The sequence below is a fragment of the Thermobia domestica genome, chromosome 17 (genome assembly GCF_964235325.1).
Source record: "Thermobia domestica chromosome 17, izTheDome1.hap1.1, whole genome shotgun sequence".
NCBI lineage: Eukaryota > Metazoa > Arthropoda > Insecta > Zygentoma > Lepismatidae > Thermobia > Thermobia domestica.
The window spans coordinates 36698323-37851755 of NC_137470.1; the positions used below are offsets into that span (position 1 = coordinate 36698323).

The following is a 1153433-nucleotide window of genomic DNA, read 5'->3' on the forward strand; positions in this document are numbered from 1 at the left end:
TAAAAATTATTTCTACGTAACAAATAAAATCTTGTTACGTCCAAAGCTGTTCATCAATTACTGTGTATAAAAATGGATTTACTCGTATTAAAGATATTTAGCAGCTACTCTTCAATGACGGCATGTTTTGATCACTGAAAAATCAGAGACGGTATGGCGTACCACCGCATACCGTTTCACTTCAATCACTGCATTTGTGTTACATGGATACTGGTAGTTTTATAAACATAATTCAAGCAGATGATTTTTATAAGGACATGAAAGGAATGATTCATCATTTTGGTACAAGTGAATATGAAGAAAATAATAATTATGAAACACCACTAATACACAAAGAAAATATTAGGAAAGATGAAAGATGAAAACAAGTGAAGTCATATAATTTTTATAATAATTAAATTGGATTAAAATAAAAACGTATATCTTTAAAATGGGTGATAAAGAAAAGAAAAGGGTGATAACCAAATCAGTAATAGCAAAATAAATTTTATTTGATAATTACAAGAAATGTTTATTTGAGGATATTAAAACATATAAAGACATAAACCTAATTAGAAGACATGGAATTGATAATATAAGCATGGAATTTAAGCCATAAATGTCAATAAGGTAGCATTAGATTTTTTAGGTGGTAAAATATATATATTACGAAATTGTGTAAACACTGTAGGTCATTATGGGATAGAGTAGGAATGTAATTATGTGTAGTTTTAGTTGCGCATATAATTTTAGATATAAGTTATTTATAGTTAAACGCATTAAAGTTCTGATTAATTATATTTCTTCTTTACATGCTTTTGTGCTAGAATAATTTGAGGAAATGGTCTTAAATAGTAAGATTTAAATATATAAATGTGGTAAAAGCGAGTCCCAATAGCTAGGATCCCCATATATGCCATACTTATCCCCAAAAATGATTCCATTAACGAATTCATCCGAGATACTTGGTCTAGCTATCTACTGTGGAAAATATAGTTAAAATTCACTTACATGTATAAGATATGTGCTAGAAATACGAACGCAGTGCGTCTGTAATCTTTTAACACACTGACTCCATTAATGAACTCGGCCGACATCATCGCTAGCTATATTGTAACCGCTTTCCAGATCTGCTTCTGTCGTCCAACCATTGGCTACTCTTGAAACATCTTACCTTACGTGATTAAAACATCAAAGAACATCTCTAAAAATGAATTACAGATCTCTTCTTTGGCCGTTCTCAGGTCTCAACGATAAAACGGACATGAAGCACAGAGAGATTCGTATGTCTCGTTCCAAAATCCTCCGGACGTCCAGAGGATTGCTCAAACCGTAACAAGCAAGTATACTATTAACACATGAAACGAAAATACACTAAATAAAATGGGAATATACTCATTCATTAAAGCATTATTAAAAATAATTATGCTGAAGAAAATGATAACAACAAAAATCACGTATATTAGTATGGATGATTCATTACTTAGGTAAACACTGAACATGCACAAAGACACACTTCACGTTTTGTTAAAATCAAATAGTCCTTTTTAAACACACTACATTTTCAATATTACTATATGAGCTTCTTTCACACCACTAAGTAATGCACACTGGGGTCAACACTGTGGGAGTAGTACTGGGTGTAGTCCCACGGAGTAGATTCCAGGGTGCTGCTAGGCTAATCTAACGAAAAATTTTCACAATAGCATTTCTCTAGAATATATACTTGGTGTCACAATGTAGAAATCCAAACTGTTTATAGGAACCGATTACTACAGATGCGAACTCGGTCAGAGGACCGGGGAATTAGGTGAGTGGGGCGAGACTCTAATAGAGTCCTTGGGTGACTATATTATAACGTATGCCCCTTCATGTAAATGTGTAAGGAATCAAACGAGTGTAATGGCCCTATGGAGTAGAACTTCTAAACTTATGGAGTAGAACTTCTACACTGGATGTACTCGAGCAGAAATTTGACAAATCAACTGTTTAAGGTTGGTAGTGCATTTTAAAATATAATCTGGTTTAAACAACATGTATGATATGCAAATAAAATGCTACAAGAATCTGCGTTAACTCACAGTTCACTGGACACAATATAGATTAAAAGGAAATTCTTCAAGCCTGAGCACTCTGAGATAAGAAGTTGCTTTCTTATATTCGTTGGCTCCTGACAGACGTTCTGTGCACCTGTGCAGTAAGTATTTCCATAAGAAATCGAAGAAAGCACTAAGTTCCAAATAATTATATAACACGGTTTATGCATATTAATGAGTAAGGAAGCAAGTCTGAATTGTTCAAACAGTTGGAGTACTATTTTAACACATGTAGTTCAGAAAATGAATATCGCCTTTGTTACCCACTAAAATCTTTTCACTGGGAAACAACGTTTTTCACATGTGTGTTGATGAACAATGAAAGGTTCTTTTGTTCTTGCTTGTGCGAAAAAGTCAAGTTGTTCGTTATTCCCAACGAAGAAAGGGATGCATTTTCTTGCAAGAATGAAATATAAATTGAAGAATGGTTTCTGTCCTTCCCCCAATAGTAATGCGGAGCAATGACGAAATGTGTGGTACATGATTAACATACGGTCGTTTGAGCATAATTACACATATTCTAAACGTAGATAAAGATATAACATGGTTGATTGCAGTTTAATGTATGTTACTAACAGATGACGTACGTTCTTTTTAAGACTATTCGTACGTACATACGTATAATCTTTAAAGAAAGTACGAAAACTAGTGATAAATTACAGGGTAATGCAGAATCAAATAGCATATATACCATCCTGCAAAGATCCAACAATTGCCACGAAAGTTATCACTGCGCATTAATATATAAAACATATTGAAGAAAGCTAAATTCTACCACCAAATCTTGATTGATTTTAACGCCATGCAGAATGGACTAATAAAGAATCTTAAAGAAAATATACGTCGTATAAACTTAGAAACGATTCAGTATGGTAAAAACCATAAGGAAACATCAAAAGAGCTTAACGTAATGCCACTTTTCTTAACTTTATACCATGAAAAATGTGCTTACAAATAGTCCTTTTTAATTTAATGTCATGCAATTAGTTTACAAACTCAATGAGAGATTTATTAGCATACGCAGTACATAAAAAATCTAATTTGAGGTCATTTTTTCTTGACCCCATGGATGGATATGTCAGGAATGGTTCCATTAGATTCCGAATCATCAAATTAGTATATAAAGAGCAATTAGAAAGGGGTTTATTCACAGTTCCACAGCTTGCACAAATAGAAAGCAACTTGTTTACATCCACTAACCAAGTCTTCATTTGATAGTTTTCTAATTGGCCAAGCCCAATAAGCAAATGAAATCACAAGTGAAGAATGATCTCTCACTAGTTTCACTCTGTTCCTGAAGTTTCCTTAAAACCAATTGCATGTAATATGCAAGCTCTTGAAGGGCTCTGTGCTATACACACTTTTCTTTCGTCTATCTTTCTTTTCTTTCGAGATATCTAGTTTTGTTATAAAAATTAGACCCATCATCTATGCCGATATCTCAGCTTAGCGCTAACTTCTATGGATGCTTCTCACATATGCTGAATGCCGTTCCATACTGATCTTATTCTTATATTGATTTCATTTCTAAAACCTCTCAGTTTCTCTAAATCAATAATAACCTTTGCTGTCATTTTTGATCTACTTCCTGAGACCAGGGCCAACATAACTGTACGCCTAGAGTGGGCTTGACAAGTACTTCCTATTAAATGTGTTGGTCGGCGTCTACCTTCTGGGACACTTGTTAATGGAACTGTGAATAAACACTTTTATTGTGGCCGCGGTGGCTTGGTAACAGAACATTCACGTTTGGTGGAAGGGGTCCCTGGTTCGATCCTGGCTCAAGCCAAGTGAACCTTGTGGTGGACAAACACGTTGTGCGTGGGTTTTCACTCGGTTCTCCCGTTTCCTCACACTTTCTTCATTCCACTATTTCATTCACTTCTTATCATCACCGTCTCCTTTAGCCCTGCCGGCATAAGACGTTGGACGTAAAACTTAAAGATTTCATTTTCAAACCCCTTTATTCAAACGTGAGCAATTTTTAGCAGTGACATGAGCGTTAGAACTTTGGGATGATTACTCCTACTCCTTTATTCGCTTATCCTTAATCGATTTCAACCGAGCCTAATGTAGATGTCCTGAAGAATTGCTCTATTTGATTTAAATCTAACGAGTTTTATACAGTATATATGGGAACATTTTTCGTATTATAATGGGTAAACTTTTATCATAGGGGTGATATTCCTTCCTTATTCTTGATGAATTGCAACCCCAGGCAAGATATTTTGGAAGGTAGGAGAGAGGCATAAACAAATGTAGGTACGGTTTTGAGAGTTGTCGTTGAACAGACACACAAAAAGACAGGAACGACGGTTGTGTCGAATAGTAAAACTACGCGAACATGCATGTATCAAGTTTGTTCCTTTATACATCACTTTCAAAATATCATACAAATGCCCATTTAATTACAGAGTCTATGTTATTTTAAGTTTTGTATTTACCAGACAGAGAGATCAGTAAGGAAGTACAAATAGAAATGTATATTCGGAAATTTAATACAAAGTGCTTTCATACATGACTTCATATTCTTATATAAATAAAGACGTGAACTCGGCCGTGGTCTTTTGGACTGCTTATAACAGAAAGCACTATAAAACGTAGATACTACATACTATTCCTTAAACGGGTACTTATGAAATAGTTTCTGATTCAAGGTATTCATGTGAAGGTATTTAATACATTTAAAGAAATGCTAACATCTTAAAATACTGAATACTCTTATAGGTTGCTTAAAATATTCAAATATAAATTTATAAACGTACGTTTATAATTGTTTGAATCTTTCTACTATCGTTCTATTGTTGGCCTACAGGTTTCTTAGGTTCGTGTGGTTACATTTGAATGCTCCAGATAAATTAAGAAGATCAATGTAAGCTTTCAGTTCGTGAAAATCTAAATCTTAAATATCACTCTGCTTGGATTTTTTTTCTATGCTCACCAATCCAAATATTAGTATACTTCATGATATTTACAACACCATCTAAAAAAAGAACAATTCCAGGATGTCAGTGGAGCTTCAATAATTCGATCCCTGTGTATATTTAGGTCCCTGTAACTGTATTACTGTTCCTTGTACACCTGCTTCTTCTACGTGCATTCTTTTAGGGAAAGTAGTAAAATGTACCTTTGGGCTTATATATTCTCATCGCCTTATATACCATGAATCCCATTTTATTTACACTATGGTAAAAACGTATTTTCTTCGTACTGATAATGTATACAAAATCTTGAGAAGAGTACCTTAGAATGCCCCTCCAAGAATCAAGTGCCAAGACGATTTCTAAATTATATTCACCAAATTCAGTTTCCAAACTCTATGACGGACACGCCAGATCAGTTGACACTTTCAAACACATCTAGAAACATATAAATTCATAATATTCAATGCAGGATAAGCTATGATACAGTTCCAAATTGTGGATAAATCATAAGGTCCTCTTGTAAAGTACTATTTTTGGCAATGCCGTACCCACTCACAAGTACAAAATAGTAGCATGAACCTGAAATGAACATTCATCTTTCAAATACTTCGAAGAAACCTACCATTCAATTTACCGCATCATATAATACAGTTCAGTTATTAATGAATATCATGATGTCTTCATTGCAAACATAATTATTTACAAAATTACGGAATTAATAAACATCCCAAATTGCCAGAATGATGTACTTCTAGTCCTATTTTTAAGGGACCTAACATTCAGTGTACTATATGTTATAGTACAGTTGCAAATTAATGGGTGAACCATAACGTACCCATTGCAAAGTACTGTGGGCAAAGGGTACAAAATAGACATCCTAAATTTACTAAATTTTATTTTTTAATAATTCTTAAATATGGAATGTGCCCAAACATACGTAAAAGAACTGCACTATGTACCTATGTCTGCGAAAGAAACTTGATAGTCTGGATTGAGTTTATGAAAACGTCCAGGGAAGACTCATCTCAAGAATAAACTATGCTTTGTATTTTTTAAAAAACAGAAAGTCGTTTATACTACAGTATGGATTTTGTGCTGGATTATGAAATACGAACAAAACTACTTCAGCCACTTTTGAAGCAAGCGTTTTCTAGAATTGACTGTTCAATTTTTACCGTTGGAATAACTACCCTTAATTTTGGGGGTCTGAAAAAGGACCGTACAGAATCGTATAGAAACTTTATGTTTAAGATTTGGAAGGGTTATGTTATAAGGCACGGCTTCTAGACAAAAGAACAAGTTTATATTGGAACGAACGGACATCGTAAATCAATTTGTCAGCTTGTAGAGGCGATGAAACGTGTAAATCCATCGAAATCTTTAGTCTATATTTCTTCATGATTATTGTATTTTTCTTCTTTTCTATTCTCGCTGGGAACTGGTTGTTTTTTTAATTTGTAATTGGCCATTTCATATAATATTTCATTGTTTGTGATTCTTGCAGTACTTTTATGAAAGACTGACATTATGAAGCTACCGAGATTAAATGAAGCTTACAGGAACCTTGGATTCATAATTCGAATTTGTAATGAGCGTAAATTGATATGACACTAAAGACTCTTTAGTTTTCGCATGTTAGGGCTAAATTAGAATATGCGTCAGTGATCTGGAATCCATACGTACAAATTGAATCTCAGAAAGTTGAGCAATTACAAAACAAATTCTTAAGATATTTTACGTACAAAAAGATCGGTCTCTATTCAAAATTCGAATACAGACACCATTATTATTGAAAATTTTAAATTCATGACCTTGCAACAAAGAAGAACAGAAACTGACTTAATTTTTTCTGTTTAGACTTCTGCATAATAAAATTGACTGGCCAGTGCTGTTACAGAATCTATTTATTCAAGCCTCGTTCCTCAAAACGTAAGCAAAAAACAATAACATATTATTTTGCCGAAGCGCAAGGACAAATACATTGTATATGTCACATGATTGGAGAATTAGTGCTGCTTGCAACGCAATGAGTAAAGAGAATGTTGGTTTTGACATATTTATTAACAGAGAATGTCACTTTAGAAATCAAGTTTTAGAAGTACTATGATTTATGATTTGTTTGCACACTCCGCATAATAAAAATGCGACAGCTAACGACGTGCAGTTAGGCCACCCAATATACACCTTCTTATCCCATAATCGTGTCAGGTAAAGAGACCCCCTCTCTCCCCCTTTCTTCTCTCCCATACTAAAATCAGCTAACAACATGAGCGCAATTCTAATTTCAAACTACACATGTATTAGCTTCGAAAAAATGAAATAACAAAACCTAGACGAAACAAGATTCATAAGTTGATGTAGGGAGAAACTGAAACACACACAATGAAAAGTTGAAACAAACGGATGTCTATTACACAGAGATTCAAAATGAAGCAGAGAGAGAGATAAAAAAGAAGAAGAAGAAAAAGGGAATGAAGAACAGATAAAAATGTGGAATTCAGACGTAGTAACAACAGAACCTAACATTATAAAGTTCCGTTTCCAGAAATCCAACAGTAATATAGAAGTAACGTTTGTTTTCAAATATTTTTCAATAATGTGTAGAGTATGCTTTAAACATTCATTATGTCATTTTCATAATGGATAGCATACTCAATTTCCAGTAGAACTGTATATCTCCGAGACATATTTAGGATAATGTCAAAAGTTTAACACACATGCTTTGTTTCCGCGTGCTTCGATTGCAAATTCGGTAGTGTTCATCGGACGTACTGATACAAAACACATTCTAATATACCCAGTAGATAGCGCTGGTCATATCCTCCATTTCAAACCACTATTGCAAAAATAACAAAAAATACCGAAAAGAAAATAAAGAAAAAGAAAGAAAGAGAAAATTGAATAGTGCTATTTCACTGCTAAATTTCTATCAGAAATACCCTATATTAAAAGTCCAAACTGTATCGGAATGAAAATTTACAAATGTTCGAAGGCAAAAGTTTATGTTCCTCTTAGATGTATCAAGTTTCAAATTTCAACGTGAATATAACACATTTAATTATAGGATGAAAAGAAATTTTGTGTCGAACTAGCATAAAAAAAAATCTGTTTTCAATTAACTAAAAAGGTTACCATTTTCTAGTCTTTTCCGAAGATTTATCTGTTACGAACATCCATCATTGATTTCATCTCTTCCAGATATATGGTAATTTTCACAGATAGGATGAACACGCTAAGAGCTCAAACGGATCATATTGTCAGACGGATGATGTAAACCATCACTGGGTTGAAGATTCAAATCCGCAGTGACCTGGTAATTCGACTGAGACTCGGTTACCCAGAGGACAAAAAAGAGATTTTACTTATTTCCGGGCGTTTAAACAGTATTTCTATCAGAGGTGACCGGGACTGGAGATGTTATCCCCAGAGCACGAAAAACATGACCCCGAAATTCCCAGTTAATTACTGTAGATTCTCCAGACCAGGTATATCGATCCTTGCCCGGTTTTAACTTTGGAACAAGAACTGTGTGTGTGTGTGTGTGAAAGAAAGAAAGGGGGGAAATGTGAAAGATGCAAATACAGGGTAGTGAAAAGTAAAGAGAGAGAGGGGGGACAAAAATAAATACGAAACATACTTATCATTACAGTGTATGATTGCAGTTTACTCAAATTATCGACAGTGATGCTTTGTAAGTTCTCCATCAGAAGATAAATCTCTGTTTGCAGGCATTATGTTATGCGAAAAAATCATACTACCAAATGGGGAATCGAACCAAGATTTCACAGGTGGAAGTCTAGCACGCTACCACTACACCACCGATTGCTTTAGCCAAACTTTGTTTAACAAATTGTGTAGTGTTTCTTTCGGAGAACGATAACACGAAAAGTGTATACTGCAGATCAATTATGTCTTTGGGACGTCCTGATAATTCCTTTGTTGTTTCCCAAAACACATTCGTAATTCGTCTCTATCATGATATAGGTGTTTTATCCACATTCTCACGTATTGCTTGTCCAGTATGATAAGTCGATTCTTCACAATCACTTTGTAAAAAGTTACCCTGGTCTTTGGAAAGATCTCCTTCCTGTAACGTTATTTGCACCAAAGTGCACAACGAAATTAATTTATTCGTCGGCCTAGAGAGAAATTAATGCCCACCAAAAAAGGAAAACATACAATCCAGGAAAAATAGAGAAATAAAACATATTTTGCAGTAATTTTGCCGAAAAATAATAACAATAATAACGTATATTATAAAATTGAAAGTAACTATGTTTCTGGCTCGTAATCTCTATCAAATTTTCAACATTGATAAGTTTCGGGTCTGGGAAGCTTTTTTACCATTTCATTTTAACGGTAGAAGTTAGGGGTTGGAGGAGGGTTGATATACAAAAATGGATAAAAGGTAATAACTCTTGAACCACCAGACCGATCTCTATCAAAATTTCAACATAGATAAGATTTGGATCTGGGACGACTTTTATCATTTCAGTTTGACGGTGCTTAGAGAGGGAGATATATGTAAAAAAATGAAAATGAAAATGACTGTCTTTTTGACTTCATCACTCTTGAACCACTCGACGGATTTCGATTAAATTTTCAACATAGATGAAGTTCGGGCCTAAGATTGTATTTGTCTATTTACTTTGACGATATAGCTTAGGGTGGAGCAGAGGGAGGAGTTAAAAAGAATAATTAAAACTTGATAACTTATGAAACAAAGGATCAATATAGATCAAATTTTAAAACTAGATGCAGTTCGAACCTGAGAGGTTTTTTTGTCATATCACTTTGACGGTGTAACTTAAGAGATGGGAGGAGCAACGACATTTAAAACAAAACGAAAAATGACCAGTATTAGTGACGAAACTATATTTTTGGAGTCGCTGAGATTAACAGTGAATCACCTGATGCTGTTTAAATCCAAATTCAGCTTCGGAACCTGGAGGAGGGGAGACATAAAAATGATCAAAATAACCAATATTAATGTCGAATTCATAGTTTTCCGGCTCTCTGAGATGAAAAATGACACTGCATGTGCCGTGTCCAACAACATGGGGTGGAAAGGGGATATATAAAACTCATCGAAAATGACCGATATCAAAGAGCGCTTTAGTAATCCTAAACAGTGACTGAGTAATGGAACATATTACTATTTTTGTATTTTACCAAACGAAGCGGGTAATAGATAATAATAATAATGATAATAATAATAGTACTAATAATAATAAACAACTACTGTGAATGTGAACATTTATTATTATTATTTTTATTTCATTCTTCTTCTTCTTATTATTATTATTATTCACATATTTTTGAACATGTACGGCGAAATTACTGCAAAATATGTTTTATTTCTCTATTTTTTCCTGGATTGTATGTTTGACCTTTATTCGTGGGCATTAATTTCTCTCTAGGTCGTCGAATAAATAAATTGCGTTGTGCACTTCGGTTCGTTCCAAAGACCTGGGCTAAAGTAAGTAATATTTGGCTCGTAATTTCAGGTGGCCCGATAGTGTACGGGAAACATAACGGCCTTATGAAAAATACACCTACCTAACATAGATTCAAATCCTGTTCACCTCAAATTTATTTTTTTACAAAGTGATTGTGGAGAATCGACTTATCATGCTGGACAAACAATACACAAGAATGTGGATGCAAACACCTGTATCATGATAGAAACGATTTAAGAATTTTGCTTGGGAAAGGGCAAGGGAATTATGAGGACATTCCAAAGACATAATTGATCTGCAGTATACACTTTTCGTGTTATCGTTCTCAGAAAGAAACACTACACAATTTGTAAAAAAAAGTCTGGCTAAAGCAATCGGTGGTGTAGTGGTAGCGTGCTAGACTTCCAATTGGAAAACATTGGTTCGATTCCCATCAGGTAGTACTATTTTTCGCATAAAACAATGGATGCAAAACTGATTTATCTTCTGAGGCAGAACTCACAAAGCATCACTGTCGATAAGTTGAGTAAACAGTGTGTGATTTCTGCATCTTACACTGCAATGATAAGTGTATTTCATATTTGTGTTCGTCCTTTCTCCCTCTCTCTCTTTCTTGATGTTTTCCTATTCTGTCTTTGCATCTTTCGTTCTTTCTCTCCCTCTCTCTCTCACGCACACACACACACTTCATTTTCCAAAATTAAAACGGAACAAGAGCGCAATATATCTAGTCTGGAGAATCTACAGTAATTAACTGGGGATTTTTGCGTCGTGTTTTTCGTGTTCTGGGGATAACATCCGCAGTCCTGGTCACCTCTGACAGAAATACTGTTTAGACGTAAGGGAATCAGAAATATACCTTTGTATCGTCTAAGTTACCGAGTCTTAGTCGAATTACCGGGTCACTACGGATTGGAATCCTCGACCCAGTGGTGGTCTACATCATCCGTCTGAAACGATAACTCGTTTGAGCTCTTAGCGTATTCATTCTATCTGTGCAAATTACGTTATATCTGGAAGAGATGGAATCAATGCTGGATCTTTGGAGCAGGTAAATCTTCGGAAAAGACTAGAAAATGATAACCACTTTGGTTATTTGAAAACAGATTTTTATTTATACTAGTTCGACATAAAATTTGTTTCCATCCTATAATTCAATGTGTTATATTTACGTTGAAATTTGAAAGTTGCTACATCTAAGAGGAACATAAACTTTTGCTTTCGACCATTTGTAACGTTTCATTACGATACAGTTTGGACTTTTAATATAGAATATTTCTGATCGAAATTTAGGAGTGAAATAGCACTCTTCAATTTTCTCTTTCTTTATTTTCTTTTCGGTATTTTTTGTTCTTTTTGCAATTGTGGTTTGAAATGGAGGACATGACCAGCGATATCTACTATATATATTAGAATGTGTTTTGTATTAGTCCGTCCGATGAACACTACCGAATTTGCAATCGAAGCACGCGGAAACAAAGCATGTGTGTTAAACTTTTGACATTATCCTAAATGTGTCTCGGAGATATACAGTTCTACTGGAAATTGAGTATGCTATCCATTATGAAAGTGACACAATGAATGTTTCAAACATCCTCTACCCATTATTGAAAAATATGTGAAAACAAACGTTACTTCTATATTACTGTTGAATTTCTGAAAAACGGAACTTTATAATGTTAGGTTCTGTTGTTACTACGTCTGAATTCCACATTTTTATCTGTTCTCCGTTTTCTTTTTCTTCTTTTTTCTCTCTCTCTCTGCTTCAATTTTGAATCTCTGTGTAAAAGACATCAATTGGTTTCAAGTTTTCATTGTGTGTGTTTCAATTTCTCCCTACATCAACTTATGAATCTTGTTTCTTCTAGGTTTTGTTATTTCATTTTATCGAAGCTAATACATGTGTAGTTTGAAATTAGAATTGCGCTTATGTTGTTAGCTGATTTTAGTATGGGAGAGAAGAAAGGTGGAGAGAAAGGGGGTCTCTTTACCTGACACGATTATGGGACAAGAAGGTGTATATTGGGTGGCCTAAGTGCACAGCGGTAGTTGTCGCAATTTTTGTGATGCGGAGTTTACACTTATTGTGTTTTAATTGCCTTGTCCTGCTATTATGTATTTACACTCTTTTATAGTTTTTATTCTTAGTGCTTAACTGAACGTAAAGAAACGTTACTTATTAACCTTCTCTAACTGGAGTTTTATACTCTGTTGAGGGTACAAATAAATAAATAATCTCGACTGGTTAGTTAAAACTATTTCAATTTCAATTTGTATGATATTTCGTAGATTTTCTTTTACCAACCATTTCTTTAATGTGCTCAAACTCTATTTCGACCTTAGTTCAAACTCCATTAAGAAACAGCATGGTCAATATTGACATGTTTACTAAAGAATAAATAATCTTTTAGAGTAATGCTTAGCAAATATGTTTGCGAATTTACAATGTATATACGTAAGTTTGTTCATTTTTCGTGGTTAAGTTGGCGTTGCTGTTTATTAGATATGTTGTTAAGTGTTCAAGTGTGAAATATCAGTAAAATGGTGTATCTGAAACCTTTGATAAATATTGAATAACTTATTGTTTTAAATACTTACATTTCAGCGCTACCAATACAACACTCCGTTTGATAACGAACGCATAAAGGTGCAAAAGTTCATGCCTCAGCTAGTCAGGAAGATGACGACCAAAGTAAAGCCACGAACATATGCTAAAATCAGCACGAAAGAGCACAATAATTTTCTGAAAGCTTCTACGATCCAAACAGATGAATCAGCAAACCAAATAGAGGCCTATACGAGTCATGAAGGGGCGCCTGCGCGCCAAGAAAGAAAATATATGTCCAAACCAAGGACCGTATGTGACCAGAAGAGCCCTCAACGAGTCCAACAATGTCATCTTTTTGTTTTGGAGTAAATTGCAAAAACAACACTTCTAGATTTGAGACCACATTGGAAAATATGTAACATATCTTAAATTGTGTAATGTGTCTACACCAATGTAGACCCTAATGTATCAACACAATAAATCATTCAAGTAAAGTTAAATGTTTCATAAATATTAAATGTACGTAATTTTCTTTAAGGCATTACACATACAAGTATAGTAGAGACAATTCATCTCAGATACGTCAAATCAGATGAGGATTCACGTTGTGCTTATTTTTGTAGAAATATTCCGAATTTCCCTTTCATTTTGCCTTCCTCACAAGTATTATATCTTAAGTCTCTCCCATTATTACTCCGAATAAATTACCAGCTATATTGGATTTATATGCATCACTGTTAAAACAATGTATGCCACCGTTAGAAAAAAAATCAAACTACAATAAATATTATGTGCTACTTAACTGTCTACTTCTTACAAAGACAAATATTTTATTTCTCCAGAATAAAAGCTATCAATTATTGAAAACGAACAACATGCTTTTGCCGTCATAAAATTTGTTTCTCTCGACTTGATAATAATGTATCCCCAAACATTATTACACTCAATACGATCTCTCAAGTGATATATCTTATCTTCCGGAGAAGTTGTATCTAAACTAAAATTAAAGTTGAAAAATCAATGATAATTCTGGGTGACATCTCCCTAGCCATACTGAGTACTATTGTTACGATTCTTTATTGAAATATTAAAAAACATTTTTATATGAATGTACGAACACGAACTTTTCAATAGTGTAGTAGTAGAGAAAATAACAAAATACATCATGAGACAAACAACAAAATACGTCATGAGACAAATAAGTTACAAGGACTAGTTGTTTGTCACGTAGTTCACTCTCTCCAACCAGTATATAAGCTTCGGAAAATTAGAACTTTTAATCAGACATCTATCTCTTACATCATACATCTTTCTTCGCTACTTGCGTCTGTAACCTGCGTCTGGCATTTGGACTAGAAGTCACGACGAAGATGGTGAACATTGAGTTGAGAGAGAGACCTCCGAACTACACATGTAAGTTTTATCCTTTGTATAATTTCAGTCTCTAAGAAGAAGTAATTTTTTCTATGGCAGTCTCCTGCTAAAGGCCTCATAGATAACAGATTATTAAATCTTGCTTTATTTGTTAATATCATTATTGTAAATCACTGCAGACAAACTTGAGCTCAATTAAATATTAACATTTGATTTATTATGTCTGCATATTGTAAAATGACATTTTATTCTTTGTAATAAGTTCATATTTTGAAAATTCTGTCCTTTCAAACATACTACTGAATTTAGTAATTTTTCTGTTATCATGAGAAAAGATACTAACCACTATACTAAAAGTAAACAAACACATTAAATTAAACATTATCATCTTGCTAGTGGTGTAAACAAAAGCTTATTGAGGGCATACCTATTAGTCCTAGGGCTAGTTCTTTCGTCTCAGAAGATGATGTCATTATCATATATCAATTTCTAGCTATACACAGATATTGTTTATCGCGATCATCTCAAAAACTACATATGGAGACTTAATATATAGGCCAACGCATTTTCATCCGAACAAATTGAAATTTTACTTTAATAAGATACTCCATCTCGACCCGATTATATTGTTTGATGTGGTAAACACTGATGAGCCATTTGCACGGCGTCACACTGCTACCGCAGCAGACACATTTGCCCCTGTACTAGAGGTTTATTGTCATACTTCTGTTTGTAGGTTTTGCAGAGAACATCTTACGTGCGAAACCAACGTAGTAAAAGATGCCGTTTGTCAATTCGAAAAGCACAGTAATCACTGGGACTATTACCTGAACTCTTAATGGACATGCTATTAGTACCAGCAAAAGCTACCATAAGTCGGTAGAATTTCAATGATATTTTGGCCGTGTAAATTGAAATGTTGTTCTGGTTCAGCTCTACACGATGTCACAATACAAGGATGGCATTTTGTCTGTATATACTGGGAATAGGACAGAGTTGTAACGTATAAATATTCACCGCAAACTCACAGTCGTACCGAAATAAACAAAAGTGAGTGGGGAGCCCAAAACTACTTTACATAAATGTCAAAAGAGGCTCTGAGAAGTCATTCAAAATGATCGAGTGGTTTGGGTCAATAGTCTATCAATATATATATATATATATATATATATATATATATATATATATATAGAGGGTGGGCCATTTTAATTAATCCACGGAAATATCTGAAAAATGATAAAACATAGAAGAAATGTTTCAAGTACACGTTATATATTGCTAAGGGGGAAACCCAATTCCGCCAAATGTACCCCTCCCCGCCCCCCCTAAATGGGGTAACGGGAGGTAACTTTGAAATGTCAAATGGGAACATGGGTCGAGTAATACCTCGTTCGAAAGGTCTTGGAAAACTAAGTAACGCTGTACCAAAAGATGTTTCATATTGTGCACCAGTTTCAAAATGGCCGCCATGACATGGTTCCGAAACTCCAGTACCCGTAGTATGAAAACCATGGAAGGTAAATGAATGGAACAAAATTGAAATACGTAAATATCATAGTGCATATCGAATGATGTAATCCCTGTTACCCCAGTGGCCTCCCTAAAGGAGTCTTGTGGGCTAACTTCAAAATTTCGATGTCTGACCGGACAACGGTTCGGGCGTACGCTTGACCTACCCAATGCTGTTTGGAAGGCAGACTTCATGGATAGAGAATTGGTGCACTAAGTTAACGCGGATGGCCACAGTTACATTTTGATTAAATATTAGTATTCATGTCATATTGTGAGCTTGAGGGACGAAACGGTGTGTACGTATATCCCCGAAATCCTTCCTGAATAACCAGCACGCATTACATAAAAGTTTCTCTTTTTTTAGTCACTACAGTGTCATCCTTACAAACAAATGTTTCAACAACACCATACCTATTTGTAAGGTTAGGCTTCATTTACGAATTAAAGTAGAGTTCTCGTTTGAACTTTCACTTTACTTTCCACCCCACTCACATACAGAGCGCAGGGAGAGATTATTTTGCAGGACTTGGATTTCTCTCTATACATTATGGCAATTTTACTCTAATATTTTTATCTCTGTTGTGTTATTCTCGAGCCTTGGAACGCCTCCGTGGTTTTCCTATTTAATTTTCGTTATTTTCATTTATGTCTAACCGTATTCATACTATGGGCACTAGACGTTTTCTTAGACACAGTCACCATGTCTTTGCGATCATTTTGAAAACGGTGTCTCATGTCGAAAATTTTCTTACAGAAGCTGTTTGATATTAATTTGTCTATGTAACGAGATGTTACTCGCTTCAAGCTGCTATTTGAAATTTTCAAGTGGGCCCGGATACCTTTCAGTTGTCCCTTGGAGTCACCCCGACAACACCTCTCGATGTGCCTTACGTCAGTTAGCTACTCCAGTGTTTCTTTTGTTGATTTATCTCCAATCGCTTTCATACTACGGGTACTAAACCTTTTCTCTGACACGGATACTATGTTTCGGCGGCCTTTTGAGAACACTGCCATTTCACATCAATCGTTTTCTCCTGCAATAGATTTTGCAAGATTTATCGAACGAGGTACCACTCGACTCATGTTACTATTTGAAATTTTGAAGTTAGTCCCCAAGACCCCTTTAGGTAGGCCACTGGGAGCACAGGGAGCACACCGTTCGGTATGCCCTATGATATTTACGTATTTCAGTTTTGTTCCATTCATTTACCTTCCATGGTTTTCACACTACGGGTACTGGAGTTTCCGAACCATATTATGGCGGCCATTTTGAAACCGGTGCACAATATGAAACATCTTTTGATACAGCGTTACTTAGTTTTCCAAGTCCTTTCGAACGAGGTATTACTCGACCCATGTTCCCATTTGACATTTCAAAGTTACCCCCCGTTACCCCCATTTAGGGGGGGCGGAGAGGGGTACTTTTGGCGGAATTGGGTTTCCCCCTTAGCAATATATAACGTGTACTTGAAACATTTCTTCTATGTTTTATCATTTTTCAGATATTTCCGTGGATTAATTAAAATGGCCCACCCTGTATATATAAACAGGGTGCGGCAGCGAGTCTTTTCAATTGTCTTTTGTGTTACCAATATTTTTCCTTGTGCATGAATTGCTATACTGTGCTATATCTTCCATATCAATGTTATGCAGTGCTGGCAACACTGCGGTCCGGATGGCAACCCTGATTATGATCTTTATTCGTCCTTGATGCCCTTGTTATGTTTAGTTTCTTTCTTTTGGTTGACTTTCTTTCCCTGCTTGCAAGAAATTAACTTTTCCCGTCATTCCTGACTTTTTTTTAATTTTGCCGACATTCAATGTTTCCTCTTTCCTCGCTCCGCTCCCTATAGCCCTTAGCACCTTAAATTTCTGTGTTCTCCATATCTTTTCATTCTCAATCAGATGGCTTATGCCTGCATCTGATTTGCGCGACAACCATATGGTCCTTACTTGTAAGATGAATGTTTTAACCTTAAAATACTTAACGGGCCAGTACTAAGACTAAATGTATTTAACAGTAGTTTTATAGTGTGAAAGCTCTACATTTATAAATTCTTCTGACGTGGTTATGTAAATAATCATGTTGTTACAAGTATATGGTTTAAGAATCACTTATTTATTTACGGAAGTGTATAATACATTTCATTAAATTGGTATACATTTAAGCGAGAAAAACAAACTACGAGGCATTTCTTAAAACTATTTCTACGTATTTTTACTTATATGTGGGTAAAAGTCACAGTATTTGTTAAAAGATAAATTACGTGTAACACGACTAATGAAAAGTTTTCTATAAAACGAAATGATGTTATTAGTCTATTACACTCTATTACATATTACTTTTTTTCTAAACATCAGTGGACTAGAATGTTACACGTTCTAATTGAACAAACACCTTTATTATTACATTGATCGAATTAAGAAGATTACAAGGATAGCCTTTAAACATAAATTGAGTTAAACGTTATAATTTACTGGAAACATAGGGATAATTTTAATATTTATAACTGCAATTAAACAAAAATGCATTTTGATACAAATTTCAAACACTGAAAATTGTAAATCCATCTATGATCAAGGAAATGTTTAAAAGATGCGCCACTTCATTCTCTACCAAAGGTTTATCTTCGATCCAAATAAATAAAATTCTACATTACCACTGGCTTAACTAAAGTATTAAGAAGGTTTAAACACTGTAATCGACATTAAACGGTCATGAAAGTACGTAACTGAAACTTGACACATTTCTTTATAAAAGCTACACACTGGCAACATTCTTCGATATATTGAATTGTCAAACAACATAATGTATGGGAATTACATACGGCTATCTACTCAGATAAATTTGAGCAAATTCCCACAGACAAACATATATATACACATACAGCGAGATGAATTTTGGTGCGTTAAAACAACTACTATAATGATAGTTTCACTACAGCAATAAAGCATTTGAGTTTCTGCCAGCATGAGAATTCTCCCGTAATTACTTATCCTTAAAGTTTATTCCTGTATGCTGTTATGTATATAATTCTGATTAAACAAATCATAACTTCAAAAGATGGTCTATTGGCTTTGAAACAGGTGTGAATTCTTAACTCTTTTTTTCTGAGAATAAATATTTCATCCGTTACTCTCTTTGAATTTTACTAAAATAAATGAGTAATCATCATTCATTTCCTTATGAAGTGTAAGCACACACGAATAACCAAATAGTAAATTATTTCTATTATTGTCATCATTGTGAATCCAATGAAGAGAGACAAAATGCCACCAAGATCAACTGAAACGAATCAGAAATTATTGTAAAGTATTAGTTGTTTAATATCTCATCATACTCTAAATATATTTAGCACTACAATTATAAAGCATTTGTATTGAACCTATTTATGAACAAATATCATGATGGCATTTACTTTGTAGCTGACTGTGCTTTTGAACAAGCATGAAGTCTTTGATTATAATTGAACATTAGCACTGGTGTTGGGGCAACTCAGCACACACAGTACAATTTCGACTTAATTTGAATTTTCAGTTATCGGAACAAAACGTTCCATGAGCTTGGGTTAGAATACTAAAGAATAAGCAATATAATTCAAACCTAGCATATACTAGATATTTTAATAACCAAAATTAACGAAATGATATTTTGGTGAATAGCTACTTCGCCTAGCATCCTGTTAGAGGATTACGCCCTGTCTTATGTAAGTACAGTGTTGGATTACTAAATATGGGTGATATTGTGAGGGTCTCGGACAAGTCCTTTACTGAAACTTTATTAGATATATTACCAAATTCTTAAGGACTTTTACAAGCCTTTTTATTAGACAGGGAATGTGATAAAACACTTTTATGTTCTGTATTAACGATAAATCGGAACAATGTACTGCCCAACGGAATATGTAAAGCTATATACACGTTTCACATATTAGTCATTATACATCATTGTATAAATGCTATATGCTTTGAAAATGATGATTACCAATAAGACGAGGTGTGAGATTACATCACAACATGAGAAAAAAGCTAAAGCTATAGTCTATCCTAGGGATTGGTTAAGGTAATGACTCAGACGAAAGATTATGTTCTTGTGCATGTATTCATTGTGCAACAAATGGTGAAAATGTAAGTTTAAGATTGGCATGAGTTTGGTAGCCTGAAGATACTCCTCACCTAGGGCGTCAGTGAGGTAGGATGTAACAGTACAGAGAGGAGAGTCATTATAGTGATTGATATGAGCGTCAAAATGGATAAATGGAGTAGTGCGTTATGAATACTATTCAGAAATAGACGATGTTAGGATTTATAATGAGTGCTTATGTAGGTGAGACGTACATTTTCAAGCTGAAACTGTAGCGAAGAAAACTGAATACAGTTGTACAACTCTGCTGTTGGGCTAAGTAGCCTGATTCGAAATACCTATCGAACAATAACTTTTTCGTCGTAGAATGAGCGTGCTTCCTCAATACAAGCAGCGTGTGTGTCAGTTATGGTGGATAGTGGAAAAGCTTTGTGGGTATTAACACTGATTTTTTTTGTTGTTAAAATTCATATTATGTTGAGGTTAATCTCTTTAAAGAAGTTTAGTCTAGTCTAGTTTTGGTTGTGACTGAATAAAATACTTCCGAATGCAATGTTCAGGAAAGGTATTGCTGAGTGTACCTGTATAGGAGTACGAGGCAGTTAGCTTTAGAGGTTTTGTTTAGGATAATGAATTTTATGGTCTGAGATTTTGTGGCATTTATCGTTATTTTTAATTGAATCAGTGAGTAGAAAAGTGAGAACATTCCCGAACACGTTATTTTTGAAAAACGGAAAATAAAACTGCTTATCGGAAATATCATTGCTTACGTAAAAATATCTGTATGGGAGATTTGTAGCGTATGTTAAGACCTTTCATTTCCCAAAATTCCAGAAACGTAATGGGATTGGATATTTAGTTATGGAGAAATTGTTATCGTGGAATTTTATTCTTTATTCTTGGAATGCTCTTCTCTTTCTACTCACCGATTCAATTCTTTACACCAGAGAAGGAAATTGGTAGTTGTTGTCTGAAAAGATGTACCGGTCGATTAAATACTGGATCCGAAGCAGGGGCGGATCCACGGGCACAATAGCTGCCATGCCCCCTTGAAGAGGAAACTTTCTTATTTTATATATAAATGAAACCCATCCCAGAGTTTGGAGCTCTTTACAAACATCCCAGAGTTTGAATGCACAATGAATACATGCACAAGAACATAATCTTTCGTCTGAGTCATTACCTTAACCAATCCCTAGGATAGACTATAGCTTTAGCTTTTTTCTCATGTTGTGATGTAATCTCACACCTCGTCTTATTGGTAATCATCATTTTCAAAGCATATAGCATTTATACAATGATGTATAATGACTAATATGTGAAACGTGTATATAGCTTTACATATTCCGTTGGGCAGTACATTGTTCCGATCTAAGTAGCAGTATTACAACCCACCTCCCTCCCAGAATTCCGTCCTGGATCCGCCCCTGAGCGATGAAGATAGTGACATCTACATATTGGAAAAGACATACTTTATCAGGAAGTGTAAGTAAGTACCCCAGGCTTCATTATGTTCTTATATATTCTCTGTTTTTTTGATATTCTTGTCCTCGACTCACAACATCTCTTTTTAAGAGGTTTCCAATTTGCTCATAGCAATTTACTTGTTCCAAGTTTTTCTATTTAGAAATTATAACAACTATTAAGAAAAAAACAACATATTTAGCATGGCTCGGGGCCGTGCGGACCTATCGGTTTTCCAGCTCCCATATGGTAGAGGCAGATAAATGAAGTTTGCTTATTGGTATTTCGTAACTATGATAATCTAAACAAACGGTAGTAACAACAGAAATAAACGTAAATATTTAAGCACTGATTTGTGTTATTTTAAAATTGGCAGAGGATGGCAACAATGTGTTTATTTTATTGTTTTATTACAATTTGATTGTCTTGTTTGTTGAATGCTAATATACACATATTTTTGAAATAAATACATCGTCGTTAAGAAAATGTCCACTCTTTGCATGATATATGTGAGAAAAATACTAAACTGTATTTGTATCTCAAAGTTGCTGGTGTATATTACACTTCAACTATGTAGAAAACAATGTGTTTGAGGTTACAATTACATCAAAAAGTAATGTTATTTTGTTGCAAAATCTCGTCGAGGACTGTCTGAGAAAGCGACCTGCGGATGTTAGAAGAAACTAATTGCAAGGCAACTGGGGTTGAAACGGATGATGGTCATTACCAGTATGAAGGCGAATTGTCTTGGGAAGGTAAAAGAGGCAATAATACCGGTAGCTCTAGCGAACAAAACGTGGACTTGTCTTCTGGTGATGAACCTCCACAGCGAGGTAGACTCTTTTAGACGTGTCAAATCTACATAGAATACAGGTTACAGAATTTTCAACTCGAAATGGAAGAAACTGCAGCACAGAAGTGCTCCCATAACAACAGATGTTGCCAGCAAATATCAAGGAACCGAGTGGCTTGAAATCAGCAACATCGATTAATCAAATTGAATCAAGTGCCTTCAAAGATGTTCTAACTCCAGAAATAACAAACATGAGTGGGAAACAAACTAAAAAAGTCAAAATATACGTTCAGAAGGTAAGGGAGCAGAATTCGGGAAGTGATCAACTGGAGGGACAGTGGCAAAGCTGGAATATATGCATTCATTTGACATCATTCTTTTGGCCGGATAGCAAAAGTAGACAGGAGAAACGAAAACATGAAAGAATTATGAAGTGAAAATGAAAGTCCTATATTCTGGGCATGGACGTCGCTAAATCGTTCGAAGTTTCTCCTCAGCTTGTCGAATTCACAACATTCAACCTCGCCAAGGTAAATACCATTCTGAATTTGCAGGGAATGTATAATTTTAGAATGTTCTTGTCAGCGGACAAGCAGCTGGCGCAGGATCCTATTTTCGTTTTTAAATTCCAAATAATCTCGGAACATAGAGTTTAACATTTTACAGAGTGTGCAATGCTGAAACATCATATCCATTCAAAGCAGAACTATATGTTGGTCAGCAATTACAACACGAACCAGCAAGATAAATACCTCTTGAAATCACTTCTAGACCCATGGTTCAATAATCAATATAACTATGCATTTTTTATTTCATAAGCACCGAGCTAGCCGAGGAGTTTCTTCTTGAGAAAACAAAAGTTGTTGGTACAATGAGAAAGTGCAAACGGAACATTCCCAGCAAAATCATTGAAATCCACGATCGATCAGGACATAAATATGAAGAAGACTGAAAGTATAGTACGTAGAAGATTTCAGAAGAAAGTGTCGTATTACAAACCTATATATAGGGCTAATCCATATGAAGTGGTCCAAAAATGGTGAAAGTGGTTGCTCGACCATCTCCGAAAATTATAAAAAAAGTGGAGTGTGATGAACCTTGTGTATGAGAAGGCCAATAACACGAGTCACGTTTTCGAAGGTACAATTGTTTCTGAATGGCGGCCATCTTTGTTGTCGGCGGAGTGCTATTTTCTGAACTTGCAAGCGTTTACGAAAACCAAATTTGCTCAGGACTTACTAATCAGAGGAAAATGAAACAAAAACGCATGTGTACAGGAGAGACCAAGGTACGCGAAGAATATATAATCGTGCGCCCAAATGAAGATTCAGGGTTGCAAGCTAATACATGAATTCACCAGAAAAAGTAAAGAAAAGTGCACGTTTCAATGGGCTGTATATTGGAATGGCATAAAGATAGTGATTCAGAACTTTTGGTGTGAATACTAGGGCGTGCACAGATTCTTCAGAAACATTCACAGCTATGATACGACTGTTGCCACAGATTTATGTGGGTTGGAAAGTTGGAGTTTGTCATTTTCATGGCATTTTTGAGGCTTAATATCTCAGGATGACAAACTGCTAAAAAATGCTGCTGCAGCCACAAAGCAGTTCTGTATGTTAATAAGCTATTACAGAAAAATCATGACAGATATTACATGGAGAACAATGTTATGACAATGTTAAAAAAGCACGTGCGTGACGATGGCAAGTCGGTGCATGAATCACCTTTTACGTTATGATCGGATGGATATTCATTCTACTTTATCAGTTTGAGGAAACAGACAGCAGGTGGCAGTGTAATTGCGGCCTAAATCGTTCATGTTGGAGTTACCCATCTGTATTATTTTTTGTTATCTATGCATTTACCCTCCAAATGTCAGTCAGCCGCTTGGAGTATCCTTCAGTCGTGTTGCTACAGCCACAGTGGAAGGTTGCTCGGTTGTGCGCTGAAAATGACCTCTCTGTGTTCTGTGGGAAATGCAACTAATGAGGAATGCCATAAGTCTGCGTATGGTGTTTGTGTAAAGGAACTAAAGTATATTTCGGACTTGCAAAACAGAAAGTCAGGAGCTGGTTCGTCTGCGAATTGGCTGTGAACTTGTGACAGTGTGCAAGTACCATGATATAAGATATTTAGAGTAATATAACCATCTGTTCGGTCGTGTGTGTTTCGACCTAATGAACATTCATAAGAAATCTATTAAAAAGGACTTCGAAAAATTGTCGTTGAACACATGCTACAAGGAAAGAAGACTAGTGTTCAGTTAATAAAAGGAAAAGCACTTTGACCCAATTGTTACTCCGCAGTGTTTGCATCCAGTACAAGTAACCTGGAAGATCAAAACATAAACAGCGATGTTGAATTTGTTCCGTCAACATCCGTCTTAGAAACTTTAGATTCAGCATTTTGTACGTTAGGATTATCGCCACCGTCAAAAATACGAAAAGGCAGTGCCGAGAAAAGGAAACGTTAGCTTCAACGCCAAATGGATCAAGTGTCACAAGCGCTAAGAAGACAATTAGAACTTCCCTTTGAGGAAAATATTGAAGATGAAGACGACAGCATGCAAGTGTTCTCGGATTATGAAATCCTGATACTACAACGAGATACTTTGTATTGGTTGATAATTACCTGTATTTTGGGCAGAAAGTGCTTTCACACAAGCACTATACCTGATTTAATGTTAATTAAAAATAACAAAAGAAGAATGTTTTTAATATATGTAAGAAATATACATTATTGTATAGTTGGTTGCTATGTAGTTTGTTTATGGATACCTAACTAACATGTATGCTTGCAAGACAGTTTGTGTGAATATACGTTAAAAGAGAATCAACGAATAAATTATTTAATACTCATCATATGCGTTGTAATTTCGGTAGAAAAGGTGAGAGTATTAGTGGATATAATTACTGAAGATATTTTAAGGTGTAAACAATTACTGCCACTAAAGATTTACTTATATTATTAGCCGAACCAGGGTTGACGACTACCTTTGGTGAGTCGTTGTAAAATTTTTGGTTTACCTCACCCGGGATTCTTGTAAATTCATATCCCGAAGTCTAAAGTAAGGGTGAATTTACCTCAGTAAAGAAAGTTTATGAATACGAACACAACTATACTTAGAAGTGGCAGAGTAATCACAAGAACAAGCATGATTGGTGAGGCAATGGAGAAAGAAACTGTTGACAGTGTTAACAACGAACAAAATACAGCTCCTATTGCACCTGAAATGTTGACATTAGAAGACAGAATTATACTAGCATTACAGTGACAAGAACAGCGACAGGAACAAAGCCGAAAAGACGATTTAGAATTCATGAAACAAAATTTAGCAAAAATTTAGCCCAGATGTCGGAAGAACTAAAGCAAACGGTCCAGCAGAAATCCGAGGAATCCAGTAAACAGTATGAGGAATTAAGTAGACGATTGGAGCAGAAATCCGAGGAATCCATTAGACAGTATGAGGAATTAAGTAGACGATTGGAGCAGAAATCAGAAGAGACGAAACAATCTGTTATCCAGGCGGTGAGAGACATCACATTACAGTTTGATGAAAAGCTAAAAAGATTATCGGAAGATTGCCAGGATAATTACAACCATGTAATCCAAGAAGTCAATTGTGTAAAAAAGGATTTGGAAGTAATAGAATCTTCTGTTCGTCAGCAAAAGATTCAGGTCACAGATAATTCTAACCAAATACGTGCAAATACTCAATTGATATCTACCTTACAAGAGGAAATTAAGACATTACAGATTAAGGACAACCCATATCACAACAACATGGTTAATGATCGTTTGGAGTTCCCTTGTTCACAAGAGATGACCTCGCATTCACCCGCAGCAGATCAACGTGAACCTTACGTTATTTCTTCTTCAAGTAATCCATCCGATGAGGACATTATTTTGGACAGAATTCATCCAAGGAATACAGATGGGCGGAAAAGAGATGGTGGAATCACACATCACGCAGTAGGTAGGAATTGTCACTCAACACGAACACGAAATGGTGAAAGGAAGGTAAAGTTAAGTGTAAAGATGAGCGAAATACGTGCTATGAGTAAGTTTAGTGGTAAATGTAATGAAAATGCTACTTCTTTCCTAGGAAAATTTCAGGATGAGTGCAATATAATGTGTATAGATAAATCGCAATATATGAAACTAATCCCTCATTTGTTACTCCCACCATGTTCTTTATGGTTTAAAGCAGTACGAGATCACGTCAATACATATGAGGAATTCAAAGCAGCGCTGATTGCGAATTACGAAAACGACTTTTTACTTGCAAACAGAGATGCCACGATTAGAAACCAACCTTTTAATCCTCGTTTGCACAAATCTGTTGTTGATTTTGTTGTAAATACGTATAACGAATTAAAAGTCGTAAATCCACTGCAATCGGAATCTAGGGTGATTGCATCAATTCGAAATTTACTACCGTTTAAGCTACAACAGATCCTGTTTTCTACACAGTGCATGAGTTTTAACCACCTATTAATGCTTGTCCAATGTTATGAAACTCAATACCATGCTCAGAATCATCAAGCGGGATTAGGCAAAATTAAAAACAATTCAGATCACCTTGTACCTGTTCGGAATCTAGATATCCGTGATGCAGACAATACAGAACACAACCTAAATCGAGTGAATTTAAGCAATCAGAACGAGCAAAATAGGCAAAGATATGTTGGGAATCAACCTAACCTAATCAACCGTGACAATCCTTATGTCAGATCACTTAATCGAAGTAGACTCAAAAACAGTCAAAATACATGGCGAAATTCTAGAAATGCTATAAATCCTATGGATAGACATAACCGTAGTGCAAGAGATGGCACTTCATATCAAAATCAAAGTCATGACGCAATTCATGTACAAAATAATGTGGAACATAATCACGATTGTGCAGTACAATGTACTTTATTAGAATCATATGCAAGTATGAATTTAAACTGACTGCAGTTGATGAAGTAAGGGTTAAACCCATATCAGCTATAGATTCTTATGAACATTTATCTTCAAATTTATGTGTTAATGTCAATCAGGGATATAATAACAAACTACTTCGTTGGTCGTTAGAGCTTCAACCCTTATGACTTTTAGATACTTTATCATGTTAGTTTCAACAAATGATAATTTTCAAATGATTTTAATTCTTTCTTGTTAATGTGAAGAATTATAATTCGATTCATAATTGATTAAAAGCAAAGGTTATTTATATTATATTGATTTGTGTTGAAACTTTGTTGTCAAAGATTATGTTAAATATAAGGTTCATTCTCTTAAGCTAATTATCCGACGACTGTCTTCATGCGCTTCCTTATATGTTACTCGAATAAGATTCTTCTTTATTCTGACGCCTTATTGATACGATGTATACATTAAAAATATCATCTAACGTAGTTATTATATAATGCGCCCTGGAAAGATCAAATTTTTTTTTTTTAACATCACCGTTTTTAATGATGATTGAAACTGTTGATCATTGTGATTTATGTTTTATAATGTAATTGCCTCTTACGTTTTTGACTTCGCACCCTTCGTTGATTATATTATTAAGCGACGACGTTTTTATAATAAAAGTTAAATATTAATGGAACAAAAGACTTATTATAAATGTATCTATATGTATGAAACTTAATGAAGTTATATACGAGGGGCGATCAAAATGTAAAAGACATAATTAATGTAATATCATTATTATAAACAGACCAGTGGTTCTTAAATATAAAAGTCAATCCCTTGTAACTTTTATATCTAGTCCCGTCATCGGGAGACATTTTATACAACGAGATACTTTGTATTGGTTGATAATTACCTGTATTTTGGGCAGAAAGTGCTTTCACACAAGCACTATACCTTATTTAATGTTAATTAAAAATAACAAAAGAAGAATGTTTTTAATATATGTAAGAAATATACATTATTGTATAGTTGGTTGCTATGTAGTTTGTTTATGGATACCTAACTAACATGTATGCTTGCAAGACAGTTTGTGTGAATATACGTTAAAAGAGAATCAACGAATAAATTATTTAATACTCATCATATGCGTTGTAATTTCGGTAGAAAAGGTGAGAATATTAGTGGATATAATTACTGAAGATATTTTAAGGTGTAAACAATTACTGCCACTAAAGATTTACTTATATTATTAGCCGAACCAGGGTTGACGACTACCTTTTGGTGAGTCGTTGTAATACGTCAATTAAAAGAGAAATGAGCCATTGCTACCAAGAAAGGAAAAGTGAAAATCTTAAGTTTACTCCCAACAATATGGCCTCGTAAGAAGATTGCAACTGAATTTAATGTGTCAGAAGGTCTTGTCAAGATTACTAGGAAACTGGTGAGTGAGCAGGGAATTTTACCAGATCTGGGGCACAAGCAGGGAGTATGAGTGTCACTAGAGGCAACATAAAAGATTCTTCATTTTTATGAAGACGATGAATACAGCCAGTTTGTGTCCAGACAAGAACGATTGTAGACCAGTACGTGCATGAATTGCGAGGGTTCAGAAACAGAACAGTACTGTAGCCTGAACGAGCTTTACCTGGCATTTAAACAGAACCATCCAGAATGCACAGATATTCACAGGACTAAGCTTTGTGCCATGAGATCTAAATGGTGCATTCTTGCCGGTGCTGCAGGTATTGATAGTGTCTGTGTATATATGTACCAACAAAATTTAAAGTTAATGATTGATGGGGCAAAACTACACGTTGAATACAAGGATCTCCTTGAATTACTCGTATGTGATATTAACAGCAATGCCTGCATGATGCAAACATGCGAACACTATCCAGGAAAAGCTGCCTTTCTGTCGATGCTTGATGAATCCACGGAAAGTGAAGTTTTTCCTGACATTATTCAATACAAGCAATGGGTTGCAGTTGATAGGACTAAACTGATTACGGTGGTCACACATGCTGACGAAATTTTTGAAACATTATGTGAGAAACTCGAGGATCTCAAATAGCATCATTATATTTCCAAGGTTCAAGCACAATACCTAAAATACAAGAAAGACAATCTCAGTGATACTGAGTGTATAGTTTTGGCTGATTTTGCTGAAAACTATACATTCATCATCCAAGATGCCATACAATCCTATCATTGGGTAAATCAGCAAGCCACTCTGCATCCTTTTGTCTACTACTACCAACAAGGTGGAGAACAGAAGCACTCTTGTTTCTGGTAATAAGTGATCATTTAGCGCATAATACTGTGGCAGTTCACGTGTTTCAACAACATCTTATCAGTCACATTCGAGAACATTTACCACACGTAGCAAAGATTACACACTTTTCTGATTTGGCGTCCAGCCAGTACAAGAACAAGAAGAACTTTATTAATCTATGTCACCATCAAGCAGACTTTGGGCTCGAAGCCGAATGGCATTTCTTTGCTACGCCATACGGCAAAACTGCATGTGAGGGTGTTGGTGGTGCGAAGTAGCAAGGGCTAGTTTGCAGAGTCCAGTTACTGATCAGATCCTTACACCTTACGATATGTTTCAGTTTTGTTCAGAACACATCAAGGGGATCACGTATGTCCTTGTTTCCACTGAAGTCGTGTCTCAACATGAAGATGAACTGAAAGAGCGATTTGCTAGCTGTCTGTCCATTCCAGGCACAAGAAGCTTCCATCGTTTTACCCCAATTTCTGCACATACCTTACAATGTTATGTTACATAAACAAGTGACGAATTTCAGGATTTTTTCTGTTGCAAATGTGTGTCCGTAGCACACTGAGAACTAATTATGTTTTTGTACTGCTTTGTTGCTCGGTCAGTACTAATACACTGAATACCATCGTCACACACGTGCTTTCTTAATATGTCCTAACTTTGTTCTCCATGTAATATCAGTCATGATTTTTTTTGTAGTAGTATATTGACATACAGAACTGCTTTATGGCTGCAGCAGCAACTTTTAGCAGTTTGCCATCCTGAGATATTAAGCCTCAAAAATGCCATAAAAATGACAAAATCCAACTTTCCAACCCACATAACTCTGTGGCAACAGTCGTATCATAGCTGTGAATGTTTCCGAAAAATCCGTACATATCCTAGTATTCACACCAAAAATTCTGAATCACTATCTTTATGCCATTCCAAAATACAGCCCATTGAAACGTGCACTTTTCTTTACTTTTTCTGGTGATTTCATGTATTAGTTTGCAACCCTGAATCTCCATTTGGGCGCACGATTATATATCCTTCGTGTATTTTGGTCTCTCCTGTACACATGCGTTTTTGTTTCATGTTCCTCTGATTAGTAAGTCCTGAGCAAATGTGGTTTTCTTAAACGCTTGCAAGTGCAGAAAATGGCACTCCGCCGACAACAAAGATGGCCGCCATTCAGGAACAATTGTACCTCCAAAAACGTCACTCTGTTATTGACCTTCTCATAAACAAGGTTCATCACACTCCACTTTTTATAATTTTCGGAAATGGTCGAGCAACCTGCTCTGGACCACTTCATATGGATTAGCCCTATATTAATTATATATTATAGCCCATTTTAATTTTTTCACGGACATATCTCGAAAACGATTGAACATAAACGAACCGAACAAAAACTCAAATAGGAAATGCCCCAGGACACATCAAATGGTGTTATCGCGGTACCACTCTTTGCCGCCATTCATGGGGGCCCCAGGGTCCGACTTCAAAATTTTACATGGAAATATGGGTCGAGTGATACCTCGTTCGATAGATCTTCAAACACTAAACAGAGTTGTGGCAAAATAGTTTTCATATTGGTCACCATATTAAAAATAGCCGCCACGATATGGTGCCACTAGTCCAGTACCACTAATACGAAAACGGTTGAAATGAATAACCAAATCAAATCTCAAATAGGAAATATCATGGGACGCACCGATTGGTATTGTCGAAGTGCCCCCAGGGTCGCCCTTCATGGGCGCCCAGGACCTAACTTCAAAATTTTAAATGGAAACATGGGGCGAGTCATACCTCGCTCGATAGATCTTCAAACACCGTTTTCATTTTATGGGCACTGGTCGTTTTATCTGATACAAGTACCATGTCTTTTTGGTCATTTTGAAAACAGTGACCCATATGAACAATCTCTTGCAACAGCGATCTTTAGTTTTTAAAAATCTATATAACGAGGTGTCACTCACCCCATGTTTCCATTTAAAATTTTAAAGTTGGACCCTGGGCACCCATGAAGTGCGGCCCTGGAGACACCACGACAATGCCACTCGACGTGTCCCATGGCACTTCGGATTTGAGTTTTTATTCGGTTATTTATTTCAACCGTTAGTACTGGACGTTTTATCTGATACTGGCACCTGTCTTGGTGGCCATTTTGAAAACGATGATCCACATGAAAAATATTTTGCCATAATGTTGTTTAGTGTTTAAAGATCTATCGAACGAGATAACACTCGACCCATCCCCATCAGGAAGCCGCGGCCTCTTTTCGACGGCGGCACCGGTGCATTTACTACGCTTTTACTGCTGTTTGCCGACTGCTCGGTAAGGCAACTTTCCACCGACGGCCTCGGCGCATTTAATGCTCATTTCTGGCTGTTTACCGACTGTTCGGGAAGGCAACTATTCAAAGGCAAAAAAGAAGAAAATGAATGGGAATGCAACTATTATATACTTACAGAACTAGCAATTGTGCCCTTGCCGAAAAATCATAGCACGGGGGCAGACAGGCAAAGCTTCTGTAAAAGGTGCTGAAAATATTGCCTTCCTGAAGGGTTGATTTGCAGTCGGCAAAGGGCCACTTTTCTACGGCGGCAAGAGGTCGGATACCGTCTATGGGAGAATCTGGAAGCCGATATCGAAAAGAGGTCCTTTCGAGCAGTCGGCAAGCAGCCGGAAAGGCGCGTACCAATGCAATGAAAATCCTGGCGAATTTCCACCAGTAGTGTTGCACTCGGTACATATGCAGTACATTTCTACAATTTTCACTACGATTTAAGTGCCATATAGAGCGAAAGTATCTAGGAATGACTTACAAATGCTTGAAAGCGACCTAAAAATAGCAAGTAAGGAGCTAATAATGCCCGTTAAAAATAATTCAATTAACACGCCTGTGGGCCTAATGTGAAAAACACAACAGTCAGTATATTTTCCCCTTGAAACATATTTTTCACTATCAGGACCACTAGGAACAACACTGTTCTATGCATTCAAAATTTGCTCGTTGCAAATGCTTTCTTCGGAGAAAGGAAAAAAAAGCCTCAGGAATCCGTCGGAATACGGACATTTTACGCTATTTGAAAAGAAAGACTTTAAACGTCAATTTCAGTTTTTATTGGCGAGCATGCCAAAAATCGGCGACTATAAACAAAAGAATAGTCATGGTCTAATTTATCAGATTTACTGTTCCACTAATTGCATGTCAAAATAAAATCTTTGTAGTCGGCACGTCACCAGCGTTCCCTATTGACAATCCGTTGGCGGGCCGAGAGTCCAATAAGAAAATATAGAACTGCTTGATTCTTTACATAACCAAACTTGTGCATTTATTGTTATTTGATGCAAAGAGTTTCTGCAAAATTGTACTAAAAAGTTGGGAAAAGTATTATTTTTTTAAAAATATATTTTCGTAATTGTTAATTTATAATATCGCCAGACAACACGCAACACTGTTCGCGCGCTCTAGCGTGTAAACTGAAGGAAGGAGAGATGTGGCGAAAAGTGATTTTCTAAATTTTTTAAAGTACACGGGCCCAACTCCCACTGGAAGATAAGATTTAAATAAAAGTAATGAAGTAAAAATTATAAATAAAAATATTGTAATAAAAGGTATGTGTTGGCGGAGGGACTCAAACCGGGCCTACTACTCACCGAGCTGACCTTTTCCTCCTGGAGTACGGACTTCTGCTTGGAAATAGTTTTCTTTTGATTATATTATAGGGGTGCAGGTTGTACACTGCCTCGCTTTATTAAGTATTTTTGCCGTAATAAACCGTTGCGGGCCACTTTTTACTGTATTATGCAACAACTATTTACAAAAAGACAAAATCAAGTTATCACCTCTAGCAGTAAGCCAGAGCTCTTAATCTAAAAATTATCCAAAAAAACTAACCTAAATTTAGGGAATCACTCCTGTATCGCAGGACCAACTTAAAAAAAAATACCAAAACGTACTCCAATCAGTTATATTTGGTTGGATTAGATTATGTTACCTTCGATTACGTTACATTAGGTTAAGGGCATAAAAACTACAGTGCAAAAACACAAACCAACGTGTGCTAGTTGGCCACTAAAAAGCACGAGTGCTAGAAAACTGAGTCAGAGCAGGGCGACGGACGTGGGTGAGCCCCAGAAGTAGCGCGGGAAGCAGGTGCGTCAGCGATGGTGGGTATACGCGTATGCGAGGGTAGTGAATACATGTGGGGTTTGGTAATCATACATATTTCAATATCTCTTGTAATGGTTTCATATTAGTAACATTTCAGTTGTAAACATAAAAAAACAGCTTTCTTATACTGTGCAGAAATACATTGCCGTTGAATTAGAAACACTTACCTTCAAAACTAAGGCTTGAAAACTGTTGCAGCTTCAAGAAGAAAATCGTGTACTACAGTTTCTTAACTGTCGCTCGTTATTTTTAATAAAAAAATGAAATGAAACCTTTAAGGTTTACGTCCCACGCTTATGCCGGTTAGGCTAAAGGAGACAGTGATGATGAGAAATGAATGTAATGATGGAATAAAGAAAGTGGGAGGAAACGTGAGAACCCCGAGAAAACCCACGAGCAGGCATTTGTGCCGTATCGCCGGACCACTTTGAAAACTGAAAAAACGCACCAAAATGTATTGCATTCGGTTATATTTTGTTGGATTATATTAAGTTACGTTAGATTACGTTACATTAGGCATGCAGTATTACTTTAATACGGATAAATATTATAAGTATTATTAGTAGTAGGAGCAGGAGTAAGAGTAGTAAAAGTAGTAGTAGGAACGAGTTAGAAGCCCGGCAGGGGTGGTTGGGTTCTGTTCTCGACATGAAATGGGCAAATTAAAAACTTGCCATTTTTTCTGTACATTTTACAATTTATGGATCCGTATAGTAAAACAAGAGTACCTTTCCGCGAAATAGTCCATCCGCCTCCACATACAGTGCCGCTAAACACATCAAAAAGACTCTACAAATACAACCAGTTTCTTAACTTTTACTATTCCCCTTACCTGCCTTGTAATCATTCTTCCTCACAAACTTAAATAAATTATCCAATTGATCCGGTAAATTTCCTAAAATTGGTGTGGCGATACGGCACTTAACCCCACGAGCACGGTGTTTGTCCACCACAAGGTCCACACGGCGCGAGGTGGTATCGAACCACGGACCCCAAGCACCGGAGGAAACTCTCTACCACTGAGCCACCGCGCCCTCTATTTTTTAATAGTTCTATATAACTCACACATGATATGTCATTCCCTTGACATACACGCACCATTTCTACACTGCCTTTCGCGCCACTACATCGTAACAAGTGTACCTCTCCGCGAAATAGTCTATCCGCCTACACATACAGTGAAGATTACATATAAAACAACTACTTTCTTAACTTTTGTTATTCCTATTACCTGACATTCACTCATTCTTCCTCACAAACTTAAACAAATTCTCCGATGGATCCGGTGAACTCAATAAAATTGGTCCGGCGATACAGCAATTCACCCAAATTTAGTACCTTGAGTCGTAGTCTTACCCACTTGATCTTATTGCTTGTCTTTTTTGGGCGTAGAATCAACAACACTCTTTGTTTGAAGTAGTCCACCCACAATGCATCACCATATGTCAAATGATGAACGCGAACCAAACATACAACGCCAGCGTTTCGGTGTCTTTCCGAAAACATTTGACGCGTTAGGCCCGTCCGCAGTTTACCGTCTTTTTCCAAAATGTTTGTCAATGATCCTCTCGTGCCTGTAATTTAATTTTAATAATTTACTTCTCATATACCCTTACGTGCAGTCCCTTTACTACATTTCTTTCCATACATGTACCTTTTTATGGTCGGCACACGCTCAGCATTTCGACGTCTTTACAGCTATCATTTGCCGTTTTCGTACCGTCCGCTGTATGCAGACATTCTGCCGACTCCGTTTTCACAAGACATGTTTAATGAAATTAGTGTTCACCCACAAGAAAAACCTTCGGACAGATTCAATTTTTACTTCAACATTAAAGAAGATAAGGCTCTATTCGTTTTCCAAAATTCGACTCGTTGCCGCTGGTATGCAACAAATTACCTTCTAGATCTCTTTGTTATCTTTTGGTGAATGACTCTGTTTTTGCTCGTCGCGGTCGAAAATCGCGCGTCAAGACGCCGGTGTCCGGCGACCGCAATCCGACCGCGGCATCTGGTCGGCATGGACAAATTGCCCGACTGTAGGCGGCAGGATCCTCATGTTTCCATTTAAAATTTCGAAGTTTGGCACTGTCCCTCATATAAGGCGGTTCTGAGGGTCTCCGCAACAACATCATTCGACGTGTCCTATGGCACTTTCCTGTTTTACTTTTTGTTCTGTTCATTTCTTTCAAACCGTTTTGATATTAGGGTACTGAATGATTTATCTCATACAGGGACCTTGTCTTGGCGGCCATTTTGAAAACGGTGACCCATATGAAAATACTTTTTTCCACAACACTTTTTAGTACTTAAACGAGGTATCGAACGAGGTATCACAGAATCATATTTCTATTTAAAATGTTAAAGTTGGGCCCTTGTTCCCCAAAAATGGGGGCATCGTGACAACACCATTCGATTTGCCCCATGGCATTTCCTATTAGAGTTTTTATTTGGTTCATTATGTTTAACCGCTTTAAATATATTTACGTGGAAAGATTAAAATGGACCACCCAAAGAGAAAAGTAACAATGTTTTTTAGCTTGTACATTTTTTCTAAGCATTGAAGACGACGTCACATTGCAGTCAGAGTTTGGTGATATGTAACCCAAAGATTTTAGCATTGAACCCAATTATAATACTGATACCGAGGATGATTTTAGCGATCCTATTTTGTCAACATCCGGAATAAAAACAATAGATTTGTATTACTTACTGTGGAGTAGGCCTACTGCGGTTAACATAAGAAAAAGAAGAAGAAACAAACGCGCAGCAACCTTTACCTCAAAGGGTGGTGTGAAAATGATATTATTGCAACAACCTATTGACGAAATATTGCAATGTGTGGCAAATATAAAAGTGAAGTGGTATGCCGAAAGGAAAACAATACAATCCGGAAGATACAGAAAATAAATGACATAAACACTTTCTGTAGGAATGAAAGAAGAAATATCAATTTCCTAAGACTGTTTCATCTAAACTATTGATTCTTCGAAAAAAATATATGCAACCTTAATTTTAGCAAATTTTATGCTCTTTATTTTTGATAATAACTTATTTTGTGCTAGAATGTCAGGGAACCGAATTATTTGTAAAGAAACATCTTATTACGCTATTTAAAGAAGATTCTGTTTCAGGCACCATTTTACCAAGATGGCGGCGCCAGCGGAAATCTTACGAGGTTGCAAATTTAGCATGTTGTTTAGATCATTCTAATACACACTTCTATCAAAGTTTTTAAAACTACCTCACTTAATGCAATCAGCACCCAAATTTTGGTATACACGACTTCAAAAATGCATTACCACCTGCAATTCTACCAGGTAATCCAAAAAAGCTCGGTGGCTGGGTTGGTTGCGAATTCGAAAGGCGTTGGACCAAACCTCAATTTTGTTAAAAATATATCAGTGTGGCAAACTGCAAATAAGAGAATAAAATAAATTTTTAAGTCTTACCATTTTATTATCGTGAGGGCAATGGATGACACAAAAGTTACAAAATAACCTTACTTAACCAGTACAAACAAGCTGAATGGTAACAAACAGACATAAGAGGAAAGCAGTTTCTTTCCTTTTTACAAAAGAAAATCTCGTAAAAGAAGAAAAAAATTACATAATGTAAAGGTTTAATATAAAAGCCTAACAGCCCGAAAACAAACATCCACACGACACAGAAAGAGAGACAAGCACAGAATAAGAAACACCAGTGGCTTAGCTTACTAGCGGGGCTCAAATGCAAGGTAAAGAGATGGGACACTAGTTGTAAACCTAATTGTTATAATAATAATAATAATAATAATAACAATAATAATAATAATAATAATAATAATAATAATAATAATAATAATAATAATAATAATAATAATAATAATAATTATTATTATTATTATTATTATTATTATTATTATTATAACATCGTTTAATTTCCAAATCTCTAACCCTACGTAAGAGCATGTTTGCATATAGCAGTCATGTGTGCACTTTTTGTTAATGAGTGGCCGTAAAGGCCAAAAGGGATGCAAATGTCTGAGAGAGGAACAAAAAACTTTCTTATAATAAATTCTAGGAGAGAGTTCGAAGAATTGCTTTTGACCAGGGCCGGATCCAGAAGAGGGTCGATAGGGGCAATCGCCCCACCCAGAAGAAGAAGCTTTCTTATTTTATATATAAAAATAAAATCCATCTCAAAGTTTGGAGCCCTTAAAAGTAGCAGTATGACAACCCACCGCCCCTCCCCACAACTCGGTTCTGGATGCGCCCTGCCTTTGATAGGGGCTTTCTTGTTTTTCAGGGACAGAAAATTTTATCGGCTAAGAAATTACAGTATATATTATTACAAATTTGCAAGTGCATTTATTTACAATGCAATTTGAGGTCATAAAGAAATTGAAGACTTTGGGGCAAACAACCTGTCAAGTTCAAAAAGTGAAAGTATAAAAGAGATAGCTTCACAAGGGTTTCTCTTCAAACTTGGCACACATATGCTAGACCGAAAATAAATGTACACATGTTTGTTTTTTGTTTCTTTCAGAGAACAGGTAGAGGGGGCAAAGGGTCCCTTTTTAAAAAAAGGTCCCCTTGATTTAAAAGGACGACACTAAAGAAACGAAACTCTGCCGATGTAAAGATGACTTCAAAGTACAAAATACGGGTTTTGTCGTTTTTGAGAGAAAAGTTTTGCTGAGGCAAGGCTCCTTCGAAATGACAAAGGACACCACACAATCTTTACGGAAATTGGATTTCGGTGGAATTGCTTGAAACCGTGTTATGTTGTAGATATCATGTTCCTGAGGAAAAGTCTCAATGGGCACAATCACAAATCATTGGCCGTTTGGACACCACAAGGCCACTTTTTCAAAAATAAAAGCCGAAGAAAACTACATTCGAGATTTCAGACAAAATGACAAAAACCGTGATGTTGTAGACATTGTGATTCCGAGAAAAAGTCTTAATGGGCATAACCACCAATGACTGATTTTTTTGGCCACTACAGGGCCACTTTTTTGAAAACAGCCAAATATAGTGATATCCTGAATTCCAATGAAAATGACTGAAACTGTGATACACTGTAACCAATAACCGTGAAAATAAGTGCCTCCTACCATAAAAAATATACGGTTTACCGTTTTTCTAAAATAATGGTAGGAGACCGTTTTCCTGTCAGATGCTTGTGTCGGGCATGCGCATTGGAGAGAAAAAGCACATGTCCGAAGCGAGGATTCATGGCGCGTAGGTTCGGATGTGTTGTGCTTTGTTTTGTTTTCTTTCTTTCTTTTGTTTGTTTGTTTGTTTGTTTAGTGTGTGGTTTTCTGGTGTGATATATACAATAGGCCTACCACAGTTGAAGATATTCTGGAAATTCAACATTAAGCAAGGTAATGTATGGGAAAGCACCATGTTAATATTTGAACTTTGTTCGGTGACAAACAAAACTTTAGTTGGCTATCGTGGCAAGCAGATCGCTCCAAAGTGCAACGATTCGAAACCAAGAAGCTGCTGGATGTATAAAGTCTTATGATAATGTAGCCAACTACGAGTGGTTTGTGAAGCTAGAATTAGAATCACAATGTTGAAATACTTAAAAAAAAAAACTTTTAGGAAAAGTGCTTTGTAGTTTACCGTAACAGCATTACATAAATTGTGTTGCATCAACTGGAATTTTTCATGTTAGAGAAACAAAAGTATACTTTCACTCATGTGTGCCCGAAGGAGGGGCAGGGAGTCGCTCCCCTAGCTAGTGAAAACGTATTAAATTTCTTAATACAAATAAAAAATATCAGGGTATATAGTAACCAGGGAGTTGAGTCCCCTAGAAAATTTTCATCGGGCGCCCATGCTGTCATTATTTTTTCTGGATAAATAAATTGTTAGATTTGAAAAATATTTCTGTAAATGTTTTTATCTTTAATTTTGTTCTGAGTACCTATAATCTGTTCTGGTGTTAATACATTTGAGCGTTTACTAGTCTAAATATGCAAAAATTCGATACTCTGGAAGTTTGACTTTTTTTTTTTTTTTTTTAAGCATTGATGCCACTGTTACATAATTATGCAAACACGTATTTATTAATTTGAGATAGCGGATACTGGATACTGTAGGCAGTGTTGTGAGAAGTCATATGATGGTTTTACACTTGTTTAGTCGTACTTCTGGTCATTCTAAGCTATGTTGTCGAGTGCCTGCTTGGTTATCTGAAACCGTAATAATGCGACTAATCGAATGAATCGCTCATTAGAATATTTGACATCTATTAGTCTACTGGTACTCATAGCGAAAATACATGCAATAAAGCTAGTCTTAACACTGTAACATAATATCGATTTATGAATATCTTAAAAAGGCATGGATGTTTGTTCCAACTACATCTTCAAAGCGTGCAAAAACTCAGCTATAAAATTCTTTTTTTTTTTTTTTGCATGTAATATCGAATCTTCTTCTGGTGTTTTGTTCAATACATGACAAAATTAGTAATTTTGAAAAGAATAAGCAATGTATATTCAAGATGATATCAGAACAAGGGTTCGATATTACAAACTAAGAATTAATTTCAACTTTTATTCTTATGGATATTATGCACGTCGTAGGTGCAACGCTTCTTTCGTTCACTTTTGTTTTCTTTAGTTAAGTAGTCTTTAACAGCAGTGGACCAGTGTGCACTCTAGTTGCATCCATCCAGCAAAAATTATTGCTAGCCAGTGTGTGTACTGATACAGTTTCCAGCAATTCGATGAAAATTGAGTCAATATATATTGACCAGCAAGAATTCTTACTGGATCTAGCAAGAGGGCACAGGTGTGTTATTACCGTAAATCTTGTACGGTAATAACACACCTGTGCTTTTTTTTTAAAAAAAACGACCTCTAAATATTACGGTAAATTACCGTAAAATATACGGTACCAAATTTGTTTCTAAATACGGTGAATATTATTTTGCTTCTAAATATACGGTCTGCCGTTTTTATGAAAAAACGGTGGTCCGTAAAATTTAGGGTAATCGGATGGCAGCGAGAGTTGACGGTAATCGGTCAGTAAATTTAAGGCGAAATTTTTTACAGTGTATGTTGTAGGTGTACTGATCCTGAGAAAGTCTCAATAAGCACAACCACCAACCACTGACTGTTTGGTAACTACAGAGCCACATTTTTGCAAACAGCAGAACTTAAGGATATTTTGGATTTCATTGGAATTGCTTGAACCCGTGATATGTTGTAGATATAGTGATTCTAAGAAAAGGTCTCAATCGGCACAACCACTAATCACTGACCACTTGGCCACTACGAGGCCACTGTTTTGAAAGTAACCGAAAATGTTGATCGCCTGGATTTCGATAAAAATGACTGAAACTGTGATGTGTTGTAGATTTTGTGATTCTGAGAAAACATCTTAATGGGCACAACCAATAATCACTGACCGTTTGGCCACTACGAGACCACTTTTGAAAGTAACCGCAAATGTTGATGGCCTGGATGTCGGTAAAAATGTCTGAAACTGTGATATGCTGTAGATATTGTGATTCCGAGAAAATGTCTTAATAGGCCCAACTACTAATCACTGACCGTTTGGCCACTACCTGGCCACTTGCTTGAAAGTAACCGAAAATGTTGATGGCTTGGATTTCGGTGAAAATGACTGAAAATGTGTGTTGAAGACATTGTCATTCTGAGAAAATGTCTTAATGGGCACAGTCAATAATCACTGGACGTTTGGACACTATGAGGCCACTTTTTTGAAACTAAGCGAAAATGATGGTGTTCTGGATTTCGGTACAAATAACAAACTGTGATATGTTGTAGATATTGTGATTCTGAGAAAAGTTCTTAATGGGCACAACCACTAATCACTGACCGTTTTTCCAAAACGAGGCCATTTTCTTGAAAGTAACCGAAGATGGTGATGTTCTGGATTTCGGTAAAAATGACTGAAACTGTGATGTGTTGTAGAAATTCTGATTTTGAGAAAAAGTCTTTATGGGCATATAGTACGTTTTCTTATGTTCTGCGTACGTGTTATTGTTCTCAATGCATGCTTCATTATAATTGAAAATAAGCTTTGAATAGGCTCGAGAAAAGAAGGTTAAGATTATGATACACTACAAGCTATTGTAAACTTAAAACAGTAAACATGGAATTAAATCCGATTCGATAAATAAATTAAACCCTATTGAAAATAAATGTAAATTTCGAATGTAATTTTAACTGTAGATCATTTGATGCAACGGAGGCACTAGTATTTAATCAATTTCTACTTGTCTTGGTGATTAAAAAAGAAGATTTTTTCAAGAATGAAGGAAAACAATCTACGTTACCAATTTTATTATATTATTCATCTGTTTATAATGAAATGTCTGAATATAATCATTAAATACCTTATACAAATATTCTTCTATAAGCAACAATATTTCAGATAATAAGGTTTACGTTTCGTTTGTCAAAAGTAAAATGTAGTGCACTGATCTCTTTTTTCACTCATTTTATTTGGTTTGAATGTGTGCGTAAATGGTCTACACGGTAAATGACACGAAAATGATTAAGTAACATGAGTCTTTACGATATAAAGAACTACAGCATTTCAAAAACTAGCCAGGAAAAATATTTCATTGCTCGGTGTTTCGCAAATAATTATATTACTAACGTTGTTTCCCTTTGTCTAACTAACTATATTTCCTGATATAAGAATAATATATTTCAAAACTCCGTACACTTTAAATTCTTTATTATTATTATGATTATTGTTCCTCAATTACGAGGGTTTTTTTTTAAAAAGGAAAGACTAGAGATTTGTATTTTATCATTTATTTTTTGATAACAAACGTGAAATTATACTCTAATCGTATCTTGTGGTAGAGCGTTCACCTCTGGTGCATGGGGCCCCGGGTTCAAACCCTGCTCACGCCAAGTGAACTTTCTGGTGGACAAACACCGTGTGCATGGGTTTCCTCGGGGTTTTCCCGTTTCTTCCTACTTTCATCATTCCACCATTTCATTCATTTCTCATAATCACCGTCCCCTTTAGCCTAGACGGCATAAGCGTGGGACGTAAAAGTCAAAAATTTCATTTCGTTTCATTTCTAATCGTATCTTCATTCTCTCATAGATAACTTTGCTGACAAACATTGTCCTATATAAAAAAAGGCCTCCTTAATAATATTTCAACAAAACGTTATTAAGTAAAGTATTTAAACGTTTATACTAAACATAATAGTTGTCACTTATTGCTCAATTTGAACTATATAAACTGCTGTACCTATCTTATTATGTTATGATAAGCGAAATCGTTTAAGCAAATATTCAAAATTTTACAATTAATAATCATAGAAAAACATTTCTAAAATATCTTTATTTTATGGTGGTTATATCACTCTATCTTCTAATTTTTAAAACAGTAATAAGTGATATATGTATGTATGAATTTACATTAGAGCCTGTGACATTTAATTTCATTAGATACGATACCTTTATTGATAAACTGTCAGCAGTGGCTTTCATGTAAGCTTTACGTATACTATGAAGTGCTTCATCTTCTTACACACAAACAAGACACTCCCTCTTTCCACAGTACATTGCAGAATTTACTATGAAAAGGGTCAGTGAATAGCTAATCTTTACAATGTGTGTGAGCAATTAATTTTAATAAAAAGGAATAATACGACTCACCAATCATATCCAACTTTGAAGCTATTAGCATTTTCTGATATTTCTCTGAAACTGCATTAAACTTGAAGATGCATTTGTTTTCTCCTAGTGAATAGGCGCCGGAATTTCTGCAATATTATAATGTAATAATTAAGTAACAATAAACTGGTAGCTAGTCTCACTTGTAGTAAGTTTTAGGAATATAGTAATAATAATAGTAATAATAATAATAATAATAATAATAATAATAATAATAATAATAATAATAACAGAAAACGAAAGGAATATGTATCTGGACTTGCTAATCGTTTACACTAGAAAGTTTTTAATCCCTAAACGTCTTAACCCTTAACAGAAATACTTACAACATGCTTTGTTATGTCGGTTTTAAATGAGCAGATAACATCATCATTTTAAAAGGCATATCTGGTAAAGAGACAGAACACTCGCTTTCAAAAATTATAACTATAATTATTTAAATATTGGTGTTGAAAATAAATGTTGGATAAATTGTTTCCTCTTCAATTAAATGAAAGAACATCAGCATACATAATGCGTTTTATAGAGTTACTTTTAACTAGTGTTGTAAAAAAACGTCTTTTTTTTGTGAAGTTCTTTTTCAATAAAAAACATCGTTCTTTTTCATGTTTTTTTTTCAAATGTCTGTTTTTTTTTCTGGCAACTATTATTTATTGATTTATGTTGCAGATTATTGAAATAATCAACAGAACTTGATTTGAAGCCCTCGTAACTTACAAATCGTTTGTTTTTTTTTTTTTGTACCTATACGAGCAAAATTGTGTGATTATTCCTTTCGGCCCCAGGTCATTTTTGGCGTTTTCCTACATTTCCAGTCAGTGACTTGTTGCTCAAAAACTATTCATTCGATTGATATGGCTAAGGCTCTGTTTTTTAGAAAATGAATGTGGCTATTTTTTGGTGTAAGTTGCATGCAGTCTTGCCAACGGGTGGGAAATTATTGAGGGAAATGTAGGGGTGAAAATTTACCAAAAAATCCCTAACTGAATTTCAAAATTTTTTGTATCTAGCACCACTGCTGCTATATGGGTTCAATTCACCTAAATAAATCTTCGGTGTGTTGACAAGGTACAGTGAAATCCTGAAGTCGCTGGCTTCCATTCAAAGAGGGAAAGGAAAAATTCTGTCACACACATGAAATTTTGATACTTTCTACTCCTCAGAAGTAAAAATCAAATATGCCGGGGCTACAGCTTCTCTAATTATCCTATTGAAACTTTTTATGGTGCATTCTGTAGGGCAAAGAGAAGGCTTTCAGGTAGTGGTACGTTTGTTTCAATGTAGGCAGTAAGAGGGTAATAATAGAAGGAAAAAGGGAAATTTTCCGAATTTTTCACCTAATAGTGGGAATTAATTGTTTTGGTTGGAAACGCTGCAACCAGACAGACAAAAACTATCTGAAAATAAACCGTAGTATTCCAAAAATATATCCTACAAGTATCATGGCGATATATAACAAAGTAAGCATGAAATTAAAAAAAAAACAATCTCATTCTGCCTGAGAAATTCACCATTTTCTTACCATTTCCAGAACATGGTTTATTATAAATTTCAACTGTACTTCCCCTAATTATTCTAGTGAAACTTTTTATGGTGCGCTGTGTAGGCTAAGGATGAGGCTGTTAGACACTGGTACGTTTGTTCGAATGTAGCCAAGAAGGAAATAATAGAAATAAAAAAGGGGATTTTTTTCCAAAATTTGCCCTTAAAATCTGGAATTAAAATTTTCTGCAGCTGGCAACACTACTATCAGACACACACAAACTATCTTCGAATAAGCTTTGGTGTCCCTCTAATATATCCTACAAGTATTGTGACGATATCTAATAAAGTAAGCATGTCAATAAAAAACATCTCATTCTACCTTTAAAAAAATCACAGCTATCTTTCCAATTAGAGAACAAGGTCCACTGTAAACCTCAACTGTACTTCCCCTAATTATCCTATTGAAACTTTCTATAGTGCGTTGTGTAGGGCAAAAACGAGACTTCCAGATACTGGTACGTTTGTTCCGATATAACCAACAAGGGGGAAATAATAGAGACAAAACATAATTTTTCCAAAATTTCCCCCTAAAATCTGGAATTAACATTTTCTGTAGCTGGCAACACTGCTATCAGACAGACGCAAACTATCTTAAATTAAACACTGGTACACCACTAACATATCCTACAAGTATTATGGCGATATTTAGGGAACAAAGCTTCTAATTGCCAAAAATATATTACGGTAAACAGAAAAGTAAGGAAAAACTAGAAAAATCAAGAGTTAAAACCTAAATACGAATTCTACGTGCGCCTCCTAATTACCCCATTGTAACGATCTGTACTTGCGTTCGTTAAGTAAGGACAAATGTTCGATTGGCGTTAAGTTGACTTGCACTCGGACGTATAGGTACGGATTTATAAACAAAAATTTCTAATTTTTTGCCCATATATAGGAGAATTTTAATTTCCTTAATTGGCAACACTGCGCGCAGGCCCGTCCAATTGATGTCAACAGTTAGGTATCCATCCGAGGTATTTACCTGGCAAGTCTCAAGGATGTCTTTCTACAACGAAGGAAGCTACAGGGAAAAAAGAAGTAAAGGAAATTCAAAATTCGAAAATCCTCGAATTTTTGACTGGGATGAAATTTGAGAAGGAAATTCGACACCAGAAGAAAAATAAATTAATATGATAATGTATAGTCCAACCATATTTTGCAAGAATAATATCCCGATATCTTAATTAATGTCCACACAGGAGCGGATTAAACAAGTGACACACCCGTGTGTGCCACTTTGACCATCTGGGCCACCGAGTATACATTTGATTACATTTTTTTGACTACTAACTCGTGTTGTTGTTGTAGTTATAGTCTCGACTAATAATAATATCGTTGGAAACAATAACTTTATAAGGAAAATTTTCTCTCCTTTTTACATCTTAGTTCCAACACTGTTAGTGAGAAATGCAGGGTGTTTCAAAATAAATTTTGGGGTTTTAAGTCTTCGTAGTACCTATTACATTTTACGTACAATTATAAGCAATGCATCAAGTAAAAGAGCATCTTAAACAGTCTTTGCTAGAAGTGTTCAATGTGAGATTCATTCGTCACACGGCACACATCTAGTCGATAGGCGAGAAAGGCCCATAGACTTTCCGCCATATGGCACAAAAAACATTCAATTTAGGGGAGTCTCGTTTCAACTGTACCGTCTCCTGAGGATTTGCTGACGGCCAGATGCAAACATTATGAGTGTCCATATTAACTCTTAGGTGAAAGGGCGATTTATCACTGAAGACGACACGATCCAGAAAATCTTCATTGTTATGCAGGAATTTTTCACTTGCGAAATCGGCACGTAAACCGTAGTCTGTAGGTTTTAGACCTGTAGCAACTGCAAACGATAAAGACGTAATTGCAAGTCTCCTTAACATTCTTCACACAGACGGCTGCACTGTACAGATTCAATCTTTATTAAAACACAAAAAGCTTTCTGCTCTCTAGTCTCCATCTTTGCTACTTGCTCTTTGTAACAGCAGACAGAAGAAAGAATGCATGTACATGCGTGCGTACAAAACTGAGTTGCTCTTTCATTTGATATAATATTTATAATTGTAAGTTAATTGTAATAGATACTACAAAGTTTCAAAACCCTAACATTCATTTTGAAACACCCTGCATTACTTCAAATTGAGTCATCCTATATTAATGTCTTTTATATACATATCATCAGGGCCGGTCCTAGTCAATTTGTCGCCTCGTGCAATGGCATAATTTGCCGCCTTCCCCTTTCTCCAGAAAGAACAAATCTTAAAAGTCATGATTTTACGTATGCTACTCAAGCATGAACAACAAAGGTGAGGGTAAGTGCAGTCGCACTCAGAAAGGCTTAAATACTTACTAAAAATGCAATCCTGTGGTGTCTGTTTTTTTTTTCTTTAAATATTAATCTATTAGTGAAAGATAAAGCAAGCACACCTGCAGAGGAAAGATGGTAATCCTTTTTATAGAATTCACTATCGAGCTTCAATCTCAATGTATCAGTTTGCAATTCCAGTGCAACTAGGTCTTTTATCTTTATTTCTTGATTTTTCTTCTACATCTAACATTTAAAAAAAACTTGTTTCTATCTTCAATGATAAGGAACTTGTTTCTGACAAAAACAAGACTAGTTTCATATCAAAACTGTGATAACTTACTAAATGGAAGAGATATTCACTACTATTCGAGAATTGAATTCTTGCATTTGACAACAATCAAGCAATTTGTGCTCGGATTTATTCGACCATTTGCTTTAGCATTGTCCATGTGAACTTAAACTAATGCAACCTAAACATAATTTATGAATGTAGTATTCAAATAGAAGGTCAGTTTAGTAAATGTAACTACCATCATCATGAAGTCTGTTTCCAACAAGAAATATTTAATTTAAATAATATACTTATGACAGATTTTGCCGGACCATCCAAGCTTGCCGCTCCACGCAAATGCACGTGTTGCATATGCATGTATGGTAGAGCCGGCTCTGCATATCATATATATCTAGTCGACAAATTATTTATATATGGAATTTAGAAAAATACTAGTAGGCAAATTAGTATTAGTTTTTATCTTTAGACAAGTTATTGGAATTTTATACTGTTCGTGACATTATTTTCGTACTTATTAAAGGCCTGCTTTCATGAAAAAATAAAATTTCATTTCTACTTTTATTTCTTAGTTGATATTGATGAAAACTGCTGAAACCCGAATTGTTAATAGATATGGTATTCATGTAAATTGTAAAATATTTGTAGCGTATCAGTACCTAGCGTTTAATTTATGTTGCATTTTACGGTGATTAAACCTACATAAAAATATTTCATACTTAAATAGACGTAAGATGCATTACAAATGACTATTTGAAAAAAAAAACGAAATTTAGAAAAAAAATGAGAGGCAATGTTTTTTTTTAAAAAACGTACATTTCTGAAAAAATACGAACCGTTTTTTTTCTATTTACAACACTACTTTTAACATTGATCGCATGCTTTAAAATAAATTGCATTACCTTTTATTATATAGACTAGTACAATATGTTATCGAGCTAATGAATAATATTACAGTTAACCTTTAAATTGCTTTACATGTTAGCGATTTCCACAATCAATAGTGTTAAGGCTAATGTCAGAAAGAAAATACACAACAAGCATCATATAAATGTGTTTTGGAATATATTTAGGTTTTAATTTATTACCGCACAATGCCTAAGTCCTTATATATGTGTGTGTCACTCATATGTAAGGTAATTTAAAGTAAGATACACCAGTCTATGATTCACACAACTCTATATTTTACGATAATAGCTTGCTTTAATCGCCCTCCATGGCGATAGGGTTTGAATCGATTGAGTTGATTTTCAGTTTAAGGTCCCTTCAGCAGCGAAGCTATATGAGACGTGGATCAACTAATTAAAGTAGAATTCTAAAAACATGAGCTCCCGCTGGGGGTCGAACCTTGGTTTCCCAAGCCGAAAGCGTGTACACTAAATGTTTAGCCACAAAAGAGCTTTACGATGGGAGTATATTTTGGACTTTAACGCTATCGGGGTTGTCAATATTAATATATGTGACAACGATAACTATGGATTCGACACTAATTTTGATCGATTTTAATTTCTTTCACATGTCAACTCCTAACCACCAAAACAGGATATGAATTGGAGTAGAACGTACGGACATAAATGGTATAGGGACAATCAGCGTATGGGTCCAAAAACTAAGGATTCGTTAATAATGTTTTTGACTACTTTCTCATCTCACCATTCTCCCAACGCAGGGATACTAATGGGTTGAACTTGGACTTCACTGGATCACAAGTGTTGCTATTTATCTCGATTATCCCGAAACTGTGGACTCTACACTGAAATCAGTCATTTTAAATCATTTAATATGTTATTCTCCTCCAATCTCGCTATATCTGCCAGTGGGTCTATCTCCCCTCGAAAGATCATCTTAAATGCTACCTATGAACTTGGGGACCTTAAAAACTATGAATTTAACATTAATATTAGTAATTTTCAATAACTTTACATGACATAATTTCACACACCCTTTCAGAGTGCTAATAAGGGTTGAACTTAAAGGGTATATGGATTGTCACTCTTTATCTAAGCTATCCCCAAAATTATGGATACGGCACTAATATCGAACTTTTAAATCATTTTTATGTCTGCCACTACCATCCCATCAGGATGACTAAGGGAGTATTGCCACCACTGTGGTTGAATCTGGACTTAAACGACTTTGGAACTCATACCAATTAGTTTACCTTAGCAACGCTAATATTGGTCGATTTCGATATTTTTACGTAACTACGTCACCCCTTCCCGGGTGCCACTGGGAGTTTCAATTGTAGTTAAAAGGAACCGGAATTCACAATATTTATCAAAGCGACTCCGAAGATTGTGGATTCGACATTAATATCGATAGCTTTTACTGTATATATACCCCCTCCAAATCCCAATAGCTTACCTCGACAGTACTGTTTTTCAGTCTGTAAGTACTATACGCAGGACGTTTGATTAAAATTACTCAAGGCATGCTAGAATTATGATGGAAGACCCCCACCCCGCATATATATATATATATATATATATATATATATATATATATATATATATATATATATATATATACAGATGGTGATCAGAAAAATAGAAACACCTGAACGAAATTGCAACTTACCAGATTAATATGGTGTCGGGCCACCTTTCGCCTTCAGAACAGCCTTGATGCGACGTGGGATGGAGGCATAGAGGTCGTGAACGGTAGCAAGTGGAATTTTACACCATTCCTCGTGCAGGGCATCGGTCAGTTCTGTGAGAGAGGATGGAGGTGGAAATCGTCGCCGGAGTCGTGTTTCCAAGACGGACCTCAGATGTTCAATTATGTTGAGATCTGGGGATTGTGCGGGCCAGGGGAGGTGTTGAACTTCATCCCGACGTTCCTCAAACCACGCTGCAACAACGCCAGCTGTGTGAATGGGTGCATTATCATCCTGGAATATGGCGTCATTGACCGGGAACAACATCCGGACCATAGGATGCAAGAGGTATCCTAAAATTGCGACATAATCGTTGGCAGTGATTCGTCCGCTAAGTGCGACGACAGGACCCAATGAAAACCAGGATATTGCGGAACACAGCATCACCGAGCCGCCGCCATGTTTCACAGTTGGGCGGAGACACTGCAGATCATAAGCTTCTTTGGGCGTTCTCCACACATAAACACGGCCCGTGGTTGGGAATAGGGTGAAGGATGACTCATCCGACCATATCACACGTTTCCAGTCCTCATCGGTCCTAGTTGCATGGTTGCGGCACCATTTACGGCGTGCGAAAGCGTTATGGTCCCTGATGAGTGGTTTGGCCCGTGCAACACGACCCCGTAAGTTCATGACATGTAATTCGCGGCGGACTGTGATTGTCGAAACAGGGTGAGGGAGGTGCTGATTGAGTTCGTCCGTCACTTGCTCCGCAGTGGCACGACGGTTCTGTGTGACAATGCGCTTTAATACCCGGCGTGACCTGTGACTCATGATTTTCTTCCGCCCACTGTTCCGCTTCCCCGATGTGGTTTGCCCGTGTGTTGTGTAGGCCGTCATCACCTTCGACACTGTCCCACGCGACAGACCTAACACAGTAGCCACTGCCGTCACACTCACTCCACATAACCGCGCACCAACAATTTGCCCTCTTTGAAAATCTGAGAGGTCTCCCATTTTACACTGCCTCCGTCTGCTGCAGCCACTGGACACTGCTGTTCCACTGCGCCTGACGTAGCATGGAGACCTAATACACCACCACCAGCGGTCCGCGCTGCGGGCGCCACGACACCACTGCCAACCCATATATCTGACGTGTTGCCAACTACAAGTGTTTCCATTTTTCTGATCACCATCTACACACACACATATATATATATATATATATATATATATATATATATATATATATATATATATATAGGGTGTAACATAAATGCATAACCAAAAGCGACGAGGAGATTGCGGACATGCAAATAAGTAAAAAAAATCCTGTAAACTGTAAACATAGGTCTGATGTTGCGTGGTTTCCGAGATACAGGGTGTTCAAATGTCGAGTCCCTCCAATGCTCCTGTTGGAAAGCAAATGGAAATGTTTAATTATACAGAAATGATATAAGCAAGTGGAATTATGCCTGTGCAAATACATTTATGCTAAAACATAGAATGAAACTAATCAATATTTGAGGTTATTGGGTGGTTAGTGTTGTCCACCTGGTACAGAGTATTATGTTTCCAAAATGTGTTAGACCTCCATACGTTAGCATACGATTGCTGACATCAAAACATTCCTAAACGTGGGGCAGATTCCGCTTCGCTAACGTGTTGATATCTAGTGAGTTTTGTGTCGGGAACCAAGATTCGACTTTGGATAAATTCTTTTTATATCCACACATTCTCCTTACCTTTCAAGAACTTAAACCACTTGTAACAAGAATATTGAGAAGTAATCTCTATATGACAAACAGGTGCAGATAAATACTCTACACAACTTATTTATTGCTATTAGACAATGTTCTTAATTTGCATTTAATATCCACATATAATATATGCACATTGTGTCAACATCTTCCGTATCTTACATGGTACATTTTAAACATAATAATTATGTCCTGAAATGATTACACACACACACACACACACACACACATATATATATATATATATATATATATATATATATATATATATATATATAGATAGATAGATAGATAGATAGATAGATAGATATATAATTGGTATATTTTATTGTAATTATTTTATATAATTTTCATATATTGAAGAAAATAGAATTTCATAAAAAAATACTTTTGACCCAAACGCGAATCCAACTCACATCCGTACGATTTGAAGTCTCGATTTCTACCACTGACTTAACATTACGACTCTAGCCATGTTCCTTCTAACGATATATAGCCAAACTGAAGTTGCAAACAATGTCATTTTTATCCATTGTAAATTCTATGGCTTTTTTTCTCCTTTCTATTTTTAACTTTACTATCGATGCGAGAACAATGTTCTGTGAGTTTCATTTGATTGGAAAGGTTTCCTTATATGTCCAAATGTTCTTTTACGTATGAAAAGCTAAATGACAAACAAGTATATGCTGACACTAATATGTGGTTTCGAAAAATTATATCATTAAGTATTTGCTATCGACGGCGGGACGCACATCGAAGCCAGAAAATTAAAACGTTTATTTTATTAAGTTTTCCCAATTAATTTTAGTGAAAACGACGCTAGTTGGAAACAGTGAACTCAATCTTATCTTCAACCCCGACTTGGAGACGACAAAATTATTTTTATATATGTGTGTGCGTAGAACAATAACTCTTTGTTCGAAACGTTGCTGAGATACTTTTCTACTTCAGTTCCCATGAGAACGAAAATTAGCAAGTCACCGCAGTTACCTAAGTGACATCTAAACTAATTTTTGATTGGACAATTTTTGGTCATCAACCAATAGTGGACGATGTTATATTCAGTGAGTGGTTGGTAGTCACGTGACCCACGGTGACCAGAAGAAGCACAAATCAGTCGGACGAAAAACATCGAAACTCGCGTCACGGAAGAAACTCGGGCGAAGCGATTGGGGCGGCCAACATTGAAACCTCCACAACGGAGAGGATGCGTAGAGCCCGACAAACGAATAGTGGACGAGTAAGTTAAGTGGTTTAGTAGAACGACAGGTTAAGACGGACATTATTTTAGTGGTTTCGAATATAAGTCATTCGTGTTTGCACAAAGAGGAAAGTATCTCTCTTGGTCATCAGGCAGAACACACTTGTTAGTGGTCTTAAAGTGCAGAGAACCTTTTATACGGAAGACACCAAAAACCGATTGGAGGACTATTCGAACACACACCTTCACGGAGCACGTTGTATCATGGGAGCCTATTTGGTTTGAATTGTAAGTAAAGTGCCAATTTTGTTTTGGAACAGCGACAGAAACATTCAGTGAATTCTCTCTCGCGGGAGCTATGTTTCTTCAATTGTATTAAAATCTAAAATCATTTAAATAGCCAGCACGCCCACTACAAAGTATTTAAAAAAGTAAAAAGTAAGCCTCATTACACATATTATTTTGTAAATAAGCGACTTGCGCCGAAAGTTAAATTTACGTATTTTGGTTTAATCAATCTTTAAGTAAAGGAAAAACAAAAGACTTGAGTTAGGAGAACAGAGTTTATTTAATATCGTCACGGCCGTATAAGTAGTTCCTCTTGTAAAACGTCAATGTATTGTGTTTATTTTGATATTCTGTGTTATTCTGTGATTGATATTCTGATTGAATTTCTTATTGTGTTTTGATATGCATGTGAGGTTACTTAACTAAAGCAGTTATAGAAATATGTAATTTAGATAATTTTGAGATTGAAATATGATCATTTAAATATATACGTTACTGGCGTAATCATTTAACATTGAATCTGACAATCCTTCATAATGCGAAGACGTAGGTTGCGATACGTGTTTTCTGATAATTTACAGGAGCAGTGAGCTATCCCTCGCACCGAGTCCAAAAGGTAAAAAGAGGATTTAGAATGTTAATCATTACACACAGATAGCTCGAACACGACCGACCACGTTGCGTACCAACTCTCACTCAAATTCTCCCAAGTTTGAGTGACAGTTGGCAAAGCATGTTACGTATCTTGGTGGAGGAAGATGATTGGGAGATTTACACGTTAATGTATATTGGTTATTGAATGCAAGGATAAATAAAAGCAACCTTCCAAACCAGCGATAACATATTTAAATCAATGTTTTGTTTGTCTACACTTGTGCAACAATGATCAATAAGCTAAAACAAAAACAAAATCTTGGGTTGTCTAAACGGTAGCCCCCACCACTTTGTCAAAATTGATCGAAAATGGTGTAAGTCGTTTGTGCATCACACACTTTTTGTATGTGGAACAATGAACAACTAAATAAAATATAACCAATGTGGGAGGGGCTGTCTAAGCGGTAGCCCCCACCTTGCCCAAATTGGTCGAAATTGGTGTCAATCATTTATGAATCGTTTGTGCAGAAATGTGCAACACAAATTTTCGTTATGCAACAAGAAACAATGAGCTAGATCGAAAGGTGGAGGCTGTGTAAACGGTAGCTCCCCATCTTGTAAAAATCTGTCGAAATTGGTTTCAATCATTTATACTTCATTAGTGCTGATATGTTCTTTCTTTTTCATATTCAATATCGTTATTCACATTTCAAACTTTGCGGACAATTTGACATTAAGTTTGCCGGGACATTTTTCTAATAAGTAAATTTTAATTGTGATTATTTATGTTCCATTTATGCAGGAAAATGCTAGAGCTTCATTGTTATCGGAGTGAATTAAATGACGTTTGAAATAACTCGGTCAACTTGGCGTCAGGTTGGCCGGAACGCTTTCCGGAAACAGTTTTCAATGTCAGTCTATTCTTCAACTTTTGTGTATGAAACTATTTGAATTTTGTCGTTTATGCAGGGACACTAACGGCTTTATTAGATACATAACGTGAAGAACAATGGTAACATTTATAATTTCAGATGCATCAACTTCACCCACACCCCCGCGACTTAGAGCACAAAGGATAAGGTTAGTGCCATTGGTTAGTGCTTCGTTTGCGCACGAAACCCAATCGTTTGTGTTTTATTAGTTCCGGAGATATAAGCGAAAAACTTGTAGGGGATAATTCACGCTGGTCCTCGACTTCAAGCACAAACGATGTAAATACTGTAATTCATTAGTGGATCATTTGTGTTCGTTTCTGCATGAAAACCTGTAGCTTGAGGTTTATCAGTTCCGAGAAACTGGTAGCGGTGAATTTCACACGTTTCCATTGACTTCAAGCACAAACAATGAAAGTATTGCAATTCGGTATTGCATTGATTGTGCTCGTTAGTGCACAGAACCCTATTGTTTGTGCTTCAATAATTTCTGGTGAGTTTTAAGAAAATAACTGAAAAGAGTTGGAAACTGGATACATTTTTGTATTTTTTTTAATAAAATGCTTGCAACCCCCCAACATGTAATGCAATAGCGATGATATTAGTGTCAATGGTTACTGCTTCGGTTGTGCTTCTGAGTTGATGAGCGAAAAAACGTAGGAGTCTGCGTAAACTTGGACCATCTATTTCAAGTTTAAACGATGAAAATGGTGACATTCGTTCGTGCATCGTTTCTGCTCGTTTGTGCAGGAAAATACTTTATTAGTTTCTTAGACATAAGCAAAAAAGTAGTAGGAGCCAAGTTCAAGCTAGCTCCCCCGACTTCAAGCACAAACGATGGAAATAGTGTCATTGGTTTACACACAGAACCCTCTTGTTTGTGCTTTATTAATTCCGAAGATATAAGCGAAACATTGGTAGGAGCCAAGTTTACGCTGGCCCTCCGATTTTAAGCACAAACGATGAAAGTAGTACCGTTTGTTAGAGCAGCGTTTGTGCACTAAACGCCATCGTTTGAGCTTCAATACTTCCTGAGTTATAAACCAAAAATTGAAACAGACTAAGAAACAAGATACAAATTTTTGCTACTTGTTTTGAAATAAAATGTTTGCATTTCTTCCGCATGTGAAGCAAAAACGATGGGATCAGTGTCGTTGCTTAGTGCATTACTTAATCTCCTTTGTGCAAAAAACTCTATCGTTTGTGCCCTATTGGTTTCGAGATATAGAAATATTAGTTTTCAACTCTTTTCGGTTTTTGGCTTATTACTCACCATGAACTACTGAAGCAGAAACGATGTGGTTTCGCGCACAAACGAGCACAATCGGTGCGCACTAACTAACGGTAATATTTTTATCTTTTATGCTTGAAGTCGGTCAAAAAGCGTAAACCTCATACCAGTTTTTAGCTTATATCTCCAGAACTAATAAAGCAGAAACGATGGGGTATCGTGCACAAACGAAACACTAACCAATGACACAAATCTCAATCGTTTGCGCTCCAGATCGGGGAGCCAATTTCAGTCACATGAGATTATGAATGTTACCACTTTGCTTCTCGTTATTTATCTAATCATGCCGGTATTTTCCCTGCATAAACGACATTATTGAAGCACTTTCGAGCACAAACGTTGAAGAATAAAGTGACATTGAAAACTGTTTTTAGAAAGTGCCCTGGCCAACCTGACGTCAAGTTGACAGGGACATTTCAAACGTCACTTAATTCACTCCGATAGAAATGAAACTCTAGCACTTTCCTGCACAAACGTCGAACATATACTCAGAGGATTACAATTTACATATTAGAAAAATATCCCGGCCAACTTGACGTCAACATGGTACGGATTTTTTAAATGTAAATAACGTCAGGAGTGTTATTGTACAAACATAAAAACTAGAGCACAATTCAGTAATAAGGAACCACAAATGATTAATGCGTATAAATATGTGTTATCCTTAAAGGTCACGGCAAATTTGACGGACATTATAGTCGATCAATTTTGAAAATTTGGGGGCTATCATTTAGGCAGCCCAACATTTTGTTTTTATTCTAGTTCATTGTACATTGTTTCACAAACAAAAATTTGTGTTGAACTTTTCTGCACAAACGATGCATAATTGATTCACACAATTTTCGACCAATTTGGACAAGGTGGAGGCTACCGTTTAGAGAGCAACCACTTTGTTTTATGTATAGCTCATTTTTCATTGTTACACAAACGAATATTTGTGTGGCACATTTCCGCACAAACGATGCACAAGCCATTGACACCATTTTCGACCAGTTTGGACAAGGTGGGAGGGCTACTATTTAGACAGCCCCTACTTTGTTTTTGTTATAGCTCATTGTTCTTTGTTGCACAAACGGAAATTTGTGTTGCACATTTCTGCACAAACGATGCGCAAACGATTGACAACATTTTCGTTCAATTTTGACAAGGTGGGAGAGCTACGGTTTAGGCAGCCCAAGATCTTTTTTTGTTCTAGCTCATTGTTCATTGTTGTAAAAACGAAAACTTCTGTTGCATATTTCTGCACAAACGATGCACAAGCGATTGAAACTATGATAGACCAATTTGGACAAAGTGGGGGCAACGGCTTAGACAGCCCTCACTTTGTTTTTGTTCTAGCTCATTATTCATTGTTGCACAAACGAAAACTTCTGTTGCATATTTCTGCACAAACGATGCACAAACGTTTGACACCATTTTCGTTCAATTTTGAGGGATTGAGGGTCTGTCTATATAAATGACAACTGCGGTATTACTCCAAATTACTCTGAATTTGTGAAATAAGATACATTAATATACTGTGGTTTATTTACCAAATGAGCAATTTCCTTAGCATATAGCTGCATTGCAGAAGCAATTGACGGGGTGAGCGCAACAGTGGTCTAACCCACAATTTTAAAAATGAAGAAAAATCAAGTTAAAATTAAACACACGTCTTTTTTGTACAATATATGTATGTGCAATTTATGGCACATTCAACCACTTTTGGTTGCTTTTAGTATATTGTACAAAAGGCACATGTGTTTAACTTTGATTTGTCTTTTCTCCATTTTTTAAATGTGGGTTAGACCACTGTTGCGCTCACCTTCTCAATTATTAAACACAATAGAGTGGAAGATTTTCTTTTCAACGATCCTTAATTGACCTCTCGTAAAAATCGGATGAATTGCTGTTCGCTAAGATGGAATATTATTCAATACCCATAGCACTTTTTCATAGATATACTGCTACTTCGAATTTCATCCAAATTATGACAAATTGTATAAGTAATTCATGTATTAGCATTAAAATTAAAAAGTAGGTAGTAATTATCACAAAATAAAACCATGGATAACGAAAGGATTAGTCAACTCTATAAGATAAAGAGATGCATTAAGTCGTTTAGTAATAAAAGAACAAAACGATTTAAAATTTAAGGAATATTACATGAGGTATAAAAATAAACTTACACAATTAGTAAAAGAAGTTAAAAAAGACAACTATAGGAAACAAATAACATTATGTAATAACAATATTAGTAAATTAGGGAAGGTAATAATATATATTATAAACAAAAATGACAAAAACATGTAGACATAAATGAACGAAATACTAAGAATGGTCCAGTAACGTTTGAACGTGATCCATTGTTAATTGTCGAAAGTTTCAATGAGGATTTTTCCAGAGTTGCCAAAAAAAAAATTAACAAAGAGATTGATGATAAAATAAATATTAATTTGAATTCTCAAACTTAAGTAGTAAACTCTATATTTTTTACTTCAATCACTGAACAAGAAATCGAACGCTTCGTAAATGAATTATCACCAAGAATAATATCTGGTATAGATGGATTATCAGCAAGTGTATGAAACAGGCGAAGAAAACCTTTGCAGTCTATATTTAACCTGAGCTTAGAAACAGGTGTATTTCCTGATGATTTCAAGGCTGCTGTAATAAAACCTATATATAAAAAAGGCTCAAAGGCTGATCCTAATAATTATAGATCTATATCAATCCTCAGTACCTGTGCTAAACTGTTAGAAAAATGTATAAAGAGAAGATTGATTAATTTTCTTGAATAAAATAAATTCTTTTCTTCAAATCAATATGAATTTCAAAAAGGTAAAAGTACAGTAGTAGTGGTCCGCGTTGGCCCGAATGACTCATCCTCACTCTCTTTTATGACCAGGATATTTGAACTCCGTTCCCTTTTACGGCTAAGATGAGTGCTTTGGTACCTCGATTCTGATTGGCTGAGAGAGGTCACGTGACGTTAGGCCCCGCCCGTACATAGGACCACCCCCCAGGACCCATGGTCCCTGGCCTGTGTCAATGACCTAGGGGTACTTAGGACCACCCCTCTAGATTTTGGCAAGGGTACATAGGACCACCCTTAAATTTTGGAAATTGCCAAATCTAAAAATTTGGTGTGGTAGCCTAGGACCACAGTATGTACCTCTATCAGTATTGGGTGTCTATGTCGTTCCCTTTCATGGGTAAAAAATTGCCAAAAATTCAAATTTCGGGGGTTTTTGACCTAATTTATCTCCTTTGATGAGGTATTATTACCCTATATAGTTATATGGGCGTATACAGGGGTCCATTCCCTTTCATAACATATGGGTATATTAATGCACCCCTTGAAAAATTTGGGAGGGGTATCATGGCCCACCCCTTAAATTTTGAAAATTGCCAAATCTAAAAATTGTGTGTGGTAGCCTAGGACCATAGTATGTACCTCTATCAGTATTGGGTGTCTATGTCGTTCCCTTTTATGGGTAAAAAATTGCCAAAAAGTCAAATTTCGGGGGTTTTTGACCTAATTTATCCCCTTGGATGAGGTGTTATTACCTTATATAGTTATATGGTCGTATACAGGGGTCCATTACCTTTCATAAGACATGGGTATATTAATACACCCATTGAAAAAATTTGGGAGGGTTACCTTGGCCCACCCCTTAAATTTTGGAAATTGCCCAATTTAAACATTTGGTATAATAGTATAGGAACCTAATACATATTACTGTTACTTCGTTCCCTTTCAACGTGGGAGACCAGGGTTCGATTCCCGGAAGGCGCTCATGCGGTTCGGATTGTTATTCCTTTGATGAGATGTTAAATAACATTTTTTGGTATCATGATATTGTACTGAAGTTTACATTAAATATTATCGTTCTCTTTGACAGATAAGATGATTACAAGCTTTCTTACCTTGATGGAGAGACCTTATATGTTTACGTATGGAGATCCTGTTCTTGAATTAGTAGCCTATGTCTCTCAAGTGAACAATGGTGAAAAAGGGGACCATTCTTGTCTCTTGTAGATTTCTTATAACACATTGTTGTGAGTTTAAGCGATTTATTGCTCAGTAAGCGATTCATTAATGGAAACAGTGTTGCCAGATTTTTTCTTACCTAAACTGCTCCGATTCTTTTCGAAACGGTTCCGCAGAGTGCAAGAAATTTTAAACTAAAAATTTTTTCGAACTAAAAAAATTTCAAAACTAAAAAATTTTAAACAAAAATTTTCAAACAAAAAATTTTCGAACTGAAAATTTTGAAACAAAAAAGTTTCAAACAAAAAATTTTCGAACCCAAAAAAAATTTCGAACTAAAATAATTGAAACAAAATTTTGTCGAACTAAAACATTTTTTAAAAACAAAAGTTTCGAACTAAAGATGTAAATCACATCTAAAAATTTTCAAATCAAACTTTTTATCGAACTAAACTTTTAAAATTTTCGAACTAGAAATTTAAACCGTTTAAGAAAAATCCTAAGAAATGTTTCTCCAGGAATCGAACTCAGGTCTTTCAAACCAAAGATGTGTATGCTAACCGCTTAGCTATGAATGAATTCGGTTTTAATCGTGCTTGGTGGGTTTCGAACCATGGTTCTTGAAAATGTTAAATTTAACGTCCCCAGCGAAAAACGATGGTGATGAGAAATGATAGGACGAAACAGGAGAAAACATGTTCCCTTTTAGAGGTACAAAATTGTCAAATTATAAACGTAAGCAATACGTTGTACCACGTGTTTGGTCTTTTGGCCCAATTTATCCTCTTGGATGAGGCCCTATTACCTTATATAGTTATATGGACGTATACAGTTGTTCATTACCTTTCATAAGATATGGGTATATTTGTGCACCCCTTTAAATTTGGGTGGAGTACTTTGGCCCACTCCCTTCAAGTTTGGAAATTGCCCAATTTAAACATTTGGTATAATAGTATAGGACCCTAATATATATTATGATATCCCTTTTAGGGGCACAAAATTACCAAATTTTACTACAACCACGTATTTGGTATTTTGGCTCATTTTATCACCTTGGATGAGGACCTATTACCTTATATGGTTATATGGTCATGTATAGGGGTCTATTCCCTATCATAAGACATAGGTACATTTGTGCACCCCTTTAAATTTTTGGGAATGGTACCTTGGCCCACCCCCTTAAGTTTTAGAAATTGCCCACTTTAAACATTTGGTATAATAGTACTGGACCCTAATATATATTACTATAAATTTGGGTGGTCCACCTCGTTCCCTTTTAGGGGTCATTTTGTTCCACTTTAGGGGTGAACATGGATACCGTACATGTGTTGCAATCGTCCCGAGTTCGATTCTTGGTGCTAGTTTCAGGAAAATGTTGAATTTAACGTCTCCGCAAAACGATGATGATGAGAAGTGATAGGACGAAACATGAACTTACTTGATTGAGGATTGAAGCAGGGACCTCACACATTAGTGACAAACGCGGATGGGATGATGTGATTTTGGACCTAATTAGTAACTCTCGTTTCCGTTCATGGATTAAATAAAAAGATGACTCTTTGCTTAAATCTGATTAGTTCATTGTTCGAGCGATTTTTAAACGCTCTGCGTTTGTTGATCAGTAAGCGCTTCATTGATGGAAACAATGTTGCCAGATTTTGAAAATCTAAACTGCTCCGATTCTTTTTCGAAACGGTTCCGCTGAGTGCAACAATTTTCAAAACTAAAAATTTTGAAAACTAAAAATTTTCAAACTTAAAAAATTAAACTTTTCAAAAAAAAATTTCGAACTAAAAAATTTCAAATAAAAAATTTAAACAAAAATTTTCAAACTAAAAGATTTCAAATAAAATTTTGAAACAAATTTTGAAAAATCTAAAATTTTTAAAACTAAAAAATAAAATCAAACTTTCTGGAACGAAATTTTTTAAACTTAAAATTTTCGAACTCGAACCGAATTTGAAAACTAAAAAACTTTTCGAACCAAGTTTTCAAACAATTTTTTTTTTCGAACTCAGAAAGTTTCAAACAAAACTTGCAAATCAAAATTTCAAACTAAAAAGTTTTCGATCTAAAATTTTGAACTAAAAAAATTCGAACTCAAAGTTCTCACTAAAAATTTTCGAACTCAGAAAGTTTTAAAATCAAAATTTGAAACTCAAGTTTCGAATTAAAAATATTTTCGAAACACAATTATCAAACTCAAACTTTTCGAAAATCTTAACAGAGATTGAAAGTGATCACTCGTTTCGCGAGCCGTAACTTTTAGTAATGTAACATAGTTTACGGTTTAAGATTTATATTGTCTTGAGAACGATTGAGTTCGTTTATGTAATGAACCCGTTGGCCAGCCATAGCCTGATTTCACATCGTAGCTCATGAAAGCAATCTTGTTGTAGTTGTGTAACCGTGACCATTTTTTTTTCTGGACATAGCCTGTACGATCACCAGGAATGAAATACTACTTAGTTTAGCGATCATTAAGACGTGATTTAATAAATATTAGCTACATTAACACTTGAACTTGTATGAAACGGATAACAGCTTGCTGATCAAAGCACAAAACGAAAAATGCTAAGATGGACAGAATTTCATTCATGTGACGTCAAGCACGGAAGTATTTCCTTACCTCTCACTCCTCTCACTTGAAGGTCAAGGTGCTAATCAGCATTTTCTAGGTTGAATGCATTACAATAAAAAAAAAATCTTTCCTTAAGCCCATTTGAGATTTCAGTGGCTAAGTCCAGGTTCGATTTTTGGCGTTATTATTACGGGTTTAAGTACACAACCCACAGAAGTACGTTCAAGTCTTATACAGCCTAAGGTCATAAACGCTTTCCATCTTATACGTAAAATAGAAACAAATATTTGGTGTTTATAGCTACATTTATGATGATTCGAATTTCACTTTGAACTGTAGGTCCACGTCCTATACAGCCTCGATATTGTTAAGTCAACATAAAACATTTATGGTGGTTCAGATTTTATCGTTCACGTCTTATGCAGTCTAGGAACACAAGATTTACGTCCTCGGTACTGTCAAGAGAACAAAAAAACACTCGTGGTGGTTCAGAGAAATGAATTTAAATCTTTGAGTTTTACGTCTTACGGTTATGTTAACTAGGCTAAAGAAGACGATGATGATGAGAAATAAATGTAATGATGGATTAAATATAGTGGGGAGAACCCTGAGAAAACTCACGCACACGGCTTTTTGTTCACTACAAAGCAACTTGACGTTAGCTAAGATCGAACCAGCGACCTTACACACCTCTGTCATTGAGTCATCACGACGTAAAACAGATAATGATACACTTAACATGAAACAAGCAAGGTCACTGAGTTGAGGAAGATCATTTTGCAGGCCTCAGCTTTTTCTCGAAGAGCAAATACCACAACAATAATTTAAAAACCATTCATGAAAAAGACTGTTGTTTAGACTAACATCACGCACACACACGACACACACACAAACACACAATGTTGTTTATTACAGTACATACTGATTACATTTTTAAATACAAATATATTACTTATGTTGATTTCAATGAAAATGTAATTCAGTTTTAGCAGTAGGCACAGACTGTTCGTGCAGTACTTTTATCGTATAAAAACTCCACTTAAAATAGTGAACGTCAGCAGGATCAAACTAGAATCCTTTTCGCATTAGATGCACTTGTTCACTTTTATGAAAATGTTTTCCAGCCGGAATCGATCTTCTTGTGAATGTTATTTAATACAAATCACTCGAATTACAGCACCACGGTACAAAAAAATATGAGATCAAAACGATAAATCGTTCATTTCTTTTACACAAGGAAAGCCGAACCATGGTGTCGTAACAGTTTTTTTTCTTTCTTCATTTACAATCTTATGAGGGAAGCTCTTCCACCATAGTAAATTGAATTCAATGTAGCATCATTCACTACTAGCACGATCTTTCATGAAATAAGTAACATGATAATCCTATAAGAACGACGGGAAGCACTCTAAAGGAATCGAACTGAAAACCTCTTGCACCAGAAAAATTGGATTCAATGCAACATTATAGCATCACTAGGTAACACGGTAATCACTATTGCAGTAATGTAAGTTCAATGTTACAAGCACGGGACCGATATCTTAGTAACTACGCAACAGTAACACAATTTAAAGAGAGAGAATGCAATATGACAGAGCTGAATGATGTTATAAAGAAAAACTGCAAATTCTGCATTCTTCATCTATGACAAAGAAACTATGATACTGAAGTAATGAAATTCATTTCGTTACGAAACTTGTGCAAGAAGTCGCTCCTCTCTTTCGCCATCTTCGCCTTCGCATATGATTTTTTTTAATGCAATTTCAATATGACAGAAGCTGACTTAATATTTTAAAGTGTTTGGCAATGTAAATGGAAAATTGGTTCATTGCTTTTAACAACTAAGCAGACGTCGATTTTGAGGTCCGAGTTCCCAGCTCATAAGATATGAATCGCTGTGCTAAACGAAATATGTCCCTTTCTTAAAGTTCTAATCGATCCGGGGTTCGACTCCAGGTAAGGAAACATACATTTTTGTTTGTTCTATCGCAGGATGTCTTAACATTTGATGGTTCAGATTTCATCTTATTTCACGTCTTAATGGTCGCTAAACTAAGTAGTATTTCATTCCTGGTGATCGTACAGGCTATGTCCAGAAAAAAAAAATGGTCACGGTTACACAACTACAACAAGATTGCTTTCATGAGCTACGATGTGAAATCAGGCTATGGCTGGCCAACGGGTTCATTACATAAACGAACTCAATCGTTCTCAAGACAATATAAATCTTAAACCGTAAACTATGTTACATTACTAAAAGTTACGGCTCGCGAAACGAGTGATCACTTTCAATCTCTGTTAAGATTTTCGAAAAGTTTGAGTTTGATAATTGTGTTTCGAAAATATTTTTAATTCGAAACTTGAGTTTCAAATTTTGATTTTAAAACTTTCTGAGTTCGAAAATTTTTAGTGAGAACTTTGAGTTCGAATTTTTTTAGTTCAAAATTTTAGATCGAAAACTTTTTAGTTTGAAATTTTGATTTGCAAGTTTTGTTTGAAACTTTCTGAGTTCGAAAAAAAAATTGTTTGAAAACTTGGTTCGAAAAGTTTTTTAGTTTTCAAATTCGGTTCGAGTTCGAAAATTTTAAGTTTAAAAAATTTCGTTCCAGAAAGTTTGATTTTATTTTTTAGTTTTAAAAATTTTAGATTTTTCAAAATTTGTTTCAAAATTTTATTTGAAATCTTTTAGTTTGAAAATTTTTGTTTAAATTTTTTATTTGAAATTTTTTAGTTCGAAATTTTTTTTTGAAAAGTTTAATTTTTTAAGTTTGAAAATTTTTAGTTTTCAAAATTTTTAGTTTTGAAAATTGTTGCACTCAGCGGAACCGTTTCGAAAAAGAATCGGAGCAGTTTAGATTTTCAAAATCTGGCAACATTGTTTCCATCAATGAAGCGCTTACTGATCAACAAACGCAGAGCGTTTAAAAATCGCTCGAACAATGAACTAATCAGATTTAAGCAAAGAGTCATCTTTTTATTTAATCCATGAACGGAAACGAGAGTTACTAATTAGGTCCAAAATCACATCATCCCATCCGCGTTTGTCACTAATGTGTGAGGTCCCTGCTTCAATCCTCAATCAAGTAAGTTCATGTTTCGTCCTATCACTTCTCATCATCATCGTTTTGCGGAGACGTTAAATTCAACATTTTCCTGAAACTAGCACCAAGAATCGAACTCGGGACGATTGCAACACATGTACGGTATCCATGTTCACCCCTAAAGTGGAACAAAATGACCCCTAAAAGGGAACGAGGTGGACCACCCAAATTTATAGTAATATATATTAGGGTCCAGTACTATTATACCAAATGTTTAAAGTGGGCAATTTCTAAAACTTAAGGGGGTGGGCCAAGGTACCATTCCCAAAAATTTAAAGGGGTGCACAAATGTACCTATGTCTTATGATAGGGAATAGACCCCTATACATGACCATATAACCATATAAGGTAATAGGTCCTCATCCAAGGTGATAAAATGAGCCAAAATACCAAATACGTGGTTGTAGTAAAATTTGGTAATTTTGTGCCCCTAAAAGGGATATCATAATATATATTAGGGTCCTATACTATTATACCAAATGTTTAAATTGGGCAATTTCCAAACTTGAAGGGAGTGGGCCAAAGTACTCCACCCAAATTTAAAGGGGTGCACAAATATACCCATATCTTATGAAAGGTAATGAACAACTGTATACGTCCATATAACTATATAAGGTAATAGGGCCTCATCCAAGAGGATAAATTGGGCCAAAAGACCAAACACGTGGTACAACGTATTGCTTACGTTTATAATTTGACAATTTTGTACCTCTAAAAGGGAACATGTTTTCTCCTGTTTCGTCCTATCATTTCTCATCACCATCGTTTTTCGCTGGGGACGTTAAATTTAACATTTTCAAGAACCATGGTTCGAAACCCACCAAGCACGATTAAAACCGAATTCATTCATAGCTAAGCGGTTAGCATACACATCTTTGGTTTGAAAGACCTGAGTTCGATTCCTGGAGAAACATTTCTTAGGATTTTTCTTAAACGGTTTAAATTTCTAGTTCGAAAATTTTAAAAGTTTAGTTCGATAAAAAGTTTGATTTGAAAATTTTTAGATGTGATTTACATCTTTAGTTCGAAACTTTTGTTTTTAAAAAATGTTTTAGTTCGACAAAATTTTGTTTCAATTATTTTAGTTCGAAATTTTTTTTGGGTTCGAAAATTTTTTGTTTGAAACTTTTTTGTTTCAAAATTTTCAGTTCGAAAATTTTTTGTTTGAAAATTTTTGTTTAAAATTTTTTAGTTTTGAAATTTTTTTAGTTCGAAAAAATTTTTAGTTTAAAATTTCTTGCACTCTGCGGAACCGTTTCGAAAAGAATCGGAGCAGTTTAGGTAAGAAAAAATCTGGCAACACTGTTTCCATTAATGAATCGCTTACTGAGCAATAAATCGCTTAAACTCACAACAATGTGTTATAAGAAATCTACAAGAGACAAGAATGGTCCCCTTTTTCACCATTGTTCACTTGAGAGACATAGGCTACTAATTCAAGAACAGGATCTCCATACGTAAACATATAAGGTCTCTCCATCAAGGTAAGAAAGCTTGTAATCATCTTATCTGTCAAAGAGAACGATAATATTTAATGTAAACTTCAGTACAATATCATGATACCAAAAAATGTTATTTAACATCTCATCAAAGGAATAACAATCCGAACCGCATGAGCGCCTTCCGGGAATCGAACCCTGGTCTCCCACGTTGAAAGGGAACGAAGTAACAGTAATATGTATTAGGTTCCTATACTATTATACCAAATGTTTAAATTGGGCAATTTCCAAAATTTAAGGGGTGGGCCAAGGTAACCCTCCCAAATTTTTTCAATGGGTGTATTAATATACCCATGTCTTATGAAAGGTAATGGACCCCTGTATACGACCATATAACTATATAAGGTAATAACACCTCATCCAAGGGGATAAATTAGGTCAAAAACCCCCGAAATTTGACTTTTTGGCAATTTTTTACCCATAAAAGGGAACGACATAGACACCCAATACTGATAGAGGTACATACTATGGTCCTAGGCTACCACACACAATTTTTAGATTTGGCAATTTTCAAAATTTAAGGGGTGGGCCATGATACCCCTCCCAAATTTTTCAAGGGGTGCATTAATATACCCATATGTTATGAAAGGGAATGGACCCCTGTATACGCCCATATAACTATATAGGGTAATAATACCTCATCAAAGGAGATAAATTAGGTCAAAAACCCCCGAAATTTGAATTTTTGGCAATTTTTTACCCATGAAAGGGAACGACATAGACACCCAATACTGATAGAGGTACATACTGTGGTCCTAGGCTACCACACCAAATTTTTAGATTTGGCAATTTCCAAAATTTAAGGGTGGTCCTATGTACCCCTGCCAAAATCTAGAGGGGTGGTCCTAAGTACCCCTAGGTCATTGACACAGGCCAGGGACCATGGGTCCTGGGGGGTGGTCCTATGTACGGGCGGGGCCTAACGTCACGTGACCTCTCTCAGCCAATCAGAATCGAGGTACCAAAGCACTCATCTTAGCCGTAAAAGGGAACGGAGTTCAAATATCCTGGTCATAAAAGAGAGTGAGGATGAGTCATTCGGGCCAACGCGGACCACTACTACTAGTACATCATATGCGGTATACAATTTAACAGAGATTATTTGCAAAAATGTTGATAAAATTGAAAAAAGTAATTGCAGTTTTCTTTGACTTAGCTAAAAGCATTCGTCACAATATAACATAAAGTTATCTTAAATAAACTAGAAAGATGTGGAATAAGGGGTATGTTACTATTTTGGTTTAGCGGTTATCTGAAAGACAGAAAACTGACCGTCCAAATAGGTAGTTTTCAAAGCAATTATTCATGTTTAAAACAAGTAGTCCCACTAGGAACTGTAATAGGTCCAATATTATTTTTAATTTATATAAATGACTTGTGAAATTTAAAAATGGGCAAGCATAGACAATCATTTACTGATGACATCTCACTTACATTTATTGGTAAAATATGGACAGAGGTATTCAAGTAAACTGAAGCAGAAATGAAGAAAGTAAAACAGTGGCTTCATAATCATTATTTAGTATCGAATACTGAAAAAAAAACAGGTATACAACGTTTTCGCCAACTTTAGCAGCACAACCGGAAGACGTGTCACTAAAATTGCATTATTGTCAAAATACTGAAAAGTGTAATTGTAGTCCTCTTATTAGTGAAAATAAAGTACAATACTTAGGTATATTTATTGATAAGCATCTAGAATGGTCTTCTTACATTACACATATCGCCACAATACTAAGAAAATTATTATATAAATGTATTCAATTACGATGCATTGTAGGCATAAAAATATTTCGTACTGTATATTATGCTCTTGTAAATAGTATACTCATATACGGTATATTAATTCGGGGTGCTGTTTACCCTACTCATTTAAAACCTTTGATGGTTCAACAAAATGATATTGTGAGAATATATTTAATAAAAAGACTTGACAGTAGACTATTTAAACTCTATGACCAATTTTCGGTGTTACCACTTTCAAAATTATACTTGCAGAAGGTATTAATATATGTTAAAAATAGAAACAAACGGGGCGAAATGAAACATATGTGCACTTGTGTCCAAAATTGTTGTCGCATGTCTTTAGAAATTACATAAATAGAAGTAACTCTCTTTCTTGTGATAGAAAATGTCACATTTCTTCTTTGAAATAAGCAGAAAAACAAAACACATATTTCCAAAAAAATATTTCAATAAAAAATTAAGAAATAAGCAAGTTATAATTAAAAAAGAAATCTCCGAAACTTTCATCGAAAAAATTCTAAGTTCCATTTTCGTAAACGTGGCAAACGCGCAGCGAAATTTACAAAGAGGGAGGGAATTTTATGCTTGGTTAGAAATACAACGTAAATCTGTCTTAAGGTTAGCTATTATACATGTGGCACAGCTCTAACAATCATTGCTATTAAGGATTTTACATTTAAACAAACGACTAAATAGAAATAAGCTACAAAATGTGCGAAGCGATCAGGCATTTTGTGTTAGTGGTTTCGGTACATACGTCTATCAAGGTGCCATCCGTACCGTGCCTTTGTAGAGTAGTCGGTTAAAGCTTCTTCTTTACATACTTTATTTTTCCACGATCATCACTTCGAATCCCATACCCTATAGTAACTTTTTTTTTAAGAAAAGCTTGATTCTGTGAATTCCTTAAGGAACAATGTTTTGTTTTAATGCTCCTTAGTATTATTCTCTTCATTCCAGTTTATTTGAATATTTCCAAATAATTTAGAATTATGTCTTTAAAACATTAAAACTGTCAAGAATTTTATAAAAAGCGGAAGCTTCATTTATAATCATTTTCATAACCGAAATGAGAAACTTACAAATAGTGGAATTTTAATTAACATATGACTAAACTTTCATAAAACAGTAATTAAATAAAACATAGTTTCTGCAAGTAATATTCAGGTAATAGACAGAAATAATGAACGTAAAATATTAGATGTCGATTAAAAATTAGTAGGGATAGTTCTAAAGCCAAGTAGAAAATTCTCTCTGCTTCATGAAAATAATAAACATTTTATAAAAATAATGGTATTTTTGCTATATCGGAAATGTGTTTAGTAAATTAATAAATAAAATACAATTATATAATTCAATCACTCTTACTCGATAGCTTGAAGAGAAACTGTCGGCCGCGACCCTTCGGTTTTCTTCGTAGCATACGAAGGGACACGAAGTTGATCCGAACCAAGGGAAAGGGTGGAGAAAGAAGTAATGGCACTCAGGGCGGGATAGGTATTGCCTGTCACATAAGAAAATGCATGTTCTCCGCAGGATATTATCTGTTGCTTCTTGACGCGATGGAAAATACGGGAAAATCGGTTCAATTAATGTAATTGACCATTAAAACTTTTAAAAGCTGTGGATGCTGGTAAATTAACAAAATATATTACGTTTGCAGATGCAATTTACACAACAAATAACACGAATAGAAGGAGAAGCAGGGAAAGCAGAGAAACTGTTATATGGTAAGACAAACGAAACAAAAATCACAAACTGGATATTTAAAGTGTATAGCAAAAAAAAAGCACCTGAGTATGTGGCGTAGTAGATAACGTTCTAATCTACCAATCAGTTGATCCATGTTCGAGTCTTCGTCACTTGCATGGGCGTCTTTGGCGGGGGGTTGAGGGGGACGCGTCCACCTCAATATTTTGAAGTACAAAATATTCAATATTTTATTCTAATTTATTTACTAACGACAGAATAACATATAAATAATGATTACACTATTTGGAATATAATATTCTGGCTATGAAAGGATTATAACAGACTTGATATACCTCAGGGGTCTGTGAAGGTAATCAGAAAGCTAACAAATGGAATCGAAGATAAAAAAACAGGTTGGGCTTGGCAGTACCATTTAAATCACTTTCCTTGATGCCCCCCCCCTCCAAAAAAAATTTACATGCCAGAGACGCCAGTGGTCAAATGTGTTTTGTTTTTTCTCGCCGAAGGAACAGCCATTACTTGTAATATTTACTTTTTTTCTTTTCGTCAAAGGAACAGCCATTACTTGTAGTATTAGAGTTTTGTACAGGGCGTTAATGAACTATACCGACAAACTCTAAGAGGTGATTCCTTACATCAAAATAAGAGAAAAAGTTCATATGGACCTGGGGGGAAAAGTGCATAGTTTCAGAGCTAGGGCTGTGCAAAATCGCGAAAAAGCAAAACTTCAATATGTCCTATTTCGAATTCCAGAAATTGTGGATGGTGGTCCTTATCAGGTAAAAGAAGTCACACATACGCAATCCAGAAATGCATATTTCATTAATTTTCAGTGGGTGTACAAAGTATTCCATACAGGGCAAAATTCCCAGACATACAATCAACCGAATTTTGAGATTTGACTGACTTTATGATTGGTCCAACGTAGGCAAAGATAAGCCCTGATAGTAGTAAACACAGAAACCTTTAGCGCGATGTCGAAAGTGTTAAGGATCGTCAGCAACACGGTTTCTCGTATCGGGAAAACGCATGTTGTAATGTTTTCTTTCACGCTTATAAGTGAAGAGAACGTGAAATATACAGTGAGGAAATCCATCGAATCACACATTATTGCGAACACAAAAAACATGGAGCTGCCGGTTCTTAACACTTCCGACTTTTCTCCAAAGCAGTGGATGTCCATTATTGTTAAGGCTTATATTCTGCCTACTTTCGACCCTCCTTGAAATCAGCGTATATCTGAAAACTCTATTGAGAGCATATCTGAGAATTGCACCCTGTAGTTTTTTTTTTTTATCATTTTGCTTTGACGGTAGATTTTATGGAAGGGAGAGAGCAGGAGGGGAAATATATGGAAATGAATAAAACTTAGTAACTCTTGAACTACCCGAGAGATCTCGATCAAACTTTCAACATAGATTAGGTTCGGGCCTGGGATGTTATTGCCATTTCACGTTTAGGATGCAACGTAAGGGATGGGCAGGGGTAGATATATGTTATAAAATAAAAATAAAAGTGACTGTCTTTGTGACTTCTTCACACCCTACCGATTTTAATCAAATTTTCAACATAGATGAAGTTCAGACCTGGAGTAGTTTTCTCATATCAATTTGACGGTAGAACGAAGAGTTAGGGGGAGGGGAGGGGAGAGATGTATGAAAATGAATAAAACAACTCTTGAACCACCCAACTGATCTCTATCAAATTTTCAAGATAGATGACGTTCGGTCCTTCGATAATTTTTATAATCAAATTTTGACGGTGCAAGGTGGAGAGGGGGATATATGTAAAAAAATAAAAATAAAACTGGCTGTCTTTGTGACTTTATTACTCTTGAACCACCCAACCAATATCGATCAAATTTTCAACATAGATGCGATTTGCGCCTGGGATGGTATTTACCGGTATCTATTTACTTTGACGATAAAAATTAGGGGAGAGGAAAGAAGGAGTTAAAAAGTAAGTGAAACTTAACTCTTGAATTCACACAATGTTCACAAATATAGACACGAAGCGACAAGAACATTTTTTGCACAACGATTGTGCTAACCATAATATAATGCGTGATATCAATATACAACGCGGAATAGAGTAAAATTAATTGCTAGTTAACACAGAACATTGAAAGATTTTACAACTGATTTGAATATTTCTATTGTTTTATGTATTGTAAGCATATGGTGAATTAATATTTTATGGCTACTTTATTGGTTAATTCGGGTTCAGAAGAGGTAAGGGCACAAGAGATGCTATTGGACTATTAAGGGCGATCGGTGAGAGATTTATAGAAAAAGGGAAAGAGGTGTATGTTGTATTATTGATCTAGAAAAGGCTTTTGACCGCGTGAATTGGGAATTGTTGTTGGGAGTTCTAACAAAGATAGGGTTGGAATGGAAAGATAGAAGACTCATAAGAAACTTATACATGAACCAACAAGTAAGTGTTAGGATAGGGGAAGAACTGACGGAAGAGAGTGCAATTGGAAGGGGAGTTCGACAAGGATGCTGCCTCTCGCCAACACTATTTAATGTCTATCTAGAAGAGATAGTGAAAGAGAGCCTAAATGATGATGATGCCATTTCGGTAGGAGGTAGAATGATTAGATGCATAAGATTTGCAGACGATATGGCGCTTCTTGCAGAATCTGAAAAGAAAATCAATAAAATGTTAGAAAAAATGAGAAAGGGTTTTGAGAAATATGGGATGAAAATAAATATTAGAAAGACAAAAGCCATGGTGATTGGAACGAAGGGGTCTGTGTCAAATATAAAAGTAGGAGGGGAGAAAATAGAAAAACTGAATAGTTTTCGATACCTGGGTAGTATTCTTAGTAATGACATGAAGTGCGAACGTGAAATAAAAGCAAGGATAGGAATGGCGAAAGAAGCCTTTAGGAGGAAGAAAAGTCTGTTTTGTGGGACCTTGAATAAAGAGTTGAGAAAAAGACTCATAAAATGCTTCGTGTGGAGTGTTGTACTGTATGGGCCGGAAACGTGGACATTACGTAAAGGTGACGAAAATCGACTGGAAGCGTTCGAAATGTGGGTGTGGAGAAGAATGGAAAGAATTAGTTGGGTCGAGCGGAAAACGAATGAGAGAGTGTTAGAAATGGTGGGTGAGAAAAGAACACTTTTAGATATTATTAGGAAGAGGAAGAGAAACTGGTTGGGACATTGCCTAAGAAGAGATTGTATCATGAGGGACGTCCTAGAGGGTATGGTGGCGGGAAAGAGAGGGAGGGGGCGAAGGAGACTACAATTAATGGATGATATTAAAACAGAAAGATCATACGCGAAGACGAAAAGGTTAGCGGAGGTCCGTGGAGCATGGAAGCTTCTCAGCTGCGGCAAGTGACCTGCCAATAAAGGCAGAATACCTATGATGATGATGATGATTATTATTATTGGTTAAAGCAGCGTTTCCCAACCTTTTTCAACTTGCGGCACACTACAGGTGTAACTTGAATTCTCGCGGCACACCCATATTATATATATATATATATATATATATATATATATATATATATATATATATATTATACAATACTACTATTACTATTATTATTTATAAATATAAAATACTGTGGTATTTTTATATGATTACTTATCTCCTTCTTACAGAGAAGAAAGCTCGATCACTAATTTTCCCCCGTGGTAAATCATTATGCATATTTTTTATTCTAATTTTAAAATAGAAAACAATTGGAATGAAATATAGGACTCGGGTTTTAAAACTCCACTTTCTCTTTCGAAAACTGTATCTAACCTTTAACTAAAAGGGAAGATCACTAAATAACGAATAAATAAGCAAATCTCCTATACTTTTAAAACACAAATGTAGGTAATTTGTATGCATGTTTGCTTTGTTGAATTTATTGAATGATATGTTAAAATTTCAAGTTATGAAATAGTCTGCAACAATAAAGGAGCAATAATGATCATGACAATGATAAATACGTTTTTCAACATTAAAAATGTACAGAAAAGTAACACAGTATAAAACTTAAAATTGTAGATTTATAGTAGAGGTTCATAGTAATGTGAAATACAAATATACATTTTCCCCTATGTCTTGTAATTTGGTTCCTATAGAATTGATAATTTGTTTCGATTTTATCGCGGCACACCGGCGGCCCATTCGCGGCACACCAGTGTGCCGCGGCACACCGGTTGGGAAACGCTGGGTTAAAGCAAAAAACAAAAAAGTTGAATCGAGCGAGGATGCAACCCGGAACCATTTGCACGGGGTCGTAAATGCTCCTAACTCTGCCACGTCGTCACTTGATAACTTTACGCGTGGTATCATATGCGAGAGTCGGAATCTTTAAGACGCGTTTTCTCCACTATTTCTGGCTATTGTGCTCTCCCAGTTTGTAATATATACACTTAAATATGCACTACTACCTCGCGAAGGATGAACCCGAAGTTCATTTACCAAAGTCTGCTTTCCCCTTATTATTCTTGTGAGATACTGTTTTTTTAAGCATAAATTTTTCCACCCTCTTTCTCTATGGATTTAGACGAAAGTAACATAATAAAGCCTTCGTTCGTAAAGGTTGATAATTATGTTTAAAAACTAATTTGAAACGGTTGGAGTGTTTTTTGTGATGATGCAATAGATAAAAAAAATAATATGAATAAAACAATTTAAGATATCCCCTCTACTACTTCTTAAAGTTGGAATTTTTGAAAATGTTAGGATATATGTCTATTTATTTATAATAAGACATTTGTATCGAGTTTCACAGCCGTAACTTGAGAGGCTCTGAGGTATTTTATTATTGGCATAATTTTTTAATCCTTTATTACCTTTAATATACGTGCGTTAATTAAAGTAAAAAAATACAGAACATTGTTAAAAATTACCTATCATTTGCTTATTTCGCAAAAAAAAAAAGAAAACTCGATTTAGGGGCCGCTCATAAATGTTGTGACCCCTGAATAAAAAAATTAATATATTTCATTCAATCAAAATTTTTCTTCTACACCTTTATCTGGAGTTCTACATATAGTGTAGCCAAACCCAAACTATCACATAACTCAGTGTAATGTGCTTATTCCGTCGAAAATACGAACACATGATTTAGGGACCATTCAAAAATTTTGTGCCCTTGATTAAGAAACTAATTATTGGCCAAGATCGCAATCTTTTGATTCATTTTTTGGATCATTCCTAAAATTCTTCTTTTATTTTTTCGTTTCGACGATATAGTCAAGGTTGATTTCATTTACGCAATATACTAGTTGAAATGCCGGTTCTTGTCACGGGAAGATTACATGTACGGAACATATTTGAAAGGTATATTTGGGGACTCCTCCCCTTTTAGGATGCCCCTATGAATTAAAGTGAGATGATAAAAACTCAGGTAGACGCAAGTCACAAATTCATTTTAAACGATGTAACCTTTTTAAAATTTGGTTATTTTATGAACAGACTATGGGAAACTAGAATAATATGGAAATTGATATCCTCATACTCATAAATCGAAATGTTCAAAAGCGCTGGGACTCATACCAGCTTAGATTTAATAAGGAACTTATATACTGAGTTTCATCTGTTAAACTTGAGTGATTTCCAAGATATATTTTTGGCATACATTTTGAATATCTCTAATCTTTTAGCAAACATATTTTAATGAAAGTAACATGATAATAGCTAGACATAGTTAGCACTGTCTTCCATTTATTTATTTTACTTTAATAAGGACGGACACATATACTAAGGAGGGAAACATGATCCAAAGTATACATAAAAATAGAGTATCTTACGAGATCTTTAAGTTAAGAATATGAAAGTGACCGTATATATTCCTAATTTAAAATATATAGGCACTCGTTCTAGTATTTTGAACAATTCCGTTTTCACGTAAGGAAGGAGCAATTTCTACCATGACTTTTTTCGCATTCGAATACAATACAGTCTCATCATGATATGAAAATTTCTTAAGTGTTTAAATTGAAGTTATAAACAGTTAACTCGACATTGCTTTTGTCATGTCAATTTCATTAAAATGCTCTGGGGGGATAGTCGGTTTAAAAAATATGCAATATATATATATATATATATATATATATATATATATATATATATATATATATATATATATATATATATATATATATATATATATATATAGTATATCACGAATATGGACTGATTTGGAATATGGAATCTGGTAAATAAACTCCTTATTAAAACTCGATGGACACAAGATCCAAAGTTTCCGAAAATTTCGCTTTTAGGATGAAGCGCAACTATTCCTCTATGTTTTCTCAATAAACAGTATAAAATTGCATCGATATTTTCTGTTTCACCACGAAAAACGACTCAGCCATTTGAAATGAATTTGTGCACATAGTAAGCACTTGAGTCGAGCATAGTTTTCATCAGTTCACTTCAATTCAAATACGCATTCTGAGAGGAGAAAGAAGGCCCAAACAACCTTCAAAATATTTTTCAAATAATACTACTCTTCCCGTACAATGAACGGACATCTTTGCTATTAAAGAAATAAATGTGAAAATTTTACGTTTTTCTCTGAAGCAATCAGATGCAGGTTAAAACACAAGCACGAAATGCACCCCTGATATATAGATTACGGCCTACTATTTCCCAGCGATGGCCAAAATTTTTCGCGATCCGGAATCCAGAAAATTTATTTTCCGAAATCGGTAAGTTTACTTTCCGGATTTCGGAAAAATTTCGATGTCGGAACAATTCCAGAATTTAGAAATATTCCGGACTCGGAAAAAATACGAAATTTTTCCGACATCGGAATTTTACTGAAATCCGGATTTTTTCCGAATTCCGATTTTTTCCAAAATCGGAATTTTCCGAAATCTAGAATGTTTTCGATTTTACTTTTCGGATTCCGGGAAGTAAAAATTCTGGAATTGGCCATCGCTATTTCCTATTTCAGTTGTACTTATTTTACCGGTAAATTGTATACATACATTAAATAGGATTTATTGTTACGAAGAAAATTAAAAATGAATGAAATCGGGTCTATATGTGATTTAAAGTGGTTCAGGTATATATAATTTAAAGGAATGTTGCATTCACTTGCGGCCGATAGCCAGCCCAAAAATGTAAAGGGGGTCCGGCTGAAGTTAGGAGAGGCCCGATCCAACCATATTATAGTTCATCACCATATTATAGTTCATTTGCAAGCCTACCGTGAAACTTTTAGGGGACAGCTAAAATTAAGGGGTGCCGGCCCACCTAGACCCCCTGGATTCGGGCCTGATTCGATTATCGGTGATTGTGCATTTGTTCAAATTAAACGCTAGTCTGGAAGTCTACGTCTTATATAACCTCGGCGCTGGAAGAAGTATTCTAGATGTCATTGAATGAAACTGAGGTATATACATATATACTGTTACTAGTTCTGAAGCTAAGTGTGTTGGGTTATTGAAACGCCTATAGAATAGAAGTTACATTATGCACATTCAAAGGTAAACCTGAAAGAAAACGCCTCTGGCTGTGTTTCGTGTGATACTGTAGGGCTATTAAGTAAGGACTCAATTCACACTACCAAATATCTGATATGACAACCAATCAAAATTCGACTAAAGGGAGTTCGTGTCTAGTAAATGCCACGTAATACATGGGATTTCTTGTAGATATACATTTACTTACATTTGAGTGGTAGACGTCATGGAGGAAGCAAGAATTCGTTTCATAACGCTTCTTGACGAAAGTTACAGCGCTATGCAAGCCGCGGAGCATGTAGGCATTCACCCTAGAACTGGTCAGCGGTGAGCACATAGATATCGTGTTACCGGGGAAACAATTCGTCGTCGTGGTAATGGGAGACGCCGAGTTACCACAAACGAGCAAGACCGACGTCTGGTTGAACAAGCCAAGGAAACTCCCCATTCAAATTCGCATCAACTGCGACAAGCCGCTGACTTTCCTGGATCACGTCAAACAGCTATTAGGCGACTCAGGGAGGCTAATCTATTCGCTCGGCGTGCAGCCATTAAGGAATTTCTTTCTGCGGAACACATCAGACGACGACGTCAATTTGCAGAGGAAAATATGCATCGGAACTGGACAAATGTCATTTTCAGCGATGAATGTATATTTTCTTCTGCAAATGATGGACCAGTCTGTGTCTTTCGTGAGAGAGGTTCCAGGTTTGATCCTTGATACATATGACACAAGCGTTCCAGCGGACGCATATCATTGGCTGTCAGGGGCTGGATCTCTGCAGATGGATTTGGGTATCTTCACAGGATTGATGGGCGTCTTATAGGTGCGCAGTATAAGTTCATCTTGGAGAATATTATGCTGCCATCTGTTCGCAAACGTTATCCTGAGGGAGCAATCCACTTTCAACACGACCGGTCACTTGTCCATATGTCACGAGTTGTCCAAGAGTGGCTGGCAGAGCAAAATGATGTAGAGGTAATCAATTGGCCTTCACGCGGAGCAGATCTTAACCCAATAGAAAATGTCTGGGCAGAGGTAAAGAGATGTTTGTGGGAGAAATGGGCTAATGAAGTTCCTAGAACTTCCAATGAGCTCTGGGATTCGATCGTTAATGTTTGGGAAGATCTTGCTACGAATGGCACGGGCTATGTCCGTCGAATGATAGAAAGAATGCCTCGTCGAATGTTAGCGGTTGTTGAAGCAGGTGGTCACTGGACATCATATTAAGAACGTGTTTAGTTTCAAACAGCCCTTTTAAGGGCTACATTTCATCCATAAAATGTTATGTGAATATGTGATTAAGCATGCAGAAAAAAATTGTGATGCAATCATCGAAATATATTTTTAAAAAATAAAATGTGCTTTGAGTGGGATTCGATCTCGCAACTCTCATTACCTAAAGCCGAAACGCTACCTCTACTCTAGCCTCTCACTAGCTCTTACGCCTACCAATTCCTTGCACAATTGCTGCCAAGCCGCCAAAATTACATACATAACATTCCTTCGTAATTAAAAAACATATGCAAGAGAGATACCTAGTTACTACCATTGTTTGGCATTATTAAGAAGACGTCTCTTGCATTGAAAACGTAGGGCTTCATTATTGACTGATGAAAAGGAACATGCAATAGTCGAAAATTGTATTTTCTTTGCAAGTAATTTAAACAAATTCGTATTCATAACCAAACTTGAAATGAAGTTGGGTTGAGTTGACTTTGAGTTTAACGTCCCGTTCAGCAGCGAGGCTATATTGGACGTGGACCTACTAACTCACGTGGATTCCGAACCACATGAGCTCCCACCGGGAATCGAATCCGAGTCTCTACGCCATTAAAATAAAGTGGATTCATATCTCTAAATTAAATTAAGGATAAATTTCTTAAAGTACTTTTGAAATTCTTAACTAGATTTTCACGTGTTTCCAAAGCAAATTTGATAAACCTTACTGAATTTTGATTATTATCTTTTTTATACTTCTGAACCATACCTATTATTTGGTATCAAATATACAGAATGTTTCAAAACAACACCGATAACGTTTGGGAGGTGATCCCTGAACCAAAACAAGACAAAAAATATGGACCAACCTGGATTTGCAAATGTTTCCTTTCGGAGTTATAGGCTGCCTTAAACATGAAAAAAAAAATGAATTTTAAAGGTCCATAGGTCCAAAACTATGGGACCTACCGTAGTCGGGTCAAGAGTTCACTTAGAAACTAATACGTGAGTTATCCAAAAATGCATGTTTCAGAATCTTAAGGAACTCACGCAACAATTTCTATAGAGGGAGTTTGGCTAAAGGCATATGATTTTAAGTACTCACCAACTACCTCTCTAAAAATTGTTGCGGAAGTACCGCAGAATTGTGAAAGTTGGATATTTGGAGAGAGCACATATAGTTCCTAAGTGAAGTCTTGACCCGACCACGGTGAGTGCCATAGGTTTGGACCTATGGACCTTTGAAGTTCATTTTTCATATTTTTGGCATACTATAACTCCGAAAGGAAGCATTTGTGCCCCCAGACTGGTCTATACTTTTTGTCCTATCTTGGTGTCATTAATCACATTTCAAATATTTTGTCGGTGTTGCTTTGAAACACCCTGTATAAAACCACTAACTAGAAGGATTGCACATGCTAATATTCAATCTTACCTGAATAACTGAATCTCTGAAATTAGCGAAATTATTTGATTATCAGTATACATACAATATGGTATTCACGTTTATTTTAAACGTTCATTTAGAATAAATAATTTATATTTACTGTCTTCTTTGAGCTGTATAATGTTTTGTAAGAGTATGTTTTGACTTCACTCTTGTATTCAATGTGGGATCAAATTATGGTGATTGCGTTATGTGTTTTATTTATTTAAAAGATTTTAGATAAAGTTGATAACCCAAAAGATCCAGGTGCGCTGAAACATTAACAAAAAATGAACAGAATATTTATCAATTCAGCCATGGCTATATATGAAAAATATGTATCTCTGCCTCCGCGTAATGGGATGGAGAATCTCTAGCCAAGAAGGCATATATGTAATTGAAACACGGAGACTCCTGATTTTTAAGCGCCAGTGCTAACTGCACACCTACATTCATTAGTTACCATTCATGTGATAAAGTTTTTGAAACAATTGTTTTTGTAAAATATTTATTATTTTCTGCGTGAGTTAATTTAATTTTGTTCCCTCTTCAAAATAGGGTTAAATAATAAATAATAATTTAACAATAGAACAATGCTTAATCCCACACCCCTTAGCAGTTAATACACTCTAGAGCAGCCTAATCATTAGATAGCTAAGGACTCTCTTCCTATAACTTTTACAGTATAAACTCTCAAGCTGATATAACATCTATAACAAGAGTTATACATCATATTAAATTAGAAATAAGTGTGGTTATAATAATTGCTTGTTACGTCAGAAAAAGTTTCTTTGATTAATATCATAGGTATTGATCTATGTATTTTCGTGTACAGAAAAGAAATAAAGAATTACGGTAGGAAGCCAATTAACTCGTTAGACAAGAAACTTTGGTATTTTCGTCACTTAGAATATAAACGTCCTCAGATTTCTGAATTAAGAATTGCAATTAGGAATCCATCAAAGTATTTTGAATTTGTTTAAAATTGTCTCAATGCTCAACGAATTATTTTTCAATTGAAAGTTTGGAATAAAAATCTAAAGATGACACTGCTTTTTTTACTTTCTTGTGCACTCTCCTTACGAACAATTTGTTCGGGATACCTTACATAGTATGGCAAAGTACTAGGTATCCCCTGTAATCCATAATGTGTACGAAGTATAGATTTGAAGTCATCCTTTGTCTGAACGAAATTCTATTCAGAAATATTTCGCTAAAACGTAAATTATGACTACCACCTCAGCAGATATGTCTACAAGATTAGAAACAAAAATCAGTATTCAGTGAAAGCACTGTTTCTTTCAGAATTAATGTTCCGGGGGGGGGGGCACACTCACAAGGAGAAGGCAGACTTTGGTAAGTAAACTTCGGGGCTACTTTTTGCGAGTTGTTAGTGCACATTTAAAGAATTAATATTGCAAACTGGGAGAGGAAAATGGCCAAAAATAACGGAGAAAAACCGTCTTCAAATTTTTTACTCGCTGCATGAATTGTACGACACACACATTTACCAAGTGTCGGCGTGGCAAAGTGAAAAAAAAAATCTTTGACTCATGCGTAAAGGGTTCCGGATTCAATTCCTGTTCGAGTCATACACTTTTTTGTTTTTTGCTTCAACCAATAAAGTAGACATTTGTAACTATATGTAAAATATTAATTCATTATATGTTTATAATGAATAAAACAATAGAAATTTTCAAATCACTTGTAAAATTTTTCAATGTACTATTTTAACTACGGTAGAAACAAAATTGAATCTATTCCGTAAATATTATTGTTACCGCAGTCGTTGTGTAAAAAATGTTCTTGACGCTTCGTGTTTACATCTGTAGACAGTGTGCAAATTACAAGGGGAATGAGGAGGAAATCTCCTTTGGTTATAGCAACATCCAGTATTAGCAAAGGGGATTTCCCTCTCAACTCCTTTGTAATTCGTACATTGTCAACAGATGTAGACACGAAGCGTCAACAACATTTAATACACAACAACTGTCGTAACCAGTGGCGTATTTACTGGGGGCGCTTCCGGGCTTAAGCCCCCCCCCGAAATATTATTTACTATATTAAAGTAAATGAAATATCTTCGAGAATTTTCACATTTCCAGGACTAAAGTTGGCAAAGCCCCCCCCCCCTGAAATAAAATCGCAAATACATCACTGGTCGTAACCATAATATAACTCATGATATCAGCATGTTTACGGAATAGATTAATTTTTTTTGCTAGTTAACATGGAACATTGAAAGATTTTACAAGTGATTTGAAAATTTCTATTGTTTTATTCATTATAAACATACGATGAATTAATATTTTACTTATAGTTGCAAATGCCTACTTTATTGGTTGAAAAAAAGAGATGTGTGACTCGAACAGGAATCGAACCCGGGACACTTTATACAAGAGTTACAGATTTTACTCACTCTGCCACACCGTCAATTAACGAGTAAAACACTTTAAGACGGTTTTTCTTCGTTATTTTTGGCCATGGCGCTCTTCAGTTTGTAATATTAACTCTTTAAATGTGCACTACAACCCCCCACCCCCAAAATGGCTCCGAAGTTCACTTACCAAACTCTGCCTTCTCCTTGTCAGTATTACGAGGGCACTGCCAGAGCTTGTCCGGAAGAAGCACTGGGTGAAAGATAACGTGTTAAGTATGAAGCGTTTAAGATCAATCCTTCAAACACTACTTGAAGGGGGATTTCTAACTTAATTTCATACATATACCTTAAAATAAAAGATTTCGACTAAAATTGCCACTTTAAAAACTTCATTTCAGAGAATGACTATGAGAAACAATAAGGTCACTGTAAAATACATTATAAAACACACACACTCAAGACTCTATCTACCTTCAAAATAACATTTCCAAAAGTTCAGACGCAACTAAATAGGTTTTTCAGACCTGAAAAAGTTAACCATTCTGAAGTTCATGCAAATATTTAATCTTTCTTCCGAAATAAACTCTTTCAAGTCACTTCCGACTGGGATTTCTCCTTGAAGTGAAAACTGTTCCTTCGTGATCATAAGGTTCACGTACGCCTTTTTGACGCAAAAGATCCAGTTCGGATTCCCGGTGAGAGCGCATGTGTATCGGAACCCACATTAAGCTGTAGATCTACGTCTCATATAGTCTCAGTGCTCAAAGAGACGACAAACTCAAGATCAGCCATCAAACCGAAAACTTATTTACGTCGCCTTTTCACCCTCATCAAGGAGTATTAAGCACTTTTTTTTTAAATATTACATTTTCAATCAAACAAATTAACTTGGAGTGCTGTCTTTAAAAATATTTAATTTTAATTTCACATATATATTAGACAACTTCGCATAAAATCATACTTGTAGATCTTCATATTGACCAACACTTTTTTAATCGCGAATTGATATAATTTTTTTATATTATATTACTTATTTTAACTACTTTTACGTATAACTTGCAGTGCATATGTAGAGTAAACAAAAAAGCAATCCTATTATGGTCATTTTTATGCAACAAAACATTGAATGATGATTTTAAAATATTCTGCATTCAATTAGAAGAAATTTTCGATAAAATAATTTTGATACTTTCATACTTGTTTATGTAGTAATGTAACGATTTATCACAGCATTGTGTACAAAAGGAATTAACAAATGTAGTTACTTTTTCTAGAATATTTAAATTAATTTGTTTTGCGAAATTATACAACAAATATAGTTAGCACTAAATGATGCATAATAAATAGGAAAGTAATGTTTTATTAAAGTTGCGGGCATGTCGACTAAACTTTTATTAAAGTTTCATTTTCAGGTTGTGACAATTAAGTTCCTTCTTTTTATTGAAATCTTGCTAATTGTAATATTTGATAAATATAAAAGTTTGAATTATACTTTATGCACATATTCAAATTGAATAGCATTAAATTAGTAGTATTGAGAAATATTTTTTAGATTAAAAGAGATTGTTGAGTTGTGTTTAACGTCCCGTTCAGCAGCCAGACTATATAAGACGTGGACCTACTGTTTAACGTGAAATCCGAACCACATGAGCTCCCAAAGGGAATCGAACCCGGGCCTCCCACGCTGGATTAAAAGAGAGTTGTTTAAAAAATATTACTAACAAAATGTGAACATAATAATAAATAAAAAAACTAGTATGCAGGATTTGAACTGCTGATCATCACCAAACGTGAACATTTAGTAAGTGCACACTAATTGATTGCTCCACGATTGCTAGTTTATTAAATACATCTCGATAACACATATAAACAAATTATACGAAAAGGGGTGGTTGCTTCATTTTTTAGTTTAGTTAAATGGTTTTCTGAACATAATTAGCACTATCGTCTTGTCAATGTTTTGTTAAAATTTGCATCCTAAGGGGGAAATGGAGTTTTAAAATTTAACCTATGAATAAAGGATCTCAAAAGTCCCTCATGTTATATAGATGAAGTTTGATATATAAACTCCTCACTAAAATAAATGGTTCGGTGTAATCGAGTTTTCGAATATTCAGCATCTACAGGAAAATGTATAAAGGTAATTTATATAATACTTTCTCAACATATGAATCGAAGTTTTCTGCCTCCTCATCACAGGTAAACGCTGAACTATGTAAAACGAATTTTTGAAAATCAGAATCACTTGGCTAGAGTTGAGTTGATTTTGAGTTTAAAGTCCCTTTCAACAGCGAGGCTATGTGAGACGCGACCTACTGCTTAATGTGGAAGCCGAACCACATGAGCTCCCTCCGGGAATCGAACCCAGCTCTACCACGACAAATCATTTGGCTAGAGTCGTGATTTCACCACCTCACTGTCGCCAAAATATATATCCTAAAGCAGAAGGAGATTCAAAATACATAATAAAATAGTGTATCCTGCAAGTCCGTCATTAGGGACTTGAATCTTCTTATATAAATTCGTCAATGAAGTAAGTGAAGACTTATTCCAGCGTTTAGGATAGCTTGGCTTCTAAAAAGAGAAAGGGCAATTTGTAAAAATTAAGTTGATGTTGATTGCCTCATCACCACGTACTGATGATTTCAGGGGGTAGCAGAGGGGCACCACTCCCTAATGAAATTCTTACCACTCCCGTCCAAACTTCCGAAGAAACCAGTACTTTTGCAGTGCTACTTTAACCCTGTATATTGAAATTCTCCCTCGGGGGAAATAGTTTGTACTCATCACTTTCATCACGGATAATGACTGAATCGTTTGGAATTAAACTTCGAAGATAGTCGAATCAGTTTTCTTTTTTATCATATTGCTTTCATTAGAATCGCTATCCTAAGGAAGAAATCGGCTCCAAATTTGTGATAAAAATATAGTATCTTCCGAAAGTCTTAAAATAGGCAGATTAAATTTTGTTTATAAACTCCTTTTGAAAAGTAAGATGACACTTGTCCCAATAAAGGGTATGACCCACATGCGAAATTCTTGGCGATCCTTTGTATAGCCATGGTTTAGCCCCTTCGTGATAAAAACGGAAGTATTGTTTTATTAAAATTAATGATATGTTAATTAAGTTTTATTAAAGTTTCATTTTCGCAATGAAACTTTATGACAATGAAGCTGCTACTTTTGATAAAACTCTTGATAATTTTAACACGTCTAAAGGCAAAAATTTGAATTGTTTGCCCATATTTAAATTACTAACATAAAAAGAATAATATCAAATACCTTTTATTAATAGAAGAGAGATGTATAACAAAATCTCGCGAACAAACTTTTAAAAATACTGTTGGCACGGAGCTGGAACTAATGATCATCGAAAAAAAAGGGCATTAAATCATGCTTTAACAAATCACCCTACTACTTGTTGGAGAACACTATAACGAAGAGAGAGAACAAGCGTTTCTTTAAAAAAAAGAAAAAAAGACTATCGGGTATGTGATTTGTACTGATGGTTCTGGAAAAATAAAGTATGAAGAGCAAGTGCTAAGTAACTACTCTACAAAGGTAAGTTAAGAGCGAACTATTTGCAGACGCATATAAGGAAACCACTAACACAAAATGCATGATCGTTTAACATATTTTCTAGCTTATTTCTATTTATTCCTTTGTTTACGTGTAAAATGCTTAATATCATTATTAGAGCTATTCCATATGTATAGTAACTAACATTATGACAGATATACTTTGCATTTTTAACAATTTCTGAACATGAATCTTTGAACCTTATGCGCTCTGAAAGGAGATTCAAGTAGAGATCTTAAACATAAAACATGTCTAAAATTTCAAAAGTGAACTTGACTCCCTCGTGCACTGAATGTGCCAGTTTTCAGTCAAATATCAATTCACACATAGTATATCATGCCCATGTCATTCCCCCGCCATGATCCGTCCGTGTCACTGCCGTGGCCATTGTCACACATCACGCCGTTCTGTGGCGTGACACTATTTCTTTCTACACCCTTTCCCTTGGTTCGGATCAACTTCGTGTCCCTTCGTGTGCTACGAAGAAAACCGAAGGATTCCGGCCGAACAGTTTCTCTTCAAGCTATCGAGAAAGAGTGATTGAATTATGTAATTGTATTTTATTTATTTATTTACTAAACAAATTTCCGATATAGCAAAAATACCATTATTTTTGTAAAATGTTCATTATTTTCATGAAGCAGAGATAATTTTCTACTTGGCCTTAGAACTATCCCTACTAATTTTTAATCGACATCTAATAGTTTAGGTTCATTTTCCTGCCTATTACCTGCATATTACTTGCAGAAACTATGCGGAGTAAATGTTTTTTTTTATTAGTTACTGTTTTTGAAAGTTTAGCCATATGTTAATTAAAATTCCACTATTTGTAAGTTTCTCATTTCGGTTATGAAAATGATTATAAATGAAGCTTACGCTTTTTATAAAATTCTTGAAATGAAATGAAATGAAATGAAATCTTTGAGTTTTACGTCCCACGGTTATGCCGGTTAGGCTAAAGGAGACGGTGATTATGAGAGATGAGTGAAATGGTGGAATGAAGAAAGTGGGAGGAAACGGGAGAACCCCGAGAAAACCCACGAGCTATAAAATTCTTGAGTTTTAATGCTTTTAAAGACATAATTCTAAATTATTTGGAAATATTCAAATAAACTAGAATGAAGAGGATAATAGTAAGGAGCATTATTAGAACAAAACATTGTTCCTTAAGGAATTCACAGAATCAAGCTTTTCTTTAAAAAAAAAACTTACTATAGGGTATGGGATTCAAAGTGATGATCGTGGAAAAATAAAGTATGTTAAGAAGAAGTTTTAACCGACTACTCTACAAAGGCACGGTACGGATGGCACCTTGGTAGACGTATGTACCGAAACCACTAACACAAAATGCCTGATCGCTTCGCACATTTTGTAGCTTATTTCTATTTAGTCGTTTGTTTAAATGTAAAATGCTTAATAGCAATGATTGTTAGAGCTGTGCCACATGTATAGTAACTAACCTTATGACAGGTTTACGTTGTATTTCTAACAAAGCATAAAATTCCCTCCCTGTTTGTAAATTTCGCTGCGAGTTTGCCACGTTTACGAAAATGGAACTTAGAATTTTTTCGATGAAAGTTTCGGAGATTTCTTTTTTTAATTATAACTTGCTTATTTCTTATTTTTTTATTGAAATATCTTTTGGGAATATGTGTTTTGTTTTTCTGCTTATATTCAGGAAGAAATGTGACATTCTCTATCACAAGAAAGAGAGTTATTTCTATTTATGCAATTTCTAAAGACATGCGACAACAATTTTGGACATAAGTGTACATAACCAGAAATGTGACAAACAAAAATTTAGAAATTAAAGCAACGAGTAAATCTATAACTCAATATCAAACATATTACAGAACTGCGAAGATCTATAATGAACTCCCACTCCGAATCAAAGAGAAAAGTAATTTTAAAGTATTTAAAATGTTAATTTTACAGCAGTTAAAACAATCCAAAAGTATTTTATAAAATATTGTTAACTAAAGGTAAGAATTTTATACATTATATGTTGCGGTAAGAAAATAAATAAGTAAATAAAATACAAGAATCACCCTCACACACAAGCTTTAGCTTATGTGAGCCATTTTCTACCTTTTTATTTATTCTTTACATAAGAAATTCAAAACTTTTTTCAAAATAGAAACAAGTACACTGAATTAATCTTCCGAACACCGGAAGATAGACATTAATTCTGCATGTCCGATGTCCTGTTATCTCTTAATGCCGGGTATGTTAAACTCTATTAATGAAAGGAATCTAGGAAGTCCGATTTCCCTTGAAGAAGTAATAGCACTTACTAGTAGGAAATTTAACTCGTTAATTTCTGTAGCAGTTAACTTTCTTCTTAAGTTTTTTTTTTACTTTATTCCATTAATATTTTGTATACTATTATTTTGTAATTTAATACGTTTATGTATTCTTATGTATATACTTTAATATATTGGATGCACCCAATACATTAAATTTTCTTCCTTCTTTAAATAAATTTATAAAATCTGCTCATTTTTAGTTACGAACTACACAGACAAAAATATTTTAACGATGGCCTGAAAATATTTTCAAGAATCTCTCATTTGTTTTTACTTATGAATCAATAATCATCTATTAACATATTAATTGTAACTAGTACACATTAAAAGGCACATTCAAAAAGTCATTTAAGAAAACAAGTTTGTGTAAAACTAGCTGCAACTCTTAGTTTTAACTTGAACTTGTTTAACGCTCAAGTTGAGTGTTGCTGAAGAAATGAAATGAAATGAAATCTTTGAGTTTTACGTCCCACGGTTATGCCGGTTAGGCTAAAGGAGACCGTGATGATGAGTAATGAACGAAATGGTGGAATGAAGAAAGTGGGAGGAAACGGGAGCACCCCGAGAAAACCCACGCACACGGTGATTGACCACCACAAAGTTCACTTGGCGGGGGCTGGGATCGAACCCGGGACCCCAAGCACCAGAGGTGAACGCTCTACCACTGAACCACCGCGGCCCCTGCTGAAGAAATAGAAGCACTTAAGTAGTAGAAAATGGATCGATCTGGAACATACTAGAACATACGAGACCATACTGGAACAACTCAGGAGCCCCTGGAAATCGAGCACCTTGAACCATTGACCCACGGTCTTTTACGACCTCCATTTTAGGGATGTATTTGTTCCCTTTTATGAGCACTTTTTAGGGGGTGTACTCGTTCTCTTTTATGAGCACTTTTTAAGGGTGAACTCGTTTCCTTTTATGAGCATATTTTCCAACCCCTATTTTAAGATAGCAGAAATTACGAACACATAGCAGAGTAGATAATACATAAGATTCGTTCTCTTTTATGAACGAACATACAGCAGAGCGGATAATACATAAGATTCGTTCCACCCCTATTTGAACATAGCACAGCTAATAAAAGAGTATGGCTCTTTAATCACACAGAGACTACGAAACATAGCGAAGATTAAACATAGTCCATTTTAGGGGTGTATTCGTTCTCTTTTATGAGCATCGTTTCCAACCCCTATTTGAACATAGCAGAAATTACATAAGACTATGTAATATAGCAAAGGGAGGGTGTATTCGTTCCACTAGTAAAAGACTCATTCTCTTCAACCCCAAAGCAGAGCAGAATTAGTAAAAGAGTATGGCTTAGTTTGCAACCCCTATTTTAACATAGCAGAGACTACGACCACACACAACTATTTAACATAGTAGAGCTGTACTCGTTTTTTCAACCCCTATTTGAACATAGCATAAGACTACGTTTCCACCCCTATTTGAACATAGTTGGCCTATGTTTCCACCCTATTTGAACATAGTCTATTTTAAGGGTGGACTCGTTCTCTTTTATGAGCATATTTTAACATAACGAACATAGCACATAACACATAGCAGATATAAGACTGCGGGGGTGTACTCGTTCTCTTTTATGAGCATATTTTCCAACCCTTATTTGAACTTAGCAGAAAATATATAAAACTACTCCACCCTCTATTTTAACATAGCACATATTACATATTACTACGAAACATAACAAGGGTGTATTCGTTCAACTCTTATTTAAACATAGTAAAAATTACAAAGAGACTACGAACACACAACTATTTAACATAGTAGAGCTGTATTCTTTCTCTATTTTAACATAACAGAATAGCAAAAACTACCAACATAGCAGGGGCGTACTCGTTCCAACCCCTATAGTAAAGATTCTTTTAAGTGGTGAACTTGTTCTAACCCCTATTTGAACATAGCAGAGATTATTTTCTTTTACAAGGAGACAATATTTAAAGATTGCAAAGGAATGCAAACTTCCGTGTTTTGTTATCAGTTACATAATAACTTCCGCCATATGTGGATAATTCTCATTACGTCATTCATCCGGATTTTAAAAATATTGTGCTAGTTTTTCCTCAACAGACAATACTGATTTAATAGTATGTGTTAATCGCTCGCGGTAGACGCATGGCTGCTAGTTGTTTTACATAATTTACGTGACTCGATGATATCATCTCTATTGCGCAATATTACGCAATGCAATCACAAAGGTTTGTGTTGATCGCTCGCGATCTGTCTTGTCATTCAAACCCTGACCGTGACTCGATGGTATCATCTCTATTGCGCAATATTATTCAATGCAATCACAAAGATTTTTGTTGATCGCTCGCGATCTGTCTTGTCATTCAAACCCTGACCGTGACTCGATGACATCATCCCTATTGCGCAATATTGCGCAATGCAATTACAAAGGTGTAAAAGACTGACCGAGAAGTTCTTTTTTAATCAGTTCCTTTTTGGTGTTTAAAGTGTAAACTTCTTATTGGTGAGGCTCTGATTTTTTGTGTGTGCATATCAGTGTGTTTTTTTAGTTGTCTATAGGTAAGACATCTTATAACGATAATATCATATTATAAAAACTCACTTCTGAGCTATTATAATAACGTTGTATTATTAAAAAACACTTCTGAACGTATTATAGTCAAGGCAATGGAAAAGGTTAAACCGAATACTATCAATTTACAAACTGATATTCTATTTAATAATAATTAAAAAAAAACATTTTAAAATGTGATAATGTTTTAAATGAGGATAGTGGATGCTTTTAAAATAATAAAAGAAAGGACTGTTTAGATATATTAAAACAGGAACAAGGTAATACATCTTTTAAAGTAAATTTTTCTTTGGCTACAACTTTTGTAAAACCAGTAGATTTAGAAACATGTAGATTCTTTGTAAATAGTGGTAACGCAATTATTTTACCGAGTACAGATGTGAATGCTATAATTGAAAAAGTATTTAATAAAATTTTAGTTGAACAAGAAAACAGAGCAATTAAGAAATCAGGGTGGTCTTTATGTTCTCAACCAAGCCATCTCTTAGAAATTAACATTAGTAAATATGATCCATTGGCGGCATCATCTTATATAAAATTGCCTCAATGGATTTCATCTAAAAAATGTGTTATAAATATTCAAAATAACGATAATAGATGTTTTATGTATTGCATTCTAGTGGCATTACATCCTGTAAAAGATAATCCACATTGTGTAAATAATTACATACAATATATTAATATTTTATTACCGTTATTTGAAAAAAACGAATATAAAATTCCCTGTTCAAGTAGCACACATAAGCAAATTTGAAAATATGTATAATTCGGTATTTACTAAGGAACAAATTTCTATTAAACATTTTTCCATTACGTATAAGCGAAAACACATCTGTAGTTAAACATAATGGTTTATTATATTTAAAATCTCATTATTGTTTAATTACAAATTTAAATGGTTTAGTTAAACATCAATTAGGTACTCATCAAGCATTTATTTGTAGACGATGTTTAGTATCTTTTTACAATAAATCAAAATTAGATGAACATGAGAAATTATGTAAAGAACACACTCCAACCGAAATTAACATGCCGAAACAAGGAGATGTTTTAAAATTTCGTAAACTAAAATTGTTATTACAGAATGATGACATAATAGTTGCAGATTTCGAAAGTTCATTAAAACCTATAAATAAACAAATTGGATCCAATACAAAACAAATTCAGGAACATATACCATGCAGTTTTAGTTATATTGTGTGTTGGAGTAACAAATATATAAATATCAGATCTAATTATGTATCGTGGTGAAATTGTATAAATTAATTTTATGTCTGCTATGGAGAAGGAATGAAAAAAAATATATATTAGATCAACAAAAACCAATAATACCATTAAATAGTTCCCAGTTACAGGAGTATAATCTATCCACTGAATGCTCTGTTCGCGATAGTAAATATATGAGTAACAATAGAAAAGTTAAACATCATAACCATTTAACTGGGAAATATATTGCCACGGTGTGCAATAATTGTAATTTGCAAATTAAACGTCAGAGTAATTTTATCCATGTATTCTTCCATAACTTATCTGCCTATGATGTACATTTATTCGTGAAAGAACTAGGTTGCACACCTGGCAATATATCTGTAATTGCTAAAAGCACTGAGAAAGACATCACATTCTCCAAACATTTTAATTTTAATGGTAGACTTATTGAGTTACGTTTTGTAGACTTATATAAATTTCTTCCGTACAGTCTCGAAAATTTGGTCTCAAAATTAAAACCTTAGCAATTCGTATATACAAAGCAATATTTTTCCGACGATAAGTTTCCTTTAATTCTCCGTAAGGGAATTTATTTATATGAATACATAACAAATTTAGATACATTTAAAAAAACTGAATTACCTGGAAAAGAGGCGTTTAATAGCAAATTGAACGGTACACAAATTTCCGACACCAACTATCAATAGGCAAAACTGATTTGGCATGTGTTTAATTGTCAAAATTTAGGGGACTACCATGATCTATATTTAAAATGTGATGTACTTTTCACAGCAGATGTATTGGAAAACTTTCGAAAGACGTGTTTAAATGCTTTTAGTATTGACCCAATTAATAGTTTTACTGCACCTGGTTTGGCATGGCAAGCCATGTTATATAAAACAAAAGTTGAACTTGAACTTTTGTCAGATATTAATATGTATATGTTTGTAGAAAAGTCGATTCGTGGAGGCATCACACAAGGTTTATTAAGACATGCCGAAGCTAATAATCCCTACGTACATGATTTTGATGCGGAAAAGGAAAAATCTTATTTACTGTATATTGACATGAACAATCTATACGGACTATCAATGATTGATTATTTACCATATGGTGGTTTTCGGTGGGAGGACAAAATTGACGATTGGCAAGACAAGAATAAAATTATCAATTGGCCCAATGATAGTGAATGTTTTTTTTTTCTAAAAGTGGACTTAGAGTATCCAAATTATTTACACGAATACCATTCTGATTTTCCGTGTGCTCCCACTAACGAAATTTCACCGAATGGTAAATACTCAAAATTACTATTAACACTTAAATCGAAATCGAATTATATCTTGCATTAGAGAGTATTACAATTTTATCTAAAACAAGATTTAATATTGGTAAAAGTACAAAAAATATTATGGTTTCGTCAATCTAAATGGCTTGCATCTTATATAGATGAAAATACTCAGCGTCCTACAAATGCTACAATTGAGTTTGAAAAAGATTTCTATAAGTTATTAAATAATTCTGTATACGGAAAGACCATGGAGAATGCACGAAAACGCATTGATATAAAATTAATTAATAATGAAAAATGCGTAAAAAATTAGTAGCGCAAGAACAGTTTCAAAATTGGGGAAAATTAGGAAACAATCTTGCATTATTCCATATGTTAAAAAAATCTGTAACTCTAAATAAACCGATCTATGTAGGAGCTACAGTTTTAGAATTATCAAAATTAGCAATGTATGAATTCCATTATAATGTAATGAAACCTCGATATGTAGATAAGATTAGTATTACTTACATGGATACTGACTCTTTCATTTACTAAATTAAAACCGACGATATTTATAAAGATATAAAAGACGTGAATGAGTATTTTGATACCTCAAATTATCCTGAAAATCATGCTTTATATAACACAAAAAATAAACACGTTTTGGGTAAAGTGAAAGATGAATTAAGTGGAGTTCCCATCTTTGAATATGTTGGTTTACGAGCAAAAAATTATTCAATAAAAACTGACGAAAATAAAGAATTGAAAAAATGTAAAGGGATCAAGAAATATGTAGTTAAAGAACCAATTACATTTGACGATTATAAATCATGTCTATTTCAAAACGAAACGATTCATAAAACACAATTTGAATTTAAAAGTAAATATCTCAATTTAACAAGAAATCAGGTAACAAAATTAGCGTTAGATCCGTATGACGACAAAAGAAAAATTTTAAATTGTAATATACACACTGTTCCTTGGGGCATCATAATAAAGATTTAACACGTGAGATTTGTATATTGTAAATATGATATTTTAGTTTTTGTATATATATTAGTGTAATAGTATTGATAAACAAAAATATGTCACAATCAGTTCAAGAACAAATAGCTGCAGAATTACATACAGGTGCAAGACGAAACTGTCCTCGAATACCCGTTATAACGAAAGGAATTCATGATTTATGACAAGCTGATTTAGTTCATATGAATAGTGGAAAGTTGACAGGTCTAGCAAACATTAATCGAAATTTCAAATATTTATTACTTGTGATACATACATTCTCTAAATATGCTTGGGCTATTCCTGTGAAAAATAAAACTGGGAAAGAAATTGCACAAGCATTTATAACAGTACTGAGAAAAACTAACAAAAGATCAAAATTTTTACAAACTGACAGGGTTCGAGAATTTTATAATTCAGAGTTTCAGAAGGCGATGAACCAAAATAACATTTAACATTATTCCACGTACAGTGATGTGAAAGCAAGTATTATTGAAAGATTTAATAGAACATTACGTAATTTAATGTGGAGACAATTTACACTGCAGGGAAATTATAAATGGATTGATATTCTGCCGGAATTGCTACATAAATATAATAATACTATTCATTCCACTATTAAAATGAAACCTATCGACGCTATTAAAAAAGAAAATTAAAAACATCTATTGACGAACATCTATTGCAAAAAGTTTTCTGTGATAAAAAGAAAAAGTAAATTTAAGGTAGGTGAATATGTAAGAATTAGTAAACTTAAGCGTCCTGGTTTTGATAGAGGTTTTACACGCAATTGGAGTACAGAAATGTTTCGAATTGCTAAAGTTTTATTCACTAATCCTCCAACATATCACTTAGTAGACTCAAATAATAAACCTATTGAAGGAAGATTTTATGGACACGAATTACAATTAACGAAATTTCCAAATACATATTTAATTGAAAAAGTTTTGCGAAAGAAAAATAATAAGGCCTATGTGAAATGGTTAGGTCTGCCAAAAAGTGAATATTCTTGGATTGATTTAAAGCATACTCTATTGTAAAAAAAAGAAAAGTTAAGAATTTATAGGTGTAGTATGTCATCACAAGTATTTCTTGTAGATTTTATAATTTCAAAAGGTGAATTTTATATTTTAAATTCTAGCAACACTGTAAATTTTCGTTGCTGAGTTAAATTGTCATCATCATCATCACGAGGTCTATCAGTATCACAAGTAAAGGGTATATTAAATCAAATTTGTTCTTCAACAAACGCTGTGTTTTTATGTAAAGGAGAAAATAAAGCAAAATATTTAAAAAACGTTATTTAATATAAATATAATATATCTGTAATAGAGAGAGAGAGAAAAATATGGAGTGGAACAGTCCTTTTACATGTATGGTAGCAGGTCCTACAGGTTGTGGAAAATCATATTTTGTTAAAAACATTTCTTGACCATTATAGTAGGTTATTTAAAAATATTGTATGGTGTTATGGTGAATGGCAGCCGTTGTATGATACTCTTTCAGACTGCACGTTTAAAGAAGGTTTACCTCAAAATAAGGAATTTCGAGCACACGAAGGTCCACATCTTGTAATTATTGATGATTTAATGCGTGAATGTGACCATCGGACAGTAGATATTTTTACTAAGGGTAGCCATCATAGAAATATAAGTGTAATATTTATAACACAGAATATTTTTCATCAACAAAAAGGAATGCGGGATATTTCGTTAAATTATCTGTATATTATTTGTTTTAAAAATCCTAGAGACCAAGCTCACATTGATTATCTGGCACGACAATTGTATCCAGGTAATACAAAATTTATTCAAGAAGCATATCAAGATGCAACTCGAATTGCACATGCTTATTTACTTTTTGATTTAAAACAAAATACTCCTAATGAGCAGCGAGTTCGAACACATATCTTTCCAACAGATTCTTTTAATTATGTTTATGTGCCTGTAAAAAAATAATTGCAGTATGGTTTATATTCTAACAACTATTTGTGCTTTAATAGCCGTAAAAAATGATTAGTAAGGAAAATGCACATTTGTTAAAACTTTTAGCAAAGTCAAAACGGAAAGCACGTAAGGCAATTTTACAAAATGCAGATCCTGATTTAATTCGCTCTATTTGTGAATGTTCCTATAAAGTATTACAGGGAATGTTCCATTAAATAAAACAGAGATAAATAAGCTAAAAAATATAAAAACGGAACAGAGATATTTGGTGAAAAAAGGTCCGTCATTAAAACTGAAGAAAAAACGAATAATTATGCAAAAAGTTGGTTTCCTTACTGCATTGCTTGCACCTATTTTAGAAGGTATATTATCAAGTTTAATTAAGTAATTATGCAAAACGCACAAAAACTTATTTTAATCTCACCAGAAAAATTACATTATTATCAAACGATATCTAATCTTGATGATGAAATAAAATAAATTCTAAATAATAAAAGTTTAAATGCAGAAGAAAAATGGGTACGATATAGAGAAATCTTACAAAAATATTTAAATATAATTCAAAAACCGACAGCAGTTACAACAGCAACTACTACTACTACTATTGATAAAAAGGAGGAGGAAGAAGAATAGGAGGAGGAGGAGGATGAAATAATATCTACTCTCACTGAAATTTGTAAACGTAAAGCAAGATCTTTATTACGTAAATTGAAACAAAATGCTAATATTCAATGGGACGATAATGGAAATGTGAATATAAATAATAAATTAATTCCAGGTGCAAATATAGTGGATTTGATATCCAATTTTTTTAGATGTCGTAAGAAAAATATTTCAGTTGCCGGTAGGAAACCTTTTGCTACATTATTAGCAAAAGCCAATATACCCTTAGAGTACATTGGTAATCCTCAAGGAATAGAATATATTAGAAAACTAACAGAGGACGAAGATGATGATGAGAATGAAGAGGATGGTCCTCCACCCCGTAAACGCAAATGGCGTACTTATAAGCAATAATACTAATATAATATTATAATATATTGATATTTTTGAGTATATAGAAAGAAAGATGAATAGCCCGTACTTTCATTATTACACTAATCAAGCAGGAGGTGGTTATAATGTATATAAAGGTACAGCATATCACGAAGCTTATGGCATTGGTAGTTTTCTAGGAGGTTTATTCCGCACTGTATTTCCTTTATTAAAACCAGGTGCAAAAACTGTTGGTAAAGAGTTGATACGTACATGAATTAATGTAGCAGGAGATGTACTAGATAATAATAGACCTATTGAAGAGTCTTTACAAGATCGGTGGCAAGAAGCTAAAACAAATTTAAAAAACAAAGCTCAAAATAAATGAAATCAGGTGTTGGAAGGATCTGGAAGAAAAAGAAAGAAAGTTCATTTTACATCAACTGGTTGTGGTGTGAAGCGGATAATAAGATCCAAAGATATTTTTGATTGATTGATTGATTATGGAGCAAAGTGATAGTTTTTATCTCACATTTCCTAGCAATAGTTCTATGGAATATTTTTTCTCAAAATACTCTTGCTTGTTATACTACTAAATTATATCATCCTATTGTACTGGAGAAGAAGAGTGTGGGAAACAGCTGTTGTTGAAGTGCATTATACAAGTTCATTTCAGAATGTTTCCAAATATACAAATAATATTTATTATCGTATCATGAATACAAAAACTGGAACATAACTCAAATCTAACCAGGCCACTATTATCATGTTGATGATATTCTATCTCAAATTAATTCTAAAAGTGATATATTAAATTTAGAATTAATAGTTAAAGCATCAGTAAAACGAATTGAGGTTAATAGAGTAATAAAAGATCAAGAGAAGCATATAGAAGTACGCCTATCTCCTGAACTAGCCAGAATACTAGGGTTTGGTCATATATAACAGGAAGATATTGCAGTTGTTCATCATGCTTGTTATCCACCTGATTTACAAAAATCGCTACCTACACTTATGTATATTTACAGTGATATTGTAGAACCACAAATGGTAGGTGACACCATAGCTCCATTGTTACGTATTATAAATACAGATATTACAGAGCATGGTATTAATAATGTACATATTTTTGACAATCCTCATTATGTCTCCGTGCAACGTAAGTAATTTGATCAAATTATTATTGATTTAAGAGATAGTACAGGTAATCCACTTCCTTTCCAATATGGCAGTATATGTGTAATATTACATTTTCGTAGACGTAATACGGTATTGTAAATTTTACCATGTGTAAATATTAATAGTAAGAAAAATGCAGTGTGAGTGTATGAAATCAGAATTAGATTTATTTGATGGTTTACCCACTCAAACCAGTATTATAGGTAATAAAATAGTTCCATATAAGCCTGTAGCTTCAATATCTGATAATGCACCAATAAAATTTGTTGTCCCCGGTCATGGGGATGATTGTATGGACTTACCGCACACAATGTTATATATTAAAGGTAAAATTACTAAATCAGATGGTTCTAATATAACTTCTGCCGATAATAAACTTGGTCCTGTAAATGATTTTCTCAATGCAATGTTCAGTGAAGTGTTATTATATTTGAATAATCAACTTATTTCCTACTCTTCACATACATATCTATATCGATCGTATATTGAAAAACTACTAAATTATAATGCTAATGCTAAATCAACGCATCTTCAAACATCAATGTGGTTTAAAGATACTGCAGGTCATATAAACAGAGTGGCCTATGTTAATTTAGGATTTAAACAACGTTTTCTTCTCACTACTTTAAGTCAGTCATTTGAATTATTGGGTATATTCATGCTGATATTTTCAATCAGGATAATTTTTTTACTGAATGGTCTACAACTGCGTATTAAACTAATTCCAGCTAAACCTACATTTTCTCTAATGGGTGACGCAGATGCTGATGGAAAAGTTGTAATTACAGATGCAACATTGCTTGTGAAAAAGGTTGATGTATCACCAGCAGTTAAAAAAGCACAAAATAAAGTATTACAAAATCCTAAATTTAGAATAAAATATCCTCTAACAAAAGTGCAGGTGAAGACAGAAACTCTGCCACAAGGAATTATGGATAGTACACTTCCAGATCTGTTTTCAGGTATAGTGCCTAAACGTATTATTATTAGCTTTGTTACTAATGCTGCTTTCAATGGTACTTATCAAACAAATCCGTTCAATTTTCAACATTTTAGTATGACGTTTTTACACTGTATGTTGATGAAATGCCTGTTCCATCAAAACTAATACAACCTGATTTTGATAATGAACTATATATACAAGTAATTATACATTATTTACAGGTTCAGGTATTTATTATTCTAATCAAGGTAATGATATTTCACTTGCCGAATATCCTAATGGTTATACTCTACTGGTGTTTGATTTAACTCCCGATTCTGGCGCAAATGCTGCATTTCATACTAGTCCACAATGGCAAGGAAGTGTACGTTTAGAGGTTCATTTTAAAGAAGCACTGCCATCTCCTGTAACAGCAATTATTTATGGTGAATTGATCTTCAGAATTAGAAATTGATTTCCAGAGAAAAATATATATATTAATTATAAAATGTTAAATACAATTGAACTTTATGAAGCATTACAACAAAATTTACCTAAAGATAATTTTATTGGTGTATATGCTGCAGATGAGTTACCTTTGTTTATTCATACATTTCCAGCCGTCATAATTATAAACACTGATTCTAGTGATAAGCCTGGTGAACATTGGGTTGCTGTTTATATATCTAATATGTGTGTGGGAGAGTATTTCGATAGCTATGGGATACCTCCCTGTATACAACATCATGTAAGGTTTTTAAAACGAAACTTTCTGTATTATACATGGAATAATAGACGTATTCAAGGTGATTTATCTCAATTTTGTGGAAATTACTGTTTTTTATACCTAGCATGTCGTGCATCTGGTTATTCACTGCACGATTCCTTAAACAAATTCTCACTCACCACTATTGATGCTTATGATATTATGATTTATTCATTTATGAGAGTATGATAATGATGGTGTTCTTATTATTTTTATAAACTCCTCCATTGCCGGTCCCAAGCCCTGGATGAGAAAGGAGGAGGGTTGGGGGTTGCTACCCCCGTAAAAGAAAATAATCTCTTCTATGTTGACATAAGTAAGTCATATTCTTTTATTAGTTCTGCTATGCTTAAATAGGAGTGGAACGAATTTGCTATGTGCTGCCATGTTCAAATAGGGGTTCGAAATATGCTCATAAAAGAGAACGAATACACCCCTAAAATGGACTATGTTTAATCCTCGCTATGTTTCGTAGTCTCTGTGTGATTAAAGAGACATACTCTTTTATTAGCTGTGCTATGTTCAAATAGGGGTGGAGCGAATCTTATGTATTATCCGCTCTGCTGTATGTTCGTAATATGCTCATAAAAGAGAACGAGTCTTATGTATTATCTGCTCTGCCATGTGTTCGTAATTTCTGCTATGTTAAAATAGGGGTTGGAAAATATGCTCATAAAAGGAAACGAGTTCACCCTTAAAAAGTGATCATAAAAGAGAACGAGTACGCCCCCTAAAAAGTGCACATAAAAGGGAACAAATACATCCCTAAAATGGAGGTCGTAAGAGACCGTGTGTCAATGGTTCAAGGTGCTCGATTTCCAGGGGCTCCTGAGTTGTTCTAGTATGGTCTCGTATGTTCTAGTATGTTCCAGATCGATCCAGTTTCTACTACTCACTTAGATATAATATCCGGGAATCGAAGCTATGATCATCAGTGTAATAATCTTCTATGTTAACCGATCATTCTTCAATTTCATGGGCAGCCAAGTTTTCTCCCATCATTTCAACCCTTACCAAAGTGTACAGTGATTCAAACACAGACTCTCATTAGCCTAGCCAGAAAAAAACTCAACACAGACGTATACAGAACAGTTAAATTTCGACTTGCTCTTCAGGACTCGAACCCCCGATGTATTGCGTCTAATACTCGAAAGCCGAACACTTAAGACCACTCTGCTGTTGCCAGCAACTGCCATTAGTCTAACAGATCATGACAAAAGTACTCCCTCTTTAATAAAAATGAAAGAGCAATTGCCGTATACAAGTAACACTATATACATATTTAATGGTTTTGATCTTTTGTGTCCGAAATATAACATTTTACGATAATTTTGTTTTCATTCTCCATTAGATTCCAATATTAAGTTATCAGAACACGCTTTGTATCTGCAGTAAAGCTAACAGAAAGAACAGTAAACTTTCTTTGATTTTGTTGATAGGTCAAATTAAACTTTTCTAAATCGACGATTCAAAACAACTGACTAAAATTCCAAATCGTAAATGTTTTCTTCATAAGGCATACATTTTGTTTGTGCTTCAGCTAATGTAAGTCAAAAAATATTTTTCTTCTAAGGGTTAGAAAGTTCAATTCAAGATTAAGAAAATCGGACAAACAAGCGGTTAGAAATTTCATGTATTATATTATAAGATAGTGACCTCCAATAATGTTCCAGATATTTCAAAATGTGCTTCGAAACAATATAACGTTTCTTTTAGTATTCATAATAAATTAAGAGAAGTGCCAGGCTTTGCCCGGAAAGTATAATGCTTTAGCACAATCTTTAAAACTAAAGAGTAGAATAAATAATGAGTAGCAAACCGTCTGGCGTTGCCCCTCTTACAAGTAAAACATTAAGAAAACTAATAAACCGTGACCAACGGCTCCGGTCATACCCTAACAACTCTTGGGTAAGATGACGTGTACATTTTTCTTTAATTTCCATTGTGACTATCGAAAGTAGTTTATTAATCCCAAGAAAACTATAGATTCAATGATAATCTTGATCATATCCGATATTTTATTTCTCACTCCTTCTCAGACCTACTTTAAACGGACGAGGTTTGTTTAACTTGGATATTGCGTTCATGTGAGCTACCCCAAGAACTATGGATACACTTCTAGGTCATTTTCCATTAGTTTCATATGTCAGCGCTTCCTTCCTAGGCGTATCTTACCCCCAGTATTTTCCTTTCAGTTTATAGGTCATACGTATAGGTCTACTTGTTTCCAAAAACAAGGTTACGTACCAAGTTTCAACTTCCTAATACCGAAACTTGCTCACATGTTCTTTATTTTAATCATAAATTTTAAACCATCTCTCTCCATTCGGTATCCACTCCAAACTTAAGATGCGAACAAAGATTTCTGTATATTCTACGGTGTTTTCCAAACTATGGTCGTTTTCATAAAATAACTTTCAAGTATTTCAATTCGACTTGTTGGCCTTGTATACCGACAAAAACATATAAAGACGTTCATATTTCCATAAACTATTTCTAATAGGAATATAAGTTTATATACAATTTTCATGCCACAAAATGTAGCTTCTTTAACTATGCAAAAAGAACATGCACGATGTGTCAAGTAGGAGTCTTCACGGGTGAGTGGTTAGTGTTGTGGCTTCATAACGAAGATGTTCTGAGTTGAAAACCTGTGTACAAAAACTGCTTTTTAATCTTTATTCTTAAATTTCAAAGAAATTTCCATTTATGAGCAATCATATCATTCCCCAAACCGAATTCTCCACTCTCATTTGGCAACATGAGTGTGACACTCGCAGGATAGACTGAGAAACTTTGATTCTTCTGCTTCACCAAATCACAATTTTCGCTAGAATATGAATACTCTCCGACCATTTTTCTTCCAATTCTAACTTTGTGTATGTGCATGTTTGTTTGGAACTTGGTTTGTTTGGAAACACCTTCTCAAACGGGACCAAATCACTTTCCATTTAGTTAATGTTTACGTTAGTTAAGGACCGATTCAAAAATCTATACAGTACTGGAACGAAAGGAGTATATTAGTTCATAGCAACAATGGTTTAAAGAAAACTGCTTTAGATGAGATAAAGGGAGAGGGAGGAATTGAATACCAGACATAATTAATCACTCGAGGGCAAAAGTTGGGCTACCTGCAAATCTGCAAAGCAATGTGTTATAGCAATTAGATATGCTACGTCTAATATAATTACTGCGGAGCGATTCGAGGAACTTCTCTCAAAAATATTTACGAGCCTGATTTTTTCTAAGCTTCTTAAAGATGAGGAACTTTTGCAACAATGCATTCCAAGGAGGTACAGTCGGAGTAGTGAAACATTTTCTACACGTCTGTTTGCTGTTTCACGTATTCACCACCTATTCATTTATGTAATGCAATGTTCCAATTTAAGCTTGTTCACATGTCGGACGCGATGAACTCAGTGTCGTATTTCGTGTATATTGGCAAGTGATAAATATCACGGCAGAAATTTGGTCAAGTTTACGCAGTTTGATTTTCTATATACAATGACAATAGATTTGTGCAATTATATCTGGAATACGTATTCACTCCAAGGTTAGGGTTCGTGGATATTTCGCTAGTGCCGTGTATGAATTTAAACAATTTACATATTTTATTTACTTGGCGTTCAGCTATGATGCAAACACTTGTTCAATGAAAGTTAAATCCGAGGGGAACTTTACTTCTGTCAACACTGGAATTACGATGACTGATCTTTCAAGTGGTAACTGACAACTACCATCAGTTATAACATTCTTCACACGATTTAAAAACACCGACGATTTTTAGTTTGCAAGGAATGGTATTATTTTAGAGATTAATGCAGCTCTTAGTGTAGAGAATGATAGCTTTCCCCAGCTGCCTATACCATAAAAATGGTTTATCTTCAGTTAGCTGTGTCCGGGAAGACGGAATGTGAAAGTAGCGCAGGCAATGACTATAATCCATCAAGCTTTTAGGTATTGCGACGACCCTAAAACCTGAACTTTCGTCCGACCTCGTGAAGCGTTAGGTCTCTGCTTGCTCAAAAGAAAATTCGAAATCAGCTGTTGTGCTCGACTCTCAGTTACAACCAGTGTAAAGTCAAAATATGTCGAAAACATGAAATCAGAAATGTCTAAATAACAGAATGACATAACAAGTGCTCCATCTATGTTGTCTTCTAGTATAGTGTTTCTGCCTACTCCAGTAAATGTGGATAAATACGTAAGACAGATGGATTCCTATAAATAATACGTGTATCGCACAGGATACCACTATATTATGTAAACGAGTAACCGAGTTATCGGAATGTTTAGCTACCGTCTAGCAGGGATATTAGCACCACTTCCAACAATATTACTCTCACCAATATTAATTCATATTGTTGTACAAAGTACAAAATTTCCACATCGCGACGTTTATAAATACACTTGGACCTCACCTGACTGAAAAACACCTAATCAAATCGAACAAGTTTTAGTAGATACGAGAAGACAATCTAGTATAATTGATGCTTAGTCGTTTAGAGGAGCTAATTGTGACACTGATCACTACCTAATGGCAGCTCCAATAAGAGAGAGAATATCGTTGAACAAAGGAAAGATTTAATGTCTGAAACCCGAGAACTTTAATTTAAAGAAATTAGAAGAGAACCAGGTAAGAGCAAAATACCAAATTGAAGTTTCGAATAGATTATCGGTTATAAAAGTTTCGGAGTGCAATACTGTTGAGATTGCTTGGATTAAAATTAGAGATAGCATTAAAATTTCAGCAATAGAAAAATTAGTACACGCGGATATACGTAGGAACAAACCATGATTCGACCAGGAATGCATTAAACTAACAGAGAAGAGAAAACAGGCAAAATAACGTTGGCTACAAAATCCGAATGAAATAACTACATGGAATTTCGTAGACGTGAGGTGGGAAACTTTCAGAACAAAGAGACGCGATTGTTTGAAAGCTAAAGTTAAGGAAATTGAAGATAATAATAAAATAAAAAAAATCGGGACATGTAAAAGGGGGTTCAACGAATTTAAGAAATTCTATCTACCTCGTGCCTATATATTAAATAAGGCTGACGGAACAGTTCTCAAGGACACAGATAGCACCTTAAAAGGATGGAAAGATTTTTTTGGTCGAATTGATAACACACAGCCAAAAACTAATGTGCATGGAGAAAGGGAATTATACCCGCAGAACAATATATTACAGAAACTAGCCGAATAGAAGTAGAAATCGCTATAAAGAAATTAAAGAAACATGAATCTCCGGGTGTAGATGAAATTCCTGCTGAATTAATTTTAGCTGGAAATTGTGGCGAAAATGGCGAAAAATTGTGGAACAAGATACACAAACTCATTCTCCTTATCTGGAACAAGGAAGAATTGCCACGAGAATGGGAAGAATCAATCATTGTTCCAATTCACAAGAAAAGCGACAGAAAAGACTGTAATAACTATCGAGGCATTTGTCTTCTGTCAACATCCTATAAAATCCTCTTAAACATTCCATTAGCTAGATTGGCCCCATACGAAGATGAAACTATTGGAGATTATCAGTGGGGATTTAGACGAAATCGATCAATTATCGATTAAATATTTACCATTCGCCAAATTTTGGAAAAGAAGTGGGAATACAATACCCCGGTACATAAACCTTTTATTGATTTTAGAAAGGCTTACGACTCGGTTTGAAGAGAAGCATTGTACAACATTCTTACATAATTTGGAATACCAAAGAAGCTAACTAGATTAATTAAGATATATTTAAATGAATCCCAAAGTAAAGTCCAGGTAGGAACATTTTTGTTTACGAGCATTCACGTCGAAAATGTCCTGAAACAAGGAGATGCGCTGACGCCATTATTATTCAACTTTGTTCTGGAATACGCTATAAGGGAAATCAAAGATAGCAACGAGGGCCTAGAATTGAATGGGATTCACCAGGTTATGATGTATACTAATGATGTAAATTTAATAGGTCATAAATTGAGAACAATTGAAACAAATGCAGAGGTGTTATTAAACTCTTGTAAGTACATGAGTTTAGAAGTAAATGCTATATTAGGAATTTGAAGCTTAAAATGTATAAAACGATAATCATGGCTGTTGTTGTGTATTGTTGTGAAACATGGTCGCTTACTCGGGAGGAAGAACATGGATTGAATGTATTTGAGAACAAGATCCTGAGACGAATATTCGGACCAAAGAGAAACGGGAATGGGGGATGGCGGAAATTTCATAACGAGGAACTACATAATTTATACGGTTTGCCCAGCATTGCTAGGGTCATCAAGTCTAGGACTCTCAGGTGGGCAGGTCATGTAGCTAGAATAGAAGAAAGTAGAAACTTTTTCACAATCTTAACTGGAACACTACCAGGAAAACTACCATTAGGAAGACCTAAGCGCAGATGGGAGTACAACATTAAGATGGATCTCGCAGAAATAAGAATACAAAGTAGAGACTTGATCCAGTTGGATAAGGATAGAATACAGTAGAGAGCTTTTGTGAAGGCGGCATTGTACCTCCGGTTTCATAGGCCATAGAGTTAGTTAGTTAGTTATATTAAAATTCGAAGAGCATGGAAACAATATTACACTACTGAAATCCTGTCATTGTTCCGACTAGCATAGTACTTGCAATGATTTTAGTGTTGTCTCTAGAGCAATAGGTAGCACAGGAAACTTTATTCCTTCCCCTGCTCTCCAGCAGTTGCTTTCGTTCGTACCCCTCAAGGAACTCTGAGTGCACAAGGGTCGGTATTTTCCATCTATTTTAAAACTGCACGTATAAGTAGTAGGTTGGATATCGTTTGTGTGTTCTCCAACTTAGTATCCTCTATCGCTGATATTAATTTCAGATTAGTAGGCTTAGTTACCATTCTGAGATTACTTATCAAGATTACTTAAATATATTGTTCTCGAAACTATCGGAGGTGGATAATAATTAGCTAGCAATTATATCATTAATGGTAGCTGACTTTTCATACTCTTAACGAGTGTAACAATGTCTGTAGCCCAAGAAGTGAATGTTGGACTTATTGATTCTTTTAATATATCGGAATATCATCGGAGTTGACTTGATATCATTATACAATAAACCATATGCCACATCGCACTCCCTAAAGGAAATGATGGTCATGCTACTTGATTGCCAAGTCTTCGTATGTCAAAACATGTCTGCTATGTCAACAATATCAAGAAACCAACTTGTTAAACACTGATCCGGATTTGTTTCATAAAGTTCTACTTCGATCTCTCTAATCAATATTTAAAAATAAAATTAGTTAATTTTAGTCTGCTGTCAGTCAATGCTAAGAATGGTCATTAACCACTGAAGAAGATTCGGTAGGATTTAGGTTATGTTACTCTTGCTAGAAAACAGTCTTACCTTATACCACTTAATTTTCAAAATGCATTTGATCGCTTGTTCCATGCCTTTCTTTTTTCTGTACTTCACGTTTATAATTTTCCGGAGGTCTTTATTAATTTTTTCACCCATATTTGTATATAGTCAGGGCTATATTTCAGATAAATAGTACCATTACTGCTACCATTTCGATACAGAAATGGACCATTTGAGAAAGTTGTCCACTCTCCATGTTATTTTGTGGCATTACTCTAGAAGCTTGCTTCTCATTTAAATTAACTTCTCATTTACGATATCTAAATGACCTGCAAAATATTTCAGTTACTGCTTTTAGATACGATGTTACACTTTGTTGCACCACTCTACACAAATTTACTATTTTATTGACTGATTATAACAATTTAATGCCCATAGCGGTGGCCCTAATTTCCGGAAAAGAAAATGTTTATATTTCATGCTTGGACTTTGGATGGCATACACTGTTATTTGCAAACATTGAACTGGTTACTAAAGTGAAAATACTAGACATCACATGTTCTTAATCGATTAGTATCCACTATGAACAAATACGGAATCATTTCGTTCAAATCTTACCCCTTTTCAGTATGAATGACAAATTGCACCAATTAACCCTAGAAAGGTAGCGTTCTCAATATGAACGTTAAAAGTAGCGACACGTCAAATTGACGTGTAGGTTATAACGCTGGACAAAAGAGTGATGATTAATGTATACATTTATTTTATTTATCATTTTGTTTTTATTAAAATATTTTATTTTTTATTTATCTTAAACAAGAGACTTTCTGCTATTACAAGAATAGTTTTGTTTCCACAAATGACTATCTAAGAAGTAGGCCTATATATTTTACCGTATATAAAAGAAATTAAAAATGTGATTTTTTTACAAAAAGACCTTACCGTACTATGTATATATTTTTACAATTATAAAAAGTTACTCTTGGATACAATGTTGAATAAGTATAAAAAATCAAGAACAGCAATGTAACACATTGGCATTTAGGTGCAGTCAGGGCAAACTTTTTTTTGGCGCTCCCCACATATCGCTTTTCCACATTCGCTGTAAGAATTCGTCATTCTTCTTTTCCTTACATCACAAAAAGTACAGTACTTTCTTGCTGCTCTTTGGTCAGTTGTTGGTTGCGATTTCTGTAATTTCCTATAGTCCCCAACAACCTTCTCAATTGTCATCCTTAAGTCTCGACTCAACGTCTTTTCCCTCAGTCGTTGCTCTTGCCATGGTCTTGTTAACTGTTTGTGCAGGTCTATACAGAAGTCCTGCCTTGACATTGGTTTGGAATTCGCACCACTCCAACTAAAATTGTTGTGAAGATAAATTACATATCCATTTCCCAGAGAGATGTTTATCATATTATAGAAGAAACAGAGAGGCCAACTTTGTGTCTTACGACCACAGTTTACGTTTTGACACATTTGGTCCATGTTGTCATCCGCACCTTTTGTTGCATTATATGTCATTACGATCTCTCGCTTTCCTGTGCGATCGTTCAGAGTGGCGTCATCATGCATTGGACTCAATAAGCACACCATCTTCTTCGAGTTTGGTTTATAGGAGACTGCTGTTACATCTTCATCAAATAGAAACATTCAAGATCTTTCTTGCCTATTCTGAAATTTCTTGTCTGTGAATTCTTCTGGTAATTCTGGTTTGTTTCTCTTCACAGTTGCAACTGCAGTCAATTTCTTTTGGAGAAGTTCTTTTAGCAGTAGGATGCTAGAGAACCAGTTGTCCATGATGATGTTTCGGTTTGAATTTTGAATGGTTTTCACCAAGTCATTCACAAAATAGTTTGCAGCAGGAGCTTTTGGCGGCACTGTCCCTTTCCCCAAATAAACCTTTGCATCAACCATTAATTTGGTTGGATTGTCACACATAACAACGATTTTAATAACATACTTGTTGGGCTTTGAAGGAATGTAAAATCGAAAAGGGCATTTACCCCGAAATCCAACAAGTTGGTCATCAATGACCAAGTATGATCCAGCCTTGTAATTATCTCGACATCTTTGCAAAAACATGTTCCAAATATCAGATATGGCGGCCAGTCTATCTTCTTTTTTCTTACTTTATCTCGTTTTTTTATTATCAAATCTGAGACAGTTTATCAAGAACTTAAATTTCCTTTCCGACATGGTTGCCTTGTAGCGATCTCCACATAGGGTCGTATCAAACATCTTTTCAGTGGGCAGATGATTGTCTTTCAGGGCAGCAGATAAAATTAATATCCCCAACAGTGATCGAAGCTCTTCCATACAAACATGCCTCCCGCTTCCTTCAGGTCTTTTGTACTTCTTCCGTTGTTGTTCAATTTCTTCATTGGTGTATTGGAGAATAGTCGCAAGAATTTCGTCACAAAAAAAGAGTTCAAAACATTCAAGAGGAGATGTAGCTTGACCGGAATTGTTTGATATTGAAGGTCCTGGCCGTACGTGAGAAACATTCTTGGACGGTGTCTTCCCCTTGTTCCTTTGGCATGACGTGTTCCAAACAAACCCATTTTTGCTTTTCAATGTTTCTTCTTGTACTTTGATAACACTTCCAGCAGATCTTCCCTCAACATTGTTGGAACATTCGTCTTTGTGTCTTTCACTTTCGTTCAGCACATTCCCCATCAGGATCCTGCCGCCTATAGTCGGACAATTTGTCCATGCCGACCAGATGCCGCGGTCGGATTGCCGGCGCCGGACACCGGCGTCATTCCGCTCGATTTTCGACCGCGAGGAGCAAAAAGATATTCGTTCACCAAAAGAAAACGAAGATAATTAGAAGGTAATTTGTTGCTTTAAAATACGAATTAGGGCTTATATTTTCCTCGTATAAAGCTTTCTCGAAACAGTCGGCAGACAGTCGGACGACGACCGCAAAAAGAGACTGCCGGCAATTTCTTGAAAAACGACGTCGGCGAAAGTTGCAATAACGCGTACCAGCGGCAAAGAGTCGAATTTTGGAAAATGAATAAAGCCTGTATCTTCTTTAATGATGAAGTAAAAATTGAAACTGTCCGAAGGTGTTTCTTGTGGGTGGGCACTAATTCCATAAAATATGTCTTTTGAAAACGGAGTCGGCAGAAAGTCGGCAGAAAGAGGACGGAACGACACGGCATGTGATGGTTGTAAAGACGTCGAAACGTTGACGGCGTGCCGACCATGAAAAGGGTAAATGAATGAAAAGAAATGTAGTGAAGGGACTGCACGTAAAGTATATATGAGAAGTAAATATTTAAAATTAAATTACAAGTACGAGAGGATCCTTAACAAGCATTTTGGAAGAAGACGGCAAACAGCTGACGGGTCGATCTCGGCAAAGATGCTCGGACAGGCGCCTAGCCGCCTTTGCCGCCAAAGAGCCTGATTGGAGCTGGTCACGCTGTCTGTATGTTCGGTTCCCGTCCTTCATTTGTCACATGGTGATGCAGTGTGGGTGAAGTATTTCAAAACAAAGTTCGTTGATTATTATAGTCAAGTGAAGATAAGTTTGCAAGTGGAAAAAATGTTTCGTATAAAAAATATTCATTCATTGGCACTTCAAGTTATGTATAAGTGTACCTGGTGGGGAAGACGACGAATAAACTAAATATTAACCTGCACATAAGTATTCCATGTGCAAAGATCTACAGTATATGCATGTGGTGAGTTCATGAAATATTATGCATATACATTTCAAACTGTCATAAATTTTTGTATGTTGTGTTCCATATGCTAATTGTTGCTGCGCATGAAAAAGATTCGGTTATAGTATGTTCCCGCGCACTGGCGTCTCTGCATAAAAAATTGTGGGGGTACATCGAATAAAGTGATTTAAATGGTACTACCTAGCCCAATCTGTTTATTAACTTCGATTCTATTTGTTATATTTCTGCTTACCTTCACGGACCCCCTAAGGTATATCAAGAACTCGATTACAATCGTAGGGGCCGCAGGTGGCTCAGTGGTAGAGCTTTCACCTCTGGTGCTTGGGGCCGTGGCTTTGATCCCAGGCATCGCCAAGTGAACTTTGTGGTGGACAAACACCATGTGCTTGGGTTTCCTCGGGGTTCTCCCGTTTCTTTCCACTTTCTTCATTCCATCATTTCATTCATTACTTATCACCGTAGCATGTGCGTCAGCGACGGTGGGTATACGCGTAAGCGCGGGTAGTGAAAACATGTGGGCTTTAGTAATAATATATATTTCACTTTAACTTGTTATGGTTTCATACTAAGTTAGTACTGCTTCAGTTGTAAACAAAAAATACAGCTTTCGCACACTGTGCAGAAATACATTGCCGTACTCTTCGGTTGAGTTAGAAGCCACTTACATTAAAAACTAAGGTTTGTAAACTTTTGCAATTTCAAGAAGAAAATCGTGTACTACAGTTTCTTAAGTGTCGCTCGTGTTTTTAAATAAAAAATTAAATGAACTCTAAGAAACTGTAGTACACGATTTTCTTCTTGAAACTGCAAAAGTATACATGCCTTAGTTTTTAATGTAAGTGGCTTCTAACTCAACCGAAGAGTACGGCAATGTATTTCTGCGCAGTGTGCGAAAGCTGCATTTTATGTTTACAACGGAAGCAGTACTAGTATGAAACCATAACAAGTTATATTGAAATATATATTATTACCAAAGCCCACATGTTTTCACTACCCTCGCTTACGCGTATACCCACCGTCGCTGACGCACATGCTCCCTTCGGACACCCCCGCGCTGCCGCGTGGACCCATCAGCTTTGCCCTGCCGTGACTCAGTTTTATAGAATTTTTGCTTTTTAGTAGCCAACTAACGCCAGGGGCGGATCCAGGGGGCGATCGGGGCAATCGCATTTCCTCCCAAAAGAGGTAACTTTCTTATTTTACATATAAATAAGACCCATTCCAGAGTTTGGAGTTCTTAAAAAGTACCTCTAAGTAGCATTACAACCTACCGCCCCCAGAAGTCCGTCTTGGATCCGCCCCTGACTAGCACAGGTTTGTTTGTGTTTTTTTGCACTGTAGTTTTTATGCCCCTAACCTAATGTAAAGTAATCGAACGTAACTTAAGCTAATCCAACCAAATAGAACCAGTTGGAGTACGTTTTAGTACATTTTTTTTTCGATTTTCAAATTGGTCCTGTGATACAACAGTATTTCCCTAAATTTATTTTAGGTTAGTTTGGATAATTTTTAGATTAAGAGCTCCGGCTTACTGCTAGAGGTGATAACTTGATTTTGTCTTTTTGTGAATAGTTGTTGCATAATAGAGTGCAAAAGTGACCCGAAACGTTTTCTTATGGCAAAGGTACTTAATAAAGCGAGGTGGTATACAGGCAGCACCCCTATAATACCATAAAAAGTACGCTATTTCCAAGCAGAAATCCGTACTTGAGGGGAAAAACATTAGCGCGGTGAGTAGTACACTGATAAATATAATCAGTAAACAACTGGAGGTTAAAGGACAATTTGGCTGTAAGAACCAGTTAATAATTTTATGTATGCCAGGTGTGATATTTTCATGTCGCCATGTGGAGATATTTTAGAAGCAATAAGAAGAAAATTGGTGACATAATTATAATTTTTCATCAATTATTCCGGGTGGTGCGGCAAAAGTAAACCTGCACGAACGCAAGTTCGGATTTGTACATGTTTTAAGCCTAAATAACAAGAAGCAAAGATAATTATCTTAGAGAAACGAGGACAATTTCTCATAATGCTTAGTGCCACGACAATGTTTATGTTTTTTACTATTCTCTAGTATTTAGTGTCTTTTTAGTAACTTACTAAGATCTACTAGGTTATATACTGCAGGACTTGTTTCATATGTGAGCGAAAATTTCCAATTGAAAAAAAATACAGGAGAAATCAAGTAGTGAATAAACGCTCTTGTGTACAAATTTACTTGTGGCGCAATACTAGACAAAACTGTTGAAAAATTATAATTGTTTCAACATTTTCCTTTTTATTGTCCCCTAGACGGTTTCCACTGGGCGGAATATAATTTACTTGGCATAAATAATATTCAAGGGGACCTCTAGACATAATTGTTGAAAAATTACAATTGTTTTACGATTTGCGTATAAATACGGTTTCCAGATACGTAGCAAAAAAAAAAGCGCAAGAAATCAATCTGTGCTGGATAGCCACTAAATAGCATGAATGTTATCTAACCGAGTCTAATAGGGCGAAGCTGGTGGGCCCGCGCGGGGATACGTCCGAAGGGAGCAGGGGCGTCAGCGATAGTGAGTACATGCAGAGGTGAGGGTAGTGGAAGTATGTGCGTTTTGAAAATGATCGAGTTTCAATAGCACGTGTTTTGGTTTCATATTAGTAACTCTCCACTTGTAAACAAAATACTGCGCAGAAATATGATGCCGGTGTACACGGTGCAGAAATAAGCCGCCCGTGGAGAATAGCATCTAATAGAGCCATTTTTCATATGCACTCATTTCTTTTATTCGTCGTAAAGCACTTGTAATGATTTAACATTAGTAAACCTAAGATACAGTTGTAATACATTGTATGTAATTAAGTTACCTGTAGAAATTCGTTCCTTATAAACATGTCTTTTCATGGAAAGTATTGAATTTTACCTGTAAATCTTTCAAAATGTAGTGCACCAGACTGTCTTATTTTACTTTTTGCGGGCCGCGGTGGCTCAGTGGTAAAGCGTTAATCTCTGGTGCATGGGATTCCTGGTTCAAACCCTGCTCCTGCCAAGTGAAATTTGTGTTGGGAAAACAACATGTGCGTGGGTTTCCTCGGGTTCTTCCTTTTCCTCCCACTTTCTTCTATCTACCATTTTATTCATCTCCTTTAGCCTAGTCAGCATATACGTGGGAGGTAAAAGTAATTTTTTTTTTTTAATTTTGATTTCATTGAGCTGAGCGAGCGAAGCTCTTATACTCGGGTTAGCCGTTTGGTTGTCCGCGAACTCCTCCTAGACCGTTTGGGCGATCTCAACCAAACTTAGCACGCTGATAGAGTATGTCGTGCTGAGTGACAACATTGGTCGAAATCAAAAATCCGATGTACCATCGAGGAATAATCACCGAAAAACGCTTACTCCTAGACCGTTTGGCCGATCTCAACCAAACTTAGCACGCTGATAGAGTATGTTGTGCTGAGTGACAACATAGGTCGAAATCAAAAATCCGATGTACCATCGAGGAATAATCACCGAAAAACTCTTACTTTCGCTTACTTCTTTCTTAATACACAAAGGCGCCAAAAAAAGATTTCTTGAACAATCATAACAAAATAAGAAAATTTGTAGACATGTCTCAAATAGTGAAATACATTTCTATTTTACCAATAAAACCATATACTATACCATCTAAAAGTAAATTAAAGTCTACGGATGTCAAGAAGGTCGCTCAAGAATTTGCGAACAATTAACCAAAATTAGCCAACAATTTCTTTGGTGAAAAATTATTGACTATATCATCACATGGACGCACCGACATTCCAAAGATTTAACAAAAAAAGAAACTAATAAAACAAAGAGTTCTCGAGACTAAAACTATTCCTGAAACGCCAGTGACTGAATTCGCACCATTTAAATTGCCGCAAACGATCAAAGACAAATGTTTTAAAAAGTCACAATAAACTGATTACGTAGCTTAAGCTCACTCAGCTCATTTCATTGCAATCGAGTATATCCATTGCATTCCTAGTATAATTTGTAAGAAAAAAGTCACAGCTAAATACTTTTCAAACAGAATACAGCAAATGTCTCAAACAGAATGACGCGAATACCTAATTCTTCTGCCACTTCCTCATTAAAACGTAGTGATGTTCTGGCCGTATAAGTCAAATCCTTGTCCATATGGGTCATCACCTGTTTCGCGTCTGTTAGATACAATTGTGGGATATCTCTCCAGTAGGTAAATATCAGAATGGATTCTTGGAAGTATTTGGCATCCACCTTCAGGTTATCTTCGACCTTGCGTATCATCAACGTACCCTCATATCCGAATCCCGTAACAACCATAAATCCACGAGGGAAACTCCCTGCACAGGTTTTTTCAATAAAACCAACTGGTTTAAACCAAAAAACGAAAAATGTTCGTAAAAGTGTGTGTTCGGAAAATCTTGATGAACACACATTTCTGGGTTATCACATTTCACTCCCGTATATTATTCGTATTATACTCAGACCTTAATTCTTTATTCATTACTCAAAGAGATTATACTACAAAAGCAACTTTTTTTTTAAATATATAAGCTTATGAATGTTTCTTTTGTGATTTTTTAATAGTTTGTTATTGTTATGCAATTGCAATCAAAGAAATTCTAAATATTGTTTCGTTTTAATAATGTTTACTATTGATAAAATACATTGAAATGCCATACTTTGGGGGGGGGTTACAAACCCCTCGAGAGGCATTTATTGAAATCAGAAATATCTTTTGTAACTATTTATGTATAAATGGGTCAGAGCCAAAGTGGACTCAAATAATTCGTATCTTTATTCATTTTTCTTACTGATATGCAAATTAAGTCGTTGTATTTCTTTAACTTGGACTAATAAAAGTCGTAGTGAACTAACTTGGACTAAATTAGTTCTTCGGTACTCTGCAGTACTTTGTAATTGTTCATATGTAATTCTGTATAATGGTTTCACTGGTGTAACTGATTATCTTTTCTCCTTCGGAAATGACTCTTGACAATTATATTAACAAGTATGTAAAGATTAGTACAACTTTTTTTTATCAGGAGTCCTTCGTGAGTGAGTCGGCAGACGTATCGCATTTGTGGTCAATTAGTCCTGGTTCCAAGTTCAAACGGAGGACAATTTCTCTCAGATGTAAGCAGAGAAGCGGCTTGGATTCCACTTTGGGCTTATGTGACCCCTTCTAGCATAACCCGGTTGTTGCATAATAACACCAAGGCGAAAAAAAAACTTGTTTCTGTCCATATGAGGTGTAAGTACATAGAGCAAATTATTTAAACCAAAAAGACCTGGTTTAAACCAAAAAAATAAACGATTTTTTTTCAATAAAAAAACATGGTTTTTGCCAACCGTGGTTGAGAGTACGAAGTGAAATCTGTGGACCATATCACATTGAGTTGGGAGATTTTCTTAGCTCTCGATGGATTCCCCTTAGCACTACGGGTGTCACTTTGCTTGCAGGTCTTCTTCTAGTAGTTGTCGTGGGTGAATGTTTCGCAACGGTATCCTGTTGTGTGTAACGGGCCACAATAGCTTTTGCAGTAGTCACCCCGAGTGTTAACCCTGTGGGCCGCGGTGGCTCAGTCATAGAGCGTTCACCTCTGGTGCTTGGGGTCCCGGGTTCGATCCCTGCCCCCGCCAAGTGAACTTTGTGGTGGACAAACACCGTGTGCGTGGGTTTTCTCGGGGTTCTCCCGTTGCTATATATTAAATATATTCTTTTAATAACGTAATACGGTTTATGTGTTATGTCTTATTCTTTAAATGTTGGAGTCTCTGCTGTCGAGTTATAGTTTTGATTTTTTTTTTTTAGCGTTTATCAAAGTTATGTTTATTCGATTGAATTCTTTCGATATGTGTTTAAGCAGAACATAAAATGTATTTGTTTTGAAACTTTTATCATTTTTGCCCACCTGATCGATTTTACCTCTAGTTTATTTAAGTATATGTGCATTTTATTTGTTCCACTAACAAGGTTTTATTTTAAGATGTAATATTTTGTATTCAGCCGAATACAAAATTCTCAATTGCCAATACAATAGTGTCGCAAAACCCTGGCGCGTATCGAAGTTCTATTTCAAAGTAATATAATGCTATCTTCACTAAATATAATATTCTATTTTAATACATCTTTTTGTCTGGTGAGGGACTTAGGGATTTATTGTTAAACTTGCAGCTTCAAGGTAATATTTCAAAGATTTCTCAAGAAACTCCAATTCCTACCATTGGATATACGGCAGGATTTCTTTTCTTTTCTGATTCTCGTTTGGTGTGGCGACCGTACTGTTGTAATAAAGATTAACCTTTTGTCACTCGCGCCAAATTTAGTAACATAACTACTCGCGCGTTTGCTTTTTTCCAACATTGACATTTTGAGATACAAACAATATATTTAGTAAACTTATTTGAAGTAATGCATGCAATTGTTGAGTAAATACTTAGGATATTTGGAATTGTTGCTATAGTGCTGTCAAAATGTCTTGATCCGTGGCAAAAATGCGAACTAAAGTTCAAACCATCGACACATCCACGCGTTGAGCCACTAAGGGTTCAGCTATTGCTAAACGAGAGAGCCTTGGCGAAAGGGAGTGGATTCCTTCAGCCGATAGCAACGCTTGGAACAGAAAACTAGGTGTCAAGTCAATGTGGTATATCTATAGCTTGTCAATATCTCTTCTCTGAGATCGGCTTTCGAAATCATCGAATCTAATGCCCTGAGTAGCAGTAAAAAGCTCGTGTAACTCATTGCTGCTGTTACGATTGGAATTCCTGTTCCGTCACATGTCCACAGTGATCGTACATCATCACGTGCTCCTTTCTTTTGGCAATCAAATAAAGACGTCGAAATAAAGTCATTAATTTTGCTCTTGAAGTTGCTGTACAGTTGCAGTGCGTTCTTCGCCGAAACTTGTTCGTAATTTATCCAAATAATTGTTAGTACATTTTACAATTTCATCAATCACGGCTATATCGATAAATTTCGGAAAAAAAACTGTTTACTCAGTGATACCCTTAGCAGTAAACTTCGGTTCTAGCATCTTTTTCACAATGTTTTTACACTTTGTCTTTGCTGATGCTGCCAGTTACTATTTACATTTTGTTTTCCTGTCTTTCCCAATGAAACAATATTTTCACTGTAACTGTAATTCATATCCATATCATTTGTATCTGAATCTGCATCTACACTGTTCTTATCTGCTTCACTATCATGATCAATATCATCTTCATTCACTTTTTCATTACTTCAATCCGCATCACTTTCAGCAGCTACTAATTTTCGATAGTTAACATCAGACTCATCATTAATATTGTCAAGCCACTTCTCTATCTCACTTCTATTCAAGAAGCGAGACGTTGCTTAGAAAAACAAAACTTCACTCATAAACAATAATTATCACATTAACGATCGCGCGTTGGAAAATTTCAAACTCCATAAAAATATATGGTTGCTAGTGTTATCACGGAACTACTCGCGCGTTTTAAAAAAGTAAACGCAGACGAAACTATTTCCTCAACCTGTACTGGAAGCTACTACAATTGCAGCACGTCAGCGAGCTTTAGGGTGAAAGAGGGGAAGGAGCCACTTGAGGAATAGCAGTGAGGGTGACTCCGCTAATGCGTCCCCATTCGTAAAAATCATTAGTTTTTACTCACCTGTTTGCTTTTTTCTAACAGCGCGAGTGACAAAAGGTTAAGTAAAAGTTAACTGTTTCGACGTAATTGAATTCTTCATCAGTGACTATAGTTTTCATTACTCTTACAGGTTTTCTTGTAACATATAGCGTTGAAGCCGGTTCATTGCAACAAGGTCTATTATACTGTGTAGTTTGGTTTGGTTTTGGTGTGATGAAGTATATATTCGATACGTGATGTGCCAATGCCGTACACATTGAAGAGTATATTTTACAAAGCATTATATTTGTTCTATTTTAGATACTTCATTTATTTCTGGAAGCAAGGGGAAATGTTGCTCAAGAAATACAGAAGTGTTGCAATGGAAGAAGACCCACAGAGAGCAGTAGCGTAGCCAGGATGTGTGTTTGGGGGGGCAAGTGCTGTTATAGGTACATATGGAAAAATTCCAAAAAAAATATATATAAACATAAAAATATATAAAAAATTACAAACATCAAACTACATTGTCGGACCTCTTTGGGGGCCCGGCCTCTCTGGGCCCCCCTTCCCTACGCCACTGACGGAGAGTATTGACAAAAATCATATGTACTAACATCCTTAAAGATATTTGTGAAGAGTGGTAGGATATATGTGGGACTACAGTTTTTTTTTTTTTTTTCCTTTTAGAACGGGTGAATTTTATTCAATCATAACATTTGTAAAAAAATTCCCATTTTAATGCGGTTTATTTCAAATCACACGGGAATTATGGTCATCACTTACCTTTCAAGCGAATATTGAGAATTACGGCTTTGAAATTGATTTTTGTTTTGCCAATATTACCTTAGTCTCCCTATCCCAGTTTTTGTCGTTAAATTCTTTTTTTATTATTACTTCATCTTTTCTATGCAGTGTTGTAAAATTTTCTGTATCTCTCTGTATTCTCACAATCCTGATTCTGAGCTATTTAAATTCTACATTACTATTTCATAGGTTTGAAGTTTTCTTCAATTATAAAGACAACTGTTGTTTGATATTGTTCTTAACTTTTTTTTTTTTGTGTGGAATCAGTTAAGAGAGAAAGTGTAATTATATTTCTCAGAGTACAAGCTCCTTAACGGTGAGGTTCAGTACCATCGCCTCCTTTCTTTTCTATCCCATTGATTTGTAGGGGAAGTATTCTTCCTTTTCTTTGAAATGAATAAAATTTTTGATGTTCTGATTTTACTGATTTCTTCTAAATATCCATTTAAATGTCCCTTGCTTTGTCAAAATGATCTTTTAGTATATATAAGTATATTATTATTTAAATTAGATGTCATTTATGAATATTAAAAACATACAACAGAGAATTTTATTTCCACAAAGTAAGAGACATTTAAATAGACCTGAAGAAAAATAATAAAAAGTAAAACCCTTAAAATCTCAAAGAAACAGAGGAAGATTTCCTCGTATATATCAATGGGCTGAAAAAGAAAAATGGCGGAGTTATTCAAGACAAAATATGGATAGCAGGAATTCTTTAGAATAATATAGTGCTTTTTTGAACATTGTAATCACTTCATATATATTTGCTTTTCTGATTTTACATACTGTATGAAGGCTATCTGTGTTAAAACTCAATGTTATGAAATGTTACAAATTTCTGTTTAAAAAAAAATTAGTAGTACATCCGAAGGTATATTACATATAACTTCTAAATGATGATAAGGTTCATTACATAGGCTAATGTATATAAGTTAATACGATGTGCATTTTATTTTGTTAATACAATTTTTTTGTGTTTTAGTGCTAATATACCGGAAATGAGCATTAAATGACGAAAAGAGGCCGGCATAAGGAGTCGGCAGAGGGTCGGAAAGAGGTCTTTCCGACTGTTTTGCCGACTCTGGCGGTCGGCAAAGAGTCGGCAAAGGGCATTTTTTTTTACGATTTTCGACCGCTTGCCGCCTCGGCAAAAGGTCGGCAATTTTGAACAAGTAGATATTCGTGCCGCCGCGGACGACTACCGGATGCCTGCCACCGTCGACGGCGGCAATCCCTCTTGCCGACCGCGGCATCCTGATGGGGTTGTCTTTTCTCTTTTTCCGAGGCTGAGTTCGAGCAGTAGAAATTGCAATGTTCTTCACTGTCTCTACACAATCTAAGTCGTCTTCTTCCAGTGTGTACTCGGGGTCAGCATCACTATCGTAACAGCTTTCATCAGAATCCGAATTGACTTCAACTTCTAAATTATCTTCTTCCAAATCTTCGGAAATTTCTTCTTCCTCTTCGAGAGCAGCCAATATTGCATCTTCATTGTTCAAAACGTTTGTCATTATTCTCGCCCTTGAAGTGTCTGTCATCACCCAGAAAACGATCGAAAGTGAACCAAAGCATTCAACAAAACACCCGTGTACGAAACACCGTCAGATCTACGTGTACGAAAAAGGCGGTTAAAGGTAGCGACACGTCAAACTGACGTGTAGGTTTTAGAAAAAGAAAGTCGCCCAGAACAAAGAACGCGGAGACCACTTACACCCGACGCCAACTAGTCGGCAACTAACACAAGTAAGCACTGCTGGCGTGCGGAGGTCTGGAAGCGAGGGGATGGGAATGGAGAGGCTATTATTCTATATCTACACGTAAATTTTACGTACGCTACCTTTCCCGGGTTTAACATAATACAATGTATTTGCTATTGCAATAGTTATCTATGTGCTAAATTATACTACTACGCCCATATACGTCCAATCACTGATTTGTATATTCGTAATATAAATTGCATTATTGGCTACTTTCTGTATACAGGACTTTATTTTCAGGCCAAGAGTCACAGTGTTACCTTATCATCTAATCGTGGGTGTCTGAACCTAATACAAGATAGGGATTCTCTCTACTTATTAATTATAATCAATTTCATATAATTGACCAAATCCACCATCAATAGCTTTCCAGCTACCGGTAGTCAACACCATTGTGATGGGTATTCTGCACTTACTGACAGTCACTTGCCTCAGCTGAGAAGCTTCCATCCTCCACGTGCCTCTGTTTAATATTTCAATCTTCACGTATGATCTTTCATCTTTTATATCGTCCATTAATTGTAGCCTCCTTTCCCCCTTACCTCTCTTTTCTGCAACCATATCCTCTAGCACATTCCTCATCATAAATTTCCTTTTAGGTAATGTATCAACAAGTTTCTCTTCCTCTCCTCAATAATATCTGTACATGTTATTTTCTCCCCGCCATTTCCAACACTCTCTTATTCGTGTTCCGCTCAACTAAATAGATTATTTCCATCCCTCTCCACCCCAATATCTCGAAAGATTGTAGTCGTTTTTCATATTTTTTTCGTAAATCAGATGTTTCGTCCCATTCAGTACAACACTACAAACGTAAAATTTTGTGAGTCCTTTTCTCAACTCTTTATTCAATGTGCCACTCATTTCTTCTTTAGTCATTATTATCCATGCTTTCGTTTCATGTTCGCACTTCATGTCATCGCTAGAAATACCACCCAGGTATAGAACACTATTAGCTTGTTCTGTTTTCTCCCCTCTATCTTCTATATTTGACTCAGACCTCTTCATTCGCATCATCAAGTCTTTTTTCTTCTAACATTTATTTTTATCACATATTCTTCAAAACCCTTCCTCAAGTTTTCCGACATCATATTGATTTTATTTGCAGATTCTGCATATCATCTACAAATCTTATACATCAAATCATTCTACCTCTTACCAAAATGTCAAAATCGTCATGTAGGCTCTTTTCCACGTCACTTCTAGATATATATTAAGTATTGTTGGCGGAAAACAGCATTATTGATGAATTCCCCTTCCAACTGTATTCCCCTCTGACAGTTCCTCCCTATCCTAAGAGTTACGGTTGATTCATATGTAAGTTTCTCATGAGTTTCTGATCTTTTCATTCCAACCCAATCTTCTTGAGAACTTTCAACAATAGCATTTTCTAGGTCAGTAAAATAACATATACCTCTTTCCCTTTCTATAAACGTTTCAGCGATTGACTTTAACAATACAATTACATATCTTATGCCCTTACCTCTCCTGAACCAGAACTGTCCTCCCTCAACTTTTTCTTTTCTTCTTCCATAGAACCTTCTGTTCAAAATTCGAGGCATAATTTTAGCAGCATGAAATAGAAGATACTCATATCAATCTGGGTTCAATTTTTTAGCCATCGGTATCATGATCGTGTTCAGGAAGTCTTTCGGAAACTCTTCTGTTTCATATATTTCACTGCAAAGTCGGAAAAATATCTTATCGCCTTTTTCTCCCATATTTTAAATGAAATCGATTTTTGTATTATGTATCCCGGTCGGCTTCAAAATCCTAATTGCGGATAAAGCTTTTTTCAATCTCATCCTCAAGAATGCTAAGCTCTTTAATATTCTCGCGTACTTCATTTTCTGCTTCGACATTTAGGGCACACGGTAGATCCCTACTGTCATATAAGTCTCGAAAATATTATTTCTACTTTCCTGTGACTTCATTTCTCTCATTGACTATTTTCCCATACATTGATTGTGACTTCCTGTGACTTTTCTACTGTCACCAAAAATAAAGCCTTGTTTTCTCCAAAATTCCATAGGTTTCACCTCCTAGCATATAGAATGTTTCTCATTTTCTTATAGTTCATATCTCTTTCTAATTCTTCCATGTCCTCGCATTCTAGCTCATCGCTTGATCTGTCTGTTTTCCTTGGTAACTTGCTCTTTAATTTTATGTATATATTTCAGCCCACTTTTGTGTCAGTCCATCTTCATGTCTTCCTTTCTCTATTTTCCGCATTATCTGTTCTGCAACCCATGATTTGTTAGTCGTTTTGTGTTTGCAGTACAATCTACTACTTTTTCTGCGGCCTGTACCACCATTACATTATTCTTTCCTCTTTTAAGTCTTAACGTCATCTATAAATTCTAGTTTCATACCCTCTCCTTTAAAAGCTTTGCAAAAAACTATTCCTATGCCAACATGACCACCTGCTTCATTTCCTGATTAGAACATTCTATATTTTTCGCTGTTCAATGCCCCACTACCTTCATATCTTACTTTACAAACTCCCACCTAATCTAGATCATTCATGTTCCTTAATTTTAGCTTTCACAAAATCGCGTTTGTTAGTTTTAAAAGTTTACCAAATTTTGCCTGTTTTGTCTTTTCTGCTAGTTTAAAGCATTCCTGCTCGAACCATGGTTTGTTCCTAAGTATTTCCGCGTGCCTCAATCATTCTTTAATGGAATTTTATTGCTATATCTCCAAGTATCGTCAAGTGTTCCGACGTGGCTAAGCGTTTAGAGTACGCGCGTTCGGCGTGTGTGACCCGGGTTCGATTCCTGGTCGGTGCTCATGTGGTTTGGATTCGACATTAGGCGCTATGTCCCGTCTCATATACCCATAATGCTGAAAGGGACGTTAAACACAAAATCAACCAAGTATCCTCAAGACTAGCGTACTCTGAAGCTTCTAAATCCGAGAATCTATTTGAAACTTTAATCTGGTATTCCTCCCTTGCTGGCTCTCTTCTCCGTTTCCAGACATTGGGTATTTAACACTTTAACCACTGTTGTATTCACTGTCCATTACTGACGGATCGGGTCCATTGGACCCGTCTTGGCTTGGGGCGTTTTTTGCAAAGTCAAATTTAAGTAAAATGGCATTAATTGTTTTTAACAATTTTAATATTTTTATTGATGACTTCTAACTACATTTTCTTGGTTATAACTAGTATTAACAAACATTCAACAAGCTTCTAAGACTTGGTTACAACTAAGCATCCACTAACATTTCTAATACAGAACCTTTGAATGTTTGTTACACATTTTTTTCTTAAATTTGGAGCACATTGTTTTGCTTTCCCTATCGCGTTTCGATGGACAAATGTGACATCTCTTCTTACAATTCTTCTTGGGGATATGCATGTCCTTCTCTTCACTTGAACATCCAGCAGCTCCCTCCTCACCTATCGGCTGATTACTCAGTTCTCTTCACAAGTACTGCTAGAATCTTCTTATATTCCCAGATCTTGCGCCTAATTCATCGGGATGTACTGTTTGGTATAAATTAAAAGCATTCAGTGCACTGATGTCGATCATGTTATGAAATATGATCATTGGTCATCGCTGAGTTTTTTTTTCAATGAATAATGCCGCAAAATGTCATCCAGTTTTTCGACCCCAAACTTTGCCTCGTTGTATGTAGTTATAACTTCTGGTTTCTTTTTTTGCAGTGTAACTGTCTACATTAGGCTGTCCATGAAGTGAACTTAGCATAATTACTACTTTATCTTCTTTCTGGCAGTAGGAAGGTAGCACAAGTTCATCTTGAAAACCGAATAATATAAAATTGTAATCTCTTTGTTTCGAGGACAAACTTCAGAGGCATTTCTGGCTTGTTTTTTTAGTATCGTTCCGACAAGTGTAATATCTTTTCACATATAGATATATGGCAAGATGTACACTAGTGAAGAAATTGTCTCATGTAATATTTCTTCCACTTCCTTCTATTTCGGTTATCAAGTCTTTAACAACTCTATTGCCTTGATTTATCCATATATTCTCTCCAATTTCTTTTCCTTTGTATATTTGAGCCTTCCAAACATACGCTGTTTCAGAATCGCAATTCAACCACAACTTAATTCCATATTTTCCGGGTTTTGATGACATGTACTGTCTAAAAGGGCAACGTCCTTTAAAAGTAACGAGCTGTTCATCCGCAGTCATATTCTAACCGGAAACATATGCCTCCCTGAGATACACTGTCTAAATCTTAAATACGTCCCTGATAGGGTCCAGCTTATCTGGTGATCTATGTTTTCTCTTTTCTCTGTATCGTCAAAGCGTGACTCTTGTTATTTCCTTGAATCTGTCACGACTCATTATTTGAGAAAAAATGTAGGCCCGTTACTTTTACTGTACATTTCATTCACATCTTCGTTCTTTGACTTGAATACACCCATAAGAATCACGTCTCAAATATATTTCTACAACTCTTCCATCGTCAGCTCTTTCCATTGCTTCCCATGAACAATATGACCTTCCTTATTTGTCAAAGAGCAAGTTTTGTTCAAAAGTGGGTCTCGAAAAATGAGAAGTTTATGAAGGAGTTTCACATTTTTGTTCTGCCCATTTTGTTGGTCCTTGGATCTCTTTGATAATATTGCATGCTTTCAGTCTTCCCCATCGGCTAGTTACCGGTTCTGATCACCAAATTTCTTCATTATTCCTCGAGATATACCATTTGCTTTCTAAGGTACTTGTGGCTTCCACCAGTAACACTTCTTTTTCATACGATTCGGTTTCTCTATTGTCCAAGGCATCTGTTTCTTCTTATATTTGCAGATCTTCTAGGTTGCAGGTAAATTCCTCTACTGCGTCTTGTTCACCATCATCACTTGACAGAAAAGAGTCAGAATCTTCTGAGTTTTCAAATTATTGTAAAAGTATACCTCGCAATTATTTTACACTAAGTCCCCTAGTACGACGAACGAGTTATATTATTATATAGTCATCTTTTCCAGCTACTCGTAACGCACCCTCCACAAATGGGTCGCACATGGAAACCTTGGATCTACTAAAAATATTGTCGGCTTCTAATACATTACTCTATATTCCTCAATATAACCCTCAGGCCGTCAAAATCATTCTACTAAGAACTCAAACATTTCTAATGGTGCTAAGTACTAAATACGAAGTAAATCATCTGCAGGAGTACAGTCTTTCGAATTGCAAAAACAGAATACTACCTAATTATTACACGTGATATTTTAGAATTCAACCTGGAATAATAGTAAAAAAAAGTTTTCAATATTTAATGCGTAAATAACACGTGCCTTCGAAATGAATTGCCATGTGCCCTGTATTTACAAGACGCCATCCATTATCTACTTTTGTAATTCTACAGATAAGTAATAAACAAAAAGGAACTCTTTATTTGAAGTAAAATAAATATGTTGCAATAGAACAACACATAATCGAATATTACATTCTTAGTGTTGACTCGTTTCATCTTTCCGTCCATATGCTATTTACGCAACAAATAGAAAAAAAATATACCCTACACCTTATATTCGTAAAATATGGAGACAATTAAGCGAAGGAAGGCATTCAGATATGTATTTTCCGCAGAAGAAACACAAACTACATATAAATAATATGACCGGGTCCAATAGGTCCGTGCGTCCGTAAATATAGCCATTCATATTGTGATTAAACTAAATTAAATTAAAAACAAGCAAAACAGAATCTTTATTGTCTTTAAAAATAATTAAAAGTCGCGGGAGCTGTGGTCCCTAGGTTGTGGTGTTAAAATATAAAATAATAAAAAAAATAAATAAATTCGGGTCACAGCGGACACGTCCGCATTTATTCAACGACAATATCTACGTTTGTATCGTTGCTAACAGGTAGTGATCAGTGTCACAATCAGTTCATCTAAACAACCGAGCATCAGTTCCGCTAGATTATCTTTTTCTATCTACTAATGCATGATCAATTTGATTATGTGTTTTTCAAGCCTGTGAAATAATTACAAACGTCGCGGTGTGGGAATTTTGTACTCTTCACCAAAAGTATTAGGATGTTGCAAAGTTCACACGTCTAACACCTCTACCATTACTTTTCTGATCTAGACCTTCGTTTCCTATAATCGGTTTGAAAGTATACTGTTTCTCACCTTGGCATTGAAATCAACTAATAGAATTTTCATATGGTATTGTGGGAGTTTGTCAAATATCCGCTCCACTTCTTCTCAAAAACTATTGTCACCTTTATCTTCTGTCGGAAAATGTAAATTTAGAACAATAATATCACAGCATCGACCCTTAAGAGTAATAATGGAAAGTCTAACATTAACAACTTCAATCCACTTATTTGTTGATATTATTCGTATCTGAACGAAAAACCCTGTTCCTAGTTAATTATTATTTCCTTTCCCGCAAAAGAATGTAAATTTTGAGAACGTAACAGTTCCATTTCCTTCCAACCTATCTTTCTGTACTCCTGTTAGGTCTATCCCGTATTTTTGTAACTCGTTACAGATATTAACACTCCAGTGCTACAAAGACTTCTAATATTTCATCTTCCATATCACATGTCCATTTTCTTTTCCTGGGGTGGTACCATGTTATCAGTCCTGGTCCGAGGCTTCTGTGAATGTTTGAGAATTACTGCCTTTTCACAGTATGACGTTGCAGTCATCAGTCCAAACTCTACAGTCTTTATACTAATTGTTCTCTGTGCATTGTTATTATAGTCAATAAGCAATTCTTGTGATATATCTGTCCATTTATAATTTCATTGAGTACTATTTTCTTCATATGTTTTGTTCAAGGATTCTGTTAAACTGTTTTAAATATGTTGTTTTAAGAAGAACCAGGCTCAAAATGGAGGGTTAGAATGGAAAGAATAGCAAAATATCATATCTCTATGACTTACGGTTTCCGAGATATGGCTCTTTAAATCTACTAAAATCAGAACTATTTTGGCCAATATCTGGTAACAGTAGCCAGTTGGCCAGTGGCCACCGGTTACTATTTGATACTAAAATGTTCACCATGCTCATCGGTATTGATCAACGCCAATATGACATCTCTATAGCTTACAGTTACCGAGGAATGGCTCCGTAAATCTCACAAACTCGGAACATTTTTTTGGCATTATATCGGGAACGTTATGAGATACTACCTCAGCATCACAACGAGCAAGTTTTAGAAGCCAAGGTAATACCATTCCTCGACTTAACATCAACAGCAGTTACAGAATGACAAAACCTTACACACGTATCTCGGAATACGCAAGCCTTCTTCGGTCGACGACGGTATGATCAACATGAGAACTTGCAATGTTCTCCACTAAACGCAGTGGCATAGGACTTATCAGTCCTCCAGTCATTACTTATCAAATTTCTAACTAGTCAATATTTTTTACGTCTACTCGCGTGTGAAAAAAATGGCGGACCATTTGTGTCTAAACAATAGTGTATATTTTACTTGTTGGAACGATGTTCAGAAGATGTTGTTAGTACACTTGATGGTTTTAACCAGTAATAGTTTACCAAAGTTAGATATGCTGTGGAGGAATTCTAGTGACTTCCATGTAGTCATTAAATGTACATATTATATAGATTTTTTATATACAATTTCTCAAACAGAAGTAAATTGTAGTACCAATCGCAGTTCAATCCTTCATAAGGCTAAAGAAGTAATGAATGATTATATACCTGTTAGTATGAACTCTTACAGGTGAAATAATTGACTCCCTGCAGGATAATGCACAGTTGCATTTGGTATTGTGCAACAAAGCAGCATAATCTGAAAAAAAAGGAAATTCATTGTAGATTGAAGAGTCACTTACATTGAAGTGGCATCACTTATTCGATTTAGTTGTCTTTGATACACGAAAAAAAAATACGAATATGTTACGTTCCTGGCAGTGAAAGAATCGTGCTGATTTCTTCATGTTCCTTGGGTTACGATGCATGTGGTCAGTGAACAGTTTTAAAGTGAGGTGGGTGTGACATACTGCCCAAATGAATGTTCACACTTACATAACAGAGCATTTTCATGCGGTTTCAGTTGGAACAATATCAAAATGCACGTCATATTCACAAGATATTACGTGATATGGGTGGTGGTAATACCGTGCTTTACAGGATGGTCTGCAGCCTTCTAGACGGGACACCAGTCATGAAGTAAATTGACCATAGCTGAAAAACTGTTCGGAGATGAACATGTTGTGAACTAGCTTATGACTACTGCTTTAGTTGTCAATAGGAATTCTGCTTCACGACAAGACCATATACTATACTATCTATGCGGTACAGACTCCTACGCCGATGATAGGATGTACTGCAGCATCCACCATTTTTCACGGATTTATGCTCCTTCAAGTTTGGTTGGTTTTAAAAAATGAAGGAACCACTTCAGGGGCAATGTTTCTACGTTATTCAATGGATTGTTGTTGCCTAAGAACGTTCTATAGTAACCCTCACACAAACGAAGGCTTTTAATGGTATTTATTGTCCGCCAGAGATCCGGAGTAGGTCGGTGTAACATTTATCGATTAGGTCGGCACAATATTTTGGGAATGTAACCACGCTTCATTTCCTAGATATGTTCCAACTTCAATCGGAAAGATCCTCGTGTATGCTAGCGGTAATTGCAAACTACATGTGTTAACTTCGAAAAACATTGTTGTGTATGCATATCATACAGAATTACAAATATATACTATACAATGTAAAACTTGACTTATTCAATATCAAATATCAGATCTAAGTAAGTAGAGATACTCAACTTATATTAATGGATATGATTTGATTGAATAAAATGATTTCTTAAAAAAAACATTCATTTAAGTAGCAATTTCCTTCAGTCTAAAAGCTTCCGAAAAAAAAATTAATACTTGGTATCAATACAATGTATAAAATATGTAGCACATGTACTAGTAAAATATGTACTAGTTACTAACTTGGAATAGTATTTACTTAATTATGCTGATATGATAAGAAATAAAACTAAGTTAGCATAATATATATATATATATATATATATATATATATATATATATATATATATATATATATATATATATATATATATATATATATATATCCAGCATATCAGAATATCACTTCCATTACAATTGTTAATTGCAATATTGAATTAAGGGAAGTATAGCTAATTTATGAGAATTAATGGTTGAATTGGATATTACTTATATACTACAAATATCCACTTCACTAGCTACAAAGTTTATTATTTCTTTATCATTCACAAGTAGAAGATTATAATATATGAAATACCATTTCTAATAGATTTCCAAGGTTATAAGCATTATTTTATTTAAAATAATAAATGTTCAATCATATTTGTAATAATTATAACCCAATTAGCAAACAGGTTTATGTGTGTTAACAAAATATTTGTTCTCTAACTAAACTTCATAAGGTATTATTCAATTGAAACTAATTTTCGATTGTATCAGTAATGTTTGTACGATGCCACCTTATCAAGGGAGCTTTTAGACGTATTAGTAATTAAGAGATCCTTATATGCTAAAACAGAATATTTTCAGATAAGTGTCAATTTATAATTCGACCAAGACCTTTGGAAATTCGTTAGAAACACAACACAAATTCAATAATAGCCTTTAAAATTCCTGATTTGTACACTGTTTTATGTAATATTGACGATCACTATCGTATATTCTTAATATTCTTAACATAAATGTTAACGAATTTGAGCTGTCGACCCCAATAATAGTATCGAATAAGTTCAATTGCAAAAAGTATTGTTGCGTCCTTCTATAACATTTTACTTACTAAAACAATTATAGACCCTACTTCCTTCATACGAAATTTATAATGAGTTAAGAGTGATTATTATACACTGATTCATTTTCTCACATGCATATGAATATTTCTTAACTAACAATAATAATGTTGTTAATACCTATTTTTGTTAACACATCAGAAATATTTCTAAGTGAAGTATTTGTTATTAACGATGCATTTCCCGTTTTCAATCAATTATCTTTAAATTACGAGATATCACACTGCTTTTACACGGGACCATTAAACAAACGAAATACTTGCGAGGTAGTTAAGTTACTAACTGGAACTGTGTGCTTTGTAAAATAACTATTGTACACATAAACATATTGTGTTTGATTGTTGTAATATGTTGAAAATAAAAAAAGGAAAGCATGGTGATATGCAAAGCATTAAACATAGTGATTGCTAACGGAGTGTAATCATATATGTACTAACACTAATTTATTAAAAACATTTCAATATAATATTCTAAATAGCATTTGATTTAGTCCGATAATATTTTTGTGGTCTTCTCCGAAAATTGGCAAGATCTGTAGTAGATTATTCTTTGTAATAAGCAATTTCAACGAGTAGAGGGTTTTAAAACACAAGTGCAAATGAGCTTCAGGACTACTATAGTGAATATAACACCCCTTAATTATGGGTCGCGATGGCTCAGTGGTAGTGCGTTCACCTCTGGTGCATTCAGTCCTTGGTTATATCCCAGCTCCCGCCAAGTGAAATTTGTGGTAGACAAACATCGTGCGCGCGTGGGTTTTCTCGGGCTTCTCCCGTTTCCTCCCACTTTCCTCATCCACCATTTTATTCATTTCTGACCATTACCGTCTCCTTTAAATAAAGCAGCATAATCGTGGGACGTACAACTTAATGATTTCGATTCATTTTCATTTCTTACTCTTTAAATAAAGTACCATAGAGCATGATTTAATACATGGAGTATTTTAATAGGATATGTCCAGTATAGTAGTAGCGTTCCCTTGAGCCTAGCTGTAATATTTGTTAAGTACACTGTAGTTTAGTTTACTTAATGGGTTGTTTTTGAAATCTTTGATTAAATCGTTCAGATATTTAATAAAAAGTGTCTATAGGGTGTTCAGTTAGTTACATTGAGATAGCTTTCTTATTCTTCGATAAGTCTATTAGTAAAGTAATTTATAACAAACTTAGTTTTGTCATTATGTTAGCTTAAGTTGATCATTTGTTTACTAAATTTGCAATAGGATGTTTAGAGTCCATTCGATTTCATGGCTTGTCGTTAAAAAATCCTTGAGTTACACTTCTAGATAATAGCCGGAAAATGCTTGACAATTTTATCCGGCTAAAGTAGTATTCAACGGGTTGAATTTTTAGCGTCATTGCTATTTTAAACAGCCATTTTATTATTTCAATTAAAATAATTTTTTGAATTGTTTAAAATCAATTCAATCTATTATTACGCGTTGTGTACAGAAATTCAATTGTGTATTTAATTAAAGGAAAATTCATTTTGTTTGATATATTGTTTGTTACGAATGGTTTAAACTAGTTTTACTGTTATCTTTTAATTCTTATTATTATCAGAGTTATATTGAAATTGCTAATTAGATTTGTTAAATCTTGAGATATTAAATATATAATAAATTAAATGCTCTTTGGAAGTATGGAGTACTTCTTTGTAACAATACGTTAATCAATCATTTATTTGATTCAAGAATAAATTTGCGTCAATTTTTGTTTGTTAGGAAATTGGTATATGAAATATCCTTTCACGCATCTTTCCAACAAGCGCTGTGTAATACCATATTTTCATCTACGGCTTATTTATCATTATTTTAGTTACTGTTAATAGTAACCGTCAGTTTAGAGTAACGGCTGCAAGGTGTGCTATAAGATCCTCGATGTCAACTCCTCTGATTTTTTTTAATTATATTCAAGTACTTGAAAGAAATAGTAGGTTTGTATTAACATTTGGATGCTAGAGAAAGTTAGTGATTGTTTTCTTGTTTTTTGTAATTAAAATCCTAATTATTACGATAATCAGGGTGTTTCAGAACAACACCTACCACGTTTGGAAGGTCATTAAAGACAGTAAGACAAAAACCAGAGAACAACATTGTTGCAAAAATGCTTCCTTCCGGAGTTATAGGCTCCCAAATACATGCAAAAATGAACCTTCAAGGTTCACAGCTCCAAAACTATGGCACCTACCGTAGTCGGGCCAAGACTTCACTTAACAAGTAGAATGTGCCCTATATAAATAACCAAGTTTCAGAATCCTGCGGATCTCTCGCAACAATTTTTATAATGGTAGTAGGTGAATACTTCAAATTATATTCCCGTAGAAAAAAAACTCTCTATAAAAATTTTTACGTGAGTAACTTAACATCCTGAAACATGTATTATTTGATAGAGCACATATTAGTTTCTAAGTGAAGTCTAGATAAGACTATGGTAGAACCTATGCTATGCACCTTTAAAATTATTTTTTCATGTTTTAGGCACCCCATAACTTCCATGTAGTTGGAATTATTTATTTATTTATATTTTATGTATTTTTTGAATATTTGCAATTATTTGAAAGTATGCTGATGGTGTAAATTTTAAAGCGGATGATAGGAGAACAATAGAAAGAAATGTCGAGGTCTTATTAAACGCTTGTAGAGACATGGGTTTAGAAGTAAATGCAGAGAAAACGAAATACATGGGGATCGTAATATGGCAAATTATGGATGCGTTAAAATATCAAATAATACTTTTGATAAAGTGGATACCTTCAAAAAATCTGGGATCAATATTAACATACGAAAACTATATTCACGAAGAAATTAAATGTCGAATAAAAGTAGGGAATTCATGTTATCATTCCGTACAAAATATCCTGTCGTCGCGAATTCTGTCGAGGAGTTTGAAGCTGAAAATATATAAAAAGATAATCATCATGAAGGAAGAACATCGATTGAATGTATTTGAGAACAAGATTCTGAGACGAATATTCAGACCCAAGAGAACCGCGAATGGGGAATGGCGGATACTTCATAACGAGGAACTACATAAAGTATACGGTTTACCCAACATTGTTAGCGTCATCAAGTCTAGGAGGCACAAGTGGGCAGGTCATGCAACCAGCATAGAAGAAAGTAGGATCGTTTTCAAAATCTTAACTGGAGCACCAACCGAAAAAATATCTTTAGGAAGACCTAGGTGCAGATGTGAGGATAATAGTAAGACGGATCTCGCAGAAATAGGAATACAATAGTAGAAACTGGATCCAATTCGCTAAGGGTAGAAATCAGTGGAAAGCTTTTGTGATCCAGGTTCCATAAGGCCATAGAGTTAGTTAATTTTTGTTTGAAAAGTGTAAAAAAAAAGTTTGTTAATAATGACGTATACATTAATATACTAGAAGAAAAATTGGGTGAAAATTTAATAATTTTAGATCAAACTGGATTTGTTGATAGAAATTGCAGTGTAATTAATATAACACGTCCAAATCGAGACTCTTTGCTTTTTGTAAACAAGTTTCTTATCTCAGGAATTAATATGAGAATAGAAATATGTTTAAATTAGGAAATAATTTGTTTTTCAAACAATAACGGTACATGTTTAGAGGAACGTCATGTAAGTGATTTTATTAGTTGGTTCAACCTCCTATTGCGACCAATAACACTAGTCGACAAAAAACTTTTTCTCTGGCACAATGAAGAAAATACTTGATTCTAATAGATCTTTTCACGTAGAATTCGAATCCGCAATCAGTTTTTCTCCATCACCCTCAGGTTCCCCGTGACAGTGGGATTTTTGGTAAATTCCCAATCAAATTTCCATTTTTTTTTACCATTTTCATACCTGTAGCTCGGGTACCCTTAGGTATATAAACACACAAATTGTATTTGTGTTAGCTTGATTTATACTTAGTAAGCTCTCTAAGTTTCATAAGAATCGCATTATTCTGTCTAGAGAAATAAACATATTTATTTAAAAATAAGCTATCTGTACTGTTCATTTTACCATATTCATTAGTGAAGATAAAATCACATATAACATCCTCGAAAATTACAATATAAGCACGGTTCATACCTCATTGGATTTGAAATAAAACATATTTTCAATGATGTATACACCGTGTCACCATTTTCTGTATGAGGGAATTTCTAGAGAGACTGTGTGGAAAATTCCCTCCAAAAGTAGTTTATAAGTCTTTTGTTTTTAACTTGCTATTTACATATAGTGATACAGAAACAGGAACTGCATTAAACATAATATTATGTCTACTTAATAAATAATACAAAAGAACTTAGTGGTATCTTCTTAATAAATGAACACTTACTGACCTTAACTAAAATGTTTTAGTTGTCGACTTTCTTCTGTGTTTGTCTTCTGGAACATCTTTCTTGAGTGTCCAACCGTAATCAGTTAGCACTTGTGAACTCCACTGTCCCTGGTATCTCTTCTCCATGGAGAAAATGTCCTGATGAAAACGTTCCCCATGCTCATCACTAACAACACAAAGGTTTTCAGGAAACAAATCCTTGGTGGGAATCTAGAAAGTGAACTTTAAGTGACATCTTGCAACCCATTTCTTTGAATGATTGCAGGAAATCACTAACTATGTCATAGTAATTTGGGTTTATCTGGTTTCCTAAAAAAAATCTCTCTTACACATTTAAATGAACACCAAGCTACTTTCTCAAACTGAGTTAAGAGATCCTCAAATTTTTGGTCACGAATAAAACATGTTATTTGGGGAGCTACAAAAATCCCTTCTTTGATTTTATCGTCACTAACCCGACTAAATTTTTTCCTTAAAGTAACAAAATCCTTTTACTTTTGTTCATTGCCTTAACAAAGTTTTTGAAGAGCCCCAACTTTATGTGAAGACGAGGTAGAATTATCTAATCAGGGCTCACCATGAGGAATAAAGAACATTCGTCTGTCCAGGAGTTAATGCACGTTTTGGCCATTCCTTCTTGATGTAATGTTCCGCTTTGTTCCTGCTTTCCTATTCGCAGAGGACACTACAATATTTCACATAACCAAGCTGCAAACCCATTAACAAAGAAATAACTTTTAAGCCACAGCAAACGGTCCAGTTGTATTTCTCATACTGAATTCTTTCTAACACTATTTTGATGTTTTCATAGGTTTCCTTCATATTAGTTGCATAAGCCAAATGCACTGAAGGAAATTAGTTGCCATTCTGTAAGAGGACAGCCTTCAAACTAGTTTTGGAAGAGTCAATAAACAACCTTCACTCTGTACTTATATGTGCATGTCCGAGTGTATCCATCACAGCACATACATTATTATAATACACTAAATCATTTTCTTGTGAATAGTAGTTTTGAAACTCTGTATGACGGTTTCGAAAAGTATACACTTTAGTGTCACGATGGAGCAGATTCCAGCCTTTAGGTCTATAAGCAAGATGTTCTGCCTGTATCTTGGAAAGTTTAAATCCCGTACGAGGTAATTTTGTTCACCCTGAAGTATCAGATGGGGATCCAATGTAAATGTGCTTCCTACATAAGTAGGATCATCTTCTTCATTTGGAACTTCAGTAGTTGCCTCAAGTACGTAATCCTCATTTACCGTAAGATGAGCAGGAGGTACTGCTACAGGTTATTCTGAACTGTGAGGAACTGGCCTAATTGCTGATGGCAAATTAGGTTACTGTACTGGGTGCTTAGATTTACTGGTTATCCCTCTTATCTGTATCATACAAAAGTAGCAGTCTGAAGAATGATTTTTTTTGGTTCCCTCCAGATCATCGGTACTGCGAAGTTCATTCGTTCACCATTTGCTCACCTAGTCAGACGTTTCACGCAAATACAACAAATGTAGTGAGGAGCCCAATTCACTTCTTGGTCTCCTACACAGCAACCAAAATATAATTGATAACACTTCCTCACAAGTGGGGTAAAACATCGACGTTGCGATTTAAATGTCAGCTCCCCACATACATAACAGAAATTGTCCGATTGATTTACACACTTCTTCGGCATCTTGTATCCTGTAAGGTATCACAAACACAAACACACATACACTCCATCGATCATGGAGCAGCACAAACGTAATCTAACTCATTGCATCACCACACAACACAATCTACTCGAACTCCACAATGCACAAAACACTTCAACTTACATGCGGACACATCTAAAACACGTCCACCTTAGACCGTCACTCAACGCTACTAACAGTCGTCAGGCTACGTGAGTCATCATTTTTTATGCATTGTTGCCAGATCAAAATATTAAAAAGTGACATATTTTCCACAGAAAGCATGCGTGTATTTATGCTTGTATTTGAGTATACATCTATGTGCCGACAATAATACGTCAACGTTAGTTTTTTATGTTTGGTGAAAGTCTTGCGTAGTATATACTTTATTACCTATAAATAGACACAATAGTTTATATCTCTAGACAGAATAATGCGATTCGCATGACATTAACATTATTTATTAAGTAGACATAAGGTTATGTTTAGTGCAGTTCCTGTTTCTGTATCGCTGTATGCAAATAGCAAGTTGAGACAGTAAATCTTATAAACTACTTTTTGGAGGGAATTTCCAACATAATCCCTCTAGAAACTCCCTCTAGAAATGGCAACATGGTGTACACACTATGTAAAATATGTCTCATTGGAAGTCCAATGAGGTATAAACCGTGCTTATATTGTAATTTTCGAGGATGTTATATGTGATTTTATCTGCACTAATGAATATGGTAAAATGAACAGTACACATAGCATATTTTTATATAAATATGTTTATTTATCTAGAAAGAATAATGCGATTCTTATGAAACTTAGAGGGCTTACTAAGTATACATCAAGCTAACACACAATACAATTTGTGTGTTTACATACCTAAGGATACCCGAGCTACAGGTACAAAAATTGTAAAAAAAAGGATATTTGAGGAGAAATTACCCGAAAATCTCTCTGTGACGGGAACACTGAGGGTGATGGAGAGAAACGGATTGCAGATTCGAATTCTACGTAAAAATTTCTACTAGAATCAGGTATTTTCATTTCTGTACCAAAATCTTGTTGACCTCCCAAAGTTCCCATTCTACTATGATCCTATTTAAACGATAGATTGTTTTTTGTGTATTAACACATTATGCGTGGATACTATCCATCATTGCAACCTTTTTGGTTATTCCATCATTGCAGATTAGCATCTCCCACAGCCTCGGTGCATAATACTGGAGCATTAAACTAGAAATTTAATTTGAATTTTCAACCCAACTTTAAAGGGTTTTGTTGCTAAATTTATGGTGAATAATTGTGTTAGGAAAATGAGGCAATATCCAATATGCTAGTGAATAAGATGATACATATAGACTTTGTGTATAACACGTATCCTAAGAATTGTGTTATATTAACTGGAGATAGAGTAACTTATATATTCGAAAATTACATACATCCTAAAAGGCTTTCGTCTCACCCTGTTAATTAGGAAATGAATACACAGTAACGTTCGAGTACTTACATAGATAATGAAATATGTTGTAGAGGTCCATTTTGTAAGATTTCATAGCTGAAAGTGAGAAATTTGTGTTAAAATTTTATATTAAGAACAATACCTATAAAATTTACATATATTTATTTTTTAAGTAGTTGTTATATATATATATATATATATATATATATATATATATATATATATATCAAATGATTTTTTTGAATTGTTTTGGAAAATGTAAAATATTTATTATTTAATTTCGAAACAAATTAAATAATTATGTTCAATAATTATGACATACTATTATATCATTTATTCTTGATGGGTTACAGCAAATGACATATCTTTCAAAAGTGCATTGTCCCTAATGTCAGGAATAAGATGGCTGGTTAATCAATATAGTCCTCGTTTCTAACCAGATTTATTTTCATCGCTTAGCCAATGATTGAATTCCTTTTTTAAAGGAGTTTATGTACTGTTATGCTAAGAAGGAATAAAAAGCACCTTTATTTTCCTGATAATTAGATATTACTTGACAAGAAAGATATAATTCGGAGATAGGTAAAAGATATAAGATTTCATACTAACACCTTCAAAGTTTCCATTACAGTATATTTATTGTCATGTGGATGAGCATTGCCGTCCAACTTTCAGGATGCCATGAATGTTTGTCATTGCCTTTCCTACTAAGAACGAACGGACATGAACGTGCCATCCGGACATCCGAATCAAACCTAGTCTGTTTGATAGACATTACAAAGGTATGTTCATGCACAGAAACATTAGGTCCTATGGACAACTGAGTAAGTGCTTGGGGCCCATCAACTGTGTTAGATATAAGGAAAATCGTACACTCGCAGTAAAATAACTATTGCACCAACACTATTCATTAGAAAATCATGGTTTGTAGTTCACTCTCTTCAACGTGAAAGGGCTTTCAAGAAAAGCTACATATTGGAGCCCATAACATACTTGAATTGGGAAAATTGGGATAATGTCGAAAAATACTTCAAAAATCCATTCCATCAAATTTAGACCCCTCTGGAGAGGCCCCAGGTAGAAACACACAATCCAAATGTATTTTGAAAGATACTACAGGGGATAAGAAACGACTGTCCCAAATTTTGTATTGAAAGCAAGAATAAGTGTGAGGGGAAAGTGTGCATTGATATACAAGCTTTTCCGTCATATTTCCCTGATAAAAGCTTTTCCATCAATTAACAGTGTTTATAAAATATTTATTTCACTGCGAGTATACGATTTTCTTTATACTAACAGAGTTAGTGGGACACAGGGTCTTACTCCGTTGTCCATGGCACCTATTTTTTGTGCATGAACATATCTATGTTATGTTTATCAAACGGAGTAGGTTTGATTCGAATGTCCAGATAACACGTTAATGTCCGTTGCTTGTAAGATGGCGAATTCGGTCCTTGATTCAAATTAGTTTCTTATTTACTTAAAATGTTACTTTAAATCTAAAACTACCTCAACAAATTTTCGACACCTGCTCCTACCAATTTCCGATGCTCAAAGTTGATTAGTAATCTTAAAGATTCACAGATTAAATATACTATGTAAGCGTAAATGTGAACATTTTATCAAAACCATCGATGTGTATTTTTTTTGTCTTTTTGCGTACTGAAAATTGAAGCCCTCGAGGTCGTTCCAATTGCAGATTAGATTCACAACTAAAAAATAAAACAATTAAAAGAAAATTTATTTTCGTTTAGCCACCAAACATTTTGTAACGAAATATTAAATTATAGGGGTAAACTTTTCTTTGTAAAAGTTTGGAGGTTAAATTAGAGTAAATATATTTATAACAATATTTTCTTTCAATTTTGAACCGAATGTAAATCTGGAGCTGTCACCTTCTTGCACCGATGTCTTCAATTGCAAAAGTCGTAAAAAATAAATAGAGGACATTGCTAACTTTTTCTTTAAACCTATGTAATACCCATACGTACAACGTTTACTTTTTGGCGCCTGAAAGTAATGACAATTTTGTCAGAAACAACTGGAAACAAACGTCCTTTAGCACAGTTTTTCAACAATGTTAGGGCAATCAAGTCAAACCGAACATTTCTCTGCCAGGGTTCAGAATATTCCTTTCTCTATTGTCCGTTCCCTTTCTGTCGTTCTTTGGCACCTTTGGTTCTTTCAGTTTAGGTACAAAAGCAGCAATATTTTTCGGTACCACTGCTTCCATTTCAACCGACACTTCCACAACAAGGTTACACACACCTTCTTTCGCTTCCTCTCTTCTAACGGTGCTTCGTTCATTGACCGCATACAGTGGCATCCTCGGTTAGCAGCATCGGGAAACTTCGACTCGCTACATATTAATACTGTTTTCCACAACTTAGATTCGAATATGCACTTGAGGCAGCAGAAAAGAGACTTCAAATCTCCTATTTCTATGCTATCAGGAATCGAAGTAACTCCATGTACCTTCTTACTGCAGCGGGACTTTCAATTATTTGGATAACTATCGGATAGCAAATCATTTATTTTGTTTTAGATATTATGTGTTCCATATTTACCAATTTGCTGTCATTATTTTGTATTTTCTTAGGCGATATAAATTGTACTTCGTTGCTGTTTCGCTTCTTCATTGACAAGTATGCTTACCTTATTCCAGAAGGGTTGAGCACATTGCCAACTTCGGGAATTTATGGAAAGTGCAAACCGGTAAATACCAGGCTCGAGCCCCTAAAACCAACTTTTGCAACTGGGTAGTACTAGCATAGATGTATTTTTCTTATATTAAATGTAGTAATACTTGTTGAAAATGTATGAAGCGGAGAAAAAAGTAACACTAATTGAAGTACTTAACGACACAATGTTTCGAAATTATATACTCGTACATGTTAGTATGTGCTAACTTTACCATTTATATTTCAATAGGTAAAACATATCCAATGAAATAAAAGGGAGCAAAATATTTCAAGTAAAAATATATCTAACATTAGGTGTCATTCAACTGCTCGTAAGAAACGATTATTAATGCTTATCACATAGTGATAAAAGTTGACTTGATTCTGAATTTAAGGTCCGATTTAGAAGCGAGGCTACATGAGACCTGAACCAACTGTGAGTACGTGAGACTCCAAACCACATGAGCTCTCGCCGGGAATCGAATAAAAAGTGGGTACACTTATCCTACCCCATCCATCCCATACTGATATGACAGATTTGAGGAATGATGAAACGTAAATCTACAAGTTCAATTTCCTTCGTTACTCCGAAGTAGGGGCCAACTGAAAAATAAAAGTCAAACGGAAAGGTATGTCAAAATAGACGGCATTCGAAAGTTCGTAAAAAAACATAAATGACAAAGCCAGCATGTGCTCACATGTACATATAGTTCCGAAATATTGTATCAATAAATACATTTAATATCAATATCTACATTTAACAACATTTCAAGATGTCTTGCTATATTTAAATAAAGACAATAACATCTGCACATTTTTCTTCCAACCTCAAAAGTCGGTTTGGGGGCTTCAACTTGGCATCTTTGGTCCACTGTTTCCCAAGGTGCCGGAAGTTGAAGTTATAGTATAATTGAATCAAAAGTAGAGATGCAAGGGCTAAAAAAAACGTTTTTTTGGTAAAAAGTTCGTTTTTTTCTGCTTCGCTTTTTTTCTTGGAAAATATTGGCCTTTTTAAAAAAAAAATTCTGCTTTAAATTGATAAAGCAGATTTTGTTTCGCTTCTCTATAAGACAAAAAGTCATTTAATTAGTGGTTGATGCCTATAATAATATAAAACCTCGAAAATAAACCATGAATTTCGAAAAGATATTTCAAACAATTTTACTTCTCAACGTATTTACATGATGAATTCCAAAGGATTAACCAATGTATATAATAAGATTTTTTTAATCCTCCTATATGCAAAAGTAAGCAAGGTTGGCAAGAACCATGGTTGTTTTTGTAAATGCCAAAAACCCTTTTTTGGGGGGAGTTTAAACTATTGACAACCTAGCCACTCAGTGCCTAATTGGGGATGCAAATTGAGTGCTACTAGGCGCCTACCACTCACCATCTAGAATGAGTGGGACAAACTATAAAATTAACTTGCGAGAGGTTTCTCATTTGGGGATTAGACAAATAAAGATACGTCCACTTCATTTAAAATAAAACACTGTATTTCGGTAATCTTATGAATGAACTGTAAGATCTATGAATGTTAGCTGTAACGGATATTCGGATTCATTTGCCAGACAGGTACAGAACGATCAAGGATTGAGCCTTGAATTCTGACTCGGTGCCACACATACCTGGATTAAACTGGTGTATTCCCTCGTCGTTCTGGTGTTGAACTCTGCTCCTCAAGTTGAAATTCCTTGTTGGTGGACGACGAAAATGGGCATTGAGGAATGGCTCCTCTCAATGCAAATCTCTGCCTAAGTTCTGCGTCGTTAGAATATGTTGGAGTACAACGTACTGTCTTCTCTTATCATCTGGCTGATATTCAAATGAAACTCGATTCTCCAAAATCGAACCCAAGAATGATCACGGTGAATTGATCATGGACTTCTAAGAATTATTCGCTGTCGTAACTCGGCGAACTCTCCAAGAACTCATCCAAGAACTGTCCGTGAACTCTCTAGAACTGATCCAGAACTAATCCCCAAAACCTTCTCGTCCTCCGGTTTTGTTTGGCGGGGTCCAACTACCATCGTCTGCTTTTTCGTCTGCTGCGGCACGTATAACACCGTTTTCACATGGAGAGACAAATTCCTTCCATGTGTCAAAACCCAAAATTGCAATCCTCGACACGCTCTGATTTCCCGGTTCTAAGCAATCCTCCGTACATCCGTAATCTCATGAAATTCATAAAATCCTACAGATTCAGTTTATACAATTTCTAGAATCTGGCTAATGTGAGGAAAGACACATTGTCAACATTTCCTTCCTACATTGCCAGACTCTTAACGATGACATTCTTATACACAAGTGTTTACAATAAATTGCTGACACAAACGTTAACCAGACTGTGCAGCTTGCATTTACTTCACATTTACAACATTAAATTCCCATAACCTTATTAACAATTCCGCAACATAAACATAAAAATAAAATCAAAATATACAACTTATTATCCTCGAAAATCGAGTACTTCCACATGTCCCCCCTTAAAAAATTGGTTGCTCCGCAAACCAAATTCGACATCGTAAGAGGGCGATTTTCTATAAACACCCTGTACATAATATATACTAACACCATATTAAAGATAAATATAAACTTGAAATGGAATAAAATATGTATTATTATGCAAAATCAATTATATAAATAGTAATCGATATACCTTCACCTAACATGTATTCATAATATATATATCTTTGAATTTTTAATTTAATTTTTCTCTTACTTCCTAAAATTATAAAATACAATATTTGAAATGTAATGTAGCAAAGTATATCCTCGCGACATCTAGCGAGTTTTTGCTGAAATACTTGCACATCACGTTTTGTCAAGAGTGATTGTGCATGAATACATATATATTAGTTTGCAAGTACTCTTGAGTTATCTCCTCTTAGCGACAACGCTTTTACAGTGTCGTATTACCAAAACTTCCATTACTCTGACTGTCCATACGTGCCAACCAATAAATTTATTGGCCGTATCAGTAATGTTTTAACTTCATTTATTTCCACCTCTCTGTGAATGGAAATCTAAAACAAAAACTTGTAACATAGTTTTTAGAACATAGTTAATTAACATATTCACAACCGCACTGTAAAACTTGAACATATTAATGTTTTATTTTCATGAAAATTTTATTCACTGAGATTTTAATCTGAACAGAAAGAAAATCCTAACGCAGGGCATTGGAAATCCTGAATGTACCTCCAGCATAGTTACTGCAAGCTCATCAGTTTTTCAATCAAGCTTTGTCAAGGTTAATTCAACTTCCTGCCTTCTATTCACGCGTCACCGTTGACTGGATAACATCGAGTGCTAATATTTCGTCGCACTTATTACATTATTAGTTTTAAAACACTTTATTTTACAAAACCACTATGTCACATGATGTACGTGAATGTTTTTATCTACGTCGAATGTTTATTGGAATTCACTAAAATGTTCCAATTCGTGACCTCTATTCGTGGGATTGCGTGCGGGATCTCTTGCACTGTAGTAGTGTTACCGATATTCAAAATTCATACTAGTACTCAATCATTACTCCACCAATCTGGCATATCCGTTCGTGATTAAAATATTCAAAATGTGATATATTAAAAATTAAAATATTATAAAGTGATAAAATGTTTAAAAGTGAAAATGTTATTGATTAATATGTGATATATACTTCAATGGATATAATTACTTTATGGACATTACACAGGATTACACAATGGACTATTTACTGGATTATCTATATGGGTAAGTACCAAAAAAAATTTTACACGCGAATATATTTAAATACTATAAATATTTATTTATTCTTAACCTATAATTATTATTATCCCTAATGCTTGTTAACTGCATACAAAAATTGATTGCGATTAAGAAAAATGATGGATTTTCCATTTCCTAAAAATCCTGAAGGCTTTGGTTGTTAAATACGGCAGCCTGACTTGCCGTATCATCTCAATCAACGATTGGCTACAGTTAGCATATTTATAACTATCTATATACATGGTTTTACAAAATCTGACCGGTTTTCAAAAATTTAAAACTTAATTCTTCTTCATACCTAAATTTTGATCAACTTTCGTGACGTGAATCTCTTTTTTTTTTTTCATCAATATCGAAGACGTGACTATTTATACTCTTAGGTCATAACCATAGACTATTATATTTATTTATTATTATTTACTTATTTGCCTAGTTACGTTGTCTAGGATGGCCTTTCCATAACAATTACACTAGGTTAACACTTCATCTTATTATTATTACTATTAAACTTCTTATCATATTTATTAAGTTATTACACTATACTTATCTCTACATTAAATTATTAAATTATTACATTATTTTAACAATTGCCGACAGGGCCTATAGCGTGTGAGAAGGACTACTATCGAAGAAAGTCTAAAACTACTTCATATTTCCAACTCGAATAAGTTCTATATCTGTTCAGGGCTTCTCTTCTGCAGGAAAAATCCTCTGCATGTCCCCGATAACATTTCTCCATTTTCTTCTTTTCTTTCGCTTAATTCATATATATATCTATATCTTATAACTACTTCTTATATTCTCATGGAGTACTCCTAGCGCTAATATACGCATACATATTTATCTATAAATCTATTCGTCGATGCATGCTTAAATCTATAAACTCATTATTTACTTCTATCTTATTACTCTTATTTCCTTATTAACCATTATTCATTATTTATTATTTCCCTCTTCTTCTCTCTATCCACATTTTATTATTAATTATAGTCTATGTTATAGATCTATTGGTGGTTATTTCTTTACGTCTTACGTCTTTAATTATTTACTTTCTAACTCTATCTTCACTAAAATTTCCTTCTTCTCAATAATCACATTCCTAAAATCCAACTCTTTTCCTCTTTCTTCCTAACTAATACAACTGAATCGATTAATCTAGACTATTTTTCATTATAACAAGAAGAATATAACTATCTTCTATTTCTACTACATTTAGATGTACTACTAACATCTCTCTCTCTTCTGACTATCCTAGTATTCCCTAGAATGTCACATAATTTACTACTAATTATTGCTATCTTACTTTTAATCTTACGCTAAGGGATTAGCTAAAAATGAAGGATATCTCCACCAAAAAAAATTTGCACGGCTTTCACGTGATGTACGAGTCAACTCCTGTGTCTCTTTTCAACAATCACGGAAGACTTATGTTGCATAATAAATAAAATATTCTCATCGAAGTGTGGTAATCGCCCACTTCAACTCGAAGAGAATGGGATTTCCTTCCTGATTAGAGTTTCCCCTAATGAAAGGTTTGGCCTAATTATCAGGGTTTCTTAATTTTAACTTATGTCTAGACTAAATCTACTTCAATTGCATCATTCATTTTTGTTTTTTTTTTCTTTCTTGCCTTCTCTTACATCTAAAATCCTAATGCAAAAACTAATCACAAAATCATTCATGTTTCATTTTCTTTGTTTTGCTTTTCTTTCTCCATAGTCTTTTCCTACTTTTATTCTTTTTATTACGTCACTATTAAAATTACATTAAAATTATATGCCATAAAGACATACTGCAATAAAACCAATTGATAGTCAGATTTTCCTCTTCCAATATTAATAATACTACTATAACTACACATATACTTATGTCCTCTATTACTAAACAAAATATCTTATAACCAAATTATTATCTTAACTAAATACTTAAAACATTAATAATTACTAATAATATATCCTTATCCTATACATATATCTAACTAATAATAATAATACTAATATCTATACACAAAACTCTTCTACTTTCTTGGTCATCTCTAGGCTGATAACCAAGGTGTCCGTTGTTTAAAGAACAACGCAAAAGCTACTAAATCTAGCAACGATTTATCGCTCGCCACTACTATTTTTGCTTGTTTCTCATATAACGCTACTGTACTAATAAACTCTGAAATTTTTACTGCCTGAGTGCAGACAAATCTATTCCTAAAACGATCAAGCCATTGGTTCACTAGTTCTTGACTAGCACCACTAGTGAATAACGCACATACTTTGTATTTAAGTTGATCTTCTTTGATTGCGAAAAATATAGCGTTGCGTATTAACGTATTTGTCTCTGAAATACCAGTAATTATAGACAAGAAATGTCTCCTGAATCCTAATTCTACCAAATCATCAACGCTGAAATTCTTCTCTGAGAATTCAATCATGTAATAGTTTTTGTATCTGCGACCCAGAACGTTATCTCTAAACGTCTGTTCCTTTGTTTCATCATATGTCGGATAATATTCCGCAAAATATTTTAAAACTCCTAAATCTAATGAATAGTACCTAGATTTACTGAACATCGTCGCAGGTTTTCCATTGTCTTTAAGAACAGGATAATGCACCCTGTGATTGTTCTTTAGAGACAACATTGTGACGCTTATTACTATTTACTCCAAAATAAATACTAAATAGTTCACTTCTAGGATTACTGTAGGTTATATTTAATGTATTATACAACAACTGATTTGTCTTTGTTATTCCGCCTACTCTACTCGTAACTACGATACGGAGCAAATTTTTCGTGCGGCTCTCAACGTAATCGTGTGCCTTCGTGTCTACTCGGCTCCACTCGTGCTTAAACGCTTGAGCGACAATCGTCTTCCGCTCAGCATAACCTGCCTAATTCATGCATCCGTTCTGTGTATCCAGAACAACAACAAAATTATTTCACTTTCTTTTCTCTTATTATTTAAACTTGTAATATTATCACTTTATGTGTTATTGTTATTAACCTTAATATTCTAACATAAACTACCATATAATTACTAGGTTTGATGAACGTAATCCGTTATTTACTTTAAAAATATCACTAATGCACATTTCTGTTATTCAATCGAGAATCGAACTCAGTCGTCGCACTTATTTTACTGTCATGCTGAATCGAAGCGAGGGTGGGATGGGTGGGTTTAATTCACAAATATATAAGTTACTAATTTAATTTACCATGAATGGGTGGGTAGGGAGGGTTTTTAAATTTACTATTGTTTTAAATTTACGAATGCTTAAACTTATTTTCTGAGAAAGACCCAGATCATCTCCACCATGACAACCTAGCCACTCAGTGCCTAATTGGGGATGCAAATTGAGTGCTACTAGGCGCCTACCACTCACCATCTAGAATGAGCGGGACAAACTATAAAATTAACTTGCGAGAGGTTTCTCATTTGGGGATTAGACAAATAAAGATACGTCCACTTCATTTAAAATAAAACACTGTATTTCGGTAATCTTATGAATGAACTGTAAGATCTATGAATGTTAGCTGTAACGGATATTCGGATTCATTTGCCAGACAGGTACAGAACGATCAAGGATTGAGCCTTGAATTCTGACTCGGTGCCACACATACCTGGATTAAACTGGTGTATTCCCTCGTCGTTCTGGTGTTGAACTCTGCTCCTCAAGTTGAAATTCCTTGTTGGTGGACGACGAAAATGGGCATTGAGGAATGGCTCCTCTCAATGCAAATCTCTGCCTAAGTTCTGCGTCGTTAGAATATGTTGGAGTACAACGTACTGTCTTCTCTTATCATCTGGCTGATATTCAAATGAAACTCGATTCTCCAAAATCGAATCCAAGAATGATCACGGTGAATTGATCATGGACTTCTAAGAATTATTCGCTGTCGTAACTCGGCGAACTCTCCAAGAACTCATCCAAGAACTGTCCGTGAACTCTCTAGAACTGATCCAGAACTAATCCCCAAAACCTTCTCGTCCTCCGGTTTTGTTTGGCGGGGTCCAACTACCATCGTCTGCTTTTTCGTCTGCTGCGGCACGTGTAACACCGTTTTCACATGGAGAGACAAATTCCTTCCATGTGTCAAAACCCAAAATTGCAATCCTCGACACGCTCTGATTTCCCGGTTCTAAGCAATCCTCCGTACATCCGTAATCTCATGAAATTCATAAAATCCTACAGATTCAGTTTATACAATTTCTAGAATCTGGCTAATGTGAGGAAAGACACATTGTCAACATTTCCTTCCTACATTGCCAGACTCTTAACGATGACATTCTTATACACAAGTGTTTACAATAAATTGCTGACACAAACGTTAACCAGACTGTGCAGCTTGCATTTACTTCACATTTACAACATTAAATTCCCATAACCTTATTAACAATTCCGCAACATAAACATAAAAATAAAATCAAAATATACAACTTATTATCCTCGAAAATCGAGTACTTCCACACTATTTATAGTTTTTTTTGGGTTTAGATATTTTGCTTCTTGTATTTATATTACATATTGACAAATAGGTTTGTTTCGCCTTGGTGTTATTATGCAACAACGGGGTTATGCTGGAAGAGGTCAAACAAGCTTAAAGAAGTCCAGTCAGTATTTCTTAAATTGAGAAACTCCCGCCGCAGCCATCGGTAAAATCCCGTCATTACGCTAAATGTAAAACAATAACGGAAAAATCCTGTTATTGCTTTGCATGTAAAATTTAAGGGTCAACGTATGAGTGCGCTAAAACTGAGGTATTAAATTCGAAATTTAGTACGTACATATCATCGAAAGTCCAATCCAAGCTAATGTGGGAAGCTACGTAGGCAATCTGTAAATTTTGTCAATTTCTACCAATATATCTTGGCTTTTTTATAAAACAACATGCATTGTGGCATACAGAAATAAACAATTTGGTTTCGTTTCGTATGTTCAGGCTTAACATCGCTTAAAGTGACTTCCGAACCGCTACTTTGTTTACGCATGAAAGAAGGGTTGTGATTCGACCGAGAATTGAACATGGGACACTTTGATTAAAAGGTGAAAAGGAGATAAAACTAATGCAGATGGTTTGATGTGTGGAAATGTCACCATGAAGTTCACATGATTCGCATTTTTCGTTCTTTTTATTTTTTTGGTTTAAACCAGTTGTTTATTAAAAAAGAAAAAAAAACAGCTGGTGTAAACCAGCCAACCCTAAAAGTAAATCCATTTTTTAAAAAAAATACACAAATAACTATCAGCATTCTATGTAGTATTTTTACTTCAAAATATTCCATACCCTCTTTTTGGAACAAAATAAAATTAAAATAAAACATAAAAGAAATACTTAGATTTATATGATACACTTAAAGGCTGCGCATCTAGAGCTTTTGGTTCTGCATATTTTTGAAATTCTACAGTTTTATACAACACCATCACGGTTTACTCATTCCTCAAGTTTGCTGAATTTTTAACAAGAGGGATTCAATATACCAAGGTTGTGAGGCAAGAACATGGCAACCCACGATTTTACTATTTTAATAAATTAGATATTTTCTGCTGCACAATTCTTTTTGAAAGTTGGAAAGCTGATTTTTCACATAAGGCTATACATGAAGAATTAAACGAAGCGGTATGCGTTGCTGTCTATCTGGTGCTGCATAACTCAGCTATTGAAATATGTTGGTTACCATGTTCTTGGCAACACCCTTCATATCATTACGGAACTCTCCCTCCCCCTCTACCACCAACACCACCCCAAAAAAGGAAAGAAAAGAAAAAAAGGACTACGGAATATATTTGAGTTAAGACAAATACAACTGTACAACAAACATGACTGTGTGGAGCTCTTGCGCTTCTATCGGGAGATCCGGGATTCAACCTAGCATTCGAACATTTTGACAAAGATTTTCTTCATTCCATCTGTGAAGTAGAAATAGGGCGTGTACTGAGAGTTGGCCGACTTCCTTTCTTATTGTTTTTAAATCGTTATTATTACTAATTACCAGCAGTGACAGTTTTGCGAAGGTTAAGGGGGCGGTCTTTCTGAGTGAAACATGTTCCCCCAAATTACAGAATGTCTAAAACAAACCAAATATTTATTAGTTATGCCCTTACTCATAAACTTTAATCTCCCTTCAAATAAAAATTATGAATGTTTAGAAAAACTAAACATTAGAAAGAAAAACCCCTCCCAAAATACTTTTCTAAATCCGCCACTGATTCTCACTATAAAATGATCTTCAAGGCTTTATCCGGAAGATTATCGGTAAATATATCAGTTATGCCTGTACTCATAAACTTCAAGCTCCTCCCAAATAAAATTAGGACATTTTAGAAAACGAAACAATCAGAGAAACCACTCCCAAAGTACTTTACTAAATTCACTACTGATTATTTGTATAAATTAATATCTAAAGTTGTATCCGGAAAATTATTGCTAAATCGTTGCAAAGCTACAGTATAACAAAATGTGGAAGTACGGTTTGATGGATATATTGAAAAACATACGCTTTGCCGGATATATAGAGAAACATAAGTTTAACTTTTGTGCTAGAAGCTAGAGTACTAAGCTCTTAGAAATGAAACACGAATGACAAACTAAAATGATATAGAGAAGAAAAAATGTTAATAATTCAAAAGTTAAAATAAAGTAAATAGCCTCTAAAATTGCCCTCAAATACTACACTCTTCATGTTAGCTTTAATTCTTAAAACATGTGTTCCATCCATCTTCATGGTGACTTTCAGAGCGAAATATGGCATTTAGGTCATGTAATTCGTATCTGACTGTAGAATATACTATAAGAAAGCTAAAGCTATTTAGATAGAAAAATCATGAAAATGAAAAAAAGCCAAAATTTTCAAAATTCTCGTTTTTTCCCAAACAAGCCGGCTTTTTATGTAAAAAAAAACAACGATTCAAAAAAGCCGGCTTTTTTGCATATCTATTCAAAAGAATTAAATTTATACACTCAACCTTTATGGAACAAGGTGTACATACTTATAAATGAAGAAACGAAACAGCAAGATAATACACTTACATCGTCAATGAAAAAGCAAAAACGAAAAAGAAAATAAATTGGCAAATATGGCACACACAGGTTATATGAAACAAAGCGAACATTTTTGTTGTCTGATAGTTATCCAAATCATGAAAGGTCACTATTCAATAACAAAATACGTGGCGTTACCTCGATTGCTGGTAAAACAGAATAGTAGTCATACATTGCATTTCCGCTGCCTTTGGTGCGTACTCGAAGTGTCAGTTTTGAAAACTGAAAACCAGTATTCATCGGTAGCTAGTCGCCGTTTCTGGATGTAAATAAAACAGGAATAATCTGCAGTGTCTGCAGCCAGTGAATCAAGCATTGGTAGATGCGAGGAACGGACAGAAGATGTACGAAATTTTGTTGTGCAAGAGTGGGTTGAAATGGAGGCACAGGTACGCTGATATATTTGACGCTTTTTTCTTCAAATGGACAGAATCGAAGCAGCCGAAGAACAACACAAGCAGAAGGAATAACGAAAATGGACAATCATAAACTCTCGCACAGAAAGTTCCATATACTTTACCAAGAAGCCTAGCCTCTCGTGTATTAGTTACTGTGCCAGCGAGGACCAAGTATTGCAAAACGTATGTGTGAGCATAGCACACTTACGCACTTAGAGGATCTCACTTTCTGAGAGCAAGCTTGCTTTTTGAACATCATTTAATCATCTTTCATTTCGCTTCTATCTACGTTTGGGCTTCGGCCCCCGGAAACATTCTCATCATGACGGACATTGGCAACGGTTCCGGGCAATTACATCTGGTGCAACAAATTCCTATTAATATCAGACCAAACGGACGTCAGAAAACTCATCCCCGTATTGCTGCGGGCACCACGGAAAGCAGTAATGCACAAGCAGGTGACAAGACTGATAGTGAGGAAAGCTCATTTCGAGATCAACGAAATCGCTCTAGATCACCAACGGGCGCGACTCTATCTCTGATCTACCGAAATGACCACGCACTAGTAATAACGACAACCAGCAAACATATAACATGGATTGGGCTTCATAACCTCTACCCAAGACATCACCTATAACTTCTTACTAACCAATTTTGAAACCAAATGCGATTCGGTACTTGCCGTCTTAAAGCAATTAGTTAAATTTGGACCAAGAGAGGAGATCCGTGAAATAATCAAGATACGTAAAGACACTATCATAAAATCAACCAGGTCTAATTTTGCGACGCATGTACGAAATAAGGTCACTTTCGAAATCTTTGGGCCAAAAGCAAAACTCCCCGCCTTACATCTACTACACGTAAGACACCTCCGCCTCCTAAACGCCCACCAATGTTATCGGCGGTAACACGCTGAGTAGATACAGACCTCACTGACGAAGAAATCTACGAAGAACTGCATCAAGAAAGGTTTCCTGTCAAACGTTGCATCCGAATAAAGAATAACTTACGAGCTACCTATCTTGTACGAGTGCTTACAGACTAACCACAATTGATAGATCAACTCCTGTCTAAAGCAGCGTATATCTATCGCAGACGCCATAAAGTCGAGCCATCCCGCACACCGGCACCTCTTTCATTGCGCTGTGAGCGATGTGAGCAGCATAACTCACATCCCACGTCGTAATGAACTAGTACCAGTAAATGTGGTTATATTTCCAAATATGTTGAGACACCCTCAAGGCGAAAAGGGGTACGCATTGATTGAAGTGAATCAATCTAATGTTCGTTATAAATACTGATTTGGTCCAATTATACAAGTTTATGAATTTCATCAAAATGTTTGATACATAAGTATTGTTTGTAAGAGCACATAGAGGCTGTTTAAATTTTATAAATCATTATTTGTATCTTTATTACTACGTTTATAAACTGATTAGAATGAAATGAGTTTTCTAAGTCAAGTGACATTTTCTTCTAGTACTGTTCACTGATTAAACATTTACGAATAAATATATATAGCGTGTCAACGAAAAGTTGAAACGGTTTTCATGTAACCCTAGTATAAGGTAGAGGAAAAAATGTCGTAATACCTGGTACACAATATATATTTTTATTAATTGCAGTAGAATGAAAGAATGGGTTAACGTGGGTTCCTGTCAGAACGACATGGTGCGTCCTCAGGTGTCTGATCGAGGAGAAGGCCTCTAGATAAAGAGGTTAGCTGCTAATATTCTGAATAAGCAGTCGCAGACAGACGGCAAGGAGTGGTCCTCCGTCTTGGGGGTTTGAGTAAGGCTAATAACCTCATCCTGTAAAAAAGGCACTTGTTCAGAAACATTCACAAATGCCTCGCGCAAAGTCTCATAACTTGGCACGACCTCAGCAAAAGAAAATATATATGAAATTTCGTACATGGAATATTAGAAGTCTTTATAGAGCAGTCACGTTAAAATCCGTAACGCGTGAGTTAGAGAAATACAGAATGGACCTAGTAGGAGTTCAGGAAATTAGGTAGGAAGAAAAAGGAACTGTGTATTCCGGAAATTTTAAGATCTTTTAGGGGGAAGGAAATAGAAATCACCAAATTAGGAACACGGTCTTTCGTTCATAACGAATATTGTCAGCAATTAAGCCGGTTGAATTTGATACTGACAGACTTTCTTTTATTAATCTTAAAGGTCGGTGGTGTAATATTATAGTTTTAAATGTACATGCAACAGTAGAAGATAAGGATGACGATATAAAAAACAATTCTTTACGAAGAAGTGGAATGGATATTTCACCAACTCCCGCGATACCATATGTCAATTCTATTAAAGGTTTTCAATGTGAAGGTAGGACGAGAGGATATTTTCAAACCGATTATAGGGAACGAAAGTCTGCACAAGGAAAGTAATAACAACGCTGCTAGACTTGTGAGCTTTAAAACATCCAAAAAATGATCGTGAACAGTACAACATTCCCGCATCGCGACGTTCATAAATACACTTGGACCTCATCAAACGAAAAAAAAAAACACATAACCAAATTAATCAAGTTTTAGCAGATAGAAGAACACGATCTAGCATTATTGATGTCCGGTTGTTTCGAGGGGCTGATTGTGATACTGATCACTACCTCATAGAATCGATAATAAGGGAGAGATTATTGTTAAATAAAGGAAATGTTCAATGTAATAAACGGAGAGATTTAATTTAAAGAAATTAGAAGAGTGCCAGGAAATAGAGGAATACCAGATTGAACTTTTGAATAGATTCTCGGCTTTAGAAGACTCGAAGTGCACTAGTACTGAGGATACTTGGATTGAATTTAGAGATACACTAGCATTAAAATTCCAGCAAAATAAACTTGGGGGTTTGGGTACAAAACCTCGCGGCCAGAACCTCGCGGACCAAAACCTCGCCTGGCCAAAACCTCGCCTTGCCAAAACCTCGCCTTGCCAAAACCTCGCGCAACAAAATATCGCCGTACCCAAAATCTCGCCTGACCAAAATGTAAATGTTCCAACAGATGATAACGATGACGGTATAAAAGACGCTGTTTCAGAAGAAGTATCACGGGTATTTGACCAAGTCCCGCGATACCATATGAAAATTCTATTTCTGTATTAGAGGATTTCAATGTGAAAGTAGGGCGACAGGATGTTTTTAAACTGGTTATAGGGAAAGAAATTCGCCATAAGGAAAGTAATGACAACTTACGGGGTTAGCTTCGTGAACTTTGGAACATCCAGAAACTTAAAATTTTAACAAAAATCTAATAATATTTATGAAAGTATGAAATAATATATGAGTTTTTACGACGTCCCTTGATTATCTCCTGCAGGTTAAAGGAGACATAGATGACCAGGATGAAGGAAATGATCGAATAAGAAAGTGGGAGGAAGCGGGAATAACCCGAGAAAGCCCACGCACACGATGTTTTGTATCTTTTTCTTCTTCTTCTTCTTCTTCTTATTATTATTATTATTATTATTATTATTATTATTATTATTATTATTATTATTATTATTATTTGTAATGTGGAATTGCATATTAAGAAACTCATTGGGTAAATTTTAAAGAAAAGTTTCATTCGTGGCGAGGTTTTGGCCACGCGATGTTTTGGGTGGCGAGGTTTTGGGTGGCGAGGTTTTCGCCACGCAAGGTTTTGTCCCAGCGAGATTTTGTCCCACGGGGTTTTGGGCGGCGAGGTTTTTGCCACGCGAGGTTTTGGGCGGCGAGGTTTTGGCCACGCGATGATTTGTCTGTATCCCAAAATAGGGACATGCGGAAATACATAGAAAAAAACATGGTTCAACCAGGAATGCATTCAGCAAGCAGAGAAGAGCAAACAGGCAAAATTACGTTGGCTACAAACTCCGAAAAATGAACAACACCTAATTTCGTAGACATTAGGCAGGAAACTTCCAGAACTTTTAGAACAAAGAAACACGATTTTTTGAAAGCTAAAATTAAGTAACTTGAAGATAACAGTAAATATAAAAAACATTCGAGACGTGTATAAGGGGATCAACGAATTTAAGAAATGCTATCAACCTCGTGCTTATATATTAAAGAAAACTGATGGAAAAGTTCTCACTGACACGGATAGCATCTTAAATAGATGGCAATATTTCTTGACGATATGTTTAACACGCAGCCGAAAAATAATTTGCGTGGAGAGAAGGATATACTCACCGTAGAACCGTATATTCCAGAACCCAACCGAATAGAGGTAGAAACAGCTATAAAGAAACTAAAGAAACACAAATCTTCGTCTGTAGAAAAAATTTTGGGTGAGTTAGTTTTAGCTGGAGGCGAAAAATTGTGGAACAAGATACACAAACTCATTCTTCTTATCTGGAACAAGGGAGAATTGCCACAAGAATGGAAATATTCAATGACTGTTCCAATTCACAAGAAAGGCAACAAAACTGACTCTAATAATTATCGAGGCATTTCTCTTCTGTCCTATAAAGTCCTTTCAAACATTGTATTAGCAAGATTGACCCCATACACAGATGAAATTATCGGAGAATATCAGTGGGACTTTAGCCAAAATCGATCAACAGTAGAAGCCCCGTTGGATAGACGGCTGAGTCAGCAAAAAAGCTTGTTTTCCTAGAATTCGAAGGCAAGTTTCAACAGGCCTTTAATTGTTATGCTCATAGCCTTTTATGACTAACACCAGGAGCCCCGTGGGAAAATTTTGGTTGTGGGAACCCGTTGTGGCTATGCTCATAGTCTTGGACGCCTACCAGATGTAGAAACAAGATGAAACATAAGTGCTCTCGTCTTATATTGTCTAGTTATTTGAACCCCCGTCACCCCCTGCTCCTCCTGGAAAGCCGAAGAACATAAGCGATTTAGCCCCTTGGCCCTACTCCCACGAAGTGCCTGTAGGTTATGAACTGAAGACGTGATATTCAAATGATCGAAGCTTCTCAGCGGATTGTACGAAATTGGTCTTAGTTGCTAAGGTAAATATTGTATTTCATGATTTTTTAAAACGTAGGATGAGAAACAATATGTGAGTCTCATAACGAAACACATACCTATACAAAATCGTGCTGTTAAGTGTTAGAGTCCCATGGTTGAAAATTTTAGTCCTGGGAACGTTCCCTGGGTTCGATAAGATGGATATGATTGTTTTAAAACCTATTGGATTCCATTGATTGAACATAATCTAATAACAGAACCTCGCCATATCATTTGATAATGTTTTCACAACGTAGGATGAAAATCTGTCATATTCTCATAGAGATGCCTGTATAAACAAAATGAAACATGGCTTTCCCAAGTATTGATGTGAAAGATATTATCATATGTATTTAAACCGTGACGAGATATGTTTTCGATGACTAGTATGCGACCTCGATTATGGTAGGCATGATCGAACTTGTTCTGACATGATTCTCTAAGGAAAACACGTGTGTGTGTGTGTGTGTGTGTGTGTGTGTGTGTGTGTGTGTGTGTGTGTGTGTGTGTGTGTGTGTGTGTGTGTGTGTGTGTGTGTAGACCTGAAAACAGAATAGTTTTAAGTTAGAGTTAGCAGAGAGAAGCTGTGATTAGTCTTCGTTGTTTTTCACTTCATATTTGTAATAGTGTGTGTGACTTTGTGTGTGCTTGATACGTTGGATGACTATAGCTGTGAATAAGTCTTATTAGCAGACGTTTTTTTATTAAAATAGGTAAGTAAAAAATATATTATTAAAAATATTACGGTCTATGATTATCCCTGAAAGAATAAAACAATATGTTATGTCTTCATTTAACTATAAATGCACTCCAGACACTGTATTTACTTTGCGTTTCCGTATTTGATAATGAGATGAAATTCTAACGTTAAAAAAACATACATATAAGCGAACCTGTATGATGTATGATGCTTTTGCTCGTTATACGTTAAATTCTGAGAAAATGATAAGATGAAATTCTTGAATGTTTTCTGACTTGCATTACAAGTAGATTACAGCTGTCGTAAGAAATGTCTGGAGTCTTGTATAAAGCAGATAGTGAACGTAAATTCGCATCACTTACAATTTAACTTTAAAATAATATTATAAAAAGAGGTATATTATGTGTTTTAATTTTGATAATATCATGTCTTCCTGTCTGTCTGTCTATCTGTCTGTAGTATGTGCTCGGTTCCAGCAAACATTAAAGGTGCAAACAGTGAAATGAAATCTTTGAGTTTTATGTCCCACGTTTATGCCAGATAGGCTCATGGGAAATCTTTGAGTTTTACGTCAAGTGGTTGGAAATCTTTGAGTTTTACGTCCCACATCTATGCCTGCTAGGTTAATGAAACGGAGATGATGAGAAATGGATGAAATGTTGGAATGAAGAAAGTGGAAGGAAACGGGTGAACTCCGAGGAAATCCACGTACAAAACGTTTGCCCTCAACAAAGTTCACTTGGCGGAAACAGGATTTTGAACCTGGAACCCCATGCACCATAAGTGAACGCTTTACCACTGAGCCAGCGAGGCCCCCTGCCGATAAGGTATCAAAATCTGGCCATGGTCTCAGAACAAGACGAAGGGAAGATATGTGTGTATTAGCCATTGATAATATCATAAATAAAAATTGTATATAAAATAAATTGTATATCTGTCTGTCTGTCTGTGATCTGGGGGTCAAACAAGGAATCAATAAGTTATCAAAATTTGGTCATGGTATTAGACAAAGACGTGGCGTTTTGGTGAGTTCTACCCGAGACCCATGCATTTATAGGTGAACGCTCTACCACTGAGCCACCGACACCTCTGATGAAAATGTATCAAAATGTGATCAGAAACGCCCCAACCCCCAAGATAAGATCGAATGAGAGAAACAATGAAATGAAATCTTTGAGTTTTACATCCCACGCTTATGACGATTAGGCTAGTGGGAAATCTAAGTTTTACTTCCCACAGATATGTCGGCTAGGCTAGTGGAGACTGTGATGATGGGAAATGAATGAAATGTTGGAATGAAGAAAGTGGGAGGAAACGGGAGAACCGAGAGGAAATCCACGTACACGGCGTCTGTTCACAACAAAGTTCACTTGGTGGGAACAGGATTTTGAACCTGGGACCTTTCATGTACACGGTGTTTGTCCACCACAAAGTTCACTTGGTAAGAACACGATTTTGAACCTGTGACCCCTATAAACGAGAGGTGAACGTTCTATCACTGAGCCAGAGAGAACCCTGTTGAAAAGGTATCGAAATATGTTCAGAAACGATGCACTCGAGCTAAGATCGAATCAAGGACCACCAAGTACTAAACCATCGTGTCCCTCTAAGTGATTTATGATAGAATAAAAAGAATATGGAACGAGAGAAACAATGAAATGAAATCTTGTTAGTTTTACGTCCAACGCTTATGACGATTATGTTAGTGGGAAATATTTAGTTTTTACGTCCCACAGTTATGTCGGCTATGCTAATGGAGACGGTGATGATGAGAAATGAATGAAATGTTGGAATGAAGAAGGTGGAGGAAACTAAAAAACCCAGAGGAAATCCACGTACACGGAGTTTGTCCATCACAAATTTCACTTGGTGGGAACAGAAGTTTGAACATGGGACTCTCCACGTACACGGTGTTTGTCCACCACAAAGTTCCCTTGGTGGGAACAGGATTTTGAACCTGTGACCCATAACTGACGATATCAGTGTCAAATACATATATTTCGTGGTCGTTGAAGCTCTAAAAGAATAAGTATAAAATTTACGTACAGAACGTTTATACATTAGACAACACAAATGAAACAAACTGTGAACATACATTTGTTTCACTCCCATGGAATAAGAAAAAAAAGTTAGAAATCATTTTAACTATTAAAAGGTATGCTATTTTTTTCCTTAATTTTTTTGCTTTTTCCGTATAACGAATTGAAATCTATGTTAATATATATACTGTTTATATTTATAAGTAACAAGATGGATTTCTTTTTTATTTTAGGTTGAAATACAAATAAAGATACGTGTAATAATTTCCTTATTATTACTGTTATTATTATTCCTTTGTCAATTACTTATATATAACCGTTTTTTATTTATTTGTATATTCTTTTAAAGCACTTTTGTTTATATTCTATTTAAAATAATACTTATATATCGACTATTTACATATACATATTGGAATATATATATATATATTGCATTACGTATATACATCTGGGGGGTAAAATGGAAAACATGCGTACACAAGATTTATTAAAAGAGATTACCACATTTATTAGGGTGTGTGAAGTTGGCACACCATCTCTCAATAAAAATTTGGAATACTATCAAAAATTAGTGCTTAATTTGTGCTAATTTGTGCCGTAAAATTTAGAATTTGTGCTCCATTACCAACAAAGGAACTTGGCGACAGTGGTGGGGGGCTAACTTCACACTAGCCCTCCACTAACTCAAACTGGATTCAAACCAATACCAATATTTAGTGCTTCATTTGTGCTGATTTATGCCGCAAGTTCTAGAATTTGTCTTATACCAAGAAAGGGGAAAATGGGAAACGATGATTTGGGTTAAGTGTGAAATTGGCCCCCCACCACGGCAGATTCGATTCAATCCTATGCCAATATTTAGTGCTCAATTTGTGTTGATTTGTGCAGCAAGGTTAAGAATTTGTGCTATACCCAGAACGAGGAAATCATAAACGATGATTTGCGGGAAGTGTGAAGTTGCCCCCCCCCCATTTGGATTCGATTGAAACCTATGCCAATATTTAGTGCCCAATTTGTGCCGCAAGTTTTAGAATTTGTGCTATATCCAGAACGGGTGAAATGAGAAACGATGATTTGGGGGAAGTGTGAAGTTGCTCCCACCAAGTTGGATTCGACTCAAACAAATACAAATATTTAGTGCTCAATTTGTGCTGATTTGTGCGGCAAGTTTTAAAATTTGTGCTATACCCAGAACGAGGGAAATGAGAAACGATGATTTGGGAGAAGTGTGAAGTTGCCCCCCCCCCACCAAGTTGTATTCGATTGAATCCTATGTCAATATTTACTGCTCTATTTTAGCTGATTTATGCCGCAAGTTTTAGAATTTGTGCTATACCCAGAACGAGGAAAATGATAAACGATGATTTGGGGGAAGTGTGAAGTTTGCCCCCCCACCAAGTTGGAATCGATTGAAACCTATGCCAATATTTAGTGCTCAATTTGTGCTTATTTATGGCGCAAGGTTTAGAATTTGTGTTATACGCAGAACGGGTGAAATGAGAAACGATGATAGGGGGGAAGGTGAAGTTGCCCCCCCCACCAAGTCGGATTCGATTCAACCCAATACAAATATTTGGTGCTCAATTTGTGCTGATTTGTGCCGCATGTTTTATAATTTGTGCCATACCCAGAACGAGGGAAATGAGAAACGATGATTTCGGGGAAGTGTGAAGTTGCCCCCCCCGACCTAGTTGGATTCGATTAAAACCTATGCCAATTCTTAGCGCTCAATTTGTGCTGATTTATGCCGCAAGTTTTAGAATTTGTGCTCTACCCAGAACGAGGGAAATGAGAAACGATGATTTGGTGGAAGTGTGAAGTTGGCCCCCCACCAAGTTGGATTCGATTGAAACCTATGCCAATATTTAGTGCTCCATTTGTGCTGATTTGTGCCGCAAGTTTTAGAATTTGTGCTATACCCAGAACGAGTGAAATGAGAAACGATGATTTGGTGGAAGTGTGACGTTGCCCCCCCACCACCACCAAGTTGGATTCGATTGAAACCTATGTCAATATTTAGTGCTCCATTTGTGCTGAATTGTGCCGCAAGTTTTAGAATTTGTGCTATACCCAGAACGAGGGAAATGAGAAACGATGATTTCGGGGAAGTGTGAAATTCGCCCCCACACCAAGTCGTATTCGATTTAAACCTATGCCAATATTTAGTGCTTCATGTGTGCTGACTTATTCCGCAAGATTTATAATTTGTGCTATACCCGGAATGGAGGTAACCAGTATAGACAATTTTGGGGGCGAGTGAATTAGCCCTCCCACCTTGTCGGAATCAATTAAAATCTTTTCGAATATATAATGCTCAATTTATCTTGATTTGTGCCGTATATCTTTGCAATTTGTGGTGAACCAAGAAATGGGCAAAATCAGGAATTTCGAATTTTTGGGTGATAAATTTTACCCTCTACTCAGATTCGATTCAAACATATTCCTTATTTAGCTCTCAGTATGTGCTAAATTGTGACGTATATTTTATAATGTTTGCTGTAACAAGAAGAGGGAAAATGAATGACATTTGTTTGCAGTGGGTGTGAAGTTTCCCTCTCTAACTCTGTTTCGATTCAGACGTATGCTAATTATTATTGCTCAACTTATGGAAATTTGTGTCGTAAAAATTAAAATTTGTGATCGTATCGTTAATTATTTATGAGGTATTGATTGCAGTAGGAACTTGAAAATGAGATTTTAGTTCTAGTTCAATTGTGGAGAGAAAGTTAGTAAAACCAACCTTGGTGTGGATTTGGCTTGTGTCAATATAACAAAATTTTATGATCTTAACATTAGTAAGTAAACTTGAAAATGTTTAGTGTTATTACTTAAGTTATTAAGAGTATTAAATTTAGCATTTAATAATATATACTTAGGTATGTTTTATACTCAGTGTTTCTATTTCGGAAACTTGTAAATTCTTATGTATTAATTTCTGGATCTCATGGTTAATCAATTTTCAACCCAGATAATTTTGTAGGGAATCATAATGTGTAACACTATGTTAATAAAAAAAAATAGAATATCATTGACTCACTGAAGCTCATGATTCCGAGGAACACCTTGAGAGAAACTCTGCTATATGCTATGCTGTCTAATACAAGTTTAGTAGCCAGTGAACGTTTAGTGCTCAAAATGTACATCTGTTCTTGATTTACGACATTAGTTTTCTTTCAATTTTAATTTCTTCTTCCTCCTCTTCTTCTTCTTCTTCTTCTTCTTATTATTATTATTATTATTATTATTATTATTATTATTATTATTATTATTATTATTAAATTCATTCCCTGGGCGATTTCATTGCACAACGTTCTCTAACTCTCTTAAACACGAATCTAGAATTTTTCACTATCAGGCTTCGTAATGTCAACAATAGCGCACTTCGTTTGTTTCAACAATCTGTAAACAAACCAGCAGCATAAGGGTGTCGGATATCCACATTTCATAGTTCTCACTTCTTGGTATTCTGTTGTATAAGCTATGACTTTATTTTGTTCTTATCGGCTGCGTGTACAAAAAAGCAGGAAGTGTTTGTTTGGATCAAATAGAGGCGAAAAATATTTGTTAATATTTTCACTGAATTAAAATTTGAAGATGTGGGGGCTGTGAGAACCGTCGCCGCCCCGAACAAAGGAAGGAGGAACTTCTGAAGCTTATGTGAGTATACACAGATTTATTATTATATTATTTTAAACAAATCTGATACAGGGACGTCATTTAGGTTGCAGGAATGTCAATTCCCCAAGAATTTGAGGAATGCATATATTTTAATCGATTGTCTACTAATATACTAATACAAAATGTGAAAGTTGTATGTCGGTGGTACTCTTGCTCCCCTCAAGCAAAGTCAAAAATGATGCTCCTAATCTGATATTTCGGGCATAGTCATATAATTGATATAACCGCCACCAGGTTATAGAAGTATTTTTTGTGGACGCCCTTTATATTTCGTGAAGACAGTGATTATTATTTTCGATTTATACTTTACTCTGCAACGCACATAAGTTCTTTCTTCGGTGGGAATTGCTTCTTTCCCACACAATTGGACAAAGAAGTCTTTCATCGCTTTTTCATATATATATTTAAAACATTGCTTTTGCTAAGAACATTTCAGTTAGTGACTAACCACTTCAGTGTTTCTCCCTGACGTATTATATGCACAGTATATATTCTGCAGTTATTTGGAACTGAATTAAGTGCTTTCTTTAATCGCTTATGGAAACATTATAATAGATTAGAGAAATACGGGCTGACCAGATGTTCAGCTACCAAAGTGGCGCCAACTGCGTTGTTTCGTAGTTTGTTATCTGTACTTTCTCACGCTAAAGTTATCGCCGTGTCTAGTGCATTATAGGCAGTTGACTAAAAATGAACATAAATTATTTTCCGTATTCTGTTTGTATGTGCGTACAGGTGAGTTAACTGAGTGATTTTTGAAATAAACTGCCAACCTTTTTTTAGTTGATCATCGCAACCCGTACCTTGAGCTTGGGTGCTCGAGGAGTTCGACTCCGGTGTTGTACGCAGCCACCACGCACGTTGCGTTGGGAATCAATCATTAAGTTGTGTTAAGGGGCACATGTTATTAGCCGGTGAAGGACGTTTTCTTACGGCTAGCCCCAACTAGTGAAGTCCCAGGTTCACAAACCTAGTGCGCTAAAAAGTTATACACGCGCCCTCCAATATCAGTATTCCACTGTGGAGACCTTCTTTTTGTTTATTTGCTGAAGATTCACCTTTACGCTGCAGGACTGTTCAGCGTAACAACTGGATTCATCGTGGGACGATCCAGACAACTTTTCCCCAGTGCTAATCCCCCAAGTGTGTCAATGGTGTGAGAGAAGCATTTGTAGTAATATCTGAATTATAATCATATATATATATATATATATATATATATATATATATATATATATATATATATATATATATATATATATATAAAGGGTTATATTGTCCGTAAAAGGCAAAGCATAATTTCAGCGGCAAAATGTATTAGTGTTCAGTGTTGTGTTCATTTCTTTTCGTTATTTTTTATATAATAGTGCTCTAATAAATAAGTATAGTGTCATTTAATCCAGTGTGTTTTCGTTGTTTGTATGAGTGATGTTTGTGTGTGTTATGGTCTGGATGACCGTCTGATCGTCCGTGAGGTTTTCGAGACGAGACGCCCGAACCTCTCGGCGCCTAATGCTCATCTCATTATTGAGACCTTTTCTTGGAGAGGTCCTTCATCGTCCTGTCCAGGTAAGCTAAAGTATCAGGAAGATACTTATTGGTAGGACCACGAGCCACGGACAGCGACAAAACCTAGATAGATTAGGAAAAGGGCTAAAGAGTGATTTAGGTAAGAAGATAGACGGTTTACGGGATGTGTTTCCTGAAAACAGCCAAGAAACAGAGAGCGCTGAAAGTAAAACACGGGAATGTGAACCCCAGTTACAGTCAGATGTTCCTACTGGATACAAAACACCGGGATTTGAGCCTCAGTTAGTGACTGATATTCCTAGTGTAAACATAACAAAGGAAACGCAGAAATCTGAATTCCAACCAGAGACAGGTATTCTAAACCAATCTCATAACAAATCTGGCAACGATTTTACCTATTCAGAATCTAATAACATCCCTAATAGTAGTGCTAGCGACGCCGCTTGTAGTACAAGTAGTGAAATCTACGAACATATGATTGTAGACGACAGAGGTCGTAAGCGCACAAAAACAACTACCATAAACTACAGAAAGAAAAGGCGCAAACGAGTTTACAATTATTGCAATAAGCAAAGATACCAAGACCGGAACGTAAACAATACAAAATTTAAAGGGAATCAGAACCAAGATCGCACACGAAAGAACAACAGATACAAAAGGAGTCGTAAACCACGGCCACGTAACCTGAGTTCTCACAAACGAGACAGGAACCGCAATTTGTGTGACATTAACCCTGGGAGTCCCAAACGGGTCCATTGGACCCATACGACTTTTCGTTTATTAATTACAGAGAAAATTTTCGTGAGTGGTCGCTAATATTCCGTGACTTTTTCTTTATGATCCTCCTCTCCCATGTTATGTGAGAAATACTTTGTTCCTTTAAGTCAGGTGGTACATATAAAAATTATAGCATTGTGTACCAGGTGGGTCCAGTGGACCCATTGTATATTTTAAATAGGAATCCTGGTTCAACTTTGGTTTTGATTTACATTGTGCATCACAGATGGCAGAATTAACGTCAGCGTGTTCTTTATTCCTTGTTATCAGTATTACGTTTTAAAATGTTTTACTTATAAAGGGAGTTTAATGCAGTTTTAGTAAGTTTTCCTAACTAATTATTCCTTTTTTACGTAATGTCTACTGGTTTATGGTGTTCTCCCTGAAACCTCTTCTCAGGGGCATATTATAAATTTCTACCTATAATATATTCTAAACTAGCCAGGGAATATTTCGAACTGGCCACCTGGAATCTCTAACCAGGTAAAAAAATAGGGTATCCGTAGCTGGCGGAGAAAAATAACCAAGTCACTTAGGTATTTATCCCCATTGGTTTATTTTAGTCGCGATCTTCGTATATACGGTTGGATTACTTGCCTCTTTGAGGCTGAGGAAACAACCGTCGAATTATATTTAATACCTCCACGGAGGTTAACACATCAAATTGATTATTTCTGTTGACGACCTAGCTATTCCTCTTGGCTAAACGATTAATTAAGTTACTCTCCTCTTCGGAGGGTAGCTTATACTTTTGACATCAGTTTCATTCATCATCCGAGCTCCTATGATGGCTACGTCCAAGCCAGTCATCTCGAAAAAGAAGACCAAAATCCCAACGAAGATAGTCAGCCGATCTCAATACCGGCCTGAGGACTTCCTTATCCCGCTGGGGCGGCCCACCACCTCCGGCGCTACTGCCAAGTCACGATCATCCTCGACTAACCGGTCAACGACTGACGTTCCATCCCTTGCTCCACCGCAGGACGACAATGCCATGGACTTTACCCTAGTTACTACACCCAAGCGACGTCGCTCGTCCTTGGAGTCCACATTGAGCCAACAATATTCATCAGACTTCCCTGTTTTACCGATGAGCAACCGATTTGAGCCTCTCTCTACTCTCACAGCTGACGAGTCTCCTGTGATAGAGCCACGGCCCAAAACCACCAAAGAGATTAAACCACCACCTATTTACATTTACGGCATCAAAAACACATACAACTTCACCAAAAGCCTTTCCAAGACCCTCAGAGAATCGCCTCAGGTTCGGCATAACAAAGAACGCATCGTGATTCAGGTATCTTCTAGGGACGACTTCACAACTATAAAAAACTACTGCGAACAGACGAAAACTGAATACGCTACTGGCATCGCCAAAAGTGACCGACCCCTAAAGGTTGTCGTTCGCAAATTGCCCATTGATACAGACGTCGCCGACCTTCAGTCTGAACTATTCACCTTAGGCTTTAAGCCACTCACGATTCATCAAATGTCTCGTCGGGGCCCCACTGGTGGAGATAGGGTTCTCATGCCCCTTTTTCTCATCTCCCTCGAGAAAACTCCAAATATACAAGAGATCTATAACGTATCAGCTTTGCTTCATTATAAAGTTACATTTGAGCCGTATCGACCGCCGAGTGTTCTGCAGTGTTACCGGTGCCAACGCCTTGGTCATTCACAGGACACTTGCAAAGCTCAACCTAAATGTGTCAAGTGTGGGCAAAGTCATTTTACAAAAGCCTGTGCCAAACCAGATGCATCCACGCCAGCAACCTGTGCAAACTGCGGAGGGGACCATCCAGCCAATTATCGCGGTTGTCCCGTCTTTCGCTCCTACTCAGATGCTCTCAAGAAATCAACTCCTTCTAGCCGCAGCTCCGGTCCTACTGCATCAACTTCACTGGATGATAAGGCACCTCGCAGCGACCGTCCTCCACCACCAAATCAGGATGCTCCCTCTACGTCCAGCACACCAGATAGTGCGTCTACACCATCCGTTAATGACTTTAATCTCCACTCACTCCTCACTTACATCAAAACCTTCAACTTTGGCCGCATTATTTCTCATCTCAAGAAGGGATTTACTAGACTTCGGGAAGCCACGGATCCTGCGTCTAAGGCTGCTGTCGTCATAGAGACATTCGCTGACATGATTGCTGATGGCTGCTTCTAACCAACCACTCATTCATCACACCATAACTGTTGTCACCTGGAATGCAGATGGTCTTACCGACCAGAAGCGTCTCCTAATTCGTTTTCTAGCAGAACATCAGGTCGATATCATACTCATACAGGAAACTCACTTCACTGCCCAGGTTACACACTGGAGACTGCCCAACTACCAATTATTTCGTCTCGATCGAGTTCAAGGACGGAAAGGAGGATTACTGATTGCCCTGAAACGAAGTTTCAAGGCTAGACAACTCTTTTTACCCCAGTTACACACACTAGAAGCTCTTGGTATAGAAGTCTTCCTCCCCGGGATTCCTCTCATCTTGGTCACGGGCTACCGTTCTCCAGCACATGACTTAGATCCCAATGATTTCGACGCCATCTCGACTTTGGGCCCCAAAATCATATTGGCAGGGGACTTCAATGCAAAACATGGGGAATGGCACTCCAGACGTTCCAACGAAAACGGACGAATATTACACCGGTATCTGCACACATCTCCATTCATTGCCTATGGGCCACCTGATCCAACTCACCATCCTAAAGCAGGCGGAGAACCGGATGTGTTGGACATAGTTCTAAGCAAAGATACCATCTTAGCTACACGTCCTTACGTGATCTCAGCACTGGACTCAGATCATGATCCGGTCCTTTTCAAAATTTCGCATCGTCATATCTCCCGTCCTGCACCCGCTCATATCTCCCGAACTACGAACTGGGATGTCTATAAGCAGGAATTAAACTCTTTGCTCGTCATAGCCGCTCGTCCAAATTCTCCTGCGGAAATTGATCAGGCGGTCGCCCATCTCACACTGGCTCTACGTACGGCTGACTCCCTCAGCACATCAATAATTCCTGACTTGCAGTCCGATCCACAATGTGACTCTCCATTACTTCGTCTTTATATTCATCTCAAACGCTGGGCTCGAAGTACTTGGCAGCGCACCAGACATCCACTCTACAAAACACTTTGGAACACCTTAAGCCGCAAAATCAAGACCATCACTAGACGACAAATCGAGCAGTACTGGGAGACACTTTTTCGTGGGGTCACACTTAATGACACTAAAATCTGGCAGTATTCCCGCCTTTTCCAGCGCCGAGAGACTTCTCGTCAAACTCAAATACTGCAAGGTCCGCATGGGGTCATACATGACGACCAAGGGCAAGCAGACCTATTTGCTGCATCTCTAGAGCGCCAGTTTACACCTAATGCGACTCCTGTCGTTCCCCACATTCAGCAGGACGTTCGGGCCACTATGCGCATGCTCCATTTTCAACCAATACTTCCCCTGCCTGAGGTCGTAACACCAAGGGAAGTTGAGCGTCAAATTTGTCACTTGCCCAACAAAAAAGCGCCTGGAGTTGATCAGATCCGCCCAGAACTACTGAAACATGGGACACGGAAGCTACTCCTCTATCTTGCTGCTTTATTTACAGGCATCCTTCAGGTTTGCTATTTTCCCCGTGCTTGGAAAGAAGCGAAAGTCATTCTTCTCCCTAAACCAGGTAAAAATCCGAGTCTCCCAGAAAACTATAGACCAATTAGCCTATTATCTCATGTGAGCAAACTCTTCGAACGAGTGCTTCTCGCCCGACTTCACGAGCACGTCACCGCTCTAGATATACTCCCCCACCATCAATTTGGTTTTCGTGCTAACCACAGCACAACAAGCCAATTAGTGAGGGTAGTCGACCACCTGACTACCTCTTTTAATCGACGACAATATGTTGTGGGTGTATACCTTGATATCTCGAAGGCGTTTGATAAAGTGTGGTTACCAGGCCTCATTTATAAACTTCGCTTACAAGGTTTCTCTTTACCTTATCTCAAACTCCTCACTTCATATCTCTTTCATCGCTTTTTCCATGTCTCTGTGGGACAGACCAAGTCTGCTCCCAAACCAATTCAAGCTGGTGTGCCTCAAGGCGCGGTTCTTTCGCCTCTGCTTTACACCTTATACACCGCAGACTTACCCATTGTGCCACACTGTTTTCCTGCAACATACGCCGATGACACTGCTTTCTTTACGAACAGCAGCAATCTTCGTCTTTCCTACCACTACATGCAGCGCCAACTCAATGTCTTTCAACGTTGGGCTACCATCTGGCGCCTAAAAATCAACGCGGAAAAGAGTGTTGCAGTCTGCTATAGCAAAAGACGCAGCAGAGCCATCCATCGTTTATACTATGACAACATTGAAGTTCCGCACCGTCTGCATGCTAAATACTTGGGAGTTATATTAGATCGAGGCCTTACTTTTGGTCTTCATATCAGGGACATTAAACACCGAGCCCTTCGAAAATTGTCTGCCCTCTATACTATTCTGCGTTGCAGTGCCTTAAGTCATGAAACAAGACTCCACGTCTTTAAAATGGTAATTTTGTCCACAATCACCTACGCATGTCCAGCATGGCAACATGCGGCACTCAGTCATTTGCGCACGGTCGAGAGTGTGCAAACCAGGGCAGCTCGTATCATAACAGGCCATGACCGATATACGCGCAATCGTCAACTTTTAGAGGACTTAAACATATATCCTATTCGGGACGTGTTACATCAACACCATACTCGTTTTTGGGCCAACCTCCCCCGCCACGTCAACCCCGCTATAGCAGCCATTGGCACAGCGCATACACACCGACGAACTTACAGGACGCCACGGTTGTAGCATAACTATTTACCCACAGTTCCCCCTCACTGCGACAGTTGCAGCTGAAGGTCACATGACGTCGTCGTATCTCATATTCTAACTCACCCCCACAGGTCTAATCATTTTCTTTTCTATAGCTGTCATCGAGTCAGGGACTTTTGTCCGATACTCGACACAAAACCACACTTTCAAGCTAAGCTAAGCTAAGCTAAGAATATTTCACTTTCTTTAGTCATTGGATTTAGTGTGTGAGGATAATGGCAAGTGGTGGACTTTCCGAAAACGACATATGCCAATGTCTGTTGGCAGAAGAGGAGGATTTTTTTGGTGATTCGACAGATGATGGAGAAGTGGAATGTGAATTATTAGAGTTATCTGCAAGTGAGAGTGATTTTTCTGATGTTAGTGACAGCGACGTGCAAGATGAAGCAAACATTGGAATTTAGTACCATTCACTACCAGTCGCGGGTGTGCTGGTGCTACCAATGTAACTAGAAAGGACCGTGGTCTTACACAGTATGCTAAAAGGGAAGTTGATGATGAGAAATCTGCTTTTTGTCCATTTTTTCGTAGGAACATTCTGGAAACAATTTGCAAGTGGACTAACAACAAAGGTAGGATAAAATTTCCAAAGGGATCATAATTTTCAGTTTTCTGGAAGCAAATATTTGCTACTTGTAATCTAATGTTGTTATTACGTGCATTTAAAAGGTCGACAATTTCATTATGCCTAAAAATTAGAACTTCTGTTTGAACTCATATAAAGAAATAGTAATACTGCTAAGTTACCATATTTCTAGTATACGGTACAACTACGATAACTACGAAGTGTATTTTATTATTTCTTCATAAATACAGTGCAAAAATGACATTGTTTAGTATTTCGTTGTTCATTTTCTCCCAAAAATTTAATTATATGGCTAGAATGTCTCAATATATTACTGTGGGTCCATTGGACCCGACTGGTACACAAAGGTATAAAAATATGTCTGGAGTTCCAGGGTTAAACATAGATTTGTACATAGAGGTAACCGTTGTAGGAATAGACGAACAAACCGTAATTATCAAAGTAGAAATAGTAATCATAGGAAAAGAAAAAAAAAGGTAACCAAGACTGTATGTTGATACAAATTTTTCTTACAGTGATACAATGCATTTCTTTTAATCTTTCTTTCAACTGTTGAGTGACAAATATGTATTCATTTTTTTTCCTTTTTGCTTTTAGTTTTGGTGATGCATGGAAAAAATGGAAAGAGAACTACGCATTGTTTTTAAACTTCTTTTGCTTCTAGCTTGTAACTGTTCGGCAAAGAGCAGATAACACGTTTTTCTTTCTTTATTTTGATAAGATAGTAGCTGCATTTTCGACCACCTGTGTTTATGGTTACGAATGACGAACGACATATAGCTGATTGATTCTTTTCCTCTTTTGGTCTTTACTCCGTGTCGCACCTCAAAATTGAATACTAATGTTGCAAACCTTGTTAATGACTTACTATTAGTTTAATGTTAATTAATTTTTTCTTGTTTTCATTTTAGATGTTTGATTTTAAGATTTTAGTAAATAATTACGTTACATAAGTAGAAGGACCGTACTCATCCAAAAACGGTTTGAACTAGTAGCGCAGTTCCGTATCTCAGCCAGTGGGAAGATGTTTTGGCCTTATAATATATTTCTATTGTTTTTTTAAGATTAAAGAAAATCTTTTTAGAATCCCTTCCCACTTTCCAAATTCTTAAACATGTTATCATACGCATGACTCTCAATTAATGTTTGATTTTCTTTTAGAAAGAAAAAGGAAGCAGAATGTGTCCAGGTGCGCAGGATCAGAAAACTTTAGTTGTTACTTATATATATAGTTGTATGTTTATAATTAAAATTTACTATGTATTCACATACGTAGGTGAACCGTACTTATCTAAAACGGTTTGAAATCTTGGCGAGATTTCCGTACCCCCAGCTAGTGGGAAGATATTTTGGCGTTATAATATATATTGTGTTATAATATATATATATATATATATATTGTGTTTTAAAATTTAAAAAAAAATCCTTTAGGATCCCTTCCCACTTTCGAAATTCTTAAATATGTTATTACATGTTATTTAGAATTAATGCTTGATTTTCTTTTTAGAATTTTTTTATTAAAAAAAGTATCGAGATGACCAGGATAAGAAAAATTTTAGTTAATTATATGTACATTTGCATATTTGTAACTGAAATTTAGTATGTAATCTCATACGTAGAATATGAAACTTTACACTTATAATCAATGTTAAATTTATTTTTCAGTGCAAATCTTAGATTTTTGTTTTTATTTTGAAGTGTTTACTGTAATTTTGTTGAACCTCATTTACGTCATTCACCCGATTTTGACTTATTTGAATTTCCAGGATGTGACATGATATATTTTGTTCGAAGAGGAAAATTTAGAACGGAAAGTAGGCTAAGCCTTAAACAAGTGATAACAGGCATTTTCTTGTTGGTCAATAGTATGTGCAGGAATGTCGTGTGAATAGTATATTCTCCGAACGAAAGCAGTAATCTTTTTATTTTATAAAGAACTATATGAACAGATATTCTGATGGTAACGGTCGTTTTTCTCACATATTGATATGTATGCGGAAATATGTTTAACTTCTATATTTTCTTGTAATTTCTAATTAACATTTTTTTGTCTTCTCTAGACCACTGAACGACCGTAGGGAAATTTCTTCGGGTAGGATATTTTATGGGGGTATTTTTTTAGAGAGGCAATATTTCCTGGAATTGCAGATATCTCGCGAAAATGGATGTGGCTAATCCATTGGATATTCTATAGCTAACTGTATTTTCGCCATCAATCGCAAAATATAGTTTTTCATTTCTCTTCTTCCTTTATGGTACCAGTAACTAAGCATGCGTATTCTTACGTTAAATATTTTGAGTATATTTTATTGTCTAGTAACATTTCGGTGAATATTTTAATGTTTATGCACCGTAATTCTATTATGTGGATTTGTATGCTAATGTGTTGTAATGTTTTTTTATTAATTTTGAGAAAAGTATATTTTAGTTCTAGTATGTCCTAGAAACTATTCCAATTCGATATAGATCCCGAAAAATAAACTTATTTTATTTCTTTCCAACAGCATGAAGCCATAATGTTTTATGAAAATATTTTTGTCAATTATTTCGTATGCTCGATGACTGAATTTTAATGCGTTAATAATACCAGTTTGAATATTTTGTAGCGAAGATGCCTAAGAAAGTTTAATTGTCATGGAGCGACATAACTGTTCTGTAGAGAATTTAATTGGATCTTTCAGACCGACCAGAAAGTTGTAATGTCGTTGACTATATTTTTGTTTGTATCCCATGTTTTTCTTTTCACAGGTCTCATGTATTTTGTCTTGCAGAGACATATTTTATGATGCTACGAGAGCATTAGTATTTTGTGTGTTTACACATCTTTTTCCAGGTGCATGATGTACGTTATGTTCCAGGGAACATACGCGTAGTTTACTGAATATTAATGTTTATATTTCAGTTCTGTGCAGAAACATTTTGTAAGTGCCTATGGTTGCAGGCCTACGCACGTTTCTAGTTTTGCCTCGCAGGTGTCGATGGCATATTTTGTGTGTAAGTACGTGTAGTATTACACATTTTCCCACCAATAGTTCGGTCAATTCATGGCATAATGACCATTTATTTTCAGGAATGTTTGGACTAGTGAGTCAACTTCCTTGATTCAGATCTTTGAAAAACTTGGATCAATATAGTTTTCAACGCTTTATTAATAATTTTTTTGCAGATAATACCCAAATATTCTGGTAACCCTACAATGTTTACGTTTATGGAAGTGAACAACGACCATTATTCTAGGCCTACGCTAATAATAACTTTGTTTCAGAATAAAATCATTTCTTGTATTGAGCATTATCGAACTAAAGTCTCGACGAGCAGATGGCATTTGATCTTATGGCGTGCCGAATTTTCTTCATACATGTCAACGAAGTCACAATCTTTTCTTTGATATGCAGAATCATGCTTATTTCTTGGAATCACTATGAACGTCATTTTTGACACTTAAGTTTATTTTTTTTAATTTTTTGAAACGATTTTTCGTTCTTTTCTTCCAAACAACACGAGGCACAGTTACAGAAAAAGAATAGGAGATACAGGTGAAAATCTTATTTTGTTTGTGTATTATTAGTTTATCATGTGTTCACATTGAGTTGAATTGAGTTGAATTTCAGTTAAGCGTCCCTTTCAGCAGCGAGGCTATGTGAGACGTGGACCTACTGATTAACGTGGAATCCGAACCACATGAGCTCCCGCCGGGAATCAAACCTGGGTCTCCCGCGCCAAAGGCGCGTACGCTAACCGCTTAGCCACGGAGGAGCTCATGTGTTTACATTTTCATTCACTTTACTTTTTCAATGATTTTCATATTTTTTCGAATATACTACAGTAATATTGAAACTTTCACAATAATTTTAATATTTTAGTACGTTTAATATGTTTGCTATTTACATATTTATTTATATTATTATATTTTAAATACCGATATCAGTATATTTTAAAAAGAAGATATTTAATAATTTTTATGGCAATGTTTGATAATTTTTAAGCCGATATTTTCATGAATAGTTATTGAGTGTGTATATTTACTTTATATTATATCAAATATAGTGATCGAAACGGAACACTTAAACATTTTACGAAAAGTATTTATGTGTTAAAAAAATATTATTGTTTTTTAAATAAGAATTTTAATAGCCCTACAAACGCTTTTTGCGCATTTTTAGTGAAGTTATCATACAGGTGTTATAACCATACCTTGTTTCTCACACCAGTGTTTAAAAAAGAAAAAAAACTCCCCTTCTCCCCTCATCAACTCATCGTTGGAGAACCATGGAGGATATTCAACACATGGTTTCAATATGTGAAGAAACGGAAGATAAGGAAACCCAATTGCACCAATTGTTCAAAAGGATCTTATTACTTCATGGAACACTTGGATTGGACATTGCTCATGCAGGAACCTCATCATGTTGTAGTGAGTGAACAAGTTCTTTAACTACAGTACTCGCATGAAATTGTTGAAACATGAGTGCTCGCGCGGATTACGATTGTAGTCCATTTGATAAATATATATATCTTAGTGGTTATTCAATTGGTATTTTCTACATTATTTTTGTGGGTTTTCACAAGCAATAAAGGACACATTTCAGTGCAAACATTATGTTTTTTAATGTACAAAAAGGATTAGAAGCCAAAACTTTAGAATGCGTATGCAATTTACTATATTTTTGTAAATGTTCATTTATTTTCTTGCTATTCGATTAAAAATTGAAATAAAAAAGGAAATTTGCATTTAAAGTGTTAAAAACTGTATAAACATAAAAAGGAAGTTTTTTAATTGTTTGCAAGTTTAACTTTTACATTTGAAAACAAGGTGCAAAGTAGGCAAAATTTGGGTGTTTCAGTAATAAGAGTCAGTGAAAAGAGTGTGCTTGTGGTCAGAGCAGATCCACTTACTGCACTTGAAACATCTTTTTCGGGTACTCTTGTTTCTTCATCTTCCACAAAAAGGTTCGATATCACACTGGCGACACAATTTGTTCAATATGTCAACTCCAAATTTAGTGTTGTTCTATGGAGTAATAACTATGCAGTGTAGGTATGATGTTATGACTGTGTTCGCGTATTTCTTGGACCATCTGGTAATTCTGCCCTTTCCAATGTAAAATTCTCCGTGAAACCTGTCTTCCTGAATAACACCGTTCCTTTCTTCATCTTCTATTTCTTCCTAATCGTCACTAACACTTTCTTCAGAGTCACTACTCGACAACATCGTCCTCTATTTCATCTTAGAGTTCTATACTCAAAACACTTTCGTCGTCACTTTCAGTTTCCGTTAGCCACGGTCGTATCTGTTATTGCTCTGACATTTTAAACTAACATATATATCACGTATATTTGAGCGAATAATGTGAAATAATACATTCAAAACGAGAACAGGTAAAACGTTAGCCAGAAAACAAACTATCACGTCAGTACTCGCACAGATTACAATAGTAGTCCATGTGAAAATAACAATCCGTATAACATCAGTGCGTTGACTTTGGGTGCTATCACTCGACTAATGGTGTTCTAGAAATGGGGGAGGAAGGTAGACGACTGCTCAAGGTCACAAGTGTTGCCAACCCTCAGATACCAGAAAACTGAAACCCACTGGACTACAACAGTAATCCGCGTGAGCAGTGTAGTGTTAACTATTTTAAATAACCCTTTTTCAGGTGAAAACCATTCAACGTCTATGCACGTAAGTCTCACACCATATGACAGTGTTGCCAACTAACTAATTTTAAATCTCAGGTGAAAAACCTAATTTTATTCATATTTCGTTATACGGCCAAGGGTTCTCAACCTGTTTACGTGTGCACTTAACAGGTCGTTCCCTTTCGGACCCCAAATCTATAACCGCCACCAGGTTATAGAAGTAAGTTTTGTGGGCGCCCTGTATATTTCGTGAAGACAGTGATTATTATTTTATTCTGCAACGCACATAAGTTCTTTCTTCGGTGGGAATTGCTTCTTTCCCACACAATTGGACAAAGAAGTCTTTCATCGCTTTTTTCATATATATATTTAAAACATTGCTTTCGCTGAGAACATTTCAGTTAGTGACTAACCATTTCAGTGTTTCTCCCTGACTTATTATATGCACAGTATATATTCTGCAGTTATTTGGAACTGAATTAAGTGCTTTCTTTAATCGCTTATGGAAACATTATACTAGATTAGATAAATACGGGTTGACCAGATGTTCAGCAACCAAAGTGGCGCCAACTGCGTTGTTTCGTAGTTCGTTATCTGTACTTTCTCACGCCAAAGTTATCGCCGTGTCTAGTGCATTATAGGCAGTTGACTAAAAATTAACATGAATTATTTTCCGTATTCTGTTTGTATGTGCGTACAGATGAGTTAACTGAGTGATTTTTGAAATGAACTGCCAACCTTTTTTAGTTGATCATCGAAACCCGTACCTTGAGCTTGGGTGCTCGAGGAGTTCGACTCCAGTGTTGTACGCAGCCACCACGCACGTTGCGTTGGGAATCAATCATTAAGTTGTGTTAAGGGGCACATGTTATTAGCCGGTGAAGGACGTTTTCTTACGGCTAGCCCCAACTAGTAAAGTCCCAGGTTCACAAACCTAGTGCTCTTAAAAGTTATACACGCGTCCTCCAATATCAGTATTCCACTGTGGAGACCTTCTTTTTGTTTATTTGCTGAAGATTCACCTTTACGCTGCAGGACTGTTCAGCGTAACAACTGGATTCATCGTGGGACGATCCAGACAACTTTTCCACAGTGCTAATCCCCCAAGTGTGTCAATGTTGTGAGAGAAGCATTCCTAGTAATATCTTAATTATAATCATATATATATAAAGGGTTACATTGTCCGAAAAGGGCAAAGCGTAATTTCAGCGGCAAAATTTATTAGTGTTCAGTGTTGTGTTCATTTCTTTTCGTTATTTTTTTTATATAACAGTGCTCTAATAAATAAGTATAGTGTCATTTAATCCAGTGTGTTTTCGTTGTTTGTATGAGTGATGTTTGTGTGCGTTATGGTCTGGATGACCGTCTGATCGTCCGTGAGGTTTTCGAGACGAGACGCCCAAACCTCTCGGCGCCTAGTGCTCATCTCATTATTGAGACCGACGAGCGATTTGGAAACAGTTTGTAATCTCTTCTTGGAGAAGTCCTTCATCGTCCTGTCCTGGTAAGTTCAAGTATCAGGAATATACTTATTGGTAGGACCACGAGCCACGGACAGCGACCCGAACAAGGCGATTACAATGATAGTCGGGTGATATTATAACACAAAATTAACTGATTCGTGAAACATATCTTTAATAATTTTAGTTTGTAAAGTTAACAACAAATAGCTTGTAGTTTGAAGTTTCATTTTCGTGTGATTTCTAATCAAATGTAGACTCTCATGTGCATATAAACACAGCTGTATAGTAATTAGTCAAGTTTGAACCAGGGTGATTTAGCAAACATTTGACATTTCAATACTATAAAAATGCAGGGTTGCAAATATACATTATTTTCTTTATACTATCTAAATTAGTGCAGGTCTCTGGTGCCAAGTCGAAACTTAATTCTTTCGAGGTAAGGTTTCCAAAGTGTCACTAACGGTAGTGACATTTACTTAATTCTCTCCTGTGTGAACAATAATTAAGATAGCGGGATGGTTTTTTAAATAATAAATATGGTTAGACCATAGTTTATGCTGATGGTAATTTGTTCCTGAGTGTCGAATTTCCCTCTCAAATTTGAGCCCAAACTAAAAGATTCCACAATTTTCTAATTTCGAATTTTCTTTTCTATTTTTTCAGTATAACTTCCTTAGTTTTAAAGAAATCTACTTAAGACTTGTCAGGCATATACCTAATTTTTAGACCAATTTGAACTCACAGTCAGTGTTGATAACTAGGGAAATTAAAATGTTCCTATTTTAAGGTAAAAAATTCGAAATTTCCGAAATTTATGTTTATAAATTTGTACCTATAGATACTTACGCAAGTCAACTCACGCCAGTCGAACGTGTCCTTGCTGAACAGAAACAAGTACAGATCGTTACAATTGTCTAATTCTGCGGTGCACGAAAAATTCAAATTTAGGTTCTAAACCTTGATTTTCTTTTATTTACATTTCTGTTTACCATACTCTAAATTTTCAAATTACAAGGTTCGTTTCTTAGATATAATCATGATACTTCTAGGGTATATAAGCAGTGTACCAAAGTTTATTATGAGATAGTTTGTGTCTGTCTGGTACCAGTATTTCTAGCCACAGAAAATTTTAATTCCTTATTTTAGGAGAAAATACGGAAAATATCCCATTTTCGCTCCATAATTTCCCTCTTATTGACTACATTCAATAATTTGGAGAAGTACTGTTGACGTTTACAGTAGACCTTGATCTCTAAGTGGAAAGATATTTGTGATTTTGCTTTAGGCAGAATGAGATTTTTTAAAATGACATGCTTAGTTTATTAGATATTGTCATGATTAGTGCTCTCAACGGGTGGGGTCGGGTCGGGTTGAAGACCGACCCGACCCGACCCGTGACCCGAATCGACTCATCCGACCAGATGACCCTACCCGACCCGACTGACCCGAACCGTGATCCGATCTGATTGACCTGACCCGATAACCCGACCCGACAACCCGACCCGACAACCCGACCCGAGCTGACCCGATTGACCCGACACGACAACCCGACCCGAATAACTCGACCCGACAACCAAACCCGGGCTGACCCGACTGACCCGACCCGAGTTGATCTGACCCGACCCGACCCGAGGAGCTGCTGAAAATGTCCTAGTCCAATCCAGAAGGAGTGTAGGTACTAGGTAGAAAAATGAAACCGTAGTTTAGAAAAACATATCTCTGTATGTACAAATATAAATTTTCATATTAATAATGAAATTCTTATTGTTTCTCAGGCCTCTGAAGTGATTATGTGTGCCCAAACAGATAATTTCACAAACATCCAGATCCTTACTGTTATAACATTTTTGTTCCACTAAGGAAAGTCACCGAAGTAAATTAATTAGGAAATCAGTGAAAGACCACGGGACTCTCCTCCGTTATATATAGTGGTGAAGATGTAAGTGGCTTAGTATAAACGTAGCAATTTCTCAACAAATTATGCTTTACATCCAGAACGATTAAAAGCAATGACTCTTCCTGGAATCATGGATGCAATTTGTGACATTATTCTAGAAAATTGCAGCATTTCAGCCAGTGGTTGATATAGCCCGGGGCCGGACGGCCTAGGCCACCCCAGTTTTTGTGTGACAAAAATAATTTAAGCTATTTATATTTATTATAGTCTGAGGTCTGCACCCCGCTTTCTCAGTTTTTACCTTCTCAGCAAAACTTGTGTCAGAGATTCTGGTCATTTCTTTGGAACTCGTCGGTAGCATAATTCAGAATGGCTTGGGTATGCGCAAGTTCTCGGCATAATGGGTTCCCAAAACATATGTCAGGAGAATAAAAGGGTAACGGCATTAAGATAAATCTTCTTCCAATTTGACCGTAATGCTGATCAATTTCGCTGACGAATAGTAACATAGATGAAATATGGTTGTACCACTATGATCCTGAATCGGAACAACAGTCAATGGAGTAGTAGCACTCATTTCTCCATCGCCCCAAGAAGTTCAAGACACAGAAGTAGGTTGAGAAACTGTTTGGAACATTCTTCTGGTATAAGTATGGAGTGGTAGACTACCTCCTAAATGGTCAGATATTTAATCCAGAATCTCTACATTACTTACAAAACTGAAAGAAAAATTCAAAGTTCAACGCTGCGGAAAATGAAAAAAAAAAGAATTCTGTTCCTTCGGGAGAATACACCTGTCCATCAAGCCCCTGCAAACATAACTGACATTGCATAATCTAGGAGTTCAATGTCTAGATCATCATTCTTATTCCGCAGATTTAGCTCCGTCTAAGTATTACGTGTACTTATTTCCAAAACTTAAATAACACTTGAAGGACGCCACTTTAGATCTGATAGGGGTAGTGCTACGAACAGTGGTGCGAGGAAATCTAGATTTTTTTAAACTTTTCTGCAAAAGCTGAGCACTGTACAAGGTAGTATATTGACTCTCGGGAGAATAGAAGAAGAAGTAAAACTTCACTTCACCTTCTGGGTTGGGCTACGAATTTTTCAGCAGTTCCTAGTCAATATGGTAGACTTCACGTCAGTACTTCGAAACAGAATAAGTAAAGGAGCACTAGTATAAACCAATTACTAACTAAAGATCAGCACTCTGACAATACATTTTATTGGGAATCAATTTCATTCCATAATTTTATTATTATCATTTACAGGAGGGGAAAACACAACTCTTTTTATCTCCTTCAAAAAATTAAGCCCTGGTAGTTGCAAACTAAGCTGTTATAAGCACATCCTCTGAATATTGGAAGCCGAGAATAATGTTTCAGAAAAAAAGAAGTTTTAAATAAAACAAAATATGAAACTGAAAACTTCAAACGTGGATAAATACAAACAAGTTACGTAACTGGTTTTACCTTTCTTTTGTTTCCAATCGAAGTTGATCCAATGAGAAGAAAACAAGTCGACAAAATCTACTATTGTTCGCTAGGCACAATTATTAAAAATCATAAGAAAGACGTATAACTAAAATTTACCTCAAAATGGGCTAAATTAGAAAACAGAAATATGCGTGCATACCCAGACGCTCAAAGAAGAAAGCTGGAGGATTAATCTGCCACATAGTAAATTCATGGAAAGTAGACTACAATTTGTCAATGAAATTGGTTATGATACTGATATAAAATACTACATGAAGAATGTTTAAAGATTGTACGAGTCTGGGGGAGCAGTCAGGGGGGCAGAAGTAGCTACTAGGGGGGCGCTCGCCCCCTTGCCCCCCTCTGGCGTCATCACTGTATTGTTATGTTTACTTTCTGAACTTAAGCACTTTCTGTACTTGTTGGTGGCATCTTTTACTTTCCCTTACTGTATATATGTACCTGTAAGGCGCACACAAATGATAGAAAAAATTTATTCGAGCAAAGCACATCTCTTTACGATGAATTAAGTAGAAAGTTCATTAAATATGAGAGAAACTAGTTGCAAAAATATCAATAAATAGATCAAGATATTTAGAATATTTAATGTATTTAAATATACATTATATACGATTAATGTAAAATAATCATTGAAATTAACAATAAAGCATAACTTAAAAAAAGCATAATTAAACAAGAAATAAAGCATAATGTGGGTTGCTCTAACAATTAAGTTGTATGAAGACGAGAAGAAAACGAAAGCTGATTCCTTAATGAATTTCGTTTATCTTCTTTGTGTCTACAAAAACGCATTCCTAGAAACCTACAAGCTAGGATCATCTCTGTGATTATATCAGTTCCTAGTGCTACATGTGAAAGGTCATTCTCTTCTTTGAAACGATTAAAGACTTGTATACGCAATTCAATGACTCATGATAGGTTGAAAAACTTAGTGTTATTTTATATTGAGAAAAAAATTGCTAAATCGTTACATCTTTAACAAGTTGTGGATATGTTTGCTGCTGCCAACACGAATAGAAAGATCCTCTTCAAGTAGAGGCATGAACCTATAAGTTATTTTCTTTACCTGTAAAAGTGTATTTGCTTCCACTTAAGTCAACCAGCTACACATATTTTAAACGTCATGATTAAATAACTATTTACTTATATTAGAAATCAATTGCATTAATGAATCCTAGTTGTTTGAGGTACTAAATTCTTATATTTTCACTGTTTTCCAAAGAGTAAAGTCATGAACAGACACACACACACACACACACACATATATATATATATATATATATATATATATATATATATATATATATATATATATATATATATATTGGAGATGTCCCCCTCAAAATACTCTTGGGCCCTTCATTGGCCCCCCTGAAAAAAACTCTAGCTACACTACTGGAAACCACGCACCAGAGATGAATTCTCTACCACTGAGCCACCGCGGCCCTGCTTGGGCTTGGTCGTCCATATCCAATATCTCTTTTGGCGTTGCTTAAACAACTTCTAGTTTTGTTCTAAATCCAGACTCCATATTGGCGTAAATATTAATATTACAGTCTATTGGTAAAATCAATCTTCCACATTAAAAAATTAAAGTACACACAAGTAGAAAAATAAGCATTTGTCATAAAAACAGTAGCTGCAAGTGTTCAAAATAGATTTATGGTTTCTATAAAATCAATTGAAAATTGCTATTTTTAATTAGGCAGCTAGTGAAAAACAAAAGCTTTCGACTCCAGCCGAGTTTAAACTCAACCTAAACTCAGTTGACCAAAGTGAACTGACCCGACTGACCCGACCCGACAACCCGACCCGACAACCCGACCCGAATAACCCGACCCGTCAACCCGACCCGAGCTGACCCGACTGACCCGATCCGACAACCCGACCCGAGTAGCCTGACCCGACAACCCGACCCGAGCTGACCCGACTGACCCGACCCGATAACGCGACCCGAGTTGATCTGACCCGACCCGACCCGTAACCCGACCCGTTTGAAAGCACTAGTCATGATACTTCTAGGATATATTAGTGGGGTACCAAAGTTTATTTTAAGATAGTTTACGTATGTCTGGTAGCAGTGTTTCTAGCCACATAAAATTTTAATTCCCGACTTTAGGTGAAAAATTGGGAAAATATCCTACTTTTCCCTCTTATTGGCTACATTGGAACAAACTTACCAGTGCCTGAAAGCCTCATATTTGGCTAAAGCAACGCATCATACAAAGTTCCAATATTATAATTAGAGACGCTGCAACACCTGCTGCATAACTTGATGTTTGGTTTTGAGGCGGAAATGTGTCAAAATTTTGTGTGTACGATTAGAGATTTTTTTTGTGTCTTCGTATGGCAGCCAACGACTTCACGTTTTCATTGTGTGTTGTAGACACAGGAAAAAAATTCCTGAGATGACTTGAACCCATGTGGGAAAAGTGGTTCCAGCTCCAATAAATCTGAAATTTCGGTTAGGGATTTTTTTGTGAATTTTCACCCTTACATTTCCTTCCGTTGTCAACACTGCAATAAAATTTACACCATAAAATGGTTACATTCTTCATCTAATAAACAAGGTCTTAACCATATAAATCTAGTAAATAGTCTTTGAGTTATAATTCATTAATTACGGAAACGCCAAAAATGACCCTGTCTCGAAAGGCTTAAGAAAACTATTTTTTTATATTATCTTACGAGGTCAAATATTTCGTCTAAAATGCATATAAAGGTGGCTTGTGTACTATCTAAGTATGGTATTACGAGGAAAGGACAGTAATTTTTCTAAACATATATCAACAATTTTCCTTTAATAAAGCTAAATGTCTCTGGTGCCAAGTTAGAACCTAACTAAATTACTGTATCATTTTATAATCTTGTACCATTTCCCCTGTTTCATTTAATACGCATATAAAATTGGCCTGTGTATTATCTAAGTATAATATGTACGAGCAAAGGACAGTAATGTTTCGAAAATGTATCGTCAATTATCTATTATATAAAGCTCTGGGTTCAAGATACATCTCTGGTGTCAAGACAAAACCTAAGAAAGTTATCCTGCGAAATTCAGAAATTCCTTCGAGTTTTTGCGAGGATAAATCATTAACCACTTGCCTTACATATTTTAGTCACAAAGATTTTACCTATTTTACACATTTTTTATTTGCTTTTTGGAATGTACACTTGATGTCACTAACAACAGTTGAAACAAAATATATAATTGACGGTGCCATGACGACATAAATCCTTTAACAAAAACCTTAACATTATTATCCCGAGTTAACTGTGCAGCAAGTATACTCGGGTTCTCAGAAAAATGCAAAATTTTGTTACAGATCCTACGAGTAAACTCGGGTTAATAATATATTATACATAACAGGATTCCGAGAATGCTCGGGTTCATAAGGCAAGTGGTTAAGGGATATTAACATGAAATGCAAGACTTGCTACTTTCTTATGTTATCCCTCTTTCGTCGTGCACATCATACATAGATAATTTAGTTTTATATGCATCTTAAATGAAAGAGTAGACACCATGCAAGACGCAAAGTGACAATTTTCTTAAGTTAAGACTTGGTAACAGAAATATATGCCTCTATGCTTTTGAAAATGCAGTGATAATACTTCAAGACTTTACTGTTTTGGTGTTGCACATATCACACTTAGGGAATAAATGGATACATTTATAGACATCATAAATGAAAGAATGTACCACCTGGAAGAATATAAAACAATAATTTATTTACGTTTTGAGTTTGAACCAGATATATATTAGGGATGGCCAATTAAGGAACTTTTACTTTCCGGAGTCCGGAAAACAAAATAAAAAAATTCCGGAATTCGGAAAAATCTGGAATTTAGAAAATTCCGATTTCGAAAAAAAATCCGTAATTTTCCAAATTCCAGTTTTTATTCGAATTCCCACATTTTCTAAATTCCGGAATTTTTCTGAATTTCTCAAATTTTCCGAAATCCAAAAGTAAAATTTACGATTCCGGAAATTTTTTCTATCTCTAATATATATATATATATATGCTTGTGTGTGTGTGTGTGTGTGTGTGTGAGTGAGAGAGAGAGAGAAAATATGGTAATAAAATTACTGTTTCAGCCTTGGAGATATAATTAAAAATTATATGACCCATTATGTAAGCTTATAAGTCCTAAATAGAAGAGTGAACCTCACAAAAGAATAGAAAATAATAATTTTCTTAAGTTTAGGGTTAGTAGCATAGATACACTATTTGTTCAAATGTATCCGGCTGAAAATGACTTACAAGTTCGTGGCGTCCTCCATCGGTACTGCTGGATTTCAATATGGTGTTAGCCCACCCTTAGCATTGATGACACCTTCCACTCTCCCAGGCTTACTTTCAATCAGGTGCTGAAAGGTTTCTTGGGGAATGGCAGCCCATTCTTCACGGAGTTCCGAACTGAGGAAAGGTATCGACGTAGGTCGGTAAGGACTGGCACGAAGTCGGCGTTCCAAAACACTCCAAATGTGTTCTGTAGGATTCAAGTCAGGACCTTGTGTAGGACAGTCCATTACAGGGATGTTATGATCGTGTAACCACTTCTTCAGTATAACGAGCCCTTTTGAACAATAATACTCACATGTCCGCATCATACATCTGAAGCGGAAAATTAGGGAAAACCCCGGAATTTATTTTTCAAATCCCACCAAAACACTTTGCCCCTCTGGCCCGGGCCTGACTTGACGTAGGGATCTGAATTGTTTAAAAAATATACGTTGTTATATACATAATACGTGTGCAAAGTATCTTGAGAACAAAGAGCGGAAGAAATTGTTGAAAATCTGAATTTAGGCTCTCTCTATATGTACGTTCGTATATATACATATTAGGAAAAAATACTGCACCATTACAATTTAACCTAGTTATGCTTCAAATATCATTTTCTTCAGTATAAGGAGTCCTTCCCAACAGTACCACTCATTTGTCTGTATCGTATACCTGAACCAGAAAAGTCGGGAAAAAACAGATTTTTTTTCTGGAAAATCGCCCCCTCGGAACACTTGCACCCCTCGGGTCTGGCCACGGTTTCACGTAGGGATCTCAGAAAATTTTAGAAATACCCAAAGGTACAGAAAATCCATACAAAGCTGGAATCTGATTTCGAGAAACATAAAGACGTGATTTTAAAAAAAAATGCCCTAAAAATTTTTTAAAAAAAGTCACGTTCCTTCGCCCCCACTTGGAGTCGCCAAGTTGACCATCCGGTTCCAAAACGCATCTGGAGTTTTTGTTGGTCCATTTTTGACTTTACCAAAAAATCCGGTTTAAATACTTGATACAGAACCTAAATAAGCCGTCAAAGGAGATACTACGCCATGGTAACAAAAGGTACAGTTCGAAGTATAGAAAATATTAGAAAAAGTTTTCTCCAACTTAGGAACAAAATATTGCGAAGTGTGCTTATGCATTCCAAAATAAACTCCTCATCGACTTGTTACTTCCGGTATTCAACCTAATTCATCCCCCTCCTCCACCTCTCCTTGTCTAAAGCGGTGTGTGACGTAATGTACTCTTTCCATTCAGACGAAAAAAAAACAATAACCAGTTTATAAAGTTTATCGCTCTAAAACCGTATCTTTCATTCGTTTGTACTGAAATGCCTTTGTAGATCCTGAATAAAACATAACGTCACAAAATGTTACCCATAGCTTCTAAACACCCTCATTTGTGTTCTTTACATTCTTCAAAGACTGCATATCACATCAACCTAGGGAGATGCTCCTTGTGAATTCTATGGAAATTGTTAATAATGGCAGTAGGTTTTGTGCTTCCCAAAGTCTGTAATGCGGGCGGAGACCTCTCAAAACTACTGACAGAAATGAGTGTTATTTATTTCTTGTCAGTAATTGCAAGCAAATATTCCAGTTGGCTTCATTTGGGCAGGACAGAAGGGTGTAATTGCCCCCTCCCTTGACGTTGAGAAATACATACTCTTTGATCAAATGTGTAGTAGTAGAAAATGTTCGATCCCAGCTCACGCCAAGGTAACTTTGTGGTGACAAATACCGTGAGCATGGGTTCTCCCATTTCCTCCCACTTTTCCTTCCACCATTTCCTTCATTGATTATCGTCACCGTCTCCCCGCATAATCGTGGGACGGAAAACTTAAAGATTTCATTTAATTTTTTACTAATAAAAAATGAAACTATTATGTCTGCGGAGAATCTCTGTCTCCCCCGCACCCGGGCAAAATCTAAAGTGACGCTGTTTTTAATAACAAACCTATATAGTTACGATAGCACATTTCTAGAGCGCTTACATTTGGTTTCAAGAGTCGGAGGTTTGATACCAAGCCATAACAGTTCATGGGCGACATTAAGAGAGAGAGAGAGAGAGAGAGATTCAAATATGGATACATAAAGGAATGATCTACATATATAAGTTCAGAACTCGAGTGAAAATCATCGGACAACATCCGTATTATGATGAGAATTGTGATGAGAGGATCACATTAGGCAGTTGTTGAATTAAGATGGAGAATTCTTTTTAGAGCATCAGATCATTACGAAGGGATAACGAGATCTTAAGATCTGGAGAATCAAGAATTTAAAAAAAAAACAAAATAGTTTTCGAGCCGGGTTTGAAGCAATGAACCTTTCAGTTATCGATTCCTGGCTTTATCCACTCAGCCACGGAGAACTCTACGTAGCTTGTCACATACTTTTCCTTTACCTACTGTAATGGGATATTCCAAAAGTTGACTCGGTGGATGCGCCGTTCAGAGGGGACATAGACCTCTTGTAGCTTAGTTATGGGGTGTATAATGAACTTCCCCTTGTGTAGGAACTCTTTTAAAGTCAGCAAAATTTATTCTTATTGTGTTCATTAAGTTATATTTGATAGAACTATATTATAAAATAGTGCCAAATACTTTGTGTCGTTGACTGTTATATGAATGTTTAATGTAAAGTATTCCTACTTGGATGGTCTTAGGTTCGAATCCCGACCATTCTTATTGTTTTTTTCTTCTGTACAATATGTATTTCTTCTTCTGTATTTCTTCATACTGTACAATCAAGAAACCAAAGTTTGAAGTAACTGTAATCACAGGTAGTTTAAGACGAAATTATATTAAAATATTATATTTGTTATTACATGCTTTTCTTTAACTTACGATATTTCAATGTTAATATTAAATCCTACTACGTTTATGTAATTTATTTCCGTATGTCATATCATGCTGAATGTTTGTACAACTATGACAGTCGGACGGTAAGAAACAAAATCCCATTTTTACTGTATCATATGTAACTTACAAATTTATGCAAAATTATAACTTACAAATGGCTATGTTCACTTCGTGTCTGGTCAGATGAGGGTTTAGTGAACGGAATTCCTTCCGTTGTGGTCCTAGGTTCGACTTTCGTCAATTCTTGTTACTTTTTTTCTTTTAGTTACTCTTATCTTATGCACTGAGATCTTCAAGCTTGTATCAAATATAGTATAAGCCAGTGAATTAATTGTAGCTGTCATTATTTTCAAATATGACACCTTAATACATGCTTTTCATTAGCTTACAATATACAACTTTTGAAAATAATACTACATTCAACTTTGTAGAAACATTTAATTCACTAGCGGTTATTGAATTTGCTTTAAGCCTGAAGATCTGGAATGCATAAACTAAGTGTAGCTAAAAGAAAATAGTAACAAAAATGGACGAGATTTGAACTTAGGAACACCAGCGTAGAAACGCCGTCCACTAACCCTTCATCTAATAAGCCATGACGTAAACATGACTATTTGTAAGTTATAAATAATCATGCAAATGACACCGTTATGAAAATGTGTAATAACATTTTTGCTCTTTTTCTCTTTAAAAACGTAATATATTTAAGGCAATATGTTTCATTTTCCATTATAACTTCGAAAAAAAAAATATTCGTGAGTATATTTTCTTGTTTACCACACCAAAAGTGTTACTGCCGTAGAAAATGTTCCTAAAAAGGAAAACTGCATCATGCACCCTTAACGGTGGCGTAACTAACTGGAGCGCGGAGCGGGAGGCTCACGGCTTATTGGGGCCCATTTAAGTTTCGTAATTCCTTCTTGTAGGGTTTTATCTAATTTAACACTTTTTCCTCAATGTCTAAAATTGACACTACTTCATTCTTATAAGAGAAGTAAGTTGTAAAGGAACTGTAGACTGTAAAATCTACTCAAAACATTTATCACCTCTTTGCTGCAACAACTTTAGCAGACAGTAATAAAAACGGATTGCGTGAAATTTCAACTTGGAATGAATTAACTAAAGTTTTATTCTTAGATAACTCTCGCTGCTAGTAGTGTTTCGCATTTGTTTAGACCCCTACTCATTTATAACAGTATCTCACTTTTTCTGTGACGAGAACAGCACCTAAGCGAGCATCAGTGAACTAAACGGCATAAAAACCTATATTCAAAGCACAATGATGCAGATCATGTTGAGCTCTTTGGCAATCTTCAGCATGGAAAACGAAAAAAAACCACCACTTTGGTATTGAAAGATTAGTCAACAAATTCATTTCTAAAAAGATAACATGCACAGTTGTTTTTCAGTTGGTAATTTATAGGTATACTTAAGTTTGTTGGAATTTCTGCATAGTTAGGGACTAGATACTGAAACCATCCCCAATAAGGGAGGAAGGTGACATGTAAAAGTAGTCAAATACGAACAATATTAGTGTCAAATTCATAGTTTTCAGGGTCACAAAGATGAATAATGACACTATTAATTATGCTTAAGTACGAGTTAAGTCTTGGTTGGCATGGAGATCAGAATGGAGGGTGACAGGTAAAAAGAATCGAGAACGTTCTATACTTGTGTCGAAATCATAGTTTCCGGGATCACTGACACAAATAGTGCAATTCCAGATGTAGTATATGCCCAAGGCCGGTCCCATTGGCATGAGGATCAGAGGGGTGAACCAATTAATATTTCCGAATAATTCCTTTCGCATGAGTTTCAATACACTGGGATTTAAAAGTGGTAATGCACAGATACTGGTGTCACATCCGGACCTATCAGGGATATGATTTTTGGAGTATTGTCGTTGCATTATCCCTTGATCTAGCTAAAAATCGTCACGGCTTTGCAGGGGCAGAGGCAGAAATTTATTTCAGGAATAGAAAGCTTTTTGAAGGGTCCAAATTCAATTTGAGGACACTGTACTAAAATGTATAACATCATCTCTAAAAAAAGGTAAAATTTATAGATAAGTAGTGATATCGGAGGCAGGGAGTTCTGGACAGCCAGGGCCTACATTATGTGTATGCCCCTGCTGCTCTGAGTCGTCATAAGCTTCTATTCAAACGTATAAGACATACCATGAATATATGAAATATAGAAGAGAAAAGAATATAAATAGAAAATATATGCAATTATAACTAAGAGCTAGAAAATAAATAAAAAGTAAAGTTAAACGACAATTGTTCTAAACAATCACGCTTGAAAAATATATTTATAAAGCCATTTTCCACATATGAGGGGCTAAAAGCAAGTGAGAAGGGCTCACCTAAAGTGCAACTATTCATCTCTTCGAGCAAGACAATTATGAATTCGACACCAATATCTATAGTGTTCTATTACTTATTTACATGTCATCTCTTGCCCTCCTAGGGATTGTTTCAGTGTCTTACACCCCACAATAAATTGTTCAGATGTAATTTACCGCCGACTGTCGTCTTTGTGCAAACATTCAGCATTATATGACGTAGGGAAATGAATTGCACAAAGGTAGTAGGATTTACTATCAACATTGAAATATCGTGAGTTAAAGAAAAGCATGTAGTAACAAATATAATATTTTAATATAATTTCGTCTTAAACTACCTGTGATTACAGTTACTTCAAAATTTGGTTTCTTGATTGTACAGTATGAAGAAATACAGAAGAAGAAATACATATTGTACAGAAGAAAAAAACAATAAGAATGGTCGGGATTCGAACCTAAGACCATCCAAGTAGGAATACTTTACATTAAACATTCATATAACAGTCAACGACGCAAAGTATTTGGCACTATTTTATAATATAGTTCTTTCAAATATAACTTAATGAACACAATAAGAATAAATTTTGCTGACTTTAAAAGAGTTCCTACACAAGGGGAAGTTCATTATACACCCCATAACTAAGCTACAAGAGGTCTATGTCCCCTCTGAACGGCGCATCCACCGAGTCAACTTTTGGAATATCCCATTACAGTAGGTAAAGGAAAAGTATGTGACAAGCTACGTAGAGTTCTCCGTGGCTGAGTGGATAAAGCTAGGAATCGATAACTGAAAGGTTCATTGTTCGAAACTCGGCTCGAAAACTATTTTGTTTTTTTTTAAATTCTTGATTCTCCAGATCTTAAGATCTCGTTATCCCTTCGTAATGATCTGATGCTCTAAAAAGAATTCTCCATCTTAATTCAACAACTGCCTAATGTGATGTTCTCAGTTCGGGTTCTTTCCGTCTTCTGTTTCCCAAAGTCACAATTTTCATCATAATACGGATGTTGTTCGATGATTTTCTCTCGAGTTCTGAAGTTGAATATGTAGATCATTGCTTTGTGTCTCCATATTTGAATCTCTCTCTCTCTCTCTCTCTCTCTTAATGTCGCCCATGAACTGTTATGGCTTGGTATCAAACCTCCGACTCTTGAAACCAAATGTAAGCGCTCTAGAAATGTGCTATCGTAACTATATAGGTTTGTTATTAAAAACAGCGTCACTTTAGATTTTGCCCGGGTGCGGGGGAGACAGAGATTCTCCGCAGACATAATAGTTTCATTTTTTATTAGTAAAAAAATTAAATGAAATCTTTAAGTTTTCCGTCCCACGATTATGCGGGGAGACGGTGACGATAATCAATGAAGGAAATGGTGGAAGGAAAAGTGGGAGGAAATGGGAGAACCCATGCTCACGGTATTTGTCACCACAAAGTTACCTTGGCGTGAGCTGGGATCGAACATTTTCTACTACTACACATTTGATCAAAGAGTATGTATTTCTCAACGTCAAGGGAGGGGGCAATTACACCCTTCTGTCCTGCCCAAATGAAGCCAACTGGAATATTTGCTTGCAATTACTGAAAGAAAATGAAAAACACTCATTTCTGTCAGTAGTTTTTAGATGTCTCCGCCCGCATTACAGACTTTGGGAAGCACAAAACCTACTGCCATTATTAACAATTTCCATAGAATTAACAAGGAGCATCTTCCTAGGTTGATGTAACATGCAGCCTTTGAAGAAGGGAAAGGATAGAAATAAGGGTCTTTATGAAGCTATGGGAACATTTTGTGACTTTTTGTTTTATCCAGGCTCTAGAAAGGCATTTCAGAACGAATGAAGGAGACGGTTTTAGAGCGATAAACTTTATAAAGTGGTTCTTGTGTTTTTTTTTTCGTCTGAATGAAAAGAGTACGTTACGTCTCACATCGCTTTAAATAAGGAGAGGTGTTTGAGGGGGTGAGTTTGGTTGAATACCGGAAGTAACAAGTCGATGAGAAGTGTATTTCGGAATGCATAAGCACACGGCTGAAGAGTTGGTTCCTAAGTTGGACTTAATGTTTTGTAACATTTTCTATGCTTCGACCTGTACCAAAATTCCTAAAAGGGTTAATTGATCACCATACATACCAGATTTACAATGAAGTAGGATTTTTAGAATCAAGGGAATATTCTTATATGTCCAAAGTTGTAAGTCGACTGGATATGTGAATGGAACATATTGGTCTAGTTGCAATAGTATACTTGAATTATTATTAAATTATTTCCTAAATTAAATTAATATTTAAATTATTTCCTAAATTAAATATAAAACATTTAATTTAGGAAACTGGAATTGCGTTGCTTTAGTATAGAATAGAATCATTTAACAATAAGCGGAACCTTTTTCTACGATTTTAGTCGTGACCTCTAATTTTTTTTCTTTAATTCTATGAAGAAATTAATGAAATGGAATATTTTCCTTTGAAAATTGAGGATATACATTTTTGGTGATTTACATTTTTAAAATATCCTCGAAATATCCGTATTTACCAGTAGTATAAGCAACAAGACGAAAAGTAAGGCTTTCTCGTCTTGCTCTCTTAAATTTATGTAGAATCATCTCGATTCTCAAAGAGTTATTTTTTGTCTCAATACTATTCTTGGAAAACTTTTCTTGTCCCATTTAATTTTGTATATATATACATGGTATCCATATAGTCCCTTTCCACCCAGTGTATCTTCGAAACGACTGCGAATATGAGAAAACGCAACAACACGTTCAAAGGTCCAACCCAGACACCCAGATACAGGAGTCTGTGGGGTTAACTTGAAAATTTTAAATGGCAAAGAAGTCGAGTATTATACAGTTGAAAAGGCTTCGACAAGGAAAATATTTGCTGAAAGTTTCAAGTAACTGTGTTGAAGTCATCCAAAATGGCATTGTTTCACATTTCATGTCCATAAAGTCCGATGCCATCCCATATACCTTCAATACGATTGCGAATATGAGAAAAGGAAAATACACGTCTATCTTTGTTTTAAGGAGCTTGAATTTTGAGCTATAAAAGTTCTATCCCAGATTCCCCAAATAGGAATACTGGGTAAATTTGAACATTTCAAATGGCAAAGGGGTGGAGGAGTTTGAACGGGCTCGATAAAAGATCTTTTGCTGTAAGTTCTGAATTTGCTAGTTTGCCGAAATCTAAGATGGCGATGAAATCACATTTCGGATTGAAGACCTTTGATGACTTTTAGATATCTATGGCTTGTGAATGTGGTCCTTCTACGTTTCTTTAAAAATTATTTTAGGCAGGGTGTTTGTATCGTAAATACGTTTGTAAAATGAAAAAAAATGAGTTATTAGGTTGAGACTTTGTTTCTGTGCATTTTGTCCCCAGTTTTGTAAACGGAGGCTCATTTTGCTGTTATACTGTATTGCCATGAGACTAAAGTTTTAAGAAATGTTTATTTCAAAAGTAGGAGTAAACATTTGCGAAAATATGGACATCAGAAAGAGGGACTACCAGAGTGTAGAGAAGTGGTAATCACCACAGGTTTTAAACACGTAGGACTACGTAGTTTCATTGATTGAAAATTAAACAACCCGTATACAGAGTCCCAAATTACCTTAAAATTAGTTGCATTGGCGTGAATCAACCTTTGCTTAAACATCTTAATGGGTCGTTTCTTCGTTCTGAGATTCCCTTCTAGGCACACCATTCGAAGCAGAGTTGACTACAACCTACTAATTTTCTTCATCCGGTTGAGTGATCGGTCAGGCAAGTTACCCCTTTGACAGAGACTGGCTTAAGCCCGAGATAAATTAGGCTAACGCAAGCAATTAAAAGTACAATTGCCTGTCCTATTTGGACATTTGCAAGTTATTTTGCTTAGCAACTTCTACACTTCTCACACACAATGGTGAGTCATGCGTTGTAATGCTCATAAATTTTAATATTGTTGTAGTTCTGCGTGTCTTCGCGTCGAACCCAATCTTCATACAAAGGAATGTAATTGGGTGCAGTCTTCCAATGAATGCTGAAATGAAGTAGCGAACGAACGCTGTGTTGTTCTAAGACATTTTATCGAGAATAGTTTGATTGAACTTGTGTGTGAGTTTTCGATTTTTGCTGGATATTTTCTTACGATTCTGCTGAAGATAAAATGAAACTTATTTTTCTTTTCGAAGAATGTGGTCGAAACTATCGTTCGACTGCTAGAAGATTTAATAATTTTATCCCGAACATACTAGTGTAAATCATCAGTATGTGCCTCAACTTGTGAATAAGTTTCATGAAACACAAAGCGCTAAGGACCGACCTCGTGAGAAAAGCCTTCAATCCAAAATTTGAATTCTCCGCCATTTTAGGCATCGGCAACCTAACAAATTCAGAACTTACAGCAAAAGTTGTTTTGTCGATTCCGTTCAAACTACTCGACCCTTTGCATTTGAAATATTAAAGTTTACCCCTGTAGCTCTATTTGGCATGGACCTTTTATAACTCAAAATTCAAACCCCTTAAAATAATGATGGACGTATTTTGCGTTTTCTCATATTCACAGTCGTTTCGAAGATACACTGGGTGGCAACGGACTTTTTGACACCCTGTATATATATATATATATATATATATATATATATATATAGATATAGATATAGATATAGATAGATAGATAGATAGATAGATATATATAAGCCCTGATTTTCTGTTAATTTCATTTGAAAATTGTTAGAGTTTTCTGATAATAAAGCTATCTGACAATTTCTATTTTATGTGACAATAAAGCTATTGTTATTGATAACATTATTGATCAGTCTCTCTTTCTAGTTTTAAAGATTATAATTCGATTTCGTATGCAATCTGAGTTTGCGACGGACAAGATCCTATCTATGTGTTCTCGTGTTTTTGTCCGACATTCTCATCTTACCAATTCCTTCATAATCATTCAAATCCATTAACTATTCTTTTTTTTAATAGTGGAGCATAACATGAACTGTAAAACTGAAGACTTTCATATGTCACGTTTTTTTTATCTTAATTAAAAGTTTTAGTCGAATGACTAGCTTTTAAGAAAAAATAATATTAAAGAATTTTACAACCTATGTAAATGTATAATATTAATAAAATGTAAGATCAATTAAAATATGTTGTTTCAACCTTCAAATAGAGCAAATTATATATATAAGCCCTGATTTTCTCTTAATTTGTTTGGAAATTATTAGAGTTTTCCCCGTAACGAGACTTTGATGAACGATGTAGTATATCAACAATAACAATATTCAAACCATATTTATTATTACATTATATTATGTAATGACGCGTATCTCCAAACGTTAATTAACACATGCTCTTCATTATGTTCGTAAAAACACTTTGTCAATTTACAAGTGTTGTACCATGAATCATATAACAAGAAAAGAAGAAGTGTTTGAGATCTAACTTGTAAGACTTGTGTGAACTAGTGTTGTCCAAGACACTCGAGAAATTTCTGGTCCCGTCTTGAAAATATTCTTCTTCCCTCTATTCTCGTCTCGGAAACAAGAGAATTGTGGCAAATGGGAAATTTTTCATCTTGTGGGCAACACTATCCGTATTCAAGCTACGAAATCATTCAAATTGATATAACTCCGGCATTAGTTTTTGTACAAATCCAAACTAGGACTCCTTTTAGAGTAAATTTAATTTCTTTTTCTGGGCATACATGTTCGTAAAAATAAAATAAAATTTTCTAAATGATTTCAGCAAAATTTTAATATTATTATAGCATCAAAGTATTATAGAAGCCGTATTTTTTTGACAATATGTTTGGAATTGACTAACAATGGACTATACAAAAAAATATTATTCATAAATGACTTATGGACAATGTATTTCTTTTTATACACGATATAATACTGCATCTTGTAAAAGTTTCTTTAAAAATATTTAATATAGTCCATTTACATATTCCATTATTTATCCATCACTATCATAAATCTAATATTTTGTCACAATAATAGATTCTTAGATGGAATGTTCATGTACCTTGAAAACAAAATAATCTTGTTGCAATAATTTCGACAATTTAACAATTATTTTTTTAAACTACGTAATATGAACATTTAAAAAAAAAGTCTGTCAGGTCAGGACAGAAAGGTTTTATATATGTATAATTTGATTTTCTATCCCAAATAGTTCCCAGTTATACCAATTTAAATCATCTCGTGCGCGTGAATATTGATATTTTTTAGTGAAGGTTTGAAGATTCATTTCAGCGTAAATATGTAATCGATTATAATATAAAATATTTAATCTTTATTATAAAATTCAAGTAAATTTTCCTTTCTCTATTTTTGAAAATTTCAGAGGCCTGGCAGGAAAGGAACTTACCCAAAAGAAATGTTGTTAGAAGCACTTTTGAAATTCAAGAATCAGGTTGTAATCAGTAACAGAATTTGTAAGCCAAGTGAACATACATGTATTGTACTTCAAGATGAATTCCCAAATATGACAACGAAAGGACTTTATAGAGCTGCTCTACGATTTCAGAATTATTTATTGAGCAATTCAGGATCAGAAGCGGAATCTGTAATATCAAACTTTGATTTCGATTATTCTAGTAACACTGAAACCGAGGATCATGTAGAACATACTGAAATTAGTACACACAATTTGAGCTATGTCTTACTCCTGCAGAGTGGAAGAAGATAAAACCTGTGGAGAAGGTGTACAGAAGATCAGAAAGAGATAGAGCTTATATTACTAAACGAAAGTATCTTGTGCTTCCGAAAGGAGTATGGATTCATTTTATTAATGAGAAATTGTGGTTTCAGACAAAACTTCCATGCGTGTGGAGATTTTTAAGAGGAAAAGTATTTGTAGAAGGTAGACATTTTATAGAGATTGTTGGACAATGCGAAGAATGTTCAGCAAAACTCTCAATTAAACTTCACAGCGAACCAAGAATTGCAGAAGATGTAAAACTTAAATGTGAAGTTTCTAGTTTCATTAGATATGAACACACAATGCATAAAAAACGGCATTTGAGTGGGAAGCAAAGACAAATAATTGCCCATAATTTACTGACAACAAACACGGCTTCAAGTGTATGGAGAAGACAACAAGCTGATATCCTAATGGATAGTAGAGACCCTGAAGCAGCCCACTTACATACATCACAACAACTTAGGAAAGCTAAGTCAGAGCTGCGTACTTCAAAGCGGTATCACGCAGACCGTCTCCATTCTGTTGCTGCCATTAAATATGATGCGTCTCTACGAAATGTGATACATCAAATTATCTTGGCAGATCCATTTGTTCATTACTGGAGTGAACAACAAGTGCACATTTTGAACAATTATGTTAAACAATCTGAAGGCATTTTACAAATTGATGCAACTGGCTCTCTTTGTCGGAGACTAGATCTTCCAAATGGACCAAAATCATCCCACATATTCCTCTACCAAGGTGTACTGAATGATTGTGGAACACAACATTCAGTATTACAAATGATTTCCTTTCGTCAGGACACAAATTGTATTTAATTTTGGCTTTCAGAGTGGGTTCGGACTGGAGCTACATTACCAAAGGTGGTAGTAGTAGATTTTTCACTTGCAATTCTTGGAGGATGTGCAAGAACATTTGCTTTATGTAGTAGTCTGTAGGATTATGTGCGCATTTGTGTTGATATATTGTTTGAAACTAACTGCGTGAAAGAGAAGCCCTCGTGTTATATTCGAGTGGATACTGCTCACATTATGAAATTGTTTTCTCGTCTCGAGTGCTTAAGAAAAAAAGGTGGTCGTACAAAAAGCTTTTATCTTATGTGCATCGGATTGATTATGCAATGTGAAACAATTTCTGAATTGAAAGAACTCTTACTTGCAGTGGTAATAGTTTCAGTAAGTGAGTCATATGGTCATAATATTGGTAAGACTAGTGAAACTGCCTGTCTTAGACGGAAAAAAATGGCTAAAAATGAAAATGTCAAGGAAAGGAAGTTTGTTTGACATGGAAAACATAAATACTGAAGATCAAGAAGAAATGAGAAATTTAGTCGAAACAAAAGATGCAAACTTATTTGATGAATGGTTTTCCGATATTATTGATAGAGCTAACCAGGAGATAGAAAATGATAATGGCGCAGAATATAATGCACAATTTTTACCAGATTTTATAGAGAGCCTAAGAAGATTTGTGTCATATCTGCCTCTTTGGACAGCAATAATGTTACCGAAGTTCGATAGTGGTCGAAAACTTATGTCAGCTAGTTATGTTGAGGGAAGCTTTAATGATCTTAAGCATCGAATTTTGCCTAATTTTCAATTGCCTCTCAGCATAGATGAATTTTTCTCAGTCCATATTGATTCCTTATCAGGAACTTTAAAATTAGCAGCTGCCAAACAGCAAACGTTGCAGCAGAAGGCAAAAGATAAAAGACCAAATAAGGAAAGAAACTGTGAAACGGGAAAAGAGAAGATGGAGAAAGCTAATGATTTCACACAGAAGAATTACCATGCAGTACATAATAAGTCAACAAGTACATTTAATGCTGACACAGATGAAGTAACAAATACGTGCCCTGTGTGTGAAGATGGAAGTTATCCGGAAGGTGCACATCAATGTAAATTCTGTGATAGAGCCGTGCCTGCACTGGAGCCTTGTTCGTTTGCATTAAGTAACGACGAAAACAGCGAGGGCTACGGAAGTAGGAGGATCTGCAACTACTGCTACCATAAGCAACAAAAATCTCAGCAGAAGGAAAAAGGTGAAGGCCAAAACAAGAAAAGAATACGCGAAACGTGAAATCAGAATATAGATAAAGCTAATGATTCAACGCAGAATAATTACCGCAAAGTACATAATAATAAAATAAATGCCTTTAATACTGACACAGAAAAAGAAAAAAATGCGTGTCCCGTGTGTAAAGATGGGAATTGCCCGGAAGGCGTACATCGATGCAAATTCTGTGACAGAGCTGTGCATGCACTTGAGCCTTTTTCGTTTGCATTAAATAATGAAGAAAATAGCGAGGGCTACGGAAGTAGGAGGATCTGCAACTACTCCTACCACAATGCTAGACGTGAAAATTATACAGCTGAATTCTCAATTAAATATGCATTTCCGGAGAATGAATGTAGAACGAATTCTCAGCATGCTACTTCATTACCTGAAGCTTACCTTTGTCAATCGAAAAAGAGAAAAATGGAAGTTGTAACAAATGAAAACAAATAATTTGAGAATTGGAGAGGAAGAGGAAATTCAGTACCAAAAACCAAAAACAATCATTATACGTATTTAGCCAAGCGACCAGAGTTTGAGACGTTGGACCTAGTAGAATCAAGCAAATCCATAGCCATAATATTATTGAAAAACGGATCAGGCTCTGGATTCAAACCAATAAATATAAATAATGAGAAGTTAATGCTGGCAAACACCTGTGCTTTTGATTCGTTTTTTCAAGGTATCGCAGTTGCCTATGTTGACTCTGAAATCTACCGTAATTTTATTGACGTACATGTAAATAAGTCGCAGTTTTTTTCTCTGGTAAGGCAGATATGTTCCAAGTATTTGAATCCTTCAGTGTACAGACAAAGTGCGCTTTGTTTGAGACAGTTTTGTAAAACTCAAACTATGCCGAATAATTTAAAATGAATGATGTGTGAAACAACAGTGTCACATTTAGCATGATTATGCATGATTTTCCAAGTCTTGTTGAAACTACAATTTGTGACTCAGAATTTTGTTAACAAAGTCCCACACATTCACAAAGTGTACTTTTATCTACGATCTTAATGAACTTAGAAATGGTATTGTTAACCTAGACAAATCCATCCTTAATTGTATTGATAGAACACAAGACGTATTTAAATGTCCATATCCTATTATCAGGACGGAAACAATTCCAAGATCTGCTTGGATTTATGATGCTTCACTTTCCAAGAATAACGTCCTCTGTAGCGGATGGGGAAAAGTTTCTTCTTGTACAACAAATAAAATTTTATTAATTCCATTTGGTGTCACCAATGATCTAACTCCCGATTCTCAAAGAGCGACACAAGGGCAAGATTTTGAACCGTTATATTCAATACCACTAAATGAGGTTCCTATTCAAGTTGAAGTTTGTAACAAGACTTATGTGCTGCGGTGTGTGGTTGCTTTTATTCCTCCTAAGACTCACTTAGAATCTCCAGGACATTATGTTTCGTACTGCAGAAGAAGAAATGGTGTTTCGGAATTATATAACGACTTGGCAAGAAACTAATCTGTAGCAGAAGATATTTCTAGCTCAACAAATATTTGTCCACATCTCCTTTATTACACTGTGTAAAGAACATTTCATGCATTACGTGTTTGCGTTGTTCATTGTTCTTTAAAGATACACAAATTGAGTGTTTTACGATATTAATATTATTTTGGGAATTATAAATATCTTTCAAGATATTACTGTTCTTTGAGGTCATGTGTGTCAAGGCTATAGTAATATAGTGAGTTGTAGCCTATTATTATTCAACGTAACTAAATTTTATAAAATTAAAGAGGTATGTGTTTAAGAGGATCGATATTTTTAAACATGTTCATAATTTGTATTTATGTGTGCCTGTATTTACACTATGACGTAGTTATGTATCTAACGAAGCAGAAAGTCTCAATGTATAAAATTATTGATATCCGTACACTTATCTATCATAAACAAATATTTGCTCGAATTCTGCCGTCCCATTTTTTCTTGAAATTGCTGGATTTTGAAATAGCCTGCTGGAACGATTATCATATGTTTATCGATGACAAAGTAAGAATAAAATTAGATTTTACCACTTCGTAGTTGTTAGCAAACAATTTTTTAAATAGTTTGGTAGTACTTAATTTGTAAAAGCAATATTTAATTATTCGAATTGTAAAGGAAATTAAGATATTGATATCAATAAATATAAATTAGGAATCGAAATATTTGACGAGAGTTTGAAGATAAATCTATTTCTGAGGAAAGAATAATGTATTTGGTAAAACTAACAAACTAATTTTAAGAAATTTCTTTCAGAAGCAACCGAGCTCGACACTAAACGTGACTAGAATTTAATGGTTTGCATTTAATAGGCCAACATCAAACTTCTCCCAAATCATCGCTTCTCACTTCCCCAGTTCTCGGTATAGCACAGATTCTAAAACTTGCGGCACAAATCAGCAAAAATTAAGCACTAAATATTGGCGTAGGTTTGAATCGAATCCGACTTGGTGGGGGCAACTTCACACTTCCCTCAAATCATCGTTTCTCATTTCCCCCGTTCTGGGTATAGCACAAATTCTAAAACTTGAATTGTGGTATTGGCATAGGTTTCAATCGAATCCGACTTGATGGGGTGGGGGACTTCACACTTCTCCCAAATCATCGTTTCTCATTTCACCCGTTTTGGGTATTGCAAAAAATTCTATAACCTGCGGCACAAATCAGCACAAATTAAGCACTAAATATTGACGTAGGTTTGAATCGAATCCGACTTGGTGGGGGCAACCTCACACTTCTCTCAAATCATCGTTTCTCATTTCCCCCGTTCTGGGTATTGCACAAATTCTAAAACTTGAGAATTGTGGTATTTAGTGAGTCCAGTTTGAATTAGTGGGAGGCTAGTGTGAAGTTAACCCCCCACCATTGTCGTCAAATTCCTTTGTTGGTAATGGAGCACAAATTATAAATTTTACGGCACAAATTAAGCACTAATTTTTGATAGTATTTGCAATCTTTTAATGAGAGGTGGGGGGAACCAACTTCACGCACCACATTTATTAATGACATAGAAGAAGAAGAAGAAGAAGAAGAAGAAGTGGAGATCGTAGTAAATAAAGAGACGCAAGTTCTTCTAAGAGAAGTAGATGCCGTAATCGGAATAGAGGAAGAACAAGATCACCATGAAAGGAAGGAAGAACAAGATGAAAGGAAAAAAGGAGCACAAAAGGAAGAAGAACACATAGAAGAAGAAGAAAAATAAGAAGAGATGATCATAAATACCGAAAAAGAAGAAAGAGATGCAGCTAATGAAATTCAAATTGCAGAAGTAAAAGAAGAATATGAGGGGGAACTATTAGAAATATTGGAAACTGCAGATAATAGAATGATAACAGAATAAGAAGAAGAGGAAACGTCCGACCGTATTGACTAAATTAAAAATGGTTACAAGAAAGAGCAAAAGAAGAATAAGACGTCGAAGAAAGAACAAATGAAGAAGAAGAAGACGAAGAATTGCTAAATCTAACGTTCTCCCAAATAAAAGGAGAAACTTACAATGAGGAAGAGAAGAAGACAGAAGAAGATGAGTTATATGAAACTGAACTAGAAAAATGGATTAACAATTTATTTCCTAATCCTGAAAAAGAAGAACAACAAGAAATGAAAATGAAATCTTTAAGTTTTACGTCCCACGGTTATGCCGGTTAGGCTAAATGAGACGGTGATGATGAGTAATGAATGAAATGGTGGAACGAAGAAAGTGGGAGGAAACGGGAGAACCCCGAGAAAACCCAAGCACACGGTGTTTGTCCACCACAATGTTCACTTGGCGGGGCTGGGATCGAACCCGGGACCCCAAGCACCAGAGGTGAACGCTCTACCACTGAGCCACAGCGGCCCCAAGAACAACAAGAAGTAATATATCCATCAATTAAGGAAATATTAGCAGAGGCTAATACAGAACATACAGAAATAGAAATCGATTTAGAGGAAATAGAAAAAAAAGAATGGACGAGTTGCTCTTCGTATTTGAAGCAGAACGAAACTCAAATGTACAAGTAGGATTTGGAAACAATAGATTTCATTTAATAAAAGGACGTAGAAGACAATACAGAAGATACAATATGGCTGGTACAGTGCTAAGATTTCTTATATTCTCCGTACGTGCAGGTGAAAATCCTTTTACTGCAATTGAAACAAGTGTATGGGTTTTAATAGATTACTTGCTACGTGATGTAAACCAGCATGATTACGTAGGAATAACAATCACAAATGAAAGAGAAGGACATCGCTCTTTTTGGTTATCATTCAGAGAAGCAAGAAATCTCTCAGCAGAAGTTCTATGGACAAGTTAGGAAAAAGTACTGCAAAGTAATGCGGCTTTTCTTATAAATGAAGACTGCATCATGAATTCTCATCATGTACGTATCCCAAGAGGACAAGAGGGTTAAAACAACATGTTATGAATACTGAGGAATATATAAAGGCAAAACGTGGTATTACCACAATTAAGAATAGAGGCACAAGATGTTTAGCACATGCAATCGTAGTTGCTATAGGACTGAAAAAAATACAACGGAAGAAATCAAACTGAAAACAATAGATATGTAAAACATCAAAGTAAATATATCATAGAAAAAGAAGCAGAAGATCTGTGTGAAGCTGTCGGTGTAGATCTTAGTCATGGTGGTGGAATTCCTGAAATTCGTAAATTTCAGGAATATTTAAAGGATTATAAAATTACAATGTATAGGGGATTTTCAGGAAGTGATGTCATGTCTGAAGCACCACCAAGTGATAATGAAAGAACTCCTTTACACTTACTCTTCGTAGATAACCATTACAACGTCATTGAAAGCTTCACAGCATGTTTTAGCTGTAATTTTTATTGCGAAAGTTGTCATAAGGAATATAAAAAAAGCATGAACATTTGAAACATTGTACAGCTGTGTGTTATCGTTGTCATCAGAAGCCACCATGTGACTTTAAAAAAAAAAACATATTACCTGCAATGATTGTAATCGAGAATTTTATGGCCAATCATGCTATGACTATCACAAGTCAAGGCCGTATCGAAATGGAAAGCCTTTATGTTCCATTGTGAAATGTGCCCAGTGTTTGAAAATTTATTTAGTAAAGGAAAAAGGGTCTCACGTATATGGAGAAACTTATTGTAACATTTGCTATGTTATAGTACCGCCCAATCATGAATGTTACATGAAAGTGAATGAAAGAAGGAAATCAAAAAAAGCCAATGATAAAATTCTCATGGAGAAGGAATTTATGATTGTATTTTATCATATTGAATGTACACAAGATACGAAAACAGAAGATGAGGGCACAAACATATATGAACATATATCTAATGTCTTGGTTAGTCAACATGCTTGTTACCATTGTTATGAAGATAACAACATCAAAAATAATTGTATCGTTTGTGGGAAACGAGAAAATATATTTGGTGGAGAAAATGTAATAGAAGACTTTCTAAAACATCTTCAACAACATCGTCCAAACATTAAATCAGTAACATATGTGTCCCATAATTCTACGGGCTATGATGCACATTTCATCATTAAGACAATGGTTGAGAAGATGAATTGCACTCCAGAAGTAATCATGAATGGGGCGAAAATTCAATCTCTTAAAATAGGGAACGTAACCTTCATTGATTCACTAAGATTTCTTCCTATTCCCTTAAGTAAATTAGGTGGTGCATTTCGTCTTCAATCGTGCAAAGGATATTTCCCACACTTTTTCAATCGACGTGAGAACCAAACATATGAAGGTACACTTCCAGACATTAGATATTATGGAGCAGATACCATGAAAGTAAACGAAAGACGCAAGTTTCTCCAATGGTATACTGAACATCAAAACGATACCTTTAAAATGAAAGAAGAACTAATGAAGTATTGTGTACAGGATTTTGAAGTCTTTCCTTTATGAATACATTTGAATCTGAAACAAATGTAAATCCCTTACTTGAATGCATTACAATCCCCAATACATGTAATTTGGTGTATCGAAGAAATTTCCTAAAGGAAAATACGATTGGTATCATACCAAAGAACGGCTATCGATGGAGAGATGTCCAATCAGTTGAAGCAGTACAATGGATAGCTTGGGAAGAAATAAACAAGAAAAATACAAATTACCAATGCTGCACGTAGTAAGGAGAAACGAATTGCATCAATGAAAGTAGATGGTGTATGGACAGATTCCAACACAAGAAAAATACACGTGTGGAAATATGAGGGCGATACACATGGATGTATTTTCTGTTACTCTAACGACAGAGATAAACCCATCTATAGCAATGCTACAGATACCATGGAATTTCGATATGAAGCAACAAAGAAGAAAATTCAAAAAATAAAAGATTTTGGCTGTAAAGTGAATGAAATATGGGGGTGTGTATTTAAAAAAAAACAATTGGCAGGAAATGAAAAGATGAAGAAGTATGTTAGTAATCATCCGTATACAAAGAAAACACCATTAAATCCTCGTGACGCTTTTTATGGAGGACGTGTGAATGCCATACATTTGTATCATAAAGCACAAGAATCCGAAGGAGAAACAATCGATTACAAGGATGTTATATCGTTGTATCCATATATTTATAAGTCAAAGAAATTTCCAATTTGTCATCCTACTATCTATCTGCCTGGAGATTCAAATATTCCCAGCATTGAAGAAGTAGAGGGGTTAGTTAAACTAAGTATTTTACCTCCAAAAATCTCTTAAACGCAGTTCTCCCTCACAAATCAGATGATAGATTGATGTTTCCACTTTGACGTACATGTTGTGTTGAATAAAACCAGCCATCTTGGAGTTTCAAGTATGGAAGATACGGGGCTTTTCATTAAACTATGAATCTTCAAAATACCTACATTTTGATGTAATGAAGAAAATGATAGTAGATAATGAAGAGGAGGCGGAATAAGAAAAAGAATCTCGACCAACTGAAGTCAAAATTACCAATGAAAAAAAATTGACGCAGGAAAGACCATATTATCGTCAGCATACCCGAAACAAAAAAAAATATAATATAAATTATATAAAACGACGTAGAATACCAAATTCATATGATACTCTTCCATATAGCTACACTACTTCCAACAAAAGAAGAAGAGAAGTGTAATAAGGCCCTTTATAAATATACGTATAAAGAAAGAATGATCATACTTTTTAACATGGATACGACGTGGAACATCCCTTTTCATGTATTGTTGCCGGACGAAGTGGATGTGGAAAACTTCTTTTGTAATACGATTCCTGCCCAATTTATCACATATGGTTAATACATCGTTTCGTCATATTTATTGGTACTATGCAGAATGGCAAAATGCATATAGAGAAATTTCGACAAAAGTACAATTTATTGAAGGATTACCTCGAACAAAAGACTTTTTACATGAAACTGGACCACATCTTATTTGTATTGATGATCAAATGTGTGAAGTGAACAGCAATATAGTTGATTTCTTTACAAAGGGTTCTCATCACAGAAATCTTAGTGTTTTATTTATTACACAAAACATATTTCATCAGGGAGAAGGAAGTAGAGATATGAGTTTGAATTGTTCTTATCTCGTATTATTTAAAAATCCAAGAGATAAATCACAAATTAAACATTTGAGTTATCAACTAACTCCTGAAAATCCAAAATTTCTTAAAGAAAGTTTGAACGACGCAACAAAGTTACCATGTGGATATTTGTTTATTGATTTAAAACAGGATACGTCAGATGAACTTCGTTTTCAAACAAATATCTTTCCTGATGATATTTATCATTACGTTTATGTTCCAACGAAATAGAAGATGTGTTTATAATGTTTGTTTTAAACTGTGTTTCTTCATTCTGACAATATGTCTTCAAGAGTAAAACATGGAGATCTTCTTCGTACGCTGAGCAAAGCAAATCCTAAATTACGTAAAGCTATACTGGCCAATGCAGACTCTTCAGTGATTTGAAGTATTTGCGAATGTTGTTATAATGTATTAAAAGGGAATGTACCTCTTACAAAGACACAGAAAGCAAGATTAAAGCGATACAAGAGGACGCTTCGATATCTTGTGAAGAAAGGAAATTCCATCCAAAAGAAGAAGAAGCATTATTAGTGCAGCAGCAGGGTGGATTCCTACCGGCATTATTAGCTCCTATTTTAACTGGTGCTTTATCAAGTTTACTATTCCGTTAGTGCAATGGAACACGCAAAGAAGGTGATTTTAGTTCCACCTGAAGTTCTTAATCGTATACAAACACCATCATCATCATCATCATCATCAGCCCTGGAGAAACGTGAATCTAATTTGGATCAAGAAATGTAAGAAATTTTACAGTTATCATCACTTAGTGATGTAGAAAAGTGCAATCAATATAATAATATTCTTCAAAAATATTGACATTTAATACGAAAAAAAGAACCTGTGTTACTTTCGATTATGTCAACTAAATCAGAGAAGTCTGAAGTAGAAGAAGAAAGATTGTTATCTATACCCAACCTTTTTCTAAAAGAGCTGAATTACTACTACTTAGAATGAAACATGATGATAATATCACGTGGGATAATAAAGGAACTGTTTACATCAAAAGTCATAAACTAGAAGAATCCCACATTGTAGATTTAATTTCTGATGTATCGCGACCCCGGAAACACATAAATCCAACGGTATGGGAGACATTTTGTAATTATTTATGTTCTAATAACATACCTCAAGAACATATTGGAAATCCAAAACGTTTGTCATATATTTTACGACGAACTAAAGCATCACCGGCAGCATCATCGTCAAGAGAAAAAATACCTCTGAAATCATTTCCAGAAGACGACGAGGAAGAAGAAGAAAAGGAAAAAGTAGTATCTCCTATAAGGAAAAGGAAACGTGCCTGTAAACGTCCAGTATGGTCAAGGTGGAAACCGTAAACAAACAGTTAAGCAAGATTTACTACAGCCCTACACATCCTGCATCGTTTTCAACTGTTAAAGAATTGTTAATAGCTACAAAGAAGAAAATTCCTATACATTGTATAAGAAAATGGTTACTACAACAAACAACATATACGTTACACGAACCTGTACGTCGTCGTTTTAAAATAGATTTCAATGTAGTGGATAACATTGATGATGAATGGGAAAGTGATATTAATGATCTTCAATCTCTTCATAAATTTAATGATGGATATCGTAATATTCTTACAGTGATAGATGTGTTCAGTCGATATGCCTGGGCTGTGCCATTAAAATCTAAAAGTACAAATGATGTCTTAAAAGCAGTGAAAATTGTGTTCAAAGGCAGAAAATCAATTACAATCCGAACAGATAAAGGAAGTGAGTTTAGTAATAAAACAATACAGTAGTACTTAGAGGACAACAAAATAAAACATATTACAACTAGCAATCCTGGTATAAAAGCTCGTATTGTAGAACGTTTTAACAGAACTCTAAAAGAAAAAATGTGGAAGTATTTTACAAAGTATCAAACGTATAATTATTTAAATGTATTACCTCTTCTTGTGAAATCATACAATGAAGGTTGTCATTCAAGCGTAAAGATGTCACCTGCAAATGTTTCTCAAAATAACCTATTACAAGTATAGCATAATCAGTATGATAATAAAATAAAGAAGAAGAATCCAAATTTCTAAAAATATCTTAAGATTGATGATACAGTACGAATTAGTAAAAATAAACGTACTTTTGATAAAGGATATATGCAAAACTGGACTTCGCAAATATTTAAAGTGAAGAAGATAATACCAAGAGATCAACCTGTTTATGAAATTGAAGATTTAAACAAGGAACCACTGGATGGGTTATTTTATAGAAAGGAATTACAACATATGACGTTATCAAAGACGTTTTTCATAGATAAGATCATACGTACAAGAAGAATAGGCAGCAGAAAAGAATATCTTGTTCATTGGAAAATATATCCTTCTTCTTTCGATTTCTGGATACCTGCATCAGCCGTAAAGAAGATCGAGAAGTATAATGGGACCTGATGGAGATTTTTACGTTACACTTCCCAGTAATAGTTCTGTGGAATATTTTCCTGACAACACCTTAACATCATACACTACGAAAGTTCATCAAAGAATGGGATTCCGTGAAAAGTGGGAAGTGGCTATTATTGAAATTCATTATCCTCATTCAATATTAAATAATAATGAAGAAAATAATATTTTTTTTACAAACCTGCAAACAGTGTTGAATGGAAATTTATAACTATTCCTGTACGTTATTACACTGACATATCAAAAATGATAAAGATAATTAATACGTACAAGAGATTCACAAATTTGCATATTTCCTATACTCGTGAGAGTAATACCTGTTTTATACGACGTCTTCATAAAGACATAGATGGAGACGTTGTATTATCACCAAGTGTTAGTGCGATGTTGGGATTTGATCCAAACGTTGATTTAAAGGATATGCAACAAGGTCAAAACATTCCAAATTTACGTTTAGGACTTCCATCTACAATGTAAGTGTATTGTGATATAATTCAATCTGTGTTTGTTGGGGATACAGTAGCACCATTATTACGTATCATAAATATGAATCCTGTGAATCATACATTTTGAAGTAGTGTTATAGAAATGTTTAATCCTCCACATTATGTGCCTATAGAGAAGATGCATTTTGAACACATCAAAATAGATATAAGAGATAGTACATGCTCTCCACTGGCATTCACTTTCGGAACTGTATACGTTAAACTACATTTTCGACCAGTGCGTCAACATCAACAAATATGAATAATCCATATTTACAATATTATAAAAAAAACAAGCTTTTTCTGGAACTGAAAACGTTTATGTTGGATCCCCTTATCAAGTTGGACATGGTATTGGAAGTTTCCTTGTAGGATTATTTCGTTCTGTCATGCCATTAGTAAAACAAGGAGCTTAAACATTAGGAAAGAAATTATTAAAATCTGGAGCAAACGCTATTACTGATGTCGTCGTCGATAAACAACTTATTAACGAATCCTTTCATCAACGAATGAGTGAAGCGAGATCCGTCTTGCAAGACAAAGCAAAAAATAAACTGAAATATATGCTAGGATCTGGATATCAACGAAGGAAAAGAAGAATTACACATCATTCCATCTTTAACCCTTCATTGTTACACATCATCAAACGCAAGAAGAAGGGAAAGAGGAAACGTACACAGAAAACAAAGAAAAATCAGTCGTATAAGAAGAGGAGAAAAGTATCACACGATATCTTTGATTAAATCATCACCATCATGGCTTTCTTACATCATCAACCCTGCGAGTGTGTAAAAAGTGAACTAGATATTTTTTTCTACAAATCCAAAGCAAACCAGTATATTGGATAATCATGTTGTTACATACAAATCAATCAGTTCACTAGCTGATAATGCTCCTATAGAATTTGTCATCCCAGAAACAAGTGATGGACACATAGATCTACCACATACTCTTCTTTACATCGAAGCTCAAATCGTTAAGCCTGATGGATCAGCATTTGTTGAAAGGGATAAAGCTGTGGTTTTCCTATTAATGACTTTTTAAATTATATGTTCAGTGTAGTGGAAGTGTATTTAGATAACGAACTGATTACATTTCCATCTCATTATCATCCATATCGATTATATATTGAAAACTGTTAAATTATGATGATTCTGTTAAAAATACTCATCTTCAATGTGCATTCTGGTTTCAGGATACTGCTGGACACATGGATGCAACATCTAGTGGTAATAGAGGATTTCAACAATGTTATGAATTAACAAAAAAAGTGCAAAATTCAACATGCTAGGACATCTTCATTGTGACATTTTTAATCATGATAAATTTTTAATCCATGGAGTAGAATTACGTCTCAAGTTAATTCCTGCAAAGCCAAACTTTTGTCTCATCGCTAGTGATTCGTCTGTTGAGGCTAAATTGAATATTTTTGAAGCTGCTTTACATATTAAAATGATTAATGTTAGTCCTACAATAAAACTAGCACATGGCAAGCTTCTACAATCAACAACAGCCAAATATCCTCTCACAAGAGTGCAAATGAAGTCCTTCCTCATTCCAAAGGATCTTCAATCAAAAACAATTGATAATTTATTTATGGGAGTATTACCAACTCGAGTGATTGTGGCGTTTACACAAAATGATGCCTTTACAGGAACAATAACTTCAAATCCATTTCATTTCATACATTTTGCCATTAATTTCTTCTCTCTATACATTGATGGAAAACCTGTACCTTTAAAACGTTTACAACCGAATTTCGAAAACAACCTCTATGTTTCCTCATATTGTGCAGTCGCCCCTTGTCGGTCGGAGAGCTCAGATAGTGCGTTTATAAATAACGTAATTGGGGATGTCAGAACCGACAAGTTGCGCCCAGGATTTTGTATACATTGAGTTTGATAGCACATAAGGTACGGGATCCGACCTGGGTTGCATTTAAATAAAATCAAACATATGCAAAAGAAACAGACTGTGATGTAAAAGGGGGTGAAAGGGATGTGAAGGGAGCAACTTTTAGGACAGGTTAACCTACTTGCAGTTACTTGTAGATTTGGATGTTGCCTTCTTGACGATTCTTCCAGTGGGCTGACGTCCGTTCATCTCTCTATCTAGCTGGCTGGTCATCCAAGTAATCGAAGGTTAAGAGTTAGCGAAACCCGGACAGGAAAACCAATTTTACGTGGACCGCAACTTCAGTCAGACTCGAAACTTCTTTTCATAAAACAATTCATCGTCGTTAACAGCTATATATCGTTAGCTGAAACAAAGGTGCTCTTTAGGACAGAGCAAGGCTAAATTAGTCATAAGTTTCAAAATGAAGTTCGCAGTCTACATCTTAACTCGTTTCTTATTCCATGTCAACTGTCCCTTCCAAAAGTCTCTCAATCGTTTTTGTTTAGCGTCCGTTCCGGGTTCATATCCTCGGTCATTAACTATGTTTTCCGTCTTGATGAACAAGTGCGTGCTCGTAGATTAACCAAGGTAAAGTGATGGTAGGTATGCGGACGGGGAAGCAATCTGTTGTTTTTATTAATTAAGAATTTACAAATGTAAGAATTAACAGACAGCAATAAGACTTCCTAGAAGAAAAGGCAAATGAACTTTAAAAAAAAGTCGAAAGGTGATTTAACATTAAATGAATGATTATCTTTTTCAGTGTAATGATTTATAATAAAATGTCCCATAGTTCAAAATAAAATATTTTGTCACGTGTCTAAATACACACATCTTCACAATATCATACCTTATTCTGTGGATCAGGTATTCACTTTTCCAATCATGACAACAATATTCCTCGCCTTGCCTTTCCTCAAGGATACACTATCTTTGTTTCCGACATTACTCAAGATGGAGAAGCCAGCGCTGTGCAGTATTGGAATCTCATCAAACATGGATGTGTTCGTCTGGAAGTTTATTTTAAGAATCCTCTACCAGCACTTGTCTCATGTATCACATATAGCGAGTACCAATCTCTCTAAGACGTGGATCATCAGAAGAACTTCATCATGGATTTTTAAAGGTACGTTATTTAAATACCTTACCATATATGTACATGTCTGCATTTTTATACATGATGTTTTCTATACTCCCGCCAAGTGCACTTTGTGGCGGACAAAGACTATGTACGTGGTGGACAAACACCGTGTATGTGGATTTCCCTGGGTTCTCTCGTTTTCTCCCACTTTCATCATTCCAACATTTCATTTATTTCTCATCATCGTCGTACAAACTCAAAGATTTCCAACTGTGGAACGTAAAATTCAGATTTTCCATTAGCACAGCTGGCTAGTCCGTAGTTTCATTACCCAAAACGCTTTGTCTTTGTCTAATACCATGACCAAATTTTGATAACTTTTTGGCTCCCTTGTCTGACCCCCTAGATCAGACAGACAAACAGATATACAATTTATTTAAAACTATCATATGATATTATCAATGGCTAATATACACATATCTTCGCTTCATATTGTTCTGAGACCATGTCCAAATTTTGATACCTTTTCGGCAGGGGGCTCGGTGGCTCAGTGATAGAGCGTTTACCTATGGTGCATGGGGTCCCATGTTCAAAATCATGTTTCCACTAAGTGAAATTTGTTGTGGACAAACACCATATGCGTGGATTTCCTCGGAGTTCTCCCGTTTTCTCCCACTTTCTTCATTCGAACATTTCATTTATTTCTCATCATCACCGTCTTCATTAACCTAGCAGACATAGGTGTGGGACGTAAAACTCAGATTTCCAAACGTGGGACGTAAAACTGAAAGATTTCCCATTAGCTTAGCTGGCATAATCGTGGGACGGAAAACTCAAAGATTTCATTGTTCGCGCCTTTAATGTTTGCTGCCCCGAGCACATACTACAGACAGATAGACAGACATGTAGGCATGATATCAAAATTATAACACATAATATACCTCTTCTTTTTATAATATTATTTTAACGTTAAATTATAAGTGATACGACTTTTCGTTAACTATCTGCTTTATACAAGTCTCCAGACATTTCTTACGTCAGCTGTAATCTACTTGCAGTGCGAGTCAGAATACATTCAAGAATTGCATCTTATCATTTTCTCAGAATTCAACGTGTAACGAGCAAAAGCATCATACATCATACAGGTTCGCTTATATGTATGTGCTTTTTAACGTTAGAATTTCATCTCATTATCAAATACGGAAACGCAAAGTAAATACACTGTCTGGAGTGCATTTATAGTTAAATGAAGACATAACATATTGTTTTACTCTTTCAGGGATAATCATAGACCGTAATATTTTTAATAATATATTTTTACTTACTTATTTTAATAAAAACGTCTGATGATAACAATTATTCACAGCTCTAGAGATCCAACGGCTCAAGCACACAGAAAGACATACACACTATTACAAATATGAAGTGAAAAACAACGAAGACTAATTACAGCTTCTCTCTGCTAACTCTAACTTACAACTATTCTGTTTTCAGGTCTATACACACACACACACACACACACACACACAAAGACATACCTGATTACCTTTGACAAACATGTCATAACACGTTCACACACGTCTTCAATAATCGGGGTCGCATACTAGTAATCGAAAACATATCACGTCACGGTTTCAGTGCAGACATAAGATAATACGTCAAGAGTTGCGGATGTCATGTTTCATTTGGTTTATACAGGTATCTCTATGAGAATGTGTTTCAAAGGAATATCGCGTCACGGGTTCAACATAAGCAGCAAATTCGTTGAGATAAGTGATTTTAATTATTAGTCATTTCGTTCATGTGATTCTTCGTATTTTTACTTCAATACAAGTATCCCCTATCGAGTATAAGTATACAGATTTCATCCCACGTTGTGAAAACATTATCAAATGATATGGGAAGCTTCCGTTATTAGATTATGTTCAATCAATGGAATCCAATACGTTTTAAAACATTCATATTCATCTTAGCAACCAAGGGAACGCTCCCAGGGCTATCTTTTTCACATGGCCCTATCACTTAGCAACAGGATTTTGTATGGGTATGTGTTTCGTTATAAGACTCATATATTGTTTTTCATCCCACGTTTTAAAAAAAATCATGAAATACAGTATTTACATTAGCAACTAAGACCAATTTCATACAATCTGCTGAGAAGCTTCGATCATTTGAATATCACGTCTTCAGTTCATAACCTACAGGCATTTCGTGGGAATAGGACCAAGGGGCTAAATCGCTTATGCTTTTCGGCTTTCCAGAAGGAGCAGGGGTGGCGGGGGTTCAAATGACAAGACAATACACGACAACAACACGAAAATGGCTTGTTTCAACTTGTTTTTACATCTGGTAGGCGTCCAAGAGTATACTTCCTTATTCTAGCATAACAACATACTGATTTAGACCGGCTTAGGGCCCCCTGATAACGGTTTTAGGGTCAAAATTTTCTCACGCTTCCCAAGTAAATTATTAACTACTTCAACTATCGACCAAACTTTAACCATTTGACAAATACTTGAAAAGAAGTGGGAATACAATATCCCGGTACATCAACTATTTATTGATTTTCCAAAGGCTTACGACTCGGTTAGGAGATAAACATTGGACATCGTTCTTCCAGAACTTGGAATACCGGAAAAACTCATTAGATTAATTAAAGTATGTTTAAATGAATCTGAAAGTAAAGTTTGGGTAGGATGTTTTTGGGCCACGAGCTTTCGCGTCGAAAATGGCCTGAAACAATGAGATGCCGTGTCGCCATTATTATTCAACCTTGCCCTGGAATACGCTATAAGGAAAATGAAAGATAGCCATCAGGGCCTAAAGTTTATCAGTGATCACCAGGCAATTAAGTATGATGATGATGTAAATTTAATAGGGGATGACAGGAGAACAACAAAGCGAAATGCACAAGCGTTATTAAACGCTTACAGGGAGATGAGTTTAGAAGTAAATGCAGAGAAAACAAAGTAAATGGAAGTGCGTCGGGACCGTAATACGACAAATTATGGATGCGTTAAAATATTCAATTATGCTTTTGATAATGTGGATATTTTCAAATATCTAGGATCAATATTAACAGACGAAAACCATATGTACGAAGAAATAAAATGTCAACTGAAAGCAGGGAATTCGTGTTATTATTCAGTTCAAAATCCCTTGTCGTCGCGAATTCTGTCGAGGAATTTGAAGCTTAAAATATACAAAACGACAATCATGCCTGTTGTTCTGTATAGTTGCGAAAGATGGTCGCTTACTCTGAGGGAAGAACGTAGACTTAAAGTATTTGAAACGAAAATCCGGAGACGCGTATTCGGAACCAAGATGAACGGGGATTTTTAATGGCGGAAACTTCATAACGAGGAACTACATAATTTATATGGTTTCCAAAACACTGTTAGCGTCATCAAGTCTAGGAGGCTTAGGTGGGCAGGTCATGTAGTTAGGATGGAAGGAAGTAGAAACGCTTTCAAGGTCTTGACTGGAAGACCAATCGGAAAACGACCATTAGGAAGACCTGGGGCAGATGGAAGGATAATATTAAGATGGATCTCGCAGCGATAGGAATACAAAGAAGAAACTGGATCCAGTTGACTAAGTATAAAAGTCAATGGAGAGCTTTTTTTAAAGGATGAAAGCAGGTTAACATTCAAGTTATAGTCCACAACCATTTTCGTGTCAGTTCCTCGATTTCACTTGTTACCTTGTCTTGCTCTTAGATACAAAGAAATCAGCTACTGCTGTTTAACCTGCCATTATTAATGATTCATAGTGCTTTCAGGAAATGCAACACATGTGGTAATACTTGGAGGCACTTGGCAACTTGTGTCAGTAACGTTCATCTTCGGGATGTTGTAGTGGTTGCCTCATTACAACCATTATTATTTTCGCCTGAACTCGTGTCGACTCATGTTGGACAATGCGGAACTCCTGATAACTTTCCAGAGCTCCTGAAGTTGACACACTATCATCATCATAGGTATTCTGGTATTCTTGAAGGCAACATCCCAAAGTTGATAACCTTCCATGGTGCATGGTCATCCGTTATCTTCTAAGTCTTCATGTGCTACTTTTATGTTTCCACAGTGACAATTAATTGTAGTAACTTTCGTCCAGTCTTTATTTTTGCTGTCACCATACTCTCTGGCGCGACTCTCATGATACAGTTCCTTCTTAGTTAATGTCCTAACATCTTTGTCTTCATCTTCTTAATAATATATAAAATTGATTTTCTCTCCAACTATTTCCGACACCATATCATTCGTTTTCCGCTTGGCTCAGCCAATTTTCTCCATTCTTCAGCACAGCCACATTTCAAAACTTTCAGTCGTTTCTTTTATACTTTTTTTTGCGTAATGCATATTTTTCCGTCCTATATACTAAAATACTTCACACGAAGCACTTAAAAAAAAGATTTATTCAATATTCCACAAAATAATATTTTATTGTGAAATGTCAATGAGGTTTAACAATCTTCATGTTCTGCTGAATTGATAATCGGCGTGTAGTATTACATCACTTCATCTAACTTCCGGGGACCTTACCTTTGTCTATCTTGGACAACTTTGTCACCTGCTTGAAATTACTGGATAAAGTGAGTTGCTGTTTTGTAGTTCACTTTGTCTTTCGCTTTCGCCTGAAAAATACTGTAGGTTAATGCCTCAGCGCTGTGTCCGAGTTCGAACGTATACAGTGATATTTCACGTATGAGACATTGCTATTTACTCATTGTAGCTGACAGTAAAAATGACTGAAGTATTGATAAAGTGGTGGTCTCCTTGTTAGAAGCACATCCTTACTACTGACTGAAAATTGTACATGTGGTTCACTTTCACTTTTTACTTACAGTCAATCACGGCGTATACACCCATCTGATTTTTATTGTGTTAATAATGCAATTCTTATTATTTTTGAGAAATAAAGTAATTGCCACAGAATGTGGACTACAATGAATATCTTGTACGGACTGCTAGGATAGGCATCTAGTTCAAAGGCACAGCTCATACTGCTCATATAACTTTTTGTGATGCGAAGAAAGTTGCAGAAATTTCAGTGATGGAACGTACATGGACTACATAATTTTCGAAGCTTCTCTACAAACGATGAGCTAGCGATACTTCGTATGATTCCAGAAAATTCTAGCATCATTTCAAGAGTGAAAATGACTATATATATGCTATGTTTATGCTATTATAACAATTATATGAAGAGAAAACGTTAAAACTAAACTTAGCCTAACATAAATAGTGCTATAGATGAACCTAGGAACTAACTTGAAATGAAATGAAATCTTTGAGTTTTACGTCCCACGATTATGCCGGTTAGGCTAAAGGAGACGGTAGGAACTAACTTGAGACTTTCAGAAAAAAATGTTTTTAATGTAACATTTGAAAGCTGCATTTAGTTCTCCCTTTGTTTTGACTTAAAAACGTAAAAGTTGAGTTGACTGTAAGTTTTACGTCCCGTTCAGCAGCGAGGCTATATGAGACGTGGACCTACTGATTAACGTGGAATCCAAACCACATGAGCTCCCGCCGGGAATCGAACCCGGGTCTCCCACGCCTTAGGCGCGTACGCTAACCGCTTAGCCACGGAGGAGCTCGATTAAAAACGTAAGAAAACAATGGATTTGTATATAACAAGATTGGAAAGTTTGACGTAATTCTTTAAATGGATGTCTACCAAATATTCACTTTTGAAAAACTATAAACTATTCTTGAATCCAACTCCGGTACTTGCAAAAGAAAAGCGAAAAAGAAAGCGTGTAGATTGATTAGGGATTAATTGAAGGAAGTTAAGCCTATACCTCTTCCGACAAAAAAGAAAAAAAGAAAAAAGTAACGAAAACGTATTACAGTGTGCTCTTAAAATTTGTGAGAAATTAGAAGATTAGATATTAGAAGCTTGAAGTTAGTTCCGTCCAGCCAACGGAGGGCCACCCAACTGCTGCCAAAGAATACTGCTAAGAATGTACTCAGTGAGAAGCTTCAGATCAAAATATGTGCTCATTTATCTTAGAAATAGGGTTGTCAATTTGGGAGCCAATCATGAGGATAGCACAACCAACCAAACCGGAGTCCACCAAACTAATGACAAATAATGGAGCAAAAAATATGCTCGCAGAAAAGCATGGAAACAAAACAAAATGCTCTATTATTTACTGCAGAAACAGGGATGTCAAGTTGGGAGCCAGCGTGAAGCTAGCCCAGTCCAACCAACGGTAGCTACCAAACTAGTGCGAAGAAATAGTGCTAAAAATGTGAACCTACAAAAACATCATAACAAAATATGAGCTCAATTATGTACCGAAGGAAATGCGTTGATATATTGGACGCCAGCGTGAAGCCTGTACTGCCCACAGGACGGAGGGGAACGAAACTAGTTCCCAATAATAGTGCTAAAATGTGCTCCCAGAAAAGCATCGAAAGAAAAATGCGCTCAATTATTTTCCGCAGAAAAAAGGGTTGGCAATTTAGGGACAGCGTAAAGCTAGCCCCGGCCATCCAACTATGGCCACAAAACTAGTGCCAAGTAATAATGTTAAAATGAGCTTACAGGAAGGTATCAAAACAAAAAAAAAAACAAAAAAAACAATCTGCTCAATTATTTAATGCGGAAATAAGTTTGCCATGTTTGGGGCCAGTGTGAACCCTGCTCGGTGCACCCAATCGGGAACTACGAAACCCGTGGCAAATATTAGTGATATAAATGTGTTCCCTAAACAACATCAAAACAAAAAAATGTACTCAATTATTTACCGTATTGACAGGGTTTCCAAGGATGGGCCAGCGTGAATCTAGCCCGGTCACGCAATGGTGAAGCCATTAAACTAGTGGTAAATAATAGTGCTAAAAATGTGATGTAAGGAGAGCATGAGAACAAAAAATGTGCTCATTACCGTAGAAATAGTATTGGCAATTTTGGGCCAGCGTAAAGCTAGTCCCGCACTAGTTTATCTGTCCTCTGTTGGCTGGGCAGAGATGTCTTCATGCTGTACAAAATATGGCAACGCTGTTTCTGCGGTAAATATTTGAGCACACTCTTTTTCAATGTCTCTCTGGGAGCACATTTCTTGCACTATTATTTGGCACTACCTTGGTCAACCTCCGTTGGGTAGACGGGGCTAGCTTTAGTGTGGCGAAAAAATATGTAACCCTGTTTCTACTGTAAATAATTGAGCACATTTCTTTTCAATGCCTTTGGGGGAGCACATTTTAAGCACTATTATTTGGCACTAGTTTGGTCACTCCCCGTTGCATAGGGTTGGCTGCCTTCATACTGGGCCCAAATTGGCAACCCTCTTTCTACGGTGAATAACTAAGCACAGTTTTTGATTCGATGCTTTGCTGGGAACACATTTCTAGCACTAGTTTGTTCGACAGCTGTTGAGTGCGCTGTCCTGTCTTCACGCTGTCGCCATATTGGAAAACCTTGTATATGTGGTAAATAATGTAGAATTTTCTTTTGTTCCTTTGCTTTTCTGGAAGCACATTACTCGAAATATTATTTGGCAACAGTTAGGTGGTCCCTTGCTAGCAGGTGAAGGATAAGCTTCACGCTGGTCCCTAATTTGGTAACCCAGTTTCTACGTAAATAATTGAACATATTTTTTTTTCTTTCGATGCTTTCTGAGAGTACATTTTTAGCTCTGTTATTTAGCACTATTTTGTTTTCCTACCGTTGTGTGGGAAAGGTTAACTTCACATGCCCCCAACTTGGCAGCCATGTTTATACGGTAAATAATACAGCACATTTTTCTCTTTGGGTGCTTTTCTGGGAGCACATTTTTAGCACTATTATTTGACATTAGTTTAGTCATCCAAGGTTGTGTGAGCGTAGCTAGCTTCACCCTGGCTCCATGTTGGCAATCCTGTTTCTACTGTATGAATTTGAGCACATTTTTTTTTGTTCCGAAACTTTTTGAGAGCACATTTCTGGCTTTATCATTTATTAATAGTTTGGTGGCCCCTTTTAGTGGGCGATACCAGCTTCACGCTGGTTATCAAATTGGCAACTGTGTTTCTATTTAAATTTTTGAGGACATTTATTATCTCACTGCTTTTCTGGGAGACAATAAATGTCCTGCGGCTTTTCAGCACATTTTTAGAATTATTATTTTGCAGTAGTTTGTTCGCCTCCCGTTCGGAAGCTAGGGCCGCCCGAATCAATCTTCTAATTTCTCGCTAATTTGAAGAGCACATTTGTTAAAATTTTGTATTCAGTGAATCACACTTTAAGTACATCTTTGGGGTAAAGTTTTTAAAAAAATGTGCTCAATTAGGATAGGCAGTTTCAGGCTAGTGAAAAAGAGACATGAATAGAAGGATAAGGTGAACGCGTATAAATTATATTAAAACTATCGAAATCCAAATGATATTAAGGAGACTAGAAGAATCAATACTAATAAGAACGTCTTTCAATCTTGTCTTGTTTAGTTTTGTACCGTGAACGTAGTCTTCCTACAATTGGAAATCGAAAGATTTATTTGAAACCAAAGGAATCCTCTCACTTTGACAAATTATTACTGCACTCAAATATGGTCTAAAAATAAAGACGAAATCAAGTGAAATACATTGATTGAGTTATCTGAGTAAGAAAGTATCCATTTTGTCTAAGTAATTAAAAGTAGAGTAAATTGCTGCGTATTAACTATGTGTATTATTTTCATTTAAATATTTTTTGGTTATATTTACATGACTATGGAGATACGTAAGTAGAGAATTCTAAAAATTCATAATGAATACATCAGTCATATTCAAATATAATTATTTTTAATATATTTTAATTTTAGAGAAAAGTAACAGAAGCGACTACAGTATATTCGTTATCATTTATCGTGCAAATATTGAAATCATTAGATTATGAACTAATATATTCCATATATCTATAAATAACCATTCTCTTACCACTTATATAAAATGCTCTTTTTTCTCTCTGTGCCCTTCGGACAGCAAAGGCGTGACCTTGGTAGAAATCAGATTTAGTTCAGGTCACAGTTTTAGACAATAATGTTCGAGATATCACCAATGATTTATTTTCTCTTTCGTTCGAAATACTTTTAGTTTAGTAAGGTAAAATTTGAATGTTCTTTTCGCAAAATGGTTTGTTTTGAATACCATGATTGCTATATGTCCAACTATGTGAATGATTTAGTGCCCGTGATTTTACTTCTGGGGTCAAATACGTATATGAATCGGCTTCCCTAGAATCGCATACCCCTTTCCACTTTGGCCCCGAGAGGCACCTGTTTTATTGGGGAATTTAAAGCACAGTCAATCACGTTTACTAGAAAAAAACTTTAGAAAAGAAAACATACAATTTTTATGATACGTTAAGAACAAGAAAAAGCTAGCAGCTATTTCTACATTGTTTAAAGAGATTTCAGTGTCTGAAAATGACACTTAGATACTCAGAGACGAATATTCAGAAAGAGATTCCAAGATTGAAAAATCTCCAAACTGACCAAACATGTGTTGATGTTCTTGAGCACATAACATGCGAATTGCGAATTACTGTCAATGTTCCAGGGTGAAATTGTCTGTTTCTGCATGTACACTTACATCAAATTGTAATCTACTCCAAAGTTATACCTTCACCGTCTTATGATTTCTACTTGAAAAAATCAAATAAGTAACTGAATATTAATTGCACATGTAAATATTCACTACTTTTCGTTAGTGTTTTGTCATATTATGTTCTAGTAGTTTCAAAACATGTATAGCAATTGACTACGCAAATGTGAAACAATGTGAATATTTTTGTGTATCTCACTGAGTGGCCTCTTGGAGAGATTTCACCAGGGTGACCTTAAGGTCCAGAAAAAAATAGATGAAGTAGGTTGTTACAAATGTGGGATACTCACACATTAGAGAGAAAAGTTTGAAATTATTCATTTAACTGTAAATTTGATTAATACATTGTTAATTTTGTTATTAAGCATATTATTTTTTATTCGTCCGTGCGAAGTTTAAACTTATTTAGTAGTATTAACGTATTAGTATTGAACAGTAGCAGGCTGATGAAAATGCTGTTTTTTTAATAGAAATTAATACAAAAATATGCAAAATCGACTCTTTTAATATAACTCTAACGAAAGACAAGTACACAAAATCGCAAATGAGAGAAAGATGAAATCAAATTATTTACTTTTAAACTTTAAATATCTTTTCGTCAATGCTTTAGGAGTTGCAAGTAATTTATAATGTGTCCAGAAAAGAAAACTTTAAAGTTCTGGATTATTTTACCTTCTTTTCTGCACTTTGTGATGCAAGCCCCATAACTGTAATATCTATAATCATACAGGTCTTTGTTTTCTTCAGGTAGATGACAATTTCTCTTCTCTTGTGGTAATACTGACACATCTTCGCTGTAACTGTAAGTTATGACGTTGAATTCGAAGGTAGATTGTTCGGCGCAAGTAGAGTCGTCAAAGTCACCAAATCCTGGTAAGTCCTCATTTGATTTCACATAAATTTTGTTCTGGAAAATTTAGGAAAAAATGAGTGTATATTTTCTATACAGTTAACAACAAAATCATTATGACCACCTACCAAATATATATTATATTTTTGAGTCACAGCACAGAAGCAATTTGGTTGTAATGGAAGCAAGGAGTACTTGGCAAGCGCCAGGATGCATGACTCATTACGTCCGCACACGAAATTCACTTCAACGTAATTTCAGAAATTCCTCTAAGGGGATCGGTGAATTCAAATCTCACATTTAATGACATCCCAAAGTTGGTCATTCGTTCAAGTTTGCTCAGTTTTGAAGAGATTGCTCAAATTCTGCTATAATTCACCACTGTGATTCTCGAACCACTCCAGCGTAATATTGGCATTGCTACTAGAAGTGTTCTCTCGAAATATGAAATTCTCAGCCGGAAATACTGACGACATGAATGGCCATACTTGATCAGTAACGACTACCAGTAGCTTCAAGGCATCAATGAGCCCCATGACAATCTACCCAGCAAATGTATATACATGCAAAGGTTACACAAATCATAATGGATTCACTAACGACTTTTTGTGATCCCACTGATCACGTCCTAACAAGGAACATCACCCAAGTGTCCCGCTCCGATTTCAATGATTTTTTGTCTTATAGAGGGCATGCATCATTAGCTGTCATTTGTGATGACAGATATTTTTGCCATGGTGCATGTTTAATATTTTTTATATAATTTTTAACAGTTGTGATGTGGTTATTAGAGATTACTGCATAACTCCCCTACTACCCTTTGTAAACGAAGTGTTAATGAAAGAACAACGATATAGTTGCATATAAAGTCTAGGGGAAGTCGTATGGCAGATATGACCTTGAAGGAGGCCATCTTGAAATCCGCCATTTCGAATTAAGATCAAGTTTCTAAAATGGGAATAGGGTAATATGATACTTAATTTCAGGCTAGAATTTCATCAGGAAGACATTGGTGAAGTTAGTTTTTAGATACGCACATTTCGGAAAGAAAGTTAAAGATGTATTAATTCTTTATACCTGCTATGTTGCGTAACTCGATTTCATCACGTTATAACCCAAGTATTGATGATAATAAGTGGATAAAAGCTTCGGTATACTTAATTTGCTTAGAGGGAAGTGGTACGTTAAGGGTAACCTTGACGGCAGTCATCTTGCCATCCGCGATTTTGAATTAAAGTGAAGTTTTGAAAAATGAAAACCATAGCATGTGACACCTCATTTTAATAGCAACTCTTCGCAACAAGCGAATGGTATGATTATTTTTGTTCTATAGTTAACCAGTATGAATTTAGGACTGCTGTTAATGTGAACCAAACGGTCATTTTGACCGCATGTTTTATGATTCCAACTGGCACTTTAAATTGTTGCCATGGCTCATGTTTTCTAAATGTATTACATTTTTTAAGAGTTGACATTTGTCAGTTTTGAATAGTGTTGACATAAGCAACGTGTACGTGGTACCTTAACACGTTAAAGAGATGTAGTCACGTATTGCTTAGACGATCCTACCGGGAGGGGAATGTCGGATTTCTGCCTGCAAGGGATACTAAACGGAAGTGGGGGAGGGCCCAATCCCAGACACCTGGATAACAGCTCTGATCCCGCGGAAGGGAGGAAGCTCTGCAGGATATGAGCCGGCACCAAACTCAAATGCTGACTAAACACGTACCATTGAATCCGGGATGAGATGCAAGCGTCTTGACGGATGTATGGTACCTCTACACACGGAGGTTGCCAGTTGAACGATAGAGGTAGACAGGGCCGGAACTCGAGCCCCCTCGGGCATCGCCTGAGGTTCCCGGATTAGGTTGGACTGCCGGGCTGTGGTCATACCGTGGGATTTCGTAGCATATGGGAGCTAGTTACAGGAACCTGGGTAACGGTGAACATGTGCGGGAGGTGAGCTTGCCTTATAACGCTCGGACACGATGCCTGCAGAGTATGGTAGGGCCTGACTCACTAGCAGGACCAGCTCAACAGAACTGCATGGGTTTTCTGTTTACTCCCACTTTTTCATTCCACCGTTTCATTCACTACTCATCATCACCGTCTCCTTTAGCCTAACCGGCATAAGCGTGGGACGTAAAACTCAAAATTTCATTTCATTTTATTTTCATTTTCAGGACCACCTCAACCAGTAGGTTAACTGGTAGGCACTCAGGACTTCGGTCTAGCCGCGCAGTGGGAGTTTCCCACTCCCTCAGTGACTGGTGTTACATGCTAAGACGTCAAGATTAGGGTACAAATCTTGACGGTGCACATCAAGATTCATGTCCAAGCACGAGCAACTACGGGCTGGATGGTTCATCGGAGCCAGTCCATTAAAGAGACCGAACGGTCGCGGTGATACTCTCCGTGCATGCAATTAAGCGTAGATTAGTAGAGCACTAGCAAACAATGTATATAGAAAGAAATCGAGTACAGATAAATAAAGCAATGTGTTGCACAAAAATCAATAACATTTACATTACTTTTGAACACAGAGCTCCCGTAATTTTTCAGGCATTTTTCATACCGTGGTATTCCTGCTTCATAAAATGTTGCTACCTGTGCTGTCAACCATATTCTTTTAACTCTTCTTAGTTGTTGAAGCGCTTACCTCCAAGGACAGACTTCAAATGCAGAAACAGACGGTAGTCACTAGGAGCAAGGTCAAGGCTCAACCGAGGATAGCCAAAATCTTCCCAGCCAAAGCTTTCAAGAAGTATTTTGGTCACATTCGCAGTATGTGGTCGGCTGTGAATGAAAACCACAGCTTTTGAGAACATTCTTTTGTGCTTGTTCTGTATTGCACGGCTCAGTTTCTTAAGCGTCTCGCAATAAACATCTTTATTGATTGATGCACCTCGTCTTAATAAATCAATCAGTAAACTGCCTTGTTTGTCCCAACACTGTACACATGATTTTACGGGGTGTCAAGAATTGGCTTAGTTTAACCTTTGTTGGTGACGAAGGGTTTGCCGTTTGATTGGTGGATTTGGTGGATTGCCGTTTCGTTTCAGAGCTGTCATAAGTAACCCAAGTTTTATCCACAGTGACTATCTGCAATAAACGTTCTCGCCATTATTATGATAGCGTGTCAGAAAATAAAGTGCGCTGCCCATTCATTGTATTTTTTGTACTTCAGTAAGAAGTTTAGGCACCCAACATGCGCAAAGTTTACGAAAACCCTGTTTTTCAGTTACAATCTCGTAAAGTACTGTTCGTGAAATTTGTGGAAATTCAAGACTAACATGGTATGAGCACTAATCGTAAACCTAAGGTTGTTATTAATCCTTTTTTCAACTGCACTCACCTGTTAATGAAAAAAAAAATAAACAGATGGACGTCAACATCATTCTTCGTCATGCACTTGATCACGCCCTTCCGTAACTTGTCGGACCCATCTTCTCACCTGATCACTCATTGCATTTTCTCCGTAAACGTCACAGATTTGTCGATGCATGTAACTTGTTTTTACGTTCTTCGTATTCAGCAAGCAAATGACAAATCTAATTTCACAAGCGGACGGATTTTTGACCAACGCTGCTACTATAAACAATCACTACACACGGCACGAAGCGATCTAAGCATGACGTCATTTTGTTCTGCTTCGATCATATTTACCAGAGCTAAGCATGAGTGGAACGCGAAATGTCCCTTCTGGATTCCTGTAAAATTGATTCAAAGGCTAATATCTCCACGGCCAATGTGCATTGTACTAGTTTTAACGGCATATGCCGGTAATTTGCATGCGAGTATTTATTTGCCTTCATATCCGTTATTCAATCATGCACTACTATAACGATAAACGCCAAATTGTTTTTAGTTTCTTTACATGTAACTGGACATGAATGTGGCCATATGCAAAATAAATTGAATGAAATACTGCTTCTCGAACGCATGTTATCAAACCGGCCGCCATATTGGATTCAACGTTCGGTTTTTCGAATGCAACAGGTGCACGCGGTACATCTAATTCATGTACTATTTTCTAGGAAATTCCTTGGTGTAGTGTTTTGTGCGTAGCTGGTACCGTTTGCAAAGTACTGCATGTTAAATGTCAGGCATTTCCCAAATATTGAATCAAAAATAAAGCTGTGCATGGCCCTTGTGCATATGTAGCATTTTACGTGATATATCGTGGACGATTTATTCTCTGAGCATACTGACATACAGCCGTCAATACAGAATTTTTAGGTATTCTCCCAAATCTGGTCGTATCTGGGTTTGCATTAGGCATTTTGACCGTAATACATTACTTCCTTGTTATAGTGTAACATGAAAGTAATAACAATCACCCACAGAAATGTATAACACTATGACACCAATGTTGAAAAGCGTTTGTTTATACCTACAGCATTTTTCCAGCTACAAATTGTTTCGATTTGTCAAAACCATAAACGTCAGCTTAACTGATATTATTCTACAATATCTACTCCCGCACCGCCTGGAGAGATTAAACATGCGATAACTTCCAAACGGTAGAAGCTGGGATGAAAGTTCACTACAACATTATATTTCTGAGAAAATTATGCATGAAATCGATGTATCACTTGCAGCTATTCACATTTGAAATAACGAAAGTAAAATGGAGTATGCCGAATCCAAGATGGAGGTCGGGGTGGGTAACATGCGTCACAGAGGCAGTACTCTATCCAATTTCTCTCTCATATGCTCACATCATGTCCAGTTCATGTTTAAAGAAACTAAAAGCATTTTTATGTCTGAGCATTATAATACCGTATGATTAAATTCCGGATTTGTGAAGGCCCACAAATATGCACATTACTGGTATGGAGTGCTAATATTAGCAAAATGCACATTGGACCGAAAACTTTGCTTTTGAATCATTTTTACACGAATTCCAAGGGACACTTCGCAAATGCACTTTGTAAGCAAAGTGTATTTGCATTTTCTCGATTGTAAATAAATATAAGTCATGCTCTTTAAAGGTAATATTTGAATTCCTAACTTTTAACTTCAGCATATTATCTACACTATCTCTTTTGCAATTTCCATGACTGCAGTCGCCTTTACACTGCCTATTCAGACATTGTGTTAAACTGCAAATCAATAGAAGTATATCAAAAACAGGACCAAGACTATATGTCACTTTTTAAATTCCCTGTTCAGGTTGATACTAACTTTATCTAATAACGTACAACACTATGGAAACAACTGTCCATTTCTTTAGGTGAAAACAACTATCCACCAAATAGATTACCGCTAAATAATAAGTTAGTAATAGTCTGCTAAAGATTTACTTGTGATGAATTCTAATATTTATACAACAATGTTCCTAAAATGCATATACTCAATTTAATAACTATTAGATATAAGGTCCGTTCCAGGCACGGGGAGATTAAGTATATGGGAGACATTTGAACTACCTCTCCCCTTATGATATGCACTTCAGTGAAAGTGAAATTATAAAGCCCGTACTCTACTACGACTCAGGAAACTCGTCTTAACCAAAGTAACGTAATGACAACGTGGAGGCAGGGACTATCCATGTTGCACGAGACATTTTCTTAGGGATTTTACCCCAACTGGGACCTGACCTGACAAGGGAAGAGAGGGAGATTATATTTCGAAGTGGGAGATGGTTTAAACACCAATCGAAAGCACTTCTAACACCTATTACGAAACTGTAATAAAAATTGTCCGAATGCATATATTGTCCAAGTTATATGAATATACAGGGTGTCCAGAAAATCCGTTGCCACTCCTAGAAATCGCAAACAGAGAGACAGATGAAAAAACAGGAAAACACGTTTTTTAACATTTTAAAAGTACAACGTATCGAAGCAAAAAGTATTACCCCAGGGCCACCCGCAGTTTTCCAGGCGGGGTCCAACTCAAACATTACAAATTGTAAGGGGATCAAGTAACATACCGGACATAACAGGGAATTGAAAAGCTGTTAGGAAATGAAAGAAGACGAAACAAGTCTCGACTCTCTAAAATTACCCTCTGCAAAAAGGTGGCCGGTCAAAATTTCTGCAATAACCTCATTGGAAAGTCTATGACCATCCCAAAAAACCTGAAACGGTGAGACAAATATCAAAACAGGAAAACACTTGTGTCATCATTTCAACAGTGCAATGTTTGAAAGTAAAAATATTTGTCCTAGGATCCTGTGAAGGGTTCTAGACGGGGTCCTCAAAATGTTAAAATGGCACGGGGGATCAAGTAGCATATCGTGTGAAAGCTGTTATTACATAAAAGCAGATTGGGCAAGTCTCGACACTCTACGATAACCCTGTGCAAACATCTTGCTTTTTTAGTTCTTCTGTCTGTAGTCAGGTTTTAGTTTGTTTTCACTTTAATTGTTGTATTCAAATGAAAGAAACGAAACGCCACTACTGTGAGATTCTGGTCTCTGGCCCCAGTAATGTCTACATAATTAAAAAAATAATAAAATAAAATAAATTAAGAAATAAAGAAAAGAAAATAAATAACTTTGACATCTTTAAGTATGCAACTGACTAGTTAAAATATAATTTACTATTGTGGTACTTATGCACGTTGTCTGGATTTTCAAGTATAAAATGATTCAAATAAAAATTTTCTTGCACCAGGAACAACGAATACGTGGAAGTGGTCTCACAGTGTCAAGTACCGAAATTGAAAGCGAATGCGCTTAGAGAACCGAAATGATGATAACCATTTTGACCGGCCGCCATTTTGCACAGGTTAATTTTAGAGAGTTGATACTTGTTCTGCTTCTTTCATTTCCCAACAGATTTCCAACGATATGCTACTTGACTTCCCTTTGCTATTTGAAAATTTTTGTGTTGCACTCCGCCTGGGACCCAGTGGAATATCCTGGGACAACACTTTTTACCAGTGGACCCAGTGGAGAGCCTTGGGAAGGACCTCGGGACAAATAATATTACTTTAAATCATTGTACTTTTGAAATGATGTCAAACGTGATTTGCTGTTTTGACACGTGTCACACCGTTTCGTGTTTTTTTCGGGTGACCACGGAATTTACAATGACTTGTTTGCTGACATTTTGACTGGCCGCCATTTTACAAAGCGTAATTTGAGAGATTCGAGACTACTTCCGTCTTCTTTCATTCCCCAATAGCTTTCCGACGATATGCTACTTGATCCCCTTACTATTTATAATTTTTGTGTTGCACTCCGCCTGGGACCCAGTGGAAGATCCTGGGACAACGCTTTTTACTTTGATACGTTGTAGTTTTGAAATGACGACAAAGGTGATTTCTTGTTTTGGTATCTGTCTCACCGTTTGCGAATTCTAGTGTGGCAACAGACTTTCTGGACACCCTGTATATTCACATAACTCGCACAGCATATGCATTCGGAAAATTTTTATTACAGTTTCGTAATGGGTGTTGTTAGTGCTTTCGATTAGTGTATAAACTATCTTACCTTCGATATATAATCTCCCTTTCTTCCCTTGTGAGACGAAAGGGCCACAAAACTGTCACCAATCAACGTAGGGACCACGAGAACTATCGATTCGACACTAACATTTTCATGTTCAGTTAATTTTAGAAGACAACATTCTACCCAGAAGGAGAATTAATTGAAGCTAGAATTGTATTTAAATGACATCGTAAATAGCGGTGTTCATCTTTGAGACCCACAGTATGGTCAAAGAAGGCAATTCTTGGAAAATAACCGAATAATGAAGTAAAAAACGTGAAATAACTTATGATAAAACGTTAATAGTGTACACATAAGATAGTGTCCAGAAAAGGAAGTGATACCAGCTCACAATAACCGTGTGGCACGCGTAGACTTGGTTAAACGCCGACAACAGAGAGGCGCTCCTTAGTGAGATAAGATACAAGTTGAATTTGAATGTGACTATCCCTACAGTGATCATAGATATTCAGCGGCTTGTAAGGATGGTGACAGGACTTACCGGTATGTATTGTTCTTTATATTTGAAATTTTGATGTGATGTGTAGTAGTACTACTTAGTATCATATTTCGAAAATGCTGTAGTACTAAAAACATATTTACTATGGTCAAACGCTAGAATTGTTTTAGTAGAAAACATTGCATATCATGTCTATCATTTTTAATATATATCGTGGGGGTAACGTGGGTTCCTGTCACCACGGCATGGCGCGTCCTCAGGTTGCGGATCGAGGGGAAGGCCTCTAGATATAGAGGTTAGCTGCGAATATACTGAATAAGCAGTCGCGGACAGACGACTAGGAGTGGTCCTCCAGCTTGGGGGTTTGGGTAAGGCTAACACCCTCATCCTGTAAAAAAAAGGTACTTGTTCAGAAACATTCACAAAAGCCTCGGACAAGGACTGATAACTTGGCACGACATCAGCAAAAGAAAATGGACATGAGATTTGGAACATGGAATATTTGAAGTCTTTATAGGGCAGGCGCGTTAAAATCTGTAACGAGTGAGTTAGAGAAATACAGGATGGACTTAGTAGGAGTTCAGGAAGTTAGGTGGGAAGGAAATGGATCTGAGAATTCGGGAAATTTTACGTTCTTTTACGGGGAAGGAAATAAAAATCACCAGTTAGGAACAGGGTTTTTCGTTCATAAACGTATATTACCAGCAATTAAACGGGTTGAATTTGTTACTGACAGACTTTCTTTTATTACTCTTAAGGGATGGTGGTGTGATATTATTGTTTTAAATGTACATGCCCCAACTGAAGATAAGGATGACGATATAAAAGACAGTTTTTACGAAGAAGTGGAACGGATATTTGACCAACTCCCGCGATACCATATGAAGATTCTATTAGGGGATTTCAATGCGAAGGTAGGACGAGAGGATATTTTCAAACCGATTATAGGGAACGAAAGTTTGCATAAGGAAAGTAATGACAACGGTGTTAGACTCGTGAACTTTGCAATATCCAAAAACCTAATCGTGAAGAGTACAAAATTCCCACATCGCGACGTTCATAAATACACTTGGACATCACCAGACGGAAAAACACATAATCAAATTGATCACGTTTTAGTAGATAGAAGAAGACAATCTAGCATAATTGACGTCCGGTCGTTTAGAGGGGCTGATTGTGACACTGATCACTACCTGGTAGCAGCGATAATACGGGAGAGATTATCGTTGAATAAAGGTAATACTCAATGTCCGAAAACGGAGAGATTTAATTTAAAGAAATTAGAAGAGAGCCAGGTAAGAGAGGAATACCAGATTGAAGTTTCGAATAGATTCTCGGTTTTAGAAGACTCGGAGTGCACTAGTGTTGAGGACACTTGGATTGCAATTAGAGATAGCATTAAAAGTTCAGCAATAGAAAAATTGGGACACGCGGAAATACGTAGGAACAAACCATGGTTCGACCAAGAATGCATTAAACTAGCAGAGAAGAGAAAACAGGCAAAATTACGGTGGCTACAAAATCCGAATGAAATAACTACACAAAATTTCGCAGATATCATGCGGGAAACTTCCAAAACTTTTAGAACAAAGAAATGGGATTTTTTGAAAGCTAAAATTAAGGAACTTGAAGATAATAATAAAAATAAAAATATTCGGGACATGTATAAAGGGACCAGCGAATTTAAGAAAGGCTATCAACCTCGTGCTTATATTTTAAAGAAATCTGACGGAACAGTTCTCACTGATACGGATAGCCTCTTAAATAGATGGAAAGATTTCTTTGAAGATTTGCTGAACACGCAGCCAAAAACTAATGTGCGTGGAGAAAAGGAGATACACACCGCAGAACCTTATATTCTAGAACCCAATCGAATAGAAGTGGAAGTGGCTATAAAGAAATTAAAGAAACACAAATCTCCGGGTGTAGATGAAATTCCGGCTGAGTTAATTTTAGCTGGAGGCGAAAAATTGTGGAACAAGATACACAAACTCATTCTCCTTATCTGGAACAAGGAAGAATTGCCACAAGAGTGGAAAGAGTCAATCATTGTTCCAATTCACAAGAAAGGCGACAAAACTGACTGTAATAATTATCGAGGCATTTCTCTTCTGTCAACATCCTATAAAATCCTTTCAAATATTCTGTTAGCAAGATTGACCCCATACGCAGATGAAATTATTGGAGATTATCAGTGCGGATTTAGACGAAATCGATCAACTATCGACCAAATATTTATTATTCGCCAAATACTCGAAAAGAAGTGGGAATACAATACCCCGGTACATCAACTATTTATTGATTTTAGAAAGGCTTACGACTCAGTTAGGAGAGAAACATTATAAAACGTTCTTACAGAACTTGGAATACCGAGAAAGCTAATTAGATTAATTAAGATATGTTTAAGTGAATCCCAAAGTAAAGTCCGGGTAGGAAATTTTTTGTCCACGAGCTTCCACGTCGTAAATGGCCTCAAACAAGGAGATGCGTTGTCGCCATTTTTATTTAACTTTGTGCTGGAATACGCCATAAGGAAAATCAAAGATAGCAACCAGGGCCTAGAGTTGAACGGTATTCACCAGGTTATGGCATATGCTGATGATGTAAATTTAATAGGGGATGATAGGAGAACAGTAGAAATAAATGCAGAGATCTTATTAAACGTTTGCAGGGACATGGGTTTAGAAGTAAATGCAGAGAAAACTAAATACATGGAAGTGCGTCGGGACCGTAATACTGCAAATTGTGGAGGCGTTAAAATATTAAATAATACTTTTGATAAAGTGGATACTTTCAAATATTTAGGATCAATATTAACAGACGAAAATCATATTCACGAAGAAATTAAATGTCGACTAAAAGCAGGGAATTCGTGTTACTATTCGGTTCAAAATCTCTTGTCGTCGCGAATTCTGTCGAAGAATTTGAAGCTTAAAATATATAAAACGATAATCATGCCTGTTGTTCTGTATGGTTGCGAAACATGGTCGCTTACTCTGAGGGAAGAACATAGACTGAAAGTATTTGAGAAAAGGATCCTGAGAAGAATATTCGGACCCAAGAGGAACGAGAATGGGGAATGGCGGAAGCTTCATAACGAGGAACTACATAGTTTATACGTTTTACCCAACATTGTTAGGGTCGTCAAATCTAGGAGGCTTAGGTGGGCAGGTCATGTAGCTAGAATGGAAGAAAGTAGAAACGCTTTCAAAGTCTTGATTGGTAGACCCATAGGAAAACGACCATTAGGAAGACCTAGGTGCAGATGGGAGGATAATATTAAGATGGATCTCGCAGAGATAGGAATACAAAGTAGAAACTGGATGCAATTAGCTAAGGATAGAAGTCAGTGGAGAGCTTTTGTGAACGCGGCACTGAATCTCCGGGTTCCATAGGCCATAGAGTTAGTTATCGTGGGGGAAACATTGTTCTTACTGTATTCAAAGAAAAACTTTGGACATATTTGCACGTTCGGGAAATAAAGCGCATTAAAATGTTTCAGGAAAACGAATTTTCAATGTACTGCTGCCTTTAAATTGAGCTAGGGAGAATGTGAGAGCAAGTTTTAGGTTATTAGACATGTTGCCCTATGCATGCACTGACAAAGTTGAATGAAAGTCATTTCTGGGAATTTTGCCCCTAGACCCCGCTGGGGGTTTAGCTCCTAGGCCCCATCTTGTTGCCAACATCTAATTATATTAGGGTATTCAAACACAGAAATGAACTCTAGACATCCATATTTGATTAATGGGACAAACGTTTTGAAACACCAAAGTTTGCTTAACAATCTACGGAACATAAGGTAGCACCATATTGAAAATGGTGTTGATCAATTCAGTGTTTTGTTTTTTAGTGATGCGTGCAAAGAAGTAAGATTGCAATCAACTGTAATGAGATTTTGCTCTCTCCAGTTCAGAGTGTTCCAACCAAAGTTCTGAATTGAGGTAACGTACTGCACGATTCGAAGTATGAAACAACCTAAAGAGGTTAGAAATGCGTGTAGATCAAATGTTTAATATATTTGATATTGTATTCATATCGAGAACTTGTGATGACCTAGCTGTTATGTATTGAAGAATCCTTGCATAATCATTGTCATAACCAGAGAACGAATGCTATTCATAATGCCTATTCTTTAATATTAAAGATATGATCAAACATAACGTTTCAAAGTTTAGAGGGGGTTATAGTTTCGATTTATGCAAATTTTATTTTCCCTATTTTGCCTATTTCAGCCTGCCTATTTATTACTGCCTAAATAATTGCTTTAATGCCTAAGGTTGATTATTATATGCATTTTCTTCAAAATAAGCCCTCATTGGGAAAATACATAATTTATATAACATATATAATACACACATATACGTATTTTAGGTGTTTATAAACACAAGTACTTAGTGCGTTAAATATATATAGGTTGAAGTTCAAAGATGTGCTCATACTTCGGGGGTTATTAGTGATATCAAAAGAAGACAAAAAGTACTGTTGCATGTTCTCGAGTTCCACGTCGTGTAGGACTGATAAGAGTGCGAACTTGGAATCGAAAATCAAATTCTGACAATTGGAAAGGAACGAAAGGATGCGCACATACTTCGAGAGATTATTCGTGGCATGAAAAGAAGAAAAAAAAAAGTTCTCTTGAATGCCACGAAGTATGTGCACACTTTTATGTCTCTCTCTAATTGTCAGGATTCGATTTTCTTTTCCAAATTCCCTCCCCTGTGACTTGTACACGACGCGGAACTTGACAACAAGTAACATTATTTTTTGTCTTCTTTTGATATCACGAATCACCTTCCGAAGTATGTGCACATCCTTCAGTTTCACCCAGTATATATGGAATGCATAACAAGTTTCATTTTTATATATAATATAAAAGAAAATATTAACAAACAAGTAAGCCTAGTGTTTCTACTTTTTTAAACACTATCTATGAACTGATTCTATTTTTAACGGTATTGAGTATGTATCTTCATTATTTCGAGTTACATTTTACTGCCTGTCTTTTTTCTTAAAAGTGCCTTTTTGCCTGCCTACTTTCTAGGTTTTTAGTGCCTAAACATTCGGCCTCTAGTCATAACTAATCATCCACTTTTTTGGTAATAGTTTTGAGAAGCAAGAAGTTTCCTTTAATTTTATTATTCTTCAGTTTTGAACTGTCCTAATTACATGATTTCGTTTTAAACAAAAGGATGTAAGCCAATTGAAAATTGCCAAATAAAAACATATTGCCCACGCGTGTTTTATGTCGATCATATAATGTGTTATACAATTTAGGCTCAAATATAAGGAATACCCTTTTTTATGATGCAATTTTGTCGGAATAACATAAACATCATGATGCGTACCACCTAAAAACTATTATGTTTTCATTGGTTGTAAATTTATTTAATATTCAAATCCTTCTCCTACACACTGAGTACATTATTGTAGCCACCGCGCACACGGAACTAATTGGTTTTCTTACAAATTTCTGCTCCATATTACTCGTTCCTGCTTTTTTCCAATAGTTCACTGCTTTGTCCCCACTGTTCGACCCCAAAAACAACGGATTTGGCACTAATATTAGCCATTTGCTTAATTGGTTTGAAGCGTATCCTCTTCCATTCTCTCCTGTGTTTGGTAGGAAGAATTTTCTTAAAGAGTGATGAAAGTACCATGTGTACTAAGCTTCGTTTACATTTCCCCCGGTCTTCCAGATTTATGCTTACACACACAATAATTCGCACCTTACAGAAGACACACATACTCATTTACATCCATGCCGATGTATATATATATATATATATATATATATATATATATATATATATATATATATATATATATATATATATACATCATATAAAAAGATACCTTGACAGTTACATCATATATAAAGATACATCGACACATTGCTACTAATTAAAACGCAATATTTGTCTTTTGAATCCGGAGTGTGAAGTGGAAGAAATTCAAAAAAAAAAATTGTTTTCAACTGTTATTATGGAATAATACTCTTAATCAGGATCCTTGAGCAATAGCCCTTATATGCAACTATCATAGAATAAATGTTGGTAATATTTATATACTTACGTATACAGGGGGAAGAGATATTTCCAGTGTTCCTGATGAAATAAAAGGAATTGTCATTACTGCTGCACTGTTGAAAATAATTAATAAATGATGTTAAGTATTTTTTTTTTCAGAAAATAGCACCATTCATATACAGATGGTGATCAGAAAAAATGGAAACACCTGTAATTGGCAACACGCCAGATGTATAGGTTGGCAGTGGTGTCGTGGCGCCCGCAGCGCTGGACCGCTGGTGGTGGTGTGTTAGGTTGGTCTCCATACTACGTCAGGTTTAGTGGAACAGCAGTGTCCAGTGGCTGAAGCAGACGGAGGTAGTGTAAAATGGGAGACCTCTCAGATTTTCAAAGAGGGCAAATTGTTGGTGCGAGGATATGTGGAGTGAATGTGACGGCAGTGGCTACTGTGTTAGGCGTGTCGCGTGGGACAATGTCGAAGGTGATGACGGCCTACACAACAAACGGCAAAACCACATCGGGGAAGCGGAATAGTGGGCGTGAAAAAAATCATGAGTGACAGGTCACGCCGGGTATTAAAGCGCATAGTCACGCAGAACCGTCGTGCCACTGCGGAGCAAGTGACGGAGGAACTCAATTAGTACCTCCCCCACCCTGTTTCGACAATCACAGTCCGCCGCGAATTACATGATATGAACTTACGGGGTCGTGTTGCACTGGCCAAACCCCTCATCAGAGACCATAACGCTTTCGCACGCCGTAAATGGTGCCGCGACCATGCAACTTGGACCGTTGAGGACTGGAAACGTGTGATATGGTCGGATGGGTCATCCTTAACCCTATTCCCAACCACGGGCCATGTTGATGGGTGGAGAACGCCCAAAGAAGCTTATGATCTGCAGTGTCTCCGCCAAACTGTGAAACATGGCGGCGGCTCAGTGATGCTGTGAGCCGCCATATCATGGTTTTCATTGAGTCCTGTGGTCAAACTTAGCGGATGAATCACTGCCAACGATTATGTCGCAATTTTAAGAGACCATTTGCATCCTATGGTCCGGATGTTGTTCCCGGACAATGACGCCATCTTCCAGGATAATAATGCACCCATTCACACAGCTGGCGTTGTTGCAGCGTGGTTTGAGGAACATCGGGATGAAGTTCAACACCTTCCCTGGCCCGCCCAATCCCCAGATCTCAACATAATTGAACATCTGTGGTCAATCTTGGAAACACGACTCCGGCTACGATTTCCACCTCCATCCCCTCTCAGAGAAGTGGCGGATGCCCTGCACGAGGAATGGTGTAAAATTCCACTTGCTACCATTCACGACCTCTATGCCTCCATCCCACGTGGCATCAAGGCTGCTCTGAAGGCGAAAGGTGGCCCGACACCATATTAATCTGGTAAGTTGCAATTTCGTTCAGGTGTTTCCATTTTTCTGATCACCATCTGTATATCTATATACCTTACCTATATATAAAACTGCATGAGCTGAATATATTAAAGGGGTACTTCCATTTGACGTGGAAAGCTTAAATTTGGCATGATTGTAGCTTTCCGAGACTAACCGACAGAAAAATTCCCAAAAGTGAATATTTTTAATTTTTAGGGGGTCTAAAGGGGGGTAAAGAATTTAACCATGTTACTTAAATGGAAGTTTTTTTTTTTTTTGCACCTTTACTCTAATGTTTTAGGTACTTGGAATTGGAATAAAAACATGAAATTCGGTACCTTGTACGCTTTTGTTAGAGTTAACTAAGCAAATGGAAAAATAAAAATTTCCAACTGTACAGTGGTTTTATGGGGGACTGAAAAATATTTCCCATGTTATTTATGTGGGACACCTTTTACACCCCCAAGTTGTTGGGCACTTCCTTTAGGGCTACAATGATTAAATTTGACATGATTGTAGCTTTTTGAGAGTAAACGACAGCAAAAATGCCAAAAGTGAATATTTTTAATTTTTGGTGGGTTTACAGGGGAGATGAAGAAATTCCTTATGTTATTTAAATGGGCCTTTTTTGGACATATAACCTTATATTTTATGTGCCTGGAATTCGAATAAAAACTTGAAATTCTCTACGCTATACGTTTCCGTTAGCGCTAACTAAGTAAATCGCTAAAGTTAAAAATTTCCAAATGCAGAGTGGATTTATGGGGAACTGAAAAATATTTCCTAAGTTATTTATACGGGAAAATTTTCTACATCCCAAAATGTATAGGCTGAGTTAGGAATTCACTTCCGGCTGGATTAGAATAAATAAATTTGGCATGATTGTGGAATTCCGGGACTAACCTACAGGAAAATTGAAAAAAGTGTATATTTTCAGTTTTTAAGGGGTCTAAAGGGGGATGAAGAAAGTTCCATATTATTTAAATGGGCGTTATCTTGGGATACAAAATCTTATCTTTGAGATAGTTGAAATGGAAAGAAAAAAGTTGAAATTTGGTAGAATTGTGGATTTGAGAGGTGCGAGACCGTAGGCTGAGTAAACGCAAGGGTCAGGGGGGGCGAAGCCCCCAGCTGTTCCCAATTCAGGAAATGGAATTAAAGTGCAAGTGCACAAAATTCCCTATTGATACAATGCCTGATACCTAAGAGATACGAGGCCATGGCCGATCAAACGTGGGGGACTGGGGGCGGAGCGCCCAACTAGCCAAAGGCTCTCTCTCTCTCTCTCTCTCTCTCTCTCTCTCTCTCTCTCTCTCTCTCTATATATATATATATATATATATATATATATATATATATATAGTGCGTTCCACGAATAACACTAAGCTCCACCTCCTGAAGAAACCAAGGCAGATAGAAACACAAAACCTTTTGGAACCTTCAAGGGACATAAAAGGCAACATTATGCTGAGAAGGAGAATCCCCCATAAGGGGGGCTAAAGGGGCTTACTGGGGGTAACTCAACAATTTTGAATAGCAACCCCCATCGTGTGGTACCTCGCTGGAAATGTAATCGCGTATAGAGACCAGACCGTGTCCACAACAAACTCTAAAGTCTAACGTAGGTCTAGTTCGGAACGAATGCACAATACACATACCACACAACTAACACTATAACAGTATTGCAAATACAAAACATGCAAATTGAACTGAAACCGATAGAAAACAGAGTACCATAATATTATTGAAAAATCTGAACCCTCCGAGGCTCGAACCCCGGACCGCACGTGTACTGAACCAACACTTTACCATTGCGCTACTGTCGAACCAATTGCCCGTGGTGGCGCTTTGGTGTTGGACACACGTACTTTAGCAAAGCTACTCTGTTTACTCGTGCACCACTATGAGATGTGCTTTTCCGACCAACAGTGCGCTAGATTACAACCCGGAACAGTAGGTCTGAAGGACGTAGATGTGTGTTTGTGCTGGCGCGTTTGACCATCCTACATTGCATACATAATGTGGTCACTTGAACAGAGAATTGAAATTGTGTTACTCTTTGGTGCTACGAATCGTTCGTACAGTGCAACAGCACGGTTGTTCAATGAACAAAATGTGCGCAACTCAATTAGTGTTTTTTTTTTCTGTACGCCATTTATTAATCAAATTCTTTACGACAGGCAGTGTGACCAATGCCCCAAAGCCTCGAAACCCTAGTGTTGCTACGGAAGAAACACCGATACAAGTGTTGGCGGAGCTGAATGTGCATCCTCAACAGTCCATAACAACTGTGGCTCAAACGTGTGGTGTGTCAGGCACAACGACATACAGAATCTTAAAAAAAAACATACCTTCCATCCATACAAACTACATGTGGTCCAGGATTTAAGTGAACATGATCCCGATATGCGTATCTAGTTTTGTGAGTACATGTGTGAGGGATTGGCACGTGGAACCATTGTGCTGACAAACGTGTGTTTCAGCGATGAGAGTACGTTCTACTTGAATGGCAAGGTCAACAGGCATAACTGCCGATATTGGTGTGACACAAACCCTCATGTATTACGTGAAGGCAACATTCAACACCCAGAGTCGCTGAATGTCTGGGCGGGTATCTTAGCTAATCACATAATCGGCCCCCTCTTCATCGATGGAAAATTAACGGGTGAGAAGTACTTGGCGCTGCTGCAAGACTTCATTCCACCGTTAATTGTCGAGGCAATGGAAGAGAATGAGCAAGAATTTGGAGAGATTCCGCCCGTTTTTCAGCATGACGGCTGTCCTGCCCATTTTCACCGCCTTGTACGTGACTATTTAGATAGTGAGTTTCCGCGACGATGGATTGGTCGTCGCGGCACCACTGAATGGCCAGCCCGTTCGCCAGACCTTGCTCCACCCGACTTTTTTCTCTGGGGTTATTTGAAGACTATAGTGTTCCGCACGCAGCCGAACAGCATTGCGGAGTTGCGCCAACGCATAGTTGATGCCTGTCATTATATACCGGTAATGACTTTTACCCGTGTTCGAGAGGAGTTCGTCCAACGTTTACATTACTGCCAAGAAGTGGGCGGTGCACACTTCGAGCATCTCCTGCATTAATGAGGTATGTTCCAAATCATACTATGTTACTCTCTGCTTACAGGTTTGCAATGTTTCTTCGACCGTCCTTTACGGATGGCCGCCATGTTGGCTACGGACATGCTAGCGACTTACAATTTTCACAAGTGGTCTTTACTCGTGATTACCTTTCAAACGAGGTACCACACGATGGGGGTTGCTATTTAAAATTTTTGAGTTACCCCCAGTAACCCTCTTTAGTCCCCCTTGTGGGGGATTCTCCTTCTCAGCATAATGTTGCCTTTTAAGTTCCTTGAAGGTTCCAAAAGGTTCCATGTTTCTATCTGCCTTGGTTTCTTCAGGAGGTGGACCTTAGTGTTATTCGTGGAACGCACTGTATATATATATATATATATATATATATATATATATATATATATATATATATATATATATATATATATATGTGTGTGTGTGTGTGTGTGTGTGTAAAAAAGTGTTTCAAATTCTTCTATCATTGTTAGAGTTACAACGAAATGTAAGAGGGAAAACCGTCTGCAAATATAATGTTTTCAATCTAAAGTGAAAAAAAAAAAAATCAAATCGGACGAGTCATTCGGACTGTACACTCTTATGCGCTCAATGTTAATTAAAAATTCAACTTGTCATTTACCTAGCCCACAACATGGTGAATTCACTTACTGTCTTTTATGGTAATGTGTCGATGGCCAGCCCGCATTTCAAATACTAATTTAATTCACTTATGCTGTCGGTCCAGGTAAATGGCCACGTTGGCGTTTCATTTAACATTGGTTGCATAAAGAGTGTAAAGCCCATACGGGTGACCCGATTTAAAATATTCCTTCACTTTAAATTGAAAACGTCATATTTTGAGACTTTTTACCCTCTTATATTTTGTTGTAACTCTGATAATAACAGAGGTACCCTATATCAGGTGACTTTCGACACGTCCTGTATATATATGCTTGCATAATATGCTTGTGTGTGAATATATTTAACTTCACAAACAACTAAATTATCAGCTTATCGCTTACTTCTGCACAACAGGAGCTGATTCTGGAGCAGATTTATTTTCCTAACCCTGAAATTGTTATTTTAGTCTCTCCTTAAATAATGTGAAATTTATGTCATATGTTAAATATTATATAAGAAGACACAAACTACAGTCTTTTCTTCGACAATATTTTGGGAACCATTTTTTAAGTAACATTACTATTATATATGGTTCACCGTTACTGCTCATAAATTATATGTAAAAAAAGTTTGAACATTTCTAAGTATTCTTCTCCTGATAGAACTCATCGATTTTTTCCTTTTCCTACAATAAATATAAGGAAATTGCTTATTTTGTGGTTTCGAAACACGGCCAGTTAATTGAGGTATTATCGCATTTTAAAACCCAATAGAAAACGTATTGCAATAAGGCCTTTTAATTTACTCCTGCTTTTGAAGACAAATACTTAGTATAGTAAAGAATCGAAATAAAAATAATATGAGAATAATTTATGTTCTCTTCATTGGCATGCATGGCTAAAAAGAAATATGATTTAATTAATCAGAGTAACTTTGATTGTACTTTTTGGGAATTTTATTTCTATAAAATATATGCAAAACATACGAGGAGTGCTTAATATAAGAGCTTGATTATTCTTTGGCGATAGTCATAACAAATATCACGTCTGAGTTCGAAATTATAAAATAAATTAACAATACAAGACAATCCTTAATCGAAAATACTGAATGCAATAAATTATTTGTGTATTTACTCAAATAGGTTTCTGTGGTTCTCTTCAAAGACTAATAGGAGAAATTATCTACAGTGCTTTCCACTGGTTCCAGCGATACATACATATATATATATATATATATATATATATATATATATATATATATATATATCGCTGGAAACCAGTGGAAAGCACTGTAGATAATTTCTGATTTTTGTAAGGCTTAATATGGTGAATTTACATTTTTTTCATAATAAATTGTTGCAGGAGTATTTGCGTACTGCAATCACTACAAAACGTATATAATCCAATGTATAATTCAAGTAGAAATTTTAATCACTCACCTTTTAAAGGTGATTGTGAACTAGAAGCCTGACGTAATTGGACTCAGTTCATAAGGGATACTCCAATAACACCCCAATCTGACCTTCAATTTCTGTCTTTTTTTTACCCAGGCGGGTGTACTCTATTCACGACTTGTCTTCTGGTAACACCACTCACTGCTGTCGTTAAGAGTCATCACATCAATAAAGAGAATAAGCTGAACAATTGCGATCTGATAGAAATACTTCATGACGCAGGATTTAGTGAAATAATGGGATAATTTACAATGTAAGTGACACGCAACCAGGGAGGAGACAGAGCAGACAGTGTCCACAGTAAATTACTTTTGACACCTATGAAACCAGCATATTGCAGAGCACTTCAAAATGATAACTGTGTGACAGTTTCGCCAACTAACTGAATATATTAGCCTCACAAGACACTCTTTAGTTTAGTTAGTTGGCAAAACTGTCATACATATATAATTTTAATATACACTTGGCTTTTATTCAGTGACTTGTTTATCTCGTTCAAATTATTAAAGTGAGCAAAGCTTATATGAACCACTTCGTAATTGAATTGACAAGGAGAATTCGCAAGTGGAAAGACAGGAGTAGTGTTGAAACATCTAACAGAAAATAAATGTGTTTCCTGAGTAGAAAAGTGTACAGATAAGCGTTTCAGAATTTAAAAAAAGAAAGATATAAAGTGTGATATTAAGAAGTTCAAAGACTTAGAAAGATAGAGAAGAAAATTATATGGAATGAGATTCTTGTCAGGGAAAATTTTCTTAAGAAGAATGAGAAACTGACGGCTGTGTAAGAGGAGAGAATATAAGACGACATGTTTATATTTTTCAGGGACATTGTCATGGAGAGACTATATAGATGGGACTATTTAGGTGGGAGATATGTTTTCAGTTAAAGATACGGAATAGACTGGAAGGAAAAGGGAAGTCCATATAGTGGAGCAATGATATTCAACTGGAACTGCACAAAAAAGTGGTATTAATTTGTGATGTACCATTGTTAGAATAAGAAAATAATTTATCAAGCTTAGGACATAAATTCAAAATCAAAGACGACGACTTGGGCAGGTAGTCTATGAGTATGACCCAGAAGAAAGTTGCGAACATTTTCCCAACAGACTTCTGTCTCTTTAGAACTTCTTGAGGCGAAGAGAAAAAGAGTGCTTCCACTTCATTGACTGTTGCTTAGTTTCTGGGTAGCAGTAGTGGAACCGTGTTTCGTCCGTGGTTATTATTCGTGACAGAAATTCATCAGGATGGTTGTAAAAATGCAGACTCCCTTGATGCCGACATTCCTTCACTCTTTTGATCTCGTGACAGATTTTTGTGAACCGATTGTGCCGAGTGCTTGTGCATGACCAAGTCATTATGAATTATGTTACCGATGTGTTTCAGAGAAATACCCACAGCGTCTGCCACACGTTTTGCTGAAATTTTGCAAATTTCAAAATAATGTCATGAATTTCATCCACGATTTCAGAGACAGTCCTTGCTTTTGGTCATCCTGGACTTAAAGCTTCATCTGTTAAGAAATCACCACATTTAAACTGTGTCACTCACGTCCTCACTACTGCATATGAAGGAGGAGAGTCCCATAGTGCTTCACAAATTTCCTCATGAATTTACTTCTGTGACTTTTCTTGGTGGAAGAAACATATGAAAACAGCTCTAATCTCAACGTTCGTGAAATTCGCTGGTCGAGCACACATGATGTTCATGAGTTCCATAATTTTCATGACTTAAAATTAGTTAAATAAATGTCGAGTTCTATCCACCCGTCAAATTAAATTATTGTATACAAAAAGGGCAAAAGTAAATATTTTCCCTTTAAATAACAATAAGAGATGAGTAATGTTTTAGCTCCAGTTATGCAGCTTAAAATCCATAATAATTATTATATAGAATCAGGGGATCTTTCGTAAAGATTTGGATGTTAGAACAATTGGACTGGTGTTAAAAAGAGAACGCTTTTAACCATTTTGGGAATATTCTCGTAAGGCAATGGAGCATAACAAGAGAAAATATTTTCATGAGTAAACATGTTAAAACATACAGGTATTTATGATGACGTTATATTCACCTTTTGATTATAAAGATGTTATTACTGTAATAAATATTCTGCGTTGCTTAATTTAGCTGAGCTAATAAAAGTGCATGTATGTTTAGTTTGCGCTTTGCTCTGCGTATATATATCTTAAAACCAAACAGTTGACGAAATTCCAATTTTTGTGTGATAGATAAAGGTTATTACACGGTATAGAAAAATGAAATTAAATGAAATGAAATCTTTTGTTTTATGCCCAACGTCAATGCCGGTGTACCGGCAAAACGTACCTCCGCAAATAAGTGCCCCTGGTATAATATGCCTAGGCAAAAGGTACCTCCCCATAAAACACGGCTTCTTTACTAAGGAAATTATACTCATCTAAGCAATTCATAACTCATATCGATGTCAAAACAAATACACATTGTCGGTACATAAAAGATGGCATAATGTTAACACAATACATAACACCTTACAGGGGGGTAATCATTGCTTGGGCAATTTATACCTCCCACCCATATTACAATATATACAAGTTGTCGATACATCAAAGATGGATTAATGTTAACATAATACATAACATTCTACAGGGGGTAATCATTGCCTTGGCAATTTGTATCCCCCTCCGATATTTCAATAAATACAAGTTGTCAGTACATCGAAGCCGGCTTAATATTAACACAATAGATAGCACTCTAGAGGGGGTTAATTATTGCCTAGGCAATTTTACCCCCTCCCGTATTTCAATAAATAGAGGTTGTCGGTACATTAAAGGAGAGTTAATGTTAACACAATACGTAATACTCTATGGGGCAAAACCCCGCCAAGTGAACTTTGTGATCGACAAAACACCGTGTGCGTGGGTTTTCTCGAGGTTCTCCCGTTTCCACCCACTTTCTTCATTCCACCATTTCATTCATTTCTCTTAATCACCATCTCCTTTCGCCTATCCGGCATAATCGTGGGACGTAAAACTCTAAGATTTCATTTTCTATGGGGGTAACTATTGCCTAGGCGATTTAATCCTCCATCCATATTTCAATAAATACAAGTTGTAGGTACATGAAAAATGGTTTAATGTTAACACAATACATAACACTCTAGACAGGGGTAAATATTGCCTAGGCAATTTATACCCCGGCCCATATTAAAAAAAACTGTCGGTACATCAAAGGTGGCTTAATGTTAACAGAATACATAAATCTCCACAAGGGAATATTTAGTGTGTAATCAATTCATACACCGATATTTCAATAAATGCAAGTTTTCGGAACATCAATGGTGGCTTAATGTTCACACAACACACAAAAATTTAAAGCGGGGTAATTACTGGCTTGGCAATTTAAAAGCCCCAAACATATTTCATTAAATACAAGTTGTCGATACATCAAAGGTGGCTTAATGTTAACACAATGTATAACACTCTACAGGGGGTTGCTATTGCCTAGGCAATTTCTAACCAAACCCACATTTCAATAAATACAAATTGCGAGTACATAAAATGGCCTAATGTTAACGCAATACATAACACTCTACAGAGGATAATTATTGGCTAGGCAATTTATACTCCCACCCATATTTCAATAAATACAAGTTTTCGGTACATAAAACGTGGCTTAATCTTAACATAATACAAAAATACTCTACCGTTGGGGAATTATGGCATAGTCAATATATGCCCCCTCCCATATTTCAAGAAGTTCTCTTGTCGATACATCAAATGTTTCTTGATGTTAACCTAACAATAAGCAGATCTATACGGGAATACTTTATACCTAGGCATTTTATACCCCTTCTATATTTCAGCAAATACATAAGGTCGGTACATGAAAGGTGGCTAAATGTCAACTTATGAAATGAAAATGAAATCTTTGAGTTTTACGTCCCATGGTTATGCCATATGGGATAAAGGAGATGGTAAGTATGACAAATGAATGAAATGGTGGAATGAAGAAAGTGGGAGGAAACGGGAGAACCCCGAGAAAATACACGAGCACTGCGTAAAATGTCAACTTAATGCACAATAGAGCTCCTCCGTGGCTAAGCAGTTAGCGTACGCGCATTTGGCGTGGGAGACCCGGGTTCGGTTCCCGGCGGGAGCTCATGTGGTTCGGATTCCACGTTAATCAGTAGGTCCACGTCTCATATAGCCTCGCTGCTGAAAGGGACGCTAAACTAAAATCAACTCAATTAATACACAATAGTATTCAGGGTAGTAATTCTTGGCTAGGCAATTTGTAGTCCCTCCAATTTTTCAAGAAAATGCAACTGGTCGGTGCATCAACTGTGAATTGATGTTAACCTATAAAAATGCACTTTATATCGGGTACTTATTGCCTAGGAGCTTTATACCCGTTCTTATATTTCTACAAATACAAATTGTCGGTATGTCAAAGTTGCTTAACGTTCACATAATACAAAAATACTTTATAGGGAGTACTTATTACCTAGGCAATTTACACTCTCTCTCATGTTTCAATACATGTTGTCTGCACATTAAAAGTGTTTTATGATTAAGATAATTATAAAAAAAACACTCTATAGGGAGGTACTTATTTCCTAGCCAATTTCTATGCCCCACACTTATTTCACCAAATACGAATCGGCGGTACACCAAGGATTGCTTAATACTAATAAAAAAAACTCTCTATAGAGGTCTACTTATTGGCTGGAAAATTTATACCAACCCCAGTATTTTAACAAAACCAAGTTTTTGGTAGATAACAGGTGGTTTAATTTTAATGTAAGACTCTATACGAGAGTTTTGTTCTCTAAGCAGTATGATTTTTGAATAATCATGTCTCGGGAAAGGATTTGTTTGGTAAATATTTTTTCTGCATTGAGATACTGGACCTTTCTCTTGCAAAAATGTTGCTTCACGTTTGAGAGAGAGACAGGTATTTATCGGTCAACCAATTGAGTCTTGTTATGGTTAACTTTCAATATTTTCCACTCTTTCAAAGGACTTGTGCAGACTTTTGTATCCGTCGATATTCCACTGTTTAAATTAAAGAACACTGAATTACTAAAGTTTTTTCTTTAAATATACGAACTTTGCAATGCCTCATGAATCAGCATTACCAAAGCTTACTCGCACAGGTGATGGGAGCAAACTTCATAACATATTCGCTCGGAATGTGCGAATCAAAATATTTGGTTATGTATGGATGAAACTACAGACCCCCTTAGGTAGAATGTAGAAAACGTGGTTGTAGGAGTGCTAAGTATGATGGCGAAACTGTGTTGATAGTAAGTACCTTGGTAGAGTGCAAGGAGCTTTCTGCTGCTACACGTATAAAGACAGGAAAGCTTTATAAGAAAGCACTGCAGCTATTGTGGCAACAAGGCATAAAATTTGACAATTTTCTTCTTCTTGTTGCAGATGCTGCTGTTTACATGAAAAAAGCTGGAGTAGGTCTTGCCGTTAGCTAGCCGAAAATGGTGCATGTTACCTATGTAGCTCATGCGTTGCATAGAAATGTGAGAAGATAGAAGTCCTTTAAAGCAAGGTTGATAAACTCGTATCAAATGGAAAGAACATTTTTATGAAGTCACATAAAAGAACAAAGATATGCCCTGGGATTCTTCGTCAACCCGCTCTTGTAGCTATGCAATGAGACAGTTGGTTGGATGCCGTTGGGTATTATGCCCTGAACTTTGAACAATTAGTATGTGTCGTAAATGATCTCGAGAAAGACAAAGCATAGTCTTTAGAAATTCTGCAAACAACTGTTAAAAGATCCTTCCATAAAACTCGAGATTACATTCATTTCAACAAACCTAACCTTTCTTCCTCATTGTATAGAAAAGCTTGAAACATTATCGAACACTATGTCAGCTTCAGTGTGTGTAATCCGCATAGTAGAAACAAAATTGAAAAAACTTACTGGAAGTAATGGACAAGTGCTAATGTCTAAATATACAGATATTAAAAAAAATAAAAACAAGGCTTTCACATATCGTGTAAAATAGTTTTGGAAGGAAAAGTAGAGAAAGTTGTGGTCAATTTCAGTGTTAGAGAAATTTCATGTTTCAATAGCGAGAATTTTTTCTTGTGAAGTGGAGTGATCTTTATCGTAATATAAGATGCATTTTTGAGAAAATCATCACAAATTTACAGTGAAGAACTTGAAGAAAAAACTATGGTGGTCCATGGTAACGCTTCCAAAGAATAGCTTGATAGGAAGTAGTCATTTTAAAACTGACTTTTCAGATATTTACAATACACATAACATTTAAGTTTCTGTTTCGAAATATATTTATTTATTTGTGTAACTTATTTCCCTGTTTTTTCACTTATTTTCAAAATGTATTGCATATAAGTAAATAAAATTCTGATTTTTTTTTTAACACAGGAAATTCCGTTCTTTAACAATGTCATACCAACCTTTAGTTATTTGATTTTAAGGTCACTTTTGTCATAGGTGTTTACAAGAATTGATGGGCATAACCTAATTGGTAAGTGGGGGTCGCGATGGCTCAATGATAGGGCGTTCAACCCCGGTGCTTGGGGCCCTGGTTCGATCCCAGCCCGCGCCATGTGGACTTTGTGGTGTACAAACACCGTGTTCGTGGGTTTCCTTGGTGTTCTTTCGTATCCTCCCACTTTCTTAATTCCACTATTTCACTCATCTCTCATCATCACCGTCTCCTTTAGCCTAACCGGCATAAGCGTGAGACGTAAAGCTAAAGATTTCATTTCATTTCCAATTAGCAAGTAATCAGGTGTTCTATGCCGCCAGATATTTCTCTTATAAAGATGAAAAGTTGATTAATGTACTTAGTGATGTAATCTGTTTAGCAAAACTTAACATATAAGAATTAACTCTACGAATACCAAGTTATTTTAAATACTAATTCATACCAAGTTTGGAGGTCCTCGAAGTCACTGGCTAATATTTTTGGATATTAAAATAAAGGAATTATTTTTTTTTTTAAAAAAGATCATACTCTTACATGTTCTCCTTACATAAAACACAGGATTTCTTTCGTTTGTTTGAGAGGAAGTCTTTGTAACTCCCATTCTACCGAAGTGATGAAAACAAACACAGAAACTTATGATCTTCAAATGAAATTGTCCCTGATAAACAGAAGGCCGGTTTTCTAAGTTACATATTAAGTAATTTTTTACATCACTCTGGTAAATTTCTCAGTAAAGATAGATAACAAACAACTCGAAAAGTTATAACTGACTGGTAATATTTTGTCAGGATCATTAAAAGAAAACCACTTTATGAGTTGGAGGAGCCTGCTGGTCCTATTGTTGATTGTGAATAAATATGTTTCTGAATCAATAGTTTGGTTATTTCTGGTTGTCGTAACTCTGGAAAAAGTAGAGAGGTAGGCTAAGTGTAAGATACAATAGAAAAAATATTTGTGTTTTTCTTTCTTAATTTAACAAAAGTGGGGTAAGAACCCTTGCTTGTTATAATGGCTAGCACGCTTACTTTCAGCACTCGGTACAGAGCTCGATTCTCCATCGAGTACACTTAAACAAAAAGTGGTTCGGATTCCACTATAAGCAGTATATTATTGTCTTATGAAACCGCTGTGTCCAAAGCATGGGATATTTAACTATACAAACCAAACCAAACAGTGGACCGAACTAAAAGTTAAGGCAATATTTGTAATAAATTGTTATACGTTTTCCTTAGCAATTCTCTAAGAATACTACCATGCAATCTAAGAGAACTTTATATTAGAAAGAGAAAAAAATGCTTTATATGAAAATTATTATTTTAGTTTGCTTTACTCCTGACTTAATTCGTTCCTGAATAAAATACAGGATCAAAATTTTAACAGCGTTATATTACTCTTTGCTGTACTAAGCCACATGACAAGTGAGAACCTTAGAATTTTATAAACAAACTCTGATTTACCTAGTTTTGTTTTCGGTTGCAACACGAAAACAGGTTAAAGAGCAACCTGAAACTACAGTAGAAAGTGTAACGAAAGTGCATAATCTCATAAACCGGACATATAAAAATAATTGCGTTATATTTACGCTCGAATAGATTCATGTCTTTCTTCTTCAAAATGCCACACATGCGTCTACAGCAACAATATTGACGACAGTTAAGCTTTATTTGAGAACAAAGTAAAGCGATATTCATATCAATTAACTTTAACCCTTTCCGGATCCTGGCTTTGTGGGCTATTTTTTAGACTTTCAGTCAAGCAGCTACTGTATCGTCACTATTTATCCTAGGATCATGGTTTATACCTCATTCTCTTCAGAATAGAGCTGGCTTTCGACTGGCACCACTTGCATGCTCATACCATATACCAGAAGCGGAAAAAATGTCAAAGTGAAAATTTTGGAGGGACATTTTTTTCTCGAAATTTGGCCCCCCTGGACCCCCCTGTGTGATCGTAGCCATCAAAAAAAATCTGATAAATAGTACTTGGTATACTGAATGTGTGCGCCAAATTTCAAGTTTCTATCTTGAATAGTAAGGGCGGGAGAGTTTTTATCAAAAAATCCCACAATGCCCCAAAGTACCATAAAACACTATGATTTCAGGGAAAAAAATCCTGAGACATCCCTAATTACCCTAGGACTATAATCCGCCAATCATTCTCTTCAGAATAGAACTGTCTTTCAGGCGGTACCATTCACATGTCTCCATCATGTATATAAGGCGAGAAATTCCTGAAAAAAGGAATTTTTTGGGGCAAATTTTCCCTTTTTTCAACTTTTGCTCCTCTGGACCCCCCTGTTTTTACGCAGAAATCGAAAAAAAATTTCTGGTAAATACTACTCGGTGGACTGAATGTTTGTGCAACATTTCAATCCTCTACGTGAAACAATAGGCCCGCCAGAAAAAAATTCCCTACCATGCCCCACTTTTACCCTATACAGAAGTATATTTGGATAAAAATTCACTGAGACGGCCCTAATTACCCTAGAATAATAATTTGACCGTCGTTCTCTTCAGAATGGAACTGCCTTTCAGACGGTATGACTCACGTGGTCCTATCATGTATGTAAGGCGGGAAAATGACGAAAAACGGGATTTTTGGGGTAAAAATCCCTATTTTTACCCCTTTGCTCCTCTGGTTGCCCCTGTTTTAGCACTGACATCGGAACAAAAACATATGGTAAATACTACTCAGTGGACTGAATGTTTGTGCAAAATTCCAATCTTCTACGTAAAAAAATAGGCCCGCCAGAAAAAAAATCACTACCATGCCCCACTTTTACCCTATACAGAAGTATAGTTTGATAAAAATTCCCTGAGACATCCCTAATTACCCTAGGATAATAATTCGACCGTCGTTCTCTTCAGAATGGAACTGTCTTTCAGACGGTATGACTCACGTGGTCCTATCGTGTATGTAAGGCGGGAAAGTGACGAAAAACGGGATTTTGGGGGTAAAAATCCCTATTTTTACCCCTTTGCCCCTCTGTTTTAGCACTGATATCGGAACAAAAAATCTGGTACATACTACTCTGTGGACTGAATGTTTGTGCAAAATTTCAATCTTCTACGTAGAAAAATAAGCCCGCCAAAAAATATTGAACATACGCTTAGAAAATGAGAAAAAAAAATTTGACTTATGACGTCATTACCCCCTATGTCTGGACGCAGAACGGTCTGAAACAATACGTAATGTCTTCTGCAAGGCCTCTGGACTTGGAAAAAAAACGGACGAAAAAGCTCAAATAGAAGAGAAATAACGCAATGTACCATGAAAAGTGCATATGGTACAAATTGTACCATAGGATCCCGAAGGGGATAAAGGTTCTGAAAGTGATCTACCTGACACTACACATTCATTTTGACTTCACAGAATCGTACAAAATTCCGCCTATTCGTTGAAAAATTTAAGATGTTTTGACATTCTTTATGACAGAAAGATTGAGATGTTCCATAGAGAATAAAGGGTACGTTCATATTTCTAAATTGAAAGAGCAACAAACTCCTCTACACTTGAAAAAAATAAATAATATATATTGTCATTGATTAATATCGTACACAAATATATCACTGCATGCTCTATAAGGCAGTATCAGCTATCAGTTGTATTCTGGTCCAAAATTTTGGAATATATCTCTTATAGCATATATATATATATATATATATATATATATATATATATATATATATATATATAACATTACTAGTACATAGGCGATTATAACAATATATATTTCTCCCATATAGGGTATTTTGACTATGTTAACACTAAACCAATTTTGAGGTACCACCGAATTGAATTTTTTGAAATACGGGACGGGGTATAAAAAGGGATGAATTCAGGGGGTAGCCCGGGGGAATCTCCCCCCGAAGAAAATTCATTCCCCCCCGGAGAAACTCCCAAAATTTCAGTCACAAAATGTAGAAATTATTTCACCCAATTATTTGCTCTTCTTTAATATAAATATTAAACATGTAACATCTAAGATAGAATACCAAATAGTCAATAAAACCTGTATTTCTTAACGCTATGACCGAGTTTGGCAGAGCATGAAATTGTCAACTGTTGAAGAAAGGTTTGTATTTTAGTAGGTACTATACTCTCGCCCTATATTGTATATTAGTACTGTAGGTAGCACTGGCACAGATTGAGATAGGAAAGGAAAGATAGGGAAGATCTTTCGATCATTCCATATGATATCTGATGTCAGCAGACTTCAGTTCTTGAAAATGTAGGTCTTGCATTATTTGAAATAGAGCGCCTAAATCCCATTTCTCGCATCGGAAATAACAGACGCAAATGTGTTTTACGATTGTGAAAGTAAACACACCTTTCTTTAACTAAAAATAAATCAGTTAAAGGATGAGATTCAGAGGGCGTCATTTAGAGGGATCAGGGAGGAACAGTTATCCCTCCTGGGTTAGAGATTTATATAGAATTTATCAATATAATAGTAGTATATAAATGAAAGATTGCTATTGAAGGTTACAAATATCCTGCTCAGTGCCGTGCCATAGGGGAGGGACAAGCGGGCCGACGGCCCCGGGCGCCGAAGTAAGGAGCGTAAAATTCGGGAGGGGAAAAATAAAGAAGGAAAGAAAAAAGAGAGGAATGAAACACATGTGCACATGTGGGCATGTGCACATATCTAAAATTAAAGGAAAAAAAGTAATAAAAAGTGCTCAAAATCAAGGAAAAGCAGGGTTTACTTTTTAAAATTTTCTCACCTTTCGCGGCTGGTCTGTTTACCTCACTCATATGTACGGGAGTGCCGTCGTATACTCTCGCCCCAAGCGCTGATTTTCCACGACACGGGCACTAATCCTACTGAAGATTTCGTAAACTAAACTATTGATCTGTATGCAGTGGAGAAACCAAGGCTAATATGCTTGATTTAGAATCAGAAGTGTGAGAAAGAATGATACATTTTTGTTAATATATTCCTATGTATGTTTGTTTTAGGACAAAAAATAGAGTTAGTTTTAGGACAGAGTTAATTTATTTTTTTTTTTTTAAACTACATTAGTAACAAACAGTAACTACTGAATATAGGAAATAATAACAAAAGTAGGCACTGTAAATAGCAGCTAAAGTTTAGTCTAAAAAATTTTTGCCAGTCTTTATTTAATATCTTAGATAAAATTAAACGATTGTTTTTTGTTTTTAAATTATAATCTCACATTGAATATTTATCAGTAATTAATCTCAATTAGGTAAGATGTGCATGTGAATGGAATTGTTAAATATGCTGTTTTCTTGCAAAAATACAGAAAAGCAACCCTCCCCCCCGAGGAGTTCGCATTTCCCCCCGGGAGAAAATGTCTGAACTCAACACTGGGTATAAACTGCCTACGGAATAATTAACCATTGTAGGGTGTTCCGTGTTGTTAACATTAAGAACCCTTTGATGTACCAACAACGTGTGTTTATTTAAATATAGGAGGAGGTATAAATAGTCTAGGAAGTATTTACCTCTCTCTCTAGAGAGTTATGTATTGTGTTAACATAACCATTGAAGTATTTATTGAAAAACGAGTGGGTGTATAAACTGGCTAGATAATAATTACCCCCTGTACAGTGGTATGTATTGTGTGAACATTAAGCCACCTTTGATGTACCGAAAACTTGTAATTATTGAAATATAGGAGGGGGTATAAATTGCCCAGGCAATAATTACCCCTGTAGAGTGTTATGAATTGTGTTAACATTAAACCACCCTTGATATACTGACAACTTGTATTTAATGAAATATGGGAGGGATATAAATTGCCTAGGCAATAATCACCACCTGTGGAGTGTTATATATTGTGTTAATATTAAGCCACCTTCGATGTACCGAAAACTTTTTTTTATTATAATATAGTTGAGGTATAAATTGCCTAGGTAATATTTACCCCTGTAAAGTGTTATCTATTGTGTTAACAATAAGCCACCTTCGATGTACCGACAACTTGCATTTATTAAGATATGGTGGGGGTATTAATTGCCTAGGCGACAATTACCCCCTGTAGTGTGTCATGTATTGTGTTAACACTAAGCCATCTTTGATGTAACGACAACTTGTATTTATTGTAATATAGGAGGGGTATAAATTGCCTAGGCAATAATTACCCCCCAGTAAAGTGTTATACATTGTGTTAACATTAAGATGTCTTTGATGTACCGACAGTATGTATTTGTTTTGATTGGGTGATATAAATTGCTTAGATGAGTATTATCTTCTTTATCAAAGAAGCCTTGTTTTATCGGGAGGTACCTTTTTGCCTAGGCACATTATACCGTGGGCACTGCGGAGGTACGTTTTGTAGGTAAGGTGAAAGAGACGCTGATCGTGAGAAATGAATCGAATGGTGAAATCAATAAAATGGGACGAAACTGGAGAATCCCGAGAAAACCCATGCACACAGTGTTTGTCCGCCATGAGGTTTACAAGTAAATTATCTCGTATTGATGGAATCACAATGAATATTTACCTAAATCTGCATGAAGTTAATTTAGTTTATTATTGCGTGATACTTACGCAATAATAAACTAAATTAACTTCATAAAGTGAAAGAAATCAAAAAAATAATAATTTGGTCTCAAATGGGTTAATGGAATCACAATGAATATTTACCTAAATTTGCATTTGTTTAAATTTAAATTTACAGTGCATGCATGCATAAAAAAATACATGAATGTAAGGTTTGTTCCACCATGGTTTAGGATTCTAGATGCAATGTCAAATAACAATTCCATGTAATTTTTAATTTGACGAGTAGGCAGGAAATGAGGGGTTGATCTGCTGTCAAGTCTACCAGTCCAGCGGTAATTTTATTTTATGTTTCACTAACACTTCACAATTTCAAAGAATATGAAATTAATAATTGTGATTGTATAGTACATATTCATTCTTTGATTTTACGGACGTCGGTTTGACGAATTTCAGAACCTATGCAGACAATCTAGAGGAGCCGATTCAATCTGAAACTTCTCATTTTAAACCAAATATGTTGAAATTATTGTTATAAGTTGAATTTAGAGTGTATCCAGTATTTTACACGGCCATGTTGGACTGTGTGCTCTATTAAAATATATAGTGCTGTATTATTCAAATTTCTTTGTAGATATCAACCACTCCAAACATGTGCAGTGGATATTACACTGCAGGAACTTACATACAATCGGTAACGTTTAACCATACCCTTTTTAAACGATTTAGAAAATGGAGGTCTACAAAATTAGGGATCAGAAGGTATAGAGAGGGTGAATTTTGTTAGTTCATACTGCAAAATGTCTACAGAAAGAAGAATCGAACGAATAAATGTACGAAGTAAAAAGTTAATATTTTGCAGGGTGAAATTTAGTTATGTTAAAATTAGCCTCACGCTTCCCCACTTGGGTATGAACGGCAGAACTGAAAATGTATATAGAAACCCCGTCATTTTAATTGCAGATTCAAGTTCTAAGGGAAAAATACGTACATTTTTCTAACCCTGACAGGGATGGTGTAATCAGTTAAATCCAGGTTAATTAAAGTATATTCAATTATGTTGATTAGATAGGAGTTTAGTGTGTTTGTCAGTACCGAGGATATATAAAATGCAGACAGACCATTTAACGTGGAATTCCAACCATTATAATGGGTTTAAATGTCAATACCTCCCACGGGAATCGAATATTTCATATGCATACATTACCTTATTTCTTATTTTGACTTTTGTCGATTACAGATCTATCATACACCGAACAAAATACTCAAAACAAAAGTTACGCATTTCTTTCCGGAGAATCCGAATATGTAATAAAAATGAGGATTCCTATTCAAAATTTAAAATTTGACAACCTCGTCCATCCCCGGAAGTTGAGGCAGGGGGTAGAGTGAGGAATCATTGGATGTCTCTCTTCGAGACAAACAACTTTTGTTACATTTTTTTTTTGTAATACGATTTGTAGTTTTCCAGACATTTCCAAAAATAGTTTTAATTGCCTTATTTTTGAATTGTTAGTAACCTATTTTGATTTTTGTCGATTACAGGGTTATCACGAAACGAAAAAGTGATCAATACAAAAGTTACGTACAGTTATCCCGTAGAATCCGAATCTGTAATAAAAAAATGAGGTTCATATTTATGATTTCAAAGTTGAACCTCTCGCGCCCCCCGGGTTTGGGGCATGAGGTCGGGTATTGTTTCATTCTATGTCCCGCTTCGAGATGAACCACTTTTGTTATAACTTTTATTGAAATCCGGTTTGTAGTTTACAGATATTTTCAAAAAAAAACTGTTTAACCCTTAAGGGATCCTGGGTTTTTGCGGTATTTTTAGACTTTCAGTCAAGCAGCTACTGCATCGTTACTATTTATCCTAGGATCATGGTTCATACCTCATTTTCTTCAGAATGACGCTGGCTTTCCAATGGTTTGCATGTCCATATAATATACCAGAAGAGGGAAAATTGATGTAAAAAGAAAATTGATGTCAAAGGGAAAATTTCGGAGGGACATTTTTTCACACTTTGGGCCCCTCTGGAGCGGCCCTGTGTGAACGTAGAGATCTCAGAAAAATCTGATAAATAGTACTGGGTAGACTAAATGTGTGCGCCAAATTTCAACCTTCTATCTTGAAGAGTAAGGGCGGTAGAATGTTTTATCAAGAATCTTCACAATGCCCCAAATTACCGCAACACACCATGATCTCAGGTAAAAAAAAAAATTCCTGAGACATCCCTAATTACCCTAGGATCATGGTTTGCACATCATTTTCTTCAGAATAGAACTGCCTCTCAGACGGTATGACTCACGTGTCTTCATCATGTATCTGAGGCGGGAAAATGACGAAAAACTGGAGTTTTGGGGTTAAAATATCCCTTTCTTCAACCCTTTGCCCCTCTGGATCCCCCTGTTTTAACGCAGACATCTGAAAAAATCTGGTAAATACTACTCGGTAGACTGAATGTTTGTGCACAATTTCAGTCTTCTACGTGCAAAAATAAGCCCGCCAAAAACAAAATTCAGAAAATGCCCCATATTTTCCTATACAGAAGTATATTTTGATAAAAATTCCCTGACACATCCCTAATTACCCTAGGGTCATGGTTTGCACATCATTCTCTTCAGAATAGAACTGCCTTTCAGACGGTATGACTCACGTGTCTCCGTCATGTATCTAATGCGGGAAAATGACGAAAAATGGGATTTTTGGGTAAAAATATCCCTTTTTCAACTATTAGCCCCTCTGGACCCCCTTGTTTTAACGCAGAGATATGAAAAAAATCTGATAAATACTACCAAGTAGGCTGAATGTTTGTGCACAATTTCAATCTTCTACGTGCAAAAATAAGCCTGCCAAAAATATGTATACCGACCATGTACCATATTCCCATATACATAGGGGTATTTTGTAAAAATTCCCTGAGACATCCCTAATTACCCAAGGATCATAGTTTGCATTTCATTTTCTTCAGAATAGAACTGCCTTTCAGACGGTATCACTCACGTGTCTCCATCATGTATCTAAGGCGGGAAAATGTCGAAAAAATAGAATGTATCATTTTCAACTGTTAAAACCCGTTTTGACTTTTGTCGATTTCAGTGCCATTGTGAAGGAATGAAACAAAATGTTCAACACGAAAGTTGGGTATTTTTCCCAGTGTATTCTAATCTGCGATAAAAAATGGGGTTACTATTTAAGATTTCAAAGTTGACCCCATTGTTCCCCCGGGATGGGGGAGGGGTAGAGTGTGGTATCGTTGGACGTCCTGCTTCGAGATGAACCTTGTTTGTTACAGCTTTTATTAAAATCAGATTTACAGATTTCCAGATATTTCCGAAAACACTTTTAAATGTCTCACCCGGATATACAGGTTGTTTCAAAACAACACGGACAACGTTTGGCAGGTGATTCCTGACAGCAAGATAAGAGATAAACTATAGACCAACATGGGTGCACAAATGCTTCTTTTCCGAGTTATAGGCTAACGAAAACATGAAAAAATGAAATTTAAAAGTACATAGGTCCAAAACTATGAGACTTAACGTAGTCCTGTCAAGACTTCACATAGGAACTACTATGTGCCCTATCCAAACATCCAAGTTTTAGAATGCTGCGGTACTTCCGCAATAAATTTATATAGGTAGTTTGAGAGTAATTCAAACTCTCTCTGTAGCCAAACTCCATCTATAAATGTTATTGCGTGAGTACGTTAGGATTCTAAAATATGTATTTTCGGATAGCACTTTAGTTCATAAGTGAAGTGTGACCCTACTATATATATTCACAAAAGGAAACAAAATTTGACTGTTGCGATATATAATATTATTTTACCTAACTTACTTTGACTGAGTTGAAGTTGAAAGCTGGTCAATGTTTTTTGTAAGTTATTTGCAGAAGTCATGTTATACAATTCATTCAGAATTTGTAGGTTATTTACAGAATTAAAGCACACACAAAAAATTAAACCTAATAATTAAAAACCAAAACAGGTGGTACAAAAGAGGTTCTGGTATATGAACTCCGAATGTCACATATCCATACATCAACACACATACATGTGCGTAAAAGAAAAAAAATCTACATTCCAAATCATCCGCCTTGGTTGTTACGCAATGCACGATTAATACAATATACTTCCACATGAGGCGAAACAATGCTTACCGATGTGATATGTTCTGGAAAGGAAACCTCGAAACCCGCCAGATGAAGGATCAACATGTAAAAGAAGCCGAAAATCAAAGAACATCAAAACAAACAACACTGCCAGTTCTACACTCAGAAATGTTAACTGGCAGGGGTTCAAAGTATTTAAGGGAGGTCCAATACGTCTACATAATATGGAACTTGTCTTATACTGCACCCCTAAAGACGATAAGTAATTCTTACTTACTGTCATCTATATTTTTAGAAAAAATGATAGAACGATTACTTTTATAAGAAAAGAAGTACATGATGAGGCGTAAAATAAAATATTTAGCCTACATCAATAGTTTCTCTGTTAAACAAGTATAGATCGTTATGAAAGTCTACAAATGTTAGTCAAGTTTCAAAATTTTTGGGAGGTCCGGACCCGGTGGACCCCCCTCGAGGCTAGAGCTCCTCCGTGGCTAAGCGGTTAGCGTACGCGCCTTTGGCGCGGGAAACCCCGGTTCGATTCCCGGCGGGAGCTCATGTGGTTCAGATTTCACGTTAATCAGTAGGTCCACGTCTCATATAGCCTCGCTGCTGAAAGGGACGCTAAACTGAAATTCAACTCAACTTAACCCCCTCGTGGCTACGCCCCTGAGCATTGCTAACTAGTCCCAAATTCAATGTGACGTTCCCCATCATACAGTTTTATGTAGAAATTATCAAGAGTATAAAGTATACTTATTTTATAAAAGAAATATGTTTATACTAAAATACTATCCACAGAGGGCGGGAGGGGAGCGATTCTACATACTGAGTTTCTAATATTTGGTTCAGAAATTACTGTAGAAGAAGCCTTCATTATCAATATAAGCTAAGAATTAACTTGTAAATGAAGGTCTACTTTCATTTGTTTTCTCCTCTATTAGATATTTTCTTTCTTATTTTGTAATTCTGCAATCATTTTTTTAATTGTCATTATATTGATTTGCTTCAGTATGGTCCAGTAATTTAAAAATATGAATGCATACAAACAAATTCGATTTGTTAATTGCTACTGAAAGAAAATTCAGAAATCTTATTTAGCGTGAGAAACCTTCTCGTTCACTGGAAACCGTGCTTTGTTGCAGAAGCACTGCAACGACCAGTCCCTTTAACTTCTGAGATAGGGGAAAGGAGACTTAACATTTGCTCTAATTGCCGCACTGAAGGAATCTGGTCGTTGTATGCTCGCTTCAACACTAACATTAGCCGCCACTGTCCAAGGATAACCTAATGTGAAGACTGACGATCTGCTGGAACGCGTTAAAGGAAAAACTGGTATCCAATTACCGGTTCAGATTAACTGAACTTACCAACGGGCTCCCAGAAGTGTTTGCGAAAAGAGTGCATCGAAAGATCACTGACCAGCTTTGTTATAGCATTCTTTGTGCGAAGAGCGTGCCAAAAGTACTACTAGACGCGCACATAGATAAAATAATGACAACTGCAGTGAGTTTTTTGGTTGTTCATAGAAAGATTTGGAATTATCTATTTTCTCATATAGTGTCGAGGATAAAACACGAATATCGTACACAATGAGAGGTCGAAGCAATAGTCAATGAAATTGCTGGACTTCTGGTCTTCTAAAGCAAAAAAAAAAAAAAAAAAAAATGATAGAGAAAGTTATCAGTTCGAAAAAGCATTGTCACCTTCTTTCGTGGAATTCTTAGAATCTCAACGAATAATCATAACAGCTGTGTATTACCGAATACTGAATAATATGCAACGTATCATCCGTCACTTCATATATCCGTGATGAACAAATTGATATGCTTGGTAAATTATCAGGCATAGTAATTGAGAAAATCGAAAACGAAAGTAATTTTCATGGCTCTAAAATATCTATCATTCGTTACCAATTATAGATGAAAGTTGTCATTCTGGTTGGATACATTATATTTAAGTATTGTTACATGGATGTTACTATGCACATATTTTTGAAACAAATAAATTATCTTTAACCAAAAGTGTACTTCCTGTATAATATTTATGAGAAAATTGTTCAATTTTATTTGTATTTCAAAGTTTCCGGAGTATATTACTACTCAAATATACTGAAAATGATGCACCTCAGGTCAAAATTACGATGAGAAAGTTATGTTATTTAGTTGCATTGTCTAGTCTAGGACTGCCTGAAGAAAGCGTTCTGCGGATGTTGGAAGTAAAAGTAACTAATTGCGAAACAACTGTGGTTGAGCCGGGCTACAGCCATTACGAAAATGAACGTGGAATTGTCTGGAAAGGGAAAGGAGACTAAACTACCGGTAGCTCCAATGAACGTGACGTGGACCTGTTTTCTTATTATGACCCTCCGCAGCATTCTAGCCGAATTTTAGACATGTCAACAGAGCACGGAGCAAAGATTACAGAATTTCCATCTCCACGTGGAAGAAAATCAAGTGCACAGGACACCAGACCACCAGAAGTTGGCTGAAAATGTCGTCAAGGAATTCAAACCAGTGGAATTAAGTATTCAGAATGAAATACGTGCCTTTCAAGTTTTCAAACTCAACAATCAGCCAATCTAATTGTGCAGGAAACAGAAGCTCAAATCTATGTTGAGAAAGTAAAGGAGTAAAACTCAGAAAACGACAAAACTTAAATATATGCGTTCATAGACTTCATTATTTTGGTCCCATTTCCAAACTCGGCAGGAGAAGGGTTGAATGAATTGTGGCCAAGTGAAAATGGACGTCCAATATTTCAAGATACGACGTCGCGGAATCGTTTCTACTGTCTCCTTAGCTTTTGTTGGTTTCAGAATATTCAAACTAGTCAAGAGAAACTAGAAACTGACAAGATATCAGCATTCCGTGAACTCTGGGAAATATTCGTTCTGAATTTCCATGACTTGTACCGATCTGGAAATTCGTAAGCTATTGATCAATAACTGGTACCTACATGTCAAAGATTTTTTTTTTTGCATGTTTACATTCTAAGTATGACCGCAAAATACGGTTTAAAAATTTACTGAGTATGCAATACTGAAACATCATAATCATTCAAAGACAAATATATATGTTTGTCAGCACGTAGAGCATGAACGAGGCAATGTAAAAGACATGGTGAAAAATAATGGTTGGATAAGTGAGGAAATATAACCATGGAGATTTATTTCAGAAGCACCCGGCTTGCCGAGAGTTGTGTCTTCAGATAACAACAGTTGTTGGTACAATGAGAAGGTGCGAAAGGGATGTCCATACGGAAATGGTTGAAACACGTAGAAATAAAGAAAATGCAGTATGTAGAAAACTTCAGTAGAATGTGTCGTAGTACACAAATGTTGCACAATACACACACACACACACACACACACACACACACATATATATATATATATATATATATATATATATATATATATGGGATGGTTGTAAAGATCGCTATGCAAGAGCATAAAAATGGTTTGTGTTTAGTATATTATTCTAGTATATATATATATATATATATATATATATATATATATATATATATATATATATATATATACAGGGTGGGCCATTTTAATTAATCCACGGAAATATCTGAAAAATGATAAAACATAGAAGAAATGTTTGAAGTACACGTTATATATTGCTAAGGGGGAAAACCAATTCCGCCAAAAGTACCCATCCTTGCCCCCAGTAAATGGGGGTAATGGGGGTAACTTTGAAATGTCAAATGGGAACATGGGTCGAGTAATACCTCGTTCGAAAGGTCTTGGAAAACTAAGTAACGCTGTACCAAAAGATGTTTCATATTGTGCACCAGTTTCAAAATGGCCGCCTTGATATGGTTCGGAAACTCCAGTACCCGTAGTATGAAAACCATGGAAGGTAAATGAATGGAACAAAATTGAAATACGTAAATATCATAGGATGATCCCTGTGATCCCAGTGGCCTCCCTGAAGGGGTCTTGGGGGCTAACTTCCAAATTTCAATGTCCGACCGGACAACGGTTCGGGCGTACGTTTGACCTACCCAATGTTGTTTGCAAGGCAGACTTCATGGATAGAGAATTGGTGCACTGAGTTAATGCGGATAGCCACAGTTACATTTTGAGTAACTATTAGCGGCCTTTTGAGAACACTGCTATTTCACCTCAATCGTTTTCTCCTGCAAGATGTTTGATTTTGCAAGATTTATCGAACGAGGTACCACTCGACTCATGTTACTATTTGAAATTTTGAAGTTAGCTCCCAAGACCCCTTCAGGGAGGCCACTGGGATCACAGGGATCATCCTATGATATTTACGTATTTCAATTTTGTTCCATTCATTTACCTTCCATGGTTTTCATACTACGGGTACTGGAGTTTCCGAACCATATCATGGCGGCCATTTTGAAACTGGTGCACAATATGAAACATCTTTTGGTACAGCGTTACTTAGTTTTCCAAGGCCTTTCGAACTAGGTATTACTCGACCCATGTTCCCATTTGACATTTCAAAGTTACCCCCCGTTACCCCCATTTACGGGGGGCGAGGATGGGTACTTTTGGCGGAATTGGCTTTCCCCCTTAGCAATATATAACGTGTACTTCAAACATTTCGTCTATGTTTTATCATTTTTCAGATATTTCCGTGAATTAATTAAAATGGCCCACCCTGTATATATATATATATATATATATATATATATATATATATATATATATATATATATATATATATATATTGTGTTTATTTTACTATATTATAGTAAATAAAACTAAGGCTATGTATTTAACAATATAATAAAAATAAAAGCTAATAAAAGTGCCAAATAACAACGTTATTGGTTGGGGTCCGCACAGACCCCAAATTGGCACTAACGTAATATTTGCAAGGTTGGCGTCATAAGGTTAAAAAATCTGGACGTGCAGTGGCCAAACGTTCATAATTCGATAATCCGATGGTTGTGTCCATTAAGTCTTTTTCTCATGATGAGAAGATCTTCAACAAATCTTAGTTTTAATCAATCTTACAGAAATCAAGAACCTCATTGTACTGGAAGAAATTAGCCTTGTAGTGACAAAACGATTAGTGATTTGTGATTGTGTCCATTGAGACTTTTTTTCTCAGGATAACAATGTCTACAACACGTCACGATTTCTGTCATTTTGACTGAAAACCAGAATATCAGTATCTTAGGCTCGGTTGCATTCAAAAATGTGGCCTCGTCGTGACAAAATGGTCAGTAATTAGTGGTTGTGTTCATAAAGACCTTTTCTCAGTATCACAACATCTGCAACATACCAAAGTTTCAGTCATTTTGAACGAAATCCAGAACATCAGCATGTTCGTTTACTTTCAAAAGCGTGGCCTCGTAGTAGCCAAACGGTGAGTGTGTGGTAGTTGTGCTCATTATGACTTTTCCTCAGAAACACAATTTTTACAACATATCACAGTTCAAGCAATTCCACCGAAATTCAGAATACCATACCTCATTTTTTTTTTAAGTTTCCTTATAGTGGTTTAATGGTTATTGATTGGTGTTTGCGCCTGTTGAGACTTTTTTTCAGGATTACAATATCTACAATATATCACGGTTTCAACAATTACACCGAAATCCAGAATACTTTTACCTTCAGCTCTTTTTATAATATCGTCATGTAGTGGCAAAACGCTTAGTGATAATTGGTTGTGGAAATTAAGACTTTTTTCTTAGGATCAATATCTATAACATATTACGGTTTCAAGGAATTCCACCGAAATCCAGAATGATATTACCTACTGCTGTTTCAAAATGTGGCGCTGTAGTGGCCAAATGGTCAGTTATTGGTGGTTGTGCTTATTGAGGCTTTTCTCGCAATATCGCAAGATCTACAACATATAAGATTTTCAGTCCTTTTCTTCGAAGTTTAGAACACATCTTTCTTCGGTTGCTTTCAAAATAGTGGCCCCGTAGTGGCCAACGGTCAGTGATTTGTGGTTATTCCCGTTGAGACTTTTTCTCAGGAGCACGATATCTACAACGTATCACCGTTTCAAGTAAATGCACATAAATCTAATTTTTCGTAAGGATTGTACAGGGTCCTTTCTCATTTCGAAGTGGACATTACCTCTGCAAGCCTTTTCTCGCAAAACGATAAAACCCGTATTACCTTTCCATCGGCAGAGTTTTGTTTCTTTAAAGTGGCCGTTTTAATCAAGCTGACCTTTTTTTTTTTGAAATGGGATTCTTTGCCCCTTAACCTATTTTTCGAATAAAACGAAAAATATGTCTCTATTTATTTTCGTTCTAGTATATAGGTGCCAAGTTTGTAGAAAATCGGATGACGAGAAAACCATGTGAAGCTAGCTCCTTTTCACTTTCACTTTTTGGATTTGACGGTTTTTTTTCCTAAAGTCTTCAATTGTTGCAGCAACTGACACAATCTCAGATAAAAGAGCTTGTTTGCATTTAAAATATCCTACCTCTCCTTGTAGTTGCTGTCCGTGGTTTGTATTGCTTGAAAAAGTTGTACTGGTTCCCTCTGAAGAATGTTTTGAGGTGTTACAAATTTTGATCACGTGACAAATTATTGTTGTTGTGTACTGAGGCCACACATATATCGTCAAATAATAACAACTCATGCTGAAATCCCGAGAACATAGCCAACTGCAGCTGAGCTAGGCTTACATCAATAGAAAATTGCTCCTCAGACGCGGAGGTGGATGAGCTCCTTTGTTTCGCTCCAAATGAAGGCCTTCAGTTGTAAACACACCTGAATTATTATTTTATCCATTTTCTACTAGCTCTATTTCTTCTCTTTCAAGCACCTTATGTGGCGTCACCGCCGAAATATCATCCTGCAGGTTTGAATGCTCCTACTGGATTTCACTGACTTTAACTTGATGCGCTATGATGGCTGCCGCTGTAGGATCCAAGTCTCTAATGGCTTTTACTTTACGCGTGATTTTTGAATTTAACGTTCACTTTTTTTAATTTTTAATATATATTCATATTTATAATACGGCAATATACAAGTGAAGAAACAATCATTCGCTGTTCTATTATTGTTCGCAGCAAGAATTCACTTAGGCTACTAATAATGCGGCTCGGATGGACTAGAGATGTGGGTCGGGTAAATACCCAGTGGGTAGGTAAATAAAAAATGGGTATTTACCCGGGTATTTACCCTTTTTGTATTTACCTACCCAAAAAGTGGGTATTTTACGAAAACTCAATTATTATGAAATTTTAAGAATAATTAACCATACGGTGACTTTTTTCTGTATTTTATGAATTACCGAAATTGTTACAAGTATTGCACTACGGATATTTTACACCAAAATGCATAACATCCCTTAGTTCTATAGAGATTTTTTCAGTACTTTGTACTGTTGCAGAAATACAAGACCTGGCAACACCACAGCACTGGTTTGAATATCAAAAAGGAAAGATAACACTGGTATACAAAATTTTGCTTATTATTATTTCTTGATGAATTTTTATGTATTTTGACCCCCTGAACACGAATCTGGCACTTATTTTTATGTAGTGTCAATATTTTCAATGATATAAGCATGTTTTATTTTTCTCCTATACTGATTTATGCAGAGTAATTTGCGTCCTTTTACTTCGATACTCGCTAGGTGGTATCGCATTTGTTATTAAAGATAATTGTTTGGAGTACGAAACAGAGAATATATATTCTAAAGATACATAGCAAAATTGTAAATTGATTAAATAGAGTTATTCAAGTGTGAAGCTGATTTTGGAGAAAACAAAATATAAGGAACATCAATGGGACGTGTGTGGGGATTTCAAAACTATTGGTTTTCTTCTTGGGTTGCAAAGTGGTTATACTAAATATTCCTGCTTTCTATGTCTGTGGGACAGTCGGACAACTAACCAGCATTATGATCAAACCACGTGGCCTGAAAGAACGGAGCTTATTCCAGGAACACATAATGTGATAAATGAAGCATTAGTGCCCAGGGAGAAGATTCTCATGCCAACATTACATATTAACCTGGGATTGGCAAAACAATTTGTGAAAGCTCTGGGTCGCAATTCATCTGCCCTACAATGTATCAAACAAATGTTTCCAACTTTATCACAGGCAAAATTTCTGGCTGGCATTTTCACAGGGCCTCAGATTCATGTCATGCTTAATAGTGCTCCACTTAAACAAAAAATGACGGAGTTGGAAAGAAACGCTTGGGGGGGCCTTTCATAAATTGGTGACGGGATTTCTTGTGCATAACCGAAGTGAAGCGTTTGAACACCAAGTTAAGACACTCATTGATCAATATCGAGCATTGGGATGTAGAATGTCTTTAAAATTACATATGCTATTATACATTCGTACTTGGATTTCTTTAGGGAGAATTAAGGAGATGTTAGCGAAGAGCAGGGGAACGTTTCCATAAGGGCATTGAGGTAATGGAAAGCAGATACCAAGAAAGGTGGGACTGTGGAATGATGGGTGATTATATTTGGGGGTTAGTCCATGACGAAGTAAACGTTTCCCACAAAAGAAAAAGAACCACTAACTTTCACTTTTGACTACGGAATTCCAGTACTTGATGAACACTTTCCTCCAATCTCAGTACTTTTGTATATAATTTTTATAAGAAATGTAATATTCATATATTTTACTATTTATGTATTGTTATGTAGATTTTTGTTACCCAGAAAGTTGATGTCCAAAATGTGTTATGTTTGTAATTCCATGTTCCTATAAGACACAATTGTATAATATATTACTGTTTGAGTAAAATCTAATATGCTTATAGCACTACAAATTTTGACATTACGGGAAAGTAACTGTCATACTCGTGTTCAGCGGGTGCAAATCATTAAGAAACCAATGAAAAATCAACAGAAGCACGACTACAATGTTTGTGTTATGCTTGTAATTCAATGTTCCTATAAGACACAATTGTATAATATATTACTGTTTGAGTAAAATCTAATATGCTTATAGCATTACAAATTTTGACATTACGAGAAAGTAACTGTCATACTCGTGTTCAGCGGGTTCAAATCATTAAGAAACCAATGAAAAATCAACAGAAGCACTACTACAATGTTTGTGTTATGCTTGTAGTTCAATGTTCTCGTAATATACAATTGTATAATATGTTACTGTTTTAATAAAATCTGATATGCTTATATTATCACAAATTTTGACATTACGGGAAAATAACTGCCATACTCGTGTTCAGCGGGTGCAAATCATTAAGAAACCGACGAAAGACCAACATAAGCACAACCTTGATCAAAATTTGTATACCAGTGTAATCGTTGCAGTTGGTCTCCGCCTTCAATACTAGTCTTGTACTGTGCTCTGACTGTTCTGCAAGATGGGATTGCATCAGTTTCTGTCTAAACTATATTCTTTCACTGTTATTTCAACAGGGAGCGGAGTGGCTCAGTGGTAGAGCATTCACCTCCGGTGCTTGAGTCCCTGGTTCGATCCCAGCTCGCGCCGTGTGGACTTTGTGGTGGACAAACATCGTATTCGTGGGTTTTATCGGGGTTCTCCCGTTTCCTCTCACTATCTTCATTTCACTCATCTCTCATTATCACCGTCTCCTTTAGCCTAACCGGCATAACCGTGGGACGTAAAACTTAAAGATTTCATTTCATTTTTGTTATTTCAACAGTGTTTTGAAAGACTAGAAATGTAACATGGGGAAGAAGGGTCATGCATGACATTCTTTAAAGCCAAAAACAAAGGTGGTGTTTGCAAGTTCTGTAATAAAGAATATAAACATGCGAATGTCAATAAAATGGCAAATTATTTGAAAAAAGTATTTTAAGTGCCCAGCTCATGTGAAACGGCTTGAAGTGCTTTTTCGAATACCGTTGCAAGTACATTATCTGCGAAAGAGATAGCTGATTTATTAGAAATAGACATTCCTGATGCTTCAATGTCAAAAGAAATCCCTGCACCTCTATCGCTGGGTTCATGTGCAATGCAACTACTAGTTCTCATTCAGGTAAATATATATATATATATATATATATATATATATATATATATATATATATATATATTTACCATTTGTGAACCGCATAGATGCAATCACAAACGTAAGCCGCAAACAGTTTAGTATAGCTTAATTTAGTAAGGTGGATATTAACCCTTATGGTGCTAAGGGGGTGTTCGTGGAGCCCACAACCAATTGCTTTTCGGCCCGAACAAAAAATTCATCATTGTCAGAAGGAATGTTAAGAACAGAATTCAATTGCATTTCTTTCTCAGTGACTATTGATTTACCTTTCAAAACCCTACAAATAGGAATGGGTTCACGAACCTCGCTCCCCGTTGGCAAGGCATGCATTTGAGAGTGCCTGAAGCTTCAATGTGAGCTGTTATATATATATATATATATAATGTTACATATACCTACAGGACAGTGTCCAATCGATGTGATAACACCTGGGAAAAGAACAACCATCAACAAGAATATAATTTAATAAAGCCTTTGAATGAAATTGAGACTTGAATGAAATAAATATTTCACCCAAGAAATATAAGAAAATGTAATGCAAACGGTTCTATACCGCCACGGACACCACCACAAAGATTACATTACATTACACTGAGTATTGTTGTTGTTGGTTATTCTCTTCCCAGGTGAGGTGCTTTTACCTCGATTGGGCACTATAAGTATACCTGGTAGATAACATTTATTTTATTATATGACAGCTCACAGTGAATCTTCAGGTACCATCAAATGGGGTACTTACGGGGAACTAATGGCAACTTGAACCTTATATTCATGCGCAGGATGTTAGATTCGTATGAAATAGACACCGATATCAAATTTCACTTTGACCCAAAATGGGTATGGGAGTGTCACAGGCCACCAAATGGAGTCTTAGCGATTTTGGTGTCTTTGGAGTGTAATTTTTTATTCATTCATGAGTAAAACTACAAAATAATAACAAATTAACCCCGTTCAGATGCAGTGCAGGTTTGCAGACAGTTTTGACCATGGCGCACCCGCGGTACAATTGTGGATATAATATGTTATTCTAGGGTTAAAGTGGCATTTAAAACCTATTTTTTCATATTTTTTCTCGGAGAACTTCATAGGTAAAGAGATCAAAATATTGATTCGAATTTTTTGAAAGAGGGAAATTGTGGGGGTAAGCTGTTACATTTTTCAGACGAAGCCCTCGTGTACACCTATACATACATCTAAGTTTTAACAACATCGATCAAGCCTGAGAAATAATTCACATCACTTTTCCGATTTTACGTCATTGCTCACGAAAAAATCAGAGTTGAAGCATAAGGGATTAATGTCTCCTGGGGGTACCTACAAGGGGACCCACTTGTCATCTAAAGATTGATTTGGGGCCATTTTACTATCTTACCTACCTATGCCCTTTCTTTACCAAGGTGTGAACGGATTTTAAACTTAGATTCGTTTCACCAAGACCTAAAAAATGAAGAAATCATAGTATGACTTCAAGCCTTAGCTTAGGTTGTATACATAGAAATCGTTCATAAACCTTATTTGTTTAACCCTAGGGTGACTTTAAATGTAAAGTCTACGATGATTCCGAATTGTGTGACGATTCCGACTCTGATCTTAGGGTTGATTCTGAGTAGGACGGTAAAATTTGTTGTCGTTTTATAGTGCTCCAAATATGATAGAGGTTAATTGCTGCTCTATACTGAATAAGTTAAAGTATAAATATTCCCTTCACTGAGTTACTATACAGCTTAACGTTGTTCATCACATTAATATTTTAAATATGCTATTCCAATAAAATATTTTCACAAAGTATTAGTGTTAAACCTCATTTAGTAAGCACTCGAAAAATCAGGAATTTGTCATTTAAATGTTTTACGAACTGTTATTCCTCATTTTATGGATAATTTTCTCTCAACGGCATATATAGTAAATAATTTGATCGACCAATTCATTTTTAGTTACTTTGATTATTCTGCAACTTTCGTAATCATACAATTACGTCTACAGAATAGCAAATTGGGTAAATGTGTAATTTGTTTAGTTTCTAAGTATTTTCTAGGTTATTACTTACTAAAGCCGAGTTTCTTTACTTTGATATAACTATATCAAAAATGTAGTTATTACAATGTAATTTCTTAAACAGATTAAATTTATTAGTTCAGTAAACCAGGAGTAAAAGATAAGCAACTTATTGGTATAATTCTTTGCATAATTGACAATTCAATACATCTCATTATCTATAGATAAAATACCAAAAACAACATTATTTTGCGTGAAGAAAGTAACCAGCTGTATCCGGAATATCAGTTCAGTTTTCTTAATTATCAAAAAAGTTGTTTTTCATCTGTACTATTCAATTTTTTAAGGTAATGTTAAAAATATATATGTATAATAAAATTGTTGCAAACTTTAGATCCTCAAAATAGGAAAGTAATTATTAATAATTAATTTTCCGCCATTAATATATTTGGCAAACCAAAAGAAAACGTGTTGGTTTATTTTAGTAATAGAGATCCTACTGTTATTTAAATAGTTTAGTTAGTGTCTTCATCGATTATTTGAAAAACTGAAGGTATTGGAAGATAAAAAAGATGCACCAGACTGAGAAAAATGGAGAAGCAGTTTTATTAGACGCGAACCTAAGGAAGAACCTAAATTACCTGTCATTAATACAGGAGCTGCTGGTAGGCAGAATAGGATACTTAATAATAGTCATTGGTTTGGTGACAACTGACTTCACTTTTGTTAGTCATCGTTATGTTCTATCATAAATTTTATATTTTCGTGTTGGTTTGGTCCACTATCGAATTCTACCGCCTAGCTGATTGGACGTCTCAGGGCACACTAGGGTAAAAGTTCATGGGGTAGAATGGACAATTATTTTCCGCGAAGGGTAATAGAAGGAAATCTAGTATAAGTAGAAAGAAAAATGATGGTGAGTAGATAGGAAATCCGTATTCTGTTACTTAATAAATATCAAATTCATCCTTTAATTACTAGAAAAAATGGTTAGTTAAGTGGCTATTTAATATTCCTGTTGCAGGTGATACAAATCACCATTATATTTTTCATTGACAACGATAAAATCCATTTATGGTTAATTAAAACATAAAATACCCACTAAAATACCCATTTTGGGTAAATACCCGGGTATTTACCCAGGGTATTTACCCGCTGAAATAAATACCCAGGTATTTTACATCCCTAGGATGGACCAAACCTATGTGCGCAAAATATTGTTTCGCACATTCAACTAAACATGAAATTTGTGAGTTTATTAAAAATCATTATTTTTAATTTCTACTTCAATGGTAGTAATGGACTGTATAGATGCAATATGTGACTACTCCCTTCGTAAATTACTTCTACTTCATTGTCATCATAGTCGGTTGTTGACGTGTACACTTGTATTATCAAAATATCCACTGGTTTTGAACTTAGTTTCACAAACATGAAGCAGTCACTACAGAATTTCACTTTGGTTAGAATTCTTGCTACTTCGTTCCACATCGCTATCGCGACACCATTCTTGGCCGTAACGCTACCGAAAGAGAGGACGGTGTAATTTCCAGACACTATCTTAGCTTTCTCTGCCCATCTCACTTTATTCAAGCCCACTACGGTAATTTGGTTTATCTATTTCCAGTTTTAAATTTCCTAGTTTTCCCTCATATTATAAATTTCCAGGTTATTGTGATAAAATAAAAGTCATTATTATTAGTTGTATTTTCTCCCTTGACGAAACTTCCAGTAGTAGTCCCAATCGGAGATCCGAATGGGGGGTTATTTTTCGTCCGGAACGTTTTACCTCAGAAGAAAGCATCATTATATTTATTCTCTTCCCTCGCCCTTGCTTTAAAAAATAAAGTTGATAGTATTCCCATTTCCTATCCACATCTCCAAGCCGTTGACCCTTCCCCCCTTATGGGTCATCCGTCTTGTTGCTTTTTTATTACTGCCAGAACTAACGCTCACGTCACAGTCTAAATATTATCCACAATTGGTCCTAATGTTATCATGATTAATGCGAGTAAGTTGCAACAAAGAATGTGAAGAAACCACAGTTCTGTCAGGAGTGGATAAAAAGATCGATTAATTATTGACATAAATTAAAATTCCAAGTGAGTGTCGATCATTACATAAGCCAAATATTCTGATTTTTTACTAGTGTTATAAAACTAAAAAAAGTTGATAAATCGTACATAGCTACAGAATGAAATTAAATAAATTATTAACACCGTGAATTTCATTTACAATTAAGCAAATTAAAATTCAAAATTAATATTTATAAACTGCTTAAAGTAACACAATGCTTATGAGTAAAATACATTTAGATCATTTTTATTAATCATCATCAAATATTCACTCCTTCTACCTTCTCTCTTAACCAGTGTTTGGGTTTACGTTATGGTCTAGACAGTATCGTGAGTGTCAATTTTTTTTTCAGTTTTCAATGAATTTTAACTTAAATATTTAGCGAAGTCTTGAAGTAATGATTGTTCGAAAAACTATATTCTGGGTAAATTTGGGTGTTTGAAAAAGAGACTGATACTTCGTTTTCTGATAAAGGTTAGTTTTGAAAAATATGTCTTCCGTTTTTCAAATTAATTGAACGAATATGCTGCATATTATTATTTTTATTAGTATTATTGTTATGGTTTATGTATAATTTTCAAAGTTTATTTGCCGCATTTTAATGATTTCTTCAAAGTATTCGTAGTTCACGACTCTAAGTTTATGTAAATAATTGCTCAAGTTATTGTCATATTAGAGTGATTATGAATAGTGTTCTTTACTAACTCCGTAAATATTTGTTTAGTGAAAACTTATATATTATTTTGCATTCTGTAGTTTCAATTTCTTGTTTTATATTTTAATTTGACTTTCTTTCAATGTTAAACGAGAAAAGCTATGGATAAATTTGAATTTTGTCAATTATTAAATGCTGCGCTCTTGACACAAACGATTTTTTTAAAAAACTTCAGCTGTTGTAATTCTTTCCAAAAAGTGTGGAAAATCATTGTTGTTATTATAGATTTGTTCAGATGATTCTCGGTTTGCATTTCTGCATAAAGTCTTAGGTCAATTTTATGTTTAGGTACCTATATAATCCTGCTTGAAGATTATAATTGATTACAATTATCGTTCGCTTGATAAATTTTGTAACTTGTTCCGTGTAAAATTAAAGAAAAAAAGATAAGATGTTTTGCTTCAATTTTAGGTCTCCTTTCTTTTCTTCTATATATTTCAGGACCGTTTTTTCATAACTCGATAGAGCAAATTTTGAGAGAGGTACGCTTTTTTTCTGGTACCAATGCAGCTGTGAAACCATAATTGATAAATATCTAAATGTGCCATGTGTATACTAAATCATAAACGTTTTGTCAGAACTTGATAGAGGTTATGTACAATAAGAACAAAAGTGCAATTTTTGTAAAAAAAAAACGATGTTTTGTGCTCTATCGAGTTTTGAAAAACGCTCCTAACACACACACACACACACATATATATATATATATATATATATATATATATATAGAGAGAGAGAGAGAGAGAGAGAGAGAGAGAGAGAGAGACAGAGAGAGAGATAAATCTTTTTGTATAACTGCCTTTTTGTATATATAGCATTTGTGCAAAACCCAATATAAATGCCTAGTTAAATAATGCAATTTGATTTGTTAATATAAATTCTGTGATTTAATTTTATTAAAGTATAACAGTTTCTTTTTTATTATTGCATATTTACTAATATTTCGTCTATGTATTTATCTTGTGATGGATATTTCTATCTTCTAACATACTCCATAGCAATATCTTTAAATATAAGTATTGTGCATAAAGATTAATTAGGGTATCTGCTTCCCTATCGTGTTTCCCAAAATACTGTGATTTGCAAAGTTAAGCTTGAATCATTATTGAAATTCGGTTTTGATTTCTTTCCGTTTACATATTTTTTTTGCATCTAAAATACCTACAAATACAAGGGGCCGTTGATTTTAAATTGATAAATTTTCAGATATGTTAAGTTGTAAATTTAAAAATAAAACAATAACAACCTGGAGTTTTAGTATACGTTATTTTTAACCCATACATATTTTGTTTTTACTTTTAAACTCAATGCACTTTTTTCTTACTTTGCACTAACACACTACATAGTGATTGTTTTTTTTAATAATTTGGTCGTTAACATTATTTATTGATTGAATCATTTATTAGTATCCATATGTTTATAATTTCATCATGCATTTATAATAACAGAGTATTTCGTAGTGTTAACAATATTCGATATAAGATATGCTATTTAATACAAATTTACTCAGAAATTTCAATTTGCTCATGCAATGTTAATGTCGAATTTAAGTTTTAAATAGATCAGAGAAAAGCATTAATATTTCTGTTTACGACAGAATTAACATTTAATTAATCGTAGACTATATCGTGTGAAATAATTTTACACTAGTTAAGTTCAAGGATTGGCATATAAAAATTATTTTCAAATAACTTTGTATCTTTGTATAAAGTTATACAACCTAAGGAAATTAGATTTATTTACGTAACTCAAAGATGCAAAAATATAGCTGAAGTATTTGACGATAACAGCTTTAAAAACTGTTTGATAAAGAAGCTAAAGATAGTCGCAGACAAAAATATTTGCAGACAATAATTGATGCTTATAGATAAGATGTTATTTTCACTATGATAAAAATGTGTTCTATTTAGCACTTTTCTTCTTACACTTGATAATATATACTTTATCATATTATTATTTTTGACAATAACACACTTAATTGAGAATTTGACATCATTGTATATGCCTTTCTAAATGTTACCATCTAGTAAGTAAGTGTAAATTATACCATATAATTAAGACTAACACACATACTTACTTTGTTTGAAAAGAGTTGAGAACAAAACACTTTAACTTATTAGGTTTGTGTAGGTCTATATATAGAAAATGGTCACAGCAATTAAACGGGTATCCGTTCCATTTGCAAGAAAAAAGCACGTATTCACATCTGCAGAGTTAAATATAGAAAGAACATTGTATAATAATATTATATATTGCAATTAATACAATCATTTATTTATATAACAGTAGCTTTGTTGATTCATAATCCACTTTGCACATAGAATAAGTGGGAATTGGGGAAAGTACTTAAGATGGTTACAATTATAGAAGATTTTAATTGAAGTAAATTGTTTATGGTTACTACCGGATTAGCCAACCTAAAGGTTCCTTTATTTTACGGCATCAAATTAGGCACTAGCAATAATTCACTTTCGTAGATTTAAATATTCTTACTCAAGGACCTCATACTGTTTCGGAGCACATTTTCTGAAACTCAATTATAATTTTTATGTTTACAAAATTATTATTGTGCCTATTACCCATTTTTTTGTCTTTTATATACGCATAATCACGAACATAATTATGAGAAGATTAGTGTTAAAAGAAGTGACAATTCTTTAATTAAGGAGATTTCAGGGGGAGAAATCAAGAATATCCTATTCCTGTATTTGGAGGAAGGATGAATTACTGGTTCAGCATCAATTGGAGAAAGAACAATGAAATAATAATTGAGTGTGTGCGCATTTGTTGTCTGAGGGAAATATTGAATCAGTACTTTGTATAACGGATTTTGTGTAACATTATTTCTTTTCTCTAGTATAAATATTACGTAAAACTACTATGTTAGAATATGCGCAAACGACTACGAACGAAACATAAACAAACGTTTATTACATAAATTAATATCTTAACGATCTGTGCATGAGTATATATATAACTACTCACTTAAAAATTTGTACCTGAAAGCAAATCTATCCATGTAATTTAATTTAGAAATTATGCTTATCTAGTATCACAGTCTCCGGTAGGCTGTGCTACAAGTAGGTCTTAAATCAAATTATGTCCTTTTTTCTGGAGGAACTTCTAAAAATTAAGGTCGCACTATTATTGCGGGTAAGTAAATTTAAAAGTTATAATCAATTAATATTCAGTCATAACATATTCAATTAATAACACATTTAAAGTTTATTTACTGCTTATAACTAAAGATTAAGAACTGTATTTATAGAAGAAGCAATGTTTTAATTCGTGCTTCTCTAGATGTAATTCACTTATCAAATTAACCACCATTAGAGTTTTTCGTGGAAACAAAAACTTAAAGAGAGGAACTCAAGGTTTTCTAATTAACTTTAGGAGATGTATCGGTGGTTTATGGTTTAACAACAATTTAACCCTAGACACTGCTATGCCCAGACATTCCCTGGGTTATTAAGGTATCTAGCAATTTTATATAATAACTTTAACTATATACGTTATTTTAATATACAACAAGCAGTACTGTTTTCTGTAAGATCTAAAATACCTCGCTTACACATTAGATTTGAAGATTTTGGAAGGTTGTATGTAATGAGGTTTGCCTATCCTAAATACTTTGTTTCCTCAGAAGTGTACTGCCACGTCGGTTTACAGGAATGTTAAGGGATTATTAGCTTCCCAGCGAGAGGAGAAAAGCAGATTAAATATATATTTGACCTACATATACGCTTAGGGGCAAGAGTTGTAATTGATAATTCTAATGGATAAAACCAATCCTACCAACCTCGAACCTTGTTAAAAGGATGTAATCATAATTATAGTAAAAACATGTGTGAAAGCATAGTATTGTGAGTATGGGTGTCAAGCTCTATATTATAAAACTGATTGGAAGACTACAAGGATGTTATTGTAGTCATATTTTCCAGAGTTGGCAGTTATTAAAAAAAAAGTTGGGTAGCGAATCTTGGCACTTGGTGCAAGGTTTGTGTCCAGATTTAGTTATTTTTTTGTTTTCTGCGCATTTTTTAATGCTGATAAAACAGTGCGTTTGGCTGCCCGACGCTTATTGAATACAGCAGAGATTATGTGTTTTCGCCACCTTTTTACAAAACTGTAAGTAATTTAGTAGAGCTTACACAGAAAAGAAACTGACATCTTTTCAACCCCTATTTTAACATTACAGAAATTACACTGGAACAAATAAAAGACTACGGTCACCTCTCAACAACTTACACACAGACTTTCGGTATCAAAACACTATATAGTATGCTAATTATTTTGTAAAAAGAATAAGGAAATTTTCAACATCGTATTTAGCATAGCACTAGACATTATGAAGTGGTACAAGTACATTTTCAGCACCCTTCCACAAAAAGAGTACAAGCATATTTAGAATTCCCTATTTACCAGCAGGGATCCAGACTAGAATACGAACACGTTTTCATCCTTCTTTAACACAGCAAAGGATAGGTTATCAGAAGGGAATATGCAAGAGTATGAAGTTATCTTATGAAAAGCTAAGAGCACTATTTTTAATCCCTATGTATCATAGCAAAAAGTCTACGAATTCCTTTCCAACCCCTATTTAAATCCACATAGCAGACTAGTACACGATAACAGAAATATTAAAAAAGTCTATGAACACTGTGTGTAATTCGAAAAATTGAGATTTCGTTTTGATATTTTGAATAAGGACATTGAATAGCACGAGCTTAATGGTGTAATATTTAAAAGTGTATATTTCGTAAATAGTGATACTCACTGATATTCCGTTTTTACATTGAGGGCCGCGTTGGTTCAGTGGTAAAGCCTTCCCCTCTGATATATGGGGTCTCGGTTCGATTCCGCCTCTAGCGAAGTGAACTTTGTGGTGGACAAACACCGCCTGCGTGGGTTTTCTCGGGGTTCTCGCATTTCCTCCCACATTCTTCCTTCCACTATTTTCATTTATTTCCCACCATCATCGTCTCCTTTAGCCTAGCCGGCATAATCTTGGGACGTAAAAGTCAAATATTTCATTTCATTTGTTTTCACATTTAGTACTAGTGCATTAAATTGTATCTCGAGGTCAATTATCAAATATTTAACCATGTATAACCCTTCTACTGTAAAACATTGAAATTACGTTTTCACATTTAGCAAATGGAACACCGACTAGTATATACCACAAACAGTCTGATCTCGTTGCTAAAGTTCAAATATTTAATTATCTGTAACTCGTAAACAGTGCAACGTATAACATTCTGTTTTTATTTTCGGTAGAGACAGAAATTGTATATGTGAAAAATGCGGTGACCTTGGGGTCACAGGTGAAATATTTAAGAGATACCATATATCACTTTTTCAGCTTCCGCATAAAGCATCAAATAGCTTATATGAAAAAAAAACATTGACATCGATGTCAAAGATCAAGTATTTAACCGTATGTAACTAGTAAACGGTATTAACATTCCATTTCCAGGTTCATTATAAGGGCAGTAAACAGTTTATGTAAAACAAGCCGTTACCTCAATGTGAAATTTCAAATATTTACCTATGTGGCTTGTAAACTGTATAATATACAAAATTCGGTTTTCGGTTTAGCAATGGAACATCGACTAATATAAATCATAAAAGTTATAACTAAGACCCGGATTTATATGTAAAAAAAAAAAAAAAAAAAAAAAAAACATTTTTTTTTCAAACACGTACTAGCCCGAAACAAAGTTTTTTATTCCAATTAAGATTTTGCAAGTGTAAATTACAAATTTTGTTTCACATAAAAATACATAGTTTTTTTGAAAAAAAAAATATGTAAATAAATATTTTGAACATTAAGATAATGAATACATATTTTTAACAATTTTCCATTATTTTATCCTAAATTTCACGATTTGTTAAAACTTTCACTGGAAAGAAATCAACACCGGAAAAAGACTATGCTACAAAAATCTATCAATCGTATTTATAAGCGATTTCCCACCTGTAGAAACAGCGTAGTCATAAATTCGGCTGATCAACGCTGGGGTAACTTGTGCCAAACAAAGAGCTTCTGAAGGAGCGCTTTGTACTAAAGTGAACAAGTTACTGTCAAATGGGAGAAACGTTTTCGTAAAATTGCCAAATAGAATTGAACTTCTCAGAGAAACAAATCCCGATTTTCCGCTTTCTCCGACACCTGCAATCATGCGGTGGGGTACATGGCATAATGCAATAATGTATTATATAGACAATTTTGAAGCATTTGCATCTGTAGTAACTAAACTAAACTCAGACGATACTTCGCCCACTGAAATTGTTCAAAGTTTAGTAAATGACAGTTACTTGGCTTTTATATTTGCCTATTTCGGTTTCTTGATTCACTCTATAAAGAAACTAGAAACTAGAAAATAAACTAGGGATATTTATTGAGTACTTTGGTTAAAGAAGTACAGGAAATACTGTGCATTGAAAAAAAAGCTGAAGGTTTATTCAGCTTCGAAAGCGTAAAACTCTATGTAAAATATCTCAAGTATTGCAAAACCAAAGCACAAGTGACTTTGATGGTGTGAATATTCGTGATATGGTCATTTTCAAATATGCGAGGTTAATATCGTGTGATTTAGAACGTTCCTTTTCTCAGTATAAGGCATTTCTCTGCGACAATTGACATAGCTTTACGATGTTTTTTTTAAAGAAATGTTAGTTATTCACTTTAATGCCCATGGAATTTCGACATCTGATGAATATGAGTTATTGGTGAGCATCAACATTTAATTTTCTTACGTTGCGTGTTTTGTCATACTTTTTCTTGTTATTTTTTCTTAAATACTTTTTAATTTTTAGCAAATATTTTTTTTTTCATTTTAGCACATACAAATAAATATTTTACAGTTTTTAGCACATACAAATCCGGGCCCTAGTTATAACCTTGAGGTCAAAGGTCAAATATTCAACCGTGTATTACTCGTAAACGACAAAACATATTGCGATTCTTTTTGTAGTGTCAGTAAAGGGGATTGAGTTGTTTATGCGCAAAAAATGACGTACTGTGACCAACGTATCCTTCATAAAGTTCCATTTTATAAATAGAACGTTAACCATTTTTCTTTGCACAAATTTTCAATTAGAAGCCATTTCCTATTCAAATTTGTATCCGCACAACTTTCAAAATTCTTATTTATAAATGCTATATAAGGTAATTCATAAGTATGTAAATAGAGAAAAAATACATAAACTAAACGAAATCTAGTTTATAATTAGTAGCTATACGTATGCATTATATACACTTAACATGAAGCTTTATTATCCTTACATGTTTAGATGTAGAAAAGAAATTTGCCTGAATCAACAACAAGGAAATATACGTGCTGCAACCTTTTGATGGTTATTTTAGGTCAACAACACACGTAAGGAGAGCAGAAAAATATTTCTTGCTCTTAAATTGGCCAACTGGCGAAAAATTAACAGAATTAATTGAATTTGTCGACTGACACAAAAGATGAAAATTGTTATGTTAATTGCCTATGCTTGCTTTCCTTGAAAGTTTATTAGTCAATATCGAATTTCCATCTCACGAGTTCTGTAGTTTAAAAATACGAATAGGAAATATAGTCATTGCTGCAATTTTCCGATTGTTGAAAACAATTTATCTAACTAACACCACAAGAGAATTAGACCTATTTCTCAAGTAGAATTTCAAAGAACCTACTCTGTAAAACTACATTTATTTAAAGTAGTAAACTTTTCAGAAAAGGCATCATGCATGCGAAGTAATAGTTTAACCTTGAGTTACAAATTTTATTTTGAGTCTACGTGGTTACAAACCATTCGTAAATTTTACGCCTTGATTTTTTATTATTTTTTGTATATTATTATTTCTTAAATCTGGAAATAGGCTTGTTTATAGAATTATATCGGCAATAATAGTGTATGCCTTTGGAATACTTTATTGAACAGGTCCATATAAAAGTTATGTAAATAGCTTGCTAGCTTTATATGGGTAAATTGATTTATAGATATTACAATAATAAATAACTAAACTAAAAGTACCAAGATAACTAAAAAAATCGTAGCATTTTGGATATAATCTTCGAAATAGGTAATTACGTGCAAACATGAAAGTTGTCTTTCGAAGCCTTTTTATTTTTTTTTCACGTCATACACGACGCAACATACAGCTCTATTTTCATCACAAATCGCCTTTCTGATGCAGTGCTATCAAAAGTTTATCATTCTCCTTTTCACTGACGGACACTAAAAGTAAGTTTTTCTTGTTCCCTGTGGTGGGTTTGCCATAGGGTTAGTGATAGGGATGCGCTTCATTAGCAGTGTCACTAGAGTCTTCATCAAAAGATATCTCATCCAACAACCTTCTTATTTGATTATTTTAACGTTCTTCATCACTGTCACTCATAGTTTCTCCAGCAACGAAGGCAAGAAAAAGTTACAGCACTATGACCCAACTCTTTGCATTGTTTATAGTTTAAATAAAACACTCATTTAATGTGAAAAACAAGAAAGCAGAATTGTCAAAACATGTAAAAGAAAAACTAACGTAGTTACAAACTTTTCGTAAAAAATACTACTAGACCTTCAAAATGCACATGATACAACCGACTAATATTGCTCTCAAATAAAAACTGGCTTTTGCTGTACGAGTTAGAAAGGTATTGGGGAGAAGAGCGGCTGCACATTTGCGGTTCAGAGAATTCAAAAATTTTGGACATGCTTTATCGTAAAATTTACGAATGGTTTCTAATCCATTGTTAAATATCAGCACTCAGATGAGATGAATTTAACTATAATGTTACGTCATTACCCGCATATGAAGCACACTCTCTATTTGATACACTGTTTGGTACTCTCTTGGATACCGGTAATGTTTTTGCACTTCAAGTGCTTTTGAGTAATTTTATAGAATGATATTGTAAATGACTTTTACATATCATGCATAGAATATCTCATGGAATGATAATTGGATTGTATGTAGGAAGTACGCACAGTTCAGTTTCTGATCTTCACCATTCACAGAAATCTGACTAGGGCATCGTACATCCGAAACGTCTCACATCTTGATCTTTATCCTTTCTAAATAGTTAGAGTAACACCTTTCATGAATTATAACTGGTTTATCTGTGGCAAGAATGAACACATGGAGCTTGTTTCTGGTCTTCATCATTCAGAAAAATGTGACTAAGTCATTATACATCCGAAACGTCCAAATTATTTTCAATTAATCGGACACAAATAATGTTCTCGAGTTTTAAAGTTCGATCATTTTGTGTTATATGTATGTTTTCCTCCCTTATGTTTTACTAGCTGTCATAGACAAGCACATCTTAAACACTACATCTTTAAACTATGTGTTCCGGGTTTTGAGATTAATTTTTACTTTAGTTGTTTTTTTTCTAAATTGAGATTTGTTGTCAGAAATGCTGGCCTTCTCATCCTTGCCTTCAGTTTTCCACCATCGTGAATATTATCCTCCTTTAGTAGTTTATGGTATAATGTCAAATGTTATGGGGAAATAACTGATGGTCAGTTGATAACTCATGGAAGAACACAAAATTAAAAAAAAGGAAGTTGAAGACTAATGGTGATTGTGTCAGGTGGTGAAATGCCGATTAGTGGTTGATGAGGAAAAAAACAGGAAAGACTCGATTTGGTAGTTCACAATGACATAGGAAAGCCTAAGATAGCTCATCATGTGTTTAAAAATGTTTAGTCTTCACTTCGTGGACTTTTCAGTACCTGGAGGATTGTAAGAGCTTACTTCCCGGAGCTACATGTTATGCGGTGTTTAGCTACAAGAGATTCTAATTGCCAAAGTTTTGTCGAAACACTAGCAAAATTTGGATTTAGGTAGATTATGATGAGGAGACACTGAGCTTATAAGGTAACATATTTCGATTCACTTTGCGATATTTTGAAACGTTTCCAAGATATAGCAACCTAATGGGTGCTAATTGTAAAAATAATGCCGTAACATTACCACATTTTGATTTATGTAGATAAGGAAGAGGAAAGGCAAGGGGTCTATAAGGGGAGAGTTTTTATTTACTTTATGCAATATTTTGAGTCGTTTCCCAGATATCAGTACCACATTGTTCCTAATTGCCAAAATTGGTTCAAAGAATTTTTTTTCGTAGAATTTTATAAGATGCACAACTATGTTATATACGTCAAATACAAGAGATCACCACTTCTTTTTAATGAATTATTGGGTGCTCTTAAACTGAAACTGCAAGGACAATTTAAATTTCCTTCGTCGTTTACGACTTAAACATTGTTAAATATTTGAAGGTTATAGCTTTTTCCACATAAAAAAATACATTGCCCTTACACCGAAAACGCAAACTAAGTTTAATAAGTTGTACCGTTTACAAGCTATACAGGGTTAAATATTTTACCTTTGACATCGAGGTCATATCCTTCGTGGTATATTCAAGTCGATGTTGCATTGCAAATGTGAAAACATGATTTAAATATACTGTACCGTTTACTTGTTATATTTATTTGACCTCAAGGGCATCACTTCCTTCTCATAAGCCATTAGCAGTCCTTATACCGTAAGTGTGAACAGAATTTTAATATGTTCTATCCTTTACGAATCATAGATTTTTAAATATTTATCCTTTGACCTCGAGGTCAGCGCTTTTTTAGCACAAGCTATTTGTTACCTTACACTGAAACTACAAATATATTTGTTGTATGTTGTACCGTTCACTAGTTTTACAAGGTTAGATATTTGAGCTCTGACGTAGAGGTTACAACTTTTGAGTTGCATAGTAGTCGATGTTCAATTGCTATATATGGTGACACAATTTTAACATGTTGTACCGTTTACTAGCTATGTACGGTTAAACATTTAATTTTTGACCTCGCGTCACCGATTTGTTCCACATAAAATACTTGTTGTTCTTATACCAAGACTGCAAATATAATGGTAATATATTGTACCATTTACGAGTTATACAAGATGAATCATTTGACATTTTATCAACAAATCACAATTTTGTGGTATATAGTAGTCGAGTTTACAGTCTTCACCCTGCCTTTAAACAAGTTGCTTGAAAACGGGATTCGCTGGCTCGAGTATCCTAGAAACGAAAAGAAGAATTTTGTTGTTCCGTTGGTTAATACATTAGTCATCCGAGACAAGTAAGATTTCGATCCTTGAAGGTTGATTACTAGAATGGATTAATAATATATATATACGCACCCCACTCCATTTTCTTGCGTTCTTCAACTTCCTCTATGTGTCTTAAAGAGAGAGTGAGTTCATGTTACAATCTCATCGTAAAAGACATGGAACTAATTTCTCTGCGAGCCATTCTTTAAGAAAACACAGCATCTGATAATTAATGACTGAATGTCCGATGATCATTTTATATTCTTAACGTTTGTTTCACACTTTTCGTTCAAATGTTACGTCATCTATTCCTTCCGACTTGTGGAAATTTCGTATCCCTTTTCATTATCAATTAGCTTTTTTTTTTTTTTTTTTTTTGGAAATTAGTATCGGACGATTATTTGCTAAAAGGCGAAAAGGAAATGGAAAGTCTTTATAAAGCTGGAAGCACAACTCTTTGTTTTACAGTAAGTGTTAGATATTTATATTCGTGATAGTAAAAAATAAATTAGTGTTTATTTCAGTGAGTGTACTTCCTCTATAATTTATCAGTATTGTGTGATTAATTTTTATTAAGTATGTTTGCAGTAGAAATGATTTTATCTAATGTAAATTAATTTCTGGAATAAATTTCTAATAATATGCCTATTTGCATTTATTTCAGTCTAATTTAGGTATGTACACTGTATTATACCTATCATAGTGTCACCTATTATTCTATATCTTTGAACAGGGAGGTCATTAGTATTTCTTATGGAACTAAAAGTAAAAAGAAATACAATCAATTTAACACATGTGAACTTGACATGTGAAACAAAAATTAAACTTAACAATTCCATCACATGTTGATGGTTCAAAAATTAAATCAAAGGAAAACTAGATTGAGTTTACAATTATCGATCTTAAATGTCATAAGTTCTTTACGAAGACAAAGGACCTCACTGCGATTTTTCAAACGATTTGAAGAACCTTGGTCCTTAACCAGTTAACTTAAAACCACAAATTATTATGTTTTTTCCCTAAAATTGTGGTCACGAATATATTCGTACAAAGAAAAAAGATGTGAATGTAAATTTAAACGGTGATTCCTTACGTTCCCCATACGCAGCTGAGCTTATGGGTGTCCGCTACATGTGGGTAAGATCAAGGACGCCGATTTCTCTGTAAATTTGGGGGGGGGGGCACTCAGACGCAGAAGGTGTATATGTGAGGATGTTAAGACAAATTGGATTCAAATTATGCCAAACACTGTATATTCATAAATACACTAGGGGAGCCCACATGATCTTTGAGGGGCCAGCTTTCCGGCCCCGGAATCGGCGGCCTTGGGTAATTTTCATTTAACTATTTTCGGTTAATATTTTGCATTGGAGGCCAATGCTTATTGACGAAATGACGGAACTGAAAAACCATATCTGCATTGTGCCGAGAAATCATTTGTCTGTTATTTCTCTTTGAAATAATTTTATTTTATTTTTTTATTTTTTTTTTTTTTTTGCAAAAAGAGTATAAAAATTTGTAGTAGATTGAAAGGAATATCTATTTACACTGTACTCGTTTTCCCCACTGTTTCGTTTTCTCAAGATGCTAGTGTAATTTGGTAATGTTTACTGTGGAACGCACATATTCGGGATTTTAATATTTCTTGCGGCAAAATTTAAATCTCAAGTTTGATCAGTTTGTAGTTCAAATAATTGAACGAACTAAATAAAACATTTTAAAAGATTCGTTGTCGCTTCGTGTACACAAAAAGTGTTCAAAAAAGTAAGACTAACAATAAGATGCATCTGCTTTTATTACGAACGAATATACTTGTGGTTTTAAAATCGGTGATTTTCAAGTGCCTAATTCGGGCGTAAATTTTAAACAGTTTTAATAATGTTTGCTTCCACGTACCTCTACCTCCAACGTACAAAGAAAAATAACAAATAAAAAAATATAAAATTTGGAACTACCTTTGCGAAGAAAATTATAAGTTAAGCGGTTAACTTCCTCTTACTTAATTAGTTCTACGTTTACTACATTACTTTTTTGTCGTCTTTCCAGGGACCAAATGCGACTGGGATACGAACACACGAACATCGAGGACTTTTAAATTTTCAAATTATCTTGTATTGTAAATCAAACCCGGGACCCCGTAAACGAAAAATCATCAGACTAGGGAGGAGGGAAACTGGGGTACCATCGGCGCATTACATCTTGCAAGTAGCATCTGTGTAAAGAACGAAGGCAAAATGCAATTCCTCTTGAGCAGACCTGTAGGAATTTTGATGGATCTGGGCTCACCTTTTTGGAATTAGTATCTGAAAGGGATTCTAGGGTCTTTCTTTTGTGAAAACAAATGTACATTTAAATTAAGATTTTGTATCTTGTATTTCGCAGATATATATATATATATATATATATATATATATATATATATATATATATATATATATATATATATATATATATATATATATTGTTAATGCAAAGCATAATGAAGAAACAAGAAACAAATATTACCAGATTTTTGTACACTCATGTCCAAAATGATAGTCGCATATCTGTCACTGTCTTCTTGTATGAACATAATTTGATAATGATTTTGCAGGGTACTTTTAATACTGATACTATATGTAAAATCAGGAAATGTATATTTGTGGTAAAGTTCATAGGAAAATAATTATAAGTATGAACATTAGAATGAGGAAATTAAAATGTTCCTAAATGGACAAGAAAGTTTTATTTCCGTTTTATTGTTCTTACTCACTGAACTTTTGACATGAAATTTGCCTAATACATGTCATTGCCGAAAATACACATACTAACATTATAAAAAATACCGAGCGAATTCGTTATCATATTATGTTCCAACAACAACATATTTATAGACATACGACAATAATTTTGGACATTAGCGTACACTACATTGTAGAAAACTTTTGAGATTATATGTGTGATACGTCATAATGATTATCGTACAGAAACTGGAACTCTGATCAAAATTTATAACGGACATTTCTAATTTTATAGACCATAATATTACAAAATAACATGAGGCTTTTACAGAGTTCTGCAGGGAATTAGAGGTATGTTTCCGAGTCTAACATGCTATCAGCCACAACAATATTTAACTTCCAACAAAACAAAAAATGCCTTTGAACAAAGGATTCAGAATTGTTAAGTTGACTTTCAGTTGAACGTACCTTTCAGCAGCGGGGCTTTACTGATTAACGTGAACATCTTTGTTATAGTGTATAGATGCATCTGTGTTATAATTTCGTGAATTATTTTCTTAATAGTTACATTGTATAATACGAAGTGAATGAAATTTCAATTGTATTGCTCCAATATATATATATATATATATATATATATATATATATATATATATATATATATATCAGGTGAAGAAAATATTAACACCTAGAGAGTTTTAGTCTTTCAATAGTAAGATAGTGTATAGACGCACTAACAGGCATTTCCCCTAGTCTTTCCAGTCTTATTATTTACATTTCATAACATAAATGCTTTGGTTTTACCACTGCGAACTGCCAGAAAATTTCTATGTTTCCTGTTACTGTTTGTCATATAAGGAAATAAATAATATGGAAACCGGGAGCAACTGCAGATTTCTATCCCATCCTGGCTCCTGAAGGAGAGTAAATTTTGATTTATAAATTATCATTGTGACGATGATCCACATCGATAACGTAATTTCCCTTTCTCTCTCTCTCTCTCTCTCTTTGTGATTTTGACCGTTGTGGTAGCATTGAAAACGGGATTGATGTATAATTTCCACACTTTTCATTTTAAGATTAGCGGAAAGAAAGAAAATGAAACGTTTTTTTCCGACCCTGAAAGCGCAATAAAAATTTACTACGAACTATATTTTCTCGTCTCCATTCATTCCTGACTAATATCGAAACCAGAATTACTGATATATTTGAATTTCTTCAGTTACTGTAGTTGAAAAAAGCCATAGGTATATCCATATCTTGAGGTATTGACACCATATTAGAGATTCTAATCCATTTTTCTCTTACCCTCTAACACTATTCTGCTCGTGGATGGTATTAGCTGAAACACCTTAGTTACTTAAATATGCGTTACTCATAAATTACTACAGAATTACTTAAAATTTAGGGTGCAAGTGGGATGAAAGATGATAGTTGTTCATAGAATTTAATTAAGTGGGCACTGCGGCACTTTTGTTATCCTTCTCCCGCCTAATGTTCGAATATGGGGATTTTCATCTGCTGTCATCGCTATCAGCAGGTTTTCATGATGAGCGTAGTATCCGTTTGTTTGTAGAACAAAATGAACTCTGTCTCGTAGATTTTCTGGCAGAAAACGTGATAGCTTAACTATGCTAAACAGACGCATGGCGCCCATTTTGCACGAAGGATTTTGCCCTATTGAAAACCAGACGGGAACCTATACTTTAACAATGTACTGGCAAAGTAAACACAAACTTGAACTAGGTTTATCAGTACTGATGTAGTGGCGAAGCATCCTACAGGTCAATGTAAGCCATCGTTAATGTGATAACGGTACTGGTTTTCTGTTTGCTAGGTTGGCAGTATACATTCCTGTAGCAACAGCCTTACACATTTCAAAGAGATAATTCTGGTCGTTGCTTAAACCATCTGTTTTTTTCCATTTCAGACAACCATTCACGGGAATGGCTGTAACGGAGACGATCGGTGATCGTTCACAATCCTTTAATGTATTTCCGTTGGTGCCGGAAAAAGCGTTTGGTCCGGTTATCCCACCATCCAATACGGTAACCAGATGTCGAAATGGCAACTCGTTGGTATGAAGAAGACAAATGAGATGCTGCAATTCCTTTTCTTGGGGTCTTTGTATCTGAATTATCACGCATTATCCCATACTGTGTTGGTGTCTTCACCATGGCTGCTGACTGCCTCAAGACATAACACGTCGTACTGGTTCTTCTGTAAAAGCTCAAATATAGAGTCGACAATATCCTTGCCAGTGCCTGAATTAGGTGTGGCATGACCCAAGTATTCTAAACCGGGCTCCGACATAACTGTGATATGCTTTTCTGTAATCTCTCGTCTTTGTACTTTGCCGTTATTTTTTTCTTCCGGATAAGTTGCATCATTTATCCGTCGAAGTAAATACTTGTAATTGCCTGGCCTAGGTGAGCCTTTTCTTTCTGTGTCTTCTCACCGAGTTTATTTTTTCCTCTTTGTACCTTAGATCTGTCAACAACAAGATTTTTGTCCTCCGGCGTTATGAGTCTCACATCCTGAAGTACGGCAGAAACGATCAAGACAACCTGTCTGTTTGAAGCTCCAGTTTCAAACGCTGCCTCCGCTGTATTTTGAAGACCGATGTGCTTTAGGCAATGTTTCCTTCTTGGTTGCGCCTCGAAGTCAGATTCCGACGTGCTTCCCGATTCAACAGCTTCACTGGATTCCCCTAACGACGCCATGTCTTTGACCTGTGCCTATGGCTAATTCTACTATTTGATGGTCTTGCTTAAACACTTCCAGCGTCTTTCTTGGTTGTCTGACCCTTAAATCTGCTCACTTTAAGGGACAACATCTTTTACACAGATTTGCTTGTTCAGACGTCAATATCACCAATGCTCATTTTCCGTGATGATCTCTGGTCCAAGAGAAACTTGGGTTTTCGTTTTGGAATCTTGCCTGTCCTCTCACAGTCGTAATCTTCGGCGGTTTTGCATTTGCAAGAAGCAATATCAAAAAGAGACTTCTACGCGTGTGCAACAAAACGTGCACGAATTGTTGTTTCTTGTCCTTGTGGACTGAAATGGTTTTCCTTGGTGTGACACTTATTATCAAATGTTCTCAGCATGTCAAAAACTCTCTTTTCTGAAGCCACAGGAATGCTTGCTTTACGCCAAATATGTACAACTCTTTGTCCAAATAGTTTGCAAATGTCAGTCACTGTTAATTTAGTTACGCTTTCATCACCACTTGAACAACTTCGAAACCAATTATAATGTCGCATGACGTCAGCGTTCGTGAGTAACTGCACTTCACTCATTTAACTTGGAGTGCCAAATAAACCTCGTTTCACATTTTCCCGCATGGTCTGCTATGAGGGTGTTTCTTCATCTTGCTTTCCATTGCTTCCGAACTTGGAAACCAAAGTATACAAAACGTCTCTGAATCGTATCGCACTAAGACGACTATAACTTTACATACAATGCACAAACTCTCTGCCTTAACAGAAACAGTAGCGAACTAAAACCGTTAAAGCTTAAGCTGCAATAAACTGGCCTGTTGGATTTTTTGGCCAGAGTACGCAATATTTATACCACCGCCGAATTTTTAGCGGAAATATTCTAGAAATGTTGGCGTAGGTTCTGGAGCCAACGAGACGAGCGGGAGGTGCGCGAATATTCTGGACGGAGCCGGACGTTGCGGCGACGCTCGAAGAGCGTGGAGAAAGTAAGCAACCGCTTAGTTGTGTAGCCTGGCGGTAGATGGCATTTGCTGTCGGTGTACATAACAAGCGAAGAGTTGCCGAATCCAAATTGTGTGATATCAAGAGCTATGCCTATAGTCATCGTTAACGTGGCATTGCAAACAAAATCTGGACATTGTTTCCAACAACTGAACTAATATGGCTGTGTTTTGACTCATAAACATTTTAAAATTATTTACTGGCATTGCTACAAGTTTCTTTTAATATAATAATTGTATTATAGCCAACAGGTAACTCTAAAAACGACCACAAGTAGCTTTTCTGTCATTGGTGTTGTGCGTGTTGCCTAACCAAACACTTAAAAATTTTAAGTCCGTTGGGAGAGGGTAAATTGTTGTCCAAATTAAAAAAAAATCAGTAAGGTCGGTGCCACTAATGACAACTTTTCCGCACTAACCGTCATCGAATTTCCAGCAAAAGTGCAAAACGCCCCACCCCAATATATATCCCTTAGTTCGTGTTATCCGTCCCCCACGCGGATATACGATGTTTTTTCTTCAGAGTTGACACGCATATTTGCGCTATGAACTGATATTTCGCCTATGCTTCAGTTGTTGGTTTACTGTGCTGTTTTGTGCAGGTAGTCGCGTGTCTAGCTCTTTGTTTATAACTTCGAAGTGTATAAAGTTATTCCACGCCGTCTCGCAAGTGGATATTACTATAAGGAAACATATTTTGTCCCTCTAAGGGACGGATATTACCTTACACTGACAAATATTAATATTTGGGTATTACATTCGTTTTGGAAAAAGTATACCAAAGTAGCAAAGGTATACCACAAAGGGGTAGGGCTATACTACAAATAGCTATAGAAGAGGTAGAGATGGCTATAGAACAGTTAGAGAAAACTGATTATGGTTACGAATCCGATGGTTCCTCCTTGCCAAGTTATAAGAATACTGATAAGACTGAAATTTTAGCGCTTATTGGTTTGATGACTTTGTGCTCCATTTTCAAGTCAGAACGTGAGAAATTGGTGTCTGTTTTATTAACTGACTGCACTGGATTTCATGCTTTTCGTGCAACCATGTCTCCCATAAAGTGAGAAGTTTTGATGAGGCTCTTGGGTTTGATGATTCATCTAGTCGTAAACGAACAAAAAGAAAGAATCCTCCACCAGCATTGTCTAATGTTTTTTTATATTTTTATTTCTATTTGTCAGAATGCATCTTCTATTGGGATACATAAGTGCTGATAAATCTTTAAAAGGTATGTGTATACGAATGGATTCTCAGCGGAGAAGCACGTTGCATTGAGCTCATGGATACATCCACAAGTGAATTACGACGTGCTTCACTATTCAGTTTATGAATGTTGTTACGTTGAATGCATACACCACTTGCAAACACCACTTTGGCTTCAAGTTTCTTAATTATGCGCGTCCATCTCTCAGGCGGATGTTACTGTTACAGTTTATTTTTTATATTACCAACTAAGGGATATATATATATATATATATATATATATATATATATATATATATAGAGGTTGGACAAAAATTCTAAAACGTTTGCAAAAGTGTGAAAATCATACCTAGTATCGTGAGGGCCTCCTTTTGCGTCCAAAACATTCTGGATCCGACGTGGAATGGACGTATACAGCTACAGAATCGTGGTGTGCAATCTTGTACCATTGTTCCTCCAAAACATGCTCCAGTTCCTTAAAGGTTGCTGGTGGAGGGTAATGAGACCGAACACGCCTTTCTAACTCAGACCACAATGGCTCAATGATGTTCAGATCTGGTTATTGCGGAACCCAGGGGAGGTGTGATAGATCCTGGTCATGCTTTTCAAACCATGATTTTACAGTTTTTGCAGCGTGACAGGGTGCAAATCATCTTGGCAGATTCCATCACCATCAGGAAACATTATTTGGGTCATGGGTAGAACCTGGTCTCCCACAAGGGCCTCATACGCCTTAGCATTCATCATTCCACGCAGGGCTATAATGGGACCTGCAGAAAACCACGATATCACTGCCCATACTGTAGCAGAACCACCCCCATACTTTACAGTTGGAAGCATACAGTGTGTATCATAGGCCTGCGACGGTGTTCTCCATACGTAAACACGACCGGTTGTTGAAAACAAGGTGAAGGTCAATTCATCGGACCACATTACGTGTTTCCACTTCTCATGAGTCCACGCCTTGTGGCCCTTGCACAACTGGATACGCCTGTTCGCATTTACTGATGTGAACAGGGCTTTGGCGATAGCGGTCCTGCCATGAATTTTCATTTTATGAAGTTCCCGTCGCACTGTTTTCCATAAAACTGGGTTATGTAGGGCGGAATTAAGTTCAGACGTAATTTCCATTGCAGTGGTCTTATTTTTAGTGTTACTATCCGTTTTAATGCCCTCAAATCCCTATCTGACATGATTGTTTCTGACCACTGTTGTGATTTGCAGACGTCGTTTGCCCATGAATTGTTTATGCCCTCGTGACATTGGACACAGTGCCTTTTGATACCCCCACAATGTTTGTCACTGTTACCAGTGAAGCTCCAACCAGACGGGCACTAACGATCATGCCTCTTTGGAAGTCTGTCAGGTCGCCTATTTTACCGCACCACTTTTACACCACGACACTCACAGGTGAACTGGTTACTGCTGACAGAAGAGGAAGGTCCACATAAACGTCCAGTACCACTAATATGAAAACAGTTCAACATAAATGATCCAAAGAAAACTTCAAGTAGGAAAGACATGAGGCAAATCGTATGATATTGTCGCGGTGTTCTCAGGGAGTCTTTCATGGGAGCAAAGACCAAACTTAGAATTTTTAAACGAAATTATGGTTCAAGTGATACGTCGTTCGTTAGATCTTCATACACTAAACAGCGTCGTGGCAAAAGATTGTTCATATGGGTCACCGTTTTCAAAATGGCCGCCAATACATGGTGCAAGTACCACTAATATCAAAACGTGAAGATAATAAAGGATGAACAGAACAAAACTGCTATAGGAAATCACAGAGAGTATTTATCATTTCACAGCTCGAAAATATTGAACAGAGAAGTAGATGATACGAGTAAAAGTGCCATAATGCAAAGGACGAAACCTAATTCCTAGAAAATCATAGTTCTATCGTCTTCCGCAAGTGAGTGAAGCGGGACGGGAAGAAACGGTGAAATTGTAGGAGAACCTTAGCTTTTAAAATTGTATCTACACAACAAAATTATCTGGAATATGTTTTTATAAGAGATAGATGTCTGTAATGGGAAACGTAGGTAAAATTCTTGTTAAATGATACCTTCTATTTTGATTGCAGGCAATGGTTTGTGCAAAAATGAGTCAACTGCAATGCAAAACCAATTTGTCGAACAATGCAATTTTAGAACAATGTGTACAAACATTGGTTTTGCTTAAAGTCGTCTGCATAATATTAGTTCATTGCAGTATCAATCACTTACACACCCAAGTGTTGCAGACAAACCATACCTATTGAAATTAAAAGTGGGGTCCTCATTTGAGATTTTACCATTCATTCCTGCTTCACGCACTTATGGAGGGAGATCAGAAAGATAATTTTCTAAGAATTAGATTTCCTCTTTAGCATTACTCACTTATACTTTAATAATATTTTCTCCGTTGGATTATTCCCGAGACTTGGAATGATAGATATTCTCTGTGATTTCCTATACGAGTTATATCCTGTTCATTTATCTCCAACTGTTTTCATATCAGTGGTACTGGACGTTTTACCTGATACCAGCACCATTCTTGGCTTCCATTTTGAAAACGGTGATCCATATGAACAACCTTTTGCCACTATGTTGTATAGTGTATGAAGATCTATCGAACGAGGTGTCACTTTAACCATATTTTCGTTTAAAATTACTAAATTGGGTCAGTGCCCCATGAAAGACGGATTTGGGGGGCACCGGGAAAACATCATTCGATTTGCCCCATGACTTTCCTATTTAAGTTTTTCTTTGTTCATTTATATTCAACCGTTTTCTTATTAGTGGTACTGGATGTTTATGTGCTACAGGTAACTTATCTTGGCGGTCATGTTGAATACGGTGACCAATATGAACAATCTTTCGTCGCATCGTTTTTAATTTTTAACCCTTTAATTGGCAAGCATTGATAGCATTAGTATTAAAATATTTAGATTGCTTTTATGGTTGAACCATGTCTTCCTGATCATAATCTCGTAATTTTTAAAGCATTTTTGTACTTTGGTTACAAAATACAGAGTGTTTATTTCAAAGCAATATAACCATAAAATAGGTCTTATGTGTAGCTACTAAGCAGCATTGCTCTATTACGGTCAAATATCATAAGAATACTCTCAGTAATTAGCAACAGTTTCGTTGAAATATTTTCCTACAGAGCAAGAAACCACAAATAAAAAAATAATTAAATAAATAAATAAATAAATAAATAAATAACTTTCGCGGAACGTAGGAGATAAAGCTTCTGCAATAATAAATTTGGTTGTCCCCTTTGACGAAGATTAGAAGTGTCTAAAGAAGCGACCCGCAAATCATGTATATGAATATTGTATGAAAGCAATAATGCCAATTAAATGATCACTTATGTTATAATTCGTGTAGATAATGCAATAGAATGCGATGTTGCTTGAGAGCAACACTGCCAAATAACGGGTTAAAGATCTATCGAACGAAATGTCACTCGCCCCATATTTCTATTTAAAATTTTAAAGTTGGGCCCAGGCCTACTTGATGAACGGCCCTGGGGACCACCGCGACATCACTATTCGATTTGCCCCATGGCATTTCCAATTTGAGTTCTTGTTCAGTTAATTTATGTTCAACTGGTTTCGAAATATTTCCGTGGAAAGATTAAAATGGGCCACCCAGTGTATATATGAAAATTCTGTTTGACGTCAAATTCTTTTTGGTGTTTTTTTCTTTTTGCTTAATCCCAGGCCAATCTCGCGTTAACATCCAATAGTAGTCGGCGAGAATGTTCTTGTTTTATCTTCCTTGGTGTTTGCACTTCATATCTTTGATATCCTGGTGGAAATTTTCAGCTTGTTCCTCACTGTCTAATCCTAAATTTTCGAGAAAGAAGTCCATATCTGAGTAATGGAAATGTTGATGGACACTCATGGAGCCAACCAATGCTTGAACTTGGTCAAACACAATCATACCAATTGCTCTATAGTCAGGATCCTTGTTATTAACTAGAAATTTACTAGCGACAAATTAGACAGCAACCCATGTTTATTTTGCATTTGTTGACATGCTAGTTTCAAAGTCTTTATGCTTCATAACATTGAGAATATCTGGACAAATAAAGATTCCCTTCTTTGATCATGGCTTTGCATAAACCTGGAGATGTTTTGCACAGCTGTTTGAAACAATCGGCATCTTCTAGAATAGATATCACAAATTGTTTCATTACACCTAAGTTTCAGTGGAGAGGGAAAACAAGATTTTCTTTTGTTCAACTATGCTGTTCCAATTTCATTGTCTTTTCGACCAGTCTTTCTTCACCCAATTTTCAGTCTTTTCTATGCTGTCTCACTCACATATGAAACATCCTAATTTTATATATTCACCTTATTGACCAAGAAACATGGAGATCAGTTTAAAATTATGTTTAATGGTCCAACTGTTTTGAGCATGGTTTATTTTGTTGATCACAAGGGTCAGATTTGGATAGCTTTATGTTAAATACACAAAGTGGCCAACTAGTACAGATGCATATCTGCTTCCATGATGAAGAAAGAGAGCTTTAAGGCTTTTTAAGGTATCTATTAACAGCCTAAATTCATCTTTACCGTTGCTTAGGTGATATTTCATTTGCTTATTAATCCAGAAACATCAGAAGAATAGACAAACTTATTTTCTTCCTCAAAGTACTTCACAAATTCGTTTTCTCGATGCCTGTACTAAGAAAACGAGGTCCCTCTGGTCAGTATTTTTTTTATATTTTCTTTCAACCTGGAGCCCATTAGCCTCTTTTGAAATTCCCGGGTATCTAATCAGATCATTAAATTCAATCTCCGAGATGGACTGAGGTGAATCGCCTCAAGAAGGCTTATATTCGGTATCTGAACTTTGAGTTTCAGGATGTTTGGAGTCTGAAGACTCTGAATAGATGACTGCCAATCCAGTCGGAGGCAAAGGCACTGGCACATCAAGAGCGGGATACACGGCTGATAAAATGTTCTCAGGACAAGCAACTAGTTCTTAACTTTACGGTAATACCCCTAAACATGAGAGGAACAAACGTAACGATTGCGGGAATGGTTTGCCGTTCCGTCATCATCATTGGAGCGTCAAATTGTAAAGCAGTGTTATTTTCTTTGAGTCATAAGCGTAGATCATTGAAACGTTCTACACAAACTTTATGTGCAGCTCACGATTTGTCATTGTCTCCGAGTTGCATGACAAATTACACTAGATACAGTTGTCTTACTAAGGCTGCAATATTTTAAATTCAATTTTTTAGTAACGCTAGTTTCTTCACATTTGTAACACAAGTCATCTGGCAAATGTTCACAGCGTCTCGAACTCGAAGCAATGTTTAACGCAATGCACATGGAAGAGCAACCGTTACAATTGTTTCTGTAATGAAGTTCTGTGAATTTTTCTGTGAATGTCACTACACATGAATTAAACATTGATACAAACTTTCCAATGTCTTTTATATTACTACCTACCATATGTAAACGGTATGTACTCCATCATCTGGGCTAAAGAGAGATAAACTGAGTATCTCATTAGGACAGCTGTGTTGTATATTTTCTGATGACTACAGAACAGTCGGGAAAATTCTGTTTTCCGAAAGACCGCACGTTCAGGATGAATCCAGATAAATCTAGAATAAATACAAGGTGAATGCTGCTCGCTTCGCAAGAGTTCCTGGGAGGTTAGTGAACCAAGGTCAGTATCTGAGATCAGGCATTGTGCAACGCTATTGGTTTCGAGAAATTGAGAAGGTGAGGGAGATAGGCGAAAGTGAAGTGCCAGAAAGATGTGCATCTTTGTAGGCTTAAGAACGGTGGAATGATGATCAGGCAGCGAAAGAAAATATTCAACGCCGAAAAACCGGTTTCAACCGTTAAAGTTCGTACAAATCCTTGTAAAGTTAGATTTTTCAAGATAACATGACTTGATAAACATGTATTTAAAAAAAACAAACAGCACACGTCTATCTCTCGAATTGCCTTAACACTAGATTGTATCATGTACAAAACGAAAATTTTACACCTGTCCATCATGAGCGTTACCAACAAAATTTGCAGAAGTCACTACCCGCAACCTTGTATATTTATAGCGATATAGTAGACCCACAACTAGGAGGCGATAGTATTGCTCCACTCTTACGTATTTATCTACAAATATTAGAGTACGTTGCTAGTAATGTGCATATCATTGAAAATTCTTATTATGTCACTGTGCAGCGTAAACAGTATGATCAAATTGTTAATGATTTAGGAGACAGTTAAGGTAATGCACCTCTTTTCCAATATGGTGGTGTATGTGTAAAATTAATTTTGTGACGTTGTAATTAATAACAATAATAAGGTATTTAAAAATAACCTAATAAAAATATTAATAGTAAGAAAAATGCAGTGTATGTGTACACGAAATAAGAATAGGATTTATTTGCTGGGCTGCCCTCTTAAACAAATATTATAGCCAATAAAATAGTTCCAGATAAACAGTTGCCTTCATTATCTGATAATGCGCCAATAGGGTTTGTAGTTCCCAGTCACGGTGATGATTATATTAATTTACAACACAGTATGTTACATATTAAACATAACATTAGTAAGTCTGATAATTTTAATTTAACTTCTACCGATAAGACAATTGGACCTTTAAATGATTTTCTCAGTGCAATGTTCAGTGAGGTAGTGTTATAGTTGAATAATCAACTCATACCCTACTCACCGCATATATATCCATATCAATCGTATGCAGACAAATATTATGTTAGAATGCAAATGCAAATGCAACACATATTCAAAATGCAATGTGGTTTAAAGATATTCCATGTTATATGAACATTGTTGCCGATAGTATTTGAGGGTTTAAACAACGTCAACTTCGCAAAGGTTAAGTCAACCACTCTAATTACTAAGTTATATTCATGGTGATAATTTCAATGAAGAAATATTACTATTGAATTGTGAAAATTAAGCTAATTCCAACCAATGCGGCTTTCTGTCTAATGGTCGAAACTGGTGCTGAGTGAAGAGTAAAAATTACAGATGCGACACTACTGGCCTGCGTCGCCTGCTGTAAAAGTAACACAAAATAAACTACTGCATAATACTAAGTTTAGAGTGACATATGACATAACAAAGGTGCAAGTAAACGCCGAAACTTTACCACAAGGTATTATGGATACAATACTTCCATATATGTTTTCTCGAATAGCGCCTAAACATATTATTCTTTGTTTTCTTATTATGCAGATTTTAACAGTGTTTATACAACGACTCCTTTTAATTCTAATAATTTCAATATGAGCTTCTTGACATTGTATGTTGACGGAACGCCTATTCCGTCCAAACCATGACAAACAGATTTTGATATAACCTATATCAGCAAGCATATTTTATAGGGTCTGGTATGTATTATTCTAATCGAGGTAATGATATTACGCTTGCCGAATATCCTAATGGTTATACTTTATTGAAATTTGATATAACTCTTGATTCCAGTTCTAGTGCAGCATTTCATACTATGTCACGTCAAGAAAGTGTACGTTTAGAGGTTCATTTTTACCAAGCAGTGACATATACTGTAAAAGCAGTTATTTATGGTGAGTTCTCTTCAGAACTAGAAACTGATTTTCAAAGTAATATATATATTAATTAACATGTTAAATTAACTTCAGCTTTATGAGTAATTGCAACTAAATCTTTGTAACGATCAATTTATTGGTGTATACGCTGCAGGTCAATTACCACGTTTTATTCATGCATTTCCTGTAACGATAAGAATAAACATTGATTCTTGTGATAAAGCTGGTGAACACTGGGTTGCCATTTATATTTCAAAATTGTGGGTTGGTGAATATTTCGATAGTTTTGGCCTTCCACCGTTTATATCATAGCATACAAGATTTCTAAAACGTAACTGTTTATTTTATTTATGGAATAATAAACGCATTTAAAGTTATTTATCTCAATTTTGTTGGCATTACAGTTTTCTGTATTTAGCATGTCGCGCGTCTTTTTTATACATTCCAGCATTTCTTAAATAAATTCTTAACTTCCACTGTAGATGCTAATGATATTACGCTTTATTCGTTTATGCAAATATAATGGTAGCTGGAGCGAGATTAAGTTCTCCGTAACTATGAGTGTGTTTTTGCGTAGTGATGGTCACCGAAGCTGGTTAAGTTCTCCGTGAACCATTTGTGTGTGTGTTTTGTTAATGCAGCGTTACTAAGTTCTCCGTAAATCATATATGTATAAATGTGAGTTTGTGAGTGTGTGTTTGTGAATAAACAAAATTATACTACGTTGTTAAATGATGTTATATTTATCTCTGCTGTACTATGTTGCCATAGTTTTTTTCACACCCAAAAGTATTCGCAAAAGGGGACTACTGGTAATCATCGTATATTACTTTGGGACTAAAAAATAGGTCATAGTTTTGAAACAGTGGCCGTGAAAGGCTGTAAAAATGTCGTCGCTTCTAAATTGGTTGTAATTTCTGCATTTCTGCATGTGGTTTTAGCCTTTCTAGACATGATGTAATTTATTAGTCCAATAGGGGTTCATACCCTCTCTAGGCGTTGCTGCTGTTACGTAGTCTTTCTTGCATAATCTCTACAATAGGGGATAGTCTTGAAAAAAGTGGTCGTTAAAGTCTACGGCCTTTCTGCTACATTGATAGGTGTTGCGAATTTCCTGCTCCTTTGCTGTGTAATCGGAACCGGAACCGGAAGTGGAACAGAAACAGGAATTTTAACAGGGGTCGCAGAAGGAATCGGAACAGTTTGCGCATGTACAGTAGTTCAAAAACACCACCATGTGTCACCACTCTAGTAAAATAATGAAGCCGGTGGTACACACTGACCCCAGGTGGGCATCATAAGGTTCAGTTCTTGTTTACAGAACATTCGTTTGAATAGCAATTTTCGTTATTGTGTTGTTGTGGAAAAAAGTATAGAATATTATATTAATATGGATACTATGCATAATAACACTGTTTTTGTTGAGAAAACTAGTTGTAGCGGTTGATAATCAGGATCGTTGTCAATAGATAATGTTTCAGTAGAATGTTTTAGTTGCGAAGTGCAGTGTGGGCTATATTGTTCGAGTGACAACAAGCGGCAGGCCCTCAGATTTCAAGTGGGGTGAAGATGTGAATTTCAAAGAGGTATTTACTCTTAAACATGCAAAGTTCTTGCCAACAGAAACAGCATATATGGGAGGTGTTGATTCATTAGTGTATTTTGAAGAAAAGTGCTCCTGATAGGTATCGTATACTCCGCGATGGATATAGTGAACATGCTTCACCTCAATATATGTATGAAGAATGTGTTAAATTCTATACAAGTATCGATGTTGATGTGAACGACAAGGAATGACCAGTACAACTGATAAGTTTTAAGACGAATAACTGCAAGCATTATTTTCTCAAGACGTGTTTCAAACTCAAAGACAAGTTTGTTGCAAGGTTAAACGTTCCTCAGAGAACAATTTCTGAACGTTTGAAAGCAATGAGGAATATTTTAAAGGAAATGGAATTTGTGCAATATCAGTTCTCGGAAAGACAAATCGAAACTCGAAAATGAACCATTGATATTTTGCTTTAACGGCACGAACGAAAGTACTTTATATATCGAATAGTGAGTGGCAATGACCAGTGGGTTTATTTTGAACATCCTCATTGTACCAATCGTGGGTTAATCTAGGTTTAATATCGACATCGACTGGACGCAAAAATTGGTTCTGAAAGAACAGACAGCACAGTGTGTGGTGGGCAGGAGCGTGCCGTTTATTATGAGCTGATAAAACCCAGTGAAACCGTTAATAACGATCGCTACCGACGACAAATAGTCGATTTGGACTATATCTTAATAGTCTAAGGATTATATTGGCAACAAGACAGGGGAAGTTAATTTTGCTTGATGATAATCTAGCATTCCAAAATTCAATATTTATTAACGACACGTTAAAGGACCTTGTTTGGAAATTATTTGCTCACCTGGTATATTCACAACACTTTTCCTTTTCAGAGTACTAATTGCTTCGCTTGATTTCACACACACACTTTCTAAGCAGCACGTAACCAATTGCCCTCCTGGATACCACCCTTGGTGTTATGACTAATGTAGCAGAAGAGTTAAGGAAGTCAATAGCGCTAGTACACTGAATAATAATGTGTCCACCACTCATCACAGGTGAAGCGCGATTTTGCATGCTATATAGCAGTCTCTCACATGTGCCTGGTTTGTTACGAATACAATCGCATGTTCCTCTCACATGTGTTATCAATGATTCATTTTCCCTCTAACCGTCAATCCCATTGGCTTCAAATGATGTTCCAAAGATATGTATTAGGTTTAAGTCTATTAGGGGCGCGGTAGCTCAGTGGTAGAGCGTTCACCTCTGGTGCTTGGGGTCCCGGGTTCGATCCCACCTCCCGCCAAGTGAACTTTGTAGTGGACAAACACCGTGCTCGTGGGTTTTCTCGGGGTTCTCCCGTTTCCTCCCACTTTCTTCATTCCACCATTTTACTTATCTCTCATAATCACCGCCTCCTTTAGCCTAGCCGGCATAACCGTGGGACGTAAAACTCAAAGATTTCATTTCATTTCATTTTTAGGTTTAATTCTGGAGATTCGCAGACCAGTCTAAACCGAAATTTCAGGATTTACTTAACCACACCGTAACAACTCTTGGCTTTCGAAAGCTGCTATTACCATGCATAAAATTTATTCGTACCATTTCTTCAGTAGTATAGAACAAGCGCACTGACGAAAACATGCAATCCTCTAGAATCTGAACACTCGTCAGCGTCTATTCTAGTGCATACACCAACCAGTTCTCCAATCTCATCCGCACTCATCCATGCCCAAACACTTAAAGATGCATGGTTTTGATTTTATGGCTGAAAGTTATGTGGAAGAGATCTCCTTTATCCTACGGCAACAAATAAAGTTTTTCTCCGTGGTCTGAACTGAATTTTTCATCACTACTGATTATACGAGTGCAAATCTTGTGTTCTTTCATGTGCATCCTTGCTCACACTAAGTGAGCATGTATATTTGCATTAGCTCATTTAACCTGGGAGGCAGAACAACTATAAGTACAATTACATGTATCTTCACTGCATTCCAGAGCTAAAGCTTTCTTCAGGTTTGTTGCGGCAGTGAACAGATTTTCTGCCCTTGTTTAAATGCTCCTCACATTTTCGTCTTCCGTTGTCACGTGAAGTCTATCCAATTTCTGTTTAGTGTGTATTTCGTTTTCCTCTTCTGCTTTAAATCGTTTGATGCAATGTGTTACTGTTTTAAAACCCAGACCATTGCTCGTTCAATGTGCGCTTTAGGTACGCTGACTACCAATATGACAATTAATCTTCCTTCATTTATAAGGAACGAATAGTCTCCCATCTTGTATTTTTATCAAATCAATTTGCTGTAGAGATCAAACTTTCATTTCTACAGTTAATGTCTGTTAAGAGTTGCAAAAAGTGAAGTGTTTCGTAGTTCAAAAAGAGTCAAACTAGTAAAAAAAATTGTTATGTGCGAGTATAATTGGTAACAACTCTTTTTTAAACTTATTCACTGCCACTGAGTTCAATACTATGGATAACGTTACATAATATAGGTCCATTTTACAAACTAATCTCAACGGAGATGTGACTTCGTATATTCGTCAGTATTTGTTAATTGCAAAAGAATTTTCACACCTTGTAGTAACATTTTTTTTTACAAATTTCTTCAAAGTCATATATTAGAATAGACTTACAAATACAATGTCCGTGTCTTCTAATAAATAATTGCTTATGTGATAAAGTATTATTAAAAAGGTCAGATAATTTGGTTTCCATTAAACGGTTCTCGGGGTCAAATCCAAGTGGAGGTACTGTTTTTTGTCATAAAAATGTTCTATCTCTTTAAAAAAATATGTACTGCTGATAATAAATAAATGAAAAGTCACCCTTTCAGACACGGACATGATAAACTCATTATGGGTTTTACTATCCTACACTGCAAAGATGTCAAGTTTCTGCCAAGTTTTTCTCGAAAGACGTTACCGAAGATACCTTTTCTGGAAGGAATTTGCCATATTTTTGAACTCCCATTGCTTCTACTCCAGTTTTACTATAAGATAAGGTGACCAGACTTAGAGAATATGGTTTGTTTTACACTTATAGTCCCGTTACATTACATTTGATTAATACGCAAAATTGATTGATTTGATCAGTTACTCACTCATGATAGGGTCAACAAAAATGAAATGAAAATTGCTGAAAAAAATATCTTTTATTATTTTTTTACCTAAGTTTGTACCACATTTATTGAATTGAAAACTGATATGCGTTTTTTTAGATGCGTCTCAGCGCATTTTGAACTTTTTAGTGGATTTCGTTAAACGCTGTAACTTGTTATCTTTTAAAGATAATGAGCTCAAACCACAACCATATGAAATATAATGGAATGGACAATATTATATGTTCTGTGCACATTGAGACGTGCTTCAGAACGTTGAAAAAAGAAGCCTTGAATATTGAGGTTGGAAACCTAGAATTTGCAATTTTCGAATGTACATTTTGAAACGGAATATATGGGACCCACCTTCAATTCTTTGTCTACATAGAGAGTAGATAATAGACACTGTCCTAAACATGTTTCAGATCTGTGAACTATATACTTATTTTTTTGGAAATGTTTAAACATTGGGAATTTTCGAAAATCGTTTATTTTTATCATCAAATATCTCAGGGAGGACAGAAGAAAAATCCCAAATTTGCACAAGATAAACGACAGTTGAGCAGTAACAAGTGGGTAAAACTGCATCACAGAGATGGAAGTAGTTTCTCAGTTATAAGGGTTCTCTTCACCGGGACTTAATATCATGAGGTGCCACTGGAGTGGATATAAACTTTGTAGCAAAAGTCAAAATAACAAGACAGTAATGTTAAATGGGTAAAGTATGCATAATTTATGAATTATATCTTATACAAAAACGAAAGTTGTTTGTTATTTCTTTTCTGCCTACAACGCTGCTCTTAAAACATGAGTGAGATAAATAGTAGTTAACTAAATTGTGTACAGAGTTTGGCATTCATAATTGAAAGTACGACCTGTAGCAGTTGTGAACTCTACATGAAGACTAGATAGTAAAGAAGCTCCCAAAAAGTTTCAAATTTGAGACGAATATACTTGATTCTTTTTGGACATTTTAAAACATTGCGAATTTTCGAAAATCGTGTATTTTCTTCATCAAATATCTCAGGTAGGACAGAAGAAAAAACTCCCAAATTTGTACATAATAGACGATATTTATACCGTAACAAGTGAGTAAAATTACATCGCTGAGAGTTGAGTAGTTTCTAAGTTATAATTTGTTGCAGTGTTGTGAAGTTCACGATTTTAAAAATGGAACAGATGTGCAGGCTTTGTGTTGATATAGAATCTCAGGCATAGAATTTATCTATGTTTCACCAGAAGAAGTGCATACAAACAGCAAGAAATTGGAGATTTGCTAAATGCAAAATAATTATTAATACCAGATTATATCATAGGTTTGTACCTCTATGCTCATGACACAGATTATTGTCCATTTAATTATATTTCATATGGTTTTAGTTTGAACTCATTATCTTTAAAACCTAAGAAGTCACAGCGCTTAACCCCCTCAGTGCGTAATTTTCAGATGCGAACCGCTGTAAAAAAGTGTAGGTTTTTTAGAACTTTGGAATAAGTTACCTTTTAATAACTTTTGAACCTCTCAAACAATCAAAATGACATTTTCGGCTTTATGATCTTTGTTTCTTCTAATTAGCTACTATAACTTGTCATTGTCGTATTTATGGTTATCATCATTATCATCATCATCATCATCATCATCATATTGTTAGGTTACACCAAATTTGGGAATGTCTCAACAGATCAAGCCCAATTTTTCTGTGTGGTCTCTTGAGATTCCTAGGTGAGCGCAAACTCGCTAAATATTGTCGGGAATAACATTACTTATACTATGGGCAAGTATATTCGCCATACGCAATACAAAATAGCCAAAGCAAAATCAAAGCGTATATATACGCCATCCGCACAGCAGGTGCGTTTTGATGACACGAGTTAACTCGCCACCCACACTGAAGGGGTTAAAGGAATCCTCAGAAAAGGGCAAAATACACTCAGGCGCCTATTCAAAATGGCCGCCAAAAACAAACCTGCGCGGGTAAAAGATAAATGAATACCTGTTGGGAACTCCCTCGTTGTAGTACAATCTGAGGTAAAAATATTTTTTTTTAAATAAATTTTTCAGCAACATTTGTCCTGGAAATTGGTCGATTTCATTTGGACGCCACCGATATACAAACCTCCTAGGACTCTTCCAGAAGCTGAAATTTCCTTTTGACAGGATTGGTTTAGCGTGTAAATAACATAGAATTATTCAAAGAAGAACTATATATTAATTCCACAATACCTTACAGTGGGGTGTGCTGGTTCCACTGAAATAAACATAAAACTAAGAACGAAAGAGAAACTCCATTAAACATTTCATGGAAAAGGTGTAGCCACTTCTCGACATATCTTCATACTTAGAAAGTTATGATATTTAATACAAAGCAAATTCTATTCCTTTTGAACTCTAAGACTTTCATTCTTGGAACACTACAGGCTTCTACATTTTAGATTCATGAGTTGGTCAATTCTAAGGCATGACGCTGCAGCGCGCTGTTGTTTATATTTCAATGTTCGTATTTTTTATATTTAAGTGTCAATTACATACACATGTGCCAATCATATACAGATAGTAAAGGAACATTTTGTATGTCTGCAACAAGTGGATATGAATGCGAGTGTAGTATCTAGCCTATTCATATAGTGGGCATAAATTCATATACGAACAAAGACATTATAATTTATTAACTTCAGTTTCCAGTCATAGCCAAGGCACGAAAGTTCATTACACTGAGACATAAAGACTATAGATGTTCTTTAAATGAAAGTGTTACAGCTTGTAAAGAAATAGATTTGGCTTTGAATGAGACGTCGTGAATTATATAGAGTGAGAAAGGCGAGTGATTTGGCCACATTTCCTTTCACGTGGGATTTCGACGCCATGGTTTAGTTTGGAATAGATCAATATAAATTACCATTAGTAATAATAATAATAATAATAATAATAATAATAATAATAATAATAATAATAATAATAATAATAATAATAAAGTGATATTAGAATCACAATACATATTACTTACACAATAAAATCAAATTAAGGAAAATAATTTCCTTTTTGGGCTTCGAACCTATTCTTCTGTGATAGATGCCTAATGCGGTACCAACACTCCACAAATTACTAATGTAAAACTTACAAACTAAACTAGTAGTTAACGAAGACAATCACAGGATTTGTTTGAACTTAATGAAAATACCAAGACTAGAACAATTGAAAGAATTAGGTTTAGTGGATGAATGTCCCCAAAATGCATATTCTTATAACTGTTACCTTTCACTTTCATCACTTTAACACATATTCTTCCTTCTCGACAGCAGAACTTGCTTGTCACACTGAGTAGGCATTGGAATTGAAGCAAGTGAAAGAAAAGAGGACGTTGCTGGAATCAAACGCATGTCTCACAAATGACAGTTCATTACGCTAACCACTAGTCACTTAATTTACACAGAGACTCTTAGCTAGTTAAATTGTTTCATGTAAGATAATACACAAGATACTAATGCACGTATGAGCAGACGTTCTTTCGGTGCTTAACGCAAAGAAGTACTCAAATTTTACTTACATTCAAAAACAAGTTATAAAGATTTTCATAGAAACATGAAGCCCTATGCTTATCCTTTATACTGTTTGTTTATGTATAAGCTTTGAAAAAGTGATTTGTGGCGTAATGTTAACAAACGAACCTATCAATAAAATCACACAGGTTCGATTCCAGTTGTAGTAGTTTCCTTTTTCTTCGCTTTATTTTAAGGTAATTTACTACTACTACTACTACTACTACTACTACTACTACTACTAATAATAATAATAATAATAATAATAATAATAATAATAATAATAATAATAATAATAATAGTAACAATTGAATTACAAATGCAAGATGTGGCAGCATATTTTGCACGAAGTTTTCGATGAGATTTATTTATTTATTTATTTATTTTTTTAAGAATCAACACACTCCACCGTAAGGAGTTAGGGGTGGGAAATATAACGTTCTTTTTTTTAATTTGTTTGTTTCTTGCACGCTAAGCGAAGCCTGGATACATCATTTCATGTACTGGAAGTACCTTATTTTTTTTTTATTATCATGAAAGTGTAACTGAATAAGTGACAAGATCAATGAACTTGGCGTATTAACAGTATATATAGAGTTATTAGTAAAGCGCGCAGGTTTCGTTATATTAAATTATGGACTTTGTTTTTTTCAAATCCCACTAACAATATTCATAAAGATGTTCATCATACATTCCGATTTCAGGTATGGTGAATGACTGGAGAATTCTCTACACTGAAAACTTGCTATGTCAAATTCTTGGGAACGGCGAAAAGCCGATTTCTTTGGATCAACAGCCACACTGTCAGGAACCACCGCAATGTTTGGCTCAGAACGAACACTACGACCACGCCCAGAATTTTTAATGTTCACTGTTCAACCCGTTTTAATGAACATTTTCATAAGCATGCTAACTGTTGAGTCATTCAATGTCTCATTTCGCCCAAGAATCGCACAAATTCGCCTCCAATACACACTGAAATATGCGAGAAATTCAGACTAACGCGACAATCAGAATGATTGCTGGTAGAGCAACAGTATAAAACAATGTCTGCAACCGAGAAACAAAAAAGTGGCAGAAGATAAGAAACCGGTGCGATTTTTAATAACCTTTTAAAGTAGCACAACTATCAGAATATAATTTATTACTTTTTATAATCATGGCGACTGTCACATTTTCAAAACGGAAACAATCCAGAAAGAAAAGCTCAAAGGCAAACCGAATTACTTCGAGAAAATATATAAATGGTAGTTTCTTTCGAGCTCACCTGGGGAAGGCGCGATGATGCTACCCCGGATATTGTGATGTATTTTGATGATCCAGTGCAATATATTGCAATATATGATAAATATCTAAAATTATTCATTATTAACTATGTATATAATAATCGAAAAAGAATGCAGGTATAGAAATATGTCCATTGATATAAAATGAGCTGAAATTCGCATACGATAGTAAAATTAATTAACTTCAGTGTTTCCTATAAATCAAGTCGCGAAATTATGTTACTTTAAGATGCAGTGATTCGTATTGTTCTTAGAATGACATCATTATAATTCTTATAGGAGGAAATAACTTTTAGCAGTGAAAGAGGCGCGGGACTCTGCATGTTTTTTACATAAAGATTTTTTAATTGCTAGCCCGCAGAGAGGTACCTTGTAGAGGGCTACAACTCCTCAAAGAGAAGTATTGAAAAGGAATTATAGGGATGTGGAAATGCAAGGTGTAAGATTTCGCTCCAGAGCTAAGTTCTGGGTAATTATTTGAAACATTTGTTTCTCGTCTACCCGTTTAAAGTGTCACCCTCTTTCTCCGGGGTGAGATAATTTGGATAAGATGATTGCTTTTTTTAAGTATTTTTTTCGCTGCCTTGTGTATCACCGGTGATACTCATTTCGGAACGGCAAATATGCCGTGATTATCACGGATTATACTCAAAATCAACGTTAACGTATAAACCGTTTTCTTGTTTGGAATTCAATCACAGGTATAATATTATCAAGATAGGCAACTGAACAATCTATACTACGTACAACTAGCATGAGATGTATCGTCAATTGTTTAGAAATTGCATAATTTGCATACATATGCCGTAATTGCGGGCTACTTGGACCCTTAAAGGGCTACTTAGACCCATACCAAAAACTCCTTTAAAATCCCATATGCAATGCAATAATGAGTGATTTCAGAGTTAGATCCGTTAGATGGGATCATAATGCAGGCATACACACATTGAAACTAGTTCTGTGTTAGGTTGCGATTGAGCAGCATTGGTGAGAAAGGTCGTTGACGAAAAGAGTGTATTTATTGACCGCCAAACTTTTATGTGTAGACACTATTTGCAAGGAAGTGGAACCAATGCTAAGTAAACACATAAGTAGTTACATATAGGTTAATGAAACTGACATGGTAAGCTTTCTCATATACAATAAGATGTATGCGTAATTGCATTGTTTATGAAGTGTGTACATATGACCTGGAAAATATGGATATTTTGTCCCACCACATCTTTTGTTATCTTTATCGCATCCCATCCTTTGTTATCTTTATCAATGAAAAATACATGTCTGTTATCACGTGCCACACAAGCAAGGACTTTCCATTCTTTCCTTAAGGATACCGGTACAAAATGGTACATCAATATAAAAGATTGCCTGCAGGCCGAAAATATGCTGATTTTTCATAACAGCTTGAAGAAAGTTTACCAGCAATTCAGTCGGGGAAAATGTCGCAAAAAGAAACAGAAGCTCACTTCAAGATAAGTCATTTCACCATAGAAAGAAGATTAAAGAACAGGTCAAGGCAGAATCCGGTCCATCTGGAAGTGTTCATTGAAGAAGAAGAATTCGCCTTCGCTAGTCATCTTGATAAAGTTTGTGATTTCGGATTCTTCGTTAATTAACTTGATTTCAGATTTATTGTGAAGTCCTATTTAGCCGTGCATGGGAGAACTGTCATTGCTTTCTAAGACAATCTTCCCAGTCGAGATTGGGTGAAGTTATTTTAGAAACTGCACCTCCAGTCAACGACTAGATTCGCTGGTAATATAGATAGGGCTCGTGCAGCTGTAGAAGAAAACGTAATCAGTTATTACACCCATTATATTTGATAGTACCTCTTAACATGTTCTCTTTTTGGTTTGCAGTAAATAAAAAGTGTTGTTCTTGGAACACCTACGTCCTACTTAGTCTCAGAGCAGATTTCAATGGTTTTCTGTAGGAACATATGGGGGTGGGTTCAAGTAGCCCGAACGCGAGTCTTACTTGCACCCATTATTTACAATAATCGCCTGTACTTTGTTTTTAATATATGTAACTAAAACTGTCCTCGATATGTACAATAAGGAATGTAATTCCACTTAATATGGGTTATGACAATAACTTTCGAGTTTTTGTGGATGAAAACAGGCCGAAAGAACGAATTTATAGCAAAATTGGGTCCAAGTAGCCCGATCTACGGTATATATATATATATATATATATATATATATATATATATATATATATATTGTTCTTATAATTGTTTGCTTCTGGACAAATTTTACTATTTTAGCGTCTAGAGATGAAGGGAACAAGTGGTGTAAGCAGCTTTTCTCTGTCTCAAGAGGCGCGTGGCTGTAGGAGAAAGATTTAATTATGCATCTAAAAATACTATATCAAAAGTACTAAGCAATATTGATCGTGTAAATAGTGACAAAAACTACACTGTGATTCAAGTTCAGAGTTTCCCGTACGTTATGAGTATCACTTCAAAGACAGTTCAGAGGCCGACACTACAGATTGTCCACATGAAATAAATCTTTGTTTTAAGTAAATTATTTCCAAATCTTTTGGAACATTGTTGTTTTTTTATTTCATCAATAAATATTAATGTATTAATGCTGCTACCTTTAAGAAAACCTAATCAAAAGACAAGCATTGCACACAGGAAAGTTACGTTCGGATAAATATTTTTTAATACATATGAGGAGCGTTTTCGTCAAAACTCGATAGAGCACAAAACATATATTTTTTTTACAACAATTGCATTTTTGTTCTTATTGTACATAACCTTTATCGAGCTCTGACAAAACTTTTATGATTTAGTATTCTATACAAATGGCACATTCGTATATTTCTCAATTCCAGATTTCACAGCTGGAACGTTAGCATAAAAAATATATAAGAAAAAACACACCTCCGTTTTTCATAATTTGCTCTGAGTTTTGAAAACACGGTCCTAATATTTTATAACTCCTTAAGTTTCATAGTTATTAATCTGGTTCTAATAGTGTTCCAAAAAATATCCACCTCTTTATGTCCATAACATAAGTAAAAAGCAAATTACTAAATATATTTTAATTTGTAACAAAATCTACCGTGTAGCATAAGTTCAAAGTTTCGTTGTAATAGCTGCAAAATATGAGTTTAAAGCAATTGGAGAAATTGAGTAGCAGGAAGTATAGCGGCTCATACTTGTTTTCTTTGTTGTAAGCATGAATACATAATAAATTATTCTATTTCGAATTTAAGTCATTAACTCTTCTCAACAAATCTCTTTCCCATTTCATTAAAAATCAACATTCAGCTAAGCGTTCACGAGCATCAAAACTAAATATTTAATATCGAAATACAGCTATCCGTTTCTCATACCTACCTCCTCTAAGCTAATCTTAATATCAATTAAACGTGGAGCAGAGGTCTTAACTTTGTTATTTATTTTCTGAATTTCTCTCTACTAAGGTTGTTTGTTCACAAACTAATATACTTTATTTATTTCGTTTCAATGGAGGAAAGAGAAGTTGGGTTAATTAGTTCATTTTTCATTTTATGCACTTTATTACATAGTAAGTGCACATTCATCCTATTGATTAATATACATTTATAAACAACAAACCTGTACTTTAGGCATACAAATACAGCTGGAGCAGATATGTTCCTCTCAATATCATCCGTAATTATTACAGAAGCAATGGCATTATTGTTATACCATGCTAGAGATTCTTCCAGAGTCTTACCAATCATGATAGTAATTGACAAAACAAGCATTATCCATAAGAACCTTTAGAAAAAAGAATAAAATATATAACATTAGCAAATGTATTTTTAGTATTATATGGTTGTACAACAACTACAGATGGCTCATTCATGTGTATGGTAAAAAAAACAGTTATGTGCTGTGTCTTGACATTTTGGAAAAGTGGCTGTCGTGTGTTTGAATTGTCATTAAGGCATTTCGGTGTAACAACATGTAGAACATTTCTAGCATCATATACAATAACTATGCTAATAAGTAAAAAGTGTATTACCAAAGATTTTCGTAAATTGAAGGAAGGAAGAACTCTCTGGTTGGAAGTAACAAAATGGATTATCTACTGCCTGTGGACACTCTAATACTATTTCTCCGTTGTGGTAAACTTAGTGCATTCATTGCTACAAGGTGAAAGCACACCATCTAAATGTAAACGAAAAAACAACGCCAGTAGAATGTTCCACAGTGAAGATAAATTCATAATGACACCATATCACGTAGTGTAGTGACAAAGAAAAGGCTCTAATCAATATTATGTCTACCCTTAATGTTTTCTGATATACGAATAGTATGAACCAAGGGTATACTAATGTCATTTCTTTCCTTAAATAGCAGCTACCGTTCTTTTTTTCAAATTCACCAGAGCATGATGTGCAGTCACACAAAAAAATAACGTTGACGTACATGAATCTGATACCACATGAAATCCATCCGTTTAACAGACATTCCTGCGAAATTACCGGATTTACTTCTATATCTTTTCTTATTGTATCTTTGTGCCAACATTGACAGCTGTTCTCGTAAAATTACATTTGCAAAGTTTTGCAAGATAAATTCGACACACTTAACTAAACAGTAGCTCAATCTAGTTTTTATCAGCATGAATTTATATTCAGGACCAGAGCTAGCTAGCAGTCACATCTTGAATGCAGAGCTTTGGTGTTGATGTCCGCATCTTATATCTGAAGGTGTCAAATTCTTAATACAAACCTGAAATTAGATGTTTCTCTGATACACAATATATTAAAGGTACGCCAAAACAGCATGTCTGTACTTTTCGTCATTATTTCCTTATAATTAGCTTTTCCTAATCAGTTTTGCGGCAAAGAAAATATAAATATGTGTTTGTCTTTTCGTTACTGTTCTTTTCAACGTATAAGCGTCAGCGGAACAAATTATCCATTTCTAACTTTTCAACAAACGAAAAATCAAGGTCAAACTTCAATGTAATTTAATGCAATTTTGCATTAAATTACAAACTTTATGCAAAATTAAATTAAAACAAACTTCCCTGTCATCTACGCGCATCTTTCCAAAGTTAAACTACCTACGTACTCCTCTGATTGATTTTTTAAGTTTAACATCCCTTGCAGGAGCGGGGCTATATAAGGCGGAACGTACTGATTAACGTGGAATCCGAAGCACATAAACGCCACCCTAGAATCGAACCCAGCTATAATCTAATGTTCAAAACCACTTATTCCACCTAAGCGCTCAAGTCCATCCAAGGTTGCTCTTAGCATTAGGTTAGAAGAGACACTCATAGCTACGAAACTTTAAAACGAACGTTCAAACATTAGCAAAAAAAAAATTGTTTCCTGCAAATATTCCTCAACGTTTACAGTAAATATCTATATAAACGAATAAGTACCGTTACTACTACCACTACTCTGTTCTTCCTCCTCCTCTTCTTACTACTACTGCTACTACTATTGCCACCAGTAATAATAATAATAAGAAGAAGAAAGTTAAAGCTCTGGTCTTTAGCTAAATTAACGGAGACTAAATAAATGAAATTCAAAGTCAAATTCCTTGGAAATCGGTAGCAGTACGAGCTACTGCTTTATACACACCCACAGAAATAAATGCGTCCTTTTTTTGTAGCTGAGTAGGTCGGTTTTGATAATTTTGTAGATGCCTCTTTTTACAAACCTACCCAATAATTATAAGGATACACCCATTTACAGCAATATTCTCCTAATGCAAAGTTAAACAACTTATTCTATGTAACAAGGACATTGTCGCCAGTACAAATACATTAGTCTAGATACTCCTCACCTCAAAACTTGCACCCCTGTACAAACTGAGGGTAATTTACCGAAACGTTTTAGTAACTATAGAATGATACTGCTCGTAAATTTAACGATCAACTTACAAATTGTCTTCCTCCTTCCCTTTGTTCACGTTGAAGAGCCCTTTTACTGCTTTATTTACTTCATGCTAGCACAGATCTAAGAACGCATTGTCGCATCTAGTGAGAATGCCACTGTGCGGTTGATTTAATATAATTATTTGTGTCAATCTGGTGTTCAATATTCTTCAAGACAATGATTTGGTATTTAATTTAATGGCTAAGTAATATTGTTACAAGTTTGCTTCATCTTGTTTTAAAGAATATGTATCGTTTCTGGCACATTTGAAAGTATTGTCTTTAATTTGTTCTGTGTATCCCTGGTTTTCCTCATAGCGATACTTATATTTTAGTAGTTGGTTTGAGTAAAAAAAGTAACAAATTTTACGTCGAGTAGATGTGCAGAAACAAGAAATATGATATGTGCAGCAACAATAAACCATATTAGTTAGCATCCCGTACCGAAACAACCATTTTCCAAACGCAATTGCCTCGCTAGAATATCAAATGATATTTACAACTTACCGAAAAGTTAATTTTCTAGTTCTGTTATTTAACACAAAACCACACAAGGCAATTAACATTTCGAGTTTATACGGTTATTTACTAGAATGATTTAACTATATACATGTCTCACTTAATTTTCTTAAGTTTTTCAGTTTTCTCTACCCGTCATCAAGAGAGAGTGAACAAAATGCTAGAATCTCAGATTTTAAAATCTGGGTCTCTATTTGCCATACGTTCTTTTGGAAGAGGTAGCAGCTGATGATTACTGAGTGAATTTCGGATGAACAGTTCATGTTCTTAATGGTTATCTCAAATTTTTCGTTTATGCGTTGCACCACAGCAGAGATCTATGGTTTCTTACGGAAATAGTAGTACTAAGGTGACCTGATCTAACTTTGGACTTTGACCCCGACTTTGTGACGTCATAGGTCAAAGGTCAATGACCTTGGCCCGGGATCGATGTCCTAGGGGTACTCAGGACAACCCGCTCTAGATTTTGGCAGGGGTACCTTGGTCACCTCTAAATTATGGCAGGGGTACATAGGACCACCCTCTTAAGTTTTGGAAACTGCCAAATCTAAAAATTCGGTACGGTAGCCTAGGACCAGGGTATGTACTTGTATCGGTATTGGGGGTCCATCTCGTTCCTTTTTATGGGTTAAAAATTGCCAAAAATTAAATTTCGGGGGGTTTGGACATAAATAATCCCTTTGATGAGGTGTTATTATCCTATATGGTTATATTGATGTATATAGGGGTCCATTCCCTGTCATAAGATGTTGGTATATTGATGCACCCCTTTAAATTTTTGAGAAAGATACCTTGGCCCACCCCTTCAATTTTTGAAATTGCCCAATTTAAACATTTGGTACAATAGTTAAGGACAATAATATGTATAACTATAAATTAGGGTAGTCCACCTCGTTCCCTTTCATGGGTACAAATTTGCCAAAACATAAACGTAAACAATACGTTGTATCACGTGTTTGGTTCTTGGCCCATTTTATCCCCTTTGATGAGGTCATATTACCTTATATGGTTATACGGGTGTATACACGGGTCCATTTCCTATAATGAAACATGGGTATTTTGATGCACGCCATTAAATTTTTGGGAGGGGTACCTTGGCACACCATGGCCCACCTATTAAATTTTGGAAATTGCCCAACTTAAACATTTGGTATTATAGTATAGAACCCTAATATATATTATTATAATTTTGGGTGGACCACCTCGTTCCCTTTTAGGGGCACAAAATTGCTAAATTTTAGTACAACCACGTGTTTGGTTTCAGGGCCATTTTATCCCCTTCGATGAGGTTCTACCACCTTATATGGTTATATGTACGTATACGCGGGTTCATTTCATATTGTAAGACATTGGTATATTGATGCACCTTTTAAAATTTTTGGGATAGGTACCTTGACCCACCCCTTAAATTCTGGAAATTCTCCAATTTAAGCATTTTGTATTATAGTACGAAGAAATTAAATGTCGACTAAAAGCAGGAAATTCGTGTTACTATTCGGTTCAAAATCTCTTGTTGTCGCGAATTCTGTCGAGGAATTTGAAGCTTAAAATATACAAAACGATAGTTATGCCTGTTGTTCTGTATGGCTGCGAAGCATGGTCACTTACTCTGAGGGAAGAACATAGACTGAAACTATTTGAGAACAAGATCCTGAGACGAATATTCGTACCTAAGCGGAACGGGAATGGGGAATGGCGGAAACTTCATAACGAGGAACTACATAATTTATTTGGTTTACACAACATTGTTAGGTTCGTCAAGTCTAGGAGACTTAGGTGGCGGGTCATGTAGCTAGAATGGAAGAAAGTAGAAACGCCTTCAAAGTCTTGACTGGAAGACCAATCGGAAAACGACCTTTAGGAAGACCTATGCGCAGATGGGAGGACAATATTAAGATGGGTCTCGCAGAGATTGGAATACAAAGTAGAAACTGGATGCAGTTAGCTAAGGATAGAAGTCAGTGGAGAGCTTTTGCGAACGCGGCATTGAACCTCCGGGTTCCATAGGCCATAGAGTTAGTTAGTTAGTTAGTTCCGGTTCTTTATTAATGAATGCAGAAACTTAAAAGAAATTGAAACCAAAATTTTTCAAAAAAATCAAACAAAAATTTCAAAAAAATACAAACAAAAATTTGAAACAAAAAAATGAGACAAAATTTATAAAACAAATTCTTTAACAAAAAAATTTGAAACAAATAAAAATTGAACAAAAATGTTCAAACTAAAAATTTTGAAACGAAAAAATTTCAAACAAAAATTTTTCAAACTAAATTTTGAGAAGAAAAAGTTTGAAACAAAAAAAATCCAAACAAAATTTTCAAACAAAATTTGGAACAAAAGAATATTGTAGCATGTATTGCCTTTAGACTATGAGTCATAAGATTCAATACGGTTAACTATCAGATTTCTAAACTCAAAGGCAAATCAACCACCACCAATGATCTTAGACTATGAGCTGAGACTAAAGTTCAAAGTATTGTTTCAAATTTTGCGCCCTATGTTAAAATTCTGTTTATCACCATTTTCTAATTTAAAGAATGGTCCTACGTACCTCTCTCCATATACCTGTCTTAAAATTAACCACATCATTATATGTTCAATAAGGTCAATAATGTCCGTCAATTGTTTACCTTAGCAGAACCAACTGTTTTCTAGAAGAGTGTACTCAAATTTAAGAAGTACCACAACAAAGGAAATGAATCCCTGTACACTACCCCATCAAGATCAATCACGTGGTACATCGTATTACTTACGTTTATATTTGGTCCGTAGGCGGGAATAATCAAAACTAATGACGTAATTTCATTCTGATAATTCTCCAATTATCTTACAAATTTTTAATGTACCATGATTTGACAATAAGAATTGTACCGCTCCTAAAATTTAAGATTGGCACACAAATACACCTGTGTCTTATGAAAAAGTAATAAATCCTGTACTCACACAATGATAAAGCCGTGTGAAAGAAGGTAAAATATATCAATTACCTTCGAAATTTGAATATTTGGCCATAAGAGGGACACCAACATTTTTCAAATGATCCTAGAAAACGTTTACCGAATTTTCTTATTTTATTAATATAATTCCCAAATTTAAGGAATAGTTCTATGTACCCCAACAAAACTCAAAAGGGATCATAAAAAAATATAAAGTTAATAAACCTCTGTACATTCCCATATAGCGTGCTAAATCCTTATCAAAGGGAATAAATTAAGTCAATAATCGAACACGTGGTCATACTAATTTCTGGCAATATTTACCCATGAAAGGGAACGAGACTTATAATGGTATATATTAAGAACCTATATTATTATGCCAAATTGGGCAATATCCTAACTATAAGGGTGAGCCAATGTACTCCCATGAGCAAAAAAAAATTGTGCGTATACTGTAACTCAAGATTTATCGCATTTATTCCATTTTCCTTACGTTTATGGGTAAAATTCAGTTATTAGTATGTGGAGATAATAAAAAGTAATCCATCTAAGGATATATTTCCCAAAAATATAATAAAATAATAAAAATATAAGCAAAAAACAAAATTATGCTCGGTTTTGTGTATACTGGCAACGATGATTTCTAGGGATTTTTTTCAGTAGCAGATCACAATTGCGGAGGGAATTCAGTAGGGGAATCGAGGAGTTGGATCAAGGAACTGGATAGTGGACTAAAATGTTGCATTTATTGGTTAAAACCTAGTGTGTAGATTACCTGCCAAATATAAATTAGCTTCTGTAACTAAGATGTCGTACGAAAATATAGAATTAAACAGAAAAAACTCTTATCTTAAGATTCGAAGCGATACGAACCATGGCTATGAATATTATTTCTTTAAAAAAAGGAGCTAACACCATGTAGCCTCCGTGGTTCGGTGGGTAGAGTGGCGGACTCGTAGTTATTTTATTATTTTGACACCACATCGAATCCCATCCCATCCCATTTCTTTTTATTTTTTATTTTTTTACAAAACATTATAATTTTCATGTTAATAAGAACCGAAGCAATATAATAAGGACAACTTACTGATATTTTGCTGTAATGACGTATTTATCCAAGGATTAGAGAACTATTGTTAATAGCTATTGTTTTCTGTTCATGCTGTTGTATAGTTTCTCTCATTTTGTTTTCTTGGGGAAAAAACAATTTTGTCTCCAACGAAGTGTGAAGGATATATACGGACAGAAAAAGACATCTGAGTACCAAACGTGATTTATCGTGATGAAGTGGACTAGTTTGCCATTATTAAAAAAAAATTGAAGTTGGCTTTTCTTTAGGTTTTAGCTAAAAAAATTTTCTTTATAAGACTATACTTTATGAGGCAAGGTGTGTGATCATACCCACAAGTTTAGCTAGGGAGTGAAAGATATTGTTTATACAAACATTTTACAGGTTTAGGTGCGTGAAACACCAATACACCATGGTCTTGCTTATCCGACCATCCTTTGTTCCACATACCATATGATCCGATATATCATTGCAAATAGCACCAATCGGCAAGAAGATCTGAAAGTTGTGGTCTTAATCTATTTTTCATGCTGTGGAGTCTATCGCCTAGCGCGCCCGTCTACCCCTTTACTCATACGTCTATCATTCAGTGCAGACACGTATCCAGGTTTTCTATTCGGAGGGGGCCCAACACGAATCCAACACGAATCCTCGTTGGCTCTTTTTTTTTAAAAAAAAAGAAATAATCTTCATAACCATGGTGCGTATCGCTTCGAACCTTAAGATAAGAGTTTTTCTGTTTAATTCTATATTTTCGTACGACATCTTAGTTACAGAAGCTAATTTATATTTTGCAGGTAATCTACACACTAGGTTTTAACCAATAAATGCAACATTTTAGTCCACTATCCAGTTCCTTGATCCAACTCCTCGATTCCCCTACTGAATTCCCTCCGCAATTGTGATCTGCTACTGAAAAAATCCCTAGAAATCATCGTTGCCAGTATACACAAAACCGAGCATAATTTTGTTTTTTGCTTATATTTTTATTATTTTATTATATTTTTGGGAAATATCTCCTTAGATGAATTGCTTTCCATTATCTCCACATACTAATAACTGAATTTTACCCATAAACGTAAGGAAAATGGAATAAATGCGAAAAATCTTGAGTCACAGTATACGCGCATTTTTTTGTGCATGGGAGTACCTGTACCAAATTTTAAGATGAAAGCATCGATGTGCTCATGCCCTATAAAAGAAGATAGACACCTGAACACATTCATATGTTCATATAAGGTAATAAAACCGCATCAAAGGGGGTCAATAACCTCCGAAATTTAAATTTTTAACATTTTTTATCTCTAAAAGGGAACAAAAATGGACCACCCAAATTTATACTAACACATATTAGAGTCCTACAGTACAATATTAAATGTTCGCGTTTGACAATTTCCAAAGTTTAAGGTGGGGCTAATGTACTCCTTCAAATTTTTCAACGGATGCACCAATGTATCTATATCTTAAAAAAGAGAATAGACCCCTATATATGCCCATATAATCATGTAAGGTAATAAGACATCATAAAATGAAATAAAATGGGTCAATAACCTCCGAAATTTGATTTTTGTTAGCTCTTTACCCATAAAAGGGAACGTGATGGATCATCCAAATTTATAGTGATACACATTCATGTCCTATACTATAATACCAAATACTTATATTAAATAATTTCCAAAATTTAAGTGGTTAGCCAAGGTACCCCTCCCAACTTTTAAAAAAGATGCACTAATATACTTACGTCTTATGTAAGATAATTGACCCCTATACAGACACATATAATCATATAAGATAATAGGATCTCATCAATGGGAATAACTTAGGTCAAAACCAAATATGTGGTCGTACTAATTTTCCACAATATTTTGCCATGAAAGGGAACGAGGTGGACCATCCAAATTTATCATGATGCATATTGAGGTCCTGTACTATAATACCAAATGCCTAAATTAGAGAATTTCCAAAATTTAAGGGTTGGGCGAAGATACTCATCCCAAAAATTTAAAAAGGTGCATCAATATACCAATGTCTTACAATAGGAAATGAACCCTTGTATACGCACGTATAACCTTACATGGTAGTAGAACCTCATCGAAGGGGATACAATGGCCCTGAAACCAAACACGTGGTTGTACTAAAATTTAGCAATTTTGTACCCCTAAAAGGGAACGAGGTGGACCACCAAAATTTATAATAATATATATTAGGGTCCTATACTATAATACCAAATGTTTAAGTTGGGCAATTTCCAAAATTTAATTGGTGGGCCAAGGTACCCCTCCCAAAAATTTAAAGATGTGCATCAATATACCCATGTTTTATGATAGGAAATGGACCCGTGTATACACCCATATAACCATATAAGGTAATAGGACCTCATCAAAGAGGATAAAATGGGCCAAGAACCAAACACGTGATACAACGTATTGTTTACGTTTATTTTTTGACAATTTTGTACCCATGAAAGGGAACGAGGTTCACTACCCAAATTTATAGTGATCTATATTAGGGTTCTACACTATTATACCAAATGTTTAATTCCCAAAATTGAAGGGGTGGGCCAAGGTACCTCTCCCAAAAATTTAAAGGGGTGCATCAATATACCCATATCTTATGAAAGGGAATGGACCCCTGTGTACACCCATATTACCATATAGGGTAATAACACCTATCAAAGCGGATAATTTTTGTAAAACCCCCCGAAATTTAATTTTTGGCATATTTTAACCCATAAAAGAGAACGAGATGGACCCCCAATACTGGTACAAGTACATTCCCTGGTCCAAAGCTACCATACCGAATTTTTAGATTTGGCAATTTCCAGAACTTAAGGGGTGGTCCTTTGTACCCCTGCTAACATTTAGGAGTGGACCAAGGTACCCCTGCCTGAATCTAGAGGGGGTTGTCCTAAGTACCCCTAGGACATTGATCCCGGGTCAAGTTTATTGACCTTTGACCTATGACGTCACAAAGTCGGGGTCAAAATGCAAAGTTAGATCAGGTCACCTCAGTAATACTGAAATTCAATAGCTTTTTACATTAGCAAATTACCAAATATATAAATATTGCATGATTATTTTCCATGAAAGGACGGAAAGGATATAGAAATTATTCACAAAACTATAAGCATAACTCTGTTTTTATATATTAGTTGTAGTAAAGAAAATATGGTTTCATATATATATATATATATATATATATATATATATATATATATATATATATATATATAGTGGGTGTTTCAAGAAGGGGAAAACTAAGTGTTTTGATGCCAAGACGTCTCTACAATGGACCGATAGCAATCAGCAATGTAAAGAAGAAGGATATTTTGGACCAGCTTTCGTTTGTATCCCCTGTATTTCATGAGTTTTACTGGAAATTAAAAACTGCATCCTCTGTTCGAAATGTATTTCCTGATGAAACAGAAAGCAGTCCAAATGAAGTCGATTAGTAAACTGACATTAACCATATTGTAGAAATAATCTGAGCAAAACACACAGAAATAAATTTTAGTAAAAATATACTACATTTCTGTTACAGTTTCGACAGATTAGCTCTGTTTTCTACAGTCAAACATTACATGCTCACTTGAGTGTGTAAAGTGTGTCTATAGAAGACAGAGCTACTCTGTTGAAACTGTAACAGAATTGTAGTATGTTTTTACCAAATTAATATCTGTGTATTTTGCTAAGATTAAACGTTACATTAACCATAACCGCCAACATATCTTATATTATTTCTTTTTATTTACTTCCTTTAATTATTAATTACAATTTAGTAATATTTTTCCATTAAAAAAATGTTATAGCATTATGCACTGTATAACATAAGTATATACATTCAGTACAAATACAGATAAGTCCACAAGTGCTGTAAGCTGTATTAAGTGCAAAGTCAGATAAGTCAACAAGTTCTGAAACATAGTCCTAAAAAGAAATCTAGAACTTATTATTATAAGATGCTAAGCACTAAAAACTCTGTATAATGTGCATGAAGGAATATTAATTGAAATAAAATATACAAAAATCATATATTGTAGTTTCTGATTTCTGTCGAATTTTAAAAATTTCAAATTGAGTTTTCTCAAAAGTAACATTTTGTGACCTAACATCCTTTGCACACCCACCTGATATATATATATATATATATATATATATATATATATATATATATATATATATATATATATATATATATATATATATTAATTTGACACTATTGTATGATAATTTGGTGATTATCAATATATTTGCAGAAGAAATGAATTTTATCACATGCAAAATTAGTTTGGCGTATAAATTTCTAATTAAATGCTTATATGCAATTACTTTTCTGTCTAGTTCCATACTGTTCCAAGTGTAACTACTTGTTCTAGAGATTTTTAACTGAGAGGTCTTTTAACAAAATTGTGGCGGTTCCTGTATTGTAAATAAAAGTATAAAAATGCAATATAGGCAATAAACACTAATTTTAACGCCAAAATATTAAATTTGAAATTTACATGTGTAACAGATATTACACTTTTATTTATTTCATCATATCTTCACATTTAAAAAAATAAATAAAAAGCATCTCAGAGCTACTTTCGAGCCCAAGACCTTCAAGTTTCACAAATTCTTTACAAATACTTATCAGGTTTGGCTACCATTAGCACAAATACTTCTTGCAGCTAGCGTCTATATAAAGAACGATAGGAAAATTAATTCCCTCAGTACAGATCGTCGGCAATTTTCATGGATATAGTTTCACTTTTTCGACTTAGCATCTGAAAGTGATTTTAGATTCTTTTGTGAATAGACATGTACACTCATGTCTAAAATGATTGTCGCATATCTATAACTGTTTTCTTCTAAGAATATAATTTGATAATGATGTTACAGGTCACTTTTAATACTGATACTATGTGTATAATCGGGAAATGTATATTTGTGGTAAATTTCATATTAAAAGAATTATAAATACGAAAATTTGAATGAGTAAAACAAAATGTTGCTGAATGGAGAATAAAGTTTTATTTTCGTTTTATTGTTCTTATTCACTGCTCTATTGACATGAAATTTGCCACATACATATATTTGCCAGTTATACACATACTAACATTGTATGAAATACCGGGTGAATTCGTTATCAAATTATATTCCTAGAACAACATATTTATAGACATGCGACAATAATTTTGGACATGAGTGTACATAACAGTTTAAACGTCATGGTTTGTACACACGACTTTGACATCCAATCCAATTTTGTGTTTATTGTCTCTCGTCACAGTTTCGTTTAATACCAAGTACGTTTCTGTTTGAATTTGCATTTAAAATATCTATTTCTAACATTTTATTTCATTTTAAATCATGAAGTTTGTGTGCATGTGTAGTCAGTACAACATTGAAAATTAACCGTAACGAAGTTTTTGCTGTGCAACATGTATTTCTCCAACATAGTACAGTACTTTTTGTATCTATCCTCATCTTTATCTATCTAAAATATAGATTCATTTATTTTCATAGTAATATGTAAGTGGTAAATGTTAACAATTACTACACGTTTACTAAATTTTCAAAATGTGTCTGTCATACCGGATCAGTATGCTGTTCATATATTTACAGGTGTCAATATTATAGTAAATTCTGTGCTCATGAATGCATTGACCGGGATAACACATTGAAATCTGCTTAGCTCAGGACTAATGATCCGTTTTATATTCGAAGCAGTACAAAATGCCAATAGCTTACTAAAATGTACAGATAAGTATTCGAGAAACACCCTTCCTGGAAACCTTTAACTAATGCGATTGGTTTATTAGTGCCCGCAATAAGGCTCAAATCAGATATAATGCGTATAACACATAAGTACATAGAACATTTGGTACGCTAAAATACAATTACTGCTAAAAAGTACGTAAAACTCATTATTTCATTATTACAAATTACACTATTGCTCATTATTACAAATAAACACCATATGATGAATATTGATACTTTTAACAACTCAAAAATAGTTTAGGGAACTGAACAATATTCACAGTTCACTAAGTATATAATTACTTACTGTCAGTTTAAAAGTATCCTACTTGCCTTGTTTTCTTGTTAAAACTTGGATGAACAATATATTTCAATCCATCCACTTTGGAGTTCCACAAGAAATCGTGAATTGCATTCTTAAATACGAAAGTCAAACGAGTCGAAAATGAGTGAGTATGCCTGAACGGAAACAGTGCTTTTCTTGTTCTGAAAACAAACATTAGAGTTGATTACTGAAATAAAGCTATCAATAAACAAACATGCATATTCAGTAATATTTTGTTATGAAACAGAGACGAATAGCAAAACATATTACTTTTATATTGGTTGTATGTATACATTCTGCATACAAACTTCTTTAAAAATAGTTAATCCAGAGAATAATTTACGCATTAATTCCAAATATTTCTTTGCGTTTCTTTATTTAAATAACTCAAAATATTTCCATTATAATTTAATATACGTAGTGCAAAAATGTATGGTGATCAAGAACTTCCTTAACAATGTCTTATTGCTGAGAGAAAAAATGTATTAAAATTAAATACTAACAATTTAAAGTTTTGAATTTAAACTTTATTAAAATTATATAAAATCTGAATCCCCGGAACATGCTAAAGACAGGTTGCTTAAACATATCTCCAATAGATAGTTTTCCCTTAAGTCCAAAGTACATGCAATTCATATGAAATGTATCTTATGTATCAACTTTTATTAGAATTATTGCATATTTAACCACGGAATGTTTATGCAATAATAGTTTACACAAAATACGTTCGTGAATCGTTAAATTATACTAATGAAATGTTCACTATACATATTCATGTTAATGAACATATTTTCTTTCTACAAGTAAAATAGGTGGGAAATAAAGGTACATTTAAAGTCAAAATTCAATTAGTAGCTAAAATATATTCTAAATAATCATTGCGGAAAGAGTAATATCACAACGAGGATTTCTAATTATTAAATGTAATTAATTTATTAAACTTTAGTATTGAAACTAAATTAGGAGATACAAATGCATATTATGAATGTGGTGCTTCACTATTATTACTATTAAGTTAAAATAATATTATAACAATAAACTTTTCTAACTTGCAGAGAAGATAATAATTACGTATTTTTTTCTCGCAGTGTAAAAAGGACTTTGCACTCATCTATTGAATAGCAGAGAGGGGAACTTGTTTTCGTTGTTAGCTGTGACTTCTTTTATTAAAATAATGCTATGACGTTAACCTAATACGATTATCTCTCTCTCTCTGGTTTTATATCCCTCTTTATCCCAGCTAGTCACAACAACCCATCCACAACACGCTCAGCCTAGCCTCTACCGCAGCCGAGAAGCGACAGATTTTAGACACTTGCTAGGTAAGCTAAAACAAGTGAATGTATAAGACAAAAAATTCATTACTTATGCATTTTTGATTCTAATTAAAAGTAACCGAGAAAAGAAAATAGCACATGCAAATACAAATATTATATCTATATGAAAGTGTAACTATTAAGATTTACGTGCATGCACGGATTAACATTACTATTCAAAGCATGTTATATAAATTAAGAAAAAAAAATCTACCAATAAAGGTGGCAGTATTGACAATCACTACGTGGCATTCTTTTATAGTTACCACAAATTCATTCACAGAGTCGACGATTGTCCTTGGCAATATATTCGGAGGCAACATCACAGTCCATAGGTTTGTTCATTCGGCGAAGGCCTTGAAAGAGGCTAGATCTTCCCACGATCTCCAAACCAAGTATCAATGCATTGTCCGCTTAGAAAATTGGCTGTTATCAAAATGTTTTATGTAAACTGAAACAATTATTCCATCACACTGTTCTGCCCACGCAGTATCATAATGGAAAATAAATTTCAGTACGTAGATTCGCTTAAATACAAACTTTGGAAAAAATCTCCCAAATTGCACTTCTGGGTGTCGCGCTGCCAAGGACGCGCGAGTCCGTCAAACTTGGATTCGAATATTCGAAGTGTGAACCTTCACTGACTAAAAAGATACTGATAAGCGAGGAAACTCATTTAAATATTCGAATATGCACATCTAATTCTCAAGTTGATATCTCGTCTTTAAAATGGTCAACCCAAGCAATGGGGAGTTTACTTCACAAAATTATAAAATAAAAATTGGAAAAGCACGGACACCACAGGTCCGGCTCCCACTCACACAAGCGCGCGGATAAGTTCGTTCGTCCAACGAGCTTCCACCTACAGTAAAGCGTGGGCGCAAGGTAAGAGTCAGGAAAGTCTAAAATCAAAGGGCAGTCATAAGAATGTAGGCATCATGCTCATGTGAAACACCCTGTATATGAATTCGAGTTGCTGGAAGTTCATTGTGGACATCGATATATGGAGATGTCACTGTATAGAATAGAAGACATCTCACTTGTTTAGTGTAAAGTTATTCAGCCTGTATGAGAATAAGCCACCAGTTTTTTATGTTTATAATGGTACCATTAAGCCATCATTAGTAAAATGTTCATTATTATTTTATTTATTTATATTTGTAATTTATAATTCTTTTCTTCCTGATATTTATTTATTTATTGTTCCTTTTTTCAATTATTGCTTTCTCACCAGAGATGCACGGTTTAGTCGGTTTTTCAACCCTTTTACATTGAATATGCTGCACAATTTCTTCAAATTACAATGAACATTTTAAACCATTGGAATATACGAATAAACATTAACAAATAAAATACTTAATCACTAAATAATAATAGAAAATATGTGTATTAATTTTGGAAGTGTCGCCTAATAATGTCGGTTATGTAAATGTTGCCTGATAATCGTTTAAATAATAAGATCAAAATACCTAATACGTGTATAAGATAGTGTAATGTATGTATGCACTTTTTACAACAGTACTTAAACAATAGGCAGACCTTCGTATTCAAACGACAATTATTTTATAATATTCAATTACGAAACGTAAACATCTGATATGACGTCAAAAATTATTATGACGTCAAAATAACACACACAAACACACACACACACACACACACACACACACATATATATATATATATATATATATATATATATATATATATATATATATATATATATATATTCATACATTTGAAGATATTAATAAACCAAAATAATTTTCAACACAAACATTTCGTAAAATAATTATAATGTTAATCATATATTAATTATTTAAAATACTAAGTATCACTACTAAGTATCAAAGAAAATACTAAAAATATCAATAATTATATTGCTCAATCGACAAGCTGAAAGATACAAGAAAACATTTAAAATAAGTTTCGAATTACATGTCAACTCACGAAATAATTTATTACAACTTCCTGTTATCTAAAACTAATATATCAAAACACTTCTTTTTCTTTTTCTGTCCTTCTAAATTATTAGTTCTAACAATAAACATGAATTTACATTCTTACGAAATCATCAATATCGATTGAAACATAGACATCGGCGTCAGCAATAGTGCATGGATCTTTACAATATTACCGAACACACGATCGCTAATTGAAACAAGCACTCACAATACTATTTTCAACAAAATGTCTCACTGGCAGTGGTAAAGTAAACTCTACTAACACGTTCATGGCCATTAATCGCAAACCAACATTACAAGATGATTATACTATGCAGATCTAAAAATTATAAAATACTTATAATAAATCTTTTCTACTCATCTAGTTTCCCGGCTACGCATACGAAAATAACGAGGAGTCGCTGCCTCCGACGTGAGTTGTCCTTTCATGACCTTTTGTATCACGTTAACATACGCATACATCATAGCAATACATTTACCTAAAGATGCCGCTCTACAATAGCATTTGGCATCCAACATTGTCCTAAACCATTTATTTTATTCAATTGCCAATATTCCCAAACATGATCATTTGTTCACCCAATGAGCATTATCAATATCTACGTGCCTAACTGGTTTATGCCTGATTTGATAACATGTCTTTAATGGATGAAATAATCGTTAATCCATTAGTTAATCATACATTGTTATTGCGATTAAACAACAAATCAACAGATTCTTTGTGTCTTAAATTCAATTTAAATTTCGTTATTTCATATTATTATTATGTCACTTTATCGTTGTGTGCATATGCTCCTGAGTCTTACCTGGTCTCAGGGCACAGCGCACATTAAACGTTCTTGTCTAGATGAGTTTTCCGTACCTGCAACCTAGAACGTATCTTCGTTTTTATATTATTAGGGAGAGCATTTTGGGTGAATGAAAGGTACACAGTTTTCGAGGAGGAAATGTGCGAGTATAAAGGAGACATTCATTCACAGCAAAGGCAATGTTTGAGACTTTAATGCAAGTGCCTTTGTTTCCTAAAACGAGTCTAATTTGAAATTTAATTCCCGATAAAATTTTGGGTTGCTGTTGGATTGGAAACAACACAGCCTAAAAGGAAACATTCAGATATGCGAGCAGAACGGAGAGTATATGTAATAGAAACTGCAACTGACTCGAATTTGCCAATAAATGAGTACTACTTACGGATTTAGTTCCATTCATTCTAGTTTGTTGTAGTCTGTATTAACACTCACACTAGCACTTCACTAATACACAGTTCCTGAAGGTTGTTAAGTGGCACTTGTATTAGTCCGAAAAATGAGGTGGGACGGTCTTTAGTCCATTAAGCATCTAAATTGCTTGGAGATCAACTCTGGGCGACGACCAATTACGAATCTGGATTCCATCATCGTTGACTGCAAGACAACCATCTCTTCCTTCTTTTCTGTATGGGCGAAGTATTCGGTGACTTTCCCTCTTTTGGGAGGACCACGAGGGTGTCTCCTAAGGTTCTGAAATACCCTAAAAGTATATGACAGTCCTTTTCTCATTTTAGGTATTTTCTTCTTCAGATTCGTATATGCTTTAATAACAAACTAAGACACATCGGAGTATCTCGCACACAGAGATGTTGCGCGGTTCAAATATCGAGGTAAAAAGCTTAGTGTTACAAGTTGTTGCTTCTATTTGTAACTTCGCTTGGCGTTGTTCGAAGGATCTGGCGTCCCTATCTCAGCAAATCAATTGCTTGTGATGAGAACGTTCTCTTCAGTGTATTTCCATCTTATGTCTGCAGTTTCATTGTATGTTTTTTTCTATTTTCTGCTCTATCTGCATGTTTGCTTCCGGCTAATGTTGAACGATTGAAAGCTAATTGCATGAGACACGAAAAGTAAACGTTTCTATGAAATGGAAAATTAAATTTAGAATAATCGCGTTTCTTGATTATTTCCTTTTTACTCTTTTCTGATTTATTTTGTTTTCCTTTAAGAAATTACAAATTAGATCTTTTTACGCTCCCTCCGCGAAGTTACAACTTTCTCAAAGACAAATTGAAAACTTGAAAATATGCAATAGTGACTCAAACTAAAAAAAATGTGTATCTTAAACATACGAAAAGTGAACGAAACTTGAATTTGAAACAAAATTGAAACATATACATATGAGAAATTAAACTCAAAATAAGGGCGAATTGAAATTGAAAGCCGCGTATATCATTCAGGTCGTAAACACGTAAAGTGAGTGGAAGACTAACTAAGACATAAACATAAAATAAGCAAAATCAAAACATAAATGCAAATATTGAATATAAAATCAAAGCTCAAAGCGATGAAAATTATTAAAATTGCATAAAATTAGAAGGCATGAATCTGGAAATGATTTCTTAAAATTGCATAATGTGTGTATCATTCAATAAGCAAAAGTAAATTGAAAATTAAACATTAAATGAATATCAAATATATGCGAAAGGTACGACAAAAAGTAAATCAATGTACCTGAAATGAAAAGTATATAAGTACATACTTAAATTTCAGCAAGCACTACGTAATTATGGTGAATGAATATTACCAAATAAAGGAAAAGGCAAAATGAGTTGAAAAGCAGTCAAGCTAAAAGAAACATGTAAATAAATTGAAATCATATTCGCTTCTATAGTCCTGTGTTTCATGAACACACTCAAAACACGAATCCTACACAAATGGAGTAAAATTAAGACATTGCTAATTGCAAAATGTCAATGTCATTTTGTATATTACTGTAGCACTGAAATGAACGTCTCTATTAAGTAGATTCAATGTCTGTTTGTGGAATGAAGATCTATCATAATAGTAATCATTTAAAGACAAGAATCCTCAAAATCATATTACAGTTTCTTATAAGGAGAGGAGGGATTTAAAAACTACTATGTTTCCACTCCGTCACTATGTCAAGGGCAACATATGACAAGATAAACAAATGCGCATGCCCCGCATACAACAGAGGAGGAGCACGGCAGTGCTGCAAGGAATGACAATTATGTGATACATGTGTGTGTGTAAACAGCAAGCAGATCATCACACGTGGGTTCTAGTCAACTTCCTGTGATAAGGCATGCGCTGCTACAAGTACACAAACCAAAAGGCATTGAGGGGAGATATTACTAAACCAAAATGAAAGGAATGTGTAGCTACAAATTGAGCATATATATAGCGTAAATAAATGTTTCCGTAAAGCCCCATTATAAGGATAAGGGTAAGAGAAGGATTCGAGGTAAATCTAAAACAAATAAAACGTATAAAGCAACAAAGGGTTTAGTCTCCCGTATACGAAGTGTATTAAAACGTATATGTAAATAAACAACGCGTAAACTTGGAATCGATTTTCCTATCATAACCTAATCTACAAGTAAAATTAATACACTAAATAGTTTCGAACAAACGCGAAACATTAAAAGGGGTATAGAAAATCCAAGGAGGGTTCGTAGAAAACGGCAGATTACCTATTTGAGTCGGCACCTTGTGAGACTTAAATATTTATCTAAAAGCCGGCTAGAATATATATAATGGGAGTTTCTGGTGAATATGCTTACAAAAGAACCAAAAATTCTAAGACTAGCAAATTGGACATCGAGTCTGAATGGAAACGACCACAGACGAGTAAACTTATTCACAAGGAACGGAAACAAAAGATAAGGATACAAACGAAAATCCTTCAGGAAAGAGTATCCGTATCCAACAGAAACAGACTCAAATGTATCCGCGGAATTCCAGAACGGGAATAACGTAAACACAACAGAACGAGGATCTACGAAGTTCACCGCGTATGTCCGAGTATCTACATGTGGTAAGCAGAGCAGAATGACATGAGCAAATGACTGGCGGGAAGGTGCGATCCCTGTAAACTATCCTAACTTAAACTAAGGCCACTGGCAACGAAAACTAGAAGACTGCGTAGGCATGTTCAAAATACCAGTAGTAAATATTCCAGTTAAGGTGTCGTGAAGCTACTGCGTTCGCAACATACTTGTTTGACTTGTCAAAAATCGGTGACGTCGATTGGGATTGGGAAGTGTACTGTATGGCGTGCATTGACAACTGAGTGTGTCTAACACCCTGTTTACGTTATGCATATGCTTTTTTTTTTTTTTTTTTTTTTTTTTTTTTTTTTTTTGCAAATCTGGCTTATATGTAGGGTTGCGTATTCCGGTCTCTCAAAGTGGAAGAAAGAAAAGTCTGACTACAGGACCAGCCCGATAGGCAAACGGGGATGTGCACAAAAGGAGAGGAAACGGGAAATACACAAACAAACATTCGCACAGTTGAGTTTCCGGTTAGCGTGATACAGTCTAGAGGTGTGTTCGGTAATGCCATAGTAGGACTCACATACGTACTAACAAAAGGATGCGCGCATTTGAGTAAGACTGATAACCATGTCATTCCTATTTAAAAGTGCTCACGAGGATGCCATGTAAGATTCATCTGGATGTTGAAAGGTACGGAAAAGAACCTGACAACATATATATTTACGAAGTAAACTGAAGTAGGAGAATGGAACCTCTATACATGATCAGTTTGCTCCTACCACAGAATACAATGCAAGTGCCTATATCATTCCCACATGGGATAAGTACAAAAAAAGTCGGGAAAGGAAGACAACGGAGAACAAAGACAAATTGTATAAGGGTATACAAACCGGACAAAGGGCACGCGTGGTATACATCAAAAAGGGGCAATAAATCGTACACGATACCATCAAGGCAACCAAAGTGCACTCTGAAATTTATATCACAAATGCAAATTTTGAATAGTCCAAAGTCTTCCAAACACGAAGTATAAAAGCAGGTGACTGAACAAAATAACGAGAAAATTGATTCGCAATGATAACATAAACGACCTAGGAGGGAGGAATCGCATAAAGAAAGGGGAGCACATAACCGACCAAAAAAATGAGGGGAAAAATTTGGATCACAGATTACGGCGTATGATGTGATTCAAAGTAAACAAAGCGATAAAACGCAAAGAAAAGAACAAATTCGAAACAGTGGCAAAAGTACGGTGTACTGAAGCAACTAGTAAATTTCGAGACGTTCAAAAAGAACGTCAGTCTGAACAATCAAAAAATCGGAAGAATTGAAGATGAACGCGAAAAAAATTAATCGAAATGAGTTTCGAAATAGGCGTATGATCTGAAGAGTTTCGTAACTTCCACAAAGTATTTGAAAAGAGGAACAACCGAGAGTAAGCCTGAATACCCTCACTACGAAATGTGAACGATGTACCTCCATACTAACGTGAAATGATATGAAATGAAATCTTTTAGTTGTACGTCCCACGGTTATGCCAGTTAGGCTAAAGGAGACGGTGTTGATGAGTTATGAATGAAATGGTGGAATTAAGAATGTGGGAGGAAACGGGAGAACCCCGAGAAAACCCACGCACACGGTGTTTGTCCACCACAAAGTTCACTTGGCGGGGGCTGGGATCGAACCCGGTACCCCAAGCACCAGAGGTGAACGCTCTACCACTGAGCCACCGCGGCCCTCCATACTAACGTGGCTGAAGGTGTTATAATCGAATGGTAAATTCCCTACGGTCATTTTGTATATCCTACGAGTAGGAAAACCTCCGAAAAATCCATGAGCTGAACTTGGTATAAGAATTGTCTAAATAAAATCACCCTACACGAGAATGACCAAGCATTCGAAAGTGTACAACTAGAGACGATCTAAAGACGAAAGTAACCGGCCATGTCGTTAAACAAAGTAAGTTAACCTCTCATGGAAATGTTTTCAGCTGAACCTGTAGATAACGGAATTAAGAATTCATTCGAAAAACCGCCATGTCGTTGCGAAGAAAACCAGACCAAACCTAAGAAAGACTACGAATGTGGGTAAGAGAGAACACTCGAAATGGGACCTTGCTTGGCAAGCGGGAACGGTTTTGGAACGCCACAATGGGTGGGGAAACCTAGGTTCACCTTCAAAACTGAAGGAACAGTTTGGGCTAGCATTGTGGTACCAAAGAAGGGTTATCTATTCACCACATAATCAAGTCTTTCGAAGCCAATAAGGATAAGAGGGAATTGAGGAGGAACGGTTATGAACAGACCAAAAGATATAATTGTGCTCCCACATCGCGCGATTCCGCCATAAGATGGGATTCATTATAAGTCTTCATAACTTGAAGAAGGTCAACAGTGATGGAACGAATGCGAATAAATGCATAGACCAACAAACCTGCTAAAATGGCTAGGAAAATGAATGCCAATGATAAAGCGGGATAAGTAACGATCGTAGAGTTGGACCAAGTTGGTAATTGGCCAGTAACTGAGAAGTTACTAAGTTCGTCACTTAAAAGATCCAATTTCACTGTAAACTCGTCAAAATTACTGGAAAAGGTGAAATTCGGCATTACAATAGGAATGACGGTATGATTAACGTCCAAGGGGGTTCTCGATTCTAAAAGAAAGGAACCAGCCATAAGGGTAGTAAAATGGTCATAAGGGAGAAATCGGATCAAACCGTGTATGCCTGACATGTTCGTATAAAACGGTCTATTGCGAGAGCGTTTAATAATGTGTACATCCAACAGAGACGTAAATAACAAACCAGCCATGGTATAGCGATACACAAATTTCTCGGACGGAACGAAATTCACAATGGAACGAAATTCACAATTGGATGTACAGTTGGACAACAATAAACCAGTAATACAAAGCAAAGGATGCTCTTGAGAGACGACATCAATCTGACAAAGGAAGATATGACTATGCCATTGACAATGGGCCATATTTACAGTATAAAAATGGGTGTTATGCAGGTAAACAAATGGTGGTAAAACTAGAGATTTTAACGTGTTTCTAGATAAAACTGCGGTATTAAGAATGGAATAGAGGTGAGCTATATCCGTGTGGAAAACGAGAGGGATCTCCAATAGAATGGTAATCACATCATGGTCAAGGGAATATTGTAATAAGGAGACCTTCGTAACGAAGTAAAACAAACCTATGTCCGAAAGGTATACTGTATCACGTAACTGTTTGTTTTCCTGTATGTATTGGCGAGCAACATGTGATGGCAATAAACGCATAGTTAAACGATTGGCATATATATCTTCAAACAAACGAATTATGTCTTCTCTAGTTAAAATATGAGTCAAATTAGCAATAAGGAAGCCTTCTGTATTTGCAAGATGACAATACAAGGTTCCTAAGGAAGACTGAATTCCGGCCAAAGTCCGTCTAATAGTAAGGACAACATCATGCATGATAGAAATTTCCCTATGAAGCGTACGTTTAAGAGAGTCTATTTCCGACACGAAAATGTGATCATGTTTTTTCTGAGGAGTTTACCATTCATTTATCTTGTGTATTTGGTAAGTATTGTACGAAGATAGTCCCAAGGTGGTAATACCAAGTAAAAAAGGGAATAACAGCCCTTTTCGTACGACGAATGGAACAAGTTAAGTCGTCTTGATTCGCCGAGTTGAAAATGACAAGGGATTTGAGAAATAATCTTGTCACGAAAATCCCGATCCATTTCTCTATGAGACGACAAATGTTTATTCCAAGTACGGCAACCAGACAAGCGATAAGTTTGGAAGCCAAAATCCAAATGTATACGAACAGGTACAAAATAGGTGTTCGAATAAAGAAGGGCCAAGCCTTGGGATTGAAACACTGTTCCAAGAGATGGGAATGAATATGCGCGGACAGCGGGACTGAGAAGGAATTGCCACCACTAACTATGAAGACAAGTACACAAACAAGCAAGATGACATGCTTCATGATGATAAGGAGGTTATTCACCTAAAGCAAGTAAAAGTCTATGCGTCTGCACGTAACTCAGCTGAAGCTGAGACAACAAAACGAGAGAATTGCAGGATATGGGGTAGTCGGTACAAATATGGCATAGTAAACAACTGCGATAAAACTTACGCTAACTATAATGGTCTGTCTATGGATAATGTATTAAATATGGTCCTTAGTTCAGTGAATATCTGGAAAAGTACAGACACCACAAAAGGCGTACGTATGCGAACGTCGAACTCGAGACGAGTTATCCATAGAAAAGTTAGTGCGGCCAACAAAAGGGGATCCAGAGGGGGCATGAGGCCGAAGTATCAGAACCTCGCACAAAACCACGCTTAGGGCGAAAGGGCGAAAACGGCCAAAAAGTTGAGCGGGTCCGGACTCGTGCCCTGGCGGGGAATGAACGGGGAACCCCCGCCACAAAATCCAAGAGCATTGGGAGTGCGTCGTTCTAGTAAAAGAAACCCACTGATGTTCTGCCATAAACAAAGCGAAAAACCTTAAAGGTGAAGAGCCAGAAAAGAATACTGTAGGCTATAGGTACGAATCCAAGTGATGGGATTACAAAAACAAGGTGCATACAAAGCACGGGCGCCACCTTGTGGATAAATCGGGTATCTGCATCACGTTTTTGTCCATAGGGCTACTACGGGAAAAGCGGGTTCCGGGCAATACGTTGTAAGCCTGTGGCCACCAGGGTACGAGCGGGGTACTGCACCACGTTGTGTGGGAAGGACCACTGGTTCAAATCCTAGCGTTAGAAGAGAGGGTGTCGGCACCACGTTGTGAGCCAGTGGCCTCAGGGTTGCGAAAGTGTTTAGCACCACATTGTGTGCATATGCTCCTGAGTCTTACCTAGTCTCAGGGCACAGCGCACATTGAACGTTCTTGTCTAGATGAGTTTTCCGTACCTGCAACCTAGAACATATCTTCGTTTTTATATTATTAGGGAGAGCATTTTGGGTGAATGAAAGGTACACAGTTTTCGAGGAGGAAATGTGCGAGTATAAAGGAGACATTCATTCACAGCAAAGGCAATGTGTGAGGCTTTAATGCGAGTGCCTTTGTTTCCTAAAACGAGTCTAATTTGAAATTTAATTCCCGATAAAATTTTGGGTTGGTGTTGGATTGGAAACAACACAGCCTAAAAGGAAACATGTAGATATGAGAGCAGAACGGAGAGTATATGTAATAGAAACTGCAACTGACTCGGATTTGCCAATAAATGAGTACTACTTACGGATTTAGTTCCATTCATTCCAGTTTGTTGTAGTCTGTATTAACACTCACACTAGCACTTCACTAATACACAGTTCCTGAAGGTTGTTAAGTGGCATTTGTATTAGTCCGAAAAATGAGGTGGGACGGTCTTTAGTCCATTAAGCATCTAAATTGCTTGGAGATCAACTCTGGGCGACGACCAATTAGAAATCTGGATTCCATCATCGTTGACTGCAAGACAACCATCTCTTCCTTCTTTTCTGTATGGGCGAAGTTTTCGGTGACTTTCCTTCTTTTGGGAGGACCACGAGGGTGTCTCCTAAGGATCTGAAATACCCTAAAAGTCTATGACAGTCCTTTTCTCATTTTGGGTATTTTCTTCTTCAGATTCATATATGCTTCAATAACAAACTAAGACAAATCGGAGTATCTCGCACACAGAGATGTTGCGCGGTTCAAATATCGAGGTAAAAAGCTTAGTGTTACAAGTTGTTGCTTCTATTTGTAACTTCGCTTGGCGTTGTTCGAAGGATCTGGCGTCCCTATCTCAGCAAATCAATTGCTTGTGATGAGAACGTTCTCTTCAGTGTATTTCCATCTTATGTCTGCAGTTTCATTCTATGATTTTTTTTCTATTTTCTGCTCTATCTGCATGTTCGCTTCCGGCTAATGTTGAACGATTGAAAGCTAATTGCATGAGACACGAAAAGTAAACGTTTCTATGCAATGGAAAATTAAATTTAGAATTATCGCGTTCCTTGATTATTTCCTTTTTACTCTTTTCTGATTTATTTTGTTTTTCTTTAAGAAATTACAAATTAGATCTGTTTTACGTTATTAACAACTGCTAGTTTAGAATAATGCTTTCTCTTCTTTCAGACTAATAAACCTAAAAGCTATTGGGTAAGCAACTAAATAATTCGTTATTTACGAATATTCTATTCATGGGCATCATGTAGCGAAAGTTTCAATTATTACATCTTTTCTATTTAAGTAAATAAAAACGTCTGTAGAATTTATCATTCAAATGTTTCACCTGCATAAACATTCAAATTACAGCAAAGCAAAAATTAGGTTTTGTCTCCATTGTGTGAGTCGTTGAGCAATAGAGAAACTAATGAAAAGTCATGAAAACGAAACTTTTTAAAATATGTTTTATACACTAAAATAACTATCTTCATTTTAGGTATAAACTATTCAAAAAATAATTAAAATGTACTAACACAATATGTTGATATACATATTAGCATATACTGATGAAGCTTAGATACTAATTATCTTTTCATTACTAAATGCACAAAAATTTATTATGAGGCTCTTAAAATTCAATGACCAAAGAAAATCTATATATATGAACAACAATACTATCTTACATTTCATACATATCATATTATTACACGTCAAATGATCAAGATACTGATATATATATATATATATATATATATATATATATATATATATATATATATATATATATATATATATGCATACTTCTATCATATAGTATAACTAATAGCCCTTTAAACGTTTTACTGTATATAAGTAATGTAACGGCGATTAAGCCTTGCGAGGCGCCATCCTGTGGGTCACTACTTAACTACACAGGTTGTAAGTCATTCATAACAAAATTTAGTTTAATGAATTGGCTCCGAAAACCAAAAGCGCTAACATACAATCCTTCCGCTGAAGTGTTTAAGATGCTAAATTCCTTGAAGATTCAAATGAAGACCTTTACATAGCACCCGAGCTGAATGCTTTACGCATTCCAGCTATGACACGTCCGAGCAAATTTCCCAATTTCATTTGGGCTGTCGACATTAAGGCTTTTAGGAGGCATTAAAATAAATATACTGAAGAGGACAATAAGAGTTATACCCTGGGAGGAGATTTAACGTTACACCCCCGTATTTCAACTTATCAATCATTTAATCATTAACGTTACTCAATGCCTGCTCACACCTACAAAATTAGTAGGTTTACAATTAAAGTCTTATAAAGAACACTGGCTTTATAAGAAGAACTTATAAAGAATACTTATAGGCAGCTTAGCTAGCAGACGCACTTATCTTTATCGATAATAAGGTCACATTTAGGGATATCAGTCGTAATGAGATTGTAATGAAATTGTTGATTAATCAAGTTCACTTTTGACGAATCTAGTTCACCATTACTTGTATAACAAGAGGAGAGTTGTCATAAAAAACAACAAGTAGCGTTTATCTATTTTCATTCAAAACCAAACCAATATAATATGGATCTAATTCAAAAGCAATGGCTAATATACAATCACCAATACCGGATACGTTTCCCGCTACTGTAGGAAGGTTATAGTTAAACACGCTGTGAGAATGGAGCAGGTGATGGATAGGTTAGAGTATATAGAAACAGCTAGAATATATATAAAACATAGTCCGATTTATTTAAATGTAGATGCTGTTTAGAAGCAATCCCGAATCGCCATTTTGTCAAAATTATTATGATATTTTTTTATATTTTTTAAACCATAAATCATATTACATTAATATCAAGATCCAAACATCAATTTTGCTTACATACATGGTTATTTACTGGCTGAAACAGAATTTAGAAATACAATACACAAGCCAAAAATATTGCATAGCTGGGGACTTATTAGGCGCTACCCAACATTAATTATCAATTACTTCAAATATGGCTTCAAATTATGCTTAATTTACAATATCTCAAGGATAAATTAATTTTGCATTACAAAGGCAACACATCCTTGCCATTATTTTATAAAACACTAGGCAAAAATTAATTAACCAAGGAACACATATGTTTTAATTACCCAAAATTTAAGTTTAGTAGCCAATTGCAATATTTACTAGTGTTTCTCTAACTAGGTTGGTAAATGTTTCTAATCGCCTAGTATTTCTCTAAACTTATAATTGCGTGCGGACAGCTAAACATTCAAATAACTATAAAGAACAATGAATAAAACTCGAAACAAAATTAAATAATAAAACTTCATTTTGAAGTCTGGCATCCAAGCTGGAAACATCTGAAAATAAACACATCATAGAAAACACAAACATCCAGACAAGGATTCGATCCTGAAAATGGTGGAGCACTAATAAAAATTCAGTCCGAATTAGCGTTCTAAGTCAATTACCTGTTGAAAATTTCCAATGCTGTTCTTCCTCTACTTTTGAAGTCATATCAAATATATCTATAACGCTGTAAAATAAATCATAAAACATGACATTTTAAATAAACGTACCTGTTTGTAGATTAATATCGAGAGTTCCTTGGGCTGGCGCGTAGACGACGGAAGGTACCTGGTTCACAGCTGAAAAACAAATTCCTAACTTTCGCAATTCGAAGGGAATAAGTGAATAGTTGAATAATAATCCTTTTTTCATTTTCAATAAAAGCCTAAAACTGTCAAATTTGTTACTTTTGATTTCTCGTCTCTTGCTTGATTTTGAAAAATGAAATGAAATCTTTGAGTTTTACGTCCCACGATTATGCCGGTTAGGCTAAAGGAGACGGTGATGATGAGTAATGAATTAAATGGTGGAATGAAGAAAGTGGGAGGAAACGGGAGAACCCCGAGAAAACCCACGCACACGGTGTTTGTCCACCACAAAGTTCACTTGACGGGGGCTGTTGCTTGATTTTGTCTAAGTTCGGGCAAAATTCAAAATATTGTTGCCCTAAACGTTTCAACTTTCCGCCTATGGCGGTTACATTCGTACACCTTCAGTCCAACGTGTTTACGAATACATTTAGATATATTTTATCTGATTCACGAGACTTTTCTTCTTTGTCCAGAGCATTTACTCAATTTCCACGCAATCACACGTCTTCGTTTGCGACGGTTAGACTTACGGTGCATCACGGTACCTTGCACAAGTTTTTATCGCGTTTGTCTTGATTACCACTATATTTACCGTGCAATTTACTGCAAGCTATTTGCACGCGTTTTCGGTTACACTTCTTAGTACTCTTCGGAGTCGACTTACACTTCTTTTGACTATAAGGCTTTCATAAATTTGACGATGGTTTAATTTTAGTCTAAGTCGCTTTGCATTATAATTAATTCGTATAACATTACATTTTCGGGAGCGCTTTTCTTTTACTCTTGCCCTACTATGTAATACACGCTTGATGCATAGTTGTGCGCGCTCTAAATTTACTTTGGATTGAAATCGGCAGACACTCTTATTATTACCATGATCGATGAGATGTTTTACAATCCGGGTAGTTATGCACTTGGATTTTCGCTTATTACAATTTCGCACTTGTGGAGGACTATCCTCAAAATTCACCCGTTTCGACAACTCAGACGACTAAATGTTGGACCTGATATACTGATATTATGCTCAAGGCTGCTCATTTTAATTTTGAAAATTATGCGCCTAGAAACCGATTTCACGCAAGCTGCTGTGTCACCAAAGCTCAGCTGATTATTCTGAACCATCTCGTTTTCCTTCTTGACCTTGATACTACATTTCAACTGGTTCATTAGTGGCTGGTTACTTTCGGCTACATGCACCATATAGGAAGTGTTATTCTTTGGCTCGGCTAAGATAAATATTTTTGACCATTTAGTTACGTACGAGATGTTTACTACATTGAACACAATGCGCATCCTGGGTCTACACTCTAGGCTATCGACTTGAAGTTTTCTCTTTTCACCATACTCAAAGTTGATAAATTCGGAATGGATTTGCAGCAGAAAAATACAGTTTAGTTTGGGCGTATACGGTACCAAAAACGCATGCGAATTCGTTAAGTCTCGTAAAACCATTTGCCTGCGACACAAAAAACACAATACTGAAACTTCATTACCACACAAAACATCAATTCAACTCTCAAGCCTTTTCTGGCTTCTTCGAGAGCATGTGCAGGCGTAATTTTAACGCTACCATTCATTACGTGTGAAACATCTGCATCCTTCACCAGCATAACTACACAAGAGACATGATTGTCTATAAGTACACGTAACGATACTTCGTTTTTCGCTATTTCTGCACGGCATATTTCCTTTTCTTGCCTACAATTGACTTTCTGATTTATTTTACACGGACCTTTCGCAACGTGGGCCAGCGCTAATTCAAGAGTGTTTACGATATGTCTTATGACTTGCACTTCCTCACGCTGTTGTATTTCGTCGGCTTGCCTACACTCAACCTGTGCCGTTCGCATGCACCCACGAAACTCAATGATAGTTTTCTTACATTTGGCTAAACTATCTCTAAACTCGGTAGTTCCTAAATTGACATGGTTGGCCACATTGACTAATTCGAAACGCACTTCGGTCAAGGTTCTATTAGCTGCTTTGATATCATTCCATAAACTGTCTACTTTAGCATTCAATTCAATTCGAGCTTTCCTACACTCCATAATCAGTTCCGCTATAGCCTGCTGACATGCGTTTGGGAGCTCAACTAATTTGTTTCCTAAACATTCGATGTTAAGTTCTAATTTAGTGAACTGTTGGTCCAATTGTTCTCTCAACACAGTTTGAAATTGTCCTAAAATACCCGGCTCCATATTGATATAAATTATGAACAATTAGTTCAAAGCACACATTGTGAGTATTCAAATTCTGTACACAAGTGATAAATAAATATTCCAAACATGAAACACTAAGAGCATTATTATTTCGGTTGTTCACGGCCACTCGTTTCTATCCATTTTTCCAAATTGCCAAATTACTGTCAAACATTTTAATGTAACCAAAATAACTGAAGTTGCTCATAACATTAAAACTACACATTAAATAGTTAAATATTCTGTAACGCACTTATGGCTTTATTTTCTTAAATAAAGGTGCATATTATTTGTGTTGAAGTGTGTGTGTGCGTATGTATGTATGTATAAGCTGGATCAGCTGATGCTAAAATTTAACGTGAAAAATTTTCCCGAACTACTCTTTGCTGATATACCTTGACTCACCTGAAATACGCAGACGAATAGACTTTACTATTTTTATTTACTTTTAACCAAATGTGTTCTCACATCAGCTGGCGGAAATTGACTGTCAACACTACACTAGTCAAACTCAAGTCTAAACGCGTTGTATATATGGCTACTTCAAAAGCAATTAAGAGCTGTTATTCGAAGATTGCTATAATTTTATCCGCAAAATGGTCCCCATCGGTTGTATCTGTGGTTGATTGTGACTCCTTTTACTAACATAATGCAGTGACTTTAACCTAATATAATTTTTTTGATTGCCTCTCCGCTTTCGACACCTGAAGATTTGAACCGAAACGGGCTATCACCATTGCAATCTTTTCTTCCTTCTTTATTTCATCATTCGCTTTATTTGAGCGGGGAGAAGGACCAGGACGAGGGATGGGTTACGAAACCACAGAACAAAAGGAAATAAAATTTGAAGAAAAAACTGCAAATCCTAACTACTAACTGTTATTCTATAATGATGATTTAAGTATTTTTATCTAAGCAAACTAATCTACTCTAGTTTCTGACTCAAGTCGAGTTTAACATTGATTCTACCATAAATAGCATCATTCATTGCATTTAGTCTATAATTAGTTCATCCATGTAGTATTTCCTATTCTTCTTTGTTTCATTTCATTCAGGTTTTTCTTGTATGATTTGGTTTTTCACCTTTGTATACAATTTCATTGTCTCCTGTATGTTTCTAATTTACCACCTTCTCTTACAAAATCACTAAACACACACTTCGCTTATCACTATTAAGCACTGTCCATACTGATATTTATAATATTACACTAATGCACTATCACACTCCTGTGTGTGAAACACAGTTTAACGACTAATTCCACTTCCCACACTACACTTGTTGCGATTCCTTTCGTGCATTTTTCATTAAATCTTATCTATCTCATGTGAAATGATTTTGTTTTTGGTTCCCCGGTTCTTAACACGTATGTCCACGGCTACAAATACAACGGATGGGGTCCAGGACCCACTCGGAAAACTTAGTGCGGACCCTGGTCAGTTGTAACTGTTTTATTTTACCCGAGATCATTTGTCTCATTATTTAGTTCTATGAATATTAAGGTGCTGTATGTTAGAATTCACGATGGCCCACCACCGAAACACGAAATTCACTCCGGCCCGACGCATTCTGAGATCCGATCCGCTCTGTCCGGGGATGTGACGCGCCCACTTTCACTCCCGCGCTTCTTTCCGGGGCATGCGGATACCAGCTGTCCTGGAGGAGACCTCCGGTCCGAAAGGAATGCCGCATACACACTTTCACACATTCAGTCTAATTCATTCATATATCTGTTAATTTATTATTGGTTTCTATTTGCTAGATTTCTTTCTGCATATTGTTTTTGTTCTCTTAGGAAAATTCAAATCTAATTCTATTCAGTACTTTAAAGCCTTTCTCTTCTTTAATAATATCCTCTAATATTCCTGTTCTTATATTGTTCCTCTCGTTCATTCGGTCTTCTAGTAGGGTGCAGCACATTATATAGTCTTCCAGAATTCAAAACTCAGAACGACCATAGTTTCTTTGTTCTTTTAAGCCAAACCTTTGAAAAATATTGGTCATAGGGCCCATGTCCCGTAAGGAAGTGGACAAGGCCTGCAGATGGTTCAAAATGGTCCCATTTTAGTTTTTCACTTATGTTTGGGATTAATTTATGTGTTTTTTTTGCCTTGTCTGAGTTATTCCAGTCTTTTTGCCACTTTTCTAATATAGCTTGCTCTGTATTGTATGTTATGTGCTTCTTTGCCTATTAGGTCCTCTACCCTACTTTCGTTTCCTTTTTAAAACAATACATTGCCGCCCGTTGGATTATTAATAAACGTATTGGTTTTAACCACAACAATACAGCTAGTGCATTGTGGCGAGTAGTACGAAATGCCCCACTTAGTCTGATCATTATATTTCTTTGGGGTCTTTCTGTTTTCAGTTTTAGTACACTGTTTTCTAACAAACTCTGAGCTTAAACACTGGCAGCATAGTTCATAGTTGCCCCTCAAATTGAGTCGACGTATATTTTTATTTTTCATAGAAGCTTATATTTATTACTTGCTATATTTATTAGTTTATTGGTGACTTTCTGTCCTTTATCACTAATGTAATTTATGTGATGTCCAGAATTTAGTTTATCATCCACCTGAATGCCAAGATATTTGAATTCGCTTACTCTCTCTAGTTTTTCTTCTCCAATTTTGATGATTGGGTGCCTTGCCAGTTTTGTTTCGAAAATCATATATTTGGTTTTGTTCTTGGATAATTTTAGCTTACCTTCTCAACTCCAATCTTGCAATATTCTTATTATTTCTTTTGAATTTTCTTATATTTCTGTTCTTGTGTTTGCTGATGTTATTACTGCTAGGTCATCTGCGAAGGCTATTACTCTATTTACGCAATTATTTTTTTTATTTAATGCTTCCAAACATGGCCGGAATTCATTGCCCCGCATTAATGGGCATAAAATATATCTCTGTGGACATTCTTTTTGTGTATTCATCCTTATATTTTCATTCTCTTCTTTTCTTGTCATTTTCTTTCTTTAACATAATCGTTTGTTGTGTTGACTAGGTATTCCGGTATTTTTAGCTCTTTTGTTTTCGTAATAACAAGGGGATCCACAAATTGTTGAAAGCCCCTTCTATATCTACAAACAAGGTTAATACGTACTTTTTAGCGCACCTGCGATCCAAAATTTCTTCCACAAAAGCATTTAGAGCGTCCTCGGTTGATGTGCTCCTTCTGAAGCCGTATTGCAAGTTATCTCCTTCAATATTCCTATATTTGTGTAATCTGGGAGCTATTGTTTTTTCATAAAGTTAGGAAATATTCCGGAGGAGCCATATTGGTCAGTAGTAGCTTACATCTGTTGGGTCCCTATCTTCACCTTTCATTAATCTTATTAATTTTGATTCCTTCCAAGGGAGCGGAAATTTCCTCTTACTTGGTAGAGTATTACATAATTTTGTTGGATAGGGTATACGTGTTTCTTTTTTCTTTCTATAAATTTCATATTTTTGTTCCGTCACGTCCAGGAACTTTTCCTGATTTCAATTTCTTTATTATTTCTTCGATTTCCTCATTTGTTACTAGGTCTATTTGTCTTCATGTTCTTTTTCGATAATTTTGTTATGGTCTTATCTTAATTTTGTTTATCTGTTGCTTTATTTACGTCATCTCTTGGAAAGAACTTATTTGACAGTTTAAACATAGTTTGTTCGCTTGTTTTCCTTTATGAATTAGTATTATTCTATAGTATGTTGTTAATTTTCTGCATGATTAGTTTCTAGGGAAGCCCCCACTGATCCAGTTCTGTATTTTAAAATAATGTTTCTAACTCTTGCTTTTAGCAGCTAATAATTTCTCCGTATATTTATGTTTCGCTAGCCTATAATTTTCTAGTCTTCTTTCTTTAAGTATAGGAATTATTGTAGATTGGTAGCTTTTTCCTTTTGGTTTTGCTGTCTTCTCTAGTCTTTCTAGTTTTGGGACAAAAGTCATTATATTGTTTCTTTGTCTTGATTTTAGAATTGATTCCTCTATAGATTTCTTTGTTTTATTTTCTGTCTCTGTACCCAATTTATCTAGGCCGTCGTAGTCATCAATTTGTGGTAAGCACAGGTTTTTCTCGTAAAATTCCGAATTTACATTTCGTATGTTATAATTCCCACCTTTTGTTCCAAGTGTAGTACCTTCTATGTTAAATGTTAATACTTCATGAACGCTTGTATTTACATTGTCTTGAACTGTCCAGTTCGCTATTTGTTCCTCTAATTGAATGGTACTTATAGTAACATCAATGAAGGACTTTCCTCTCGGGCCTGCAAATGTTTGTCTTTTACCTTTATTTGTAACCCTTAAACCATTTTGTAGAATAAAATCTTACAGGATTTCGCCTTTGTCATCCTTTATCGGTGAACCCCACATACTTGATTTTGCGTTTCCATCTATTGTAATAATAAAATTAGTCCTTTGATTTTGCCAGATTGTTTTTTGTATTTTTTGTATGAAATCCTGTATATTTGAATTGTATTGAAACTAAGAATTTATCAGCCAAAACGATTGGCTACAGAAGGTTACCTCCGTGCATACTGTCCATTCGTCACAATACTGCACAATGTTTAGTACTTCAATACTTTTATTCATGATTTCCGTTATTGCTTTCGGATCGTTTCCTTCCTTTATTATTATTGCTGTTGGCGGTAATGCTGTTAACTTGCTGTTGATAATGTATGGTTCCTGTATGTTTACTATGTCTATTTCATTGATTTCAACAACTCTTCTTAATTCCATCGTTGCAATTTTTGATCTTTGGGCTTTATTTTGCACTATTTTTAAATTTGTAAATTTATTACGCATATTTAGTATGGACCAATGCCTCCTTGCCGGACTTGCTGAAGTCGAAATATATTCACCTATGAGCATTAACGAGTTGTTTGTACACCTTTTCCAAATTCCAATAAATTCTCCGTCGTTCAAATGCTTCGTAGATTAAATCTACTAATTCTCATGCATTTTCCGGTAAGTCTTTGGTTCGTAATTAAATCCTGTCTACTTCTTCCAGAATAGGATACGTTATAGATCTACCCTTCTAATGAAGATCCCTTGTTATTTGCCTAAACGCCACTGTTAGTATTTGCTTATCCTCCAACTTTGCAGGCTTATATTGTCTTTCCATTTTTCCATAAAGTGGCCTTGGTTCTATGAATATTGGAGAAATTTCTGAAATATATGTGGATGTTGTTGTAATTGTTGAGTCTTGGATTTTCTCTTCTTTGGGTGGAAATAAGTACTTCTCTTCGCCATGTATGAACGAATTTTCCAATTTGGATATTTCCAATTTTTCTTCCGATGTGTGCTTCTTCTTTTGGTTTTTCTTCCGATTATCTAATAATATTGTAAATTCGCTCTGTATTTGTTTCACTGTATCTGGATCTTCTGTTTGTAAATATTTGTTCATTGTTATTTTATTCTCTTTTCTCTTCCTTTCTAAGAATGCTTCCAGTTTTATTCTCTCACTTTTAACTTTGCTCGGGGGTTTGTTTTTCTTATTTTTACCTTTTTGTTGGATATATTTATCCATAGTTTGTTTTACTAATTATATTTTCTCGGGCTAATCTATAGGACACACTCCTAAGTATTTGGGGTTTTACATGTTTTGTGTCTAAGTTTGGAAGGGACGCAAATGTTTTTATGTTTTTCATCACACTCTTCACTTTTGTGTCTCACTATACCGCAGTATTTGCATCTTGTTTTATCTTTGTTATCACAATATTTTGTGATGTGGCCGAAAACCTTGACAGATGTAACACTTCGGCACCACTAGGAAGTCTTTAACCTTGTGTGATTCGTAATCGTTATAAAAATTGTCCTTATTTATTAGGTAATTTCTAATATTAGGTGTAACTTAATACACCAACGGGCACTTCTTTTGATTCTTATTCCCCGCAGGAAACCTGGTCTTAATTTGCTCTTTTACTTCCGGTGGGTTGTCTTCGAATTGTGTTTGATCATTGTTTCTTGAATTTCTTCATATTGCAGATCGTATGGAACACCATATATGATCATTAGTGTATTCCTTTGTCTGTTTTCCTCAAAATTGAATTTACTTTTAATTTCTTCTTTCGATTTTATTCTATTTCCGTGGTCGTTCCCACTACGACAATGTCCTTCGTGGTTCTCATTCCGGTTATTTTAATTTTTTTCTTTCCTTGGGTCAATGACTTTGTGCTGTTTGTTTGGTGGTTTCTCCCTTTTTGGCCTAAAGATTAGTGGCGGTTTTTTCTTAGACGATACCTTCATATTTTTTCCTCCTTTTCTGTGATCTTCCTTCCCTGTCACATTACTTCTGACCATGATATAGGCGCTTCATCTGTTTCCATTTAGTCTGTTTTAGGTTGTCGATTTTTTTGCTATTTCTCTTAGTTCCTCGTTTAGATTTTAATTTCCGATTTTTTCTTCCAAGATGGAAAGTTTTCGGAATGAGTTCATTTCCGTGTTCTTCACTATGAGATCTAGTTCTTTTACCTCTTCTTTCAGTTTCTTATTTTCTTTTCCAGTTGGTTTCCTTTGTCTTCTGACTTCCTCAACTGTAACGCTTTTTCTTTAAGCTCGCTCTCCATTTTTTGTATTTGCTTGTCTCTTTCCTGTGTTATTTTTTGCTTATCTTCCCTCAGTTCTTCTATTTCCTTTTGCTGGTCTTTTATGATCTCCTAAAGGTTCTCGATTGTGTGTTTATCCTCCAGTCTTTAACCCTTGTGTTAGCTCATAATTTCCATTTCAATTATTAATTTTTCTTTCTGGAGATTCTCGTATCTACTCTGGAGTTCATAATTTATTTTCTCAATTTCTTGGAGTTTCTCTTCTAAAAGTGTTCTATGTTAACCCCATAAGACAATTATTTTCCTTAGTTCGTCAAGATGACCCTTCCCTACCTTTTTCCAATCTACAAATCTATCGAAGAGGCTGAGTTCGCTTTCATATTGATCAATTGTGTCAAAGCTGTAAGATGTCAAAGTTGTGTGTTTTTTGTAGGTTATGCCTGCGGTGATACTTCCTCCCTTGTTCTTTTACGACCCTCCTGTTCTTCCATTCTTGAAGATGTCGCTTGAGCGTTAAAATGACTAACTGGTAAGTCTTCTCTTGTTTATTTATGTTTTCTCACCTATGATGGTGTCTTTGGCGCACTAGCGTATGGTGAAAAAACATAAACAAACAAGGGAAGACTCGCCAGTTAGTCATTCTAACGCTCAAGCGACATCTACAAGAATGGAAGGAGAGGTGGTCTAGGTCAAAGCCCCCACAGCCAAAACCCTACACTCAATAAATGTCAAAACGCCCACACGATCGGTCATAACTCCCACACAAATGGACACATCTCCCAAACGCACGAACGTTCAAATCCCCCACAGCCAAAACTCCCACACTCAAGAAATGTCAAAACGCCCACACGATCGGCCATAACTCCCAAACAAATGGACGCATCTCCCAAAAGCACTAACGGTCAAAACCCCCACAGCCAAAACTCCCACACTCAAGAAATGTCAAAACGCCCACACAATCGGTCATAACTCCCACAAAAATGAACAAAACAGCCACACATAGCATAGGACATAATCCCCACATAAATGAACAAAACTCCCACATGCAGAAATTGTCACAACTGCCACACAAATGGACAAAACCCCCACATAATCGGACAAATCCCCCACACTCTGAAATGAACGTGATTGCACGTCTTTGTTGCGGCTCTTTATGACGCCAACTTTAGTGTTTCTGTCATTGGAAAACAGTGCAACAACAACAGTGGCAACATCAGTTTAAGTGGAATAAAAAATGTTAATTAAAGTACAAGGGCATGATATGCACCAGGATCATTTCAGAGTGTGGGAGATTTGTCCGATTGTGTGGATGTTTTGTCCATTTGTGTATCAGTTGTGACAATTTCTGCATGCGAGAGTTTTGTCCATTTGTGTGGGGGTTTTGTCCATTTATGTGGGGATTGTAACTGGTGCTATGTGTGGGAGTTTTGTCCATTTGTGTGGGAGTTGTGACCGTTGGAGGTTATGACTGATTACCAGTGTGAGAGATTTGGCTGTGGGAGTTATGACCGTTCATGCATTTGGGAAATTTGTCCGTTTGTGTGGGAGTTTTGACATTTCTTGAGTGTGGTAGTTTTGGCTGTGGACGTTATAACTGTTCGTGTATTTGGGAGATTTGTCCATTTGTGTGGGGGTTAGGACGGTTTGTGTGGGCGTTTTGACGTTTCTTGAGTAAGGGGGTTTTGTCTGTGGGAGTTTTGACCTGTTCCCTACTCGACATGATGCTTCTGCAACTACAGATGAGTATATATTGAGAATGTTAGGCCCGTTACACAGTCACGCAGTGCTCCGCGCGCGAAGTCCCGCGTGGCAAGATTTTTCTATTGGATCTTATGGGTGCATACATAGTTACGCAGAGTCCTCTGCGCACGGAGCAGCCTCCGCGTGGCCCTATCCGCGCTCCGCGAGGCGGATAGGACCATTGTGGAAATGGATGCTTACATAGTCAAGCGGAGCAGCCACTTCTCTTTAAAATCTAAAAAGAAACGTGCATGGTAGCAAAAGCAAAATGAAAATTGATCTAGGTTTCTTTTCTTATTTTTGATAGTGAGTTGCTAAATAATATTTTATACTGTTCTATAATGCTATTTTCGTATTTTTAGTGCTATTTTTAATTTAGCGATAATGTTTTCGATTAATTGGAACTTCCAATTAATGTGTTTGCTTAATTGCAACTGTACATGTGGTGCCTCGAATGTACCATTGTTAACAGTACGTGGTTATTGCAATTTTTCGTCTTTCTTTCAACAAATTTCAAATTTCAGTATCAGTTTCAATTATCACGGAGGTTAAATTAACACCATGTTAATGAGATCCCTCTTGTAAGGAAAACAAAAACGTGACATTCGTGAACAGGCATGAAACGAGATATGTATTTTCTTTTGTACAAATGAAGGTATGGGCAATGAAAAAAAAGATAAATGGATGAAAAGTGATTGCATGTGAAGTTCTAACCAAATGTACACACATTCGTTATTTTCATTAGTTTAAAAAGAGTATCATGACATTTTTTTAAAAGGAAAGTGCGGTATTTTACACGCGTGCATATGGGTCTTATTTAAACTATATTTTTATAATTTAGTGTTTATAAAAGCAGCTTGAGCGTCTTCTGTACAGAGTGAAAGAAAAATAAGCATGACAAGAAGGATAACTTTTTTTAAGGATCTAGTTGTGTAAAATTATTTGTGCTTGTCATTTCCGTGTAGGAGGGATGAGGTAAGAAGGGTTTCCAGTATGGCACTGGAAATTTAAAATAGAAAGGTTTCGAACATTTGCACGAGAAGTTACCAATAGAAAACTGAGATAATATGCAGTAGTAGTGGTCCGCGTATATTGAGCCGAGTCAGCAAAAATTTTTGTGACGTCATAGGTCAAAGGTCAATGACCTTGGCCCGGGGTCAATGACCTAGGGGTACCTAGGACCACCCCCTCTAAATTTTGGCAGGGGTACCTTGGCCCACCCCCTAAATTTTGGCAGGGGTACATAGGACCACCCCGCTTAAATTTTGGAAATTGCCAAATCTAAAAATTTGGTATGGTAGCCTAGGACCATAGTATGTACCTCTATCAGTATTGGGTGTCTATGTCGTTCCCTTTCATGGGTAAAAAATTGCCAAAAATTCAAATTTCGGGGGTTTTTGACCTAATTTATCCCCTTTGATGAGGTATTATTACCCTATATAGTTATATGGGCGTATACAGGGGTCCATTACCTTTCATAACATATGTGAATATTAATGCACCCCTTGAAAAATTTGGGAGGGCTACCTTGGCCCACCCCTTCATGTTTAGAAATTGCCCAATTTAAACATTTGGTATTATAGTATAGGACGCTAATATGGATCACTATAAATTTGGGTGGTCCACCTCGTTCCCTTTTAGGGGTACAAAATTGCCAAAATATAAACGTAAGCAATACGTTGTACCACGTGTTTGGTTTTCGACCTAATTTATCTCCTTGGATGAGGTCCTATTACCTTATATGATTATATGGTCATGTATAGGGGTCCATTCCTTTCATAAGACATAGGTACATTAATGCACCCCTTGAAAATTTTGGCAGGGGTACATAGGACCCCCCACCCCCCTTAAATTTTGGAAATTGCCAAATCTAAAAATTTGGTATGGTAGCCTAGGACCTTAGTATGTACCTCTATCAGTATTGGGTGTCTATGTCGTTCCCTTTCATGGGTAAAAAATTGCCAAAAATTCAAATTTCGGGGTTTTTTGACCTAATTTATCCCCTTGGATGAGGTGTTATTACCTTATATAAATATGGGCGTATACAGGGGTCCATTACCTTTCATAAGATATGGGTATATTTGTGCACTCCTTTAAAAATTTGGGAGGGGTACCTTGGACCACCCCTTAAATTTTGGAAATTGACCAACTTAAACATTGGGTATTATAGCACAGGACCCTAATATGTATCGTGATAAATTTGGGCGGTCCACCTCATTCCCTTCTAGGGGTACAAAATTGCAAAAGTATAAACGTAAGCAATACGTTATACCACGTGTTTGGTTTTTGGTCGATTTTATCCCCTTTGATGAGGTGTTATTATCCTATATAGTTATATGGTCATGTATAGGGGTCCATTCTCTATCATAAGATATGGGTATGTTTGTGCACTCCTTTAAAAATTTGGGAGGGGGTACCTTGGCCCACCCCTTAAATTTTGGAAATTGCCCAATTTAAACAGTTGGTATTATAGTATCGGATCCTAACATGTATTATGATAAATTTGGATGGTCCACCTCGTTTCCTTCTAGGGGTACAAAATTGTCAAAATATAAACGTAAGCAATACGTTGTACCACGTGTTTGGTCTTTTGGCCCAATTTATCCTCTTGGATGAGGTTCTATTACCTTATATGGTTATATGGTCATGTATATGGGTTCATTTCCTATCATAAGACATGGGTACATTGACGCACCCCTTGAAAAATTTGGGAGGGGTATCTTGGCTCATCCACTCGGTTTTAGAAATTGTTTTAATATAAGCATTTGGTATCATAGTACAGGACTTCAATATGTACCACTATAAATTTGGATGGTCCACATCGTTCCCTTTCATGGGTAAAGAACTACCAAAAATCGAATTTCGGAGGTTATTGACACCTATTTAGCACGTTATATGGTTTATTACCTTTATATGTTTATGTTCCCTTTTAAATTTGGGAATTATCAAATAACAAAATTCGGTAAACGTTTTCTAGGACCCATTGGTGTTCCTCTTATGGCCAAATATTCAAAATTTAAATGTTATTGACCGGCTTTATTATTGAATAAGTACAGGATTTATTACTTTTTCATAAGACACAGGTGTATTTGTGTACCAATCTTTAATTTTGGGAGGGGTACATTTCTTATTGACATATCAATAATTGGTAATTGTTCTTTGGGTAAATCATTATGATCACGTGATCAGTTATTGACCTATGATGGGATTAGGAGTCCAGGACATTGGTACATTGAAACTTTGTAGGATAATTTGAGAATGCGTCATTGGTATTGATTATTACAGCCAAATATAAACGTAAGCAATACGATGTACCACGTGATTGACCTTGATGAGGTAGTGTACAGGGATACATAGCTAACCTTATTGAATCTTATGACTCATAGTCTTAAGGGAATACATGCTACAACACTGGCAAAGTTATTGTTGATGCAATTTGTTTGGTTGATCACTATCTTTCGTGCAATCTGATTGGCTGATCACTATCTTTCGTGCAATCTGATTGGTTGCTGATTTTCAAATCTTTGCTGCATTCAGTTTTTAAGTTTGTTTAACATTTAAAAATCTTGGTTTCGTTCAACATTTTGGACTCACTGATAAATATGATCAAAACCGTTTATTTGTTAATCGAATAGTTAAAAACCGGATAAAGTTTGACGGTTAACCGTGAAACGTAAATTTTTTTTAGTTTGAAATTTTTTGTTTTAATTTTTTTGTTTCAGAATTTTGTTTGAAATTTGTTTCAAAATTTTTTGTTTGAAAATTTTTTTTTGAAATTTTTTGTTGCAAAATTTTGTTTGAATTTTTTTTAGTTTAAAAATTTTTGTTTCGAAATTTGTTTCAAAATTTTTTGTTTGACATTTTTTTGTTTGAAAATTTTTGTTGCAAAATTTTGTTTGAAAATTTTTTGTTTAAAATTTTTTGTTCGAAATTTTTGTTTTGAAATTTTTCGTTACCAGTTTTTTTGTTTAAAATTTTTCGTTTGAATATTTTTTCGTTTGAAAATTTTGTTTCCAAATTTTTTCGTTTCAAAAATTTTGTTTGAAAGTTTGGTTTGACATTTTTTTTAAAGATTGTGCACTCATTAGTAAAGAACCGGAACTGTTTAGAACAAAAACCTTTGACAACATGTGGTGCAATAGTACACGTCAGAATATGGGGTTGTACTTGAAATGAAAAAACACAATTCATTGAAATGGATCATTTTATTACACTCCACATACATCCATACCAGCGTTAGTATTCATGATAACATCATCATGGCTACTTGTCTGCAGTTTCTAAACACACGTGATGTGATGAAATCATTTACCAAGATTACTGATTTACAACAGAATGTACCTCATAGAATCTTAGCTAGCGAAAAAATCCATACAAAGTTTGGATTAAGAATCGTAGTGAAGCTTGAAAATGATAAGAATATAATTTTACCAGCAAGATATTTACCCATGGAAGCATCAAAACAAGAAGAACTGCTGCGTTTCTTAAATACTGGATCTGTATCTTTATGCTATAAAAGACTCTTGGGTCGAAGTCATCAGTTTGAATTTAGTACACAGCCAGATTCGTCAGCAAAATCATGAATTCAAACGTCAGCACATCAGACATAGTTGTATGAATGTGGTTGGTCGGCAACTGTGATGAAACCATGAATTCAAACGTCAGCACATGACGTCAGCCGTAGTTCTATAAATCAACCAATACCGTGAAATCATTTGAGCAAGTGCTTTTCAGGAGGAAAGATGTGTACTTCTAACGATAAAGAGTTCATCTTCGCAAGCTATTATCCAATAAACAAAACATGTGATGATTGGTATCAGTGCTAGAACATTTGAACCTGTGATTCGATTGGGCAAAGCAGAACAATTTGGTGTACAACTGACCTGTGAAGAATGGCACGAATCGACCAAATGAATGATGAGCTAAATGTGACCATAGTCAAATCATTAGGCTCAAATCATGAAGTGGTGCTGCGTACAGTCCTCGAAGAGAAGATGGTGCTGTTACGTAAAAAGAGTACATTCCATGTCCCTCGCAACATGGTGTATCTAACACAAACAGAATGGAACAAATTCATCAGCGTATTTCAGTGTGCGAAACATGCAGTGGAAGTGTGCAACAAAACTAGTATATTCCTGAAAAAGTACTATTTTGAAAAATGTGTCATGCATATTGTACAACATGTATCTAGATATTGTGATGGTTGTCAACATCGTTCGTGGGTGCATACCTGTATTGATAAACAGTTTATTTGTGATCAATGAACATTGAGTTTCCACCAATTGATATCGCAATAGACCTTAAAAGACTTCAATTGGAATTAAAATTATACGCTAAAGACAAACTAGTGCAAGAAGTTCAAAATACATTGTATCGACAATATCCAGAACCACTATCTGGTATGGATGTATGTGGAGTGTAATAAAATGATCCATTTCAATGAATTGTGTTTTTTCATTTCAAGTACAACCCCATATTCTGACGTGTACTATTGCACCACATGTTGTCAAAGGTTTTTGTTCTAAACAGTTCCGGTTCTTTACTAATGAGTGCACAATCTTTAAAAAAAATGTCAAACCAAACTTTCAAACAAAATTTTTGAAACGAAAAAATTTGGAAACAAAATTTTCAAACGAAAAAAATTTCAAACGAAAAATTTTAAACAAAAAAAACTGGTAACGAAAAATTTCAAAACAAAAATTTCGAACAAAAAATTTTAAACAAAAAATTTTCAAACAAAATTTTGCAACAAAAATTTTCAAACAAAAAAATTTCAAACAAAAAATTTTGAAACAAATTTCGAAACAAAAATTTTTAAACTAAAAAAAATTCAAACAAAATTTTGCAACAAAAAATTTCAAAAAAAAATTTCAAACAAAAAATTTTGAAACAAATTTCAAACAAAATTCTGAAACAAAAAAATTAAAACAAAAAATTTCAAACTAAAAAAAAATTTACGTTTCACGGTTAACCGTCAAACTTTATCCGGTTTTTAACTATTCGATTAACAAATAAACGGTTTTGATCATATTTATCAGTGAGTCCAAAATGTTGAACGAAACCAAGATTTTTAAATGTTAAACAAACTTAAAAACTGAATGCAGCAAAGATTTGAAAATCAGCAACCAATCAGATTGCACGAAAGATAGTGATCAGCCAATCAGATTGCACGAAAGATAGTGATCAACCAATCAAATTGCATCAACAATAACTTTGCCAGTGTTGTAGCATGTATTCCCTTAAGACTATGAGTCATAAGATTCAATAAGGTTAGCTATGTATCCCTGTACACTACCTCATCAAGGTCAATCACGTGGTACATCGTATTGCTTACGTTTATATTTGGCTGTAATAATCAATACCAATGACGCATTCTCAAATTATCCTACAAAGTTTCAATGTACCAATGTCCTGGACTCCTAATCCCATCATAGGTCAATAACTGATCACGTGATCATAATGATTTACCCAAAGAACAATTACCAATTATTGATATGTCAATAAGAAATGTACCCCTCCCAAAATTAAAGATTGGTACACAAATACACCTGTGTCTTATGAAAAAGTAATAAATCCTGTACTTATTCAATAATAAAGCCGGTCAATAACATTTAAATTTTGAATATTTGGCCATAAGAGGAACACCAATGGGTCCTAGAAAACGTTTACCGAATTTTGTTATTTGATAATTCCCAAATTTAAAAGGGAACATAAACATATAAAGGTAATAAACCATATAACGTGCTAAATAGGTGTCAATAACCTCCGAAATTCGATTTTTGGTAGTTCTTTACCCATGAAAGGGAACGATGTGGACCATCCAAATTTATAGTGGTACATATTGAAGTCCTGTACTATGATACCAAATGCTTATATTAAAACAATTTCTAAAACCGAGTGGATGAGCCAAGATACCCCTCCCAAATTTTTCAAGGGGTGCGTCAATGTACCCATGTCTTATGATAGGAAATGAACCCATATACATGACCATATAACCATATAAGGTAATAGAACCCCATCAAAGGGAAGAAATTGGGCCAAAAACCAAACGCATGGTACAACATATTGCTTATGTTTATATTTTAGTAATTTTTACCCATGAAAGGGAACAAGATGGACCACCCAAATTTATCATGATACATGTTGAGGTCATGTACTATAATACCGAATGCTTAAATTGGAAAATTTCCAAAATTTAAGGGGATATGGAATGGACCCCTATACATGATCATATAACCATATAAGGTAATAGGACCTCATCCAAGGGGATAAATTGAGCCAAAACCAAACACGTGGTTGTACTAAAATTTGGCAATTTCGTACCCATCAAAGGAAACGTGGTAAACCACCCAAATTTATAGTAATATATATTAGGGTTCTATACTATAATACCAAACATGTAAAAAGGGTCAATTTCCAAAATTAAAGGGGTGGGCCAAAGTACCCCTCCCAAATTTTTAAAGGAGTGCACAAATGTACCTATGTCTTATGATAGGGAATAGACCCCTATACATAACCATATAACCATATAAGGTAATAGAACCTCATCCAAGGGGATAACTTAGGTAAAACCAAACACGTGGTACAACGTATTGCTTACGTTTATATTTTGGCAATTTGTACCCTAAAAGGGAACGAGGTGGACCACCCAAATTTATCATAATACATGTTAGGGTCCAGTACTATAATACCAAATATATAAAATGAGTAATTTCTAAAATTTAAGGGGTGGGCCAAAGTACCCCTCCCCGGGTGCACAAATGTACCTATGTCTTATGATAGGGAATAGACCCCTATACATAACCATATAACCATATAAGGTAATAGAACCTCATCCAAGAGGATAAATTGGGCCAAAAGACCAAACACGTGGTACAACGTATTGCTTACGTTTATATTTTGACAATTTTGTACCCCTAGAAGGAAACGAGGTGGACCATCCAAATTTATCATAATACATGTTAGGATCCGGTACTATAATACCAACTGTTTAAATTGGGCAATTTCCAAAATTTAAGGGGTGGGCCAAGGTACCCCCTCCCAAATTTTTAAAGGAGTGCACAAACATACCCATATCTTATGATAGAGAATGGACCCCTATACATGACCATATAACTATATAGGATAATAACACCTCATCAAAGGGGATAAAATCGACCAAACACCAAACACGTGGTATAACGTATTGCTTACGTTTATATTTTTGGCAATTTTGTACCCCTAGAAGGAAATGAGGTGGACCACCCAAATTTATCATAATACATATTAGGGTCCTGTGCTATAATACCCAATGTTTAAATTGGTCAATTTCCAAAATTTAAGGGGTGGGCCAAAGTACCCCTCCCAAATTTTTAAAGGAGTGCACAAATATACCCATATCTTATGAAAGGTAATGGACCCCAATACATGACCATATAACTATATAAGGTAATAACACCTCATCCAAGGGGATAAATTAGGTCAAAAAACCCCGAAATTTGAATTTTTGGCAATTTTTTACCCATGAAAGGGAACGACATAGACACCCAATACTGATAGAGGTACATACTAAGATCCTAGGCTACCACACTAAATTTTTAGATTTGGCAATTTCCAAAATTTAAGGGGGGTGGGGGGGTCCTATGTACCCCTGCCAAAATTTTCAAGGGGTGCATTAATGTACCTATGTCTTATGAAAGGAATGGACCCCTATACATGACCATATAATCATATAAGGTAATAGGACCTCATCCAAGGAGATAAATTAGGTCGAAAACCAAACACGTGGTACAACGTATTGCTTACGTTTATATTTTGGCAATTTTGTACCCCTAAAAGGGAACGAGGTGGACCACCCAAATTTATAGTGATCCATATTAGCGTCCTATACTATAATACCAAATGTTTAAATTGGGCAATTTCTAAAAATGAAGGGGTGGGCCAAGGTACCCCTCCCAAATTTTTCAAGGGGTGCATTAATATTCACATATGTTATGAAAGGTAATGGACCCCTGTATACGCCCATATAACTATATAGGGTAATAATACCTCATCAAAGGGGATAAATTAGGTCAAAAACCCCCGAAATTTGAATTTTTGGCAATTTTTTACCCATGAAAGGGAACGATATAGACACCCAATACTGATAGAGGTACATACTATGGTCCTAGGCTACCATACCAAATTTTTAGATTTGGCAATTTCCAAAATTTAAGCGGGGTGGTCCTATGTACCCCTGCCAAAATTTAGGGGGTGAGCCAAGGTACCCCTGCCAAAATTTAGAGGGGGTGGTCCTAGGTACCCCTAGGTCATTGACCCCGGGCCAAGGTCATTGACCTTTGACCTATGACGTCACAAAAATTTTTGCTGACTCGGCTCAATATACGCGGACCACTACTACTTATGCTCAAATAATGAGCTATTTTGAGTGGTGTTCTTTGTTTGTGTAATTTAGAATATGCAAATAGCTGAGGTAAGTAAACGCACTGGTAAAAAGGAAATATTGAAAAATGAATAAGGCGGTACACTAAATCTCGTGCAGCTGAATTCCAACGAAGTGAAACTTGAAGAGAATGATCAAACTGCAACAAAAAGTAACTCTAGAGACAAAGGGACTTATTTAATTTTTCTTCAACTTTTTCAGGAGATAAACTTAAAGATTTTATCATAATTTAATGTATCGTGTTCTGTTAAAATTTAATTTCACCTCGTAAGTTCTCTACCTGAAACGAAGGAAATGAAACTATATTTTAAAAGAAGATGATAGAATAAATAATAGCAAAAGGTCTAAACTTGTCTTCTGAAAAAGCCAACAAACTGATATATGCCCTTTTCTCTCTAGAGAGAAGACATGTTTAGATAGAACATACGGTTACTTTTTTACTATTGTAGTAAGTTGTCATTCCAACATTTTAGTTTGCATCGTGACGGTTTCGGAGCTGTTATTCTAATTTGTGTTCTTTTGATCGTGTTTTTTATTGCTGAAGTTTATGTTACTTTCTTCTTATTGTTGGTCTTATTACTTTTGTCGTCTTGATTTTGTTGAACAATTTACATGTGTAACGAGTCATTGCAATGACATAGGGAAAAGTGCAAAACATTACAGTGCGAAAGGAAGGAAATCATTAGTAGGGTTATCGTAAGCAACTGATGGTTCCGTTTGCTTGTGCCAAGTGCACAGCAATTATGACAAGTGCTTCTGTGTCTAACTAACAAATTCCGTAAAGAATCTGATGATGTAAATTTGAGATAAGAAATTACCATCTCCTAGGAAACGTAGGAAAGTACTCTTGACATAAATATAAATGTTGATGTCTTTGATCGATGCGTTATTAGAAGAACTATTAACTATTTGTTCCTAATGTAAGATGTAATATTATGATTTAACACTGTGTTGAATTGTTTTGATAAATAATCATGTATTTCCGTTGAAAGCCATATCGTTAATAAATGTAATTAAATAAAAAGTATGTAGATGGAAAACATGCGCTTAAAAACGATTTCCATTTGTTTAAAGCACCTGATATTGCGGCTTGGAGATGAAAGTATTTACGGTATACAAGGTAGGCTTATGAGAAAAAGAAATGAATGATAATGAATATAGATTTCCTGGTGTAGATAATACTGATATAGATTCGCGATGTTAGTAAAATATTAACAAGAAGGTGTTTACTCTTATAATTGTAATGGAATCAGACCTATTGTAGTACGTGCTGAAAGTACGGATATATTTGTGCCTAATACGTAGTTAATTTATGAATCAATCAGTTCCAGTGGTAGCTATTACAGGAAGACGACTATCACACTTTCGATAAATATGTATGAAAAAATATTTCCAAACATTCGTGGTAATCCTGTTGCAAAACTTTACAATGTCCCATACAACAGCGTGCAATCTCTGGGAACCACAAGACCTATCAGTTTAAAGTCAACTATGGTTCAGTGGATACAAGCACATATTTTTTTTTCCTTTAAAATGAAGGATTACAAGAGTCTGAATTATTCCAGCTTGACAGGTGTTTAAACAAATGAAGAAAGTATATCGTTTCCGCAAACTTCTTGGAGAGCTCTGTCAGTGTGTGCTACGGCTTCCACCTTATATGTGTGATCTGAATGCCACTGAACTTGCTTTAACAAGAGTAAAGCGTTGCAGTAGGGACAATAAAGCAAAATGAGTTCCTCGCAATTTGTACATTGCATGAATAGACACCATGCAGACTAATGTCTTGTACGTAAGAGAACTGAAGATACTTTCGTAATCATGAAAAAAAAAGTCAGAAGGAATATAGGGAAAATGATGGAAATATCGAACAGCAGACAGAAATAATGACCATTTAGTGCACAGATAACACACACAGTGAAACCTCTGCGAGTTCTTTAGACTCAGATGAAAATGGTGATGACTCAAAACCAACATTATTTGTTTCATTAACATAACACGGAATGAGTACAATGTAATCGATATTCGCCGAATTCCATTTAAGTCGTTCTAGAGTAGACGAGTTGATAACATTGTTTTAGGGAGATGTTAAAGCAAAGTTATTAGATAGTTAATCGCAACATCTGGATTTCAATTACAATCATAAACGCCAAAAGCTGACTGATAGGTAATGACCCTCTATGGGCTGGTATTTTATATATCATCATTATAATTTTAACGTGGTTGAGAAACGAACAAACTAGGAAGGATAGCACGATCAAATTTATTTTACGTGATTGCGTACCTGATATGAACATGACATTGGTAATAAAAAGTAGTGTTTCTTTTACAGGATGTGTTCGGAGATACTACACAATGGTGATATTATTTCTCCAGAATTTTGCAAAGGAAACAAAATAGCATGTAATACATTTATCAGTATTTCCTCGAATACAAAAATACCCCCAGACGCTATTTCTAGGAAGAAAGTAAAAAAGGCGTCATTTTTTTAAAGTTAGCTTCAAGCTGTGAGTCAGTAAAACCTTTGCAAAGATGTACTAAATTGATATAGGTTAATATACTACTGGTATGCTTTATTTTGTGTCAAATCTTAAAATTGCTCATAACATGACTTATTAGAATCTACTTGTGGGTATGATATATTCATTACACAATGCATTGTGTCTAAATGAGATTACCTCCTGCATGGCAGTGAAATGGACAACGTTGACACATATACAACTGAATCACGGTAATCTGGTGAGTTTGGGTAATAATTGACTTTATCTACATGTGACATGTGAACTGATTGATATACATTTGATTGGTATATATATATATATATATATATATATATATATATATATATATATATATATATATATATTCTCTTTTACAACAATTAAAGAAAAAATAAGAAATTCCGACACGTGCTTCATATATCAAAATTTAGTTTTGTGCTTCGGAGTTCAATTCCTTGGATAATAGAATTCAAACCTAAACCTTTTAATGTACCAAAGAGATACCGGTACATAGTTTGATTGTACAACAAGACTTACTTCCTCCTTCAAAACAATATCTTGCTCGACCAGTTTTTTTCTAAACTGTACGTATGATCTTTCTTATACAAAATATGGAATATGAAAAAAAATAAACCAAAAAATATTATATGTAAATTATTATTGTTAGTAACTTTAAAAGGAAATGCTTGCAAATGAAGTCAATGAATTCATAAAGTCCGAAAGTGATAATTTTCCTAAACGAAAGTGTAACGGTTTCAGTAGGTTCCTTGATAGTACGAATATATGTCTCTACTCGAAAATCGTACAGGTCTTTGTCGTTGTATGCATACACCTATACTTTGTGCTAACGAAGTATTTATAAATAACAAATAAACTTTAGTACATTACGACAGAAATTTGTATTAATAAAAGTTGGAAATAAAATAGCATTATTTACTGCAATTTAAGCCTGCTCAATTTGAAAACAGTGTGTTTCATGTTTAGGGCACAACAGAATCATGTTATATTTTGCTTACTTGCAATATGTTGCTCATGTGTAATACTCATGGGTAAATAAGATATTATGACTTAAGAAGCAAGTAAGTAATACAATTATTTTTAGTAACTCACAATATCGAGAAACTATCAATTTTATTCTTAATTTATAAAGAGATACTGGAACAAGTGCTTGCAGTAATAGTAACTTAGGTAGTAAACAAAATACTAAACACAAGATATACAACTCCAAATATTCACTTAGTAACTGCCTTCTTATCTGAATAACATTATCAGAATGTCTGAATTACTTATATGATAACTAACCTCATATTTCAATGTAATTCTTTATAAAAAAAATATCTTACACTTTTCGAAGCAGCTCCATTTTGCGAGATGAATGTTTAGATATTGAAATGCTAAGATGTTTTCTGCATTTAATCCTCCGTTTACATTTACAATTGAAACTTCTAACTTTTTTAGCTTTCTTCAAGTTTCTAACGATATTTAATGCATGGGAATATTTGCCAAACAATTCATCCAATAGTTTACATAAACTTAGCAAAGCAAAAACTGCAATTTCCAATATGCTGAATAAACTTCCACCAATAAATACTGTAAGAATTCCTCCCATTGAAGCTAGAAAAATAAGAATAAAATAATCTTCATGCGTGATACTAGTTAAATATATGACCTTATTTCTGTAAAATATAACAAGTGCCAACATAAGTTAAAACATCATATTCAGTCTAATATTATTGGTAACGATATTACTGAATGATTGCTGAATTATAAACACACAGTTAGATGCACACACACGCACACAAACACACACACCAACATAAACGCTAAATGAATTTTCGTGAAATTCATATAAATTTTATTTTAGTTTTGGGTAGAAATCATACCCCTAGGAAGTTCAAACAATGCGGCATTATATATAGATCACCGAAATTGTGAAACTGAATGTTGTTGACTTTACAGTCAGTCGCTAAAATACTGGAGGCCTGGTTTCTATATTTTCGTTAGATTAGGTCCAGCACTATTCCTGGTATCACAAACGCCTGGACAGCTGGATTCCAATCTACATGTAACTTCTAAATTAATTGGTAACCTGTAACCACTTTTTGCTTTGCAATTGATGTACAAAAACGTCAATTTAAGATGCCATTTTCTTTGTTTGGCGTGTGATCTTTAGTGAATGCCATATATCAAAGACATTACAAATGATTGCGTGAATACTACATTATTTCACTACAAACTATAAGATAAGAGAGAAAAGACGCTGATCATATATAAGTTAGAAGATTGCTGGAAAATGTGAATTCTGGAACAATTGAGGACCGTTATTATCAAAATATGATAGAGTAAATTTTGACAAAATGGAGGTATGATTTTTTTAAGGTATGGTTTTCATTATACCACTTGAGCTGTGAAATCAGAATTTAGAAATCTCGAAATGTGCCATGTGTATAGAATACTAAATCATGAATGGTATGTCAGAACTCGATAGAGGTTATGTACAATAACAACAAAAATGCAATTGTCGAAAAAAAAATGTTTTGTGCTTTATCCATTTTTGAAAAAATAAACGCTCCTCAGTTGAAGCAAGTAAGTTCTTAAATATCGGTGTCCACCAATGGTCCTACTCCAATTATCCGCCATTCTTGTTATTCTAGAATATCTTTCCTTCTCCACTGGAGGTTAATTTGCTATGAAATTGAGTGTAGACGAAAGTTGAAATTGAAGTACTGTATAAATTTTACCCTATGGAATTCAATTTAAGGTCATATATTTGCAAATTTAAATAATTTACCACTCACCTAACTTAGTCAGTTAATTCAGTTTGTAAAAACCATTAGCAAATTTAAACAAATTCATGAAAATTTAGATAAGTCACTTAAGCCCTATGAAGAAATTATCATTAGTTCAGCATATTAATTTTTACAGTCAATTTTATTACGATTTGCATGGAAAACAACACCCCATTTCCTTTCTAGATACGATTTGCTTGGAAAGCAATACCCATAGATATTGTTTTAAGCTTTCCAAAGTAGACTTTGGTGTCACATTATTTAAATATAATGAGATATGAGTACCTTAATGAACTTCTCTTAAACATTTGATAAGAGTGCACCACCGAAGCTATATAATTTATTATAGTAAATGTTTACCTTCTTGTGCCTGGTGTTAGCTCGTGTGATTTAAACTTTAGATTTATTTCTTAAATAACCTTGATGGTTTGGTTTAAACCATCATCTCAAAATATTTTAGTACGTGCCAAAATTTTTCAGTGAGTGTAAAGATGGAATTGTTTCACGATTAACAATCAAACGTTATCCAGTTTTAACTATGCAATTACCAAATAAACGGTTTTTAACAATAAGATTAAATTTAGGGTATTTCCAGTTATTACAAAAGTTCAAGTGAAAATTTGAAAGTAAATTTTTTCGAACTGAGAAATTCGAAATAAAAAATCAAACTGAAAATTTTGGAATTAAATACTTGAATTATTTTCGTAGAAAATAAAACATTTAAATCAAACTTTTCGAATTCAGATATTCAAACCGAAAGCATTCCAACTGGAATTTCTTGAATTAAAATTTTCGAAACAAATTTCGGAAATAAAAATTTTTATACCATAATTTTCGAGCAAACAAAGTGAGATAAAAAAATCGAATTCTAATTTTTGAAACCAAAAGAAACTCACTTAAATTCTGAATTAAAAGTTTTAAACTAAAATTTTCGGGAAAAAGGAGAATCAAAACTTTCAAAAAAAAAAAAAAAAAAACGTTCACACCAACAAATCTCATACCAAATTTTTAAGACTAAGAAGTTGAAACAAAAATTTTGGAACAAAGGAAAAATTAAAATAAAAATTATTCAAACAAAAAAAAATCAAACAGAAATATGCGAATTGAAAACTTCAGTCTGGTTTCGAACTTAAAATTATATAGCTTGAAATTGTCCAATGAAATTTTTTGAACCTTAATATTTCATACCAAAATATCCAAACTGAAAGTTCAAACAAAGTTTCGAAGGAAAAATAACCCTCGTGGTCAGCAGATCCCCCTCGACGGCTCATGCCAGCTGAACTTCTCTTCAGAATTGCATTTGTACCACGTAAGCCAACTTCATGGCCTTATTGAAAATCTAGCGATATCGGACCCTGTGCATTCGACATTCCTTTTTGTGGGACCTAACAACAAACACAAGTCTCATACTTTTGGATATATTATAACATATTGCAACCAAAGCCAACATTCTGTACCAGTAACGTCATTCGCTTCCTAGTTATGGCATGTAGGGCCACTTTGCGAAACCGTATTTCGGAAATTTCTGCGTATGGGCCCAAACGCCAAATTACGTGTCTCCTACCTTGGTCTCCAGTAACACACATCCGGACCCTAGAAAAACCGGTTGTGTACAAGTAACGTAATTCGCTTCCTAGTTATAGCATGTAGGGCCACTTTGGGGACCCGTATTTCGGAAATTTCTGCGTATGGGCCCAAGCACCAAAATACGTATCTCCAACTTTGGTCTTGCGTAACACACATCCGGACCCCAGGCAAATCGGTTGTGTAGAAGTAACGTCATTCGCTTCCTAGTTATAGCATGTAGGGCAACTTTGGGGCCACGCATTTCGGAAATTTCTGCGTATGGGCCCAAACGCCAAAATACGCCTATATCCTACTTTGGTCTTCCGTAACACACATTCCGACCCCAGCCAATTCGGTTGTGTACAAGTAACGTCATTCGCTTCCAAGATATAGCATGTAGGGCCACTTTGGGGCCCCGTATTTCGGAAATTTCTGCGTATGGGCCCAAACGGCAAAATAAGTGTCTCCTACTTTGGTCTTACGTAACACATATCCGGACCCCAGCCAAATCCTTTGTGTACAAGTAACGTCATTCTCTTTCTAGTTATAGCATGTAGTGCCACTTTGGGGCCCCGTATTTCGGAAATTTCTTCGTATGGGCCCAAACGCCAAAATACGTGTCTCCTATTTTGGTCTCCCGTAACACGTATCCGGACCCCAGCCAAATCGGTTGTACAAGTAATGTCATTCGCTTGCTAGTTATAGCAAATAGTCCCACTTTGGGGTCCCGCATTTCGGAAATTTCTGCGTATGGGCCGAAACCCCAAAATACGTGTCTCCTACTATGGTCTCCTGTAACATACATCAGGACCTTAGCCAAATCGGTTGTGTACAAGTAACCTCATTCGCTTCCTAGTTATGGCATGTAGGGCCACTTTGGGGTCCCGTATTTCGGAAATTTCTGCGTATGGGCCCAAACGCCAAAATAGTGTCTCCTACTTTGGTCTTCCGTAAGACATACCCCTACCCCAGCCAAATCGGTTGTTTACACTTGAGACCGTTTCCTCGTCAGTTAAAGCACCTGTATGCACGTGCAAACAGAATACGGAAAATAAATTATTTTAATTTTAGTACACTGGCCACGATGCACGAGACATTGCGATAACTCGGGCATGAGAAAGTATAGATAAGGTACTGCAGAAGCGATATGATGGGCGTCAGTCTGGTCACTCGAGCATCTGGTCAGCTAGTATTTCCATAAATGATTAAATAAAGCAGTTCATTCAGTTCCAAATAACGATAGAATATATGTATACTGTGCATATTAATAAGTCAGGGGGAGACTCTGAGTAGGTTTGTCGCTCACTGAAATGTTTTAAATAAATATATTAAAAAACAATTACATACTTCTTTGTGCAGTTTGTGGGAAAGAAGCAATTCCCACCGAAAAAAGAACTTATCTGCGTCGAAGAATAAAGTATAAATCGGAAATAATAATCACTGTCTTTACGAAATATACAGAGCGTCCACAATAATACTTCAATAACCTGGTGGCGGTTATAGACTGGCACTCGAAAGCGGAACGACCTGTCAAATGCACACGTAGACAGATTCAGAACTCCTGGCCGTTTAACAAGATTTGAATAAAATTAGGTTTTTCACCAAAAATCAGTTAGTTGGCAACAGTGTGATATGGTGTGAGAGTTAATTGTATACACGTTGAATGGTTTTTCACCAGTAAAAGGGCTATTTGAAATAGTTTAATAACTTGTTCACTCACTACAACACGATGAGTTTCCTGCATGAGCAGTATCCAATCCAAGTGCCCCATGAAGTAATAAGATCCTTTAAAATGTCTGCTGCAGTTGAGTTTCCTTATCTTCCGTTTCTTCACATGTTAAAACCATGCTACCTTCCTTTTTTCAGTATCCTCTATGGTTCTCCAACGATGAGTTTATGAGGAGAGAAAAGAAGATTATTTTTAACACTGGTGTGAGAAACGAGGTATGGTCAAACACCGGTATGATAACTTATTTCGCAGAAAGGCTATTTAAATTCTTACTTTTTTAAATACTTTTCGTAAAATGTTTTAAGTGTTCCGTTTCGATCACTTTACTTGATATTATATGAAGTAAATATACACAATCAATAACTATTCATGGAAATATTAACTTCAATAATTATCAAATGCCTCAATAAAAATTAGTAAATGTATTATTTTAAAATATACTGATATATGTATTTAAAACATTAAAATATGAATGAATATGCAAATAGCAAACATGTTAAATGTATTATAATATTAAAATTATCGTGAAAGTTTCAATATTACAATAATATGCTTAAAAATATGAAAATCATTGAAAAAGTAAAATATATGAAAGAGTAAACACATGATAAACTGACAATATACAAACAAAATAAGGTTTTCACCTGTATGTCCTCCTTTTTTAATAGTGCCTTGTGTTGTTTGCCGAAAAAGAACGAAAAATCGTTTTTTCAATGAAACAAATAAACTTAAGTGTCAGAAGTGACGTTGATAGTAATTCTAAGAAACAAGGATGATTCTGTATATCAAGAAAAGAAGATTGTGATTTCCTAGACATGTGTAAAGAAAATTCGGTACGTTACAAGATCAAAATAACATCTCTTCGCCATGTGAAAATCGAGACTTTAATTTAATAATGCTCAATATTACAAATGATTTCAGTCTGAAAGAAAGTTATTATTAGCTTTGGCCTAGATAAATGGTTGTTATTCACTTCAAAAACGTAAATGTTTTAGGGTTATCAGAATAGGTGGCTACTATCTGCAAAAGACTTTATTGAAAAAGCGTTGATAACTATACAATGTTGATCCAAGTTTTTCGAAGGTCTGAATCAAGCAAGTTCACTCACTAGTCCAAAAATTCCTGAAAATAAACGGTCATTACGCCATGAATTGACCAAAACCATAGGTGGGAAAAATGTGTAATACTAAACGTATTTACACGAAAAATGCAATCGTTTTCTAGGATGCAAAACTAGAAACGTAAAACGGCCTGCAACCATAGGCACTTAAAAATGTTTCTATACATAACTGAAATATAAACACTAATATTGAGTAAAATACGCGTATGTTCCCTGGAACATAACGTACGTCTTCCTTATAGAAAAACATGTGTAAACACACAAAATACAAATACTCTCGTAGCATCGTAAAAATATGTCTCTATAAGACAAAATACATGAGACCTATTTAAAAAATATGAGATACAAAAACGAAAATGTAGTCAAAGACATTACAACTCCCTGGTCGGAATGAAACATCAAAATTAAATTCCCTACAAGAAAGTTATGTCATTTAAATATAAATTTTCTTAGGAACCTTCGCTACAAAATTTTAAAAATAGGCCTATTAACACACTGAAATTCAAAGTTACCGATCATAGGAAATAATTAAATTAATTTTTATAAAACATTATGGCTTCATGCTCTTGGAAAGAAAGAAATTACTTTATTTTTTTCGGAATCCATGTTAATATTGAAATAGATCTGGGACATACTGTAATTAAAATACAATTTTCTCAAAATTAATATGAAAAATAAACATTACAACACATTAACATACAAATGTACGTAAAAGAATTACGGTTCATAATTACTAAAATATTTACTGGGATATTACTGGAAGATAAAATATACTGAAAAAATCTAACCTAAGAATACACATGCTTAGTTATGGTTTACTGAGAAATGGAAAATCTATATTAAGTTTCTTTATTGTACGCATAAGATTACAAACTATGTTTCAATTGCAAATATACAAATGTATATATAATTAACAACTAAAGGTTTTCTCATCCTGGGCATCTCGATACATTCTTTTTTTAATTCTAAAAAGAAAACCAAACATTAATTGTGGGTCATACGTATGATAGTATGTTTAAGAATTTGGAAAGTGGGAAGGGATAAAAAGAATTTAAAAAATTAAAACACAATAAAAATATATCATAACGCTAAAATCTCCTCCCACTGGCTAAGATACGGAACTGCACTACTAGCTAAAAATTGCTTTTCGATAAATGCAATTTAACTACGTATGTAACTTAATTAAGAATTTGGAAAGTGGGAAGGGATTCTAAAAATAATTTAGAAAATTTAAAACACTTAATAAAATATATTATAAGGCCAAAACACCTTCCCACTAGCTAGTGATACGGAACTGCGCTACTAGTTCAAATTGCTTTTGGACAATGCAATTCTCTACCTATGTAGACAACGTTAACCCTTTCCACTCGAAAGGGTCTGGAAAAATTCCCTCCAGCAGCTCGTGAAGGTTTTGACCGATAACCTGGAAATGAACCATGTCAGAAAATATAGCACATTATACATCAAAAATAACAATTTATTGAACTTACCTATTTACATTATATATAATTGTTCTCTATTTACTTTATCTTATAATTTTCCTGTGTATGGTACAATTTGAAGCACCCTACAGGATGTAATGCAGGTTCATTTGTACAAGTTTCTCAGTGAAAATGTGTCTCTTATCTACCTTCTTTCACACTTCTGTTGCAACACACTGCACAATCTCTTTTTTGTTACCTTCCCATTTTCCAACAAAGTGAGGTTGTTTATTCAATCTCTCAACAGTGTCCATTGTTCTTCCAATATCAGCAGAATGAGTCCGTTTTCTAGGCCTGCGGTAGTCACCAACAAGTTCCTCTATGATTTGTCTTCGAACCTTGAGGTGAGATATTTCAAGCAGCCCATTATTCACCATATTGCACTTATGCAATACGTAGGCATTTACCAATGACATCTCCAAAACCCAGAAAAACATCTTTTTTCACCACTTCAAGCTCTTTCTACAAAAACAGTAAGTTTCGCAGTAATGATCACCTCTGTCAACACCTCCCATATATTTTGTGTAGTCCAAAACCGCACATGGCTTCTCAGTGATTACCTTTCACCGACCCTTCACTACATATTCCACAGCTTGTTTATCTGTTGAATGTAATGTTGACAACATCAAAACAATTCTTTTATCTTTCCATCCCAACAGCAAAACGTCTCATCCTTCCAAGTAGCCCAAATTGATCACTTGCCATTATTCTGTTTCATTTTTTTCTAGACGCCCTGCAACTTATTTGTTGGTTTCTTTCACAATGCCCTGGAAAACGACAATTGTAAAAAAAACAAACGAAAATATTCCAGGGGAGTAGCAGAACATTGTAAGTTGCAGTTTCTCATTCCCTCAGTTATTGTAAAATTATATTTACGTAACTCATCATCATCATCATCCTATACATTCACCCAACTTTCAGGCTCACCTGGGACGCCACTTCCACTACATTCACTATCCGAAAGATAACTTTCGTCACACGACACACTTTAATCCGAAAAATCACTTTCATCATCATTGGGAACTTCAAAATTACTGTCACAATCCGATATATTAGGCAAGTCACTTTCAGAATCATCTTCATTCAGAATTGTTTCAATTTCTCCCTGTAGAACAGACTTCCGCTTCTTCTGTGAAGATGCACCACTTCCCGAAGCTACCATTGTGGTACACAAAAATACACAAATCATTATATTCTTTCAAATGTAGAGCGTCTATCGAAACAGCACCATGGCCACTGAAATCCCAACAGATGGCAGGAGGATTACCTTTTAGAAGTAGGCGCCTTGGCAGCGACATTCGATTGGAAAAAGCATCGAAATTCTAGTGTCGCCGTACCGGCGCCTTTCGATATTTTGAGGAAAACCAGCATGTCGCCAGAGTGGCGCCCTTCGAGTGGAAAGGGTTAATTTTTATTAAAATTCCTGAATTCAAACATCAGAAATGAAAACAAAAAAATATTGACATTAAACTAACAGTAAGTATATAATAAGGTTTGCAACACTAATACACAGCTGATTGAGGTATGAAATACGACACTGAGCAAAGAGAAAAAGAGGAAATAATTAATCAGCTATGTATCGCCCGTTCTTTATAACCATAAACAGGTCGTCGAGAATCAAGCGGCTGTCTTATCAAAAAAAGAAAGAAAATATTGTATCAACATACGAATCCTTGGATCCTTTTTTTAATGAAGTGGACCTCAAGTAACATTTGTTTTAATTTCTTCTCTCTGCATAACTTCTTCGCAATTGTAGCCCACCGGTAAGGTTGGGTGCGATCAATGGAATACACGTAGTCTCCCAATAAAAGAGATAACCAACGGATGGTTAAAAAGTTATTAACCTCTTAGAGATTTGAATTATAATCTATTTTTGTTCTAATCTAGAAAAATGTTCTTTAAACACAGCTCTGTTCTCTTAATTTTCTTTCCTAATCTGCCTAGGTTTTCTTTATTCTCATTCCTTAGTTCGAGAAAATTATCTCGAAGGCGAGCGAAATTGTCTTGATTCTTTTTTCTCCAACCTCTAATTTTTGAAAAAATGAATCTAATCTAGTAGTCAGATCTATTTCCTGATAAGCCATCTTGGACAAAAATAAACTTAAAACGTACGGTTAGAATAAAATAAAGTACCACAAAAACATATGATTAAAATCACCTGAGAGAGATTTTCTTTTTTTCAAATTACTGGTTCTAAGCTGAAAAAGAAATGATATTAAAATATTGATCTTATACGTATATTCGAGCACCAACAGTATCGATTTGGGCGTCATTTATTTGTAACCTACCGGGGATCGGGTCCCTGTTCGGGCGCCATATATTTATAACCACCCGGGTGTTGGGTCGATGTTCGGGCTGCCATTTATTTGAAATCAATTCGTGGTCTCTGTTCGTGGTTCTGTCCTCCGTGTTCCTGCTAATAAGTATTCTTCTGAGACCTGAACTTACCTGGATAGGACGATGAAGGACCTCTCCAAGAAAGAATTTCAAATTGTTTCCAAATCGCTCGTCGGTCTCAATGATGACATGAGCATTAGGTGTCGAGGGGTGCGGATGTCTCGGGAAAAGTTGCCGGGATAATCTCACGTAGCAATCTAGCTGCTGCTTCAAACAATCCTGAAGAATTGAGATGAGTCTTCAGCAAAATAAGTCTCCAAAGGGAAATGTTATTGTTGGAGGGCACGTTTATAAGTTTTTAGCGCACAAGGTATGTATACCTGGGACTTCACCGTATACCTTGTGCTTCACCTGTATTAGCCGTAAGAAAGCGTCCTCCGCCGGCTAATAGCTTGTGCCCCTTAACACAAAGTGATACTTGAGTCCCGACGGAACGTGCATGGTGGCTGCACACAATTCCGGACTTAAACTCCTCGACCGCAAAAGTTCTAGATACGAGCTGCAATGGTTGACTGAAGAGTGTTGGCAGTTCATTCTTAAAACCACTCAGATAAAGCAGCGGTATGCAAATGTAAACAAAATACGGATAATAAATGAATTTAATTTTAGTCTACTGGCCACGATGCACGAGACATTGCGATAACTCGGGCATGAGAAAGTATAGATAAGGTACTGCAGAAGCGATATGATGGGCGTCAGTCTGGTCACTCGAACATCTGGTCAGCTAGTATTTCCATAAATGATTAAAGAAAGCAGTTAATTCAGTTCCAAATAACTATAGAATATGTACTGTGCTTATTGATAAGTCAGGGAGAAACTTGGAGAAAGTTCGTCGCTCACTGAAATGTTCTCACCAAAAACCAATGTTTTAAATATATATATATATATGAAAAAAGAATGGGAGACTTCTTTGTCTAGTTGTGTGGGAAAGAAGCAATTCCCACCGAAGAAAGAACTTATCTGCGTCGCAGAATGAATTATAAATCGGAAATAATAATCACTGTCTTATCGAAATATACAGAGCGTCCACAAAAATACTTCTATAACCTGGTGGCGGTTATATCTATTATGTTTTCAAATATTATAGTTATAAAGATAAAAAACACTTGAGGAGAAAACCTTCATGAAATAAAAAAAAAATTGGCAATGATCTGTTTGGTCATAACTCTGTTCATAAGACATAACCAGAGGCGTTTACTGACATTAAACTTTAAATTGACTTGGAGAAACATTTGGGGCTTAGTTTTTGAGACGATCAACGTTTGGCAAGTAATAGCCGGATCGGGAAATTGATATTGCCAGAACTAAAATTTAATCAAGTCTTGTTTTATCAGAAAGCCCTAACTTACGAAATGTTTTAGTAAACTGTAACTTGTTATTTGTTTAAGATCAATGTATACGTGATGAGCTTGTTGTCCAGCAGTAACCGTACTTTTTGATCTTGTACTATTGTGAAAGCAAGGGCAAAGCTACTGAAAACAACCTGAATGACTCGCCTAACCTCTACGCTACTTCAACAAGACGTGAAATCCTAACTTTACGACCAAACGCAAAATCGAACCCTGGACCATTTTAAGGGAAGAGTACTTACAACTACGATTTATATCTGATGAGTTCACGAAACCTTAAAATATGCTCAGGCAAGCTCTTGAAAGCACATTTTTCTGTATACTGATCTATTTTCAATTCAAAGGAACCTTGATTCTTCATTTGAAATCACATGAATGGGGAAGCAATTTTTCTTGAGACTTCATTCAAAGCCCACTATTCTTGTAAGTGAGATTCGTGATAAGCATCGTTCTTATCATTCACTGCAATAGTAACTCCCCGGAATCGTGGTTTCAATAACGAGTGATGAGTCAATAAGCTTAATTTGGAGGTTCTCAGTTTTTTTTGTTTGTTTTCATACACGATATCAAGGTAATACAGTTCAATTACGGTGCGCGATAATTACGTGCTACTAAAGATTGACTAAAGTTCAATCTGTTCTGAAGATTATCTCTCATTTTGTTATAACTATTTCACTAACGCTCACAACTGTTTCAGTAAAGTTATTTCGTAAAACGCCATGCGTCAGTTTTTCCATGACATCATCTTCAGGTCGATATTTTATTGACCTCACCAGCTGTGACGTACCAAACGTCAAAACGGCTGTTTTTGGTTATCCTACCCCGATCCTGAGAGTTGCTCAAAGCAAATATCAAGCAACAGTTGTAAGATTAATCTAGTGAAGTGCAACTGCTGCTGTAGATTTTACACTGGGGCTTCTCTCCACCTGGCCACTATCCGAATGGGTGGTCTTTACCTACACACCTACCTTTTCTAAGCACTTTGTGTTGTATCTGTTGGTTTGTATCATCATGGCCTCAGCTTCTTCTGGCCAACCACCTATTTCTGCGGACACTTCCATTTCGGCTGCTTCGTCAGCTATGCGGAAGGACCGCTCAAAACGCTCCAATGATACTGGGCCACCCATTCACGACGATCAACATGCTCGTCTATCTCATGCACCAAAGGCCAAACGTCATCATACCCTCAGCGAATCTTCACATTCATCCTCAGGATCTCGTATGGACGATGACTCTCTGGAAAGGACCACGAAGCCTCAACTTCACTCTTTCCTTCTGACTAACTATGACTCCAAGTATCAAGATCTGAACATTCTGTATCTTCGTTTCGTCAAGTATGTACCACGCACTAAAATCACAACATTCATAAACACTCACAAAGACATCATCATCAAAACAACAGATCCAGATTTCGCCAAACACCTCCTTAATACATATTCATTTGAAATCTTCGGCAAACAAGCTAAGATCATCAATCAGGAACCTCGTCTATCCAAACAACCGCCTCCACCACGCCGTCAGCCTGCACTTTCTGTCGTCATACGAGGTGTCGATCCGTCTTACTCAGATGACGAAATCACCGAAGAACTTCGCCTTGACGGCCCTTCCATCCTAAAATGTATCCGCATTAAGAATGCTTCCGGAAACACCTATATGGTTCGGGTCTTAACCCAATCCAAGGAAACCATTGACTCCTTGCTTTCGAATGGAGCATTCATCTACCGCAAGAAACACCGCGTTGAACCTTCTAAGTCGCCTTCGCCGCTACCCATGCGCTGTGAAAAATGCCAAGCCTACAACACGCATGCGACTAGTTCTTGACCAAATCAGTGAAAATGCGGATTCTGTTCAGGGCCTCATAACACCCGTCAATGCACTAACCTTCAAAAACCTCCTCATTCTTCTACTTGTAATGCGACAGATCATCCTACTTATAGTTATAAATGCAAGGCACGACGAACCGCCGATCCGTTCAAACCTGAATTAAATGTTCCATTACGACCACACGCTACCCAAACTCTCCCACCACCTACAGATGCTTGTCAGCCTATCACTATTACGCAGTTCTTGTCATTTATCACTGTTACCTTGCAGAACATCCATCCACTTTTCCGCCTTCATATATTGCACCAAGTTCAACAGGCTGCTAAGGATATTGTTCACATTTATTTTACCGCCACATGCTCAGGACAAACTGTTTACTTTCACTCGGACACACTCCAGACGGAAGTGTAACTTTCTATGTCTTCCTTTCTTCTTCCCACGTCATGGCACTTCATTTCCTGTTTCTCAACATTCGATCATTCTTGCAACATAATATCTTATTCCAACAGCTTCTGATGGAGGAAAATATTCATTGTTTTTTGCTAAATGAAACCCATCTTACGCCTCGCTTAAACCCTCACATCTCACGTTATACTCTCCTTCGCCATGATAATACTGCACCCGCTCGTCGAGAATGCGGAGGTGTTGCCATCGGCTTTTCACCATCAATTCCATATCGACAGCATTCTACTCATCTGGCTCCTCTTCCCGAACATCTCATCACTACGTTGTATTTCAAAACCCTTAACATCACCGTTGCTACAATTTATATTCGATCTGGTCACCCCATACCATATTCTTTATTTCAATATATCTCTGATAATTTCCTTACTTATGTCATTTTAGCTGATATTAATTTTCACAGTCGTACTGCCCGTCAACAGGAACATTTTCGAACTTACCTCACTACCCATACTACAGGTTTCTTTCACGATCTACCACAACCCACGCGCCCTGAAAGTGGCACAACACCGGATATCGTCATAACGTCCTCCAATCTACTAACCCGGCATACTCTTACAGTGTTAGATTCCCTAGGCAGTGACCACGTCCCTATTCTTCTCACTCTGACACCTACTCCGCAACGTACTCCTACTCCAGCACCATTAGTTCGCACTCTACCTCGCTTTGACAAAGCTAACTGGTCTGCCTATCGCACTTCTCTACAAACACAGTTAGATTGTATCGCCCCTCCTACAACAGAAGACGAAATGTATCACTCACTTGATTCTATAACTGGCGCCATTCGAACTGCTTCTGCACAGTATATTCCTCAGAGCACTCTTCATTTCTTTCGTCCACCTCTTCCCCCACAGTAGCTTCATCTCATTCATCGTTCTCGCCAACATTTTCGAGATTTCACTCGTAATGGCAACCTCGAAGCACTCCGCCTCCATCGCCAATATCAACGGATAGTGCATAACTACCTTGTAGCCTATAAACGCCGTCAGTAGATTAAATCCTGTAACCAACTTAGTACCACATCTCATCCTTCCAAATTCTGGAGCGATTTCACCGACTAACAGGCAAAAGCTCTTGTACTTCCTATCCACTTCTTGATCACGATCAGCCACTCCCAGATGATTTTAGCAAAGCTAAATCTTTCGCCTCCTATCTCCAAGACATCTTTTCTCCTCTCCCTCCTGATCCTACCTTGCGTCGTCACCCTACAGACATGTTACAGCTTTCTTCTCCTGCACTCCAACCCCATTCCACTCACACTCTCCCTCCAGATTCTGCCCTTACATCACCTATTACTGTTGAAGATATTCACCATAGTCTCCTTGGCAAACGAAACTCTGCACCTGGTTCCGACCGCATATCCTATGGCAATATTAAGGAAGCTCCTTATGTCCTCTTTTACCTTCTGGCTAGTATCTACACGTTTATACTGCGTACTGGATTCCTACCGATCCCTTGGAAAACCTCTACCACGTTAATGTTCTTGAAACCTAACAAACCAACCCATGCAGTCTCTTCCTATCGCCCAATCCAGCTTACACTCCTTTTCAGTAAACTACTTGAACGTATCCTCGTCTCCCGTCTTCACCTCCATCTTTCCGTACGAAATCTCATCCCACTTCACCAAACAGGCTTCCGTCCCCAATTCAGTATTAATGACCTATTCCTTCGCCTAACCACTCACATTACAAATCAGTTTGACACCAATCAACCGTCCTGTTTAGTTCTATTTGATTTAGAAAAAGCCTTTGACAAATTTTTGCATCATGGTCTTCTCTATAAACTGTTTTCCTTTGATCTTCCTCTCTGCTATATCCGTTTTATTTTTCATTTTCTCACTGGTCGCCTTAGCTCTGTTTCCATCAACAACCACTTTTAGCATCCCATTTTACTTCACTCCGACGTTCCTCAAGGTTCATCACTCTCTCCACTCCTATATCTGCTCTATGTGGCTGATTTTCCAAATCTTCCTCCCAACATCAATCTCTATCAATATGCTGACGATACGGCGTTTCTTGCTGTTGCCCCAACCATTCATCAGATTAACCGTACATTACAAGCAGCTATCGATACTTTTCTTTCTTGGTGCAGATACTGGCGCCTCAAACTCAATGACGATAAAACACATACCATCATTTTCTTTCCGCCTGGCAAACGAACTAAAGTGTACCGCAATCCAGCTAGTTTTCACGTTCGTATCGATCATGTCCCCTTGCAACCACAGAATACAGTGACCTATCTTGGCATCACCTTCGACCGGCATCTCAAATTGTCACTTCATCTAAAGACCATCTGTAAGAAAGCCTAAAATCGAATTAACCTCCTGCGCCGCCTAACCGGTACCACCTGGGGACTCACTGCCCACACACTCCTTACAACATATAAAATGTTCTTACGCCCCGTCCTCACAAATTTCTTTCTTGCCTGGATATCGGCCGCCCCATCATTCTATGCTAGATTGCAAATCTTGGAAAGACATGCTCTTCGACTTGCTTTTCGCATTCGCCTTCCCATTCCCACCAGAGATCTTTACAATCAAACACCTTTTCCGCACATCTTTTACCACCTAGAAACATTACGTCTACGCTATATCTCACAACGATATCACTCTCACCACCCTTTGCTTTTCGATACAATGCATCAGTGCGCTCTCATCAGACCCCAAACTCCACTCCGTCACTCTCCCCTCTCACTACTGTTTACACTCTACCGCTACTCTCCCCCCCCGATAGCCCTGATCTTATCCTCGTCAATGATTTCATCACCGATACAGCCCCACCATGCATCATTCCATCATCTGCACAGTAGTCCTACTGTTCTACCAGGGCTTCCAACTGTCTTCATCAGACTCGGAGCTGCCCCCGAATCAGAAGATAAACTGCATCTGTTTTACTAACACAACCCGATGTTGTGATGTCTAGTGCATCTCACCATCATCCCTACCATCCCACCGTAATAATGATTATGTGTAATGGCCATAGTGTCCACAACTCTCCACAATGTAATTATTTCCCCATTCCTATGATGAATGAATAAATAACTGCTACCAAGTTATATTTGCTATGTAAAATATAAGGTTTAATAAAGTTGATTAAAACTCTAGGAACCCACCCATCGTTCTCCACTCCTAGCTATTCCATGTAACCCACTTCCCGATATAAAGGGCGGTACCCTTTGGACGGGTGCTAGTCGTAGTCGGCTAGCAAAAAAAAATCCATGAATGGTCTTGCTAATGAAATGGGCGGCATGCAGCAATTGCTTTCATTAAATACTATGGAAATCACAGTATCGTGACGTGGACTTGTACATTATGTTTCATAAAGCATGGACAGGAGAGGAGCTCAAGTTTAAGATGATGTAGTATACATTAATAACGCCGGAACTTAGTCAGTGGAATATGTCAACAGGTTAAGGAAAGCGTTTTTTCCTATCGTAATGCATTCAATCTATACCTATGATCTTGAGTAGTACTTTGTACTTATGAGAGGAGAGAGAGAGAGAGAGAGAGAGAGAGAGAGAGAGATACGTTAGGCTTTACCTGAATGAATTTGTACATATTAGCATTTTATTTTGTAATCAGTAATCTGTTATAGTGGATAACAATCTATGATTAAAAAGTTCGTTTATATCAAGAGGGATTGATTTTAAGATTCCTTGAACTCATCAAATAAGAATTGCTGATGTAAGTACCTTTTTCCTCCAAATGGCCCATGGTTCGATTCAAGGTCTTGAAAACATATGCTTACGTTTATTCTATTGTAGGGGTGGGGTCTCGGGTTCAAACCCTGTTCCCGCCAAGTGAACTTTGTGGTGGACAAACACCGTGTGCGTGGGTTTTCTCGGGGTTCTCCCGTTTCCTCCCACTTTCTTCATTCCACCATTTAATTCATTTCTCATAATCACCGTCTCCTTTAGCCTATACGGGATAAGCGTGGGACGTAAAACTCAAAGATTTCTATTGTAGGGGTTCCGGTTTCACGTCTTGATCAAGCAGTGTAGAGGTTATGTGAAGCCAGGGGGTTCTTCAAAGTTTTTCTAAGTAGCTTTGCGTGATTTGACGAAGGTACAAAATCAAAAAGTCCGGTTATGACAGGACAACTAGCTCATCGCGTATACGTTGATCTTAAACAAGTAAAATATTAGAGTTCACTAAATCGGTTCGTAAATTAGGGTTTTCCGTTAATATAAGGCTTGATTGAACTTTATTTTAAACAATATCAATATTTCGATTCGTCTATGGCTTGCCAAACGGTTCATAGTCTCAAAAACGTAGTCCCGATTTTTCTCAAAATAATTTAAATTTTAAAATCAGTAAACGGCTATGGTTATGCTTTATGAAATGAGTTATGGCCAAACTATCATTGCCATTTTTTAAAATTTTATGAGAGTTCTTTCCTCATATGGTGAACTTTATGACTATAATAATTAAATATTGGATAGTTGTTGATGTAAAGTTGCCTTTGCCAAACCTTGGTTAATCCATATCTATAATTTCCAGATCGAGCTTGAAACCTATTAATGTTGCACTTTGAATTTTAAGATTAAAAATGTAGTCGAAAACACTCATTTGCTGCAAATCGTTTCTTTCTAAGATGTAATTGATTATGTGATATTTTTTAAATCTCTGTTCACAATTTTTCAAAAAGCTTGTTTGGAAGTTGAGAATTGATTTTTTTGTTCAAAACTTGGTTTAAATTTTCAGTTCCAATATATTGGTTTGAACTTTTGAGGTTCAAAATAATTTGATTTGAAAATTTCAATTTATAAAATTTTAGTTCGAAATCAGAATGAAATTTTCAATTCCAAAATTTTAGTTTGAAATTTGATTGGTTTGAAAAATTTTGATTTGAATGTTTTGTTAGAAAAGTTTAGTTTAAAATTTGTAGTTCTAAAACTTCGTTTGAAATCCATTAATGTCAAAGTTTTAATCTAAATTTCAGTTTATTTTTTAATTCAAAAATTTAAGTGTAAAATTGTTTGGTTGAGAAGTTTCAATTCTGAAATTCTTATTGCAAGTATTAATTCGAAATATTCAGTTTGAATTTTTTTGTTTGAAATTTCTCAGTTCGAAAAAAAGTTTCAAATTCTCACTTGAACTTTTGTAATATCTGAAAAGTAGTCAAGACTCAAAATCTAATCATATACTTAGATACCGTTTATTTGGTTATCGAATAATTAAAACCGGATAAGGTTTGATTGCTAATCTTGAAACTATTCCATCTTTGGACTAATTGAAAAAATTTGGCACGTACTATAATATTTTGAGATATCCCTCCGTGGTCACACTTATTTTTTTGTGACACGGAGGTCACATTAGGTCCACAGGACACCACCAACTTTTTTATCTTATTTAATTTTTGAAATATATTTTCTTTGTTTGTTCTGTGATACGTTCTATTTACCACGAGCAATAAATTTCACTTAGAAGCGATTTGGTTCCTTTTATTACAGTTTTCATTAACAGTCAGAAGGAAACATACGTTTTTTCACTTTATCAAACTAAACTAAAAATCTGAACACTTTACGGATCATTTGTAATAAAATGTATGCATGTTATATACCAACATAACAAACACGTGTTATACAAATATGAAAGAAAAAAACTCCCATACACTATCTTGCGAAGAACGGTGAAATTAACATTTCCAGGACCGACAGGGATTTCAAAAAGAAAAAAATCATAGACCTTTACGTTGGCGACCCTAGTCCCCCTTCTAATTGTCAGAGTGATATCAACTATACCTCGTTGTAAGGCTTATGTAACACATACTTGAATCAGCTAACATTTGTTCCACCCGTGCCAAACCCTTAGAAGAAGAAGAATATTTTTAAAAACGAGAATTTATTTGTTTTTGGAAATTTGTGATAGGCTGACAATACTGTTACTTGTCGTACGGACGGAAAAAAATCCCATGTACGCCAGACATTGGATACAATCACGTATAAAAATGAACGACGACAATTCAATACCAAGTGAGAAAAAATTCCGAACGTGTTTCCTAAGAGAATCATCCTGTATATATTTTATGCAATATTTTGGTCTACCCTGGCGTTGGCTTATCTAGGTACGCCTCTAATTTTCACAGAGATATAAACCATACCTGATTGGAAAGCTCATGGAACACAGATTTTAACGATATAACTCTTGTGCCCCCGTGCGTGCGACAAACAACAGTGTTTTCAGAGCCCCACTAACTTTGAAAAGTGTATTTTTCATAACATTTTACTTCTTTTCCGGATTGGGCACTGGAAGTACAAAAGTTACCTCGTTATATATGCTGGATGATTGTCATGTTTACGTTGTTCCGAACTTTTTTCTCCCTTCCTATTGTATCTTCGTCTTTCATTTTTATATGATTGTTCCGAATGTCTGACGTGCATGTAATATTATTTTTCTGGCGTACGGGAAATAAATGTGTTGACAGCGTCCCACAATTTTCAGGTGTGATAAAATAAACACTGGAAAGTGGTAAATTCAATATACCTCCGATTCATCCCTCTCAAGCCCAATGGCCATACACCGGGTACTACTTGTTAGTATGTTTATTTATCTTTGTTGATGCCACTTTTTTATGCTTATAGCTCTTTTGGGAGAGAGTTTCTCCCCTAAATGCTGCGGGAGAGGGCAACTAAAATATCCAATTTTCTCGGCAACCTTTCCGTTGCGAGACCCTTGATGTGGATGAAATGTATATCATTGGAACTTTTTATCCCCCGTAAACAGATAGACACCTAAACCATCTCTCTACGTTAATTAGGAGCCAAACTATTGAGGTTTAAACTACTGGCTCAGCACTTGAGCCGTTGGTTCTGAAAAGATTAACGCTTTGGTAATTGTACTTTAAGAAAATACTAAAATCTTCTATACCACTGTCATTACTGTCAAGCAAAAGTTCAAGTATTTAATCTTCATAGAACTTACTCTGAGCTATATTTCATGAATAGAAATGTCAGAAATAAAGGAAAATATGTGGAATTAGAAAGCGAACAAAATAAACACACGCTTACGTGCCGGTCACACTGGGGTCTGTTGGGCACCAAACACACTTCACAAACATCTTGTATAGCACACAGCTCGCAATTGACGCAGTTTAACAGCCATAACAACAGCCAGTGTTACCAATTGAATTTACATGGATGAAAAAGTTTTCGAAAGAAAAAAACAACAAAAAAAAAACATCAGAACAAAATTTATCTGGGGGCCATCAGACCCCAGAGTGACCACGGAGGGATATGATTTAAACTAAACCGTGAAGGTTATTTAAGAAATAAATTTAAAACTTTAATCACATGAACTAACATCAGGGCCAAGAAGATGAACATTTAGTATAATAAATTATATAGCTTCGGTTGTGCACCCTTATCAAATATTTAAGAGAAGTTCGTTAAGGTACCCATATCTCATTATATTTAAATAATGTGACAGCAAAGCCTACTTTGAAAATCTCAAAACAATATCTATGTAGAGCATAAATCCCAAATACCACACGAATTTAAATTAATATCAAAGTCTTATAAGCTCTCATCTAGAGTCAAACTAGAATCTAGAACTCATGACCATCGGACATTAAATTTAGACAGTGCATGCCTATAACGAAATAAAGAGAATAAATAAGGTTAGAAACCTTGTCAAATTATATCTTCAGTAATTTTAGGCGATCAAATACTTAAATTAGCTCTGCAGACCATGACTTTGGTTCTCTGAAAATACCCCACAAGAGGTTGGTACCAATCATGAATATTTAAATTGCTTGTTCATGTTCCCTTGCCCTATAAAAGCCTATACTCATCCATATAATGTAATAAATTAACAAATCAATCTTACGAATATTACTCTGTATTGAGAGCATTATTATTCGTGAATCTAGACGATATATAAGAAGCATATAACAAGTGCTGACGGAAAGGCTAAAATTGAAAACTGGCAAGTTTTCCATCAGCTAAGCTCTCACTAATTGATCTAAACACTGGAATGCTGAACGTTTAAGTCACTCAAACCAATAACAATGTATTTTATATTATAGGCTCTAATGTATATCGCATTAATCTATGTATTTAAAGATAGGAATTGAAGACATCTACTGAAAGGTGCTAAAAATAGTTAAAAACCTTTTGGTAATGTAATAAAAGTCAGGAAATTGAAAGTGCTGTTTCTTGGGGTGAAAGGTGTATTCGCATATACCCTTTTTCTTCCGTTTGACGTGATGCAACTGTTGTATTCAGCATAAGTTCAACCTATAATGCACTAGATTGGCGGTAATGAAGTGCCCCCTTTAACGCCTGGTGGAGAACTCATCTCAGCAACACGACACAAGTATTTCCTTCCGACTTGTAACGTTGCAAACTTAGCTCTTGGCCAGAAACAGACCGAGGAACCCAAATATACAATATATAGAGCGTTGTCGAACAGTCTTTAATTAAAATACAGTGCGGAGAACATCAATTGTGATCATTTTGAATGTTTACGAATTCATAAATGCGGGACTTTCTAAGGTAAACGGCTATAGAATTAAATTAGATGTAAGATACGAATGGTGAATGAACGTATCATATGCAGTTACTATACAAACTTGGTTCCAGTAACACGCAATTGCAAACTAAGGTACGTGGGTAACAGCCTACATCATCTTCAGAGTACCTTCTTAGGAGTACCGCGAAAGAAAATCTTTGAATGTATATTCATGACAAAGAAACAATTTGTGCATTGAGTATCCTACTGCGTCTTTCGGAGGTATGTGGAATCCATAAGGAGAAAATGTACTCCTACTTGCCGAATACGTGTTGTATTGACTAATAATAATTGTCGAGATTTGTCTTCTGAATGTGTGGAGTTATATGATTGCACTGAGTAGCCAGGTATGTTTCTTTCATCATATGTTTACTTCCGATACTAAATGAATCTGTTAAAATAACATTAATCTGTTAAGCAAGTATATGGATGGTTTCAAAACGCAAAATAAAATGTTCACTTGATTCTACTGTATATTCTGATGGGAGTGATCCATTATGTTAGTCTTAGTGGCGGTAAAATTATACCTATGGATACATATAATAAAGAAGGAAATCGGTACTTAACATTTGTTTCGTATTCGACTGTATGCTTCACTGTTCATACTTCTTCTACAGGTACATAATGGATATATTCTGTTCCAAATACCGAATAAGAAATTGTGAAATTCGCTACAGTGTGATGTATTCTATTTCGAGCGATGCGTTATTTTGTAAATTTCTGTTGAAATTTGGACTTCGTTTTGCGGTCTTAGTTAGTTTCTGTGTAAACGTTATTTCTATCACTTATTATTACCTAAGAAAGAGGTATTTTCTATGCATATGTTGAAAAATGTCAAAAAAGCAACCTTCTGAAGTATTCGTTTAACCTATTCCGACAAAGATTGTTTTTGGCGTTTTTCTACTTTTTCAGTTAGTGACTTATTGCTCAAAAACTCTTTGCCCGATTGATATGCATAAGGCCTTGTTTTCTAGAAGGGGGATTTGGCTATTTTAATATGTAAGTTAAATTGCAGTGTTGTCAACAGTAGAGAAATTATCGAGGGTAATATAGGGTTGAACATGTACAAAATAAAACAAAACGAATTTCAAAATTCTGTAGATGGCACCACTGCTTTCACGTAAGTGCAAGTCACCTAAAAATTATTTTGTGTGTTGACAAAATGCAGTGAAAACCTCAGGTCGTTAGCTGCCATACACAGAAAGGAAAAATTCTTTGTGATCGTACACATTAAATGCTGACACTTTTTACGACACAGAAGCGAAACTCAACAAATATGCTGGGGCTACAGCTTCCCTAGTTATCATATTTTAACTTTTTGTGGTGCGTCATGTAGTCAAAGAGGACGCCATCATATAGTGGTATGTTTGTTCCAATGTAGCCAGAAAGAGAGAAATGATAAAAAGGAAAAGGGGCAATTTCCGAATTTTCACCTAAAATCGGTTTTTGGGCTGGAAACACTGCCACCAGACAGATGCAAACTATCTGAAAATAAACCTTCGCACCTCATACGTGTCATGGCGGTATCTAACAAAGTAAGGATGAAATTTAAAAAAAATCTCATTCTACCTCAGAAATTCACAATTTTCTTACCATTTACGGAACATAGTTTATTATAAACCTCAACTGTACTTCCCCGAATTACCCTACTGAAACATTTTATGGTGCGTAGTTTAGGCTAAACGCAAGGCCTTAAGATACTTGTATATTTTTAGTATAATTAACAAGATATAAATGTCGTTAGCAAGGGAGAATATGAATATTTTCCGAATTTTCCCCTTAATAGCATTTAAACTTTTTTTCGTAGCTAAAAACACTGGTACTAGACAGACCCAGACTATCTTCAAATAAACTTCCATATACCACCAATATGTCCTACTAGTATCATGTCGATATCTAGGAATCAAAGTTTGTAGTTAAAAAATAAATTATGGTAAACAGAGAAGTAAAAAAAATCAAAGTCTAGAGCCTAATCTCGAATTTTTGGTGGAAATATATCATTTCTACTACAACAGGTTTGGATGAGATAGAACATATTATTGGGACAATAAATCGATTCTAAAGAAGCCTCTTGTCATAATATCTTGCGTTTCTTTTTCCCTGATACCTGATAGAAGGCAGATAGAAAAAGGTACATAGCAGTTCTATAAAACATATAATAATATTCCAAGTCTTCAACGTTTTAATTCTAAAAGGTTAGAAAATGTAGTTTCTAACAGAGTGAAACGTCTCCGTTATCATCAGAAATTACACTCACAAGAAAACTTGATTCCAGTTTGTTGTCACGCAACGAAATCAAATGCCATGATTGTTAGTATAACAAACTCTTTGTTGAGGAGGAGAGAAGTCGTGAGTGGTTCTATGTCCGTTACTTTATATTTATTTACTCATTTATTTGTTTACGCATACACATACACACACTCACACACATACATACATAAGTATTTGCTATTGGCGTGCTGAAACAGACAACTATTACAAACGAGGTAATTTGAAACTTAACTTTTATGGTCTATAAGTAAACATTGTTACATGAACCATCAGGGACATGAGCTTGTTAAAGCAGTAAAAGAATATTCCTACCTATGATTTTAATAAATCCAAAAATTACATCACGTAGCCATTTGAACCTTGGGATACCATCTAAGAAAATTACCTTCCTATAAGGATCGTTTATACTTGTCCTGAAAAGTAATACAATTTATTAGACCATGTACAAATTAAGATTGTGTGTGAGCATTAAATACTATTGGACTACAGGAAACGACACAACTAATTTACTCATTTATTTCATTGTTCGCTCAAAGCAAGGACGAAACTAAAAATAGAGATGACTACATTGGCATGAGTGTGCGTAATTAATTACTACACATGTTATTAAATACTGGTTTCTGTTTTATTTTAGGATGAAAAAATCCAATACATTTCAGCCCAAAAATGTCCTAGGCCTTATATATCGGGAACTACATATAGTGTAGCCAAATCCAAACTATCACTGAACTCAGAATGATGTGCTTAGTTCGTAAAAATATACACAAACTCGATTTAGGCGCCATTCAAAAATGTTTTAGTAAATGAGAAAAAAATCATATATTTCCTTCAATGAAACATTTTATTGTACGCCCCATATTTTAAGAACTACGTATACTGTAGCCAAACCAAAACTAACAATTTATTCGGCATGATGTGCTTAATCCGTAAAAAATATGAGAACTCAATTTTGGGGTTCTTCAAAAATTTTGTGGCCAACGATTTAAAAATCCAATATATTTAATTCAATCAAACACTTTCTTGTATGCCCCTTATTTCGAGAAGTACGTATACTGCAGCCAAACGAAAACTAAAAATTACTTAGTATGATGTGCTTATTTCGTAAGAGATATGAAACCTCGATGTAGTTGGCGTTTAAAATTTGTGCGGACCCTGACAAAAAATCAATATTTTTCATTCAATCAAACATTTTCTTGTACGCCCTATATTTTGAGAACTACGTACGCTGTAGCTAAACCAAAACTAAAAATTTACTTAGTATGATGTGCTTATTTCGTAAAAGATACGAAATCTCGATGTAGTTGCCGTTCCAAACATTTGTGGCTCCTGATTCAAAAACTAATTATTTGCGCAGATCGCAATCTTTTGATGCATTTTTGGATCATTCTTAAAATTCTTGTTTATTCTTGTTAAGAAACAAACTACAAGAGGATAAGATTTCAACTTTGCGATGCTTGCCGTACAGAAATACTATTTCTATTAGAAGAAGAACAGAGAAACCAGTTTGAGCACTTTTTGAACCAGGTAGAGAAATGTTTTAATAGGTATTGATAATGTATGATTAGTCAATAATCCTCATTAGTGTGTCTGTCAACCATCGTATACTATTCTTTCCATGTTACTGTAACAGTTTCCTCTAGCACAATATTTATTTAACTTCTACCTGAACGATTGGAGATTTCCCATCAGTAACCCATTTCCAAACGCAATTCCCAACAAATAACAAATATTTAGGCTTCTATTTTTCTCTTCTACGAGGGCAATCCCAAAAAAAGTCTCATATTTTTTGGGGACGTACAAGAATTTTAATACGGTTGTTGGCAACACTGTTGTGGGTGGTGCCTTCTCCGGTACCACATAAGCACGCAGGCGCTTCGCTCGGATGCTCAGTCTTGGCTTGGCAGCCATTCGAAATGGAGCTCCCGATGAACGTTACCGCCAAGTGCGAAAATCGCGCAGTTATTCGATTTTTGGACGCAAAAGGTGTTAAACCGGTTGACATTCATCGCCAATTGACGGAAGTGTATGGACAGTCGTGCATGGATGTCAGAAACGATCGCAAGTGGTGTAGAGAGTTTACAGCCGGTCGTACTGAAATTCATGACGAGGAAAGGAGCGGGAGGCCATCAATTGCCGACGAGACAATCGCGAAAGTGAGAAACTCATGCGTAAAGATCGGAGGATTACTCTGGACGCTCTCTGCATTTTGGTTCCAGATGTTTCCAGAAGCACCATCCACAGGATTTGGATGGTGAAAGATGAGGGCATGGCGGCAAACTGGTACGACATGGGCATTGTAAAACTGCCACAGCGTGTACAAAAATGCATCGACGAAATGGCGATTATGTAGAAAAATAAAGCTTTGTTACCATACTTAGAACATCAGGCGATTATAAATGGACCTTGTTTTCATATTTCCAACGAAGAACGTTTAATAACCCTTCACGACATCAGAGAGAAAGCACAGGATAAATTATTCGACAGGTTTCGGACATCAGAGAAGTCATATGAGAAACATCATACAACAGTGACGTATAATGAGGGTCAACGTGTGTGGATTTATGATCCAACTAGACGTCGTGGCCACGCCAGAGCATTTTCAGGAGTTTTCTTTGGTCCAGCAATTGTTGTTCGAAAGGACAACGCTAATTCTTATTTTGTTAAATATAAAACTTCGAAAGGCAGGGAAAAGATCGAATCGATAGCCATTACACGATTGAAGCCCTGTTACCCAGATGTCACACCGAACGAAGAAGATGAAGAAGTGTTTCGTGCAAGTAATTGTGTTCCTGACTCGGAAGATCAACGACCCAATGAATCTAATCATGCTGCATTAACAATAGAATATGAACCATTCACTGAAAGTTTTGCTGTGGTCGACGTGCTAAAGTTACCAACTATTACTCAAATGAAATATAAATTTCCGGTTAAAAAACCGTTGTATAATTATAATGAGGAAATTAATGACAAAAATAGTATTTATCATGGAAATATTGCCACACTGAAGTGTGATGCAGTCGTTAATGCTGCAAATGAAACTTTAACACCTCTTTCAGGAGTGGACGGTGCTTTGCATTTTGCAGCCGGGCCACAATTACGAGAAGTTTGTGTAAAACCAGGTTCTTTGAAACCTGGTGAGGTCAAAATTTCTCCTGGTTTCAATTTGCCAGCGGATATTGTTTTATTTACATGTGCGCCAAGGGACAACAATAAGCGTATTTTACGTCAATGCTATGCTAACTGTTGTCAGCGAGCTATCGAAAACAATTATAGAACTTTGAGTATCCCATGTTTAGGAACAGGTGCATTTCATTTTGATAAAACGGAAGCTATGAAGATTGCTTTGTCAACAGTACGTAATGTTTTGGAGAAACATTTAGCTGATTTTGACCGAATTGTTTTCTGCGTTTTTGACAAAGGCAACAAAGATCTCTATTATGACAATATTTCTATCTATTTTCCTATGACTGAATATAAGTCTGCTTAGTTTATTCTAGATAAGACATATAACGGGAATATCTCCGTTAAAAAAAAGCCTTGATTAGACTATGTGTTTACTTTTCTCTCGCTGAGATAATTTACATCTAATCTCTGTTAGACGTTTTCCCTTCAATTATGGAATGGCCATCCATAATTGATTATTTGGGATTTTTTTCTTTCCATATGCGCATATGAACTAATATTTGACATATTGATAGTATTACATTGGATACTATTTATTCCCTAATTTGACATATTTTGACTTAACGCCTAATTTGTGAATTGCCAACACCATCTGCAATTAAATGGATTTTGTATCTTTGATACTTTATTTACCTGAACTACTGTTACTTATTCAGAATACATTATTTACATAGTTATGAGCTCAAAAATCCCTATTGTGATTTCTTTTTACTAATTTTGATTTTTTATGGACATGGCTAATCCTAGGATTCATAATATATTTATTTGACCCGAATTATGACATGATTTTATATTATATTTTACATGCGTATTGTTAGATACTGTTTAGTGTGACTTCGATACTTAATAATTACGTATTTACTTTAAAGAGAGGGAATAATAATAATAATAATAATAATAATAAAGAATTGAGACATATATATGTTAGTTTATTGGAAAAAAAACTTATTTTTTCCTAGTTTTTTTTTCAAACAGGTGTATTTTATTTCACTAACGAACTTGGATTTAGCTTATTTAAGAGAAAACATTGTAGATTTTTTTAACAATTATGCATTTATACTGTATTATTATTGTAATTTTGAGGTAATAGTTTTCTTTTGTTTTTTATATTTTGTATGTTTCTTTGTATTATACTTTCATCAAACTTAGAGGTATCCATATCGAGTGGATTCTATTTTAATGAACTGCATGGGCAAGTTCTTTATCAACACTCAACCCCACTTTTTTTTAATGTAAGTTTTGAATTTCCGCAGTCTATTCCTGCTTCATCGATGTTTAAAGATTTACATTGTGCCGATAATTCCTCTTACCCGATACAGACATGTAGTCTAGCCTCATCTTTGGATGCCCTACATTCTCACCTAGAAAATAACTTGTTGACTATCAACGAACCGTATAGGCATAAGGAAGGTTCTCGTTCTAAACGTGCTTTATTAGGATTTGTAGGAAATCTTTTTTCCTATTGTTGTGGTGTAGCTACGCAAGGTCAACTATCATCCTATCAGAAAAAACAGGATAAATGGGAAGAAACTGTTTTACAGCTTCGTCAGCAATTATTACATAATTCTATTTATATTCATAATGCTTCTACGGAACTCTTAAAATTTCAATCAAAATTAGGCCAGAATTTTCAAAAGATGGAAGTATTTTCGAAAACGCTACTTGACCAATCCAAAATTTTAGCTAAATCATTGCAAAGCCTTTCTGATAGAAGTCAACTTCAACTTTTTTCACTTTTGGGCGAGATATATCAATTAGCTATGCATATTTTAAAGATGGTAGAATTACAAAAATATGAAACAGCTGTTCAAAGTTGCCGCTTGGGAAAGTTAGACCCAACTGTAGTTCCCTACGATGTGTTGGAAGCCCAGTTACGTTTATTAGAAGAATCTTTGTTTACCCATCGAATGGTACTTGCGATACCGTCCTCTGATATTGATGTGTATTACTCTGTGAAATTATTATCCTGCACAATCACTGATACTTACATTTATGCTCAACTTAAAGTACCTCTTAGAGAACGTGACATTTTGTTTAAGTTGTATTCTGTTAAAGCGATACCTTTCGGCAACCACAATCAGACTTGCTCTATTAACTTGGAACCAAGTTATGTTGTGTTTCAATCACAAGTTTTGGAACTACCTTTAGTTGGTTCGGACTTGCTATATTGTAATCTCCAAGTTTCTAACTTGTGCAAAATTCCTTCTCATATAGCTGTATCCTCACAGTTAGCACGTTGCATATTTAATGGGTTTTTCGGAACTACAGTTCATGACATTATTTCTGCGTGTTCATATGTATGCCGAGATAATACGCAGTCTCAACTTTTGGAATTGAAACCACACACGTATGTTCTTACTCACCCACCTTCTACTGTACAATTGATTACTGGTGCTAATACAACTTTAATGGACATTTCAGAAAAAGCAAGATTTGGTTCTCTTTTGATTTCGCTACCTTGCAATATGCTTTTAAAAGTAAACGCCCACCTGTTTGCTAAAGCTGTATTCCCATGTTTTCAACCTAATGCTGTTTCCCCAACAGTTCTTCATTTGTTCCCTGCATTTCTCGCTTCTAATAATTTTATTCATTTAAACCAACGATTTAAGTCTCATGAAGTTTTTAACTCCTCAAATTTATTAAACCTTAATTGGAGATTTTCTGTGCCCCATTTAAACATTTCAAGTTATTCTGTGGCTCCTATTGTACCTTATAAGCCTACATATTATAGAGAAAATTTTATTCCAATTTTCCTTATGATATGGAATGTTATTTTGTCTATCGCGGTAGCTTATCTATTAAATCGTCAATGATTTTTCTTATGTGCATTGTGCTTTCGTAGTGCAAGAGCTGAAAAGATTTCATTGGATCAAGACGTTTTATGGATTCTAGTCCACATTATTGAGATTACTTTACTTTTATTGGCCCTTTTCTTACTGTTTAAGCTGTATAAACGACGTGTTGTTGTTCGAAGAAACCCTCACCTTGTTCGTGCTTCAAACTTGCCACCCCCTCCTCCCCCTGCTACTTCTAACACCGAAAATGCACGATCATCTTCCAATATTCCTATGTCTGTGTCATATTTGAATGATTATACTACGTATTATTAACCTGTTTTAACATTTTGCTCTTATTTATTATAGTTGCATCTATTTTATTGTTTTCGTTGATTATTTAATTCATTCTTATGCACATTGGATTTTACTATCTATATTTTATATTTTGTGGTGGATTTTAAGGAATAATATATATAAATGTACATATATGCATATATTTTATTTTATTTGCACTATATTTTGTGTTTAAAAAGCAAAAGGAGGAAAGAATAACAAAAGTTAGTGAAAATTATTATGAAGTATTGAATTTAGTTATTTTTATGACCTATGACGACATTGTATTGTTTCGTTGACGGACAATTTTGGATTTTGTTCCACGTATACTAGTTCGCTACCAGAAAAGTGAAGAAATACCTTAAGAATAATTCTACGGAACTAATACTTTATTATAGTTAATGTAAAACTTAGTATGGTGAATATATTATTTTGCGACGAACAAGTTAGTTAGTTGTGTTATTTACATGGACAATATTTACAACTGTGTTAAGACTATGATATTTGCTACAGACAGCAAGTGAACGATTAATGATTCTACAGGACGATTACAAATTGAGTGAATCTACGGAAATATATAAATATTTATGATTTTGGTGGTTTTGGTGTATATTTTTTGGGGAACAAAATAACTAATTTATTTACGCACTGTTTATATGTGAATATAAAATTTGTGTTTTACAACATCACCTTTCTATTTGGATTTCGCCATCCTCCAAATTCTACTACTTGGATAATGATATACTGGACATTGTGTTTGGACTACTACCATATGTCTTCTTCGATTTTGTGGAATTTGATGAACATTACGCTACCCTCTGTTAACAGTGATATTATGGATGCAGAATTTGAATTTGTTGCCAGCATATTGTAGAAAAATGGATGTTTTTTTTATTTTACGGACAGTTTGCTGATTATTTTACGCTGGTATTTCCTGGACTACAAGCTTATAAACTACAGTTATTATCTCATATTGCTACAGTTCTTCGAATTAGTCCGTGTTTAGTTAGATATAGCAGTGGTGATAGTCTTTCGCTCTACTCTCTCCACCCTCACAAGCGAGCCCAGGTCGCTATAAACCTGTATTCTTCGGTCACTTGAGACTTAAAACACCTCAAGTTTTTCTTTTTCGAGGATTGAGAGTTGAAACCCTTTCCCCTCCCCCATCTTCTATCTTCTTTGGTTAGCTAGTTAGCCCGTACACCAAATTAGAGTGATTTTCTTCAATTAGAGTTTTTTTTTAAATATGCTTAATATATTTTACATTCTCTTTGCACTATTTACTTCCTTGCATAATATAACATCCCTCCCTCCCTACTGTTTAGTGCTAGGACCATTTGCACTTTAAGATTTACCTTTTCCCTGTTGTTTTCAGTTTTACTTTGCTGATTGTTACTTTATTTCCCTTTATTCCTTTGTCAATGCATTTAAATATAAATATATTTTAAATTACAACCTATATTATAAAGTGTTTACTTTTTATCGAAGTGTGCTTTCTCATCTCCTTGCACTTAAACTATTTTTTTATATGTACTAGGTTTCATTTAAAATTTATGTTTTTGATATCATTTCTATAAAAATTAATATCTATATCTATCTATCTATCTATCTATCTATCTATCTATATATATATATATATATATATATATATATATATATATATATATATATATATATATATATACTACTGTTTTTTTTACTTACCATATCATTTATAATAAATTTGTAACAAAATATTTCTACTCATTATATTTTTTCTTTATTTTCTTCCGCCATGCTGATGCCAAGTGTACTCCCAGGGAGTTGTGAATCATCTTGCTTGACTCTGCGAGTCTTCGATTCGTTACTGATTCATACTAACCAGTTCCTTTGGAGTCGGAAGACAACATTATCGAACGACCGATTCCTTCTACAAGATACCAGCGCCATTCTTTCTGGGTTTGTACACTTATCGTGATTACCTGTATTTAGATGCCATCTACAGGTTATTTTGGTATTACGATCTCATCTTGTGTTTATTTTGGATATCAGTTATTTAAAAATTCGTTTAGTTTTTTTCAGATTCCATGTTTTTCGTCCAGACTCTGCGATTTTCTCGATTCATGGACTAAAAACATTATTTTGGGGGCGGCCATATTACATAATGAGAGATATGGTCCCGGAAGGCCGTCGTTCGATTCTGGTGGATGTAACTTACATTTATTTTTTTTCTTCAAGAATATTTGAAATGTAGCCTCAAGCTTCTTTGAAGCAATTTGTAATACGTTTCAGGTTTATTAAACTAGATGCAATGGCAGAAGTCCTTTACCCTGCACATGTCTACACCGTATTCCTTGTCCTGCCTTTTTTCCCCTTACTTGCTACTTTTCTCATTTCACATCGTCATATGTCAGCTATATTTTGTTTTGTCACTTTGTTGAGTCAATATTCTGATATTGACTAACATGGCAGATTATGCTCCTTTTACTGAGTGAAGTGATTTATATCCGCAAACATAAACATTATTTTATTGTGGAAATACTTGTTTTCTACGTTATCAGCTATATTGGTGAGTTCACGTTGGACGATGTCACCTTTTGTGAGGTTGATTGAGGGTGATGTTTGTTGTACTGAACTTTGGAGGTTTTTGTCCTAAGCCTTCTAGAACTTTCTATTTTACGTCAAGACAACGTGATTGTGGGTGTTCCCGAACATTTAAGTTTTGTTGCCTTTTATGGAAAGAAGAAGAAAAAGGGGTTGGGTTTTGTAAAACCAGCCTTTGAATAAAACCACGAACACCGAGTTTATCGAGGAAGTGGGAGGAACATTTTGACGGAGAAAACATCGTTAAACGACACGTCAAGGAGCTACTTCGATACTTGAAGGTATTGTAATCAGCTGACATATTGAAGGAACTTTGCATTTAAAACCACTGCAATTCTTCAAGACCTAACATTCTAGTCTACCTACCCAAATTCTGCTGCATCTTTTGAAATATATATTTTGTGTATTTCATTTATTATTACAACAGTAACCCTGTTAAAGCTACATCCAAAATTTAGTATCTTTTGCATTACATGAAAGAATTATACAATTTAATTATTCATGTTTCCAGCTTTTCATAAAAGCTGGTGGTGGAGACAACATCCCCAATCTGTTGGGCAACGATTTTTTTTTCTGTATAGGGTTGCCTTCACTTCATACCGACTCTATGTACGGTGATGCAACACAACCTTTAAACTGATGTAGCAATTATAGAAAATAAACGGTTCTTTGTATATCTAAAACTGTAGGAGACCTTTTTTTTTATGAAGGCCTGTGCAAAGAATTATAAACATTTATGCCCTCAACATCATCCTCCCCTTCAGCCATTGATCATATACCATCTATCAGGTGCCCTACGAAGTCTTCACGATGTTCTTCTGTATTCTGAGCTACTAGCCCCTGTTTCGCTTTCTTCATTGCACCTACTAAATAACTATTTTCCAATGGACGGCCAACTCCTGTCTGACCCGTAACTTTATCCTCGGAACATCCTAGTCTCAACTCCCTCCTGTTTCAGAGTTCACTATGTCCCTATTCCTCCTACTGTTGTTCAAATCCGTAATTCTTACCTGGTGTCTATGACACTTACGGATGGTACAGTTCGAAGCATAGAGAATGTTACAAAAAGTTTAAGTCCAACTAAGAAACAAAATCTTGCAGCATGTGCTTATGGATTCCGAAATACACTTCTCATCTATTACTTATTCCAGTATTCAAACCAAATCAAGCATCCTCCACCTCTCATTGTCTACAACGGTATGTGACACAATATACTCTTTCCATTTAGACGGTAAAAACATAAACCAGTTTAAAAGGTTTGTACCTCTAAAACCGTTTCTTTCATTCGTTTGTTCTAAAATGCCTTTCTAGAGCCTGAGTAAAACAAAACGTCACAAAATGTTCCCATAGCTTCATAAGCATCCTTATTTGCATTATTGCCCTTCTTCAAAGGCTGGATATCACATCAACCTAGGAAGATGCTTCTTGTGAATTCTATGGAAATTGTTAATCATGGCAGTAGGTTTCCTGCTTCCCAAAGTCTGTTAATGCGGGCGCAGAGCTATAGAAACTACTGAGGAAAATGGGTGTTATTCACTTATTGTCAATAATTGCAAGCAAATGTTCCCGTTGGCGTCTTTTGGGCAGAACAGAAATGTGTAAGTACCCACTCCCTTGAGCTTCAGAAATACAAATTGTTTGTTCAAATGTGCAATAATATAATAAAAATAGCTCGGTCCCAAGTAAACTTTGTGGAGGACACACACCATGAGCAGGGGTTCTCCAGTTTCCTCCCACTTTTTTCGTTCCACCATTTCCTTCATTGTTTATCGTCACCATCTCCTTTATCCTCCGCTCATTATCGTGGGACGGAAAACTTGAAGATTTCATTTCATTTTTTTTACTAATAAAAATGAGACTATTATGTCGGCGGACACTCTCCGCCTCCCCACGGCCCTAGGCAAATTCTAGAATAACGCTGCTTTTAACAACAAAACCTATATAGTTAAGATAGCACATTGCTCTTGCGCTTACATTTGATTTCAAGAGCTGAAGTTTTGATTCCACGGCATACCAGTTCGTGAAAGACATTGGGAGAGAGAATTTCAAATATGGAGGCAGAATGATTTGCATATAGAAGTCTAGAATTGGAGGCGAAAATGATAGGACAGCATTCATGTAATGATGAAATTTGTGACTTTGCGAAACAGAAGAAGGAAAGGTTCCTAACTGCGACGATCACATTAGGCAGTTGTTGGCAGATGGAGAATTCTTTTTAGAGCATCAGATGATTATGAAGGGACAGAAAGATGTTAAGATCTGGTGAATTAAGAATTAAAAAAATCTTTAGCTTATGATCCGGGTTCCGAACCACGAACGTTTTACCTATCGATTCATGAACTCAGCAATGGAGAACTCTACGTAGCCTGCACATACTTTTCCTTTATCAACTATAATGAGATATTCCAAACGTTGACTCGGTTGATGTGCCATTCAGATGGGACGGAGACCTTCCGTACCTTAGTTATAGGGTGTTTAATGAAATTCCCCTTGTTCAGGAACACATTTTATGTCAGTAAAATTTATTCTTATTTTGTTAATTAAGTTATATTTGATAGAACTATCTTATGAAATAGTACCAAATACTTTGCGTCGTTGTCTGTTACATGAATGTTTAACATAAGGGACTCCTTCTTGGATGGTTTTAGGTTCGAATACCGAAAATTCTTATTGACTTTTTCTTTTAGCCATGCTCGTACTGTGGAATCGAGAAACTCAATTTTGAAGTAAATGTAGTCACAGCTAGTTTAAGACGAAATTATATTTCAATACGATATTTGTTATTACATGTTTTTCTTTAACTCACGATGTTTCAAAGTTGATATTAAAACCCACTACCTATATGAAATTCATTTCCCTACGTCATATCATGCTGAATGTTTGCACAACGACGACAGTAGAGCGGGAATAAAAAAATCTATTGTTACTGTTATATATATTAGCTTTTGGCTAACTGGAGCTCTGTCCCCAGAAGCCTGCGTCAGGTCGGCCTACGGCCTCGTAATCTCTTAGGTATCAGCCTTTGTATCAGAAGTGAATTTTGCTCATTTGCTTTTTAATTACATTTCCTGAATTGGGCACAACCGGGGGCTTGGCCCCCAGACCACCGAGGTTTACTCGGCCTACGACCTCGTACCTTTAAAATTCATAATTCTACCAAATTTCAAGTTTGCTTTTTCCTATTTCAACTTACTAAAGATAAGATTTTGTATCCCAAGGAAACGCCTATTTAAATAACTTGGGATTTTTTTCATCCCCACTTTAGACACCTTAAAAACTAAAAATATTAACTTTTGGCAATTTTCGTATAGATTAGTTCCAGAAGGCTACAATCGTGTGAAATTTCGTCATTCTAAACTTGCAAGAAGTGCCTAAACATGTTGGGGGTAAAAGATATTCCATATAAATAACAAGGGAATGATTTTTCAGTTCCAATGAAACCACTCTACAGTTGTATTTCTTTTATTTTCAGCGATTTATTTAGTTAACGCTAACGAAAACGTATAATCATACAGAATTTCAAGATTTTATTCCAAGTACCTAAAATGTAAGATTATAAGTCGAAAAAAGGCCGATTTAAATAACACGGGCAATATCTTCATCTCCCCTTTAAACCACCTATAAATTAAAAATACTTACTTTTGGAAATTTTTCTGTCTGTTAGTCCCAAAAAGCTACAATCGTTTTAAATTTAGTCATTGTAGCCTTACAGGAAGAGCCCAATAATTTGGGGATGTAAAAGCTGTCCCGTATAAATAACATGGGAAAGATTTTTAAGTTCTACATAAAACCACTCTACACTTAGAAATTTTTACTTTTACTTATTTATTTAGTTACCACTAGTAAAAACGTAAGAACATACAGAATTGCAAGCTTTTATTCCAATTACAAGTACCTAAATCATGGGATTATATGTCCAAAAAACATCCATTTAAAAAACACAGGAAATTTCTTCATCCCTCCTTTAGAGCCTTAAAATTAAAAATATTCAGTTTTGGCAATTTTCGTGTTGGTTAGTCTTGCAAAGCTACAATCATGTCAAAGTTAACTCTCCACATCAACCGGAAGTACCCCATTAATTTATGTCAGCTCATGTAGTTTTATATATAGTTACAATTTAGGAAGTTTGACTCAGAAGAAAAAGTACGGTAAACTGCACGATGCAATATGAACTCCTGGAGGAAATTCAAACGAATTTAGTATATATGTAAATTACCGTCTGCACAATTTATTTTGGGGTTAAGACACTGACCCCATCCCTAGGAGGGGAAGAGATGACATGTAAAAAAGTAATAGAATACGAAGCATATTAGTGTCGAATTCGTAGTTTTCTTGTTCGAATTAATTAATAGTGGCACTTCAGATGAGAGCTCCTCACTTGTTTTTAGCCTTGCATAAGTGGAATATAGCTTTATAAATATATATTTTTCTTTCAACTGTGATTGTTTAAAAACTTGTCCTTCAACTTTAGTTCGTAATTGTTTTCTACCTGTTAGTTGTAATTACATATATTTTCTATTAATATTAATTATGTTCTATATTTCTTATATACATGGTATAAGTTTCAAGAGAAGCATATGACGACTCAGAGCAGCAGGGACACACACATAATGTAGACCCTGGCCGTCCAGAATCCCTCTGCCCCCCTGTATCACTAGTTTGAAAGTTTGCACCGCTTTCTAAGCACCACGATTAATTTCTGGAGAATACGATGGTGTAGATACTAAATTTATGCCTCTCTTCTTGCAAAATATTTCAAAGTCATGACTTAAAAGACGTTCCATTGTCAATAAATATAATTCCTGCAGATCCTACTAAATCAAATAACTCTTCATACAATTTAATATTGTGGCAGCGTTCGTGGTATCCACTTTCCAAATTTTAACCTAGAGCGAATAAGTGTCCACCATGAGTAGGAAAAAAGATAATCAAACAACCTGCAATGATCTACAGGTTTTCTGTCAAAAGGTTTTCCGAATTTCGGAAAGAACTATAATTGCTTTACGTGAACTATTAGCTGTAGTTGAACAAACCTGATAAGTTTGAAATAACAGCAATTCATGATTCATATCAGGCCACCATACTTCATTATTCGCCAGATTCACTGTGGCATACTCCCCCAGATGATTTCTATATAATCTTTCCATATAGATTACTCTCAAATTTCTAGGAAGTACTATTTTTTTTTCTTTTCTGAAGTAAACAGTCTCTATGTAGTCCCAATTAACATATTTTTCTATACATCTCCTGATGTTCTTTATAATCGAAGCAAGGTGGTAATATATTGGACTATCCATGTAACATCCACTTCTTAATCATTATTATCTTATTATCTCTTCTAGAGTCTTCTTTAATCTCTGTTTTATCCAAAATAGCTGATGAAATTTCACTAATGTAATCAGGAGTTACTTGATCTTCCTCTGTAGGAACGTCCAAGGGAAATCTTGATAAAAAATAAGCTACTTTTACTGCCTTACTATATACAATAACATAATCGTAATTTGCTAAGATTAGAAACCATCTTTGCATTCTTGGATAAGTTCCAACAGGACAAGATTACCACCCAAAAATCCATTTTGCAAGTTGATATTCCGTGATAATTCTGAAAATTCTGCAAATAAAAATGTATGGAATTTGCGTACAGCAAATACCACTGCTAAAGCCTCTCTTTCGAACTGTGAATAATTCATCTCCACTTCCGATAGAGTAGCTAAAGAGTAGTAATCGCATGACTTGAGGCAATTTTTCCGCCCCCTGGAGGGTGGCGCCCGCCGCCAAAATTTTGCGCCCCGGGCGCCGGCCCCCATTTTGGGGTTACGCGGCCCGGGGTCAATGACCTAGCGCCCGCCGCCGCCGACAAAATTTTGCGCCCCGGGCGCCGGCGCCCTATTTTGGGGTTACGTGGCCCGGGGTCAATGACCTAGGGGCGCCCGCCGCCGCCAAAATTTTGCGCCCCGGGCGACCGGCGCCCATTTTTTGGGTTACGTGGCTCGGGGTCAATGACCTAGGGGTACATAGGACCACTCCTTTTAGATTTTGGTAGGAGTACCATGGCCCACCCCCTAAATTTTGGCAGGGGTACCTAGGACCATCCCCCTTAAATTTTGGAAATTGCCAAATCTAAAAATTTGGTGTGGTAGCCTAGGACCATAGTATGTACCTCTATCAGTATTGGGTGTCTATGTCGTTCCCTTTCATGGGTAAAAAATTGCCAAAAATTCAAATTTCGGGGGTTTTTGACCTAATTTATCCCTTTGATGAGGTATTATTACCCTATATAGTTATATGGGCGTATACAGGGGTCTATTACCTTTCATAACATATGGGTATATTAATGCACCCCTTGGAAAATTTGGGAGTGGTACCTTGGCCCACCCCTTAAATTTTGGAAATTGACCAATTTAAACATTGGGTATTATAGTACAGGACCCTAATATGTATCATGATAAATTTGGGCGGTCCACCTCGTTTCATTCTAGGGGTACAAAATTGCCAAAATATAAACGTAAGCAATACGTTATACCACGTGTTTGGTTTTTGGTCGATTTTATCCCCTTTGATGAGGTGTTATTATCCTATACAGTTATATGGTCATGTATAGGAGTCCATTACCTTTCATAAGATATGGGTATATTTGTGCACTCCTTTAAAAATTTGGGAGTGGTACCTTGGCCCACCCCTTAAATTTTGGAAATTGCCCAATTTAAACATTTGGTATTATATTACCGGACCCTAACATGTATTATGATAAATTTGGGTGGTCCACCTCGTTCCCTTTTAGGGGTACAAAATTGTCAAAAATATAAACGTAAGCAATACGTTGTACCACGTGTTTGGTCTTTTGGCCCAATTTATCCTCTTGGATGAGGCCCTATTACCTTATATAGTTATATGGACGTATACAGGGGTTCATTACCTTTCATAAGATATGGGTATATTTGTGCACTCCTTTAAAAATTTGGGAGGGGTATTTTGGCCCACCCCTTAAATTTTGGAAATTGCCCAATTTAAACATTTGGTATAATAGTATAGGACCCTAATATATATTATGATATCCCTTTTAGGGGCACAAAATTACCAAATTTTACTACAACCACGTATTTTGTATTTTGGCCCAATTTATCCTCTTGGATGAGGTTCTATTACCTTATATAGTTATATGGACGTATACAGATGTCCATTTCCTATTATAAGACATAGGTACATTTGTGCATCCCTTTAAAAATTTGGGAGGAGTACCATGGCCAATCTTTTAAATTTTGGAAATTTTCCAGTTTAAGCATATACTACTGGACTCTAATATGTATCATGATAAATTTGGGTGGTTCACATCGTTCCCTTTTAGGGTACAAAATTGCCAAAATATAAACATAAGCAATATGTTGTACCACGTGTTTGGTTTTTTGATCCAATTTATCCTCTTGGATGAGGTCCTATTACCTTATATGGTTATATGGTCATGTATAGGGGTTTATTCCCTATCATAAGACATAGGTACATTTGTGCACCCCGGGAGGGGTACCTTGGCCCACCCCTTAAGTTTTAGAAATTGCCCAATTTAAACATTTGGTATAATAGTACTGGACCCTAATATATATTACTATAAATTTGGGTGGTCCACCTCGTTCCCTTTTAGGGGTCATTTTGTTCCGCTTTAGGGGTGAACATGGATATCGTACATGTGGTGCAATCGTCCCGAGTTCGATTCTTGGTGCTAGTTTCAGGAAATGTTGAATTTAACGTCTCCGCAAAACGATGTTGATAGGACGAAACATGAGAAAAACATGAACTTACTTGATTGAGGATTGAAGCAGGGACCTCGCACATTAGTGACAAACGCGGCTGGGATGATGTGATTTTGGACCTAATTAGTAACTCTCGTTTCCGTTCATGGATTAAATAAAAAGATGACTCTTTGCTTAAATCTGATTAGTTCATTGTTCGAGCGATTTTTAAACGCCCAGCATTTATTGATCAGTAAGCGCTTCATTGATGGAAACAATGTTGCCAGATTTTGAAAATCTAAACTGCTCCGATTCTTTTTCGAAACGGTTCCGCTGAGTGAAAGAATTTTCAAAACTAAAAACTTTTCAAAAAAAATTTCGAACTAAAAATTTTCAAATAAAAAAATTTAAACAAAAATTGTCAAACAAAAATTTTCAAACAAAATTTCAAATAAAATTTTGAAACAAATTTTGAAAATCTAAAATTTTTTAAACTAAAAATAAAATCAAAGTTTCTGGAACGAAAATTTTTTAAACTTAAAATTTTCAAACTTGAACCGAATTTGAAAACTAAAAAACTTTTCGAACCAAATTTTCAAACAATTTTTTTCCAACTCAGAAAGTTTCAAACTTAAAACTTGCAAATCAAAATTTCAAACTAAAAAGTTTTCGATCTAAAATTTTGAACTAAAAAATTCGAACTCAAAGTTCTCACTAAAAATTTTCGAACTCAGAAAGTTTTAAAATCAAAATTTGAAACTCAAGTTTCGAATTAAAAATATTTTTGAACTACAATTATCAAACTCAAACTTTTCGAAAATCTTAACAGAGATTGAAAGTGATCACTCGTTTTGCGAGCAGTAAGCCGTAACTTTTAGTAATGTAACATAGTTTACGGTTTAAGATTTATATTGTCTTGAGAACGATTGAGTTCGTTTATGTAATGAACCCGTTGGCCAGCCATAGCCTGATTTCACATCGTAGCTCATGAAAGCAATCTTGTTGTAGTTGTGTAGCCGTGACCATTTTTTCTGGACATATAGCCTGTACGATCACCAGGAATGAAATACTACTTAGTTTAGCGACCATTAAGATGTGATTTAATAAATATTAGCCACATTAACACTTGAACTTGTATGAAACGAATATCAGCTTACTGATCAAAGCACAGAACGAAAAAATGCTAAGATGGACAGAATTTCATTCATGTGACGTCAAGCACGGAAGTATTTCCTTACCTCTCACTCTTCTCACTTGAAGGTCAAGGTGCTAATCAGCATTTTCCAGGTTGAATGCATTACAATAAAAAAAATCTTTCCTTAAGCCCATTTGAGATTTCAGTGGCTAAGTCCAGGTTCGATTTTTGGCGTTATTATTACGGGTTTAAGTACACAACCCACAGAAGTACGTTCAAGTCTTATACAGCCTAAGGACATAAACGCTTTTCATCTTATACGTAAAATAGAAACAAATATTTGGTGTTTATAGCTACATTTATGATGATTCGAATTTCACTTTGAACTGTAGGTCCACGTCCTATACAGCCTCGATATTGTTAAGTCAACATAAAACATTTATGGTTGTTCAGATTTTATCGTTCACGTCTTATGCAGTCTAGGAACACAAGATTTACGTCCTCGGTACTGTCAAGAGAACAAAAAAACACTCGTGGTAATTCAGAGAAATGAAATTAAATCTTTGAGTTTTACGTCTTACAGTTATGTTAACTAGGCTAAAGAAGACGATGATGATGAGAAATAAATGTAATGATGGATTAAATATAGTGGGGAGAACCCTGAGAAAACTCACGCACACGGCTTTTTGTTCACTACAAAGCAACTTGGCGTTAGCTAAGATCGAACCAGCGACCTTACACACCTCTGTCATTGAGTTATCACGACGTAAAACAGATAATGATACACTTAACATGAAACAAGCAAGGTCACTGAGTTGAGGAAGATCATTTTGCAGGCCTCAGCTTTTTCTCGAGGAGCAAATACCACAACAATAATTTAAAAACCATTCATGAAAAAGACTGTTGTTTAGACTAACATCACGCACACACACACACACATGACACACACACAAACAGACAATGTTGTTTATTACAGTACATACTGATTACATTTTTAAATACAAATATATTGCTTATGTTGATTTCAATGAAAATGTAATTAAGTTTTAGCAGTAGGCACAGACTGTTCGTGCAATACTTTTATCGTATAAAAACTTCACTTAAAATAGTGAACGTCAGCAGAATCAAACTAGAATCCTTTTCACATTAGATGCACTTGTTCACTTTTATGAAATTGTTTTCCAGCCGGAATCGATCTTCTTGTGAATGTTATTTAATACAAATCACTCGTATTACAGCACCATGGTACAAAACAATATGAGATCAAAATGATAAATCGTTCATTTCTTTTACACAAGGAAAGCCGTAACAGGTTTTTTTTCTTTCTTCATTTACAATCTTATGAGGGAAGCTCTTCCACCATAGTAAATTGAATTCAATGTAGCATCATTCACTACTGGCACGATCTTTCATAAAATAAGTAACTGATAATCCTATAACAACGACGGGAAGCACTCTAAAGGAATCGAACTGAAAACCTCTTGCACCAGAAAAATTGGATTCAATGCAACATTATAGCATCACTAGGTAACACGGTAATCACTATTGCAGTAAATGACAAGTTCAATGTTACAAACACAGGACTGATATCTTAGTAACTAAGCAACAGTAACACAATTTAAAGAGAGAGAATGCAATATGACAGAGCTGAATGATGTTATAAAGAAAAACTGCAAATTCTGCATTCTTCATCTATGACAAAGAAACTATGATACTGAAGTAATGAAATTCATTTCGTTACGAAACTTGTGCAAGAAGCCGCTCCTCTCTTTCGTCATCTTCGCCTTCGCATGTGATTTTTTTTAATGCAATTTCAATATGACAGAAGCTGACTTAATATTTTAAAGTGTTTGGCAATGTAAATGGAAAATTGATTCATTGCTTTTAACAACTAAGCAGACGTTGATTTTGAGGTCCGAGTTCCCAGCTCATAAGATATGAATCGCTGTGCTAAACGAAATATGTCCTTTTCTTAAAGTTCTAATCGATCCGGGGTTCGACTCCAGGTAAGGAAACACACATTTTCGTTTGTTTTATCGCAGGATGTCTTAACATTTGATGGTTCACATTTCATCTTATTTCACGTCTTAATGGTCGCTAAACTAAGTAGTATTTCATTCCTGGTGATCGTACAGGCTATATGTCCAGAAAAAATGGTCACGGGTACACAACTACAACAAGATTGCTTTCATGAGCTACGATGTGAAATCAGGCTATGGCTGGCCAACGGGTTCATTACATAAACGAACTCAATCGTTCTCAAGACAATATAAATCTTAAACCGTAAACTATGTTACATTACTAAAAGTTACGGCTTACGGCTCGCGAAACGAGTGATCACTTTCAATCTCTGTTAAGATTTTCGAAAAGTTTGAGTTTGATAATTGTAGTTCAAAAATATTTTTAATTCGAAACTTGAGTTTCAAATTTTGATTTTAAAACTTTCTGAGTTCGAAAATTTTTAGTGAGAACTTTGAGTTCGAATTTTTTAGTTCAAAATTTTAGATCGAAAACTTTTTAGTTTGAAATTTTGATTTGCAAGTTTTAAGTTTGAAACTTTCTGAGTTCGAAAAAAAAATGTTTGAAAATTTGCTTCGAAAAGTTTTTTAGTTTTCAAATTCGGTTCAAGTTTGAAAATTTTAAGTTTAAAAAATTTTCGTTCCAGAAACTTTGATTTTATTTTTTAGTTTAAAAAATTTTAGATTTTCAAAATTTGTTTCAAAATTTTATTTGAAATTTTGTCTGAAAATTTTTGTTTGACAATTTTTGTTTAAATTTTTTTATTTGAAAATTTTTAGTTCGAAATTTTTTTTGAAAAGTTTTTAGTTTTGAAAATTCTTTCACTCAGCGGAACCGTTTCGAAAAAGAATCGGAGCAGTTTAGATTTTCAAAATCTGGCAACATTGTTTCCATCAATGAAGCGCTTACTGATCAATAAATGCTGGGCGTTTAAAAATCGCTCGAACAATGAACTAATCAGATTTAAGCAAAGAGTCATCTTTTATTTAATCCATGAACGGAAACGAGAGTTACTAATTAGGTCCAAAATCACATCATCCCAGCCGCGTTTGTCACTAATGTGCGAGGTCCCTGCTTCAATCCTCAATCAAGTAAGTTCATGTTTTTCTCATGTTTCGTCCTATCATCATCGTTTTGCGGAGACGTTAAATTCAACATTTCCTGAAACTAGCACCAAGAATCGAACTCGGGACGATTGCACCACATGTACGATATTCATGTTCACCCCTAAAGCGGAACAAAATGACCCCTAAAAGGGAACGAGGTGGACCACCCAAATTTATAGTAATATATATTAGGGTCCAGTACTATTATACCAAATGTTTAAATTGGGCAATTTCTAAAACTTAAGGGGTGGGCCAAGGTACCCCTCCCGGGGTGCACAAATGTACCTATGTCTTATGATAGGGAATAAACCCCTATACATGACCATATAACCATATAAGGTAATAGGACCTCATCCAAGAGGATAAATTGGATCAAAAAACCAAACACGTGGTACAACATATTGCTTATGTTTATATTTTGGCAATTTTGTACCCTAAAAGGGAACGATGTGAACCACCCAAATTTATCATGATACATATTAGAGTCCAGTAGTATATGCTTAAACTGGAAAATTTCCAAAATTTAAAAGATTGGCCATGGTACTCCTCCCAAATTTTTAAAGGGGTGCACAAATGTACCTATGTCTTATAATAGGAAATGGACATCTGTATACGTCCATATAACTATATAAGGTAATAGAACCTCATCCAAGAGGATAAATTGGGCCAAAATACAAAATACGTGGTTGTAGTAAAATTTGGTAATTTTGTGCCCCTAAAAGGGATATCATAATATATATTAGGGTCCTATACTATTATACCAAATGTTTAAATTGGGCAATTTCCAAAATTTAACGGGTGGGCCAAAGTACCCCTCCCAAATTTTTAAAGGAGTGCACAAATATACCCATATCTTATGAAAGGTAATGAACCCCTATATACGTCCATATAACTATATAAGGTAATAGGGCATCATCCAAGAGGATAAATTGGGTCAAAAGACCAAACACGTGGTACAACGTATTGCTTACGTTTATATTTTGACAATTTTGTACCCCTAAAAGGGAACGAGGTGGAACACCCAAATTTATCATAATACATATTAGGGTCCGGTAATATAATACCAAATGTTTAAATTGGGCAATTTCCAAAATTTAAGGGGTGGGCCAAGGTACTCCTCCCAAATTTTTAAAGGGGTGCACAAATGTACCTATGTCTTATAATAGGAAATGGGCATCTGTATACGTCCATTTAACTATATTAGGTAATAAGACCTCATCCAAGTGAATAAATTAGGTCAAAAACGAAACACGTGGTTGTACTAAAATTTGGCAATTTCGTGCCCATGAAAGGGAACGAGATGGACCACCCAAATTTATAGTAATATATATATATATTAGGGTCTTATACTATTATACCAAATGTTTAAATTGGACAATTTCCAAAATTTAAGGGGTGGGCCAAAGTACCCCTCCCAAATTTTTAAAGGAGTGCACAAATATACCCATATCTTATGAAAGGTAATGGACCCCTATATACGTCCATATAACTATATAAGGTAATAGGGCCTCATCCAAGAGGATAAATTGGGCCAAAAGACCAAACACGTGGTACAACGTATTGCTTACGTTTATATTTTTGACAATTTTGTACCCCTAAAAGGGAACGAGGTGGACCACCCAAATTTATCATAATACATGTTAGGGTCCGGTAATATAATACCAAATGTTTAAATTGGGCAATTTCCAAAATTTAAGGGGTGGGCCAAGGTACCACTCCCAAATTTTTAAAGGAGTGCACAAATATACCCATATCTTATGAAAGGTAATGGACTCCTATACATGACCATATAACTGTATAGGATAATAACACCTCATCAAAGGGGATAAAATCGACCAAAAACCAAACACGTGGTATAACGTATTGCTTACGTTTATATTTTGGCAATTTTGTACCCCTAGAATGAAACGAGGTGGACCGCCCAAATTTATCATGATACATATTAGGGTCCTGTACTATAATACCCAATGTTTAAATTGGTCAATTTCCAAAATTTAAGGGGTGGGCCAAGGTACCACTCCCAAATTTTTCAAGGGGTGCATTAATATACCCATATGTTATGAAAGGTAATGGACCCCTTTATACGCCCATATAACTATATAGGGTAATAATACCTCATCAAAGGGGATAAATTAGGTCAAAAACCCCCGAAATTTGAATTTTTGGCAATTTTTTACCCATGAAAGGGAACGACATAGACACCCAATACTGATAGAGGTACATACTATGGTCCTAGGCTACCACACCAAATTTTTAGATTTGGCAATTTCCAAAATTTAAGGGGGATGGTCCTAGGTACCCCTGCCAAAATTTAGGGGGTGGGCCATGGTAATCCTACCAAAATCTAAAAGGAGTGGTCCTATGTACCCCTAGGTCATTGACCCCGAGCCACGTAACCCAAAAAATGGGCGCCGGTCGCCCGGGGCGCAAAATTTTGGCGGCGGCGGGCGCCCCTAGGTCATTGACCCCGGGCCACGTAACCCCAAAATAGGGCGCCGGCGCCCGGGGCGCAAAATTTTGGCGGCGGCGGCGGGCGCCACGCTCCATGGGGCGGAAAAATTTGCCTCAAGTCATGCGATTACTACTTAAAGCAAGTTTGAGGTTCATTCACCGAATAAATACGGAGAATATACAGTTGATTAAAACTGGAAAGTTGCTTAGGCCCAATTTCCGAGGCTCGAAAGTAGAGCTACCTTTGGAATCCTTTGGCCAAAAGCTATATAAGAGAGCAATATAGGTCTATAGCGCATTACGGACAATGAAAATGGAATAAAACTGATCAAAATCCGTATATGTTCGGAGTATGTACTTCAATTTTTTTTATGTTGGACTTTGCTCAGCAAAAAGTTTCTAATTCTGCATTACTGCCTCCAAAATCTGAAATTCAGGGTAAGGGGCGGACGACGATCTCTAAACGGTCGCCCCTCTCTAGCGGCAGTTGTACAAAATTATAGATTGCATCTTGTCATGTAGTTTTTACTTTCTTTTATCTCGGATCCATGGTTGTGGAAATATGACGTTTTCCGTGGGTGTTTTCTTTTGGACATGCCCTGCATTTATTAAATATAATTATGAATCATTGTCTAGTCCGGAGCTTGACTTGCTAATCATTCCCATGCTTAGCATATACATTATAATAATAATATCGTAAATTCATGTGCATAATATCGTAAATTAACCATTGCTGTTTAAATGGAAAGCTTGGACAATACGTATCCCATCATTTTCAAGGGCACACTTTTCCGGATAAAAAAAAGTTAGCCCCAGGATCCTCGCAGGGTCCCAGACGGGGTCCAACTCAAAATTTCGAAATGAAAAGGGAGGTTATGTAACACATCGTTTGAAAGTTGTACAATGAACAAAAATGCAGCAAGTCTCGACTCTCTAGGACAATCCTCTGCAAAATGGCGGAGGGTCAAAATGTAAACAAAAACTTGATTGAAAAGTCCATGGTCACCCTATATATCAGAAACGGTGAGACAAATGTAAAAATAGATAAGGAAGTATGGGATTATTATCAAAATACAACGATTTAAGTGAAAACGTCTTGTCCCAGGGTCCCCACACGGTTCCAGGTGGGGTCCACTAAAAAGTTTCAAATGACAAGAGCTAACCGTTTGCAAGATCTTGTTAAATGAAAGTAGATCGAGCAAGTCTCGACTTTGTACGGAAATCCTGTCCAAAATTGCGGCGGGTCAGAATGTAAACAAAAATTTAACTGAAAATCTATGACCGTTTAAAACCTTTGTCATTCGTAACAGTACAAATCTAAGTCTCTATTTTTCTCTATTTTGTATTTAGAAACAATGGCAAAAGTAAAACAGCAATTGAATTTCGAATCATTTCAACTATTATTTCATTCGGTAACAATTCATATATGTTTTGTTCTTAATGCACGTTCGTCGTGGTTCTATCGACATCATTTACTTGAATATAAGGAATATGCGATGAACACACAACTCTGACTTCCTGTTCATAAGGCTAAACAAAAGTTGAATATCTATTTTTTCTAATTTTCTATTTTTCTAATTTTTTCATACGTAGTTCATGGATAAAGAACTTGCTGCACCAGTAGGTTGGGGACTCTATTGTGACGTATTCGTGATGGTTACATTTGTATGTCATTCGTTGGTATGATCGTAATACTTCAAGCGTTACCAAATATACAAAATAATAATAATTTGCAAGATTAGCGAGTAGTAGCAAGCCATGAGTAAGTCATTTCAGTACATGGAGCTGCATCAAACGTTGTTGGTGTGGGCACAGTATTCCAAGAAATAACATATTTATATACAGACTCATTTTTCACACTGGCAGCCATATTCGATTACAGATTATACTGAGACATTTTGAACTCACATACGTTGGAAACATAGCGCGGCATTTTGAACTCAAGATGTGTTTTTGAACATTTCGGATATTTTCGTCACCTACTAATCAACATTAATGCTAAATTTGTTTTTTCTTGCTTCAGCAATATGGTATGCTTATCCTTTCCATATAGGTTTAAACCCGCCATCTTGCATTCAAGGTGGCCATAAATTTTCAATTGAGCCTTTGTTTACATTTTGGACACAGTTGTCGTAGGAAGTCGAGACGTGCTCGATCTTTTTTCACTTAACAAGAGTTTTCAAACGATATGCTACCTCTCTTGCTATTTAAAACTTTTTAGTTGGACCCCACCTGGGACCTTGTGGGCACCCTGGGACAAGGCGTTTTAATTAAATCGTTGTACTTTGAAAATAATGCCACACTTCCTTTCCTGCTTTCACATTTGCCTCTCAGTTTCCGATTTATGGGGGTGATCCTGGTCTTTTCAATTAAGTTTTGTTTACACTTTGACCCATCGCCATTTTGCACAGTGTTGTTGTAGAGAGTCGAGACTTGTTGCAATTTCCTACATTTTACAACACGTTTCGAATGATGCGCTACTTGTCATTTGAAACTTTTGAGTTGGACCTCGTCTGGGACCCTGCGGGGGACCCTGGGACAAAGTTTTTTACCCCAAAAAGTTTGCCGTTGAAAACGATGGGATATGTGTTGGCCGAGTTTTCAATTTGCCTAACCGTTTCCGAACAAATGACTCCGTTCAAACTATTCTGCCAGGTAATTTTTTTGTAGTTCTTATATTACAAAATATGTTGTAACTCACGATATTCCGCCCGGTGGCACGTATAACTTTGGGATTCATCTAGTTATAACATATCAAATTCAAACACAATTGTTTACTTCGGATCTCAGCGAAGCTACTGCGCGACCCTTCCTTGTGAGAAGCATTTAAACAATAAAATAAGTTAAGAATAAGAGGAAAAATAAAAAAAAAATAAATTGTAGGTCAACACATTGACGTGCAGCAGCCACGAGAAATAAAAACTTTGACTTGGGAAGAAAATAGCCTTCTGAATTGGGACCACTTTTGAAAATTTTCTTTCTCTGGAATATTTGTTTTACAAAAATAAAATAGAATAAAAGTAAGCATATGTTTAAAACAAGTCTTAAAAATACACATGTTTAAAATGTACCATGTCCAAACAAAACCAATTGTTTGAAGCAAGTTCTATGGTGAAGCAAGTAATATGAAGTATGGTGAAGCTTCTTGGAACGTGAATTGAGGACAGGTCGCTCCTAAAGTTTTTCAGCGCTCCTTCCCATTATCTTGAGTACTTTTATGTAATATTATGTAAATAAAACTATTATGTAATTTAATGTACTATACCTACTTGTGTTATTTACAACGGATATGTTACGTGTGCAGTTGCTATTAAGTGCAACGAACGCTAATTCAATACGGAAGATCAGTATATGCAAACAGCATACGACAAAGAATAGTCAAGAGGTTGTGCAGACATACTCAATTTTGTATGGACTGTTGGTGATCTTACGATGTTATCTTGCTTCCACTTCCACTCGTGAGTGGCACCTGATGTGATAAGGAACATGATAACTACACAAAGGGACATTTACTCGCTCAATAGTACAAACATGTACGGGAAAAGGGTCATTATGCATACTGATTGCATAGAACCCATAATCGACGTCTGATGATATATATGGTACGGAGACCACACACACACACACGCATACAGAGAGAGAGAGAGAGGAAGGAGCCTACCAAGACGACAGTATGGTTGCAGTAAATGCTGCAAATATTATAGCGTTGTTGCATCTTGCTTTCGATGTAATACATCTACCGGAGACACCAATAACAGCGGAGGAAAGGCATGTAGCAAATGTACTACAGAATTTGTTGGAAGACTAGATGAAGCGGGAACTACGTTGCAGATGAAAATAGTTACGACATTAGGTCTTGCAAATGACGATAAAAGAAAGAAACAGAACGACGTAGATTATGCACCGGAGGATGACGCGGAAGAATGTGCTGTACCCGACACAGCATCTGTTGGTGATGTCACCCTTGAGTATAAACGGAATGCCGTCACGTACTGGAAAAGTGGTAAGAAGAGGCCTCTTTCCGTGGGATCTGTCCGATCGAAATACAGAAAGGTTACCTCTAGGGAACAGCTCGTGCAATGGGAAAAACAAGTTGCTGCTGGAGGGACATGGAAGGAAAAACTAGCTGAAGTGTCACAGTTCTTTCTACGTACGTTTAAAGATGCTCTAAACGCTCACTTTCCAATACACGATGTGGACCTCCGGAGGTGGGCGTTGCAGGCTAGTAACCGATTAGGTCTACCTTCATTTTCAGCATCGCATACCTGGCTGTGGCACTTTGAAATAAGACACAGCAGTAGGATTGGGATCCGATAGAAGACTGACTAAGCAAAAAAATATTAAAAAATAGATTATTGGGAGGCATGACTTGACACGCATCCCTTCATAAAAGGCGATGAACCTTCTATTAGATATGTAGTTTAGAGTCCCCGCCCCCGCTCCTGTGATGACTTCATAAGCGTGGGAAAATTTTGGCCTTAAAACCAAGTGTTTGGTGTCCGAAACCGGTCTAAACTAGTTTAGTTACTAAGCCCGTAGCCTTTCACGAGTATAGAGTGTAGAGTCAAGATAAAACGTATGTTTGTTTCGTCGTCTTCTTCGTTTTTCATCTTTTTGACTTGTATTGGGTAGCTATTTGGCCCCCCACTACCCCCTTCTCGCACAGCATTAGATTAGGTTCTCATGGAGACGTCAAGTGTGTGTGTTTAGTGTGATTACTGAATCTTTCGCGTAAAATTAAGAATACAGTGATTCGTCTGTGAAGATACTGTAAGACGTTTTTATTAAATAGGTAAGAAAAATAATATATTTGTCTTTATTTTTTAGTCTTTGTCTTTAAAAAAAGAATAAAGTTATAAATTGTATTTATTCATAGTTGTTTCGTGTGTGATAAAGAAACCAGATTCTACAAATAGACACAGACAGTCATACATATATACAGCGTCAAAGAAATGTGTTTTCCCAGTATATTTTTTCTTTGTCTGTTGCTTCGTATTCAAGAGAAGAGAATATTAGCTTATCGAAAAGCAAAACACTGACCTACCTACCGCTTTATCAGCCAAGCGATGATAAGAAAACGTTGCATTGAAGTGACAAAATGTCAGGGAACACCGGCTGACGTTTGTCTGTCTGTCTGTAGCATATGCTAGGAAGATGAATAGACCAATGAGTCATTGTGTCCCCCTAAATTTAGGAAAGGGAGCCGACATAAGACTGGTAATTAGGATATATGTATATCACTAGTAACGGAACTTCTTGGTTTATTTTTAATAATAATAATAATAATAATAATAATAATAATAATAATAATAATAATAATAATAATAATAATAATAATAATAATAACTTCCAATTTTAAGTTTCATGGATATATTGACTAGACTGAAGAAGACGGTGATGATGAGAAATGAATGAAATGATAGAATGAAGAAAGTGGGAGGAAATGAAAGTACACCGAAAAAAAACCCACGCACGTGTTGTTTGTCCAACACAGAAAGTTCACTTGACGGAGGGAGCAGGGGTTTGAAACCAGGGCCCCCCTCAAACACCGGAGGTAAACGCTGTACCATTCAAACAATGTACACTCAAAAAGTGGGAGGAAACGGAAGAACTCCGAAGGAAATCCACGCATACGGTGTTTGTCTACCATAAAATTCATTTGTTGAAAGCAAAAGTTGAACACGGGGAAGGAGGGCTTCATGCTCAACTCGGGACCTATGCACAAAAGATGAACGCTCTTGTTCACCAGAAATTTCACTTGTTGTTAGCTAGGATCGAATTAGGGATCCCAATGCACCAGAAATATTCGTTCGAGTCAAATCATAGTTTTACGTCCAATTTTTATGTCTGTTAAACTAGTAATTTTGTCTACCAGAAAGTTCACTTGTCTGAGCTGGATTACAACCTGGATACACCATACATCAAAGATGAGCGCTGTACCATTGATCCACTAGGTTCCCCCACCTGTGATGAGAGAGAGAGAGGTCAAATCATAGTTTGACAAGAGAGCCAAAGAGAAAACTCTTAGATACAATGTTGTCTAACACACAAAGTGAGTTTTACGTTCCACGATTATGACTGGTAAACTAACGATTTTGAAAGACGGAACTTTATGATGTGAATGATGTAATAATAATCATAGCTTGTGTGTCTTAAATTTTTGATAATATGTCTACTTGTTTCTCCGTTTGTCTATGTATCTGTAGTACGTAGAGTCCATACGAAGCGAAGATATGTGCGTTTTAGCAAATGAAAATAGGATAATCTGTGTGGGTGGGACAAATGAAAAGTGAGTTTTACGTCCTACGGTTACGTCTACTAGGCTAATGAAGGAGAGGTGATAATGAAAAAATGAATGAAATGATGTAATGAAGAAAGTGGAAGGAAACTGGTGAACTCCGAAGGGAAATCCACGCATACGATGTTTGTCCACCACAAAGTTCATAGGGTACGAACTGGGATCGAACGAGGGACCCCAAGCACTTAAGGTGAACGCTCTATCATTGCGCCACCGTTCCCCATGGAACGAAAAAAATGAAATGAAATCTTTGAGTTTAACGTCCCGCGATTATGCCGGTTAGGCTAAGTGTACTATGCTAATGGAAGACGAACGAGGGACCCCCAAGCACTTAAGGTGAACGCTCTACCACTGAGCCACCCTGCCCTCTGGAACGAAAAAAAATGAAATGAAATCTTTGAGTTTAACGTCCCACGATTATGCCGGTTAGGCTGAGTGTACTATACTAATGGACGGCGATGGGACAAGTGAAAAGTGAGTATTACGTCCTACGGTTACGTCTACTAGGCTAATGAAGGAGAGGTGATAATGAAAAAATGAATGAAATGATGTAATGAAGAAAGTGGAAGGAAACTGGTGAACTCCGAAGGGAAATCCACGCATACGATGTTTGTCCACCACAAAGTTCATAGGGCACGAACTGGGATCAAATCAGGGACCCAAGCACTTGAGGTGAACGCTCTACCACTGAGCCACCGTGCCCTCTGGAACGTAAAAATAAAATGATAAGGACGGTTTTCCGGGGACAGTCAATAGCATCATTTCGTTAAGTTGTAAAGGAAGCAGGGAATTTGTGGTCGCTAAAATTAATGACAAGTATATAGAAAAAAGACATGTGATTTGAACACGGGACCTCATGCACCAGAGGTGAACACTCTACCACTGAGGCACTGAAGTTAATTTCATAATTTTCTAATGTTAATAAGAGTGAAATCGAACGTTAAAAACACATACATAAGTCAACGAACTGAGAGAGTTTCTGTATCTGCACTGTCTACTTGGAAAGAGCAGAAAAATAAGATAACAGAACATGTTTTGTATTTCAATGTTGTTCTCCAGCTGTCGCGTCAAAATTATCTTAGGTCATGGTTTCAGACAACAAGAAGCGAAGATATGCATGTGTGTGTGTTTTAGGTAACATTAAAACAGTGTTTGAGATCTAAAACTTGACAAAACTAGTGTTGCCAAGTCTCGGATGTCGTTACCCATGTACACATGATGTTGATTGATTTTTGAGTTTAACGTTCCGTTCAGTAGCGAGGCTATATGCACCACAAAGTCCACACGGCGAGAGTTAGGATCGAACCAGGGACCCCAAGCACCGGAGGTGAACGCTTTACCACTGATCCACAGCACCCCACGATTTCAACATGGGCACAAATCTTCAAGTTAAAACAAGTGTCTATTCTCCAATAAGAGAACATTTCTCCATTTCTTTAAGTTGATCTAGGAAGTTGAACTTTGTACAGTTTTCTCTATATTATAGTCTAAGCTGTATGTGATATTACTTTAAAAGGACGAAAGTAGTTAAAATATTCCCTATTATTATCATCAATTTCTTTTAAAATGCTCAGAATCCCGTCATAGAATTCGTATACTAGCTATGTACACAGGCGTGCATCAAGAATTTTTTTTTTTTGGGAGAGGTCCAAGCTTTGGGCGACGGGGCTCAAACACTAGAAGCCTCTGTGTAGTATTGAACGCGTATTATTTTGCACTCGAAAAGACAATAAGTACTTGTAAAATACTTTCATCTATATTGTCATAAAAAATGATAGTATCAGATTGTTTTTATAAGAAAGAGTACACATGAAGTGTTATATGTTTTGAGGATACAGATGACGTGAAAAACGTCTCGACTGGACATAATGAACAGAATGTATTTCTAATCTATTACGAAGAGGTATTTTATGTATTACGTCCAACGGTTGAGAAAACGGGAGAACTCCGAAAAACTCACGCACGTGGTGTTTGTCCAACACAAAAAGTTCACTTGACGGGGGAGCAGGGTGTTTGAATCCAGGGCCCCCAAGCACCGGAGGTGAACGCTCTACAACTGAACCACCGTACACTCGAAAAGTGGAAGGAAACGGAAGAACTCCCAAGGAAATCCACGCATACGGTGTTTGTCTACCACAAAATTCATTTGTTGGAAGCAAATGTTGAACACGAGGAAGAGGACTTCATGCTACACTCGGAACCCATGCACAAAAGATGAACGCTATACCACTAAATCACCAAGGTCCCCTATCGCATCACAAGTGAACGCTTTACCATTGATTCACCGAGTCCCCTTAGATCAAAGTACAGTACTCATGTAATAATATTATCTAACATAAAGTTCACTTGTCGAGGGGCTCCCGGGGGGTAATATTCATACACGTAAGATATTTTAAAATAAACAATATTAGTATCGAATCCATAGTTTCTCAGAACGTTGTATTCAATAATGGCACTTTAAAAACAGTAACATGACATCTAAGGGGTAAAAAGTGGTGGGCTCCCGGGGGTAATATTCATACACGTAAAATAATTTATTATAAACAATATTAGTATCGATTCCATAGTTTCTCAGAACGTTGTATTCAATAATGACACTTTGAAAACAGTAACATGACATCCAAGGGGTAAAAAGCGGTGAGCTCCCGGGGGGTAATATTCATACACGTACAATATTTTAAAATAAACAATATTAGTATCGATTCCATAGTTTTCGAAGGTGTTGTATTCAATAAAGACACTTTGAAATCAGTAACATGACATCTAAGGGATAAAAAGTGGTGGGCTCCCTGGGTGATATTCATACACGTAAAATAATTTAAAATAAACAATATTAGTATCAATTCCATAGTTTTCGAAGGTGTTGTATTCAATAAAGACACTTTAAAAACAGTAACATGACATATAAGGGGTAAAAAGTGGTGGGCTCCCGGGGGTAATATTCCTATACGTAAAAAATTAAAATAAACAATATTAGTATCGATTCCATAGTTTTCGAAGGTGTTGTATTCAATAAAGACACTTTGAAATCAGTAACATGACATCTAAGGGGTAAAAAGTGGTGGGCTCCCGGGGGTAATATTGATATACGTAAAAAAAAAATAAAATAAACAATATTAGTATCGATTCCATAGTTTTCGAAGATGTTGTATTCAATAAAGACACTTTGAAATCAGTAACATGACATGTAAGGGGTAAAAAGTGGTGGGCTCCCGGGCTGTGAAGTGCATGAAATATGGGGTTGTGAATTTAAAAAACAATTGGCAAGAAATGAAGAGATGAAGAAGTATGCTAGTAATCATCCGTATACAAAGAAATCACCATTAAATCCTCGTGACGCTTTTTATGGAGGACGTGTGAATGCCATACGTTTGTATCATAAAGCACAAGAATCTGAAGGAGAAACCATACAATACAAAGATGTTATTTCGATTTATCCATTTATCTCTAAGACTAAGAAGTTTCCAATTCGTCATCCTACTATCTATCTGCCTGGAGATTCAAATATTCCCACCATTGAAGAAGTTGAAGGATTAGTTAAACTAAGTATTCTACCTCCAAAAAATCTCGTACACCCAGTTCTTCCTTACAAGTCAAATGATAGATTAATGTTTCCACTTTGTCGTACATGTTGTGATGAATTAAACAAGTCATCTTGTATTCACAACGATGAAGACCGTGTTCTACATGGTACATGGGTAGCAGATGAAATAAGAAAAGCATTAGAAAAAGGATACAAAATAATATATATTCATGAAATTTGGGCATATGATGTTGTTCAATATGATGAAGAAACAAAAAGTGACGGCTTATTTGCAGAGTACATAAACACCTTCCTGAAAGCAAAAACGGAAGCTAGTGGATGGCCATCATGGTGTGAAACAGATGAGCTAAAGCAGAAGTACATTCAGCGATTTTATGAAAAGGAAGGAATACGTCTCGATGAAAATAAAATTCAACATAATCCAGCACTTAGAAGTTTAACTAAATTAATGTTAAATTCATTTTGGGGAAAATTTGGACAAGGTGAGAACATGGGTCATGTAAGCATTATTAATGATCCAAAGGAATTATATGAGAAATTAACATCTCAGTATATAGACGTTCATCAAATATTTCCATTAAATGATGATATGATATATGTATATTGGCAATACACAGATGAAGTTCCTGTTTCACTACCAACAGTAAAAGTCGTCATAGCCGCGTACACAACAGCACAAGCAAGATTAGAATTGTACAAGTATTTAGATCAGCTGCAAGAAAGAGTATTGTATTTTGATACATATTCAGTCATTTATACGCAAAAACCTGGTGAAACTACAATTCCAACTGGTGACTTTTTAGGCGATTTAAGAAATGAAGTACTCGAGTATGGTAAAGAGGCCTATATTTCAGAATACGTCTCGGCTGGACCCAAGAACTATGGATTACGTATTTTTGATCCCAGTACGAAGAAGGAGTTTCAAGTATGCAAGATACGGGGCTTTTCATTAAACTATGAATCTTCAAAACACCTAAATTTTGATGTAATGAAGAAAATGATAGTAGATGGTGAAGAGGATGCGGAAGAAGAAGAAGAATCTCGTCCCACGGAAGTCAAAATTACCAATGAGAAAACAAATTGCTGCAGGAAAGACCATACTATCGTCAGCATGCCCGAAACAAAAATTTATAAGATAAATTATATTAAACGACATAAAATACCAAATTCATATGATACTCTTCCATATGGCTACACTACTTCCAACAAAAGAAGAAGAGAAATGTAATAAGGCCCTTTATAAATATACGTATAAGGAAAGAATGATCATACTCTTTAACATGGACACGACGTGGAAACATCCCTTTTCATGTATTGTTGCCGGACCAAGTGGATGTGGAAAAACTTAGTTTGTAATACGATTTCTGTCCAATTTATCACGTATGGTTAATACACCGTTTCGTCATATTTATTGGTACTATGCAGAATGGCAAAATGCATACAGAGAAATTTCGACAAAAGTACAATTTATTGAAGGAGTACCTCGAACAAAAGACTTTTTACCTGAAACTGGACCACATCTTATTATTATTGATGATCAAATGTGTGAAGTGAACCGCAATATAGTTGATTTCTTTACAAAGGGTTCTCATCCTAGAAATCTTAGTGTACTATTTATTACACAAAACATATTTCATCAGGGAAAATGAAGCAGAGATATGAGCTTGAATTGTTCTTATCTCGTATTATTTAAAAATCCAAGAGATAAATCACAAATTAAACATTTGAGTTATCAACTTACTCCTGAGAATCCAAAATTTCTTCAAGAAAGTTTCAACGACGCAACAAAGTTACCATATGGATTATTCTTTATTGATTTAAAACAGGATACGCCAGATGAACTTCGTTTTCAAACAAATATCCTAATGATATTTATCATTACGTTTATGTTCCATCGAAATAGAAGAAGAAGATGTGTTTATAATGTTTGTTTTAAACTGTGTTTCTTCATTCTGACAATATGTCTCCAAGAGTAAAACATGGAGATCTTCTTCGTACGCTGAGCAAAGCAAATCCTAAATTACGTAAAGCTATACTGGCCAATGCAGACTCTTCAGTGATTCGAAGTATTTGCGAATGTTGTTATAATGTATTAAAAGGGAATGTACCTCTTACAAAGACACAGAAAGCAAGATTAAAGCGATACAAGAGGACGCTTCGATATCTTGTGAAGAAAGGAAATTCCATCCAAAAGAAGAAGAAGCATTATTAGTGCAGCAGCAGGGTGGATTCCTACCGGCATTATTAGCTCCTATTTTAACTGGTGCATTATCAAGTTTACTATTCCGTTAGTGCAATGGAACACGCAAAGAAGGTGATTTTAGTTCCACCTGAAGTTCTGAATCGTATACAAACACCATCATCATCATCATCATCAGCTCTGAAGAAACGTGAATCTAATTTGGATCAAGAAATGCAAGAGATTTTACAGTTATCATCGCTTAGTGATGAAGAAAAGTGGAATCAGTATAATAATATTCTTCAAAAATATTTACATTTAATACGAAAACAAGAACCTGTGACACTTTCAATTACGTCAACTAAATCAGAGAAGCCTGAAGTAGAAGAAGAGATATTATTATCTATACCCAAAATGTTTCGTAAAAGAGCTGAATTACTACTACATAGAATGAAACATGATGATAATATCACGTGGGATAATAAAGAAACTGTTTACATAAGAGGTGATAAACTAGAAGTATCTCACATTGTAGATTTAATTTCTGATGTGTCGCGACCCCGGAAACACACAAATCCACCGGGATGGGAGAAATTTTGTAATTATTTATCTTCTAATAACACACCTCAAGAACTTATTGGAAATCCAAAACGTTTGTCATATATTTTACGACGAACTAAAGCATCACCAACAGCATCATCGTCAAGGGAAAAAATACATCTGAAATCGTTTCCAGAAGACGACGAAGAAGCAGAAGAAGAAGAATAAGAAAAGGAAAAAGTAATATCTCCTATAAGGAAAAGGAAACGTGCCTGTAAACGTCCAGTATGGTCAAGGTGGAAACCGTAAACAAACAGTTAAGCAAGATTTACTACAACCCTTCACATCCTGCCTCGTTTTCAACTGTTAAAAAATTGTGGATAGCTACAAAGAAGAAAATTCCTATACATTGTATAAGAAGATGGTTACTGCAACAAACAACATATACGTTACACAAACCTGTACATCGTCGTTTTAAAAGAGATTTCTATGTAGTGAATAACATTGATGATGAGTGGGAAAGTGATATTAATGATCTTCAATCTCTTCATAAATTTAATGATGGATATCGTTATATTCTTACAGTGATAGATGTGTTCAGTCGATATGGATGGTCTGTGCCATTAAAATCTAAAAGTACAAATGATGTCTTAAAAGCATTGCAAATTGTGTTCAAAGACAGAAAACCAATTGCATTCCGAACAGATAAAGGAAGTGAGTTTACTAATAAAACAATACAGAAGTACTTAGAGGACAACAAAATAAAACATATTACAACTAAGAATCCTGATATAAAAGCTAGTATTGTAGAACGTTTTAACAGAACTCTAAAAGAAAAAAATGTGGAAGTATTTTACAAAGTATCAAACGTATAACTATTTAAATGTATTACCTCTCCTTGCGAAATCATACAATGAAGGTTATCATTCAAGCATAAAGATGTCACCTGCAAATGTTTCACAAAATAACCTATTACAAGTATGGCATAATCAATATGATAATAAAATAAAGAAGAAGAAGAAGAAGAATCCAAATTTCTCAAAACATCTTAAGATTGGTGATACAGTACGAATTAGTAAAACTAAACGTACATTTGATAAAGGATATATGCAAAATTGGACTTGGGAAATATTTAAAGTGAACAATGAAGATTTAAACAAGGAACGACTGGATTGATTGTTTTACAAAGAGGAATTACAACTTGTGACGTTATCAAAGACATTTTACACAGATAAAATCATACGTACAAGAAGAAAAGGCAGCAGAAAAGAATATCTTGTTCATTGGAAAGGATATCCTTCTTCTTTCGATTCCTGGATACCTGCATCATCCGTAAAGAAGATCGAGAAGTACAATGGAACCTGATGGAGATTTTTACGTTACGATTCCCAGTAATAGTTCTATGGAATATTTTCCTGACAACACCTTAACATCATACACTACGAAACTTCATCAAATAATTGAATTCCATGAAAAGTGGGAAGTGGCTATTGTTGAAATTCATTATCCTCATTCAATATTAAATATTAATGACGAAAATAATAAAATTTTTTACAAACCTGCAAAAAGTGATGAATGGAAATTTATAACTATTCCTGTACGTTATTACACTGACATATCAGAATTGATAAAGATAATAAATACGTACAACAGGTTCACAAATTTACATATTTCTTATACTCGTGAGAGTAATACCTGTTTTATACGACGTCTTCATAAAGACATAGATGTAGACGTTGCATTATCACCAAGTGTTAGTGCGATGTTGGGATTTGATCCAAGCGTTGATTTAATGGATATGCAACAAGGCCAAAGCATTCCAAATTTAAGTTTATGACTTCCATCTACAATGTATGTGTATTGTGATATAATTCAATCCGTATTTGTTGGAGATAAAGTAGCACCATTATTACGTATCATAAATATGAATCCTGTGAATCATACAATTGGAAGTAGTGTTATAGAAATTTTTAATCCTCCACATGATGTGCCTATAGAGAAGATGCATTTTGAACACATCAAAATAGATATAAGAGATAGTACAGGCTCTCCACTAGCATTCACTTTCGGAACTGTATGCGTTAAACTACATTTTCGACCAGTGCGTCAACATCGACAAATATGAATAATCCATATTTACAATATTATCAAAAACAAGCTATTTCTGGAACTGGAAACGTTTATGTTGGTTCCCCTTATCAAGTTGGACATGGTATTGGAAGTTTCCTTGGAGGATTATTTCGTTCTGTCATGCCACTAGTAAAACAAGGAGCTAAAACAGTAGGAAAGGAATTATTAAAATCTGGAGCAAACGTTATTACTGATGTCATCATCGATAATCAACCTATTAACGAATCCTTTCATCAACGAATGGGTGAAGCGAGTTCCGTCTTGCAAGACAAAGCAAAAAATAAACTGAAATCTATGCTAGGATCTGGATATCAACGAAGGAAAAGAAGAATTACACATCATTCCATCTTTAACCCTTCATCATTACACATCATCAAGCGCAAGAACAAGAAGAAGGGCAAGAGGAAACGTACACAGAAAACAAAGAAAAATCAGTCTTATAAGAAGAGGAAGTTATCACACGATATCTTTGATTAAATTATCACCATTATGGCTTTCTTACATCATCAATCCTGCGAGTGTGTAAAAAGTGAACTAGATATTTTTTTTCTACAAAACCACCGCAAACCAGTATATTGGATAATCATGTTGTTACATACAAACCAATCAGTTCACTAGCTGATAATGCTCCTATAGAGTTTGTCATCCCAGGAACAAGTGATGAATACATAGATCTACCACATACTCTTCTTTACATCGAAGCTTAAATCGTTAAGCCTGATGGATCAGCATTTGGTGAAAGTGATAAAGCTGTGGCTCCTATTAATGACTTTTTAAATTATATGTTCAGTGAAGTGGAAGTGTATTTAAATAACAAACTGATTTCGTTTCCATCTCATAATCATCCATATCGATCATACATTGAAAAACTGTTAAATTATGATGATTCTGCTAAAAATACTCATCTTCAATGTGCATTCTGGTTTCAAGATACTGCTGGACATATGGATGCAACATCTAGTGGTAATAGAGGATTTCAACAACGTTATGAATTAACAAAAAAAGTGCAAAATTCGACATGCTTCGACATCTTCATTGTGATATTTTTAATCAAGATAAATTTTTAATCCAAGGAGTAGAATTACGTCTCAAGTTAATTCCTGCAAAGCCAAACTTTTGTCTCATCGCTAGTGATGCGTCTGTTGAGGCTAAAGTAAATATTTTAGAGGCTGCTTTACATATTAAACAGATTAATGATAGTCCTGCAATAAAACTAGCACATAACAAGCTTCTTCAATCAACAACAGCCAAATATCCTCTCACAAGAGTGCAAATGAAGTCATTCGTCATTCCAAAGGATCTTCAATCAAAAACAATTGATAATTTATTTATGGGAGTATTACAACTCGAGTGATTGTGGCGTTTGCACAAAATGATGCCTATACAGGAACAATAACTTCAAATCCATTTCATTTAAAGTATTTTGACATCAATTTCTTCTCTCTATACATTGATGGAAAACCTGTAACTTCAAAACCATTACAACCAATTTTCGAAAACAACCTCTATGTTTCCTCATATCATACCTTATTATGTGGATCAGGTATTCACTTTTCTAATCATGGCAACAATATTCCTCGCCTTGACTTTCCTCAAGGATACACTATCTTTGTTTTCGACATTACTCAAGATGGAGAAGCCAGCGCTGTGCAGCATTGGAACCTTATACGTCACGGCTGTGTTCGTCTGGAAGTTCATTTTACGAAGCCTCTACCAGCACCTATCTCCTGCATTGTGTATGGAGAATTCCAATCTCTCTTAGAAGTGGATCATCAGAGGAACATCATCATGTATTTTTAAAGGTACGTTATTTAAATATCATATCATATATGTACATGTCTGCATTTTTATACATGATGTCCTCTACACTAGATTTATTGAATGCTTTGCAAACAAATTCTTTATTTCACAATCATTTCGTTGGCGTATATGCAGCCAATGAATTACCAGCACATGTTCCACTACCTGCAGCTATCATCATAAATACAGATCCCTCGAACAAACTTGGCACACACTGGATTTCCGTATATATTCATACTGACGGACGTGCCAACTACTTCGATACATTTGGGTTTCCTCCATACGTAATGCAACATATTCAATTTCTACGTAGAAATTCCACTTCTTATACATTTAATAATAAACAAATTCAAAGTGTGAAATCGTCCCTATGTGGACATTATTCATATCTTTTCCTATGCTTCAAAGCTAAAGGAAAGTCCTTAAATGAATTTCATTACACTTTCTCATCAACTCCAGAAAAAAATGATCGTCGCTTGCTGTATTTACTTTTACAGGTAATCATGTCTTCATTCTTCTTCTTCGTTTGTTTTGATTACTTTCTTTTCATATTATTGCAGGTAGTTATTTCTTCTTCTTCTTCTTTATTATAATGTGTTTGTATGTATTATTATTTGTTGTTGTTTTATTTGTTCATGATTATAGATAAAATAAATTTTAAGTTTGTTTTTCATTTTTTTCATTTCAGAGAGTAAAAGATCGTCATCGTGTGTATGGACAACATCAGCATTATACAGATTGACTTCTATCTACGTTTCATCACCATCATCAACAGCAGTAGTATCATTAATTGAACTGTTTATAGTCATCATCAGTGAACAATATATAACAGTTCTGAAGTTATCATCACATGAACAATGAAAACAAAATCTAACGTTCTTTTTAAAATGTACTATACTTACCGTCGTTTTAATTGTGTAAATAGTTTCATCAGCAATAAACACTTTGTATTATTTTTTCTCTTTGAAAACAAATGTTTTATTTCTTATTTTCGTTTTGTTTCCGTTTCCTAATAAATAAATATGTTTTATGATCAGTTATGTAATTAAATACACATATCATAAAACATATTTTTAAATCATTGAATTAAAGAATTTCATAGTGATTTAAAAAAAAAAGATTCTAAAACTGATTTTTAATTCAATGATGTAATCACATAACTACATAATAATAATGAGTTCAAATACTTAATGTTATTCTTTCGTAAATTAAATCAAGTATGTGAATTCAATATTATTATTATTGTGATAGGACTTTTGTTTTTAAAATTTTAATATTTATTATTTTAGTTCCTTTTTTAAAAATTAAAAAAAGTCCTATCATACTTAAGACAAAGTTGTATAATAATAATAATAATAATAATTTCAAATACTAATTTTTATTTTAACATTCATTTCAAGAATTTGAATTCATTATGATTATTATTATTATTATACGTATCACTTATAATATACGAGGAAAAAATATGTTAGGATTTTTTTCTTATAAAAACTTAAAAATCCTATCATATTGAGGTGTATGAAACGAACACAAAACACACACACAAATAAAACATTTCACTTTTCACTATATATATTTTTATTACATTTGGTATTACGTTGTTTAGCATACATGAAAAAAAAACAAATCAATTTTCTTCTTCTTTATGAAGAGTCGTTCACTTCATTGATACCCTCCGAATGTTGAGTATCGGTTTCCCCCCACCATGGCTGTGTCGATACACTATCAAATAAATCAGTCATAATTGAATCTATGAGTTTTTGTTTGCAAAATACTTTTATTTCCAATTTTAATCGTTCACCATCAATGTTCACATCACTGTTCTTATCAAGAGAGACACTTGGAAAACTGATGTTCATACCATTAATAATACTCTGTTCATCTACACAGGTATGGATTCCGGCAAGTCCTCTGCATGTAAGACACAGCGATTGTACATGATTACGAATAGTATCTGTACACAAGTAAAAATATTCACGTAGCACAACACTACAGACTTTACTGTTTCTCACAGCATGTTCAATACACGGTAATATTTCCAAGAAATAAAGCCAATCACTTGAAGTTAAGTACACAGTGTTTCGCGGAGCGTGAAGTGCTTCTTTCTTCTCTAATATCACTAATTTTTCAACCATTAGTTTTCGCACCACCAGTTCGTTTTTTCGACCAAGAGATTTTATAAATGTAATTTCCACTTGAGAATTTAAATAGTCCGTAACAAATGGGGTCAAATGTACAAGTTTCTCCCACTCTGCCAAATTTAACTCCACTCCAAACACAAGTCCTTCGCCAACACGAATCACTGGTTCAAATGTATCAATATCCAGTCCAATACAAATTAATTTGGTTTTCATATTAATTAAATTAATTTGGTTTTCAAATTAATTTGGTCCATATTCAACATTTAAAAAGTACTCTTTCTTGGTATCCATAGTTGACGCACAAGCACTCAAAGACATGTTACTCCAGTCGCTGGTCAGCACAGAATAACGACACTATGCATACAGATGACTGCGCATGCATGAAGGGGAAGGGGGCGAAGAGGAAAATTCATGTTTCATCTTGTTTGTACATGCCACCATACACTTACAATGAGTAAACCAGTTCAGTAAATTCAAGATCATGCATATTACGTCCACATACATTAATCTTCATTCCCTTATATAATAAACAGACATTCCCACTTTGTAGATACGTTAATAATGCACCATTATCTGCTTCCAATTTTTCAGTACAACGTCCAGGTAAAATCACTTTTTCACCTCCTTCAAATGTCACACATGCCTTCCTACCATATACCGTTGTAATTATCTCACAGTTTACAATACGAAATGGTACTCCAATCTCCAAATCTCGCATTTTTGTAAAGGTTACCATTGATGGCTTATTAAGCTTATCTAATAAACTCATTGACATCTTTAAAATTTTTGACGTTTCTTCCTTTGCAACAGCTGCTAACAGAATGATCTACACAAGCACATACGTTCCGCTTACGCTCTTCGCAGGAGGGGGGGGGGTTGGGGATTCAAATTATTAGCCAATAAACGACAAGAACACGAAAAAGGCATGTTTTATCTTGTTTTTTACATCTGGTAGGCGTCCAAGTGTATACTTCCTAATACTAGCATAGCAACATACTGGTTTACACCGGTTTAAGCCCCGTGGGAACGTTCCCACGGCCAAAATTTTCCCACGCGTATGAACCCCCTCTATTCTACTACAGCATTGTGTCGCGTAAAGTGACAAAATTTATATCTACTGCACATGCAGTAGACGACGAGGATTCCGCGAATATTTTAAGTGACTTTGTGAACAATGTGAAACAACTAACTATTGAATACAGCCCAAATAACGTTTATAATTCGGACCAAAGTGGATTCCAACTAGAAATGCATGCCGGTCGTACCTTGGCACGGCAAAGCATGAAAAAAGTCGAAACACTTGTTCAAGCTGTGAGTACGACAACACATAGATATACAATCCAGCCAATAATATCTGCGGATGGGATCTTGCTATCACCATTATTTGTTGTGTTGAAGGAGCCAAAAGGTGAGTTCGGTCCAAGTGTGGAGGACAACATGTTTCGCCCACGTAACATTTACCTAGCTGCCTCGAAGTCCGGTAAACTTACAAAAGAGCACGTTCGAACATGGTTCACTGAAGTGTATTTTCCAATAACGCAACAAAATACTGTTCTCCTATTAGATGCATGGCGTGGCCAATGTGAAAACACATTACGCGAAATAGAACCGAGTGAAAAGCATACACCGTTGCGCACAATACCACAGGGCCTAACCTGGAAACTACAACCACTGAATATATATTTTTTTTCGGCTATGGAAGACCTTTGTGCGAAACTTTTCTGACGCAGTGATCTTGCAACGGTCCGACATAAACTTGCATATAAGGGACAATATATTAAAATTGCAATCATTGACACATAATCAATTCTCCTCGCCACGATATCGAGACGTGCTTAAATACTCTTGGCATGTGATCGGTTACACAACAGAACGACCAGCAAAGTTTCAGACACCTGCAGATTACTCTTTCGACATGAATAGCGTACCCACGTGTGATATTTGTGGACAAGTTGGTGTGATTCGTTGTGGATGGTGTAACCGATCACTGTGTTTGCAATATTTTTTTTTTTTTTGTGGAATATCATTACTGTGAAACCTTTATTCAGTGAACACAGTCCTGTCAGTACTACTAAACGTACACTTCTATGTATGGACAACATGGAAGGTGTTTGCAACACGCGTTACTATACATACCAAATGTACAGACTGTGGGGAAAGATTGTTTCGTCCACACAGAAATAAATTATGATCTACACTTCAAGCTTCATAATTTGTTTACCTTTAACATATCCACCTTCTCTCAACGTCAAAGCCCACCTCATGGCAACTACTCCTGACTAGTAGATTACATGCCAGAATCCACACTTCACGTGTAACAGAGAATATCTGCCTTGAAAGAGTATGGTATCTGGTAGATATGTTCACAAAACATACATATTATATGTATGGATATAGGAAAATTGGGGAAACATGTCGTCTTACTAATCGCTGGAAGTTGAAATCGACTGTCATTGTGGGCCATACAACAGCTGCAGTTAGCGTAGGTTCACGAATGCCAAAATCTTATGGCCAGTACATTTCGCATAGAGTTCAATACTTACAACATGCTGGACATACGTGTGTATCCTGCATTCTTGGTCCTTTTGCAGCTCAAATGTCTATATGCACTTCATTCGCTTACTTTCTTCAATCATCTCGTTTCTGATGCTGACTGCCAAATTATTTCGCGGCCCGTTTCGGCTACCAAACAGTTTTTCTCTACAAAATAACCACTCGTATTCGCTTATATTTTTGTGTTATGTGTGCATTGGCCCTAACCAGAGTTTGGTTGCAATTCTGCATGTACTTGAGGTACTTTTGCATTACACTTACTATCCCTTTTTATATTTCGTGTCTATACGTTTGGAGGGGTCTGTGCCCCACCCGACTTTTTTTTCCCGGACAACACGAAACACGTATTCCCTTATCTTATGTCTAGTGTATGTGTATACAATTTCATTTGCTTCGGTCCGCTTGTTCTTGCCCTTCGGGGGCCCACTTTCACAATTTTGGGTGGGGGTTTTTGTCCCCTCAAGCCGTTTTTCCGCAGCAAATAAAAAACACGTATTCGATTATTTTTTGTGTATTGTTCCTACACGGAGTTTGGTTACAATTCTGCATGTGCTTGAGGTACTTTTGCATTACACTTACTATCCCATTTTAGATTTCGTGTTTATACGTTTGGAGGGGTCTGTGCCCCACCCGACTGATTCTTACCGGAAAACACGAAACACGTATTCCATTATTTTATGTCTAATGTATGTGTGTACAATTTCATATGCTTCGGTCCACTTGTTCTTGCCTTCCGGGGGCCCACTATCACAATTTTAGGTGGGGGCTTTTGCCCCCTCAAACCGCTTTTCCGCAGCAAATAAAAAACACGTATTCGCTTTTTTGTGTTTATTGTTCCTACACGAAGTTTGGTTACAATTATGTATGTGCTTGAGATACTTTTGCATTACACTTACTATCCCTTTTTAGATTTCGTGTTTATACTTTTGGAGGGGTCTGTGCCCCACCCGACTGATTTTTTCCCGGAAAACAAGAAACACGTATTCCCTTCTTTTATGTCTAGTGTATGTGTGTACAATTTCATTTGCTTCGGTCCACTTGTTCTTGCCCTTCGGGGGCCCACTTTCAAAATTTTGGGTGGGGGCTTTTGCCCCCTCAAACTGTTTTTCCGCAGAAAATAAAAAAACGTATTCGTTTATTTCCTGTGTAGTATCTCCCTGCCAAATTTTATCAAAATCGTCTTGGATCACTAAGATGATGTTTCTTGTATCTTAAAACAGATATAAAATACAAGAAGTGAGTTCTTCAAATGAAACGGGAGAAAGCATTTGCTTTTTTATGGTTTGTGCAAGTAATTAAGGGCTTGGTAAAACACTTTAAATTAGTTTGTATTAAATTTCGTGGGATGTAATTAATTCTCTATAGGTGGAAAATTAAAATGAGTTCTTTAACCCTAATAGATTAAAATGAGTGACGTAAATTGATATTTTGAAGTATTTTATTAATGGATATATATAAACTTGTGATTTATTATATGAGCTTAAACAATTGTGTGAGTTTTAATTTGGCTCTAGATGAAGTTGCCAAACTTTTTCTCCTATACCACGAAAGTAAATAAATGCTGAATTTTTGTAAGTATTGTATTTGATTTTTTGTAGATGTTAGATTTGTATGTACATTGCACTGAAAATTGAGTGATCGAAACAGTAAAATTAATTAACATTTTCATTTAATTAAAAAAATAGGGTGAATGAGTTCTGAATTAAATGGTAATAAATCTGCTATTTTTGGAATTTTGAACGACAGCAATGGAAACTTACCATCTTGCAATTTGATATATTTACTGCCTGTAATATTTTTTTTAGAAATACCTAAATTTACCGGAAGTCTTATCCCCTTCTGCAGAAATAATAATTCTGAAAATTATTTTTTTAAAATTATTTGTGCAGTGCATGTAAGTGAGTGTCATGTGTGGAAGTAATTGGATCATTTCTTGTTTTTTTTTTTTGTTTTTTTTTTGTTTGTTTTTCAATATAAATTGCCTTTTCAGCGCTTAGGTCTTGATGCAAGCCTTGCATGTAAGACAGCTGGCAAACTAACCTTTCTTTTCTTCCCATTAGTTGCGAGGAAATATAAGTTCAGTTAATTTTCGAACGCATTTTGAGTCTTAGGCCCAGTGAATTCCTCACGTATGCGGCAATTGCTACATTAATAGTTCAATTAAAGAATCAGTATAATATTGTATAATCTGATTGTGTAGAACATTTACAGATTGACGTTCAATAACTTTAACCTGTTTCAGTTCTGCAGTACAATATAACTTTCATGCCAACTAACTTCCCAACTACGGAATCTAAGCATCCAACCAGCTTCTACCCAATATAAGATTTAACGTCTCTTGCTTAGCTACTATTAAGGATAAATATTCATTGTGACTCAGGTGTTATACTTTGATAGCAGACTTATCTAATGTATTAATGGGCGAGCCAGTCACGTTATTCACTCGTCCTTGTAGCGGTTGTCTCAGCATTCGTTTCAATATCGCTGGTGTACAACCGACGGCAGAAATTGCTGCCCCTCGGTTATACATCAACCAGAAATGTCATCATTTGATCAGTCCATTTTAAGTTAACATACATTGGCTCCCTGAGCATTGCCATTACTATTACTTACTTAAAAAATACTACACGTAGTCTTATCCTTCCGACTGCTTCATTTGTTATTCTATACTTTCCTTTTCAGTGCATTGTTCTTTGTGTTAATTATAAAAATTCGTCTCAGCAGTTTCCTCTAGTATATTGTTTATTTAATAGTGGTGGGTACAAAAGCCGTTTTTTTTTCTTTTTTGGTTTTTGCAAAAACCGGTTCGGTTTCCTCTGAAACAGGTTATTGGTTTTCTTCAAAACCGGTTCGGTTTTTCACCTGATCCGGTTTTGGTTTTCTTCAAAACCGATTCCGTTTTTATTTCCAAAATTTGTTCTATTTCTCACCAGAATGGTGTTTCGTTATTCTTCGGAAACCGAATCCATTTCCACAGAAAGAGTTTTATGTTTTCGAAAAGTTTTCACCGAAACCAGTTTCGGTGAAAAACGGAATCGGTTTTCCAGAAAATCGAAATGTCGGTTTTTCGGGTTTCGGTTTTTTATAGAAACCGTTTTTCGGTTTTTATGAAAACCGGTTTTGCCCATCCCTAATATTTAACTTCTACCTGAGTAATTGAAGATTTCCAAACGAAAAAAAATGTAAACATAATCCCCTAACAAGAAACAAACATCTAGGAATCTACCTTTTTCTGATATTATGAAGGGATGTGCAATAATCTATAACCATTTCTGCCCTCAACAGTTACCACTCTCTCTTGTATTCTGGACATGTTCTTACTCTCTCTGATTGTTTACTGACAAGGGAGGACCACGAAGTGGCTCTGCTGAGATCCGAACGAGACAATTATGTTTGCATTTAATATATTAAAACTAGATGAATCCCAAAGTTATACGTGTCACCTTGCGGAATATCATGAGCTACAACATATTTTGTAATGTTAAAGCTACAATGCTGGCAGAATAGTTTGAACCGGGTAAACTGTTCGGAAACGATTGGGGAAATGAAAAGATCGGTGAACACATATCCCATCAAAATGGGACGATGTTGTGCAAACTGGCGGCGGGTCAAAATGTAAATAAAAGATTAATTGAAAAATCCATCGCCACCCCTATAAATTGGAAACGGTGAGAAAAATGTGAAAACAGCAAAGTATGTGTGGCATGATTTTCAAAGTACAACGATTTACGTTGAGACATCTTGTCCCAAGGACCCCACAGGGTCCCAACTGGTGTCCAACTAAAAAATTTCAAATCGCAAGAGAGATTAAGTAGCGCATCGTTTGAAAGTTGTTGTTAAAAGAAAGATGATGGAGCAAGTCTCGTCTTTGTATGACAATCATGTGCAAAATGGCGGCTGGTCAAAATGTAAACTAAAGCTTAATTGAAAATCTATGGTCACCTAGAATCCAAGATGGCCGCTTGAAACATTTGTCATTCATACCATTACATATGTAAATCTCTATTTTACTCTATTGTGTATTTATAAACAATATGATGTAGGAAGACTAAAGAACAATTGAATTTCAATTCAGTTCAACTATTATTTCATTTCATTCCGTAACAACGCATACATGTTTGTTCCTATTGCACGTTCGTCATCGTTCTCTTGAAATCATTTACGTGAATATAACGAATATAAGATCAACACACAACTCTGACTTCCTATTCATACTGCTAAATAAAAGATGAATACCGTCGGGTATTTTTTCTAATTTTGTCGTATGTAGTTCATACATAAAAGATTTTCTCCGGCAGTCAGGTTCAGCGGACTATTATAACGTATTCGTGATCAGGGTTGGATCCAGGAGTTTCTAAGGGGGTGCACCAATAGCTACCAGTACGTCTAAATTGAATTGTTTTCTTTAAAAAAATGCTTTAGGCATGTGTGGTATGAATGAGAAGATGCCCTTGAAATGCTAAGTGTCTGTTCTCGGTGAATCCTTCTATTTCAACCTTTAGAAAATTGATTTAAACTATTGATTTTGCAAAACATTCCTTTGTTTGAATCCCAAACGGAAGCATGAAGCAGAAATTTTCGGAAAGTGCTGCTATTTTCACTGCAGGCTTCTAACTTTAGGTAGTGTGTATTTACAACAAAGTGGGGGTGCACGTGCACCTTTACATCCCCTAAATCCGGCCCTGTTCCTGATGGTTACATTTATAAGACATTCGTTGGTTTATTTGCAACGATATTTCAAGCAATACCAAACATATATAAAAAGAATCATTTACAAGATTGGCGAGCAATACCAAACCACGTGTAAATCATTTCAGTACATCAAGCTGTGCAAACTTTGTTGGTTTCTCACAATATTAAAAGAAATAGCATGTTTATATAGAAATTAGTTTTTCACGCAGGCAGCCATATTAGATTACTTACGATATTCTTTGATTTTTGTGGATATATGTTATTAAACATAAGCGTTAGTACCGCATTTCGCTTCTCCAACACCAGTGGTTTGAGATGGACATGCGTTCGATACATAGTGCGTCATTTTGAACTCAATATGTCGCGGTTTTGAACGTTTCGCATCTTTGTGTCCCCTACAGATCAACATTTTGGTTCTCTTGCCTTCAGCAGTTTGATATGCCCATCCTTTCGATACAGGTTCTAAGGGTCATCTCGGATTCAAGGTGGCCATAGATTTTCAATTAAGCTTTTGTTTACATTTTCACACTCCTCTATTTCGCACAAGAGTGTCGTAGAAAGTCGAGACTTGCTCTATCTTATTTCATTTAAGAGCAGTTTTCAAACGATGTGCTACATATCCCCTTTTTGCCATTTGATACGTTTTAAATGGACCCCACCTGGGACTCTGCGGGGGCCATGGGACAAGATGTTTTTGCTTAAGTCATTGTACTTTGAAACTAATACCACATTTCCTTTCCCGTTTTCACATTTGTCTCATCGTTTCCGATTTATAGGAGTGGCCATGCACTTTTCAATTATGTTTTGTTTACAGTTTGTCCAGCCGCCGTTTTACACAGGGTTGTACTAGAGGGTCAAGACTTGCTCCATTTTATTTAATTTTACACCAGCTTTTAAACGATGTGCTACATAACCCACTTTTAAATTTTGAGTTGAACCAAATCTGTGTCAGTGCGGGGGACCCTTTAGCAAATGTTTTTTTTTACCCCCAAAAGTGTTTCCTAGAAAATGATCTGATACCTGTTCGCGGGGTTTTCAATTTACTCAACCGTGGGGTTTTCCACTCAAGAAATGACTGTCTTCAAACTATTTTCCCAGTTATTTTTTTGTCGCTTTTACATTACAAAATATGTCGTAACTCACAATATTTCGCCCGGTGGCACGTATAACTTTAGGATTCTACTTGTTATAGCATATCAAATGCAAACACGACTGTCTCGTTTGGATCTCAGCAGAGCAACTTCGTGACCCACCCTTGTGAGAATATGAGCAACAAATTTTGACATCACGGAATACGATGTTTTAAATGACTGAACTGCAGTCCTTAACTTGCAAGCATACAGAGAGGTCTTTACAGTTTACCTTAGCGAACATATTCTCCTTGATATATACCTTAAACGAAATTGACAATAAATGATATATCACTCTATTCACTTTCCCATCGTCTAAAATCTGCATTTAGACGTACGTATAAAGCAACATCTACTAACAAATCGATGAATCATACAGGCTAAAACTATGTCTGGTATATATTTAGAACTACTTGACAGCGGGAAATACTACAATGTAAACATTTTGCTAATATTTTCAGTATCGTTAACTGAAACCAAGTATGAACAAAATATTACATACAATCACTGAAATCACATTACCAAAGCTGAGATAAAAGGAAGCATGAAGTTTTGCCGAGAACTTGAGTATATAGAACATTGAACAGAATTACTTCACATTGTGGAAGTTACTATCAGCATCAAGTAAGCAACAGTTTCATGTTTGGGAAGGGCTATTATATATATATATATATATATATATATATATATATATATATATATATATATATATATATATATATATACAGGGTGCAGCAGAATCCATAGCAGGATATTAAAAACACACCATCAGGCAGTAACTGTAATTTATTTATTACCTCTTATGTCAATTATTAGTTAAAGGTATGGCATTTACTAATGTGTAAGTCATTGTCCATTGCGTGGATTACCTTTTAAATATGACTCCATTCAAATGATGCCTCCTCTGCACAACACATTCATCTATGCGGAGTTGGAATCTTTCTATAAGTCGGAGTAACATATTGCCTGGGACATTGCCGACGGCAGTTCTGATGGGATCTTTCAACTCAGGATTGGTGGCAAAAAGTGTTTGCAACACCTCTTGCTTCAGGTAGCCCCAAAGGAAAAAGGTCTGCATATGAAAGATCAGGAGAGCGAGGCGGCCAGGAAATGTCACCAAAACGGAAAATTACTCTACCTGGAAATGTCTGTCGCAAGAAATACATTCAAATTCTGGCTGTATGCGAGGTCGCTCCTTCTTGTTGAAACCATAATTGTTCCACACCAACATCTACCATACCTAATTGAGGAAGAACGAAGTCTTGCAGCATCTTTAGGTAGCTTTCACTGGTGACAGTTACAGCCACACCGCTGTCATCCTCAAAGAAGTAAGGGCCAATAATCCCAAAGGAAGCAACCCCACACCACACTGACACGAGAACTGTGCAAGGGCTTGATGTGCAGTTCATGCGGGTTTACATTACTCAAATAACGCATATTCTTTTTATTCACTGAACCACATAACTCAAAATGAGCTTCACCTGACATCAGTATGGTGTGCAACATTTGTAGATTTTGGCGAAGGAGATCACGCATGGTTAAGCAGAATGTTTCTCGTGGAACCCAATCGCGAAGCCTAATTTCTGAACAATCTGCAGCTTATATGGGTGAAAATGGAGATTTTCGTTGAATATTATCCTGAATGAGCGACCAGACATATGCAGAGTTTGCGAATGACGACAAGCAGATTTTGTTTGTGCTACTCAATATTGCAGCACGAACACTTTCCACGGCTCCTCGTGTCCGCACAGTTCTTTCACTTCTTCCCGGTTTACCATTGCAAACAGAACCTGTTGTTCGAAATGCACGTACCCACCTCACAATGGTTCGTCCATCTGGAACTTTCCCATGACGTCCCAAGTTGAAATGTTTCCGAAATAGACGCTGGGTAGCTATAACAGAGTCGTTGTTCTTGAAATAACTTTCAACAGCAAAAGCACGATGCTGTGCACACCACCGCTCCATATCACTGTCATAGTCAAAATGGCAGCTCATTAGTACACGAATGCTCCACGAGCTGGCGCGCATTCATGTAGTACGTCATTCTACTACGCAAGTCAAATTACGCTATGAACGCTGCCACACCCTGGATATATATATAGCAGCAAGCCTTGTGGGATACTAATTTTATCGTCTACTTTTGTAAACCTGTGTCCTTGACTCCAGAGAATTAACTTAATCTTTAAACGAAATAAATTTTGTTGGCTGTTAATTCAAGTTATATTAGACTATGACTTCGCCCTAAACATTAGCTCACAACTCTTGTGTTCCCACTTGATCTTACATGACGAAGGCTGTATGGTAACCATATGTCCAAGAGAAGGCATTACCGACTACAGTTGTTTCTGAATGGATCAACGTTACAGATCCATTCATTATAATAACAATTTACTTCTCATTGTGCTACACAAAGAGAATGAGTTTTGCCAACCTAGTATTTATGGTATACCTTGTACAATTTTCCCTGCTAACTGCTAATCTCATTTAAAATAATTTCTAGCTTCAAGTTCAATTATATCAATACATCTCTACCCCTAATTAAACCACGTAAATGTTACTGGTGGCAATAGTCCATGTATAATAATACGTGTAAGAACATTTTTCAATATAAAATATAAATTTTCCTTTAATACTTTTATTTTCAAACATTTGAAAATGATTTCTTTCACAGTAATAGATGGTAGTAATTCTTAAGCATTTCTTAAATATATGTATTTTTTTAGTATCATTCATACAGTATTTACATTTCACGTTAATGCATATTCTGAGGCTAATTCTTTTATTATTCCATGCTAAAAACGCCAGTGATGAATCATATGCATATTGAAATAAAGCATAATAACGCAAGACAAAGAAAATGACTAGAATTTCATGTGGAATTAATGCTTCACTTAAAACTAATAATTGGTTACGTTGTTACCTTTAGAATACTTGACAATTAATATGTTGTATCACACTGTTTAGTGGAGAAGTATATAATATCATTACTAAATATATGTGATACGATAGACCCTCTTCTTATTAGTCGTGGTGGAAGTTTAAGGAAATAACTTACAATTATCAAAAAATGTTTCATGTTTAAATTTTATGTTGACTATCCACTTCTTCATTAACCCCATACAAATAGATAGATAGATAGATAGATAGATAGATAGATAGATAGGCAGAGAGAGAGAGAGGGAGAGAGAGAGAGAGAGACGGAAAAACGTCCATGATTTTTGTAATCAGGTACGTGGTCATATTCTTAATATGTATGCTTATATCACATACAACGCAAATGGTGATTCAAATCATTATTTATGGAACATGATTTTTTTAATAATATTACTTCTTTGATGACTACACAAATGAAAAGGTAATAAAGTACAACAGTTAGTAAAGCATTTGAAACAAACTACATAAGGAATTGCTTTCAATGCATCAACTTTATGTACATAATATGCATTTAATATGCTGTGAAATTATTTTTTAAAACAACTAAAACAAAGTCGAGTGAGAATCACTGCTTCTACTGAAATACTGCTTATTATGAAGAATTTTACTAGTAAATACCATACATTACCAAGCATGTTTAACATAGTAGGAAACAGTATCACATGTTTCTTCACACTTGCAATTCATTGCTGAAAGACTTTTCTTAACTGCAAGTAAAGTAAACACAAATTTTTATAATTTTACCAGAACTTAAATATAGTGTCCATAAAAAGTACAATATTACATTAAGTTAATTATAAACACAAGTATAAGGCAGGAGCATTAAGGTTGTATGTAAGTAGGTTGTTAATGTTCTAATATAGTTTTACAAAAAAAAAACATATAAAATATATATTATTATATATAAAACCACAACGAAGGTACGAATTTTACTCGCCCTTGATTGCTGAATTTACAATCACGCTATGAATGAGTGCATGGAAGTTCAGGAGTTACGAACCACAATAAGATCGAAAGTGATCCAGATAAAGATCGGTGCTAAACGCGAAGTGAATCGAAGTAGACAGGGACTAGCTGGAAAAAGATCGGAAGTGTGAAAGATATTAAAAATAAAAACTTTAAGAAGCTAATTTATCGCGATTGACTGTACTGCTTCAATACAAAAAGAGTTCATAGGCAGATAGGCAACTTCTTTGCTTCTATTTAGAATACCACTCCCGATTCGACAATCAGTAACTGTCTGAACCGGTTGTCCGTGCTTCAGCATCCGTGTTCTCTCTGCCGAGGTCGAATTCAAATCACTCTGCACGCTACATTGATTGCATCACACTTGTTTCAATCCTTCCAAATCCGATCAAGTGGTATGTTAGTTGAAATTGTTATTTTGTATTTTTTTGGTATTTCATATATAACTTATAGCAACAACAGGAACAAGGATGGAAATATGTAATTCAACTGCTTCGTGAAAGTCAGGTCTGACAATTATATTATTTTGTTCGTTAATACCCACTTGCTTTCGTTTAATTGTATATAAAGCTTGGAAATAAATTTCTATAGAATGTGGAGGATATTTGTAGTTCCTTGAGTCACAGTAGAACGACACGTACAGACCATATACTTAAATATAACTATGGTAATTTAAATTTAAATTGATAACTTATTTAGAAGACATTTTGTTCTGCATGTTATGAGGTAATATTAATAGTATGCAATGTATAAGTTTACTGGAATCTCTTAATTGGTCGAAGTTTTTCTGTTCAGTTTGAAAATCAAGATCAACAAAATCCAACACTTAAATTTTAAAGTGTTCATCTGCGCAGTAATAATTAATACGAATTGACTACCACTTGTATGTTGTACACATAGGTACGCAATAAACAGATGAGTAGTATTGAGGTTTGTTGTAGAAAACTTTTTAGAGAATCAGATAAGCGAAGCGGTTAAATTTTAGTGGGCAAAGTGTAGATTTTTTTTCAGAACGTTTACTCAACGCCTTCATGTGCCGCATCGAGGATTTATGTAAAACGTATGCACCACATACTACACGGTACCATATTTAACGCTCTTGGTTGTGTAAAATGCATACATTCTTCCTTAGTTTTAGACTCAATCCTAGGGAAAGCTTGAACTACACGTAATTCAGTCTGCCAAAGCCGACTTATGTGCAGTTCTTTGCTCAAATTGGCCAAATTTCCTTCTAATTTTTCAACGTCTTCCATTACTTTGACACATTTTTGAAAAGGAATAGCTCGAGGATTCTTAACTGTCTTCTCCTAACTTTAAAACTTCAGGTAATGCAACAGTTTCACAGTTCATATCCAAATTGTCACTGCTTTGCTCTGAGTCATTCTGTCTGGGTATTATCCTAACAAAATTCCTGCAACTTATGAAATGTTACTTAGCTTCACTTGACACTAAGACTTAGGAGGAATGACAAATATTTTCATAGCTAATTTTGCTTGATCAGTCTTTAACCTCAGATGTTCATTTGCTGCGGAGTGAACTGTAACATCTGCTTTGCTCACAACTGTCAAAGAGTAGTTACGTATTTTGCACCTTTAATATCTTTTGTTCCCTCACAGAAGGCACATATTTTTGGCAGAATATTTCATGATACGCTTTTCCTACTTGTCTTGCGACGTGGTACCATATATTGTGATTGAATATTTTATTCTTGTATTTTCTGAAGCATTTGTTTATGTGTAAAGTCTAGGTAACATTTCCGGTGATATCTAATGTCTATAACAGTATTACATCCATCACTGATCTCATTTATATGATGGTTCCTTCGGGTTTTTACAGTATATTTCAGTCCCCTCCAGGCAGCCTTCACATCATTTGGTTCAGTGAGATCAACAGTAGATGCTGAACAGATAATACTCCTACCTACTGCTTCCATCTTGAATCTAGGGAGAAAAAATGTTAATATCATACAGTTTAATTCACAGGATCAATTAGTATAATGCCAATTTTTATTTTCCACTTTAAAATTGTTATGTAATGATCATAAAACATATTTTAACCATGTTTTACAATGGAGTAATAGATTCATATATCCAGAAATCCATGAAATAGATAGAAATGTGAATGAAATTGGTGTTATTTGGGAGACTTATGACCGTTTTAAGAATGAACGCTACCATTTTGTTTTGGCCGCCATTTTAAGGAAGCTTCTATCCCAGAGTGCGCAACACGTTTTTTTTTTCACTGTTGGCACTATACGGAACATTCTAATGTAGATTGCAGCTACTCCCTTTTCGTGGTGTTAAATTTTGCTGAATCTGACTAGTGGAGTAGAATTCAGTCCTTCTTTATGATGTGTCTTTATCTTGTAGGCAGTGTAGTATCTGTGTACGTAGTAAATTTATCGCGTCCTGAAAAGTATGCTTAGCAGACCTCAAACTTATAAATGCCAGCCATAAGTGTCCTAAAATAATATCATAGTTTATATTATTTTTGACGGTAGACAATTAACATTTTAAATACTTAATAAACCGAAAGTTTGGTACAGCGCTATACGAATCGACAATATAGTTACGATATGCCTATTATTCTTCGAAGCATTTTTCGCACTTAGCTGGGGTGTACTTTTCAGAACTCGGTCTTCCACCTGCTTCCATCTTGTGTTGTATCCGCTATCACGCCATACTGATCCATATGGTTTTTAACAGAACCTCACTTCTTTCTTGGCCTGCCACCTCCACCTTTTCCACTCACTTTTATAGCATCTACTCTGTAAGTTACGTATTTCAAAAGTCATCTTGTTACATGCTCAAACAATCTCAGTCTACATTTTTGCGGTTTCTATGCTACTGCTCTCATCTATACTATTCTCCCGATCACTTCATTTTAAATTTCGTCCCCTTGCATCACTCCACACATTCACCGCAAAATCTCCGACAACAGGGAATTTCTGCTCCTCTTTCTTCTTCATCGTTCGATATTCCGTTCCGTACTCTAACGAAGGTCTGACTACTGTTTTGTAATTTTTTTCTTTAAGGCTTATTTATACCCTACGGTCACACAACACTCATGCGGCTTCTCTTCGTTTCGTCCAACTGCTGCTAATTCTCCTGTTTAAATGTTCTTCTGTTTCTGCATTTTCCTACAGAATTTTTTCCAAGTAGGTGAATTTCTTCCTCATTAGCTCTTAATTTTCGTCCAGTTGTATTCTTGTATTCTCGATTACATCTTTACCTGCAAGAACAATATAAATATTCGGTATTAGGTCTACTAATTCTAAGACATTTGTTCTCCAATGCTCCTCCCCAGGTGTACAGTATAATTTATCCGATTTAATCCGGAAATAGCATATTCAAAGGTGCCAACTTTTGGATATCCTTTGAGAGTTCGTCCATAAAAATTGCAAAATGTACGGCTTAAACTAGATCTCTGATGGTGTCCCAATTTAACGGAGAACTCTTCTGATATTTCGCACACGCTTTTCACTCCTGTCCTACATCTATTATGGATATATTGAATCACAGAGTTGTATGTATTCAGAAGACACTTCTTCTTTCGTTCTCGCGAAACAAGATCCTGTGGTGTTCTATCATACGCTTTCTCTAGATGGAAATAAACATGATGGAAAAAAACACGAAGATTTTTGTGGTATTTTCTGTACTTTTGTATTAACATCCTAACTGGAATTATTGGATCCGTTGTCGATCGTTTTGACATGAAGCCAAATTGGTTCTCTATACTGGAAATTTCCTCTCTCAATATTTCGCTCTCTCCCAGCTTCATTGCGTGGCTCGTAAGTTTTACTCCTCTGTAATTGCCACGTTTTTACACATCTCGTTTATTTTTAACAAGCGGTAATACGCAGCTATTTCTCCATTCGTTTGGAATATTTTCAATTTCGAACATAATATTAAAGAATCTAATTAACCACTGCACTACTTCCTTAAGTGAAGTTTTCCGTGCTTCCTTAGGGAGATTTTCTTGTCCTCCAGCTTTAGCACTTTTAATCTATTTTCATGCCATTTTCTATCTCTACCGTGGTCACAAGCCGAACAAGTTCTAGGTTCGTGAATAGATTACCCCACGTTTATTTCTAGTTTTCTTCATTCAGAAGTTGCTGGAAATACTTTTCCCAACTCTACTTTATCTTCTCCTCTTGTCACAACCTCGTAATTTTCGATTTTGATGCAGCGTACATGCAGTCTTTCTTTTACCTCCCTTTTCGTTTTGAAATCTCGTATATCATTTTCTCCCCCTTTTGCCTCCAGGTGCTTGCACAAGTAATAATCCTTGATTTTTGCTACACTAACTGCCTTCTTGGTATTCTTCTTAGCTTTTTTGTAATCCATTAGATTTAGATGGTTGCGAGAGTTCTGCGATTTTTCCGTCGTTCCTTTTTCTTCTTCACAGCTGTCTGAACTTTTTATTTACTACACCACAATGTTTCATTGTCAATCAAGCCCCTTCCTTTTGTTTATCCCACAAATTTTCTTGTTACTTTCCTCAGTCCTAGTGCTATTTGGCATATTCATCTTCCACATGCAACTCTGCTTCTTTATTTGCAAAACTTGGGATGTAGTGATCATCTTTAGAATTTTTTGAGTAATTGTAGTATCTAGCTTTCACAACTTCGTTCAAACAGGTTCATTTTGTCGCCATCTTCTCACTTTCCTTTGATGAAGGTATCTGCTATTATACGGACGTGTCCTTCCTTTAGACACTAACTTCGTATTATTTTGCAATCCTCTGTACCTTGTCGGTTTTCTGTCTTGCATAAAATGATGTTCATCTCAGACTTTGCGGTGCCACTTTTATATGTAAGAAAGTGTTTATATTTCTTCTTGTAGAAGGTATTCAAGATAGCCAGATCGTATGCTTCTGCCACCTGTAGTGTGTTCCCGTCTTCCTTATTTATGTTGTCCAATCCATATCCTCCATGTATTCTTTTACATCCTGATCCTGATCGCCCTACATGACCATTTAGTTCCCCTGCTAGAACAATAAAAATTATATTTATTTCCAACCAAAATTCTTGCTTTGTCCCTTCATCACAACCAACTTGCGGGGTGTAGACGCTGATTATATCCAGGATTCCTCTTTCTACTAGAACTAATTTCACTCAAGACGTTTACTCTCTTCACGTCTACCATTTTTTCATTTATACTCTTCTCCAAGACAATCCCTGCACCATTATTTCTGTTGGTGTTTCCCGTATATATAAGCTTATATACATTTCGCTTTACCTTTGATTTTCAACATATCTATTAAGTCTTTTGGAATAATGCTATGATTATTCTTGCTAACGTCTCCGGTAACTCATATGTCCTACCTTCAATTTTTCAACGTTTCACTTTCCTATTCTGATATTCAGTTGTTTTTTGTGGAAATTACTAATATTGATTGGCAAATTTAAGTATGCTATAGCGCACTCTTTATTTGTGGCGGTATAGAGAGGAATTAAGCTGTCATAAAACTCAATTCAATTTCTTTATTACCAATTCATATGCTAGACGTTTAGTCGTGAGCGCGTTTTCTTTGCTTTCGAAGCACCAAATCTGATCGAGCTGCATTTTCCGAGAGCAGTGCGGATTCAACAACTATATTATGATGTTCTTGCTGAGATAATTCAGTTCTATGTTTTTTTAGCATCTATTATTGTTTTGCCAATAACCGCAAATTTACCTACCATACTAACGCAATAAAAAGGAGATACTAAATTGGAATAGTAAAATTAAATGCTAAAACTTTTTGCTCCCTAAGTTTCTTTGGCTAAGGTAGACACAGTGAAATTTTGATTCAATGATAAGGTATCTTAAATTCCGTACACACTATGAGAGTTGTTGTTCTGTAAGGATTTTTTTAATCAACTTAATTTGTTAGGTTCTAATTCAATATTAATTTATTTGGCCTGCATTTCAGCAGCATATCTGTACTGCTCTTTATACATCGGATGCTAGTTTGGTGTATACAATTGTTATTCACGTTTCGTAGTAGTCTTTAATGATGAATCAAATGGTACATTCTATCTACATTAAGTTTCTTGCATTTATTTAAGGATGATCAAAAGGTACTGGTTTTCCATATGACATTTTGTACTTGCTTGTCCTATTTATTTTCAAAAGAATATGTAGCACACTGTGGCTTTTGATGTACACATGACGCTTCCAAAGAAATTGAAAGATCGTTACATAATTTTGTATCCCTGTGTGTGTTTGTGAGTGTGTGTGTTTGTGAGTGTGTATGTCTGTTATTTGAGATTTTTTTTTCAATTTTGAGCCCCTCATTCGAAATACTATCCAAAAACTATGTGAAATAGAAATGCGGAACTCTCCGCGTCACTCTTACCGTTCCCGGAACATTGGCCAGAATGTTTCGATTTTAGGGGATTTAGGGAGCCATTTCTGGGGAACCGTAAGTCATAGAAAGATTATATATGCTTTGATCAATTCCTAAGAAGATCTTGAACAGTTTGGTACATAGTAGTAAACAGCGGTCAATGTCCAACTGCTAAGATTGTTTCACCATTACTATTTGCTGTCCAACTGCTACTGTTTGATACCAACATATTTTCCATTTTCTTAGGTATTGGTCATCATGAATATAATCTTTCAATTACTTAGCGTTTTCGAGATATTTGCGAAAAACGATCCTATTTTGGTAAATTTAAAGAGTCATATCTTGGTAACCGTAAGCAATAGATAGATTATATTTTGCGAATTTTTCAATTTTGAGCTCTCCGTCTTCAGCGTGTATCCTCGTAAACAATACATTGTAGAACGTTGTAATAGGACTCAACCCACTGGAAAGCGCACCTTTCCGTATAACACGAGGACGTGCGCTCTGTACTTTGTACAACATATGCCTTTTCCACGTTCTATTGGTTGATACAAATAATGCTGCAATAGATTTAGTTTAGTTTCTAATATATGAGCAACTTTAAGTACCTAATCGTAATTTTGAAGGTGTTTACATTAAAAAGTAACAAATATTAGCAACAATAATAGTAGAATAATTAAAGAATAATACTAGAAAATGAGTAGTTTACAAAATCAAATCATACTTTAACAAAGATTTTCTGTTATTACATTATTTACATAAGCAATTAACTAACTTTTGAGTCCCATTACTCATCGCTATCTTCGTTGTGAAAACCTTGCTTGCAGTCGAAACAAATTATTTGTTTCTCAGCGTGTCCTTTGCAAACAAATCGTGAAGACGTGTTGCACTTCATTGTCATAGAAGAGTTTTTTTTTCTTCCACACAACCAGGATGTTCCCCTTTTCTTAGCAGGCTGCTCGACCTCTTCTTCTTCCACGTCGGTGGTTCTGTATCTTGCTAAAAAGGTGCTTACGTGCAAAAAAAGTGGAAGTGACCTAATATTAGCTTTCATTTCTAAGTGTTCCTTCATCCAATTCATGTCTAGATTTTTTAAATACCTTTCTTATACATGGTGGTTGGTCATTTTTATTAAAATTTAAAATGACCATTGAATTAATGCTAGCTTTGTTCATAAACTCCACCGTTGGTCTTGTTTAAATCTATGATTATTTCCGGTTTACCAGTGTCTTCATTGGTTAGTTTTCTGTCATGCATTGTCAACAAAAGTGTATACGCTTGTTTTTTTTTCGGTCACATATGAAACTAAAGTTTTATCGTCCTGGAATTCACACATAGAGCTGCCAACGTCTTTAGTTTTATTCGGTAGAAACGAGGGTGGTATACATGGCTTGCTTTTGTTTAAGTTCGAATCAAAATAAGTCCACTATTCACCAAGTAATCATCAAGTGGAATACTAGTATACCAATTGCCGGTCGTTACGTTTTTATTAGATTTTTCAATTGGTTTTACCAGCCGTTTTACTATGTCAAGGGCGCTATTTGCTGTTTCATACGGACCATGTGATTTTCTTCCACAGTAAACTTCGAATTTCTTACAGCAAAATATTTTTGCATCACATAGTGCTGAACATTTTCAAACCATACTTGTCCGGTTTGTTTGACATGTCCTGCACAAAAGAACACCGACCTCGAAAGCGATGCAGCATGTCATTAGTTGTCACAAATTCAGATGTATTGTAATTCTGAATGCAATTCTTTCCAAATGAATCAACAATATAGCTTATAGCAGCAACTTTGTCAAACTTCTTGCGATCATCTCGAGTGGCTTTGTCATCGAATCTCATAAAATTTAGTAAGAATAAAAAACGTTTGTAGGCCATAGCTCCATTAATATCTGTTATTTCTTTGCCATCACGAGTCCATAGTTCTCTGACATTTGCATGACCACTCTTTCTTGTACCAATCAAATATAGAACTCCAAATAATGCCATGACCTCAGTTCTGTTTGATTGTAAGCAGTCTCGTTCTCTAATAAATTAGTGTGAAATAGAAATAATATATTTATGAGATTTCATCAATCATTTCAAGACTTATAATTGATAAGAATTCTTCAATTTCATTACTTACGTTCCTGACACGTTGTGTTGGTCCAGGATTTTTTTTTTCACGAAGTTTTGTTTTCTGGTCTTGCTGACGTGTGCTATTCCGGATGTACACCAAATTCTCTCTCCATCCTTACCAAGAACAAATTCAGCGTCATCAACTAGTTCGACATAAGTTTTTCCCACGCCTTCGATTTCATTTTCATCCGATGAATAGTTATTTTCAACCAGTGTTTTCAAAAATAAAACTATCAATGTCATTGTCACATTCAGAACTTTCACCAAGTATGCGGTCAATTTCACTCGTATTAACCACTTCATACATAGTGTACACAATCTTGAAAGAATAGAACACAAGGTATGTTTTATAAAAGACACTACGCGAGGACGACGAGAAGCGAATTGTTTCTACTCTAAATGACAAACAACTTGCTTTGAAGAGAGCGACGTCCGGCAAGAGAGTGGTAAAGGGAGAAATGGCTGAAGAATACATTGTGGTTGTCAACAGCTCAATCAAAATTACATCTGTTAACCAAAAAAAAAACCTGTCTGTTGTACTTCATACAACAGCACGCGTCCCGGAGGGTTAAACGAAACATGGAAAAATTTTGTGCTCAACTAAGTTACAAATGAATAGATATATTACACGAATTGTTTAAAGAATTTAATAGTAAAGCATACATTGTGGCTTTCGAGGCATTGGCAACTGATTCTTAAATGTGTTTTCCTAATGTATCTTGTAAAGAGAAGGTTATGTTTCATTATAAAACAAAAACAAAAAGCACTTCTTTCTATATGGATGTATCACTCAAAAGACATTTTGTGTCTCATGACTTCAATGAATAGTATAGTACGTTCACTATCATCACTGGTATACAGTTGCCATCCGATGGCGACACACCACGGGTGGTGGAGGATGTCACCAAATTCAGTACGAGGGCTTATTTATGGTTAGTTGAAGAAAAGTCGGTGACGGATCTGTTGTTGCCACATTCGATAGAGTGTTGCAGGTTGTGATAATATATATACATACACTTGAGACCAAGAATCGATTGCAGAAAAAAATGTTTTTCGCTATGTATTACTATTTTTGTTCTATGGTGATAAAAGTTCTTCTTCAGTTTCTTTAGTAAATCGCATTAATTTATGTCTTGCTCTTTCAGGAGGGCATACCGAATAAAAGTAAGTTGATTTTATGGGTTTTACACTTAGGTTAATGATCTTTTTAAACAATTAGTGATAGTAGAGCCAAAAAGAGTTGTTTTCAACAAAGAATAATTTCCAGCAACTGATTCTTATTCCTCGGGAAACATTTGTTTCTATTACAACCGTGTGTCCGTGTGTATTACGTCTGCAGTACATACGAGTAAGTTGTTATATGGAAAGTTGGATAATACGGTTACTGTGTAAGAAGTAATGAAAATATATGCTTTTTCTTTTTACGAATAACTCAAACAATATTGAAACTTAAAGCTCACTTTTAATTTTTAAGATCTTACTTTTCATTAAGATTTTTTTTTTTTTTTTGGTTCCTGCTACGCTTTTCGTAGTCATTTTGTGTTCTATTTCGAGATGGTTCTCCTTAAGTGTGTAGAAAATATGTAGGTGATTTGTGTGTGAGATTTTCTGCTATAAAAAGAGCCCTAATTGATTTTTAAAAATATAAAATTCTTTGATTTTATTCCAGTGAAACCATAACAACAAAGCTATATGCATAATCAGTTACACTGACAGGAGTTATTCATTTACAGTAATGTCCAGGTTTATTGTATATTTTGTTTTGTTTTGCAATAATGACAACTTACATATTAATTATGACATATTCATTGTGAATTTTTGTGATTTTTGGAAGGGGGCTGTAGCCCATATAAGTCATTGGGACATGCAAAGAGCATCAGAATATTAATTATGTGACATTTGTGACTAATCTCACGCTCATTAACATTTTCAAAATAAAATTTGGAATTTTCATAAAGATCCGCAATCTTATGCTTCGCCCCCTTTGCCGCTAAAGGTGGTGCGTTATCAAAATTATACCGAATTAAAAAAAAAACGCCAGCGCCAAATTTCACATTACTTGATTTAAAAAATAGCTTCTTCCGGTGTGTCCCTGTTAAGGATATTTATCGTGATTTGCGGAAGGGGGCTGTAGCCCCACATCCATCACTGGCACATGCAAGGAGCATCGGAATCTTAATTCTGTGTCATTTGTGATTAATCTGATACTTATTCACACTTCCAGAATAAAATTTGGATTTTTTTTAATATAAAGATTCAAATGCTAATGCTGCGCGCCCTGTGCCCTCCTAATCCGGTGACACCAAAATAACATTCTATATTTCAAAAACGCGTACCTTTTTTCCTAAGATAAAAAATATTTTACATTAATTTGACAAGAAATAATGGTTACTCGGATGTCCCTGCTAAAATATTTATGGCTAATTTATGTGATTTTTTGGAAGGGGGCTGTAGTCCCATATAAATCACTGGCACATGCAAAAAACATCGGAATATTAATTCTGCGAAATTTATGATTAATGTGATGCTCACTGGCATTTCCAGTATAAAATTTGGAATTTTTATAAACATCCATCATTTTATGTTTTGTCCCCTGTGATCCCTAAGAAGGTGCGGTACCAAAGTAACATCCCATATTAAGAGACACATACCTTTTTAGCACAACAACACCAAATTTAACTTAATTGATTTTAAAAAAATAGTTTCTTCCGTTATGTTCCTGCTAAGGATATTTATGGTGAATTTTTAATATGATTTTTGAAAGGGAGGCTGTAGCCCCATATCAGTCACTGACACATGCAAGGAGCATCGGAATACTAATTCTGTGATATTTGTGATTAATCTGACCCTTACTGGCATTTCCGGATCACAATTTTGAATTTTTATAAAGGTCTATCATCTGATGCTTCGCCCCCTGTGCCCCAATAAGGCAGTGGTTAGTAAAATAACATTTCAGATGTGAAAAACTCATACCTTTGTGCTACAACGACGCCAAATTTCACATTAATTAACAAAAATACCTTCTTTTCGTATGCCCCTACTAAGGATATTTATGGTGTTTTTTTATTTTAGAAAGGGGGCTATAGCCCCATATAAATCACTGGCACATGCAAGAAGCATTAGAATATTAATTCTGTGACAGTGGTGAAAAATATGACGCTCACTGGCATTTCCGGAACAAAATTTTGAATTTTTATAAAGATCCATCATCGAGTACTTCGCCCCTTGTGCTCCCCTAAAGGCGGTGCGTTATCACAATAACATTCCAGATTTGAAAACCACATATTCATGTGATACAATGACGCCAAATTTCACATTAATTGACAAATATACCTTCTTCTCGTATGTCCCTACTAAGGATATTTATGGTGATTTTTTTTATTTTTGAAAGGGGGCTGTAGCCCCATTATCAGTCACTCTTACATGTAAGGACATTGGAGCATTTATTCTGTGACATTTGTGATTAATCTCACGCTTACTGGCATTCCGAAAATAAATTTTGGGATTTTGGTAACACATCACCCACCACCTTTTTACGGCCCTCGCCCCCCAAAAGAGGGACCTTCGCAAAATAATATTTGAGACGGCTTTACTAGCTTTGTGAATGAGTGTTTTTGCATTTTGTAACAAATACAACTCATTTGCTCCAAAATCTTCACGAATAATTATTGGAGAAAACTGCTTATAAAATTTAACATTGAATCTCCCATAAGGAAAATGAACTTTCGTGTTTACACCCCTAAAAGGGTGACTAAACAGCAATTTTCTCATATTTTCTTTATAAATTCGAAAAATTCAGATATTTCTCAATAAGAGTGCCAAATTTTACATTAATAGTGTATAAACTTCACCTTCTCCCAGCGCTGTAGAAAATAACACGAATTATGGAACAGTCTGTATATTTCTGAAACAACCAAATTCTAGTACATACTCTATTGCTTCGAAATAATGCAGGAAGCAAGTGAAAGTTTTGCTATTTCTGTAAAACTTAGCAACTACAGAACTAGTATACTTCAAACAGACTACCTATTTCATTTTCTTTTTCTGTTTCTCAGTATTCCAAATTAATTATTGATACTGAAAGATAGCGCCGTCCGTAAACAATCGAAGTGATTACTGAATAAAATTATCTTGGTCACTTTGATGATCTTGGTCCATTAACAGAGTACACGGCATTTTTTTATTTCATTTATCACGGTATCATTTTATCTTACTGATGTGAATATATTAGAGCTGGTCAAAACACGGCTGGTAGAACAATTAACTAATTTGGTTCCGAAGTTTCAGGAGTCAAGATAGGATCCGCGACATGTGTAGAGATACGATGACGAAAGTGGAAGACGGCATTAGCAGCTGTAATTAATAGTCATAGCATTTGCAAATTTCGTAACCTTATATTGCATTTAATATCTGAGGATCTTTTTAGCACCATGCCACATGCATTATTGTATGTGTAATTTGAAGAGCCAGGGCATGTATAAATGGATGTATCGAAAAAATATCGAAATCCGGTTACGGCTAGTGTTTTTTTTTTTTTTTTTTTTTTTTGGCCAAATGGAGTCAATTAAACGTATAAAATGTCCGAGCTCGATCAGACAAGTTCCAAGTAGGGCCACAATATTAGACAAATCACCCACAAAGTTACTCTTTAACATATTTTCTAAATAAATAAAAAATAAATATTTCTTGCTTTTTTCGGTGGTTTAAATCTTTGGAATAGCATTAGAAAAGACAAATAAATGCATAAAACATATTTATTACAGCTATTTCTGTACCCACAAGCATAAAAACCTATTAAATGTTTCGTGAAAATGTACTTGGCTTAGTCATGTACGACGACTTTTCAAATTCAGGCATTTACTTCAATGAATTTAGATTAGCTAAGACAAATTTATTCGGTTCTTCAGGTTCGCAAACAGCCAATGCAGCCTCAGCAATGAGTTTGGCCATTCGCTCAATACGTTTTGTGTGACACTGAAAGTCATTTATGTCCTCATTTGCAAAGGCACAATTTTTAGTATACATACGCAAAAAAATAATACTTATATTTTTTGTCATTGGAGCCTCTATTAATTTAAAGTTTAACGAATTAATGACTTCTACATAGGATGGTGAGTAAAGTCTAAGTTCCACAGGAACAGAAAATTCTGGAACAGTATTGGTTCGACACAAAATTGTTCTAGTTTTGAGTATTCTTCTCCAATTTAATTTCCTCTTGAGAGCATCAGGATCCGAAATCAACGACAAGAGCAGTTCTCTGGGTGGTTAAACTAGGCATTTCACTTGATGATTGGCTCAGTAATTCTTCTTGCAACTACTTCCAATCAGTGGGGAGACGTCATCAACTCTCATAGATGACGTGATCATCTCTACGATACATTGTTCGATCTTACTTGAAAACCAAATTAATGCGTAGGCTCTCATGATAGACAACTAGGAACATAAGACTGTCGGATGCCTTTCAGAGGAATATCCACAAGATATCGCCTTGCAAATGTCTAGAATATACTTTTAATCTCTGCTTAAACTGCTGCTTTCCTCCAGCTTCAAATCAAAGATCCAAGGTACTGGAATTTGGTGAAAATGTGAGATGGATTTTGTTTCATGATTTCGTAGCACTGTTCCATTGGAACCCGCATAGGTATTTGATCCTGTAATCTTTTCGCCGATGGGCTGGAATAAGTTTCAGAATGTAAGGTCCTTGGTGTGGAACATGAAAATAACTTTTTGGAGAGGTCTTTTCAAATACTTTTCACAAAGGGATATAGCGCCATTCTTGAGACCATAGTTTATTGGGGGTACCATCCTAGCCAATGTTGAGATTTGTGAGATTAATATTCTTTTCCGCTGCAATGATTGAGCATTGCTTTCTGAATGCAGTCTCCTGATCCTGACTCTATACTAACCTGCTCCATATACTCTGGTCCGGGATCTTCAACTAACACAACATGCTCATCTGTTTTCACAAAACGTTTAACACTTTTTTCATCTATTCCAAAGTTAAGGTGCGATCCTGTGTATCGACAAAATACTGAACTCTTATTATTTTAATTTGAGACCTGTATCAGTGTCGCCTAAAATAGCTCTTGACAAACCCTTTTTGTTTTTGAATAATGCTGGCATCAAGTACTTTTTTTTGTTATTTTCTGTGGTGACCACCCCGACGTCTTCTAGGAGGAAAGAGGCTAAAAACACAACGTGTCTACTTGATATCTTATGGCTTAATGTCGTATACCGTAGCACAAAGGGCTGGTAGTTGCAATCTCTTCTACTAAACAAGATTCCAGCGATGTTTTACAATATATTAGTGGCTGGTACTCCTCATCTGAATTGGAGTCCTTTTCTTTACATTCCACTTTTTCTGGATCAACACTATGAGATGATTGTTCTGGATCCATCCTCTTAGGTATTGACCTTTGCCGTTAAAGGTATTATAATAATCTCCTGACACGTTGTTTGACTTCCTGATGATCCATGTTTCCTACATGCATAAGAATTTTTCATCTAGTTCTTTGATCTAGAAGAAAAGGCACACCTAGCACTGATACTTTCCTTGGCAATTACAGGCAAAAAATAAACTAAAAACTTACAATAGGGTATATCAAATAAAGTATTTTTGGCAAACTCTTGAAAATCAGCAATTCGTTGTGAACAAATTAGGAAAGCAGCAAATTTGGATTTTGCAAGTCACGGAAAATGCATTGTTACTTCAATACCATTGCAACAATCCGGCTGACATTGAGAATTGCTTCGCAACTGAGTTAGGTGTAACCTCAAATTTCTTCAATCTTATTGGTGACGATATAAAATCTATCTTTTGTTTGAGGCTCCTTCCAGATTCCAAATTTCTCAATTTTTTCTTCTCGTTCCCGTAGGTATTTTCTAAACACATCTTCAAACGTAGGTAGCAGTGATCGGCCGAATTCCTTGGTGTGCCAATAATGTTATTCCTAACGTCAGACAGTTACAAATTTGTCGATGATATAATTACAGCGTAACTGTCAACCTGTTAGGAATGAATGACACTAAACCCTACTAAAAAAAACTATTCTAACTTCTACACACAGCACTTGAAACGAAAACATAATTATTTGCAATTGAAATCGTTTGCAGCACTAATAAATAACTAGAGCTGCACGAATAACGTTCGACGGAGTTGGTAACTGAAAGACTGATCTTTTTCGCTGTGCGAGTCGAAGATAAGCTGCGATCAGAGAGGATTGGGCGGTAGACCACCTAGTGCAATAAGCATAAGCATAAGACATTGCGAGTAAATTATTTATACTATTGTGCAGTCGCCCCTTGTCGGTCTTAAAGCTCAGATAATGTACTCATAAACAACGTAATTGGGGATGCCAGAACCGACAAGTTGCGCCCAGGATTTTGTGTTCATGGAACTTGACAAAATGCAAGGTACGGGACCTGACCTGGGTTGCATTTAAATAAAATCTGACAAGTATAAAAGAAACAGACTGTGATGTAAAAAGGGGGTGAAAAAGGGGTAAGAAGGGAGTAACTTTCAGGAGAGGTTAATCTACTCGCACTTACTTGTTGATCTGATCGTTGTCCTATAGACAATTCCTCCAACGGGCCGACGTCCGTCCATCCCTCTGTTTGGCTGGCCGTTCATCCAAGTAACCAAGGTTAAGGGTCGGCAAAACCCGGACTGAGAAGCCAACTTTACGAGGACCGCGATTTTAGTTAAACTTAAAACTTCTTTTCAAAAGCAATACATCGTCGTAGATGGCTATCTGGCGCTAGCCGAAACGAAGGTGCTCTATAAGACAGAGTAAGGCTATCAATCGTAAAGTTCAAAATTAAGCTCGCGGTCTACATTCTAACTCGTCTCTCGCTCCATGTCGACCGTCCCTTCCAATAGTCTCTCAATCCATTTTGTCTGGCGTTCCTTCCGGGTTCATATCCTCGGTTATTCACTCTGATTTTTGTCTCGATGAAAAAAGTGCATGCTCGTAGATTAACCAAGGTAAGGTGATGATAGGAATGCGGACGAGGAAGCAATCTGTTATTTTATTAATTGAAAAATTACAACGTAAGAAATGAATGACAGACAGGAAAGGGAAATGAACTTAGGAAAAAAAGTCGATAGGTAATTTAACTTGAAACGAATGATGATTCTTTTGACTGAAATGTTCTTTTAAAATAAAATGTCCCATTGTTCAAAATAAGATACTTTTTCATATGGTCCAAATACACATATCTTCACACTATTACTGCTCTCAAATTTTAGCACCGAAGTGCTTTCTTCCTTATTCAAGAAGCTTCACCACCCTTATATTAAAATTTAATTGCATGCCACGTTGGAAAATCAGTACCTTATTTACGAATTATTAGCTATTTTTATATGCTTTCATGCATAGAAATAGCCAAACTATATTAGTTTTATGTATTTATTTGTGTTTCCAAACGCTATTTCAATGTTTTGAACTACAGGAAAAATATATGAAATATATATTGAAAAAAAATCAGGAGAAATGGCTTTTTGTTGTTTTTTCCAATATTTGGACTCTACTCCGCAACAGAAGGAGTTGTTTGATCCAGCTGAAATTTCTGTGTGTTTTGTTGATGTAATGTTGCCAACAATCCTCACTAGCCGTAGCCGAATTTGAAAAAGAAAAGATTTTCTTCGTTACATCCTAATTTATATATATATATATATATATATATATATATATATATATATATATATATACCACGATCTTCTTCCATATTGACTTGGGCACTTGGAAATGCACACTACGTCAGATATAATTGTTTTCTTCTGCAACTCAACACGCAACACTTTGGAAACAACAACTACTTGATGTTAATACGCTGGTTCTCGCATACTTTACCTAACGCCACTAATGAGTATCTTGCAATTCCGGTTGCTATTCACGCAGCATTTGTCTTCGCATTTCTCTGTTTGTACTACCTCATAAATGACAGAGTTCTCAGATAGAAAAAGCATAATCTTTGAAAATGAATCCCTTAATTGCAACATTCACTACGGTATCTCTGGAACACGTTTCGTACATAATGCAATTATCACTGAAAATTCTTTCTCTAGACACCACTAATCATACTACAGAGTTTTATCTTTCATGTCAAATCAGATTGACGCAAATGTATCAAATATAATAGTGACATAATTATAAATATAACTTATTTCCTAGGTCGTGTTGTCTAATTCGACTTCGAGCAAAAATATAGCTATTTAATATATCTGAGAGATGATACGTTCCAGGTTTTGTAACCAATTCAGTTCGAGGTCTCTATTTGGGTGAACATTTATTTGTAACCATTTCGGTTCGTGCCGCTGTGCGTGGCTCGTGGTGTTACCAATAAGTATCTTTTTGATACTTTAACTTACCTGGACAGGACGATGAAGGACTTCTCCAAAAAAAGGTTATAAACTGTTTCCAAATCGCTCGTCGGTCTCAATAATGAGATGAGCATTAGGAGCCGAGAGGTTCGGGCGTCTCGTCTCGAAAACCTCACGGACGATCAGACGGTCATCCAGACCATAACGCACACAAACATCACTCATACAAACAACGAAAACACACTGGATTAAATGACACTATACTTATTTATTAGAACACTATTATATTAAAAAAATAAAGAAGAGGAATGAACACAACACTAAACACTGAATATGTATAATAATTTTAGTCGCTGAAATCACGCTTTGCCCTTTTCGGGCAATATAGCGGCAGATATTTTTTTTTCGGGCAATATATGATTATGATTCAGATATCACTACAAATGCTTCCCTCACACCACTGACACACTTGGGGGATTAGCACTGGGGAAAAGTTGTCTGGATCGTCCCACGATGAATCCAATTGCTGTGCCGACAATCCTGCGGCATAAAGATGAATCTTCAGCAAATAAACCAAAAGAAGGTCTCCACAGTGGAATGCTGATGTTGGAGGGTGCGTGTATAACATACATGTACGCACAAGGTCTGCGGGCCTGGGACTTCACTAGTTGGGGCTAGCCGTAAGAAAACGTCCTTCACCGGCTAAATAGCTTGTGCCCCTTAACAAAAAGTCAGACTTGAAGCTCGACGCGAGATGCGTGGTTACGGCTTCCAGACCTGGAGTCAAACTCCCTGAGCATCAAAACTCAAGGTACGGGTTGCAATGATCAACTGAAAAGTGTTTGCAGTTCATTCCAAAAATCACTCAGTTAACTCACCTGTAGGCACATACAAACAGAATACGGAAAACAATTTATGTTAATTTTAGTCAACTGCCTATAATGCACTAGACACGGCGATAACTTTGGCGTGAGAAAGTACAGATAACGGGCTACGAAACAACGCAGTTGGCGCCAATTTGGTTGCTGAACATCTGGTCAGCCCGTATTTCTCTAATCTATTATAATGTTTCCATAAGCGATTAAAGAAAACACTTAATTCAGTTCCCAATAACTATAGAATATATACTGTGTATATAATGAGTCAGGGAGAAACACTGAAATGGTTCGTCACTAGCTGATATGTTCTCAGCAAAAGCAATGTTTAAATATATATATGAGAAAACGATGAAATACTTCTTTGTCCAATTGTGTGGGAAAGAAGCAATTCACACCGAAGAAAGAACTTATATGCGTTGCAGAATAAAGTATAAATCGAAAATAATAATCACTGTATTTACGAAATATACAGAGCGTCCACACAAATAATCCTTCTATAACCTGGTAGCGGTTATAGTTTTATTTATTACAAAAGATAAATCGCTACTATTTCTACATCTGTACTAAAAGTTATGATTCTCTTCCATGTCTAAGTACTTAATTTTCTGAAAATACTTCTCTTTAAAATCTGTTAATTCCTTACACAATCTTTCAAATCATATTATAGTTATCGACTCAAATTCGTTTCACTACTAAACAGGATTTTCATTTTGTACTAATGTTTCTACTTCCGAAATCTTACTACTAAGTCTTCCATTTGTTTCAAATATAATAAATAGTTTGCACGTAGACATATCATCCTTTAGAAATAGAAAATGTCAACAATTTCTAACTTCGCCCATAAGCTTGCGTTCGCACTAGGACACATCTCTTAAATTCTTATAATGGACCTTTCGTACTCTTGCAACCCCAAAACGTAGATTCAAGATGCAAAGCTTAAGCATATCTGAGGAATCCAGATCTGCACAATAACATTAACACTGAAATAACTTAAATCTCAATATTGAATATTATTTCTCGTATTGAATTATTGACGCACTATAATACACTTTAACTTAAAAAATGAAGTGAAATATTTCAGTCTTACGTCCCGCACTTATACCGTTTATGCTAAAGGAGACGGTATGATGAGAAATGAATGAAATGATGTCATGAAGGAAGTGGGAGGGAACGGGAGAACTCAAAGCAAACCCAAGCACACGATGTTTGCCCACCGCACAATTCATATGGAGCGAGCTGGGATCGAATCAGAGTCCCCATTCAAAATGGGTGAACGCTGTGCCACTGAGCCACCTCGGCACCGCCCGTTATCTTAAATGTGTAGTCCCGTAACACATTACCGCTTACACATAAGATAATATGCACGTAGTTGTTTTCGTGTACATATTACAAATAATATCATTTCAGCATATGAATTGCAGCACGAAATATCTTGTATTTTCTCAATAAATTAAACTTTGTTTTTCTAAGCATATATTTCTGCCTTGGCAACAGCCGCTGGCACGTACTATACTTTCTAACGAACAAAATGTGGGTAATTAAACTGCAATGGTCAAAAAAGATTCGCCAAGCTCCCGCTCCTTACATTTATTTATATAGTATAGAATAAATGTAAAGTCAACACCACTCATATCCTAAATTTCGTACATTAATTGAGGGTTTCCACTATGTAATTATCGGTTTAACCAACTCCAACTTGTCAGGATGTACTTTAATATTAGTGTTTTCGCCTTCATTTATCCTATACACTTCCACTTATAATTTTTCTATAACCCACCTTATTTTGGTTTTATTATTCGTTGAGTAACTCCTGATGATGATATTCTTTCACGACATCTTGTGATAAAAATGCGACCACATTTCTGTCTTCATATTCCTTGTATCCCCTTAGTCAATTTTCTACAGCCTTACATAATTAAATGCAATATAATGTTCTCTACAAGAGTGTTCAGGCCTTTGAATTCCTCTATCACCTTTGCTGAATTTTTCCTTGAGAAAATTGCGTGGACAACAAAATTGGAAACCCGGAATAGCAACTTCGAAAGGACGCTTATTTATAATTTCATTGAATAGACGATTATATTTGTATATATTGCAAAACCTCGGTGACTGTAAGTGAACAATTTTCATTAGATATTCAATACTCTTTGGACAACACACAATAAACTTAGACAATTGAGAGGCAATCGTATGCATAATGATTAACTTCTAGGTAAAAACATTTCGATTCTCAGACATTTTTCTCCAGCGTTTACAAGAAGTTGATCTACAAGTGTCTTAAAATCATGTATCCTGAAAAAATGCTGGTCGTGTATACTTCCTACTTCTTGCAGTAATACGCCTTACACTTGTTTTCATGTGTGTAATTCTTACTTCATGCATAACAGGTTTGATTATTTGAATATGTTAGTCATTTATTGATGATTTGATTTGTTTCGTCTTAGATAATTATTCTGATTATGTTATGCACGTTTTGTAATACTCACCGGTGTAACCATGTAACCGTTTCTGTGCTAGAAACTCTCACAAACACGCACTACTTATAAACTGTTTAAAGGGTGATTTTCCGCAGTGCGCAACACCCTTTGCTTTATATTTTGCCACGTTCAAAATTTACATTCAAGCTTTCAATCATTCAAAAGGTAATATAATATTTGGTTATGGAGTATGGTTCAAACATTTAATTTTGTCAGCTTTATTGTTACTTAAATAAATGGTTAATGGTTCGAGTGTGCAAGCTGTTATCCTATCAAAATTAGCTGCATTAGCATATTTTGATTATATCGTTCAGTAATGGAAGGACGTGTATCTCGAAGATGGCTTTGTGATTGCATAATTTATTTTTCGAGTTAGGTTTTAGATAAAATTGGTAGATAACAAGGACATATTTTGAGTGGCAATGTGTATGAGTTAAGTAATAAGTTATTTTCTTTGTTTGTTAAGGTTTTACTATTTTTTAACGGAAACTACTATTTACAGGAATAATTTGAAATTCCACTTTTGCGTTTCATAGTAAATTCGACGTCGTTTTTTCATCCATTAAATCTCTTTGCTAGGTAGTTCATTAGGTTAATCTTTATTAATTTGAGGCTCTAAGTTTGCATTTAGTTACTGTCATTGTTAACGTTCATTTCTTTTACAGATTTTGTATTACGTATGCTTATTTGTTTAGTCGTTACTTACTTAAGTAAGTAGATTAACTTGATTAAAACACTTTCATTTCTCGATATACGTCTATTTTTAAGAATCCATACTGCTAATTCTAACATTTTAAGCGTGACGTTTTAAATCTCTGGAGTAACATGTCAGAAACACTATTTTCGTCAAATATGTGTTTGAAGTTAGTGCCGTCTTTCATAAATATATACAGAAGTTATTATTTTCTAAATTATGTTGGTTGGGTACTGTACTAAATGTTTTTGCAACGTGAAATATATATTGCAACAATTTGTTAAATACCTTCGTACACCTTTTGAGTCTGAGTGAACTTTGCGATGGACAAACACAGTGTGCGTGGGTTTCCTCGGGGTTCTCCCGTTTCCTCCAACTTTCTTCGTTCCACCATTTCATTCATTACTCATCATCACCGTCTCCTTTAGCCTAACCGGCATAACCGTCGGACATAAAACTCAAAGATTTCATTTTTTTTCTTTTTTTTCCTTTTGACTCTCGAGAATGTAGTCTTCGAAAACAAATAACCGAGTTTAGTTGCCAATCTTCTAGTGCATACCCAATAGACTAAACGTTGCTAAGTGTAAACCATGTGCTTTATACTATAACACAAATGCATTATAGTTGAATATGTGTTATCTGTTCTACACTCTTGGAACTACACTCCTTGGTTCTACACTCCTTTCCCACTTAAGCCATCTAAATGCCAACATAAAGTTATCGACAACCAATGTAGTCTTTACATAGCCTGACCTACCAAGGTAACGAATGTTTGCAAGGAGCACTTTGAATATAGATTGTGTCTGTATTTTAACCCTTTAATCGGCAAGCATTGATAGCATACCATTAAAATATTTATTTTGCTTTTATAGTTGAACCATGCTTCCTGATCATAGTTTCGTAATTTTATAAGCATTTTTTGTATTGTGGTTACAAAATACAGAGTGTTTATTTCAGAGCAACACTGCCATAAAATAGGTTTTATGTGTAGCTACTGAGCAGCATTGACCTGTTATGGGAAAATATCATAAGAATACTCTCTGTAATTAGCAGCAGTTTCGTTGAATTATGTCCCTACAGAGCAAGAAACCACAAGTAAAAAAAATAATAATAATAAACGATCTTTCGTGGAACGTAGGAGATAAAGCTGATATACTACTAAATTTGACTGTACCCTGCTGATGAAGATAGAAGTATCTAAAGAAGCGACACGCAAATCATGTATATGGATGTTGTATGAAAGCAATAATGCCAATTAAATAATCCCTGAAATTATAATTCGTGCGAATAACGTAATACAATACCTTGTTGCTTGAGAGCAACAATGCCAAATAAAGTGTTAACTTCTCGTACTGTCAAACATTCCCTTAGTGTACACAAATTAAACAATAATCTTTATATCAATCCATGAATTTTCTTGCAGGGTATATCTAACCACTCAATAAATTATTAATCTTTGTTTGTGAATTGTACTTTCACAAGAATACAGGAATTTCATTATGGGGATCACTTAAATTATATGTTGGAGAATTAGTGGAGACAACCTTAAGAATCTGAAAGCCTCTCTAATATTTTTTCCTTGAATTTACTGAATCTAACGAAGTTTCCAACATTGGGATTTGATTTTGACTCTTTGGCTTTCTTGGGGAAATACAAACTTATTATTTGCTGAGGAAAATAATATATTTACTTCTAAATACTAAATACTTTTCGCAGTTTTCCCAACTAACCTTTGGCTTCATCAGACGCTATGATACACATGAATAATGTGCAATATTATATAATATTTTGCTCAGCAAACAAAAGTTTTTATTTAGCATGTTGACTGACAAAGGAAGATCGGATAAGATGCTTCGCGGGATCATTTAATTAGAGGAAAATGTATAACAAAATGATCAAATAATTTTCAAAAAAAAAAAAAAAAACGAGCAGAAAAGGAAAACCAAGGATGCCGAACGTCTTTCTGTGGCCGAAGAATTTATCTCGGCATTTGAATCTTATGTGCTTTATCATCACCGGTGATTCAGCCGGCTTCGAAAACAGGGATGCAAAGCCTGTGAATGCATAATTAATGCACATGAGTATAGTGGTGGCACTTGACGCACATTTTTGACCAACTCCGCATGCGCAAACTGTTCCAATTCAGATTCGTGTTCCGATTCGTGTTCTAGTACCACTTCCGGTTCCCCCGGAGCAGACTACGCGCAAAGAGAAGCGTTTTAGGGCTATGACCTATTGGATAGATTACACAAGCATGAACACCACACAGGACCACGCATGCGCCGAAACATTACAGTTCCAGTTACACACAACAGCAAGACTATAAACATAGTGGAACTACCATGACACTGCCGGTAGTGTTTTTTTCAACCATTATAAAATATTATTTATTTATTTATTTATTGACATATTACACAACAGGCACAGACCTAATTACAGTGTTACATAGTATATCGTTATACAGATTATACAGGGTGGTCGTGCGTGAATGTCGGAAAATTCGTGAGATGAATCTACAGGTAAAACAAGCCAAAAATGTCATATGAACATTGGGTGAATGCAGCTTCGTTTGGACGCTAGAGGCGTCCGAAATGTCACCTTCCGAGGCGGCAATTTGCAATATCTCAAGAACAGAGAGAAATACGAATGTCGGGTCAAAACATACCAAAGGAAACCCCATCCGAGGAATCCAATTATGCATAAGTGGTGGCGAAACAGTAGCGGCGCTAGAGGGGGGCACAAAGAAAGTGAATGAAACATGGAGAAAAGTGAACAATTTACACTGAAAAATTGTAGGAGGGGATGTTACTTGGAATATGCAACAACAAATGTTAATGAACAAAGGCAACAACGGCTAGTCTGTAGGGACTTTATGAGAGGCGGATTGTAGGAATACAGTATCTTTGTAATGGTGAGAAATAGGAATGTCGGGTCAAAAGATATCAAAGGAAATGCCATCCGAAGAATCCAATTATGTATAAGTGATGGCGAAACAGTGGCGGCGCCAGGGGAAGCACAAAGAAAGTGAATGAAACATGGAGAAAAAAGTTGAAATTGGTGAAAACACAACTATTTGAAAGCAATCAGGAAACAAGGAATGCAACTCTAGGTGTACTGTATGATACATGTCCGATGACAGAGGGCGCATAGCTACAGTAGGTGGAACAAGGGGGCGTGCAGAGCGTCGCGTAGTAGTGTTCGTTATAGGAGTAGTGAAAGCGTGGGTAACGAGAGCGTTCGCATCGAAGGTGCAGAGGAAAGCACACAGTTCATTCGTACTGAATGGGGCAATGACAGTAACAGCACAAGTGTTTTAGTGCTACAGTCTACAGGCAGGGCAGTAATCCATGAGTATGTGAATGTGGTTTACTTTGTGTCGTGTGAAACAGTGCTGATGTTGACAAGCGCTATGTGTAATGCACCACAATGAATAGGTTAGTATACACTAACGCCGAAATGGCAGATATGCATTTGATGTACGGCTTAGTAGAAGGTAATGCAGAAGAAGCACGTAGGTTATATGCGGAACGCTACCCAGATCGACAAATTCCAGCACCGGGGATGTTTATTCGTATCCATCAGCGATTGCGGGACACTGGGTCATTCCTTCCCAACACAGACATTCCGAGACGACGACGCGTTCGAACACCCCCCCTGGAAGAGAGGGTACTCCGACATGTGACCCGGAACCCGAGTAGTAGTACCCGACGCAAGGCAGGAACACGTTTCGCATCAAGTCGTGCTAAGCATCTTGCATAGTAATAATCTCAGACCGTACCACGTACAACGAACGCATGCGTTATACGATGGTGACTATGAAACCCGACGACGTTTCTGTCGTTGGTTATACCGCCGCTGCCGTGTATCACCAGCCTTTCTAACACAGGTATTGTTTTCGGATGAGGCATTATTCACACGGGATGGCATCACAAATTTCCACAATGAAAATCGATGGGCACTCAACAACCCGCATGCAATTGTAGAGACGAAGCATCAACAGCGTTTCCAATTGCATGTGTGGGCTGGTATTATTGACGACAACGTTGTGGGACCACATTTCTTACCACAGCGATTGAACGCGATATCGTATCTCCAGTTTCTGACTCAGAACCTACCTATTCTGCTTGAAGATGTGCCACTGAGGACACGACAGTGTATGTGGTTTATGCATGATGGAGCCCCTGCCCACTCATGTCACACCATTCGTGTATATCTGAACAAAACATTTCCATTCAGGTGGATAGGTCGTGGTGGAAGACAAGCATGGCCACCACGTTCACCTGACCTGAATCCCCTAGATTTTTTCCTGTGGGGTTACGTGAAGAGTCTCGTGTATACACGGCCCCGGCATGATGTTGAAGATCTTCGCCAGCGTGTATGTGCTGCATTTGCCACATTACGGCAAACGCCAGCGATATTGGCACCAGTCAGACAATCCTTACGCCATCGTGTAACTGTCTGTCTCGAAGAACAAGGAGGACATATTGAACAGCTGCAATAGAATAGCATTATGTTGACCATGGTAAGTACAATACCTCTTGTTTTTACAGTACACTGGATCTCATCTTCCATACGTGTTTTTTACGATCTGCACGTTTCATCACTAAGAGTGTTTAACAGTTTCTTTGGAGCTCCCAAGCGCCGCCACTGTTCCGCAGTATGTGTGCATAATTGGATTCTTCGGATGGGATTTCCTTTGATATCTTTTCACCCGACATTTCTATTTCTCTCCGTTAAAATGATACTGTATTTCAACATTCCACCTCTCATAGTATCCCTACAGCGTAGCCATTGTTGCCTTTGTTCATTAACATTTGTTGCTGCATATTCCATATAACATCCGCTCCTACAGTTTGTCAGTGTAAATTGTTCACCTTTCTCCGCATTTCATTCACTTTCTTTATGCTTCCCCTGACGCCGCCACTGTTTCGCCATCACTTATACATAATTGGATTCTTCGGATGGCATTTCCTTTGATATCTTTTGACCCGACATTCCTATTTCTCACCATTACAAAGATACTGTATTCCTACAATCCGCCTCTCATAAAGTCCCTACAGACTAGCCGTTGTTGCCTTTGTTCATTAACATTTGTTGTTGCATATTCCAAGTAACATCCCCTCCTACAATTTTTCAGTGTAAATTGTTCACTTTTCTCCATGTTTCAATCACTTTCTTTGTGCCCCCCTCTAGCGCCGCCACTGTTTCGCCACCACTTATGCATAATTGGATTCCTCGGATGGGGTTTCCTTTGATATGTTTTGACCCGACATTCGTATTTCTCTCCGTTCTTGAGATATTGCAAATCGCCGCCTCGGAAGGTGACATTTCAGACGCCTCTTGCGTCTAAACGAAGCCGCATTCACCCAATGTTCATATGACATTTTTTGCTTGTTTTTACCTGTAGATTCATCTCACGAATTTTCCGACATTCATGCCCGATCACCCTGTATAGGTTAATAAAGATATTGGTAATCATTACATTTGTCTTACAAAATTAATAGACTTCTTAAAACTACTTACATCCATTGCCAGTACATCTAGGTTGAAATTTTCTCTGACTAACCTGTTGTAGGTTGCACTTACTCTCCATATAGGAGATCTGCTTAAAACGTTTGTTTTGGCTGTCATGCAAAAAAAAAAAATGTATTTTTCGAAGAAGTGCGCAATTTAATGGATGGTACTTGGATACATATTTTTTCGTTAAGATCTGGACAGTCTATTTTGCCATGAAAGAGTTTGCATAAAAACAATAAATCAATATTTCTTCTCCTGAGTTCTAATGTTTCAAAATTAAAATTTTCAACAAGGTTAATGTAGCTTTCAAACTTTGGATAGAATTTTGTTTTTTTAAGTGTAAGAAGCCTTAAAAACTTATTTTGAGTACGCTCAGTCAAGAATGAGTATTTCTGTATATTAAGGTTCCATATATTACTACAATATTCTAATTTCGACCTGACGTATGCATAATACAGCACAATTAAAGTTTGGTCATTTTGGAAATCTTTACTGACTCGATAAATATATCCAAGATTTTTGTAGGCTTCTTTGCAAATAGTTTAAATATGTTGAATAAAGGTTAATTTTGAATCAAAAATAACTCCCAAATCCCTTATAAAATCAAGCTTTTTTCAGTTTTTCCCCTAATATTTAATAATTATATTGAATATATTTTTATTTTCTAGTGAACGTTAAATAACTGCATTTACGAACGTTTAACTTAAATTTATTGTTTTTACACCAAATTTCAAGATTTTGTAAGTCACTCTGAAGTTCTAAACAGTCCTGAATTGTTTCAATTCTATTGAATATTTTAAGGTCATCAGCAAACAGTAGATTTTTAGAAAATTGAAAGCACTCAGGAAGATCATTTACCGCCAAAATGAAAAGTAGAGGTCCCAGATTCGAGCCTTGAGGAACTCCAGATGTTGCATGAAAGATTTGAGATTTATGATTAGGATACAGTACAGTTTGATTACGATTTTGAAGATAGGAAGCAAAATATTGCAGAGTTGATTTCGAGAAGTTAAAGGATGCTAGTTTGTTTAAGAGAATGTCATGGTCAATGACGTCAAATGCTTTGGAAAAAATCAGTATATATGACATCTACTTGTCCTTGCTTGTGAGGTTCCTTCGAAATGTAGTCTGCTATTAGTGCTAGATTTGATACAGTAGATCTGCCCTTCAGAAATCTATGTTGACTGACAGATAATGCAGGTTTAACATGATCCATTATTTGCTTATGCAGTATATATTCATACACCTTGGCAAACGCTGATAAGATAGAAATTGGGCGGAACTGTTCAATGTTACTAGCTGAGTTTGTTTTGGGTATTGGACACACAACTGACTCCTTCCATTTTTCAGGAAAGGTACATGTTTTTATAGATAAATTAAATATAACATTCAGAGGTTGTAAGTATATATCTGAACAGCCTTTCACAATGTATGTTGGGATCATATCTGGGCCACTTGCTGTTTTCGATTTCAACTTCCTTACTGCTTGTTTTATTTCTTTTTCGGATATGAGAGGTAATGAAAATATATCAAGAAGAGCACTGGAAAGATCATTTAGAGACATGCTCGATACGTCATAGTCCGCTTTTAAGGAGCCATAGACTGAACTAAAAGGTTGTCCGAATGCTTTAGCTATGTCCCTATCATCAGTAAGGTCGTGACCATTGTACTGTATGCGATCAGAAGACAAGTGACGCGATTTATTTTTAATGAAGGACCATAATAATTTCGGATCATTCTTTAATTTATCTTCTGTGCTGCTTAAGAACTCTTTATAAGCAGCAGTTATTTCTGCTTTAATTTCCCTACACAGTTGACGGAATTGCTCTTCATGGTACCTAGTGTTGCCTACACTGAGACGACTTTTTTTTACGATGATACGTTTTACGTTTAAATTTATTAATAATATTCGGGGTAAACCATGTAGGGTAGATTTTATTAGTTACTCTTTTACGAGGAATGCAATCATCAAATATTTGATAGAGTACTTCATAAAATAAATCCACAGCTTGATTGACATAGTTAATATTCTGCAGCATCCCCCAATCCACAGCTAATAGGTTTCGGTAAAGTTTTTCAAAATCTGCTTTCCTAAAATTATAACCTACTGTGTTAGGCACTGTTTTAAGTTTGGTTGAATACAATGCTGTAAACTGAATAAGAAGGGGAGGATGATTTTTATCTTCTATTACCAGTGGATCGCATTCTCTTTGAACTGTTACTTTTGAGAGATTTGTAAGAACAAGATCTAAGGTTCGGCCATTGCTATTAGGAATATTATTAATTGAAATCAAATTAAAGAGGGACATAAAATTGTCAAGACTTTTACATTTAGCTGATTACGTCATTAAATCAAAATTTGAACTAGTTATTTGTCGTAGATTCAGATCCCCCATACAAAGAATTGTGCAACCCACAGGACAATTTGATTCTACAAATTCAAAGAACTGTTCATATATATGAAGTGGTGAATCAGGCTCTATGTAAACAGCACAAATATACACGGTAATTGAGTTCAAAACCAGTTTGACAATTACACTTTCAAAGTTAGTTTCCCAGCTATTTACTTTTTTGAATATTATACTTTTTAAGCGCAGCAAACAATACTCCCCCACCCTTAGCCTTTTTTTGTAGTTCAATATTTCTGTCTTGCCTCCAGACCACATACCTGTCATCAAAGAATTCTGAGTCAGAATAATTTGTCGTTTAAGAAGGTTCTACCAAGCTAATAAAGTCATAAGAGTTAGATAAAAGAGCATTATGAAAACAACTGGCTTTAGTACGCAGGCCATTGACATTTTGATAGCACAAAAAAAATGTTTGGTTTTGATGTTTTGATTTTGATGGTTCACTGATTCTACCAAAAGAATAGTTACTTACTGGAAATGTTGGCTTCTGTTGTCTCTGATGGCAGTTTTCCCGGCCATTTATTTTGGCGCTTGAGCTGCGCCCCTAGTGCGAGGGTCCTGTTGTTTCCCTGCCCCGCCTAACACTGCCTTCCTTTTGTACCCAAGCGGTCATCCACCTTCCGTGTTTTCCGCCTTTGGATTTCTCTTGAAAACTGTTTTCAGTGTTGCTAACCACACGCACTTTTTCTCTGTCCACACTCTCGCCTTTATCTTCGTTACTGGTACACACCACAGAATTATTAGAAACACTAGCACTAGCACTAAATTCACTTCTCTTGTTATTTTCATCACTGCTACGACTTTCGCGGAAAATTTTAAACACTGTATTACTTGTTGTGTCAGCACGATATATATCCCCTTCAATCTTCAGTTTATTAAACACTAACACTGCGTACCTTCCTTCCTTCCTTGCCTCTTGTAGTTTTTCAGACAATAATCGTCTTTCAGCAAGCACTTTTTCTGAAAACTGCTCATGAATATACACATGGGATCCCTGCAACTTGGATTTCTCCTCCAAAATTTCTGCTTTCTTTCTGTACCGCAGAAATTTCACAACTATTTGGTCTAGGAATTAATTCGTGCGGGTGGACAAGAGATGGCGCAACGAACGGAGCGTCCCACAGTTCCGTGTATCCACACATGTGTTGCAAACCCCTGTCATCGCGTATCGTTCGTAGTATAGGGCAGTGGATTAAAGCGTCAACAACACCAGTTTGTAGTTAAGTGAACATGGCGCAATTTGTGCCTGATAAAGTGTTTTTGCGGGGTGTCCTGCTGCATTACTTTAACATGCAGAAAAGTGCGACTGAAAGTCATCGTATTTTGGTGGAAGTGTATGGTGACCATGCTCTAGCTGAGCGAACGTGTCAGAAGTGGTTTGCACGGTTTAGAAGTGGTGATTTCGGCTTGGCAGACCAAGAGCGAGCTGGACAGCCAAAAAAAATTTCAAGACGAAGAATTGACAGCATTGCTCGAGCAGAATTCGTGTCAAACGCAGGAACAACTTGCAGCAGCATTAGGCGTTGATCAAACAACAGTCTCCAAACGCTTGAAAGCCATGGGAATGATTCAAAAGATGTCACATTGGGTTCCACATGAATTGAAAGACAGAGACGTTGAAAGACGAAAAACCATTTGCGAATTGCTGCTTCAACGACAGAGCAGAAAGGGGTTTCTGCATCGAGTTATTACGGGTGATGAGAAGTGGATCCATTACGAGAACCCTAAACGAAAAAAGGCCTGGGTGAAACCAGGTGAACCAGGTCCATCACAACCAAAACGAGATATTCACTGTGCAAAGGTTATGCTGTGCATATGGTGGGATATGAAAGGTGTGGTGTACTATGAGCTGCTGCAACCGGGTGAAACTATGAATGGAGAACGTTATCGACGACAATTAATGCGTTTGAAGCAAGCTCTGGCCAGAACACGACCAGAATGGAAGAACAGACATGATAAACTTATTGTTCAACATGATAACGCTCGCCCACATGTCGCAAAACCGGTCAAAACCTATTTAGAAAATGTCGGATGGGAAGTTTTACCCCACCCGCCGTATTCAATAGACGTTGCTCCTTCGGACTACTACTTGTTCGATTGCATGAACAACGATTTGATTGGACAGCGGTTTACTTCTTCAGAAGATATCGAAACATGGGTCTCTGACTGGATCGCTTCCAAGGATGAGGACTTATTTCGCCACGGAATCCGTACATTGCCTGACAGATGGGCGAAAGTGGTGGCTAGCGATGGACAATATTTTTCTTAAGGTATTTATGTATTTTGTGTTTGTACTACAGCTTCAATGTGTGCGTACCAACCGCACGAATTAATTCCTAGACCAAATATATCCGACTGGTTACGCCCCCTACCTAAGAGATGTGCACGTTCTATGTCATCATGTTCTATGTTAATCCCCAACTTTTTTTCTATAATATCTTTCACAGCCGCCTCACAGTCTTTCCATGATGGTCGTAAGCCCTCACTTTTGACCTGCACATTTTGAAAGATAAGATTGTTTCTCTTGCTCTTATTTTCGTTATAATCACACTTAATTTCAAGTTCATCAATTTTCTGTCGCAAATCATTGTTCTCGGCCTGTAAGTGAGCCACTTTTGCTTCTAGATCTTTCACTTCCTTTGAAAGGTCATCTAATTTCGACTGTAATTTGTCTATTTTTGCATCAATTAATCCAATCTTGTTCACGTTCGGTTCCATGCTGTTTAACTTTTGAAGGATGTCTTCTATTTTTTGTTCAAGAGCTTTGCTCACTGGCCCTGGATTTGTTTCAATGTTACCTATCAACAGCGCTATCAGCACAATTGCTAGGCAGATCGCCTTCCCACTTCTATATTTCTCCGTTGTTACAAGTTCTTCCTTCGAAACTTTCATTGCGAATGCTGCACTGAACCTGCCTATAGCAGCGCGCCACTGCTGAATTGTAATGCCCATTGTGATGGAAACACTGATCACTCAGAGCTAATCCAAGACACATCTGTTCTCTTCGACGCTTTAGTGTCACTGTATCGTTCTCGTTTCCGAGCACATTGTTGACGTAAAAAAGATAATGTCAACATAGTAGAGCAGAGAGTAAATGTAACAACAGTACTTAACAATTTAGCATAATTCTGGTTATTCACACACACACGTTTGGTGCAGCATGCGCAGTTCCAATTTAGTAGGAATTGCACTAATGCGCAGAAAAATTGTAGTTTCAACTCATGTTTCAGTACCACTTCCAGTTCTAATTGAACATAGCAGCAGCAGCAGATTACGCAGCCCTATTTAATAGCGCAGTTTGAACATAGCACACATTCTGACCCTAAGTAACACAGCAGGGTTGTATTTTTTTCTTTGACGACAGTCAAACTTTAAGGGCCAAAGTCCTGTTTTTCAGCGAGTGACAGATATGTGCCCATCAAATTCGTGATCAGCGTATATGACATCGGTACTAATTTGGTGGTGTCGAATTCGAAATCTCAAAAATCGTTACCGCAAGTGCGGTTTTATGGGTCAAGATGACCTAGCGACTCGCCGGTTTCAGATTCGTGATCGATATTATCCCTGGAAAGCTAACATGTTCGAAAAGTTACGTTAAAGCTAACGTATCTTAAAATTTACGACTGGTTACAAAAACTTAACAGCATACATATCTTGTTACAAACTGGCACTTTAATGATTACAGTTGATAAGAATACATATGAGTGAACATTTTTGCAGCCAGTTTGATTGTTCAAACTTTTTCCGCACAGTACATACAGCATTTCGTACGATGTTCTCCGCAGATCGGCCTGTTTTAGCGGCAGCAATACATTGACGTCATTCTTCTCTTGGCTGAAGAACAAATCTGACAAATTGTGCGAGTCTGGTTTTTGAACTGGACAACATTCTTCTCTGGCACCGGTATTATCAGTCTATCATCAATGGATTGCTGGAGGTTCCGGGGCAATTTGAGTACTGAATCCGTTCTTGGAGCCATGGCTTAATAAGACTGCCGTGAATTTTTATGGCGAATTTTCTTCTAGAAAGAGGCTTTTGATCCATTTTCACAACTTTGTGAACATAAATGAAGTAGGCATTAACCGCGGTTATGTTTATCATCACAAAGAAGACAGAAAAGGCCCATCGTTTGGTGATACGGCTGCACGTCACATTTGGTCCAGTGCATCAACGCCTCCTTTCGTTACATTATAAGTATCGATAAGGTCTTCGTCACCAATACCCGTTCGATTCATTTTTTCTTAAACTTTCCTTGAATGAATACTATAAAATAAAACTAGCACTTCCACTAAAATGTATATGTAAGTTCACTCTAGAAGTAGAAAATAATAGTATGCAACATTTAAAAAAACCAGCGTTATTCCTAATGTAACGTAAATCTTACGACCGACTAACGAGTTCATATTAAAATACAGCCGAAAACTAAGGAAAGTAAATACTATCCAACAATGCAGGCTTAGTGGAAAACGGAACTCAGCGGACTAGTCCGTTTTCGCCGGGCGAGGGGAAGGAACATCAAAGTAATACAATTTGCTCGTAACATTTACGACACGTTATCTTTCTTGGGTTAATCTGGTGGTGTCGAATTCGAAATCTCTAAAATCGTGTCCGAAAGTGTGGTTTCATGCGTCAAGATTACATCGTATCGACTCTGCGGTTTCATATACGTGATCAGCAGTGACATCGATATTAAGCTTGTGTAGTAGAATTCGAAATCTCAGAAAATCGTGACCGGAAGTACGGCTTATGACTCAAGGTGACTCCCAGCGACTCAGTGGTTCCAAATTCGTAATCAGCGCATATGACGTCGATATTAATTTGTGGTGTGGAATTCGAAATCAGCAAAAATCGTGCGGGATGTGCGTTTTTAAGGTCAAGATGAGCTCGTAGAAACTCGGCGGTTTCAAGTTCGTGTCAGAACATCAAGTTACATAAGAAACGATTTATTGAAATTTTCAAAATTTAGGGGCCAAAGTCGCATTTAGCAACGAGTGGCGCATTTGGGGCCCTCAAATTCCTGCATGGCGTATATGACATCAATATTCATTTTTCGGTGTCGAATTTGAAATTTCAAAAATAATGATCGAAAGTGTGGTTTTATGGGTCAAGATAACCTCGTAGCGTCTCGACGGTTTCTAAAATTTTGCAAAAAATTCCCACCCGTTGGTCACATGATAACGAATAATATGCGAATTGTCACGACAGTTTCAAATTTGAAAACTACGTGCTTCTAGCCCTAAACGTTCTCGAGGCATTTACATTTTTTGAAATGTTGGCAAAAAGAATGGCCCACCCCTTGGTGATAGGACAACGAGACTCTCTTAGAGTATATGCTGCTTTTCGCTGTAATGTAAACTTTTGCAGTGTCGAAATATTCACGATTATTCCTGTGGTCCTAAGCAAATGAAACACTCTCAGAGTATGTGTATGTATTTTCAACAAAATTGACAATACGTTTTATAATGTGCAAAAGGTTGTTATTATTTTTAAAATATCTTTTGAGGTACTGCGCATCTGCCGCACTATATGAGGTCATCGGGAGAGTATAAAAGGGAGGCCACAACAGCCAAATCTTCACTTAGAGACGGGCCGAGAATCCGGCCAGTGACCTGCCTCCGCGGTACAGCTTCACGGGGAAGGCCTCCAGTGTGTGCTGGGGATAAAGACCTATTGATTCGCGTAATCCAAGGATGATTTCCTTTCAAAAAGGATGAAAGGAAATTGTCTTATGTTGGGACCATGGGTAACCCCTTTATTTAGGCATAAACTGTATAGTGATGGGTAAATTCCCGGGAAGATTCCCAAAATGGGAATTTATCGGGGAATTTATGTACAATCAGAAAGAAAATTGCATTCTATTACTATATTATGATTTCAAAGTTGAATTATGTTTTATATCACAGCATATTATTACTGTTGTCCCCAAGATGAGTCTTTAAAATGTATATTTTGAACGATGTTACGTTATTTTATTAATATTCTATTATATTTAGACTGTATGCATAAATGGATATTTATTTACAATAGGGTCATATGAAAGTAAATATATTTCAAAAATGGTATAGTAAATCCACATACTTTGAAACCGCTAAACAGTTTAAATTTACATGTAAGTGGCTTTTCTGAACTTGACTCTACTAATGATATTATAAACACATTAAATTTTTAAATGTTATAAACAATTTTGTCAACATTTGCGTATAAATATGTATGTTCACAATATTTGCAAGGTACTTTCCTATCTTTATAATTTTGCATGTTACATTGCCACACACGACCTTTCATCCTGCCCATTTTTCGAAATTTCGTGCGTTAATTCACATGAAAGAGAAGTCCGAGTACCTCTTCAGAAATTCGAGTCAGAGAGAGGAGACACACCGACGTCTATTACTAACGATGGTTCAGGGTTTTTAATAGTACTTCATCTCTATTTGTACATAAGTTTACTTAATTCTAAATTACTTTATAAAATGGTTCCTTTTCATCAATTGTAAATTAGTATTTTGCTCGTTTTGGCTATTGTTTAGCATTGGGGGCCAGCTTTTGCACCTACTTTTCTGCGATATTCTATTCCGATGCGGTTGTTTTATGGTTTCATACGTTAAATTACGTTACCAACATTAAATTCAGACAGCATTGCAGAGCGAGTGTTAGCAAATGAAGGCGGGTTAGAGCCCCGCATAGCACGTTGTTTTATATCTTCGTTACCAACAATTCACTTTATTTTCTCAGATAAATCACTTCTACTTATCTTTACGGTTTGTACAAATCCCCTACTGCCCTAAAAAAAATGTGTTCGATACTTTCATGACTACTTGAACATCACTATCAACTCATTTCTTCAGTAAATCATCCTACTTTTTGCTAGTTTTGCCCCCCCCCCCAATGTAAACAATTAGCTTACTTTTTAGTGCAAATTCAAATGGAACTTAAAAATGATATTATTAGTTATATAAAGTACAGCCAAAGAATTTTAAATTTTTAACCTCCAAATTCTTTAAAACCTAGAAGTAAATAATAATATACTAAAATAAAGCAATTAGCCATATGGTTCTTATAATTTGGAAGATAAAGCTAACAGTTGTAAATAAATTCCTTCCCGGGAATTTATAGGTCAGGGAATAAATCCGGGAATATTCCCATTTTTAAATTCCTTCCCACCGGGAATATTCCCACTGCCTATCACTAAAACTATAGAGTCGTTTCACGACCGCACAAAAGTTCTGGTTCATGTTCCAGTGCCAGCACAAGTTCCAATTCCTGCTCCGCTTCAATTCCGATTCCTGCTTCTGTTTCGATTCAGTAGTAATGCTATAAGCGTTGTTTTCACTGTTGGGACTCAGGATAACTTCTTTATTAGGCATAAACTGTATTGTGCTGACTCGCCCGGACAAGAGTTCCGGTTCATGTTCCAGTGCTAGCACCAGTTTCGATTCCCGTTTCGTTTCAATTCCGATTCCGGCTTCTGTTTCGATTCAGTAGTAATGCTATAAGCGTTGTTTTCACTGTTGGGACACAGGATAACTTCTTTATTAGGCATAAACTGTATTGTGCTGACTCGCCCGGACAAGAGTTCCGGTTCATGTTCCAGTGCTAGCACCAGTTTCGATTCCCGTTTCGTTTCAATTCCGATTCCGGCTTCTGTTTCGATTCAGTTGAAATGCAACAAGCATTGTTTTCAATATTGCGTCAAAACAGTGAGCGTTAAGAATAATACGTTGTTACAGAGAACATTATTGTGTGTTCTATAGTGGAAAGAGACGCATTTATAGTAAAGCAACAAATATTAGCGATAATACACTATTACAAAGAAGACTTCTTTGTGTTCTACAGTGAATGATTGTTGATCGTTGTAAAACAGTGAGCGTTAGAAATAATACGTTACTAGAAAAAAAAAACAATGGCTAGAGTTCTAGAGTGGAAAGAGACCCCATTATAATAAAACTACAAACATTAGCAATAATATATTAATACAGAAGACACTTATTTGTTTTCTATAGTGGGAAGAGAGCCAATTATTTTAAAACCAGAAACATTAATGGCAATACGTTTTTACAAAACGGAGATATTTAATGTAGTATCTGAATCACGTCAATATTATATGCAGTTTATTTATAATGGTAATTTAATAACGGTTGAATTAACTCCTCTTCCAGATGGTTGAAAGCCCTCTTGCCTGGTTAGAAAAAGGGATACGTGATTTGTAGTGTATGTAATGAAATGTGTGCTCCCTCATCATCGTGTAGGGCTTACGTTTATTAACCAAAGCCACCCAGATATACCAGCTTATTTGTCTTTTAGAGCTGGTAGTAATATGAATGCTGATAATGTATGGATCCCTTTAGAAAATCAAACACGTCTTTCCTATATCAGGACCGATTCGTTGTCAATTTTCACCACGTTGAACTGCCTATTGGTATGGGATGGGTGAAACAGAATTTCACTAGAATAAATAAGTATATAAGACACAACACAGGTATTGTTATTAAAAATTCCGATTATTATTGTTTGCGCCAGGCCCTTGTAGTGGCTATAGGCTTTCTTGAAAACAAACATAACAAAAAAGAGATAGATAGATATTTGCATCAAAGCTCAACAAATATTTATAATATGTTTTCTGAATTGTGTGAAAAGGCTGGTGCTAGTTTAGAAAACGGTGGTGGAATACCGTAATTAAAAAAAAAGTCAGGCTTATTTAACTATAAAATTACTGTGTATGACGGGTTTTCTGGTGAAAAAATATTTTGTGACGTTGCGGTCAGGGTAAGCATATTAATTTACTGTGTATTAACAAACACTACAACGTAATCACTAATCTAACTCCGGAATTTCCATGCTCTTATTATTGCGAGAAATGTAGAAAAAAATCGCATTAATGACAGACATATGGGGAAATGTAAAGCCTTCTGTAATTAATGCCGGAATAATCCACCATGTAACGTTGCAGAATGTGTAATATATTGCAAAGAATATAATATATTATTTTACGGAGCTCAACGCTATAATAATCGTAAGTCTTCATTATGCGATATTTTGAAAGTGTTGCGCTGAATGTCTTAAAGCATACGTCGTGAAATAAGGGTGGAATCTGCATGTTTGTGAGGAAGTTTTCTGCACGAGATGTAATAATATGATGCCATCAGAACATTTATGTTATATTCCACACGTGTTCCAATACATACTCCACAAAAATGGTTATTAGTGTTTTATGACATTGAGTGCCCACAAGATAGGGAAATAAACGGTGGTATTTTAGAGCATGCGCCCAATCAGTTAGTAAGCCAACAGATTTGCTACAACTGTAAAAATAATACTTGTGAACAGTGTGGTGTATGCGGTATCAGAGAACATGTGTTTTATGGAGACAAATGTATTGTACAGTTTCAAGATTATTTGACGCAATAGCGTTCTGTTATTAACAAAATAGTAACCATAGCTGATATCGCAAAGGCATATGACGCCCATTTTGTTTTACGCACAATCATGCTTAAGAAAGAGTGACTCCTTGAATAATTATGCGTGGGTGTAAAATTTTAAGCATGGAATAGTTATACTTAAAATTTATTGATAGTATAAATTATCTACCGATACATTTGGCAAAATTAAGCTATATGTTTGATTTGCAAGTTTCGAACGGTCATTTCCCTCATTTATTTAACACGAATGCCGATCAAAAGTATCGTGGTGCTTTACCCGACGTTGAGTATTATGATCTATGCAACTTAAAAAAGAAACAGAAAGGGAGGTTTGTCAAGTGGTATATTGTAGAAAAGAAAAGACTTGGGGATACGGGTTTTATTTTAAAAGAACAATTAATTAAATGCTGTGTAGATGACGTGAACGTGCTCCGCAACGCGCGCAAAATATTATGAATGAATTTCAGTTTATATAGAGCTTCAACCCGTTTCTAGCAACCAATAGCATTGCCAGTGTCTGGAATTCAATGTATAGGAAAACTTCTTGCAAGCAGACGTAATTGGTACTTTCCCACATAGCGGGTAAAGGTGGCGAGATAACCAAACTTTAGGCGATGTGCAGTTGCTTGTGTTCGAGGCGGACGGTTTATAAACGAAAATACAGCATTCTGGTAAGAGGTTGTGGTGCGTGGTGGCTATAAAGTGGATGGTTATGCGACCTATAACAGCTCAGAACCTGTTTGGGGTTCCAAGAGTGGCTATTTTACGGTCGCCAGCTGTGCTAACCCACAGGCCGTGATAACACCATATATAACGACTCATGCACTACTTTTAATATGCGCTATAAGAATACTATAAACAAAATCAATGGATTAAAAAACTGGTGTATTAAAACATGAAATATGGGAGTGCAAGATGCGAGAGTTTCTCAAAGAACATCAGGTGGTAAATAAATTAATATAAAAAACAACATGAGTAAGAAGTATGCAATTCATCCGAGGAATACCCTCTATGTTGCAAAGGTCGACGCAATGAAACTCTTCAAAAAGGTGAAGGAAGGAGAGCGTATCATCTATACCGACATAATCTCCTTCTATCTTTATTGTTGTAAGGTGAAAAATATCATGTTTGTCATTCGAAAATTTATATCGGAGACAGCGAGTGTCTCGATATTTCTGAATTCGTGGGGATAATAAAATTTACAGTATTGGCGCCAGATAATCTCTACCACCTTATCGGAGTGGTGGAAAGTTATTATTCCCCCTATGCCGAACATGTGCGGGATTACTCTGAAAGAAGAAGACTGCACACATTCGGATGAGGACAGAGCTTTGACCGGTGTACGGGTTGTAGATGAGGTGTGGGTGGCTGTTGAGAAAGGATAAGGATTGATCGAAAAACACGAGATATGGAGCTATGAGGTCGTAATGTTTGACGCTGAAAAGAAAGAGGGCGGTAATTTCACGGAGCACATTAACCTGTTTATGATGATCGAGACTGAATGTAACGGCTGGGCCGCAGGACGCGCCACCGAACATCAAAAGACCAGTTCATCACGATATTATAAAAAAAGAGGTTATCTACTTAGTGCGAAAAAAGTTTTGCGGAACCAGCCTAAGAAACGTATATCAAAGCTGGTTGTAAACTGCCTGTGGAGTAAATTCGCACAGCGGGAAACATGGAGCAAATCACTGTCATTAAAAATCCCGAGGTGTATTTCGATAAATTAACAAATCCGAATATTGAAATTAAATCTGTATTCCGATTTTGCAATAAAATCTGTGTGCTCCACTGGAGGGTTAATGATAGCGTTGTTGCTCCAGCAAAGAATATCAATGTAGTAATTGCCGCATACACCACTACACATGCTCGCCTGGAGTTATTCCGTTAGATGGATTTACTCGGTGAGCATGCGTTATATTACGATACCGACAGTATTATTTACAGGCAATCTCCGGGTGAACCTCAGTTAAAAATACTTTTGTATTTAGGAGATTGGAAAAATAGTGTAGCAGAATATAGACCGGATGCATATGTCGAATAATTTTGTGCTGGTATGACCAAATGTTGCAGCTACACAGTTGTTAACACTTACTGGTGAAACAACGACTGTACGTAAAATCAAGGGAATCACACAAGGGGATCAATAATAAAACATTAAAATATGTTAATTTTGAACAAATGAAATATATTATTTTAATTCATTCATTATTTAGTAGTGTTAATCTTGGCCGATAAATTCTACGTATTAAAGATAATAAATTACTTACTAAGCCGAAGGAGCATAAAATCTATTATGTTACTGCCAGTAAAAGAAAACGAGTATATAATTTTGACACAATTCGATACATGTATAAAAGAAAACGTATAGGGTAAGTACAGTATTAGCAGAAACCATAATCTTTAATTAAGTAGAGAGAGAAATAATGGACAATCAAATTTTAAATATTCTTTATTATTTAATGACATCGAAATATGTGATGGTCTAGCATACGATGGTGATTGTAGAGAATTTTCTGTTATTATCACTTTGCATAATTACAATGGCCGTATTCGCCTTTCACCTGATGAGTGGCATGTTTTTCTGTCACATTATATATATATTGAAAACTAGTTTAATGGTGTTAAAGATTGTTCATTGCCTACACAATTTTCAATTGGTGATGATTATGAAGTATTACGGTCAGATACGCTTAAAGGTATTCGTCAATGCTTTATTCTCTCGTCAGATTATGATAGTAATGGTCAGGTACATTTTTCGTTTGTACATGGAGAATCCTCCATCTTTATTTGCCATGCATTCAACAGGAGATATTTACTGTTCTGCATAGTGTAAAGATGTAAGAAAGTGTGATCAAACATGTCCGAAACGGACTACTACTACCTTTCCAAAATTTACTACTACTATTACTACTATTACTAATCTATAATCTGAACGAATTGCACTGCAAGTATCCACATTATTGAATCGTAATAATAATAATATTTTATTATATTCTTAATTATTTTGTGATGTATTAGAATATTGAGTTTCATCATCCATTTTCTTGTATTATAGCCGGACCCACCGGGCTAGGTTAAATCATATTTTGTAAAACAGTTTTTTTTAATAATATGCTGAAAAATGAAAAAAAATATAGTATAGTGTTAAGGTGAGTGAGAACTTCTGTATGAAACTCTCCTTAGGATGTACATCTAAAGATGGGCTGCCGAAAGTAGATGAGTTTCCAGCGGGAGAAGGTCCGCGTCATATTATAATTGACGATTTAATGCGTGTGTTTAATCAGGTTCTAGACTTTATTTCTAAAGATAGGCTCCACCGAAAATTAAGTGTCAGTTATATAACGCAAAATATTTTTATCAGGACAGAGGTATACGTGATATATCGTTAAATAATCATTATTTTTTATGCTTTAAAATCCATGTGATCAGGCTCAAGTTATTTACCCAGCACGTCAATTGTATCAGGGTAACACAAAATTTGTGCAGGAAGCCTACGAAGACAATTAGAGATCCTCATGGTTACTTACTTTTTGACTTAAAACAGAAAAAATCGTGTTCGAACAAATATTTTCCCCACAGATTCTTACAATTATGTGTATGTACCAGCAAAACAATATTTTTAATATTGTATATATTTTCATAACCAATTTTACTATAACAGGTCCTAAAATGATTAGTAAAGAAAATACACATATACTGAAGCTTTTAGGTAGGGCAAAACCTAAAGTACTTAAACCAATATTACAGAATGCAGAGCACAATTTTAAATCGCTCCATTTTCGAATCTTCATATCATGTATTGCAAGGAAACGTTCCGTTAAATAAAAAGAGAAAACATTAAGAAGGTATAAAATATTCTTAGGTATTTAGTGAAAGAGGTCCATCATTGAGACAAAATAAACAACGAATTAATATACAAAAAGGTGGTTTTCTCACTACATTGCGTGCAGCTATTGTAGGAAGTTTACTGTCTGCTTTAATTAAATAAATGTGCAGCATGCAAAAAAAAAACTTGTTTTAATTGCACCAGAAAAAATGCAATACTATCGGACAATATTTAATCTAGATGACGAAATGAAAAATATTTTAAGTAATGTGAGTATGAGTACAGAAGAGAAATGAGTACGTTATAAAGAAGTGTTTTACAAATATTTACACATCGCACAGAAACCATCAACAACATCAGCTAATGTTGAAACGGTTAAAAAAGAGGAGGATTAGGGAGATGTTGAGGAAATACTAGGTACCCTCTCCGAATTTTGTTTGCGTAAAGCAAGACCTTTGTTACATAAGTTAGAACAGAATCCCGACATTCAAATGATGATAATGATAATGTTAATGTTTATAACAAGTTAATACCAGGTGCTAATATAGGAGACTTAATATCGGATTTTTTTAGATGTAAGAAAAATATTCCAACAGTCGGCTGGGAACCTTTTGCAACAGTGTTAGGAAAATCTAATATCCATTTAGAGTATATAGCTAACCATCATCGTATAGCGTATATTCGTAAGCTAACAACTGGGGAAAATACGTAGAAAAGGAAAAAGGTGTAGAGGAGGAGGAGGAGCCCCATGTAAACGTAAATAGCATGGGTATAGATTGTGACGAAGCTAGCTGCCGTTTATTATAACCTCTCCAATCCTGATTCATTTTCAACTGTATTTTCACTATCGAAAGTCGTAAAGAAATCAGTACCGTTACACCGTGTGGAACAAAGTTTAAAAGAACAACAGACATATGCACTGCACAAGAATGCACGAAAACAATTTCCACGTAATTCCTATCTAGTGTTTAATATTGATGATCAGTGGCAAGCTGATTTAAACGACACGCAAAGTCAACAAAAATATAATGATTAGCACAGGTATATTTTAACAGTAGTAGATATATTTAGCCGGTATACATGGGTAGTTCCAGTGCGTACTTTGCTAGTATCGATGCTATAAATGCATTTGGGAAAATATTTATCTACCCGGCGTAAAGCGCTACGTGTACAGACAGATAAAGGAACGTAGTTTGTTAAAAAAAAAACAAAACATTCCAGATGTATTTGAAAAAGCAAAATATTCAGCTTTTTGCAACAAAAGCCCCGATATTAAGGCAAGCATAATTGAATGCTTTAACTGCTCTCTTACACAGCAATTGTGGAAATATTTTACTGCAAGGAAGACGTACCGTTACATAGACACGTTGCCCATGTTGGTTCAGGCATATAATTCTCATCCGCATAAAGTGCACCAATTACTACCAGCCAGTCTAAACCAAGATACGTTACAACAAGTGTGTAGTAAATTAATATCGGCGCATACTAAAGGGTTGTTAAATCGGCAAAATATGAAGAAGATAAAACTGCGTGTTTTACTAAAGCAAAGTGTCATTTTGAAAAAGGTTACAAAGAAAATTGGACCCTGGAGACATTTAAAATAAAACACATCTAATATAAGGAGAAAAGAATTGGTTTATGTGATTAAGGATTTAAATGGTGAAGTGATTGACGGTAGACTTTACGCAGATAAATTGCAACAGGTAACATTACCTATTGTTTATGAAATATATGAGGTTTTAGAGGTGAAAGGTTAACGTGCGCTTATTCGTTGACACGGGCACCCTGTATCTTTAATTCATGGATTCATGTGTGTTATTTAAAGGGTGTTTAGCAGCAACAATAATAATACAATTTTATAAAATGGTAATATATTTGAGCATACAGCGAAATGAACGACCCTTATTTTAAATATTATTCTCACCAAGCTGGTAGAGGTTATACTGTATATCGTGATGCACCCTTGCAAGAAGGGTATTGTATTGGTAGTGTTCTAGGTGGTTTAAATAAATAAGAGACTGAAGGAAAGAGAAAATAGTGAAAGTCTTGATAGTAATATGGGACAATAGTTTTTCTTTAGAATAGCGAACAAACTAGTCAAAATTAAATAAACTGAGTATAGATTCAAGATCAAGTCCAGTGTTGTCAGAACTGGTGACGAACAGATGGGAGCAGATTGTGATAGAATAAGGTAGAAACAGCCAAATATTGCTTTGTAGATACGTGGATGACTGTTTAGAGGTATGGAGAGGAACAAAGAGACAAATGGAAAAATTCCTAAAGAAAATTGAAGCTGAAGAGAAAGAAATAAGACTGGAAAATGAATTGGAGAAGAACAACATTACAAACTTCCTGGACATGACTATAGACAGAAAAGATGGACGATTTAGAACAAGACGGTAAAGGAAAGAGTGTTAGGTAGGAGTTTACTAACACGAAATGAGTCATGTGGATTGCAGCACCAAAAGAAACTTTATAAGGAATAATGAGAGGAGAATGGAATATATAGATGCTGAAAAAGAAACAAAAAAGGAGGACATAGAGAAGTCCCACAACCTACCAGAGCAGAACGGGCACAATAAAGAGAAATTAAGAAAGAGCAGAATTGGAGTATTGGGGAGAAGACAGAAGTACTAAAGAACTGACTTAGAATAGGTGGTATAAAGACTTACAGAAAGGGAGGAAGAAGAATTTTGAAGTGATTAAGAAAGTGAAAAATATAACGAAGCAAATATGTGAGAAAGATAGTGTAGTGTATAAAGTGAAGTGTAAGGAATGTGATATGGCATACATAAAGGAAACAGGGAAAAAACTTAAGGTGAGAATTAAACAACAAAGGAATGATCTAAGACTTACAACAGAAAATAATGACACATATAAACATGTAAAAGAAACAGGGCATAATATAGATCACGAAGGTGTACAGGGGTTGGAAAAGGAGAATAGATCAATGATGTTTATATGGGATAAAGAAAGAAAAAAAGTGACAAATTAATGAACTGGACAAGTGGACTGTTAACACATGAGCTATGGGATAAATTACTGGGATAAATTGAAGAAAAAGAAAAAGATTAAATGATTTATAATTAATTTACATTCATATATTTAATATTCCAGTGAAAGATATTGCTAATTGAAAGAGTTGCAACAGAGATGAGCATTCCCAAAAAAAAAAAAAAAATAGCTGCCCATAGCAATAGGTTCAAGAAATATAAGGGGTGGAAGTTCGGGAAACAGCAAGGTTGGAGAAGGGGGGAAGTGCAAATTCCGCAAAAAGGGGGCACGGCAAAATACAATGCTGACAAGTGATGCATAGAAACAGACTTGCCACAATTAGTGATGGGCAGTGGGAATATTCCCAGCGGGAAGGAATTTAAAAATGGGAATATTCCCGGGTTTTTTCCCTGGCCTATAAATTCCCGGGAAGGAATTTATTTCCAACTTTTTACTTTATCTTCCAAATTATAAGAACCATATGACTAATTATTTTATTTAAATGTATTATTATTTACGTCTAAGTTTTAAAGAATGTGTAGGTTAAAAATTTAAAATTGTATGATTGTACATTATAAAACTAATAATATGATTTTTTTAAGTTCCATTTGAATTTGCACTAAAAAGTAAGCTAATTGTTTATATTGAGGGCCAAAACTAGCAAATAGTAGGATGATTTACGGAAGAAATGAGTTGATAGTGATGTTCAAGTAGTCATGAAAGTATCGAACACATTTTTTTAGGGCAGTAAGGGATTTGTACAAACCGTGAAGATAAGTGGAAGTGATTTATGTGAGAAAAGAAAATGAATTGTTGATAGCGAAGATATAAAACAACGTGCCATGCGGGGCTCTAACCCACCTTCACTCGGTAACGCTCGCTCTGCAATGCTGTCTGAATTTAATGTTGGTAACGTAATTTAACGTATGAAACCATAAAACAACCGCATCGGAATAGAATGTCGCAAAAAAGTAGGTGCAAAAGCTGGCCCCCAATGTTAAACAACAGCCAAAATTAGCAAAGTACTCATTTACAAATGATGAAAAGGAACCATTTTGTAAAGTAATTTAGAATTAAGTAAACTTATGTACAAATAGAGATGAAGTACTGTTAATAAACCCTGAACCACCGTTAGTAATAGCCATCGGTCTGTCTCCTCTCTCTGACTCGAATTTCTGAAGAGGTACTCGAACTTCTCTTACATGTGAATTAACGCACGAACTTTCGAGAAATAAGCAGGAGGAAAGATCGTATGTGGCAATGTAACATGCGAAATTATAAAGATAAGAATATATCTTGCAAATATTGTGAACATACATATTTATGCGCAAATGTTGACAAAATTGTTTATAACATTTAAAATTTTAATATGTTTATAATATTAGTAGTAGAGTCAAGTTTAGAAAAGCCACTTACATGTAAATTTAAACTGTTTAGCGGTTTAAAAGTATGTGGACTTACTAGACCTTGAAATAAATTTACTTTCATATGACCCTATTGTAAATAAATATCCATTTATGTGTACTCTCTAAATATAATAGAATATTAATAAAATAACATAACATCGTTCAGAATATACATTTTAAAGACTCCTCTGGGGACAAAAGTAATAACATACTGTGATATAAAAACTAATTTATCTTTGAAATCATAATATAATAACAGAATGCAATTTTCTTTGAGATTGTACATAAATTCCCGGAAAATTTCCATTTTTGGGAATTTCCCGGGAATATTCCCGAAAAATATCTTCCCGGGAATTTACCAATCACTATCTCTGACTAATTTCTGAAGAGGTACTCGGACTTCTCTTACACGTAAATTAACGTATTACATGTGAATTTCGAGAAGTAGGTAGAATGAAAGGTTTTGTATGGCAGTGTTAAAATATAAAGATAAGTAAGTAACTTGCAAATTTTGTGAACATAAATTAATATGTATGCGCAAATGTTGATAAATTGGTGAGCCATGTATCTTCTGGCATTTACCCAATCTAATTGGTTTATAAAATATATAAATTTAATGTGTTTATAATATCAGTAGTAGAGTCAAGTTTATCAAATCCACTTATATATAAATTTAAACTGTTTAGCGGTTTAAAGGTATTAGGACTTACTATATAATTTTTCACACATATTTAATTGATAGAACATATTGTAAATAAATATATATTTATGCGTACTTCCTAAATATAATAGAATATTAATAAAAGAACGTAACATCGTTCAGAATATACATTTTAAAGACTGCTCTGGGGCAACAGTGATAACATACTGTGATATAAAAACTAATTTATCTTTGAAATGATAATATAGTAATAGAATGCAATTTTCTTTGTAATTGTACATAAATCTCACAGAAGTTTGTCGCCCACTGAAATGTGTACATTCCCGCACAACTGGATATGACACATTTTTTCGCTTTGAAACTATTTCAGTCGCAGAGTTAGGTGGGATACTCTGGATATATCATATAGGCGGTTATAGTACTGCAGACAGCAGCACAAGATGTTTCCTACGTCACTCCACTTATGTTGAAGGGAGGATGATGAACAAGTAAGAACGATAAGATCAGTGGGAGGAGAAGGTGTAGAAAAAAACAGAGAAATGCTACAACAGGAAAGGAAAAGCGTACGCTGCAAACACTCGTAAGTCACTTGCTTTCCTGCAATTGACTATTCAAGATAGCTCATAACCTGCTGCTAAAGATAAGCATTAACCTCTGTACGAATGATCATGCTATTTTAGTAGTAAAGGGTAGTACAACAAAAACATTTGTGGCGAAGAAATACGAGAAAACTGAACTTTGTGTAACATATGCACATAATCAATACAATGAGTTCAGTAATTTCAATGTCAGCGTTTGGGGTTGAAACGAGGAAAGAAAAAAAAACAAAAATAGGTGAATGCATATTATGTAAAGCGGACTACTATCCAAGTTATGGGTGAGGAAAAGTGCAGAAAACTCAACTTTGAAGGATAAAAGCGCATAGATTATGCGTGTTTGTAAATTCCACATATCGCACACGGTTGCACAGATTTTGAACAAACCTGACATAAATATACCAGGTAACAAACACTGTAGGGTTTAACCCCTATAACTCACCCGTTTTCCAGAGGGTTGAAGTACACAATGCTTTTTAAATGGGGTTTTCACGCCAGGAATGGTTTTAATGGAGTAACTTTAGAACGCCTAAAGTAATTTCAGCCGAACTTTGTACACATATAGTTTACAGTATAGCACGAAATATGTTAAAGTAGACACCCCTACCACCCAGATGGGCAGCGCTAGGGCAGGGGGCGTGTAAAAAGTTCCCAAAATGACCGATATTAGATTGAAATCCACTGTTTTTTGTATCGCCAAATGCATTAATGACATTACCAAAGTCGTTGTCGTCGTAGTAGTAGTAGTAGTAGTAGGCCTAGTGGGTAGTACTAGTACTAATACTACTAATACTAGAAGTAATTAGTAGTGTGGTAGTAATAGTAGAAAATAGCAGTAGTTCAGAAAATTCAACAAATCTCCCCGTACAAATCGGCGCATTTCAGCTGGTAGTGTTACAAAAATTGTGTGAAGTGAAACCAAGTCATACTTGTAGTTACGTTTGCATGTACTTAAAAAGCGAAATTCAGGAGTTTGGGGAATTTACTCAAGAGTGTATTAATTCTTTGACCATTAAACCCACAAATGATCCAAGAGTTCCTCACTTCCTTTACGGACTTCTTTGCCTTCGTTCGCCATAATCTGGAATTTGGTATTTTCTGATAATAAAGATCACACCTTTTACGTGCCGCACTTGGGAAAGGGTTCGGAAACACTGGGTTAAATGTTCAACGGCGCGATAAAGAACTTTCAAGGCCATGTTTAACAAACAAATGGGCAAAACTAGACCGGGAGTTCTATCAATTTGATTTTATCGGTTGATCCATATTGTGTGTATAACAGCCCGATAGTCCTGTAAAAATAGCAATGACTCCAGAATTAAATTGCAAAAGAATTATTTACAGCGGTTTTTGTGTGTGCTGCCAACGATGGAGCAAAATATACTATTGTAACTCTTTCCATAATTTCAACATAGCAGAAACGATCAAGTTGGATTCGTCTTGATCCATGTTGTGTCCTCTGTTATATAAATTTCTGAAAAAATAAACATGGCGCATTATACTTTCATAAAAGGTTATGTTGGTGTGAGGTAACAACACGTGTTGGAAGCAATGGAACACGTTCTACAACTGTAAATCTTTTTGCAATATCCCAAAATTACAGGTTTGGAAGAAAGTTGATTTCTGCCATGTTGGATTTATTTTTCATACTTTCATATAACCCAGGACACAGTATGCATCACGACAAATCCAAAATACCACTTGTTAAAATCGCTCAAGTAGTTTAGGTCACAAGTGACAGAGATCTTCTATCAAAATGCAACAGTGTGTTACTTTCCGCCACGTTTTGTTATAGAGTTCAGTGGTCGTCTTTGTTCCACTGTTTTCAACACCAATCTGTCATCTAAAAACGGCTGTCCGAAATTATGTTCCAGTTTGTCCTAGCTTCACTTAAATATTCAGCTTACGTGACTAGAACACAATATTAAATGATACGCACGAGACAAGCTTTGTGCCTGTCTCATGAAAACGTTTTACATTTCGTTTTGTAGGTAGTATTACTACAAGAACTGTAGTTGTTGTGTTGTAAAAATACTACAACAATATTGTATCGTCTCGTCTTGCAGCCATTACCTGTATTTGCACATGTTTATCTGCCCTTCAGTGATACCCCCCTTGTTTGTGACTCTTTCAGGGATAAATCCGCAAATTGTCGTCACTCTCTTGGTTAAGGAGTTTGGTACCAGTAGCGATCCACCGAATGCAGAGGACCTGGAGGTGTTTCACAGAATCAAGGAGGAACTACGTAATGATGCTATTGTTCTTGATCACTATCAGACACTTGTATGTCTCGGTACTGATATATTTGATGCATCTAATGAAGGCATTGAAGATGCGAGTGATGACTTTGTGCGTGTTGAATCGCAGACGAGCACATCCACCCATGTAGCTCCACGTGTCAGGTCTCCCTCACAGTTGTCGGGATGTAGCGGCAGCAGTTCTTCCTATGTTCCGTCTCCACGAACTCTTACAGTAGATTCTGATGCACCCAAGAAGAAAAAGGCTTATTTGTACTACTGTTACGACAATCAGGACAGTTCGCGACGAAGATCATTGAAAGCCGTCATGCACAGGCATCGCTGCATCAGGTCATATATGGATCACGCACGGATCAAGAAGAAGTACTTGTCTTCCCCGACGAAAACTATGGAGGATATAAACCGCGAAGTTTACCGTTGCTTCAAGGAACACGAAGAATTTGGCGCCAGTATACATGACAAGACATTACGAATATGGGCTCTCCGCATCAAACACGCCATGGATGCACATAATAGACTTAAGTGTAAGGCCTCGGATTCATGGGTCTATAAATTTAAGAAGCGCTACAATATTGGTGTACGAGTGATCACCCACAAGATTAACAGACAGTTCTCTACGAAAGAGCATGAACTGGCTACTTTGGCAGACTCTTTCCGAACCAAGATCAGGACAATGCTTGATGGTCACGCCATCACGCCCTTTCAATCGTTCAATACCGATCAGAGTAGATTTGACAAGGAAATGCATACTCATCGCGTGTTGCGATCAAAAGGTGCAAAACATGTTTACGGTGTTGTTGGATCGATCTGTGCAACATCACATTCGTATAAGATAATGCCTGTCATCTCTGCTTAAGGAACTCGCTTGTCATTAATGTATGTTGAAATGGCAGAAGGCAAAGGAACATTTCCCCAGAAGACCAAGAACATTTTGTCAACTCTTCCGGATGTTAAGGCCTTCCCAAATACAACCGCAAACATGCGGAAAGTGATTTAAGCGTGTTTTATGCCAACGTGTTTTGGCCAAGCTTGGCAGAAAGAAACCTAACCGATGTTGTGCTACTTGTTGATTCTTGGACAGCGAACAAAGACACCAACTTGCTCTACGAGCATGTACCATTCGGAGTGAATTTCAAAGTTGAGCGCTGATCCCTCTTGGTTGTGCGGGTCTGATACAACAACTTGATGTTTATTTTTTTAGACCATACAAGAACTTTGTGCGCTACGTTACAGTGCTTGTGTTATCAGATACTCACTTTAACATTTGGTCCCGCGAGAATTTTCTGCAACTTCAAGCCTTAACCATTACCAGTTTACGGTATGTTTATTCAAGTCTTTGATTATGTTTGCTTTCTACAGGTATGGACATGTGATAGAAAGACCACCAAAGTTTCCGACACCTCTAGAGTACTGTTTCGAGACATTCACATGCGATCATTGTACCATGTGTGACGGATTGGCAGTATTCCGCTGGGCTCACTGCAAACGTATCTTCTGTTTGGACCATTGTCTCATCGAAAAATTGCACGTACAATGTTGTCGAGCATGCACAAATTATGGGAAGGCTAATGCCTGTTGCCAGAATGTTCTTTTTGTAAAGCGAGTGGCCTAACTATATTAGAATTGTCTGGATTTTCATAGCCAGTGTGGGCAACTTTGGAACTCGTTTTTCTTTTCGACTCTAAGTACATCGGTTTCTTGCATAGTTTGTGCTTTCTTGTTTGTTCATTCTAATATGTACAGCTCGTGATCGAATGTGGCGCATTATGGCCAACTCCGTCTTTCACGTATTTTTCATACTTCTGTTTATTCTATTTTCTTTTGTGAGATTGTACCATTGATTATACACGTCATATCTTATGATCTACATGACAGGTTGACACTGAATATTGCACTCACTTCATATAGTGCTCTTTGCAAAACATGCAAAACATGCATATGTACTTTTCATTGCAGTTGGCAACACTGTTAACCCCACTGGTGGCCTTCATTAGTTCCCTATTGTGGCAAGTCTCTTTCAATACATCATTTGTCAGCATTGTATTTTGCCGTGCCCCCTTTTTGCACTTTCCCCCCCTTCTCCAACCTTGCTGTTTTCCGAAATTCCACCCCTTATATTTCTTGAACCTATTGCTATGGGCAGCTATTTTTTTGGGAATGCTCATCTCTGTTACAGCTCTTTCAATCGACATAGGTCGCATCTTTCACTGCAACTATCATTTTCGAAAGGTTCCCTTGTCAGGTCTCTGCGTCTATCCGGCTCCGTCCACGAAAGTCACGTGATCAAATTACATTAATACTAAATTTTACAAACACGAGTGAATTTCTGTGCTTATTTCTTATGTCACGGATTGACAGAATCTAATCGGCCGATTCTATTTTTTCAACAGTAAGAAGACTATTTAATATATGATACGAAATATTATAGTTAACACCAAAAATGGACACTTGGGCGCACCGCTACCAGGTTGAGGGTATAACCGCTACCAGCTTATAGAAGGATTGTTTGTGGACACTGTATATTTCGTGAAGACAGTGATTATTATTTTCGATTTATACTTTATTCTGCAACGCACATAAGTTCTTTCTTCGGTGGGAATTGCTTCTTTCCCACACAATTGGACAAAGAAGTCTTTCATCGCTTTTTCATATATATATTTAAAACATTGCTTTTGCTGAGAACATTTCAGTTAGTGACTAACCATTTCAGTGTTTCTCCCTGACTTATTTTATGCACAGTATTTATTCTGCAGTTATTTGGAACTGAATTAAGTGTTTTCTTTAATCGCTTGTGTTAACATTATAATAGATTAGAGAAATACGGGCTGACCAGATGTCCCAGTGGCCAAAGTGGCACCAGCCTCACAACTTTTGCAGTTCGTTATCTGTACTTTCTCACGCCAGTGTTATCGAGGTGTCTAGGGCATTATAGGCAGTTGGCTAAAATTAACATAAATTCTTTTCCGTATTCTGTTTGTATGTGCGTACAGGTGAGTTAACTGAGTGATTTTTGAAATGAACTGCCAACCTTTTTTAGTTGATCATCGCAACCCGTACCTTGAGCTTGGGTGCTCGAGGAGTTCGACTCCGGTGTTGTACGCAGCCACCACGCACGTTGCGTTGGGAATCAATCATTAAGTTGTGTTAAGGGGCACAAGTTATTAGCCGGTGAAGGACGTTTACTTACGGCTAGCCCCGTCTAGTGACTTGAACTCAGGGTGGTTACAAATAAATGACGCCCGAACTACCGACCCGAATCGAGACCGTTGGTGCTCGAATACTTATAAGATCAATATTTTGATATACGATTTCTCTTTCAGCTTAGTACCAGGAATTTGAAAAAATATTCTTTTTCAGGTGATTTTAATAATATGTTTTAGTGATATTTTATTCTATCCTACCTGTACGTTTTAAGTTTTATTCTTGTTGAAGATGGCATACAACGAAGCAGATTTGTTTACTAAGATAAGTTTACTTTTTAAAGATAATATTGACAGATTAAAAAAGGAAAATAGAGAGAACCTAGCTAAATTAGAACAGGGAAACAAAGAAAATTTTGATTGGTTAGGAAAAGAGCTAAAGAGTGATTTAGGTCTGAAGATAGACGGTTTACGGAATGTGTTTCGTGAAAATGACCAAGAAACAGAGAGCGCTGAAAGCAAAACACCGGAATGTGAACCCCAGTTACAGTCAGATGTTCTTACTGGATATGAAACACCGGAATTTGAACCTCAGTTAGTGATTGATATTCCTAGTGTAAACAAAACATTGGAATTGGAACCTGAGCTAGAAACTAACACTCCTAAAGAAAAAGAAACGCAGAAATCAGAATTCCAACCAGATACAGGTATTCTAAACCAACCTTGTAACAAATCTGGCAACGATTTTATCTATTTAGAATCTAATAACATCCCTAATAGTAGTAGCAGTGACAATCACGAACATATGATTGCAGACGACAGAGGTCGTAAGCGCAAAACAACAGCTGTCACAAACCACAGAGTAAAAAATCACAAACGAGGTCACAGTTATAGCAATAGGCAAATATACGCAAACCACAGCGTAAACAATACGAAATTTAAAGGGAATCAGAACCAAGACCGCACACGAAAAGCAATAACAGAAAAAAAGGAGTCGTAAATCACGGCCACGTAACCTGAGTTATCACATACTAGACAGGAACCGCAATTGGTTTGACATTAAGCATAGATTTGTACATAGAGGTAACCATCGTAGAAATAAACGAACAGACTGCAGTTACCAAGGCAGAAATAGTAATCATAGGGAAAAAAAGTAACCAAGACTTTGTGTGTTGATACAATTTTTTCTTTCAGGGAAACAACGTATTTCTTTTAATCTTTGCTTTAACTGTTCGGTGATGAACCCGTATTCATTTTTCTTACTTTTTGCCTTCAGTTTCGATGACTCACGGAAAAAAATGGAAATAGAACTACGCATTGTTTTTAAACTCATTTTGCTTCTAGCTTTTAACTGTTCGGCAAAGAGCAGATAACACGTCTTTCTTTCTTTATTTTGATAAGATATTCGCTGCATTTTCGACTACCTGTGTTTATGGTTACGAATGACGAACGATATACAGCTTATTGGTTTTTTTCCTATTTTTGTCTTTACTCCGTGTCGGACCTCAAAATTGAATACCAATGTTGAAAACCTTATTAATGACTTACTATTAGTTTAATGTTATTAATTTTCCTTGTTTTCATTTCAGATGTTTGAATTTAGATCTTTTAGTAATTAATTAACGTATCATCATACGTAGGGGAACCGTACTTAACTAAAACGGTTTGAAATCTTGGCGAGATTTCCGTACCCCCAGCTAGTGGGAAGATATTTTGGCGTTATAATATATATATTTTTATTGTGTTTTAAAATTTTAAAAAATTCTTTTAGGATCCCTTCCCACTTTCGAAATTCTGAAATATGTTATTACATGTTATTTAGAATTAATGTTTGATTTTCTTTTAGAATTAAAAAAAGGAATGTATCGAGATGCCCAGGATAAGAAAACTTTTGGTTGTTAAATATATATACATTTTTACATTTGTGATTGAAACTTAGTATGTAATCTCATGCATAGGATATGAAACTTTACATTTATAATCAATGTTAAATTTCTTTTTCAGTGTTAATCTTAGATTTTCGTTTTCATTTTGAAGTGTTTACTGTAATTTTGTTGAACCTCATTTACGTCATTTAACCGATTTTGACTTTATTTGAATTTCCAGAATGTGACATGATATATTTTGTTCGAAGAGAAAAGTTTAGAACGGAAAGTAGGCTAAGCCTTAAGCAAGTGATAACAGGCATTTCCTTGTTGGTCAATAGTATGTGCAGGAAAGTCGTGTGAATAGTATATTCTCCGAACGAAAGCAGTAAACTTTTTATTTTAGAAAGAATTATATGAACAGATAATGTGATGGTAAACGGTCGTTTCTCTCCCATATTGATATGTATGCGGAAATATGTTTAACTTCTATATTTTCTTGTAATTTCTAATTAACATTTTTTGTCTTCTCTAGACCACTGAACGACCGTAGGGAAACTTCTTCGGGTAGGATATTTTATGGGGATAAATATTTTTTTTCAGGGAGGCAATTTTTCCTGGAATTGCAGATCTCTTGCGAAAATGGATGTGGCTAATCCATTGGATATTCCATAGCTAACTGTATTTTCGCCATCAATCGCAAAATATAGTTTTTCATTTCTCTTCTTCTTTTATGGTACCCGTAATTAAGTATGTGTATTCTTAGATTAGAATTTTTCAGTACATTTATCGTCTAGTGATATATCAGTAAATATTTTTGTGTTTATGAACCGTAATTCTATTATGTGGATTTGTATGCTAATGTGTTGTAATGTTTATTTTTCATATTAATTTTGAGAAATAATGTATTTTAGTTCCAGTATGTCCTAGAAACTTTTCGAATTCGATATAGATTCCGAAAATAAACTTATTTTCTTTCCAACAGCATGAAGCCATAATGATTTATGAAAATTATTTTCTGTCAATTATTTCGTATGCTCGATGACTGAATTTTAATGTGTCAATAAAACCATTTTAAATATTTTGTAGCGAAAATGCCTAAGAAAGTTTTAACTGTCATGGTATGACAAAACTGTCTTTTAGGGAATTTAATCTTGATGTTTCAGACTGACCAGCCATTTGTAATGTCGTTGACTTTACTCTTGTTTGTATCTCATGCTTTTCTCTTAATAGGTCTCACGTGTTTTGTCTTATAGAGACATATATTTACGATGCTACAAAAGCATTTGTATTTTGTGTATTTACAAATCTTTTTCCAGGTGGATGGTGTACGTTATGTTCCAGGGAACATACGTGTATTTTACTGAATATTAGTGTTGATATTTCAGTTATGTATAGAAACATTTTGTAAGTGCCTATGGTTGCAGGCCTTTTCTCGTTTCTAGTTTTGCCTCGCGGGTGTCGATGGCATATTTTGCGTGTAAGTACGTGTAGTATTACACATTTTCCCCACCTATGGTTTTGGTCAATTCATGGCATAATGACCATTTATTTTCAGGAATGTTTGGACTAGTGAGTCAACTTCCTTGATTCAGACCTTTGAAAAACTATGATCAACACTGAATAGTTTTCAACCTTTATTAATATTTTTTTTTGCAGATAATACCCACCCATTCTGGTAAACCTACAATGTTTACGTTTTGGAAGTGAACAACAACCATTATTCTGGGCCTACGCTAATAATAAATTTGTTTCAGAATGAAACCATTAGTTGTATTGAGCATTACTGAATTAAAGTCTCGACGAGCAGATGGCATTTGATCTTATGTCGTGCCAAATTTTCTTCATACAAGTCAACGAAATATCGATCTTTTCCTTTGATGTGCAGAATCATGCTTATTTCTTGGAATTACTATGAACGTCAATTTTGACACTTAAGTTTATCTTTTTTATTTTTGAAAAACGATTTTTCGCTCTTTTCTGCCAAACAACACGAATCGCAGTTAAACAAAAGGGGCATAGAGGTGAAAACCTTATTTTGTTTACATATTGTCAGTTTATCATGTTTTTACATTTCCATTCATTTTACTTTTTTTATGATTTTCATATTTTTCAAATATATTGTAGTAACATTGAAACTTTGATAATAATTTTATTTTTGTCAATACGTTTAACATGTTTGCTATTTTCATAGTCATTCATATTTTAATATTTTAAATACAGATACCAGTATATTTACTGATTTTTATTGAGATATTTGATAATTCTTTAAGTCGATGAGTAGGGTACATATGTAGGTTCTAGGACACTTTTCCTCCTCCACCCCCTGACTACCAAAAATTATGAAGCCGCCACTGACTTTAACACAGAGGGATAACCCAAAGCGAGATTGAATATGCTTTTATGACATTTAAAATCATAAAAACTTACATCTAAAACTATAACTAACTTACATCTAAATTACACTACACTATATATAATTACACTTTTACTCTATCCCATAATGACCCCAAGCTAATGTATTTACTCCATCCCGTAATATGTATCTTTTATCATCTGAAGAATCTAATGCTAGCTTATGAACGGTTATGCTATATATATATCGTGCTTATAACCTCTAATGAGGTTTATGTCTTTATACGTTTTAACATTTTTAAATAAGCTTTCTTTATAATCATCAAACTGCAACTCCTTTGATATTACAGCTTTAGTTACTCCTTTAGCCTCTTTCTGTTCTTTATTTTCTACTCTATAAGCATACATCTTTGGTCTCAATCCAATAAACTCTGTCATTATCTTACCTTTATTCTCATCTTTCATCTTACCTATTACTTTTTTGTTTATTAGTGGTAGTCCATATATGTTATTTTCCTTGTATTCACTCGTGTCAAACTGGTCAACTATTTCTGCTATGTCTTTGTAAAAGTCTTCAGTCTCAATCTCATATATAAAGCTATCGGTATCAATATAACATAAATTTATATTGTTTCCATATTTCGGCTTCATCGTGTTATAATGAAAATCATACATTAACAGTTTTGATAGTTCTAATACACTCATACCAACATATATTGGCTTACTAAATGTTAATAGCTCTTTTTTCATATATATGGCACACAAATTCTCTGTAAATATTGTTCTGTAATCAAAATTAGGTTTTGCAATTAATTTTTCTACTCTTTCAGGATCACATTCTAATTGTATGCGCTGCCTCTTTCTAATATTTTCCATAGTCTTTCCAAATACTGAGTTATTCATGAGCTTATAAAAATCTTCTTCAAACTTGTTTTTAGCTCGCGTTCTCATATTTGTATTTAAATCAATGTATTTCTTTAACCAGTCTGATTGTTTAAATTCTAATATTCTATGCTCTTTCTTTGATTTCATTCCAAGCGACATATGTAGTTTTAAGTTCTTATAGTGAATTACATATCTTTGCTTATTATAAAGTGTTGTTAGTAGTTTTGATTTTTTAGATTCTGGCGGACACATGTTTTCTGGAGCTAATGGTAAATCAGAATGTTTGTTGTGCAAATACTTCGGATACTCTAAATCTACTTCTAATATGTAGCCAGTTTCTGAGTCATCCGGGATGTTCATTATATCTATGTATGGTTTAATCCACTTAAAGTCCTTATATGGCATGCATTGACTCATAGCCCATCCATATAAGTTGTTTGCGTCTAGATATGCTGGGTATGTTGAACACTCATCTTTATTATAATCTTGAATATATTTGTTGTTAGCTTTTACATATCTTTTACTACATTGTGAGATTCCTCCTCGTATACCCTTTTCTAGCATTAGTATTTTATCATAATCAGTCAACATTTCTAAGTTAATTATAGTCATCTTTAACATTGCATCCCACGATAGGCCTGGTGCTGTATAATACCAAGCAGGATCTAATCCATATGCCTTTAAACACACATCTCTAAAGTTTTCAAATATATCTGTTAATTGAAGGACATCTGTTTTGTTATAATGTTCAGTTAAGTCCTCCCCTGACTTTAGACCGAATTCTTTACAAACTCGTACATGAAGCGTATGGCGTTCAGGACTCATTTTTTCTCCTGTTAATCTGTTTGTAAATTTGTCTGGAGATAATGGAACAGGTTCTTTCAATTTTTCAAATGAATCAAAAAAGTCATATGGATCAAGCTTTTCAATCGGGAAAAACTTTAATGTTTCTCGAAATTGTTCTGGCTTTAAATTATTTGTTAGCTCTGCTAAACTCTTTGGCATAAATCTAAATGAATCAACAAATCTTAAATTTATTCCATCTTTTTCTGATCCTGCTTTTTTTTTACATATTTTTCATATGTTATGTACCTTTCCTCATTATTAGCGATCAGTTTAATTTTCTGTTTATCATAAGCTAACTCCTTAATAAACGCATGCGTATCATAGCCAGTTAAGTTGTGAAGAAATACAGGAACAAAGTTAGGATTTTTATAGTTTAAATTGCAATAACTGTGAGCTGCACCTCTAAACTTTCTAGTTAAATGATCATGATCTCTTACTTTTGCTTTATTTTTATTTATCTTATACAAACATTTTTTCAAGTCTTGCTTCCATTCTTCTATTTTTTCACTCATATCATCTTTATCCTTGTAGAACTGTATTTTCTTCTTCAGTATATTTATTTTTTTCTCAACAGCTGGTGGTAAGTCATTCAAGTTTTTCTCACATATATGACAAGTATCCGAACTGTTATAAGCTTCTATTTCCTTCTCACTAAGCGGGATCATATCAACTACCCTGTTATATATTTCCATAATTTCTATTGCTTCTTTTTGTAACATTTCAATAAATACTTTCGCAGCATCTGGACCTATATAACTAGCAGGGGCTTTATAGTCTCCATTTGAATACTTGACATAGTAACAAAAACTCATTGGTTCGTGCTTTTGGTATTTTACTGTTTTACTACAATTATGCTCTATTTTTAACTTACATAAGATACATTCAAAGTCAGCTATTATCGTAAATGGAACTCTTAATGATCGATTATAGTTTTGAAACTTTATTTGATTGTCGTATGGTTTTGGAAGTTCTATTCTAACAGCCTCATGCTCTTTACAATATAGCTCATGGTTTTGCAACTGCTTCTCATTTCGAAAGTGCCTCGTTAAACATCTGTCGCAGAAGTATAGTTTTTCCTCATGTTTTGTCACTTGACTTCTTATTAATCGTGATAGGTTTTTTATCCAACAAAAATGTTTGTTTTTTTATCTTATACATATAATAAATTGATATGAGTTTCCTGCTCATTTTTTGCGATTTGAAGTGGATATGCATTATAATTCTTGTCATAGCTGTAAACATTGATGGAGATATTACTTCTTCTTTCAAATTTTGGAATATCTTTTAATTGTACAGGAAATTCAATGTTATCACAATACTTCTTTTGCAACTCATTAACAAGGTGTTTATAATGTGAAGGTCTTTCAGGATGTATTTCAACAGGTTTTAAATGGCTTGCAATAGAATACAAGAAACATTTATTGTCTTTATTTTTAACATTAATCACTGCTTTCTTATCTTTAATAGGTTTAGGAAGTTCAATATATGAAGAAGCTCTTAATGGTACATACTTGTTTAATCTGATTTGTAAGTATTTAATTTGGTGTAATGCCCATCCTGATCCTCTACCTTCAAACTCTTCCATTTCTCTACGAAGTTTTTGTTTGGCATAAGATATATATTCACTTAAGTCAGTTGATTCTAATATTCTCTCGTTTGGTGTTTTGAAATTGCGCTCTTGTATTTCTTTATCTTTAATACAGTCACAAATGAAAACAAGGTTAACTTTAACAGGGTGAAATTTTAATTCTTCTTTGATTTTGTTAATAGCAACTCTTCCACTTGTATCTAAAAATTTTATTGGGTCTTTATATCCTCCTGTGTTTTCAACTTTAATGGTTTGTAAACGCTTCTTTAATGCTGTTTCTTCTAATTCTACTTTTATAGGTATACGTGTTGGTTTCGGTTCTTCAAATACTTCTTGTTTAAATGGGAAAATATTTCTAATCTGTATTCTGCTTTGTTCATTGTCATATTGTTTAAGAAGGTCTATCAGTTCTGCTTTTCTTAATCGGGAATATCTTCTGATCCCCCTCTCTTTACATTTGCGCCTTAACTCTACTACAGTAAATCTATTATAATTACTCATCTTATTTATTATATAGAAAATCTTGCTATAACTCAATTTTTATCTTCACTGGATTATTTCAGTTCATTTTCGTGCTATTTTTATTTTCATTTGTCCCAATACAACGCTTAACATTGTACACTCCTGCCATTGTCTACATATTACGCGTTGTATTAGAACACGACTTTGATGAGAATAACCCATCAAAGTCACATATATACATATTAAAATTAAATCATTTTTGTAAACTTACTCATCATCATCATAATCATCACTACCATATAGAAAACCAACAAAATGAGATAAATTTAAAAAATCTAAGAATAAAAACGAACATGTCTAGTGCTAAAGAAATTTTATCTTACAAACCTATATTTGATTGCGTATGTAAATATTTAGATATTGGTGGTTATAATGATGAAGACAAAATAAATTTTAGCGTGTCCGTAGGTATGTTAGATTATTTGTTCAAGAAAGCCACTAAAGAAAACAACTCATTTCTTATACAAAACATTCTCTATGCGAACGTTATGAATTTGTCAGATGAGATATTAGATTCACTGACTGATGAACAATGGTTATCTATAGGTTTTGATGATTATGAGGAGGAATATAACTATGATCACATTACAGAAGACTTCATACACAAATATCAGGAGAAAGTTAATTTGAGTGAAATATGTTTATGGAAAAAGTTATGAGAAGAGTTTATAAGAGAATTAGATGATAAAGTTGATTGGGAGATTATTTCAGGAAGCCAAGACTTATCAGAAGACTTTATAAGAGAATTTGCAGATAGAGTTGATTGGAAAGAAGTATCATATAATCAAAACCTATCTGAAGAATTTATTAATGAGTTTATAGATAAAGTTGATTTTGATGCTATATCTTATAAAATCAAACTCTCTGAAGCCTTTATACGAGAACATGCAGAAAAAGTTTCTTGGTGGTGCTTATCTGCAACTCATCAATTATCAGAAAACCTTATAAGAGATTACGCTGACAAAGTAGATTGGGAAATGATTTCAATGTCTCAAAATTTAACAGAAGAATTTATTGCAGAGTTCAAAGACAGAGTTCATTGGGATAACATTTCAATTTATCAAGACCTCTCTGTAGATTTTATATATTTATTTAGACATTATGTAGATTGGAGAGCTATAATAAGAAAATATCATAATAATTCTGATTTAGGTAGTATATTGAATTTAGCATTCGATGTTACAGCAGATGGTTTGTTTAATGCTTAACTAATTATCTTTTATGGCTATTATACCATAAATGTCGTAATAAGAATGAGTAGAGACCGGACTCGTTGATGAAAATTTTATGAGGTTGTATGTTTGAAAGGGGGCCAGTGCTGGTGGCCCCCAGTTGTAACTTTAATTATCTAAAATATTAACCTATCATACAAGCAATCAATTTCTTTAACCAAATCTTCTTCTTATAAGGACGTCCAAAACTCATTATCCTTAACTTTACGAATCTCTTATACTTAGAAACAAATCAATAACAAACTCATCATCTTCTCCATCCGCATTCCGTAGGTCTACATGACAACCATGCGAAATAACACAATCATACTTTTCTTTTACTTTGTTTAGGAGGTTAATCGAGTTTGGGTCTTTGGTTTTAGACAATATAGTCATGCCTGGATATTTTTCTTGTAAGCATTATAATCTTGTCTTTATATTGCACTCTTGAATTCTTCCAACCCAATAGTTGTAGCTCTCATAGCTCTTTACTTGTTCTCTTTTGTCTGTTTCGTACTTGTCTAATATATTTTGTAGTTGAATAGGAGATAGATTCTTTCTAATAATAATTAGTTTGTGTACTTTTCCCGGATCTTCTGTATGTTCTGCAGCTATTGACTTGAGTTTTGATATTTCTTGTGCTTGTTCTTCGTTTTCTGTTTTTAATCTTTGCATTACTTGCTTTATCTCTTCTACTCTTGATTGCAATTCTTCTTGGTTTTCTCTATATTGTCTAAAGTCTCTAGTGAAATAGTCTTCTATGATTACAGAACATTCTTCATAAAAGCCGTGTGATAAGCAAAAAGCAGTAGATAGAAAAATTCTTTTGTATACATACGTGCCAGAAATTAAATTTGTCATATCCGATCTTCCACATGGTTCTACATAGTAAAATGGGTTTTGCAGCTTCCCGGAAAACTGGGAAGCTAGGTTTCTCTTATAACAATCCAATAAATCTTTTGAGTGTTTGTTTTCTAACCAACGATCAAATCTTTTTCCGCATTCTTTACACAACTTAGTAGCGTTGAAATATCCTGTACTCTTATCTATAATCAACTTGAAATCACCAAAAATACGATACTAATAATTGTCTTTAATCTGTTCATAGCAAATATCGTTTAAACTAAGAGAACTATCCATATTACTCATATTTATTATATAGAAAATCTTTATTTTTACCGGAGCATATCTGCTCCACTTAATTTTTATGTAGAGCAACAGAGCAAAAGTGTTCCATTGCTTCTTCCATTATGTTGTTAATTTCTAATAATTTCTAGCTGGAATACCAGCGCTGGAAATATATGTTCCTGAGATTACTTTGTTTACTTCTTTACCAGCTAGTTTTACTGTGTAAGAGGAGTTTCTGAAGTTCCTAGAATCCGAGGAACTTCGAAGTTTGTTGTAGTAATCTAATAACTCTTTAGACTGCTTATTTTCTAACCATTTATAAAATTTCTTCCCTCGCTGTTTCTTCATCTCATCCTTTAATTAGATATGTAGAGCAATTCCTCGTATATGAGGAGTTGCTTATTTTTTGATCGTAGTATCTTATCAATTCCTTTGATTCTTTATTTCTCAACCAGTAATCACACCTTTCCCCACATTTGATTGTGTACATAGAGCGGTTGGTAGAATCGTCCCCATAAACGTTCTGTAAGGGGGAGTAAAACTCCCCCTTGTCCATAAACGTAAACAGGCTCGTTAAAATTGCTAGCTTGATCAGGTTTTTGGGAAGTCTTGTGATACCCATAAATCAATAGCAAGAAATATTTTCCTGTAAACGTATGTGTCTGATATGGTGTTATTGATCTTGTTACCTGCTAATTTGACTTCATATGATGCTTGTTTGAAACCCTCGGAATTCCGATGATTAATTTTCTGCTCATAGTACCTCATTCGTCTTTTGGAACGTATATTTTCAAGCCAATGTTCGAGTTATTTGCCTCCAGTCCTCGAACACCCAATCTTGAAACGGTTCTGCTTTAAGCTTTTTTGATCTTAGTAAGAATGAGTAGAGACCGGGTTCGTTAATGAAAACAGTTTGAGGATGAACCGTAAGGTGAGCGTTTTGCTCACCTTTAAAATCTCTATACGCCCGTTGATATTTTGTTCTTACATGATCTCTGATTGCTTCTTGTGGGTTTTGATAACCAAGAATGTTTCCAACGTCCTTACTCTTAAACCATATTTATTATATAGCAAACGTCTTTGGGAAAGCTCTCTTTCTATGTACATTACAACAAACAATAATTGACCTTCTTCCATAGAGGAATTTTTAGTTGGTTTAATCGTGATTATATCGTTCTTGTTAAAGGTAAAAGGTAAATTTTCAATCAAAGTATCACCTAAATATACCCCTAGAAAGTATTTATTCAAACTTAATTCCATGTGCATTATTTTCCCATTATAGAGAAATTTGTAACCGTTAGAGAGATTAAATATTCTAAAGATTGGCTCCTTAACGTTTTTAGCTCTTAATCTATATAGTAGAGGTACAGTTTCTTTTTGCATAATCAATTTAGTAGTATCCATCCTAACCTTTTCAAAATCTTCTTTCTTGATGTATGTGTCTTGTAACGTTTCTAATGCATCTCCAAATCGTTTTCTATCGTTCTCTAATTGGGCTTCTATTGACTTAAGTTGACTTACGCTAATAACATCATTTAAATTCTCCAACAATTTTAATTTTTCTTCACTAATATTAACATTATCTTTTCTATCTTTAACATTACCAAATATATCCATACTCATTTATTATACAGAAAATGCCCATCCTAATTTTTCAAAACATTTCTAAACATCTCTATTTGTTTAGATGAGTGTTTAAAATCAATATCAACATGAACATTCTGCTTTTTCAACAGATAGTACAATACACATTTTAAGTTAATAAACAATGCTCTTTCCGGGTACAGCTCCCTAAAGACCTCATGTAAGTTTTCAAACTCATTTATAAGTGTTTCCTCCATATGTTGTAATTTTAATGGTTTTTGATCGGTAAGGTGATAGTGTATTAAATAGACATCATCATAATTTTTTGTGTATTTCTTTTTCTTTAGTACTTCTAGAACATCTTTTGTTGATATTAAATCTTTTGGTATATCTCTAAATTCATAATTTAGCACTTTGAACACATCTTTGGGAATAATTCTATCCTGTAAAGCTTGCAAAGGAGATAGCTGTAACTTAAATCTTTTTATAGTATCATACCATGTTTTTCTTACGCAAGCAGCTTTCATTTCTTCACAAGTACTGTAAACCCAACCACTCTCTACAGAACAATCATCACAAATGTATCTACTCATACCTTTTGTTAATGACTTACTACCACAATTACTGCACTCTAATGGTCTAGAGCTATAATTTGACAACAACTCCTTTAACGTAATTATTGGACGTAACTTTTCCAACTCTTCTTCCGTGTACAAAAATTTTGGCATTAACATTTTCCATAAATCAATAACATTATATACGTTGTTTTTATCTTTTAAGTCTATCTCGCCAACATCCTGAAAATACTGATAAAAATTATATCTATCTAGTGCATCTAGTTCATCTTCATGCTTCTCAAAATAATCTAAAAATCTATTGTGTATAGCTTCCATATTTATCTTAAACAAAACTTTTATGGATACAAACCATAAAAGCACTTAAACCTACCGGGGGCTACGCTGTAGCCTCCTAATCATTTTTAATCATATACATAACATCACTAAAAGAATACCCTTGATTTAAAAGATTTAAAACCTTAACACAAAGATGACCAGATATAACTGAATTAAAGTCTTGTATTCGTTCGTCATTGTAAAATAAGTTTTCGGTACCAAGATATTGTACTAGTTGTTTAGGAGGAACACCACCATAAGAATCAAACACGTACTTTATGTTGTTATCTTTCCAATAGCATATCCAATGAGTACCAATGTTTTCTGATTTATCAAGGTTAACTATACCACACTCATGTACATATGGTTTTTGTGGAAGTTCATCACTCATAAATACACCTCTAAATCGTTTTATCTTTAATTCTTTAACCAACCTCTCTATATCGAAGTTGGTCGATGGTTTTAGTTTTTTGACTTCTTTGGTTTACCTGCTCCCTGCTTTTCTTCCATTGCCATATTGTGTCTTTTTTGTTCTTCAAGTTCTTGTTTATTCTTCTTAGCATCCAGTACAGTTTTAGTAATCGCTGCTGCACCACCTGCTAAAGAGCCAACTGCTCCTAAAGCTGCTAGAATGGCTGGAATTGTAAAGATAAAACCACCCATATGCTCCTTCTTAATCTTTTTCATTTGTGTAGTAGTTAGAGTTAAATCAATTCCTTTACCTTCTTTAATTTTCTTAGATTTATCATTAAGTTGTTTCTTTGTTAATACATGATCAATATTTAAATCCTTTAGTTCGTTATAAGGAACGCTAAACATACAACCTTTAATAGAACACATCTTCTTATTTATTTAAGAGAAAATCTTAGTTTGAAAAGTACAGTTGTTGTTGCTCCACCAAAATCAATTAAGGAATCATTCTCATCTGTTATCCTTATCTCAAAATTGTCAACCTTGTATTTAGATATAGGAAAAAGTAATGGATAACTAGGCTCATAAATAATACTATGTTTAAGCTCGACATCTGTTTTAAAGGATGCTATAATTCCTGTTTCTCTATGTGTGTATTCTGTATCTTTAACAAACATACCATCTGCTATATTACAGTGAACATTTATAGTATCAAACGGATGAAACTTTGGTAACTTACTTCCAATATGTGTTTTGTTCTTTCTTAAAAATTCAAGAGCATTAAACCCGAGGACAGTACCTATACCCCCAATTGTAACATTATTACTATCAGTTTCTATTTTTACTCTATTTGTTATATGATCCTCTTTTAACGTTATGTTTATGGAGCGAGATTTTAAATAATCATTAAGACTGTTTAAGCTGTATTGACCATTTGGTATAAGAACAGATTCATCTCCATAGTTAAACCACGTATTATGTGTAACGTTTGGTGTTAGATATGTACTGTAAAACCCAACTAGTCCTATACTTAAATTGCTGTTACTGTTGTCTAATTCATAATGGAGTTTCTTCTTTAAAACAGAAGTTTCACTCGTTAACTTAAATACCTTACAATTTATTATATAATAAATGAACGAGTTTGATTTACCTAGAGATATTCCAAGAGAGAAAGTAATCAAGCTAATAGAAGACATCATTCAAAAGTTAGAATACAGTTTAAAGAAGAAAAAGAGAAAACTACGAATTGTTAAATATGCATACTACACTTTGATCACGTTGTCAGTTATACTTTCTGCAACAACTGGGTTTATTAATATTTTTATACCTGTAACAATTTACTCAATATTAACAACATCTCTTGCAACTGGAAGTGCTATAATAACAGGTTTGTCTTCTAAGTTAAACATAAGCAAAAGAAAAGACGAATATAAAACCATTGTCACTTGTATTAACTCATTTAAAGAACAGTTAGAGATGATAATAACATTAAATGGTGAAATGGATAACGAATATATAAAAGATACGTTGCTTAAGATCAGAGAACAACTTAAAGATATAAGATCATAAAAGAGACGATTTTCTCTATATTAAATAAGTAAGAAAACTATTAATTGGGATGTAAAAGAGATGATAAAAGAAAGAACAGTTAAGAAAAGAAATGGAAAACTTATACCTGATGATATTCGATGTCTTATCGTGGGTCCATCTGGCTGTGGTAAGACGTTTTTGCTATTTAACTTCTTATTACAGCCAGGTTGGTTAAACAATAATTACTTCTATATATATATTCTAAAAGCATGAATCAGCCAAAGTATGAGCAGTTAAAAGATCGATTTGAAAAAGCAGAACTAAAGTTTAAGAAGCAAATAGCATCGTTCTTAAGCGGTAATGATTCTATTGTACCTATTGATGAATGTGAAAAATACTCTGTAGTAGTGTTTGACGATTACATTTTGGAAAATCAAGATACTGTTAGAAATTACTTTACAAGAGGTAGGCATAGACATTTAGACTGTTTCTATCTTGCACAAACATATTCAAAAGTACCTAAACAGCTTATAAGAGATAACGTTAACTTCCTATGCATATTCAGGCAAGATGATACTAATCTTAAACATGTGTATAATGAGTTTGTTGGAGGAGATATGTCTTATGATAAATTTAAAGAGATATGTTCAAAATGTTTGCAAGACGATTATGGTTTTATAGTAATTGATATGACAAGGAAGGTAAACAATGGTAAGTATAGGAACAAGATAAAACACTTTATAAAGGTTTAATGTTTTTTGATGTTTGACGTTTTAACGTTTGACGATTTTCACGTTTATTGACGCTTTTCACGTTTTTTGACGTTTTTCACGTTTATTGACGTTTGTTCGTTTTCTATATAATAAATGGATGAGAAAGAAATTAATAAGAATATCAAGTTAAAGGAGTTCTTGATAAAGGGCTTCAAATCTTGAAAGAAAGAAAGAGCATGTATATACGATAAATTTAAGACACAAGAGCAACCTGTATTTGATGCTATTCAAAACTTGGGAAGTGAGATCAAAGAAGTAGCAGAACAAAATAAAAATCTAATAACTGAACTTGTTCCAGTTGTACATAAAACCGCTTCAATAGATCCTAGTCTACCAGAAACACCTAAAAAGATAACTTATGATAGTTCCCCAAGTAGTAGTGATACGCCTATAACGGGAGATATAAAACAAATGAGAAAAAAAATAAAGATAAAGTTGAAGGAGTAGAGCTTTTAACAACAGCGCAATCATTTGGTAAGATTGCAACGAAATATTATAGTAAAGGAAATGATAGTGTATTTGGAATAAGAACTGTAGAAGAAGATGGAAAAATAATAAATAAAATAGGAAATTCTGAAGTTAAAGTGAATGGTGATGATTTGATAATTAATGGTAAAACTTATAAAGGAACAGAAGGTCTATGGGAATTGTTAACGATGAATACTAATAAAACCATTGAAGATTATGATGATGATGATTTTGAACAGTACAAGGACATAATAATAGAATCAGATGCTGCCTTCCAAAAATATAATCGATATAAAAAAGTAGCATCTAGTAGAGGTCCTAAGTACATTAATATTACCAAGCCTATTTGGGATAATTATATTAAACCAACTTTACCTCCAACTCCTAAAAAGAACACGACACCTAAAAGGACTGGTGAAAAAATAAACAACATACAGAGATACCTAAAGAATATATATGGATGGATGATGTGAGAAAGTTAATTGATCGGTTAATAGTTATAGATGGAGAAGAAAAGGCTGGTAATAATAACTTTTATAATGAGAAGGTAGGCATAGTGAGTATGATTAATAATAAGCTTTCACAATTTATTCCTAGTGATCCAAAAGGTATAGGGTATTTGATTAAGATCTTAAATACGTTACCACCACGATTCTGGAATGATGAGAAGCTTGGGAAAGGACTAATGAATAAGATTTTAAACATGAAGGGAATACCGGAGTTACATATACCAGGCTTCAGATTTTGCGGGTCTTTTACGAAGCTTCAAGAAAGGTTGGAGAGAGGTGATGAAGGTATTAACCCATTAGATGAGGCTTGTAAAGAACACGATATATACTACAGAGACAATAAAGGTACAGAGTCAAGACATATTGCAGATAAGGAACTAGAAACTAAAGCATGGAAAAGAGCATTTAGTAGTGATGCGTCAATTGGTGAACGATTAGCTGCTTTTGGAGTTGATACTGTTATGAATGCTAAGGTTAAGTTAGGATGGGGACTATAATTTGAATGAAGCTAATAAAGATATTGAGTTTGATTTCGATGTGGGCGATGGGTTCATACATCCACACGAAGCAGATTGTCATATGACTTTTGAAGCTGTCGGTGCATCAGTTGGAGGAACATTTGGCGCAAATGATACTATAAAACTTGTAGATAACTTCTTACCATTCTTCTTTTCTCAAATTGAGGTTAGAAAGCATGGAGTTGTTATAGATAAGATTGAACTACCAGGAACAACATCTACAGCTATCGGAACATTAAAGATTTCCAAACCAGAAGTTCAATATCTAAAACAAGCAGGATTTGAAACAGATGATAAACTTGGTCTAAGAAAGGACTTTAGTGTTTTGTATCCATTAAGGTTAATTCCAGGCTTTTTAAGTGATTATAAGGAGGTTATGTGGAAAGGTGGATTGAGAACAGCATTTACAAAAGCTAACAACAATAACGATGTCTTGTACAAATGGGCTGGATCAGGAACAGCTCCTCATGATGGAAAAATAACAATAAAAAGTATGGAGATAAGAATGCCTATTGTTGAATACGAATCTAATTATGAAAACAAGTTAAAGTTGAATATTCTTAAAGAACCTAAAATCATGTTTTCATTCCATACTTATCAATGCGTTCAAAAAACTGTTGCAGGTTCTTTCTTGGAGTTTGATGTTACTACATAATTTAATTCTAAACAATTTGATATGCCTGATTTCGTAGTTGTAATGTTCCAAACTGATAGAAGTGGCAAACAAACAACAGATACAAGTAAGTTCGGTCATTGTAAGGTAAATAATATCTATCTTAAGAATGGGAGGAATGAGGTATTTCCAAAAGAATCAAGAAACTTAGATATTGCTAACAGGGATTATTTTAAGATGTATGAAGATTATACTGCATTTAAGAGAATAACATGTGGCAATACCGAAATGTACTATGACCCTAAAGAGTTTATAGATAACATACCAATGTATGTGATTAATTGTAGTAAGAGGAAGAATGTATCGGTAAATGAGAGAACAAAAATAAAGATCGTAGTAGACATTGCAGAAGCTGTGGCTGCTGATACTATATGCTATGCGATTTTAATTGGACAAAAGAACTTTACATATGACCCTAAGAATGAGAAAGTAGTAGAAGAGTTTTAGATAAATGTATGTTTGTATTATTTTATGGTAGTTTTTCCATAAAACGAAATCGACAAAAATGATTAAATATTTTTGGTGAAGATAAAAATTGAAGAGTGTTCATTGATTTTCTATATATAATAAATACGATGGCGAGCCATATTGAGCTTTTAAATAAACTTGGAAGTCTTGAATAAAAACAGGTTATTGGATTAAGAGAATTAGAATTAAATACAGAATATAAGATTGTGAAAATGGAAAAGATTAAAACTAAGTATGGAAAGAGCATTTTAGTTGAGTGTGAAGAATTCAAGGTCTTTCTTCCACCAAGATTTACAAAACACTTAACAGATAAAATGATTGATGAGATCGTTAAAGATGGAATAAAAATCAAATACACTGGTTTAAAAGATAATTATCCAACTGTTGAGTTCTGTATGTAAAATTTGTGTTTTAAGTGTATAAGTGTTTTTATAGTATCAAAACTACAAAAACTAAGATCTTTGGGTATACAGAAAGCAATGTCATTTAAATTTTAAAGATACATGTATAAATAAGAGATTTATTTGAGTTTTTATAATTATATCCTTAGAGTTATGCAATATATAAAACATTCAATAGATAGGAAATTTATTTGTCTATTGATTGCCGTTTGAAGTTTGAAAATCGGTTAATATTTGATGAAGCTATAGCCAATTCGAAATTTCGGGAATTTTTTACGGGTTTATTCTTGAGTTTTCGGGAAAATGTTATTGTTTAAAAAAGTCTTAGAATTGTATTGTGATTATGGTGGTATTTTTATTTTTCCATTTGTTGAAATTTTGTAGACATTTTGAAAAAAAGGAAACATACCTTTGGGTTATGCAGCAATTTATGCATTTTAAAAAATTAGCTATGTCATTAGTATTCATTTGCCGTTTGAATTTTCGAAATCGGTTAATTAGAGACCGAGCTATTGAATTCTAACTTTATTTGGGGGTAAGGCTATCAGTGTTGCCAACTCACTTTTAACAATTATCATATTTATTAGTAATGGGGTGAATTCATCCCCATATGTTTTAAAGCGATATCTTGAAAAATTAAAATCCTGGAACGTTCCGAAAAAAATATTGAGTTGGATACACTGACTTTTTTCTTTTTTGTCTTGCAACTTAGGATTTAGTTCTGATATTCTGGTATCGCTGAGTGTTGATGGGAAGGAGAGAGAGATATTTCGCCACGGATTCAATGACGTCATGTATGAGGTATTCTCCCCGAAGGAGACTATGTCAAGGATTCAATGACGTCATGTATGATGTATTCTCCCCGAAGGAAACTACGTCATTGTACAGCGCCCTCTGTCCACTGCTAGCTAGAAGTTCTGTTGAAGGAAGAGGCTAATGAATATATGTATGTTGGTGTGAGGAGAAGGAAAGAGAATCGGATTGGACGGTCCTGTGCTGGTACTGAAATCGTTCAAATGAATCAGTGACAGATCACCTATTCTAGTAAATGCTATATTATTATACATTCCTTCTCATCGAATTTTCAAAGCTAATTATTAACGGATTTTCACGATTCAAGTGTCAGATGAAAGCTTAGAAACTGGAGATTACGATGCAGTAAATATATTTAGTGTAGGATTCCATTGTAATATTTTAGATGTAAGTTTTTATGATTTTAAATGTCATAAAAGCATATTCAATCTAACTTTGAGGTATCCTTCTGTGTTAAAGTGTAATGGTCAGTGGCGGATTCATATTTTTTGACAGTTAGGGGTAGAGGGGAAAAGTGTCCTAGAACCTACATTCATACTCTACTTCGATGTTTTCTTGAATAGTTATTGAGTGTGCATATTTACTTCATATTATACAAAATGTAGTGATCGAAGCGGAACACTTAAAATATTTTACGAAAAGTATTTATGTGTTAAAAAAAGGAAGAATTAAATAGGCCTATAATATATTTACTCCATATTACACAAAGTATAGTGATCCAAACGGAACACTTAAAACATTTTACGAAAAGTATTTACAAGTGTTTAAAAAAATATTACTGTTTTAGAAAAAATAAGAATTTTAATAGCCCTACAAAAGCTTTTTTGCGCATTTTTAGTGAAGTTATCATACAGGTGTTATAACCATACTTCGTTTCTCACACCAGTGTTTAAAAAAACTCCCCTTCTCCCCTCATCAACTCATCGTTGGAGAATCATGGAGGATATTCAACACATGGTTTCTATATGTGAAGAAACGAAAGACAAGGAAACCCAATTGCACCAATTGTTCAAGAGGATCTTATTACTTCATGGAACACTTGGATTGGACATTGCTCATGCAGGAATCTCATCATGTTGTAGCGAGTGAACAAGTTCTTTAACTATTTTAAATAGCCCTTTTTCAGGTGAAAAACCATTCAACGTCTATGCACGTAAGTCTCACACCATATGACAGTGTTGCTAACTAACTAATTTTAAATTTTTGGTGAAAACCTAATTTTATTCATATTTCGTCATACGGCCAAGGGTTCTCAAACTGTCTACGTGTGCACTTGACGGGTCGTTCCACGTTTCAGACGTCATATATAACCGCTACCAGGTTATAGAAGGATTTTTTGTGGACACTCTGTATATTTCGTGAAGACATTGATTATTATTTTCGATTTATACTTTATTCTGCTAAGCACATAAGTTCTTTCTTCGGTGGGAATTGCTTCTTTCCCACACAATTGGACAAAGAAGTCTTTCATCGCTTTTTCATATATATATTTAAAACATTGCTTTTGCTGAGAATATTTCAGTAAGTGACTAATCATTTCAGTGTTTCTCCCTGACTTATTATATGCACAGTATTTATTCTGCAGTTATTTGGAACTGAATTAAGTGTTTTCTTTAATAGCTTATGGAAACATTATAATAGATTAGAGAAATACGGGCTGACCAGATGTCCCAGTGGCCAAAGTGGCACCAGCCTCACAACTTTGCAGTTCGTTATCTGTACTTTCTCACGCCAGTGTTATCGCCGTGTCTAGTGCATTATAGGCAGTTGGCTAAAATTAAAATAAATTCTTTTCCGTATTCTGTTTGTAGGTGCGTACAGGTGAGTTAACTGAGTGATTTTTGAAATGAACTGCCAACCTTTTTTAGTTGATCATCGCAACCCGTACCTTGAGCTTGGGTGCTCGAGGAGTTCGACTCCGGTGTTGTACGCAGCCACCACGCACGTTGCGTTGGGAATCAATCATTAAGTTGTGTTAAGGGGCACAAGTTATTAGCCGGTGAAGGACGTTTACTTACGGCTAGCCCCAACTAGTGAAGTCCCAGGTTCACAAACCTAGTGCGCTAAAAAGTTATACACGCGCCCTCCAATATCAGTATTCCACTGTGGAGACCTTCTTTTTGTTTATTTGCTGAAGATTCACCTTTACGCTGCAGGACTGTTCAGCGTAACAACTGGATTCATCGTGGGACGATCCAGACAACTTTTCCCCAGTGCTAATCTTCCAAGTGTGTCAATGGTGTGAGAGAAGCATTTGTAGTGATATCTGAATCATAATCATATATATATATATATATATATATATATATATATATATATATATATATATATATATATATATATATATAAGGGCTATATTGCCCGAAAAGGGCAAAGCGTGATTTCAGCGACTAAAATTGTTATACATCCTCAGCGTTCAGTGTTGTGTTCATTTCTTTTCGTTATTTTTTATATAATAGTGCTCTAATAAATAAGTATAGTGTCATTTAATCCAGTGTGTTTTCGTTGTTTGTATGAGTGATGTTTGTGTGCGTTATGGTCTGGATGACCATCTGATCGTCCGTGAGGTTTTCGAGACGAGACGCCCGAACCTCTCGGCGCCTAATGCTCATCTCATTATTGAGACCGACGAGCGATTTGGAAACAGTTTGTAACCTTTTCTTGGAGAGGTCCTTCATCGTCCTGTCCAGGTAAGTTCAAGTATCAGGAATACTTATTTTTAGGAGCACGAGCCACGGACTGCGGTACGAACTCTAGGCGATTACAAATAAATGTCCGCCCGAACAGCGACTTGAACTCAGGGTGGTTACAACTGCTTCATAATTCTATTGATTATTTATGAGAAATTTTTAGAAATTACTGAACCGATTACGAAAATTATTTCGATAATGGAAAAGTTATTTGATACCAATTAAGATACACTATATTTTACCCAGAAAGAGGCCCTTGCGCGCTGGACTCTTCATTTTTGATTCCTTATATATTAAAATATAAAGAAGCTACTGAACAGACTTCAAGAATTCATTCCCTGTTGGAAAGCTTGTCTAATGCCAGTGATGATACGCTATGTTTTATCCCTGAAAATGTGGCCTCGGGCTCTGGATCCGTCATTTCTTCCTTCATTATATATATTCAGAATCTACTTAAGCGATTTTAAAATTTCTTAAACTGTCGGAAGCTTCACAACTGATGTCAGTGAAGATATGCTACATTATGTTTCGGGAAACGGGCCTTGGTAACTGCACGTCTTGTTGATTCTTTATATATAAGAATGCATAAAATACTGATCCAATTTCAAAAATTCTTTCTCTCTTGGAAGATGTGTCTAATGCCAGTGATGATACTCTATATTATAGTCAATAAAGTTGACCAAGGGCGCTGGCGGAGTTATTTTTAAATGTATTTAATACAAATTTTCAGAAAGTGCTTAACCAGTTTCATTTTTTTCATTGTTGGAGAGCATATTTAATATCAGTGATGATACACTGTATTGTATCTACGAAAATGGGCCCTCGGGTGCTGGGTCATCATTTTTGCTTCGTTATACGAAAATTTTCAGAAAATAATCGATTTCAAAAATTATTACGTTTTTGGATAGTTTGTCTAATGCCAGTGGTGATACGCTATATTTTATTTCAGAAATTTGTGCCCTCGGGCTCTGAGGTGTCATTTATTGCTTCATTATAGACATAACAAAATTTCAGAATCTACGGAACCCGTTTCAGTTTTTTCGTTGTTGAAAAGTTTATCGAATGATGGTGATGCTACGATTTCTTTAAAATTAGTTTATGGTAATAAAATGAAACCAAATTACTTGCTGTAACGTCATGAATATGCAATTATGTATGTAGTACAACTGTCTACTACAACCACTAGATACTTGTAATTATTATTTAATTCGGAGAATAATTTCCACCTGCATCTATGCGTAAGCGGTAAAAGGGCGGAACTGAGGGATAAGTAAACAATGTACCATACGGAGAACCAATTGTCGATTTTGAATTCTAAAAAGTTGTGCACTCGCGACATTTCTGATATATATATATATATATATATATATATATATATATATATATATATATATATATATATATACAGATGGTGATCAGAAAAATGAAAACACCTGTAGTTGGCAACACGTCAGATGTATGGGTTGGCAGTGGAGTCGTGGCGCAAGCAGCGCCGGACCGCTGGTGGTGGTGTCTTAGGTCGGTCTCCATACTACGTCAGGTGCAGTGGAACAGCAGTGTCCAGTGGCTGCAGCAGACGGAGGTAGTGTAAAATGGGAGACCTCTCAGATTTTCAAAGAGGATAAATTGTTGGTGCGCGGTTATGTGGAGTGAGTGTGACGGCTGTGGCTACTGTGTTAGGTGTGTAGCGTGGGACAGTGTCAAAGGTGATGACGGCCTACACAACACACGGCAAAACCACATCGGGGAAGCGGAACAGTGGGCGGAAGAAAATCATGAGTGACAGGTCACTCCGGGTATTAAAGCGCATTGTTACGCAAAACCGTCGTGCCACTGCGGAGCAGAACTCAATCAGCACCTGTCCCACCCTGTTTCGACAATCACAGTCCGCCGTGAATTACATGACATGAACTTTCGGGGTCGTGTTGCACGGGCCAAACCGCTCATCAGGGACCATAACGCTTTCGCACGCCGCAAATAGTGCCGCGACCAGGCAACTTGGACCGTTGAGGACTGGAAACGTGTGATATGGTCGGATCAGTCATCCTTCACCCTATTCCCAACTACTGGCCGTGTTTATGTGTGGAGAACGCCCAAAGAAGCTTATGATCTACAGTGTCTCCGCCCAACTGTGAAACATGGCGGTGGCTCGGTGATGCTGTGGGCCGCCATATCATGGTTTTCATTGGGTCCTGTGGTCACACGTAGCGGACGAATCACTGCCAACAATTATGTCGCAACGTTAGGAGACCACTTGCAACCTATGGTGCGGATATTGTTCCCGGACAATGACGACATCTTCCAGGATGATAATGCACTCATTCACACAGCTGGCGTTGTTGCAGCGTGGTTTGAGGAACATCGGGATGAAGTTCAACACCTCCCCTGGCCCGCCCAATCCCGAGACCTCAACATAATTGAACATCTGTGGTCCTTCTTGGAAACACGACTCCGGCGACGATTTCCACCTCCATCCTCTCTCACAGAACTGGCCGATGCCCTGCACGAGGATGGTGTAAAATTCCACTTGCTCCCATTCACGACTTCGATGCCTCCTTCCCACGTCGCATCAAGGCTGTTCTGAAGGCGAAAGGTGGAACGACACCATATTAATCTGTTAAGTTGCATTTCGTTCAGGTGTTTCCATTTTCCTGATCATCATCTCTACATCAGTTAATGATTATGACATCAAACACAATTCGAAGCTCTGTTGCACCCACTGGAAAACGTGAAGTTTATTAATATATGTTTACATATATTGTTATTGTAGACGGTTCCCATAATGCCCACCGACTTCCATTTTACAAAATTTAAAAAATAAATTTCACTTTTTATGTTGTGGTCAATTTGAAGGCATTTTGTTATACTGTACAGTCGCCCCTTGTCGGTCTGAGAGCTCAGATAATGTACTTATAAATAACATGATTGGGGATGGCAGAACCGACAAGTTGCGCCCAGGATTTCGCATACGTTGAATTTAACAAAATATGAGGTACGGGATCTGACCTGGGTTGCATTTAAATAAAATCCAACACGTACAAAAAAACAAACTGTGATGTAACAGGGGATGAAAAAAGGGTAAGAAGGGAGTTACTTTCGGGATAGCTTAACCTACTTGCACTTACTTGCGGGTGTGATGGTTGCCTTTTCGACGATTTCTCCAGCGGGCTGATGTCCACCCATCTCTCTGCTTGGCTGGCCGTTCATCCAAGTAACCGAGGTTAAGGGTCGGCGAAACCCGGACTGAAAAACCAACTTTACGAAGACCGCGATTTTAGAAAATTTAAAACTTCTTTTCAAAAAGCTATACATTGTCGTAGACGACTATCTGGCATTAGCCGAAACAAAGGTGCTCTATGAGACAGAGCAAGGCTATCAATTGTAAATTTCAATATGAAGCTCGCGGTCTACATTCTAACTCGTCTCTCGCTCCATGTCGGCTGTCCCCTCCAAAAGTATTTCAATCGATTTTGTATGGAGTTCCTTCCGGGTTCATGTCCTAGGTTATTCACTCTGATTGCGTCTCGATGAAAAACGTGCGTGCTTGTAGATTAACCAAGGTAAGGTGATGATAGGAAAGCGGACGGGGAAGCAATCTGTTATTTTATTAATTGAGAAATTACAAACGTAAGAAGTAAATGACAGACAGCAAAGGCAAACGAATTTAGAAAGAAAAGAGTCGAAAGGTGATTTAACTTAAAAGGAATGGTTATTCTTTCACTGTAATGTTCTTTTAAAATAAAATGTCCCATTGTTCAAAATAAGACACTTTGCCATGTGTTCAAATACACATATCTTTACACCCCCCCCCCCGAGAAATCAAAGTCCCGAATGAAAACATTTCGGAGACAAACAGAAAAATCACTTTTTAGTTTTTCTAATAAAAAACAGCATCTTTGTAGTTACATTCAGCCTTCATGATAAAAACACAGCAGCAAATATAGTCTGGAAAGAATCATATGTTAAGAAATGATAAGTACAGCAGAAATTTTACACTCTAACACAGTTGACAGCAGAACAGTCAATGCCAAATGACGTAAGCACAGCAACGTCGATGTTGTAAACACAGCATCACTAAGCATAAAATGTAGGTCTGGAAATCACAGGTACAATGTCCTTACACATCACATAACTGGAAAGTTCATTCAGTACAAGTAAATTATAGGAGTAGGGTAGACAGGTATATAATAGTAACATCACAAACTTTAGAGGATACAGTCAATGACTACCCAAAACACGTAATATATGAGAGTAGGGACAATAATTGGATAAAATGATGGAATGAATAAAATCGACGAAAAATCAGGGGAAAAGAAGCAAAAGTAATAACTAAACCATAATTCATACGTATATATCTATATATAGTAAATAAAAACTCCAATTCCAATAAAATTGTAACTCTATAATCAAAATAATTATTACGCGGTAGAAGAAAAATTAATCTAGCTACCCATAGAGAAAACAGATAAAACAACACAAAAGAATGTTGATTCCAGGTTTTAGAAAAACGAATTGTAGAGAATTTAGTTCTACAATGACCGACGTATTGGCAGAGTTATAGCCCTCTGCACCGGCTATTAAAACCTCAAAAGAAATAAACATGACAGAATATCACCAAACATATTCTTAAATCCCTAACTAAATATGCGCGAAAAGAAAAAAAAAACTTATTTATTCTCATATGAAAGTAAAAGTACGTATACCCACAGGAAAATGTGGAATCAAGTCAAATCTTCAAATATACAAAAGTATATATCAAATAAGCACAAATCTTCGTCATACATAAATCCCAAGTCATCTTCATGATGAAATACGCAAGTATACTATATACACTGCAGACGATGAAAAATTGATCATTCCATAAGTTCACTAAGAACACACAAGAGATTATAACAGTGTATATTCCTTTGAAAAGAGTACATTGTTTGAGTATATTCATAATAACTAATAACAAATCGTAGGATCAAATCAAAAATCCAGGGAAAGAAAAACTTCATTCTTCTTTACATCCACATTTGAGTTATAAAATGCATCTTGAAAAATGCAAAAAAAAAAACGTAAGAATTCCTTTTTCATTACTATCATAACATGGATAGCATACACATATCAATTCACAGTTGCGTCTATCTCCCTAGTTTTCTTCTGCAAAACATAATGTATCAATAAGATGTTGATTTGGCGCCTAGATATTAATTTATACAGTTCATAAGCTGTTGATAAGATGACCAGGAAAAAGAACGTGTTCTACAAAGTTAACCAACATTTCTAAGTGACTGAAGAAACAATGATGTCTATATGTGTACTCCTTTATCTCCTCTTCGTTGTAATTGTTATTGCCGGCAAGACTTAGAAATACAAACAAACCAAAACAAATTCTATAATGACATGGCCAGTGTCAAAAGAAAATTCGTTACCAACTTCACAGATGTTCCTAATCCATGAAGTCTTCCTTTGAGAACCAACTTCTTTTTTCTTCTTTTTTTTAAAAAAAAACTTCATTGCAGAGAAACAGCTTCCGCTCCTTTTCCTTCTTCCAAGGGAAAATACACAGGTAAAAGACGCTGATAGATATCCCAATTCTCCTTGTCGAAAATACACAATACAATACGGTCTACGTTGTCCACATGATCCGCTAAAAATTTTCGTGTACTGAACAATGCAATTCTCGTAGCAGGTTCCTTAGGGAAATGAAATGCACCAGTAGCGATGCAAGGAAAAGCCACAGTTGAAAGCTGATTTTTCAATACAAAAACAAAACAATTGTTATAACAATTTTCCAAAGTCTTCTTGTTCGCATCTCTGGGACCACACGTCAATAATACATAATCAGCGGGGAGATTATAGCCTGGATCAATCTTCGCTTGTCCTGGTTTCAAAGAACATATTTTCTCCCAATCTTTACGAAATTCTTCTCCTGCAGCTTCTTGGATACTTCTATCTGCTCCTCCTTATGCAACGAGTAATTCATTCGTGGGGTTGACAACAGCGTCAGCTTTAATCATAGCGATATCTCCTCGAAAAACACTGATTTTCTTGTTGATTGCAGAATTGGCACCAAACTTCCGTTTCAAACCGGAACAATTCTTCCCTGCTTCAGCCCAAGTGGGTAATTGGTTGGCAATCACAACTTCACGAAGATTAACAGATGGAATATTTTCTTCTTTTTCTATCATGTTCACCGCAGGGTTAAAAATAATCTCATAGTGTTCTTCTTTTTCTTTCCCTCTCTCATCTTTTCCTTCCTGTTGTTCGGCACAGCAGGCATTCGCAGTAGCATCCTCAACAACGTCTTTTATATCCAAGTCAACGTCATCTTCTTCTCCCTCTTCCTCGTTTTCTTTCTCCTGTTTTTCGTAGTACTTCTTCAATCTCTGTACTGGAATCGAGTCAACCTTGAATCTTCCTCGCGCAGTCGTGAACTTAACAAAACAGGAATTTGGTTGGTCAATATCTTGGATGATTCCTGAACCAACATAACGTCCACTGAAAGGTCTGGTGGATCCTTTCTTCATGGTACTGTCCAAAATCCATACCTTGTCTCCGACTTTGAAATTGGGTTTTGAATGACGTTTGTCATAAAATTTCGTTGCCGTCTTATGTCTCTGGAACCATTTATCATGGGCTTTCTCTCTTATATCTCCAAGTTCCTGTATGCGTTCAGCATTGTCCTGAAATTGACAAGGGGTGTCCAAAATTGCTTCGTGTATCATTCTACATCTGAATCCATGCAAACGTTCAAAGGGGCTGTATCCAGAGGATAAAATGAGAGTTAAATTGTGGGCTAACACAACAGATGGCAGCAGTTCGACACATTTTCCTTGATCTTTATTACACAACGCAGATTTTAGTCTCTGTTCAACGTTTCAGATAGTTATCTCAGCAGTCCCGTTAACGTAATGATCTTGAACATTTACAAATAGAATCTTAGCTCCAATCATCGCTCACAACTCCTTGAATAGATTACTTGTAAAACATGGACCTTTAACTGTGACTAATTCTTTGAAAATACCGTATTTCAAAATTACATTTTCATAAAGAAAACTCCTTACAGAAGACGCTGTTATATCTGCTAATGAACCACAAATAGTGTACCGAGTAGCAGCATCGACAACGACAATCAAATACTTGTGTCTCAAAATATTACTCAAGGAGTACACCCCTCCAATGTCTACGAAAATGCGATAGAAGGGCGGCCCTTGAGGATACGTTTGCAATATACCATAAGCAGAACCAGGTTTATTTTTGCTGGATTGGCAAATTAAACATTCTTTGCATTTCTGATAAATATACTGTTTCATATTAGGGAAATACACAGATTTCACTAAAAGATCATATGTCTTAGAAAAGCCACCGTGACTTGAACCAATGGCAGAAGTATGAGCCGCATCAAAAACTTTATAGCGTAATGAAACAGGTACACAAACTAAAAAATTCATACCACTAGATGTTTTTTTTTTGATTTCTATACAAAATTCCTTCTTTAACCGTGAAATATAATGCCTCTTTCATTTTTTATTTTTCTTTTCCTTGTTTTCTAACCAATCAAATTATCCTTATAAAATGGGTCCTTCATTTGTTCATCTCTGAGAGAAGGCTCGTCAATTAGCATATTGTTACACTCAGTAACAGTGGAAGAAAATACTCGAGGGTCTTCCTCATTTTGTTGCTCGTCAGAAATGTCCCTGGGGACACGAGAAAAACGTGAAAGTGCATCAGCTTCTATGTTAGACACCCCAGATATGTGTGTCACAGTAAGGTTATACTGTTCAATAAAACTAAGCCACCTAACAAATTTACCTACATTTTTTGTCTGCTTTAAAAACAAAAGACTCTTACAATCGGTTTTCAAAAAAGTGACGTCCTAGCAAAAAGTAACGAAATGATCTAAAGGCATATATAATACTCAAAAGTTCAAGTTCATAAGGGTGTCTAGACTTCTCGCTTTTACTTAAACTACGGCTACAATAAGCAATGGGTGCTAACTCTGGGTTATCGGGAGAGCATATGGGTTGTTTGAGCACGGCAGCCAGACCGCGAGTTGATGCATCACAGAACAAGTATACAGGGTGTTTCGGATTATAATGCATTAAATATGGCGATTTTATGATAAGGTCTTTATTTTTCTCAAAAGCATCTTGTTGTGTATGTGTCCACTTAAATGGTACATTCTTTCTGAGAAGCGAGTTCAAAGGTTCCGCAATTTCAGAAAGAAATAGGTAAGAATCGTCTTACAAAGCTAGCTAGTCCTAGAAAACTTTTCACATGTTTTTTCGTCTTCGGACGTTCATAATTACTAATGGTGTCAGTTATTTTGTTGGAAATGTGTAAGCCATCGTACGAAATATCGTGTCCCAAAACTGTTAATGAAAAATAAGCCAATTTCTTTTTTTGTGCAAGTTTAAGACCACGTTCTCTAATTCGTTGAAATGTTGAAATAACTTTTTGGTGAGATTGATAACATCCTCAAAAGTGTTTCCACCCCAAAAAAATCATCAAGGTACTCGAAAACTTGTTCAGATTCTAACCCTTCCAATGTCATTTTCACTAATCTGTTTAAACCAGCGGAACTCCTGGGATTGAAAAGGCAGTGACATGTTGGTATTCCTCCGCGATTTTCACTTGAAAAAAATACACTGAGCAAGTCAGAGCAGCACAGGTAGCGACACTTACTAAGACGGGAAAGTATGTCTTCTATCGACGGTACAGGAAAACTGTCTGGTGCAATGTGTAGGTTGATCTTTCCACAGTCCAAACAAAATCTGTAGGATCCAGACTTCTTTTTCACGAGAAGAATAGGTGAGTTATAACTCGAGATGCAACTCCTAATAACCTTTTGTTTGAGCAAAGTATCAATCTGTTTTTTAACTTCTTCTCTTAAATAGAAGTGTATTGCATACTGATTGGTGTGAACTGGGTCGTTATCTTGCATTTTAATTTCATGTACGTAGCCCTTGGCCACTCCAAAATCATCCTCTGACCAAGAATAACAATCCTTATACTCCTCTATAACATGATAAAACATTTGCTTCTGATCGTCCGAAAGCTGATGGTTAATGTCGACATGCTTGAGGTCAAAACCAACAGGAAAGTTATTGTTGTCTTGATTACTGGCTAAACCACGATTTTGAACACTATCTGTATCATTACTATAATGTGCACCCGGCCTAATGTCAATAGCTTCACCTAAATGAAGATTTTTCTCTAAACACAACTTTTTGTTGGTTGGGTTGTCTTATCTAATGACAGGATTAACAGGATCCACTCTAGACTCATTGACAAAGATTTCGGCTTTAGAACAGATTTTCTCATTGGCTTGCAAAACATTTTTAACTCCCACTAAATCATTGATTCTTCGAACAGGTACTGAATCACTGGAATTTGGTGGCAAAGTAACTGATTTCGCCGTTATGAAATACGCTTGCATAAGGTTCGCTGTTTGTTCGGAAACTGTGCCTATAGCATGACTTTCAGGTAGCGCGTGATCAGTGGGCTTCCCAAACCTAACTATAAGAACTACGTGAATATCCTGGCTAATAGTAACATGTTGAGGGAGTAACCAATCGTTCCCCAACAAAACAGAAGATGCAAATTTGTCTAGAACTCTAAAAGTATGCGTAAATGAATAGCCGTCAATTTTGAACTTCAGTACAGCTAACGTGTTAGTTTCTAGTCCTTTACCCGACATGCCACGGATAATAATACGTCTTTTAACAAGTCTAGTTCGGAGGAAGGAGTTCCCTAGTGCAAATTGAAATTTGACTACCAGAGTCCAACAACGCTTTATACTCTTTATTTCCAATAGTAATTTTGATACAAGGCAGAATCCTATCTCTAACAATGGGCGTAGTTATCGTGTGGGTCTTAAAAAAAGGTCTCTCGCCATTCCCTGAACTATTTCCGCTATGTAAAGCATTACAATTATTACTTCCATTGAATTGTGCCATGTTGCACCCTAATGCTTTAGGCGGACATAGTATTATTTTATTATTCACGTGAGACGTACTATGATTCTGTTTTCGCTTGTTCGGTTCGTTCTTAGCAATAACAGAAGTATTTGTCGCAGAGTCCATTCTATCATGCATATTATTATTATTTTTGGCACTCTTACATTCAGAGGAACGAAAAGAAGAAAAAGAGTTACATTTCTGTTGATGAGGCGGAATAGAATTTCCTGACTGTTTATCACCGCATTCTTTCCCAGCGGATGAGATATGATAATGCAAACATGCAAGCATTTCTTTTTTTTCCCAGTTGTTCTTCGAGAGGAAATGAAACATGAGAATTATAGCGCAATGAAGCATCAGCTATCTTGGCGATAAATTCCGGTGTACTATACTACAAGACTTGTTCTTTCGAATTAGCTTTAATGAGCGGTTTATAATTCACAATAAGCTAAGCTGACTGTTCCAGTAATAAAAACTCACATAACGCATCAACAGATGGAAACGATTTGTTGCATGTAAGCTTAAAATACTATGGCAATAACCCTTCAATAAGAAAATTAATTTGCTGTTGTAAAGGCATGGCTTTATCGAAACTAAGTATGAGATCTAGCTTCTCATAAATGTATGTCATAATAGGTTCCCTCTCTTTTTGATCTCTGGAATGAATAGTGTGTTCCGTCACCTTCTTAACAACAAAACCAACAAATAATGTAATCATACGTCTTTTTTTATATCTACATACGACAGATTCACAAATTCGTCTGTCCTAGTAAAGCAAAAAACCACGCTAAGGCCCCGTCTCGTAATAGATATGGAAGCAAATGACGCTTCTTCACTGCATTGAACTCATAAATGACGCAGTAAGATTCAAAAAACTCAAAAAAAACGAATAACGTCTTCCCCATACTTGCCGTGAAAAAATGTGGGGCGCACAATTGAATCTAGAGACGTAAGACGAGCTTGTGCCATAATGCTAGTATTCACCATTTTCTCTCAATATCTCTAAATAATGTAACTAAAAAGCACATAAAACCAAGTAACACAACAAATTGAGAGGGTGGAGGGAGGGTGGTAAAACAAATAGAATTTCATCAAATTCTAACGGTGGGTGGCAAACAAACTAATGCAAAATGAATCTACGGTCGCAGATATTTGTGCATTCACACAAGTTAAAACCACATCTCCGCCAGGTGCAGTCGTCCCTTGTCGGTCTGAGAGCTCAGATAATGTACTTATAAATGACGTGATTGGGGATGACAGAACCGACAAGTTGCGCCCAGGATTTCGCACACGTTGAGTTTAACAAAATATGAGGTACGGGATCTGACCTGGGTTGCTCTTAAATAAAATCCAACACGTACAAATGAAACAGACTGTGATGTAAAAGGGGATGAAAAAAGGGTAAGAAGGGAGTTACTTTCGGGATAGGTTAACCTACTTGCACTTACTTGCGGGTTTGATGGTTGCCTTTTTGACGATTCCTCAAGCGAGCTGATGTCCATCCATCTCTCTCCTTGGCTGGCCGTTCATCCAAGTAACCACGGTTAAGGGTCGGCGAAACCCGGACTGAAAAACCAACTTTACGAAGACCGCGATTTTAGAAAATTTAAAACTTCTTTTCAAAAAGCTATACATTGTCGTAGACGGCTATCTGGCATTAGCCGAAACAAAGGTGCTCTATGAGACAGAGCAAGGCTATCAATCGTAAATTTCAATATGAAGCTCGCGGTCTACATTCTAACTCGTCTCTCGCTCCATGTCGACTGTCCCTTCCAAAAGTCTTTCAATCGATTTTGTATGGCGTTCCTTCCGGGTTCACATCCTGGGTTACTCACTCTGATTGCGTCCAGATGAAAAAAGTGCGTGCTTGTAGATTAACCAAGGTAAGGTGATGACAGGAATGCGGACGAGGAAGCAATCTGTTATTTTATTAATTGAGAAATTACAAACATAAGAAGTAAATGACAGACAGCAAAGGCAAACGAATTTAGAAAGAAAAGAGTCGAAAGGTAATTTAATTTAAAACGAATGGTAATTCTTTGCACTGTAATGTTCTTTTAAAATAAAATGTCCCATTGTTCAAAATAAGATACTTTGCCATGTGTCCAAATGCACATATCTTCAGAATACTACCGTTAGGAAACCCATATACATCATATTTCGAATCAATCATTATGGAACAATTTCATGTGTTACACGCAGCAGTGGTACCAATCTTTGAAATTTCATTTACAACTTTTTTTTCTTTTTTAATTTATTTTGTGAGATATGGTGCATTCAGTATAAAGATACAACAAGATTCTCTCTCTGTCTGTTTGTGTGTGTGTGTTTCTAGTTTCCGGCATATGTGTGTGGATACTATCATGTATACTCCCGTGATGTACATATGTTAGTGTGTGTGTGTGTGGCGGAAGTATATGAAGTATTAATTGGGATCGCGTAGTGGAACTTATCGAAATTAGTACGTACATACGTGCGGCCGTTACTTCACACGATAACTTTGGACGAATGCGATTTTTTTAAATTCTGCTATTTTCGATAAATATGTATAGTGATTCCTCTCGAGGGAGTTCCTTAATGGAGGTGATTCGCACACTAGAAGTGGTAGGAATGGGTCATTTCCGATTTTAACGTTGATCAGTATAGAGCGGAAATGGTAATAAATAGTAAGAAGCAGTTTTCGGCAATCGATAAAGGGTATCAAGGATAACTTTCGGCTTCATCCTTAACATCCTGGTAAAACCGAAAGAGATAGAAATTAACCTAACTATGGCTTCTGGCTTCAAATTAACCTACCTAGTGGGATAGGAAGAATCTGTTTTAGGAATTAATATAGCGTTGTAGGAATAAATACCGTCTTCTCTCTTAAACTTCTAATCTAGTAGGGAGTAGCAAAACTCAACTAGTTTCCATTTTAGTGTTGATTAGAACAGATTAAAACGATACTAAATAGGGAGAAGAGGTTTTCCGAAATCAATTAAGTGTCCCAAGAATATGTTCTATCTCGACTCTAATCTTTCTACTAAAACTTGAAGTGATAGAAATCAATCGCTTCCGGTTATAACATTGAGCGTTATGGAATGGATACCGAGAAGGCTTTTTTAGGTAATGCATTAAGTGCTCCAAGAGTATATTCCATCTCGGCAGTAATGCCTCTACTCAAATCGGAAGTTAAATAAATATACTAGAGCTTCTGGTTCCCAAACCACTACAGAAAATATAACATGATCCTCTTTAAGATTTTATTATTATTAAGATCACGTAGAGGAACTTGTAATATTGTAATGTTAGTACGTATGTCCGTTACTTCGAACGATAACATTTGAAAGGATGCGAATCTTCTAATTTTTTTTCAATAAGCAGATAGTGTGATTTTCTCGAGAGAGTTCGTTAATAGAGGTGATTCGACAAACAAAATAGTAGAAATGAGTTATTTCAGGTTTTAACGTTGATCAATATAAAACAAAAACTTTAATTGATAGCGAAAAGCGGTTCTCGGCAATCGATTATACGTTTCAAGGGAATCTCTCATCTTATTCTTAACATTCTAGTAGAACTGGGCATGGGCGGCGATTAGGGGGGCAAAGGGAGTCAGTTGCCCCCCCATTGACGTAACCCATTAATGTATATGGTTTCATTTGGAAATGTAATGTTTTTGTTTGTATTAGTGGTTCATAGAAAAAAATGGTGCCATATAATATTCGGCGTTGCGTGAGTACGTAATGGTTGTCCTCCCGTGGAGTTAAGAAAGCTGCAGAAATTGCGCTTTAATTGCCACGGAAAATAACCCAAAAATTAACCTATTGGAACACAACAGATCATCATACTTTCACTTCTTATAAAGGTTCAATATATTAATCAGCCGCTCTGAATTTTAAGATTTTCATAAGCAAGGAATCAAATCTCCACTTACGGGTACAAAGCGCTAGTACCTACTTGCGTTGGTCTTGTCAATTTACTTAATAAAATATGAAATACGATATACAGTATTTTAACCAAAAAAAGATAGTATTCTATTAGTTATACAACCATCCGTCAAGTCTTGCCCGCCCACTTTTAACGTCCAAACGCCGCCACTGGAACTGGAAACGGTAGAAATGAGCCATTCCCGGTTTTAGCATTCATTACTATAGAGCAAAAACGATAATAGATAATGAGAAAATGTTGCCGGCAATCAATTAAACTTTTCAAGGATAGCTTTCTTCACATTTAACAAGCTAGTAAATTCTGAAAATAACAGAAGTGAGCCATTCCCGGTTTCAACGTTGCTCACTATACAGCGAAAACGATAGTAGATAGTAAGATGCAGTTTTCGGCAATCGATAAAGCGTTCCAGGAGTAACTTTCATCTTAACACCCTAGTAAAAAGAAAGTGTAGAAATCACCTATAACTTGCGGTTTCAATTTAATATACATAGAACATAAACTATAATATATAGGGAGAAACAGTTTTATAGAATCAATTTAACGTTGTGGGAACAGGAAAGTTATTATCTCTTTCAAACTCCAAACCGGAAGTAGTAAAACCCAACTACTTCCGGTTTTAGTTTTGATCGCAATAGATTAGAAAAGATAACAGATAAGTAGAAGCGGTTTTCTATAATCATTTAGTGTCCCAAGAATATGTTCTATCTCGACTCTAACCTTTATACTAAAAGCAGAAGTGGCAGATATCAATCACTTCCGGTTATAAATTGAGTGTTATAGATTGAAGAGCTAGAAGGGATTTTATGTAATTTATTAAGTACCCCAAGAGTGTATTCCATCCCGACAGTAATCTCTCTATTAATACCAGAAGAGAAAGAAATATGATACAAATTCCGGTATCCGCGTTAATTGAGAACATATTACGTCATCCTCTTTACGGTTTTTACTAGAATTAATTTTTAAATTAAATACTAGTCGGATGTTTACTAAATTTTGTGAGCTACTAGCCCATTCTCTAAGGAATAAGTACTGATATATTCTGTCGTCAAACTTGGCCAAGAACAGGGTGGACACGGGTTGTAAGTTCATACCCTATTTCTCGATAACTACATAATTAGCCAGCAGCATTTTCTTTATAGCTATTGGCCGAATCGGAACAAAATTCGGTGGTGGACAGCCCTCAACCTAATTAAGATCTCTACATTTGCTGGTCGAGCTTGGCCAAGTTTTGGGCTTGATTTGCGTGGGGTAATTTATTTCTCGGTAATCTCTTGCCAGATCCAATCTATAGGATTTGCCATTGCAGAAAGCCGCTCGTCCCTATTTATCGCTTTAGCTTTATAGTGTTCAACGTAAAACCGGAAATGCTTTATTTCTACCAGTTTCGGTTAGTAACGAAAGGAGATGAAAGGTATCCTTGGAATGCTTAATCGATTGCCGAAAACCGATTTTGTTTTATACTGGTCAACGTTAAAACTTGGAAATGGTTGATTTCTACCACTTTCCGTTTATGGATCACTTCAATTAACTATCTCCTCCGAAATAATTACTCTACCCATAGTTTGCAAATAATAATAATAATAATAATAAATCAAAATTTTCTTTCTTTCAAGAGCTATCGTGCGCAGTAAGTTCGTCGCAGCAGCTATCGTGGTCTATCATTATTATTATTATTATTATTATTATTATTATTATTATTATTATTATTATTATTATTATTATTATTATTACTAAGTATTCTACCTGTTGGCAGGTACTGGGACTAATGGGAGATGTGAGTGTGACTGTGTTTTTTCTTAGGTTCTGGTCTGGAAATTCTTCTTTCACCTTTCTCGATCTTCAGCTTCCTCTTTTAATTCCGAATATTTGATTCCATTTTTCAAATCATCGACCAACTGCATTCTTCTTCTTACTATTCCTTTCTTATCTTTTATCTCTTACTTTCAACTTTTCTCTTCCTCAGTGGGTTGAGAAGTAGCTAATAGGTTTTAATCTGGTTCCTTATAATTCTTACCAGACTGCAGTTTCCTCTATCTCTTTTTGAATACTATTATTTAAGAAATTGAATTATTATTATTATTATTATTATTATTATTATTATTATTATTATTATTATTATTATTATTATTATTATTATTATTATTGCGTTCATGTTCTGTTATTCTTTTAACTGTTAGAGGAAAGGTTATTTTTTTCTACAGTCTCACTTTGTCCATAATGGTACTTCGGTATTATACTTAATGTTTAGTTTACTAAAGAAGAAGTGGATCTAGTTGTGTGGAGCCTCCATTTCATGTTAGCCTTCGGTGATAATTTAGTACTGTTCAGCGAGGTAATTTAACAAAAGTACAATGTTCTTATAGATTATTCGATGCAGTGTTATAAAGTAGGAAATTATACAAGACGCTATGTTTTCTAAATTAAAGTTTTGGGATCCTCTAGGGCAATTGTTCCAACATTTTTAACAAGCGCCCACATTCTTAGACCCTACATACTTCACGCCCACATCATTTGCCCATGTCTTTGACCGTTTCTGCAATTTTAGTTGCAGTATTGTATTCTCAAATCATCAGTAATAGCGACAAAAATAATAACAATAATATTAATGATCTATACTGTATATAAGACAATATAAGTGAGTTTCTCATTATCGACCAAGCCATAATACAATAATTAGCAAGAATACTCTTTTTGGCGAAAGCAAGGGATAAAGAAGGACTTTTGGAAATATGTATCCTTAGGGGCGTAAATAGGATAGTGTATCTTGCTAATCCCTCCGGTAAGGAAGATGAAACTATGCATATAAACTAACCATTAAAAAAACTGAACATGTTTCTCACAGTTTCTGAAAATTCCGCACCTAAAAATAAAAGAAGTAATTCGTTTAACGTTAATTTTTCAACTGTATTTTATTTCATTTATTTTTAGAAAAGGATAAATGTAAGAATTCTTTATGTTCGAGACTTGAATTTTCAAAATTAAACTCAATTAAAAACAAACCAATACATGTTTAGCTTTTCCGAAAATTCTGTCCTAAGAGGAGGATGGAGGATTACGTCTATCTATTAACATTTCTGCATTTGCTCACGTTTGAGGTGTGAAATTTGGCTTTGATTTCTTAACTAAAACGATTTCTATAATATTAAAATTTGCCACTGTTTATTCATAAAATGTCATGAAATGTGAAATTCGCTTAAATTCGAAATGTGAAATTTGGTATACCAACTCTGAACTAAAAGGAATGGAATTCAGAGTTTTGAGTTTTCAGAGTTTTCGAAATTCTCCTTTTAAGCAGAAGGAGGGAGGAAATAATTTACTATACTGGGACAAGAATGCGTCCCCAGTATATTTTCTATAGTAACGAATGATGTTTATGCCACGTTCCGTAAATGTACATCCAGTGGTAAAGAAACCATCTGCCACATTATATTTACAATTCGTTTGCAACACTGACCAAATGGGTACGTTTAGGTGCAAAGTGATATTATCAAACCCTTGCCCGAGTCTAGTTCAAGCAATTAGCCCAAAAGGAGTAATATATGGCCAGGCGCTTACGCGTGGCGCATCGTAACATTCGTTTTTAGTTCTGTTTAATATGCCATCTATAGGGTCAAAAACACCAACAAAGTGGCCCATTATAGGGTCAAGTTGCGGTTCTGCCCTTGATTTTAAAACGGTTTCGAACTTCTCATGACAAGAGCTTTCACACGATATATAGTTTTTCCGCAGGTACTTGGTCCCAGAATGGAATCATCCCTAGTTATTAATAAAGGTGAAGGAAAAGGCGAGATTAGGAATTATTACTCAGATAATAGCATAACGGCATTTCAGAATCTCTGAAAGTTAGAAATGAAATTTGGCTTTAGGACTTCTCATTTTAAAAAAGTCTCTTAAAGACAGTAAACAGGACTACCCAATATTTTTCAATTAAAATTGAAACCAGAAGTTGTAGTAGATATCTACCACTTAGTGTTATAGACTAGTGATTAGAGTGGAGATGGACTTTATTCTAGGGACGCTTAATCGAATACAAACACCGTGCCTATCTATTGCCGTTTGTCATATACAGTCTTGCTCAAGAAAACTTTGCCACTCACCTCTCTTTGAAAAGGCCTTTAGTCTTACCTACAGTTAGAATTAAATCAAATAAATGTGAATTTTGTTTGGTCGATTAAGAAGTTTATTTAGAGACACAGCATTATAATTCCATTTTGCAGTTGCAAGAATATCATCTTTCATAGCAGGGTGAGTGGTCAAGATTTCTTGAACAAGACTGTACAGCGATGAACCGGAAGTGGTTGACTTCTAATAATTACATTTGATTACAGAGTAAAAGAAGAGATGGTACATATTTAAAGAACGCTAACCCCCTTTTTTTATAAACAAAACTCTTCTCGATGTCTCTTATAGGTCATGTTCTATGTATATTACACTGAACCTGGAAGTCATACTGGATTGCCAGGGTGTCTATCGATCACGAAAGGGATTTTAAAAAAGTCACGAAATCAGAAAACGGTCATGAAAGTCAAGAAAAAGTCACGAAATTTTGCTTTTGGGTCACGATTCATTTTATGTGTACAAATATAAATTCATACTGGAAAATGTTGCTCTATAAAATGTCAAAATTCACCACCAAAAACGTCTATTGTTTTAGACGCTACCAAATCACAAGTAAAGCACGCTTCTATCACGTGCATGAAAATTGGCCCACGTCGCACTCAAATTCGCTTTTGAGAATGTTACTAAATTTAATATTTTGTTAAAGAAAAGGTCATAATATTTCATTTTTTTCATTTTAGTAGACATCCGGTCATTTCTGATTTTATTAGAGTGTTATGGATAGACAAAATGTATTCTTGAGATGCCCAGTCGATTGTCGAGCACAGCTTCTCGCTCTCTATTACAGCTTTTGCTCCACAGTAATGAAAAGTAAACCGAAAATTATTGATTTCTACCGCTTATAGTTTTACCAAAGTGTTAAGGATAGAAATAAAAAGTGTTCTTGGAATATTTTAGTCGATTTCCCAAAACTGTCTCTCGCTATATATTACCGTTTTTTCCCGTTCAATGTTAAAAAAAAAAAAAAAAAAACAGAAGTCAAATTAACTTTCGTTCAAGAGTTTCGTACGGAGTAACGGACGGGATGGACCAATGTACTTACTGTACAATATTATTATAAATCTTACTCTGTAATCCCAATAATTAGATACATATTTCAGCGTTTTTGATTGCGATCTAGAAAGGAAGAAAAGAGGTTTGGAAGAGAATAAAGGTGTATACTACAATTAGTATTATACGAAGATGTTTATATCTCGGGATCCTGTAAAGTTGAAGACATGAAACGTGTTATTTGAACTGAAATTGGTATGCTTCCAGATATATAAAGTGCAAGGCCATAGTCCGAACAAACACGGTGGGCTGGGAGCAAAGTCCTCTGGTATTTCAACTGAAATTCAGTACACTTGCAGATATGTGAGGTGCGAGGCTGTAAAACGAGCAAACACTGAGGATTGCAGGTTTGAGAAGCAAAGCGTTATACCGAACAAATTTGCGGGTCTGGGGGCAAAGCCTTCAGCGAGACGAAGGCTTGTATTGAATAAACTCTGATGAAGACACTAAGGAGGCTCACACAATATTTTCTTTATTAATAATGAAATAGGAAGTGATAGTAGATTTATGCCACTTCCGGTGTTAGTAGAGGGATTGGATTGGTGACACAATTATATTCTTGGGATGCTTAATTGATTGCAGAAAACTGCGTCTTTCTATCTACTTCCGTATAGAGGTTGATATCTACCAGTTCCAGTTTTAGTAGAGGGTAAAGGATGAAGATGAAGTGTATTCTTAGTCGATTGTAGAAAACCGGGTTACGGTTTCTGCTCTGCAGTGATCAACGTTAAAACCGAAAAGGGCTGATGTCTACCACTTCCAGTTTTAGTATAGGGTTAAGGATGGAGATGAGAACGGACGGTTAATCGATTGTGGAAGACAGCGTTTTGTTATCTAATACAGTTTTTCTTCCATAGCAATCAACGTTAAAAACAGGAAATAGTTAATCGCTACCACTTATTGTTGTAGGTTAAGAACAGAGATAATATGCATGCTTAGGACGCTTAACCGATTTTCAAAACCAGCTTCTAGCTTTCTGCTAACGTCTTTAACTCTACAGTGATCAATCTTAAACCGGAAGTCGTTGATTTCTGCCACTTTCAGTTCAAGAGTCACTTCCATTAACACTAGGAGCATCACAATCTTACTTATACTAGAAGCATCAAAGGGGTCATTTTGACCCCTACTTAAAAATACAGTCATTAAACTGTACTACTCTGTACTTTTTGTATACTTTAGTTTTATTGTTGGGCTTTATTATTTATAAATGCAAATTTCACTATTTTCTTTCTTTATTTTACATTTTTTATTATTCTTAGTGAAGAATTTTAATATTATTAGTTTCGTAATTTATAAAGTTACTTCAAATAAAGTTACATAATAGACAAATATAATGTATACTACTTATTGTTGCAGTAAAATTTCTTAGTTTCCTTTTAAACATCATAAACAATAGGAATTAAAATAAAATTTAATAAAAATGAATTAGAACATGAACGTCTTTACAAGAAGATGTGTTTTATAATGTTCACATCTGCATACCTACCCATCACATTTTGAACAAACAAAGTACTTTTTGGTGATCTTTGTACAGGATCCACAGACGTGCCTCTTACAGTGGAAATATTGATATTGTGTCTTGTTTCCATTGCACTCAGCCACTTGACATTTTTTCCGCTTGGTTGCTTGAAGCAATCCAGGTACACACTGTTTGGTACGATTACTGTCCTCCTTTAGTGACTTCACTTCTGAACACAGTTCCTCTTATAATGCCAAAAGAAATTGATGGCGAGTTATCTTTCTCCTCGTTACCAGCTTGTAGAGGACGAAAGCATTTATAGCTGCCAAACCAAGGATGGTATAGAAAATCTGTACTGCCATCTTCTACTCGCTGCTTTCACGGAGTATTTTCGTGCCATCTGATCGCTTACATCAACTCCAACCTTTTGCTTATTGTAAAATAAAATTGTTTCAGGCTTTTTCTTCTTATGGCTGATATCGATATCAACATAAGAGTGAAGGCTACTCAAAAGAAGGACATTTTTTGTTCTTCTTACAATGATATGCCGTGAGCGTGATATCATCTTCAATCTTCAGTACAGTTGTACTGTATAGGTCCTTTCCATCTACTTTTTTTACTGAACCTGGAACTTATCTTCTGTTGTTACGGATAGTTCCTACCAAACCGATATTATTCTTTTTTGAGATCACGAGCAAGGCGTAGGGATGTGAAAAAGTTGTGACATGTGACATTCAATCCGGACTCTGAGAAAGGTCTCACAAGCTTCTGCACAACAAATTCACCAAGCTGTGTGTTTGCTGGTCGGTCATCACACTTCCCTAAATATGGGAAGCCATTTACTATGTATTTGTGTTCCACTTTCACTAGCATCCAGAATTTTACGCCATATTTGTCTGGTTTGTTGCCCATGATCTGTATGAATTTGCACCTCGTCTTCATTGGAAACAGTTGTTCATGAACCGTACAATAAGGTTCTGGATTGTAGCATTTTTGAGAGTTTTCAATAAATGCTTTCCAAACCGTGGAAATCATACAGAACTTGTCAGATTGATACTTTTCCATTACTGCACTTTTTATATCGAATCTTAGAAACCGCATAATTTCTCTAAATCTTGTTACTGACATTGTATCACTGAAAGAAAACTCGCGGTCCCCATTTCCTTGACCAAAGGCTCTTTATGCTAATCCCCTTCATTCCTAAAGCACCGCGAAGATATAACAACCTTATGCAGGCGTCCAACTCTTGAAGTGAAACTGACCAAGCTGGGTCGTTCAAAACTCTTTGAGCTTCGACTTCCGTACACTTGTTTATATGTCGCATAACAGGTTCATCTATTATAAGTCTGAAAGAACAAGAAACTGTGTCTTCTACATGCCGAATAGCATATGTGGCTGGACCTGGAGTTTTACGTAACACGTTATGATGTTTAGCCCTTCCGCGAACACTTGCACAGGTTTGTTCGACCCAAATTGTCTGATCTCTGGATAATTCAAAATTTTCAGCATCAGTCTCATCTCCCATGCTCCATTGTCACTAAATTCTTCATAACTTGCAGAAACACTTTCACCATCTGACAGTTCATCAATGCTGATACCACCAATGTATTCATCGTCACTTCTATCACTATAGTCATCACCAGAGTCGATTCCATCAATAGCCTGTAGTTCTTGTAGTATTTCTTCCGACGAAATTTTTTTTCTCAGCACTCATCATGCATCACACTAATAGCAACCACTTAGAACACATATATACATCGGGACAGCTTTAAAGGGCTCTTTCCCCAACCACTGCTTCTTTTCACCCCCACAACCCTCGGTTAGTCCTCGCGAGCGTGTAAGCTGTCACTGTTCTCAGTGTTGTCCTACCTCCGATCCACTTGTGTAGTTAAAAGTCCGGCAAAATAGGAGAAAGCTTTCCTTCCTATTTTCAATTAACAACAAAAATTTAATATATATCAACTAGGAAAAAGGAATCGAGGCAACATTGGTTTTTAGCCAGAAGGGATCATAAATCTCTACCACGTATCGCGAAGACTAGTTAGCGGAAGGTTTAGAGGAGTGGACAGGGTTTTCAGAATTCTTGGAAAAAGTGCCCTCTCTTTCTGTCCCAATGTATATAGTGATTTTCTTTTGTTCGACGTCCCGTTTAAAGGGTTGTGCCCTTTCTTCGGGTAGTGGATCACGGTCACGGTAATTTTGTGGTTATGTATAGAGTATCGGGCCGGAGCCTCTGACTCCATGAGTAATATATGATAAAGAATATATCAAGATGTGCTGGTGGTTTGTTGGATGTTACTAATGTTTTGTTATGTATGGGAGACTACATCTGCAACTGTCGCAGAATAGCTGATTATGACTTAGTTACCAGTTCTGGAGAGATTTTAAATGCGTGGTGTTCGATGGACGTTCCGCAGTGCGCATTCGGTGCCGATATTAGCTATAGCTGGATTTATATGTCTGGGTAAAGTACGCCAGAACTTATTGTGGAGATGCCGTAGTACGTCTCTGACACTGGGTAGCTCTAAGTCTTCCAGGATCTTGCTGTTTCGTGTATATCTGTCGTGATCAGTGATTATACGACCAGCTCGAGTTTGCACCTTTTCGAGAGTTTGTACGTGACTATGTGAAGCATGTTGCCAGGCAGGGTATGCAAAAGAGATGGTAGACAGGATTATCATTTTGAAGACGTGAACTCGGACCTCATGAGAAAGGGAACTACAGCGTAAGATGGGGTACAACGCTGAGATTTTTCGTAATGCTCTCTGTCTTATGTCTCTGATGTGTGCGGCGAACGTTAGACCACGATCTAAAGTTACACCCAAATATTAGGCGTGTGTAGCATGAGGAATGCGTGTGTTCTCATAGTTTAGATTTCGATGGACGCGGATGCGTCTCCGACTCTGGATGACAGCACAGCTTTTGTCTGCACTTATTTTGATTCTCCAACGTCTTGTCCATTCTTGAAAAGCTATGAGTTGGCGTTGCATGTATATGTAACACTGTGCAAGTGAGCTCCTGGTCGTGAAAAAGGCAGTATCGTCGGCGTATGTTGCAAAAAAGCAATGGAGTAAGGTCGGGATATCTGCTGTGTACAGATTATATAAAAGCGGGGAAAGTACAGCGCCTTGTGGAACACCTGCTTTAATAGGTCTAGAAGTGGATTTAACACCGTCAACAGACACATGGAATTTTCTGCCAATGAGGTAGAAACGCAGTAAATGCAGAAGACGATCTGAAAAACCTTGCGTATATAGTTTATATAAAAGTCCAGCTAACCATACTTCATCAAAGGCTTTTGAGACATCCAGGTAGACTCCAAGTGTGAATTGTTTTCTGTTGAAAGTCACTGTTGAATGTTCCACTACTCGCACGAGTTGTGTATTAGTGTTATGTTGTGCACGAAACCCGAACTGATGAAATGCTAGAAGGTCTCTAGTGGCTACATGCTGTTTCAGCCTTCAGAGAAACACACGTTCAAAGAGTTTACTTAGGTGTGAAAGAAGACTTATTGGCCTATAGTTTTCCGGGAGAAGTGGATTCTTCCCGGGCTTGGAGATGGTGATAATACGAGCTTCCTTCCAGGTCTTCGGGAAATAGCATAAGTGAAAGATGGCATTAAATAAATAGGTTAGGAAGACCAGTAGTTTTCTGGTTGGATGTTTTAGGAGATCAGACGGAATTCTGTCGGGCCCGGATGCTGTCTTCGCCGGCAGACATTTGATATATCTTTCTATTTCTCGAGGTGTAACTAAGATGATGTCATGTATAGGGTTTTGTGTAGTTAGGCTATATAGTGTGGTTCGGATGTGCTGTTTGAGATAGGGATCAAGACGTGATCTGTTAGGCTGGAACTGTTCTTCCAGGGAGTCAGCGAAAATATCCGCTTGCGACTGTGGGTCTTGAGTCAGTCCTTGTGGGCCTTGAAGGACTCTAGCTCTGGAAGCATTTGTAGCACGCTGAAAGGATTTAGAGAATGTCCAAATTTTTCGATCATTTGCTGTGATATTTCGAAAAGTATCTTCCCAGTACTGTTGATTTTGTCGCTGTGTGAGCATCTTGAGCCTTGCACGCAGTTTATTCCATAATTTTTTGTATGCTGAATGTAGTGTGTGCTGCCATCGGCGTCTAGCCCAACGTTTTAAATGGGGATAGATCTGCAGATGTAGAGTGTCACATTGTCCTGTGTGCGTTGGAGAGATTTTGGTAGTATAACTCGCTGCCTCTGATGTTCGAAGTGCTAATGCGACGTGAGAAACCGCTTGGTCGATGTCCTGAATGGTAGCTGGAAGATCTCGGAGATCTATCATAGTGTTTAGTTTTTGTTTAAAAATATCCCAATCCGTTTATATTTGCTTAAAAATGGGGGCAGAATGGGCAATGCTGTGGTGTGATACGTGAAAAATGACTGGATCATGGTCAGAGTCTAAATCTGAGATGACATAAGGATGGACAGTAAAGGATACGTCTTTACAAAGAGCGACGTCAAGCACATCGGGTTGTCCGCCGAACTTTGGATGATGAGTTGGGTCTGGCGGAGCACTGATGTTGAAGTTGGACGTGAGGAGGTATTGGTGTAAATCGTCTCCAGCACTGTGGATAAGTTCATCCTTCAGATCGTCTAAGTCAGTGTCAATAGGCAGTTTTCGGACAACAACCTTAATAGGCCTTTCATTTTTTCTACCCCTGTGGCATACTCAGTTTTCGTTTGATCGCAGTAAGCCTTGATAGAATTGTAGTCATCTTTGTTTGCCGCTTGAATCCGAATGCGCTTCTTAGTTGGCTGAGCTAGAGGGGGCTCCTTCAATGCTCGTGACAAGGTCTTAATAAATGTATAGGTGTTGGTAATTCCGTAATTGAAAATCGGAGGAGGCTTGAAACTAGGTGGCTGATTTGTCGTTGCAGTTTTAGTGCTAGTAGTAGCATTATCTAATTTTGCTGGGGACAAAACCTCGAACTTATTACTGAGTGGAAGAGGTGAATATTCGGAGACACTAGTAGTGAGGTGTTCTTTCTTAATGTTTGCTAAAGAAGACCTACGTCGCTTCAGCGTTCCTACTACCGTGAAGTCCATGTCTTCAGGCTTACTCGAAGTGGATGGTTGTGAAGCACTGGACTGCTTAAGTTCAGTGGATTTCAATTTTGCTGGGGCGGCTGCTTGCTTCTTTTTGCCTAAAGGCACTAGAAAATCTGGTTCGTACTTTGGTTTTGCTATTTTGTCCCTGAGACCTGGAATCCGGGGTGATTGTATTTTTTTTTATCTGATTTTGCTGCTGGCTTCTGAGAAGCAATCTTAATAACTAAACTGGGAGATGGCGCCAGCCTACCACAAAAGAGGGTACTGATCGCCCCTGTATACTGTGGTGTCTTAGAGCATTGCTCTAAGGGTGGATTTAATTAAGGTGCCTACTCCTCCGAAGAGGAAGCACTAATATAAATCGTTATCCGGTAGATATGCCAAAGTCGTCAACTAGTTTTGGTGATATCAGTCTCCGAAGAGGAGAATATCGAAAACAAATAGTTAACCAAGAGAATAGCAAGTTCGTCAACAGTAAAAATCCATTAGGTGTATTAGCCTCCGTGATGGCTTAAAACCAACTCGACGGTTGTTTCCTTAATCCTCAGAGAGGTAAGTAATCCAACCGTATTAATGAAGTTCGCGATTCAATCAATGGGGATGGACATACTAAGTGACTCGCTTGTTTTTCTCCGCCAGCTACGGATAACCTATTTTTAAACCTGGTTAGAGCTCCAGGTGGCCAGTTCAGTGGATTGTTTTTTTGCTAGCCGAGGCTAGCGCCCGCCCAAATGGTTACGCCCTTTATTCGGGATGAGGGAGTGAAGAAAGTCGGGGATGTTACAGTATATGTAATTGGTTAATAGAGAGATGTATTTATTTATTTATTCCAGTAAATCCAAAACAATAATCAATATTGGTCATTATGGTCTTTTGGCCATAATCACTAGGAGCGGAAAGTGAGTCAGGATTTGAGGACAACTATTACAAAACAAATTAATATACACAATACAAATTGATATGTACAAAACAAATTAATATATACAATACAAATCAATATATATAATACAAATTAATATATGTATGAGCGATATTATAGAAAATTATGATCATGTGATGAAATGAGAGTGAGGTGCGATTCACGATACAACACGAGGGAACTGTTAGTCGGACGAATACTGGTTATCTTCTTATCCAGGGGCTGCTCTGGATATAATTAAAACATGGGGAGCCCTGTTAGTACGGAAGGATTACTGTGCGACATATGATAGAAGTATGTAAGGTGAGTTCAAGTCTGTGATGTAATCTTCGATGATTGTTAGGAAGGGACTGTTGGGCGGGAGAGTATAATGATAGATTGTGAATAATTTAGAAAATGGTGTATGGCGTAAGGGTGCAGAGACTTGCGAAATGTAACATCATGATGCATGGTGTCGAAGAGCATAGGATTGTGATTCTGGAATCGCTTCATAATATAGCGGAGTCGCAAATCTTCGAGGTAGTACAGAAGGTTTGCAAAGGGGTTGCGAGCGTACAGATCTCTGGTAGGACTAGGAAGCCTTATACTGTAAGCAAGACGTAGGGCATGGCGTTCTAAAACGAGCAAGGGTTTGTAAAAGGAAAACGGGACTTCGATCCAAGCTGTATACCCATACGTCAGGACAGGCCGCATGAATACTTTATAGGTGTTTAGGACGGTATTTGATTGGAGACCCCAAATGGTACCTATAAGGCGCCGGAGGAGGTTGAGGCGGTTTGTGGCTTTGGCTCTAATGCGTTTAAGATGAGAATTCCATTTCAGCTGAGAATCGAAGGTTATGCCGAGATAGGTGACTGTTTTGCTTGCGGAGATAGGTGAATTATAGACCTGGAGACGGATTCTTGTGGGATTACGATGGATGCGGCTGCGTGAACCAGGAGGAAGAAACACAATTGCCTGAGTCTTATCCGCATTGATTTTAAGACGCCAATGTTGACACCAGGTGAAGAAAGAATTTATGGCTTCTTGGAGAATATGATTAATCTGATGAATGGTGTTTCCAGTGGCTAGGAAGGCCGTGTCATCAGCGTATTGGAATAGACTGACATTGAGAGGAAGGCGAGGGAAGTCAGCCACGTACAGTAAATACAGTAAAGGGGAAAGGGCGGAACCTTGTGGAACGCCTGAACAGATGAAGACAGGATGTGAGAGAGTGTTGTTAATGGAGATATATGTCAGGCGGCAGGAAAGGAAGTGAAAGATGAAGCGAATATAACAACATGGCAGGTGGAATGAGTATAGTTTATACAAGAGTCCGCTGTGCCAAACTTTGTCGAATGCTTTTTCTAAATCAAAGTGCACAAGACAAGAAGGTTTCAGAAGGTTGTATTGATTGGTGATATGTGTTGTAAGGCGAAGAAGTTGATCATTAATTCTGAAAGATGGTCTAAATCCTGCTTGATGAATAGGGATGGAGTCGTGAGTATTGAGATGGATATGAAGACGGGAGACTAAGATGCGTTTAAGGATTTTACTGAAGACTAAAGTGAGTTGTATAGGGCGGTATGATGAGACAGAGGTTGCTGGCTTGCCAGGTTTCAGAAACATTAAGGTTTTTGATGTTTTTCAGTCAGCAGGAATAATCCTGTACGGAGAACAAAAGTGAAAATCAAGGAGAGTAAGTAAAGCAGAACATAAGGACCCTGTTTGATATGGCGATAGGTGATAGCGTGAAGACCAGGAGCGGTATTGCGTTTACGAGCAATGGCAGTATGAATTTCAGCGACTGTGATGGGTACCGTGAGCGGTGAATTTGGTGGAAGAGTGTGATCGGGATTTGGTTGTAAGGCAGGTGTATGGAGATTAAGATGGTCGGCAGGATGGAGACGATTCGGGATGGTGGGTGAGAGTGGAGTGAAGATATCCTGAAGGTTATGAGCAAAAGCATTTGCTTTCTCAGTATCTGTATGGAGAGGAGTGTCATTCACAATTAACGGATATGTAGTGCTAGAAGATTTGCCAGTGAGTTGATTAAATCGCTTCCAGAATATTGTAGGATGCGTGTTTTCGGATAGGTTATTACATGTTTTGATCCAGGTTTGTTTCTTGTATGCTACAATGTAATTATGCACAGATCGTTGGTATTGACGAGATAAGCGAAGCGATTCCAGATTGCCGGTACGTTTGTAGTCCCGATACAATTGTCGCGAGCGACGAATCAAAGGCAAGTATTGAGGCGGTAAAATAGGTTTGTACGGATGAAGAGGGGTGTGTGGTATATATTTAGAGGATGCTTGTTGGATGCTGCGAGTGATAGTATGGAGAGTGTTGTATAAATCTTGTTCGGTGGTGGGTGCGGTGAGGTTTTCTAAGTGGGTGGTGAGATAATTACGGTAGTTCGGCCAATCTGCCCGATCGTAACGAGGAATGAGCCTGGGTGGTATGACAGGATGAACTGGATGGTGCTGACCGGGGGGAGTGATGATAAGTTTTGTAGGCACGTGGTCGCTGCCCATGGGATCAAGCACATCCACTTGTATCTGAGAAAGTAAGTTGGATGATGTAATAACGACATCAGGTGTAGTGTTACTGCTGGGTCTGGTAGGTTTTGGGAGGTTATGGATAAAGCCAGTGGTGTGAGTTTGGATGTATGTGCGAAAGGCCGATTTTTGTCTATCAGAGCGACTGTGGAAGTTAATGTCTGCCATGATAATATAACTGCGAAATAAGTCTGAAATAAATTGGAAGAACTGGAAAGGAATGGGATGTCCAGGTCGGATGTAGATGGTGGCTACTGTTACATAACATTGTTGAAAATATAAGGTACTGATTAGGCGTTCGGGCAAATATTGTATCCCAGAGTTATGGAGTATATGGGGAATTGTAGGAGGGAATCCGATAGCTACGTCACCGTTGGCACGGCGTGAGGGCGTAAGGCAGTCGTGACGGAGTAGATGGTATGATGGTATTTTGCAAAGCGAGGCAGAAGTAAGATAGGTTTCATTCAGTAAGAAGCAATTTATATATTCTTCCAGAAGTAGTTGTTCAAACAAAGGTTTATGTTTAGCTAAAGAGCGAATATTTAAAAACAAAAACTTAATGTCCATAATTAGCGTGATGAACAGTAGATGGAGCAAGGTGTTAAACGGCAGTTTCATAAGGAATTGAGTGAAAATGAACATAGTTGCCAGAGTACGTACCAGTGAAATTAATGTGGAAGATGCTTTTGGCAGCGATATGAATTTGCTGAAGAATATGTTGTCTGAGGGACGGATGAATGTTTTGTAGAGAGACTGTAAGAAATGTGAGAAATTGATTGATCGTGATAGGTTCAGAAGCTGAAGCTGTAGCAGGGGTAATAGCTGGTGATTCATGTGCACGAATAGGTACAGTGAGTTCAGGTTTGAGAGGTTCTGCTCCCGGTTTCGCCTTACATTTACAGCTGTAGGTGGGATGCTGAGCGTTACAAGTCGAGCATTTAGGAGGATTGTGGAGATTTTTGCAGGCTTTCGTTGCATGAGGTCCTGTACAAAAGCCGCACTTGGGTTGATTTTTACACTCAGATGTAGAATGGGAATTATACGACTGACAGCACTCGCATCGAACAGGCAGAGGTGGCGAGGAGCGAGAGGGTTCAACTCTGTGACGTTTTAAATAAATATAAGCACCGTCGCTAAGAAGCTTGTCTATGGTGTCTTGGGAATTCGTAAGAACCCGCACCATATAAGTAGAACCATTAGCGTTCTTAATACGGATGCACTTTAGTACGGAATGTCGCTCCAGCTGGAGTTCTTTGTTGATTTCCTCATCGTTGAATTGAGGGTCCACACCGCGTATGACTACAGAAAGTGCCGGTGGTTTACGAGAAGGGGGAGGTTGCTTGACTTGTTTGGAAGTTAGCTTCTTAAGATGTGCTGAAGGTCCGAAAATTTCATAAGAATAAGTGTTACGTATTGTAGAGGCTAGATTTGGATATGGCGAGCGTATAATGATACCATTCTTGGTATGGATGAGTTGTTTGATGTTAGTTCGAGGACCGTATTTCAAAATTCGTAAATATAGCTGACGAAGATCCTGATATGTAGCAGCATAGTTCGTGAGAAGAATTTCATAAATTGGTGGTTTAGTAGATGTCTTGAGCGGCGGGAAGTCTTCGTCCATGAGTTCATTAGAAGAAGAGGAGGATTCACTCAATGTGTGAGTACGTTTTGAAGCTTGCTTAATTTGGTCAGTATTTATAGGAGCGGATGCATTGGATGGCAAATTTGAAGTTCCTGTAGTATTTGAATTGACTTCATGCCGATCCTTCCGCTTATCCCCTTTCGCTGATGGGATAGAGGAGCCTTGAACAACTTGGTGTGGTAGTCCGGGATGCCCTGGACCTGGTCCAGGATCCATTACGCAAGCTTAAAAAGCCGCCAGATGTAGTAGGTAAGGTAAAGTTATATGAAGACCACCCGTTCGGATAGTGGTCTAGGTGGGCCTGAAGACGCTTGGCAACTACGTAGGTATCAGCTGAGGTGGGCTTGATGAGTCTCTCAGCGGTTACACACTGTATGAAGCTTCTTCGACCAGGAAGTTGGAAAGGATTCTCAAAAGACAACTGTTCTGACATTTGGTACGTCACAATTCATACGGTGGATTACTATTGACCCAGATGATGCCTCAGTGGATTATTATTATTTTTTTTTGTTCGTCGTCCCGTTTAAAGGGTTGTGCCCTTTCTTCGGGTAAGTGCTGTAATGTAGATCAATTGTCTCTATGGAAATGTAGGTGGTCTAAGGGTTGCCAGGTTTATTATTTCTTTATTCATCACATTAATATTAAACATACATGGATTGAAATGATTCCAGGAGAGAATTAACATATATATAACACAAACGTTAATAGGTTGATGGCAAGAAGACAATATTGGCATTTATTACATAAACACTAATTAAGAGGAAAAGAAAGTTGAGGGCTGCAGTAATATAATGAACAACTGTAATGAATGGATGAAATGCAGTGCTTTGGACGTCACATCACAAGGTTATGTTAGTTCAGAGGAATGAGGTTATCTTCTGTTCCTGGGGCGATTCAGGAACTGATGAAGACGAAGGAGGCCCTTGTTAATAGGTATTACTGTGCATATGATGGATAGATGTGAGATGAAAGTTCGTGCGGTCGGTAGATTGTATAGATTTCGGGGTCCAATATGTCATCATCTAACTGTAAATGATATAATGTCATGAAGTGTTGTAGAGGGGTGTCAATGAAAGTTGGTGGTGCATCGTTGTCACGGTCGTAGCGGAGTATATCAAGTATCATAGGATGGGGCTGTGCCATACGTTTGCTGATGTAACGTATACGAAGTTGTTCAAGATGCGTTAATAATGGCGGAAAATCGATCATCTCATAAAGTAAACGTGTTGGATGCGGTAGGCTTATGCGGTATGCTAGGCGTATAGCATGGCGTTCTAGTATAGCAAGTTTTTAATGGCGCAGATGCCCAGGCTGTATGTCCGTAGGTTAATGTACTCCGCATGAAGGTTTTATAGGTATTGAGAACGGTACGTGCCCTTAATCCCCAGGTTGTGCCCACTAAACTTTTGAGAAGATTAAGTCGATTTTGCGCTTGGCATATGAGTTTGGTGAGGTGTGGAGTCCAGGTAAGATGAGTGTCAAAAATGACACCGAGATACGTAATAGTACTTGAAACTGGAATAGGCGTAATATCAACCTGAGTGGATTATATCAGTCACGAAAGTAATACTAATTAGTATCTTTAAAATATGTGAATTTCAAAATGTTTGCAATTGTCAAAAATCCGCGTTTTAGGCATGAGGGTCAAAATGACCCCTGTGAGACTTCTAGGTAAAATATAAACAATGTGGTATATATAAATATTCTTAAGTGTTAAAATGTGATTAAGTTAGAGTATTGGTAGAGTGATAAAAAGTCGTGACATCTATTGACCACATTTTTATTACTTTAGAAATTATAACAAATTAATTATCGAGACGTGTCAAAATGACCCCTCTGATGCTTCTAGTGTTAATTTTAAAACAATTTTCCTACATAATTATGTAACACTTGGTTTAATTCCAACTAAACTTGATAAGTATATGTCTTACAATCTGGAAAGAAACACTCGGAAGGGTAAGGAGCAACTAGTATCCCAAGGAGTGGGGATGGAAGAGCTGACATTTTAAAAATAATTGTAATGATCGATATTCGTGTTGAATCCATAGTTTTTGGGGTCAGTCGCTGATATGGATAATGACTATTTCCATGCCGTTCAAGTTCATCTCTGAACAATCGGGAAAAGTGACATTTTAAAAGTAATCGAAAATGACGGATATTAAAGGCGAATCCATAGTTTTCATTAGTGCTAAGACGAGTAGTGGTACTTTTGATACAATTTAAAAAGGAGTTCGAATGCAACTTTTGAATTTAATTAATGCAAGCTTATGCATTAAGAAAAATTAGACTATTTGCCATCCAAAGTTGTAGGTGCGACTGTAAAGTTTTTTAAAATTATTTTTAAAGTATACTTTTAAATAGCATCACGGCATGGGAGGGAGAGAGAGTGAGATATTTCTGGCCTTTTCAACATATTCTTAAACGTTTATAAAGATTTTGTTAAGATTTTCTTATAATTTTAATTTATCTTTGTTTCTTATTTTGCAAGTACAAGCAACTTGTAAGATGTAAATACAACTTAATTTTGAAGAGAGTCGAAAATGGTGACGCCATTTCCGTTGTTCTAGTAGCTAGCACGCGCGCCTTTCGTGCACGTAGTCACACGCTCGATTCCCAGAGGGAGTGTCTTAAAAAATTTGGACGATTACTGTGTTTGAATTTCATTCTAATCTTTGAGTCTACGTCTCATATAACCTCGATGCAGAAAGGGAATCCTAAATTTAAATAATTAATTAACTCGAAACCGATGAGAGTACAAAACTCAAGGTTTCGGCAGAAAACTAGCAATAAATTTGGAATAGGAAAATTATCAAGTATACAGTTGGAGGGGAAGGGGAAGGATGGCAACACGGACATAAGACCATAAAACACATTATTGAAATGTCAGTCAGTGATGATTATAGAGGTGGTTCTTGGGCCTAGAGCTTCGAAATTCCCTCTAGGGCATTTCCCGAGCGTGCCCAATCTGAGTTACCAGTTATTTTCACAGTACTATATTCACCCATCGTTTATTCATCCCCCCGCACAGGAAAATCTGAAATGAACATTGTCTCCTATAGTGTTCAATATGAATTACATGTATTTTGGCAGTACTGCCTTTCACCTCTAGTGTAATGAAATTCTTCCACGAGAAAATTCTGTAATCAACACTCAGACAGGTAGCCAAGGGGGTTCCGGACCCCCCTCCCCCTTCGAGACCAGAAATGAAAAAATTAAGAAAGGATAAAACAAAATGAAATAACAAAAAAGGATCAGCGTTAAAAATTAAACTACAGGAAGCTTTAGCTTAGTCTTTCTTATGAGGAGATTTGTATTACTTGCAATATGGTGGCGAGGTAAGCGAGGTATTCTGGAAGAGTCAGGAAATTTGAAATTTCAAAAAAAGGAATAGAATTCTCAGAATTCCCGCTACTAGTCAGGGAGATTTCGAGCTTTCGAAAGCATAAGTGCCGTTTTGTAACAGCGTGGACATTTTTAATCATAACTTTTCGTCATCGCATCCTTGCAGTATCAAATATGTTATTTCAAGGACAATTCTCTGTTGCTCCTTTAACTTGTTATTTGGAACCAAGAGTAGTTGACGGAATAATAAAAACAGAAATCATGTTGAAAGAAAGTTCTGTTAGCATTTGATTCAACAAAGAAAGGAACGCATATATTGTAAAACTAGTTGAATATACACATGCTTCGCACAGGGGCTGTATTTGGAAGTCAACGCCTGTGGGAGTATCACCATTGATCTCAGCAATCGCGAAAACTTTGAATTTGACACTAATATCGGTCATTTTGGTATACTTTTATATTTCTTGGTATCTCACCCCCTCCGGTGACCCCCGGCTTGGAGCCGAATAGCGTGAATTTGGAAGTTAATTCCAATGGAGTTTCACCATTGATTTCAGCTACCGCGAAAATATGAATTCTACACTAATAGCTCAAGTTTTAGAGCTTTGGCTCCGCATTCGGGAGGTCGTGGCTTCGAATCCCGCTGCCTACCATCTTGACTGAGATTTTCCAGGGTTTCCCTCAGTCCTGCCAGGCAAATGCCGGGATAGCACCTACTAAATAGGCCCTGGTCGATACCTTCCCAAATCCTTTCCATTGTTAATGTTGTTGGATATTCAATGTAAAATGGCCTTTGAGCTGTATCTGGTGATTGTTTAATAAATAAATAAATAAATATCGGTCATTTTCTCCAATTTTACATGTCCTGGTAAACGCATCCTGAGACCCCCCTGTTTCGAATTTCGACAAAAACGTTTAAGTCTGGTCTCAAGCCTGGATCAAGGTATTCGTGACTAAAATTTGGTAACTCTCGGTCAATTTGTCTGGTTCCCAAACCGGTTCCGGTAAACGCCCCCCTGAGACCCCACTGTTTCGAAATTTGAAAAAAGTCATTTTCTGTTTCTTTATCTGGGGCCTGTGCCAAGGTACCCCTGAAAAAATTTGGTAACTCTCGGTCCACCCGTCTGGTCCCCAGGCCGCACACAGACAGACATACAGACAAACACACAAACAAACAAACTCTTTTTTTATAATAATTGAGGTCATAACGAAAGGAAAAGTGTTATATTTGAATGAACAGGAGAAGGACGTAAATACTTCAAAAAGTTTTTCAATATTTTTTTTTTATTTTGCTCGAAATATCTTCATAGTTTGTTATTAAAATACTTGCCAATATATCCTCATTTTATTGTCCTAACAAACCAATATCTGTTGATAGTAAAGTAGTTTAGATTGATCGAGCTCCTGGGCCTTCAGAATTTCATGTCATCCTCCCCCAGTTACGAAATCCTGGCTAAACGAACCAATATATGTTCCAGAAAAACAGTTTAGAGTGATCGAGCCCCTTTTGTGATGACCACAGTATTTCATGTCACGGACCGTCCCCCCTTCACGAAATCCTGGCTACGTGCCTGCAACACTGTGAGTAGCTACTTCCTCGACTAATATACATTTACAAATACAGCTTCATTTTGTTTTTTGTTTCAATAGTTAACCAATTTAAAACCATATTAAAATTCAGAGTACTTATCATATTTTTATCGTAAACAAGAATATGTAGTTAACTTCTTAAATACTTCGCTCCGCAGGAAACCGTTCAGCGCGTGCAACAAGCGAAAACAACATTTTTGGCGCCTCACAAATGACAAAGGAGAATAAAGAAAAGTAAAAGCAGCACAGCAGTGCCTTATCGTTGTCAGAGCTGACAACATAGTTTCGGTCGTCACATACGCCAATAGACTAACAAGCGGTGTACAAGAGTTATACAGTTACAATATACGTTGTGCCGCAGTAGCGCTACAGGCGCAATGTGCACGAACTACAAATGAATATGTTTCTTACAAGTATCAGTCACTGTTGCACCCTCTTCACATTCTACACGTGCTTTTTTCTCCCACTTTTTGACCTTGACAAGCAGAAGTGCCAGACTTTCCGAGTTCACAACTATAAACTGTTTGTGTACAGAGTACGAAGAACAAGGGTGATGATCGGACTACGTATACGGCAGTCAGAAACACCCGGTTGCAATTTTAAATGTAAAATACAAATATAGAGCCTTGACAATGCCGTGAAGATATATATATATATATATATATATATATATATATATATATATATATATATATATATATATTTCTTCACGTTGGGAAAATACACTGTTTTTACTAACATATAGGTTTTAGAATAACCAGAATGAGCTGATCATAATGCAGTCGTATGACAGGCATTAAAAACTTTATAACGTAAAAAAGTTGAAAGAGCAAATAATTAGATTATACATTAAGAAATTTTCTGTTTTCTATACACAACACCATCCTTAATAGTAAAATATAACGATTGCCGTTCTATTTCTGGATTTATATCTTCGTTCTCTTTCAACCAAGAAAAAAATGATCTATAACAAACGGACTCTTACGCTGCTCTGTTGCCAAATTGGGTTAATCTAAAATTGAAAATGAGTTTGTTATGCCCCGAGGAAACAAAATTTTCGATTTTCTTAATTATTTTCCTCATCATCTCTGGGGAGGTTAGAAAATCGTGAAATAGCATCTGCTTCTATATTGCTGGAGTCTCTAATATGTGAAATAGTAAAATTATACGATTCGATTTCATTCGACCATTTGGAAATTTTATTTACATTATTTGTTTGTTTCAAATACAACAAACTGTGACAATCCGTCTTCAAGTAAAAATAAGGTCCCAAAAGAAAATATCTAAATGAACGTAAAGAAATGAAATGAAATCTGTGAGTTTCACGCCAGACGGTAATGCCGATTAGGCTAAAGGAGACGGTGATAATGAGAAATGAATGAAATGGTGGAATGAAGAAAGTGGGAGGAAACGAGATAAATCCGAGAAAACCCACGCACACGCTGTTTGTCCACCACAAAGTTCACTTGGCGGGGGCTGGGATCGAACCCGGGACCCCAAGCACCAGAGGTGAACGCTCTACCACTGAGCCACCGCGGCCCCAAATGAACGTAAAGAATACATCAACGCTAGTAAATCAAGCTGGAATGGGTGTATTTTTTCTCGCTAGGATACGTCGCACAACTACAATAACTATTAAGTACTAGATTTGTGTCGTCAGGTCAATTTTGATGTTGCGTAATTAGTTTAGCAAGGGCAATTTTGCTGGCATGAATATAGAGATAAAGAGGATAATCAGGCTTATATCACATTATACAAGGATCGGAAATAATGGCTTGCTAAATATTATTGAATGCTGTCTCTTGTGGTTCTTTCAGCGAAAAGGAGCATCTTTCTCAACAATGAAATTAAGGCTTCTTCCATTTCATTGAAATTATGTAAATGTGAGCGAAGAAAAGAAGTCAATCCTAAAAAAAAAAAACTTTTGGCTTGTTTCTTTGTTGTGGGACGTTGATATTTTGAGATTGAATTAAATATTCGTCTTGAAATAGACAAACCATCTTTACTAACAGTGTGACGAAGAACATCTAATGAAAATGTCTCATTTTTTCTCGGGAAAGCTTTAAACAAGTTTCCTTTATTCTTTAAGCAGCATACGAGTTAACTGCACAATTTCATCAAAATTATCACTAGACCAAAATAATAATCAACATAGACAAATATTTTATCTTGTGGAAGACTTTGTAAAGCCAGTTTCACTTATCTATTCATACCACTAGTAGATGCATTTAAATTCTAGTGCAAAAAGTTAAAACGGTATGATCCTACGCCAGTAATCCAGAAAGCTGTAATAGGTCTTGTGTCTTCAGTGAGAGGAATATTAAAAATGCTCCGAAAACATCACTAGAACATAAATATTTGCGTCCTGCCAAATTAGTCAAAATTTCCTGGAAAGTAGTAACCGGGAAAGAATCAGGAACCATTTTTTTATTGAAGTATCTCGCATCCTCAATATATCTATATTGTCCATTCTTCTTTTTAACAAGCATTACCGGAGAATTATATGGACTAATACTAGGCTCAATGATCTTACTTTTCAATAAAATATATATGTGTTTTTTTAATCCCATCCCGTAAATGATATGGGATGGCAAATTGCGAGCTACTGATTAGAATATTGTCCACTAATTCAATTTTATGCTGATATCCTTTAGCACTACCATAATCAAATTCATTCCAAGGAAAAATAGGTTGAAATTTATCTGCTAAATCATATAATTGCTGTTGTTGATGTGTCAACAATTCAGGGTTAACATTTGCACGGCATTTATTATAACCTTTAGGAAATGATTTTGTATCTACTGCATTCAATTGATGGACCTTATTGTTAGCGTAATTTTTGATTGAGTTGGTACTACTGATGACTTTTTCGGCAGAGCCCAAAACAACATTTCTTTTTCAAATAGAGTTTACTTTTCCTGGATTAACTACAGAAATTACTGGGTGAATTTCATATACAACTGATTTTCGCACAAACGTTTCTGCCTGCGTATCTATTAATTCATTGGGAACAAGTAACATGAGAGTACTTGCAAGATCATGTATTTTCTTTAATGAACACTTGAATTCGTAGGTAAAACAACAGAACGAGCCATTAAGGATTGAGGTTTATTTAATTTTGCTATATGATTAGGAATTTCATCAAAAAATACGTATGGCGGCAATTCAACCTTGGGAGGAATACCAAATTTAACAAAAGTAAAATAATTATTATTGTGATCAACCACTCCAAGATGATTTAAAAAAAAGACTTGGTCAAGTATACTGTTATACGGAAAATATTTATACACTCGAAAAGGATGCGTAAAATACTGTCCTAATAATTTAAATTTCACTAAAGCGATTTGATCACTTTCTTGAAAATTTCCACTGACGCCACGAACAAAAGTCGTTCCTTTTCGTATTTTATGCTTATTACTTAAAATTTTGCCAGAAAGAATGCTAATAGTTCTGCCTGAATCCAATAGAAATAAATGCAACTTACTATCAATATATTCTTTAACATGAGGCAAATTAACTTTGTATTGAATACGGTTGTAATATCGCTTACTATTTCTAATATTATTATACGCCTTACTGTCTGCTTCATTCCTATTATTCGACCTAATATTTTGATCTACATGTACTGTGTTAACAGAAGCAACAGGCTGTGAATGAGAGGAGGATGCAAAGAAAGGATTTCTACCCTTCAAATGCGAACGCTCATAAGATTATATACACACAGATTTTCGTTTGTTGGGCGTGAGAAACTTTTGCTAGCGCCGTTCGCTGCACGAGATTTTGAAGTTGAACTTTGATCTCCTCCAACTGAGCAATCAAGCCTCATTTCTGCAGGCTGGCTTACAGTTTGATTTACGTTCTGTTCATTAGTTTATAACATATATTCTTTTTGCTGTGTAGCATTATTACCAACATGATATGTATTATGTTCTTCTGTCGACTTCGATCGCTGATTACGCATGCAGACAAAAAATAAATTTTCTTCTAAACTTAAGGACTTTGCTAACTCAGTAACAGTTTTAAATTATTTTCTTACCAATACAAAATAAAATGAAGGCAATAGCCCATCAATTATCAAGTTTATTTGTTCGCTCAACGGCATCTTCGGATCGTACTCTAGTATTAATATCCACTTATCACGAATGTGATCTAAAACAGGTTCAGAATCTAACTATTTCCTATTTCCCATTTCTTGCTCTAAAAGTTGCGAAACTATGTTATCCTGATAGGCATCTATTAATTTCTTCTTAATCTGAACATACATAACATTAACATAATCCCAAGTCGATTGTAAAGCTAACAAAAAGCACGAGCCCCATTTCCTAAACAATATGACAACAAATGACATTTCTGTACATCACGAAGGTTATGAAGGACAGAAAAGTCCTCAAAATGATTAAAAATGACTGAACTGATTCGTTCAATTTACCAGAAAATCTGGGAGTTCTACTAAACGATCTAACGCAGATGAAATAAATCTAGTATTCTCTTTTATAGGTATTATTCTGAACCAAAATTCCTAATCAAACTAATAAGTAAATATCATACACTACAACAAAATATTAATAAATCATCTTATATACTACTAGAAAGAAAATCGAAATATTAGAACTTGACAAAATTTTCTCTTCTCAACTACTTAATCATTCAACTAAGAAACAATGAAACAAAAATTACTCTAACTTAGCAAAAGCACAAACGTAGCGAGGGTAAGGGGGTGGGCTGAAAGTAACTCTACTCAATTTCTCCCAGAAGAAAACTATAAATTACACTTTACTCGTTACTCGAAATGCATCGTCATTATATTAAACTCAGTAGGATTTATCTTTTAAAAATCTCTAATATGCCTGGCTTATCTATCGAAACTATGAGCTGTACTTTTCTTTAAAGAAAAAGGGATATTTAGGGATCTTACTGCATCTATCACCATGTGCCGGTGGACACATGTAAAATATTTGGAAATTGGGGATCGTACAGCATCTACCACTATGCGCCGGTGTTGTGCCATCAGTTGTACCTGAGAATAATCTCTAAAATATTCATAAAATAAACGCAACACTTGGGGATGAAACTGATGCACAGCACCGTGTTTAACTGTGAAATTATGGCTGAATTTAAATGAAAATCAAATGATTTTATTTTGAAAATGCCTAGTAGGGGAAATAGGTGAGAGACAGAGATAGTTTGAGATTAAAAGGTAAAATATGAGCACTAGTCTGATATTCCAACTGGCGTCGTCCTGGTCATCTGGAGCGAATAATGTCTTTCTCTGGATGAATTCTGTAAATGCTGGTATCAATAAACATCTGTATCTCTATCCTGTTGATCTGCTAGGGGCTTCGAGTTCTCTCTTAACGATGTGCCTTCTACGATGTACTTCTTCACCTTCATGCCACTACTCAGATGTCAAACTCAAATGCGTCAATAAACCGACAGAATGTTATTATTTGGACATGGAGTCGGTCGTCCTCCAATGGTGCGGTGTGCGTGCCTCCAACGATCCTGCACCTTCCTAAAGTTCATGGCGAATACCCCTTGTCGATCTGTCCTCCGTGGTTTAATTTAGCTGTAAAGGCCTGAATCTGGCATTCAGGAAACGGTGAAATATCAATCTATGCGGAAGTGAATGCGGAAAATCAACAAGGAAACTAATCGTGCTTATTAACAATTTCAAAACGAGAATTAACAAATACATGATTTCACAAGCTGTCTGGAAATGTACAACATTAATAAAAGTTCTTTTATTTCGCTTGATTTTAAAGAGTTCAAAATAATCGTAAAAATAATGAAATAGAAATTAACAAATTCAATCAATAGTTCGCAGTCATCTCACAGTCACTTCACTGTTAATACATAGATACTTCACAGTATTCCATTAAACTGAACCGATGTTGACGAAAATTGACATTGGGGCAGACCTATTGCTGAGTTGTGTGTAAAATATTATGATGTGTAGGCTTTTAGTCTCCAGAGTAATTTGCCATCCAAGTTTCGTTTTGACTAAAATGTGATTGAGGTAACTCATCAAATCTTTACTAAACTTTTACTAAACCTGGTATAATTGGTAGACTGTTAAGAATGTAGTGTATTTGATGTCTTAGTATAAAATATTATAGTGTAAGTTCTTTGGTTCCCAAGCCTTTTGCTATCAAAATTAGTTTCAGATTCAGTGAAATCAAGAAATGACATTAAAACATGAAAGATGAAATTCATCCAATTTTAGCTTGATATGCAGATGGGATGTTACGGTGTGTTTTGGTTTCTGAATTATTGGCCATCAAAATTGGAGTTTTGACTTTAGCTTAAAATTACGAAATATCATCAAAACGCATTCGAAGATTCCAATCTTGAGTAAACTGAACATAGTAGAAGATCTTGAACTGCTTAGTACACAGTGTAATCTTTATTCTTGAGAGTCATTCAATGAATCAGTTGGGCTACATAAAGTACGTAATGTAAAAAAAAAAATGATTCAAATGATTTGAAAGCACATTGTACTGAATTCAACTTCAATGTCATTCCGAAGATGGTCTATCCAAATGTATCTCAAAGTAAACAAAAAAAAGTGGAATTTCATATTCGCACTATAAATACCAGATACTGGTTATTAACAGGAAATTCCTAAATAAACATATATCAGTTTAAGTGTCACATTATGCTTCGAGGTTAATGGGCACGGTTATTATATTAATAAAAAAAATCGTTGAAGAAGAAAGCGGCAGGTCTACTTGGCGCAAGTTATGATCGAATCAAAGAGATTGTAGTAAATAATTATCACTTCCAGTTGCAATCAAATTCGAGATGGAAACAACATTGTAGCATAAAATCCATATTAGAAACTGCTTCCAGCCATCGTTTTTTTTACTATTAAACTGGAAACGGTGGTGTCCCAACATTTCTGGTTTACATAGAGGTTAGATCGAGATGACAATCTTAGAATCCAAGATTCATATAAAATTATCTTCTCATCTCTTATCATATTTGCTGTATGGCGATCACCGTTGAAATTAGAAGTGGTAGTAAATTTCTACCAGAAGGTAAAACTTGGAGATAGTGTATTCCCAAGGTACTGAAGTCATGCTTCCCGCTAACGATTGCCATCCTTTCTTCTATAGTGATCAACACTTAAACCAGGGGTTGTAATATAGTTCAGCCACTTACTGTTAATAGAGAGACGAGTGAGTTTCATTTCATAGTGTAAAACTACGGTACACTTCCAATCTATACGTATTCAATACTCAAACTTCCAGTACAACAAGTAGCAAAACTATAACTCCTGGTTCCAATAGATTAATAAGGTCGAAGATAGAACCTGCTCACCGGATGCTGACTCAGGATCAAAAAGCGATTATTTGATATCTTTTATCGTTTTTGTTCTTTGGCGATAAGGATTGAAACCAGCAATGATTATTTAGAACCACTTTCGGGTTGAATAGATTGTTAAAGTAAGAGATGGAATATATTCTTAGGACGCTAAATCGATTGCGCTTTATAAACGTAAGTATTGTACATTTTAAGCATGTTTGGTTTCAGAAGACTGTTTATACGACATGTTCGTCTAAAGCCCTGAATAGATTGCAGAAAATTTATTGTCACTACCTATTACATTTTTTTATAGCGATAAGTGTTACAACCAGATATGGTTAATTTGAGCACTTTCAGTTCCAACAGAGGGTTAACGGATAAGATGGAATCTATCGTTGGGACGCTGGATTGATTGTAAAGATCTTCATGTCGATACCTATCACCGTTTCTGCTCTACGGAAATGAGTATTACTTATAAAATGAAAAAAAAAATAGTAACTTCAACTACCTCCGCCTTTGTGGAGTATTAAGGATCGTAATATTTATTCTTGAAACCTTGAATCAATTGTAAGAGAATCATTTGTCACTATTACAAATTTTGTACTGTGATGTTAAATGTTAAAACTTGTAATCGTTAATTTGAACCACTTCTGGCGTGAAAAAATATAACAGGAGAAGATAGAGTAAATTCTTATAATACTTAGTCGATCGTGAAAAACCGCATCACGATAGCTCTTAGTTTTTAGTTTATAAAAATCAGTACTGAAATCAAATTACTAGTAAATTCAACCACTTTCAATTTTGATAGAGTGATGTGGATTGTGATTATATATGACATTGAGACACTGCATCGATGGAAGAAAAAAACACTTATGGTTATCTATTGCTATTTTTGTTCTATCGATTAATGTTGAAACCAAAAATAGTTACTTAGAACAGCTTTCGACTTGAATAGAGGATTAATGGAAAAGATGGACGTATTGTTCGGAAGCTGATTCGATTTCAAAAATCTATATTCCAATACCTCTTACTGTGTGTGCTTTATGTAATTCACTATCGAAACCGGAAATAATAGTAAATATAAACAATTTCTAGTTTTGATTGAATGTTGCTGATAGTTATGATATGCTGACTTAAGACGCTAAATTGCCTGCAATAAATCGGTTCTCGCTATCTATTACCGTTTTCGTTATATAGCAATAAAAGTTAAAACAAGAAAAGTGTATTTGAACCAATAACGGGTTGACAGTGGATATGGAACCTACTCTTGGGGTTCTGAATTGACTACAAGAAACCTATTCTCGATATGTTACTGCTTTTGCTATGATACCTGTTGACAGACGGATGGATGGATGGACAGACAGACGAATATGGTCGTTCTGTTACAACTCCAACACTTCTGTAAAGCATAAGCTTGAAGTGTAATAAGGGTGCAAATTAAATATATTGTTAGGACACTGCATTTGTCCTGGAAAACCACGTCTTGATTTACCTTGTATATTAGCATTTCTTTTGTGTGGTGATCAACAGTGTAACAAAGAGATGAATCTCTACCACTTGAGGATTAAATAAAAGTCAAATGGATAGGTTGAATATACTCGTGTTGCAAAACAACGCTTGTCTTTGTTTCTTACGACCCTTGTTCTGACGCCGCACAGTGGAGTATTTGGCATTGAAACACGGTAGAAAATATTTACCATTCAGTATCATAAAATAATCGATTAAATTTTGTTTACCTATAGTTTTAAAGATACATTATAGCTAAAATCTAGTTCTGCAGTTTTGAACAGTAGTACCCGTCAGTGAAATCATATTATATTGTGAATTAATTATTGTTATTGCTTTAAAGTGCTTATGGTAAACGTTTTGAACCATTTTAAGAGAATATTCTTAGTTTTGCTATTAATTAACATTTAGTACATCAAATAATGGATAAAAGAGTAACATATACAAAAAACAGAAACAACAATACCTATTTTTAGATATACTGTACAGGGTGTTGCCAAAAGTCTAGATCGGACTAAATATTTGAGAAACTATAAATGCAGTCGATCGTAAGCCAATTGTAGGGCTGGAGTCACCAGGTACTAAATATATAGTTTCACATAAAGTTCTGCAGTGGCAGTAGCAAAGCACTGGAAGTGTTCCACGTCTGTTTCATGGCCACTGTAAATTACCTCTAGATTAATCTTGAAATGAGTCTATCAAGTTCAAATCTATACCAGTTATTTCGTTTTCAGCAGATTTTTTTTTTTTTTTGGAGAGTTCCCACCGTCCGTATTGCTATGGCCTTTCTTAGGGATATCCACTAACAAACCCATCTCTTTTCTGACATTGGTTTGAGTTTCATTTCTTCGTCTCTTTAACTATGGGTTTTCTTTTTTCTGATTTATCTCGCCATTTTTAATAGGGATTTTGTAGTCTAAGTGTAATAATCATTCGAAAGCCTGATCCTTGTATGAACGACAGACAATCCAATCAAGAACAGACAACAAATTTTATGTCATAATTCATGGTGTAGTTTATGAACTTTAACGATTCAGTACATCTCATTTATTAAAGAATTAATTGCATGAAATCTACTTGAATAAATTAATTCTACTTTTCTGTATAAATTCAATCAACTAAAGACTAAACTCACAGGTTTATGTAAGGGAACTGCTGTAAGGCCTTCTGAACTCAAGTAAAAACAAAATTAGACATAATTTATAAATATTTTTTAGAAATTTTAATTGGTCAATTTCGGGCAACATTTTATTCTTAAATTAAATTAACAGAAGATTGAACTTTTAAAATCCAAAATCAATAATTGATCACCTAGTCAAAGAACATAAATGAAAACAACTCCTAACTTATAAACTTTATATTTTTTCTCTCAAAAAGGTTTGATATTTCGTAACACATTTAACCACCAAAACTTAAAGCTAAAATGTTCACATATCATAAAATTATAACCTTTCTCAATGCCATTTTAAAGAATAGAACGTTTGTTGATAATGGCTTTCATACAATTACTAAAATGAATACCTCAAAAACTGTACAAGCAGATACAATAATTTAAAGTCGCTTCACCAGAAAAATTCAGTACTTTCGCAATTATTATTTACGTTCATTTTATATTTTGATAATGGAAATTATGTTTTCAAGATCCGTCAGTTATCTAAGAACGAGAAATAAACTTTATTTCATGCATTTTTCAAACTTTACTCTTTCTACTTTTGGCCGGATTTCATGGTCAGGTACTCCACTGTGCACCTGTCGACAAAGGAACGGACGGATAGAGACAGACGAACATAGCCGTTCTATAAAACTTCCTATATTTGTGCATAATATACTGTAGTTTGGAAGTCCTAACAAATGAAAATAATTCACTTTGTTTTGTTTGACGCAAATTATCCGTTTTCCGCATTTTCGAAAGATCTTTTAGTTTTCAGATTCTTGGATTTGTTTTAGTTTTCTACTTTTCGATTACCATTTTTTGAAACATTTTTCGAAAAGGCATTTTTGAAAAAAAAAATGTGGCCATCCGTTAGTTAATGTCAGTCGTGATATTATAAAAAGGTTATCAAGAAAGTTCTGTCGCTTTTTGTGGAGGTCTGTGTTCAATTAGCACTTAGACCGTAAGTTTAATGCGAATGGAGATAAGGCGAAGGTCAGTTGTTCGTAAAGGTGTATCCAACATACTACTTAGTTGTGGCAGTTCAGTTACACAGTGCTGTACGAGTTCAAACTAGGGTCAAGCGACGCAGCAGCGGGGCCGAAGAAAATCGATGCCTTTGTTGAGGGTGTTGTTACTACGCGGCCAGTGCAGCGGTATTTTAACAAGTTTGAGGTCTGAGACGAAAGACTCAAAGACAACACATGTACAAATGAAGATCTTCAGGCACATTGGCCACGCTTGAGTCCCACAACGGACCATGTGGGAATCGTGGGATTGAACTCTGCGTGTTTGAACCCATATTGGCAAGTTATGGGCCCCAGATAGAATTCCGACAACTCAACAAAAATATAGTACACGTTTTTTTATAAAGCAAATGTAGCGATCGATGTAGAAACAAATTTTCATGTCGATTTTATGGTTTGTAAGTTGAAAAATTGGTGAAAAGAAAATAGGCATCCCATGTGGGCCCCACATGAATCTATATTGTATCTCAATGTCCTACCTAGTGTAGATAGATCTATGTTGGATCTAGATGGATCTATATGCTATCTCTATATCATGTCTAGTCTAGATAGATCTATGAATATCCCTTGCAGAATTCCCATTTTAAGACTTGCCATTATGAATTAAAAGAGTTTAAAATAAGTCGTATTGTGATATTTTTCTATTATGTTTTTCTAAACCCAAGTGGTTAGAATAATGTAGTAATTTAATCTGCATTTCTTTACTTGAAAATTAAAGTTTTAAACGTGCCCAGCAATAACTTTATTTTCAATTTATATATTTGTCGTTAACCCCACTTGAGAAACATGGGAGACAATACTAACTAATTATAACGAAAGTTAGTAGAGGATGTGCTTGCTTCGGAGCGACTGTAGCAGAGAAGAAGTACTGGGAGGAACCGTACAGTTTCATTGAAGATCTTCATATGCTTTAGGTACTTTTGAATTACACTTATGAGAAATTTTGATATTTTGTGATAAAATATTTGGAAGGGTCTGTGTTCCACTCAACTGTTTTGCCAGAAAATGGGAAACCCGTATTCCCTGGGTTTACATCTATAATATCTGTACACAATTTCCCTTGCTTCAGTCCACTTCTTACTGCCATTCTGGCGGCAAATTTCAAAATTTTGGGTGGAAGGTTCAGCCCCCGAAACCGTTTTGCCGTATAAAAATAAACAAAATGTATTCGCTTATTTTTTATCGTATAGTCTCTCAATGGAGTTTCGCTGAAATTTTGCATGTGCCTTTAGGTGCTTCTGAAACACTTCTTAGATATTTTGATATTAACTGATAAAATGTATGGAAGAGTATGTGCCCCACCCTCACGCTTTTACAGGAAAATAATAAACACCTATTTTCTGATTTTACGTGTACAATATCTCTACATAATTTTGAGGCAGTGTTGCCAGATCAAGGAATTAAAGCTTTCTTTTGGATTCTGTGTTTTACCATGGATACATTGTTTGAAAAGTTTTGGGTCTCCAAGTGCTCTAAAGGTATGCTTTATCTTATTCATCACTGCAGCTGGTAGGAAGTGCCTTTTACTATACATTTCTAGAATTTATTGCCCTCTGTTGTGTCCACACCATGAGTCTCTGCCTTTTGGATAGTACATAAGCATTGGATTTTTGTCAGTTGAAGACTTATGAAAAATGTAGGCTGCCTTTTCATACTGTCTAGGTAATTTGCATTCTCTCTTATTGCCTTGCCACAGTACATTTGTAAAAAATCAATTTCCTTATTTGTTAGTGGACTTACATTTGAACTCTTTGTACGACTTTATGTAGTACGTAATATTAATTACTCCTAACGGCAGAAAAATATACTATTAAAACAACATTTCACAGGCAAACCATAGCTAAAGTGAAGAATGAAAAGTTAAGCACACAGTTGGGAAATAAAGCTACAAGTATTGAAGGTCCAAGTAAATTGCATTGAAATATTACGTATATCAAAGAAAAAAAAGAAAAAAACACATCTGCATATTAATAAAGTTTTGAGAAGGTTTCCGGAGACATACATACTTCAAACTTACAGGAAATATTCTAAAGGTGTCGTGTATAAAGAAACCGAATTAATCAAAAAATCAAAATTTTTGACCTAAAAGAAGTACATCCAAACTTAATTCCTGATAGCGTTTTGGGTGGGAGTAGAATGCTTATCCTAAGAGTCATATGTGGATAAAAGAAATAAGATTGTCACTATTTATTACATTTTGTATATATTAAAATTTGTATTTATTACAATTTATATTACATTTTGTGATCGAAGTTAAAACAGTTGAATTTTATCACTTCCAGTTAAATAGAGTAATAACAGAAGATACGATTAATTTATTGAAAATAACGTTGTGCCAATTTTCTACTTTTTGCAAAAAAGAGCGACGTTGTTGAATCAAGTTCTCATGAACCGCCGATTTCTTGCTTATAATATCTTGAAACATGTTTTGATTTCAGTGATTTTATGTATTAAAAATATATAAAGACCATTGATCGGACCGTCTTTGGCATACATGCTTGTGAAAGCATCTCCAGACACAAAATTGTTATTAACTTGTTCGTAAATATCATAAAAATACACATGTATACTGATGTATCACTAATACTTTTTAAAATTTTAATTAAGGTCACTTCCTCTCACATCACGCGATTACTTTTAACGTAAAAATAAACGTTCTAAAGGTAAGTTTTCAAAGTGCTTTTTTAACAATAATTAAAAATGAGACTAGTGTGTTTTTCGCATTGTTATTAACTGATTATTTTTCATTTCAAACTCTGTTTTACGAGAAATGTCGTTGCAGTTACGTGTAACAATTTCTAACACATATTGCACTCAATCAAATTACACTCTTTTCCTTTATAAGAACATTCGCTAGACTCAATACAGTGCTAGAAAGTGTTCACACTTTATTCCATTCTGACTACAAGAGCTGCCCATCTGATCCTCCTAAACTTGATGACCGAACAAAATTAAGTAAACGAGAGAAATTATGTAGTTCATCGCTATAAAGTTTCTGTTATTTCTGAATCCTGTTCTTCTTGGGTCCGAATATTGACATCAATATTTTATTCTGAATTAATTTCAGTCTGCGTTCGTACCTTAGAGTAACCGATCATGTTTTGCAACCATATAACGGAATAATCATTTTGGTCGTTTGATGTACTAAAGCTTCAATTTCATCGACATAATTCGCGACAATAAATATATTTTGAAATTAGTAACAACACTAATTATCTGCTTTCAGTCAATATTTAATTTATTTGTGGATATGGTTTTCGTCATTTAATAAGGATCTTTGAAAGTATCTACTTTGTCTAAAGTATTATTTTATGTTTTGATTCATTTATAATTTTATTATTCACAACCCTGCGAATTTCCATGACTTTACTTTGCTCTGCATTTTCTTCTAAACGCAATTAAACAAGACCCCTACAATTATTTCTATTGTTATCTTATCATCTTCTATGAGACTTACATCATAAGTATACGTCATAAATCTGCTGAATTCCATTCCATTCTAAGTTCTGTTTCTATCTTCTTATATCTTATAGGTTTCACGAGAACAAAGATAAACAAGAACGGCTACAATGCATTTATTTCTTCATTCTCGACGTAAGAGTTTGTGTGGCATAACCGTGTTACTGTGGCTTTGTTTCTGTCCTTACGCACATCATTGTTAACTTACTACAACTACCTATTACGGTAATATTACATTCGCTTTTGTCTTCTTGGTCAATATTAATTATAGTTCATTTAATCACCTATTGTGTTTACGATAGTTGATATCTCCTGTGATACTGATTCGAAGTTTCTTTTAATAGGGGGCTTGGTGGCTCAGTGGTAGAGCGTTCACCCCCGGTGCTTCGGGTCCCTGGTTCGATCCCAGCTCGTGCCATGTGGACCTTGTGGTGGACAAACACCGTACTCATGGGATTTCTCGGGGTCCTCCCGTTTCCTTCCACTTTCTTCATTCCACCATTTCATTCATTTCTCATCATCTCCGTCTCCTTTAGCCTAACCGGCATAATCGTGGGACGTGAAACTTAAAGATTTCATTTCGAGGTTTCTTTTATGGAGCAAGCAGTGTCATCATCTTTACCGGATACAAAACTTGAGTGAAGAGTGGAACTAAATGGTGTAGATGGCTGATAGTATTCCTCTAAGTTTTGCGGACTTCCACTAAACTTTTTCGCAACTGAAGTTTGATTATGAACTTGGAAGTAAGCTATTGTCTGTCTGATAAATTCAAGGATAAAGTGATGTTATAGTTAGAAAATGCAGATGCATGGTCTGGAATTATATTGTTGCCAAAGCATAAATTACTAGGGCTCGAAATTTGCATTTGATACGGAAGCGCCTTTTCCAATGCTGTGCTAAAACCGTCTTATGGTTTGCCGTATATTCGTCATAAAAGAAGTAATTACATCCTCTGTTCCAGTAGTCGCGCAATGTTTCCAAAAAGATTCTGCCGAGTGATTTGAAATATCCAGTTGAATGAGGAGACAAGCACAGGAATAGAAAATTAGTTCCACTTGACATACCGATCTTATCAACATCATGAGCATGTGAAATGTGTCCATCTAACGTTCGAAGAATTTTGACTGAAATAAAATACTCTCTTAAATAGAAATCTGAGTTCATATTTGTAAGTTTAGAGTTCATGGAAACTAATTCCTTGTTCATTACAACCTTACCAATGCTGGTGAACAATCCTGATATTTGTCTACTTAATTCACGTATTTAAAGATGCATATCGCTTTAAGAAAATCATTTCTTTTTTTATAACGATCAACTACTTTACAGTTTATTCTTTCTACTCGTTGGTAAGTCGAGGGAATTTTGCTTGCTTTGCTACAACCATTTTATTTCTAACGTTTATAGCATGTAGACTGATTAGTACGTATAATTATGGACTGATTTATTGGAGAGGTATCGATGGAACATAATTAAGAAATAATCCACATCATCTTTGTTTAATGCTGCTGTATGATTCAGCTTCTTACCCTGTATATTTGCTCGAGAATGTGTATCATTTTAATCGGGAAGGTGCACCCTGCAGGTTTAGAAGGAAAATTAACAGATGATAACAAGCATGCACTTGTAACCCTGAATTTATTAGAAATATCCTCTTCTGGATATCACTTCAAGTTTTAGCACTACGAAATTCAATATTGAAAACAAATGTAGGCTATTAATTAATGATAACTTCATTCGTTTTCAGTAGGGTGCTACGTATTGTGATGATATACGCTCTTAAGATGCTGAATCGATTGTGAAAAGTGCTGTCGCTATATATTAGCGTTTTCTTTCTATGTTGATAATGTTTGAAGCAGGAAATTATTAGCTGGAATAAATGGTGAAAAGAAACGATGGTATACGTTATTGAGACAATGAATCAATTGTAACTAACGTTGCATGGTAACTTTTATCGTTTTAGCTTTCGTATCCATCAACAGACATACGGGTATAGCCGAAGTTATTTTGCTTTTTCACCAGATGTAATTCAAGGATCAAAAATAGTCGACTACCGTTTGGCAACGTTCTGGAAGGCCATTAATTCAATCGTGTTATAAATTGGTAGGCCGGGAAGCGAAGAAAATGCCAAGTGTATTTGCACCTCTACTAAGGATATTAACTAGCGTTCCTTAACACTAGAACGGCGGTGTTTTTGATACTCTCTAGAACGGCGGGAGTGGGTCAAAAATGACCCATTCCATTTTCATTAAATATTTGTATTCTAAACCACTAATATTTATTGCATAATAAAACGTGAGTTTCATTCAATAAAACAAAAAACTTCTTTTAACTCTAGCTTAATATTTATTGATAAATGTTTTTTTTGCCAAAAATACAATTTTAAGAAACATGCTGTTTTTATGAATATAATATTATTAGAATGATATTATTGAATGTATTATATACAATGTCAGTTTATTATATAGTAATGTTATATATCATTCTAATTCCGAGATAGTTATTATTCTTAGATAGTTTGTTCAAGCGCATAACCTAACTGAACTAAACTAACCTAATCTACACACATCTAAACATGCAGTCTTACACGGAATAAAGTTCAGTCACTCCTCTACAAGGAGAAGGGTTATACAAAAGCATTGTTCACAAATAGAAACGTGACGTATTACACAAAAAATATTTTACTAATATGGTTGTAATATTTTTAGAATTTATCCCTATTTAGAATTTATTCAAGTGTTATAGTTCGCCGGGTACTTGAGTTTGTTAATGCTTCAGGGATTGCTCACGTTCTCTGAGCTGTTCTAGTGTGTTTCCACTGTTTTATTGCTGCTGCATTTTTAATTTCTGTTAGCTTTTATTGTTTTCTATATATTGTTATTGTTATCTGTTTTAGCTTATTTATTCTTTTATTTTCTCTTTTTCGTTTTCTCTTATTATTTAGCAGCACTTGTTTATTGTGCTCTAGTATTTTAACCTTTTTCTGTTTACGTTTTTAGTCCAGAGCAACCGTGTTAGTCGTGACGGGGACATATAGCCTGACGTCCCCATTAATCCCCCCAATCATTCATTCATTCCTATTTAGAATTTGTGGAAACACATAACCTGAAATAACCTAAAATAGCATACACAGTCGTAAACTTGCAGTAGTTCAAACCAGAAAAAGTCAGCATAAAGTGATTGTTTTATAAATAAGATTTGCTAGGTTCTAATCATGAAAGCTCTGACATGAAAAGAATGGTAAACTACCTGTTCTTTCGAACAACTCCTCTAGAGACTCTACTACTTTGGTTGAAATATAACTTATCCAAACATAAGAGAAAGTAAGTTGTCTCCCATTTAGACCTCTAAACTTTTTGGTTTCGGTAGTTTTAAAATTTCTGGTTACATCACAGGCTAGTAGTCTAATAACTCTTGGCAGCGCCGGAAATTGAACTCGGGATCCCTCAATCTGTACTCAGCCACATTCACCACTAGACCAGCGGGGCGGTCATATAGTGGCGATCGCAGTGAGAACTTCGGCTTTCTTCTTCCAACCCGTCTCGTATATAGGAACCTTGTCCCAACACGTCTTGTCAGCATTGGAGCAGTAGACAAAGTCTTCGCTCCGGGGAGAGGCCTCATCAAATAGTGGATTGAATATGGCTGTGGTTTATTTATTATTATTTATTTGTGCTATAAACGTCTTCTCATGAAACATTTCAACATAGTGATACCAACAAAAAAGAACACACTAGCTATGTATTTTCACAATAGCATGCAAAATATTTGCAAATGTTTTGTTAAAATGATTGAAATAATTATGAATATTTTGTTACGATGTAAGACATATAATTTGTGTTTAATAATAATAATAATAATAATAATAATAATAATAATAATAATAATAATAATCTTACCTATTTCACGACGCTTATTTGCAGAAGTATGGTTTTCTGTGCTTATCTCTTCCTCTTTCAATATTTCATCCGAATCATCATATTTGTTGTTATTCGGCAGATACTCTTCATCTGAAGAAATATCAAGGCATTCAGCGTCACTCACTTATGTCTCAAGCGTCAGACTCACTTATGTAATTGAAATTTGCAAGTATTTCATCCAGTGTCATCAGTTTCTTGCTCATAATGAGTGTTTGAAATAGCACATCAGTAAGAAAGTAATGAGATTCTCCTAATCAACAGACTTTCTAAAGTATTACTAATTTTCAACTAAACTGACAAAATTGCTGAGAAGCTGGTCTTGAACACGAGATGGAATGGAAGAGTATTATGAGAAAGAACAGTCGCAAGATAAAGACGCTAGCAAGCAGTGTTGCTACAATGCAACAAAATATCACTAACAAAAGAGATGGGTCAAAATTGACCCACGTCGTCGTTCTAGTATAATTGTTTGTTATTTCAAAAGGCAAAGTGTGGATAAGAGTGATACTTAGTACAAATATTTCTTGAAGAAAGCGAGTAAAAGTCACAAAAATTCGATCCGATTCGTAAGAAAATAGAAAAGTTGTTAAAACGTGAAGTTCGAAATGGGTCAAAAATGACCCAGCCGCCGTTCTAGTGTTAAGGCGATTGTCCTAGGATTAGAACAGGTGATGATATTAGGTCGCAATGTCAGGGAACTATTTTGCATGCTATAATGTTTCCCATGCAAGACGTAGAATTGTGTCCCGGGCTAGCCAGGTTTGGCTTAACGTTGTCCTATAACAGGAAGATCCCTTTGCGATTCAGGAGTGCTGGCACCAGAGTTTTGGTAATTTCTTGAACACAGCAAAGCTACTGACAGTACACAGCGGCATTGATGACCTGACTAGCTGGTAGCAGTTCCTGATTTACAATGCCGCTAGCAGGCCATGAAAAACAAAAGAGGACATTCTTCTTTTCCAGTCCTGCTTTCAGCTGTTTTGGAACTGGTTCATGTGATGATAAAGAATGTTTACCGAGCCGTGGGGCTTCGAACAGGACCAACTTTTCGTATCATTTCAAAACCCTGTCCGGAAGTAGCTCTTTCCTCAGGCGGACAAGCAGAAAAATACAGGTATCTGCTCACGTTATCTTCTACACCGGAGTCAAATCATGTGGTACTCATTGACTCAACTTGTAGAGTTTCCTAAGTTATGAAGGTGCTGCCGAATGGTTTATCCCATCACACGGAATTCCAGTCGCATTTCCTCACGTGTCTGGCCACTGTTCGTCTCAATTACGATCTGAAGATCTTCAATACGTACATTTATTCGTCCTCCGGCACGTGTTACGTCTTCGAGTGTTTCGTACCTATCCCTAAACTTGTTAAAGCAACGATGCACTGTTCGCGTTATCACGAAACCCTCAGCAAAAATGTAGTATAACTTCAGCCCAGCTGCAGTGGCGTTGGCCTCAGTTTCAACTCGTACAACATACACGCTCTTATGACGCTCCGCAGAGGACCCATGGTCACTCTAACCTTACGCAAGCTTACGGTGTTTCTGAGTTGCCACAACCAGGTAGTATGTTCGATATACCCTTACATACAACTGGCTTTCGGATTAAGTTCATTCGGATTCAACTCATGGTGTAAGGGCCAATGGAGCACAGGCGTCCTGAAAAGCGACAGAGCTTTCTTTGTTACCTTTATGCATAGATTAGTTTCAAGTAGGTCACCGTGTTCCTGCAAGAACAATGATCGCCAAATATTGAGCCACGAATCTTGCATGTGAGAAAGGTATAGTGGGTTAAGTTTGATGTATCTACTTAGGAAAAGACCATGCCGGTAATGGCCTGCATTCATCTCAGTGATAAAATAATTTCAATAATCTGGATAAGGTGTTTCAATACATTATTATATTTAGACACTAGCACTACTACTACTACTAATACGAGTATTAATAATAATAATAATAATAAGAAGAAGAAGAAGAAGAAAGAGGAGGAGGAGGAGGATGAATAAATAAGAAAAAAGACGTACTTGTTTCCATGAAATAGCGTAGCTCATTTCGATTATTTTTTTTTTTCTGATGAGAGATAAGAATATTAATTAGGTTACCGTACAAAACGATGTTTATTGTGTGATTGCTCATGGTGATCAAACATTAATTGTTGGTGACTAAAAATCTTGCTAAACTCCGATCAACTTTTCTTCCATGGGAGGCTAAAATATAAAGTTACTGTACTCCCTACAAAGTCGTGCGTAGTATGTCATTACGTGTAGCGAACAAACACATACGTAATGAAATAACGACTAAAAATCTTGACCGATTGTAACCAATTTCTCTTCAAAGGTGGCAAACTGATCACCAATAATATAAATAGCATTCAAAATTGTGAGCAGCATCTTGTGAAGCTGATTTCCACGCGAACCTGTGCTCCGACCTGAATGTCAAGTATTTTGACATGAAAGACACGAATTCTGTTCCCAGCGGAAACGCATGTGTTTCTTAACATGCTATTAGCTGCAAGTTCATGTCCCATTTGGCGTCGCTGATGAAAGGCATGCTAAACCAAAACCAAACCAAAACCAAATGAATTCAACTTAATTTCGGATCGAAATTATGTTGTTGTTCTCGTTGTTATTCGCTTTATAGTTTGAGATTACTGAACAATGTGTGTCTCGCGAGAGCGAATTTTACACAGTTAGGGCAAATGGAGAATACATTGCAGCTACCTCGTATCTTAAAAAAAACACAATTTTACAGAAGAAAAAGTTTGGAAAAAGTTGGAAATTAGTAGAAAGTCAGCGACGTTTCTGACGGAGAAGTCAATTGCGTTAACAAATTGACTTCTCCGTCAAAAAAGTCACTCACTTTTAACTAATCTCTAAGTTTTTCAAAAGCTTTTTTTCTTTTCCTGTAAAATTGTGTTTTTTTAAACGTAAAAGTTAGCTGCAACGTAGCGTCGAAATATGTATTATCTAAAGTAGATACTGAGTATTGGCAGGTGCCGATACTCTTGAATTCCTTCTTGTGTGGTGCTTTTGGACAAATAATAGGATATATCACTAAAATAAATGGCAGTAAGTAGTGAAGAATGGACGTCATAAAATGGAATATATCAACGAAAATAAATCTAGAGAAGAACATAAACATTGATTATAATAATTTATACGTACTAAGAAACAAGCGTTCTAATTAGAGAAAGGAAACAAAACGAAAAGAAACAACAAAATTTTAAGAAATAATTTCCGTCATTACTGGCTGTTTTTTTACTTTACATGTTTCAATACGCTTTCTTCATTAAATAGCTACCAAAGTTTCCGTTTTTGGTACGCAGGATAGAATGGGAATAAGAAAACAGCTACTGAAATTGAATCGATAAGTTCGGAAACCGGTCATCTCCATCGAAGCAAATTTGAAAGGAGAGACAAACCAAACTAAACTAAATTAGTAAAACAACGTGAGCCAAAGAGGCATGACTTAACACCACGTGACCCTATGATGTCATACCACGTGACCCGAGGTGCGCGTCCGGGCAGTGTTCGGGGGATTGCAATGTATATAACATAGTAACCCTGAGGTAATTACGACATGTAAGGTATCCATGTTCATAACGTAATTATCACTGCCATCTTAAGGAACGAAATGGATCAGGAAGTACATATACAACCATATCAAATTTAAGGGAATGAACTTAAGTACCATAGAATGGACCTCCAGGTATAGCACACGCGCTTAACCACTTGGTTCGGTCTCTTCTTTGGTCAGGGGTACGGGTGTAAAATTGAACACATATACGCGGATCGACCTTCTGTAATCAATTAAACTCATCAAAAAGAACGACATAAAAAATAAGCTGGACTATACATACACCTGTACTCCAACAAAAAGGTTAAAAAAAGGGATAACAAGCTTCAAATTTTAAGCCGTAAAAGGGCAATAACCTCTAAACTTAATCATTAATATTCATCAAAGGAAACAACAAGAAATTAAGGTGGACTATACATACATCCTGTACTCAAACAAAGTAAAAAATGGGATATCCATCGTCCAATTTATTCCGTAAAATGGAACAAAATCGACCCCTTCGGTGGGACTACCCCACAAAGTCGGAGTATTAAACCATGTGAGACAAAGGAGACGGGCGCAAAATTTCAGAGGGCGTCACACTCCAGGGGGCGCAAAAAAATAAAATCAGGTAACACGAAATGGGCTATACATATACCTGTACTCCATAGGTAACAATGTCAAATTTTATGCCATAAAAGAGTAGAAATCGTACCCTTCCTGGGCCAACTTCATAAAGGCACAGCATAAAACCACGTTACCCAAACAGGCGTGGCCTAACACCACGTAACCTATGACGTCATACCACGTGGCCCCTAGGTGGGCACCCGGACGCAGGGGGCGAAAACTTTGATGGGCGCCGGGCGCCACACTCCATGGGTGCAAAAATTGAGATCAACTGGGGCCCTTACTACTATATGCATCTGATGTATGGCATAATGATGAAGAAACACGCATATTATACACCGAATTTTACAGTAGTCATATAACCGCTACCAGGTTATAGAAGGATTTTTTCTGGACAAAAGACAGTGACTATTATTTTCGATTTGTACTTTATTTGTACTACGCATATAAAGTTCTTTCTTCGGTGGGAATTGCTTCTTTCCCACACAATTGGAAAAGGAAATATGTTTGAGTTTTACGTCCTACGGTTATGCCGGTTAGGCTAAAGGTGACGGTGATGATAAGAAAGGAATGAAATGTTGGAATGAAGAAATTGGAGGGAAACGGGAGAACCCCGAGAAAACCCATGCACACGGTGTTTGTCCAACACAAAGTTCACTTGGCAGGAGCACAGTTTGAACCCGAGACCCCTAAGACCAGAAATTGGAAAAAGAAGTCTTTCATTGCTTTTTCATATATATATATATATATATATATATATATATATATATATATATATATATATATATAAAACGTTGCTTTTGGTGAGAACATTTCAGTTAGTGACAAACCATTTCAGTGTTTCTTTCTGACTTATTATATGCACAGTATATATTCTATAGTTATTGGGAACTGAATTAAGTGTTTTCTTTAATCGCTTATGAAACATTGCAATAGAATAGAGCAGACTAGACCAGAAAAGGTATTCAAGTGACCATAGTGGCACCAATTGCGTTGCTTTGCAGTTCCTTATCTGTACTTTCTCACGCCAGAGTTATCGCCGTGTCTCGTGCATTGTAGGAAGTTGACTAAAATTAACATAATCATTTTCCGTATTCTGTTTGTATGTGCCTACAGGTGAGTTAACTGAGTGATTTTTGGAATGAACTGCCAACACTTTCAGTCGACCATTGCAGCCCGTACCTTGAGCTTTGGTGCTCAGGGAGTTTGACTCCGGTATTGTACGCAGCCACCACGCACGTTGCGTCGGGAATCAAGTACGATTTTGTGTTACGGGGCATAAGCTATTAGCCGGTGAAGGACGTTTTCTTACGGCTAGCCCCCAACTAGTGAAGTAACAGGTTCTCAAACCTTGTGCGTTTAAAAAGTTATATACGCGTTCTCCAACATCAGCATTCTACTTTTTTTTTAATTTCCTGAAAACTCATCTTTACGCTTCAGGATTATTTGGCGCAGCAACTGGATTCCTCGTGGGATTATCCAGGCAACTTTGCCCCCAGTACTAATCCCCCAAGTGCTTCAATGGTGTGAGAGAAGCATTTACAGTGAAATCCGAATTATAATCCGAGAAGCATTTACAGTGAAATTATAATCTTATATATATGTGATTTTAGTGATGCAAATTATTATACATATCCTGTGTTCAGTGTTGTGTTCCTTCCTCTTCGTTATTTTTTTTTCATATAATAATATTTTAATAAATAAGTATAGTGTTATTTAATCCAGTATGTTTTCGTTGTTTGTATGAGTGATGTTTGTGTGCGTTATGGTATGGATGACCGTCTGATCGCCCGTGAGGTTTTCGAGACGGAACACCCGAACCTCTCGGCGCCTAATGCTCGACTTATCATTGAGCCCGACGAGCGATTTGGAAACAATTTGTAACCCTTCTTGGAGAGGTCCTTCATCGTCCTATCCAGGTTAGTTCAAGTATCAGGAAAATACTTATTGGTAGGACTACGAACCACGAACAGCGACCAGATTACACGGAGTGGTTACAGTCGGAACATTTAAGAAAATGGTATGTTTGTTCGTGTTCGTATAAGCGATTGTGTGACACTGGGTTATTCAGGTCCAACAGAGACACTCCGAGACTGTGGGGCAATTGAACACGCGCACTGGAAGAGATACTTCTCCGTCATGTTACCCAGAATCCTATTATTAGAACCCGAAGAATAACAACTCAGGAAAACGTGTCGAAGTCTGTACTGTTAAACATTTTGCATTAATCGTGATCTACGAGCGTATCACGTACAAGGCACGCATGCGTTGTACTATGTTGACTATCAAGCTTGGCAAAGGTTATGTCGGTCGTTAGACCGCCGATGCAGCGCATCTCCATTTCAATCAAAGGTGTTGTTCTTGGATGAGATATTATTCACCAGAGGTGTCATAACAAATGTCCACAACGACCAGCGATAGGCAGCCAACAACCTGCATCCAATTGTAGAGAGAAAACTTCAACAGCGTTTCCAATTGAATGTGTGCACAAGTATCACTGGCGACAATGTTGTAAGGTCACATTTCTTACCACTTCAATCAAACGCATGATCTTATTTCCATCTCCAAATGTACGGTCTACCTATTCTTGAATGCGTGCAACACGGAAGATGTCATTTCATGTGATTTATACGTGATGGTGTCCTTGCGCACTGAAGTCACGCCGTTCGTGAATATCTAACGAACATTTCCAAATAGGTGGATAGGTCGAGATGGTAGACAATCATGGCTGACCAGATCTCAATCCCTTGGATTTTTTAAACTGTGATTATGTGAAGTATCTCACCTAGGAACCCCTGTCGACACTGTGTGTGTGCTGCATTAGACACATTACGTGCAACTCGAGGTGCCTTACCAGCTGTCAGAGAATTTTTACGCCATCGTGTCTATATCTGTATCGAACAACAAGGGGGCCATATTGAACAGTTGCTATGGGACGGCATTCTGGCTACTACAGTAATTACACTACAAATTATTTTCATATTGGGTTAATATAAATGTACAATGTCTTCTGCTATGTATTTTGCGCTGCTTTGTTGGATCCAATGGCCTAATTTGTACTCCCAAGCAGATCTCTCTCTGTCTTCTCACTCAACATTGTTCGGCAATTACTTCTTTTGTGTGTTATCATATCAAAAACAAGTTGTTTCACATGTCCAGACTTGCGTCGCCCCTCAATTCATGTCGTTCTCTGTCTCATTTATATGGTTTGTGTCTCAACTTTCATAATTCACTTTCCCTTATAAATGGTGGTCCAATGTTCTTTGTAGCTCAACCGTTCTGCCACTGGTGTGCGATCACTAGTGCCTAAATGTATTCTCGGTAAGGGGTTTCCTTTGATATATCTTGAATTGGCATTGCTATTTTTTGCGTTACCAAGATATTACAACATGCCGCTTGCCATCGGACCTCTAGGGTTTCAACGCCGCTATTTTGACTTCGTTTATTCAACTTTGTTGCAATATGTTACATGCAGCATGACTCCCTACAGCTTCACAACGTAACATGTTTACATTTCTCCGGAGTTCATTCACTTCCTTTGTGGCACACCCCTGCGCCGCCACCATTCCCTGATCACTTTTACATAGTTTAATCCATCGGATGGGGTTTCCTTTGATATCTTTTGACCCGGAATTCCTCCTTCTCTCCCTTCTCACGATATCGAAAAAAGATTGCCTCGGAAGGTGACATTTCAGATGTATTCAGCGTCCATACGAAGCCGCATTCACGTTATGTTCATATGACATTTTCTTCTAGTTTTTACCTGTTGATTCACCTCCCAAAGGTTCCGTCAACAACGCATAACCACCATGTATAATCCCTCTTTGTGCCAGTTAATAATGTACTGTATCTGTAAAACAGAATCATTAACTCAGCCCAATTCTCTCCGAAAGAGATGTTAAAAGCCTAGTTAAATTAGCTGTGTTTTGTTCTCGAGCGGAATTACCAATCGCGATTCATGAAATAATTGTTATATGATTTATCTTCTAACATATTGAATGGGAGAATTAACCAGTTCACGGAGATTTTAAGAAATACTATATGTTTGTGGCACCATTAATATCTTCAAATTAAATCCTATCATTTTTTTAAAAAAAGATAAAAACTCCTTTTTGCCAAGGTCACAACGATAAAGTCTCCAAAAGACTGTGTAAGTAAAAGTTGCAAGGTTGCAACAAAACATCTTGCTTAAATAGTAATATTTCTTTACTTTATTAGGATATATAGTTCTTTGGGAATAATAAGAAGAGAGTTTTAAACATGAGGGATGGAAATGCTATTAAATGTGTTATTTTAAACATGTTTACGCTTGAATGTCGATAATATTGTAATATACAAGAGAAATCCTGATTTTGTAATGTTTCAAAAACTAATTATTAAATCCTTCTAAAGTATTTTGAATATTTATCAAACCTGAACTGTAGCTCAAGTTTAACCATACATCTGATTATATCAATATTATTAAGAGAACATTTGAATCTGCAAAAGTACGAGTTGTCAAAAATTACCTGACATAGCCTATATATTTGCTTTAGTCAAACCATATATCTCAACAGGAAGATGAAATGATTAAGCTTGTATAATCTCTTCTATGTTCATACTTACATTCTTATATTACAATTCACAATTTAGTACAAAAATGACAAACCTTTTGAGAAACGGAACAAATCTTATGTTCCGAATCAATGTATCCTAAGCCGAATATGAAAAATGTACATCACTTGCTCTAGAAAAAATATTCAACAAAATTGTATCAGACCCGTAGTTCAACATGCAAGGCAGTGCATGGCAGCCAAGTTCCGCAAAGGAAATTCGTCGCCAATGAGAAAATGAAATGAACTACCGGAAGCAGGTTATACAGGAAGAAGAGTTTTGGGAATAATCGAAGAATCAGAGGCTCTATAAAGAAAATATTATTAAAGGTGGATATATATGTGGTTAAAATTTCCATATATATTCACGAGATGTGCATTACATAAAAGTTCTCATACATCTAGCTTTAACCATATTTGAGTTCTGAACCCCTAAAATATGCAGTTTTCAGGCTCAATGATTCACTTACTCATCAAATTGATTGGGTGCTTCCAAATCAGATAGACACTTGTAACTCTACAACAAATTGCATTATATTGATTTGAGTATGGAAAATGTCTGACATTTAAATAATATCCTATGAATATCTTTATGGGCGAAAAGCTGTCCTTAGCAACTCAGGAATCTTTCCATTAAATCACTCATTTAATTCACTAGGTACTCCCCAATGGGATAGAGACGTGAAACTCTGTATAATGGTACCTCATAATGACTTGAGTAAGAAAAAGTCAGAAATTTCTGAAATATGGTATGGATTTATTTTATGGCCAAAAAACCTTCCTTGGCCAATAAGAAATCGGTTCATACACTCCCTCATACTTTTTTAGGTACTTTCCAATAAAATAGAGACGTGAAACTCTCTATAAACGCACCTTATAAAGACTTGAGTGTGGAAAATATTTGAAAGCTAAGGAATGTGGTACAGACATTTCTAATATGAGAAAAACGTCTTTAGCCAAACATAAATCGGTACATTCACCCAATTCTCAAATTCATTAGGTACGTTGCAACGAGATAGACACGTGGAACTCTGCATCGAGGTACCTTATAATAACTAGAGTGAGGAAAAGTTACGAAATTTAAGGAATATGCTATAGAATTTTTACGGATGCAAAAGTTGTCTTAAGTCACTCAGAAATCGGTACGTTCACTCACTCATCAAACTGATTAATAGCCCAGTAAATAAAGGACCAAAAAGGGTGTCGAGCTGAAATAATTTAGAAAAAGCTGAAAATTTCAGGATTTGTTTTTCATGTGATCTTAAATGAAATCTCAAAAGTCCCCTAAAATCCCGTGTGCGCTTCATCCTCAAAATGGCGGCCAAAGATGGCGGCCGTCCGGAATGCGCATGTCTCCCGATTTTAGCTTTAACTCTGAGACTATTTAAGATATTCCAATTCTGTAAATGCACTTTTGTTCTAGAAGCTCTAATCTATAACTTTTCTTAATACTTCTTTCTCGTAAAGTTTGACACAAAGCCACCATTTTCCATTAAAGTATAAAGTGATACATTTTTAAAGTCTTGTTCTTGGATTGGTTGTAGAAAATCTCCAAAACCGTTAGGAATTCGCAAACAATGCTCGGAATAGTTTAGATTGAACATTTAATTAGCTTTGTTTTAAAAAAAGAACCATCTAAATCGGAATACAATTAGTCGAGAAATTCGATGTTTTTAATTAAAAGTAGTTGGATAAAAATTAATCGATATTATTCCAGCACCTAAAGTTTCGAAATTCATAGTTGTGCTGTATTTATGGCATTCATGCCTTGGATTCCAAACTGAAATTTCAAAACTGTCATAAAACCTATGTGAATTTCTTACCAAATTGGCGACCAAAGAGGACACTTGTCCGACATCCCCCCCACAAAAAAGAACTAACAGCTAGAAAAGGGATTATTATATTTTAATTCTGTAAAAAGCACTTTTATTATGAAAAATAAAAGCCCTATTCTGTATATTTTGTTAAGAGTAATATAATTTTAAGTACATTGAAAACAGTGGCGGCTCGTTGTTATGCAACCGGTGGTGCACACGGAATAACTAAGTTTTGTTGTATATTCATAAGGATACCAAATGGTCAATTTGCATTGAGTCTGCTTGTAGATACAAACCCAACTTACAGTTATGTAGTGTGCCTCACTGATTACATACCAACGAGCCACCACTGTTCAAAATTAAATATCCGTTTTTACATCTCATTTGAACTCCCTTGTACAGTAGATTCTTCATTGTAAATAGTCAAAAAGGGAGTAAAAAGTTTTTAAAATATGTATTACACCTACCTTCTTTAATACATGAACATTTCATGGTCCTCAGAGTCGTCAGGAACTAACATATCGTCGGTCCAATGCCAAAACCACGAATGTGCAAATTTTGCTATTTTCACCTAAGTGCAGTTTCATGTTATTTGGAGCACACAGATTCCAATATCAAAGTCCCATTTGTGAAATATGAGTATATTAGAAGTTATCGTAAATTCCTAAAACAAGTACCTAAGTCTATATACTGATTTTTCGGAGTAAGTTGAATATTAAAATGCTTATAACTCAAAGTTAAATTTAGCACATTCGCGGTTTTGGCATTGGATCGACGATATTTGAACAAATATTTCCCCGACAATTGAAAGTTTGGAACAAGTCAGTTCTGCCTTTCTATATTCACATTTGCTGTCACAGTCTTTCTGCGTTCTGATCTTAAATGGGCAAGATACAAGGTTCAGCAGATTGTCAGGAGCAGCTTTAGTTTATTACACTGGAAGCAATTTATCTTCTATTAACTGCCACTGGAAGCAATTTACCTTCTATTAATTGCCATCCCCATTTTGTTGGGTTCAAATCATTCCCCAATCATTGGTGTACTTGAAGGTAAACACATACACTGTGTTGAGAGGCAGCAGAACTTGTAAAAGGGAAATTTGCCAAATTGAATTTTGAGGATAGTTTTCAAGTCATTATCCTGTTGTAGGCTTATATCGAAGTTCGTCTAAAGAAATTTGATTGCGTTCTCCATACAACCGCGTAACCAATTTTTCTCCTTTTTAATGACTGTTTGGGGATCTAAATTGGGTTGGTGGAAGACTGTGACTGCTTTAGATAGTTCTTGCTACTTCTGAAGAATTTTGATGGCACCTTTGTTGAAAAAAGATTGATGTGTTACATCCTGTGATAGCATGAAGACACCCCGTGAAAGATGTCTTTCAGTAACTCTAGTTTCCTTTGGATGTTGCCAATGCGGAAGTATTTCTGTTCAATTTTGTTTGTTTTCGGCCTCCAAAGTACACTGTAGTGTCTGGAATTGTTCGAGCAATTAAGATGGTCAATAAGTCAGAGTCAGTTTCTACTACTACAGCAACAAAAGTGTTTTATTTACTTAGATTAAAGCTGTGCTAACTATCAGAGCATCTGCATCTGCTCAGCTTCGTACACTGTAATGCTTGAAGAGTGAAAGTGAGTTTTGAAGAAATCAATCAAACATCTTTTATTTTCAGAGTTCAGTACAAAGGGTGCTTGCTCAGTAATTACTTTCGTATTTTCATCAAATGCAATTGTAGAGACATCTTTGACATTGCTCTTCTCTGTCGTTTAACATTTTTGGTGTTATTGCCTGTTTCATAGGTATCAAAAACTGCAGCTCTGCACAGTGAAATGTGTTTCTGTATAAATCGTACATATTTTTCAGAAGTATTTCTATATGTGTTAATATCGGACAAACAACCGCATGAAGTAAGAAACCACCGTCTACAACGTAACTCAATTCTGATAGTATTTTCGTACAAGCGTTCTCTAGGTCCTACAATGTCCACAAGTACAGATTTTCTAGTTTTTCTAACTGAAATTTCATCAAACAAGGAGGGAGGATAAGGTGCTAGTTCATATTTTTTAAAAAAAAAATCATGCATCTATTAATATGATTGCAATACCACAGCAATTCGGCTGAACAACTAAAGTGAGTTGATGCTAACAGCTTCCTTCCTAATATTAATTGTATTGCTTGTCGCAGACACACAACCTTCTCTTTTCTTTTTAGAACTACACTACCAAAGGTTTTACCAATCATTTGAGATAGTGATTTTGACCCTATCTCTTTCGCCCTATCACAATTAACTTTCTTACCAGTTACTAAGCCAGTTGCAACGTTGACTAGAAGGTCTTTTTGATAGGAATGTTCAAACGGGTTGTGAAGACTAAGCCAATCAGAAAGTTTTCTGATGTCTTGATCATCTGTCTCCTGACCGAAAGGTCTAGTTTCTACATGCTGTTCAGACACTGACGACCATTTTTCACAGAAACTTTCTAAGACTTCACTCACTTCCATTGTAATTGGAAAAGATAAGGCCGAACCAGCCAATATCCAGCCTATAGCTCAAGCCTCCGGAAGCTTTCATTGCCCTTATCAAACTCTGTTAAATTACCATATCTGTTGCGCTTCCACTCCGAAAGCAATCCTTCCATCGCACATCAAAATATCTTTCAAGTTCTGCTGGTTTCAGTTTATTTCCCAATTCTTCCATGTGTTGCTGATAAAACTGTGTAGATTTCGCATAGTTCAAATGTCCTGCTGCGTAAAAGTTTGGAATCATGCATTTCACCGTATAAATATGAAAGTCCCAGTCTCCAGGACGCTCCACTCGAATATAAAGTATTATTAATCTTACTTGTTCCAAACTTTGAAGCCACAGTTCAGCTTTGAGTCGGCTAGATAGGTCATAAGTATTTTAATGTCTGGATTATCCTTTAAGTCGTTTACGGTTTTTGTACCTATGATCAACTCATCGATACTGAGACATATATTACTCTCTTCAAGGTCCCTAACTAAACTGCAAATCTGTTGATGGTGCTACATAAGTCAAAAAGTGCTTAGTGCTCTCAGTGCTCTTGAATGTGTAGTTCCATTTAACATGTGTACCGCAGTATTTTGCGCATACAACAAGCCCCAAAGTTCTTCAATTAAAGTACCAGATAATATGTCCAACGACACCTAAGTATGACATTAGAAGGTGAAATCCCCTCAGTCTGACAACTACTTTAGCTAAATCACTATCTTGTTGAACAGATGTTTTATTTCCATTGCCTTCCAATACAGAAACAGTTCAAAAGTAACGATACAAGAATCCTATCCCACCTTCTTGCTTTCGTCACAAGTAAATAGAAAGGAAGTGTAAATTGTACAGAAATTTGATGATTTCCATCTGTGAAAATTAGAGAAGTCAAACTTCGTCTGTGAAAATTAGCATATCGGAGATTTTGTACTATCATATTTTCTGCCGGTATCAAATTCTTTATTTCAATATTTAAAAGTTCATTGTTTGTTGGTTTGTTATAAAATTTAATATCCCTTCTAGCAAGAGCGGATACCGTAACTGCTGAAGGCACTGCAGCACGTTCTATACGTAAATCTTGTCTATTTATTTTAGGTGTGCATATTGTAATCCACCCATACTGTGGAAAGTACCGTGACCATCTAATGTTCTCGCTGCATTATCAAAAACAAACTGAATCAAATTTTGAGAATGATCGTTTGGATTGGAATAATAGAACACATTCTAGAATATTCATATCTTCTTACTTCAGCGTAGCTGGCTGATATTCCAAAACTATGCAAGTATATCTATCTATATATGGACGAAATCCACAGTATCGCAAACAGTAAACTCCAATTGCTAGATGGATTGGTGATATAAACATACGAGGCCGACACATTGAAATAATTGAATGGCAGATCATGATATGCATTCGAGATAATATATTTGAATGAACTTTCTTACTTCTAATTACATTTTCAACAACAACATGCTTTTTTTTCTTGTTTGCTTCATTCCTTGAGATAAGAAGGCAGGGGTTTCTGTTACGCCAATGATATTAAGGGTGAGTCTACTAAATATATATATATATATATATATATATATATATATATATATATATATATATATATATATATATACTTTATTTCTGCTACTAAAAAGAAAAATAAGGAGATTTAAAGGAACACAGTACGGGGACAATTGGGTGCCAAGAAAGCAGCTCTGTCCACCTATATTTTTCAAAAGAACGTCGAATTTCTCGACTAATTGTATTCCGAATTAGATGATTCTTTTTTTAAAACAAAGCTAATTAAATGTTCAATCTAAACTATTCCGAGCATTGTTTGCGAATTCCTAACGGTTTTGGAGATTTTCTACAACCAATCCAAGAACAGGACTTTAAAAATGTATCACTTTATACTTTAATGGAAAATGGTGGCTTTGTGTCAAACTTTACGAGAAAGAAGTATTACGAAAAGTTATAGATTAGAGCTTCTAGAACAAAAGTGCTTTTACAGAATTGGAATATCTTAAATAGTCTCAGAGTTACAAGCTAAAATCGGGAGGCATGCGCATTCCGGACGACCGCCATCTTTGGCCGCCATTTTGAGGATGAAGCGCACACGGGATTTTAGGGGACTTTTGATATTTCATTTAAGATCACATGAAAAACAAATCCTGAAATTTTCAGCTTTTTCTAAATTATTTCAGCTCGCGGTCCTTTATTTACTGGGCTATAAGTACTTCTCAATAAAATAGAGACGTGAAACTCTGTATAAAGGAACCTTATAAAGATTTGAATGTGGAAAAAGTCTGAAAGTTAAGGAATGTGTTATGGAAATTTCTAATATGAGAAAAACTGTGTTTAGCCTATCAGAAAGCGGTTCATCCACTCGCTAATCAAATTGAGTAAGTATTTCTGAATAAGATGCAGACCTGAAGCTCTGCATCAATGTACTTTATGATAACTTGAGTATGGAAAAATAAAAAAAAAAATAAATAAATAAACATAAGGAATATGCTACGTATTTTTATGGACAATAACTGTCCTTAGTAACTCAGAAATTGGTTCATTCAGTCGCTCTATAAAAGCGATTAGATACGTCCCAATGCTATAGATTCGTGAACCTGTGTGTAAACGTGCCTTATAATGATTTCAGTATGGAAAATTCCACTATTTAAGGAATGTGCTATGTAATATTTTTATTTGCAAAAACAAAAGAAAAAAAAACAATCTTTGCTAAGCAGAATCCGTTCATTCACTCACTCATCAAATTGATTAGGCAGTTCGCAATGAGATAGAGATCTGGAATTCTATCCTTATAATAATTTGTGTATGAAAAACGTCCAAAATTTAACAAATGTGATGTGACAATTTTTATGGGAGAAAAACGGCCTTCATCCAAACAGAAATCGGTTCATTCACTCACTCATCAAACTAGTTAGGTACTTCCCAAGGAGATAGAGATTTAAAACTCTGCATAAATGTAATTTACAGTTACAGGAAAATGTCCGAAATTTCAGGAATACACTATGGGATTTTTCATGGGCGAAAAAAATATCTAATCATTTGGTAATTCTTAATGAGATAAATATGAGAAACGCCCATAAATGTACCTTATAACAGCTTTAGCGTGGAAAAAGTCCGATATTTGAGGAATCTATTAGAAGAAATTATTAATAGAACAAAAATGTTCTTGCAGTCAGAAATCGGGAATGAATTTCGTTATTTAATATAATGTTCTTAACCGTCCAAGCGGTCGAAGGGACTAAGGCGTGGGTATATCTCATGAATTTGTTTGTTTGAACACATATATAAAAACACATTTTTTTTTTACTGAATATTTTCTTTTGCATTCATTGGCATTAATTAGATATTAAAATTAAATTGATAATTAAGAGAGTGTAAAAGTAGGGATATTTAGTATTAACCCTCGAGTAGTCGCGCCGCGGTCAAAAGCACCGCAGGGAAATCATTTTCTTTCGTGTGTCCATTCTGTTTGTCCGACAGACTTCTCCGTCTAGCTAATCTTCCCCCTCACCTTCCCGAACATTCCTGCTTAATTACTCGTTTATCCGTTGTTTAGTTTAACTACTAGTGATTGTTTAGTGATTCTGCGGTGCTTTCCACCGCGCGCGACTAACCGTGTAATGTTTTTTCTCAATGTTTCGCTCTGCACGTGACCTTTGGTTTGGAGATGTTTTAAGCTTTATAAACATAAATATTATTTTAATGTACGGAAGAGAGGTCGACAGAGTTAACAAACTGATACCAAGTATGAAAGAAGGGAAAACCGGAAAGTTAGAAATGAACAGCTTAAAATACAGAGGGAAATGCTAGGAATGGACTATTTGGATAGATCAGCCAAGATGATCTCGTGGAAGCTTTGTCTGAGGAAGATCATAACACACACACACACACACACACACACATATATATATATATATATATATATATATATATATATATATATATATATATAAGTGAGTGAACACGAAAGGTGAAGTGAGGAGTCTGCGAGCGAATCTGAAGATCTTAAAAACCAAAAATCACCAGCGATTCCTCGAATGTAGTCAGAGCAAGAGACGACAAAGTGTAGAACAGTGTAAATTTGAAGATAACCTAAAATAATTCAATGTAGTGCTGTATAGGTGAAGTTTCAAAATAACAGGACCGTAAAATAATTCAATATAAATTTGATTTGATTTCAATGTAGCGCACTTTTCAGCATCAAGGCTATGTAAGACGTGGACCCACTGCTTAACGAAGGATCCGAACCACATGAGGTCCCACCGGTAATCGAAGCCGGCAGTCCCACGCTAAAGGCGTGTATGCTAACCGTTTAGTTACGAGTGAGCTCTAATTCAATGTAAAATGCGCTGTAAAGCTTTGTTTTAGTGTTATGTTTATATAGTATATTTTTAACTAATTTACTATTGCATTTCTAATTTTAGACGAACCAGAGTTGACAAAAAAAAAAAAAACGATTGTCATAAGATATAGAATTTTCAATAAAACCAGTGGGTAGCTATCTATCTAAAGAAATATGTAATGAAAAAAACATTTTATTCCAAATGAGAAATAAAAAAGAACATGTCTAATTGTAGGTTTCTCTAATAGTTATTACTGTAAAACTTCTTATAATAATAAAAATGTTATTCCCTCTTAATCAGAAAATGTAGAAAATTACGTTTCTAATACAAAAAATATTTAAAACGATATTTGTAACAAATTATGTTCGTGCGGTCCTTTTGACCGCGCGCGACTACTCGCGTTACTTTTTCAGCGCGACTTCTCGAGGGTTAACGTAGTTTTTCAAGGAAATGAGGAATTCAATTGTTCGATTTTCATTGGAGATATGTTGGTGTCAAATGCAATACTATATACTAGATATTTGAAAAGTGCATCATTGGAATGGAAGCCCCAGGCACCATGAAACTACGCAACGTACGCGTCATGTAACGAACTCCGGAATTGCGCAACGTGGAAGGATTAAGAATGACTCAGTATGTTGAAAAACTATCCATGTCTTAGCATCGTGGGTTCACCTTAGCTTCGTTTTAAGAGTCTGTTGAAACTCTTCCTACTTAGATGATGAAAAATCCGATGCTAGCGATTGTGATTTTGTAGCTTGCTTAAATGAATTAGGATCTCGTTTGGACATAGCTATCTGACAGATATTTAATGGAAGAAACCCTCCCTGCTGGTCTAGTGGCCAGCACTTTCGCTTTTGTTGTACGTTGTAATGCGTTTGATTCCCGGTGGGAAAGCACTTAAGAAGAAATGTTGCATGTGGCACATTATGAGTGCTTTGAAAACTACAATCCTAAATTTTAATGGAACAATATGACACAATAATTAAAATACATTATATTGATATGGTGAACTACAATAAAGCACTGTAATCTGAAGAAAACATCAGAGGTGCAAAGAGAACAGCCAAGTTCTTCAGCCTCAAAAAATGTTGAGATGAGGGTGGATGAGCCAAGTTTCTTTCCGCTGCATCATAAACGAACAGTGAAACTCGGCGCGAGGTGTCAAGATAAATGAAGAAGCCTTAGGAATAGTGGTGGTGGACATGGAGAAATTAGGGCCACCACCAACCTTATAAATACCAACTTCGCTAATCATTATTTTATTATTTTAAATTACTATTTAAACCTACAAAGACAGTATAGGTGAAGACAAACATACTTTTAATACATTATATATTGTTTATACACTTATAATTTCATTTCAGAAATCACACAGTTATCAGAACATATATTCTTTTCTTTTGTAATTTGTACATAACTTCGGAAGAATCCTTCTGCTTTTCTGTTTTTTTATTATAGTTCACACAGAAAAAAAATAATTCAATCTTACCTCCTATATAAAACCAATGAGGGATACAGCCGCATTTGCCAAAATATACATCTGCTTTGCATTGTGTTTTGCACACGTTGTATCCATATGCTTCACTTACATCTAAACCAATTTCATTAGGATATACACATTTTCTTTGGTAAGGTGTCAAGTCCTTCACAGCAGGCGTACTCACAGTCTGATATATTTTTATTTTGAATGAAACATAATCCATAATTGATGTGTGAGGTTGTATATTAGATGATGGAAAATCATACGGTGAATTGATTATAGCTCTCTGCAACAAGAATAATAAAGTAAATGCTCAAAAATGATGTAAAACCAATGTTTATTTTTTAATGCACAAACGTAGATAAATGTGGTGAAAAGTTTACATACAAAGAGTATTAACCATCTATCTTTCTCTCTCTAAAAGTAAGAATCTGTTACTTGCATGATGATGCATGAAAGACTAATATTACAGTTTGAGTAGGAAAGTTTGCACTAATATCTCACAATATATTGCAGCCAAATTATTTACATGCTTAATGTAAGAATTAGAAATTTCCTTTAGGAATATATTTTAGTATGATATGGTTAATACTGTTGTAGTTGTATGGAAATACTCATGAATAATAATAATAATAATAATAATAATAATAATAATAATAATAATAATAATAATAATAATAACGGTGATACTTAAGAACAGCTACTTCTCATCTCCCGCGCACGAGGATATTTCTTACTGTTGCACTACCTACAGAAGTGATTCTATATCATGTATAAGTGGTAATAGAAAACAAAACAAACCCAGATCATGTTGTATTCACACTTCAACATGGAGTGAGAATACAGCGTGATCTGCGTTTCTTATGTGTTCTATTACACATGTACACCTAATAGAATAATTTTTCTACGTAGTGCAACACTAAGAAATATGAACGTGCACGGGACACACGATAGGTGTTTTAAAATCCCCCCACACATAGTCATACACTAAGTAAAATTGCACATTATTAATATTCCACACGATATAAAAACAGATATTCGAGGAAAAAATTAAGTACAAGGGCAATATTATTTTAATCAAGAAATTTAAACCACTCTAAAAGTTAATGCCTAGAATGACCTATCTAGGAGCATACAAGTGCTTACTCGGCAAGTGATGATTAGTAATATAATATTGAACACTCTATACACAGGAGAGGATCAGTCATTAACTACCATAGAAGACCTCAAAGCACCACTATACAAACACAGATAAAAATCGTACGTTTTAAAACCTCACTTACACGTAGCTCTATAACGATCATACATTTCAATTTCTTTCCCCCCCAAAAAAAAAAACGCGTACCTACAAAATTTGAAACACAACTAACCTCAAAAAAGCACACCATGCTCCTCCAAAAAATGTATAGTGTCTTCTTTTTTATCGCGTTTATCGTTATTTCCACAACACCATACTCACATATGCAGAATTCGTCACACGCCTGCATGCCCTTAACCACTACAGCCACCATCTTCTCTCTCTGTCTCCTTCCTGATTACCCAATCTGCGCAGCCCACAGTTCCATGATTCAGTGACATGGCATAGAAAATTTCAAAGTGCTACTCTTCAAAATAAATAAACAAACTTCAAAACACAACGAAAGCGGAATACAGGCACGTCTTCTTTTCTTGTACAACGACTCTTTAACTAATGATAACTCAGTCTATTACCTACTTGTTAACATGCTAAATAGTCAATGAATAATTCCTTAAAGTATTGCGTTTCTCGACCTTCCCTAAACGGGAAGCGCGGCTGCTTAACAATAATAATAATAATAATAATAATAATAATAATAATAATAATAATAATAATAATAATAATAATAATAATAATAATAATAATAATAATATAGGTCAGTTGAATATGAGCATAGTTAATGAAAATACTAATATATCTAAAAAATGAGGTATTACAGAAAGTAAGAAGTATCACCACAAGAAAGGCTGATCTTTTGTCTACAAACGTTAAAAAGTACTAGGTTATACATACTTTTGTTCGTGAGTAATAAACAGGTTAGTAAGGTAGGTGCGCAGTGCTCATATTTTCCAGCGTACAAGGATAATATGAGCACTTCATAGGACAAATATGAGCAGGGTTTATTTTATAATATTTTCGCATAGAATATAAAGCAGATACAAAAAAAATGTACAAAAGAAGAAATAGAACAATAACGAACAAAAGCTAGTAGCACTGCACGTAAAACACAGTTCACTTCAAGAGTCCCGTATATTGGTTTGACGTAAATAACTAGGCACTAAATCTTCTACAATAATCACAAAGAAAGAACTTAGGGCACTGAACGTTATCACAAAAGACATGATACCAGTCTTGGTACATATTACACTTGATCCACTCTTCCCTTTTCGAGTCTTCACTAAATATTCCTTCACAAATATGACAAATACTATCATTCTCCTCACACTGCATGGATGAGCCCGTCCTCCTTCATGACTTATCATTTCTGGCGTTTTCTTCAATCAAATTATTAGTATCCACTTGTGCTTTAGATTTATTTATGGATGTCTGCTTCTTCACCTTTACATGAAGTCTTCCTTTTGAATTGCCTTTGGAATCAAGCTGTATTCTCAATTGCCTTCATGTAAGTTCTCGTGCTTTTCCTCTATGTCCTCCTTCTCTGTTGCTTTAGCTCTGAATAGTAGCCAGAGGAAAAAGTGATTTAACAAATTCCAGCGGTGTTTGAGAAACCTGGTTGATAGTGTTTCCTGAGGCACTTGATGGTCTATGTTGAAGTTCAGTGTTCAGTGAGACGAGTCGAGACAGGATTTTCCTGACAAAATTCACGTCGAGACACAGCTCTTCCAATAGAAGAATATACATTTTTCGAGTCGAGACATCACTTTCGCAGCACATTTTCGAGATGAGACAGTCTAAAATCTTGTCTCGTGCGCATCCCTATTCAGTGTTTGCGAAACAGGCACGTTCTTGACCTGTAGATGTATTGGTTGGTGATGTGTGCACCAGAGCAACATTAGGTAGTGTAGAAGAGCTTGTTGGGTTAGCATTACCACCAGATGACCTTAAAGTTTTTTTGAGAAACATCGAATAGGAATAGCATATATATATATTGGCCACAATAAAGTTGCTTTGAACGCACTTGAAGCAATTTCAACACTAACATTGTTATTCCATGCTTTTGCGATCATTTCAGCAAATTCTAATTTAGTAAATACGTTGCTGTTATGAACTTGAAAATTGTAGAATTCATATCATCCATGTTATTACAAATTATGTCATTACGAAATATCTATTTTAGTTAATATCTGCAAAAGTTTATCATGTTCATTTCTCTCATTACTTTAAAAAAATCATATTAAACTGAATTCAAAAGCTCATATTTCACCAACTTCTAATGATATTTTAACATGTTGTAGTTGGCAACTCTGTTTATAGGAAAGAAGTAAACAGAAGACTTGCATTGCTTTCCTAGACAGAAGTGACTATAAATAAAGTGACAAATTATATACAACACATAGATACCAAGTTTGAGCTTATTAAACATGACCCATATTTTCCTATAGCTCCAAAAAGCAACACGTTTTTATTCTATGCACCTGTAAAATTGTCTTTTATTTCACAATAACTGCAGCGGTCTAACTTAGGCTCCTCTTTACAAATTCTTGAAACTCCAAACAATGCTACCAACTTCGTTGTTTTCCTCTTGCGCAAGGTATATGTGTGCTGTGTAAGTTTAAGCTTCGTGCTGGTCGTATTTTCGGACTGCTCATATTAAACTGACTTCCCCTATAGCTATGTTGCTGATTCTATATTCCTTGAGATGTAAATTGCGCTGATAACGTCTATGTCAACACATAAGACATGTTATAGAGGTGTAGAAAACGTGGGAAAGCAGTAATTCAGTTAATGTTAGAGAATGAATTTCAGAGGATTCCCCTGTACAAATAAAGCATAGATTACATGTATGGAAATGTGAGGGTATAGTTTACTAAAATGATTTACTGACAAGGTAAAACGTCTTATCGTTACACTAAATTGTCGCTATTGTAAATAGTATAATCTTTCTGTGTATTTTATATTACAGACGTGTTCAAATTATTAGACTCACGCTCGAAAAATGCAAAATTCATGTAGGAATACTAATTTCAGAGTTCTAGAATATTTAATTTAATGGTTAAACCACCAATATAGGATCCTTCATTTGTTTACTGTACAGTTGAAGCAGTGATGTCATCGTTGAACAGCGGATGGTATTAGTGAGGGGGAAAATTCTGAAAGTGGTGTTTTAATTGTAGATAGCTATTATGATTCCGACAATAGCTAAGAAGTTAACGACATTCGAAGCGTTCAACAGTTTGAATGGGCCAGTGACGTGTTTTGTGTATCAATCTTTTATTCTGTGTAGTCCTGTAATTCCAGCATAATGAAAAATGCAAACGACCTTTATCTGCGTAAAATGGAAGTTATCAAAATACTTCTGGTGGAAATAAGATATACACGAAAATATATTGCTAGTGGAGTTGGGATAGAACAAATATCTGTGAGTAGAATTACTGTTGAAATGCACAGCCAACGTAGGGTTGGGAAGTGCAGGCGAAAACCAAAGCTATCGCTAAGAGCTATCAGAAAACTAAAAAAAAACTAAAAAAAATTGGCTCTAGAAACAGAAGTGCCACTTCTAATAGACTTTGCATAACAATTGCTGAGTATGACGGAGACATTTGGGCTGGAAGTGTTCGAAGGATTCATTGTGCCTAGAAGAAACAAAACGAAAATTAGAGACTACTCCAATTATGGCAAAGAAGCGCCTCGAATGGGCACGAGGCGTAGAATCTTGGACTGCTGACGATTGGAGAATAGTGTGTTTCAGTGATGGATAATGTATCTTTGTGTCTGATGAATGTTCACAATATGTGAGACGTTGATCTGATAGGAATTCAAGTTGGAATATCTTTAATAATCCGTGAAGCATCCTACGTCAGTCATGGTCTGTGGTGTGATCTCTGCCTTCGGGCCTGGAAGACTCTATATAGTAGACGACAATGAAGCACTACCAACGCCTACAAGTTCTTCAAGAGGGACTGCTTTCCCAGATTACACTCTGGTTTGTAGACGTACATTTCATCTTTATGCATAATGGAGCCCCATGCCACTCGGCCAAAGCTGCGACAAAATTCTTCGAGTCCAACGAAATTAGTGTTCTTTCGTGGCCAGGTACTAGTCCTGATATGAACCGGATTGAAAACTTTTCGAGCTTCATGAAAGAAAAGTTAGAAAAATGAAATGAAATCTTTGAGTTTTACATCCCACGGTTATGCCTGTTAGGCTAAAGGAGACGGTGATTATGAGAAATGAATGAAATGGTGGAATGAAGAAAGTGGGAGGAAACGGGAGAACCCCGTGAAAATCCAGGCACACGGTGTTTGTCCACCACAAAGTTCACTTGGCGGGAGCAGGGTTTGAACCCGAGACCCCATGCACCAGAGGTGAACAAAGAAAAGTTAGAGAAGAAGCACATTAGAACCAACCGTCAATTGATCAAGGATATCAACAATTTGTGGTATCATGATGCTGAATTCAAGGCAAAATGTGCTAAACTCGTACATAGGATGTCACAAAGGATAAAGGACTTAATAGAGAATAAGGGATTTCATAAAAAAAATATTAATTTTTGTGTGAGAGATATTTTTCTTGTAGTTATTCCATTTCAATTTATGTTTCCAATTTGGATATACACACTTTATAGTAATTGTATTTGAACGTTACGTACGCATATGCTACACTCACTAGAAATTAGGACAGCGTTACAAAGTAGTAATTTGGACTAGTTCGAACGTATTTTCTCACGTAATATTGTAAGAACAGTAAAATATTCAGAAACTGAATGTTTTGTAATTAATAATTTTCAACTTATGTTGAATGCTTTGCTAACAATTAAACAAATGCTTCCTGAATTTGTACGCAATTAAATTATCGGCTATCATATATTGATTTATTTGTAGGTGGCAAAGCTAGGGAAAGTACCTTCTTCTAGGTTTCACTTCCCTGGCACAAACTTAATTACTGCTTTCCCAGCCTTGGAGGAATAATTTTCACCATTCGAGAAACTATCCCATATATATCTCACGAGCGTTATCATCAGTTACATTTGCTCAAGTTTTGCTTTGTTTCTAAATGCACTAAATTTAACGTTTGAACGTCAATTAATATATATCAAACACACATAGATAAATTTAATAATAATAATAATAATAATAATAATAATAATAATAATAATAATAATAATAATAATAATAAGTATCAAATGATGAAGGCTTTCTATAAAATTTGTATGCAATACTCATTTAAATATACATTATTCGTTATAGACTGATTTTCCCTCCTAGGAGATTCTCAGAAAATATCCCCTCTGTAAAATTCCCACATAAAAAATTGAGCATACATGACATACTCTGGAAGAATTTTCTATTGTAACTGTTCGCAATTTGTCTTCATTATACATAATGTGACTTTTCATTCAAGGTCCAACGTACGTTTAATATAAGATCGGCGTTTACCTGATGAGCAAGGACGTTGATGTGGTGGAATTATGGCTCCCTACAATTTTCTCGAAATCTCTTTTTATTGCCGATCTAATAATGTTAGATGTGTAATGAAAGTTCCACTCTGGTCAATCGTGTAGTACCTAACCATTTTTTTTTCAGTTGCGGAAACCTTTTCGAAGCAAACCTTTCTTGCGGAGCCCCATGAGTGTCTAGATTTATATATCTATGTTGTGCATCTTTTAAATCTTTTATATCTATTATGAGTAAAATGTGAATGCAGCTTTAATTTCTTTATCTCAAGTAAAAAAGCAAAAGCACGAAATGGGAGACATTATTGATATTTTCTTCATGCTTAAATCTATGTATTAAGAACCATAATAGCATATTTATTACTAACAATAATATATGATATATATATTTTGCTTGATCGCCGTTGTCTCGATTTTCCTCAAGAGGGAGGAAACAACTCATTTTTGTTATGTTATATTTCTTAGCAGCTAACGATCATAATTTTAATGATTGTTGCTGATGAAGGCCCTGTAAATAACTCGTGGGGCACCGTGGACTCTGCAGAGCACAATTTTGGGATAGACTGTTGTAGTGAATGAAGATTATATTTTTAGGTTCATATAAATATTCATATTTTCTGCATATATTATTGTTATATTTTGCGAAAGAAATAGAAATATCGGTTATGTTTCATCATGTTCATCATCACTCAATGTTGTGATGATGCAGGTCGAATCAAATAAAGTCGAAATTCAAATCAAAGTTCAAATCCAATTTTATGTTTAAGTCAAAATTACTACGAAACTTTTGCGTCGGTTTATTATGCATTCAGAAACACACGTCTCGATCGACTATATGCTCTGAAATTCAATTCAATCCGCCGTTCTATTTCGCCTCTCCTTGTCCAAATTAGCATGTGCGACGTAATATACTCTTTTCATTTAGACGGAAGAAATAACTATGTTTACGATCTTTATAGCTGTAAAACAATCTATTTCATTTGTTTGTTCTCACCCACCCAACACAAGTACATACTGGTCATGTGTAAAGAATGTTCCTCGAGGTACATTGGAATGTACATGATAGGTACGTGAATAGAGCAATCATGTGAAATACACATGTAAGGAATAAGGTTACTTCCGCCCAAAAGTACGCGCATGACACATACCGAGAAATGTATCTATTATGTGTATATCACGTACCGTGTATGTACTTGACACATTTACTTGGCATGTGCCAGGAATGTACTAGGCATGTAAGTAATGTTCCTGAGGGCAGTGCTATTCAACCGGGGGTACGCGTACCTCTGGGGATACGTAATCCTAAAATAAGCATATTTTGAAATTTCCCATGCTATTTTTTGGGGGATGTGCACTTTATCCCCCTGTAAATAGTATTTTGATTTGTACACTGATTGTCCGTTTGCTGGTTCTCTATTTGTCCCTCGTTTGATCAACACATGTTCTGCTTTGATTTCAAAATAAGCTTATTTTCGGATTACGTATCCCCAGAGGTACGCGTACCCCCGAAGATTTAATAAGCTCATTTCGATTTAATTTATCTACAGCTGGTACGCATTATATTAAAATGTAGCTAAACTCAGAAAGTGGCTTAAGAAGTGAAAAGCATATGGCTAAAAAAGCCACTATTGGCTCTTTGGAAATTTTGTGACTAACGACGTTCTCAAAATGGCCGGATCTAGTCACAAAGTGGCTAAATTGGCAACCCTAGTCGCAGTACGAAGCAACTTACGCGCAAGCAGGCCATGGTACATGGGGCATGTGCCATTCACATTCCTCACATTCCAGTGAAGCATGTAAAAGTACCTTTCAAATGTCAGAAATTCCTCGAAAGGCACGTACGTAGCGACACATGCTATGCATATGAAATGTAGATTTCTCAAGTACCAGGTAGGTAAACGATTCATATGGAACTTAAATGGCACGATCCTATAATGTACTGGTTGGGTAGGCAAATGCCATTTTACAACATGAAAAATGTCACAAAATGTACCAATAGCTTCATTAACATATTTGTTGGCATATTTTACCTTCTTAAAAGGCTGCATATTACGTCAAGCTAGGAAGTTGCTCCTCGTAAAATATATGGATATATTTTTTGCTTGATCATCATTGTCTCGATTTTCCTCAAGTCTCGATTTTCCTCAAGGCAACGCCACTGCAAGGAAGTAACGGTTTTTGGAATTGATCAGGGGGTAATGCGTCCCTGGAACAACGACAATTCTCAGAAGGCATACATTACTTACTTCCTGAAATGATACCAGTATTTGTGCATTACCACTTTTTACTCTCAGTGTATTTAAGCTCACCACAAAGGAACTGTTCCGAAATCTTCTCTGGTTCTTCCTTTGTTCCCCATTCTAATGGAGTCGACCTTCGACATATACCACATTTCACTATTTACGCCAATCACCCTCAAAAATGCACTCGACGCAAATATGAGAAGTTTTTCGATTCACTTTGCCTGTTATATTTCTATTCTGACTTCCATGCTAACCAAGGCTTATATTAGACTTAACCAGCATCGGCAGTGTCACTATACAACTTTACTATACCCAAAACGCAATGAATTCGCAACTAATATCGTTCATATTTCACTGCTTTCAATAGTGACCTCTTTTCGTCGTTGGGAGGGTGGCAGTGTCTCGCATCCACAACTATGGAGAAATTGCAACGAACTTAGGTATACCTATAAATGATCTTCAAAACAACTGTGCTTGTAATATTTTTCGAAGGAGAATTCGTTGACTACTTTTTTTTCAATGTCAACGTGGTTTCTTTATTTGCTTTCATTGCTGAAAAATGGAAAACTCTCAACTTCATATGCAATATTGTGCCTTGAATATAGGTTCGGATGACTTTTGTTTCATTGAACAATCTCTTAGTTGTTGTTATCGTCAGAGAAAAGTTGAGATACAGTTATAAAGGAGTAGGGATCTAAACAAATAAGGAACACTACTAGAAACAACAGTAATTTAAACCTAAAAGAAATGGCTAAATCATTATCAGTTGAAATTTCATTCAGTCTTTTATTTCATCACCATTTGAAAAGATAAAGTTGTTACAAGAAAGATGTTATAATTGTTTGAGTGGAATTCAGAGTCTATACATCATTCCAAAACTTCTTTTCTCTTTAAGATTAAGTAGTGGAAATCTTAGAAACTGAGGAGAAGTTTGAAAGTATGTATAGAAAAGTCCTGCTAAGTGGAATAACAATACTTAAATGGATCCCGTTTTGCTGCTAGTCTTACGCTACTATTTAAGATTGATAATTCACTTTAGTCTTCTCAGGAACAATTTATGATGCGGTGCTATGTTTCTAGTGCTGTGTATTGAGTTATACTTGTTAGAAACATCTGAGAAAGGAGACAATATACTCAGACCCAAAACACATTTTTCGAAGCTATGGTGCACTGAGAAAAAATGTAGGTGATGACCTTAAAAAGATAAGTAGCATGCGTAATTCCTGTAGTTTTTGGACTTAACGTACAGCTGGCGTATAACTGAAAACGCATGTTTTATAAAACTTTCTGTATAAGTGTTCCATCTATACGTACTTTCTGTATGAAACAATGTAGGCGGTCAGGATCTTAAATACAAGTGGACGTATATATAACATATAGCTGACGAAGGTAACATAAGTATATGTATGTGATATAGGGAAAACTGTTAGATGTCAGAAATCCTGCAACGGCATGATGTAACATCTAAGGGCAGAGCCTATGTAGCATACGGATAACGTATGGTCCGTACTGATTTCTATAGTAAGCAAGAGGATACCGGATTGTACAATATATCACTGCCCAGAGAACGAATTTGTCTCTGTGTGGAAAAGAAACAAATCATCGTATATATATTACATTGTTTGAGAGAAAAAAGTAAAAACGTTATAGCACATATGCGTAATGGCGTTAAATGGACGCTAATTTATAAGTTAAAAGTCGTGTTTACGTCATGGCTTGAAGAGTTAGCGAGCGGAATTTCTGAGCTCGTGGTCCCAAATTCAAAATCTCGCCCATTTTTGTTATTTCTTTTTTTTAAGCTTTATTTAGTTGGTACATTCCAGAGCTTGAAGTTTGAATCCAATGTAATTCTAGCTGGAGTTTTAAATGGAGGCGAAATTATTTTGAAATATGAGACGATATATTAGTTAGTAGCTTTTATTTAACTTTCAAAATTTCAACTTTGATATGAAATTTTGCATTCTAAATTTAACACATCTTCTTATGTTATACAGCGATGAAATTAGTTATAACGACGTCAGCCGGGCGAAAAAAAAAGCATATTAGGTTATATTGTTACTCTAACATACTTCTTTGTATATTTATAATTTTTAGGAAATAAAAACGTATGGTGGACCATACAATGTACCATATTAGTGAACCATACGAAGGTAGACATAGCAGAAGGCGTAATGCAAATATCCCTGGTGATAAAGACTAAGGTCTTTTTTTCGCAGCCTTGAATCACTGCTTCATCTTGTTTACTTCACATAGCAAGTTATACTCGACCACTACGTCTCACACGTTAGTCTGCTTATTCGTGCAGAACTCACTGAGACACTTACATTCACTGCTGTCGCGTAGTATATTTGATACATCTTAGCTAATAAGTGGGTCAAATTAGGTAGCGCACGAAAGGGCTGATGGTATTGTGAACGAGCATTTATTATTACTGTGTATAGTCCGCTTGGGACTCGATTACATCTTCCATACTCCGTGGCATTGAATGCACCAGGCGAGAGATACAACATTGTGAGCATCATATTGACCACGCATCTTGAGCACGCTCGAATAACTCGTCAAATGTTCGTAAAGGATTGTTCGACCGCGTTTCCCGCAGTGTTCTTGCAACAAAGACCCACATAGTTTAAATAGGGTTCAGATCTGCTCCACGATGAACCAAGTCAATTATCTTGACATAAAATTGCTTCTGCTGCAGTTTCGGAAGCACACTTGAATTATGTATCGAACAATTATGTTGTTGCCAACGCAATATGCCCTCGCCTACATGAACATTTATTCCCGGAAGGTTTCTGTTCAGATCTTTCACAAACTTGTGGGTGTTTCGGCAACAAGGATTACTGCAGTTTCAACCGAAGTTTGCATCCTTGCATACCAATGAATAGCATTGGATTGTTACATGTCCCATTCCACCTGAAATCGAAACGTATTAAGTGGCATATATTTTTCCAGAGGACGGAAAAGACGTTTTGGAGCGAAGTTTGCACTAGTATTTTTTTATTTCTGAAAAGGACCGCGCCACACACACGCGAAATATTTACAATTCCAATCTAACCTGTTTTCTTACGGTTTATTTTTCATTTTGCGTGTACTGTAGTCGTGAATGACTCAAAATGTTTCTCGTTCTATCAAAATGTTTCTCGTTCATACTCTAGGTCAATGACAAGCAGATTTTTGGATAAGGTTGAGCCAAAGAAAAATGTAATGTATAATATAATTTGTTAAAGACAACAATGGCAGCCAGTGGGTACATGAACCAGATTAGGAATCGTTTCGCGAGTAAGACGGAATTTTCAGAATGGAAGCATCTAGCACGCGGGCTACATTTTGCCTATCACTGGTATACGTGATGCACACCCAATCTTTGTAGGTAGGCAGTTTTCTTTACATTAGGTATCTTTTTCGTTCGGTCTCTTCAAGCTTGCACATGTGCGTAGTGGCAAAGCTGCTGCTAGATGTAAAGATATTTACTCTTGTTGGCTCCTCTATAGGCCTTGGACGAGTTAACTTCTCGTTTGTTATTGTTAACATTTTCTGGCTTAAGAGTATTCCTGAAAGCTTCTTAAATAAGTAAATCTTGATAACAGTATTTTCATCTTTTGAAATGAGGTTAGGAAGTGTTATTATTGTACCAAATACCTGTTTTTAATCCTTAGTTTTTGCTATTTTTGTTTAGAAGTTCCTATGTATGTGTAATTGTTCGCCTACAGTTTATCAATGACATCATTGCGGACCACAATCTGAACAACACTCGCATATTGCATTTAAGTTGTGCGGTATTGAGGTATGAAAAAATACGGGTACCACAAATAACGGAACTGAAGTTGAAGTTGTTCATAGTAAGAGAGAGAGAAAAAAAATAATAGAACAATGTTCGCTGGAACAATGTAAGTCGGTGGAGGGTAACAAGCTAAAAGATAATAAGCTCCAACCCTTACAAGTGTATTTAAATAATAGACTATAATAACAAAATATCCTATTTCGATAAGAGTCACTGAAAGTATTCGATTTTCATGGAATATACGTCGTATTCGATTTTTATGGAATATTCCTCTCAAGACTGCTTAAGTCTAAAGCTTTGCATGCATCAGTAAAAAGGGTGAGTACCTTCTTTGAAACTTCAAAATTACATTTTTGTTTCAACATTTTAACTGGAAATCATATCGTAAAACGAAGATTAAGAAGATCTAGACGTAGATGGGAGGATTATATTAATGGATCTAGCGGAAATAAGAATACAAAGTAGAAACTGGATCCTATTAACTATGAGCAGAAGAAAATGGTGAATTTTTGTGAAGGCAGCATTGATCCTCTGGATTTCATAGGCCGTAGAGTTAGTTAATGATTTAATGAGATATTATTTTTCCAACCAGGGGTTAGTTTTACAGTAATGTTTAGAACAAAATCTTGGTTGCATGACTGCAAAACTAATTTTTGGCAAAACATAAATATGTGGGAGAAATAGAACAGACAAAAATCATATATGCCTGTTTTACGAGGTTTAAGCGCTTAGTTAAAGTGGCTTGAAACAGATTACGAAAGTGCTCATATGAACGTTTCAGAGGTTTGTTGGTCGTTTCTTGATAATAGTTCTTAAATGTATAAAAAAGGCTTTAAGCAATACGTTATGGATTTGCAAAATAATTCATATTTGTTTTATGCGCAAAATTGAAGCTAAAATCACTAGGTATTAGTTGTAAATGGGTCTTCATTACATTTAAAACATCAAAATGTAAGTTACTTAGACCGTTATCGTGAGTACCTCTCCCTTCCAGATAGTCGACTCCACTTAAAAACTTCGACTGAGTGACATGAAGCATTTCAACAGCTGCAAAATAATGATTTAAAATTTTTGAAACACCTTAACATGAGTGCAATTTTGCTTGATAAATGACTATTTTTTTTGAGTTTGAAGTCAGTTTAAGCAGCGATGGTATATGAGAGGTGGACGTACTAACAAGAAATTTGAACCACATGAGCAGCCGCCGGGTTTGTTTCATCGACTAAGACCAAGTTTCAAAACTAGATTTCTTCTGGTTGTTAGCAGACAGGGCCATACTACCTCATAGACAGGCAATCTTGAAATGATTTGTTTCGCGCATTGTAGAATGAATCAAATAAGTTACACCGCCGTTGAAGTGGAAACTGTTCATAATATATATTTAGGTAACTCTCATTAACCAATGAACAAGTTTTGATGGAATTACGTTGTCTGGTTGTGCCTTCACCTCGAAATTTACTATTTTTTGAACTTTTTTGTTTGTTATTTATATGTTTATGCATCAATCGTGTCTTATATTTATCTGGCAAAAAACTCACTTGGTCGCAGATCTAAAATGGGACACCTTGCCGTAGGATGGGCGCTATGACTGAGTTACCATGAACCATTTTTGCGCCTCCATGTAGCGAGCAACAGACTGTTTACAACATATGGGAGCTGATGACATAGAAAATCAACAATACTGGTTAGGTAACAAAAAGAGAGAATATCCGTGTAAAGATGGTAGATATCTCGAGAACTGTTGGTAACTTATCCTCCTAGATTTGTTTGAAACAAGTTAACATTCCTCAGTGTAGCCTTTTAGGGTAGAGTAGGTAGATAATTAAATAAATATTAAAAATAGTTGAGGGAATGAAAATATCCTACACAACTGGTGAACCACGAGGAAACGCATGCACACTTCAGGAATAATTGCGGACATCCAAATGGAAAGTCTCTTCGATATGTAGATCGCGTTGTATGTAATAATAGGTAATATGACACATTGTATTGACACTAAGTCACAATAGTGAGAGTGTTATTAAAGGTGTCGGAAGCACACGTCATGTCTTGGAACAATTGCATTTTTCCAAATTTTTACAATTGCATTGGAACAGATTTTTACATTTTTAAACGTGTTGTTACAATTCAAAGGATGCGAAAATAGTATCTGCCAGCTTTTCCTCCTTCGAAAGTAGAAGCTAAGTTGAGGAAGAATTGTAATGTAAATCAAGTTCATCGTTAAAAGCAATCAGGTAAACTCACCTTCGTGATATTTTTCACATTCAGGAAAGTCCAAATAACTTGTTTTTGTCATAAGGAAGGAGATGCAGAGTAAGTGATTGTGACACATGTATAAGAAATGTCTCTTTATACGAGGATTAGTACCTTGAGTGTGGTCCTACAAGAAACTACTTAACTTGCTATCTTCTTCTGTGTAAGGTAGAGTAACGCTGTATGTGTGTGGTTAACACAATTAACTGTTATTTGGTAGCAAGACTTTGATTCCAACAATGTTGATTTCTTTCAGATGTTTTAACTTGAATTTCATTTGATACTTTGTGACAAGAAAGGTTTTCTCCTCAGCAGACAGAAAATAAAGTTAGAATCAGGAACATTATGAAATGAATATCAATGACGTTAATGTGTTACAATCTTTTTTCCTGCATTGTTAAACAACCGATATTGTCATCTACTTTCACGATTTTTTCACTCATGTGAAGTTAGTGTTTTCTTTATTTCTTTGAATATTCACTATATAGTAATATATTACATACACAGCAGTATTGCGATTAGTGTATACTATTCATTGTGTAACACGCTTCGAACCATGGAGATTCACTTTAGAATGGAGAGCTGTGTTATGTCATCTAATAAACAATATTTCCTGCACAAATACCTGGATCAGTACTACCAACTGCTGTAAGTACCGAGTAAAGTTTCATGTAAGTTTGTTGCATTTGTCCAAGCGTTTTGAGATCTGCAAATGTCCTGGACACCGAGAAATGAAATTATATCACTCAAGGCCGGAGACTCTTTTTCTGCTGACTGTACAATATTTCATTTCTTAACACCAAATAAACATTATATGCAAATGTATGAAATACAAGGTGCTCCATTTGACCAGCATATTAGTGACAACCTATATACGGTGTAATAAAAAGTTTTGCCTACACCCAAGGAGTATTATCATTTGAAATGTCTTCGTCTAAACACATGTATAACTTTCATTAAAAATTATATTAGAGGTGCCATTACATTATTATATTCGTGCAGCATAAGAGAGGTGAACAAAAGAAAGAATAAAGAAATATATTCCAAAACTCCCAGTGAATGAAATTGGTAAGGCAGTATACTTGATTCAGCAATTACTTTATCATGAAATCGAGCTCTATTACAAATGATGAGTTTCGCATCAATTGTGAGCGAGTGTTCCTAATGAGGTCAGGTCAAAATTCCTACAAAATATACTAGTTGTTCACCCATCGAAGAAAATAAACAATTTTATTTGACACAATCCTAGCTACACCGCTATTTTTCAATTAGCACAAATCATTGGGTTCCGAAATCGTCACAAAATAAAAAAAATATTTCATCTATAGTAAATAACTCCATGATATCTATCTAAATATTAACGCCACTTAATTTGCAAAATCTCCTATTTTAATTAACTGACTTGAGATGTATATCTATTAAAATGCTACAATAGCAATTAATTGCGCCTGAGCTCCATCCTATAACTTTGTGATGTGTGATTTCACGTTTAACAGAGACAAACATTTTAAGTACAGTATGTGTAATTTAAATAAATTAGTTAACTAGATCTTTTTCATAAATTATATGTTTTAAAATTATTGTTCAAATCCTTATTATTTTAATTAAGCCTTCTCCAAAATCAATGCACTTGATTTGTGCTTCCATCTTCCGAGTTCTTTTAAAATATATGTTGTAGACGTTTATATGTTTGTGGTGAACTCTTTCGACAATGAGATCTCGGAAACTACAGCCTCTAGAAAGATGACGTTTTCACTGATCGATTGGAAATTTTGCGTAGATTGTCCAGTTCAAATTATATTTTAAAAAAAACATGGCCATTATTTCTTTATTACATTTTAAGGGTGCAATGGAAGTGTTGAAATTAAAAAAAAATCTAAAGCGTCATATCCTAGGCATTATACATTCCCAAACCACACTGTTGCATACATGGGTTGTATATGTCCCAGGCGTTTGTTTCATGGCCAAATAGTAATGAAAAAGGCAGAATAACCATTTCGCCAGTGTAAGATGAATCTTTATTTTTGGACTGTTTTCCCAATTAACACCATATATAGCTGCCATTATAATTAATTGTGTACGTAATGTAGTTGCTTATTACGTACTGCACGGAAGAAGAAAGCAAACACTGGCCATGCATGAATTAGAAACTCCAACCGGAAGTAAGTGCAAATCTTGCAATCGGTGCGAGATATTGAGAAAAAAATAATCGATAAAACCTCCTCCTTATGACACACCTTGTCGATTTTTTTTTAAATCAAGACTTCTTTCACTTGTGTCTGTAAAAGGACATGTACAGATGTGAGGAATGGCTGGGAGATTCATGCTCAAATGTGAATGATGCGCTCTGCAGAGAGCGCAGGTTCAGCTAGTCTATATATTAAACTGCTATGTATATATATTTATCGCCGATTCTTTCGACAATAAGATTTCGAAAACCACACTTGCTAGTAATGTGCCGTTTTCGCTGGACGATTCCAAATTTTCTGTAGATTGTCCCATTCTCATTCAAATTTTCAAAAATCGTGTCCTTATTGCTCTATTCAAAATTTTAGGGGCCGTTTATAGACAGTAAGATTAACATTGTTGCAGGCCGAGACTACGGTTAGGCAGCCAGTAGAGAAGTTACGTATGGTGGGTTGACGGACATTGCAGGCGTTTCGCTTAACCCTTTTAGATCTTATAGTACGATTTGTATCATACGGGTGTTTTCTGGAAATTTACGTTATAACTCTCCTATTTGAGCTTCTTCAGCCATTTTTTTCAAGTCTAGAGGCATTGTAGAACACGTTAGGTACGGTTTGAGGTCTTCGTGCGTCTAGACACAGGAGGTGCTGACGTCACAACTTTAAAAATATATTTCCTTTTGTTAGGCCTACTTTCATTATTTTTGGAAGGTTTACGTTTGCACCTAGAAGATTGAAATTTTGCACAAACATTCAGTTTACCGAGTAGTATTTACCAGATTTTTAAAGATCTGTGCGTTAGCAAAGGGGGGCCCAGAAGGCAAAAAGGTAAAAAAAAAGTATTTTTTTTATACCAAAAAATCCCTTTTTCGTTATGTTTACACCTCAGATACATGACGGAGACATGGGAATGGTACACTCAGAAAGGATGTTTTATTCTAAAGAGAATGGTGGATGAACCTTGATTCTAGGGTAATTAGGGGCATCTCAGGAAATTTTTACACAATATCCTTTTTTGTAGGGTAATCTGGAGTTCTGTGGATGTATTATTTTTTGGTGGGCTTACCTTTGCACCTAGAAAATTAAAATTTTGTACAAACATCCATTCCGCCGAGTACTATTTATGAGATTTCTTTCAGATATCTCTTTTGAAACAAGGAGTCCAGAGGGGTAGAAAGGTTTATTTTAAATGATATTTTAACCAAAAAAAACCCTCTCTTCGCAATCTTTGCGCATCAGGTACGGGATGGAGACATGTGAATGTTACCATTTGCAAGGCTGTTCTATTTTGAAGAGAATGATGGAAGAACCGTGCTTTTAAGTAGGATATGGATGTCTCATTTTTTTTTTCTTACCTGAGATCAGTTTCTTTTGCGGTAATCCGGGGCATTGTGTGGATTATTGATAAATATTTTCCCGTCCTTTCTGTTCAAGATAGAAGCTTGCAATTTGGTGCGCGTATTTAGTCTATTGTGTAGTATTTATCAGACGTTTATTAGATCTCTACGTTTACCAAGCGCGGTTCCAGAAGGACCCAAAATATGGAAAATAATCCCGGAAATTTCACAAATACCTTCAATTTTTCCCTTTTGTGGTATATAGTATGGGCATGTACGTAATATCACATAAAGGCTTGCTCTATTCTGCAGAGAATGAGATATGAGCCATGATCCTAGAATAAATAATAATGATGCAGTAGCTGGTTGACTGAAAGTCTAAAAAGCATCCCCAAAACCCAAGATTTCGAAATTTTAAAGGGAAAACGTATTGAATGCTAGCAACTTCAAAGGCTTCAAGAGACGAAATGAGGCTTCTTTATGGATTTGGATATGGATTTACAGACGGATATTGACTTATTAGAAAAAAATATTTCCACTTGATATCGTGTTACTTCTACAAGTTTGCTACAAACTCACACCAACATCTATACATAGCAGTTCACCTCCTTTTTGAGTCTCCTACCCTTTACTTTTGTGAGTAAGGAGACATGTACAGTGAAAAAGAGATTCATGGTCATAATAGAACAATGCGCTGAACAGACAGGTAGTGCTTGATAATAACTTAAAACACACCAAGATGAAAATTAGAAATGTACCAAAATTATGGGAAAAATATCTTATTTATCAAAAAGTAATTTAAGATTACAGCATATCTATATGCCTAACGTTCCTAAACAAACCTTCTGACCGAAGAGAACGATAGTAGAAAAGAAGCATTTGAAGCATCTATTGCAGATGTTCAACACTATCTCTTACTGCAAATTCCATGCTTCTTTTAGAGCATAACAACATATATTTTAATCAATGTTGTGATAGACAGATGTAGAAAATCATATACAATTATCTTTCAAATTGTACGTAGTTCCAAACAATTTGCTTCACACATAAACTTAATTATAAAATAATATATACTACATCATGTTGAACATTAATGTTCATTTCACTTACGAAAAGTAATTATAATAATTAATGCACGTGATATAATATTTTTTTACATTTTGCATCAACAGAAATTTGTGTCACGTTCACATATGTCTTACCAACTTTTAAAAGAACATAAATCAAATTCTATTTCGTTGTATAGTGAATGGAAGTCACTCTGAAGATAATTGATTTCACTTCAAATATCCTTACGTTAATCATAGCGAACGCTCTGCACAACATTAATTTTGGCCCGTGTGCTGCATAGCATAGAATTTAAATCACCTACGTAATACTTTTTTTCTCAACAATGAACCCTCATTAACAGAAAACACCACTAAACGCACATGACATTCCTTCCTTCAGATTTATCTATACGTGGTATGTTGGTAATTTTGACTTCTTTATTCCTCAGTAATAGAAACACTTATAAAAATACGTACAGTCAGCGACAGTAGAAAATGGAGGTTGGATACATAAGAAATGATAGCATTTTCCAGTATCAGAATGGTTTCACTCGATGTCTGATAGTTGGACAACCAACATGACAGCAAATACGTGCCCGAAAACATAACATGCCAGGATATTCCTCCATTTGGAGGAAAAAGTATTACTATCTGAGAGCATCATTTAGAGAAACAACCACGAAATAAATCTGCAGAAATTCCATTCACATTAAGTTCAAAGAGATATGAATTAATGCAAAGAAAACGAAAAGAATAATACGCTTCATGCAGAAACCGAAAAAGTACGGATAGCAAAACAAAATGAGAAAAGAAGGAAAGAGGGAAAGGAAAGAGCAAAAGACATGGGAATAAATTAAATTTTAACACTTAAGGATAAACAGTTTCCGTCTTTCCCCCATCTTGGGTTTTCTTCCTTCATAGGATAAATCTCTTTCAGTATCAAACGCGAACATCATTTATAGTGTTGAATTCCTTGAAAAAAATTTAACTCAGTCTAGGCCGAGACTCGAACCCCAGACCCTTAGAATGACAGTCTCACGCGGTATCAATTTGCCTACACAGGCTCTATCTATTACTTTTATAAATAAGGTATTACCCGCGCTGCTATCAAACGTGTTAAATCAGCCATTGTCGGTGAGCCACCCCAGTTCCATTTGAAGTTTAAATTTTATTTACCTCACTTAGCCATCTGTGGGTAGCAGTCCCCTTGCTTTCATAAAAAGCATTTGTTCTGTAGATTAAAATCAAGAATGAATTAATCTGTACTCTTGTGAGCTTATTGGTGCACTAACATATCTATCTATCTATCTATCTATCTATCTATCTATCTATCTATCTATCTATCTATATATATATATATATATATATATATATATATATATATATATATACAGGGTGGGCCATTTTAATCAATCCACGGAAATATCTGAAAAATGATGAAACATAGAAGAAATGTTTGAAATACACGTTATATATTGCTACGGGGGAAAACCAATTCCACCAAAAGTACCCCTCTCCGCCGCCCGTAAATGGGGGTAACGGGGGGTGGTTCTGAAATGTCAAATGGGAACATGGGTCGAGTAATACCTCGTTCGAAAGGTCTTGGAAAACTAAGTAATGCTGTACCAAAAGATGTTTCATATGGAGCACCAGTTTCAAAATGGCCGCCATGATATAGTTCGGAAACTCCAGTGCCCGCAGTATGAAAACCATGGAAAGTAAATGAATGGAACAAAATTGAAATACGTAAATATCATAGGGTATATCGAATGGTGTGATCCCTGTGATCCCAGTGGCCTCCCTGAAGGGGTCTTGGGGGCTAACTTCAAAATGTCAAATAGTAACATGAGTCGAGTGGTACCTCCTTCGATAAATCTTGCATAATCAAACACCTTCCAGGAGAAAACGATTGAGGTCAAATGGCAGTTTTCTCAAAGGGCCGCCGAAACAGAATCCATGTCAGAGAAAAGGTTTAGTACCCGTAGTATGAAAGCGATTGGAGATAAATAAACAGAATAAATACTGGTGTAGGTAACTGACGTAAGGCACATCGAAAGGTGTTGTCGGGATGACTCCAAGGACCAACTGAAAGGTATCCGGGGCCAGCTTGAAAATTTCAAATAGCAACTTGAAGCGAGTAACATCACGTTACATAGACAAATCAATATCAAACAGCTTCTGTAAGAATATTTTCGACATGAGACACAGTTTTCAAAATGATCACCAAGACATGGTGACTATGTCTAAGAAAACGTCTAGTGCCCATAGTATGAATACGGTTAGAGATAAATGAAAATAACGAAAATTAAATAGGAAAACCACGGAGGCGTTTCAAGGCTCGAGAATGATACAACAGAGATAAAAATGTTAGAGTAAAATTGCCATAATGTATAGAGAGAAATCCAAGTCCTGCAAAATAATCTCTCCCTGCGCTCTGTATGTGAGTGGGGTGGAAAGTAACTGTGAAAGTTCAAATGAGAACTCTACTTTAATTCGCAAATTAAGGCTACCCTAAAAATAGGTATGGTTCGGTTGTAACATTTGTTTGTAAGGATGACGCTGTAGTGACTAAAAAGGTGAAAGTTTATTTGAATGGCAACGCATATCTCTATGGCTGAGTATGATTTGATGCGAAAACAGAAGGAACGTTATACCAAAGAAGTTGTCGAATAATGCAGTTGCTGGAACTTACAAATGTGTGAAGTTGCTAATCTCCGTCGCCACAGAAACTTTTATGCAATGCGTGCTGGTTATTCGGAAAGCATTTCGGGGATACTGTTTCGTCCCTCAAGCTCACAATATAACATGAGTGCTAATAGTTAATCAAAATGTAAATGTGGCCATCCGCATTAACTCAGTGTCCCAATTCTCTATCCATGAAGTCTGCCTTCCAAACAGCATTGGGTAGGTCAAGCGTACGCCCGAACCGTTGTCCGGTAGGACATTGAAATTTTGAAGTTAGCCCACAAGACCCCTTCAGGGAGGCCACTGGGATCACAAGGATCACACCATTCGATATGCTCTATGATATTTACGTATTTCAATTTTGTTCCATTCATTTACCTTCCATGGTTTTCATACTACGGTTACCCCCCGTTAACCCCATTTGCGGGCGGCGGAGAGGCGTACTTTTGGCGGAATTGGTTTTCCCCCGTAGCAATATATAACGTGTACTTCAAACATTTCTTCTATGTTTTATCATTTTTCAGATATTCCCGTGGATTGATTAAAATGGCCCACCCTATATATATATATATATATATATATATATATATATATATATATATATATATATTAACAACCTCCTAACGTGTGTGTGTGTGTGTCGGATTGATTGAGGATTAAAAGAGCGACTTCGTAAATTTACGGAACGCGTGTTAACACAACAGTAAAGACATCTCGTAACGTTGTTACGTAACACACGCAGTGTAAATAAAGTTTCAAAACCAGAAGTCGGAAGATATGCCGTAGGTAAGTCGGTAAGACCTCTGGTTGCTGAGTGGAGAAATCCGGGATCAAATCTGGGCTGTTACGTTTTTTCTGTTCCGTTGAAAATACATTTCTATATTTTTGCGTTTGAAATTGCTTTCTTTTTTTGTAGATTATCTTAAATTAGTGAAGGCCGAGTAAGGTCAGATTACATATATGTCTGCTTTATCTGTGTGTACAGTCCAGAGATGGAGTGAGTCAATTGGGTCAAGATTTGTTAGGAGGTCAGTGGGTCAACAGGACGTGACTCACTGTGACACACCACCCACCGTGACCTCTTTGACTCACACTGACCCTACGTTTTAAATTTTAAGGTCTCCCTCTTTATTCGGCCTCCCTCCTTCAAGGTCTCCCTCCTTATTATTAAATTCAACGTATAGATAATTATCGAGTTGAGTTGATTTTGAGTTTAGCGTGCTTTTTCAGCAGCGAGGCTATATGAGACGGGACCTACTGATTAACACGTAATCCGAAACACATGAGCTCCCGTTGGAATCAAACCAGGGTCTTCCACGCCACAGGTATATAATTGTGTCTTATATAGCAGTTAATATTCTTGCTATAAAGTATCAAATAACTAAACATTTGATGTAAATAAATGATAAACCTAAAATATTGCAGATTACTGCAATTGCGATTTAATTCAATTTTAAGCACTACACATCCATATGATTGTTGAAACTGCTTTATGAAGATGGAGATTATGAATTATAGTAATTTTTTCAATGAAATGAAATGAAATTAAGTTTGACGTCCCATGCTTATGTCGGCTAGGTAAAAGAGACGGTGATGATGAGAGGTGAATGAAAATTGTGCAACGATGTAAGTAGGAGGAAAGAGGATAATCCTGAAGAAACGAACACACACGGTGTTTCTTCACCACAAATCTGACTTTGTGCAAACTGAGATCGAACCAAGGACCCCATGCACCAGAGCTGAACGCTCTACCACTAAGCCATTTCGGCCCTATGAAAAATGCAACAATAGTTATTCTCTCTCTCTCTCCATATATATAGGTATCAGAAGCATGAATAAATTTCATTTTGAGGACGCGGTGGCTGAATGGTATTGCGTTCACCTCCGGTGCTTCGGGTCCCTAATTCGATCCCAGCTCGCGCCGTTTGGACTTTGTGGTGGACAAACGCCGTGCTCGTGGGTTTTCTCGGGGTTCTCCCGTTTCCTTCCACTTTCTTCATTCCACCATTTCACTCATTTCTCATTATCACCGTCTCCTTTAGCCTAACAGGCATAACCATGGGACGTTAAACTTAAAGATTTCATTTTATTTCAATTTTTATTTTGAACGTATGGTTTCAAGTTGATATTAAATTCAGAACTCTGAATCTTAATGAGTTGAGTTGATTTAAAGTTTAACGTCTCTTTCAACAGCAAAACCATATATGACGTGGACATATTGATTAACGTAAAACCCGAACCATGTAAACTCCCGCCGTGTGGTGGTGATTGTGATTTTGAGTTTAACTGCCCGGTCAACAGCGTGGCTATAGGAGACGTGGACCTACTGATTAACATGGAATAAGAAAACACATGAGCTCTCACCGGAAATCGAACCCGCGTCTCCCACGATAAAGTCGCGCGTACGTTAACTCCCACCGGGAATTGAAGTCTGTTCTCATTGTAAGAATGTTAACGTTCCTTATTTTACCGTTTTTGTATAACTTCATGGACCAAATTTCACAGAAGTAAATCCCCACGGTAAGCAAGTTTGAATATCCAGACTCCTAAGTATGAAAACATTTACGCTCACTCCAACCTCGAACAATTCATGAATTGACGAATAAAGGATAATATTCCCGATAAAGTATATGGTTTGAAAAATACCATATAGGAGAGGGACATATCAGTCCTTTCTGCTCATGGAGTTATTAAAACACGATCATCGGGCAGTGGTCTTTAACATTGAAAGATATTGCTTCTTAAAATATTTCCAAGTATCTTCCAATTTTCTTGTTCTTGTTGTGGGGCTCAATGGTAAGCCGCTTACTCTGGTGCGTGTGGTCTTTATTGTTTCGATCCCCGGCCAAGTAAGTTTGTAGTGGACATGATCCTATCCCTAGGTTTTCTCAGGGTACTCCAGCTTTTTACCACTTTTCATTCCACCATTTCTTCTATTATTTTTGACTTGTTGTAATCATTGGGCGCGGTGGTTGAGTGGCAGAGCTCTTCCTCTCGTTCGTGGGGTCCTATTTTTTCGAACCCCAGCCAAGTAAGTTGTGTAGTGGACAGGATCGTATCCGTGGGTTTCCGCACGGTACTCCTGCTTCTTCACACTTTTCATTCCACCAGTCCCTCTATTAATCACTGACTTACTTTATTCATTGAGCACGGTAGCACAATGGTAAAGCGCTGCCTCTTGTGCGTGGAGTCCTTATTGTTTCGATACCTGGACAAGTAAGTTTGTGGTGGACAAGATCGTATTAGTGGACTTTCACAGGGTACTCCCGCTTCTTCCCACTTCTCATTCCATCAATTCCTATATTATCATTCATTTGCTTTAATCATTGGACGCGGTTACTCAGTGGTAGAGCGCTTCCTCTCGTCCATGGGGTCCTTACGGTTTCGATCCCCGGCCTAGTAAGTTTGTAGTGGACAAGATTGTATCCGTGGGCTTTGCCAGGGTACTCCCGCTTTCTCCCACACTTCATTCCACCATTTTTCTATTATCATTGACTTAATTCAATCATTGGGCACTGTAGCTCAGTGAGAGACCGCTTCTTCTGGTGGGACTAGTAAGTCTGTGGTAGGATAAGGTTGTATCTGTGGGTTTTCCCAAGGTACTCCTTCTTCTTCCCACTTTTCATTCCATCAATTCCTCTATTATCATTGACTTACCTTAATTATTGGGCACGACAGCTTAGTGGTAGAACGCTTCCTCTGTTGCGTGGGGTCCTTAATGTTTCGATCCCTGTCCTGATAAGTTTGTTGTGGACAAGATCGTATCCGTGAGTTTATTCAGGGTATTCCTGCTTCCTCCTACATTTATTTTCACCAATTCTTCTATTATCGTTGATTTGCTTCAATCATTGGGCGCAGTGGTCCAGTGGTAGAGCGCTTTTTCTGGTGGGCCAAGTATGTTTGTGGTGGACAAGATCGTCTCCGTAGGTTTTGACAAAGTACTCCTGCTTCCTCCAGCATTTCATTACACCAAGTCTTCTATTATCATTGACTTCGCTCAATCATTGGGCGCAGTGCCTCAGTGGTAGAGCGCTTCCTCCGGTGGGCCAACTACGTTTGTGGTGGACAAGATCGTATCCGTGGGTTTTCTCACTGTACTTCCGCTTCTTCCAACTTTTTATTCCACCAATTCCTCCATTATCATTAACTTACTTTAATCATTGGGCCCTGTGGTTCAGATGTAGAGCGCTTCTTCTGGTGGGCCAAGTAAGTTTTTAATGAACATGATCGTATCCGTGGGTTTTGACAGAGTACTCCTGCTTCCTCCCACATTTAATTTCACCAATACCTCTACTATCATTGACTTACTTTAACCATTGGGCGCGGTGGCTTAGTGGTAGACCGCTTCCGATGATGGGCCAAGTTAGTTTGTGGTGGACAGGATTGTATCCTTGGGTTTTCTCAGGATTCTTCTGCTTCTTCCCACTTTCATTCCACCAATTCCTCTATTATCATTTACTTGCTTTAATCATTGGGAGCAATGGCTCAGTGGTAGAGCGCTTCCTCTGGTGCGTGGGGTTCTTATTGTTTCGATCCCCAGTCAAGTAAGTTTGTTGTGGACAAGATCGTCTTCGTGGTTCTTCTCAGGGTACTTCCTCTTCTTCACACTTTCCATTCCACCAATTTCTCTATTATCATTGACGCTTTAATCGTTGGGCGCGGTATCTCAGTGGTATAATCCTATCTCTGGTGCATGGGATCTTCATTGTTTCGATTCCCGGCCTAGTAAGTTTGTGGTGGACAAGGTCGTATTCGTGGGTTTTCCCAGGTACTGTCGCTTCCTCCCACATTTCATTCAACCAATTCTTCTATCATCATTGACTTCCTTTAATCATTAGAGAGGTTTTGGTCCCTTGATCATTGCGGTGATGTCAGAAATCAGATTCGGTCCCAAGCATTTGTGTTGTGATGTAAACCTTTGCTGTGATTCAATCTCAGTATTTTATTACGCGAGGTAAAACCATCCATACAGCTATAAATGTTTTTTCTGTCCTACGTAACCAGGTATTGATATTGAGCCAATGCGGAACCTCATTTTTGGCTTTGAAGCCTGGAACTGACTTCGGACATTACGCTGTCTTCAAACTACTAGGATCTTTCCAATGTTACCATCCGCGTCCAACAACCCCATGTTTAAAAGGGGAATAGAAAGGACCCGTGTCCAAAACTTCCGGACCCAGTTTCTTGACGTTCAAGGCTAGGGATCGATTTCTGACATCACAATTGTGCTCAATGGATCAAAACCTTTCAAATGCCGCCAACGACGTCCAACAACTTCATCTTTAATATGTGAATAGAAGGGACCTGAATCCATAACGTCAGGACCCCATTCCTTGAGCTTCGTGGCCTGGGCCAGACTTCTGACATTACTACTGCACTCAGGGGCAGTGGTTAGGGACGGGAACGAGCGAGTTCGAGCGAGTTGTTTTTTTTAAACTTGATTCGACTCGAAACAGACATATTTTAGCTCGACTCGAGAACCCGACTCGACTCAGGGGACCCGGACATTTCCAACGCTACCACTCGCGTCCAGCAACTCCATGTCTAACATGGTCGTCCTGACGTAGGAGAATTGACTCCATGCTTTTTTCATAATTATTCTCCAAATGGATTTGTATACAAGGTAGTTTGGCAAGTTTAGCAGCAGGTCTAAAATATGCCTCTTGAGAGTGGCTCTTATTTATTAAAGAATACATAACGATCGCTTTTGGCTGTCTAAGCGGCTTGGTAAAAAAAAAACAGCGTAGCATAACAGCAAAAAGGTGTTTCTCTTATATGTTGAAAACAAAAGCACATAAAGTAAAGTCAAATTTTGGTAAGGTGAGTGTCGGGGGACGCCGAATTCTACTTTGCCCCGGGCAACGAAATTTCTAGCTACGGCTTTGACCTCCAACACATAGGCCTTTCAGAGTCTCATCCCTTACCTACAACAACGTAGTTTGATTAACCTGTTATAGAAAACGTTTGGAAAAAAACTGTGAGTTTGACTTATTGATACCTATGCAATATATTGACAGAGTGCTAGTCTTCAGTTTAGCGACGAAGTTGCCCTTAGGCGAATATCATGTTGCTCTCTACTTTTGTCTGTGCCTTGTAAATCGTAACATTGTGTTTAAAGGCAAACAGAAACAAGGTCAGCTGTTTAGTTGTTTGCAGAACAACTTGATAAGACGTTTGTGTCTTTTACACAAATACTTTTTGCCAGATTGCTGTTTGAAGACTTTTTGCATTATACACTATAAAACAACATATCCAGATTCAGAGAAATGCACAGAAAGTTTAAAAAAGGGTGAAAAAAATCTTTGTTATTCAGATGCTTTATTATTATTATTATTATTATTATTATTATTATTATTATTATTATTATTATTATTATTATTATTATTATTATTATTATTATTTTCTTGAGTACAGAGATACAAAGAACAAGAGCTCCGTCACCATTAACATGGAAGCGAAAATGACTTCGAATTGGAAAGAATAGATCAATGCATTTAATTTCGGGGAGAGGCTATAGGGCAGACACGCAACCAGGGAGCGATCGGGGCAATCGCCCCTCCTCCCACGGAAGAGGAAGCTTTCTTATTTTATATGTAAATAAAACCCATCCCAAAATTTGGAGCTCTTAAAACTAGCTAAGTAGCAGTATTACAATCCACGCCCCCCAGAAGTCCGTTCTGGATCCGCCCCTGCTACAGGGGTACTTTAGGGTTCACTGCTTTTCCTTGCAATCCACGCTCATTGCTGGATAATTATTATATTTTATTATATTATTTGTCAAATTGAGCGAAATAGTTTTACCACAGCGGCAAATTCAACAATTAGGTTTAGGATACCAAATCATTGGTTCAAACACACACAGAAAGACAGAGTCCATTTGTTCGGGATGTTTTTTGAGGTTCGCGGCGTCTCCCAAGAAGAAATCTTGCTAAAACATATGTTGTTTTTAACAAGGAACGTAAATGGGTATCAGGTATATCAGTACTTCAAATGAAAAGCCAAAAGAAAAGAGAGACAAAGATGAGTGTAATTACCTATACTGTATTTTTGGCATTGAAGAATACCGTTACTGTTTTACTGATCTACTGTACGCACTTCTGCGTATTACTAACCAAGCTACAATCATGCTATATATACCATATATCGGCTAGGTCCAATTTGATGCCAATGTGCCTTTTCTTCGAGGAACATATTTTTTCTTATTACACGCTCAGAAACAAGGATAATCACCCGAAACCTGAGAAGGTCTGGAGAATGACCCAGTAACAATAAACTGACAAAGAGAAGGAAAGACAAAAGTGGAAAACTATTGTTATCCAAAATCGAGGCATTTTTTCTTGAAATAACCGACCCTTCAAGTCGGGGGAAGTTTCTTGAAATAATAGAATATATGTTTAACTTGCTCCTTATTTTAGCTTACGTAGTAATTTAAGACACAAAGATGTATCGCAATGTGCAATACATTTTTCAATTTGCAGTGCAAACTGCAATGCGATACTCAATTTAAAAAATGAGAGGAGATTCCTGACCAGTTGTTCTATCAGAAAAAAAATGTTCAGGGAGGGGGCACTGCAGGCACTATTCTATTTATTATTGTATTATAGACGTAATATTTTGGTCTCCTCCGGGGGCACTCTCAGAGCTCCGGGAGGAGGGTAGTGCCCCAAAAACATATCTGGAAGAAATACTGTTCCTGACACCAAGATAAGACAAAAGGTAATAACAAACCTGGGCGCACAAATGCTTAATTTCGGAGTTATAGGCTTCCAAAAGCATGAAGAAATGAACTTTAAAGGTCCATAGCTCCAAAACTAGGCGACCTACCGTAGTAGGGTCAAGACCTTATTTAGGAACTAGTACGTGAGCTATCCAAATATCCATGTTTCAGAATTCTGCCATACTTCTGCAACAATTTTTATACAGGTATTTGGTTAGTACTTCAAATTATATGCACATAGCCAAAGCTCCTCTCTAAAAATTGTCGCATGTGTACTTTAGATTCTGAAACATTGTATTTTTGGATAGCGCACATATTAGTTTCTAAGTGAAGTCTTAACCCGACTACGATAGGTAGGGATGCGCACGAGACAAGATTTGAGGCTTTCTCGTCTCGAAAATGTGCTGTCTCGACTCGAAAAATGTATTCTTTTTTTATTGCAAGAGCTGTGTCTTGACTCGAAATTTGTCAGGAAAATTCTGTCTCGACTTGTCTTGTGCGCATCCCTAACCGTAGGTCCCATAGTTTTACAGCTATGAACCCTTAAAGACCCGGTCCAGGATATGATCAAGGGAGCGACTAAATCACAGTTTGCCGCTTTATTCAGTGTAAAGCAGGACTGAAGCCTATTTTATCCAGTGTATACCTGAGTGTCAAGAGGGCTGTAGCTCCCCTTGGATCCGCACCTGTATAATAACTGTTTCTGAGTAATTAGTTTCTTCAAAACTATTTTTAAAAATATGTGAAGAGTTTTGAGACATTTGAGTCGAATCAAGATTTTTACGAGCAGTCTCGATTCGACTCGAATTTTACAAATTGTGTCTCGACTCGTGCGCATCCCTACTTCTCGGTTCTGTTAGATATTGAATAAGCTGTGAGCCAAGCCGCACAAGTCGTTGACAACCGTAGACCCAGGCACAACAGTTTTAAACATATTTGCCTGGCACGCTATAACTTTTAACAAATTTTGGCCCAAGCACGAATATTTGCTCCTCTGGAACTCAAACCCAGAACCTCGTGAACGATGTCCTTGTGTCCTAGATTTCACGACTACCGCAATCGGCAGTCAACTAGTTTTTAGTATTCAGACGCAAGCCGCCTATCTTTCAAGCTTAATTACAGAATTTAATAATAATAATAATAATAATAATAAGTTGTAGTGGAAGTAGCAACATTGATAGTAATTATATTGTTTATGCAGAATAAGTGAAAAACGAACTTGAAACTACACACAAGATTTGGCTCGACTTGACTCGAAACTCGATCCAAATTCGAGTCGAGTTTCGAGTCGAGTTGGAAGAAATTTTTCGAGTCGATTTCTCGAGTCGAGCTAAAAGATGTATGTTTCGAGTCGAATCAAGTCTCAAAAAAATACTCGCTCGAACTCGCTCGTACCCATCCCTAACCACTGTCCCTGAGTGCAGTAGTAATGTCAGAAATTAGGCTCAGGCCACGAAGCTCAAGGAATGGGGTCCTGACGTTATGGGCTCAGGTCCCTTCTATTCACCTATTAAAGATGAAGTTATTGGACGGCGTTGGCGACATTTGAAAGGTTTTGATCCGTTGAGCACAATGGTGATATCGGAAATCGATCCCTAAACTTGAACCTCAAGAAACTGGGTCCAGAAGTTTTAGACACGAGTCCTTTCTGTTTCCCTTTTAAACATGAGGTTGTTGGACGCGGATGGTAACATTGGAAAGATCCTAGTAGTTTGAGGACAGCGTAATGTCCGAAATCGGTTTCTTGCCTCAAAGCGCCAAAAATGTGGTTCCGAATTGGCTCAAATTCAATACCTGCTTGCGCAAGATAGAACGACATTTATAGCTGTATGGATGGTTTTATCTCGCGTAATAAAATACTGAGACTGAACCACAGCAAAGGTTTATATTACAACCCAAATGCTTGGGACGGAATCTGATTTCTGACATCACCGCAATGCTCAAGGGACCAAGGCGTCTCCAATGATTAAAGGAAGTCAATGATGATAGAAGAATTGGTTCAATGAAATGTGGGAGGAAGCGAGAGTACCTGGGAAAACCCACGAATACGACCTTGTCCACCACAAACTTACTAGGCCGGGAATCGAAACAATAAAGATCCCATTCACCAGAGATAGAGCTCTACCACTGAGCTACCGCGCACAACGATTAAAGCGTCAATGATAATAGAGAAATTGGCGGAATGGAAAGTGTGAAGAAGCGGGAGTACCCTGAGAAAAACCACGAAGATGATCTTGTCCACAACAAACTTACTTGACTGGGGATCGAAACAATAAGGACCCCTTGCACCAGAGGAAGCACTCTACCACTTAGCCAGCGCTCCCAATGATTAAAGCAAACAAATGATAAAACGGGAATTGGTGGAATGAAAAGTGGAAAGAAGCACGAGAAACCTGAGAAAAACCACGGTTTCGATCTTGTCCACCACAAACTTACTTCACCCACCAGAAGAAGCGCTCTACCACTGAGCCACCGCTCCCAACGATTAAAGCAAGTAAGTGATAATAGAGGAATTGGTGGAATGAAGAGTGGGAAGAATCAGGAGTACCCTGCGAAAACCCGCGGATACGATCGTGTCCATTACAAACTTACTTGGCACACCAGAGGAAACGCTCTAGCACTGAGCCACTGCACCCAATGATTGAACCAAATCAATGATAATAGAAGAATTCGAGGAATGAAATGTGGGAGGAAGCGGGAGTCCTCTGACAAAACCACGGATACGATCTTGTTCACCACACAACTTTCTTGGCCCACCAGAGGAAGCGCTCTACCACTGAGCCACTACGCCCAATGATTGAACCAAGTCAATGATAATAGAAGAATTAGTGGAATGAAATGTGGGAGGAAGCGGGAGTACTCTGACAAAACCCACGGATACGATCTTGTCCACCACAAGCTTCTTAGACGGAGATCGAAACAATAAGGACACCACGCACAAGATGTAGCGCTCTACCACTGAGCCACCGTGCCCAATGATTCCAGCAAGTGAATGATAATAAAAAATTGATTGAATGAAACGTGGGAAGAAGCTGGAGTACCCTGAGAAAACCCACGGATACGATCTTCTCCACCACAAACTTACTTTGCCAACCAGAGGAAGCGCTCTACCACTGAACCATTGCTCCCAATGATTAAAGTAACTCAATGATAATAGAGGAATTGCTGGAATGAAAAGTAGGAAGAAGCGGGTGTACCCTGAGAAAACCCAAGGATACAATCTTCTCCAACACAAACTTACTTGGCCCACCAGAGGAAGCGCTCTACCACTGAGCCATTGCGCTCAATGATTGAAGGAAGTCAATGATAATAGAAGAATTGGTGCAATGAAATGTGGGAGGAAGCGGGAGTACCCTGAAAAACCCATGGATATGATCTTGTCCACTACAAAGTTAATTTTCCCACCAGAGGAAGCACTCTACCACTGAGCCACTGTGCCCAAGGGTTGAAGCAAGTCCGTGATAATAGAAGAATTGGTGGAATGAAATGTAGGAGGAAGCGGGAGTACCCTGACAAAACCCACAGATACGGTCTCATCCACCTTAAACGTAGTTGGTCCACCAGAGGAAGCGCTATACCACTGAGCCACCGCGCGCAATGATTAAAGCCAGTCAATAATACTAGAGGAATTTGTGGAATGAAAAGTGGAAAGAAGTAGGAGTACCCTGAGAAAAACCAAGGGTATGATATTGTCCACTACAAATTTCCTCGGGTGCTGATCGCAACAATAAGGACCCCACGCAAAAGAGGAAGCGCTCTACCACTGAGCTGCCCTACCGAATGATTAAAGCAAGTCAATGATAATAGAAGAATTGATGGAGTGAAAAGTGGCAAGAAGCGGGAGTACCCTGACAAAAGCTACGGATACGATCTTGTCCACCGCAAACTTACTTGGCCGAGGATCGAAAGAATAAGGGCCCACGCGCCAAAGTAAGTGGTCTACCATTAGCCACCGCGCCCAACAAGAACAAGAAAATTGGAAGTTAGTAGGATACATTTTAAGAAGCAATATCTTTCAATGGTAAAGACCACTGCCCGATCATCGTCTTTTAATAACTCCATGAGGAGAAAGCATTGATAAGTCCCTCCTATATTGTCGTTTTCAAACCACATACTTTATCCGGATATTATCCTTTATTCGTCATCCGGATGTAATCAGTTATCCGAATTTTCTATTATCCACATATTATCCGTTATCTTAATTTTATAAATTATCCGGATAAATCCATTATCCGGATATTATCCGTCATCCGTTACCCATCATGCGGATAGCATACGTTATCTCTATATTATCCGTCATTCGTTATCCGGATATAATCCGTCATCCATTATCCTGATATTATCCGTTATCCGTCATCCGTTTTTTTGTCCGTCAACCGGATATTGCAAATCCGGATAAGTTTCTATCCGATATCAGTATAAAAATTATCCAGATTTTACAATCCTTAATCACCATCGCAAGAGCATACACGAGCTAAATATCTTCAAAGTCTGCTACACAAGAGCGGGGGCGGATCCAGTGGGCGATCATGGCGATTGCCTCCCAGAAAGGGAATATTTGTTATTTTATATATAAATAAAACCCATTCCAGAGTTTGGAGCTCTTAAAAGTAGCTCTAAATATGAGTATTACCAACCACCCAGCCCCCAGAAGTCCATCGTAGATCCACCTCTGGACAAGAGAATCGAAAACACTTATTATTCACATTCAGTTTGCACATCTCAACAAATAAGCAATATTTTCTTTCCCCTCTGCATTCTACTACTGCATTCTACTGAACTGTAACGACTTTTTATGTTTATAAGTTCAGTAATTCACCATGAATAGAGTCAACTAGAAGTGTTTTCGTAACGAAGAAATAACAACATGAACTGTGAAATATCTTCACACAAACTGTCGAGAGTTGAGAGTCGACTAACTTTGCTCTTTCGTTTACCGATTACCTCGAAACCGCGGTAGCCAGAATTAGCCCAGGATAGGGGTCTTATATTAAGAAAATGAAAATCTTAGGAAAATGCAGAAGTCTTTTAGTCTGAGGGAAAAAAGGAATGAAATTTCTAATTTCTAGTTCTGTTAGTCTTGTAGCTCTTAGTCCGTACCAAAGTACTGATAGAAATATGGCCAATGAATTATGACTATTTTGTAGAACTTCCCACTTTAATATCACAGGAAATTCATCTTCCGGCTTGCTTGGTTGTGAAAAGTTATAGAGTGTATTGGTATACTATGTAAAGTATTGTACTGTCGCTGATTTGTGATAACAATCAGAAACAGAAGTAAAAGGTAAATTGCAGTAATAGTTTTCTGTTAATTTTTATATTCAAGAGGAGACGGAAAACCTACTTTTATCTTAACATTTGTTTTTCTTAAAATTTCTATTCGGGTTCACACTCTTCCCCCTCAAAATTGAATACGAAAATAGAGAACTTATTTAGCATTTGATTGTTGATTCCAGTATATTTCAAGCATCACTTCTCGGCCTGTGATGTGTCGATAGATCGCTATCGTCGATATATATATTATCATATATTAACATTCGATATCGCGAATATGTGGACATTAATATATTATTCGAAATTTTCGATATCGATATTCGAGGGTTGGCGAGGTATAAGGGGCCCCTAAGACTTGCGATGTACGAAGAAATTAAACTTACTTATTAAAATATTGTTTTCTAATCATAATATCTTTATTACCACAAATTGCAATGTAAATACATCCACTTGCAAATTTGCAATATTATATGGTATAATTTCTTAGGCGCCAGAACTTTTCTGTTCCCTGAAAAAAGAAACAAAAAATCACGTGCAAAGCAAGTGCTTCGAACTTTGAACTAGAATTTACCATAACAAAGTTGTTTATTTCTCTCTCTTGGAGATTGATTGATTGATTTTGAGTTTTACGTCACGTTCAGCAGCGAGGCTATATGAGACGTGGACCTACTGATTAACGTAGAATCCGAACCACATGAACTCCCTCCGGGAATCGAACCCGTGTCTCGTTACAAATCAGAGGATAATAATAGGATAATAATGGGAAAACATACTTTATATTTTGTTTTCAGCTATGGATTTTAGATTTGCAATTGATATATTGTTCCGTCTTAGCCGAATTTGAAACAAAAGAAGTTTCCAATGAGTTACTCAAAGAAATGTTTTCCGCCTACAAATGAAAATAGGAAGACACTTAGAAAAACTTATTATCGGGTTTTAACACACAAGCATATGATTGATAGAGTATCGAACTAAACCACTCGACCATTTTGCATGTTTTGCGGGCTTTCTTTTAGCTTTTGTGAAAGCAGTTTACTGTTCCATGCTCGTTTCTGTTTATTGCGATACGAGTATGAGTTCTCAGTGAATATTTGGACGTCACAGCTCTTGCAATGTATAAAAGGGTTTGTAGAATAAATCACATTCAATTTTACGTCCTAATAACATATGTAAATCAGGTTGAATTCATGAAATGATTGAGGTTGGAATGAGCGTAAATGTTTTCATACTTAGGAGTCTGGATATGTAAACCCGCTTAACGTAGGGATTTATTTCTGTGAAATTTGGGACATGACAAATAAATACGAGTGAGCTTGGAAATGTGAACGTTCATCTCAATTTGTTTTACAATCACTTCAAAATACAACTTTATATATATTTTTAAAAAGCCATCCCTATTTTGAAAAAAGAATTTTACTGTACTCAGGCTCTAACCGCCACCCTCCGGTTCTGGAACTTTAACAGTGCTATTAAGCACGCTTGACCACAGAGGCAACTCACGAAAATGCGTTGTGATATAGCTAATAGAATCGCTCCAAGCGCACGTTTACACTTGGAGTTTTAAATAGCCAGTTTCTGTCTTTTTCAATAATTCCAACTGAATATATTGACTGATTTCCCATATTGGGACTTTGCGTGAAGTGTGAATTGTATGCACATTTCAAAAATGCACTATTTTCTGTTCTTTCAATTTTACGTATTTGTGAGTGTTCCTAAGACCTGTTGTGTGCAGCGATTTCCACACAGTTAAGCGTTTTACTAACCCCCGGAGGCAGCATTCTGTTGTTATCATAGTAGTCACTTGTAAAGGCACACCTAGTATTAGTTTTTTTGTTCTTGTGTTGACCTTGAAGGACCAAAAAATGCCTTTCGTGAAGCTACAAGTTTTCTTTAACTTTATACTTTATAGCAAGAATATTAACTGCTATATAAGACACAATTATATACCTGTGGCGTGGGAGACCCTGGTTTGATTCCAACGGGAGCTCATGTGTTTCGGATTACATGTTAATCAGTAGGTCCCGTCTCATATAGCCTCGCTGCTGAAAAAGGAGGCTAAACTCAAAATCAACTCAACTCAATAATTACCTATTGAATTTAATAATAAGGAGGGAGACGTTGAAGCAGGGAGGCCGAATAAAGAGGGAGACCTTGAAATTTAAAACGTAGGGTCAGTGTGAGTCAGAGAGGTCACGGTGGGTGGTGTGTCACAGTGAGTCACGTCCTGCTGACCCACTGACCTCCTCACAAATCTTGACCCAATTGACTCACTCCATCTCTGGACTGTACACACAGATAAAGCAGACATATATGTAATCTGATCTTACTTGGCCTTCACTAATTTAAGATAATCTACAAAAAAAAGAAAGCAATTTCAAACGCAAAAATATAGAAATGTATTTTCAACCGAACAGAAAAAAACGTAACAGCCCAGATTTGAACCCGGATTTCTCCACTCAGCAAGCAGAGGTCTTACCGACTTACCCACGTCATATCTTCCGACTTCTGGTTTTGAAACTTTATTTACACTGCGTGTGTTACGTAACAACGTTACGAGATATCCTTAATGTTGTGTTAACACGCGTTCCGTAAATTTACGAAGTCGCTCTTTAAATCCTCAATAGATTCGACACACACACACATACACAAACATTTATATATATATAATAGATAGATAGATAGATAGATAGATAGATAGATAGATAGATAGATAGATAGATAGATAGATAGATAGATAGATAGATAGATAGATAGATAGATACATACATACATACATACATACATAGATATGTTGGTGCACCAGTAAGCTCACAAGAGTACAGATTAATTCATTCTTGATTTTAATCTACAGAACAAATGCTCTTTATGAAAGCAATGGGACTGCTACCCATAGATGGCTAATTGGGGTAAATAAAATTTAAACTTCAAATGGAACTGGGGTGGCTCAACGACAATGGCTGACTTAACACTGTAAGTGGACATTTTTATGCCACTTACTTGATTTATATTAATAATGATTTTTTTAAATTTGTACTTTATATGATAAATATATATATATACAAACGTATGTATATTAGGTTTATTCCCAGGCTTGGGTGTTTAATATATATTAAGTGTAAACATGAAGCTAATAATTTATTTAATATATATATGTATATTAGTCTGAATATTGTATGCAAACTTTTTATTTATTTTTTAAAGCATTTCAGCTCATATAGTTAAAAATGAATCTTTTAGTTTTAAAGGTAGATAGAAACAGTGGTCCATTGGAAGCTATAGTTTTAGTCCACATTGTTGCAGAGAAACGGAAAAATATAGGAAGGGAGGTAGTTAGCGTCCTTCCTTTTTTTCAAAGTTAACGATCTTTTCTTTCTTTTGACTAGGGAACTTTTCGTATTTAGATTCTGCAACGTGTCTCCCGATTCGTATATAAACGACCCCTGTTCTCTTGGTCAGGGTTGTTCTTTCAGAGACAATTGGATCACATGACTACATAAGGCCTTCGGTCCTGGGTTAACGTGGATTAACCACTTTTGTTTTTAAGTCAACTACGAGATTTTTTGTCAGAGCTATGCCGTGAAAGGCTTGCTGGTTAGCTGGTCTTGCGTACGGCCAAGTAGGGAGATAGGATACCTAGTTTAATAATTTAAAATGTTAACTTTTTCTTAAGATATAGGAATTTTCGATTTTCGTAAGTTTGTTCCCTGCTAGGAATTATGTTTAAATATGTAGGTGAGATTTTATTAAGGTGAAGGTTTATTGAATCTTCCGTTAGGTCTTATGAAGGTTATTCCCGGACTCAAACGGTTTTGGGTTCGATCCATTTTATGGTTGAGAATTTGCTTCTCAAAAATTGCATAGCTTTTACATGTTGTAATTTTGTTTTCCTGTCTTAACCTGTGATAGGGATTGGCCCTTGTAAAAGGGTCAAGTTTTCAAGTCTCACTAGTGAGAGACCGATGGATAGGGCCCGGCCAACATTAAGGGCCATTTTCTTGTCTCATATTGAGAGACTGTTTCTTTTACCTTACCCTCACCTATATCCTCATAACGATTTTTAGCTAGGCATCTCGAACACAGATTGTCTCTTATACGAGGATTCTGTGTAGCTAGGACAAGCCTTTCTTCTAATGAGAGAATTGCTTTTAAATTTAAGGCTAAGATGAGCTGTTGCATCAGTGAGGACAGCAATAAGCTTATGCCAAAGGACCCTCAACATTTAAAGGACTTTTAGAGGACTAGAGAATTTACATTAGGTGTGTACTGGCTCGGAGTGAGAGCCTATACAGATAGAAACATTTCAGAGTTTGCAGTGAAGACTCTGGGGGAATAACTCTGCGTGTGCGATTACTAAAAACTTCTTTTTAGTTTATCTATCTTGGAAATAAAAGGATCATCAAAATAATGGTGTTTTGTCTTTAAAATAAAAAAGTCCCTGAATCCGGGAACAAGAATCTCCAGTTAAACGTACCCCTAGATATTGAATAATATTACATACGTATTAATATACTTTTCTATGTGTAGTATATTTATATATAGTGAGTTTTGCCTTAAGGAAAGGGCCGAATCGATATGTAGGCCAGGTAGTTTCATAAGAAAAGAAGAATTGAAGACTAGTTAGATAAGGTAACGAAAAGATATACTACAACACATTTGATAACAGCGCGGGTAATAGCTGATTTATAAACGTAGTAGATAGAGCCAGTGTAGGTAAGTGGATACCGCGTGTGACTGTCATTCTAAGGGTCTGGGGTTCGAGTCTCGGCCTAGACTGAGTTAAAATTTTTTCAAGGAATTCAACACTATAAATGATGTTCGCGTTTGATACTGAAAGAGATTTATCCTATGAAGGGAGAAAAAACAAGACGGGGGCAGGGGGAAAGACGGACACTGTTTATCCTTAAGTGGTAATATTTAATTTATTCCCATGTCTTTTGCTCTTTCCTTTCCCTCTCTCCCTCCTTTCTCATTTTGTTTAGCTATCCGTACTTTTTCGGTTTCTGCATGAAACGTATTATTCTTTTCGTTTTCTTTGCATTAATTCCTATCTCTTTGAATTTAATGTGAATGGAATTTCTGCAGATTTATCTCGTGGTTGTTTCTCTAAGTGATGCTCTCAGATAGTAATACTTTTTCCTCCAAATGGAGGAATATCCTTGCATGTTATGTTTTCGGGCATGGAGTTGCTGTCATGTTGGTTGTCCAACTATCAGACATCGAGTGAAACTATTCTGATACTGGAAAAAGCTATCATTTCTTATGTATCCAACCTCCATTTTCTACTGTCGCTGACTGTACAAATCCTATTAAATTTCGTCGACAACATTGTAATGTTTTCAGAACAGTGAACAAATTATAGTTTCCAACATCACCTGCTATTCCTTTATCAATGGGTGATATTAATAAAAATAAGTAACTACTCCTGAGAAGTCCTGCTCGAGAATCGGAGTAAATACACCTGGAGTAATCTCCTCCCTCAATTTCGTTTCAATAAAACAAGCCACTACTCAGGTCTAGTCTGCTCCAGATTTATGAACGTTTACTTGCGCTTCCTCTGCACGTAGCACTGAGTCGTTATGAATAAAAGAAGTGGTTACTCATTTCTCCCATCCGTTGCGCGGTCATTTCGTTGTTTTTAACCTATGGCGTAGTACCTAAACACCATGGAACAAGCAAGTAGCAACGACAATTTTAATTAAAGTGCATTTGTGGATATTATAAAATTTCCAGTGGTACTTTCAAAGTCAGAGTTACCAGAAAGTAAACGAAGGAAAGCCGAAGCTTTGAAGGTAATTACAGTGAAATGCAACGGAATATCAACTACATCTACAAATGAGACACAAATCCAAAAAAGAATCTTTAATATCCGAGCGAGAATTAAAATAATAATAATAATAATAATAATAATAATAATAATAATAATAATAATAATAATAATAATAATAATAATAATAATAATAATAATAATAAATAAATAAATAAATAAAACTAATTTGAAAAAGAAAACCGGAAACAAGAAAGTAATACTGAAACCACGGTAAGAAACCTCTTGGAACTGATGGATGTTGATTGGAATCCAGCAATATCAAGATTAGCACAAGTGCATATCAAGTGTTGTCCAAGGTCTTGTCCAAGATTGTTTGGATTTAAGAACGAAATCAGACACTTGGTCCTTCTTTTTTCCTTTTCTAAATTGTCCAGCCAGTCACGTCATAAAGCACGTCCATCTGATTGCGTTTTCCACACCATACGTGTCCCCTTTCACCTTGGCATAAAATTATACATTCTCATGTATACACCCTTCCTATCAACCTTGAGTTGAGTTGATTTTGAGTTTAATGTCCTTTTCAGTAGCGAGGCTATATGAGACGGGACCCACTGATTAACTTGGAATCCGAACCATATTAGCTCCCACCGGGAATCGAACGCGGGTCTCTCATGCCAAAGTAATGTACGCTATCCGCTTAGCCACGAAGGAGCTCTTCCTATCAGCGTATTCGTCTCCAAAATACTAGGTTTCTTTATTGCCACGTGTGTATAGTCAAGTGCTCCGATAGCACCCGGAAATGTATATTGTTCTTACCACTCTGCCTTTGCTGTTTGAATATTACACATACCTTCGGAAACAATCAATGTTCAGATTTCGCAATAATCGCATCCATTACACATGTAGTAGTCTTCGAAACAGTGCTTTGAGCCACAACAGAATCCCCTGACATTCAGACCTGGAATCCCGGATCACTCACGTAAAGCAAGAAAATCCGCATCTTTTCGTCATTACGTAGTGCACCACCCCAAATTCCCGTTGATTTTTCTAAAAATGTTGTGCTAATTACTCTACATTTTCTTTCATGAACCTATGTTTTTTGTAATCTCCATTTGCAACATTTCTATGCAATTTATAAGTCTTGCTACATAGCAAAACAATCATATACTCTGCCATATTTCGCACGGAGTCACCTATTTAGCTTGCTCCACAAATTTGGAGAAGTTACTAGCAGCACAGATGAGTCTTTGATTTTTATTGATATCAAACGCGGAGTAGATACTTGCCTCGAGAATAGAGGTGTGGTTACTTCAAAAGGGCGCGGCTTCTCCAAGGTCAGCCAAGACGACTAGTGCTCAGTTCTCTTTTTATTGATACCAATGCGAGTAACTACTTCAAAATTGGGCGTAATGAGTAACTTCTCCGTTTTATTGATATCAGCCAATGTCTGCCAAATATTATTCCAAATTAAATATAACGTTGTACTTTAATATATTCAAAAACTTAATTTACATTATACAACGAGTAACTTTGTATCGTTTAATAATTACCTGTACCTTGGGCAGAAAGTGCTCATACACAAGCATAATACTTGATATAATGCTAATTGAAAAATAACAAAAGAAGAATGTTTTTAATATATGTAAGGAATATACATTATTGTATAAGTGGGTTGCTAGGTAGTTGTTTATGGATACCTAACTAACATGTATGCTTACAAGACAGTGTGTGTGAATATACGTTAAAAGATAATCAACGAATAAATTATTTTATACTCATCATCGACTTGTAATTTCGATAGAAAAGGTGAGAATACTAGTGGATATAATTATTGAAGATATTTTAATGTGTAAACAATTACTACCACTCAAGATTTACTTATATTATTAGCCGAACCAGGGTTGACGACTACCTTTGGTGAGTCGTTGTAAAATTTTTGGTTTACCTCACCCGGGATCTTTGTAAATTCATATCCTGAAGTACAAAGTAAGGAGTGAATTTACTTCAGTAATAAGGTTCATGACTACGAACTTTACTATACTTAGAAGTGGTAGAATAATCACAAGAAAAATGATGATCGGTGAGGCAATGGAGAGAGAAACTGGTGCCAGTGGTAACGTCGAACAGAATACAGCCCCTATTGCACCCGAAATGTTAACGTTAGAAGACAAAATCTTAATGGCTTTACAGCGACAAGAACAAAATTTGGCTCAGATGTCCAATGAATTAAAGCAGACGATGCAGCAGAAATCCCAGGAATCCAGCAAACAGTATGAGGAATTAAGTAGACGGTTGGAGCAAATAGACAAAAAATCAGAAGAGACGAAACAATATATTATCCAGGCGGTGAGTGACATCACATCACAGTTCGATGAAAAGCTAAGAAGAGTATCTGAAGATTGCCAGGATAATTACAACCATACAATTCAAGAAGTCAACTGTGTAAAAAAGGATTTGGAAGTAATAGAATCTTCTATACGGCAACAAAAGATTCAGGTCACGGATAATTCTAACCAGATACGTGTGAATGATCAGTTGATATCGACATTACAAGAGGAAATCAGGACGCTACAGATTAAGGACAACGCATACCACAACAACATGGTTAATGATCATTTGGAGTTCCCTTGTTCACAGGAGATGACCTCGCATTCACCCGGAGCAGATCAACGTGGACCTCACATTATCTCATCTTCAAGTAACCCATCCGATGAGGACATTATTTTGGAAGGAATTCATCCAAGGAATACAGATGGGCGGAAAAGAGAGGGTGGAACTACACATCACGCAGTAGGTAGGAATTGTCACTCAACACGAACACGGAAAGGTGAAAGAAAGGTAAAGTTAAGTGTAAAGATGAGTGAAATACGTGCTATGAGTAAGTTCAGTGGTAAATGTAACGAAAATGCTACCTCTTTCCTAAAAAAATTTCAGGACGAGTGCAATATAATGTGTATAGATAAATCGCAATATATGAAACTAATCCCTCATTTATTACTCCCACCATGTTCTTTATGGTTTAAAGCAGTACGAGATCACGTCAATACATATGATGAATTCAAAGCAGCGCTGATTGCAAATTACGAAAATGACTTTTTGCTTGCAAACAGAGATGCCACGATTAGAAACCAACCTTTCAATCCTCGTTTGCACAAATCTGTTGTTGATTTTGTTGTAAATACATATAACGAATTAAAAGTCGTAAATCCGTTGCAATCGGAATCCAGAGTAATTGCATCAATTCGAAATTTGCTACCGTTTAAACTACAACAGATTCTGTTTTCTACCCAGTGTATGAGTTTTAATCACCTCTTAATGCTTGTCCAATGTTATGAAACTCAATACCATGCTCTGAATCATCAAGCGGGATTAGGCAAAATTAAAAACAATCCAGACCATCCTGTACCTGTTCGTAATCTAAATATCCGTAATGCGAACGATGCGGAACACAACCTAAATCGAGTGAATTTAAACAGTCAGAACGAGCAAAATAGGCAAAGATATGTTGGAAATCAACCTAACCTAACCAATCGTGACAACAACTATGTCAGATCACTTAATCGAAGTAGACTCAAAAGCAGACAAAATACATGGCGAAATTCTAGGAATGCTATAAATCCTATGGCTAGACATAACCGTAGTGCAAGAGATGGCACTTCATATCAAAATCAAAGTCATGACGCAATTCATGTACAAAATAATGTGGAACATAATAACGATTGTGCAGTACAATGTACTTTATTAGAATCATATGCAAGTACGAATTTAAGCTGACTACAATTGATGAAGTAAGGTTTAAACCCATATCAGCTATAGATTATCATGAACATTTATCTTATTTTTATTCAATTTAATTTTCTTTAATTCTCATTAACCAATTATAATTTTCAAATGATTTTAATTCTGTCTTGTTAATGTGAAGAATTATAATTCGATTCATAATTGGTTAAAAGCAAAGGTTATTTATATTATATGGATTTGTGTTGAAACTTTGTTGTCAAAGATTATGTTAAGAATAAGGTTCATTCTATTAAGTTAATTATCCGACGACTGTCTTTAAGTACTACCTTATATATTACCCGAATAAGATTCTTCTATATTCTGACGCCTTATTGATACAATGTATATTTTAAAATATCATCTAACGTAGTTATTATATAATGCGCCCTGGAAAGATCAAATATTATTTTCATAACATCACCGTTTTTAATAATGATTGAAACTGCTAATCATTGTGATTTATGTTTTAAAAAGTAATTTGTCTCTTACGATTTTGACTTCGCACCCTTCATTAATTATATTATTAAGTGACGACGTTTTTGTAATAAAAGATAAATATTAATGGAATGAAAGATTTATTATAAATGTATCTATATGTATGAAACTTAATGAGGATATACGAGGGGCGATCAAAATGTAAAGGACATAAGTAATGTAATATCATTATTGTAAACGGACCAGTGGTTCTTAAATATAAAAGCCAAGCTCGCTTGTAACTTTTATATCCAGTCCCATCGTCGGGCGACATTTTTATACAACGAGATACTTTGTATCGTTTAATAATTACCTGTACCTTGGGCAGAAAGTGCTCATACACAAGCACTATACTTGATATAATGCTAATTGAAAAACAACTAAAGAAGAATGTTTTTAATATATGTAAGAAATATACATTATTGTATAAGTGGGTTGCTAGGTAGTTGTTTATGGATACCTAACTAACATGTATGCTTACAAGACAGTGTGTGTGAATATACGTTAAAAGATAATCAACGAATAAATTATTTTATACTCATCATCGACTTGTAATTTTGATAGAAAAGGTGAGAATACTAGTGGATATAATTATTGAAGATATTTTAATGTGTAAACAATTACTACCACTCAAGATTTACTTATATTATTAGCCGAACCAGGGTTGACGACTACCTTTGGTGAGTCGTTGTAATTATTTTACAAAGTTATTTTTATGTATACCTGCTTCCAATATAAATTAACTTAATGTTCGTTATTATTAGCACAAAAATTTAACTTCGCTGTCAATTCTTTATTATTATTTTTAATACTAGGCGAAGCTGCTCCTTTTCACAGCGCATCATTCATATGTGAACATGAATCTCCTTGTCATATCTTACAACAACTGTACATCTCCCTTTACAGACACAAGTGAGAGACGGACGTCTTGATATAAATCCGCATTTGGCATCATAAAGTGAGATTTTTCTAAAATACTTTTTTCGATATCTAAAACCGTTTGGACGATTTGAGCATACTTACGGTTGGAGTTTCTAATACACGCACGATCAGTGTTTTCTTTCTTCTTCCATACAGTATGTCAGTGACACATGGTGTTCATTTGACAAAACAATCCGCACAATAAATATGCATGTTTGAGTAGAGAAACGTAATCCTTAGTTTTTCATTATCATTTGGCTATGAAGAAAACGCCCGAAATATAAACTAAACCCGCATACAAATGTGTGGTGTTGTGAACTTTATGGATATGATGCTTTACTTGTTAAAAATCCAACACTTCCATTGTACCATTATAAACATAATAAAGAAATAACGGTATTTAAAAAATATATTTCATTAAAACTAAATAAGCTGCACGAAATATCAATCCATCAATGAAAACGGCATCTTTCTAGAGTTTCTAGTTTCCTAGATAATATTGTCAAAACGATTGGCCACATACGTGTAAACGTTTGGACCACATAAACGTCCAAGGGCATATAAACGTAACCTTTTTCTTGGCCACAAACATATAAACGTGGCATTTTGTTCAATATATAACAAATGCCTAGACGTACTTATGAATAATTTCAAACAATGACAGCATTTTTAAAAGCATCCATACTTAGTAATAGAAAAACATTATTTTCCAAATTTGGAAAGGAAATATTCCATTTAATTAAAAGCAGAAAGTTTGAACAAACATCATATTGGATGGAAATGTTAATAACGTAATTTGTTTTTTATCAAAATAATATTCATATTTTATTCCTTCGAAATTCAGTTATTAGTGTACTGTACCCATTTTCACCATTTATATGCTCTAAAGATCTTGAAAGCATTTGATTATGTGTCTATTCTGGCAACGTTGTATTTCATTGACATTGTTAAACAGTGGTTTTATGAAGTGGCGAAATATGTATATAATACCACACTAGCTGTTCTGTTAAAACTTAATTAAATGGAAAATACAAATAGTAAACGGTAAATTATCAATATGTTTCTTACACTAATACTAATAATAAACATTTATTATAATACACTTCACTACATGCGTTATCATTTTCCTGTCCCACGCTAAAATATGTCACTAGTTGAATCAATGCTTACTTTAATGAAGATATATTTGAATAATATAGGAATGTTAAGAAAACACACATTCTGAACGTATAGACTTCGCCAGAAACCTCATTTTTAAACTATCCTGTTAAAGCATTAAAATAATAAATACGAAAATTGTTTACTTGATGGCAGTGACTCAATTATGTGTTACCGTTTCAAAATTTAGGTTTCAGCCCTTTTATAATTAAGGCAAGATATTTCTTCTCTTTCGAGAGGTAATTCATCTGTAAAAAGGCACTACAAAATTACATAAATATCATAGGTTATGATAATTAGTCAGCAAACTTGAAAATATTTAATTAATTTAATAGGCATGATTTCAACGTATGCTGTAACTCAGGCTAAAGCTCTTGCGGAAGAACTAAATTATCATAAAAGAAACATGTTATTTAAATAACACACCGTATATGGTAATATTTATTTCCTTTACTCTGGTTCAATTTCAGTTTATGTTACGGAAATCAAGCATACATATATAATATTATGTACGTTTATAACTTACTATTTGTTTTGCACGAAGAAAACTTAACAAAACAAGAGGTTGTTTTTAATTTAGTGCCATGCGAAACTTAAACAAAATGAATATATGCTTAACGGCAAAGGAAAATGATTATATCGCGAATACTTAACAGAAAATAAATGGAAAGTCCGATTACCTTGTATCCACTTGTTTCACCATAGAGGAAGATCCGAGGGTTTATATCTCTCAAGTCAACAGTCTGGATATATTTGCTACACATAGATTGTGTATACAAAATCTCCTTAGGTAGGGAATGCTCATTAGATAGCTTTCTGTAATTTGAAATATATCTAAATAAATATAAAACATTTAAATAGAAAGTTCATACCATTGTGAATCTTTAACACATAAAGTTTATCTATAAACTTTTCTTTAAAATACTCTTGATGATTCTTTCCCGACAAATTAATTTTTGACTGAAAAATATTCCCGATCACAATCGATCATGTTAGATGTCATTGACAATATTAAGAACCATTAAACGAAGAGGCAGTTCGCATTGCGGAGAAAAAGGGGTGCAATATCGCATTCTGGCTTTCTAGGTTACAGGTTTCTAGATACTATTATCTGACGCCGAAAAGATGCTACACTTTAAGTGATTATCTAATATAAATAAAATACTTTGTTTGTGCGTTTGCCTGTGTGAGGCCTGGGGACCAGATCAGTGGACCGAGAGTTACCAAACTTTGGTCACGAGTACCTTGGTCTAGTCCCCTGACCAAGAAAGAGATTTTGTTTTAAATTCCGACCAGGGGGAGTCTCATGGGGGCGCTTACTGGGACATGTGAAAGTAGTAAAAATAATCGATATCCTCAGTTTTCCTCAAAATCCTCAGTTTTCGCTGTCGCTGAGATGAATAGTGGCACTGCCATTAGTGATGACTTGCAAATTCAGCTAACATTGTGTGCGTGGATGGCGTCACTTTCGTAGGGGGGGGTGCCGAAACATGTAAAACTAATCCAAAATAGCTTATATTAATGTCACATTAATAGTTTTCACAGTGGTGACCTTCCATTAGAGATGGCTTGTAAATTCAGCTACTATTGTATGAAGGTCGGGTCTCAACTGTAATTAGGTGTTACAGAGACATGTAAAAATAATCCAAAATGACAGATATTAGTGCCAAATCCATACTTTCCAGAGTCGCTGAGTTCAATGGCGAAACTCAAGATCGCGTTTACTTTGAAATTTAGCCCCCTTCAGCTCAGGTACGGGGGCTATAATAGAGGGGTCATCGAGACATATAAAAATAATCCAAAATAACCGACATTAGTGCGAATGCATAGTTTTCGAGGTCGGTGAGATGAATGGTTATACACTCATAGGGGTCGACTTCCAAATACAGCAGTTTTTGTTTTAAATTCGAACCAGGGCGTTTCCAGGATATGTATAAGTAATAGAAAATAACCGATATTTATTCGTTGTTCAGTTAGTTTACATATATATTAGTTTTTATCTGACCTATGCAAAGAATGGGTATATGCAGCTAGTATAACATAAAAGTAACTTCTATTTACTCTTGTTAAGTAAATAATGATATTCTAGAAAGAAATAGAACTGAAAGCGAATGTAACTGTCATGCATCAATAAAAGATCGGCAATGTTCGAATATGTGATTTAAAGCTTTACTCTGTTGAAGCTCACCACTATACCTGTTGTGGCGATTCAATACTTGCAACACAATAGAATACACAATAGTTAATAGAATATACAAATCAATGCAATACAATAGGACAAATGTTATTAACCGAATCTTCGCCATCAAGAACATTTGTAGCAGAAGGCAGTAATCATTAAAAATATGCGAATAAGCTAGTTTGTTGTTAAATCCTCTTAAGTGATAGTAGTGTAGCATATGAATAAGCAAAAATTAAAAATAAAAACAAAATATTTGTTTTTGTGGTTTGCAGCAATTGCATTATATTCATGAACAGCAAATATCCGAATGTAGGTTTTCACATTAAACATGACCTTTTCTCTTAAAAAAGAGAAATAGATAATAAAGGTAATGTGCAAATGTACTTTCTTTCTTTCGGGAATTTAAAGGGATAAATGGAAACGATTATTGAAGTTGAATTGATGATTTTCTTGTGATATTTTAGTGGGGAGGCCAGTTTAACTGAAACCAACCCTGTAAATTATCAGTGTGAGTAAAGTAGTCTAACTGAATTGAACCTGCACGGATTTAATTATCCGTTAAACCGCTGGATGAATATTGAATATGTGAGTAAAGGAAGTGAGCTTGCATCAGAAAGGAAAAGCTAAAAGAATGTAAAGGATTACACTGTTTTCCTTATAGAACAAAAGGGGAAGTAAATGGAAATATTCCTCGATTAAATAAAGAAGAGAAAGACGAGGGCAAATAATGAGGTGTACCATTTACTACAATTTTGTGGTTAGTAAGAGTTGCCTATGCACTTCCTGATTGTTTAAATAGTAGACCCGAAAGAGGGCATAAATATTCCTTTAGCAATGAATGCAATTAGTAAAGAAAATAGAATGTGTGTACCCTTTGTACTCGCTTCGAGAATTGGGGGGGGGAGCTCTGAGGATATACGTAGGATTGAAGAAGGAGCAAGAGTAACTTAACTTCAGAATTAGGGAAATATGAATTGAACTACTCGCAGAGTAAAGGGATCTAGACGTAATGAAAAGATATAAAACAAAACGCACGTAAACACGCGGGCAGCAAGTTCGTAGGAGTTATTGTCTCTCTGAGTGCCTAGAATTCACTTCGGAGGAAAAGCTCGTAAGCATGCAACTAACTTCTCAAATCTGCATTCCTAACACTCAGATCTCTATGAGATCTCGCGGAGACTTAGAGGTTATTGTTTCGCCAGTCTTCGGTGACAGGCGACAATATGAAGATTATCCCTCCTGGGCAACAGGCGTCTGGCAGATGAACCGTATAGGAACATTATAAAAAACGATTACAAAGTTTTGAGCCTGCCAATAATCAGTTATCTTAGATAATTTTGATCTTACTTCTAATTATATTTTATTCTCCACATGTCTTTAGAATAGGAGACAGTTTATGCAAGCGTGACACTGTGCTTTACTCTAGAATGTTCAATAGTAAGTTCCTTTCATTATTTTCCGTTTTTCTTAGCTTTTACACTTAGCAAAATAAGAATTATAATCATACAGTTATTTCAATACCTAAGTTAAATCAAATCAAGAACAATCATTTGTCACATTTTAATGCAAATTTCAATGTCGTTTTATGAATAAAATTGAATTGGTTGCTATTTCACACACAGGAACAAGTATGAGCAACATTGTGTAGTAATGAAACAAAACATCAGCAACCATGTATAAAAGGGCAAAGCTTTGCAATATAATATGAATTTTGATTACTTTAAAAGTAAAAATTCAGTGAAGTTAGCATAACTAGCATTACGCAAGAATTGACAAAAAGGAAAGAAACGACTAGTAAGAGTTGTTATACAACAAAATGCAATAAAAGTTCTTAAATAATTCAAACTTTAATTAAAATACTCAAAGTATATTCCACAGTTTATATACAAACAACTACCCAACGTTTAGACTTTAAGTAGGTTACAAGCGGATCTAACAACTTACAGTTTTCTCGAGTAATTTCAGGTTCAAGGTGACGTTCAAAAACTCATATCCAAAGAAAGAAACTCACCACAACTACTGAAGAAGACTTCACAAAATATGTACCTTTTCAGAGCCAGCAACAACAAAAACATAACAAACAAGAAGAAAAGCAAGAAACCAACCAGCACCAAAGAAAAGAAATAGATGAGACAATAAGAAGAGAAATAGAAAGAATTATAACTTAGCTTGCAACTGTATTAACATTAACCAAAGTTCCAGAACATAGACACGAAGTAACAAAAGTAATCCACACATCATCTCCAAAAATTTTCCAGATCTCAATCAACATGATATCATCTACAAATAAGCAGCTGTACTATAAAAGGGCAGTAACAGCCACAGAAAAAAAAACAACAGACGGAAACCAGCCCGAAAATAATACAGACATATGAGGAGGGAGAAGATGAGCAGTTTGTAGACATGCGCCCCAATGACGACCAGGCGCCGCGACGGACAACGCAGACCAACTTGTACTCTTAAAAAGTAACAAAAATCCCTCTGACAGTACAGACAATTCCCCCCATTCCAAATAACACACATTTCCATAATTAATTAAGTTAGGGTTCATAATATAACATATAATATATTAATTAAAAATTACTGACATTTACATGGATCTTGCCACTCTTTCTCAGTGTGGTTTTGCCATGTAAATCGCCTATTGCATGCAGTATGACCGATACGGAGAGCAATAAGTAAACAATTGTCGGAAATAAAAGAAAATTGAACAGGTAAATGATATTCCACTTAATAACTCTTTTCAATAACATTTTCTAACATAAAACATGATCTAATTTTATTTCCGAATCGACAAAATAGCAGGTTCAAAATTTCATACTCAGTGTTCACAAATACGTAAGACATTATACACGTCAACACAACCATCATTGATATTATCTCTCTCCTGAATTAAATTTGTAAAAGCTTTACGATATGTACGGTCAGCATGCAACAGAAAGAGCCATTCCGCCAGAAACGTTCCCCATTTCCATGGAGATTTCTCCTGAAAGATTTCAAACTTAATTTTGGACATCCCAAACTGAATACATGAAATAGTGAGATAAACTTGCTATAAACATCAATAGTACAAGGGACGCAGATACACGAAAAATAAGTAAGCAAAAAAGGTAATATCATTTATGAAGAGATGAACCCGCTCAAACCCGGACGGAACCACGTTTGATTTTAATATGCAGCAGGCACTGTCTACACCACATATATCCAGTATTGTTGTTTTCTATTGTAGGCCATTATAGACATATAATATACTAGTGCATTACGTAAACGGAGGATCTACGCATGTCTGGGCAGAATATATAGGCAGCCGAGGTTCGCAACATGTAGTCTCCGGTCTTATGGCAAATAAATAGAACAATAATGATGTCCCACTATGAGCAAAATAAATGACGCGTCTCTTTCTTTTGAAGTTTTTTTTTGAAAATATCTTCGTTTCCTTTATATGTTCGTAAATTTGGAGGGATTCCCCAGCAAGAAAAGTTAACAACAAACTTGTTTTTAATATTTGTGTTAGATATTAGCTTAAAATAAATAAATTAGAAGAAAAAACATTAAATCGATCGAAATTACGAGAATTACCAACTCCGCTAAAGTGGGAAATTTTCACGAATGCGAGGGAATTATTCAACACGAAGCGGTGACATCTATGTCATTAGAAGAAATGTGGATTAAATCTACAAACGAAATCTTAACGAAACATTTATAATATGTCTTATTACGTGCATTATCCACAAACACCAAATATATGAATCTATGGAAGTATTAAACTATAGATAGAGCAAATAGTGGGAGTTATCTATGAGAAAGGACGAATTGATAGAACGATCGTAATGAAAAATCGTCTTTACCGAGAACAGTTTCCATTCAGCTAAGAAAGTGAATAGCTCAATTAGTTAGTTGCTGTCGGCACTCGTGTCACACCCGCGTGTGAGCTGCCCAAGAGGTTAAACGTCTTTCGCTGGTCGTCCGTCCAGTGTCGTATCGTGCGAGAGGCATGGAATCCGCCTAGTGTACTTTGTGTTTGGTTGGACTTTACGCTGACTTGATTCTAATATATTTCAGTTTAGTGGTGGCTACTGAGTTTATTTAGAATTATAAAATGTCTATCAAACGTGTCAATACATTAAAATTAGGATTTCGTGCGATTCCTAACCGTCCGTCCACAATAAAAATCCATGAGTTTATTCAAAATACGTTTAAGTTAAAGGAAGAACAAATACTAAGTATTGAGTTGGATATTTATCGTAAATGTGTGTATATTAAGTTATCGTCTGAGTTGTTCTGTGACAAATTGTTAAGAGATCATGGTGATAGTGTTACATTTCAAGATGATAGTGGAACATACCCAGTGACTTTAGAATTAGCTGATCGGCCTTTAACCTATGTGCGAATACATGCTATTCCCACGGAATATAGTGATAATGATGTCACGCGTGCCTTGTCTATCTATGGAGAGTGTAAAAGTATAAAAGACGAAATTTATGACGATACTCATATTTATAAAGTTAGATCTGAACGAAAGATCGTGACTATGTATTTGTTTAAACCTATACCGTCCTCCCTGGATATTCGCAACCAGAAGTTCCTAGTAACTTTTTTCGGTCAGGACCGTACTTGTTATTACTGCCAATCTCGAGATCATTTACAAGGTCAATGTTTTCAGCGTCAAAACACAACCCTTTTGTTTCAACACCAACCATAGAACATTCTGAAAGTGATAACGAACGCTCTCGGGTTTCGCCACCCCAAGAAATTAAGGTGGTTAAACCTGCTAATTTGCCTACTTTAACGTCAGATGTTGACTTTCCAAAGTTAATGACTGAGCTTACCACCCCTGTGATAGTGCCAAACGACAGTGTTCCTAACCAACCATGTTCCGGAGCAATTTCGGAAAACGTCTCTCCCAAGGATATTAGTGATAGTCAGGACAGGACCTCATCTGCAGCCCCTCCAGCTTTACATGGTACTTCTTCACTGGCTGAGTCAGATCTTCCACGGGAACATCCAGTTGTCATTGAACAAGATACAAAGAAGCTTTTGACAGACAGTGCTTCCTCCTCCACTAGTGTTGTTCATGGTGATAAGAATCTAGAGTGCATCTATAGTGTATCGGAAGTTTCCTCTGTAAGTCCCATTTTCCCAGTTCAGTCCAAGGAAAAAGATCATCTCTTCTCCCCTGTGAGTTGTCCTTGTGGGAAAAAAAGGATCAGATGCCCGGAATTCCCAGGAAGACTCCCAAGACAAGAAACGGAAGAAAGCAGGAACGGCTATAGCTCAAGTAAAACAACCTAAGAAGACGGATCATAGACCCTTAGAGGTATCACCTAGGATCACCCGGTCGTCTGTAGCGAAATTAGTGAGTACAGAATATCTACCTGATACCGCAGTTCCTTCTTCAGGTGAGTCACCAACAGTTTCTACTGCTACCTAAACATTCAGAAACACAATGCTTGCAGCCAAACAGTGGTGTGGTATTATGAAGTGTGTTGCTAACATTAGACAATTTCCTATTACAATATTTATGTGTACTATCTTAAAACTAGCAACTATAAATATCAACGGAATACAATGGCCAGTAAAAATCGAAGCTCTCAATGACTTTCTACTTAAATCTGAAATAGATGTAGCTTTTCTCCAAGAAGTTGGTCCAAAAATTGTAAACGAACATCCATCATATAATGTATATAATAATTGTACATATAATAGCCTTGGTACTGCAATTTTGGTTAAAGAAGGCATCCGGATTACAAATGTAGATTTACATCCTAATGGTAGAATTATCAAAGGTCAGGTTAATGATATAACTCTAATCAATGTTTATGAGCCCAGTGGAAGTCATAATAGAAAAGAACAGAATAATTTTTATGCAAATGAGGTAGCGCCATTTTTAGTCGACCAAATAATGTTATATTTGGCGGAGATCATAATTCAAGTATAACTCACACAACAGAACCAACTTACAATTATTGCCCTACCTTAAATGAATTGGTAAAGAATTTGTCTTCGGTAGATGTATGGGACTTCAAACACCCAGATTTACGGGGGGACACATTTATTACAAAAACTTCGAGCTCAAGGTTAGACAGGATTTATGTAAATGCTAACTTCAAATCCCAGGTTGTTTCTGTATACCGATATCTCACGTGTTTCACTGATCATCTCTGTTTAATAATGGAAATTAAAATTAATGACCAGAAGATTGCTCGGGGACGGGGGTATTATCACATGAATGAAAGTCTGCTAAATGATGAGTCATTTTGTCAGCTCTTTTCTCAAAAGTGGGCTTATTAGCTTAAACAAAAGAAATGGTTTAAAACATATATTGCGTGGTGGAATCAATACTGTAAGGACAAAATCCGAAGCTTTTGTAGGTGGTATTCCTCTGGAATTTATGCTGATAAAAAAAAACTTTATAATTTCTATTATAGATGTCTATTAGAGGCACAAACTGAAGCGATGACAAATCGCTCGGCCCTTATCTCTGTACGTAAATACAAAGCCAAATTATTACAATTCCATAAACAGAAAATGGAAGGGAATAGGTTACGTAGTAAAGTTCCAGGGTTTCCGGAAGAAGCACAATGCTCTGTTACTCATGTGTTAACAGAAGCCAAACGTGGACGGAGGAAACTTATCACGTCACTCACAGATGCTCAAGGCTCTATTCAAACTACTCAAGACAATATTCGTAACAACGTGTATGATTATTACTACCAAGTATTGGGATCGCTGCTGCTACCGGCTGCGAAAATAAATTACTTGACAGTGTGCCTGCAGTGCTAAATGATGAAGACAATCAAATTTTATGTGCTCCGTTTAAAAAAATGAAGTACAAAGAGCTGTGAATGCTGCAAAAAAAGAAAATCTCCTGGCCCCGACTCTATCTCTGGCCGTTTATATGTTAAATTTGGGATATAATGGGCGATACACTAACATTGATTGTAAATGAATGGTTCTTTGCTTCAGAGACTATCAAGCGCCCTAATACACCCGTCACGGTCTTTATCCTTAAAACTGCTCAACCATCTCATGTTAGCCATTATAGACCTATATCCCTTCTTAATACAGATGTCAAAATTTTTAGTAGATGTATTAAAAACCGACTACTGGAATACATGGATAAGTTATTACAAAATTTTCAATATGTGGCTGTTAAAAAGAAAACCATCTATCACCTTTTATTAACTATTAGAGATAATACTATTTGTAATGATTGCGATCTTAAAGCGGCTCTGATAAATTTAGATTTTAAAAATGCCTTTGATAATATTGAGCACCCGTACTTATGGTCTGTTTTCAGAAAATTCGGTTTTAATGAATAATTTGTTACATGGATGAAATATTTTTATAAAGACGCTCATACGAAGTTAAATGTTAACGGTCACCTATCGAACAACATTCCCATCAAACGTTCAATAAGACAAGGTGTTCTCCTTTCAATGTTGAGTTTTGCTATTAGCCTTGCTCCCCTGTTATATGCTATGGATGACCGCCTAACTGGTCTAAATATTATTACCCCTGCTATAAAGCTGGCTAGTTATGCAGATGATGTAACAGTTTTTTTCTCTTCTAAACTAGATTATTCTCTCATGATGGAATGTGTTCGTGAATATGAGGTAGCATCTGGAGCTAGAATAAATCTATGTTTACATTCTAGAGCTAAATTTATAAATGTTTATCTATTAAGCAAAATCTGTTATTTGGCAAATGTATTACCTATGCCTCAACTCATACGAAAACAAATTCAAAGTTTATGTAGTTGGTTTCTATGGAAACGTCAGGTCTTTCGTGTTAAATATGGTGTAATTTGTTGTTTACATTCACAAGGTGGCATCAGTTTGTTCAATGTGCAAGAAAAAGCTGCAGGTTGTATGTTACTCGCTCAATGACCTTGTACACAGACGAAGCTACTAGTGTAATACAACAACTGCTCACTTACGTATTAGCACGAACAGACAGGAGTCTACCCCTGTGTATGGCTGACCTCCATCAGAGCTGTAAGTACTTGGAAACTGTTTTGTGTGATTATATATATGTGTCTCACCTTTTTGATTTTAAAACTTTAAGTAGTAAAAAGATGTATGTTTTTAAAATGAATAGATTATATGTCCCACCTAAAATTGTGTTAGATGATTGCTTGTGTAATTGGTCCAATATTTGGTCCAATATCAATGACTCGACCTTGAGTGTTGTCAGCAAATCTATCTGGTTTATGATTGTCCATGACGTTATTGATACTAAAGAAAAGAGAAACGAATATGGTTTTAGTCCTGATGCTCTTTGCAATAGATGTAACAATATAGATGCGATGATTCATAAAATCACGACATGTCTGGAATCCACAAAAATCTGGTCTGAGTTACGTCACTTTTTAGCCATTCTTACTCGTAGCTCGGAACACAATATAAATATTAGCATAGTTTTAAGGCCAGATTATCGTTTTTATCCTGTTAGTAAACAACGTAATGTCAATTGGTATATAGAAACGACCGTCAAATATGTTTTTAATTCCAACTTAGAAGCAGGGGGAGCCTTCTATGTACAGTATTTACAAAAAGAATACTCAAAATTAGCAAAGGATGTACGTAATAAGCACTTTGCAAATTTTATAGCAAACTCATTGTTCTCGCAACTTCCTGTGTTTTTTTTTTTTTGACAAAAGCATAACCACTTCAATGTAATTGATTCTTGAGTACAATAAATTTTCTTAAAAAAATAGTTAAAGGAAAGAGTCCGTGCGCCGGAGATAGTTGGTTCAAATCCCCTTGAAGTTCATTTGTCATTTTTATTACTATGCTTATTTCATTTATTTTTAAGGGTCAAATTCTGGGAGAGGATCAATTTGTAACATATGTGAAAAACTCATGACGATAACAAAAAAAAAGAAAAAAAACGCCGTTGTCTCACTTGCATTAGTGTCAATAATTTTGTTTGCAAACAGTTTCGTAATTATTTCCATTGTGGTCACTGCTCACTATATGTTCGCTGGTGCATAATGAAGTTTTCCAGTAAATGTTAATTCTAATTTGGAGAATTGTATAAAGTTTCACAATGTTTATCATTAAATAGTCTTCTATCTACTTGTTTAGACATTTTGATAACATATTTATATATTAAATGTTTATTTTCCCCTAGATGTTTAATAACGGAAAAGTTTTACAACGTACTTGCGTTGAACTAAAAATGTTTTGAATTTACCACATGAGGCAATTAGCCCGAAGGAGGAGAAATGAAGTAGCTTACATTTTACGTAAAAGCAACCTATTGTAGAATGATGATGCCTTCCGTCAGCACCTTCAGCACATAATCTTTACTTTAGACAGTCACTTTTTTCCTCTCTTATGACCCCCTTCTTAAACCCCTACAACCAAGGTTCGTCACACACAATTTTGGTGCTCCAAACACATTCATATAATAATAATAATAATAATAATAATAATAATAATAATAATAATAATAATAATAATAATAATAATAATAATAATAATAATAACAATAATAATAATAATAATAATAACAATAACGAATATGCCATCCTTACATAATGTAATAACCTTCCATATCTTAATTTAAAATGCTTTATTTAGTAATAATTTGAGCAACACTGTGGGAGGGGGCACGACGTTTTATTTTGCCACTCTCATTTCAGTACCCTCCTAGCGAAAGTAATTTCTGATAAGTAGGGAAAACAAAATGAATAAGAAATATACGAGGATCATTCAATAAGTAAAGAGACAAAGTTTATATTTTTAACACTAATCAATTGTTTTTGTTTGTTTCAGGGGTGTTAGCTGGCAACCTTGGGATATGCTCTGATCTGCTGTTTCGTAATTTTATGTCAACATAACTTCAAAAATATCAATTCATCATGCCAAGTCCTCTAGAAGATTGCACCTTAGAAGAACAACGCTCACTCATTAGGTTTTTAGTCGCAGAAGGTGTAAAACCAAGTGAAATTTTCTCTCGAATTTTGAGACAGTACGGTAACAGTTGTATGAACCGTGCGAATGTGTACAAGTGGTTTGATCGGTTTAAAAGTGGCCGAACAAGTGTAGGTGATGAACCCCGATGTGGACGTCCAGTGGATGTTTCTGGTTCTTCGTTGGAATCGAGGATTGACGGACTTATTCGTGATAACAGAAGAATTACTGTTGAAATGATAGCTGAGGAAGTTCAAGTAAGTGTTGGAACTGTTCACAATGTCATTAGGAACACTTTAAAGTACAGAAAAACGTGTGCCAGATGGGTTACCAGACAGCTTAGTGACGCTCATAAAGAATCAAGGCTTTCCATTTGTCAAGCCTTAACGCAACGAAGTTTGATTGAAGGAGACGCTTTTTTTGAAAGAATAGTGACTTGCGACGAGGCCTGGATCCATCACTACGACCCTGAGACCAAAAGGCAGAGTATGGAGTGGAAACACACTAGCTCTCCAGTTCGCAAAAAGTTCAAGGTTCAACCTTCCGCTGGTAAAGTGCTGCTGACCATCTTTTGGGACTCACAGGGTCCAATCTATTGCGATTTCCTTGAAGATCAGTAGCCTATACTATTCTAAGATGCTAGAACACAAAGTTAAACCAGCTATCAGGAGCAAACGCCGTGGCCTCTTGTCAAAAGGAGTCATTCTTCAGCACGATAATGCCCGTCCTCATACAGCCCAGCTGACCCGAGATAAGCTTCAAAAATTGGGTTAGGAGGTTTTACCTCATCCTGCCTACAGCGCAGACCTAGCCCCATCTGATTTTTACGTGTTTGGACCACTCAAAGACGCCCTACGTGGAAAAAGATTTGCTAACAATGAGGAAGTTAAGGCAGCGGTTCAAAGGTGGCTTCGGGGTAAATCGAAATATTTCTTCGCCAAGGGGATTAGGAAGCTGCAAGAAAGGTGGGACAAATGCATAACTGTAAAGGGTGATTATATTGAAAAATAGCCTTAGTTTTGAAAGATTGAAATAAATCTTTATTGAGCTATAGCAATTTGTCACTTTACTTATTGAATGCCCTTCGTATTTACAGCATCCTCTCCCCCTTCATGATTGGAATATTACGTACAATTTTCTATTCACGTACCCCTGTGCGGTTAGGAGTAGGTAACTAAAGAAATGCCTAATATATAGGGCCCCTTGGTTGTAATATTACCTCTTTTTTTATTTGTTCGAGGGAGCTCCTACACAACCAAGGGTGACAAAAAGAATAGGGAAAGTGTCTATAGATTCCTGTGGCGTATCCAGCACGGACTCCTCGAAGGCGGTGAAGTGAAAGATTCTTTTGATGAGGTGGAATTGTCATAAGTTACCACTTAAGAGCCTGCCTTACTGAAAATAATACAAAATTTACCATTTTTCTTTTGCTTGTTTAATCATCAGTGAAAGGAGATAATGAAATGCAAGTCACCATAATCATAGATAATGCTATTCTACAACAGAAAATATGAACCTGAATAATGTTCAGTGTTGCCATCAATAGAAATTACAATGTTGCCAGAAAAACAATTTCCCTAAAATCTAAGTTAAGGCAGCGAGTAGAGAAACAAACTCAACTGCATTAGGTTATGTATGATATTGTTTTGGTTTCCTTTGAACTACTTTTTAAATAATAGTTGTATTTAGTTTGTAATAAACAACATAGTTTTAACATACAGTTATTAAAACTAAATAATAATGTTAATTAAAAAGTAGTTCACAAGAAACCAAAACAACATGATACGTAATCAAATGCAGTTGAGTTCATTCCTCTACTCGCTGTCTTAACTTAGATTTTTGGGGATTTTTTTGGCAACACTGTAATTTCTATGGATGGCAACACATAAAATTCTTCAGGTTCATATTTTCAGTTGTAGAATAGCATTATCTATGATTGTGCTGACTTGCATTTCATTATCTGCTTTCACTGATGAATAATCAAGCAAAAGAAAAATGGTAAATTTTGTATTATTTTTAGTAAGGCAGGCTCTTAACTAAACTCAACATACTAGGGTGAACCGGATCCCAGTCAGTTCCAATTGATATAAAAGTTTAATTTTTGACTTCATATTAAAGTTTTGGTTCCAAATGAGAATTTCAGTTAGAGGGATCAATGATCAGATCTCGGAGGGCTTTTCGGTATAGAGGCTATGACCCCTGTATGGAAAAAAGAAAAAAAAATAAAATGCTTAAAACTTTCAAAGTTGTCGTCTATTTTAAAGAAATTTTTCGCTTGATATTAAAGTGTTGGTTCCAAATGACAATTTCAATCTGAGTAGACAATGATCAAATTTCGGGGGCTCTGCACTGTAGGTGCTACGGACCGCTTATGGGAAAAGGCAAAAATATTAAATTGCATATAACGATCCACTTTTTCGTCTATTTAAAATAAATGTTTTGCTTCATATTAAGGTGTTGGTTCCTAATGACAATTTCAGTCCGAGTGGACAATGATTAAATATCGGGGGGGGGAGCTCTTCAGTATAGAGGCTACGACTTCCTTCCGGGAAAAGGCAAACATATGGAAATGCTTATAACTTTCCTATTTTTCGTCTATTTTAAAGAAATTATTGCCTCCATATTAAAGTATTAGCTTCAATGACATTCCCAGTCCGAACGGACAATGATCAAATCTTCGAGGGCTCTTCGGTGTAGGGTTTTCCACTTCTTTATGGGACAGGATTTACGTAGTTTATACTGCAAAATTGTTTTGTATACATGAGTTGAAACTTGCACCAATAGGTTATTTTTTCTCTTGTATTTTGCAAATTGAAAGTAAAAACAATAGCTACTTCGCAAAGCTGAAACAAGGCACTTACTAATTTCATTAATATGAAATGTGTTTTACGAGATGTTGTCATGGAGCAGACAAACGAACAGACACCCAAATGTTGGTTGAGTCGGACGGTTGAAACTCGTTAAGCTCACTTCAATTTTTATTATTATCATTATTACGTATTATTATTAGTAATAATAATAATAATAATAATAATAATAATAATAATAATAATAATAATAATAATAATAACAATAATAATAATAAGTGATAATTGTTGTTTTTTCTCGTACTAGTAATATTTCCTCAGTAAGCCCCGTAAGTTTTTAGAGAGGAGCTTTTGCGCTTCATTAACCAAAACTGTAATATTGTTTACTGTAAGTTATACATTCGAAAGTCTTATGCTGAGTTGAGCTAACGAGAAAGCAGACTTTGGCAACTGATCTTTGGGGTCATCTTTCGTGAGGTAGTAATGCATATTTAAAGTGTTAAAATTAAAAACTGTTAGAGCGAAACAGCCAGGAATAGCGGAAAAAAGGCGTCTCAAAATTTTCGACTCGCTGAATATATGATATGATGCACGAAGTTACCAAATGACGGTATGACAGAGTGAGGAGCATTTATGACTCGCGTGAAAATGTTCCCGGGTTCAATTCCCGCTCGGGTGAGCTTTTATTTTCGTTTTTTAATTAACCAATAAAGTAGCCAACCATTCGTAACTACAAGTAAAACATTATTTCGCCATATGTTTATAATGCATAAAGTAATAGAAAAGTTTAAATCAGCTGTAAAACAGTTCAATGTTCCATGTTAACTAGCAGCAAAATGTAAATTACCCTATAAAATATTGATACCAAGAGTTATATTATGGTTACCAGTGACGTTGTGTAAAATGTTCTTGACGCTTCGTGTCTATATTTGTGTACAGTGTACGTATTAACCGGACCTTTGCAAAAGGGAATGTATTGTGCTTTAGATAACAATAGCATGGGGAACTATGAAAGTTATAGCCAGGGGCATCATTCATGGCGGCAGTAGAGGGAAACTGCCCAACCTCCAAGAGCTTGAGATACAGATACTTCAATCGATTGTTTACTAATATTGTATACTACTAAAAAAAAACGTAATAATCTCTTGCCGGTGGTGCTCTTGGACCGCCCCCCGTACCCAAGGGAAGTCTGCAATGACGCTCCTGATCATAGCATATATCCAGTATTACCAAATGGGATTTCCATTTCATCCCCCTGTAATTCGTATACTATCCACAGATATAGAAATAAAGTGTCAAGAACAGTTTTACATGACTGTGATAACCATAATATAACTCGTGATGCATATATATTTACGAAATAGTTAGCATTTTGTTGATGGTTAACATGAAACTGCTTTACAACTGATTTGAACATTTCTATTGTTTTATACATTATAAACATGTTGTCACAGAATGTTCTTATTGGCTTGTGGTATCTTGTACCTGTTGACTTTAGGGTAATCACCCGTGTCGAAGTAATCAATATAATTTTTCATGTTATCGTACACATCTTCTGTTTGAATATGGTATATATAGCTATCCGTATCTGTATAACATATTTCTAATTTGTCTTGGTATTTCGGCTTCATCATATTATAATGGAAATCGTACATTAAATATTTTGATAGATCGAAGATACTCATTCCAACATATATTGGTTTATTGAAAGTTCATTTTGTTTTGTTCGTTATGATTTCACATATATTCTCAGAATAAATAATTCTATCTTTAAAATTTGGTTTAGCAATTAGTTTTTCACCTTTTGCTGGATCACATTCTATTTTTAGAGGTTTACATCTCTTTCTATTATTTTCCATAATCTTTCCAAAAACTGAATTGTTCATTAGCTTATAAAGGTCTTTCTCAAAGTCATTTGTTGCTCTAGTTCTCATCTGTGTGTTTAAACCTACATAATTCTTTGACCAATCCGTATGTTCAAATTCTATTCCGCGGTAAATTTTCTTAAGATTTAATCCAAGTGATAAACATTGTTTTAAGTTTCGATAGTGAATTACATATTTTTCCTTATCGTATAATATTTTTAATAGTTTTGATTGTTTTGAAGCAGATGGGCACATGTTTTGAGGTGATGGGTAGTCTTTGTGATAGTCATGTAATTCTTTCGGATATTCAAGATCAACTTCTAATATATAGCCAGTATCACAATCATCAGGCACATTTGCAAAATCTGTTTCTCTTATTTCGTCTTCACTTAACCATTTATACGGTAGATATTGATTATTGCCCACCCATACAAGTTCTTAGCATCCAAGTACATTAAGTAAGAATCTTCTTTACTTCCATCGTAACCTTCCACATATTTGTTGTTTGCTTTTACATATATTTTACTACATTGTGAAATTCCGCCTCCTATGCCTTTCTCTATCATCAAAACCATATTGTAATCTGTTAGTAACTCTAGTTTTATGTTTGTCGTCTTTAACATTGCACCCCAAGCTAAACGTGATGCTGTCATATACCAAACTGGATCAAGACCATAAGCTTTAAAACATGTTTCTCTAAAGTTCTCAGACACATTTGCTAATAACAACACATCAGTTTTTAGATATAGATCATGGGAGTCCGAGATTATTAACTTTAAATGTTTTCCATACTTTCTTTGCATGCTCATAATCCTCGTCACTTATATGTGTGTTGGTAAGCTTGTTGTAGAATGCTTCCTTTTGTGGTAATTGTCTCTGTCTGAACTTATTCCAGTCACTGACATAATCGTAGGGGTAAACACCTCTTCTTATTACAAGTTTAAATTTCCTTTTGATAGGATAGAAGTGTTGTGTGTGAGTCATTTGTTCTCTTGTTAGGTTTGATGATAATTTGTCTAAACTACGTGCCATAAATCTAAATGAATCTACGAATTTTAATTTGATACTTCCAAATTTTTTACTGAATGATATGTAACGTTGTGGGTTATTGAGTATTAATCTATTTGCTCTTTATTACATCCTTGTTCCTTTATAAACAAGTGGGAGTCATATCCTGATAAGTTATGTATGATCTCAGGTACAAACTTAGGTATTCTAACTTTCAAATTACAGTTATTACATAATGCAGCTACAAACTTTCTTGTTATCGTATCATGATGTTTAACTTTATTGTTTTTGGAGTATATTCTACTTTACAGTAAGTTCAAGATTTGGATTTGTTGAACTCTTTTAACTGTTTACGTGTTAAAGGTAATTCGTTATTTTATCTATATATGTTTGATATTTGTTTGACATATTTCTTTAACATTCTTATGAACTTCTTAGTTGCATCTTTACCTCTATACACAACAGGATCTATTTTACTTCCATCACTTTTTACAATATAGTAACAGAACCCAGATGACTTACGCTGTTGATATTTTTAGTATATGATTTATCTTCTGGATAACATTCTTCGCAATTCATAATCTTATGCAATAGACATTCGAAATCAGCATAAATCACAAATGGCTTCTTCATCGTATATAGATAGTTTTGAAATTCAACGTATGTATCTTCTGGTGGCATTTCTGTCCTAACAGCTTCGTGAGTAGAACAATCTTTTTCGTGTTTATCTAATGCAGTTTGCGAGTAAAAGTATAACAAACATCTATCACATAAGTATTTTCCAGCTCTCGATTTAGTTATTTGAGTACCAACTAATTTACTAAGGTCTTTAATTCAACAATAGTGTGTTTTGTTTTCTTCTTTTATATATAATAAATTCAAATGGGTGTCTTTTTTTAAAGTATGATATAAAATGTACACCATATATTTTTATCATATGTATAAACGTTAAACGATATATCGAATCATCTTTCAGTTATTGGGTTGTGACTTAGGTTTACAGGATAATAGATACCTTTTAATTTTTGTTCTGCGTCTTTAATAACAAGCTTATACTTTGATGGTCGTTGTGAATCTTTTGCAACAGGATGTAATGCAGAAGCAATTGAATATATGAAAAATTTTTCATATACGTTCTTTACATTGATAGCAGCTTGTTTTCTTTCGATTTCCTTTGGTAGTTCTATGTATAATGAACATCTATATGGAGCACACTTATTAAGAAGAAGCTCTAAGTAGTTTATGTTTTTAAGAGCCCATTCAGAAACTCTAGCTTGGAACTCATCCCTTCTTGCTCGTAATATTTCTTTAGCATCATTTATGAACTCTTTTAGATTGGTTGATTGGAATACCTCTTTGTTGCTAGTGTTGAAGTAAAAGTTTTGAATTTCTTTACCTTTCTTATATTGCCAGTTTATCAAGAGATTAACCTTTAACGAACCATGGTATTGTAAGCTGAAGTTTAGTCTATTTATTAAAGCCTTTCATGTTGAACTAATATATTGTTCTAGAGGATCATGTTCTTTGTAATCTGTTTTGAATCTCCGTGTATCTAATCTCGTTTTAATTGCCGTTTCTCAGAGCTTTACATTAATTGGTACTGGTTCAGGTTTCACTCTTGGTTCTTCAGATACTTCTTCTTTAAATGGAAACAGTTTTAAAGCTCTCTTCCTACCTAATCTCTTAGGTTTGGGTTTTCCAAAGATGTCTTCTTGAAACGGAAAGGTTTGTCTAAAGTTTAATTTGTTTTGTTTATCTTCATGTTCTTTAATAAGTTCTGCTTTTCTTAATCGGGAATAACATTTTATTCCCTTTTCTCTACATAAGCTTTTCAATTCAACTATTGTATGTCTAATTAAATTACTCATTATTATTCTATCGTTTTCTATTCTATAAAAAGATAAATTAATCATTTTCATTATCTAATACAAAAGCTAATATTCATGTGACGTAAGAAATCTCGATGTTTTTTAACATATTGTATTAGGACATGGCTTTCATGGGAATAACCCATCAAAGTTATTAATGACCTAATGAAAACTAATTCATTTTTAACAAGCTACATAACCAAAAAGAGTTTGAATTCCACTGTAACAGAAATCTAAACCATCACCATCATCATCATATTCACATGGGTTAACGATTACTATGGGTTGATATCTACTATATTTTTCTGCTAAATAGCACCAAAGGTCATTAGTGTAGTAATAATATTCCTCTTCACTCCTAATAAATCATCAAGAAGCTCATCATCTTCCTCCTCTTCCAACGGATCGGTATGACCAAGTTTATCTTTATAATCTCTTTTAAACTCATCTGATAAAGTTTGACACTGTGATATTAGATAGAAGTTTATTTTATCATCGTAATATCTCATAAAATCCTCTGATAAATTTTAAAGCATAGAGATTTTTTAAAGTTAATCTTGTTATCACATTTTCTCATAAATGTTTCAGTCAATTCACATTCACAAATTTGATTCCATTGTTTTTTAGTTAAACTCTTTAAGACTCTATCAGATAGTATCATACCATTAGATTTTAATATGGTATCCTCTAACTCTTTACAGGTCTCTATTATTGATTTTTAAATAAATGATCTAGCATACCTAATGATTTATTAAATTAATTTTGTCTCCGATATTTAAATAATTACACACGTTGTCAAATATAGGCTTAACAGCAAGTATCGACTCCTTTTCTTTACATAAGTTTTTCAATTCCACTACTGTATGTTTAATTAAATTCATAATTACTCCCTCGTGTTTTAATATGTAAAAATAATTTAAATCATTTTCGTTATTTAATACAACAGCTAATACTGATTGTGACATGGAAATTATGATGTTTATTAGCATATTGCATTAGGCAGGGCTTTAATGGAAATAACACATCAAACTTAATAATGATCTAATGAAAACTAATTTATTTTTGTTATTCTTTCTTCAAATCTACCTCATCATGATCACCACTATCATTTGTAGGCTCAAGTTCTTTGTCACTATCCCAATTTGATTCTGGTGTATATCTTTCTAGTGCTGCATTTTCTTTTTTTAGGCTAGCCATAGGCTAGCAACCTCTAAGAGAGCTACACCTTCGTTTAGGGAAGGAAATTGCTAGAGGACTGTAGGATTGGTTGTTGGGCTATGGGCTGTATTATTTATTTATTAATCTTCATTCATTTTATTTTAATATCGTCTCCTTTTATTTTAATAATATTTGTTGTTCTAATAGTGTTGCTAAAAGGTTAAGATTTTCCTGAATTAGTTTAAGTCTATCATGTAATAAATCAAAATGTTTCTCCATTTTTTTATTATATAGAAAATTTTCGTTTTTTTTCATCACTCGAATTAAGTTTCTACATATGATTAGATATTAACGAATCATATAAACAATCCACTTCTTTAGCCAAATCTTCTTCTGATAGTGATGTCCGAAACTCATTATCCTTACCTTTACGAATATCTAGTTCTTGCTGTAGTAGGTTGAATAACTTAATACTGTTAGGATCTTTAAACTTTTCGTATGTTATCTCATGATCTGGATATTTTTATTCTCCTTCATTAAGAGGTTTATATAGACTTATCTTTTGGCATCTGATAGCATAATAAGGGAAAGGATCGTTAAGTTGGTTCTTCTTGTATATGATTAGACAATTATCTTTTGAATCATCGTCTGGATATGGTGTTCTTATTTCTTTTAGGTTATTATTCTTAAGATGTAATTCTTTCATTTGGTTTTCTATATCTTGCATTCGTGTTTGTAGTAATTCATTGTTGCGATATTGTTGAAAGTCTTGAATAAAATAGTTGATAATAATTTCATTGCATTTAAGGTAAAACCTAGGAGAAATCCATCGAGATATGTCCAGAATTAATTCCTTTATTACATATGTTCATCTAACTTCACTCCATATTTCTCCTTTGCCACCTGTTTCTTTTTGATAATTTCTACTCTTGGAATTCCAGTTCTGGAAATGTACGCCATGAGTTCTTTTGTTTTTTTTATTTTGAAACCAATTATCAAACCTCTTACCACTATCTTTACACAACTTTGTAGCGTTGAAATATACTCTTGATTTGTCTATAATCAACTTGAAATCGCCAAACTGAAAATACTAATAGTTATCTTTAATCTTTTCGTAGCAAATATCGTTTAAAGTATCCATAGTACTCGTATTTATTGTTTAGAAAATATTTTTACAATTTATTTCGTTACCAGCTAGTTTTAATGTGTAAGACGAGTTTCTGAAGTTGCCGGAATCCTAGGAACTAAGAAGTTTGTTGTAGTATTCTAATAATTCATTTGATTCTTTATTTTTCAACCAGTTACCAAAGTTTTTACCACCACTCTGACATAACTTAGTAGCATTGAAATACCTTGTACTCTTATCTATAATCAATTTGAAATAGCCAAAAATACCATACCGATAATTGTCTTTAATCTACTCGTAACAAATAGCGTTTGAACTAAGAATATTTTCCATGGTGCTCTATTTATTGTATAGAAAATGTTTTTTACTTTATTTTCCTCGTTACCTGCGAGTTTTATTTCGTAAGTTGCTTTAATGAAGTTACTAGCATAAGAGGGATTAAGTTTTTTTTGTTGTAATAATTGATACGTTTTTAACCAGCTATCATAGCACTTGTTATAGAAGTCTTGTAATATTTAAATGATAATAGAGAGAAATATATTTTTGTATACATATGTTCCTGAGGTAATAACATTTGTTTTTTATCTCCACCGCCCGTTATTATATAATTAGAGCGCTTCCTATGATTAGAGGAAGCACTCATTTCTAAATCGTAGTAACTTATCAACTCTTACGATTCTTTATTTTTCAACCAGTGATCAATCCTTTTACCACCTCTTTGACACAACTTAGTAGCATTGAAGTATTCTTTACTCTTATCCGCAATCAGTTTAAAATCTCCAAAAATAACATACCAATAATTGTCTTGAATCTGCTCGTAACAAATAGGGTTTAAACTAAGAGAACAACATAGTACCCATATTTAGTTTATAGAAAATAATTTATTTTTGTCGCTATCTGCAAGTTTTATTTCGTACGTTGCTTTTTTGATAATTTCTACTTATGGAATTCCAGTTCTGGAAATGTACGCTATGAGTTCTTTTCTTTCTTTATTTTGAAACCAATTGAGGGGCTCGGGCGTAAAACATGGTAACCCACCGACCGAGCGAAATTGAGTTCTGAACTGTAATTACCTTATCTTGAATGAACGCGTAAGACTGTCATTTCAAATGGTTGAAAATTTCGTCGGTAGATGTTGTAGGTGACTACTTAATGCATGGGAAACCACAACGTGTTTCAAGTAAAACATGGTAAGCCACAATCAATATGGTGGAAATAGAGGACAATATGCCGGCATCCACAGAATATGGAAATCGATCTGGTGATGTGTAATGTTGTTGACGATAGCGATGAAGATCTTGACTATATTTCCGAAAATTCTACAAGTTGTAGCAGGAAGAACAATGAATATGATTATCTTAAGGTACGGAAACGCTACCCTATATGCAAGCAATTATACATTGAGGGGCTTGTTTCTGCTAAATAATTAAATTACCCTTGTTATCAGCAGCCTGATTTCCGTGTTGATATGTTCTAAGTATATAGAATGTTTCTAGTGAAAGGAACATACATCGTTATTTTTTTGAGCTGTATTTCTCTTGTAGTGGGATTGTCCTTTACCATGTTTTACATGCAATGTTTTATAATGCACTTTGCAGTCTTGTACATAAAAAAATGATAGATTACAGTCGGTGTCGCAAATTTCCCAGTCGTCGGCCACAAAATATGGCTAGCGTTAGAGATTTTGCATATATAGAAAACTGTGTCAAACGTCACTATCAGAATGTGTATAGCCTAAGCAATGGTTGATTTTCAGTTTAACGTCCCTTTCAGAGGCAAGGCTATATGAATGGGACCTATTAATTAACATGGAATTTGAACCACATGATCTCAGGAAGCCAGGTCTCTTCCCACGCATTGGGTTGAAGTCATCAAGAAACTCATTTATTGTCACTGAAATGACAACGGAATACTTCTTTCAAACATCTCACCTAAAACAAGCGGTATAAAAGAAGAGCCACACGGACAGAGGTAAATATCTCCAAAGGTTCACGTTTTGTAATTCGGAACCGTACGTACTCTTCGTTAAAACTTGTGCAATCCCGATGTTGGGGAAAGAATAAATCTACGGAAGAAAGAAAGAAACTGGTGGATTTACAGGAACTTCTCAGCAACAAAAATACACCACACGGTGCCCTATCGGTAACACAAAGTTGCATGCCATAAAGGATTACCTCCAGTGTACAGTAATTTCTACAAACAGCTAAAATTATCACAAATAATTAATACTTGTTATCATAATGCCTCGAAGTGATTTTGTACCTTAACGGACTTCCTCAACTCTAACTAGTAATGTTATTCAAGTAATATACTTGTGTGCTACACTTTTGTTCATTTCTGTAAAACGTGACAAGCCACGTTTTGCACACACATTAAAGCCGAGAAGAGGTTTTAAATTTTTTCATTGCAAATAATATTAAGTTTAATGTCATACCTTGAAAGGAGATATACTCAATGTTATTTCCAGTTTGCATTCTTTTATTTTTATGTTTATTTTTCAATACAGATTTTCACAAAATTTAAAATGCGACTTTGTCGAAATCTCACTTTTTTGGGTTATCATGTTAACGGTCGAACCCCTCAATTATCAAACCTCTTACCACCATCTTTACACAACTTAGTGGCGATGAAATATCCTGTTGATTTGTCTACAATCAACATGAAATAGCCAAACTTACCATACCAATAGTTATCTTTAATTTTCTCCTAACAAATATCATTTAAACTAAGAAAATTATTTAAGGCACTCATTTTATTATACAGAAAATTTGTTTTTAATTTCGCTCTCGTTTGCCACTTGTTACTTTTTTGATAATTCCCACACCTGAAGTTCGCTTAATTCTTTTTTCATTTAAGTTAGACTGCTAAAATTCAGCGGTCTAATGTTTGATTGAGGTTGCTGCTTTGTTTCCTTCTTTTACTAGATATGTTGAAGAGCGATTCCTACAATTCCGGGAGTCGGATTTCTCATTATAGTACATTATTAGTTCTTTTGAATGTTTATTTTCTAACCAGCTACCAATCTTTTTAGATTGACTCCTTAGATTAGAGGAAGTGTTCATTTCTAATTCGTTGTAACTTTTCATACTAATAGTTTTCTTTATCCTGATCATAACATATTTCTTTCAAACTTTGATCCATACTTACCTTTTTATGGTTATTATTCTTTAAAAGGCATAATTTAAATTTACACTACAACATTACTTTTATCTATCCAGCTATAATGTGAATCATTAAATCCTAACCATTTAACGTATACTTTGTCACCTTTCTTTCTCAACACCTTTTCCACCAAGTATTCATCTTTATGGTTCGTGTTTAATAGTTCTGGTTCGTAAAATCTACCTTGCACATCTTCTTCTACTAAATCTTTAATTCTATACGTAGGTGGATTATATCGAATACCTTCGTTAATAAATATTTCTGTTGACCGATTAGGTGTATATCCTTCAAACAACCCTTTCGATTTACTTATACGAACATAATCACCAATCTTATACTTCGGCTTAACATGCTTATATTATTTCTTATACACTAGATCCAATATGGTTTGCTCATTATTTTTATTAACTTCTGTAGGCCTTAAACCAATTGTTATATGCACACGATTATTATACTCGTTAACTAGTGTTGGTAATATTTCTATCCATTTATAATTTCCTTGTGTTGTAAACTTCTTTCACATGTTTTGTTTAAGAGTTCTATTTAATCTCTCAACAACAGAAGCTTTCTTCTCAGTATAGGTTGAGTAATGATTAACCTTATTTTACTCCATCAACTTCTTAATTTCTTTATTGCAAAACTCTTTGCCTTGATCAGTTTGTAAGTTACTAGGTTTTCTCGTTCTTAATATGGATTCAAATATTTCTGTAACATTCACACCGCCCTTATCTTTAACAGGAACAGCAAATGCATATTTCGAAAATACATCTATAATCGTTAACAAATACTTATCGCCTTTGTTTAACTTGGAGATACCGTTTGACACACCACTATCCATTTCTACAAGATCTCCTTTCCATAAACCATCTGCACCTTAACAATAACACATAACCTAGGATAATTCTTTCTAGAAGATTTGTGAATTTCTTCTATAATGTCTTCTCTAATACCTTTACCTTCTTCTAGCCAATCTTTCTTTTTAACGAATTGAGATTTAGTAGCACCACATACAGAACATTTCCTAATATACCTTCCATTCTTTGTTTTTTTCTATTCTAATGGTATTTTTGTTATCTGTTGATTTCTTACATTTAACACAATACACCATATTAATTGAATAGAAAATCATTTAGATTCTTTTTATATGTACATAATATTAGTCAGTAATTGTCCTTCTTCGAAAGCTGAATTTTTATCTGCTTGAAACGTTATTACATCACCATTTTTAACATCTAAAGGAAAAGTTTCAACTAGATTATCTTTCAAAAGTATATTCAGATAGTATATTATCCAAACGTAATTCCATATTCATTATTTTTCCGTTATAGAGAAACTTATAACTATTCGATAGATTAAATATTCTAAAGATTTTATCTTTAACATTCTTAGTTCTCAATCGGCATAATAGATTTATAGTTTCTTTGTTCATAATGAACATATTTGCTTCTTTGTTTGATTTTTGGAAATCTTCTTTTGTAACAAATTTATCTATATAATTCTTTCTAATAACATTCTCTAACTGCGATGACATTTCTGCTTCGTATTTATTGAATTCTGATATAGAAACCTTTGCACTAAACAAAAGAACTACATCATTATTAGTCTTTTGGATTTCTTCCATATATTCTTTCCGAAAAGCGTTAATATCATTTACCTTTATGCATGTGTCTTGTAGTGATTTAATACATCTTCAAATTTGTTTCTATCACTTTCTAATTGACTATCTATTGGCTCAAGCTGATGAAAAGTTACTACATCTTGTTGGTCAATAGCATCAGCTACATTAACAAGTCTTTTCTTTTTTAAATCAACCCATGTTCTATTATTTGATGTAGAAACTTTATCTAGATCAGTAAGGTTTTTGAGCTCTTCACTAATGATATCATTCTTCCTACTTTTACATTACCAAAGATACCCATACTTATTATATACAAAATTTATATCTATTTAACAGCGGGAAGAACAGTTGTACGAGCTCCACCAAAATCAATCAAGTCAACATTCTCATCTCGAATTGAAACTTTGAAATTATTAAATTTGTTGTCATGTATTGGGAAAAATATCTTTTCTCTAGGCTCGTATATAATTGGTTCTCTAAATTTTGCATTTGTTCTAAACGCTGCCATTAAGGTCCTTCAATAGGCATTCACGCATCTGGAGAATTTTGTTGTTAGACAAATGCGCCACGTAGTGGCACTTCTTGTAACTCACACAAATACAGCGAACACAGTAGGGGTGCAGGTCAAAACTCATCCGGCCTTACCCCCTGGAGTCACATATCTTGTCCCTGTGCAGAGAATAGTGGTAAATTCTTGTTCATTATAAACCCTCTGTTGGATGTGTAGCCTCTCTGGTAAACATCGTTCTCTTGCGATGATTTACACTAACAATTAGATGTTATTGGCTCTATATGTAACACGGGTCATAGGAAAACTTTCAATGCGTATAGACTTATTCAATATAAAAACTAATAGCAAAACGCTCATCTTTCAACGTAAATCACATTACACAGAGTTATACCTACGTATATGTGCAATTCTTATGTGGAAATGACTAGAGCAGCAAAGGACCGAAGCACATGAAAGGTTCCAGCCAGTGGCGTAGCCAGAAAACTCGTCAACGGCAGATTCACAAAGCATTATTATGCTGGAACGCAATTCTTGTATTCATATGAAATAACCAATAGTTTTTACTTTTACTACAGATAAGCTTTCTATTTTATTCTCGTATGAGTCTCCTTCTTCCCACCTATGTCAACTACATAAAATACATTACCCAAAGTTTGTATTATTACTATTATTATTCAAGAAAGCGTTCTACGTAATGTCAACTTCAAAATAGTAGTACCAACTCATAAACTTACCACTGGCGTATTTAGGGGGCTATCGGGCTCCAGTCCCCTCCCCGGCCCGAAAATCGTTAAAATTTGCTGGCACCCATAAGAAAAATTAAAGTGCTTATTGACATATTGTGCATATCCCTACGTCTACTAAGCAAAATCCTAAATATGCCACTGAAACTTACTCAATATTTCTGATAAAATATGTTATTGTATAAATTATACTCTTTTACTTTATGAGTTTAATATTTCGAATTTTTTTCGTTACGTCCCTCTTAAAATTCACAACGACGCAATTTGAGTCATAATTGCAACATGTATGCACAAAATTTAACAAAAGTAACAAATAAACTTATTCGTAATAAAAATAAATTAAAATACATTAAAACGCTGTTCATTTGGCTATATAAACCCTTCTATGTGATGGGAAAATCGTTAGTAAAATAACTGTGGCAATAACAATTTCGTACTTTCAATATTCTAGAACTAAGCAGATCATAGTGTCTTATCGATACCAAGAAAATTAATATGAGATCCAAGTATACCTAAAGTTGTTCTTTTCTCCAAGATCGTGAACCTTAGATTACTCTTTTTCTTTCTTTCCTTTTGTTTTCAAAACGTGACATTTCTAGTAGCCAGAAGGAAAAGTGCAATTTCAACGTTAGATTTTGTTGTACAAAAATCTTTGGAATAGATCGATCAATTCAAATGCTAGTTCCATCTCGATTTCTCTAAGCGAGGAACATTACCCAAATTGGTCTAGAATAAAATCTTGCTTTGGCGATGAAGTTCTACTTATTGCTCAGTGACGTGCCGTGGAAAATTAGCACCCCGGACGAGAGTATACGACGGCGCCCCCGTACGTACATATGAGTGAGGTCGACAGACCAGCCGTGAAGCGCCATGTTTGCGGGAAGCGTAAGAAAGTTTTCAAAAATAAACCCTGCTTTTCATTGGTTTTGAGCACTTTTTATTATTTTTTTCTTCCATTTTATATATGTGCACGCGATGTGGACTGGTAGTTCACAGTCTCTATCCTTGGTTAGCTGCCAGTCCTGATGGGCTTATAAACGACAATGGATTGTTGGAAGCAGGCCGGTAGCCAGCCCAAAAATTTAGGGTGGCCCAGGCTGAAGTTAGGGGGGGAACGATACAACAATATTATAGTTCATCACGATATTATAGTTTATTTGCAAGCCTACCGTGAACATTTTAGAGGGGGCCAGCAAAAATTTAGGGGGGGCGTCTCCCCTAGACCCCCTGAATACGGTCCTGGTTGGAAGTGAAGTGTCCAAGTTCAGCTCGTGATTATACTCCAACAGAAGCGGCTACAAAATCGAAGAAGTTGTACTTACATATAAACTGTCTCACAAAGGAACTTAAACTGGAAATTAACCATAATTATTACTATCAAATTCAGAGATAGTTACAAGTGACAGGTAGACAGTGGCAAGGGTGCCGATTTCTCTGTAAATTTGGGGGGGAGGCATTCAGATGCAGAAGGTATATTTTTTCTATATATGAAGATTTTAATACAAATTGCACTCAAATTTTGTCAAATATTTATATTTTACAAATACAATGGGCGCCCACATGAGCTTTGGGAGCCCAGGCCCCCTCGCCCCCCAGGATCGGCGCCTTTGGACAGTGGTGTGATTTTGCCGTTTGGACACCAAATGACTATCCATTGAACGTATCCGAAGAGATTATCATTTTTTGAATAAAGTGTTTCCAAAATTACAAACATTTTATGTGTTATATTTTACCAGAGTTGCTGAATTCTCGAGTAAGATGAAGTCAGAAGATACAATTTCGTGATAGGAGGGATAATCTCAAATGGAAGAAGGAAACGTTGTAGGAGTACCAAATACACCCACGTAACTATGGGAAACTCATGCATTCTGCTGTGCATTTCTTCATATTTCTTTTTTTACAAATTATAGTATACCCGTCTGCCTCAAATAAGATTTTAAAACGTGAAAAATAAACAACATAACACTTTACAATTCTTAAAAAGTTATATCTAAATTTTCCACCACGAAACAGTTTACACTTTTCAATAACAACAACAACAAAAAAAAGCTGGTAGGCAATGCGTGATATCAATAAAACGGAGAAGTTACTCATTACGCCCAATTTTGAAGTAGTTACTCACATTGGTATCAATAAAAAGAGAACTGAGCACTAGTCGTCTCAGCTGACCTCGGAGAAGCCCCGCCGTTTTGAAGTAACCACACCTCTATTCTCGAGCCGAGTAATTGCTCCGCGTTTGATATGAATAAAAATCAAAGACTCCTCTGTGATGCTAGTAACTTCTTCAAATTGTGGAGCAAGCTAAATAAGTGACTCCGTGCGAAATATGACAGAATATATGATTGTTTTGCTATGTAGCAAAATTTATAAATTGCATAGAAATGTTGCAAATGGAGATTACAAAAAACATAGGTTCATGAAAGAAAATGTAGAGTAGTTAGCGCAAATTTTTTTAGGAGAATCAACAGAAATTTGGGGTGGTGCACTACGTAATGACGAAAAGATGCGGGTTTTCTTGCTTTACGTGAGTGATCCGGGATTCCAGGTCTGAATGTCAGGGGATTCTGTTCTGGCTCAAAGTACTGTGTCTATGACTACTACATGTGTAATGGATGCGATTATTGCGAAATCTGAAAATTGATTGTTTCCGGAGGTGTATGTAATATTCAAACAGCAACGGCAGAGTGGCAAGAACAATACACATTTCCGGGTGCTATCGGAGCACTTGACTATACACACGTGGCAATAAAGAAACCTAGTATTTTGGAGACGAATACGCTAATAGGAAGAGCTCCTTCGTGGCTAAGCGGATAGCGTGCATGCCTTTGGCATGAGAGACCCGCGTTCGATTCCCGGCGGGAGCTCATGGGGTTCGGATTCCAAGTTAATCAGCGGGTCCCGTTTCATATAGCCTCGCTACTGAAAAGGACATTAAACTAAAATCAACTCAACTCAACGCTGATAGGAAGGGTGTATACATGAGAATGTATATTTTTTATGCCAAGGTGAAAGGGGACACGTATGGTGTGGAAAACGTAATCAGATTGACGTGCTTTATGACGTGATTGGCTGGACTATTTAAAAAAGGAAACAAAGGGACCAAGTGTCTGATTTCGTTCTTAAAGCCAAACAATCTTGGACAAGACCTTGGACAACACGTGATATGCAATTGTCGTGCTAATCTTGATATTGCTGGATTCCAATCAACATCCATCAGTTCCAAGAGGTTCGTTCCCGTGGTTTCAGTGTTATTTCCCGTTTTCTTTTTCAAATTAGTTTTTTTTTAATGCTCGCTCGTATATTATTAAAGATTCTCTTTTGGATTTGTGTCTCATTTGTAGATGTATTTGATATTTCGTTGCATTTCCCTGTACTTGCCTTCAAAGCTTCGGCTTTCCTTCGTTTACTTTCTGGTAACTGTGACTTTGAAAGTACCACTGGAAACTGTTTTATAATATCCACAAATGCACTTTGATTGAAGCTGTCGTTACTACTTGTCCCTTCCATGGCGTTTAGGATACTGCGCCATAAGTTACCCACAACGAAATGACCGCCAACAGATGGGAAAAATGAGTAACCACTTCTTTTATTGATACGACTCAGTGCTACGTGCACAGGAAGCGCGAGTAAACGTTCATAAATCTGGAGCAGACTAGATCTGAGTAGTGGCTTGTTTTATTGATACGAAATTGAGGGAGAAGATTACTCCAGGTGTAGTTACTCCGATTCTCGAGCAGGACTTCTCAGGAGTAGTTACTTATTTTTATTGATATCACCCAATATTTAATTTAATATTATTTGAATATCACATGTTGAAACGTAAGAAGTACTGTAAAATGGTAAGACTTTTGAACAATATTTTCATTTGAGAAACAAGTGAGTTTCCTTTCAAAGTGAAAAACTACAATAAGTAGCTTCCAAACTATGGGAATTCAATAATAAAACTGGAAGTAGTACATCTATAACTTTTGTTTTCAATAGAATGATCCTGGTGTTCTCGTTTGGCAGAATCCTGTTTCGCAGATAGGGATTCAAACTGGTTTTTCACGTTTAGTGTTGCCATGTTTCGAAGAACAGAAACTACGCAATGAGTGTACATTCTCGTTTTGCAGAATGAGAGATGTAGGTTTATGGAAAATCTGTACTGCACCTGAAGCACTCTGATATTTTTATTATACGCTTAGAAACGCCGATACTTGTAACACATGTTGAGAAATTGATCCTTCGTTTGGAAATTGATTCCATGGAAGCAAACATCATGAGTGAAAGATTTTTGCTCATTGATGACAGACAAAGGCAAACTCTATTCCGAGTCGCACCTCTTTCTTATTTCCATTCGATTTGTTTTCTTTTCACGCGAAAGAGGAGGAAATTGAGGTGAATTACTCGTCGACCTTTTGCTGTTAAGACACTTCTTCAGAACGGGAATGGTTAAACTTGGCAACGCTGTACACTGATTCTGAAAAAAACAATTAACCAGAGTGATAAGATAAAAGATAGAACCTGTTCCTCCGACTCTGTATCCATATCAAATTGCAATTACTTACCCGCTATCTTGCACTTCCGGTTTGAGTAAAAGAATATGCGTGAAAGTCGAATAAACTATTGGGACGTGGAATTGGTTCCCAAACAATGATTTTAGCTATTTTACCGTTTCTGTTCTATAGCAATGAAATGGGGGACCGTAAATGACAATTTCTAAAACTTCTGGTTGAATAGAGTTTAACTTAGGAGAACCTAAAAAATTAAATGAAATTTTTGAGTTTTACGTCCCACGGTTATGCTGGTTAGGCTAAAGGAGACGGTGATAATGAGAGATGAATAAAATGGTGGAATGAAGAAAGTGGGAGGAAACGGGAGAATCCCGAGAAAACCACGCACACGGTGTTTGTCCACCACAAAGTTCACTTGGCGAGAGCAGGGTTTGAGCCCGAGATCCCTAGCACCAGAGGTGAACGCTCTACAACTGAGCCACCGCGGCCCTTTAGGAGAACCTATTCTTGCGACAATGAGTACACTGTAAAAAATTTCGCCTTAAATTTACTGACCGATTACCGTCAACTCTCGCTGCCATCCGATTACCCTAAATTTTACGGACCACCGTTTTTTCATAAAAACGGCAGACCGTATATTTAGAAGCAAAATAATATTGACCGTGTTTAGAAACAAATTTGGTACCGTATATTTTACGGTAATTTACCGTAATATTTAGGGGTCGTTTTTTTTAAAAAAAAAGCGCAGGTGTGTTATTATTGTACAAGATTTACAGTAATAACACACCTGTGCCCTCTTGCTAGATACAGTAAGAACTCTTGCTGGTCAATATATATTGACCCAATTTTCATCGAATTGCTGGAAACTGTATCAGTACACACACTGGCTAGCAATAATTTTTGCTGGATGGATGCAAATAGAGTGCACACTGGTCCACTGCTGTTAAAGACTACTTAACTAAAGAAAACAAAAGAGAACGAAAGAAGCGTTGCACCTACGACGTGCATAATATAAGTTGAAATTAATTCTTAGTTTGTAATATCGAACCCTTGTTCTGATATCATCTTGAACATACATTGCTTTTTTTTTTCAAAATTACTAATTTTGTCATGTATTGAACCAAACATCAGAAGAGGATTCGATATTACATACAAAAAAAAACTTGAATTTAATAGCTGAGTTTTCGCACGCTTTGAAGATGTAGTTGGAACAAACATCCATGCCCTTTTAAGATATTCATAAATCGATATTCTGTTACAGTGTTAAGACTAGCTTTATTGCATGTATTTTCGCTATGAGTACCAGTAGACTAATAGACCTCAAATATTCTAATCAGCGATTCATTCGATTAGTCGCATTATTACGGTTTCAGATAACCAAGCAGGCACTCGACAACATAGCTTAGAAAGACCAGAAGTATGACTAAACAAGTGTAAAACCATATGACTTCTCACAACACAGCCTACAGTATCCGCTATCTCAAATTAATAAATACGTGTTTGCATAATTATGTAACAGTGGCATCAATGCTAAAAAAAAAAAAAAAAAAGTCACCAAACTTCCAGAGTATCGAACTTTTGCATATTTAGACTATTAAACGCTCAAATGTATTAACAAGACACTTTACAGATTATAGGTACTCAGAACAAAATTAAAGATAAAAACATTTACAGAAATATTTTTCAAATCTAACAATTTATTTATCCAGAAAAAATAATGACAGCATGGGCGCCCGATGAAAATTTTCTAGGGGACTCAACTCCCTGGTTACTATATACCCTATTACATTTGATATTTTTTATTTGTATTAATAAATTTAATACGTTTTTTCTAGCTAGAGGAGCGACCCCCTGCCCCTCCTTCGGGCACACATGAGTGACAGTATACTTTTCCTTCTGTAACATGAAAAATTCCAGTTGATGCAACACAATTTATGTAATGCTGTTACGGTAAACTACGAAGCACTTTTCCTAAAAGTTTTTTTTTTATAAGTATTTCAACATTGTGATTCTAATTCTAGCTTCTCAAACCACTCGTAGTTGGCTACATTATCATAAGACTTTATACATCCAGCAGCTTCTTGGTTTCGAATCGTTGCACTTTGGAGCGACCTGCTTGCCACGATAACCAACTAAAGTTTTGTTCGTCACGGAACAAAGTTCAAATATTAACATGGTGCTTTCCCATACATTACCTTGCTTAATGTTGAATTTCCAGGATATTTTCAACAGTAGTAGGCCTATTGTATAGATCACACCAGAAAACCACACACTAAACAAACAAACAAAGAAACAAACAAAAGAAAGAAACAAAACAAAGCACAAAACATCCGAACTTACGCGCCATCAATCCTCGCTTTCGAACATGTGCTTTTTCTCTCCAATGCGCATGCCCGACACAAGCATCTGACAGGAAAACGGTCTCCTACCATTATTTTAGAAAAACGGTAAACCGTATATTTTTTTATGGTAGGAGGCACTTATTTTTACGGTTATTGGTTACAGTGTACATTAAAAAAAAACTGCTTCTTTCTTTCCGTTTTTGCACTATGACGACCAATATTGAAGCCGGAAAAGGTTATTTTATTTTATTTTTATTTTTTATTTTATTTATTTATTTATTTATTTATTTTTTACTATTTACAATTTAAGCAGAGTGTTAATGGAGAAGTTGATACCTACTGCTGGGATACTGAATCAAAGGCAAAAACAAACTGCTTGCCGTTGTCTCGTAATAAGTTTTGCTCTTTAGTCAATAGAAAACGGAAGAAATTGGTAATATTTTGCTATTTCTGATTGTCTAGGGAGCAGTAATTCTTGTTCCTGGGGGCACTTCTAGCACTATTTTATTTATTATTATATTATAGGTGTATTATTTTGGTCTCGTCCGGGGGGCACTCTCAGAGTTCCGGGAGGGGCAGTGTCCCCCATAAAATATGTCTGGAAGAAACACTGGTAGGGAGATGCGAGTGAAATTTTATCTTTTCTTGAGACGAAGAATCAATTCCACAAAACCGCTTCTTACTATGTGTCACCATTTCTGTTCTATGGCGATCAAATTTGAAATATGAAATTGTTAGTTTCTACCACTTCCGGTTTGAATAGAGAATGAACAAAGAAGGCGAACCTATTGATGAGAGATTGACTCAATTCTAAGAAACCGCTTATCGATATTTTTTACGGTTCTTGCTCTGATACCTGTTGACAGATGGACGGATAGTAATTCTATAATACCCATGCTTACGCATAGCATAATTGGGAAGTCTAAACCGTATTTTCGGTTGGGAGGTGGGTGTGACTTCGAAGACATTTGAGCGAGGGAACATGAATAATTCAAACAAGGCCTCCGTAACGCTATTATTTCAAAGGTGAGCAGATTTTTAAAATAATAATAACACACTTCTGTATGTTCTCTACTCTTCACTATTTACGTGTTGAATCAAGAAATGATAAAAAGGGATTTTCAGATTGCCATAGACGTGAAAAGTGAGTTTTTTTTGTACTAAACTTCCTCGGAACAAACACATGGCAGACAGTGTCTTGACCTGTTTCTCCTAAACACAGCCCACCAGCTGTGACATCCCTCCCTCGACAAAGAGGGAAGTTTCATTCACAGACAGGCCCATGCGACTTCTGTGAACTCCCACTGTTTGCAAACTATGACTAGAACATCGCGCTCAGCAGCGTATCTAGGATGTTTTTGTGTGTCTGTGTGGGTTCTTAGTACCGGATATACACAAAAATAACCAACTTACAAATATGTAAACAATTACAAGCATCAGAGTACATAATCGGAAATCGTTGAGGGGCGGCGCCTCTGGGTCCCCTTTCCCTATGCCACTGCATGCACCAAATAGTGTAGTAAACGAGCATGGTTTTCGCTTTCAACAATGAAGTGTATACAAAAATGAACTTCACAATCCCGTATCAATAATGCAATAGATATTGTAGTAGGATAAGCGCGTAAGTACGGTAACTTTCGACAAATTGCCAACAAAAATATTATAGTTCATTTTTCAACGATAGAAACTTCTAACAATGGTAATAATGAAGTAATCGCAATTTCGTATGAACCATGTACTAGATATTATTGCAGTCAATATGGACGTGTGTAGTATTCCAAAATTTTATATTGTATCCTTTTCAATAATAGAATCCTCACAACAATGGAAAAAATACGAAATCGCAATTTTTTCGTACATCATGCAATAAATATTGCACTAGTATACGAATGTGCATGAGTTGACGTTAATTGATAAATTTACAACGGAGATATCCTGCATCGTATTGTAAACAATGAAATGAAAACAGCAATGGAAATAACGCGCAAATCAAAATTTCATATGGGTAATGCACTAGATATTGTACTAGTACATACGTCTACGTGATTTGATATCCCTTGATGAATTACTAGCCAAGGTATCGTGTCCAGCGTTTTCAACAATGGAGGCTCAGAACAATGAAGATAAATACCAAATCAAAATTTTGCACGGATACTACACTAGATGTTGTATTAGTGCATATGTCTGCGTGATTTGAGATCCATTGGTGAATTACTGATTGAGATATCGTGCCCAGCGTTTTCAACAATCGATTGCTCACAACAATGGAAATAATTAGGAAATCAAAATTTAGCACGGATAATTCACTAGATGTTATACTAGTACATACGTAAGCGTGATTTGACATCCGTTGGTGGATTACTGACTGAGATATCGTGCCCAGCGTTTTCAACAATAGAGTGCTCACGACAATGGAAATTGTAATGGCTTACATGTTTATTCGAAAAAAAAATTACTGTTACGATTAGTTAAAAACTAGTAGCGCCATTAGCGGCGTTGTGATGAACTATCCTGTACATGATTTGTGTATAACTGGCGAGCGTCATAATGAAGCTATATTTCAAACTGGGAACATCAGACCTTGATAATGGATTATGTCGAATTACTGTAATAGTTTATGGTTACCTTCGGGTCTACGTTTGTGATATGGAATGGAAGTCAATTTTATAAAACACAATATAAGCATAAAAGTTAAGTGTATGTTTTTTTTTGTGTATTCAACTCATGTGTAGTTCATCCCAGTTCCATATGGTATACGTTTCTTAAAAGTTATAGTTATGTGTGGAAAAAATTAAAAGATGTGATATTTAAATTAAAAGTTTTGGTGTTGTTAAGTGGGAAGCAAGTAAGTTGGCACAGTTTTCATATATTACGTACTTATTTATTCTGCAGTATTGGTAAGTTGTAAAATTTACATATTATATCGCTATTGTTTAAAATATTTAATTTGTAAGATAATTGTTACCAATTTGCATATATATATATATATATATATATATATATATATATATATATATATATATATATATATATATTTGGTGAGATGTAGTAACCAGCCCTTCAGGCTTTTTGTAAGGTCCTATTTGAACAAGATAACGTCAAAGATATTGTTGGATCTACTTAATTTTGATATTTAATCATATAAATTTGTTATTAAATCACATGGATATAGTTTTTCTTTTTCTTTAATTACAATCCACTGTGTTTTTAGATTTATAGATATATTTATGTATAATAATTAATTCACTTTGCAGTCTCTACAAGAGAGCGGAAGTTATCGTATTTGCGATAGTTTATGGGGATTGGTTAACCCAGTTAGAATATATATATTCCTTTTGATACATCCATACCTGCCTTTATTATTAATTATAAAATATGAAGGGAGTTGTAAACACTCCCTTTCCCAGGAACGATACCGAAGTCTGAACTTATATCGGGTAGTAGGTACGTTACATAAAAATATAGCTTAATTATATTTCTATACTGCTTACATTTTTGCAGTTAGAAGCAGGTTGGGTTTTATGAGGTACATTATATGGAATTTGATATTATTATATGGACTTTGCATTAGTGGAAGGAAAAGTATAGAAATACCTTACGGATTGACAGTAATCAATTATCATTTTGTTGAAAGAATAAGAAAGAGACTAGCTCAACATTCGGTTGCTGTTTTCATTTACAGCAGTATATAGGATTGCCGTATATAACATCCATATTAATATAGCTGTATTTTGTATAAATTATCAAAATTTATATGTTGGTAGTTAAGATTATATGTTTATTGTTAGTTATGGCTCATTCTCAATTGAATTTAAATAATTTCGATAATGGTGAACATGGATTGTTTGTCGAAGAACAGACGATGTTTGGTATTTAGCATTTCTGCAGGAAAACACCTCGTTTGTAGAAAGAGGGGTGGGGAGAAGGACAGCAATGAGCGACAGCCCGCAGGTGTTAGCTGGTACAACTCAGCGGGCGATGACCCAGGAAACAGCTGGTGGTGATATACTGTTTGCGGTAGGTCAGGAAAATGAGCAAAGCAGGTGCTTGTTAGGAAATGTTAGTTCTGGTAGTCTATTGAAAAGGAATTCAGGCGTTGAAAATAAACAATCTAAAGAATTTTCAAGTCATAATACTAGTAACCCGTTCGTTCCTTTTTGCACTTCCTTTTCTAAACTGACCGTAGATGCAGCGAAGTATAGTTTTCAGGAATATATAAATAAAATTCCAGAATGTGATGCAACAGAGCACCACAAATTGTTTTTGTTTGCTATTGAGGTTTATAAGATAATAAAACTGAACTTATTTCCGGTTGAGTCTGTATTAATACCTGCATTAGGAAAAACTAGTAATTGTTTGCATCAGGAATTAATGAATATTTTCTGTATTACTCATGATTGGATTGAGATATGTGATCAACTATTTGAGAAGTTTATATCGCCTTTGGCAAAAAGGCAATTAATCCATAGTTACGTAGATAGGTTACAATCACCTACAGAGTTGACCTCTATTTATATTAACAGTATAGTAGATAGTTATACTATATGTATGGGTATACGTAATGATAGAGACATACTTGAGTATGTATGGAAAGGGATTAAACCAGAAATACAACACGAACTATTCCGTTATTCAAAACCTACAACTTTATATGAACTAATAAGTGAAGTTCAGCGTTATGAATTATATCAAAAGAATGTTGAGGTTTACCAAGCGATCACTAGAATGGATCAGATTCCTGAGAAAAATACTATCCAATGTTATTCCTGCGGTGGAAGACATAGGGAAAAAGACTGTTCTTTACGTAGGCGGTTAAAACAACAACAAGACTTGACTACCTCGAGGAGAAAGGTGCAGTGGTTAGGTACAAGTACTTTAAAGGGAGAAAAAGATAGTAAACTGACTGGACAATTGGATGATCCTTTGGATGTTAGAACTTCAGGGTCAACATTAAATAAACTTAATAATGCGACTAGCAAACCGAGGGCAGTTCAGATAAATTGGTAGCAGTGTTTATAAAGGGATGCGTCTTAGGGAATGACTAAGGAATTGATACTTGTGCGTCGGTTTCGATTATAAATCGTGGAAAGTTTTTGGATTGGAATACTAAATTGAAAGTGCCTGTTAAAGTGATGAGTGAAAAGTTTACAGGGACATGTGTTAATAGGCAAACAATAACATTGACTCAATATGTGATTATTCCATTACGTTTTCGCTCTAAAGTTTATAGACTTAAATTCTTTTTGATGGACCAGTTAGAGCCCACTTTTATAATTGGAATTCAGCAATTAAAGTATATGCGTGCATTTATAGAGTTAGTCGAGAACAAATTAGTTCTGGCAAGTGAGAAAGTGGTCATTCCCATAAGTTATTATCCTAATAGTGACTTTAAAGAATTAAATGATTCTGCCGTAAAATTTTTATTCCGTAGCTTTTCGAGTCATACGGACAATTTAAAGTCTTCTATAGCAGACTGAGGGGATAAGGTACAAGGAACAAGGGAGCAGATCAGCAGTGTTGCCAATCATATGGAATGTCCTAGGGAATATTCCTTGTTTCAAGTTGCGGAAGTAAAAGAGCCATCCAAGCAGATATTGGTCGATCCACTGTTAGCTGAAGATGATCCCTTATTGGAAAGGTATGTTGATGGTCTCCCTAATAGATTTCCTAGTGTGTTTAAAGATAAAATAGGTGAAATTAAAGGATATCAATATGAAATTAAGGTGAACAATGAGGATCCTATAAGGAAGAAAGCTTATCCTATGAGTAGATGCGATCAAAAACAACTTGATTCCATTTTAGATGATTGGTTAAAACAGGGAATAATTCAAAAGAGTAATAGTGATTGGTCTTTCCCATGTTTTTTAGTGAAAGGAAGGTCTGGAGAAAAACCTCTTGTTATAAATTACCAATGTCTTAATCGGAGATTATATTTAAATCCGCAGTTTACCCCCCGTATAGAGGATGTATTAGCTAACGTATCTGGTGGGAAAGTATTTTCCGCTATTGATATTAAAAAAGCGTATCTACATTTACGATTATCAGAAGATTCGTATAAATATACAGCGTTTATGACTCACCGAGGTCTGATGGAATTTAAATTTTTACCTTTTGGTTTATCTTCTGGTAGTTTTATGTTGTCCAAGGTATTAACCGACATTTTATATCCTTTGAAAAATGAAGGTCTTGAATGGTTCTACGATGATGTAATATTATTCAGTCCCGATGTTGAGAGTCATAAGAAACTATTAGATAAGGTCTTAAATAAATTTGAAGAGTATGGTATAACAATTTCTTTGAATAAATCAAAATTCTTCCAGACAAAAATATCTTATCTGGGATATATTTTAGAGAACGGGAATATGTCACTGGATCCTTCCAGGGTTGAAGTAATTAGAAAGTTACCAGCTCCGCGTAATAGAAGGGGATTAATTAGCTTTCTTTGTTTTCTACAATACCATGCTAAATTTATTCCTCATTTTCAAGAAGTAGTAGAACCATTAAATAGAATGTGGTCTCCTAAAGTACAATTTAGGTGGGGTGATGAAGAACGGAGAGCGTTAGATCAAGTTAAGGAGTTATTTGAGACTCATGTAATTCTGAAATTACCAGATTTAAATACTAAGTTTTTCGTCAGTTCGGATGCAACACTCAAAAGTTTGGGCGGAACGATACAACAACATGATGAAAATAATATATTAAGACCTGTTGGGTTTTATTCCAGACGTTTAAAACCTTATGATTTAAATAAACCAATCTATCTGTTGGAACTTATGGCAGCTGTTGAGACTATTGAACGCTTTAGTACCTATTTGTACTCAAAGTTCGAACTGAGAGTAGATAATTTAGGGTTAATGTATGCCATAAGAAATATTAAGCGTATTAAGAAATATGGCAGTTTATTGTATCGATTGTTTTCATTCGATTTTGATGTCAAACATGTACCATCTAATTTAAATATTTCTTCAGATTACCTATCAAGGGTCCATGATCGAGAAATGTTCGAACCTATGGAGATAGATCAAACATATGATGATGAGGTAAAGAATTTGTTGTTAGTCAATATGTGGAACATGCCATATGCTTGTATGTCAATTAAAGAACAGCAAAGAAAAGATGTAGAATTGATGAATATAATAGATAGGTTAGAAAAGAAAGAAAAAATTAATGATTATAAATTAATTAAAGGTACATTATGTAAGAAAACTAAAGCGAAAAAGAATCCATGGAAAGTTTGTATTCCGAAAGAACTTGTATTACCTATTATAGAATTTTATCATAATTCGATATTGCCGGGAAATCATTCGGGAGCAAGGAAAACTATCAGTAGAATATCTGCTAGATATACATGGCCTTCGATGGTAGATCAGGTACGTGAATATGTCCACTGTTGTAAATCTTGTCAGCTCAATAAAAGTGATAATCGTAAAAAAATGGGTCAATTAGTCTCCACTTTCGATAAAACTGTGAATGGAAGATGGTACACTGATATTTATGGACCGTTATGTCAATCCATGTGGGGAAGATAATGTTTGATCATAGTTGACTCTTGTTCTAAACGAGTTTGGTTGGAACCATTCAGAATATTATCGAGTCAAGCGATCATTAATAAGCTATATAAGATCATGTGTAGGTTTGGGTTCCCTTACTCGATTAGTCATGATAATGGGTCAGTATATGTATCAGCTAGATTTAAAGATTTCTTGTATAGCCATGGTATACAGGATATTCGTAGTTCTCCATATCATTGTGCTTCTAATAATGCTGAAAGATATCTAAGATTATTGGGTGATAGTCTTAGAATTTATTTTTCCAACAAACAGACCAAGTGGGACAGAGGCATTCATGAAATAGAGTTTTCAATAAATTCTGCCGAACATTCGGAATTAAAATGTTCCCCAATGGAGATGACATTTAATTATAATGTGTGCGACCAATTGGATATCCGCTGGAAAATAGATGAGTTAGATATACGTAAAAAGGACCCTAATGTATGGGCCAATGCCATGAAGAACATGGAACTAGCTTGGTCTCGACGCAAACATATATATGATAAGTCTAAAGTTGTTACTTCATATTCAGTGGGTGACCAAGTTTTATTAAAGTCGCATTATAAGTCGTCTTTGGCTGACAAGATAACCAGGAAATTGTGCTCAAGGTGGCTGGGGCCTTATCGGGTCGAAAGACTATTGGGAACTAACTCAATTCAATTAAAATCTGTTGACGATCCATTCGATATTAGGAAGGCTCATGTTTCTCAAACTAAACTGTACCGTCAACCTCGTAACGCAGGTGTAACATGAGGTGTATTTTGATAAACAATAATAAATTTTGGGTATATTCTTAATGCGGGTCCAATTATACATACCTATATGTGTGTGTATGGATAATATTTTGGTTATATTATTATTTATATTTGCAACTAGATGTTATGGCGTTAAATAGTCAGTTTTAATTAGTCTCTTTCAGATGAACGGTTTTTAGAGGATTTTAATGTGTTTTTGAATTTTAATTATATTAGAAAATATAAATATTGGTATTATGTTTTTGCCAATGTATTTGTTATTCTGTGCTAATATCTGTTTTTAAATTCCAGGCCTGGAAAAATCCTTAAACCTTAAATGTTTGTAATCGTCGAAAATATCATGTATGTATTTTTGGGTATACGTATGGATTGTAATAGGAATGAATACTGGAGTTGTAAACTAGATTGGTATGTCTCATATTATGAATATATGTACGTCATGCATGACCTGTTTGGATTACTATGGATATTCAAAGTAAGTTATATATTTATAATGTATATGGGTGGTTAATGGATATATATATTCTACTTTCATTTTGTACAAGTAAGGTTATGAATTTCTAGGAAGGTCTTGACCTGAGACTTTAGAAGTTACTAATATTAGGTATAGATGTAGATAGAATGTAAGGATGAATGGATGTTTGCGAGAATGGATTATTAGGGGGATATTTTTATTTTCTTTATATATTATTTGGAATGAGTGGTAGAATGAATTGGAATTAGTAGTAGTAGAATAGATTCTTGGATTAATTATGACTAATGTCGACAACTAGACAATCAACCTTCCGGAAAATCATAATGATTTTAAAGGGGGCTGTTAGTTGATGTAATGGCTTACATGTTTATTCGGAAAAAAATTACTGTTACGATTAGTTAAAAACTAGTAGCGCCATTAGCGGCGTTATGATGAACTATCCTGTACATGATTTGTGTATAACTGGCGAGCGTCATAATGAAGCTATATTTCAAACTGGGAACATCAGACCTTGATAATGGATTATGTCGAATTACTGTAATAGTTTATGGTTACCTTCGGGTCTACGTTTGTGATATGGAATGGAAGTCAATTTTATAAAACACAATATAAGCATAAAAGTTAAGTGTATGTTTTTTTGTGTATTCAACTCATGTGTAGTTCATCCCAGTTCCATATGGTATACGTTTCTTAAAAGTTATAGTTATGTGTGGAAAAAATTAAAAGATGTGATATTTAAATTAAAAGTTTTGGTGTTGTTAAGTGGGAAGCAAGTAAGTTGGCACAGTTTTCATATATTACGTACTTATTTATTCTGCAGTATTGGTAACTTGTAAAATTTACATATTATATCGCTATTGTTTAAAATATTTAATTTGTAAGATAATTGGGAACAATTTGCATATATATATATATATATATATATATATATATATATATATTTTGGTGAGATGTAGTAACCAGCCCTTCAGGCTTTTTGTAAGGTCATATTTGAACAAGATAACGTCAAAGATATTGTTGGATCTACTTAATTTTGATATTTAATCATACAAATTTGTTATTAAATCACATGGATATAGTTTTTCTTTTTCTTTAATTACAATCCACTGTGTTTTTAGATTTATAGATATATTTATGTATAATAATTAATTCACTTTGCAGTCTCTACAAGAGAGCGGAAGTTATCGTATTTGCGATAGTTTATGGGGATTGGTTAACCCAGTTAGAATATATATATTCCTTTTGATAGATCCATACCTGCCTTTATTATTAATTATAAAATATGAAGGGAGTTGTAAACACTCCCTTTCCCAGGAACGATACCGAAGTCTGAACTTATATCGGGTAGTAGGTACGTTACAAAATAATAATGAAATCAAAATTTTGCACGGATAATGCACTATATGTTGTATTAGTGCATACGTCTGCGTGATTTGAGATCCATTGGTGAATTACTGACAGATATATCGTGCCCAGCGTTTTCAACAATGGAAATAATAAAGAAATCATATTTTCCACGGATAATGAACTAGATATTGTATTAGTAAATATGTCTGCGTGATTTGACATCCATTGGTGAATTACTGACTGAGAAACCGTGCCCAGCGTTTTCAACAATAGAGTGCTCACAACAATGGAAATAATGAAATCGAAATTTTGCACGAATAATGCACTAGATGATGTACTAGTACATACGTAAGTGTGATTTGACATCCATTGGTGGATTACTGACTGAGATATCGTGCCCAACGTTTTCAACCATGGAGTGCTCACAACAATGGAAATAATAATGAAATCAAAATTTTGCACGGATAATGCACTAGATGTTGTATTAGTGCATATGTCTGCGTGATTTGAGATCCATTGGTGAATTACTGATTGACATATCGTGCCCACCGTTTTCAACAATGGAGTGCTCACAACAATGGAAATAATTAGGAAATCAAAATTTTGCTCGGATAATGCACTAGATGATGTAGTAGTGGGTACGTCTGCGTGATATGAGATGCATTGGTGAATTACTGACCGAGATATCGTGCCTAGCGTTTTCACCAATGGAGTGCTCACAACAATGGAAATAATTAGGAAATCAAAATTTTGCACGGATAATTCACTAGATGTTATACTAGTACATACGTAAGCGTGATTTGACATCGATTGGTGGATTACTGACTGAGATATCGTGCCCAGCGTTTTCAACAATGAAGTGCTCACAACAATGGAAATAATGACTAAATCAAAATTTTGCTCGGATAGTGCACTATATATTGTACTAGTACATACGTCTGCGTTATTTTAGATCCACTGGTGAATTACTGACTGAGATATCGTGTTCCGCGTTTTCAAAAATGGAGTACTCACAACAATGGAAATAATAATGAAATCAAAATTTTGCACAGATAATTCACTAGATGTTGTACTAGTACATACGTAAGCGTGATTTGACATCCATTGGTGGATTACTGACTGATATATCGTGCCCAGCGTTTTCAACAATGGAGTGCTCACAACAATGGAAATAATTAGGAAATCGAAATTTTGCTCGGATAATGCACTAGATGATGTATTAGTGGGTACGTCTGCGTGATATGAGATGCAGTGGTGAATTACTGATTGAGATATCGTGTCCAGCTTTTTCAACAATAGAGTGCTCACAACAATGGAAATAATAAAGAAATACAATTTTTCACGGATAATTAACTAGATGTCGCACTAGTACATACGTCTACGTGATTTGATATCCATTGATGAATTACTAGTAAAGATATCGTGTCCAGCGTTTTCAACAATGGCGGCTCAGAACAATGAAGATAAATAGCAAATCAAAATTTTGCACGGATACTACACTACATGTTGTATTAGTGCATATGTCTGCGTGATTTGAGATCCATTGGTGAATTATTGACTGAGATATCGTGCCCAGCGTTTTCAACAATGGAGTGCTCACAACAATGGAAATAAAAAAGAAATAAATTTTTTCACGGATAATGAACTAGATGTTGTACTAGTACATACGTAAGCGTGATTTGACATCCATTGGTGGATTACTGACTGAGATATCGTGCCCAGCGTTTTCAACAATGTAGTGCTCACAACAATGGAAATAATAGTGAAATCACAATTTTGCACAGATAATGCACTAAATGTTGTATTAGTGCATACGTCTGCGTGATTTGAGATCCATTGGTGAATTACTGATTGAGATATCGTGTCCAGCTTTTTCAACAATGGAGTGCTCACAACAATGGAAATAAAAAAGAAATAATTTTTTTCACGGATAATGAACTAGATGTTGTACTAGTACATACGTAAGCGTGATTTGACATCCATTGGTGGATTACTGACTGAGATATCGTGTAAAGCATTTTCAACAATTGAGTGCTCTCAACAATTGAAAAAATGACTAAATCAAAATTTTGCACGGATAATGCACTAGATGATGTATTACTGCATATATCTGCGTGACTTGAGATCCATTGATGAATTACTGACTGAGATATCGTGCCCAGCGTTTTCAACAATGGAAATAACAAAGAAATCATATTTTTCACGGATAATGAACTAGATATTGCATTAGTAAATATGTCTGCGTGATTTGACATCCATTGATGAATTACTGACTGAGATATCGTGCCCAGCGTTTTCAACAATGTAGTGCTCACAACCATGGAAATAATGAAATCAAAATTTTGCACGAATAATGCACTAGATGTTGTACTAGTACATACGTAAGTGTGATTTGACATCCGTTGGTGGATTACGGACTGAGATATCGTGCCCAGCGTTTTCAACAATGGAGTGCTCAAAACAATGGAAATAATAATGAAATCAAAATTTTGCACGGATAATGCTCTAGATGTTGTATTAATGCATACGTCTGCGTGATTTGAGATCCATTGGTGATTTACTGATTGAGATATCGTGCCCAGCGTTTTCAACAATGGAGTGCTCACAACAACGGAAATAATTACGAAATCAAAGTTTTGCACGGATAGTGCACTAGACGATGTATTAGCGGGTACGTCTGCGTGATATGAGATGCATTGGTGAATTACTGACTGAGATATCGTGCCTAGCGTTTTCAACAATGGAGTGCTCACAACAATGAAAAATATTAGGAAATCAAAATTTTTCACGGATAATGCAATAGATATTGTAGTAGTAAATACGTCTGCATGATTTGACATCCATTGGTGAATTACTGACTGAGATATCGTGCCCAGCGTCTTCACCAATGGAGTGCTCACAACAATGGAAATAATGACTAAATCAAAATTTTGCACGGATAATGCACTATATATTGTACTAGTACATAAGTCTGCGTGATTTGAGATCCACTGGTTAATTACTGACTGAGATATCGTGTTCCGCGTTTTCAACAATGGAGTACTCACAACAATGGAAATAATAAAGAAATCAAAATTTTGCACGGATAATTCACTAGATGTTGTACTAGTACATACGTAAGCGTGATTTGACATCCATTGGTGGATTACTGACTGATATATCGTGCCCAGCGTTTTCAACAATGGAGTGCTCACAACAATGGAAATAATTAGGAAATCGAAATTTTGCTCGGATAATGCACTAGATGATGTAGTAGTGGGTACGTCTGCGTGATATGAGATGCATTGGTGAATTACTGACCGAGATATCGCGCCTGGCGTTTTCAACAATGGATTGCTCACAACAATGGAAATAATTAGGAAATCAAAATTTTGCACGGATAATTCACTAGATGTTGTACTAGTACATATGTAAGCGTGATTTGACATCCATTGGTGGATTACTGACTGAGATATCGTGCCCAGCGTTTTCAACAATGGAGTGCTCAAAACAATGGAAATAATTAGGAAATCGAAATTTTGCTCGGATAATGCACTAGATGATGTATTAGTGGGTACGTCTGCGTGATATGAGATGCATTGGTGAATTACTGACCGAGATATCGCGCCTGGCGTTTTCAACAATGGATTGCTCACAACAATGGAAATAATTAGGAAATCAAAATTTTGCACGGATAATGCACTAGATATCGTACTAGTACATACGTCTGCGTGATTTGAGATCCACTGGTGAATTACTGACTTAGATATCGTGTTCCGCGTTTTCAACAATGAACGGTTGTAACAATGGAAATAATGACTAAATCAAAATTTTGCAAGGATAATGCACTAGATAATGTTGAACTACGATAATGTTCTAAGTTTGGTTTTATTATTGCTTTAAATAATGTTGTTATTGTGTTTCAATCTTTTTTTCATTTTCCAATATACTTCTATTCGCCGAGAGTTGCGCCACCTAATGGCTCAGCTTCAAACTACTTAGAAGTATTGAAGAACCGTTATGTATTGTATCGTCTGTTTCGTTATGTATTGCATCATTATGTTTTAAAATGATACCTTCTGATAAATCACAGTGAATATTTATAGTATCAAATGGATGAAACTTTGGCACTTTATCTCCAACATGTTCTATGTTACTAACCAAGTTATTCTCACTAAAACCTAATACAGTATTAATGGTATCTGAAATTGTGTTGCAATGCCCGATAAATATTTTAACTCTACTTTTCTCTCTGTTCTCGGTAAATTTAATATTTTTAATAGCATCCGTGAAGTATGGAAGATTTGATTTAATATATTCTTCTAATTCTTTTAAATTATATTGACCAGATTGAACTATAAGTTCTTTTGAAAATTCAGGATACTCAGGAAAGTTACTATTATTATTAAAAAAAAGTTTAATTTATTATTTATTTCTGTAATGTTAGGAGTTAAGTATGTTGTGTAAAATCCTGTAAGAGCTATTTCTAAGTTGTTTTCAAATGGGTAATATAAAGACATGTTTAATACACATGAATAACCATTTAAATTAAATACTTTCATTTATTATATATTAAATAATAAAATTGATAATTGGGATATTAAAGTAAGGTTAACAGAAAAAGCCACAAAGAAAAAGAGGAACGGTGTGTTGTTACCTGATGATACAGGATGTTTAATAGTTGGACCTAGTGGATGCAAAAAAACGACACTAATGATTGATAATTTCTTGTTAGTACCTGAATGTTTAAAATATTCAAATGCTTATATCTATTCTAAAAGCCTACATCAACCTAAATACCAACAGCTAATACAACTTTTTCGAGATATAGATTGTAATTTTAAAGACACAAAAGCAGTAGTAAGAAGAAACAACGAAGAGATTATTCCATTAGATGATTGTGAGAATGATTCTGTGGTAGTGTTTGATGATTTCATTTTAGAACAGCAAAACCACGTTAGAGAATATTTTACTCGAGGTCGTCATAAGAGTTTAAACGGATTCTATCTAGGACAAACATATTTTAAGGTACCAAAACAATTAATTAGAGATACTTAAACTTTCTTTGTATCTTTAGACAGGACAATGCAAATCTAAAGCACATATATGATGAATTTGTTGGATCTGCTATGTCGTTTGAAAAATTACAATCACTCTGTAATAAGTGTTGGGAAGAGAAGCATGGTTTCTTAACAATAGATATGACTAAGAAAACGAATAATGACAAATGTAGAAATAAAAATAAAAACTTTTTAAAAGTATAGACCGGAGTAAACAACTCAAGCGAATGTACTTGAACGTAGATGAACGTGTATGTTACTTTACGTTGTGTTATATTTTTTTTATTTTTTTCTTTCTACAATAAATGGACGTTAATAAAGCTAAGAAATATATAAAGTTAAAAGAAGAACTTGCTAAAAGATTTAAGGAAATTAAACAAGCTAATCGAAGTAAATATGATAAATATAAAGAAAAAGATCAACCTGTTATCGACACAATAAAATATTTAGGACAAGATGTATCAAAAGTAGCAGAAGAAAATAAAAGTACAATTCAAGAGTTAGTTCCAGTTGTAAATAAAAGCGCGAAAGTAGATTCAAGCTTATTAGTAACACCTCCTATGTATGAGAGTTCAATAAGTGAAAGTGATACGTCTATAACAGGAGATATAAAAATATGAAAAAGCAAATTAAGTATAAAGTAGAAGGAATAGAATATTAATCAACTATCCATTTTGGTGAGATTGCTTCGAGATATGCAACTAGAGATGATAAAATTTTTGGAATACAACCATATGATGAAGATGGAAAAATCGTACTTATGATAGGGGATACAGACGTTAAAATTCATGGTGATGATTTAGTTATTAATAATCGACATTACACAGGAATATAAGGCTTATGAGAATTACTAAAACATAATCCAAAAAAAATATAATAAAGATGATCTTGAAAAATATACATAAATAGTCATTGATTCTAATGTAGTATTTCATAACAATGATCCAAATACAAGAAAACAACGATCTAGTAGAAGCGAAAAATATAAAGAAATTTTCAAACCTATTTGGGATATATATATAAAACCAACTTTGGGTCCTACACCAAAAAGAAAGAAAACATCAAAGTCTGGAGAAGGAATAAAAATATACAACGAATTACCTAAAGAATATATATGGATCGATGATGTGAGAAATTGATCGACTAATAGTTATTGACGGAAAGGAAAAAATTGCAAAAGATAACTTTTATAATCAGAAAGTAGTCATAATGGATATTGTAATTTCTATTCATTTTATTCCTAATGATCCGAAGGGTATAGCTTATTTGACAAAAATATTACATACGTTGCCACCAAAATTTTGGAATAGTGAGAAGTATGGAAAATGATTAATGAATAGGATTTTAAACATGAAGGGAATACCAGAGTTACATATACCAGCTTATGAATTTTGTGGACCTTTTACGAAGGTATAAGAAAAGTTAGAAAGAGGAGATAAAGGTATTAACTCCCTAGATGAAGCTTGTAGAAAACATGATATTTACTACAGAGATAAGAAAGATACGGCTTCTAGACACATTGCAGACAAAGAATTAAAAAAAATATAGTATGGGAAAGAGCTTTTGCTAAAGATGCAAACTTGATAACAGTACGATTACCAGCTTTGGGAACTGCTTTGACTATGAATACAAAAGTAAGGTTTGGCTTAGGTTTATAAGTATTGTGTTTATTTTTTATGGATGTTTCCATGAAAGTTTTATAATAAATATAAGTATGAAGTTCAGTAGTTTTTCTTTTAAAATATCTAACGAAGAACTTAAGAAATTAAACATTGATCACATTCTAACAAAGAAACAGTAAATGATAAAGTTAAGAAGATTAAAGAAGTTAGATAAATGCAGTTATCTGTTTCTATACCACAAGTGAAGAAAATAAACAAAGAAATGAAAACTAAAGACAACATTCACTATGGCGGTTTTATATTTACTCTTCCAACAATTTTAGCTATAATCGGTGCTCTAGGTTCTGCTGGTACCGGAGCTGCTGCTATAGGCAAAACGGTAAATGATGCGAAATAAAATAAAAATGAATTAGAAGAACAAAAAAAACATACTTAACAATGGAAGAAAAACAAGATGGAAAGTTTCCAAAAAACATAAAACCTCAAAGAGTAAAGAAGATGAAATTAAACCTTTAAGTAACTTGGATCTAATTCATCTTGTTAAACAGCTTAAGATGAGAAACTTTAGATGTGTATTCATGAGTGATGAATTACCTAAAAAGCCAGAAAAGAATGAGTGTGCTATTGATAATTTCGATGCATCTAAAAATGTAGGAACTCATTGGACTTGTTATTGGAAAGAAGGAAATGGAAAGTATTTATTTTATTCATTCGGAGGTAATCCGACAAAAACACTTGTAAAATATCTTGGTTATAATATAGAGTACAGTGGCAATCGTATACACAATTATAACGAGGTAATTTTTGGGCATTTACGTATTCTAATATTAAAAAAAACGTTTACAGATGGATATAGTTTTTCAGAAATCATTAGTCAGGTGAATACGAAAAGGAAAATTGGAGAAGTTATATTTACGTTTGTTTTATGGGTTTAACTCTCTCAGTTTGGGTGGCGAGTTAGCTCGTATCTTCAAAACGCACCTGCTGTGCGGATGGCGCATATATACGTTTTCATTTTGCTTTGGCTATTTTCTATTGCGTATGGCGAATATACTAGCCCATAGTATGTGTAATTTTATTCCGACAACATTTAGGGAGTTTGCGCTCAACTGGTTTCAATTGTTGTTTAGTTAAAAGAAGAAGAGGAAAAAGAAAGAAATTAAAAATAGTGTGTGCTTCGTCAAATACAGTTTTCATTCTTTGTTTTGTTTGAGAGCAGACGGCACAGTAATGGCTTCAAAACTATATTTCAACTATGCTGACATCGAGGAAGAGTTATTAATTAGTGATTGTGATGTAAGTGATTTTGAAACAGATTTAGAATCAACATCCAAAGTTCTCAAAAAAAACTACACTTTTTACAGCGGTTCGCATCTGAAAATTACGCACTGAAGGGGTTAATCCATAAGCGATAAAAATATTTTCTTTATAATAAATATGAATAAAATAGAGTCAAATGAATTACAATCCTTTAAACCTAATCAAAAGACAAACGAAAATTTAAATAAACCAAGCAAGTCTATTGAGTTTGATATAGATTTTGGGGATGGGTTTGTTCATCCTCGTGATGCTCAAATTTATGTAACGTTTGATAATTACAGGTAGATATGCCAATTGAAAATATACTGCTGGCCATATTATTAGACTTATTAATAACTTCTTCCCACATATGTTTTCTCAAATACAAGTTAGTAAGCATGAACAGTTATTGGATATTATAGATTCTCCTGGTTTAACTTTGACAGCTGTAAACACATGTATGATTTCAAAACCAGAAGCAAATCATTATGATGAATATGGATGGGAAGGAATTACAAGGCGAAAAACAGATGAAAAATTAGTATTTTTTTTACTAAGACTTTCACCAGGATTTTGTTCTGATTATAAAGATTGTATCTGGAAAGCAGGATGAAATATACATTTAAAAGAAGTGGTTATGATGAAAACGCATTTGCTATTTGGAAAACAAAAAGGAGGATGGAACGTATGAGAATGATCAACCACGTCCAGGTAAAGTTAAGATTACAAAAATGGTGTTGAGAAAGCCTATTGTTAATTGTGAACCTAACAATGCTACCTTGCTAAGATCTAACATGTTAAAAGAGGGTAAGATTCCTATTTCCTTCAACGCATACCAATGTTTACATAAATCAGTTCCAGGCAAATATTTAGAATTCGATCTAACCACACAATTTAATTCAAGTGAATTTGATATTCCTAATTTCGTGATTGGATTTTTCCAAACTGAAAGGAATGATAACCAAGAAAGAGATCCAAGCTATTTCCATCATTGTAAAGTACAGAATATCCATTTTCAAAAATCTAGAAATGAGTATTTTCCTTTAGAATCTTTGAACTTAGATTTTGAAAAGCATAAATATCTCAAAACTTACGAAATAAATACGATATATAAGAGAGTTACAATTGGAAATGTTTTATTATCCTAAAGAGTTTTTATAATATAGACCAATGTTTGTAACTAACAAAAGCAAGCATAAATTAGTAACTGTAAATGATAGAACTAATTTGAAATTGACTGTTAATTTTGAAAGCGATGTACGAGATAAAAAGGTTTGTTATGTTGTAATGATTGGTAAGAAAAACTTTGAATATAATGTGCAAAAAGAAAAAAAATGATTGAGAAGATATAAATCAATTACACGTTTATTAGATTTGTTTAGTTTGTAAGTGTTTTATGGCAATATCATAAAAACTTATTTATTAAAAATGATTATTCCAAATAACATTCCACGAGATAATCTAATTGTGTTAATTGAGGATACTATATTAACACCTCAAAACACTAGCAAAAAATAAGAAGAAATTTAAGAGATTATAATGTATTTATGTTACTCTTATTCCATTTTCGATACTGCTTTCTGCTTCAACAGGGTTTATAAATATATTTATTCCTGTTACACTCTATTCGATTATTACAACAGCATTTGCATCTACTTCTGCCGTTATCACTGATCTATCAACACGATTTGATATAGCTTCGAAGAAAGAGTAATATAAAAAAGGTTACTCAAATTGCTATGTTTACGGATGGGCTTAATGTTATTAAAGTAATGAATGGGAATTAACAGACGAACATATAAAAAACATTGTTGATAGAATTAACTATATATACAACGAGATAAAGTCATTACAAACTATTTTTAAAAAGTTTTTTGTACAATAAATAGGAAATGGCATCACAATTCAACAAGAAAAACGATAATAACATTTTAAGACTTGTTAAATTGCAAGATCTGGAGTAAGAAAAAGCATACGAAATAACCTTTTGGAAATTGGTACCAACAAAATACACTGGTGAAAGAGTATTAGTACATTTAAATGAAAAATACAAAACCATATTACCCCAGAGATATAATGAAGATACTGATGAAGTTTTAAAAGAGATGAAAACTAAGAAACTGTTTATGAAATATGATGGAATGAAAGATCTTTCTAATGGTTATAGAATGCACCAACTGTTCTTAAAAGATGAATCTAATAAGAAACAAAAATTATTAAAAAATGTTTTAAAGTAATAAATTGAGTAGATAGTAAGGAACCCCAAAAGAAATTCATTCCTACTAATAATTTCAATGTAATTGTGAAAAATGTGCAAAACGAAACGCAACAGTTATTTGAAAATAGCGGACGTTTATTCAGCTTGAACTATGACCAATGGACTGAGTTTAAGAAATCATTGTTTCCCATAGAGAACGAAGCTAGCAGAAGATTCCATTACCAGTATTCAAGCTTCTAATTTTAAGTATGTTTTAAGTGTTTTTAAGGTTATACACTCATAAAAAGTGAGATTTAGACATTCCCAACGCATAAGGAAGAGCAGTACTTTTGAATGCCATTTGAAGTTTAAAAGATCTATATATAAATAAGAGAGTAACTTGAGTTTCTGTAATAATATCCTTAGGCTTATGCAGCCAACAAGACATTCAAAAGATAGTAAGTTTATGTTTCTATTGATCTTCGTTTGAATTAATAAAATCGATTAAGATTTGGCAGTTATAAGAAATTCAAAATTTCGGGAATTTTTTACGAGTATATCTTTGAGATTTCCGAAAAATATTACTCTTTTGTCGCTTCAAGCTGAGTATATGAGCGAGAATATGATAACATAAACATTCAAATTACAGATTTACAGGATATAAGATCAAATAGTGAATCTAAAGATATGGATTTAAGATATATGTTACTTTTATATTTTTTGAATGGGGATGGGGGATGCAATACAATGGCTGGCATCCACAGGGTACTAGCGTTGGTTGGAGCTGTACCTACCCTAAAATCATAATATTGTATTATATAATTTACCAGTGCCGTATTTAATAGAATACAGCCTATGCGTAGAACACTATTTAATCTCACTTTAGAATTTTATTTGCACTAACCTTCTGTGTTAAATAATATTGGCCAAAGTACTGGGAGGGTGAAAAGTGCGCTCGTAGTTTGGTTTGTATACTACTGAAATATTTATTTTTTTGAAATATGAATAACCTGTTTTTAGTCGTTTTTGAGAAAATCCCCCAGACAACACACTAAACCAACACACTAACCCTTGCATTTTTAGAACAAACTAGTTAAGCCATATTGTTAGGTTATTGATGAAATATTTATTTATAAAATATTATAAACAAAATCTCCTAGGTTCGACAAAAAACTGAGAAACAAAAATCTTTGAAAAATGCTGAGAATAAATTACCCCTCGATCATTTTTCGGATCAAACAACTTATGCCATATTATCAGTTTATTACTGAACTACTTATTTATGAAATATGAACGAAAACGCTTGAGTCATTTTTGAGGAAACCATTGAGAAAAAGCTCACATCTAAGTATAAACTACCGCTGTTAGATTTTTCTCTGATAAATGCCTTATTAAACAAAATAGAGTTGTTAATTAAACATTGAGTAATACAAAATAAAGAAAACAAGATCGTTGGAGCAAGTTTTGAGAAAATCTTTTCTCTATTTTCATCGTACAGGAAACTTCCTTTGTTCTGGGAGGAGAAGGGAAATAAAAAACTATAGGTAATACTATAAAAATCTTAAACTAAAATTTGATGCAGATAAGTTGAACGGTATGGCCTCTAGGCGAATGCACAGAAAAGTGTAGCGAACGGACGGACGAATAGATGGGCGTGTATAAAAAAATAACTTTTTGGTATTAGTGGCCATAATAGGTGTAAATTCGTTGAAATCTCTGATTTGTTTCGATAACCAAACTTTCTTCTCTCAGTTGTCGCTTAAAAGTGAAAGTAACTCAGAACTACAGATGAGATACACCTATTTCTACACATAGACATTTATTGATTTAAGACTGTTTTAGTTTGTGTAAAAAGTCATTTCACATACAATTGAAAGGTTTCACCATGACTAACTGCATAAAAATGAAGAGATGGAAGTTTTGAGAAAGCAAATGCATTCAGAATTCAAGACTGCATTACGTCTAACAGCCTGTTTTTACTTCTGTAATCCCTAAAAACTGAAATTTCGTCCAAACGCAACATGAAACAATTCTTGGTTTTCGTTATTGTATTACTATTTTAGTATTGCTCTCTTTTGACTTGGTTGAAGTTTTATGAGCTCCTTCGTAGCTAAGCCGTTAGCGCACGAGTTCTGGCGTGAGAGACCCGGATTCGATTGCAAGTGGGAGCTCCGGTGGTTCGGATTCCAGGTTAATTAGTAGGTCCCGTCCACATATCCTCGCTGCTAAAAGTGACGTTAAACTAAAAATCAACTCATCGGTTGAAATTTTGTCTTAACGGCTATACACTTTTCTTTCTTATTTCATCGTTACACGTAAGAATAAAATGTGCGAGCGAATAGACTCGAACCAACGAATATTTAGTTGTCATTCTTCCCACACTTTACCAATGGACTAAGGTTTGTCTTCACGTCAACGCATGGTTACAGGATTTTTAATGATTTAAATAAAATGGCTGGCTGTTAGAGTTTCTTGCTCGCATATTTCGATGGAAAATTTACATTGCTTCATTGTTGCGTAGAGCAATGTTTAGATACACATTTCAGGACAGTGCAATTTCGTGTATATAATAATTTCATTCCAGATAAAAGATGGATAAGCTTTTATAAAATGTTTCATATGTAATTCTCAGTAATAGGTTTGCTGTTCGGGGTGAAGTTCCAAGCTTGAGCTTTGACAAGGAGTTTCTGCTGTTAATATACCTTCTGGGCCATATACATATCCGGCCATATCCTTCCCCTCCCTTCTCTTGTATTGTTTTGCATTTCGTTTTGGGGAAATTAGGATTGCACGGGGAACCATATTTGGGGAGAATCTGTAAAGGGGATCGCCATCCTACGGCGATCATTTTTTCCTTCTCTCCTTTAGGATGTTTCTTTCCAGAAGAAGAAAAATCTAGAAAGAAAGAAATAAAGAGTAATAAGGTTTAATAGAAGGATTAATATCCTTACAATATCTATTAAAAATATCCAACGATTATGTAAATTAATTTTGTTGTACTTTTTTTTTTAAAAAAAAGGAAAGAGCACTCAAGGACATCGTCAATGTAAGAGTCGTTGCGCGAGATTGCGCGCGGGTCGTAGGAGGCGTGGTTTCACTCTCTAGCTACCTCGGACGGTGAGCTAGGAGGAACCACGTCTTACGGTTTAGTTTTAGAGTGGAGTGAGGATCTCATTTCTCTTCATTGTGGTCGTAAAGGACTGCTTGTGTCGTTGGCATGGTGGTAGCTGTACGTGTTCTGTTGAATGAAAGTGAAAAGAACAAAAAATGTTTTGAATGCCGCGAAATATCAATCTTTCTATATTGAAAGTTTAATTTCAATGTTCGGGAGTAAAACTGACCGTGCATTATTTTGAAGAAAAGAAAGGAGAGTGAAAAGGTTGTGTTCAGTGAGTCACGGAATAGTGGGACAAAAAGGTCTGATAATCAGAAGGCTTGATATACCTCTAAGTAGTATTACGAATGCCTTATTAAATGGCTATAGCTATCTGTAACGTTCCCATTAATATTAGCTTTCATAGTGGTGTAGTGGTTGCATGCTCATTCCCTTGAAAGAACAAAAAGGGCCCATTCAGAAGGCTCGTGAAGTTACAGTTAACCCGGGTTTTAGAGATCTTTTGAACGTCAGTAGCCTTCAGTACCTTTTTACATATTTTTTTTCTTCTTTTCATCAGTGGCCTAGTGATAGCATGCTGTATATTATGAGAACTAAAAGTTTTACTCAGAAAGTTTGTGAAAGCATAGTCAAATTGTTTGCCAAGTGGACTGTTGATGCATATAGCCTTCCATAATTTTTTTTCTTATAATTTTTGAACGTTCATAGTGGCTCAGTGGTCACATGCTAAAACCGAGAGAACAAATATAATGTTCAGAGGCCTTGTAAATGCCTAAAAATATCATTTTTATAACTTCTGACAAATTGTCATTTGCTTTCGCGCATTAACTTTCATACGACATTTGCGTAGTGTCTCAGTGGTAGCATGCTGACAAAGCATAAAGTCGAATAAGTAGAAAATCAGTTGAAGTAGGTATTTCCTTTTTAGAAAGTTTCAATTGTCTTTTATTAATTCAGACTTAAAACTAGGCTACCATCACTCCCGATATTTAGAAATTGCTTGTTCAAGGTTGAAATAGACGGCATTCAAATCAAATTTGTTCTGAAAGCGTGAATGAAAAGCAAGTCAGTGAAAGGTCTATAGAAGCTGGCAAAGGAGTTAATACAGGAGGTAATTTAAAATACGAAAAGAATTTATTCTGCAAGGTGAGAGAATAAATATATTGTTTGGTAGTTAATGTGTGGCGTTCAATTCTTGTATGTAACGGTTGTCTCAAGTAGAACTCGTTTTTCACTCCGGGAATTAGACTCTATTATCGCCAAAGTTAGTTTGGAAGATGTGAGAGCGGATTTACATCAGGAGGTTCGGCAAACCATTGGAGGACTCGAGGAGAAAAGGCGCCCATGAATCAAAAAGGGAAAAAGAGTGCATCGGATTAAACTTCTATGTGCTTTCACGTGGATATTACTTCGTCTGGACGGAGTTCCAAAGGAGTTCAATGCGACTTAGAACTTAATCAGTTGGAAAGTCAACTTTTGACAATTGATGTACCAACTTTGGAACAGCTTTTAGAACTGCAAAACCTCATTGAATGTGATCCTACCAGCAGTGTTTGCTGCAATTCCGGTGTTTCTTCTGCGAAACAGAACGGAAGTGTGAAAGATTAGTCTGATCAAGTGGTGAAGGATGATAGCGTAAACGATGTGAAGAACTTCAGCGAATGTGAGAATCTCTCTTTCCAGTGGACTTAGCTCTGGTGTCGACGGTAAAGGAGAACGGCGTAGTTGCAAAGGACGATGGAACGTTGACTACTGAGTTTGAGTTTGGGAAACATTCTCAAGTCCCTATTGCTGCTAAGCCATTACCACAGAGAAAGAATACGAATAAGAAGAAGAGGGCCAAACGGTTGGTTAAAGATGACAATGATGTTAGTCTTGAAGAAAATTTAAAAAAAAAGAAGACTGAGGCTTTGGACAAAGCACAGATGAAGAACAAGAAGGAAAAAGTGGTCGTCATTGTCAAAGATATTGCGTCAGAGACATCAGACGTGGATGTTCAGTTGGCTGTAAAGTTCCATTCAGTATTAACGAAAAACAAGAAGTACATTTGTGAAACTGTGCCTCGTAAAACTTCGAAACCGAAACGATCTCAACAGGAGAAAAAACCAGTAGACATACCGGTGGAAAAACCAGATTTTGACGAACCTGGAAATATCGGGACCCGAGTGTTATTGATTTCATTGATTCGATAACTAAAGTGTATGATGATGTGATATGTGAAAGGGCAGGCTACATTAAAGATTAATATGGTCGATTATATCAATCGGAAGAAAAACCATTTAAATAAACACCCTTTCCCATTCCGAAAGATAAGGAGAAAATATTTGACTAACAGATTCAAGATCTGATTAAACAAGGTATGCTTGTTGCAGTGGATCATTCCAACTACGCGAGTGGTTGTTTTTTAGTTAAAAACAAAAATGACCTATATGATAGTTGGTAACTTTGTAAAAGCTAATGAGCTTATAATTAACGATCCCTTTCCTTCACCGAATTTGGAAGAATGTTTAACAGGATTGACTGGTAAGCAATTTCATACGAAGTTCGACGTCAGAAAAGCATATTTCCAAATTAAACTTGATGATAGCTCAAGGGAGATTACTACTGTAGTTACACCAATGGGTCTCTATCAATATACAAGAGTTCATGTAGGGATAAAGACAGGAAGTAAAATTTTATCACGAGTTATGAATAAAATACTTGGTGATTTAGAATGTGAGGGAGTAAAAAGCTACCTTGATGATGTTTTGATATCTTCATCAGATTTACAAAGCCACAAGGGAATCATCCGGGAGGTAATGGAACGATTTAGAGAATATAATGTCACCATTTCCCCCGATAAGTGTATGTTTGTTTAGAAGAAGATAAACTATACAGGATATGTCATTTCCGGGGATCAGATGGAGCTTGATCAAGCACGAGTCGCGGCCGTTAAGAATATTCCACCACCTAGAAATAGACGAGGTTTAATGAAGATTATCGGGTTCTTCAGCTACTATTCAAAATTTGCATCTGAAATGCAAGAACTGATGGGTCCATTGAGTGAGTTAAAGTCAAGTAACTCGAAATTCGTGTGGACTAAAAATCATCAAAGGCTCGTGGAGTTACTGTTAACCCGGGTTTTAGAGATCTTTTGAACGTCAGTAGCCTTCAGTATCTTTTTACATATTTTTTTCTTCTTTTCATCAGTGGCCTAGTGATAACATGCTGTATATTGTGAGAACTAAAAGTTTTACTCAGAAGGTTTGTGAAAGCATAGTCAAATCTTTTGCGAACTGGACTGTTGATGCGTATAGCCTTCCATATTTTTTTCTTATATTTTGAATGTTCATAGTGGCTCAGTAGTCGCATGCTCAAACCGAGAGAACAAAGATAATGTTCAGAGGGCTTGTAAATGCCTAAAAATGTCATTTTTATAACTTCTGACAAATTGTCATTTGCTTTCGTGCATTACGTTTCATACGACATTTGCATAGTGGCTCAGTGGTAGCATGCTGGCAAAGCAGAAAGTCGAATAAGTGAAAAATCAGTTGAAGTAGCTTTTTCCTTTTTAGAAAGTTTCAATTGTATTTTATTAATTCAGACTTGAAACTAGGCTACCATTACTCCCCGATATTTAGAAATTCCTTGCTCAAGGTTGAAATTGGTGGCATTCAAATCAAATTGGTTCTGAGAGCGTGAATGAAAAGCAAGTCGGTGAAAGGTCTATAAAAGCTGCCAAAGCAGTTAACACAGGAGGTAATTTAAAATATGGAAATAATTTATTCTGCGAGGTGAGTGAATAAATATATTGTTTGTTAGTTAATGTGTGACGTTCAAATCTTGTATGTAACGGTTGTCTCAAGTAGAACTCGTTTTTCACTCCGCTTTGGATTGGCGACCATTCCAATTTAAATTCGATAATCTTATCCGTCTGGATTTTGAATTCCTCACATCCGTTGAATAATTTGTCCTCCTACAATATCATTCCACAAAGTTTTTTTTTAACTGAATCGATTTTGGATTTTTTTTTAACTGAATAGTAATTCGTACAATCCGGTGTTCCTCTTTAAAGGAAAAAAATATTTTATAAAAATTTTATTTAATTTTTCCTTTCCCTAGTATTTAAGTCTCGGTATTATATCCTTCAAATTATTGATAACGACTACTCTTACATTGACGTTTTTCCGAATGGTGAATATAGAAAATTAAATTAAGATTTGATTACTGCTGGATATTGAGAATAGAACAATATTAATAGGGTATTCAGGAAAGAACTTTGATTGGATTTAAAGATTTTTGAATTAACTTATTGAATTGGAATATAGATAAGTTGTTTTGACTATAATTGAAATTCTAAATTGAATTAGAATTGAATAACATTATTGAAATTAACTTTTGAGAATTCTATTTAGTGATTATTTGCTATTTAACGAATCGACTTGGACTTTGTTTCCAATTTTTAAAAAAAATAAAAAGGAGAGAAATTAGATTTGTAAAAAAAATATCATTCCTAGAGAAGGATCAGCCTTATTACAGTTTCAGCTATTTATTATAAATATTGTTGATAGTTAATTATTTTATTATACAATTAATTTGTTGATTGTTGACGATAGTGTATATGCGTCAATCTAACGCATTGGTGCATATACACAGTCCTATTTTTGGCTATTTATTAAAATTGTTATTAAAAATGTAATTATTCTTGTGTTATTATTTTCTGAATTATTATAGTGATTTCTGTGTTCACTTGGAAGAGGAATATTGGGTTCAATTGATTAAATTAAGTAGACATCACACCACTGGAGGACGGTTGAGATCTTTACTCTGCGAGTTCCGTCTTCTTGGGTTTGTTGGATTGGAATCGGATTTTTTATTTTTTTTCTGGATTCTATGTTCGGCTGTGACCCAGGGGGGCAGGAGCGTTACAAATCCCGTTTACTTTTTCTGGGCAATCTCGATTTCTTGGGAAATTTCCTTTTTCCTTGAAAACCCCTTTTTCCTCGGAAATCAATCCTCGGATCCTCCATGAAAATTCCGTATTATAAGGAATTATATTTTAATGGGAATACACAATTTTTGGGATAAACTATATTTTTTGATGAAATCCGGTTTCTTTGAAAATGCCCACTCTTGCGAATACTCGCTTACTGGGGAATCCACACTTTCTGGGATCCCCACTTTGTGGGAAATTTCACTTTATAGAGGAAATCCTACTTCCTATTCAGTCCCTGTTTTTTTGCGGCAATTCCCACTTCTTAGGGAGTCCGTATTTTTCTTATTGGGGAAATATTGTTTTCCTATGCTATACAAAATTTTGGGAGAATCTTACTATGGGGAATTTCACTCTTGTGGAAATACCTACTTTCTGGGGAATCCCGTCTGGAAATTCTTACTTTCTAGAGGATCTTTATTTTCTGGGAAATCCCCACTTTGGGAGAATTCCAACTTCCTATGTTCCTATGGAGTCCCTACACTTTGGGGAACCTCACACTTTGGAGTATGTGCACTTTCTAGAGATCTTCTACTTTTTGATGAATCTTCACTTTCTGGTAATCCATTTTGTTTGAAGAATTCCCACTTTCTTGGGAATTATCACTTCCTGGGAAGTCCCTACTTTTTGGAAAATGAATACATTATGGGAATTCCCACCTTTTGAGGGAATCCGCAATTTATGGAAATTCCAACTTCCTTGCAGTACCTAGTTCTAGGTGAATTCCCACTTTTGAGAGAATGCAAACTTTTCGGCAATTGTCAATTTTGGGGCAATCCCGTAAAACAATGACAAAACAGAGATAAATAACTATTTAATAGAGAAACCTGTTACCAAACTGTCCAAACAAATAGATTGAGGACAATTTAATGATATGCGCTGTGAAAGCTACTATGAAGTTTTCTTAATTAGAATTGCATTGATATTTACCAGTGAACAAGTAAAAATGAACATGCCACTTTTGCAGGCCTCGAACCCACTTTCCACTACCTCCTGCTTACAGACTCGCTATTCTAACTGACTTTTTTAAAGTTGTTCATTTAGAAATTAATTATGCAGAAGTAGAGTAGCACAAGATAGGACATATATCAGAAAAGACAAACAGTAAAAAAGACAAATATACATTTGCGATAGTCGGACAAATATTATATACTTAAGGTAATATAGTTAAAACTTGCAAAATAGTTTCGTTTATAAACATGAAAACTATCGTGAACAGAATGAGTGACGTAACCAAAGTAAACATCAGAGTAATATGGACCTGGTGTAGTTAACGCATACGACGTTATTTCGATAAAATTCTGTTTGTAGACTTAATCCAAATTTATCTCAATGAAATAACTTAGACGGTTATTGATATTTAAAGTTTGGCTAAGACAAAGGTACCTAACCAAATACACTTGATATCGTGTCACAATTTGATTTTTCCTCACATAGAAACAATGGTAATAAAAACCCTTACTTTTACTGGGGTCGCACCAGCAACCTCCTTCGTACTGACAAGTTGCTGTGACCAACTGAGTTTCGATTTCTTTTGCGAAAGAAATCTGTTATATTCGAGGCATGATTTTAATTATGATCGTGCTGTTAATTTATTCTTTCGAAAGGTAGTTTCCACTATTCCCTTTATCTATAAAAATAAATGTAAAGATTCTTATATTAGATGTTTTGAGGATACGTGTAATAATTTCACGACAAATATACTTGCTTAAATGTATTGTTTGCTATGAGTTGCACTGATTGTTTGTTCCTATGATGGTTGGGAAAGAAATACCTCAAATCGGTTCGAAGTTATACGAACACGATTTAAGAATATTGACGGAATTGAGTTATCAACCAATTGACCTTGAGGGAAAATCACCAAAGGGTAGGTTTAAACGTAAATTCAGCATGTATTTATGCGGAGTTCTGTTCAGTATTGTCATATGCCAAACACGTTTGTTCTTGCTAGTAATATTTTACAAACCCAACCTGGAGATGTAATCATTCGATAGAGCGGAATGGCGGAAAACGCAATGGAAGGTATTATTGTCCTTGTTAACGTGTGGTATAGCATCTCGGAAGAAGTAGTAAATTTTGGGTAACCCAAGAAGAGCTCAACGGTGGGCGAAGCGATGCCGAGAAATAGTGGAATCTGGTAGACGCTCCGGTTGCGGGAGGAAACGTGTGACAACAGAAGAGCAAGATCATCAGCTAATTAATGTTGCACAGCAACAACCTCACACAATCTCTCGTTAGCTGATGAAAATTGCAAACTTCCCAGCTTCTAGCTTTACTGCTGGAAGACGGATTAGGGAACACGGCCTTTTCGCTCGTCATGCGGCTCGAAAGGAAACCCTATCGGAAGAACACATTCGACTTCGACTTGAATTTGCAGAAGCAAACATGCAACGCAACTGGAACGATGATATTTTCACAGACGAGTCCGTGTTCTTGTTTAACAATTCAGGACCAGTCATTGTTTGTCATCCGCGTGGAACCAGGTACGACAAACGAAACATCCATCACAGACTACACTGTGGTGGTGTGTCGGTGTCCGCTTGGGGATTCTTAGCATCAAAGTGACTAGGAGTACTCTATCTGAGGGAGGGACGTTTGACGGTGCAAATAGTGCGCACCTGTCAAACGTCCCTCCCTCAGATAGAGTACTCCTGAGTCCGTTTGACGGGTGCGCACTATTTGCACATTCTTCAAAATGTCATGCTGCTATTTGCTAGAGAACTTTATCCTGATGTCGTAGTCAACTTTCAGCATGACAAAACTCTCGTCCAAACATGTCTGGTATTTGAGAATTGGTTAGCAGAGCAGTCTGATCTAGATGTTCTTGATTGGCCTCCACGTAGGGCTGACATGAACCCGATCAAAAATGTGAGGGCTGAGGTGGAAAGAGTGATTAAGGAACGCTTTCCTAATCTGGCACCCACGACACAAGCTGGTGGAACTTAGTAGAAGACACATAGGAGAAAGTTGCGCAGAGCAAACGCTTTCTCTGTGGTCTCATTCATGGGGTGCCATGAAGAATACAAGGGCTTATAGATGCAGATAGCCATTTCATGTTTTATTAATTTGGGAACGAGTTTACATAAAACAGCCCTTTTGAGGGCTACATTAATAAATTCCAAAAAAAATATAAATAGAAATTGCAACTTCTAACAAGGAGAGTCACATGTAGAAATCTTAAATTTTACAAAAAAAGCACATAATACTGACCCACTGGGAATCAAACCCACGACCTTTCGTTCAACAGTCCTACACCCTACGAAGTAGACCAAGGGAGTACGCTGTGAAGTAAAACATTCACACTGTCCCTACAGACTGAAATCACTTTCGTAATTTAGTGACATGTTATACCAAGTATATTATCAAGCTAAGTCTAGGGAAATAAACTAATAATAAATATTATGGAATACAACATACATGAACTACAGTTACGAGCGAAATGAAATCGTTATTGCAAAGTCAATATAATTCCTCTCTTGCACTCTCGTTGTTGTTTCACTGTAATTTAGTAAGGAGAGTTTTGTTTATTTTTATTTACTAGGGAGTTGTTGATACAACCTGTTTTTTTTCAGAATTGCGTTCTAATATTTGGCAATAAGCGAACAGTAGTGATACCAATAACAATGGAAAAGGGATACCTGGTTCAATTCCTGCCGGAAGCTCATGTGGTTCGGATTTCACATTAAGCTATATGTGCACGTCTCATATAGCCTCGCTGCTCAACGGAACACTACACTGAAATCAAACCAAATAACAATGGAAAAGTAAAAGGAAGCAAAAATGCTGAGGATCTACATTTATAGTGCTTGTCCAGCGTTTTCCTAGTGGAAAAGAGGAAAAGGCTCGGAAACTCTTACTTGTTAGTTAGGACTGTTGGCCAGCGACGTAAACGTGGCTTGTGAAACAAAAACGTCCTTATGGTCTTTAGCATTTCTTTGTAATGTTTGGAAGTTTTTCTTTTTAATCTAAATTGTCTCTTCTAATTAATGTCGTGATCCCTTTGTACTAGGTAGATTCAAAACCCCACAAAAACGCTTCTTAAGAACAGAAACTTAGATAGAACAGTCGCTGGCAACAAGATGTGGTCAAGAACGATCATTATAGGAAATAGGTTGAAAGTCACTGAAACAAATTAATAGCGAGGATCTAAAGAAAAGTAAGTAATAAAGACCAATACCATAAAATTGAAGAATATTTAAAACAAACATAATTATTTTGTTGTATATGATCAGAAATGTTAATATATCAGAAACTAACAATTTGTCCATCAAAATGGGTGTGCCTGATTGGATTAGAAAGTATGACACAGTGCACCGAAGTCTACCTGTTGGGATTTACGTTCTAGTAGTAGACCACAGACGAGGTGTTGGCCATCCCTGATGAAAATAAAGGACATTGACAAGCATCCTGCACCATTTATTTCATTTTTCATCATTTTAAAAATAATTTTCATCACATCCAAGTATCCAAAATTAATCGCCTGACTTTCACGACATTTCCGTTTCTTACTTTATTAAAAGGTTTAAGAAAATAAAAACAGTTATTCAAGCAAACATTTTGATTTCAGACCATATATCTATATTAATATCATGCGCACATTACCTTTCCTATATTGCTCTACATAATGAAAAAGACTAAAAGACACGAGTTTCAGTTATCATTAATTTAAAATAGATGAAATATATTTTGTTCATACTTTTAGGTCCAATACATTTCCTCCAAGAAATGCTATTCAAAATATTATTCACAATCTAATATCTAGTTTCATTTAAAAATAATCTTAAGTACTCAGACCAGAGGTTCTACAGCACTCTATTCTCTTGTTCCTATAGGTAACAATACACAAAAACTCTACGACATTTTCTGTTGAAATTTGGTGACGGTAGTAGAAATCAAATAAGTAAATCTGTGCTTTTCTGTAACTGTCTCTGTGAAACCAGAAGTTCCTAAAATCTTCTGATACACTTGTGAATAGGCAAGAGGGAGATACCAGAAATTTCTCCTGTTAACATGAAATGTAGAACAAACAATGATATTTTCCGTTTGTTGGCGTTACTGTTTACTGCGCCACTTGAATTTACCCTAGTATTACTGGAGATAGTTAAGGCATAATTATAGGCCTACAATGGATGTTTTGCTTTATTTAAAACGTTTACTTCTAATTTAGTAAAGAGCTCATTTAGTAAATAATCTAAAAATTACATTATCAGGCTTAAATATAGCAGGATTAAATACCTCAGCACATTGTCCCCGTACGTATCATTGATACATTCAGATACTAGTTTTTTTTCTTTATACACTTTCAACAATTTTTGCACCACTAATATTACTTAGAAATTTATAGTGAGAGGAAAACAGATTATAGGTTATTATAATTATAATAATAATAATTATTATTCGTTGTTATTTTTATTGATGTGACAATGTAATACGTTAAAATTAATTGAATTGAAGCAACTCTATAGTAGTTGATATTAAAATATTATCATAATGATAATAACGTTCGAATTGGAAATACAGCATCGTTTCGGCAGTCTTTCCGTTTATAAATAGGGTGCTTCTGACACTTCAAACACTAGAAATATGTTGGAAGTGTCCACGGCAACTCCTACAGACTCTGGTAACGTCGTTACTATTATTTACGATCAGCTAAACTTAATTTTAGTGGTGTTACAAGACGGGGTTAAGGGAACTTTTCGTAATTCCTATAATTGTGGTAGAAGATATTGGGCACTCCGAAGGAGCATAAAGCTTATTCTGCCTAATTTTATAAGCTACTCAAGGGTGAAACACTTGTTAACGAAAGCAATGCTGTGTATGCTCTGCCTTGCTTCTGACAAAATATAAAGTGATTTGTAATGTTTAAAAACTTTTCCTGTTCTTTTTTGACACCCTTGGTTTTTGGGCGTCCTCGAACAAATAAGGAAGCTGTAATATTACAGTCAAAGGTGCTATAAATATATTAGATATTTCTTTTGTAACCTAACCATAACCGCCTAGGGTCATCACCGGTAGAATAAAAAAATGCTACGTGATATTCAATTCACGATAGAGGAATGGATGCTCTAAATATATTTCTTATTAATTTTGTCTGCCCTGCTGGTCAGAAATTATATACCTTCTGTGGGGGAGGGTGCTCAAAAGAAAGGGACAAAATGATATATGCATCATGCCCAATAATATATTGAACATTTTGGTACGTCGTTTCTCAAATTATTACTAAAGAAAGCACTTCAAACTAAGATATCTAAGGTTACTACAATATGTAAGGGTGGCATATTTGGGAATAATAATAATAATAATAATAATAATAATAATAATAATAATAATAATAATAATAATAAATAATAATAATAATAATAATAATAATAATAATAATAATAATAATAATAATAATAATAAATATGAATGTGTTTGAAGCGCCGAAATAATGTGACACGAATCATAACATGTAGAGTTTTAAGATGAGTGGTCACAGGGGAAGAAAAACAGGATTTTTCTGTCTGTCTCTCTAACGTTAAGATTTTGTCCTGAAGGTAAGAAGCATCATAATTCTTGCCTTTACGTAGAATATCAATTAATTGAGTTCTCCTCCTTCGGGCAACTTAGCTCATGTAGTATATTCAAAATAATTTCAATTTAAAACAAATACATTGTAAAACGTTTCCGTAATTAAATATATATAGGGAAAATTAAACATTTAATAGGAAAATTTGTTATCAAAGTGTCGAAAAAAGTAGATAGAAGACTATCTAGTGATAAACATTGTGAAACTTTATAAATTTATCCAAATTTGAATTAAAATTTACTGGAAAACATTTGTTATGCAACAGTGAGCACGTAGTGAGCAGTGAGCAGTGACCACAGGGGAAATAATTACGAAACTGTTTGGAAACAGAAATTAGGGACACCAATGCAAGTGCAACAACGACATTTCTTCTGTATCGTTATAAGTTTTACACATATGTTACAATTTGATCCTTTCCCACATAAAAGCGTAAAATAACCATAGTAGGCCTAGTAAAAATGAAAACTGCACTTTTATGGACCTCGAACGAACTACCTCCTGCACACAGACTCTTTCCTTTAACTAATTGAGCTATGAACTTTCTTAGGTGAAATGAACCTGTTCTACGGTGAAGACGATTTTTCATTACGATCGTGCTACCAATTCGTCCTTTTCCATGGGTAATTTCCACTGTTTACTCTATCTATACGTTAATACTTCCATAGATTCATATATTTGGTGTTTGTAGATAATGCACGAAATAAGACATATTAGAAATGTTTCGTTAAAAGTTTCGTTTGGAGATTTAATCCACATTTCTCTCAATGACGTGGATGTTGCTGCTTCGTGTTGAAATGCAGAATTAACTCGCGTTCTTGAATATTTCTCACTTCAGCAGAGTTGGTATTTTTTAAGCTAATATCTAACACAAATATCAAAAACTGCTTAGTTTATTAACCTGTCCTGCTGGGAAACTTTCCGAAATTTCGAATATAAACAAAAGGGAAATATTTCAAAAAAAACTTCAAAATAAAGAGACGCGCCATTTGTTTTGCTCAAAGTTGCATGTTCTAGGAAGGAGGAAACTAATGGCTTGGTCCGGTAATTTTGTCGGCAAGAACAAAACCAAAAATATCCTACATTCTGATACCATGTAGTGCACACCCAATGACTTTTGATGATGTACATCACAATTTTCCTTTACGCGGTCATACTTTCTTATATTGAGAAAGGGATTTTGGAATTATTGAAAAGAACATGGGATCTACTACAGCAGTATACACTCCACATCAGTGAGCCGACATTATTAAAACATCAAAAAGAACCAAACCTTTTCAGTTCGCTATTTGTCACTGACGCTATTTGTTGCTAGGGCGTGAACATAGGCAGGATTTCGAAAAGACGGGCAGCGATGTTTCGATTAGACAGCATGCTGTGATGGAATTCCTTGTTAAAGATTACCAATTTGCTTTTGAAATTCACCGCAGACTGCAGCGTGCCTATGGAGATGTGTGAATGGGAGCCACAGAGTTAAGATGTGTGTCAAGGAACTTAAGGATCAAAAAAAAAGTATGAGCCTCGCAGTTGGCGCCATTGAACTGCCTCCACAGAATGCAACAATGTAAGGGTTGATGAGCTGATTATTGGAGATAGGTATATCACTGTGAATGAAATCGCTGCAAAACTTTTTCTTGGACATAGTGCGGTTCAAGAAGTTATTCACAGCTTAGGTTATCGGACGGTTTGTGCTCGTTGGGTCCCAAGTTTGTTAACCGAGGACTACAAACGTCAGAGGCTAAGCATTGCTCAAACCGTCCTTCAAAGATTTCGAAATGAAAGTGATAACTTTTACGAGTATTTTCACTAGAGAAAAAAGCTCATTCCATCATTATGAACCTGAAACAAAACGCCCGAGTATAGAATGACACCACTGAAATTCGCCACCGAAGAAGAAAGCGAATACAGTGAAATCGGAAGGGAATGTTATGAGGAGCATCTGGGATGCACAGGCTTGTATTCTCGTTGACCTTGTTGAGCATGGACAAGCCATGCATTTTACCCGCTACATCCAGACAGTTTTGAATCTCTGTGATAAAAGTGATAAACGCTTTGTCCTTGTGTGATAAATGTGCTGGAAAGAGGACCATCTTTCTACAGGATAATGTAAGTGCCATTATGGAGATCAGGAGTGTGTGTAGAAAACCCTTCCATACCTAACTACAGCCCCGACGCAGCAACCTCTGCCTACCATCTTTTCGGTTTTGTGAAGGAATAGTTGCGAGACCATCGCTAGGAGACACTTGAGGATATTTGACTAGCAGTGTGTCAGTGTCTACGGGTAGCATGAATGGAATTATATCAGAAGGGTATTTTCAAACTTGAAGAAAGATGGAGAAAATATGTGCATAAAAAGAAAAGAAAAAAGAAACAGAGACTACGTGGAAAAGAAAAAAAAATCTGTACATTGAGATAGATTGAAAATCATATTCACGAAGAAATTAAATGTCGACTAAAAGCACGGAATTCGTGTTACTATTCCGTTCAAAATCTTTTGTCGTCGCGAATTCTGTCGAGGAATTTGAAGCTTAAAATATACAAAACGATAATTAGGCCTGTTGTTCTGTTTGGCTGCGAAGCATGGTCACTTACTCTGAGGGAAGAACATAGACTGAAAGAATTTGAGAACAAGATCCTGAGACGAATATTCGGATCTAAGAGGAACGGGAATGGGGAATGGCACAAACTTCATAACGTGGAACTACATAATTTATATGGTCTACCCAACATTGTTAGGGTCGTCAAATCTAGGAGGCTTAGGTGGGCGGGTCATGTAGCTAGAATGGAAGAAAGTAGAAACGCTTTCAAAGTCTTGACTGGAAGACCAATCGGAAAACGACCATTACGAAGACCTAGGCGCAGATGGGAGCACAATATTAAGATGGATCTCGCAGAGACTGGAATGCAAAGTAAAAACTGGATGCAGTTAGCTAAGTATAGAAGTCAGTGGAGAGCTTTTGTGAACGCGGCATTGAACCTCCGAGTTCCATAGGCCATAGAGTTAGTTAGTTAGTTAGTTAGTAGACTGATATTATATATTTGGTTACAAATAAAGATTACGGCTGTGCAATAATGCTGCTCAAAACTTTCAGTATGCCCTGGTAAATTAGTATGCAGTACAACATTTTTAAATACAAAAAAATGTAAAAGTTTAAAATTCTAGCAAAACATTGTGTTTATTTCGTTACGGCATTGTGGGTATCTGTGTAGCTTCGAGTTAACATCTACTGAGAATAAGAAGCGAATTTATGACTTTCACGAATTTAAACCTGTTTGACAATGATTTTTGGTAAACGATGTTCGTCTTTGGACACTATGTGTTACATTTAATTTAAAATTTCTGAGTTACCCAAGCAGTGAATAGAATCAGTAAGGAATAGAGCATTACATTTGCCCTGCAGCACACTCCTTGTTTCTGAAAGTGTCCTGTATTACATAAAAAAATCGTTAATATAATTCCATTTCGTCGCGTTCAATACATAAGGGCGTAACTTACATTTTTTTGGGATTTTGAGATTTTCAATTCTTCCGATAGATGTCCATCGTGTCTAGCTGGTGAGAAATTTTTGTGGCTGTACGGCGAACCGTTCAGCCGTGGGGTGGTCATTTTCATAAGGGCGTTAAAAGATATAAAAGCAAGTTGTTCAAAGCATAAGGGCTTAAATGACACATACGCCCTTCTGTATTAAACGATCTGAGTACACATTAATATGACCTGGCGCTCATACGCCACAATGCGTACCGCATTTTCTTTTGTGTCTCTATGTAAATGCCGCCATGGATTGTTACGATTGTTGATTTGGATTTGTTTAGGGGTTTGATTGTTAAAAGAAACTTGGTTAGTGAAGTACGCTGGATGTCAGTGGCAAAGCTTGCCGCATCGCGATGCAGAAAGGTCTTATACATGGAACTACTGGTTCAGAGTTGCGAGATAAGCATGTTCCGAAAAATGCATTGGGACAGGAAACAATCGAAGTTGCGAAATCACACATAACATCAATACCTTGGGTCGAATCCCATTACTGCCGAGCTTTTACATCCCAAGTTTATTGCATTGACAATGGGCTTCTCTCTTGAAATTGTACGATCTCTACAAACTTTACTGGGAAGAAAAGGGTCTGGATAAAACACGTATAATTGGTCGCACGTCTTACTGGAAGCTATTGAAAGAGATGAATGTAAAAATTCACAAACCGAAAAAATATAAATGTAAAGTATGTGTCAAGTTTAGTAAGTTGTCCGAAGATGAAAAAAGAGCAGAACTGCAAAATTACGAAGAGAACAAACAAAAGAAGGATTAAGCAAAAGATGAAAAGAGACTAGACAAGGAGAATGTATTGAAAGATTGAACTGATAAGGTGATTTGTTTTGATCTTCAGCAAGTGCTAACAACGCCGTCCTGCAAATCCGGAGTTGTGTATTGCGCGAGGAAACTAATCTTTTACAATCTTACTATTTGCGTTGTTGCTACTCACGAGGGCTACTGTTATTTTGGGGACGAAACAAAGGCAAAGAAGGGCTCAAATGAAACTGCATCATGTGTTCTCAAATACTTACGCGAATTATCACCAGAAGTTGAACACGTGACTGCTGCAGAGGACAAAATTTAAACAAGAAAATCACATTAATGTGTGTATATACGGTGAGTAGTACTGATATAAGTACGATTGATCATAAATTTATTGAGCCGGGACATACGGGAATGGAAGTTGATTCCATGCATAGTATCATTGAGCATTCGAAAAAAATGTAGATGTGTTCGTTCCAACAGAGTGGTTAACTGTTGCTCGAATGTCGCGCAAAAAGCCGTTTCCATACGAGGTACACTCGATGACAATAGATGATTTCTTTGACTTCGAGGAAGCACGAAAAACTTCTACCATGCAGAAAAGATCACAAAGGCAATGAGATTGGATGGCAAAAATTGCGATGGATAAGATTCAGTCAAGACAACTTGAGGACAGTTTTGTTCAAAATTCGAATGAGAGATGATTTTTCCAGATTTTTGGTACGCGAAGGTTCCTCGAGAAGCTGTACACTAAACCAGCCTACAATCTTACCCTGGTATTCTTCTGTTCGACCTATTTCTAGGCAAAAGAAGAAAGACTTGGAAAATTTGTGCGATATAGGAGTAATACCGCTAGGTTACCACGCATACTTCCGAAATCTACAAAGTGATGAAAATGTCGAAGATTTTGTTGAGGTCCATCGTTAAAAGGACTTTCGTTTGTGTCCATACAGCCATAATGCTTACCTAAAGACAGATTTGTTATATTCTATAATGTGTAGCCAAAGTTGCATTTTTCATAAAAAAATATTATATACACAACATAATAAACACTCTTATAATTATAACAAAAGAAAAAAATAACTGTAGCATCAATGCTCATTATGTACAAAACTGTAAAATATGTGAAAAATAAAGTTTCTAAAACATACGCCATTATTGTTATTTTAGAACTAGAATATAACATATATATCTTCACAGCATAAGGGAATAAGTTAAAAACTTTGCAATTTTATCAAGACATACGAACAGCTGGAAAGTCAAATCTACACGGAAAGGAACAGTTGTCCCTCGCCAATAAGCGTCCAAAAAATTAAAGCTTACCTGAAAATAGTCAAAAAGTTATGTTAACTTAAACATACTGCAAAATCTTCTTTCGCTTCTCGTGTAAAATTTTGAAAATGTTAGTTACGCGCTTATGTATTGAAAGCGGCGATTTTATCATAACCAATGTGTTTATTGAGGTTTCAAATTGTCTCACTCTTTCAGTTGAAATGAATAGAACCCCATCCTGAACATTTAAATTAATATTCTAGAACAACTTTCCGTTGAAAATATGCAATTTGGTGAAATATGTTTTCGTAACATCTACAAATGAATTGAAATAGGTCCAGTGGAGATGGACCAATAATTAATGAGTGCAAGCTTCTAAACCTTATATAACATATTTTCTTAACTGTTAAAAACATGAGCCTTGCACAGAGGATTGCGTGCACAGTTAATCTTACAGTAGCTAGATACCTAATCATATAGTTTGGGATTTCAAAGATTAATTCACTTGCATACATACATACATATATACTTACTGGCCAAAAATGCTGTTATACATATTGCAGACTCCAATGTCGAACGCTTTAACTTTAGGTCCTATGTTAATATTGAGGCACAATCCATGGTTATTCCTTGAGTAAGAAAGATATCCGAAATGTGGTTTGAAAACCTACAATATAAGAACAGCACATAATATAAATATCAAATGAGTAGCAATTTGTATAGATAAAATTGTATTTCTCAAATACAATAGAAATTATTTATATAATGTTGCATCCAAGATACATAATCAGATAGAGAGACTGTACATTTAGCAGCTCAGAAGAGAACATTGGTAAGTCAAATTTTATAACAGTTTAGTACTCGTATAACGGAAAATATTGTTAAACACTCATATGCAATGCAATGCAATGACACATACCAAGCAAGTTTTCATTGCTATATACATGTAATTTCCCACATTAAATTAACTACATGCTATTGTGTTGTACAGTCTGAAACCATTCCATTTATTAACACAGTTCTAAGGGAGACAAAGTTTATTATTCTCTTACCGCGAATCATGCATACATATTGACCAACTACAAGGGATCGGTTTGAAATTTGGCACAATTTTTGCCGCTCACCAATCAGTATGAAAAGTTGTGTTGTGAAGGTATTCATTTCCGATTTGTAGGCGGTGGAGATTTACTCACATTTTCAAAAGGAAAACCAACTGCACCCAGCTATATGGATCTGTCTTGGCAATGTTGTAAAACGTCATGTACGGTATTATCCTATACAATGTTATGTTTGGGGCTTATGGTTAGTATGTTATGAACAATCAAAGTTCTAATGCAATTCAGTGGGTTTGCTAAAGCGTCATGAACGCTGATCAAATAAGATTTAGAAAACATTATGAAGCATACACACACAGAAATTATGAAATGAAAGTCCATTAATACAAGTTTGACACTAAACTAGTTACTTTAAATTTAGAATATCAAATTCATGGGAGAATTTACAAAATATATTTGGATGCTTATACCTTAATGTTATAACATCAGTTTTCAACAGTCATAATGTAGACTGAGTTTTATGTTATTGCAATATGTTGAACCTCTAATGCATGATAGATACATTCTATCTTGTGTACTCGTTTAAGTTCGTATTAAAATACATTATTACGACAGGAAATTTCGTTTGCTTCAGATTCCTAATATTCAGCCAATGAGAGATCATATTTATCATAAATTTGACTCTAATTACAATACTTTTACCTTATACTAAGCTGTGGATATCTTGATCTATGACTGAGAGGTGTAGGGCCTAGCTTATGAAATTTACAGAATAAATGTGCATTTGGCAGCTTGGCATTCCGTTAGAAATTTTTCAACTTTTGAGTGTTCCTGTTATATTTACGTTCAATTTCCAGACAATTTGTTTGGAAAACCGCAAGTATTGCTTGTAAAACGTAAAGCGTATTTCCTACTACAATAGTAAAATCGACCCTTCATCCACATTGAGTCGTTATTGACCCAAGATATGAGTATTGATCAAAAAACAACATAAACAAAGTTTCGATACTCTACCTAGACCCCTTCTATAATTATTGTATAATACATACTCAAATTTTACATTCTTTTAAAAATTCTGGTATTGGTAGTCCACATAATGTGACAGCTGCATTTTGTTCAAAATGTTAAAATATATTTTTTTCGAGTAAAGCTGAAACAAACGTCCTTGTTTCGTAGATGGTTTAATTATTTTAGACCCTCTAGGTCAAAACTTCAAACATTACTTTCCCAGAGTTCACGATTTTACTTTCTCTTCAGTCACTAATTTATTTTAAACAAGCTCTAAAGTTAAAAATATTCCAAACAACGAAGACAGAGACGGAAATTAAGTGAATTATCTCAAATTATATTATGTTGTTTTTCAACGAACTAAAAAAGTTCGTTACTGAATTATATATAAATATATATATCTGTCTGTCTGTCTGTCCGTCTGTCTGTTATTTGCGATTTATTTAATTTGGAATCCTGCACTCATAGAACATCAAAAACTATCAGATAAATTGATTTAATTTTTCAAGTCACACTTACCGTTCTCGAGATATTGGCCAAAAAATGTCCGACTTCCAGAAATTTAAGGAGCCATATCTCGGGAACCGTAAGTCATAGAGGGATGATATTGGTGTTGATCAATATTTGAAAAGAAGATAAATAGTTTTCCAACAAACAGTAATTGGTGGCCACTGTCCAACTAGAAACTGGTTTGGCCAATTGCCAGTTGGCCTGTAGTTACCAATTAATATCGGTAGAGAAATGTTTACCATCCTCTCAGGTGTTGATTAACACCAATATCATCTTTCTATGACTTACCGTTTCCGTGATATTGGCCAAAATGGTCAATTTCTAGATATTTAAGGAGCCATAGCTCGGAAACCATAAGTTTTAGAGAGATCATATTGATGTTGATAACTATCTGAGAGGATGGTAAATATTTTGACTCCAAATATTAACTTGTGGCCACTGCCTAACTGGCCATTGGCTTTGTATGTTAACATAAATGAAAATATGTAGTAAATAAGGTTTCTCACATGTTTTGTTTTTGTCTTACATTTTATTTGCTTTTGATTTTGCTTTTGTTTGTCTACTCATAAATTTATTTTCGAACATTAAACTTAATTTCCACGATTCTTGAAATTATAAGCATCAATTACAGCCTAAATTGCGATTTGCAAAATCACAACTGCAATTGTGTATCAAATATATTTCTGATTGATCTTATGTAAGAGAACCCTTACAATAAATAAGAGGCAAAGTTGTCAAAAACATTACAAATCAAAATTCCATATCCAAAAATACGATACAACGAGCGTTTCAAAGTACTTTATTTAAACATTAAGTTGAATTCGGAGTTTTGACATTGATTTCCTGAAATGGTCAAAAAGCTGTCAAAAAGCTTTGAAATTGTGAAAACTTTTCAAACGTTACCTGAGCAAAATATATGTTCCACCTAAGGATTTTGATTTCTGCTGTCGGTAATGGTAGAGGGTCGAAACTTTTTTTCTGGGATGGTTTTACGGGAAAACTAACATTTTGGGTCATGAACGATCCATTTTGGATCAACGACTATTTTACTATTTTTATTTGAAAAACTCCTTAAAACTGTATTTAAAACGTGAGTACCTTAATATGTATATTTTGGATGAACTCTCAATATTTTCCGAAAAGCAGAAATTGAAACCTATTTGTGAAATACGGAGCTGATTCACTACTCCAATTCCGACCCTTGCCAAATAAGTCTAAATGTAGTAGCTAGAATAAGAGTGTTCTGGGACAAGATAGTAGTTCTCAGTTAGCCAAGGTAGCCTCTAGTAGGGGAATAGATTGGGAAGAATTATCTAACGAGAAAATAAAACGGTGGGGAAGATAGATAGACAGAGAAAAACAAAGAAGACTAAAATGTTTAGGATTGAGATACGAAAATTACGTACTATGATAAAGGGAGGGAAATTAGGAAATCTTGAAGAGGATATGAAACAAAATAACCTAGATTTGGTAGGAGTTTGTGAAGTGGATCGGCAGGAAAGCGGATGTTGAACAGTGGGAAGTAAAGCATGTTTAACTAGGCTAATGAAAAAAAGCTGTTATAGTGGTGTAGAAATAATACTACATCAACACTTGAAGGAAAGTTAGTGGAACTAGAATTATTTGAAGATAGAGTTATGCTGTTAAGACTTAAATGAAACAAAATAATCAATTAGTTATGAAACTACATATTCAATTGATAAAGCAGTCGAAATCTTTTTTAAATATACAAAATTATAGATGGGGAAAAGAAATGTTCATGCTTAATTCGAATGAAATATTTCAAGTCAATTATAGGGTAAAAACGGGAAGGCAATGTAGTAGGCAATTATGGTTCAGGCGAAAAAAAAGGAAAGGGTAAACAGACTGGACAATTTATATACACATAATTAACTAGTAGATGGAACATGTGGTTAAATAGCATAAAAGAAAAATGTATACATTGAAATCAACAATAGACTTAGTGATTATGAGATACACTTTCTTGATTCATAACAGGTATCGGAATAGTTTGAAAGAAGCGAGGACATTTCCCGGGACCGACATTTTGTCTGATCACAAGCTTCTGCTGGTCAAGTGGATATTAAGCTGAAATAAATATAGGTAGAGAATAAAGTATGCAACCATATGTTAGATAGTGGAAAGTTGATAAACGAGGAAGTAAGAAGTTCTTGGTTGAAAATTACAAGAGAAACACTCAAAGTCGAAATTAAAATATGATGGAGAAAGTAGTGGCATTCGTTGGTAACATTTTAAAATTTGATTAAAGTGGGTTGCAGAAGAAGTACTGGATTCCTGCGAATACGAAACTACTAAGAAAGAATTGGTTACAGAAGAGATATTGCAAAAAAAATGTTGTAAAGAAAGACCAGAATGCCTGTTGATATTGTAATATCTGGTATTGTGTACAGACAACATTTAACGCTTGTGTTTATGAACACCACAACATGGTCTTACGCTAGGATACTACACTCCACATGGATCCACAACAACTAGCAGACGACGGAGTTCTTGCTGCCCCTAGGAAGAAATCGATGATTATCAGAGCAGCAGCAGCACAGACGCCTGGAGCTGAATAAATTCAGCAGTCATCTACGGACCAGTTTCAGTAATCTGGTGCCCCTCCTACTGTTTGCTTTGGAGCTGTAGGAGTAAATTAACAGCAGTCTTCTTGTGTGCTACGGGAATCTTGGCTTTTCCCTTCTCCTGGCTTAGCATCCTACTGGACTCTGTGACCACTAACGTCTTCACTGCTTGCCACGGAGCTTTTTATGGAGATCCTATCCGCGACCTCGCGTTCAAGGACTACTTATTCTAACCTAACTAATCTAGAGGGAAATCACGTTGTTGTATTTCTGTAAATATTGTTATTTAGGGAATTTTATAAAAAAAAGTGGGAGTCGATTCCGGACACTCACTTTATTACCTTACTCTACCTACATCCTATATGGGACAGAGCTTTTTTGACCAGTTCAGTTTTTTTCTGAATACTTCCATACCGGACGGTATTTTCATTAATAGCAAGTGAAAAACTAATATGTATGTGGTTTTCTTATTTGTGAACTTTCTGACTTAGTCGTGACAATATTTTTAGTGTAGGCCTCATACCGGATCAGGGAAAAATACCATCCGGAAAACTACTTTTCCGGAAAATATGGCAGAGCAAACATCATGTCTTTCTTTTAATATCCCTCATCTAACTAAGTACATTGGACACGTTACATAAGATCATGATAAGATGTTTATGTTATACGACCATTTTGCGCTATTGCATTCATGAATTGAAGAGAAAAAGAAGGAAATAATAAATGTGTGTCTTCAGGACGTGACTCTTCATTTGGTATTGCAATTAAAAACACAAACCCAATTGGAAACACATAGTTATTATCAATTGAAGGCCAAACTAACAGACATAAGTATGCTAAAATTACCAGCATATGTGGCGGAAATGGATTTTTTCAGATTCAGTAAGGGAAAAATGAACCTATTCAATCACATTTTCAATGAAAGTTAAAGGTCATTCGTCAACTTATGCCTCAGGCCACTTGGAATAAGATATTAATTATTTACCGTTGGTTGAAAGAAAAAAATCTCAGAGAAGATTGGAGTGAACATATTTACTACGGTACAGGCTTTACATTTATATTTACATAACTTAGTAAAAACACATGTTCCTATGAAAAAGCGTGATTACATCGAATTATCACAAGCTCTTTGTGATCAAAATCCATCAGTTAACAGTTTAAATTATTCGACGGTTGCTAACGCTTCCTTTCCCACACACAAGCAACGTACCTTCATGAAGTCAAACATCCATTTGGCATCACTGTCAACAACCTGTTCCAGTATTTCCTTTACCATCCGAACACCCACCACAGATTGCCTCTCAAACTAAAGTATCTTCAAAATCCTCAATCCCAAGTTAGCACTACACAACCCGCACCCGACGCGACCTGCACCAGGCATATCTAACGCTACTAACTCCAATGGTTCATTGGAATCTACCAAAGTCGTTAATCAGATGGCCGAATTATCTCTTTTAGTGTCTCAAAATGCTATCACGAATAACAAAATTTAGACGTGGTGGCCGCAATAATTATAATTATCAGAATACGAATAACGGCAACTATAGTCAGCATAACTACGGGAAGAAAATCAATCCTCAGAATAATATTTAAAAAATGGCAAAACACCTAGACTGGAAACACTTACAGTGAGTGGTAAATTTTAAACAGGGCAATCCTTGCAGTATATGTTTTCAAAACATCAACCAGGGAAACACGTAGTGAGGGGCAGGATCACTTTTATCTACAACCTGTTCTGAGGGCCGTTAAACAGAAAAAGAACGAACAACATAATGTTTCATTCATTGAATCTAACAAACATCTAACATCGGCATCATTTTACACTGTAGCTCCAATGACTGATAGGAGAGTGAGTATGAGATTATTAAATCAGGAACATAAGTTACTAATCAATGTAGTAATTAATAATGAAAAATACCCTGAAATAATAGATACAGTAAGCTGTTTCAGTCTTTGGCCGAGATCAATGTTTCCTTCAAATTGAGAATTCCATTGTAAATATGCGATAGAATGATCTTATTAAATTCAAAATTGGGTCAAAAACTTTTAACATTGCCTTCAAATTTTAGAACATGTAGAATTCTTGCCTTTCTTCGATGAAGATATTTTAAATCGTTGAAAAGCTAAACTTGACTTACAACGTAAAACACTGTCTGTATACAGGAAGCCCCGGCCACCGACATTTCCTACCGAGGCGGATGCACAGGAATAACTATCGGCAAATGCAATTAATTCAATAAGACAGCAGATAAAATATGATGTGTTTACCACTCGGAAAGTTACCATCCCAGCTAAAGGGCAATTCTTTCTTCCTGTTAACACTAATAATCGGAACACAGATAAACAATATTTCATTGATTCTCCAATTGAGAATTCGTTAGATAGATACGAACTGTAGGCTATACGAACCACATTAACAAAAACAATTTCACATTACAGATATCTAACCCATCTAATAGACCAATAACATTAGCGAATAATACACCCATTGCGTACGTTGAGGATGATTTGCTAGAGATTTATAAACAGGTTGATCAACAACTAGGCGACCAAAATGGTGAAACATTTTATAGATCAGAACAGGAAATACAACATAGTTTGGATAAAAGAGTACCACTTTTTGATATCAACATTTTTAACATAAACAAGTATCTAACAGAAGAGCACAAAAAGGGTGTACACAACTTACTTTAAAAATACAGGGATGTCTTTTCCTATTCACCAACAGTTACAGATTATTTTCGTGGCTACATTCGTAAAATACGAATAAATAAAGATAAACAAAGAAAAATACCGAGAGGTAAAGAAAAATACTTGTTTGTTTTCGTAAGAGATCACCCCTATTCCGTTGGCTGTGAAACTGCAAATTTATCTCAAATTAAGCTGCTATTAGAAGCCAACATCATCAATGAAACCAGCGATATTTCAATCACGTCTCCACTTCTAAAGTGAGAAAGCGAAACACGATAATCATTTCGCTTGGTTATGAACTTACAAGCATGCAATAAGTTCACAAAATATCTTTGTATACCATTCCAGACAACAGAAGGCATTTTTTTTGCGTATGCTTATTGGCAAATCTTGGATATCAAGTACTGATAGAAAGTATAGTTATTTCAAGCTATTATTGCACCCTAAAAGCCAGAAATACATGACGAGTGCTTCCGGAAGTTTTATCACCTCCTATTACTGCGTTCGTTGATGATCTCACAATAGGTAGTAAAAATTGGAACCAGCAATTATCGGACTTTTAATTTCTCATCAAGAGACTACGAAAACTCGATTTTAGAGTTAGCCCAAATAAGACCCACTCCGAATTAGACGTACTAGGATTTACAGTCACTGGTAAAGAAATAAAAATTTCTCCCAAATTTGTCAATAAGATACGAAATTCTAAATAAGCGGGCCTTAAAAAGGTTTTCTCGGACTCTGATCTTACCTGAGAGCCCACATCAAAAATTTTACTGAGAAAGTGGAGCTGTTTCAAGTTTTTTTTTTAGAAAAGAATTGGAAATTCAGCTGGATATCACAACATGACGAGTTAATCGATAAACTTAAAACAGATATAATTCAGGCCTCATCCTTTTTAATTTCTATAAATCTTTGGAAATTAGTTTACACTCACATGCATCATCAATCTCAGATGGTGGAATTTTGGCTTGCTATCATCCTAAAACTAACGAGGAACGTGTAGTTTCTTATTCCACCAGACATTTTACTAAAACTGAACGTAAGGCATAAATGATTATATGCCTGAATATATGTACCTATAAAATTTCGATCCTTTCTACTAAATAGAAAATTCAAGTTGTTTTTGACGCTAATGCCTCACTTCAGTGAACACTCGGACCGAAAAAAAATGAAAAAATTCACTCGTTATAAGATACCGTTAGCAGACTGCAATTTTGTGGAATACACCAAGTTAAATGCTTCAGCATCCTGCAGATATTTGTAGCCGTTTAGAACAGAAAAAGGACATACAACGTGACGAAGAACACGAGAATGACTATTTTTCTGACACTGAGGATGCTAAAGTTTCTGCATCTCACGCATTGGTGTAGAACGTTCAAATTAACCAACCTATGGCACTACCTAATTCGGATAAAGACCAAAGAAAGGAATCTTCATTTTCAGATGATATCACTGAGCTAGAACCTAAGTAATAAAAATAAAATATCAGCAGATAATAAAATATGAGCACTCCCTGCCGCCAAACATTTCTGTCTTAAAGATGGACTAATATATAATGCACATAAACATCCTCAATTGGAACTTTTATACGTGCATTGCATACCAAAATATTTACTATACAAATGGCTTGATGTTATTCATTAGGATAGAGCGTTTTGCACTTTTGTTGGAAAATCGATGAGGCAAGTGCGGAAAAAGTGCAATTAGTGGCACAGACCTTACTGATTTGTTCTTTTGATTTTTTGGACAACCCCTTAACCTGACCCAGCGGACTGAAAGCTTTTCAGTGTTTGGTTAGAAAACACGCACAACAATAATGCCAGAAAAGATACTTGTGTTCGTTTACAGACTTACCGGATGGCAATAATATAATTATTTTATTAAACCAAACTTGTAGCAATGCCAGTAAATGATTTTAAAAAGTTTGTAATTCAAAATACAGCCATATTAGCTCAGTTGTTGGGATTAATGTACAGATTATGTTTGAAATGCCACGTTAACGATCATTATAGGCATAGCCCTTGACAAAGCACGATTTCCTTTGTGAAACTCTTTGCTTATTTTGCTCTGTATGCAAAATAACACAGAATTCACCACGGGGAGGTGTTTTCACATCGAGTTCCGACCACTCACCCACCCAGTAGGCATATGTTGACATTTGGCCTTGGGGCACGTAGTTCTTCTTGGTCTCGAAACGGGGCATTGTTGTTCTAGACTTCAGTTTGGATATATCGTAGATATCTCTTGCGTTCTGGTCGCACTTTTATGACGCTGACTCGGATACCAGCTTCAGTGTGCGTTCCACAGCTTGACTATGGCAAGGGAATGTTGTTGCTAGAGTAGCTGAAGTTCGGATGTTTTCTTCAAGCTGCTGGACCGTTATATTTCGTGTGGTTGGCGGCTCTGTTAGACATTTATGCCACTTAATCATGTCGTAGTAATTTTCAGCTGTAAAGGTTAGTTTAGAGACAATTAAGTCACCTGGACGGCTTGATCTCGGAGTCTTTTGGCTGCGGCACTTTCTTATTCTTCTCTAGCCTAACGTTCGAATATGCGGATTTTCATCTGCTGTCATCGCTATCAGCAGGTTTTAATATCGAGCGTAGTATCCGTTTGTTTGTAGAACAGAATGAACTATGTGTTGTAGATTTTCTGGCAGAAAACGTGATAGCTTAACTATGCTAAACAGATACATGGCGCTTATTTCGCACGAAGAATTTCGCCGTACTGAAAACCAGACGAGAGCGTATACTTTAACAATGTATTGGCAAAGTAGACAAAAACTTGAACTTGGTTTATCTGTACTGACGTAGTGGCAAAGCATCCTACAGGCCAAAGTAAGCCATCGTGAATGTGATAATGGTCCGTTTTTTTTTTCTGTTTGCTAGATCGGTAGTATGCATATCTGTAGTAACGGCCTTACAAATTTCAAAGAGATTATTCTGGTTGATGCTTAAACCATCTTTTGTTTCATTTCAGACACCCATTCAACTGGTATGGGTATACGATCGGGGATCGTTCGCAATCCTCTGATTTCTTTCCGATGGGGCGGGAAAAAGCTTTGGGTCCGGTCGTCCCACCATCCAATTCGGTAACCAGGTGTCAAAATGGCATCTTGTTGGTATGAAGAAGGCAAATAAGATGCTGCAGTTCCTTTCCTAGGGATCTTTGTACCTGACTTATCACGCCGTTATCCCATCCTGTGTTCGTGGCTTCTCCATCGCTGCCGACTGCCTCAAGACTTGACACGTTGTACTGGTTCTTCTCTAAAAGCTCCAATGTAGAGTCAGCAATATCGTTGTCAGTGCCTGATTTAGGTGTGGCGGTACCCAAGTATTCTGAACCGGGCTCCGAAAGAACTGTTATATGCTTTTCTGTCATCTCTCTTCTTCATAGTTTGCTGTGAATTTTTCTTGCAGAAGTGTTGTATCATTTTTTTCCGTCGAAGTAGATACTTGTAATCTCCCGACATAGTGAGCCTTTTCTTTCTGGATCTTCTCACCTAGTTTATATTTTCCTCTCCGTGCCTTAGATCTGTCAACAACAAGATTTTTGTCCTCTGACGTTATGAGTTTCGCTTTCTGAAGTATGGTAGAAGGGATCAAAGCAACTTGTCTGTCAGAAGCTCCAGTTCTAAACGCTGCATCTGCTGTATTTTGAAGACAGATGTGCTTTAGGCTATGTTTCCTTCTTGGTCGCGCTTCGAAGTCAGATCCCGACATGCTTCTTGATTCAACAGCTTCGCTGGATTTCCCTGATGACACCAGTATTTTTGAGCTCTGCCTATGACTAATCTCACTGGTTGATGGACTTGCTTCAACACTTCCAGTTTCTTTCTTGGTTGTCTGCCCTTTAAATCTGCTCACTTTACGGGAAAATATCTTTGACAGAGATTTGTTGTTCGGACGTCAATGTTACCAATGGTCATTTTTGGTGATTTTCTCTGGCCCAAAAGAAACTTGAATTATTGTTTTGGAATCTTGTGTAACCTATCACAGTTGAAATCTTCGGCGGTTTTACATCGCAACACGCTATATAAAAAAGGCTTTTCCGCATGTGTAAATAAACCTGCATTAAGTTTTGCTTCTTGTCCTTGTCGACTGAAACGTTTTTTCTTGGTGCGACACTTGTTATAAAATGTTTTCAGCATTCCAAAAACTCTCTTTACTAAAACGATAGGAATGCTTGCTTTAGGCCAAACATATACAACTCTTTGTCCAACTAGTTTACAAATGTCAGTCACTGGTAATTTAGTTTCACTCTCGTCACCACTTAAACCACTTCGAAACCAATGTCAATGTCGCATATCGTCAGCGTACTTGGGTAACTGCAGTTCACTAGTTTCACTTGGAGTGCCAAATAAGCCTCGTTTCACACTTTCCCGCGTTGGTCTGCTATGAGGCTTTTTCTTCATCTTGCGTTCCATTGCTTCCGAACTTGGAAACCAAAGTATACAAAATGTCTCTGTGCACGAACAAGATTGTATCTTTAGGTACAATGCACAAACTCTATGTCTTAACAGAAACAGTAGCGAACTAAAACCATTAAAGCTTAAGCTGCAATAAACTGGCCTGTTGGATTGGTTGGCCGAATTATGCAATAATTAAACCACCGCCGAGCTTCGAGCGAGAATATTCTAGAAACGAGGCCGTAGGTTCTGGAGCCAACGAGGAGAGCGGGAGGTGCGCGAATCTTCTGGACGGAGCCGGAGAGCGTGGCCAAAGTAAGCAACCACGAGGGTTTGTAGTCTGCTGACAGATGGCATTTACTGTCGTTGTACATAACAAGCGAAGAGTTACCCAAAACAAATCGTGTTATATCAAAAGGTATGCCTATAATGATCGTTAAAGTAGCATTCGAAACAAAATCTGGACACTAATTCCAAAGCTGAGTTAATATAGCTGTACTTTGACTCATAAAATTTTAAAAATATTTTCTGACATTGCTGCAAGTTTATTTTAATAAAATAATTGTATTATAGCAATCAGGTAACTCTCAAAACGACCAAAAGTAGCTTTGCTGTCATTGGTGTTGTGCGTGTTGTCTAACCAAACTCTTAATAAACTTTAAGTCCGTTGGGGCAGGATAAGGGATTGTCCAAGAAAGTCAAGAAAATCAGTAATGTCGGTACCACTAAAGACACATTTTCCGCACTAGCTACCGTCGAATTTCCAACAAAAGTGCAAAACGCTCCATCTAGTGATGGGCAGTGGGAACATTCCCGGTGGGAAGGAAAATAAAAAAACTGTAATATTCCCGTGTTTTTCCCTGGCATATAAATTCCCGGGAAGGAATTTATTTCAATTTCTTTAATTTATCTTCCAAATTATAAGAGTCGTTTTTCTAATTACTTTATTTTTATTTATTATTACTTACTTCTACGTTTTAAATAATTTGGAGATTTAAAAAATAAAATTCATTGACAGTACTTTAAATAACTAATAATATGATATTTAAACTTCCACTTCCATTTGCACTAAAAAGTAGCAAAATACTAATTTTAAAATGATGAAAAGGTTCCAGTTTGAAAAGCAATGTTGAAATTATGTAGAAATAGAGATAAAGTACTATCAATACACCCCAAAGCACCGTTAGTAATAGACGTCGGTCTGTCTCCTGGCTTTGATTCAAATTTCTGAAAATGTGCTCAGACTTCTCTTACATATGAATTAACGCATGAAATTTCGAGAAATAGGTAGGAAGACAGGTCGTGTCTTACAATGTATACGCAAATGTGTCTTCTGAGACATGGTGAGACACATGTCTTCTGACAGTTACCAAACATAGTTTGTTTATTACATATAAACAATTAATATGTTTATCATATCAATAGTAGAGTCAAGTTTAGAAAATCCACTTACATATAAATTTAAACTGTTTAGCGGTGTAAAAATATGTTGACTTACTATACCAATTTTCCATATAGTTACCTGCACAGAACATATTGTAAGTAAATATACATTTATGAGTATTCTCTAAATATAATAAAATATTTATAAAATAACATAATGGCGTTCAGAATATACATTTTGAAAAATCTTCTGGACATATCAGTAATAATATACGGTGATCAGAAACGAACTTTAGCTTTGAAATCATAATATAGTAATGGAATTCAATTTTCATTGTGTTTGAACATAAATTCCCGGAATATTCCCAGTTTGGGGAATTTTCCCGAGAAGTTTCCCAGGGAATATTCCCGAAAAATATCTTTCCGGGAATTTACCCATCACTAGCTCCATCCTACTATTCATAGTATCCCGTCGCCACCACATTTTGGGTATACTATAACTTATCAATTGCTATTGCGGAAATATTATTTAACTAATGTGAAGGCACATATAGCAAACAATATAAGGGCGTGCACTCTGTGCCATAAGTTTAAATAGCTACCACCTAAGCCATCTCTCAAATGAATACATCATTTTATTTCAGTTATTGCAACTGCGAGGCAGTATGACTCGACAGGAAATATAGCAGTCGGACAAGGAAATGTTATACACATATTTGTCGCAATAAAAATGCAACACGTTTCTGTGTTACAAAGCTTGTAGATACAATTACAGCTGAAGAAATTGAACAATTTTTCATATGCGAAATGATCCTTAAATATCTAGTTTTTTGCCGCATCTATATATAAACAGACACCCTGTACATAACACAAAGAGACTACAAAACTTAGCAAAAGCTATTGAACTTTGAATTTAACCCATAATAGCGCAGGTTTTCAAACTTTCGATTTTCTTGCTCATCTTGCATATTCTGTCACAGTACACATACTTTGTAAACAAAACGCTACTGTTATCCATTTTTGTCTTCGCGTTTCCCCAAGGGGGCCCGTTACCAAATGGTAACACTGGGCTAATACAGTATCAATTAAACTTTACTTCATTGAGATAAAACGTCATCATATGGTAACGTTGTTCTAAAAAAAATATCATTGGAAATGTGGTTATAATGTAAATTTATTCCGCATGTATGATACTACAAAGGTACTACAGATATGTATTACTCTGTGAACGATACGAATATCACCGCATATATGTTACAAAACGATTTTAATAGAAAACATAAAATGTAATCATTCTCTTCATCTTATATAAAATGTAAATTTTCATTTGGCAAAATAACAAAGTAATAAAAATATCAAAGAATTATGTTAAAAGATACTACAGGAATCATTTACAATACTTCTATTTCTGGTGTTAGGGGTGGAAGCAAGAAAAGCAAAGTCCAAAACCACACTTTACACAATACACAACAAGTGAGAACACTGCTACTGTAACCTGAACCAGCACATCTTCGCTTGTTATCGTTTTTTACTACTCTATGGCACATCCCATCAAATAGTAGATTTCTAAAAGCAGGTGTATATTTCGGTTTGATTCCTTATCTTCCCCCAGGTTCAGCAAGTTTTCCGTATGATTTTAGATAGTATGATCCAATTGCTCTCTTGAAATCCAGTTGGGGCATTTTGTCCTGATTCTGTGTAATGCTGTGAAGATATCTGGAATTTTCTATTGCTACATTTAGACACCAAGCAAAGATAAACCACCATTTCTTCCCTCGAATACCAACACGATAACGATTTATGTTTTCATCCATCAAGTCTGTTCCCCCAATAAACTTATTGTATTCACCAATAATAAAAGGGTGTGTCACATAACACATCTTAATTTCCGACTTGGAATATCTCCTTACATGGTTGATTAATTGCACCAAATGTTCAGTAGAGGCAACAGTAATTGAGCCTATTGCGGAAGAAGGGCACATAGACCGTTTCCATGGATGGAGAAAAAGAGCCTTAAAGATTTTATCAGAGTATATAACAATAACTATAACAGGTTTTTTAAGAAGAAAGACCCGTTTAACTAATAAATGGGCTGTATTAAATGAAAAATATACACTATTTTACATATTTATAAACGTATTTGTATAAAATGTTATGTGCCCTTTTTTTAGAAAATCCTGGTTGGTTGAAGAAATAGCATACTATTAATGCATCACATTAATGACTTTATTCTAAAATAAATCAAATATAAGCTATTACACACGGTAATAAATGTGTTATGGATTTAGTCCTGTTCGTACTCATTCAATATGCATTGAATCAGGTCGCTGTCTTCAGCTGACAAAAACTTCATTAAGGACCGAACATCTTTCTGTTTATGTTCGCTCACTACAACAAAAGGGTACTTTTTGAAAGATAAGAAAATGGGATACATGTTGGCATGTACGTGTTAGAATACAGCAGAACGCCTGATAGAGTGTACTTCATCATTACATACTGCATAGTGGTATACGTTGGAGTTTTTGGTGTTGGGTTGGAACGAAAGGAAGGGGCAAGAGCTGTGTCAAAATCCTTAATAAAATTTTTATCCGTTGTCAGTTCAAAAGGAGATGGATTCTGTCGACAGGTAATGATGGCTTCTAACCATGGCTTTGATAGTTCTGACCGTAGTCAAACTCCAACACTAAAGGAGATGGACTTAGTTTACCTTCACTATTAGTTGCCTGTGATTTGGAAATAAACTCGTCCTTCAAAGTTTTGCGTCTATCATATTTCCTTTTATGAACTTGACAATGAACTTTACATGGGTCACTAGGATAGCTAATCTGTTTTTCGTCACATTCAGCACAAAAGTCACACTTGTCAGTTTTACATTTAACAACTCCATATCTAAACAGCTGCTTAAACAATTTAAAGTACTTCACATACGATAGTTTCAATGCTTCATCGGTTTATTACTTATAGTATCCTTGAAACATTGTGTAAAATGCCGTATTGTTAAGATATGGGTTTTCAAAATATTTCAGTTTTAATTTATGTCCACAATTATGACTGTAATCACTTGGAAATAACTGCAGGTGACTCTCTATCACTTCTTAGATATTGCTTCTTTGATTCTTTACGTTTCAAATTCATGTTACTGTAAACTACACGCGTCTTATACACAGGTTTACTTTCAGTATCCATTTTAAAATACTGCCAAATTTTTAGGTTAATAATATAGCAAGGAGCACAGTAATAACCGCTGCTAAAGCCTGAATGCAAGCTGTGCGTCAAAACCGTGGTGCAAAGGCTTACAAAAACAATATTGCCAGGCGGACAAAAATAAAGATTTCGAGATGAAATGTTCACAGCACCTACAGTATAACATGGCAGTTCGTTTTAAATGATTTCCAGAAAAAAAGGGCACACAGGCCTATGCGCCCTTCTTCCGGAATAGGCCTCAATTGTTGAGTTATCTTGCCGTGCAGCTACCAAAATACGATTTGTGAACTTGAATTGCCATCGTCAGGCTGGTAATTCATCATAATATTTGAACCGCACTCACCTCCTAACCTTGAGTTGTCCGTTGAGTTGATTTTGTGTTTAACGTCCCTTTCCGCAGAGAGGCTACATGAGAAGGGACCTACTGATTAACATGGAATCCGAATCATACGGTCCCCCACCGGGAATCGAACCCTAATCTGCTACGTCAATAGCGCGTTAGCTAAGTGCTTAGCCACGAAGGATTGAGTTGTCCTTAAATACTATCTTAGCATCTACAGAAAGAGCTAAGATTGTCCATATCTTCATCCTTGGAGTCTTCATCGGAAAGAACATGGACTGGTAGCTCTACATAAATATTCTCCATGTTTGGTAAAGGCTCTTCTGGAAATAGTTCATAAATAATTTTGGAAAGGCTCAATTCCCTGCAAGAACAAGAGGGAAATAAACTAGATCAATTACATAGCCTTAATTGGTTATAAAACTAAAATTGAAAATAAAGAGAAGTGGCAGAAAGTTGATACTAAAAGCACATTATTATTATTATTATTATTATTATTATTATTATTATTATTATTATTATTATTATTATTATTATTATTATTTGTATAATAACATTTGTGGAAATTACATGATTGATATGAAATATCTTAAGCTATGTTCTACCCAAACTGTAAAACTATATTTATCACAGGGTGATTCGATCTAGTTGATACAGTAAAAGTCCTGCGTCACCAAATAGAAACACACAAAAACAATCGATTACAGAGAGCACGAAAATGAAGTGTGATTAATCATGGTACCATTACATAATTTAATATTAGAATCAAAACCTGTAGGAAAAATGGAAGGAACAAGACATAGGAGGAAACAAAAAGTAAACTTACCTCTCCGGCTGAGCTATTTTTGAATTTTCTCAACGGTTAAAATAGGAGACGTAGCTCACTCACACAAATATAAATTTAACACCATTCTCTCTGTACCACTACTATTTCCAGCCATTCTACACTACAATACAAGAGGCACTTCCTCAGTATTGTAAACCTAACATTTAAAAAGATAAAAAAGCAAATATTTTGCTTTACCAAATCGTAACGCTGGATTAAAATGGGTTACGCTTTGTGTTGCTTACGATCACAAAACTTTGGGTAGTGTGGAAACATTCCACAGAAATATACAAAATTCTCATGATTTTTTATATATAGGAATATCGAAATCAGTGACCGAAGCTCATTCCATATATAACCATCGCATTTAACTTTTTCGGCCTGGCTGGAACCAAGTATTCGAATTTTTTTTCTAATTACGTGGATACGATCCAAGAACGATTTTTGATATAGCGATGGCATCGACTCCAACATTATGTGACTTGGAACACTTGAACAGAATAAGGGGAATTGTGAAAGACAATTTATCTTCAAGCTATGAGAAGAAAAAATAGATATATATTATGATGCAGAGCATAAACAACCTAGCTTTGAGAATGGGCAAAAATACTTGTGTTCTATCCAAACCGCCAGATTGGGGTACCAGATACGTTCTCCTCTAAATTTGTCGGTTTAGTAACTATATTTGAAAGGATTAATCATAACCTTTATAAAGTTGAGTTCTCAGATTCTTACCGTCAACCCATACAGAAAATTTCTGTGGACAGAATTAAACCCTATTATGAAAACTTAGATGAAACTCAGCAAAATGATAATTAGCTCCGTTTTACTATATGAGCGAAGACATTCAAACGAAAATCAAACTAATTGGAGGCAGAATCTATGTTACACCACATAAATGGAATTTGAACATTATATCTACAGACATCTTTATTTTTCATAATGTTTACGTCAGAAAAAAAAGTAAAATACAAAAGTGAATAGAATCACAACCATTCAAATGAACTTTAGAACACTTAATACTATATGTTATTTACAAAAGGCTGATTAGTTATCCTTCACTGAATGAAAGAATGCTGAGATTGGACTTCCCTATTTCAATGCAAATAATGTATAGAAAGACGAGTGACCTACAATTCTTCATTTCTTCGACATTTCTTTCTTTTTTCACTATAGACTATATGAAAGAGGGACCAGCATTACATAATAGTGTTAGGAGGAGAATATCTACAACTATGTTTGCTATTAATATAGTTATAATTGAGGTTGATGAGTCAAAAGTGGAAAAGAGGTTTGTTATCATTTTATGTTTATAGTTGTTTTTTTAATATTAGTACTATCTGTAGAGGGCTGAGGTGTGTCAGAGTTGGGATATATAATAGGTGCAAATAGTACGTAGCATAAAGAAAATATGAGAATGAAAAATAAGTCATTTTAGGGGGGATATTTAAGAAATAGAAAAATACTATTAATAGTGACTTAAGCTTGACATGCTTATGTTATAAAGTTAACAATGTTTTCCCATTAAAGTAATTGTTACTTTACTATATTTTGGTTTAAGAGACCATTGCTTACTTTCAGCCACCGAATGAAAGTTCTTGTATTTTTTTTTTTTTTTTTTTGTTATTCAGTTAATAAACACTGAATGGGGACAAGCTTCGACAAAAAATGGTATGAATCTATGATTTGCACCACACATTTCTGAGCATTGACCAAAGAATAGGCCTGTACGATCAATATTAGCAGCTACTTGGTTTAGGAGTCCAGGTGTGGCGTCTGCTTTAATGCCAGATGTTTCCATAGTTCATAAGTGTAGAACATCCGCAGCAGTAACTAGTATACAAATATCAGTATTAATTGGTAGTACAATATGGTGATCGACGTTTAATGGACGCAATGAGTTAGAACTTATCTTGTTGGCAGGGGTTATATAAGAGTCAAATTCTGTAAGAGAAAAGTCAGAATAATCATAACTCCAGTATCATTGGTGCCCATTTTTTTCAGGGTGATAGCTGGTTGATGGATTACATCTAGAAGGTAGAGGAGTCGAAGTGAGGTTAAGAAAATAAAGATTACGGTGATAGCATGCAGGATTGTTCAGATAGTTTCTAGTGCTTGGCCTTGTAGAAGGTTACGATCAATGTATGTGTTTGGTAGAAGACTAGCTAGTAAGTAATCTACAAGTACCGTAATTATAGTTACGATAAGTATTGTATGATCATGAAAGAATACTACTTGTTCTATGACGGACCATGCAACGTCCTGGAGACCTATTTGCTTTCAGATGGCCATTTCTAAGAAAGATGGATGCAATCTTATATTTAGGGCTTAGGAAAAATGCACTTATCTGCCATCTTAGAAGTTTGTTAGTAGACTGATTCCCATAACTATGTTCTGCAGGGGGTAGGATTTGGAATCACTCTAAGGATGTTGTCTGTTAATCCGAGAAAATTACTGGACGAGCTCTAGAGAATGCTTCTCATATAATAATTACGAGTGCTAGAACAGCAACAAAGGAAAGGAATGAACCTACACTGGACACTATATTTCATGTGGTGAAGACGTCAGGATAGTCTGAACATCGATGGGGCATTCCTCTTAATCCCACTAAATGTTGAGGGAAGAAGGTGATATTTATCCCTATAAATATTACGAAGAATAGAATTGTTAGTCATGTTGGATTTACTGTTGTCCCTCTCAATAAGGGAAATCAATGAATAATACCAGCCATAACTGCAAATACAGCTCCTATTAATAGAACGTAGTGGAAGTGAGCTACGAAGTAGTGTGTATCATGGATAACAATATCTAGTGATGAGTTTGCTAATATTACTCCAGTAAGACCTCCTACCGCGAATAGGAATACGAATCCTAAGGTTCACAAGATTGAGGGGGAATATGCTATTTGTACACCGTGAAGTGTGGGAATTCATCTAAATACTTTAATTCCAGTAGGAACAGATATAATTATAGTAGCAGCAGTAAAGTAAGTCGATTATCAACGTCTATACATAAGGTGAATATATCGTGGGGTCATACAATAAACCCTATAAATCCAATTGCTAGTATTGCGTAAATTATTCCTTGTACTCCAAAGGTTCCCTTTTTACTACTTCCTTGAGTTACAATGTGTGAAATTATGCCAAGTCCTCGTATAATTAAAATATATACTTCTGGGTGTCAAAAGATCAGAATAGATGTTGGTATAAAAAAAGGATCTCCGCCTCCAGAAGGATCGAAGAAGGAAGTATTGAGGTTTCGGTCAGTTAAATGTATTGTAATAACCCCTGCTAGAACATGAAGAGATAGTAGAAGTAGAACAGCAGTAATTACTACTGATCAGACGAATAGTGGTATTCGTTCTAAGGTCATACCAGGAGGTCATATAGTGATTACAGTTGTAATGAAGTTTAATGCTCCTAAAATTTAAGAGACTCCTGCTAGGTGAAGGGAAAAATTTGAAAGATCAACGGAAACCGCGGCATGGGCAATGCCACTGAAAAGAGCAGGATATACTGTTCATCTCGTCTCTATCCAATTTTCTACAATTCTTCTAATTAAGAGTAGAGTTAGTGAAGAGGGGAGTAATCAGAATCTTATAGTATTTAGTTGGAAAGGCTATATCAGGTGTCCCTAGTATAAGATGGACTAATCAATTATCAAACCCACCAATCATAATGGGCATAACTATAAAGAAAATTATAACTAAGGCATGGGTGGTTACAATTACATTGCAAATTTGATTATCTCTAATTAGTCTCACTGGACGACCAAGTTTAGCTAGAATAAGGAGGCTGAGAGAAGTACCTGCAATTCCTGCTCAAGCACCGAAAATTACAGATATTGTATCAATATCTTTATGATTTGTAGAAAATAATCATCGTTGCAAGTAAATAGAACGGCCGAAGAGTTAGGTGATAAACTATAAATATATTTATGGTGTAATAAACCTCCTGTTAAGTTTACAATCAATATATTGTGATGGCAGACTGCAATTCCGGAGTAGTATTTAATATACTAAGACCTAATACGGTGCCTTTTATTTACGGCTTTGAATGCCATTAGTTTCTTTTAAGTCAAAACATTTATTATACAATATTAACTGTTAGTGGTAGGACAATTATACCTCTAAGCGAAATGTTAATAAATATTGATCTAATGGAGATTCTTGATGTTTTTTAGTAAGGGTGTTCATGTTTGACCATAGTGGTTTAAAATAAAGGCTAAATAAGCAATACACTAAGTATAGTATAAAAGGGTGATTAGTGGTGATATTAGTATCAGGGTGAGGAGAATAAACGATATTTGTTCAGCGGTTTTCATAATAAAAATTCATTTACGTAAAAATCCTAAAAATGGGGGCAGACCACCTAGAGACAGAAGGCTAGTGAAGATGGCTAGCTTTGTTGCTACATTAATCTTAGTAGAGAAAGTTTGATTAATATCAAATATCTTATTCATTATGAAAAGGGTGACTGCTATTTCTGAGAGTAGGGCGTAAATTAGGAAATATAGGGATCATGTTATATCACTTAATAATAAAACTATTAATAGTCATCCTGTATGATTAATTGATGAAAATGCAATAATCTTGCGAAAAGATGTTTGGTTCAAACCACCAATTGAACGGACTAGTGAGGATAAGTTTAGGGTAAGATGAATTAGATTGATCGGCGATAAACTGTAGGAAAGGAGTCCTAAGGGGGCTAGTTTTTGTCAAGTTATTAGGATATTGCAATCAGATCAGAGTGTTGCTTCTATTACATCTGGCATTCAAAAATGAACGGTAGCTGCTCCTATTTTAAAAGTAAAGAAATATAAATTTAAAAATAGGCGGCCTGTAGACCTATCTATCATTAAAATGCTACAATAGCAATTAAAGGCGCCTGAGCTCCAACCTATAACTTTAGCTTTCAAATCTTTCATTTACGGTTATGTGTGATTTGACGTTTAACAGATACAAACATTTTAAGTATTTGTACTTTAAACAGAATAAATTAGTTAACAATATCTTTTTCATAAAGTTTATGATATAAAATTATTGTTCAAAGGCTTTGTATTTTAATAAGCCTTCTCTAAAATCAATGCATGTGAGTTGTGCTTCCACCTTGTGAGTTATTTTAAACTATACGTTGAGGACATTTATGTTTGTGGTCAATCCTTTCGACAATGAGATCTCGGAAACTACAGGCTCTAGAAAGATAATGTTTTCACTGATCGATTGGAAATTTTGGGTAGATTGTCCAGTTCTCATTGAATATTTCAAAAAACATGGCCATTATTTCTTTATTACATTTTTAGGGTACACTGGAAGCGTTCAAATAAAAAAAAAACTAAAGCATTATATCCTATATGTTATACATTCCAACACCACATTGTAGTATATTAGGGTTGTATATGTCTAAGGCGTTTGTTTCATGCCCAAATAATAACGAAAAAAAGAAGGATAACCATTTATCAAGTCTAAGATAAATCTTTATTTTTTGAGTGTTTTGCCCACTGACCACCATGTATAACTGACATTATAATTAATTGTATATGTAATGTATTTGCTTTTTACATAATGCATGCAAGAAGAAAGAAAACACGGTCATACATGAATTAGAAACTCCAACCGGAAGTAGGCTCAAATCTTGCAAACGGTGGGAAATATTGAAAAACATAATCGAAAAAATCTAACCTTTATGATACCCCTTGCCGATTTTTTTTTTTTTTTTTTTTTTTTTTATCAAGACGTCTTTCACTTGTGTCCGTAAAGGGACATGTAAATATGTTGTGAGGAATGAGAAGGAGATTTACGCTCATATGCGAATGATGCGCTGTGTAGAGAGCGCAGGTTCAGCTAGTATAGATTGAAATAATTGCGATGGCTTGGACTAGGAAGTATTTTAAACACATTCGGTGTGACGTTGGCTATTAGTCGATACAACTAGGAGGATGAATGAGAGGAGATTAATTTCAAGACGAATCTAAGTGCCGAATCATGATCAAGATGTTACGGAAATAAGCGTTCCTAAAATGACTATTGTGGAAAATAACTTTTTTTATTGGGTAGTGAGCATTAGAAAAAAGAAGAGTAAATCTTCATATGCGTGGCATGAGCCCACTAGCTTATGTTAGCTTATCTTTCTACATCTTGGTGTACGTCGTAAATTGATTATTGATGTCAGAGGTGAAAGTTTAATTATTTTGGGTGTAATAAGAGTATAATAAAATACTTGATTTAACCTATCACGATAAACCTTTAATCAGGCATCTTATTTAATTGTTATTTGTAGTATTATATTTGAATTTTCAACGAACTTAAAAAGTCCGTTACTGAATTCTCTAGGTCTGTGTGTCTGTCTGTCTGCCTGTCCGTCTGTCTGTTATTTGCGATTTTTTTCAATTTTGAACCGTGCATTTGATAGAGCTTCATAAACAATCAGAGAAAATGATTAAATTTTCGCGTCACTCCTACCGAGATATTCTCCCAAAAATGTCCGACTTCCAGAGATTTAAGGAGCCATATCTCGGGAACCGTAAGTCATAGAGAGATAATATTGGTGTTGTTCATTACCTAAGATAATGGTGAACATTTTGGTACCAAATAGTAACCGATGGCCACTGGTTTGGCCAATGAACAGTTAATAAAGGACACCAATTAATATCGGTACCAAAATGCGTACAATCCTTTTAGGTATTGACTAGCACCAATATCATCTCACTATGACTTACCGTTCCCGAGATATTGGCCAAAAATGGCCAATTTCCAAATATTTAAGAAACCATAGCTCGGGAACCATATTGTAGAGAGGTTATATTGATGTTTATCAATACCTAAGAGGGCGGTGAATATTTTGGTACCAAATAGTAACCGGTGGCCACTGTCCCACTGACCACAGGTTTGGCAAGTGGCCAGTCGTATAGTGGCCATCAATTAATATTGGTACGAACATATGTAACATTCTATTAGGGATTGATTAACACTAACTTCGTCTCTCTATGACTTACCATTCCTGTGATATTGGCCAAAATTGGCCAATTTCTAGATAATTAAGGAGCCAAAGCTCGGAACCATAAGCTGTAGAGAGATGATATTGACGTTGATCAATACTTAAGATGAAAGCAAATATTTTGGTGTCAGATAGTAAACGGTGGCCACTGTCGAACTAGCCAATGGTTTGGCCAATGGCCAGTTGGGCAGTGGCCACTAATTAATATCGGTACCAAATTGTTTATCTTCCTCTTAGGTATTGATTAACACAAATATCATCTCTCTATGAAATACCGTTCCCTTGATATTGGTCAAAAGTGGCCAAATTCTATATATTTAAGTACCCTAGCTCGGGAACCATTAGTTACAGAGATATTATATTGATGTTGACCAATACCTAAGAAGATGGAAAAGATTTTGGCACCAAATAGTAACTGGTGGCCACTGTCCAACTAAACCACTGGTTTGGTCAATGGCCAGTTGGAGAGTGCCCACCTACTAATTTTTACTACTGTTCCAAAATTTTTACCATCACCTTAGGTATTGATTAACACCAATGTCATCTTTCTTTGACTTACAGTTCTCGTAATATTGGCCAAAAATGGCCAATTTCTAGATATTTAATGAGCCATAGTTCGGGAACCATAAGTTTTAGAGATATGAAATTGATGTTGATAAATACCTAAGAGGATGAAAAATATTTGGTACCAAATAGTAACCGGTGTCCACTGTCCAACTGAACCACTGGTAAATAATAAAACGTAAATAACAAACATAAAAATAAATTTTAAAAATACAGCATCACATTATTATTATTATTATTATTATTATTATTATTATTATTATTATTATTATTATTATTATTATTATTATTATTTTGGGAGTGAAAAGTGAAAGAGACAACTAACCTTGATTATAGCATCGCTAACTTACGATATAAAGGTTTTGTACACAAAAATCTACTTTGATAGAGAGCTGGGATCGAATTTGGTACTTCATGATTTTAAAGTTGAACTAGTCCTTGCATAAAAAAAAGAATTTCACGTATATAGCACTTCGTTTTCACGACATAAAGGATCGAATTAACTTAATGCCTTAAAATATTTAATGCTTTCTCACCAAGAATCGAACCTGGACCCCAAGGGTCGTGGTTCTTTGTAATTGTACGGGAAATGTATAAACATTTTCGACTAACTTGCACATCAGCGGAACCGATCTCCCCAGGCCTCCAGTTCTTTCTTCATTTAGTTATAAAGACAGTTGAAAGAACAAGTTATAAAATGTATTTATTCATAGCTCAGTTTGCATGAGTTCAGTTTGTAACATTAAAAAAAACACAGAGAGTAACATACATACATATATGTGGATGTCTGTTTGCTAGTATCTCTTTCTCTCTCTGTTTGTTAGCACATTGATTTTCGTCTTAAAAGTGTTTAGTTTCAATAGCAACAAATAAGAACATTTCCAAATGTTTTCATGATTCGTATTGCAACTAGGGAACAGACTGTCCTACAGTCCACCTAAACGAATGAAAGCAACTGCCGTGAGAAACGTTAGTAAACATCGGACTTTAAAAGATAGAGTACTTGTAATTGTATGTTAACTAATATTATGTGTCTTAAACTTTTATAATAACATGTCTACCTGTCTGTCTGTCTGTAGTATGTTCTTGGGAGAGCCCTGGAACATCGAGTCACTTTATCTTTAAGTAATGATAATAGAATAAAAAATGTGGAACAAGAGAAAAAAGAAATGAAATCTTTGAGTTTTACGTCCCACGTTTATGTCTACGATGATAATCAAGGAAGGGAGCCAAAAAGTTATCAAACAAAATGGGTTTTACGTCCCACGATTATGCCTACTACGCTAATGGATGGAAGGTGATGATCAGAAATGAGTGAAATGATGAAGTGAAGAAAGTGGGAGGAAACGGGAGAATTCCCAAGGAATACGGTGTTTGTCCACCACAAAGTTCACTTGTCGGGAGCAGAATTTGAACACGGGGTCTCATGCATCAGAGGTGAACGCTCTACCACTGAACCACCGAGGACTCCTCCATAGGTCAAAGCACAGCACTCATTCAATGATTTTATCCAACATAAAGTTCACTTTTGGGGGTCATGATTTGAACACGGGGGGGCTCATGCATCAGAGGTGAACGCTCTACCAATGAACCACCGAGGCCCCTAGGTCAAAGCACAGCACTCATTCAATGATTTTATCCAACATAAAGTTCACTTTTTTGCGGACATGATTTGAACACGGGTTGCCTCATGCATCACAGGTTCTATCATTGAGCATCCGTGGCCCCCTGAAACGAAGATTAAACTATATTACTCATGAAATGGTTATTTGACACCCCATGAACATTCGTCCCTATACGTGTGAAATATAAATGTAAATATATTTAAGTGTATATCTTTCTCTCTGTCTATCTGTATGCCTGTATGTATGTGGTCTTGGGGGATCAGAGAAGTGAACCGAAAAGATAAAAAATAATATAAAATGTCCGAAATCAGTAAATATCATCTAAGGGGTTGAAGTGAAGGCCCCCCAGGGGTGCCCAAGTAACATTTGTGTGCCACCCGTTGCCTATTTGTAGACATCGATGGCAAAGCCACTATCAAAATGCCAACGGAAAATTCGATAATCCAACAGTCATCGATGCCAACAAGCGAAAACAAAACAGTGATTCAACGTAGCACACTGTTGTCTTTGGTTGATTGGCCCACTGTACACAATCTACTGTTGGATAACGTTGCAATTTAAAGTGTTTGATATCTTCAAATACCATACCCAACTTGTTAAGGGATTCAACATAAACGTCACAATGGAATATAAAGGTTTTTCACTTGATACGGCGCTAATAAAATAAAGAGTCCGTTTATGGTCTTTATTCGTTCTTTCCGAGCTTCAAGTTTTTCTATGACTTCATTAAAATCTGAAATGCTGCTCGTCAGGTTTTTCTGAATAGAAAGCATCGCTACTGCAAATATTTTCCGCTTTATTTTATTTAAGGTACAGAAACACCTCTCTCTTCCGATGCGTGTCAGGTAAAATTAGCAATTTGAAATGTCTGTAACTTTTGTGAATCCCAAAGTAAAGTCCGGGTAGGGAAATTTTTGTGCACGAGCTTTCACGTCGAAAATAGCCTGAATGACCAATAATTTCAACAATATATATATATATATTTTAAAGCTGTGTGAAAGCTCAGTTTCGTAGAACGCATCTTCTTCTGTCTTCTTCTCTTCCTCATGATGTCTCTCCTATTATTTGGGAGAACGTTAGATTTAACAACTCTTCTTCTTCTTGGAGACATATTGCCAGAATGAAAAAAAAAACACAGTTTAAAACTATCAAGAAGACACTTTTAGCCACCATCCTTCGTAGAAAGGCCAATTGGTTTGGAAACAACTTGCGAACAAATTGTCTTCTTCATACAGCCATAGAAGGAAAGATGGAAGTGAAGCGAGGAATAGGAAGAAGAAGAACACAGATGATCGTTGATTTGAAAGATAGGAGAAAATATTGGGAGTTAAAAGAGGAAGTTGAAGGTCGACAAAAGTGGAAGAAATATTTGCAGTCCCAAATCTAAAATTAAAAAAAAAATCTCATTAGTGCAGGACCTACCGAAAGGCAGAATACTTAATAATAATAATAATAATAATAATAATAATAATAATAATAATAATAATAATAATAATAATAGACATGATGCTCACATAAATAATTTTTATAACATTGGTCAGATAATGTTTTTAACGTGAATCTCGCTACGGACTTCTTCTTTTCATAAGTGAGAACATTTCTTCACAGTGATACGAACTACCGAACATGGAAATAATGTACGATTATTTTTTTTAATTTTTAGTTACTCCTATTGTTTTTTAGTTACTCCTATTTTTTTTTAGTTTGTAAAATTCTGGTAAACCCTCTTCATGGAATTTTTGTTTCGAGTTATATCGGGCTGAATTTATGTTAATTCCATATGGAAACGAGTTGCTCATTCCTTAATGTCAGTTCAGAAAGAAGCAGAATACAGAGAGAGCTAATCTTTGATAGGTGTGATATCGCGGAATCTTTCTTTGAATTCATTTTTCAAATGGTGAAGCTTCTTGGTATGCATCCTGTACAAAGCAAGTGCCTTGTACTTGTACCATACTTAACACAAATTGGTAAATGTATCAAGCCTTCGTTTTGTAGCACTTTCTCTCAGAGTTGCAACTTGTGTTCTAACGTTTTTATTTACGTAACGTTTGCAGTAATTATGTTTTTTTTCCTTAGAGTTTCAAATTAAAATGTGAAAAATATTTCGTAATACTGTCATGAAAGAAACATATTGTAACCATAAAGAGTCTGTCAGTAAGTTTGTGATTTGTTCTTGATTTGAAGAAAATTGCTAATTTCATCTCTCAAGTTCCAGGAGCTTTTCAGACCTGTGGAGCACAGGATACTCAGCACACTTCTCTGCGATAGGGAAACCTAGAATATTTATGCAAAATCTTCCAAGAAAACAGCAAATTGTCGATGGTTTAAGCCATATAAAGTTGATTTAAGAACATTGTCTATGTAAACTATCTTTGAACGTATCACAGAGTGACCCAAAGTAGGTATACAGACCTGCATTGATCAAGTATGACATTTTAATTTATAAGGATAATGAATTTATATACTTCGGTCTATTCCGAGTTTAGACATAAGTGAAAAGGAATTAAGAGCAAATAATGAAGAAACTAAGTCAATATTTTGTATGTATGGATTACAATAAGTAGATGAAAATCCCATGAGCTGATCAGTACGGGGCTGTATGCCTATTTTTGGGCCACTATATATACGAGTACTTCTTTGTTGTTTTCTGGAGGTGAACCGAGGGTCACAAACAAATGATTCAAGAGCCACATAAATGAAAAGGAATTAAGAGCAAATAATGAAGAAACTAAGTCAATATTGAAGTCACAAGTTTGAAATACTTGTTCTACAGTTAGGGACTAATTCTGTTACCGGAAAAATGGCAGGTCATTTGTATTTGAAGTTTCATTGCGTTATTTTCAAATCACAAGTTTATTCTCAATTTGAACTTCAAAGGACCAATGCTTTTCAGACAACTGATGTAGATCTAACAAAATTTAGTTTTTATTAAGTAAGGAATATTTTAAGAAGATATTAGTAGAATAAATTATTAACATTCCAGTTCATTTCAAAAGAGAAAGAAAAATAAGTCCTCTATAAGTCAAAAATGAAGATGACACACAACACGCAACTTTATCCAACATTTCTCAAAATGGTTTAAATTTCCATTATATGGACTGAAGTTGAAGATTTTGAAGACTTTGAGGCTCAATATGAACCAATTATATACAGACTTGATGCCACAAAGAAAAAACTATGTAGCGTACGTAAAATCGTAGGTTACATGCGTAAATCTTAAGGATAGGTGCGAGTGTAGTCAAATGTAATTTTCTCGAGTTGAGTTTCGAGTCAAGTCACTGTTTTCAGGTCGAGTTTCGATTAGAGCCGAGTTTGATAAATGGCTCGCTCGTTCAGATCATTTTAACTCGTTTTGGAATCATGGCCTTATTAGACTGGAAAAGGAAAGCCATGAGAAATATAAGCAATAATGTGACATACTTTTAGTGTTTCTCACGACTTTTCTTACTAAATCCCTGTTGATAGAGAGAAAGGCAGAAGGAAAACCAGGAAGAGGACGACCAAACATAGAATATCTAGATTATCAGTTACGAAGATTTATCTTAGACTTGAGAAATGGTTATCCTTCCTTCCTTTTTCATTATTATTTGGCCATGAAACAAACGTCTGACACATATACAAGCCCTCAACGCAAAAGTTTCAATCCACCACTGAAAACATCTTTCTAAAGCCTGTAGTTTCCGAGATCTCATTGTCGAAAGGATTGACCACAAACATATAAACGTCCTCAACATATAGTTTCAAAGAACTCGAAAGGTGGAAGCACAATTCACATGCATTGATTTTAGAGAAGACTTATTAAAATACAAAGGCTTTAAGCACTATTTTTTTTATCATAAACGTTATGAAAAAGATATAGTTAAGTAATTTAGACTATTTAAAGTACAAATACTTAAAATGTTTGTCTCTGTTAAACGTTGAACTATTATTGTCAACGAAACGAGAAACTTCTCGGCACGAGAAGATACAAGTCTCGAATTGACAAGTACATTTTCAAACACTAGTTCACCCAAGTTATAGATCTCAAATACTGTTTTAATGTTACATGTGTCATGTATAAAAACTATAAATTGATAAAAATAATTGTACGAACGCGATGAATAACATTTATCAAGGTGCTGAAACCTCAAAATATTATTACTTGGGTAAACTAGTATTGTCAACGATTCGATAAACTTTTCGGTACGAAAAGAGATAAGTCGCAAATCGACAAGTACATTTTTCAAATTCGAAATGAAACAGAAACATACCAGACTCCTAGGCAATACTAGTTCACTCAAGTTTTAGTCCTCAGACACTGTTTTAATGTTACATGTGACATATATAAATACTTTAACACTAGAATGCCCAACGGAACATTTTTGTTCCACCATCATCTTCATTGCAGTCCTTATCTATTAATTATCGCACGATTCTTATTACATTCTGTGACTTTTAATCTTTCGAAAAAAGGATGCGATTGCGAGAAAATTACCTTCGTAGGAATTATAGATTTTTAGATATTACCACATACCCCTAGAATGCCCGCGGAACATTTTTGTTCCACCATGCTTAGGTATATGAGAGATACATTATTACGCACATTTTATTCCCCCATTTTTTACACTGACGTTCATTATCCCTCTTCTGTTTGTATTCCTGTCCCTCCCCTCAATGCGTTGTCCCCCCTTCCTCAACACCGCCTATCCCTCGTTCACTTCCTCTCATCCGCCTACCCAGGAAAACAAAGGCTTTATAGAGTGTTTCAAATTTTGCACACTAGAGGCGCTGTGTAATTAGCTTCGTTTCACGTGCCATAGTTGTGCAGCTAGTTTCGATGGGAATGACGCGTTGATTCTTACTGCAAATAATTGAAGTGAAGTTTATGGTACATTGGACGTGTCATTGTTGTGCAGTTAGTTTCAGTCGATTGTGGTCTCTAATTGACAACTTTTTCGACATTTGTGTTTGAAAATGTCACGAAAGAAAGGACTAAGCACGGAAGAGATGCTTCAAGTGTTTCGTGAGCTATCAGAGGGAGATTCGGGAGGTTTGTCAGACAGCAGCCTCAGTGGTGACGAGGACTTCATTCCTGTGTCGTCAAGTGATAGTAGTGTATCTCATGAATCATGCAGTGACCACATATCTGACTCCTGTTTCTCACATAAACGGGCCTGTGATGTACAAGGTGAGTTGCAACAGACCAAAAAAGTAGCAAAAGTGAATGAGGGAAAGTGTTCTGATGGGACACAAATGTCAGATTCTGTGACAGATGATAATAGTGAATCCATGTCAGAAACTGTGCTTCCGGTTCAGCGTATGTGTAATGCAAGGGAACAATCCATTTTACAAATTGGTACGACAATTACTGCTCCAGATGGTACCCGTTGGGAGGTAGTATGTCCAGGTAATCCTGCAAGTGGTAGGATTGCTAAGCAAAATGTACTGAAAGAAAAACAAGGTCCGACATCACACGCGATACGCCACATTGCTGATGACAGTGTTGCCAGTTCATGGCGCCTAATAATTGATGATCCTATGTTGAATAGAATACGGACATACACAGAAAAAGAAGCACGCAGACAAACTGGAGAGGAAAGTTGGTCGATGACACTGGATGAGTTAGAAGCATTTATTGCAATAATGCACGTTCGTGGTGCTACAGGGACAAAAGGTTTCAAGGTACATTCCTTATGGTCCCAGAAATGGGGTGTACCCTTCTGCCAAAAGGCGATGTCCAAGAACAGGTTCTTGGAAATTCTGAGGTACTTACGGTTCGACGACAAGTCTACGAGACGCGCAAGATTGGAAACAGACAAATTTTGTCATATTTCAGAAATATGGTATAAGTTCGTGGAGAATTCACAGATGTGCTATGTACCAGGCCAAGACATAACTGTGGATGAACAGTTGTTCCCGTCGAAAGCGCGATGTTCTTTCACGCAGTATATGCCGTCCAAGCCCGATAAATATGGGCAAAAGTTTTGGGTAGCCGTGGACAATGATACAAAATATGTAATAAACACCTTCCCCTACCTGGGCAAGGATGAGTTTCGTCCGGCAGGGGAAAGACTTTCAGAATATGTTGCGATGAAACTAGTTCAGCCCTTCTTGAAGAAAGGAAGAAATGTCACGTGTGACAATTACTTTACTTCGGTAGCACTTGCTAACAGACTACGTTCTGCTTCTACTAGTCTAGTAGGAACTATGAATCGTTCACGCAGGGAGATTCCAGTTTCTGTGAAAAAATCAAAGGCTCCTTTACATTACACACAGGTGTTGCAACATGGACAAACTACCCTCACGGTTTACCAGGCAAAAGCGAACAAAAGTGTCATGATATTGAGCACAATGCATCCACAAGTGGAACTGCAACGAGATGGCAAGAAGAAACCTGAAACTGTTATATATTACAACAAGACAAAGAGTGGTGTAGATTCAGTTGACATGATGGCTCGCAAATATTCTGTGAAGCCTGCTAGCCGACGATGGCCTGTACACACTTTTTGTAACTTACTGGACCTGGCAGCAATTAATTCCTGGGTGCTGTTCAAGATGGTCACCGGAAAGGTCATTGAACGACGCAAATTCATTTTGGAACTTGCAGAGGAACTGGCAGAAAGGTACATGATAGGAAGGAATAGAGAGGAGAGTCAGACACCGGGAACATCAACATTTTCCAGTTCTACGGAAACTACACGAAGGCGTTGTCAGGTACGCAAGAAGTGTAAAGTGGGTTGTGGACGATCATGCAATGTGTGTACGTCTTGTAACAAGGTTCTATGCAAACAATGTACTGCGAAAGAAATGAAAACATTTGTATGTGTTGCATGCCATTCAAACTGATAATACTGTTTGCACCTTGAGGAAGTTGGTGTAGCAATTCAAATGAACATTTTCCACACAACATTTGTTTCAATTTCTGTTAGGTTTTCTCTCATTTATTAGTTCAAAAAATATCATTCCTAGCAAACACTTTTTGTAATAAGAGCAGAAAACAAATAAATGCGCTGGAGCATATAGTTCAGATGTAGCGTAAAATTTTCATACAAAATAAAAGCACTTGAACTTAATTCCATATATTCCTCACTCTAGCCTACTTCCCCCTCCCCACTTCCTCTGTCTTACAACAATGCTAGAATAATGTGATACGTCTCTGTAAAAGTTTTTAGTGGATTAAGGCATATAATATTAAAATTTTGAAAAATATATTTTATTTGCTATAGACTCGAAAGAAGTGGAACATTTTTGTTCCACTGGGCATTCTAGGTATGTCGGAAGTGCGGGCATTCTAGTGTTAAATTGATATAGCAATTGCACGAACACGATGTATTTTCAAACTCAAGACAATACAGAAACATCCGAGATTTATGAGCAATACTAATTCACACACATCCGAGACTTATGAGCAATACTAGTTCGCCCAAGTTTTCGATGAGGAAGATGTCCACATTAGACAAAATTTACAGAAAAGTCGGAATATTAAGGAATGGTGGTGATCTGACCTAGAACACACCTTTTCATTACAGTAAACAAAGAACAGGAATGAACATGAATTATACCTCAAATGTTGTGTACGGGTTCGGGTTCAATCACAGTTCCCATGAAGTGAACTTTGTGGTGTACAAACATCGTGTGTGCGTGGGTAGCGTTTATGTTTATATTCCATAGATTTTTTTTCTTAACTTCTTATTCAAAGATCCACAAGATAGGTATTACTTCTTATTTAAATGCTTCTTTCAACATTCCTACTCTATCTTTGTTTTTAAATCACGTTCACATTTTATGCTTTATCTAATAACTACAGAGATATAAAAGTAGAAACAAAATGTACAAATGAAGGGGGGGGGATTGAAATATTTATTATGAAGATCTAAAGCTGAAACCTCAAAATACTATTACTAGGGTAACTAGTATTGCCAACGAAACGAGAGAAACTTCTGGATACAAAAAGATGCAAGTCTCAAATCGATAAGTACATTTTCAAATTCGAGATGATACAAAAACATCCGAGAATCGTAAGTAACACTGGTTCACTCAAGTTTAGATCCCAAACACTGATTTAATGTTACATGAGTCATGTATAAAATGATAAAAGTTATTGTACGAACACGACGAATAACATTTATTAAGGTTCTTTGAATTCTTTCAGTTTTACGTCCCACAGCTATGCCTGCTTCAGAAACCAGAGCAAATCCACGTACACGGTGTTTGTGCGTCACAAAGTTCACTTGGCGTGAACAGGATTATGAACCTGGGACCTTTCACGTACACGGTGTTTGTCCACCACAAAGGTTCTATCCATGGAGCATCGCTATCAGTCCAATCTTTTAATCCACCAGCACAATAGAAGCATATAGTTTGGTCTCTTTTGTTCGTGTTAAAGAATCCAACATCACTTAATTGATCAGGACATTAGTTTACCGAATGTATCTCTTGCTACTTGCTGAAAGCAATACATATTCTCGTCCAATCACTTAGTGCACGTACTTTCTGTGTAGGAAACTTGAGTTCGACTCTTGACGGATTACAAGTTAATCTGTAGATTCATGTTTCGTATAGCCTCGAGATATTCTGATTCTTATAGAATAGAATGAAGTTTAATTGTAATATTTACCTGAATATAGTGATTAGCATTGTATTATATATTCCGTAGCTAGTTATTTAGTTACTATTACTGCTAGTATATGTAGGGCTTTATTCTTGCTCTTTAACATTACGCAAAGAAATCATTCTATAAGTATAGTATTTATATAGTTTAATAGTGGTGGTTTTGATTATTATTTCAGTGCTTATTTAATTGATATTTTCGCAACGTAGATATTATTAGTATTGGAATTAATTATTTCATTGTTTTTCGTGGATGTACGTAACTATACTATAGGAAACCTGAGTTCGACCCTCGATGATAGATAATGTAGTTCGAATTCCACGTTAGGCTGTAGATTTACGTCTTATATAATCAAACCTATTCCTTCTAGACTAAGTTTTTCAAAGAATTGATAGTGAATGGGGAATTTAATCACCTCTGATTTGGTACCTAATTGCTATAAATAATGATTATTTAAATTCTTATACGTATTATCATTTGAATTACGCTTTTCTTGTTTGTTTTAAAATAGAATTTGAAATGAAGTTCCTCTTACATAACTATTCACTTCATTTTCCTAAACTACAAACGGATGGAATTCCAGCTACTTTGTTTACAAAATCTAAGTATTACCAAGGGAATTGTGAAGTCTTATGTTCCTTTAAAGAGTATGTACCGTTATATTCAGAAAAAAACGATATCTAAATTCGAAATTTGTACACGCAAGCCCGTTATCAGCAATGGTTTTTGATTTACATTAACCCTGTTAGCATTGATTTTGAGGAATTACTAGGGTTAGAAAGATATTGATATTTTTATCCGTAGTGTCATCACTTATCAAAACTTGTTGACCATTATGTGATGCAACTTTTCTTTCGCATTAAAGGTTCATCTGAAAAATTTCAGATTTGTGCAATTTTTCAAAGTTTGGGTAGTCAGATACAGCTACAGAATCGATTAGACGGATATAAGTGTAGGTACATCTTTAATAGTGTAATTCAAATTTCGGACCTGATGACAACATGTGCAGAGCTATGTAAAAAGGCATCATGTATTATATCACAGAATGGTGCATTTGTAGATCTATCCGCTTTCTCAGATTTGTTCAAACACGTAACACAAGACTATTGTAATTCGTCATCTGAATTACCTTTTCTCGTTTGTCTTGAAAAGCAATACATCTTCGCGGATAATCATTTAGCGCACGTACAGCGATGAAAAAATATTCTTTAGTTCAGAAAATTTCTTTTCCTATTACAGTACCGACTTGGCAAGTTATCAAATTATGACTATTCTGGAATTAATTATTTCATTGTTTTTCGTGGATGTACGTGCCTATATTATGGGAAGCCTGAGTTCGACTCTCGATGATATACAATGTACTTCGAATTCCACGTTAGGCTGTAGATGTACGTCTTATATAATCAAACCTAATCCTTCTAGACTAAGTTTTACAAAGAATTGATAATGAATGGGGAATTTAAACACCTCTAATGTGGTACCTAATTGCTATAGATAGTGATTATTTAAATTCTTATACGTATTATCATTTGAATTACGTTTTTCCTGTTTGTCTTAAAATAGAATTTAAAATGAAGTTCCTCGTACATAACTATTCAGTTCATTTTCCTAAACTACAAACGGATGGAATTCCAGCTACTTTGTTTACAAAATCTAAGTATTACCAAGGGAATTATGAAGACTTATGTTCCTTTAAAGAGTATGTACCATTATATTCAGAAAAAAAAACGATATCAAAATTAGAAATTTGTACACGCAAGCCCCGTTATCAGCGATGGCTTTTGATTTATATTACCCCTGTTAGCATTGATTTTGGGGAATTGCTAGAGTTAGGAGAATATAGATATTTTTATCCGTAGTGTCATCACTTATCAAAACTTGTTGACCATTACGTGATGCAACTTTTTTTCGCATTAAAGGTTCATCTGAAAAATTTCAGATTTGTGCAATTTTTAGAAGTGTAAGTGGTCAGTTACAGTTACAGATTCGATTAACCGGATATAAGTGTAGGTACATCTTTAAGAGTGTAATTCAAATTGTGGACCTGATGTCAACATGTGCAGAGCTATGTAAAAATGCATCATGTATTATATCACAGAATACTATATTGCTAGATCTATCCGCTTTCTCAGATTTGTTCAAAAACGTAACACAAGACTAATGTAATTCGTCATCTGAATTACCTTTTCTTGTTTGTCTTAAAAAGCAGTACATCTTCGCGGATAATCATTTAGCGCACATACAGCCAGGAAAAATATTCTTCAGTTGAGAAAATTTATTTTCCTATTACAGTACCGACTTAACAAGTTATCAAATTATAACTATTCCAAAGATAACGTGAAAAACAGAATAATTTATTTGTTCACGAGTTAATGCGAAAAAGAAAATTTGTCAACTGTAGAATACTTTCTTTTTAGTGTGTACAGGAAAATTATATGGCTATACGTAATAATGATGCTACTGTATCTCCAACAAATATAGATCAAAACTTATTGGCCATTACGTGATGCAACCTTTTTTCACTAGTGTAATTCAAATTGTGGATCTGATGTCGACATGTGCAGAGTTATATAAAAATGCATCATGTATTATATCGCAGAATATTACATTGCTACTCCTTCTGTATATAGGATAGGTCAGTGTTTCTTTAGATATATGTTATCTTTTGTTGTTCAGCATTACGTGAGAACATCACGTTAACACTTCTCACTTTTGTTGATGAATCTCTTGGTTTAATATTTATCTTCACAAGTATGTAGTTCATTCATTTAAAAAAAATATACTTGCGATGTTTAAAGATGATGATGATGAACGTGTACAATAGATTTCAATCTTTTAATGGAGTCATTCGATTCATTTTTAATGTTACACTTTTGTTTTGAAAGTAATTAATTTTCTAAGAAACGATTACATGTTACTCTTGTGCAAATCACAACTTTGCAAATACTGTCTAATGTAACCCACTAACATTTTGAATCAGGTCTAATTGGGACAAAAGTTTCTAAAAGGGAGCACGGACATGCCAATTTTGGTTGCTAATCATGGGCCCATGTTCGCCAAATATTAGTAATTTTAAGCATTACCTCATTAGCCATACTGTCTACTGTCTCCTTGGTATTATCACAATGGAAAGTTCGCTGGCAGTATTCGTAACTGTTTTGTAAAAGAGTGATGAGTAATCACAATTTAATTTTTTTAACGGTCATGATGGACCAATGGTTGAGTCCCAATGGTAGATTGTCAACAGCCAGTCCCAAAATGTAGGGAGAGGGGGAGTAGAATTTAGGAGATACCTAATTCAATCATATTTTAGTTCATTTGCAAGCCTACCATGAAAATTTTAGGGGCGCTCGTCATCCCTATGGATAAGGGCCTGGGTAGAGTGATTACTTCTGGTGCTTGGGATTCCTGCCTCAATCCAAGTTCATGTTAATAGGGAATTGTGGTAAACAAAAAAAAACTGTGAGCAATAGTTCTCCTGTTTACTTCTATTTTGTTCATTCCTGTATTTTTTATTTTTATGTTTGTTATTTTTCTAAACCAATTATGTCAGGTTAGAAGAACATGTATCTTTTCATTTTAGTACGTGTATTGTTCTTCTATTCACAAATTCAATGGATTTCTGGATGCATGATGACTCACTGATATAATGTTTATTCACATTGTCATTCTATCAACTATTATTTTTTTCGTTATTCATTTGTCTTAATCATATGTCCTTTTACCGGAAAGGGCATATTTGTGGGACGTATCTTTATTTCTCCGGGGGGGTCTTTACATGATGTACAAACCTACTACATTTCAGGTTTGAGGAGTGTGGTGTCTCAGTGGTAAAGGATTTACAACCAGTACTTCATTTTTCAAATGCTGAAGCTTCTTGGTATGCATCCTGTACAAAGCAAGTGCTAGAACTTAATGATGATCCGTGCCTCAGATTTGTCAATCATCACACCTTCAGTTAATTACTCTAAAAAAAGAAAGATAACGAGTTCGGAATTTACTAGATTCATGTTTCTCCAAGGCTGATGATGATGATGATGGTGGTGTTAGGTGTTCAGTATAATAATAATAGGGGCATAAACACATCTCTCTTTGTTTCAGACAATTCTCATAGTTCGTGAAGCAAAAATTGTTACTTTTAGATTCATTTGCCAACGAATCGAGAAACTTTTCAGTACGAAAAGAGATAAGTCGCAAATCGACAAGTACATTTTTTCAAATTCGAAATGAAAGACAAACATCCGAGACTAGTAGTATTGTCAACTAATGTGCCTGCAAAATGCCCATTATGCTGAGGGAGACGGGTGATTAAGACAAATGAATGAATGAATACTTAGTAGAATGAGAATGTATGAGTAGACCATGAAAACTCACGGACACGATGTTCGGAGGTCGAACTAGGGACTACATGCACTTTGCCACAGTGCATGACAATTAGTAATAAAAAACTTCTTTTAGTTTTTCCCGCTGGCCTGCATAACATCGTCGTCCTCTGTGAACGATTACAAATTATTATAATCACACTTCTCAGAAACGCGATATAGCAGCCATGACATTGCATTCTTCTTCTTTCACACACACACACATGTATATATACTTTTTCTCTCTCTCTTTCTTCATACAACGTGATAAAACAAGGAATTTACATACAAACCTCTTCGTAGTCTTGCATTGTATGCCTGTCTTTTTTTTCACACTACAATGCAATCTGAAGATTGACTTCCAGACTATGTAATGCATCGGGAAGCCACATGTAAGAGCTATGTCTATCGTCTAATTGACTGATTGAAATTTCCATGCTTTAAGGATGCTGATAACTTCTAAATCATCATTTTGTACTTACATTTTCAAAACGAAAGAAGACGACAAAAGATTCTTGAGAATACTTCGAGAATCAACACTGAAAATAGTAAGATTAAGAACTGGTTTCTTTGAAAACAATTCACCGTTCCAAAATATATTCTGTCATCTCTTTATCAAATTGAAATGATAGAAATTATTTTTGGTTTAACACTGATTATCATAAATCCGATCCAATCTTTATTTTCCGTGGGAGTCTTTACATGATGTACAAACCTATTAAATTTTAGGTTTGACGAGTATGGTGGTTCAGTGATAGAGGATTTACATCCAGTACTTTTGGGGTCCCTTATTTGATCACGGCTCACATCGTGTGGACTTTCTGATAAATTCAAAAAATCTACAAACACAATGTTGTTCACCGTAAACGTACGTTGTACTGTGATCGAAAAAAAAGACGTCCGTACGGTTTCATTTTAGATCAACCGTTCTAAATGAAGTTTCTTAATTCCTAAAAGAGAAGTATCGGAATAACAACAACATTAATATACTAATTTAAAAATCCTACCATATTTAAACGTATTGATCGATCACAAAATACAAATTTTATGTGAAAACAATAAGAGATTTCAATTTCGCTATATTATTATTATTATTATTATTATTATTATTATTATTATTATTATTATTATTATTATTATTATTATTATTATTATTATTATTATTATTAATAATATTATTATTATTATTATTATTAAATGCACTAGAATTAGTACTACACTGCTCAGTATAAATGAAAAATTATTTTCTGCTTCTTTGTGAACAGAAGTCCACTTCATTGACACCCATCAACTTTAGAGTTCGTTTTCCGTCAAACTTGACTGTGTTTGTTCACTATCAAATAAATCAGTCATAATTGAATCTATGAGTTTTTTGTTTGTAGTCTGAAAACAAGTGGAATCAAATGTACACGTTTTCCCATTCTGTTAAAATTTCACTTAAATCCAAATACAAGGCCTTTACCAACACGATTCACTTATTCAAATGTACCACTTTTCAGTACAATACAAATTAATTTTGCTTTCATTAAATTAATACCATATTCAAAATTTAATATGACAAAGAGGAGGAACAATCTTGTTTCGTCTTGTTTATATATGCCCTATACACTTACGATTATGATATCAGTTCAGTAAATTCAAGATCGTGCATGTTACGTCCAAATAAATTAATCTTCATTCCTTTATATATTAAACATATATTTCCATTTTTCCAAATACGATGCTAATGCATCATTATCAATAAAATCCCTGGAGGTTATACATAATAGCACATACGTAAATTATTTGTATTAATACGTATTGTTTTCATAACTTTAGAATATGTACATGTAGTTTTTTTACAGTTATATACAAAGAAAAAGTATGTAATGGAACTTTATTCAAATTTCACTTTAAAATTGTGTCATATTTATAGGTAAGTTCCTTATTGCAACTTTTACTGGCATTTTTATGTATATCATCATTCGGAGCACTACGAAATACGTGCATATCAGAGCATTTTCCCTGTATTTGTTTCATAAACGCATGTCCCTTCTTAAGGTAAAGAAATGGACAGTTAGGAAACCATTTAGCATGTTCTATCCATGGTACATCGTTATCAGTCCAATCTTTTAATCCACCAGCACAACAGAAGCATATAGTTTGGTCTCTTTTGTTCGTGTAAAAATCTAGCATCACTTAATTGATCCGGACATTGTTTTGATGAAACAGGCCAATGTTCGAATGTTCTTAAACGTAATTCCTTTCTACAATACTGATTATATTGAGGGGCAAAACATTTGTATGCATTACTATATGATAATTCTGGCATTTGTTGGAATGGTATCCCTTCAGATACAGAGTTTGGTCGCAGTTCCATTCTTAATCTTCCACTATTCGTATTTTTTCTAATTGTCTGCTTAAATGAAATCTTGATTACGTTTCTATGTTCAATTATGTTCGAAATCTATGAAAGTCAATATTATAAAGTAACATATGATTTACACAGCCATGTTATTTCAGCAGCTGATCAACATAGACTAATGACACTATGCATATAGATATCTGTGCACACATGCATGATGGAGGAAGGGATGACGAAGAGGAAATCATGTTTCATCTAGTTTATACATGTACCATACACTTACGAAAAACCACGATCCTTTGGGGTCCGGGTTCGATTCTCGGTGAGAAAGCATACTTTTTTCATGCAAGGATTAGTTCAATTCTAAATCGTAAAGTACTGGTATTGTGTTCGATTCATGTGAGAGACCTTTCAAAATGAAAGCATATTTAGGGTCCGAGTTCGATTCTCAATGAGAAAGCATTCAATACTTTAAGACATTAAGTTAATTCGTTCTTCTGGGGGAATCGGTTTTGATGATGTGCAAGTCAGTTGAAAATGTTTATTCATGTCCCATACACTTACGAAGAATCGCGACCCTTGGTGTCCGGGTTCGATTCTTGGTGAGAAGGCATTAAATATTTTAAGGCATTAAGTTAATTCGATCCTTTCTGTCGTGAAAACGAAGTGCTATATACGTGAAATTCTTTTTTTCTCATGCAAGAACTAGTTCATCTTTAAAATCATGAAGTACCAAATTCGATCCCAGCTCCCTACCAAAGTAGATTTTTGTGTACAAAACCTTTATATCGTAAGTTAGCGTTGCTATAATCAAGGTTAGTAGTCTGTTTCACTTTTCACTCCAATAATAATAATAATAATAATAATAATAATAATAATAATAATAATAATAATAATAATAATAATAATAATAGTAGTAGTAGGGTTCAGGTTCCATTCTCGATGAGAAAGCCTTGAATATTTTTAGACATTAAGTTAATTCGTTCCTTTCTGTCGTGAAAGGAAGTGCTATATACGTGACATTCTTTTTTTTAATACAAGGACTAGTTCAACTCTAAAATTATGAAGTACGAAATTCGACCCCAGCTCAGTACCAAAGCGGATTTTTGTGTACAGAGTCTTTATATCGTAAGTTAGCGAAGCTACAATCAAGGTTGGTTTTCTGCTTCAGTTTCACTCCTCCAATATAATAATAATAATAATAATAATAATAATAATAATAATAATAATAATAATAATAATAATAATAATAATGTGATGCTGTATTTTTAAATTTATTTTTATGTTTGTTATTTACGTCTTAATACCACTTTGGTCCGGGTTCAATTCTCGATAATAGAGAGAGATACTATGAGCATAGCAACGCCCGGTTCCCACAACAAACATAACGAAAAGACGAAAATCAATAAATCAATTGGGAAGTTTCGATCGTGATAACTGATATGACTCTCATGAAGATCCGATAGCCGTCCAAGATTATGAGCATCCAAGACTATGAACATAGCAACACCCGGTTCCCACAGCAAACATTTTCCCACGTACTTCTGTGGTAGCCGTAAAAGGCTATGAACATAACAACTAAAGGCTTGTCGAAACTTGCCTCCGAATTCCAGGAAATGATATCGAATTCTAGGAAAACAAGATAATTTTTTGCTGACTCGACCTTCTATCCAGGGGGATATCTACTCTGCTGCAGAAAATCTCCTTTTGTCCATGCTATTTGATGAGTGCAAAAATGTAAGAGAACTCGGTTTGCGACGTGTTTTAAAAGCAAGAACAAAATAGAAGCTGATTCCGGAAGTTTAGAGTTCCACATATAAACTTTGACTTTATAGAAAGATTTTTTCTACATGATATCATGGACTGAAAATGACGTAACGGAACCCCCCGTTGGTAAAACATGTTTCCAGTACTTCTCTCAAAGACTTTATACGGAAGACATCTGAAGGTCAACCAAATAGTCAAATGGAACCTCTTATTACACGCAAGCAGTGAAAAGAGTTATGAAACTGGTGACCGAATCGGCTCAAAATACATGTTGTTCATTCGCAAGCGAAGGATAGATAAGACCAAAAATTGACTCACGTGAGAACATGCCAAAATTTGATTTTTTTAAAAAAAAGTTTAATGTGTCAATGAAGTAGAAACAAACATTTTGCGGCTGTAACATTTGCAATCATTGTGGGTAGTTTAAACGATAAAAAATGAACTTTCATTGTCTTTAAAACTGTATTATGATATTTTTACGCGTATTCTAATAAAAAAATATATGTAATTGTTTCCACGAGCTTTTATTTCAACCTCATTTACTACTATTTGTTACAACAAAAATAGTTCCCAGAAATTTCAAAATCAGCAAAAATACAAACCTTTTCACAATAATGTTTTTAAATTATATTTTGTAATTAACATTTTTCCAATTCTAATACCTATATATGAATTTACAACTGCTTTTTGTATCATTAAATGTACGAGAAAACCATAAAAAATAATTTATCAAAGTTTATAATTTTTCAATTTTTAATTTCGTTTTACAAACTTTAAGTTCTTTGCGGCACCTCAAGATGTTGCAGTATAACGACAATTTTTTTCTTCTTCTTTTTGAATCTAAAAGGCAACTTTTCCTCACTATTGCAAAACTTAAAAAAATAAAAACTAAAAGAAGGCAATTTTCGTTCCACCCTACTGTATACTTAGGATTGAAGATATGTTAACGGTTCGTCTTCTAAAGATAGAAGTTAGCAGCTTCTTCTTGACATTTTCGCATCTCCTTATCTCGGGACTACGTCCCAGTGATATCATTAACAGTGAGATGCCTCTTTTTGGCTTCAACTACGTTTTTAGAGTAAATAGGGGCCGAGATGACCAGAAGTTCAGGTCGAAACTGAGTGCAATAGTGAATTTTGAGATAAGTTAGTAACAACACCTTTTGGATGCAACCCACATATTATATTTAACTATTACTCCTACTGTGGCTAGTCTGATCATGTTAGAGATCCTTGGTTTCATTCATAGTAAAGGCCTAAGAGTAGAATTAATAAGAAAGTTAGTCTTACAAGTGATCAGGATAATGTATTAGTAGTATTTATAGTAATTGTTATGGGTAAAAGAAGGGCGATTTCTACACCAAAAATAAGGAAGATAAGTGCGATAAGAAAGAATCGTAGGGAGAAGGGAATGGATCAAAACCCACACTCGAAGGGCGAACTTTTTTCTCGATCATTAATAGTTTTCTTTGAAAGTAGACTTGAGATCGCTATAACGATGAAGCAAATAATGAGGGTTATATGACTTGTTAAAATCGTATTAATTACCTACTTCATTGAGATGATATTTTTGATTGGAAGCAAAATATACTTTATATATTAAGAGGCTATCCTCCTCATCAATAAACGGAGATGTAAAGGAGTAATCATACTACGTCTACAGAGTATCAATATCAGTCCTCAAATCCAAAATGGTGAGTTGGAGAAAAGTGTGATAAAATATGTCGTAATAGGCAGATTGCTAAGAATGTAGAACCAATAATGACGCGAAGTCCATGGAAGCCTGTCACTATAAAGTATTGAACGATATACAGCATCTGCAATAGTAAATGGGGCTTCATAATATCCATATGCTTGCAATGCAGTGAAGTATAGATCTAAGAGAATTGTAAGGATGAGGCCTTGTGTTGTTTGTGTTTGATTACCTTCTATGAGTCTCTCATGTTACAGTAACCACCGAAGTGAGAAGAATGGCAGTATTAAGAAGAGGAGCATGCATAGGATTAAAGGGTACAATTCCTAAAGGAGGTAAAAATGACCCAATTTCTACAGTTGGGGCAAGGCTATTGTGAAAGAAGGCTCAAAAAAGGAAACAAAGAAAAATACTTCGGAGAAGATAAATAAAATTATTCCTCATAAAAATCATAATGCTACTTGGATGGTGTGTAATCCTTGAAAAATGTCTTCTCGGGTTACATCTCGTCATCATTTAAGTATGCTTAATAATATGATTAGTATACCAAGGAAGAATAAGGAGGGATCATATTGGTGAAATTATTTAGTAAGATATGTTGCTGTAATAAGTGCACCCAGAGTTCCGGTGAGTGCTCAGGGACTTTCATCCACTAGGTGATAGGGGTGGTTTTGTAGTGCTGACATATGTAATTTCTCTTGAATATAAGGTGCCTAATACTGCGAATACATAAGACTGAATTACTGCAACAGCAGATTATAGTATTAGGAGGATGATTTGACCTATTATTAATGGTGAAAGTATGAATGATGAAAATTGGGATCAGTATTACCTAGTAGTGTCAGGAGGAGGTGTCCTGCAATTATGTTTGCTATTGATCGAACAGCTAGAGTACCAGGGCGAATTATATTACTAATTATTTCAATACATACTATGAAGGGTATGAGGGGCTGGGGTTCCTGAGGGTACGAGATGGGCAAATATATGTTGTGTATGATTAATTCATCCATAGAGTATAAAGCTTAGTCATAAAGGTAATGCTGAGGTTAGTGTGAAGGTTAAATTACTAGAGCTAGTAAAACATAAGGGAATAAGCCCATGGAATTATTAAATAGAATAAAGAAGAAGAGGGAAATAAATAAGAAAGTCCTTCCTTGATCGCTGGTAGGACCTAGAATGATTTTGAATTCCTTATGGAGAGTTAGGGTAATTTTATTTCATAAAATATTTGGTCGTCTGGGAAGAAGTCAGAATGGTATAGGAATAATTAATAGGCCAATTACTGTTCTAAGTGAGTTAAATGATATATTTATAATTGAGGTAGAAGGGTCGAATGTTGAAAAGAGTTTTGTAATCATTTTCAGTTTATAGTTGTTCTTTTAATATTAATACTGTCTGTAGAGGGCTGAGGTGTGTCAGAGTTGAAATATATAATGGATGCAGATAGTACGTACCACAAAGAAAATACGAGAAATAAAATAAGTCATTTTAAGGGAGATATTTAAAGAATAGAAAAATACAATTAATAGTGACTTAAGCTTGACATGTTTATGTTGTAAAGTTAACTAATTTTTCCCATTGGAAGTAGTTGTTACTTTACTATATTTTCGTAACAGCTAGAAACAATGCACTGCTAGGCTGTATACTGCATCATGTAAAATATAATACACGACGCGAATATGGCATTGTGATATTTTGCAAAAGTTTACTCTGTCACAGTGGCTCAGTGTTTTGACCTAGCTTTAGGGTGGAAAAACATTGCATGTGTAAGATTTATCGGGGATCTCCCTTTCTGTTCCCCATTTAGTATTTCACATTTATAATTCATCATAACCGATTCTTTTAACCTCGAAGAATTATCGTGGTTCGTTAAACTCCAGAAAAGTAAACACTTATATTAAACAAACAACTTTGATTTATGCACTTTGATTCATAGGGAAGTCGCGGTTTTAAACTTCAGTAAAGCGTATGTAGCAGGGGTGTCACTAAAGGACGCAGGAGGGATCATTTTCTACCCAAAAGGTTTGAGGAATGCATATGGTTTAGTCGATTGTCTACTAATATACTAGTAACAAACGTGAAAATCTTATATTGATGGTGCTCTTGCCCCCTCAAGTGAAGTCTGGAATGAAGCCTCTTGTATGTAGTGTTAATTTGATTTTTGTCCTGTATTAACAGCAGAAGAACCTGGGAATATATTATCATTCGACTGATTGTATTTTGTATTCGATACATGTGCAATATGTCAACTGTCTCAAAACTTACCTCTGTCAAATTTTAGGTACTATATTTGGTATATTAGTAGTAGGACCAAACATGTCAATAACTTGGTTTCCGAAACACACATTTAAAAGTGGTATGGTCCATCAACAGAATTAAAATAATCTTAATTACGATATTCGCCGAGTGGAGAGACGTTCTGTTTTGATTATTATTATTTGCAGGAGACAAGAAATTAATAAACAGCATTTTATTAAATAAGTCTCTGGTTTATATTTAAGGTATGTAGATTCCTAACTTGGAATGCATATAAGGAAACGGTCTTACCTCAGTTTGAACAGAACTCAAGGAGACATTACTTAATATCGTGTTATTGGAGTATGGAATTAAGTCAGACAAATTATTTATCTCTGTGTTAGCCACTGTCTGAAACAGCTCTCTATAATGTTCCACATTTTCCAGAGACAAATTACGAACAAAACTGGAATTAAAAACAAATACGAACACAGTAAACAAAATATATTTCTAACTTATGTCAGAATTTCCCTTAACATATGATATGAAGCTCTTTACCGCCCAGTTTTTTTTTATTTTATACTTAAACTTATACAAGCCTTTTGATGATTATTTAATGAATTGCACATAGCGAGATGGTTAACAAGCTATAATATAAACTTTTCCATGTAGTTCAAGTGTTATCATGGAAACTAAAACATTAGATGTTAAACATAATTTATAAAAGTATAACAAACACTTCATTAAAACTGTATTTTAAATACTGAGCATATTTATGTCAATGTTGCAGAATATGAGTATAAATGCCATTTAAACTGAAACTTAATAGGATTCTGACGTAATATCTCTTTTCAACAAATCAATTATTCCCGACTAAAAAAAAATAAATAAATAAAACTTTTAGGTTCTTGCACAAAATGTTTTCCTCATTGATAAAACGTGCTCTGCGTTCCCATCACTACATTGTCTACTGTTAAGAAAATTACAAGTTATAAGTCCATGCATTTCCCATATTACAAGATTCGAAATTTATAAAAATATTATTTTAAATGTGCGTAATACTGTTGTTCAAATTGTTAACAGTAGTCATTGTAACATAGTATATAAAAATGTAGGTTCGACTATTTCTTTTAAAATTCCTTTGTAATACGTAAAAGAATGGATGACGTCGCTCTAATTTTCTACGGTTCAAATAACTGAGTTATTCTTGATTTATATTGGTGATATTGTCACTAACTGACAAAAACGACCCAAACCACAGCAGTGAGTATGATTATCGATAAGTGTCACGATTTAAACCCTAGTGCATGAAATGATGCCCCGTATACTTCCTTACCTGGAGACAAATATGAGAAATTGCAAAGTACGCATGTATCTAGATTATAGAACAGCGTAAGAAATGTGCTTTTTGATATAAAAAAATGGTACGTGCCACCGCACTAAACTTTATCAGCTTTAATTCTTCGAAATAAATCATTTTGTACTGCAAGTATTAATGACACATTTTCTCGAGAAATACAAACAAACTTTGGAGATATTCCGGGAAGCTTTACAAAAATAAAATTCCTTCAAGAAGTAAACTACTCCTTGTAGTTTTCTTTCATAATAAACAACTTATGGTATACGTTATGGTTATTAATGAAATGTTGGTTTGAAAATGACAAGATCACATCAGATATATTTTATAAAATTGTCAAATAAGTCAGCCCAAAAGTAATCTACCACTTTGTATATATTCTCATGGAACTAATTTATGTAACATTATAAATCAATTTTGAAACACTTAGTTGTGAAACGAGAACAAATTGTACAGAGTCGTTTTCGAAAAAGAAGTGTGAAAAAATGAAATCCAAGAACAAGCTGCTTTTCTGCTGGACAAACCTTGCTTAGGCGTGGGTTTTCTCGGGATTTTCCCGTTTCCTGCCACTTTCTTCATTTTACAATTTTAATTAGTTTGCATCATCACCTGTGTCTTTTATTCTACACAGCATAAGTGTAAAACGTAAAACTGAAATATAATACATGAAAGTAATAACAAGCTACCCACCGCAACATTTTTCAAGACAAATGAACTATGCAATCTTGCGAGGATATCAGTCAAACATTTATTAGTTAAATATTAGGAAAATCCCCTGAGTCGTTCTGAACAAAGTCGTCCGAAAAAAAATATTCCCAAGAAACAAACTACCCCTCGTATATTGTACAAGACACTGCGTTATGCCATGTTGTTATGTTATTGATAAAATATTTATTTATCAAGTATGAAAAAAATCGTCTGAAACATTTTCTTTAACAAAATCGTTCGAAAACTCAACCTCAAGAATTAAATATCCCTTGCACATTTTCAGCACAAATTGATACTTTTCATATTTTCAGATAATGTTTGAAACACGAAGAAAACAGCAATACTAATTTTTGAGTGAATTCTATGAAATAAATTCACCTCAAAGATTCAATGAAATATACGAATGTATGAAAATGTACTATCTACTCCTCGTACATATTTTCAGCACAAATGAGCGATATACAAATGCCACCATTAATGATATATGAACGTAATAGAGACAGTCAGTTTTGAGAAAACTGTCCGAAAGAAAACTAACCCCTAGAGCAAACTACCCTTCTAGAGTTTCTCTGAGAAATAACTTATATTTTTGATGCTTTTTTTAAAAAAAAAAATGAATATATGAAATATAAATAAGGTCGTTAGAGTCATTTTTCGTATAAAAACCTGAAGATTAAGATTTGCTTGCGATTCGTTGAACAGTATTATCTCTAAGTTAGTCTACATAGCGATGAAAGACGAAAGGAAACTATATATGTCTTTCCTTTTTCCTTTTCCTATTACCATAGTTTCTTCTCTCCTTTTCTAGGTCGGAATATAAAAAAAAGTGCATTATGTGTGTTCAATCGGAAGATCATATTAGACAATGACTGCTTTCACAGGATAGAAAAGAGAAAAGTTATCGGGCCTCTGCAAACCTACCCCGGGGATGGTTCAGGAAATGAAGGCTCATGTCGCTAATGTCAATTAAGCAACATGAAGAGCAATCGCAGAGAACTAGGTCTCAGTGGAAACGGTAACGACGTTTATATCTAAACCGACAACTTAAATGCGTTAGGTCTTATGCAGAGTTGTTCTGACGGGTGATTATTGTCATACTAAATACTTCCACTAGTATATGATTTGCATTTGCGGGCGCCGATTTCTCTGTAAATTTGTGAGGTCCACTCAGACGCAGAAGGTGTATATATGAGGATGTTAAGACAAATTGCATTCAAATTATGCCAAATATTGTATATTCATAAATAAACAAGGGGGCCCACATCAGCTTTGGAAGCTCGGGCCCCAGAGCCCACGGAGGATCGGCGCCCTTGGGTAAGATTCATTTAACTATTTTCGGCTGATATTCTGCATTGAAGGCCAATGCTTAATGACGAAATTACTGAACTGAAATAGAATATCTACATTGTTCCGAGAAATTGTTTGTCTGTTATTTCTGTTTGAAATAATGGTACTTTTTGCCAAAAGAATACAAAAAGTTGTAGTAGATTGAATGGAATATCTACTTATACTGCAATCATTTTCACCAATGTTTTGTTTTCTCAAGACGGTAATGTAATTTAATAATGTTTATTGTGGAATGTACATGTTCGGAATTTTAATATTTCTTGCGGGAAAATTTAAATCTCAATTTTGATCAGCTTGAAGTTCAAATAAATTAAACGAACTGAATAAAACATTTTAAAAGAGCAGTTGTCACTTCATGTACACAAAAAGTGTTCAAAAAAGTAAGACCAACAATAAGATACATCTGCTTTTATTACGAACGAATATACACGTGGTTTTTAAATCGGTGATTTTCAAGTGCCTAATTTGGGCCTAAATTTTAGACAGTTTTAGTGATGTTTGCTTCCACGTACCTCTACATTCAACGTACAATAAAAATTGCCAATAAAAAATATAAAATATGGAACGTCTTTTACGAAAAAAACAATGTAAGTTAAGCCGTTAAATATACAATTTCAACTATTTGACAGGTACATTACGTGTAAGAGAAAAGTAATGTGTAGATATGGGGCCACAATTGAAATCAACGATGAAGAAATGTCGAATTTCCCCAATTATATGGCTAAGACCGACATGTTGTTGGGGTAATGCAAGCATCAACATAAAAGAATTATGTTCTATCATAATACAACTAATAATTACACAACTCACATTACTATTCGTAAAGTTGTTAACTTGCTTTAAACAAACACTGAAACCTATAAGCTTAGGAATGTCGAATGCCTTTATTTACAGCTACAAAAATAATAAAAAAATTCACTGAGTTAGAAAAGAGGGAAAGAACAATCACAACATTTGTTCAGTTATTAGAAATTAATGAAACGAGAGTTCATTTTTAAAAATAACATGCTAAATTTTAGCTAGTGCAGAGAGCATAAAAATATATACCTTATGAGAAAGTATGTTAATGTATGTTATTCATATGTTATAAAAAGCATGGTTATAGATTACAATATTAGTGTTAGTTACATATAAAGGAAAGATCAAACATTATACTCATATTTGTCTGAGATTTCACACTGTTGACACACAAAGAATGGATAGTCTAGAAGAAGAACACAGTCTTTCTTAAATCGCTGAAAATAGTTTGTACATTGAACCGAATCAGCAGCAGTGTTTTTGCTGTAAAAGCACCTTCGGCAGATAGCACATGTAACGGACTCGTTACAAGAACAGGAAAAAAAAGAAATAAGTATTGTATATTTTGATATATATTATCTGTTAAATTATGTATATATTTGTTATTAAAGAGGACAGATAAAAACTTGCAAAAAAGAACTGAGCGAGAGAAAAAGGAAGGTTAAACAGCGACACGAATGTAAGAATATTTCGTTTGCTTTCTGTCAAGCTCGGCCGAGGTCGTTTGCGTTCGCGCTGGTAGACCGTTGCGCATGTTCGGTGTTCGACGACTGCGAGCAGCTCGCTTCAGCAAGCTTCCTTGTGGTTGAATCGTGATACCGGATGCATCGATATTGTCTTGCTGGATTTAAATGGGCAGCGAATAAATTTTCGTCTTTTGATTGCTATCATGTTTGAGTTAGTTTCCTTTTTGTGGCAGAATTGGTTTCTCAGGAAAGTGAAATGAGAATGATCAATTGTAGTGAGAATTACGTTGCTTCTGAAAACAAATTTGGTGCTTTGCTCCGTATACTTGATTTTTCAAGTTTGTGTGAATTTAGAGTTAACTGAAGTCTTGATAAAGACGGAAGGAGAGTTTTGATTCATTATTTCCGTGTGGCTACTAATAGTTTCAAGAGAAAAAAAGAACGTAAGTTTTTTGTTAACTCATAAGTATAAAACGGCAGCAATTATAAAGATCATTTAAATTTTGTATGTGGGAAATTGTTGATTCATGTCCGATTCTTAACTGTGAGGTAGTGAGAGATTTGGGATCGGTTAATTTGGAAGAAACTGAAGCTCACTAGACATTGGTTTATTCTTATTTTCTTTCTTATTGGGTCTGGAGCAAATTACGGCTAGGAACGTAAAAGAAATGAGGTAAAATTTAAACAATGATATAAGGTGAGTTGAATTTACTTTATTTTAACTGTATCGTGTTTTGTCCTCGTACATAAGTGTTAATGTCGGTTGTGATTTTGTTTCCACAATCGGTTGAAATTAAATTACAAGATTTCATGCGCGTAATGTTTGAAAATCCAGGGGAGAGAAAAAAGGAGCGGGATTGTACCCAAAGCCTTAGCAATATAATTGGTTATTTGTTTCCTTACAGGTTTAATGTTCACGAAACTGAATATTCCGGTTTATTATTCTTATTTTCCCATAAGGCTAATTCCGAGATAAATATTCCGGGCATGTGATGAAATTAATTTTTCTAAAAAGTAAAAAAAGTTAGAGTTGTTTGAGCTGTTTGACTTTGTTTGCGATGTTTGAGATTGATAGTTTGCTAGATAAATTTATATATTTACTCTTTGAATATTGATTATTTTTCTGCCTAAAATATTACTTAACGGATTAAGATTTTTCTCGTAAAATTAATTTTGCTTTCTACTATTTGTTTATTTTCGGATTTTATCCGAAGATTGGGGAGACACGACTTCTTACTTTTCGGAAAGCAAAAGAATTTTTCAAAATTTTGCTAGAAGAGTTCGTGTGTAAATCAAATTTGATGCTTGACTTAATATATACAATTTTTTTAGGAAGATATAACACTAGTGGTGTAGTGGTAAGGTACTTGATTGACCATTGAAGGTTAACCTACGATTGGCTATTTGAAATAAACTTTTGAAAATATTGTCCTAATGTTCGCCTGAGAATTGACCAAATCTTTAACCAACTTCAATCTGGGAGTTGTTGTGAGCGATGAATGGGATTTGTCCTGAAATTTTCCAGAGCAGAGAACTTCAAAATCTGTAATATTATTGTAATAAAATTTTAAATTGAAGTTGCTGCTTGTTATTTATTTAAAATATTGAACTGATTGGTGTGTATTTTTCTCTCTGGATTTTCGAAAAACTGGTATGCATGTTTGATGTGTCTGGTGTAAAGCTCCTTCTGCGGCTTTATTGGATTTTTTGACGTTTCATTTATTCCAATACGCTGCGGATGGGGGCGTTACAAATTGATTCAACCACAAGTCTGATTTTTGATAACATTTTTCCGTTGTAAGTATTTTGTTTTAAAAAGTAAAGTTTGATAATGTATAGTTTTCAAATTAGATATATTTTTTGAATAAGTTTGGATTCTCTTTTTGAATGGAATGTAAATTGTTAAATTTAATTGCATATTTTAAATTTTGATAAGGTGGAGCAAGAATTTATTGTAAGTATAGGGTCGTTTTCCATTTGGTCACAATCTGGGTCGCAGTAGTGTCAGTAGTTAGTTATTTTTATTATATGTTTATGTATTGTATTGATATTGGTTATGTTATTTTGGTATGTTTGTTATTTTATATTATTATTAATGAGTAATACAATGGAATACGTAAGCAAAAAATATACCTGAAAAATATACTGAATTTGTAACATTAGATAGAACTGGAAACTTGAAAACAGATAGTAGATCTGACTTTGGTCACTTGAATATGTCTCCAAATCCGCCGACTCAACGCAGTTTTCAGATTAGGCACCTATCTCTAACAAATAATAGTTTGGAGTGTGGGGGTAGTTTACGGTCACCGATGGATGATTAAAATTTTAGCAGAGTAGCAAATATTGGGAGTGTGAACGATTCTTTTAGAGACCAGAGGCAGGTTACTTTTAATGAGCCTATAAATAATTCAAGAATAAACAATGATATTAGTTCTCCAAATGTAGGATGTCCTGGTCAAGATAGAAATGAGATACCTTCAAGGTATTTAAATCTTCGGGATTATTATAAAATGGTTTCACAAATTAGAAATTTAACCCCTAAGAATATATTTCGTCCACGATATGTTTCTCATCTTAGTGACACTGAAAAGTGTAATGTGGGGAATAGTCTTCTTATGAAGTATACGTTTAAAAGAACAAATAAATTTTTAGAATCGAAAGTTAAGGAAATTAAAACAACTAATAGTATTAATAGTTTTCTTGTTTTTGAAATATTAGCAAAAATTAAAGTTTATTAAAGTTACTCAGGAAAAGGTGGTAAATGCCCGTCTGGATTTAATTTTTCGACGAATAGAGAAATAACTTTCAATTTAAATCTCTCGGGTAACTTTGAAAGGGTTTCCTTTAAAATCGTCGAACAATTGCCTTGTAATTGTCTACTTGGAACTCCTTTCCTAAGAGCAACGGATTCGGTTATCGATTATTCGAGAAACTGTTTGATTACCCGTGGTGGTTTAAGACCAAATTTTTAACCAACTTCAATCTGGGAGTTGTGAGCGATGGATGGGATTTGTCCTAAAATTTTGCAGAGCAGAAAACTTCAAAAATTGTAATATTATTGTAATACAATTTTAAATTGAAGGTGTTTCTTGTTATTTATTTAAAATATTGAACTGATTGGTGTGTATTTTTCTCTCTGGATTTTCGAAAAACTGGTATGCATGTTTGATGTGTCTGGTGTAAAGCTCCTTCTGCGGCCTTTATTTTTTTTTTTGACTTTTCATTTATTCCAATACGCTGCGGATGTGGGCGTCAGACGCAATAGTATTCATTTTAAGTTTTCTCTTTTTTGGTTTTGTGTTTTGTTGTATTTTTATGTATTTGTACATTCGTATATGTGAAACTACCTTTTGAGTTTTCTGTCTTACTATTTTTCTTTCCAGATGTTAAACGTTTGGCACTATTGTCCTTCGCTTTACATTATGACATCTTATTTACATAGGTGAACCTTTACGCGTCTAATATAATTACCATTTTTCTAGTGTGTGTTCGTTTTCTTAAGTAAATATTGTATGCTCACCGAAATGTTTCTTGCAGTTCACTTTGAATAACTTGTCACACAACATATCCGAGGGAGTTCAAAATCCCTTGAAAGACTAGCTAGTAGCATTTCATTCTTTACGGCTTATATGGCTACTGGCATTTTGTTCAAATTCCAGGAGCTTCTCATGCAATGGAAAATGACGCAGACATTCTGTTATCTATATGTTAATACTAAGGTAGTATTTTATATATAATTATTGAAAATCACAACGAAAGTGGAAAAAATAGCATTTGTCGAAAGTGTCCCAAATGTGAGTGTCTAAAGTACCCTGAATGCATATATTGCATTTAACTATACTTTATGCAAGTTAGAAACACTGCACACTGATGAGCCTACTATCTGGGATTGCACAACTTTCAACTGTGTGCTGTCCACCAAGAGTACTGAACAATACAACTTTTACTTTTGAAGAAGAGCTTAACATAACATACTCAAATTTTACAATGACCCTTAACTTCTCACATATCTCTCACACCTTACCTTATAAACTTCGACCTTTCTGGTCAAAAATTATTCTACATATTTTTTTTTTTAACTTTTACAGTTATACATTTCATACACCCCATAGTTTCACGTTAGTACTGGTTCCGCCAACATCTTCATTTCCAAGTAGAATTCACAGCGCTTTAAGCTCAGAAGTGTCGGTATTCCCCAACTGTCGGTCTTCCCCTGAATAACTATATATCTCCAGCAGTAGTAAGGAATTTAGTATGGCGCTAATCATAAGTCAAAAGCAACTCTGCATAAGGAGGTATGTTATTAAGTTGTACCCGTAGTGCAGTGCTGAACAGTCACAAACTGTATGAACGCTATTTTTGAATCTATTAACCGGTCACAACCTTCTGGAAGTTTGTTGACGCTCCAGATAATGCATACGCTTAACTGATTGACTACAGAAAAGCATGGATTATAAATTACTGCTCACGACGAGAAAACGAAGTTTGGTTTCAAAAAAATGGTCGGCACTTTTCTCAAGAATTTTCTGATCACTACAAGACTCAGTTACAATAGGAAGCTAGTTATCCACTATGTAGTTGAAAATGCCAAAGTCAGATAACGCATTTCTAAACTATCTGAGCAGTTAAAACATCCAAGATCACTTTTACTACATCGTACTAGAAAGTAGGGAGTGTTTGTACGTCACATTACTCTCTTCTACGTTATGAACATTGATATCGTAGGACCACAGTTATAATATAAAAGCAAGGGTTAAGTTCCAAAGTTGGTCTTGCGTTTTCAGCACTTTTTTTTTTTAATTTAGCTGGCAGAAATGGATAATTTGCTCGTTTGTGCGCTCGATAATATGCAAAGGGAACTGAAGTTGTGTTTATTATTTTTATAAGCGGCTATAAACATAGAACTATTTGGGAAGTGGAAGGAACTACTTCGAGCAAGGTTACCGCATGAATCGATTGTGGGAATGTAACGAGCGTTTGCATTCTGATTATGACTGTAGGCGTATATAGACGCTCCGTTTGGTATTCTTACGCAGAAACGATAAATTATACTCTATTAATTCTAATAAAATGTGTCAAAACTTCCCTAACTCTAAACTAACCCGACCCTATCCTACCCTACTTTTTTCTTACCTTACTGAAATCTACCCTACCCTACTCCGTTATATCCTTTTAAAGCAGTCATAAAAATTGATTTTTTTTAAAAAAAATGTTTGTACCTATTAGCACGATTTTAGTCGTAAACCAGGTGGACGACCAACTTTGGAATAAATTACAAAAACAATCTCAAGACACAGTAGCGAGGTTACCATACAGTTAAATGAAGGCTCGCAATAGATATGTAGTAGGCTACCGCAATATTTCTATAAAACAAGCTTGTAAATTATGAATAGAGCGGAGTAAGTACTACAGTAGTAACTATAATGCTGTGTTATTAATTATTTTAAGAATATAGTTGTAGATGTGTTTGTAGATACAGAACGTCTACACATCAGTTGTAACTTTTAGGAAATCGTCGGAACTTAGGCAGTAGCAATTATCACATCATAGGTTTATTTACATATGATATAAAGCTAATGTTACGGGAAACAATATAATTTGAAGTTTTGTTTAATTACTGAATTTATAATTTGTTATACCTAACAATATTTTCTTAACCTAAAGATTACCTTTCAGTACAATTTTCCAATTCTTTCGGAGCAGTTCCATTTTGCGGACAAATAACGATAGCTGGCAACGGAATTTGGTCGTCTGGATTGTTAATTTGTACATATACTGCCGTCGGTCTCTCTTGAAATTTTGTCCAAGTTTGGGATCCGACATAAAAGATGCATAGTACACATGTGGAAAATATTGATATCCAAACGAACCTGAAGATATTGCATCAGAGTTATTACACCTCCAAACAAACAAAGAAAGAAAAACAAATCACAACTATATTATAACATAGCGAAAATAATTTAAATACAAGCTAATCCAGTTAATTTGTTTCATTGTTGGACGGATACAATATAATGAAAACGCGCAAATCGGCGGTTAACGGTTTTCCACTGCGGGAAAAGTCGAATGGTTGATTGCGTCTGTTCGCTGTCTTTGATATTGCTGTGGAGCATGTAAGACAATTGTGGAAGTCTACTCACTTATCTGGAAGCCGCTTGTAGGACTACTAGAAGCAAGATGACAAGGAGTTTCGTTCATTGCTATCACCAGTCCCGCTACGCTAGTGTCCAGCTAATAGATATCAGTATCTTTAAGTAATTCTAAGTGTGAGAATACCATCGAACGAATATCAAAAATTGATAAAGATTAAAATGCTGGAATTGTTCATAATATTTGTACATGAAAGTGTTCTTGTGATAATATTTTCATGTAACATTCGTTTCTAAAAATATACGATTACTATTCAGTATCCAGGTAACGTATCCCGGTTCCTTCTATGTGACTGTTCAGATTTTATGCATCTTCTACATTGTAGCATATACGAATTTAGCAGTTCGGAAAGAAAAGCATATTAGCCTCTCCATATTTTAACATTTAAATCTACAGTTTATTTCTACGATCACGAGTATTCAAAATGCCCAATTATCCTACCGTTCGAGGTATTATTGATTTTTTTTCTACTAACATATTAGTTCTCTAACAGAAGTATCTTGAACCGAGCATGTAATAATTACAATTTTTCTAGCCCACATCGCAATTTTAAGGTTACCAGGGGTAACTGAGTTCGACGCTTATTCAACATTTCCCCAAGAACTGGGACGTAGCAAATGATTGCAATCTAGGTTGTACCTAAACAAATGGACCCTTAATTATCGTTATTTTCTGCAATGTATCTTTCGTTACCTTGCTAATTAAATTTGTTACTAAAATTGATCTATTGTAAATAAATAAAACTATATGTATGTTATGTTTTAATTATAATAATTCAAAACAACTCTTGGTACATATATAATTTAAGGTACGTTATTTATGCTTTTTCATGTTAGAAGAAATATAATTAATAAGTGAAATGTACTATCGTGTACATAAAAAATAAAAAATAACCAACACTAATATTTAATGTATATCTATCCTCTTATATTAACTGCATGTTTCAACATTATCTATTGTTCATTCTTTTTAAGAATTTGGTAAGCCTGCGGAGATGCTACGAACGGGATTTTCGTTTTTCTTTCAGATTACTAGTCGCTATTTAACCTTCAATACTTTTTGAAAGTTGCTCTGCAGAACTTTTTTTCACGATTTTTTTTTTGGCCGACCAACAAGATTAAAGGAGAGGCCCTGGAAGCTGCAATAGTTTATTGTTGCGGAAATGATGTTAGTTGGTCTCATTGATAAGCTCCTTGTCACAGTGACCTTAAAGATTGTCATTGCAAGAGATCTCTCAGAATTTTCCATGGAATGACTCGTTGATATCCAGGTCTGGAACATATCTATTCTCCGCTAGAGATGATAGAGATTTAGCCCTAAATTAGGAAATATTCCTTGATAGGTGGCAGGAAATAAAATAATTTGTTAGAAATATAGATCCTATGTCCATTCTGAGCTCCCTCGTGGTTAAGCGGTGAGCGTATGGGCCTTTGGCGTGGGAGACCCGGGTACGATTCCCGGCGGGAGCTCATGTGGTTCGGGCTCATGTGGTGGGTTCAGTATGCCCACTTCTCATATAGTCCCGCTGCTGAACGGGACGCTAAACTAAAATCACCTCACCTCACTTATGTCTATTCTGAACACACATGAATCTTGCTCTCATATGCTTATTGCTCTTCCTTTACGGTCGGACAAGAATTGAGATAAGTTGAACTGTACCTAGGCTGTTTGAAACTGTCCAAAGAGAAGGAAGATTTTTAGAATCCACTTGCAATTTGATTTGCTTTCTATATCGGCCTTTTGCATTTGTAGATGGGGTTTATTGGTTATATAGAGATTCAAACTGCAACTTCTATGAAGGGAAATTTGAGAGTGTTTATTCTGTCTCCTTGAATACAAGTTTATTTTATTTTCTTTTATAAAGTAGGCCAGGAGAGAAGGCTCTTTTAGGTATCCTAATAACCTATCCTATTCTGTCTTTTAGTTAGTTTGTCAATGCTTGAAATTTCAGAGAATCCGAACAGTGTTAGATGACATTTTTTTCTGACGCCGAAGGAGCAGTCTTTAATTTAAGAAATTCGGAGTTGGAATAAAGAGAGAACTGATGCCCGTATCTTGGCAGGTCTTGAAAAGTTTAAAGTGAAGTTAGTTAAAAAGAGGTTGAGGGTAACTAAACATAACTTGTTTCCTTGCTCTCACCATAAAGAATTGGCGAAGATGAGCAATTTATTAGGCAGACGAGAACTATGTTAAATTTTCGATCGCTACTAGTCTAAAAATCCCGTAAGCTAATATAAACGAATTAAGATATTAATAAAGTATTAATTCTTGGCATAAAAAATCTAATATTTTCTTTACTATTCTGAAGATATTTGAAAGTAGTATTATTACATATCACATATAGATATAGGTTAACATATTTCTATATCGAAAAAGCTTATATTGGAAGAATCGTTATTTGTAGAACGTAGCATTTCTCAACTTTTCATTCTTCCATGTCTAAAACGAAAAAATAAGTAGCATTGTAAGATTACAGTTTCTTTTTTCTTGGATGCAGTGAATTAAGAAAAAGAGTACTAGTTGTGGATCAGCATATAATAAACATATTTATTCTGTTTTACTATTATATCTAGATATTATTCGTTTCCATGTTGTGTATTGTTGATAACTTAAATAAATATTTTAAAATAACTGTCGTCGACGTAAACCTACGTAATTTAATAATCGAAGCGCAGACCAGAATTAGTGAAAAAGTAGAGTAGGCAGAAGGGGAAAAGATTCAAACATAAACTACAGAATTCAGGAAGAAAATAAGGAAACAGAGATTGAAATTTAAACGGGAAGGAAGAAAATATACACACATATACATAAATGAAAGAGAACATTAAAGAGATAGGTTGATATTCCTTCAAGAAATTAATCAAAAAGTTGAGGAAAAAAACAATCAGAAATGTGAATTAATGGAGTCTTAAATTTCCAAAAGTAGATTGGAATTAAACAGAAGAGAAAGAAAAGTAGAACCACTAGAGGAATTCATTCAAAACGTTCAGAAAAAAAGGTATAAAATTATTAGCACGATGTTAAATAAACTGTCAAACGCAGAATAAATTTTATAGGAAAGAACTAACCCCAAGAAACCAATCATTAGTATCACCAAGGAACTCAGACACACGGGGATGATACTGTTAGTAACAAAATTTTATTAATAAGATGAGCTGGAAAGTAGACCAGGTCCACTATAAAGTAGATAAAAGCAGCGTTCGAGCAAATAGCTCGTACTAACGTACTAACGCGAAATTCAAATGAGGGTGATTCCGTGCCAAATCACCTAATTTTAAAACAAGACCGTGCTTCAATGTCTTCGATTCTCTTCAATTTTTTTCATACATAAATACCAACAAAATTATGCTAAATTATTTTTTTCCGATCTTTTAGATAAGAAATGGGCCGGGCAGAAATTTTTGAAAAAATGTGAATTTTGGTTAAATTTCACTTGTTCGCACTCAGTGTCATGCATTTAGATTACAATTACTTCCTTATTTTTTAAGTTATTGGGCTCATCCAGGTGTCAAATTTAACCTTAATTATAGCTCTTTTAGTTGATATTAAGTAACCTTACAAAAAACCACAGTATCAAACAGTAATGGGCATAAACACAAATTTTAGTTTTTTTTTTTTTTTTTAAGAAATTGTGCCATTGCTCAAAAATTACAACTATGCACCTTTTAAAACTTTTTTGGTACATTCATCTTCACACGTGCATGGTATGGTTAGAAAAAGAAGAGGGTGTTTTTTTGTGTTTGAGTAATTATTATTTTTTATGTACGGAAATATACCGTTTTAAGTTTTGTTACAATTTGTGTCATTGCTCCTAAGTTACAACTATGATACTTTTGAAACATTTTAAATAGAATCATCTTAACACATACATGATATGGTTAAAAAATAAATAGGATGATTTGGTATTTTATATATATATATATATATATATATATATATATATATATATATATATATTATTTTTTTGCATGTATGGAAATATACCGTTTTAAGTTTTGTTACAAATTTTGTCATTACGTGTAAGTTGAATGAAATTTTAAAAACGAAATGTTAGCCTACGAACTAGGCATTGTAATTATCGAATTAGTATAGGAAAGTCACTCTCGAAAGATCCACGGGCTGGGCCAATTGCCAGAAATGTCTTCAGAACAACATATCCGGAAAACGGTTAGAGATAGAGGAAAAATAATTTAAAAACTCCCCCAAACCTCATACTCTTGTCGATTTTTATCATAAAGAATATGTGTATAGAATTTCAAGTGTGTAGCAGCATGCGGTTGGACAAATGCCAATATTTTGTACACTTTAGGAGCCCAAACTTGGAAAACGCTGAAAGAGCAAAAATAATGAAATTGTAGCCTACGTAGTAGGCGTTTGAATTGCATAATTCGCATAAGAGAGTCATTTTCGGACGACCCGGGTGGCAATTGCCAAAAATGTGTTCAGGACAACATATGTCGAAAACGAATAGCTCGATATTAGTGTCAAATCCATAGTTTTCAAGGCCGTTGTGATCAGTGATGAAACTCAGAACAAATCCTCGCATTACCTATGGGGCTGAGAGTGGGGTTATAAAGATGGGGGATGATAGTGAGACATGCAAAATAATTCAAAAGGGTTGATATTAGTATCAAATCAATAGTTTTCGGGGTCGCTGAACTCAATGGTGAAACTCCTGAAGAATAAGTATACAGACCACGTACAGAACGTTTGTTCATCAGACAACACACTTGAAGCAAACTGTGAACATACATTTGCTTCACTCACGTGGAACACGAAAAGCATTTCATTATCGCAGAAGTAAAAACAACATTTTTAGTACACGTGTGATACCTGAAATGTATGCTTTTTATTTCCTTGACATTACAAAGTTTTGTCTTCCCTTTTCCTTATAACGATCTGAAATATATGTGTATATACACGGTTTTATAACTATTTGGAATATGTTTATAAGTAGCAAGATGAATTTGTTCTTTATTTTATGTTTAATAGAAATAAACAAAGACAAGTGTATACTTCTTTCCGTATCCTTATCGATTTTGTTATTCCTTTGTTAAATACTAAAATCCGGTTTTAAATACACACACACACACACACACACACACACACACATATATATATATATATATATATATTTACATCAGCTAATGCTTCTGGCAACAAATACTTTTCGAAGCTTTCTTGCACCCACTGGAAAACGTGAAGTATATTAATATTTATTTGCATATATTGTTATTGTAGACTGTTCCCATAATGCCCACCGACTTCGATTTTACAAAATTTGAGAAATAAATTTCACTTTTTATTTAGTGGTCAATTTGAAGGCATTTTGTTATACTACCATTAAGAAACCCATATACATCATATTACGAATCAATCATTATGGAACAATCTCATGTGTGACACGCAGCAGTGGTACCAATCTTTGAAAGTTTCATTTACAACTTTTTTCTTTTTTCTTTTTTAACTGATTTTGTGAGTAATGGTGCATTCAGTATAAAGGTACAACAAGATATTCTCTTTCTCTCTCTCTGTCCCTGTGTGTGTGTGTGTGTGTGTGTGTGTGTGTGTGTGTGTGTGTGTGTGTGTGTGTGTGTGTGTGTGTGTGTGTGTGTGTGTGTGTGTGTGTGTTTGTTTGTTTGTTTCTAGTTTCCGGCGTAAGCGTGTGGATACTACCAGGTATACTTTCGTGTGTACAAATGCTAGTGTGTGTGTGTGTGGCGCGGGTATATGAACTTTTAATTGGGATCGCGTAGTGGAAATTATCAATATTAGTACGTACATACAAACGGCTGTTACTTCACACGATAACTTTGGACGAATGCGAATTTTTAAATTCTGCTTTTTGCAATAAATAAGTAGAGTGATTCCTCTCGAGGGAGTTCCCCTAAATGGTAGCCCCTACCATGTCCAATTAAATCACAAATTGCCGCAATCGTTTGTACATTGTTTGTACAGAAATGTACAGGCCAAATTTTCGTTTGTACACTATTAGGGGCGCCGCCAGAACGAAAACAAATTGGGGCTGTTTAACTGTTACCCCCCCCTACCAACATGTTCTATTCAATCACTAATTATCGCAATCGTTTGTACTTCGTTTGTACAGAAATGTGCACCCGAAATTTTCGTTTGTACATAATTAAGGGCGCCGCCAGAACAGAAAAAATGGGGGCTGTCTAAGTTGTAGCCCCCCCCAAAACCAATTCAATCACAAGTTGTCGCATTCGTTTGTGCATCGTTTGTACAGAAATGTGCAGGCGAAATGTTTGTTTGAACAAACTTAGGGGCGCCGCCAGAACGAAAACAAAGTGGGGAGCTGTCTGAGTGGTAGCTCCCCCCACGATGTCCAATTGAATCACAAAGTATCGCAATCGTTTGTACATTGTTTGTACAGAAATGTGCAGGCCAAATTTTCGTTTGTACACTATTAGGGGCGACACCAGAACGAAAACAAATTAGGGGCTGTCTAAGTGGTAGCCCCCGACCATGTCCTATTCAATCACAAATTGTCGGAATCGTTTGTACTTCGTTTGTACAGAAATGTGCACGCGAAATTTTCGTTTGTACATAATTAAGGGCGCCGCCAGAACAGAAAAAAATGGGGGCTGTCTAAGTGGTACCCCCCCCCACCATTTCCAATTCAATCACAAATTGTCGCATTCTTTTGTGCATCGTTTGTACAGAAATGTGCAGGCGAAATGTTTGTTTGAACAAACTTAGGGGCGCCGCCAGAACGAAAAAAATTGGGGGCTGTCTAAGTGGTAGCCCCCCCCCATCATGTCCAATTGAATCACAAATTGTCACAATCGTTTGTACTTCGTTTGTACAGAAATGTGCAGGCAAAATGTATGTTCGTACACAATTAGGGGCGCCGCTAGAACGAAAACAAAGTGGGGGACTGTCTAACTGGTAGCCCCCCACCAACATGTTCTATTCTATCACAAATTATCGCAATCGTTTCTACTTCGTGTGTACAGAAATGTGCAGGCAAAAGTTTCGTTTGTACACAATTAGGGGCGCCGCCAGAACAGAAAAAAGGGGGCTGTCTAAGTGGTAGCCCCCCCACCATGTCCAATTCAATCACAAATTATCGCAATCGTTTGTACTTCGTTTGTACAGAAACGGGCAGGCGAAATGTTTGTTTGTTCACAATTAGGGGCGCCGCCAGAACGAAAACAAAGTGGTGGCTGTCTAAATGGTAGCCCCCGACCATGTCCAATTCAATCAGAAATAGTCGCATTCGTTTGTACGTCGTTTGTACATAAATGTGCAGGCGAAATGTTTGTTTGTACACAATTAGGGACGCCGCCAGAACGAAAACAAAGTAGGGTGCTTTCTAAGTAATACCTCCCCACCATGTGCAATTGAATCACAAATTGTCGGAATCGTTTGTACTTCGTTTGTACAGAAACGAGCAGGCGAAATGTTTGTTTGTACACAATTAGGGGCGCCGCCAGAACGAAAACTAAGTGGGGCTGTCTAAGTGGTAGCCCCCGACCATGTCCAATTCAATCACAAATTGTCGCAATCGTTTGTCCGTCGTTTTTACAGAAATGTTCAGGCAAAATTTTCGTTTGTACACAATTAGGGGCGCCGCCAGAACGAAAACAAACTGGGGGCTCTCTAAGTGGTAGCTTCCCACCAACATGTCCAATTGAATCACAAATTTTCGTAATCGTTTGTACATCGTTTGTACAGAAATATGCATGCGTAATTTTCGTTTGTACACAATTAATGGCTCCGCCAGAACGAAAACAAAGTGGGGCTGTCTAAATGGTAGCCCCCACCATATCTAATTCAATCACAAATTATATCAATCGCTTGTACATCATTTGCACAGAAATGTGCAGGCGAAATTTTCGTTTGTACTCTATTAGGGGCGCCGCCAGAACGAAAACAATGTGAGGGTTTGTATAAATGATAGAAGCATTAAAAAAATGTGTCACATTTATGGAGTATTTTTCTAACAGGACTTTGTTCACACTATTGTGTGGTTTGGTTTGTTCACACTATCGTGTGATTCACTATATTGATCTTATCCTAACGATGATGGAATTAAATGTTTTTTTTTTGTTTTTTTATATTTATATTTATACTTACAATCATTATTGCTGAGTTAGTTTTTCACTCCTCGGCTCTTATTATTAAACTTATTCATTATTTCTTACGTGAACTGAATCCTTATGAGAAAAATGTATTTTTTTCTTTCTATCTTGCGCAGAAACCGTTATTCTCATCTCGTACAGGAAATTGATAAGTGGAAGATATAACAAATTCACAAAGTAGACTGTTAAAGGGAAAATTATAACACAGTATTTTGTTTTATTTGATCATCTTCATTAAACTCATTTTGCAGAAACTATAGAATGCATGGTGAAGTATTTTGGTGCATTCAGCATTCTGATTTACGAGTAGAGTTGCTAACTGACCGGTATTTGCTGTAATTTTGATTAAGGCCGGTAACCGGTACAAACTTCTTATTAGACCCCTTCTGACCGGTATTTTGGAATCTGCAATCCAGAATATATCATTGAACATCGAAATTTTTCAACAGTACCTTTACAAACACAAATTTCCGTTGTATTATACATTATCGATATTTTTTTAACGTATGGCAGTTTTTTTTATTTATTTAACATAACAAATTTGATAACACTTATATTTTATTGTAAAAGAATTTTATTCATTTATTGAGAGTAGAAAATGACTTTTTAAAGCAATTTCCTTTGTTTGAAGTGAAGTTTATAAAATAAATTTCATTTTATGAATCAACTATTGTTACATAAAGATTAATATCCAGTATTATTCATCTGTTTCGATAATTTTAAACAAGTGGTAATTGCTGGTAAATACAATAACGATCAATAGTCTTCAGTTTCTCATTTGTACAGAGAATTTTGAGTGTGTGCCAGTAATTTTGTTTTCCTGAGTTGGCAACCTATTTACGAGGTTTTGTTTCAACTCTGCTACGTAGTGGCTCCGTACTGACACTTCGCATGCAAATAAGTATGTAAGGCTACCATACGCCCCGGTTTCTTAAAATTTGTCCCGGTGTGCAGAAATTTTCCTTCTTGTCCTGTTTTTTTCTTTATTATTATTATTAATTACATATCAAAATTTCTGAAAAGATAATAAAATCGACTTATTCCTTTTGCTTTCAATTCCGACAATACTATAGGAACAATTTCATTCTAATCTTTATTATTATTGCAATCGCTGCTTCCCCGGATATAACATGCAATGTTTAAATCCTCCTAAGTAGCACACTTATCACTAAAAGTAAGAATGTATACCCCGAGGTGGCAACAAATTCTTGTGACGTTGCAGACCAGCCCCGAAAACACATTTTTTTCTGCTTCAGAAAAACAATTATGCAAATTGCTTTCTTTTAGTTCGCATTTTAGGTTAACAAAAATAAATCAGTCTATTGAAATTTTGAAACAACTTCATAAATCTGGATATTTTTCTTTATAGACATGTAGAGCATGTAAAGGTGGTATGCGTAATAATATTGAAAATATAATTTTTGCCTAAATATTGTATGTTCACTGATTGCGTTTATATTGTATAACAGCTTCTAGCTTCTATAATAATTTTTAGCACTGTTGATTAAGTATGGACAGTGGCGTATTTACGATTTTGTTTCGGGAGGGGCTTTGCTAACTTCCGGGGGTGCTTTGCCTGAAAATATGAAAATTCTGCAAGATATTTCATATACTTTACTATAATAAGTAAGATTTCGGTGGGGGGCTTGAGCCCGGAAGCCCTCCCCCTAAATACGCCACTGAGTATGGACTATATTAATACATTATTTTAAGTTGTATAACTAGTGCGATACTGTAGTAAAATTCGAAAGATAAAATTAATACAAAATGCAATATTTACTACTAATTTGTAAGATGTCCCGTTTTTTCTGTTTTCAAAAAGTATGGTAGCCTTAAAGTATGCTAAACCATACAAAATAAATTGTACTGTAAATAGTACCCCTCTGATAGTGCTCTCAAACGGGTCGGGTTACGGGTCGGGTTGTCGGGTCGGGTCAGTCGGGTTAGCTCGTGTCGGGTCACTCGGGTCGGGTCGTCACATTCTTCACTTATTTTCTATACGGAATACTATAAAGAGCTTTGTTGTGGAATTCAATTCGAAGTTGGTGAATGAATGATAAATGTGACTAATTGAAGGTGAAATAGTAATAAAATTTTAATTTTACCCTATATTAACTAATTGGTATTGTAATTGTAATTAATATTGCTACTGACTTTTTTCCTTTCTGCGTTTCTATGTCAAGTTAAATGTCACATTAAGTGAAATTGAAAGGAAATATCTAGTTAACGTCCCACGTTATGCACCAACGCTAAAAGAGACAGTGATGATGAGAAATAATTGAAGTGGTTGAATAAAGAAAGTGGGAGGAAATGGGAGAACACCGAGAAAACCCATGCACATGGGGTTTGTCCACCAGAAAACTTACTTGGTACGAGCTGGAATCAATACCCATGGACCTTCGGGTCAAACATCTGCCTTTGGGCAGGACACATTATTATTATTATTATTATTATTATTATTATTATTATTATTATTATTATTATTATTATTATTATAACTTTAAGAGTGCCCAAGAAAGTTCCGCCGCCTTTTCACCAACACCTTCGAACATTGGTATGTAACCTAAGACGTACCTGGAATATCAAAAATCGTCTCCATCAGCCTCGACGACCTTCTGAAAACGTTCTGGAAGGCCATGGATTCCATCGCAGTCGAACTTGGTGGGACGTGAAGTGAAGAAGGTATCAAGTGCATATTAAACCTCTACTAGCTGTTTGAATTGCCGTTCTCTAAGGTGATTGTCCAAGGAATGGAACAGGTGATAATCGGACGGTACAATGTCCGTGGAGTATGGCGGATCCAATAGTGTTTTCCATCCAAGGCGTAGAATGATGTACTGGGTCATTTTAGCTACGTGGGGCTTAGCGTTGCCTTGTAACAAGAGGACCCCTTTGCGATTCAGAACTGCTGGATCCAGACAGTACACAGTGACAGTACACAGTTGCATTGATGATCCGACCAGCTGGTAGCAGTTCCCGATGGACGATGCCTCGAGCAGTCCACAAAATGCACAGGAGAACCTTATTCTGGCGTACTGCTGGCTTGGGCTGTTTTTGAACCGGTTCATGGGATGCTAACCAACAATGACGGCGCCGTGGAGCTTCGTACAGGACCCACTTCCCATCACATGTCAACACCCTGTTCAGAAATTGCTCCTTCCTCAGACGAGACACTAAAGAAACACAGGTGTCTGCTCGCGTTGCTTTCTGGCTCCAAGTCAAATCATGTAGGACCTATCAACCCAACTTGCAGTGCTTCCCAAGTTGATGGTGGTGGTGCCGAATGGTTTCTCCACTTACACTGAAAGGCAGTACCAGTTCCTCACATGTCTGTCTTCGCCTCAATTGCTGCCCGAAGATCTTTATTTTGAACATCTGTTTGTCTTCCTGCACGTGGTGCGTCTTCGAGTGTGTCGTCACCGTCCTTAAACCGTCATACCACTGCACTCTCCGCGTAGTCACGACACCCTCACTAAAGGCCTGTCATATCTTCCGCTCCGCGGAGCAGCAATTTGAACTCGTACAGCAAACAAGCCCTTATGACGCTTTGTGAAGGCCCCATGTTCACTCAGTCCTTACGCACGTTCACGGTGTATCTGAACAGCCACAACCAAGTAGTATGTTGGATATACTTACTAGTGTTGCTCACGAGACCTGGTTTGGGGCATTCTCGTTTTGAAAATGTGTCGTGAAGGTAGTCTCGTCTGGAAAAGTGCATATGTTTCTATTGAGAGAGCTCTGTCTCATCTCGTACCCTTTCATGAAAATTCTGTCTCGTCTCGTCTCGTCTCGTCCAACAACTGACCTTCACCTTATATCCATTCGCATTCAACTCACGGTGTGAGGGCCAATTGAACACAGATCTCCACAAAGAGACAGAACTTTCTTGGTCACCTTCAGATTATTATTATTATTATTATTATTATTATTATTATTATTATTATTATTATTATTATTATTATTATTATTATTATTATTATTATTGCTGGGGTAGTGATTTGACTTTCTCCGCAATAAAATACTTGCTAATTTTATATAACGTTGCAAATATCTTCTAGATAAATTAATCAAGAAAAAATAAAAGGTAATTCCCTACAGAATGATATTTCAGTGCAATTAGTTCCTTATGATTCTATCAGACAGCAACGCTGTTTTTAAATAGAAAAATCGGAATGTTAACGTGATGAAATTGTTGTTTGTTACACAGCAAAAAATATTAAAAGAAGTTGTATATACATTCCTTACTAGAAAATAATGTTGTCTTCAGAACTTTTATTCTTTTAGCCTTCAGAACTTGTCTTCAGAACTCAGTCAAATTTTATTTTGACTTTTGAACTTGATTGCCTAAATTTTGACCTTGGAAATTTGGATGTGGAGTAAAATAAAGAAGGTTAGCAGGGTAGAGAGGAAAACGAATAAGGAAATGCTGAAAAAATGCAAGAGACGAGAGCAATATTAGACGATATAAGGAAGCGAAAAATGGACGGATCACAAGTTTTGATCTTGCTAAGGGATTGCATTCTGAGGGATGTAGTAAAGGGGGTGATATCAGGAGAGCGAGAGTGTGTAAGAAGGTTGGAATTGATAGATTGTAATAAGGAGGGTGGTACTTTATGTTGGGTTGCGAGGCAGATATTAGCGGGAAATCGCAAAAATGGAAGCTTCTTACCTAATTCACGGAAACTGGCCTGTTTATTAATGGGAGAACACTGAGGAGGAAGAGGAGGAGGATAATTATACTACAAATAAAAAAAGCCGAAACAATGGTTTATGCATAAGAATTGGTCAGCATTTTTTTTCTGGTGGCAGTTTTGTAAAGTTAACTCTCTCAAACTGGTTAGATTGTAAGGTCAAGTCACTCGGGTCGGTTGTCGGGTTAAGTCACCTCGGGATGGTTCACTCGGGTCACTTTGGGTCGGGCCAATCGGGTCAGCTCGGGTCGGGTCGGGTCAGTCAATTTGGGTCACGGGTGGGGTCGGGTCGGTCTTCAACACATATAATTTCCACGAAAATTACAATATACCACGGTTTATACCTCATTGGACTTCCAATAAAACGTTTTCAATGATGTGTACACCATGTCACCATTTTTGTATGAGGGAATGTCTAGAGGGATTTTGTGGGAATTTGATGGAATGTAGATTCCTGTGTGTGTGTGTGTGTGTGTGTGTGTGTGTGTGTGTGTGTGTGTGTGTGTGTGTATGTGTGTGATACCTTACAGGATACAAGATGTCGAGGAAGTGTGTAAATAAACCGGACAATTTCTGTTATGTATGTGGGGAGCTGATATTTAAATCACAACGTCGATGTTTTACTCCACTTGTGAGGAAGTGTTATCAGTTATATTTTGGTTGCTGTGTAGGAGACCAGGATAAGAACTGGGTTCCTCACTACATTTGTTGTACTTGCGTGAAACGTCTGACTGGGTGGGCAAATGGTGGACGAAACATGAACTTCGCAGTACCGATGATCTGGAGGGAACCGAAAGATCATTCTTCAGACTGCTACTTTTGTATGACACAGATAACAGAAATAAGCAGTAAATCTAACCACACAGTACAGTACCCTAATTTGCATCAGCAATTAGGCCAGTTCCACACAGTGCAGAATTACCTGTACCGGTACCTCCTCCTCATCTTACGGTAAATGAGGATTACGTACTTGAGGCAACTATTGAAGTTCCAAATGAACATGATGATCCTACTTATGTAGGAAGCACATCTACATTGGATTCCCATCTGATAACTCCGGGTGAACTAAATGACCTCATACGGGATTTAAAACTCTCCAATACACAGACAGAACTTCTTGATTCTAAACTTAAGGCTGGAATCTGCTCCATCGTGACACTAAAGTGTGTATTTTTCGAAACCTTCATACAGAGTTTCAAAACTACTATTCTCAAGAAAATGATTTAGTGTATTGTAATAATGTCTGTGCTGTGATGGATAGACTTGGACATGCACATATAAGTACAGAGTGGAGATTGCTTATTGACTCTTTGAAAACTAGTTTTAAGGCTGTCCTTTTGCACAATAGCAACAAATTTCCTTCAGTGCCTTTGGCTTATGCAACTAATATGAAGGAAACTTATGAAAACATCGAAATAGTGTTAGAAAAAATTCAGTATGAGAAATACAAGTGGACCGTTTGCTGTGATTTACAAGTCATTTCATTGTTAATGGGTTTGCAGCTTGGTTATACGAAATATTGTTGTTTCCTCTGCGAATGGAACAGCAGGAACAAAGCGGAACATTACATCAAGAAGGAATGGCCAACGCATGTATTAACTCCTGGACAGAAGAATGCTGTTTATTCCTCACTGGTGAGCCCTGATTAGATAATTCTACCTCCTCTTCACATAAAGTTGGGGCTCTTCAAAAACTTTGTTAGGACAATGGACAAAAGTAATGCAGGATCTTGTTACCTCAAGGAAAAAATTCCTCGGGTTAGTGACGTTAGGGATTTTTGTAGACCCCCAAATAAGATGTTTGATTCGTGACCAAAAATTTGAGGATCTCTTAACTCTGGTTGAGAAAGCAGCTTGGTGTCCATTTAAATGTTTAACAGAGATTTTTTTTAGGAAACAAGAAAGCCCCAAATTACCGTGAAATTGTGAGTGATTTCCGGCAATCATTCAATGAAATGGGTCGCAACATGTCCCTTAAAGTTCACTTTCTAGACTCCCACCTGCATTTCTTTCCTGAAAAGCTTGGTGCTGTTAGTGATGAGTATGGGGAACATTTTCATCAGGACATTTCCTCCATGGAGAAGAGGTACCAGTGACAGTGTAGTTCAAAAATGCTAGCTGATTACTGTTGGACACTTAAAAGAGATGTTCCAGAAACCAAACACAGAAGAAAGTCGACAACTAAAACATATTAGTTGAGGTAAGTAAGTGTCCATTTATTAAGAAGATACCACTCACTTCTTTTGTATTATTTATTAAGTAGATATAAAATGGTGACACGGTGTATACATCATTGAAAATATGTTTTATTTCAAATCCAATAAGATATAAACCGTGCTTATATTGTAATGGAAGTTATATGTGATTTTATCTGCACTAATGAATATTGTAAAATGAACAGTACACATAGCATATTTTTTATATAAATATGTTTATTTCTCTAGATAGAATAATGCTATTCTTATGAAACTTAGAGGGCTTACTAAGTATAAATCAGGCTAACATACAATATAATTTGTGCGTTTATATACCTAAGGTACCCAAGCTACAAGTATGAAAATGGTTTTAAAAAAAGAAAAAAAGAAAAAGAACAGAAATTTGAGGGGAAATTTTCCGAAAACACCTCTGTCACGGGAAAACTGAGGGTGATGGAGAAAAACTGATTGCAGATTCGAATTCTACGTGAAAAGTTCTATTAGAATCAGGCATTTTCTTCCGTGTGCCAGAGAAAAAGAATTTTTTTCAACTAGTGCAATAGGAACCATTTTCAAACTCATCAACCGTTATTCAAACCGGTTAATGTTGATCGCAGATATTAAAAATACTCACATCCGTATATTATTTAATACAAACGAAAATTTACCTGCACATTTCTGCACAAACGATGTATAAACGATCGCGACAATTTGTGGTTCAATCGAACATGGTGGGGCTAGCACTTAGACAACTCCCTTTTTCTTTTCGTTCTGTCCACGCATCTGATAGCTTAGAAAAAAAATTTCGCCTGCGCATTACTGCTCAAACGATGTGCAAACAATTGAGATGATTTTCTTTTGAATCGGACGTAGGGGGTGCTACCAATTAGGTAGCCTATACTTTGTTATCGTTTTGGCGCGCCCGCAATTGTGTACAAACGAAAATTTCGCCTGCAAATTTCTGTACAAAACCGTAACAAACAAGTGCGACAGTTTGTGGTTGAATTCGACATGGTGGGAGGCCTATCAATTAGAGAGCCCATAGTTTGTTATCGTTTTGGCGGGGCCACATTTATGTGCAAAACGAAAATTTCAGCTGCACATTAATGTACAAAGGCGTACAAACAAGTGCGACAGTTTGTGGTTGAATTGAACATGGTGGGAGGGCTAACATTTAGACAGCCCCCCACTTTGTTTTCGTTCTGGCGGCGCCCCTAATTGTGTACAAACGAAAATCTCGCCTGCACATTTCTTTATAACTATATTCAAACGATTGCGACAATTTGTGATTCAATTGCACATGGTGGGAGGGCTACCATTTAGACAGCCCCACTTTGTTTTCGCCCTGGCGGCGCCCCTAATTATGTACAAACGAAAATTTTGCATGCACATTTCTGTACAAACGATGTAGAAACGATTGCGATAATTTGTGATTGAATTGGACATGGTGGGGGGCTATCACTTAAACAACCCCCACTTTGTTTTCGTTCTGGCGGCGCCCTTAATTATGTACAAACAACAATTTAGCCTGCACATCTCTGTACAAACGATATAGAAACGATTGTGACAATTTGTGATTGAATTGGACATGGTGGGGGGCTAACCACTTAGACAGCCCCCCGCCCTTTGTTTTCGTTCTGAGCTCGCCTTTAATTGTGTACAAACGAAAATTTTGCCTGCATATTTCTGTACAAACGATGTACAAACGATTGCGACAATTTGTGATTGAATTGAACATGGTGATTGGGCTATCACTTAGAAAGCCCCCCACTTTGTTTTCGCCCTGGCGGCGCCCCTAATAGTGTACAAACGAAAATTTGGCCTGCACATTTCTGTACAAACAATGTACAAACGATTGCGATACTTTGTGATTCAATTGGACATCGTGGGGGGTGCTACCACTCAGACAGCTCCCCACTTTGTTTTCGTTCTGGCGGCGCCCCTAAGTTTGTTCAAACAAACATTTCGCCTGCACATTTCTGTACAAACGATGCACAAACGAATGCGACAACTTGTGATTGAATTGGACATGGTGGGGGGCTACCACTTAGACAGCCCCCATTTTTTTCTGTTCTGGCGGCGCCCTTAATTATGTACAAACGAAAATTTCGCGTGCACATTTCTGTACAAACGAAGTACAAACGATTGCGACAATTTGTGATTGAATAAGACATGGTCGGGGGCTACCACTTAGACAGCCCCCAATTTTTTTCGTTCTGGCGGCGCCCCTAATTGCGTGCGAACATACATTTCGCCTGCACATTTCTGTACAAACGAAGTACAAACAATTGCGACAATTTGTGATTCAATTGGACATGGTGGGGGGCTACCACTTATAGACAGCCCCCATTCTTTCTGTTCTGGCGGCGCCCCTAATTGTGTACAAACGAAAATTTCGCCTGCACATTTCTGTACAAACGAAGTACACACGATTGCGACAATTTGTCATTGAATTGGACATGGTGGGGGGTATCACTTAGACAGCCCCACTTTGTTTTCGTTCTGGCGGCGCCCCTAATTGCGTAAAACAAAAATTTCGCCTGCACATTTCTGTACAAACGATGTACAAAACGATTGCGACAATTTGTGATTGAAGTGGACATGGTGGGGGGGGGGCTACCATTTGGACAGCCCCCACTTTGGTTTCGTTCTGACGGCGCCCCTAATTGTGTACAAACGAAAATTTCGCCTTCACATTTCTGTAGAAACGATGTACAAATGATTGCGACAATTTGTGCTTGAATAGGACTTGTTGGTGGGGGGCTACCATTTAGACAGCCCCCACTTTGTTTTCGTTCTGACGGCGCCCCTAATTGTGTACAAACTAAAATTTCGCCTTCACATTTCTGTAGAAACGATGTACAAATGATTGCGACAATTTGTGCTTGAATAGGACATGTTGTTGGGGGGCTACCATTTAGACAGCCCCCACTTTGTTTTCGTTCTGACGGCGCCCTTAATTGTTGTACAAACGAAAATTTCGCCTTCACATTTGTGTACAAACGATTGAGACCATTTCCGATTGAGTCTGATAAGGAAGGGGGGGCTGTCTAAATGGACGTCTCCTTTTCACCTCTACTGTAATTAAATTCTTCCTCGAGAAAATCTGTAATCAACACTGTCAGTAGCTACGTCCTCGACTAATATACCTTAACAAGTACAGCTTTATTTTCGTATATTTTTCAACAGTTAACCAATTTAAAACTATCGCAAACAAGAATATGTAGTCAACTTCTTAAATACTTCGCTCGCCGAGACCTGTTCAGCGCGTGCAACAAGCAAAAACAACATGTTTGGCGTCTCACAAATGGAAAAGGGGGAAAAAAGAGAAGGAAAAGCAGCACGGCAGTGCCTTATCGCAGTCAGAGCTGACAACATAGTTTCGGTCGTCACTAACGCGAATAGACCTACTAGCGGTGTACAAGAGTTATACAGTTACAATATACGTCGTGCCACAGTAGCGCTACAGGCGGAATGTGCACGAACTACAAATGAATATGTTCCCTTACAAGCATCAGTCACTGTTGCAACCTCTTTACATTCTACACATCCTTTTTTCTCCCACTTTTTGACCTTGACAAGCCGAAGTACCAGGCTTTTCGAGTTCACAACCATAAACTGTTTGTGTACAGAGTACGTTTTCAGTTCTTCGAATGACTGTGCGCGCGAAGAACAAGGGTGATGATCGGGCTACCGTATACGGAAGTCAGTAACACCCGGTTGCAATAATAAATGTAAAATACAAATATAGAGCCTTGACAATGCCGTGAGGATGAATATATATATATATATATATATATATATATATATATATATATATCCTGATACGGATGGAACGACCATACATTGGTGATTTGTATTCCATCAGGTGACCTGGTCGATCAGTCGACACTATATGGTCGTCCAGTGGGAAACCGTGTTAGATGGTCTCCTCTCATCACCACTAGTGTATAGAAATCAACTTTGAAAATTGACGTTGGTGGTCCCAACGGTGCTGAGATAACTTTTTTTTGTATAACTTCAGTTCAAGGTTTCATCGGCAGGTGAGCGACAGTCGCGAGCGTATAGTTTGTCGAGCGTATAGTTCTATATACGGTACATCAAGGCGAGTTGGACTACCGGAAATTCTCATTTCGCATTTTTCAGCTGTGCTTACCTTTGGATCGTGCATGCATTTTTTTTTCTGTTTGCAGACAGAGAGATTTCTCACGGTTTCGGAAACTAGAGGAAACAAAATTAATGAAAGAATCAAACAATAATTAAGAAAAAAACTGGAAAAACTGACAGAATAGTCTATATAGTAATATACAAAACGATAAGAAAAAGTAACAATGTTTTTTTTTTAGCTTGTACATAGAATACATGTGACTATCTACAAACAATTATTATAATACGTTGTTTCAACTATTATCATACATATTAATCGTGTGGGATGTCAAATACTTTTACAAGCAAGGTTGGGCGTCTTTGGACCACTTTTACATAATAAAAGCAGAAAGTTACTGGCAGAAGTTTTAAAATGTTTTATATCCATTTATAAGAAAAATGTCAATCATTTTATACTACTTTCCTTAAATCTCGGATCTGTTGCCCGCAGACCCGTAGCTAGAAACGGACGCGCGGGGCTGTCGTCCCGGGCGCTGATGGCTAGAAAGCGCCAAACGAGCAACAAGAAAGAACAAGTGCTAGAAATGATTAAGAAAGTATTAAATCAATGTTGTTGTCGGTCTCCAAAGCAATAGAGTTGTTAAACATTTTCTTGCTTGCTCTGCTCTCAACACAAGCATTTCACTCACAGTTGCAACAAGTTTTTACTTTTATGAAACAGTTTCAAATTGCAACACTCCGATTTTCTTAAAACTTGGCAGTTAGATACTACACATAAAATAAGCGAATACGTGCTTTTTTTTAATTTTATGCGGATAAACAATTATTGGGGACAAAAGCACCTACCCAATATTTCGAAAGTTGACGCCCGAACGCAGTATGAAGTGGACCCAAGTGAATGAAATTGTGCACAGATATTGTAGCTAGTAGATGTAAAATGAGGGAATACTTGTTTCGTATTTTCCTGAAGCAAAGCAATAAATGGGTAGGGCAATGTCCCTTCCAAATATTTGATTACGAAATATGAAAAGTGCTAATGAGTATACTTTCGAAGTGCCTAGATTACATAGAGAATCGCAACGAAAGTGTGTTAAGAAATAATACACAAAAATATGCTAAGCCGTGTTTTGTAGTTTCTGCGGAAAAACTGTGTGGATGCCAAGGTCCTCTCCTAAAGAAGTGCATAATAAAGCAGAAGCGCAGGAAGGAGTGGACCAAAGCGAACGAAATTACACATAGATCTTGTATATGTAAAATAAAACAATACGTGTTTCGCAAGTAGCTAGGGGGCGCTAACTTCTGTCTTTGAACTTGAAATTTGAGGGCAGAAACACGGAACACTCGAAATTCATTTAATTGATTCCTACCTTTAGGTCATCTATCTATTGGTAAAATTTCACTATTTTCACACTAGTTTTTTCTACCTATAGCGTATTTTATAGTATTTCGGTGTGCGCCTTTAACCCTTACAGTGTTTTCCCCATAAATAAAAACACGTGACGATTTATTTTCTGTTTACTGTTGATGTGCAAATTTGAAGCAAATCAGTACGGGACACTTGGGAAACACGAATTGCTTTATTTTACATATACAATATTTACACACAATTTCATTCGCTTCGGCCCAACCCTTCTTGCGCTTCTGCTGTAATATTTCCTCTCTTCGGAAGGGCCTTGGCCCGAACACTATTTTTCCGCAGAAACTAAAAACACGTGTTCGCTTATTTTTGCCTATTATCTCTACACAAAGTGTTGTAGTAATTCCCCTTATCCTTTAGGAACTTCTAATATATAATTGTTCGCACTTTTGATATTTCGAAATCAAAGGTTTGGAAGGGTCTATGCCCCACCGACCTGTTTTATGTTTTTTTTAAAAGAAAATACGAATTACGTATTCCTTCGTTTTAATTCTACAGTATCTATTCATAATTACATTTACTTCTTCTTACCTTTCGAGCGCCAACTTTCAAAATTTTGGTTGGAGCTTCTGCACCCTAAAACTGTTTTTCCGTAAAAAGAAAATACGTATTCATTTATTTCATGTGTAATATCTGCCTGTCAAATTTGATCAAAATCGGAGTGTTGCACTTGGGTGTACCTAAAGACAGTTATTGCTGTATGTGATTTTTAATGACGATGTGATATATATATATATATATATATATATATATATATATATATATATATATAAGGTGATAAGTATATATAAGGTGATATATGATTTATAATGTACTCCAAAAAAGTAGTAGTAGAAAATGGATCGATCTGGAACAGTATTGGCCAACTCAGGAGCCCCTGGGAAATTGAGCACGTTACACCGTGAACCCACGGTCTTTTACGACCTCAATTTTAGGGGTGAACTCGTTCCCTTTTTATGAGCACTTTTTAGGGGGTGTACTCGTTCTCTTTTATGAGCATATATTTAGGGGTGTACTCGTCCCTTTTATGAGCATATTTTCCAACCCCTATTTTAATTACGAACACATAGCAGAGCAGATAGTATATAATATTACGAACACACAGCAGAGCAGATAACACATAAGAGTACGTAACATAACGAGGGTGTACTCGTTCTCTTTTATGAGCAAGACTACGTAACATAACAAGGGTGTACTCGTTTCCTTTTATAAGCATATTTTCCAACCCCTATTTTAACATAGCAGAAACTACGAACACATAGAAGAGCAGATAACACAAGGGTGTATTCGTTCTCTTTTATGATCACTTTTTCAACCTCTATTTAAACATTGCAGAGCTAATACAAGAGTATGGCTTATTTTCCTACCATTTTTTTAACATTGCAGAGAATACATAATATTCATTCCCCTACAAACACATATAAGAGCATAAGACTACGTAAGATAGCAAGGGTGTATTCATTTCCTTTCATGATCACTTTTTCAACCCATATTTGAACATAGCAGATAGTACATAAGACTATTTAACATAGCAGAGCTGTACTCGGTTCAACCCCTATTTTAACATAGCGGAAATTACGAACATATACCAGAGCAGATAATACATAAGATTCATTCCCTTTTATGAGCATTTTTAGGGGTGTATTTGTTCTCTTTTATCACCACTTTTTCCACCCATTATTTTACCATAGCAGAAATTACACTGAGGCTACGAAAACACAGCAGAGCAGAGAATGCATGATTCATTCCCTTTTAAGGGGTGTACTCGTTCCTTTTTATGATCACTTTTTCAACCCTTATTTTACCATAGCAGATAAAACATAGCAGGGATGTATTCGTTCCCTTTTATGAGCATCGTTTCCAACCCCTATTCGAACACAGCAAAAGACTAGAGAATAATGGGGATGTACTTGTTCCCTTTTTTAACCCCTATTTCCCACAGAGGCTACGGACATAGGAGATTACATAGCAAAGAATTCTTTTTACCTGGGTCTTATAGTTTATGTGGGATACGCAATTTCTATGATGATTTTAACCGATTTGGATGAAACTCGGCATATGGGGGTTTTCGGACATGCTGATTACGAATAACATATTTATTTTTTACTTGGGTCGTATAGTTTATGTGGGATACGCCCCTTCTATGACAATTTTAGCTGATTTGGATGAAACTCGCCATATGGATGTTTTCGACCATGCTGATTACGAATATCATATGTATTTTTTACCGAGATTTTATAGTTTATGTGGGATATGCCCTTTGTATGACACTTAAAACCCAATCACTCGTAAACGAAGCAACATATTGAGGTGGTGTTTCCACATTTAGTAACTGGTAATCAGCTACAACATGTCTCAAAATTAGTGGCCCTTCGAAGTCAAAGGTCAAAATACTTAAAACCCAATAACTCGGAAACGGATCCACAAATAGAGATGGTGTTTCCACATTTAGTAATTTGTCATCAACTACTACAAGTTCCAAAAATAATGACCATCGAGTTCAAAGGTCGAAATACTTAAAACCCAATAACTCGGAAACGGAGCCACATATAGAGATGGTGTTTCCACATTTAGTAATTGGTCATCAACTACTACAAGTTCAAAAATTAAAAACATTCGAGGTCAAAGGTCAAAATACTTAAAACCTAATAACTCGAAAATGGATCCACATACTGAGGTGCTGTTTCCACATTTAGTAATTGGTCATCATATACTACATGTCTCAAAATTAGTAGCCATCGAGGACAAAGGTCAAAATACTTAAAACCCAATAACTCGAAAACGGAGTCACATATTGAGATAGTGTTTTACATTTAGTAGTTGGTCATCAACTGCTACAAGTTCCAAAAATAATGTCCATCGAGGTCAAAGGTCAAAATACTTAAAACCTAATAACTCGAAAATGGATCCACATACTGAGGTGGTGTTTCCACATTTAGTAATTGGTCATCAACTACTACAAGCTTCAAAGATAATGACCATCGAGGTCAAAGGTCAAAATACTTAAAATGTAATAACTCGAAAATGGATCCACACACTGAGGTAGTGTTTCTACATTTAGTAATTGGTCAACAACTACTACAAGTTCCAAAGATAATGACCATCGAGGTCAAAGGTCAAAATACTTAAAAGCCAGTAACTCGAAAACAGAGGCACATATTGAGATGGTGTTTCACATTTAGTAATTGGTCATCAACTACTACATGTCTCAAAATTATTGGTCATCGGGGTCAAAGGTCAAAATACTTAAGACTTAATAACTAGAAAACGAAGCCACATACTGAGGTGCTGTTTCCAAATCTAGTAATACGTCATTAACTATTACATGTTCCAAAAGTACTGACGGTCGAGGTCAAAGATTCAATATTTAAGCCTTAATAACTTTAAACAAAGCCTTGGATAAATTTGTGTGACCTATTCAGTTTTGTACCAAGCAGAGAGAAGTGAAGAATGAATAAATATGACTGGCTTACTTCGAGAAAAAAGCAAAGATATGCCATTTTAACTATTTAAACAAACGACAGGATAAATTTGAATGACCTATTCAATTTTATACCAACGAGAAATGCCATTTTATCTAGCTCAGAATTTTTGTATCATTTTGTACTACTCCAATAAACGAAGGAATATAGTATTTAGTTTTGTATAAAATTTTGTGGATTATTTTCTTTTGTACTAACTGGAAAAGAGAAGATGAGTTACTTTAACTAGCTTGGAATTTTATATCATTATGTACTGTTTAAACAAACGAAAACTGATCATTTTAGCTAGCTCAGAATTTATGTAACTTTTGAACTGCTGAAATGTTCTATTTTTGTATCAATCAGAAAAGAACGAGGAAGGATCACTTTAACAAGTTCATAATTTGTGTAACGAAAGAATAATTTCGATGTTCTACTCTTTTATACCAACGAGAAAAAAATGAACTAGCTGAATATTTTATATCATACGAAAGAATAAATTTAAGTGACCTATTCAATTTTGTACCAATGAGAAATGCCATTTTAACTGGTTCAGAATTTGAGTGGTCTAAAAAAGGCGAAGAAGGACTATTTATATAATTTTACTACTCAAATAAACAATTTAGTACTTAGCTTTGTATCACCGAGAAAAACAAAGAAATTGCACCATTTTGGAGTATTCAAATAAACAAAGGATTTATAATTTTTGTCAATTGTAAAATGAATCATTTTAACTAGCAGAGTATTGTATACCATTTGTATTACTTCAACAAACAAAAGGAAAAAGCAAAAAAGGTTCATTTTAACTATTCGAATAAACGATGGCATAAATATGAGTGTACTACTAAAATAAAAAAATAACAAAATTGTACTAACCAGAAAAAAGCGAAGTAGGCCCATTTTAACTAACTGAGAATTTCTGTACCTTTTTGTACTATTTAAACAAACGATGGAATAAATTTGAATGGCCTGTTTTTTTGTACTAAACAGAAAAATCGAAGAAGGTACCTTTGTACTAGTCCAATAAACGAAAGAACAAATTGGAGTGTTCTACTTTTTATACCAAACATAGAACCATTTTAGCTAGCTGAGTATGTTATATAATTTTGCACTACTCAAATAAACGAAAGAATAAAATTGTACTAACCATTTTAACTAGCTTAAACACAATTTTAACTAGCGCAGAATTTCTGTAACGCAAAAATTAATTTGGATGGACTAACAAGAAAGAAAGCAAAGATATGCCATATTAACAATTTAAATAAACAAAGAGATAAATTTAAGTGATCTATTCCATTTTGTACCCAAGGAGAAATGCCCTTTTAACTAGCTCAGAATTTATTAAAAAAGCAAAGAAGGTCCATTTTAACTATTTAAATAAACGAAGAAATATATTTGATTGGTCTATTCAATTTTATACCAACGTCTATTCAATCTCAGAATTTCTAGTGCATGTTGTATTATTTAAACAAACGAAGGGATAAATTTGTGTGACTTATTCACTTTTGTAACAAGCAGAGAAAGGAAAGAACTAACATTTTGTACTTATCAAATTTGGGTGGTCTATTTAGTTTTGTCCATTCTTTAACTAACTCAAACAAACGAAAGAATAAATTTGAGTGGCTTAAGCAAATAAGGTCAATTTATACCTTTTTGTGCTATTAAAATTGAGTGACCTATTCAATTTTGTATCAAGTAGAAAAAAATTGAAGAATGAATAAATTTTGTTTGCAATTAAAAAAGCGGAAAAGGTCTATTTTTAAATAGTTCAGTATTTATGTACTTTCTGTACCAACCAGAGAAAAACAAAGAAAGACCATATTCTGCTACTCAAACAAACGAAGGAATTTCTATACCTTGTTGTGCTATTCAAATTTGTGTGGCCTATTCACTTTTATAGCAAGCAGAAAAAGCTCCTTTTAGTTTTGTATGATCTGTCAGGAAAGTAAATGTACACCTATTTTTCGAGTCTGGCATTCCTGCGCTCCATCCGTGGAGAGTATGAGAATTAAATCAATCAAATGTTTACTGAGGGGCAAAAAGAAAAGCGTAATCTGAATAAGACATTGCAGAGGGGCACAAGCTGTAAATACGAATAGTGCATTGTGTAAATAAAGGACGACACCGAAAGAGAAAGCCAGAAACAGCTGTTAAACTTACAAAAAAAGAGTAAAAATTGTCGAAGTGGGAACATAAAACACAAATACAACAAATACGCCGACAACTAAATGATCACCATGCCATGATCTTGGTGTAGTGGTTAAGGTGCTGGCTTACAAATGCAAAGGACACAAGTTCGAATCTTAAGCGAGGACATTTTAAAATTTTTTGTTAATAATACATACAACTCATGAGAGATGGTAAAAGAGGTCGTATTTAGTTTTTCGTAGCAATTATTCTTGGTAATGTTTAGTACTGATAATACTTTTTGTCTTTGCGTATTGCTTTTATTCTTTTCTTCATTTCCAAAGAGAAGAATATCCGAACAAATGCCACCAAAATTCCTCATATTTTGAATGTAAACGCCATTTGCAATTAGTAAAGAATAAAAATTAAACGTTCTGATGTAGCTGCAAAAAGTAAAAAAAAACATGGAAGTGGACCATACTCATGGTTATTAAAAATACAATTTCTACATGCCTTACACCTCCCGACCACGTTTCTACGTTAGCAAGTAAGAGGCTTGTGTTTAGGTTAGGCTCGTCAATATGTTTTGCAAAGGGGCCCGGTTTAGCTCTGACGAACCACAGGTGCGAGAAGGGAGAAAAACACTTTTTCTCTCTCCCTCTGTGTGTCTACTTATCTATCTATTTGTATATATATAACGCTATTTGTGAATGCCATAACCACCCTAATTTTCAGCGGAATGAGACGAAACTTGGCACAAACATTAATTGTTGAAATATCTTGATGAGTTCGTTAACCAGAATAATCAGATGAAAATGTTCAAAATGGTGGCCCCCTCAAACTCTTAAAAAGTTCCAAGGGAACCAAATTTCGCCCATAAATAGGTATTCAGAAAGTTTGAATAAATTTTCCTCTTTTACTGAAATATTTGTGTGCAGAAACTTATCGAAATATTGGACCCGATTAATCGCCTAAAGAAGGTTCACGCCCTTTCGCTACGGTTAGTTTTTTTTTTTGCAGGAGGGGGTTATCTTCCTATTGGAACAAGATGATTCTTACTGATGATATGAAATTACACATTGAAAGTGAAGTAACTTGTGTAACGTGTTATTTGAAAGAATAATATAATAAATGTGCATTCCTCTAACACAGAGAACTCATGTATTTCGAGTTCCGGAGCCTGAATGGCGAGGAGTGTTATTTGATTTGCTGTTTAGTAACACATTGCATTGCAAATAAAGGTAGGCACCATTAGTGGTAAGTAAAATAATAATAATAATAATAATAATAATAATAATAATAATAATAATAATAATAATAATAATAATAATAATAATAATAGGTGTTGTTTGTGGCAAGGTAATATCTTAATCAATTCTTCTTCAAACGTAATGATTGTAACGCCATATCTCCCTTACAAACAAAATATTAGCAATTTATATCGAGAGAACGAGAAACTGTAGAGCTATGGGAGCAACGTTGGACAGTATGCACTCATAGTACTCAGAAAAGTAAGCGATTTCAATGCAAAAGGAACGAAGAGTCATTGTCATGGGTAGTCATGGGGACACGGCAGATCCCTCTTTAGGCAAAGTGTCAATAACTTATATCGAGAGGTGATACTGGGATGGGACCAACTTTGGACACCGTGGACCCATAAAGCGCATCGAAAAAAATAGGGGGGGGGGCGCCAGCCAGCCTTACTTATTTCCACATAATAATATAAAATTATGTTGTCGAAATACACACACGAGTTAGCTACTAATATTTCATATTATTATTATTATTATTATTATCGACAGCGTCTTTTCATTACATCGACAGCGTGTGCGTGTTTGACATGAAGCCAAAGAGAAGATCCGTCATTCGTAGAAAGAATAATAGTCAGTTACTTTAACTGTGAATGACAGCGAAAAATACGAAAAGAGTGGACTACCTGTAGCGTAAAGAAGCAATATTTTCTCTCAAATGGATAAAAAATCAAGCCGAGATTAATTCGAACTCGCATGGACGGCGCGAAAAGCCGGTGCTTTGTCCACTTTTTTTTTTTAACTGACTCACTGAACGTGTTTCAGTAACTTACTTATTGCTAATTTTACTTGCTTCACTCGTTTAACTTGCTTTTTCTAATAACTTATAACGACAGAGACACGAACACAGAAACATCGAGAACAGTTAAAAATCATAGATGCTCTCCCGCCGGGAATCGCACCCGGAACTCCATACACCAAAGGCGCACGTGCTAGCGACTAGACCAGCGGGAAGGGCACCACTCTCTCCCTGTGTCGTTAGGGATTACGACCACTGTCTTGCCAGCTATCACTTCTGAGGGTTGTATACTATGATCACATGTTTCTTCTCTGCTGCAAGAGTAAAACCTACATTATATGTAATACATGAGGTATTTAGACCTACATGCTCTTCATATAATGTAATAAAAGGGTCATGCTGGGAATAAGAAAAAGAACATTCCTTGGACAAAACGGAAACTATTGGCATCAGAAATATTTATCTACGAGCCATGCGCAGTAGTATATTTCAGAATAGTTACTGTTTTGTTCAGTAAAGGAAGAAAGGGGTATAAAAAAGCAAATATGTCGCGTCAACGAGATCGACCAGATTTGACAGGGGCGGAAGCAGATGTATAGTAATACAACAACTTCGCTCAGTTGATACGAGCCGAGCCGGTTGATATCACTACCCGAGTTGGTCTTCTGCTTGGGCTCAAGAATTCGACCGTGCAGGTCTCAGCCTTAATTTTAAGAACTACAGTATAATTTTAAGTACTACAAGAAAAATACCTTTGACTCGACTCGGATTGAACTCGTGTCGAGTCGAATTTTGGCTCGACTCCTGCTCATCCTTATTCGTATTTGTATTTTGTTTCCACTTCAACAATTTCTACTCTTTTTTTTCTTCGTTTACCTATTGTTTCTGGATTTCTCTGTCGGTGTCGTCCTTTATTAACACCATGCACTATTCTTATTCCCAGCTTGTGACCCGCTTCAATGTCTTATTCAGTTTAGGCTTTTCTCCTTACATTGACTTGACATGTGATTGATTTAATTCTCACTTTCCGCGCACGACCGATGAAAATGTTTTATTATTATTATTATTATTATTATTATTATTATTATTATTATTATTATTATTATTATTATTATTATTATTATTATTATTATTATATTATTGAACTTGCACGGCGAAATTACTGTATAATACGATATCATTTCAGTAATTTTATTCCATTGTATGTTATTTAATTTATTAATGGGCACTAAATTGTCTCCAGATCAACGAAAAAATTAACTACGGCATGCACTTTGGTGGAAATATCATTACATGAACATGTTTGGAACGAACCAATAATCTTATTGCAATGATATTTCCACCAAAGTGCATGCCGTAGTTAATTTATTCGTTGATCTGGAGACAATTTAGTGCCCATTAATAAACTAAATAACATACAATGGAGTAAAATTACAGAAATGATATCGTATTATACAGTAATTTCGCCGTGCAAGTTCAATAGTATAATAATAATAATAATAATAATAATAATAATAATAATAATAATAATAATAATAATAATAATAATAATAATAATAAAACATTTTCATCGGTCGTGCGCGGAAAGTGAGAATTAAATCAATCACATGTGAAGTCAATGTAAGAAGAAAAGCCTAAACTGAATAAGACATTGAAGCGGGTCACAAGCTGGGAATAAGAATAGTGCACGGTGTAAATAAAGGACGACACCGAAAGAGAAATCCAGAAACAGCAGGTAAAAGGAGAAAAAAGAGTAGACATTGTTGAAGTGGAAACATAAAATACAAACACGAATAGGGATGAGCACAAGTCGAGCCAAAATTCAATTCAACTCGCGTACAATTTGAGTCGAGTCAAAGGTAATTTTCTTGAATTGAGTTCCGAGCCAAGTCGCTGTTTTCGAGGTCTAGTTTCGAGTTGAGTTGAGTTTGATAATGGCTCTCTCGCTCGTTCAGCTCGTTTTAACTCGTTTTGAAATATTGGCCTGATCAGACTGGAAAGCAAAAGCCATGAGAAATGTAAGCAGTAATGTGGAATACTTTTAATGTTGCTCATGACAGATGTGCGTCTCATCTCGTAATTTTAGTGCATCTCGTGGGGCAATTTTAGTGTATCTCGTCTCGTCTAGATAACCAGAAGACAAGAGTTTATTATTATTATTATTATTATTATTATTATTACAAGACAGCCTCAAATGTCGTAATCACCAATATAAGTATATACTGTAGTTCTTAAAATCAAGGCTGAGATCTGCACGGTCGAATTCTTGAGCCCAAGCAGAAGACCAACTCGGGTAGTGATATCAACCGGCTCGGCTCGTATCAACTGAGCGAACAGCTCGAGTCGGCTCGGTTGGGATGAGCCGATGAACCGAGCCGGCTTAGTTGGAACAAGCCATCGACTCAGCTCAATTGAGCCGATGGCTCGAGCTTTCTCGGTTGGGATGGGTCACCTACTCGGCTCATGTGAACCGGTTCGAGCCAGCTAAGTTGAAACTAGTTCATCAGCACGTTTCGACTCAGCTCAACTAAGCCGATGGCTCAAATCGGCTCGGTGTGGTGAGCTGTTGGCTCGGCTCACTTCTCGATTCGGTTCGATATTGAATGAGCTGTAAGCCGAGCCGCTCGAGCCGTTGAGAAGCCCAAACCCGGTCCCAGCTGTTTTGAATATGTTTGGATGAAGCCTATAACTTTTAACAATTTTTTGCTCGAGCCCGAATACTTGCCCCTTCGAAACTCAAACCAGAACGTGACCGATGTCCTTGCCTCCTGAAGACTTCCAGACGACCGAGATCGACAGTCAATTAGCTTTTACTATTCAGATACAAACCGTATATCTTTTAAAGATTATACATGGAGTTGATATAATAATAATAATAATAATAATAATAATAATAATAATAATACTAATAATAATATTAATAATAATAGTTTTATAGTTGCCCTGAAATTTGGCAAAACTTACTTAAAAGTAGAGATTTCGGGGAAAGGGTTCCGTACCTTCAAGACACACCTCTGCAACTACCAACATTTTAAACTAGAACCTTTTATTGAAGTTTCATGTAGAAAGTATGTTTTGAGGAAAATAACTGTAATAAATATAACATAATATCACGCGACAGTAAGGCATATAATAAACTAATTTTTAGAATATGCAGAGGTAAATATAAAAGCTTTGCTACAAAAATACCTACACAGAGCATAATTCAATGAGCTCTGAAATACAATGTAACGAAATAGCCTATGAGATTCAGTCTACAGAGCAATTGTTACTTAAAGAATGGACATACACTATTTCGAGAATCGTGACAAGACGGGAAATGTTTACGATACTTTTCGTCTCGTCTCGATTCTCATCTCCAAAGAGAGACGAAAATTTTGATTTAGCCCTGACCCGTCTCGAATGTAAAATGTTAATTCTCATGTTATTTTATTTGTTTTAGAAACGAGATGAGAAACTCCTCTTCTCGTGAGCAACATTAAACCAAACCGAAATATTCTTTCCAAATGTCACGTTTCTCCTAATGGTATGACCTGAGCGATAATTTAGCTTCTAGCTTTTAATCTTCTACGAGATAATAATAATTATTATTATTACTATTATTATTCCTGAAGATTTGATAGTTCAAGTATTGAAACATCCGAGTATTCAAATATCTGAATATAATAAAACGTATGTTATCGCTGATCAATCGCCATCAAAAATTCTAAAATAAGAAAAAAAAAAAGCAACGTGCATTCGCAGAAGCACCTTGACCACTGAACCGCGATCGCTACGCGGTAAACGATCCGTCTTTAGTCTGGTTACATTAGGTTTCTTTGTCTCCGCTTGCAAACTTGTATGTTATATTTTTCGATTCAAAATGTCTTTCGTATTTCTTTTATGAAGTCGGCAAAGTTTATATTAATAACTTGAGTTTTTCTTAAACCACTGGTTCACAATTTCGTTCTTTCTCCACACGAAACTACAAATATCACAGATTGAATTCTCATACTCCCCATTTCTTTCAAAGCAGTCGCCATTACCTGGTCAAAGACTTATTTCCGCCACGATTCATATTAACCAAAATAAATTCATTTTTCGGAAGCGGAACTTTCACTTTCCGGATTTCGCAAAATTATGGAATTCAGTTATACTCCGGAATTCAGAAGAATTTCGGAACTCGGAAAGAATCCGGAATTTAGAAAATTCCGGAATTGAGAAAAACTCCGACTTTCGAAAAAATCCGGATTTTCCGAATTCCGGAATGTTAACGAAATCAGAAATTTCTAAATTCCGGATTTTTCCGAATTCCGAAATTATTACAAAATTGGAATTTTCCGAATTCCGGAATTTGTCCGGCTTTACTTTCGGAAGTCCGAAAACTAATAATTCCGGAACGGGCTATCCCTAGCTTATACACAACCTTTCAGAACACTAAGCTAGTAGCTGTCTACAAACAAACAAGTAATGCAAAGCATGTTGTATACTGCAATACGTCATGTATTAAAATCCGACACCATGACAATTTATTATTACATTATATGAAGAGCATGTAGGTCTAAATACCTCATGTATTACATATAATGTAGGTTTTACTCTTCCAGCAAAGAAGAAACATGTGATCATAGTATACAACCCACAGAAGTGATAGCTGGCAATACAGTGGTCGTAATCCCTAACGACACAGGAAGTGAGCGTTGCCATCGCCGCTGGTCTACAGGCTAGCACGTGAGCCTTGGGTGTATGGAGTCTCGGGTTCGATTCTCGGCGGGAGAGCATCTATCATTTTTAACTGTTCTCGATGTTTCTGTGTTCGTTTCCCTGTCGTTATAAGTTATTAGAAAAAGCAAGTTAAACGAGTGAAGCAAGTAAAATTAGCAATAAGTAAGTTACTGAAACGCATTCGGTGAGTCAGTTAAAAAAATAGTGGACAAAGCACTGGCTTTTCGCGCCGTCCATGCGAGTTCGAATCAATCTCGGCTTGATATTTTATCCATTTGAGAGAAAATATTGTTTCTTTTCGCTACAGGATGGATTTTCTCTTTGGTTTCATGTCAAACATGCTCACGTAATGAAAAGACGCTGTAGATAATAATAATAATAATAATAATAATAATAATAATAATAATAATAATAATAATAATAATAATAATATGAAATATTAGTAGCTAACTCGTGTGTGTATTTCGACAATATAATTTTATATTATTATGTGGAAATAAGTAAGGCTGGCAGGCGACCGCCTCCCTAATTTTTTCGATGCGCCTTATGGGTCCACGGTGTCCAACGTTGGTCCCATCCCAGTATCACCTCCTGTTTTCTCGATATAGGCTATCGACATTTTGCCTAAAGAGGGCTCTGCCGTGGCCCCATGAGTACCCATGACAATGACTCTTCGTTCATTTTGCATTGAAATCGCTTACTTTTCTGAGTACTATGAGTGCATACTGTCCAACGTTGGTCCCATAGCTCTACAGTTTCCCGTTCTCTCGATATAAATTGCTAATATTTTGCTTGTAAGGGAGATATGGCGTTACAATCATTACGTTTGAAGAAGAACTGAGGAAGATATTGCCTTGCCACAAACAACACCTATTATTATTATTATTATTATTATTATTATTATTATTATTATTATTATTATTATTATTATTATTGTTTTACTTACCACTAATGTTGCCTACCTTTATTTGCAATGCAATGTGTTACTAAACAGCAAATCAAATAACACTCCTCGCCATTCAGGCTCCGGAACTCGAAATACATGAGTTCTCTGTGTTAGAGGAATGCACATTTATTATATTATTCTTTCAAATAACACGTTACACAAGTTACTTCACTTTCATTGTGTAATTTCATATCATCAGTAACAATCATCTTGTTCCAATAGGAAGATAACCCCCTTCTGCAAAAAAAAAAAAAAAAACTCACCGTAGCGAAAGGGCGTGAACCTTCTTTAGGCGATTAATCGGGTCCAATATTTCAATAAGTTTCTGCACACAAATATTTCAGTAAAAGAGGAAAATTTATTCAAACTTTCTGAATACCTATTTATGGGCGAAATTTGGTTCCCTTGGAACTTTTTAAGAGTTTGAGGGGCCACCATTTTGAACATTTTCATCTGATTATTCTGGTTAACGAACTCATCAAGATATTTCAACAATTAATGTTTGTGCCAAGTTTCGTCTCAATCCGCTGAAAATTAGGGTGGTTATGGCATTCACAAATAGCGTTATATATATACAAATAGATAGATAAGTAGACACACAGAGGGAGAGAGAAAAAGTGTTTTTCTCCCTTCTCGCACCTGTGGTGCGTCAGAGCTAAACCGGGCCCCTTTGCAAAACGTATTGACGAGCCTAACCTAAACACAAGCCTCTTACTTGCTAACGTAGAAACGTGGTCGGGAGGTGTAAGGCATGTAGAAATTGTATTTTTAATAACCATGAGTATGGTCGACTTCTATGTTTTTCCTTTAACTTTTTGCAGCTACTTCGGAACGTTCATTTTTTATTCTTTACTAATTGCAAATGGCGTTTACATTCAAAATATGAGGAATTTTAGTGGCATTTGTTCGGATATTCTTCTCTTTCGAAATGAAGACAAGAACAAAAGCAATACGCAAAGACAAAAAGTATTATCAGTACTAAACATTACCAAGAATAATTGCTACGAAAAACTAAATACGACCTCTTTCACCATCTCTCATGAGTTGTATGTATTATTAACCAAAATTTTTAAAAATGTCCTTTCCGAGGATTCGAACTTGCGTCCTTTGCGTTTGTAAGCCAGCACCTTAACCACTACACCAAGATCATGGCATGGTGATCGTTTAGTTGTCGGCGTATTTGTTGTATTTGTGTTTTATGTTCCCACTTCGACAATTTTTACTCTTTTTTTGTAAGTTTAACAGCTGTTTCTGGCTTTCTCTTTCTGTGTCGTCCTTTATTTACACAATGCACTATTCGTATTCACAGCTTGTGCCCCTCTGCAATGTCTTATTCAGATTAAGCTTTTCTTTTTGCCCCTCAGTAAACATTTGATTGATTTAATTCTCATACTCTCCACGGATGGAGCGCAGGAATGCCAGACTCGAAAAATAGGTGTACATTTACTTTCCTGACAGATCATACCAACCACGAAGGCCCATTATAACAAGCTCGGTATTTTTATACCATTTTGTATTACTCTAATAAATTTGGGTGGTCTATTTCATTTTTGTAAAAATCAGAAGAAAAGCTCAGAATGTTATACCTTTGTGGTGCTACATTTTGTACATTTTTGTGTCATCCAGAGAACAATACATTACTCTCACTGACAATTCAGTTGTCAGAGTCCAATGTTTGTAATCTATTAAATTCTTAATATTACAATACTACAAATTGATCCATTTATAAAATAATATAGCTAACAGTTCAATTCTCAACTTCCATTGAAGTATTTAGCTCTAATATGTTCGTCTATTCATACACAATCAAATGCATATGCTACAGTTGGTTCAGTGTTCATTTACAGAACTAAATAATTGTTTATCTTTCTCTAAAAACATTTCTACTTTATTCTTTGACTAGCAGCGTTCACCCCGCTTCGCTGCGGTCACCCCGGAACGCAATAAACTTTGTTACTTAGATAATTTTTACTTTTTCGCTTTCAAGTAAAACCATAGAAGATTGCAGTAAATCTTAACATTATATCACCTGTCATTTATGTTAACCCGCCCCGCTTCGCTGCGGTCATCCCGGAAGTTTTCGCTTTCAAGTGATATGATAAAAACCATTGCAGTAAATGTTAACATTATAGCGCCTGTCATTTATGTTAACCCGCCGAGTGACACGGTCATGCGGGTTGCATATAAATACGCTTATTTTTATACCTATGATGAACTAACAAAGGATTTGTACGTTATGGACACTTGAATGGTCAATTATCTCAAGACACTGGTAATTAAAAATTAAAGTGATATGATAAAAACCATCTAGGGTCCAAATCCTAATAACCCCCCAAAAATGAAAGAAATTGGTTCAGCCGTATTAGCGTGATGAGCTAACAAAGGATTTGTGCGTTCTCTTTTATATAATAGATATAATAATCACACTCTGTAATGTATTCATATACCAGATTATTTTTTTTCTCCAAAGTATAAGTATTCTTAATATTACAACATTTAAAATGCTTCTCTAAATAAAGTTTAGATTTTCTCTCTCATTTTACGTTTAATTAATATCGTCCATACCTTTTGTAATAATTCGTAATCATACTGCAGCAAACAGTTGTGATCTTTTTCATTTTCATTATGTTCAGAACATGCTTCGCATAATAATACTGAATTTGGTGTATACTCATTAAATAATTGTATAACACATTTATAACTAATACTTACACTAGTACACCCGCACTCATTAGCTTCCACTTCAAAACATGTAATATTTGAAAGACTGTCGTCATCACTTTCAGGGAATATTTCATCATTATATCTATTATAACGTCTAAAATAATACACTTCTTCTATTTCTTGTGTTGGATATATGATTCTCACTTTATCACGTAATTCATCTGGCAAATCGGGGTCACACGGGTGAATTAACAGTATAGGTTTTTCGTTTTCACGCTGAATTTCTTTTTCTCTAGGTGAAACATAAACAATCTCTATTTTCAAGTGTGATACATCGATTTATATATCTACAATAAAAGCATTCTATGCATTCTCCGTGTTTAATAATATGTCTCAAGCAATACAAAGAAACAATTCGTTAATATAACATCATGATGTATGTTCTATTATTTTCCAAATATACTCCATAAACTTATATTCCATTAAAATAAAATACATAAATGCAAAAATATATATTTTAAGTTTCATATAATTTACCTTAGACGAGGAAAGAAAGTTTAAAAAAATAATTGAATCGTTTAGCAATAGGCAGTACCTTAAGGCCCTCACTATACTAGCAATACAAATGTTAGCTAACGCATTCATAACGTTGCTTAAATATCTGCAGCACTCTTTATAGATGGTGTGGAACATGGAACTTTGAGAACTTTTCATTTCCTTGATGAGCTGATTCTTACTTTGATATAATCTCTTCTTCTGCTGTGATTTAAATTTGCCAAGCATGCTGTCACGATTCCTCGTCCTTCATCAGTTTTCTTTAGAATGGTTTAGTCTCTTAATAACACTAATTGCTATGAAGTATGTTCTATAGAATCAAGTTATAATTAAATTATGACACAACTATTTTAATCCTTCACAAAGGTATAACATTCTGAGCTTTTCTTCTTATTTTTACAAAAATGAAATAGACCACCCAATTTATTACAGTAATACAAAATGGTATAAAAATACCGAGCTTGTTATAATGGGCCTTCGTGGTTGGTACAAAACTAAAAGGAGCTTTTTCTGCTTGTTATAAAAGTGAATAGGTCACACAAATTTGAATAGCACAAAAAGTTATAGAAATTCCTTCGTTTGTTTGAGTAGCAGAATATGGTCTTTCTTTGTTTTTCTCTGGTTGGTACAGAAATTACATAAATACTGAACTATTTAAAAATAGACCTTCTCCGCTTTTTTAATTGCAAACAAAATTTATTCATTCTTCATTTTTTTCTACTTGGTACAAAATTGAGTAGGTCACTCAATTTTAATAGCACAAAAAGGTATAAATTGACCTTATTTGCTTAAGCCACTCAAATTTATTCTTTCGTTAGTTTGAGTTAGTTAAAAAACGGACAAAACTAAATAGACCATCCAAATTTGATAAGTACAAAATGTTAGTTATTTCCTTTTTCTGCTTGTTACAAAAGTGAATAGGTCACATAAATTTATCCCTTCGTTTGTTTAAATAATACAATATGCAGTAGAAATTCTGAGATAGATAAAATGGCATTTCTCGTTGGTATAAAATTGAATAGACCAATCAAATATATTCCTTCGTTTATTTAAATAGTTGAAATGGACCTTCTTTGCTTTTTTTAATAAATTCTGAGCTAGTTAAAAGGGCATTTCTCTTTGGGTACAAATGGAATAGATCACTTAAATTTATCTCTTTGTTTATTTAAATAGTTAATATGGCATATCTTTGCTTTCTTTCTTGTTAGTCCATCCAAATTAATTTTTGCGTTACAGAAATTCTGCGATAGTTAAAATTGTGTTTAAGCTAGTTAAAATGGTTAGTACAATTTTATTCTTTCGTTCATTTGAGTAGTACAAAATGGTATAAAATACTCAGCTAGCTAAAATGGTTCTATGTTTGGTATAAAAAGTGGAACACTCAAATTTGTTTTTTTCGTTCATTGGACTAGTACAAAGGTATCTCCTTCAATTTTTCTGTTTAGTACAAAAAACAGGCCACTCAAATTTATTCCATCGTTTGTTTAAATAGTACAAAAAGATACAGAAATTCTCAGTTAGATAAAATGGACCATCTTCGCTTTATTCTGGTTAGTACAATTTTGTTATTTTGTTTATTTGAGTAGTACACTCATATTTATGCCTTCGTTTATTCGACTAGTTAAAATGATCCTTTTTTGCTTTTTCCTTTTGTTTTTTGAAGTAATACAAAATGGTATAAAATACTCTGCTAGTTAAAATAATTCTTTTTACAGTTGACACAAATTATAAGTCCTTTGTTTGTTTGAATACTCCAAAATGGTGCAATTTCTTTGTTTTTCTCGGTGGTACAAAACTAAATACTTCATTCTTTATTTGAGTAGTAAAATTATATAAATTGTCCTTCTTCGCTATTTTTAGGCCACTCAAATTCTGAGTCAGTTATAATGGCATTTCTGATTGGTACAAAATTGAATAGGTCACTTAAATTTATTCTTTCGTATGATATAAAATATTCAGTTAGTTCATTTTTTCTCGTTGGTATAAAAGAGTAGAACATCGAAATTATTCTCTCGTTACAGAAATTATGAACTTGTTAAAATGATCCTTCCTCGTTTATTTCTCATTGATACAAAAATAGAAAATTCAGTAGTTCAAAAGTTACATAAATTCTGAGCTAGTTAAAATGGTCAATTTTCGTTTGTTTAAACAGTACATAACGATATAAAATTCCAAGCTAGTTAAAGTAACTCTTCTTCTCTTTTTCAGTTAGTACAAAAAAAAATAATCCACCTAAATTTTATACAAAACTAAATACTGTGCAGTCGCCCCTTGTCGGTCTGAAGGCTCAGATAAAACACTCATATATAACGTAATAGGGGATGTTAGAACCGACAAGTTGCGCCCAGGATTTTGTATACGTTTGACTTAAATAAATGTGAGGTACGGGATCCAACCTGGGTTGCATTTAAATAAAATCCAAGACATACAAAAGAAACAGACTGTGATGTTAAAGGGGGTGAAAAGGGGCAAAAAGGGAGTAACTTTCAGGATAGGCTAATCTACTCGCACTTACTTGCAGGTCTGATTGTTGCCTTCTCGACGATTCCTCCAACAGGCCGACGTCTGTCCATTCCTCCGTTTGGCTGGCCGTTCATCCAAGTGACCAAGGTTAAGGGTCGGCGAAACCCGGACTGAGAAGCCAACTTTACGAGGACCGCGATTTCAGTTAAACTTAAAACTTCTTTTCAAAAGCGACACATCGTCGTAGATGGCTATCTGGCGCTAGTCGAAACGAAGGTGCTATATAAGAAAAAGCAAGGCTATCAATCGTCAATTTCAAAATTAAGCTCGCGGTCTCATTCTAACTCTTCTCTCGCTCCTTGTCGACTGTTCCTTCCAATCGTCTCTCAATCCATTTTGTCTGGCGTTTCTTCCGGGTTCATATCCTCGGTTATTCACTCTGATATGCGTCTCGATGAAAAAAAAAGTGCATGCTCTTAGATTAACCAAGGTAAGGTGATGATAGGAATGCAGACGGGTAACCAATCTGTTATTTTATTAATTAAGAAATTACAAACGTAAGAAGTAAATGACAGACGGAAAAGGCAAATGAACTTAGAAAAAAAAGTCGATAGGTGAATTAACTTGAAACGAATGATGATTCTTTTGACTGAAATGCTCTTTTAAAATAAAATGTCCCAAAGTTCAAAATAAGAAACTTTTCCATATGTCCAAATACACATATCTTCACATCCCCCCCTGAAATCAAAGTCCCGAATGAAAACATTTCGGAGACAAACAAAAAAATCACTTTTTAGAATTTCTGTTTAAAAAAACATTAGCATCTTTGCAGTTCCATTCAGTCTTTATGATAAAAACACAGCAGCAAATATAGTCTGGAAAGAATCATATGATAAGAAATGATGAGTACAGCATAAATTTTTCACACACTAACACAGCTGATAGCAGAACAGTCAATGCCAAATGACGTAAGCACAGCAACGTCGATGTTGTAAACACAGTATCACTAAGCACAAATGTAGGTCTGGAAATCACAGGCACAATGTCCTTACACATCACATAACTGGAAAGTTCATTCAGTACAAGTAGATCATAGGAGTACGGTAGACAGGTATGTAATAGTAACATCACAAGATTTAGGGGATACAGTCAATGACTGGCCAAAAAACGTAAGATATGAGAATAGGGACAATAATTGGATAAAATAATGAAATGAATAAAATCGACGAAAAATCAGGGGAAAAAAGCAAAAGTAACAACCAAACCATAATTCATACGTATATATCTATATATAGTAAATAAAAACTCCAATTCCAATAAAATTGTAACTCTATAATCAAAATAATCATTACGCGGTAGAAGAAAAATTAATCTAGCTACCCATAGAGAGAACAGATAAAACAACACAAAAGAATGTTGATTTCAGGTTTTAGAAAAACGAATTGTGGAGAATTTAGTTCCACAATGACCGACGTATTGGCAGAGTTATAGCCCTCTGCACTGGCTATTAAAACCTCAAAAGAAATCAACATGACAGACTATCACCAAACATATTCCTAAATCCCTAACTAAATATGCGCTAAAAGAAAAAAAAAGAAAAAAAACTTTTTTATACAAAAGTAAAAGCACGTATGCCCACAGAAAAATGTGGAATCAAGTCAAATCTTCAAATATACAAAAATATACATCAAATAAGCACAAATCTTCATCATACATAAATCCCAAGTCATCTTCATGAAGAAATACGCAAGTTTATTATATACACTGCAGGCGATGAAAAATCGATCATTCAAAAGAATCGCACGAGAGGTTATAACAGTGTATATTCCTTTGAAAAGAATACATTGACTGAGTATATTCCCAATAACTAATAACAAATCGTAGGATCAAATCAAAAATCCAGGGAAAGAAAAAAACTGCATTCTTCTTTACATTAACATTTATATCATAAAATGCACCTTGAAAAATGCAAAAAAACGTGAGAATCCCATCTTCATCACTATCATAACATAGTTAGCATACACATATCAATTCATAGTTGCGTCTATCTCCCTAGTTTCCTTCTGCAAAACATAATGTATGAATAAGATGTTGATTTGGCGCCTAGACACTAATTTATTTAGTTCATAAGCTGCTGATAAGATAACCAGGAAAGAAAACGTATTCTACAAAGTTAACCAACAGTTCTAAGTAACTGAAAAAACAATGATGTCTATAGGAGTACTCCTTTTTCTCCTTATCTTCGTTGTAATTGTTATTGCCGGCAAAACTTAGAAATACAAGCAAACCAAAACAAATTCCATAATGACATGGCCAGAATCAAAACAAAATTCGTCACCAACTTCACAGATGTTCCTAATCCATCAAATCTTCCTTTGAGAACCGTCTTCTCTTTTCCTCTTTTTTTTAAAAAAAAAACTTCATTGCAGAGAAACAGCTTCCACTTCTTTTCCTTCTTCCAAGGGAAAATACACAGGTAAAAGACGCTGATAGAGATCCCAATTCTCCTTGTCGAAAATACACAATACAATACGATCTACGTTGACAACATGATCCTCTAAAAATTTTCGTGTACTCAACAATGCAATTCTCGCAGCAGGTTCCTTAGGGAAATGAAATGCACCAGCAGCAATGCAAGGAAAAGCCACAGTTGAAAACTGATTTTTCAACACAAAATCAAAACAACTGTTATAACAATTCTCCAAAGTCTTCTTGTTCGCATTTCTAGGACCACACGTCAATAATACATGATCAGCGGGGAGATTATAGCCTGGAGCAATCTTCACTTGTCCTGGTTTTAAAGAACGTATTTTCTCGCAATCTTTACGAAATTCTTCTCCTGCAGCTTCTTGGATACTTCTGTCTGCTCCTCCTAATGGAATGAGTAATTCATTCGTGGGGTTGACAACGGCGTCAGCTTTAATCATAGCTTTAATCATCTCCTCGAAAAACACTGATTTTCTTGTTGATTGCAGAATTGGCACCAAACTTCGGTTTCAAACCAGAACAATTCTTCCCTATTTCAGCCCAAGTAGGTAATTGGTTGGCAATCACAACTTCACGAAGATTCACAGATGGAATATTTTCTTCTTTTTCTATCATGTTCACCGCAGGATTAAAAATAATCTCATAGTGTTCTTCTTTTTCTTTCCCTCTCTTCAGTTTTTCTTCCTGTTCTTCGGCACAGCAGTCATTCGCAGTAGCATTCTCAACATCTTGTACATCCAAATCAACGTCATCTTCTTCCTCTTCCCCGTTTTCCTTCTCCTGTTTCTCGTAGTACTTCTTCAGTCTTTGTACTGCAATCGAATCAACCTTGAATCTTCCTCGTGCAGTCTTGAACTTAACAAAATAGGAATTTGGGTGGTCAATATCCTGAATGATTCCTGGACCAAAATAACGTCCACTGAAAGCTCTGGTGGATCCTTTCTTCATGGTACTGTCCAAAATCCATACCTTGTCTCCGACTTTGAAATTGGGTTTCGAATGACGTTTGTCATAAAATTTCGTTGCCGTCTTATGTCTCTGGAACCATTTATCATGGGCTTTGTCTCGTATTTCTCCAAGTTGCTGTAAGCGTTCAGCATTGTCCTGAAATTGACAAGGGGTGTCCAAAATTGCTTCATGTAGCATCCTACATCTGAATCCATGCAAAAGTTCAAAGGGGCTGTATCCAGAGCATAAGTTAACAGTTAAATTGTGGACTAACACAACAGATGGCAGCAGTTCGACCCATTTTCCTTGATCTTTATTACACAACGCAGATTTCAGTCTCTGTTCAATGTTTCGGATAGCTATCTCAGCAGTCCCGTTAGCGTAATGAGCTTGAACATTTACAAATCGAATCTTAGCTCCAATCATCGCACACAACTCCTTGAATAGATTACTTGTAAAACATGGACCTTTGTCTGTGACTAATTCTTTGAAAATACCGTATTTCAAAATTACATTTTCATAGAGAAAACTACTTACAGAAGACGCTGTTATATCTGCTAATGAACCACAAATACTATGCCGAGTAGCTGCATCGACAACGACAATCAAATATTTGTGTCTCAAAATATTACTCGAGGAGTACACTCCTCCAATGTCTACGAAAATGCGATAGAAGGGCGGCACTTGAGCATACGTTTGCAATGTACCATATGCAGAACCAGGTTTATTTTTGCTGGACTGGCAAATTAAACATTCTTTGCATTTCTGATAGATATATTGTTTCATATTAGGGAAATACACAGAGTTCTCTAAAAGATAATATGTCTTAGAAAAGCCTCCGTGACTTGAACCAATGGCAGAAGTATGAGCCGCATCAAAAACTTTATAGCGTAATGAAACAGGTACAGCAACTAAAAATTTCATACCACTAGATGTTTTTTGTTTTCTATACAAGATTCCTTCTTTAACCGTAAAATAAAATGCCTGTCTTTCAATTTTGAGATTTTTCTTTTCCTTGTTTTCTAACCAATCAAAAATATCCTTATAAAACGGGTCCTTCATTTGTTCATCTCTGAGAGAAGGCTCGTCACTTAGCATATTGTTACACTCTGTAACAGTGGAAGAAAATACTCGAGGGTCTTCCTCATTTTGTTGCTCATCAGAAATGTCCCTGGGGGCACGAGAAAAACGTGAAAGTGCATCGGCTTCTATGTTAGATACCCCAGATATGTGTGTCACAGTAAAGTTATAAAGTTCAATAAAACTAAGCCACCTAGCAAATTTGCCTACATTTTTTGTCTGCTTTAAAAACAAAAGACTCTTACAATCCGTTTTCAAAAAAAGTGACGTCCTAGTAAAAAGTAACGAAAGGATCTAAAGGCATATATAATACTCAAAAGTTCAAGTTCATAGGGATGTCTAGACTTCTCACTTTTACTTAAGCTACGGCTACAATAAGCAATAGGTGCTAACTCTGGGTCATCTGAAGAGCATATGGGTTGTTTGAGCACGGCAGCAAGACCGCGAGTTGATGCATCACAGAACAAGTATACAGGGTGTTTCGGATTATAATGCATCAAGTATGGCGATTTTATGATAAGATCTTTAATTTTCTCAAAAGCATCTTGTTGTTTTTGTGTCCACTTAAACGGTACATCCTTTCTGAGAAGTGAATTCAAAGGCTCCGCAATTTCAGAAAAATTAGGTAAGAATCGTCTTACAAAGCTGGCTAATCCTAGAAAACTTTTCACATGTTTTTTTCGTCTTCGGACGTTCATAATTACTAATGGAGTCAGTTATTTTCTTGGAAATTCGCAAGCCATCGTACGAAATATCGTGTCCCAAAACTGTTAACGAAAAATAAGCCAATTTCGTTTTTTTCTGGTGCAAGTTTAAGACCACGTTCTCTAATTCGTTGAAATAACTTCTTGGTGAGATTGATAACATCCTCAAAAGTATTCCCACCCCAAAAAAAGTCATCAAAGTACCCGAAAATTTGTTCAGATTCTAATCCTTCCAATGTCATTTTCACTAATCTGTTTAAACCAGCGGAACTAGTGATAAGGCCTTGAGGGAGTGCTGTAAAACAAAAAGAACCCGCTCCTGGGATTGAAAAGGCAATGACGTGTTGGTATTCTTCCGCGATTTTCACTTGAAAAAAACACTGAGCAAGTCAGAGCAGCACAGTTAGCGACACTTACTAAGACGCGAAAGAATGTCTTCTTTCGACGGTACAGGAAAACTGTCTGGTGCAATGTGTAAATTGATCGCTCTACAATCCAAACAAAATCTATAAGATCCAGACTTCCTTTTCACGAGAAGAAAAGGCGATTTATAACTCGAGATACACCTCCTAATAACCTTTTGTTTAAGCAAAGTATTAATCTGTTTTTTAACTTCTTCTCTTAAGTGGAAGGGGATAGGAAACTGATTGGTGTGAACTGGAACGTTATCTAGCATTTTAATTTCATGTACGTAGCCCTTGGTCACTCCAAAATCATCCTCTCACCAAGAAAAACAATCCTTATACTCCTCTATTACAGAATAAAACATTTGCTTCTGATCGTCCGAAAGTTCAGGGTTAATGTCCACACGCTTGACATCAAAACCAGCATGAAATTTATCGTTGTCTTGTTTACTGGTTAAACCATGATTTTGAACACTATCTGTATCATTTCAATAATGTGCACCCGGCCTAATATCAATAGCTTCACCTAAATAAAGATTTTTCTCTAAACACAACTTTTGTTGCTTGGGTTGACTACTCTAATGACAGGATTAACAGGATCCACTCTAGACTCATTAACAAAAATTTCGGAATTAGAACAGATTTTTTCATTGGATTGCAAAACATTTTTAACTCCCACTAAATCATTAATTTTTCGAACAGGTACTGAAACACTGGAATTTGGTGGCAAAGTAACAGATTTGGCCGTTATAAAATACGCTTGCATAAGGTTCGCTGTTTGTTCGGAAACTGTGCCTATAGCATGACTTTCAGGTAAAGCGTGATCAGTAGGCTTCCCAAACCTAACTATGTGAACTACGTGAATATCCTGGTTAATAGTGACATGTTGAGGAAGTAACCAATCATTCCCCAACAAAACAGAAGATGCAAATTTGTCAACAACTCTAAAAGTATGCGTAAATGAATAGCCGTCAATTTTGAACTTCAGCACAGCTAACGTGTTAGTTTCTAGTCCTTTACCCGAGATGCCACGGATGATAGTACGTCTTTTAACAAATCTATTGTTCGGAGGAAGGAGCTCTCTAGTGCAAATTGAAATTTGACTCCCAGAGTCCAATAACGCTTTATACTCTTTGTTTCCAATAGTAATTTTGATGCAAGGCAGAATCCTATCCCTAACAATAGGCGTAGTTATTGTGTGGGTCTTAAAAACAGGTCTTTCACCATTCCCTGAACTATTTCCGCTATGTAAAACATTACAATTATTACTTCTCCTGACTTGCGCCATGTTGCACTCTAATGCTTTGGCCGGACAGTGTACTTTATTATTCGCGGGAGACGTACTATGATTCTGTTTGCGCTTGTTCTATTCATTCTTAGCAATAACAGAAGTATTCGTCGCAGAGCCCATTCTATCATGCATATTATTATTATTTTTCTCGGCACTCTTACATTCAGAGGAACAAAAAGAAAAAAAGAGTTACATTTCTGTTGATGAGGCGGAATATAATCTACTGACTGTTGACCACCGCATTCTTTCCCAGCGGATGAGATATGATAATGCAAACGTGCAAGCATTTCTTTTTTTTCCCGTTGTTCTTCGAGAGGAAATGAAACATGAGAATTATCGCGCAATGAAACATCAGCTATCTTAGCGATAAATTCCGGTGTACTATACAGCAAGACTTGTTCTTTCGAATTAGATTTAATGAGCGTCTTATAATTTACTATTAACTCAGCTGACTGTTCTTGTAATAAAAACTCACATAACGCATCAACAGATGGAAACGATTTGTTGCATGTAAGCTTAAAATACTGAGGCAATAACCCTTCAATAAGGAACTTAATTTGTTGTTGAATCGGCATGGCTTTATCAAAACTAAGTATGAGATCTAGCTTCTCATAAATATATGTCATAATAGGTTCCCCCACTTTTTGATCTCTGGAACGAATAGTATGTTCCGTCACCTTCTTAACCACAAAACCACCAAATAATGTCATCATTCGTCTCTTTATGTCTACATACGACAAGTTCACAAAATCATCTGTTCTAGTTAAAGCTAGAAACCACGCTAAGGCTCCGTCCCTTAATAGATATGGAAGCAAATGACGCTTCTTTACTGCATTGAACCCATAAATGACTCAGTAAGATTCGAAATACTCAAAAAAACGAATGACGTCTTCCCCATACGTGACGTGAAAAAATGTGGGGCGCACAATAGAATCTAGAGACGTAAGACGGGCTTGTGCCATAATGTTAGTATTCACCATTTTCACTAAATATCTCTAATAATATAACTAAAAGCACATAAAAAAAATAATACAACAAATTGAGAGGGTGGAGGAAGGGTGGTAAAACAAATAGAATTTCATCAAATTCTAACGGTGGGCGGCAAACAAATTAATGCAAAGTGAATCGAGGGTCGCAGACATGTGTACATTCACACAAGTTAAAACCACATCTCCGCCATGTGCAGTCGCCCCTTGTCGGTTTGAAGGCTCAGATAAAACACTCATAAATAACGTAATAGGGGATTTTAGAACCTACAAGTTGCGCCCAGGATTTTGCATACGTTGAACTTAAATAAATGTGAGGTACGGGATCCAACCTGAGTTGCATTTAAATAAAATCCAAGACATACAAAAGAAACAGACTGTGATGTTAAATGGGGTGAAAAGGGGCAAGAAGGGAGTAACTTTCAGGATAGGCTAATCTACTCGCACTTACTTGCAGGTCTGATTGTTGCCTTCTCGACGATTCCTCCAACAGGCCGACGTCTGTCCATTCCTCCGTTTGGCTGGCCGTTCATCCAAGTGACCAAGGTTAAGGGTCGGCGAAACCCGGACTGAGAAGCCAACTTTATGAGGACCGCGATTTCAGTTAAACTTAAAACTTCTTTCCAAAAGCGACACATCGTCGTAGATGGCTATCTGGCGCTAGTCGAAACGAAGGTGCTCTATAAGAAAGCGCAAGGCTATCAATCGTCAATTTCAAAATTAAGCTCGCGGTCTCATTCTAACACTTCTCTCGCTCCATGTCGACTGTTCCCTCCAATCGTCTCTCAATCCATTTTGTCTGGCGTTTCTTCCGGGTTCATATCCTCGGTTATTCACTCTGATATGCGTCTCGATGAAAAAAAGTGCATGCTCGTAGATTAACCAAGGTAAGGTGATGATAGGAATGCAGACGGGTAAGCAATCTGTTATTTCATTTATTAAGAAATTACAAACGTAAGAAGTAAATGACAGACGGCAAAGGCAAATGAACTTAGAAAAAAAGTCGATAGGTGAATTAACTTGAAACGAATGATGATTCTTTTGACTGAAATGCTCTTTTAAAATAAAATGTCCCAAAGTTCAAAATAAGAAACTTTTCTATATGTCCAAATACACATATCTTCACAATACTATATTCCTTCGTTTATTGCAGTAGTACAAAATGATATAAAAATTCTGAGCTAGATAAAATGGCATTTCTCGTTGGTATAAAATTGAATAGGTCATTCAAATTTATCCGTTCGTTTGTTTAAATAGTTAAAATGGCATGTTTTTGCTCTCTTTCTCGTAGTAAGCCAATCATATTTATTTATTCTTCACTTCTCTCTGCTTGGTACAAAACTGAATAGCTCACACAAATTTATCCAAGGCATTGTTTAAAGTAATTAAGGCTTAAATATTGAACCTTAGACTTCGACCGTCAGTACTTTTGGAACATGTAGTAGTTAACGACGTATTACTAGATTTGGAAACAGCACCTCAGTATGTGGCTCCGTTTTCGAGTTATTAGGTTTTAAGTATTTTAACCTTTAACCTCGATGGCCACTAATTTTGAGACATGTAGTAGTTGATAACCAATTACTAAATGTGGAAACACCATCTCAATATGTGACTCCGTTTCGAGTTATTGGGTTTTAAGTATTTTGACCTTTGACCTCGATGGCTACTAATTTTGAGGCAGGTAGTAGTTGATGACCAATTACTAAATGTGAAACACCATCTCAATATGTGACTCCGTTTTCGAGTTTTTTAGGTTTTAAGTATTTTGACCTTTGACCTCAATGGACATTAGTTTTAGAGCTTGTAGTATTTGATGATCAATTACTAAATGTGGAAACACCATCTCAGTATGTGGATCCATTTTCGAGTTATTAGGTTTTAAGTATTTTGACCTTTGACCTCGATGGTCATTATTTTTGAAGCTTGTAGAAGTTGGTGACCAATTACTAAATGTGAAACACCATCTCAATATGTGACAAAGTTTTCGAGTTATTGGGTTTTAAGTGTTTTGACCTTTGACCTCGATGGTCATTATTTTTGGAACTTGTAGCAGTTGATGATCAATTACTAAATGTGGAAACACCATCTCAATATGTGACTCCGTTTCCGAGTTATTGGGTTTTAAGTATTTTGACCTTTGACTTCAATGGCCACTAATTTTGAGACATGTAGTACGTGATGACCAATTACTAAATGTGGAAACATCACCTCTGCATGTGGATCCAGTTCCAGTTATTAGGTTTTAAGTATTTTGTCCTTTGACCTCGAAGGACATTATTTTTTAAACTTGAGTAGTTGATGACCATTTACAAATGTGAAACACCATCTCAATATGTGACTCCGTTTTCGAGTTATTGGGTTTTAAATATTTTGATCTTTGTCCTCGATGGCCACTAATTTTGAGACATGTAGTACGTCATGACCAATTCTAAAAGTGGAAACATCACATCAGCATGTGGACCCATTTTCGAGTTATTAGGTTTTAAGTATTTTGACCTTTGCCCTCGATGGACATTATTTTTGAAACTTGTAGAAGTTGATGACCAATTACTAAATGTGAAACACCATCTCAATATGTGACTCCGTTTTCGAGTTATTGGGTTTTAAATATTTTGATCTTTGACCTCGATGGACACTAATTTTGAAGTATGTAGTACGTGATGACCAATTACTAAATGTGGAAACACCAGCTCAGTATGTGGATCCATTTTCGAGTTATTAGGTTTTAAGTATTTTGACCTTTGACATCGATGGTCATTATTTTTGGAACTTGTAGTAGTTGATGACCAATTACTAAAGGTGGAAAAACCATCTCTATATGTGACTTCGTTTCCGAGTTATTAGGGTTTAAGTATTTTGACCTTTGACCTGGATGGACATTATTTTTGAAACTTATAGCAGTTTATGACCAGTTACTAAATGTGGAAACACCACCTCAGTATGTGGATCCATTTTCGAGTTATTAGGTTCTAAGTATTTTGACCTCTGACCCCGATGGTCATTATTTTTGAAACTTGTAGTAGTTGATGACCAATTACTAAATGTGAAACACCATCTCAATATGTGACTCCGTTTTCGATTTATTGGGTTTTAAATATATTGATCTTTGACCTCGATAGCCACTAATTTCGAGACATGTAGTACGTGACGAACAATTACTAAATGTGGAAAAACCAGTTCAGTATGTGGATCCATTTTCGAGTTATTAGGTTTTAAGTATTCTGACCTTTGGCCTCGATGGTCATTATTTTTGGAACTTGTAGTAGTTGATGACCAATTACTAAATGTGGAAACAACATCTCTATATGTGGCTCCGTTTCCGACTTATTGGGTTTTAAGTATTTTGACCTTTGACCTCGATGGTCTTTATTTTCGGAACTTGTAGCAGTTGATGACCGAACACTAAATGTGGAAAAACCAGCTCAGTATGTGGATCCATTTTCGAGTTGTTAGGTTTTAAGTATTTTGACCTTTGCCTTCGATAGCCACTAATTTTAAGGCATGTAGTACCTGATGTCCAATTACAAAATGTGGAAACGCCATCTCAATATGTGACTCCGTTTTCGAGTTATTGAGTTTTAAGTATTTTGACCTTTGACCTCGATGGCCACTAATTTTGAGACAAGTAGTAGTTTATGACCAATTACCAAATGTGAAACACCATCTCAATATGTGACTCCGTTTTGAGTTATTGGGTTTTAAGTATTTTGACCTTTGACCTCGATGGCCACTAATTTTGGAAATTGTTGTAGTTGATGACCAATTACTAAGTGTGGAAACACCACCTCAGTTGTGGACTCATTTTCGAGTTATTAGGTTTTAAGAATTTTGAACTTAGACCTCGATGGACATTATTTTTGAATCTTGTAGTATTTGATGACCAATAACTAAATGTGGAAACACCATCCAAGTATGTGGATCCATTTTCGAGTTATAAGGTTTAAGTATTTTGACCTTTGACCTCGATGATCATTATTTTTGAAACTTGTAGTAGTTGATGACCAATTACTAAATGTGTAACACCTTCTCAATATGTGACTCCGTTTTCGAGTTATTGGGTTTTAAGTATTTTGACCTTTGACCTCGATGGCCACTAATTTTGAATCATGTAGTACCTTATGACCAATTACTAAATGTGGAAACACCACCTCAGTATGTGGATCCATTTTCGAGTTATTAGGTTTTAAGTATTTTGACCTTTGACCTCGATGGTCATTGCTTTTGAAAGTTGTAGTAGTTGATGACCAGTTATTAAATGTGCTAAAACCGCCTCAGTATGTGGATCCATTTTTGAGTTATTAGATTTTAAGTATTTTGACCTTTCACATCGATGGTCATTATTTTTGGAACTTCTAGTAGTTGATGACCAATTACTAAATGTGGAAACATCATCTCTATAAGTTTCTTCGTTTCCGAGTTATTAGGTTTTAAGTATTTTGACCTTTGACCTCGATGGACATTATTTTTGAAACTTATAGTAGTTGATGACCAGTTACTAAATGTGGAAACACCACCTCAATATATGAATCCATTTTCGAGTTATTAGGTTCTAAGTATTTTGACCTCTGACCTCGATGGTCATTACTTTTGAAACTTTTAGTAGTTGATGTCCAATTACTAAATGTGGAAACACCATCTCAATATGTGACTCCGTTTTCGAGTTTTTAGGTTTTAAGTATTTTGACCTTTGACCTCAATGGACATTAGTTTTAGAGCTTGTAGTATTTGATGATCAATTACTAAATGTGGAAACACCATCTCAGTATGTGGATCCATTTTCGAGTTATTAGGTTTTAAGTATTTTGACCTTTGACCTCGATGGTCATTATTTTTGAAGCTTGTAGAAGTTGGTGACCAATTACTAAATGTGAAACACCATCTCAATATGTGACAAAGTTTTCGAGTTATTGGGTTTTAAGTGTTTTGACCTTTGACCTCGATGGTCATTATTTTTGGAACTTGTAGCAGTTGATGATCAATTACTAAATGTGGAAACACCATCTCAATATGTGACTCCGTTTCCGAGTTATTGGGTTTTAAGTATTTTGACCTTTGACTTCAATGGCCACTAATTTTGAGACATGTAGTACGTGATGACCAATTACTAAATGTGGAAACATCACCTCTGCATGTGGATCCAGTTCCAGTTATTAGGTTTTAAGTATTTTGTCCTTTGACCTCGAAGGACATTATTTTTTAAACTTGAGTAGTTGATGACCATTTACTAAGTGTGAAACACCATCTCAATATGTGACTCCGTTTTCGAGTTATTGGGTTTTAAATATTTTGATCTTTGACCTCGATGGACACTAATTCTGAAGTATGTAGTACGTGATGACCAATTACTAAATGTGGAAACACCAGCTCAGTATGTGGATCCATTTTCGAGTTATTAGGTTTTAAGTACTTTGACCTTTGACATCGATGGTCATTATTTTTGGAACTTGTAGTAGTTGATGACCAATTACTAAAGGTGGAAAAACCATCTCTATATGTGACTTCGTTTCCGAGTTATTAGGGTTTAAGTATTTTGACCTTTGACCTGGATGGACATTATTTTTGAAACTTATAGCAGTTTATGACCAGTTACTAAATGTGGAAACACCACCTCAGTATGTGGATCCATTTTCGAGTTATTAGGTTCTAAGTATTTTGACCTCTGACCCCGATGGTCATTATTTTTGAAACTTGTAGTAGTTGATGACCAATTACTAAATGTGAAACACCATCTTAATATGTGACTCCGTTTTCGAGTTATTGGGTTTTAAATATATTGATCTTTGACCTCGATAGCCACTAATTTCGAGACATGTAGTACGTGACGAACAATTACTAAATGTGGAAAAACCAGTTCAGTATGTGGATCCACTTTCGAGTTATTAGGTTTTAAGTATTCTGACCTTTGGCCTCGATGGTCATTATTTTTGGAACTTGTAGTAGTTGATGACCAATTACTAAATGTGGAAACAACATCTCTATATGTGGCTCCGTTTCCGACTTATTGGGTTTTATGTATTTTGACCTTTGACCTCGATGGTCATTATTTTCGGAACTTGTAGCAGTTGATGACCAAATACTAAATATGGAAAAACCAGCTCAGTATGTGGATCCATTTTCGAGTTATTAGGTTTTAAGTATTTTGACCTTTGCCTTCGATAGCCACTAATTTTAAGGCATGTAGTACCTGATGTCCAATTACAAAATGTGGAAACGCCATCTCAATATGTGACTCCGTTTTCGAGTTATTGAGTTTTAAGTATTTTGACCTTTGACCTCGATGGCCACTAATTTTGAGACATGTAGTAGTTTATTACCAATTACCAAATGTGAAACACCATCTCAATATGTGACTCCGTTTTGAGTTATTGGGTTTTAAGTATTTTGACCTTTGACCTCGATGGCCACTAATTTTGGAACTTGTTGTAGTTGATGACCAATTACTAAGTGTGGAAACACCACCTCAGTTGTGGACTCATTTTCGAGTTATTAGGTTTTAAGAATTTTGAACTTAGACCTCGATGGACATAATTTTTGAATCTTGTAGTATTTGATGACCAATAACTAAATGTGGAAACACCATCCAAGTATGTGGATCCATTTTCGAGTTATAAGGTTTAAGTATTTTGACCTTTGACCTCGATGATCATTATTTTTGAAACTTGTAGTAGTTGATGACCAATTACTAAATGTGAAACACCTTCTCAATATGTGACTCCGTTTTCGAGTTATTGGGTTTTAAGTATTTTGACCTTTGACCTCGATGGCCACTAATTTTGAATCATGTAGTACCTTATGACCAATTACTAAATGCGGAAACACCATCTCAGTATGTGGATCCATTTTCGAGTTATTAGGTTTTAAGTATTTTGACCTTTGACCTCGATGGTCATTGCTTTTGAAAGTTGTAGTAGTTGATGACCAGTTATTAAATGTGCTAAAACCGCCTCAGTATGTGGATCCATTTTTGAGTTATTAGGTTTTAAGTATTTTGACCTTTGACCTTGATGGAAATTATTTTTAGAACTTGTAGTAGTTGATGATCAATTACTAAATGTTGAAACACCATCTCAATATGTGACTCCGTTTCGAGTTATTGGGTTTTAAGTATTTTGACCTTTGACGTCGATGGACATTATTTTTGAAACTTATAGTAGTTGATGACCAAATACTAAATGTGAAACACGATGTCAATATGTGACTCCGTTTTCGAGTTATTGGTTTTTAAATATTTTTACCTTTGACCTCGATGGCCACTAATTTTGAGAAATGTAGTACGTGACGACTAATTACTAAATGTGGAAACACCACCTCAGTATGTGGATCCATTTTCGAGTTATTAGATTTTAAGTATTTTGACCTTTCACATCGATGGTCATTATTTTTGGAACTTCTAGTAGTTGATGACCAATTACTAAATGTGGAAACACCAGCTCTATAAGTTTCTTCGTTTCCGAGTTATTAGGTTTTAAGTATTTTGACCTTTGACCTCGATGGACATTATTTTTGAAACTTATAGTAGTTGATGACCAGTTACTAAATGTGGAAACACCACCTCAATATATGAATCTATTTTCGAGTTATTAGGTTCTAAGTATTTTGACCTCTGACCTCGTTGGTCATTACTTTTGAAACTTTTAGTAGTTGATGTCCAATTACTAAATGTGGAAACACCATCTCAATATGTGACTCCGTTTTCGAGTTATTGGGTTTTAAGTATTTTGACCTTTGACCTCGATGGCCACTAATTTTGAGGCAGGTAGTAGTTGATGACCAATTACTAAATGTGAAACACCATCTCAATATGTGACTCCGTTTTCGAGTTCTTAGGTTTTAAGTATTTTGACCTTTGACCTCAATGGACATTAGTTTTAGAGCTTGTAGTATTTGATGATCAATTACTAAATGTGGAAACACCATCTCAATATGTGACTCCGTTTCCGAGTTATTGGGTTTTAAGTATTTTGACCTTTGACTTCAATGGCCACTAATTTTGAGACATGTAGTACGTGATGACCAATTACTAAATGTGGAAACATCACCTCTGCATGTGGATCCAGTTCCAGTTATTAGGTTTTAAGTATTTTGTCCTTTGACCTCGAAGGACATTATTTTTTAAACTTGAGTAGTTGATGACCATTTACTAAATGTGAAACACCATCTCAATATGTGACTCCGTTTTCGAGTTATTGGGTTTTAAATATTTTGATCTTTGACCTCGATGGCCACTAATTTTGAGACATGTAGTACGTCATGACCAATTCTAAATGTGGAAACATCACATCAGCATGTGGATCCATTTTCGAGTTATTAGGTTTTAAGTATTTTGACCTTTGCCCTCGATGGACATTATTTTTGAAACTTGTAGAAGTTGATGACCAATTACTAAATGTGAAACACCATCTCAATATGTGACTCCGTTTTCGAGTTATTGGGTTTTAAATATTTTGATCTTTGACCTCGATGGCCACTAATTTTGAGACATGTAGTACGTCATGACCAATTCTAAATGTGGAAACATCACATCAGCATGTGGATCCATTTTCGAGTTATTAGGTTTTAAGTATTTTGACCTTTGCCCTCGATGGACATTATTTTTGAAACTTGTAGATGTTGATGACCAATTACTAAATGTGGAAACACCAGCTCAGTATGTGGATCCATTTTCGAGTTATTAGGTTTTAAGTATTTTGACCTTTGACATCGATGGTCATTATTTTTGGAACTTGTAGAGGTTGATGACCAATTACTAAAGGTGGAAAAACCATCTCTATATGTGACTTCGTTTCCGAGTTATTAGGGTTTAAGTATTTTGACCTTTGACCTGGATGGACATTATTTTTGAAACTTATAGCAGTTTATGACCAGTTACTAAATGTGGAAACACCACCTCAGTATGTGGATCCATTTTCGAGTTATTAGGTTCTAAGTATTTTGACCTCTGACCCCGATGGTCATTATTTTTGAAACTTGTAGTAGTTGATGACCAATTACTAAATGTGAAACACCATCCCAATATGTGACTCCGTTTTCGAGTTATTGGGTTTTAAATATATTGATCTTTGACCTCGATAGCCACTAATTTCGAGACATGTAGTACGTGACGAACAATTACTAAATGTGGAAAAACCAGCTCAGTATGTGGATCCATTTTCGAGTTATTAGGTTTTAAGTATTCTGACCTTTGGCCTCGATGGTCATTATTTTTGGAACTTGTAGTAGTTGATGACCAATTACTAAATGTGGAAACAACATCTCTATATGTGGCTCCGTTTCCGACTTATTGGGTTTTAAGTATTTTGACCTTTGACCTCGATGGTCTTTATTTTCGGAACTTGTAGCAGTTGATGACCAAATACTAAATGTGGGAAAACCAGCTCAGTATGTGGATCCATTTTAGAGTTATTAGGTTTTAAGTATTTTGACCTTTGCCTTCGATAGCCACTAATTTTAAGGCATGTAGTACCTGATGTCCAATTACAAAATGTGGAAACGCCATCTCAATATGTGACTCCGTTTTCGAGTTATTGGGTTTTAAGTATTTTGACCTTTGACCTCGATGGCCACTTATTTTGAGACATGTAGTAGTTTATGACCAATTACCAAATGTGAAACACCATCTCAATATGTGACTCCGTTTTGAGTTATTGGGTTTTAAGTATTTTGAACTTTGACCTCGATGGCCACTAATTTTGGAACTTGTTGTAGTTGATGACCAATTACTAAGTGTGGAAACACCACCTCAGTTGTGGACTCATTTTCGAGTTATTAGGTTTTAAGAATTTTGAACTTAGACCTCGATGGACATTATTTTTGAATCTTGTAGTATTTGATGACCAATAACTAAATGTGGAAACACCATCCAAGTATGTGGATCCATTTTCGAGTTATTAGGTTTTAAGTATTTTGACCTTTGACCTCGATGGTCATTGCTTTTGAAAGTTGTAGTAGTTGATGACCAGTTATTAAATGTGCTAAAACCGCCTCAGTATGTGGATCCATTTTCGAGTTATCAGGTTTTAAGTATTTTGACGTTTGACCTTGATGGAAATTATTTTTAGAACTTGTAGTAGTTGATGATCAATTACTAAATGTTGAAACACCATCTCAATATGTGACTCCGTTTCGAGTTATTGGGTTTTAAGTATTTTGACCTTTGACGTCGATGGACATTATTTTTGAAACTTATAGTAGTTGATGACCAAATACTAAATGTGAAACACCATGTCAATATGTGACTCCGTTTTCGAGTTATTGGTTTTTAAATATTTTGACCTTTGACCTCGATGGCCACTAATTTTGAGAAATGTAGTACGTGACGACTAATTACTAAATGTGGAAACACCACCTCAGTATGTGGATCCATTTTCGAGTTATTAGATTTTAAGTATTTTGACCTTTCACATCGATGGTCATTATTTTTGGAACTTCTAGTAGTTGATGACCAATTACTAAATGTGAAAACACCATCTCTATAAGTTTCTTCGTTTCCGAGTTATTAGGTTTTAAGTATTTTGACCTTTGACCTCGATGGACATTATTTTTGAAACTTATAGTAGTTGATGACCAGTTACTAAATGTGGAAACACCACCTCAATATATGAATCTATTTTTGAGTTATTAGGATCTAAGTATTTTGACCTCTGACCTCGATGGTCATTACTTTTGAAACTTTTAGTAGTTGATGTCCAATTACTAAATGTGGAAACACAATCTCAATATATGACTCCGTTTTCGAGTTATTGGGTTTTAAGTATTTTGACCTTTGACCTCGATGGCCACTAATTTTGAGGCAGGTAGTAGTTGATGACCAATTACTAAATGTGAAACACCATCTCAATATGTGACTCCGTTTTCGAGTTATTAGGTTTTAAGTATTTTGACCTTCGACCTCAATGGACATTAGTTTTAGAGCTTGTAGTAGTTGATGACCAATTACTAAATGTGGAAACACCATCTCAGTATGTGGATCCATTTTCGAGTTATTAGGTTTTAAGTATTTTGACCTTTGACCTCGATGATCATTATTTTTGAAACTTGTAGTAGTTGATGACCAATTACTAAATGTGAAACACCATCTCAATATGTGACTCCGTTTTTGAGTTATTGGGTTTTAAATATTTTGATCTTTGACCTCGATAGTCACTAATTTCGAGACATGTAGTATGTGATGACCAATTACTAAATGTGGAAACACCAGTTCAGTATGTGGATCCATTTTCGAGTTATTAGGTTTTAAGTATTTTGACCTTTGACCTCGATGGTCATTATTTTCGGAACTTGTAGTAGTTGATGACCAAATACTAAATATGGAAACACCTTCTATATTTGTGTCTCCGTTTCCGAGTTATTGGGTTTTAAGTATTTTGACCTTTGACTTCGATAGCCACTTATTTTGAGACATGTAGTACCTGATGTCCAATTACAAAATGTGGAAACACCATCTCAATATGTGACTCCGTTTTCGAGTTATTGGGTTTTAAGTATTTTCACCTTTGACCTCGATGGCTACTAATTTTGAGGCAGGTAGTAGTTGATGACCAATTACTAAATGTGAAACACCATCTCAATATGTGACTCCGTTTTCGAGTTATTAGGTTTTAAGTATTTTGACCTTTGACCTCAATGGACATTAGTTTTAGTGCTTGTAGTAGTTGATGATCAATTACTAAATGTGGAAACACCATCTCAGTATGTGGATCCATTTTCGAGTTATTAGGTTTTAAGTATTTTGACCTTTGACCTCGATGGTCATTATTTCTGAAGCTTGTAGAAGTTGATGACCAATTACTAAATGTGAAACACCATCTCAATATATGACTCCGTTTTCGAGTTATTGGGTTTTAAGTATTTTGACCTTTCACTTCGATTGCCACTAATTTTGAGACATGTAGTACCTTATGACCAATTACTAAATGTGGAAACACCATCTCAATATTTGGATCCATTTTCGAGTTATTAGGTTTTAAGTATTTTGACCTTTGACGTCGATGGACATTATTTTTGAAACTTATAGTAGTTGATGACCAAATACTAAATGTGAAACACCATCTCAATATGTGACTCCGTTTTCGAGTTATTGGTTTTTAAATATTTTGACCTTTGACCTCGATGGCCACTAATTTTGAGACATGTAGTACGTGACGACTAATTACTAAATGTGGAAACACCACCTCAGTATGTGGAACCATTTTCGAGTTATTAGGTTTTAAGTATTTTGACCTTTCACATCGATGGTCGTTATTTTTAAAACTTCTAGTAGTTGATGACCAATTACTAAATGTGGAAACACCGTCTCTATAAGTTTCTTCGTTTCCGAGTTATTAGGTTTTAAGTATTTTGACCTTTGACCTCGATGGACATTATTTTTGAAACTTATAGTAGTTGATGACCAGTTACTAAATGTGAAACACCATCTCAATATATGACTCCGTTTTCGAGTTATTAGGTTTTAAGTATTTTGACCTTTGTCCTCGATGGTCATTATTTTTGAAGCTTGTAGAAGTTGATGACCAATTACTAAATGTGAAACACCATCTCAATATATGACTCCGTTTTCGAGTTATTGGGTTTTAAGTATTTTGACCTTTGACTTCGATTGCCACTAATTTTGAGACATGTATTACCTTATGACCAATTACTAAATGTGGAAACACCATCTCAGTATGTGGATCCATTTTCGAGTTATTAGGTTTTAAGTATTTTGACCTTTGACCTCGATGGTCATTGCTTTTGAAAGTTGTAGTAGTTGATGACCAGTTATTAAATGTGCTAAAACCACCTCAGTATGTGGATCCATTTTTGAGTTATTAGGTTTTAAGTATTTCGACCTTTGACCTCGATGGAAATTATTTTTAGAACTTGTAGTAGTTGATGATCAATTACTAAATGTTGAAACACCATCTCAACATGTGACTCCGTTTCGAGTTATTGGGTTTTAAGTATTTTGACCTTTGACGTCGATGGACATTATTTTTGAAACTTATAGTAGTTGATGACCAAATACTAAATGTGAAACACCATCTCAATATGTGACTCCGTTTTCGAGTTATTGGGTTTTAAATATTTTGACCTTTGACCTCGATGGCCACTAATTTTGAGACATGTAGTACGTGACGACTAATTACTAAATTTGGAAACACCACCTCAGTATGTGGATCCATTTTCGAGTTATTAGGTTTTAAGTATTTTGACCTTTCACATCGATGGTCGTTTTTTTTTTGAACTTCTAGTAGTTGAAGACCAATTACTAAATGTGGAAACTCCATCTCTATAAGTTTCTTCGTTTCCGAGTTATTAGGTTTTAAGTATTTTGACCTTTGACCTCGATGGACATTATTTTTGAAACTTATAGTAGTTGATGACCAGTTACTAAATGTGGAAACACCACCTCAATATATGAATCCATTTTCGAGTTATTAGGTTCTAAGTATTTTGACCTCTGACCTCGATGGTCATTACTTTTGAAACTTTTAGTAGTTGATGTCCAATTACTAAATGTGGAAACACCATCTCAATATGTGACTCCGTTTTCGAGTTAATAGGTTTTAAGTATTTTGACCTTCGACCTCAATGGACATTAGTTTTAGAGCTTGTAGTAGTTGATGATCAATTACTAAATATGGAAACACCATCTCAGTATGTGGATCCATTTTCGAGTTATTAGGTTTTAAGTATTTTGACCTTTGACCTCGATGGTCATTATTTTCGGAACTTGTAGTAGTTGATGACCAAATACTAAATATGGAAACACCTTCTATATTTGTGTCTCCGTTTCCGAGTTATTGGGTTTTAAGTATTTTGACCTTTGACCTCGATGGCTACTAATTTTGAGGCAGGTAGGAGATGATGACCAATTACTAAATGTGAAACACCATCTCAATATGTGACTCCGTTTTCGAGTTATTAGGTTTTAAGTATTTTGACCTTTGACCTCAATGGACATTAGTTTTAGAGCTTGTAGTAGTTGATGATCAATTACTAAATGTGGAAACACCATCTCAGTATGTGGATTCATTTTCGAGTTATTAGGTTTTAAGTATTTTGACCTTTGACCTCGATGGTCATTATTTTTGAAGCTTGTAGAAGTTGATGACCAATTACTAAATGTGAAACACCATCTCAATATATGACTCCGTTTTCGATTTATTGGGTTTTAAGTATTTTGACCTTTGACTTCGATTGCCACTAATTTTGAGACATGTAGTACCTTATGACCAATTACTAAATGTCTAAACACCATCTCAGTATGTGGATCCATTTTCGAGTTATTAGGTTTTAAGTATTTTGACCTTTGACCTCGATGGTCATTGCTTTTGAAAGTTGTAGTAGTTGATGACCAGTTATTAAATGTGCTAAAACCACCTCAGTATGTGGATCCATTTTTGAGTTATTAGGTTTTAAGTATTTTGACCTTTGACCTCGATGGAAATTATTTTTAGAACTTGTAGTAGTTGATGATCAATTACTAAATGTTGAAACACCATCTCAACATGTGACTCCGTTTCGAGTTATTGGGTTTTAAGTATTTTGACCTTTGACGTCGATGGACATTATTTTTGAAACTTATAGTAGTTGATGACCAAATACTAAATGTGAAACACCATCTCAATATGTGACTCCGTTTTCGAGTTATTGGTTTTTAAATATTTTGACCTTTGACCTCGATGGCCACTAATTTTGAGACATGTAGTACGTGAAGACTAATTACTAAATGTGGAAACACCACCTCAGTATGTGGACTCATTTTCGAGTTATTAAGTTTTAAGTATTTTGACCTTTCACATCGATGGTCGTTATTTTTGGAACTTCTAGTAGTTGATGACCAATTACTAAATGTGGAAACATCATCTCTATAAGTTTCTTCGTTTCCGAGTTATTAGGTTTTAAGTATTTTGACCTTTGACCTCAATGGACATTATTTTTGAAACTTATAGTAGTTGATGACCAGTTACTAAATGTGGAAACACCACCTCAATATTTGAATTCATTTTCGAGTTATTAGGTTCTAAGTATTTTGACCTCTGACCTCGATGGTCATTACTTTTGAAACTTTTAGTAGTTGATTTCCAATTACTAAATGTGGAAACACTATCTCAATATGTGACTCCGTTATCAAGTTATTGGGTTTTAAGTATTTTGACCTTTGACCTCGATGGCCACTAATTTTGAGGCAGGTAGTAGTTGATGACCAATTACTAAATGTGAAACACCATCTCAATATGTGACTCCGTTTTCGAGTTATTAGGTTTTAAGTATTTTGACCTTCGACCTCAATGGACATTAGTTTTAGAGCTTGTAGTAGTTGATGATCAATTACTAAATGTGGAAACACCATCTCAGTATGTGGATCCATATTCGAGTTATTAGGTTTTAAGTATTTTGACCTTTGACCTCGATGGTCATTATTTTTGAAGCTTATAGTAGTTGATGACCAAATACTAAATGTGAAACACCATCTCAATATGTGACTCGGTTTTCGAGTTATTGGGTTTTAAATATTTTGACTTTGACCTCGATGGCCAATAATTTTGAAACATGTAGTACGTGACGACTAATTACTAAATGTGGAAACACCACCTCAGTATGTGGATCCATTTTCGATTTATTAGGTTTTAAGTATTTTGACCTTTCACATCGATGGTCGTTATTTTTGGAACTTCTAGTAGTTGATGACCAATTACTAAATGTGGAAACACCATCTCTATAAGTTTCTTCGTTTCCGAGTTATTAGGTTTTAAGTATTTTGACCTTTGACCTCGATGGACATTATTTTTGAAACTTATAGTAGTTGATGACCAGTTACTAAATGTGGAAACACCACCTCAATATATGAATCCATTTTCGAGTTATTAGGTTCTAAGTATTTTGACCTCTGACCTCGATGGTCATTACTTTTGAAACTTTTAGTAGTTGATTTCCAATTAATAAATGTGGAAACACCATCTCTATATGTGGCTTCGTTTCCGAGTTATTGGGTTTTAAGTATTTTGACCTTTGACCTGGATGGCCACTATTTTTGAGACATGTAGTAGTTGATGACCAATTACTAAATGTGGAAACACCACCTCAGTATGTAGATCCATTTTCGATTTATTAGGTTTTAAGTATTTTGACCTTTGACCTCGATGGACATTATTTTTAAAACTTGTAGTAGTTTATGACCAATTACTAAATGTGGAAACACCACCTCAGTATGTAGATCCATTTTCGATTTATTAGGTTTTAAATATTTTGACCTTTGACCTCGATTGTCATTATTTTTGGAACTTGTAGTAGTTGATGTCCAATTACTAAATGTGGAAATACCATCTCAATATGTGTCTCCGTTTTCGAGTTATTGGGTTTTAAGTGTTTTGACCTTTGACCTCGATGGTCACTATTCTTGAAAGTTGTAGTTGTTGATGACCAGTTATTAAATGTGCTAAAGCAACCTCAGTATGTGGATGCATTTTTGATTTATTAGGTTTTAAGTATTTTGACCTTTGACCTCGATGGTCATTATTTTTGGAACTTGTAGTAGTTGATGACCAATTACTAAATGTTAAACACCATCTCTATATGTGGCTTCGTTTCCGAGTTATTGGGTTTTAAGTGTTTTGACCTTTGACCTCGATGGTCACTATTCTTGAAAGTTGTAGTTGTTGATGACCAGTTATTAAATGTGCTAAAGCAACCTCAGTATGTGGATGCATTTTTGATTTATTAGGTTTTAAGTATTTTGACCTTTGACCTCGATGGTCATTATTTTTGGAACTTGTAGTAGTTGATGACCAATTACTAAATGTTAAACACCATCTCTATATGTGGCTTCGTTTCCGAGTTATTGGGTTTTAAGTGTTTTGACCTTTGACCTCGATGGCCACTAATTTTGAGGCATGTAGTAGTTGATGACCAATTACTAAATGTGAAACAACATCTCAATATGTGACTCCGTTTTCGAGTTATTCTGTTTTAAGTATTTTTACCTTTGACCTCAATGGCCACTAATTTTGAGACATGTAGTAGTTGATGACCAATTACTAAATGTGAAACACCATCTCAATATGTGTCTCCGTTTTCGAGTTATTGGGTTTTAAGTGTTTTGACCTTTGACCTCGATGGTCACTATTCTTGAAAGTTGTAGTTGTTGATGACCAGTTATTAAATGTGCTAAAGCAACCTCAGTATGTGGATGCATTTTTGATTTATTAGGTTTTAAGTATTTTGACCTTTGACCTCGATGGTCATTATTTTTGGAACTTGTAGTAGTTGATGACCAATTACTAAATGTTAAACACCATCTCTATATGTGGCTTCGTTTCCGAGTTATTGGGTTTTAAGTGTTTTGACCTTTGACCTCGATGGTCACTATTCTTGAAAGTTGTAGTTGTTGATGACCAGTTATTAAATGTGCTAAAGCAACCTCAGTATGTGGATGCATTTTTGATTTATTAGGTTTTAAGTATTTTGACCTTTGACCTCGATGGTCATTATTTTTGGAACTTGTAGTAGTTGATGACCAATTACTAAATGTTAAACACCATCTCTATATGTGGCTTCGTTTCCGAGTTATTGGGTTTTAAGTGTTTTGACCTTTGAACTCGATGGCCACTAATTTTGAGGCATGTAGTAGTTGATGACCAATTACTAAATGTGAAACAACATCTCAATATGTGACTCCGTTTTCGAGTTATTCTGTTTTAAGTATTTTTACCTTTGACCTCAATGGCCACTAATTTTGAGACATGTAGTAGTTGATGACCAATTACTAAATGTGAAACACCATCTCAATATGTGTCTCCGTTTTCGAGTTATTGGGTTTTAAGTGTTTTGACCTTTGACCTCGATGGTCACTATTCTTGAAAGTTGTAGTTGTTGATGACCAGTTATTAAATGTGCTAAAGCAACCTCAGTATGTGGATGCATTTTTGATTTATTAGGTTTTAAGTATTTTGACCTTTGACCTCGATGGTCATTATTTTTGGAACTTGTAGTAGTTGATGACCAATTACTAAATGTTAAACACCATCTCTATATGTGGCTTCGTTTCCGAGTTATTGGGTTTTAAGTGTTTTGACCTTTGACCTCGATGGTCACTATTCTTGAAAGTTGTAGTTGTTGATGACCAGTTATTAAATGTGCTAAAGCAACCTCAGTATGTGGATGCATTTTTGATTTATTAGGTTTTAAGTATTTTGACCTTTGACCTCGATGGTCATTATTTTTGGAACTTGTAGTAGTTGATGACCAATTACTAAATGTTAAACACCATCTCTATATGTGGCTTCGTTTCCGAGTTATTGGGTTTTAAGTGTTTTGACCTTTGAACTCGATGGCCACTAATTTTGAGGCATGTAGTAGTTGATGACCAATTACTAAATGTGAAACAACATCTCAATATGTGACTCCGTTTTCGAGTTATTCTGTTTTAAGTATTTTTACCTTTGACCTCAATGGCCACTAATTTTGAGACATGTAGTAGTTGATGACCAATTACTAAATGTGAAACACCATCTCAATATGTGTCTCCGTTTTCGAGTTATTGGGTTTTAAGTGTTTTGACCTTTGACCTCGATGGTCACTATTCTTGAAAGTTGTAGTTGTTGATGACCAGTTATTAAATGTGCTAAAGCAACCTCAGTATGTGGATGCATTTTTGATTTATTAGGTTTTAAGTATTTTGACCTTTGACCTCGATGGTCATTATTTTTGGAACTTGTAGTAGTTGATGACCAATTACTAAATGTTAAACACCATCTCTATATGTGGCTTCGTTTCCGAGTTATTGGGTTTTAAGTGTTTTGACCTTTGACCTCGATGGTCACTATTCTTGAAAGTTGTAGTTGTTGATGACCAGTTATTAAATGTGCTAAAGCAACCTCAGTATGTGGATGCATTTTTGATTTATTAGGTTTTAAGTATTTTGACCTTTGACCTCGATGGTCATTATTTTTGGAACTTGTAGTAGTTGATGACCAATTACTAAATGTTAAACACCATCTCTATATGTGGCTTCGTTTCCGAGTTATTGGGTTTTAAGTGTTTTGACCTTTGACCTCGATGGTCACTATTCTTGAAAGTTGTAGTTGTTGATGACCAGTTATTAAATGTGCTAAAGCAACCTCAGTATGTGGATGCATTTTTGATTTATTAGGTTTTAAGTATTTTGACCTTTGACCTCGATGGTCATTATTTTTGGAACTTGTAGTAGTTGATGACCAATTACTAAATGTTAAACACCATCTCTATATGTGGCTTCGTTTCCGAGTTATTGGGTTTTAAGTGTTTTGACCTTTGACCTCGATGGTCACTATTCTTGAAAGTTGTAGTTGTTGATGACCAGTTATTAAATGTGCTAAAGCAACCTCAGTATGTGGATGCATTTTTGATTTATTAGGTTTTAAGTATTTTGACCTTTGACCTCGATGGTCATTATTTTTGGAACTTGTAGTAGTTGATGACCAATTACTAAATGTTAAACACCATCTCTATATGTGGCTTCGTTTCCGAGTTATTGGGTTTTAAGTGTTTTGACCTTTGAACTCGATGGCCACTAATTTTGAGGCATGTAGTAGTTGATGACCAATTACTAAATGTGAAACAACATCTCAATATGTGACTCCGTTTTCGAGTTATTCTGTTTTAAGTATTTTTACCTTTGACCTCAATGGCCACTAATTTTGAGACATGTAGTAGTTGATGACCAATTACTAAATGTGAAACACCATCTCAATATGTGTCTCCGTTTTCGAGTTATTGGGTTTTAAGTGTTTTGACCTTTGACCTCGATGGTCACTATTCTTGAAAGTTGTAGTTGTTGATGACCAGTTATTAAATGTGCTAAAGCAACCTCAGTATGTGGATGCATTTTTGATTTATTAGGTTTTAAGTATTTTGACCTTTGACCTCGATGGTCATTATTTTTGGAACTTGTAGTAGTTGATGACCAATTACTAAATGTTAAACACCATCTCTATATGTGGCTTCGTTTCCGAGTTATTGGGTTTTAAGTGTTTTGACCTTTGACCTCGATGGTCACTATTCTTGAAAGTTGTAGTTGTTGATGACCAGTTATTAAATGTGCTAAAGCAACCTCAGTATGTGGATGCATTTTTGATTTATTAGGTTTTAAGTATTTTGACCTTTGACCTCGATGGTCATTATTTTTGGAACTTGTAGTAGTTGATGACCAATTACTAAATGTTAAATACCATCTCTATATGTGGCTTCGTTTCCGAGTTATTGGGTTTTAAGTGTTTTGACCTTTGAACTCGATGGCCACTAATTTTGAGGCATGTAGTAGTTGATGACCAATTACTAAATGTGAAACAACATCTCAATATGTGACTCCGTTTTCGAGTTATTCTGTTTTAAGTATTTTTACCTTTGACCTCAATGGCCACTAATTTTGAGACATGTAGTAGTTGATGACCAATTACTAAATGTGAAACACCATCTCAATATGTGTCTCCGTTTTCGAGTTATTGGGTTTTAAGTGTTTTGACCTTTGACCTCGATGGTCACTATTCTTGAAAGTTGTAGTTGTTGATGACCAGTTATTAAATGTGCTAAAGCAACCTCAGTATGTGGATGCATTTTTGATTTATTAGGTTTTAAGTATTTTGACCTTTGACCTCGATGGTCATTATTTTTGGAACTTGTAGTAGTTGATGACCAATTACTAAATGTTAAACACCATCTCTATATGTGGCTTCGTTTCCGAGTTATTGGGTTTTAAGTGTTTTGACCTTTGACCTCGATGGTCACTATTCTTGAAAGTTGTAGTTGTTGATGACCAGTTATTAAATGTGCTAAAGCAACCTCAGTATGTGGATGCATTTTTGATTTATTAGGTTTTAAGTATTTTGACCTTTGACCTCGATTGTCATTATTTTTGGAACTTGTAGTAGTTGATGTCCAATTACTAAATGTGGAAACACCATCTCTATATGTGGCTTCGTTTCCGAGTTATTGGGTTTTAAGTATTTTGACCTTTGACCTCGATGGACATTATTTTTGGAACTTATAGTAGTTGATGATCTATTACTAGATTTGGAAACACCACATCAATACGTTGCTTCGTTTTTGAGTTATTGGGTTTTGAGTATTTTGACCTTTGACCTCGATGGCCACTAATTTTGAGGCATGTAGTAGTTGATGACCAATTACTAAATGTGAAACAACATCTCAATATGTGACTCCGTTTTCGAGTTATTCTGTTTTAAGTATTTTTACCTTTGACCTCAATGGCCACTAATTTTGAGACATGTAGTAGTTGATGACCAATTACTAAATGTGAAACACCATCTCAATATGTGTCTCCGTTTTCGAGTTATTGGGTTTTAAGTGTTTTGACCTTTGACCTCGATGGTCACTATTCTTGAAAGTTGTAGTTGTTGATGACCAGTTATTAAATGTGCTAAAGCAACCTCAGTATGTGGATGCATTTTTGATTTATTAGGTTTTAAGTATTTTGACCTTTGACCTCGATGGTCATTATTTTTGGAACTTGTAGTAGTTGATGACCAATTACTAAATGTTAAACACCATCTCTATATGTGGCTTCGTTTCCGAGTTATTGGGTTTTAAGTGTTTTGACCTTTGACCTCGATGGTCACTATTCTTGAAAGTTGTAGTTGTTGATGACCAGTTATTAAATGTGCTAAAGCAACCTCAGTATGTGGATGCATTTTTGATTTATTAGGTTTTAAGTATTTTGACCTTTGACCTCGATGGTCATTATTTTTGGAACTTGTAGTAGTTGATGACCAATTACTAAATGTTAAACACCATCTCTATAAGTTTCTTCGTTTCCGAGTTATTAGGTTTTAAGTATTTTGACCTTTGACCTCGATGGACATTATTTTTGAAACTTATAGTAGTTGATGACCAGTTACTAAATGTGGAAACACCACCTCAATATATGAATCCATTTTCGAGTTATTAGGTTCTAAGTATTTTGACCTCTGACCTCGATGGTCATTACTTTTGAAACTTTTAGTAGTTGATTTCCAATTAATAAATGTGGAAACACCATCTCTATATGTGGCTTCGTTTCCGAGTTATTGGGTTTTAAGTATTTTGACCTTTGACCTGGATGGCCACTATTTTTGAGACATGTAGTAGTTGATGACCAATTACTAAATGTGGAAACACCACCTCAGTATGTAGATCCATTTTCGATTTATTAGGTTTTAAGTATTTTGACCTTTGACCTCGATGGACATTATTTTTAAAACTTGTAGTAGTTTATGACCAATTACTAAATGTGGAAACACCACCTCAGTATGTAGATCCATTTTCGATTTATTAGGTTTTAAATATTTTGACCTTTGACCTCGATTGTCATTATTTTTGGAACTTGTAGTAGTTGATGTCCAATTACTAAATGTGGAAATACCATCTCAATATGTGTCTCCGTTTTCGAGTTATTGGGTTTTAAGTGTTTTGACCTTTGACCTCGATGGTCACTATTCTTGAAAGTTGTAGTTGTTGATGACCAGTTATTAAATGTGCTAAAGCAACCTCAGTATGTGGATGCATTTTTGATTTATTAGGTTTTAAGTATTTTGACCTTTGACCTCGATGGTCATTATTTTTGGAACTTGTAGTAGTTGATGACCAATTACTAAATGTTAAACACCATCTCTATATGTGGCTTCGTTTCCGAGTTATTGGGTTTTAAGTGTTTTGACCTTTGACCTCGATGGTCACTATTCTTGAAAGTTGTAGTTGTTGATGACCAGTTATTAAATGTGCTAAAGCAACCTCAGTATGTGGATGCATTTTTGATTTATTAGGTTTTAAGTATTTTGACCTTTGACCTCGATGGTCATTATTTTTGGAACTTGTAGTAGTTGATGACCAATTACTAAATGTTAAACACCATCTCTATATGTGGCTTCGTTTCCGAGTTATTGGGTTTTAAGTGTTTTGACCTTTGAACTCGATGGCCACTAATTTTGAGGCATGTAGTAGTTGATGACCAATTACTAAATGTGAAACAACATCTCAATATGTGACTCCGTTTTCGAGTTATTCTGTTTTAAGTATTTTTACCTTTGACCTCAATGGCCACTAATTTTGAGACATGTAGTAGTTGATGACCAATTACTAAATGTGAAACACCATCTCAATATGTGTCTCCGTTTTCGAGTTATTGGGTTTTAAGTGTTTTGACCTTTGACCTCGATGGTCACTATTCTTGAAAGTTGTAGTTGTTGATGACCAGTTATTAAATGTGCTAAAGCAACCTCAGTATGTGGATGCATTTTTGATTTATTAGGTTTTAAGTATTTTGACCTTTGACCTCGATGGTCATTATTTTTGGAACTTGTAGTAGTTGATGACCAATTACTAAATGTTAAACACCATCTCTATATGTGGCTTCGTTTCCGAGTTATTGGGTTTTAAGTGTTTTGACCTTTGACCTCGATGGTCACTATTCTTGAAAGTTGTAGTTGTTGATGACCAGTTATTAAATGTGCTAAAGCAACCTCAGTATGTGGATGCATTTTTGATTTATTAGGTTTTAAGTATTTTGACCTTTGACCTCGATGGTCATTATTTTTGGAACTTGTAGTAGTTGATGACCAATTACTAAATGTTAAACACCATCTCTATATGTGGCTTCGTTTCCGAGTTATTGGGTTTTAAGTGTTTTGACCTTTGAACTCGATGGCCACTAATTTTGAGGCATGTAGTAGTTGATGACCAATTACTAAATGTGAAACAACATCTCAATATGTGACTCCGTTTTCGAGTTATTCTGTTTTAAGTATTTTTACCTTTGACCTCAATGGCCACTAATTTTGAGACATGTAGTAGTTGATGACCAATTACTAAATGTGAAACACCATCTCAATATGTGTCTCCGTTTTCGAGTTATTGGGTTTTAAGTGTTTTGACCTTTGACCTCGATGGTCACTATTCTTGAAAGTTGTAGTTGTTGATGACCAGTTATTAAATGTGCTAAAGCAACCTCAGTATGTGGATGCATTTTTGATTTATTAGGTTTTAAGTATTTTGACCTTTGACCTCGATGGTCATTATTTTTGGAACTTGTAGTAGTTGATGACCAATTACTAAATGTTAAACACCATCTCTATATGTGGCTTCGTTTCCGAGTTATTGGGTTTTAAGTGTTTTGACCTTTGACCTCGATGGTCACTATTCTTGAAAGTTGTAGTTGTTGATGACCAGTTATTAAATGTGCTAAAGCAACCTCAGTATGTGGATGCATTTTTGATTTATTAGGTTTTAAGTATTTTGACCTTTGACCTCGATTGTCATTATTTTTGGAACTTGTAGTAGTTGATGTCCAATTACTAAATGTGGAAACATCATCTCTATATGTGGCTTCGTTTCCGAGTTATTGGGTTTTAAGTATTTTGACCTTTGACCTCGATGGACATTATTTTTGGAACTTATAGTAGTTGATGATCTATTACTAGATTTGGAAACACCACATCAATACGTTGCTTCGTTTTTGAGTTATTGGGTTTTGAGTATTTTGACCTTTGACCTCGATGGCCACTAATTTTGAGGCATGTAGTAGTTGATGACCAATTACTAAATGTGAAACAACATCTCAATATGTGACTCCGTTTTCGAGTTATTCTGTTTTAAGTATTTTTACCTTTGACCTCAATGGCCACTAATTTTGAGACATGTAGTAGTTGATGACCAATTACTAAATGTGAAACACCATCTCAATATGTGTCTCCGTTTTCGAGTTATTGGGTTTTAAGTGTTTTGACCTTTGACCTCGATGGTCACTATTCTTGAAAGTTGTAGTTGTTGATGACCAGTTATTAAATGTGCTAAAGCAACCTCAGTATGTGGATGCATTTTTGATTTATTAGGTTTTAAGTATTTTGACCTTTGACCTCGATGGTCATTATTTTTGGAACTTGTAGTAGTTGATGACCAATTACTAAATGTTAAACACCATCTCTATATGTGGCTTCGTTTCCGAGTTATTGGGTTTTAAGTGTTTTGACCTTTGACCTCGATGGTCACTATTCTTGAAAGTTGTAGTTGTTGATGACCAGTTATTAAATGTGCTAAAGCAACCTCAGTATGTGGATGCATTTTTGATTTATTAGGTTTTAAGTATTTTGACCTTTGACCTCGATGGTCATTATTTTTGGAACTTGTAGTAGTTGATGACCAATTACTAAATGTTAAACACCATCTCTATATGTGGCTTCGTTTCCGAGTTATTGGGTTTTAAGTGTTTTGACCTTTGAACTCGATGGCCACTAATTTTGAGGCATGTAGTAGTTGATGACCAATTACTAAATGTGAAACAACATCTCAATATGTGACTCCGTTTTCGAGTTATTCTGTTTTAAGTATTTTTACCTTTGACCTCAATGGCCACTAATTTTGAGACATGTAGTAGTTGATGACCAATTACTAAATGTGAAACACCATCTCAATATGTGTCTCCGTTTTCGAGTTATTGGGTTTTAAGTGTTTTGACCTTTGACCTCGATGGTCACTATTCTTGAAAGTTGTAGTTGTTGATGACCAGTTATTAAATGTGCTAAAGCAACCTCAGTATGTGGATGCATTTTTGATTTATTAGGTTTTAAGTATTTTGACCTTTGACCTCGATGGTCATTATTTTTGGAACTTGTAGTAGTTGATGACCAATTACTAAATGTTAAACACCATCTCTATATGTGGCTTCGTTTCCGAGTTATTGGGTTTTAAGTGTTTTGACCTTTGACCTCGATGGTCACTATTCTTGAAAGTTGTAGTTGTTGATGACCAGTTATTAAATGTGCTAAAGCAACCTCAGTATGTGGATGCATTTTTGATTTATTAGGTTTTAAGTATTTTGACCTTTGACCTCGATGGTCATTATTTTTGGAACTTGTAGTAGTTGATGACCAATTACTAAATGTTAAACACCATCTCTATATGTGGCTTCGTTTCCGAGTTATTGGGTTTTAAGTGTTTTGACCTTTGAACTCGATGGCCACTAATTTTGAGGCATGTAGTAGTTGATGACCAATTACTAAATGTGAAACAACATCTCAATATGTGACTCCGTTTTCGAGTTATTCTGTTTTAAGTATTTTTACCTTTGACCTCAATGGCCACTAATTTTGAGACATGTAGTAGTTGATGACCAATTACTAAATGTGAAACACCATCTCAATATGTGTCTCCGTTTTCGAGTTATTGGGTTTTAAGTGTTTTGACCTTTGACCTCGATGGTCACTATTCTTGAAAGTTGTAGTTGTTGATGACCAGTTATTAAATGTGCTAAAGCAACCTCAGTATGTGGATGCATTTTTGATTTATTAGGTTTTAAGTATTTTGACCTTTGACCTCGATGGTCATTATTTTTGGAACTTGTAGTAGTTGATGACCAATTACTAAATGTTAAACACCATCTCTATATGTGGCTTCGTTTCCGAGTTATTGGGTTTTAAGTGTTTTGACCTTTGACCTCGATGGTCACTATTCTTGAAAGTTGTAGTTGTTGATGACCAGTTATTAAATGTGCTAAAGCAACCTCAGTATGTGGATGCATTTTTGATTTATTAGGTTTTAAGTATTTTGACCTTTGACCTCGATGGTCATTATTTTTGGAACTTGTAGTAGTTGATGACCAATTACTAAATGTTAAACACCATCTCTATATGTGGCTTCGTTTCCGAGTTATTGGGTTTTAAGTGTTTTGACCTTTGACCTCGATGGTCACTATTCTTGAAAGTTGTAGTTGTTGATGACCAGTTATTAAATGTGCTAAAGCAACCTCAGTATGTGGATGCATTTTTGATTTATTAGGTTTTAAGTATTTTGACCTTTGACCTCGATGGTCATTATTTTTGGAACTTGTAGTAGTTGATGACCAATTACTAAATGTTAAACACCATCTCTATATGTGGCTTCGTTTCCGAGTTATTGGGTTTTAAGTGTTTTGACCTTTGACCTCGATGGTCACTATTCTTGAAAGTTGTAGTTGTTGATGACCAGTTATTAAATGTGCTAAAGCAACCTCAGTATGTGGATGCATTTTTGATTTATTAGGTTTTAAGTATTTTGACCTTTGACCTCGATGGTCATTATTTTTGGAACTTGTAGTAGTTGATGACCAATTACTAAATGTTAAACACCATCTCTATATGTGGCTTCGTTTCCGAGTTATTGGGTTTTAAGTGTTTTGACCTTTGAACTCGATGGCCACTAATTTTGAGGCATGTAGTAGTTGATGACCAATTACTAAATGTGAAACAACATCTCAATATGTGACTCCGTTTTCGAGTTATTCTGTTTTAAGTATTTTTACCTTTGACCTCAATGGCCACTAATTTTGAGACATGTAGTAGTTGATGACCAATTACTAAATGTGAAACACCATCTCAATATGTGTCTCCGTTTTCGAGTTATTGGGTTTTAAGTGTTTTGACCTTTGACCTCGATGGTCACTATTCTTGAAAGTTGTAGTTGTTGATGACCAGTTATTAAATGTGCTAAAGCAACCTCAGTATGTGGATGCATTTTTGATTTATTAGGTTTTAAGTATTTTGACCTTTGACCTCGATGGTCATTATTTTTGGAACTTGTAGTAGTTGATGACCAATTACTAAATGTTAAACACCATCTCTATATGTGGCTTCGTTTCCGAGTTATTGGGTTTTAAGTGTTTTGACCTTTGACCTCGATGGTCACTATTCTTGAAAGTTGTAGTTGTTGATGACCAGTTATTAAATGTGCTAAAGCAACCTCAGTATGTGGATGCATTTTTGATTTATTAGGTTTTAAGTATTTTGACCTTTGACCTCGATGGTCATTATTTTTGGAACTTGTAGTAGTTGATGACCAATTACTAAATGTTAAATACCATCTCTATATGTGGCTTCGTTTCCGAGTTATTGGGTTTTAAGTGTTTTGACCTTTGAACTCGATGGCCACTAATTTTGAGGCATGTAGTAGTTGATGACCAATTACTAAATGTGAAACAACATCTCAATATGTGACTCCGTTTTCGAGTTATTCTGTTTTAAGTATTTTTACCTTTGACCTCAATGGCCACTAATTTTGAGACATGTAGTAGTTGATGACCAATTACTAAATGTGAAACACCATCTCAATATGTGTCTCCGTTTTCGAGTTATTGGGTTTTAAGTGTTTTGACCTTTGACCTCGATGGTCACTATTCTTGAAAGTTGTAGTTGTTGATGACCAGTTATTAAATGTGCTAAAGCAACCTCAGTATGTGGATGCATTTTTGATTTATTAGGTTTTAAGTATTTTGACCTTTGACCTCGATGGTCATTATTTTTGGAACTTGTAGTAGTTGATGACCAATTACTAAATGTTAAACACCATCTCTATATGTGGCTTCGTTTCCGAGTTATTGGGTTTTAAGTGTTTTGACCTTTGACCTCGATGGTCACTATTCTTGAAAGTTGTAGTTGTTGATGACCAGTTATTAAATGTGCTAAAGCAACCTCAGTATGTGGATGCATTTTTGATTTATTAGGTTTTAAGTATTTTGACCTTTGACCTCGATTGTCATTATTTTTGGAACTTGTAGTAGTTGATGTCCAATTACTAAATGTGGAAACACCATCTCTATATGTGGCTTCGTTTCCGAGTTATTGGGTTTTAAGTATTTTGACCTTTGACCTCGATGGACATTATTTTTGGAACTTATAGTAGTTGATGATCTATTACTAGATTTGGAAACACCACATCAATACGTTGCTTCGTTTTTGAGTTATTGGGTTTTGAGTATTTTGACCTTTGACCTCGATGGCCACTAATTTTGAGGCATGTAGTAGTTGATGACCAATTACTAAATGTGAAACAACATCTCAATATGTGACTCCGTTTTCGAGTTATTCTGTTTTAAGTATTTTTACCTTTGACCTCAATGGCCACTAATTTTGAGACATGTAGTAGTTGATGACCAATTACTAAATGTGAAACACCATCTCAATATGTGTCTCCGTTTTCGAGTTATTGGGTTTTAAGTGTTTTGACCTTTGACCTCGATGGTCACTATTCTTGAAAGTTGTAGTTGTTGATGACCAGTTATTAAATGTGCTAAAGCAACCTCAGTATGTGGATGCATTTTTGATTTATTAGGTTTTAAGTATTTTGACCTTTGACCTCGATGGTCATTATTTTTGGAACTTGTAGTAGTTGATGACCAATTACTAAATGTTAAACACCATCTCTATATGTGGCTTCGTTTCCGAGTTATTGGGTTTTAAGTGTTTTGACCTTTGACCTCGATGGTCACTATTCTTGAAAGTTGTAGTTGTTGATGACCAGTTATTAAATGTGCTAAAGCAACCTCAGTATGTGGATGCATTTTTGATTTATTAGGTTTTAAGTATTTTGACCTTTGACCTCGATGGTCATTATTTTTGGAACTTGTAGTAGTTGATGACCAATTACTAAATGTTAAACACCATCTCTATATGTGGCTTCGTTTCCGAGTTATTGGGTTTTAAGTGTTTTGACCTTTGAACTCGATGGCCACTAATTTTGAGGCATGTAGTAGTTGATGACCAATTACTAAATGTGAAACAACATCTCAATATGTGACTCCGTTTTCGAGTTATTCTGTTTTAAGTATTTTTACCTTTGACCTCAATGGCCACTAATTTTGAGACATGTAGTAGTTGATGACCAATTACTAAATGTGAAACACCATCTCAATATGTGTCTCCGTTTTCGAGTTATTGGGTTTTAAGTGTTTTGACCTTTGACCTCGATGGTCACTATTCTTGAAAGTTGTAGTTGTTGATGACCAGTTATTAAATGTGCTAAAGCAACCTCAGTATGTGGATGCATTTTTGATTTATTAGGTTTTAAGTATTTTGACCTTTGACCTCGATGGTCATTATTTTTGGAACTTGTAGTAGTTGATGACCAATTACTAAATGTTAAACACCATCTCTATATGTGGCTTCGTTTCCGAGTTATTGGGTTTTAAGTGTTTTGACCTTTGACCTCGATGGTCACTATTCTTGAAAGTTGTAGTTGTTGATGACCAGTTATTAAATGTGCTAAAGCAACCTCAGTATGTGGATGCATTTTTGATTTATTAGGTTTTAAGTATTTTGACCTTTGACCTCGATGGTCATTATTTTTGGAACTTGTAGTAGTTGATGACCAATTACTAAATGTTAAACACCATCTCTATATGTGGCTTCGTTTCCGAGTTATTGGGTTTTAAGTGTTTTGACCTTTGAACTCGATGGCCACTAATTTTGAGGCATGTAGTAGTTGATGACCAATTACTAAATGTGAAACAACATCTCAATATGTGACTCCGTTTTCGAGTTATTCTGTTTTAAGTATTTTTACCTTTGACCTCAATGGCCACTAATTTTGAGACATGTAGTAGTTGATGACCAATTACTAAATGTGAAACACCATCTCAATATGTGTCTCCGTTTTCGAGTTATTGGGTTTTAAGTGTTTTGACCTTTGACCTCGATGGTCACTATTCTTGAAAGTTGTAGTTGTTGATGACCAGTTATTAAATGTGCTAAAGCAACCTCAGTATGTGGATGCATTTTTGATTTATTAGGTTTTAAGTATTTTGACCTTTGACCTCGATGGTCATTATTTTTGGAACTTGTAGTAGTTGATGACCAATTACTAAATGTTAAACACCATCTCTATATGTGGCTTCGTTTCCGAGTTATTGGGTTTTAAGTGTTTTGACCTTTGACCTCGATGGTCACTATTCTTGAAAGTTGTAGTTGTTGATGACCAGTTATTAAATGTGCTAAAGCAACCTCAGTATGTGGATGCATTTTTGATTTATTAGGTTTTAAGTATTTTGACCTTTGACCTCGATTGTCATTATTTTTGGAACTTGTAGTAGTTGATGTCCAATTACTAAATGTGGAAACACCATCTCTATATGTGGCTTCGTTTCCGAGTTATTGGGTTTTAAGTATTTTGACCTTTGACCTCGATGGACATTATTTTTGGAACTTATAGTAGTTGATGATCTATTACTAGATTTGGAAACACCACATCAATACGTTGCTTCGTTTTTGAGTTATTGGGTTTTGAGTATTTTGACCTTTGACCTCGATGGCCACTAATTTTGAGGCATGTAGTAGTTGATGACCAATTACTAAATGTGAAACAACATCTCAATATGTGACTCCGTTTTCGAGTTATTCTGTTTTAAGTATTTTTACCTTTGACCTCAATGGCCACTAATTTTGAGACATGTAGTAGTTGATGACCAATTACTAAATGTGAAACACCATCTCAATATGTGTCTCCGTTTTCGAGTTATTGGGTTTTAAGTGTTTTGACCTTTGACCTCGATGGTCACTATTCTTGAAAGTTGTAGTTGTTGATGACCAGTTATTAAATGTGCTAAAGCAACCTCAGTATGTGGATGCATTTTTGATTTATTAGGTTTTAAGTATTTTGACCTTTGACCTCGATGGTCATTATTTTTGGAACTTGTAGTAGTTGATGACCAATTACTAAATGTTAAACACCATCTCTATATGTGGCTTCGTTTCCGAGTTATTGGGTTTTAAGTGTTTTGACCTTTGACCTCGATGGTCACTATTCTTGAAAGTTGTAGTTGTTGATGACCAGTTATTAAATGTGCTAAAGCAACCTCAGTATGTGGATGCATTTTTGATTTATTAGGTTTTAAGTATTTTGACCTTTGACCTCGATGGTCATTATTTTTGGAACTTGTAGTAGTTGATGACCAATTACTAAATGTTAAACACCATCTCTATATGTGGCTTCGTTTCCGAGTTATTGGGTTTTAAGTGTTTTGACCTTTGAACTCGATGGCCACTAATTTTGAGGCATGTAGTAGTTGATGACCAATTACTAAATGTGAAACAACATCTCAATATGTGACTCCGTTTTCGAGTTATTCTGTTTTAAGTATTTTTACCTTTGACCTCAATGGCCACTAATTTTGAGACATGTAGTAGTTGATGACCAATTACTAAATGTGAAACACCATCTCAATATGTGTCTCCGTTTTCGAGTTATTGGGTTTTAAGTGTTTTGACCTTTGACCTCGATGGTCACTATTCTTGAAAGTTGTAGTTGTTGATGACCAGTTATTAAATGTGCTAAAGCAACCTCAGTATGTGGATGCATTTTTGATTTATTAGGTTTTAAGTATTTTGACCTTTGACCTCGATGGTCATTATTTTTGGAACTTGTAGTAGTTGATGACCAATTACTAAATGTTAAACACCATCTCTATATGTGGCTTCGTTTCCGAGTTATTGGGTTTTAAGTGTTTTGACCTTTGACCTCGATGGTCACTATTCTTGAAAGTTGTAGTTGTTGATGACCAGTTATTAAATGTGCTAAAGCAACCTCAGTATGTGGATGCATTTTTGATTTATTAGGTTTTAAGTATTTTGACCTTTGACCTCGATGGTCATTATTTTTGGAACTTGTAGTAGTTGATGACCAATTACTAAATGTTAAACACCATCTCTATATGTGGCTTCGTTTCCGAGTTATTGGGTTTTAAGTGTTTTGACCTTTGACCTCGATGGTCACTATTCTTGAAAGTTGTAGTTGTTGATGACCAGTTATTAAATGTGCTAAAGCAACCTCAGTATGTGGGTGCATTTTTGATTTATTAGGTTTTAAGTATTTTGACCTTTGACCTCGATGGTCATTATTTTTGGAACTTGTAGTAGTTGATGACCAATTACTAAATGTTAAACACCATCTCTATATGTGGCTTCGTTTCCGAGTTATTGGGTTTTAAGTGTTTTGACCTTTGAACTCGATGGCCACTAATTTTGAGGCATGTAGTAGTTGATGACCAATTACTAAATGTGAAACAACATCTCAATATGTGACTCCGTTTTCGAGTTATTCTGTTTTAAGTATTTTTACCTTTGACCTCAATGGCCACTAATTTTGAGACATGTAGTAGTTGATGACCAATTACTAAATGTGAAACACCATCTCAATATGTGTCTCCGTTTTCGAGTTATTGGGTTTTAAGTGTTTTGACCTTTGACCTCGATGGTCACTATTCTTGAAAGTTGTAGTTGTTGATGACCAGTTATTAAATGTGCTAAAGCAACCTCAGTATGTGGATGCATTTTTGATTTATTAGGTTTTAAGTATTTTGACCTTTGACCTCGATGGTCATTATTTTTGGAACTTGTAGTAGTTGATGACCAATTACTAAATGTTAAACACCATCTCTATATGTGGCTTCGTTTCCGAGTTATTGGGTTTTAAGTGTTTTGACCTTTGAACTCGATGGCCACTAATTTTGAGGCATGTAGTAGTTGATGACCAATTACTAAATGTGAAACAACATCTCAATATGTGACTCCGTTTTCGAGTTATTCTGTTTTAAGTATTTTTACCTTTGACCTCAATGGCCACTAATTTTGAGACATGTAGTAGTTGATGACCAATTACTAAATGTGAAACACCATCTCAATATGTGTCTCCGTTTTCGAGTTATTGGGTTTTAAGTGTTTTGACCTTTGACCTCGATGGTCACTATTCTTGAAAGTTGTAGTTGTTGATGACCAGTTATTAAATGTGCTAAAGCAACCTCAGTATGTGGATGCATTTTTGATTTATTAGGTTTTAAGTATTTTGACCTTTGACCTCGATGGTCATTATTTTTGGAACTTGTAGTAGTTGATGACCAATTACTAAATGTTAAACACCATCTCTATATGTGGCTTCGTTTCCGAGTTATTGGGTTTTAAGTGTTTTGACCTTTGACCTCGATGGTCACTATTCTTGAAAGTTGTAGTTGTTGATGACCAGTTATTAAATGTGCTAAAGCAACCTCAGTATGTGGATGCATTTTTGATTTATTAGGTTTTAAGTATTTTGACCTTTGACCTCGATTGTCATTATTTTTGGAACTTGTAGTAGTTGATGTCCAATTACTAAATGTGGAAACACCATCTCTATATGTGGCTTCGTTTCCGAGTTATTGGGTTTTAAGTATTTTGACCTTTGACCTCGATGGACATTATTTTTGGAACTTATAGTAGTTGATGATCTATTACTAGATTTGGAAACACCACATCAATACGTTGCTTCGTTTTTGAGTTATTGGGTTTTGAGTATTTTGACCTTTGACCTCGATGGCCACTAATTTTGAGGCATGTAGTAGTTGATGACCAATTACTAAATGTGAAACAACATCTCAATATGTGACTCCGTTTTCGAGTTATTCTGTTTTAAGTATTTTTACCTTTGACCTCAATGGCCACTAATTTTGAGACATGTAGTAGTTGATGACCAATTACTAAATGTGAAACACCATCTCAATATGTGTCTCCGTTTTCGAGTTATTGGGTTTTAAGTGTTTTGACCTTTGACCTCGATGGTCACTATTCTTGAAAGTTGTAGTTGTTGATGACCAGTTATTAAATGTGCTAAAGCAACCTCAGTATGTGGATGCATTTTTGATTTATTAGGTTTTAAGTATTTTGACCTTTGACCTCGATGGTCATTATTTTTGGAACTTGTAGTAGTTGATGACCAATTACTAAATGTTAAACACCATCTCTATATGTGGCTTCGTTTCCGAGTTATTGGGTTTTAAGTGTTTTGACCTTTGACCTCAATGGTCACTATTCTTGAAAGTTGTAGTTGTTGATGACCAGTTATTAAATGTGCTAAAGCAACCTCAGTATGTGGATGCATTTTTGATTTATTAGGTTTTAAGTATTTTGACCTTTGACCTCGATGGTCATTATTTTTGGAACTTGTAGTAGTTGATGACCAATTACTAAATGTTAAACACCATCTCTATATGTGGCTTCGTTTCCGAGTTATTGGGTTTTAAGTGTTTTGACCTTTGACCTCGATGGTCACTATTCTTGAAAGTTGTAGTTGTTGATGACCAGTTATTAAATGTGCTAAAGCAACCTCAGTATGTGGATGCATTTTTGATTTATTAGGTTTTAAGTATTTTGACCTTTGACCTCGATGGTCATTATTTTTGGAACTTGTAGTAGTTGATGACCAATTACTAAATGTTAAACACCATCTCTATATGTGGCTTCGTTTCCGAGTTATTGGGTTTTAAGTGTTTTGACCTTTGAACTCGATGGCCACTAATTTTGAGGCATGTAGTAGTTGATGACCAATTACTAAATGTGAAACAACATCTCAATATGTGACTCCGTTTTCGAGTTATTCTGTTTTAAGTATTTTTACCTTTGACCTCAATGGCCACTAATTTTGAGACATGTAGTAGTTGATGACCAATTACTAAATGTGAAACACCATCTCAATATGTGTCTCCGTTTTCGAGTTATTGGGTTTTAAGTGTTTTGACCTTTGACCTCGATGGTCACTATTCTTGAAAGTTGTAGTTGTTGATGACCAGTTATTAAATGTGCTAAAGCAACCTCAGTATGTGGATGCATTTTTGATTTATTAGGTTTTAAGTATTTTGACCTTTGACCTCGATGGTCATTATTTTTGGAACTTGTAGTAGTTGATGACCAATTACTAAATGTTAAACACCATCTCTATATGTGGCTTCGTTTCCGAGTTATTGGGTTTTAAGTGTTTTGACCTTTGACCTCGATGGTCACTATTCTTGAAAGTTGTAGTTGTTGATGACCAGTTATTAAATGTGCTAAAGCAACCTCAGTATGTGGATGCATTTTTGATTTATTAGGTTTTAAGTATTTTGACCTTTGACCTCGATGGTCATTATTTTTGGAACTTGTAGTAGTTGATGACCAATTACTAAATGTTAAACACCATCTCTATATGTGGCTTCGTTTCCGAGTTATTGGGTTTTAAGTGTTTTGACCTTTGACCTCGATGGTCACTATTCTTGAAAGTTGTAGTTGTTGATGACCAGTTATTAAATGTGCTAAAGCAACCTCAGTATGTGGGTGCATTTTTGATTTATTAGGTTTTAAGTATTTTGACCTTTGACCTCGATGGTCATTATTTTTGGAACTTGTAGTAGTTGATGACCAATTACTAAATGTTAAACACCATCTCTATATGTGGCTTCGTTTCCGAGTTATTGGGTTTTAAGTGTTTTGACCTTTGAACTCGATGGCCACTAATTTTGAGGCATGTAGTAGTTGATGACCAATTACTAAATGTGAAACAACATCTCAATATGTGACTCCGTTTTCGAGTTATTCTGTTTTAAGTATTTTTACCTTTGACCTCAATGGCCACTAATTTTGAGACATGTAGTAGTTGATGACCAATTACTAAATGTGAAACACCATCTCAATATGTGTCTCCGTTTTCGAGTTATTGGGTTTTAAGTGTTTTGACCTTTGACCTCGATGGTCACTATTCTTGAAAGTTGTAGTTGTTGATGACCAGTTATTAAATGTGCTAAAGCAACCTCAGTATGTGGATGCATTTTTGATTTATTAGGTTTTAAGTATTTTGACCTTTGACCTCGATGGTCATTATTTTTGGAACTTGTAGTAGTTGATGACCAATTACTAAATGTTAAACACCATCTCTATATGTGGCTTCGTTTCCGAGTTATTGGGTTTTAAGTGTTTTGACCTTTGAACTCGATGGCCACTAATTTTGAGGCATGTCGTAGTTGATGACCAATTACTAAATGTGAAACAACATCTCAATATGTGACTCCGTTTTCGAGTTATTCTGTTTTAAGTATTTTTACCTTTGACCTCAATGGCCACTAATTTTGAGACATGTAGTAGTTGATGACCAATTACTAAATGTGAAACACCATCTCAATATGTGTCTCCGTTTTCGAGTTATTGGGTTTTAAGTGTTTTGACCTTTGACCTCGATGGTCACTATTCTTGAAAGTTGTAGTTGTTGATGACCAGTTATTAAATGTGCTAAAGCAACCTCAGTATGTGGATGCATTTTTGATTTATTAGGTTTTAAGTATTTTGACCTTTGACCTCGATGGTCATTATTTTTGGAACTTGTAGTAGTTGATGACCAATTACTAAATGTTAAACACCATCTCTATATGTGGCTTCGTTTCCGAGTTATTGGGTTTTAAGTGTTTTGACCTTTGACCTCGATGGTCACTATTCTTGAAAGTTGTAGTTGTTGATGACCAGTTATTAAATGTGCTAAAGCAACCTCAGTATGTGGATGCATTTTTGATTTATTAGGTTTTAAGTATTTTGACCTTTGACCTCGATTGTCATTATTTTTGGAACTTGTAGTAGTTGATGTCCAATTACTAAATGTGGAAACACCATCTCTATATGTGGCTTCGTTTCCGAGTTATTGGGTTTTAAGTATTTTGACCTTTGACCTCGATGGACATTATTTTTGGAACTTATAGTAGTTGATGATCTATTACTAGATTTGGAAACACCACATCAATACGTTGCTTCGTTTTTGAGTTATTGGGTTTTGAGTATTTTGACCTTTGACCTCGATGGCCACTAATTTTGAGGCATGTAGTAGTTGATGACCAATTACTAAATGTGAAACAACATCTCAATATGTGACTCCGTTTTCGAGTTATTCTGTTTTAAGTATTTTTACCTTTGACCTCAATGGCCACTAATTTTGAGACATGTAGTAGTTGATGACCAATTACTAAATGTGAAACACCATCTCAATATGTGTCTCCGTTTTCGAGTTATTGGGTTTTAAGTGTTTTGACCTTTGACCTCGATGGTCACTATTCTTGAAAGTTGTAGTTGTTGATGACCAGTTATTAAATGTGCTAAAGCAACCTCAGTATGTGGATGCATTTTTGATTTATTAGGTTTTAAGTATTTTGACCTTTGACCTCGATGGTCATTATTTTTGGAACTTGTAGTAGTTGATGACCAATTACTAAATGTTAAACACCATCTCTATATGTGGCTTCGTTTCCGAGTTATTGGGTTTTAAGTGTTTTGACCTTTGACCTCAATGGTCACTATTCTTGAAAGTTGTAGTTGTTGATGACCAGTTATTAAATGTGCTAAAGCAACCTCAGTATGTGGATGCATTTTTGATTTATTAGGTTTTAAGTATTTTGACCTTTGACCTCGATGGTCATTATTTTTGGAACTTGTAGTAGTTGATGACCAATTACTAAATGTTAAACACCATCTCTATATGTGGCTTCGTTTCCGAGTTATTGGGTTTTAAGTGTTTTGACCTTTGACCTCGATGGTCACTATTCTTGAAAGTTGTAGTTGTTGATGACCAGTTATTAAATGTGCTAAAGCAACCTCAGTATGTGGATGCATTTTTGATTTATTAGGTTTTAAGTATTTTGACCTTTGACCTCGATGGTCATTATTTTTGGAACTTGTAGTAGTTGATGACCAATTACTAAATGTTAAACACCATCTCTATATGTGGCTTCGTTTCCGAGTTATTGGGTTTTAAGTGTTTTGACCTTTGAACTCGATGGCCACTAATTTTGAGGCATGTAGTAGTTGATGACCAATTACTAAATGTGAAACAACATCTCAATATGTGACTCCGTTTTCGAGTTATTCTGTTTTAAGTATTTTTACCTTTGACCTCAATGGCCACTAATTTTGAGACATGTAGTAGTTGATGACCAATTACTAAATGTGAAACACCATCTCAATATGTGTCTCCGTTTTCGAGTTATTGGGTTTTAAGTGTTTTGACCTTTGACCTCGATGGTCACTATTCTTGAAAGTTGTAGTTGTTGATGACCAGTTATTAAATGTGCTAAAGCAACCTCAGTATGTGGATGCATTTTTGATTTATTAGGTTTTAAGTATTTTGACCTTTGACCTCGATGGTCATTATTTTTGGAACTTGTAGTAGTTGATGACCAATTACTAAATGTTAAACACCATCTCTATATGTGGCTTCGTTTCCGAGTTATTGGGTTTTAAGTGTTTTGACCTTTGACCTCGATGGTCACTATTCTTGAAAGTTGTAGTTGTTGATGACCAGTTATTAAATGTGCTAAAGCAACCTCAGTATGTGGATGCATTTTTGATTTATTAGGTTTTAAGTATTTTGACCTTTGACCTCGATGGTCATTATTTTTGGAACTTGTAGTAGTTGATGACCAATTACTAAATGTTAAACACCATCTCTATATGTGGCTTCGTTTCCGAGTTATTGGGTTTTAAGTGTTTTGACCTTTGACCTCGATGGTCACTATTCTTGAAAGTTGTAGTTGTTGATGACCAGTTATTAAATGTGCTAAAGCAACCTCAGTATGTGGATGCATTTTTGATTTATTAGGTTTTAAGTATTTTGACCTTTGACCTCGATGGTCATTATTTTTGGAACTTGTAGTAGTTGATGACCAATTACTAAATGTTAAACACCATCTCTATATGTGGCTTCGTTTCCGAGTTATTGGGTTTTAAGTGTTTTGACCTTTGAACTCGATGGCCACTAATTTTGAGGCATGTAGTAGTTGATGACCAATTACTAAATGTGAAACAACATCTCAATATGTGACTCCGTTTTCGAGTTATTCTGTTTTAAGTATTTTTACCTTTGACCTCAATGGCCACTAATTTTGAGACATGTAGTAGTTGATGACCAATTACTAAATGTGAAACACCATCTCAATATGTGTCTCCGTTTTCGAGTTATTGGGTTTTAAGTGTTTTGACCTTTGACCTCGATGGTCACTATTCTTGAAAGTTGTAGTTGTTGATGACCAGTTATTAAATGTGCTAAAGCAACCTCAGTATGTGGATGCATTTTTGATTTATTAGGTTTTAAGTATTTTGACCTTTGACCTCGATGGTCATTATTTTTGGAACTTGTAGTAGTTGATGACCAATTACTAAATGTTAAACACCATCTCTATATGTGGCTTCGTTTCCGAGTTATTGGGTTTTAAGTGTTTTGACCTTTGAACTCGATGGCCACTAATTTTGAGGCATGTAGTAGTTGATGACCAATTACTAAATGTGAAACAACATCTCAATATGTGACTCCGTTTTCGAGTTATTCTGTTTTAAGTATTTTTACCTTTGACCTCAATGGCCACTAATTTTGAGACATGTAGTAGTTGATGACCAATTACTAAATGTGAAACACCATCTCAATATGTGTCTCCGTTTTCGAGTTATTGGGTTTTAAGTGTTTTGACCTTTGACCTCGATGGTCACTATTCTTGAAAGTTGTAGTTGTTGATGACCAGTTATTAAATGTGCTAAAGCAACCTCAGTATGTGGATGCATTTTTGATTTATTAGGTTTTAAGTATTTTGACCTTTGACCTCGATGGTCATTATTTTTGGAACTTGTAGTAGTTGATGACCAATTACTAAATGTTAAACACCATCTCTATATGTGGCTTCGTTTCCGAGTTATTGGGTTTTAAGTGTTTTGACCTTTGACCTCGATGGTCACTATTCTTGAAAGTTGTAGTTGTTGATGACCAGTTATTAAATGTGCTAAAGCAACCTCAGTATGTGGATGCATTTTTGATTTATTAGGTTTTAAGTATTTTGACCTTTGACCTCGATTGTCATTATTTTTGGAACTTGTAGTAGTTGATGTCCAATTACTAAATGTGGAAACACCATCTCTATATGTGGCTTCGTTTCCGAGTTATTGGGTTTTAAGTATTTTGACCTTTGACCTCGATGGACATTATTTTTGGAACTTATAGTAGTTGATGATCTATTACTAGATTTGGAAACACCACATCAATACGTTGCTTCGTTTTTGAGTTATTGGGTTTTGAGTATTTTGACCTTTGACCTCGATGGCCACTAATTTTGAGGCATGTAGTAGTTGATGACCAATTACTAAATGTGAAACAACATCTCAATATGTGACTCCGTTTTCGAGTTATTCTGTTTTAAGTATTTTTACCTTTGACCTCAATGGCCACTAATTTTGAGACATGTAGTAGTTGATGACCAATTACTAAATGTGAAACACCATCTCAATATGTGTCTCCGTTTTCGAGTTATTGGGTTTTAAGTGTTTTGACCTTTGACCTCGATGGTCACTATTCTTGAAAGTTGTAGTTGTTGATGACCAGTTATTAAATGTGCTAAAGCAACCTCAGTATGTGGATGCATTTTTGATTTATTAGGTTTTAAGTATTTTGACCTTTGACCTCGATGGTCATTATTTTTGGAACTTGTAGTAGTTGATGACCAATTACTAAATGTTAAACACCATCTCTATATGTGGCTTCGTTTCCGAGTTATTGGGTTTTAAGTGTTTTGACCTTTGACCTCGATGGTCACTATTCTTGAAAGTTGTAGTTGTTGATGACCAGTTATTAAATGTGCTAAAGCAACCTCAGTATGTGGATGCATTTTTGATTTATTAGGTTTTAAGTATTTTGACCTTTGACCTCGATGGTCATTATTTTTGGAACTTGTAGTAGTTGATGACCAATTACTAAATGTTAAACACCATCTCTATATGTGGCTTCGTTTCCGAGTTATTGGGTTTTAAGTGTTTTGACCTTTGAACTCGATGGCCACTAATTTTGAGGCATGTAGTAGTTGATGACCAATTACTAAATGTGAAACAACATCTCAATATGTGACTCCGTTTTCGAGTTATTCTGTTTTAAGTATTTTTACCTTTGACCTCAATGGCCACTAATTTTGAGACATGTAGTAGTTGATGACCAATTACTAAATGTGAAACACCATCTCAATATGTGTCTCCGTTTTCGAGTTATTGGGTTTTAAGTGTTTTGACCTTTGACCTCGATGGTCACTATTCTTGAAAGTTGTAGTTGTTGATGACCAGTTATTAAATGTGCTAAAGCAACCTCAGTATGTGGATGCATTTTTGATTTATTAGGTTTTAAGTATTTTGACCTTTGACCTCGATGGTCATTATTTTTGGAACTTGTAGTAGTTGATGACCAATTACTAAATGTTAAACACCATCTCTATATGTGGCTTCGTTTCCGAGTTATTGGGTTTTAAGTGTTTTGACCTTTGACCTCGATGGTCACTATTCTTGAAAGTTGTAGTTGTTGATGACCAGTTATTAAATGTGCTAAAGCAACCTCAGTATGTGGATGCATTTTTGATTTATTAGGTTTTAAGTATTTTGACCTTTGACCTCGATGGTCATTATTTTTGGAACTTGTAGTAGTTGATGACCAATTACTAAATGTTAAACACCATCTCTATATGTGGCTTCGTTTCCGAGTTATTGGGTTTTAAGTGTTTTGACCTTTGAACTCGATGGCCACTAATTTTGAGGCATGTAGTAGTTGATGACCAATTACTAAATGTGAAACAACATCTCAATATGTGACTCCGTTTTCGAGTTATTCTGTTTTAAGTATTTTTACCTTTGACCTCAATGGCCACTAATTTTGAGACATGTAGTAGTTGATGACCAATTACTAAATGTGAAACACCATCTCAATATGTGTCTCCGTTTTCGAGTTATTGGGTTTTAAGTGTTTTGACCTTTGACCTCGATGGTCACTATTCTTGAAAGTTGTAGTTGTTGATGACCAGTTATTAAATGTGCTAAAGCAACCTCAGTATGTGGATGCATTTTTGATTTATTAGGTTTTAAGTATTTTGACCTTTGACCTCGATGGTCATTATTTTTGGAACTTGTAGTAGTTGATGACCAATTACTAAATGTTAAACACCATCTCTATATGTGGCTTCGTTTCCGAGTTATTGGGTTTTAAGTGTTTTGACCTTTGACCTCGATGGTCACTATTCTTGAAAGTTGTAGTTGTTGATGACCAGTTATTAAATGTGCTAAAGCAACCTCAGTATGTGGATGCATTTTTGATTTATTAGGTTTTAAGTATTTTGACCTTTGACCTCGATTGTCATTATTTTTGGAACTTGTAGTAGTTGATGTCCAATTACTAAATGTGGAAACACCATCTCTATATGTGGCTTCGTTTCCGAGTTATTGGGTTTTAAGTATTTTGACCTTTGACCTCGATGGACATTATTTTTGGAACTTATAGTAGTTGATGATCTATTACTAGATTTGGAAACACCACATCAATACGTTGCTTCGTTTTTGAGTTATTGGGTTTTGAGTATTATGACCTTTGACCTCGATGGCCACTAATTTTGAGGCATGTAGTAGTTGATGACCAATTACTAAATGTTAAACACCATCTCTATATGTGGCTTCGTTTCCGAGTTATTGGGTTTTAAGTATTTTGACCTTTGAACTCGATGGCCACTAATTTTGAGGCATGTAGTAGTTGATGACAAATTACTAAATGTGAAACAACATCTCAATATGTGACTCCTTTTTCGAGTTATTCTGTTTTAAGTATTTTTACCTTTGACCTCAATGGCCACTAATTTTGAGACATGTAGTAGTTGATGACCAATTACTAAATGTTAAACACCATCTCTATATGTGGCTTCGTTTCCGAGTTATTGGGTTTTAAGTATTTTGACCTTTGACCTCGATGGCAACTAATTTTGAGACATGTAGTAGTTGATGACCAATTACTAAATGTGAAACAACATCTCAATATGTGACTCTGTTTTCTTGTTATTGGGTTTTAAGTATTTTGACCTTTGACCTCGATGGTCATTATTTTTGGAACTTATAGTAGTTGATGATCTATTACTAGATTTGGAAACACCACATCAATACGTTGCTTCGTTTTTGAGTTGTTGGGTTTTAAGTATTTTGACCTTTGACCTCGATGGCCGCTATTCATGAAAGTTGTAGTTGTTGATGACCAGTTATTAAATGTTCTAAAACCACCTCAGTATGTGGATCCATTTTTGAGTTATTAGGTTTTAAGTATTTTGACCTTTGACCTCGATGGTCATTATTTTTGGAACTTGTAGTAGTTGATGACCAATTACTAAATGTTAAACACCATCTCTATATGTGGCTTCGTTTCCGAGTTATTGGGTTTTAAGTGTTTTGACCTTTGACCTCGATGGTCACTATTCTTGAAGGTTGTAGTTGTTGATGACCAGTTATTAAATGTGCTAAAGCAACCTCAGTATGTGGATGCATTTTTGATTTTTAGGTTTTAAGTATTTTGACCTTTGACCTCGATTGTCATTATTTTTGGAACTTGTAGTAGTTGATGTCCAATTACTAAATGTGGAAACACCATCTCTATATGTGGCTTCGTTTCCGAGTTATTGGGTTTTAAGTATTTTGACCTTTGACCTCGATGGACATTATTTTTGGAACTTATAGTAGTTGATGATCTATTACTAGATTTGGAAACACCACATCAATACGTTGCTTCGTTTTTGAGTTATTGGGTTTTAAGTATTTTGACCTTTGACCTCGATGGCCACTAATTTTGAGGCATGTAGTAGTTGATGACCAATTACTAAATGTTAGACACCATCTCTATATGTGGCTTCGTTTCCGAGTTATTGGGTTTTAAGTATTTTGACCTTTGAACTCGATGGCCACTAATTTTGAGGCATGCAGTAGTTGATGACCAATTACTAAATGTGAAACAACATCTCAATATGTGACTCCGTTTTCGAGTTATTCTGTTTTAAGTATTTTTACCTTTGACCTCAATGGCCACTAATTTTGAGACATGTAGTAGTTGATGACCAATTACTAAATGTTAGACACCATCTCTATATGTGGCTTCGTTTCCGAGTTATTGGGTTTTAAGTATTTTGACCTTTGAACTCGATGGCCACTAATTTTGAGGCATGCAGTAGTTGATGACCAATTACTAAATGTGAAACAACATCTCAATATGTGACACCGTTTTCGAGTTATTCTGTTTTAAGTATTTTTACCTTTGACCTCAATGGCCACTAATTTTGAGACATGTAGTAGTTGATGACCAATTACTAAATATTAAACACCATCTCTATATGTGGCTTCGTTTCCGAGTTATTGGGTTTTAAGTATTTTGACCTTTGACCTCGATGGCCACTAATTTTGAGACATGTAGTAGTTGATGACCAATTACTAAATGTGAAACAACATCTCAATATGTGACTCCGTTTTCGAGTTATTGGGTTTTAAGTATTTTGACCTTTGACCTCGATGGACATTATTTTTGGAACTTATAGTAGTTGATGATCTATTACTAGATTTGGAAACACCACATCAATACGTTGCTTCGTTTTTGAGTTATTGGGTTTTAAGTATTTTGACCTTTGACCTCGATGGCCACTAATTTTGAGGCATGTAGTAGTTGATGACCAATTACTAAATGTTAAACACCATCTCTATATGTGGCTGCGTTTCCGAGTTATTGGGTTTTAAGTATTTTGACCTTTGACCTCGATGGCCACTAATTTTGAGACATGTAGTAGTTGATGACCAATTACTAAATGTTAAACACCATCTCTATATGTGGCTGCGTTTCCGAGTTATTGGGTTTTAAGTATTTTGACCTTTGACCTCGATGGCCACTAATTTTGAGACATGTAGTAGTTGATGACCAATTACTAAATGTGAAACAACATCTCAATATGTGACTCCGTTTTCGAGTTATTGGGTTTTAAGTATTTTGACCTTTGACCTCGATGGTCATTATTTTTGGAACTTATAGTAGTTGATGATCTATTACTAGATTTGGAAACACCACATCAATACGTTGCTTCGTTTTTGAGTTATTGGGTTTTAAGTATTTTTACCTTTGACCTCAATGGCCACTAATTTTGAGACATGTAGTAGTTGATGACCAATTACTAAATGTGAAACAACATCTCAATATGTGACTCCGTTTTCGAGTTATTGGGTTTTAAGTATTTTGACCTTTGACCTCGATGGTCATTATTTTTGGAACTTATAGTAGTTGATGATCTATTACTAGATTTGGAAACACCACATCAATACGTTGCTTCGTTTTCGAGTTATTGGGTTTTAAGTATTTTTACCTTTGACCTCAATGGCCACTAATTTTGAGACATGTAGTAGTTGATGACCAATTACTAAATGTTAGACACCATCTCTATATGTGGCTTCGTTTCCGAGTTATTGGGTTTTAAGTATTTTGACCTTTGACCTCGATGGCCACTAATTTTGAGGCATGCAGTAGTTGATGACCAATTACTAAATGTGAAACAACATCTCAATATGTGACACCGTTTTCGAGTTATTCTGTTTTAAGTATTTTTACCTTTGACCTCAATGGCCACTAATTTTGAGGCATGTAGTAGTTGATGACCAATTACTAAATGTTAAACACCATCTCTATATGTGGCTGCGTTTCCGAGTTATTGGGTTTTAAGTATTTTGACCTTTGACCTCGATGGCCACTAATTTTGAGACATGTAGTAGTTGATGACCAATTACTAAATGTGAAACAACATCTCAATATGTGACTCCGTTTTCGAGTTATTGGGTTTTAAGTATTTTGACCTTTGACCTCGATGGACATTATTTTTGGAACTTATAGTAGTTGATGATCTATTACTAGATTTGGAAACACCACATCAATACGTTGCTTCGTTTTTGAGTTATTGGGTTTTAAGTATTTTGACCTTTGACCTCGATGGCCACTAATTTTGAGACATGTAGTAGTTGATGACCAATTACTAAATGTGAAACAACATCTCAATATGTGACTCCGTTTTCGAGTTATAGGGTTTTAAGTATTTTGACCTTTGACCTCGATGGTCATTATTTTTGGAACTTATAGTAGTTGATGACCAATTACTAAATGTTAAACACCATCTCTATATGTGGCTTCGTTTCCGAGTTATTGGGTTTTAAGTATTTTGACCTTTGACCTCGATGGCCACTAATTTTGAGGCATGTAGTAGTTGATGACCAATTACTAAATGTTAAACACCATCTCTATATGTGGCTGCGTTTCCGAGTTATTGGGTTTTAAGTATTTTGACCTTTGACCTCGATGGACATTATTTTTGGAACTTATAGTAGTTGATGATCTATTACTAGATTTGGAAACACCACATCAATACGTTGCTTCGTTTTTGAGTTATTGGGTTTTAAGTATTTTGACCTTTGACCTCGATGGCCGCTATTCTTGAAAGTTGTAGTTGTTGATGACCAGTTATTAAATGTGCTAAAACCACCTCAGTATGTGGATCCATTTTTGAGTTATTAGGTTTTAAGTATTTTGACCTTTGATCTCGATGGTCATTATTTTTGGAACTTGTAGTAGTTGATGACCAATTACTAAATGTTAAACACCATCTCTATATGTGGCTTCGTTTCCGAGTTATTGGGTTTTAAGTGTTTTGACCTTTGACCTCGATGGTCACTATTCTTGAAAGTTGTAGTTGTTGATGACCAGTTATTAAATGTGCTAAAGCAACCTCAGTATGTGGATGCAGTTTTGATTTATTAGGTTTTAAGTATTTTGACCTTTGACCTCGATGGTCATTATTTTTGGAACTTGTAGTAGTTGATGACCAATTACTAAATGTTAAACACCATCTCTATATGTGGCTTCGTTTCCGAGTTATTGGGTTTTAAGTATTTTGACCTTTGACCTCGATGGTCACTATTCTTGAAAGTTGTAGTTGTTGATGACCAGTTATTAAATGTGCTAAAACCACCTCAGTATGTGGATCCATTTTTGAGTTATTAGGTTTTAAGTATTTTGACCTTTGACCTCGATGGTCATTATTTTTGGAACTTGTAGTAGTTGATGACCAATTACTAAATGTTAAACACCATCTCTATATGTGGCTTCGTTTCCGAGTTATTGGGTTTTAAGTGTTTTGACCTTTGACCTCGATGGTCACTATTCTTGAAAGTTGTAGTTGTTGATGACCAGTTATTAAATGTGCTAAAGCAACCTCAGTATGTGGATGCATTTTTGATTTATTAGGTTTTAAGTATTTTGACCTTTGACCTCGATGGTCATTATTTTTGGAACTTGTAGTAGTTGATGACCAATTACTAAATGTTAAACACCATCTCTATATGTGGCTTCGTTTCCGAGTTATTGGGTTTTAAGTATTTTGACCTTTGACCTCGATGGCCACTAATTTTGAGACATGTAGTAGTTGATGACCAATTACTAAATGTTAAACACCATCTCTATATGTGACTCCGTTTTCGAGTTATTGGGTTTTAAGTATTTTGACCTTTGACCTCGATGGTCACTATTCTTGAAAGTTGTAGTTGTTGATGACCAGTTATTAAATGTGCTAAAACCACCTCAGTATGTGGATTCATTTTTGAGTTATTGGGTTTTAAGTATTTTGACCTTTGACCTCGATGGTCATTATTTTTGGAACTTATAGTAGTTGATGATCTATTACTAGATTTGGAAACACCACATCAATACGTTGCTTCGTTTTTGAGTTATTGGGTTTTAAGTATTTTGACCTTTGACCTCGATGGCCACTATTCTTGAAAGTTGTAGTTGTTGATGACCAGTTATTAAATGTGCTAAAACCACCTCAGTATGTGGATCAATTTTTGAGTTATTAGGTTTTAAGTATTTTGACCTTTGACCTCGATGGTCATTATTTTTGGAACTTGTAGTAGTTGATGACCAATTACTAAATGTTAAACACCATCTCTATATGTGGCTTCGTTTCCGAGTTATTGGGTTTTAAGTGTTTTGACCTTTGACCTCGATGGTCACTATTCTTGAAAGTTGTAGTTGTTGATGACCAGTTATTAAATGTGCTAAAGCAACCTCAGTATGTGGATGCATTTTTGATTTATTAGGTTTTAAGTATTTTGACCTTTGACCTCGATGGTCATTATTTTTGGAACTTGTAGTAGTTGATGACCAATTACTAAATGTTAAACACCATCTCTATATGTGGCTTCGTTTCCGAGTTATTGGGTTTTAAGTATTTTGACCTTTGACCTCGATGGCCACTAATTTTGAGACATGTAGTAGTTGATGACCAATTACTAAATGTTAAACACCATCTCTATATGTGACTCCGTTTTCGAGTTATTGGGTTTTAAGTATTTTGACCTTTGACCTCGATGGTCACTATTCTTGAAAGTTGTAGTTGTTGATGACCAGTTATTAAATGTGCTAAAACCACCTCAGTATGTGGATTCATTTTTGAGTTATTGGGTTTTAAGTATTTTGACCTTTGACCTCGATGGTCATTATTTTTGGAACTTATAGTAGTTGATGATCTATTACTAGATTTGGAAACACCACATCAATACGTTGCTTCGTTTTTGAGTTATTGGGTTTTAAGTATTTTGACCTTTGACCTCGATGGCCACTAATTTTGAGACATGTAGTAGTTGATGACCAATTACTAAATGTGAAACAACATCTCAATATGTGACTCCGTTTTCGAGTTATTGGGTTTTAAGTATTTTGACCTTTGACCTCGATGGTCATTATTTTTGGAACTTATAGTAGTTGATGACCAATTACTAAATGTTAAACACCATCTCTATATGTGGCTTCGTTTCCGAGTTATTGGGTTTTAAGTATTTTGACCTTTGACCTCGATGGCCACTAATTTTGAGGCATGTAGTAGTTGATGACCAATTACTAAATGTTAAACACCATCTCTATATGTGGCTGCGTTTCCGAGTTATTGGGTTTTAAGTATTTTGACCTTTGACCTCGATGGCCACTAATTTTGAGACATGTAGTAGTTGATGACCAATTACTAAATGTGAAACAACATCTCAATATGTGACTCCGTTTTCGAGTTATTGGGTTTTAAGTATTTTGACCTTTGACCTCGATGGACATTATTTTTGGAACTTATAGTAGTTGATGATCTATTACTAGATTTGGAAACACCACATCAATACGTTGCTTCGTTTTTGAGTTATTGGGTTTTAAGTATTTTGACCTTTGACCTCGATGGCCGCTATTCTTGAAAGTTGTAGTTGTTGATGACCAGTTATTAAATGTGCTAAAACCACCTCAGTATGTGGATCCATTTTTGAGTTATTAGGTTTTAAGTATTTTGACCTTTGATCTCGATGGTCATTATTTTTGGAACTTGTAGTAGTTGATGACCAATTACTAAATGTTAAACACCATCTCTATATGTGGCTTCGTTTCCGAGTTATTGGGTTTTAAGTGTTTTGACCTTTGACCTCGATGGTCACTATTCTTGAAAGTTGTAGTTGTTGATGACCAGTTATTAAATGTGCTAAAGCAACCTCAGTATGTGGATGCATTTTTGATTTATTAGGTTTTAAGTATTTTGACCTTTGACCTCGATGGTCATTATTTTTGGAACTTGTAGTAGTTGATGACCAATTACTAAATGTTAAACACCATCTCTATATGTGGCTTCGTTTCCGAGTTATTGGGTTTTAAGTATTTTGACCTTTGACCTCGATGGTCACTATTCTTGAAAGTTGTAGTTGTTGATGACCAGTTATTAAATGTGCTAAAACCACCTCAGTATGTGGATCCATTTTTGAGTTATTAGGTTTTAAGTATTTTGACCTTTGACCTCGATGGTCATTATTTTTGGAACTTGTAGTAGTTGATGACCAATTACTAAATGTTAAACACCATCTCTATATGTGGCTTCGTTTCCGAGTTATTGGGTTTTAAGTGTTTTGACCTTTGACCTCGATGGTCACTATTCTTGAAAGTTGTAGTTGTTGATGACCAGTTATTAAATGTGCTAAAGCAACCTCAGTATGTGGATGCATTTTTGATTTATTAGGTTTTAAGTATTTTGACCTTTGACCTCGATGGTCATTATTTTTGGAACTTGTAGTAGTTGATGACCAATTACTAAATGTTAAACACCATCTCTATATGTGGCTTCGTTTCCGAGTTATTGGGTTTTAAGTATTTTGACCTTTGACCTCGATGGCCACTAATTTTGAGACATGTAGTAGTTGATGACCAATTACTAAATGTTAAACACCATCTCTATATGTGACTCCGTTTTCGAGTTATTGGGTTTTAAGTATTTTGACCTTTGACCTCGATGGTCACTATTCTTGAAAGTTGTAGTTGTTGATGACCAGTTATTAAATGTGCTAAAACCACCTCAGTATGTGGATTCATTTTTGAGTTATTGGGTTTTAAGTATTTTGACCTTTGACCTCGATGGTCATTATTTTTGGAACTTATAGTAGTTGATGATCTATTACTAGATTTGGAAACACCACATCAATACGTTGCTTCGTTTTTGAGTTATTGGGTTTTAAGTATTTTGACCTTTGACCTCGATGGCCACTATTCTTGAAAGTTGTAGTTGTTGATGACCAGTTATTAAATGTGCTAAAACCACCTCAGTATGTGGATCAATTTTTGAGTTATTAGGTTTTAAGTATTTTGACCTTTGACCTCGATGGTCATTATTTTTGGAACTTGTAGTAGTTGACGACCAATTACTAAATGTTAAACACCATCTCTATATGTGGCTTCGTTTCCGAGTTATTGGGTTTTAAGTATTTTGACCTTTGACCTCGATGGTCACTATTCTTGAAAGATGTAGTTGTTGATGACCAGTTATTAAATGTGCTAAAACCACCTCAGTATGTGGATCCATTTTTGAGTTATTGGGTTTTAAGTATTTTGACCTTTGAACTCGATGGCCACTAATTTTGAGACATGTAGTAGTTGATGGCCAATTACTAAATGTGAAACACCATCTCAATATGTGACTCCGTTTCGAGTTATTGGGTTTTATGTATTTTGACCTTAGACCTCGATGGTCATTATTTTTGGAACTTTTAGTAGTTGATGATCTATTACTAGATTTGGAAACACCACATCAATACGTTGCTTCGTTTTCGAGTTATTGGGTTTTAAGTATTTTGACCTTTGACCTCGATGGTCACTATTCTTGAAAGATGTAGTTGTTGATGACCAGTTATTAAATGTGCTAAAACCACCTCAGTATGTGGATCCATTTTTGAGTTTTTGGGTTTTAAGTATTTTGACCTTTGAACTCGATGGCCACTAATTTTGAGACATGTAGTAGTTGATGATCAATTACTAAATGTGGAAACACCATCTCAATATGTGACTCCGTTTCGAGTTATTGGGTTTTAAGTATTTTGACCTTTGACCTCGATGGTCATTATTTTTGGAACTTATAGTAGTTGATGATCTATTACTAGATTTGGAAACACCACATCAATACGTTGCTTCGTTTTCGAGTTATTGGGTTTTAAGTGTTTTGACCTTTGACCTCGATGGTCACTATTCTTGAAAGTTGTAGTTGTTGATGACCAGTTATTAAATGTGCTAAAACCACCTCAGTGTGTGTATCCATTTTTGAGTTATTAGGTTTTAAGTATTTTGACCTTTGACCTCGATGGCCACTAATTTTGAGACATGTAGTAGTTGATGGCCAATTACTAAATGTGAAACACCATCTCAATATGTGACTCCGTTTTCGAGTTATTGGGTTTTAAGTGTTTTGACCTTTGACCTCAATGGACATTAGTTTTAGAGCTTGTAGTAGTTGATGATCAATTACTAAATGTGGAATCACCATCTCAATATGTGACTCCGTTTTCGAGTTATTGGGTTTTAAGTATTTTGACCTTTGACCTCGATGGTCATTATTTTTGGAACTTATAGTAGTTGATGATCTATTACTAGATTTGGAAACACCACATCAATACGTTGCTTCGTTTTCGAGTTATTGGGTTTTAAGTGTTTTGACCTTTGACCTCGATGGTCACTATTCTTGAAAGTTGTAGTTGTTGATGACCAGTTATTAAATGTGCTAAAACCACCTCAGTATGTGGATCCATTTTTGAGTTATTAGGTTTTAAGTATTTTGACCTTTGACCTCGATGGTCATTATTTTTGGAACTTGTAGTAGTTGATGACCAATTACTAAATGTTAAACACCATCTCTATATGTGGCTTCGTTTCCGAGTTATTGGGTTTTAAGTATTTTGACCTTTGACCTCGATGGTCACTATTCTTGAAAGTTGTAGTTGTTAATGACCAGTTATTAAATGTGCTAAAACCACCTCAGTATGTGGATCCATTTTTGAGTTATTGGGTTTTAAGTATTTTGACCTTTGAACTCGATGGCCACTAATTTTGAGACATGTAGTAGTTGATGGCCAATTACTAAATGTGAAACACCATCTCAATATGTGACTCCGTTTTCGAGTTATTGGGTTTTAAGTGTTTTGATTTTTGACCTCAATGGACATTAGTTTTAGAGCTTGTAGTAGTTGATGATCAATTACTAAATGTAGAAACACCATCTCAATATGTGACTCCGTTTTCGAGTTATTGGGTTTTAAGTATTTTGACCTTTGACCTCGATGGTCATTATTTTTGGAACTTATAGTAGTTGATGATCTATTACTAGATTTGGAAACACCACATCAATACGTTGCTTCGTTTTCGAGTTATTGGGTTTTAAGTGTTTTGACCTTTGACCTCGATGGTCACTATTCTTGAAAGTTGTAGTTGTTGATGACCAGTTATTAAATGTGCTAAAACCACCTCAGTATGTGGATCCATTTTTGAGTTATTAGGTTTTAAGTATTTTGACCTTTGACCTCGATGGTCATTATTTTTGGAACTTGTAGTAGTTGACGACCAATTACTAAATGTTAAACACCATCTCTATATGTGGCTTCGTTTCCGAGTTATTAGGTTTTAAGTGTTTTGACCTTTGACCTCGATGGTCACTATTCTTGAAAGTTGTAGTTGTTGATGACCAGTTATTAAATGTGCTAAAGCAACCTCAGTATGTGGATGCATTTTTGATTTATTAGGTTTTAAGTATTTTGACCTTTGACCTCGATGGTCATTATTTTTGGAACTTGTAGTAGTTGATGACCAATTACTAAATGTCAAACACCATCTCTATATGTGGCTTCGTTTCCGAGTTATTGGGTTTTAAGTATTTTGACCTTTGACCTCGATGGTCACTATTCTTGAATGTTGTAGTTGTTGATGACCAGTTATTAAATGTGCTAAAGCAACCTCAGTATGTGGATGCATTTTTGATTTATTAGGTTTTAAGTATTTTGACCTTTGACCTCGATGGTCATTATTTTTGGAACTTGTAGTAGTTGATGACCAATTACTAAATGTCAAACACCATCTCTATATGTGGCTTCGTTTCCGAGTTATTAGGTTTTAAGTATTTTGACCTTTGACCTCGATGGCCACTAATTTTGAGACATGTAGTAGTTGATGGCCAATTACTAAATGTGAAACACCATCTCAATATGTGACTCCGTTTTCGAGTTATTGGGTTTTAAGTGTTTTGACCTTTGACCTCAATGGACATTAGTTTTAGAGCTTGTAGTAGTTGATGATCAATTACTAAATGTAGAAACACCATCTCAATATGTGACTCCGTTTTCGAGTTATTGGGTTTTAAGTATTTTGACCTTTGACCTCGATGGTCATTATTTTTGGAACTTATAGTAGTTGATGATCTATTACTAGATTTGGAAACACCACATCAATACGTTGCTTCGTTTTCGAGTTATTGGGTTTTAAGTGTTTTTACCTTTGACCTCGATGGTCACTATTCTTGAAAGTTGTAGTTGTTGATGACCAGTTATTAAATGTGCTAAAACCACCTCAGTATGTGGATCCATTTTTGAGTTATTAGGTTTTAAGTATTTTGACCTTTGACCTCGATGGTCATTATTTTTGGAACTTGTAGTAGTTGACGACCAATTACTAAATGTTAAACACCATCTCTATATGTGGCTTCGTTTCCGAGTTATTAGGTTTTAAGTGTTTTGACCTTTGACCTCGATGGTCACTATTCTTGAAAGTTGTAGTTGTTGATGACCAGTTATTAAATGTGCTAAAGCAACCTCAGTATGTGGATGCATTTTTGATTTATTAGGTTTTAAGTATTTTGACCTTTGACCTCGATGGTCATTATTTTTGGAACTTGTAGTAGTTGATGACCAATTACTAAATGTTAAACACCATCTCTATATGTGGCTTCGTTTCCGAGTTATTGGGTTTTAAGTATTTTGACCTTTGACCTCGATGGTCACTATTCTTGAAAGTTGTAGTTGTTGATGACCAGTTATTAAATGTGCTAAAACCACCTCAGTATGTGGATCCATTTTTGAGTTATTAGGTTTTAAGTATTTTGACCTTTGACCTCGATGGTCATTATTTTTGGAACTTGTAGTAGTTGATGACCAATTACTAAATGTTAAACACCATCTCTATATGTGGCTTCGTTTCCGAGTTATTGGGTTTTAAGTGTTTTGACCTTTGACCTCGATGGTCACTATTCTTGAAAGTTGTAGTTGTTGATGACCAGTTATTAAATGTGCTAAAGCAACCTCAGTATGTGGATGCATTTTTGATTTATTAGGTTTTAAGTATTTTGACCTTTGATCTCGATGGTCATTATTTTTGGAACTTGTAGTAGTTGATGACCAATTACTAAATGTTAAACACCATCTCTATATGTGGCTTCGTTTCCGAGTTATTGGGTTTTAAGTATTTTGACCTTTGACCTCGATGGCCACTAATTTTGAGACATGTAGTAGTTGATGACCAATTACTAAATATGAAACAACATCCCAATATGTGACTCCGTTTTCGAGTTATTGGGTTTTAAGTATTTTGACCTTTGACCTCGATGGTCACTATTCTTGAAAGTTGTAGTTGTTGATGACCAGTTATTAAATGTGCTAAAACCACCTCAGTATGTGGATTCATTTTTGAGTTATTGGGTTTTAAGTATTTTGACCTTTGACCTCGATGGTCATTATTTTTGGAACTTATAGTAGTTGATGATCTATTACTAGATTTGGAAACACCACATCAATACGTTGCTTCGTTTTTGAGTTATTGGGTTTTAAGTATTTTGACCTTTGACCTCGATGGCCACTATTCTTGAAAGTTGTAGTTGTTGATGACCAGTTATTAAATGTGCTAAAACCACCTCAGTATGTGGATCCATTTTTGAGTTATTAGGTTTTAAGTATTTTGACCTTTGACTTCGATGGTCATTATTTTTGGAACTTGTAGTAGTTGACGACCAATTACTAAATGTTAAACACCATCTCTATATGTGGCTTCGTTTCCGAGTTATTAGGTTTTAAGTATTTTGACCTTTGACCTCGATGGTCACTATTCTTGAAAGTTGTAGTTGTTGATGACCAGTTATTAAATGTGCTAAAGCAACCTCAGTATGTGGATGCATTTTTGATTTATTAGGTTTTAAGTATTTTGACCTTTGACCTCGATGGTCATTATTTTTGGAACTTGTAGTAGTTGACGACCAATTACTAAATGTTAAACACCATCTCTATATGTGGCTTCGTTTCCGAGTTATTAGGTTTTAAGTGTTTTGACCTTTGACCTCGATGGTCACTATTCTTGAAAGTTGTAGTTGTTGATGACCAGTTATTAAATGTGCTAAAGCAACCTCAGTATGTGGATGCATTTTTGATTTATTAGGTTTTAAGTATTTTGACCTTTGACCTCGATGGTCATTATTTTTGGAACTTGTAGTAGTTGATGACCAATTACTAAATGTCAAACACCATCTCTATATGTGGCTTCGTTTCCGAGTTATTGGGTTTTAAGTATTTTGACCTTTGACCTCGATGGTCACTATTCTTGAATGTTGTAGTTGTTGATGACCAGTTATTAAATGTGCTAAAGCAACCTCAGTATGTGGATGCATTTTTGATTTATTAGGTTTTAAGTATTTTGACCTTTGACCTCGATGGTCATTATTTTTGGAACTTGTAGTAGTTGATGACCAATTACTAAATGTCAAACACCATCTCTATATGTGGCTTCGTTTCCGAGTTATTAGGTTTTAAGTATTTTGACCTTTGACCTCGATGGCCACTAATTTTGAGACATGTAGTAGTTGATGGCCAATTACTAAATGTGAAACACCATCTCAATATGTGACTCCGTTTTCGAGTTATTGGGTTTTAAGTGTTTTGACCTTTGACCTCAATGGACATTAGTTTTAGAGCTTGTAGTAGTTGATGATCAATTACTAAATGTGGAAACACCATCTCAATATGTGACTCCGTTTTCGAGTTATTGGGTTTTAAGTATTTTGACCTTTGACCTCGATGGTCATTATTTTTGGAACTTATAGTAGTTGATGATCTATTACTAGATTTGGAAACACCACACCAATACGTTGCTTCGTTTTCGAGTTATTGGGTTTTAAGTGTTTTGACCTTTGACCTCGATGGTCACTATTCTTGAAAGTTGTAGTTGTTGATGACCAGTTATTAAATGTGCTAAAACCACCTCAGTATGTGGATCCATTTTTGAGTTATTAGGTTTTAAGTATTTTGACCTTTGACCTCGATGGTCATTATTTTTGGAACTTGTAGTAGTTGATGACCAATTACTAAATGTTAAACACCATCTCTATATGTGGCTTCGTTTCCGAGTTATTGGGTTTTAAGTATTTTGACCTTTGACCTGGATGGTCACTATTCTTGAAAGTTGTAGTTGTTAATGACCAGTTATTAAATGTGCTAAAACCACCTCAGTATGTGGATCCATTTTTGAGTTATTGGGTTTTAAGTATTTTGACCTTTGAACTCGATGGCCACTAATTTTGAGACATGTAGTAGTTGATGGCCAATTACTAAATGTGAAACACCATCTCAATATGTGACTCCGTTTTCGAGTTATTGGGTTTTAAGTGTTTTGATTTTTGACCTCAATGGACATTAGTTTTAGAGCTTGTAGTAGTTGATGATCAATTACTAAATGTAGAAACACCATCTCAATATGTGACTCCGTTTTCGAGTTATTGGGTTTTAAGTATTTTGACCTTTGACCTCGATGGTCATTATTTTTGGAACTTATAGTAGTTGATGATCTATTACTAGATTTGGAAACACCACATCAATACGTTGCTTCGTTTTCGAGTTATTGGGTTTTAAGTGTTTTGACCTTTGACCTCGATGGTCACTATTCTTGAAAGTTGTAGTTGTTGATGACCAGTTATTAAATGTGCTAAAACCACCTCAGTATGTGGATCCATTTTTGAGTTATTAGGTTTTAAGTATTTTGACCTTTGACCTCGATGGTCCTTATTTTTGGAACTTGTAGTAGTTGACGACCAATTACTAAATGTTAAACACCATCTCTATATGTGGCTTCGTTTCCGAGTTATTAGGTTTTAAGTGTTTTGACCTTTGACCTCGATGGTCACTATTCTTGAAAGTTGTAGTTGTTGATGACCAGTTATTAAATGTGCTAAAGCAACCTCAGTATGTGGATGCATTTTTGATTTATTAGGTTTTAAGTATTTTGACCTTTGACCTCGATGGTCATTATTTTTGGAACTTGTAGTAGTTGATGTCCAATTACTAAATGTGGAAACACCATCTCTATATGTGGCTTCGTTTCCGAGTTATTGGGTTTTAAGTATTTTGACCTTTGACCTCGATGGACATTATTTTTGGAACTTATAGTAGTTGATGATCTATTACTAGATTTGGAAACACCACATCAATACGTTGCTTCGTTTTTGAGTTATTGGGTTTTAAGTATTTTGACCTTTGACCTCGATGGCCACTAATTTTGAGGCATGTAGTAGTTGATGACCAATTACTAAATGTTAGACACCATCTCTATATGTGGCTTCGTTTCCGAGTTATTGGGTTTTAAGTATTTTGACCTTTGAACTCGATGGCCACTAATTTTGAGGCATGCAGTAGTTGATGACCAATTACTAAATGTGAAACAACATCTCAATATGTGACTCCGTTTTCGAGTTATTCTGTTTTAAGTATTTTTACCTTTGACCTCAATGGCCACTAATTTTGAGACATGTAGTAGTTGATGACCAATTACTAAATGTTAGACACCATCTCTATATGTGGCTTCGTTTCCGAGTTATTGGGTTTTAAGTATTTTGACCTTTGAACTCGATGGCCACTAATTTTGAGGCATGCAGTAGTTGATGACCAATTACTAAATGTGAAACAACATCTCAATATGTGACACCGTTTTCGAGTTATTCTGTTTTAAGTATTTTTACCTTTGACCTCAATGGCCACTAATTTTGAGACATGTAGTAGTTGATGACCAATTACTAAATGTTAAACACCATCTCTATATGTGGCTTCGTTTCCGAGTTATTGGGTTTTAAGTATTTTGACCTTTGACCTCGATGGCCACTAATTTTGAGACATGTAGTAGTTGATGACCAATTACTAAATGTGAAACAACATCTCAATATGTGACTCCGTTTTCGAGTTATTGGGTTTTAAGTATTTTGACCTTTGACCTCGATGGTCATTATTTTTGGAACTTATAGTAGTTGATGATCTATTACTAGATTTGGAAACACCACATCAATACGTTGCTTCGTTTTTGAGTTATTGGGTTTTAAGTATTTTGACCTTTGACCTCGATGGCCACTAATTTTGAGGCATGTAGTAGTTGATGACCAATTACTAAATGTTAGACACCATCTCTATATGTGGCTTCGTTTCCGAGTTATTGGGTTTTAAGTATTTTGACCTTTGAACTCGATGGCCACTAATTTTGAGGCATGTAGTAGTTGATGACCAATTACTAAATGTTAAACACCATCTCTATATGTGGCTTCGTTTCCGAGTTATTGGGTTTTAAGTATTTTGACCTTTGACCTCGATGGACATTATTTTTGGAACTTATAGTAGTTGATGATCTATTACTAGATTTGGAAACACCACATCAATACGTTGCTTCGTTTTTGAGTTATTGGGTTTTAAGTATTTTGACCTTTGACCTCGATGGCCACTAATTTTGAGACATGTAGTAGTTGATGACCAATTACTAAATGTGAAACAACATCTCAATATGTGACTCCGTTTTCGAGTTATTGGGTTTTAAGTATTTTGACCTTTGACCTCGATGGACATTATTTTTGGAACTTATAGTAGTTGATGATCTATTACTAGATTTGGAAACACCACATCAATACGTTGCTTCGTTTTTGAGTTATTGGGTTTTAAGTATTTTGACCTTTGACCTCGATGGCCACTAATTTTGAGGCATGTAGTAGTTGATGACCAATTACTAAATGTTAGACACCATCTCTATATGTGGCTTCGTTTCCGAGTTATTGGGTTTTAAGTATTTTGACCTTTGAACTCGATGGCCACTAATTTTGAGGCATGTAGTAGTTGATGACCAATTACTAAATGTTAAACACCATCTCTATATGTGGCTTCGTTTCCGAGTTATTGGGTTTTAAGTATTTTGACCTTTGACCTCGATGGACATTATTTTTGGAACTTATAGTAGTTGATGATCTATTACTAGATTTGGAAACACCACATCAATACGTTGCTTCGTTTTTGAGTTATTGGGTTTTAAGTATTTTGACCTTTGACCTCGATGGCCACTAATTTTGAGACATGTAGTAGTTGATGACCAATTACTAAATGTGAAACAACATCTCAATATGTGACTCCGTTTTCGAGTTATTGGGTTTTAAGTATTTTGACCTTTGACCTCGATGGACATTATTTTTGGAACTTATAGTAGTTGATGATCTATTACTAGATTTGGAAACACCACATCAATACGTTGCTTCGTTTTTGAGTTATTGGGTTTTAAGTATTTTGACCTTTGACCTCGATGGCCACTAATTTTGAGGCATGTAGTAGTTGATGACCAATTACTAAATGTTAGACACCATCTCTATATGTGGCTTCGTTTCCGAGTTATTGGGTTTTAAGTATTTTGACCTTTGAACTCGATGGCCACTAATTTTGAGGCATGTAGTAGTTGATGACCAATTACTAAATGTTAAACACCATCTCTATATGTGGCTTCGTTTCCGAGTTATTGGGTTTTAAGTATTTTGACCTTTGACCTCAATGGCCACTAATTTTGAGGCATGTAGTAGTTGATGACCAATTACTAAATGTTAAACACCATCTCTATATGTGGCTTAGTTTCCGAGTTATTGGGTTTTAAGTATTTTGACCTTTGACCTCAATGGCCACTAATTTTGAGGCATGTAGTAGTTGATGACCAATTACTAAATGTTAAACACCATCTCTATATGTGGCTTCGTTTCCGAGTTATTGGGTTTTAAGTATTTTGACCTTTGAACTCGATGGCCACTAATTTTGAGGCATGCAGTAGTTGATGACCAATTACTAAATGTGAAACAACATCTCAATATGTGACTCCGTTTTCGAGTTATTCTGTTTTAAGTATTTTTACCTTTGACCTCAATGGCCACTAATTTTGAGACATGTAGTAGTTGATGACCAATTACTAAATGTTAGACACCATCTCTATATGTGGCTTCGTTTCCGAGTTATTGGGTTTTAAGTATTTTGACCTTTGAACTCGATGGCCACTAATTTTGAGGCATGCAGTAGTTGATGACCAATTACTAAATGTGAAACAACATCTCAATATGTGACTCCGTTTTCGAGTTATTCTGTTTTAAGTATTTTTACCTTTGACCTCAATGGCCACTAATTTTGAGACATGTAGTAGTTGATGACCAATTACTAAATGTTAGACACCATCTCTATATGTGGCTTCGTTTCCGAGTTATTGGGTTTTAAGTATTTTGACCTTTGACCTCGATGGTCATTATTTTTGGAACTTGTAGTAGTTGACGACCAATTACTAAATGTTAAACACCATCTCTATATGTGGCTTCGTTTCCGAGTTATTAGGTTTTAAGTGTTTTGACCTTTGACCTCGATGGTCACTATTCTTGAAAGTTGTAGTTGTTGATGACCAGTTATTAAATGTGCTAAAGCAACCTCAGTATGTGGATGCATTTTTGATTTATTAGGTTTTAAGTATTTTGACCTTTGACCTCGATGGTCATTATTTTTGGAACTTGTAGTAGTTGATGTCCAATTACTAAATGTGGAAACACCATCTCTATATGTGGCTTCGTTTCCGAGTTATTGGGTTTTAAGTATTTTGACCTTTGACCTCGATGGACATTATTTTTGGAACTTATAGTAGTTGATGATCTATTACTAGATTTGGAAACACCACATCAATACGTTGCTTCGTTTTTGAGTTATTGGGTTTTAAGTATTTTGACCTTTGACCTCGATGGCCACTAATTTTGAGGCATGTAGTAGTTGATGACCAATTACTAAATGTTAGACACCATCTCTATATGTGGCTTCGTTTCCGAGTTATTGGGTTTTAAGTATTTTGACCTTTGAACTCGATGGCCACTAATTTTGAGGCATGCAGTAGTAGATGACCAATTACTAAATGTGAAACAACATCTCAATATGTGACTCCGTTTTCGAGTTATTCTGTTTTAAGTATTTTTACCTTTGACCTCAATGGCCACTAATTTTGAGACATGTAGTAGTTGATGACCAATTACTAAATGTTAGACACCATCTCTATATGTGGCTTCGTTTCCGAGTTATTGGGTTTTAAGTATTTTGACCTTTGAACTCGATGGCCACTAATTTTGAGGCATGCAGTAGTTGATGACCAATTACTAAATGTGAAACAACATCTCAATATGTGACACCGTTTTCGAGTTATTCTGTTTTAAGTATTTTTACCTTTGACCTCAATGGCCACTAATTTTGAGACATGTAGTAGTTGATGACCAATTACTAAATGTTAAACACCATCTCTATATGTGGCTTCGTTTCCGAGTTATTGGGTTTTAAGTATTTTGACCTTTGACCTCGATGGCCACTAATTTTGAGACATGTAGTAGTTGATGACCAATTACTAAATGTGAAACAACATCTCAATATGTGACTCCGTTTTCGAGTTATTGGGTTTTAAGTATTTTGACCTTTGACCTCGATGGTCATTATTTTTGGAACTTATAGTAGTTGATGATCTATTACTAGATTTGGAAACACCACATCAATACGTTGCTTCGTTTTTGAGTTATTGGGTTTTAAGTATTTTGACCTTTGACCTCGATGGCCACTAATTTTGAGGCATGTAGTAGTTGATGACCAATTACTAAATGTTAGACACCATCTCTATATGTGGCTTCGTTTCCGAGTTATTGGGTTTTAAGTATTTTGACCTTTGAACTCGATGGCCACTAATTTTGAGGCATGTAGTAGTTGATGACCAATTACTAAATGTTAAACACCATCTCTATATGTGGCTTCGTTTCCGAGTTATTGGGTTTTAAGTATTTTGACCTTTGACCTCGATGGACATTATTTTTGGAACTTATAGTAGTTGATGATCTATTACTAGATTTGGAAACACCACATCAATACGTTGCTTCGTTTTTGAGTTATTGGGTTTTAAGTATTTTGACCTTTGACCTCGATGGCCACTAATTTTGAGACATGTAGTAGTTGATGACCAATTACTAAATGTGAAACAACATCTCAATATGTGACTCCGTTTTCGAGTTATTGGGTTTTAAGTATTTTGACCTTTGACCTCGATGGACATTATTTTTGGAACTTATAGTAGTTGATGATCTATTACTAGATTTGGAAACACCACATCAATACGTTGCTTCGTTTTTGAGTTATTGGGTTTTAAGTATTTTGACCTTTGACCTCGATGGCCACTAATTTTGAGGCATGTAGTAGTTGATGACCAATTACTAAATGTTAGACACCATCTCTATATGTGGCTTCGTTTCCGAGTTATTGGGTTTTAAGTATTTTGACCTTTGAACTCGATGGCCACTAATTTTGAGGCATGTAGTAGTTGATGACCAATTACTAAATGTTAAACACCATCTCTATATGTGGCTTCGTTTCCGAGTTATTGGGTTTTAAGTATTTTGACCTTTGACCTCGATGGACATTATTTTTGGAACTTATAGTAGTTGATGATCTATTACTAGATTTGGAAACACCACATCAATACGTTGCTTCGTTTTTGAGTTATTGGGTTTTAAGTATTTTGACCTTTGACCTCGATGGCCACTAATTTTGAGACATGTAGTAGTTGATGACCAATTACTAAATGTGAAACAACATCTCAATATGTGACTCCGTTTTCGAGTTATTGGGTTTTAAGTATTTTGACCTTTGACCTCGATGGACATTATTTTTGGAACTTATAGTAGTTGATGATCTATTACTAGATTTGGAAACACCACATCAATACGTTGCTTCGTTTTTGAGTTATTGGGTTTTAAGTATTTTGACCTTTGACCTCGATGGCCACTAATTTTGAGGCATGTAGTAGTTGATGACCAATTACTAAATGTTAGACACCATCTCTATATGTGGCTTCGTTTCCGAGTTATTGGGTTTTAAGTATTTTGACCTTTGAACTCGATGGCCACTAATTTTGAGGCATGTAGTAGTTGATGACCAATTACTAAATGTTAAACACCATCTCTATATGTGGCTTCGTTTCCGAGTTATTGGGTTTTAAGTATTTTGACCTTTGACCTCAATGGCCACTAATTTTGAGGCATGTAGTAGTTGATGACCAATTACTAAATGTTAAACACCATCTCTATATGTGGCTTCGTTTCCGAGTTATTGGGTTTTAAGTATTTTGACCTTTGACCTCAATGGCCACTAATTTTGAGGCATGTAGTAGTTGATGACCAATTACTAAATGTTAAACACCATCTCTATATGTGGCTTCGTTTCCGAGTTATTGGGTTTTAAGTATTTTGACCTTTGAACTCGATGGCCACTAATTTTGAGGCATGCAGTAGTTGATGACCAATTACTAAATGTGAAACAACATCTCAATATGTGACTCCGTTTTCGAGTTATTCTGTTTTAAGTATTTTTACCTTTGACCTCAATGGCCACTAATTTTGAGACATGTAGTAGTTGATGACCAATTACTAAATGTTAGACACCATCTCTATATGTGGCTTCGTTTCCGAGTTATTGGGTTTTAAGTATTTTGACCTTTGAACTCGATGGCCACTAATTTTGAGGCATGCAGTAGTTGATGACCAATTACTAAATGTGAAACAACATCTCAATATGTGACTCCGTTTTCGAGTTATTCTGTTTTAAGTATTTTTACCTTTGACCTCAATGGCCACTAATTTTGAGACATGTAGTAGTTGATGACCAATTACTAAATGTTAGACACCATCTCTATATGTGGCTTCGTTTCCGAGTTATTGGGTTTTAAGTATTTTGACCTTTGAACTCGATGGCCACTAATTTTGAGGCATGCAGTAGTTGATGACCAATTACTAAATGTGAAACAACATCTCAATATGTGACACCGTTTTCGAGTTATTCTGTTTTAAGTATTTTTACCTTTGACCTCAATGGCCACTAATTTTGAGACATGTAGTAGTTGATGACCAATTACTAAATGTTAAACACCATCTCTATATGTGGCTTCGTTTCCGAGTTATTGGGTTTTAAGTATTTTTACCTTTGAACTCGATGGCCACTAATTTTGAGGCATGCAGTAGTTGATGACCAATTACTAAATGTGAAACAACATCTCAATATGTGACTCCGTTTTCGAGTTATTCTGTTTTAAGTATTTTTACCTTTGACCTCAATGGCCACTAATTTTGAGACATGTAGTAGTTGATGACCAATTACTAAATGTTAGACACCATCTCTATATGTGGCTTCGTTTCCGAGTTATTGGGTTTTAAGTATTTTGACCTTTGAACTCGATGGCCACTAATTTTGAGGCATGCAGTAGTTGATGACCAATTACTAAATGTGAAACAACATCTCAATATGTGACACCGTTTTCGAGTTATTCTGTTTTAAGTATTTTTACCTTTGACCTCAATGGCCACTAATTTTGAGACATGTAGTAGTTGATGACCAATTACTAAATGTTAAACACCATCTCTATATGTGGCTTCGTTTCCGAGTTATTGGGTTTTAAGTATTTTGACCTTTGACCTCAATGGCCACTAATTTTGAGACATGTAGTAGTTGATGACCAATTACTAAATGTGAAACAACATCTCAATATGTGACTCCGTTTTCGAGTTATTGGGTTTTAAGTGTTTTGACCTTTGACCTCGATGGCCACTAATTTTGAGACATGTAGTAGTTGATGACCAATTACTAAATGTTAAACACCATCTCTATATGTGGCTTCGTTTCCGAGTTATTGGGTTTTAAGTATTTTTACCTTTGACCTCAATGGCCACTAATTTTGAGACATGTAGTAGTTGATGACCAATTACTAAATGTTAAACACCATCTCTATATGTGGCTGCGTTTCCGAGTTATTGGGTTTTAAGTATTTTGACCTTTGAACTCGATGGCCACTAATTTTGAGGCATGCAGTAGTTGATGACCAATTACTAAATGTGAAACAACATCTCAATATGTGACTCCGTTTTCGAGTTATTCTGTTTTAAGTATTTTTACCTTTGACCTCAATGGCCACTAATTTTGAGACATGTAGTAGTTGATGACCAATTACTAAATGTTAGACACCATCTCTATATGTGGCTTCGTTTCCGAGTTATTGGGTTTTAAGTATTTTGACCTTTGAACTCGATGGCCACTAATTTTGAGGCATGCAGTAGTTGATGACCAATTACTAAATGTGAAACAACATCTCAATATGTGACTCCGTTTTCGAGTTATTCTGTTTTAAGTATTTTGACCTTTGACCTCAATGGCCACTAATTTTGAGACATGTAGTAGTTGATGACCAATTACTAAATGTTAAACACCATCTCTATATGTGGCTTCGTTTCCGAGTTATTGGGTTTTAAGTATTTTTACCTTTGACCTCAATGGCCACTAATTTTGAGACATGTAGTAGTTGATGACCAATTACTAAATGTTAAACACCATCTCTATATGTGGCTTCGTTTCCGAGTTATTGGGTTTTAAGTATTTTTACCTTTGACCTCAATGGCCACTAATTTTGAGACATGTAGTAGTTGATGACCAATTACTAAATGTTAAACACCATCTCTATATGTGGCTGCGTTTCCGAGTTATTGGGTTTTAAGTATTTTGACATTTGAACTCGATGGCCACAAATTTTTAGACATGTAGTAGTTGATGACCAATTACTAAATGTGAAACAACATCTCAATATGTGACTCCGTTTTCGAGTTATTGGGTTTTAAGTATTTTGACCTTTGACCTCGATGGTCATTATTTTTGGAACTTGTAGTAGTTGATGACCAATTACTAAATGTTAAACACCATCTCTATATGTGGCTTCGTTTTTGAGTTATTGGGTTTTAAATATTTTGACCTTTGACCTCGATGGCCGCTATTCTTGAAAGTTGTAGTTGTTGATGACCAGTTATTAAATGTGCTAAAACCACCTCAGTATGTGGATCCATTTTTGAGTTATTAGGTTTTAAGTATTTTGACCTTTGACCTCGATGGTCATTATTTTTGGAACTTGTAGTAGTTGATGACCAATTACTAAATGTTAAACACCATCTCTATATGTGGCTTCGTTTCCGAGTTATTGGGTTTTAAGTGTTTTGACCTTTGACCTCGATGGTCACTATTCTTGAAAGTTGTAGTTGTTGATGACCAGTTATTAAATGTGCTAAAGCAACCTCAGTATGTGGATGCATTTTTGATTTATTAGGTTTTAAGTATTTTGACCTTTGACCTCGATGGTCATTATTTTTGGAACTTGTAGTAGTTGATGACCAATTACTAAATGTTAAACACCATCTCTATATGTGGCTTCGTTTCCGAGTTATTGGGTTTTAAGTATTTTGACCTTTGACCTCGATGGTCACTATTCTTGAAAGTTGTAGTTGTTGATGACCAGTTATTAAATGTGCTAAAACCACCTCAGTATGTGGATCCATTTTTGAGTTATTAGGTTTTTAGTATTTTGACCTTTGACCTCGATGGTCATTATTTTTGGAACTTGTAGTAGTTGATGACCAATTACTAAATGTTAAACACCATCTCTATATGTGGCTTCGTTTCCGAGTTATTGGGTTTTAAGTGTTTTGACCTTTGACCTCGATGGTCACTATTCTTGAAAGTTGTAGTTGTTGATGACCAGTTATTAAATGTGCTAAAGCAACCTCAGTATGTGGATGCATTTTTGATTTATTAGGTTTTAAGTATTTTGACCTTTGACCTCGATGGTCATTATTTTTGGAACTTGTAGTAGTTGATGACCAATTACTAAATGTTAAACACCATCTCTATATGTGGCTTCGTTTCCGAGTTATTGGGTTTTAAGTATTTTGACCTTTGACCTCGATGGCCACTAATTTTGAGACATGTAGTAGTTGATGACCAATTACTAAATATGAAACAACATCTCAATATGTGACTCCGTTTTCGAGTTATTGGGTTTTAAGTATTTTGACCTTTGACCTCGATGGTCACTATTCTTGAAAGTTGTAGTTGTTGATGACCAGTTATTAAATGTGCTAAAACCACCTCAGTATGTGGATTCATTTTTGAGTTATTGGGTTTTAAGTATTTTGACCTTTGACCTCGATGGTCATTATTTTTGGAACTTATAGTAGTTGATGATCTATTACTAGATTTGGAAACACCACATCAATACGTTGCTTCGTTTTTGAGTTATTGGGTTTTAAGTATTTTGACCTTTGACCTCGATGGCCACTATTCTTGAAAGTTGTAGTTGTTGATGACCAGTTATTAAATGTGCTAAAACCACCTCAGTATGTGGATCAATTTTTGAGTTATTAGGTTTTAAGTATTTTGACCTTTGACCTCGATGGTCATTATTTTTGGAACTTGTAGTAGTTGACGACCAATTACTAAATGTTAAACACCATCTCTATATGTGGCTTCGTTTCCGAGTTATTGGGTTTTAAGTATTTTGACCTTTGAACTCGATGGCCACTAATTTTGAGACATGTAGTAGTTGATGGCCAATTACTAAATGTGAAACACCATCTCAATATGTGACTCCGTTTCGAGTTATTGGGTTTTATGTATTTTGACCTTAGACCTCGATGGTCATTATTTTTGGAACTTATAGTAGTTGATGATCTATTACTAGATTTGGAAACACCACATCAATACGTTGCTTCGTTTTCGAGTTATTGGGTTTTAAGTGTTTTGACCTTTGACCTCGATGGTCACTATTCTTGAAAGTTGTAGTTGTTGATGACCAGTTATTAAATGTGCTAAAACCACCTCAGTATGTGGATCCATTTTTGAGTTATTAGGTTTTAAGTATTTTGACCTTTGACCTCGATGGTCATTATTTTTGGAACTTGTAGTAGTTGACGACCAATTACTAAATGTTAAACACCATCTCTATATGTGGCTTCGTTTCCGAGTTATTAGGTTTTAAGTGTTTTGACCTTTGACCTCGATGGTCACTATTCTTGAAAGTTGTAGTTGTTGATGACCAGTTATTAAATGTGCTAAAGCAACCTCAGTATGTGGATGCATTTTTGATTTATTAGGTTTTAAGTATTTTGACCTTTGACCTCGATTGTCATTATTTTTGGAACTTATAGTAGTTGATGATCTATTACTAGATTTGGAAACACCACATCAATACGTTGCTTCGTTTTCGAGTTATTGGGTTTTAAGTGTTTTGACCTTTGACCTCGATGGTCACTATTCTTGAAAGTTGTAGTTGTTGATGACCAGTTATTAAATGTGCTAAAACCACCTCAGTATGTGGATCCATTTTTGAGTTATTAGGTTTTAAGTATTTTGACCTTTGACCTCGATGGTCATTATTTTTGGAACTTGTAGTAGTTGACGACCAATTACTAAATGTTAAACACCATCTCTATATGTGGCTTCGTTTCCGAGTTATTAGGTTTTAAGTGTTTTGACCTTTGACCTCGATGGTCACTATTCTTGAAAGTTGTAGTTGTTGATGACCAGTTATTAAATGTGCTAAAGCAACCTCAGTATGTGGATGCATTTTTGATTTATTAGGTTTTAAGTATTTTGACCTTTGACCTCGATGGTCATTATTTTTGGAACTTGTAGTAGTTGATGACCAATTACTAAATGTCAAACACCATCTCTATATGTGGCTTCGTTTCCGAGTTATTGGGTTTTAAGTATTTTGACCTTTGACCTCGATGGTCACTATTCTTGAATGTTGTAGTTGTTGATGACCAGTTATTAAATGTGCTAAAACCACCTCAGTATGTGGATCCATTTTTGAGTTATTAGGTTTTAAATATTTTGACCTTTGACCTCGATGGCCACTAATTTTGAGACATGTAGTAGTTGATGGCCAATTACTAAATGTGAAACACCATCTCAATATGTGACTCCGTTTTCGAGTTATTGGGTTTTAAGTGTTTTGACCTTTGACCTCAATGGACATTAGTTTTAGAGCTTGTAGTAGTTGATGATCAATTACTAAATGTGGAAACACCATCTCAATATGTGACTCCGTTTTCGAGTTATTGGGTTTTAAGTATTTTGACCTTTGACCTCGATGGTCATTATTTTTGGATCTTATAGTAGTTGATGATCTATTACTAGATTTGGAAACACCACATCAATACGTTGCTTCGTTTTCGAGTTATTGGGTTTTAAGTGTTTTGACCTTTGACCTCGATGGTCACTATTCTTGAAAGTTGTAGTTGTTGATGACCAGTTATTAAATGTGCTAAAACCACCTCAGTATGTGGATCCATTTTTGAGTTATTAGGTTTTAAGTATTTTGACCTTTGACCTCGATGGTCATTATTTTTGGAACTTGTAGTAGTTGATGACCAATTACTAAATGTTAAACACCATCTCTATATGTGGCTTCGTTTCCGAGTTATTGGGTTTTAAGTATTTTGACCTTTGACCTCGATGGTCACTATTCTTGAAAGTTGTAGTTGTTAATGACCAGTTATTAAATGTGCTAAAACCACCTCAGTATGTGGATCCATTTTTGAGTTATTGGGTTTTAAGTATTTTGACCTTTGAACTCGATGGCCACTAATTTTGAGACATGTAGTAGTTGATGGCCAATTACTAAATGTGAAACACCATCTCAATATGTGACTCCGTTTTCGAGTTATTGGGTTTTAAGTGTTTTGATTTTTGACCTCAATGGACATTAGTTTTAGAGCTTGTAGTAGTTGATGATCAATTACTAAATGTAGAAACACCATCTCAATATGTGACTCCGTTTTCGAGTTATTGGGTTTTAAGTATTTTGACCTTTGACCTCGATGGTCATTATTTTTGGAACTTATAGTAGTTGATGATCTATTACTAGATTTGGAAACACCACATCAATACGTTGCTTCGTTTTCGAGTTATTGGGTTTTAAGTGTTTTGACCTTTGACCTCGATGGTCACTATTCTTGAAAGTTGTAGTTGTTGATGACCAGTTATTAAATGTGCTAAAGCAACCTCAGTATGTGGATGCATTTTTGATTTATTAGGTTTTAAGTATTTTGACCTTTGACCTCGATGGTCATTATTTTTGGAACTTGTAGTAGTTGATGACCAATTACTAAATGTTAAACACCATCTCTATATGTGGCTTCGTTTCCGAGTTATTGGGTTTTAAGTATTTTGACCTTTGACCTCGATGGCCACTAATTTTGAGACATGTAGTAGTTGATGACCAATTACTAAATATGAAACAACATCTCAATATGTGACTCCGTTTTCGAGTTATTGGGTTTTAAGTATTTTGACCTTTGACCTCGATGGTCACTATTCTTGAAAGTTGTAGTTGTTGATGACCAGTTATTAAATGTGCTAAAACCACCTCAGTATGTGGATTCATTTTTGAGTTATTGGGTTTTAAGTATTTTGACCTTTGACCTCGATGGTCATTATTTTTGGAACTTATAGTAGTTGATGATCTATTACTAGATTTGGAAACACCACATCAATACGTTGCTTCGTTTTTGAGTTATTGGGTTTTAAGTATTTTGACCTTTGACCTCGATGGCCACTATTCTTGAAAGTTGTAGTTGTTGATGACCAGTTATTAAATGTGCTAAAACCACCTCAGTATGTGGATCAATTTTTGAGTTATTAGGTTTTAAGTATTTTGACCTTTGACCTCGATGGTCATTATTTTTGGAACTTGTAGTAGTTGACGACCAATTACTAAATGTTAAACACCATCTCTATATGTGGCTTCGTTTCCGAGTTATTGGGTTTTAAGTATTTTGACCTTTGAACTCGATGGCCACTAATTTTGAGACATGTAGTAGTTGATGGCCAATTACTAAATGTGAAACACCATCTCAATATGTGACTCCTTTTCGAGTTATTGGGTTTTATGTATTTTGACCTTAGACCTCGATGGTCATTATTTTTGGAACTTATAGTAGTTGATGATCTATTACTAGATTTGGAAACACCACATCAATACGTTGCTTCGTTTTCGAGTTATTGGGTTTTAAGTGTTTTGACCTTTGACCTCGATGGTCACTATTCTTGAAAGTTGTAGTTGTTGATGACCAGTTATTAAATGTGCTAAAACCACCTCAGTATGTGGATCCATTTTTGAGTTATTAGGTTTTAAGTATTTTGACCTTTGACCTCGATGGTCATTATTTTTGGAACTTGTAGTAGTTGACGACCAATTACTAAATGTTAAACACCATCTCTATATGTGGCTTCGTTTCCGAGTTATTAGGTTTTAAGTGTTTTGACCTTTGACCTCGATGGTCACTATTCTTGAAAGTTGTAGTTGTTGATGACCAGTTATTAAATGTGCTAAAGCAACCTCAGTATGTGGATGCATTTTTGATTTATTAGGTTTTAAGTATTTTGACCTTTGACCTCGATGGTCATTATTTTTGGAACTTATAGTAGTTGATGATCTATTACTAGATTTGGAAACACCACATCAATACGTTGCTTCGTTTTCGAGTTATTGGGTTTTAAGTGTTTTGACCTTTGACCTCGATGGTCACTATTCTTGAAAGTTGTAGTTGTTGATGACCAGTTATTAAATGTGCTAAAACCACCTCAGTATGTGGATCCATTTTTGAGTTATTAGGTTTTAAGTATTTTGACCTTTGACCTCGATGGTCATTATTTTTGGAACTTGTAGTAGTTGACGACCAATTACTAAATGTTAAACACCATCTCTATATGTGGCTTCGTTTCCGAGTTATTAGGTTTTAAGTGTTTTGACCTTTGACCTCGATGGTCACTATTCTTGAAAGTTGTAGTTGTTGATGACCAGTTATTAAATGTGCTAAAGCAACCTCAGTATGTGGATGCATTTTTGATTTATTAGGTTTTAAGTATTTTGACCTTTGACCTCGATGGTCATTATTTTTGGAACTTGTAGTAGTTGATGACCAATTACTAAATGTCAAACACCATCTCTATATGTGGCTTCGTTTCCGAGTTATTGGGTTTTAAGTATTTTGACCTTTGACCTCGATGGTCACTATTCTTGAATGTTGTAGTTGTTGATGACCAGTTATTAAATGTGCTAAAACCACCTCAGTATGTGGATCCATTTTTGAGTTATTAGGTTTTAAATATTTTGACCTTTGACCTCGATGGCCACTAATTTTGAGACATGTAGTAGTTGATGGCCAATTACTAAATGTGAAACACCATCTCAATATGTGACTCCGTTTTCGAGTTATTGGGTTTTAAGTGTTTTGACCTTTGACCTCAATGGACATTAGTTTTAGAGCTTGTAGTAGTTGATGATCAATTACTAAATGTGGAAACACCATCTCAATATGTGACTCCGTTTTCGAGTTATTGGGTTTTAAGTATTTTGACCTTTGACCTCGATGGTCATTATTTTTGGATCTTATAGTAGTTGATGATCTATTACTAGATTTGGAAACACCACATCAATACGTTGCTTCGTTTTCGAGTTATTGGGTTTTAAGTGTTTTGACCTTTGACCTCGATGGTCACTATTCTTGAAAGTTGTAGTTGTTGATGACCAGTTATTAAATGTGCTAAAACCACCTCAGTATGTGGATCCATTTTTGAGTTATTAGGTTTTAAGTATTTTGACCTTTGACCTCGATGGTCATTATTTTTGGAACTTGTAGTAGTTGATGACCAATTACTAAATGTTAAACACCATCTCTATATGTGGCTTCGTTTCCGAGTTATTGGGTTTTAAGTATTTTGACCTTTGACCTCGATGGTCACTATTCTTGAAAGTTGTAGTTGTTAATGACCAGTTATTAAATGTGCTAAAACCACCTCAGTATGTGGATCCATTTTTGAGTTATTGGGTTTTAAGTATTTTGACCTTTGAACTCGATGGCCACTAATTTTGAGACATGTAGTAGTTGATGGCCAATTACTAAATGTGAAACACCATCTCAATATGTGACTCCGTTTTCGAGTTATTGGGTTTTAAGTGTTTTGATTTTTGACCTCAATGGACATTAGTTTTAGAGCTTGTAGTAGTTGATGATCAATTACTAAATGTAGAAACACCATCTCAATATGTGACTCCGTTTTCGAGTTATTGGGTTTTAAGTATTTTGACCTTTGACCTCGATGGTCATTATTTTTGGAACTTATAGTAGTTGATGATCTATTACTAGATTTGGAAACACCACATCAATACGTTGCTTCGTTTTCGAGTTATTGGGTTTTAAGTGTTTTGACCTTTGACCTCGATGGTCACTATTCTTGAAAGTTGTAGTTGTTGATGACCAGTTATTAAATGTGCTAAAACCACCTCAGTATGTGGATCCATTTTTGAGTTATTAGGTTTTAAGTATTTTGACCTTTGACCTCGATGGTCATTATTTTTGGAACTTGTAGTAGTTGACGACCAATTACTAAATGTTAAACACCATCTCTATATGTGGCTTCGTTTCCGAGTTATTAGGTTTTAAGTGTTTTGACCTTTGACCTCGATGGTCACTATTCTTGAAAGTTGTAGTTGTTGATGACCAGTTATTAAATGTGCTAAAGCAACCTCAGTATGTGGATGCATTTTTGATTTATTAGGTTTTAAGTATTTTGACCTTTGACCTCGATGGTCATTATTTTTGGAACTTGTAGTAGTTGATGACCAATTACTAAATGTCAAACACCATCTCTATATGTGGCTTCGTTTCCGAGTTATTGGGTTTTAAGTATTTTGACCTTTGACCTCGATGGTCACTATTCTTGAATGTTGTAGTTGTTGATGACCAGTTATTAAATGTGCTAAAACCACCTCAGTATGTGGATCCATTTTTGAGTTATTAGGTTTTAAATATTTTGACCTTTGACCTCGATGGCCACTAATTTTGAGACATGTAGTAGTTGATGGCCAATTACTAAATGTGAAACACCATCTCAATATGTGACTCCGTTTTCGAGTTATTGGGTTTTAAGTGTTTTGACCTTTGACCTCAATGGACATTAGTTTTAGAGCTTGTAGTAGTTGATGATCAATTACTAAATGTGGAAACACCATCTCAATATGTGACTCCGTTTTCGAGTTATTGGGTTTTAAGTATTTTGACCTTTGACCTCGATGGTCATTATTTTTGGAACTTATAGTAGTTGATGATCTATTACTAGATTTGGAAACACCACATCAATACGTTTCTTCGTTTTCGAGTTATTGGGTTTTAAGTGTTTTGACCTTTGACCTCGATGGTCACTATTCTTGAATGTTGTAGTTGTTGATGACCAGTTATTAAATGTGCTAAAACCACCTCAGTATGTGGATGCATTTTTGATTTATTAGGTTTTAAGTATTTTGACCTTTGACCTCGATGGTCATTATTTTTGGAACTTGTAGTAGTTGATGACCAATTACTAAATGTTAAACACCATCTCTATATGTGGCTTCGTTTCTGAGTTATTGGGTTTTAAGTATTTTGACCTTTGACCTCGATGGTCACTATTCTTGAAAGTTGTAGTTGTTGATGACCAGTTATTAAATGTGCTAAAACCACCTCAGTATGTGGATCCATTTTTGAGTTATTAGGTTTTAAGTATTTTGACCTTTGACCTCGATGGTCATTATTTTTGGAACTTGTAGTAGTTGATGACCAATTACTAAATGTTAAACACCATCTCTATATGTGGCTTCGTTTCCGAGTTATTGGGTTTTAAGTATTTTGACCTTTGACCTCGATGGTCACTATTCTTGAAAGATGTAGTTGTTGATGACCAGTTATTAAATGTGCTAAAACCACCTCAGTATGTGGATCCATTTTTGAGTTATTGGGTTTTAAGTATTTTGACCTTTGAACTCGATGGCCACTAATTTTGAGACATGTAGTAGTTGATGGCCAATTATTAAATGTGAAACACCATCTCAATATGTGACTCCGTTTCGAGTTATTGGGTTTTATGTATTTTGACCTTTGACCTCGATGGTCATTATTTTTGGAACTTATAGTAGTTGATGATCTATTACTAGATTTGGAAACACCACATCAATACGTTGCTTCGTTTTCGAGTTATTGGGTTTTAAGTATTTTGACCTTTGACCTCGATGGTCACTATTCTTGAAAGATGTAGTTGTTGATGACCAGTTATTAAATATGCTAAAACCACCTCAGTATGTGGATCCATTTTTGAGTTATTGGGTTTTAAGTATTTTGACCTTTGAACTCGATGGCCTCTAATTTTGAGACATGTAGTAGTTGATGATCAATTACTAAATGTGGAAACACCATCTCAATATGTGACTCCGTTTCGAGTTATTGGGTTTTAAGTATTTTGACCTTTGACCTCGATGGTCACTATTCTTGAAAGTTGTAGTTGTTGATGACCAGTTATTAAATGTGCTAAAGCAACCTCAGTATGTGGATGCATTTTTGATTTATTAGGTTTTAAGTATTTTGACCTTTGACCTCGATGGTCATTATTTTTGGAACTTGTAGTAGTTGATGACCAATTACTAAATGTGAAACAACATCTCAATATGTGACTCCGTTTTCGAGTTATTAGGTTCTAAGTATTTTGACCTTTGACCTTGATGGTCATTATTTTCGGAACTTGTAGTAGTTGATGACCAAATACTAAATGTGGAAAAACCATCTCAATATGTGTCTCCGTTTTCGAGTTATTGGGTTTTAAGTGTTTTGACCTTTGACCTCGGTGGTCACTATTCTTGAAAGTTGTAGTTGTTGATGACCAGTTATTAAATGTGCTAAAGCAACCTCAGTATGTGGATGCATTTTTGATTTATTAGGTTTTAAGTATTTTGACTTTTGACCTCGATGGTCATTATTTTTGGAACTTGTAGTAGTTGATGACCAATTACTAAATGTTAAACACCATCTCTATATGTGGCTTCGTTTCCGAGTTATTGGGTTTTAAGTATTTTCACCTTTGACCTCGATGGCCACTAATTTTGAGACATGTAGTAGTTGATGACCAATTACTAAATGTGAAACAACATCTCAATATGTGACTCCGTTTTCGAGTTATTGGGTTTTAAGTATTTTGACCTTTGACCTCGATGGTCATTATTTTTGGAACTTATAGTAGTTGATGATCTATTACTAGATTTGGAAACACCACATCAATACCTTGCTTCGTTTTTGAGTTATTGGGTTTTAAGTATTTTGACCTTTGACCTCGATGGCCACTAATTTTGAGGCATGTAGTAGTTGATGACCAATTACTAAATGTGAAACACCATCTCAATATGTGACTCCGTTTTCGAGTTATTGGGTTTTAAGTGTTTTGACCTTTGACCTCGATGGTCACTATTCTTGAAAGTTGTAGTTGTTGATGACCAGTTATTAAATGTGCTAAAACCACCTCAGTATGTGGATCCATTTTTGAGTTATTAGGTTTTAAGTATTTTGACCTTTGACCTCGATGGTCATTATTTTTGGAACTTGTAGTAGTTGATGACCAATTACTAAATGTTAAACACCATCTCTATATGTGCCTTCGTTTCCGAGTTATTGGGTTTTAAGTGTTTTGACCTTTCACCTCGATGGTCACTATTCTTGAAAGTTGTAGTTGTTGATGACCAGTTATTAAATGTGCTAAAGCAACCTCAGTATGTGGATGCATTTTTGATTTATTAGGTTTTAAGTATTTTGACCTTTGACCTCGATGGTCATTATTTTTGGAACTTGTAGTAGTTGATGACCAATTACTAAATGTTAAACACCATCTCTATATGTGGCTTCGTTTCCGAGTTATTGGGTTTTAAGTGTTTTGACCTTTGACCTCGATGGTCACTATTCTTGAAGGTTGTAGTTGTTGATGACCAGTTATTAAATGTGCTAAAACCACCTCAGTATGTGGATCCATTTTTGAGTTATTAGGTTTTAAGTATTTTGACCTTTGACCTCGATGGTCATTATTTTTGTAACTTGTAGTAGTTGATGACCAATTACTAAACGTTAAACACCATCTCTATATGTGGCTTCGTTTCCGAGTTATTGGGTTTTAAGTATTTTGACCTTTGACCTCGATGGTCACTATTCTTGAAAGTTGTAGTTGTTGATGACCAGTTATTAAATGTGCTAAAACCACCTCAGTATGTGGATGCATTTTTGAGTTATTAGGTTTTAAGTATTTTGACCTTTGACCTCGATGGTCATTATTTTTGGAACTTGTAGTAGTTGATGACCAATTACTAAATGTTAAACACCATCTCTATATGTGGCTTCGTTTCCGAGTTATTGGGTTTTAAGTGTTTTGACCTTTGACCTGGATGGTCACTATTCTTGAAAGTTGTAGTTGTTGATGACCAGTTATTAAATGTGCTAAAGCAACCTCAGTATGTGGATGCATTTTTGATTTATTAGGTTTTAAGTATTTTGACCTTTGACCTCGATGGTCATTATTTTTGGAACTTGTAGTAGTTGATGACCAATTACTAAATGTTAAACACCATCTCTATATGTGGCTTCGTTTCCGAGTTATTGGGTTTTAAGTGTTTTGACCTTTGACCTCGATGGTCACTATTCTTGAAAGTTGTAGTTGTTGATGACCAGTTATTAAATGTGCTAAAGCAACCTCAGTATGTGGATGCATTTTTGATTTATTAGGTTTTAAGTATTTTGGCCTTTGACCTCGATGGTCATTATTTTTGGAACTTGTAGTAGTTGATGACCAATTACTAAATGTGAAACACCATCTCAATATGTGACTCCGTTTTCGCGTTATTGGGTATTAAGTATTTTGACCTTTGACCTCGATGGACATTATTTTTGGAACTTATAGTAGTTGATGATCTATTACTAGGTTTGGAAACACCACATCAATACGTTGCTTCGTTTTTGAGTTATTGGGTTTTAAGTATTTTGACCTTTGACCTCGATGGCCACTAATTTTGAGGCATGTAGTAGTTGATGACCAATTACTAAATGTTAAACACCATCTCTATATGTGGCTTCGTTTCCGAGTTATTGGGTTTTAAGTATTTTGACTTTTGACCTCGATGGCCACTAATTTTGAGACATGTAGTAGTTGATGACCAATTACTAAATGTGAAACACCATCTCAATATGTGACTCCGTTTTCGAGTTATTGGGTTTTAAGTGTTTTGACCTTTGACCTCGATGGTCACTATTCTTGAAAGTTGTAGTTGTTGATGACCAGTTATTAAATGTGCTAAAACCACCTCAGTATGTGGATCCATTTTTGAGTTATTAGGTTTTAAGTATTTTGACCTTTGACCTCGATGGACATTATTTTTGGATCTTCTAGTAGTTGATGACCAATTACTAAATGTGGAAACACCATCTCTATATGTTTCTTCGTTTCCGAGTTATTAGGTTTTAAGTATTTTGACCTTTGAACTCGATGGACATTATTTTTGAAACTTATAGTAGTTGATGACCAGTTACTAAATGTGGAAACACCACCTCAATATATGAATCCTTTTTCGAGTTATTAGGTTCTAAGTATTTTGACCTCTGACCTCGATGGTCATTACTTTTGAAACTTGTAGTTGTTGATGACCAATTACTAAATGTGAAACACCATCTCAATATGTGACTCCGTTTTCGAGTTATTGGGTTTTAAATATTTTGATCTTTGACCTCGATGGCCGCTAATTTTGAGACATGTAGTACGTGATGACCAATTACTAAATGTGGAAACACCAGCTCAGTATGTGAATCCATTTTCGATTTATTAGGTTTTAAGTATTTTGACCTTTGACCTCCATGGTCATTATTTTTGGAACTTGTAGTAGTTGTTGACCAATTACTAAATGTGGAAACTACATCTCTATATGTGGCTCCGTTTCCGACTTATTGGGTTTTGAGTTCTTTGACCTTTGACCTTGATGGTCATTATTTTCGGAACTTGTAGAAGTTGATGACCAAATACTAAATGTGGAAAAACCATCTCAATATGTGTCTCCGTTTTCGAGTTATTGGGTTTTAAGTGTTTTGACCTTTGACCTCGATGGTCACTATTCTTGAAAGTTGTAGTTGTTGATGACCAGTTATTAAATGTGCTAAAGCAACCTCAGTATGTGGATGCATTTTTGATTTATTAGGTTTTAAGTATTTTGACCTTTGACCTCGATGGTCATTATTTTTGGAACTTGTAGTAGTTGATGACCAATTACTAAATGTTAAACACCATCTCTATATGTGGCTTCGTTTCCGACTTATTGGGTTTTAAGTTCTTTGACCTTTGACCATGATGGTCATTATTTTCGGAACTTGTAGTAGTTGATGACCAAATACTAAATGTGGAAAAACCATCTCAATATGTGTCTCCGTTTTCGAGTTATTGGGTTTTAAGTGTTTTGACCTTTGACCTCGATGGTCACTATTGTTGAAAGTTGTAGTTGTTGATGACCAGTTATTAAATGTGCTAAAACCACCTCAGTATGTGGATCCATTTTTGAGTTATTAGGTTTTAAGTATTTTGACCTTTGACCTCGATGGACATTATGTTTGGAACTTCTAGTAGTTGATGACCAATTACTAAATGTGGAAACACCATCTCTATATGTTTCTTCGTTTCCGAGTTATTAGGTTTTAAGTATTTTGACCTTTGACCTCGATGGACATTATTTTTGAAACTTATAGTAGTTGATGACCAGTTACTAAATGTGGAAACACCACCTCAATATATGAATCCATTTTCGAGTTATTAGGTTCTAAGTATTTTGACCTCTGCACTCGATGGTCATTACTTTTGAAACTTGTAGTAGTTGATGACCAATTACTAAATGTGAAACACCATCTCAATATGTGACTCCGTTTTCGAGTTATTGGGTTTTAAATATTTTGATCTTTGACCTCGATGGCCGCTAATTTTGAGACATGTAGTACGTGATGACCAATTACTAAATGTGGAAACACCAGCTCAGTATGTGGATCCATTTTCGATTTATTAGGTTTTAAGTATTTTGACCTTTGACCTCCATGGTCATTATTTTTGGAACTTGTAGTAGTTGTTGACCAATTACTAAATGTGGGAACTACATCTCTACATGTGGCTTCGTTTCCGACTTATTGGGTTTTAAGTTCTTTGACCTTTGACCTTGATGGTCATTATTTTCGGAACTTGTAGTAGTTGATGACCAAATACTAAATGTGGAAAAACCATCTCAATATGTGTCTCCGTTTTCGAGTTATTGGGTTTTAAGTGTTTTGACCTTTGACCTCGATGGTCACTATTCTTGAAAGTTGTAGTTGTTGATGACCAGTTATTAAATGTGCTAAAGCAACCTCAGTATGTGGATGCATTTTTGATTTATTAGGTTTTAAGTATTTTGACCTTTGACCTCGATGGTCATTATTTTTGGAACTTGTAGTAGTTGATGACCAATTACTAAATGTGAAACAACATCTCAATATGTGACTCCGTTTTCGAGTTATTGGGTTTTAAGTATTTTGACCTTTGACCTCGATGGCCACTAATTTTGAGGCATGTAGTAGTTGATGACCAATTACTAAATGTGAAACACCATCTCAATATGTGACTCCCTTTTCGAGTTATTGGGTTTTAAGTGTTTTGACCTTTGACCTCGATGGTCACTATTCTTGAAAGTTGTAGTTGTTGATGACCAGTTATTAAATGTGCTAAAACCACCTCTGTATGTGGATCCATTTTTGAGTTATTAGGTTTTAAGTATTTTGACCTTTGACCTCGATGGACATTATTTTTGGAACTTCTAGTAGTTGATGACCAATTACTAAATGTGGAAACACCATCTCCATATGTTTCTTCGTTTCCGAGTTATTAGGTTTTAAGTATTTTGACCTTTGACCTCGATGGACATTATTTCTGGAACTTCTAGTAGTTGATGACCAGTTACTAAATGTGGAAACACCACCTCAATATATGAATCCATTTTCGAGTTATTAGGTTCTAAGTATTTTGACCTCTGACCTCGATGGTCATTACTTTTGAAACTTGTAGTAGTTGATGACCAATTACTAAATGTGAAACACCATCTCAATATGTGACTCCGTTTTCGAGTTATTGGGTTTTAAATGTTTTGACCTTTGACCTCGATGGTCACTATTCTTGAAAGTTGTAGTTGTTGATGACCAGTTATTAAATGTGCTAAAACCACCTCAGTATGTGGATCCATTTTTGAGCTATTAGGTTTTAAGTATTTTGACCTTTGACCTCGATGGTCATTACTTTTGAAACTTTTAGTAGTTGATGACCAATTACTAAATGTGAAACACCATCTCAATATGTGACTCCGTTTTCGAGTTATTGGGTTTTAAATATTTTGATCTTTGACCTCGATGGCCGCTAATTTTGAGACATGTAGTACGTGATGACCAATTACTAAATGTGGAAACACCAGCTCAGTATGTGGATCCATTTTCGATTTATTAGGTTTTAAGTATTTTGACCTTTGACCTCCATGGTCATTATTTTTGGAGCTTGTAGTAGTTGTTGACCAATTACTAAATGTGGAAACTACATCTCTATATGTGGCTCCGTTTCGAGTTATTGGGTTTTAAGTATCTTGACCTTTGACTTCAATAGCCTCTAACTTTGAGACATGTAATACCTGATGTCCAATTACTAAATGTGGAAACACCATCTCAATATGTGACTCCGTTTTCGAGTTATTGGGTTTTAAGTATTTTGACCTTTGACCTCGATGGCCACTAATTCTGAGACATGTAGTAGTTGATGACCAATTACTAAATGTGAAACACCATCTCAATATGTGACTCCGTTTCGAGTTATTGGGTTTTAAGTATTTTGACCTTTGACCTCGATGGACATTATTTTTGAAACTTATAGTAGTTGATGACCAGTTACTAAATGTGGAAACACCACCTCAATATATGAATCTATTTTCGAGTTATTAGGTTCTAAGTATTTTGACCTCTGACCTCAATGGTCATTACTTTTGAAACTTTTAGTAGTTGATGACCAATTACTAAATGTGAAACACCATCTCAATATGTGACTCCGTTTTCGAGTTATTGGGTTTTAAATATTTTGATCTTTGACCTCGATGGCCGCTAATTTAGAGACATGTAGTACGTGATGACCAATTACTAAATGTGGAAACACCAGCTCAGTATGTGGATCCATTTTCGATTTATTAGGTTTTAAGTATTTTGACCTTTGACCTCCATGGTCATTATTTTTGGAACTTGTAGTAGTTGTTGACCAATTACTAAATGTGGAAACTACATCTCTATATGTGGCTCCGTTTCGAGTTATTGGGTTTTAAGTATCTTGACCTTTGACTTCAATAGCCTCTAACTTTGAGACATGTAATACCTGATGTCCAATTACTAAATGTGGAAACACCATCTCAATATGTGACTCCGTTTTCGAGTTATTGGGTTTTAAGTATTTTGACCTTTGACCTCGATGGCCACTAATTTTGAGACATGTAGTAGTTGATGACCAATTACTAAATGTGAAACACCATCTCAATATGTGACTCCGTTTCGAGTTATTGGGTTTTAAGTATTTTGACCTTTGACCTCGATGGACATTATTTTTGAAACTTATAGTAGTTGATGACCAGTTACTAAATGTGGAAACACCACCTCAATATATGAATCTATTTTCGAGTTATTAGGTTCTAAGTATTTTGACCTCTGACCTCGATGGTCATTACTTTTGAAACTTTTAGTAGTTGATGACCAATTACTAAATGTGAAACACCATCTCAATATGTGACTCCGTTTTCGAGTTATTGGGTTTTAAATATTTTGATCTTTGACCTCGATGGCCGCTAATTTTGAGACATGTAGTACGTGATGACCAATTACTAAATGTGGAAACACCAGCTCAGTATGTGGATCCATTTTCGATTTATTAGGTTTTAAGTATTTTGACCTTTGACCTCCATGGTCATTATTTTTGGAACTTGTAGTAGTTGTTGACCAATTACTAAATGTGGAAACTACATCTCTATATGTGGCTCCGTTTCGAGTTATTGGGTTTTAATATCTTGACCTTTGACTTCAATAGCCTCTAACTTTGAGACATGTAATACCTGATGTCCAATTACTAAATGTGGAAACACCATCTCAATATGTGACTCCGTTTTCGAGTTATTGGGTTTTAAATATTTTGACCTTTGACCTCGATGGCCACTAATTTTGAGACATGTAGTAGTTGATGACCAATTACTAAATGTGAAACACCATCTCAATATGTGACTCCGTTTCGAGTTATTGGGTTTTAAGTATTTTGACCTTTGACCTCGATGGACATTATTTTTGAAACTTATAGTAGTTGATGACCAGTTACTAAATGTGGAAACACCACCTCAATATATGAATCTATTTTCGAGTTATTAGGTTCTAAGTATTTTGACCTCTGACCTCGATGGTCATTACTTTTGAAACTTTTAGTAGTTGATGACCAATTACTAAATGTGAAACACCATCTCAATATGTGACTCCGTTTTCGAGTTATTGGGTTTTAAGTATTTTGACCTTTGACGTCGATGGCCACCAATTTTTAGGCATGTAGTAGTTGATGACCAATTACTAAATGTGAAACACCATCTCAATATGTGACACCGTTTTTAGCTATTGGGTTTTAAGTATTTTGACCTTTGACCTCGATGGCCACTAATTTTGAGACATGTAGTAGTTGATGACCAATTACTAAATGTGAAACACCATCTCAATATGTGAATCCGTTTTCGAGTTATTGGGTTTTAAGTGTTTTGACCTTTGACCTCGATGGTCATTATTTTTGGAACTTGTAGTAGTTGATGATCAATTACTAAATGTGGAAACGCCACCTCAGTTTGTGGATCCATTTTCGAGTTATTAGGTTTTAAGTATTTTGACCTTTGACCTCGATGGACATTATTTTTAAAACTTGTAGTAGTTTATGACCAATTACTAAATGTGGAAACACCACCTCAGTATGTAGATCCATTTTCGATTTATTAGGTTTTAAGTATTTTGACCTTTGACCTCGATGGTCATTATTTTTGAAACTTGTAGTAGTTGATGACCAATTACTAAATGTGGAAACACCATCTCTATATGTGGCTTCGTTTCCGAGTTATTGGGTTTTAAGTATTTTGACCTTTGACTTCGATGGCCACTAATTTTGAGACATGTAGTACCTGATGACCAATTAGTAAATGTGGAAACACCACCTCAATATGTTGCTTCGTTTACGAGTGATTGGGTTTTAAGTGCCCTACAAAGATCGTATCCCACATAAACTATAAACCTAGGTAAAATACATATGATATTCGTAATCAGCGTGGTCGAAAACCCCATTATGGCAAGTTTCATCCAAATCAGTTAAAATTGTCATAGAAAGGGCGTATCCCACATAAACTATACGATCCAGGCAATAATAAATATGTTATTCGTAATCAGCATTTCCGAGAACCCCCATATGCCGAGTTTCATCCAAATCGGTTAAAATTAGCATAAAAAGGGCGTATCTCACATAAACTATAAGACCCAGGTAAAACGAATTCTTTGCTATTTAGTCTCCTATGTCCGTAGCCTCTGTAGGAAATAGAGGTTTAAAAAGGGAACAAGTACATCCCCATTATTCTCTAGTCTGTTGCTGTTTTCGAATAGGGGTTGGAAACGATGCTCATAAAAGGGAACGCGTCCACTCCTAAAAATATGCTCATAAAAGGGAATGAATACATCCCTGCTATTTTTTATCTGCTATGGTAAAATAAGGGTTGAAAAAGTGATCATAGAAGAGAACGAGTACACCACTAAAAAGGGAATGAATCATGTATTCTCTGCTCTGCTGTGTTTTCGTAGTCTCAGTGTAATTTCTGCTATGGTAAAATAAGGGGTGGAAAAAGTGGTTATAAAAGAGAACAAATACACCCCTAAAAATGCTCATAAAAGGGAATGAATCTTATGTATTATCTGCTCTGCTATGTGTTCGTAATTTCCGCTATGTTAAAATAGGGGTTGAACCGAGTACAGCCCTGCTATGTTAAATAGTCTTATGTACTATCTGCTATGCTCAAATAGGGGTTGAAAAAGTAATCATAAAAGGGAATGTATACACCCTTGCTATCTTACGTAGTCTTATGCTCTTATATGTGTTCGTAGGGGAATGAATATTATGTATTCTCTGCTATGATAAAATAGGGGTTCGAAAATAAGCCACACTTTTGTATTAGCTCTGCTATGTTTAAATAGGGGTTGAAAAAGTGATCATAAAAGAGAACGAATACACCCTTGTGTTATCTGCACTTCTATGTGTTCGTAGTTTCTGCTATGTTAAAATAGGGGTTGGAAAATATGCATATAAAAGGAAACGAGTACATCCTTAAAATGGAGGTCTTAAAGGAAACGAGTACACCCTTGTTATGTTACGTAGTCTTGCTCATAAAAGAGAACGAGTACACCCTTGTTATGTTACGTAAACTTATGTGTTATCTGCTCTGCTGTGTGTTCGTAATCTTATATAATATCTGCTCTGCTATGTGTTCGTAATTAAAATACGGGTTGGAAAATATGTTCATAAAAGGGAACGCGTTCACCCCTAAAATATGCTCATAAAAGAGAACGAGTACACCCCCTAAAAAGTGTTCATAAAAGGGAACAAATTCACCCGTAAAGTGGAGGTCGTAAAAGACCATGGCTTCACGGTGTAAGGTGCTCAATTTCCCAAGGGCTCCTGACTTGGCCAATACTGTTCCAGATCGATCCATTTTCTACTACTAGAAACATTCAAAGTCTCAGTCTGAAATACGTTGTTGGTGATGAGTTTCCTTACTTAATCATGCTTTTCTACCTAATGGAATTAATATTTCTGTGAGAATGAAGACACGAAAATGAAAGGAGTGAAGAGACACGAGAGGACATGCAAGTTACTGTTTGCGCGGGAATATTAAAAGTGTAGGTAAACAAGACGAATAATAACACTTTCGAACTTCAAGTAGTTGTAAAAAAGAGCGAATTTCTTCTTTTTCAAAGACTGATCACTACCAGTGTATTTTTTTTTTGAAGGCTATATGAAATGCTTCCAATTTGAAGGAATTTGTTATAATCATTTCTCGATCAACTGCTTATATCGCCAGGATATTTTCTTTTGTGCATACGTATCTAGTTTCGTGGTTTTCCTAACAGCATGCATACCAAACGTATATATATATATTTACATCTGCTTATGCTTGTGACATCAAATATGATACGAAGCTTTCTGGCATCCAGTGGAAAGCTTGGAGTATATTAATATTTGTTTGCATATATTGTTATTGTAGAGTGTTCCCATAATGACCATCGACTTGGATTTTATAAAATTTGAGAGAGAAATTTAACTTTTTATTTTGTGGTCAATTTGAAGGCATTTTATTACACTGTCATTAAGAAACCCATATACATCATCTTACGAATCAATCATTATGGAAGAATTGCATGTGTAGGTTGCAGCAGTGGTACCAATCTTTGAAAGTTTCATTAACAACTATTCTTTTTTTCTTTTTTTAATTGATGTTCTGAGTAATTGCGCGCTCTGTGTAAAGGTGCAATAAGATTCTCTCTCTCTTTCTGTTTCCAGCTACCGGCATAGGCATATGGGAACTACCAGATATACTTTCGTGTGTACATAAGTTAGTGTGTGTGTGTGGCGGGGTCGGAGGTATGAATTATTTATTACGATCACTTAGTGGAACTTACCGCAACATTCCGCACGATAACTTTTGAACGAATGCGAATTTTTTAATTCTGTTTTTTGAAATAGATAAATAGAGTAATTATCTCGAGGAAGTTTGTTAACGAAGATTATTTAGTCAACAGAAAGTGGTGCAAATGAACCATTTCCGGTTTCAACGTTGATCACTGTAGAGCACATACTGTAATAGATAGCGACAAACGGTTTTCGGCAATGGATTAAACGTTTCAAGGACAACTCCCATATTCATTCTCAACACTATAGTAAAACCGGAAGTGGTATAAATGAATCAATTCCGGTTTTATTGTTGATCATTATAGAGCAAAAACGGTAAAAGATAGCAAGAAGCAATTTTCGGCAATCGATAAAGCGTGTCAAGGATAACTTTCATCTTCATCATTAACATCCTAGTAAAAGCGGAAGCAGTAGAAATTAACTATAATTTCCGACTTCAAATTAATCTACATAGGGAGATAGGGAGAAGCTGTTTTGGGAAATCAGTTTAGCGTTGTGGGAATAAGTATCGTTTCCTCTCTTAAACTTCTAAATAAACAGGGAGTGGCAAAACCCAACTACTTCCGGTTTTAGTGTTGATCACAATAGATTAGAAACCGTAATAAATAGCGAGAAGCGGTTTTCAGTAATCAATATATTAAGTGTTCCAAGAATTTTCTAATTCGACTTTAATTTTTCTACTCAAACCGGAAGTGACAGAAACCAATCACTTCCAGTTTAAGCATTGATTGTTATAGAATACATAGCGAAAAGGGAATAGAATGGAAAATTTATTAAGTGCCCAAGAGTGTATTCCATCTTGACAGTAATCACTCTACTCAACTAGGAAGTAAAAAAAAAATATACTACAACTTCTGATTTCCAAATCAATTGAGAAAATATTACGTAAATCTTTACTGTTTTTACTATTAGGATTACGTAGTGAAACTTGTAACATCATAATGTTTGTACATACGTCCGTCCGTTACTCCGTACGATGACATTTGGACGGATGCGAATTTTAAAATTGTTTTTGCAATAGAAAGATACAATGATTATCTTGAGGGAGTTCTTTAATAGAGAAGATTCAACAACCGGAAGTGGTAGAAATATGTCATTTCCGGTTTTAATGTTGATCATTATATAACAAAAACGGTAATAGATAGGGAAAAGCGGTTCTTGGCAATCGATCACACGTTTCATAGCCAACTCTCATCTTCATTCTTAATAGTCTAATAAAACCGGAAGAGGTACGAATAAGCCATCGAGAATGGACAATCGAAAAAGCGTTTCAAGATTAATCTACTTCACCCTTAGCACTCTAGTAAAACATGAACTGGTACAAATGAACCATTTCCGGTTTAAACGTTGATCATTATAGAGAGAAAAGGGTAATAGATAGTAAGAGGCAGTTTTCGGCAATCGATAAAAAGTTTCAAGAATAACCATCTTCTTCATAATTAACACCTTAGTGAAAAAGATGTGGCAGAAATTACCTATAACTTCCGGTTTCAATTTAATCTATATAGTGCAAAAATTATAAGTTATAGAAATTGTTTTTGGGAACTAATTTAGCGTTGTAGGAACAGGTATAATCTCTATTAAACTTCTAATCGAACCGGAACTAGCAAAACCCAACTACTTCCGGTTTTAGTGTTGATTGCTATAGATTAGAAACTAACTAGCGATAAGCTGTTTTCTGTAATCAATTAAGTGTCCTAAGAATATGTTCTATCTCGACTCTAATCTTTCTACTAAAACTTGAAGTGGTAGAAATCAATCGTTTCCGGTTATAACATTGAGCGTTATAGAATGGATAGCGAGAAGGCTTTTTTTGGTAATTCATTAAGTGCTCCAAGAGTATATTCCATCCCGGCAGTGATCCCTTTACTCAAATCGGAAGTGAACTAAATATACTAGAGCTTCTGGTTCCCAAACCACTACACAAAATATAACATGATCCTCTTTAAGATTTTATTATTATTAGGATCACGTAGTGGAACTTGTAATATCGTAATGTTAGTACGTACGTACATACAGTACATACGTCCGTTACTTCGAAAGATAACATTTGAAAGGATGCGAATTTTCTATTATTATTATTATTATTATTATTATTATTATTATTATTATTATTATTATTATTATTATTATTATTATTAATTTCAATAAGTAGATAGTGTGATTTTCTCGAGAGAGTTCATTAATAGGGGTGATTCGACAAAAAAATGGTAGAAATGATTTATTTCAGGTTTTAACGTTGATCAATAAAAAACAAAAACGATAATGGATAGCGAAAAGCGGTTCTGGGCAATCGATTATACGTTTCAAGGGAATCTCTATTCTTATTCTTAACATTCTAGTAGAACTGGAAATGGTAGAAATGAGCTGTTTCCGGTTTTAACACTCATTACTATAGAGCAAAAACGATAATAGATAACGATAAGATGTTTCTGGCAATCAATTAAACTTTTCATTGATAACCTTCTTCACATTTAACAAGCTAGTACATTCTGAAAGTAACAGAATTGAGCCATTTCCTGTTTCAACGTTGATCACTATAGAGCGAAAACGATAATAGATAGTAAGAAGCAGTTTTCGGCAATCTAGAAAGCGTTCCAGGAGTAACTTTCAACTTTGTACTTAACACCCTAGTAAAAAGGAAGTGTAGAAATCACCTATAACTTCCGGTTTCAATTTAATTTACATAGAGCATAAACTATAAGATATAGGGAGAAGCAGTTTTATGGAATCAATTTAACGTTGTGGAACAGGTAAGTTATTATCTCTCTTAAACTCCAAACCGGAAGTAGCAAAATCCAACTACTTCCGGTTTTAGTGTTGATCGCAATAGATTAGAAAGATAACAGATAAGGAGAAGCGGTTTTCTATAATCATTTAGTGTCCCAAGAATATGTTCTATCTCGACTCTAACCTTTATACTAAAAGCAGAAGTGGCATATATCAATCACTTCCGGTTATAGATTGGAGAGCTAGAAGGGATTTTATGTAATTCATTAAGTACCGCAACAGTGTATTCCATCTCGACAGTAATCTCTGTATTAATACCAGAACTGAAAGAAATACGATACAAATTCCGGTATCCATATTAATTGAGAACATATTACATAAAATCCTCTTTACGGTTTTTACTAGAGTTTATTTTTAAATTTAATACTAGCCGGATGTTCACTAAATTTTGTGAGCTACTAGCCCATTCCCTAAGGAATAAGTACTGGCATATTCTGTGGTCAAACACGGCCAAGAACGGTGGACGCGGGTTGCATTTCATACCTTATTTCTCGATAACTACTTAATTAGCCAGCAGCATTTTCTTGATAACTATTGGCCGAATCGGAACAAAATTCGGTGGTGGGCAGCCCTCAACCTAATTAAGATCTCTACATTTGCTGGTCGAGCTTGGCCATGTTTTGGGCTTGATTTGCGTGTGGTAATTTATTTCTCGGTAAACTCTTGTCAGATCCAATCTGAAGGATTTGTCATTACAGAAAGCCGCTCGTAACTATTTATCGATTTTGCTTTATAGTGTTCAACGTAAAACCGGAAATGCTTTATTTCTACCACTTTCGGTTGGTAACGAAAGGAGATGAAAAATATTCTTGAAACGCTTAATCGATTGCCGAAAACCGTTTTTGTTTTATAGTGGTCAACGTTAAAACTTGGAAAAGGTTGATTTCTACCACTTTCGGTTTATGGATCACTTCAATTAACTAGCTCCTCCGAAATAATTACTCTACCCATAGTTTGCAAAAAGAAAATAAATAAATAAATAAAATAAAATAAAAATTTGCTTTTTTCAAGAGCTATCGTGCGCAATAACATAGTAGCTATCGTGGTCTATTATTATTATTATTATTATTATTATTATTATTATTATTATTATTATTATTATTATTATTATTATTGAGTATTCTACCTGCTGGCAGGTACTGGGACTAATGGGAGATGTAAGTGTGACTGTGTGTTTTCTTAGGTTCTGGTCTGGAAATTCTTATTTCACCTTTCTCGGTCTTCAGCTTCCTCTTTTTATTCCCAATATTTGATACCATTTTTCAAATCATCGACCAACTGCATTCTTCTTCTTACTATTCCTTTCTTACCTTTCATCTCTTACTTTCAACTTTTCTCTTCCTCAGTGGGTTGAGAAAAGCTAATACGTTTTAATCTTGTTCCTTATAATTATTACCAGACTGCAGTTTCCTCTATCTATTTTTGAATACTATTTTTAAGAAATTGAATTATTATTATTAATATTAATATTAATATTATTATTATTATTATTATTATTATTATTATTATTATTATTATTATTATTATTATTAATATCGCGTCTATGTTCTGTTATTCTTTTAACTGTTAGAGGAAAGGTTCATTTTTTCTACAGTCTCACTTTATCTATAATGCTACTTCGGTATTATACTTAATGTTTAGTTAACTCAAGAAAAAGCTGATCTAGTTGTGTGAATCCTCCATTTCATGTTAGCCTTCGGTGATCATTTAGTACTGTTCAGCGAGGTAATTTAACAGAAGTACAATGTTCTTATAGAGTATTCGTTGTAGTGTTATAAAGTAGGAAATGATACAAGACGCTGTGTTTTCTAAATTAAAGTTTTGGGATCTTCTAGGGCAATTGTTCCAACATTTTTAACAAGCGCCCACATTCTTAAACCCTACACACTTCACGCCTACATCATTCGCGATGTCTTTGACCGTTTCTGCAATTTTATTTGCAGCATTGTATTCTCAAATCATCAGTAATAGCAACAAAAATAATAACAATAATAATAATAACCTATACTGTATATAAGACAGCATAAGTGAGTTACTCATTATCGACCAAGCCATAATGCTATAATTAGCAAGAATACTCTTTTTGACGAAAGCAAGGGATAAAGAAGGATTTTTGGAAATATGTATCCTTAGAGGCGTAAATAGATAGTGTATCTTGCTAATCCCTGAGGTACGGAAGATGAAACTAGGCAAATAAACTAACCATTAAAAATAACTGAACATGTTTCTTACAGTTTCTGAAAATTCCGCACCTAAACAAGAAAGGAGTAATTCGTATAACATTAAATTTTCAACTGTATTTTATTTCATTTATTTTTAGAAAATGATAAATGTCATCATCATAAGTATTCTGCCTTTATTCGCAGGTCACTTGCCGCAGCTGAGAAGCTTCCATGCTCCACGATCCTCCGCTAACCTCTTCGTCTTCGCGTATGATCCTTCTGTTTTTATATAATCCATTAATTGTAGTCTCCTTCGCCCCCTCCCTCTCTTTCCCGCCACAATACCCTCTAGAACGTCCCTCATGATACAATCTCTTCTTAGGCAATGTCCCAACCAGTTTCTCTTCCTCTTCGTAATAATATCTAAAAGTGTTCTTTTCTCACCCACCATTTCTAACACTCTCTCATTCGTTTTCCGCTCTACCCAACTAATTCTTTCCATTCTTCTCCACACCTACATTTCGACGGCTTCCAGTCGATTTTCGTCACGTTTACGTAATGTCCACGTTTCCGCCCCAAACAGTAGAACACTCCACACGAAGCATTTTATGAGTCTTTTTCCCAACTCTTTATTCAAGTTCTCACAAAACAGACTTTTCTTCCTCCTAAAGGCTTCTTTAGCCATTCCTATCCTTGCTTTTATTTCACGTTCGCACTTCATGTCATTACTAAGAATACTACCCAGGTATCGAAAACTATTCACTTGCTCTATTTTCTCCCCTCCTACTTTTATATTTGACACAGACCCCTTCGTTCCAATCACCATGGCTTTTGTCTTTCTAGCATTTATTTTCATCCCATATTCTTCAAATCCCTTTCTCATTTTTTCTAACATTTTATTGATTTTCTTTTCAGATTCTACAACAAGCGCCATATCGTCTGCAAATCTTATGCATTTAATCATTCTACCTCCTACCGAAATGCCATCATCATCATGTAAACTCTTTTTCACTATCTCTTCTAGATAGACATTAAATAGTGTTGGCGAGAGGCAGCATCTTTGTCAAACTCCCCTTCCAATTGCACTCTCTTCCGTCAGTTCTTCCCCTATCCTAACACTTACTTGTTGGTTCATGTATAAGTTTCTTGTTAGTCTTCTATCTTTCCATTCCAACCCTATCTTCGTTAGAACTCCCAACAACAATTCCCAATTCACGCGGTCAAAAGCCTTTTCTAGATCAATAAATATAACATACACCTCTTTCACTTTTTCTATAAATCTTTCACCGATCGCCCTTAATAATCCAATTGCATCTCTTGTGCCCTGCCTCTTCTGAACCCGAACTGCTCCTCCTCAACTTCTTTATTCGTTCTTTCATATAACCTTCTGTTCAGTATTCGGAGCAGAATTTTAGCTGCATGAGATATGAGACTAATAGTTCTATAATCCTCACATCCCTTTGGGTTCGATTTCTTAGCCATCGGTATCATGATCGTTTTCAGAATGTCTTTTGGCCATTCTCCTGTTTCATATATTTCATTGCATAATCCGAACAATTCTTTCTTTCCCTTGTCTTCTATATTTTTAATGAATTCGATTGGTATGTTATCTATTCCAGTTGCCTTTCCATTTCTAATCTCGGATATAGCCTTTTCAAACTCATCCCTAAGAATACTAAATCCTTTATCATCCTCGCCTACTTCATTTTCTACTTCAGCATTTAGGCTACACGGTCTATTCCTACTCTCATATAAATCTTCAACTTATTCTTTCCACCTTCCTATGACCTCATTTCTCTCGCTGACTACCTTCCCATTCTTATTTTCTACTGCCATCATAATACCCTCTTGATAAATGTAAGAATTCTTTATATTGGAGACGTGAAATTTCAAAATTGAACTCAATTAGAAACGAACCAATACATACTTAGGTTTTCCGAAAATTCTGTCCTAAGATGAGAATGGAGGATAGTGTCTACCTATTAAAATTTCTGCATTTGCTTACATTTGAGGTGTGAAATTTGGCTTTGATTTCTTAACTATAAATAATTGAACGTATGTTTCCGGAAATTCCCCTCTTAAAGATGGAGAAAAGAGACGATTTCTATAATAATAACATTTACCACTATTTATTCAGAAAATATCATGAAATGTGAAATTCGTTTAAATTCATAATGTGAAATTTCGTAAACCAACTCTGAACTAAAAAGAATGGAATACGTATTTCAGAGTTTTCAAAATTCTCCTTTTAAGCAGAAGGAGGGAGGAATTAATTTACTTATTTCTCGACATTCAAATCGGCGTTTGCTGTCTCATCATCATAGAATGTTCGAGGAGAATTACTGAACATATTTAGAACTACTCTAGAGTATGGTTTCATCATATCGTTTTCACTGAAATGCGTATCCTAAGGGGAGGGGTCAAGGTCTAAAATATTTGCTAAAAATACAGTATCTTTCAAATCTCTCATGTATGAAGATGAAATTTAATATAAAAAACCAAGTAGACACGCAACCCAGCGTTCTAGGAAATTCCACTTCCGTCTCATCTCATGAAAAATGATTGAGAATTTTAGAACATAGTTAGCACTTGGCTGAAGCCATTTCTTAACCATGTCAGTTTCATTAAAATTCGTATCCTAAGAGGGTTGAGGAGTTAATATATACGGCGAAAATTAAATATCTTCCAAGCCAAGGAGATGAAACTAGGTATATAACTTTTTACTTAACGAGGTCATCATGTGGACATGCCCCAGCGTTTTCGAAAATTCTGCTTCCAAAAGAGGTTACAGTGTGTCAAAGTGTTTGAAACGTCTGAAATGAATTTTTAAACATATTTAGCATGTAGGACATTTCAATTTTATCAACTCACTTCGAAATAAAAGAATCGTAAAAGCAAAAGAGAATTTAGATTTCTTGCAAAGAATAAATACTGCATCGTATAAAACACATTTTTGAACATGGTCGAGCTAGGGGTTTTATTTCACTTTTGTTCAAACAAGTTACGTAATGGGGAAAGAGTGATCAAATATAACTTTCAAATATTTCCCATAAACCTATTCTACCCGTACGAAGAACGGGTTTGCATATAATAATAGTAAATGATAATAGCCATATTCTCACAAATTTATATTTATTTCCAGCAAGATTCCTGCATAGCATTGTAGTGCAGTGGAATATTATATTTTACCAGTTTTGTCAATGAAACCACAGTTCTTACAGAATAGTTATTTCGTGTTTAAATATTTCATTTAATGTTTTTTACAACATTCGTAATATTTGTAATTTTAAATTCAGTTCTGTCAGAGACTCGCACCCATAGATTAGGAGCCACTGCTCTAAGGACTACCTAGAAACTTTGAATTTACACCTACATAGGATTTGTGACGTGGGGTGCCAGTAAGAAAAATTTTTGAAAATCCACGAAAAGAGGAGGAATTGTGGTGAGAGTTATTTTAATAAGATACCCTCATCTCCGAAACGTATAGGACTGTGAACTTAAAATTTGGTATTTGGATTTCCAATTTAAAATAATTTAACACATGTTTCACCATTTCTTTTATATCTTAGTAATAAAGGAGAAGGAAAAGGTGAGAATAGGAATTATTACTCATATAATAGCATATCGGTATCTCAGAATCTCTGAAAGTTACAAACATGAAGTTTGGCTTTAGGACTTCTCATTTAAAACAAAATCACTTAAAGACAGTAAACAGGACCAACCAATATTTTTCAATTAAAATTGAAACCAGAAGTTGTAGTAGATATCTACCACTTAGTGTTATTTACTAGTGATTATAGTGAAGATGGAATATATTCTACGGGCGCTTAATCGAATACAAAAACCGTGCCTATCTATTGCCGTTTGTCATATAGTCTTGTTCAAGAAAACTTTGCCATTCATCTCTCTTTGAAAAGGCCTGTGGTCTTACCTATAGTTAGAATTAAATCAAATAAATGTGAATTTTGTTTGGTCGATTAAGAAATTTATTTAGAGCCACAGCATTGTAATTTCCTTTTGCGGTTGCAAGAATATCATCTTTCATAGCAGGGTGAGTGGTCAGGATTTCTTGAACAAGACTGTACAACGATGAACGTTAAAACCGGAAGTGGTTGATTTCTAATAATTATGTTTGATTACAGGGTAAAAGAAGAGATGGTATTTTAAGAACGCTACCTATTTTAAGAACGCTAACTCATTAAAAAAAACTCTTCTCGCTGTCTCTTATAGGTCATGTTCTATGTATATTACATTGAACCTGGAAGTCATACTGGATTACCAGGGTGTCTATCGGTCACGAAAAGGATTAAAGAAAGTCATGAAATCAGAAAATGGTCATGAAAGTCAAGAAATTTTGCTTTTGGTTCACGATTTATTTTATCTGTACAAATATAAGTACATAGCCTACTTGTAAATGTTGTTCTATAAAGTGTCAAAATTCACCACCAAAAACGCATATAGTTTTAGACGCTACCAAATCACAAGTAAAGCACGCTTCTATCACGTGCGTGAAAATTGGCCCAAGTCGCACTAAAATTCGCTTTTGATAATGTTACTAAATTTAATGGTTTGTTAAAGAAAAGGTCATGAAATTTCATTTTGGAATTTTAGTAGACACCCTGTCATTTCTGATTTTATTAGAGTGTTATGAAAAGACAAAATGTATTCTTGGGATGCTCCGTCGATTGTCGAAAACAGCTTCTCGCTATCTATTACAGCTTTTGCTCCACAGTAATGAAAAGTAAACCGAAAATTGTTGATTTCTACCGCTTCTAGTTTTATCAAAGTGTTAAGGATAGAAATGAAGGGTGTTCTTGGAATCTTTTAGTCGATTTCCCAAAACTGCTTCTCTCTATATATTACAGTTTTTCCCCATCCAACGTTAAAGCGGGAATTTGTTTATTTCTGCCGCTTTCTATTTCAATACAGTATTAAGGATGGAATTGAAAGGTATTCTTGGGATGCTAAATCGACTGCCGGAAACCATTTCTTGCCATCTATTACCCTTTTTGGTTTACAGGATCAACGTTAAAAGCAAAAATTGTTGATTTCTACCACTCCTGGTTTCTGATCCATAACCTCCTGGTTTATGATCCTCTACTAACGAACTCTTTCGAGATAATTACTTTAGCTATCAATTGCAAAAAACAGAAGTCAAATTCAGTTTCGTTCAAGAGTTTCGTGCGGAGTAACGGACGGGGTGGACCAAAGTACTAACTGTACAATATTATTATAAATCTTACTCTGTAATCCCAATAATTAGATACATATTTCAGCGTTTTTGATTATGACCTAAAAAGAAAGAAAAAGGGTTTGGAAGAGAATAAAGGTGGATATTACAATTATCATTATTATACTAAGATGTTTATATCTCGGGATCCCGTAAAGTTGAAGACATGAAACGTGGTATTTGAACTGAAATTGGTATGCTTCCTGATATATAAAGAGCAAGGCAGCGACGGCGCTAAGGGTGGGCTTGGGTGGGCAACCGCCCACCCGATGGATGGCCTCGCCCACCCATCCGCCCACCCCAGCAGAACAGGGGTGTCATTAAAAGGGGACAGGAGGGGGCAATTGCCCCCCCGCAAGATTTTGAGGAATACATATACTTTATCGATTGTCTACTAATATACTAGTGCAAACTGTGAAAGTCTTATGTTGTTGGTGTTCTTGCCCCCTCAAGCGAAGTCTGAAATGACACCCCTGCAACAGAAGAAGAAGAATAAAGGTGACCAGTGCCGGATTTCGGTTTGATGGGGCCCTAAGCTATTGAAGATAATGGGGCCAATTTATTTCTAGCATTCTTTTTCAGCGACAAAATTTCGCCTTTTCTGTTTGAATATATGCTATATGGTAATTTATGGACCTAATACATATCTATTAAGTAAATACGTTTTCGTGTATATTTCGTTAACTTAACTTACTGTTTTGAATACATTACAGAAAAACTGTAAAATTTGTAAAATTAGCGGTAGTTTAATTTGGTACCAATAAAGTCACTTGCCGATCTTTTTGCACCAACTATGATCAATGCTCCACGCCATGCTTCTACAATATGTGGAGACCGCATCATTTCTCATTTCAAGTTGTTTCTATTCGGTTTGGTAAAGTTTGAAACGTTTCCAGGGATCCGTGTAAGTAAATACAGTCTAAATATCATCCAGGGTTGGTAATTACTGCCTGAAGCTCAACTAATCGTGTGAGCTTTTTCCAGGTCAGGTTACTGGAGTAACTCAAAATGGAATGCAACCCTCGAAGATTACTCAAGGTGTAATACGACACAAATTCGCTGGAACCAGAGGCGAACTTAGAAGGTTTAAACTGGAGAAGGGGCAACTAAAACCCAGATTATGATAGATATATCGTGAGTTTACTCTAAACTTTCAAAAATATGTAAGTAATGGCTTCAATTATTTTTGTCACTCAAAAAACTGGGATCGTAGACCTCTCCGCACCTGGATCCGCCCCTGCCTTTAGTGATCCATTATCGCACTCTATAGATCACTATATGAGCTCCTCCGTGGCTAAGCGGTTAGCGTACGCACCTTTGGCGTGGGAGACCCGGGTTCGATTCCCGGGGGGAGCTCATGTGGTTTGGATTACACGTTAATCAGTAGGTCCCGTCTCATGTAGCCTCGCTGTTGAAAGGGACGTTAAACTCAAAATCAACTCAACTCTATAGATCACTATGAAAATCAGTGCCAAGTTCTGAAAGTTATGAAAATAATTCTGCAAACTACTTTTCATACTTACGTACAGCGAAATAAAATAGCTATAATTTCGCGATGTAAAGATTATTGCCGCTTAGGGCTGTAATTCCTTTATATTTTACTATTATTTCGCGAGCTTGTCGTTTTATGCCTTCTTCTTAAGCATCCACTGTTACCAGACTCAATTTCTTGTCGAATTCCAAATAGTACAAGAAAGGGTAGCACTAGAGTTCTATCCGCATACAAGATACTGTATCACTTATGCTGTGAAGTCTTATTAAAGTAGCTAAGTGTAATGGCTGGAAAACAGGGTCCCGATTACAAATGGGGCTCTGAAAAAAAATCCCCATTACAAGCGGAGCTGGGAAACGAGGGTTCCATTATAAGCGGGACTGGGCAACAGAAATCCCATTGAAGGCGCGTTGGAAAACAGGGCCCTATTACTTGCTTCATGAGAGCTTAATACATAACAGTACAGAACACCGTTGTTGTATGTGCGTTTTATCTTATTTGCTTTTATTTGGAAATGACATTACAGCCACTTTTTCTTTAAAATTTTTGGGGCCCCCAAGAGAGCTATAGCTTGTTTAGCTTATACGCAAATCCGGCACTGAAGGTGACATCCTGTACTTCACAAGCAATAGGTATTACTTTCGATTGTAATGTAATAGGTTCTATGACTCTGTTTAACTCTGCAATGGACAATGATTTTAAGACAGATACTTGTAGTAATATAATGGATGCCAAAAGTCGTGATTAATGAATTGAAGTTTAACACACACGCACAATCGTGCTATTGAAACGCCAGTGTTTGTATGTGCTGCACTGAAAAAAAAGTGCTTTCTAAAAAGCCAACTAAATAATGGACAGAGCTGGCCAGCATTATCTATTGTCTCATTTTGAGAAAGAGAGGGAGGACAGTAGTGCTTTGTGTCAAGAGCGCCGATCCTGGGGACCCAAGGAGGCCCGGGCTCCCCCAAAGCCCATATGCGCCCCCGCATTTTATTTATGAATATACAATATTTGGCGTAATTTGAATTCAATTTGTCTTAAAATCCTCATGTATGCCTTCTGCATCTGAATGCCCCCCCCCCCAAATTTACAGAGAAATCGGCGCCCTTGCTTTGTGTAGGCGCGATAGCTTCTTATAAGAGGGTTCCAACTTGCAATTGTTTACAGCAATGTACCACATGTCTTACCCGTGTGGCATTAAACAGATTTGTAAAAACCCTTATTATAGCATTGTTGAGTTGATCTCTGTTGCGTTCAGAAGTCTTGGCGGTCGGTGCTTGTTCAGCTAATATGTCGAAAAAAATTAGCGATTTCTTCTCAGGCTCGGTGTCTTTCTCGTGTTCAAAGAAGCGCGATTTTCAATCCGTTGATGTTAGTGATAATCCTTCTTCTTCAATGGGGAAAAAGACAAAAAATACAAATACATGTGACAACCAGGATTCGCAATTTGAAGTGTTCGATTTCGAGGAAAGTGAAAATGAACTAGATGCTGGAGAGAGCGAAGACGACAGCATTGCTTCTGAAGTTACTCATTTATATTTTTTGCCTCTTGCTTTCTTGTAATAAATACTTCAAAGATAAAAATGTTTGCAGCAGCCTATTTTATCCTTGTTTTACTTTACCTACTTATTGTGTATTTTATGTTATTAACGAAAAGTAGAGTATTATCTGTTAGTCTGCGTTGTTTGAACCTTCTTTTATTTCTATGCATTCATGTGCATTCTTGGAGGGAGAGGAGTTAAAGCAGTCTTGAACTTCTTCGACTACACAGAACACACCGTTATTGTTATTTAAAAAGCTGAAAGTAGAGGTAGTGTGTGTGCCACGCGGAATTCGGTAGGTCGAGCATATTGCCACGAACTCCCGCAGCCCATCCTAAGTCCTGCATTTCTTCAGTCTTACCTGGTGAATGCTGGAATGGCACCTTCTATAAGGCCAACACAGATGTTCCACATCCTTGTTTCTCCCCTATTTCGGTCTGAGCCTTAGCTAACTAAAGAGTATAAAAATTGAAATTTAATTATTGTCAAAAAATGTCTACATTGCCCAGTTCTCATTTTCGTTGTCCGCCCACCCAGCAACTAGGTCCGCCTCTTTCCGCCCACCCCATCAAGCGTTCCTGGCGCCGTCCCTGGTGCAAGACCATAGGCCGAACAAACACGGTGGCCTGGGAGCAAAGCACCCAGGTATTTCAACTGAAATTCAGTATACTTGCAGGTATGTGAGGTGCGAGGCCGTAAGCCTAGCAAACACTGATGATTGCAGGTTTGAGATGCAAAGCGTTAGACCGAACAAATTTGTGAGTCTGAGGGCAAAGCCTTCAACAAGACGAAGGCTCGTATTGAATAAACTCTGATGAAGACACTAAGGAGGCTCACACAATATTTTCTTAATTAATAACGAAATAGGAAGTGATAGTAGATTTATACCACTCCCAGTGTTAGTAGAGGGATTGGATTGGTGACACAATTATATTCTTGGGGTGCTTAATTGATTGCAGAAAACTGCGTCTTGCTACCTACTTCCGTATAGAGGTTGATATCTACCAGTTCCAGTTTTAGTAGAGGGTAAAAGATGAAGATGAAGTGTATTCTTTGTCGATTGTAGAAAACCGGGTTACGGTTTCTGCTCTGCAGTGATCAACGTTAAAACCGGAAAGGGTTGATGTCTACCACCTCCGGTTTTAGTATAGGGTTAAGGATAGAGATGAGAACGGATGGTTAATCGATTATGGAAAACAGCGTTTTGTTATCTATTACGGTTTTTCTTCCATAGCAATCAACGTTAAAAACAGGAAATAGTTAATCGCTACCACTTCCTGTTTTACTTGTAGGTTAAGAACAGAGATAATATGCATTCTTAGGACGCTTAATCGATTTTCAGAAACAGCTTCTAGTTTTCTACTAACGTCTTTTGCTCTACAGTGATCAATCTTAAACCAGAAATCGTTGATCTCTGCCACTTCCAGTTCAAGAGTCACCTCCATTAATTTTAAAACATTTTTTCCTACATATTTATGTAACACTTTATTTAATTCCAACTAAACTTGATATGTCTTACAATCTGGAAAGAAATACGCGGGAGGGTAAAGAACCCCTAGCATCCCAAGGCGTGGGGATGGGAGAGCTGACATTTTAAAATAATTGTAATGATCGATATTCGTGTTGAATCCATAGTTCTCATTAGTGCTAAGACGAACAGTGGTACTTTTCATACAGTTTAAAAAGAAGTTAGAATGCAACTTTTGAATTTAATTAATGTAAACTTATGCATTACGAAAAACTAGACTATTTGCCATCCAATAATGTAGGTGCGACTGTAGAGTTTTTTATTATTATTATTATTATTTTTAAAGTATACTTTTAAATAGCACCACGACATGGGAGGGAAAGAGATTGAGAAATTTCTGGCCTTTTCGACATATTCTTAAACGTTTATAAAGATTTTCTTATAATTTTAATTTATGTTTGTTTCTTATAATGCAAGTACATACAACTTGTAAGATGTCAATACAACTTAATTTTGAAGAGACTAAAAAATGGTGACGCCATTTCCGGTGTTCTAGTAGCTAGCACGCGCGCCTTTCGTGCACGTAGTTGCACGTTCGATTCCCAGTGGGAGTCTCTTACAAAATTTGGACGATTACTGTGTTTGAGTTTCATCATAATCTTTGAGTCTACGTCTCATATAATCTCGATGCAGAAATGGAATTCTAAACTGAAATAATTAACTAATTCGAAACCGATGAGAGTTCAAAACTCAAGGTTTCGGCAGAAATCTAGCGCAAAACTTTGGAATAGAAAAAGTATCAAGTATCCAGTTGGAGGGGGAGGGAAAGGATGGGAACACGGACATAAGACCATAAAACACATTATTGAAATGTCATCAACGATGATTATAGAGGTGGCTCTTGGTCCTAGAGCTTCGAAATTCCCTCTAGGGCATTTCCCGAGCGTGCTCAATCTGAGTTACCAGAATTTTTACAGTACTGTATTCACCCATCGTTTATTCAATCCCCCCGCACTGGAAAATCTGAAATGAACATTGTCTCCTATCGTGCTCAATATGAATTACATGTATTTTTTCCCAATGCTGGCGATTAGCCAGCAACCGTGAGAAGGTTGCGCCTTCTGTGCGGTACTAGATTTAAACGTATTATTAGAGGTCTATATTTTCGATGGGCTAAGGGATGTTCGGAGAGCTGGAGTAGAAGTGTCTAGTTTGATTGCATTAATAGGGATTTCGGCATTACATGTATTTTTGCAGTACTGCTTTTCACCTATAGTGTAATTAAATTCTTCCACGAGAAAATCTGTAATCAATACTCAGGCACGTAGCCAGGAGGGTCCGGACTCCCCTTCGAGACCAGAAATGAAAAAAAAATAGGAAGGAAAAAACAAAATGAAATGACAAAAAGAAGGATCAGCGTTAAAAATTAAAAAGGAAACTACAGGAAGCTTTTGCTTACTCTTTCTTATGAGGAGATTTGTATTACTTGCAATATGGTGGCGAGGTAAGCGAGGTATTCTGGAAGAGTCAGAGAATTTGAAAAATTAAGAAAAGTTACGGAATTCTCAGAATTCCTGCTACTAGTCAGGGAGATTTCAAGCTTTCGAAAACGTAAGTGCTGTTGTGTAACAGCGTGGACATTTTTAATCATAAATTTTCGTCATCGCTTCCTTGCAGTATCAAATATGTCATTTCAAGGACAATTTTCTGTTGCTCCTTTAACCTGTCATTTGGAACCGACAGTAGTCGAGGAATAATAAAAACAAAAAGTTCTGTTGAAAGAAAGTTCTGCTAGCATTTGATTCAACAGAGAAAGAAACGCATATATTGTAAAACTAGTTGAATATACACATGCTTCGCACAGGGGCTGTATTTGGAAGTCAACGCCTGTGGGAGTATCACCATTGATCTCAGCGACCGCGAAAACTATGGATTTAATACTAATATCGGTCATTTTGGGATATGTTTTACATGCCTCGGTATCCACCCCCCGCTGACTCCCGGCCCGCATACTTGCAAGTCATCGCTAATGGAAGTGTCACCATTGATTTCAGCGACCGCGAAAACTATGGATTTGACACTAATATCGGTCATTTTGGATTACTTTTATATGTCTTGGTATCTCACCCCCCTCCGGTGATCCCCGGACCGGAGCCGAATAGCGTGAATTTGGAAGTTAATGCGACTGGAGTTTCACCATTGATTTCAGCGACCGCGAAAATAAGAATTCGACATTAATAGCTCAAGTGGTAGAGCGTTGGCTTCGCATTCGGGAGGTCGTGGCTTCGAATCCCGCTGCCTACCATCCTGACTGAAGTTTTCCAGGGTTTCCCTCAGTCCTACCAGGCAAATGCAGGGATGGCACCTACTTAACTGGCCCTGGGCGATACCTTCCCAAATCCTTTCCATTGTTAATGTTGTTGGATATTCAATGCAAAATGGCCTCTGAGCTGTATCTGGTGATTGTTAAATAAATAAATAGTAAAATATCGGTCATTTTCTACTACTTCTACATGTCCCGGTAAACGCTCCCCTGAGACCCCCTTGTTCGAATTTCGAAAAAAAAAACGTTTACTCTCGTCTGGAGCCTTGACCAAGGTATTCGTGACTAAAATTTGGTAACGCTCGGTCAATTTGTCTGGTTCCCAAGTCGGTTCCGGTAAAAGACCCCTGAGACCCCACTGCTTCGAAATTTGAAAAAATCGCTGCGTCTTGATCTGGGGCCTGGGCCCTGACCAAAATTTGGTAACTCTCGGTCCACTCGTCTGGTCCCCAGGCCGCACACGGACAGACAAACACACAAACAAACTCTTTATTTTATTTATATTAGAAGATAGTTTACAAGACAGTATTCAGTATGTACTTTTTTATAATAATTGAGGTCATAACGAAAGGAAAATTGTTATATTTGAATAAACAGGAGAAGAACGTAAATATTGCAAAATCTTTTCCAATACTTTTTCTATTATTTTGCTCGAAATTTCTTCATAGTTTGTTATTAAAATACTTGCCAACATATCCTCATTTTATTGTCCTAACAAACCAATATATGTTGATAGTAAAATAGTTAGATTGATCGAGGTACTGGTCTTCAGAATTTCATGTCACTCCCCCTCACCGTTACGAAATGTTGGCTAAATGAACCAATATATGTTCCAGTAAAATAGTTTAGAGTGATCGAGCCCCTCTTATGATGACCACAGTATTTCATGTCACGGAACCCCCCCCCCCCTTCACGAAACCCTGGATACGTGCCTGCAACACTGTCAGTAGCTACGTCCTCGACTAATATACATTTACAAGTACAGCTTTATTTTCGTATTTTTTTCAACAGTTAACGAATTTAAAACCGTATTATAATTCAAAGTACTTATCATATTTTTATCGCAAAACAAGAATATGTAGTTAACTTCTTAAATACTTCGCTCCGCAGGAACTCATTCAGCGCGTGCAACAAGCAAAAACAACATGCTTGGAGTCTCACAAATGACAAAGGACAAAAAAGAAAAGCAAAAGCAGCACAGCAGGGCCTTATCGCAGTCAGAGCTGACAACATAGTTTCGGTCGTCACTAACGCGAATAGACCTACTAGCGGTGTACAAGAGTTATACAGTTACCATATACGTTGTGCCACAGTAGCGCTACAGGCGGAATGTGCACGAACTACAAATGAATATGCTTCTTACAAGTATCAATCACTGTTGAACCCTCTTTACATTCTACACATCATTTTTTCTCCCACTTTTTGACCTTGACAAGCAGAAGTACCAGGCTTTCCGAGTTCACAACCATAATCTGTTTGTGTACAGAGTACGTTTTCAGTTCTTCGAATGACTCTGCGCGCGAAGAACAGGGGTGATGATCGGGCTACCGAAGACCACCCGGTTGTCACTTTAAATGTAAAATACAAATATAGAGCCTTGACAATGCCGTGAGGATGAATATATATATATATATATATATATATATATATATATATATATATATATATATATATATGCATGTGTGTGTGTGTGTGTGTTAGTGTACTTTTAATATGTTAAATAATAATAAGCAACCTTAAATTCAGAACTTCTATTCATTAAGATAAGTAATTACTATTATTTCAAATTGTTGTAGCGAACTATATTTTGGATTTGAAATACAGCATTAAACATATTATTTAGCTCCATAGATCAATATTGGGAAATTCGCAAAGAAGGTTTCTTCTAAATTTCCATTACATTTCACAAAATATTTTTTACCGTAAAAGAATTGAAATTAAAATCCTATTTACGTACAGAATAAAATTACAAAAATACAATTATTACTGGAAATTAATGCTATAATTCATTTCGAGCATTTTGAAAGCACATAGTTTCTAATGTACTGAAATTTCATTTCTTATCGATAGTATGAAATATTGCAAATAGTTGTCCTGTAAGTTTCCATAACTGTTCTCCAAGTGGATTTGTGTAAAACCAAAGGGAGTTTTGTCATGTTTAACAAAAATTCCAAAATAAACCTCTTGAAACCTGTTCTTATTTGCAAAAGAATACATAATGATCACTTTTGACTGTTGTAATGCTCTTTTAAGCAGCTTACTAACAATTCAGTGTAGCATAGTAACAAAAGATGCTTTTCTCATGTAAAAAAAAAGCTTGGTAAGTGCCTGTACTGGGTGCCGAATTCAACTTCACCCCGGGCGCCGAGGTTTTTTTTTAAAAAAAAAAACAATGTTGACATGTAATAAGTTCGAACGGAGCGCCTACAAAACGGAATGCCGAGACATTCATTGCGTATGGCATGCTTTAACAATGAGAAAGGCAAATAACTTTAAAACGTCGGCACAATCAAACCCTTAAATGAGATATGAACTTCCTTTTCTCGACATTTGTAATCTCTAGGTTGAAATTGGTAAGGGTAATTTTAATTTTTCACTGTTGGGTAAACACAGGAAGATTGTGCTGATATATTTATTGGTACAGTCAACTGCTTTCGAGCTTCTTTAAAAGTACGAGTAATTTCATGTGTTTAGGCATAACTCTTCCTCGTTGTTCAATCACTTATTTTCCTACTTAATTATTCTTTGTTTTTGGCTGGGGTTAAAATAATTGAAGTAAATGATGAATGAAGTTGGTTCTCAAAACAATTTAGTACAAACATTACTACATAATTATTGGTCAAGTAACTAAGTTCTATTACTGACGGGTTCATTGAAAGTAACTTATAATATTTCATACTGTGTGTAAATTGAAGAAACTTTTTCCAATAAGAAAGTTATTTTTCAATACTTGTATTTTCATTTCCAGTATGTCTTTGTGATAATGTTTGTGATATTTTACATGTTACAAGCTTTGCTTACTTAATATGAATTAATATCATCACTGAGCAAATCAGAAAGTTTTAATTAGGAAGTTGAACATTCACATTCAAGTTGATAAACTAGTCCTATTTTACCCCGACCGAAGAAGAAGAGAGTTGTTCCGTTGACAGCTCTCATGACTTATTTACACTTTTCTCTAGCAATCTTGATGAGTACGAAATTTTAATTATGTTGTCCTCACTACGCAAATTCAATGAAAATTCTTGTGATTATTGTATCTTGTTTTTTTGGTTTGTTGAAGGGATGTCTGAATCTCAATCAGCCTTCACACTTTTGAAAACTTGGACAATGATGAATTTTTTTCCAAGGAAATTCCCCAAAGGATATAATGTCTGCACCAGAGATGGAGTAGGTCAGTGTGTCAAGATTTGTAAGTGGGTTAGTGGGTCGTGGTCAACCGGACGTGACCCACTGCTACCTACCACCCAACGTGACCCACTCTGACTCACCGACACACTCAGACCGACTGACTCACTCTAGTCAGTCCATAGTAGACAGCGTTCTCTGAACACTGGTGAATGTGCCTGTGTTTCACTTTCAAGGCCTCCATTTTATTCATTTTTCATTTTTTTTCTGTTTACTTATCTGAGGTGAGTATATCTATGTTAAAAAAAATTCAGGTATTTAGGATATTGATATTTGTAACTGTTGTAACAACAACAGGACTTACTACCTGGCTTTCGAGATACAGCCTGAGAGTTTTTAGATGAGTTAACTACTGAAAAAAAATACATTTTTGGATCACTTGTAATACATGAATTATTACATAAAAACGAATATGTGAGTGATGATCACGGACAAATCGCAAAGCCAAATGAAATGAATTTTGGTAGATAGATCCTAATCCCAACTGGGATGTTATCATATCACTTTTATTATAATACATGTACTAAAGGGGGAGAGGAGGTCCAAGTTTTTACGATAAATTCAGTATCTAACAAGGCATCAAATTAGGGGGTGAAATTCAGTTTATTAACTCTTTACTAAAAATAAACAGAACGTGTTCTAGCAGTTTTTTAAATTTCCCTTCTATGGGGGAGACTTTCTATATATGGGAAATTGGTAGTTGGTTGATTTATAAAACTAATCTAAAACGATCGATATTAGTTGAGAAAAAATTAAGAAACAATTATTAATTGAGACAAAAAAATACAGTCTCAATATACAATTTGAAAGCAGTGGTATCACATCTCAACTACTTTCTAATGTAATATTTTTTTTAATCTTATGTTCATTATATGGAGCCTTCTCAGCACAAGGCACTGAAGCTATAAGGTTGCGAGATATATATATATATATATATATATATATATATATATATATATATATATATATATATATATATATATATATATATACAAAATCTGTACTGTAAGTTTAATTATATGGAAGTCTTAAGTTTTCACTGTATACTTAATCATATGGAAAACTTTACTTTTTTTAACATCTACTTTGGACAATATACCTTGATTTGAGACTTTCAAATTTCATTCTATTTTTCAATGAAAAGTATCTGTAATTCAGCAAAGAAATAATTATATATAATGCAAACTAAATACAACTTTCTTACAAGGCTGTATATAATATTTGTTATAAATTAAGAAGAAATGTTACAATTTCGGAAGTATATCACTTCCTTCTTCAGACTACTAATCAGAGTTTGTGCAACACTTTGAGCAACGCTGTGTGAAATTCTGTCATCCTGCCCCTCACATCCCAGTTCTGCTAATTATTGATGGACATGGCAGCCATAAAGAAATGAAAGTGATTAAATATGCGAGGGATCACAGGATTCACTGCTCAATACTCCTCTATATATCACTCACAAGACTCAACTCACTGATAGGTGTTTTATGAAACCATTTCAAGACGCATACAATGATGCTTGTTCACTGTGCATGCGCAAGAACGCTGGAGTAAAGACATCCGAATACGATGTAGCGCATATTGTTTCAGAGGCATACCAAAAGGTATGTCACATGGACGTAGCTCTCAACCGACTTGCCTTCACGATACATTCACTGAACCCTCAGATATTCACAGACACTGACTATCTATCCGCAAACGTCCACGTGTATCTGATAGGCACTTTCTGTGCAAAGGATTGGGCACATCCATCCTCACCACAACAAACATCTGCAGATCAGACGCCATGTTCAGGATAAACGGTCTCCCGACATCCTTGATGCAGTCCATATGGTTCCCCAAATCTCAACAGGATGATTAGCTAGGGATTTTGCTATGAGCCACATAATGATTTAGAGGATTCTGCACAATAACGCGTTAAATTCTTATCATGGTTGTTTGCACCAAAAACTCCGAGAACAAGATTTCCATAACCATCTGGACTTTTGTCAATGGGTGAGCGCCAGGAACCCATGTTTCACCAGAACATTCTGTGTACGGATTAGGTGACCTTCAAGATTAATGTAGGTCAACGTACAAAACGCTCACTACTAGTCCAGCGAGAATGATCACTGGGTACGTGAAGTTGACAATCAACATATCTGGAGTCTAAATGTCTGGGGTGGTATAGTGGGAGGCCAAATTGGTCCTTATTTCTTCGAGGGTACTTTAACAAAAGTAAGATACGCTATTTTTTGTCAGATGTTTTTTGTGAGCTCTTGGAATAGGTCTCATTAGCACCTCGTGACATAATGTGATTACAAGACGGTTATTCTGCTCATTTTGCAAGAGTTGCCGGAAAAACTGTTTCTCATTTATTTCCAAACAGGTGGTACGGAAGAGTAGGCCGTTTCCTGGTCAGCACGTTCTTCGGACCTGACTCCTCTCGATTTTTCTTTTGGGGACGTGTCAAGGAGCTGGTTTAGCAAGAGTGTTGTACTACAACTGAAGACATAGTGAACAAGATCTATAATGTCTGCCATAGACTAAGAGGAAATGAAGTGTTAAGAGCAATCTACAATATCCCGGTGCGCATTCGAATGTGCATCGCACGTGCTGGACGATCCTCTGAACATTTATTGTGAGTTTCTTTTGGGGGGGAGTACAATATTTTGGTGAGAATGTTCAGAACTTGCAGTTCATTTTATTTATTATTTTCAGTTTGTTTATTTGTAATATTCTTGAACAATTGTTTGTGCAATGAGTTAAGAAAAGTGATTTATTAAAATATTTACATAAGAAAACTAAAAGAGTGGCAGTGATTTCGTAAGTTTGATTATTTATGGGGGGAGAGGGTTGTTGTTGGACTTTACTTCCAAATTTGTTTCATACGTAGTTTAAAACCAAAGAGTGTTTTTGTCTGTTTTTCTGTTTTGAATTGGTTCAGATTCCGAACTTTAAACTAGTACTGTCCTGTAATAGACCTATTGTTTTCGTTTGTTGATAAGTAGACGAAATATGCCCTAACGTTTGATACTGAATTCTGTAAAGAGTTTTCAACAACTATTTAATGGAATATGTGCTATCTGATGTTCTTTTGTAGTCATTGCCAACTAAAACTGTTGTTCTTAGTTGTAATTCAACAGAAAATAATACATAGATGCCAAACCGTAGAGTTTAATGAAAAATGTTCGTGTAAAAGTTGTTTACTTTCGATAATACTTCCAAATAAATCGAAATTGGTACCACTCTCCATTTGAAATTTTGGAGTTGATCCCCCGCGGAAGTACTCTCGCTACACCACTGAATATGAAAGAATCACACCTTGACTACGTGCACTACGAGGCGAGAAAAAATCCTGGGACGGGTGGTCTGATACTCTTTGTATATAGTAAAAACTGAATGAACAGAATAAAGAGCTCGTCGCTCAATCAGATCAATACATACATATCTGTTACCATAACTAGAGGTGTGTAAAGCATCTATACACAGCTTCGCTGGAAGTCCGCTTCATTGTAAGGCCAATTGGACGCCCAAGCAAACGTTGGTACTTCTGCTTGAATGGGCTCAGAAATTCCCTGAAACTGTACGCAAAGAAGTATCTATACTGGACTCCAAAGAGGTACATGAATGAATTGTCTCCAGTAGAACGCCAGTTTGGTAACAGGGATAAATACATAAATTTTGAAGAAAAAAGTTGACTATGGTGTCATCCTCGATGTCTAGAGACGATATATCCAAAAAAATCTATACTCCATCCGTTCTACCGGTTGCAAAAAGGATACGTTTTATCACGGTCTCCATATTGGTAGAGGGGTTTATATATATATATATATATATATATATATATATATATATATATATATATATATATATATATATTCTCTTTTACATACTGATACATTCTATATGCATATAAGAAAATATCCTTTTGCAAATACTTATATATACATATAATAAGAAATGAATGGGAAACAAGAAGAGTATGGAAGAGCTATCGAAGAGATTTGAGATTTTATTCGCGACGTAGAACAAGAAGAAGAAAAGGGAGAGTACGTACCAAATAAAGAGACGCAAGTTCTTTTAATGAAAAAAATATATGATGTAATCTGAGTAGAAGAAGAAGATCATCATGACAGGAAGGAGGAGCCCATAAGGAAGAAGAAGATGATGATTAAACGAAGAAGAAATTAACACATAAGGAACAAGAAAGATTATCAACAGATGTAATTACTGAAGAAGAAGGAGATGTACTTAATGAAATTGAAATAGCAGAATAAGAAAAGGAAGAAGAGATGATGAACATTTCTATAGAGGAAGAACAAGAAAGAGATGCAGTTAATGAAATTCAAATAGCAGCGGCAGCAGAAGGAGAGGAAGAATTAAAAGAAGTGATGATAAACGAAGCTGTAGAAGATGAAGAAGAACAAGAGAAATATAAAAAACTTAGAAATATTAGAAAATGGAGGTAATAGAATGATATCACAAGAAGAGGAAAAGGAAGCATCCATCTGTATTGAAAAAGAATAAAAAAGGTTACAAGAAGAAAGAGCAGAAGAAGAAAACGTGGAAGAAAAAAACAAATGATGAAGAGATTGAAAATCTTACGTTTTCACAAATAATAAAGAGGATTTCAATGAGGAAGAGAAGAATACAGACGAAGAAAGCTTTACGTGAGTTTCACGAAAGTGAATTACGAAATTGGCTTAACAATTCATTTCCGAATTCTCGAAAAGAGGAAGAAGACATATATTCATCATTTATGGAAATGTTAGAAGAGGCTAATATTGAACATGAAGAACTAGAAGTTGATTTACACGAAATGGGGAAGAGAATGGAGAAATTGTTATCTGAATTCCAAGCAAAACGGAACGCAAATGTACAAGTGGGATTTTGAAATAATCATAATCATGATAACAATAAATTTCATATAATAGAACAATGTAGAAGCAGTACCGAAGATACAATATGGAAGATACTATGCTAAGAATCCGTTTAGTCCCCGTGGCTGCAGACGACAATTCTTTTACTGCAATTAAAACAAGTCTATATATATATAACAAGTCTATAGATTATTTGTTACGTAATGTGGACCAACACAATTACGTAGGAAAAACAATCACAAATGAAAGAAAAGATCATCGCCCGTCTTGGTTATCGTTCAAAGAAGCTAGAAATCTCTAAGCACAAGTGTTATGGATTAGTTTCTTGAAAGTACTGAGAAGTAATGCGGCTTTTCTTATAAGCGACAAATGAAATGAAATGAGATCTTTAAGATTTGCGTCCCACGGTTATACCGGTTGGGCTAAAGGAGAAGCTGATTATGAGAAGTGAATGAAATGGTGGAATGAAGAAAGTGGGAGGAAAGGGGAAAACCCTGAGAAACCCCTCGAGCACGGTATTTGTCCACCACAAATTTCACATGGCGCGAGGTGGGATCGAAACAGGGATCACAAGCACCGGAGTTGAACGCTCTGCCAGTGAACCCCCATCTTATAAACGAAGATTGTATTGTGAACTTTGATCATGTTCGTATGCCTAGAGGACACGATCGTTTGAAACACCATGTTATGAATGAAAGTGAATATGAAAAAGCAAAACAGAGTATTATCACAATTAAGAACGAAGGTTCAAGATATTTAGCACATGCAATCGTCGTTGTCATAAGATTAAAAAAAAATACAAGGGGATTGTAATCGAGAATGTTATGGTCAGTCATATTATGAATATCACAAGTAAGATTCTTAACAAAATGGAAAGCCTTTATGTTCGATTGTGAAAAGTTGTGCCCAGTGTTTGAAAATTTTTTATATTGAAAGAAAAAGGATCTCACATATAAGGAGAAACGTATTGCAATATTGGCTATACTACACTACCACCTAATCACGAATATTACATGAAAGTGAATGAAGGAAGAAAATCAAAATGCCAATCAAAAGATTACCACGGAGAAGAAAACTATGATTGTATCGTATGATATTGAATATACACAATATACGAAAATAGACGTTGAGGACGCAAAAATATATGAACATATATGTAATGTCTTGGTTAGTCAGCATGCATGGCATCGTTGTTACGAAGATAACAACATGAAAAATGGTTGCGGCATTTTTAGAAAACGTGAAAATATATTTGATGGAGAAAATGTAATGGATGACCTTCTAACACATCTACAAATATACGTCCAAACATTAACACAATAAAATGCATTGCTCCCAACTCAAAAGGCTATGATGCAAATTTCGTCATAAAGAGCATAGTTGAGAAGATGAATTAGACTCCAGAAGTGAGCATGAATGGGACGAAAATTATATCTCTGAAAGTAGGTAACGTAAACTTCATAGATTCACTAAGTTTTCTTTCTATGAACTTAAGTAAATTAAGTGGTGCATTTGGTCTTCAATCCTGCAAACGTTATTTACCACACTTTTCCAGTCGAATTGAGCACTTAGCGTATGAAGGTACACTTACAGACAGTAGGTGTTATTGTGCAGATACCACGAAAGTAGATTAACGACTCAAGTTTCTGCAGTGGTATACTGAACATCAAAATGACGCCTTTAAAATGAAAGAACTCATCAAGTATTGTGTACAGGATGTCGAAATATTACGTTTAGTGTAGTAGCTTAGCAGCATAAAAGGGCCGAATTGTGCAAAATGTGATACCAACATACCACTTTCAGGAATGATAGACCTATTAATAAGAAGTAAATCCTGATATAGACCCAAATCGGCGGGGGTCTTGTTTTAGGTATATGACGTCATCAATATGGCCGCCAACGAATTTCGACTTAACTAAGTTTAAAAATGTATAACTCCATTACCATTGAAGGTAGAAACTTCCTTTTACCTTTATTTTGCAGAGAATACATTGTACCTTTATTGTCATTATAAATACTTGCCTTATATTGCCGCCATTTTAAATATGGCGTCTCAAACTGGAAAAATGTTTATTTTCAAAACGATTTTCTATGTTTTATAGCAAATAACTTTGAAACTGCTATGATTATGAGAAAATACGTTGATACAATCGTCAAAGGTCATTTCAATAGCTTTCGAACGCGACCAGTATCATTGATGTATCTCAACAAATAACCGAGATAATCAATTTTTTTGTAGGACTAAATGTCGAACTTTCGTGAATAATGTTCGAATGTATCCGTAGATGTAGTTATATGGCATTTGTAGTTCCATTGCCCTTTGATAATAGGAACATAGTACCGCTACCAGTATGTTCCTTTTAACGTGGAGAATAGCAAATCACAAGTGTTTATCTTTTGTCCGTGCTGAAACCCCTTTATAATGTCATAAATCCAAGATGGCCGCCGCGGTTTATCTCCGGTGAAAATTTCTCGCCACAGACAAATAATAGAAACATGCAACACAAGCCAATCTCTTTCTTTGGATGTGAAAAAAATCTTGACATAACATGTGATTGACTCTCCTGTGTGTCTACAAGCCAGTATATGACGTCATAAACACAGTATGGCGCCATGGCTTACATATGGATTATGAAAATTATTTATTTCTCGCATTAGAAAAACGATAGAAACGTACAACAACTACCAATATCTTTTTTCATATGTAGAATCAAAAAGTAACATAAGTTATTGTCTTTTCTTTGAGGCGAAAGTATATGATGTCATAAACCCAAGATTGCCTTCGACTCTTAAATATGCATGAAGAAAACTGTGCCTTTCTCACCTAAGAAAGGTGATAGAAACGTGCAAAGCAACTATTTTTTCTCCTTAAGTAAGTTAAATCATGAAGTAACAGAAAGGTGTATCGTGTTTGCGCCCAAAGGTTAGTATTTGTCTCGTTTAAGTGTATGACATCGTTATACAAAGTAGCCGCTGTATGTATTTTGAATATTATATTATGCATTAAACTGAAAAACTAACAAAGCTGAAATTATGCATTATTCGAAAATAAATTTGAAATATATTCTCTTCAATACTAATTGTCCGAAAGTGAATATTTTTCATGTTATTAAACAAAGAATTATGCGCTATATGAAAGTATAAGGCTTGCACTAGTATTTGCGCTAAATGAATATTTCACGGAATATGGGAACTGTGCATTTCGAAAGACATATTTTACATTTAAAATATTTTTAATCAGTCCATTGAGAATGTAATTGTCTGAAAATTATGCCTTTCATATTATTTTACAAAATAGCTCGAGGCAAAAGGCGTCACATTTTCAAACCACCGCCCAACCTAATTTGATAGTTTTGGAGTTTGTATTAAAATGTTTATGAAACAGACTCAATATATAAAGTTAACAGTATATCAGCGAGAGATAAATTTGCAACACAATAAACAGTTATACAATTAAATATGTTAAGAATTTGGAAGAGAAAATATTTGTGAGATAGTATGACTATTAACTTAACATCTAAAACGTACTTCAGAAAACTAGGGGAAGTAATTTTTGTTAATCACATTTCTTATTTAGACAAGATCAACTCACAATAAAATGATCTTCTCTATCACACTGTCCATCGCAGGTACACAACAAAGTGCACACTAACCCCAAATTTTGACACTTGCAAGAATGTTGACAAGGAGTCTTGCAACCACAGCGAATAAGTTCTCTACAGTGCGCAGAAACTTCAGGAAGTAAGGACCACAGAGGATAATAACCACGATCCACCTTCTTCCAACCCCTTTACAAATTTCGGGTATTATGGGCACTTTCTGGAGAGCTTGAGACCAGTAATACCCGGCCTGTAGGGTAGCTCGCAGACAGTGTTGAAATAAGGCTGTCTATGTAGGTGCGATCCCTTCGTAAGAACAATTCTTTTTCGTCATTAATCTTTGTCGACAGTCTTTAACATTTAGTAAAGAACTAGAGCGATCGTACAGGAGTACGGTGAAGCGTTGAAGAGCTGCAAAGTCCTGAGCTGAAATTTAAGCAGAGTAACTGAAAGTTTGGTAAATATATCCGTTATTTCAGGGAATTCTTGCCACACCTGCCAAGCTGTCTTCTTGCTATGACCGCCAAAAGCTGACACTGTGTTACACCCTGCAAATGCGTACCAAAAGAGCAGGGATTTTGAGTGAGACTTTCCTAGGCTTGTTGCAATTTCGTGGACAGGAATATATCTCTTATTTTTACCACTCCCATATTCAATCCACAAGTGTGATACATTGAGCTCAAAGAATAAAGCAACGGCAATAACAACATTAGAAGCGACAGTTTTAATTGAGATATTCTTATATCCGTGGTTGCTGGGATGCAACACATGCGAGAACATGCGTGTGTCTGCTTCTTCTTATTTTCAGGGCATAAGGCTTATCACGTCCATATTAGAGTTTGCTGATTGCGGTATCATCACATGCACACACAATCTCTCTCTTACCACCAAAATCACTTATGTTCTGTGAGTGTTTACACAGAAGTCGAAATAAATCAGTTTTGTTTTTAGAATTATTCAAAATAATGACCATTTTTTGGGAGTCAGTGTGGAGTCTTTCACAAGTATTCTTGGTCCTTTTCCTCGTTGGTCTCGTTCTTCTTTTTTCAGACTGTCGGGATCATAATTGTCAAAGACTGTGTCTATTCTGACGACATAACTCGTAAACTTTTCTAAAAATGGTTGAAATGTGTTAGTGTAATACATAGAAAACGCCTGTCCCGGAATAGGCTTCAGCATGTGAGCTAATACTGCTTCATCAAATATAACACACGATACACTAGGTACATCGTATTGTGATGTTCCAAGTGGTTCTAAGCAAGAAATAATATCTGATTTTGCTCCCTTGCGCAATTCACCATTTGAAGAGAATGACGGAGGGTACGAAAGGTTTTAGTGTGCAAAGAAATCTTTGATGTTTCCACCTCGACTTTGACAAGCTATGTATAATCGAGAAAACAGGTTACAGTAACTCTTTAAAATTGACTCCTTGAGTCCTTTCTTCGTTCCTTCTTTTTGCGATGTGTGAAAAAGCGAAAGTTTATTTCTTTTAATCGGTTCTCTTAAAGGCGTCTGGCATTCGATGAGCCGTTTCCGAACAAATGTTTGTCCTGTTGCTTTCCCAATTCTTCTGCTTTGAAGACAGACTCAGCTGCTTTCTCATCCATAACAGCATATGTGGCAACGCATATTAGGGCACCATTTTCTTGAGCAAACGTATTTCTGTTATCATCTTCACATGCATTTATTAAAGCTTTCACATGTTTTTTGAACCTAGAGGAAAAAGCGTCTGTATCTTCATGATGACTGTGATAATCTGAATCGTCACTTGTTTCTGTCTCTTTCTCAAGTTCGGTTAGTAATCCTGCAATCACTGGACCCGAAACCATCCAACGCAGAAGAGCACATTCATTATCAAATAGACCAATGGCACCTCCTTCACATTTTAGATCCTTCTTACATTGTTCATGTAACTGGTCGTGGGACATGTACGAATATTTACTGTTAGTCTTTCATTCCACAAAATTACCTTTCTGAAATTCATCATATACTTGTGGGTTTCGTACATTCAATTCTCCCAAAGACTTTACGAATACTGACATCCAATGGGCATAATTGATATGATCCAGGGCGAACATCCAGGGACAAATCTGATCCAATGCACTACAATAGGAAGAGAATTTCACCTATCGAATAAAATCGATTGTCCAGCAAATAAAAAAGAAATGATTCAAGGTTCATGGCCATGTACCAAAATTTGAATTGGGCAGAGAAAAATAAATCATATAATATTATGCATTACACCTATTTAAGAATCGACGGCAATCTTGGGTTTATGACGTCATATACTCGCCTTTCGCCTGGAAGAAAAGACAAAACTTGTCTTTATGATTCTACATATGAAAAAAATATTGATGGTTGTTGCACGTTTCTATCGTTTTTCTAATGCGATAAATAAATAATTTTCATAATCCATATGTAAGCCATGGCGCCATACTGTGTTTATGACGTCATATACTGGCTTGTAGACACAAAGGAGAGTCAATCACATGTTATGTCAAGATTTTTTCACATCCAAAAAGAGATTGGCTTTTGTTGCATGTTTCTATTATTTTTTCACCGGAGATAAACCGCGGCGGCCATCTTGGATTTATGACATTATAAAGGGTTTTCAGCACGGACAAAAGATAAACACTTGTGATTTGCTATTCTCCACGTTAAAAGGAACATACTGGTAGCGGTACTATGTTCCTATTATCAAAGGGCAATGGAACTACAAATGCCATATAACTACATCTACGGATACATTCGAACATTATTCACGAAAGTTCGACATTTAGTCCTACAAAAAATTGATTATCTCGGTTATTTGTTGAAATACATCAATGATTCTGGTCGCGTTCGAAAGCTATTGAAATGACCTTTGACGATTGTATCAGCGTATTTTCCCATAATCATAGCAGTTTCAAAGTTATTTGCTATAAAACATAGAAAATCGTTTTGAAAATAAACATTTTTCCAGTTCGAGACGCCATATTTAAAAATGGCGGCAATATAAGGCAAGTATTTATAATGACAATAAAGGTACAATGTATTCAATGCAAAAAGAGGTAAAAGGAAGTTTCTACCCTCAATGGTAATGGAGTTATACATTTTTAAACTTAGCTAAGTCGAAATTCGTTGGCGGCCATATTGATGACGTCATATACCTAAAACAAGACCCCCGCCGATTTGGGTCTATATCAGGATTTACTTCTTATTAATAGGTCTATCATCCCTGAAAGTGGTATGTTGGTATCACATTTTGCATGATCCAGTCGCTAAGCTACTACACTAGTTAAGCTTGTATTTCCATTGTGAATACATTTGAGTCAGAAACGAATGTAAATCCCTTACTTGAAGGTATTAAAATCGCTAGTGCATTCAACTTGGTGTATCCAAGAATTTTTTAAAGGAAAATATTATTGGTATCATACCAAAAAACGGATATCGATGGAGAGATGTACAATCAATTTAAGCAGTAGAATGAATAGCTTGGGAAGAAGAAAACAAGGAACATTCAAAATACCAATGCTGCACGTATTAAGAAAAAACGAATTTCGTCAACGAAAGTACATAATGAATGGACAAACGCCGATACAGAAAGAATACACGTAGATGTTTTATCCATGGTTGCATTTTTTGCTACCATATGACCGAGATAAACCCATATATAAACTTGCTAATGACAACATTGAATTTTGGTATGAAGCAACAAACAAAAAGTTTTGGAGAACGCGTGAATGTTTTAACTTTGTATCTTGAACCACAAGATTCTGAAGAAGAAACAATATGTTACAAAGATGTTATTAGCCCTACGTCTCTAAAACTAAGAATTTCCAGTTCGTCACCCCACTATCTATTTGCTGGATATTCACATATTCCTAGCATTGAAGAGATAGAAGGATTAGTTAAGCATTCTTCTCCCGAAAACTCTCTGCCACCCAGTGCTGCCCTATAAATCAAATGATAGATTAATATTTCCACTTTGTGGTACATGTTGTGATGAATTATACCAGGCACCTTCTAACAACAGTGATGAAGACAGAGTTCTTCCTGGTACATGGGTAGCAGTTGAACAAGAAAAGCATTGGGAAAAAGATTCGAAATAATAGATATTCATAAATTTGTACTTATAATGTTGTTGAATATGATGAAGGAACAAAAAGTGGCGGCTTATCTGCAGAATACATAAACACCTTATTGAAAACAAAAACGTAAGCTAATGGATAGCCATCATGGTGTAAAACAGATGAGGTAAACTAAAAGTGCATACAGCAATTTTATGAAAAAAGAAGGAATACGTCCAGATTTAAAGAATATTAAACGTAATCCAACACTTAGGAGTCTAGGTAAATTAATGTTAAATTCATTTTCAGGAAAAGTTGGTGAACGCGAGAAGATGGATCATGTAAGCATTATTATTGACCCCAAGAAATTATATGCTAAATTAGCATCTCATGTTATAAATGTACATAAAATATTTCCAGTAAATGATGACATGTTGTATGTACAGTATACTAGTAATACACATATGAAGTTCCTGTTTCTCTAGCAACAGTAAACGTTGCCATAGCTGCATACACAACAGCACAAGGAAATTGGACTTGTACAAGTATTTAGAACAACTACAAAATAGAGTATTGTATTTGATACTGATTCAGTAATTTATACTCAAAAAACCTCGTGAAAACACAATTCCAACTGGTGACTTTTTAGGTGATATACCTAATGAACTACTCGAATATGGTAAAGAGGTATATATCTGAGAATACGTATCAGTTGGACCCAGGCCCGTAGCCAGGTAGGGGCTAGAGCGGGCAATGCATCCTCTAAAGTATTTTTCCGCTCTAAAAAGGACATTATCCAGAAGTTTAAAATTGTTTCAGCAAATCCCAAATAGAAAAATCTTGTGATTTTATTTACTAAATAAAATTGAACTTAGCGCGCATTTACTACTACTAACAAATGAAATTGAACGTGGCGTATATTTCTACAAAAACAACAGTTATTCTTATTGCTAGATATACTCAATAATCTCCCATGTATTACTTTTCCTCATTCCAAGAGTTTGAATAATCACGACAAGCATTCAAGGCGTTGGACAAGATGCCCTTCCAAAGAATACATATATGAAAATTGACCCGAAAACAGGCTATGTTACATGAATGTGAGTGCCTGGCTTGTGCATGTGTAACATTGTAGGTAAAAAAACATTTATTTTGCCGACTTTATAGTACATGTCTCACGTGTGCCTGTAATTAACGTGTAAAACATGCAACATGTCCATGTTCCTTACAGTGCAAGGAAAATGCATGTCTCGTATATCAAACTAGTACCGAAACTGTGATATCTGGAGTAAACGTACAAGCGCCTCTAGAATAGTCAGATACAAAAAAAAAAAATCAGTGGGGAATTCGGAAGTTTTGTTTATTGTAAAAGCAGTAACAATGCTGTTTTTCACGTGATTTGAGTCTTTGCGGGGAGCACCCACGAAAATAAATATATGATGTAAATAGCAGTTTGCATCAACTCACTTTGTGTTTTATGAGTGGCCCCGAACCACTTGTTTCACCATTTGTTTACAAATATACGGAATGAAGAGAACGTTAATTCCTTATATGCACTCAGAGAAAAAAATCAAGACGGCGGCAGAACACCGAACCTATTATTTTAAAAAAAGATTTTGCCACACTCCATTATAATTGAGCGCAATAATAAGTAGCAGAGTGCTTAGCGAATTTCCAGAAGGAAACAAAAACAGTAGAAAATGAACTACAGGCAAATGTACTTCGCCAGACGTTTCCAGTTACTCTGCTGACTATTATAATGCCATAAATATGAAGCAGGCTTCCATCAAGTCATTTTTTGGTGCAAAAGTTATCGAAAATGAAACTAATTCAGAAGCAGGATCATCTGTATCAACATGTGTAGAAGGTCAAGAAGAAACTAAACGTCAGACATCTGATTTCCACCATGTTGGTGTTGATTTCCACCATGTATCAGACCTTGGCGATACAAAACCCGCTCAGCCACATCTTGCAAATTCTCCAGGTACCAGCATTTCTGGTTCAATTCGACGATTTTCGTCCAATATGGTACAAAACGTGGGATTGGCTCGAGTATTCTGTTATGTTAGATGCTGCCTTTTGTTATCCAAGCCGCAAATGCCCGTCAAGAAACAGTGATCCCTCATTTGTACAGAATGGTTTTAGAGCCTGGAAGCATGCAACCGAGAAAAATAAGGGATATTCTAGTCACGCCGATTGTGAAACTCATAGGCACGCTGTGGCTTGCTACTTGGAGCAACGGAAACGTGAGGACTCGGGCGAAACGGTCGTAAAGAAGGTGTGTAGTGATGTAATTATGAATTATAGGTACTATGTGAAAAGTGTGATGGAAGTTATTCAATTCTTTGTTGTGAATCAGTTGCCCTTTAGGGAGATTCCGGGTGTGAGCAACTCGGAATACAATCAAGTGTGGTTTGTTCTTAAATTTGTTTGAATTTAGTATTCGTAAAGATCTGAAATTAGCAGAAATTGTCAAAATTATCCCTGCCAATGCAACATACACTAGTACGGATATTCAGACAGAGATAATTCATTTCGTGGCAGAATCTCTTAAGAGGAAAATAGTAAATGAAGCAAACGAAAGTACATTTTGTTTATTAATTGCAGATAAAGCCAGAGACAAGCAACGAATCGAAGATTTGTCTGTCGCAATTTGGTATTTAAAATGCATTTTAAAGTGCAAGAAAGATCCGTAGCTATACTGAAGTTGGACAAACAAGACGCTGCCAACATTAAGAACGCCATTTTAGATTGTTTAAGAAAAGTAGGATTCAAAACCGACACGATAATAGCACAGTGCTGCGATGGAGCACCTGTCATGAGCGGACAGAAAAAAAGAGTGCAAGCTCTTTTGTCTGAGGATTTGAATAGGAACATTTTGTTTGTTCACTGTTTCAATCACCAATTACATTTAGTTATTTGTAGAGCCATTGACAATTCCTGAACTGAAAGAGTTCTCTGATATTTGCCAAAAACTATATTTTTTCAGAAAAGGACGCGTTGCAGCAGATTACGCAGGAAGGAGTTTAAAGCGATTGTTGGAACAACGTTGGACTGGACATCTTGACACAGTACCTGTGATTCATAACGACAGGTTTCACATATTAAGTGCACTGATGGCAATTCAAACTTCCCGTGAAGAACACGCCTCAATGAAAGTTGAAGCTACCGGTTTACTACATCAGATCTCTACTAAGACTTTTTGTTTCCTTACTGAGCTCATGTTCAGGGTTCTTGGATATCTAAAACGCACTGCTACAAAGAAGAGATTTGGACGTTGATGCCGCTGGGAAGTTAATAGGATCGGTAACGGAACAGCTCAGGTATTGCCGGCAAGATGAAGGAATATTTGAAAATATCCTTCACGATACAATGAAGGCATGTGCCTTAAACACTAAGATTCAGCAATCATTGAAACGCAAATGCACACTCCCCAGTCGCTTAGCTAATTCGGTTGTTGATTTGGAAGGCATAAATTTGGAGAAGGAAAAGGAAGACGAGAAGGAGCTGAAAAGATTATTCTGCGAAGTTCTCGATATCTCCGTCGAAGAAATTCGGAGCAGATTCAGTGAGACAGGGACAGCTGTGATTGGTGCCATTCACCACTTACTGAGCGAGAAAAGAAGTGAAGAAAATTTGAAACCTCTGTGTGATGTTGTAAAGTACAAAGACATGCATTGCAAAGTGCTTCAGAATTTGAAGCAGGAAATAGATCTAGCAAATCGACTGCTCGACAAGACATCATCTCTGGAAGAGCTCACAAAACAAATTTGAAAATATGGCGAGGCTTTCCCGGGCCTAAAGATGCTTACAGAAGCTGCTCTAATTATTCCGTCTTCTACGTCCACAGTCGAAAATTGCTTCTCACGTCTGACAGCTCTCCTTCGACTACAACGTCTGTCTATGGGACATGAAAGAAAATCGGACCTCGTTCTCCTGGCTTACAACAAAGATATTCTGCGTTCACTAGATCTAGACCAGATTGTAATTGAATTTGCGAAGTGCTCACGTAAATTCCTTTTGATGTAATTACTTACATAAGGACTGTAAAAATATTTATTTTACTTATGTCAGGGTTTTTTCTTAGTTTTTATACATAAAAGTATTACATAATCTACTTGTAGTAAAGGTATTGTAGTTCCAAACTACTATAATTTAGATAACAGTTAATAAATGTTCCTAAAAATAAATTATTATTTTTTACTTTTAGTATTACTTAGTGTATCAAAATATATATTGAATTATATATCATCATTTTAAAAAAATGTTAATAATAATATTTGATAGTCGTGGATTGGGTACTGTAATATTTTCAGCATAATAAAGTGTTTCAACTTTCTTATAGATCCCATAAATAATAAGTAAATATATAAATGAGCATAGATATTGACAACGACAAGCGCCTCAAGTAACAAAATAAGTTTTTGTGTTCTTTGAGGTCCCTGCCATTGCCCCCTCAGTATTCATCTTTGCCCGCCCTAAGCAATCAGGCTGGCTACGGGCCTGGTTGAACCCAAGAACTATGCATGAGGATTTTTTTTATCCCAGTACGTAGAAGAAGTACCAAGTATGCAAAATAAGTGGTTTTTCATTAAATTATGAATTTTCCATACAGATAAATTTTGATCTAATGAAGAAAATGATACTAGATAATGAACAAGAAGAAGAAGAAGAAGAAAAATCTCGTCCCACCGAAGTCAAAATTACAAATCGGAAAAATTGCCGCAGGAAAGATCATACTATCGTTAGCATGCCCGAAATAAAAGTTAATAAGATGAATTACATAAAACGACATAGAATTCCAAATTCATAATAAACTCTTCCATGTGGATACACTCTTTCTAACAAAAGAAGAAGAAGATAAATTTAATACAGCCCCATTATAAATATGCGGATGAAGATATAAGTATCATACAGCTTAACATGAATATGACGTGGAAACATCCATTTTCATGTATTGTTGCAAGACCAAGTGGATGTGGAAAAGAATGTCCTTTGAAATACGATTCTTGTCTAATTTATCACGCATGCTCAATATATCATTTCATAATATTTATTGGTACTATGGAGAATTGCAAAATGCATAGAGATAAATTTAGATGAAAGTACAATTTATTGAAGGATTACCTCGAACAAATGCCTTTTTGCCTGAAACTGGATCCCATCTTATTATTATTGATGGCCATATGTGTGAAGTGAACCGTAGTATAGTTGATTTCTTTAAAAAGGGTTATCATCATAGAAATCTTAATGTATTATTTATTACACAAAACATATTTAATCAGGGAAAATATAGATGAAATGTGAGCTTGAATTGTTCTTATTTCGTATCATTTAAAAGTCCAAAAGATGAATCACAAATTAAACATATGAGTTATCAACTAACTCCTCAGAATCCAAAATTTCTTCAAGAAAGTTTCAACGACGAAACAAAATTACTATATGAATATATATTTATTGATTTAAAACAGGATACAACAGATGAACTTTTCAAACAAATATATTTCCTGATGATATTTATCATTACGTTTATGTTCCATCGAAATAGAAGGAGAAGGAAAAGTTGTGTTTATAATGCTAGTTTTAAACTGTGTTTCTTCATTCTATCAATATTTCTCCAAAAGTAAAACACGGAGATATTCTTCATACGCTGAGCAAAGCAAATCCTAAATTACGTAAAGCTATTGTGGCAAATGCAGATTGTTTTAGTGATCCGTAGTATTTGCGAATGTTCTTATAATGTATTAAAAGGAAACGTACCTCTTACAAAAACGCAGAAAGCAAGATTAAATCGACACAATAGGACACTTCGATATCTTGTGAACAAAGGAATCTCTACCGAAAAGAAGAAAGAGCATTTATTTGTGCAACAGCAGGGTGAATTCCTACCGGCATTATTAGCTCCTATTTTAACTGGTGCATTATCAAATTGACTATTCCGTAAGTGCAATGGAACACGCAAAGAAGATGATTTTAGTTCCACCTGAAGTTCTTAATCGTATACAAACACCATCATCATCATCAGCCCTGGAGAAACGTCAATCTAATTTGGATCAAGAAATACAAGAGATCTTAGTTATCATCGCTTAGTGATGAAGTGGAATCAATATAATAATATTCTTCAAAAATATTTACATTTAATACGAAAACAAGAAGAAACTATGACACTTTCGATTACGCGAACTAAATCAGTAAACCCTGAAGTAAAAGAAGAAATATTGTTATATATAACTAAATGTTTTGTAAAATAGCTGAATTACTACTGCATAGAATTAAACATGGTGCTAATATAACGTGGGACAATAAAGGAACTGTTCACATCAAAGGTGATAAACCACAAGGATCTTACATTGTAGATTTAATTTGTGATATGTCGCGAACTAGGAAACACATAAATCTACCTGAATGGAAACAATTTTGTAATTATTTATCTTCTAGTAAAACATCACAAGAACTTATTGGCAATCAAACCGTTTGTCATATATTTTACGACGAAGCGAAACATCACCAGTAGCATCGTCAAGGGAGAAACCTCTGAAATAATTTGCAGAAGACGAAGAAGAAGCAGAAGAAGGAGGAGAAAAGGAAAAAGTAGTGTCTCCTACAAGGAAAAGGAAACGTGCGAGTAAACGTCCAGTATGGGCAAGATGGATACCATAAAAGGAACAGTTAAACTAAATTGAGGGAGTAAGCGAAACATTGGTCTAACGCACGTTTTTTTTAAATGGAGAAAAACATATACGTTACACAAACCAGTAAGTCGTTGTTTCAAAAGAGATTTCTATGTAGTGAATAACATTGATGATGAGTGGGAAAGTGGTATTAATGATGTTCAGGCTCTTCGTAAATTTAATGACGGATATCGTTATGTTCTTACAGCGACAGACTTGTCGATTACAAATTGTTTTCAAAGACCTAAAACAAATATTACATTATACCAAAAGCAACCACAAGTGATTGAATGTGTCATACATTGTACATAGATATACTGTACCAAAAACGACATGTGTTTACGTTTAACTCAATTTTTCTCCATTTTCAAATTTGGCTTAGACCACTGTTGCTCTCTACCCTTCAATTTATTACAACTCTTCACATTCTTCTTCCTTTTCAACTGCTAAAAAATTATGGATAGCTACAAAGAAGAACATTCCCATAAACTGTATAACATATACGTTACACAAACCAGTAAGTCGTTGTTTCAAAAGAGATTTCTATGTAGTGAATAACATTGATGATGAGTGGGAAAGTGGTATTAATGATGTTCAGGCTCTTCGTAAATTTAATGACGGATATCGTTATGTTCTTACAGCGACAGACTTGTCCATTACAAATTGTTTTCAAAGACCTAAAACAAATTACTTTCCGGACAAAAAGAAGAAGTGAGTTTACTAGGAACAAAATACAGAAGTACTTAAAGGAAAACAAACTAAAACATATTACAACTAAAAATCCTGATATAAAGGCTAGTATTGTAGATCATTTCAGAATGACTCTAAAAGAAAAAAGCGGAAGTATTGTACAAAGTGTCGAACGTAACATTGTGTATATGGTTTACCTCTTCTTTTGAAATCATACAATGAAGGTTATCATTCAAGCATTAAGATGTTACCTGCAAATGTTTCACAAAATAACCGGTCACAAGAATGGCATAATTTGTATGATAATAAAATAAAGAAGAAGAATAATAAGAAGAATCCAGATTTGTCAAATCATCTTAGGATTGGTGATAGAGTACGAATTAGTAGAAATAAACTGGACTTGGGAAATATTTAAACTGAAGATGATAATACTTAGAGATATAGCTGTTTATGAAACAAGAATATTTAAAAAAAGAACCACTAGATGAATTATTTTATAAAGAGAAATTAAAACTTGTGAATTTATCATATACGTTTCACATATATAAAATCATACGAACGAGAAGAAAAGTTAGCAGAAAAGAATACCTTGTTCATTCAAAAGGATATTCTTCTCATTTCGTGAACTTCTCCGTGGCTAAGCGGTTACCGTACGCGCCTTTGGCGTGGGAGAGCCGGGTTCGATTCCCGGCGGGAGCTCATGTGGTTCGGATTCCACGTTAATCATTAGGTCCACGTCTCATATAGCCTCGCTGCTGAAAGGGACGCTAAACTAAAATCAATTCAATTCTTCTCATTTCGATTTCTAGATGCTTGCATCATCGGTAAAAAAGATCAAGAAGTACAATGGAACCTGGTGGTGTTTTTTACGTTATGCTTTGCAGTAATAGTTCTATGCAATATTTCCTGACAACAATATCCTTAACATCACACACTACTAAAATTCATCAAAGAATGGAATTCCATGAAAAATCTCTAGCTATTGTTGCGATTCACTATCCTCGTTCAATTTTAAATATGAATGAACAAAATATTTTTTTACAAACGTACAAATAGTGATAAATGGAAGTGGATAACTATTCCTGTACGTTATTATACTTATATTTCAGAGTTGAAAGATAATAATATCCACAACAAATTCACAAATTTACATATTTCCTGCATTCGTGAAAATAATACCAATTTTACGCGGCGTCTTAATAAAGACGTTGAGGTGGACGTTTCATTATCACCGAGTGATAGTGCGATGTTGGAATTTGATCCAAACGTTGATTTAAAGGGTACGCAACAAAGCCAAACAATTCAAAATTTACCTTTAGGACTTCCATCTACAATGTATTATATTGTTAAATAATTCAATTCGTATTTGTTGGAGATACAGTAGCACCATTATTACTTATCATAAATATGAATCCTTTGTATCATAGGTTTGGAAGTAGTGGTATAGAAATATCTAATCCTCCACAATATGCACCTATAGAAAAGTTGCATTTTGAACACAACAAAATATATATAAGATATAGTACAGGCTCTCCACTAGCATTTACTTTCGAAACTGTATGCGTTAAACTACATTTTCGACTAGTGCGAAAACATCAACAATTATGAATAATCCATATTTACAATATTATCAAAAGCAAGCTCTTTGAGGAACTGGAAACCTTTATGTTCAACCAACTTAAAAAGTTGGGCATGATATTGGAAATGTCCTTGGAGGATTATTTCGTTCTGTCATGTCATTAGTAAAACAAGCCTCTAGAACAATAGGAGAGCAATTATTAAAATCTGGAAAAACGTTATTAACGATGTCACCATCTATAAAAGAATATTAACGAATCCTTCCATCAATGAATGGGTGAAGTCAGGTCCATGGTGCAAGAAAGAGCTAAAAGTAAACTGAAAACTTTGGTAGGATCTGTATATGAACGAAGGAAAAGGAGAAATACACATCATTCCATCTTTAGCCCGTCATAATTGTACATCATCAAGCGGAAGAAAAAGAAGAAGTGCAACAGGAAACGTAAACAGAAAAAAAAATTACAGAAAAGAGGAAATTATCAGACGATATCTCTGATTAAACCTTCATCATCATGGGTTTCTTACATCATCAATCCTGCGAGTGTGTAAAAAGTGCACTAGATATTTTTTTTCTACAAAGCCAACGCAAACCAGTATAATACATGATCATGTTACATATAAATCAATCAGTTCACTAGCTCATAATGCACCTACAGAACTTGTCATTCCAGGAACAAGTGATGATTACATAAATCCACCACATACTCTCCTTTATATTGAAGCTCAAATAGTTAAGTCTGATGGATCTGTATTGGTGAAAGTGATAAGGTTGTGGCTTTTACTAATGTTTTTCTTTTAATTCTATGTTCTGTGATGTGGAAGTGTATTTAAATAAGTAACTGATTTATTTTCCATCTCATAATCATTCATATCAATGATAAAACTATAAACTGTTAAATTATGATGATTCTGTTAAAACACTCATCTTCCGTTTCCCTTTCTGGTTTCAAAATACTGCTGGACATAACGACGCAACATCTAGTGGTAATAAGTGGTTTCAACAACGTTATGAAGTAATAAAAATACAGTACAAAATTCGACATGCTTGAACATATTCATAGTGATATTTCTATCAGGATAAATTTTTAATCCAAGGAGTAGAATTACGAATGAAGTTAATTCCTGCAAAGTCAAACTTGTCTTATCGCTACTGATTCCTCTGATGAGGCTAAGGTGTATAATTTAGACGTTGGTTTACATATTATAAAGATTGAAGTTAGTCCTACGATAAAACTAGCACATAACAAGCTTCTACAATCAACAACCGCAAAATATTCTCACACAAGAGTGTAAATGAAGTCATTCGTCATTACAAAGCATCTTCAATCAAAAACAATCGACAATATTTTTATAGGACTATTACGAACTCGGGTGATCGTGGTGTTTACTCAAAGTGATACCTATACAGGAACGATAACTTCAAATCCATTTCATTTCAAATATTTTGACATCAACTTCTTCTCATTATACACGTTGGAAAACTTGTATTTTCAAAACATTTACAACCAAATTTTGATGACAATCTACTTGTTACTTCATATCACACCTTATTCTGTGGATCACGTATTCACTTTTCCAAGCATGGCATCAATATTTCTCGCTTTGACTTTTCTCAAAGATATACTATATTTGTTTGCGGCATTACGCAAGATGGAGAAGTCAGCGCTGTGAAGCATTGGAATCTCATCGAATATGGTTGTGTTCGTCTGGAAGTTTATCTTAAGAGCCCTCCACTAGCACCTGTCTCATGCATCACATATGGGGAGTTCCAGTCACTCTTAGAAGTGGATCACCAGAGGAACATCATCATGCATTTTTAAAGGTACGTTATTGTTATTTAAATATCACAACATATATGTACATGTCTGAATTTTTATACATTTTTTCCTATACACTAGAATTAATTCATGCGCTTCAAACATTATTTTTCGAAATCATTACGTTGGTGTATTTGCAGCAAACGAATTACCATCACATGTTTCGCTACCTGCAGCTATCATCATAAATAAAGTTTGTATTCTTCTTTTTGTGTTTGAAAAAAAATATGTCACTCCCTCTCTGCCACTGCCTGTCTTTGCAAAGATATTGTGTACTGTTTGTGTTTTGGGGTAAGGGATAATACACCCTTATACTCCTTCGTAGAGTGGGAGGGAGTAACATAAAATGATCGAAAGACGACCGATGTTAGAGTTCATAGATTCGAGCAGTGGCATATACTGTGTCGAAGGCATAGGCTACCACTAACGTTGTAATTTATTATTAATATTATTAATGATAATAATAATAAAAGTAATATAATAATAATAATAATAATAATAATAATAATAATAATAATAATAAAATCCTTTGGGCGTTTGTGATTATGATGTTGCATAGTTAGTGTATTATATTGTTGTATATACGAAATAAATACTTCTGTTTTATGTAATAATATGAACATTATTTACATTTATTACGGCCCTTACTTTAAGAGAGCGAAACATATTCACGTTCAGCGCAATGAGTTTTCATTCTCAAATAATTACAGTGAGGCGAATATAATAATTCATCCACACATTTAGGACTTAGAAAAGTCTCCTGCGAACATGTCGTAGTAAATGTCTGAAGAATTAAAAGCACTAGTAGCAGTAATTAGCTCAGTTTTCCCTATAGTTTCTTAGTGAATTACATAAATCTTACAGATGTTGTATCTCTTTCTTTCTCTTCTCTCTACATCGTGTCTGGAGATTAATGTTTGGACAAATAGGCAATTTAGAAAGTAAGATGCTCTACGCTATCAGTGACAGATGTTGTTGTGTTTAATTTAACACATAAGGCGATGTATTTAAAAACGGAGAATAGTAATCATTTTAGAGATGACAGTGCTCTGATCTTTCAAATTTGTGCCTTTACTCCCTATAGGAACGTTATTTCCCTAGTCGAAATAAAAGCTCTTCAATATTATTCACAAATTATTATGCAACCATACCTTTCTTAGAGTAGGCCTACTACGCGGTAACATACCCGTCACGGCGATGTATTGACCCTTTCCGCGACGAGGATGCCTTAGTTCCATGGTATAGAAACATGAGTTCGCAGCCCCGCGGAAGTCGGTCGGTAGCTCTCTTAGTGGGTATCTAGACTCTACGCGTGTAGACTCCACGTGTTGAGTATATTATGAAAAACATGTGAAAATAATCAAACTCGTGTGCGGTGGTCGAAAACATAAGGTGTTCGAAATACACCCGTGCCCGCCAGCTTAGGAAGAAGACCGAGAGTAAGCAACCATCTTCTTCATCCCCAAAACGGGTGTTCTAAGGTTAATTTGTCCAAGTTAGGAATTTTAACAGTTAAGCGATATTAAGATCGAACTCAGTCTCTGCTTGCCCATGGAAGACCAAAGAAATCAAAAGTTCTTACCTATAATCTTTGGCCACGTTGGTCGGTTGTGTCAACAAGCATAAACTGAACCCCGCCGAGCAGCGCATGGTATAAAAGTCAATGTACTTTAGACTCAAACTGTACTAGGCAGAAAGTGTGACTTAATGGTGTAGTGTGATTTTAATTAGATTTCTCTAAAACCCACGAATTTAATAATAATCTTAACACCTATATAAATGTTCATATTGTTTTAGTGAGATAGTTTCGGAACGAACTTATACGTACTCGTCCCTTGTTGCCAGATTGAATTAGAACTATTAGCACCAATATTAATTACGCCCGACGAGCCTGTAATTTTCTTCTTGTTCCGAGCGAATGTGTTTCATTTGGACATTTATTTAAATTTTTTCAGTTTTCTTAAAAACTTAGGTTTTGCGCGACTAGCAAGCTTTTCTAAGGAGAATTATACTGGATGCTGATCGACTGATCTCAATTCAAGGCAATTCTCATAAATAGTAGACTATTGGGGAAATAAACAACCCACGATAATTGTTAACATTTCTCTAAAATTTTCTCGAGCCGTGGCCCTAGATCAATGGAAAGGCTAAACAGCTTGTTCTGTGATTATTTCTGGTGTTCTGGTGTTTTGCAGTTATAGTATATCATTTGTTTTGAAAGGAATTGAGCCGTAGGTCTAATTTAATTGTAATTGTATTGACTATCTTTGTTTTCATGTCTTCAGTCATGTTCCCCTTGTTAATTATGATTCATTGCGTCAGGTGAATGACTTTAATTACTTTGCCATTTGTTTTTTTCATGTGTTGGTTTAATCGAAATCTGTTGTCTATACGTGATAGGTTCTTTTAGATTTTATATGGGTTACTAATCTTATTGTTCTGTATAAAATTCTGACCATATGTTTTGCTACACAATGGATTATTAAAACTTGTTTTCCTAGAGTTCATTTCCAGTGACATGCTTCCCACCATTTGAAGAACACTTCCATGTGCTTCCCCAGCGATGTTATTCGTGACAAGCATGAGATATAATAGGCTTTGTTATATGGATGTAGTGTGATTTCAGTGTTGTTGGTTGAGGTAGATATGCTGTTTACATAAACTATGCAGAAGATGGGTGCTTGGGCGATCCTTGTGGAACACTCTTTTGAATAAGAATTGGCTTCATATTTCTTCGTTGATTTTGATTCTGCTTTATCTCTCCACAAGGAAAAAGTACATTCATCTTATGATCGTGGTCGGGGGTTAAGATTTGTCATTTTATAAATAAGATAACATGCCGTTTAATGCCGACTGCGCTAGTTAGATCCAAGAAGATATCCCGTAACTTTCGTTTTGTGTTTAATTGCTGTTTTGTATCGTTCAATATCATAGTGATGTATCGTATTATGTTGTAGGTTGGTCTGAACCCTGTCTGCTACCTTCCATATTTTCCTGTATCCTATTCACTATTATTTTCTCAATTAGATTGCATAATTGGGTTTATAGCTTGAAAGATAGGTTGCATGGCTTTCCTGGTTTGAGGATCCAAGATTTAGATATGTAACCTGTCTACATACTGGCCTTTTGTAGTTGTATTAATATTCGTGTGAAATTTGCAGATACTTTATTTACATGCATTATTATGATGTTTTCTGAACCAGACTATGTAGTGCATTTTATCTTATCTATATTATAAAATTGAACGTGGCTATGTTTATGACTCTTAATCTCTGAAACCGCCTGATGGATCTCGATCATTTTTTGACGTAGAAGCGGTTCTGGCCTGTGAGCGTTTTTAGTTATTTACTTTGACGTTGGAACTTAGGATTGGGAGAGAAAAAGGAGAAAGAAAAATTAATAGTTTAGAACCATAGATGAAGTTTAAGAGTGAGATGGTGTTTTTTTTTTCATTTTACTTTGACAGAAAAACGTCGGGGCGGGGAAAAAGAAGAAATATATATATATATATATATATATATATATATATATATATATATATATATATATATATATATATATATAACAACAAAAGTGACTGTTTTTGTGACTTCATCACTCTTGAACAACCCGACCGATCTCAACCAAATTTTCAACATAGATGACTTTTGCACCTAGAGTGTTTCTTGCTACATAATTTTGACGGTAGAACTTAAGGGACGAAAGAAAGAGAGAGACATATAGAAATAAATACAAAATAATAACACTTGAAGAACCCAACCGATCTTGATCAAACTTTCAACATACGTGAAATTCAGAACTGGAAAGTTTTTTATGTATTCCCTTTGTCGGTAGAACCTAGGATTGGGGGAGGAGAGAGGATATATATTTAAATCCGTTTATGATTATGAAACCAAATATCATTCCAAGCTTTGTGGCACGCAACGAAAAGCGTACAGTATATTAGTTTTTATATACTTATATTGTCATTGTAGACTGTTCCCATAATGCCCATCGACTTCCATTTTAACAAAATTTGAGAGATAAGTTTAACTTTTTTATTCTGTGTTCAATTTGAAGGCATTTTATTACACTACCATTAGGAAACCCATATACATCATCTTGCTAATCAATCGTTATGGAACAACTTCATCTGTTAGAGGCAGCAGTGGTACCAATCTTTTTATGTTTCATTTACAACTTTCTTTTTTAAATTTATCTTCATAGTAATGGTGCGTTCAGAATAAAGGTATAATAAGAATCTCTCTCCCTGTGTTTCTAGCTCCCGGCGTAAGCATGCACGAATTTCCAGGTCTACTTCCGTGTGTATATATGTTGGTGTATGTACGTATGTATGTATGTATGTGTGTGTGTGTGTGTGTGTGTGTGTTTGTATGTGTGTGTGTGTGTAGGGGTGTAAGAAGTATTTATTAAGATCACTTCGTGGAACTTATAATATCGTAATATTCTGCACGATAACTTTTGAACGAATGTGAATTTTTTATTCTATCATTTGCAGTAGATAAATAGAGTGATTATCTCGAGGGAATTTGTTAATGAAGGTGATTTCGCAAACTGGAAGTGGTAGAAATGAGTCATTACTGGTTTCAACATTGATCACTGTACATCAAAACTTTAATAGGTATTAAGAAGCAATTTTCGGTAATCGATAAAGCAAGTCAAGGATAACTTTTAATCATTAACATTCTAGTTAAACTGTATATAGTAGAAATCAATCACTTCCCGTTGAATGTTATAGAATGGACAGCAAGATGGAATTTTATGTAATTCATTAAGAACCCAGAAGTATATTCCATCTCGATAGCAATCCATCTATTCAACTCGGAAGAGAAACAAATACACTAAAAGTCACGGGTGTCGTTTAGGGGAGAAGGAAGGCGCAATTACCCCCCGTGAGTTTGAGATGTATATAGATTTTATCAATAAAAATAGTAGTAAACCAATAAATAGTGCAAAATTTTACTTATATCAAGGGGTCCTGCCCCCAATCAAAATTTGAAATGACGCTCAATGTAAAACTTCTAATTTGCAAATAAATTGAGAAGTATTACGTGACCGTCTTTACGGGTTTCACTGTTAGGACCACGTAGTGGAAATTATAACATTGTAATGCTAGTACGTACGTCCGCTACTTCGTACGATAACATTTGAATGTATAAAAAAACGTAAATTGCTTTTTGAAATAGATAGATAGAAAGCTAAACTGTGCGATCGCTTTTTGGCCGAAATCGAGTTATCATTTTTTTCTTACTTATATTAATTAGTATGATCTTTTTAGGGGTAAACTGATTTCGGTTCGCAAACAGCTAGTTTCAGAAATAGCAAGTTGTAAACTAATTCAAGTCACTGTTTGTGTGAGAGTTAAAGAATGCTATTGTGCACTTATAAATGTAACAATTGGCAGCAACTTATTAAAGATCTCAGAAATTTCAAGGCATTGTGTTTACAACTCTACACTCCTTTGTGTATTCCTAAAAAACATAGTAGTGAACAAGATGTGTTATATTCAAAACGGCACACACGCAAGAACGTGTAGAGCAAGAACGTAGCCCTGGAGTGCTTTACTGCAAGGAAAGCTTTGGTAAAGACTTTCAAAGTGTTGACCTAAGCAAATCCGCCCTACATGTTACATGGACGGACGATGTTCCGCAATTAAGTGAAACATTGAAGCGTGTCAGTTCCTCAAAGTACAAGGATATTGAAAGACATTTAATGTGGGTCCTCTACGTTTGGCATGACTACTAGAAACCTATCACATTGCGATATGACGGAAAATCAAGTTCTCAAGAACCTGAATGATTGTCAGTTTAATGACTGCTTATAGTGATTTATCAAACAATTGAATTGATAATTATATCTATGTAACTGATATACACACTGTAAAGAAAAAAATCTATGTATTTTATGTGAAATACATTGAACGTACTGCTTTACAATGTGTTTCTTTCATTATAAGCATTTCTTTCTTTGGTAATATATGGCGGAAATATAATTTGGTGGTAAACTATTACAAGTCATAGTACACCAACAATGATCATATTGTTCCTACCATTACACTACACAACTATAGGACATAAAAAGAACGAAAATACCTAATTTAAAGATCACGTTAGAGAAGAGCTCTATACGTTTTACAGTATTCATTAAACAATCGACGCAATTCAACAAAATATTGCCTTGGAAATATATTTTCGCTTCTCCTATAAAATTGACATTTTATAATTTATACTAGTTTACTTCCCACTCACAGATTGTTTCCCTGGTGCATACATTTTGTAAATTATAGATGGAAATATTATAATAAATTTATGACCACTATTTACCTCTACGTCTCTTATTTGTATGTTTACCTATCAATAATCCTTCTCCTCTTCTGCACAATTTCTGGTAATCCATGGAATGATGTCTCCCTCATATAAAATCTTAGGTTCTTCATTGTGTTCCAAACTTGTTCTTCTATAGGAACTCCTTCATATATCCTCTTCCTCCTAAAATAGAGATGTAAATGTAGCCTCTATGAAATGTTATAAACAAATAATAACGTGAATATGTGCATTAATAGCTCATGAACACCTGTAAGTAGTGAAGTGGGAACAGTCAAAGCTCCTTACATGAATAAGGAAATCAGAAGAAGAGACTATAAAAATCTGAGACTACTAGAGGTATGTTCCAATTTTACAAAGTTACAAATCCACACTGTAACCAATAACCGTGAAAATAAGTGCCTCCTACCATAAAAAATATATGGTTTACCGTTTTTCTAAAATAATGGTAGGAGACCGTTTTCCTGTCAGATGCTTGTGTCGGGCATGCGCATTGGAGAGAAAAAGCACATGGTCGAAGCGAGGATAGATGGCGCGTAGGTTCGGATGTGTTGTGCTTTGTTTTGTGTTGTTTTTTTCTTTTGTTTCTTTGTTTAGTGTGTGGTTTTCTGGTGTGATATATAAATACTAGTGTTGAAGATATCCTGGAAATTCAACATTAAGCAAGGTAATGTATGGGAAAGCACCATGTTAATATTTGAACTTTATTCGGTGACAAGCAAAACTTTAGTTGGCTATCGTGGCAAGCAGATCGCTCCAAAGTGCAACGATTCGAAACCAAGAAGCTGCTGGATGTATAAACTAAAGTCTTGTGACAATGTAGCCAACTACGAGTGGTGGTGAAGCTAGAATTAGAATCACAATGTTGAAATACTTTTTTTTTTTAATTAGGAAAAGTGCTTCGTAGGTTACCGTACTTAGTACAGCATTACATAAATTGTGTTGCATCAACTGGAATTTTTCATGTTACAGAAATAAAAGAATACTGTCACTCATGTGTGCCCGAAGGAGGGACAGGGGGTCGCTCCCCTAGCTAATGAAAACGTATTAAATTTCTTAATACAAATAAAAAGTATCAAATGTAATAGAATATATAGTAACCAGGGAGACGAGTCCCCTAGAAAGTTTTCATCGGGCGCCCATGGTGTCATTAATTTTTCTGAATAAATGAATTGTTAGATTTGAAAAATATTTCTGTAAATGTTTTTATCTGTAATTTTGTTCTGAGTACCTATAATCTGTTCTGGTGTCTTGTTAATATATTTGAGCGTTTAATAAATATGAAAAAGTCCGATACTCTGGAAGTTTGGTGACTTTTTTGTTAATAGTATTGATGCCACTGTTACATAATTATACAAACACGTATTTATTAATTTTGGGATAGCGGATACTGGATACTGTAGGCAGTGTTGTGAGAAGTCATATGGTTTTACACTTGTTTAGTCGTAGTTCTGGTCATTCTAAGCTATGTTGTCGGGTGCCTGCTTGGTTATCTGAAACCGTAATAATGCGACTAATCGAATGAATCGCTGGTTAGAATACTTGAGGTCTATTAGTCTACTGGTACTCATAGCGAAAATACATGCGATAAAGCTAGTCTTAACACTGCAACAGAATATCGATTTACGAATATCTTAAAAGGACATGGATGTTTGTTCCAACTACATTTTCAAAGCGTGCGAAAACTCAGCTATAAAATTCAAGAAATAGATTTTTTTTGTATGTAATATCGAATCCTCTTCTGGTGTTTTGTTCAATACATGACAAAATTGGTAATTTTGAAAAGAAAAAGCAATGTATGTTCAAGATGATATCAGAACAAGGGTTCGATATTAGAAACTAAGAATTAATTTCAACTTTTATTCTTATGGATATTATGTACGTCGTAGGTGCAACGCTTCTTTCGTTTACTTTTGTGTTTTCTTTAGTTAAGTAGTCTTTCAGTGGACCAGCGTGCACTCTAGTTGCATCCATCCAGGAAAAAATTATTGCTAGCTAGTGTGTGTACTGATACAGTTCCAGCAATTCGATGAAACTTGGGTCAATATATATTGCCCAGCAAGAATTCTTACTGGATCTAGCAAGAGGGCACGCTGCACTGCCAAGGACCTCTAGATACGGAATCGGTGTGATAATTACCGTAAATCTTGTACGGTAATAACACACCTGTGCTTTTTTTAAAAAAAAAACGATCCCTAAATTTTACGGTAAATTACCGTAAAATATACGGTACCAAATTTGTTTCTAAATACGGTCAATATTATTTTGCTTCTAAATATACGGTCTGCCGTTTTTATGAAAAAACGGTGGTCCGTAAAATTTAGGGTAATCGGATGGCAGCGAGAGTTGATGGTAATCGGTCAGTAAATTTAAGGCGAATTTTTTTACAGTGCATAAAGATAATTTAGTTTAAAGTTTATCAAGAAATGTGGCATAGTTAAAAATCCCTTCCAGGCAATCCGTTAAATCTATTTTTCGTTCGCTCTTTTAAAACATTTTGCAATGGTATTTGGAAATAGTCTCTTCACCATTAAAAAAACATGTTCAAAAGTCAATTTCGTTTCACATTTTTAAACTATAGGAAACTAAATAACTGGATGGACACACAGAAAACGTTTCTATGGATCTGTAAAAATACAGAAAAGAAAACAAGAGATTAAATTCATTCTTGGAATTCTTAATGAAGTATAAAAATAGCACATTTTTTATTATCTTAACGTTTTTGGTATGCGGAGACTACCATTGGCATTGAAAGTGGTGGTACATTTCTAGGTCTTTTTGTGCTAAAAGAAGATTAAAATCAGATATCAAACACATTTGTCGGAATGTTAATCGATTACAGGAAAATGCTTGGCACTATCACTAATCAATATTATTGAAGACTTTAGGGCAAAAATCCGTTAAGTGCAAAAAGTGAAAGTGCAAAGTAGATCGCTTCTCAAGGGGTACTCCTCATCCGATTTTCTTCAAACTCTGCACCTATATATTGGCCAGAAAATAAGTCGACACGCATTTTTTGTTTCTTTTGAAAAATGAGTTAAGGGGGCAAAGGACCCTTTTCAAAAAAGGGTCTCCTTGATTAATACGGCCATATTAAAAAAACAAAACTCTGCCAATGGAAAGATGACTTCAGAGTAGGAAATACAGATGTTGTCCTTTCTGCTAGAAATGATTACAGGGGCCATGCGCCCATCGAAATAACAAAGAACCCCGCATTATCTTTACGGAAGTTGGATTTCGGTAGAATTGCTTGGAGATTTGATATCTTGTAGATATGGTGTTCCTGAGAAAAACGTCAATGGGTACAACCACAAATCACTGACCGTTTGGCCACTACAGTGCCATTTTTTTAAAGAAAAAGAGCCAAAGATAATGACATTCTGGATTTCGGTAAAAATGACAGAAACCGTGATATTTTGTAGATATTATGATCTTGAGAAAAAATCTTAATGGGCATAACCACCAATCACTGATCCTTTGGCTGCTATGAGGCCACATTTTTAAAAGCAGCCGAAAATATTTATATTCTGGATTTCGATGAAAATAACTGAATCTGTGATATATAGATGATGAGACCCTCAGATAAAGAATCAATAAGCACAACTGCTAATGATTGACTATTTTGCCACTACAGGGCCACAATTTCGAAAACAGCAGAAGGTAACGTCATTCTCTGTTCCGGTAGAATTGCACGAAACCGTGATATGTTGTAGATATCATGATGCTGAGAAAAAGTCTCTATTTGCAAGACCATTCATCACAGACCGTTTGACCACTACAGGATCGTTTTTTTTTTTTAAGATATGAAGGTAACGATATTCCCTATTTCGATGAAATTGCTCTAAACTGTGAGATGTGGGAGATATTGTGATCCTGAAAAAAGCTTCAAGAAGTACAAACACCCATCATTGATCGTTTGGCCACTATAGGGCCACTTTTTAACCGAACAGGAGGTAACGTTATTCTGGATTTCGGTGTAATTGCTTGAAACTGTGATCTGTTGTAGTCCGTGCATCGGAAGTAGGCGTACGCCTAATTGGTGTTTTCTGACAGTTTTAGGTTTTGCTCACATTTGTTTGGTAGCATTGCTTGGCATGGAGCACCAGGATGGCGCATCAGCGCACTTGGCGATTCACGCCGGCAATTAAATGAATCAGACGTTTCCTGGCCGCTGGAATGGAAGAGGTTGTGCATCTTCACCAGCTCCCTTTGCCTGGCCTTCAAGAAGTCGAAATCTGAAGACACCAGAGAATAATCTCTGGGATTTCATAAAGCAACAAGTAAGAAACACTCGATATCGCACAACATATGAATTACGAGGAGCCGTGGAACACACCTTCACCCACGTGACTCCGGAGTATCTCCGAAAAACATCTGCCAGAACTTGGCGCAGAATTCAGCTGTGTTATGACATGTATGGTGATCCTACCGATGTTAATGACTGTTAAGATTCTTAAGGCTTCAATGTAATTGTGTACAGACATTCTAACACAACTAACGCTATACTGTTGAAACTGAAGGCTGGGTACGCCCACTTCCAGATCCGGGGACACATTTTTTAAAACAGCAGAAGGTAATTATATTCTGCAATTTTGGTAGAATTGTATGAAACTCTGAACAGTCCTATCCCACAGCCCGGAAAAGGGATGGAGAGAGTAGCGGCCAACATCATTTAAGCATATACACCATTCAGATGTTCATCTTGCAGTACAAAGGCAAACCCTGGAAAGGCCTAGACAGTTCTTCTCACAATAATCACATCTATAGCATATCACAGTTTGAATCATTTACATCAAAATAAAAAAAAACGTTACACCAGCCCGTTTTTTTTTTTAATTGTATCTGTAGTGGCCAAACTGTCATAATTCAATGTTGTGTCCATTAAGACCTTTCTTATGATGAGATCTTCAACATATCTTAGTTTTATTAAAACTTATCGAAATCCAGAACATCGCTAAGAAAGTAGCCCTGCAGTGACCAAATGATTAGTGATGTGTGGTTGTAACCATTGAAACTTTATCTTAGGATAGCAATATCTACAATGTACGTATTACGGTTTCTGTCATTTATGACCGAAATCCAGAACATCTCTATCTTCGGTAGCTTTAAAAATGTGGCCTCGAAGTGGCCAAACAGTTAGTTAGTGGTAGTTTACCCATCAAGACTTTTTCTCAGAAAAAAACACTTCTACAACGTATCACAGTTTCAGTCATTTTTACCAAAATCCAAAATGTTGTTATTTTTGGCTGTTTTCAAAAAGTGGCCCTGTAGTGGCCAAACGGTCAGTGATTTGTGGTTGTGACGTATCGAGACTTTTTCTGAGGAACACCGTATCTAGAATATATCACAGTTTTAAGCAATTCCACCGAAATCCAATTTCCGTAAGGATTGGGCATTCCTTTGTCATTTCGGAGGGGGCAATGCCCCCTATAACCCTTTCCTCCAAAAACGACCAAACCCGTATTTCCTACTTTGCAGCCATCTTTGCCTCTGCAGAGTGTAGTTTATTTATTGTGACCCTTTTAGTCAACTGGGCTTTTTTTTCTTAAAAGTGGTCCTTTGCAACATAACTTATTTTTCAAATGAAATTTAAAAAAATATATATGTTGATTTATTTTCAGTCTAGTGTATAGGTGCCAAGTTTCAAAAAAAAATCGGATGAGGAGAAACACTTGTGAATCCTTTGCACTTTCACTTATTGGACTTGGCGTTTTTTTTCTTTTTTTTCCAAATTCTTCAATTTTGCAATCTGAAATCTGTATTTAAACCTAAAACAGTAAACCTCAACACTTTCAACACTGTTTTCTTTCAATGAAAACAGGTGAGTAAAGATAATAGCCTTTACTCAAACGATGGATTGATGTTTAGTAGGTTTTTATTATCGATGTTTTCTACTATACAACCAACGTTGAAACCGTAAGTTGTTAATTCAAGTTAAATGTGAACACGCCGTTAGAACATGAAATAGAATATATCGTCCCTTTCCGACATAAATGCAGTAAGCGAAATTTTGAAAATTTTGCAGGAGGGCCAAGAAAAAAACCTAAATTTTAATGTTTTTTTTCTTGTATAACTTTTTTTTTTGGTTTCTGGACTATTTTCGTAAGAAAAATACAGCCAACATAATTAAACAAGCTCCGTCAAATAGAACAGTGACGTATATAATACCTTCCATATATTCACTTATTTTGGTGCTTAATTCATTTTTGCTTACGTATTTTTTTTACCAAATCATTGCTTCAAACGACATTCATTCAAATGTGTTAATGCATTAAGGCACACGGTGTCATGATGAGTGTAGCGTTAAGGGACACTTAGGAGGAAAAATAAATGGTAATAAATTGTTGATTCGTTAATTGAAGAATGTTAGTTGTATACTGATCGGTAAAATACTGAACGCTTCTTGAAATAATGCTGCTTAAAATCAATTAGCCAAGATAAATGCTTTGCCTTACCTCTCCTTTATATGTAAAAATTAATCTAATCTTCTGAATGGTTAAGTTTACAATATATGACACCATTATTTAGATCTCACATTTAGTTTTAGCGTTATTTCTTTTTAATTTTCTTAAAGCTTAGAATATTGCAAATTATTACTGATTTGTTAAGCTTTACGATGAGAATTTTGCATGATACACTTACTAAATAAATGCAAATTGCCGAAACTTTACAAAACTGTAACTTTATCAATTTTTAATTATTGCAAGAAAAATTTTAAAAAATAATGAAAACATGTTTCAATCTTGAATTTCTTCTTCAGTGTCCTCTTCATCTGTCTCATGGAGGGTATCTTGTGCTTCTCCTGTGTGTGGCAACTGCTAGTAGAACCCGTGTAGATGCTTTGGTAGAATATTCTGATTACACAATTTGACAAGATCCTAGTATTTGGTCTTACTGATAGGGATGGCTGCCGCATAAAATCTGCTTGGCTGCTTTTTCAGACTAAGATACACTGCATCATTAGTCATTGAATATTTAATTTTGGCAAATTTACAATTTTTTTGAGAAAGTGTCAACTCTCATTTTTGACAGCAAGAGAGGTTCCTCTGACTCAGTTTCTTAGCACTGAAGATTTGGGCTGCCGAAGTTGAGCAATTTCTAAAAGAATCATGCTTCAATAATTCAACATTATATGGATGGGCCTCGTTCTCGCCATTCTCATGACGGTAATCCACTCGGAAAGACTTTCATTTTTTTTTGATTATGAGATCATTTCTCAATTTGGCTGTGCACACTGTCCACAGGTATATATGTGTGACCCGGTACCAAATAATTGATCTGGATTCGTTGGAAGGTTTAGGGTTTTCAAGTTCATATTCCAACTTGTGCAAAACATTTATATTTTTGTTGTGACCGGCACAGTTATTGCAATACAGGATTAGAGTTGAACGTTACCTCGTTCGTTCACTAAATATATATATATATCGAAAGGATGGAAGCGATTTCATTCGAACCTCGTTTACCTTCGCTCTCACCCCATATATAATTGTATGTATTTCTGCTTTTTGATTCGTATATCCAGAGATTGTCTATGGAGTATTTGCGTGTGTAGTATAAAAGCATGGAATCGCCATGAGGTACGTTCAAAACTCTCTGCAAATCGAAATTCGCAACAAGTGTTCCTTCCTGGCTCCCACATAAACTCTGCTTTTTTTTTTCAAACGAGCCTTAGTTGCATCTTTATCTTCAATATGTCAGGTGTTATCAGTCTTCTCTTCTTGGGTTACGTCTGTCTTGTTAGTAAATGCGATACATTTCTAGCACTTGTCCTTTTTGGGTCTATGAAACCCAAGGTTGAATTTTGAATTAAATATATCCTAAAAAGAACTTTCACTCTCAGGAATATTTCCTTCTGTATTCATTGCACGTGAGTAAATCGTATAGAGATAAGTGACGTTTTTCAGATCCTCGGGAAGATATAGTTGTGTTGATTCATTTCTACAGTAGTGGAGAGGCACTGCAGGCAGACTTTGAATGAAATCAACAACGAGCTTCACATCTCGCTCGGATGTCGCATTCGGGCGAACTGAGTGGCGTCCTCGAACATCAGGTTTTGCTGAGCCTTCAGTTGATTGTGTAACAGTGTAATTCAAAAACCTTTCTGAAATATCTAATGTTGAGAGCAAGAATTGAAGACAAACTCATCTATAGCCTTCAGCTTCGTTAATAAAATACTAAAAAGATGATGCCCGTGGTCTCTCTCCCTGAATCCTCCCTTTTTTGATTGGAACTTGTCTCGGTTTTAAAGACGAAAAATATCTAAATACGGATTGGCGCCTCTCTTCTGGAATATCAGAACATTTATTTGGGCAAGACTTGCATTTTTTTTTGTATTTGTTTCTTCTCAACTTGTTCTTGCCTGTTTTAGTTGTAGGCCTGGCCACTTTGCTTTAATCGTTTGTTTCTCTCTTTTTGAGGAGTTTTCTTTTTAATTCTCAATCCCATTTCCCCTACGATGTTCTGGTGTAAAAGTAATTTTTCTACTTACAATCTTCCTCCGTTTCCTAGCACCGCTTTTCTCATTGTAAACATCACCTGAATTCGACTTTGCAGCTGAATTTCCTGAAACTTTTTTTCTCTTAGCATATAATATATCTTAATCTGATGACGTTGGTGTTGTGTCCGACCAGTCTTTCGGAAGGATAAGCTTGATTAAGTATGATATCATCATCAGAGAAATAGTCTAAATAGCCCAGTCCCAAATTTGTTTTCTTTCTCAAGTTCTGTTTCTCAGCGAAATAATATTCGTCTCTTTCTTGATTATTTTCTAAAGTCCCTTCTTCATTCGGGTTTAGGGTCTCTTTCTCTACTACTGTCTCCTGATGTTTGTGTGGGTTTTCCCTCCTTTTTTCGGTCTTCTCCTCTTCTTCATTCGGGTTTAGGGTCTCTTTCCGTACTACTGTCTTCTGATGGTTGTGTGGGTTTTCCCTCCTTTCTTCGGTCTTCTTCTCATCTTCATCTGGGGTCTCTTCCACTGCTCCTGAATCCTGATGCTTCTTTGGTTTATCCTTCCCTTCTTCAGTTTTGTCCTCATCCTGGTTTATGGTCTCTTCCACTGCTACGGTGTTCCGATGTCTTTTGGTTTTTCTTCCCTTCTTCAGTTTTCTACTCATCCTGGTTTTGGGTCTCTTCCACTGCTACTGTGTCTTGAAGCTTGTTTGGGTTTTCCTTCTTTTCTTCACTCTTTTCCTCATTGTGGTTTAAAGTATCTTCCACTGATACTGTCTCCTGATGCTTGTTTGGATTTTCCTTCCTTTCTTCAGCCTTCTTCTCATCCGGGTTTAGGGTATCTTCCGCTTCTACTCTCTTCTGAAGCTGCTTTGGGTTCCTCTACCCTTCTTCAGCCTTGTTCTCATCCGGATTTAAGGTCTCTTCCACTGTTACTCTCTTCTGATGCTTGTTTGGATTTTTCTTCTCTCCTTCAGCCTTCTTCTCATCCGGGTTTTGGGTCTCTTCCACTGCACCTGTGTCTTGAAGCTTGTTTGGATTTTCCTTCCTTTCTTCAGCCTTCTTCTCATCCTGGTCTAAGGCCTCTTCCACTGCTACTGTCTCCAGATGTTTGTTTGGATTTTTCTTCCCTTCTTCAGTCTTCTCCTTATCCTGGTTTTGGGTCTCTTCCACTGCTACTATCTCCTGAAGCTTGTTTGGGTTTTCCTGATCTTCTTTAGTTTTTTTCCTCATTGTGGTTTAAAGTATATTCCACTGCTATTGTCCCCTGATGCTTGTTTGGGTGTTTCTTTCCTTCTTCAGCCTTCTACTCATCCGGGTTTAGGGCATCTTCTACTGCTACTCAATTCTGATGCTTGTTTAGGTTTTACTTCCCATTTTCAGAATTTTTCTCATCCGGGTTTTTGGATATCTTCCACTCCTACTCTCTTCTGAAGCTGGTTTGGGTTTATCTTCCCTCGTTCAGCCTTCTTCTCATCCGACTTTAGTATCTTCCACTGCTACTTTCTTCTGAAGCTTGTTTGGGTTTCCCTTCTCTTTTTCAGCCTTGTTCTCATCCGGGTTTAGGATATCTTTTATTGCTACTTTCTTCTGATGCTTGTTTGGGTTTCCCTTCCTTTCTTCAGCCTTCTTCTCATCCTGGTCTAAGGCCTCTTCCACTGCTGTGAGTAAGGCCCCAATTTTCAGGATCTCACTCTTCGAACAGTTAACTATATTGGAATAAGTCTCGTTTGGTACCCGCGGCTTCATGAGTTGTTCTTCAACTTGCTGTTTGATTAGATTTAAAATCTTCCTCCCACGGGAAAACTGAAAACAGAAAATAGCAAAAAAAAAGAACTAAAATGTGGTAAAAGTTATATTTTTTATAAGTGTTGTGCAAAGTAATAGTTTTAAAAACTTTGACTAATAGTCCCTCCTGCCTACTAAATAAAGCTGACTTTTGATGTTGGCAGAACTCTTACATCCATTAAATAAATTAGGTGGCTTTGATGTCCATTGACTTGAAAGTTCAGCTGCAAGTAGTAGGCACGTGGTAGTGTAAGTCGAAGCTTTAGGAAAACATTACTCTTTTTTTATCACGCTCTTTGAAATCGGTTTAATTTTTATATAATTAACATTGACAATTTGTTAACTGGCCAGTGGGGTAAGGGCAACTTGCCTGCCTGCCAAACAGCATTGGATAGGTCGAACGTGAGCACGAACCTTGTTCTAGCCGGACATCCAAACTAAGGATCTCCTTGATATTCCTCAGTCTTAATAGGCGAATGCCGGGACGGCATCTTCTGTAAGATCAGAGCCGCTGGCTTTCCACAGCCATGCCCTACATTCTTATCTTGACTGATCCTTAGTTTCCTAAAGGCCACTAGTAATTCATATTGCTAATTAGTTACTAAAAGAAACCTTTCTTAAAAGGTAGATTTTATACGCAAAGAACGATCATTGCAATAGAAATAACCGCCATCAAATATGGACAACACATAACTTCCATGTCATGAGCAGGTAACATAGAAGACGAGCAGGGCTACCGAATATAATAGAACACAGCTGATGCCCGTTATGGGCAAACAAAATTATGTGAGTAAATTTTGACAAGCGCAAGCTGTTGGGGCAAAAATAACTGCTGCCAGCACACCTGAGACAGTCGTACTTGTGTGATGTTCAACCGCTACAGTGTCAAGGTTTACCAACAGTGCACATGACGGTCAGTCATCCGCCAAGCGATCACACTTGGATCAGGTACGTGTGGTGGGCAGAAAGCGAATAACGAATAACACTATGGTATCTCACCACAGACCTATGTCAATGGAGGAATTGACGCACCAGTACAATGTGGGTCAATAAATCCTACAACAAATTTCAACCATGACCATGTGACATACCTTACACCGGTTACGGTATCATGGCCGGAGACCAACGCTATTACAACAACACAGAACTTATATGCGGCTGACATGGAAGAAAGCAAATGGGGCATTGGACTATGGATGAATGAAAGAACGTTATCTGGAGTAGTAAGTACCACTTTTCGCTGAACCATGTCGACAGGACTGTTTGAAATAGCATGAGTATACGTCTCCGAGTTGCAGCATGGTAATTCAATAGGACGGTGGCGGTGCTGTTTATTGTCTTGGTCTGGGAAGCGACGCACAGGTATTTCTTACTTGATTAAACTTTTCATGGCGCAAGATATTGCAACCCATACCTCCAAGTCCAAGAGAACATCGCCATATTCTAGCAGGAGAACGGAAGGTTTCATCGGGTTGCGTGCATTACATAATGGTTGGAGGAACATAAAAATGAGTTTTCAATACTACCCTGACATCCTAAATTGACAGATTTTACCATATTAGGCATGTATTGAACATGCTGGGAAATTCTGTGCACAGTGCTGCACATCGTTCAAATGTACACCACTTGCAGGAACTGCTGCAGCATAGATGGCTTGGACTGATTCTGCAGAATACAAGGAGCACACCTTAAGAAATCTATTCATGAGCGTTTAAATACTTTAATTACCCATAAAGGTGAACGAACATGCTATTAGTTAAGTGTCCCTAATGTAGTGATCGTTTAGTCTTAGTGTATAAAATTATCATTCCTAATAATTTTTCAACAATATGAATATTTTATATAATATTTTTACATAATTTTTAGCGATTCTTTCGCCATTCCATAAGCAGAACAATGTAATCTAATGCAAAAAGCTGCGGTGAAATCAGAATTTTCGGAGATACTAGTGCAAAAACATAAACTACATGCACACATAGAGACATTCTAAAAAATGAATTATTTGAAATCCTACATGATTTTCAGTGCGTGAAACCGGGATGTTGCTCGTTACCTTTACAAGTAAGTGATAGGATGTTCAGAACACACTGTTAGTGATTGTTCATATTTTGCCTTGACTTTTATCCAGTGGTACACAGAAAGTTTATTAAACACTGAAAAACATGTTCACGAAACTTTGATAATCGTTCATTCAGCGGAAACATGTCCGGCTTTTCAACGAAATTCTCAACGTTTTAAAGACAAAGTTTAAACTTCAAATACCCATTGGTATTCTTAAAACAATCTTCAGTCTACTACGGTGAATATCAAGCCATGTATGTTGACAGCAGTTCCCCGCAGATCAGACATAGGCGTATCGATCCTAGCAGGCAAGTCTAGGATGGACACGGTCATGCCGGGGCTGTGAAATTCCCAAACAAAGGGGTCCTTGTATAATTGACATACTAAAGTTAACTGTAGAACAATGAATAAATAATTTCTAATAGTCCTTAATGTAAACTTACTCAATAGGAAAAACAAAATCTCAGTTTAAATGTCCATGTCTGTCTTTAATGAAAATATTTGTCGAAGTGGCTGCAACTTGTAGAAATTAATGTCAGAAAATCATAATTATTTTTATGACTTTTGATTTTTCGAGGGATTTTCTAGACTTTGGTTTAGGTGAGACTTATACCCCCTAGGCCCGCTATTTAAACCTCAGCTACAGGAAACAGAACTGCACGTGCGAAATAAACAAATCAAAAATTAGCAATGGAAAAAAATATTTTTTTTTTCAAATGTTCCGTCTTGTTTCAATAATAGCACGAATTATAAATCAAGTTGTAAAAACACAAAGCTCTCTGCAACTGACTTTAACGTTTAAAACCTTTCCTCGATTTTGCCAACGTATTATTATTATTATTATTATTATTATTATTATTATTATTATTATTATTATTATTATTATTATTATTATTATTATTATTATTATTATTTGTTTCGTTGATCAAGGTAAATTAAAGATTGACAACTGGGAATCAACGTTTACGAAACATACTTGTGCTACTCGTGAGGCTTATTTAAGCCGATAAGCACCGCAAGTTCGTTCCGGGAAATATTTTGTGCAGGAAGTCAGTTCTACGATATTTGTCTCTTTTAGCAACATTTAAACACTTTAGTTAATAATATCGTATATTTGTCAAACTTTTATCAATTATCGATACTAAAACCAGTCTGGAGCTTGCGCCATTAGTTGATTCCGGTCATTGGCAGTTCTGGCGGAGAAAGGAACTGAAGAATCAGCAGAAGTGAGCAATAAACTACAGCAATATTTCTTACAAACCTGATTATGTTTTTTTTTTTTTTTTATCTGCCCGACAAGAATTACCACCACTAGGCTTATATTCGCACAAAGAATGCCGTTCCATTTACTGTCTGCGAATAGCTTGTTGTTTAGGATTTTAATTCAAATCGCAGAAGCGTTGTGCTAAGGTTTATAAATAAGTAAACAAAAGTTTGCTTTCCCCCACCTATTCCTGAGAAGGACGCATATGTATATTAAACAATAATTTTCCCTTCTCCTTGAAAACATTAAAATAACCCCGACTATTTAATACACACCAGGCCCAGTAGGGAACTTCTATTTCTATTTTGTTGACAAGTTTTGAAATTATTAAATTCTTTATAAATGAAAACGAAACTATTGATTTTAGCCTACTATTTAGAGAAATGATGTTAGATAATTGATGTCTGAAACCATACAGTAAAGAGAACGCAAACAATCATTGTGAAAACTTCATAAAAGTTGCTTCAAACCTTTTCATTGTTTTTCTCTTGCATGGAGTAAAATACAATTGCCACTTTCAGTCTACTAGGAAAAATGTATTAAACGCCAACCGTAGAACCTCTTAGCTCCTACCCCCTTCCTTGCTCGCAACACATTATTTTTTAAATAATAGGTGTCTGAAATCGTGTAAAGTGGACGCTCGTGTACCTTCGAAAGTTATTGCTGAAGAACTTCTGCACCGAAATATGAAGCCTTAAAATGTATTATACGACGTTACACACTGTTATTGCAAGTAAAACAGCAGTAAGTAGCTATAACAATATTACCGTTTACTTCAGAGCAGAGGCGGAGAGTCTCTTAAGTTTTTTTTTTTTTTTTTTTTTTTTTTAAGATAGCAAAATTGCTGTAAGGAAAAGTATTTGTCCTTAGCTGGTAAATAAAACTGCAACAAATACTGGAAATCATTGATATAATTACATCAAAATTGTTTCAAGCGACCCAGAACCAACTTCAAGCTGTCGCTTACTATACTTTTGTCATGAAATAATTTAACAATCATGTTCATACCACATTTATTTGCTCTAACCACGAAAAATAATTTGGTGTTTGAAACAATCTAGAATACAAGTCAGTTTCTTCGTTTCATCGGAAACATTTATACAGTAAATACAAACGACTGGGTGTTACATACGACATTTTTGCCTCCAGTAAGTCTAATTGCAACCGTGTAAGCGACATAGCTATCTCAGCAACGGTTAAATATAGAAACAAGGCGATTAAACCATTCGATGCGCCTTAAAATTCTGAGCCAAAATTTCTAAAAAAAAAAAAAATCGAAAAAATGTCGCTTTCTGCGTTAATTCCGGAAAAGGACGATATTATCAGGACTCTAGTTCGATTCCGAAAGGCACTTTTCTAGATATGTCTTAGATATATTGTTCTGCTACACTGTTAAGAAACAGACAAATGGACACCTTTCAATAAGACTTCCCATTCTTATGAATGTGATAGTGTAAAATTCTAGAATTCGCAAAATATTATCAGTAAATCATTTATCCTTATTTCATTTTAGTTATCTTTTCCTGTTCTAATAGAAACAATCCTTTGAAGGTTTCCAAACCAGTCTTGTTTCCTATTTGAACAATATTTTCAGGTATTGCTAGTACAATTTAGATGAATTCGATATTACGAGGTACGCGTGAAAAAAATGGGCCGATAAATAAAAAAAATGATGAAAGAAGCTTATGATTAATATCCAAGTGCATACACTAAATATTTTTTGAGGTTTCCACCATGAACCTTCAACTATTTCCGCTACAAATACGCTGATTATAGAAACGACTATTCTCAAGCCGTGTAAAAGATCTCCACCAAAGAGTGCAATCAGATGAGGAATAATGTATTCATAATTTAACTGACGTTGAAACACTTCAATGCAAGCCACTTCTTTCAGATGAAGAAAAAGGAAGGAAATCCTTGAGCTAGGTCGCGGCTGCCAGAGCAATGTTTGAATAGTTGCTATCAAAATGTTTGAATTATGTTGACAGTACGAGCTACTGTGAGTTTTTTGGGATAACTATCAGGGATAATGAATTCCAAAGCGTAGTATTCTTCTTCCCGACCTTAAATGATGTATAAAATTATTCAGTGTTTGAAAATAAACATCTGCTGTAATTATTCGTCCTCTTTTCAAGAATTTCAGAAGAAACACACTCTTTTGATCTGAAAAGCCGGTTGCCATAATTTTGTTAATTGCAGGTGTTTGTTTAAGTTTGTTACCTTTTGTAGAACCACTATCAGCATATCATGTTAGGTCTTATCCCCGTCACAATATGAGAAGAAGGCAATTTGATTGCACTTTTTTATTAACATATTTTACCAAATCTTTCGTACCGACACTTACCCTACTGATACGATTATCGTCATGAGCATTTTAAAGCTCTTCCCAAAACTCTCTGCATCAATGTCTTAAATTCCTTTTGCTTGTTACTGTCTATCAGTGAAAGATAGAATACCTTTTAGATGTAAACTGCATTCCACCTTTGGTGCCCATAAATCATATGGCAGATCTAGCTTCACATTTCTTGGGATTTCTTATTACGATATCCATTTCAACCTATCACTACACGCACGTAACTCCGTTCGGATATGTCTATTTGATTTGATTTGGTTTTGAGTTTTGGGCCCGTTTCAACAGCTAAATTATATTAGACGTGGACCTACAACTTCATGTAAAATCCGAACCACATATGCTCCTGTCAGATATGGAAACTGTCGGACGTTTCTATCGCTCTTGCAAGCAGACACTACTAGAACATGTTCTTCCGTCTGCACATCTTCAAAGAGCTTCATATTCCATCTAAAAACATCATCTTTTTACGTGGGGTTTCCAATATCTCACGATGTCTATACTTGAATGGCTTTCCATAATGTGAAGTGTAATTTTAGAAGTGCCCCTTACTGAATAGGCATTATACGCCTCTATCATTCCTTGACCTATGGGTTGTAGCAATGGAGTTATTGGGGGTAGCTATGCTTCAAACTCATGAAGTTGGCCTACTGAATTATCCAAAACTACAACCGCTCCCGAAATCTACAATAATTTTATATAAATAAATTTTAACTTCTGATAAAAAAAATCCGATAGAAATCTCTTAAAATGGCATCAGTAAGAAAAGGTTTCTCGTGTTCCAGTACCAAATTCTTGTAGGTTGTCCTATTATTATTATTATTATTATTATTATTATTATTATTATTATTATTATTATTATTATTTAAACACTGAGACTTAACTATCTGTAGAGCAGAACTGGTTTAATTAAACACTCTCGTGACGCATAAAACAAGACATAAATGAATTCATGTCTTTTACTGTAATAAATCCAGATGAAGATTGTTCACTTATTAATAAGGACACTTTATTGGGTGCTTTCATCGAGAAAGAATATGTTTTGTCTACCATTGTTTATGATGTATTATTCTTCAAAAATTCAGTTCCAAATTTATTATAACATACTGTTCCTACTGCAGGGTCAGGAAACGTTATTTATTTACATAGTTTTGTGTTTTAGAGTGACTATTACACTTTCACTTTCTTAAACCTATCTTCTTGATGCCTCAATCCCACTAGGATGGTGTTCATTAGAACTTCGTATTTTGGATTTTGAGTTTTGCTCCTTTTCAGCAACTAAACTATGAGACGTGAACTTCTCACGAATCGAGACACAACCTCCTTACGAATTGTCACATCACTTAAAGCATCAACACATCTGCAACCTTTTACTTTTCTACTTCTACGTGTCTCTTTATCTGTCCAGATAGTTTGGTCTAAAAGATACAAATGTCAAACGCAGCACTCTATCTCGCAAACGAATGAAGATTTTTTTTAAAAAGTGAGTTTTTTTCTCATCTGTGGGAACATTCTAGCCTAAATTGATGTGTCAAACCCACCTCTTTCCATTCAAAAGATATTGCGTGATATCAAATATCGCAGAATCCAAAGTATTTGCCATGAAGACCATACACCATTCAATATAGTTTTCGCATCAATACCCATCTGCAATATTTACTTTTCTTCCGTCCACGCGTATTGTTATTACTGGTCTATCGTAATATTTTTACTAACCCTATATTTTTTTCCACATGTATGTTCTTTCAACACAAATAAATCAGGTATGTCCACGTAATATTTTTCATCTAATAAGTATTTTTATACTTCTGAAGTTTTGCAGGCTATATCTCGGATTTCTTGACTTGACGTTAGGCCTTTTTGTCACGGGGCCCTTTTGACCGGGAAACTTCTGATCAGGATCCTTTTAACTCAGGCCCTTATGACTGGGGCCCTTTTGACTAAGGCTTTCTGTCCCCGTCCTTTTTGTTCCGGGCCTTCTGACGTGACACCGGTTATAGGATAGGAAGAGAATGCTACATTTTCCGAACGTAACTCAATTTCGAAGTCAAGTGCCTAAGAGACCATTCAATGTTTTACAGAAAGGTACCGTATGCGAACAGGAAGGCCGAAATAATGTGTAAATTTGGCAGTTTCTTTGAATTTACAATCATTTGTGGAAATTCGGCATTCATTGATAACCAGAATTGCTAACAAGGTAGGTGTTTCCCAGACTTCAGCGCAACGAATTTTTGTACGCTATGAGCCTCTTGTAAAGTCATTCTGAAGTATGATTAGTACCATACTAAAGAGTTCGATTAACATATGTTTCCTGCAGTAGTCAAACCTTTAGTATTACGCTAATCATACGTCAAAGCGACTCTGCATAAGGCTGTATAAGCTTAATCCCTAGGAGAATGCGTTTAGTGCATGAAATAATGGAAGACGACTTTGATCACCGCATTGAATTTTGCGAAGTAATGATATGAAATATTGATGACAGAAATTTTGTCGTAAATGATATGGTATTCTCTGGTAACTTTCAGACTTTCAGTTTAACGTCCCACATTATGCCCTTTAGGATAGCGATGATTAAAGCAAGTAAATGATGATGAAAGAACGGGTGAAATTAAAAGGAAACGAGGGTACCCCGGGAAAACTCACGGATACAATATTGTTCACCACAAACTTACTTGGACGGGAATCGAACCAATAGTCCTAGACATCAGAGCTAAGCGTTCTACCACTGAACCACCGTACCCCTCCCTCCGGTATTCTTTGATGAAGCGATATTTACCTTATATGGTCTGGTGGACCGAAAAAACTATCACTATAAGAGCGATCAAAACCCACATTGATGGGATATTATTTAAAACAACAGAAGTATAGAAGCTACTCACAGAAATAAACTAGATTCTTAATTAGAAATATTACGAATGATATAACAGAGATGTTAAATTAAAAGTACAAATACAAAATATTTTTTGAATACGAACTCTGCTTTAATTAGGAATACAACTGGTAAATAATAATATTCGACTACAAAGGTATTCAGAAGTCTTCCTAGAGGAAATATAAATATATTGAGATTATTATTATTATTATTATTATTATTATTATTATTATTATTATTATCACCATCATCATCATTATCGAATTGAAAATTCAATGGTGCATCTGAAATCAGGTAAAAGATCAGAAAAAAGTATATATATATATATATATATATATATATATATATATATATATATATATGCAATATATATGTAATATTAACAATTTGACTTCGGTGATCATTACATTATTCTTACTATATATTAACGGTGCTAACCTAACACGAAGCATTATAATGTTTTAAAAACGGCTGAAAAGCAAATGGCAAACATTACAAACAAATAGCATTTGTTTATAATTTCTGTTCAATCTGATCACATTTTATACATATATAATTATTTTACATTAGAGTATATTTTTTGAACAACTTTGATTATGATTATTATATTTTAGAAGTACCAATGTTGCATAAAGCCTTACAATAAGATAAATAGAGTGACAATCAAAGACAATCAAAGACAAACATTACTAACAAAAAGTATTTTTGAGATAAACATTATATTACATTTATTATATTTGCAAGATACTTACTTAACATGAATCCTTACAAAGAAAAATCTTCATATCTTGTCGATTATATATATATATATATATATATATATATATATATATATATATATATATATATATATATATATATATATGTGTGTGTGTGTGTGTGTGTGTGTGTGCGTGTGTGATGTAGGTCTAAAAGGGCCAATGTACTTTTTGGCAAAAAAATGAGATGTTAGTCAAATTTTAACTCCTATAAATGGATATTTTCTTTTGCAAGAAAAGCAATTGTTAATATGAATAGTATACATACTCCAAACTACTTCGTGTTGACATTGGTTCTTTTAGTCCCAAGTCGCAGATATATAAAGTATGTTTACTTTCATTGAAAAATTCTGGCTACTTTCATCTTTTTTCAGATTCTTCCAACTTATATTGGACATAAGATTATTATGATTTTTGCTTAACTTCCCAAATACCAAATATGATTGGAATTTGTCTCAAAGTGCTTACATAGATTGTAAATTAAAGTTGTGAGATAATCCACGAAGCTAGTTCCCTAAAGGTCTTTGAGCATACTCCTGTAGAATAGTACGTACTCCACTTGCAGTTACTCTATATTTTTTTCTGCCGGTGACCAATACTTGTCTAGCAACTTCTTTTAATTTGACCAACAGAGTGCTCCTTTAACCGTGTATATTCGACAATAACCGTTTGCGATAAGATAAAAACCTTCGCCATATAATTTTGTGATAAAATTACGCGCATATCTACTTTATTTCATAGTTCTCTCGTATTCACTTTCTAATATTCGACGACAGTTGCCATCGAAATTCATACAATTATACGCATAATAATAATAATAATAATAATAATAATAATAATAATAATAATAATAATAATAATAATAATAATAATAATAATAATAATATATTCGAATGAGGAGAATTGGAGGTCTCTCAATGATGGCAATCATTTACTAACTAATTTCCACAAATGTTCTAGATTTGATATTTTCAGCTACTTTCAAGCATTTTCTGATTCATGTGTAGTCAGTGTTTTTATTTCTTTGAATATACAGTATATAGTGAAACAATACGTTACATACACAACAATATTGAGATTAACATGATGATTTTCATTGGACAACACGCTCTGAACCAGAGAGGTTATTCTCAGAATGGAGAAATGTTTCGTGCGTCATATACTCACAATTATACTGGCATAAAGGCTGGACTCAGTGCTACCAACTGCTGTGAGTGCCGAGAAAAGTTACGTGTAAATTGGGTTGCATCTGTCTAGGCGTTCTCACAACTGCAAACTACCTGGACCCCAAGTTATGGAATTAGAGAGTAGTAGTGGTCGACGTTGGTCTCACTTTGGACTTTGACCCCGACCTTTGTGACGTCATAGGTCAAAGGTCAATGACCTTGGCCCGGGGTCAATGACCTAGGGGTACCTAGAACCACCCCCTCTAAATTTTGGCAGGGGTACCATGGCCCACCCCCTAAATTTTGGCAGGGGTACCTAGGACCACCCCCCTTAAATTTTGGAAATTGCCAAATCTAAAAATTTGGTATGGTAGCCTAGGACCATAGTATGTACCTCTATCAGTATTGGGGGTCTATGTCGTTCCCTTTTATGGGTAAAAAATTGCCAAAAATTCAAATTTCGGAGGTTTTTGACCTAATTTATCCCCTTGGATGAGGTGTTATTACCCTATATAGTTATATGGGCGTATACAGGGGTCCATTACCTCTCATAAGACATGGGTATATTAATGCACCTATTGAAAAATTTGGGAGGGGTACCTTGGCCCACCCCTTAAATTTTGGAAATTGCCAAATCTAAAAATTTGGTATGGTAGCCTAGGACCATAGTATGTACCTCTATCAGTATTGGGTGTCTATGTCGTTCCCTTTCATGGGTAAAAAATTGCCAAAAATTGAAATTTCGGAGGTTTTTGACCTAATTTATCCCCTTGGATGAGGTGTTATTACCCTATATAGTTATATGGGCGTATACAGGGGTCCATTACCTTTTATAAGACATGGGTATATTAATGCATCCATTGAAAAATTTGGGAGGGGTACCTTGGCCCACCCCTTAAATTTTGGAAATTGCCCAATTTAAACATTTGGTATTATAGTATAGGACCCTAATATGTATTATGATAAATTTGGATGGTCCACCTCGTTCCCTTTTAGGGGTACCAAATTGCCAAAATATAAACGTAAGCAATACGTAGTACCACGTGTTTGGTTTTTGGTCGATTTTATCCCCTCTGATGAGGTGTTATTATCCTATATAGTTATATGAGCGTATACAGGAGTCTATTGCCTTTTATAAGACATGGGTATATTGGTGCACCCCGGGAGGGGTACCTTGGCCCACCCTTCAATTTTAGAAATTGCCCAATTTAAACATTTGGTATAATAGTATAGAGCCCTAGTATGTATCACTATAAATTTTGGTGGTTCACCTCGTTTCCTTTCATGGGTACGAAATTGCCAAATTTTAGTACAACCACGTGTTTGGTCTTTTGACCTAATTTATCACCTTTGATGAGGTGTTATTATCCTATATCGTTATATGGGCGTATACAGGGGTCTATTACCTGTCATAAGACATAGATACATTTGTGCACCCCGGGAGGGATACCTTGGCCCACCCCTTAAATTTTGGAAATTGACCAATTTAAACATTTGGTATTATAGTACAAGACCCTAATATGTATTATGATAAATTTGGGTGGTCCACCTCATTCCCTTCTAGGGGTACAAAATTGCCAAAAAATAAACGTAAACAATACGTTGTACCACGTGTTTCGTTTTTTTACCTAATCTATTCCATTGGATGAGGTCCTATTACCTTATACGTTATATGATCACGTATGGGGATTCATTTCCTATCATAAGACATAGGTACATTTGTGCACCCGGGAGGGGTACTTTGACCCACCCCTTTAATTTTGGAAATTGTCCCTTTTATATGTTTGGTATTATAGTATAGGACCCTAATATAAATTACTATAAATTTTGGTGGTTCACCTCGTTTCCTTTCATGGGTACGAAATTGCCAAATTTTAGTACAACCACGTGTTTGGTTTTGGCTCAATTTATCCCCTTGGATGAGGTCCTATTACCTTATATGGTTATATGGTCATGTATATATTGGTCCATTTCCTATTATAAGACATAGGTACATTGATGCACCCTTTAAATTTTTGGAAGGGGTACCATGGCCAACCCCTTAAATTTTGGAAATTTTCCAATTTGAGCATTCGGTATCATAGTACATGCCTCAACATGTATCATGATAAATTTGGGTGGTCCATCTTGTTCCTTTCATGGATAAAAATTGCCAAAATATAAACATAAGCAATATGTTGTACCATGTGTTTGGTTTTTGGCCCAATTTCTTCCCTTTGATGAGGTTCTATTACCTTATATGGTTATATGGTCATGTATAGGGGTTCATTTCCTATCATAAGACATGGGTACATTGACGCACCCTTTAAAAATTTGGGAGGGGTATCTTGGCTCATCCACTCGGTTTTAGAAATTGTTTAATATAAGCATTTGGTATCATAGTACAGGACTTCAATATGTACCACTATAAATTTGGATGGTCCACATCGTTCCCTTTCATGGGTAAAGAACTACCAAAAAAAATCAAATTTCGGAGGTTATTGACACCTATTTAGCACGTTATATGGGTATGTACAGAGGTTTATTACCTTTATATGTTTATGTTCCCTTTTAAATTTGGGAATTATCAAATAACAAAATTCGGTAAACGTTTTCTAGGACCCATTGGTGTTCCTCTTATGGCCAAATATTCAAAATTTAAAGGTTATTGACCGGCTTTATTATTGAATAAGTACAGGATTTATTACTTTTTCATAAGACACAGGTGTATTTGTGTACCAATCTTAAATTTTGGGAGGGGGTACATTTCTTATTGTCATATCAATAATTGGTAATTGGATAGTATCTCATTCATTGGGTAAATCATTGTGATCACGTGATCAGTTATTAACCTATGATGGGATTAGGAGTCCAGGACATTGGTACATTGAAACTTTGTAGGATAATTTGATAATGCGTCATTGGTTTTGATTATTCCCGCCAAATATAAACATAAGCAAGACGTTGTACCACGTGATTGTCCTTGATGAGGTAGTGTACAGGGATTCATTTCCTTTGTTGTGGTACTTCTTAAGTTTGAGTACACACACACTTCTAGAAAACAGTTGGTTCTACTCAGGTAAACAATTGACGGACATTATTGACCTTATTGAACATATAATGATATGATTAACTCTAAGACTTAGGTATATCAAGAGAAGTATTCTTTAAATTTGGGAATGGTGTTAAACAGAATTTTAACATAAGGTGCGAAATTTGAAACAATACATTGAACTTTAGTCACAGCTCATAGTCTAAGATCATTGGTGGTGATTGATTTGAAATCTGATAGCTAACCTTATTGAATCTTATGACTCATAGACGAAAGGCAATACATGCTACAACAGTTTAAAATTTAATCATAAGGTGATGTAATCTGACACTAGCAAAGTTATTGTTAATGCAATTTGATTGGATGATCACTATCTTTCCTGCAATCTGATTGGTTGATCACTATCTTTCGTGCAATCTGATTGGTTGATGATTTTCAAATCTTTGCTGTATTCAGTTTTAAGTTTTGTTTAACATTTAAAAATCTTGGTTTCGTTCAACATTTTGCACTCACTGATAAATATGATCAAAACCGTTTATTTGTTAATCGAATAGTTAAAAACCGGATAAAGTTTGACGGTTAACCGTGAAACGTAAAATTTTTAGTTTGAAACTTTTTGTTTGAAAATTCTTGCTTTCAAATTTTTGTTTGATTTTTTTGTTTCAAAATTTTGTTTGACATTTTTTTTGACAACTTTTGTTTCAAAATTTTTTTTTGTTTAAAAATTTTTCGTTTGAGATTTTTTAATTTTTTTTTCGTTTCAAAATTTTGTTTAAAATTTTTGTTTGAAATTTTTTCGTTTCCAAATTTTTTGTTTGAAATTTTTTGTTTCAAAATTTTTTTTGAATTTTTTTTTTCGTTTGAAATTTTTTGTTTGAATTTTTTTTCGTTTCAAAGATTTTTGTTCTAAATTTTTGTTTCAAAGTTTGGTTTGACATTTTTAAAGGTTTTGTGCACTTTTTAGTAAAGAACTGGAACTGTTTAGAACAAAAACCTTTGACAACATTGTGGTGCAATAGTACACGTCAGAACCTGGGGTTGTACTTGAAATGAAAAAACACAATTCATTGAAATGGATCATTTTATTATACTCCACATACATCCATACCAGATAGTGGTTCTGGATATTGTCGATACAATGTATTTTGAACTTCTTGCACTAGTTTGTCTTTAGCATATAATTTTAATTCCAATTGAAGTCTTTTAAGATCTATTGCAATATCAATTGGTGGAAACTCAATGTCCATTTGATCACAAATAAACTGTTTATCAATACAGGTATGCACCCACGAACGATGTTGACAACCATCACAATATCTAGATACATGTTGTACAATATGCATAACACATTTTTCAAAATAGTACTTTTTCAGGAATATACTAGTTTTGTTGCACACTTCCACTGCATGTTTCACACACTGAAATACGCTGATGAATTTGTTCCATTCCGTTTCCGTTAGATACACCATGTTGCGAGGGGCATGAAATGTACTCTTTTTACGTAACAGCACCATCTTCTCTTCGAGGACTGTACGCAGCACCACTTCATGATTTGAGCCTAATGATTTGACTATGGTCACATTTAGCTCATCATGAAAATAATCGTTCATTTGGTCGATTCGTGCCATTCTTCACAGGTCAGTTGTACACCAAATTGTTCTGCTTTGCCCAATCGAATCACTGGTTCAAATGTTCTAGCACTGATACCAATCATCACATGCTTTGTTTGAAATATATTTATTGGATAATAGCTTGCGAAGATGAACTCTTTATCGTTAGAAGTACACATCTTTCCTCCTGAAAAGCACTTGCTCAAATGATTTCGTGGGATGACACTGTATTTGCTGGTTTATAATTATTGCTGACGTCATTGGAAAGAAATGTGCTGACGTTTGAATTCATGGTTTCATCACAGTTGCTGACGTCATGACGACCAACCACATTCATACAACTACGGCTGATGTGCTGACGTTTGAATTCATGATTTCATCACAATTTCTGACGAATCTGGCTGTGTACTAAATTCAAATTGATGACTTCGACCCAAGAATCCTTTGTAACATAAAGATACAGATCCATTATTTAAGAAACGCAGCATTTCTTCTTGTTTTGATGGTTCCATGGGTAAATATCTTGCTGGAAAAATTATATTCTTATCATTTTCAAGCTTCACTACGATTCTTAATCCAAACTTTGTAGGGATCATTTGGCTAGCTAAGATTCTATAAGGTACATTCTGTTGTAAATCAGTAATCTTGGTAAATGATTTCATCACATCACGTGTGTTTAGAAATTGCAGACAAGTAGCCATGATGACGTTATCGTGAATACTAACTCGAACGATACTTATATATGATGCAAAACTGATGACGTTGCATTATCATGTTCTGACGTGCATCACAATGTTGCCAGAGGTTTTTGCTATAAACAGTTCCGGTTATTAACTAATGAGTGCACAAACTTTTAAAAATGTCAAACCAAACTTTGAAACAAAAATTTAGAACAAAAATCTTTGAAACGAAAAAAAAATCAAACAAAAAATTTCAAACGAAAAAAATTTTGAAACAAAAAATTTCAAACAAAAAATTTGGAAACGAAAAAATTTCAAACAAAAATTTTAAACAAAATTTTGAAACGAAAAAAAATTTAAAAAATCTCAAACGAAAAATTTTTAAACAAAAAAAATTTGAAACAAAAGTTGTCAAAAAAAATGTCAAACAAAATTTTGAAACAAAAAATTCAAACAAAAATTTGAAAGCAAGAATTTTCAAACAAAAAGTTTCAAACTAAAAATTTTACGTTTCACGGTTAACCGTTAAACTTTATCCGGTTTTTAACTATTCGATTAACAAATAAACGGTTTTGATCATATTTATCAGTGAGTGCAAAATGTTGAACGAAACCAAGATTTTTAAATGTTAAACAAAACTTAAAACTGAATACAGCAAAGATTTGAAAATCATCAACCAATCAGATTGCACGAAAGATAGTGATCAACCAATCAGATTGCAGGAAAGATAGTGATCATCCAATCAAATTGCATTAACAATAACTTTGCTAGTGTCAGATTACATCACCTTATGATTAAATTTTAAACTATTGTAGCATGTATTGCCTTTCGTCTATGAGTCATAAGATTCAATAAGGTTAGCTATCAGATTTCAAATCAATCACCACCAATGATCTTAGACTATGAGCTGTGACTAAAGTTCAATGTATTGTTTCAAATTTCGCACCTTATGTTAAAATTCTGTTTATCACCATTCCCAAATTTAAAGAATACTTCTCTTGATATACCTAAGTCTTAGAGTTAATCATATCATTATATGTTCAATAAGGTCAATAATGTCCGTCAATTGTTTACCTGAGTAGAACCAACTGTTTTCTAGAAGTGTGTGTGTACTCAAACTTAAGAAGTACCACAACAAAGGAAATGAATCCCTGTACACTACCTCATCAAGGACAATCACGTGGTACAACGTCTTGCTTATGTTTATATTTGGCGGGAATAATCAAAACCAATGACGCATTATCAAATTATCCTACAAAGTTTCAATGTACCAATGTCCTGGACTCCTAATCCCATCATAGGTTAATAACTGATCACGTGATCACAATGATTTACCCAATGAATGAGATACTATCCAATTACCAATTATTGATATGACAATAAGAAATGTACCCCCTCCCAAAATTTAAGATTGGTACACAAATACACCTGTGTCTTATGAAAAAGTAATAAATCCTGTACTTATTCAATAATAAAGCCGGTCAATAACCTTTAAATTTTGAATATTTGGCCATAAGAGGAACACCAATGGGTCCTAGAAAACGTTTACCGAATTTTGTTATTTGATAATTCCCAAATTTAAAAGGGAACATAAACATATAAAGGTAATAAACCTCTGTACATACCCATATAACGTGCTAAATAGGTGTCAATAACCTCCGAAATTTGATTTTTTTTGGTAGTTCTTTACCCATGAAAGGGAACGATGTGGACCATCCAAATTTATAGTGGTACATATTGAAGTCCTGTACTATGATACCAAATGCTTATATTAAACAATTTCTAAAACCGAGTGGATGAGCCAAGATACCCCTCCCAAATTTTTAAAGGGTGCGTCAATGTACCCATGTCTTATGATAGGAAATGAACCCCTATACATGACCATATAACCATATAAGGTAATAGAACCTCATCAAAGGGAAGAAATTGGGCCAAAAACCAAACACATGGTACAACATATTGCTTATGTTTATATTTTGGCAATTTTTATCCATGAAAGGAACAAGATGGACCACCCAAATTTATCATGATACATGTTGAGGCATGTACTATGATACCGAATGCTCAAATTGGAAAATTTCCAAAATTTAAGGGGTTGGCCATGGTACCCCTTCCAAAAATTTAAAGGGTGCATCAATGTACCTATGTCTTATAATAGGAAATGGACCAATATATACATGACCATATAACCATATAAGGTAATAGGACCTCATCCAAGGGGATAAATTGAGCCAAAACCAAACACGTGGTTGTACTAAAATTTGGCAATTTCGTACCCATGAAAGGAAACGAGGTGAACCACCAAAATTTATAGTAATTTATATTAGGGTCCTATACTATAATACCAAACATATAAAAGGGACAATTTCCAAAATTAAAGGGGTGGGTCAAAGTACCCCTCCCGGGTGCACAAATGTACCTATGTCTTATGATAGGAAATGAATCCCCATACGTGATCATATAACGTATAAGGTAATAGGACCTCATCCAATGGAATAGATTAGGTAAAAAAACGAAACACGTGGTACAACGTATTGTTTACGTTTATTTTTTGGCAATTTTGTACCCCTAGAAGGGAATGAGGTGGACCACCCAAATTTATCATAATACATATTAGGGTCTTGTACTATAATACCAAATGTTTAAATTGGTCAATTTCCAAAATTTAAGGGGTGGGCCAAGGTATCCCTCCCGGGGTGCACAAATGTATCTATGTCTTATGACAGGTAATAGACCCCTGTATACGCCCATATAACGAAATAGGATAATAACACCTCATCAAAGGTGATAAATTAGGTCAAAAGACCAAACACGTGGTTGTACTAAAATTTGGCAATTTCGTACCCATGAAAGGAAACGAGGTGAACCACCAAAATTTATAGTGATACATACTAGGGCTCTATACTATTATACCAAATGTTTAAATTGGGCAATTTCTAAAATTGAAGGGTGGCCCAAGGTACCCCTCCCGGGGTGCACCAATATACCCATGTCTTATAAAAGGCAATAGACTCCTGTATACGCTCATATAACTATATAGGATAATAACACCTCATCAGAGGGGATAAAATCGACCAAAAACCAAACACGTGGTACTACGTATTGCTTACGTTTATATTTTGGCAATTTGGTACCCCTAAAAGGGAACGAGGTGGACCATCCAAATTTATCATAATACATATTAGGGTCCTATACTATAATACCAAATGTTTAAATTGGGCAATTTCCAAAATTTAAGGGGTGGGCCAAGGTACCCCTCCCAAATTTTTCAATGGATGCATTAATATACCCATGTCTTATAAAAGGTAATGGACCCCTGTATACGCCCATATAACTATATAGGGTAATAACACCTCATCCAAGGGGATAAATTAGGTCAAAAACCTCCGAAATTTCAATTTTTGGCAATTTTTTACCCATGAAAGGGAACGACATAGACACCCAATACTGATAGAGGTACATACTATGGTCCTAGGCTACCATACCAAATTTTTAGATTTGGCAATTTCCAAAATTTAAGGGGTGCGCCAAGGTACCCCTCCCAAATTTTTCAATGGGTGCATTAATATACCCATGTCTTATGAGAGGTAATGGACCCCTGTATACGCCCATATAACTATATAGGGTAATAACACCTCATCCAAGGGGATAAATTAGGTCAAAAACCTCCGAAATTTGAATTTTTGGCAATTTTTTACCCATAAAAGGGAACGACATAGACCCCCAATACTGATAGAGGTACATACTATGGTCCTAGGCTACCATACCAAGTTTTTAGATTTGGCAATTTCCAAAATTTAAGGGGGGTGGTCCTAGGTACCCCTGCCAAAATTTAGGGGGTGGGCCATGGTACCCCTGCCAAAATTTAGAGGGGGTTGTCCTAGGTACCCCTAGGTCATTGACCCCGGGCCAAGGTCATTGACCTTTGACCTATGACGTCACAAAGGTCGGGGTCAAAGTCCAAAGTGAGACCAACGTCGACCACTACTACTTAGAGCATTTAGAGGGCAAATGCTTTTGTGGTCTTGTGTACATAGATTTTCCTAACATGAGTAACACTATCTGCTGTTAATCTAAAATATTCCAAGTAATTTTTTTCTCTTTCTTTTTCTTTCCTTCTTTCCTTTTCTTTCTTACTCCCGAATTTTGCGCCACCTTACTTCAGCAGCCAGGGCTGTTGCCCCGCTGACCCACACCACGACACAGCAGTGATCAATACCTACCTGCAACACTTTTCTCTGTTCGCATGAATCGTTGGAGCTGGACTGTCGTAATAGCTTTGTCTAACACTGTATACGTATCCACATGTACGCTCTTTCAACACAAATCAGGTGGTGTCCATTGAATACTTTTAATCTAATAAGCATTTTTATATGTCTAATGCCTTTCAGGCTATATCTCAGGCTTTTTGACGGGAGGCCCTCTTATCGCGTGGTCCTTTTTGACTCAGGCCCTCTTGGTTCAGGGCCATTTGACTCGCGCCCTTTTGCCCGGGGCCCTTTTGACCCGGCACCTTTTTGGCGCAGGGCCCTTTTGACTCGGGCCTTTCAATCGCGGGGCCCTTTTGATGTGGGGCCGTTTTGACTCGGGCCCTTTCGACACGGGGCTATTTCTACTCGGGCCTTATTCTCATCTCCCTTTTGTCGGGGCCCTTCTGACGTGATACCATCTAACCTAGGCTGAGAAGAAGCGAAGCAGGGGTTCGAGCGGGAGCGAAGGTGTGCTTCCGTAGGGAGTAGGTATGTTAGCCACTTCGATTGTACAATAATAATACTTTCACTATCACTCATAATTAATTTTAATGTGCTTTTTATACACTCGCAATAAATACTTTTATTCACATTAACATTCCTTCACGAACATTTTTTCACATTATTATTTAACTAGTTTACGTAATATTTCTATTTAGTATTACGGTCTGCCATAGTGAACCCATTTTTCGTTAAAGTTATATGATCGTTACACTGAATTGTGCAATTTCGTTCCCCGTCAAATCCACTTCAAGAGGTTTTGTGCAAAAACATGAATCAGCCTGTGCTAGGTCGCCAGTGAAAGCGAGAATACTATCTAACCAAGTCAGTGAAGGAGCGCAGCAGAGGGCTCTCACCGGAATGCGTAGGTCGTTCAAAAACACGAGCAAGTCTGTGCTAGGTGTCCACTAACAAGCACGAATACTGTCTAATCGATTAACGAAAAAACCGAGGCAGGGGGCAATCACGGGAATGCGTAGGTCTTGTGTAAAACCACGTAAAAACTGGTGCTAGGTGTCTACTAACAAGCACGAATGCTATCAAAGCGGGTCAGGATAGGAGCGCAGCAGAGGGCATCACGGGAATGCGTCGGTAAGAGGAAAATCACGAAAAAACCTGTGATAGTTGGAAATTAAAAGCTCGAATTGTACCTTACCGAGTGAGAGCAGGAGAGCAGCGGCGGGTTTAGGAGTAGTAGGGGTCCCGTTTGGCGCGAGTTTAGACTTTGACCCCGACATTTGTGACGTCATAGGTCAAAGATCAAGGACCTTGACTCGGCGTCAATAAACTAGGGGTACTTAGGACCTCTCCTCTAGATTTTGGCAGGGGCACCTTGACCCATCCCCTAAATTTTGGCAGGGATACATAAGACAAACCCCCTTAAATTTTGTAAATTGCCAAATCTGAAAATTGGGTATGGTAGCCTAGGAAAAAGGTATGTACCTCTATTAGTATGGAGGGTACACCTCGTTCCTTTTCATTTGGCGCGGGATACCGGGGTTCGATTCCCGTTGGGAGCTCATGTGGTTCGGATTCAACGTTAATCAGTAGGTCCGCGTCTCATATAGCCTCGCTGCTGAACGGGACGTAAAACTAAAAATCAATGAATCAATCGTTCCTTTTCATTAGTAAAAATTTGCCAAAATTTCCAACTTCGGGGGTTTTTGACTTAATTTAACCCCTTTGGTGAGGTGATATTACCTTATATAGTTATATGGTCGTATACAGGGGTTATTCCCTTTCATAGTATATGGGTATATTGGTGCACTTCTTGAAAAGTTTGGGATGGGTACCTTGGCCCACCCCTCCAATTTTGGAAATTGCCAAATTTAAACATTTTGTATTTTAGTACTGGACCCCAATATATATTACTATAAATTTGGGTGGTCTACATCGTTCCCTTTTAGGGGTACAAAATTGCCAAAATATAAATCAATACGTTGTACCACGTGTTCGGTTTTTGACCCATTTAACCCCTTTCATAAGGTAATATTACCTTACATGGCTATAGGGCGTATGCAGGTGTCCATTCCCTATCATAAAACATAGGTATAATAGTGCACCCTTCTTAAAATTTTGGAGGGGTACATTGGCCCACCCCTTCAATTTTGAAAATTGGTCAATTTAAGCATTCGGTATTATAGTATTGGAACCTAATATATATTATTATAAATTTGGGTAGTCCACCTTTTTCGCTTTTAGGGGTACAAAATTGCCAAATTTTAGTACAACCACGTGTTTGGTTTTAGGCCCATTTTATCCCCTTTGATGAGGTTCTAATAACTATGGTTATATTGGTGTATACACGGGTACATTTCCTATCATAAGAAATGTGTATATTGATGCATTATTTTATATTTTTGGGAGGGGTACCTGGGCCCACACCTCAAATTTTGGAAATTCTCCCATTTAAGCATTTGGTATTATAGTACAGGACCTCAGTATGTACCATGATAAATTTGGATGGTCCGCCTCGTTCCCATTTTTAGATTTGGCAATTTCCAAAATTTAACGGGTGAGACCCTATGTACCCCTGCCAAAATTTATGGGATGGGTCAAGGTACCCTTGCCAAAATCTAAAGGGGTGTTCCAAGTACCCCTAGGACATTGAACCCGGGTCAAGGTCATTGACTTTTGACCTATGACGTAACAAATGTCGGGGTCAAAGTCCAAACTCCCGCCAAACGGGATCCCTACAACTGTAGGTCCTGGTCAAAAACACCAACCAACATTGTGTAGGTGGTCACTTGAACGTGCTAACTCTATCTAACCGATTCAAGGCAGGATCGCAGGAGGGGATCGCCACGTAGAGCGAGAGTACGTCTGTAAGGAACAGGCGCGTAAGCGGGGGTGGGTATACGCGTAAACAGGATTCTGAATAACCTGTACTTTCAAATTCAAAGATATATTTTGTGGAATTATTTCAGCAGATGGCTCTACCAAATTTTGACAAATATCTGACGTTTTTTTAGGTTTACGCATATTGACGACAATGCTTAAAATATGGTCCGACTTGCGCTAGGTACTCACTGAAAATTACGAATGCGTTATAACTGAGTCATGGCAGGAGCACAGGAAGAGAGCCAGAGGGGCATCGAGAAGGTCTGTCTGTAGGGTGCAAGCATTTCAGCGACTGAGAATATACGAGTGAACGAGGAGAGTGGAAGAGTACATTAACACTCACAATAGATTCACTATCACTCAAAATTCGATTTCATTCGAGCAGACGCTTTTACCATATAGAAAATGTATAGGCAAATACAAGGAGAAACATTTTTCTGAAGGAATGAGAGTGTGAATACAAGTAAGTAAGTACTTGCGTAGCATATTAATGTGAATTTTAAGTGATAGTGTTGGATGTGTATGCTCTTCTACTATCCTCGTTTATGCGTGTAATCCCCGTCGTTTACCCACCCCCTTGCTGTGACTCTGCCCTGACTCGTTTTTATAACAATCTCACTTTTTAGTGGCCATCTGGTTCGTGTTTTATTCACTGAAATGTTTATGCTATATATCCACACTAGATTTATACTGAGGCCTCCTGAAGTAAATCTGCAAGTAGTAATTGAACTCCTCATTTAGTGCATGCTGTGCTAAACGAAATACAAAGCTCTAATCTGGCTTGAAACTGTAAGAAACATGTCAAAATTTGGTAGAGTCGCCTGCTCGAGTAATGCCTGAATTTCTTTTCAATAAGCTGTGTGCTGACAACGATAACTTACATTCACCCTGTCATTCCTTCACAAAAATATATTCTACATCATATGTTACCTATAAATCTTCTATTAGATAGAAGCGTCTGCTCGTTGGTAAACGGTAATCGGGTATGTCTTCCAAGTTAGAAAACAACGAGCTCTGCGTGAGTTCTAATTCCCTTTTCTCGCTATGCAATGTTTTGTTTAGCCTTCCGTAACACTAGTACTCCAAATGTAGTGTAAGAATCACCTGTCACATTGTTTATGTTGATAAACAATAGGGAGATATTCCTCCTGTTAAGAGCACTCTCAAATTTTGACCACCGCCTACCCCCACAAGCACCCTCATAAGACATTTGGGTACCGTAACTGTGTTACAGGGTTGGGTGTGGAAATCATAATAATGCAACTTTTTTACTGTGTTTTACTATTTTGGTCATTAATTGTGTAGATAACTCCTTCGCATTCCAGATTACGATACCTACTCCACTGGCGTCGTGTGATCGGTACTGATCAGTGTTGCCATTGTATTTCAAGAAAACATATTTCAACACAGTTAAGAATCATTTGCATTATTATGATTTCCGCTGATAACACTGAAACAATTCAAAGGAAACCAAGTGTTTTATTAAGCGTGATTGGCTAAGAGCTAGTTGTGGTTCCAGTCAGATGTATTTAAGAGAGCTTTTAACATGGGGAATTTTCACCAAATATTTATGCGCATATTAACAATAGGGGTCTCTTTCGGTCAAAAATCTGCTTTAAGGTACTACACCACATCATCATCAGTAGAAATAAATGAAAAGAGCTGTTTAATTTCACTTCCCAGGGTTAGACGCCGAGGCTAAGGGAGGCGGTAATAATGAGAAATGAAAAATGGTGGTATGAAGAAAGTGGATGGAAACGGGAGAATGCCTGAGAAAATCCAGGCGGACGGTGTTTATCTACCACAAACCCACTTGGCACGAGCTTGGGTTGAACCAGGAACACCACACACTAGGGGTACACGCTGTACGACTGAGCCACCTAAGCCTCATCAATAAAAATAAACATACCTCATTGCTTCGCAGCGTACATATCTGCTGCCACCAGAAGGAATGTTTGCACGCGACAAAGGGCGGATCCAGAGAGGACAACTGCCCTCCCAGAGTAGGACATCTTTTATTTTTAATATAAGATAAAACCCTTCCCAGAGTTGCAGCTCTTAAATTTTAATCTTTGTGTTATAAATGTAAGATAAAACCTAAAAATAGTTTTTTTTTAACATTGCAGAAATTAAATGAAGGAATAGAAAGCAAGAAATTACTTGGCTAGGTGATTATCCTCAGAAAATGTCCACCTTCGGAAATGCAGGTCGCCATTTGTGTTCTTTATTTTCAAGGTGCGAAATTTTGTGCTCTCATTCCGTTCTGAAATCCGTTCTCTGATTCATGTTAACAACGGGCAGGTAATAAGATATAAAACCTGCTATGTGTGCACAAGTGTTTGTCAATATTTAATTTACGTATCTTTCCATTTGAGAAGTAACCTTTCCCCCACCGAAGTTGGGACGTTTTTGAACCGTGGCTTGTTATAGGAATTTAATTTTGAAAGAAAATGTTGTAAAAGTTTCAGTAATGCATATGCAAAATGAGAAATTGTTTCATTAGAACAGTTTGGAAAAGCTTTTCTGTTACGACATGTAATTGATTTAAATTTAACCTTAACAGAAAATAATTATGAAATGTATATTCAAAACAATTTCATGTAACTGTTTCTCTTGTACAATGGAATTCTTGTAAAATATACCTCCTTCACACAATGCTTTACGCTGAAAATATCCAGAACAAAAAGCAAGTGAAATTTATGGCTTGTACTTCCCTGCAAACTTATTTACCTTTTTATATGCTATTACCTTCTTCAATTCGTAATGAAGTAGAAAGCTCATTTTACTGTTTACTTGAAATAAAACTGCTGAAATTAATTCTAAAATTATTTAGTCGTTGTGATAGGCGTGTTATTTGCAAAGATAAGCCAAGCATGTACTCCTACTTTCCAGAGTGTGTAGCGAATAATCCTGCAAATAACGAATTGATCATCAGCAGACCACCTACAACGGAATCTTTCTTAACTGTACTTGAAGGCGTGACTCCCACCTCTTTTTCCTCGCCGAGCTGCTCTAAAAATATAATTACTGCGGAAGATGACATATACACCGAAGGTGTGACAGGTGAGTTTCTGACTTGTTATTTTATAATATTCATGTAAGAAAGTGCCGAGCGAGTGTTATTAATACTTAACTAAACTAAAATAATTGCTGAATAAAGCAATACTTACTTCTTTGAAAATGAAATGAAATGAGATATTCAATAGTTTAACGTTTCACGGTCAGGCACTGAGGCTAAGGGAGACGTTGATGATGAGAAATAAATGAAATGATGGTGTTAAGACAGTGAGAGATATCGGAGAGCCCACAGAAATCCCTTCAAACACTGAACCCATTCGACGCGAGCAGCGATCGAACCAGGACCCCACGCAACGGAGGTGAACTCTCTATCAGTGAGCAACTGCTGCCCCACTTTTATTTAAATGTAACTGTTTCAGCAACGGTCTTTGTCTTCTTCAGATACACTAATTATTTATTTATTATTTTAGATTTTTAAACTTTTCCTTGTTTATTGCATTTTATTACTTTACCAATTATTTTATTTTACTTAAGTATCCTCCCAAAAATATCGAAAACTATTTTTCTGAAGAGAGGGATAAAATATTATTTTCACCAAAAAAGTATGCTATTATTATCAATAATAATCATAACTATCATACCTTCTAACACTGCTCAAAACAAGTAATGTGACTACAGTCACCCTGCTGATTGTGACGGAAGACTCGTTCTAGAATCCTTACTTTTTAAAAACATCCAGTAACAAGTAAGGGGATTGGCGTTATGCTTTTAGCTTGGGATTTATTGGAATGCAGAAGTTACAGACCATTTTATTTGTTATTTTCACTTTATTTTGCCATATTTTGAAATGCCGATACGTGTTTCGTGTTCAATCATAAATTAACTTACTAAATCGTACCTGATCAGGGGGGAATTTCATATGACAGTAGAAGGATACCTCTACTGCTTAGTTCCACCTGTGTGAAGCTTGTCAGATTGCTGTATCGGAGTGCAGTTCTGTTCTGATACGTAAATGCGGAAATTTACTCCTTTTTCGTATGCTACATAACAGTAGTGAAGGATAATAATAATTGTTATATTTGTCTACTTGCGTTTGATAAATGAGTGTGCACCAGTTATGATATCGTTTCAATGTATATTGAAACGATATCATAACTGGTGCACACTCATTTATCAAACGCAAATAGACAAATATAACAATTATTATTATCCTTCACTACTGTCGTCACTTTTAGCTCATATGCTAAAGTTGGTCTTGGAGTGGCATTTTATATTATGAATCCATACCCACTGTAGCTTTCTATGACCGTTTCAAAATTATTTCTTATGTACGTGTATATATAAAGTCTTATATCCTCCAACTTATTTGAACTTCCTGAATTGTCAGTGTGAACGGCAGCGATACAATTAAAAGTTAAGCTATTACAGAATAAATATAACATTGATGGTAATTAAATTTCGATGTATGGAATTCCCTTTAAAAAAATATTTACAAAAAGTGACTTCATACAGCGAGTGCAGTAACCAATCGTTTCATTGCGTATTGATTGTAGTTACATATGTCACATTGTAATTATTTTTGTTTCCTTTTTGTCCCCACCTCACAAATTGCACTATGAGTTTCCATGGTTTTGTTTTCTGTTTCACTGTTACTACCTGTCATGATTGGAAGGAAAAGTGACCGAAGTAACTCGACGCTTGATTTCCAATGAGCTGGCAATACAATTAACCTACCACGAAACAAAGTGGTTTCCGTTTTACAAACTAGCTTTGCAGACAGTAATCCTTCGTAAGTACAAATAACCATTGCCACAAATCTTCAAAACGTTACTAGGAAGATATTCACTTCCATCTGCCTTGTTGTTTGAGCATGGAAAGGACTCGGCATGCTTGAAATATATAGAAGGACCTGTTCCTCATCATTTTGTTGGAAATCAATGTAAAAGCATCCTTTTCAAAGACTTCAATTTTATTTCATGTCATGAAGTAGACAGCCTTTAACCTCTTTTAAACGAAATACCTAAGACGTTCTAATAATATAAATGACGGAAAGGTCAAAACAGTGATCCATTGTTTATGTATGATAAAATGTGCATTAAATGTTGCCTACTGAGTTTTCATTGCTTGTTGGAGTGGATCAAAGCTTGGCACTGGGCAGTTTTCTTTTGGATGATATGAATTATAGAATTCTTTAGGGTATGGCTTTGCAATTAGAAACTAGTGTAAAAAAAAACAATATTTATCACGGCTCTAAGTGAAAATTCCTATTAGCATAATCTTTGAAATACTCTTGTCATATCCCTATATATTGCCTTAAAAATGTTTTTTAATACATGCATTTCAATGCTTCAAATAGGTAGGTTCAACATAATGTCTCAAATCCCGCAATGTGAATTATTTCAAACCTGAAATTGTGGGAAAATGATTACTTAGATAATGTAAAGAATAATAATTTGAAGATTAGTATCAAAAGATTTTTCATAGTTATTAAAAGTACAAAAATTCAGCATCATATTAAAGAAGGATCACGTGCTTATATAGGTTAAAAAGGGGATTGCGATAAGCATCCCACTTCTTTGTCTATTTTTACAGTAGCAGCTTATTTCATCTTTTACTTATGTCTTCAGAATTTATGAAACTCTGCATCTATCATGCAAACAGGAGTCTTTGTAATAAAACACACAATAAAACAAAAACTGTACTAACCTTCGGCAAGGAGGCTTTACCTTCAAAGGTTCCTTAACACGCAAAAAGAAAGAAACACTCACAATACAGGGACATCTAAAACGGGAAATTTCCACATCAAAGAATGCAATTTTTTTTTGTGGACATCCAGTGTGGTGAAAGTTCCCCCGCTTTTACTTATCCCTGTACTAGGTGTTTTTATGAGTTTTTATTACGTGCCCTTTTATTTGCATGGTAGGTGTGGATTTTCATTGTTTTCCTCCATAATTAAGCAATGGGAAAATATAATTATTTTTATTTTATATTATTAAAATATGTCTGTAATTTTTAGATTATAACCAACAGATATACAATGTCAATGTAGTTCTTGTTTGTATTACAAATAATATGGACCATCAGTGTTTCTTGTTGTATTACAAATGGTATGAACAATATTTTATACGGCAAAAATGTCCACATTGTACATATAAGTAACAATAATGAAATTGAAGTTAATAGTCATGTGTTTTCGCTTTCATCCTTTTTCTCATCCCTCAGAGATAAATTAATTTTAAAATGTACTCTCTTTTTCGATATTTCACCTCCAAGATAAAGGTGTCTTAAATTCGAGTTATGGAAGTTTATTCTGTCTGTTTAAATTTAGCACTGTGTGTAAAACCCATTGTTGAGTGTGTGTGTGTGTGTGTGTGTGTGTGTGCTCAGAGAAAAATCCGATCTCCCGGCAGGTGTATATTGTACAAATATACGGTATCCTCTTGCTTACTATAGAAATCAATACGGATCATACGTTATCCGTATGCTACACAGGTACTGTCCTTAGATGTTGCATCATGCCGTTGCAGGATGTCTTACATCTAACAGTTTTCCGTATATTACATACACATACTTATATTACCTTCGTCAGCTATAGGTTATATACGTCCATTTGTATGTGAAATCCTAACCGCCTATATTGCTTCATACAGAATGTACGTATAGATGGAACACTTATGCAAAAAGTATTATAAAACATGCGTTTTCAGTTACACGTTTGATGTACGTTAAGTCCAAAAAACTACAGAAATTACGCATGTAACCTATCTTCTTTTTAAGTACGCCACCTCACTTTATTTCTCAGTGTGTGTATGTGCATACTAACGTAATAATGAATAGCTATAAAAGTTACGGAACCAAATGGCATACTGTAATTTCATTGGAAAGAAGGTACCGGTAAATGCACAGGAATATATTCCAGTTCCGTAATGAGTGGATTCTTCTCAGCACGGTAAGTTCAATGTGTCCTTATTTTTACATTTCATTCTTTATTTTTACCATGATTATTCGTTCTTTTTCCAATCTTAAAAGTAGATGTAGTGCACTTTCTTTTGTAAATTTTCACCAAGAACACGTCTTACATTCGAGGGATTTTTTTAAAAAATAATTTAACAAGTGGATCCATCGGTTCTAGGTTTCCCTTTTAATGTATGTTTTTAAATTTATCCTTGGATGGAGTAAGCGTAGCCGATTTTTCCTGTAGCACTATCTGGGTAATTGTTCCTTGATTCTTCAATAGGCTACTATCCAAAATACCAAAAAACTCGAAATCAGTAACACTAGAGGTGGCTAATTGATACTGCAAATCCCCAATCCATAGATAATACGAACCTTCGTAGAAGCAAAATATCCAAATTCTTGATATAAATCAATAAAATCGAACATAATACTTTGACGTTTTCCAATGTGTGCTTGAGGGAAGAGCGAGGGAGAGAGGTGATGCATTACGCTGTGGCAAGATTTACTTCTTATGGGCTATCCATATCAGTTATTTATTTGAACGACCCAGTGGTTTTACTTATCTCAGATAGGAGCCTGTAAATTATTATCATTACTGAATGTATAGTGATGGTGAAAAATCAAGCAGCAATCACAGGGGTATATTTATTTTTCTTATTGTATTTTTCTCACAATAATTTTGTCAAGCTCTTATTCTTCGTATGTTTTACTCAGAAAAAGTGCTGCTGCTAGAAATCAGTTCAGAATTGTCAAAATATAGGCGAAAGTACAATTTAGGAGGAAGAAACAGGCAGTATGATTTTTTACTTTCGATCATGTTTTTTACAATTGTGTTGTAAGCTGTGTGTGCTTTAGAGTATATTATTATTATTATTATTATTATTATTATTATTATTATTATTATTATTATTATTATTATTATTATTATTATTATTATTATTATTCAGTTCCAAATTTCCAAATCATTATAAATTGATGTATATCCACTTTTGACATTTGGAATCTCAATCTTTGTATAGTAGAACCTCGATTATCCGACACAGTTTCCGGGTTATTTCTACAACCACTATTCTCAGTTATTCCTGAAAGTTTCTTTAAAAAAAAAATAGGCAGATATGGGCTAATGTAGTTGTACTCCTACAACAGTAGAAGTTTTACTAAAGGAACAATAGTAGTAATATAGCAGTAGTAATATTTTGTACATCAATTAAATAATAGAATATCCACGAAGTATGTATGAGGGCTTGCCAAACGAAAACCATATGCTGTCTATAAAACACATTCCTCGCAAGATTTGGCAACACAGTTCTTAATAATTGTTAATAATTGCTACTGTCATATCGGGGATGACAAATACATAGTGATAACTCACAGGAACATACTTACAGTTTGTTTATTGCTCTGTAGATTGTAATGTACCATTACAATATGATGTAATGATATTTTTGATGGGAGAGTGCCGGAAATTTTTTGCACCGACTGTATTTCCCACTTAGCATTTTTTTCTGTTTATATAATGTATGTCTTTGTTCGTTATCTTATTCCAAATCAACATGGAAGATGGTAAAAATTTATTAGGAATCATATTTTGGGGGATTAATATCTCTATTCATATATTAATTAATTATACATCTCGTATATGGATATTTTAAATGGATGATTACAAATCTCAGGGTGTCAGTGCTATTCGGAAATATAGGCCCACCATTGGATTTAAATTTTGGAATAATTAACCAATCAAAAATTTTGGCAGAATTGTCTGTACCTCTCTTCACTCCCTTTTAGATATCTATGTCTGTCTAAAATCTAGTTTAATCCAGATTTTACCATTTTTTATTCGTTTCGACGCTTCACCGCCAAAAAAGCTTTGTTTTGATGGACGCGACATATCAAGCGCGACCATCTATATACTACACCAAGAAGCCGAAGACAGCAGACCCAGATTTGCCCAGCTAAGCAAAAGGTAGAAATTAGCTAGAAAAGCTGCATTAATAAGGTAAATCTAGTTTAATAGTTCAATAAATACCATCCAGGAAGCCACGGAGCCATAATCTACTAAATTTCAGAGTAAAAAACCGGACTGAAAAGCTGAAATAGGAAGTGTAAGTCAGTGATGCCATGTTTTGCACATATAATTAGTGATGGACAGGTTCTACCAAGTGAAGTGCATCAGTTTGTTAGTTGTCCCTAAACATCCATAAACAGTTTCGGAAGAGTAGCGTTTCTCCCTTAAAATCTTTTATCCTGAAAATTATTCCTTTTAGGGTTACGTAAGGCCTGTCCCGGTGCCGTTTTTGTTCGTGTATGTAGTGAATGTTATTATTTATTTTTTTACTTATCTAGTAGTAACATGGCGGTATTTAATTTCATTGTAGTTAGGATAGTGATCATAATGAATGTGTGAATTTTCAAGAGGGCTCCTGTTTACTCCCAACTTGGGGGTACAGCTTCCAGCAGGGATGGGTTGAACGTATAGTTGTCATAAGGTTCTTTTCCCTTCAGGAAAGGGGGCTATATTTTTCAGTGAATATTTTGGGCATTAACTAAATAGTTTGAATTAAGAATGTGATTTAGTGAATACAAGGGCCAATTAGCCCTGTTCCTTTCTTTCCTTTCGTAAATCGATAGAGCCGACTTAATATGGTAAAATTTGGGCGTTGTTTATGTGAGTTAGTAGTAATGATTAGTATGTATTATAACATGTATTAATGTATTCTGTAATTATAGATGTGGCATGTGTGTGTGTGTAGTGTAGTATTATTAGTAGCAATTGTAGTTGAGTGATGGAATAGTGTGTAAAATAATTAAGTATGGACAGTGTATCATTTGCTATTCACATTTTCGTATTCGATTAATAACTAAACCCATCATACCAATTTATAGCAATATCAGGAAATGCGAGTGATATAGTATCAAAATTCCGTGTACAAGGTCGCATCCAGTGGTTCAAGGGTTGATCGTATCGTTGTTAGCCCCTAGTGTCAAAATTTAGTACTACCCGTGATTCATATGTCGATACTCTTTGTGATTTAGTTTCTATGAGATTGACCTTTCTTTTTTGATTAGCACCGAGCAAATATAATTCCCAGCCCATATGAACATACATTTAGCTAAAATGTTCCGAAGCCAAGGTTTTCCAAAAAGTACAACATTCTACGTAATCCAGAAATTAAAATATTTAAGTAAATAGACATTGCATATATTCTTACAGAAGTCAGCTGATATAATGCTAGTCTTCTTTCTGAAATTACAATATTAAAATATTTTTTTTTCGTGGCTGAAGAATAATTTCATTGTCGCAGTCATAATTTCATAAAATTAAATAATGTTATTAATCTTACTTTCTGTCAACGTATATATATATATATATATATATATATATATATATATATATATATATATATATATATATAATTTAATGAAGCTGCGGAGTATTATGTATGTATTGCGTGTGTGGCAAGAGAGTCTTGAGTTCGAGTGCGATTTTGTGTAGTGATCGGAACGGGAAAGGTTTGTAGTGATTTATAGATTTTAAAATATTATAATGAAATGTGTATATAGTCTGGGTATAGATAGATGAAATAGGGTGTTTATAAAATACGGCGTCGTAATAAATGAATAAAATGATAATATAAATATTATATAATATATTGTAGTAAAGAATATAAATGATAGGACACCCATATATATATATACAGGGTGGGCCATTTTAATTAATCCACGGAAATATCTGAAAAATGATAAAACATAGAAGAAATGTTTGAAGTACACGTTATATATTGCTAAGGGGGAAAACCATTTCCGCCAAAAGTACCCCTCCCCACCCCCCGGAAATGGGGGTAACGGGGGGTAACTTTGAAATGTCAAATGGGAACATGGGTCGAGTAATACCTCGTTCGAAAGGTCTTGGAAAACTAAGTAACGCTGTACCAAAATTTGTTTCATATGGAGCACCAGTTTCAAAATGACCGCCATAATATAGTTTGGAAACTCCAGTAGCCGTAGTATGAAAACCATGGGAGGTAAATGAATGGAACAAAATTGAAATACGTAAATATCATAGGGCATATCGAATGATGTGACCCCTGCGATCCCAGCGGCTTCCCTGAAGGGATCTTGTGAGCTAACTTCAAAATTTCAATGTCCGACCGGACAACGGTTCGGGCGTACGCTTGACCTACCCAATGCTGTTTGGAAGGCAGACTTCAGGGATAGAAAATTAGTGCACTCAGTTAATGGCCACAGTCAAGGGCGCCCATAAGGGGGGCAAGGGGTGCTCTCGCCCCCCTAGAGGAAATTGTGCTTCGGAATATCGAAAACTCAATAGAATTTTTAGAATAGCTACAGCAAAATTTGAAACTATATTTGAAATGTTGCTTTTTCTTGCCTCCCTTGGAAACCACAACATGGGCGCCCTTGGCCACAGTTACATTTTGATTAACTATTAGCACTCATGTATTGTGAGCTTGAGGGACGAAACAGTGTGTACGTATATCCTCGAAATGCTTTCCGAATAACCAGCACGCATTGCATAAAGTTTCTGTGGCGACGGAGATTAGCAAATTCACACGTTTGTAAGTTCCAGCAACTGCATTATTCGACAACTTCTTTCGTATAACGTTCCTTCTGTTTTCGCATCAAATCATACTTAGCCATACAGATATGCGTTACCATTCAAATAAAATTTCACCTTTTTTAAGTCACTACAGCGTCATCCTTACAAACAAATGTTTCAACCATACCATATCTATTTGTAAGGTAGCCTTAATTTGCGAATAAAAGTAGAGTTCTCATTTGAACTTTCACTGTTACTTTCCACCCCACTCACATACAGAGCACAGGAAAAGATTATTTTGCAGGACTTGGATATCTCTCTATACATTATGGCAATTTTACTCTAACATTTTTATCTCTGTTGTATCATTCTCGAGCCTTGGAACGCCTCTGTGGTTTTCCTATTTAATTTTCGTTATTTTCATTTATCTCTACCCGTATTCATACTATGGGCACTAGACGTTTTCTTAGACACATTCACCATGTCTTGGCGATCATTTTGAAAACGGTGTCTTATGTCGAAAATAATCTTACAGAAGCTGTTTGATATTCATTTGTCTATGTAACATGATGTTACTCGCTTCAAGTTGCTATTTGAAATTTTCAAGTTGGCCCCGGATACCTTTCAGTGGAGTCACCCCGACAACACCTCTCGATGTGCCTTACGTCAGTTACCTATTCCAGTTTTTCTTCTGTTGATTTATCTCCAATCGCTTTCATACTACGGATACTAAACCTTTTCTCTGACACTGATACTATGTTTCGGCGGCCTTTCGAGAACACTGCCATTTCACCTCAATCGTTTTCTCCTGCAAGATGTTTGATTTTGCAAGATTTATCGAACGAGGTACCACTCGACTCATGTTACTATTTGAAATCTTGAAGTTAGCCCCCAAGACCCCTTCAGGGAGGCCACTGGGATCACAGGGACTACACCATTCGATATGCCCTATAATATTTACGTATTTCAATTTTGTTCCATTCATTTACCTCCCATGGTTTTCATACTACGGCTACTGGAGTTTCCGAACTATATCATGGCCGCCATTTTGAAACTGGTGCTCCATATGAAACAAATTTTGATACAGCGTTACTTAGTTTCCCAAGACCTTTCGAACGAGGTATTACTCGACCCATGTTCCCATTTGACATTTCCAAGTTACCCCCCGTTACCCCCATTTCCGGGGGGTGGAGAGGGGTACTTTTGGCGGAAATGGTTTTCCCCCTTAGCAATATATAACGTGTACTTCAAACATTTCTTCTATGTTTTATTATTTTTCAGATATTTCCGTGGATTAATTAAAATGGCCCACCCTGTATATATATATATATATATATATATATATATATATATATATATATATATATATATATATATATATATATATATATATATATATGAGCCCAGTGTATATTTCGCCACGTGTTGGCCTATATATATATTAAATGTATACGTGCTATAAACGTCTCGGGTTCTGACCCCTACGCCGGAACTTCACGCGAAAAGTGAGCGATATATTGTTGAACTATGTTATTACTTCACAGTTTAGTATGCTATAGCAGTAGTGTTTATCCATAAGAATCTCGTCTGACAGCATGGGTAGCATCATATAATCGCTGACTAGACATGTTTAACAATCAATTATGAAAAGACAGTTGTTGCTGTAGAATTTGGGGCTGTAGTGAATTATGTTTCGGTTGGTTTCAAATGGAAAATCCTGCGACTTGAGATTTTTTTACGTCACCTATTCCTGGCTAACATATAGTGTTCGCAGAGGCGACGTTTCGGATGGATTTAAATAATTAAAGTAACTGGTTACTGAAAACTTTCGTTTTCGTACCCAGGTGTCGAACCCCCTTTCCCCCTTGAATATTTTCATTTCTTTTCTTAGTTTTAAAACTACATAGTTATAGAAATTAATCGGTACCTTCAAGATTTGGCACTCTTGCGAAGAGGAGCTATTGGTGAGTTTTGGCAAGTTAAAATCACCGTGAAAAATTCAGTTTATTTCATTTTATTTTTATTTATTTTTTTAATTTTTGGCAAATCCATAATTAGGGTTTCTCTTACTTCATCGACTTTAGTTTAATTTTCGTACTTTCCTCTCGACCCTTCTTATTTTTCGACGAGGTCGGATAGATTTTTTTTTTTGAAATTCCAAATTAAGAGACTACACCAATCTTCCGGTAGGGCCGGAGTCTCTAAGGACAGCCGGATTACGGTGAGGGGGGAATTTCCTTAAAACTTCCGCCTTTTTGAAAATTCCCTTGAGGGCACGTACTCCCTGTGAGTTTGGAGACAACTTATTTTAGTCTACGTATTTGGGTAGACCACCTTTTCGGCACGTCAAGAATATTTTGACTTTGGATTTGTTGAGAGTGAAATTCGACCCCTATCTTTGTAGGTTTAGTTATTCTCACTTAAGTCTTTGGTGCGCCATTCTTCTTCTTCTTCTTGTCCTCTCCTCTATTTCTCCTTCTTCTCCATTCTTCAATATTTCTTTTAAATCTCACCCCCCCAATTTCGAACTTGTTAATTACCAATTACTTAAGACTCAGTAATACAAGAGAGAAAACTTAAAACTGACGAACAGGGATAAAAGGGGCGTGATTTTTTAGATGTTATTTGCGTGGCTTTCATCCCTGACGTAACACAATACGTCACGAGATTGACAGAGATCTTCTCAGTCAAAGTCCCTTGCACCTCCACAATGGTCAGAATCCGACTCAGGAAATAGTCCCTACATTCTACACGTTGAAGCCAAATGCTCAGCTGACGAGAAAGTCTTGGGGAGAAAGAATCCTGCGGAAATTGTAGACAAGAGTCTGTGAAAACCCGGCGAAGACCTCTATTGTCCTGTGTGCTCGGGATCGCAAATTTCCGCTTCTAAACACAACAGGTAGGAGGAGGGAGAAGTTGACACTTGCTTGTAGGGGGTAATGCTCAAAACCTGTTTGAGACTTCTAGCTTTAAGTGCCCATCAGCCTGCAAATCGATCCATACGATACGATTGCCGCTACGCATAGAAAAGCCAGTTCGAGTTGCTCAAACTATCCAAAGAGAAAAGAAGTGTAACTACATTTTATCCTCCCCCAGCAAGGTAATACCCAAGACTCCTCGATCCATGATCAACATTTTCCGTAGTAGAATCGCAGATAATTTAATTATAACTAGGGCTAGGATGTATATAATTTTGACTTACTTGTTTTTTATTTGGTAAGTAACAAAATAACAACATGGGACCGCGGCGGCTCAGTGGTAGAGCGTTCACCTCTGGTGCATAGGGTCCTTGGTTCGACCCCAGCTCGCGGCAAGTTAGTTTTGTGGTGTACGTGGGTTTTCCCGAGGTTCTCCCCTTTCCTCCCACTCTCTTCATTCCATCATTTCATTCATTTCTCATCATCACCGTCTCCTTTAGCCTAAACACCATAGAGGCGTAAAACTTAAAGATTTCATTTAATTTCAAAATAATGACGTGTTGGTTTCGGAAACAACAAAATTCATTAACCGTCCATGTAATGAAAGAAATGACGCTCTTGACCTTCCATCCTATACGTATTTTTGGCATTTTTGCTGTTTTTGATGGACTGGATATTTTGTTGCCTTTCTGAAGCTTTTTTGCACATTTTTCGAGCTTTTCAATTTTTCTTTTAAAAATAAGAACGCGGCTACAATTTCCCTATTGTTTCTGCACAGGTTGAGATAACATTCTCTAGACGTAAAAATTGCATTACAGTTCAACAATGATCTCTCGTGTGAACCTATAATTTGTTCCGCTGTATCAAACATATTATAAAAGTATTGCGTAGGTATAATTTTATGTTGCAAGGTGACGTACTTTAATTCAAACTTATTTTGATGTATTTGTAGTAAATTTCAGCTAAGATATAATGAAAATAGCATATTTTAGTATAATATTTGACATCATAGTATATTTTAACGCTCTTTATACTGCATTTTCCACGACGTTTACGACAAGCCTTTTGTACGTGTTTTTTGTTTATCGTATTTTTTAAATGGCGAGTCAAAATTATAGGAAAGCTCTGAGCCCTAATTATAAAAGAGACTGCTATATCTGTGATGTGTAAAGGCATACAGTCACTAAAAATTCATGAAATGGAAACCGCTGTGTTGCACACTTTATTCAGTACATGCATTGTTTGCGTTTCCGAAAACTTAGGATTAATCGCTTAGTTTTGCGGCATAGTTGTTACACCCATGGGTGGGGGATGATTGTAGATCGGTTTACATTTCACCAGAAGGTTGTGGTGAAAGGGAAATTGTTACAATAATCCCCCGCAGCTCCAAAGCCACTCTCGAGGCTATAGCTGTATTTTATGTATTTATTTATTTATATTTTTTCCAACTCCACTTCCCCAGTTGTGTGATCGCCGAACCCATATTCAGAAATATTTTCAAAAGATAATCACTATTAAGTTAGGTATTATTTTTTGTACTTTGATACAAGTACAATGTACTGACTCAAATTTGTATTGGGTACAGGTACTAGGAAAAAGCTAGCCAAAGTATCCAAGATAGGTACCGTACAGGCACTGATCAAAGTACCTAAGATACTATTCTAGGCACAAGATCCTATCCAATTATCTCCCATTCTGAAATAAAAGTGATAATAGAATTCCTCAAATTTTACAGGAAAAAAGAATATACTTATTTATTCTACTTGTTTATATATGTTTTATTTATTGTAACAACACAATAGGCATTCTGCCTATTTACAGTGTTTATATATGGTAAACGATATTACTTTTTTACAGAAAAAATACGTAATTTTTTACTCTTTCATTAATTCAGCTTATCAGGTTGCAAAGTGTATTCCTAAACACTCTTTCAGACATATTGAATAAGTCTATCACTTTACACTTTTCTTCAGTATTGTTGTAGTAAGATCTCATTCTCCATAAAGAAGATCTATATACCTAGGTAGGATGTCAATACGTGCTTTCTTACAGTACATGGTACTACTATTGTTCAACCTCGTTTTAGACGTTGGAACTTGCAGAAATATACAGTTTATATTAGAAGTTAATTCAATGCAATCGATTTTATTATTTAATGTTTTATACAGAAAAATTAAATCATTATCAAACCTACGTTGCTCTAATGTCGGTATATTGAAATTGTTTGCTAGTTTTACGTATGATATATAGGCGGGGTATAATCCAGTTATATATATATATATATATATATATATATATATATATATATATATATATATATATATATATATATATATATATATTCATCCTCACGGCATTGTCAAGGCTCTATATTTGTATTTTACATTTAAAGTGGCAACCGGGTGTCTCTGACTGCCGTATTCGGTAGCCCGATCATCACCCCTGTTCTTCGCGCGCAGAGTCATTCGAAGAACTGAAAACGTACTCTGTACACAAACAGATTATGGTTGTGAACTCGGAAAGCCTGGTACTTCTGCTTGTCAAGGTCAAAAAGTGGGAGAAAAAATGATGTGTAGAATGTAAAGAGGGTGCAACAGTGTCTGATGCTTGTAAGGGAACATATTCATTTGTAGTTCGTGCACATTCCGCCTGTAGCGCTACTGTGGCACAACGTATATGGTAACTGTATAACTCTTGTACACCGCTAGTAGGTCTATTCGCGTTAGTGACGACCGAAACTATGTTGTCAGCTCTGACTGCGATAAGGCCCTGCTGTGCTGCTTTTGCTTTTCTTTTTTGTCCTTTGTCATTTGTGAGACGCCAAGCATGTTGTTTTTGCTTGTTGCACGCGCTGAATGAGTTCCTGCGGAGCGAAGTATTTAAGAAGTTAACTACATATTCTTGTTTTGCGATAAAAATATGATAAATACTTTGAATTATAATACGGTTTTAAATTCGTTAACTGTTGGAAAAAAAATACGAAAATAAAGCTGTACTTGTAAATGTATATTAGTCGAGGACGTAGCTACTGACAGTGTTGCAGGCACGTATCCAGGGTTTCGTGAAGGGGGGGGGGTCCGTGACATGAAATACTGTGGTCATCATAAGAGGGGCTCGATCACTCTAAACTATTTTACTGGAACATATATTGGTTCATTTAGCCAACATTTCGTAACGGTGAGGGGGAGTGACATGAAATTCTGAAGACCCAGTACCTCGATCAATCTAACTATTTTACTATCAACATATATTGGTTTGTTAGGACAATAAAATGAGGATATGTTGGCAAGTATTTTAATAACAAACTATGAAGAAATTTCGAGCAAAATAATAGAAAAAGTATTGGAAAAGATTTTGCAATATTTACGTTCTTCTCCTGTTTATTCAAATATAACAATTTTCCTTTCGTTATGACCTCAATTATTATAAAAAAGTACATACTGAATACTGTCTTGTAAACTATCTTCTAATATAAATAAAATAAAGAGTTTGTTAGTGTGTTTGTCTGTCTGTGTGCGGCCTGGGGACCAGACGAGTGGACCGAGAGTTACCAAATTTTGGTCAGGGCCCAGGCCCCAGATCAAGACGCAGCGATTTTTTTCAAATTTCGAAGCAGTGGGGTCTCAGGGGTCTTTTACCGGAACCGACTTGGGAACCAGACAAATTCACCGAGCGTTACCAAATTTTAGTCACGAATACCTTGGTCAAGGCTCCAGACCAGAGTAAACGTTTTTTTCGAAATTCGAACCAGGGGGTCTCAGGGGAGCGTTTACCGGGACATGTAAAAGTAGTAGAAAATGACCGATATTTTACTATTTATTTATTTAACAATCACCAGATACAGCTCAGAGGCCATTTTGCATTGAATATCCAACAACATTAACAATGGAAAGGATTTGGGAAGGTATCGCCCAGGGCCAGTTAAGTAGGTGCCATCCCTGCATTTGCCTGGTAGGACTGAGGGAAACCCTGGAAAACTTCAGTCAGGATGGTAGGCAGCAGGATTCGAAGCCATGACCTCCCGAATGCGAAGCCAACGCTCTACCACTTGAGCTATTAATGTCGAATTCTTATTTTCGCGGTCGCTGAAATCAATGGTGAAACTCCAGTCGCATTAACTTCCAAATTCACGCTATTCAGCTCCGGGCCGGGGATCACCGGAGGGGGGTGAGATACCAAGACACATAAAAGTAATCCAAAATGACCGATATTAGTGTCAAATCCATAGTTTTCGCGGTCGCTGAAATCAATGGTGACACTTCCATTAGCGATGACTTGCAAGTATGCGGGCCGGGAGTCAGCGGGGGGTGGATACCGAGGCATGTAAAAGATATCCCAAAATGACCTATATTAGTATTAAATCCATAGTTTTCGCGGTCGCTGAGATCAATGGTGATACTCCCACAGGACTGACTTCCAAATACAGCCCCTGTGCGAAGCATGTGTATATTCAACTAGTTTTACAATATATGCGTTTCTTTCTCTGTTGAATCAAATGCTAGCAGAACTTCCTTTCAACAGAACTTTTTGTTTGTATTATTCCTCGACTACTGTCGGTTCCAAATGACAGGTTAAAGGAGCAACAGAAAATTGTCCTTGAAATGACATATTTGATACTGCAAGGATGCGATGACGAACATTTATGATTAAAAATGTCCACGCTGTTACACAACGGCACTTACGTTTTCGAAAGCTTGAAATCTCCCTGACTAGTAGCAGGAATTCTGAGAATTCCGTAACTTTTCTTGATTTTTCAAATTCTCTGACTCTTCCAGAATACCTCGCTTACCTCGCCACCATATTGCAAGTAATACAAATCTCCTCATAAGAAAGAGTAAGCAAAAGCTTCCTGTAGTTTCCTTTTTAATTTTTAACGCTGATCCTTCTTTTTGTCATTTCATTTTGTTTTTTCCTTCCTATTTTTTTTTCATTTCTGGTCTCGAAGGGGAGTCCGGACCCTCCTGGCTACGTGCCTGAGTATTGATTACAGATTTTCTCGTGGAAGAATTTAATTACACTATAGGTGAAAAGCAGTACTGCAAAAATACATGTAATGCCGAAATCCCTATTAATGCAATCAAACTAGACACTTCTACTCCAGCTCTCCGAACATCCCTTAGCCCATCGAAAATATAGACCTCTAATAATACGTTTAAATCTAGTACCGCACAGAAGGCGCAACCTTCTCACGGTTGCTGGCTAATCGCATTGGAGAAAAAAAATGCATGTAATTCATATTGAGCACGATAGGAGACAATGTTCATTTCAGATTTTCCAGTGGGGGGGGATTGAATAAACGATGGGTGAATACAGTACTGTAAAAAATTCTGGAAACTCAGATTGAGCACGCTCGGGAAATGCCCTAGAGGGAATTTCGAAGCTCTAGGACCAAGAGCCACCTCTATAATCATCATTGACTGACATTTCAATAATGTGTTTTATTGTCTTATGTCCGTGTTCCCATCCTTTCCCTCCCCCTCCAACTGGATACTTGATACTTTTTCTATTCCAAAGTTTTGTGCTAGATTTCTGCCGAAACCTTGAGTTTTGAACTCTCATCGGTTTCGAGTTAGTTAATTATTTCAGTTTAGAATTCCATTTCTGCATCGACATTATATGAGACGTAGACTCAAAGATTATGATGAAACTCAAACACAGTAATCGTCCAAATTTTTAAGAGACTCCCACTGGGAATCGAACGTGCAACTACGTGCACGAAAGGCGCGCGTGCTAGCTACTAGAACACCGGAAATGGCGTCACCATTTTTTAGTCTCTTCAAAATTAAGTTGTATTGACATCTTACAAGTTGTATGTACTTGCATTATAAGAAACAAACATAAATTAAAATTATAAGAAAATCTTTATGAACGTTTAAGAATATGTCGAAAAGGCCAGAAATTTCTCAATCTCTTTCCCTCCCATGTCGTGGTGCTATTTAAAAGTATACTTTAAAAATAATAATAATAATAAAAAACTCTACAGTCGCACCTACATTATTGGATGGCAAATAGTCTACTTTTTCTTAATTAATAAGTTTACATAAATTAAATTCAAAAGTTGCATTCTAACTTCTTTTTTAACTGTATGAAAAGTACCACTATTCGTCTTAGCACTAATGAGAACTATGGATTCAACACGAATATCGATCATTACAATTATTTTAAAATGTCAGCTCTCCCATCCCCACGCCTTGGGATGCTAGGGGTTCTTTACCCTCCCGCGTATTTCTTTCCAGATTGTAAGACATATCAAGTTTAGTTGGAATTAAATAAAGTGTTACATAAATATGTAGGAAAAAATGTTTTAAAATTAATGGAGGTGACTCTTGAACTGGAAGTGGCAGAGATCAACGATTTCTGGTTTAAGATTGATCACTGTAGAGCAAAAGACGTTAGTAGAAAACTAGAAGCTGTTTCTGAAAATCGATTAAGCGTCCTAAGAATGCATATTATCTCTGTTCTTAACCTACAAGTAAAACAGGAAGTGGTAGCGATTAACTATTTCCTGTTTTTAACGTTGATTGCTATGGAAGAAAAACTGTAATAGATAACAAAACGCTGTTTTCCATAATCGATTAACCATCCGTTCTCATATCCATCCTTAACCCTATACTAAAACCGGAGGTGGTAGACATCAACCCTTTCCGGTTTTAATGTTGATCACTGCAGAGCAGAAACCGTAACCCGGTTTTCTACAATCGACTAAGAATACACTTCATCTTCATCTTTTACCCTCTACGAAAACTGGAACTGGTAGATATCAACCTCTATACGGAAGTAGGTAGCAAGACGCAGTTTTCTGCAATCAATTAAGCACCCCAAGAATATAATTGTGTCACCAATCCAATCCCTCTACTAACACTGGGAGTGGTATAAATCTACTATCACTTCCTATTTCATTATTAATTAAGAAAATATTATGTGAGCCTCCTTAGTGTCTTCAACAGAGTTTATTCAATACGAGCCTTCGTCTTGTTGAAGGCTTTGCCCTCAGACTCACAAATTTGTTCGGTCTAACGCTTTACATCTCAAACCTGCAATCATCAGTGTTTGCTAGGCTTACGGCCTCGCACCTCACATACCTGCAAGTATACTGAATTTCAGTTGAAATACCTGGGTGCTTTGCTCCCAGGCCACCGTGTTTGTTCGGCCTATGGTCTTGCACCAGGGACGGCGCCAGGAACGCTTGATGGGGTGGGCGGAAAGAGGCGGACCTAGTTGCTGGGTGGGCGGACAACGAAAATGAGAACTGGGCAATGTAGACATTTTTTGACAATAATTAAATTTCAATTTTTATACTCTTTAGTTAGCTAAGGCTCAGACCGAAATAGGGGAGAAACAATGATGTGGAACATCTGTGTTGGCCTTATAGAAGGTGCCATTCCAGCATTCACCTGGTAAGACTGAAGAAATGCAGGACTTAGGATGGGCTGCGGGAGTTCGTGGCAATATGCTCGACCTACCGAATTCCGCGTGGCACACACACTACCTCTACTTTCAGCTTTTTAAATAATAATAACGGTGTGTTCTGTGTAGTCGAAGAAGTTCAAGACTGCTTTAACTCCTCTCCCTCCAAGAATGCACATGAATGCATAGAAATAAAAGAAGGTTCAAACAACGCAGACTAACAGATAATACTCTACTTTTCGTTAATAACATAAAATACACAATAAGTAGGTAAAGTAAAACAAGGATAAAATAGGCTGCTGCAAACATTTTTATCTTTGAAGTATTTATTACAAGAAAGCAAGAGGCAAAAAATATAATTGAGTAACTTCAGAAGCAATGCTGTCGTCTTCGCTCTCTCCAACATCTAGTTCATTTTCACTTTCCTCGAAATCGAACACTTCAAATTGCGAATCCTGGTTGTCACATGTATTTGTATTTTTTGTCTTTTTCCCCATTGAAGAAGAAGGATTATCACTAACATCAACGGATTGAAAATCGCGCTTCTTTGAACACGAGAAAGACACCGAGCCTGAGAAGAAATCGCTAAATTTTTTCGACATATTAGCTGAACAAGCACCGACCGCCAAGACTTCTGAACGCAACAGAGATCAACTCAACAATGCTATAATAAGGGTTTTTACAAATCTGTTTAATGCCACACGGGTAAGACATGTGGTACATTGCTGTAAACAATTGCAAGTTGGAACCCTCTTATAAGAAGCTATCGCGCCAACACAAAGCAAGGGCGCCGATTTCTCTGTAAATTTGGAGGGGAGGGGGGGCATTCAGATGCAGAAGGCATGCATGAGGATTTTAAGACAAATTGAATTCAAATTATGCCAAATATTGTATATTCATAAATAAAATGCGGGGGCGCACATGGGCTTTGGGGGAGCCCGGGCCCCCTTGGGTCCCCAGGATCGGCGCCCTTGACACAAAACACTACTGTCTTCCCTCTCTTTCTCAAAATGAGACAATAGATAATACTGGCCAGCTCTGTCCATTATTTAGTTGGCTTTTTAGAAAGCACTTTTTTTTTCAGTGCAGCACATACAAACACTGGCGTTTCAATAGCACGATTGTGCGTGTGTGTTAAACTTCAATTCATTAATCACGACTTTTGGCATCCATTATATTACTACAAGTATCTGTCTTAAAATCATTGTCCATTGCAGAGTTAAACAGAGTCATAGAACCTATTACATTACAATCGAAAGTAATACCTATTGCTTGTGAAGTACAGGATGTCACCTTCAGTGCCGGATTTGCGTATAAGCTAAACAAGCTATAGCTCTCTTGAGGGCCCCAAAAATTTTAAAGAAAAAGTGGCTGTAATGTCATTTCCAAATAATAAGAAAAAGCAAATAAGATAAAACGCACATACAACAACGGTGTTCTGTACTGTTATGTATTAAGCTCTCATGAAGCAAGTAATAGGGCCCTGTTTTCCAACGCGCCTGCAATGGGATTTCTGTTGCCCAGTCCCGCTTATAATGGAACCCTCGTTTCCCAGCTCCGCTTGTAATGGGGATTTTGTTTCAGAGCCCCATTTGTAATCGGGACCCTGTTTTCCAGCCATTACACTTAGCTACTTTAATAAGACTTCACAGCATAAGTGATACAGTATCTTGTATGCGGATAGAACTCTAGTGCTACCCTTTCTTGTACTATTTGGAATTCGACAAGAAATTGAGTCTGGTAACAGTGGATGCTTAAGAAGAAGGCATAAAACGACAAGCTCGCGAAATTACAGCCCTAAGCGGCAATAATCTTTACATCGCGAAATTATAGCTATTTTATTTCGCTATACGTAAGTATGAAAAGTAGTTTGCAGAAGTATTTTCATAACTTTCAGAACTTGGCACTGATTTTCATAGTGATCTATAGAGTTGAGTTGATTTTGAGTTTAACGTCCCTTTCAGCAGCGAGGCTACATGAGACGGAGCTACTGATTAACGTGGAATCCAAACCACATGAGCTCCCACCGGGAATCGAACCCGGGTCTCCCACGCCAAAGGTGCGTACGCTAACCGCTTAGCCACGGAGGAGCTCATATAGTGATCTATAGAGTGCGATAATGGATCACTAAGGGCAGGGGCGGATCCAGGTTCGGAGAGGTCTACGATCCCAGTTTTTTGAGTGACAAAAATAATTGAAGCCATTACTTACATATTTTTGAAAGTTTAGAGTAAACTCACGATATATCTATCATAATCTGGGTTTTAGTTGCCCCTTCTCCAGTTTAAACCTTCTAAGTTCGCCTCTGGTTCCAGCGAATTTGTGTCGTATTACACCTTGAGTAATCTTCGAGGGTTGCATTCCATTTTGAGTTACTCCAGTAACCTGACCTGGAAAAAGCTCACACGATTAGTTGAGCTTCAGGCAGTAATTACCAACCCTGGATGATATTTAGACTGTATTTACTTACACGGATCCCTGGAAACGTTTCAAACTTTACCAAACCGAATAGAAACAACTTGAAATGAGAAATGATGCGGTCTCCACATATTGTAGAAGCATGGCGTGGAGCGTGGATCATAGTTGGTGCAAAAAGATCGGCAAAGGACTTTATTGGTACCAAATTAAACTACCGCTAATTTTACAAATTTTACAGTTTTTCTGTAATGTATTCAAAACAGTAAGTTAAGTTAACGAAATATACACGAAAACGTATTTACTTAATAGATATGTATTAGGTCCATAAATTACCATATAGCATATATTCAAACAGAAAAGGCGAAATTTTGTCGCTGAAAAAGAATGCTAGAAATAAATTGGCCCCATTATCTTCAATAGCTTAGGGCCCCATCAAACCGAAATCCGGCACTGGTCACCTTTATTCTTCTTCTTCTGTTGCAGGGGTGTCATTTCAGACTTCGCTTGAGGGGGCAAGAACACCAACAACATAAGACTTTCACAGTTTGCACTAGTATATTAGTAGACAATCGATAAAGTATATGTATTCCTCAAAATCTTGCGGGGGGCAATTACCCCCTCCTGTCCCCCTTTAATGACACCCCTGTTCTGTTGGGGTGGGCGAGGCCATCCATCGGGTGGGCGGTTGCCCACTCCCGCCCAACCTTAGCGCCGTCCCTGCCTTGCTCTGTATATATCAGGAAGCATACCAATTTCAGTTCAAATACCACGTTTCATGTCTTCAACTTTACGGGATCCCGAGATATAAACATCTTAGTATAATAATGATAATTGTAATATCCACCTTTATTCTCTTCCAAACCCTTTTCTTTCTTTTTAGGTCATAATCAAAAACGCTGAAATATGTATCTAATTATTGGGATTACAGAGTAAGATTTATAATAATATTGTACAGTTAGTACTTTGGTCCATCCCGTCCGTTACTCCGCACGAAACTCTTGAACGAAACTGAATTTGACTTCTGTTTTTTGCAATTGATAGCTAAAGTAATTATCTCGAAAGAGTTCGTTAGTAGAGGATCATAAACCAGGAGGTTATGGATCAGAAACCAGGAGTGGTAGAAATCAACCATTTTTGCTTTTAACGTTGATCCTGTAAACCAAAAAGGGTAATAGATAGCAAGAAATGGTTTCCGGCAGTCGATTTAGCATCCCAAGAATACCTTTCAACTACATCCTTAATACTGTATTGAAATAGAAAGTGGCAGAAATAAACAAGTTCCCGCTTTAACGTTGAATGGGGAAAAACTGTAATATATAGAGAGAAGCAGTTTTGGGAAATCGACTAAAAGATTCCAAGAACACCTTTCATTTCTATCCTTAACACTTTGATAAAACTAGAAGCGGTAGAAATCAACAATTTTGGGTTTACTTTTCATTACTGTGGAGCAAAAGCTGTAATAGATAGCGAGAAGCTGTTTTCGACAATCGACGGAGCATCCCAAGAATACATTTTGTCTTTTCATAACACTCTAATAAAATCAGAAATGACAGGGTGTCTACTAAAATTCCAAAATGAAATTTCATGACCTTTTCTTTAACAAACCGTTAAATTTAGTAACAGTCTCAAAAGCGAATTTTAGTGCGACTTGGGCCAATTTTCACGCACGTGATAGAAGCGTGCTTTACTTGTGATTTGGTAGCGTCTAAAACTATATGCGTTTTTGGTGGTGAATTTTGACACTTTATAGAACAACATTTACAAGTAGGCTATGTACTTATATTTGTACAGATAAAATAAATCGTGAACCAAAAGCAAAATTTCTTGACTTTCATGACCATTTTCTGATTTCGTAACTTTCTTTAATCCTTTTCGTGACCGATAGACACCCTGGTAATCCAGTATGACTTCCAGGTTCAATGTAATATACATAGAACATGACCTATAAGAGACAGCGAGAAGAGTTTTTTTTTTTTAATGAGTTAGCGTTCTTAAAATAGGTAGCGTTCTTAAAATACCATCTCTTCTTTTACCCTGTAATCAAACATAATTATTAGAAATCAACCACTTCCGGTTTTAACGTTCATCGTTGTACAGTCTTGTTCAAGAAATCTTGACCACTCACCCTGCTATGAAAGATATTCTTGCAACCGCAAAAGGAAATTACAATGCTGTGGCTCTAAATAAACTTCTTAATCGACCAAACAAAATTCACATTTATTTGATTTAATTCTAACTATAGGTAAGACCACAGGCCTTTTCAAAGAGAGATGAATGGCAAAGTTTTCTTGAACAAGACTATATGACAAACGGCAATAGACAGGCACGGTTTTTGTATTCGATTAAGCGCCCGTAGAATATATTCCATCTCCACTATAATCACTAGTAAATAACACTAAGTGGTAGATATCTACTACAACTTGTGGTTTCAATTTTAATTGAAAAATATTGGGTGGTCCTGTTTACTGTCTTTAAGTGATTTTGTTTTAAATGAGAAGTCCTAAAGCCAAATTTCATGTTTGTAACTTTCAGAGATTCTGAGATACCGATATGCTATTATATGAGTAATAATTCCTATTCTCACCTTTTCCTTCTCCTTTATTACTAAGATATAAAAGAAATCGTGAAACACGTGTTAAATTATTTTAAATTGGAAATCCAAATACTAAAATTTAAGTTCCCTGTCCTATACGTTTCGGAGATGAGGGTATCTTATTAAATAGTCTAGCAGCTAGGAGAGTCCTGTTGGGAGTTTGAGAGCCAGAAGGTTTGTTTGTTTTACCGTGTTCTACTATCTTTAGTGTTTTAAAAAAAATTGGTCACATGTTCTGAATCATGGTCATTATTGCGCAATGGCCGCCATCTTGAATATTCCTTCCGTATTCACTACATTTTTCTTAAATACATCTAGCTCAAGCTGTAATTGTCGCAAAGTTATCAGTTATACCTCGTTCGATTTGCAATAGTATAGGCTTTTAGGTGATGTTATTCACTTGTCAGTAATACATACAAGAGGGAAGTAAAGGAGGGAAATTTTGAAAATTTCCCTCAAATTTTTCCCTTTTATCGATTTTTTGCTATTGTTATATGGCAACGCTGGGTTCTAGGCGAGAAAGAAAAATTACATACATTTCATGTAATGTGATAAATATGGGCTGAAAGTTTTGTCTTGATTGGTTCACTAGCAGAGGAGCAATAAAATATTTTGTATTTTATGATTTTGGTCGCTCTAACAATTTTTGGATTTAATGAAAGTACTTTTGTCACATAGAAAGACCTCCAGCTCAGACTGTAATTGCCGCAGAGGTACAAATAATATTTCGTTTTATAATTCGTTTAATTAGAGTAATAAATGGTGTGGATTAATCTAACATATATGCCATTATAACTTATAACAAGGAAGTATAAGGGAAATAAATATACAATTCACACGAAATATTTTCTTTTAATGATGTGGAAACACTAAAAGATAGAAGTGGAACTACTAGAAATTCACTAAACATTAATACACAATATTTAATTCACAAGTGAAGACATAGATTTTTTAAAAATCGTAACATTTCATGTTTCGTAATTAAGAAATGTGTTCCAAATTTGATATCAAGTGATATTTTCAAACAGCAATTTATTCTTCTTCTTACATAACAGTCCACAAATGTCTGATAAACTAACACTTCCATCCCACATTTACATACATATTATTCACTTTACATTTACAGAATGGACAACACGGTATTTGTTTCACTCTGCAAGGACAAACATTAACTTCTGCACGTCTTGCACATACAAGGAGAGACAAATTCAGGAGGTCTGAAATATCCAGTCGTTATTATAGGCTTAAGATACCCTGCTTCTTCTATGTAACCATACTCTAGTGGATTCAGTGGTTGGTCTTCATCCATATGTAGCACTGAAGATATGCACGCTGTATATGAAAGACTATCTTTGATGATGGTGGACATAGTTGAGAAAAGTTGTGATATTATTCAAATCGTACCATATCACAGTTTGTTTTTGATGAACCAAGTACTTTTGCGATAAAAAGTTCGGCATTTTGTATCATTCCTTCATCCAAGGGAGCAACCCCAAAATTGTTCAACAGGGTTAGTGATGTCATTGCTGTTTTAAGTGCCATAAGTTTTGTCCCAACCTTACTTGTGGTATCGCAACCAGTTAAACTGTGAACAGCAGGAAGAACATATAAAAGTGTGTCGTCCATGTTCTCGGTCATTTTGTGAAGTGGTATGTACCTCATAGATGGTCGTGTGTCTTTGACAACCCACAGATCTTTCAGGCCACATTTTTTATAACTCTTTTTTGAAATAATATAATGTGGAAATCATAACATTTGTATCTACTGAGGCAATCATAACTCTTTCAATGAAATCAGTTTCGACCATGTGTTGGATGTATTTCATGATTCTATTATCAGCTTCCTCATGTTCACAGTAAAGATCTGGTACCAAACTAACAGATCCTTCGGTTAATTTCAGGCATAGCTTTGGGTTACGTTTGTGACCTCCTCCCGAATACAAAGATTTTATAGAATTTCCTTGATCGACAATCCATTCAATGAAGAATTCTTGCAAACGTGCTTTGTTCTGGCTTGAAGCCCAAAAAGTATCCATGTTGACAGGAAGGGGTGCATTTGGGTTACTAGGATTCACATCAATAGGATCAACGTTTTTTGTCGCCTCAGTCGCTCCCAGTTTTAGATACTTTTATCTTGATACAAGTCAAACACTATGTCAGTGCGCAAACAACCTTCGGAGAGTTTTAAAAATATTTTCCACAAATAGTCAAAGTAGTCTCCAAACGTCTTACACATAAGTCATTTGACATAGACTTTTCGCGCGTACACCATAAAGTCAATCATCATTGCTGCTCTCATTTCCTGCGTTGGTAGATGACTAACTACATCATTCTTATTTAAAAAGTGTTTTTCAACTTCTTTGCTGAGTTGTGCTTTAACTGCTTTCTTTAAGAACCCATCATCTGTTAGATAATACGATGTAGATGTAAGCTCGTATTTTAGTACTGTCTCAATATCGAAATGTCTTGAACATGCTATTTCTATAAAGCGAATAGCATTATTTGTTTCTTGGAGTGCCGTCTCGGTTGCAGATATGTGTTTCTTTGTCTTTGGAAATTGTTTATGTACGAGATCTAGAATACCTTTGGATTTCTCAATAAGCCTTTCTTGAACGAAGTTTTTGTAGCTAGTATCTCCTTTTCCTTGTATAGAGAGTAAATACTCAGCTATTACTTGATCAATTTTTGTTTCACTTGTAATGTTAGAAATTTCACAACTATCAACTTTCGAAAAGGGATTTCCTCTCTCAAAAATAGTTATCATCTCTGAAATAATTTGCTGCTCTTCAATTGTTAAAAACTTCGAAAACTCATTATGAAGAGCATATTCATCGTCTTCATTAAGGCCACAAAACCATCTCAAAAAGTATGTTATATTTTCTTTCTCATGTTTGAAAAGATCGTGTTTTCTCACGGCTTCTTTTCGTCTGGCTACTCCGATTATGCCTCCAGATCCCTTGGCTGGCTTATTGTAGTGTTGCTCTAGTGCTTGATCCAATGCAACGCTGCTAAATCTATTGTTACTATGTTGAACTGTGAAATGACCGTTATTAAATTCATTATAGATCAGAGGATGTTCTTGTACTAGTTTTAAGCAATCGTGGTAATATAGAGTACACCACCGTGCACAATTTGTTCTGTCAAATGAGAAGAAAAGTGGCAAACACTCTCTTAGGCTGCGCACATGCAAGTCCCAGTTATTTTCTCTGTCCGCTCGAATTAAGTCTCGGAGAAGAGGAGCAAGTGTGGGGACAAACTGATTCCAATAAGCAAACATTTCAATTTTTTGTGCTCCACTTTCTCTAAATTTCTCAAAGTCCATTCTGATGGCACTCAGGTTTTCGATAGCACATTTAGTTTCTTTAGATAAACTTTGTTCTTCATACATTGATAACTGTATGCGTTTTACTATTGAAAACAATTCGGAGTATTTAGTTATGTCAATCTGTTCCATGAACGCCTTCCACTCCAGTGTTTCCATTACTTCACAAAGCATTCCTATTGCTCTAACTCCCCTGCTATAGTGGTTTCCTTTTAAAGCCTTTTCAGCAGTGTGTAGACCCATGGTTTCAGTCTGAACAAGAATTTCCAAAGCTCCACTGCTTTTGACGTATAGACCAATACATATAAGCACGACTTTCTGAAGATAAAATCCTCCAAGGGCAAGAAATATGTTGGAGAACTTTTCGGGTTAAAGAAGCTGAATTTCTTTAGCTATATGATATACGCCTTTGTCACACCACACTGAACTCTCTTCGACATTTAACTGGTGCAAGATATCTTGGAAATTACACATTGTTGTATAAATAGAGTCATACTGAGTTGCAGGATAGGGTAGTATTGGAGTATATCCCGTAATGGTCCTGTGAGATGTATGTTCAGACAGTGCACTCATAAAAGCGTTTCTAGAGAGAATCTCAACTTCCTGAGGGAAATCTAATTGAGGTACGTTGGATTTTTAAAGAAATCTTGAAAGAAACCATATGAGATCTAAATTTCTGCCTGGCTGTTTTATTTCATTTGCTGTAATTAGGTCATTGCTAGGAACGAAAGTACTGAGGATACTGCACCTTGTTTCTGGTTTTGTGTAGTACAATAGTTTTTGGGCATCTATATCTTTAGTGAGAGTTCGTGAAGTGACATCAATGCCAAACGTTCCCAGGTATCTCTCTGGACTATCAGGTTCTTCTAACGAGACGTTAAGTTTATCACTCAGATGATGGTCTTGAAACAAGACAAGTACTGTGTCGTGTGTTCCATGCATTCCTGAAAATGTAGCTTCTCTGTCGAAATTGTCCATAGCACATCGAACAGGAATGTTGGGTTTTATTGATGGAAGTATGGGATCACGGTGTCCTTTAGCCCTAATACTAGTCCTGTTTGCTAGCATTTGATCTTGACGTAGTACATAATCATAACTGCAGCATAGCCCTTGACGGTTCAACATGGTGATGAGAGTTTTGGATCTACTTAAATGGTGTATTGCTTGGGCATTAGCGACATGTAACGGTGTTTTTTTTAAGCCATTGTGTGTTAAGAAATAGGATATCTGAAATAAGGTATCACGTCTACGTTGAGTACTTGATGATTTACAGAATGAGGGTACTAATTCGTGAAGGAACTTTTTTCATTGCTTTGGCCGTGACTGTTCATAATCTAATTCAGATTTTTGCAGGTCAACTATATCACCACACAATTTATTATTCTAATCAAACAAATTAAAAAACGAAATATTATTTGTACCTCTGCGGCAATTACAGTCTGAGCTGGAGGTCTTTCTATGTGACAAAAGTACTTTCATTAAATCCAAAGATTGTTAGAGCGACCAAAATCATAAAATACAAAATATTTTATTGCTCCTCTGCTGGTGAACCAATCAAGACAAAACTTTCAGCCCATATTTATCACATTACATGAAATGTATGTAACTTTTCTTTCTCGCCTAGAACCCAGCGTTGCCATATAACAATAGCAAAAAATCGATAAAAGGGAAAAATTTGAGGGAAATTTTCAAAATTTCCCTCCTTTACTTCCCTCTTGTGTGTATTACTGACAAGTGAATAACATCACCTAAAAGCCTATACTATTGCAAATCGAACGAGGTATAACTGATAACTTTGCGACAATTACAGCTTGAGCTAGATGTATTTAAGAAAAATGTAGTGAATACGGAAGGAATATTCAAGATGGCGGCCATTGCGCAATAATGACCATGATTCAGAACATGTGACCAATTTTTTTTAAAACACTAAAGATAGTAGAACACGGTAAAACAAACAAACCTTCTGGCTCTCAAACTCCCAACAGGACTTTCCTAGCTGCTGGATTATAAAATAACTCTCACCACAATTCCTCCTCTTTTCGTGGATTTTCAAAAATTTTTCTTAGTGGTACACCACGTCACAAATCCTATGTAGGTGCACATTCAAAGTCTCTAGATAGTCCCTAGAGCAGTGGCTTCTAATCTAGGGGTGCGACTCTCTGACAGAACTGAATTTAAAATTACAAATATTACGAATGTTGTAAAAAACATTAAATGAAATATTTAAACACGAAATAACTATTCTGTAAGAACTGTGGTTTCATTGACAAAACTGGTAAAATATAATATTCCACTGCACTACAATGCTATGCAGGAATCTTGCTGGAAATAAATATAAATTTGTGAGAATATGGCTATTATTATTTACTATTATTATATGCAAACCCGTTCTTCGTACGGGTAGAATAGGTTTATGGGAAATATTTGAAAGTTATATTTGATCACTCTTTCCCCATTACGTAACTTGTTTGAAAAAAAGTGAAATAAAACCCCTAGCTCGACCATGTTCAAAAATGTGTTTTATACGATGCAGTATTTATTCTTTGCAAGAAATCTAAATTCTCTTTTGCTTTTACGATTCTTTTATTTCGAAGTGAGTTGATAAAATAGAAATGTCCTACATTCTAAATATGTTTAAAAATTCATTTCAGACGTTTCAAACACTTTGACACACTGTAACCTCTTTTGGAAGCAGAATTTTCGAAAACGCTGGGGCATGTCCACATGATGACCTCGTTAAGTAAAAAGTTATATACCTAGTTTAATCTCCTTGGCTTGGAAGATATTTAATTTTCGCCGTATATATTAACTCCTCAACCCTCTTAGGATACGAATTTTAATGACACTGACATGGTTAAGAAATGGCTTCAGCCAAGTGCTAACTATGTTCTAAAATTCTCAATCATTTTTCATGAGATGAGACGGAAGTGGAATTTCCTAGAACGCTGGGTTGCGTGTCTACTTGGTTTTTATATTAAATTTCATCTTCATACATGAGAGATTTGAAAGATACTGTATTTTTAGCAAATATTTTAGACCTTGACCCCTCCCCTTAGGATACGCATTTCAGTGAAAACGATATGATGAAACCATACTCTAGAGTAGTTCTAAATATGTTCAGTAATTCTCCTCGAACCATCTATGATGATGAGACAGCAAACGCCGATTTGAATGTCGAGAAATAAGTAAATTAATTCCTACCTCCTTCTGCTTAAAAGGAGAATTTTTAAAACTCTGAAATACGTATTCCATTCTTTTTAGTTCAGAGTTGGTTTACGAAATTTCACATTACGAATTTAAACGAATTTCACATTTCAAGATATTTTCTGAATAAATAGTGGTAAATGTTATTATCATAGAAATCGTCTCTTTTCTCCATCTTTAAGAGGGGAATTTCCGGAAACATACGTTCAATTATTTATAGTTAAGAAATCAAAGCCAAATTTCACACCTCAAACGTAAGCAAATGCAGAAATTTTAATAGGTAGACACTATCCTCCATTCTCATCTTAGGACAGAATTTTCGGAAAACCTAAATTTGTATTGGTTCGTTTCTAATTGAGTTAAATTTTGAAATTTCACGTCTCCAATATAAAGAATTCTTACATTTATCAAAAGGGTATTATGATGGCAGTAGAAAATAAGAATGGGAAGGTAGTCAGCGAGAGAAATGAGGTCATAGGAAGGTGGAAAGAATAAGTTGAAGACTTATATGAGAGTAGGAATAGACCGTGTAGCCTAAATGCTGAAGTAGAAAATGAAGTAGGCGAGGATGATAAAGGATTTAGTATTCTTAGGGATGAGTTTTAAAAGGCTATATCCGAGATTAGAAATGGAAAGGCAACTGGAATAGATAACAAAAACCAATCGAATTCATTAAAAATATAGAAGACAAGGGAAAGAAAGAATTGTTCGGATTATGCAATGAAATATATGAAACAGGAGAATGGCCAAAAGACTTTCTGAAAACGATCATGATACCGATGGCTAAGAAATCGAACCCAAAGAGATGTGAGGATTATAGAACTATTAGTCTCATATCTCATGCAGCTAAAATTCTGCTCCGAATACTGAACAGAAGGTTATATGAAAGAACGAATAAAGAAGTTGAGGAGGAGCAGTTCGGGTTCAGAAGAGGCAAGGGCACAAGAGATGCTATTGGATTATTAAGGGCGATCGGTGAAAGATTTATAGAAAAAGGGAAAGAGGTGTATGTTATATTTATTGATCTAGAAAAGGCTTTTGACCGCGTGAATTGGGAATTGTTGTTGGGAGTTCCAACGAAGATAGGGTTGGAATGGAAAGATAGAAGACTAACAAGAAACTTATACATGAACCAACAAGTAAGTGTTAGGATAGGGGAAGAACTGACGGAAGAGATTGCAATTGGAAGGGGAGTTTGACAAAGATGCTGCCTCTCGCCAACACTATTTAATGTCTATCTAGAAGAGATAGTGAAAAAGAGTTTACATGATGATGATGGCATTTCGGTAGGAGGTAGAATGATTAAATGCATAAGATTTGCAGACGATATGGCGCTTGTTGTAGAATCTGAAAAGAAAATCAATAAAATGTTAGAAAAAATGAGAAAGGGCTTTGAAGAATATGGGATGAAAATAAATGCTAGAAAGACAAAAGCCATGGTGATTGGAACGAAGGGGTCTGTGTCAAATATAAAAGTAGGAGGGGAGAAAATAGAGCAAGTGAATAGTTTTCGATACCTGGGTAGTATTCTTAGTAATGACATGAAGTGCGAACGTGAAATAAAAGCAAGGATAGGAATGGCGAAAGAAGCCTTTAGGAGGAAGAAAAGTCTGTTTTGTGAGAACTTGAATAAAGAGTTGAGAAAAGACTCATAAAATGCTTCGTGTGGAGTGTTCTACTGTTTGGGGCGGAAACGTGGACATTACGTAAACGTGACGAAAATCGACTGGAAGCCGTCGAAATGTGGGTGTGGAGAAGAATGGAAAGAATTAGTTGGGTAGAGCGGAAAACGAATGAGAGAGTGTTAGAAATGGTGGGTGAGAAAAGAACACTTTTAGATATTATTACGAAGAGGAAGAGAAACTGGTTGGTACATTGCCTAAGAAGAGATTGTATCATGAGGGACGTTCTAGAGGGTATTGTGGCGGGAAAGAGAGGGAGGGGGCGAAGGAGACTACAATTAATGCATTATATAAAAACAGAAGGATCATACGCGAAGACGAAGAAGTTAGCGGAGGATCGTGGAGCATGGAAGCTTCTCAGCTGCGGCAAGTGACATGCCAATAAAGGCAGAATACCTATGATGATGACATTTATCATTTTCTAAAAACAAATGAAATAAAATACAGTTGAAAATTAATGTTATACGAATTACTCCTTTCTTGTTTAGGTGCAGAATTTTCAGAAACTGTAAGAAACATGTTCAGTTATTTTTAATGGTTAGTTTATATGCCTAGTTTCATCTTCCTTACCTCAGGGATTAGCAAGATACACTATCTATTTACGCCTCTAAGGATACATATTTCCAAAAATCCTTCTTTATCCCTTGCTTTCGTCAAAAAGAGTATTCTTTGCTAATTATAGCATTATGGCTTGGTCGATAATGAGTAACTCACTTATGCTGTTTTATATACAGTATAGGTTATTATTATTGTTATTATTTTTGTTGCTATTACTGATGATTTGAGAATACAATGCTGCAAATAAAATTGCAGAAACGGTCAAAGACATCGCGAATGATGTAGGCGTGAAGTGTGTAGGTTTTAAGAATGTGGGCGCTTGTTAAAAATGTTGGAACAATTGCCCTAGAAGATCCCAAAACTTTAATTTAGAAAACACAGCGTCTTGTATCATTTCCTACTTTATAACACTACAACGAATACTCTATAAGAACATTGTACTTCTGTTAAATTACCTCGCTGAACAGTACTGAAATGATCACCGAAGGCTAACATGAAATGGAGGATTCACACAACTAGATCTGCTTTTTCTTGAGTTAACTAAACATTAAGTATAATACCGAAGTAGCATTATAGATAAAGTGAGACTGTAGAAAAAATGAACCTTTCCTCTAACAGTTAAAAGAATAACAGAACATAGATGCGATAATAATAATAGTAATAATAATAATAATAATAATAATAATAATAATAATAATAATAATAATAATAATAATAATAATAATTCAATTTCTTAAAAATAGTATTCAAAAATAGATAGAGGAAACTGCAGTCTGGTAATAATTATAAGGAACAAGATTAAAACGTATTAGCTTTTCTCAACCCACTGAGGAAGAGAAAAGTTGAAAGTAAGAGATGAAAGGTAAGAAAGGAATAGTAAGAAGAAGAATGCAGTTGGTCGATGATTTGAAAAATGGTATCAAATATTGGGAATAAAAAGAGGAAGCTGAAGACCGAGAAAGGTGAAATAAGAATTTCCAGACCAGAACCTAAGAAAACACACAGTCACACTTACATCTCCCATTAGTCCCAGTACCTGCCAGCAGGTAGAATACTCAATAATAATAATAATAATAATACTAATAATAATAATAATAATAATAATAATAATAATAATAATAATAATAATAATAATAATAATAATAATAGAGCACGATAGCTGCTGCGACTAAGTTACTGCGCACGATAGCTCTTGAAAAAAGCAAATTTTTATTTTATTTTATTTATTTATTTATTTTCTTTTTGCAAACTATGGGTAGAGTAATTATTTCGGAGGAGCTAGTTAATTGAAGTGATCCATAAACCGAAAGTGGTAGAAATCAACCTTTTCCAAGTTTTAACGTTGACCACTATAAAACAAAAACGGTTTTCGGCAATCGATTAAGCGTTTCAAGAATATTTTTCATCTCCTTTCGTTACCAACCGAAAGTGGTAGAAATAAAGCATTTCCGGTTTTACGTTGAACACTATAAAGCAAAATCGATAAATAGTTACGAGCGGCTTTCTGTAATGGCAAATCCTTCAGATTGGATCTGACAAGAGTTTACCGAGAAATAAATTACCACGCGCAAATCAAGCCCAAAACTTGGCCAAACTCGACCAGCAAATGTAGAGATCTTAATTAGGTTGAGGGCTGCCCACCACCGAATTTTGTTCCGATTCGGCCAATAGTTATCAAGAAAATGCTGCTGGCTAATTAAGTAGTTATCGAGAAATAAGGTATGAAATGCAACCCGCGTCCACCGTTCTTGGCCGTGTTTGACCACAGAATATGCCAGTACTTATTCCTTAGGGAATGGGCTAGTAGCTAACAAAATTTAGTGAACATCCGGCTAGTATTAAATTTAAAAATAAACTCTAGTAAAAACCGTAAAGAGGATTTTATGTAATATGTTCTCAATTAATATGGATACCGGAATTTGTATCGTATTTCTTTCAGTTCTGGTATTAATACAGAGATTACTGTCGAGATGGAATACACTCTTGCGGTACTTAATGAATTACATAAAATCCCTTCTAGCTCTCCAATCTATAACCGGAAGTGATTGATATATGCCACTTCTGCTTTTAGTATAAAGGTTAGAGTCGAGATAGAACATATTCTTGGGACACTAAATGATTATAGAAAACCGCTTCTCCTTATCTGTTATCTTTTCTAATCTATTGCGATCAACACTAAAACCCGAAGTAGTTGGATTTTGCTACTTCAGGTTTGGAGTTTAAGAGAGATAATAACTTACCTGTTCCCACAACGTTAAATTGATTCCATAAAACTGCTTCTCTCTATATCTTATAGTTTATGCTCTATGTAAATTAAATTGAAACCGGAAGTTATAGGTGATTTCTACACTTCCTTTTTACTAGGGTGTTAAGTACGAAGATGAAAGTTACTCCTGGAACGCTTTATAGATTGCCGAAAACTGCTTGTTACTATATATTATCGTTTTCGCTCTATAGTGATCAACGTTAAAACAGGAAATGGCTCAATTCTGTTACTTTCAGAATTTACTAGCTTGTTAAATGTGAAGAAGGTTATCCTTGAAAAGTTTAATTGATTGCCAGAAACATCTTCTCGTTATCTATTATCGTTTTTACTCTATAGTAATGAGTGTTAAAACCGGAAACAGCTCATTTCTACCATTTACAGTTCTACTAGAATGTTAAGAATAAGAATAGAGATTCCCTTGAAACGTATAATGGATTGCCCAGAACCGCTTTTCGCTATCCATTATCGTTTTTGTTTTTTATTGATCAACGTTAAAACCTAAAATAAATCATTTCTACCATTTTGTTTGTCGAATCACCTCTATTAATGAACTCTCTCGAGAAAATCACACTATCTACTTATTGAAATTAATAATAATAATAATAATAATAATAATAATAATAATAATAATAATAATAATAATAATAATAATAATAATAATAATAATAATAATAATAATAATAGAAAATTAGCATCCTTTCAAATGTTATCTTTCGCAGTAACGGACGTATGTACTGTATGTACGTACGTACTAACATTACGATATTACAAGTTCCACTACGTGATCCTAATAATAATAAATGGTTTGGGAACCAGAAGCTCTAGTATATTTAGTTCACTTCCGATTTGAGTAAAGGGATCACTGCCGGGATGGAATATACTCTTGGAGCACTTAATGAATTACCAAAAAAAGCCTTCTCGCTATCCATTCTATAACGCTCAATGTTATAACCGGATTGATTTCTACCACTTCAAGTTTTAGTAGAAAGATTAGAGTCGAGAAAGAACATATTCTTAGGACACTTAATTGATTACAGAAAACAGCTTATCGCTAGTTAGTTTCTAATCTATAGCAATCAACACTAAAACCGGAAGTAGTTGGGTTTTGCTACTTCCGGTTCGATTAGAAGTTTAATAGAGATTATACCTGTTCCTACAACGCTAAATTAGTTCCCAAAAACAGTTTCTATAACTTATAATTTTTGCACTATATAGATTAAATTGAAACCGGAAGTTATAGGTAATTTCTGCCACATCTTTTTCACTAAGGTGTTAATTATGAAGAAGAAGGTTATTCTTGAAACTATTTATCGATTGCCGAAAACTGCCTCTTACTATCTATTACCCTTTTCTCTCTATAGTGATCAACGTTAAAACCGGAAATGGTTCATTTGTACCAGTTCATGTTTTACTAGAGTGCTAAGGGTGAAGTAGATTAATCTTGAAACGCTTTTTCGATTGTCCATTCTCGATGGCTCATTCGTACCTCTTCCGGTCTTATTAGACTATTAAGAATGAAGATGAGAGTTGGCTATGAAACGTGTGATCGATTGCCAAGAACCGCTTTTCCCTATCTATTACCGTTTTTGTTATATAATGATCAACATTAAAACCGGAAATGACATATTTCTACCACTTCCGGTTGGTGAATCTTCTCTATTAAAGAACTCCCTCAAGATAATCATTGTATCTTTCTATTGCATAAACAATTTTAAAATTCGCATCCGTCCAAATGTCATCGTACGGAGTAACGGACGGACGTATGTACAAACATTATGATGTCACAAGTTTCACTACGTAATCTTAATAGTAAAAACAGTAAAGATTTACGTAATATTTTCTCAATTGATTTGGAAATCAGAAGTTGTAGTTTTTTTTTTCTTTCACTTCCTAGTTGAGTAGAGTGATTACTGTCAAGATGGAATACACTCTTGGGCACTTAATAAATTTTCCATTCTATTCCCTTTTCGCTATATATTCTATAACAATCAATGCTTAGACTGGAAGTGATTGGTTTCTGTCACTTCCGGTTTGAGTAGAAAAATTAAAGTCGAATTAGAAAATTCTTGGAACACTTAATATATTGATTACTGAAAACCGCTTCTCGCTATTTATTACGGTTTCTAATCTATTGTGATCAACACTAAAACCGGAAGTAGTTGGGTTTTGCCACTCCCTGTTTATTTAGAAGTTTAAGAGAGGAAACGATACTTATTCCCACAACGCTAAACTGATTTCCCAAAACAGCTTCTCCCTATCTCCCTATGTAGATTAATTTGAAGTCGGAAATTATAGTTAATTTCTACTGCTTCCGCTTTTACTAGGATGTTAATGATGAAGATGAAAGTTATCCTTGACACGCTTTATCGATTGCCGAAAATTGCTTCTTGCTATCTTTTACCGTTTTTGCTCTATAATGATCAACAATAAAACCGGAATTGATTCATTTATACCACTTCCGGTTTTACTATAGTGTTGAGAATGAATATGGGAGTTGTCCTTGAAACGTTTAATCCATTGCCGAAAACCGTTTGTCGCTATCTATTACAGTATGTGCTCTACAGTGATCAACGTTGAAACCGGAAATGGCTCATTTGCACCACTTTCTGTTGACTAAATAATCTTCGTTAACAAACTTCCTCGAGATAATTACTCTATTTATCTATTTCAAAAAACAGAATTAAAAAATTCGCATTCGTTCAAAAGTTATCGTGCGGAATGTTGCGGTAAGTTCCACTAAGTGATCGTAATAAATATTTCATACCCCCGACCCCGCCACACACACACACTAACTTATGTACACACGAAAGTATATCTGGTAGTTCCCATATGCCTATGCCGGTAGCTGGAAAAAGAAAGAGAGAGAGAATCTTATTGCACCTTTACACAGAACGCGCAATTACTCAGAACATCAATTAAAAAAAGAAAAAAAGAATAGTTGTTAATGAAACTTTCAAAGATTGGTACCACTGCTGCAACCTACACATGCAATTCTTCCATAATGATTGATTCGTAAGATGATGTATATGGGTTTCTTAATGACAGTGTAATAAAATGCCTTCAAATTGACCACAAAATAAAAAGTTAAATTTCTCTCTCAAATTTTATAAAATCGAAGTCGATGGTCATTATGGGAACAGTCTACAATAACAATATATGCAAACAAATATTAATATACTCCAAGCTTTCCACTGGATGCCAGAAAGCTTCGTATCATATTTGATGTCACAAGCATAAGCAGATGTAAATATATATATATATATATATATATATATATATATAGTTTCAAAAACTTGCACTGTACTCTTTCAATCATTTGGGTTGGGTATATTTTGCATTATGAGGAGAACAAATAACAGAAGCATATTCTAGTTGGGGTTTTATATAGGAATAATATATAATTTCAAAATGTTCATGTGTCTAAGGAAGTCTTGACTTATACGATTTGTATAAGTAATAGTTTCAAATGTATATTACATAATATGTGTTATTGTTGATTTGATTTCCTTGAAGTACAAATGACTTACACAATTCAGACAAAAAAAAGTCAATCTATGCTTAGCTTCTTTAAAAAGTAACACATTGTGGAAATCTCCGGAATGGCGTCAAATTTCATCCTTCTGGAATGTCAAGTTTGAAAAACTGGAATGTCAAACGAAGTGAAAATTCTTCCGTAGTTTAACTAAATGGGTGTCAATTTGCACTAAACAAAAGTTCAAAAGAACTTGTTTTGTGTGAGAGAGGAATAACCTTCCAAAGTTTGTCGTATAGATCTAGTAAGAACCCGTATATTATTACTAATTTACCTTCCTTCAAGTATAAATGCAATAGAAATAAGACAGTTCTAAGGGGCAAAATATGCTACACTAAACAACAAAAACATTTAAGTCATTAGGTGAATAGTGGTAGAAACACATACATGAAAACATACATATGTTTTTGAAATTCGTAAGAAACGTTCACTATGCAATACAATAAGTTTAAAGTGTTCCTATCTTTGCCCACATTTCGTTTCTTAAGCTTCATAACACCTTAAAAACAATTTAATAAATTATATGTACATGTATAGAGTGTTACAATACCAACGCGAAAAACCTTTGAGCAAGGGCGCCGATTTCTCTGTAAATTTGGAGGGGGGCATTCATATGCAGAAGGTATATATATATATGAAGATTTTAAGACAAATTGCACTCAAATTATGCCAAATATTGTATATTCATAAATACAATAGGGGGCCCACGTGAGTTTTGGGGGGCCCCCTAGGCCTCCAGGATCGGCGCCCTTGCCTTTGGGGCTTATTACGGTAACCAAAATAAGAAAAACGTCCGACATTTCCTCTAAACTTTATTTTCCGACACATTCGACATCTTATAGCTCCGAAACTAGTTTCACTAAGCAAAAGTTCAGAAAGGATTTTTCGTGTGTCCGGAATAACATCCCGAAAATTGTTGTATAGGTTTTGTTACACCCTGTAGACCTATAGTATTGTCGGTGTTAAAGAAAAAGTCATTAACTGCAATTTTTGTTGATTTTAAGTTATTTGTTATATTGGATCATTTTCAGCGTAAACTTCATGTTGATCATCGAGATTTGCTAATAGTTGGAGTTTGAAACAGATGTAGTTGATGATTTCTTCAACATGAAGTGTATGCTAAAAATGATCCAATATAAGAAATAACTTAAAATCACAAAATTACAGTTAATGACTTTTTCGTTAAGGTCGACGATATTACTAATTTTGCTTCCTTCAAGTACAAGTGACATAGAAATGAAGTAATTCTAACAAAACAAGCAAAATATGCTATATTTGAACCAAACAACAATAATAACATTGAATCATTAAGTTAACAATAGGACAAACACATACACGTAACCAATAAGGTTCTTGAAATTAGTCTACAGAAAACGTTTACTATGCAATACAGTAAGAATAATTATGCACGTACGTATGAATCTATATATATTTGTACATAAATATATATATTGTGCCCCCCCCCCCAAATTTACAGAGAAATCGGCGCCCTTGCTTAAAGGTTTTTCGCGTTGGTATTGTAACACTCTATACATGTACATATAATTTATTAAATTGTTTTTAAGGTGTTATGAAGCTTAAGAAACGAAATGTGGACAAAGATAGGAACACTTTAAACTTATTGTATTGCATAGTGAACGTTCCTTACGAATTTCAAAAACATATGTATGTTTGCATATATGGTTTGCGACCACATATATATATGTTCATACATACACAAAATTACTGAACGTTAAGTATTACCAAATGAAATCTTCGAATGTAATCTGCGTACGTCAGGTCGACCATCTCGGGGCATGGGCCGGGTCGGCTTACCTTTGTATTATGTAAGTTATCAATGAAGTATTACAATGCTTAGGAAACTAAATGTACAGAAAGATGAGAAATCCTTATTTTGAATATATATATATATATATATATATATATATATATATATATATATATATATATATATATATATTAAAAATAAGGATTTATTATATTTCTTTACATTTAGTTTCCTAAGCATTGTAATACTTCAGGAATAACTTACATAATACAAAGATAAGCCGAACCGGCCCATGCCCCAAGATGGTCGACCTGACCCGTTTGAGAGCACTATTTGAGAAAGAAATACTAATAAGCGTTTCTTTCGTACAAAGTGGGTTTTGGATTTAGATTTGCAGCAGCAAAATCATTATCATCACAATTTCCTCTGGTGGATAGAATTGTAGCTAATTTGCATCCTTACACATTCTTCTGCATGTTCCCAACTATACTCCTACCAAGTTTTGTTCCATTACAACTTCTGATAACTCTTCCAGAGCCTTAAAAGCAATGATACTTTATGTGGAAAACAAGCCAATGTTTCTAACGAGCTCTCTTTAGCTCAAGGTTTGCGAAATAGATATTTGAGCGTCTTTCGATACAGTGATAGTCGTTTGATTCGTGTTTGCGTTGTTGTGAACTTACAGGGTTCTGAAATTCAACCCAATTCTACACAAAATTACTAAACGTTAAGTATTTCCAAATGTAATCTTCTTAAAACAATGCAAGTAATCAAAACGAAACTTACACAATTACAAAGACTAAAAGCAGTATCGAAAACCAGAATCAGTGTTGCTCAGAATATAAATAAAAAGCAATGAATGGCACTATTGGTCCATTATTGTATAGTTAGAAAGTACTAACAGCCATAATGAACCACTCCATTTTAATGGTAATCGTTGATAACTTCGGAACATATACATGGTAGCAGACCACCATGATGTATCTAAGAAATAGCAGCTAAAAGTAGAAGAGGCAAAGTTAGGAATTTACCATTAAATGCACTTATCTTGTAATTATGTAGAGACGTACGCAGGGGGTGGGTCCTGGGGGTTCGGACCGTGTCCCCCCGAAATTTCGACTTTTGTGTAAATTTAGCCTAATTTTAGAGGCAATTTTAGGAATTTAATTATAAAATACACTCACATTGAATTTGGATCCCCCGAAATAAGTTCCTGCATACGCTACCCTAATTATGCAGCATTCAATTATGGTACATAATTTTATCATGGAACCACAGCCGTGGATGCATACTGGTGATTTTCTATCATGTATGCAGTATATTCCAAAGTCTAGAGCCCTGTACCATTGAATTTTTACTTTACTGTGTCTTGTTAGTAATTTTCACCACACAGTTACAATAGACACCTCCCTTCGTCAGAAATAATCAATTCAACCAGCTTTGATATCTCGTTCACCAAGATTCTTATTCTTGATGAGTTTTTTCCTTCGGTTTTGATATCTTTAGGTTTTGTTTGTTTGTTTGTTTGTTTGTTTGTTTCTGTTTTGGGCTTTGATTATTCTTGGTGGATTTCGGATTTGCATTGACCGTGTGTGTCTCGGATCAAGAAGTTCTGGTAAAAGACACTCAACGTAAAATTGTAGCTATTTTCCCATATTCTTCATCCAGAATTCATCATCCCTTTGAATATATTTGATTTTAACACTTTTCTATGTTCATAGAGCGAACATACAATACCTCCTCTGTGCATCATGTGGTTGTTCCTGCATTTGGTAGCATGCGTGCCAACTACGTGGGTGCTGCGGAGCTCCAGAACCGACATAAATAATCTTGTGGGTGCGGCGCACCCACAAGATTGTTAGTTTGAACCCGGGTTTGAACCCGTTTCTCTTGCGTGTTACCGACTGAACTAGGGCAGCCGTAACTTATAGTACCGGTATATTTTACTTGATCACAGCACAGCCCTTTGTCACAATGTTCATAAGAGATTTTAACTAAAAGGAAATCAATCAATAAGTAGACTCTATTGAGACCCCCTGATAACAAGTCCGGCCATAAATATGCACCTACATAAATTTTGGAGAGTCGGTGCTGTTGCTTGGTAGTAGTAACTGTGACTGGTGTTAGGTAGAATAGACTGTGTACTACTGCAGTGTTACGTATATAACTGTGTCGTCTGTAAATTTCTGCATTCGGGTTAATTCAGTTTCTTTTCTTTTCTTTTTCCTTCTTCTTCTTCTTTTTTTGTAGCCCCTTGAAGTTCGAATTAAAAAGAGTGTACTTTATTATCTGTATTTTGTAGCAAGCAGCTCACATTATATAGATCTGTATATTTGTCCAATTTCTTCGTTCGGCGGGAAATACTGACATGAAATTTCGTGTCTTTGAGCGGAGAATTTGGGTTCACGAATCTGGTAACACCCAAAGTTAATGCTTCCACAGTTGCCATCAGAGCGAACCGAAGCTCTTCGAAAAATTACTTTTGTTTTAAGCTTGTCAGTGGCAATTTTTGTCTGAATACAAAAGAACTTGATTGGGAAGAAATGAAAGCCACTATATGAAGAGAGCGACCAACATAAGAATAAATTATAGAATATATACAGGGTGAACTTGAAAGATGTGCATAAACTCCGGAAAGTGATTCATTACATCAAAAGAAGACAAAAACTTGCCTCTTGCATATGGTCGAATTCCGCGCCGTATGATAGTGACAAGGGTGCCAACTTGGAATCAGAACTCGAATCCTGACAATTGGAAAGGAACAGAAAGATGTGCACATACTTCGGGAGATTTTTCGTGACACCAAAAGGATACAAAAAAAAGTTCTCTTGCATGTTCTTGAATTCCACGTTGTGTACGAGTGACAAGGGTACCAACTTGGAATCAAAGTCGAATCCTGACAATTGGAAAGGAATAGAAAGATGTGCATAGCGTACACGATGCGAAATTCGACAACATGCAACAGAACTTTGTGTCTTCTTTTGATGTCACGAATAACCTCCCGCAGTATGTGTACATCTTTCAGATACGTTCCAAATGTCACGATTCGATTTTCGATTCCAAATTGACACCCCTGTCACTCTTACACGACGCAGAATTCGAGAACATGCAAGAGGATTTTTTGTCTTCTTTTGATGTCATGAATTAGGCCTAACTTTCGGAGTTTCTGCACATCTTTCAGGTTCACCCTGTATATATTATTAGAATAGATTTATAGAATATAGGGTATATATACACACAATATTATCTTTACATGTCTTCTCATCTCCATTGTTACAGAATGAACACTTTTTCTTACTTTGGGCTTGCTTCTGCGCTCATGTAGCATTCCCATATTCCTACTTTCTTCCTCGGCTTCATGCTGGGGACTTCACTGAACTCTTGAAATGCACACGTCAAAAATCATCACAGCTGTTAACACAATACACAAAATCACGCTGCTTAGCCAGCAGACGCCGCTTGTGGATCTTCTCTTGCGAACTATTTTATTGTATACCTCCGAGTTCAACTGTGGGTGGGGCTTAGGGCCTGTCGAACAAGGTGTCGCTACAGTGCAGAGAAATTTTAACTTATTACAAGCTTTTTGTTTTCCACATAAAGTATCAATATATGGAAACTTACTTTAGAAGTTATATTGCGAATATGAAGTGCAATGAACAATACACAATTCCTTCAAAACGATTTTCCATTAGCATGTAGGGTTCTGGAGATAATTGCATGTGAAAATGACGTTTTCCCCCATATTCATACCAAATTTACTCATTAAGAAATGATAGTTTTTAAATTTTTGTTCTGAAGGATTTGTGCGGACATGTTTTGTGAAGAATAAAAAAAAGAAAAACTCGACAGTTCTATCTTTAGGCGTAACTGAGAAATCTGTTCAAAACGGAAGGTCTGTACTGCGCGTTTTTCTGGAGGTATGGAGTCCTCTTAACGTATAACTCTGATCTGAAATTGCCATCTGAAACATTTCGAGACACGATTCATGGATAAAGTATATAGTAACTGGATTTTTCCATCATATTTTGACCCATTGCCGAAGTGAAGAATGACTTCGTACTTGACGACATTTCAATTACGTTCCTTCATCGTCGTCCTTCTGGGATTCTTTCTAAATCCGTTGGTAGCTTTCTTTCCCTTTTGGTTTCGTAAATTTTGTAATAATTCTGGGCCCAAAATTAATATTGTGTTTAGTTTATCTCTTTATACATATATAATTAGGAATGTTCTATGTTACATGCCTGCTTTACGTACTTTTTGGATTACTTCGAAATACATGTGTGAAAACCACAAAATTCATACACACGCGGTATAAGTAAAAATTAATTATTTTTTTCTTTCATTTGTCAGAAGTTGTTTCTTGTACAATGTTGCAACCTTTTGAAGAATTATTTTGGGGGTCAATGTATTAAATGTGTGCGCGCTTAATATATATATATATATATATATATATATATATATATATATATATATATATATATATAGAGAGAGAGAGAGAGAGAGAGAGAGAGAGAGAGAGAGAGATAAATGTATACGTCGAAATGTAAATGTGTTTAATATGTGAATAAGATAGTAAAGTAAAACGTAGAATATTAAATGGATTATATGGATATATGTAAGAGCGCTCGTATCTACCCCGAACGTAAAGTGGTTGCCAGAGTTTCGAAGCAATTATCAGACGGATGTAAATATGTAGATTTTCTTTTAAGAATACCGCCGCGAAACTATACATTTTTTTTCATTGTCCTGAATAGATGTAATTACCAATCTTCTGTGGAATTATTGTCGACGGCATGCGTTTTGAAATAATGGCAGGTCTAGAACGTAACACAAACCATAATGAATATTACCCTTAAGTGACCAACCCGAAAATTCTTTTGGAAAGTGTACCCTGAATCCCCCCTTACCTATATATATATATATATATATATATATATATATATATATATATATATATATATATTCTAGAACCTAACCAGTGGTTTCCTTAATATAAATCATCATAATCCTCACACTTTTGAAAGATCGTCCTAAATTTGAACACTATATACAAAAGTTATACGTGATAACTGAAAGGTGTTATGAGGTGTCTCAGTGACGAACAAGTAACCTGAAGTCGTAAACGGACTGACACAAGGGAAAAACATGTCTTTGGAAGTCCCTAGATGGGAAAAACTGTTCAGCATGCGAGTACATCTACAAACTGTTAGTTCATATGTGCTCATTAAGTGATTAATATGAATATTATATATATATATATATATATATATATATATATATATATATATATATATATATATATAACGAAATTAAATAAAGCGAAATGTTTGGAGTGCATTACTAATGATTTCGAACGCTCAGTTTTCATATATGCAACAGGATGTATAAGAATTTTTAGAATGTCTGGATGTGAGATAGAGACTCATTCAAAAGTTTTTTTTTTACTTTCCCCTTCGTTCAATTTTCTTTTAATGGAAAATGAATGTCTCCTTTGCTTATGTTGTGTATTATAAATTTGATTTAGCATGCCTAAGACGTGATATATGTAATTATATTTTTTTTATTTCCTTTCGTCAATGTGATTAAATATGTAAAGCTAAATTCAAAGTAATGCCATTTGATTGTTTTGACTTATGAAGATATAATGCTATGTATTCTGTTGAAGTATGACTAAGAACTAGTCCTTTCAATATATTTTTTTTTTATTTTTTTCTCCATAAATGTAATAAATGTTTGCCAAATCGTAGCTAGATGGTTTTCTTTAATGATGCTAACTCCATACACTGTCCTGTGTGAATGGGTGTGTGTCTGAATGATAAATTTAGTTTTTAAGTTGTAGTAGTGATACTGTTTAGTTTATTAACATTTATAATATATGTGTCATGATTTATGATATGTGTTAGAGTTAATAACCAAGGTCATGAAGGACCGATACTAACTGATTTAAATCGGCTCTAGGAGAGAAGCCAAAATAGCAGGGTGAGCCTGAACACGACGTCTTCTGTCAGAGAAGTTGAAATTCCTGTTGATGCAATTTCATAAATATATTAAATTGATAACTTTGATTTTTTTTCCTCCTTTCTTCGGCTAATTCATATGTGTGGTCGATCTCAGATTATGGATTTCAGAGACTGGATAGTTAATATTTACCATTCAGGATTACCTTACAACTAATTAAATTCGATTTTCACCTAGCTTGGGCTGGGTTTGGGCAACTCCCTCTTGTGCAGTCGCCCGGACCCAGATCGGGCTCGTATGTATGGACATGTGTCTATTTCCGGATTACTTCAGAATTGATCCTTCGTTAATAACCATTCAAGCTCATTACTATATTTCCTAAATTATCCACTAATCCTATCTGCTCCAATCCTTTATATTTCTTCATTCTTTATCTTTTTCTCTTCTTCCCTGCCTCCCAGTGCTACTCTTCTTTCTCACTCTTCTTTTCCTATCACTAACAAAACTGAAAACGGGGTCGTGACGGGGAGTAGTCGCAACCAGCACAATCAATAAGTTGTTTCGGTAGTTTTTGTTTTTTTTTCTTCTTCGGAAGTCCGATATGGAATGAATAACTCGAAAATGAACATATACAGAAAGAATAATAATAATACAATTTATTCATGATTTAAATTATCAGATATGGGAGTATTGTATTTCTTCCTTACTTCGGGCGACTCCTCCTTCCACCCACGAGTAAATTTCCCCGTTTTTAAGATGGCAGTAGATCAAAGTGTGTTCACCCAGCATTAAAAATTTAGCAAGCAAAGAAGAGAAAAGTAGTGTGGTTCGTTTCTTGGTAGCTGATTGTATTCTAACACGAAAACTCATCGTCGCATGGCTGTTGTGTATGGCAAAAACTACATGTCACTGATAAGAGTGCAGAAGTGACATAAGAGGTTCCGAGAAAGACGTGCATAATTGCAGGTATATCCGCGCCCAACGTCTTATACCAAATCCGCCACTTGTCATTGACATGTAGTATTCGCCATACACAGCAACCATGCGACGATGAGTTGAGTTGAGTTGATTTTGAGTGTAATGTCCTGTTCAGCAGCGAGACTATATGAGACGTGGACCTACTGATTAACGTGAAATCCGAACCAAATGACCTCCCGCCGGGAATCAAACCCGAAGTCCCACGCCAAAGGCACGCACGATAACCGCTTAGCCACGAAGGAGGTCCCATGCGGCAATCAGTTTTGCGTTTTACAATACCCTCTGCCACCAAGAATCGAACAACACATCTTTGCTCTTCTTTGCTTGCCTCTATTTTTAATGCTGAGAAAACACACTCTTCACTACGCTCACCTACAAAACAATAAAGAAACTGTGTACCTGTGAGTTGTCGCTATGCATTTGTCCTCCCCAAGAGGTGTCAGTATCGATTATTAGGAACTGTGTTGCCAACCATTGCGAGAGATGGGTTTTATAGAGGTTGTTCGGTTTTCATTTGACTGCCTCTTAAATGTCAAAATGTCATAAATGAAACTCATCTTGCCATTCCACTGTGCATGTATAAAGAGCATTCTTGTATGTCAAAAAGTCTATGACTACTCTGATATGTCATTTTCACTTACGATAAGTCATAATAGGGACAAAATATTTTACTTACTTTGGTATGTCAAAGTTACATATTAAGCGTCAAGGTGACATGCTAATGCCATCAGTTTGACATTCTCGTTATATTACGAAATGTGTGTGTATCATATTACGGACACCTTTGACATATATCTTTATATCAAACCAACATACTACAAAGGTGGGGTCAAATCTTTTTCCTTTTGTGATAATATTTTCTCAGAATCATATACCCCCTTTTTCTATTAGTTGCAGAGGCAAAATACACTCATATAACATCAGAAGATGCTAATGCTTTTATTAGTATACGATTAACAACACTGATGCATTTTACTTTACGTCTCTCTGAACTATCTTCAACTTTCAACGGATATTTGTGTCAAGATCATTAAAGCTGCATTCCGTAAGGTGTTCAGTGTTCACTTCTTCTCAACTACTAAGTGATCTTTACCCTACTCTCTCGTACACATCAACTCAGGGTATCATGTCTCAGCGCTTCTCACGAAGGAATTGATGTTTACATACCTGCACTCCGAAATGTTACGGAAATGAACTTTGATTGAATTCTTTCCTTCCTCCTCTCCTCTCTCTTTTTTTTATAAAACATGGCACAAAACAAATTCTACCTACGTTTCTTTGAAACCTTTCCATATTAATGTATTTTCTACAGTGAACTAGTGCGCATTTGTATCTCTGTTCGATTTTACAAGTTCAAACTTGAACCAAAGAGTAGCCAGACGTCGCAGTTTTCCGGGACATTCAATGAAATAATTAAACTTCTGGAAAATGGATTTCGGGATGCCTGTCTGTCCCGGTTTTCGTTCTTCAGATTCAAAAAATCAACCTGCAATAAGTAGTATTTCTTACCTAAAAACGGAAGGTTTTCTGAACATCGGAAGATTTGTGTCGCCAAAAATTTTTAATAAAAATAATAAAAGTTTGAAAATAAAATCCATTCTTTCGTCCTGTGGGTTGTTTATCTTCCATAGTGGAAAAAAGATTTTGAAAGTATTCAAGTGGGAACATGTTATGGCAATAAACTTTTGAATATCACTTTCAATAGAAATTAACCTATTTCCGGTAACAGGCTTTAACTATTAGTTAATTTATACTTCAACCTCCAGCGCAGGACTGTTTCGTTGTTGGAACTGATATTAACAATAGCGATACTGTTCTCAATGACAGCATTTAAACTGTCTATTTCGTCCTGTCTGCCGTTTTCTGAGGCACACTCTTACAATCAAGCGTTTTATCCAGTCCAGTAGATATACTATACATACCTGTGCAAGTGAAATGAATATCTTTGTCGGTGTAGAATGAAGTCAAATTTTCATTAATTTTAAGGTTAAAATACCTAACTGCACAGGAAGTGGTAGTTAAACACACAAAGGCACGCGTCTTGTTTAATTTTGGTAAATATTTTTTTTCTGCCAAACTTTGAAAGAGCCTGCGTACGTCTTTAAAGAAATTTACTTTTTTATCGTTCTTGAATTTAGCGTAAATGTATTTGTTCTTGCAAAATGCTAAGTGTTTCTGTCACCATGTGATGGTGCAACAAAGAAGGATGTATCTTTTCAATCATTAATGGAAAGGTGCGTCGTAATTGGCACAAAATTTAGGAATTGTCAAACACAAAAGTTCGAAATATCTTACCTTTTTACATTCGTTATAAATCCCTTGTAGAACTTCATTTGTATTACCGCAACTGTGTATAAAATGGACTGGAAAATTGTGAGTAGTAATCTAGAAAAGACAAACGATTAACTGTTTCTGACCAAATGAGTACGAACCCTGATCTTATATATGGCACCGCGTAGCGTAGTCGCTAATGCTCTCGCCTTCGGTGGGAGCGGTTCCGGGTTCGATTCCCGGTGGGGGCACTCGGTCGTAAAAGTGTAAAACGCTTTTTCAGGCCAGCCACCCTGAATGAGGTTTTCCTCATTCGTAAAAGGCAAATGTCGGGCTGGTACCTAACTTATAAATCCCAGGCCCCTTCCTTCCTTCCCGAGTCCTTTCTTCCTTCTTTTTCACCGGATAGTGTGCTCGCCGAGGGACATCATCCCTCATACGGGAAAGGCTAAATGGCCGTAGACGCCTAAATCCCAGAAATTTAAATAATCAAAATCCCCCTGATCTATATTTACCCTGAGATTGGAGTCCCGGTTTTTCGTCGGGTCGAGTCGATTTTAGTTTAGCGTCCCTTTCAGCAACGAGGCTATATGAGACGTGGACCTACTGATTAACGTGGAATCCGAACCACACGAGCTCCGCCGGGAATCGAACCCGGGTCTCCCACGCCAAAGACGCGTACGCTAACCGCTTAGCCACGAGGGAGCTCCCCCGGTTTTTCGTTTACAAAATTTGACAACCCTAAACCTACATTTTAAGAGAGATCCAAATTACATGACCCTCTACACGGAATCAAATGCACATCACTATCTTACAACACACGCGGTCACGCTGCTTATTTCTCTTTAGATAAAGGCATATTATTATTATTATTATTATTATTATTATTATTATTATTATTATTATTATTATTATTATTATTATTATTATTATTATTATTATTATTATGTGGGACCGCGATGGCTCCGTGGTAGAGCGTTAACCTCTGGTGCTTGGGGTCCCGGGTTCGATCCCAGCCCCCGCCAAGGGAACTTTGTGGTGGACAAACACCGTGCTCGTGGATTTTCTCGGGATTCTCCCGTTTCCTTCCACTTTCTTCATTCCACCATTTAATTCATTACTCATCATCACCGTCTCTTTTAGCCTAACCTGTAACCGGCAAAACGTACCTCCGCAAATAAATACCCCCCGGTATAATATGCCTAGGCAAAAAGTACCTCCCAATAAAAGACGGTCTCTTTTGATAAACAATATAATACTCATCCAAGGAATTCATATCTCCCATTCATATCAAAACAAAAACACATTGTCGGTACATCAAAGGTGGCTTATTGTTAATATACTAAATAATACTCAACATGGGGGTAATTATTGCCCAGGCAATTTATACCCCCCTCCCATATTTAATTAAATACACATTGTCGGCACATCAAAGATGGCTTATTGTTAACACACTACATAATACTCTACAGGGGGTAATTATTGCCTAGGCAATTTATACCCCCCTCCCATATTTCATTAAATACACATTGTCGGCATATCAAAGGTGGTTTATTGTTAATATACTAAATAATACTCAACAGGGGGTAATTATTGCCTAGGCAATTTATACCCCCTCCCATATTTCATTAAATACACATTGTCGGCACATCAAAGGTGGCTTATTGTTAACACACTACATAATACTCAACAGGGGGGTAATTATTGCCTAGGCAATTTATACCCCCCTCCCATATTTCATTAAATACACATTGTTGGCACATCAAAGGTGGCTTATTGTTAACACACTACATAATACTCAACAGGGGGTAACTATTGCCTAGGCAATTTATACCCCCTCCCATATTTCATTAAATACACATTGTCGGCACATCAAAGGTGGCTTATTGTTAACACACTACATAATACTCTACAGGGGGGTAATTATTGCCTAGGCAATTTATACCCCCTCCCATATTTCATTAAATACATATTCTCGGCACATCAAAGGTGGCTTATTGTTAATACATTGCATAATACTCAACAGGGGAGTAATTATTGCCTAGGCAATTTATACCCCCCTCCCATATTTCATTAAATACACATTCTCGGCACATCAAAGGTGGCTTATTGTTAACACACTACATAATACTCAACAGGGGGGTAATTATTGCCTAAGCAATTTATACCCCCTCCCATATTTCATTAAATACACATTGTCGGTACATCAAAGGTAGCTTATTGTTAACACACTACATAATACTCTACAGGGGGGTAATTATTGCCTAGGCAATTTATACCCCCTCCCATATTTCATTAAATACACATTGTCAATACATCAAAGGTAGCTTATTGCTAACACACTACATAATACTCTACAGGGGGGTAATTATTGCCTAGGCAATTTATACCCCCTCCCATATTTCATTAAATACATATTCTCGGCACATCAAAGGTGGCTTATTGTTAATACATTGCATAATACTCAACAGGGGGTAATTACTGCCTAGGCAATTTATATCCCCCTCCCATATTTCATTAAATACACATTGTCGGCACATCAAAGGTGGATTATTGTTAACACACTACATAATACTCAACAGGGGGGTAATTATTGCCTAGGCAATTTATACCCCCTCCCATATTTCATTAAATACATATTCTCGGCACATCAAAGGTGGCTTATTGTTAATATATTGCATAATACTCAACAGGGGGTAATTACTGCCTAGGCAATTTATACCCCCCTCCCATATTTCATTAGATACACATTGTCGGCACATCAAAGGTGGCTTATTGTTAACACACTACATAATACTCAACAGGGGGGTAATTATTGCCTAGGCAATTTATACCCCCTCCCATATTTCATTAAATACACATTGTCGGCACATCAAATGTGGCTTATTGTTAACACACTACATAATACTCAACAGGGGGGTAATTATTGCCTAGGCAATTTATACCCCCCTCCCATATTTCATTAAATACACATTGTCGGCACATCAAAGATGGCTTATTGTTAATACATTGCATAATACTCAACAGGGGGGTAATTATTGCCTAGGCAATTTATACCCCCCTCCCATATTTCATTAAATACACATTGTCGGCACATCAAAGGTGGCTTATTGTTAACACACTACATAATACTCAACAGGGGGTAATTATTGACTAGGCAATTTATACCCCCCTCCCATATTTCATTAAATACACATTGTCGGCACATCAAAGGTGGCTTATTGTTAACACACTACATAATACTATACAGGGGGGTAATTATTGCCTAGGCAATTTATACCCCCCCCCATCTTTCAATAAATTCACATTGTCGGCACATCAAAGGTGGTTTATTGTTAACACACTGCATAATACTCAACAGGGGGGTAATTATTGCCTAGGCAATTTATACCCCCCTATCATATTTCATTAAATACACATTGTCGGTACATCAAAGGTGACTTATTGTTCACACACTACATTATACTCTACAGGGGGTAATTATTGCCTAGGCAATTTATACCCCCTTCCATATTTCATTAAATACACATTGTCAATACATCAAAGGTAGCTTATTGCTTACACACTACATAATACTCTACAGGGGGGTAATTATTGGCTAGGCAATTTATACCCCCTCCCATATTTCAATAAATACATATTGTCGGCACATGAAAGGTGGCTTATTGTTAATGCATTGCATAATACTCAACAGGGGGGTAATTATTGCCTAGGCAATTTATACCCCCCTCCCATATTTAATTAAATACATATTGTCGGAACATCAAAGGTGGCTTATTGTTAACACACTACATAATACTCAATAGGGGGGTAATTATTGCCTAGGCAATTTATACCCCCCTCCCATATTTCAATAAATTCACATTGTCGGAACATCAAAGGTGGCTTATTGTTAACACACTACATAATACTCAACAGGGGGTAATTATTGCCTAGGCAATTTATACCCCCTCCCATATTTCAAAAAATTCACATTGTCGGCACATCAAAGGTGGCTTATTATTAACACACAACATAATACTCAACAGGGGGCTAATTATTGCCTAGGCAATTTATACCCCCTCCCATATTTAATTAAATACACATTGTCGGCACATCAAAGATGGCTTGTTGTTAATATACTACATAATACTCAACAGGGGGTATCTATTGCCTAGGCAATTTAAACCCCCCTCCCATATTTAATTAAATACACATTGTCGGCACATCAAAGGTGGCTTATTGTTAACACACTACATAATACTCTACAGGGGGGTAGTTATTGCCTTGGCAATTTATACCCCCCTCCCATATTTCATTAAATACACATTGTCGGCACATCAAAGGTGGCTTATTTTTAACACACTACATAATACTCAACAGGGGGGTAATTATTGCCTAGGCAATTTATACCTCCCTCCCATATTTCATTAAATACACATTGTCGGTACATCAAAGGTAGCTTATTGTTAACACACTACATAATACTATACAGGGGGGTAATTATTGCCTAGGCAATTTATACCCCCCTCCCATATTTCATTAAATACACATTGTCAATACATCAAAGGTAGCTTATTGTTAACACACTACATAATACTATACAGGGGGTAATTATTGCCTAGGCAATTTATACCCCCCTCCCATATTTCATTAAATACACATTGGCGGCACATCAAAGATGGCTTATTGTTAAGACACTACATAATACTCCACAGCGGGGTAATTATTGCCTAGGCAATTTATACCCCCTCCCATATTTAATTAAATACACATTGTCGGCACATCAAAGGTGGCTTATTGTTAACACACTACATAATACTCCACAGGGGGGTAATTATTGCCTAGGCAATTTATACCGCCTCCCATATTTCTTTTTAATACACATTGTCGGTACATCAAAGGTGGCTTATTGTTAACACACTACATAATACTCAACAGGGGGGTAATTATTGCCTAGGCAATTTATACCTTCCTTCCATATTTCATTAAATACTCATTGTCGGCACATCAGAGGTAGCTTATTGTTAACACACTACATAATACTCTACAGGGGGGTAATTATTGCCTAGGCAATTTATATCCCCTCCCATATTTAATTAAATACACATTGTCGGAACATCAAAGGTGGCTTATTGTTAACACACTACATAATACTCAACAGGGGGGTAATTATTGCCTAGGCAATTTATACCCCCCTCCCATATTTCAATAAATTCACATTGTCGGAACATCAAAGGTGGCTTATTGTTAACACACTACATAATACTCAACAGGGGGTAATTATTGCCTAGGCAATTTATACCCCCCTCCCATATTTCAAAAAATTCACATTGTCGGCACATCAAAGGTGGCTTATTGTTACACACAACATAATACTCAACAGGGGAGTAATTATTGCCTAGGCAATTTATACCCCCTTCCCATATTTCACTAAATTCACATTGTCGGCACATCAAAGGTGGCTTATTGTTAACACTACATAATACTCAACAGGGGGGTAATTATTGCCTAGGCAATTTATACCCCCCTCCCATATTTCATTAAGTACACATTGTCGGTACATCAAAGGAAGCTTATTGTTAACACACTACATAATACTCTACAGGGGGGTAATTATTGCCTAGGCAATTTATACCCCCCTCCCATATTTCATTAAATACACATTGTCAATATATCAAAGGTAGCTTATTGCTAACACACTACATAATACTCTACAGGGGGCTAATTATTGCCTAGGCAATTTATACCCCCTCCCATATTTCATTAAATACACATTGTCGGCACATCAAAGGCGGCTTATTGTTAATACATTGCATAATACTCAACAGGGGGTAATTATTGCCTAGGCAATTTATACCCCCCTCCCATATTTCATTAAATACACATTGTCGGCACATCAAAGGTGGCTTATTGTTAACACACTACATAATACTCAACAGGGGGTAATTATTGCCTAGGCAATTTATACCTCCCTCCCATATTTCATTAAATACACATTGTCGGCACATCAAAGCTGGCTTATTGTTAACACACTACATAATACTCAACAGGGGGGTAATTATTGCCTAGGCAATTTATACCCCCCTCCCATATTTCATTAAATACACATTGTCAATACATCTAAGGTAGCTTATTGCTAAGACATTACACAATACTCTACAGGGGGGTAATTATTGCCTAGGCAATTTATACCCCCCTCCCATATTTCATTAAATACACATTGTCGGCACATCAAAGGTGGCTTATTGTTAATACACTACATAATACTCTACAGGGGGTAATTATTGCCTAGGCAATTTATACCCCCTCCCATATTTCATTAAATACACATTGTCGGCACATCAAAGATGGCTTGTTGTTAATATACTACATAATACTCAACAGGGGGGTATCTATTGCCTAGGCAATTTAAACCCCCCTCCCATATTTAATTAAATACACATTGTCGGCACATCAAAGGTGGCTTATTGTTAACACACTACATAATACTCTACAGGGGGGTAGTTATTGCCTTGGCAATTTATACCCCCCTCCCATATTTCATTAAATACACATTGTCGGCACATCAAAGGTGGCTTATTGTTAACACACTACATAATACTCAACAGGGGGGTAATTATTGCCTAGGCAATTTATACCTCCCTCCCATATTTCATTAAATACACATTGTCGGTACATCAAAGGTAGCTTATTGTTAACACACTACATAATACTATACAGGGGGGTAATTATTGCCTAGGCAATTTATACCCCCTCCCATATTTCATTAAATACAGATTGTCAATACATCAAAGGTAGCTTATTGCTAACACACTACATAATACTCTACAGGGGGGTAATTATTGCCTAGGCAATTTATACCCCCTCCCATATTTCATTAACTACACAGTGTCGGCACATCAAAGGTGGATTATTGTTAACACACTACATAATACTCAACAGGGGGGTAATTAAGGCTTAGGTTTTTTATACCCCCTCCTATATTTCAATAAATTCACATTGTCGGCACATCAAAGGTGGCTTATTCTTAACACACTACATAATACTCAACAGGGGGGTAATTATTGCCTAAGCAATTTATACCCCCCTTCCATATTTCATTAAATACACATTGTCGGCACATCAAAGTTGGCTTGTTGTTAATATACTACATAATACTCAACAGGGGGGTATCTATTGCCTAGGCAATTTAAACCCCCCTCCCATATTTAATTAAATACACATTGTCGGCACATCTAAGTTGGCTTATTATTAACACACTACATAATACTCTACAGGGGGTAATTATTGCCTAGGCAATTTATACCCCCCTCCCATATTTCATTAAATACACATTGTCGGCACATCAAAGGTGGCTTATTGTTAACACACTACATAATACTCAACAGGGGGATAATTATTGCCTAGGCAATTTATACCCCCTCCCATATTTCATTAAATACACATTGTCGGTACATCAAAGGTAGCTTATTGTTAACACACTACATAATACTATACAGGGGGGTAATTATTGCCTAGGCAATTTATACCCCCCTCCCATATTTCATTAAATACACATTGTCAATACATCAAAGGTAGCTTATTGCTAACACACTACATAATACTCTACAGGAGGGTAATTATTGCCTAGGCAATTTATACCCCCTCCCATATTTCATTAACTACTAATTGTCGGTACATCAAAGGTGTCTTATTGTTAATACACTGCATAATACTCAACAGGGGGGTAATTATTGCCTAGGCAATCTATACCCTCTACCATATTTCATTAAATACACATTGTCGGCACATTAAAGATGGCTTATTGTTTATATACTACATAATATTCAACAGGGTGTAATTATTGCCTAGGCAATTTATACCCCCCTCCCATATTTAATTAAATACACATTGTCGGCACATCAAAGGTGGCTTATTGTTAACACACTACATAATACTGAACATGGGGTAATTATTGCCTAGGCAATTTATACCCCCTCCCATATTTCATTAAATACACATTGTCGGCACATCAAAGGTGACTTATTGTTCACACACTACATAATACTCTACAGGGGGGTAATTATTGCCTAGGCAATTTATACCCCCTTCCATATTTCATTAAATACACATTGTCAATACATCAAAGGTAGCTTATTGCTAACACACTACATAATACTCTACAGGGGGCTAATTATTGCCTAGGCAATTTATACCCCCTCCCATATTTCATTAAATGCACATTGTCGGCACATCAAAGGCGGCTTATTGTTAATACATTGCATAATACTCAACAGGGGGGTAATTACTGCCTAGGCAATTTATACCCCCCTTCCATATTTCATTAAATACACATTGTCAATACATCTAAGGTAGCTTACTGCTAACAAACTACATAATACTCTACAGGGGGATAATTATTGTCTAGGCAATTTATACCCCCTCCCATATTTCATTAAATACACATTGTCGGCACATCAAAGGTGGCTTATTGTTAATACACTACATAATACTCTACAGGGGGTAATTATTGCCTAGGCAATTTATACCCCCTCCCATATTTAATTAAATACACATTGTCGGCACATCAAAGATGGCTTGTTTTTAATATACTACATAATACTCAACAGGGGGGTATTTATTGCCTAGGCAGTTTATACCCCCCTCCCATATTTATATAAATACACATTGTCGGCACATCAAATTTGGCTTATTGTTAACACACTACATAATACTCTACAGGGGGGTAATTATTGCCTAGGCAATTTATACCCCCCTCCCATATTTCATTAAATACACATTGTCGGCACATCAAAGGTGGCTTATTGTTAACACACTATATAATACTCAACAGGGGGGTAATTATTGCCTAGGCTATTTATACCCCCCTCCCATATTTCATTAAATACACATTGTCGGTACATCAAAGGTAGCTTATTGTTAACACACTACATAATACTCTACAGGGGGGTAATTATTGCCTAGGCAATTTATACCCCCTTCCATATTTCATTAAATACACATTGTCGGCACATCAAAGGTATCTTATTGTTAATATACTACATAATACTCTACAGGGGGTAAATATTGCCTAGGCAATTTATACCCCCCTCCCATATTTCATTAACTACTAATTGTCGGTACATCAAAGGTGTCTTATTGTTAATACACTGCATAATACTCAACAGGGGGGTAATTATTGCCTAGGCAATCTATACCCTCTACCATATTTCATTAAATACACATTGTCGGCACATTAAAGGTGGCTTATTGTTTATATACTACATAATATTCAACAGGGTGTAATTATTGCCTAGGCAATTTATACCCCCCTCCCATATTTAATTAAATACCCATTGTCGGCACATCAAAGCTGGCTTATTGTTAACACACTACATAATACTGAACATGGGGTAATTATTGCCTAGGCAATTTATACCCCCTCCCATATTTCATTAAATACACATTGTCGGCACATGAAAGGTGACTTATTGTTCACACACTACATAATACTCTAAGGGGGGTTAATTATTGCCTAGGCAATTTATACCCCCTTCCATATTTCATTAAATACACATTGTCAATACATCAAAGGTAGCTTATTGCTAACACACTACATAATACTCTACAGGGAGCTAATTATTGCCTAGGCAATTTATACTCCCTCCCATATTTCATTAAATGCACATTGTCGGCACATCAAAGGCGGCTTATTGTTAATACATTGCATAATACTCAACAGGGGGGTAATTATTGCCTAGGCAATTTATACCCCCCTTCCATATTTCATTAAATACACATTGTCGGCACATCAAAGGTATCTTATTGTTAATATACTACATAATACTCTACAGAGGGTAATTATTGCCTAGGCAATTTATACCCCCTCCCATATTTCATTAACTACTAACTGTCGGTACATCAAAGGTGTCTTATTGTTAATACACTGCATAATACTCAACAGGGGGGTAATTATTGCCTAGGCAATCTATACCCTCTACCATGTTTCATTAAATACACATTGTCGGCACATTAAAGGTGGCTTATTGTTTATATACTACATAATATTCAACAGGGTGTAATTATTGCCTAGGCAATTTATACCCCCCTCCCATATTTAATTAAATACACATTGTCGGCACATCAAAAGTGGCTTATTGTTAACACACTACATAATACTGAACATGGGGTAATTATTGCCTAGGCAATTTATACCCCCCTCCCATATTTCTTTAAATACACATTGTCGGCACATCAAAGGTGACTTATTGTTCACACACTACATTTACTCTACAGGGGGGTAATTATTGCCTAGGCAATTTATACCCCCTTCAATATTTCATTAAATACACATTGTCAATACATCAAAGGTAGCTTATTGCTTACACACTACATAATACTCTACAGGGGGGTAATTATTGGCTAGGCAATTTATACCTCCTCCCATATTTCATTAAATACATGTTGTCGGCACATCAAAGGTGGCTTATTGTTAATACATTGCATAATACTCAACAGGGGGGTACTTATTGCCTAGGCAATTTATACCCCCCTCCCATATTTAATTAAATACACATTGTCGGCACATCAAAGGTGGCTTATTGTTAACACACTACATAATACTCTACAGGGGGGTAATTATTGCCTAGGCAATTTATACCCCCCTCCCATATTTCATTAAATACACATTGTCGGTACATCAAAGGTAGCTTATTGTTAACACACTACATAATACTCTACAGGGGGGTAATTATTGCCTAGGCAATTCATACCCCCCTCCCATATTTCATTAAATACAAATTGTCAATACATCAAAGGTAGCTTATTGCTAACACACTACATAATACTCTACAGGGGGCTAATTATTGCCTAGGCAATTTATACCCCCTCCCATATTTCATTAAATACACATTGTCGGCACATCAAAGGCGGCTTATTGTTAATACATTGCATAATACTCAACAGGGGGTAATTATTGCCTAGGCAATTTATACCCCCCTCCCATATTTCACTAAATACACATTGTCGGCACATCAAAGGTGGATTATTGTTAACACACTACATAATACTCAACAGGGGGGTAATTATTGCCTAGGCAATTTATACCTCCCTCCCATATTTCATTAAATACACATTGTCGGCACATCAAAGGTGGCTTATTGTTAACACACTACATAATACTCAACAGGGGGGTAATTATTGCCTAGGCAATTTATACCCCCCTTCCATATTTCATTAAATACACATTGTCAATACATCTAAGGTAGCTTATTGCTAACACACTACATAATACTCTACAGGGGGGTAATTATTGCCTAGGCAATTTACACCCCCTCCCATATTTCATTAAATACACATTGTCAATACATCTAAGGTAGCTTATTGCTAACACACTACATAATACTCTACAGGGGGTAATTATTGCCTAGGCAATTTACACCCCCTCCCATATTTCATTAAATACACATTGTCGGCACATCAAAGGTATCTTATTGTTAACACACTACATAATACTCTACAGGGGGGTAATTATTGCCTAGGTAATTTATACCCCCTCCCATATTTTATTAAATACACATTGTCGGCACATCAAAGGTATCTTATTGTTAATATACTACATAATACTCTACAGGGGGTAATTATTGCCTAGGCAATTTATACCCCCCTCCCATATTTCATTAACTACTAATTGTCGGTACATCAAAGGTATCTTATTGTTAATACACTGCATAATACTCAACAGGGGGGTAATTATTGCCTAGGCAATCTATACCCTCTACCATATTTCATTAAATACACATTGTCGGCACATTAAAGGTGGCTTATTGTTAATATACTACATTATACTCAACAGGGGGTAATTATTGCCTAGGCAATTTATACCCCCCTCCCATATTTAATTTAATACACATTGTCGGCACATCAAAGGTGGCGTATTGTTAACACACTACATAATACTGAACATGGGGTAATTATTGCTTAGGCAATTTATTCCCCCCTCCCATATTTCATTAAATACACATTGTCGGCACATCAAAGGTGACTTATTGTTCACACACTACATAATACTCTACAGGGGGGTAATTATTGCCTAGGCAATTTATACCCCCTTCCATATTTCATTAAATACACATTGTCAATACATCAAAGGTAGCTTATTGCTTACACACTAAATAATAATCTATAGGGGGGTAATTATTGGCTAGGCAATTTATACCCCGTCCCATATTTCATTAAATACATATTGTCGGCACATCAAAGGTGGCTTATTGTTAATACATTGCATAATACTCTACAGCGGGGTAATTATTGCCTAGGCAATTTATACCCCCTCTCATATTTAATTAAATACACATTGTCGGCACATCAAAGGTGGCTTATTGTTAACACACTACATTATACTCTACAGGGGGGTAATTATTGCCTAAACAATTTATACCCCCTCCCATATTTTATTTTAATACACATTGTCGGTACATCAAAGGTGGCTTATTGTTAACACACTACATAATACTCAACAGGGGGGTAATTATTGCCTAGGCAATTTATACCTTCCTCCCATATTTCATTAAATACACATTGTCGGCACATCAGAGGTAGCTTATTGTTAACACACTACATAATACTCTACAGGGGGGTAATTATTGCCTAGGCAATTTATATCCCCTCCCATATTTAATTAAATACACATTGTCGGAACATCAAAGGTGGCTTATTGTTAACACACTACATAATACTCAACAGGGGGTAATTATTGCCTAGGCAATTTATACCCCCTCCCATATTTCATTAAATACACATTGTCGGCACATCAAAGCTGGCTTATTGTTAACACACTACATAATACTCAACAGGGGGGTAATTATTGCCTAGGCAATTTATACCCCCCTCCCATATTTCAATAAATTCACATTGTCGGCACATCAAAGGTGGCTTATTGTTAACACACTACATAATACTCAACAGGGGGTAATTACTGCCTAGACAATTTATACCCCCTCCCATATTTCAATAAATTCACATTGTCGGCACATCAAAGGTGGCTTATTGTTAACACACTACATAATACTCAACAGGGGGGTAATTATTGCCTAGGCAATTTATACCCCCCTCCCATATTTCATTAAATACACATTGTCAATACATCAAAGGTAGCTTATTGCTAAGACACTACATAATACTCTACAGGGGGGTAATTATTGCCTAGGCAATTTATACCCCCCTCCCATATTTCATTAAATACACATTGTCGCCAGATCAATGGTGGTTTATTGTTAATACACTACATAATACTCTACAGGGGGTAATTATTGCCTAGGCAATTTATACCCCCTCCCATATTTAATTAAATACACATTGTCGACACATGAAAGATGGCTTGTTGTTAATATACTACATAATACTCAACAGGGGGGTTATTAATTCCCTAGGCAATTTATACCCCCCTCCCATATTTAATTAAATACACATTGTCGGCACATCAAAGGTGGCTTATTGTTAACACACTACATTATACTCTACAGGGGGGTAATTATTGCCTAGGCAATTTATACCCCCCTCCCATATTTCATTAAATACACATTGTCGGCACATCAGAGGTAGCTTATTGTTAACACACTACATAATACTCAACAGGGGGGTAATTATTGCCTAGGCAATTTATACCCCTTTCGCATATTTCATTAAATACACATTGTCGGTACATCAAAGGTAGCTTATTGTTAACACACTACATAATACTATACAGGGGGGTAATTATTGCCTAGGCAATTTATACCCCCCTCCCATATTTCATTAAATACACATTGTCAATACATCAAAGGTAGCTTATTGCTAACACACTACATAATACTCTACAGGGGGGTAATTATTGCCTAGGCAATTTATACCCCCTCCCATATTTCATTAACTACACATTGTCGGCACATCAAAGGTGGATTATTGTTAACACACTACATAATACTCAACAGGGGGGTAATTAAGGCCTAGGTTTTTTACACCCCCTCCTATATTTCAATAAATTCACATTGTCGGCACATCAAAGGTGGCTTATTCTTAACACACTACATAATACTCAACAGGGGGGTAATTATTGCCTAAGCAATTTATACCCCCCTTCCATATTTCATTAAATACACATTGTCGGCACATCAAAGGTGGCTTATTGTTAACACACTACATAATACTCAACAGGGGGATAATTATTGCCTAGGCAATTTATACCCCCTCCCATATTTCATTAAATACACATTGTCGGTACATCAAAGGTAGCTTATTGTTAACACACTACATAATACTATACAGGGGGGTAATTATTGCCTAGGCAATTTATACCCCCCTCCCATATTTCATTAAATACACATTGTCAATACATCAAAGCTAGCTTATTGCTAACACACTACATAATACTCTACAGGAGGGTAATTATTGCCTAGGCAATTTATACCCCCTCCCATATTTCATTAACTACTAATTGTCGGTACATCAAAGGTGTCTTATTGTTAATACACTGCATAATACTCAACAGGGGGGTAATTATTGCCTAGGCAATCTATACCCTCTACCATATTTCATTAAATACACATTGTCGGCACATTAAAGATGGCTTATTGTTTATATACTACATAATATTCAACAGGGTGTAATTATTGCCTAGGCAATTTATACCCCCCTTCCATATTTAATTAAATACACATTGTCGGCACATCAAAGGTGGCTTATTGTTAACACACTACATAATACTGAACATGGGGTAATTATTGCCTAGGCAATTTATACCCCCTCCCATATTTCATTAAATACACATTGTCGGCACATCAAAGGTGACTTATTGTTCACACACTACATAATACTCTACAGGGGGGTAATTATTGCCTAGGCAATTTATACCCCCTTCCATATTTCATTAAATACACATTGTCAATACATCAAAGGTAGCTTATTGCTAACACACTACATAATACTCTACAGGGGGCTAATTATTGCCTAGGCAATTTATACCCCCTCCCATATTTCATTAAATGCATATTGTCGGCACATCAAAGGCGGCTTATTGTTAATACATTGCATAATACTCAACAGGGGGGTAATTACTGCCTAGGCAATTTATACCCCCTTCCATATTTCATTAAATACACATTGTCAATACATCTAAGGTAGCTTACTGCTAACACACTACATAATACTCTACAGGGGGATAATTATTGTCTAGGCAATTTATACCCCCTCCCATATTTCATTAAATACACATTGTCGGCACATCAAAGGTGACTTATTGTTAATACACTACATAATACTCTACAGGGTTAATTATTGCCTAGGCAATTTATACCCCCTCCCATATTTAATTAAATACACATTGTCGGCACATCAAAGATGGCTTGTTTTTAATATACTACATAATACTCAACAGGGGGGTATTTATTGCCTAGGCAATTTATACCCCCCTTCCATATTTATATAAATACACATTGTCGGCACATCAAATTTGGCTTATTGTTAACACACTACATAATACTCTACAGGGGGGTAATTATTGCCTAGGCAATTTATACCCCCCTCCCATATTTCATTAAATACACATTGTCGGCACATCAAAGGTGGCTTATTGTTAACACACTATATAATACTCAACAGGGGGGTAATTATTGCCTAGGCTATTTATACCCCCCTCCCATATTTCATTAAATACACATTGTCGGTACATCAAAGGTAGCTTATTGTTAACACACTACATAATACTCTAGAGGGGGGTAATTATTGCCTAGGCAATTTATACCCCCCTTCCATATTTCATTAAATACACATTGTCGGCACATCAAAGGTATCTTATTGTTAATATACTACATAATACTCTACAGGGGGTAAATATTGCCTAGGCAATTTATACCCCCCTCCCATATTTCATTAACTACTAATTGTCGGTACATCAAAGGTGTCTTATTGTTAATACACTGCATAATACTCAACAGGGGGGTAATTATTGCCTAGGCAATCTATACCCTCTACCATATTTCATTAAATACACATTGTCGGCACATTAAAGGTGGCTTATTGTTTATATACTACATAATATTCAACAGGGTTTAATTATTGCCTAGGCAATTTATACCCCCCTCCCATATTTAATTAAATACCCATTGTCGGCACATCAAAGCTGGCTTATTGTTAACACACTACATAATACTGAACATGGGGTAATTATTGCCTAGGCAATTTATACCCCCTCCCATATTTCATTAAATACACATTGTCGGCACATGAAAGGTGACTTATTGTTCACACACTACATAATACTCTAAAGGGGGTTAATTATTGCCTAGGCAATTTATACCCCCTTCCATATTTCATTAAATACACATTGTCAATACATCAAAGGTAGCTTATTGCTAACACACTACATAATACTCTACAGGGGGCTAATTATTGCCTAGGCAATTTATACCCCCTCCCATATTTCATTAAATGCACATTGTCGGCACATCAAAGGCGGCTTATTGTTAATACATTGCATAATACTCAACAGGGGGGTAATTATTGCCTAGGCAATTTATACCCCCCTTCCATATTTCATTAAATACACATTGTCGGCACATCAAAGGTATCTTATTGTTAATATACTACATAATACTCTACAGGGGGTAATTATTGCCTAGGCAATTTATACCCCCTCCCATATTTCATTAACTACTAACTGTCGGTACATCAAAGGTGTCTTATTGTTAATACACTGCATAATACTCAACAGGGGGGTAATTATTGCCTAGGCAATCTATACCCTCTACCATATTTCATTAAATACACATTGTCGGCACATTAAAGGTGGCTTATTGTTTATATACTACATAATATTCAACAGGGTGTAATTATTGCCTAGGCAATTTATACCCCCCTCCCATATTTAATTAAATACACATTGTCGGCACATCAAAAGTGGCTTATTGTTAACACACTACATAATACTGAACATGGGGTAATTATTGCCTAGGCAATTTATACCCCCCTCCCATATTTCTTTAAATACACATTGTCGGCACATCAAAGGTGACTTATTGTTCACACACTACATTTACTCTGCAGGGGGGTAATTATTGCCTAGGCAATTTATACCCCCTTCAATATTTCATTAAATACACATTGTCAATACATCAAAGGTAGCTTATTGCTTACACACTACATAATACTCTACAGGGGGGTAATTATTGGCTAGGCAATTTATACCTCCTCCCATATTTCATTAAATACATGTTGTCGGCACATCAAAGGTGGCTTATTGTTAATACATTGCATAATACTCAACAGGGGGGTACTTATTGCCTAGGCAATTTATACCCCCCTCCCATATTTAATTAAATACACATTGTCGGCACATCAAAGGTGGCTTATTGTTAACACACTACATAATACTCTACAGGGGGGTAATTATTGCCTAGGCAATTTATACCCCCCTCCCATATTTCATTAAATACACATTGTCGGTACATCAAAGGTAGCTTATTGTTAACACACTACATAATACTCTACAGGGGGGTAATTATTGCCTAGGCAATTCATACCCCCCTCCCATATTTCATTAAATACAAATTGTCAATACATCAAAGGTAGCTTATTGCTAACACACTACATAATACTCTACAGGGGGCTAATTATTGCCTAGGCAATTTATACCCCCTCCCATATTTCATTAAATACACATTGTCGGCACATCAAAGGCGGCTTATTGTTAATACATTGCATAATACTCAACAGGGGGTAATTATTGCCTAGGCAATTTATACCCCCCTCCCATATTTCACTAAATACACATTGTCGGCACATCAAAGGTGGCTTATTGTTAACACACTACATAATACTCAACAGGGGGGTAATTATTGCCTAGGCAATTTATACCTCCCTCCCATATTTCATTAAATACACATTGTCGGCACATCAAAGGTGGCTTATTGTTAACACACTACATAATACTCAACAGGGGGGTAATTATTGCCTAGGCAATTTATACCCCCCTTCCATATTTCATTAAATACACATTGTCAATACATCTAAGGTAGCTTATTGCTAACACACTACATAATACTCTACAGGGGGGTAATTATTGCCTAGGCAATTTACACCCCCTCACATATTTCATTAAATACACATTGTCAATACATCTAAGGTAGCTTATTGCTAACACACTACATAATACTCTACAGGGGGTAATTATTGCCTAGGCAATTTACACCCCCTCCCATATTTCATTAAATACACATTGTCGGCACATCAAAGGTATCTTATTGTTAACACACTACATAATACTCTACAGGGGGGTAATTATTGCCTAGGTAATTTATACCCCCTCCCATATTTTATTAAATACACATTGTCGGCACATCAAAGGTATCTTATTGTTAATATACTACATAATACTCTACAGGGGGTAATTATTGCCTAGGCAATTTATACCCCCCTCCCATATTTCATTAACTACTAATTGTCGGTACATCAAAGGTATCTTATTGTTAATATACTGCATAATACTCAACAGGGGGGTAATTATTGCCTAGGCAATCTATACTCTCTACCATATTTCATTAAATACACATTGTCGGCACATTAAAGGTGGCTTATTGTTAATATACTACATTATACTCAACAGGGGGGTAATTATTGCCTAGGCAATTTATACCCCCTCCCATATTTAATTAAATACACATTGTCGGCACATCAAAGGTGGCGTATTGTTAACACACTACATAATACTGAACATGGGGTAATTATTGCTTAGGCAATTTATTCCCCCCTCCCATATTTCATTAAATACACATTGTCGGCACATCAAAGGTGACTTATTGTTCACACACTACATAATACTCTACAGGGAGGTAATTATTGCCTAGGCAATTTATACCCCCTTCCATATTTCATTAAATACACATTGTCAATACATCAAAGGTAGCTTATTGCTTACACACTAAATAATAATCTATAGGGGGGTAATTATTGGCTAGGCAATTTATACCCCGTCCCATATTTCATTAAATACATATTGTCGGCACATCAAAGGTGGCTTATTGTTAATACATTGCATAATACTCTACAGCGGGGTAATTATTGCCTAGGCAATTTATACCCCCTCTCATATTTAATTAAATACACATTGTCGGCACATCAAAGGTGGCTTATTGTTAACACACTACATTATACTCTACAGGGGGGTAATTATTGCCTAAACAATTTATACCCCCTCCCATATTTTATTTTAATACACATTGTCGGTACATCAAAGGTGGCTTATTGTTAACACACTACATAATACTCAACAGGGGGGTAATTATTGCCTAGGCAATTTATACCTTCCTCCCATATTTCATTAAATACACATTGTCGGCACATCAGAGGTAGCTTATTGTTAACACACTACATAATACTCTACAGGGGGGTAATTATTGCCTAGGCAATTTACATCCCCTCCCATATTTAATTAAATACACATTGTCGGAACATCAAAGGTGGCTCATTGTTACTACACTACATAATACTCAACAGGGGGGTAATTATTGCCTAGGCAATTTATACCCCCTCCTATATTTCATTAAATACACATTGTCGGCACATCAAAGCTGGCTTATTGTTAACACACTACATAATACTCAACAGGGGGGTAATTATTGCCTAGGCAATTTATACCCCCCTCCCATATTTCAATAAATTCACATTGTCGGCACATCAAAGCTGGCTTATTGTTAACACACTACATAATACTCAACAGGGGGTAATTACTGCCTAGACAATTTATACCCCCTCCCATATTTCAATAAATTCACATTGTCGGCACATCAAAGGTGGCTTATTGTTAACACACTACATAATACTCAACAGGGGGGTAATTATTGCCTAGGCAATTTATACCCCCCTCCCATATTTCATTAAATACACATTGTCAATACATCAAAGGTAGCTTATTGCTAAGACACTACATAATACTCTACAGGGGGGTAATTATTGCCTAGGCAATTTATACCCCCCTCCCATATTTCATTAAATACACATTGTCGCCACATCAATGGTGGTTTATTGTTAATACACTACATAATACTCTACAGGTGGTAATTATTGCCTAGGCAATTTATACCCCCTCCCATATTTAATTAAATACACATTGTTGACACATGAAAGATGGCTTGTTGTTAATATACTACATAATACTCAACAGGGGGGTTAATTCCCTAGGCAATTTATACCCCCCTCCCATATTTAATTAAATACACATTGTCGGCACATCAAAGGTGGCTTATTGTTAACACACTACACAATACTCTACAGGGGGGTAATTATTGCCTAGGCAATTTATACCCCCCTCCCATATTTCATTAAATACACATTGTCGGCACATCAGAGGTAGCTTATTGTTAACACACTACATAATACTCAACAGGGGGTAATTATTGCCTAGGCAATTTATACCCCTTTCCCATATTTCATTAAATACACATTGTCGGTACATCAAAGGTAGCTTATTGTTAACACACTACATAATACTCTACAGGGGGGGTAATTATTGCCTAGGCAATTTATACCCCCTCCCATATTTCATTAAATACACATTGTCAATACATCAAAGGTAGCTTATTGCTAACACATTACATAATACTCTACAGGGGGGTAATTATTGCCTAGGCAATTTATACCCCCTCCCATATTTTATTAAATACACATTGTCGGCACATCAAAGGTGGATTATTGTTAACACACTACATAATACTCTACAGGGGGGTAATTATTGCCTAGGCAATTTATACCCCCTCCCATATTTCAATAAATTCACATTGTTGGCACATCAAAGGTGGCTTATTGTTAACACACTACATAATACATAACAGGGGGTAATTATTGCCTAGGCAATTTATACCCCCCTCCCATATTTCACTAAATTCACATTGTCGGCACATCTAAGGTGGCTTATTTTTAGCACACTACATAATACTCAACAGGGGGGTAATTATTGCCTAGGCAATTTATACCCCCTTCCATATTTCATTAAATGCACTTTGTCGGTACATCAAAGGTGGCTTATTGTTAACACACTACATAATACTCTACAGGGGGGTAATTATTGCCTAGGCAATTTATACCCCCCTCCCATATTTTATTAAATACACATTGTCGGCACATCAAAGGTATCTTATTGTTAATATACTACATAATACTCTACAGGGGGTAATTATTGCCTAGGCAATTTATACCCCCCACTCATATTTCATTAACTACTAATTGTCGGTACATCAAAGGTGTCTTATTGTTAATAAACTGCATAATACTCAACAGGGGGGTAATTATTGCCTAGGCAATCTACACCCTCTACCATATTTCATTAAATACACATTGTCGGCACATCAAAGGTGTCTTATTGTTTATATACTACATAATACTCAACAGGGGGTAATTATTGCCTAGGCAATTTATACCCCCTCCCATATTTAATTAAATACACATTGTCGGCACATCAAAGGTGGCTTATTGTTAACACACTACATAATACTGAACATGGGGTAATATTTGCCTAGGCAATTTGTACCCCCCTCCCATATTTCATTAAATACACATTGTCTTTACATCAAAGGTGGCTTATTGTTAACACACTGCATAATACTCAACAGGGGTGTAATTATTGCCTATGCAATTTATACCCCCTCCCATATTTCATTAAATACTAGTTGTCGGTAAATCAAAGGTAGCTTAATAATAACACAATGCATAATACTCAACATTGGGGTAATTATTGCCTAGGCAATTTATACCTCCCTCCCATATTTCATTAAATACTAGTAGTCGGTACATCAAAGTTGGCTTATTGCTAAGAGGCGGGAGTAACGAACGCTTTGCTCTTCGTTAGCGGCAAGTTTATTCATTAGCTCCTGGGAGGAACTCGGTTCTTGCTACTTCATTTCGATGCAAATACGTATTCCAATGGAAAAACGAAGCTCGAATATACGTGAAATTATTTTTAACTTACTTCGGCGCAACGCCGGACATTTCTGCTAATATATATATATATATATATATATATATATATATATATATATATAGATAGATAGATAGATAGATAGATAGATAGATAGATAGATAGATAGATAGATATAGATATATTATTTAATTGCGTGTCTTAGAACCAACAACATATTTCCAATAATCGCCTCGCAAGAACGTCGCACTCCTGCAATCACTAATTTATGAAAAGTTTTCCGACTTCCGAATTACAGTAAAGTCGCGATACTGGTGTGCATATGAGAACGATTTGGTTGTCTATCCGTATGGCCATCTCATGCGGAAGTACAGTTATTACAGTATTAGGGTTCAATTCTCGTTGGTTCCCGTTCGGGAGAAGCCGTTTATAACAGTAGTTTGGTCCCTGTGAAGGGCTTAGCCATTTATTACAGTATTGGGGTTCGAGTCCTGGTACGTTTTCGTGAGAAAACCATATATTACAGTCTGGGTTCGATTCTCGTCTGTCCCTGTCTGTTTTCCATATATAACAGTACTGGGTTCGATCCAGGTACGTCTCACATAGGGATTAACCATATACTAGAGTATTGAATTCAATTCTACTCACTCCCTTTCGGGATAAACCCTTTTATTACTGTATGTGGTTCGTGCCCTACGGTCCCAAAGTGGGCTTACTCTTTTACTACGGTCTGGGGTTCGATTCTCCACCGCTCGAATGTCTTCTTTAGCATTAACTAGTGGGTTTGATCGACCATTGCAACTGACCATATAGCCGCTGGACAACAGGTTCAGAGTTCGGTCAGAACATTACGGGAAACCGGCACAAAGTTAACTCCAATTGTATTCTATAGCGCTAATGCAATTTATTAATGTATGAATTATTAAGTTGCATAGGCGCTAATCACTTGTGCTGTAAAGAAAAATGAATTAAGTTGTTCCTTAAAATTAACATATATGAATTTAGATTATGATTGTTATTTTGAAAGGATACTCAACCTTTGGATTTTTGCTTTTAATTCACAACACTAAAACTTTACGAACATATAATACATCACTTTTATGACACTGCAAATGAATAACTGATCACTGTGATATATATATATTGATTTAATTTTAATTTGGGCCCGTTGATTATCGAAGACGCGGTTGACGCGGTCGCCACGAATTATTGGTTATGTTTCGTTACATTGCTGATTATACACCTTCACTAGCACTGTTCACTTACTTTGACACTGGAAGGGGAACTGTATTGGATATTCAGGGGTGATGTCCTGCAGGTTGCGGGTTGCTCTCATCTCATCTTCCTTGCGGTGAATTGAATTGTATGCCGTTCTCCAGCTCCATACTGCCAAAACCACTTTATTCACGCATGTTAAAATATTATCTAACGTTGCTCATGCACTTTAATTGTTCGTTTTGGTTTTTAAATAAGAGTTTACTGAACGTATGTGTCAAATACTTCATTATTGCTGTATATGCGTACCAGCTACTCCATTCGTGGTGGCTTCTTCGGGTGTCTCAGTAACACTAACTTCTCTTTCTTTTCGTCTCGTCTTGTTGCTAAGCAAAAGTGCGCTTTGCTTCGCAGTTAGGTGATGTCAGAAGCTAAAAATATCTATGACAATCCATGCATTGGAATTTTTAGAGACGACGTTTGTCCATTGTGCTGGATTTTAGTTCCTTATTTGGGAAGGAGAGGGGAATTCTGCGATTTCCGTCGCAGTCAAAACCCACATACATATATGCACATTCGTTTGTTGGCTGAGAGAAAAATTCTTGAGAGTGCTTTTATGCGAGGTTCATTCAAAAGTTAAAAAATTCTTCTTAAAATTGACTGAGCTGAACCGTATGGTTACACAGTATAGGTTCTTCATCGAGTGCCGTGTCGTAGAACATCAGCGCCTGAGGGAGAGTATATGACGGAGCCTCCGTAAATATGAGTGAGGTCGACAGACCAACCGCGATGACCCACTATGGTTTGCGCGAAGCGTAAGAAAATTTTCCTTGATATAATAAACCCAGCTTTTCCTTGATTATGAACACTTTTCATTACTCTTTGCGTTCCGTTTTTTATATGTGGATATACATATTCCTAACATAAGTAACATTATAGGACCACTTCCTAAAGCAGGAAGAGAAAACAAGTACATGGTCTACTAATAATATTCCAAGTATTTTTTCCTCTCTCTTTCTTCTTTTTGAATTTTTGCGCTCGGGGCCGTTGCTCCGCTCGCCCCTCACGCACCACGACACTGGAGCTGGATACTGATGAAACATAAACCATATCTAAAATGTGTTTATTTATCAAAGATGAGTGGAGACGATTACTCTTGTCTACTCCAAATATCTAACAGGCATTTGTAGTTAATTAAACTTAAATTCACTATGAATTCGACAAAGCTAAGTAAAATGAGACCAGACACATATATATATCTAAATTATTATAAGATAACGGGTGATCTAAATGAGTATAAGATCTGCAAATAATGACACAAAGTTATCATATTACCAACTTGGTAGTGAATTTTTGTCAACTCGTCAAAAATCCGACAATTTCTCCTGTTGTTTTTTTTTTCATATCGATGGTCTTAAAGAGACAGACTAGCAACATTGAATCATTTTCTATTACTCTTTTTTAATTTAATTTTGAAAATGATGGTTAGCAAGGTTTGGAGCATACTTTAGACTTGCAAACTATGTTATACATAAGTGTCAGAAGTTTTATAAAACAGCTATGTCAACAGGTACCATAGCAAAATCAACAAGTTATCGAAAAATGGTTTCCGAAAATCGATTCAACGTCCCAAAAATGGCTCTATCTTCCTTTACAATCTTTTATTTAAACCAGAAGTAATAGAGATCCACACCATTGCCAGTTTCAACATTAATGGTCATAAATGAAAAGCGGAATAGATAACGAAAAGCGATTTTTGGGAATTGATTACCGGTTACAAGGAAATAAGCAATCGACAGCAATATATTTTTACTAAAACTGGAAGTGGCACAATAATACTACTAGTACTACTATAATAGTACTAATTCCGGTTTCAATATTTATTTCCATGGAGTAAAATTGCAAAACGTATCGAAGTTCGATTTTTTGAAATTGATTAAGCGTCCCATGAATAGATTCCATCTCCTTCTACAACCTTCAATTTAAACCGGAAGAAATAAAAATTCACAATTTCCGGTTTAAATATTAATGGTCATAGGTTTAAAACGGTAGCAGCTAGCGAGAAGCCGTTTTCGGGAATAGATTCAACGTTTCGAAGAAATGCATCTTCTTCTCCCCCCCCCAATATCTCTCTGCTAAAGTTGAAAGCAGCAGAAATTGACTACTACTTCTAGTTTCAATAGTCTATATTCATAGAACAAAAACGGTAAGAGATCTCGGTAAATGAGTTACTCATATCGTTTTATCGTCCCAAGAATAAGTTTGATCTCTGATCTTACCTCTCTTTCACAACATAAGTTGTATATCTACTATTTCCGGTGTCACAGAGATTTTTTAATTATGACCGACCTTTGTGGGTTTATCGTAAATAAAACTATATTATCTCTCTCTCTCTCTTGTTTCACTTGCTCCAAACTTTGGTTTCATGGCTTCCAGCGCCCACAAAAGGTGTCATAGACCATACAAGCAATCCTCGTCTCCACCGACCGCTGGAATGATATCGGGGGAGAGAAGAGTGCTTGCCGTAAAGATAGATGAACAAAACAAATTAATGTAAATAATCTATAAATTGTTATAACGCCCTGTAAAACTATAAGCAATTACGGCTAAGAATTAAACGTGGGATTAAAATTGCGAGTACTATGTATTGTAATTAAACGAAAAATATACAATAAGTAAACAACAAGCAAATTATATATTTAACAACCTGAGCGCTCAAAATGATTACTCTGAATTTAACTTTTATTTTCTTAAGATCATTTACTTTGATCAGGTGGCTTTTTCAATTTGTAAGAATGATTCTTTCTCAATTCTACTTACAGTTTGCGTTGGCGGCATGGAATGAGAGTAGTGAATAATTTATATAACACTCGCGTTTCACTATGCACTGCACAAGGAGGGTGGGGATTAAGTCAGCCGCAATTTCCTCTTCTGCGCTATCCTCTCCACAGAAATCTGGTTCTCAAATCCAATCCAACAGTTCATATATCACACGAAAGAAAGCGTCCAACAATCATACTGCTCACAATAGGACCATCGTTTGGAAGTGCTTCTTCGTCGACTGCATCGAAGTACGTTTAAAACTAGCTTGCTAGCCCTGTATCTTTTCCACTACAACTCATAAAATCACAAAATAAATTTAAATTCAAGACTCGTTTTATAATCACGTAACACCGACACTTGGTTCCTTTTACTTCCACCTTTTAGGAACAACGACGGGCACAAAGCTCTGGAAACTTACGGGAAGTCAGGTCGACGGGCTGGGTACGAGCCCGTGTAAAAGCCTACTCTACGTGCGGGACGCACGACAGGTGCGAAGGCACCCCTGCCTAACCGAGTCTCTTCAATAGACTGACTTGCTTTTTTCGTCAATCGCTTGTGTTGCTTCTCCGAAGGGAAAATCCCGGTTTTAACTTGAAACGCAACCAACTGATGCAATGGCTAAATTTAGCGATGAGACTTCTTGCTGGAATGTTCTGTGGAGCGATTCTTCTTTCTTTTTAACCATAAAAGGACTGCTGGACGATTTGATCGAAGTTGGTTGCTCACACACACATTCAAACATATATGTCGTCGGCGGCAATTCAAAACCTGCTATGTGCATTTTGCAGGAGAAGCGAAAAACAGTATCCTGGTTAGCTTTTTGGCTTTATAAAAGTGATGTTATAAGTAATATTTGATGCTGCACGTAACTGGTACCTTCTCAAGTAACTTGAGAAGGTACCAGTTACGTGCAGCATCAAATATTACTTATAACATCACTTTTATAAAGCCAAAAAGCTAACCAGGATACTGTTTTTCGCTTCTCCTGCAAAATGCACAAAGCAGGTTTTGAATTGCCGCCGACGATGTATATGCTTGAGAAGAGAGAGAGTTCTTGTAAAATTTCCATACGAGGTCTGTTTATTAATTTTGAAATTTACACTGACTGTCTTTCTTCTCTTAATTAATACGATTAATGAGCGCCAAAAAATCCGTAACAACCTATGGCGCCCACAGGGCTCCGAGCAAATTGATACAATTTGCGATGAGAATCCTGGCCGTCGAAGGGTTAATGGCCTATGTTGAAATGTCACTGGAAAAATCGCTGTATTGTGGAACACCCTGTATATAAATCTAATGTCACTGGGGACTCACTGTGAAAATTCGGTATATTGGGATTATACTGTATATAACGGATCATACTTCACTTGGTAACTATGAGGTTGTTCACCCTGTATGACGATAAGCCACCTTTATTAAAGCCACCTATTATGTTTATAAAGCCACCTTTAAGTTCAAATTAAGCCACTTTTATGCCACCATTAATAAATTGTTCATTTTTAATTTATTTATATTTTCAGTTTGTAGTTCCTGTTATTTGTTTATTCATTTTTTTTTGGACATTGGTTTCTCACCATAATTCAATGTATCTTAATTCACTTTTCAATCATCTTTTGCAAAACACATGATATACTTAAACATGTCAATCCAAATAAATGTACAAATGAACATTAATATAGAAAATACTTAACTACTAAACAATAATAAAATGTGTATACCGATTTCGGAAGTGTAGCCTAACGACGGAATGAACGATAATATCGGAATTCCTAGTATAGATATTGTGTAGTGTGGTGTGTGTATATATGCACCTTTTTACAATAAACTTAATTAATACTTAAATTTTCTAAAATAATATCAAAATGATTATATCAACTAATATATACTCATACATATAAAGTATTAGTAATCCCAGAAGAATTTTCAAAACAAAAATTCGTAAAATAGGTATACCATAATTCACATACTAATTATTCAAAATACTGTATTTCAGCTTATTAAACATCAAGAGTACTAAAAGAATGCAAAATCAATTATACTATCAAGTCTCAATAATCGTATTGCTCAAACAACAAACAAGAGATTCATCGAATTGTTTCAAATAAATTTAGAATCACATGTCAACTCTTTTTTTTTATCAGCTTTACTCACAGCAAACGTAAACTTTTATTTTACTTATTTATTTATTACAATAAGTATATGGCCATCAACACTAGTGCACGGATCTTGTATAACATTGGCGAACACATAACTTTTGGCTGATACAATCATTTTCTACTCTCATTTTCAACAAGCATCTTATTGGCAAAAGCAAACTACAACTCCATTTTACGGGCATTAAACGCAAACACATATCACATAATAAGAGGAATTTACAATCCCTCTAAACGCATTAAACACTTAGAATAAACTCTCCCTACTCTTCTAGCATTCCCAAGCTAGGTATTCAAGGAGTATCCATCTCTAAACGTGAACCGCCCTCTATTGGCCTTTGGTTGCACGTTAAAATACGCATATATCATAACAATAAACTCATATAAGGATGCCGCTCTATACAGCCTTTGGCACCTCGAAAATAGCCCTAACTCACTTGTAATGCTCACTTGCCATTCGGTTGAACTCAAACGTATACAGCTCAAATCCTTTACACACAATGATTTTGTTCGCTCGATGACCATTATCAATATCAACGTGCCAAATAGATTCAAATCTGATTGCCTCTACAGCAATACTATAAGCAATAGGATCTATCAATTACTGTTAAATTGTACAATGAACCAATTTCTTTACATTATTTATTTATCTATTTATTTATTATTATTATTTTTTTTTCAAATTTTCAACTCTCAAAATTCTCAAATTCAATCTGAATTTTCGTTATAGTTGCGTGAGTTTATTGACAAGTGCTGATTCGAAACGATATTCTCTCCTTTTAAACTTTCGAACACAAAAATAATCGGATAAACAACAAAATACTTCGTTAATCACAATCGTTCTATTCAAATGAACCATGTAGCGAAAGTTTCAACTAACACTTTCCTCGTATTGACATAGATAAGATCTCTTAATAAAGTGAATTAAATGAAATTTTTTCACCTGTATGGATTATTTAAAACAAACGAAACATAATTAGGTATTCTCTTCTTTGTGTGAGTCGTTGAGCAATAGATAAACTTGTGAAAATTATAAGAGCAAACTTTTTTTTAATATGTTTTCCACATTAAAACTACTTCTTCATTTCTAAATGTCTGTTTTCCAGAATAATAATTCGAACATACGAACGTAATATGTGAAAGTAATACAATATGTGAATGAAATTCAAACTCTGATTACATTTTCTCACTAAATATGCAAAGTATATTCATAAAATTAGTAAAGTTCAAAACTAAACTAAATCTGCCTATATACTGACATTTTTTACGTATTATATCATAATATGCAAAACAATTAAAACATGTTTATCTATATTTGCATTACATGACCTAACTAATAAACTTTAAAACATTTTAATATGTACATGGGTTAAACGGCGGTTAAGCCTTACGTAGTGCCATCCTGAGTGTCATTGGTTGACAGCACAGGTTGTAAGTCGTTAATTAAACAAAAATATAGGTTAATGAATTGGTCCCGAAGACCAAAAGGCACCGACTTACAATTTTTCCCATAACTGGAGTGTGCGGGGTCGTTGAACTCCCCGACGATTTGAATAAATCGCTCCTGCACGAAATTCCAGTTCCTCCCAGCTGAATGCTTCACGCATTACAGCTATGTCATAATCGGGTAAAATTTTCCAACCCCAATTGGGCTGTCAGTATCTAGACCTAAAGAAGGTGTTTCAAGAAAATAAATATATGAAAAGGACAACAAGAATACCCTGGGGAGGGGAAGTTCGATACTACAGCCCTGCACCTCAATATCATCAATCACTTATTAATTATTAATAATTTTCGGCTCGCTCATACCTACAAAATTAGTAAGTTTACAAAGTATTCTTTTAAAGAACGCTAGCCAAAAATGTGCGGTCCACTGACAAATTGCACTTATCAACATCAGGATTATTGTCGCATCCGGGAGTAAGTCACAATCGAGAATAAATCATTACACTTGACCATATCACTTACAATCGAAAGTCATATTCGTTATTCAATTAATTTTACTTTAATAATCATTATTCACATTTCCTCAATTTCTAAAATAGGCTCATTTCAAAATTTAAAACAATATTTATCGAATTTTGTCTAAGGTCAGACCAATAATGTTAATGAATTCAAAACTAATGATAAATTTAATTATCAAATTTCCATAATGTTTATAACTTGTTCATTAAACATTAATACAATTTAGCATCTGCTGTTACGTAATAAAGTTGATGTGTTCTCTTAACACAAATTTAATTCTGAAAAAACTTTGCTTGAAATCCCAACTTAACATCTTAAGTTTACTTATTTATTTTATTTTAACCTGGCTATAACAATTTATTAACAACAATTTTGTGATGGACGTTTAATGGCAACTAACTGGGTTATGGGCACTTACAAAACTGAGCTAAAATAATTCATATTGCGGTTGTCTTTAAAAAGACAATTTGCACAACATAAGAGGGACGAATTCACCTCAAAGCATGGGCGTTTCTTAGAAATATCTTCTGAGCATTCACAACATCGCACATAAAGGGATATACATATCAACCTTGTGGACCATTGTCATCTAGTAATATAAACACACAAAATATAGGCTTCTTGCCTCCTCCAGCACCCTTGGCTGGGAACTTAACAACGATAACGAGGGAAAAATCAACCTCGAAAAACACAGATGCGGCCTTTCATTGCCCTTTGCATCGTGTATACTTCGCAATATACATAATTCATGGTCCTCAGTACAAGCGTTTGTCTCTCCATAGACCTTATACGCTATGATCGCCTTGTATGCGAATATTATCGCTAGTATCCTGAAACGCAACATCGGTGTCGCTCTTCAAAATAGCCTTTGACACCGGCATTAACCCGCAACATGGGAACTGCTTATTAGCTCCTTTTAATCCATTCTTGCCCAATCATAGTTCTTAAATTACAACTGGCCTTTTGCCTTACATATCTCAATTACTTACTGCCACTATACGTCTCCTTTTTTTTCAAAACGTTTCAAACTGAACAAAACTAATTTCGAAAACATTTCACTAAGCTGAAACAAGTTTCTGATTCAAACTTACACAAATAACGAGAATACTTCAACATTGGATTCTTTACGATGCAAAATATTATTCATTTTTTTTCACTTCCGAGAATAAATTTATTTTCAAAATTTAAAACAACACTTATCAAATTTTGTTCAAAATTACCGACATTAATGAATTTCAAGGTTGATAATACTTTTGATTATTCAGTTTCCATAATATTTTGCGACCAGCATATATATATATTGTATATATTTTCCATTTTTTATAAGCCAATTTTATCACAATTCCAATTTTACAATTTAGATTTATTGTAGGTAATTACTACCTAATTAAAAGAAAACATTTTATACTTCGATACCAAATTATACCGGTGATCATTGGTAGTACAGTTCTCACGAAACATTATTACAAATATACGTAATATTTCGTGAGAAGAGTACTACAGGAAGAAAAGAAGAGAAAAGTTATTTGCCAAAAGCCCTAATAAACGCAATTTATAATCTCTTTTTCGTCAATTAAAAATGAATATCTAATAAAATGTGAAATTTTAAGCGTCAAATTAAATATCTTATTCTTAAATAAATAGATTTAGAATGTCACAAGTCGAAAGTGAATTTTGAAGTGTGTATCAGCCAAATCACACACTAGCTGAGGCCCAACCGGACGCTACACAGATTTCGTCACTGTAATTTAGAAAGAAAGTAGTGACGCCTCTAAGGGTTGAATTATATTTTTCAACCTTTTGCCTCTTCTTAACTTGTAGAACAGTTTTTGTAATTAAATTCAATTAAGTTTCAAATTTCATTAATGTCGTAACAAATACCCACTGACTTTACATAACGAACATTATATGTGAATGGATTCATAAACAGATTTGTTAAATTCGACATTATTTTCAATTACTTTCAAAATCATAGTAAATAATATTTAGTTTTCAATGTTTCGACGCCTAACTAATTTTATATTACAAAACTCATTATACTTTTTCATATGCTTGATGACAAAGTCAGATGCAAAGATTCATTAACCAAGGAACACCTTTTCTTTTCTTTTTTTTTTCAAAATCCAAATTTCATAATTAATTGTAACATTCATTAGTGTTTCTCTAATTGAATTTTAAATATCTCTAATTGCCTAACATTTCTCTAAATGCCTAATGGTATGGGGACAGCTAAATGTTTATAATCATACAAGGTAAACAAATAAAAACTCAAAAGAAAATGGAATGGTAAAATTTTATTAATGGCATTTGGTTCCCAAGACTGGAAATACCTGAAAAGAAGTAAGACATACAAAACATAAACATCCTAACAAAAATTCAATACAGAAATTCTGTATTCAAAACGGGATAATCAAAGTTTTCAAAAGTGGTGGGGCCTTGTTAAAATTTTCAAAGTCCGAGATCGCGATCTAAATTAATTACCTATATAAAATTTCCAATACTGTCCTTCCTCTGGTCTTCCTTTCATCTTTCATCTCCAAAAACTGTAAAGAAAGAATAAAACATGATATGTAAGTGAACGTACCTGATTATGAATGGATACTGGTGGTTCCTCTGGCTGGGCGCGTCGGTGACAGTGTGCACACACTTGAGAGTGAAAAACAAATTCCTAACTTTTGAGATTCGGTGGGTAATAATTGAAGTAAAAGAGTAAGAGTCTTTATTTTCATTCTCTATAAAAGCTTAAAAGTCATATTCGGTATTTGATTTTTCGTCTTTTCCGGGATTCAGTCCAAATTCGGGCAAAGTTCGTGCTTTGGTTACGCTACAACTTTCATTTTCCACCGGTGCCGATTACACTTGTACGCCTGCAATTTCATACGCTTACGAGTACTTTTCCAGTTAGTTTTTCTGATTCGCGGGGCTTTTCTCCTTTTTGCAGCGCATTTACTAAACTTCCACGCGATGAGACGCTTTCGTTTACGGCGCTTAAATTTACGATGCATTACGATGTTTTGCACAAATTGCTCTCCGCGTTTGCGTTTCTTAAAATTTCTCTGAGTCGATGTTTTCAGAGTTTGCACGTTTAGTTCAAAATAAGCTCGCCTACATTTTAACTTTGATTTATGTCTAGTTCGTCTACGGTTACGTCTAACTTGTTTCGGATTACGCTTAATAGAGCACTTTTCATTTATTCCCAACTCACTATCTAACATACGTTTGACATTTGTTCCCTTGCATTGCGCGTACGTTCTAAGATTAGGTTGACGAATATTAGGGTCACCAAGAGCGATCGGCTGTCTCGCTTTCCGGCTACTTGCACGATCGAGTTTTTCCTTTTTAAACATTCGCGGTGGTGGGACACTAATTTTAAATTTTGCATGCGCGAAAGAATCAAATTTACTACATTCATGACCCACTTGTCTAGCGCTACTTTTACGTCTATGAACCTTGATCTTGCTAGCTATGCGTCGTAACATCCTTTTATTTCGGGCTACTATGCTGTGGAAAATCGGTTGACCATTTCGAACTACCTTGTTTTTCCTTTGTGCCTTATTCTTACATTTTAATTTCTTCGCTAGTGCATGCTTACTTTTCGGCCTGCATTCGTGTCTGGTTACGGGTAATGGTTTTGACCAATTAATCACACAACAGCTATTGACTACGTAAAACACAATTCTCTTTACGGGCTTGCATTTTAAACTCTTCACTTGAAGTCGGTGACCTATGCCACTATGCTCAAAGTCGATAAGGACAGAATCGAATTGCAATATAAAGACGTAACTAATACTGAACGACATGTACGGTACTACAGACAAATACGTAGTTGTGAAATCGCGCAGAACAACTCGCTCGCGATACAAATGCAACAGCATCAAATTCTCAATATCGCACAAAAATAATAACTCAATTCTCAAGCCTTCCCTGGCTTCTCCGAGAGGAGGGGTACGCGTTACTACTACGCTACCATTCAATTTATACAATTCATCGGCATCTCTCGCCGGCACTGCAACTACATTTACTTAAAGCTATGTAACGAGTAGGTGATGCTGACCTGCACAACAGCTGCTTGCCTGAATCTACTTCGGATGTATCAGCTGATTTCTTATTCTTAGCTTTGTGTTTCCTACGTTTGCCGGGTTCACTTTCGAATTCTCTTACAATTTTGTTCGTGCACATATTGATCATATCTTGAGTCTCCTGTTTTCTGATACTGTTCTAAAATAGATTGCAACTCTTGCATTATACGTCTACCTATGACTATAATTCGTCGTCTATCATCTATGCGCACTTCTGCCGTAATGTCAAATGTAAATGGCCGCCTTTGTACGGTGAAAGTAACTTCTTTCGGAATGGTCAAATTTTTATTTCGGTCTGGTGAACCAAAACATTCGAATTGATTAACTCTACGCCAAGTGATATAATTGGTTTCTTCATTCTTATCTAAATATATATCGGAAAAATTTCAGTCTATCGTTACGTTAAACGACCTCATGATTTTTTTTTTACAAGAACTCGAAACTAAACTCTGGAATATTCTAAGTGTTTAACATTAATTTCCACCCTCTAAGTATTGTTTTCTAAGTTTGGTCTAATCTGTGCTAACTGGTCCTTTGACCATGTTTGAAATTGTTCTAAAATACTAAAATCCATGTTTACTAAAGTCACAAATATTCAACTCACAATATAAAACATGCAAAAATAAACACTTGAAGTAAGTAACAATATAAACAAACACTTTTCTCAAACTATTTCATTATTTCAGTTGCACAAAGTTTTTATTTTATTTCAAATTTTCATTTTGTAAAAATGTTTCGATAGACAATCAACATAAACAAACACACTGTTATTCATTCATTATTTTACAGAGGTGCATATACTACTGTGAGTGTGTGTGTGTGTGTGTGGCTATGATCAGCTGTTCAGTGCTTTCGTACTATGAAAATTTAGCGGAAGAAAAATTCGCGAACAAACAAAAGTGTTTTAATTTCTTACAAAACAAATTGTACTAATTATATTTCCGTGGTAATTGAATTTACTTTCTGTTTTCTTTTTTTTTCAAACCCTATTTATTATTTTCTTTTTTTTTCTTTCTCTTTTCTTTTCACGAGTTAGAACGATCTGCGCATGATTTTATACTGAGTTAGCTATCTGTAACTACGTGGTTCAAATGTTTACTATTTTCGTATTTTAATAAATGAACGCTGAAATAATTAAATGCAGTTCTATCCGAAGATTGAAGTATGTCGTGTCACGGTTTCGCCATTTATGGATATGACCGACCTTTGTGGGTTTATCGTAAATAAAACTATATTATCTCTCTCTCTCTCTTGTTTCACTTGCTCCAAACTTTGGTTTCATGGCTTCCAGCGCCCACAAAAGGTTGTCATAGACCATACAAGCAATCCTCGTCTCCACCAGTGTTGGGCAAAATCAATTGAAATTAATTGCAATTGATCAATCAATTGAAAGTAATTGGTTTGAAAATCAATTGCAATTGATTTCAATTGCAATTGATTTCAATTTGTAATTGACAATTAATTTCAATTGCAATTGAATTCAATCATAAAATTTGCAATTAAATTTTCGTCAATTGTTAATTGTTAATTGGTCACCAGGCAATTGAAACTTTCAATTGTTAATTGTCAATTGCAAAGGGTGCAATTGAAACATTCAATTGTTAATTGCAATTGACAATTGAAACTTGTAATTGTTAGTTGTAATTGTTAATTGCAATTGAAATCAGCAATTAAAACTGAAGATAAGAAGATGCGTGTATATTGTATTGTCCACTTGTTACTGTTTTACATATTTCAAATAAGGTACTTATAAGAAATGCTGGATACCTACCATCCCTTTCCCCCCTGGGAAGAAATCCGTGAAACTAAGTATTTTTTAAATATATTATGTTTATGGTTCTATCACCCTCGTAAGAACTCTATATGCCCGTCATGCATACAATAGGAATGAGCACGAGCGAGTTCGAGCGAGTTTTCTTTAAAACTCGACTCGACTCGAAGCAGACATCTTTGAGTTCGACTCGAGATCTCGGCTCGAAAAATTTCCCCCAACTCGACTCGAATTCGGATCGAGTTTCCAGTCGAGTCGAGCCAATTCGAGCTAAATCCTTTGTGTAGTTCCAAGTACTACTATCTTCAAGTATCCTACATAGACAATATAATTAATTATCAATGATACTACTACTACTACTATAACTAATTATTATTATAACACCGTTTACATGTATAAACATGGAATATAGGCGGTTTGTATCGGAATACTAAAAATTAGTTAACTGTCGATCTCGGTAGTCAAGAAATCTTCAGGAGGCAAGGACATCAGTCACGAGGTTCTTGGTTTGAGTTCAGGAGGAGCAAGTATTCGGGCTCGAGCCAAAAATTGTTAGAAGTTATGGGACTCCAGCCAAACATGTTTAAAACTGCTCGACCCGGGTTTAGGGTTGTCAACGACTCAAGCAGCTCGCTCACAGCTCATTCACTTGTCGAGCCGAACCAAGAAGTGAGCCGAGCCAACAGCTCATCCAACCGAGCCAGCTCGAGCCGAAGGCTCACACAAGCCGAACCGGACCGAGCTGATTGCTTACCCCAACCGAGCCGGTTCGAGCCATTGGCTCAGTTAAGCTAACTCGAACCCAGCCTATGGACTCGTTTCAACGGAGCTGGTTCGAGCCATTGGCTCCAATCGAGCCGAGTGGATAACTCACCTTTACCGAGCCGGTTCAAGCCATTGGCTCAATTGAGCCCAATCGATGGGTAATCCCAACCAAGCCAGCTCAAGCTGTACGCTCAGTTGAACCGAGCCGGGCTGGTTGACATCACTATTCCGGTTGGGCTTCTACTTTGGCTAAAAAATTGGACCGTGCAGTTCTCTGCTTTGATGGTAAGAACTACAAAAAATTATATGAAATCTTTAGTTTTACGTCCCACCGGTTAGGCTAAAGGAGACGGTGATGATGGGAAATGAATGAAATGAAGAAAGTGGGAGGAAACGGGAGAACCCCGAGAAAATCCACGAGCACGGTGTTTGTCCACCACAAAGTCCAAACTGCGCGAGCTGGGATCGAACCAGGGTCCTCAAGCACCGGAGGTGAACGTTCTACCACTGACCCACCGCGCCCCCTGGTAAGAACTACAGTATATACTTATATTGGTGCTCACGGCGTCATTAACTTGTTCCACCACCAACGAACTTCGAGGTACTTTGTTTTGCATCTTTTGTGCGTGTTTTGTGTCGCTTTGTGCGCCTATTCCCACATTTTGTGCATCACCGGAAGTGGGTCAAAATGGGCCTACAAATATGACGGAACAAATTATTGCTCTTCCGCCACCAATGAATTTCGAGGTCGTTTCCTTCACATCGTTTTGTGCCGTTTTGTGCGTCTACTTCCGTTTTGTGCAACACCAGAAGTGGGTCAAAATGGGCTTCCAAGATGGGACGAAAATGACCAAGAGTTCCGCTACTATCGAATTTCGAGGTCGTTAATTTCACACCGCGTACCCTTTTGTGCGCCTATATCGACGTTTTGTGCGTCACTGGAAGACGGTCAAAATGGGCCTCGAAGGTGGGACGAAAATGACCCACTTCTCCGCCACTACCGAATTTCGAGGTCCTTCCTTTTGCATCGACTACTGAATTTTCGTGCTGTTTCGTGCCCCCATTTCCACGTTTTGTGTGTCACCAGAAGTGGGTCAAAATGGGTTTCCAAGATGGGACGAAAATGAACCACTGTTCCGCCACTATCGAATTTCGAGGTCGTTAATTTCACACCGCGTACCCTTTTGTGCGCCTATTTCGACGTTTTGTGCGTCACTGGAAGACGGTCAAAATGGGCCTCGAAGGTGGGACGAAAATGACCCACTTCTCCGCCACTACCGAATTTCGAGGTCCTTCCTTTTGCATCGACTACTGAATTTTCGTGCTGTTTCGTGCCTCCATTTCCACGTTTTGTGCGTCACCAGAAGTGTATCAAAATGGGCCTCCAAAGTGTGACCAAAATTACCCATTGTTCGGACACTATCGAATTTCTAGATCGTTTCTTTTCCATCGTTTAGTGCCTATTTTTTTAAAAAGTTTTCTGTACCTACTTAATCGTCTTGTGCGTCACCGGAAGTGAGTTAAACAGGCCTTTAAAGTGGGAGTTAAATGGCTCACTGTTCCGCCACTATCGAATTTCGGGGTTGGTTCTTTCGCATCGTTTAGTGCCTGTTTTGTACGTTTTGTGCGTCACCAGAAGTGTGTCAAAATGGGCTTCCAAAGTGTGACGAAATGACCCACTTCTCCGTCACTACCGAATTTCGTGGTCCTTCCTTTCGCATCGACTAGTGAATGTTTCGTGCAGTTTCGTGAACTTATTTCCACGTTTTGCGCGTCACCAGAAGTGTGTCAAAATGGGCCTCCAAAGTGTGACGAAAATGACTCACTCCTCCGCCACTACCGAATTTCGAGGTCCTTCCTTTCGCATTGACGAGTGCCTGTTTTGTTACGTTTTGTGCCCCTATTTCCACGTTTTGTTCGTCACTAGAAGTGTGTCAAGATTAGCCTCCAAGGTGTGACGAAAATGACCCACTGTTCCGACACTATCGAATTTCTAGATCGTTATTTTCGCATCGTTTAGTGCCTTTTTTTAAAGTTTTCTGCGCCTATTTCTCGACTTGTGCATCACCCGAGGTGAGTTAAACGGGGCTTTAAAGTGGGAGTTAAATGGCTCACTGTTCCGCCACTATCGAATTTCGGGGTTGGTTCTTTCGCATCGTTTAGTGTGTATCTTGTACAGTTCTGTTTGCCTACTTCCATGTTTTGAGCATCACCAGAAATGCGTCAAAATGGTCGATCAATGTGTGAGGAAATAGACCATTGTTCCACCACTATCGAATTTGGAGGTCGTTTCTTTCGCATCGTATAGTGCCTGCTTTGTACTGTTTTGTGATCCTATTTCCACTTTAGTGCGACAACGAAAATAGGTCAAAATGGCCTACAAGTATAGCGGAATAACTTAATGCTGTTCCGTCACCATCGAATGTCGAGGTCGTTTTCATTTTTTTTTTTTTTGCATGATTTGTGTCGCTTTGTGCATCAGTGGGAGAGGGTCAAAATGGACCTTGAAAGTGGAATGGATATGTCTTTTTCTGCCATATTGGTAGGTCGTCTTTGACCCACTTTCGTTGGCCTACAAAACGTGAAAATATGCGCAGAACCGGTAAAAACATGCACTAAACAATGCGAAAAAGCGACCTTGAAATTCGATACTGGTGGGAGAGTGGGTCATTTTTCTTCCCACATTGAATGCCCATTTTGACCCACTACCATTGATTCGAAAAACGTGGAAATAGGTTTACAAAACGGTAGAAAACACGCACAAGATGATGTGAAGGAAACGACCTCGAGCATTAACTTGTTCCACCACATTTGTAGGATAACATTGACCCATTTCCGGTGACGCAGAAAACGAGGAAATAGGCGCACAAAACGACACAAAAAATTTCCATGTAATTAAGCTAAATTCCCATTTAAGTTTGTAAGCTTAATTATATGGAAAATTTTATACATTTTTCCTTTACGTTTCTCTACTTTACGTTGATTTGGGACTTTTAAATTTTATTCAGTTTTCCACTGAAAAGTATCTATAATTCAACAAGGAAATAATTATTAATTATAATTATTATCTATATAATTGAATTCATTGTAATTTGTTCCATAACAAACACTTTACCATTTCGTACTAGCTGTTATGCCCGTTTTTCGCATGGATTAGAAAAAATATCAATGTAAACGAACTGAACAACGGGAGAACAATTAAGAAACATTTCTAAAATTTGATATATTTTGTGTGAACATATATCCAACAACGTACATGTGTTTTCATTGAGAAGGCCGATGGGGGCTGAATTTGAACGTATACACTATCAGGGGTGTCACTATACGTCTGAGCAACCCCAATAAATGGATTCGACACAAATTCTACCACTTTTACATGTCCCGGTGAACCACCCCTCAGACCCCCTTGGTTCGTATTGTGAAAAACTTTCCTCTGGCCCCCACCAACCCGCAACCAATACCGCGAAAACTATGAATGTGACACTAGCATCTGCCATTTTCTACTACTTTTTACATATGCCGGTAAAAGTCCCTATAACCCTCTGGTTCCAATTAAAAAAAAAACAATACCTCTGGCACACAGCCGATGGGGGCTGTATTTGGAAGTCAACGCCTGTGGAAGTATCACTATTCATCTCAGCGACAGCGAAAACTATGGATTTGACACTAATATCGGTCACTTTCCATTATTTTTACATGTCTCGCAATTCCCCACCCCTGGTGACTCCCGGCCCGCATGCAATGGTGGCTAAATTTGAAAATTATCGCTAATGAAAGTATTACCATTGATCTCAGCCACCGCGAAAACTACGGATTTGACATCGGTCATTGTGGATTATTTTTACATGTCTCGTGATCCCCTTTATAATGCCCCCCTTTCTTAGCTGATGGGGGCTAAATATGAAAGTAACCGCGGTCTTGAGTTTCACCATTGAGCTCAGCTATCCCGAAAACTATGGATTTGTCATTAATATCGGTCATTTTCGATTATTTTTACATGCCTCGGAATTCCCCCCTCTGGTGACCCAAGGCCCGCATACAACGGTGGATGAATTTGAAAGTCATCGCTAATGGTAGTGTCGCCATTGATATCAGCAACCGCGAAAACTATGGATTTGACACTAATATCGATCATTTTGGATTACTTTTACGTTTCGGTATCCCCCCCACCTGTTGACCCACGGCCCGCAGCCGAACACGGTGAATTTGGAAGTTAATGCGATCGGAGTTTCACTATTGATCTCAGCGACCGCGAAAACTATGAAATCGACACTGATATCGTTCTACTTTTACGTGTCCCGGTAAACGCCTCCCTGAGACCCCCTGGTTCGAATTTTGTTGAAAACGCTTTGCCTTGGTGTGGGACCTGGACCAAGGTATCTTTGACCAAAATTTGGGAACTCTCGGTCGACTTTTCTGGTCCCCAGGCCGGTCCAGGTAAGTGTCCCCTGGAGACCCCCTAGTAAGGAATTAAAAAAACTCTTCGTCTTGGTCTGGGGCCTAGACCAAGCTACCCGTGACCAAATTTTGAAAAGTTTCGGTCCACTCGTATCGTCCACAGGCCGCACAATGATAGACAGACAGACACACGAACAAACTCTATTTTATTTATATTAGAAAGGTCAGATCCGCCGTTATTGTATTAGTGCGGTGCTTGAGCGATTGATCGTAGAAATTCAAACTCCGATGAGTGATAATTTTATAGAATTGTTTTATTACAAGTTTAAACTCTTTAGTTAGTAGAGAAGAGGTCGTGAATCATGGGTCAGAGTTGATGACAATGGGTTTTGTTGGGTCTGTGGGTCACAGTGGGTAAGAGTGGTTTATGGTGGGTAGTGGGTCAGAGTGGGTCACGGTGGGTCGTGGGTCACGACGGGTGGTGAGTCAATTGGTCGTGGCTAAAGTTTTCATTGCCCCACGCCCTCTCTGAACTACAGTGTTGAAAATTAATCAGTGAAAATCAATTGCAATTGATCAATCAATTGAAAGTAATTGCTGTGGAAATCAATTGCAATTGAATCAATTGCAATTGAATTACAGAATTCAATTGCAATTACTTTCCACTGCAATTACTTTCAATCAATTGATCAATTGCAATTGATTCTCCTTTTTCAATGGCCAACTGCAATTAACAATTAACCATTACTTATTTCAATTGTTAATTGCAATTAACAATTAAATTTACAGATTAATTGTTAATTGTTAATTCAATTGAAATTTGCCCAACACTGGTCTCCACCGACCGCTGGAATGATATTGGGGGAGAGAAGAGTGCTTGCCGTAAAGATAGATGAACAAAACAAATTAATGTAAATAATCTATAAATTGTTATAACGCCCTGTAAAACTATAAGCAATTACGGCTAAGAATTAAACGTGAGATTAAAATTGCGAGTACTATGTATTGTAATTAAACAAAAAATATACAATAAGTAAACAACAAGCAAATTATATATTTAACAACCTGAGCGCTCAAAATGATTACTCTGAATTTAACTTTTATTTTCTTAAGATCATTTACTTTGATCAGGTGGCTTTTTCAATTTGTAAGAATGATTCTTTCTCAATTCTACTTACAGTTTGCGTTGGCGGCATGGAATGAGAGTAGTGAATAATTTATATAACACTCGCGTTTCACTATGCACTGCACAAGGAGGGTGGGGATTAAGTCAGCCGCAATTTCCTCTTCTGCGTTATCCTCTCCACAGAAATCTGGTTCTCAAATCCAATCCAACAGTTCATATATCACACGAAAGAAAGCGTCCAACAATCATACTGCTCACAATAGGACCATCGTTTGGAAGTGCTTCTTCGTCGACTGCATCGAAGTACGTTTAAAACTAGCTTGCTAGCCCTGTATCTTTTCCACTACAACTCATAAAATCACAAAATAAATTTAAATTCAAGACTCGTTTTATAATCACGTAACACCGACACTTGGTTCCTTTTACTTCCACCTTTTAGGAACAACGACAGGCACAAAGCTCTGGAAACTTACGGGAAGTCAGGTCGACGGGCTGGGTACGAGCCCGTGTAAAAGCCTACTCTACGTGCGGGACGCACGACAGGTGCGAAGGCACCCCTGCCTAACCGAGTCTCTTCAATAGACTGACTTGCTTTTTTCGTCAATCGCTTGTGTTGCTTCTCCGAAGGGAAAATCCCGGTTTTAACTTGAAACGCAACCAACTGATGCAATGGCTAAATTTAGCGATGAGACTTCTTGCTGGAATGTTCTGTGGAGCGATTCTTCTTTCTTTTTAACCATAAAAGGACTGCTGGACGATTTGATAGAAGTTGGTTGCTCACACACACATTCAAACATATATGTATATGCTTGAGAAGAGAGTGAGTTCTTGCAAAATTTCCATACGAGGTCTGTTTATTAATTTTGAAATTTACACTGACTGTCTTTCTTCTCTTAATTAATACGATTAATGAGCGCCAAAAAATCCGTAACATACTCCTGCAAACTTTTACCCCCTGGAAATCTTTACCCCCTTGTCGGTTTCTGGTAATTTCAAAGGAAAAGTCAGAAATTACATTAAAAATTCATATTATTGAATGTGATCTCTCAGTGTATGCACTCACTTTGGGCAAGATGGATTTCAATCCGAAAATTTGGTGCGGGGGTAAAAATTTCCTAGGAAATTATTACCCCCCTGTCGGTTATTGATTACTTCAAAGAGAAACTCAAATGTTACATTATCAATTGATATCACTCCATAGTATCTCTTAACAGACACAGTCACTTTGGGCAAGATGGCTTTAAATCCGAAGATTTGGTAGGGGGGTAAAAATTTCCTAGGAAATTATTACCCCCATGTCGGTTATTGATTACTTCAAAGACAAACTCGAATGTTACATTATCAATTGATATCACTCCATAGTATGTCTTAACAGACACAGTCACTTTGGGCAAGATGGCTTTAAATCCGAAGATTTGGTAGGGGGGTAAAAATTTCCTAGGAAATTATTACGTCCCTGTCGGTTATTGGTTACTTCAAAGACAAACTCAAATGTTGCATTATAAATTGATACCACTCTGTAGTATATCTTAAGAGACACAGTCACTTTGGGCAAGATGGCTTTAAATCCGAAGATTTGGTAGGGGGGTAAAAAATTTCTAGGAAATTATTACCCCCCTGTCGGTTATTGATTACTTCAAAGAGAAACTCAAATGTTACATTATCAATTGATATCACTCCATAGTATCTCTTAACCGACACAGTCACTTTGGGCAAGATGGCTTTAAATCCGAAGATTTGGTAGGGGGGTAAAAATTTCCTAGGAAATTATTACCCCCCTGTCGGTTATTGATTACTTCAAAGAGAAACTCAAATGTTACATTATAAATTGATACCACTCTGTAGTATATCTTAAGAGACACAGTCACTTTGGGCAAGATGGCTTTAAATCCGAAGATTTGGTAGGGGGGTAAAAAATTCCTAGGAAATTATTACCCCCCTGTCGGTTATTGATTACTTCAAAGAGAAACTCAAATGTTACATTATCAATTGATATCACTCCATAGTATCTCTTAACAGACACAGTCACTTTGGGCAAGATGGCTTTAAATCCGAAGATTTGGTAGGGGGATAAAAATTTCCTACTAAATTATTACCCCCTGTCGGTTATTGATTACTTCAAAGAGAAACTCAAATGTTACATTATCAATTGATATCACTCCATAGTATATCTTAAGAGACACAGTCACTTTGGGCAAGATGGCTTTAAATCCGAAGATTTGGTGGGGGGGATAAAAATTTTCTAGGAAAATTTTACCTCCCTGTCGGTAATTGGTTACTTCAAAGACAAACTCAAATGTTTGATTTTAAATTGCTATCATTCCATGTTATCTTTTAACGAAGGGACTCACTTTGGTCAAGATGACTTAATATCTGAAAATTTGATAGGAGGGTAATAATTTCCTGAGAAATGTATACCTTCTGTAGGTTTTTGATTACATCAAGACCAATTGAAATGTTACATTATAAATTTGTATTACTTCGTGTTATGTCTCAACACACTTTGGCCAAGATTGCTTTGTATCCGAAAATTTGAGAAGGGGTAATATTTTCATAGTGAATTTATACCCCCTTATCCGTTCTTGGTTATATCAAAGACAAAATATAATGTTACTTTATAAATTGGTTTTATACCCTGGTGTCTCTTAACAGACACACTGACTGTCGGTAAGATGTTTTTATATCAGAAATTTTATAGGGGGTGATTTTTCCCTAGGGAATTTATACTCCTGTATTGGTTCTGTGATATTTCAAGAATAAGGTCAAATTTGTACATTATAAATTGATGTTATATCGTTTTATGTCTCAACATACGCACTCACTTGGGGGACGATAAAGGATGGTTTTATTTTCGGAAAGTTCATAGGGAGATAATATAAAAAGAAAGCTAAACTTATTTTTATTTTTAATGAGATGTTGAAATACCAAATTAGATGACTGGAGTTTAATAGAGTCCGAAAATTTACACGTTTTTATAAGATAATTTTCACCCGTATCCTTCGCTTCCACTTCGAAATTCCAAAAATCGTTTCTTTTTGGTATCTTATGTCTCAGATCCTATGTACTGACTAAGCTTTGAGGTTCCAACTGGTAGGACTTGAGAATCTCCTTTTTACAAGCCTTGTACGTTGTTCTGGTGGCTAGCTCGCGCTAGCTAGCTACGCCATTTTGAACAGTGTTGACAACTTTATCAATGTTTATTATATCTCCGGTACGGTTTGAGATATCGAAGTGCTGTGAACGGTAAAATAATTTGTACGTTCATTGCAAACCATACATGTAACTAGATATAATATTTACCTAAGATTTTTTTAAAAAAATAAAGACTTTCAAAAAATTCAAAATTTTCAACCCCTGTAACTTCGTTTCTATTCATTCGTAAAACGTCATACCATGACCATGGTATTCAGCGCTAAAGTTCTTTCGATGTACACTATCCTGTGCATCTCTGTTGTGCTGTGTCTGCGTTAGAGGCATCTAAACTTCGGATGTTTGTGATACCATAATATCTTTAGCTTGGAACATTGATTAATAAAAGTGGTATTTTAAGTTTACATTTGACATGTTGGTTTGAAATTTGTAATAAACTGACGTTGTGTCATTTGAAAAAATATAAACTTGTATTTGGCTGGCAACACTGTTCTGAATTTCTGTCTAAACAAGTTATACGGGGAATGATCATGATAATTTGTCTACCATGTGTATATAAGGAGAGAGAGAGAAATAAATTACAATAACATTGTTTTTAGTTGAAAGATGTGTTTTATGTTTTCAATCATTTATGTTATAAACTGTGTAATAACAGTTATCAAGATTATAAGACAACTAATATCTAATATTTTACACTACAAACTACGTAATATTTTGGAATCAAATTCTGCTTTCTCAGTTGCAAATAACATACTTTAAAATTAGATTTACATACTTTTGCTTCAAAAGATTGTTTATTCTCAATATATTTTTCTTCCCACGTGTTCCACACTGTCAAAAGAGTCAAATCGAGTTTCAAAATCAATACATTCCTTTCGACGCTACTGAATCCTTAAATCTCGACTACTAGTGAAACAAGTCAAGAGCTGCTCTCAGGAACGAAACTATGAAATATTTTTTAACAGTGCAGTGTTTCCGAGGAAAGTTTCTTCCTCCTTTTATACTAGGACGCTAAAATATAAGATTTGAATTGTTCCTCTTGAAGAGCACCTTATACAAATTTAATTGAAATAATCATCAAACAATTAATAGAAATTAACACTTTGACACTGCAACCATCTTAAGACACCTGGGGGGCGCGATGGCTGAGTGGTAGAGCGTTCACCTCCGGTGCTTGGGGTCACTGGTTCGATCCCAGCTCGCGTCGTGTGGAATTTCTGGTAGACAAACACCGTGCTCGTGGGTTTTCTCGGGATCCTCTCGTTTCCTCCCATTTTCTACATCCCACCATTTCTCATAATCACCGTCTAATTTAACCTAACTGGCATAAGCGTGCGACGTAAAACAAAATATTTCACTTCATATTTTTCTTAAGACGCCCTCGTCAGACAGCAAATCACGTGCAAAACTGGAAAAGCATTTATTTCCCAGGAAAACATTACCAACTATCAAATTTTGGGTTATGAAGCCAAATTTTCGCACATAAAACACTCTTGCCCAGAGTGATTCCGTCTGTTACGAAATAACACGGAGTAGCATCAATTTACAATATAACAATTGATGTTGTCTTTGTAGTAACCAAGAACCGACAGGGACGTAGTAATTTCCTAGGAAATTACTACCCCCATACCACATCTTCGGATTTAACGCCATCTTGCCCAAAGTGACTCTGTCTCTTAAGAGATACTACAGAATGGTATCAATTTATAATGTAACATTTGAGTTTGTCTTTGAAGTAACTAGAAACCGACAGGGGGGTAATAATTTCCTAGAAAATTTTTTCTCCTCTACCAAATCTTTGGATTTAAAGCGATCTTGCCCAAAGTGACTGTGTCTTTTAAGACATACTATGAAGTGATATCAATTGATAATGTAACATTTGAGTTTGTCTCTGAAGTAACTATATCCGACAGGGACGAACTAATTTCCTAGGAAATTTTTACCCACTTCCAAATATTCGGCTTTAAAGCCATCTTGACCAAAGTGAGTGGATACACTGGGAGATCACTTTCAATGATATGAATTTTTAATGTAACTTTTGACTTTTCCTTCGAAATGTTCAGAAACCGATAAGGGGGTAAAGATTTCCAGGAGGCAAAACTTTCCAGGGGGTAAACGTTTCAAGGGGTAAAAAATTCCTGTCACACCAGCCTGAGCTTTAGATGCCTAAAGGCAATAAATACCAATTTACAAGCATGTTTCCAAACCAACGAAATACTACAAGAAAACCAATAATAGTATTAAAAGTAGCTGAAGTTAGAAACTTCGGAACCACATATACCAGCATTATTCCAAAGACGGTAGATACTTCCTGTGACGTTTTTTCAAAACTTCTTTCTAGATCAGATTGATTCATATTGTTTAACTTTTTATTCATTTGTTACATTTATATTCCAGTCAAGTACACTACACACCCATTATTCAAAATATTGCGTTTATCCTCGTTATCATCCATTCTCTCACACTAAACATGGCAACTAATACATTAATGGAGTTATATATTCATTGTTTATACGTTTTACTTCACTTAGCTACTATTGCCAATGTTGTAACTTTGCAAAAAAAATGTCAGTTACACGACACGTATAATGTGTTATTATTAAGCTACCTTTGATGTACCGACAACTAGTATTTATTGAAATATGGGAGGGGGGTATAAATTGCCTAGGCAATAACTACCCCCTGCTGAGTATTATGCAGTCTGTTATTATTAAGCTACTTTTGATGAACCGACAATTAGTATTTAAGGAAATATCGTAGGGAGGTATAAATTTCCTAGGCAATAATTACCCCCCTGTAGAGTATTATGCAGTGTGTTAGCAACAAGCTACCTTTGATGTACCGAGAACTAGTATTTAAAGAAATATGGGAGGGAGGTATAAATTGCCTAGGCAAGTATTACCCCCCTGTAGAGTATTATGCAATGTGTTAACAATAAGCTACCTTTGATGTACCGACAACTGGTATTTAATGAAATATGGGAGGGGGTATAAATTGCCTAAGCAATAATTACCCCCTGTTGACTATTATGCAATGTGTTAACAATAACCTACAGTTGATGTACCGACAACTAATATTTAATGACATATGGGAGGGGGTATAAATTGCCTAGGCAATAATTACCCCCCTGTAGAGTATTATGCAGTGTGTTAAGAATAAGCTACCTTTGATGTACCGACAACCAGTATTTAATGAAATATGGAAGGGGGGTATAAATTGCCTAGGTAATAATTACCCCCCTGTTGAGTATTATGCAGTGTGTTAACAATAAGCCACCTTTGATGTACCGACAACTAGTATTTAATGAAATATGATGGGGAGGTAAAATTGCCTAGGCAATAATTACCCCCTGTTGAGTATTATGCAATAATTTAACAATAAGCTACCTTTGATGGACCGACAACTAGTATTTAATGAAATATGGTGGGGAATTAAAAATTGCCTAGGCAATCATTACCCCCTTTTGAGTATTATGCAATAAATTAACAATAAGCTACCTTTGATGTACCGACAACTAGTATTTAATTAAATATGGGAGGGGGGTATAAATTGCCTAGGCAATAATTAACCCCTGTTGAGTATTATGTAGTGTGTTAACAATAAGCCACCTTTGATGTGCCAACAATGTGTTTTTAATTCAATATGGGAAAGGGGTATGAATTGCCTAGGCAATAATTACCCCCCTGTAGAGTATTATGTAGTATATAAACAATAAGCCATCTTTGATGTGCCGACAATGTGTATTTAATGAAATATGGGAGGGGGTATAAATTGCCTAGGCAATAATTACCCCCCTGTTGAGTATTATGTAGTATATTAAGAATAAGCCACCTTTGATGTGCCGACAATGTGTATTTAATGAAATATGGGAGGGTGGTATAACTTGCCTAGGCAATAATTACCCCCCTGTAGAGTATTATGTAGTGTGTTAACAATAAGCCACCTTTGATGTGCCGACAATGTGTATTTAATGAAATATGGGAGGTGGGTATAAATTGCCTAGGCAATAATTACCCCCCTGTAGAGTATTATGTAGTGTGTTAACAATAAGCCACATTTGATGTGCCGACAATGTGTATTTAATGAAATATTGGAGGGGGGTATAAATTGCCTAGGCAATAATTACCCCCCTGTAGAGTATTACGTAGTGTGTTAACAATAAGCCACCTTGGGGTGTCGACAATGTGTATTTAATTAAATATGGGAGGGGGGTATAAATTGCCTAGGCAATAATTACCCCCTGTAGAGTATTATGTAGTGTGTTAACAATAAGCTACCTTTGATGTACCGACAGTGTATCTAATTAAATATGGGAGGGGGTATAAATTCCCTAGGCAATAATTACCCCCGTTAACAATAAGACACCTTTGATGTGCCGACAAAGTGTATATAATTCAATATGGGAAAGGGGTATGAATTGCCTAGGCAATAATTACCCCCCTGTAGAGTATTATGTAGTATATAAACAATAAGAAACCTTTGATGTGCCGACAATGTGTATTTAATGAAATATGCGAGGGGGTATAAATTGCCTAGGCAATAATTACCCCCTGTTGAGTATTATGTAGTATATTAACAATAAGCCACCTTTGATGTGCCGACAATGTGTACTTAATGAAATATGAAAGGGTGGTATAAATTGCCTAGGCAATAATTAACCCCCTGTAGAGTATTATGTAGTGTGTTATCAATAAGCCACCTTTGATGTGCCGACAATGTGTATTTAATGAAATATGGGAGGAGGGTATAAATTGACTAGGCAATAATTACCCCCCTGTAGAGTATTATGTAGTGTGTTAACAATAAGCCACCTTTGATGTGCCGACAATGTGTATTTAATGAAATATGGGAGGGGGGTATAAATTGCCTAGGCAATAATTACCCCCATGTTGAGTATTATGTAGTGTGTTAACAATAAGCCACCTTGGTGTGTCGACAATGTGTATTTAATTAAATATGGGAGGGGGGTATAAATTGCCTAGGCAATAATTACCCCCCTGTAGAATATTATGTAGTGTGTTAACAATAAGCTACCTTTGATGTACCGACAGTGTATCTAATTAAATATGGGAGGGGGTATAAATTCCCTAGGCAATAATTACCCCCGTTAACAATAAGCCACCTTTGATGTGCCGACAATGTGTATTTAATGAAATATGGGAGGGGGGTATAAATTGCCTAGGCAATAATTACCACCCTGTTGAGTATTATGTAGTGTGTTAACAATAAGCCACCTTTGATGTGCCGACAATGTGAACTTATTGAAGTATGGGAGGGGGTAAAAATTGCCTAGGAAATAATTACCCCCCTGTAGAGTATTATGTAGTGTGTTAACAATGAGCCACCTTTGATGTGCCGACAATGTGTATTTAATTAAATATGGGAGGGGGTATAAATTGCCTAGACAATAATTACCCCCCTGTAGAGTATTATGTAGTGTGTTAACAATAAGCCACCTTTGATGTGCCGACAATGTGTATTTAATAAAATATGGGAGGGGGTATAAATTGCCAAGGCAATAATTACCCCTTGTTGAGTATTATGTAGTGTGTTAACAATAAGCCACCTTTGATGTGCCGACAATGTGTATTTAATGAAATATGGGAGGGGGGTATAAATTGCCTAGGCAATAATTACCCCCGTGTAGAATAGTATGTAGTGTGTTAACAATAAGCTACCTTTGATGTACCGACAATGTGTATTTAATGAAATAGGGGAGGGGGGTATAAATTGCCTAGGCAAGTATTACCCCCCTGTAGAGTATTATGCAATGTGTTAACAATAAGCTACCTTTGATGTACCGACAACTGGTATTTAATGAAATAAGGGAGGGGGTATAAATTGCCTAGGCAATAATTACCCCCCTGTAGATTACTATGCAGTGTGTTAAGAATAAGCTACCCTTGATGTACCGACAACAATTATTTAATGAAATATGGTGGGGAGGTATAAATTGCCTAGGCAATAATTACCCCCCTGTTGAGTATTATGAAATGTATTAACAATAAGCTACCTTTGATGAACCGACAACTTGTATTTAATGAAATATGGGAGAGGGTATAAATTGCCTAGGAAATAATTACCCCCCTGTTGAGTATTATGCAATGTATTAACAATAAGCTACCTTTGATGAACCGACAACTAGTATTTAATTAAATATGGGAGGGGGGTATAAATTGCCTAGGCAATAATTACCCCTCTGTAGAGTATTATGCCATGTGTTAACAATAAGATACCTTTGATGTACCGACAACCAGTATTTAATGAAATGTGGGAGGCGGGTATAAATTGCCCAGGCAATAATTACCCCCCTGTTGAGTATTATCCAGTGTGTTAACAATAAGCTATCCTTGATGTACCGACAACTAGTATTTATTGAAATATGATGGGGAGGTATAAATTGCCTAAGCAATAATTACCCCCTGTTGAGTATTATGCAATGTGTTAACAATAACCTACAGTTGATGTACCGACAACTAGTATTTAATGACATATGGGAGGGGGTATAAATTGCCTAGGCAATAATTACCCCCCTGTTGAGTATTATGCAGTGTGTTAACAATAAGCCACCTTTGATGTACCGACAACTAGTATTTAATGAAATATGATGGGGAGGTATAATTTGCCTAGGCAATAATTACCCCCTGTTGAGGATTATGCAATAATTTAACAATAAGCTACCTTTGATGTACCGACAACTAGTATTTAATGAAATATGGTGGGGAATTAAAAATTGCCTAGGCAATAATTACCCCCTGTTGAGTATTATGCAATAAATTAACAATAAGCTACCTTTAATGTACCGACAACTAGTATTTAATTAAATATGGGAGGGGGTATAAATTGCCTAGCAATAATTAACCCCTGTTGAGTATTATGTAGTGTGTTAACAATAAGCCACCTTTGATGTGCCGACAATGTGTATTTAATTCAATATGGGAAAGGGGTATAAATAGCCTAGGCAATAATTACCCCCCTGTAGAGTATTATGTAGTATATAAACAATAAGCCACCTTTGATGTGCCGACAATGTGTATTTAATGAAATATGCGAGGGGGTATAAATTGCCTAGGCAATAATTATCCCCCTGTTGAGTATTATGTAGTATATTAACAATAAGCCACCTTTGATGTGCCGACAATGTGTATTTAATGAAATATGGGAGGGGGGTATAAATTGCCTAGGCAATAATTACCCCCTGTTGAGTATTATGTAGTGTGTTAACAATAAGCCACCTTTGATATGCCGACAATGTGAATTTAGTGAAGTATGGGAGGGGGTATAAATTGCCTAGGCAATAATTACCCCCCTGTAGAGTATTATGTAGTGTGTTAACAATAAGCCACCTTTTATGTGCCGACAATGTGTATTTAATTAAATATGGGAGGGGGTATAAATTGCCTAGGCAATAATTACCCCCCTGTAGAGTATTATGTAGTGTGTTAACAATATGCCACCTTTGATGTGCCGACAATGTGTATTTAATGAAATATGGGAGGGGGTATAAATTGCCTAGGCAATAATTACCCCCCTGTTGAGTATTATGTAGTGTGTTAACAATAAGCCACCTTTGATGTGCCGACAATGTGTATTTAATGAAATATGGGAGGGGGGTATAAATTGCCTAGGCAATAATTACCCCCGTGTAGAATATTATGTAGTGTGTTAACAATAAGCTACCTTTGATGTACCGACAATGTGTATTTAATGAAATATGGGAGGGGGGTATAAATTACCTAGGCAATAAATACCCCCCTGTTGAGTATTATGTAGTGTGTTAACAATAAGCCACATTTGATGTGCCGACAATGTGTATTTAATGAAATATGGGAGGGGGTATAAATTGCCTAGGCAGTAATTACCCCCCCTTGTTGAATATTATGTAGTGTGTTAACAATAAGCCACCTTTGATGTTCCGACAATGTGTATTTAATGAAATATGGGAGGGGGGTATAAATTGCCTAGGCAATAATTACCCCCCTGTTGAGTATTATGTAGTGTGTTAACAATAAGCCATCTTTGATGTGCCGACAATGTTATTTAATGAAATATGGGAGGGGGTATAAATTGCCTAGGCAATAATTACCCCCGTGTTGAGTATTATGTAGTGTGTTAACAATAAGCCACCGTTGATGTGCCGACAATGTGTATTTAATGAAATATGGGAGGGGGGTATAAATTGCCTAGGCAATAATTACCCCCGTGTAGAATATTATGTAGTGTGTTAACAATAAGCTACCTTTGATGTACCGACAATGTGTATTTAATGAAATAGGGGAGGGGGGTATAAATTGCCTAGGCAAGTATTACCCGCCTGTAGAGTATTATGCAATGTGTTAACAATAAGCTACCTTTGATGTACCGACAACTGGTATTTAATGAAATAAGGGAGGGGGTATAAATTGCCTAGGCAATAATTACCCCCCTGTAGAGTACTATGTAGTGTGTTAAGAATAAGCTACCCTTGATGTACCGACAACAAGTAATTAATGAAATATGGTGTTGAGGTATAACTTGCCTAGGCAATAATTACCCCCCTGTTGAGTATTATGCAATGTATTAACAATAAGCTACCTTTGATGAACCGACAACTTGTATTTAATGAAATATGGGAGAGGGTATAAATTGCCTAGGAAATAATTACCCCCTGTTGAGTATTATGCAATGTATTAACAATAAGCTACCTTTGATGAACCGACAACTAGTATTTAATTAAATATGGGAGGGGGGTATAAATTGCCTAGTCAATAATTACCCCCCTGTAGAGTATTATGCAATGTGTTAACAATAAGATACCTTTGGAGTACCGACAACTAGTATTTAATGAAATATGGGAGGCGGGTATAAATTGCCCAGGCAATAATTACCCCCCTGTTGAGTATTATGCAGTGTGTTAACAATAAGCTATCCTTGATGTACCGACAACTAGTATTTAATGAAATATAATGGGGAGGTATAAATTGCCTAAGCAATAATTACCCCCTGTTGTGTATTATGCAATGTGTTAACAATAACCTACAGTTGATGTACCGACAAATAGTATTTAATGACATATGGGAGGGGGTATAAATTGCCTAGGCAATAATTACCCCCGTGTAGAGTATTATGCAGTGTGTTAAGAATAAGCTACCTTTGATGTACCGACAACCATTATTTAATGAAATATGGAAGGGGGGTATAAATTGCCTAGGTAATAATTACCCCCCTGTTGAGTATTATGCAGTGTGTTAACAATAAGCCACCTTTGATGTACCGACAACTAGTATTTAATGAAATATGATGGGGAGGTATAAATTGCCTAGGCAATAATTACCCCCTGTTGAGTATTATGCAATAATTTAACAATAAGCTACCTTTGATGTACCGACAACTAGTATTTAATGAAATATGGTGGGGAATTAAAAATTGCCTAGGCAATAATTACCCCCTGTTGAGTATTATGCAATAAATTAACAATAAGCTACCTTTGATGTACCGACAACTAGTATTTAATTAAATATGGGAGGGGGGTATAAATTGCCTAGGCAATAATTAACCCCTGTTGAGTATTATGTAGTATATTAACAATAAGCCACCTTTGATGTGCCGACAATGTGTATTTAATGAAATATGGGAGGGGGGTATAAATTGCCTAGGCAATAATTACCCCCTGTTGAGTATTATGTAGTGTGTTAACAATAAGCCACCTTTGATGTGCCGACAATGTGAATTTAGTGAAGTATGGGAGGGGGTATAAATTGCCTAGGCAATAATTACCCCCCTGTAGAGTATTATGTAGTGTGTTAACAATAAGCCACCTTTGATGTGCCGACAATGTGTATTTAATTAAATATGGGAGGTGGTATAAATTGCCTAGGCAATAATTACCCCCCTGTAGAGTATTATGTAGTATGTTAACAATAAGCCACCTTTGATGTGCCGACAATGTGTATTTAATGAAATATGGGAGGGGGTATAAATTGCCTAGGCAATAATTACCCCCCTGTTGAGTATTATGTAGTGTGTTAACAATAAGCCACCTTTGATGTGCCGACAATGTGTATTTAATGAAATATGGGAGGGGGGTATAAATTGCCTAGGCAATAATTACCCCCGTGTAGAATATTATGTAGTGTGTTAACAATAAGCTACCTTTGATGTACCGACAATGTGTATTTAATGAAATAGGGGAGGGGGGTATAAATTTCCTAGGCAATAATTACCCCCCTGTTGAGTATTATGTAGTGTGTTAACAATAAGCCACCTTTGATGTGAAAACAATGTGTATTTAATGAAATATGGGGGAGGGGTATAAATTGCCTAGGCAATAATTACCCCCCTTTTGAGTATTATGCAGTGTGTTAACAATAAGCCACCTTTGATGTGCCGACAATGTGTATTTAATGAAATATGGGAGGGGGGTATAAATTGCCTAGGCAATAATTACCCCCCTGTTGAGTATTATGTAGTCTGTTAAAATAAGCTACCTTTGATGTACCGACAATGTGTATTTAATGAAATATGGGAGGGGGGTATAAATTGCCTAGGCAATAATTACCCCCCTGTTGAGTATTATGTAGTGTGTTAACAATAAGCCACCTTTGATGTGCCGACAATGTGTATTTAATGAAATATGGGAGGGGGTATAAATTGCCTAGACAATAATTACCCCCCTGTTGAGTATTATGTAGTGTGTTAACAATAAGCCACCTTTGATTTGCCGACAATGTGTATTTAATTAAATATTGGAGGGGGGTATAAATTGCCTAGGCAATAATTACCCCCTGTTGAGTATTATGTAGTGTGTTAAAAATAAGTCACCTTTGATGAGCCGACAATGTGTATTTAATGAAATATGGGAGGGGGTATAAATTGCCTAGGCAATAATTACCCCCGTGTTGAGTATTATGTAGTGTGTTAACAATAAGCCACCTTTGATGTGCCGACAATGTGTATTTAATGAAATATGGGAGGGGGGTATAAATTGCCTTGGCAGTAATTACCCCCCCTTGTTGAATATTCTGTAGTGTGTTAACAATTAGCCACCTTTGATGTGCCGACAATGTGTATTTAATGAAATATGGGAGGGGGGTATAAATTGCCTAGGCAATAATTACCCCCCTGTAGAATATTATGTAGTGTGTTAACAATAAGCTACCTTTGATGTACCGACAGTGTATCTAATTAAATATGGGAGGGGGTATAAATTCCCTAGGCAATAATTACCCCCGTTAACAATAAGCCACCTTTGATGTGCCGACAATGTGTATTTAATGAAATAGGGGAGGGGGGTATAAATTGCCTAGGCAATAATTACCCCCCTGTTGAGTATTATGTAGTGTGTTAACAATAAGCCACCTTTGATGTGCCGACAATGTGAACTTATTGAAGTATGGGAGGGGGTAAAAATTGCCTAGGCAATAATTACCCCCCTGTAGAGTATTATGTAGTGTGTTAACAATGAGCCACCTTTGATGTGCCGACAATGTGTATTTAATTAAATATGGGAGGGTGTATAAATTGCCTAGGCAATAATTACCCCCGTGTAGAGTATTATGCAGTGTGTTAAGAATAAGCTACCTTTGATGTACCGACAACCATTATTTAATGAAATATGGAAGGGGGGTATAAATTGCCTAGGTAATAATTACCCCCCTGTTGAGTATTATGCAGTGTGTTAACAATAAGCCACCTTTGATGTACCGACAACTAGTATTTAATTAAATATGGGAGGTGGGTATAAATTGCCTAGGCAATAATTAACCCCTGTTGAGTATTATGTAGTATATTAACAATAAGCCACCTTTGATGTGCCGACAATGTGTATTTAATGAAATATGGGAGGGGGGTATAAATTGCCTAGGCAATAATTACCCCCGGTTGAGTATTATGTAGTGTGTTAACAATAAGCCACCTTTGATGTGCCGACAATGTGAATTTAGTGAAGTATGGGAGGGGGTATAAATTGCCTAGGCAATAATTACCCCCCTGTAGAGTATTATGTAGTGTGTTAACAATAAGCCACCTTTGATGTGCCGACAATGGGTATTTAATTAAATATGGGAGGGGGTATAAATTGCCTAGGCAATAATTACCCCCCTGTAGAGTATTATGTAGTGTGTTAACAATAAGCCACCTTTGATGTGCCGACAATGTGTATTTAATGAAATATGGGAGGGGGTATAAATTGCCTAGGCAATAATTACCCCCCTGTTGAGTATTATGTAATGTGTTAACAATAAGCCACCTTTGATGTGCCGACAATGTGTATTTAATGAAATATGGAAGGGGGGTATAAATTGCCTAGGCAATAATTACCCCCGTGTAGAATATTATGTAGTGTGTTAACAATAAGCTACCTTTGATGTACCGACAATGTGTATTTAATGAAATAGGGGAGGGGGGTATAAATTTCCTAGGCAATAATTACCCCCCTGTTGAGTATTATGTAGTGTGTTAACAATAAGCCACCTTTGATGTGAAAACAATGTGTATTTAATGAAATATGGGGGAGGGGTATAAATTGCCTAGGCAATAATTACCCCCCTGTTGAGTATTATGCAGTGTGTTAACAATAAGCCACCTTTGATGTGCCGACAATGTGTATTTAATGAAATATGGGAGGGGGGTATAAATTGCGTAGGCAATAATTACCCCCCTGTTGAGTATTATGTAGTGTGTTAAAATAAGCTACCTTTGATGTACCGACAATGTGTATTTAATGAAATATGGGAGGGGGGTATAAATTGCCTAGGCAATAATTACCCCCCTGTTGAGTATTATGTAGTGTGTTAACAATAAGCCACCTTTGATGTGCCGACAATGTGTATTTAATGAAATATGTGAGGGGGTATAAATTGCCTAGACAATAATTACCCCCTGTTGAGTATTATGTAGTGTGTTAACAATAAGCCACCTTTGATTTGCCGACAATGTGTATTTAATTAAATATTGGAGGGGGGTATAAATTGCCTAGGCAATAATTACCCCCTGTTGAGTATTATGTAGTGTGTTAAAAATAAGTCACCTTTGATGAGCCGACAATGTGTATTTAATGAAATATGGGAGGGGGTATAAATTGCCTAGGCAATAATTACCCCCGTGTTGAGTATTATGTAGTGTGTTAACAATAAGCCACCTTTGATGTGCCGACAATGTGTATTTAATGAAATATGGGAGGGGGGTATAAATTGCCTTGGCAGTAATTACCCCCCCTTGTTGAATATTCTGTAGTGTGTTAACAATTAGCCACCTTTGATGTGCCGACAATGTGTATTTAATGAAATATGGGAGGGGGGGATAAATTGCCTAGGCAATAATTACCCCCCTGTAGAATATTATGTAGTGTGTTAACAATAAGCTACCTTTGATGTACCGACAGTGTATCTAATTAAATATGGGAGGGGGTATAAATTCCCTAGGCAATAATTACCCCCGTTAACAATAAGCCACCTTTGATGTGCCGACAATGTGTATTTAATGAAATATGGGAGGGGGTATAAATTGCCTAGGCAATAATTACCCCCCTGTTGAGTATTATGTAGTGTGTTAACAATAAGCCACCTTTGATGTGCCGACAATGTGAACTTATTGAAGTATGGGAGGGGGTAAAAATTGCCTAGGCAATAATTACCCCCCTGTAGAGTATTATGTAGTGTGTTAACAATGAGCCACCTTTGATGTGCCGACAATGTGTATTTAATTAAATATGGGAGGGGGTATAAATTGCCTAGACAATAATTACCCCCCTGTAGAGTATTATGTAGTGTGTTAACAATAAGCCACCTTTGATGTGCCGACAATGTGTATTTAATGAAATATGGGAGGGGGTATAAATTGCCTAGGCAATAATTACCCCCTGTTGAGTATTATGTAGTGTGTTAACAATAAGCCACCTTTGATGTGCCGACAATGTGTATTTAATGAAATATGGGAGGGGGTATAAATTGCCTAGGCAATAATTACCCCCTGTTGAGTATTATGAAGTGTGTTAACAATAAGCCACCTTTGATGTGCCGACAATGTGTATTTAATGAAATATGGGAGGGGGGTATAAACTGCCTAGGCAATAATTACCCCCGTGTAGAATAGTATGTAGTGTGTTAACAATAAGCTACCTTTGATGTACCGACAATGTGTATTTAATGAAATAGGGGAGGGGGTTTAAATTGCCTAGTCAAGTATTACCCCCCTGTAGAGTATTATGCAATGTGTTAACAATAAGCTACCTTTGATGTACCGACAACTAGTATTTAATGAAATGTGGGAGGCGGGTATAAATTGCCCAGGCAATAATTAGCCCCCTGTTGAGTATTATCCAGTGTGTTAACAATAAGCTATCCTTGATGTACCGACAACTAGTATTTATTGAAATATGATGGGGAGGTATAAATTGCCTAAGCAATAATTACCCCCTGTTGAGTATTATGCAATGTGTTAACAATAACCTACAGTTGATGTACCGACAACTAGTATTTAATGACATATGGGAGGGGGTATAAATTGCCTAGGCAATAATTACCCCCCTGTAGAGTATTATGCAGTGTGTTAAGAATAAGCTACCTTTGATGTACCGACAACCAGTATTTAATGAAATATGGAAGGGGGGTATAAATTGCCTAGGTAATAATTACCCCCCTGTTGAGTATTATGCAGTGTGTTAACAATAAGCCACCTTTGATGTACCGACAACTAGTATTTAATGAAATATGATGGGGAGGTATAATTTGCCTAGGCAATAATTACCCCCTGTTGAGGATTATGCAATAATTTAACAATAAGCTACCTTTGATGTACCGACAACTAGTATTTAATGAAATATGGTGGGGAATTAAAAATTGCATAGGCAATAATTACCCCCTGTTGAGTATTATGCAATAAATTAACAATAAGCTACCTTTAATGTACCGACAACTAGTATTTAATTAAATATGGGAGGGGGGTATAAATTGCCTAGGCAATAATTAACCCCTGTTGAGTATTATGTAGTGTGTTAACAATAAGCCACCTTTGATGTGCCGACAATGTGTATTTAATTCAATATGGGAAAGGGGTATGAATTGCCTAGGCAATCATTACCCCCCTGTAGAGTATTATGTAGTATATAAACAATAAGCCACCTTTGATGTGCCGACAATGTGTATTTAATGAAATATGCGAGGGGGTATAAATTGCCTAGGCAATAATTACCCCCCTGTTGAGTATTATGTAGTATATTAACAATAAGCCACCTTTGATGTGCCGACAATGTGTATTTAATGAAATATGGGAGGGGGGTATAAATTGCCTAGGCAATAATTACCCCCTGTTGAGTATTATGTAGTGTGTTAACAATAAGCCACCTTTGATGTGCCGACAATGTGAATTTAGTGAAGTATGGGAGAGGGTATAAATTGCCTAGGCAATAATTACCCCCCTGTAGAGTATTATGTAGTGTGTTAACAATAAGCCACCTTTTATGAGCCGACAATGTGTATTTAATTAAATATGGGAGAGGGTATAAATTGCCTAGGCAATAATTACCCCCCTGTAGAGTATTATGTAGTGTGTTAACAATAAGCCACCTTTGATGTGCCGACAATGTGTTTTTAATGAAATATGGGAGGGGGTATAAATTGCCTAGGCAATAATTACCCCCCTGTTGAGTATTATGTAGTGTGTTAACAATAAGCCACCTTTGATGTGCCGACAATGTGTATTTAATGAAATATGGGAGGGGGGTATAAATTGCCTAGGCAATAATTACCCCCGTGTAGAATATTATGTAGTGTGTTAACAATAAGCTACCTTTGATGTACCGACAATGTGTATTTAATGAAATATGGGAGGGGGGTATAAATTACCTAGGCAATAATTACCCCCTGTTGAGTATTGTGTAGTGTGTTAACAATAAGCCACCTTTGATGTGCCGACAATGTGTATTTAATGAAATATGTGAGGGGGTATAAATTGCCTAGACAATAATTACCCCCCTGTTGAGTATTATGTAGTGTGTTAACAATAAGCCACCTTTGATGTGCCGACAATGTGTATTTAATTAAATATTGGAGGGGGGTATAAATTGCCTAGGCAATAATTACCCCCTGTTGAGTATTATGTAGTGTGTTAACAATAAGTCACCTTTGATGAGCCGACAATGTGTATTTAATGAAATATGGGAGGGGGTATAAATTGCCCAGGCAATAATTACCCCCGTGTTGAGTATTATGTAGTGTGTTAACAATAAGCCACCTTTGATGTGCCGACAATGTGTATTTAATGAAATATGGGAGGGGGGTATAAATTGCCTTGGCAGTAATTACCCCCCCTTGTTGAATATTATGTAGTGTGTGAACAATAAGCCACCTTTGATGTGAAAACAATGAGTATTTAATGAAATATGGAAGGGGGGTATAAATTGCCTAGGCAATAATTACCCCCCTGTTGAGCATTATGTAGTGTGTTAACAATAAGCCACCTTTGATGTGCCGACAATGTGTATTTAATGAAATATGGAAGGGGGTATAAATTGCCTAGGCAATAATTACCCCCCTGTTGAGTATTAGGTAGTGTGTTAAAATAAGCCACCTTTGATGTACCGACAACTAGTATTTAATGAAATATGGTGGGGAATTAAAAATTGCCTAGGCAATAATTACCCCCTGTTGAGTATTATGCAATAAATTAACAATAAGCTACCTTTAATGTACCGACAACTAGTATTTAATTAAATATGGGAGGGGGGTATAAATTGCCTAGGCAATAATTAACCCCTGTTGAGTATTATGTAGTGTGTTAACAATAAGCCACCTTTGATGTGCCGACAATGTGTATTTAATTCAATATGGGAAAGGGGTATGAATTGCCTAGGCAATAATTACCCCCCTGTAGAGTATTATGTAGTATATTAACAATAAGCCACCTTTGATGTGCCGACAATTTGTATTTAATTAAATATTGGAGGGGGTATAAATTGCCTAGGCAATAATTACCCCCTGTTGAGTATTATGTAGTGTTTTAACAATAAGCCACCTTTGATGTGCCGACAATGTGTATTTAATGAAATATGCGAGGGGGTATAAATTGCCTAGGCAATAATTACCCCCCTGTTGAGTATTATGTAGTATATTAACAATAAGCCACCTTTGATGTGCCGACAATGTGTATTTAATGAAATATGGGAGGGGGTATAAATTGCCTAGGCAATAATTACCCCCTGTTGAGTATTATGTAGTGTGTTAACAATAAGCCACCTTTGATGTGCCGACAATGTGAATTTAGTGAAGTATGGGAAGGGGTATAAATTGCCTAGGCAATAATTACCCCCCTGTAGAGTATTATGTAGTGTGTTAACAATAAGCTACCTTTTATGTGCCGACAATGTGTATTTAATTAAATATGGGAGGGGGTATAAATTGCCTAGGCAATAATTACCCCCCTGTAGAGTATTATGTAGTGTGTTAACAATAAGACACCTTTGATGTGCCGACAATGCGTATTTAATGAAATATGGGAGGGGGTATAAATTGCCTAGGCAATAATTACCCCCCTGTTGAGTATTATGTAGTGTGTTAACAATAAGCCACCTTTGATGTGCCGACAATGTGTATTTAATGAAATATGGGAGGGGGGTATAAATTGCCTAGGCAATAATTACCCCCGTGTAGAATATTATGTAGTGTGTTAACAATAAGCTACCTTTGATGTACCGACAATGTGTATTTAATGAAATATGGGAGGGGGGTATAAATTACCTAGGCAATAATTACCCCCCTGTTGAGTATTGTGTAGTGTGTTAACAATAAGCCACCTTTGATGTGCCGACAATGTGTATTTAATGAAATATGTGAGGGGGTATAATTTGCCTAGACAATAATTACCCCCCTGTTGAGTATTATGTAGTGTGTTAACAATAAGCCACCTTTGATGTGCCGACAATGTGTATTTAATAAAATATTGGAGGGGGGTATAAATTGCCTAGGCAATAATTACCCCCTGTTGAGTATTATGTAGTGTGTTAACAATAAGTCACCTTTGATGAGCCGACAATGTGTATTTAATGAAATATGGGAGGGGGTATAAATTGCCTAGGCAATAATTACCCCCGTGTTGAGTATTATGTAGTGTGTTAACAATAAGCCACCTTTGATGTGCCGACAATGTGTATTTAATGAAATATGGGAGGGGGGTATAAATTGCCTTGGCAGTAATTACCCCCCCTTGTTGAATATTATGTAGTGTGTTAACAATAAGCCACCTTTGATGTGAAAACAATGAGTATTTAATGAAATATGGAAGGGGGGTATAAATTGCCTAGGCAATAATTACCCCCCTGTTGAGCATTATGTAGTGTGTTAACAATAAGCCATCTTTGATGTACCGACAATGTGTAATTAATGAAATATGGGAGGGGGGTATAAATTGCCTAGACAATAATTACCCCCCTGTTGAGTATTATGTAGTGTGTTAACAATAAGCCACCTTTGATGTGCCGACAATGTGTATTTAATGAAATATGGAAGGGGGTATAAATTGCCTAGGCAATAATTACCCCCCTGTTGAGTATTAGGTAGTGTGTTAAAATAAGCTACCTTTGATGTACCGACAATGTGTATTTAAAGAAATATTTGAGGGGGTATAAATTGCCTAGGCAATAATTACCCCCCTGTTGAGTATTATGTAGTGTGTTAACAATAAGCCACCTTTGATGTGCCGACAATGTGTATTTAATGAAATATGGGAGCGGGTATAAATTGCCTAGGCAATAATTACCCCCCTGTTGAGTATTATGTAGTGTGTTAACAATAAGCCACCTTTGATGTGCCGACAATGTGTATTTAATGAAATATGGGAGGGGGTATAAATTGCCTAGGCAGTAATTACCCCCCCTTGTTGAATATTATGTAGTGTGTTAACAATAAGCCACCTTTGATGTTCCGACAATGTGTATTAATGAAATATGGGAGGGGGGTATAAATTGCCTAGGCAATAATTACCCCCCTGTTGAGTATTATGTAGTGTGTTAACAATAAGCCATCTTTGATGTGCCGACAATGTTATTTAATTAAATATGGGAGGGGGTATAAATTGCCTAGGCAATAATTACCCCCTTGTTGAGTATTATGTAGTGTGTTAACAATAAGCCACCTTTGATGTGCCGACAATGTGTATTTAATGAAATATGGGAGGGGGGTATAAATTGCCTAGGCAATAATTACCCCCGTGTAGAATATTATGTAGTGTGTTAACAATAAGCTACCTTTGATGTACCGACAATGTGTATTTAATGAAATAGGGGAGGGGGGTATAAATTGCCTAGGCAAGTATTACCCCCCTGTAGAGTATTATGCAATGTGTTAACAATAAGCTACCTTTGATGTACCGACAACTGGTATTTAATGAAATAAGGGAGGGGGTATAAATTGCCTAGGCAATAATTACTTCCCTGTAGAGTACTATGTAGTGTGTTAAGAATAAGCTACCCTTGATGTACCGACAACAAGTATTTAATGAAATATGGTGTTGAGGTATAAATTGCCTAGGCAATAATGACCCCCTGTTGAGTATTATGCAATGTATTAACAATAAGCTACCTTTGATGAACCGACAACTTGTATTTAATGAAATATGGGAGAGGGTATAAATTGCCTAGGAAATAATTACCCCCTGTTGAGTATTATGCAATGTATTAACAATAAGCTACCTTTGATGAACCGACAACTAGTATTTAATTAAATATGGGAGGGGGGTATAAATTGCCTAGGCAATAATTACCCCCCTGTAGAGTATTATGCAATGTGTTAACAATAAGATACCTTTGATGTACCAACAACTAGTATTTAATGAAATGTGGGAGGCGGGTATAAATTGCCCAGGCAATAATTACCCCCCTGTTGAGTATTATGCAGTGTGTTAACAATAAGCTATCCTTGATGTACCGACAACTAGTATTTAATGAAATATGATGGGGAGGTATAAATTGCCTAAGCAATAATTACCCCCTGTTGTGTATTATGCAATGTGTTAACAATAACCTACAGTTGATGTACCGACAAATAGTATTTAATGACATATGGGAGGGGGTATAAATTGCCTAGGCAATAATTACCCCCCTGTTGAGTATTATGCAGTGTGTTAACAATAAGCTATCCTTGATGTACCGACAACTAGTATTTAATGAAATATGATGGGGAGGTATAAATTGCCTAGGCAATAATTACCCCCTGTTGAGTATTATGCAATAATTTAACAATAAGCTACCTTTGATGTACCGACAACTAGTATTTAATGAAATATGGTGGGGAATTAAAAATTGCCTAGGCAATAATTACCCCCTGTTGAGTATTATGCAATAAATTAACAATAAGCTACCATTGATGTACCGACAACTAGTATTTATTTAAATATGGGAGGGGGGTATAAATTGCCTAGGCAATAATTAACCCCTGTTGAGTATTATGTAGTATATTAACAATAAGCCACCTTTGATGTGCCGACAATGTGTATTTAATGAAATATGGGAGGGTGGTATAAATTGCCTAGGCAATAATTACCCCCTGTTGAGTATTATGTAGTGTGTTAACAATAAGCCACCTTTGATGTGCCGACAATGTGAATTTAGTGAAGTATGGGAGGGGGTATAAATTGCCTAAGCAATAATTACCCCCCTGTAGAGTATTATGTAGTGTGTTAACAATAAGCCACCTTTGATGTGCCGACAATGTGTATTTAATTAAATATGGGAGGGGGTATAAATTGCCTAGGCAATAATTACCCCTCTGTAGAGTATTATGTAGTGTGTTAACAATAAGCCACCTTTGATGTGCCGACAATGTGTATTTAATGAAATATGGGAGGGGGTATAAATTGCCTAGGCAATAATTACCCCCCTGTTGAGTATTATGTAGTGTGTTAACAATAAGCCACCTTTGATGTGCCGACAATGTGTATTTAATGAAATATGGGAGGGGGGTATAAATTGCCTTGGCAGTAATTACCCCCCCTTGTTGAATATTATGTAGTGTGTGAACAATAAGCCACCTTTGATGTGAAAACAATGAGTATTTAATGAAATATGGAAGGGGGGTATAAATTGCCTAGGCAATAATTACCTCCCTGTTGAGCATTATGTAGTGTGTTAACAATAAGCCACCTTTGATGTGAAAACAATGTGTATTTAATGAAATATGGGGGAGGGGTATAAATTGCCTAGGCAATAATTACCACCCTGTTGAGTATTATGCAGTGTGTTAACAATAAGCCACCTTTGATGTGCCGACAATGTGTATTTAATGAAATATGGGAGGGGGGTATAAATTGCCTAGGCAATAATTACCCCCCTGTTGAGTATTATGTAGTGTGTTAAAATAAGCTACCTTTGATGTACCGACAATGTGTATTTAATGAAATATGGGAGGGGGGTATAAATTGCCTAGGCAATAATTACCCCCGTGTTGAGTATTATGTTGTGTGTTAACAATAAGCCACCTTTGATGTGCCGACAATGTGTATTTAATGAAATATGGGAGGGGGTATAAATTGCCTAGACAATAATTACCCCCCTGTTGAGTATTATGTAGTGTGTTAACAATAAGCCACCTTTGATTTGCCGACAATGTGTATTTAATTAAATATTGGAGGGGGGTATAAATTGCCTAGGCAATAATTACCCCCTGTTGAGTATTATGTAGTGTGTTAACAATAAGTCACCTTTGATGAGCCGACAATGTGTATTTAATGAAATATGGGAGGGGGTATAAATTGCCTAGGCAATAATTACCCCCGTGTTGAGTATTATGTTGTGTGTTAACAATAAGCCACCTTTGATGTACCGACAATGTGTTTTTAATGAAATATGGGAGGGGGGTATAAATTGCCTTGGCAGTAATTACCCCCCCTTGTTGAATATTATGTAGTGTGTTAACAATAAGCCACCTTTGATGTGAAAACAATGTGTATTTAATGAAATATGGAAGGGGGGTATAAATTGCCTAGGCAATAATTACCCCCTGTTGAGCATTATGTAGTGTGTTAACAATAAGCCATCTTTGATGTACCGACAATGTGTATTTAATGAAATATGGGAGGGGGGTATAAATTGCCTAGACAATAATTACCCCCCTGTTGAGTATTATGTAGTGTGTTAACAATAAGCCACCTTTGATGTGCCGACAATGTGTATTTAATGAAATATGGAAGGGGGTATAAATTGCCTAGGCAATAATTACCCCCCTGTTGAGTATTAGGTAGTGTGTTAAAATAAGCTACCTTTGATGTACCGACAATGTGTATTTAAAGAAATATTTGAGGGGGTATAAATTGCCTAGGCAATAATTACCCCCCTGTTGAGTATTATGTAGTGTGTTAACAATAAGCCACCTTTGATGTGCCGACAATGTGTATTTAATGAAATATGGGAGGGGGGTATAAATTGCCTAAACAATAATTACCCCCCTGTTGAGTATTATGTAGTGTGTTAACAATAAGCCACCTTTAATGTGCCGACAATATGTATTTAATTAAATATGGGAGGGGGTATAAATTGACTAGGCAATAAAATCACCCCCCTGTTGAGTATTATGTAGTGTGTTAACAATAAGCCACCTTTGATGTACCGACAATGTGTATTTAATTAAATATGGGAGCGGGTATAAATTGCCTAGGCAATAATTACCCCCCCTTTGAGTATTATGTAGTGTGTTAACAATAAGCCACCTTTGATGTGCCGACAATGTGTATTTAATGAAATATGGGAGGGGGTATAAATTGCCTAGGCAGTAATTACCCCCCCTTGTTGAATATTATGTAGTGTGTTAACAATAAGCCACCTATGATGTTCCGACAATGTGTATTTAATGAAATATGGGAGGGGGGTATAAATTGCCTAGGCAATAATTACCCCCCTGTTGAGTATTATGTAGTGTGTTAACAATAAGCCATCTTTGATGTGCCGACAATGTTATTTAATTAAATATGGGAGGGGGGTATAAATTGCCTAGGCAATAATTACCCCCCAGTTGAGTATTATGTAGTGTGTTAACAATAAGCCACCTTTGATGTGCCGACAATGTGTATTTAATGAAATATGGGAGGGGGGTATAAATTGCCTAGGCAATAATTACTCCCTGTAGAGTATTATGTAGTGTGTTAACAATAAGCCACATTTGATGTGCCGACAATGTGTATTTAATGAAATATGGGAGGGGGTATAAATTGCCTAGGCAATAATTACCCCCCTGTTGAGTATTATGTAGTATATTAACAATAAGCCACCTTTGATGTGCCGACAATGTGTATTTAATGAAATATGGGAGGGGGTATAAATTGCCTAGGCAATAATTACCCCCTGTTGAGTATTATGTAGTATATTAAGAATAAGCCACATTTGATGTGCCGACAATGTGTATTTAATGAAATATGGGAGGGGGGTATAAATTGCATAGGCAATAATTACCCCCTGTAGAGTATTATGTAGTGTGTTAACAATAAGCCACATTTGATGTGCCGACAATGTGTATTTAATGAAATATGGGAGGGGGTATAAATTGCCTAGGCAATAATTACCCCCCTGTTGAGTATTATGTAGTATATTAACAATAAGCCACCTTTGATGTGCCGACAATGTGTATTTAATGAAATATGGGAGGGGGTATAAATTGCCTAGGCAATAATTACCCCCTGTTGAGTATTATGTAGTATATTAAGAATAAGCCACATTTGATGTGCCGACAATGTGTATTTAATGAAATATGGGAGGGGGTATAAATTGCCTGGGCAATAATTACCCCCCTGTTGAGTATTATTTAGTATATTAACAATAAGCCACCTTTGATGTGCCAACAATGTGTATTTAATTAAATATGGGAGGGGGTATAAATTGCCTAGGCAATAATTACCCCCCTGTAAAGTATTATGTAGTATATTAACTATAAGCCACCTTTGATGTGCCGACAATGTGTATTTAATTAAATATTTGAGGGGGGTTTAAATTGCCTAGGCAATAATTACCCCCCTGTAGAGTATTATGTAGTATATTAACAATAAGCCACCTTTGATGTGCCGACAATGTGCATTTAATTAAATATTTGAGGGGGGTTTAAATTGCCTAGGCAATAATTACCCCTCTGTAGAGTATTATGTAGTGTGTTAACAATAAGCCACCTTTGATGTGCCGACAATGTGTATTTAATGAAATATGGGAGGGGGTATAAATTGCCTAGGCAATAATTACCCCCCTGTTGAGTATTATGTAGTGTGTTAACAATAAGCCACCTTTGATGTGCCGACAATGTGTATTTAATGAAATATGGGAGGGGGGTATAAATTGCCTAGGCAATAATTACCCCCCTGTTGAGTATTAGGTAGTGTGTTAAAATAAGCTACCTTTGATGTACCGACAATGTGTATTTAAAGAAATATTTAAGGGGGTATAAATTGCCTAGGCAATAATTACCCCCCTGTTGAGTATTATGTAGTGTGTTAACAATAAGCCACCTTTGATGTGCCGACAATGTGTATTTAATGAAATATGGGAGGGGGGTATAAATTGCCTAAACAATAATTACCCCCCTGTTGAGTATTATGTAGTGTGTTAACAATAAGCCACCTTTAATGTGCCGACAATATGTATTTAATTAAATATGGGAGGGGGTATAAATTGACTAGGCAATAAAATCACCCCCCTGTTGAGTATTATGTAGTGTGTTAACAATAAGCCACCTTTGATGTACCGACAATGTGTATTTAATTAAATATGGGAGCGGGTATAAATTGCCTAGGCAATAATTACCCCCCCTGTTGAGTATTATGTAGTGTGTTAACAATAAGCCACCTTTGATGTGCCGACAATGTGTATTTAATGAAATATGGGAGGGGTTATAAATTGCCTAGGCAGTAATTACCCCCCCTTGTTGAATATTATGTAGTGTGTTAACAATAAGCCACCTATGATGTTCCGACAATGTGTATTTAATGAAATATGGGAGGGGGGTATAAATTGCCTAGGCAATAATTACCCCCCTGTTGAGTATTATGTAGTGTGTTAACAATAAGCCATCTTTGATGTGCCGACAATGTTATTTAATTAAATATGGGAGGGGGGTATAAATTGCCTAGGCAATAATTACCCCCCAGTTGAGTATTATGTAGTGTGTTAACAATAAGCCACCTTTGATGTGCCGACAATGTGTATTTAATGAAATATGGGAGGGGGGTATAAATTGCCTAGGCAATAATTACCCCCTGTAGAGTATTATGTAGTGTGTTAACAATAAGCCACATTTGATGTGCCGACAATGTGTATTTAATGAAATATGGGAGGGGGTATAAATTGCCTAGGCAATAATTACCCCCCTGTTGAGTATTATGTAGTATATTAACAATAAGCCACCTTTGATGTGCCGACAATGTGTATTTAATGAAATATGGGAGGGGGTATAAATTGCCTAGGCAATAATTACCCCCTGTTGAGTATTATGTAGTATATTAAGAATAAGCCACATTTGATGTGCCGACAATGTGTATTTAATGAAATATGGGAGGGGGTATATATTGCCTGGGCAATAATTACCCCCCTGTTGAGTATTATTTAGTATATTAACAATAAGCCACCTTTGATGTGCCAACAATGTGTATTTAATTAAATATGGGAGGGGGTATAAATTGCCTAGGCAATAATTACCCCCCTGTAAAGTATTATGTAGTATATTAACTATAAGCCACCTTTGATGTGCCGACAATGTGTATTTAATTAAATATTTGAGGGGGGTTTAAATTGCCTAGGCAATAATTACCCCCCTGTAGAGTATTATGTAGTATATTAACAATAAGCCACCTTTGATGTGCCGACAATGTGTATTTAATGAAATATGGGAGGGGGTATAAATTGCCTAGTCAATAATTACCCCCCTGTAGAGTATTATGTAGTATATTAACAATAAGCCACCTTTGATGTACCGACAATGTGTTTTTGTTTTGATATGAATGGGAGATATGAATTCCTTGGATGAGTATTATATTGTTTATCAAAAGAGACCGTCTTTTATTGGGAGGTACTTTTTGCCTAGGCATATTATACCGGGGGGTATTTATTTGCGGAGGTACGTTTTGCCGGTTACACCGTCATAAGCGTGGGACGTAAAACCTAAAGATTTCATTTTATTTTTTTATTATTACTATTTCATCTTATTTATCAGCTTATTGAACAACAGTATATAAGACGTGACTTACGCTTTTAGTGCGACCTCAATCACATGAGCTTTCACCGGGAAATCCAATCACCGTCTATTGACAACGGTGCCTCAGTGGTAGAGCGTTCTCCATTTTGCATGCGGTCCTTCGTTCGATCCCAGCCCGCGCCATGTTAAATATCTGCTGAACAAACACCATGTGTTTGAATTTTCCCTGGGTCCTTCCGTTTCCTCCCTTGTTCTTCATTCCACCATTCCATTCATTTCTTATCAATCGCAGTCTTCTTTACCCTATCCGACATAATCGTGGGAAGTAAAACTTAGATATTTCATTTCCAATCCCCGTCTACTAACTCAACGCAACATGGTGGTAATTATTATTTGATTTTACTTATCATCTTCCTCTTCAATACAAAGGCAGTATAAGACTTGATTTGCTCTTTGACTGCGATTTCAACCACATGAGGTATCACTGCAAATCTACTGCTCCTCCTCCTCCGTTTAACTTAAGGGGTATCCAAACCACACGAGCTCCAGCCGAGAATCACTTTGCTGTTTACGAACTGAATGTAATCATACCAACTAAATACATGTTTTCCACTTTATTCTAACGATAGTGTATACTTACTTACCTTATAAAAATCCCTCTTGTGTTTGTTATCCTCAATAAACATGCAAACTGACACACACAAATACACTTCTCACTCAACAATATGTATTTACTAATGAAGTACTGAATAATCTACCAACGGATCACTTTTCAAGCTATACCGACGTCATATCGTCAACAAAAACATTTCCACAATTTAATTAATAGAGTTAATGACCCTATCTAAAAAAAAGATATCCTTCTTTTTAAAAAAATGCTGAGCCAAAAAGGACAGGAAAATGATGCATTCTAGGTCTACTTAAACCCCGATGAGGTGAAATATACGCAAAACCCAATACTTTAAAAATTTCGGAGGCCACTACCCACCTATGATTTAACACGAAAACATAAACACCCCACACCTGAAACAAAAACAAAAGGGTGTATTCTAGAACCACCTAAACCACTCCTGACATTCACGCAAAACCCAATATTTTACAAAGTTTGGAGTTCATTAGCTACCTATGCCGTGATCTACAGTGGTAAACCAAGGAGAACATGATGCCACAGGTCATGTGACATCCAAATATGGCCTAAGAAAAGGTGTCAATACCGAAGCAAGAGAAAAGACATGCCACACAAGAGCGTGGGAACTGCTGATTAAGGAAATCCGGTTCAAGTATACTCTACTATTACTTTTAAATGACACAACTTTCTTCGCCACCTTTTAACAACGTGATTTAATTCGGATTTCAACGTCATTAAAATTACTTTATTGATCTCAGTAACTCCAAAAATTACTGATTATTAGTCGTTTTCCTTGTTACTCCTTGCGCCTTGTCCTCCCCTTAGCAAAAATATGCAAAACTATAGTTAGGTCAAGGTCTAGTTATTTAAGCTACAAACAAAGTTTCAAAAAAGTTCAATGATCTAGGATAAGTTGCCCAGCAGACAATTTTACATGTCATACCCTCACCCTTCACCTGATGCCAACATTGTGCGAACAACCAAATGTATTTACCAAGAATAATGAAAATCGGCGGAATGCTCTTCAAGGACTTCCCGGACAATATCGTTGTATTAAGTTTTATCTATATTGATGGTTCATTCCCGTTGTGCCTACTTCCCGTTCTGCCTACAGACCCTCCAGCACTTTAAAGAAAATATTTTTAATTATCTTATCTCTAGGCAGAACGGTAATTCCCGTTGTGCCTACTTCCCGTTGTGCCTACTCTTTCGAGACGGGGAATTATGTGCAGGGAGGAATTTTTGTAGGGAATATTTCTTTAGTATTTCTAAAAGCTTCTGTAAAAACAACCACCACCTCTACAAGTTTCATCATACATGGAAAATTGGTTGACTCAGTTGCAAGAATGTTAGACATTGTATGTGAAACAAACATTAAAAAAAAAAAAGATCTAATATCAAGCAATTTCAGAACAAAATTTTATTTGGGTTTCCAGTAGTTTACCTCCAGCATGCTAAGACTTGCAGTACTAAAAAATGCCACAGTTCACATCCCCAAGACATGTCTGGCCAACTATAAATGAAATATATATACATTGACAGTATAAATGAAATGAAATGAAATTTTTAAGTTTTACGTCCTACGGTAATGCTGGCTAGGCTAAAGGAGACGGTGATGATGAGAAATGAATGAAATAGTGGAAAGTAGGAGAAAACGGTAGAACACCGAGAAAACCAACGCACACGGTGTTTGTCCACCACAAAGCTCACCTGGCTCGAGCTGGGATCGAACCATGGACCCCATGCACCAGAGGTGAACGCTCTACCCCTGAGCCATTGCGGTCCCATTTTTTTCTTTTTTTACAATATAAGTACGACATATTGCGTGTAATACAGAATCATGTATAGAGGACAAAGCACCTGATCATATATAGAGGTGATGCCGGAAAAAGATCTGTGATGTAGAAGACAAAGGCTTTTTTTAGAAAAAGAAAAGAGACCGAATTATGCATCTTCTTGCATTGTTTGTTTAATATATGGCCAAATATATTTTGAGGATGTGAACTGTAGCACCTATTACGTACTGCGAGCCTTAGAATGTTGGAGATGAACTACTGGAAAACTGAATAAAATTTTGTTGTGAAATGACTTGATATTAGACCGAAATAAGTTTATTTTCTTGTAACTGAATCAATTAATTTTCCATTTCTCTGTAAGTATTAAAAAAACACATCTCTACTAAAGTAGAGGTGAATAACGCTGCTAATAACAAAACTGTACCTAGTCATTTTTTCTGAGAAGAGCAAGTAAGATAACATTTAAAATATATGATGAAATTTAAAGGAATAGTTATTCTTCTTACCGAATCTATTAGAATTACTAAAGAAAAAATCCCTAGAAAAGATCCCTCCCTGCACAGAATTCCCCGTCTCGAAAGAGTAGGCAGAACGGGAAGTAGGCACAACGGGAATTACCGTTCTGCCTACAGATAAGATCATTAAAAATATTTTCTACAAAGTGCTGGAGGGCCTGTAGGCATAACGGGAAGTAGGCACAACGGGAAGACACCATATTGATGATATCCTCTTTCCTGCGATAAGACGCGAATTTTCAGAAAGCGCTGGAGCTGAGATTCGTTTGTTTCACTGAATATTTTTTCTACCAAATTGCATCTTCACAAGTTGATAGGAACGTTATTTATTATTTTTTGCATAAATATTTACCATCCCTCCCCATGCCTTGTCCATACGATAGTCATTTTAATCAAAGTAACATGACAATAACCGAAGGTATGCAATGGCGAAGTTAAAAATTAATAACCATTTAAAAAGAAAAAAATGATTCTGCATTCCAGGATGAGATTGAGGACAAATATAGTTACAATTATTTATATACGTGTATATCAGTGGCTGGGAGGACATAATGGTGTGACATATTTTCTATCTTTGGAGTAAAGTCGAAAATAATTTTTAAGATTGCCATGCAAATAAATGCAGTGACTTATACCAAACAAGTTTTAATTGTCTTCTCACGGTATATTTGCGAAAAATGCACCTGCATACTCGTCTGTGGTTCCATCATAACCCATTCCACGTTTTTTTTTTTTTTTTTTTTTTTTTGGCAGAGGTGGTATTTGCCATTATCTTCAGCCGAATAGCTTATATATAGGGTGGTACTAAACTTTTACGACAAACTTTAAGAGGTGATATCTTACATCAAAATAAGAGGAAAAATTGATATGACTTGATATGAGAAAAAAGTGATACTTTCACGTCTACAGCTGTCCAAAATTTTCGAGAAGGTAAATTTCAACGTGTCATTTTTAATTTGAGAAAATGCGAAATGGCATTCCAAATAAACGAAACGAAAGTTTGAGTTTTACGTCCCACGGTTATGCGAAACGAAAGTTGTAATAGCAGTTCCTAAAATGCATATTTCATGAACATGTAATGGTCAGTGCAACAGATTCCCTTCATGAAATAATTCCCGGGCACGCTTTCAACAGGATTCACAGATATGCTCTGATTTTAAGAGAACACTAGAGCAGGGAAAATGTAAGTTTTGATAACAGTGCACATAAAATGCTTCAGTGGGATGTAGGAAGTGTTGGGATTCAGGATTCAGGATGAATGTGTCGGGGCTTTTGGCATCTACGGTCATGTTAGCTCGTCACGTATGAGGCGTGATGTCCTTTTGCAATCACGCTATCTGAAGAAGAGAAGTAAAGAAAGGATTGGCAAAGAAGGAAGCGGCCGGGATATATACCTAGGTATATGTTAGGTACTACACCGGCATTTGCCTGGTGTGAATGAGGAAAATCAAGGAAAACCTCATTCAGGTACTCTAACCTGAGAAAGCTCTTTACTCATTTTCGACCGAGTGTACATACCGCGAATTGAACCCAGGGCCCCTTAAGGAGCGAAGTGTTCGGGACTGCTACTGAATGATGCGTTGTGTTCTGAAATATGTGTGAGGCGATACGTTTGGACACGGTGTTTCTTAAGTTTTTCACGTTTAAAATTGAGACAAAACATCACACTAGCGTTGTTCCAAGAACAAAGGATCGTGGTGTTGGCTGTAGCCAAAAATAACAACTTCGAGCTGTAGCATTCCGTGTTTACTGCTGTCAAGAAATCTGTTTCGTTTACTTTGGACCCACGTTGAATTGTGTGTATAACTGAGAATTTTATTTGGAACATGAATGATAATTATACACAGTAGGGAATGCCTTCCACGCCTATTGAACGTTAATGAAATACGCATTTTTGGATTACGTATGTATGACTTCTGCAACGCTGATACGGACTGATACTTCATGCTTTCTCGCATAAAAGAAACATGTGTTAAAACTTGTAACTCAACGATTTTTACAGCCCTAGGTATGAAACTGAAGTTTTCTCCACAGATCCATATAAACGTTTCCCCTTATTTTAATGTGACGTGTCACTCCTATAGTTTGTTGGTAGACTTCACTCCTAACCTGTGAAAATCTTTAAATGGAATGAAATGAAATCTTTAAGTTTTACGTCCCATAGTTATGCCGGTTAGGCTAAAGGAGACGGTGATTATGAGAAAAGAGTGAAATGGTGTAAATAAGAAAGTGGGAGGAAACGGGAGAACCCCGAGAAAAAAACGAGCTCGGTGTTTGTCCACCACAAAGTCTACACGGCGCGACGTAGGATCAAACCAGGGACCACAAGCACCGGAGGTGGACGCTCTACCACTGAGCCACCGCGCCCCCTTCCGCCCAGTATATAGATATAGATAGATACATATTAATAGACATACATAAAACTTACCAAAAGTATGGGAGAGGTCCACACACTCCGGTCCACCCTTCTTTACGAACTTGCCTTTATTAAAAAGAAACAACTGAAGAAATTCAAAAAGTCAGAATATAATTCTCTAGCCTTTTCACAGGAAAACTTCAACTTTTCACATGAATAGGCTAAGAATGTAATTTAACTGAACTGTCACTGTCTCACTTGTCTTACAATTTTGTTGCGTTTGAAGTAAATGCGAAAATTAAAATGCTCTATATTTAATTATGTAATTATACCTCCATTAAAATCGCATTAAACAAATTGCAGACACCTTATATACGTACTGACGTAATTGCAATCAATGGAAGCAAATATGCTAACTTTCAGAATTTACAGAAGCGTTTGTAAACTATTTCATCACATTCTGAGAACAAAACTATATTTAGATACATAATTACGTAGGTCTATATAAATTGCAAATATAAACTTTTCGTTAGAACTTACGACAGATCTCTTACAACTTCAGTTAAAACTTTCAACCATACTTTTGTACAAGAAAACAGAGATTTCTCCATATGCAGAGCTAACTTTTCATAATGTTTCTTGTTCGTAATTTGCTTTTAATAAAAAAATGACGTAACCTTGTAACTTTTGAGATGCATGGTTATACTTGTAGTCATGACGCACGTTGTTACAAAACCATGCAAATTACGTACTTAGGCAAATGACATTCTGCAAACTTTCGTAATAAAATTGTTATATGATTATATATAGCAATGAATATAAGCGAAAAGCAGTAATGAAATATTTCATTTGTAACGTGCTTTTATGAGCTCCGTCCTGGGCCACTGGTTATATAAACGAGAACAAAAATAATTAATTCGATTTGCATTGTCAAAGTTAAAAAAAATCAAATATGGCTTTTTATCAAGGGTGGATAACTTAACGAAATGTGCAATATTTACAATTTGTTATCTGTTACGGTTACTATTTTGTAACCCATTTCTGCACCTAGTTAATAACGTTATTAGTCAGTGTAACTTTTAAAATGGTACGCTCTGAATTACGTTACTCTCAGTAACGTTACTCACTGGAACATTTGGCTCAGTGGTAGAGCGTTCACCTCTGGTGCTTGGGGTCCTGGGTTCGGTCCCAGCCCCCGACAAGTGAACTTTGTGGTGGACAAACACCGTGTGCGTGGGTTTTCTCGGGGTTCTCCCGTTTCCTCCCACTTTCTTCATTCCACCATTTCATTCATTAGTCATCATCACCGTCTCCTTTAGCCTAACCGGCATAACCGTATGACGTAAAACAAAGATTTCATTTCATTTCATTTCACTGGAACATTCTGCATTTTGGTACTGTAGTTACAGTCACCAAGGGATTAGCGTTACTCGAAATACCCACCTATGTCGTACCTGCTTGAGATTGTTAAGATAAAACTGGTTCCACTGAATACCAGTTCTCTCTCGAACCCAAAGTGTTTTGTTCCTTGATTTTACCGATATGAAACGTATTGAAATTCTGCAGACCATTTTTGTGTAAGTAGACCTATTTTTGTTATGATGAGTACCATTTCTAGGTTTCTCTTTTCTTTATCAATTACCTTTTGTACCTGTATTTCATCTTCTTAAATTTTGATGGTCTTGGACTTACGCTTGAGTAACGTTTAAACATCCTTGGCGACAGGAAGTCTAAGGTTGGCTTTAAAAGAATCTCCATTATACTAGTAAATGAATTCCACGTTTTCAGTCTGTTTTCTTCTTCTTCATACTTAAGAATCAGTAAACACCTTAGGCCCCCAGGCACATGTCCTTTGAGAATAGCATTACTTTGATTGCTCTGTATTTAAAAAGAGGAAAAAGAGAAATGATCAAAGAGTGAAGTTTTTAATATAAGCTTACTGATAAGATTTTTACTTCTTGTGATGACACCGCCGATAGTTGAGTTGATTTGGAGTTTAACGTCCTTTTCGGCAGCGAGGCTTTATGAGATGGGACCTACTGATTAACTTGGAATCGGAACCACATGAGCTCACGCCCGGAATCGAACCCGGGTCTCCCAGGCCAAAGGCGCTTACGCTAAGCGCTTAGCCATGAAGGAGCTCACTGCCGGTAGTCACCATATATGTTTATTTTACAACAGACTTGCACTGACCAATGTGGTTGAAGCTCGAGCTCACTTCCCACCAAGGATCGAACCCGGAGCTACATACGCCAAAGTTACACATACACTGGCCCCCAAGGAAGCAGGAAGGACATTTTATTTTCTTGCAAGAAATTTAGTTTATAAATCAAATACATATCAGATATCAGTGGCGTAGCGAGAAACTCATCAAGGGGGGCCAGCACACAAGATTTAGGAGAAAGGATTTTCTGAGGGGGTGCACCAATAACTACCAGTTAATTTAAATTGAATTGGAATTTTTTAAATGCCTGTAGGCACCTGTAGTGTGAATGAGGAAATGCCCTGGAAATCCTAAGTATCTGTTCTCGGTGAATCCTTTTGTTGAACCTTTAGAAAATTGACATAAACTATCGATTTTGCAAACCTTCCCTTTGATTTAAGCCCAAATCGAAACATGACAGAAGAAAATTTCGGAATGTGTTGGTATTTTCACTCCTAGCTTCTCACTTTAGGTAGTGTATATTTACAAGGAAGGGGAGTGCACGTGCACCTTTGCACCCCAATAAATCCGGCCGCGCGTGTGTGTGTGTGTGTGTGTGTGTATGGGTTGAAAAATCTAGAGTGCCAAGTCTCCATGGCGACTAGAAATATGAATCTGGTGCAGGGTTGTTTTGTTTAGAACAAAATGTTTAAAACAAGTAATTAAAACTTGTTTTAAACAATTGGTTTTGTTTAAATCAAATTTTATATACGTTTTAAATATTTTGTTTTAAACACGCATTTTTAAGAATTGTTTTAAACATATTTCTATTTTATCTTATTTTTGTAAAAAAAAATCTGCCAGAGAAAGAAAATTGTCAAAAAGTGCCACCCATTCAGAAGACTATTTTCTTCCCATGTGAAAGTTTTGACTTCTCGTGGCAATGTGGTAATCTACAGTTTATTTTGTCTCATTTTCTCCCTTTGATTTTTAACGTTCATTTTCTCCCCTTGTTTAAATGCTTATAAGTTAACGTGCGAGAAAGTGTCATAGTCGAAGGTTGTACTACTTGTAGAACCGATATTAAAAAGTAAATAAAAGAATTATCATGGAAACAAATTTTTGTATTGTATTCAGAAAACAAAGGGTTCTTGCGGTTATAAATTGCGGTTCTGAAATTAATACATCGCAGGCATTCGTTGATATAGTAGTCTGCATGTTGGTTCTCACCAGGTACAGTCCGCGGCATAAAATTTGTTACAAAAATTCTAAGTCCAAATGAATAACAAACTCTTGCCCAGTTTTGTTATGCATTCCCGCAATGCATGTATCAATCGATTAGTTGCTTCTAGTATTTATTCCAACTCCTCCCCGTCCTCCACCTCTCCTTGTCTAAAGCAGTGTGTGACGTAGTACACTCTTTCCATTCAGCTGAAAAAGAAACAGGAATCAAGTTTACAATGTTATAGCTTTAAAACAGTCTCTAACATTCGTTTGTTCTGAAATATTTTTAAGAGCCTAAATTAAAGGAAAGTCACACAATCTTCCCAGAGCTTCATAAATATCTTTAGTTTCATTCTTTTCTTTCTTTAAAGAGTGCAAGCTAGTAAGATGCTCCCTAAGAAATCTATGGAAATTGCCAAGAGCTCTAAAATATCTACGGACAGAAACGAGTTTTATTCAATGATTCATTGAATTTATTTTCAGTAAGTGCAAGCAAATGTTTCAGGGGCGTCATTTGGGCAGGACAGGCGGGTGTAATTCCCCCTCTCTTGAGCTTCATAAATACGTAATTTTTAATCAAATGTATAGTAATACACTAATAAAAAGTGAAAATCTTATGTGGCCGGAGAATCTCTTCCTACCCCCCCCCCGAATAAAGTCTAAAAGACACTGGTTTTACAACAAACCTATAGAGCTACGACAGCACATTGCTAAAGAGCTTACATTTGGTTTCAAGAGTCGAAGGTTTGATCTCAAGCCAGATGACTTCCTGGGTGACATTGAGAGAGAGAGAGAAAGGGATTCAAGTATGGAGACAGAGAGGGATGATTTGTATACAAAGATTTAGAATTGGGGAAAAAATGATCGGACAGCATTCGTATTATGACGAAAATTCTGATTTTGTGAAAGATAAGGAGGGAAGTTTTCGAAGTGCGAAGATCACATTAGGCAGTTGTCGAATTAATGTCGAGAACTCTTTTTAGAGCATCAGATGATTACGAAAGGATAGAAAGATCTTCAGAACTGAGGAATTAAGATTATAAAAAAATCTGGTTTCGGCGACCGGTTTCGAACCACGAAAATTGTGGTAATCGAACCATGACTTTATCCATTCTGCTACGGAGGATTCTATTACTCGTTCACATACGTTTCCCTTAGCTGCGTTGAAAGCTACCTTAAGGGGATATTCCAAAAGTTGACTCGGTAGATGCGCCGTTCAGTTAGGACGTAAACCTCTTGTAACTTAGTTACAATTTGCAAAATGAACTTCCTCTTCTTCAGGACACTCTTTAAAGCTTTAACATTTGTTACTAATGTTTTAATTAAGTTACATTTGATAGAACCATCTGATAAAGTAGTGCCAAGCCCTGTGCGTCATTGTCTGTTAGGTGAATGGTTAATGTAAGTTATTTTTACGTCGATGGTCCGAGCTTCCAATCAAGACCATTCTAATTGATTATTTTATTTGAGCTACGCTCATACTGTATATTCCACAAGTTCAAGTTTGAGTAATGTAGTCACAGCTAGTTTAATTCGAAATAATTTTCCAATATTATATTTGTTACTAAATTTACATGGCACTCCTCACTTGTTTGTAGTCCTGCATAAATGCAAAACTGTTTTAGAAGTATATTTTACCTTCAAGTATTATTTATTTTTTTAAATTGTCCTTCAAATTTATTTTATAATTATTTTCTATTTCTTAATTATAACATATTTTCTATTTATATTGTATTCTACGTTACACGTTTATTATTTACATTTTATGTCTTACCTTTGAAGAGGAGCTGTTGACAATTCAGAGCAGCAGGGACATACACAGGATGCAGGCCTTTGCAATCAAGAGCTTTTGCCCCCACGAAATCACTACTTTTTTGTTTGTATATATATCTAATATAATAGATGGTGATAGCAGGGGCGGATCTAGGGGAGTGTGTTTGGGGTGATAGCATCCCCCAGAATAGGGAACTTTTTATACTGTTTATTTTAAAAATAAAACATATCCTAAATATTTTTCATCTTTGTATTATAAACGTAAATTAAATCCTAAAGGAGATAGGCCTTACTTTCTTAAGAAAGTTAATTCCACAGAAGAGCTCTCTCTCATGTTCTATTTTTTTCTTTTCTATCTTTTCTTTTCTTTCCTTCTTTCTTTTTTTCTTTTCTTTTTTTGCAATCCGCTCTTACGTTGATTTGACTTCGAACGGCCGCCCCTCCCAAACAATCATCCTGGATCCGCCCCTGGATGATAGACATTTTAGTAAAATATGCCCTCAATCGCTTAAATAAATTCCTTTCAAGCTTTCGATCCCTGAAATAAATTTCTGTCTACGGCCCTGCAAAACAGTGACGATTTTAGGGAGTGATCAGTTAGTAATGCCTCCCTGGAGCAACGACACTTCCCCAGACGTCATATCTCGGATAATTCAGAATGTGATTTGTGCATTATCACTTTTCACTCTCAGTGTCTTGAATCGCACCAAAAAGGAACCGTTCTGAAGTATTTAGTGGTTCTCTCTATGACCCCATTTCAATATGGCCAACCTTGGACATATACACATCTGAAATATCACCTTTTATGTCAGCGATCCCGAAAACTATCCATTCGAACACAAATATAGTATATTTTAGATTCTTTATTCCTGTCACCCTCCCATTGTCAACTCGAAGGCAACCAAGGCTTATTTTGGGCTTACGCAGCATCCACAGTGTCACTTTTCATCTTTGCCTATGAATTCGACACTAATTTCGTTGGTATTTGACTACTTTTACATGTCACCTTCACCTCTTGGTAGGGATTTTTTCAGTATCTCGCCCCCACAACTATGGAGAAATTTCAACCAACTAAGTATAATTATAAATTATCATCTGAAACACAACAGTACGGGTGATCTTTTTCGCAGAGGAATTCGTTAACTACTGTTTCAATATCAATGTATTGACTTTTTTTGCTGTCCATGCTGAAAATTGCCAAAGGGCTAAACTTCATCTGCACTATTGTGCAATGAATATAGCTTTTAGTGGTTTAATTTACTGAATACTCGCTTAGATGTTGCTCTCGTCACAGAAAAAGTGAGATACAGTTATGAAAGAAAAATGAAATGAAATATCTAATTTTTACGCCCCACGATTATGCCGAATATGCTAATTGAGAGAGTAATGGTGAGAAATAAATGAAATTGTTTAATGAAAAAAGTGGGAGGAAAGGGAGAAGCCCGAGAACACTCATGCACACGGTGTTTGTCCATAATAAAGTTCATTCGGCGTGAGCTGGGATCGAACCAAGGACCCCATGCACCATAGGTAAAGTTATAAAAGAATAGGCGTCTAAACAAACACGGAACACTGCTATCAATGAGAGTTATATAAGATTAGCTTTTAGTTATTTTATTCTAAGTTAAAATTTCAATCAATCTTGTTCTTCATTACTGTTCGAAAACTTAAAGTTGTTGCTGCAAGGACGTGATAAATATTTTCAGTAGACTTTGCAGTCCGCTCCACAGCTTCTTTTTCATGTAAGGATAAAGTAGTCTCATTTTAGACATCGGGGAAAAAATAGTGGAATTACGAATTTTCAATGGGCCCCGTTTACTCTGGGCTCCCTCAACACACCGCCGATAGTTACGTCACTGTTCAGGATGCATGATGCAGCTTCTGCTTTTAGGAATACTTTCTAAGGCAGTACGAGTTTTTTTCTTAACTGCTGTGTGAATTAAGTTGTATTTGCTAGAAGTGTCGGTTAAAGGAAACTAAAGATCCTACACTCAAACACAAATAATCTCTTTCGAAATTCTAATGGAAAACGAAACGAATCGTCCTAAACATGTTACGCTTTTGAAGAGAAAAAGAGCAAAGTAGTAGTTGCACATACGCTGAATGGTGTTTCTTGGATACAAATTTATAACTTACAAAAGTCATGTTTACGTCATGGTTTGATAGATGAAGGGTTAGTAAAAGGAATTCTTACGCTGGTGGTCGTGGGTTCGAATCTCTGCTCTTCTTGTTACTTTTTCTCGTAGCTACACTTAGTTTGTGCATTCCAAACCTCGAAGTTTGGTTTGGATTATTTATGAAAGCAGGTAAAGAATTAATTGTAGTCGAAATTAGTTTCAAATATGAAATTATAATTACATATTTTGTCTTTAACTTATTACGTATCAATTTTTATATCAAATTTTCCAGTCTTTATTTAATTCATCTTCCGGTGTAATACAATGAACATTTGCAGAGCGACTTCAGTCGGACGAAAGTACTTATTCCATTGTTACTCTAATATACCTAGGTATTTGTTCATATATTTATAAATTGTTTACTAAGTAAAAACTTATGGCGGTCCACATTATGTGTCATATAATAGGCCGTACGAAGGCGGACATAGCAGAAGGCGAATTGCAAATATCCCTGGTGATAAAAAGTAGGGGTCTTCTTCATTAGATTCGAACAACTCTTACAGGCGGTTTTGATTTACATAGCAAGCATAATACCACTCGGCCACCAAGTCTCGCACGTTAGCCTCTTTATTAATGCAGAACATACTGAGACACTTACATTCACTGGTGTCGCGTAATGTATTTCATAAAATTTTGTTAATAAGTGGGTCGAATTAGGTAGCCCGCGAGAGGGCTGATGGTGTTGTAGGCGAGCATTTATTAATAGTGTGTATAGTCCACTTAGGACTCGATTACAGCTGCCATACGCAGTGGCATTGAATCCACCAACCGGGAGATATCGCGTTGGGTGCAACAGATCGACCACGCATCTTCAACACGCTCCCAAAAATCATTAGATGTTCGTGGAGGATTGTTCGACCAGGTTTCCCGCAATGTTCTTGCAACAGAGGCCCACATATTTTCAATAGGGTTCAGATCTGCTCCATGAGGAACCCAGTCAACTATTTCGACATCAGGTTGCCTCTGCAACCATGTCTGAACCACATTTGAATTATGTATCGAGCTATTGTCCTGTTGCGAATATAATATGCCGTCACCTACATGAGCTTTTATTTCCGGAAGCGTTTCATCCAGATGTTCCACATACTTGTGGGCGTTTAGGCGACCAGGAATCCTGTAGATTCCTCCGAAATTTGCAGCCTTGCATATCCATGCCCAACAGTGGACAGTTACATATCTCATTCGACCAGAACGGGAAACGTATTCAGAGGCATACCTTTTTCCAGGGGGGCGGTAAACACGCTTCGGCCCAAAGTTTGCACTAGAAAATATTTTTCGTCTGTGAAAACGACCTCGTCCCACACACGTGCAATATTTAACTGTGCAAACGCAAGAAGGTCAACCATGTGGTCTTCTGTTAGTCGCTCCTTAACATCTGCCCTGTATGATCTCAAACCAAAGGATTTGAGTCTACGGCGGACAGTCGTAACATCGCCTGGGAAATTGGTTTCCTCTCGTAGCTGTCGGGCAGACATGAAAGGGTGCTCACGGCATTGGGCAATTACACTCTCGTCTTCTTCGGCAGAGGAAACTCTTTGTCGCCCACTTCCTCTTTTACGTCTTACATCTCCTGTTTCCTCATATATCTTCCACCACCTCCGTGCTGTAGCACGGTTAACACAAAATCTCGCGCCTGCCTCGCTATAGTTCATGCCCGCATGCTCAATTCAAGAAATCACGCTGCTTTTAACAGAAGCTTCGTAGTGAGCCATTTTCACACCAGAAGCAAAATGATAGCTTTGCTTAGGTGTTTGAACGGAACGTGCTTCATGTGACATCACGTAACAAGGCGGAGTTTCCTCTCATTGCTGTAGACGATATCGTACGCCCTCTGCTGGGTGTTTCGTGACAGAAAAAGTGCTTTTAAGCAGTTCATGGCGACCGCTTTGAAAGCAAATGTAAAGTATGAGAATTAAATTTGTCATATCTGTAGTTTGGTATAGAGACAAAACAAAATTGGAAACCAAAGGTTTAAGAACAACTCAGATTATTAATATAAAACAAGTCAAAGATTATTAATTGTATTATCATACAAGAAATGCGAGAATTTTGAAACACAGAAAAATAACTTAGAAATTTGCAACTGAAGACAAAAAAAAAACTAACTTAAACACACTAAAGGGTATGAGTAGGGGGATTAATGGGGACGTCAGCAATGAGGCTATATGTCCCCGTCTCGATTAACGCGAGGGATGGATTTTACCATTTCACTTTGACGGAATAACGTATATGATGGAGAGGAGGTGGGAGATACATAACAGCTATAAATATAAAAATAAAAGTGACAATGTTCGGTGGTGAATAACTCTTGAACTACCCGATCGTTCTCAATCAAATTTTGAACATAGATGAAATTTGAACCTGGGAAGCTTTTTGTTATTTCATTTTGATATTAGAACCTGCGGAAGAGGAGGGGAGGGTAAATATATGAAAATGAATAAAACTTAATAACTCTTGAACAATCCGACTGATCCCAATCAATCAAACATTCAATATAGATAAGGTTCGGACCTGGGATGTTTTCATTTTTTGCCTTGACGGTACAATGTAGGGGAGGGGAGGGGGGGGCTATGTAAAAAAATAAAAATAAAAATGCTGTCTTGGTGACTTCATTACGCTTAAACCACCAAACTGATCTTAATCAAATTATCAACATAGATGGTTCGGACCTGTGGTGGTTTTTATCATATGACATTGATGGTAGAACGTAGGAGAGGATAAGAGAAGGGGAGATTAATATATAAAAATGTATAGAACAACTCTTGAACCATCCAACAGATTTCGATCAAATTTTGAACGTACATGACACTCGGGCCTGGGATAATTTTTGTCATACCGTGCCCCCAACATGGAGAGGGGAGAGGGATACATAAAATCATCGAAAATGACCAATATCAAAGAGTGCTTTAGTAATAGTAAAACCATAACATATTACTATTTTTCTTTAACCCTTTGGGGATTTTATGGTACAATTTGTACCATACGCGTTTTTCATGGTACATTGCGTTATTTCTTTTCTATTTGAGCTTTTTCGTCCGTTTTTTTTTTTTTTGTTTTTCAAGTCCAGAGGTATTGTAGAAGACATTATGCATGGTTTCAGACCTTCCTGCGTCCAGACATAGGAGGTAATGACGTCATCAGTCTAAAATTTATTTTTTTCATTTATTAAGCCTATGTTCAATATTTTTTGGTTGGCTTATTTTTGCACGTAGAAGATTTAAATTTTGCACAAACATTCAGCCCATCGAGTAGTAATTACCAGATTTTTTTTTCAGATTTGTGATTTAAAACAGGGGGGAACAAGAGGGGCAAAGCGTTGAAAAAAGGGATATTTTTACCCCCAAAATCCCGTTTTTAATTAGGGATGTCTCAGGGAATTTTTAACAAATATCCCTCTGTATAGGGTAATATGGTACATTGCCGGTATATATATATATATTTGGTGGGCTTACTTTTGTACCTAGTAGATTGAAATTGTGCATAAACATTCAGCCTACCTAGTAGTACTTATCAGATTTTCTCCAGATCTCTGCGTTAAAACAGGGGGGGTCCAGAGGGGTTAAAAGTTGAAAAAAGAGATATTTTACTCAAAAAATCCCGTTTTTCGTCATTTTCCCGCTTTAGATACATGGTGGAGACACGTGAGTCATACCGTCTGAAAGGCAGTTCTATTCTGAAAAGAATGATGTGCAAACCATGATCCTAGGTTAATTAGGGATGTCTCAGGGCTTTTTTCCCTGAGATCATAGTGTATTGTGGTAATTTGGGGCATTGTGGGAATGCATGATAAAATTTCTCCCGCCCTTAATATTCAAGATAGAAACTTGTAATTTGGTGCACACATTCAGTATACCAAGTACTATTTATCAGATTTTATTTAGATGGCTACGTTTATACAGGGCAGTTTCAGGGGGGCCAAAGTGCGAGAAAAAATTTCCCTCCGAAAGTTTTCAATTTGACATATTTTTTCCCGCTTCTGGTATATGGTATGAGCATGCAAGTGGTACTATTTGAAAGCCAGCTCTGTTCTGAAGAGAATGAGGTATGAACCATGATCCTAGGATAAATACTGACGATGCAGTAGCTGCTTGACTGAAAGTCCAAAAAATAGCCCAAAAAGCCGAAATCGGGAAAGGGTTAATTTAGCCCAACGAAATCAGGGTGCGACTTAGATTCGAGGACGTCTTAAGTTCGAGTAGTTATCGAGAAATAATTAAAGATATTAACGTGTTATTGAATTACTTTGCTAATAATAATAATAATAATAATAATAATAATAATAATAATAATAATAATAATAATAATAATAATAATAATAATAACTATTATTATTATTATTGAAGATTTTATCATTCAAATATTGAAAGATCAAAATATTCAAATACCTTAAGACAATTAAACGTGTGTCATCGCCGACTAATGATCACCAAAAATTCTAAATTTAAACAAAATATTCACACATAGTTCCGACTTGAGAACCTCCAGATTATTAGCTAGCGCCTTGAGCACAGATCCACGCTCTATATGCGCTAAATGGTATGTTTTAGTATGTTTAAATTAGATTTCCTTGCCTCCAGTTACAAAATTCTAAGTTAGTATTTTTCGTTCTTTCAATTTTTTTTTTTCGATTTTTTTTAATCATATAAGTCAATAATCTTTGGAATAGTTTATATTAATAACGTGGTTGTTCTTAAACCTTTCGTTCGCTATTTGGTTTCTTCTTCACACCAAACTACAGATATGATACGTTTCATTCTCATACTTGTCATTTGGTTTCAAAGCAGTCACCATTATCTGGTAAAGCAATTTTGTTCGCCACGATTCATGAGTTTTGTAACAAAACACGTCAAGAAATTAGTTAAATGAAGGCTGCAAGAGTTTATATCAAAGTTGAGTATTGTGAACTAGTGACAAGCATGTAATAACGTCTCGTATTTGAAAATAATGTTAGCTACTTATAATTCAGTAACTGGTATTCGATTTAATTCAAGCTTAAAGAATTGGAATGAACAAACTCAGTGTAGCTTAAAGAAACAAAACGTAAGAAGAACGGACGAGATTCGAACCCTGGACCACCAGTACAAAAATACTGTTAACTAACCCCTCACCTATCAAGCCATCAACTTCTATAAGTTTTAGATTTGCAAGCAAATGATACCATTATACGTTTGTGCAATCAATGTTTTGCTGTTTCCTCTTCAAGAACGTAACATGTTTACGACGATTCGTTTCGTTTTCCATTAGAGTTTCTAGAGAGATGATTTGTGTTTGAGTATAGGATCTTTTGTTTCCTTCAACCGACAGTTCTAGCAAATAAAACTCAATTGAAACAGCTATATAAAAAAAACTAGTACTGTCTTAGAAAGTATTCCTAAAAGGGAGAAACTCCATCGTGCACCCTGAACAGTGACGGAAGTGCGTTGAGAGAGGCCAACAGCAAAATGGGGTCCATTGAAGATTCGTAACTCCACTTTGAAGGGTTTTAATTAATTTCACACTTTTTCCTCAATGTCAAAAATGTAACTACTTAGCCTTAGATGAAAAGGAAGTTGTGCAGAAGCTATAGACTGTGAAGTCTACCGAAAAGATTTATCACGTCCTTGCAACAACTATTTGCAGCAACTATTTCCAGCAAAAGGGAATAAGTACATTAGACCTAAGATTTCAGAAACGCTAAAAAACCTTCCCGAGGCGTATTTGTATTTGTTTCAACACGTGTATAACTGATTAATTGTAGCAAAAGAACTGACAAACTCTAAGACAAGAAGAAGAATCTTGTATTGTAGCACTGCAATTGGTGAGAAAAGCTTAAAAGTGGAAAAAATATTTTTATGTACTTATTCCCTTTTTTCAATCAGTGGTTCAATTATGAGCCTATATTTTTGAGGTGTTAAAAATAATAATAATAAGAAGAAGAAAACTTATTAACTGGTAGGTTACGCTGGACTCTTAATTGTGTATATGGAATAATGGAACGTGGGGTTATACAGAGGATTTTGGATTTCTGTTGGCGATCAATTAATCTTCACCCTAGTAGGGAATACTGGTTAGTCCGGATTTCGAACAGTAATGAAGATCAAGATTGATTGAAATTTCAACTTAGAATGAAATAAATAAAAATCTAATCTTATACAACTCTCATTGATAGTAGTGTTCCGTATTTGTTTAGACGCCTATTCTTTTATAACTTTACATATGGTGCATGGAGTTGTTGGTTGAATCCCAGCTCGCGCTGAATGAACTTTATTATGGACAAACACCGTGTGCATGAGTTTTTTCGGGTTTCTCCAGTTTCGTCCCACTTCCTTCATTAAACGATTTCATTCGTTTCTCACCATCACTGTCTCCATTAGCGTAGTCGGCATTACGTTGGACGTAAAACTTAAATATTTCGTTTCGTTTTTCTTTTATAACTGTATCTCACTTTTCCTGTGACGAGAGCATCATCTAAGCGAGTATTCAGTGAATTAAACCACTATATTCATAGCACAAGAGTACAGAATGAAGTTTAGCTCTTTGGCAATCTCCAGCATGCAGAGCAAAAAAAGGAAATACATTCATATTGAAACAGTAGTTAACGAATTCCTCTGCGAAAAAAATCACGCATACTGTTGTGTTTCAGATGATAATTTATAATTATACTTAGTTGGTTGAAATTTCTCCATAGTTGTGGGGGTGAGATACTGAAAAAATCCCTACCAAGAGGTGAAGGTGACATGTAAAAGTAGTCAAATACGAACGAAATTAGTGTCAAATTCATGTGCAAAGGTGAAAAGTGACACTGTGGATGCTGCGTAAGTCCAAAATAAGCCTTGGTTGGCTTCGAGTTGAGAATGGGAGGGTGACAGGAATAAAGAATCGAAAATATCCTTTATTTGTATCGAATGGATAGTTTTCGGGATCACTGACATAAAAGGTGATATTTCAGATGTGTATATGTCCAAGGTTGGCCATATTGAAATGGGGTCATAGAGAGAACCAGTAAATACTTCAGAACAGTTCCTTCTTGGTGCGTTTCAAGACACTGAGAGTGAAAAGTGATAATGCACAAATCACATTCTGAATTATCCGAGATATGACTTCTGGGGAAGTGTCGTTGCTCCAGGGAGGCATTACTAACTGATCACTCCCTAAAATCGTCACGGTTTTGCAGGGCCGTAGACAGAAATTTATTTCAGCGATCGAAAGCTTGAAAGGAATTTATTTCAGCGATTGAGGGCATATTTTACTAAAATGTCTATCATCCAGGGGCGGATCCAGGATGATTGTTTGGGAGGGGCAGTCGTTCGAAGTCAAATCAAGGTAATAGCGGATTGCAAAAAAAAAAAAAAAAGAAAAGAAAAGAAAAAAACAAATTTAGAAAAGGAGAAGTAGCTCTTCTGCAGAATTAACTTTCTTTAAAAAGTAAGGCCTATCTACTTTAGGTTTTAATTTAAGTTTATAATACAAAGATGAAAAATACTTAGGATATGTTTTATTTTTAAAATAAAAAGTATAAAAAGTTCCCTATTCTGGGGGATGTGATCGCCCGAACGAACTCCCTTGAATCCGCCCCTGCTATCATCATCTCTAAAATTAGATATAATTTACAAAAAAAAAGTAGTGATTTCGTGGGGGCAAAAGCTCTTGATTGCAAAGGCCTGCATCCTGTGTATGTCCCTGCTGCTCTGAATTGTCAAAAGCTCCTCTTCAAAGGTAAGACATAAAATATAAATAATAAACGTGTAACATAGAATACAATATAAATAGAAAATATGTTATAATTAAGAAATAGAAAATAATTATAAAATAAAGTTGAAGGACAATAAAAAAAACTATAAAACTTGAAAGTAAAATATGCTTTTAAAACAATTTTGCATTTATGCAGGGCTACAAAAAGTGAAGAGTGCCATGTAAATTTAGTAACAAATATAATATTGGAAAATTATTTCGAATTAAACTAGCTGTGACTACATTACTTCAAACTTGAACTTGTGGAATATACAGTATGAGCGTACCTCAAATAAAATAATCAATTAGAATGGTCTTGATTGGAAGCTCGGACTACTTACGTAGGGGTAACTTACATTAACCATTCACCTAACAGACAATGACGCACAGGGCTTGGCACTAATTTATCAGATGGTTCTATCAAATGTAACTTAATTAAAACAATAGTAACAAATGTTAAAGCTTTAAAGAGTGTCCTGAAGAAGAAGAAGTTAATTTTGCACATTGTAACTAAGTTACAAGAGATTTACGTCCTATCTGAGCGGCGCATCCACCGAGTCAACTCTTGGAATATCCCCTTAAGATAGCTTTCAACGCAGCTAAGGGAAACGAAACCAGTAATAGAATTCTCCGTAACAGAATGGATAAAGTCACGGTTCGATAACCACAAGGTTCTTGGTTCGAAACCCGTCGCCGATATCAGTTTTTTTTTCAAATCTTAATTCCTCAGTTCTGAAGATCTTTCTCTCCTTTTGTAATCATCTGATGCTCTAAAAAGCAGTGTTGCCAATTTAGCGACTTTCTCGCTAGAACTAACGACTTTCGGAAGTGTCTAACGACAAAAATTTTTATTTAGCGCCTAGCGACAAATCTAGCCACATTTAGAAATTCAACTATTTTGTTCTATATTTATATTAAAGATTCCAAAATTTTGCAGTTTGTGATACTAATAATTACTTTTACACACTCGGTTGCACTACTGCTATGAGCGACTTACTTCGTTCGATTCATCGCTGCTAAGAGCATTATGCCCTGCTTCATTGCGGTTCGGAAATCCGGGAAATTCCCGTATCTAACTAGTTGCGTAATAGCTGGTAACATTTTGCATTGCACAGTGCGTACAGTGACAGTGACGTTGGAGAACGTTGTGCTTTTCTGGTTCAGTGTAGTGCGTGTGATTTATATATTAATTTAACTGTGGTTGTTCTTAATATAAAATATACAGAAATTTCGTGGGATGAGTTCGGTGAAATGTTTCAATACGGAAACATGAATTCCCCAACCCACCCCCCAAAAATAATCGTACACACCCCCTCTATAAGAGGGAATGGGAAAAAGTGATCCAAAATTTAAAGTATTTGCAAACTTTTAATCCTATATTTATTAATTTTGCATTCTTCAAAGCGCATAGTGCAGTGGTTTTGTCAAGATGGTCATTTTTAAAAAAAGAAAAAAATACTTGAGTCTTCCATTGCGCATGGAAAATATTTAAGTTATTTTAATTCCTTTGTTAAATTATATAGCGACATTTCTAGCGACTTGGCGGGAGGCGTTTAGCGACTTCTAGCGACTCTAGAGTACTAAACTAGCGACATTTCACACTCGCGAGTTGGCAACAGTGCTAAAAAGAGTTCTCCACATTAATTCGACAACTGCCTAATGTGATCCTCGCACTTCGAAAACTTCCCTTCTTATCTTTCACAAAATCAGAATTTTCGTCGAAATACGAATGCTGTCCGATCATTTTTCCCCAATTCTAAATCTGTGTATACAAATCATCCCTCTCTGTCTCCATACTTGAATCCCTCTCTCTCTCTCTCTCTCTCTCTCTCTCTCTCTCTCTCTTAATGTCACCCAGAAATTCATCTGGCTTGAGATCAAACCTTCGACTCTTGAAACCAAATGTAAGCTCTTTAGCAATGTGCTATCGTAGCTCTATAGGTTTGTTGTAAAACCAGTGTCTTTTAAACTTTATTCGGGTGGGGGGGGTAGGAAGAGATTCTCCGGCCACATAAGATTTTCACTTTTTATTAGTGTATTACTATACATTTGATTAAAAATTACGCATTTATGAAGCTCAAGAGAGGGGGAATTACACCCGCCTGTCCTGCCCAAATGACGCCCCTGAAACATTTGCTTGCACTTACTGAAAATAAATTCAATGAATCATTGAATAAAACTCGTTTCTGTCCGTAGATATTTTAGAGCTCTTGGCAATTTCCATAGATTTCTTAGGGAGCATCTTACTAGCTTGCACTCTTTAAAGAAAGAAAAGAATGAAACTAAATATATTTATGAAGCTCTGGGAAGATTGTGTGACTTTCCTTTAATTTAGGCTCTTAAAAATATTTCAGAACAAACGAATGTTAGACTGTTTTAAAGCTATAACGTTGTAAACTTGATTCCTGTTTCTTTTTCAGCTGAATGGAAAGAGTGTACTACGTCACACACACTGCTTTAGACAAAGAGAGGTGGAGGACGGGGAGGAGTTGGAATAAATACTAGAAGCAACTAATCGATTGATACATGTATTGCGGGAATGCATAAGAAAACTGGGCAAGAGTTTGTTATTCATTTGGACTTAGAATTTTTGTAACAAATTTTATGCCGCGCACTGTACATTCGCGAAGTGTCCCCTCGAGATTCGTGTAAAATTGATTCAAATACAAAATTCTCTGCTGTCTAATGTGTATTATACTAAATTTAGCTGCCCATGCCAGTAATTGGCATATTTGTGGGCCTTCATATATCCGGAATTATATCATACACTACCATAGCTCTCGAACGCAAAATTGCTTTTACTCACTGGACATTATTATGGTCATATGTAAAACAAATTGGATCAAGTGCTGCTTCTGACACATGTTACCCACCCCGGCCCCATCTTAGATCCGCCATATTAGATTTTACTTTCGGTCTTTCAAATGGAAATAGGTGCAAGTGTTACATCGGACATTTACATTTACATTCACTGGTGTAATGTATTTTACCGTAGCTTGTACCGTTTGGAAGGTATTACATGTTCATTCCCTCCAGGCACTTCGCAAATAGACACTTCAGAGTAATATCAGTTACGCTTACTTTTTTGATGTTGACAAATCAAACAATTTCTAACTGGAAAACTCCTTATAACATAGGTGTCAGAATCTTATTACATTTCCGTGAGTGAGTGTTATTACTTCCATGTTATACTATCTATAATAAGGAAGTTTTGTATTACGGTCAAAATGCCTAATGTAGATCCAGATACGGCCAGATTTGGGTGAAGATCTACCATTTCCGTATTGACATCTGTGTGTCTGCATTTATCTAAATTGAGAGAATATTTTTTCAACGATAACTCACATAAAAAATTGCATATACACACGGGGCCCTGCACAACTTTCTATTTGGTTCAATGTGAAGTGCTTGACATTTAATGGTATATACAAGCTACGATAAAACTCAGTACACCAATGAAGTTCCGAGAAAAGTTTAAATTAATTTGATGTATCATTTGCACCTATTGCCATTTGAAAAAACGAAAGTTAAATCCAAGATGGCGGCCAAGGTGGGTAACATATGTCAGAGAAGGAGTACTTGATTCAATTTGTTCTGCATATTCATGTCCAGTGACATCTAAAGAAACTAAAAGCAACTTTGTGTCCGAGTGTTATAGTAGGATATGATTGAATTCCGGATATATGAAGGCCCATAAATATGGAAATTACTGGTATGGGCCGCTTAAATTAGTACAATAAACATTGGGCCACGGAGAACTTTGCATTTGAATCAATGTGGTACACGAATCCCGAGTGGACACTTCGCGAATGTATCGTCATCCGCAAAAAAAAAGTTCGCATATACTGTAACTTCCGCATTTTCATTAATAACTCGCTCTTCTGACTATATTATCGCTTCTTTGTGCTTTCCTTAACAAAGCAGTGTAAAAATGCATAATTATTTATTATTTTAGACAAAAAATAAAGCAAAATAAGAAAATTATAAGCAAAAAACCTTTAATCTTATGAAACTTTAGTGCGTCAAATAATTACACGAAGAATATCCCGTGGGAAAAAAGAGGGAAAATGACACATGTATTAGGAAACACTTACTAACATGTGAAGCTATTGAACAGAAACATGAACTGAAGAGTGAACTACGTATTTCTGCGTTTAATATGCAATTCACACTTCATGCACAGTTCCAATATGCAAAATCAGTCAATATCTTCAGTTAAAATTACTGATATAGGGAGAAAATGACTATTTAAAACTTCAGGTGTGAACGTGCGCTTGGAGCGATATATGAGCATAATTACAACATATAGTTTTCACGAATTGTCTCGGTGATCAAGCGTGTTTAGTAGTGTTCTTGAAAGTCTAGCATCGGAGGGCGGCAGTTCGAATCTGCCTCCCGGCAGTTTTGATTTTTTTCAACATATGGAAACATTTCTTTAAATATAAAGTTCTGCTTTGAAGTGCTTGAAAAAAAAAATCAGATGAACTATCACTTTTCAAAGCCTGTTACATTTGTTCACCCTGTCATCATTTATATACGAAGACGCTAAAATGAGAAACGTTAACATTGTTATAATGGGAACAATTTTCTGATTTGAATACCAACCTTAAATCACACGTCCAAAATGAAAATTATTCATGTTCTGATACCTATTGTAATATTCAGGTGTGTATATATAGAGAAAGAAAGAGAGAGAGAAAGTATGTGAGAGAGATAGAAAACAATACATGCTGTTATTTTAATTACAACGTAAAAAGTTATTGCAATTCATAATCTGGATTTTTACAAAGCGATTTCAACGCTTGAAGCGACTTAATATTCATAAAGCATCTTTTTCTTGAAGTGTCGCAAATAGTCCGATGTTTTGTAATATGTGTCAAAGAAATAAATGCATGTTTTTAACAGGATAGTATCGTCTACCTTTTGCTTCAATTGATGGTATAAAATAATGTTGAGTTGATTTTAACATCCCTTTCAGCATCGAGGCTATACGAGACGTTTACCTACTGATTAGCGTGAAATCCGAACCACATGAGCTCACACCGGGAATCGAACCGGGTCTCTTACGTCAAAGGTGCGTATGCTAACCGCTTAGCTACGAAGGAACTCGGAATGAAACTAGAATAGCACACATTACCCCATATTATTTCACCGAAAGATTTCTGTTTTATGATCAGTTAAAATAGTATTTCCAGTAGAATTATTAAAACGCGCTGGCTTTATAACTTGGCTGTGTGGTCTAGTGGCTAGCATGGGTGTCTGTGGTGTACAGGGTACCGGGTTTGATTCCTGGTGGGAGAACTTTTGGAATTTTAAATGTTCTCGACGTGTCTGTGTTTGTGTTCCTATCATTCAAGGTTACTGTAAAACGTGTATAACCGAGTAGGAAATATACAGAAATTACTGATAAGGGGAAAGTAGACTTTGGTAAGTGAACTTCGAGGCCGCCTTTCGCGACGTAAATTAAGAAGAAAATAAGTGGGTTTAGCGAGACGCTTGAAATTACAGTAATGATTGACGGTTCTGTTCCCAGTCCGGTTTTCTTTCAATATAAGGATATTTTATTTTTTCTAAATACAATGTTACATTTTTAACATTTGAATTGGTTATAAAAACAAAATCAGATAAACTGTCAGCTTTCAAACATCTGTCACTTTTATTCACCATCTGTTTGTATACGAAGATGACGCTATGGAAATGCTAGCACTACCAAAGTTCAAATAGATTTCTAAGTTAATATCAAATTGAAAACACACGCCCAAAATGAGAATATATGTTTCTGCTTTATATGTATAGTTCAATTATACCAAACGAAATCCGCTATCCCCATTCCCTTTGGCGGTAGGGGTAACTTTAAAATTTTAAAGTGGGACCCCCATTTCTTATTGGACATTTCGATTCTCCAAGAAAAGTGACTGATTACACCCAGAATTGAAAACAATTCCTTCACGGATGGCACTTTAATCGATACAGGAAAAGGAGGGGTAGCAAAACGTTATGAAAATGTTTTTTGTCAGATCCGTGCTCTGTGGTCATACAGTTAGCATACTGGACTGCACAGTCAGAGATCCTGATTTCAATTCCTAGTAACCCTAGGGGAACACCAAATGAGTACATAATAAGTAGTGACTATTTTCATGAATATATGCATCATATAAAAATCGCTTAAAGTTTGATACTAAGATATTATTATTATTATTATTATTATTATTATTATTATTATTATTATTATTATTATTATTATTATTATTATTATTATTATTATTATGTTACATATTACTTGAGCTTATAATTAGGAAGACCTAGGCGTAGATGGGAGGACAATATTAAGATGGATCTCGCAGAAATAGGAATACAAAGTAGAAACTGGATCCAGTTAGCTAAGGATAGAAGTCAGTGAAGAGCTTTTGCGAATGCGGCATTGAACCTCCGGGTTCCATAGGCCATAGAATTAGTTAGTTAGTTAGGAGGGTAAGTGTGCCTAAAGTCAGTCGTCTCCAGTAGTCAGCCATTTTTCAGTAAAAAGCATATTAAATAAACATACAGTAGCTTGTTATCAAACAAATAATCAACTACAACTTAAATCAGAGCTCCAGTATTCAACCTCATTTGTTCTGGCCTGGTGTGACTCCTCGTGGAAGAAAAGAAAAATTATCATTTGAGGTCTGCTGATGCAAGTGAGCAAAGTGCGCATTTTGTTAATAAAAAAAATAAGGAAGAAGCTTTACTTCAAAGTTAAGTTAAAATTATATTATTGTAAAATAGTACGAGTTATTGCTTTCTTCTATGCATGAATGTATCGTAGCTTATTAAAAATTCGTGGTTTATGATACAAAACAAGATATTGCGTAGAAATAAGGGGGCTGACTACAAGTTGCCTTTTTGATAACGTTTTCCGGTAGTCAGCCATTAGGGGCTGACTACTGGAAATGACTCTTCACTTCAATTTCCAATGGTCAGCCCCCCATTACTTTCAACGGACGACTACTGGATACATATACTCCAGTAGTCATCCACTTATCATTCATTCAATTTAAATGACACATGACATACAACTAAGACACTTAACTAATACGTAGAAGAATTTTCTAACGATTTAATGAAAAGGTAACTGTTATGATGTCACTAATTGCATCATACAAGTATAATACAGTTATAAAGTACGGGACAAAATTAAACGATCGAAAATGCCATTAAAACTTATGACGATGTTGGTCGTTTATTTTTGTCCCGTACTTTAATATCAGTCTGGTATTGTTACCATTTCAATTCTTGTATTTTTCTAGAACTGAGGGAAAAAAGTTTAAGGATTTATGGCTGGTCTGAATTATTTCTCTAAAATTTAAAAAGGACAGGTAATGAGTATTTATTTTACCCTAATCAAGGGCGCCGATTTCCCTATAAATTTGGGGGTCATTCGGATGCGGAAGGTTAGGATTTTAAGTCAAATTGCATTCAAATTATGCCAAATATTGTATATTCCTAAATACAATAAGGGGCCCACATAAGCTTTGGGGGCCCGGGCCCCCCGGCCCTAGCAGGATCGACGCCCTTGACCCTGATCATAGCTTAGTCTTTTAATCCAAGGTAGCTATGAGGAAGTAAGGGTTATCAATATCTAATTGATTTGTTTTTAAATTACTCCGCACAATGTCGCGTTTCTGCACGTTTTTAATTCCAAGGCTGCAATTGCTCTTCAACTATTATTATTATTATTATTATTATTATTATTATTATTATTATTATTATTATTATTATTATTATTATTATTATTATTATTATTATTATTATCTGTTCTTATCTGCTCTGTTTCTAGAGTTGCCTGATTGCCGAAACAATACAGAATAATCATAAATATTTACATTATAACTCACTGTGAGCGTGAGGAAAATATGTCTAACGGTTTAAGAACGCGTGATTTAGCGTTTCTTTCAACCAGTCCAAAGACATCTACTGGAATAGACTCAGTGTCAGATGCTTTTGCAATCAGGTGCGTTGAGGATACTCTATCCAAAGAGTCTTCTTATTCTACACTAATGAACACATATAAGGCTATTGTTCTGTCCGAAGAGGATCGATCTGCTATCAGTAGATACTTGCTAGTGAAATGTTCGATATCTTAGTCCTGGAGCATACCAAATTTTAGCAATTGGCCGTCTAGAGCCTACAAATATATCTTCGATATCAGAAATAGACGTTACGTCTGACTCAAACCAGGAAAACAACATATCCATTATGGCATCTTGTACTGAAGCAACGCAAGGTGAAAGGTCTGCTTCTGTTTCTACAGTCAGTAGAGCCAGAAATAACTCCATATGATCTCAGAAGAAATTCAAAGAAAACCTTCGTAAAATACTTCCATATCATCTGGCTTTGATTAGCATCTTTTCTGACTAACTCCAATGAAAAACAAAACTACCAAACATGTGCCCAGAGAAAAAGTTCAAAGTGCAGTATCCTCCCAAGCATGGGGAAATTATCAGATGGTAAAGAATGAAAAGAAAAGAAAACTAGAAGAGGAACGTCTAAAATGCAAAAGGGAGAGAATACAAAAGAAAGGAAAAATTTTAAGTCAAACAAAAAGAAAAGGACTGTCAAGCCAAGTAGCACTAGTAGTTAAAAAGACGAGACGCAAGAAGTTGTTGAAATGCCGTCTAAGGCCTGAAGAAGAATTCATAAGTGATATTGAGAACGATACACTTAAATATATTGGGTGTCACTTTTGTGATCACTGGTACCACTTAAAATGCACGTGCCTCAGTGAATTATCGTACGAGGAACCTGCTAAACAAGTGCTTATGTGTCCTGAATGTGCTTAATGAACTTCATATTAAAGGGTTAATGTCATAGCTAAATATAAATATCAATGTGAATATAAATAGGCCTATATATTAGTTTTAAATAGGCTAGTCTAGGCCGAAGCACATTTTTCTTAGTTTATGGTAAATATCATACAAGAAGTCTTTTTTCCTGTATCGCAATATATTTTCCACCAGGCCTGCTTCTAGCCACAGAGGTTTGGGGGTGCATAGATATGTTAGGGGGGAAAGTCATTAAAAATCTCTTACACATATCTAAATTGTGTTTTTTGTGTTGAGGTCTGGAGGGGCCACGAAAAGTTTAGGAGGGCCAGGCCCCCTAGCTCCCTCTAGTTGCGGGCCTGGTTTCCACGTAGTTTTTCTTTGTAGGAACTCTGAGTGCAATATATTTGTCCCTTAATTTGCTACTGAGGAATTGATATCTAAAATTCCATTAAAAGAGTCAATTCTATAGTGTGGCTGAGTACTGGTTAAAGTAATGGCTGACCTTTGGTTTTCATAGGCCGACTACTGTTTTTTTCAGGGTTTCTGGTATTTTCTTTTTCCTGTGTAATTATTTACAAAAGATTTCCTATGCGAGCTACACAAACGTAAAATTTAAACACTGTTCTTTCTAATGACATATGCAGTAAAAGTTATTAGTAAAAATGATTTTTTTATACTTTAACAAAGTTGAAAATCTCCTTAAATGGTCGACTACTGGCACATTTACCCTATTACTTGAGATGCAAACTATAGTTGCAATTTTTTGAAGGAATGTTGCCTAACTGGAAAGTAGAACTTTACATATTGTTTTGTCTGTGAAACATATGCTTGTTTAGCTTTATTTGAAAGTGTTAATTTTGCCAAAAATATTGAACGTTAGAAAACCGCAATAGCATTTCCTTATACGGGCCAAAAAAAAAGAGAGCTGATATTTCTAAAGGAGGCAATCGTAACAAAAACGGATAGGAGATAAACATAAATCGAAAATGTTATGTTGAAAACATTTTCATTGATTTTGTCTTCTGCCTCAGGCACTGACAAGGTCAGACAAATATTGTCTATTACGTTTAAAATTGCCTAAAGGAAAGTTGAACAGAATACCACAGATCTTATCACTCAGTAATCAGTTGTGAAGTGCTCCCTTGTAGTCAAACAACATATATCGAAATAACGTGTTTTCTGAATCTTAGCAAATAAGAACTACGATCTTACTAGCTCTTGGAGTAACTAACTGCGCATGTCGTTTAATAGCTTCAACTAAAAGGGGTGCTCATTCAACGTGCAACTCGTGATAAGGGTAGAAGTCAGAAATGGCTGAGAAAAGAAAAGAGCGTGTTCTTGCTTTAGTGCAAGAAGGCTATTGAGCTTCACAAAACGGTGAAAGGTGTGGAGTTTTACCAAGAACAGCACAGAAGTGGATAAAGCGTTTTCGAGAGACTGTAGAAACTATGCGGCGCCGAGGTAGTGGTAGGCGTCGTATGACGACACCTGAGCTGGATGCGCAGCTTGTTGCTGCTGCGCGACTTAATCCCAACATGACCGCCAGACAACTTCGGCACGCATCACCTTTTCCAGGCTCTCGAGATACTGCTGTATGGCGTCTTAGGGAAGCTAATCTTCACGCCCGTCGTGCTGCGGTGAAAGAATTCTTCTCGGAAGAACATATAAGACGACGGTCAGTTTGCGGAAGAAAATGTGAACCGTGATTGGAGACATGTCTTCACAGACGAATGCACATTTTCTTCCTCAAATAATGGCCCAGTAGTCGTGTGTCGTCCGAGGGGTTCCAGGCATGATCCCAGATACGTTTTCCACAAACGTCACTGTGGACGCGTATTTGTATCTGCTTGGGGTTTCATGACATCACAGTGTCTTGGAGTACTCCATAGGGTAGAGGGGCGTCTTACAGGTGAGCAATATTTACATATTCTTCGGGATGTTATGTTGCCATCTGTGCGTTTAATCTACCCCGATGGAGTAATCCAGTTTCAGCACGACAGGTCTCCGGTTCATTTGTGTCAATTAGTTCAGAATTGGCTCTCGCAGCAGGCTGATTTAGAGGTCCTAGATTAGCCACCGCGTGGAGCCGATATGAATATAATTGAGACAGTATGGGCAGAGGTCAAAAGGGTGATGAAGGAGAACTGGCCTAACCCGCCTTCATCCACAAAAAATCAACTATGGGAAATCGTTGAAAACAGCTGGGAGGAAGTCTCCCGTAGTGAACGCTTTCTCCGCAGACTTACCGAAAGCATGCCCAGAAGGCTCCAGGCAGTCATCGATGTAGAAGGTCATTGGACATTCTATTAGACACTTATATATAAACAGCCCTTTTCAGGGCTACGTATTCCCTTCCATTCTTTTTTCTTTTTTCTTTTTTTTTTGAATGCCAATGAAAATGTATCTAAGTCACTTTCACCGTTAAACAATGAAAATGAAAAAAAAAACAACATAATAGCAGTGGACAAGACTCGATCGTGCGAACTTGTGTATTGTAATCTCTCATCCCCTGAGCTACGAAGTAACACGTAGATTTTTTTTGAAAAAGATATTAGTAGTTCATAACAACACACTCTCTTTTTATGTAATTCATGTTCCCCTTGCTGCTATCGATGGCGTGAAAACAAAATGCTACACATTACCCCATATCATTTCACCAGTAGATTGCTGTTTTCTGATCAGTTAAAACAGGATTCCTGGATATCTAAGCGAAAAATATATTTCTTTTTCATGTATTCTACGAAAAACCTAAAGAGTAAACAAAATCGAGACAAGCAACTTTCTCGAACAAACCACTCAATGTATCAGTGTCATTGCAAACAACGTCTCGCTGATGTAATGAATAACAACATGTAGTAAAGATCATAGGGTCTTCAGATCAAATACAGCTTGTCATATGGTTTTGTTTTCTTCAGCACAATATAATTTTTTAAAAAAAAATATCCAGTCATGTGAGAAAAACAAATTTTGCAGAAATATAACATTTCGTTTTGAGAGGCGTATTAGCACGAAGAAATAGTTTTATTTCTTGCAATCCAAACCGTGAAGAATGAGCTAATGACTAGCGTTTATGGGTCTTTCGATAAGCACCATGCAGTGTGTTGTCGTCGGCAACGTTACGTTTTCTCTCTTCTTTTTTTCTCGTTTCCGCGCATCACATTCTGTTTTTCAATGACTTCTAATGCTAAATTTTAATCCGCTGTTACTTCGTTCGTCGTTTTCACTTCCACCTACAATATTAGATTTAGGCACAGCTGACTATCCTCTAATTTGTACCGAAGTTTTGTCAAGTTTCTAGTGAACGTCAGCTAACCATTTTGTTCCAAGTACTAAATGTATTCAAATATTTATTTCAAACGGCTGATTTGATTTCCCGTGATGATCGGACAGACAAACACGACGTCACTTTTACATATTGACCGCCTTATTTGGAATTTGCCCCATTTCCCCCTCAAAAGTGGATTTTTAAGGATAACGGAAGATGGCTCACATATTTTAAAATAAGGTGTTTATATCCATCTGTTCCTCTTACGACATATGTGTTAATGAATCCGACTGGACCAAATGCTAAATACCGTATATTTAAAAGATAATTTCAAGTGTTTCATCCGTTTTGCTGTGAAGACAAGACACAATCTCGATGTCATCATTCTTAAATATTGAGCAAAACTGATAGAAATTGCCCTTCTTCTCCATTTAGTACCGAAATTTCTAAACACGGTCGGACACGTGCACAATCGTTTTAAATAAGGAATTTATGTATCATATTTCATCTCACAAACGTGAGAGATCCTATTTTTGGCATACATTTTAACCCCCTCTCTTCTGTTTGGATACGCATTTCAGTAAAAATGGCGTGACAACAACCCAGTCCGAGGTAGATGTTAACTATGTTAATAAAATTCATTTCAAACGGTTCAGCCATTTTTCGTTATGATAAACGTGTTTTTAATTTATATACTATGCAAATATAGGTTAATAGTATTGTTCTGTCTTGTTATTTATTTATTTAAGTTATTTATTGATATAAAATTGAGGTGTTACGTTTAATGTTTAACAATACCTAGCATTTACCATGTTATCAACCGTGAAGTAGCGAATTTTGTGTCTAATATTTATATTATATTCAATTTAATGTGTCACGTTAGTAGCAAATTAAGCATAAATGCGAAAACATTGTTCACTTTCAGTTCTCAAGAGAATTTCTTTCCTGTCTTTCTATTCTTTTGTCAATAGCTTACAAAACACTGGCATCAGACTTTTGCAATTATATTTTTTAACGTTTTTCCCATAAACTCCCCTGAAAATTTAACCTGAATCGACCCTTACGGGGAATCGAACCCGAGACTACAAGAACCAAAAACACTCGCGCTAGCCACTAGACTTTTTTATTTTTATTCCACGTTAATTAGTAAGCCCACGTTTCATATAGCCTCGCTGTTGAAAGTGTTACGTGAATATAGAC

The 1153433-nt window shown here is 35.6% G+C and overlaps 2 protein-coding genes across 2 annotated transcripts; one reads left to right on the plus strand and one right to left on the minus strand.

Annotated features, from left to right (window-relative positions):
• Nucleotides 1–544874: 544874 nt before the first annotated feature.
• LOC145673985 (uncharacterized) lies at nt 544875–545267 on the minus strand. Its single transcript, XM_081743810.1, has one exon. The coding sequence runs from the start codon at nt 545265–545267 to the stop codon at nt 544875–544877; it is 393 nt and encodes a 130-aa protein (XP_081599936.1).
• Nucleotides 545268–947686: 402419 nt separating this feature from the next.
• LOC145673986 (uncharacterized) lies at nt 947687–948193 on the plus strand. The gene has a single exon (XM_081743812.1). The coding sequence runs from the start codon at nt 947687–947689 to the stop codon at nt 948191–948193; it is 507 nt and encodes a 168-aa protein (XP_081599938.1).
• The last annotated feature ends 205240 nt before the right edge of the window (nt 948194–1153433 follow it).

Coding starts and splice junctions, on each gene's coding strand:
- LOC145673985 (XM_081743810.1), bottom strand. CDS start 545,267: ATGGGAGATGAGACTGATGCTGAAAATTTTGAATTATCCAGAGATCAG.
- LOC145673986 (XM_081743812.1), top strand. CDS start 947,687: ATGTATCAGACCTTGGCGATACAAAACCCGCTCAGCCACATCTTGCAA.